Genomic DNA, 1,153,433 nt, shown 5'->3' with positions numbered 1-1,153,433 from the left:
GGACCTACCTGGACTGAGTCTACCAGGTTGATCTCAGTCTGTGGGGTAGGCTTTGCCCTGGAGGAGATGGGAATGAGGGGGGGGGGGGCTGGGGGAAAGGTGAGGGGGACGGGAGGGGGGAGAACAAGGGAATCCGTGGCTGATATGTAGAACTGAATTGTATTGCAAAAGAAAAAAAAAAAAAAAAGAAAAAAATTATTTTAAAGCATTCACTTATCCACTTGATGTTTTCTAGCCTGTTTTAAAATTTACTGTTTCAGGCACATTGGTCTTCTTAATATTTATCAAATTGCACCAGGAATAATTCATTATATGTTGTGTATTCAATGTAACGCTGCAGTGGTGTGGATAATAGTCCAGGCAGTGAGTGATCAGAGTGTGCCCTGCCCGCTCCGTGGAAGCGGACATCAGCTTCATTACAAATAAGAAGGGCCCGGTTAGATTTTCTCAAATGCAAGTCTTTCCTGGCTACACAGGAACAAGTCCCTTCTAAGTCCCTCTTGTCCGTTTATATGTGGGATGAAATTGCAAGTCACCAGACAGTGGGAAGCTCTTTCGCTAAAGCATGCATTAGGCAATTTACAAATTTGTTGAATGGCGCACAATCATGTAATCTCCATTTAAGGCGGATTCCACCACTCAGGCTTTTCATTTCAGTGTTTTAGATATCGTTGAACAAGGGGTTCCGACACAAGAAAGAAATCCTTAGAAACTGTACAAATGGTGTCACTGTTTATAAAAGTTTCATTTTTCTTTCCTACCCCAAAGACTCTGGGATCTGTGAAAATCCTGTTATTCCTAGAAGTTTCTTCTTCTGAGTGATTATAATTTGCCATGCACATCTTCAGAGAAAATTAGATTAAAGTCATATAATTCTTATTTTGAACACCATTTAAACAAATCTAAAATGCTAAGCTGTAGTTTTTAATCCCTTAAACATTGTTGGGCACATTTCTCTCTGGCTTCATGAGTGTTAAAGGTAGTAATAATGTTTGCAGCCATCTTACTGTGTTAACATCGTTACTGTAACATTCATTTTAAACTCAAAGAATCTTTGCTTCATACACGTAGAGAGCTATAATAAGACAATTAAGGACTATATAGCATTTTTAAAATCAAAAAACCACAAGAGATGTGAATTCACTTGAAGTAGAAACTAATTGAGTCAAAGAAACACGCAGGACTTCTCTTTGCCATCAGGAAATCACAGCAGCTGGGGGTGCCTGCAGGGGGTCTGCACTGTGGCCTGGTCACAGTCGGGCATGGAGTGCTCAGGGGCCTTCCCCTCCTGGTTGAGCTATTTACTCCTGACTGACTCAGGGAGAAGGGGAAGCATTGTCTTCAGTTGTGTGGCCACTGGCGACCACACACACACATGGTCCTGGGTGAACTCAATGGGTCACAAAACCAAACCAAAGGTCATGAATCTGAGAAAGGGACTGGTGGTGGGCATGGCAGAGATAAAGGAGGGCAGGGAATGTGGGCAATGAGAATGTATAATCTGTATGTATGAAACTGTCAAATAATAAACCTAAAAAAAAGTCTTTAGAGAACATAGCTTCAAAATGAACAGAAACTTCTTTCTTTTTTTCCTTCCTTCCTTCTTTCCTTCCTTCCTTCCTTTCTTTTTTTAAATTCTGGTTTGTTTGCTTTTTTTTCTTTGCCTGTTATTTATTTTCTAAAGAGAGAGAGAAAAGGAGGCATGGAGTTGGTTGGAGGGAGAGGTGGGAGGATCTAGGAAAGTTTGGGGGGACCGTGATCAGAATAATTGTATGAAAAAAATAATTTTCAGTGAAAAAGAAAAAAATTAAAGGAAACTATGATCACTTTGTCTTGTCATAGATTCATTTGCCGGAACATGTTCTTCTTACAGGTTATGACTTTTGTTCGGAGAAGCATACCTGCATGGAGAACTCTGTCTGCAGGAACCTGAATGACAGGGCCGTGTGTAGCTGCCGAGATGGTTTTAGGGCTCTTCGGGAGGACAATGCCTACTGTGAAGGTAATTCTTATAATGATGTGTAGCTTGGCTGTATAAATTTACTGGGATTACCAAATGGGAAATTTATTAATTTCCCAGGTTGTCAAGTTGACGGGCCCATTAAAAGCAGTGAGTTTAATTTGGAGCATATTAATCAGCTAAAAATAATTATCTTTCAAATTAAAGTTTTTCAGCTATCTGCTAATAAGCTAATATGGCTGTTTCTCAAATTAGAACAATGTCTCCACTGTGAAATTGCCTTCTCTTTTTCATAATTAGATATTCAGGTAGCTTACATATTGACATGATTACCGTGGCTTGCAGTTAGAATTACAGTCAGACTTTTGCAGACACTGTTGTGTAACAAAGGCAATCAATTAAGAGGAAGACAAAGTGTCGACTGCTATTCTTGTCTGCTGCTGTATGTAACCTCGGTGGTTATCCGCGTGCACTAATGCACTTAGTAAATAGATCCAATAGAGAAAATCATTTCTTGAAAAAAATTTGACTAACATCCAAGGTCGTTTGTTATCTCATAGAGACAATGCAAACACAGTGAGCGGGCCACATAGTTCATTTGGTTCCAGCTGTGCTCCTATAGACCTCCAAAGTCCCAAGACACTGGAATTTACACTACCCTGGGGCGCACATTTAAATCACTCCCATTAACTAGAAGAGGAAAGGAGAACACTGCTCAGGTGGCACTGGGTAGTTGGGGGACCTGGAGGGTTCCAGTCTTACCCCTGCAGCTGTCAGGCTCACACCGCACATCACTGAAGGCAGAAAGAGTGTGTGATGTCAGCTACCTCTGTTTACTCCTGGTTAGCCCTGGGGAAAGCACCTTGTTCCCTTAGCACTGGGCAGAGTTTTCTCTGTAGGAGAATTAGTATTCATTTTAAAGCTGCCTTTGGATGAAGGCTTTTCTCTCAGTGCTCTTATTCAGCCCTGAAGGGACCCTTCCATTTCTGCAGAGTGAAGAGTTAATTCATGGCTCTCCTCCCCCATTTATAATGCAGATTTACTTAAAGTTCCTCATTTTAACAAATCTTAGATAAGAAATGGATTTTTACTTAGTGATTTTTATTCTTACTCAACATAGAGTTGGATTTTCTTAGCAAAATATGTATTTTCATCATAATAGCTGAGTGAGTACCCTCATATGTAATGAACTCTCCTTGTATTATTATTGTGCATATGAACCCGTGATACAAATGCATATGTCTTTTTGAACCTTGATCATCTGGTCTTTTTTTTTTTTTTTTTAGCTGATTGCTTTTGTTGACTGTATTCACTTATATAACATATATTCAGTGAGCATTCAGTATATAGCAAGCACTTCTCTCTGCACTGGGGATAGAAATGGTGAGCAAAATGAGTCAGTTCTCATGTTCAGGGACTCTGCATGCTCGTAGGAGAACGGAGTATGTTGGTAACCATGGAGAAGATAATTGCCAGTGGTGGAAAATCATGAAAAGGAGATGAAGCAGATGAGGTGCTGAAATGACAGGGGATTCATGTAAGTGGAATGTTGAGCCTTCAGGCTGTCCTTCAGGCATGCCCTTCAGGCTGTCCTTCAGGCTGTCCTTCAGGCCTGTTCTTCAGGCCTGTCCTTCAAGCTGTCCTTCAGGTCTGTCCTTCAGGTCTCTTGATGACTTGGAAAGACCTGGGACAGTACTTTCCAACTAGAAGGAAGAGCATGTGGAAATGTCTTAAGTAGAAACACACTTGGAATGCTCTAGAAACAAAGACAGTGGTATAATGGTGAAAGCAACATAGGAGATTCAGCTGGAGAGGTAGCTGGGGCCAGCCTATGTGGGTGTTTTTCAAGGACTTTGGGCTGTGCTTTCAAGTAGATACGCTTGTCCTATGTAGGATAGGTGACAAACTGGTGGCAGTGTGGGAGAAGAACTGTGTATTAATAGAGGAAACACGAAAGGGTATTGGAGCAGTCTGGGTAAAGATGGGAGTGGCCTAAGTTAGAAAAGGGTCAGAGATGGTGATGGGGAGAACACATGGTGTGTTTCTTCACTGCAAGTTTGTAGTCACATGTACAGCTGTTTCCATCTTAAATGTATCATGCCAAAAAGGTTTTCTAGCCTTACGTTCTTGGTCATTTGAAGGTGATATCCTCAAAACTTAAGAAAATGATGGAAAGGTGTGGTAGAGATCTTGAAATTTTTATACATGAGGGCTCCTAATCCTTTTCTACTTCTGGCTATTCACACAGTGTTGGTCTAGTTAGGGAAATGTTCTTTCATTGTTATTTTGAGGCATGGTCTCATGTATCTCCCATTTGGCCTTGAACTCCCTATATAGCCGAGGAGGACCTTGAACTTCTGGTACTATATGCTACATCCAACCAAAAACTCTGAGTTTACAGGTACAGTCTTGTGGTAATGCATCTGGTTTATGCAGTACTGGGAATCAAACCCAGGACCACTGTAAACAAGCATGGTACCAACAGAGCTAGTGTGTGTGTGTATGTCAAATGCATGTATGCACATATATGTCAGTGCACATGTGGCGGTCAGAGAACAACTTGCAGGAGTTGGTTCTCTCCTTCCACCTCCTGGATCCTGACAACAAGAGCCTTTACTGCCTGAGCCATCTTGCCAGCCTTCATTGACAATATTCTTACCAAATTTGGTTTTCTGTTTTTATTCTAGCAGTGTTGCTAAATTGTTCATTGTTTTGACTTTTTAGAGGCTATACATACTTTAAATTTTGATGCAGTGTTACGTAATACTTATCGGGCCCCTATTATTCTAGAGTTTTGTCCCTAAAAAAAAATAGATTTTGCATTAAAAGTAAGTAAATGATAGTTTGTAAGTGACATACATTTTATTTCCTAAATCTGTGAGGTTGTTTCAATGCTACAGCTATAATTGAGGTTATTGATTTTGACTACAGTGTGCCTTTTCAGCACTACTACAGCATCAGTAAGTGTTGGAACTAATTTATTCAGCTCACACACATTTATTGAATGCCTCTGTCATACAAGGTTAGTGCTGAATGTGAAGTCATATGTAGAGATACACATGGCTGATACACTCTCAGGCAAGGAAGACAATAAATCTATTATTAAATAACATTTTACTGAAATGTGGCAAGCACCTTGAAAGAGAAACAGATTACTAGGAGTCTGGTCTAGATACGTGTTGGGATTAGGAAAATTTTGTTTTCAGAGTTCAATTCTGAAATCTGAAGGCTGAGTGAGGCCAGCTAGCCTTAAAGGGAAGGATGGGAAAGAAGGGGGTCTCCTATTTGGAAGAGCCAGACTTCTTGGCAGAAAGAGACACTTTAGGAGATAAAGGACAGCCCCAGTGACAGGCAGAGTCTTGGAAGTCAAAGGTTGCCATATTCATCTACTTTTCTCATCAACGTGACAGTGACGCCTGGCACTAGCTATTTAAAGCCGGGGTAGGGGGGTTTCACAGCCCTCCCTGCAGAGGAGAACTGAGTGACAGGAGAAGTTCAGTGTTGGCCAGCAGGAGTGTGGGGCAGCTGCTACATGGTATAGGCAGTCAGGAAGCAGAGACAGGACAAGAAGCAGGCTGGTTAGGAACCTTCAGCTCCCCTCCTATAGATGACCTGCTTCCTGTATCTAGGCTCCCCATCCCAAAGGTTCTGCACCCTCTCCAAACAGTGACAGTTATCGAAGACCAAGTGTTTCGACATCTGTGTTTGTGAGAGACAGTTCATATTCTAACCATAACAGGTTTCACTGAGGCACAGAGGTCATGACCACCTGGTTGTTTTAAGTAACTCACTTCAGCTGTGAGGCATATTTGGGGGAGATAGCATGCTGGGAAAGTAGCAATGATAAAATCGTAATGGAGGAGTAGATACACGTAAGAACATCTATGAAGTAGAACTACCTGGTTCTGATGGTTGACTGGTGATAGCAGATGGTGAAGAGTGGCATGGAAGTTGTCTGCTTTCCAGCCAAGAAATAGATGAATGTCTGTCTGTGCAGCTCAGTTAAGGGAGAGGTTGGGAAAATTGTCTTGGATTGGTTCTGTTTATGGCATATTTGTTTAAATGTGTGTGGATGTGGCCATTCAGTTAAGGCTAGATATACAATTTCAGATTCTGAAGTATGTAAATGACTCTTGATCCAATAGAAGGAATTACTTAGAGAACTTTGAGGAATATTTGAGCATTTTCTTGAAAAAAAAAAATAAATGAAAGGAACGTCATGGATAAAATGTAGGAGGAAAGAGGAGAGCAGGCAGTATTACAGAACCCAAAGGAAATGTATTCCAAACATATGTTGGATGCTTCTTGGTAAACTTTCTATGGCTACAGCAAAATACCCAATACCAGTTACTTTACAAGCAATAGAGGTGTATTTTCCTTGCACTCCTGGGATCTGTGAAGTGCCTGGAGCATGGCACTGATACCTGCTCACACCCAGTGAAGGGCCAAGGGTGTCACATGGTGAGACAGAGCACACATGCTCACTCCATTCCTCTCTTGATAAAGCCACTACTGGAACTCCTCATTACTTCTTAAGGCCCCATCACCTAGCATCATCAACATGTGAGTTTAGAGCATGAATTTTCAACATGTCAACTTCCTGGCAGATTGCTATGAGCTGCAGAAATATGAAGTAGGAATTCAGCCGACTATGGCAAAGGCTATTACCCGAAGAAGTTAAGAAGTCTTCCAGAGGATAAAGCCAAGACTCAAGGAGTCTTGGTGATAATCGGCTTTTGAATGTATTAGCCCTTTCCTGCAGTGAATTTTTTGTGTGCTATTGTAGCTTTTCCATTTGATCCTTTTCCCAAGAACTTCTAACAGTGTGGTTGAATCATTCATTGAGCACAATTTTCCCCTCTATAATTTGGGGTATTTGGGTAACATCCCCCAACTGTATGCCTTTCTGTAATCAATGTCATTAGCAAACATCCAGCCAGGACCATCTACGGATGAAAGTATTTGTCTGAGATACCTTCCAGACCTCCTAGAACAGACTGCAGATAGGTAAGCATTTAGACTATCTGTTAGTTCCTGAAAGAAGGTAAAAATTTACACTGAGACAACCGCCCAGGCCAGGTGGATGTGCTCATTAAGCTTACCCCTCCTTTCTCCTAGTCTATCCCCAGTTCTAGATCTCCCTTTAACAATTAACTCAGATGCAGGCTACCTAGCTACAGTTGCCCTGCCCTGCCAGTAAATGGCACAGCTTGGGCAGATTTGGGCACCAAAGGAAAAAAAAGGCAGTTTTATTTTCACTTGTGACTCAGTGACTTATAGAATCCCAACTTTTTACCTAACCACTTCTAAGAATATAGTTTGAGCGCATAAATTAACCTTTTTCAATCTAGTAACTGAATTTAACCCTCAGTTGATTCATTCCCCATTAGTCACTTCCGTTTTGGGTTGGTAAGGATAGCTGACAATTACTGCTCTTTGTGTGGATCTTAATTTGCCACTGGTAGTGTCTCTCTTGGAAATCTGGGAAAAGACTCTAATAGGCTGGACCCCAATAGTCTTTGTTAACAGATACAGTCAAGGTGCATCAGCTCCAGAGATATCAAGACAAGTTCAGAAAGCCTGAAAGGCTTCCTTGGCGTTGAAACTGACAGATGAGACTGGAGATGTGAACATCCCTGATTTTGTGGCAGAGTTGATGGTAGAGCCAGTTTTTAGCTCTGAAGAGTGTGTCATAGCAGACATGGGTCTCAAGAAGAGAGAAGGAAAAGGAGGAGATGTAAGGGAATTTGCTTCCAACCTTTGCTCTTGTCCTTTTAAATTACTTCCCTCCTTTTATTTCAGTAAGTTTTACAGTATTTATTTGGGGCTTTTACTGCTGTAATAAAACACCATGACCAAAAGCAACTTGGAAAGACAAGGATTTATTTGGCTTGCATATCTCAGGTCACAGTCCATTGACAGAGGCCAAGGCAGTAACCTGGAGTCAGGAACTGAAACAGAGAAGAGAGACTGTGGAGGAACTCTGCTTATGTCTTGCCCTCCATGGCTTACTCTGCGTGTTTCCTTATACAACTCAGGGCTGTCAGCCCAGAAACCACCCCCAGTGGGCAGGTCCTGCCCATATCAATCACGAATCAAGAGAATGCCATACAGACTTGGCTATAGATGAATATGATAGAGGCATTTTCTCAACTGAGGTTCCTTTACCCTGAAAACTGTAGCGGATGTCAAGTTGACAAACAACAACGAAACCCATGGGACATTCCAGTAATAGGATGAAATTAGCATTTTTATGACCTCACAGCTTGTCCAGCTTTTAGATATAAAAGGACTAAAATACTTGAAAATATGCTGGTATTTTAGTCTCTTTTGAACTCTACAGTCACCACATTTCCCCCTTTTGAAATTATATATTTATCTCTACCCAGTCCCTGTTGCTTATCTCCTGTGAGTTCTTCATACGGTTTTAAGTACTTAACCTCCCATGTCATCTCTTAGCAGTTCACATATGATCTCTGAAAGTCATCCAAAATTCAGCTGGAGGTTGTAGTTTTAGAATGGTTCTCAGCTGCCCGTCAGTTTTCCTTCTCAGTTGGAGGTTGTTGAGCCTCACGATGCTCTGATGCGGTCTTCTTTCACCTGTGATGGCCATGTTGGAGTTCTGGGTCCGCGTCTCCAGAACTCATCCAGGAAGCTTCTCTTCAGTGCCGTACGTAGGTCCTGGAAATTATAGCCACATCTGTCCATGTGGATTATAATGAAGAAGCCATTCCTTGACTCCTACACTTAGAGTCACTTGCACTTTGTATTCCAATCCTTTGATAATGATATTCTAATGTAACTATGTTAATTTTTTTTTAATTTCAAAGAAGGAATAAACATGCAATTCTACAGTAAAACAGCTCCTTGGAATTAGAGAGATGATGCATTAGGTCCATGTGACCTCTCTTTCTTGTCTTCTATCTTTTCTTTCTCTCAATTCATTCCTTCCCTCCTTTCTTTGTTCCCCCTTCCTCCCTTCTCTCCTCCTTCCATCTCTCCCTTCTTCCCCCTCCCTTCCTTCCTCCTTCCTCTCTTCCTTCCCCATCCCCTCCTTTCTCCTCCCTCTATCCCCTGTTTCTCTGCTGCTTGCCATCTCACAGCGAACTCTCTTAGTCATGAGTTCCTGACTTAGGCAATATCAGCATATAATTAACTGTGGATGTAGGGGCAACTGAGTTGATTCCTCTAAGAATAAACAGAGTGAGGGCCCCAAAGAGTTGCTCTATAGGAAAGAAAATACAGAATGAGCAGAATTCTTTGATTGCAAAGGAAGCCTGAGAGTCCTTACTGGAACTAATGAGAGGCCTGCTAATACAGCAGGGATGAATGGCCCAGAGAACTTAAGCCCTATGGGATTAATTAGGGACTCCTAACAGATATGGCAGCTTTCAAAGCTGTAGCTAATGATGCACTCTCTGGGCTATGTTAGTATAATGTTTCCTTAAAAAAAAGTTCAAGGATGCTGTGCAGTCTAGATTTTACATCTAAACAGAAGCAGTGTGATTTCTTCTGACGGATTTACTAGTGAGGCTATGGAAGTGGACATGGCCCAGGGTCTGCAGCTGGTAAGCTACGGGCTCAGGGAAGCTACCAATACTGCACTTGTAATCCGAGTTCAAAGCCAGATATTGCAAAGGGCTTGTTTTAGAACCATCTCTCCAAGGACAGGAGACAGACGGGAGAGCATCCCTTTGCTTAGCCTTCATCGGACTGGAGGAGGACTGCCAATATGAGTGAGGGAAGGCAAGGGCTACTAAGTCAATGCGTTCCAAGAATCTTTATCTGAGGGTCAAAAGGATATTAGGTCAAACACAGAAGTGGGCAATGAGTGACTAATGAGGGGAATACGCTAGCCCATGTGGCCCCGGATCTACAGTATTCCAACAGTCTACACAGTCCACAGGCAGCCTTGTAGAACTTTTAACATAGGCTTGTCTTCTTCCTAGGAAATTGAGTTCAGTGTGGAAGTTCTGAAAATAACTAAACCTGAACTTCTCAGCAGCTTTTCTTTCTTTTCTTTTTTTCTTTTAAAGATTTATTTATTATGTATAACAGATGTATGACTGCAGGCTAGAAGAGGGCACCAGATCTCATTACAGATGGTTGTGAGCCACCATGTGGTTGCTGGGAATTGAACTCAGGACCTCTGGAAGAGCAGTCAGTGCTCTTAACCTCTGAGCCATCTCTCCAGCCCCCAGCAGCTTTTCTTGACTTGTTCTTTATTTACTTTCTATCACAGGCAGTTTTCTCTGCCTCAAAAGCAGTTTCCATTCATTTATAAACTTGACCACTATTAACAAATTAATATCTGAAGAAAGAAAGGATTCTTTTGTTTGTAATTTTAAATTTAAAGCACACTTCTCTCCTCTAAAAGAAATGAAAACATTTGTATTTTAAACTCAATCCTTCTAAGGAAAAGATTTTCTGAATTTCTCTTATGCATAGTTTCTCTAAGCCAATAGAAGAGGCATGAATCAAGTATCGTTTCAACCAGTGTGCCATAGTATGACTCTCCAGGTAGGCAATATCTAACCCCATGCATGCACTGCTCACTAAATATGCAAATTTCATCTTATCGGAGTTCATGTTTGCTCCAGATGCTACACATAGAGAAGAAATGAGGACTTCAGTTATCAATAGTGATTAACTTACATAGAGCACCTTGTTCTTTCTGTGGTGGGTCTACAAGCTCTTGGGAATTTGCTTTATGGTTGGCTTATCTCATTGACCTTAATATAGAGAAGCTTTGTAACTTTTAAGAGTATAGTATGTGCTAGGTGTTAGATTATTCAATTGCAGCTCTAGAGCCATGGGAGGCACAAAGAAAGAAAAGGCTTGGTGTGACCTTACGCTGGACCACGTTTATTCACAGCAAGGGAGCATCTTTGTCACCCATGTGTGAAAATTGCCAAAATGCCTAAAGAGGAAAAGGAGGTACAGCCCCTTAGAAGGGCAGAAATGACTTCTGTAGTCCACAAGGGAAGCTGGGAAATGTAGTCTTTCATTATGGAACTATCAGTATGCCTGTTAGTAATACAGTCATGAAAGCACTACTAAGGTTCTGTTTCATGGAGGCAATTTTCCAGCAAAGCTAACATTTAAATCATATATTTACATCTGCTGTTGAAATGAGAATTGTAAAAGTTGGTTTTGTGCCACGTTACAAAGTACTCCTGTTTTTATATTCCCGGCAGTCTTGTTGAAAAAACAAACTTTGGTACTAGGTAGTCAATACAGGGTCCAAGGACCAGCAATGTAAGGCATCGCCTGGGGCTCATTAGAAATGTAGGGTGCTATACTTTCTCTCTAACTCCTAAATCAAAATCTGCATAGTAACAAGATCTCTAGGAAATTTCCCCACACACAAAAATTGAAAAACATTGCTTTAAAGCATGGGATACATTGATTTATCACCTTAACAAGTAAATAGCTCTCCAGCACTTTCCAGCCATGTGCTAAATTGAAGAGGACTTCAGCGTTCACACTTGTCATTCTCATCAGCACCACTAACTATACAGTTTGGTTTCTAACCTTGATTCCTAAGAGTGGGGTTCAAACTGTCTGGGAATCTCTGCTTACCTTGTTAACAGAGGCATGTTCCTGGACACAGCCTTGATTCACCATAAAAGGGTTAGCCGTGAGGCTCAGCATTTTTACAGGTCTCCCAAATGATCCTTATGCAAATTAAAATTTGAAAATGGCTATTCTGGGTGAGTTCTGTATCTATATCCTTCTAAGGACAGGTATTGAAAAAAAAATCATCATTTTGAGTCTTCAATTAATTTGCTCTGCCTAGGAAGATGTATTACTTAACTTACATATCAGAGTGATTTCATTTTAAACCAGGCCTTTTACTTGAACTATTAACATTTTGGTCTGGAAAATTCTTTGAGGTAGGTTTGCTCTGTGATGGTGGGGTGTTTAGCAGCAGATCTGGGCTCTAGCCTCTGGAAATCAGTAGCTCCTCTGGTGGTCTGCATTCCCTTTTGTGATATCCAGAAGTGTCTCCAGACTTCACCCATTTCCCTGAAGGGCTAAAGTTCCATCACTTGAGAGTCATTAAATTGTGTACAGAAAAAGAATGTGGCTTTATTTTATTCTGATTCCCACCCCCAGTGTCTGTTTTCATTACTTGATTTCCCTGAGGGATTTTGGTTCTATGCAAAGGTGAAGGAAGGCTTCTGTATGAGCACATAAGGGCTGCGGGGGCTCTTGGGGCTACACTGAATGCTCCATGATGGGGAATCACAATATAATGATGGGGAAAATGGAAAACACACAAAAGAGAAGGTCTGAACTAGAACACAAATATGAAAGAGAGCATGTGGTAGTTGTCTTTCTGGGTCTGAGTTACCTCCCTCTGTGTGATTTTTTTTCAACTCCACACATTTATCTGCAAATTTCATAATTTCTTTATAGCTGAGGAATGTATCAGAAGAAATTGGAGTTTTTAGTAGATAAATGAACATAACATGTTTCTGCAGATAAAATTATCATCTCACAGACTTATTCTTACTCCTACTAGTAACGAGCTTGTGCAGGGCACTTGGGCTATCTCATCCTGTTTGTCTATTAGTAAGGAGGATTTGTTTCATGAAGTTATTAGAGAAGAAATTTCACTATAACTAATTTTTAAAACAATACCTTCCAGCAAAATAAGTTCATTAAAGCATGTCATCGGACTTACATTTTCATATGTACTTATTAAGTCTAATGTCAGTGAAATTATGCAACAGTTTATTTGGGGAATTAAAATGTTATATCACTAGTGGGAAGTTGAGAAAACATTCTTCTTAGAGTTTAGATGATAATATTGTCTTATAGTTGAAGCCAGTTTTACTAAGATCTTTAGGTATTTCAGTAACTTACTACAGATTGTTTCTATAGCCACATTACTATGCCAAACTTCCTTTTGGTCTAAATAATATTCTAACTAGTTATTAATTATGGAGTATATATAATTTGTTCACTTTGTGAATTCTATAACAAATCTTTAAATGTAACTTCAGGGATTCATTTTTGCAAATGTGTGTGCATATGTAAAGCAATAGCAAGTTAAAATACTTGATAATTACCTATGTATATTTTTGTTTATTGAAATCAGAGAGAAAAAGTCTGGCTAGAATTTAGCAATTCATTTTAAACAAATCAGTTGCAGGTGTATTATATAAAGAGTCATTCATTGTTTTTTTTTTATTTCATTATAGAAATGCAAATTACTAGAGGAAAAAAAGCTGCTTCCCAGAATAGAATCCATTTGAGGTGACATGTAAGGCACATATGACTAATAATTTGAAAAATTAACTTATAGAAAAAGACTTTTTGCGGTGCTATTAAGTTGAAGATCGAGTATGCAGAGAGATTAAATTATAAATGCCAGCTTTATCTTCCCTTCAAAGAAACCCAGGTCACATGTCCTTCGTCCATTTTTTTTTTAAAAATGTGCTTGAGGCTAATTAACAATTGGTGGCTGGAAATGTAATATTCCTTTTACAATTCTCTCCCTCTCTTTATTCATCAGTTTTCAAAAGGAATCAAATATAACATATAGTATGACTACTATGTTCTTCAGGACATCTGTTAATAAAAAAGGGTTGAGGATGAGGGTCGGTGCTGGGGCATGGCCAGTGACAGGAAAATGACGGGCCTCCAAATGGGTACAGGCTGCACAAATAAACGGATGCAGTAGTCCCGAGCCTGGAGTGGGAGTTCCTGTGAGGTGACATGGGACAAGATGGCTGATGTGTCATATTAGAGTCAGTGTCAGCTTCAGTGTTTATGTAACAAATAGAACTAGGAACAAGTTTTGAGCGACAGGAACTGGATCTGGGGAAGCAGATATAAATGAAATGGATGCTGCAGAGAAGAACAAGAGATCTGAGTTGTGTGACAGAGAGGGCACAGGCTTGATTAGGCCGATAACTATTCCCAGCGAAGGAGTTCTTTGTGTTTTGATGCAGGGACAGTTGGGAGACTGGTACAGCCTGTAATGAGCACGAAGTGCTGCTGAGCAGACAAGGGCATGATGAGTCTAAATTCTATCCCTTATTCATTGGTGTGATATAAAAATAGACCTCTGGTATTTTAATAATACATAAGAATATATTCATTTTTCCTTTAAATACAAAAACCATCTTAATTTTGTAATAACTGCACTCTAAATAATTGCTCTTTCCTATGGAGGATGGGCTCTGAATGAAAGTATGTGTTTAAATTAAAGAAAGTATGTGTTCATACCTCAGACAGAAATTCGGTAAAGTGGGAACACAGCTCAATTGCTACCTATGCATACTGATTTGTTGGGCAGCTGTAATTCCCAAATGACATTAAAATTTGATTAAATTGCCAAATTTAGCAATGCTGCTTAGCCAATGATTTATGTCTAAATAAGCTAGTGGGAATTAGAGTGTCTCCAAGAAAAGTACTAATCTAATGTTTTCATTAATTTAATTATTCCAAATATATAGTAATTTTGATGTTGTTAGGACTGAAATCCTTGTTTTATGGCAAACAAATATGTATTTGTTAAATCAGTTTTTAGTATTTAAAGATATGCCTTCTTGGAAAGAGTGCTCTTGAACTTGATGAATTTTTAAATTCAGCATAACAAGGCAATGATTCAGACGAGCCCTTCTGTCCCTTAATTTCAAGCAAGTTGGATTCAGTCAAGGCAGCAACTAATCAGTCACAAATTAGTACACATGGAAAATGCAGGAGTGGAAACAGATGGGATCCCCATGGCATAGAGGTCAGGGAAGTGACTATGGGAGGGGGGTGGACTTCTTGTGAGCCTGGCAGTGTGAATCCAGCTTAAACCTGCAGAGAACGGCTAAGAGAAAGGAACAAGTGGGGTGTGCTTTGGAGGTCTCTGCAACAGGAGGCTTTGTCCAGGAGTTCGTGGATTGAACTTGAAGAAAGGACCAGACTGTGGAGGAACCATGGGTGATTCCATTCCAGATTTACCTCACTAACTTAGAAATGACATTTGAGGAACTTCTTAACATGACCGGGATTCCTTAGCTGTGAAAGCAGAGCTGTCTGTTGCCTCTAGGTCACAAGGTTCCTGTGAGGGTTAGCATTTAATGAATACATCATTCAGCAGCAACAACAACAACAACAAAACAAATCTCAATTGTGGTCCACACACTTTGATACTCACCCTGGCTGGTTCTGCCCTAAGCTTGGTAATGGTATTGTACATCCCATCTCGGTTTACTTCCTGTCCCACAAAGGCTATTTCAAACCTTCACCATCCCCCAGGGACAGTCCATTCATTCTCTTACTCTCAGTGGATAGCTTCGCCATCAATGAAACAAACAGATAATGCCTCCCTCAGTCTCCTGCTTCTATTTCCAGCATCCACATACTTGACCCACACCCTTTCTTTCTTCTTCCTAGTTTTAGTTGAATGGAAACCCCTTTGGACCCGCCTGAGAACCACACCTCATCCCTTCCAGTATTGATACAACCACTGGCCCCTCAAACTCAGCTTCCTGCTTCTCCCTGTCCTTCCCACCTGCATTTCAATGTACTTGGTTTCTCTTTATTCCATGGTCCATCCGGCTTTTATACCTTCACTTTCCCATGCTCTTCTTTGTAGCATGAATCTTAAAGAGTCTTATTAATAAATCAAATCTGAGGCCAGTTATTAGGGTGAAATGCTGGAAGATCAGAGAGAGAGAACAAGCCACAGCTAACCTCACCTGGCCAACTTCTCAGCTAATCCTGTTTCCTCAGACTGGAAGCCTCTGAGTCCTCATCCAAATGGCTCTCAGCTGAACTGCTGCTCGAAAGCCTGAAAGCTTAACCAGCCAAATGCTTCTAGTTTCTGGTCCTCACGCCTTATATATCTTTTTGCTTTCTGCCTTACTCCCTGTGATTAAAGGCTCGCTTTCTGGGATTAAAGGCGTGAGTCACCATGCTTGCCTGTATCCTTGAACACATGGATTTCTGCCTCTGGAATGCTAGGATTAAAGGTGTGGGCTACCACTGCCTATCCTCTATGTTTAATATTGTGGCTATTCTGTCTCTGACCCCAGATAAGTTTATTAGGGTGCACAATATTTTGGGGAACACAATACCACATCACTTCTTGCCTACATTTTCTTCAATTTGTGAACTCTTCCACTATCTCTGTTTCTTTATGCTAGACATTCTCCTTTATCTACTTCAGTCTAGATTTTGTTATCCCATAAACCCCACAAACCAGTCTTGCCAGGGCCCCCAGTAGCTTCGGTATTGTTAGACCAGATACCTGTTATCCAACAACTTGCTTGGACTCTAGGTAGTATTTAATTTTATTGGCCACTCCTTCCTTCAAACACTTATTTGTTTTGTCTTTATGAAACCACTTTCTATGGATCTGAGTTCTGAGTTGCAAATAATATAATCCACAGTTTAAGTTGGAAAGGAATATGTTGAAGAATATTAGGTAGCTTCTAATATGTGAGAGAGTGATCTTAAATGATGATCAGGCAAGACAGCATATATCTTGATTGGGTACAAGTTCCTTTATGTATCACACAGAAATTGTTTTCTATTCCATGGTGACGTCCAGAATGGACCCAGAGGCTGACGCTACCTACTGATACGTTGACTGTCTTCTCCACCATTCTTACTAGACTAGTTTACAGGTCATTTTTGGTTGTGTAGTTGTCTTTTGAATTAAAATTTTATATATGTATCCCTGGCTAGTAGCTCAAGGTCATATGCCTTGTGCTGATTATGTTTGTCCAAACATGACACAAGCTAGTGAGCATGGTCTAGGAAGAGAGAACACTGGTTGAGAAAATACCTCCATCTGAGTGGTCTCTAGGCAAGTCTGTGAGGTATTTTCTTGATTGGTGATTGATATTGGAGGGCCCAGCCCATTGTGGGGAACCCCATCTCTGAGCAGGTGGTCCCAGCAGGTATAGGAATAGTAGTTGAATGTGATCCTGGAACAAGCCATAGGCAGCACTCCATGGCCTCTGTTTCAGTTCCTGCCCCCTGGTTCCTGCCTTGACTTCTTGCTTGCATTCCCTTCATAATGGCCTGTGAGGTATAAGCAGGAATAAGCCCATTCTACCTTGAGTAGCATTTGGTTATGTGTTTATAGCAATGAAAAGCCTGGCTGAGACAAGCCTATTCACCGTTTTCTGAGGACACTGAAATTTTGCATTGTGACTTTGGGAGAAAGGCATTTGCAGGTATAGAAAGTGTTCAGAAGGTGGTGGTGCTGGCCGCTTCTGGCCTCATCTTGGCTACAGCATTTTCCTGTTGACTCTGCCTGAACCCCACCAGTCTCTACTTTTTCTTTCCTAGGTTGGGTTTTTCAGAGTTCCCTCAGAGCTTTTCCTTCTCATTCATGCCTTCTTCCTTAGTGATGTTTCCCAAGACAGGCTTTTAATTACTGCTGTAAAGCCTGTGATGTCCAAAGGTTGAGCTCTAGCTCAGTTCTCCCTCTTGTGTGAGATGTGGATCCACATTCTCATTGGATATTCTGCCTGGATGTGTTATAAGCACCTCAAATCCAGCAATCTAAAGCCGTGCTCTCTGTGATGTATTTCTCCAGTTCTTTCCCAATCTAGATGCTCTCAGTTATGAGCTGAGGAAGGAAGTCTTCATCCCTGAGAGCTTCTCTGCCTCACTTACAGGCAGCCAGTCAGTTCCAGAGTACAAGAAATTTTACATCCAATGTTTTTTTTTTTTTTTTATCTGCCAAGTTCCCTCCACTTTATGGGCAGTGAAGACAGGAACTGAACCCACTAAGTAGACCTCCTCCTAACATCATGTTTGAAGTTTGATCTATCCTCTACCCTGTGACTAAAAAGATCACTGACAATACCTTGAAGACTGCACAAGAAATTGATAACAGTAGTTATGTTAAGGCTTAGAACTGGGAAACCAAGTGTCTGAGAGTCAAATTTACCCTCATGTGCCATGCATTAGACCTTTCATATTTCATAGCATGTGTATATAACATGTTCATGTCATTAATGAAATTTCTTAAATAATCCCCAATAAAGGATAGCATTGGACTTTCATAGGCTGTACAGGATCTTGGCACAACAGCACATGCTTACTCCATGGGCCACGGTGAATGCCCATCAGCTTCGTCCAGACCCCGGTGGTGCAGAAGCTCCCTGCTGCAGAAGCTCCCTGCTGCAGAAGCTCCCTGCTGCAGAAGCTCCCTGCTGCAGAAGCCCCCTGCTTTCCCCTTTCCCCTGGCTCATTGCACTTCTCCATCAGTTCTCTGCACAGCAGTCACTTCCCCTGTCTGCAAGGCTACCCTTACCAGAGGTGTTGTGATTTACTGTTACATGTGTCCTTTATCAGAAAGACCCAATCAGTTAGTACTTCAGAGGTAGAGGGATGTCCTGAAATCTCAGTGGATAAACTGCTAGTGACAGTGAGTCCCAGCTTGTGACTATCCTTTCTTTTAACTTCCTCCATAAGGATGACTTTATAATTCTTTCTTATTCTTCCCTCAATTTTCACTGTTCTCTCTCTTTCACATCTCAAGCCCAAGAATAATATGTTCAATTAAAAAGAGCAAGAAAGCTAATACAATGCCAGATTTTTTTTTTATTCTTGTGGAATGTACCATAAAATTTATAATGAGTAGATGGCTGTAAAAAATGAATAAAGCCAATCTGTTAACCCCTGTTTTGAGGTCATTCATGAAGTCTTGTATGTTGCAAGAATATGTTTTAATCTGCACTCAGGTGAATATGGTTGTTAAAGAATTTTCTTGGTAATAGCCTCATTGATGCCATTGACTTCACAACATGTGATGCTGGCCGCTCCCTTCCAGGCAGCTTGTTTGTAAGTGGCACTTTGTTCTGTGCTGATTTTCTACTGAATAGCTTACTTAGACTTGCAAATTTTAAATTTTTAAAAACACTCTTATCTTCCCAAATGTTGTGCTCAAATCTTATACCAGACTCGGGTTCCTTAGAACTTAGTCTGTTTCTGGTTTGTGAATTATGTTGAGGATCCCTTTCTGGATTTGTCTGGTTGGTATTTCATAGCTGCTGAGCCCCAGCGTAGCAATAACCTATGCTGGGCTGTGGAGTCTCAGAACTGAACTGCAGGACCTCGAGACTGTATTAGCTAAGCAAGAAGCCCTAGGTGCTCCCTAAAATGCTCACATGATGCTTTTGCAAGACGGAGTTGAGATTAAATGCTTTCATTCTAGAAATGCAGCATAATTCAGAGAAAGAGCAGAGTTCCCAGCATTCCAGGGAAAAGGCAGGGTGGTGGAGGACTGGAGTGGGGGATGAGAGGGGATGGGAGTGAGAGAAGGTGGAGGATGGGGGAAAGTGGAGGTGGGAGGATGTGGGGGATGGGAGGAGGTGGAGGTAGAAGTGATGCTTAAGTGTTCACTGCCTCCAGGTTTAGTCCAGAAACAAGTCCTCAGGCCAGAAAGAACACTCACTTTGGACCTTAATCCAGAAATGCTATTTCTGTGTCTCCCAGGCTTCAACTTCCTAAAACTTCTGCAGCTGGGATTTTCCCCAAACCACAGACATGATCCGATGGCCTGTCCTTTCAACCCTTTTTATTTCACAAAGAATAAAGGCGAATTCTTCCCTGTGGCTCACAGGCACTTGAGATCTGAGCCCTGCTCCTCTTTGTCTCGGGTATCCCTTGCTTGTCTCTTTGATCATTAATTGCTCCAGTTAAGTGATGTAATTTATGAAGTTCATCTCAGCCAGACAACTCCATATTTCTGAATAATTACAGATTTAATATCAGCTTTCAGATGGAAAGGAGGAATTTATAAATTCCTTGTTTTTAAAATAGGCTAGCTTAAGGTTCCCAGGCCCAAGAGAAAGTCTCTAAATATAAGAAACAGGGCTTCCTTCTGCATTTTAGTTTGATGGAATATGCTTCCTGTCTTACAAAACTGCAGAGAAGCAGAAGCCACTTTAACAATATGGGTCACTTTCTCTCAGATCTAAAACCCTGAAAAATGGGTACTGACCTGAAAGTCAACCTGTGATGGTGAAATTAAGGCCTTGAGAGATGAGCTGGCTGCTGTGCTGGCAATGGATGCCATTCCAGGCTCCCCCCTCAACTGAGAGTCAATCCTCGTGCAACACTGACATATGTGTGTGTATGTCCCTTCCACAGAAAGCCACATTCCCCAGGAATAGCTAGCTGGACCTGTCCTAGGAACAAAGTGGGGTCACTGGCAAATGGAGCCTAAGGTCAGACCACAACGTATGACAATCTTTCCCCTTGACCTCTCAGGGGAAAAGCCGTGAAGAGATTTATTGACTCATCCAACCCATGTACAGCTGGGGCCAGCCAATGTCCTGGCTAAGTTCTGTGTCCTCAAGTCTTATATCCCACTGCAAATGGACAGGAGATGTCTCATCGTACAGCATATACTTGCAGATGCTGTTCAAACTGGAGAGACTGAGCCGGGAGGGTCGCTTTAAAGTTTGCAGCCACTTAAATCTAAGATTTTCATTAGATCGTTAAGAAAAAAAATCATAAATTTCTCCTCACTCCCGTAGATATTTCGCACACCTTCATCGTATGCTCCATGCCATAGCAACATTTCCATTTATTTCCCACATTGCAGCCTCCTGCTGCCTCTCCTCTCTGCCCCCGATTTTCATTCTACAGTGCCTAGCTCGGCTTTAGACACTACAGCCAGCGCTTCCACAGAAGCCCTTCCAACGTCATAGAAATCTTTCACTTGAAGCCAGCCTCCCCTGAAAACCCACCTCAAGCCTGGCCCGACCCTTATCTTTTCTTTGACTTCCTTCCCTCACAGGATTGATTTAAAAGAATGGCATCAAGCAGAAAGAACCTTTTGCTGTTATTCACATAAATGAGATCTGCTTTTCTCAACTTAGGGTGGGAAAGCTCAGATATGAAATCATTGATATTGCCAAGTATACACTCCTAAGTATATTAACAAGTGCTGAGAACAGATACTGCATCGCCATTAGTGGAGCTCATTGCTCCCAATTCAGTGCACATTGCCCAGGTTTCTTCTCTTTTCTATGCAGCAATCATGACATTGGCGTTCACTTACACTGGCATTTCTTCAGCCAGAACGTAACCTTTGTCACCCAATGCAGTATCTGGAACATAGTGCATGACCGTTTTACACTCAGTGAATAAAAATGAATATTAAAGATAAACAGCTATCACAGAGCTTGGAATTTGCTGATGTGCTCTGTGAAAAGGAAGTAGAACCTTAATAAGATAGACCTGCAAACTATTTGAACATGGAATCCTCTGTTGCTAAGGAACCATGAGCTCTGTTCAGAGATAATACTCTCTAGAATTCTGCTTGTGAAGTGATACCTAATGGAATGAGATAATAATGGCATGACACCGTTTTCTTGGTTTGAAAGCCCATATATGGCAGATTGTGTGTGTATGTGTGCTTGTGGGGTGCATATTCATGGGTGTGCACATATGCGTGGAGGCCAGAGATTAACTGGGGATGTCACTCCTCAGTAGCTATCCTCCTTATTTGCTTGTTTGTTTGACACTGGGTCTCTCACTGGCCTAGGACTCAAGTGTTTATTCTAGGCTAGCTGGCCCGCGAGCCCCAGGGATCCACCCGTCTCTGCCTCACTTTTTCTGGGATTACATGCCTTTGTCCATTATACCTAGGATGTTTGTTTGTTCGTTTGAGTTTTGAGGGGCTCTTGGAACTGGTGCCTCATTCTTACAGGGTAAGCATGTTAGCTGTTGGACTGTCTTCCCAGCTCCCAGAGTCTGTGTTTTAGCTTTCTTGGTATTGAATTTTGGAAGAGGCATGAAGAACTACATCGTTGAGCAATGAATGTACTCTTTTTTTAGTCTCAGGCACGCCTAGCTACTGTTTGAGTATTTCTATTTGGCAGCTTATTCTGACTATGGTTCTTTCTGCTTAGCAGAAGTCATGGTAGAAGTTCTACATTTAAGATAATCAAAACATGACCAAAATCCAGTAAAGTTTTTTTTTCCAAGAAGGCATTTGATAAATTTTTAAACAATGAAAGTGCATCTGAGCATTTAAGTCTTAGGTTGGTTCTGAAAGCTAAAATACACTGTGGACCAAGTCGGCACTTGGTTTCTGCCAGATTGCTTTTTGAGTGCCATCATGTGTCTGCAGAAATCTGTGTGCGTCATTGGAAAGAACTGTCCAGCAACTTGCAATATTAGCACATAAACACAGCTTTGTGGGCCTTCCTCTGAAGGCAGGGTGTATGGAATGAAGCAAGGCATATTCTGTTCACATTGCTGATGCGAGATTGGTATTTTGCTCCCTTCTCCCTCAGGACTCTGCCCCAGGCTCTAAGCCTAACTCTTGATGGCTTTTGAACACAGATTCAATGTCTATGAGATCCAAATTGAAGTTCCTAAATAGTTCCGATTAAATAAGCTGCTTGGTTTTGCTTTATGATCCCACATCGACACACTGTGTTTTATTTAGCCCTATCATAGCTTAAAAGAGGAGAATCCACAAACGAAAATGGGTCAGGTCAGGATCTTACATTTCTGTGGGCTGTACATCCCAGGAGAAACAGCGGTGATGGTAGATAGGTCAGTTTACCCTTGCACAAATTACTCTTATTTATGCTTATAACTGACGTTCTCCACCATGGGTGGCTTTACTAGGATCGCATTAACAAAATTAACCTTAATTCACAGCCTGTTTTGCTCACTTTGTCCCGTAGGATTTTCGTATAATCAAAGTTCATAATGCTTTAAGTGTTCTCAGGATGCTTCACAGGTGCTTCCAAGTGTGATTTGTCAGGGTTTGTAGCAAGTTCTTTGGGAATGGGCTTTTTCTATAGGATGCTGTCCTTGGAAAGAGCTACAGAACCTCATTCGAGCCAGGATCTATACAGTCTTGCTCTGCCCACTGAAGTTGGTGCCCTGTCTCTTCCAAGAACTGCACTTGTTGTGGAGATGCCGTGGTATGTGCAGTGTGTTTTCACGGTGTTATAGTCTTCATCCTTAGCTCTTTCATTCTGCAAATTAAATTCTATCCTTGGGCACACAGACTTCTCCATATTCACCATGTAGTCCATTCACAAACTTCAGCTCGAGGACCCTAGCCATGTATGTATATTTTTATTTTATTTTGTTTTGTTTTTATTAGTAACTTTTACCTTTATAGCACCTCTCACAGAGGCTCAGTTAGTCATCCACTAATTAAGTTAAGTACTCTAATAATCCCATATCATTCCCTTTATGATCTCAAGACCTTAGCAAATGGGTTTTCATCACATTTTCTCAGACTATTTAGTAAGTAATTTTTAGACTATAATACTTGTTTTTCCAACCAGTCCAAAGATTCAGAAGTAGCATAGAATAAGGAATAATATTCTAGAAATTTAGAAAATCTGATGGCTATTCTTTTAACCAGCCTTGAAAAGCTTATGTATTCACTCTATAGTACTCACTAACTTCACAGTGTTCCAGACACCTTTCAAGATATTGTTAAGACAGAAACAAGTAATGCATGTAATGGTCTTAACTTTGGTTACATACTGTACCTAGAGTACATCAAATACTTGTTTTTGTAAATGAATGTTAATGGTACAATTCCAACTGCATTGGTTTGTGTATTGTCTACAACACACAAAACGATGTATTTCCTGTTTGTCTCTCAACAGAAAATTCTATTAGACTCATCATGGAGCTATTTTAAATTAGTTGTCTGTATTCCATCATAGAGAAATCAGGATTTAGAGTAGATTTACGTTTTGAAATTACAATTACATCATTTATTCCTTTCCCTCTCCAACCCTTCCCGTGTAATTCCCTTTCTCCCTCTCAAATTTATATTTGTGTGTATTTATATTATATATTCAGGACATATTCATATATATATGACTTTATGTATAACATATTATACTATATAGTATATATAGGATATATTCACATACATATGTATATGAATATTTTTTCTTTTTTTATTTTTTGTTTTTTTCGAGATAGGGTTTCTTTGTGTAGTTTTGGTGCCTGTCCTGGATCTCGCTCTGTAGCCCAGGCTGGCCTCCAACTCCCAGAGATCCGCCTGGCTCTGCCTCCCGAGTGTTGGGATTAAAGGCATACGCCACCACAACCAGGCTTGAATATTTTCTAAATACAACACGCTCAGGCTGTATAATGTTACTTGTGTGTATATAATCTCAGGGCTGACCTCTTGGTATTGGATAATTAACTGGGAGATCATAATACACTCCTGGGGCATCTTCCCAGGGAACATCATTTCCCCTGCTCTCAGCATCCCAGTAGTTCTTTGTGCAGGGCTGAGGGCTCATGAGCTTTCCCACTTCTGTGTTAGCATGTCTGTTGGTGTCGTTGAGATCCTGTCTAGGCAGCCATGTTGATGAGACCTAGTGAGTGTCACCGCTCTTACAGTCTTTCACCCCCTCTTCTGTTGTGCCAGTTGGGACTGGGCATCACAAGATCTCCTGTTCTCTGCATTTTGATTGGCTGTGGTTTTCTGTAATCTTCTACTTCTGTTGCAAAGGGAAGCTTGGTTGAGAACTACACTTATCTGTGGATGTAAGGATGCATGATTTAGAATGTTTTCCTTTTCATTTAGTTCCAGGATTTTTTTTTATTTCTTTCTTGATTTCTTCTTTGACCCAGTAACTATTCAGTAACAAGGTGTCTAATCTCCATGAGTTTGTGTATTTACTAGCCATCTGTTTGCTGTCAATTTTAAGTTGCGTTGTGGTCAGATAGGCTGTGTGGAGTTAGTTTAATCTTTGAAATTTGTTAAGATTTGTTTTGTGTCCCAGAATATGATCTCTTTTTAGAGACGTTTCCATATGCTGCTGAGTAGAATGTATATTCTTTGGTGTTCGGGTGGAATACTCTATTGGTATCTGTTAAGTCTATTTGATACGTGATATTATTTAATTTTTGATACCTCTCTGCTTAGGTTTTTTTTTTTTTTGTCCTGATGACTTGTCTATTGGAGAAAGCAGGGTATTGAATTCACCTGCTATTAATGGGTTATGTCAACCCGTGTCTTAAGTCCATTAGTACACTTTTTATGAAATTGGGCACACTAGAATTTGACAGATACACGTTTAGGATAGAAGTGTCTTTGTGATTAATGGCACCCTTTGATTACAATGTAGTGCCATTCTTTAAGTCTGCTAATAAGTTTTAGTTTGAGGTCTGTTTTGTCATTTCTTAGGGTAGTAACAGCTTCTTGCTTCCTGGTACTGTCTGGTTGGAATACTTTTGCCTGTCCTTTTCCTCTAATTGGTCACTATCTTTAAAGATAAGATGCATTTCTTATAGACAACAGATACTTGGATTTTGTTTCTTGACCCATTCAGCCAGCCTGTGTCTTTTGATTGGAGAATTAAGGCTGTTAATATTTAAAGTTATTATTTAAAGTTGTGTGTAGATTGAAGTCATGTGTTGTTGACTTTTGCTGTTGCTGTTTGTGTTCTCGGTGGTATTTGTGTTTTAGTGATTATAGCTTCAGTTTTATTCCTACAGTCTCTTTGCTACGGTCATTCTTTTCTTCAGCCTGAAATATTGCGTTCTAAATTTTCTTTAGATTTGGTCTGTTGGATATAAATTATTTTAGGCTGTTTACATTATGGAAATTTTTTTTTCTCCTTTAAGTATGGCAGATAGTTTTGCTGGGTATATTAGTCTAGTTTGACTGTCATGGTCTTTTAGGAGTGATAATGCATTTTTCAAGCCTCTTCGGGATTTCAAAGTTGCCATTGAGAAATCAGCTGTTATTCTGATTGGTTTTTCCCTTGCACATGGCTTGTGCTTTTTCTCCTTGCAATTTTCAATACTTTTTATTTGTTCTGTATAGTTAGTGTTTTAACAATGAATATGCCATATGCAGTTTCTATTCTGGTCTTGGCTAATTAGTGTTCTGTGTTTGGGAAGTCTTCCCTTAGTTTGAAGAAGTTTTCTTCTATGATCTTGTTTAAGATCTGATCTGTGACATTGACCTAGGATTATTCTCCTTTACCTAATCTTGTAATGCAAAAGTTTTATCTGTACATGGTGTCCCACATTTCTTGCATGTTTCTTTCCTGAGTTTTTAATAAAAATTCATATTCTTTGCTTATTTTGACTAGATCCTGTACTTTATTGTCAAGTCTTGACATTCTATTTTCTGTTCTTGCTTCATTCTACTTGCAAGATGTTCCCCTGAGTTTTCTAGTTGAGTTATTGGGTTTTTAAATTTCATCTTTGCTTCACCTTGAGTCCTCTTTAATGTTTCTATTTATTGAATTCCATTTTCAGTTCTTAGATTGTCTTCATCATGTAAATCAGCCTTATGTTTGTGTTGATTTGGGTGTCACTCATTCATTCATTTTTTTTTTAATTTAAAAGTCTTTTTTTTTAAATTTTGCATACTGACCACAGTTCCCCCTCCCTCCCCTCCTCCCATCCCCTCTCACCTCTCCTCTACACCACCCCTATCCATTCCTCAGAGAGGGTAAGGCCTTCCATGGGGAGTCAATAAAGTCTGGCATATCAAGTTGAGACAGGACCAAGCGCCCTCCTCCCCACTCCACTGTATCAAGGCTGAGCATGGTATCCCTCCTTTTTGGAATGGGTTCCAAAAAGCTAGTTCATACACTAGGGATAAATCCTGGTCCCATTGCCAGGGGCCCTACAAACTACCCAAGCCACACAACTGTCACCCACATTCAGAGGGCCTAGTTTGGTCCCATGCAGGTTCCCCAGCTATCAGTCCAGAGTCCATGCATTCCCACTAGCTTGCATCAGCTGTCTCTGTGGGTTTCCCCATCATGATCTTGACCCCTCCTCGCCTTGTTCATTCTATTTAAGTTCATTGAACTGTTTCTTTGTGCCTTCTTTAAAATTTTGGAATAATTTGATGAAGTTTTTTACTGCTCTTTTAAGTTCTATGTCCTGGGGTTCATCCGGGTAAATCTTATTGGTAAACATATTTCTGAAGGACTGATTGAGTTTGGGGTGAAGTTGCTGCCTTGATATCTTCCATTGTTTGTGTTTTTTTCAATGAAATCTGGATATGTGGACTTTTTTTGTTAGTTTTGTGTCTCATATGGACAGATCAAGTTGGGTTAGAACAAAGGATTTGTAGACCATGTTGGATCTAAATGTGTATGGCTTAGGTAGAATGAACTCAGGTAATCACAGGCTGGACTGACATTCAGGATATGAATCTTGGTCTAGTCCTGGAGTATGTAGGTAGATATGGTGCTTGGGTAGAGCTAATAGAGGAGAGGACTAGGCAGACCCATCCAGATAGATAGACCCTGGAGAAGAATATGCAGGATCTGGCTGGGTGGAGATGTTCAGTGTGCTATGGAAGGGGTCTGTTGGTTGTAGAAAAAATGGGGATACTAGAGCAGTCTAGGGTTTGGGATAGTGTAGGCAGGGGTGTCCAGACCAGGCCTAAGCACTGAGTCTAAGACTTAGACTAAATTTGGGGACTTGGAGAGTGTGAAGGAGGGGAGGATCAGACAACTAAACCCTGGTGAAGGATGTTCAAGATCTGGCTGGGCAGAGAGATGCACCTAGTGTTTATATTTTTTACTTTTAAATTTTATATGATGCATTAATGCAATGGAGTTATGCATATTAATAGTATATTAAGTAATATTTTATGCATGAATACATTATATAATAAATAAATCAGGTTGGATGTGTTTATATTTTCAAATCGTTATCATTTCTTTATGGTAAAAAATTTTCAAAATAATTTACATTTCTGAAATGTTTATTATTGTCATCTATAGAGATACAGTGAAGAAAACCAATAGAATTCCTTTCTCCTATCTAACTGTAACATTAACCCGTTGATCAGCACTCCATTCTTCCATTTTTGCCTGGTAACTCCATTATATTCTCAACCTTATCTTTTTGTCCTTGATTCATTCCATTTCCCCAGCTGTAGGTACTAGAGATGCATGCCAGCACTCGGGCTTGCACACAGTGCTGGGACTAGAACTTGGTTCCTCGTGTTTGTGCCTCAGGTACTTTCTTGACTGAGCTATCTCCTCAGTTCAAAAAATAGGGTCTCAATAACAAGTATTTAGCAAGTGCTTTAGGTTCCATGTAGAGAAGTACAATTAAGTAAGGAGGTTTTATTGTATAAATGTACATTCTTCACAATTACCATCCCTGCTTATTATGTCTTAACATCTGTAAGCTTTTATACTTGAGGTAAGAATTAACATGTATGATCTTCCACATTATATTCTACTACTTTGTAATTTCTCATCTGATTCTGGTCTCCTTATTGTAATTCTGTCTGTATTCAGACACTTAGTAGGGTAGTTATTGCTCTATTTGTGTCTTTAATGAACTGCTGTTCTTGGATTCTTACTTTCAAGTGAACTCTTTCAAGTTCTGTGTACAGTGAGTACTTTATTTACCACTTTCAAGACCTCCCCAAGGTGTACAGAATAGCCAGTGAATCAAAGATAACAGTTGGCCGGCTCAGTGACTAAGATTTCAAGATGCTCAGGCTGCCTGATTTGTTCTTTCCAACTATTTTATCAAACACAAGTAGATGAATGCACCGAGGATTTCAAAAGCTATTCATAACGATGCAAGTCAAAACTGGCAGACCTATTCGAAACTATAGCAAGAGCTGCTGATAAAAGCCACATGCTTTTTGTGAACATCAAATATTCTTATTATAGGAGATATTTTTGAATGCTCTTTCAAAATGCAGTTCAATTAGTAGCTATCCCTCTCTTCTTGACAAAGAAAATCATAGGGAAATTCAAGAGTATTGGCCACTGTTGACCTCTATTTTTTCTTTGTAGACGTTGACGAGTGTGCTGAAGGGCGCCATTACTGCCGTGAAAACACCATGTGTGTAAACACACCTGGTTCTTTCATGTGCATCTGCAAGACTGGGTACATCAGGATCGATGACTACTCATGTACAGGTAAGTGGTGTCTATTCTTGGGTTCACTATTCAGTTTTCTTTTCCTTAAACTTCTAAGAAGTATGTCATAAATGTTTCTTCACAACAAAATATAAAATGGAAATCATTGCATCTTGATTTAACATTTAATTGTGAATCTTCCCTGAGGAAGAGAATACTTGGTATTTCATGAACTTTACTTGGGGAGACATGAGGAAATGTTTACTCAGCCTCATAGGCCATTAACGACAGACCAAGGTTACAATTATACCCAAGTCTTGCTTAGGGAACCTGTGAGTTTATTTGGCCTACAGAAGCATGATTGAAAGATTATTTACCTGAGTGTGGGTGATCCTAAAACAGCTAGATCACTGAAAAGCCTCATGGCAGCATGGATGTTCCCCATGGCTGTATAGATAAAAACCCTCTCTCAGTTACAATTTCACACTCTACACTCTGACACCTTCTGAGAGCAGCTGTATGTAATTCTGCATCTGGAATAGAATTATATACAGCGAGAATGGAGGTGCAGGAAAGAGTGGCTGGATTCTCTAATGACCCTCCCCGGCAACTCCTATAAGGCAACCTCAAGAGACCTAATCTTGAGGGTCCCCAGCCTCTCACACAGCTACTCTGAGGCAGATAGCAATGGGCATTATTCTTGAAGGGAACCATTTCATGACACCTTTTCTTCAGCTCTTACATTCTTTCTGCCCCTTTTCCCATGATGCTCTCTGAGTCTTGAAGGAGATGATATAGATATTTTGATATTTTCTTCTACTTAAGGGAATTGGGACACTGTGCTTCAACAATCATCTCTTTTCTGGAATTTGATAGAATAAAAATATCTACACACTGCAAGAAGCTTCTCCGCTTCTCTGACCAGGGCTGACAGCAACAGTAATCCTATGGACACAAACACCAGTGTTTTAAAAGCAATTTGATAGTCATGTCATATTTATTAAACAAAAATAAAAAATAAAAAACAGAACAAAAAAGTAGTGTCTTCCTGATGCTGGCCTATGACCTCCCTAGACATGGCCTCGTCACTGGATTTACCCTGCCCGGTGTGAATTCTCTCCTGTGGGAATTTGATCAGACTTCAAATCTAAGTTTGTGGAAAATAGTTGCTTACACTCTTAACACTCGTGCCATTATAACACCACATGGTTCCCCTTCCCTGTTATGTTGCTAGCATAGCACAAAGATCTGTAGTGAATTAGGTTCACTGGTGACATCTCTCCCAGCAGCCCTCGTAGCAACTCCTGGCACTCTATGAGCTAGCCAGCAAGGCAGAAGCTCACAGCCCAGTCCATCTGGGATCCCCATGTCCCACATCCAAAGTGTACAGTACCATGCCAAGTCCTGCTCAGGGATATCAGATATCATAATATCTGATGTTAGTCCATGGATTCCTGTATATGCATATGAAAACAAACGGTGCAAAGATGATTAGCTTCCCCACCACAGGACCAGAGGAAATGTGAAAATGAGATGAGACATTCCTTTGGCGTCTACCTTTTAATTGGATGACTCATAAAAACAACAAAAATAGCTAAAATCATAAAGTTTGGACGGCATCTAAAAATGTGTGTGTGTGTGTGTGTGTGTGTGTGTGTGTGTGTGTGTGTGTGTGTGTGTAATTTCTGTTCTCTCTCCCAACTTTATATTCTTTGTCAGATAAAATGATGCTATACATAGATTTTCCAGGGAAGAGGGTCTACCATACTCTCTGGCAAAAATATGAATCTATAACAGGAAAGACATTCTTTAATACTTCTGGCTAATGTGTCATCCCATGTGTTTGTGTAATTGTCCACCCAGTATTATTACTACAGTGGCCCTACTGTACACAAAATGCTCTTCTACACACCAGAGCAGCGGGAGGCTCATCCTTTAAATCAGACTGTTTACATAAAACGTGGATGAGAAATGACTTCTCTTCCTGTGGGATGTAACTAATACATCTTGCAGGTACAGAAGTATTAAGAGAAATGAAGATGAGTTTGCAAATTCCTACTCTTTGGTCAGTACAACCTAAACATTTATAAATAATGGGAGCAATTCCCTTTTTCCTTAGTCAAACTTTAAAGCAGAGTGAGTGGCGGAGCGTCTTGAAAGAGGGCAACAGAGATGGTTTCTAACATAAAAATAATATAACAGAAGTCCCTGTTAATAATGGAGCATAGAATCCATAGCTTACTAGGTTAATGGTAATATCAATAAATATGAGTTTCATGTTAATGGCCAACCAGAAAACTAAGATCCAACCTGCTGCACCTGAGAAAGTGAGAGCTGAAGACGTACTTCTTAAAATGAAGAGTTCTAGTGGTTTCTGACACATCTAAGGAAGGTTTTGACACTTAGGAAGGTTTTGTGGCTGTTTATCCTCCCCATTGATTCTCTGCTTTTCTTATAACCATACAAGCCTGTTCCAGGGTTTGAGTAAGAGGCGCGCTCTGATGTTTCCCCAGGGCGGCTGTTTCCAGAGCTTCCTTTGTGTTCTGAGTCTGTGTGTTGGCTGCAAGTCCAGCTGCAGTGAATTCCTCGTCAGCTTTACTCATTGTGGCACACTTCCTGTGTTGCCTTTCCATCTCTCACTTCATGTCAGGAAACCTCACCAAACGCTGTTTGTGTCTGACCACCCAGGGAAAATTTCCCCTTACAGTTCCAGAGTATCTCAACCATACGGACCAAGTGTCTCTTAAGCAGAACGCAGAGGAGAACTGAGGTCATTTTCGGAAGAGCTGCTTTGGCTAAGGCTTTTGTGCTGATTAGAGAAGAGCCAAGACTTTCAAAGTCTGGCAGAGGACAGGAACACATTTCCTTAATGAGGCACTGGCTTTTCCAACTACCCCATTGCCTCTGCTTCCCTTATGGAGGAGAAACCTTTCTGGCCTTCAAAATTTCCATCTACTGTAACTGGGTCTACCAGTTTAAGAGCTTGTAGCTGTACCTAAAAGCTGGGTTTCTGGAGGTGTGGGTATAAGTGGCTTTTAGTTTTTAATCTATAGTCATGTGAAAACGTTGATAGGCCAGTCCCTTACAGCAGTCCTCTACTTGGGAGCCTTTATGCAAAAGGCTCAAAGGTGAACCTCCTCTCTGGGATTGCCTTGTGCCTAAATCCATCTAGCATTTCCTCTTTAAGAGACCCTGTAAGCTCTGAATAGGACTCTGATAATGTTGCAGTTTAAGGTCTGTGAGTGTAGTGATTAGCACCTCCTGCTGCACCTGAAGCCTCTGAGTCACTGAAGAGCCCTCTCCCCTCCCCCATTCATGGTTGAATACCAAAGTTTTCTTTCCTTCACTTTTGTGCCTGTCGCTGTAAATGTTTTATTCCTGTGTCCCTCTCTCTCTTACTGTTGAAGAGTCCTCGGCCAAACACAATTGGCACTTTTAACTATGCCCCAAAGACTCTTAGAGCTGCCTGTCTCAACTGAAAATCCATCACAGACATTTAAAGATGACTTCGAGAGCAGTACATGTGACTTTACCCATCTAGGTCTCATCGATACAGAAAGCTTTCTGAGCTTTTAAAACCTTATGCTGCTGGTGGGGCAGTTTTGTGTGCTAGCGTAACTACCTCCCATGTTGGTAGAGTGGTGCATTTTTAAAATTCAAGTACTTTGAGCTAGGTTTTCTCTATGCTGCTAAGGTTGGAGGAGCAGAAGTGTTCTGAAAGACAATCTGTCCCAAGCTCCCAGCTTTCTCACTGAGGAAGCTGGAGCTTGCCTACCTTTGCTGCCTACCTGCTGTTCCACAGTGAGAGGCACTGTGCAGCAGTAGGAAAGCCTAGGCATCCTTAGCTGTGATTAGCCATCCTTTGTCTAACTTTCAATTGTTTGAAAATAAATAAAGGGAAAAGATTCAGGCTTTATGTAGACGCACACTATTCAATTTGTACTGTTCAATAATTGAACTTTCTTGTAGACTCTTTTGGTTCATTATCTTCAACTGCAAGAGAAATCTCCCAGCCCCCACCACACACAATCAGAACTGTAAGTCATTAATAGAACTGTTCTCTTGGTCTCCGACATGACCACACAGCTACGATAGCTCAGTTTTACAAATACTACAGCAGCCAAAACTTCTATGAACACATCAACATAATTTATTTCCAAGAAGATCCTATCATATTCCTAATTAATGATTGGTAATTTCTTTCCTTTCCACATCCATTATGGAAGAAAAATTGGTTATACCTACAAGGAGAGGGGTGAGGAGGAGGGAGGGGAGACAAAAAGGAAATGCAGGAGGAAGAGATAAAAGGAAGGAGAAGAGAAGTAGAAAAAGAAAGGAGAGAACTGGGCAGGGGGAGGGGGAGGAAAATGGAAACAGGCATTGCATTATGTAACTCAAAACATTTAGAGCCCATTCTTCAGGGTCTTTTCAACAATAACAATTTTTGTGTATTGATTTTTTCTAATTTTCATTACTCTTCTGGACAAATGACTTTCTTTGTCACATGGCCATGAACCAAATTAGGTAAATCTGGAATTCTACTGGGAATATCTTCTTGGTACAAGTTGTATGTAATAGACTGAAAATAAAACATCTGAAGAATAAAGATACAATCAAGAACTTGTATTATCAAGATAGACAGACACCTGAGTGGGGAGGCCTGTACCTCAGGGGTGCTCCTCGTATCTGTGATTGATTGTTACAATGAGAAAGGGTTGATTTTGTGGTTGTTTGCCTGTAACCTTCCTAACACAATGCATTTCCCTAGAGAGGGAACAATGTGTGTGTGTGTGTGTGTGTGTGTGTGTGTGTGTGTGTGTGTGTGTGTGTGTGTGTGTACAAGCTGAGGAAAGGCATGGGAGAGTCTTACCCAGCTTAGGGAGTAAGTAGTTCCTATAGGACAGTGATGGTCATTCAGGGAAGGATGCCTCCCCACTTCCCAGAGCTACCTGACAACTCGGTTATCACAAAGGGACGGGAAGGGTGCTGTGGCTATCTTGAGACAGGGATCTTGGGATGCTACTGTCTTTACAGCCCAGCTGTCCTTACGAGGAAATGTTTTCTTCCCCAGGGACTCTGTTGACTGCATGCTTTTCTCGTTTGCTTTTCAAATGGACCCTTAATTCTCTTGTGCAGCCCTGGAACTCAGAATTACATGGCACCAAAGGTTAGGATAATGCCCAAGTTGAGAAATTCTGCGTTAGGATCCGTGATCAGAGTTGTGAGGTACACTCACTCTTTCCCTTTCCCCACTCGCCTGTGTTCTCTTTAGGCTTTGTGTAGTGAGTGATGCCTCCTCCCTGACTCCATTAGTTACCCAGTGCCCTTCCGTAACCCTGTGCTGATAGGAAGGGACCCTTCTTCTCTCCAAGTCTCACCTCACACTAGTTTCTTTGCTCTTCTTTCTGTGATGAAATGCCTTGTCTTTTTATTTTATTTCTGCTTGCGTGTATATCTGTGTACCGTGTGTGTGCCCCATGCCTGCAGAGTTCAAAAGAGGTATCGTATCCCCTGAAACTGTAGTTACAGACAGTTGTGAGCTACCATGTGGGTGCTGGGAAGTGAGTCCTCTAGAAAAGCAGCCAGTGCTTTTAACCACTGAGCCATCTCTCCAGGCCCCTAGAACATTTTCAAAGACACAAAAAATAACCATAAAGGAAAGGAAGTGGGCTTAAACCACATTAACTATTTAAAAATCTTGTTGTACGTGTGGATGTGTGCCTATAATCCAGCACAGGAATTGTATGTGCATTCTTAATATATGGCAGCACAGATAAGACAAGTCAGTGGAGAAAGAAGGTGTCTATAGGTGTGTGGGGACAGCCAGGCACATACATGGAAAAATAAAATTAGACTCATCCTTCATACCATAAAGTATTAAATGACTACAGCAACAAATGTTAAAACTATAGAAAGGCATCATAGATTATCTTTAAAACTTGGAAGAACATTTTTATTTATATTATTCATTTTATGTGTGTGAGTGTTTTATATGCATGTATATAAAAAAGAGGAGGAAGAGAGGACAGATAGAGATAGAGAGAGAGAGAGAGAGAGAGAGAGAGAGAGAGAGAGAGAGAGAAAGCCCGATCTTATCTTAACTTAGGTGGATGGTTGTGCTCTAATAGAATTCCAGGCCTCCTCGGCTGAGACAACATAGGGATCCTTGGGCCCCCCAAAGAACTCTGTTCAGATTCCTGATCAATGCGCTTCAGCTGGCGGTGACTACCACTGTTGTCCTGGGGCCTTCTGCTGCTGGCCTTGGTCCCTGCTACATATCTCAGCACAAAGAATTCTAGTATACATTTGAGTTTTGCTGTTGGTGTTAAAGAAAGTACCTTCTTCGCTGCTCTTTCCAGGGAAGTACTTAACTTTCTACAGTATTCGCTATGCCTGTGCTCACACCTCATAAAGCGTTGGGGCCCCTCAGTTTCTAACATCTGACATGGTTAGTGCAGGAGAGTCTCTAACGGGAGCGCTCAGGTCCTGTCTGTTAGGCTTATTTAAATCTGTTCCATTTATAGAGAGTGGGGCATTCCATCGTGATAGGAGTTCTCTTCCCTTTGCTTTGTCGCTGTTCAGGATGCTGTTGTCAGGACAGACAGTGATATACTGCTGGGAGACAGAAGCAAGGTTTCAAGCCAGTTCTGAGCCATGCCTGTCCTTTCAAGTAGCTGCCATGTCTGTCTGTTTCTTAAACCTCTCTATCAACTGTTAGAGAAAGTAATTTGCATAAGGCACTTAAAAATATTAATTTGGGCCGGGCGGTGGTGGCGCACGCCTTTAATCCCAGCACTCGGGAGGCAGAGGCAGGCGGATCTCTGTGATTTCGAGGCCAGCCTGGTCTCCAAAGCGAGTACCAGGAAAGGCGCAAAGCTACACAGAGAAACCCTGTCTCGAAAAACCAAAAAAAAAAAAAAAAAATATTAATTTGGAAATTGCCAGCAACATTGCTATTGTTCTGCCTTTTTCTAAAAACAATTGAAGCCAATGCTAGTAATTTTTGTATGAATGAACAATAATTTTATCATTAGCTATTTCAAATGGTCTTTGATGGATTTACCAAAGCTACAAGTACCGAACCGAATGAGACACATAATTCATTGTGTGCATCTGTATCAAGGCAACTACCAGTGTGTAAATGGTAAAGTGTTGAGAATCCTGGGGCAGTAGCATAGAGGACAGAGGCCACAAAAACTCCTTGGTAAGAAACATTACATGAAGTGGAAATAGTTTTCACAAAATATCCTCAATAAAGCTATTTTAGATATAAAATGCCCAGCTCAGGAGAAATGTTTAAAAGGCATTAGCTGCCTTATTATTGAAACTGTTGTTACTAGATAAGCTCTTTTCTTGAAGAAATGTTTTATTTCTCTGGGACTCTTCTGTCTCAGTGCTTTTCAGTGGTTACTTTTAAATTGAGTCATTAATTTCATAAAGTAGACAGCTTCCTTGGAAAGTTGGCCTCAACTGTTATTATTTATTTAGCTGTCCTTACTTGGTACCTGTGAATAGGGACCTAAAAAAGACAATGCAATTCTCGTGTAAATGGAAAGCAATTTCTCTGGGAGTGAAGAATCCATTGTACTTCCTAAGCTAGGGAGGTTCCTATTGTTGTGGAGACTGAGTGCTGGACCAAGGCTAGATGGAGGCACCTGAGACCTTTCTGAAATACATACCTGCCCAGAGTGGAGAAAGAGACCACCAGGGAGTCAGTGGGCTTGATTGGGTCTCAGGAAGACAGCTTTGATGAGTCTGGTTTATTTCTTATGGATTTATTTTCCAAGCAATCCCAACAAACCTATTGTCAGACAATCCTGTCATATGACTGAGTTGCCACAGCTGTTGGAAAACTTTTTTGTGACTTATTACTCCATCTCTTGTTTTCTTGGAATCAAAAATTATAATAAAATTATAGTATATATCAACCTTTACATAAGACATGAAATTTAAGTTTGAAATTTTAAATCAGACAAATTTAAGTTTAAAATTTCACAAATATATCCCCTGAAGCAAAAAGATGTCTTACTTGCTTCCTGCAGCTCCCCATATATTATTATACTTTGTGGCTGTGATTGAATAACTTAAAAATGCAAACACAAAGGTTATGAAAGCAAATTAAATAGCTCTGCCCTAGGATTACAAGAATTAATGATGACAAGCTATTTCTAAAACCACCACCTGAGGCTAGAGATGCGGCTCAGTGGGTAAAAGTGATTCCTGTGCAGACATGAGGACCTGAGTCTGAATCCTTAACATCCACATTCAAAGCTTGGCAGGGATGCAATGCCTGTAATCCATCTTGGGGTGCAGACACAAGTGGACTCTGGAGCCCATTGGCTCAAGAGTGTGGATGAAAAGCCAGGTTCCTGGTTCATTAAGAGGAGCTTTCTCAAGACAGTATGACAGCGAGTGACAGAAGAAGATACCATATGTCTTCCTCTGGCTTCTATATACCTGACCACTCATGTGACTGCACCACATACACGGAACACATCTCACACATACACACACACACGTACACAAAAGCCCATGCACACATGTGCATGCATGTATACATGCAACACATCACACACAAGCACATGCACACACACATACATAACACATCTTACATGCACACACATATACACAACACATCATACACATGCACACATACACAACAGATCATGTACATGTGCACTTACACATGCACAAACAAATATGTGCACACACATATATACAACATATCTCACACACATATACAACACATCATGCACACACACAGATACACAACTCATCTCACACACACATACACACATACACACACACACACACACACACACACACACACACACACATACACTCACACACACTATAAACTAAAAACGGTTACCCTGGAAGCATTTCCAGGAGAGCGTGTACCACAGTTAACAGCAAGGGTTGATGCTTAGGGAACTGCAGACAGTGATAAGAAAACTTGCAGAAATGAGGTGTGTCTGCACAGTTAGCAAGAGGCCAACTACAGACTCATCTCCTTTCTGAAACACAGATGTGCATGCATACAATTAGCGCTCAGCTCATAAGGGAACAGGCTCAAAGGCTCAGGCAGGACAACTGCCATTTGGAAGATGTAAAGCTTGGGAGGGATCTGTTCTGAATCCATCAGTGAATGGAGGAGGCTCCTCCGCTCAGGCAGCAGTTTGCAGGCCTGTCAGAGCCTCTCTGCTCATCACTGCACAGCAGCTGCCCTGCCCAGCTCTGACCTCCAGTCTAGCTGGCTACGGTTTGATCTTCATGTTCCAGAACTATGGAGCCACTCTAGCCTGCCTCTGTGAGAGCCCACCTGTGCACTGATCATGTAGATGACAGGAGAGGCCTCATTAGCAAGCCTCTCCTTCTTAGACTTGGTTAGTCAGGAAACCCTAATTCGCTCCTCTTCCAGATGGATGTATTGTTTGAATTATCTTTCAAGATTTTTTTTTTTAATGTGAAAAGCATGGAGTTGAGAATTCCCATAGGGGCATGCAAAGATTACCCATGCCAGCAGGGTAACAATAGCAGTGTCTTAGCAACAGATGCCTATGGGGGATGGGATTGCTGAAGCTCTGTGGATGCCATCCATCCCTTCTTGATTGCTGACAGACACTCAGTGTCTCCGTCATACTTTTGATCACTCGGTGGCGGAGTTCAACTTCTAGGTCAGCTGCTGGTCTAATCCAGTGCCCAGTCTTGCTTCCCTGCCCCCTCTCATTCCCCAGCCCAGGGCATCTGGGTAGTGTCATAGCTACAGCACACCGTGGATTGGGGATGTGGAGATGAGTTTTTCCTCATATCAAAATTCTTGTTTTTTCTGTGTTTCTGCTGGAGTGAGGCACATCCTCATGGTCTGGATGAAAAACAGGTTCTGCTGACTCTCTTTCATCACTTACTTTAGTGATTAACTCCTGCTTTATATAATTTCTGCTTCTCTTTAAGAGGTTCCCTTTTGCATAATTAATGCTAATACCATTGGGCTAGTTATCTACTGCTGTATAACAAAGAGCTTCAAACATAGAAACTTAAGCAACACACACAGTACCTTCCAGAGTTGGTGTAGTGAGGACCCGGGCACTGTATAACTGAGTGGACAGCTTCAGAGGCCCTCAGGCTGCAGTCAGGCTGTTGGCAAGAACCAGGGAAGAATTTGTTCCAAATTCACCTCTTTCATTGTTGGCTAATTCAGTGCCCCACTGGTGGCTGGTGGTAGATCACCCTTAGCCCCTCACCACATGGACCCTCTAGTATAATAAACATCTCCATCCATCAGAGCTATTGCAAGAATGAGCTTGCTAACAGGATGCAATCACTGTCTTCTTAATCTAAATGCAGAGCTGGCAGTCTGTTTCCTCTCCCATAGTCTATGGTTATTAGAAGCAAATCACTGGGTCTAGCCCACACTACGAGGGGAAGGGGTTTCACAAAGGCATAATACCAGTCCATTCACTGTACTGTACACATTGACTGCATGGGAGAGATAACTCCCCCAACTGTGTTAAGTATGAGTAAGCAGCATCAAGCTGAATAAGAGGAGAGAGCTGGAGCATTAAAAGTCTATTAAGAGATGTGTAATACATGAAAAGCTCTTATTGTATGTTTCTTTTATTTTCTCTCCACTGGAGCTGTGGTATGGGTAGTGGTGGGATTATCATCCTATCTAATAAATGTAGTCTAGTTCATCATTGGAGTGCAGTGGAGTATATATAGTCAGTAATAATGGAACATGGAAGGGTACTGTGGGAGCCCAGGCAAAGCCATGGATGATCTGGGAATCCTGGGGAGACATACTAAATGACATCAAAATGACGGTTTTTACGAGAGGTCGTTTGGGATCTGCTGGGACAGGCAGATCAGTTTTCTTCGGTGGAGGGACTCTGGGTTTGTCAACCACACTCAGGAGCAGGGCCCATGCCTAGGAATAGTTGGCCAAGGCAAAGCAGACTCCATGAGGCTTTGTTTCTGTTTGTTCGTGTTTTCTGCACTTTTTGCTTTGTTTGGGTAATTTTTGCCTAATTGGCTTTTTGTTTGTTTGTTTTGATTTTCATGCTCTTCATTTCATTTCATTTCAAATGACATGCTCTTTTTTGTTTTTTGTTTTTCCTTTTTTGAGAGAAAGAGATAAAGAGAAAGAAAGAGAAAGAGAGAGAAGTTGGGTGATTAGGAAGATGGGGCAGATCTGTGAGGAGCTGGGGAGGGGAAAGAATATGATAAAATATTATATGAAAAAAGATTTAATAAAAATACATTAAAAAGAAAAAAATTAAGATTTTTTTTAAGATGCATGGTCGTTTTACGAGAGGAAGAAGAGGAAACATTTTAAGAAATAGGAAGAGTAGGGAAGAAAGGTTGCTTGGTAGTAATAATCTTAGGGCGAATGGAATAGCAAGAGATGAAGCCAGTCTTGCAGAAGACGCAAAAGCGTGTTTTACGGTTTCTGAAGCACCCGGGCGATCTCCGCAGTCCCGATAAAGGCCTGTGTTGAACTGCAGATGTTTTCTTTTTGCCATGTGCTCGTTTGTCTTTCTGGATGAAAACCTGTTTATTGAATTGACTATTCTTCCCACAGCCAGTGCTGGCCTCCCTTAAAGGGGAGAGGGCTTTCACTTTCAAAAAGACAGAATACTTGCCATTCTCGGAGCTCTGTGAAAACTTATTTTTACTGTGGACTAATAAAAACTGATTTTTCAAATTTGTAGAACAAAGTTGTATTCATTAACTAACTGAGGCATGTCTTAAGAGCAGATTTGTGTGTATATCTCCATCCATCCATCCATCCATCCATCCGTCCATCCGTCCATCCATCCATCCATCCATCCACTAATGATGGAGAAGTCAAAACAACGGCAGCAGAACGCAGGCAGAACAGGACTACAAGGTCCGTGGCCTATTGCTAATTTAGCCGAATCAAATGACATGCTCTTCTGGCCCACTTTTCCCCATGAGCATTCTGTTGCATTTTGGCTCATGACTGACATCTTAGTTAAGCCTCTTAAATCTGAGTCCTTGTTCTATGCTCAATTGGCTATGCTCTAGGGCAATTTACCTCAATCTCTTCACCTTCAAAATGGTATTTCACACTTCTTGTATGCTGTTTTTAAGTACATGAGAGGAATCACACTCAGTGATTAGCATGAAAGATGAACACAAGGGCCTGAGCAGTAGCGAGTGGTAGCATCTGGCTCTGTCCACACCCTCATATGCAGTCCCTGTGACTCTGTGACCTTCTGTGGCAGAGGGGACCTTTCAGATATGAATAAGGATAAGGACTTGGAAACAGAGCATCTTCTTGGATTATCTAGGCGGGTCCACCATCATCATGAGTCATGAAGAAAGAGGAATTCTTCCCAGCTGGTGTCAGAGTGAGTTGCGAATTCAGAGACTACCAGGGAGATGTGGCACAACTAACCATGAGGGTGGGGAAGGGTGTGAGTAGGAGCAGATGTGGCCACAGATGCAGGAGAAAGCTAGACACTGCTTTTTCCCCAGTTCCCAGGAGCACCGCCCTGTGCACACTGACTGCAGCCAAGCCAACCTGGGAGGACTCCTGTAGATGCCCATGTTATCTTAAGCTGTTGGTTTTTAATTGCTGTAATGGGAATAAAATGAAAACAGGAATAAAAGCCGGCACACTGTCCTTATAGCTAATACTGGTGAATTGTCTGCAACTATGTCTTAAAGGGATACTCCATTCCCATTTCTTCCTGATTATTAAGGAGAACTGGTAATTCTGGAGCAAGTGTGGTGTCTGCAGGGAGAGTTGGAGGCATAATCCAACAAGGGGAGGGCTTTATATTTATGCCCAGACTCCTTACTTTCATGATTAGGTGGATTTTTGTCTTATTTGCTTTTGCTCTAAAAGTTAAGGGTCTTGTTATTCCAAAGATAATTTTGTCTAACTTCTAGTAATACACATACTCAACAATCACCTAGAAATAGACCATGAGTTTACCTCAATCACAGGAAATTAAAGGAGGATAAGAGAACAGCTCTTCTCTGCCCCCTTTTAAAAGGATTCCTAACTTAATAACAGGAAGGACCTAGACAGACAGCAGAGTAACACTGTTTCAGGATATGCAGTGTTATGGGGATTGCATGTGGTCTTCCGAATGCAGGGTTTGAGGGTAAACATTTAATTCAGGAAGGATTCTCGCCAGCAAGGCTCCATCTGAGCCACAAATCAGGGACCTGTGGACCGCAGTTGGCTTTCAGTGGAGTTGTATTTGGCTTTGGGGGCATTTTAATGATTCAACACTCAAATAGTCAGAAGATTTCATTATAAACCTGAATTTCCAGCCAGATTTTTCAGATTGTTCTCCTTTAGTTCTGGGTCTGCATTGCTGCTCTGCAGCAGAGAGGACACACAGTGACAACCCACCTGTGATTCCTTCCCCTCCTTTTTAGTTCCTGAAACTGTAGACTTCCACAAAGAAAGCTGGTGTGCATAGAATGCTGGCGGTCCCATAGCCAGGCGGCCTAGCCCGCTGACCTGACCTATCTAATCAGAGAGACTCTACTTCATGACTTGTGATTCATAGATGATTAGGAATAGGCTCACCTAAATGCATGGAGCTCTAAATACAGAAGCAGTGTCAAAGGTATGGCATTTAACTAAGTCCTGTCTCTGCCAAACCCTTAAGTAACACTGAAATAAACATTAGAAGAACTACTAGGCATTAATAACTTTTGAGTCCATCTGTTTTCGCTTTTTCCTAAAAATTACATTATGGGATTGGTGAGATAGTTCCGTCAGTAAAGCATTTGCTATGGAAGATTGAGGATGAGTTCAGTCCCCAGCACCCTATAAAAAGCAGGGCACAGTGGTAGTGCATGCCTGTCATTCCAGTACTGAGAAGGCAGAGACTGGAAGATGTGTGTGAGGAGGTCTTGCAGACCAACTAGAATAGCTGCCCGGGCAGTTCCAGGCTAACCCGAGAACCTAAAGTACTTGGCTCCTGAGAACCAACGTCCATAGTTGACTTCTGGCCTCATACACACCCTCACACATGTGTACATACACCTGTACAAACAAATGTGCCCCCTTTGGGACATGCACATAAAACCCAACATAAACATATGTACATACCCTGATGCTGGCATGAGACTGTAAGACTAGGAAGCCCAGTGTGGCTCCATTTCTGTGTGTTAAGAATCTTTAAGCTTTCTTAGGTCGATGTGGATCAATGCCCAATGGTTAGCTCCAAATGTAGCTGGAAATTTCTCCAGTCCCACACTGCCCCAGGGTCCCACAGCTACTTATAAAATAATCACTCAGAGGCTTGTATTAATTACAAACTGTATGGCCTATGGCTTCAGCTCTGGCTAGCTAACTCATTCATCTTAAATTAACCCATTCCTATTAAATCTATATTTTGCCATGTGGCTGTGCCATTACCAGTTGGCTGGCATCTTGTTGCTCCTTTGGCAGCAGCCTGGCATCTCTCCTGTCTCTGCCCTTCTTATCTCTGTATCTCTGCTTGGATTTCCTGCCTGGCTGTAAGCTTTCTTGCCATAGTCCAAAACAGCTTTATTATTATTCAGTGGGAGACACACATATTCACAGCATACAGAGAGACATCCCACAGCACATACACACATGCACAAATAAAAATTTAATTATAATAACGTTAAATGATAAATTTTCAGATAAAATCCATAAGCTATTACATATCAATGGACCAATTTTAAAAGCTCCTTGTAGATGTAACCAACCTTCTTATTAAATAAGAAACATAGAACCAATGCAAAGAAGAAAGCCAAGAGGTCAGAGCTAAGAGCTAAAACCTTACCCTTCCTCCTGCGGTGGTCCTACCTCTCCGAATCAGAGCTACCCCTGTGTTAAAGTCTTTATATAGAGTTCCTGTTCTGCTTCTCATTGGTTGTAAACCCAACCACATGACTGCTTCATCACCGCGTGTCTGTATAGACCTCCAGGTTTTTCTATGATTGGTATTGAGATTAAAGGCATGTGTATCCAATACTGGCTGTATTCCTGAACACACAGAGACTTACCTAGCTCTGCCTACCAAGTGCTGGGATTACAAGCGTATGCCACCACTGCCCTGCTTTCCTATGGCTTGCTAATAGCTCTGACCCCCAGGCAACTTTATTTATTAACATACAAATAACATTTTAATACAAATAAAATATCACCATAGCTCCTGGATAATTAATCCATTGCCAAGCTTGTAGCAAAATAAAATGTTTAGACCAAGAAACACAGCACTGTTGATAAAAGCAGAACCAACCATTGACTAGTGGATGTCTAGGTTTTGAATGAATCTGCCTGTCTGGGTTTCCATAACAAGATACCATTGGTAGACATTTATATTTTAATTTCCTGGAGGTTAGAAGCCCAGGATCAGTTTTTTACTTGATTTATTTCCAAGGAATGTAGCCAGAAATTTTCTGCAATTGACGGAATCTCTCCCACCCATGTCCCGCAGCCGCTTGGTTCCAAATGAACACACAAAGACTTACATTAATTATGAACTGTATGGCCTAATGGCTCAGGCTTCTCACTAACTAGCTCTTACATCTTAAATTAACCCATTTCTATAAATCTATACTTTGCCACGTGGCTTGTGGCTTACCAATACTTTACATCTTGCTTCTCCTGGAGGCGGCTAGCAGCGTCTCTCTTGTCTCTCTCCTCCCTCTCTCTCTACTTAGAATGTCCTTTCCCCAGATGTCCATTTTGCTAAAACCCCTTTTTAACATTTGCTTCCCCCCGCCCCCCCTTCCCCGCCCCGGGAAGAAGATTGTGTGACTTGATGTGTTAGCATTTTCAGGGGTGACCTCTGACCTCTGCCTAGCACTCTGATTATCAGGTGAAATCCACCTGCCTCTGTCTCTGGAATGCTGGGATTAAAGGCGTGAGGCACCAAGCTGATCCTCTCCCTCTTCTCAACAAACACTTAAAAACTCCCTTTGCTAAAAAAGCATGTGTTCCTCATTTGTGCCCCTAACATAGTGAAAGCCAGGGCAATAGCCTGGCATCTCCACTTCCATTTTTAATCTGTCTCCTCTTCATTGGGTCAGACTCCTGCTTACATATGGGTAGGTCATTGTAAGCATATCCACCTAAAAGTCAGTGAGTCCTAAACTATCTTCCTTTTTAGCGAAGGCAGTCTTTAAGTTTCTGTTACAAAGGTAGAGAGGTCCAGCTTGGTGCCCCATGTCTTTAATCCCAGCACTTGTGAGGCAGAGGCAGGCTGATCTTTGGAGGCCAGCATGGTCTACAGACTGAGTTCCAGACCAGCCAGGGATACACAATGAGACCCTGTCTAAAACATTCAAAAAACAGCAAAAGAAGGAGAAATAGGAGGAGGAGAGAGGAAGAGAAGAAGGCAGGGCAGATATGTTGTTGTGGTGTTCTCCAGAAGGTTGACTACTGTTCATTATACAAACGTAAGCATTGCTGTTCTGTTGGCCATGTCTTAGTCAAGCCTTTATTGTTCTTGTCCAATGTCTTAGTTGCTCTTCTATTACTGTGAAGAGACACCATGACCAAGGCCACTCTTTTTCTGTTTTTTTGTTTGTTTGTTTGTTTGTTTGTTTTCGAGACAGGATTTCTCTGTATAGCTTTGGTACCTTTCCTGGAACTCATTCTGTAGCCCAGGCTGGCCTCGAACTCACAAGAGATCCGCCTGCCTCTGCCTCTTGAGTGCTGGGATTAAAGGCGTGTGCCACCACCACCTAGCCTGAGGCCACTCTTATAAAAGAAAACATTTATGGGGCCTTGCTTACAGTTTCAGAGGTTAGTCCATTATCATTATGGCAGGGAGCGTGGGGCCATGCAGGCAGATTCTGGAGCTGTAGGTGAGAGCTACATCCTGATGTATAGGTGGAGAGAGAGAGACTCTAGGCTTGACATGGGTTTTTGAAACCTTAAAGCCCACCCCCAGTGACACACTTCCTCCAGCAAAGCCACACCTCCTTATCCTTTTAATCCTTTCAAATAGTGCCACTCCCTGGTGACTAAGCACTCTAATAAATGAGCCAATGGAGGCCACACTCATTCAAACCGCCATGCTCAAACAGGTCTGCTCTCTCACTGCCTGTAATTTTTGCCTCTTCTATTTAGTTTTCTCCAACTTTGTGTTCCCATGCTGTGGGTTCAGATCCTTCTTTAGGAACTTCAGTGACTTCCCAATGCCCATCCAGTGATACATGACTTCACATGGCAGCCCTGATTTCAGCTTTTCCTCTGCAGCTTCCGGGTCCTACAGACCACAGCCCTCTGACTTACCACTTGCAATCTGCTTTTTCCTTGTTCCATGGTGTTATTGGAGGACATGGGTTATACCTTTTTTTCTCCTTCATGTAGAAAATAACTCTGCCTAATAGATGAGAAATCTGCCCCAGGTAAGGAATAATTTGCTTAAATTCTTGGATTATATAAATAGAGGACCCCGTTATCAAATGAAGATCGTGTACATTGACTGGTCTCTTCTTTCTGCCTCTCCCGGAAAGGGAAACCGTGGCTAGAGTGGATGTGAACTCTGTGTGTCTCGGGTTCATTTCTGTTTGGTTACACATCAGGGTCCCTCACAGCTAGATTTTTGTCCCAGGCTCCTCTCACCAGTCCTTCACATTTCCCTTAGCTCTCTTTGTTTCTATTGGTTTCTGATTCCCTCTAACTGATTGGGAGGACCATGTGCTTTACATTTTCATGGTCCAGGCATGGTGCACTTTTACCTGAAGTACTGTGCTAACTAATGAGAAGGGTTAACAGTGTTAAACCCTTCATTTGTACGTTCACACTTAATCCTGTCACCATCTTGTCTATCAGCACTGCTGTTATTCCCAGTTTACATATGAAGGAAAGAAAGTCAAAGATGTTTATGTAACATCTCAAATTAGTAATTTATTGCCTGGCCTGGAATCCTGTTTATATGCTAGAATTACTAACGGTGTGACCCTCAGGTACTTGCTGAACTCTGTTTCCTCCTCTAGAGAACAGAAATTCAAATAGTCACCATTGTTTCATATTCTGTGCAAAGTCTAGATGAGTCTATGTATACATAAGAACTTTATGGTGGTGGGGACATATTCATTTTAAAGTATTTATTAAATGCTGTTCAAAGATGTGTTCAACACAAATATAACTAAAATCTAGATTCTTGGATTCTAATATCTACAAAGGGAGGTAGGAATGCATTCATTTATCATCTAACTAACATAGTGCCCTTCTGTATAGGGCCAATCTGTCCCTATCACAGCAGCCACAGCAGTAATTTCAAAAGTAAACCTGGCTCATGGTACACCCCTGTTTATTATCATAAAAGAGATAATGAAATAATTGTCATACAGAATTATAAGCAACATGCTCTGGTCATTTGTCTATGTAAAATTATAAAGAGGAGGCTGTAGATAGCCTGAGGGAGGAAGAATGTGATGTATTAACCCACCTGGGCTGGAGTTGGGAAGGACATAGATAGCGCTATCACTTGCCAGATAGGAAGCATAGCCATGGATAGCCCCATCACTTGCCAGCTAGGGAGGTTAGCCACGGATAGCCCCATTGTTTGCCAGCTAGGGAGCTTAGCCAGCTGCTCATCTCAAAATGTCTCTCATGGCAGCTATAAGATGCTGGTAGTTATCCAGGTAACCACACAGGTCTACTGAACTACAGAGTAGATTGCTGTATCCACGAAGCAGGCTGGAATTAAGAATAAGAAACATTTCTCTCCCGGTCTTACCCTCGCTTGTGTTGTCTCCCACACACATACTGTAGCCATGGACCGAGAGGCCACCTGTCATCCTCCAGTCACTCCTCACACACAGGTCATGTAGATGCCCTGAGGAGGCCATCTCTGTTTCCCTCTCATTGTACAAGGCTAAGTCACCATGCTGTTCTCCCTGCTCCACTGGCTTTTTGCATTTCCTCTTGCCGTGGCCAACCTGTTCTAGACAGAAGTTACAGCAAAAATTTCAAAAGTCATCCTGCCTCATGGTACGCTCTGTTTGTCGCTATTCGGTGACTCTCCACTAGAGTCCTGCACGTTCCCTCCCCGCCTCTCCTGTTCTCTCCTGCCACTTGATGTTTCATAGATTGTTTCACTATCTCCATCTTCTGTGGTCTCAGGAATTCTCTATAGTCTGTTGCTTTTTCCCAGAACACATTTCCCTCCTGCACATTTGACTTGTCTCCTTTGGGTTTGAACTTAAATGTCACCCTCTTTGTGTACTCTGTCCGTTCACTCTGGTGCTGAGTCACCGCTTCCTGTCTGTTTCCTCTGCAAGAAAATACACATCAAGCCTTCCTTGTGCGTCTTCTACTTCTGCTCCTTCTTTCTTTGGCTGCTCTATGCTCCTCAAGGGCAGGGACCATGGTTGTGCCCTGTTTCTGCTTTAATAATTACCAACTGCTAGAGTGCCAGGATAGTTCCTGAGAGCTATTAAAGGACTGTGTATTAGCAGGCATTCAGGTCCATTAATCAAGAAATATGACCCTACTGAAAGCATGAAAGCATGAAAGCATGTGAGTTTAGAATTTTAAAGAAAGAAAGAAATGTATGAAGGACGATGCATTTAGTCTCTGTCTCTGTCTGTCTCTATCTCTTTCTCTACTGCTTTCTCTCTATGCCTCTCGTCTCTGTCTCTGTCTCTCTCTACACACACACACACACACACACACACACACACACACACACACACACACACACAACTGGCACACTTGTTTTAGTATATGGCTAATGTATTAGTTTTAGTTAATATGTCTTCCTCAAAAAGCTAGGACTATATGAAATGAAAATATTTCCTCTGTTGTACTTGCCTTATTCTATGTGAGGAGATCAGGATTTCCCAACACTGGTATGTTGACTTTTTCACTTTAGTGATGTTGCCTACATTTTATCTCAGAGATTATACAGAATTAAACCCGGATGCATGCTCCTCTCTTTCAGTCTTTCCATTCCTCACTCAAGTTTTTTATACTTTGTGAAACCTAGCCAATCTGTTTTTTTTTTTTCCTTTTGCTGCAACATAGTGTTATGAATACATTCCAGGTCATCTCAGCACAAGACTGGGATGAGGTTGCCTCTCTCTCCCTGGTTTCTGTTTTCAGAGTCACTGAACTCCATGGGGCATTTTGTCCCTATGTTTAGGCTTCCTCTATCATCAAGTAAGATTGGCTTGTGTCAAATGCCAGGCAACACCATTGAAAAGATGATTCATCCAGTCATTTTGATAATTTTATTATGAGCCAAATATAATTGAGTTTCACAGTTAATTTTATTATTTACTCCTTGAAATATAGTTATTTCTAGCATAGAATTTTGGTATGCAGGACAGGCTAGCCTGGAACTTACAAAGCTCTACCTCCATTTTCCAAGTATGGAAATTTCATGTATGTGCCTACCTCTAGAAAACTATGACAGTTCAATAAATAAGCTGAGGAAAGAGATTTATGACTTAGTAAATGATTATGTGAGTTCTCCTTTGTATGTTATGATTTGTGCATTGAGCATCTCTTATAACAGGATGTCACTCATTTATTTTCATATCAAATGATAATAATAAGGCCCTTATTTTTTAGATATGTACTATTATTTAAATTTTTAAATTGCATTTACTGTGTGTGTGTGTGTGTGTGTGTGTGTGTGTGTGTGTGTTTTGGCCCAAACTTGCAGAAACTGGTATTCTCTGTCTATCATGTGGCCAACACAGATAAAAGTCAGGTCTTTAGGCTTGGTGGCAAGCTCCTTTACCCACTGAGCCATTTCACTGGCCCTTGTCTTATTTTTTAAATTAGTGGTGATGGCTCTTGATGCAGTCAGCATTGTGCTTTTCCTCTGCAACATCTGGTTCCAAGAGGGGCAGCTTGAAAATCTGGGTATGTTCTAGTATCTGTGGAAGATTTTTCCCCATCACAAAAATAAGCACAGCTCTGCTCTGTCCCACCACTCTTAACTAGGTTTTTACTTTAAAGTATCAATGTCCTGAGTTTCATGTTGTCATGCCCAACCGTGCTGGATTCCAAGAACTCCTGATACTTTAGAAATATTTGGAGTCATCCCTTGTCTAGGGGTGGAACCCAGTGAAAATGTCTCCCTCCCATGGTAGCATGTCCACTGATACTGCCATTGGTCTGGCCCTTTCTAGGAGAGACTGTTTAATGGCAGACTTCCTGGTATTCTGACTCTTAGACTCTTTCCACCCCTCTTCTGTGATGTTCCCTGAACCATAGATGCAGGAGCTGTGCTGGAGATGTGTTTGTTGTGGCTGGACACCCCACGACCCATTGTATACCCTTGTAGTTTCCTGAGATGCTCTCCATTTGCTGTAAAGAGGAACTCCTTTGATGAAGGGATGTACATAATTTGTACCTACAAATTATCCGTAGGTATAAGGATAAAATTTAGAAACTAGTGAGGGATTATGCTATCAAAATGGTGACAGTAGATTCTTTTCTAAGATCTGTGACCCAATTAGCCCTGAGAAGCTGGCTGGGTATTTAGTTCCAGGCACGCTTTCTTTCCTGTTGAGTGGGCCATACGTCCCATTCAATAGCTCTTGGTTGCCAACAATATGTGAGTGACATTTCTTATACCTTTACAGATAGTGTGCCGTGCTGGCCACTGTTGTGGTTCATAAGTGTTGCAGCTGGTAGGCCTATTAATTGCTTCCCTCCCTTGGCAGCCTACATAGTATTGTTTTTTTTTTTTTTTTTTCTGGTAACATGGAAGCTAGACCAAAGAAAGGAGGCTTTCAGATTTGACTGAACTCAAATACTCTGAGTCCTGTGTCCTAAGTGTGTGGCATCTTCAGCAATTGAGCCTACCTTCAACCTCTGAGAGACAACCAATGACGCTGTCAATCTGTTGTTTTGGGAGTCACTTGACTACTGGACACACTGTTTGAAAGGACATTTCTTGTACTTGGCAGTGGAGAGCTCAAGTAACACAACATCCTTTAATTTTTCCTGTATCTGAACTCACCCGTCTGTCTGTCTATCTATCTATCTATCTATCTATCTATCTATCTATCTATCTATCTATCTACCTATCTATCCATCTATCTATCTATTATCTATCTATCTATCTGATTTTTAGTAAACATAAAATAATATTCTTTCCTTAAGGCTTTGTCAAACAATGTTGGTTTTATTTGTCCCTTGTCTTTCCTTTTTTTTTTTTCCAATGACTGCTGAGTGATGGAGAATCAGCCTCTCCCAGGGAGGAGCCTCCTTATTGGTTGTCCAGTACAAAGTGGTCATCCCTGAGACCATATGCACACAATCAACAAAAACAGACTCAGTGGGAGTTCAGTACTTATGTCTATTGTAATTTAAAGTATATTTTTAAAAAGAACTATTTGGAAATGAGTGTCCCTGGGGAGAAAATGTCCATGTCATTGTTCCATGCTGGGGAAGAGTTGCCGTTTTATGACGTGTTATAACAAAATTTCCCACCTCAGCTATTTCTATATGAACAATATATGAAATGTATTCTTTAAAAGTACAATCTAGAAGATCCTTCCTTCTAATGATCCATGTTGCTATGCTACTGCATTCCCAAAATAGCAACTGAAGCAAGACAATGTCAGCATGGCTGAACAGTGTAGAACACAGAAGCTAATCACCCGTGTACTGATTTTTACCATTTTCAATTGTTTGGGAGCTTGATTATCAAAGCTAGGGAAAAATTAAGCACTTAAACCTTTGGGGGATTCAGAGAGACACAAGTTACTTGCAGGAACAGCTTAGGGTTCCAATCTCAGCTTTGTTATTTAATTGCTTAGCAACAAAAGGCCAGGTCTTTACTTACAAAAGGCCTTGGCTTTGCTTTCACCATCATTACCAGAAGTGGGAAAAGAGCATCTCCCTTGTGCAATTGTGGGGCAGTAATCAGAGACCCGGTGAAGGACTTCACACAGTACCAGATGCATAATGTCTCATACATTTAAATAGTGTTCAGGTCAAACCAGTGGCCATTTAAAAAGTCTTGAAATTTATTCAGGAACCCTTTAAGGCACTGAGTCATGACAGGATATATCATCAACAAATCAGTGACTGTAGTTGATGTCAGAAATGAATTTCATATGCAGGAGACCTCTAACCCTCAGTTCAGTGTGGGTGACATCCTATGGCACTGCCCACTTTTCCTCTACTTTGTATTTTTGATTTTCTCCCAAGATCCAGCCTTTTCTCCTTGAGTCTTTGTCTGATAAATATCTGGCTATGTATTTTCTGTCATTATCCTACATACAATGATATGTTTTTCAAATTTCTTTCATTAGCCAGGTAGTGTCAAAGGGCTAATGACCAAAGAAAATGTTTATACAGTAAATCTTTCTATGTAGACTTTTATTCATCTTTACATTCCTGAAGGGTCATTTAGCCTTGAGTGGCACCTATGATGTCAAAATGCTTGTGAGTGGACTTTCTGGTGGTACTACAGAAAGATTCAAGTGAATAACCACTGAGCACATAAGAAGCAAAGAATTTGTACCTCTGGAGAGAAGAAAATGAGCTTAACAATTATCCCAGCTTCATTGGTTTGGTTAAGGAAGAATTCCATGGGGGGTGTTGGAGGGGGTGATCTCAGGAGGTATTACATGGATGGAGTTTGTGAATTAAGTGTATGGGGGAAAGGGTGTCTCCTAAATTTAGAGAGGAAAAAATGTTTAGGGGAGGATGAAAGAGCCACTGTAGAGGAAAGGGGATGGATGGAGTGAGTACTGAGGAGTAAAGAACTTGTCGAAGGCCTTTTGAGAAAGCAAGGGTCTTTGAAAGCCCAATTTACACTGTAACCTGAAGGTCACAGTGAGAGCTGCTGGAGTGATGGGTAGAGAGGCACTGTGGAAGAATTTTGAAAATGAACTAGACATGACTAATATAGACAGGGGTGGGTCTCATGAGGGTATGTCTCATGTTTCTGTGTTTTTCTCTTGAAGTTATATTTCATTGTTATAACAGTTTTGTTCTGAACATTTAGATTAGTTTGAGGCCCAATCTTGTTGAAACTTAGTTTTTTGCATTTGGTTCCTCTTTGTGTCATTGAGACATTTTACTTTTCTTCATTTCTCAGACCCTTGTAGCTTTCTTGCAACCAGCTTGTATTAGCTACTTTTCTCATGGCCTTAAGCCAACCTCTGGTAGGAAAGAGCTTAGAGGAGGAGGGCTTCACTTTGGCCCCATGGTTCATAATGACAGTGTCCATCCCTGGGAAAGGCTTGGCAGGGCTGACTCTGTGATGCCTTCATCACACATTCCTGGAGCAAGAAGCAAAGAGACTGGGGAGGAAATGGGGCTGGTCTATAACCCTCGAAGCCTGCCCTCCAGCAAGCCACTTCCTCCAGCCAGGTCCTACCTCCAGAAGATTGACAGCTTCCCCACTCTGCATACACCCCCCAGCTGGGTAGGAAGCATTCAAACACAGGAGCTGCTGGGACACAGTTTCTATGCAAACCATCACAAGGCCTTTGGACATTCTTCCCTGTGACCTGCAGCAACTCTGTTCCATGTTTTCTTCTGGGCCAAGAACACACCCTCCTTTAGATCACAAAGCTCTCAGAGATCACTCAATCTTAGATTGCTGTCCCTATCATTTTCTAAAACATGCACATATTTTTTCTTTCACAATATTTACTTTGATTTGTATATCTTTTTGTTTAATTCCTGTTTTTCTCATTGTGTTTTTAGACCCTGAAAGTGAGGAAAACATATCTGTGCTTTAATTGATTTATAAGAAATACAATCTATCATGTCTAAATCAGAGCAGATGGACAACAGAGCAGGGTAAACTGAAACCCTGAAAATGGAATGACATGATAACTGTATTTCTTTCAACATCTAATAATGCCTTAGCTTTTTAAAGTGCTTGACAATTTCTAAAATATTCTGTGTGTATTTTATAACTTTAAAACAATTCCTGACGGGAGGCAGTGGCTTGCACTTTTAATACCAGCACTCCGGAGGCAGAGCCAGGTGGATCTCTGTGAGTTTGAGGCCAGCCTGGTCTACAGAGAAAGATCTAGGACAGGCACCAAAACTACATGGAGAAACCCTGTCTTGAAAAACAAAAACAAAAAAACAAACCAAAACAACAACAACAACAAAAATTCCTATTTTTTTGCATAATTTGTATTTTCAAGTTTTTATATGTACAAAAAATGTTCAATCTTAAAATCCGCCAAGATTAAAACTATTTCAATAGGTGGACTGCTTCTACAACTTCAAGTTTATAGACAAATGAGGATGTGAGTTACATATACAGCTAAAGAAAAAAATCTTAAAAATTGGTGTAAGTCTACTATTCTCCTTTTAGAAAAACCAAACCCCGGAATCACTTGTCAAACCTTGTCTTGTTTGAAGTAGTTCAGGCTGTTACATAACAGAAGTGACTGGATCTGTGTCAGTTATGTATGGGAGATGTGCTCAGTTAAAGGTCTATTTTAGGATCTTTTCAGCTGGCAACCTTTGCAGTTTTGGAATATCTTTTCCGCGGGGTAACAAATTGTATAGGAGTGGTTATGAGTGTAGGAAAAATGCAAATTTACCAGAGCAGTAAAAACTAAACCAATGCAACCATCTTAGCAGATATGCTGGTACTGTGTAAAATGTATTTACATAGAACATTGCACATATTGACTATAAAAACTTGATTAGGTCAAGTCACTCAAATGAGTTATTTAATTAGATGTAAGGAAACTGTAACATATGGAGAAAATCTACTGTTGTTCATCTGGATTTCTCTGCAAATCTTTGACTTCTTATTCTACTTTAAATAAATTAGAGTGGAAACCTCTGCAGATGGCACTGCTGGTGTGGTTGCTAAACAAGTGCGTTTTTTGTTTTTTGTTTTTTTTTTTTGTTTTTTTCGAGACAGGGTTTCTCTGTGTAGCTTTGCGCCTCTCCTGGAACTCACTTGGTAGCCCAGGCTGGCCTCGAACTCACAGAGATCTGCCTGGCTCTGCCTCCCGAGTGCTGGGATTAAAGGCGTGCGCCACCACCGCCTGGCTAAACAAGTGCTTTTTAACTCAGAGACATGGCCTGCCGTCTGGGCCCAGCGAACGGTGCCCATGTATGCATGTTAGATGAGTAACACCTTTATTGCATGAGCCTGCATCCCTCCAAAATTGGAGCCCATCCCAAGAGACCCCGTACTGTTATACATATAGCACCCTGTACATTTCCAAACAACTTCCCACTCACATTTCGGAGGTGCTCTTGCTGCTGATTTATTACTGTGGAGACAGCACAACTCTGTCTCTTGTTCCTAAAGATAGTCTTTATTTAATTTTAAACCTCTAAAATCAATCTGCTTTGTAATAATTCTGTCAAGCGGATAATCACATCAATAAAGAGCATGTTCACAATAAATTTAAGATTTTAAAATTCTCCCGAGATGATTTCCAAATGCCCTTTTAAATCGTTAAAACTCTGCTAACCTGATATTTTTTTTTTCCTTTGTAGTGGACTCTGTTAAAATGTTGAAGCCAAAATTACACCCTTTATGCTTCAGTTTGAAAGTGACTACTTAGGCCATTTATATTGAAATAGTCCTCACTCATGGTTAAAATTAATATAGTAGAATGAAATTATATTATTGGATTCCTTTGTATCCAAATTTAGGTACACTTTATATAATATCATGTCTCTTGAAATGTAATTACATTTAAATAAAGGCCTGATATTATAATTCCTCTACACTGAACAGAAAAGCTATTATTCTTTTCCCTCAAGTGCTCCTTCACTAGTCTCCAGACCTATAGAATTTCAAACTCGGAGTGATGGAGCGTGTAAAAAAGACATGCATGGGGAAAAGCCTTTTAGTTTGCAGGATATATTCATCTAATTCATATTTATTGGGGACTAGACACAGGGCTACTCAGACACTCATGCTCTGTTGACCTTGCCCCCAAGAGTAGAGTGAAGGCAGGAGCAGATTAGGAAACACACAGGTGGATGAACATTGCCCTGTGCTGAACGGGTGTCATGAACAAAAAGAGAGCCCAGCTCTGTGTTTAAAGAAGGGCATTTTGGAATCCTAATATGTGAACCATGGCAGCATGGAAACATGTGCACTACCACTGCAATGCTAACATCTAATAGACCACAGATCTCAAGGTCAGGATAGGTCTGCAGAAGCCAGCGGGGTCGGGATTCACGGAATAGATTTAATGACCTCAGTGAGAATTCGAGATGACACATTTTGACATGGTATGGTAGGTGGGTGGTTGTGGCTAAGTGCTCTACTCTCCTCTACTGCAGAGTGGGAATGCCATAGGTCTGTAGTAACCAGGGAATAGCAACCAGGTCTGAGTCTGCAGAGGGTGCATGGACTTACCTTTGCTTTAGCTTCAAAAAGTGGTACAAAACCTAGTTGTAAAATATTGTTCGCTAACACAGCATCCTGTGTCCTTTAATTTGGAAAATCATAAGATGTGCCTAAGGACTCTTTACTGTTCATGGTGAATTTCCATCTTAGTATTTAAGTTGCACTGGTTCCCTCTAATTTTATTAACACGAATATTACATTTGAAATTAAAAGTTGAGGTGAGTTCAGTTCGTCCACGTGAGAACTTCTGCATCCAGTCATGGCATGCTTAGTTAAGCATCAGCCATCTTTCCCCTTCTGCAGGGATTGTGACAACATGTCCTTTACTGTTGACCTCCTCACTCATTCATTCATTGGTTTTTGCTGCTGATGCCAAAATGTGTGAGAACATGTGAACTCAATAAAGACCGATTAGTTCCATTTAATAATAATCAGCCTTCTGGTGTGGTTTCCAGGAATTTATTGCACCATGAAAGCAGGAGTCTTAATCTGCAAAGGCTAAGTCAACCAGTTACTAATACACTCCTATTTCTATACTTCCTCACCAGTGGGCTGCTGCTTCATACTGGGTTTAAGCTCTTTAGTCTGCTAGCCCTGGTCTGGAATGGCAATGGCCAATTGTATTCTTTTTTGTGAAGACTAAGGAAAGAAATTATAGCTGCAAGCAAGGGTCTCTGCACCTTTTTAAAAAAAAAATTATTAAGACTGTCTACTTATGACTTGTGGCGATTTTGGCTGGCAGACAACCTCAGAGCAATCAGCTATTACCATCGTTTGTGTCTAGGTTCTCAAGTGCTGTAGTTGAAATCAAATAAGGAACAAGTCTGATGTGCAGTAGCCCCCCTGTAGACCTTAGACCTTAGGGAAGGTTTGTTTACTCAGGTCTCTTGGCTTTTGTGTGTGCACTTGCCTTGCTCTGAGGTTTCCTCTGACTCTTCAGTAGTGAGAATGACTATGGATTGAGAGCAAAGCTTTACTTGAAAACATTTCCACTCCCATGCAGGAAATCAGGGTCAAGCAGAGCATGTGTGCACAGCACACGAGTTTGACTAAGTCACAGATGCTCGTTTAGATTTAGGTTTTAAACATTTATTCAGCAAAGTACTGCCCAAAATATGTGCGCAGAGATTTTGGTTGGATTGACAAGAAAAGCAGTTTTGAATTTCATAAAGCGCTCTCGGGGGAGACTACATTGTCAACAGCAGTAATTACACCAGGTAATTGTGTCATCTACCCTGTTCCAGACCACTGAAAGTGATAAGCATGGGACAGACCAGCTGTCACATCCTGTTAGCTTTCACATTTGGGGATTTGCAAAATCACACTAGGGTTCACTCTCCATGAGTGGAAGGAAAACAAAAATATACCAAGATTAAAATCCATTATAGAATTGTAGAGAGATTTGTCTAGAAAAACAAGAAAAGGTCAATTTCTGAAAAGGTGATTCTGATGTGGCCATCCCTTAACTTCACTTGGATACATCACCAGATGCCCTTTGCTTTGCTTTCTTCGTGTGGTCAAAAAGAAAAATGGTGAAAGATGCAACCTTTAGGGTCCAGTTTGTTTTCTTGAATCTACCCCCCCCTCACACTTTTTTTTGTTTGTTTTGTTTTGTTTTTTGCTCTGGGTACCTTCTTGTAGGTGCTACAAAAATACCTAAAAACAAATTAGGCTTTCTACCTTAGTGGAATTTTTTTATTCTAATATGGAAGACAGATGCAAATATACAACTGAATATTTTTATTTGGTATGAATTGATATGAAAAGGGCTTTGCCAGGCGATGGTAGAGCACGCCTTTAATCCCAGCACTCGGGAGGCAGAGGCAGGCGGATCTCTGTGAGTTCAGGCCAGCCTGGGCTACAGAGTGAGTTCCAGGGCAGGCTCCAAAGCTACACAGAGAAACCCTGTCTTAAACCCCCCCAAAAAAAGGACTTTGACAACAGAATTCCATTGGGGAGGTGTGCTAAGAATACCTTCTCCACGGGCATACCTGTGAGCAGAGCCCTAACACCAGTACAAGTGAGCTGTGAAAACATGTGGATTAAATCATCCAAAAAGGACGGGATGGCAAAAATGCCTGTTTCAGAGAACACAGGAAATGAGTGTAAGTGGAGGAGGAAGGCGGGTGATGGCTGCACAGGGAGCTTCCTTAGTCAAGGAAAGACTTAGGATTTTATTCAAAGTGTGAGGAGAAGTCAGGGAAGACAGCAGGAAGGTGTCGCGAGGTGCCTTTTGTTTTGATCATTCTGCCAGCCGAATGAAATAAGGACGTGGGGTACATTTGCATATTCATAAAATATATTCAAATAGATGGGTATATATAATCACACTCCTAGGGATGTTAGAGAAGACTCAAGATTACAGCTGAGATTCTTCTAATGCCTTTTGGATTTTTTCTAGTTAAGTGTTGGATTTCATTTTATCTTAGGTAAAATAAAATTTGCAATGTAGCACGGACAAGAATCAACATGAAGGAAATGGGAGTGCAGAATTCCTTGGGTGGACAAGTGTGATGGTTCTGGTCCATTTTTTGGGGGGGGGTTGAGAACATCTTATATATTTCTTTTCTGTTTGGCTATCACAACTACACAATAACGAATACTTTAATATTTTTTTCCTATGGTAGATGTGAATGGAGAGAGAGATAAGAGTCTGGGGGTAAATAAAATTAGATACAAGGAAAAGCCTTCTTTATAGGTCTTCAGCATTCAGAGCTTCTTCACCCCAGGTGAGTTATTCTAACATCATGATATCACATCAAACTGATTCATCATTTTACATTGGTGAAGGTGTTCCCTTAATAAACATGGTTGGAGCACTGAACCTCAGGTAGACACCAGGCAGAACACTGAGGATTCCACAGGGCACCTCTGGAAGACTTGACTCTGGCAATATTCTTAATACATGGAACTAGAGGTCATCCTTGAAGCTGCATTTTCTTAGACGTATTGATGTCACTGGAGAATTAGCTGATACCGACTTGGCATATCTTGCCCATACCATTCTTTAACATCTGCCTTGTAATCAAAGAGCTCATAACTTCTAAACAAATACTGGTAAGTAAATAAAAACTGTAATTCAGGGTGTTCTATGCTGTGATAGAGAGAAATCATTCTGGCCACGGATATGGTTAGACAGAGAATCCCAGTTACGAATGGCAGGGTGTGATGGCAAAAGCATAGGGATTTAATCTAATCTGAACAGAAATCTTGGAGGTCAGCAGCTCATTTTTTAGCATCAGTTATTCTGAATGGTGTGTAGCTGAGTGATTTCATCTTTTTCAGGTAATTCTGCTTGCTACCTTGATTTCATTGGATTTGGAGCTTTTAGAATAGATAAGTTTTACTTTCAGAATAATCTTTTTAATTTAACTTAAAGGTTTTATCTTGGGGTTGATAATGGGGACTGAAAACCTAGAGACAGGTAAGTCAGGGATGCAGGACATGAACAAGTCATGGTGAAACTGGTCTAGAGTGGCCCAGAAATCTACTCAAGATGGTAGTTCTTTGGCAAGGAGATTTTTTTTTTCATTTAGCTTCTTGCCTCACCTTTCATCCCTCTTATTCATTTGGGGTAATAGGTGATAATATTCACTAATACTTCAGGAACAGATCACATTTACAACTTTTCATATGTCATTCATGTCATGGGTGAGTAATGAAAGAATGAACAGGAGAAGGTGTAAGGGAGCCTTGACGTTCTGAAGCCATCGGGAGAAGCAGAGGAATAAACAGAGGAAACAGAGTCCTCCTCCTTTGCAGTCACCTCAGGCTACACCTCTTCTGAGGTTTCTATTAATATCTAAGCAACTATCTGACTGTGTTTCCTGAGGCTAGGGGCTCAAGGAAGAATGGTGGGCATCAGGAGAAATGGAGACTCATCTCCTTGTGGTGTGGCACACACTACTCAGGGGGAATGAATGAGGCCTTGGCAGCTTAGAGCGCTCCTCAGGCTCCCTTGAAAACTTGCAGTGGTTCTTGAGGACAAGGATCCCCTCTGTGAGGAAAAGTGAGGAGAGAATTACTGCAACGGAAGGAATCTCATTAAGTAAATGTGAGTGGCTCCGAATGAGGTTTAGAGTAAAAGGCATTTCAAATTGCAAAAAAAGAAAGCGAGAGGCCCTTCAACCATATTATATTATCAAAGAAGAGAATACTTTCTGAGTCTTAAAGAGTGGCTTTCAAGACAACAGAGAGAGTGTCACGTTCCTAGGTTGATTCTTAAAACTCAAACACAGAACAAAGCGCTGGAGTAAAGCAGCCATCAACATCACTTTCTCTGTCTGTCTCTAGTGCTGTTAAATTGTAAATACTTACACATAATATATGTTTATGTGTATATGTGCATATATGTGTGTGCACAACATATATCTATATACCATATGTGTACATGGCATGTATAATATATGTGCATGTAATATATACCTATATATGCAAATACATCATGTGTGTATGTACACATATAAAAGGTTATATTTGTGTATACTCTATCTGAGGCAGTACAATCTACAAATATCATGAACACAGGGATTTTTGTCATTCTCCTTGTAACCACTTTACCTGTTACTAACACATGAGAAACCCTAACACGCAGCATTAACACCAATGATATCACAGCATCAACATGATTCCAATTAGACGTAGTGGTGGATATTAAAATACTAGTATACAAGTATCAGAAAAAGGTGAGCCCTGTAACTCACAGTGTGCACAGAAGATTGAAGTAAAAGTCCACAAACAGTGTTTTCCTCCTCGTGTTTGTACAAGGGTATCAAAGAACAATACGTGCAATCTTTCGGAATGGAAAGTGGTACTACGTTTTGAATCTCGCTGTGGTGGAGGCTCAGGAAAACTGCTGTAGGAAACAGGAGTCATGCAGTGGGGTTCACACTAAAGCTAAATCCCCAGTGAAGAAAACAGTGGGCGTTTGTTTGTTTGTTTGTTTGTCTCATAGAAATGTGCCTTTAAAAATATGAAGAACTATTCTATTTTAATTGGGACATAAATGTCAGAATATGGTTTTTGATGTAAATCTGGCAATCTTCTGAGAGTCCGGGTCAGGGGGTTGCACTTTTTATATCTCAGAAGTTCCCTCTTACACTGGATTTTGTTCTGATGTGCTTTGGGGCCTGGTTTGTTGATCATATCCTCTAATCCCACCTGTCGATGTTACAACAGAAAAAGGTATCATATTCCTAAAGCAGGGCAGCAGGCTGCTGCTGCGGTTTATGTGAGGTCAGATGCCAGTAATTTCCCCCTCTGTAGACAGACATCTCTCTAGCTTAGTAAAGGCTCTTCTCTTTCAAATGGCAACATGTAGGATCAATTGGACTTTGAGGTTTGGGCAAGGTTTCTGAAGAAGACATTGTTGATCTGAGTAGAGATCAGCCATGGAGCATGGATGAAGGTTTCTAACAGACCATTGCATGTGTATGGGCATCAAAGGACCTGTTCCACTTTCGTGCCTTTAGCAGAACCTCAGTCAGTGACTCACTAGTAGGATAATGCTCTGTGTATGTGTGTGTGTGTGTGTGTGTGTGTGTGTGTGTGTGGTCTGCTTAGAAGAAAGGCCACAGTGAAAGTCTTAGGAGGTTGGCAGTGCCCTGGTGATTGTAACAAAGCACAGTGTGTTGCTAAAGACTGAATTGAAAGAGAGTAGGAGAGTGAAACGAAAGGGCGTGAAGACGGGAGGGAGAGGGTGTTATGAAAAGCCATCTTGCAATGTGTGGAGGTGTACCCACCTGGAGACGGTGTAGACTGTTCACAAGACTGTTGCACTCACCCAGGCAAGAGCTGCTACATGCCAACTTTTGATAGTTGCCAAGGGGTGCACACGGAGATGAAGAGTGGAGACAAGAACTGCCAACGATGGTGCTCTGAAGTGCTGTGCTCACTTCCTGGATGGGGCCGTTGAGAAGGGAGAGGGCAGAAGCCTGGGGACATTTTCTCCTCATGGCTTGGATGTTTCCCTGTGAAGTTCTTGGTGATGAATGTGAAGGGAAGGAAGTGGAGCTAGAGTTTGGAGAGAAAGCGGGAGGGAGTTCAGGATTGCCACTATTGAACATCTAGGTGGTTTGCATCCACAGCTCCGAATGACTGACGCATCCTTGTCCAGTATTCCTTGGGGACCAATCATTGTGTTAATAACTTGTGCTGGTCATTGTGTTAATGTTCAGGTATTTGGTAAATTAAGCCCAAGGACTTACTACCATCTAGAGTAGTGGTTCTCAACCGTCCTAATGCTGAGACACTTTAACACAGTTCCTCATGTTGTGGTGACCCCAAACATAAATTTATTTCATTGCTACTTCATAACTGTAATTTTGCTACTGTTATGAATTGTAATGTAAATATCTGATATGTAGGAAATCTGATATGTGGCCCCTGTGAAAAGGATCTACTCCAAAGGGGTCTGATCCCCAGGTTGAGAACCACTGGTCTAGATTGTTTTCTGACAGTTTTTGTTTGTTTGTTTGCATGCTTTTGTTTTTGTTTTTGAGGGTGGAGTATTTATTCTGCTTACTAGCTCTGGTGCTAGGATAAATCACTCATCTGACTTGGCACTTGGTCTTCTATGTTTCTGGACTGGAACTTGTAATCTTCCCGTCTCACTCTGCTGAGTGATGGAATTGCAAGTATGAGCTACCACTCCAGCCTAAAATTTTGAGACTAATTAGTGAAATGTTTTTGTTTTGTTCTTAAAACAGGGTCTTGCTCAATAGCCCACCATGGCCTTAAGTTTACTATTCTCCTGGCTCAGTCTCTGGTGTGTTTGCCACCACACCTGTCAAAGCACTTACTTTTATACTTCTCTTTTTAAAGTTGCCTTATAAAGAACACACACACACACACACACACACACACACACACACACACACACACACACGTGTCTTTGTTAGGGTTTCTATTACTGTGAAGAGACACTATGACCATGGCAACTCTTATAAAGGAAGAACATTTAATTGGGGTGGCATTTAATTTATGATGTGACATGGTGGCGTGCAGGTAGATATGGTGCTGGAGAAGTAGCTGAGATTCCTACATCTTTACTATAAGGCAACAGGAAGTGGTCTGAGACACTGGACAGTATCATGAGCATTTATGTGACCTTAAAGCCCTCCTCCACAATAACACACTTCCTCCAACAAGGCCACACCCACTCCAACAAAGCCACACCACCTAATAGTGCCACTCCCTTTGGGGCCATTTTCTTTCAAACCACTACCCATGGCTTCTTGTTTTGTGTTTTTGTGAGATTCTTGTGTGTAGGAACATGTGTGTCTCTGGCTCTATATGTGTTCCTTGTGCTTTGCCTTTGGCTCTTTTTCTTCTGTTTGCTTATTTTGTCCTATTCTGGTTTGTGTTTTTTGATTTATCTTATTGTATTATTATTATTATTATTATTATTATTATTAGTAGTAGTAGTAGTAGTAGTAGTAGTAGTAGTAGTAGTAGTAGTATTTAGATGCCTGTTTTCTCATGAGAGATGGCAAGCTTGTGGATTCAGCTGGGGATCTCTGAGGTGCTGGGGAAGAGGAATCTATAACCAGGATATATTGTATGGGAAAAAAATGTATTTTCAGTAAATGAAAAATAGAATAAAAGAGAAATGAAGGAGTAAGAAGGGATTAAAAGGAATAAGAATAGAAAACATCCCTAAAGGTAAGAGGCTCCCTTGTCTCCGTTCACAATAGAAACTGCAAAATGTGTTCAGAAGACAGCTGCCAATTATCTGGCTGACACTTCCCAGAGATCTGTTGCCCTACAATGTGTCAGATGAGGCTGGTTTCATGGAACAGAAGGAAACAAAACATTGTCATTAAGCCAGTTTGAGTTTCCTTGGGGAGTCGCTCGAGGGTGAAAAGGACACCAGAGGTGCTTTCCTTGGGATTCTTGGTCAAATAAGGACTAGTTAAGGAGGTGGACATACCAGTAAAAAATACAGAAGGCGCCAAACTAAGCGCGGCAGAGGAGGTATTCTGAACGAACTCCTGGTTGCCAAGCACACTGAGGAATAGCCGGAAGTCACTGTTGGTCAGTGAGCGGGAAACTCAATCGTGCACAAAAAATGTGACTGGGACCCAAGCAAGCTGCAGAGGGAGATTTCTTGCAGTTACTTTAACTGCATTAAAAGTAGATTTCTGTTAAAATGATATGAGTCCTATTTTTTTCTGTAATACAGAGCAAATGAAATAAGCAACCCTAAGAAACAAAATGAGCAATTTTTCATCACTCCGACAGTATTTTTCCCTTGCCACCACTGAAAGTGGAAGCATTCTGGAAAATACACAAAATGTATTTCAGTTCTGAAAAGTCTATAAAGAGAGCAATTTCTAAAAAAATATTTAGGTTTTTTCCCAACAGAACTGAAATAGAAAAATCAGGACATGACTTAATGAAGGCAAATATATAAATAAATAAATAATAAATAAATACCAGATAACAAGTAAGTATCTGTCATGTGCTACAGTCTTTGCAGTTTTCCTGTTTGTTTGATAATAGGTCTCTTGTGGAAGCTGTAATTCTTCCATTTAAATCCAGAGAAGTTGTCTGCAACCAAGGCTGTTTGAGAATCAGAACATGCACTACTGCCCACGCTGCCTCCCTGCTACTGCTCATTAAAATAGCTTGTACTTTTCTCATGTTTCTTTTCTGCCCTTCATCTTGTGTTATGGTCACAATGCAGTGCAATTCACTGTAGATGTTTGAGATCATCTAATGTATCATAGCGATGTCCCACAAGTGTCAGTGATATTGGGACATGAATGTTTTAACCATGGGGAAATGTATGTTCTTCTGGTGGTAGAAAGCACAGTCCAGTCACTAAGTATCTGTGCAGAGGTTAAGGAGGGAAACAGAGGAGGGAATGAATGAATCCTAGTTTTTTTCTTTTTCCCTAGACACCCTGAGTCATCTAGAAATCATTATGTTGTAACACAGAATGTTGTTCAAACTCAGATTATATCCCTCTTGAAAAAGATCGATAGTAGGATGATTATCTCATGCTGATACTAAGAAGTGGTGTGCAAGTTCAAAGATCTGAGTTGATAGAATAGACTGGGTACGTTTCATCTGGCTACATCTTGATAGTTGTGAGTTGTTTTCAATAAAACATGGTCTCAGTACTGCAGATTCATGGTTCTGTTGTTTTGAGGCTCTCCACCAATTAGTGCAAAGAACTGCCTGCTTGCTTTGGCGTGTGTGTGTGTGTGTGTGTGTGTGTGTGTGTGTGTGTGTATGTGTGTGTGTGTGTGTGTGTGTGTGTGTGTGTGTGTGTGTGTGTGTGTGTGTGTGTGGTGTGGAACAACACTGGGGCAGCAGGAGGGGGTGGGAGGAGTGGAGCTTCTGTAGAACCTGTTGCTTTCTTAACCCTTCCAATATGGTCTGCAATATAAGAGGAAATCCCCTAGACAGCATTGATAGTTGAAGTAAACCAACTATCTAAGCTTGTATCTTGATGCTATTTTCACAAATTTCTCAGACTACTGTACACTTTTCCATGGGCTTCTATGAGCTAACTACTTTGCATTGAAGACAATTGAGCTTGACCATTTTGTGTACCTTACTTTTATTTTAAAAATGTCTTCCAGTCTTATAAAATGAGGATATCACTAGGCACGGAATGTTACTTCAGTCCTGGGAGGTTCTGTAATTCTCATAAGGCTTTTACTAGACAGGGTTAAAAGTATGGTGGAAATGCAATAATGAGATGATAGTTTCTCATTGTAAAGCAGTAGAAGACTGTGCACACACCCAGAAAGACATTAAACTTTATGTACACTGTAAACTTTATGTATAAGCATGTAAAATCCATGGAATGCAGATAATGGACAATTGAGTCATAAAAGAGAATATAAAGCAATTGTTTTCCTAGTTCTAAATCTGCCATGGACTTTTCTACTTTTGGTGGTGGATAAATGCATAAAACTTCATTTGATAGAGAAAGTGTAAAATCTAATGTAAACCTCCATAGCTTCAAAATGGCTAGACTAACCATATAGCAGTTTAATGAAATGTGTAGGCTTTGGGTCCGGTTAATTGCACTGTGTGATGTTTTTAATTTGTAATTTCTTTATAATAATGTTTTAATAAAATTACTTAAAATTTAAAAAACAAAGAAAACTGTAAAGAATACTATAAGAAAGATTTGAAAAAATATGCTCATGGAATACATGAGTTAATTCTATTACTTAGCAAGCAATTTTTTTTGGCTTTTGGAATCAGATATTTTGTTTCACAATTCTAACAGCTGCTAAACCTGTAATCTTGGGTATATTATTTAACCACTACAGGGAAATTTAACTTTTTATAAAATAATGATACATAATTTCCAACTAATGCGAGAATTAAGTTATTTACAAATGATGTGGCTTGTAGTAAGCACTCACTTATACTGTGGTTATCAAGAATCAGTCTCATTCAAATCTGTTAGAGTATCAATGTTCCAAAAACAAAAGAATCCAAGTGGGTAGATGCCATTGTAATTTAGAATCTATGATTCCACACCCCAATATATGTAAAGAAAAGTTCATGTCAAATATCCTGTTCTCCATGAACTTGGACCTCTACCTGGACAAGGAGTATGACTACCCCCCCCCTCCTCGATCTCATGACTATCTGTAAGTGTCTTTACTTCTTTGCTTTGGTACATCTCATGATGTCAACCATGTGTATGTTTTCTGCCTTCCGAACCAACTAAGCCATAAACTGTTTAAAGGTGGCTACAATTTATAATAATCCATTTACCCTGAGAAAAATCCTAATGGTAATATATCAGCCTGCCAAAGTTAAGTTAGTGATGAATACAAATGTATTATTGTTTAATGTGACATCTGCATTTGAAGTAATCCCATCCTCTCTGTCTGTCTGTCTGTCTGTCTGTCTGTCTCTCTCTCTCTCTCTACATATATATGTATATATATATATACATATATATGTGTGTGTGTACATATGCATGTTATCTCTTTGTATATCTCAGTATCTCAAGAAACATTCTGTCTATCCACCTGTGTATTCTCAAGAAACATTCTCTTAAATTATGAAATGAAATAATGAAATCCAAAGGAAAAGCACTGTTGTATAAATATTTACAATGTCAGAGTGGGGTTGAGATTAGAAGAGTGGGGAAAGGTAGCTGTGTATAATTAAAGAGAGCAGCAGAGCTTGGGATGTGGGTCTCAGACCAACAGGAACCCTAACTTTGCAGGTAGAAGACAGGAAGATGTTTTCACAAAGGGCCTGGCACTTGAGTGTGATCTCTAAGGATGGCTAGCATTTTCCAGGAGAACCTGAGGAGCAGGGTACCTTAGGCACTGCCAGATGTGATTGTAAAGGCATGTTTAGAACCCAGAAAGACGATCTCTGTCTTTGAATTGCCTGGGAGCACACACCCTCCTCTCAGGAACTATGAATAAGTGAGAAGAGAGTAACCCAGGTCGTTTCATTTGGTGGTTATTTAATATTTGTAGCACATTCCATTCTGGGTTCTAAATAGACCCTGTTAGGCCTGTCCTCTACACAGGGATCATGAGATAGCAAAGAGGACAAGATGGGCAGGGAAGGCAATAGTATTTAACCCCTCAGTAGCTTCTTTGAAGGGTATATGATTGTCCCCACACAGATGTGTAGATTAACTGTGGTGCTTCCAACAGTGCTGAGAAGAAACCTGACAGCAGGCACAAACTTTAGAGCATAGGTTTCTATCATTTCAGCTAGAAGAGCCCAGAGGAAGGTGGCTGCCCCTCCTAGCCCCGGGACGTTTGGTGAATGCCAAAGTGCAAGTCCTCTGTGGAGCCATGCACTTTTCCTATGCTACAGATGATGGGTACAGACTCAGACATTCTTAGAGAACAATGAGGAGCTAGAACTTAGTATTTGAATAATTTTGCTAGGAACTTAAAAATAACATATCCATTGCTGTAATTCTTAAGCATTAATATTGATAATCTTGTGTTCTCTAATGGATTTATTGGGAATAATTTCTAAAAGTTTTATTTCAGGGCTAGAGTTAAAATGATCATAATCGGGCTTCCTTATAATACCAGTCATGAGATCATAGTGGAATGTTAACGCATATTTAAAAAATAAAACATAGGAAGTCCATTAAGAGTTGTCTTAAATCACATAGTATACTCTCAACCGTATATGCCAAAGCAGAATTGTTGAAGTTACAGTTACGTTAGTGTTAAAATGCCCTGGATACAGAGTTCTAAAATGAAAAGCAAACATTGATGTGAAAGAAACCCAGATAATAAATAGTTTAGGGACCTAAACTAATCTGTGTGCATGTCCTTACATATTTTATTTCTTGCACAAGTTGTTTTTGATATTAGATCTCTTCCCCCTACACACCTTCTTTTATTTATTATTAACTTCTATATTTTTGCTGAATGCTGAAAGTCTGAAGTTACCTAATACTCCTAGGACTCGGGCAAGATGCATTATCATTTAAGTCTCAATTGCCTTATCCTTGGTATTGTGAGCTGGTCTGCCTCTCTCACAGGAGTGCTAAAAGGGATCAAATGATTGAGGACTTTGACAAGTAACCAGCTGCTCCCAGCTGAAGGGCACATCATGTAGACTCTGTGTCTTATGTATATTTGCACACATTAGATACATATTTTAGGAAAACAAACCTGTCTTATCAAATAGACACAGGGTGCTTCCTTTGCAGAGAGAGGACACTGAAGGTAAGATCTCCTCACAACAGTGCATCACAATCTTTATGTTGGCAAGTGCGGCTGCAGATGGGAACTGGTGGCATCCAACTCCCAGAGTGTCAGCTCTGTTATCCTGCAGGCCAAAACTTTTAGAGTGTCTCAGTTAGGATTTCTATTGCTGTGAAGAGACACGATGATCACAGCAAGTCTTATAAGGAAAACATTTAATTGATGTGGCTGGCTTATAGTTTCAGAGGTTCAGTCCATTATCATCATGACAGGGAGCATGATGGCCTGCAGGCAGAGGTGGTGCTGGCTACATCTTGGCTTGCAGGGAACAGGAAGCCGACTGAGACACTGGGTGGTATCCTGAGCACAGGAAACCTCAAAGCCCACCCCCACAGTGACACACTTCTTCCATCAAGGCCACACCCACTCCAATAAAGCCACACCTCCTAATAGTGCCACACCCTATGAGATTAGGAGGATCAATTACATTCAAACTACCACAAGAGTAAAACAATTTTCCATCCTTTCTTCATATTACAAGGAACAGTTAGGTGGCATGCAGCAGACTTACTTTACAAGGATAACTCCCTAAGTGTCCGTCACAGAGGTCACACAGCTGACTTTGTCATGTGCCTCTGAGCATGTCTATTCTATCCTGCCATTGGTCGGACTGTTTTTCAGCTATTTTTGAACTGACTAATTAAAAATAGAAACTACATGTGTACATCATACTTCAAAATTGGAAACAATCTGAGTTTGTCTTTAGTTTATAATTTGTCTCCATCTATGGTGGGGGCAATTGCTATATAATAACCAAGACGCCGATGTATTTAAAGTATGGTATCTTTGAAAACTATCATTGAGTAACAAAATTGTATTCTTCATTTCAGAACATGATGAGTGCGTCACAAATCAACACAACTGCGATGAAAATGCTTTATGCTTTAATACTGTCGGAGGGCACAACTGTGTCTGCAAGCCTGGCTACACTGGAAATGGAACCATATGCAAAGGTAGAAAGCTTCCGTGGCCATTCCCCTGCACCACACAAAGCCACCCATCTCCTTTCTTCTGTACCTGTGCAGCCCTCTTCTGGACCTCATAAACACTGAGTTGCTTAGGTTTTCCTGAGTGTTGTTCCATGGCCCATCACCTTCCTCTCAGCTCCGGGCACCCTCCTTGGTCACTCCAGCAGTTAGGTGGCCAAGCAGTTTTGCTCTCTTTGCCTTAATCTTCTGTGACCTCAGCAACAGCAGTTCACATAGCTGTCTTTCTCTACAGACTACACCCACAGCCACATCCTGGCCTTGATATCACAAAATGCTCTCCATCTTTGAAGCCCTAAGCATCATTATTTTATTCCCTCCCCTTCTCATGTGCACACTCTTATTCTGTAAACCTCCATCTTCAGCTTCTTTGAACCTTTCTTTTCATTCAGTTTGCCAGTATCCCAGCCTCAGGTGTTTTGTTTGGAGCCCAAACATGAATGTATCATGAAAGCGACTTTTCTGGAAGCATGACCTACTCAAGTATAACACTGTTAATTGCCCTTGAAAAAGCACCCCATTTCCTATGCTTTCTTTCTCAAGTTTCTGTCACTGTGGGGCTGATATGATTTATGCACACTGGCTCGGTGTGTGCTGTGGTTTCTTGTGTTAGCTACTTTTCCAGTGTCAGTTGACAGTTCCCCTAAATGTCCACCTTGGACTGCAATTTCCATTAGTGGACATTCTAGCTGTAGTTTTTTCGCCATTTACTACTTCATATTCCTCCAAGCCTTCTCCCCCAGGTGAACTTATACCCTTCTTCACATGGGAAATGAAGAGCTGTTTTTGAAAGTACCCAATCCCATAGGATAGAGAGTTCATATTCCTTAGTCCCAATTGATTTGTAAAATGTAGACATTTGAGCCTCACAAGCTGCCAACATGTCTATGGTACCCTTTACCTGGACATTCAGTAGAGTAGACTTACCATGGTAGTGGGTTTGTGAGAAGGAAAGACCACATTCAGGAACGGGTCATAAGGCCTGGTCTGCAGTGGACTGTGGGTTGCATTGGTATTCAAAACTTCATGCATCTTCATGTAGATCATCATAAAGAAGGTCTTCTCCTTTTGGAATCAAAATTGCAGAAGAATTTGCTTGGAAAACAGACAAATAATATAACTAAACACTTAGAATTTCCTTCAAAACATCTGGTATGGAGCTGTTGGGCCCCAATGCTCCCTCCTCTTATTTCTGCTTGATTCTGATTTTTCTGTGATATGAAAAGCAGATCATAAACTGTAAGTAACTCAGGAATTTATGAGCAGGTATAGACACCAACAGATAGCATTTCTCCTTAGCCGGTGAATGCCATTCTCCCAGAAGGCCACTGGGGCAAATGGTTCTCACAGCTGGGTGTTTCTAAGTCAGCAAGGCCGGCTTAGAACTTGTGGAAGGCCAACACTCTTCCCTGGTGTCTTAGTACTTTAGCCAGCATGCCGATGGCCCAAGCCTCAGGAGTACATCATTTCCCATCTTCTCCGCGCATTCTCTCATGCTTTGCCTCATCTAGAATGGCTACCACTTTTCAATGCTTGTTTTCAAGTGTGATTTTTACAACAGAATACAATACAAACTGTAGTGCTCTTCACACTATGGAAGCTTGCTGCGTTTTGTCATGTTTCAGGCAAACTATTTCCTTAGTGTGGGAAACTGTTTCCAAACTCATACCGAGTTTCTCTCATGTGTAGAAAAGACTGTATCATGATGAAATCATAGTATCTTTTATCACTTGATGTTACTTCTGCAAGGGAATATAGAACAGCTGGGCATAGAGATTATGGAGTGGCTTACTTACAACACAATGACAACCATGTATGTGATACTGCTTGTCTGATTTATTCGTGTATCTGGATTATTGTAGCTTTCTGCAAAGATGGCTGTAGAAACGGAGGGGCCTGCATTGCTGCCAACGTGTGTGCATGCCCACAAGGCTTTACTGGACCCAGCTGTGAGACAGGTAGGACGATCGTTTCGTCTACAAAGTAGATTTTTACCCTGCTACATAAAGTAACTCATGAGGAAAATAATGCTTTGGGTTTCAAATGGGTTCTCAAACCATGGTACTGTTAATAAGGAAGCTGAGGGAGTGGGTGGAGAAACATCAGTGATGCATAGTCACTGAGTGATTCCCTGAAGTCGCTCTAAGGAGGTTTTGCAGCTATTAAAATTAGGTATATATTGGGTTTTTGCCTAAAGAGGCATGGAATAGCCCAGGCTTTCATGACTTAGTAATTCTTACTGCTCATTCAGAGCACATTTTACTGGAAGCTCTGACTACATTAAAGCATAGAGTTCAAGGTTATGGACCCACTACTAGAATCCTAGGATCGACTACTGTCTGTGTTTACATTTGAGACATTAAAAAATGGCCCAGTTTTATTCATTAGTATTTATTGGAAAATGTTTGAGGCCATTTATTCCTAAATTATTCACTTAAGTGCACCTCAAATTTATTGCTTCTAATGGATACTAATGCTAGAATCCTCAAAATTTGTTTTAAAGACCATGTGGTATGCATGCTGCTTATGACAACAGAATAACAGGGTCTGTCAGATGAAAAGCACATATTAGCAGTAAAACAAATGTGTCCCTGGCTGAAATCATACAAGTGGTCATTCGGTTGCTGTAAGTTAAAGAGTCTCATAACAGGTGACCTCAGAAACTGCCTTTTTCCCAAGAGAAATCTGCCAGTGGTGACTGCAGTTGTATGTCACATGGCTTCTCATAGGTCTCCCTGTAGGAGTGGTCCTGTGTGCTGGGCCCCTCATGCACTTATAGGCTCATGCGGTTTAGCAAAAATACTGCCCAGTCAGCGTGTGGGACGGAAAATGACCTGCTCTACTTGGGAAGCGCACACCTTAGTATAAGATCTTGCTGGAGTACTCAGGCTGTACTCACCAAGGTCTCACCGGCCTAGGTCATCTGTTTCAGATGGGCCTATAAAGAATTGTTTTTAATATTCAATGGATAATTAATACAGATCCCTGATACAAAGTAGTGACATTTTTATATGTAGGATTCTTTTGAAGAGGTCATTTTTTACATCTGAATCCCCCAAATGTGTTTTGTATATGAATCAAACTGGTTAACATGCTAAATATACAGATTTTGAGCAGATGATTACCATGGAATGTACTGGGTCAAAATCAGATGCCGCTGATGCAGCAACTGTCCAAAATGTCTGTCCTCTGGCATTTCTCCACCACTATTTCCAGACCTACAAAGGTTCCCTGTGAAACTTTGTGTCTCAACATTTTGGTGATTAGGTTTCCAGGGAATAACACTTTGTGCTGTTCAGGTTAGAAGTCTAAATACTGGCTACTTACTTATACCCTTTCCCTAATGTGAAGACAGTGGTCTAGAACTTTGGTGAATAGTGGCCACGTCCAGTCCTATGTATCATCCATCTATTTAACAGTCACATGAGGAAACTGTAAAAATCTGTAATGGCATTATATTAATATAGCAATGACATATTCAATACTGAGGTAAAAATAGCTACCAGAATATCTGGCTCACTTCAATTATCCCTGAACTTTGAGTCTCTATGCAGACAGTCCCAGAGTGACTCTAAGTAGCTTTGTGTAGCAGCCAAGGACTTTGAGCACAGAGAGAGGCTGGAAGCCAATCCTGTGGTTTAACTGTGGCCTTAACTTCTTATTGTTTGTGCTCTTTATACCTAACCTCAATCTTCACAGTTTCTTCTAAACTAGCTATTACCTACATTAGAATTTTTAAAAGTGGATATCTTAGGGTTTCTATTGCTGTGAAGAGACACCATGACCACAGCAACTCTTGTAAAGGAAAGACATTTAATTGGGGTGGCTTACACTTTCAGAAGTTTAGTCTTTTATCATGGTGCAATAGGGTGGCCTGCAGGCAGACAGGGTGCTGGAGAAGTAGCTGAGGTTCCTACATCTTGACTCACAGGCAACTGGAAGTGGTCTGAGACACTGGGTGTGGCTTGAGCATACATGAGTCCTCCAAGCCTGCCTTCACAGTAACACACTTCCTCCAACAAGGCTACACCCCCTAATAGTACCACTCCCTTTGGGGGCATTTTTTTTTTCAAACTACCATAGTAGGGTTCAGAGTCATTTAATTTTTTTGTATCCTTAAAATCAGAGTTATTGGCTTCAACAAAGATGCTTCTAGTCCCAAATTTTTGCTTTCTATGATGTGCCTCCCAGTATCTTTGGAAACTTTAACTTCAAGGACCCCAAACTGGATATATTATTCCTAAGGAGACCATGGTCTGTTCCTTCCAATCTTGACTGATGCTGTAGTAGATGAAGGTTCTTTTGCAGTTGTCTCCACTGAACATCAGAACACAAATATGATCATATGACCCATATATTGTATTTTCTACTCCTGATGTGGTATTTTATTGCACCCTTATGACAGAGGGCATAGTTTTTTTTTTTTAATCTTATATTAAATAAAGGTCCTCCAAAGTATTGATTCACCCTCTTTTTCCTCACCTTATTTTAATTTGTAGATACATTACCCCTGTGACTGTGATACTAGTCACAGGGTATACCTTCTCCACTTTCATATCCTTGAGTATATGGTCCATATCTTGGTAGATATTCTGTAAATAAAGGTGTAAATGAATTATCAATTGAGTGATGAAGAAAACTAGTATACTAACTTCCTTGATGGACGATTTTCCATGTTAGTTTAAAGAGGCCTTCATGATCACCTGTCTGGTCCTGTACTGGTGCCTGGCAGGTGAGACATAGAACCCTGTGACAATCTAGAACTCATCCCCAGGCTGTTGTTTTCTGTATCCCTCCTTCTCGTCCTTACACCATGTTGCCTGTCTCAGAATTTAGTGTCCCACCATCTTTCATCAGATCTCTTTTGCTAGGCTTTCACCTCCAACTGCATGCTAATCCCATTAGCTTTAACAAGGAGGATGGTGGAGATTTTCCTCTCCCAGGGAGGAAAAGCGTCCAGATGGCGGTGCTTTCCAAACGCAGAAGCGACTGAGCTTTAGCCTGGTGGAACTGGATACGTCTAAACCTGGGACCTCCAGTGACTGTGTACTGAGCCTTACTGTGGGTGGAATAAAGAATTCCCACCTTTGCTCAAAAACCGTCTTAGTGAGCAGAACATTGACCAAGTCTTGTTATCTGAGTTGAGGTTTATGTAGAACTTTCCTCCCCCATTTATTTAGTTTGTTTATTCATTGTGTCTTAGTAGAAATGGCAGAAGCCATTTACTAACTTCAAAAAGGAGTCACGTGTGTGCTCTTTACTGAGCTAAATTAATTTTTCATGGACTTTTTAGCCACTGAACAAAATCACCCACATGAAGAGCATAACTTTGTTTTTAATTAAGCATCCAAATATTCTCCGAGATGTTTGACTTGGATTTAGTAGGGTGATTATTTCTTGCATAACTCAATACAATGTGTTAGAAATGTATGTGCCAAGATTTAACAGCTCTATCGCTGCCATTCCGTATTTATTGCCCAGGGCTAAACCTCAGCAAACATGTGTCTAGTGTGATGATTAATATGAAAAGCTGTCTTATATGAAAAGTAAATCTTTCATAATGATTTAGCACGTAACACTAAAAAAGTCTGACAGTCTCCTATAAGCAACTGCTTTCATAGATGAAATTAAAATGTTTACAGCTGGAAAGAGTTGATATCAAAAGGCAAATTTGAAAAAGCACATGCTGAAATATCAAAGAGGAGATCATATGTTTTAGTGATAAATGGCTTCTTTATTCCTATGTGTAAAATGATGAATTTCTTAGCCACAGATCAAAACATGAAATAAAATTTTAGTTCTTTTTAGTGAGTTGTTAAATAAACATAAATTTAAGTTGCATTAACTTTAATATACATAGTTTCAAACTGAGGAATTGAAGCAAGAGGCATATGAGTATCAATTTATTTAAAAAATAACTTCAAGTGGATTAGGGTTGATTGACTTTAAATTATATATTGCTATATTAATATGTGTTAGTAATTATAGATGTAGTACTAGGTAGATAGTAAAAAACTCTTTTAGTAAATAGTATATTCTGGTCGAAATATGTATAAGAAAAGTTGTTAATGTGAATCAATCAGTGATGAGGTTGAATTCCCACATTTTCATCACAAATAGCATACATTTAATTGTATAATCTCATACATTTATAAGGTATATTTTGCAGAAGCTTGTATTGATTTGTGTCACTGTACATGGGAAGACTAAACAATGTTTAAAAGCAAGAGAAAATCCTCAAAACATTTGAAATATAACATACTTTTCCTTACCAAAATGACAGATGGCAAAATTGTTTTACCCCCAAAATCCGTAAGAATATTAAAAAACAGGGGCAGTGTGAGGCAGAGGCCAGCTGACTGTCTTACCCATGTGAAGACCTGGGTTCTGTCTTGCTTGCCCCAGCCCAGGAGCAACAACAGAAACCAACTCACCGAAAGCCTCCAACTGTAACATTGGTAGAGTTTACTCTGGTGCTGAAGCGTATCTACTCTCTGTGTAGAGATCCTCCAAGTCCTTTGAGTTCGGTTCTAAGTGCTTGTTGTGTAGAACTGCGGTCTTCCTTGCGGCGTGTAGCCCACAGTCCAAGAACATGGAAGTGGAAGCCAGAGAGGCAGCAGCCACTGTCCCAGCTCTGTTGTTCACTAGCTATGTGACTTTTCTCGTGCTACTTCATTTTTCCATTTCTTTTTTTTTTTTGGTTTTTTCGAGACAGGGTTTCTCCGTGTAGCTTTGCGCCTCTCCTGGAACTCACTTGGTAGCCCAGGCTGGCCTCGAACTCACAGAGATCCACCTGGCTCTGCCTCCCGAGTGCTGGGATTAAAGGTGTGCGCCACCACCGCCCGGCTCATTTTTCCATTTCTTAGTTGGTGCACAACAATAATATCTTCCACCTTTTCTAGAGAACGAATGAAATGAGCAAGCAGCATAAGATTTAAGATTTGTCAAGTGCTAGTTGGATGATACTTTATATGGTTATAGCAGAAATTTTAGCTTAAAAGCCATATATATAAAACCTTTGAGGCTTTAGAGCACCCTTGAGATCTGGATGCCCTGGAATGTTGTCAAAGAAAGGTAACAATGATTCTTGATTCTTGTTTTCTATATTTCTTCAGAAGCGAGCTTTGGTATAGTTTTACTACTGTTTATTAGTTTAAAATAGTTAATTCAGGAATGTTCAGCCTTTAAACAACTTAATATTGATCGATTTTAGTTCAAATGGAAATCTTTAAAAGTTAATCTTTATGAAAATGCAAATACTGCTCTGTTTCTTTAAAGTAGTTAAATTAGTCATAGTGTTGCATCTCTGTAATTGCAGTACTTGAGAGACTGAGGCAGAGGATTGGCGTGAGTTTGAGACCACCCTGAGCTACTTCACAGTACCAGTCCACCCAAAACTGTTCCAAAATAACCCCAAAAAGTAGTTCTCGGTGTCCAGGGTCAAAGCCATTCTTCCAAGCCCTTCAGGTTAATTGGAAGAATCCTGCTCACTCTTTCCCGGGATCAGTCATGTATAATAGATAACAAGTATGATGGGGACATTTTTCATACTCTTACTGTAAGGCCTGCCTAATTAGCACTAGAAATGAGGCCACACCATGAAGCTAATGCAAGGGAGAAACCATTTTCTAGCTGTTTGAGAGCAGGTTTCCAAGAAAATAGGCCAAGTGAAGATATTTAAGAATTTCAGGAAGATTTTCAGTTTTACTTATAAAATGTTGACTTTTAAAAATGTTTTTATTTATTCTTTGAGAATTTCACACTCTATATATTTGATCATATTTTTCCTTCCCCCCAACTCTTCTCAGATCCTCCCCTAACTCCAGATCCACCCAATTTTATGTTCTTTCTTTCTCTTAACCACACCCCCCACCAAACAAGGAATGGTTTGCATTGGTCAACTACTCCTGGGAATGGGGCCTCTCCTAGAGTGTGGTTGATATACCCAGTGAGACTCAGTAAAAAAAAAAAAAAAAAAAAAAAAAAATCCCCCCACCCCAGCTCTGAATTACAGATAGGTTCTTAGCTAGGGGTGGGACTCTATGCCCACCTCCCCTTCTCAAGCTGGAATTTGGTTGGGCATGAGCTTGTACAGGCCCTGTGCATGCTCTCACGGTCCCTGTGAGTTCGTATGTGCATCTGCCCTGGTATGTCTAGAAAGTACTCTTTCCTTGGAGTTGGCCTCCAGCTGGGGCAAGTGTTTCTACATGCCTATGGGCAGCTGGGAGAGGGGGTGGGGAAACATTTTCATGGAGAAGAAAGTTCTAGAGGAAACAAAGGTACTGTTGCATAAAACCTAGATAACTGCTTATTGAGGGGAAAAAGTGAGAAAATGGAAATGTGATGTGTGGAAGGTATCCTCAAATATGTGAAGAACTAAAATAGTTTGTGACTCTAGGAGTCTACTATCCTATGTATCTCCAGCAATCAAAATGAATGAAACAGGAAAAAAAGATCCCGTTCCAAATACCAAATGTTCTGATTACAAAAACCTTATATGAAAATGGCTTGACCAGATATACTGGTCAAGCAGAGCCTAGATGACCAGGTGTTGTGGACACTTAGGATCTCTACATGGAGATTAAATGGAACTTTATTATTGGGAGTTCCTGGGATTCTTAATGTCACATTCTTTCACGGTAGTGGTAGTCACTACTTGAAAGTTCACTTCTGAGCACACCACCCAGAAGCCTCAGTGGGTGGGTGGCTGTCATGTCCACATACAAACCCTTCCACTACTAACTGTAGACTGGGACAAATCACATAACTCTTTGTGTGTCTTGATTTCCTTGTTTTAAAAAGAATAGTAATAATCATTTTCTTTTTTCAATTGAGAAGTTAAGGACTTAATGCATGTAACAGCTACAGCAATGGTTCAATGAATGTTTGCTGCTATTATGGCCTCACCTCTAACCCCTATAATGACTAACCCTCTAAAGCAGTTATTATTCACAGATGGGGAAGCTGAGTTTCAAGTAGTACTTTGCTTTGGTCTCTGTACCAAAGACTAGGAAAGTAGGAATTGTGTCCAAGGTGCTCCTGCTGCACCATAAGATGGCAAAATGCCTTCACAATAGCAGCTAACATTGTGGAATGCATGCTCCGATTTCTCTATATTTAACAGTCATTAAGCTCCTGCACATACACAGCATGACTGGAAGTTTGTAAAGACACGGGAAGTAAATACAGTTTCTTTCTTTGAAGCTTTGTACTCCGACGGTCTGACTGCACAGGGGAGCCTTTTACCCAAACGGCAGGGAGAGAATGGGTGGTCCCAAATAATACTAATACCTCTGAAGAGACCGTTAGCTGCAAATTTTGTCCGGCATGGTAACTCCGGAGGAAATGGTTCTTGAAGAGTTCGGGAGCTGTAATTGCAGCAATGATCATTCAAAGGGAACTTCAGGATGGACTCCTGCTGCTGGGGTCTAGGAGGCAAGCCCATAGCTGATTAAGTGTGCAGAGAGTAAGCTCCCAGGTGGTTTCCATGGCCAGTTTTCTCAGGATCTGTGTCTGAACATAAGGCTGAGTAGGAAGGAAGCTTGACTTGTAGTTCAATCAAAACCTGAACAAAGTTAAGTGAAGGAGCACTGGGGTCCTGGTCTTCTTGGACTCTTATATGTCCCTGAGTAAGAAAGTCCTCTTTGCTTGGTACCTTTATGCAAAATATTCTCACTCAAGGCAGTTTTTTCCTTTAGATTTTAAAAGGTTCAACTCCAGTCTTAAAAACAATGTAGACTTCCTCCTTTTCATGATTAGCCACTTACATTTTTATAGCCTGTTACTTTTAAAAATATTTAAGTCAATGAAAGTAAAATGATTGATTATAACTGGGATTTTGGCTTGAAGACCAATTAATGGACCTCGTAAAACAATAACTATGTTTAATATTTATTATTATTATTACTATTATTATTATTATTAATAGTTGTGACCATTAGTAGTAAAACTAGGTTAATTAAAATCCAGGCGCCTATGACCAATCCTTAGTGGGCAAAAACCAAGAGTACAGTGTGTACTGTAAGAAGCTAAAGCTTTCACTCCATGAATGAATAGAAGAGCTCTCTCCAGAAAGCCTAATTACAACTAGTGGGAAGCAGGTCTTCCTTACACACAAAACTGTTCACACTACACAGAGAGCGCTAACAATACTGCCTGCCTAGCAGAATAAGTCAGCTAATGTATCAACTAGTGTTAGCTTACATAAGATTATAATGGGGAAGATTGTTAGATTTTATATGTAATGAATATTCATAGAATATAATCAGATCTTTAAGAGATTTACATTCCTGCAAGGTGAATAGGAGGGAGAGATGGCCCTCAGTGTCCTGCACTTGCTCTGGTCATTTGTGTTAGACTACCCCGTTCCTTTGAATGACTCTCTGATGAATCAAATGTAACTTCTTCATAAATGTTACTGAAGGGTTCATATTTCTTGGCCTTTTTACAGAATTTTATGTTATTAACCAACTATCTTATGTGGTAAGTCTTTCTATTCATTCTCACTTTTAGAAACAAAAGCTAAAACGTCAGGGATTGCTCAAGGTCTCATAGCCATCTGACTGAAGAGCCAGGAATTCAGTGAGGTCTGCATAAACCCAAAGCTGGTTTCCTTGCCATGGAGGAGCAGGCTCAGAAGCATTCATTTTTTTGCATGTTCATGGTGTATGATGGGATAATTTGATACATGCACATAATATGTAATGCTCACATCAGGGTCTGTCAGTGCTTTAGAACACTAGGATGAAGTCCTCCCATCTAGCTGCATTTTGGCACATGTTATCTGAATCTCCTAACTTGTTTAGCCTCTGGCATCCACTCTACATCCATGAGATCAACCTGTTGAATGTTCACGTGTGATGGAAACATGTGACATTTGTCTCCGCTGCCTTATTTGCACAGGTGTCCTCTTTCCTGCTGTGGCCCATCTGATTGCCTTTTGTCTTCCTCACATATCACAAATGTGGAAATTGTTCAAGTTCACACACTTGATCATCCCATTTATTTCCGAACACTTTTGGCTTTATGGGACTAAACTACCGTCAAGTCTTTAAAAGGCATCGCCCTATATCATGGTTCCTCCAAAGCTTGTCTTCATGTCCCAGGGGGTTCACGCCATCTCCACCTTCTCAGCTTGCTCTGCACCATGCTCTCTGACTTGTCTCTTTCTGTTTTTATTGGTGGTGATGTAATTTTTGTTTCGTGGGGGGGGGGGGATCATTTTTGTTGTTGTTGTTTATACAGACATAACTGTGTAGCCCAGGATAGACAGGTGGATAATTCTTCTATCTCCATCTCCCAAGAACTTAGGCATGTGCTGCCAAACCGGGCTCAGAATACTTTCTTTACGTGACATTGTCTAAGCCCGGAAGACCCCCCATCTCCCTTCACTCCCCTTAAAGCAGTACCAATGCACATAGCTGCAGTAGAATCTTAACCATAACATTGAGGATAATGGGAAAAGATTAAAGAACAAAGTGGAGAAGGGGGAATAGAAAATGATACAGAAGCCAGACTTCCTAAACATGTTTTGGTGATTTCTTGTCACAGAGTGAGAAGCAGATTTTCCATTAAGTTCTAATACTGAGGCCAAACTTTCATTTGTTGTCTAACTGGCATCTAGCCCTGGCAGCATGCTCATCAGGTCATACGGTGCCCTAAAATTTACAACGCAATATGTTTTGTTATTAACTTTTTCCTGAGCTTCGAAATATATTTGCTTCTGCCCCCCAGACCTGTCCGTGAACAGGATCAATTCACTGTAGGTGGCACAACTGCCACCTTGAAATACTTCCTTCTTTCTAGATTATTCCTTTTATTTCTGAAATTTTATGCTTTTTTGTGTCTCTTTAAACCTTTAAATTCTCTATCTTTTTCTATCTGTCTTTGTGTCATCTGTCTGTCATTTATTGTCTGTCAATCAGTCAGCTACCTAATATCTACTCACCCAGTTGTCCCTACTCTCCACTGTCTTTAGAGATGAGAGCAGAAGCATGATCACCTTCCAAACTCCACTTTCCTAAACCAAGACCTTTCCTCTGTTATGACACCTGTCGGTTTCCCTTTTATGTGGTTTTCATTTTGAAGCTTGCTTAAAAGTTTCCTGATACATCAGTTGGTCATTAATGAAAACTTGGCATACTCCAAGGGTGATTTAATTAGTTTGCATTCATTAACTCATTTTAATCACATCAACCACCTTCTTAAATGTGTCTAATTATTTTCAGGATCATTAATAATAATAATAACAAACAGTGCTTAGTAGTGGGATTAAATGATGAGCCAAGGTCACACAGCAGGCATGTGATAGACTGTATATTTGTAACTGGCCTTGGGTATGACCTTTTATCTCTACTGATGTGTCCGGATCTCACATAGTCTTCTGTGAACCCCGTCTTGATCTGTGCATGAAGCAACCTTACTTCCTCTCAACATGTGCATCCTACAAATGCTGCCCCCCCTTGTGTTATATTGTATATTTCTTAATCATATAGTAGAATAATGTTATCTTAGACCTATGAAGTCTGATACAGTACTTCCAGAGAATCACTCTGTCATTTAGACAATCATTTTTATGGTTCAAAAATAAAAATAGGGATCTATTTTTATAGTAAGTATCATGAATGTCGCAGGTAGGTTGTTTTAAGACTTTCTTTGGAAAAGCTGATTACTTATACCTTCAGCAGGACACAGACTGTGTGCCTTCCATCTTGGGAGACAAACCTGGACCCCATTAGGAAATTTAAGTGTAGCCCTCAGAGGGACCTCAGAAGTGCAGCATGCCATCCCTTCCAGTGATGATGGCTCTAACAAGAAGAAACCACTGAGGGGAAGAAGCAGGTGTTCTTAGCTGGCAGGAGACAGGGAAGCAACTACAAATGTAGTTAATGACTAGCAAAAATAGCTATCGTTGGGGTCTGAGACATTCGGCTCCATACTTACGACTTGCATTGCAGAGTAGATGATAAACTCTCATCGAGGAGTCAGGCAGACATTGATTTGACTTCAGGAAGGGAGTATAAAGAAAGGTGGTTAGGGGTATTTTCTCAGACGGGAGGAATATACTAGTGCAGTAAAAGCAGACTCAATCATTTCAGTAACAGACATAAATGATATTCTGGTAGGAAGAGCTCCGCTGCTCCATAGCTGGGAACAACTAGGTGCCTTCCAGGACCAGAACAAAGCTTGCAGGTTTGCTGTTAGGGAAATCTAAATGAGGCATTCTAGAAAGGAAACTTTGTTTTCCTTTATCGGTCCAACTAAAATCAAGCAGACTATGTAAAACTAACTTTAAAGGATGTACTTTTAGCACACATCACTTCACATTAATGCCCTTTTCTGTTTAGAGAGATTAAAAGGGCAAACCTACCACCCTTCTGTCTGGATTTAGATGCCATAAGGGAATATTTTTGTGCTCAGAAGTTTTTTTTGGTTTTTTTTTTTTTTATCTGTTTTAAAACTTAGTTCACTAAGAAGCATGAACATAAACTTGAATTTAAGGTTGGTGCTCAGAGTTTCTGAAATGTAGGCAGCAATGCTCATCAAATAGGAGCCAGGATGGTCCTGTTGGCTCTCAGCTCCTCTAACCCTGGGCCATGTGATGCTGGGCTAGTGACTCCATCTCTTTATCTTCACCTCCTCCTCTGTGCAAAGGGGTTTATGTAGATGTATTAAATGAACTAATTCACTGAAAACATATATCATGATGACTGACACAAGCTAAGTATTAAATACATTTTTAAGCAGGGTCACTAAAGTCAGCTGACAGAGGTTATAGATGGAAAGTTAATTTTATATTCCTGGGGATCAGGAGTAAGTGGGGAGCCATTCCATCACAGGCACAGTATCTGTCTGGGGTGGACCAAGTAGTGATGGAGTTAGATAACATTGTGAATCTCCATAACACTGATGAATGGAGACTAGAAATATGGTTAAATGGCTACATTTATCACACACACACACACACACACACACACACACACACACACACGCATGAACGCATGCACACCCATGCAAGCGCACACACTCGTGTGCGCACACACACACACACATATAATAAAAAGAATATGTAACTGATGGCTTTACTCAGCTTCCTACCTGTGTCACATTCTTTCCCTTGGATTTACCTGATGTCAGATAACATACATACACATACTTTCAGAACTAGCATAGCAGCTGTGTTCTTTGCCATGTATGGTGTCCTGTGGCATAAAAGGAAAGATCCCCAGGGAAGCACACCCTCCAGACAGCATCCCAGGGGTAGATAACTAATTTTGGCAGTCTGGGGAGCCTCTTGGATGCAGTGACAGGGAAGAAACATTTCCTGCTGCAGACATTCACAGTCTTAGCAATAAAGTATGGTATGGCAGTTGTTCCTGCTTCCCAGTGGATGGCAGCTAAGAGAATGTTTCAGAGGCAGAGTTTATCTATTGCTACCAGATGTTACACATGTGTTGCATTCAACTCCATTGAGGTAAAGCACTCTGATACACAAATTCAAAGTTTAAGCCAACTCATAGCATCATAAAAACATATTTATATCTCTAATCCAAAGTTTCACTGAGTTAGAAGTGAATTTTGGAAAAATCTGGGTATTTACATTTTTAAAAAAGTATTTACTAAATCGGAATTATTGGGGAATAAAATCTGTTCTCTTTCTACCCTAATTGAAACAGAATTATTGTCCATGGCTCCCAGCACTCTTTGTGACTCTGTGATTCCATAAATCGTAACAACCCAAGTCATTAGACATAGGAACAAAAGACATACAGCATTTTAACCTTGTGTGTTGGTGCATGTCTGAAATCCTAGTCTTCAGCTGCCTTGGCAGGATGGGCATGATTGTTTAGGACACTTTAGATTACACAGAGAGTTTGAGGTCAGTCTGAGCTACATAGGGAACAGTTCACAAACAAAAAAGAAGGTACACCCTTTCAAACTATTTTACCATTACTTAAACGGTGAAAATACATATAAAGGCCCAAACATTGTACATATCAGCAATTATGTAATACAGCATACAGTCGATGAATTGTGATGATTACAAAAATGTGAATTCACTTAAGGTGCGATTGTTCATCATCAATAGTCTTAATAACTGATTTTAGTCTCATTGCATTCCCGTTACAGCTAATTAAGACTATAAGTTCATGTTTTCCATAGATATCTCTTGGTGTGTATATTGTATATTTACTTGGCATTTCATGCGACCTTGTTAGGCTTTTTTGTACGTCCGCTTTGCATGCATCCCTCTTCTGGGCACTGAAAACCCAGCACAAGAAGAAAACTGAACCATTCCTCCCTCATATCTTAATAATTTGCATGATAACATGTTTTAGAGCCAGATAAGGGAAAATGAGCCACAGCATTGTATGTACTGTTGTATGAAGCATGGGAACCAATTGTAAAGATTTTCTTTTTTCTTATTCTGGAAGGGAGGAAGTGCCCTTAAGATGCTTTCGAAAGGAGGTAATAATACAGATTATTATATTAATCATTTGGTAAATTCAAAATAATTATTTTAAGTGTCTTAACAGAAGTTGGAGAAATTTAAAAGTTAGACATGTAATTGGATATTGCTACTCTGAGCACAGTCCAGGAAAGCAGCAATTCATTTCAAACTAAGCACTTGAGAAATCCTTGCTTTAAAAATGCATATATATATACATATATATATATATATATATATACATACATACATATGACATGTGTGACAATCATACGTGCAATCACGCTCCAAGGGCCACTGCTTCTGCCTACACTTAGCAATGCCTGGAAAGGTTTCCATTGGTCACATGATTGACGGGTGACAGGACGGCTACATGTCAAGTATGTTGCTAAATATACTGCAGTACCTCAACCATAGCAGGGCATTCTTGGGCTCCATTTTCAGAAAACAACAGGTCTGTGCTAGAAATGAACACTGCTGAGCATTTGATATGTAAACATACAGGTTTTTCTCCATCATACTTACGCCCCATGCACCATGTACACCTATAGACTGTGCAGATGGCATGTTGCCCTCATCATCTTGGAATTTGCATACTTACTAAAAGAAAGGGGTCATATAGTCCATAGATTAAACATGAGTTTTGTTTTATCTCAGTCCTGGAAGCTGCATCATATTCTCTCTGTGTATATGCATGGATAATAATTTACTGTGTTCTTCTTGTATGAATAGACATTTACTCAAACTTCTACTATTTCAAACTGGTGTAATGAAAATCATCATACATATGACTTCGCAAGTGTGAAAACATCCCTGTAGGTCTCTTTCCTAAAAATGAACTATATAGTCAAAGTGTGTAAAACTGGGCACTGCCAAATTCTCAAGAGAGGATTCACCCAAATATATTTTAACCAACTGTATGTAAGAATGGCAGGAATGTTTTCAACTTGAAAATGTTTTTTAATAAGGAGAATTTAATGAAAATAACTAAAACTATTCTTGCTCTCAGGACCATTTGGGCAGATGAACCCGGAAAGCCCTCCAACTGGATCAGATACTGCAGTAGTGTCTATTAGAAGGCAGAGTGTGCTCAGAGCACTAAGAGTACTAATTCATGAATAGACGTAGAGACTGCTCGCACTGCATGGGACACTTCTCAGAGAACTGCTTTATTCTAGCTGCCTCGTTAATATGACCCACTGTGCCATCTCCCCTTGCCCAGAAGTCGGGTAACCAAAGCAACAGCAACTGTCCACAAGATTTATAGTCCTTTGCTCTGAGAAAAACAGAGTGAAAACAAACCTCTAAAAAGTCACCCCTGGAGAGTGTTAGAAGAGGAATCACGGATAAATTAATTGTAAGAAGGAAATCTAGTTGCTTTAAAGGGAACAAGAAAACATGAATCAAATGTATTATTCCTCCTGATTTTTCCCAGAGAAACAACTATATAAGTGAGGGCCGGCTTTGTCAGGCGGCTTCACCTATGAAACTGAATGTCCACACTAAATCACGCCAGGGTTGTTGGTGGCCAAAGTGTCCCACAATAAAAGGTGTCAGGTTCATGGTTGTTTTGTCACCCATTCTTAGGACATCATCATGGATTTTATGACATGTTCTTTTCACACTGCCCTGTCATGGAACATTTATCCTACGGAAGGTTCAATCTGACAACTATATGGGTAGGTACTTCATTTAAAGTGTTGGAAAGGGCAGAGTTTTTCCTGATCTCATGGAGTAGAAGATGTTGAAAGAGAGATGAGGGACACATTTTCAAGTCTAATTGTTTAGCTGCCTCTGCAGTCGGAGCTGAAGGTGCTACTGAAGTGTATCACAGGGAACATGACCTCTCTAGTCTGTTGGGAAAGGCATCCTGAAAGGGGTGACATTTAAGCCAAGGTGGCTGAAATGAGTCCCTTCCACTTTTGAACACATGAAGCATTTTGAATCATAATTTAGAGGTGACTGGCGCTATCTGTCTCTGCTCTTCTATCAAATGAAGGCTGTATAAAGTCAGGAAACAACATCCTAAATCTTGGATATTTTCATTACTGGTTGCATATGGTAAATGCCTAATAAGCAGTTCATTTTACTTACATATTGGCATACTAGTTCATTAATGGCTAACATGAGCCTGTCAGTTATCCTGTATCCCCAGACCTTATAGTGATGAGAAACTTTCCTATTCTCATGTCATGTACATCTTGGGGATTTGTCTAAGCACTGTGCACATAAGTAGTACATAATGTAAAGTATTATTATAAGTAGTAAAATAGCCTAATATGATACAGTGGAAACATTGGTAATTAGGAACATCTTTTCTGAATTAAAAAGGTTTATATTTTGTATTTTATCCCACCCTGCTATACCTCCCCCCCATATTTCTTGTTTGCTCCCTTCCTTCATTATGGGTTTCTACATCCGGCCAACTCTGTTCCTCCACCATTTTTTCCTTGACACTTGGAGTGTGCCTGTGGACAGCCCAACCCATATGCTGGTTGTTCAGTTCTTCGGCCTCACCTCCGTCACCCCGCCTCAGGTGCACACTCTTACGATTGTAACCTTACCTTGTCTTCAGTTCTAAATACGTCACCCTCGTGATCTCACTTTCACTTTCTACTCTTTCAGTACCGTTTCCATCTCATCTGCTTAGTGTCTTCATTCCACTAATTGTTTATCCTTACGGAAAGTATTAATCCTTTTACTTAAAGAATAGGGAATCCTTTAATCCTTTGGCGTTCCCTAACTTGACTCCATGGTCATAATAATCCCACCTTGGCTGGTTCATCAATATAAGCACCCCTTTGTGACCACATTGCACTTTCTCACTCTCTCTTCATCCATTGTATTCCCCAGGAAAGCCATAGCCCTTGTCGGATGCAGTTCTTGGTCTCCTCTGTTCTGCTCATATATAGCTGCCTGAGAAACACACATCTCTGCCTGGCTACATTTTAACTTTGTGAAAATGGGTCTCAAAAAGCAATGGAGAGCTGCCATTCCCAACGTTGCCTATAACCACTTCACACACATTTCCATCTCCTCAAACTTCAAACAGCTGCCCCTCTTTGGGACCTAGCTCAAGATAGGGTGTCCCTGGAAAACATTTGAGGGGGTGAAAAACAAAGGCTTTGACTGCTTCCTAATCTTTTCTGCAACCTACTGAAAACGGCCTCTGGGCTATTGTGTTTACTTAACACAAGTTCAAACTTTTGCTAAATTGAATTTTTAAAACTTCTGGCTGTCATGAGGTGTGCTTTCCAGGCCCTGGTCTGCCTCCTCCACCTCTGCTCTTGTCCCCACATAAGACTGTCCGGTGTATCTCCAGGATCTCCACATTCAGGTTAAGATCATGCTTTCCTTTTTTCTAATCAACTTATATTTATTTGTTAGTGCTTAGAGTATAATAAAACCACTCCAAATTAAAATGATAAGGTTGAGAATTAGGAAGAGGGAACATTTGGAAAGCGACTCCTGACCAAAGAGCAAAATGAATGTTCTTACTCAAAGTAAAACAGAGTTTGGATGACAGCTAAAACTAGCAAAGATGCCATTGTAGGAAACAGGACAGAAGCAAAGATGATGACATGAGAGATACTTTATAGAAGTTGGAGTAACAGACAAATGACCACTCCTATAATATATGAAAACGTATTACAAATGGAGATCAACACACAGAGCTTGAGGGGAACGTGTGTCTCTAATACCATAGTATCATTGGGTGATGTCTTAACATGTGGCTTAGATATGAGTCCAAGATCATGTTTTCGATCATGTTTTTCAATACACATTTTTTTCATCTTATTATCTATTAAGAAGAAAATGGCTTTAAAGCATATGAAAATCATAAGTCTTACTTGACAAAGAACATGAATCTTTATGATTGCATATTCCAAACAGTGTTTGCAAGATAAGTAGTTCAGATGAGCCATTTGGCGGCTCCTATGCAGGGAAGTTTCAGTGCTGTGAGCTACCCTGCAGTGAGTCACTTCCTCAGCTGGGGCGCTGATTTTCCATGTGCAAACAAACGTAGAGGCACAGGGTCCACATTTTCATTCATGTTTTCATTTATTTTGTTTTTTGAGAACAAGTTTTGTGACCCTGCTGCCGCAGCTCCTTAGTACTTGGACCACAGGCCTGCACGACTGCTCCCAGCTTAGTTATCTGTAAGAGTGTATTGCAATAAGATCCTTAGCGAGTGTGGTACCTCTTAATACAGCTCATTATAAACCTTCATCCATCTAATCTGCCTCCAGGTACAAAATAGGCAGTGCAGAATGGAAACCCAAATTGCCGCTTTGTTTTAAATTCAATTTCTGAAGAATAGACTACTTTTTTTTTTCTGTAATTATGTACATACAAGTAGCTGCCCACTAGTGACACAGTGGTAAGTACAAACTGATAGCTTAAATATAGGTTTCAGTTTACAACTATAAAAAATTATATTTGTTTACAGAGAAATCTGTAGTTAGATACAGGTAGAAATTACCTAAAATAGAAAATAGAGTTGCTTACATAATTGCCTGAAGCATTAGGAAGTTGAAACATAATTGCTCTCTGCAAATATTTATACTTTAAAAATGTTTGCTTCAGCCGGGCGGTGGTGGCGCACGCCTTTAATCCCAGCACTCGGGAGGCAGAGGCCGGCGGATCTCTGTGAGTTCGAGGCCAGCCTGGGCTACCAAGTGAGTTCCAGGAAAGGCGCAAAGCTACACAGAGAAACCCTGTCTCGAAAAAACCAAAAAAAAAAAAAAAAAAAAAAAAAAAAAAAAAAAAAAAAAAAAAAAAATGTTTGCTTCAAAATGATGTTACCATGTAATTGTTTTACTGCAGTAATCATATTATAGTCATATCCTGTTCTATACTGACCTTAAAAATTACCACAATAATTTAAAGTTCAAACTGAAGCTCTTTCTACTTTTCAGGGCATTTGAGAAATACAGATTTGTTACATGAAGGGAACCAAACCATGTAACTCATTAGCAGGAAGGCACCCAGAGGCTTCTTTATACTGATTTTTAGGATTTAAAGCCAGTATCCCAAATAGAGCAAGTCCAAGTCTTCTGGCTTTGTTTCCAGTGTATAAATAGATCCAGATAAGAACACATATTTTATAAATGCACAACTATTTTTGAACAATAAATCCAGCTTACAGAGGTAAATCACTGTTGTTTCAAAATGAATTGTTTTGAAAGAACATTAAGTTGAGTATGGGTAGGGAGGATCTGGGAGGAGTTGGGAGAGGGAAAGAATATGATCAAAATATATTGTATAAAAAATAATACAAGTATAAATTGTTTTCCATATGGTTTGTGGAAAAATAAATGTCAGAAGAATTTGTCCATGCATTGGGATTACTATGACATTTTGACACTAGATTTTAAAACTCATTCACACATTTTAATACATATAATAATAGTCATATCTTATTGCCACACATCTAAAAATTCAATGTGAGTGATTTTGTGAACATTGGCACTCTGTGAGGTGTTGACTGTACCTTGCACATGAAGGGAGCATTTTCTGTGGAACTTCAGAATTTAGAGGCCCAGGTCCAGGTTATATGGATAGAGAAAGATGGTACCTGAGCTTCATAAATGGCCTTTGTCCTAATTCTTTGTCCTTGGAACACTTTGACAGATCTCCATGGTGTTTGTTGTAGATCTTGCAGATCTACAAGACAAGATGATGAGGCTGTATGGCTTCCTCTCCAACAACATCATCTAAACAGGCACCTCTTTCTTATTGAATCACTGTGCAACTCAACACAGACTTATGTCCTGCCCTGATGAACCCGTAATATCAAGACGGTATTATGAGCAAGGCTATGTTGGAGCAGGGACTTGAATTAACACTGACTTCATATGAAGACAAGGCTGTCCATTCAATTAATTCTGGGGAAGTGTCCTCAACACAGACCATCATAACACATTTCTACTATCGGTTCTTCCATCGCAAGAACCTCCCGAGAACTTAGTTTTGGTTCTTAAAAGCCTTCTCACCAGCTTAAATATATCAATAACCTCATAAATTGACATTGCCACCAACATTGAAAGCAGGTTAACAGATTCATAGAGCAATTGGACACTTTGATAACATTTGACTCTCTTAGGAAGTCCTTAAGGTGTGTTTAACAGATATGCCCACTTTGGGTCAAGGCAAATAAAACTTAAAGATCTAAAGGTTTATTTACTTTTTGTTTTGTGGTCTTACACAACCACAAACTGACAGCATCAAGAATCATATTCCAGCCTTCTATACCAAATATGCCTTGAAAATAACTGAACCTGTTGATCTAATAGAGTGAGAAAGAGCAGTTTGTATTATGCTAGACGACATTGGAACTAAGCTTGAATTTGGCAGGCACTCTTCATCTTTAAGGGAACAGCAGTAAGTAATTCTCTACTGTACTGCAAAAAAAATGTTTTGCAAAAAAACAGCATTTGCAAAGTTTGGGTATAAATTATGGAGTTAACATGCTGTATACCCTATGAGAATATAGTTTAACTCAAAAACATTCTCTTACACCTGTCTGAAGATCTTGAAGGGCAGGAATTAGGCCAGAGTGCTGAGTGGTGAACTTGCTTCAGAACTAAATGCTTTGTCTTTGTGCCAATAAATTTCGGAAGTTGCCTTTAGGGCAGATGTTTGCACTTGAGCAAAGATCTGCACTTGAACAGACTTAACCTAAATTTAAAAGTAATATCTGAATTTCCCTCTAAAACTACCAAGGCTAAACCGTTGAGAACACGCAAGCTCTATGAGGGGTTTCAAACTTTGTGGGTTTCTTTGTTACTTTCTTTTTGTTTGTCTGTCTTGTTTTTGTCTGGCTGAAACTTGGTGACCAGGCTGCCCATAGACTTGAATCTAAGATGATATGTTCTTAATAAAAAAAAAAAATGGTACTAGACACAAAATTCAAAGTTGAAATGACTCTCTGATCCAGCGCTTTTCAAAAGATGGCTTGAATGTTCTGAGGTATTGGAGAGGAAAAATCAAAAGGACTTATCACAATCTGTCACTGTCACTGTAGACTCGCCTGGATTCCAAACCCATGTGAATGATAACAAGAAAAAAGAAATGCCTCTGAGAAAAGCCAAGTTATGGCTAGTGGAGGAGGCTTTTGAAGACCTCTGTGCCTCTGCCAAGCCAAGAAAAAAACATTGACCACTGCCAGGAGACTTTCCTCTTATAAAATGTTCAAGAATACAAATCAGGAGAAAGGTGTTCTCTTTAGGGAAATCTACACGCACCATTTTGTTGGATGCTAGACCTTTCCACATTGTCCTTTTGACTTTGCTGCTAGGAAGCAATGTATTTGCCCGACCCCTAGTACTCTTTCCTGAGGTTTATTTACCTTAAAATTTAGGAGGAGAAGTGGCTTCCTAGCATGGTGTTGGCTGACCATGAGTGAGGCTCTGAGTTTGACCCCCAGCACTGCTAAAATAATTATTTTCAAATGTATGTTGCTTTGCTGAAGATGTAGTTCAGTGATAAAACACATGCCTAGCATGCAGGAGACCCTGGCTTCTATCCCCCCCCCCCCGCCCTCTGTGTGTGTGTGTGTGTGTGTGTGTGTGTGTGTGTGTGTGTATGTGTGTGTGTGTGTGTGTGTGTGTGTGTGTGTCCACAGTTTGAATCAAATGAAATTAGGACAGAGGAAAGGAGAATGGCTGTGGCATGCTCCTGTAGTAGAGCATTTCATTTAGGGTATGTTTTTACTCCTTGTCTTTACAACCTTATGTCCTTGTCTGTCCCACTTGTTCGTTACTTTAAATTTACTTTCAGGATTGACATTGTGTATTGTTTTCTGTTACTGATACTGGAATATTCTCTGATGAGATGGTGGGTTTGTTAAATACTATATATATATATATATATATATATACTCTACATATTTCAAATTACAAATGGCATATCTTAAAGGTCTAATTATGTTCAGAGTATTTATAAAAGGAGAGATGTCCCTTTGAAGAAAACTTCTGAAATATTGATGATCTGAAGGCTTTGTAGGAAGGGCCTAAGACCAGCCTATAACTGGAAACTATGGGATCAAACAACTCAACTCAATAGGTATTTACCTACTGTCTGTACTTAAGGAATGATACTTTGTGCTGTGGGATACTGAAAGATCAGTGCAGCCCAACTTTTACTCCAAATATTTAAATTCCAAAGAGAGGACTGACAGACTCTCAGAGCACACATGGTTTCATCAGATTAAAAAACAAAAACAAAAAACAGAAGTTATCCCCAGTTGTCCAAAACTAAGCAGAATTCCATAATGTCTATCATATTTGGTTGAGTCAGAAGTTTAGGTCAGGAAATTAGGATTCCTGTGATATAAACACATAGACACCTGATACTTCCGTTGGAGCGGGTTTTAACCAGCAGGGTGTAGGAACAAGCTATTAGAAGGGCACCTGCCTGGAAGTAAGGTAGTGGTGATGGTGGTGTTAGGGATGGTGATGCGAGTGATGTTTGCAATTGTACTCCTAGGCTGAGGGAGGACAGAAACCTGACCAAACCATCTCACCGATGACTTGCAGGTGTGCTACATAGTGCTGCAGGTCAGTAGGGGCCAGTGCGTAGCTCAACAGAAACGGTCATCTTCACTTTGTCCGGGGCAGGGACAGGCCTGGCACATCTGCTTGAATGACTGTGGTAGACTAAAAGCCAAGGGACTGAGGGTCCAGCAGGAGACTTGAAAGGGCAGTATATTCTTTGGGGAGGAAACAGTGTATGCCAAGGACCTATGGAGGGGACAACAAGGCACATCTAATGGATGACAAGGAGGCCATTGAGCTTAGAGCAGAGAGCCAGGGGAGTCTAGGATATGCTAAGGCATTTGAGGTTAATGGAAACCAGACTATATATATCATTGACATTTTGGATAGGATCTACCAACCAAAGACAGAGATGCTGTGTTTTAACTTTGTCAGGTTTTACATGGTCCAGGGGTTGTTTGGAAATATATGAAGAGGCTTCAAGGGAGTACATGAGAGAGTGAGAAGAAGAGTCAGTCAGTCTACTGGAGGAGAGACCCCGGGACCGTAATGACAGTGGAGAAAGTTAACGTGTGCTGAGCTCCTGTTACCACAGACACTGTGCTCTGTGGCTCATGTGCTTTGTATAGGGTGCCAAGGGAGAACTGTGTGCTTCATCAAAATAAGTCACATTTTCACAGTCTCTCAACCCCGTTATATTCAACAAGAAAAACGCGGATGTCATAAGTTGTTATCTGGAGCCACTGGACAACCAAAGCTATGACTGTTGGACAAGATTTCATCTTGTCTCATTTCCTTGTACATTACTTCTGTGCTTAAGTCTCAGCCAGGTGTGGGCAGGTGTCAGCACACTGCGCCACAAAGAACAGCAAACTGAGACACTCACTACATATTTCCAGGCCTCTAAGAACCAAAAACCACAAGAAGTTTGTACTGTTATCTGTCTGCCGGTGCATGATTGAAATTAAGTTCCTCGCTTCAGTTATTGTGGCCTCTCTGTGTCTTTAAGACACTGTCATCTTAACTAATTGGAAAAGGAACTAACAGTAGTCAACACATGGCTCAGCTGCCCTTACTAATTTATTGTTTTGAATCATTTGTTCATTAAACAAGGATTTTCCTCTGACTATTATGTGCCCAGTACTATACTGTGCACCAAGAATGTGATAATGAGGAAAAAAAGATGATGACTCCATCCATGATCTTATATTTGCAAAAAAGAGGCAGACCATGAGCCAGACATATAAGTAACATATGTGTAATGTGTTGAGTAAAGATAAGGGAGCAAGCAAGATCTATCTTTTAATTTTTGCTGAATTTATTCTACATGATCTTCTGGGTAGCACAGTAAAGTTGTCAAGAAGCCAGCAAGCAAAGATCCACATGTGGTGTCAATGTGTTGAGCATTCTGTATCAAATTTCTTAGGAAATTATATATAGTATTTGTCTTAATGAGGAAAGCATACATGAAAAAAATGTATGGAAGATGAAAAAGTTGACACATTTGACAGCCACACTTTTAAATATCCAAGGATTCAGAGTCCAAAGTGCTCAATGGGTGGCCTGCCCTCTCCTGAAGAGAAAGGAGGAGGAGTGCATGGGGGTGGGGAAAAGGGGAGGTTGGGGGGAGACTGGGAGGAGAGGAGCAAGGGGAAACTATGATCAGACTGGGAAAAATAAATAATTGATTAATTAATAAAAGAATCCAAGGATTCAGTGACATCATCTGTCCATGTAAATGTGATGAAAGAGTGAGCTATATATATATTCAAAGCAAGAGTGTTCTCACCGGGGACTGGACCTACCTGGACTGAGTCTACCAGGTTGATCTCAGTCCGTGGGGGAGGCTTTGCCCTGAAGGAGGTGGGAATGGGGGGTGGGCTGGGAGGAAGGTGAGGGGGGCCGGAGAGGGGAGAACAAGGGAATCCGTGGCTGATATGTAGAACTGAATTGTATTGCAAAATAAAAATAAAAATTAAAAAAAAGAGTGTTCTCACCAAAAGGAACAGAAAGGAAACATTCCTAAAGCACTAACACCTCTTGATTCAAATGCATTTTCCTTCTGCTCACTTAGAAATGCAGACAATCAAATTTGTAATACATTTATATGAAATATCATCATACATTGTCTCAAAGTAAGATTAAGTGGCTTCTTTGCTTTATTTCCTCAAATACAGATGTTTAGTGGTTGGGGCTGGAGAGGTGGCTGAGTGACTAAGATCACTTCTTGCTTTTCAGAGCAGGATTCGATGACCAGCACCCACATGGCAGCTCACAACTATATGTAACTCTGGTTCCAGAGGATCTGAAGCTGTCTTTTCACCTCCATGGGCACGGCACACACATGGTGCACTATTCATACACAGAGAAAAACACCCGTGCACATAAAATAAATAATAATGATAATATATGTTAAGGATGTTTAGTGATGTTCTCATAAGATAATGTTTTAAAAGCTTCCTCTGTGCTGAAAAAAGAGTGATGAAAACATGTAATGACTGTCATTTCAAAATAAGGCAATACTGGCAAAGTCCCTGATGATGTAGATGAACATTCACCCACTTATAGATTTTGTTCTTTTTGTTTTACGCATTCATAAAGTTTATTAAATTTAAATTCTTTTTTATGCCCAGAATTTTTTATATTAAAATGAACAAAAGATTGTGATGTAAGAGCAAACATCTGGGAGGGCTTGTGGATCATGGAGTCCAGTAGAATACTCTAGTGGGACATAACTGGGCTCTGGAACCAACCGTGGGGAGGCCCGTTGTGGGTCTCTATGCAGAGTTCTGTTGAGGAATTCCTAGGGAGGGCTGTAGTCTTCTTGTGGATGATTGAAGTGTTTTGTCCTGGCAAGCTTCTCATATGAATACTTGTACGCACACTTCCTCTTGGGTTTATCAAGGTCTCTGTTTCAGAGACCCCAACTACCTGGAGTGCAATTGTGTTTCTCAGTCTTCCGTATTGGTTACCTTTACCTTAATTATGGAAATTTCTTTTCCTTCCAACTACATGTTCTGTGATTCCCACAAGTCTGATATTTTAAGTTAGGAACTTTATGTGAAGGCCATATTCTCTTTTCTGTCTCACCCTTGCCTTAGGGAAGTTGTTTGCTCTCAATTACACTTCCCTTGGACATGTAATTGCTCTTTGTGTTTCTCTTTAAATTACATTTTGATTTTGCATGTGTGAGTGTGGGTACGCATGTGTCCTGGTGCATGTGTGGAGGTGAGGGGACAACTTACAGGAGTTGGTTCTTTCCATCACTTAGATTCTGGGGTTCACATTCAGGCCATCAGTGTTGGTGGGCAAACTTCTCTACTAGCTAATCTGTTATCATCTTTCATCCACTCTCATTTTCTCAGCCTACTCTGGGTGCCTTGTGAGATGTCTCCTCTGGTGTGCAGTTGCCCTTTCTTGTGAGTGATGTGTTCCATCCTTCCATGCTATGGTTGGGGTTATTGTACATGAATTCACACCTGAATTCCATTCCTTACATTTATTTACACCTAGGAAGTTTGATTCAGATTTTCAATTTAAGTTCGCTTTTTCCATCTGAGAACCATTTCTCAGTTCTTCTGCAGTTTTGTTTTGAACACTGGACATGTTCCAGTTCATAATTTTCCCCGACTTGAGTACCTGCTGACTGAGGGGAGAGGCCAGCTAAGGGAGTGGCTTGTGATTGTGCTACTGTACTCTGTACTCTGGGATTTCATCAAATGCTCATTGTGAGAGAGCAAGCCAGGCATGAGGAGACCAGATTCCTGCTGCTCACCCTCTGGACCTTGGGTGCAGAGTACCCCAAGGTACCCCAACTCACTTTGAGTCCCAGCCTTGGTGAGCACGCATCACATGTGTCTTCCTTTGTCTGCTTTCACCTCTCCTAGTCAACAAGGACTATCTCTCCATTTTCTCTTGGAACGTTTTGGGATATGACAGAGAAATCATAAAAATCTGCTCTATTCCCTACGTGCTTTATTAGAAATGCAGTAGAGAGAGGAATTGGCAATGTCACATACACCGCCAATTGCAGAAGCCTAGACATCTTTAAGTCTTGCCTGGTAGTGGTTGGTGGTGATGTCCGTTGTTCTTGTTAGAATCTTTGTTGTTATCATTTCCAACATCTAAACTTTAAGGTTCTTATTGCACCTGTTTAATCTATCTTCTTCCTTTACGTATTTACAAATGGACTAAAAAGTAAACTTGAAGTATTCTTCTCCAGAATATGTCCTATATTTGCTGATATTAACTCCTAGTGCCTTTCTGCCAAGCTTTGTGTTCATTCTCTCTCTCCCTCTCTCTCTCTCTCTCTCTCTCTCTCTCTCTCTGTTTTGTGACAGTGTCTCACTATGTAGCCCTGGCTGGCTTGGGATTCATTATATAGACCAGCCTGGCATTGAACTCACAGAGATCCAACTGCCTCAGCCTCTAAATGCTGGGTTTAAAGGCATGCACCACCATGCCGAGCCCTGTCATATTTCTTAAATTGAAAATGTAGATAGTAAATATAGCTCAGTGATAGATATTGCCTACCTAGCATGTACAAGGCCCCAGTGGGTTCAATCCTCTCAATTGCAAAATGATTTTTAAGAACAAAAATATTTTGATCATAAATAAACATTTGAATCATTGGCTCATAATATATTGTACTGAAATGAAATAAAATGATGGTGTGTGGAATAATAGAATTTCTTTGAATAAAAGAAGAAAATAAGAAATGTCCTTCATAACTCATTGGAGAGTTATTTCTCTCTTGAGTTATGTGCTGTTTTACCAATAATGTAAATAGTAGTGCCACCTTATGTTCTCACTGTCAGATGCATTTGGTTTCTTTGTACACTGCATCCACTGGAGTCTATGTATCCCCAATATGACATTCTTGTGACTAATATTGAGCAAAATGTTCTAATTAATATACAGTTGAAATTCTAGAAGTTTCTTTGATCTGAGCTGAAAGAAGCATCTTTTTATGTAGTTTGCCATACAACTGTGGGACTCCAGTGATGACCTTCCTGAAGTTAACGGTGAGAACTTCTCATCCTGCATGTATGAAGCTGAAACACTTCAGACCTCACTGTGATGTTCCAATAAAACACGTGTAGATGTATTAACATTGTCCACAAAGTTAGTTGATTCCCTCATCTGGCGAATACTTACTGGTGTCTCCCAACGACGTCAGTGACAAAATGACTGATGTCTCCCAATGACAGAATCATTTCCATTACTGATTTTTTTCCTTTGGATTGAAGGAAATTGATAGTAAATATGTGACAAAATAAGTAATTACCTGGCTGGATTCGACAATATTCTCTAATTTAACCACATACCACCTCAATGTGTTCATTGCCAATGTGAGGTTGACAATGCCAACTAATTGCTAACTTGTGTCTGTGTTGCATGCCCTGAGTGGCAGACCCATTCACACTCTGCTAAGTTCCGAAGGCTATGCAGAAAAAATATATAAAAGGAAGAAATGAATAGATAAAACTCTAAAGGTGTCCCCATTTACTACTCCCATCTAAACAGGATGAGCCAGGGCTATTTAAAGGCAGACCTCGACTGTGGATTCTCCTCTTGCTTCTCAGATGGCTTTTGTTGCCACAGCTGCCTAAGAGCACTTCTTTAGAAGCTTCTACCTGGATCCTTTCCCTTCATATGTAAGTGCTGCTGTGCTTTGTGTCCCATAATAAAGCACAATGGGATTGCTCTGACCCTGATTCCTTAGAGAAGAGTCCCAATAGGATTGCCAGCATAGCTTCTACAGGTCACTTGGGGAATTAGTTATCTTTACAAGGCAAGAAAGCAGTACCACTCACTTTGCTAAATTTGGTTTGGACATAATACATTTCAGTCCATTTATTCAGACTACATGTCCTATCATTCCCTAATTGACACGGTATTCATAGTAATAATTTGCTCAAGTCTGAGATATGGCAAATGAAGCCATTTAAATTTCAAGGACTTAATGGCAGAGAGATGAATAGGCCATTTTATTTTTATTTTTTTTTTTTTTAATTTATTTTAATTTATTTTGCAATACAATTCAGTTCTACATATCGGTCACGGATTCCCTTGTTCTCCCCCCTCCCGTCCCCCTCACCTTCCCCCCAACGCCCCCCCCCCCCCCCCCATTCCCATCTCCTCCAGGGCAAAGCCTTCCCCACAGACTGAGGTCAACCTGGTAGACTCAGTCCAGGTAGGTCTAGTCCCCTCCTCCCAGGCCGAGCCAAACAATCCTGCATAGGCCCCAGGTTTCAAACAGCCAACTCCTTATAAAAAAGGAGGGAATCAGAACATAACTTCTTGAGCTAACATTCAAGATTATAATGGCATTTAACAATTAGTGCAAATTTTTTAGTTTAAATTTTAATGGGTATTGATGTATTTCAAGGCACTAACACCAATGGGAAAATATATTGCATACAAGCTAAAAAAAATTGAAGCATACATGCAATTCATCACACCTAATTAAACGTACTGAATTATCAGCTTCTATTGTGACAAGTGTCATCTCCCTTGTCGGTATTGACCACATAATAGAGCACTGTCATGACCTGAGACATCTGTGGGTCTGTGAGTGGTCAGTTGTTGGAAACAGAGAAATGTTCACAGGGCTTCATGGTGAAGCAGTCACGGAAACATCCCTGTCACAACATTTCACCTCATCGTGGCCCATCGCCATCACTACACATAACACAGCAGCAGGATTAAATTTCCTTTTGTTCATATTTAGCGGGACCTGTGGGGGTGTGCAGAAACCAGTGGGGGACCAGGAGCCTGGAAAATTACATACTTGAAGAATTAATGAACTATAATTCCGTAATACATTCTCACTCACATCACACATCCTTTTCAATAATGGAACTAAATTGGTTTTCCATAGACTGCGTACTTTTAAAAAAAAAATGCAATCATGCTTTTGCTCCATTTAAAAAGAAGTTACATGATTTTCAGACTATGCTTTTTCTGTCATGAAACATGTCAGTAGTAAATTTATAAAGAAGCTCTGGGCTCTGTTACCTCAACCTGCTGAAGAGCCTTTAGATCTGCAGTTATATCACAGGCTAGAGACTGTAATTCCCCAGTCCTTGTTCTTTAAGGAGAAAAATGTTCTTGAATCAGATAGTGCTCTATAATAGGGTGATAATCAAGACTTCATGGAATAGGATGAATATCTTCACCTACAAATTTTCACATATGATAATTTAGTTACAATTCAGAGTACTTTAAATATAGTATCTTCCTAAGATTTTCAGTTGCTTCACACTTATTTTTTTTTCTGGGACCCAAACCCTGAAACACCTTTGGAAGTAGTGTTCATGTTTTAATAACTTAAAAGTTGAACATTAAAATATTCCGAAAAATCTAAAACAATTATTTACAAACTCAAATTAAGATGATTTTTCATTGATTTGGCAGTGATTAGATTAACCAAAGAAACTAGTCCGGCATCCTAGGCATGCAGCAGTTACAATTGTCCAGTCATGGGGTTAGTTATTACAGGAAGCTGTGCCAGTGTGTAAGGAACATGCATGGGTATGGACGAGAGGCTATCATGTACTGTATTTCAGAAACATAAGCCCAGGCAGCTTTATGAAACTGAAAATCTGTCAGAATTTTTTCATTTACTTCTGACAGGATTATCATGCACACCTCCCACAAATTCTTGCCCTTAACAATCAGTTTATCTTACTTTTCATTCTAAGTTATTGTCCTTGAAACATTATCGTGATTAGATGATAAATTGTAGAAGTACAGAATGTAATACCTGACTGTAGATTAATCAGCTCCAAAGACATTTACACTTCTGTGCTTTATCTCTGCGATATTAAATCTCAAATCAAAATTCAGTCTGAATAGAACTAAAGTGTCTCAAATATGAAAATAACACTATTACATAAAAACCAACACACAGACTTTGTTAGTGGGTAAACCATAATTTGGAAATATTATATAAGGTTGGTCTCTCACCAGGTACCTTTTATTTTCTTTCATGAAATCTTAATCATCTGCCCACTTCACACATACTGAAACACAATGCCTGTCACAGGCCACCAGCATGAGATTTCTTGGCAATCTTATATCAGATAATTTCCTTTCCATCTGACTTTCATCACTAAAGCTTTCTGTGATTCCAGGTTTGCCTGTCTAAGTGACCACACCCAAGATATTTTCCTTTCTATTTCTGTAATTATTTATTCTTCAGATTTTGACTTAATCAACCTGATACACCTATGAATATATAACTAATGTGATTTTGGGGGTTGTATCTCTGCATGTTATTTGTGTACATGCATGTTGCCCTTTAAAACTTTAAAGTGCCTGAATGTTGATGTCTTGCTGATATTCCCAACCTTGTGCCACGGCAAAGCCCTCATCTGTACTCTACCTCAAGTGACGCGTCTCACAGATGCTGCAGGTTCACGGTGAATCCAAGAATGCATGACTTTGCCAGGCCAATTTGCCAGGACATAGGAACCTACAAATATCTGTAGCCAAAGATGACAAGGTACGGGACAGTGAGCTTTGCTGTTCCAGTTTAGAGCAGAAGTCAAGAAAAGGAGAACCGAACAATAAATGCAGTATGAGTGTTGTCATATAATAATGGAGATGCGTACAGCAGACTCTCCTGTGTTCAGGTTCACACCTGTCACCTTTGTGTCCTGCCTGCTTTGCTCTTTTTTTCCTCTCTGAGTCCTGTCTCAGTTTCTCATGACCCCGAGTCTCCTGAAAGAATTCTGAGTTGATGGTAGTTCCCATTCTTATTTTAAGCATCAAATTCTGGTCTAAAAGGCTGGAGAGTTCCTCAGTGGTTAAGAGCACTTGCTGCCTTGGTCCTTGTATTTCATCACAGCAATAGCAACCCTGCTTAGGACTGTCCTATTTTTCATCCAAAGTAGATTTTTTAAGACTATTGCCAATCTGCTTTAGAAAGTTTACTCTAGGAATAATCCAACAGCCTTGCAAGAAGGCACAGTGAGAAACTGTGGCAACCTGAATTCAGTCACCAAGGTCTACATGGTGGATGGAGAGAACCAAGTCATCACACATACATACATGCGTGCACACACACACATACACACACACACGCGCGGCACACACACACACACGTGCACGCTCACAAAGGAATGCTAAATAAATAATATGATAAAATAGCAATAACCCTAGCATTTTAGGGACTGGCAGCAAGTTGGCATTTCTCTTCGTTGTATAATATTTGTGGCACTAACTTTTTCTTAATTTTACCTTGTCAATGTATTTATCAAGTCACAAGTAGCAAAGGCCCTCTCTGCTAGAGGCTGTCACTGAGCTGACGGTTCTGCATTTTCAATGAGAATTAATATTTATAATGTTGGCCTCAGGGCACTGTAAGATTCTTCCAAAATAGTAAGGAAGATTGAGTTATGTTCAACACAGTTTTAATAGCTAATAGGTTTTCTTATCTTGTTACTTGGCCTCCTATCTTTGAATGGTATTTATAATGGTCTACTTAATTAGGCTCCCTCTTCAGCTTATGGGCCATCCTTTCTCATATGGTATAGATGAATGATAACTTATAGAGATTAATATTAGTAATTTATGTGTTTTTTAATAAATCACAGTTAAAGCAGTGAACTCTCTTTTGAATTTAGGACTTAGAATTCTGCTGACAGTGGAGGCAGGATAAGAAAAAATTTCCACCCATGAGTTTCCTCTCCTTTCTAAGGCCTCATATTTCACCTTCTCTATCAAACATGAAGGAACAAAGGAATTTGTTTTAGCCTATTTTTCATGCAGCCAGAAATAGTGAAATGGTATTAAAGTTTAATCAATTATCCATCTTGTGTTTCACACCATCAGTCTTTCTCTTATTACCAGTCCCATTTCTTCAGCCTATAAATAATCTGAAGTTTTCTTACTTAAAATTCCTGGAATTCTTGCTTTGCTTTTAAAAAAAAAAATACCAACATGCCCTTCTCCTTTCTTTCGGGTAAAACTTATTTTTATAGCATAGACTAATTATCAACAATAATGGGTTTCATTATGACACATTATACATGTAGATTGTATATTTTGCTCATGCTCACCCCATATTACCCTCTTATCCTACTACCAATCCTGCTGATCCCTTTCGTCTTCCCAGCACAATCTTCTATTTCCATGGGATTTTGTTTTGTTTGGACCAAAGTATCCCCATATTCCTTTGGAGAATGTGCTAAAAGTAATGCAGCTTTCTTCCCGTAGGACCTGCCTCCCATAGGCCCTATCCCTGCCACCAACAGCAAGGCTAGGATCCAGGTCTTCAACACGTGATCCTTTGGAGGACAGTCAATATCCAAACTATAGCAAGCTGCTACACCGAATCACTCCTCTTCTGTCATTGTCCTCGCCCATGTCTGTGCTAAGCATTCCCACTTAAATTGTTTCTATTGTTTCTTCAGTCAGACTAGATGTCACTGGGCCCATGTCACCATTCTGGTTCTGTCCACACTTTTGTAAGGACTATTATCACCTTTATAAATCTTATTTTTAGTGCTTTGTTAGTGTGCATGCCCTCTGATTTAGCTTCTGGTATGTTGGATCTCAGCTGAGTTAGTGCCTTTAACTGAGCCTGAGAGGAAGCCCCAGGTTGTGGTAAAAGTGCTGATATCTGTGTCTTTAGGAAGATTCCCCCAGGTCGGATCTAACTTCTTCAGTTTTGATACCTTACATCTAGTTTCATGTTCTGTCCCTACCCACTTTGGGCTGACAACTTTGTAAAAGTGCCTTCTGGGTGCTTCATTCAGTATTTGTCTCATCCATCTGTTGCTCTCAAATCTCTATCTCACACACTCTTCTACTCCTCAAGGGCAAGCTCTTCCTGCCCCACTTCAGTCTCAAGATTTCACATCAGCATCTCTGGGTAAGCCCCTACTTCCCTGGAATGGAAAAATCTTCTACACCCATGATGGTTCCAATTTGGTATTTGGAATTGATCAGACTCTACTAATATTTCAACTAAATGCACAAATCCTGGAGTGAGTGAGTCTTTCAACAGTGCAGACTGGTACTTTGTGACTGCTGTGTTCCAGGAGTGTACCTGTGGCAACAGGTACCCTGAGGATGTTCACCCGAAGCCTGAGAACTTCAACAACTTCACCCCCAAACCTTCAGTGTCTGGGGCTTAGACACACGTTCTTTAATCAGTTCCCCATTGGTAAACTGAAGGAATCAGGTGCTAAAAACAAATAAATATAAGGTTACCAGTCTTCAGGCAGATCTGCTGATGGATTTATCTACTGCTTAGATCCTGTGTCAGGAACCCAGTCCTACTGAACAGTGATTCTCAACCTTCCTAATGCTGTGACCTTTTAATACAGATCCTCATGTTATGATGATCCCCAACCATAAAATTATTTCATTGCTACTTCATAATTAATTTTGCTACTGTTATAAATCATAATGTAAATATCTCACATGCAGGGTATCTAATATGCAACCCCTGAGGGGTCGTGACCTGCAGGTTGAGAACCATGGAATCACACCACACAGCAGGCAAGGCCAATGACCTTTCAGAATGGGGATTGGGTTCCCATTCCTGTCACATTGAACCCATCAACATTTAATAAAGTGAGTCTGAGACTTAATGTAACTTCACAGTTACTGCCATTTAATCTTGGATTCCGATGTCCACTCTTCTCTGAGGTGATTCTGTCTGTAGTGCTGTCCTGCAATGTATGATCCTGACAGCTGGGGAACCCAGCTAACGAACAATAGGAAGGCCCATTCCTAACTCATTGTTGTACATTTGCTCAATTTTTTGTTGCCAACAATATAAAAAATCAAAGACTCACAAGTAATATCCTCCATTTGAGAAGCCTGAGCTAGAAGAGAGCATTGGTAGAAACATACCATAGCATTTTTAAAGCAATTAAGTTGTGCTAGGAGACACAGAGTAACCAGTGTAGGAGACCGTGAAAACAGACCCACCTTGTACTGGGTCTGACCTTCAGCCCTCATAAAACCCTGCCCTAATCAGTCCACAGCTAAGGTTCGTTGATTTCCAGAGTTTTGAGCAGCCTGCTACCCACCACCTCAGCTGCTTCTGACATGACAGCCACAGAGTCCATCAGCTTATCATTACTTTGAGCAGATTTTGGTGGGTTCTATCTTAAGATTGCCCTGAGAGTTCAGTCATCAGAAGGGGCTATCCCTCTCTCCCTCCCTCCAGCACATAGGTTCCTCATCTCTAACCTGTGTTCTTCCAAAATGTATCTTTCTTAATGCAATGCTACTATTCTTTGCCCCTGGAAAGTAGCTGCCCACTACAGTACTCACGTTCCCAAACTCACAGGGTCTGGCCTCATGCATTTCTTCCTTTGTTCCCCTCTGTTTTTATAACCAAGGGCCAATTTTGTCTCCTATTTGAAGAGTGATTTGTTAGCTATAGTACCTGGATATTGTTTGGTTTTTAATATCACGCCTCAGTAAAATAATCAGAAAACAACCACTGAATGAAATACATGCCTCAAACCAAGAATACATACTACTCTTTTATTGACTGTGTTTAAAAACTCTCCTGATCTAAGATTGACATTAAGTAAGCTAGTCATAAAGTATAAATTCAGAAAGGTTTCACATGTTGTGTGTATAAAACCATCCCCAAAGAAAAGTTTTCTACTCTTCCTCCAGCTTTCCTCTAGTGGACTGCTCATTTGTTTTCTAATGATGTATGTGTTAGTTCATTTTCTCAGGGCGGTGACAAAATGCCTAACAAGGAACAATGTGAGAGAGGAAGGTTTCGTCAAGGGGACATGATCCATCATGGCTTGCAAAACATGGCAGCAGGGGCCACAGGTGACTGGTCATGCTGCATCCACAGTCAGGAAGCAGGGAGTGATGAATGCTAGAACTCAGCATGCTCTCTCCTTTTTCAGTCCTGGACCCCAGCCACAAAATGGTGCCATGCACGTTTAGCGTGGTCTTCTCACTTCCTGTAGCCCAACCTAGACAATCCCTCACAGACATGCCCAGAGATTTGTCTTCCCAGGGCTCTTCTTGTTTCTGTCAAGTTGGCAGTCAATATTAATTACCACAGTCTGTTACATGCATTCCTTAGAGTTGTATCTAAAGACATATACATGTATACATACATACATACATACATACATACATGCACGTACACACAGTACGTACTTTACTGTTTTCTTATTTTATATTTCACTTACTCTGACTAGTGTCTTTATTATTAGGTCATTTAGAAAAGGTGTGCAGCAGGGTGTCTGAACAAAATGGCACTTTACTGTCTGAGGTCAGCCATCTCTTGTTAGTACTTCTTGTGTGTGAGTATACATATGTGTGAACGTCTGTGGTATACATATTTACCATGGCAGGTGCACATATGCATGTGTGCACGTGCCTGTGGAGATGAGAGTCTGACATCAGATGGTTTTCCTCAATTACTCCCCATCTTTCTGTGAGACAGTGTCTCTCACTGAACCTAATGCTTAATACTTTGGCTAGGTTGGCTAGCCTATGAGCTTCAGGGGGTCACCTTCCTCCACTGCCCCAGGCACAGCGTGAGGGCAACAGGAGCGCATCACCACGGCCAGCTTTTTCTGTGGGCGCTGGGGACCCAAACTCAGGTCTCAATGCTTGTGCTCGTGATTCGCCTACCGAGCGGTCTGCCCTCCTTTGCCCTCTTCATACTTCTTGCTGTGTGGCTAGTTAAGCCATTTTCGCTTCACATATAAGTTAACGAAGATGCTGGGTATTAGATTTCAGAAGAAAATGTGTGTGTGCGTGCACACACAAGCACATATGCATGCACTCATAGAACAGCGTACTTACAGAACTCAGCCCTGTCTCCCATCTGAAGCTCCTAAAGTCTCTAATCCCACAGTCTCCTTCGCTGCCCTCCATGGTCTTACTTTATAAGTTACTTTACAAGATATGCTTATTATGAGCGTTCATCGTCTATAGGGATTTTAGTCATTACATTTTACTTATTTGAAGAAATTGTTGTCAAAGCTGTTCTTTTTTGAGCTTTTTATTTTAGGAAGAAATGAATTTTCAATACTTAGTGAGGTAGAAGTTTGGGGGTTATATTTGACAGGGTTCCTGGCTGTGGTTATAAGTCAGACAGCACCATAAAACCAGCAGTTAGCCTCTAGGACACCTGCCTTCTTGGGGTCAAAGGTTATATTAGGTCATGAATCAACCTGGGAGATTGAGGTGAAGAAACTCATTTATAGGAAATGTTCACCTTTAAGCAATTCTCCCTGGCCCAATTGAAATGGGGAGATAAATAGAGTAGATAATAGAAGCTGATCAAATAAAATCTCAGCGATGAGGCTCCCAAATTATAGGTCACATTTTATGGCCCAGTAGGGATTTTTGACCTATGGCAAAATAAAACTTGAAAGTCACAGCAATAACTTTAAGTCATGAGAGAAAGAGAGATCAAGGGCACTGTTACCCATGTGTGGGCTGGGGATGGGTCTTTCAGGAAGTATGCACACGCTCCTGTTAATTTTCATATATTCAGATAGTCTTACAGTGCGTGAAAAGTCACCTGTCAGTCACTTTTTTTGTGGATAGCTATATATAATATAAGGAGATCTCGCATAATAGTAATGACTACTAGTATAATTTGTTCCCCCTAAAACCAGAAAACATAACACTCACTTATAACATTTCATAATAATAATCTTCTTTGCAAAGGGACTTATGATTGAAATTTTCTATGAAATTCTGAAAACGTTAATTTGAGGACAGAGAACGTTCAAGACAACTATTCAGAACAAAGTAACTAGCTGAAGGAAATACGTGCAATCCCATACCCACCATGTTTGCTGACCCCTCCCACCCAGGCTCCTTGTGACTGATGTATCCAGCCAGCAGAATGGGAAAAGAATAGGTACAGACAGCAAACCTGCTTCTGAAAACCCTGGGTCACTCATATCCGCTGACCAAGGGACTTTAGCCATATCCCAGTGAAGGAGAAAGAGATTTCTGTGAACTGTTAGCAAGCAATGGCTGCCACAGTTGGTTGTGGTACAGTTTCCTCACAAGAATATAGGACTGCTAATGGGTACCAGGACTCTGCTTTCTTCGTTGTTCGAGAGGTTAACTGTGAGAATGAAAACTTGGAGGACATCAGTGATTCCCCACCTGGAGCAGAGTTCACTCTTCCATTGGCAAGTTTCTTTCATCCCCGGGGACTAGGAAGGAAGGACTGACCGAAGCCCCCACCACAGAGTAAGGAGAGCACAGAACTGGGTGTGGGGATCTCACCAAATAGTTCTTGCTTTGTGTTCATCTTCCATGGGAAATTAGAAGCATAGAGGCTTAACTTACATCCCATCACTTCCTTTATGCTTGGTGTCTGAAACCGTCTCAGTCACACCAGAGGGCAAATGTAACAATTATTTATCTTTCAAGTCCTAGATTGAAATGGAAAATCAGTTAGTGTTAATATAGTTCCGAAACTTGAAAGAGTCAGTGTACATTGTATTCAGTAGCTTAATTTTTCAAGCCTGGCTCTCTGGAATTTTCTCTTGGATGCTTAAAGTCCAAAGGCCTTTCTTATTTTATGCTTGTCTACTGCCGGCCCACAGTTAAAAGTTCAACACTGCTATCATATTTTTAAATCCACGCAGAGTCGCTTACTAAGAAGAAAGACAGTTGCTTAAATGAATGTCTTTTGTTAAGGCCTTTCATTTGCAATGGAGTTTCCACACAGTAACCCACAGGTCTCTTGCGGGTTGAGGGAGAGTTCATCAGAGTGCAAATGACGTGGACGCTGCTTTGCACAAGCTTATGTCCCTGAAGCAGAAGAACTCAGAGCTGAGTGGCACAGGATCTAAACCTTCTAAAGCTTAATGTGCAGTCGCTATGGGAGCAGCAGGCACTCGGCACACTGGTAGCTCCATAGAGCACAGCAGAGCTGGAGTCCAGAGAACCTGAGATGACATACTGGATAGGAGGACCTGGGAAGAGCCCTGAGATGCATTGGGGAGAAGGGATTGCATGGTCCCTAAGGGGGAGCATCCCGTGCAGGGAACAGAGAGGAGCTTCAGCTCTCAGCTTAGGGTCTATGGTGCATGTGAAGAGGCAGCCATGGCTGTCTGCTAGAGAATCGTGCAAGGCGACGCAGAACCTGCTCTTCCAATCACCCCAACTTTATTCTTGAATTCTAACCTTTTTTGTAAATGTTTTCAATTATAAAAGCAATATGTCTTTAATTTTAGAAAATTTATAAGATGAAGAAAAATATACAAAATAAGATAATTAAACGTAATGGCGCTGATTGGACAGATTGCTTATTCATGAGTAAAATACTGATTTACACACTAGAATATTATTCTGTTCATCATTTTGATCCTGCTTTGCAAGATAATTATTTCAAGAATGTTTTCATGTCATTTGGAATTTTAAAAATTACCACTTTAAGGATATATATGGCGTTCTTCTTGATACATGTATCATATCATAGTTTTGCATTTTGGTCATTTCCTATGGGTTAGCAGCTTAATACAGAGCCAGGAAGATAGTCTGGATAACATCAGACTTTCAAATGCTTTGCCCTACATCCAGTGCGCAGAAGGAGAACAGTGTCTACCATGCCTGTCTGCATTGTCAGCACCTACCTCTGAGCATGACAGAGTCCACAGAGACAACTTCTGCCACATCACACTGTCACACTGTGATGATCTGTTTATATGGAGGCTGTTTTTATTTTGGGTCCTTCTATATATTATCTCCTATCAGAATATAAAACTGAAATTAAATAAGGATGTGTATAAAAATATAAATATATAATACACTAAATTGTAAATATATGTCTGTATGCATTATATATAAATATATATAAAACCTTTATAAATAAAAATGTGTATAAATGATATCTGTAAATTAGATGTAAAAGGCAGATAAAAGTCCCCAGCAGTTAACATCTAAGCAACTGTCAGCCACCTCCCTCTTCCTTTTATTGTATCAGATAACCCTGAAAATGTGAACCAAAGGGTTTCATTTTTTTAAGATACATTAGCCAAATACAGAATTAGCTGGGTCTATAAGATCAAACACTAAGAGCTGGAAGCCCTTCCATCTAGCATTTGGGTTGTCTTAGCAAAAAAACTGAGTTGTACAACTATCCAATTGATCTGAAGAAATAGGATGTTAAAGTGAACACAAAATTAGTCATTTGATTAAGCGACCCCATATTGACGCCATTGTCAGTCACCTACACTCTGTCTGGTTAAGAGCTTTGAGAGTAGCATTCAAGAGTAACACTACCTGTAAGACACCTATAGGCATGTGCACTTAATTGTGACTGTTGAGGAGCTAGTATTTTGAACAGTGACTTTCTCCTTGGCGTTTTCCCTTCATTTGTCGGTGTGGAGGGGATGAAATGTTTTGTTTGCTACCCAAAACCCTGTATCAAGTTAATGGTGTTTCAGCATAGCTGGAAGTGGTTATTATAATAAAGTGGTCTAGAAGTAGACAGTCTGTCAGGTATATGACACCTTCTCAAAGCCAACAGAAGCCATTTGTCAGTACGTTTCATGGCTAGGACCTCCTCTGAAACTCTCTTGGACATCTTATTCATACGTATGGAGACGGCAGCATTTCATTTCTCTGTTTGCTGTGAGCCCATTTCACTCAAGCAGCGTTTCTTAGGATATGGATTTGTCAGCCAGTTTGCAAATCAATACAGAAGAGTGATTTGGGCTGTCATTGTGCCGTTCTTAGCGTGACAGTCAACACTCATTTCCCTGTGTGAACACATGAAATGCATAATGCCTTTGCACCACTATATTAATAATTTGAAAGCTTGTGGCGTGTCATTGCACAAAATGCTCTGGCCCTCTTCTTCCTGTTGATGGTCAGAGAAAATGAGCTCATTTCCTCTCCTGGAAGGAATCTTGAAGTAGATCAACTGCTCCACTGAATCTGTGCTATTAGAATGTGGTTCTGGCAAGCATGGGAATTAAGGCTATCTGTTCATCCTCTGGTTAAGAGCAGCCTTCTCACCAATGTAGACTAGCAAATGTTTTGTATACATGTTCTTTGGGGGACCTTGATTGTCTCGTATACCCTGCACATATAGCCTATAAGTAATTTTATAAAATCGTGTAGTGTGCATGCACTTTGATTATGACTATCTGAGCTGTAGGGAAAAAATGACAGTGACAGCCATGTCCAAGACAAGGCTACTACAGTGTTCAGTTAGTAAAAACAAACAAAACAGGCACAGTAGAACAAGCAAGGAGTCAGTCCTTTGATAGTGAGATTGCTAGCAGGTCACAGTCGGTGATGCTTATAAAACAGTGCATGGGTATCGGTCAGTCAAGGGGTTATATCTGTTCTGCATTCACAGGTGTTTGATAGCTGTGCTTACCGTAGAATTCTACTGCAAGGCATAGAACCCTGTGTGTGACAAGCCTGATAAGAACAATTCTTATCTTTTGGTTTTACGTGAATTCTATTCTTTTTCTTCTTGCAGATAATAGATTTAGATTTTATTCTTATCGCTGTGAAATTTGCCATCTGTGAGTTTAGATCTGTGAGGAACCATCCTGCTGGAGCAGATGTGCCTCCAGGGTGAGCTGTTCAAATTTCAGCTTTGCCTCCCAATAGCCGTGGGAAGAGTGACTTCAACTCCCCTGTCTAAGTTCCTTCTTCAGAATAGGGGTGGGAGAGCACTCCCTCCCTCCTAGAACGCAGTCCACACTGAGTAAACATGGACAAATTGCACAAAATGCTGTCTGTCATACAGGCGACCATCCAATACAGATTACAGCTCTCAGTGTGAATCTCTGTGTAATCAGAAGCTCACCCTGTGTGTTCTTTGCTTTTTCTCTGCTGTATTTTTTTCATCTATTTTCTATATACTTTTGCTTTACCTCTCAGGCCTTATATTGCATTTAAACATTTTGTTACTGTTATTTAATTTTTAAGAAACAATCCCTATTCTCAGAAGCATCTCTATTTTTCTAGCACTTTGTCCTTATCTGGTAGATGATAATGTAGAGGTGTTGGCTGATGCTTTGTGAATCATCTCTTTCTTTCCATACCAGATTTCTGACAGTTTTGACTGCTCCCTTACATTCTGCAGGTTTTATCAGATGTTGGTTGCTCCTTGATCTCACACAGATGTGTGAGAGTAGATGGACAGAATTGCTAATTTGGGGTTTGAACAGGAGAGCTAGCTTTGGAATGCTAAAAGGGAACAACTCTCTACATTATTAGCCCCTTGAACACTGCGATGCCACCATGATCTTTGTTCCAAATGACAACAGTCTCTACACAAGCTGCAGTGGTGTCGCCTTCCAGAATGTATTTATTTTCTTTACAAGAAACTATCCATTCTGTCTTTGAGAGTGATTGCTTTCTTTTAGCACTTTGCCCAAGGCAGCAGGAGGTGAGTAGGTTGATTATTCAATAGTAGATGTTGTCCTTTTTTCTCTTTGAGAACCAGGGCTCCCTTTGTAGCCTAGGCTGACCCCAAACTTATGGTCCTCATGTCTTAGCCTCCCCAAGTCCTATAAGCATGTACCACCACCCTCAGGTAATCAGTTTTCTTTGATTTCACGCAACTACACTTAGCTGCATGTCCCATCTCTGTTCTTTGTGCTAACTCAGCCTCAGAGCAGGCTGCTAAACCATCATTTGGCACACCCTGCTATTACACACCATTCCAGCCTCTTGCCTCTTCTGTTCTGCCCTATCACTTCGTCTGTATTTTGTTTCCAACAACAACAAAGCATTTCTTTCTCCGTTGTGTTTCCTTTCATCTTCGTGTTTGCATTTGTTATATTTTCCTTTCTCCCTTTAACACAGCATTTATCAGGATAAGAAGAAAGAACAAGAGATTTAAAAAATGTTTTCAACTTTTCATTTTCATTATTTTAAGTTCTGATGTACTTTTAAAATGCATGTATATATAATACATACATAAAATTAACATAGTATGAACACAATTTGGATCTGGTAATATAACTAATTCTTGACAAATGTGAAAATTAGGACGCAACAGTACCATCACCATCTTGTCATTTCCCTTAAAGGGGCATTGCCATACCAACTGTTCTACCATGGCTTCCTTTTGAATTCCCATGGGTCAAGTATGGCACAGGTGGGCATCACATAGTTATGGATATTACAAGCAGACCATTCATGCTTTCTTTCACAAATGCTTGTCTGTCCCTAACCCTCTGTCCAGTTCTTTGCTTGGTGCTGGCGCTAGAGGAAAAAACAAACAAACAAACAAACAAAAAAAACAAGACATGGTTTCTGCCCATATGGAACTTATTCAGAGACAAATGCTAATATTTAAAGACCTTATTTTCAAGCTATTATGATAGGGAAGACAGTTAAGTAGGAGGACATCTATGAGCTTGAATATGCCAATGGTGCATTTCAACATTCATGAAGTTACTGCTGACTTCTATGCAAATTTTACTTCAATGAAGTCATTTTTTTTACTAATAAAGGCAAAAACTAAATTGTTGAAAAATAAATCCAAGCCAAATATGCATAAGACATATATACAGATACAATTAAAATATTAGAGAAAAAGGAAGTATAAAAAACACGTTTTAAAACTCCATCATGTAGATTGTCAATTTTTCAATAATCAGTATATTGAATCAATGCAAAGTTCCCCACTTCCTTGTTTATTTTGTATTGTTACTGAGAAGGTCTTAAACTGATTTTTAAAATTAATTGTAAATACAAAAGTTAAGATATTCTTAGAAACAGAAAAGCATAAGTATGTTCTCCAGAATTTAAGTTGTATAAATTAAGTCAGTGTAATATCTGTGCAAGACTAGGTCCTTCACCTCATAAAAACAAACAAGCACACAAACAAACGAATAAAAAAGCCAAAAATAAGCCTTGCAGAAGATGCTAGAAAGACTGAGTTCAGGAAAAGTAAGACAGAAGCTTATAAACAACAGCCTATGGTGTCCAGAAAGGCCCTCAAGGATGTTGATTTTGGTATAAGACACAAACACACCAGTTAACCACCCAGGTGAGGGGACAAGAAGAGGACAGAGCATATCATGCAACAGGGATAATATACTAAGTCCCTAGGAGAAAATCAACAAGAAGACAATGGGCTACAAGTGTAAAACAAGAAGAAAGGTCGTTGTCCAGGTTTTCTTCTGTGGTATTTCCCAAGTATCAGGAGTGAGAACTTGGTTACCCTGACACCAACACTGATAGTGTGAGCAGAGCTTATACCCTCACTGGAGAGAGTCATTAGAGAAGTTGTGCTTCTCTCATCCTGTTGTGTCTGTTTCCCCTAATTAAAACGTTCACGTTCTTAGAAAATGAAAACAACCCAAGGAGGTGATTCTGCATCCAGTCCTAGGGGAAGGGTACTCTATCAAATACTGTCATGAGCAGCTAGTCCTTGTGTGAGCTCTTACATGGTAACAGCTAGCTAACAGGGAAGAAAATATTACCCGAAACCCAGTGACTCAGAGGGGGCTTAACTGCATAAAACGAAGTTCCAGAGCTCACAAGCTAAAGAGCCAGAATTCAGTCCCAGTACATGCACTTGAGACTCAAGGCCCAGAGTGCTTTGAGCTTCAGCCTCTTCCCTGAGGACTAGTTTTCATGGTATCAGAAGGTCCTCTGAAAGCTTCCATAGGAGGGAAGTAATCAACAATCCCACCCAGACTTGACCCCTGTGAACCACAGCAATGGCCAGCATGACAAGATAAAGGGAGAGTGCAGTGGTGGCGTGCATACCTTGGTCGGATCCAGCAGCTCTCTAATTGGACTGAAGACCTGTTCAACAAGAGGGAGCTGTGCCTGCTACTGGAAACCTAGCCAACTGTTCAAGGCTAATGGAGTCATGGATCTTAGGAGACCTTCAACTACCATTGTACTAAACCAGCATCATCTCTAACATAGTCTCAGTGTTTGTCCTTATATCCACAGATAAGTGTAGTCCTCGGGCTTCAGTAAGGAAACTTCTCTTTGCAACAGGTTGAGACCACTACAGAAAAACAGTCAATAATCCAAATGCAGAGTTGTGGAGCTCAGTCCCACTGAATGTATCTATAAAAAGCTCCCTCACCTAAGGCTCAGAGAACATTACTGAAGATGGTAGGAAAGAGTATTAAGAGCCAGAAGATCAGTGAATTTTGCTTTGAGATTTGTGTCTCCCAGGAATGTCAGAAACTGCATCCATAGAGTCATTCCAACATGACTGCCTAAACATGATGTGAACAAGGACAACAATAGACAGGCCACAGTAGCAGGTGACAGGAGCAGGGTGGAGACCTCAACCCTACACAAAGACCTTCAAGTGACTACGGAATGCTGAATATCAGAAAAATAGTCTTCCCTGGAGTGGAGCACACCGACTGATTATCCATTACTAAATGGTCAGCCCTGAAGACATGAGTAACAGATTGAGCAGGGTTTTTAAAATGTATTTAGGAATATATATGTATATGCATATATGTACATACCAACAATTAATGAAGAAAGGCCATGAGTTTGAAAAAGTGAAAGGAGGGTTGTGAGAGAGAGTTTGGAAGGAAGAAAGGGAGAGGGGGAGTGGTGTGTGTGTGTGTGTGTGTGTGTGTGTGTGTGTATAATAATTTCAAAAAAATGAAAGCAATTAAAATAAGAGATATCCCAATTGATAGGTTTTTTTTCTTCTTGGCCAGTGTCTTAAGGATTAGTATTCTGTGACGGTCCAAGGGGCTGTGGTCTATGAAATGGCCTTGGATAGCATACTTGTTTTCATTACTCTCATGTCTACAACACAAGTATAAAGAAAACTTCACTTGATTGTGGTCATGAGGAATAAATCATGTGATGAAGAAATTGTATCTGGCATTTTTATACCACTCATTAATACTTATGAACCACAACATAATGAAATCAATTGTCTATAAATCTGCAATGTTCTCCAACTTACACAGAGGATTGTACGCCGTCTAAAATCTATTTATGTGTTTTCATAAAAAAATTTCAAAAAAATTATGTGAGAACCCGTCTTCAAATATGAAACTTTAGACATTATTCTATGCACTCTCACCTACATGTTGGAAACAGACTCCCAGAAACTCAGCAAAGGACAGTGAGAAATAACCTTGTGGTTTTAAAAACAGCAGATCATCAAGAAAGCAAATCGCCCCATGTGAGTAATCAGGACTTGATTAATTGTTTTGAGGATCCTTAATTGCCTGCTGTTTATCAATATAATTTAATTGCCCGGGCACAAGATTGTGATATAAATAGAACAAGTACTATTTTATGAGAAATGATGTCATATCTTTCTTCCAAATACATGGTATGAAAGACAATACTGTTGTTATTTGGCTTTGACACCGACACTAAAAATAGAACCAAGTACAGTTGAATTTCCTTTCTGGTTTTTGTGTGTAAAATACAAGAGTATCAGCTTATCATTCTCTTAGTTTGAAGGGAGGGGGGCTGGTGATTGTGTGGTCAGCCCATATACTAAAATAGGAAGATACAGATTTGTGTGGCCCTGTATATGGATGACATGCTGATTTGTGAAACATACATATTTTAGGAATTGGAGTTGGGAGAGAGTGGAGTAGAAATTATGTAAGTACAGTACTCACATCTGAAATTCTCAAAAAATGTTTTAAAGGGGCCGGGGGGGAGGAGTAAAATATAGACCAGGGTCTATTTAGGTACAGACACTCCTAAATATTAACACAATTTTACTCATAGTTTGGTGTTATAGCAGAATATCTGCTGTCATATACAGTGAAGAGAGTGTGTATCACCCAAATGCCTAGTTCTATAATAACCTTGAATTTTGTAATGAACACATTTGTCACTTTCCGAAAGAACCCCTTGAGTGGCAGAGACATAACCCATTTTCAGCTGGATGCCGCTGGAGCCAGTGGTCAGAGGCATTGTGGAAAGTTCAGTCTTCACCAGAAACCTGAAGAGGAAAGAACAAGTTGCTGCCATATGATGCTTGTTATTTTTCTTTTGTTGGTTTATTCTTAATAACTGTTTTAATATGTCTGTGCTTTTCTGGAAAATATATCTTCAGCCCCACCTCCCATTTTTATTATCTAAGCTGATTTCAACTCCTGGAGTGTAAATGTTACTTATGAGTTTATGCAACTCACTAACATTCTTAATAATTCAGGTTGCAGTTTGTTTAAAATTGACTTTTTTCTCTTTAAATGAGATAGGGACTCATACCCAGGCTGGCCTGAAACTCACTATGTAGATAAGGATGACCGTAAACTTTTGATGTCCCTGTATCTCAACCCTGTGTGCTCTGATCACAAATGTGTGCCACCATTCCTGGTTTATGCAGTTCTGGACTTCAGGGGCTTCATGCACACCATGAAGCTTCATGCCAACCCAGCTACTGCCCCAGCAAACCGGGTAGTTCTTCAAATAACACTTTTTGTCTTCTAAGATTTGCTGTATATTTCATTCAACTGGATAATATAATGTAAAATTAGGTTTTAATTTAATTGAAGACAGCAAAAGTGAATTATCTGAAATTTTCTTTCAATGTGCAATATATAAAACACAGTATATATTCTAAGTGAACAAGGAATACTTTATGCTATAACTTATGCACATATCTTCATTTGTTTGTAGACAAACATACTAAATTCATAAATCATGACTCACATTTCAGGTCCTTTACTAAAACATTATTGAGCACCTAAAGATATGCATGCTATCAATTAGCTTGTAGGTGAAGTTGTACTTATTTTAAATATTTGACCTTAATTTAATAATGAATATACATTCTGTGTAAAGTGCATGCTTTGGAAATGCAAGCACACTTTCATTTTTTATTGACTATAATCCACAAATAAAAACTAGTATGATGAGGAGAAGTCACATAAGATGGCGGAATGGGACTGTCCCATGATTGTCTTCTCCTGTGCAGAAACACATCAATCTAAACAGTTTTTGATGTGCAAAATACCTTCAGAAGATCTACAAAACCAATCACAACCACTGTACCTGGTACTGGTGTGAGAACACCACACTAAAAAGGGTAGAAAGGACTGTTGTACATTACCTGCAGTACAAATAGAGAGGCAGACTATTTGAGGAAAATGGGGAAATGGTCATAGAACTTGGCCTTGGTCACTCAAGGCCACGACAGCAGAAAACAACATTAGGGACATTCCCATCATCCCTAAATCCAGGTGGATACCGACAGGATGCTCAGTTACCAGGCTGGGTCTCTGGCCTTCATTCCCGCCAGCTGACTGCAGCAGCTCTGATTTCTGAAACAGTCACAGTAGCAGCCAGGCCTCACCAGCTTAAGGCTTCACATGTGATTAGCACCACACAGGCTTCAGTGACTCTGGGTTCCTCCTGGCACTGAGTCAACCGTGGTGGCCCTAGATGGAAAGTGGATATCAAGATGACACTGAGATATCTTCTCCTGCTGGGATGGCTGGAGTCAGAGACAAAAGATGGAGTGTGTTCAGGAAGGCATGGGAGAAAGAGAGCTCTTCCACACCACTGGTAGGATTGCATTACTGCCATTGTGCAAAAAAGGATGTAGCTTCCTCAGGAAGTTCAAAACGGATGCACACGACCCATCAACTGAACTTGCGGGTATATCTATAGGATATAAAACTCATATGCAGAAAAGGCACCTAGAAGCCCCTGTTTGTTGCATCTAGCATCAAAAATAATAACATGAAAATTCATCCAAGGATGAATAGATAAAAGGCATGCATGTACATTTGCACAATGAAAAAAAAAACCATTCATCCATAAAAAAGGGCGAATGCCTATTATTGTGCCTTGACGTTACAGTGTGGTACTCAAATTACTGACAATATTTTGTATTCTTGAAAATACTGAGAGAGTAACAACTTCTCACCACAAAATGACAACTATGGGAACATTTAGCCTCTATGGGCATTTGATAATTGGATACATTCTTCTATTCCCTAATGAATAACTATTTCAATATACTGTACATAACAAGTACCTATTATTTTATAAGCAGTGTAATAAAAATGTAAAATGAAGTTATATGTGTTTATAGCTAGTTTTCCTTCCATATTCTGAAGAGTGGCAAGCATGTAATAGTGAGCCATAGCATATAGAGTTTATAAATTGAGCCACATCATTTTAGATGAAGCAGGGTACTTCATTACATAAGAAATTATTATGCAAATCCCCCTTGAAATGTGAGTGAGTGCTTTCTGCTCAGTATTGATGCTTTCAACCTTCCTAATTGTTTTCATGTTCCTGTAACATGTATATCAATATTTACCTGAGGCTGCCTCCTTCATTCCTCTCATTTTTTAGACTTAAATTCCATTTCACCTCTGTTTTTATGATTATCCCTTGCTGTAAATGGAAATAATTGAGAAAATAAGTGTGTAGCCATTAAAATGAAGTATTTGTGTACGGCTACTCATAAACCACATTGATGGCGACAGAACATCACATTCTGGGAAACTGTGTTCTATGTGGCTGTAAATTCAAATTTTCATAAATTTGATTTTCTAAAATGTAATTTTCATGGATGATAGCTCAGTAAGGGCAGAAGTCACACAGGTCTTGTATATCCATTTTTTTTCTCCAGTACTTAGTTGTTGGCATATAACAGGTATTAAGTTAGTAATTGATATTAAATTAAATTAATGAATGGGCTTTAAGTTTATATATAATTCTCTACAGAGCTACGTAATAATGATTTAACAAGAAAATAATGCTCAAACTGTGTGTGACAATATACCATAGCAGCTTATGTTTGTTTCTTCGTTATTCAGAGTGGGGAGAAATGTAATCAATAGCCTTTCCATCAAATGTCAAAGACTCAGAGTGTGCTGCAGATGCAGGCAACATGCCGTAGGTGCTGTGATGTAAAGAAAGGGAAATGGGGAGGCTGTACACAGGAGTGGGCTTGGCGACTGGAAACAGGATGATGAGAGGAAGCCATCTAAAAATGAACACCCATCTCATGGGGCAAGCAGTTCTTACAGTCAGGTGAGTCAGGAAGGCAGGACAATGAAGACTGTGTAGGCAGTCGCCGGTGTGCCGCAGTCACAGAAGCTCCATTTTATCCACAGTTTTGGACAATGACCATTTCTAAGAGCTCAATTTTCCCCAAATGACTCTAAACATTCCCCCTGGCCTTCCTCAAATGAACATCACTTGTGAAGTTTAGTTATCAACCTGTTTTCTTCCCCTGTACACTTAAAAAACGGCATAATTTTCCATATCGGTTCTGTTCGAAGAAAAGGCCAGTTAATGCTGGAGTAAGTGCAGCACGCAGACTCCTTTGTAATCTGGAAGTTCCTCAGCTGGGGGAGCCCTGAATTACAAAGAGGTTTTTATCTATAACCTGCAGGCCTAGGTGGATGCATGGCAGGAAGGCAATACTTAGCTGATTTGGCCACCAACCTTTATTTTGCTGGTAGGAATTATTGGCGGCAGTAACTGATTCTTGAATAAAAGGATTGCCTAAATAAACATGCTCTATTTCTGAAACAATGCTAAAATATTACAATGGTATGAAATGTCTACTGTTGGCCTATTACCTCATTAATCTGAGAGGATATTTTACATTTAGTTTCACTGAAGGAACTCTTACCAAGTAGCAAATGAGTTAGGGCTTAATTCTCTGGTTGTTAAAAGTTATTTATGCATGTATTCCCAACTTTAGCCCTTCCAAACTTGAGCAGCAGAGCTAGGCATGGTGCTGTCCTGCTGATCCCCAGTGCTCAGCAGGCAAAGGCAGGAAGATCAGGAGTTCGAGGCCAGCCCAGACTACATCACATAATCCCAGACAGTCTGGGCTACAAGGCATGGGCCAAATAAATAAATAAATTTCAAATGAGCACCAGAAAAGAAGAATATGCAAACAGAAAGCAAAAGCTGAGGGTGCAGCCTGGTGGCAGAGCACTTGCCTGGGGTGCTAAAGGCCCTGGGTTTGAGTCTCACCGCCAAAAACCAAAGTATCAAAACTAACATATGCATCGGTGAATTTGGCTTTAATGAGTCTGAGATAGGGGTACATTCTGCCAACCAGAGCCTACTGAGAGGAAGGAAGATCACTCAACCTTCCTTCCTCAGAGAGCCTGATCACATGCTGCAACGACTCTGTGTCAAGAGCCTAGGAAGACTGCCTGCCTCGGCAGATAGAGTCTTCCATTATGACATGAGACTATCGAGATGCAAGAAGTAGGTATGTGTGGACATTTTCGGGAGCCACACTGAGGTGGAGCTATTAGATCAGGTCATTCTGCTGGATCTCAGTCAGGCCAGTGGACCCAGAAAGTCAGGAGGTAGTGAGGAAATAAAAGTATTTTGTAAGGCAACCACAGGGACCACTTTTCTCCCCCTACAAGCAAGGGAGGAGACCAGAGTATTGTGGGATTGTTCTATCATTCATCAGCCTTCATAGAAAAGGGTTCACAGTGTTGTGGAATGATAATAGACTTCTCATAGAAATCTGAGGCCCAAGCTACATTTTTGCCAATTTCTGCGTAGGTCTCCTTGTCTGAAGGAACACACATAGGAATACCAGGCAATTGTGAACTGTCCTGACCTTTGTTAAATCCCATAACTTACATTGACTTCAGTATTTTCATGTGTTCAAGATATTATTCGTACAGCATAGTATGCATCTATTTTGTGTGTGTGTGTGGGAGGAGGGATTGAGGTAATATAAGTGCACAAATGCCATAGATTTTTTAAAACACATGCATGAATACTGTTGTCACAGCTATTGAAGATGAATTGTGTATTTAGTCAGGATAGCTTATACTGATAGCAGTAACAATAATAATAAAACCCTAAAGTTCCAGTGGCTTCAAGAATCAAAAACTATTTTCTTGCTCATAGTATCTGCTCATACCAGGCAGTGTGGCATGCACTCCAGCCTCCTCTGTCACAGACTTAGATTGATCTTGGGAGCCTCTGGAAATGGCTAGTTGTTGTGATGTGACTGGAAAAGGGTACATGTGAGTCACACACAGCACCCTAAAGGCTCTGCCTGGAAGTGCTACATATCAACACCCCCCCACACACACACCCCAGTTGACTGAAGAAAGTCACATGCCCATGCCTAACCTAAAGGAACTGGAAGTCTGCCATCCTAGAGTGTGTCAATCTGAGCTGGGAGTATTTACTGAAAATCACAGACCACCATCACAACAGATGGTTTCCACTTCACAGTAGAATCATTTGTCATAGAGAAGTCTTCTCGATGTTCCTCTGGTTACTAATAAATACCACCACATTCTTTATGCACAGCTTTTGACTACCAAGTGACTATATTGATTTTATACTTTCTCAGTTTCAAGGTTTGCCGGCATTAAGAATAGTAGTAGCCTCACAGCAGAAGGTTCTAGTTTCTTTAAAAGGATGAAGCAACTGTGTGAAATCGTAATTTCATTCCCCTTTGTCAAACAGACATCGATGAGTGCTCCGATGGCTTTGTGCAGTGCGACAGCCGTGCCAGCTGCATTAACCTGCCCGGATGGTACCACTGCGAGTGCAGAGATGGCTACCACGACAACGGGATGTTTGCACCAGGGGGAGAGTCATGTGAAGGTCAGTAAAAGAAAACATAGAGGCTAAAACTCCTTTATCCTAGAGAACACAAATTAAGGTGTAAACAATAGACGTAGAGTTAATCCCCAAATCTCTGGTATTTTTTGCTGTTTGTCAACAGTGATTGCAAGTGTGTTAATAATTAATTTTGCCTCATAATTCCATTACTATATTCTATATCAAACATGTGATCCTAAACATCTGCTTTAAATACTAGCCAGGGTTGAAAGATGTTTTAAAATGAAAAGCCCATTTTATCACATAAACTTTTTAAAATGGAAGCATTCAAAATCCTGACCCCGAGGCAGGTAGAAAAATTAGATGAGGTGAACAGGAAAGTGGGGAACCAGGGCTGGATAAAAACATGAGAACAAGGCAGCCACGGGTGGTATGCCATGTGTGGTATGCCATGTGTGCTGGGCTGGGCCGTTCAGCAGCAGGATTGCCTGGCATATTAAGGATGAGTGTTGAATGGTGGACATCAGAGATATGGGCTCTGTTCTAAGACATGTGTGAGCTTCTAGGGCTGGAAAATTCAATCTGATTACATTCAGCAATTAGCATCAGTCTTGAGTCATTTTCAGTGGACTGGCAAACAAAACAGCTCTACTATAGTCCATCTCCTGAGAGGTGGTTTTAGGAACCAGCAGAGCAAGCTCAGTGTTGGGGAAATGACAACATGGAGTTTGCCATCAGAATTCATGGCACAGGAAGAAAAACCAAAGCAAAATTCAAGAACTCCTGTTTCTTCACTTGTATTAAAACCTTCGTAGGCCAATCACATGTGAGACAGTGGGTCTAGGATTCACATGTAATCTTTCAAGAACCTAGCAGAGGTACTTGACTCCTAGGTATTAAGGGGTATTAAAATGTCTGCCATCCTTGGTACAAAAAGTTGGGGAAAGCTTTGCCAGTTTTATGGGGTGCAGGTTGAGATGGGAGGGAGCATGTAAGTCAGAATAGTCAGGGGTTATGTTGTGGGAGCTGGGACAGCTTGGGAACTAGTCGTGGGGACTTTGATCTGTTGTGTGCTTGTTTGAGTTTATAAAGAACAGGATGCCCACTGCCAGAGGTAGTTGGCTCTAGGGGGTGGATAAAAGAAGTATTGGCTTTTCCTCACAAACAGAAAATCTACTTCTCAAGGTTTCTGAGGAATGCTGAGTTTAGGTAGTGATCTTTCTGTTTACCCAGTGAGGGTCCAGTCTGCGGTGAGCCCAGACTGTCATTTAGGGCATTGTCAGAAGCAGTGGCATTTTTTGTGGCCCCCTTTGGACTTAACAAGCAGGATGAAGATTAACACAAAAAATCTATCCTCCTTGTAGCTCCTCTCCCCATAATTTCCACTGATCCTGATGGATAACCTGTGTTTCATAGTAGCTATCATTGCATGCTTCTGTTCATTTGAACAGGAAGAAACAATGTTCCTCTACTGTCTCGCAAATATGTGACCACATGTTTCAAGTGGAACATTGACTTAGTTATTTTTCTATGGCTTTGAAGACACCATGACCAAGGCAACACCATGTGCATGTCCCTCACTGGGCCTCTTCCCTGGCCCAAGATGCACAGATCTCTTGACCTTTGAGGTCCATCAACTGGCATGTCTCCTGGCATCTCAGATCTAATGGACTACATCTGAGCTCTTGTTTTACTTCGAGCTTTACAGGTCCCTAAGCGAGGTGTCCAGGCCATTATCTTAATGCCATCTTTTCTTTCTTTCCTTCACATCTGACATCCAGCAGATAAACTCATTTCTAAGTTCACTGTGTCAGGTTTTTAAAGGTATTCATTCAAAATAGATCAAATCTGATACCCTATCAGCTCTGCAGTTACCACAGTGGTCTAAGCTCTTATCTGGGCTGTTATTGCAGTCTTCAGACTAGCCTCCCCTCTTCTACTCCTGTCTCCCTGAGATCTTTTCCCTTCTGTTTACATTTCTGGAGTTTACACACTTTGCATTTCTCTCAGAGTAAAACCCAGACCCTGCCCATGGTTGATAAGGGCCTATGTGGTTTGAGTGCTTGGCTTTCTTGCCATTTTTAAAAACACACTAGATGGATTCCTTTGCATGAGCTCTTCTCTCTGCATGAAATGCCCCTCCCAACTTCACCCCTAGGCTTAAAACATAAAATATCCTTGCAAATGTTTCTCCTGGACTTTCCAGTTGAAATAGCCTTCAACTTCAGACACTCTTTATTTGTTCCACTTTCCTTCAGAGAAATAATAAATTCTCCCAGAGTCTTATTATATGCTCCTTTGTTTGTTTACTGACTGTATACCTTAGCATGTGAGCTCATAAGTTTGATTTGCTTGTCAGCTGCTAGATCTCCAGGCCTGGAACAATGCTGGGCACATGAGAGATGATATATTGATTTGCCTCGCGAAAATGATTGAGATGGAATGTAGGTAGGTAGGTAGTAGCATGAGTGTAGTGTTGTCAACTTGATATAACCGAGAATTACCTGGACCAGGGGCCTCTGAACATGTCTGTGGAGGGCTATCTTGATTAAATTAACTGAGGTGGAAAGAACTATATGTTGTGGGTAGCACCAGTCCCATGGACTTGGATCCTGGACTTTATGAACAAAGAAAGAAAGTGTATACACTGCATTCATTGCTCTCTGCTTCTTGACTGTGGAGATGCAATGCACCCAACTCCCTCGAGCTCCTGGGACTGTGAGTTCCCTGCCACAGTGGACCATCATATGCCCAAATAAACCCTTTCACCTTGGAGCAGCTTTTTGCCATGGTATTTTATCCCAGTGGCAGAAAAAGAAACAGCTTCACAGATGAGAGATGGAAAACCTTTAAAAGTGAAATATGCTAGGTATATAATCCACATTAGAGTTAAACATGAGCATGAGATAATACAGAAAAATATTTCATATATTAAACAGACATGGTGTTCAAATAAAAATAACTGGTACCCTCTTGATTTCAGAGGGTCAAAAGACAATTACACATTAAACTAAAGAATGATAAATACAGGACAGCAAAATAGAAGATTCTCTCAGATCCACAGAAACACTTTCAAGGCAATCCCACAAACACAGAAAGTTTTATTTTGAAAATGTTATTCTGGAAGCTTATTCTACTATTATCTACCAATAAAATGTATAACATTTATTAGAAAAGTGTACTATTCTATCAGAAGGCAGCACTCACTAGAGGAGAGATTGAAAAGACCGATCAGTGTGGTGTAAGAAACAGACCAGAAGTCTGTCCAGCTGCCCATTTCCCGCAATTGGAGTGATTTGCTGAATTGTAATATTAGTATTTAGAAAGATTCTGTTTTAAGAGTATGGTTATATCAGGAAAGGAGCCATTTTTCTCTTGCTGAAAAATGAAGGCATTTCACTTTGGAGAAGCCACAGCGATGTATTTGTGACTACTCCGAAGTGTGGGATTCACGCTTGAAGACATGAATACATAGCTGTGCTGTTTCACTCCTTTTCAGGCTATAGTTATGTCCGTCGTGTGTGCATTTGCGAGCTCCATTCATACAAGTATTTTGCAATTCTTCCCACCCATCTTTCTCAGCAGTTTAGACTTCCTTCCCAGATGATGTGCTGGAGTGCCACTTTCCTGCTGTATGCCATCATTTCTCCTGTGCCCACATAGTTTGAAAAAGTGGGACACAATCCAGTAGTTATTTTCCACATGGGCCCACGTTTTTTTCTTTCTTTAATTTTTCAATGATCTTCTAATTTGGTGGAATTTGAAGTATTATATTCAAGCCAAATAATACACATTATTTATTTAAGTCAAGAAGAAGACACATTTCAATGCATCTAGTTCACCCTAAGAAGTAAATGTTGAACATATGGACAGCCCCACTGGGCACAGTAATGGGTGTCTCAGGAGAGAGAGTACTGTGAGTTCTTAGCAGATGAGGAGGCCATGAGACAAGGTGGAAATGTTGAGAAAACTCTTAAATCTAAACACAATATAAAAGGTGTGCTATGCGGGTGTGGGGCGGCGGGGGTGGGGAAGGGGTTCATTTTCCTTCTGAGCTAAGAAATCCTTCTTGGAGTGCTTTGAATTTGTTCCATGACTTTGTTAAGCACAAATCATTGATGTAAAGATGGTGTGATCCAATGTCTGATAGGAAATCTGAATGTGAGTCTGATGGAAAGAGTAAATAGTTAAAGCCTATCTGAACCAAGTCCACATCTTGGTCCAGTCCTGTTTCATGAGTACCAGAATTATGTCTCCAACACTAGACCACTTCATGCAAAAGCCCAGAGGAAATCTAACAGCACATCCTGAGCAGAGTTCATACCTGCTGCCCTTCCTCTATCCCCTAATGAGACTGTAATCTTCTTTCTGTATAGCAGCCATCAAAGTTTCTTAGATGGAAACAGTCTTGATTTGCCTTTTCCCAAAGTTTAAAGCCAGAAAACGAATCCTGTTGGTCCTTTGTTGCCTCCTACTGTGGATTCTCCAGTGGAGCCTTGTGCTGAACTCACACCTGGATCCTGAGTGCTCATTTCCATCTGGGCATCTGGGCCTTCTTGACCAGGACCTTGGGAAAGTTTTACCTTTCAGGCCTCAGTCTCCTGATTTGTAAACTTCGGGCTTCCTTGCAGCTTCAGCCAGTGGCATAAGGACCAAATGTGCTGCCCCATGGAAAGCAGGCAGGAGCTCACACAGAGGCCCACAAGTCACCTTAGACGGTGTTCATTCCTTCCCTGGATTCCTGAACCAGCCAATTCACTGACCTTTTAGCTTCAAACTCTTATCCACTCAAAGCCATTTTCCACAATAAAGCCAAAAAAAATCTTTCTAAAATGAAAATCTGTATTTACTCAAAGTAACATCTTATTGCCTTTGTAATGAAGTTTAAATTTCTAACCTTCTTTCTCAGGGCTGAGTATGGCTCTTCATCTGCATAGCTGCCTCTTTCTGCCCTCACACTGGACACTCCATTTGCATCAAGACACCTGTTCCTCCATAGCTCTAAACTGCACGCCTTCAAACGTGTTATTGCATTAAAACACCTTAGCTCCTTTTTGCATGGCTGAATATTATTTACAGTGTACTTGTTAAGCATAAAGAACATACGAGAGATGGGGTGAGCTCACACATACAAGAGTGAGCTGTGCCGAATGTTGCTGCTGCTAGAAGCAGGTGAGGACCAGATGTGACCAACGGACTCAGAACATTGTTTCTTTAATAGCCACTCACTAAAGAATCACTGGTATTTGTAATATTTGAATTTTTATGAGCATCAACTCTCTCACATGTAAAAAGAGTTCCAAGTCCAGTTCCTCAAATGAACTGGTAATTATGAAATCTAGATAACATGTAGAAAAGGAAACTGATTCGAACTGATTTGAGTCCACTTGCAGAGGGAGGTTATCAGTAATCTATCAGGTGCACTACCTCCCTTCTTCTACAGATGGAACACCTACATGCACACCGTGGTCGTGAGGAAGCTTGAACTCTGTGTCTTCATTAGAAATGTGTTTTCTACAGAATACATACTCTTCACACTCCTGGACATCTCATAATCTTTCCAGAAGTGGACAGACTCATTCCGTCCTGAGGGGGAGGTGGTACCCAGCAGTGGTGCTTTCACCTCAACCAGCAGGATGAGAGAGAAGACCACAAACGTTCAGCCTTTTATGGACAGCATGTTTTCAGTGCAAGTCAAAAGGGTTTGTGTAGTTAAAGTGTCTGTGGAGTTCATGGTCAAAGTGATGAAATTACTATGGTTAATGTTTTGCTGCGTACTATAATTCAATTCACAATTCCAAGAACATTAAATAGACACAAGGGGCAAAACACCAAATATACCCTATTATTATTATCATTATTATTATTATTATTATGAAAAAGAAGCATAGAACTAATTTATAAAATGTTCTTTTCTTTTCAAAGACAAAACTCTACCTAATCTAAAATGTGTGTAGGCACGTTGTACTTAACTACTACAAAGCATATATGAATGCTGACCTCTCTTCTAGTCATAGCCCAAACCACAAAGCACTACCTTTGACAAATTGAACTAGAGTAAAACTCACTAGGGTCATAACACCTGCAGCCATCATCCTAGTCTAGTACTTTTATGGAGATGGAATTAATACAAAATAAAGGTAACTAGAGAGAAAAGACACCATGTGGCCTATTTTCAGAATTTTATAATTTAAATGTAGCCAAGATAGAATCTTAACCAGCTAAGGTCTTCAATTAGAACTGAAATAAAGACACAGAAAAAAGACATTTACTCAATTTTGTCTTGAAATTTTTCAAGAAAAATCAGAACACAGTTCCCCTACTTAAAAGCTGCCAGTTTCTAACCTGCTCCTCTCTAACCTGCTCCTCTCTAACCTGCTCCTCCCTAACCCCCTCCTCCCTAACCCCCTCCTCCCTAACCCCCTCCTCCCTAACCCCCTCCTCCCTAACCCCCTCCTCCCTAACCCCCTCCTCCCTAACCCCCTCCTCCCTAACCCACTCCTCTTGCTGTGACTTCTTTCTTGACCTTTGCTTAGAGGAAGCAGATGAAAAGGGAAATAACCGCTTGCTGCCACTCATATACTCTCTCTGAAATGTATTTCGGCTCGTGACCTTTAAATTATGGGATAAATAGAATGAATCACATCTCTTGTTATAGACCTGATCTCTGGGTCAAGATATGTTTGCTTTTCATCTGTATGAAAATGCTTTAGGCTGCTACTGCCACGGAATAGGTGAGGTTGGGTGAAAAATGGTCAGTTGCCAATTGAGTGAGGCCAGGCCTGAAAGGATCATCTGAAAGGAAAGTTAAGAAGCAATGGTATCCTTGAGAGAGATGGTAATTGCAGGTTGTCTCTTTCCTTCATGCTGTGAAGAAGGGTTCAAGGGCAGCAAACCTGGACCCGGAGGGAAGAGCACCAGCAACAGGGCAAATGCCAGAATTGCATTGTGTGGAGGGAGCTGGGAGAAGAGGGTTTGAAATGGAATAAAATGCCTCAGGCCCCCCTGACATTTCTCCAACTAAGACGGGATGTTCTGTAAATGCCAGTGTGACACCGGGGATGATAACCCCAGGGAAAAAAATCAGAACACTTTTAGAATTTCCACTACCAAGCTGTTTTATTTAATAAATTAAGCTATGTTCTTACTTCCAGAGATATCAGTGTTTCTCAAGTTCTAATGGTATTTACGCAGATATTCAAGTTAATATTCCAGACAAGCTTGTCTTTTCTTAAATCAAAATTTTATAGTGTTTTCCCGTGAACTCCCCGGGTTACTCAGTGCCCTAGTCGGCATGTAAGGGAAGCGTACCTGGGTAAATGCAGGAGACAACCTGCCTGACCGCAACTATTTGAAACACGAATGTTCTGGGTCAGACTCTGCTGCTCTTTTGGCTGTAGATATTGATGAGTGTGGAACTGGGAGGCACAGCTGTGCCAATGACACCATTTGCTTCAACTTGGACGGTGGATATGATTGTCGGTGTCCCCACGGGAAGAACTGCACAGGCGACTGTGTGCATGATGGGAAAGTCAAACACAGCGGCCAGATCTGGGTGCTGGAAAACGACAGGTGCTCTGTGTGCTCCTGCCAGGTTGGTGTGAGCCCGTGTTGGGTTGTCATTTTCCTACGTTTTACGTGTGTGAATTGATGAGTATTGACAAATGCATACAGCCGTCGAAACAAACCAACAGTTACTATAACTGAGCATTTTCATTAACCCAAATGTTGTCCAAGTCCTTCCTAGATAACCTTCCCCCTCCCTCCCCCTAGAACCAGGACAACACTGCTTCCAGTTGAACAGTCGTTATAATTAAGTTCATATTTTTCTAGAGTCTCACATAAATGGAATTAGACAGAACATGTTCTTTGTGCCTGGCTTCTTTCTGTCCCAATATTACATTTTTTCCATTTATTACATATATATATATATATATATATATATATATGTTATATATATAATTTATATTATTACATGTATCTTTTTCTTTTTTGTTACTGGACAACATCCCATTTTACCCTTTATCATAATGTATTTATCAACATTAATAACATTTTATTACTATGTCAATTTTTCCTTAATCATAATATTATATTTGAATGAAAGAATAAATGAAGTTAGAGTGCATAAACCTTAACCCAAGAGTGGAAAATATCTGTCTGGATGAATGTTATATTTAGACATATGTTCTCTAGTGTTTACTCAGTTAATGAGAGGGACCAAAATTATAGCTAAATGAATAGTCTTCTGTACAAGATAGTCAACTATTATGAGAGAAATTGATATTTATATAAAAACGTAATGCCTAACTATTCCAGAAATTTGAAAAATTGTGAGGCTGACTAACTATATAGAAAGCACTATAATAGCACATCTTGCTTTTATTAAAAAAATTGTAACCAAATTGCTGTATATTATTCAAATATATGAATATTCATACATGCACTTTTAATATACATATGGACTACATGAGGGCCGTACTAGTCAGCTTCTGGAAATTTTCTTTCTGGTCAAGTCTTTTTAGGAGTAGTATGCAAAGGAAATTAAAAGTCTTCCAGCTTTGGGCTCATTTCTGTTAGTTTCAAAGTGGAATTTTAAAGACACCTTACTAGTTGAATAGACATTGGTCATCCCACACTCTGTAAGCTGTGACATTCTGAGAAATGTAGAGGTGTGGTAACACTCCATTCTTCTTTAACACAGACTGGATTTGTTATGTGCCGACGAATGGTCTGTGACTGTGAGAACCCCACGGTTGACCTTTCCTGCTGTCCTGAGTGTGACCCAAGGCTGAGCAGCCAGTGCCTGCATCAGAACGGGGAAACCGTGTACAACAGCGGGGACACCTGGGTCCAGGATTGCCGGCAGTGCCGCTGCTTGGTAAGTTACACAGAGCATCCCCTTCTTTCTGTCAGCAGCAATAGCTGGCTAGAATGTTGACAGTTACAAAGATAAAGCCTGGGTAAAATTATGAGAGCTGAAACCAAAAACATCGTCTAGAGTGATGGAGCGGCCCGCACTATGTATGCCTTCTCTGAGAGAGCTACCTGTTGATGTACTCCTAGCCTAAGCTAAGAAAAACCTCCTATGGCTCCATCCCATTCTCTAATTCTTGAAGATGATTATGAACAAAGCACTCATGAAAAAGAAATGAGTCTTTTCAAGTAAAATCATTAACCACTCTGTGTCAGTTCCTCACACGTAAAAAGCAAAACAAAGATAACTTTTTGAAGCTGGGTAAATGATTCAGTGGTTAAAGCATTTGCACCAAATGATGAGGAACAGAGTTCAAATCCCCAGAACCCAAGAAAATGTCATGTGGGCATGGTGGCCTCCAGTAATTCCAGCCACAGCAGGCAGGGGCAGAGGATCCCAAAGCAAGCTTGCCAGCAAGATTAGTCATATTGACGAGCTCTGGGTCTGACAGAGACTCTGACTCAATGGATACGGAGGGAGGTCAAGCAAGAATGATTCATGCCAGCAGTCTTAGGCATCTTTGTATGAATTGTCATCTCCATGCACATACATTCACACACATGCAAAATGCATGCAGACATACACACATGTGCACATGCGCTTGCTGGAAAAATGGAAAAGAAAGGAAAAGGAAATACTTTTTTTCTAAAGATTGTTCCTGTCAGCACTGCTCTGCGGTTGCCTTGTTCCACACACTGTGACTACATGATAAATACACATTGGAAGAGGACAGCTGTATGCATTTGTGACACTTTTCTTGAAAATAATGGGTAAAGAGAAAAAGAGATAGAGAGAAAACAGCAACGTTTTTTCAGTTGACTCCATATCTTGTTTGTTCCCGATCATGTAAATTAAAAAGGAAAGATGCAGCATGTGTCTCTGCAGTAGAAGTGTCACAGGAAAGACACCTTTGAAGTCACGGCCAGTTTCCTTCCTGCTTGTGCGGAGATATTTTTAGGGCCACGCTTCGGTGTTGTCTGTCTTTTTGTCCTTTCAACCCAAAAATCAATCGCAAGAACAAGGTCAGTTTCTGCACCTAGAGGCTGCATTCATCTCAAAACCTGGAGATTTAAAACCAAGAAGCAGACAACAAACAGGTGGTAATTGCTTAAGGACCAATTCACACAGTTTCCCATGTGAAGTAAGAGTTGGGGAATCAAATTCTGTGTGGTCTTATTCCGTGCTGTTCTCTTGGGGGGTGGTACGCTCAAATTCCTTACACTGAAAAATGTGTAACTTAGCCAAGAGATTGTCAAATTCTGTCCAGATTTCACTTTTTGGTAAAGGGATAAACCTTTTCAAAGATTAATAAATAAGTTAGAGGGGAAATTAAGACTAGCTGAGGGTGAGAGACTTCATAGAAACCTCTCCCACATCCCCTTTGTCCTTAAGAAAATGGAGCAGTTCACACTTTACTATTTTGGGAGAAATGGTTGTTGCTTTTGTTTTAATGTTGTTCTTCTGTAGTACTCCAAGACCGTTTAAACATCCATTGCAAAAGAGATGCCATCATCCAGTGGGGCTTCTAGAGCTGCCCTGAAGATGTGTGGTATAAAAGACCTAAGTATAAAAATCACTCTCCTGTCCTTCCTTTTTTGCCTCTCTTCTCTCTGATCCACTCCCTCTGCCCCTTCCCCTCACAGCAAGGAGAAGTCGACTGTTGGCCCCTGCCTTGCCCCGAGGTGGAGTGTGAATTTAGCGTCCTTCCAGAGAACGAGTGTTGCCCACGTTGTGTCACAGATCCCTGCCAGGCCGACACCGTCCGCAACGATATCACCAAAACTTGCCTGGACGAGATGAACGTGGTTCGCTTCACTGGATCTTCCTGGATCAAGCATGGCACAGAGTGTACTCTCTGCCAGTGCAAGGTAATGCCCTCGGGTGGAGGAGCGAGTCCTCTGCTAGCTGTGCCCAGGGCTTCAACTGGGTGATGGAGAGCTAGCCTTAGCTTGTTTGTTGTTCAGACCGAGGTGAACGCTCAGCTTTATCAGCACCGCACTGATGATGGCCTTGTGCGTCCAGGACAGGTCTTCAGGGTACAGGAGCTTGTATATGTTGCTGCCAGCATGATCAGTAGCAACAACTCAGTGTTCTAATGTAGCCAGCCATACAGATTTCATTGCTCCTTTTATGATGGAAGACAATATTACTTCATTGATTTTTATCTGCTTCTTTTATGAGTTCCATAAAATACATTGACAAAGTAGATACCTTACATTTCCAAAGTGAAAATCAATCTGGCAAAAGTGGGCGTATCTCTTGGTTGTTGTGGTCAGCTACACTAAATTGAAGAAGTCAGAGTCTGATGCTCATTATATTTTATTCCTACAGTTGGTGAAAATCATTATAAAGATTTTGTGCTTTATTCTCATAGGGAAACAGTGTTATGCCACTTACTTCAGTGATCTCATGTAATATACACTAAGTAAGCAGCACAGATCACTGACCAGGTTCAAGAAAGCAGCTTGATTCATGTCCATACAAAATCAAACTTAGGGAGGTCACTTCGTACCTCATAATCATAATTTGGAGACTAACACCAAAACAAAACCAATAATGCTATGGCCTTAACAACACTAAAAAACCAGATAAAGATGTCAGACTGCTCAACACTGCTTAACTGTGTCTGCTCTGGCTTTTAAGTGAGCCCTTCCTTTTTTTATCAATAGAGCACCTTCATTCATGTTCACTTAGTATAATTTCTCACTAGAAGGGCTTGATGTAACAGGACAAAGAAACCTAAAACACTTGAAACTTTGAGACGTCTGTTACATCTTCAAAGCCACATTTCTAGTTCTCTCAATGAATGCAGTTGTCAATCCAGATTTTGAGTGAACATTGGCTACTGTTTTCTGAAAGTGCACCAGCAAATTTGAAGGACGCTTCTAGTATGTTACTAGTAATGTATAGGTAGTGTGTGACTTTGTATTTGATATGATATATTCAGCCATGTACATATCTAAATTACAGCACTGGTGTCCAGCAGATGTTTTTTGGCATCTGACTACCAAATCAACCTGAGTCTTCCTCCTCCTTTGAATTGTTACATTGCTGTTCTGCACACTGACAACCAAAATACATAACAGGCGGTAGAATGCAGGATACATCAAATAGAGCTCAGACAGGATTCTGCAGGAAACAACCATGCTTTTAAGGGTTATTTCCTGTCCTCAGTGACTTCTAAATGATACTGCACTCCTCTTACTTGGTAAGAATGTCTTCCAGAAAGTCTGTTCTGTTGCTGAATTCCTATTTTCCTGGTAAGTACTGGTTATATGGATTATAAGATTATGTTCATCTTTACCAGATTTATCCAAAATATCCATTTGTATTGTTTAATTCTGTGTTATTTTAAAAATGAAGTTCAAGGGAATAAGCTTGGGACAGAGTGTGGGAAGCAAGCACTCTCCACAGTTGATGGATTTTGAGCACCAGTTCTGTCCATTCCCCACTTCTCCCCCTTGTGGGAAGTTGTTTATTCTAGTCAATAAATACCAACCAAGTTGAAAGAGCTCCATTTAGTTGTCATTTCTGTAACATCATCTGTACTTATTATACATACTTTTAGGATTAACATAGAAGTCAACTCAATAACCTAAGGGCTTAAAAATGATAAGGGCTTGCGCTTAGCCCAGAGGTGGTGACATACAGACAAAGTCATTCCCGGAAGTATGTGTGTAGTAGCTTATTGTCTGTCTAGAGCTTTAATATGAATTAGCTTATAATTCAGTTCCTTATCACACTAGCCAAATTTTCATTCTCCAATAGCCTCCCATGGCTGTTGACTGTCATATTAGATGGCATATGTGGACAACAGTATTTTTTCCTTGGAAATGGGATCTCTTACATCTCAAGCTGCTATCAAACTTGATTTGTAGCAGAGAGAATGACCTTGAACTTCTGGTTCTTTTGTCTCTCCCTCCTGCTGACTGGTTGACGACCATGGATCACCACACCTGGTCTATGTAGTGTTGGGCACAAATAACAGCTTCATACATGCTAGACAAGCACCCTTCTAACCCAGTTACATGCTCAGCACACGCAGAAAACATTTTTATCACTACACAAGGTTGTCTGGGGCAAAGCTGCCCTAGAGGTCAAAACTCAGCCTGAGAAGTCAGGCTTCTTGGTAGCAAAGAATCCATCAACTGTGTTGATTATGTGACAGCAGGGGACCTGCCTTAGTTTCTTTGTGGCTCGGCTCACCTAAAGATGAAAACAATAAACTGTGGTAGTAACTACTTGAACTGTATCATTGAGAGGGTTACTATAAGAATTAAGTGAGAAGATTCACACAGAAAATGGGCTACTCAGCACTTTCAGTGTAAGGAAATAAATGTTGGCTGTTGTGGTATAAAGTAGATAAGCCTTAATACAAGTGTGCCAGAATAAAGACATTGCTATAACTGTGATGGAGACAGGAAAACTGTGTGGAGGCAAGAAGCTGGACAACTTGTCAACCTGTTACATACTAAGGAATCAGTATTTCCTTAGTAAGACAGATCTGGGCAATACTTGAGGGAAGCGGTAATGTATTCCCTTTTGCCTTTTTAAATTATTGTGCATGTGTTATAGGCACATGTGTGTGCAGGTGTGCATGCCTGTGTATATGCAGAAGCTAAAGGAGGACGCTGGGTTTCTGCTCTACCACCCTCTAATTTAGACTATTGAGACAGGATCTTGCACTGAATCTTGAGCTAGGCTGGTGGACAGCAGGCCCCAGGATCCTCCTGTCTCTACCCTGCCACACACAGCAGTCCTGAGTTATAGGTGCATGTGGCCAAGCCCAGCTTCTTGTGCGGTGATGGGGACTTAAAATTCAGGTCCTCATGCTTGTAAAGCAATGACTCTTACTCACAAAGCTGTCTCCCCTTTCCTCTCCTTTTATCTTTCTGGAGTCATGATCAAATTTAATTTTCTAAAGAACCAAGATGTATCCTCTACTTAGAAGTTAAACTCTGAAATTAGAAGTGAATTATCTTTTCCTAAATCTTATAGACAAGGAGCTTTATGATTAGTCAGAGAAGCCCGAGTTTTAAGCAATGGGATGAGCTCTCACTAAAGACTCTTCGCTTGAACAAATCTTCACTTGGCAGAGACCTTTGGGATTGGGAAGTAGGGCTCTTTCACTTAAGGAGGCCGAGTAATTGAGGGCGGGTTGTAGAAGAATGAAGCCCCTGAATTTCTAAACATCACCTTCATCAAACAGAAACTTAAAACTTGAAGGAGTGACAGTAACCCCCTGTGCTACCATGTGATAGACAGAAAGGAAATCCCACGGACAATAGCATGGTCACAAACTCCATCAGGAGACCTCTGAAAATTGGTGTGGAGGAGAAATAGAATCGATAAACAGCTGTCCTCATTTGCTCTCTGTTGCTGGGATAAACACCATTGACCAAAGCAGCCTGGGGAGGAAAGGGTTTATTCAGCTCACACTTCCAGCTCACAGTCTGTCTTTGAGGAAAGTCAGGTAGGAACTCAGGCAGAGCCCTTGGAGGAATGCTGCTTTTTAGCTGGCTCTGGCTAATCCACAGTCAGCTCTCTTACACACCCAAGGACAACCTGCCCAGAGGTGGCACTGACCACAATGGCCCAGCTGCATTGTGTTGACAGCTGAAGCTAACCAGAAGAATGTTAGGATGACTAGATGACAATTTGAGGAAAATAATTTTAAATATCATAGTAAATTCCATGGAAAAAGAATTATTAAAAGTAACTCAAAAACAATGGTACTATAATTAAATATTTATCAATTTTCTAGACAAGAGATGCATCTTTAACTTAGAAATAATAAAAATATAACTCAAAAGAAAAATTTGAGCTTATATAGAAAAACAAAATAGCAAAATGAAAGATCACAACTGGGAAAATGTTTTCAACATATTTGAATTTTTGTTAGATTAGAAATATATAAAAACCAATGAGAAAACACTCATTTCCCCACTAATAAATCAGAATGAATAAACAGTTCTCTAAAACTTACAGCTATTAACATAAAAGAAGAAATCATTCAATGTTTAAATAATTTAAATGTAAACTCTCATTGTTTTTTTAATACTCTCCGAGGCCAACAGAAATGCCCAGTTGTTAATCTTGTGAGCTGCTGATGTCCATGAACAAAGCCTGTCAGCCTCATATCACCCCATCAGCTCCATCCCAGGTCTGGGGACCTAACCTAAAGACAGAGTCTAAAGTATGAACCAGCTCTGTGCACAGTAGAGTTGATCTCAACTTCGAGTTTAGTATGAAAAGGACAGCAGTGACCACTCAGCAGTAACCACGGCAGAGAAGCAGCAGGGTCTCAAGTAAATCCTCTGTGCTGCTACGTAACAGTCCCTTGCTGTAGCAATTCCTCAAATTATTTATGCTTACTTTTCCTGGGAGACTGTCCTCTGACTTCTCCAAATTTCTGCTTGAGGTACAGTCATGTGCAGCTGCCAGACTAGGGAGTACCTTGGAGTCAGTCTCAAGTAAAAGGTAGATTCCCATTCCTTTAAGGTTGACCCCCCCCCCACTAGTGCCTGCCTGCCACTCTTCATGGCTTCCGGTTATCTTTATATTTTGTCCAGACCAGTCATCACAGATGTTAATTGATAGAATAAATTCTGCCATTGCCGAATCTGGAACATCATGGGGTGCGTCACTGGGCTTTAGAGCATGAACTCTAATGCTTTCCCAGTTGAGAAGCTCTGACGATACAGTGTGTAGCACATTTTCCCTACAGCAGGGGAACATACAGACAGGGACTAAAAAAACATGCCAAAAGCATGTTGGGAAATATGTTCTTTCTGGAAGTGTGCATGGGAACAATGGTGATGAGTTTCCTCACGGCACTCTGATGCCAGGTGCATACAGTGAGAGGTGCTGCCACAAATTCTTCACCATTCTGTCTCAAAACCATTACAGTTTGAGAAACTGATGTGTAACCTAGCAACAAGGGTATGGATAGAAAACCCCCATCTCTGAGCATGATGTCTGAGTTGTAGGTGCTAAAAAGGGGTGGCTCTCTGTCTTGGGGCCGGAACAAGTATTCTGAAAAATTCCCGAGCAAGGATGCGTATTGGCTTTGACGGGTGGCACTCTGCTTCATTATGGACGAGCTTGCTTCCTCATTTGAATGTTTCTGCAAAGGCTAGAATAGTAAAATACCTTCTGAAAAATTATCTGTAACACTTTTGATTTTGTCGCATTAATGTATAATACCCTTTCCACTGCCTAAAGTCATTGTCTGAGAGAAAACCTAGAGAGATGCATATTAGACACAGCTTAGCCTGCTTTGATCCCAGCTCTGTTATCTATTAGCTGTGTGATTTTGGACAGGAGTCTAACCTTTCCAATCTCCAGTTTCTGAACTGAGACATGTGACTGTCAATGGTGATTCCGCTGTGATGGTGAGAAGGTGAAGTTAGGGAATGTGTTTAGGACACACGGCAAAATGTCTGACAGAGTGCACCATCCCGATGTGTAAGGATTTTTCCTTCCTGTGATCACCATGGCAATCACACCAGTTATCATTAGTTACCAACAGAAAGAGACAGTTGGAGGGACCAAAGGAGGGAGGAGTTTTACTTCTGCAGCTGTACTATTTGAATACCTCAGTGTAATAAGTCATTTTGCACACCTGTCCCTGTCCTGCTTTCCCCTACTATTTCAACTTCACACTGTTTCATAAGTGTCTCCAACTTAAATTCCCCACTTAGATCATTTTTCATTTCTTTCTTATTTAATGTAGATTTCCAAGATTTGGTGAGTGTATCTGTCACAGCAAAGCCCTCCTGCAGCCCCACATGTGGGAGGCCTGCTTTCCTGCTACTGTCTTCTGATCTTGGCTTAATTGTCACATCTCCAGGAGGTCTACTTGGGAACCAGCCTGAGGAGATGTCTTTCCTTACCTCATCATTGCCCAACATGTTTCCTTTTATCCCCTGAAGCTGAAACAGAACGCCTTCACCTGGACACCTTAGATGGCAGAAGTGTATTCCTCATAGCTCTGGGGACTAAAAAAGTCATTTTCAAAATCCCAGATCAAGGTGTTAGCAGAGCTAGAGTCTGGCAAGCCATTCTTCCTGTTCTTCTGGGCACTCTTCTTATTGTGTCCTAACACAATAGCAAGCAAGAAGAGAGGGAGGGAGAGAGAGAGAGACAGAGACAGAGAGACAGACAGAGAGAGACAGCGAGAGAAAGAGAGCATGGTTACTTCTTCCTCCAGTATCTCACATAGCCTAGGCTGGCCTTCATCTTGCTATGCACCATGAGCTGAGGCTGACCTTGAACTCCTAATCCTCCTGTATATAGCTCCTGAATACTCAGATTATGGCAGAGGGAGCACGACCCTCATACCCTAATTAACTTCCCCCAATGCTTCATCTCCTCATACTATTGTACCAAAGATAAGAATGAAAATTCTTTGGATTTTGTGGAGATGCAAACATTTTCTCCAAACACTTTTCTAGCACTTTCCATAAATTTTTTATTACATATTTCTGGTATTTACTGTTTCCTTCCAATAAACTCTAAGTCCTGTAGTCAGTGAGTAGGTCTGCATTACATATCTAAGTTTATGCAACACTTATTTGTGAATAAAGGAACAAATGTAAAACAAGAAAATGCCCATGTGTTATAAAAGAGATGGTCGATCATGTAAATGAGAATAATGATGGTGGTAGTTGTTTTTGTTTTTTTCACTCTTTGCTCTTTTGGCTCTTTGCGGGGGCACCACTCAGCTCCCAAATTATCACATACAGAGGCTTATTCTTTCTTACAAATGTCCAGCCTTAGCTTGGCTTATTTATAGCCAGCTTTTCTTAACTTAAATTATCTGTCTACCTTTTACCTCTGGGCTTTTATCTTTATTCTATTTACCTTTCTTTCCTTCTTACTCCATGTCTTACTGTGTAGCTGGGTGGCTGGCCCCTGGAGTCCTCCTCCTTCTCTTGCTCCTTGATCTCCCTTCTTACTCCTTGATCTCCCTTCTTGCTCCTCTTTCCTTTAATGTTCTTCTCCTCCTATTTATTCTTTCTGCCTGCCAGCCCCGCCTACCCTTTCTCCCGCCTTGCTGTTGACCATTCAGCTCTTTGCCTATCTAAAATACCTGATGGTCTAACAAAGTAGCACAGCTTCACAGAGTTAAACAAATGCAACAAAAAAGAAGGCAACACATCTTTGCATCATTAAACAAATGTTCCACAGCATAAAGAACTGTAACACATCTTAAAATAATATTCCACAACAGATGGGTTCTGTAGTAATACTCTTAAGAATAATTTAATTATTCAGTTTTCAGGACTTCAGAAACAACACCATACTGTACACACCTGCTAGCGTGTGCTAATCAATAAGTGTGAGACTTGATGAATGATTTGAAAACTCACCCTCTGCTTTCTGTTCTACTGTTTTCTCTAGAACGGCCATGTCTGCTGCTCAGTGGATCCACAGTGCCTTCAGGAGCTGTGAAGTTAACTGCCTCCAGGGAGAGATCTGTTTAAAGAATGTTCCTTCATTAAAAAGACCAAAAAAAAGTGATTTGTGGTCAGCCAAATGCAGCTTTGTTAATGGCTGGGTAGATGGATGTCAATTATGAGATTTGTGGAACTTGAGGAAAACCTCTGAGGAAAGTAAATGACAATTCTGTCTTTACTGTACCTGGCATCACCTTGTAGAAGAATGGGTGTGGAACACGGGCCATGACATCCTGACCCCTGGATAAGATGCCTGAGCCTGTCAAGTCTGTGAAAACCACTAGCTTTATGGGTGCAGGACATGGTCTTCTAGCTCAGAATCTTCCTGAATCGGCGTGGTTCCTAACTGCAAGAGTCAAAGGGGAGGCAGCAAGTGAGTTGTATTCCAGAAGCCAAGAAACTGATGCATCTGTACAGTGCACTCTGAAATCTGAAACAAGCTATTGTAATGATAAAAATAACGCGCAGGCATGGTTGCGTAACATTTTCTAACAGGAAGTCACCCCCCAGTTCCTTGTTTTACTGCACTCAATATTATTTGGTTGAATTTGTTCAGTATAAGCTTGTTCCTGTGCAAAATAAAATAACTATTTCTCTTACCTTATGCCACGTGAGTCAGCATCTCCTTGAATGTGTCCTGACTTCTATAGATGGTTTAAGTACGAATCACTTTCTATCTCTGCTGATGACAAACACTCACTGTGTTATTTCCATATTGAAAGGTGATTTTCATTCAACTCCATTCCTCAGTCGAGACGAGGTAGATGAATGCCCCTGTCCATCTCTGGACCTTCAGTTTCACTTTTGTGGTCCTGCTCTGTAGCCTGGGGACTGTCATACAGAAAGAGCTAATGGCTTCTCTTTCTTCTGAATGCTCATTTAGCTTCAATCCATGACAGTTGGAGACACTAAGAGCATTTAAGGGGAGGGCAAAGGTTGAGCATTGATTCTACAGGTCCCTTCCCACCAAATGGTCATTATGATGGACTCTGTCATTTAAATAAAGGCTGCATCTTATTTTATTTTATAATTTAATTTAATTTTAAATATTAGCCACAGATTCCCTTGTTTCCCCCCCCCCCCCCCCGCCTTCCTCCCAGCCCACCCCCCATTACCATCTCCTCCAGGGCAAAGACTCCCCTGGGGATTGAGTTCAACCTGGTAGATTCAGTCCAGGCAGGTCCAGTTCCCTCCTCCCAGGCTGAGCCAAATGTCCCTGTATAAGCCCCAGGTTCCAAACAGCCAGCTCATGCACTGAGGAGAGGTCCTGGTCCCACTACCTGGATGCCTCCCAAACAGATCAAGGTAATCAACTGTCTCACTTATCCAGAGGGCCTGATTCAGTTGGGGGCTCCTCAGCTATTGGTTCATAGTTCATGTGTTTCCATTCGTTTGGCTATTTGTCCCCGTGCTTTTTCCAATCTTGGTCTCAAGAGGGAGAACAAGGAATAAAAGACCATGATAAATGAAGACCACATGTGAATAGGAAGAAGCAAAGTGCTAGAGAGGTCTACAGAAATCCACAAAGATACCCACACAACAGACTGCTGGCAATGGTCGAGAGACAGCCCAAACTGACCTACTCTGGTGATGGGATGGCCAAACACCCTAATTGTCGTGTTAGAAACCTCATCCAATGACTGAGGGAACCGGATGCAGACATCCACGGCCAGGCCCCAGGTGGAGCTCCAGGAATCCAATTGGCGAGAAAGAGGAGGGTTTGTATGAGTGAGAATTGTTGAGACTAAGACTACATCTTTTAATATGTAGTCCTCTCTCTCCTCAGCCACTCTCTTTATCTTCTGGAAACCTGCTTGCCCCTCCTGTCTGAGAACTGGTAACTCTAGCTGCTCCATCCTTGAGAGATACCTGCTTCATTCCTTAATGTCTTCCCTGTTTCAACTCACATATTTATAAATGGTCCCTTTTAAACTCTTTAAGTAGCCACATTGCATGCCATCTGTTTCCTGCCAGTATTCTGACATCAAGAGAGGAGTGTGTGAAGGTTGGGAATGCCTTCAAGAAGTGGTCCTTCAAATTCCAATATATAACTCCCTCTCAAGATTAGAAGGGATCATTATATCCCACACTAACCTAATTCACCAGAATCTCAAGGAGACAGGAATCATAGGCAAGCTGATACTCATTGAGCAAGTCAATGTCATGTGGCTTCTTGTGAACTGCTGTGAAAAGGAAACACGGGTATTATCATATTCATTATGCATTTCACAGAGTTATTTTTCAGTAATGAAAGATACGGAGATAGACAGGCAGTGAGCACTTGCCACAGAGCGAGGATGGTGGAACCGCCTTCAGCTACCACCTCACCATTGCTGTGGAACAACCAGTGTGAGCTGAGCAGCGGAAATGTACAAATACCTAAGTGCCTGGTTGTGAGAAATATTTATTGCAGGTGTTCATTTAAACATGTAAGTATCTTGATGTTTTCTAGACTCGTCACAAGCACCTCTCTCCCACATCCAGCTTACATTTAGTTTCAAGCATCATCAGAGCACAAGGTTTTTCTCTTTGAGTCAGGTGTCCTCTTCCACTAGACAGCATTTAAAGTCCGAGGGAGTAGATATTAAGTAGAAGGTTTTATATAATTTTTATTACATATAATTGAGATTCTCTGTTAAAATCTCCTAAAACAATTTAATTCGCTTGCTTTTATGAGGAGAATAAGAAGTGCACACAACAATGGCTACATCCAATTAGTTATTTATACATGTTCTTCTAGGAGGAGCAAGGCTGGAATCCCATATCCTAAGTCATTTTTAAGTCTGCTTCGGGTTATAAGCACAGTGGTGGCTGGCAGACCCCAGCTTTCCATAGGTCACCCAATGAGAGAAAAGTCACACAATACTGAGAAGGACAAGAGACCTCGAGTGTCCTTCCAGCTCTGTTAATTCAGTGAGTCCATCCATAGTGATCACCCCCCCTTTGAGACTTGTAAATAGCAGGCCCCAGGGAGATTACTGTTTTATCTGCACAACCCTGAAAGCAATAATTAACTGTTCCCTGAGAATGTCCTCCCTTTAAAAAGAGATCGTTAATGCCTTGTTTCTTCTCACTCTGTGATAATTGGAGAAGATGCCATGATCGAGCTAAGCCAGCATTATGGGAATGTGAGAACTAAATGACATGCATTGAAACTGAAGGCACCTGGCTCTTTGAGCAGGAAGCCGTGGGAGCAGTGGTCCTTTCTATCAATACAGTCTGTTTATTTCCCTTTCCCTGAGATTAAAAACAGCACAGATCATTCAAATACAGTTATCCAGTGAGTAACATATATTGAACTGTATCATTTTTTTTCCTCCCATTTTTGATGACGGCCATATTGCCCTTTTGCTTTGCTTCTCACCCTGGCTAAGAGTCTTCGGTTTGTTTGGTTTTACCCCAGCAGCACCCCCTTTTGTCTTTTCAATAGCTTGGCTGTCTGTACCCAAGCTGAGAAACCGTAATTGCCTTTGCAGAATGAACAGGGCCTCAACACTAAAAAGCAGCAGTCAATACTCTGGATTGTTGGAGAACCGAAATTATTCAGTTGAACAAAGTTTAAGTTACACGTGCTGAATAAAAGATGAGCTTCAACTCACTAAGCATTATCTCCTCTACCCAAGCTCCCTGCTGCTGCTGAGTTAAGAGGTGCTCTGAAGGGCGACAAATCCCAGACATGTGTGTGGTCCCAGCTCCGTTGATCTAGTGCATAAGCGTTAGAAACAACCTCCTCTTCTTTTTTTTTTCAGAGCAAGACTTTTGTTTTGTTTTGTTTTTACAAATACAAAGCATCGTTGCACAACAGTAAATTCATATCCAATAGGTGAGCGCTGAGAGCATCGTCGAAGGCAGTAGGAGACTGCTTCTGGTCTGTGTATCTTCTACCTCCTAGGTAGCTGCTCATCTCTGCGGTGAAGCAGGTTCCTTGTTTCATACCGACCTTTCAGTATCAGTGAGCTGTTTTCCACCTTAGAATTCAGTGTCTTCCAAAAAGGAATTGACACCTCTTTTCAGAGTAGTCACCCATCAGTAACAGGCCGATGGCCAGAGTGCCAGAGCTGCGATGGCTCCGGAGTGTTTGGTACAGGAGGATCGGAATGGTCATTGCTTATGCTTCTTCTGTTTGCCAGGGGACCTTGACAGACTCTTCCAAACCTTGGTCTTTGTGCTGAGTTGAGTCATTTTTCATAGATCGTTTGCATGACAGATCCTGAAATTCGTCTTTGTTCTGAATGACAAATGGCAAAATATGTGACTCTCATCTGTAAAATTTTGCATTTAAAACATGCTGTCTCACCAAAATAGAGCACTTACAGTATTCAGTGCTTTCAAAAACAGTATGAAATAAGAGGATAACTGTGTACAGATTAGAAATGATAGTTCATTTTTAAATAATTTTCTATCTCTCTAACAAAACCACAAGAATAAACATGGATAAATACGAAAAATAACAAAATTAATTTATTTTAAAAATAAGGAATCATGTCATACATGTATCATATTATGATGTATGACCCTATGGAGAAAAATATAAACCCAGATTCAATAAGTCTCTTTTAGTGACTTTCTGCACGTGTGCCAGATACTGGTCTCGGCACTGTGTGAAGGACACCTAGTGTGCCATCTGCACCCAGGCGGTACGAAAAAGAGAGAGCATCCAGGCACACAGTGAACAAGTGACATTGGACCACGCCATTCACTTACTGGCTGCTCATCCAACACACGCCCTTATGAGAGGAAGAGAAAAACAGACACAGTGTCACACCGTTAACAAGTACTATGAAGAAAAAGGTGACTGAGTTGGGGTGGTGATTATAGACAGGGATGATAATCGAAATGATCAGACACTTCTCTGGAAATAAAGTGACAGCGGGGGAGATACTCAAATGAGGCAAGAGACTGAGCTACCTGCATACGTCGAGGTGGAAACGGACAAGCACAAGAGACGTGTGAACAGGACTGATGCTGGACCACAGCTTGTATGTGCCTGGCGGAGCAAGCAAGCTGAATGCGTGTAGAGAATGTGGTCAGAGTAACAAACGATGGTCACACTAGGCTCCCCCAGGCTACTTTAGGGGTGTATACGTTTTTCTTGTTGCCATGGGAGAAGTCAGAGAGCCTTTGACCATAGCAGCGCCACATTCTGACAGACCATCATGGCTGCTCTGTGGAGACTAGACAGGGGTAGAAGTGTGTGTGTGTGTGGGGGGGGGGGGGGGGGGCGGGATGCAGAAGCACATTCCTACGGCAACGGAATTTCTGACAAGATGTTAGTGCTTTGAACTAGGGTGATAAGAGAACATTCCAGAAGATCCAATTAAAGGAAGAAGCGGGAAAGAGAATCAAATATCACAAAATGCCACTTCCCATAGCAGTTACAAGAACTATAAAAAGACAGTTCTTTCAAAGGTTGCTATTACAGAAAAACAAATGACCAGGAGTAGCCAAGATTGATTTGAAAGAGAATGCTATTTAGGGACAGTGGAGACTTATTCTCTTGTACACCCACCTTATTGAAGAAATTAAACGTCACACATTTTACCTGCGTTACATGGACACTCACATGTGTATATAAAATAAACAAATGGTCTGTCAGACACATAACCAAAGAACGTACAAAATGACAGTCACACAGAGGATGCTCATGTGTGTGTATGTACATATGTACATAGTTATTCACAGCAGGGAGGCCATGGATATACCAATATCTCACACGTGTGGCACTGAAAGGCAGGCTGTGATGAATGGTCGCAGGAAAACGAAACTATAAAACTTATCCTAATTTCATGCAAACCAAGTCCACGGAGGTGAAAATCCTTGTTTGTCTGAAATATCCCCCTTGGCCTCATATTTTTGAATACCCAGTTCCAAATGGTGGTGGTAGTTTGGGAGTTATGGAACCTTTAGGAGGTGGGTCCTGGCCAGTAGAGATGGGCTACTAGAGGCAGGCCTTTCAAGGTTATGCCAGCCTTCTGCCCGGCCCTGGGCTCTGCATCTGGTACAGCAGCAGCATGAGGTGGATGCCTCACGTCACACTGCCACCATCTTGGTCAGAGGTTGCTCTAGCAGCCACGCCTCTCTGCCATGATGGACCGCACCCCTGTGCAAGGAGCAGGAAGTAACCTCTCCCTTTAAGTTGTATCTCTCAGGCATTTTGTCCCAGCCACAAAAAAAAGCAAGTAATACAGAACTTGATGTGCAACAAATCCTTGAACTTCGGGCAACAATATATTTTCAAACAGTCTGTCTATTAACGTCTTGGTTGAATTCTTTAGCATGAAATGAACAAAAAAAAAACTACACATAATGACGTATGTATAGTCAACATAAATTGGTGCCTAGGATTACTCTACATATTTATATAATTTTTAAATTCCTACTAAGGTAAGAGCTATAAATCATTCCATAGAGAGATGAGCAAGAGACATGTATAGACACTTAACAGGAAAAAAAAAAGATGTCCAAGTTACCTGTGGAACACAATAAAACTTGCTTGGTCTAGTCAGCAACAGGAAAGTGTGTGCAGCATTAATGCACTGAGATGCAGTTTGTCTCCTCCAAATGTCTTTCCCTGTTACAGATACAGTTGCAACTCCTATCTTCTGATTTCCTTAGACAATGTTATCAAGAGCAGACAACGGAGGACATTATGAACAGCCTGCTCCATATGGTATGACTTAGCTTGCTTTATTCCTCACTCAAAGATGTTGAGCATGAACAATGCCACCGGCTACAGATGGGGTCAGTGTGAAACAAGCCTTTCTGCCAAAGGATACTGTTAACTTCATTTTAGTCCTTTCTGATGTTTCTTTCACAAGCATAAAATGATGTATTTATGTTTTAATATGAGATTTTAAAGTTACTGTGGGGTGAAGATTCCAGGTGTTCATTCCATCATCTGTTAATTGTCCATTTCTGTGGACACTATCTCTGCCTATTTGTATCTTAGGTTCCTACTTATAAGGTGTGTTATTTTTGTAATTCAGATAAATACCGCTGCACAATCATTGGAAATTCTTTGGCACATCTTGACAAGGCTGTCCTCAAGGTATTGTTATAGATTATTTATTATGTTTTTTTTTAATTTTCAAAGTTTATTTGTTATTTGTGTGTAGTGTGATAAGCATGTGAGAAAGATCACATGTGGACAATGTGCAGGTGCAGGTGCAGGTGTCAGGGCAACTTTCATAAATCAGTTTTCCTCTTTGCCATGGGATCTAGGACTTGAACTTGGGTCACCAGGCTTGCAGACTGAGCACCTTTCACACTGAACCATCAAGCCAGACGTGCTATAAGCAATTTTCATTGTATCATTCATTCACATTGCCACCTAATGTTTCCTTAAAATTTATATTATTATCTCACCAACTCATTGCTTATGCAGAAACCCACAAATCCATCTTTGGGATCCTCTATTCCAGTTATTCTGGACACTCACCCAAATTCTGTCTTCCTTACGTTTTATCTTCATTTATGGAATTTCAGCACTAATTCCTCTACCTGGGCTATAGTGACAAACTCCTATTCAAATATCCTCCCAGAACTCTATGAGTGTTAACTTTCTCCAGTTAATTGGTCCTCACAGGAGAACTCAGCTGTGCTTTTCTAGATATCCCATAGCCAATCGCATGCTATATTATTACATCACATCCAGAATCAAACTCCACATTCTAGGAGGAGGTCCTTTAGTCAAACATGTGTCTGACTTAGAGCCCAGTACTGGAATTCAGGACTCACCCACTGGACATCTCCATCCACATCAAGAAGAAAAGTACACTTTTCCCAATCCACCAAGCAATCTCTTCTGATGTATTTGAAATTCATAAAGACTGTAAAATGCTAAATAAGAATACATTTATATTCAAATTATATCCTCCCAAGTGTGTTTATGAAATCATCCTTCTAGGGGCTTATTCAGTTCTGTGTAAAATCACATTCTATTCAGTGGCATGTTACTATTCCATAAAGAATCAAATAGCATGTATTTTCTACTTCAAATTGAATTTTTCTGGTAATTTGGGGTTTCATTTGTAGTAAATACATTTCTAAGCACAGGTCTTTGTACATCATTTCATCAATTCTCACAGAAATTCCAAAGGAAGATATCTTTGCTATGCTATGAATAAAACAGCTTGATTTTATTTTACTAATTTGAAACATTTTAACTGCAAAGCCTGGTTCATAGAAATGCAAGTGTAGCCTTTAAGTTCTCATGCACAGACAAGGACAAATGTAAGAGATCACCAAGGGCTGATTAACAAGGCAACAGAGCTGTTGCTGTTGGCTTAACATGTTGTTTTGTGCTTTTTAAAGCACTGACCCCCAGGGCCAGGGGTCATTCCATCACCCTTAATCTTGAAGAGCAACCATTCTGCTCTCTTACCAGGGAGAACAATGTTTGAGCAGTTCTGCGCTAAGCCTTAGAGAAACTCTTTGAGTATCGTTCTGATGCAAGGACAAAATTCACAGTGACATACTTGAATGAGGGAGTACTGAGGATGGTGGGAACCCCTTAGGCGGCTTCTCTCTCATCTCTTCCTCAAATGATGATGTGTTCCAGCTCACTTGGGTCTCATGAAGTTCCCCAGGGAAGCTACAATGGCAATACGCATGGTCTATTGGAGTTTCCATTTCTTTATTTGATTTACTTTTGCTTCTTCTATACAAAAGTAAAAATTCATAGTTGAATCCTATGAGCATTTGAGGCGGCCCCAAGTGAAGAAAAACACATTTTCAAACTTTGTATCCAAATGTTGCTCTGCTCTACACAAAACGAAAGAGGCTGAAAAGCTATTTTTGAGCTTTGCCTTGCTCCCAATCAATAGTAGGAAGAGAGTGTGAGGACCAGCTGTGGCGCTAGCACTGGAAAGCAGGAGTTCTGCCTAGGTTCTGCTCTCACACGCTATGACAAGGTATTCCAGAGGGGGAGGGTGCCAGCTGCCTGTTGACCTTCTTTTTCCATCTTCTGGGGCCTACGGCTAGTCCGTTATGTCCCTCGTGGCTCACTGTCCTATCTTGGGCAGCTCTGGTCTTGAGGGAGTCCCAAGAGCTACTGTGGGAGTTTCAGCTCGGTCCTCTGAGAGTTGGAGTCCAGTGATCCCTGCTCTATATTTGGAGCTAAATTTAGTGTGCTCCATCTTAAATTCTACTGTTTCTCTAACTTTCCAGTCCTGCTTTACTTTTCTTTACCTCTTCACATAGGTATGTGTGTAGCTATATTTAATATAATACAAATACAAATTTATAAATATGTATATATATACATATTTAAAGAGTTATATTTATGTGTCTGCATGTGTTTCCCTGTGGAGTTATATGCATGCACGTGCTGTTGCTGTTGGATCCCCTGGATCTGGAGTTATATGCAGTTATGAGCTCCTGATATGGGTGCAGAGAGCTGAACTCCAGTCCTCTGTAAGACCGATATGCACGATAAACCACTGAGCAATTTCTCCAACCCCCGTATTTTAAATATATTCTTAAGCCTTGGGTTTGGAACCTTAAATTGCCCTTTCAAACTACTTCCCAAAGAGCAGAGTCTGAGTCTTTGAAGAAAGCTGCCCACGAATATCAAATCGGATGCTAGCACAGACAAGAAATTTTTTGGACCTTATTTTCTGCTCCTTTCTGATTGCATGGTGATAGACTCCCTCACTCATCTCTGTCTTAGAATGCCCTGCCAAATGCTGACAGCCCTAATTAGCCTATACTACTCATTTTATTTTGCAGTCTCTTCTTGGAGAGCTAACATCCAATAAACATATAGCTTGCCTACCAAATTATTTCTGGCACAGTGTTAGCAGAAGTACCTTTCTCACTGCATGGAACTTTCTTTTTATTTTTCCATGAGTCAAGGTCTCATGTAAATCAGATTGGTTTCAAACATGCTACAGAACTGAGGTTGACCTTGAGCTCTCTGCCTCCCAAATGTGGCTGGCATTTTATAGGCATTAACATCACACCCAGTTTATGTGGTGCTGGATATAAAACCCAGGGCTTTGCTCATGCTGGACAAACACTCTACCAAATGAGCTACTTCTCCAGCCCCAGCATTATGCAGCCATTTCTGCAGGTCCCAAAGCATAGCCTGGGCAGCTGCTCTGCCCTGATGGGGGCTCCCTGAGAGATGGCATCACGTGCAGAAAAGATTACATGGCAACAAGGGAAGAGCCAGGATTGGTGCTGATTGTAGACTGGTGTGTGTGTGTGTGTGTGTGTGTGTGTGTGTGTTTGCACATGCATGTTGGTGTTTGGTGAGTGTGTGTGTGCACATGGAGGTCAGAGGACAACTTCAGATGTCCTTTCTTGGGTGTCAGTCACTTTTGTTTTCATTCTTCTTTTCAGACAGGGTCCATCGCCAGCCAGGAGCTCATTACATAATTTAGTCTGACTGGCCAGAGAGCCCCGGGAACCATGTCTCCATCTCTCCAGCTCTGGATTCCAAGTGCATGCCATTACAGGAGACTTTTGTTTTCGCTTTCTTCACTTGGATTCCTGGGTTAAACTCGCCAGGCAAGCACTTCGTGGACTGAACTATCTTCTCAGGCCCTGGAGCTTTGTGAAATGTAGAAATTGCTTGTAATACACCACCACAAGGGTGGCCTGCAGAAACTGTAACTACAGAGCATTGAAATAATCTTTAGGGAGACGGGGTGCCGCACAGTGTTGTAGCCTCAAGGAAGTCACAGAGCTCTCCAGATGCAGCAAGGAGGAGAACAGATAAGAAAGAATGAGCCTCCCAGGGATAAGTCATCGAAGGAGTGGGGGTCATATGAAAAAGTCTCCCTTAAGACAGCTCGTGATGCAGGGCGCCAAGGATGTCCCCCTGTCCGCAAGGCTTATCCTAGGGAGTAACCACCGTCTTTCTTTATTGCTTTTCTTAATGTGACCATTTTATGGTGGCTGTCAGGGGTAGATATGAAATTCATAAGTCACAGAGCCATGAGGAGCTACGACTGATTGTCCCAAGCCCCAACACTCTGGGCTGAACTTTAAAACTCAATGTAATCTGTGTGTGAGGATGAGAGAAGGAGAAATGAAAATCTGGTCTGGTCACCAGAAAGAGCATACTAGCATACTATTATTATTATTTTTTTAAATGGTGTTCGTGCTCCACTTTCCAGGACACCACAAACCTGCATCTCTGGGCCTTGCATCCCTTGCAATGCTGCAAGATCAGTTCATTACATTCTAGTCTAAGAACTGTGAGCAGTGGTGAAGCATAGGAATTCTAGGCACAGCCCACAGGCATCCTTCAGTGGAGATTTCAAAACCTCTAAAAGAATTAGCTCACTACAGCTCCCCATCTGACTCACTGCCTATCTCTGTAGAGCCCACAAACTAAAATGCTTTTTATATTTTTAATGCTCTAAAAATAGGAATACTATATGCAATTTGAATTTGAATATCATAGAGTTCTGCTGGAACCCATCCACCGTCAGGGTTATTTATGCATTAGCCACAGCTACTTCTGTGGCAGGGCTGAGTGGCTGACACCGGGATTGTTTGTGGTGGGTCCTGCTGATGGTGCTTCATACTTTACAGTGATGGAATAATAACTTGGCAAAATTTGGGTCATGCTCATCATTTATCATGACATCTCGTTTTATGCTTTTTTTTTGCTTCATAATAAGAAGGCAAAAGAAAGAATTAGAAAAGTAAGCTTCAACAGGGTAATGCGTTTTGCTGCGTTTTCAGATTAAATGGTGAAAGCCTGTGTTCCATGCAATGACATTATATGTATGATAAATGTCTTAGTTTGAGTTTCTATTGCTGTGAAGAGACACCATGACCCATGGCAATTCTTACAAAGGGAAACATTTCACTGGGTGCCTTAGCGTTTCAGAGGTCTGGTCCATTCTCATCAGGGTAGGACATGGAGGCATACAGGTAGACACGGTGCCTGAGAAGGAACTGAGAGTTCTACATCTTGATCCGCAGGCAGCAGAAGGAGACTGTCACACCGGGTGTGGCTTGAGCATGTTTGAGACCTCAAAGCCCACCTCCTCAGTGACACACTTCCTCCAACAAGGTCACACCCACTACAACAAGGCCACACCTCCTAATAGTGCCACTCCCTATGGCCAAGCACGCAATCAGGAGTCTGTGGACGCCATTTCTATTCAAACCACCACCATAGACAAAGGAGAGTTATGTTCACACCATGATCTCAGGAACCTGTGACTATGTCACCTTACATACAGAAAGGGACCTAGAGGGGCTCAGGTGGTAGAGTGGTAGCCTAGCATGCGTGAAACCCAGGGTTATTTAATATTTGCAGTGCCACATGAAACTGGACACAGTGGCTCGCACATGTCATTTCTACTCTGAGGAGGTGAAGGTAGGAGAATCAAGAGTTCAAAATTATCCTTGCCTACCTGGTAAGTTCAAGGCCAGCCTGGGCCTCGTGAGACCCTACCTAAAAAGGGGAGTGGGTGAGAGGATTTGCACATGTGACTAAAGAGAAGTGATTTGGACATGGAGAAACTGAGCAGGTGTCTCAGTGTCATTGCAACAGAGTAGAGAAGGAGGCTAAGGAGTTAGGGGCAGAGGAAGGAATGGCTGGCTCTCTGGGTTCAAAGGTCCCACTATGGTCCCTATTGGCTGGGAATCTTGGGTCAAGCAAGCCCTCAGGAATTCCTGGAGCCCGGCCAAGTCAGGGCAGTAGATCATCAAGTAGATCCTCAGGGGGAAGGTAGCCTGACCAGCTTCTCGGCTTTAAGGAGCATGGAACAAAGTTGTGTTGTTATATATTGGTGCTGATATGTAACACCAGCAGTAGAAAACTAGTACAACGTTATGGTGATATTTTATTTGTATTAAAATGTTATTTGTATGTAAATAAATAAAAAAGTTGCCTGGGGGTCAGAGCTATTAGCAAGCCATAGGAAAGCAGGGCAGTGGTGGCGTACTCTTGTAATCCCAGCACTTGGTAGGCAGAGCTGGGTAAGTCTCTGTGTGTTCAGGGATACAGCCATTATTGGATACACATGCCTTTAATCTCAATACCAATCATGGAAAACCTGGAGGCCTATACAGACAGGCCGTGAGGAGGCGGTCGTGTGGTTGGGTTTACAACCAATGAGAAGGCAGAACAGGAACTCTATATAAAGACTTTAACACAGGGGTAGCTCTGGTTCGGAGAGGTAGGACCACCGCAGGAAGAAGGGTAAGGTTTTAGCTCTTAGCTCTGACCTCTTGGCTTTCTTCTTTGCACTGGTTCTGTGTTTCTTATTTAATAAGAAGGTTGGTTACATCTACACAACGTACTATATTGATATTCCAAAACCAGCTGCTCATGACAGTATTCCCCCAAAACTAGAAAAGCCTGTCCAGACAGAAATGTAAAACCAACTCTCTCGTCATATCAGGATTCTTTTCAAAATTAAGGAAGGAAAATAGGAAGGAAGGAAGGAAGGATAGAGGAAAGAGGGAGGGAGAGAGGTAGGGAGGGAGGGAAATGAAAGTGAGAATGGAACCTGTAGAAGTTTCCAATTAGCTGATTTGTCAGCCAAGCAGAGAAACTACAAATTAAACAGTGCTTGATTACAGCAACCAAAGAAGTATATCAAATATGTATTTTTAATTTTTTTTTTTTTTTGGTTTTTTCGAGACAGGGTTTCTCTGTGTAGCTTTGCGCCTTTCCTGGGTCTCGCGCTGTAGACCAGGCTGGCCTCGAACTCACAGAGATCCGCCTGCCTCTGCCTCCCGAGTGCTGGGATTAAAGGCGTGCGCCACCACCGCCCGGCGTATTTTTAATTTTTAATACTTATATGTGTGAGTGCCTGAGCACCAAGGCACTCCAGTGGAGGCCAGAAGACACCTTGTGAAAATCAGTTCTCCATCATACGTGGGTCACCAGGCTTAGTGGCAAGTGTCTTTTACCTGTTGAGATGTCTTCTTGACCCCAAGAAAACAAAATTGAAACCACTAATTTTTTTTTTTTTATGAAGACAAGTTGCCCAGAGTTAAGGCTACTGGGATCAGCCACACTGGGTAAACAAATGTGACACATTTGAGTGGTTTGTCTGCTGTGGGATGTTCTGTATGGCAAATGTGTTGCTAATTAGTCAATAAATAAAACACTGATTGGCCGTTGGCTAGGCAGGAAGTGTAGGCGGGGCAAGGAGGAGAATAAAGCTGGGAAGTGGAAGGCTGAGTCAGAGAGACACTGCCAGCCGCCAAGATGAGAAACAGCATGTGAAGATGCCGGTAAGCCACGAGCCATGTGGCAAGGTATAGATTTATAAAAATGGATTAATTTAAGCGGAAAGAACAGTTAGCAAGAAGCCTGCCATGGCCATACAGTTTGAAACCAATACAAGTCTCTGTGTTTACTTGGTCGGGTCTGACGGCTGTGGGACTGGCAGGTGAGAGAGATTTGCCCTGACTGTGGGCCAGGCAGGAAAACTCTAGCTACAAATGGCGTCCAACGTGGTGGCAAGAGTTTCCACCTAAAAACTGAGAAAAAAAGATTCTAAAATGGAGCTAAAAACAGTTCCTAATTGTCTCTCTCAAATGAGCAGCAGCTGCTGGTTTGAGCTACTTGTGGGTTCCTGGTGTGCATGCTCGACATGCTGTATGGCAGGAATGAGGCCTCTGCAAGTGGCACATTAAGCTACATTGTGGATTTAGCCTTTGCAGGTACAAAACAAACAAAAAAAGAGGTTTCTGGGCTACACGCTGCTTGGCTAAAAGCATAGACCCCCGATAGCTCCCAGAGCTGGCGGTAAACCATGGCCATGTTGGGAAGCTGAGGTGGGTGGATCCAGCAGCCACAGCTGCTGCAGTTTAAGGCAATAGATTCACAATAAGACAGATTCAGATGTAATAGTTTAAAATGTGTGTAAAATATACGTAGGCTTGAAAGAGACAAAAAAGGTGATATATAGAGTTATAGAAACAAATACATAGTTTTAAAAAATAAAGTCTTTAAAGAGACAGTAAAGGTAGTATAAAAAATAAGCCACGTAAAAATGGATATTACACAGAGAATCTGCATTGTGTTGTCTTTGGGACTTTTAACTGCAGAAAAATATTTGATTGTAAAAGCTGTTGAGTTATGCCAAAATGTATATTTTAAAGGTGCCTTGACTTCAAAATTTGGATATAAGGATATGTTACTTTGGAAAGGAGACTCTGCTTTTGTTCCCACAGAAAGCCAGAGGCTATGGATTTGTTACAGATTAAGACACATCAGGTTTGACCAGCCAAGACCCCCTGAAAGGTCTCCGATGACACCATGGCCCAGATGATCCAACATCCAGAACGGTTTGAAGGCATCTGGCTCAGACGATACAGCCTCATGGACTATTCCACAATCCTAAAATTTTCTTTGTTTCCCCATAAGATACAGCGCCCCCCTCCATCAGGAAGTAGTAAGAGAAGCTACGCCCAAATTCCCAAATTATATGTAATTTTACTTTGTTAAGGTTAAAACCTTCCTTTTTGAAAAAAAAAAAGGGGGAAGTGCTGTGGGATGTTCTGTATGGCAAATGTGTTGCTAATTAGTCAATAAATAAAACACTGATTGGCCGTTGGCTAGGCAGGAAGTGTAGGCGGGGCAAGGAGGAGAATAAAGCTGGGAAGTGGAAGGCTGAGTCAGAGAGACACTGCCAGCCGCCAAGATGAGAAACAGCATGTGAAGATGCCGGTAAGCCACGAGCCATGTGGCAAGGTATAGATTTATAAAAATGGATTAATTTAAGCGGAAAGAACAGTTAGCAAGAAGCCTGCCATGGCCATACAGTTTGAAACCAATACAAGTCTCTGTGTTTACTTGGTCGGGTCTGACGGCTGTGGGACTGGCAGGTGAGAGAGATTTGCCCTGACTGTGGGCCAGGCAGGAAAACTCTAGCTACATTTGTCTCAGGTCTCCACCTGGGTAGGGGTTAATTCCTCTTGTTGCTATGCACCAGGTTTCTCCATAAGTACAAAATGCTGCCCCCCATCAAGGATATCTCTTTCATTACTCTCCTCCTCCGCCTGCCCCCAACCCACCCAACCCGATTCCTCATGTTCCCAACCCCCCTACTCTCTAACCCCCCCCCCCAGTTTACCCATATTTTCTTTATCCATTCTTTGGTTGAGGGGCATCTAGGTTTTTTCCAGGTTCTGGCTATTACAAATAATGCTGCTATGAACATAGTTGAGCAAGTGTCCTTGCGGTATGATTGAGCATCCTTTGGTTATATGCCCAAGATTGGTATAGCTGGGTCTTGAGGTAGATTGTTTCCCAATTTTCTGAGAAACCACCATACTGATTTCCAAAATGGCTGTACAAGTTTGCACTCCCACCAGCAGTGGAGAAGTGTTCCCCTTACTCCACATCCTCTTCAACATAGGCTGTTGTTAGTGTTTTTGATCTTAGCCATTCTGACAGGTGAAAGATGGTGTCTCAGAGCCATTTTTATTTGCATTTCTCTGATAGCTAAGAATGTGGAACAATTCTTTAAGTGTATCTCTGCCATTTGAGATTCTTCTTTGAGAATTCTCTGTTTAAATCTGTATCCTATTTTTTAATTGGATTATTTGGTATTTTGATGTCTACTTCTTTTGAGTTCTTTATATATTTTGGAAATTAGCCCTTTGTTGGATGTGGGGTTGTTGAAGATCTTTAGAACTTTTCCCACTCTGTAGGCTGCTGTTTTGTCTTATTTACAGTGTCCTTTGCCTTATAGAAGCTTTTCAGTTTCATGAGGTCCTATTTATTAACTGTTGATCTCAGTGTCTGTGCTACTGGTGTTATATTCAGGAAGTGGTCTCCTGTGCCAATGCATTCAAGGCTACTTCCCATTTCCTCTTCTATCAGGTTCAGTGTAACTGGAATAAAGTTGAGGTCTTTGATCCACTTGGACTTGAGTTCTACATGCCAACATCCAGTTATGTCAGCACCATTTGTTGTAGATGCTTTCTGTTTTCCATTGTATAATTTTGGCTTTTTTTGTCAAAAATCAGGTGTTGGTAGGTGTGAAGATTAATGGCAGGGTCTTTGATTACATTGGTCCACATGTCAGTTTTTATGCCAATACCAAGCTGTTTTTATTTTATTATTATTATTATTATTATTATTATTATTATTATTATTATAGCTCTATAGTAGAGCTTGACATCAGTGATGATGATACCTCTGGAAGTTCCTTTATTATGTAGGATAGTTTTTAACAATTCTGGGGTTTTTCTTTTTCCATATGAAGTTGAATATTGTTCTTTTGAGGTCTGTGAAAATTTGTGTTGGAATTTTGATGGGTATTGCATTGAATCTGTAAATTGCTTTTGATAAGACTGCTATTTTTACTATGTTAATCCTACCTATCCATGAGTATGGGAGATCTGTCCATTTTCTGATATCTTCTCCAATTTCTGTCTTCAAAGATTTAAACTTCTTGTCATTCACTTGTCTTTCACTTGTTTGGTTAGAGTTACCCCAAGAAATTTTCTATTATTTGTGACTATTGTAGAGTCTACTGTTTCTCTGATTTCTTTCTCAGTCCATTTATCATTTGTATATAGGAGGGCTACTGATTTTTTTTAGTTAATCTTTTTTTTTCTTTTTTTTTTTTTTTTTTGGTTTTTCGAGACAGGGTTTCTCTGTGTAGCTTTGCGCCTTTTCCTGGATCTTGCTCTGTAGACCAGGCTGGCTTCGAACTCACAGAGATCCACCTGCCTCTGCCTCCCGAGTGCTGGGATTAAAGGCGTGCGCCACCACTGCCCGGCTTAGTTAATCTTTTATTCAGCCTCATTATTGAGGGTGTTTATCAGAACTTTGCTGTAGGACTTTCCTGGTAGAATATTGGGGTCACTTATGTATACTATCATATCATCTGCAAATATCGAAAGTTTGACTTCTTCCTTTCCAATTTGTATCCCTTTGATCTCCTTTTGTTGTCTTGTTGCTCTAGCTAGAACTTTGAGTACTATAGATATGGAGAGAGTGGACAGCTCTGTCTTTTCTTGATTTTAGTGGAATCACTTTCAGTTTCTCTCCATTTAATTTCATGCTGGCTGTCAGCTTTCAGTTTATTGATTTTATTATATTTAATTATGTTTCTTATATCCCTGATCTGTCCAGAACCTTTATCATGAAGGGATGTTGGATTTTGTCAAGTCTTCAAGAACCCCAAGAGGGGATTCTGATTTCCCAGGCAACAAATGATGGTACTGTGGAGACTCCCCAAGATTTCTGATAACACCTATTTCCTGCCTTTTAATTCTTTGTCATAGAAGACAAACCTGTTCCTGAATCCCTAGATGGCATCACAATCACAGCAATGTGGCAGCAGTGAACTTGCCCATGATCAGGTCTACTATATTTTTGTCTGAAATGGTTCTTTTTAAACTTTTATTTTTATTTTATGCATATGGTTTGCTGTTGCTATTGTTTGGTTTTTGTTTGTTTCCTATGTGAATATCTGTGCACCCCATGCTTACAATGCCAGGTGAGGCCAGAGAGGGTGTTGGTTCACCTGACACATGTGAATGATCATGTGGAAGCTGGGAATCAATCCTGGGTCCTTTTGCAAGAGAAACCACTGCTCTTAACCACTGAGCTATCTCTCCAGCCCCATAAATTAGGTATTTTGATTTGCCCTACCATATCAATCTATGGCTTGGGGTTGTTAAGGATTTTTTTTGTTAATTTTTTCAGCTTGGAGTCAAATTCAATTTTTTTCTGAGCAAATAAAATTGTCCTCAGCCCCTATTAGTAAATAGTAACTATCTGTCTTTGGAAATTAACATTCCCTACAATTTATTTTTAATGAATTTAACCTAAAGTTTCAAGACAAAACAAAACTAAAATGCAAGATTTTTATTTTATTTTATTTTATTTTTTAAAATGCAAGATTTATTGGACAATTTCTGTGGGATCTAGGAACTTAAGTTTTCTGAGTGACAAGTAATATGAATTATGTGCGGTCTGTTCTGTAAACTTGAAACAAGATACAAGATCTCATTCTCATGCAAAATGGCTGCCATACTCTTTCTAGATTAAACACTGATTCCAGCAGTGTTTTGGAATCCCAAGTACAGAGTGTGAGAATTTTCTACATTTCAGAATTGTTAAATTGAGGAGCTTTCTCCTAATCTGCAATTGAGAAGACTTATGTGAATGTAAAGATTTATGGTGAAACAAGAGAATAATAGAACAGAATGTACAAATGCTCTAAAGAGCTGCATATGGTCGATTTAAAATGCTGACTGACATCAGCATTTACCAAAATTTATGTCTGAGAAAGACATTTTTTAAAAGATAGAAAATATCAGGCCAGAAAGATAATGTATTTTAAAAAGAACTGACATGATACAGATAACTAGATAGACGCAGAAGACTAGATGCTAAGGAAGTAGCTGGAAGTCACTTTTTTTATGGTCTTGGAGATTAAACCCAGAGCTTCAGGCATGCTAGGCAAGCTCTCCGCTACTGAAATACATTTCAGTTAGTCCTGGAAATTATTTTAAAATAACGTTCCTCCTGGACTACAGTTCTAGAGTAACAGGTCATCAGTAGGTAATTAAAGAGACCAGTCCTACCTCTCAAGCTGTTGGTTTTCAGCATAAGAAGTGGGATGAGAGACCATGTAATATAATATTGGTTGAAAAAGATATCAGTGTTCACAACCAAACTGAAGACCAAAAGTAGCCAAAACCAAATGAAAAGGTGGTTTCTACCTTGCTTTGACTTTCAAATTTTCAGCAAGTGCATCTAATTATCTCCAACTGCAAGAAAGTCTAAGAAGGTAGACTAGAGACCCAATGGGTCAGTCAGCTCATAGTATGCACCAGCCGTGGTGGTTTAAAAGAAAATGACCCTCCAAGGGAGCAGCACTATTAGGAGGTGTGGCCTTGTTGGAGTAGGTGTGGTCTTGTTGGAGGAAGTATGTCACTGTGGAGGTGGGCTTTGAGGTCTCATATATGCTCAAGCCATGCCCAGTGAGACAGACCACTTCCCGTTGCCTGTGAGTCAAGATGTAAGAACTCTTAGCTCCTTCTCTAGCACCATGTCTGCCTGCATGATGCCTTGCTTCCTGCGGTGACAATAACAGACTAAAGCTCTCAACTGTAATCAAGTCACACCAATTAAATGTTTTCCTTTATAAGAGTTGCCGTGGTCATGATGTCTTTTCACAGCAATAGAAAACCTAACTAAGATACCAGCCACTATCACCTCTGAAATGATTTGTGAAAGTGCAGAATCAGACTCTGGGTACAAGAGCTGTGGTAGCCCACAGTGACTCCAGTTGGTGGCTTGATTCCATCTTGACTCAGGGTCAGAGAGTTCAAGCTTGTCTTTGCCCCTTAAGGTTAGCTAACAGGATGTTTGACCAAAGGCGTGGTTACCAGATATCTTACTCTTCAAGGCCAAATAACAGGATGTTTGGCGAAAGGTGTGCTTACCAGATGTCTTGAAAGTTAAGGAGGTGTTTACACTTGTTTGTTCCTTGAACCATGGTGTCCTTGTGAGGGGGATGTCTTTTCCCCATGTTGGTTTCGGTATAAAAAGGCTATGAGAAATAAACTCAGGGCTGCTGTGGTACTGACTCAGAGCACTCTTGAACCTATCTTGTGTCTCTGTCTATTCTTCTGTCTCTATTTTTCCTAGCTGTCTTTTCTCAATCCTTACTCCCCTATTCAAGACTATTGGACAGGTTGGGCAGGACCCAACAAAGAGCTGGTATTCCTAGCAAACAGCCCTGTGCCCTAAAAAATTCTCATGCTTGGAAAGCTTGCAAAGTATTGCATCAGGATGAAATAAGTGCTAACTTGTCACATTACACATGCACAGGAAGTATTATGAGACTTGGTTTCAAACTTTAAAACTTAGCCCTACATATATAATTTAATTGTGTGGCCTGATCTACTCCAAATAGGAAAATGAAATGATTTTCATCTAAGGTGATCACTCACTCCACATATAAGATGGAGACAGATTTCCTGCCTTGTGTTTTGTTCTCTCAAATTCCTCAGACAACTGGGACATACATTGGCAACATGATGGCTGCATTGTATTACCACAGTATGCCTATGTCTGTCAGTAGGGATATTTGGAGGTAACCTCCCATTCAAACCTTGAAATTTATTCTTTATTAGTTTGCAAGTAGAGAAGTTTAACATCTATACAAAGAGAAGAGGAAGTCCTCATTTTGGAGAGGGAAAAATACCTTGTTCTTTGTCTAAGTGAATGCTTCATTGAACAAATGGTTGTGTAGGCATCTAATTATTTATTCATTTAGACATTACATTTCCCAACTTAACAATAAATGAAACAAATACATTCAATTTAAAGAAAAATACTGCATATTACCTTGCTTACAGGTGTTTTGCAGGAATGCTGACTGAATTCTAAACAGATAAGAATGAGATGTCATGGTAGCTGGCATCACATAAGTCTCAGACATTTGAATACTTTGTGCCCAGTTGGTGGCTATTTGGGGAGACTGAAGGGGTGAAGGCATTTGGAGGAAGTATGTCACTGGGGAAAGGGTTTGAAGTTCCAATAGCCATGTACAGTTTTCAGTGAGCTCCCTCTTCTTCCTGTTTGTCATTGAGATGTGAGCTCTCAGCTGCCGCTCTTGAGGCCTGCTGCCTGCAACCTTGACTCTGCCATCACTGACTCTAACCCTCTAGAACTGTAACCATATAATCATTTCTTCTATAAGTTGCTCTGGTCATGGTGTTTTCTCACAGCAATAGAAAAGTAACTAAGACATCTCTCTTTGCTATTGCACTTTACATTGGGTAAAGACTAGACATTATTTAACATTCATATGTTTACTATGTCTATTGTATATTATGGATAAAGCCTTTCTTGGAGTAACAGGATTTCCTGAAATGCTTGTGGTGTACAGAACCTCTTTCAATTGTGAAAGACAATTACACAATAAGGAAGTGTTAAGGCTGGGAGTGTAATACAGCAATAGAGCATGTATTTAGCAGATGTTACTCACTGGCTCCGATACCCAGAATGCTTGCAAAAGAAAAGGAAGGAAGAAATAAAAAAATACAAAGGAATAAAATGTTATTTTATTCATGATAACAATATAATAAACAACCTACAAATTTCACAACAATGGTTATTTTCTTACTCTGGTCTTGATCCAATGGGATGGTCAAGAATCAGCCTTCCTCAACGTGATTTGGAATGTAGTCTTTCTGATTGTAATGGTTCCATGATTGTCTACAGTAAAAATCAAAATACATTTTTTAATAACTGTTTTATAAATTAAATATTTCAGACTTGAAATCCAGGAGACAAAATCAAAGGTATCATCTCCTTTTACACACAACAAGAAGAAAACAAATTTTAGCCAACACTAGTGTCATCATCAGTTTGCATGCATAGCATGTGTGTCTGTGAGTATGTGCACCCATGTGGGTACACATATATGTGCATATGCTTGTGTAGGCTGGAAGTCAATGACAGGTGGCTTTCTCAACTGCTCTCCGCCTTACTTTTTCTAGGGCAAGAATCTCTAAATAATATTTCATCCAATTTTATGATTTCTATGTTTATACAATCCCTTCACTTCCATTATCACTTCTGATATTCACTATTTAAAATTCTGATCCAGTAATAACAACAACATTAACCTTATCAACATTCACTATGTATATTTAGAAATTACCAATGGCTTTAAAGTAGGTAATACTAAAAAGAACAGATATTATAAAAATACAGATATTATATCTGAACACCGACAGCCCTAATAATCTCTCACAGTCCTACATAGGTCTGATTGATTTTACCCGTCTCTAGCACACATTCCCTCTTTCTTCCATTGTTGCCTATTTCCAAAAGATAAGTGGCCTCTTGAATCCCAGACTCAGATTTACTGATAAGTTTTCCCATCTCCTTTCTTAGTCAAAGTGTCTTTTATTCCATTATCGATGGTAGTTACTCTCCTGCAACTCATGCAGGAGTCCTAAATAGCTAAATTTCAGCCACTCAGTTCACATCAAAAGAAATGTTCTGATGGTTCATTCTGTAAACTAGAATTTTAGGTGATATTTGTGCAAAAGCCATTGATTTAATGTAGGTTGCATATATTGGACCCTTTTGATAAACACTGTAAAAGATTCTAGACATTCAAAGAATGCTAACTGCTTTGCCTTCAAACATCTTCCCCTGGTAGGTCTCCATGGTCTCAAGTAGAAGACAGCAAGCTAAAATATGACTTGAGCCAACTGCCACACTGAATTAGAGACCAGATTAGCTGGGTATTGAGAAAATGGTTATGTTGGGATTCCTTGGCCATAGCAAGCAACCAGGAGAGGCAGTTTAGAGATTAATTCCAGTGTGTTTAGACTGTATCACCTACAATGGACAATAGCTCTTCTCTAAATCAGATTAGATTGATTCTGGGAATGCTCCCTGAGTTGCCAAAAAAAAGCCATAGTTTTATATCAGGTTTAGTCATATTTTTAAATCTTTTGATTTACTTGGGATTAGGACGACGTCTCAGTCAGTGAAGTACCCATTGCTCAAGGGTGAGAACTTGAGTTTAATCCACAAGATCCACAGAAAAACTCAGGTGTGGTGTGTGCTTGTAATTCCAGTGCTGGGGAGGTAAGGCAAGCAGATTCATGCTGGTTCACTGACTAACCAGCCTGATTGGTGAGCCCGGATCCCAGGAGAGACCTGTCTCCAAAAAACGAGATGGATTTTTGTAAATGTGACCCCTGACATTCCTCTTTGGCATCCACAGCCATGTGCACACACATATACATAAACATTCTCAAATTCTGTATACACACGTGCACACACACACACACACACACACACACACACACACACACACACAACCTTTAATTTACTGACTTTGAAATTATATGTATATTTTTTCCTTTTGACCAGGAATAACTCATTTGAGTTTGATGTTGAGTAATGGTTTTATATTTAAAATGATTCATTCAGAGTCAAAGTAATCTCAAATAGTGACATCTGCTTTCAATTTTTAAAAAACTCATGATTTCAAAAGTGTAACCTATAAAAAACAGCTATAATCATGTTACATATCTGAGAGTTCAGGTCTAAGTGAGAACAGATGCTACTGATTTTATCCTTCCTATATTTCAAAGCAATGAGAGTTTTTCAAAGTATTTCCAATTTCATTAGCTTTTATTAAGTATTTTTAGATAGAGTATAGTATTTTTCTTATTCTCTGCAAGAGTTGTGTGTGGCTTCATAAAAACGAGACCTTGTTTTCGAAGAATTCTCATCGACCTTCCTAATTTGTAGTCTGCATATTTCCTCTGAGTGTCTCGAGCTACAAAATCCTTGCAGCTGTATTTGACAAGGCAGCCAAGGTCTATTCCAGCAGCTGTGTGGATTCTCACAGCTGGTCCCCTGTTCTCGAAGCCTGCATATTCTGTCATCATTTGCACAGTGCCACTGTGAGAGGATTCCTGGGATCGCTGAACCCAGCCAGATCCCTCTTTGTTCTGACAGGACACAGAAAGAAACCCACTGTGCTCAGGACCATATGTTTTCTTATTTTATGGCAAAAAGTGATAATAAAAACCAGACTGCCAGGTCGCTGTTTTAGGGCCATTCTATTCTAACACAGCTGCCTCCTTAATTAGCTATAAAATGATAAAAGGTCACTTTCGCAATAAAAGTTGCAAGGAGAAAGATCCTTTACTATGCTTCAGATATTTAAATATGTCTGTAATAAGTCTGGGTGTGGAGTAGCAGTTTTATCATCGGAGATGTCTAAGACAATCACACTTCACAGTCAGTGTTCAGCTTGAGAAAGAAGCAAGGTGGCATGTCGTTCCAAGTCAAGGTAATGCTGTGGCATTGTGAAACCTTTCAATCAATGAGTACTCACACATTTTTTATCTTCAGAGCATGGACCTTGTTCCATTAGTTGGGGAGTAGTGGAAAGGATTTTTTTTTAAGTAAATCATATGATTTCATATTTAAGTAAACTCTCAATAGGAAAAAGAAAAATTTATGGACAAATACAAGTTTCATATTGATGTTTTCATGTCTTCTAAACTTTTATTTGCTAAGATATCCTAGGATGGAGGAACTCTTTTTAACTTCCTTCTCTCTCAACCCTGAATCCCACTCCAAGTGGAAACTGTACACATGTAAAAACAAAAAATTCTGGACTCTGGTTGCCTTCTCTTCCATCCCTCTGTCAGACAAGAGTTCCAGGGTTAATTTCTTGGATAACTTCCAGGTCTCGTTTTTATGAAGCCACACATGACTCTTGCAGAGAATAAGAAAAATACTATACTCTATCTAAAAATACTTAATAAAAGCTAATGAAATTGGAAATACTTTGAAAAACTCTCATTGCTTTGACATGTAGGAAGGATAAATTCAGTAGCATCTATTCTCACTTAGACCTGAACTCTCAGATATGAGAGTTCTTAGTTTTAAGCCTTCATCTTTCTTTTCTGTCTCATCTTAGGGAAAGCTTAAGAAAGCTCACATGTTTTCCTCTTTGGAACTAATGAGAGGTTCAAGTCCCCTGTGGGGACTCAGCTTGGCCCAATTCCCTGACCAGCAGAAAGCCCCAAGCCAAGTTACTTCCTTGTAGCTCACTGGACCTTCCCTGCCCTCGCCATGCCTCACTGCATGAGTAATAAGCCTTCTCATGCCCCATGGGTCACCAGAAATCTCCAGGTTTGGACCAAGCTTGTGAGGGAGAGACAGGGCATCCCCCTTGTGTGGAACGGCCACATGACAGACTATCTTCATGGCTAAACAGCCATCACACCCACATGGGTGATTCCAAGATCCTTCTGTGTCTTTGATCTCCTGGCATGAGCTCCTGTAACTTTTGTCTGTTATACACAAGGAAACAAAGGTGGAAATTTTTAAATGTAACTTGGATCTGTCACTCTTCTATTCAAAATCTTATGGTGCATTCATTCAGAATATGAGCCAAAGATGCCTATGCATTACAAGGTTTTCTGAAATCACCATTACTGCTTCACCCTGGGTAGTATGTGTCTGTGTGTGTGTGTGTGTGTGTGTGTGTGTGTGTGTATGTAGTGTGTCTGTCTGTGTGTCTATCTGTGTGTCTGTGTGGTGTGTGTATCTGTGTGCCTATCTGTGTGTATTGTGGTGTGTGTGTCTGTGTGTGTGTGTGTGTGTGTGTGTGTGTCTGTGTGTGTGTGTCTGTGTGTGATGTGTATGTGTGTGAATTCACAGGCATGTATGCATGCCTGTGGATGCACATATAAAGGTCAGAGGTCAACATCAGGTAGCCTCTCCTGTTGCTCTCCACCTTATTTTTGAGACAGTGTGTCTCACTGACCATGGATGTCACCAGAAGTCAGAACAGCTGTTCAGAAAGCCTCCTGGTTAAGCCTGCCTCTGTGTCCTCCCTGTGACACCAGGTTATGGATGTGTACTCAGGTTTATGTAGGGACTGAGGATCTGACTTCAGGTCCTTCCTCTTCCCAGCATGCAAAGCAGAGTCTCTCGTCTTCACTTGTGTCTTTTTTCTCATTCATGTCTCCAGATGTCTTCAGGTTACTTTTCTGATTTTTGTTCATGTTTCTGCTCAAATTTTACCTTATAGATTGTGCCTTCTCTGATGGCCTACGTGAAAATAGTAATTTCTTCATTCTCTAACATTCCCAATCTCGGTTCCCCTGCTTTATTCTTTCTTTAGAACGTTAACCATCCCTGGAAATAATTATCATTTTATTGTTGATTGCCTGATTTCGACTAGAAGTTAACTTCCCTGATTCCAGCAACATTATTTCCTTCACTGATGCATCCCAGCTCATGCCACCCAGGATTTCTCTTAATATCTGTCAAAGAATACACACACACATCCATGCATGGGCACATGCAAAAAAACACACAGAAAGACACATGCACCCCAAATACAAATACAAATATGCACAAACAAGCACATCTGAACACACATAAGAATGCATGCATATTCACACACATGGACACACATCAAAATGGACATGCACAAAGAAGGTCAGTGCATACATGCACACTCACATAAGGGCACACAGTCATATGCATCAGAGGTACATGTGAGCAAGGAAAAAACTACATAGTACATATACTGATGCAGGCACTGACACAGGAAAGTATGTATACACACATATATACACATATGTAGGCACACACTAACACATGCACACATGGTGACATGCACATAAACCATGCATGTGCAAAGAGTGCCCAAGCATACAAATGCACACAATGCCCATATATTCATGTGTGCACAAATATACACAAATAAACATGCTTATGCACACACGCAAGTATATGAGCACACACTTATGTGCAATGCCGCACACACCCACACACAGGCACACATGCACACAGATGCATAGATGCATACACCACATGCTCACATATGTGAGCACAGAGGCACATTTGGGTGCATACACATGCATGAATACACCCACCTGCATATGCACACACACAATGCATACATGCACATGAATGTGCGCACACACACACACACACACACACACACACACACACACACTCACCAGAATCCATACTTTAAAAACCAAGCTGCCTTGTTAACTAAACGGGGTTATTGTTCCCTTCCTCTCTGGGTGAACACAGGACAGGTCATGAGAATGATGCTGGATTCTTCTGGTTTTTTGTTCCCATCCCACAGGCAGGAACTCCAGCCGAACTGAAGAGCAGCACTGAGCAGAACTTCGCTTTGCCCCCTTGACCTTTGTCCTAGACGTAACTTTTGGAATCTAAGAATCCCAACTGGCTACTGTTTCTGCACAGAACACAGCCTTGCCTACAGCTGGACTGTATACGTGCTTTACCTATAGGCAGATGGAGAGGAGGGGATGCTGGAGTCAGCGAGCCTGACTACATTAGCCTGGGTCAGCATCTCACACTGTGATCATGGGGTGATTCTGTGTCACACCTTTCCAAACTCTCCTGCTTTGTCCTTGGGTTTCTGCCTGGTCATTTTCAGGAGAGGCTTTCGGGACGCTGTTTAGAACGCCGCAGCTTGTCTTAACTTTGTAGCCCACTGGGTTGAATCAGCATGGCAGGTTGGGGTCAACAGCCAGAGCTCTGTGTTTGCATTTGCTTCTAAAAGATGTCACTTTCTGAAGGTTCAGTAGAGAATGGGACTGTCAGATCCCACACCAAGCAAGCTAGCTCCTACAGACACTGCAGAAAGCAGCAGCCTCCCAGAAACCTCCACATTTCTCACATTTTAATCTCACATGCCTTTTTGTTGTTAAATCATAACTTCAAGTCAATCTAAACTATTCTTATACGCAGGGTGGAAATATGTGTGGTGCTTTGACTAGCTAAACCCATAGAGGTACGCTGTTATTGTTCTGTGGCAATTCTAGCTCTAAACATGAGGTAAAAATCTTGAGGGTTTTCTTGCCCTGCATTTAAATTAGTGACTTTGAATTCTTTATGAAAAACATGCTGTAGTTATTTTTAAGTCTCTTTGGTATGTTTTAAATTTTCTATCTTATAATTTTTTCCTTTTACCATTCTTTTTCCTTGTACTTAAGTTGATCTCCTACTCATTTATAAGTAGGTCTTCCCCAGTCTCTCTCTCTCTCTCTCTCTCTCTCTCTCTCTCTCTCTCTCTCTCTCTCTCTCTCTCTCTCTGTGTGTGTGTGCGTCTTTCTCTGTTTGTGTGTCTCTATATGTGCATGTCTGTTTGTGTGTGTCTTTCTATGTGTGTGTGTGTCTGTCTGTCTCTTTGTCTCCATCTTTTGCTATGTGTGTGAGTCTCTGTCTCTCTGTATTGTGTGTGCGTGTGTGTGCGTGTGTGTGTGTGTGTGTGCAAGCCTCATAACTTTCAGTTGTATCCTTCACAAGGAAGCAGATGGCCCATTTACAATGCACAGCCTAGTGCAAAGCAACACACGGGATTTTGAAGCCTAGATACCAACTTGCTATGCAGTGAGAAACAAAGGCTTTAAAAAAGTCTAAGCAGCAACTATATTTGCCCAGACGCCAAAGCCAGCTCATGCTGAAGTAGCAGTGAGGAGTAAGGGCCTGCAGCGGGAGCATGACCTTACCCCATGGGTGGCTCTGCTTCCAGCAGCTGTTTGTGGTCAGTGGGGATTGCCAGCTGTATCATCAGAGGCTGTAACTTCATCCTGGTGGAATGCCTCCTCTGAGCTCCATGCTCCCTTGCTTACAGCCTTGTCTGATGGCATCTGCATTTAGAGTATTTTCCTACCTTGGCTATCCAATCGAATCTCTAACACCTTTTCTATGTGCAGCATATGTTGACTGTTCTGGGTAAGTTGACTTTCTAAGCAATAATAAAAATGATTATTTAAAAGAAATGAACTTTTAAATTCCACTTTTGTGAAAGATAGCATCCTCTGGTCCTCTGGCTTCTGCCATTTCTCAGCTGTATTGACACAGTCATGTTTCTTTTAGCTGCCTCCGAGATTTCTCTTATCTTTATTTACAATTTTACTATGATTACCTGTTAAGGGTTGGGTTGAGGCTGCTCTGGTTGGGTTCATGGGAATTCCTGAATGAGGAACTTGGGGTCTTTTATCAACTCTGGAAAATTTTGCCATCCACTCAAATTTCGCATTGGCTCCCATTCTGTTCCTCCCTCTCTACTGAAGACCCAGATGATGAAATTACACTCTGTCTGGTTTTAGTTCTGCCATACCTGCTTTCTTTATGAGGCATCTGCCCAGCATTTCTTTGCCCACAGTTGTCTTTGTGTGAAAGGATTTTATTATTACTGTACTTGTTACTTGTAGCAATATAATCCATGCTCTGAAGATAGAAAAATGTGTGAGTACTCATTGACTGAAAATTTTCACAACGTTACAGCATTGCCTTGACTTGGAATGACATGCCACCTTGCTTCTTTCTCAAGCTGAACACTGACTGTGAAGTGTAATTGTCTTAGATATCCTAGATATTAAAGCTGGTACTCCACACCCAGACTTATTACTTGGTCACTTCTTACAGGCTGTATAACATGAAGCAGGTTACCTAATCTTATCACAATCTGCCTTTAAACCCTTTGCTTACATCAGGTATATTAACCACCTATACCTGACTATATATTTTTCTTTTTAGTTTGATTGGTAATTTTGCCTCACGTGGCTCAGGAGAGCTTGGTCCCTGCTCTCAGGAAGACCACTGTGTTAGTCACTTTTCCTTTTTTTAAATTGAGATGAGATTTTTCATATAATATATTCTGGTGATGTTTTCCCTTCATTCAGCTCCTCCAAGATCTCCCCACCTCCCCAGCCAAGCCCCCATCCCTAACCCAGAAGCTATCTCCAGTTGATAACCACTTACAAATGAAAAGTTAGTTTTTTCCCAATGGAGTCTCACTGGGTAGACAAACCACTCTTAAGGGCAGATCCCACACCCAGAGGTAATCTACTAACACAGAATGAACTCAGTAGTAGTTTTAGAGATTTTGCTTTTGTTTTGTTTGTTTATTTTGTTGTTTTTAATCTCACAATGATTTCTCTGAGCCTTTTTGTTTGTTTGTTTGATTGTGTTTTTCAGCTTACAGATCTTTTGTTTATACATTCTGGCTTCTGGTTTTGTTTTTATGGGTTTTCTGTGTGCAAATGTGTGTGTCTCAGTGTCTGCAATTGCTTTCCTTGTTGCTGTGATCAAGCAGCTGACAAAATTAGCTTAAGGAATGAAGCTTTACTCTGAGTCACAGTTTGAGGGTACAGTCCGTTGTGGAGGGGAGGCATGACGTCAAGAGCACGAGGCATCTGAGCACGTTGCATCCCCAGTCAGGAGGCAGCAAACGGAAGGATGAATGCTGGTGCTCAGCCCACTTTCTCCTTCTTGTGCAGCTGGACATCCCAGCGCCGGCAGTGGCTTTGCCCATATTTGGGGTGTGTCTTCTCACCTTAGTTAAGATGATCTGGAAAATCTTTTGCAGACATACCCAGAAGCTTGTCTCTTTCATGATTCTGGATCCGGTTGTGTTGACAATATTAGCCACCATGCCAGGTTTCTAGAATTCTTTCTCACATGCTTCTCATATGACATCCCATTTAATCCCCCTGTACAACATTTTCAAATAATCTACCCAGTTCTCAAAACCTTTGTAATGAAGGATAATCCATGTAATTCCAATACCAGTCACACTCAGCTGTCTTTGGAAGTAGGTTGAAGCCCTGTTTCCCCCCCAAGTACAGCAAAGCCTATTATCTCTTCTAGAAACGTCTCTACTCTACCAGATGCTAAACTAGCATGGCTGGGGCCTTCCATGGAATCTCTCTTAACCCAAGTCTCCACACACAAAACATCACCTCAAGACAGATATGACAACAACTACAATAATGTTTGTGGCCGATAATTTATGGCTTGCCTTGCACCACCAAACGCTGAAAAACAGTTGTCAATTTTCCCAGCTAGAAGCCATTCTAGCAATCTCATTAGCAGAACAGGAAATCCCAGCTTTAGAGAGTATAAGAAGGGAGCCCAAGCTCATTCAGCGCTTTAGTGAGAGGGCCTGAGTACAGGCCAGTTTGGCCGCCATCTTCTTCCATCCATCTGAAAAGCAGGTATTCAAGCTGAACTCAGAGGTGCCCTGGGACTGTCTTGGAGCCTCCATAGTGTGTGTGTGTGTGTGTGTGTGTGTGTGTGTGTGTGTGTGTGTGTGTGTGTGTGTTTTGTTGTTGTTGTTGTTGTATGTTAGTCAGCTTTCAGTGACAAAACAGCTGAGGTGAAAATTGAAAGGAGGAAGATTGATTTTGACTGATGGACGCAGAGGTGTTTGCTGTGGGATGGTCTGTATGTCAAATGTGTTGCTGATTGGTCAATAAATAAATCACTGATTGGCCCGTGGCCAGGCAGGAAGTATAGGCGGGACAAGGAGGAAAATAGAGCTGGGAAGTGGAAGGCTGAGTCAGGGAGACACTGCCAGCCGCCATGATGACAAGCCGCATGTGAAGATGCCGGTAAGCCACGAGCCATGTGGCAAGGTATAGATTAATGGAAATGGATTAATTTAAGCTGTAAGAACAGTTAGCAAGAAGCCTGCCACAGCCATACAGTTTGTAACCAATATAAGTCTCTGTGTTTACTTGGTTGGGTCTGAGTGGCTGTGGGACTGGCAGGTGAGAGAGATTTGTCCTGACTGTGGGCCAGGCAGGAAAACTCAAGCTACAGGTGTTTTCTACACAGTGACCCATTTTGAGACTATCGCAGTGGCAGGCACTTGATGGCGCAAAGCTGCTCACCTCATGACAACTTGGGTAAATAAAGAAAAGGGAAGAGCCAGGGATGCCAATATCCCCTAAGAGGTCATGCTCCAAAGACTTAACTTTCTTACTCTGAATCCCAATGTCTTGAAGGTTCAACCATTTCCAGATAGTATGGCAGGCTGACGCCCACCCAAGCTCTCCACATATGGAGTTTTGGAGAACATTCAATACCCAAAGCACAGCAGAAGAATCAAAGTGGAGGTGGTGTCAGAGTCAATCATGTCCCCAGGGGCCTGTGCCATGGAAGATGAAGCAGTTGTCATAGTGATGGACATTAGCTGGCTCACTGCCTCTGTCCTGGACAAGGTCTGCTCTTTGAGTACTCTGCATCCCTGTGCTGGGGCAGGGGGTGCGACACCAATGTCCCTACTTTCCCCATTTCCCAATTCCTATTCTGAGCCTTATTCTCAAGCTCAGTTGACTTCTGAAAACAATTACCTGGTCACTAATAGAAGCCGTAGGGCACTGTGGCATTAAGATGAACAAACCTTCAAATGCGACAGAAGGTGAGGTGGCAATTGACGCCTCAGGAGGTTTTGAGGCTCCTGACCCCTCGAACACGCTTACTCCTGGAGACTCATGTGCTGGCCAGTATAGTTTAACAAAGAACCTCTCTCAAGGATAGCCGAGGAAAGTCCTGAAATAGGTAAGGACTTACAACCCACTCACAACGTGGGCCCCTCACCTTCCTCGCCCTATGAACTTGGACTACTTTGAGTTTCAAGAAAATAAAGGTCATAATAATGTAACAGTCCTCCCCGGCAATCAGTAAAACAGACAAAGCTGAGGCTCTAAATGTCACACGTGGTGTTTTCCTGCTGGCTAAATGGATGTCCATTTATATAAATCATGATTTTAATCCTTATTCACTTTCATGTATAAATATACTAAAATTAAGCAGAATGTTTCCTGGAGTTACAGTGTGGGTGCGTGTGTGCGCGCGCACGCACATGAGTACAAGCTCATAAAGAAGCATGTTCATTCTCTGGACTTGTTGGAACTGACATGAAAGTAAGGCCACTGCTCTGGACTAAGGTCCTAACACTGCCAGAGTGGCTCTTGGTGTGCAGTTACTACCCACAGACTAGCTTTCCTTTCTCTGTCTTAATCTATACCTTGCCACATGGCTCGTGGCACTAATCAGCAATGTCTTCTCTAACCAGTAAATGTCTCCTGCATGCAGGCAAACATTTCTCATGAAAGTCCCAAGACAGGAGAAAAGGAAGTCTCCATAGTCTCAGATTAGAGGAGTACACTACAAACACCCCAGTTTGTGTGTTCCAGTCAAGAGAAAGCACAATAGTACTTCAGCTGCAATTTTTAGATGCAAGAAAAAAAGGACTCAAATTAAGCAAAATATGTGTTTGTATATACTTATACACATATACACATTATATATATATATAATGTATATATAAAGTTGAGGTATATGTATTGTGGGAAATCATAGACTTTTCAACAAGATAGAGAATCAGGCTTAGAAAACAAGCTAGGTGGAGAATCGCTGGTCACCAACCACACGCCCTTTCTCATCCTGCTACAGGTAGGCCAATTTAAAACCTCTATGTGGTCATTGCCACAACTGGACATCCCATACGGTTAGACTGATGACCTTGATCTAGAGCTGGGGTGCTTTAGTTTATTCAGGTTGCTGCAAGAAGGATACTATCCATAGACTAATCATATGTAAATATTAGAAAGTTATTTTGTCTTTTATATTTCTGAATGCTTGGAAGTCCATGTTCAAGGTTCCAGCAGGTTCTGAAGGCTTGCTGAAGGCTTGCTCTATGTCCACACAGGGTGGAATGGCAAGTGCTCTCCCTAAGCCTCCTCTATAAGGGCTAACCTCACTTATGAGGGCAGAGCCCTGAGAAGAATCCCTCAAAGAACACACTGCCTGATGCTACTTTGCAAGTTAGGTTCTTACACCTGAATTTTGGGAAATGTCAACATACATTAACAACTGTCTCTATCCTTTTGTCCAGTTTCTTCAAAATTAATGTTCATGTTGAGGACCTATGATTGTTCTGGCTCTACTTGTCTGCCCGCTGCTGGTGGGTGATGGAGTGGGGTCTCCATCTCCTTCCATTTCTGTGGGGAGGACCCACACATTCTTACTCAAGGGGGAGACGTTATGATCAGAATAGTGTTCAAATATTAGCCAGAGAATTTGCTACAAATGATCAGTAATTTCCCGGCTCATTAGAGAATTACTCTACTCAAATTCAGCATTTCTCACACGAATCTAGTCAGTTCGTCTATACTCCTAAGTTAACTTGGAAAAATGATCTTTCTCTGACTTGTCTGCATTCTACCCAGAGTTTCAAGGATGATTTCATAATGGAAACGGTCTCAATGAGGAGGGTACTGCATTTGCAAGTAATTATAGCCCCAAGTGGCTATCAGATATAGAGGGAAATATTGTTTATCCTTCCAGCGTTGACTATTATGCCTGTTACAACACCACCCATTAAATGGTTGTTGAGTGAATAGTAGGAAGAAATATTTTTCAATCTGGCATTTAGCTATATGCCAGGGATGATAAAGAGTACTTTGTATGAATTATCTAATATCATCGTCACCATTATTATCCTTATTTTATAAATGAAGCAACAAATGTGATAAGATCAGGTAACCTGCTTCATGCCATACAGCCCATAAGAAGTGCCCAGAACTCTAGGTTGTGTAGGCTGAGCCCGAAACTAGGATGTTTCCTCACACAGGGACTCTAATTGCTCTGGGGAAAGGGCTGGTGCCCTTATCTGTAATCATCAACAAGTGCACCATAGACTATAAATGAAGCTGTTGTCCTTTTGACTCTGCAACTATTCACCACAGAAGTTTGTCCTGACCTTTATCTCTTGGTGAGCTTAGGGGAGGATGTTGAGGGAAGCTAATGGTATCACCTGCAAGAAGAACAACAGCTTTGGAGTATGGTTCAAAGCTACAGTTTTAGAGAGCAGGAAAAATAGGAAGAATTTTCACTTGTACCTCCCATCTATGATGGGGATAAGCCATATACATAAGCCAATTCCTAGGCATACATTTCATATAGTTGAGAAGCCATCCTTGAGAGCTTAAAAAAAAAAGTGACAGTTGCTAATTGGTTAATTAGCACTTAACTGAAATGCCTCTAAATTTGAACACTCCCGGCTGAACAGTAGGCAGGAAACAAATTCAATGCCTTGAAGTGAGATGCAGGAGGCAGTTAGGGAGCATCTGGCGCCTGCCTTCCTCTCCATCCTTCCTGATGCGGTTTGGTGCTTTCCCAGGAAAACCTGCGAAAACGCACGCAGCAAAGGGGTATGCAACAGTTTTCTCTGCAACCCCACCTCATTCTTTATTAGCAAAGGGAGCATCTGAGGTTACTCCCATTATCATCAGATGCGATGTTCCGTGTATTCATCTCCAGGGTTTCCCAAGCGTCTTGTCTGTGTAGTAAGTTAACTGCCTAGAAAGAAACAAGCCAAATAGGCACAGCCCTTGTTCTTGTTGACCAAGCGGTTTCCATGTTAGTCTGACCTTTCGCAACCATGACAAAATGCTTGACAGGTACAACCTAAGGATTCATTGACTGACTCATGGTCTCAGGTGCAGCTTCTCGTGGGAGACGGCTTGACTAAGGTGGCTGGTCACATGACATCCATAATCACAAAGCACAGAGGAGAATGCATGGTTTCCACCAGCTTTTCCTTTTTCTTCCTTTATTCAGTCCAGGATCCTAGCCCACGGAATGGTGCCATCCACATTCAGAGTGTGTCCTCCCTCCTTGGTTAACCCTCCCCAGGAATGCCTTTTTAGATGGGTTCAGAGATGTGTTTCCTAGGTGATGCTAAAGCCAGTAAAGTTGATAGTCAGGATTGATTCTCACAACAGTCAACATTTACTGAACAGCTGCCTAGCAAACAGCATCATACGTGGTTTTTCAGAGGCATTATATTCCTACTTCATGGCATCCACGATGCTGTCGCAGCCAGGACTGGAGTGGGCGGGGCTTGACATTCACTTGATTCCCTATTTATTTCATTTTGAACAGAAGACTTCACATCAGGATTTCAAACTCAGTTTCCACAATTTCCAGACAGCAGTGTTGACTGTCACTTAGGACAAGTTATTGAGATGCTTAGACGTTGTTTCTGAGAGATAAGAGGTTTAGCCTGACCAAAGTGTGTGCCCCTTTGCAGATGTATGATTTTTCTAATTCAAACTTGTGAGTCTTGCCTTCTACAAGGGATAGAGGATGTAAAAGCATTTGCCTCTGTACTCCAGGGGATTCATCCAGAAAGAGAGAACTCCTCTGTTGTAGAATATTATTTTAAGATGTGTTACATGTGCTTATGCTGTGGAACATTTGTTTAATGATGCAAAGATGTGTTGCATTTGTTTAACTCTGTGAAGCTGTGTTACTTTGCCTGTCTAAAACACCTGATGGTCTAATAAAGAGCTGAATAGCCAATAGCAAGGCAGGAGAAAGGATAGGCAGGGCTGACAGGCAGAGAGAGTAAATAGAAGGAGAAATCTGGGAGAAAAAGAAGAAAGAGCAAGAGAACAAGGAGAGGAAGATGCTAGGGGCCAGCCATCCGGTCACACAGTCAGCCACCACAGAGTAAGAATGAAAGTAAGATATAAGTAAAAAAAGGAAAAAGCCCAGAGACAAAAGGTAGATGGGATAATTTAAGTTAAGGAAAGCTGGCTAGAAACCAGCCAAGCTAAGGCCAGGCATTTATAAGTAAGAATAAGCCTCCTGTATGTGATTTACTTGGGAGCTGGGTGGCAAGGCCCCCGAAAGAGCAGAAACAAACAACACTTCTCTGAATGACACTTCGGCAGAGATGGAAGTAAATAGCTCCACCCCCATTTTTTCTATTATTTGGCAGGTATCCCTCCTACATGGTAAGACAGATGCTTCCAAAGTGAAGCCCTAGTCTTTCCCAATGACCTGGAAGAAGCCCTAAGAAGTAAATATGCTATTTAGATGTGGGCAAAAGTAGGAGGAGCACTCTGACTTCCCTTGCCTCACCTTCAGCAGGCTTTTGAGGAAACATGACAATTTGAATGAGACCTGTCAGTTTCCCCACAATAGCTAGAACACCAACCTCCAGGTTCAATTGGGTATTTCTCCTCAACCGGAGCACAGAACCAAGTTCGGGTTCTTGCTTTATCCTTGATTGTGTGTGTGTGTGTGTGTGTGTGTGTGTGTGTGTGTGTGTTTAATCATTTAAAAAGAAAAGTCTTTAAAGTGACTCTTGAAAGTTTTTCTGCCTCCCAAAACAGGAAAATAAAATATTTCATGCCTCACCAGCAAACAGTGAGAACTCATTTTTTGTTTGTAAATGTTAATCAAATGATAGGCTTGGGTACCTGCAAAATGCTGTTTCTCTCCAATTTAAAACCCTTGGAGTGATTGACTGGGATCAGAGTGACTCTGAAAGCTCAAGTTTGCTGTGTAACCTGGTGCTGCGCTTTCCTTTGCATTAATTTGGAAGGAGGTAGGAGCTTAGAGCTGGCCCCTGAGACAGTATCTATAATGATTTATTTAAATTCTGACCATGCTTTCTAATTATGTAAATATTCAATCATCTGTCTTGCTGACTTGACTCCTAAAATGAGAAGAACATTTCTCCTCCGTAATATTTGGTCCAGGCTCCTGTGCATGAAATGCTATGAGGGAGTATATATGCAAAGAAAGAATAGTGAGTGCTCTTCAATAATTCATTTTCTTCCAGGGTGAAAAATCCAGCTCTTACTTTAAGATGCACCTTGCAACATTGGAGTTCTTCCTTCACTGAAAACTGGCTGCATTGATGGCTACCCACTTTCTCTGGGTGTGCTAATGATCTACTGCTAGCACTTCAGGGAGTGGCATAAATCCTGCAGCACTCCAGAACAGGAAATGGACACCTGGACTTTGGCTGAATTTATAACAATGAGCATCGGATGGACAAACCTTTCCCTATGCAAATCCAGTACCAATGTAAGCATTGGGAGCACTGATTATCTCTTACTGCTACACTTGTTATCTTCTACGTCTCCCGAACTGTCTGACGTCATCTGGGTAAGCACCCCTCTACACAGTGCATGGCAGCTCGGTATCATCCTTCTTGCTCCCTCCAAGACCATGAAGTAAACACACCCACCAGACTCACCTCTGGGGTCAGAACCACTAACCCTGCAAATATATCAGGGCTTTGTCCCCACTTCCGCTGATCTCAAATGGCATCGATTATAAATAATACTCTACTATAAAAAATAATTTTTTCCTGACTAGACCCCTCAAATCCCACATCCCCTCAGCTTCCTTCTGCCCCGGGCAACTCTTGATCATCCCACCCTGCCTAGTTTCTTTTCTTCACTGACATATATTTATCTATCTATCTTCCTCTACACATTACCCTTGAGGCAGGAGCGGAGGGTGGAGAGTGAGGTTCAGAGACCTTATACAGAGGCTGTAAAAAGGATATACACACATGGGAAAAAATGAACATACACGTATGAGAAAACCCTGCCATCAAAGGAGACTGGAAACCTCCAGGCTGAGGCCGACTGAAGACTAGAAATGGCTAGAGCCACCTGCTCAGATGCAGAGGCACCTTAGACTGTCTGAAGCGGGCCTGTCCACTCACTGACTACTAGATACATAACACACACACACACACACACACACACACACACACGACAGAGGCTGTCAAAACTGCCTCCCCTCCCACATGTGCAACCCATCCTGTGGGACCTAAAACCTCCCAACTTTTGCAGAGCATTGCCATTGAGCTTCTAAAAATGTCCCCTGTCCTGGCCCACTTCCCTCTCCTTGGAACTGTAGTATGTCTTCACAAACTGCCTCTGTTTGGGCTGTGACTGTGTATGTCCCTGCTCAATTATTACTCCTGGGATAGAAGAACCTGGAAATCCATACAGGTGTCCACTGAACCCCAAATCTATCAATATCACCCCGACTTGCTTCCTCGAAGATAATTATCTCAGTATAACATTTATTTGTCGGCTCTGTGTATTGATGACTTTCTCCTGTAATCGCTGACTCGTGCTTGGAACAATGAAGCTTTCAACTCATATAATAAGCACTTGTTAATTAAATGAATGATTGGATCACAATTGATAAGATTCTCCGCAGCTTAACTAGGTATGAAATGTCTCATTACACAAAACAAAAGCAAAACAACGCATTAACTTTTTCAGTATAACATTGAACGTCTCTTATATTCTGGCTTCAAACTTCTAAAGCAGTCTTCAGTTCTGCTTCATTCAGGCCCCCCTCAGGATGAGTGATGTGTCTTTAGTTTCAGAACCTCCTGTAGATATCAAACACTGCAGATTCTCAAGCCCCTTTTATGAAATGGCATAGTATTTGCATATAACCTGGGCATATCCTCCTGCATACATTAAGTCATTCTTAGATTACTTATAATACCCCCTATAATGTATATACTATACAAATGCTTGCTATATTCTGTTGAAGAATTTAATAGATCAAAATGGCTTGCCAGCATGTCTGGGGGTATTGCCCGGGTTAGTAATTAATGCATGAGGACCCAACCACTTCCTGAACAGGTGGTCCTGGGCTCTGTAGGAAAGCAAGCCCTCCTCCAGGGTTTGTGTGTAAGGATTATAAGCTCAATGCATGTGACCTTGGTTAAGTACTCATTTTATTTCTAGGACAGTCTCTGGGAATCTCAAATAAGACCTTTATAGTGAGGATACCCTGCCTTCTGTATCCCCAAGATCTAGACTTCATGTTAACCACTGTAATCCCATCAAGTGCCCCCCCCCAACATCCTTGCAATCTCATTTAGGCTACTAGATCATATCATTTGAATACCATAATTTCAAAACCATCAAAATTTTGTAAGTGACCATTTCAAAGACAATGGAGTTGGGTAGTCTCTTAGAGACCCCCACACCTATGCTCTCCCCCAGAGTCTCTCTGTCTTTCTTAATCCCAGTGCTTGCAATCTGCACTTAAGTATCTTTCATAACCCCCAACTCTGCTTCATACTGCCTCATCCTGGTCTTTCATGCATCGAATCTGAGAATCCATTTTCATCTGAGTGGAGGTCTCTAGCAGAGGAAGGGAACTCCTTCAGAAGCAGCAGGAGCTGAGTCTAGAGACCTCTACTCCAACAGGCAGGCTAACAAGAGAAAAGTAGCAGTTTACTGACACGTATTTCATACATACATGAGAGACAGCCAGAGAGTGAGTAGTTCGCCTAGATGTTGCTTTGAATTCCAGCTCACCCTGAAATGTCAACAAATAATAGCAAATGTTTAGAAAAGTTGTCAGCTCAGCTGTTAATTGCTAGTTATCAGACTCACAGGCCATTGGGAATGGAAACATCCTTCATGGTCAATTTTCTCACCTCCCATTTCTCCAGCAGCGTGCTAACTTAAAGAAAACAAACAAACAAACCAACAACAACAACAGGGAGAAATATTGCAATTGCCTTCCCCAGAATCTGAAATATAGTGTGAAAGGAGGATTTCCCAAGGATTTAAAATACCAAGGGAGGAAGGTTGAGGTATTAAGCCTTGTTGAGGCCCCTTAAGGGAAAGCTGTCTTCTCTTGGTAAACTGTGACATTTTACCATTTTTTCCCCTCTCCTTTAATTCTTCTAAATCCACTGTTAAGCACTTTTTTGTGTGTGGTCAAAGGAATAGAATCTAAGTTCTATCTTTGAAACTGGCAGAGACATGACATTTGATACTGCCTAGAAGGACATGACATCACAAAAGCATTTCATTGCCCCCTGAGAGTTCATCTAAATGGGCCTGTCAATAACCTGGCCAGAAGAACAAACCATCCCCAAACTGATACACCTGAAGACACACTAAGCGGGTGGAAGAAATAAGTATCCGCTCGATGAGGTGATGTATATATTCCCCCAAAGCCTCTCCCTCGATTCTGTTACTTCAGGATCTTCTGTGCTAGGCCTGCCCAAAAAGAACCCCCTTTCCCCTTCTAGCTCTTCTTCAGATACAAGGCAAAGTGCTAAGCCTGTTTGCACTTGACGCTCTGGGCATCCACACTCATCCTCTGTCATTCCCCTCCCAACATGGTTGCCTAAAGACTTCTCTCTAACTCAAATGCATGGTTTTCCTCCCATCCACCTCCCTCCTCCTGGCAGCTGCTGAGTTTCACAGCTTGCCTGCCCTGCTTTCTCTCAAATAAACTTGTCCCTGAGCTTCCTTCTAAGGCCATTTTTTAAATTCTTTTATCCATGAAACCCAGAACTCACAAAAGAGGACACAGTTCCGCAGTCATCAAATTGACAAGATGAAAAGCAAAGGACATTGAGTCTCTAGTGGCGGCAACGTATAGAAAAGTGAATAAATAGAAGCTGGAGGCTGGTTGGTGGCGATTGTTAATGTCCATTCCTGTGAAGTGGCCTCCAGTGGCTGGCCTTGCTCTTCCTGGAGGAAACAAGGACACGTCTTGTGCCCATACATCTGTCAGGCTTTAGCAAGTAGAGGCAGGACCTGCACTACAGCTTCATTGCTCCCCCCTCAGAATCCTTCACATATTGAGGTGCCACATTCTGGTTTCCCTCAGGAATTTATTTTGTACCAGAACATGAATAAATAAGATTCATCTTCTCTTCCCAGAAGCTCCTAGACTGTTAAGGAGACTATGAACTCCAAACAATAGGTTTTTCATCTATTGTTAACCACTCAATAAATGAATCCAATAATTAACATGAGTACAATAATGAGCTTTCAACAAAGTATTGTTTGTGGTGGACATGGGCGAAACAGTGGGAATAACCTGCTCCAGAACTTGTGAGCCTGAGACGAGACGAGAGGAGAGGGAGTTTGATACCAGCCTAAGCTGTGCACCAGAAGCTTGTCTCAAAACAAAAATAAACAAGGAGCAACAAGATAGAAAAAGATGACTGTCTTCACAGACCAGTTGCTTGCTTTTAGCCAGGAATAATGACCGAGCATTTGACACACCATGGGAATCATGGATTTTAAGCATGAGTGCCTGTAGTTTGTGGGCAGCTTGAGAGATTAAGTCAGGTGTGAGAAATTGCAAGTCACTGAGATCACCTGGAATGCATGCACATCAGGAAAAGCGTGAGAGGTGGCTGGTTGTCACAGCACAAATGTCTTGAGTCATAATGAACATGGGCCTGGGTATTGTATATGGTCTTGTTCTCTCTGATCTGTCGAAAACCTTAAGGTTGAAACCAGTTGCCGTTAAAGGGAACAACGGGACCCGTATCAACCTTTTACCTAGAACAATCGGAAGCACTCCTCCTTGCCACCTTTCCCTGGTCTGTAGAAGAATTCAGTGAGTTGAAGTAGGGATTGGAGCTCAATAAAAGCAGTGGATCTTAGGGTTAAGAGAGAGGAAGAAAAGAAGATAGAAAGACAGAGAGATGGAGAGGGGGAGGGAGAAAAACGGAGGGAGAGAGGGGAGAAGGGGAAGAGGAGGGAGGGAAGAGATGGAGAGGGGGAAGGGAAGAGAGGGAGAGGGAGGAAGAGAGAGAGAGACTGTGTCCCAAAAACAGAGGACGGTGTGTTGGGATTGTCGATGCTTGGATGCTTATTCAACTACAGAGATAGCCTGTCCTTTCTCTGTGAAGCTCTGAGGATAAAGAAGAGGCCTTCACTGAAGCTGGGGCATCTAGCAAGATGGAGGAGAGGAATGACAACATGTGTTTTACTCTCACTTGTGGCCAAGTGAGCTGCTTTGAAAGAAAATGGCCCCCCAAGGGAGTGGCACTATTTGGAGGTGTGGCTTTGTTGGAGTAGGTGTGACATTGTTGGAGGAAGTGTGTCACTGTGGAGGTGGGCTTTCAGGTCTCATATATGCTCAAGCCACACCCAATATCTCTGTTCACTTCCTGTTGCATATAAGATGTAGAACTCTCACCTCCTCGTCCAGCACCATGTCTGCCTGCATGCCACCATGTCCCACCGTGATGATAATGGACTAAACATTTGGAAATGTAAGCCAGCCCCAATTAAATGTTTTCCTTTATAAGAGTTGCTATGGCAATGTATCTCTTCACAGCAACAGAAACCCTAACTAAGACAGAAGTTGGTACCAGAAGTGGGGTATTGCTGTGATAAGCCCGATCGTGTTTTTGTTTGAAAAAATTTGGACTTCAGTTATTTAGGTTAGGAAGCAGTGGAATGCTTTAAGCACTGTTTAATGAGCCATAGTAGACGGAACATGGAAGACAATGGTGCTGAGAATGATTTGAACTGTAGAGGGCTAGCTCAAGAGGTTTCAGAGAAGTATTTTAGTATGTTGCCTAGAGACCATTCTTGTGATATTTTGGTGATGAAAATGGCTTCTTTTTGCCCTTGTTCAAAGAGTCTGCCTGAGACTAAAGTGAAGAGATTTGGGTTAATTCCATTGTCAGAAGAAATCTCAAAACAGCCTAGTTGGTGGCACACACCTTTAGTCATAGCACTCTGGATGCAGAGACAGGCAGATCTCACCCAGCTGTTTCCATCTTGTGAAAAGGAATTAAAGAAAAGCTTAGAGCAGGTTTGATAGTATACGCCGTTAATCCCAGCACACCAAAGGCAGAGGCTGGCAGATTTCTGAGTTTGAGGCCAGCCTGATATACAGAGCACGATCAAGGACAGCCAAACTTAGGCAGTGAAGGTAACCATTGAAAACAGAAATCTGGTGAAGATGTATTTAGATGAGGGGGCCATGCTCCAGCCCCAGCAAGCAGCAGAACGTGGCAGCTTTTGCTATGTGGTTCCTGCTCTAGAGTTAAGGATAGAAGAAAGGGGCCATGGAATTTGCTTCCACAACTAAGGAAAGCTGCTGGGGCGAAGCATGTGTCTGGGCTGTCTCTGAATGGAGCCTTAGAAAGGAGTCATTGTAAGAAGCTATGAAGTTGAAGCCTGGGTTGCCTTGGAGGCCATAAAATGTTAGAGATGTCAGAGCCATGGGATACCAGCCAAGGAAAGCTGCTAACAGGGAGTAGAACCAGCCCAAGAGAAAGATGCATGTTGTAATCAACAAAGTTGAAAGGGGTTGGAGACCTGGAGAGCGCTTTGACATCAGACATGGAGATACGGAGTTTGGTGTTTTCCCAAGGTAGTTTTCAGTCTTGCTTTGGTCTAGTATTTTCTCACTAGGTTCCCTTCCCTATGTTTTGGAATGGTAATTGTGGAGGAAACCACAAAGGTTTCCTAGTGAGATCTGAGCATGCTTTACCCAGCAGAGCTGCATTAGAGGATTGCTTGACCATGTGCTTGGTTTCTAGGTGATTGGAAGGGTCTGCACCCGGCTGAGCTAGGGGGAGGTCTTTTGCTCCACCCCTTGGCATTCCTATGAATAGCTTGTTAGAAGAGACAGTGGATAATGATCCAGGGGGCCAGTGAGTAAGGACCCAGGCCCTCCCGAGGCTGTCTTGTGTTTTTATGTTTCTCTCCCATGCATCCTTCTATCTAAATCTCTTATCCCTCTCTCCTCAAGAGTACCCTGGGGTAAAATGTGGGAGGTGGTCTCCCACAGGTAATGTGTACCATATGCTGTTATATGTTGGAAGTATATGATCTGTTTTTTTTTAATTTTGATTTTATAGGGGATAATAGTTAAGAGATTGCATGAATCTCAGAAGAGACTTTGAACTTTGGACTTTAAAACATTGTTGAGACTGTGATAGACTCTGGGGATTTCTGAAGTTAGACTGAATGCATTTTTGCATTATGCTATGGCTACAAGCCTTTGGGGGTCAGGGTGTGTAATGCGGTGGTTTGAAAGAAAATGGCCCCCAAGGGAGTGGCACTATTAGGAGGTGTGGCTTTGTTGTAGTGGGTGTGGTCTTGTTGGAGGAAGTGTGTCACTGTGGAGGCGGGCTTTGAGGTCTCAAATATTCTCCAGCCACACCCAGTGTCTCAGTTCACTTCCTGTTACCTGGAAGATGTAGAACTTTTGGCCCCTTCTTCAGCACTGTTTCAGCCTGCATGTCGCCATGTCTCACCATGATAATAACGGACTAAACCTCTGTTACTGTAAGCCACGCCAATTAAATGCTTTCCTTCTTGAGAGTTGTCATGGTAATGGTGTCTCTTCACAGCAATAGAAACCCTAAATAAGACACTGAGTAACAGAGCCACACAGAGGAGACAAGGTATGCTGAGTTGCTGGAACATAAGCCAGTGAGCGAGCTGGAAGGACTTGTGCTGTAGAAGCCACAGGTGGCCCAGCCGAGCCTATTCCAGGGCCTTCAATGACTCACCTCCTTCCATGCCATCTTGTGTCCTGCTGTTTTCTCAGGCCTTACCCTCAGCCCAGACCCTAGAGTTCAAAGCAGTGGAAGCATGCCTTCCTTGCTGTGGGGCCCTGAACCCTGAATAAGATCCTAAACTGAAGTTTCAGTTCACACTAGGATGGATTTGTTTCTGTTTCTCTCTTCAAATTGTCCATTTGACTCTGTTGTGAGCCAGACATCATCCTATGGTAGAGACAGGGCTGCTGAGCATTTTAGGCCAAGGAGCCCTGCCTTTTTGGAAGCTGAGTAAATGCTTACATCACCATTTGCTCTCCCTAGTCATTGCCTCTTAGATGGCCTTGTGTGTTCACCTCAGTTGGCTCTGCCTTCTTTGCTCAGTAGTGTTTGCCATGATGGCAGGAGCCAGAGGATAATTGTACATTTTTCACTGATCTTTCTTTTTCTTTCTCTCTGTTCTTTCTTTCTTTCTCTCTGTTCTTTCTTTCTCTCTCTCTTTTCTTTCTTTCTTTCTCTCTTTCTTTCTTTCTTTCTTCTTTCTTTCTTTCTCTTCCTTCCTTCCTTTCTTTCATTTTTTCTTTCTTTCCTCCTTCCTTCTCTCTCATCTATCTATCTATCTATCTATCTATCTATCTATCTATCTATCTATCTTTCTATCTATCTATCTCTATCTCTATCTCTTTCTTAGTGAAGCAGAAAAAAATTTTCCTTAATGTAGCCACATTGGAAAGAGGAACAAAAAGGTCCCATTACCCTCAAGTCTATCTTTGGATCTCAATATATGAGGTTCAGATTTAAATAAAGGGTCAGAGGTATTCATAACTAAGCAGATCCTGTCAAGGTCAAAGTCCCATCATTGCCTCAACCCAACTTGTCCCAGTTGTGTGAAATCCCTTCCAGGGAGACAAGCTCCTCCCTGGCTGGCACTGGGATCCAGTCATTTATTTCTTCCACCATGAGATTCTTGAGAAAAAGGCAATTTTTCTGGAGACCTTTGTTTAAATGAGTGCCTCTCATGCACATTTGGAGGTTTTTTTGTATGTGTGTGTGTTGTTGTTTTATTTGTCAAATGATGTTTATTCATATAAATTAACTACGATAAACAATGATTTTGCATTAGGTTGTTTCTGAATAATGTGAATATTCTTACACAGTGTGTTACATAATACAACCATTCTCTTTTGTTGATTTTATTTTTATTTTTAAATTTTTTTTTATTCATTTTACATACCAACCACAGATCCCACTCTCATCCCTCCTCCTGTTCTTTCCTCAACCCCAACCTATCCCTCATCCCCTCCTCCAACAGGGTAAGTTCTCCCATGGGGGGACAGCAAAGCCTGGTATATTCAGTTGAAGCAGGACCAAGCCCCTCTCCATTGCATCAAGGGTAAGAAAGGTGTCCAATCATAGGTAATGGGATCCAGAAAGTCAGCTCATGTACCAGGGATAGATTCTGATCACACTGCCAGGGGCCCCTCAAACAGACCCAGCTATACAACTGTCTCCCATATGCCGAGGGTCTAGTCCGGTCCCATGCAGGTTCCACAGCTGTCCATCTAAAGTTCCTGAGTTCTTCCTTTGAGCTTGGATCAGTTGTCTCTGTGGATTTCCCCAGTATGATCTTGAGCCCCCTTGTTCATATAATCCCTCTTCCCTCTCTTCGACTGGACTCAGTATATTCCCAGGAATCCACAAGGATGACCCCAGATTAGATTACTAGCAATAGTGGAGAGGGTGCCTGAACTGGCCTACCCTGGTAATCAGATTGATGAACACTTGAAGGCTTAATGGTTATAGGAACTACATTTACATAGTTTCTTTAGCTATTTCATCCTAACATGAAACAATAAATAAGAGAGAAAAGACGCATGCATATTTTCCATGACTGCACCATAAATTTCGTGAAGGAAGAGCCCGTGACCCATGAGCATTTATATTTCTGAGTGTATCTAGAAAAACACTAATAACTCTATTGTCATCAAATGAGTTCTCAAATCTGTGTTAGTGACTTTGAGATCTGTAAACCCCAAGTGACCTGGGGAGTCCTTGTGTGTTCCTAACTGCCTGGCTTTCCTGCTCTTCCCATCTTACCTTGGGTGGACTTTGTTTTATCATTGGTTGTGTGCAGTACTTGAGCAGAGCAAGGTATGAGAAATGATCTTTGGAATAGAATAATGCGGCATCTCTTTGGCAGCACTTTGTTCATGTCTTCAAGTACCCAGGGATATTAATAATTGGGGTTATTTTAATCCATTTTCAGGGTGGGAGATTTGGGGTTCAAAGGATAATTTGAAGCTTGTCAACTTTGTTTATTCCTGGAGTAGAGACTTTGGAGATCTAAATCCAAAAATGCCAGGGGTTTATAGAATTTGGTATTCAGCCCCTGCCCTTCTAATGTGATGAAAATTCTGAGACGTTCCCAGAAGCCTCAGGACCAGCACATGTTCTCATGGCAAAACCATCCTTGTTAGAGTAGGCAGCCTTTTCTCTTTCCAGTCTTGGCCAGATGTTTCCCATCATTCCCTCATCTCTCTGATGCCTTAAGGGGGTGAATTTTGTCTCATGCTTGCCTTTTCTAGCTGTCCTTAGTGACTGAGATAGTTCTGATGACCCAGGCCACCATTACTAGATGCTGAAGTCTTGGAAACCACAATGCTAGACTGGCTTAATACGTATTTTCTAACTTTTAAAAAATGACCATTGGCTTTGGCAGATTTTAAATTAGGTATTGGAGAAAACTTGGATAGTTGCCTGAACAATGGGTAACACTTTGAAAGCTTCTGGGAAATGTTAATGAACTATCCGATTCTATGCCTTCAGAGTTCAGCCAAGTACAATTTTAGACTGATACAGAATACATTTAGACTTTCATGCAAGTCAGTCTTGAATCCCTTGGAATACGCTTTTATCTTGGTTACAATTAACAGTAGAAATTAACAACGTGGTAACTTAAATTCTTTCCATAGAACTTACTTATCAAAACAGCAGGAATTATGAAAAAGACAAAAGAAACTGAACAAAGCAGCTGGTATACCAGACCCTAAGTACATGCTTTCTCTTAATCATTATTGCATTTTATGCATTTATGCACGTGTGTGCATGTATGTGTGCATGTATGTGAGCCTGCGTGTATGCATGTTTCTTTTCATCATGTGGGTTCTAAAGCTTGAACTTGGGTCCCCAGGCTTCACAGGAAGTGTCTTTATCCATAGATCTATCTGGCCCATTCACAGTTTCATTTTATAGTTATTTTAGCATTATTTGTTATTATGTATCTAAATATTTTCTTTTTTCCTCTTTCTTTCTTTTTTCCCTCCCACCCTCCTTCCCTCCCTCTTCCTTTCTTTCTTTCTTCCTTCCTTCCTTTCTTTCTCTTCCTTCCTTCCTTCCTTCCTTCCTTCCTTCCTTCCTTCCTTCCTTCCTTCCTTCCTTCCTTCCTTCCTTCCTTCCTTCCTTTCTTTCTTTCTTTCTTTCTTTCTTTCTTTCTTTCTTTCTTTCTTTCTTTTTCCCCTTCAAGACAGGGTTTCACTTTGTAGCCCTGGCTGCCCTAGAACTTGCTCTGTAGACCAGGCTGGCCTTGAAACTCACTCTGCTGCCGCAGTGCTGGGATTAAAGGCCTGTGCCATCACTGCTCCCTGCCCCCCTCATTATCTGTTATTATGTATCCAAACACTATCTGTTATTATGTATCCAAACACTATCTGTTATTATGTATCCAAACATTTCTCTGAAACCCAGCCTAAGGCAGGCATGGTGATGATCCTGGAGGTAGTAAGTAAAGTTGAAAAGGGAGCCTCAGTTTCTGTCCTCCATGGGGCTTCCATTCTCCACAACCACTTCTCTTAAAATGACCCAAGCCCATTTCAAATGAGTGTTTTGTTTGTTTTACTGCCCACATTCATTTGGAGTAAGCCAAAGAAGGAGAATCTCATGGCATGGCAAGAACTGGCAACTGTGTGCTGCGAGGCCAGGGACGTGTGGAAGAGAGCCGAAGAGTTGGTGGGTAAGCACGGGTCCAGGTTGTGCTGGCTGGATGGGAGTGGACTCCGAGACTGATGTGGATAGACAGTCACTTCAATTGCCAGCTTCCCCTGCGGTGCTCTCTCACTGTTGAGTGTGAGCGAACATCCCTGTCTCCTGCCTCATCTGCCCTCTACGACTTGGCAAATGTCCCAGTGGGAGTTTGCACAGAGAGAAGTCAATGGCTCTCTGGAGAGGACGCGGCTCTGCCCTCATCGCTATTATCAATGAGAAGCTTTATTTAAAAGCTGAGAAAGAAGGGAACATTTTCACACTGGGTAATCTTCCTTGCTCCCTTGGTCCTCACCAGGAATTCCTAACGCTCCTCGGGAAAGCACCCGCTAAGCCTGGCACATTGTCAAAGTATGAAAGAGAATTAGAAAGCTAAATAGGCTAACAAAATGCTGCGGAGATCTATCAAGTTTCCGTGCGTTTTTCTTGTGTCTTAAAGCCACAGTGACTAGAAATATCATTACTTCCCTTCTCTGCATTGTGAATCATTCAGGCAGAGCAGCTCGTCTCAGTGAAATTCAAATGCCTATGAGCAAGCTGGCTGAACAAGCCCCTCTTGGAGCTTGGATGTGGAAGCTGCAGACAAACAGGCCGATGTTAGGATTTGACAGCTAAGGCTAGTGAGGCCAAGGGCTCCAACTGTAAAATACTTGAAAATTAAAGGGTCAGCATTGGAAAAGGAATGCAACTGTACTGATATCACAGTAATTCATATTTCCTGGGAAACGAATCTGGCATTTCAGTCTTCATCATGAAATTGTCCTTTTTCATTACCGTGCTTCTATTATATCAGTTAATTAATTAAGTAATTGAAGCTGAACTTGTTTATTCAACAAAATTTTAATTAATACAATAATTGGAACTAGTCAAACAAAGCATTGCTTACTAGCAGCCCTTTGAGACTGCTTAATGAACAGATCAAAATGATTTCTAATTGGGTGTCAATTATTTATGTGTAAATGATACTGCTAAAGGGCCTGAGGGCAGTTCAGAAACTTTATACTCAAGTGAGTTAAATTTTCTTCATACACACAACCCTTACTTATTAATTATTGTTTTATTAATTGTTATTAATTTCCTTAGCATGCCACATTCACAAAGTAACAAGGCTATAAGACAGCCTTCTCCATGGTTGTTTTAATGAGTTACAAGTCTGTGGCTAGTAAATAAATGGTTTTTTTCCCATCTTTTATTTGGTTTAGTCCTAAATGAAACAGATCACAAGAATCAGGCTGCTGCCCATTGCACCCCTCATTCTTTGGGTTTTTGGTTTTTAAAACAAGCTATCACTCCACAGCCCAGGCAAGTCTGGAACTCACTGTGTAGACCAGGCTAGCTTAGAACTTTCGATCCTCCTGCTTCTGCCTCTGAGTTCTGAGAACAGGTATGTTCCGGTACCTAGCCTTATTGATTTCTTTTAGAGAAAAAAGGCCATGAACTAAGTAGCTAATTTCTTCTCTTATTCCTCTCCATCTTCCCTCTTCCCCTCATCTTTTCGTTCTTTACTTCTTTGTTCCTGGACCTGTATGTTTGTGTGTGGAGATGAGCAGACGTTCCACATGTATATGGAGCTCGTATGGGCGTGCTCTCCTTTCATCCTCATAGGTCATTCTTTTAAAATGTTTAGAAGCAGCTACTGTTTTTCATCTCACAGCTGGGAAACCTAGCTTCAAAAAAGGGAGATGTCAGACAAGATCAATAACTACTAAGTAATAGGATGACTTTGGTAGCACTCACTGCTATGAACCAATATTTTGGTTTGCTTGTCTGGTTGGCTGGTTTTGTTTTGTTTTTGAGACAGGGTCTTTATGTAGCTCTGGCTTTCCTGGAACTGCTGTATAGACCAGGATGGCCCCAAATTCACAGTGATTCTCCTTCCCTGTGCTGGGTTTAAAAGTACACCACCACACTTGGCTCATTAGCTAACATATTATGACATAAAATTACAAGGTAAAATATCTACGAAACAATTCATGATTTTGCCACGTGGGACTGTGGTGTGAACTGACCTGCTGCAGACACTCCATTTCCCTGTCCACTAGTCACATTTTCTTTATTTCCTTCTGAGTCTCAGAGAACACTGACCTCTCTCCATGCTAGATACACTCAGACCTCACCAATTCTGCTTTGCAAATACAGCGCCCTGAAACAATATAAAAAACTTAGAATATTTTAAATGAGCCCTCCAGTCTAACTTTGGATGTGTATAATCATTTTTGGCCCTAGGTTAAGGCTACTTTTTAATGTCACCTATCAGATGAGACCCAGGGGTCTTTAACTAATGTATTTTCTCATGGAGCTAGTAGAAAGGGTCACACATTCAGGATGGCCCTATGACTTGTGATTTTGGCTAATGTAACTATGTTCAACCAATGTCACATTGCCTGTTATAATTTTCCATTTTTTCTTGTGTAAATGCTGGGAACCAAGCTTTTCTGTTGTTCTTTAAATGTCTAAGTCAATTTTCTTTTACAACCATCTGACCTCCATCTCTCCCACAACCTTCCCGAGAATTCTAAAAGCTCAACTAGACAGATTTGTAGATTTAAAAAAAATGATGCACAGGACATGTTCCCATTGACCCGAGACAAAAATGGACCATCTATCAAAAACAAAACAAAAGCCCCCCAACCCAGTGGCACTCTCCAGTACAAATACTTTGCAAAGTCAGATGTGGCTACCATGAAGAAGCTGATATTGAAAACGAAGCCCGTGAACCCAAAACACTCATTACAATACACATGCATGTACAGAGCAAAAGTATGCTTGGGCAAGCACATGTAAGCTAAAATACATGATTTTGTACATATGTCCCTGTGCCTATATTTTATACACATATAGATCTTGTACATACCAAAAACACTAAAGTTACCTTGCTTCTCCTTTGATGAGTGTATTTGCTAGGGTTCTCTAAATAATAGAATTGATAGAATTAACACACATACACTCCACACATGCACACACATATATTGGATTGATTAGGCTGTGGTCTGAGTAGTCCAACAATGACTGTCTCCTGATAGAAAGGCCAAACATCCAGTAGTTGTTCAATCCAGAAGACTGGATGTCTCAGTAGCCCAAACCTGGTGCTGGAGTCCCAGGGAACTCTAGAGAGCTGCTGGTCTTCAAACTACATTGGAATCCAGAGGAAATAGGTGCTAATATCTGCAAAGAATGCCTCAGCAACAGGGTAGATGAGCTTGCACATGAGAGTGAGGGCAAGTAGGCTAAAAGCAAACGCTCCCTTATTCCATGTCCTTTAATGTAGGCTGCCACCAGAAGGTGTGGCCCAGATTTAGGGTAAGTCTTCCCACCTCAAATGAGCCAATCAAGAAAATCCCTCACATGCGTGCCCAGTGGCTTCAGTTTTAGTTGTTTCCAGAGGTAGTCAAGTTGACAATCAAGATTAGCCATCACAATAAGCAATTTAAAAAAATGAATGTGTTGACTGGCTTACTTCATCATAGATGATCAAAGATGGATGCTTTGAGTGAGACACCTATTGATTGCTTTACCATTGTGTACATTCTGTCTTCACTTCTGCAACTAAATAGGCTTTGGTTAGTGGTCGTGTTGAGGGAATATCTCTCTTCCAGTCTCAGAGGTGTCAGAGTGTTTGTTCCAGAGAAATCCCTGCAGCTGTAAAAGTAGGAACAGAAACTAGACAGTTTCACAGACATTGAAATTACACTGACAATGGCTAAAGGCAGCTATTTATTATTAAACTTACATTGACTACATTATAATTAAATGACTCAGGTGTACCAGTGCGTGGGGACATTTGGCTTACTTACTCTCTTATTCCCATTCCACCATTCAGTGATTCCCCCGGCACTCAACTGACAACAGGCACTAACACAGCATTAAATTTAGTCTGAGTTCCCAAAGCATATCTAAGCTGTGAGCCGTGAGGGGACTATTTACTCATTAGTCACAATTTCATCATTTATATGTTATAATAATTGATGTTATAATAAATTTCACTCTGTCTGGAATCCACGTGCACACTGCTTCTACAATGTTCACCAACCGTTTGTAGGAGTATACCCCTACTAGTAGGATAACAAGGGGTATCTGTTGTCGTGGACAACTGTACCTATTATGTTCTACTGCTCTATTAGTGTTCAAAGGGAGAGTTGGGTGCCATAATCTTCCAGTAAGCTCTGCTATTGCTCCCCCACATATCACTGCCAAATTCTGAGTCTCAGAGTAGGTCAATGGCAAGAGGATCTGAGGGTAGAATGCCTCTCTTCTTGTTTTGTAAGCCCTCAGAAGGGTCTTCAAGCAACACTTGCTTGCACACCAACATTTTCAGTGTTTTTTTTTTTTAATGAAACTGCTTTCATTTTTCATTATGTTTTTCTCTCTTTCTAGACAGGCATCTGGGCTGGAGATGTCCTTGAGTGACAGCCACTAGGTAGCATTCAAATTTCTTATTCTCTTTCAGTGTCAAAGGCTTTGTTATAAATGTGTCACACCTGGTTGCTTCTTCTCTGTAGGTGAATTTTTTTTTTCCTACAAGTAGTTTTTCAGACCTATGAAAATAGACTAGAGTCAGGGACAGAGCAAAGTGTCCTAGGCACATCAGAATATCAGACATACATTGGGTAAAAGATGTGATTCTTACTACAGAAATGAGATCACATTTATGGACTGGTAGATCTGAAAATTGGTTGATACTTTGATGTTTTATTCAAAGCATAAAAATATATATTAACAATCTGAGAGGACAATAAGTTATTGATTAATAATTACTTTGATTTATAAAGGAAAACCTAGTGCACACAGTAATTCTGAGTCATTTGGGTGTACTAAAACTGACCCTACAAAATTAAGGAAGTAATTCTGTAACTGAAGTATTGGTCTCAATATGTATTTCTCATTAAGTCTCTTAGATATTTAATTTTATATTGAGAAAATGAAGAATTTAGGTGCTGTGATATTCCTCTATGGATATGAAACCAAGTACCTTTTTTTATTTGTTTGTTTTCAGATTTTATTTATTTTTCATTTAAAAAATTAATCCTTTAAGAATTTCATACAATGGATTTCCACCACAGTCACCTACCACACCTCCCCCATCCATCCTAGATCCACCTTACCTCCCCAACCCACCCCAAATTTTATGTCCTTTTTTATTTTAATCCACAGTATTCAATTTTGTGCCACCCCATAAACTCTTGGGTGTGGAACCATCTATTACAGTGTGAATGACCTACCAGAGTTCACACACTTAAGGAAAACTTATTCTCCCTCCCATTGAATTTTTATCAACTGCCAGCTGCTCCTCAGTTGGAGATGAGGCTCCATGGTGATATCCGTTCCCATGCTTGAATTTCATCTGGCTTGAGCTCACAGCATTGTTATTCACACTGTCACAAATGCTGCAATTTATATGTGAAATTGTTCTTCTGTGTTCAGAAAATGGTACTTCGTCCCAGTCATCCACCACCTCTGGCTCTTACAGTCTTTCTGTCCCCTCTTCTATGATGGTCTCTGAACCTTGAGAAAGTCATATAGAGTCAACTACCACAGAAATGTCTTTAACATATGCATATACACAAAAAAAACCCAGACTTTAAATAGAGTTACCTGATAATAAGGGAACATCACCCATTCTAGATACCATGAACTATCAAATAAGAAGCCCAGTACCAGGCATGAGTTAACTCCTTTGGAGTTGTTGGTCAGTGGAGCCCTGTAGACCCCCAAACATTACAGGCTATTGCCTTTGCTCTTGGCTACTCTCCAGAAATGTATGGTAAGACCCTGCTGCTGAACATACTTACTGTGTACTGAGTCATAGAACATGGGAAAGTCAAGCTGGTACTCACCTGGAAGCTTCATCCCTACTGGCTAGCTTTCACGGTGCTGTATGGTGCTGTGCACACCACTGAAGGAGAAAATAATAGTCTATCCAGCTGTGAACTACAATAGTGATTAAGCTGGCGAGACATGCTCACTCGTGCAATGGTGACATGAACATTATGGGAGTAACCGACCCCTTTCTGATTGAATTTAAGGCTTGCTGCTAAATAATTGGAACCAAGAACCTGTGACCATACAAGCCCTAGGGGAAACTTAAACTACTACTATTCGGTTCAATGGACATAGCTTTAAACCTACACCTAATGACTTATCACTGTATCCATGTTAGTGCATCACATGACCCCTATAAGGGAAACTTCTTTTTGTGCTATACAGCAGTTAACACAGAGACTCACAACTGGCCAGTGTGCAGAGAATAGGAGACTGTGGAACAATCATTTCTAAATTGGGATATCTATTTAATTTGTATTTATTAAAAACAGACTTTATTCATAAAATACATTCTGATTTTGGCTCCCCCTAACCTCTCTTAGATCCTCCACACCTACCCAAATTCATACTTATTTTTCTGTCACTCATAAGAAAACAGTCATTTAATAATAATAATAATAATAATAAAATAAGATAAAAATAAAAACAAACAAACCAGAATAAGACAAAATAAACGTGAAAAACAAAGAAAAAGCACACATATAGTAATAATAATAATAATAATGGTAATAATGTTGATGATGATGATAAAACACATAAAGCAGAGACACACATATTCACATATGCAGAAATCCCCTAAAAACCTCAAATCAGAAACCATAATATGTAAGAAAATGACCTACAAGGTTAAAACAAAAGGCCAGCATTATGAGACAAAAAACAACAACGAAAAGAACCTTAAAAAATAACATTAAGTTTGTTTTGTGCTAACCATCTACTGTTGGGCATAGGGACTGCCTTTAAATATGATTTGTATCCTCATTGAGACTCTGTTGATGAAAACTAAATTTTCCTTTGTGAGATGTTATCTACTGGAGAGCGCTTCTGGGTTAGAGATGGGGGGGCTCATGTTCACTTCCTCTGTCATCACTGGGACCCCATCTGGCTGAGACCTATGTAGGCCCTATGTCTCCTAACACAGGCGCCGTGAACTTGTATGTGTATCAGTCCTGTTGTGTCTGGAAGGTACTGTAGCTTGACACTGCTCAGTTTTGGCCAAGAAACTGAGACTAGATAAGCCATGAAAATAGAGGGAAACCAAATACTATGTTAAGCTAAAGAAACTATCAATAAAATGACTCCTAACAACATCCTGCTATACTCACTAATCAGTGTTTTGCTCCGCCATCAACAGAGAAGCTTCCTTCTGAAGTAGATAGGAACAAATGAAGAGACCCATAACTCAACAATGTGCAGAGAATGAGAGACCTTGGCAAACTCAGTCCTAAATGGGATGTCTCCATCAAATTCCCCCCTCCCCTTAGGGCTCAGGGAACTATGTGGAAGAGGAGGAAGAAAGATTGTAATAGCCATTGAGGATAGAAGACCCTAAGAAAACAGTACCTCCCTCATATCCTCCAATTCCCTCCCCGCTCTGTTCTGCCCCATCCACTCCTCCTCTGTTTCTATTCAGAAAGGGGCAGGCCTCCCATAGGTATCAACAAAGCATGGCGCATCAAGTTGAGGTAGGACTAAGCTCCTCCCCTTGTATTGAGCCTGGGTAAGGCAACCCAGTATGAGGAGTAGGTTCCCAAAAGTCAGCCAAAGCATTATAGACAGGCCCTGCTCCCACTGTTGGGAACCCCACAGGTAGACCAAGCTACACAACTATCACACGTATGCAGAGGACCTAGGTCGATCCCATGCAGGCTCCCTGGCTGTTGGGCCAGAGTCTGTGAACTACTATAGCTACTATGAGCCCAGGTTAGTTGTTTCTGTGGGTTCCATTGTGATGTCCTTGAACCCCCTGGCTCGTACAATCCTTCTTCCCTCTCTTCAGTAGGATTCCCCAAGCTCAGTCTAATGTTTGGCTGTGGGTCTCTGCATCTGTTTCTATCAGTTACTGGTGAAGGCCCTCTGATGATAGTTGAGGTAGTCACCAATCTAGCAGAATATAGTTAGGCATCATTACATTGACATTTTCTTTTCCAGTTGTGTTTGGTTCTATCCTAGGTCTCTGGTCCATCCAGCCTCTGGGTCCTGGCACTCCAGGCAGTGTCGGGGTGGGTTCACTCATGTGGGATGGGTCTGAGGCCAGACCAGTCATTGGTTGCATGAGACTTAGTTTTTTGATTTGAATAGAGAGGGAGATATTGACTAGATTTTTATTGTGACATTTTTTAGACACCAAGTTTTTCTTGCATTGTTTCTTCCTGAAAAGTACTCCATTCTTGTCTCTGAAATGACCCAGTCATCTTTAGTGATTTTTTTTTTCCTGGAAGAATGTGCTTTAAAAGATATCATCCATGGATAGAATGACCTGAGTTTGGGGACAGAAAGCCTTCAATGTTTCACATAATGGTAACTTGCTTTGTGTTCCTTGGTACTTTCTAATTAGTTCAACATGTTGTCAAAACTTTCCCAACATTTCATCTTTATAGCCTAATAACCTTGGCCTACTTCATGCCGTGAATGCATCTCTGCTAGTTCTCCTCAGCAGATAGTACAGGGTGAGGAAAATCAATAGCTCATTTTTAATATCAGTGAGAGGGATAAGTCCAGAAGGCTTCAGCCAAGTTTCGCGTCTTTGTGACAGGGAAATGTACGACTTTTGTGTGTGTGTGTGTGTGTGTTTCTTTTTTCTATTTCAAGCCGCAGCATTTACAAGCAGCCATTGACAGCTTTGCAGACTTCCTGAGGTTAGATCTGTCACAGTGGTCCTTAGATTCTCACTGAGTGTGTTATGAGTGTATCTGGAGCCACCCTTCCCTCTACCCCTGATTGTAGCCAGTAGATGCTAAGGCTGGCTTAGTGACTGGAAGAAAGCCGTTCATCACCGCCTGGGCCAGATGGTGATTGACCTGTGAGACACAGGAAGGCTTCCTGGAAGGGAAAGGTGTAAGGTTAGTGTGGCGCTGTTTTTCACTTTAAATGCCTGTCAAGGGGACAGTGAACTGTAGCCTCCTTCATTTTGCTGATGGTGAGAGAAGGAAACAGTGGTAAGTTTGTTTAATCTGAGGTAGAAGACAGTTTTGTTCACCCAAGCGTAATTAATTCTGGAGACTATACAGCTATTGCTGTTTTTTAGAACACACCTACGGAATGCATAACTTGGATGGTGTATTTTTATTTCAAATTATGACTCCTACAGATAACTAATCAAAGTGGTCATGATCTTGAATGCCATTGAAGTAAATAGTTCTGGGGGGAAAAAAAACAACCACCTACTCATTCTTTATTTCACTTCCTACTTTTGCCTTCCTAAGAAAATGTCATACAGATTTCCTGATTGCCCCTTTCTTAGTTACTATTTCCATAGCTGACTCACTTGCAGGGAGCCCTGTGTTCTCAGGAAACCTCATGCATCTGTATGTGGCGCTCACCCTTCGATTAACACTCATTTAAACATTGGTTTGTATCTTACAAGGGACATCATTCATGCTTCTTAACACAGCTCTAAAAAGGAATCTGCTTTTACTCAAGATGCACAAGTTGTAGACCAGAAGCTCATGGCCCCCAGGTGCCCCAACCTACAGTCCTATGATAGTGAGCAGCAACAGGAGGAGGGAAGGGAACGCATCGCGTGATCATGTGTTCTCAGTCCCTGCTCAGGTGGTTCCTGCACTTCGATTGACTGGGTATGTATTTGTTACAGACTTCTCACCTGTGGGCTCCATCTCAGGAAGATTAAAGCAAAATATTCTATAAGCATGCCCAGAAACCTCAGTTTAAACAACACATGGAATCCAAATGGGTTCTCATTCTGAGAACACTGGTATCATCCTAAGCTATCCTTGAGAAAGATGGAGGATTCAGTTTGCTCTCCACTAGAATTCGGAGTGGCTTTTATGTGGCTGAATGCATTTCATCCTGAGAACAATGTCTTCTTTTGCACAGAACAGGTATCTGTTCCCCAGCCACTTCTTCCCCAGCACCTCTGCAGATAGAGACACAAACACAATGAGAGGGAAGGGAGATTGCCCAAAGTCAAACTAATAGTCAACCCTGATCTGAAACCACTTTGCAATTTAATTGTAAAGCATCCATGCCTGAAATCGTATCAGTAAATCCGTCTTTTAAAACGCATTTGTATTAGAAGTGTTCTGGCAACAAATACTTAGGTTTCAGCGAATTTCTGTGGCATTTGTGCCAATGCAGACATTGCAAAGAGGATGTAGATCTTTTTCACAGAGAGTAATGAGCGAATCTTGACAGGAAATGCAATGGTGCCCTTTAAGAGCCAGTTTGTTCTCTGACGTACAGTTGACTGTGTGATTTGTCTAGGACTCCAAAGGTCTAATTAGAGGAAACAGAGGTCATAAATTCAAAGCCCCTGTGATGGGTTGAGGGGGTGCACTTGGTGGTGGCAAATGCTAGGTCGTGTGATGTTCCCAGGGATATGGGAGGCTGTCTTTGACTGAAGGTCTCCTCTGTTTGTGGTGTCACTTTTCAGAACTTTTGGATTTCAGTCACTGTGGTGTAAGTCATCTAGGTTTGCATTTCTTATTCCCTGCAGTAAAAAATTGGATAGAATGACACAGCAAATTGCCATTGAGAAAGGCGAGTTAGGAATAAAAGAATAAAAATAGCAGTAGCATGGAAATTTTTGTATTGGATTCTTTGATGAACTGATTATCTAGTCAGTCAGTCCTTCATCACCCTGCCCCCATTCCCTGAGGTTAGAGTGAACTCTTGCAGGGTTCTGCTTCTTGTCTTAGTCTGGGAAGTTCCGAGGGGTCTTCTCAGTTCCAGGGCTGCCCGATGTACCAAATCCACATGTAGCTGCATCTAAACCATTGAAACCATTGAGGTTTTACATCTTCTCTCATTCCTCATAGGCATAACTCTAAATTCTGCTCTCCAGCATATTTAGTGTAGGCAGATCTCAGAGTCTGATTCCAGGGAGGCAGCCCTACAGCTGGACCTTTGAGATCTGGGCAATAATTGCCTCAGAGCAATTACCCATAATAAGAGAAGCTGAGATCCACCCAGTGACTATATTTCAAGGGAAAAGAAGTAGACTGTGGGCAAAGCTTCAACAAGCATGCTACCTTGTGTAAGATAAGCACTGAAGAGTGACTTATAGACCTTTAGGGTTGAATCTTCTTCTTCCTTCCTGGGAACTTCCCTTGCCTGCAGCTCCAAGGAAGGGGGCCATCAAAGAGCTTTCTTTGAGCTTAGAAAGGTTGTCCACACAGACATTTTATTTCTCAGTCAGAAATGATAGTAGAATCATGAGTCCTGAGGCCTCCTTGGAGCCCAATAGAACACTGTACGAGTATTCTTGGGGGAACTGGACAAAAACATACATAAAGTTGGAGTTAGATGTCAATGTGCTGCTCACTTTCCCTTTGGAGAAGCCTAAAGGTAGGCACAGATCTCAGACAACCTTATCAGCAGAAAGGAAGGAGAGAGCAGCATGAGGAACAAGGTAAGATGCATAGAATCATACACGCCCAGAGGATGTTGTAGAAGAGCCTAGAGGCATCTTGATGGGCCCCTTCTTGAAACAGGCTGCGTACACCCAAGGAGGGAGAGTGCATAGCCGTTGCTGATTCTCTGCCCTGCCTCCAGATCTTCTGAGGGCTTTCCCCATGGGCAGTAAGTCTGTCTGGGCTGTGCCTTTCCTGTTTGTATGTCACTTCCTTTCCCTTTCAATCGCTTTTTATCTCCCCCCCAAACAACTCCCTTCAAGCCCTTTCAATTTCTCCATAATTGCTTAAAGAAAGCAGTTCAGCTGTCTGGGTTCTCACTGATGCCCAGTAAGTTACTTGGCAACCCTAGTGGTTCTCCAACTTTCTGGATTCAGGTGTCCTTAATACCCATTGCAAAAGATAACCAGCTCAATTTGTTTTTACTTATTATCATTTTACCTACTAAAATTATTGGTTGATATTCTCAAGAAGAAAATGTTATGAACAAAGACCAGCACCGTAACAACACCAGTTGATATACCAAAGTGGATGGGGGAAATCGTACAAGATCCCACCCCTTGAGGAAGAACTACAGGCAATTAATGGCTGCTGAGAAGGGGCAACACAGTATTCTCCGGGGATAAGCCCTTGGTAGGTTATGCCATCCCAATCAGTCAGCCTTAAGCACATAAACATATGAGCAACACTGAATGGGCTCAGCAGGCTATAGATGTATGTTAGACTAGATGTATTTGTGCATGTGTAAACATTAACAAGTAAAGAAGAGATCATGAATTTGAAAGGGAGTGAGAGACATGGGAATAGTTGGAGGAGGAAAGATGGTCATCAAAATGTTGTAAATAGTACTAGTGTGTGAAATTCTCAAAATATACAATTAATTGTTTAAAAAAGGAAGAAAAGGAGTCCAGAGTTATCAGTTACCCAAGATCATTTGATTACCAAAATTGGTTCCTAGAATTTGTTTGAGCTGAATCTCCTGGCAGCAGAGAGAAGAAAGAGGACATGAATTATGACATGTTGGCTGTCTGGCATGAGGAAGCATTAACACTTGCCAGCAGAGAGACTTTCTCATAAATTAAATTGGAGTATCACTTTTCAACATGAGTTGTTAAGTAAGAGACCCTCAAAAGACACTGGTAAGACATCAGAATAGGTAGCCGTTGAGTGGACACTTTATAAAGCGGCGAACATAATGTCTCATTTCTGGGGCAGGTCTGTGCAACATTGGAAAACACTCAAACAGGAATCAAATGACCTGGGTTTGATCCCTGGTTCTTCAACTTTGGGAGGACTTTGCAGATGCTTATATAGAGTTCCTGGGGACAGGGGACATTTCTTTAGATATTTTCTCATAGGTTCCCTTTGGTGTGGGAACAGAACAGTAAACATGAAAGTGCCTGTGTCTGCTTGGCTTAAGCTAGATGACCATTAAATCTGAGAAACAAAGACAGGAAAATATATTTACCTGCCAGATTCAAATATTTTCATATAGCCTTTAGATTCGTTTTCACACAATATACATAAAGTTCTTAACTGAATCTTATTCCCACTTTACAGAGAAAGTGATGATCTCAGATTTTGTTTCAGATGAAGTCCTGAGTATTGTTGCCATGAGCACTATCATGTCAAAGACCCCAATGTCTTCGACCTATGGGAATAGCAAGGTCTTCTACTCAGGCTCAGGAATGGTGAAGCCTCCTCTTGTCTGTGTCAACTGCAGCATCCTCCTTCCAGATGACATCAATCTACAGTGATCTACTGAGATTAGCTAACCCTCCCCATACTTTTACTTACTTGTTCCTTGATGCTGTAGATAATAAACAGACTGCAGAGTGACCAGCCCACCAAACCCCAGCTTTTCTGTATGTGTGTCTGTTGTGTCTCAGTTCCCAGTCACACCAGTCAGGTCAATCTCAAATCCATGCAGGTTGTGGCACTATAGACTCCCCCAAAGCAAATGATGGAACAAGGCAGCAACTGCCATTCTGCCTGGCTACTCTTTAGAGTACTCTCTAATATCCTTGCTTCCGGAGGCTTTAGGAGGGAGATCTGTAGTGGCCTCCACATTGTATAAACTGAAGTGGGGAGACCATAAAATTGTACAACTTGGTAGACAAATAAGAGTGTATCCAGACTTTCCAACTTAGCCCACAAGAACAACAGAAACTCATCCTCGCCAGCATACCAGGGATGGGAGTACTATAACACAAATTGCTAAACAGTCTTATAATAAAAAACAGTAACCCAGAGCCAGGTATTGGGGTGAAGCTGAAAGATCAGGGAAACACAACAAGCTACAGCCAACCTTACCTCGCCAACTCCTCAGCTGATTTTGTTTCCTCAGATTGAAAGCCTCTGAATCCTTATCCGGATGGATCTCAGATGAACTGAAGCTAAAAGCCTCTAGTTCCTGGTCCTCATGCCTTACATACCTTTCTGCTTCCTGCCATCACTTCCTGGGATTAAAGGTGTGTGTCCTTCCCAAGCAAGGACTTGAGATCTCAAGTGCTGGGATTAAAGGTGTGTGTTACCATGTCTGACTCTGTTCCCAGTGTGGCCTTGAACTCACAGAGATCTAGACAGATCTCTGCCTCCCTCCCGAGTGATAGGATTAAAGGCATATGTGCCACCACTGTCTGGCCTCTTTGTCTAATCTAATGGCTGTTCTGTTCTCTGATTCCCAGGTAAGTTTTATTTGTTAGAACACAAATGAAATATCGCCACAGAGTACTTACTATTTGTGTGTACTAGCAACTCATTTTTAGCTTGCTATGGCTTGAATGAGACTGGCACCCATAGGCTCATATGTTTGAATGCTTGGTTCCCAGATGGTGAGCTATTTGGGAAGGATTAGGATGTGTGGCTTTAAAGTAGGTGTGGCTTTGCTGGAGAAGGTGTCTCTACTGGAAGTGGGCTTTGAAGTTTCGAAAAACCATGCCAGGTCCAGTCTCTCTCTTCTTGCTGCCTACAGATCAGGATATAAAGCTGTCAGTAACTACTCCAGCACCATGCCTGCCTGCCTGCTATCATGCTCCCTGCCATGATGATCATGGACTAACTCTCTAAAACTGTTAGCAAGTTAACAATTAAATACTTTATAAGAGTTGCCTTAGCCATGTGGTGTCCATTCACAGCAATATAACAGGAACTAAGACAGAAGTCAGTACCAGGGACTGGAGTATTGCTGTGATAGGCCTGACCATACCATTGTTGGGGAAATATGAACAATTTGGGACTTTGGACTGGAAAAGCAGTTGAACACTTTGAGTAGGACTTGATAGGCCATTCTAGAGAAGTGTGGAAGATATTAATGCTGAGAGCAATGTAAATTATGGCAGCTTATCTCAAGAGATTTCAGAGGAGGAGAATCAGCTAATGTAGAGATCTTTCTTGTGATATTTTGGCACAAAAGATGTGGCTGCTTTTTGACCCTGTCCTAAGAATCAGCCTGAGGCTAATTGAAGAGTTTTGGATTAGTTTATTTGACAGAGGAGATTTCAAGACAGCAGAGTATTCACTGTGTGACGTGGTTGTTAGTGATCATAATTGCTCTTATTCCAAGCTACAGTGAAAAGGAAGCAAATAGGATGAAGAGAAATTCAAAAGTACAGTTTGGAAAAAAAAAAAGAAACACCAGGAAGTATAATGGAGCTAAGTCCAGTGCTCAAGGAGATAAAAAGTTTAAAGAAAAACTTAATGCTAAATGAAATAGAGAGATCTTGCCAACTCAGGGCAAGATCCTACCCAGCTTATCCTGTAATTGGTGAAAGAAAAAGCTTGAGAGATTTTCTAGGCTTAAAAAGCAGTGGAAAGGTTATACAAATACAAGTCAAAGAGGAGGACAGGTTGCAGCCTCAGGGAGCAGAAGAACTTGGCAGCTTCAGCCATGTGGTTCTGGCTTTGTCAAGAACATACAGTAAAGAGGTTGCGGAACCTTCCTCTGTAGTTAAGGAAATCCCCTAAGGTCAGGCATGTGGCTTGGAGGCCCAAAGAGGTCATTGTGTGAAGCTGTGAAGGTGAAGCCTGGATTGCCTCAGAAACCCCAAAATATTGGAGATGCCAGAGTCATGGGATATCTGCCAAGGAGAGCTGCTAACAGGGAGTGGAACCAGCCCAAGAGGAAGAAGTGTGCTGCAGTCAACAAAGCTGAAAAGGGTTGGAGATCTGAAGAGCATTTCAACATCAGACATGGAATTGCAGAGCTTGGAGTTTGTCCAGCTGGTTTTCATTCTTGCTTTGATCCAGTATTTCCTCACTATACTGCCTTCCCTACATTTTGGGATGGTAATGTATATCCTGTACCATTGTATGTTGGAAGTATGTGGTCTCCTTTCTGATTTTGATTTTACATGGGACTTATAGTTAAGTGATTGCCATGAGTCTCCAAAGAGACTTTGGACTTTTAAACATTGTTGAGATTTTAAACAGTGATAGACTATAGGGACTTTTGAATTTGGACTGAATTCATTTTGCCTTATGATATAGCTATAACCTGTGGGGGTCAGGGAGTAGAATGTGGTGGTTTGAATGAAAATGACACCCATAGGCTCATATGTTTGAATGTTTGGTTAGAAAATTGTTTTGATAAAATATAGATTACTAGAATTAACTCCTCAAAAGAGTATTAGAAATATAAACAACCCCAATCAATTTCTATGGAGGAGAAGGGAAAATACAAAGACCATGTCTCTAGATTAACTTGGTACGAGTAAGCATGGCTTATTCATGAATGCAAAGATGCTCACATTAGGAAGTCTCTTAATATTGTAAGAAAAAATTTTGAAGTTCTTTCTAGAAACCATTCTTTTAAAAACATGGTTATTTTGTGTGTATGAATGTTTTGCCTGAATATATGTTTATTCATTACATTCATGAAGTGTCAGAAAAAAGCATTGGTTTACCTGGAACTGGAGTTACAGACCACTGTGAGCCACCATGTGGGTGCTGGGAATCAAATATTGGTCTTCTTCAAGAGCAGCCACTATTCAAACCACTGAGCAAGTTTGCAGTTGTGAGCCCTAATCATTCTTTCTACTTCTTTAAGAGGGTTAACTTTTGCATAAGGTTCCATTTATTAACTGTTGGTCTTAATGTCTACACTACTAGCCTCCTGTTTAGAAGGCCTGTTCCCACCCCAATAAACTCAAGTATTTTCCCTACTTTCGTATTCTTTTGAGGTCCTTAACACTCAAAGATCTCAGTGCAGCACGCTCTCCTAATTCTTGCCTTCAGTGGGATACTATGTAAATACCATAATTTTCTTCTAGGATTCTATCTAAGACAATATGACAACATTTTTAATATCTAAAGACTACTTATGTTTCCAGATTGTCTTGCTGACAGCAACATTGCAGAGTCTATACTCTGCTTTCACCTTTAAGCGTGTTCCAAGGATCAAACTCAGATGTCAAACTTGCATCACTGGCTGGCAAATGCTTTGCCCATTGAGTCATCTTGCTTGGAATTTTCATTTTTATTGGCAAATTTTAAATGTTCTTCAGCTTCTTGGAGTTCAAAATTCTTACCCCAGATACCTGTATACAGATGCAGTAGTTTCTTCTTTTCAATCATTTCTTTGGATGGCAGCAAGCAAGGCCTTCTAATTGAACATCTAGTCATTCTTTACCTTAGTTTCAATCCTCCTCCTGTCTTTGTAAATATGGATTCTCTTTATTCTATGTATTCTTTGGAATGCCAATTATTTTTAAGTTAATTGCACTAGCTGTGGTTTTCAAGTCTTTTTATGTTCTCTGATGGATTTCTTTGTGCTGTATTTTGAAATTTTCTTTCATTTAGTCTTTCAGACTTAGATCTTATATCTCACTAGTGACTACTTAATACTTTAAATTGGAAAGTCAGGCCTTTGAGGATCTATAAGTGTAATGTCCCAAAAGACATTTGGGTTCCTTTAGAACAGTGGTTCTCAAACTTCTTAATACTGCAACCCTTTAATACAGTTCCTCATGTTGTGGTGACCCCCAACCACAAAATTATTTTGTTGCTACTTCATAACTGCAATTTTGCTACTGTTATGAATTGTAAATGTAAATATATGATATGCAGTATATCTGGTAATGTGACCACAAAGGGGTCTTGACCCACATGTTAAATACCACTACCTTAGAAAGTGATTCCTTTTGTGGCCTACATAAAGACATCATTTCCATTGGGGCTGTGTCTTAGTGGTTTAGTTAGACTGGGTCTGCTCCGGGATTTTCAAACCTTAAAGTCCACTCCCAGTGACAAACATCCTACAAAAAAAAAAATGCCACACCTCCTATTGTCTTTCAATGTTATGTAGAGTCCTCTTATTTATTTGGAAACTCCATGTCTATCACTATTATTGCTCTCCATGGTTAGACTTTATTTTCAGCTCCAACTTCCATTATTCTTCCGGGTCTGTTCTTGGTCAAGCATCAGTGTGTAAACCCTCTCCATTTAACCCTCTTTGGATGCTCTCTTGTTCTTTACACTCTGAGCCCAGGCTTCCTCCCACAACAGTTCAGACAAGAGGATGACATCCCTATGGTTCTTTGCTGCTTTTTCCAAATCATCCCCCTCATCTTCTGTACTTTGCTAGACTTACTTTTTTTGGAGTTCTCTGTACCCAATTCTCCCTTTAAAATTTTTATGTATTTAATTGTTCTGAAGATTTCAATGTCTAGCTCACTGTCACCAACGGTCCCTTTACCATGAGTCTGATGACTAAATGTCCTATTTTATTTACCCAGGCCTATTGGGCAATTTCAGGCAAGCATTCCTATTTGTCTGGGGCAGTAGTATTTTCTCAACCTCAAGACTTTCATTACTAAAGTCAGAGAATTCTCAACCAAACGGGGAAGAGTTTTTTCTACCTCACCCTGAACCGAGAGATTTAGTGTCCTTTTAGAATTTCCCTCTGAGATCTTAGCCTTTAACTCTCTGCGACCTCTCCTACAATGACCTGGTGTGCATCATCAGGACACAGGGGCTCACCCTCTCATGGCTGCTTCTGGGAATGTTAAGACCAGCAACTTCAAAAGCCCTGATGTGACTTATAATCCTACATCTCTGATGAAGATCCTTGGTTAATAATGAAACTCCTCTAACCCTGTATGCAGAGACACCTAATCAAGCGGCCACCTTTGTGCCATTTGTTTGTGCCTCCCCACTTCCTCCCTCTATACCTACCTTCCACTCCCCATCATGTTCACTGCTTTTTCTCCTGTACTCTCTTCTCCTGTGCCCTGGTCTCTTTCTATCCCACTTCATTGAGGAAAATCTTAATGATCTCCAACTCTCTGCCTATATTCACAGTTTACTTTAGATTTAAAAAGATTAAAACTAAAACCTGCTGAGTTTCCTCCAGATAAATCTAAAACAAATCTTTATGATGCTCATGAATATGGTAACATTTCTCTGGCAAAACCTCCCACTCTCTTCCCCACCCCCATCTTCTGGATGTTTTGATGTATCTTCTCTTTCCCCAGCTCTAGCATATTTTTTGACCATCATAGCCCATGAGCTTTCTTTCTCCTTCACTTGAAAAACTGAACCATGGAGAACCTCCATAAATTCACACCAAATCACTCTACCTCATCAGATCTAAACGCATCCCCACCTCCCTGGTTTCTGCAGCTCTGAGGCCACTTTTCTGACCTGTGACCAATATCCTCTTCTCTCCCCTCTGTAAGGACCCCATCCATCAATCATCCATCAGTGTCTACCTCTGTTATCCCGAACAATAGACCATACTGTTCCAAGGTAACGCATTCAGAGAACACACAGACTCTTAAAGCCAATAGAAAGTGTTTACTCACTAACTGGGGGTTACACGGGGAACTTGCCCAAATTGTATAGCTCTGAGCCTCACTGTTCTTTGCCTTTTATGCACAAAAGCACATCCTGGTTAACACATTTTGGCTAGCAAGAAGCAGAATTACAGAATCCAAAAGTCAGGGTTATTACATTTAGGGACCTTCCCAGATCATGGAACTATGGATTAGGTCTTTGATGGACTAGGTCTTTGATGGACTAGGTCTTTGATGGTCTAGGTCTTTGATGGACTAGGTCTTTGATGGACTAGGTCTTTGATGGTCTAGGTCTTTGACAGACTAGGTCTTGGACAGACTAATTCTTGGATGGACTAGGTCTTTGATGGACTAGGTCTTTGTTTCCATTTCAGCAGTTGTTGGGGCGTATGTGCTAGGTTCTAAAGTCAGAAAGGTGCCTCAATATGGCATCAATTGTGCTAAGGTCTCTGGGTCTACTATGGTCTGGGGGCCTGTTATGATATAGGAACAGTTCCTACCCTAAAAGTTCTTCCCATATCCCTATTGCCCTTGATCTAGATTGCATTTTCCTTCTTTATCAAATGAAAGCTCCACTCAAGAACTGGCACACACATTGCTTCCACTTCCTCTGCTCCTGGCCACTGTGTTCTAGGGAGGATTCTACACTCACATCACAGCAAAGCATTACTCCTCAAGTTCCAGCTGTGCTTTCTACCTGCCAAATCCAATGAACTTCCTAATAATCAATTTATTGATAGTTTTGACACATTGAACAAGCCTACCTTGGAAAGGTGTCATGATTTGCCTGTTGAAACATACACTTATGATTTTCATACTGACTGGTCCTGTCCTCTTTACTAATTCCACCCCATCCCTTCATATATATATATATATATATATATATATATATATATATATATATATATATATATATATATATATATACAAGTTTTTTTTCTTTTTTATTATTATTTTTAAAATTTATTCTGTATATTGCATTCTGACCATGGTTTCCCCTCCTTCTTCTCCTCTCAGCCCCACCTCCACCCCACACACTCACATTCCCTCTTTCCCAAATCCACTCCTCCTCCTTTCCCCTTAGAAAAGGGCAGGCCTCCCAGGAATATCAACCAAACATGGCATGTCAACTTATAATAGAGCTAGGCACATCCCATCATATAAAGGCTGGATAAGGCAACCAAGGAGGACAAAAGGGGTCCCAAAAGCAGGCAAAAGAGTCAGAGACTGACATCACTCCTACTGTTAAGAGTCCCAAAGAAACACCAATCTACACAACCATAACATATATGCAGAGGACCTAGATCAGACCCATGCAGGCTCCCCAATTGTTGGTTGAGCACTGGTTAGTTGATTCTGTGGGCTATTTCTTGTGATGACTTGATCCCTCTGGCTCTTACAATCCTTCCTTGCCTTCTTCTGAAGGATTCACCATCTCTTAAGTCTCAGATATCCTTGTAGCTCAATGCAGATTCTCCTATCTACTCTTATATGGGATGCCATCCTGTATCCTCTTATCTCTTAGATTAGGACATCATTTATATCACTATTGTCTGTGAATTTACAACCAAACCTCACCTCCAACCCCCAAAGAATGGCTTCATATAGCTTTCGTTTATTTGCTAGTTCTAAGTCCTTGGATCATCCCTGATCTCTCTTTCAGTCTTACCTGGTGTCTTAGTGAAGGTTTCTATTGCTGTGAAGAGACACCATGACCATGGCAACTCTTACAAAGGAAAACCTTTAATTAGGTGGCTTAAAGTTCAGAGGTTTAGTCCATTATCATTATGGCGGGACATGGCAGCATACAGGAAAACATGGTGCTGGAGAAGGAGCTGAGAGTGCAGAAGGAGCTACACCTTGGTCCTGCAGGCAACAGGAAGTGGTCTGAGATACTGGGCATGGCTTGAGCATATATGAGACCTCAAAGCCCTTGAGCATATATGAGACCTCAACACACTTCCTCCAACAAGGCCATACCTACTCCAACAAACCCATACTTCCTAATAGTGCCACTCCCTGTGAGCTTATTGGGGCCAGTTACATTCAAACTACCACATTTTGCTGTACGATGGTCTTTCTGTATGCTGTGAATATGTGTTGCTACCATTGATTAATAAATAAAGCTGCTTTGGCCTATGGTAAGGATGAGAGCCAGGTGGGAAATCCAAGCAGAGAGACAAGAAAAAGAAAGGTAGAATCAGGAGACGCCATCCAGCCACTTAAGGAACAAGATGCCAGCAGACCAGTAATGCCACTCTCATGTGGCAAAATATAGATGAATAGAAATTGGTTAATTTAAGATGTAAGAGATAGCTTGCAACAAGCCTGGGCCATAGACTGAACAGTTTGTAGCTAATAATAACTCTGTGTGTTTATTTGGGACCGAGCAGCTGTGGGACACAGGAAAATTTCCATCTACATTTGACACCAATGCAGTACATGTACATTCACATAAAGCCTAAAAAAGCTTAAAAAAAAGAGGGCTTCTAGACCCACAAAAACATGAGTTAAGTGTAGCTTCTTAGTAGCCACAATTTTTCAGATGGGCTGTTTGCTGGCGGCTAACAGATGCATGGCTCCTTTAAGAGTCTGCTTCCTGGTTCATGCTGATGGCACAGATGGCTCTTTTGAGAAGTCCTGCTACTGAGCACATGAATGGGATTATGGGCAGTGTGCTGCAAGGTGCTTGGTGGTGGTATGAACCTGCTGTTTCCCAGAGTTGGAGTGATGAGCATGGTTCCTAGGACTGGCAGTGAATGTACCTCTACCATGTTGGAAGGCAGAGCAGGGTAGAGCCACTGTTTTGATTCTAGTCACACTGCACTTTGAAGCAATGGTCAGAAAATGATTACAGATACACAATAAAACAGATTCAGATGGGAATAAAACCTCTAAATGGGTTTCAGTGTGTTTAAAAAAAATATAGGCTTGGGAGAGAAAAGAAAAAGGATAGAGAAAGTCCTTAAAAAAGAAATAGAGTCATAAAAAAGCCACATAAAGATGGAAAATACACAGAGAGTCTAGATACTGTATATTATTGTGTTGTCTTTGGGATTTTTAACTACAGAGAGACATTTGATTATGGGGACTACTAAGCTGAACCAACAGAGATATTTTAAAGGTACCTTGACTTTGAAATTTGGGTCTAAGGATATGTTGCTTTGGAAAAGAGATTCTGTTTTTGTTTCCACAGAAGATGAGAAGCTGTGGATTCCTTCCAGGTTAATATGGTTCCATCAAGGAAGACCCCCTGAGAAGTCTCCAATGGATCTATGGCCCAGATGATCCAACATCCACAACAGCTTCAATGCTACTGAGATGGACCAACCACATAAAATACCCTCACAAGAACTTGACCATATTTCTAAATTTTCTCAGGATCCCCATAAGATTACCAGCACCCTCAACCAACAGGAAATAGTATAGCAAACCATGCCTACATTTCCAAAATGTTGTTTATGTTTGTTTTCATTTAAAGGGGATTGATCAGTTATAAATGGCTAACAGTTATAGTCAATCTCTAAAAAAAAAGTGGGGGATATGATATAGAAATAATGAGAAAAAAGGTAGATTATTGAATCTACTTTAATCCAAAAAACAAATGTTAATCTCAAAATACTTTACACTGGTATGGATTTTGGTTTATTAATACAAATTTAAGGTCAATTTTATTATACTGTGTGTATATTTCTATTCTTGTTTAAGGTATTATGTTTATGCAACTCATTTAAAATTATAATATATAATTAAGAAATACAGATTAATAATTAGTCATCTATGATAATCAAACTTATAGTCATGTTAATTAAGTTTTCTAGGTACAAAGATATATTTTACTTAGGTAAGCAATCTTCAAACACTTAAAAGACCTACAGAATATGACATTTAAAATGTTTTAAGAGCTTAGACATTTCTTGACAGTGAGACACATCTGCTCCTGGCAGCACTAATTACTTCAAAGAGGATGATGGGCATCAATGAAACTCATTATGGAGTTTGCTTACAATATGGAAAAGGCTAGCCATTTGGGAAAGAAACTGCTCTTGCCTGGACTGCTTGACAATATGTTATATAAACTAGACATGCAGTATCCATAAGAAAATGACCACCAAACTTTGCCAAAACAAAGCAAGATGGTCCTTCAGGTTCCTGCTTCATAGAAGAAACTATAAGATTCTGCATGACACAGAGAAAAGGAACTGATGAATTTTGCCAAGATAGGTGGAACAGTCCTTCAAATTTCCTGTTTTACTGAAAAGTCTGCCAAAGACTCTAGGCCTATAGGCTGAAGATGGATGCCCCAATATTACAAAAAAACTTTGGATGACTGTCCAGACAGCCAGATGTCTGTCATTTCTAAAATTAAGGAAGTTGCTTGCAATGCACTTCTTGTTTACTTAGATAATATTATAACCTTCTGGGGTTTTTGATGGAATTGAAGACTAGATAGTTATAATTATAGTTTTCCTTAGTCATGATAAAAGATAAATTAGACATAAAACTTTAGACTCACAAAAATAGGATAGATGATAGAATATTTTCTTTAATTTTGTCAAATACAAATAAACTAGATATTGTAATTCTTGCCTGATAACTGTTTTGTTCTTTGTAATATTACTATGTTAAAATAAAAACCTTCCTTTTTGATTAGACAGAAAAGGGGAAGTCCTGTGAGATGGTCTTTCTGTACACTATGAATATATGTTGCTACCACTGCTTAATAAAGAAGCTGCTTTGACCAATGGTAAGACAGGAGACAGCCAGGCAGGAAATCCAAGAGAGATACAGGGGAAGAAAGGCGGGGTCAGAGGAGATGCTGCAAGCTGCCACCCGGGAACAAAATGTAATGGAACACAAGTAAAGCTATGAGACACATGGTGATATATAGATTAATAGAAATGGAGTAATTTTTTTTGTTGTTGTTTTTCGAGACAGGGTTTCTCTGTGTAGCTTTGGAGCCTGTCCTGGAATTCACTCTGTAGCCCAGGCTGGCCTCGAACTCACAGAGATTCACCTGCCTCTGCCTCCCGAGTGCTGGGATTAAAGGCATGTGCCACCACTGCCCAGCAGAAATGGAGTAATTTAAGATGAATGAGCTAGTTAGTAGTAAGCCATAGACCAAAGAGCTTGTAATTAATATAAGCCTCATGTGTTTATTTGAGACTGAATGGCTATGGGACACAGGAAAACTTCCTTCTACAACATTCCACTCCCTGACCCCCATAAGCTTGTAACAGTATCATAATAAAAAATGTATTTAGTCAAACTTCAAAGTCTCCATAGTCTATCAGAATCTAAACAATGTTTTAAAATCCAAAATTCAAAGTCTCTTCTGAGATTTGCAATCTTTTAACTGTAATCCCCTATAAACTCAAAATTAAAAAAAACAACAGATCTTATACTTCCAACATATAATGCCATAGGGTATATATTACCATTCCAAAATGTAGGGAAGAGAACAGAATGAGGAAATACTGGATCAAAGCAAGAATGAATATCAGCTTGGAAAACTCCAAACTCTGCATCTCCATGTCTGTCTGATGTGAAAACATTCTTCAGATCTCCAACTCCTCTCAGCTTTGTTGATGGTGACACACTTCTTTCACTAGGCTGGTTCCACTCCATGTTAGCAGCTCTCCTCAGCAGGTATCTCATGACTCTGGCATCTCTAATATCTAGGGGTCTCCAGGACAATCCAGGTTTCAGCTTCACAGCTTCACACAATGGCCTCTCTAGGCCTCCATTCAGAGACATCCCTGACACATGCCTAGCCTCAGCTGCTTTCCTTAGTCACAGGGGAATATTCCATAATCTCTTTCTTCTTTTCCTGACTCTAAAGCCAGAACCACGTGGCCAAAGCTGCCAAGTTCTGCTGTTTGCTGTGGCTGAAACTTAGCCCCCTCCTTCAATTAAATCTTCACTAACTTTCTTCTTTCCATGGTTTCCTTCACTTCCTATGCTTGTCTGTCCTCAAACTTGAGCTATAGACTAGGTTGATCTGGAACTCAGAGATCTGCCTGATTCTGCCTCTGGAGTGCCGGGATTAAAGGTATGCACCACCACACCTGACCCTAAGCTTTTCTTTAATCTTTTTTCATAAATTGGAAACTTATCTGAGTGGGATCTTGTTCTGAGGTTACCACTTCCTTTATTACATTTCTTAATCTTTTTATCTTTTTGAACACAGGACTCTGTAGTTGGAATGTTTCTCTGGTCCCACCAGGCCCCTGCAGTTCTGTGGCCTGCTTATAAAATAATCACTCAGAAGCTTATATTAATTATAACTGCTTGGCTATTAGCTCAGGCTTATTACTAACTAGCTCTTACACTTAAATTAACCCATAATTCTTAATTATGTTTAGTCATGTGGCTTGGTACCTTTTTTCAGTTCTGCCTTGTCATCTTGCTTCCCCTGTGTCTGGCTGGGGACTATTGACTCAACCCTTCCTCTTCCCAGAATTTTCCTAGTCTTCTCACCCTGTGTATACTTCCTGCCTGGCTACTGGCCAATCAGCATTTTATTAAACCAGTGTACAAAAGCATTATCCCACAGCAGGACTTAGCTCCACTCTACTTTTCTGGTTCTCTTTTTCTCCTCAAATTGTACATTTTGTATTTTTCCTTGCTCAGCTTGCTTCTTTTCATTATAACTCTTCATTAGAATTAACACTAATAACCACAGAACAGAGTTTATACTAGGTTGTTTTGAGATTTCCCCTGCCAATGGAATTAATTCAAAACTCTTCACTTTTTCCTCAGGCACGCTCTTCAGACAAGGGCTAAAAGCAGCCACATTCTTCACCAAAATATCACAACAATGATCTCTAGGTCACATATTAATATTCTTCTCCTCTTAAATCTCTTGAGCTAGGCCCCACAGTTCATCAAATCACAGTCAACACCACTGTCTTCCATGTTCCTATGAGTATGGCCCATTAAGCAGCACTTAAAGTGTTCAACTGCTTTTCTAGTTCACAGTTCCAAGGTCCATATTCCTTCAAACAAAAGCATGGTCAGGCCTATCACAGAAATACCCAAGTCCCTGGTACCAACTTCTGTCTTAGTTAGGGTTTTCGTTGCTGTGAAGAGACACCATGACCGTGACAACTCTTTCAAAGGAAAACACTTAACTGGGTGGCTTAAAGTTCAGAGGTTCGGCCCATTATCATCATGGCAGGACATGGTGGTCTGTAGGCAGACATGGTGCTAGAGAAGGAGCTGAGATCCTACATCTTGATCTGTAGGCAACAGGAAGCAGTCTGGGGCATGGCTTGAGCATATATGAGACCTCAAAGCCCACCTCCACAGAGACACACTTCCTCCAAGAAGGTGAAACCTACTCTCACAAAGCCACATGTCCTAATAGTGCCACTCCCTATGAGCTTATGGGGGCCAATTACATTCAAACCACCACACACTGTAAATTTAATTTCATTGTCATATCTACATGTATTCTTACATAATCTGGATACAATTCCTCTGTGGAAATTTAGAAACATTTTCTTTACTGTTGATCTTCTCATTTCTGAAAATTGTATTTTAAAGAATGGAGGTTTAAATAAATTTCTCCTCAGTAGTGCTTTTCACAGCTTAAGAAATCTTTGAATTCTCCAATGTCAAGCCTTATCTCTGGTTTAAGGACTTCCTCAGGGATATCGGGAATGATAGCTAGGTGACTGTCGAACTTGTGGCTGCGAGAGCTGGAGAAGCACAGACTGAATGCAGCTAATGGTCACCACAGTTGCCCAATTCAACATCAGGTACACAGGTTGTTAGTTCAAGCCATGTGACCCCATCAAAATAGGATTTTGTCTTCCATGATATTCCTAATAACTGGTTTTAGTGATCACTCTTTTCTACAAGCACCAGAAAGGCAAAAGTTCATTATCATCCACAGATTATAAGCCATGGAAACCAGACCAGTTTGAAGCAGTAAATGGATGTATGGACATATACTAGGTAGCACACAAGATTGAAGAGAATCTGAGAAAGCAGTCTAGGAAAACAGATAGGAATTAAGCATTATCGGAAGCTGGAAGGCAGGAGGATGCTGGCACACCTCTTCCTCAGGCAGTGCTCAGTGGTCCCTCTGAGCATCTTCATCTTGAGGATATTTTAGAAGTATCACTTTTATTCAACTTATCATTACTGTTTATTGACAAAGTTCTGGATGGTGAAGATATATTAACATATTAGTGGACATAGAAAAAGTACCTGTGTTTCAAAGCATATAGTAGTGTTGGAAAGGAAAACAATAATTATAGATACCAGAAGTAAGTGAAGTACATAGAGTGTACCTCGTCTTTAAGTAGAATGTGTGTCTCCCATTTTATCTTTTATAATAATCAAATGGAAACTTTATCACAAGGAAATATAAACATCAGCATTGTCTAGCTTAAAACATAGATGAATGTTTCCTGTTGTTTCATAATCACCAAGTAATATATTATTGTTCACTTTGTTCCAGGTACTACAAAGGTCAGTTTATAGTATCTCATGTATTTTGTTTTTATGACACTCCTGCAATCCTAAATTACTATTACCCCATGTTATTATTATTATTATTATTATTATTATTATAGGTAACTAATATACACAAATCTATACACAAATGTTTTCATTCTGTGTCCTGTATTTCTTTTCTAAAACCGTCACTCAGCTCACTGACAGGTTTAGCTTCTGGAATCACGAATGGTGGAAGTTTACTGTGTCTCCTGTTCTCATCACATGACTCCAACCCCACCCTGTACTATAGTAAGTTCCACAAAAGTCCCAAATCCCAGAATTGGCCTCTGTGCATTTTCCTTTGGCTTTCGCCAGTATTCAAAGAAAACAGAACCAAACAAAGCAGAAAACTCCCCACCTGTTCCCCGCCACAGCCTGCCAATGGCGCTGCACACTTCTGGATATTAAAGAAGCAATTACTGTATCTTGCTCTGACTGATGAAGTGTGGCTGACCCATATCAAGTTAGATCATAAAATACATAAAACTGCATAAAAATCCTCTGCGTGTAGAAGAGCGTCTCCAATGACCTCAAAAGCGTCCAAAGCCGCTGATCTGGGCTTCCAAGAGGGACCACTACTGTTGCTTGCTTGCATCCACTCAGTGTTTACACTTGGCTTCTAGTTGGCAGCGAGCTCAAGGTTACACCGCCAGCACAGTATCATTAGCTTTACGATTTTTCAGAGAGCGTTTGCCTTAGCAAACGTTCCTCCTGCCCAGCGAACGTGTTTATGTCTGGGTGTAAATCCTGCAGCCGGAAGAGCAGCCTGCTGATTACACCGGCTCCACTTCATTCCTCCGTGTGGGGCTTGGACCGCAGAAATTCATCAGGAACCACCTCCTCCTGAACAACGTTAGGGGGAGATTTTAGCGTTAATTCGGGCAGTTGTGCCTGAGTAAGCAGTTTCCCCTTCATTAATCCACAGCAAAGTCTAAAGAACGGTGCCCCCTTTCACCCCTGGATCGTCAGGGAACCAGAAAAAGTGACAAATGTCTACTTCTTTTTGATTAAAGTGGTGTCACTTAAGCATCAGAAAATGTTCTGCCTAATGTGTATGTCCAGGTCTTCTGTGTCTCTGAAATTTCATGAAGGGGAATAGTGTATGTTTGGGGTGGGGGGTGGAGAGCTTGAGAGAGCAAATAAATACAGAAGACATTCTTGCACTACAAGGACACATACTTAAAAAACAAACAAACAAAAAAAAGCAAAACCTCCAGTGTAGGGGAAAGAAAGGCACTTAAAGAAATAGTGCAAGACTATATATGTTAATTAGAGCAGCAAATTGACATTTTCCCCATACAGGAAAAGACACAGAGGCAGAAGAAATGGCTTCTAGATTGATAAGACTTAAAATGGGAGGTGTAGCTGTGGTTGATGGCTACATTAGTTGTTTTTCTTGTTACTGTGATAAGTTGAGGAAAAGAAGCAACTCCAGGAAAGAAGAATATTTTGGTTCACAGGTCAGGGTGTAGAGTCTACCCTGACGGGGAAAGCATGGTATAGAGCTATGGCTGGTTACATTGTATCCATAGCCACAATGTAGAGACACATGAATGCTTCCCCCTTTCTCCAAGCCCATGGAGGGGTACCACCCACATCAGAGTGGTTCTTTCATGCTTAGTTAACCCCCCTGGAGAGACCATCACAGAAAACCCAAAGGTGTACCTCATTAATGCCCTGTGTTGATAATCAGAATTATCAGATGTTGTAGATGAAACGTCAACAAATTGCATTTAATAATCTCATTTTTAATACCAATTAATGTAGGAAGATTGGCTCAGGTGATAAGCTAATGGCAGCTGGCAAGCTCATGATTTCCACTAAGCAGTCCAGAGACTGGAGGAGCTGGTAGTGCGGGTCCAGTCTGAGGTACAGCTCAAAGACAGTCAGTCAGGAGGAGTGAATGGGCTTCCTTCTATTTTTCCCATAGTTACCAGCCTTTTAATTCCATTTGGGCCTTCAACAGATTACATGAGGTGCCCACTCACATTGGAATGGCAATTTGCTTTACTTAGACCATCCATCTAAATATTAATCTCACCGAAGACACCTTCAGAGAAACACTTAAAATAATTGTTGACTAAATGTTTAGCTTAATAAACTGGCATAAAATTAGCCATCGCAGCATCAAACCTGCTAAGAAAATTAAAGTGGAAATTGACTATGAGACACTCACCAGGAGCATTCCCATAGCCCTTCATCATCTGATGCAGGCTGAGAGTAAGTGGGAATTCATTTCTATATTCAGTAGCTCCCTGTTTCTTTATATTTAAGGCCTGTCACATAACACTGTGCTTGGCCTGGGGATACAATGGAGAGCTGAACAGCTCCTGTCTCCTGGCCATTATCCCTGCTGTAGACACACTGTAATCAGTGGCATGCAGACATGGACTCTGACAAACTGTACTCAGTGATGGTGACAGAAAAGTACAAAAGGACAGCAGCCCTAGCCTGAGAATGGAGCAGGAGTTACAGAAGCTCTCCTTGACTGAGGCTTCAGGGACAAGGGGACAGGGAAAGAAGGAAGAGAACTAGTATTTGCTCAACAGACACTGAGCACTCATGAGTAAGACGTGATTTGGGGCAGTTGTACTAATTCTCTGAGGTGACCAGACAAAAACCCAACCTCATGGAGCTTACAGCCCATCGAGGGGCAGCTGTAAGGTGGAGACAATATACAGTAAGATGGATTATGCTGGAAGATGACTGGGTGCTGGGAATGATGAACAGAGTGAGCTGGGTACTGGGAATGATGAACAGAGTGAGCCAGGTACTGGGAATGATGAACAGAGTGAGCCGGGTACTGGGAATGAAGAACAGAGTGAGCCGGGTACTGGGAATGAAGAACAGAGTGAGCCGGGTACTGGGAATGATGAACAGAGTGAGCCGGGTACTGGGAATGAAGAACAGAGTGAGCCGCCTCAGGAACATGGAGAGAGGCGATCATGTTGCTATTTGGAATGGAATATAAAAATTTGGCCTCACCAAGAAGGTATCATTTAAATAAGGACTTAGAGAAAATAAGAGAGCTGACCATGTGGGCATTTGGAGGAGGTCACTCAGGAAACAGCCATGCACATGAATGGCCTATGGCATGTGAGTACATGGAGCTGGAGGACGGGTGCGGGGTTTGGGACCAGTGTGAACTAAAGCATGTAGAGGCAGCATGACAGTGCAGCCCAGGGCTCAAGACACTGCAGACAAGCTTGTGTAGTCACCACAGCCACTCTGTGAGGTGACATGCATGACTCCTGTCATTCGGACTATATCAAAGGCTGGAAAAGCCTGCTCAGAGTGGTTATCAGGATGATCACCACTGGAGCCTGAACCAAAGCTCTGTTAACGCCAAGCTGTGCCGTACTGAGCAGTTACTTAACCTTTCTGCGCTTCAGTTGCCGTGAGTGTGAAAAACAATGTTTATAGTACTAGATTACATTGTTGATGTGACAACTGACTTAACTAATTCTTGTGGAGTGCTGAAGAATAGATGTAGTAGATGGTGTCATAGCACTTCTATGGGAGACACAGACAGGAGAATCTCTCAAAGCTCACGGGCCAGTTAGCCTGCACTATGCTTCAGGGAGTAGCAAATATAGCAAATATCCTACCTCAGAACTAGGTGGAAGGGGAGGGCTTCTACATGTGAGGGGTGGCATGGGGAGTCCTGCATTCTCACACACACACACACACACACACACACACACACACACACACAGTTGTATAACTGTTTTCTCCAAAATTGAAGCATTCCATCCTGCAGGGAAGCACCTTAAGTAGGAAGATAAACAACTTAAAATAGCTTCAGGAAGTTCCTGAAATTGACCAGATTCACTAGGCTCCTCCCTGCCAGAGTAAACAACAACAACAACAACAAAAAGCTAAGAGCCACTCTCAGAAGAGTGAATCTGAAGGAGAGTCTGAGACCAGACCAGTTGCTTAGAAGAAGCAAAAACCAGCCAAGCTGCCTGGAAGAGGTTTAGACCAACTGTGGCACCTGGAAAGGACACTCTCCAATATGCTGGGCTGCCTTGAGGCTGTGCAATGTCCTCTCGGTTCCCAGTTTTGTGAGCTGTCATTCACACAGTTGTCTTTGAATCATTTCTGCTCCTGGAAGTACCCTGTCACCCATATTTCTCATAAGTAACCCCAATAATACTCATTGGCTCCCCCAATTGGACTTTGGTGGTATCTGTACTTTGGTCTGTCATGGGTTCCCTATGTGTGGTGAGTGGACATGTGTTGAGTCTCCCCAGTGTAAATTTTGTCACACAATATGATAGGCTCCTCTGGACAGGAGCTCTGCAGAACCAAAGATGAGTTGGGAAGGAGTGAGTGCATGGTCCTGGCTATGGGTAGCAAGGTATGCAGCTGAGATTGAAAAGCCAGAAGGGGAGCATCCATGGTGGAAATTCCAATACAGCTGTTCTTTCCTGTATGGTGTGTGTTAGTGTGCCTTTGCACTAATACATCGGTTGGTTGCACGGTTCTTGCTATGGATAGTGAGACATATAGACATACAACTAAGACTGAGACATCAGGACTAGGAGTGTCTATGGGAGGAAGGCCAAGATGGCAGTCTTCATCCATGTGACATGAACTGGCATGCCTGCTTGATGAGTGGGGTCCACCATGTGACTCTGGAGGTGCCCTGCAAGCAGTTCAAGGTTTAGAGGAAATTTTGCAGCCTTTGAGATTAGCACTAAAGTGTTGAGCCTGTCACCAAGCAGTGGCAGAAGTTGCCTGGCCTCTGTTGTATGTAGTTAGAAATGCATCTGGTGCTGAGTTGACTGAAGGGGACCCCCACACAGCAGGGGCTGGACCCCGGATTAGGCCCAAACCACACCCAAACACCTGTTTTCACAGACAGATCCTTTGGTAAGAGGAAAAAAAAAAGCTAAAGTGACTGCTTTCTGACTCAGGCAGAAAAACAGCAGCAAATGACTTTGCAGGTGGGATTTCTAAGAGGAGACGAAGGGAGCTCTATATTAGAATGTGCTGGGATGCAGTGGTAAAGGAGATAGGGGATGAGGGAGAAGGGGAAAGGAAGGAGGGAAAGGGAGCAGGGGCATTTGTCCCAGGGGAACAAAGAAGTGCTTGTGGATAGAGAGGAGACAGATGTGGCACACAGGCAAATGGCAGTTTATAAAGGCACAAGGGGAAAACCCATGTTAGGATGAGGTGTTTAATTTTAATTGAGCATGTTAATTAGGTGAGCCAAAGGGGGCTTTTGATTGCTGGCCTTCAATACTTTGATAGCTGGACCTTGGTAGTCAGCCTCAGGAGGAGAAAGTGGCCAAATAAGGGAATGGACCTTGGTGGCTATCTTTAGGAGTGGAATTTAACGGTATTTAGCAAGGCAGAGGGAATTGGGGAGGAGGCAAGGTCTACCAGAGTCACGTGCTCAAGTGGGTTTGTGACCCTTCAGATGCTGTTGAGGGAACTAGGAATAAGAGAAGCTGTGTTTGAACCCCAGTTCCCTGGGCCAGATAGATGTGTGTTCACAGAGGAGTTAAGAAAAGGCTGATTCAGCAGAGACCTCGAGGCTGGGGTGGAACTTGAGTTTGAGCCCTTTGGTGGGTCAAGATATTTATAAAGTAGGAAAGGCTTTGGTGGATTTCAGTGACTTAGTCCAGCTTGTAAAGAGAGTTCATAAAATGAGAGAGCAACCTAAAGGAGATAATAAAAGGCAAGCAGAGGAAGGGGTCTGTCTGGGTAACTTGAAGATGAATGTGACAAGATTTGGGTCAAGTTGGGGTTCCTAAGGAGACAAGTTGATGGAGAGCCAAACTGTGTGCTAAGGATGGCTTTAAAGCCTGAGGAAGAGTTCACAGGAGGCACCTGTGATAGAACAATACAGGTGAAGACAACTAAGCCTGTCTATAAGGCAAAAAGGTCTGAGCCCACTTCCAGGTTTGAAAACCTACCCAAAACCACCAATCCCTGAACATGAAAACCTGGCCAATCCTTGAGCACAAAAGCTGACCAATCCCAAGCATGAAAACCAACCAATCCCTGAGCTTGAAACCCCACCAATCCCTGTGCAGGGTAAAATGGCCAAGGAAAGAACACACTGACCCTGATTTGATCCTCAGACCAGGGCCAAGAAAAAAACAAATCACCAGTTCCTGAACTTGCCCCAGGATCAGGCCACAGAATTCCACCAATCCCAGGCTACCCTGGAAAACCCCTACACTAGAAACCATATATAAATCCTGCTTTCTGCTCAGTTCCCAACTGACTGCTTCTCACTCAAGCAGGGGCAGCCACCCTCCCTCCTGTGTCTTTCCCAATAAATCTCTTGTGTGAGGTTTCTTGTGCAGTGTGCCCTTTTTGTATTCCTTGGCCCCGGGCTGCCAAGATACCTGTCCCCTTAGAGCTGTAACCCTTACACTGTCCCAGGATTGGGTAATTCTCACTCCAGACTGAGGAAGATATGTTTCCCTCCAGCAAACAGTTATGCTAGGGGTGGAAATGGTTTGCCCAGTCTGTAACTCCCCCTACAGCCAGGTATGGTGAATGGGGAGGCAACTGCTATAGCCACAGCCACGATGCTAACTCAGGGCCTCTTTGGTCCAGGAGCCCTCAGGGGAGAGCAAGATCACATTCCCCCTTCCCCAAGTAGTAGCCATTAAGTCAGACTCACTGAGCTCACCAGGGATGGAGAAATGTAGGGCAGCTGGTGGAAGAGCTTCAGGATATGGAAACATAATAGCACAAAGGGAATGATGGAGGACTACAGAGAGCTAATTAAGATAGCACCTCCTATTTGTGCTTCTTAGCCAACCTTGATCTGTGCAGGGAGCAACTGATACAAATGGCTGGAACCTTCCCATGCGATGCTAACCCGCTGCTTAGGTTCAGCTTTAGTATCTTCTGAGTTGCGAACCTCTGAAATCACCTGATGCATGTTTAGAGCAGATAGCAATAGACATCCAGAGTGCTTCTTTGTGACACCACTATTTCTTATGAGACGGCGGTCCAGAATGTGGCCTTGTCCTACCCTTCCTCGGAAAAGGCTTTGTTGTATAAATGACGTCATGGTAGCCTCTGAGTGTTTTGCATACTTACAAAGCTGTTAGAGAGGCATCTGAAGGAACGAGGGCGGGAAATCAGTCTGCACACAGTGCAAAGGCCAGGTGCAGCTGTACAGTTCTTGTGGCATTCTGTGACTGACAAAATCCTGCAACAGCCTGTGCTTGTCATTGTAAAGGAAGGAGCCACAGGCATTCTGGGGACTCTTGGGATGTTGGCAGATTTTCATACCCCATCTTGCCTAAGTTATCTGTCCTCGCCGGGTGGTGGTGGCGCACGCCTTTAATCCCAGCACTCGGGAGGCAGAGCCAGGCGGATCTCTGTGAGTTCGAGGCCAGCCTGGTCTACAGAGTGAGATCCAGGAAAGGCGCAAAACTACACAGAGAAACCCTGTCTCGAAAAACCAAAAAAAAAAAAAAAAAAAAAGTTATCTGTCCTCGGCATTACTTGATAAAGAGTGTTAGATGGGATTAGGACAGAAAGGCACAAGGGGCTTTTGAGCTGGCCAAGATCCTTGTAGGACAAGCCAGACAGCTGTGTCCTGTTAGAAATCACCAGGAGTTCAGAGGCTGTATAGCTAGGGCCTATGGCCAAAGCAGCCTGAGCAAATGGCTGCATTAGGGTTCTGGGCTCAGTCATGGAAAGGAGCAGATCAGTGCACCCACTAGAACAGCAACTATGAGACGCATATACAGCATTACAACAAGAGTATCCATAGCTGGGTACACCTCAGCAGCTGTGGAAACAGCTTACCCAATACAGGGCTGGATTGAAGTCCTCCTAAACAAACTGCTTTCTGCCAGGGCATAGAATCAAACCACAAAGGCATGTTTACTTAAAGCAGCGATACCTGTTGTAATGTAAGCCATAGGACCAATGTCACTCAGGCTGTCCTAGGACCAGTGTCCTTCATAGCCACTGAGCATCTCCCGGTAACTGAACCAACAACTAAAGAGTTTAAATCTGAAAGGCACCCTACCTGGGTGGAAAAGAACACTTTGAGAGGCCATGCGATTGTTGAATGGAAATCCCAGTGCCAGGGGTTGCCCACCTCTCTGTGAATTGTTGGCCACAGAAGCCCTTAGGGCCTTTAAATCATAAAGGCTATTACATGCTTTAACTATAGTACATGGAGAAATTAAGCAGGGGCTGAACTGGGCACTCCCATCCTGCTGGCTGGCTTTAAAATGCCAGAATGTATTTGGGTTTTTTGTTGTTTGTTTTTGTTTTGTTTTGTTTTTACTCTTTTCTCTTTGGCTTTTTGAGGGACCCACCACCCAACTCTCAAATAAATCACATGGAGGCTTATTCTTTCTTATGAATGCCCAACCTTAACTTGGCTTATTTCTTGCCAGCTTTTCTTGACTTAAATTATCCCATTTCTCTTTAACTACATTTTTCCTCTGGGCTTTTACCTTTCTATATACCCATATGCTTCTTTACTTCTTACTCCATGGCTTGCTGGCCCCTGGGAGTCCTCTCCTCTTTTTCTTGCCCCTAGATCCCTCTTAGATTTCTCTTCCTATTTATTCTCTCTGTCTGCCAGTCCCACATATCCTTTCTCCTGCCTTGCTATTAGCCATTCAGCTCTTTATTAGACTAATCAGGTGTTTTAGACAGGCAGAGTAACATAGCTTCACAGAGTTAAACAAATGCAACATAAAAGAATGCAATACATCTTTGCAACATTAAACAAATGTTCCACAGCATAAACACATGTGACACATCTTCAGCTAATACTCTTCAACACCAGAAGGGGTCACATAGGCTGTCAATGGAGAACTGTCACAAACATTTCTGCTTGGCTATGAACCCTGCTTGCTGAAATATTAACATGCTAGGCAGGATGTGCCTGCTTGTGAAATAGTGGCTTGCTATCATGGGTAAGACCAACAGCCTTCCAATTGGATTTAAGGTCTGCTCCACAAAAGGGAGTTCACATCTGGTACTGTAAGCCCTGGCAACTGACTATGAAGATCACAGGTCCCAAGGGGGAAGTGACTTGTATGGTTTTTCCAGATGGACATGACTGCAAACTGCCTTCTAAACATGTATGTTTATGTCCATAGGCCATGGTTATTATGAGTTTCAACTCATAGTCACAGGTAACGCTCCAGAGAACAAGTAACTGTTACCATGACATGGTGACCTGTTTCTCAGCCATAGGTGGACATCTATAGTCATACCCTTTAAGGCTCAGGGATCATTACCTGGGAAGGGATGGGAAAAATTTAAGAGCTGGAGGAAGCAATGGCGTGTTGTACAACAGTTCCTCCAGACTGAAACACTCCATCCTGAAGGGAAGCTCCTAAAAAATAGGAAAGTAAACAACTCAAAAGTGCTTCAGGAAGTCCCTGAAACTGATTAGATTCACTAGGCCCTTCCCTGCCAGAGTAAGCAATGGAAGCTGAGAGTCTCTCAGAGGAGTGAAGCTGAGCTACAAAGAAGACTTCCAGACTAGCCCAGCTGTGAAGAAGACTCTGAGACTAGACCTGGAAGTGCCTGGAAGAAGCAGAAACCAGCTGAGTTTCCTGGAAGAGGTTTGGACCAACTGAGGCAGCTGGAAAGGACAGTCTCCAGCCTGCTGAGCTGCCTGTAGGCTGTGCTGTGTGCTCCAGGTTCCCAGGTTTTGTGAGCATTGATAATATATTTGTCTTTGAGTCATTTCAGCTCCTATAAGTAACCCCTCATCCATATTCCTGTAAGTAACATCAGTAATACTCATCAGCTCATTAAATTGGACTTTGGTAGTATCTGTACTTTGGTCTGTAGTGAGTTCCCTATCAGGGATAAGCAGACATGTGTGTTGCATCTCCCCAGGAAATTTTGTCACATCACACACACACACACACACACACACACACACACACACACACACACACACACACACACACACAGGGAGAGAAAGACAGAGAGACAGAGAGAGGGGGGAATGTGCATACATGCACAATGCACATTCACTCACTCATACACACTATACACACACTCACAATGTATCTACACATTCATGTACAATGCACACTCACTATACACACACAGTGCATGTACACTCACACACAAAAATGAATGAGAGCACATTTCCAGGAGGTTGGTCTAACCAAGGACTGAAACTGCCTGCAGTTGAAGGTCTAAAACAGATGGAAACAGTGTTTCAACCTGAGCTCATTAATAATGCAAGCGTTTGAAAACTTTGAGGCTTGTATCAGGTTAGACTTGAGGCTATTACTATTGTGTGGGGTGGAGGGTGTTAGAAGTCACAGAAAAATGAGGTAGGGGGTAGGGGGTGGGGACAATTAGGAAGCATTTTAAGTATTCAAGGAAGAACTCTGAGGTAGGCCACAGGTAAGAAGGACACAGCAGGTGAGTTGCTGTAAGATTGCGTTTGCAGATTGTCTAGGCTGATTCCTATGCCTAACTTCTGACCAAAAACCAGAGGACCAATGAGCAGGCAGGAAGTTGATGTAGCCTGTTCTAGGGATAACTTGGCAGATCAAAAGTCTCCTGATGAAGGGTGGAAGGTCCAGTCTACGCTTTATCCCTGCAACCTTGCTTCTGAGAGGCTGTCGCTCGAACACAAGCCATAGGTCAAACTCTACCCAATGCCCAGACCTGATGGGCAGGAAGCTATGAGAACAAGGTAACATTCTGCAGCAGGCATCTGACTACTATCTGAAAGGGTCAAAGGAAGGACTTCGCTTTGGAGTCTGTGTGAGGAGCAGCCATCCTTGCTGGGTGGAGTGAACCGTGCTGTGGGAATTGGTGGGATGCTGAACCATGGGAACCTCTGGCTCTGCTTGGATGCCTGACAGGCTTGCTAAACTCTCCTTCCATATTTGTGCAAGGATGGTTAAGCCCATATAACATTCCTGGACAGCAACCTTCCTGAACACATTCATTCCTTTAGCAATTACAAAAAGGGTCTTTATATTCTTTAAGACAATCATCCATGTGGGAGTCTTAGATTTTTTTGATAAAAATCTTTTATATATTTACAGCCATTTTTGAAGTATTGATTGCTGGCAGGACATTTCAAATAATTCCTATCTCCCCCTGCTTCCTCCTAGGACACAAATTAGAATAAGGCTGTGCAACTGCTTAAACACACTTGAATCAGTTACTCTTGGATCGAAGTGACCAAGCACATGAATAAACAGCTTCCAGGAAGAATTTATTTTGGCTCATGGCTTCATGGCTGTCTTCCCACAGTCTTCTTGATGCTGGGCACATGGTGAGGCCATCAGGGTAGCATGAGCATGGGCTGCTTATCTCACAGTGACCGAGAAGGACGCAGCAACAGAAAGAGAAAAGACCCTCTGGACAAGCTATAGCCCCCAAAGGACCACCCCCTGCTCACTCCAGATAGGCTCCGCTTATTAACATTGCTGGGATCTCCCAAAATAAGGCCAGCAAGTATCTAGCATGTGAGCCTGTGGGTGATATTTCATAGTCAAGCTATAGTACTCTGTCCCCCTGCCCCATATTGTCAAAAAATATTTTTAAGTTACAGCAACAATATAATAGATGTCTGAAGGAGCTAGACAAATAGAAAATAGAGGTGTCCAAGTACATATGCTGACTACATGTTTAATTCTAAATCTCAAGAGGCAGGGTTTGGAGCTATACACTCTCCTTCAGTACAAAAAGCATTAAAGAGCCAACGAAGTGCTTGCACATAGTCAGCAGTCCACAGGCTGCCGCTGCATTTCTCCTTGAGAGTAATAATGCTGACCGTGCTAATTGTTTATACTATTGAGTCCTTTCTGCAGCCCGGTGTAGATAAAAACAAACAAGGCCTACCATTCTCTCTAAGGTTGCAAAGGCAAACCGAGGCATGATTCTGCCCAAGTTCACTCTGGGGAACCAATGGGTTTTTTAGCTTCCTAGAGCATAGGGTAGGGGGGAGATGAAGAGTGTGGGTCCAAGCTCCCCAAGAGGTCACACCTGGAAAGCCTTTATCCAGCAGGGGTGACGGCCTTTCCTAAGCAGAGTAGATGAAGCCGCACCCCTACCTCCACACAAGCTTCCTCTAGTCTCCCTTGACCTATACACTCCAGCTTCTCCCTTGGGTGGTATGCATGCAAGGGAAGATTGTATACAAGACGTGGCAGGGAAAGGCTGGATACTCAAATGAGGTTCTCTTGACCCTCCCCTCACCTTCAGGAGGGTATGTAAGCCCTAACAAACCCAGATGGGACAATTCTTTTTGCTCCAGGGGCCAGGATAGCAGAACTCCACAAGGTGGTGGTTGCTTGGCTAGAAGGAGGGTCAGGCAGGATCCCTGGCGAACTGGATATTATTATTATTCTGCTTGCATAGAAGGAAGCAGCCAAGGCATGGGGAGGTTAATTGACTGATCCAGGATCACAGGAGAGCAACACAGTGCTTCTATCTTGAGCAAAATATGAGGAAAGATCCTGGTGGGCACTGCTTTCAGCAGGTGAGTGAAATGTAGGCTTTTTCTCTTACTGCTTTACCTTTGAAATAGAAGAGTGACTTTTCTCTCCAAATAAAAGCTGCTGGAATATTATTATTAAAATGCCTGACTCCATCTTAAAAGTTTAATGTAGCATCTTAATTAAACAATGCATTTGGAAAATAGTGTTTTGGGAAAAATTTAATACAGATAATTTTGCAGAAGGCAAAGAAAAGAAGTGCCCTTTTAAATACTCAGGTTTAAGGGTGATACACTTTATTTTTCTTTCAAATTCCTCTTTATTCTTTTAAACTGACTCAAAATGTTATGTATTCACCATAAACATATTTCAGAGGAGGCGAGATTCTGGATGCAGGTCGAGGGGAGGGCACCCTATGACCACAGTGTGGGACCTGCAGGTTCCTTCTTTGTCCCAAGGCCTTGGGAGGAATGGTGCTTGCTTGGCTCTCCCCAAGAAGCAGAGCCAAATCCTCTTGAATTGCGACTCTCTAGAGAGGTATGTGTCTTTTCTCTGCCACTCGAGGTCTTGAACTGGATTTGGGGATCTCCTGAGGCTACCAGGTGGAGAGGAATTGCTCACACTGGAGGCAGACCACTGAGTTATTCCCCCTGCCTGCTGAGAACAGCACACAAAGGTGCTTTCTCTGGAAACCAGAATGGACTGTTGCCTGGTGTGTGTCTCCTTAAAGAGGTTCCAGAAAACAGGGGGCCTTTCAGGAGCCTTGAAGGCTGGCGTTTGGGTGTGTGTCGGCACAGAGAGCTTCAGTGAAGGATTTTAAAAATCTGGCTTTTAGCTGGCTTTAGGGAACCTGTTCCCCATGCTGGAGTACCTCGCCCAGCCTTGATACAGGAGGAGGAGCTTGGTCCTGCCTCAAACTGATGTGCCATGCTTTATTCAAGACCATGGTAGGCCTTTCTGCATGGAGACAGAGCAGAGTTGATGAGGAGAGGGGTAGATGGAAGGCTGGGGGGTGGGAGAGGGGCGAGAAGAGGAGGGAGGGGAAACTGGTCAGTATGTAAAATAAGTGAAAAAATGTTAATTAAAAAAACTAAACAGTGCTTGAAAAAAATCTTGTACATGTTAGGGGGAGTTGTACATGTCCAGGAGGAGTTAGAGAGGGCTGTGGTGTGTGAATAGGATCTAAGTACATTGAAATTACTAAAGAATAAAAAGCAAACAACCAAACAACAGCCACAAAGCCTCTTGTCCATATTTTTATGCATTTGGATAGAGGCATAATGGAATTTCTGGTCATACCAGACTGTCTAGTCTGTGTACTAAGTTCACTTTTGCCAGGAGACACTGTGGCACATCATGTCACCTCATTTGGTTTTAATTTCCTCACCTATAAAATGAGGATTGTGGTAATGTCTACCTCATGGCTCTTGAGAAGATGTTAATTGTCCTGATGTAGCTCAGTGTTAGCAGCTAGAAATAGTAATAGTGATAATAATAATAAATATTAACTGTAGGCAGAGAGCAAGATTGAAAGCATCTGACATTAAGATATCATTAGTTAATGTATAGTTGTAACTCAGTGGGCTGTAATAGGCTGTGAATTAGTACATGTTATGAATCCTTAATCCTATTATATGGACTAAGCGAGCTGTGTTACATGATGCTGCCTATGTCCATTTTTTCTATTTGAGGCATTTAAGAAACATAAGGAAAACATTGGATCTAACCATTTTCTATCATGATCCATCTATAGTCTTAGTATCTAGGAGCCTCAGGAAATAGTCACGGTTGGGATCACTGACCATTTACAAACGGTTTTGAGTGTTTTGCTGTTGTCACAAGGCTAGTCTGAGTTATTTGCTGTGTGCAGAGTGAGCCAAGAATATTTACTTCTTACTTTGGGTAACAGTCTTGGTGTTATTAAACAGTTTTTCTTTCATAAAAATGGAGCAGAAAACCTGTTGCTCCTGTAGACACTTCCATGGTTCCCCAGCCATTACCATCTTAAGGTACAGAATACCTGTTAAAATTGATGAACCATTATTAATATGTTATTATCAAGTAAATTTGCAACCTATTCATATCTCTGTAGTTTATAGCTAATGTCCTGTTGCTGTTCCAGGATTCAGAGCACCATGCTGTATTTAGAAATCTTGCCTCCTTAAGCTCCTGTGAGCTAGCATGTTCTCAGAACTTTCCCTGTATTCTCTCTTAATTCCTCCACCCTGCCACAAATCCCTTCTTTTCAAGTCTTCCTACTACTACTTTTCCCCACCTCATTTTATTTATGCATAGTCTCTTGCCTGAGTGGGAGCAATGTACCCATAGCTACACTGAGGAATAGGACTCAACCCTCCATCTGCAACCTTTAACTGTCAATCACTCCTCTCAGAGAGGTAGGGACTCATGAGCCCCTCCCCATCCCTGATGGAATATTGATGGGTTCAGTCTTGTGTAGGTCTGATGCAGGTACCCACTGCTGCTGTATCAGACCTGCATCAGACTTGAAGCAACCAAAGCTACCAGTCTGATAACAGACTGTCATATGCCTCTAGATTCTTAAAAATTGGGTTATGGGGTTAATGAGTAAAAATGATAACTCTGTTTATCAATGATGTCAAAACTTGAGGGAATATGATTGGAAAAGATAACTCTGTTCTGTCATAGTTTATTAATGATGACTAAAAGATGAGCAAAAGGAAGTGAAACACATGTCCAAAACCAAAAATAATATGATCTATGTTTTGGAACATCATGAATGTATCCCTGCTTACTAAATTCTGTATAAATAAAGAAGCATTCTGGCTGCTAGTCAATCAGGCTGCAAGATTCTCCCGACCACCATGACCTGGCTTACTTCCTTCCCCCGCCAACTCCTCACATCCTCTTCTGGGACCTGTGCCACTGGGGATGACTCCTGTATGCTTCCTCTCTGTCCATCTCTCCTAAAATGAAACTAAGAAGTGTCTCATGTCTGATTCCTCCGTTGACGCTCTTGCATCTACCCATCTTCAAACCCTGTCCTCATCCGGAGCTGGACTCCGGCAGGCCCTGGTGTTGTTCAAACACTAACAAGAACAGTTGCCGGGAGTAGAGCACTTTGGCAGCTGAGGCCCATGAGACCCTGTGTCTGGGGCTCCTGGAGAAGAGTCTCTCTCCTCTCTGTCGCTGGATAGGAAGGTGGACTATACCTCCCTGCACTTGACCAGCCTGTTGTGAGCACTGGAGGCCCAGGGGGATGTGACTGTGGCAAGATCTCCCCTGGATGGTCATCTCAGCTCCACGTGGAGGTTTGCGCTCTCCTGCCCTGTCTGTGGTTAGTTCCAATTCCAGGGTTTTGAACACAATATCCTTTCTATTTTGTTTCGTTTTTCTGTGTTTTGTAGTTCTGTTTCCAAACTGTGAGCTTGTTGACAGTAGAGACAGCTCTTGTTTGGCTTTTCAGTTTTCTACAGGGCTTAGGTCCCAGAGGTTCTCAATACATTTATTGATAAAAGAGAGAGGTAGGGGGAGATAGAATGCAGGTGATATGAAGGGGGATGGGGAAGAGTGGAGCAAGAGAGATTAAGGATGGGAGGGCATGGTAGAGGAAGGAGTAGAGAGGGAAAATGAACACTAAAAACCCTTGAAAAAGCTACATAGAAACCTAGTAGTGAAAAGCTTCTTAAAATACACCTATACATAGCCGGGCGGTGGTGGCGCACGCCTTTAATCCCAGCACTCGGGAGGCAGAGCCAGGCGGATCTCTGTGAGTTCGAGGCCAGCCTGGTCTCCAAAGCGAGTTCCAGGAAAGGCGCAAAGCTACACAGAGAAACCCTGTCTCGAAAAAAAAAAAAATACACCTATACATATACGTCACATACAAATCTAAAGAGGTTGCTTCATCTTTACCACAGTTATATTCTCTTCTCATAGGCTTCCCTTTCTCCTAAGATTCTTCAACTTTCTAATGTATTTTCACTTTCTTTTCATGGATTTGTCACTGTGCAGCGCAAGCTGGCCCTGAAACTGTGACTCTTCTAACTCAGTCCCCTGAGCACTGGGGTTACCTTCACCATCAAACCATGACACACAATCAGCTCCTCCCTTAAAGTGATTTGTGTTGGGTATTTAACCATAGTAATGAGAAGAGAGGAACTGAAAATTCAGCATCTTGCAGTTGGTTCCATGTTAACATTTTTTTTTCATGAGTGTGTGTGTGTGTGTGTGTGTGTGTGTATGTGTGTGTGTGTGTGTGTGTCTGTCTGTCTGTCTGTCTGTCTGTCTGTCTACTAAATCATCACCACATCAGTCTCCCCTCCCCACCTTCTCATTCCTCCACACTGCCTGGATCCACCACTACTCAACATAGACTACAGAAGCACTGTCTGAAGACACAGCACACAGAAGCCTGTGTAGAAGCCAGGATGAGCCCCACTGGAAACTGAGTCTGTTAGAGCCTTGATCTTGGACTTAAAGTCTGCAGAATTGTAAGACGGCTAACTGCATATATTTAAGCCGGTTACTCATGGTTACTTTGTGGGGTGCTGTAATTCACTTAATACCTACCATCTTGTCGCCATTTTCTACTTGTTCCTTTAGCAAGTCTTGCCCTCTCTTTATGTTTTCATTCCCTGGTTTAATAGAACATTTGATAGGATCCCATTTTCCTCCTTCTCTTGGTTTGTTAACTATACTTATTTTTGAGCTTTTGAAGAGATTTTCCTTATTCTATTCTTTCACAGACACTAGCCCTTCTTTTGAGAAATCAGAATCCTGACCTATACAATTTTTCTTCTCTCTGAAGAACTTCTAACATTTCTCGCAGGGATGCTGTACTGCCAATGAATGCCTTCATATTCTGTTCAACAGAGTTTTTTTTTCATTTAGAAAGAAAAATTGCTGGATATAAAACCCCAGGTTATTGAGTTATACTGAAGTGCTTTGAAAGTCTTGTTCTAGTTTCTTCCTGCCTACCTGGTTTCTGCAAAGCAGTCTATACAATTCTCATTCTCATTTCTACATAGGTCTAGCTCCTAGGACTTTCCCCTTGGCTTCTTCATTTTGTTTTCATTTTATTTTAGCTTATTTAGTTGGAGTATAATATGGCTACATTGATTAATGCCTACGAGTTTATACGTTGTTATTTATCCTGTTTAATCAGCTCCTAAGTGTTTCTTTATTCCTGACTTTTAAGGTCAGAGACTAGGTCCCGGCAGCTGGAAGATGATAATAAGCTTGGCCACCCCCTCTCAAGGAGCCGCTTACAGAAACAAGCCAAAGTGAAAAGCAGAGAAAAAGGAAATGTACTCGGTGTGGCTATAGTCCAGGGGTGCACCCACTCTTCCAACGTAGAAGTCCATTTTGGAGGTCCTAACATGAGGATTAGGTTTTAAAAAGAGGGTAAGAAGTATGTCGAGCTTAGCAGTCTTGGTCATTGTCTAGGCGCCTGGCTCCAGATCTGTCCTCCAAGTTGTCTTCACTGTGAAATCTCTTTCCAGAAGGTATGTTTCCCCTCTTGCTGGCAATAGACTCTCAGCCCTTCCCTTCAACCTACAGGAAATTCCTGGGGGAATTCCACTCTCTTTGGGCCTATTGTCTCTGCAGTCTGGTAGCCAAAGTGAGGGGTGAGGTTTACCTTTTTAGAATATCGTTGCTCCTGGCAGGATGGGTATGTGTAATCAATTTTGAAAATCTCAGAAGTTACTAATTTCAAAGTTCCTTATTTCCTGTTCTTTTCTCCTTTTTATACTACAAATATATAAATGCTTCAACTTTTGAAATTGCCCACTGTTCTTTTTGAATGACATTTATTTTACTTTATACTCACTCTTTTTCCTCTTCATATTTCAGTTTTCACCCCATGTTCCAGTCCATTAATTCGTTTCTTTGTCTAAGTCCAACGAAAACATTTTCATTTATTTGTTTTTAACATTCGTCTATTTGTTGTTGGTGGTGGTGGTGGTGGTGAGTGAGTGTGTGTACACATGCCCCAGGTGCACAAGGAGAGGTCAAAGGTCAACTTGAAGGCGTCAGTTCTATACTTGCATCACATGGGTCCCAGGGCTTTGTGCTCTGGTCATCAGGCTTGGTAGAAAGTACCTCACCCATCTTGTTGGCCTGGTGTCCGTCCTTCTTTGCTGCTGTGGTGTCTTCAATTCCATTTCCTGTGTATTTTTTATTAACGTGTCTCTCTTTCCTGCTTACGGAACCCATCCACTCTTCTATGATGCCTACTTTTTCATCAGAGACCTTCATGCCCTAATCATGTTGCTTAAATTCCTTATCTCCGAATTCCAAAATTGATATCTCTGATTATTTTACTTGCTTTGTGTCCTTATACTGGCTTGTTGTTGCCTTTTAACAGGCCTTATGGTGTTTTGTCAATTATGGACATAGGTGGCATAATAGAGAGGGAAGAAAATGGGCTTTTACTGTAAAGTTTTATGCTATTCTTGCTGAGCGTTGGGCTCTGTTTAATGTTGATCACAGCTGTGGGTGCCGCTGGAGGCCTTGGTTTTATGTATCCCCTGTTGTCTGGGTGTTTCCCAGAGAACTGCTCCTCATATGGAACCTTCATTTTGCAGCTGTTTCAAATATAATCCTCTGTATTATGCCGGGGTCTATTGATGTGGTGGGAAAGTGCAGGTCAGAGAAGTAGCCTGTGATTTTAGGAAGAGAACTTTTTAAAGCAGTTGGTTTTAGATACTTACTTTATTTTATTGGAGGATGTGTGTTTTGCCTTCAAGTTTGTGTGTGCATCAGATGGTGTTGGATCTGCTGGAACAGACCGTTATGACCTACCGTGTGGGTGCTGGGAACTGAATTCAGGTGCTCTTAACTGCTGAGCCATCTCTCCAGTCCCAAATCCCCACAGTTTGAGTAGGCCTGTGGGACTGTAAGTCTCCCAAGTGCTTCTTCGTTTGTGTTTTCTCTGTACACATGGGTTAGGAAGAGTGCGTAGGAAATGAATTGGATGACTGCCTGCCTCTGGGGAGGGACAAGGATCTGGCAAAGATGTCTGAGAGAAGAGGCTTCTGTTGTGAAGAATGGGCTTTTTTTCAACGCTAAAATAATTCATATTTTTTCCTCCTGCTGCTGGAAATAGGAATGGATTGTTGAGTTCCCTTCACTGTTCACCATGAGAACTGAGGTATTATTGGAAATAAAACTTAAGAAAATCTGGAGCCACCTTAAGATGGGGTACTTAGCATTCAGAGTTCTACTACCAAGTTAATTCAAGGTCAGCATCCAGGAGTTCATAAAAATTATCCTTTAGGTACCACCGCCACTTTGGGGCTCTTGTATATCCTGTTCCAGTTACATTTCCCTCCACTGAGATCCTCTGTACGTACTCCTAATCTGTGTCCATCTGTCTGTCCAAATTTCAGGGTGAGAGTTTGCCCCTTGATCTCAATTTTCTGATGAGTCCAAGAACAGATGTGGTTTTTCATCTGTTTTTTCCATGTTTTAAAGATAAGAGTGATTACTTCCAAGCTCTTTATTTGTACATGCAACCAGATTTAGGTGATCAACAGCCATTTGTTCATTATTACACAGTTGAATTTAATCTCTTGCATTACTGACAATAGATGGTTTACCTCTAGCTGGTTGCCTTAATGCAGCCTGCAGAAGGTCTATTAAGCTTTCTTTCTTTCTATCCTCAATATTACCCAACCTCCAGACTCCAAGCCACATATTAAATTCTGTTATACTGATTCCAGCTTTTTGTTTGTAAAACAGGAACAATCAACACTCTGAGGAATTCCTGCAGATACTCTCTAAGAATAATTCAAACAAATAAATGTACACAAGGTTGATGAAACTGAAAACTGCTAATTTTGGTGAATTATGATCTATGGACACAGAATCCAGAGAAAAGGCCACCATGGTCTGCCTGCCAGCTCTGCAGGCTTCCCTTCCCAGGGTCTGAAGGTCATTCTCCCTTGTAAATATTAGTGTTTCCTTATTCCTGCTCTGCTACTGATTTGTAGATTATGTGTGGTGTTGGTGTCTTCTGTTTCATGATTCATGGAGCTGTATGTTCTAAAGTTCACACCCTAGAGTATTGGTTTATGATTTTCAGGCTTGGGTATATAACCTGTGAATATAACTCCTTCTTGCTATTCTTCTGCCACTGTGCAATAATTTCCTTTCAATTCATAAACTCCATCTTGAAGGGAGATGTCTCAGGAAGTAAACAACTTGTAAATCTCAGGAAGTTCCTAAAGCTGAGAAGATTCACCAGATCCCCCCAACCTAAGTTGCATAAACAGTAAGAACTGGTTATCTTTTCTTTGTACCTTGCGAACTGTATGAAACAATTAGCCAGATGCTTCATCTCAACTCTTTTGTCTTAGTTAGGGTTTCTATTGCTGTGAAGAAGACACTATAGCCATAGCAACTTTTATAAAGAAAACATTTAATTGGGACTGGTGTATAGTTTTGGAGGTTAATCCATTATCATCATGGTATGAAACATGGCAGTCTGCAGGCAGACATGGTACTGGAGAAGGAGGTGAGTGTCCTACATCTTTCATCTGCAGGCATCAGAAAGTGGTCTGAAACACTAGGCAAGGCTTGAGCATATATGAGACCTCAAAGCCCACCCCCACAGTGACACACTTTCTCCAACAAGGCCATATGTACTCCAATCAAGCCAAATCTAATAGTGCCATTCCCTATGAGTTTATGAGGGCAATTACATTCAAAATACTACACCTTTTCTTTCTAAATCAGAGGTTATTGCAGAGGCCACATGTCTTTTTCCCATTTTTATTACTCCCTTACTGAAGCAAGTTCTTTGGGGGAAGACATTTAAGCCTCAGTTGCATACCTTGTTGTCTACAAAAAAAAAGGCATGTGAGAGACACAATATGCTTCTGACCCATACATGTTACTTTTAGAGATTGCAGTGTATTCTGTAATCCAGTAGCTCCATGGGGTTATCCTCATACTCATGAGGCATGTTCCCAATGACAGCTAGTGGACAATAGCCACTCTGGGTTTCCCTCCAAGGACTCTCTACTCAGATAGCTTGGACTTAGTTGCATATCCTGCCACATTTCAGGGACCAAGCAACCACCACTACAACAAGAAGACACTGTCACATACCACATGCAGAAAGGTAGTATAACAAGCTCTCTTCCGCACTTGTCCCACCCTCACATGAATCTGCCTCAGTTGCTTGGCTCAGTACTCATTCCAGGAGCCATACAACCACATCTACCCAACTCATCTTCAGCTCTGTTGATCTCTGATCAGGCGACAGTTGCATTGTGTGACTTTCCCTGGGGGGATGTGAACAAGCATCTACTCACCCAAACAGGATAATGGCAGACCAATATTTGATAATAATGCTGCCAAAGTGCAACTTGGTGAACCAGCACATGTACTGGGAATATTTACAAGAATATGGGTTAAGAGTTGCTTATAGGCACATTTAAGACTCAAAGTCAGCTTCATGGCTGAAAAGTCTACCTTAGCCTAGGTGACAACCATGAAATTGCTTCCCTGGAGCTCTCTGCCTGACTTGTCCCTTAGGTCTGACCTCTAGTACAAAGAAAGGGAAAATCCATGATTCAGCTTACAAAAAGAAACCCTAACAATGGCCTAGTATTTTTAAAAAAATTATAGTCATCAGGGACAGCAACTGAACTTCATGAAATGGGGGAAAGCAACTTTCAAACATGCAATGAGAAAAACCTGTCACAGATCAGCTTACGAGACTATGGGACCAGAGGGTGGATTGGACAGTGTGAGTTCTGTGAAGGCAGAGAAGCTGAGTCATGTAACTGTCCATCTCTCCTTGAGACAAAGATTGCATGACTCTAAGCAATACAAGGGAAATCAGTCTTGGATGGACTAGCTCATGTGGGGCTTGTGTATTGCCCTGTGAGGTCCCCATGAGAATAAAAAACTGGAAGATAACAGGAGGACAAGTGTTTCACAGGGAATTAAGGATGAGAGAGGCTGTGTTTTCCACCCAATGCACTGGGCCACATAGAAACATGTTCACGGGACAGTAAGGAAGGAAGCTGATTCCGAAGGTATCTGGGATGGGTGTGAGGCTTTCGTGGCTTTGCTGAGCTCTGTGGTGAGCCATGGTCTTTCTGAAGTAAATAAGCTTTGGAGGATCTGAATGACCTTGGCAGGTCTGAATGACCTTGACTGTATCTAAGTGGGGCTCTTAAAATGCAAAAGCAATCAGAACAAAACATACAGAGCAGCTTCTCCAAAGCAAGCAAATGGGCAAAGTTTGTATCAAGCTTGGAGTTCCTAGAGAAAAAAATTCAACAGAAAATGGCATGCTGTATATCTAGTTAGCATTTGGAAGGCTTTAAAGCCTGAGAGGAACAGTTTACAGAAGGTAAGTCTTAACTCAGGTGTTGGCAGGCATCACCCCCTGAGTATTCAGGGTATACTTTCCCCCTACCAAAAAAAAGTATTCTGAAGGTGGAGATTGTTCATCCATCCCAGGATCTTGTTAACAACCAGGTGGAGCCAATAGAAAGGGAAATTGGAGTAGGCCTGGCGGTTAGAACGTCGCTCTTAGTTGTGAGCCAGGCTGAGCAGCACTAGTCCTACTGAGACCATCATCAAGGGTGGGAAGAGACACAGTGGCCCTGCAGCATTCCCAGTCCCTTCAGGATGAAGGAGGCTGGGTGGCTCATGGAAAATATTTGCAGTTCATGGAAGACTCAATGGTGTCTTCCACCCGTGCTTCTGTACCCAACTCTTTTTGACTAAACAATTGACAGAAATAGTGAAATCTCTTCATGCTATATTGGATCTTGTTGATATTTGTTTAGTATCCCCTTATCCATTCAAAACCCACTGCCACTTATTTGGAATGGAAGGAGGTGGGCCTTCAGAAATCCTGACCACCCTCCACAGAAACATTTCATTAATAGTTCTAACCATTGAGTGTCTTTCATATTTGTAAAAAAAAAAAAATCAGGAAGATCAGTAAAGGTGGCACTTCAGGAGGCTCGACATAGGCACCCTGTGTGAGCAGGAAAAGACTAAAGGCACTCCCAGAAACCATGAGATTGTTAAGTGAAAATTCTGGTGCTGTGTGTGGGATGCTTCTCTGTGAGTTTTTAATCTGAAAGGTCCCTGGGACCCCACAAACCACGAAGGTTATCACTGTTGTTAGTTGCATGCGAGAACTAGACAATAAGTCCTGATGCACCATGTACTTTGGCTGCAGGATATGGAGAAATCAAGCTGGGATCGAATTGGAAGCTTCCTTCTTGCTAGCTGGCTCCCATTGTGCCAGAAGGTGTCACATAGGCTGCTGGAGGAGATTTGCCATGGTTTTGCTATAGGAACCATTTGCCAGGAAAGATGGGCTCATTGATGGAATAGTGCCACAACTATTATGCATATAGCCAACTGATTTCCAATTAGATTTAAGGTCCATACTGTATGATAGAATTCATATCTGCTACTGTAAACTGTGACAAAACCCAGTGGCTTGGGAAGCTGAACGTGATGTGAATAAAATATTTGTGTTTATGTACATAGATCACTGTTGCTGTCAGCCCTAAGTGGTCATGGAGGGAAACTTACCTTCTGACTAGCTGTTGTACTTCAAAGACTCATAATCCATCAACTTTTTAAAAACTAGCAACTACTGATGTAATGAAAAATAAAACAACCAGATATCTCCATTACCCCCTCTAAGGTTCAGGGACCATTGTGGAGGAGGTAATAGAAAGTGTGTAAGACCCAGGGGAAGAGGTGAAGTGTTGTGTAGCAATTTTCTCCAAACAAACATTTAATCCTGAAGAAGCCTTCTTAAGACTTAGGAAGTAAGCATTTTCTAAGTATCAGGATGTTCCTAAAACTAACAAGATTCACAAGATCCCTCCAGTGTTATACAAGCAATAACAATTGCTGAGGAAAGGAGCCTTTCTGATCCAGGAAGCCAACTACAAATACTTCAGGAACCTCCAAGGATATAGCTTTCATGAGTTGTCACCCAGGCTGGGGGAAGACTTTAGTCAGGGAGCTGCCTTGAGTCATCCATGCTCCTGTAAGTAATCCCTCACCCATATTCCTATAAATTATTTCCTCAAACTCACTGGTTTTCCAAGGTAGACTTTTAGTGAAGACATCACTTTGGCCTGTCTTTAATGCACTGGATGGGAAAAGTAGATGTATATGTGGAAAAGTTACACAAGATGCTACCATGATACTCATGATTTGTACCACCATCATGTCACTTATATTCATTTACATTTGAAAGCTACTTCTTTTCTTTCATTCTACCCCCTGCTCTTTTCACAGCGTCTTGGATATCCTAGGCTAGCTTCCAATTCTCTATGTAGTAGAGTCACCTTGAACTTCTGAACCACCCCCCTCCCCAACACACAGGGGTTATAGGCACGTGCCCCCAGATCCAGTATATACCATTCTGACACTCAAAATCAGAGTGGTATACATTTCAGGCAAGCACTTTATCAATGGAGCTATATCCCCAGCCCCAGAATGCCACTTATTTTAAACAGATTGGTCAAGAAGCCACTCATTAAAATTAAGCACACATATATAGTATGTAGTTCAGAGGTACCAATCGAGCATATACAACTTTTTCGTGCTATATGGAACATAAATTGAGGATGATTCATTCCTTCTAAGCTTAACTTCCCAGGATAGGTAGGATAAATACCCAATTTACGATAGTCATCGAACTTAGCCACATGGAGTAATAAAAGCAGGAAGGATTATTTATGTTTTAGGGGAACAGGAAAGATTCCTGGAGAAGGTGACATCACACAAACCTTTGACGAATAGATAAGGAAAGGTGTGTGTTCCTTAGGGATGGAGCCCCTGGAGCAAAGGCAGAGAGCTTGTAAGTGACCAGCGTGTGTGTGTGGTAACTCAGGGATAACTTGCGGAAGAAGGGAAGCGAGGGAGGAAACAGGTGTTGGGTTTCAACTATCTTTGGATTTAAGGACTTCTACTTTATTCTGTCATTGAATGGTGGGAGTGGGATATTGCCAGGCTTTTGAGCAGGAAGTCACATATTATTCCTGTGACACATACTATGGCAGAAATATAAAGAAAGACAAAAAAACAGTTGGGACTGGGGAGATGGCTCGGCAGTTGAAGCGCTTCCTATACAAGCAGCCAGCATGAAGACCTGTGGCCAGATGCCCATCACCTGTGGAAATGACAGGGGGATTTGGTGGCCCCCTTCATTTCTAGCACCTGGAATGTGGAGACTGGATCCCTAGAGTTAGCTGGCCAGCTAGGCTTGCCCTATCTGTGAGCTCCAGGATCAACTTAGGGATCCTGACTCAATACATACGGTGGAGAAAGAGCTAGAATAACTCTTAACATCAACCTCAGGCCCTAACACGCATACCCCCTCTCACACGTATAAGATTGTGCATATACACATTCACAGACACCACATACACATACCTATAACAACGAAAAAGACAGTTACAGGGTTTGGCAAGCGATATCCTGTGCTAGATAATAAAAGGTTGCTCTGGGGGAGTAGCAGCGTAAGTAGAGACAAGAGGGGCAGCAGCACCTTAACATTTTAAAATGTTTCCAGTTTACTTTAGAGCAGCAGTTCTCAACCTGTGGGCCACGAACCCTTTGGGGTTGCATATCAGATATCCTGCATATTATACATTTACATTATGATTCATAACAGGAGCAAAATTACAGTTATGAAGTAGCGACAAAGTAATTCTATGGTTGGGTGGGACATGGGTCAAAGCATTAGGAAGGTTGAGAACCACTGCTTTAGAGGGAAATGGGTGCTGTTAAAGCTGATTCCACTTTTGAGCCTCTCTATAAGTAGATGCTTACTGAAAATCATCAAGTATAAAGAGTTTCAACACACACGGACAGTCTTCCTGTCTCAGGCGCTCTTTGAGACTTTTTATTTATTGAAATTTTTTTGTTTTTGTTTTTGTTTTTTCAAGACAGGGTTTCTCTGTGTAGCTTTGCGCCTTTCCTGGAACTCACTTGGTAGTCCAGGTTGGCCTCGAACTCACAGAGATCCGCCTGGCTCTGCCTCCCGAGTGCTGGGATTAAAGGCGTGCGCCACCACCGCCCGGCTATTTATTGAAATTTTTGTTCGGGGGCTGGAGAGGTGGCTCAGTTGTTAAGAGCACAGACTGCTCTTCCAGAGGTCCTGAGTTCAATCCCAGCAACCACATGGTGGCTCACAACCATCTGTAATGAGATCTGGCACCCTCTTCTGGCCTGCAGATACACATGCAGACAGAATACTGTATACATAATAATAAATAAATCTTTTAAAAAAAAAAGAAATTTTTGTTTAATAATTTTACTCCCCTAGATAATGCACACTGACTGCTTTCATCCCCTAGCTCCCTATCACCCCTGTCCATCCACCTCCTCCCTACAAATCTCTCTCACACATTCATGTCTGCTCAACTTGTTCTGTCACTCAGTGAGTTTATCCAGGGTCATCTGTGTGACCTCGGGTTTGGGCTCAGCAATGGCGTCTTAGTTATGGTTTCTACTGCTGTGATGAAACACCATAACCAAAAGCAAGTTGGGGAGGAAAAGGTTTATTTAGCTTATATATTCTGAATCACAGTCCATTGAGGGAAGCCAAGGCAGGCACTCAAACTGGGCTGGAATCTGGAGGCAGGAGCTGGTGCAGAAGTCAAAGAGGAGTGTCGCTTACTGGCTTGGTCGGCCTGCTTTCTTACAGCATCCCCAGCCCTGGGGTGGCCCCACCCACATGGGATAAGCCCTCCCACATCAGTTACTAGTTAAGAGAATGCCCCACAGCCTTGACCACAACCCAGTCTTATAGAGGCATTTTCTCAATTGTGGCTCCCTCCTCTCAGATGACTCTAGCTTGTGTCAAGTTGATATAAAACTAGCCAGCACACGTGGGTATACAACTAAAGACAGCAATTCCCCTTCTCCTAGAATCTATAAATAGCCAATAGTTCAGCCATAAAGGCGAAGGCCCAGGGAGCTGCTTCCCCGTCCACGACTGAATGCTGGCAAAGTCTGTCCTGTGGGCTCAGTGCAGGTTAATGCAGCTGCAGCGAGTGACTGGTTGCAGTGGTTGTGTGGAGTCTCCAGACTGGCTTTTCATGGCCCTTCTCTCTGTCCTGAGGCTCTTAGATACTTCTTGCTTTCTCCTGCAGTGTCCTCTGAGACTCAGAGCAGGTGGTATTTATAGCTTGTTTAGGGCTGAGGCCATGATCATTGCTTAGTCTGTGCCTTCTGGGTGGCTCTGAGCCTCTGTGTTCACAGCCATTTATTGTGAGGAAAGGCCTCTTTGATTAAGGCTGAGAGTAGCTTTTACCAGTGGATATAAGTGTAGATTTGTAGAAAGCAGTTTGCTGCTAGTTCAGGTTAGTTAACAATCACTAATCTGTGCATTAGGATTATGACCTCCCAAGACTTGGGTTGTTAGCCAGACCTCCATTGCCTTGAGCTTACAAATCCCACCAGAGGTTATTTCAATTTTTTTTTTAGCTGATACATAGCGATATAATTGTTTCAGTGATTTACTGATACATTGCCTGGCGCTTAACTCCACATAAACATGTCTGTCCTTCAAACATGTGCCATTTATTTATCACGAAAACAGTCAAAACTCTTACTTGTAGCTTTCTAGTCAACCTACCTACTGTCCAGTAGAGCAGCAGAACTCTGAAGTCTCCCCTAACTATACATACTTTCCGTAAGTTTGTGGTGGCAGGGGCTACCTGTGCTGGTGTAGTGTAGAAGTGACAGAGGTCTTCCGAGATTATGTTCTACAATGTTTAGACCTTTGGTAAATATGCTCTAACTGGGCATAAAACTGCCCATGGCTTGCCTTGTAGGCTTTCTGATGCAGTGATAGCACTCTAACTGACCATCCAAGATATGAGCGTTTCTATAAGGACAATCAGCTGTTGTAGATTGTGCCGCACACCCCTCTGTCATTTTTGGTGGATGGATGGAGCTTATTTGAATGGTTCCCTTGAGGCTATCTGTATATTATTTTAGAGAGGATCTAGTTGCCTGTTTGTAAGCACCGGAAAACTAGGATCCTCTGATCCAGGGCCAGCACCTGCATGGCCCTTGGGGGATCATTTCGAAATGGCTTCTCTGGGAGATAGACACCACGGAATTTACTGGGATTGGTGTTCTTACTGTAGGCAAAGCATCATTAAACTAGCTTCAAATATTGAACTTGTTTCTGACACTCATTTTGCCGTGTAGAAGCATGAGATCAGATACTAACATAGCTCGAATACTGTAGGAGGGTCTTTAGAGTGTCCCCTTTCCAATGTAATGAAAGCTACACCCTGCTAGCTGGCCATGCAAGAAATGAGAGTTCCTGCTAGGACAATCGGCTGCCCTAAAATGTGCTTTAAACACAACACACACACACACTTGCATCACCCTGTTGATGGTCAAGTACGTTCAAGTAAATTTCACTGTGACAACACTGAGAAACGGCACATGGATGGTTTTGAGGAAAGAACACTTTGCTTATGTAAATCCTGACATTCTACAGAAACATGGGAGGATGTTTGACGATTAAGAACATCATCTTTTCAGACCCACTTGGTCTTTGCTTATCTTTGGCACCCTGTGAAATCCCCCACTAACAGAATCATGTAACAAAACTAACAGCAGCTTCCGAACAGCATTTCCCACCTCGGGGCTACATTTGAGTAAAATAGTTTTCTAAAAGGTTGAAAGGAGAAGGCCTAACAGAGCAGAGACTGGCCAAAGGAATAAACATTTATACATTCTCGGAGTGTTAATTCTCACAAAAAGCTGCTGAGAGTGGGAGCATGCAATATGTCTGTAGTCAAACATGATTTTGTGAGATTGGGCCTTCCCGCTTTAAATTCTGTAAGTTGCTGCCAAGGGAGCATGAAAAATAAATTTTGTTTGCAGAGCCACAGCGAAAGACCACGGTGGCACAGAGACAGAGTGAACTGACCTCTGCCTTCCATGCCTTTGGCTGTCTGCCCAGGCTGCTGCATGCATACAGTGTAAGTGCCTAGCACGGCGCAGGGCCGTGTCACACAGGAACTCCTCCTCATTTTAATTGGACATTGCTTCTTCGTTGTGTCTTAAACACGGCCCATGTTTCAAAGCTGGTGTCATTTTCCTAATCTCAAAAGAGGAGACAAGAATTCTGTTTGTCCCAGAAACTATGTGGGAATTACATGAGCCATCGTATGTGAAGTACTTTTACAAGGAGTGGGTGTCGAGAGCGACATCCCGTGTTGGGCTAGCAAATGCTTCTCCTTTTCTTCCACAAGCCCCTCCTTTCTATAACCAACAAGTATTACCCACTGTCTTACCTGGTGCAATAAACTAATTAGTCTACCCAATAAAGACAATCCAGACATTTCGAGTTCTGCCTTACCCTGTCTTGCGCTACAGTGGTACCGTTAACACACAGTGAGGACTTTGCTGTATGAATTGGTATACGGGATTAAGAATCCTCCTGGGAAAAAAAGACCTCTGTCATGTCTCTAGAATGTCCATACCATCAGAAGCTCTATGATTGGCTCCAACATGTTGAAACGAGTCTCTAGAAGAACACATGAGTTCCAAGGGCCTGAATCTAGGCTCCAGGGATAGAAATGTTTTCAGTTCATCATTAGGACAAGGCCGAGGGCCCCCAGGACACAGAACCCTGGCCTTTATGATGTGTGATGTTTCCTATGAAGTGCTCCTGTTGTATGAGAACAAGGCACAGAACTGCAGATTAGAAACTCAGGCAGAGGACACTTCCCAATTCTTTATTAAATTTGCGAAGAGGTGTCAGTTCAGTGACATGAAGCAACCCACATGATTAACAGACTACATTAAGGGATTTATTCATATCCTCTTTCAGGTCCTTGAACATATTCATATTGCTATTTTTCACATCCTTGTCTTGTGCTCCATCTCACACTCAGAGTGTACTAGAATAGAGTTACTGACTTCTAGGAGAGACATATTATCTTGGGTGTTTGTGTTTATGTTTTTGTGCTGGGATATAACTAACTGGAGTTAAGAGGTATTTCTTGGTGTCAACATCTAGTCTTGTCTTTGTTGGTTGGGTGTAACTTTGTTGCTGTTGTTCTAGGCAGTGTGGTGGCTGTGGAGTCCCTGGTAGAGAGTGTTTCTGGGGATCAGTGGCTGTCATGAATGGAAATGGACTAGAAGGGAGGGCTGGGAGGTTTGGTGGAAAAGGGCTAAGCTGGGTCTCCACCAAGAGGCAGAGCTCCCAGGGAATCTGCCCACATGATTAAAAAGGACCATCGTGGCAATGGAATGATTATAAGTATACTTACCATTTACTGTATAATGAATTGTTAGAAGGTCTTATTAATAAAAACAAACCCAGAGCCAGGTATTGGGGAGAATGCTGAAAAATCAGAGGAACAGAACCAGCCACACCTAACCTCACCTCGCCAATTCCTCAGCTGATCTCGTTTCCTCAAACTGGAAGCCTCCGTGTCCTCATCCAAATGGATCTCAGCTGAACTGCTGCTCAAAACCCTAAAAGCTTAATTGGTCCTCTCGCCTTATATACCTTTCTGCTTCCTGCCATCACTTCCTGGGATTAAAGGCTTGTGTCACCATGCCTGGCTGTTTCCAGTGTGGCTTTGAACTCACAGAGATCCAGATGGATCTCTGCCTTTGGAATGCTAAGATTAAAGGTGTGTATGCCACCATTTTCTGGCTTCTATATCTAGTGGCTGTTCTGTTCTCTGACCCCAGATAAGTTTATTAGGGTGCACAATATATTGGGGAACACAATTTCAGCACAATTTACCTTAAAGCAGGTGAGACTGGGGTGGAGAGAACAAGATTAAATGTTGAAGATGTTTCAAGGACATGGTACTGGATTCTGGATAATCTGAACAAGACAATTTCAAGACAGCAGTTAGAAGACAAATGTAGTATTTCTTCTGAGTCTCTGTAACAAAATACCCAACAGAAACAACTTCAAAGAAGAATGCTTTATCTGAGCTGATGATATCAGTCCATCGTAGTGGTGGAACTTACTGATGGCACCAGGAATGTGTGGTGGAGGCTGTTCACATCATGACAGGTTAGGAAGCCATCAGTGAGCTGGGTAGGGTACAGAAGTACATCCCTAGTGACCTACTCTGCCTGTTAGGTCCCACTTTCTTTCTACAGGTTTCCTTAGAAAGTCTCTCAAGTCAGACCACCAGCTGAGGACCAAGCGTTCAAATCAGGAGCCTGTGAGGGACACTTGAAACTAAAACCATAACAAGAAGTAATGCTTGCAGTATGCTATGCAAAGCAGTCATATTGCTTACATTGTAGTTGTAATCCATGTATTCATCTACCCATTCATTCATTCATCATTAATTTATTATTCTATCCCTACATTCATTAAGTAGAAATTTACTAAAGGTGCTACTTAGAGATCTTTACAAAGCATGGTTTGCTGACATGGGCACTAAAATGTCACTCTGTGTGTGTGCAGGTGTTTGTATTTACAGATCTGGAATGAAATAGTACATGTACCTGTCACCACTTAGCTTTAATGCAGTAACTGCTATTTATCATAGACATTTGTTTGGCAACACAAGGTACTTTGGCTCTAGAGTACACCATTTGGAGAAGAAAACCAAAGAAAACATGTCCTGGTTGGTCCTTCATCAGCTAATAAAGGTGATTCAATATCTGATCAGCGTCCACGAAAACACCGATTATCTTTTCTTCTTATGACAGCAAAGAAAACTGCACCAGAGGAGGTGCTCACAACAGCAGCTGTCCTTATCACCAAGTGCTGAACACTGTTGCCACTTGGTCCTGGTGACTCTAGAATAAATGAACCCTCACCTGCCAAGGATTATCGGCTATGCCTGCATCTGCTCAACAAGAATGCTATCACCAACCCAGAGGCAGAGGCTGACTGTGTCTGTGTAGCCAATGTCTTTCCCCCTTTCTAATCTGATCCTTTGCTGTTGGCTCCCAAGATGCAAGAATAATCATGTTCTTTGGATGCAAGAAGACATCCGGTCCACATCTCTCAACTAAGATGAGCATTTAAAAGCATCTCAGCATCCTTAGGGAAAAAAAAATCCTTGAACACCTCCAAGGAATGAGGAGAGAGCTGGCTGCACTTATTTAAACATTCCTATCCACAGGGGCATCTTGCTGGGATAGTCTAACCAGCAGCCAGGCAGCCAAGTCTCCCAGAGCTTATGGTCAGCCAGCCCCCAGGCTCCTAGGAGGCTGGCAGAGAGGGTCAGGTTGACAGATTGGTTTTGCTGTCTTAATGAGCACAAATTAACTGATTTTTTTTTTCTGGAAAACCCTTCTGGGTTCTGATAAGGAAAACATCATTCACAACATGACATCCTTTCTCGGGCTGCACTTGGTTCTTTGTCTGGATGCTGACGATCCAGCCTGCCCATTTCAGTCTATTCCTAGTTATTATTTTTGTTTGTTTTTCTTTTGCCGCAATGACACAGTCTCATAATTTAAAAGAAAAATACAAACACAGGAGCTCAGAAAACGAAGGCAATCTGAGCAGAGGCTGGGATCTGCTGCTTGGCCGTTCCGTGTGCTGATTAATACTTGCTCCATTGTAAATGCTCTGTGTGTGTGTGTGTGTGTGTGTGTGTGTGTGTGTGTGTGTGTGTGATAAAAAGATCTTCACATTTGGTGATGACTTACTTATTGTTACTTCAGATTCTTTTATGACCGATATTAGCCAGCTAGGGCATTTGTTTGTACCTGGAAAATTCTATATATTCTGATCTTTTGTTAGATAAATCAAGCAAACCATTGAACAACAGGAGATCTCCCTCCCTCTCTCCCCCTCCCCCTTCTCTATCTTTCTGCCTCTCTGCAGTGCTAGAGATTGAAGCTGGGGTCTTAAGCATGCTAGGCTGATGGCAGAAGGGCCCTGAGCTACCAACTCGTGTAGTTCCTGTGTGCTCAGTGGTCCTGCTTCCCTGCGTACCAGATGCCCCACGTTCAGCTTACAGTGAATTGTTGTTGGTCCTGTTCAACCTGTGATGGGATTGGATAGAACGCAGGCTATGGTGAGAAAAACTGAATTGTGTGATCACATCATGTGATCATGTGGTAATATTTTATTTGTGCTCTAACAAATGAAACTTACCTGAGGATCAGAGGACAGAGCCAGCCACTAGATTAGACATAGAGGCCAGACAGTGGTGGCATGCACGCTTTTTATTCCTATCACTCAGGAGGCAGAGATCCCTCTAGATCTCTGTGAGTTCAAGGCCACACTGGGAACAGAGCCAGGCATGGTGGCACACACCTTTAATCCCAGCACTTGAGATCTCATGTCTTTGCTTGGGAAGGACACATGCCTTTAATCCCAGGAAGTGCTGGCAGGAAGCAGAAAGGTATATAAGGTGTGAGGACCAGGAACTAGAGGCTTTTTAGCAGCAGTTCAACTGAGACCCTCAGGGGTGAGGACTCAGAGGTTTTCAGTCTGAGGAAACAAGATCAGCTGAGGGTTAGGTTGGCTGTGGCTTTCTCTGCTTCTCTGATCTTTCAGCTTTCACCCCAATATCTGGCTCTGGGTTTTTTATTAATAAGACTGTTTAGCAATTTGTTACAGTAAGGTGCCCATCCCAACTGGAAACTAGTATGATGGCAACTTTGAAAGCAACTGTGGTTTAAAACACAAAAGATTCTGCATTGCAGACAGTATGGCTTTGCACACACAACCTGAGTCTATGTTGTAACCAGCCACCAGGGAATGATACCTATTCTAATTAACTTCTTTCCTCACCATTAAGATGCCCAGCATCTTTAGGTCCTGCTGGTTTTATGCCTTAATCATTAAAGGGAAAAGTTTCTTTCCCTGCAATATAGACCTGTTTTAAATCTGCTTCTGTTTTAAGATTAAGTTTATTTAAACATGGTAACCTTTCTCACTGATTGGGATATTGTTTAGAACAGTATTTCTCTTTGTGAAATGGTGCCTGTTAGTCATCTTGCTGTGTGTGTGTGTGTGTGTGTGTGTGTGTGTGTGTGTGTGTGTGTGTATCCACAGGTGTGATAGGAAGCACAAGGATACCCTAACTTTAAGGAGATTCCAACATGCTTCTGATCATTGAACACTTTAGAGTGTTACTGTTTGCGTCCCCCATCCTACCCTTTGGGATTCATCGCCACACTAATACTTTTGGTATGGTTACCACCTCTAGATAATCTCCCCCATTATCAGTAGAGACATTAAGGACATCCAGAGGATTGTGCTTTCTTTAGACAATCCTATGACTAAGGGAAGAGAGTTATTCTTGCACAACACTGTAAATATTTATTTTTCAGCTCCATGAAAATGCTTGTGGTTTCTGGTACCTCCTCGTGATTAAGGAAAGAAGGTGTTTGGCAAAGTAAGAGTTGTGCACATGAAGACGATGTACTGTTGAAATGTGCCATGGTTTCCACCGCCCGCTGTGGTGGCTACAACTGTATTGGTGGAGACGGTTGCAGCCTGCTCTCTGGAGCATCTACTCAGTGTCTCCACACTGGTGAATTAAACAGATACAAGAAGGATGATAACTCTTGCATGTAGACATTTTTAAGAATGGCATTTATTCTACATTTCTTTTCTTTATTCTTTTGCTTGGGTATGCATGGTCAGTTTCCCAGGCTTCCACTTGGTTCTTACTCCAATAGTGGAAGGCACAATGTGACAGCTACTTTACCTGTCAAATATGTCAATTTCAACTGTATATTCAGAGGTGAAAGAAAGGACCACAGGGCTTGTCCTTGGGGCCAGTGGATTTACTAAGTTAGACTTCAACCAGGACTCCATTTATAACTTAGCCCTTGAATATTCTCCAATCTATCATGAAGCCATTAAGAAACCTGGAGTCACTATGCAGTGGTGGCACGTGCCTTTAATCCCAGCACTCAGAAGGCAGAGGCAGGCAGATCTCATTGAATTCGAAGCCAGACTGATCTACAGAGCTAGTTCTGTACAGCCAGAGCTACACAGAAAAACCCTATCTCAAAACACAAAACAAAAACAAACAAACAAAAACAAGAAAGATACCAAGAGTCCCTATCTGAATCACCATTGATTCAGACTGTATTTAATAGTTTTCAAAATGTCTCAGAATTCTCTCTCTCTCTCTCTCTCTCTCTCTCTCTCTCTCTCTCTCTCTCTCTCTCTCTCTCTCTCTCTCACTGCCTCAACAAATGGCCACTGGCCTGTTTAGGAATAAGACTAGGACAACTATTACTATGATATGCACTTTCCAGATAGTTCCTTCTGGGAGCCCAGTTTTCTCTCTTGTTAATAGGCTGTATTTTTAGGACAGCCCAAGGTCTAGAAACTGCACAAGGGAGACCTAAGATCTGTAAGAATGATAGTCTTGAACCGAGTCCTCTGAATCTACTCTCTAGTTGAGCTGTAACTACTAGCTTCTTATTTATTTTGCTTCTAAATATGTATCTATTTATTTTCCAGGCTCAAGCCCACTTGGAGTCATGCTGTCTTTGCCAGGAGTGAAGTAACAGTAATGACATTCTGGACTTGGTTGTTTAGACAGTATAAAGCAGCACCAGTTGTTTGGGAGTTGTATCTTCCTATAGCTCTGGGTCAGCCTTGTACATCCTTTCCCACCGTGGACTTTAGCCTTCAGAGAACTATCATTGCAGTCATTGTAGTTGTGATTAGAATTAGTGTTAGGTTGGCTGTGTGCCTGTCTACTTTGAAGTGATGCTGTGACCCCTCTTGCCTCTGTCCTTGGCTAAGGGATATTCCCTGGGTATTGCTGTGGAGTTCAGTCATCCTATGGCTCTTCTGACCTTGTGCCATAGCTCAGGTACAGGGCATGTGCTGCTTCAGGAAGCCTGTGCTCCTGATCAAGGAGAGTGTCTGCAGCAGAGACCGACCCGGAAGGAGCTGACAGTGGAGCACTGTCCGACGACTATATCCCCTGCAGATGGGCACCTGCTGTGTATGAGGGATCTGGGCAGTGGGTTTCCACATCCACCACCAGTCTTGAAGAGGCTTTGTGTTGATGCTGTTGTTATTTTACAAGATTTTTTTGTAGAAACTCGAATTACATAAACACTGTGGGTAGAATGGCTACTTTTGCACATTGTGTACAGAAGCCCACAGAGATCTGCCTTCTTATTTTGCCTCCAGGCTTAGGATAACTTTCTGAGTAATACTGCATTTTGTTACATGAGTTGAACTCTTTGAAATTAATCAGTAGTCCTTATAAAGAAATGAGTTACAAGAGACTCTTTGGGGGATCTTTAGCTGGATGGTCCAGCCGCCTGCCTGCTTCCCAGATACCTTCAGGAAGCACAGTAAACCAGAATGCCAGTTAAAATGAAGCCAGTATGGTGTGCCATCCTCAGGCATGCATGTGGTAATTGTGTTCAGCTTTGTGCAGGGAACCTAAAACGTTAAAGTCAAGACTAAATTATATTAATGATTTTATTGTACTGATTGAGTTTTGATGCTAATACATTGTTAGACAGATTTTTAAAATATGATATATAGGGAACCTACCCATTTGTTTGTGGGAGGCCCCCTTCCCTTTCCCCCCAGGGTACTCTTGAGGAGGAAGAAGTGAGAAATACTTAGATAGAAGGATAGAGGGGAGAGAAACAGATAGAAACACAGGACAGCCTCGGAAGGGCCTGGATCATTATCCACCAGCCCCCTTCTGTCTCTTCAAAAGGGCTATTTATAGGAATGCCAAGGGGTAGAGCAAAAGACCTCCCCACAGCTCAGCCAAGTGTAGACCCTTCCAATCACCTAGTAACCATGCACATGGTTAAACAATCCTCTAATGCAGCCTTGCTGGGTGAAGCAAGCTCAGATCTCACTAGGAAACCTCTGTGAGCCTCCATGAGAATGAACTCGTTTCCTACTTAAAAGTTGTTAGTGTTTTTCCACTATCCTAAGTAGCGCAAAATCTGCAACACGTTCAGTGAAGACTAAGCACAATCTGATGCTAGCCCCAGCCCCACCCCCACACACCCCAGGTCAGCACCTTAAGAGAGGCGCAGACAAAGAGCAGGGAGTTTCACAGAACTATAAAGAATTACATCCACCATCACTGAACTGTATGTTTAAGAAAGTCGAACCCACAATGGTCTGGCTATGGAATTATCCTCAAAGGTCCTGATGTTAAATGCCTACTCCCCACTGTGGCACTAATGGGAGGTGAAGCCTTCCTTAGGAGATGGGATCTAGAGCTGGGCAGTGGTGTCAGAGGCAGGTGGATCTCTCTGAGTTCGAGGCCAGCCTGGTCTACAGAGTGAGTCCCAGGATAGATAGGACTAACTACTTCACAGAGAAACACTTTCTTGAAAAACAAAACAAAAAGAGATGGGGTCTAGAGGGAAGGTCTGTAGATCATTGAGGGCATGCCGTTGAAGGAGCTTGTGGGACCCGAGCCTCTCCTCCTCACCTTTGCCTTCTTGCCCTGAGATGAGAGAGCATTTTAGCTCTACCAAATGCTTTATGTTTCTCATTATCATCTAGTAATGCTTCCAGAAGCCCAGAGGTCTGGTCAGCCAAGGGTTATTGGAATCTCCCGAACCTTATTGTTAGGTATTTGATAGTTGCAGAAAGTTACCTAAGGCACTACTTATTCTATTCTCCTTTCAGAGATAACCTGCTACAAAAGCAAATGCAGATTTTGCTGCCTTAGGGATCTTCTGGCATACTTTCAGTCTCACCTGTGGGTTCTGGTATGGTAACTGAGGAGCCCCATCATCAGCACTGAGGTCCGTCTGCACTAACTGGCTTCTCTGGCTTGAGGGTGAGATAGACACTGTGTTCCCTTTCCCCATATGCTATGCTTAGTGGGAAGGACTTGAATCAAGCCTAGGTTCTCTTGCTACTCTATTTCTACTGCTTCCCTGACCCCAAGACCATCTGATGGTACTCAGTCAAAGAACTGATCTGTCACAAAATGCAAGCCACTTGGTACCCAGACACCAAGGTCTTGGTTGTCCTTGGATCATCCTTTGCTCTCTCCCAGGGGACACTTCATGCTTAAAGCTGGACATCTCTCTCTAGCTAGGACAATGCTTCCGCAGTGTCAGCTACCACACCTTCTGCTTCACTGGGTCTCTTGGGTAAAGAGCATTTCCTTCTCACACAGACACTGCACGACTCTCTCAAATTGATGTACACTGCAGGAAAATCAGTACCTTGGCCCTGGCTCCTGTGGTCGCCAATGTTCAGATTTATATTCTGGTTTTGAGGTTTGCACTATGATGTATCTAAGCCCTTAGATTCAAAACAGTAAAAATCCATTTCAGCTCTGCCCACTATCGTGGGAGGGGACAGCAGGAAGCAGGGCCAGGGATGAAGTGGAACAGGAAAACTTCTAATAGTCACAGCTTGAGATAAGTAAGGCAACTGAGGATAAAATATCAAGAGACAGAATAACAGGACACAAGTCATGTCCCCTCCACACTTGGCTTTCCTCAGCAGTCACTGCTCTGCCAGACCACAGAGGCTGGCTCGACTACACATGCTCAGACCCTGTATTATTGATTCACTTAAGGCTATGTGCCAGGTTTCACTTCTAGCCCATATAAAACTAATCACATTAATGGTTGCTGCTGCTGGTACTCATCAAATGCCATTAAAATATAACTCTTTCATGAATAATTCTAAACATTGACTCAGAGCAATTGATTACAAGAACCATGGATTTGAAATGGGAGGAATAATTGATGTCTCTAACATGTAAATAGGCTTGTAAAAGAATCCTGAGTTACCAGTTATCAGAGTACAGCTATAATCAGGTTATTTGTGTTTGAGAGCTTCTGAGTGGTGTTTGGTTTTCAGTTTGGGCTTCCAGAGAACATGTAAAGCCTGCAAACCTGTTCATCACCTCAACTCCATTGGCCAGTCTTGCTGGTGGAGTTGCTGTGTGTTTCATATCTGCACCCATACAATTAAAAACTGCTGGAAAAGTTATGTACTGTATTTCTTCCCTTCAAAAACAGCAGTTCTCAACCTGTGAGTCAGGACCCCTTTGGGGGTCAAATGACCCTGTCACAGGGGTCATTTAAGACCATTGGAAAACACCAATATTTACATTATGATTCATAACAGTAGCAAAATTGCAGTTATGGAGTAGCAACAAAAATAATTTTATGTTTGGGAGTCACCACAACATGAGGAACTGTATGAAAAGGTCACTGCATTAGGAAAGATGAGAACCATAGTTCTAAAAGATGCACAGTCATCATGTAAATGCCTATACAATCAACCACAGTTAACTCACACTTACAAGTCTGTAGTAGATGTGAACACTAGGTTAGGGCACAGAAGTTCAGCATCAGAAACAAGATCCATCAACTCTTGGCTGCCCACTGTGGCTAGCTGCTGATTTTAAAAGCAGTCTTTGTATTTTGTCTGATTAGGTTTCTCAGTCTCCCCTTCATAGTACACACCTTTCTGTTTCAACTGTGATACTCTCTTTTAATTAGATTTTCTTGAGTTTACTGTCTTTATCTTACCTCTGCCATATTGTCTTAGTTACTTTTCTCTTGCTGTGATAAAGTTCCATGACCAAGGCCACTTATAAAGAAAACACTTGATTTGACTTACAGTTTCATCTGAGAACTCACAACAATTGATCCACAACCATAAGGCAGAGAGAACACTAACTGGAAATGGGATGATTCCTTTGAAACCTCAAATCCCACCCCTAGTGACATACTCCCTTCAACAAGGCCACACCGCCTAATTCTTCCCAAACAGTTCCATCAACTGAGAACCAAGAAAATATATGAGCCTATGGGAGCCATTCTCATTTGATCCACCATACATATCAAATGTAAGAAATGATTCAACTCCTCAATTTAAGCTCTAAAATTTGACTAGGAGAAGATTATAGCACCTGTTGGAGAGAGAATCAGAGAATTTGGAAATGTTGCAATATTCAAATGAGTCTAGTAAACAAGTAGCTTCAATGTATAGTATCTGTTCACATTTTATTGAGTTCAGAAAATGGATGCATAAACCCTCTCCATATCCTAAGTCATCATGATACTCAGGTTTAAATAGTATTTATACAGAGAGAGAGAGAGAGAGAGAGAGAGAGAGAGAGAGAGAGAGAGAGAGAGAGAGAGAGAGACAGAGAGAGAGAGAGACAGAGAGACAGAGAGACAGAGAGACAGAGAGACAGAGAGACAGGAAGAGAGAGAGAGACAGAGACACAGAGAGAGAGAGAGAGATGATAATGCTAAAGATTCCATAATAGATAAAAAGTAGGTCACATAGAGACTCAATGAAGAGGTACTCAATCATACACTGGAAGGTGGTGAAACATACAATACAAAAGATAATGGGTGAGTTGATCCAAAGTTTCATGGAAGAAACATAAAACACTGAGCCAAAGCAGAGCCAAGTGGTACCTTGGCTTTTTTGAACTATTAAGAGTTAAATGTGGCTGGGTGAACAGAATCCACAGGACAGGGAAAGAAAACAAGACAAAGAGCACATGGAATTCTGCATTCCAGACAAGAATGAACATTAGCAGTTCTCAAGTTCATGTTCATAGAGAAGCAATCACTGATGAAACTGGAAACCCAGCTTAGCTTCAGCTCTGCCTGAAACCCACTGAATCACAACTTCAAGTATCGAACATACCTGGGTACGTTGCACAAGTGGTCTTCTTACTAGGAACTCCTTGGGCTTATAAGTGTCCACTGTGGGCACAAAGCCAAATGTCATTTCCCAGCATCCCTTGCAGGTAGGCAGGCACTACAATTGAGTCATGCCCAGTGGGGTGTATGACATGATATTAAGCTCAAGTCTGTTCCTGAACCTCCCTAGAAGCCATCTCTCCTTCGGCCATCTGTGTACATGGAAGACTAAGACTCTGGCTTCCAGAGCACCAGACATACACCCCAGTCCCTGAGTCATGGTATAGGAGAATGGGAGGTTACCCTGAGAACACTCGATTCAGTGCAATGTGGCAAGAAATGGTTTCTTACCATGTCAAACTGTTGTCATTGTTGGAGCTGTATACGGTGCTTAAAATGATGGATAACTAAATGAGTAGTGTGCTATGGTGAAGTCTGTGCTTTAGAAAGATTGTTCTGTGTAGCATGGCTCACACTGGAGAAGGTGAGAGATGGGAAAGCCCCCTAAGGCCAGCTCAGTTATTCTGGGAAAAGCTCATGAGCTCTGGGCAAGGCAGTGACAACAGCCAATATGATACGAATAGGTCAGTCAATGAAGGTACCAGATAATAACATCTTTTCATCTAGGGACTTTTTGGAGAAGAAGTGACAGATCATCTCAATTTTCTGACGTATTTTAAGCACTAAATGTTTATTCTCAAACTGAAGCATACAATTTGTTCCATGGTAATTTATGGTTATAAAAATCTAAGTAATTGTGTGGAGATTTTTTTCCCCCTGATTTGGCCATTGTTCTCACTCCCAAATTATACAAAATCTTTCTAGAGTAACTTTTTTTGGTGTAGATCGTTTCTATTGTGCTTAGCTTAAGGTCGTTTGGACCATAAGTAAAAGATTTAAAGCAAATATGTCTGTAAGCTGCATGGAAAACCATGATGCTGACTCATAACATCATTTATTCTACAAAGCATCACACAGCGTACTGGAAATGTTGCCCTGATTCCATAGTTACTAGGGTGGGCTCGTTCTAGACCAGTGGTTCTCAGCCTTCCTAATGCTGTCCCTCTTTAATATAATTCCTCATGTTGTGGTGGAACCATAAAATTATTTCGTTGCTGCTTCATAACTGTAATTTTGCTACTGTGAGGAAATGTGATGTGGCTATCTGATGTGCAGTCCCCTAAAGGGTCACGATCCACAGGTTAAGAACCCCTGTTCTAGCCTGTCAAGCCTGGATGCCATTCTGGTCCAGAAATGGTTGTCTGGACTGCGTGATAGCACAGCAGGAATGGCTGAAGGGCTGAGCTCAGGTGTTTGTGTCATGTCTCTGAATGCTAGAGACGTAGCACATGCCCTTGAGGATTTGTCAAAGGTGGTGGATGACTGACAAGATGAGACAGTCCTGATAAGGGAGGAGGGAAAGCAGTTGTAGAAGGAAGGCAATGATTTAGAACTCCAGAGCTGGAGAGGAAATGCTGGTGAGTTAAGTCTGGTCCAGCAGCTCTGGAGGATTACAGCCATTGATTTCAGAGAACATAGCCACTTGCATTAAGCTAAGGGATCTGAACTCCAGTAAAAAGTGAAAAGGGTTTAGGTTTCAGCTTGTAGAGTTCAAAGCAAGGCTGAGAGATGGGAAATTGGGAGCAAGCAGCCAAATGTTGTTCAATGATTGTGTCAACTCTGAGCTGCTGGTGAGGTGAAGGAGGGTTGAATGGTTCTTCTGCAGGGGGCTGGGGCCCTCACCTGGGGTGTTTACCTCACCCCCAAACAACGTGCTTTGGGAAAGTTGCCATAGTCACAATTTTATTTATTAGTAGAAGTATTAAGGCAACTCCATGTAGTTAAAAGGGAGGTTTATTTAGGGGTAACTTTACCATGAGTAAAGGGATAGGTTACAGGATCCGGGAGAGATGCAGTGCAGTCCAGCGGTGTTCTCTGGAGAACTCTGCTAGGTCTACATCCAACATCCAGGATCACCAGGAACCAAGAGACTCAGCACATCTGGATCTCGGATTTTAAGGGCTCCCATCTCGGCCCCACTTCAGGGCAAGCCATAGGTAGGCATGACAGTTACTGGAAGCCTCAGTGGGGGTAGTACTTCCAGGTCAAAGCTGGAACAGCTACCCACTACACTTATTGGTCCTCTTCAAAAACCTGTGAGGTGTCCCCATCCTGGAACACACTTTAAGTGATCACTTTGAAATATTGTTCTTTTTGTTGTTGTTGTTTGTTTGTTTGTTTTGTTTATCGACACAGGATTTCTCTGTGTAGCTTTGTGCCTTTCCTAGATCTCGCTCTGTAGACCAGGCTGGCCTTGAACTCACAAGATCCTCCTGCCTCTGCCTCCCAAGTGCTGGGATTAAAGGCATGTGCAACCACTGCCTGGCTTGTTGTTGTTAAAGTCAGAGCTCACATTCAAACTACATTCTAGAACTAGTGATTAAATCAGTTTTTATTTTTGTTGTTGTTTTTTTCCCTTTTTTTCTTTTACTTTTCTTTTTTTCTTCTTTTGCCTGGTTCAAACATCCAAAATGATCTATTCCTCCTCTGTCATTCACTTGGGGCATTCAAAACATTATGTCTACCCTCTTCCAGAAAAGTGAAATCTTCAAAGAAACCAATTCCAAAGCTAGGCATTGTGCTGGTACCCGTTTGTGTTGTGGTTTTATGACTGTACTTAAAACATCTGACAATGAACTCACTCTGCCTTCCATTTAATCCAAGCTCCTCTGTTTCAATCATGTGATTGGGCTTGTAAACTGCATCCCAGCAGGCTACAGAGATCCCTGTTAAATACTTAGTCTAGGGTCTCGAGATGGAAGGATAGTCAGAAATCAAGCATCTTATGTTTCTGTAACTGTCCCTAAGTCATACATCAGAGATGGTATTTGAAACAGATAGTGTCTGTGGGTGTGTAGGAATGATTATAATGGGAAAATTAGAGAGTTTGGGATTCAGAGACCTCTTTCAAATCCTGACTCAGCATTTGGCTAGCTTTGTGATCTTGGGCACTTCAATGAACATCTCTGACCCTTGGATTCATTGTAGAGTGTAATTAACCCCGTTTACCTCCTATGGTGATGGTTATTTTGAGAATTAAATAAGATAATTAATTTGCATATAGAAATTACTCAGAATGATAGTGTCCTTAGCCTGACAATTGAGAGAAGATTTGGGTGAGAGTCATAAGGTCATTTGGTTAAGACTGGGGCTGTCTACAAAATTATTACTGTCATTGTTTTATGTTACACTGGGGCTTCTGAGATATGTAAAATCTCAATTGCTGCTAGTAGAGACACCCTCACTGGCTGACTTGGCCTGTGTTCTTCCTTTAGCTGCTGGTAGACACACACTCACTGGCTGACTTTCCTGTGTTCTTCCTTTACCTGCTGGTAGGGTAACACTCACCGGCTGACTTGGCCTGCGTGTTCTCCCTTTAGCCTTTTGGAAGTGTTAAGTTTTACATTTGTCTTCTCATCTCATGTTGCTCCCTCACCTTGCTATCTTGACCTTTGACATTGTTTTACAGCTTCCCTTGCTCTCCTCCCAGATGGCACCAGGCTCTCTGGGGGCAGACACAGAATAACATCAACACTACACTAGCTCATTCAAGAAACCAACTGGGGCTGGAGAGATGGCTCAGTGGTTAAGAGAAATGACTTCTCTTCCAAAGGTCATGAGTTCAATTCCCAGCAACCACATGGTGGCTCACAACCACCTGTAATGAGATCTGGTGCCCTCTGCTGGCCTGCAGGGACACATGCAGGCAGAACACTGTATATATACATAATAAATAAACTTTAAAAAAAAAAAAAAAAAAAAAAAAAGAAACCAACCAACCAACTTTTTACGTTACTCTTTTGACTGAACATATTTTCTGAGTGTCTTACCTAGCCCTTGAGAATGTTGGTCTCACAAGATGTGAACGGTGGAGTTCCTTTTACAAGTCCTTTATCCCTCTCTATAGTTTGTTTGTTTATTTATTATTTTACATCCTGACTATGGCTTCCCCTCCTTCCTCTCCTCCCATCCCCTTCTCTTCCCCTCCCTCCCTATAGTTTTAAAGCTTGTGCACAGTAAAATTGCCATTTCATTTCTAAGACTTGGTTATAGCAACTGTTACTCCCCATCTGCCTCACCTGCTCTTTCTATTGTGAATGTCTACCTCTCTCCGGCCACCTTCAACAAGCTCTCTGGTGGTTCAGAAGATGATGCAGTGCTAGGTATATCCATTGCATCAAGCCAAATACTTGGAAGTTTGGTTTGTGTATGGACCGATTCTTCCCAGGCATTTGTATAGCATATTTACAAGTCAAAGTGGACATTAACTAGAAGAATGACAGATCATCATCTGCAAGTCTGAGATGGTCTTACTTGCATGTGGGTGGGACTGACCTAACACAGTGCAGGCAGGTTCTTTGAGACAAAGCTCGAGGAAATCAGGCCAGACAGAGCAGTGAGTCAGGCTATTGTCTCAGCAGGAAAGGTCAGTATAATCACAAAACCTTGTGTGAAGTTGCAGGACCAATAGCAGTCTTAAAAATAGGGATCAATTCTGAGTGAGGACAGGAAAATGACAAACAATGGTGGTGTTCTCGGGTCTTGACTTGAATAACCAGGTTGGCATCATGGGCTATCAGCTAATAGTGATTCATCACTGTTGTCTTTTTCATATTTCATATTGAGTTGTGTTGGTGACCCCAAGGGCAGTCAGATACTGTAATGGAAGGCTTACGAGGCCCTAGGGTGACGTGAAGCAGGTTGACCCCACCCCCACCTTCACATCTGAGTGCTTGGAGAGGTTCTGCACATTAGATGTGAAGTCTGACACTGAGAATTGATTGACCCACAGGGAGAATAGAGAAGAAATCATTCTTAACAGCTCTAGTCAGTTGGTGCTGATCTTAGACGCTAAATGGCAAAAAGACACAGTAAATGGCCACCATGTAGGGAAGATGGGTGACCAGCTACAGCTTCATGATACAAATGGCCATGTGGTGGTGAGGGCTACTTCTAAGTGTATATCATCAGGCCTGAATTCATAGTGTCTCTTTAATTTTCCAATTAAATTACCAGTGAAGTGCTGCTTAAATATAAAATAATAAATTGTGTCAAATTAGTCCAAATTCTGCACTGCATGGAAAATACCATAATTACAGAACAGTAGGAATACAATTGTTTGTAGTCCTTAAGCATCACTACAATCAAGGCATTGCTACTTTTAGAATTATTAGTTTATGACTTCAAATGTTTATTTTAACTCTTCAATTTCTGTGTTTGCTACATCTCTTTTTAATGTCCTCATTAAAAGCAAAATATTTGATATTCAAAAAGTTCCATAGAGCCATAGGCTGCTGCTGTCTGGCTCGGGATCCAGGACTAAATGTGAATGGATGGGATTTTAATTTTGATTTCCTTTTACTTTATAGTCTTCACTTGGTAGACATAATAGAAGGAGGGGCCTCCATGTAGATGAAAGAAAAGCCCCAGGACATGCAACTGGGTAGTTAAGGCCTCAGCAGCTTCAGATCTTGCTTGATTATTAAGATATTATCTCTGGAGATTATTCCACTTGGTACTGAATGTCTGTAAACATTTATATATATATATATATATATATATATATATATATATATATATATATATATATATACCAACAGTTTTTCTAGATACTTCCTAAAAACACAAAAGCACCATGCTTCAGGTTGATTATTATTTCTTTGTCTATCTTATTTCTGCTAATTTGATCACCCCATTAAACTTGTTTCCTTTAATATCCATATTAAAAGTCTCTAGTGATAATTTCAAAAATCATCCATATGAATAATAAACACCCACCTTAAATGTCAATTTTCTTATGAGAAAATGATTTTTAGAATTAATAAAATTATGACCCCCGGTAGCATTATTCACTTGTCCCAGAGCACAGAATTCAATACTGTGGGCTGTGCAAATGTGACTAGGGATAATTCATGTCAGGATAACGTTTCTTTGGTCAGAGTCGTCAAGGGTTACTACAGCTAGCTTGTCCTCTCTATTTTCAGTGCCAGAGATATTTATGATTCTAAGTGCACCATGCATGGCTATTAAAGGCAAAAGAAACAGCAGGGGCATGGTTCCAACTGCTTGGTAAACAGTTATAGCAAGATGTTTATTAAAGCTGGCTCTCCAGTGACAGATAAATGCATAGTTCTGTTCTGCATTCTAAATTCGGCATGGTGCACGCTCAAAAGCAGATCAAAACAAGAGAGATTTTTAAAAAATCATTAAGAGAAAATGCAACAATGTCAGTATGTGACAGGAAAATAAATAATTTACCTTAAAAATGATCTCCCTTCAGCCCCTCAAGAAACATGTAACTATAATTTATGAAATAAAATTAAAAGCAATTTAGGAATATACCATTTATTACCTTGCCTAGAATCAAGCTTTTAAAAATCCACTTTAATAGGTTTATGTTCAGCTAAGGCATGATTGAATCCTTTAAACAAACAGACAGAGAAGCAAAACAGAACCTACATCACATAATTACTGGCATGTAATTCTTATTTATTAATGTGCAATGTTTACATCTTTAAAAAATGAAACCCAAACAAAAAATGCACATACACAAAAGACATTAAACAGACCCCTCTACAGCATTTTCTACCACATGAGGTTTTGGTGAATGATTTCAGAATTCCCTTGCTCGACATTGCCATAAGCTTTTCCATTTTCACTGTCCAGAACCATATTTACAGCAAAATGTACAATATTGTAGACAGTGGGCTATGCAACCTTCACATGATTATAACTTTAATTCCTTGGTTGTCTAGGATGTTGTAGAAATTCCAATAAATTTGAGAGCTCACCCAACTGTTCCTCTTAACCTTTGTTCCCAAAGGAAAAGGGCAGGACTATTAATCAGGCAGCAATTTATCTTTAATTAGGAAAACATAATTAGGTATTATCACCTAATTGCAATTAGTGGTTGGAGAAAGTCACTTTTCATGAGCAGTGACCCGTGTTGGATTACAGTTCTCCTCTCACTGGATTTTATGTTTGTGTTTATATTCAGCAGCCAGCCAATAAAATTGCAAAGGCAATCACTAGGCTTCTCTGCAGTCTAGCATCAAAGTCACCAACTTTGCTATTAAACAGTGAACCAAGAGGTCTTTCTACAACCACACATCAGCCATGTCTGTTTCCTGCTCAGACATCAAGTGTAAATCAAAATAATTGTATAAAAAAAAAATCCCACGTGAAATAGACTGGAGAACCATTCTACACTTCGTGTCTGGTACAGTTAAAAACAGTTTAATGTCTCAAGGCACCACTATGGTTGAACATCAGATACATGGGTAATCGGCTAATCTACTATGCTGTGAAGTCAGCAAATAGCTTGTGCGGTTGTGAAGAGCAATCTCTAGAGGACCATTAAACATACAGTAGGCACGTGGATCATAATACAAATAGAAAACAAGGAGTCTAGAAAAAGCATGTTGAGCACCGTTGTGGCATTGTTTATATTTTTTACCTAATGCTATGTAAACCTGACATTTACAAAACGAAAGACTACACAATTTTAAAGTTACACTCAAGGTTGTTCTTTGTGCTCGCTCCACCTAAGGGGCTCTAGTTCATCCGCATACTTTGAGAGGTGGTTGGGTCTTGGTCGGCTTCCGTTGCACCGGTAGATTCCTTCAAGTGCAAGCTCAAGTTTTCTGACGTCAGATGGGAGGACTTGTAGACAATCTCGTTAAAGTCGGACCTGATACAAACCAAAGGGGGATCATTCAGAGGGTCTTCCACGGAGACCTGTGTGTTTTCTCGGGTCATTCCCATGTCTTTGCTGTGTTCTGAGGGTGATTTCCTTTTCATGCGAGTGTAGGTTTTATCTTGATTCTCCATGCCTTGCTCATTCTTCAAAAATCGACCAAAGAACCAAATGAAGAATCCAAACCACACAAAAGCTATCAAACTTGGAACAAAAGCCAGACACTTGACATCTAGGCTGGCCCCTATGAACCTGCTATGTAAGAACATGTCTCCCTCAACATAGGTTTTGTTAGTCTGAGGATTAGTGTGATTGGACCTCCATTCCCAGGATAACTTGGTTCTGTTCAAATCCCTTAAACTCTCAGAGTCTTTCACTGTATATATCTTCTGCCCTGGGCCAATATACTGTCCATATTCATGAGGTTTATAAAATATTTGATTCTTCCACATATTCAGGTCCAAAATCAAGACGAGGAAGATAATTCCATAGTTAAACCATTTACCTGCATTTAAAAGGAAATACTAGATTAATCAAAAGCTGATAAAATTGCAATAAAGTTTTCTCCATTAAAATAAAGAAAATGATATAATAGTATAAATTATTGAAAAATCAGACCTGCTGACAATTTTTTTGACAGTGAAATACTATCATAAAGTGAATTGACAAAGCAGAATGAATCAAACTGTTAACAGTGGGTCCTAGAGTAACATGAGATTTACTGTAATGTGATTAAATCTCTTTGTTTTAAATGTGCCACAGCTAGATTCAAAGTTAGTGTTAGGTTTTTCTCGAGAATAGTTTCATTAGTGGTGAAAAACAGTTCTAATGCATTTTTTAAGAAAGTCCAATATATGATTGAATATTTCTTACTGTTTCATAATTAGGTCTGGGGAAGAAATAAATCATCTTGCAATGCAAAGCACAGTAGTATATCAATTGACTTTGCATTGCTGTTTGCAGAAGACCTGTTGATTACACCATTAGTTGATGTGATCCAGGTCAATAGTCCCTGAGCATTCATTTCAAGACTTAAAAACACACATCAAATATCCATTGAACACAATGTATTTATGAGATATACAACCAAAGCTAATAAACTATTAGAATATCACAGATAATTTAACCACTATGATTTCTGCTTAGTATTTAAAATATTGTATATGAACCAGAGAGACAGCTCAGTTGTTATGAGTGCATACTGCTCTTGCAGAGGAATCAAGTTTGGTTCCTAATATGTATGTCATGCAGCTCACAAGAGCCTGTAAACAAGTTCCTAGTGCAATCTGATGCCTCTGACTTCCATAGGCATCTTCATTCACAAACATGCACACACACACACACACACACACACACACACACACACACACACACAATTAAATATATTCAATTAAATTATATACATATATGTATTATGTTATTTAGTGATATGCTATTGAAATACATCTCAAAGGGAAAGAATGAGGAAAATGTCTAAGGGATAACTAGGTTCTATTACAATTGTTATAAGTTCTTACAAGTTTTATAACACCAGATATACTATAATAAAGTTAATATCTCCCTTGAGTTTGTTGTAGCAAATGGTATGATACATATAACAGGCTATAGAAGCTTTAATTGTAGTTTTAAGTATCATGCCTTCATTGTTTAATAATTCATGTGGTAATAGTATTGAACATCATAAAGTTACTGCTTCACATGTTTATGCATTGTGTGCATTGTGCAGTTTTCAGGAAAGAGATCTAGTTGTGAAAAGGTTGGGGATACTTTGTCTGCACAGCATTGGATCCTGTGCTATGTAAACTTGAGGGTCAGTGAAGGATGCCTTCTTGATGGCGAGAAGGATGCTTTGTGTATGTTAATAAGCAAAAAAAAAAAAAAGGCCAATTAGTTCAGAGTAAATCTGGAAGTGAAGGGACACTGACCAAACTAAGCGAGAACATTGAAGCCCAGAGAACCTTTTCTCTTACATTCCTGAGGTGTTTTTTTGTTTTTTGTTTTGTTTGGTTTTACCAGTTCAACAGTGCTGGGTCACACTGGCACTTGACCCTTACACCAGTGGCTTCTTAATGTTCCTTCTCATGTGGCATAGTAGGGAGAAGATGAAATATGTTGCCTACCTTGAATCTCATCATCTTCAACAACCTATAAGAGGGTGTGCAATGGAGACAGAACAGATGCCAGCCTCCCTCTGACTCACCTTCACCCTTAGAAGATACCCTCTGGGCATGCCTGTGTAGCTTCTCTTGTCCACCATCATTTTCTTTTCAATGTGAGAAAAGTGACCCAGTTTTCTGATTCTGCCTTCTTCCCACAAAATCCTTCTACTTATTAGCTGGGGGTGGAATCCTATTTTTTATTTTAATTTTTTTGTATTCTGCAAAATGAAGAATAATCTAAGTGTAACTCTCTGAAAGGATTTTTGTGAGGGTAAAATGAGAGTTTATATTTGAAGCATATTATATCTGAAATATATTACATTTGCCAAAAATATAACATAATATTATGTCATCAAATTATTTTCTCTACTTTGTCAATTCAGAGGGACAGAAAGACATGGAAGGGTTGTAACATAGGTATTTCTGTGCTAAAGGTGATCACATTCTTTTAGTTTTGATAAACTCTCATGCATTGCTGAAAACTGGTATCTACAGATTACATAATACCAGTTCAACAATGAGACCTACTATGGGTAGCTCTATGGAAATATAATTTGTGAATCACCAGTGGGTAGTTTGTCTACTTGCAGTGGTAACAGCTCTCAGAAAAGTTATTTCATGTAGGTAGAATTGGAGACCAACAACAAGTATGTTGTCTCTGCCTCTCCATCAACATTGAGAGCCCATATGGTGATAGCAGATGCATAGGGGAGACACTGGAGCCCCCTGAGACATCACAGTGACTTTAATTTCCTATGTATGGAACAGTACTGCTCCACCACGGTCATGGCCACTCAACTGAACCTTGAGGATGCTGAAAGAGTAGAAAATATGATCCTTCCTATTCTTTTGGTTTTCAACCATCTAACACGATCTCTGTCCTATTTGTACACAGGAAGGAAATCCATCGCTAATCATCCATCCTTTGATTTGTGACATAGTGTTTTGTTAACTTGGTAACGTTTTCTCCCCTTAAGAACCTTCTCGGCCCTGTGAGATGTGGCATCCCGTAACCCAAAGCCAGGCAGTGTAAGCTCAGCTCTTGTGTTGGTGTGAAGCGGCAGAGCTGAGCCGTCCTTAAGTGTTCTTCCCAGCCCTAAAAGATCTCCCTGGCTAGTCATTGTGAAATAAAGATCTCCAAAGCCTTGATCCTGTAGGATGAGGCAGAAAATCTCCACAAATAGTGGGGCGGGGGAGAACATGCAAAAACAGTTTTCAGACGAAGAAAGCTGTACTTGAAAAACTACACAGTTTGAGAAACACTGTTTGCCCTCAAAAGTAAACCTTAGTCTCTGAAATGACCCAAACAGGAGAGAACAGGAAGGCTTTCTACCTCTTTTCCCCAAGTGTGGTCTTGTGCATATGTGATCAACAGTAGCTGGAGGTTCGGAATTTCCACATTAATCATGTGAGCACGTTTGCATTTCCCCCTGTTGTTTCAACTACATAGCATAATGCAAATCAGCAAGGAGGCAGGGCAGAATCCATACATTATTTCTATTAATCTCCCGTTGAAATTGCTCGCTGTCTGCTTTAATGAGAAATCACCGCGTGATGTTGGCGGGGTCACCTCTTCCTTGTATTTTGTCATTTTAATGAATCTTATTGATTGTCAAAAGTGATACTATAATGGAAATTTTATCTTTTTACTTTGTGGGAGTTTATGGAATCCTTGGATGTGTAATTTTAAAGGAGTCATCATTAAATATCACCCTCATTTAAGACACAAATTGTCAATAATTCAGTGGGTGGGGTGGGGGAATACTGCTTTTTTTTCAGCAGAAGAAAAAAAGCCACAATGCACTTATAATTGTAACATATAATGAATATTTCATGATTTCAATGTACATCTAAAATATTTTTAATCATGCGCTCAGGGGACTTGCCAGTTGACATTGTAATACAGCTGTTCTGTAGACATCTCCCTACCAGGTAGGGAGTACTACTTGGCCAGATATATAGGGCAGGTGTTTGTAACATTCATGTTACCTATTATGGATACTGTCTAACATCCATTATGGGGCAGTAGGAAGCCATGGCCTTGAAGATGAGTGCTGGATAAAATAATAATAATAATAACAATAATAATAATAATAAATTTCAGTGTGCTGTATCAGTAGTCTTGTTATTTTATTTTATTCCAGACAGAACAATAAAACCAGGCTTATTAAGTTAGCACATCCCCAAGTCTCTCCCATGTAACTTAGAGATGTGTAGAAAGCATGTAAGTGCTTGGGTCACAAGGTCACAATTTAGTAAACAGAGTATGCATTTGTTGATTTATGAATTGATAGTAATTTTGAGCTGGTAAAATATCCACTTAAGACCTAAGTGCTTCTATTTTCATTGCTCCCTTTAGTAAGCAATCCAATATGACAAGCACAAGCAGTGCTGCGTAGATCACTTTGTAATGACAAAAATAAAAAGAAGACGCTGTGAAATTATGACAAATTTGATGTCCATTCATCTATGGCTTTGCCGAACTTAAGAACAAAGTCATGTACATTTCTGTGTCTCCTAGATCCTAAGCTTAGTTTTTTTATGTTAACTTTAAATGTCTGTGAATCAACTTATAAACTGTGAAGTGATGTGCCCCAAAATATAAAAAGTGACTTTTGAGTATTTTAAGTCAAATGCATACTTTAGTGATGCAATCAGTTCTAGGCCATTGTTAGAATTGATGCAATGTGGAAAGTTCAGAGAAGCAACATATTCATGTCTCAAATATTATAATTAATTATGTATTTAAGTTGTTCCTCTGGTTATGAAGATAATTGCTGAAGGATGTGTGAGGTGCATTACAAAATGGTTATATACATAAATGAAGCAAAATGCCTGGCTGGGTAGGGAAGGCTAGCTTGGGTCCTGACATACTCTAGGGAAAACAAACATGGCCTCGGATGATGATACATTTTAGACAAATAGAAAGAATTGCTGCTTTATATGGAAGGAAACATAGTTAACCCTTAGACCTATACAAGTGCACTGAAACAGAAATTGCTTCTGGAGAGGTTGGGGGAAATTCTCATCTGAGAATGTAGAGAGAGAGGTCTTTGTGTACTGTCTTCAGAGGACAGCCTATTTCCCTATAACAAGCTTCTGGTTCCGTCAGACACACTATCCTGAATGGGTTGCCTTGCTCCTCCCAGCTCTTCCCACCGTCTAACTGGCACAGGAGAACTCCTTAAGAAAATAATTTCTAGGCACTCATTTGCTAAAATTGCCCAACTATGGAAGGAAAACAAATGGCTTTTGCCCATCATTTTTCTTATCCTCACCATTGTGAAGCACCTGTGCCCTCACGCCACCTGGGAAAATGAAATAGCACATAGAGGCTTCGGAGTCTTGTTTACTTCCACATTTTCATTTTTGCCGAAAGGGCTCCTGTGGGCATCATTGTGCCAGCAGTGTGAATTCTCTCCTCACTGCTACATAAGCCTTCCTTCTGTTTTTTCCCCCAACCCCCTCCTAATTTACTCAGATGATGGCCACCAATGGGACACTTCCTTTGTGTGGCTGGGATGACAGATGGTAGAGCTTCCGCTGAGACTGGCGTTAATAGGACTCAGAGGAGACTGGAGGCTGAGTTGAGAGGCCACCCCTTCTTGCCTCCAGAGATTTTTGACCATCACATTTTTTAAACCATTTATGTGCATGTTATAGGTAAAGGGAAACAATGCAGAAGATAGAACTGTATAATGCTTTTAGCTTTCTCTTTAAGAACAATGGACTTGGGCTGAAAATACCCATGTGACTTAATCCCTAACCACTGTCCTTTTGGTTGCTGACTTAAAATTCCAAGAAAAAGTATATTTTAACACATGGTTGGATGGAGATGATTATTTTTGTAAGCAGTACCCCAGCTTATAAAATAAAAGCTCATACATACTGTAGCAAACCATCTGTCAAGGGCGATCCAGATGAGCTAAACAGATGCAATAATTCAAGTTATTTTTGACATGCATAAATAAAGCTGGCTTAGAATCAGCATTAAAAATTACTCCCATCCTAAATGCTTTTAAAATGTCAATGGGAATTCATCAGTGTCAGAAAACCCTTTACATAAGAGTATTTCCTTAGGAGGTAGCATTTTCCATTCTTAGCATTCTTCTTCCTGGGAATTCAGGGATTAGAGGCACCAGCAGGAAACTTAGAGTAGTGGATAAATGGTGAGGAAACCCTCTCAGGCTACCTGATGTTGGGATTAAATGGGAAACAGAAACTCTGGGTGAATGAAAGGGCAAATGTCAAGTACAAAACAGTAAAGGGTGTGCTCTGTACATTACAGGGTAGACAGTGCCTTGAGTGCTTTGCACTTACTCATGAGTTTGAGTCTTACAGCAATGTATGTGATAGATTCCATTGCTATCCTCCCTGAACAGACAAGAGACCATCCCTGAAAAGACTGAGGAACTAGATGAGAGCCACACTGACAGAGTTAGAGTCCATGAATCAGACCTCTGTCCCCCATTGCTTCAGGACACAACGTCTTACCTAGCTCATAGATGTACAACAGCTTGAGATCAGGATAGAGTCACGGGTGCTTTGGGGGGACCCCTAACTATCCTCACACAGGTTCTTCTAGCATAGAACAAACACAGGCAAATGACACAGCAGAGGAAACTACTGGGGAGACTTCAAAGTCCCCTCTTATCCTTGACTCCAGCTTCTTCCATGGTCACCCAGACAGGCGAGCATTGCCAGTCACAATCCACACTGAGCGATGTTATATTTTGTACCTTCAAATTCTTGGAGGAATCTACTATGTGCTTTTCTATTGGCCACCCCATTTCTCTGGAATCTGCATTATGCTCATTAGCTTTTGTTAACAGTTGCATAAATGTTCTAATTTCATTTCTACCACTATGATAAAATAACCTGACAAAATGCAGCTTATGGCTTATTCAGCTCAATATTCCAGGTTATAATCCATGTCACAGCAGCAAGAGCAGAAGGCAGTTGGTCTATCACAGTCACAGTCAAGAGGAGAGAGAAACAAACACATCCACGCTTCCTCTTGCTTATGCTATGTTCCTACTTTTCTTCACTCTTTCTTTTATAGTTCAGGTCTATGGAATGGTGCTGCCCATGGTGAGCTGGATCTTCCAATATGAACCAACAATCAAGAACATCACTTACAAATATGCCTATGGGCCAACATGGTCTAAATAATTTTTTCTTTAAGTCTCTCTTTCCAGGTGATTTTCCTAGGTTGTGTCAAGTTGACAGTCAAAGCTAACTATCATACTGCATCATCGCTAACTTAAGATACAAACACATCACTTTTCAAACAAGAATCTTCTACCCCTTAAGATCTCATGTTTCTCTCATAATATAAAATATAGTGCATCTGAGTTACTTTTCTGCTACTGTGATAAAACACCATGACCAAATGTGACTTATGGAAGAAAGAGTTTATTTTTGCTTATGGTTTCAGGGGGAGAAGAATACAGTCAGGTGGGGAATCATGGCAGCAGGCTCCAGGAGTGGAAAGCTGAAAGGCCACATCTTTAACAGCCAGCATGAAGCAAAGAGAATGAATACTATATCATAATCACAACGCATTTAGTTCAACGTCAAAAGTCCCCTTAGTCTTTCCTTGTCTCAACACTGCTTAAAAGTCAAAAGTCTATTGAGACTCAAGGTAATTTCTTAGCTGTAACTCTATGGAAATCAAAAAGCAAATTGCAAACTTCCAACACATAATAGAACAAAACAGACAATACCATCCCAAAAGGGAAGCATGGGGGTAAAGTTGAGAAATACTGCCAAAGCAAGACTAAATCCCAGCAGGACAAACATCAGCTCCTGCAGCTCCCCATTTAGTATCAAGGGCTTCAGTGGCTCTGCCCCTGCAGTTGGCTACCTAAAACATATGGTTCTCTTTTGCTCTGGATCCACCATTTTTACTCAGCTTTCCTTGGCAGATGCTTCATGACCACCGACCCTTGTAACATCTTGGGATCTCCACCAAAACCCAAGAGGCTTCACTTTTACACATTCATGCAATGATCTCTCAGATCCTTCATACAGGAACTCCCCCACCACAAGATGCCTGGCCTCCGTGACTCTCTGAAACCACAGAAGAAGAATCCATGACCTCGACTTCTGGTTCCTTCGTGCCTCTAAATCCACTGTCATGGGCATGCCACCAATGAGTCTGGCTGCCAGCTTAGCATGGACCCTGCTACCTTGAATCACATTAGCAGCAACTTGCATTTGCAGTTGCTTTTTAGGAATAGAGAACTCCTTAGGCCTTTCACAATCTGGAAGTTTAGCTGGGTAGGGTTCTACTCAAAAGGCACATTTTCCTTTATTCCTGAGAAAAACAGGAGACCTCCCTTAACTGTATTAATCTCCATAAAAATTACAGTCTCTCTCCCAAAACATTCCTTGGCTGTAACATTAAGTTTCCTAGTGCTTTTTTCCTCTACAAATTGTGCATTTGTATTTCTTTCTGCCTCACTTGCTCTTTTTCACTGCAGACTTGCAGACATATTATCAGTAACAACCATGCCACAGACTCAACATTATGTTGTTTTGAAATTTCCCCAGCCAAAGAACTCATGCCATTACTTTTTAATTCAGCCTTCGGGAAGTTCTCAGGACATGGGCAGAAAGCAGACAGATTCTCCATCAAAATATCACAAGGAAGGCCTCTAACCCAGTTACTAATATTGTTCCCCTCTGAAATGTTTCTAGCTAGACCTCTATAGTCTGCATAGCTGTTAAAACTACTGTCTTCTGGGCTTCTATTAGGATGAATCATTGATCCTGCTTATAGACTTCCAGAATTCAACTGCCTTTCTAGTCCAAAGTCTTCCATATTCCTAAAAAAAGAGTGGGGTGGGAGGACAGGTTCTTCACAGCAACAGCCCATTCTCTATTTTCTGGCATCAACTTCTGTATTAGTTACTGTCTTAGTCAGGATTTCTATTACTGAATTGATGAAACACAATGACCAAAGCAACTTGGAGAGGAAAGGGTTTATTGGGCTTACTCTTCCATATCACAGTTCATCATCAATGGTAGTCAAGGCAGGAATCTAGAGGGAGAAGCTGATGCAGAGGCCATGAAATAGTGCTGCTCAATGGCTTGCCCAGCCTGCTTTCTTAGAGAACTCAGAACCACCAGCCCAGGAGTGGCTAACCCTCAGTGGGCTGGCTGGGCCCTCCCACATCAATCACTGATTAAGAAAATGCTCTCCAGGCTTACCTACATCCCAATCTTATAGACACATTCTTTTTACATGAGGTTTCTTCCTCTCAAATGATTCTAGCTTATGCCAACCTCTCAAAAAAAAAAAAAAAAACTATCCAGGGCAATTACTTTGCATTGCTGTGATAAAACATTATGACTAAAAGCATCTTATGGAAGAGTTTAGTTTGCCTTACAGAAGGGTAAGAGTCCATCACGGTGGGGAAAATGGCATTAAGCAGCAGCCCTGGCAACAGGAACAGGAAACAGATCACATCTTTATGAGCAAGCATGAAGTAGGGACAGTGAACTGGAGGTACAGTGGAGATACTCTTAAGCCCTCCTCCAGTGACATACTTTCTCCAGGATGGCCACATCTCCTAAATCTTTCCAAAGAGTGTCCCACAACCGGGGACCAAGTATTCAAATATCTGACTGTAAGGGGTCATTTCTAATTCAAGCCACCATAGTCCAACTTTTTAAAACTCCCCAAAGTTACCATGTTTTTTAAAAGTCCAGATGAAAGCAAATGTTATTATTTCAAAAAGAAGGACCAGAACATAAAAATAATCACACCAAAGCAAACCCAAAATTCAGCAGTATAAGTCCAAATCCTGTAAGTCAACTTCTGGAACTGGCTCCTAATGTAATCCTCTGGGCTCCAAAGGGCTTGGGAAGCCCCATCCCTCCAACTCTGCCATCCAAGCACACAGCTTCCTTCTTAGCTAAGATACAAGAAATTTAACCTACAAACCAGCTTCTTCAGCAGCGGCATTTCATTGAGCAGGGTCTTCAGCCTGCCAGCCCAGGTTTTACTTATGTTTGTGAGAATATTGGTCCCATGTTCTGCTTCAACCTTCAAGCACACACATTTGGATGTGTGGCTGATGGATTTATCTTGAAACAATGTTTCCAGAAGATTCTAACACATATTTTGTGTAAGATCCACTGGTGGCTATAGTGCATCACTCTTGATTACTCCAGTGGTAATACAATACTAACCTACAAAGAAAAACATTCAAGTCTCCCTTAACCTGTACACAGCAGGAGGGCTGCTCAGCAAGTTAACATCTAACAGCTTAGGATGGACTTCTCAGACTATGGAGACAGTGTTAAAACACGTCATGGAGCCCAGTATTTCGGAAATTTGATCCAGGATTTCCCTAGAAACAGTCATCTTGCAAACTGTGATATGTAAAAACCACTTCCCCAAAGACTAGCTGCTTCTCCATATCAGCAACCTTTTCAGCTGATTTCAAGGAAAAGAGGGAAATGGAAACAGCAAAATTGAAGACAGCAAGCTTTTTTGGCTTTTCTCAAAACCTGTGGCCATTTTCCCAAAGAATTCTAGTTACAGATATGGACACACACACAAATGGGAAATACTACAAGTGTGCTAATTTGTTACAGTGCAGCCTTTTTCCTCAAGGCCATCATCACTCTCTTAATTCAGCCACCAGAATCTTCAAAGGGGTTTTCAATAGATTCAGACAGCCAGCGTTTGTATGGTCTGACCTTCTGACCTCAGCTGTGACATTTCAGCCAGAATGGAGCAGTACTTAATTATCCACATTACCCAAAGAAGCCTTTCCTAAGTCTCATTCCCAGCTCTTCTCCAGAACTACTGTGCCAGAGCTCTTTAGGAACTGAGGGGACTGGAGCCCACCATCCATTTATTTACAAAGTTTCTCCAATAACTTGCCTATCAACCAATGTGGGGTTAGGAGAAAACCCTGAGTGAATGACGTCCTGAGTGGATGTATGTTGTTGACAGGAACATGGCCATGTCAAGGACCTCAATGCCTTTGACCCATAGAGAAGTGGAAAATCTTCCTTGGGAAATGGAAAAGCCTTCCCACCTGGTCCAAGTGTGAATGATGTTGATAATATGTGCAGAAAATGCCCTGCGTAGCTTTCTCCCCCTGGATATTTAAGTAAGACTTGAAGTCAACTCCTCAATAGAGACTGCTCCTAGTGAGATTAGGTAAGCTGGTCTCCTCGATCCAGCTGTATACCATACATTCCATCTCCTTGATTTAGCTGTGTACAGTAGTAACCTTGTTTCCCTGTTGGACTCTATATAATAAACATGGAGGGGTGGGTTGTGGGGAGAGCTGGGGCATGGGAGGAGGGAGGACAGGGGAACCTGTGGTTGGTATGTAAAATGAATAGAAAATAAAATAAACACGCTGCTTCCAGGGAGCTGCAGCTTCCCCATCAGAGGTCTCTGTTTACCCGACTGAAGCTGTTCGATTGGTCCCTATGTTTCGTTTTGTTTCTTACTTCATTCCCTTACTACCTCAGGCAGGTCTGTCTTGGAGCTATATAACTCTTAGCAAACGTTGCCAAAAGCCTTCGTCATGCTACAGTCCCTTCCGGAAAACTCTGTCGGTGCGCCTTTATGCTTTTTCAGCTTCTAGTTCCTGACCCCAGGTTTGAGGCCCTGGATCTGTGTTTACCAGAATGCACAGCGTCTCTGGCCCATAGCTAATGACAGTATAGCTTCAGGCATCCTGCAATCACATAGCCTTTCCAAGACACGGTGAGCAACTTTTAAAAGTGAATTTTTGTTCATCTTTCTAAATAAAACATCCCCAAACTGCACAAACATTGGATACTGCAAACCCTGAATCTGCACCTTCCATAATTGACACTGTATATAACAAAGCCATGTAAAATAGTCCTGACATGTACTTTTAGCAGTACAATTTTTAAAAACTAATTTGCTCTCCAATTAGTTTCTATATTCATTTTCCCACAACCCAGTGTATGTTTTAGTAGTATACTTTTTAATGGGCATTCTGATAGTCAGAGACCATCTTTATGCAGGGGTGGCCTGAGACAAGAGCTGGTAGCAAGAACAGATGGTCCAGGCAAAGCCACCCAGAGGGATATGGTGATGCCATGTGTGTGACAGCTATTTTAGAAGTCCAAGAGGATAGCATGCTGCAGAGATTATGTGGGGACACTGAAACCACACTATGTGACCTGAACTCAAATTGATTGATTTACCCAGTGAATTTAATAGATGAGCCTCGGTCACTTTGAATAGGAGAAGAAACATGATGCATCTTCCCTATGCATGAGCTCATTCTCAAACTCAGGAAGGTCATCTCATACTCAGAGTGAAAGCACAGCTTCCCGCCTGGGAAGCACAGAGTTTTTCAGTCCTCAGATGTTAATGTTTTCTGTGCTTGGGCTATTTTTATCCAGCAGCACAGACGGTAGTGTAAGCACAGATTTCTTCTGCAGCTTTCGTTGTAACAGGTGTGGGATCTGAGGCCATTGTCCTTAAAGCACACACATTCATGCCCTGCATCCGAACAGCTTAGGGCTGAATGCTACCCTTTATCCGCGATCATTCAGCTGTCTGCTTTTTGTTAAAAAAAAAAAAAAAAAGTGAGAGAAGGTACAAAATGTATCTCCAGGATATCTTTTGGGGGATGAGAATGACTGAGATGTTATGCATTTCAGAAGCATGAAAAATCGGAAAGTAAAATAGTCTGGAGAGACACAAAAGAATCTCTTGAGACGAACTTGTGCCAGGACACAGAAGTAGATTCCATGAAATCAAATAGTTGGTAGCCTCATTTTTTAAAGGCATGTGGGCTGACTGAAGATCCAAAACCACATTGTCATCAGCTTAGCAGTAAATGCAGAATCACAGAATGCCCTGATGTTGAACATAGACACTGGCAACTGTGAAAAAGAATCCCAGTGTGTGCAAGGTCAGCGTGGAGTGGCCCAGGAAGCATAGTGGGAATAACTCTATCAAATAGTTTGTCCCTCTCCCTTTGGTTACCACACCAGAATGCCAGCCCAGACACTGCAGGGGCTATTCAACCAGGGGCTGCACTGCTCTGTGCTCCTTAACTCTAAGTCCAATCCTCTACCAGTTATGGCCACTGGAGTGTGATTGAGGTGAGCTGTTCAAAGCAGATAAGGAACAGGTGAACCCCTTTCTATCATTGTCCCCATTCCATTTGTTCCGATGCGTTTGTTGGATATTAACATGTCACTTGCCAAAGCCACCATGAATCTACAGCCCAGATGGATGGCACTGAATCACCAGCCCACCTGGAGCCATCTTGCATTGTGAAGTAAGAGATAATTAAACTCAGGGCTCCCATCAGTGGTTCGCTTTGTACAGAAAACATGAGACAGGAAACAGACCAACGGTGTTCTGAGTCACACAACACACCTGTTATGTGGATGCGGTACTCTTCCTTGAAGATCTTCTGGAAGAAGGGGATCTTGAACTGCATGTGAGGAGTGTGCAAGCCGGGAAGATTCACGTCAACATCTCCCATGAAGTGTGGGAATTCCCAGTCCTGTCAAAATGGCAACACGAAAGTGTATCTGTGAGCTGCTTTGCTTCGTCTTAAGCAGCAAGACACCTCAAACTGACTTCCTCTAAGCAATTTTTAAAAAAATCATTTATTTTTCAGTCAGCTACTGGGTATATCTATTTCACTTGAAAATTATTATTTTATATACATTGGGTATTATTATGAATGAAAAATAAAAATTATGTCATTATTCCAATTCTAATCAAGTAATTAGAAGCAAGTATGGAAATGACTTATGTTTAGGTCTCTACTGTTTGTCTCTACTGTGTATGGGTCTTTACATTTTTAGACAAAAGAGGTAAGTGATCTGGGCTTAATAAATTTGTGATATTTTATCAGGCTGCTTTCAAAATAATAAGCCCTATAATGTCATGTCTTATAGAAAAAGACAAAGTTCCAGTGTTCCCCTAAAGTATTTTTACTAAGTTCTTCTCTAGAAACTGAGCAGAATGCTCCAATGCCAAAGAACTCTAGTCTGCTCGCTTGCTGTGCAGATGAATTTGAGCCAAAAGATAGAGGACCTGATGTGCAAGAGCAGCAGGGAGAACCCCGAGATTGCCATCCGTCATTTCTAGTGGAGGCAAAACTGCACAGGGCATCCCTTTCTCAGAGGGAAGAGAAACTGACACCACAAGGATTCTATCAGGAGGTCTGACTTTAAAGCCCTACATTAAAAATCATAATTAGCCCATGAAATAAGAACACACTAAATATAAAAGAAATTTGAGATGGGCTCATAGACATTAAAAGACACACTTTCACTTTTAATAATTAGATGATCACTGAAGGTACATAACTATGTTTAGTTAGTGTTTTTAACCAACTCAAGTATGAAAACATGAACAAAATATTAATTTGAGACTTCAATCCACAAAGTCAACATGAAACTGTTAAGTTCACTCCAAACATCTGATATAGGTAGGTTAGGGACAGTGCCTGGTCCCTTAAGAGTTTCCATGCATGTTTCCTTTTCAGAGAGAATGAGCCATGAGGAAGAGGACATAGAAGAGTGGTGGTCTTCAGCATCTAGCAGTCTTTAGATCGGTGGACCATCTCAAGGTGCTGATAGGAAATACATATACAAGAAGAAAATTAAATGGTAAAGCATCATCTTGTCTGCTTGTGAGCAAATCTATCAGTCTCACCTCTCCATGTTTTTAAGTCATTAGTAGCAAATAGATTTAGGGGAATCAGGAAATAAATGGATAATGTTAAATGGACTTGGAATATATTGTATAAAATTATTAGTAGGAAAATGGATCGGAGATTCTATCTGTAAACTATTGCTGAGGTTGAGTACAGCATTTGCTCCCCACATAGAGCATCTTCGTTCTTTCCATGTTACATAAAAACTACTACAAAGGAAACTGACCTTGAATGCTAAAATGTGATTGATAAAAGCTTTGACTACAAATAAAATGAGTGACAGAGTATCTTTACTTGTCTTCCATGAATGACAATATCATTTAAAACTTGTCTTTTTATTTCCTGGTTGCAGATGGAGCACACTCCTTGGTAGTCATTGGGCCACTGTATTTGAACCAGCTTCTTTGTCAGAAGGCATTTTCTGACTTCTCCGATTTAGACTTTCTTACATGAAACTAAAGTTTTCTGCTAGTGTGAAATTGCTTTTAGTTTAAAAGCAATCTCTGGAGATTTCTTTTGGACTGTGGTCAAAACCTCATTCACTAAAAAATAGTTTCTCAATTACTTCCCAACTCTTCCCATAGCTAGAGAGATGAGTTAAGGAAGTAGGGAGTGGCAGGGGACAATAAGAGAGAGGAGGGCCACTGTAGTGTTTTCCTGGAAGATGGCTTCACTTAAAGAAAAAGAAGATATCAAGGAGAGGGGTTGGTGCTCACATGTGAGGGTGGTGTCTGTAGGAAAAGTAACTGTAAGGTAAGTCTTTAAAAGAGAATAAGCAGAGAGGATCATGACTCACCTATGGCATCTTCCAATTCACCATTTTGCTTCATTTGTCATAAAAACCATGTTTTATTGTTTCAAAACTCTTTTACTTAATTGAATTTCCTGGGCCCATTTTCTCTCTACTCTTTTAATTTTTGTATTTCAATTCTTACTTCCATACCTCTTCAGACTCATCGTTTTGAGTCAGCATACATCTGGTCTACCTTGGCTATCACTGGAATGGCAATCATAGTAATTGCTATACCATTTTGAGCTCAGTTTTTACTGGAAAATTGATATCTGAAGTTTTAATACCTGGAATCACAGGTATTTAAAACAGAGAGCAAAGGGGAGAGAGGAGGGTGCTTTTTGTCTCCACAGGTGTCAGTCACTTCATCTACAAATCAGTATTAAACCTGTCAACCTCACATTCTTCTCAAGAGCATGACATAATGAATGCCTAGGCAGAAACCTGCATTGTGACAGATACAGAAGATGAAACACAGAAATGGTCAATAAGCAGTTAGTTTTCTAGCATAATTCACAGTTAGTTTTATCTTGAGAGACAAGCAGCGGAAACCGATGATGTTTCATGCCAGCTATGATAAAGAAAGGAAAAATGCCATCTTTTCCTATCTGTCCCCATCCATTGCATAGTACCAGTCACCTTGATGCCTTTGACCAGGGCTTAGGTCAGAGCAAAGGTCTAGAGGCCACTCAGAAAGGACATAAGGGAGGGGCACCTCTCCCAGGGACATGTTAACAGTGTCCTCATCAGGAAGATGGGAAAACAAGTGCGTTCTGGTTTCTCTTTCAACAGGAGTCTCCCTGTGGTGACTCCAGAAATAATGGAGGTAGGGGTGTGTGTGTGTGTGTGTGTGTGTGTGTGTGTGTGTGTGTGTGTGTGTGTGTGTGTGTGTGTGAGTAGATGAGAAATTTGACTCAAAGATGTTGAATCACTAGTCCCAAGTGTCACAGGCATCATGCAGCAGAGCTTAGACATTCTAGCTCCAAAGAATGCATGCTTTCTGTTCATTCAGGCTTTCTCTACCATAGAAAAGTAGCATGGTCTTTTGGTTTTATTTCAGTGCTGACATTTTTTGTTGCTGGGTTTTGTTTGTTTGTTTGTTTGTTTGTTTGTTTTGTTTGTGTGTTTGTTTTTGAGACAGGGTTTCTCTGTGTTGTTTTGGTGCCTGTCCTGGATCTCACTCTGTAGACCAGGCTGGCTTCAAACTCACAGAGATCCACCTGGCTCTGCCTCCCGAGTGCTGGGATTAAAGGCATGTGCCACCACCGCCCGGCTCCAGTGCTGACATTTTTAACCAGCTTTGTGTGCCTTGCCTGAGAATTAGCCATGATCATCAGCTATCTTCCACCAGGAGCCAGTGCATGGGGCTTGGACCTACCTCCCTTCTTTGGGTGGGTATTACTAGAATCATCTCACCCTAAAGTGAACAAGACCAACTGTAACTCTTTCTCCACAAACAACTTCCCTGGGGATTGTTGCCTTCTAACAAGATGTCAGTGAGTGGGGCAAGGAACAGTTAATGGTTGATAGCAAACATGGGTACTGTCATGGCACTGACACCATGAATGCACAGTCAGGTTTATATACACATGGTATAGAGGTGTTAAGAGTCACAGCTTGCTCACTTTCTATATGACTGTCAAGGACATATTTTGAACTAAAAATATAAAGTATGAGGAGAGTGACCAGGTAAAATATATTCCACTAACAAGCCCAGGATAGACAAACTCATCCTCCTGGCATGGCATATTATAAAATGTTCATTTATTTTGTTCTTAGAGAATTGCTATCAATGTTTAGGAATTGAGGCCTTGGTATTGCTCTCTGCTATTAAAGATATCAGCAACAGCAGAGCTCTATCAGTGATGAGAGTGAGTTAGACACACAACATCAAGATGCTCCAGTTCTCAACAGCTCATGATGTTGTACACAGCATGGACACATCTCCGACTCCACATCTGTTCACAGATGAGGTATGGTTAATTTTCATTCAGATAAGCATATTTTCCATATAAAATAATAAGCAGTGGCATTACATTTATCTACTTCTATTGCTTACTATTTTCTACTTCTGTCTGTAGCAATGAAAATCAGTCCCTGACCCTTGGTATTCATACACTATATTTGGGCAGGATTTGGGGGCAGTATTATGCATATGGACAGTATGGTCTTGGGACATTCTGGAGTCATCATTTCTCAGTGCTTCCTTGTTGAGTGTCAATGTCAAGGAAGAGATCTGGGTGTCCTTCAGAAGAACTCAAGCTTGGTTTTGAGTTCCCTGGTGGTAAAATGATGATTCCTCATTTCTCTGTAGGTAAGAAATTGAGGCTAAAAATCTAACAGCAGTTATTACTTTACGCCAAAAAACTAAAGCCAGAATGAAAGAAAAGTCTTATTTTCTGGGTTAACAATTGATCAATTGGTTTTTTTGAAGTAATTAAGGGAAAGAATAGCTTTTACTGAAAAATTGATAACCTTTTAAATTAGAAACCATGAAAGTTTCTACTTACTACCTGACAGTTTTGTCCACATAGATGGTGACTTTTGATCATTACTCCCCTCCCCCTCTCCTCCCACACTGATAGCTGCTTTTAGAACCCAGTGAGTTTAATTATAGTTGCTTATATAAGCACAAAAGGGAAGGTCCTCATCAGAACATGGGCAACTTGTCAGTGACGACGTCACTATAGACAATGACACCTTTTCCCCAGCAACCATTATCTGCACATAGGGCCTTGAGAAGGAGTGAGGCTTCATATGTCCCTTGCCCATGTATGACAGAATGCTGACAGTCCTAATCCTGTGTGGGTCTTGGGCAATAATCATAGTGTAGTGAGTCCATGAGAACAACAGCTATGTCATGTTAGAATTGATAATAGATTCTAAAATGTTACTCTAAAATGTCAACTCATTCCCCCATTTAATAGTTTATTTATCTTCTTTTTATAGCATTAGATTATCAAGCTTCAGATGATTTCAAAGTCAGCTTTACAGACACATTTATTTTCTAGCTAATCTCTATTCATGCATATTTCAGAACTGAATTCAAAATGTGACTATCAGAACATCATTCCACTAAAAAAAAAATACCAACTTGCAAAGTGTCCTTAGCTTTCCTAAGCTTACCAGTGTCCTAGCAACAGGATTTCAGATGACAGTGAGGAGAGGTGGCCCGAAGAATTGTTCTTATGCTCTGGGTGACATTTCTGTTTCTTATTAAGAAACTAGAGAGCCTCATTTTCCCCCAGCAATCCTTTGCTTCTGATTGGCAAAGTTGCCATAGTAGCACTTGGCTGAATTAATTCTCGGAAGCCTTGTTATACAGTAGGCTCTGCGTATTTATTTGCCATTCCAGTCATCCCCACTGAAATGTAAGCTCCGGGGAGCTCAGATGACTTTTCCCTGTTTTGATAACTGCTGTATTCTCAACACATGAACTCAGCTCAGCATATACGAAGAACTCAAGTATTTGTTAAAATGATGAATGATGCTCTCTGAAAGCTAAAAAGACACGAAAATCTCTTTTGTGTTTCCTGGAAGAAGCATGGGATGGATTTAGGTAAGAGAAACAACACGGTGGGCATTATGTATCACTCTAACATTAGTTATGAGGAAAAAAACTGGATGTTTTGCTTTGTCTTCATTATCCAGGTATAGAGAGACCATGGAAATATTAACACAAAGCTTAAGCTTTTTGCAAAGGCCACAAAGAAAAGAAGAAAGTAGATAATTAGAGAGAGTGGATGTGATGGCTAATCTTAGTTGTCAACTTGATCATCTGGAATCAAATCAACTAAAACCCAAGCAGCTGGGCACACCTGTGAGGGAGTTTTCTTGAGTGAATCATTTGAGGTGGGAAGATTCACCCTAAGTCTGGGTCACACTATCTATTGGCAGCCCACATAAAGGGACATGAGAGAAGGAAGCTTTTGCTCTTTGCCTACTTGCCCTCAGCTTCACCAGCAAGTTCATCTATTCTTCTGCTAAGCCATTCTTTCTCTGGTATTAGAGCCTGCTTCTTCAGGATTCCACTGTAGACTGAAGACCAGCTGAGACATCCAGCCTGTGATGCTTTGAAAGAAAATGGCCCCCAAAGAAAGTGGCACTATTAGATATGGCCTTATGGGAGTAGGTGTGGTTTTGTAGGAGGAAGTATGTCACTGTGGGGGTGGGCTTTGAGGTCTCATATATACTTCAGCCATGTGCAGTGTCTGTTCCTGTTGCTTTTGAGTCAAGATGTAAGAGCTCTCAGCTCCTTCAGTAGCACCATGTCTACCTGAGTGCTGCCTTGCTTCTCACCATGATAATGAAATGTTTTCCTTTTTAAGAGTTGCCATGGTCATGGTGTCTCTTCACAGCATTAGAAACCCTAACTAAGACACAACTTCATGGACTAAACAGCTACTGGGTTCTTGGACTTTGTCAGGAGACAGCCATTGGTGGACTAGTCTGACCACCACCTGTAAGCCACTCTCATAACCCCACTTTTAATATGTATAGATTCATCCTACGGGCTATTTCCTCTAGAGAACCCCGACTTCTATAGAAGAGGTCAAGTTTAAACACTAAAGATGTTTGGAGAATTGGTCAAGGACATGTTTGGGGTGATCTTTCTTGTCACCCCCTAAAAGAAAGAAGTGATGAGATTTGTCCAACCAAGTCAGAGACCAAGAAATTGAAGCATAGTAGCATGAGTTAAAGCCATTATTTCCCACAATGGGGGACATGCAGGGGTGCTGAGGTAAGCTAGACCATGAGAGGTGCTTGGCAGAGAGGTGCAGGATGCTCAGAACAGAGGTGGCTGGAGGCTACCTCTCAGATGTCCCATGTTACCACCCTTTCCTCATGTCACATTGGCATTTTCTCTTCATAGTCACTGTGTTGTGTGATATTTTGATTGGATTCTGACACTTTCAAGACTGCCAAAAATTTTGCTTTGAATCAGAGCTAGCTACCAACTGACCAAAATTAACCATAGAGGTTTTGGAGGAGTGAGGATAGATAGAGAGACAGGAAGTAGTAGGACAGGGCTTAGAGAGGGTCTTGACCTTTGTTTGGATGGAAGAATGAGAGAGAGACAGAGAGAGACAGAGAGAAAGCTTCTCTGCCACTTCTGTGATCATTCAGATTCTTACCACATTTTGACTTCCAAGTTTTTGTTATTAAAGAATACTTAGATGAATACATCATTACTGTCGTATTTCCATAAAGGAAAATGTTCTATAACCTTATGAGCTATTTAAACTATTTATTTGGGGGGTAGGGGTCAATTTTTTGGCTTTTTGGTTGAAGGAGGCTTTTGTCAACTCATAGTAGAGATGGAAGACCTCACTCATCCATAAAACAAATCCAGATCAATGTCTACACCCTTTCCTGAAATGTTTTAAAGAATGTGACTTTCTCTCTTTTCTTTTTAAGATTGATTCAATTTTCTTTTATGTGTATGGGTGTTTGCCTGAACGGATGGATGTGTACCACATGTATGCCTAGTACCTGTGGAGGTAAAGAGACACAGGACCCCCTGGAACTGGAGTAACAGATAGTTGTGAGCTGCCGTGTGGGTTCTGGGAAACAAACCTTGGTCCTCTGCAAGTTCAGCCAGCATTCTTGACTGCTGAACTACCTCTTCATCCTGGAATGTGACTTTTTATGTGTTCTGTCTATTTCCAAATATCTAAGAACTAGAAAAATAGTTAATCATAAGGATGTGTTTTGTAGTGTGTTTAATTGTTTTCTTTCATCAAGTTTTTTTTTTTACTTACTCTCAGAAGCCCATATTTCCCCAGCTAATTCCAAAGACAGCATACATCAATGAGTTGTTAAGTGTTAGTTTACTACCTCTGAAAAAACAATTTGAGCCCAGAGCAGGTCTGAAAAGTTAACTACACTCTATTACTTTTAAGAGAACTTGCCTCAAGGCCCTAGTTGAGAGAGCAGTAGGTTTTTCAAAACAAGCTTCAGTACATCTAGACCCCGAAAGCATGATTCCTTTAAGCTCCAAAATGGAAACAAACAGATGCCCTGCCCTGGCAGACTGATGTGAGGAAGGACAAAATAAAAGCTGGTCTTAAAAGTGTTTACACTAATGGAAATGCATCATGTGGCCTCTGGAATGATGGGAAATCAATAACCCTGACTGGGGCAACACAGTTCACCAGCATGGAGAGAGTGCTTAACATCTTATAGACTCCTGGGAAAGAGCGGGGAGCGCACAGCTGGGTGAGGGCTTGCTGGTAAGGAAAGGCAGTGCAGAGTCTAAAGAAACAGCAATGGGTTGTTTCAGCTTTAGCTTCTGGGATCTGTCAATCTCGGTCTACTTAGTGCTTCTTTTTTTTTTAAGATTTACTTATTTTGATTTTCTGAGTTACTGTTTTGCCCCCTTGTATGTCTGTGTATCATGCACATACCCAGTGCCCATGGAGGCCAGAAGAGAGCGTCGGAACCCCTGGAAAGCGAATTAAAGATGGCTGTGAGCCATCGTGTGGGTGCTAGGAATTGAACCCGGGTCCTCTGGAAGAGCAGCTGGTGCTCTTAACTGCTGAGTCATCTCTCCAGCCCCTTCTCAGCATGTCTTAAGAAGATGAGTTCTAACTGTATGATATGTTTTGCATGTATTAAACTCCAAAGGAATTCCTCTTCCACAGAAAGAGTGAAATCCAGTGGAAGGAATTCGTTAGAACATTTGTATTGTTTTCCAGTCACTGGCTGCAGGACACAGCACCATCATCCCCTGATCATCCTATGCTGTGTGGTATTCAGTACAGCATTCAGTCACTGCTGCAGTCTGGCTGGCTGTACACGGGCTGCCAGCTGTGGTCACATTCAACTGTCGGAATGACTGAGTCCTTCCGTGAGCTATATGGGAGAATTAATTGCTTACTGTCACATAGTAGATATTATTGTCATTGGCAAATTTTAAATTTGATATTGCGGTCATTTTTCTCCATGAAAAAAAAATACTGATAGTAGAGATCAGTGGGAAATAAGAATCAACATAAAAACCTTCCCCTCACAATGGAAAGAGTGTGAAGGAGATCCAAGTGTAAAATGGCCATGTAGATGAGTGACCTTCAGACTCACGATTTTCTAGGACTGCCTGGATTCTAGTGGAGGTATCCAGAAGTCTATCAACAAGGGGAAATATGTTAGGTGGTGATGAGCATTCTGGATTAAGACAGGGAAAGGGGATCAAAAGCAGTGAGTTGGCCACAGGTTCTACTTGAGTTGAAAGTAATCTCCGAATGTGATCTTCATGTGGAAGATCTGCAAAACCCAGAAAGAGGATTAATTATATCATCTGGATGTGGTGGTGCATGCCTTAAACCCCAACACTCAGTAGGCAGAGGCAGGGGGATCTCTGTGAGTTCAGCTTGGTTTACAGAGTGAGTGAGTTCCAGAACAGCCAGATCTCCATGGTCAGACCCTATCTCAAAAAATTAAAAAAAAAAAAAAAAAGGATCATATCAGCCAGGAGGAAAAGGGAGCACAAAGGCAGCTGGGAGGAGTGTGAGGTGGCTATGTTTTAGAAACTGACGTGTTAGAGTAGTGATAGTATGTGGATGGTAAAAGAGCAGGGATGTCCGATGAGGAGAGTGCTGCAGGGGCTGAGGTACAAATGATGGTTTAAGCAAAGCAGGCAGGCAGGCAGATCAAGATGCCTATGAAGGTGCTGATCAACATACCTATGAAGGTATTGATCTAGACGTCTATGAAGGTGTTACCAACCAGACACCTGGAGAATGGCTACAGCATCTGCCCAGGAATTTAGGGAACTGGCCCCCCGCTGAGAAACAGGGAAGTGGGTTAGCTACTTCATACCTGCTAATGCGGAACAGCTTGACAGTCATCTGCTATGGTCTGAAAGGCTCCCCCAGCACCCATGATGACATGGAAATGCCACTGTTACTGTATGAAGACACAAGGCTTTTTAGGGTGGTTAGTGCATCATGCTGTTGTGTGAGCTTGCTGGCCCTCCTGTCATGTTAAAAAGTAACACGGAGGCCCTCATCAGATGCAGTTGTCATGTTCTTGAACTTCTCAGCCTTCAGAACGGTGAACCAAATAAACTTCTATTGTTTATAAAATGAAAGGAAGCTAAAACAACATCTAAACTGAAGTGTTACGTGGCCGGCTGAGACGTTCATAGAAGAAGCTGGGACTGGAGGTACCCAGGAGACGTTGCAAACAGGATGCTGGTTTAAGATCATGATGCATAAAGTGGGTGGAATACTGAGAAACCCAACATTTAGAATATAAAAGAGAAATAGGGGTGGGGTGGGGAACACAGAAAGAGAGGTGTCCTAGAAGCTGAGAGCGAGTGCTGAGCCTGCTAGCACATGTCTGTAATCCCAGGTACTTGAGAGGTTGAGGCAGGGGGATTGGAAGGACATCCTAGGCTACATACTGAGTTTAAAGCCAGCTGGGCAACTTGGTGATGTCCTCTCTAAAACTGTTCACTAAAGATGGGAGCTTATGATACAACCCAGTAAGAAAGTGCTTGCCTAGCATGTGGGAAGCCTGGGTTCCTTCCCTTTGCCCCACAAAAGGAGTGATGGATTGTGTCAAATGAAGCTGAAGATTTGAAAAAGATGGGAGACAATGTTTGCTAATTACACTTCTGGCAAGGTTTTATTATAGAATACATAAAATATTCTAAATATCAAGAGCAAAAAAAAACCAGACCAATTTTTAAAATATAGATAAATCTTCACAATCTATGTGGATTCAGTCCATTTGGGGAGAGGCGGAAACCAGACTTCCCACATGATAGGTAAATACTCTAATTGTACTGTAGCCCAAACTTCACCACTTTAAAGAAAAAAATTGAGACAGGGTATTATTGAATTGCCCAACTGTCCTTGAACTTGCAATACTCCTGTCTCAGCCTCCCAGGCACCAGGGATGACAGGCCAGTCCCAGTAACATCCAGCATTGCTTACTTCTGGAAACCCTTCTACAACATCTTTTATATCCCCCAGTTGGTTTTCTATTCTGGCTTCTTTCCTAAGTTTTCCATACTGGGGTTTATACTGCTACATCCCTTGCACTCCTCTCTAGCCTAATAGTTCACACAAATCAATATTAGCATCTGGGGGTAGGGGGAGGTACTCACAAGGCCCAGATCTCCCTAAGGATCTATAGGGAGTGTCCAGTTGTTGAGTGAAGTAGACGTATTTTCTTTACATGCGTAGCCACCAGTAAGTTGCCCATGCTCCCGTTAATTAATTCATCACCCATTCTCCTGTGACCCCAATGAAATTCACTTGTTTACAAAAATAAATAAATAAATAAAAATAAAGGCTCAGAATCACTGATCTTCAGACAGATGCAGATTAAAACCTCGATGTGGTATAACCCCATCAAAGATGCATGCCTATATCAAGAGAGAAAAGACAGGCAGTGTAGAGAAGAGGGAGCCTGTGACAGATTGTCTTTTGTCAATGTGACACACACAAGAGACACCTAGGAAGAGGGAATCTCAATTGAATTGCCTCCATTAAATTTGCCTGTGGGCATTTTCTGGATTGCTAATTGATAGAGGAGGGCCCAGCCACTGTTCATGTTGCCATCCATTGACCAGGTGGTCCTGGCTTGTAGAAGAAAGGGGCTGAGCAAGCCATGGAGAGCAGGTGGGTAAGCAGCATTGCTCTATGGTCTCTGCTCCAGTTCCTGCCTCAACCTCCCTCATCGATGGACTACAACTTGTTAGCTGAGGAAAAAAAATCCTCTCCTCTCCAAGTTGCTTCTGATCAGTGTTCGATCACAGTAACAGAGAAGCAAACCAGAATAGTGTCTATGCACACTGTTGGTGGGAATTAGCATGGAGAGACAGCTCTTGAAGCTAAAAGTAGATCCAGAAACATCACGCCTGGGTATATAACTAAAGGATACAAGGGTATGCAAGAACTGAAACATGACAGAGTACCCCTGTTCATGTGTACAAATTCATTCTTCTTATCAGTTAAAATAAATGTAATTGAAAATAAAACAAAGATGATGGAAGAAGTGAAAATACAAAGCAGAGCTAATAAATATACATCAAGTGTCATCTATAGTAAAATTAACCAGTCACAGAGGCATTGCTTGGAGAAGCACTCTGATGAGGTTAGTTTCAAATTATTTTATTGCATAAAGTAAAATGGATTTTGGTATGCTGGGGGCGGTTCTGCACCTGAAGTTCCTTTTTATATTTTCAGTAGCTTTTGCAATGACTATAATTAAAAAAGAGGGTGGCACAATATGACTCTTCTGATTTTCTTGAAGCTGGTGTCCATTTCAGTGGGCAGTGTCTACATTGACTGGTCAGTGTTGCTGGCATGTAAATAGTTAAATATTCTGACCATCCTTCCTTCTGAAAGCAAAACAGTTTTTTATTTTCTGAAATAGCAAGGACTCGCCTGTGTTTGCTGGGTCCTGAATGCAGTGAGAGCTTAAAAACAGTCGGCTGGATCTTCAGTGCTCTGCTCCCAATGTTTCCTTCCATTTTCCTCTTTCTTAGCAGCTGCTCCACTTCTAGAACAATACTGACGCCTCTGCAGCTGCCTTTGCCCCCAAGACCACCCCATGATAGCATGTAACAGAACATAAAACCTTCAGAGCAATGGACTTGAACTATCAGGCTGGCCATGTCTGTCTGCTATGAGTTTGGGGTCAGAAGTGTTCATCCTCTGAGCTCTAGAGAAAAATTATCCACCCCCAAGTAAGAACAAGAACAAGAAAAACAAACACATATTGGGGCAGGCTATGGAATGGAAAGAATAAAGTATGTTTCGTGGTTTCAGAATTAGACCTCAGTGAACTGAAAGGTTTTCTGAAACCATTGTTAGTCCAGAGGTCAATGCCAAAGACAAGTCTAATGTACACGGCTTTCCTGGCTGGATGCTCATTGGAGAGAGATTCCACCATCCTCAGAGTCCACCTGGAAAACAAATCTGCAGGCTGGGGCAAGGGACCTTATGTGCATGTTAGCAATTGTATTTTCTTTCTCTAGCTCCATCCATTCCGAGAAGCCTCACACTGCAGCCGTGGGTTTTTATTGGATTTCATGTCGCCCCCAAGAGCATGAGAGTGAAATCTGTACTTCTCAAAGTCGTCCTGTGTTGTATTCAAGCTCCCCACACAGAAACCTCACACTATTACAGAACCAATTTAACAGTTATTAAATGCTCACTAGATGTGAGGTACATAGTCTCAAAAGGAAAAAATAGAAACAAACCATGCTCCTCCTTGTAGAGTTACAGACAGCACAGAGATGACAGGACCCTTCCCACACAGCCCAGTACATTGTTAGTGGGGGGAGGAGACCAAATGATGCTCAGTCAGTAGCCCCCCAGTAGTGTTCTACACTCATTCATTCTACTGAGAATTCTTCACAAAATTCTGATTAAAGAGATTGACCATTATGCTACTCTCTTCAGACTAAGCAAAAACTTGCTATGAACTTGTTGTGTGCTAAGCATACGGACTACTTTTATTATTATTATTATTATTATTATTATTATTATTATTATTATTATTATACACTGTAAATAGATACCTAACAACAGTTAGGATTTTTGTTTTGTTTTTTTTTTTGAGACAGGGTTTCTCTGAGTAACCCTGCATGTCTTGGAACTCACTCTGTAGACCAGGCTGACCTCGAACTCACAGAGATCCACCTGCCTCTGCCTCCCAAGTGCTGTGATTAAAGGTGTGTGCCACCACTGCCAAGCCAGTTAGGATTTTTCTTATTTCATATGGAAGCAAGGGATTCTGAAAGCAATCATGTCACTTGCCTAAGGCTGTTTCGAGTGTCACCACAAGAATTCGCTCCCTGGTGGTCTAAAAATCTATGAAGCTTTCTTTCCTCACTATATCAGTTTTTCCCGACATGTCCCTATAAACACCGAATTGTCCATCTAGAAGCCAAATTCCGTGACAACATGTTTCTGATGGATGCTAATTTGTGTCTGTAATGACACTGGTAGGCTGCAGCTCATGTTGAGTTACATTCACTTGACATTGTTGTGTTCCCTGAAGCACACGAGGAGGAGACCGTGTGGAACACACATTGCAAGGGGAGGCCATGGCAGCAGGTCTGTGTCCTTGACAGACCTGCTTCAAGTCCTTCAAGTCCTGGACAAAACCTGTAGACCTTTCATGCATCGCTAAGCATTTGCACCACCCACAATAGCGCCTATTTATAACTACAAACAGGTTCCAAAGCCTGAGGAGTCACATGGTCAGGTTTAACAGTGTCTCCATAGATGGTACCAGTTTTCTGTATTAGTTCTTTCATTTTCACTATAACAGAATACCTGAAGGAACAAATTGAAGGGGAAGGATTTGGTTTGGCTCACAGTTTATGGGGATATAGTCTGTTATAACAGGGGTGGAATGGTGGTTGGGACTGACTTGGTCCCTGGTGGCAGAAACCTGTAGCAAGGCTACCTCAATCTTTACAGATCAGGAAGAGAAATGTTCCAGCAGAGCTAAAACCTATAAGGCCCACCTCCAAGGAGTTACTTCCTCTAGCTAAAACCCCCTAAATTTTACACAACCTCCCCCAAACTGTACTACCCATTAAATATGAAAAGTTAAAACACAGGACCCCGTTGAGGAGATTATATATCTGAAGCATTAAGTCTTGTTATAAAGAGACTCACACTTCAAAGCCTGGCTGTTCTTGGTTATAATTATGGTCTGGAGATACCACAATGCATATAAAATTACTAATTATTGTATTCTATTACTAATTATTATGTACCCTCTTTCACATTTGATTTGTAATCAAATATAACAAAGTGTATGTAATTGCCACTATTTAGGTAAAGGTTAAATGTGTAACATAATAGATTTATAATGAAGTGTATCACATTTATGAACATTGCAACCAATATCCTAAGGCATAAGTGGAACCTCAGTCACAGTGGACTTTGGGACAGTGGGAAGAATTATCAGAAAATAATTTGATGCTGCCTCTGGCTACTATCTCTTAACACTTTTACTCATAAAAATGGTATGCCTGCAGTTCTGAAAAAAGGCTTTTAATGCGCAAAAATCTATATGGAAACAATGATAAAAAGTGAACACAAAACATAAGATTTTGCCTCCAAGTACTGGCGTGCACTCGGTGAGCCACAGGTAAGTGTGCAGTGTTCACACCTGCCAGCTGCCATAGACTTTATTTGATAGTTATCTGCCATGTTGCTTACACAAATCAATTAGTATATTTTTGTCCTACATAAACCCAGGTGCAGTTGATCGGCAGCCCTGTTGCTATAAGAGAAGCTGTCAAACTGACATTATTATAAAACCATTCAAATGACAGATTATCCAGAAATTACTTCTCTGAAAATGGTTCCAAACAGTTTTGCAAAGAGATGATTTGCTGACCTTAGTTCTCAACTCAAGGAGACCTTGAGTGTGTTAATATTGCATTTATTTTAAATGGTAAATCCACTGTAGTTACCGACACAAATCTGATCCCTCAGCTAACCAAGCATCACCTGTCTTTCAATTAGCCTTAGCTAAAATTGAGGGTCTTTCAAATTTCCTCGTTGGGCAACTGTGATGGTTTGAATAAGAATGACCCCCATAGGTTCATACAATTTAATGCTTAGTCACCTGGGAGCAGAACTCTTTGATGGGATTGAAATGAATAGGAGGTGGAAGAGTGTTTCTAGGGGTGAGCAATGAGATTTCAAAAACCCATGCTAGGCACAGTTTCTCTCTCTCTCTCTCTCTCTCTCTCTCTCTCTCTCTCTCTCTCTCTCTCTCTCTTTCTCTCTCTCCCTCTCTCCTTCCCTCCCTCCCTCCCTGTGCCTAAGGATCAGGACATAGCTCTCAACTACTGCTCTAGCAACTGCCTTCATGTCACCACACTCCCCACCATGATAATGGACTAAACCTCTGAAACTGTAAGCAAGCCCTCAATTAAATGCTTCCTTTTGTAAGAATTTCCTTGGTCATGGTGTCCCTTCACAGCAATAGAACAGTGACTAAGACAGGAGTAATGCATAGGCAGAATGATCAGTTCTTTTAATTTATGTACCTGCAAGATATGCTAATTAGCCAAGAACCAGCAAAAGACAACTTCAGTTGTATTCCCAAACCTCCAACTGCATACAATGTAAAAAAAAATGCTACTGTCATAATAATATTTCTGTTTTTTTTTCATTTTCCAATAAGATCTGATTTAGCATTCTCTCACTGACAATTAGATAATGTGATTAACAGGTTACTAATGCTATGCTCCAAACTACAGAGAAGCCGTCTAAGGCTATTGCAAGGAAAGTAAGTGCATTTCCATATTCTAATATTAGTAAGTGCTCTGCTCGACACACTTCCAGCTGGGGTGGATAATTGATCCACCGCCATAAAGCTGCCATCACCCAGTGAGCTCCTACAGGACAGTTCTTTATGTACATTTCCTTGGGCTAATTAAGCAGTGCAAGGGCAATTTTACTTTTCCTATTCTAAAATTGTGGACAGTGAGGTGCAAAAGAGGCTCCTGATTGGTCAACCATGTTATAACTACAAAGCAGATGAGCCAATCAAGTCCTGTCTGACGTATGTACATCTTTTTACACTACACTAATGAAAGTGAATTACTTAGCTTGCCTTGGCTCTATATGACTTTATGTTTTGACTTAATCTTTGGTTTTATCTTTTGGCTCTCTTTCCATAAGATACCAGAGGAGCTACTGAACTGTATGGAGATGGTTGCCTACAATTAGGGACAGAAAAAGCTTTCAGGCTGTCTTTCTTTTTTAATATTTGCTTCTTTTTTATACTCACAGTTATCTTTGATTTTCACAGCCATTTTTGTTTTACATGAGAAGTATACCTTACATGCGCCATTTCTAAAATAATATTTTGTTCTCTGGGAAAAAGATCTCTTTTTGCTTCTTGTGAGAAAAAAAAAACTTTTTCTTTTATTTGTTTGCTAAATATTTATATGCACAATAACTGATTCCTGACAATATAGCCATGAACTATGTACATTTGATTTCAGACTCTGCTCTTTGGGGCTTGTGGTTTGAAAGGAGTATACACAGAAATAGAATGATTTCAGAAGGTGACTTATGTCATAGTAAGAATGAGCCAGGATAACGGGCTGGGAAGGTGTCATGCCTAGAGGTGGAAAAGATCTCCCTGAGAATGTCTGTGCAGAGAAAGTTATTTGGTATGGAGGTGTCTGCTCTGGATGCAATGGGGACCCGGACACAGTGACAGAATGAGTTCAAATCTAGTGAGGGCAACAGAATTATATTTGATTCAAATAAATAAACTGAATGACTGCTATGTGTTTTAAAGGAAATAGGGAGTAATAAGATAGTGGAGGACACTCATGGAGGTATCTAGGTAGGGATCTAGGCCGATATCCATGGAAGACACATTGTGCCAATGGTCAGGTACACACACACATACACACACACACACACACACAAAAAAAAAAAAAACCAGAAAATATTAAGCAACATGTTTCATTGTCTTACCTGGAAGAAACCTCATAGGTCCTAGGAATATGAAAGTATTGAGATCATGCTATGCTCATTCTTAGTTACAACATATTATATAAAGCAGTGGGATTTTTAAGGCATGCCTTGCCCTAAGAGACTGCATTTTCCAAGTAGATTTGACATCACTTTGAGGATAGAAGATGATTAGGTTCCCGTGTAGATACATGAATACCACCACTATCACAGACTGACCAATGACTTATTGCTGGTGGTAGACGGGACACAAACTAATTGACGTTGTACAGTAACATATGGGTGCATCAAAATCTTATCAAGGAAACTAGACCACAGAACTTACTGGAAATGCCAGGGACTGGGGAAAGGGTGTAAGTCCCTTACCCAGACTCCACAGTGATGGACACCGGGCATTGCAATGGCAGTCCACCCCCTCCCCCAATATATCACCTGATACCTGGCATACGCATAAAGGACTGACAGGCAGAGAACTTCTGATTGCCCCTGGGACTTCAGCTTGGTTTGGTCACCTGTCATTGCTATGGCCTACTTCAACAATGAACACACATTTACTCCCACAAGATTATCAAGGTTGGTGGGATGATATGTCAAACCCTGACTGACACTACTCAATCTGGTGGGAAGACAAAAGCCTGTTTGTTTCTGTTGCTGCCATAGCATGCTCATGACAAATAGCAAACACACTGACGACTGTCCTGACTTCCTGAAGCAGGAGGTTGGTTGATTAAACCCTGAAGGCAATGGGCTTTGGCACTGCTTGGTTGACATGTAGAGACATGCCTACTCTCACTGCAGGTGTTGCTATTCCACAGGTCTTGCTATGTAGATCATCTTCATTGTTTTTCTTGGGGACAAGACCAACAATTGGTAAAATGTCATAATAGACTGCTATACAGTGCTAATGTTTCACAGTTTTGTAGGGCTGTGGCTATCTTTTGGTATCCATGGTTTTATGACCTCATGGATACTAAAATCCCTCAAAACTCTGGAATAACATGGTATAGGTATTTCCATATAACATGCACATCCTCTGGTATACTTGAACTAGCTCCAGATTAGTTACAATATTCAACCCAAGGTAAATGCTACACAAGCAGTTATTATACTGTATTATTCAGGAAATAATGACGGGAAAGAAGGCCTGTACACAGTCAGTGCAAGTAGAATCTTCCTCATTCATAGTGGGTTATGCCCATAGAGTTATAATTCAAAGATTCAGAGGACAGGCCATTCATATTCCTAAAAGTATGGACGCGTCTCTATACTTTTCTCAGTTCTTATCACCATACCAAATACACAAGAGAGAATAAACGAGAGACATACAAATTTGATTTTGTTTGATTATTCTTCAAAATTATGGTTTGTTACGTGTCAGAAACTATACTATACCCTATGATAAGTCCAATTTCCCCCCTTTACAATAGGCCATCCTTTATTAGAGGATGCAAACAGGCCAACTGGTGCTCAAAGGATAATAGGAAAGTGTTACAATGGAGGCTTGAAACACATCCCCTTTGGACCCAGTAGAGAAGGCATCTGAATTCAAGCTGTGTGAGACCGCATGCGAACCAATCCTCCTCTGTCTTTTATTTCCATGGTGACCATGGGCTGGTGACAGTGCGCAGACTGCCGCTTATGCTCACCTTTGCTCCTTGTTCATTGTCGCTATAATCTGCTGCTGATTCTAAGCATAGACCAAATGGACTTCATCCTGTGAGTATCTTTGGTTTATCTAATGTTAGCTTTATCTTTTTAGATAAAGTACATCTTTTAAAAGACTTTTTTTCCCTTATAACATTTGACTTACAGTGTTTGTCCTCCAAAGATAGACCTTGCTTATCTGATGTTGCATACGGTAAAATAGAAAACCCCATCTATATGACTGCCACAGTGCTGAATGCCCATCACTGGAGAGTTACTGTAGTCACAATAAAAATGAGAATGGTTTGCAAAACTCTGTGAGCAAGTGGAAATGGTTTTGGTGTCCCACATTAGCAAAGTCACTATTTAAACTGCATCCAACCAGATATACAAATGACTGAGGAACAGTGCGGATATTACCAAGAAATGTGATTAAAACTTCAAGATCTCCAAGGCTAGGAATAACTCTGTATTTCTTATTCACATTGAATCTAGTATTGGCTTCATATTCTGGTCATCATTCAGTTTGATTGTCATTTAGGATAACATTGGCTTGGCAATTTTCTTGGTCAGTATTACCTTGAACATCAATATTTTCCTAATGTTTATCTTAACCAAAGCCAATATTTTTTATCCTTGACTCCTGAGGAAATTACTTTGGTAAATGACTGTGACATAAATCAGATAAACATTTGACAACCTATCACTGATAGTTACCTGCATACCATTTTCCCCAATGATTTTATAACTAGTAAGGAAAATTTGCAGTATTATTTATCTTCTTGATATAGAACTTTAGACATATGGAGGGGTGGAGAGGAGAGAGAAACTTTACTAATAATTTTAATAAACATTTGGCCATATTGTTAGAATTGGAAATTACCTGTCATATCTTAAGTAAATCAATTTTTATCATATACAAATTTAATTTCTATGAGATATGCTTCTTTGTTATCTAGTTCTACACTGCCATAAGTAATTAAGAAGATATGGTAGAAAATAAATTCAAACCCATTTTTATATATAGACAAAAATGACATTTTAGTTGTAAAATGGTGCTTTGCCAACTTTCCATAGAATCATTTTCAATGACTTCCTTTGTTCCCTGTGTGTGTGTTTATACAGCTGCCCTTTAGTGTAACTAGACAGCCAGATTAATAGAATTCTACTTCTAGAAAGCTTCTTGATGATGAAAATAAAATAATTTAAAAATGATCTTATGTTTCAAATTTATAAAGTGTTTATGTAGTGTTTTAATTTTTGTGCACCTACATTTTAATTAATATGTACAGTCTAGACACCATTCTTAGAAGGATTTCTTTGTTTGTCTTTAAATCTTTTATTCTAACAGTCAATAAATTCTTTATATCCTCCTATATATCTTACTTGTATTCAATTTTGTGTTTATTTAGTTTTGGTTGAAGCAATTTCTTTCCAGCTGTGGGTTCAAAGGGGGTATAATATCACCTGTCTTCCTCCTGCATCCCCAGAGTGCCCTGAGATTTAATGAGATAACATCCACATAGCACTTCATGCTCCTTAGAGAAAGGTGCTATATAAAAGCAAGGCATTGTAATTATTTATGCTATTATAAAAACCAACAGAGATATTAGAGTACAATATAGCACAAATAGACGGTGTTAGACTAACTCTAAGCGTAAGCTGGGAAAACCAAACTGCTGGATTTGAAGGCAGTTACTGTTACTCTTTCTCTAAATTCATTGTCTTACTGGTTTCAAAATGCAAATTCCCAGTTTCTCAACAGTCAAAACACAATTTTTTGCTTTCATAGACAGCATTTCAAAGTCATGCTCTCTATCGCCCATGCCACCCCCACTTAGTTCCTACTGGGTATATTCCCCATCAACACCAGAGTTGAAAGGCTGGTGTCACTGATCACCAGGAACCAGGTAACCTAACAGGCTGTATTCAACTGCACAAGAACACCATTCTCAGCTGAGCTGGAGAGAATCTAGTGCAGTCAAACCACAAGTGGTCAGCCATTGTCTAAGTATTTTAAACAAGAGATACTTGCTACTTCTTACAATGTATGTACACTTAACCAGATCCTATTCACCTGTCATCCTGCTTTACAGATCAGCTGAGCATCTCCCTCTACCTACTTTAACACTCCTGGATTCCTTCCCTTATGCATTCTGTCACTACTTACTCTGTAGCCACGGCATAGGCATTATGCAAGTCTTTAGGGACACAAAACGTTATGAAATTTTTCTCTCCGAGAGGATCTCAGAGGGTAATGGGGACGTCCACATGAATAAAGACAATGGCTGTAAACAAAGGAACACATTGTAACCAAGAAGGAAAGGGTCAAGGCAGAAAAAAAAAAAACTGAGACTATTTGAGATCACTGAAGGAGGCATCCCAGAGGAGGTGATTCTGCTAACTGAAGAAGTAGTGAGGGAGTGTAGAAATAGATGTGAATGGGACAGACCCGTGCAAGAACTTTGGAATGTTAATGAGGTTCACTGTGTGACAGAAAGGTGGTTGAAGGAGTCAGTGTGTGGGATTAATTTTAATGCTTACAAGATTGGAAATTGTGCATATATTCCAGGGAGCCAACAGTGGTTCTGCAGCTGGTCAGGGGCCTAACTGATTCATCGGATGAAGATTATCATAACCATATAGGCAGAGTTGGGACTAGAGCAAGGACAGTCTTACACTAAAAAGTTTTGGCAAAAGCCCAGACAAAGCACGGTGGGGTGGGAGCAGTACTGTGGGACGGCACTGTTGTCAACATATTGGACAGGGATGCCAAAGGCCAGTACCCCAAGACCATTGCCTTACTTGAGAAACTGGCTGGCTGATGACAGCATGAGCAATGATGTCAACAAAGTATAGGAGGCTATGCTAAGGTAACGAAATGAGGTTTTGTGTGGGAGATTCCCAGTCACATGATGTCCAGAATGGGAGGGACTATCCTATGGAAGGGGTGGAGAATAACCAAAAGAGATCAAGATGAAGTAAGCAGAGGAAGACTGTTCACAAGAACTCACTGACTCCCCGGGGAGGCGGTGCTACAACAGCCTTTCCTCGGCTAATGGTGTCTGTCCTGCCAAAGACGCTGTGGACAGTGTGAGCTTATGCCCCAGAAAAAGGCAAATGGAGAAGGACGAACGGCGCTTACGTCAGTCACAGTTGGCTCCTCTATTACTAAGCATTTGTGTCAATATTGTTGTTCGGCGAAGCACAATTTTTAAAACTCATTTATTTTACAGGTAAGTTTTTAATGTATTGATCCTCCCTGATCACATGATCACCGTAATCTGTCCTCCCCGGCCCATCCTTCAGAGGAGTGGTTAACTTATGGTTTTTAAGAATATCTCCCTCTCTAATTGTTGTATTGTACACAGTATTATAATTTATATGGATGTTTTCATATAAGTATAGAATATGCTTGACATGTTGTCCCATACCTCCCCCTCTTTTTACTCTCCCTTCTCATTTCTATTAGTTCCCCTTTGCTCCTATATTGGCATTATCTCTATTATTATGTCATATGTACACATACAATTCTATGTAACTACATAAATTCTAGTATCCCTCTTTTTTTAATTATTATTATCTTTGAGACCGGGTCTTTCTATGTAGTTCTGGCTGTCCTGGAACTTGCTATGTCGACAAAGGTGGCCTCGAACTTGCAGATATCTGCCTGCCTTTACCTCCCGATGCTGGGATTAAAGGCATATGCCACCACATCTGGATAAAATCTAGGATCTCCAAGTGAGGGGAAAAAAGCAGGAATATTTCTCTTTCTAACTCTGACTGGATTCATATAACATGGTGTTTAAAAACTGTTCTCTGGTTTCTGGAAAGTTGTCAATGGTAAGTCACAACTGTATGTATTCCACTCTTTTACCAAACAGCACCTTCATTTTCTCAGTTTTTTTTTCCCCTTCTGACTCAGAACAGAAATCAACCACAGAAGACAATGTCCGTGAATTTTCATGGAAAATGGCAGGAAGCCAGCTAGTACCCATAGCCTTGCTGAGAGTGCCTAGCCCGGGCCAGCTCTGCAGGTTTTACATCCAGCTTGCTCAGCCAAAGATGCTTCCTGTCCTGCCAGCTCTCTAGCTTGGGTACCAGCCTGACTCAGCTGCCTGCTGCATTCGCCACTCCTGATTGGTACACCTCCTACCGGTTCTGCTTCTAAGCTGCAGAGCACTATGCTTCAGTTATTTGGGGAAGGATTCCTTCGGGTTTTATCATCAACATCACCTCCCTAGGAATCAAGCATATATTTCTGAGGGCGACAGAATGAACATGCAAACCTTGAGGGTATTTTAAACTTCCCTACATGAATTGTTTCCCCAAAGGTTTATCAGTTTAGAAAACAAATGGACTCCCAGAAGACCAATCCTCTAGCACTGTACAGGAGAATCTATCCACACCAACTCCAGGGAAATGCAGATCTAGGGATGCTGTGGAATGCCACATCTATCCAGAGACCCACCAGGACATTGGGTACCTGCCAAACTGCCGACAGAAAACAAGCATTGACTCAGAAGGAACTAAATCTGCACCCATTTCTATTTTGAGAAATACAAAGTAACAAAGCCACTATCCACAAGGCTTAATTCAAATAGAAGTTTGGTAAGTCTAAAACAATAATCACCAGAAGATGGAGAGATTTCTAAAAAAAAAAAAAAAAAAAAAAAAAAAAAAACAACTGAATCCAAATGGGATGTGAACTCATTTTTCAAATTCCTCCACATCATTTAATTTTCATATCATGCATGAAAGTTTAGTTACCACAGCCTTTGGCAATAATAATAAAAACACAGCACCACATATCTATTTACTTTGGGTCTGCTGACTTTATTAGTTTTAATACTAATAAAAGTTATATATTATGTGTATGCTTATCAGATTAATTCTAACTGGATGCCTTTACCAGAGACTGTGGTTCTGCATAGGATTTTTAAGAGAAATGAGAAGACATAAAACTCCATACTATGACTAATTATTTCTGTAGCTTACCACTACTGAAATTGTTTCCCCGATCAAGAGCACTTTACTTTCTTTCTGTAAAGTGCTTCTTTTATAACTTCTAGTTATGCATATATGTCTGACTTAATGAAGAAAAAAGTGAAAATGGCAAAAATTGAATGTAAATGAAAAGAAGATAAATGCGTTCACCGGCCTCCTATCTGACCCCAGTGCAGAAAAGACTGTGCTGAGGGCAGTTGCCGGGAAACACAGTTTCAGCTACTTTATGCCATGGCCATCTATCTCCCGGTGCCAAGCTGTGTGAAGAATGGGTACTTGTGCCTAAGAACAGACTCGCTTCCTAGAGATCACTCAGCATGAGTGATCAAAAAAATACTTCCAGCTGTAGTCTAATTGCTGGAACTCACTTGAATTTTGACAAATACAGTAGCGTAGGTTCCCACTTTTAAATTATTTTTATTAAAAAAATTCTCAAGTAAAATGTAATTAAAATTTCCCTGTGCAACTTAAATTAGATTTCTGTGCCAGAATCAGAATTTATTTGTAGACTGGAACAACTAAAAAAAGTTACATGAGGCAAGTCATTCCTGCCGAAGACAGACTGTGCCTAGTGATGAATCGTTTTAGAAGAGATCGATGATAACTTTGAGGATATTTAAGAAAGTATCAATGACATGAGCATATTCTTTATGTAAGAGCCAGGTCAGCTGCAAACACACCATGCTGGCAGGCCACTTCTCTCACTGCCCCACCTCTGCCCTCTTCTATTTTATCCAGGTGGTGCTTGAAGCTGACCACCCAGGCCCTTATGGCATTGTGGGATGACATCTTTGCCTTTCCTAGCATGTGGCAAGTTTCTCATCTGTGGTTGTGAGTATCTTGAAGACAGACACAGTGCCTTGTTTATCTCTTACGTTCTTAAGCACCCTGTACAGTCTCAGTGACACACATACAGATAGAAAAACAATTAGAAAAAAATGGATGAATGAGTGACAGAGTGAATGATCTCTATTCCACAAGGCAGCTGAACTGTATACCAAATTAAGAAAAATTATCAGCTTCAACCTCATGGTGAAAAGGAGGCTATTTCCAAAAGAGTGCTCAACACTTCTCTAGGAAAAGAAACGCCTGTTACCGAATGTATGTCACTCAGAGTGACAGATCGGTGATCAGCACTTTGACGTGGATCTCACAAGAATGTCAGCAGCCATGTTGAAAGCAGTAATGGGGCAAGCGAACTCAGAAATCGGCAACTTTGCCTGTCTTTGGTAACACATCCTAAGCCAGCCGGAGTTCTCCATCATGAATCTGCTATGGCACCTGGTCAGCTAGATTCAACTTCCATACCTGTTAAAATAATTACCTCATTCATATTTCACTAAATGGGTGGGTAGCTTTTTTTGAGTATGTGGGTGTAATGAAGATATCGAGTGACTATTTGTTTAAATAAGAAAAACAGTTGGAATAACAGATACCCAGGAGAATGAGCTTTAACTGGATTTACTAGCAATGAGACACATAAAAATTAAGCATACACTTCCAAACATTTGATGTACATACTTCATAATCTACACCTTTGAAAACAATAACAAAAGGCATCAATAATATCAACCTTTAATGATTCAGGAAAGGCAAAAATGCAATTTTATTGATTCAAGCACTGGATCTTGATAAAGTTTTACTCTCCACTGATACTAAGATAGTTTCAGTACACAGTAGGACTGAGAAAAAACTTCCAGTCAAAGAAGTTGAGTGATTTCAATGTCATAGGATGTTACACCAGGAGTTACAGGTCAAGGCATAAAGGAAGCATGCTTCTAACAAAGACAACACTCTTTAAGGATGGGGAAAGCCCCAATGGTCCCTGTAGAAAAGGAAAACCCTGTGGGGAATGAGCTTGGCTTACAAGCATCTACACATGACAGGCTTTCATCATCATATCCCCTCTGCAATCAGACAACTGGTGTACCAACCTCTTTTTTTCTGTACCCCAGAAACAGAAACCACAAGCAAAGCATAGCTTCCCCTCTTTTGAAAATAACTTGTCCCATCATTAACTTTTAAAGAAACCAAAGAAAAATTTTAAGGAATATAAATTCAGAAAATACCCCCAAGTGTATTTAAATGTATGTCTCTAAGATTACAGTGATTAAAACCATTGCTCACTACTGTTGAAAACTTACTACTTGGCATGTGCTATTCGTTGTTATCAACCACTGGTGTTAGTAGCTTTCTTAGAGTTGAAACTTTCTATTTCCATTCTCTCTCTTAGAGTTGAACATTCCCTCCAGAATGAGGGAAATGAGCCCTCATGAGCTCATACGATATGAGCCTGGGAAATAAACAACAGCTCTCACATCTGGCAGAACAGAAATTTGGAATTTTTTAAGGGCCTCTCCTCAGTAGCATAAAAAGGAGTAAACAAAACAAACCAACAAACAAAAAGAGTGTGGAGAAGGAGACCTCAGCAAGCCCAGCTGTAGAGAGGAGAGGTTCTCGGACTGCGGAGCTGTGTGCAGGCTGTGCAGAGAGCTTTAGGGATGCAGCTTTCATGGGTCATTCATCACCCATGCTAGAGTGGGCTTTTCAGAGGTGCAGATGCCAACCCCTCACCCAGACTCCTGTTAGAAAACCCAATACAATGTCATTGGGTCACAAAGTTGGACTTCAGTGCAGTCATTACTCTGGTCTGTTGTGGGTTCTCTTTCTGGGTTGAATGTGTGTGGTTTATGGTTGTGTGCGTGTGTGTGTGTGTGTGTGTGTGTGTGTGTGTGTCTGTCTGTCTGTCTGTGTTGGTGTCTATGTCGGTGTTTGTGTCTGTGTGTATCTGTTTATGTCTGTGCGTATCTGTTTGTGTCTGTGTTGTCTCCCCAAGGAATAGCCTATTATAGGACACTAGGTTCTACTTTTATAGATGCTTCAATTGCTCTACAAGGGGACTAGGGTGCAATTTTTTGTATCCCTAAATTATGATGTGCAGCTCAATTTAAAACAATTGTAAAAACTAAGTAAAGTAACTTCTGATGATAGAGTACAGTTACTTGCTTCTGACTTCTTCTCTAAGGTTTTTCTTTTTGTCCTTGGGGCAGGAGAGCATACCTGCTGCTCAATCATGAGAACCAGAGTTCGGATTCCAGCCTCCACATAAGTCAGGCTTTGCACAAACACCTATCACTCTAGGCCTGCGGGACTCAATACAATCTGGCAGCCTCGATGCCAGTACTTGCACACACAGGTGTCAGACACAGACACACGCACATGTATAAACAGACATGTACACAGAGAAGCAGTGTAAAGAAGTATTTTTTGAAACCCTTGGATGCTTCAACTTTGATCTTCTGATTGCTAACTTTTATAATCACCACTTTTACAAATCAAATTGGCTGAGATTGTGACTACTTTAATTCCTTTTGGAACAATGTCATCATAAGCAGATTGGTTACCATGATGAGCACCTCTCCTCAGATCTCCTTTGCGTGGAAGGGTTTGGTTTGATGATAGGAGAATGTTTCCCACATACAAATCACGTACATACTTTAAAAACTGTGGGGATAATTCTGGAAGAGGAGATTCACACACAGAACTCTGTGATGTTTCAACTTGAAGTACGCTTTAGCCCTAGAGGATTCATGGGAACATACCTCAGCTTTTTATTGTTCTATCAAAGGCTGTGAATTTTCTGGGGCTTGAATGAGTTTCTAAGCAGGGGTTTAAAATGCATAGCTTCTGTATTTTCTGTCTTTTCATTTTTTTTTCCTGTGGGGAAATTCCAAACTATAAGACTATTTGGTGGGGAATCAAAGGTTACAGAATAGGCAGGACAGACTTTATTGGAAGATTAGGCCATAGGAACAGGTCCCTTTTTAACTAATTTGCCCCCCCACCCCGCCCCATGAGTGTATGTATGTAGATGTGTATAATGACAGGTGGAACAAAAATTATTATGAAGATTACCAATAAATTCAATTCAATTAACTAAACAAATGACAAACTAATGTACCTATTAGAAAAAAAAGGCAAGCCAAACTAATTCACTGGTCCAGAAAATTATCTCTTTTAACATGGCATCCCTCAGAGGGACATTGTTTCCAATGATACTCATACTGCCATTTGCAAAGAGGCAACCATTATGCCACTTCAGTGAGCTGATGATTTTACTTATATTTTGGCCTATGGCATCTTTTTCCCTCTGCAAGGAAATTCATCAGTTAAAATCCCCATCGATTGTCAACTACAGAGTAGGCACTCGGCTCTGAAATCACTCTGCCGATTCAAATTGTGTTCTGAAGGGAATTGGTCAGGCTGCATTTGACACAACAAGGAACAGCCTGGCAACATATGGTGAACTGACAGAGTCTGGGAATCAAGGAGCAAAGCATGTGCTGCTTCCCGGGACTACTGTGAGTGCCACACACGAGAGTCTGGAAGACAAATAGACTCCCTGAGCAGATCTGCTACAGGAAGAAGGAAGAGAGACCACAAGGACGGGAGAGCCTCTTCATTGTGCACCTTGTATGTAGCATATTGTCTCAATATTCTGGAAGAGGAGGCTTCTGGCAATTTCAGGATGTGTTCTGAAGCAGGACGAAAAGGACCCACAGTTACCTGTTCTGTAAGAGCTAATGAATGAGGCATCATGTCGGAGGATTGGGAAACGGTGTGGGTAAACAAATTTAGATCCATTTTTGTGGAATATTGTAAGTGGTGCCCATCACAAAGTTGGTATATCATTTAAAACTACATATACTCCCAGGCATTTTACTCAAAATAATCATTCCAAGAAAATGAAAAGAGAGCAGAGAAATCAAACAGTAGAGACATTCTTCCCAGCAAAAACTTCAGTTGAAATTGTTTAAGCTAACTCATTTAAAGCTAACCAAATTAAACAAATTAGATGGTTTTATTTTTTTATTGAATCAATAGAACTTTAGGGGACTAATATAATATTTTAAAAGGCAGTTTCGCCGATCTCAACTGCTTCATTTATTAAAAGAGGAAACTCCACTAGATGATCCATAAAAGCTCTTGTGGAGCTAGAATATTCTGTTTCCATAGAGTGAAATAACATTAGTGGAAGTTAGGGGACCCCATTGTTCTGAATTATAACTTTATCAGAAGAACCATAAAAATTATAGCATAAAAAATAGCATCAAGGCTTAGACTCACACAAACATATATATATATATATGTATATGTATGTACACACATATATATACACACATACACACCATATACACACATACACACCATATACACACATACACACCATATACACACACACACACACACACACAAGTGTATAATTAGTCTTGACACATACAACAATAATAACAATCAGAAAATAAAATATCCATGATCTGTTTACTGTATAAATGAAGAACAATCAGCTCTCTATTCACATTAATCTCTAGGGATTTCTAAACTAGTTTATTATACTTTAGTCCCTCACTATTGTTGTAATAATTACACCAGTGATTATGTTAATAATAAATGTAAGTCATTTGGGATCTATTGTGTGTTCTAAATGTGACACAGTTTATCTTATTTAATCTTCACAGTAATATTGTGCATACATGTTTTATCTATTGTATAAAATGAGAACTCATCTCAGGTAAGTGCCCTGCTCAGGATTCCACATTTACTCAGTGACTGCTATAGGAACCATACTCGCATCAGACTGACACCATGTGCTCTTTTTCTGCTCATCCACATGAGAAACACACAAGGCTGTGCGGGGAGAGTGTTCACTGAAGAGATGGGAGCTTGAGAAAGAATCAGAAGGTTAAAGGCAATCCAGTTTCCTTGGGATCCCCTCCAGACACCCTAGCTTTCTGCCCAGACAGTTGTCCTTCAAACAGCAAGTCCCATCAACATGGACTCTGTTTATTTCCCACTACCATTCCACCAACCCAACCTTTTCCTTGGCCAGTCTCTGTGCCTTGACTGAGCCCCAAATTCACATCCTGTGTTTGAAAATTCCGTATTGTGCCCCGGTACCAAGTCAACTGAAATTCCTGTTCTAACATTTCATGAGGTAATGTAGCCTTCCCTGGCCAGACACACTCTGGATGGGAAAAGCAATATAAACAATGAGGGGTCCTAGGAGCAGATGTAGAGGACCTGCAGTCCTGAGAGAGTTCAGTGGAGGAAACAAGGGGCAGAGGGTTGGTGTTTTCACATCCACATAGTAATGGGAGTGAGAGCAGAACAAAGAAGAGATATGGAGGTGTCACTATGCGGCTGAATGGTGACACGGACTGGCCATTGGGCTTTCTCTCGAGCAGAGTACTGACAGATAGATTTAGACTCACACCGTTACACCATGTTATACATTTCTCTGTCTATTCCTTTGGCTCCATTCAGAGTCCTGTGCAGCATCCTTCTCTCTACCCTACGTCTTCTTATTTGTATTTTGCATCTGCTCAAATGAGTCCTGTGCATTCGCCTCCTTGAACTGCCGTCATATTGTACCATAGGCAAGAGTTAGAGCTGTTCTCATTGGGTGCATAGGATAAGGGTCACAGGGCCATTGAGTGTGTTCTTGTGCACACAGATCACAGAGCTGTGACGCTGCCTAGGTTGCCTACTCAGTCTCAACTTGGTTAAAAACCACCTTCCCATTTGGTTTTCCTTCCAGGCTATAATAAGGATGCTTCTCTTATCAAGGAACACATGCAAAACAGGAGGCATTTGCATTGCCCCGTATCTTACCTTTCTCAGGAGGTTTTAGCAAGTTATCTGTATTTCCCTGGTGCTGTGGTTGTGGTTTTCAATGCAAGTTTGTTTCTCTCTGCATTCTTCCCCGTGATTAGCAGAAGACCAACTTTTATACGAACTGTCTACCACCTTTGTGCCCATCATTGGATAGAATAGACGATGGCTAGTGTAAGCCTCTCAGGCCCACCTGAGACTACTGTTGTCTTACGCTCAGACATAGCCCCGGCTTCAGGGTCCACTTCAATGCTAACCAGACTCATGAACCATCAGTTGTGAAGTCCATTCACTATAAAATTCTCATTTTCTCCGGACATAATTTATTGACTTCAATTTTAGTATAAATGATAATAAATATGCATATATATAATTTTAAAGTGTAAGTTTCAATAGTGTTACATATCCCTACAGCTTGTTCTGTCTCATCATCACTCATCTCCAGAGCTTTTCTGGTGCTCCTACATTCACATGAACCAACATCTCCCCTACTCAACCCTTCCTCAGCCCTTGGCCACCCCCAGTCTTTGTTTTCTCTGGAGGAGTTTAACATCTAAGTGTATACAAATGGAATGCTGCAGTTTGGAGCTTGGATGTTCCCCCAAAGGCCTATATCCTGGTTAGTTTTATTTCAACTTGAAACAGACTAGAGTCATCTGAAAGGAGGGAACCTCAATTGAGAAAATGCCTCCATTAAATCTGGCTGTGGGGCATTTTCTTAATTAGTGATGGATGTGGGAGGGCCCAACTCATTGAGAGTGGGGCCATCCCTGGGCTGGTGGTCCTATGTTCTGTAAGGAAGCAGGCTGAGCAAGCGATGGAGAGCAAGCCAGTAAACAGAACCCCTCCATGGCCTCTGCTTCAGCTCCTGCCTCCAGATTCCTGTTTTGCTTGAGTTCCTGTCCTGACTTCCCCTAAAGATGAATGATGATATGGAAATATAAGCCAAATAAACCCTTTTCTCCCCAACTTGCTTTTGGTCATGGTGTTTCATCACAGTGATAGAAACCCTAAGACAGCCTGTCTGTTAAAAGCATGGTCTTTGGCTTGATGCTGGAAGATGTAACCCTTAGGAGGAGGGGCCTAGTGGAAGGAAGTTAGGTCCCTGAGGTCTGCCCTTGAAGAGGATGATGGGACCCTGGCACCTTCTTGCCACTGTTTTTACATCCAAGTAACCATGAACTGAACAGGCCTTGTCTATCACATGCTTTTGCCATGATGGACTGTGTTGTCACAAAAAAAGGTCAACCAACCAGAGAGAAACTTCAAACTGAGTTAAAGCCATTTTTTTCTTCCTGGAAAATTGATTCTCTCAGATTCTGTTTGAGTTTTGCCACAGTCATGGAAAACTAGATAACAACTGGGAGCCTTTAATACTCATCTTCTGGTGACTGGGTCGCTTAATTTTAAATTTTGATATAAAGGTTTTTTCAGGTTAAGTGTAATATACTGGACAGTGACCTTTAGTGACAATCAGTAAACAGTAAGTTTTAGGAAAATTTTATTTTTGTAGTGAATAAGTTTATATTCAAATAAGGAAAAAATGACCTTTCTATTTCTTCCTAATGGTTCAATAATCATTTAGATAACCTATTATTCTCTATTCTCTCATTATTAGGGATTTTCTAGAAAGAAAGGAAGGAAGGAAGGAAGGAAGGAAGGAAGGAAGGAAGGAAGGAAGGAAGGAAGGAAGGAAGGAAGGAAAAATTAACCGGCATTCATCTCTACTTTCTTATCCTAAGTTCTTTCTTTGTGCTATAAACAGTTCGCCTGGTTTTAGAATCCACATGCATTGATGCATGGTCTGAGTTTGGATAATTTAGACTAGATCACTAATTACTGAAGTCAGAGAACCTCCCAGAGGTGTGAAACCATTCACTCTTCCGACTCTCTGGTCCATGAAGAAAAGGTCAGCCTGAAGGTGTCCTGTTACCTTTGCCCCAAGGTAACACCTGCTCTTATTACTGTGTGCATATATCTGCCGGAAGTCCATCCACAGGAATCTGACTTCCAAGAAGAAAACCCTTAGATATTCTTGGAAGCTGGTTAACCTTTAAGAAAAAAGATTCATGAGGGGATGAAAGTGGTTAGAGGGCCTTTGGACATGACTAAAGCTCGCTGGCGTCTGCTTTAAGGAGATTCACTTGAGAGAAGCCGAGTGGCTAACTTGTAGTTTTACAACCCATTTTGGGTTTGCTTTATTATAGAGAACTATTCACTTTGTGACTCAAAATAGCTGGGAACTCCAGTTCACAGCGAGTATAGCAAGGGTTGTGGCAATCCATAAGGCTGTGAGTTTGATCTGCAGACTTTTCTGTCCCCTCTTCGTTCAAACACACTTGGTTCGGAACAGCTTTCAGGATGTGAGAGCTCATTGCCTGTCCCCACAGCCTGCTGTGGGCAGCCTCGGTGCCTAACTTTCTGTTCCTTCAGCAACTCCTTTAACAGCCAGAGCCCTTCAGCATAGTCAAACATGCCCTCCACAGACTCTCCACAAGGACAATTGTGAATCTCACTCCAGTAACTCCTTGTCCACCTTATACCCAGGCCAGGGCTGGCATCCTTGTTATCCAGCATGTCTACGAATGGTGTCATGCTCTGTTTTTTGTTTTTATGCTACCAACACATACTAGCTGACTTGCAACCTCAGCACAGTCCCAGGCCAGGCGAGCCACCTCAGGGCAGAGCAAAGCCAGCATCAATTCTGTTCCCGAAGCTATGCTTCTAAAATATGGCCATGTCCACATGGTCAGAAACTGAAATGTGCCCATAGGGACACAGATGCTTCTAGCACAAAATTGATTCTTCTCCTCTGCAAACTTGAGCCCTACAGCCCTTTGCAGAGGGAAGTACTAAGTATTGTTTCAGAGAATTTTTTTAAATATATATATAGCTAAACGGTTGCATAGTTTGGTCAAGGAACAGTGAGCTGTTTCTTCATCGAGCCTGCTATATTTTTAAGAAGAAAGGATGTCTGACTGCTGGTGGCTGTCTGGAAGGAGAGCAGATTGGCTCCCCAGGTGCTCCTAAGAGCCAGTCTGTGGTGACACTGGCCGAAGTTTCCAGAAGAACAGAAAGCACTGCCAGGCCACCAGCCTAGCAAACAGCTCGTTTGACCTGCCGGGTCCATAGGTTACAACGTCGTACATCTTCCACCGGCTTTCCTCAAAATGACACCGATGTGGAGTCCCCTTTGAGTTCATTAGCCACTCCACTGATCAACTCTCTGTTCGCATTTCTTACTTACTTTATACCTTTGTACATTTGCGTCATCTGTTTGCTCCCTTGGTGTAAAGAAGGAGGTTGTGGTCCAGCTTTATGTTCCCCTAAATGTAAGCTAACTCTCCAAGTATTTCTTGAGTAGTTTGTCTTTCTCCCAACTGTTAGGAAATACCGCCTCCACTGCACTTTAAACTATTCTGCATGCATTTCGTTGGACTCAAAATCTCTATCCCAATCCACTGAACTTTGATTTCTTTTTAATGCAAAGTCTTTTTCAGCCGTGATTTCCAGATACAGGTGTTAGCTGCAGCTTCAGCACTGAGCTGTGGCAGCTGTTGAGAGGCAGTGGCAGGGGAGTCACTCTGCCACCATCTGTCATGCCTCTGATGGTGCAGCTGGGGCCAATTCCCCTGATGAACAGTTGGAGAGTGAGCCACAGCCCTCTCAGCCAGCCATGACTACCTTAGTGTTCCCCGAGACACCGATGCTTTGCCAAAGCCAGCTCTACCAAGTTTTCCAACCATTTCATCATCAATTTGCCCATATGTTCCTGTTTACTTAAACTAGCTGTACTGGTTTCTGTTATGTGTGTCCAACGTTAACCGATAGGCATCTTTATCTTGTTCCTACTGCGAAGAAGTGTGTGGAGAATTCTAATGTTTCCCCACTCAGCACGGTGCTGACTTCTGAGAATTTTTATATTGGTGTTTACAAACATATTTACATAATTTTATTAAAATATTTAAATTGTCCCTTTAATTTCCCCCGTCGTTCTGAACATTTACCATTCTTGATGCTTATTTTATTTTCCTTCCTGGTTTTCTTAGCTTCTTGCTGAGAGAGCAAATTTATAAGGGATGGTGACTATTTTTTAAAAAAATATTTTAATATTCTACTTCTACCACCTGTGTGTGTGTGAGAGAGAGAGTGTCTTTGTGCTTGTGTGTGTAAAAAGGACAAAATTGATACTATATTTCTTTTAAAACATATATTGTAAGATTTGGTCTAGAATTACACAATCTAACATAATTACACATACCTTTAAGAATTTATTATTTTATTTATTTATTTTGTGTGCACATGTGCATGCTGTCACTTGCATGTCACAGCACGCAGGTGAAAAGAAGGTGGGCAAGGCTCAGTAGTTGAGTCAATACTCAGGTCTTCAGACTTGGAAGAAAGTACCCATATGGCCTGAACCATCTCACTGACCCCTTTGAACTCCACCATCTATAACTTTAACCTTAATGCAGTTATACGATTTCTTAAAAAATAAAATACCAGACAGGACAGGATTAAAATTAAAAATATGCTGTACATGTTGACAAATCATTTTATATATTAACGCAGATTTATGAATTTATATCTGGATAAATTTTCTATCACTTCCAAATCCAATACATTTCATTCAGTTATCCCACACTTCTTTAATTTAAAGTGTGCTATACTTCACACACAAAAAAATCAACTGGTAAAAGAATCAAAATTTATTTTAAAACAGAATTCTGTTTTAATGGACTTCAAAAACACCTTAATAAAATATTTTAAGAATGAGATTTGGCAAACTTCAGTTCTAACAGAAAGTCTGTAATATTCCTGGAAATCTGAAATCAGAAGAGCTTTTCCTTCTGCCTTACACAATAGAACCAGCATTCTCCACCCTGTCAGTGGCTGTCAATCATCCACTGATGCTCCTCCCATTCTATCCATGGCAAAGGGAAGAAACATGGCTGCAGCCATCTTCATCAGCATCTGATTCAAATCTGTTGGCCAAGAGTATTCTACACATCCTAAATTAAACTAATGTAAGACATTTTGAACATAGCATTGGGTACCTTTGATCTTAAGAAAAATTGCAACACCTAGACCCGGTAGGTGTGGAGAAATATCGGGAAAAATGTTCATTTTGTGGCCATAGATCAGTGGTTCTTAACCTTCCTAATGCTGTGACCCTTTAATACAGTTCCTGATGTAGTGATGAACCCCTCAACCATGAAATTATTTTTGTTACTACCTCTTAACGGTAATTTTGATACTGTTATGAATCATGATGTAAATATTTTTGGAGACAGAGGTTTACCAAAGGGCTAAAAACCCACAGGTTGAGAACTGCTGTAACAAATCTTTTTTTTTCTTTTTAGGTAATTTTCATTATTTTAAGATTTTAATATCACTACATCATTTCCTCCCTCCAACCTCCAAACCCTCTTATCTATCCTCCCTTTCTCCCTTTCAAAGTCATGGCTACTTTTTTCTTCTTTTGTTGCTGTTACATATGTGTTGTGCATATGTCTCTGTCTCTGTCTCTCTCTCTCTCTGTGTGTGTGTGTGTGTGTGTGTGTGTGTGTGTGTGTGTGTGTGTGTGTGTTACTAAATAAATAAAACCTTCTCAGTCTGTATAATGTTACTTGTATGAATGTTTTCAAGGCTGACCAACTGGAATTGGATAACCAATCGGTGTGGTCTTCCCTGGGGAACACTACCTCAACGCCTCCCAGCATTCCTTAGCGGCCTGTAGATCTTTGTGTAGGTCGAGGTCTTGTGAACTGCCCCCTGTCCATGTCAGAATGTCTGCTAGTGTCACGGCTGTTCAGCTCATCTTATGCAGCCATGTTGGTGAGACTGTGGATGTAGGTTCTAACACTTCTAGGAGATGGTCTCATGGAACACTCCCTGATCTCTGACTCTTAAGAGTCTTTTCATCCCGCTTCCTCAGTGATCCCTGAGCCTTAGGGACAGGACATGTGTTGTAGAGGTGTCAGGTGGGATTCCGCCCCATAACTCTCCATTTTCATTGGTTGTGGGTTTTCTGCAATGTTTTCCATCTGGTGAAAAAGGAGTCATTTCCTTGGTGAGGGAAGACTACACTTATCTGTAAAGAAGTGTATATATAAGGACATATATTTAGATGTATTTGCAAGGATAGAAGGGTAGGTATTCAGAATGCAGTTAGGGATTATGCTGCTTTAGTAGTGTGGTGGCTGTAAGTTCTTCTCCAAGGTCCATGACTTCACTAGCCCTGGGTAGCTGGCTACCAGGTTCTCAGTACTAGGAATGATTTCCCTCTTGTTGAGTGGGCCTTGAGTCCAATTAGAGTACTGGTGTTTACCATCCAGGTATGCACCACCACTTTACCCTTAGGGCTATTGTACCATGCTGATGATTGATGTGGTTCACAGGCATCATAGCTGAGTAGGGCTGTTGGTTGCTTCCCCAAATTTGGAGGCTTTCAGGGTGTTTTTTGGTACCATGATAATAACTCCTCAGGGATGAGTTTTTTAGGTCATGGTCATAAATCCTATCCGTGATGCTCCTGCCTGGGGCCCACTGAAGATCTATTTTGTCTTAGGGTCTCAGAGGTTTCAGTCCATGGTTATTCAATGGCTCTATTGCCATGGACTGGGGTAAGGTATAGAAGTGTGGCAGCAGCAGAGAAGGCTGATCGTCTCACAGCAGCCAGGAAACAAGAGAAAGGGGATCAGGGCAAAATAAGCACTTACAAAGATATGCCCCTCACTGACCTACTTCTCACAATGGATTAACCTATTATTGATGAGGTTAGCATACTCACAATCCAACCACATTATCTAGTAACACTTAAAGCTAGGAACCAACCTTCAACACATGAATCTTTGGGATTTGTTTATATATGAAGCACAGTTTACATACAAAGTGTGTGTGTGTGTGTGTGTGTGTGTGTGTGTGTGTATGAGCACACACATATACACACGAGAGAGAGACAGAGACAGAGACAGAAAGACAGGGAGATGGAGAGACAGAGAAAGAGAGATAAACACATACACAGAGAAACAAACACACATACAGAAAAGAACTTCCATGGAGTAGATCAAATCTCAAAGTATCTTGAGAATCAAACACACCACTAACAATTGTGTTAATCACCATTTTTTAAAGCAAAAAGGAACCAATCGTAATATGTTAATGTACTCACTAGGAGACACATTTGATATGAAAGTATGTGTGCTTTCATGGATTGTGTTTTGTAGTGGTAACTCTCAAATATCCCATATAAAGCTAGTCAAACTCAATTCAATAAGAAGGCAAAGTATTTATTCTTCTTTCTATGCAATATTATTTGGTTTCTTGGGAATTTGGAGTCAGAGTCTCACTCTATAGGAAAGGATACCCCTGGAGGATGAAGGACAAGATTCAGTAGAAACATCCTTACATCTTCATGGATGCCTATTCCCCTCACAGCAGCCCTGCTACTTTCCACTGTTCTATGCTTTCAGGTATTGTTGTGGTGTGAGTGTATTCCTACGATTCATGTTGATGCTTAGTCACGAGGGTGACAGTGTTAACAAGTGACTTTAGGGGACAAGTAATTGCTGTGGGATATCTTTCTGTATGCTGTGAATATGCAGAATAGCTTCAAGGCAACTGGCTGAAACAATGCATCTTCACAGACTATTTCAGTCAGGACTTGACCATAATTCTTAATTTTCTCAGGATCCCCATAAGATTACCAGCACCCCCTATAAGCAGGAAATAGTATGAGAAACTATGCCCCAATTCCCAACATATTGTTTATAAATGTTTATTTTTATTTAAAGGGGGTTGATTATAAATGCAATCTCTTTCTAAAGAAGAAAAGGGGATATTGTAAATATGATAGGATGAAAGGGTAGATTATTGAATCTACTTTTAAAGAGCAACAACTTATTTAAAATGTTTTACATTGCTATGGATTTTAGTTTATTGATACAAATTTAAAGTTAATTTTGTTATACTGTATGTATATTTCTACTCTCATTTAAGATATTATATTTATGTAACTCATTAAATTGTAATGTATAATTAAGAAATACAGATTACTAATTAGTCATCTATGATAATCACACTTATAGTCATGTTAGTTAAGTTTTCTAGGTATACATAGTCATATTTCAATTAGGTAGGTAATCTTCAAACACTTCAAAGACCTACAGAATATAGCATTTAAAATGTTTTAAAAACTTAGACTTTCCTAGACAATGAGACACATTTGCTTCTGGCAACACCAATTTACTTCAAAGAGGAAGATGGGCACTGAAGACACTCCATTTGGAGTTTATCTTCTTCTTGGCAAAAATAGCCATTTGGGCAAGAAACTATTCTTGCCTGGACTGCTTGATAAAATGTTGTATTGACTGGACATGTAGGACCAATAGGAAAGTGACCACTGAACTTTGCAAAGCAAGATGGTCCTTCAGGTTCCTGCTTTGCAGAGGAGACTGCAAGATATTCTATAGGACACAGAAAGAAGTGACTGAGAAACTCTCAGACCTATAGACTGAAGATGGATGCCCCAATGTTACAGAGGAACTTTGAGTGGCTAGCCAGGCAGGCAGCTGTCTCTGTCATTTCCAGAATTTTTGAAGTTGCTTACAAGGCATTTCCTGTCTACTTAGGTAATATTTTATCCTTCTAGAGTCTTTGATGTAGTTGAAGACTAGATAGTTATAATTTTCCTTGGTTATGATAAAGATAAATTAGATATGAAACTTTAGACTCACAAATATAGGATAGATAGAATATTTTCTTTAATTTTGCCAAATACAAATAGACTAGATATTGTAACTGTAATTCTTGCTTGATAACCATTTTGTTATGTGTAATTTTACCATGTTAAAGTTAAAACATTACTTTTTGATTAGACAGAAAAGGGCAAGTGCTATGGGATGTCTTTCTGTATGCTGTGAATATGTATTGCTCTGATTGGTTGATAAATGAAGTTGTATTGGCCTATGGCAAGGCAGCTTAGAGGCAGGCCGGAAATACAAGCCGATAGAGAGGAAGAAGAAAGGCGGAAGGGAAGAGATGTGAGCCAGCCGCCCAAGGAGCAACATGCAATGGGACGCAGGTAAAGCTGCAGAACATGTGGTGATACATAGATTAATAGTTATGAGTTAATTTAAGATATAAGAGCTAGCTAGCAAGAGGCCTGCCATAGACTGTACAGTTTGTAAATAATATAAGCCTCTGTGTGTTTACTTGGGTCTCAGCAGCTGCAGGACAAGGCAGGACACAGGAACCCTTCCAAACTACAAGTAATCATGAAGCAAAACCTTGATCCTGGAAGATGAAGCCACGAAGTATAGGACAGATTGACCCTTACCAGATAGTGGCCCTGCTAGAACCTCACTGGAGTCCCAGCATTTAGGCTGCTGAGAAATACCATTTCTATCCTTATAAATCATCCAGGCATCTTGGCATAGATGGACTAAAACAGAATGGAAAGGAGCATAAGGTATTGGAGGCATTGAGCTTTAAATAACAGTTTTAAATACCCAATAGTTATATGTGTGAGCTCATAATATCCCTGTCAGTGGATTCAGATATGTAATTGTACAATTGTAAGAACTACTCTAGCTGACAATTGCTGTGGATATCGTTCTGTATAAATAAAACACTGATTGGCCAGTGGCCAGGCAGGAAGTATAAGCAGGAAAAGGAGAGAGGAGAATTCTGGGAAGTGGAAGGCTGAGTCAGAGAGACACTGCCAGCCGCTGCCATGACAAGCAGCATGTGAAGATGCCGGTAAGCCATGAGCCACGTGGCAAGGTATAGATTTATAGAAATGGATTGATTTAAGCTATAAGAACAGTTAGCAAGCAAGAAGCCTGCCATGGCCATACAGTTTGTAAGCAATATAAGTCTCTGTGTTTACTTGGTTGGGTCTGAGTGGCTGTGGGACTGGTAGGTGAGAGAGATTTGTCCTGACTATGGGCCAGGCAGGAAAACTCTAGCTACAGACAATGAGTCCAGTCATGTTTACTCAAGTCACTTTCAACAAATAATTTTGTAACAAATTAGAATTCAGCATGAGAAGAGAACCACAAAGAAGAAAAAAAATCTACATTTAATCACTTATAAGTGCTTATGCTATGACTGATGCCATATTTTACATATATTACTTATTTTAGAGAGCAGTGACGGCTTAAAAGAGGCTTTCAATGGCAACCTCCAGGCATTTTTCCAAAGTCTAATGGATTTCTCTAAAACATAAAAACCAGGAATCCAGAAAGTATTTGTTTCTGGTTTCCCATAAAGCTTCATTAATCACTACAGATCACTAAAAATCAGTGAAATGCCATAAAAGCTTGCTTTCCATTTCCCCGCAAATCTAACACTGATGCTTCCGTACCAAAAGGTCACAGAATTGAATAGATTTAACATGTGCTGGGAGACAGATCACCAGTGCATGGCAAGCAAGGAACACATGTGTCCTCCACGTATCCGCATGTGAGTGTGCATAGAACATCACGTTACTGGCATGAGAACCTTTCATCCATTACCATCAAGTCAGTCTTGGTTTCTTTCCTATTTTTAAAAATATGAAATATCAATTGTGTTAGATTATTGCTCTCTTCTTACACGTAATGAGGAGATTCACGAGGCTACGGAATCAGCGAAATGTCACATAGCAAACGTAGGGAACAAATCAGACTCAGGCCCCTGTCGTCCCCCAACACAGCCTTTCCCCCAAAGCATTTGGAGCAAATGCCCAGATGAGTCTGATCTTCCGAGAACACCCAAGGAACCCAAAATCAAACGTGGGGACTGCCTTGTTCTAAACTTGCTGTACAGGATATTACCATGTCTTTCTACATGTTTACTGCCCTTGCAATAAATCCCAATCCCATCCTTCCTTCTCCTTTCCTCCCTTTCCTTTCCTCTTTCCCCTCCTCCTTTTCCTCCTCCTCCTTCTTCCCTTCTTCCTCCTCTTCTCCTCCCCCAACAAAGCCCATGCTGTTGCCCCCTGCTGAAATCAAACTCATAATTTTTCTGCCTCAGCTTCCAAACTGCTAAGATTAAAAGCATCCACCATTCCCAGCTTTGTTTTATTGCTTAGACTGAAAACATTTCTCCTTAAATACATTAGTTCTATGGCAAAATGATTTATTGCATATAAGCTAATGAACACATATTACTGTTGGAATCTTATGATCCTTGAACAATATTGTGTGAGCCCAATGTCATTTGCCTAATTATTTTCAATTCTGTTGTGTAGGCTTGCAAACACACGTTTTTAACTCAAAAACAAACAACAACAACAAAAAACAACAACAAAAATCTTTAACACAAATCTCTGTTCACCTTTTCCAAAGCTATATAATAAAGTTTTCAGTCCATATACATGGAAATCTGAAACACTGTCAATAACATTTGATCCATTTTAATTTTAATGACGAGAGTTTAAAATTTAGAATCTTTCTTAATCCAGCACCTGCTGTTATGTTAATTAGCTGGATGACCCTAACTGTGCCACTTAACCTTCCAAACATGTACTTTTTCCTCTATGAAACACAAAAAAATTCTACCTTATCTGGTTGAGCTGCTGGGATAGTCAATAAAATAAAGAAAATGGGGATAACTTAGAAGAATGTTAAAATATAAAGTATCATTTTACAATGATTCTGCTCAGACCTTTAGTTCATTTCAAATTGATTGATTAACTTAAATGTATTCTAAACATTCAGCACTTCTGTAATGAGCATGCTAGGGAATCTTCAAAGTGGGGCTGTATTTCTGAGTGCACTGGGACTGAACTTATTTTCTTTCACATCCCTCAGGCTCCACCCCCCACTGCCTGTTCTAGGTGTCAGCCACTGTGGACTCCATGCTCTTTCCAAGCTCATCACCATGCCACTCCAAATGTCCCTCATGATGCTCCTATGTCTACTCCCTTCCCTGTTTAGTGAATTCTCTTCCTGCCTTTAAAGTGAAAAATTATCCACGGCAGCACCCGGAGCCCCTGAGAACTTATATATCTCATTTTATAATGCCTGCCATGATGTGTTTTGGTCAGACTGAATTATGATCTCCTTATGGTGAAAGCTAATTCTGTACATTTTTAGATTTTATAAGGTTGTCTGTGTAACTGATGACATTGTTCTCCTACCTCAGATAATGCATTGTGTAGGATTACTAAGTGACAAGCACTGAATCAAGAGCTTTGTGAGGCAATGAGTGTGGCTGATACATTGTACACCCTGATAAACTTATCTGGGGGGTCAAAGACAGAACAGCCACTATATTAAGCATAGGTTTAGGCAGTGGTAGTACACACCTTTAATCCTAGCATTCAGGAGGCAGAGATCTGTCTGGATTTCTGTGAGTTCAAAGCCACACTGAAAACAGCCAGACATGGTGACTCACGCCTTTAATCCCAGGAAGTGATGGCAGGAAGCAGAAAGGTATATAAGACGTGAGGACCAGGAACTAGAGCCTTTTTTAAGCTTTTAGCTTTTAGCAGCAGTTCAGCGGAGATCCATTTGGATGAGGATTCAGGGGCTTTCAGTCTGAGGAAACAAGATCAGCTGAGGAGCTGGCAAGGTGAGGTTGGATGTGGCTTTTTTTGTCTCTTAGATCACTCAGCGTTCACCCCAATACCTGACTCTAGGTTTATTAATAAGACCTTTTAGAAATTCATGCTACAAATGAGGAAATGTTTGCCATCAAAAGAGCAATGGAGAAAAAGGGCACTTTTGTAGCCAGCACCAACAAATATATTTTGCAGTCTCTCTGGAACTCCAAGTCCTTTAGTAAGCAAGAAGACAGGTTTTCTCGAATGGTTGTGTAACTTATCCAAGTATGGAGCAGATAGATCTGAAACTCAAGCCCATAGTGCTTCTATCATTGCCATCTTCACTTGGTGAGTTAGTTAAAGTTGATCACCCACCAGGATAGACTAGGCCTTTTCAATGGCTCCATAGTTCTCTATGCTTTTCCACAGTAGAGATCACCACATCACACACTAGGATTCCTAGTTCCCCATGCCCTTCCACAATAGAGATCATCATTTACCAGGTTAGACTAGGCTTTTCAGTGGTCCCATACTTCCCTATGTCTGTCCACAGTAGAGATCACTACATCACACGCCAGGATTTGTTGGTTTGTGTCTGCTTATACCAGATTCCTGATTCTAAGGGATAAGGTCATTACATGTACCACATTTCATGCTAGGACTATTGTTGGCATTTAATTTTCCTCATCAAATAAATGAACTTTATTCCATTCATTTTAAAGCTGACGAAGACGTTTCCTGTCCAAACTACACACACAGTCTTGGATCAGTCACAGTTGTGCAAATTACCTGGGCAGTTTTGACAACACAATTGTGTATCATTTTTGAAATATTAACAAGTTTTATTCCAATAATCTTTTACTTCTCATCAAATATGGATAAAATATTCAAAGTGGAAGTAAGGCCCCATCTCTGGACTAGCAGACCAGGTCCCTATCTCCTAAGCCCTGAGGGCACACCCTGTGCCACTCCTCCAAGCCATTGGAGCCCCAGGGACCAGCGAGCTGCCTCTTCCCCTACCCCATTGCCAAGAAAACAGCCCATTGTGACACCAGTGAAAACCAGAGACATAAGCCCACCCTGCACTGATTGGGAACAGAAAACAGGTCCTACCCTGCACCGATTGGGAATAGCTGCTCCCTGAGACAGAGCCCACTGGTGCCCACTGGACTAAGATCTGCTCCCTGAGACATAGAACCCATCAGCACCGATTGGACCAAGAGCCGGGATTAGACCAAGAGCTCCCATTAGACTAAGATATCAATCAGACAAAAAGAGGCTCCCTCAGACACAGACAGCTCTTGCATGGAGTGGAGGAAGAGATGGGCAGATGCCAGTGCAAAAATACAGTCAATAACATGAAGACCAATATGACACCATCAGAACCTAGTGGTGCTATACCAGCAAGGCCTGAACATCCCAAAGCAGAAGAAGCAGAAGAAATAGACCTTAAAAATGACTTTAAGAAGATGACAGAAGCCTTTAAAGAGGAAATAAAAACTACCCTTAAAGAATTCAAAGAAAAGACAAACAAAAAATTGGAAGAAATCAATAATCTCTTAAAGAAAGCCAAGAAAAAGCAATTAAACAGGTGAATGAAAAAGTCCAAGATTTGAAAACTGAAATAGAGGCAATAAAGAAGACACAAACTGAGGGAAGGCTGGAAATGGAAAATCTGAGTAAATGAACAAGAACTACAGATGCAAGCATAACCAACAGAATGCAAAAGATGGAAGAGAGAATCTCTAGCATTGAAGATACAATAGAGGAAATAGATTCATCAGTCACAGAAAAAAAAAGCTAAAGCCAAAAAAGTCATAACACAAAATGTCCAGGAAATTTAGGACATCATGAAAAGACCAAACCTACAAATAATAGGGATAGAAGGAGAAGAATACCAACTCAAAGGCACAGAAAATATGTTCAACAAAATCATAGAAGAAAACTTACCCAACTTACAGAAGGAAATGCCTATGAAGGTACAAGAAGCTTACAGAACACCAAATAGACTGGATCCAAAAAAAAGACCCCTCGCCACATAATAATCAAATCACTAAACATACAGAATAAAGAAAAAATATTAGGAGCTGCCAAGGAAAAAGGCCAAGTAACATATAAAGGCAGACCCATCAGAGTAACACCAGACTTCTCAGTGGAGACTCTGAAAGCCAGAAGGTCCTGGACAGATGTTATGCAGACATTAAGAGACCATGGATGCCAACCTAGACTATTATATCCAGCAAAACTCTCAATCATCATTGATGAAGTAAACAAAATATTTCATGATAAAACCAGATTTAAACAATACCTATCTACAAATCCAACCCTACATAAAGCACTAGAAGGAAAAAATCCCACCTAAGGAAGTTAGATATACCCATGAAAATACAGGCAATAGATAATCCCACACCAACAAATACCAAAGAAGGGAAACATACAACACCACCAAAAAAATAACAGAAATTAACAATCACTGGTCATTAATATCCATTAATATCAATGGTCTCAATTCACCTATAAAAAGACACAGGCTGACAGAATGGATACGAAAACAGGATCCATCTTTCTGCTGCATACGAGAAACATACCTCAACTTTAAAGACAGACACTACCTCCGAGTAAAAGGCTGGGAAAAGACTTCCCACTCAAATGGACTTAAGAAGCAAGCTGGTGTAGCTATCCTAATATCTAATAAAATAGACATCAAACTAAAATCAATCAAAAGAGATCGGGAAGGACATTACATACTTATCATAGGGAAAATCCACCAAGATGAAGTCCAATTCTGAATATTTATGCCCCAAATACAAGGGCACCCACGTTTGTAAAAGAAACATTACTAAAGCTTAAATTGCACATCAAACCCCACACACTAATAGTGGGAGATTTCAACACCCCACTCTCACTCCTGGATAGATCTGCCAGACTGAAACTTAACAGAGAAATAAGGGAGGGACCTAACAGAAGTTATGACACAAATGGACTTAATAGATACCTACAGAATATTCCACCCTAACACAAAACAATATACCTTCTTCTCAGCACCCCATGGAAACTGCTCTAAAATTGACCACATGCTTGGTCACAAAGCAAATTTCAACAGATACAAAAAAAAATTGGAATAACCTCCTGTATTTTATTGGACCACCATGGCTTAAAGTTAGATTTCAACAACAACAAAATTTACAGAAAGCCTACAATCTCATGGAAACTGAACAATGCCCAAATGAATCACCAATGGGTCAAGGAAGAAATAAAGAAAGAAATTAAAGACTTCCTAGAATTCAATGAAAATGAAAGTACAACATACCCAAACTTATGGGACACTATGAAAGCAGTGCCAAGAGAAAAATTCATAGCACTAAATACCCACATAAAGAAGATAGAGAAATTTCACACTAGTAACTTAACAGTACACCTGAAAGCTCTAGAACAAAAAAGAAGCAAACTCACCCAGGAGGAATCGACGGCAGGAAATAATCAAACTGAGAGCTGAAATCAATGAAATAGAAACCAAGAGAACAACACAAGGAATCCATGAAACAAAGAGTTGGTTCTTTGAAAAAAATCAACAAGCTAGAAAAGCCCTTGTCCAAATAAACCCAAAGGCAAAGAGAGAGCACCCAAATTAACAAAATCAGAAATGAAAAGGGAGACATAACAGATAATGAGAAAATCCAGAGAATCATCAGGTCATACTTCAAAAACCTGTACTCCACAGAATCAGAAAATCTGAAAGAAATGGACAATTTTCTAGATAGGTACCACATATCAAAGTTAAATCAAGACCAGATAAACTATTTGAATAGGCCAATAACCCCTAAAGAAATAGAAATAGTCATCAAAAGTCTCCCAACAAAAAAAGTCCAGGATCAGATGGTTTCAGCACAGAATTCTACCAGAATTTCAAGGAAGAGCTAAGTCCAATACTCTTCAAATTGTTCCACACAATAGAAACAGAAGGAATGTTACCAAACTCCTTTTATGAGGCTACAGTTACTCTGATTCCCAAGCCAAATAAAGATGCAACAAAGAAAGAGAATTACAGACCAATCTCCCTCATGAACATTGATACAAAAATACTCAATAAAATATTGGCAAACCGAATCCAAGAACACATCAAAAAATTACCCACCATGATCAAGTAGGCTTCATCCCAGGGATGCAAAGATGATTCAACATACAAAAATCTGTCAATGTAATACACTATATAAACAAACTGAAAGAAAAAACCCACATGATCATCTCATTAGATGCTGAAAAAGCCTTTGACAAAACCCAGCACCCCTACATGACAAAGGTCCAGAGAGATCAAGAATACAAGGAACATAATGAACATAAACATAATAAAGGCAATTACAGCAAGCCGACAGCCAACATCAAATTAAATGGAGAGAAACTCAAAGCGATTCCACTAAAATCAGGAACAAGACAAGGCTGTCTCCTCTCCCCATATTTATTCAATATAGTACTTGAAGTTCTGCTAGAGCAATAAGACAACAAATGGAGATCAAAGGGATAGAAATTGGAAAGGAAGAAGTCAAACTTTCACTATTTGCAGACGATATGATAGTATACATACGTGACCCCAAAAATTCTACCAGGGAACTCCTACAGCTGATAAGCTCCTTCAGTAATGTGGCAGGATACAAGATTAACTAAAAAAAAAAATCAGTAGCCCTCCTATATAAAATTAACAAACAGGCTGAGAAAGAAATCAGAGATACATCACCCTTTACAATAGCCACAAATAACATAAAATACCTTGGGGTAACTCTAACTAAGCAAGTGAAGGACCTGTATGACAAGAACTTTAACTCTCTGAAGAAAGAAATCGAAGAAGATATCAGAAAATGGAAAGATCTCCCATGCTTATGGATAGGTAGGATTAACATAGTAAAAATGGCAATCTTACCAAAAGCAATCTATAGATTCAATGCAATCCCCATCAAAATCCCAACACAATTCTTCACAGATCTGGAATGAACAATATTCAACTTCATATAGAAAAACAAAAAACCCAGGATAGCTAAAACAATCTTGTACAATAAAGCAACCTCTGGAGGCATCACAATCCCTGACTTCAAGCTCCACTATAGAGCTACAGTAATAAAAACAGCTTGGTACTGGAATAAAAACCAACATGTGGACCAATGGAATCAAATTGAAGACCATGACATTAATCCACACACATATGAACACCTAATTTTTGACAAAGAAGCCAAAACTGTACCATGGAAAAAAAGAAAGCATCTTCAACAAATGGTGCTGGCATAACTGGATGTCAATACATAGAAGATTGAAAATAGATCCATATCTGTCACCATGCAAAAAAATGTAAGTCCAAGTGGATCAAAGACCTCAGCATAAATCCAGTTACTCTGAACCTGATAGAAGAGAAGTAGAAAGTAGTCTTGAATGCATTGGCACCAGAGATCACTTCCTAAATAAAACACCAGTAGCACAGACACTGAGAGAAACAATTAATAAATGGGACCTCTTGAAACTGAGAAGCTTTTGTAGGGTAAAGGACATAGTCAATAAGACAAAACAATAGCCTACAGAATGGGGAAAGATCTTCACCAACCCCACATCTAATAGAGGGCTAATCTCTAGAATATATAAAGAACTCAAGAAACTAGACATCAAAATACCTAACAGTCCAATTAAAAAAAAATGGACTATAGAGGTAAACAGAGAATTCTCAACATAAGAATCTCAAATGGCTGAAAAACATTTAAGGAATTGCTCAACATCCTTAGTCACCAGGAAAATGCAAATCAAAAAGACTGTGAGATACCATCTTACACTTGTCAGAATGGCTAAGATCAAAAACACTGAAGACAGCTTATGTCGGAGAGGATGTGGAGCAAGGGGAATACTCCTACACTGTTGTGGGAATACAAACTTGTACAGTCACTTTGGAAATTAGTATGGCAGTTTCTCAGAAAATTGGGAATCAATCTTCCTCAACACCTAGCTATACCACTCTTGAGCATATACCCAAGAAATGCTCAATCATACCACAAGGACACATGCTCAAATATGTTCATAGCAGCATTATGTGTAATAGCCAGAGCCTGGAAACAACCTAGATGCCTATCAACTGAAGAATGGATAAAGAAAAATGTCATACATATATACAATGGAGTACTACTCAGCAGAGAAAAACAATGACATCATGAGGTTTGCAGGCAAATGGATGGAACTAGAAAATATCCTGAGTGAGGCAACCCAGACTTAGTAGGACAAACATGGTATGTACTCACTTATAAGTAGATACTAGATATAAAGCAAAAGATAACCAGACTGCAACCCACAGCTCCAGGGAGGCTAGCTAGTAAGGAAGACCCTAGGAAGGATGCATGGATTGCCCAGTGATGGAGAAATGGATGAGATCTACATGAGTAAACTGGGGATAAGGAAGGGTAATGGAGGGCAAGGGACAGGGGATGAGAGCTTAGGGGAGCGGGAAGTTCAAGCTGGAACTAGAACAGAGTGGGAGAGCAAGGAAAGAGACATCATGATAAATGAAGACACCATGGGAATAGGGAGAAACAGAGTGCTGGGGTGGGGGTGGTTCCCAGGAATCCACAGGGATGACTCCACAATAGACTACTGGCAATGGTCGAGGGGGTGCCTGAGTTGGCCTACTCTGGTGATCAGATGACTGAATACCCTGATTGTCATCATGGAGCCCTCATCCAGTGACTGATGGAAGCAGATGCAGAGATCCACAGTCGGGTCCCAGGCGGAGCTCCAGGAATCCAGTCAATGGGGAGAGGAGGGACTCTGTGAGCAAGGGATATTGAGATCATGACTGGAAAAAGTACAGAGACAATTAGCCAAACTAGTGGAAATGCATGAACTGTGGACCAATAGCTGAGGAGCCCCCATGGTACTGGACTGGGCCCTCTGGATAAGCAACACAGTTGTTTAGGTTGAACTGTTTAGGGGGTCCCCAGGCAGTGGGATCAGGACCTGTCCCTAGTGCATGAGCCGGCTTTTTGGAACCTAGTGCTTATGGTGGGACACTTTGTGCAGCCTTGATGCAGGAAGGACCTGCCTCAACTGAATGTACCAGGCTCTGCTGACTCCCCATGGGAGGCTTTGCCTTGGAGGAGGTGGGAATGGGGGGTGGGTTGGGGGGGAGGCTGGGGGCAGGAGGAGGGAGGAGAGGGGAATCTGTGGTTGGTATGTAAAATAAATAGAAAATCTCTTAATAAACAATTATTTAAAAAAATATTTGTACTTCGTACATAACTTTTTTTTTTTTTTTTTTTGGTTTTTCGAGACAGGGTTTCTCTGTGTAGCTTTGCGCCTTTCCTGGAACTCACTTGGTAGCCCAGGCTGGCCTCGAACTCACAGAGATCCGCCGGCCTCTGCCTCCCGAGTGCTGGGATTAAAGGCGTGCGCCACCACCGCCCGGCAACTTTTATTTTTTTAAGATGAAGTAGGAAATGTGAGACTAACACATAATAAAAGATGACCTATAAAAATAAAAAAATTCAGAGTGATGATAAACTGAAGATGTACAAAAATATTTTAATATAGACTTTAAATGAATTTGTTTAAAATTTAAAAATACTTTAAAGTCACAGATACTCCCAAAACGCTAGTATTAGTTCAACCCTTTTACATACTCATGCACAAAAACAGAATTACAGCTTCTATGGAAATGCTGCTATTCTGTGTATAATATTTTATTTTCACCTAAGCATAGTGTGTGTGTGTGGGGGGGTGTTGTTTAGTTTTATTTTTATAAGCCCTATCTGGAAGGCGATCCTACATGCAAAATTAATAGGACCATTCTCACCACTGCTTGAGAATTTAGATGTTAAGTGTACTGGGATTATGACATTTTACAGAGATTTTGAGAGGGATCTAGACAAGTCTACCAGTGATAGTACTGCTGTAAAAGAGTCAGAGTTCCTCAAATACGGCGCTTGCTACCAAACCTAATAACCTGAGTTCAATACCTGGGACCCACATGATAGGATGAAATGATTCATTCCGTCAAGTTGTCCTCTGACCTCCACATGCATGCTGTGGCACCTGTGAGTGAGTGTGCACACATGCATGACCACATTTGTACACACACACACACATACACACACATACACACACACACACACACACACACACACACACACACACACACACACACACACACACGTTTTCATTCATATTTTATGATATGTTTATTTTACCACATCCTTTTTGAATTTATAGCTCCTAGCTATCATGAAACCTTACGAAGTGTTCATGCCCAGTCCTACTAAGCATACAATCCAGGTAGTGTTGGGTTCTTCAGAATGCTTATGCTTCTTTGCATGGTTTTTTTAGGACAAGGCTATGGAACTGTGGTGTTCAAAGTTATTTCCACATGGGGTCCTGAGAGATACTAAATTTTCTGTTATCTGCAACACAACAGAAGATTTTTCTGGCTGACATATTCTTGTGCCTTTTAAGGTCTCTTTCTGCCCTTCTGTTGTCTCTGTGACATCTCTGGAAACAAGTACTCTGAGAACTGTAAACTGTATTTAACTACCAAGATGTATTCATGCTCCAGGCATCACAGGTCTCTAAACTCCTTCTGCATCTCATGCCAGTCTCAAGAGTCATTGAGGGAAACTTTTACTTACATTATCAGTCTTTGGTAACTGTTGCTGACCTTATCTTATTACATAAGCTTATGAATGGTCTACTGCTTTTCTTGTAATGATACCTTCTACTATAGGAGGCCTCCAGAAGTTTCTAGAGTTGAAATAGTACACATCTTCTTTCTCACCGATTGGAATAGCTGAGGAGCCCCCAACTGGATCAGGCCCTCTGGATAAGTGAGACAGTTGATTAGCTTGAACTGTTTGGGAGGCCCCCAGGCAGTGGGACCAGGACCTGTCCTTAGTGCATGAGCTGGCTGTTTGGAACCTGGGGTCTATGCAGGGACACTTTGCTCAGCCTGGGTGAAGGGAGGAAGGGACTGGACATGCCTGGACTGAATCTACCAGGCTGAGCTGAATCCCCAGGGGAGTCCTTGCCCTGGAGGAGATGGGAATGGGGAGTGGGCTGGGGGGAGGGCTGAGTGGGGGAAGGAGGGAGGACAGGGGAATCCGTGGCTGATATGTAAAATTAAATTAAATTATAAAATTTTTAAAAAATTAAAAAAGAAATAGTACACATCACACACACACACACACACACACACACAGAGAGAGAGAGAGAGAGAGAGAGAGAGAGAGAGAGAGAGAGAGCTCTAAATTTTTAACCACAGATGGCTTTTAATGGAAATTATACCATGAACTTTAACGTTTCTTTTGTCTAACTAGAATGCAGGGCTGTAGCTGGTCTGTTCACTGTAATGGCTGCTAGCTCTCTCCTGAAGTCACACACTTGCTGGCAGAATGCCAAGCCTTCTTCTTCCCATAAAACTTCAAAATCTAAATAGAGTTAAGGCTGTTTGCAATGTTGAAATTCTTGATAGTTTCTTTTTATCACCCATGATAAATGAAGTTAATTCAACTACAGCACAGTGGCTAAATGATTGGGAAACTACAGAAAATACAATGGCTGGTCCTTCAAAGAGCTCACACTCTGGTGGGTTATGCACTGCCTTGGACCCTCCAAAGGAATTCGGCTGTAACTAATACAATTAATATCAACTCTCACAATGTTCTGTAGGGAAAGAATAAGAGGGTTATTAATCACCTTGAGAAATAGCTAAGGGTTTTGATCAACTAGAGATACTGGTGGGACTACATTTAAATGACAAGTCTTCTGTTTAGAAATCACTTAACTGTCTCACTGCTCCACAGAGGAAAACCCATTTGTAATCTGTCACAGAAGTCTAGGCCTGGGCTGGCTGTTTAGCTTGCTGTGCGTAATGTGGCAGGATGCATTTTCCTTAATGGGCATTCCATGACATCTTACTAACCAGCTCTGGAAGTGTGAAGAAATGGAATTAAAATACCAGGGGTTTCTGACCTCAGTGGTTGTGGAGTTCTTACTGACTGGGAATGGCAGCTGCAGAGCACATGGTTATCTCAAAAGCTGGACTCCCAGGGCAATATTCCTAAGTAATTTGCTGCAAGAAAAACCACAAGTCCTACTTCAGATTGCTTCGCAACAATAAGAGAAAAAAAAAAGTCTCCTTCTACATAGCAGAATGGGAAATTACCCATTAATGGCCACAATGAAATATAAATAAAACAGATGCTAAAATACGTAACGTGTTCATTATCCCAATGCATAGTGATTAACTATGCATATTCCTTTTTGTCATGCAAAAACATGTAAGTGTTTCACTGAGCATTGTAAGCATTCCTAAGCAAGTAAAAATGAATGTGTCTTTCAGTTAACATACTGTTTAACACCAATCAAATTTTCATTGGAAGCATGAACATCTTCTACTTAATCATCGTGGTGGAAATTAAGCTGTTGGATTCAGAGCACAATCTAGCTGCTCCTTTATACAACCCAAACAGCTTTAATTCTTTCCTCTTATTTATCTCCCTGAACACTGTGTTACTGAAGATAGCTTTATGTCTGAATGTACAATAAATTCACTCAAATTTCAATAACTGCTAGAATGTAGATTGTATGGCTGCAATCTCCTCTCCGATTTTTAAGTGTTCATTAAATTTTCCTATTAAGTTTCCATTAATTTTCCCTTTTGAGATGTTGAGTACCTTAGAAGAGGTTATGTATATTGTTTTGTTGCCCCAGCAGACAACAGCTGATAAATATTAAACACATGGAAACATATGTTAGTACGTATAAATGCATCTCTGGGGATTTTAGTGATTTATCTTGAACAGGTTATGGTGGCGGCATGTGAGAGAGGATCATGGGAGGGAGAGTCTGGCTGCCATGGAGTCTGTCCTGACTGGAAAACTTTCGACTTGGACTAGAGGTAAAAGTCAGTAGTACTGGGAAATGGAGATCGGTTTTCTTTAAGGGTGAGGGTCCTGGTGGGTGGCCCAAAAGGCCACATATTGAAGAGTATATGAGAAATACCAACTGTTCTTGATGGGTTAAAACAAAAACAGACACAAAGTTGGATGGGTAAGGAAAGGGGAGAAGATCTGGGAGGAGGGAGCGGTGAAGATGACCATAATACATTTTAAGAAATTCTCAAGGAATTAATAAAGAAGGAGGGGGGCAAAGAGAGGTGAAAGTAGAAAGAAACTATTTGGGAAGATGACGGGGCGTGGGGGAGCAAGAAAGGTTAACTGGGGAATATAATCCAAATGCATTATACATATGTGTGAAAATGTCAAAGCAAAAATATACAAACCAAATTCATTGGTTTGTATAACTAAAATATACCAGCAAACTAACTAGATATATGTTTATATATCTTGGCAAATCTTAGCATTCTGGCATTAAAGGTTCAGAATGGATCTTAGTGAATTGGATTCAGCATGTTCTTTAGACACAGTCATTGGGGCTTAGCCCCCTCTATCTCTAAGACCAAGGCCTCTCACACAGCATCTGTTTGGTTCCTCTCTGCCTCCTGCTTATTCTTTTACAGACTCTATGATAACATTGAGCCTTCTGGATTATCCAAAGCAGTCTGCCAGTCTTAAATTCAGCTGAATACCAACTAATTCCATGGCAACTTGATTTCTTTCTCTGGGAATAATTAACATATCTGTGGGTACCTGCAATGAGGATATGGATATCTGGGAAATGGAGGCAAGAGTACCTACCACACCAGGTATATCCAGTCACTGTAGGTGGGGGCATATTCTTTTACAACCCTGAAGGAGCTGATGTTAAACTATCCACGTGTATTACTATGTCAAATAGGGGCCTATGATATGTCTTAATTACATTTGCAAGTTCTTTTCCAGGAGTTAAAAGATGTGTCTCAAAGAAGTGTTAAATATATTAACACGTCTTTCTTCTTTTGGATTCAGTGCTGACAATTTACTTTTTAGGAAAGGCTTAAGCAAGTTCCAATGTATTTATCACAGGAAAATTTTTATTAAAACAAAATGTTTAAACTGGACTTACTCTTGCTGACAGATGAGGGGATGCAGAAACCTTTGAGACTTTGAGCAGAAACAGTGAGGGGGTACCAAACACACTAAAGGTTTCTTTTTAAAATAACAAATTTTCAAATATATTCCATTCTTTATATCTGAGCCAATCTTAGAAAATAAATGGAGTCTTGTGTCACAAATTCTAAAGGTCAAACAGAAAGCATGTCATCACTACTGACCACAGAGCAACAGAGGTACCAGGAGACCAGGCCACTGCATGTCAGCTTCCGCATAACGGCTCCTCAGACATGAATCCCTGAACCATTTTATTCCATCCAATTATGACCTTATTATATCTCGTTCGCTCCCTCCTTCTACCCAGAACATTATGGACAGAGACTTTTCTGGTTTAAAAATGGAATTTTATGAGATTCCCTGTTTCATGGTCTCCTATTTTTATTAATAAAGCCTATAAACTTTATTCCTGTCCTCATCAAATAAAACACAGTTTTTTAATTTTTATTACAGAGGATGTTGTGAATATATTTAAAGATGCTTTTACCATTAATCTTGAAACTTTAAGTGAGACACAACAAGACACACAACACAGACTAATGTGATTGTTAATGGTCAGCGATTTGTCATTGAGAGCAGACGGGGGTTACTCTGCAATTTAATGGAGCATTATAGATTGTGACTGAACCATAGTCTTGAGACTTTTGGAACTTGAATTCGCTCAGTGTAGGTTTCCACTCAACATCATAGAAGTTTTCATTATATTTAAAGACTATTGAGAATCAGATTTTTATATTAATACAGTTACTTTGGAAGAAATAGGGAAAGATAGGCAGACAGATACACACACACACACACACACACACACACACACACACACACACACACACACACACACATTAATATTGTACCAGAGGTTGAAGAGATGGTTCAACCAGTAAAGCGCTTGCCTCATAAGCCTGAATACCCAAGCTTGAGCCCTACTATCCACAATAGACAAAGCTGGGCATTGCAGCATGCACCTGTAATCCAAGCAATGGGGAAGTGGAGAAAGAAGGATTCCTGGGGCTTGCTGGCCAGCTTGTCTAATCTAATTAGCAACTTATGGTTTTAATGAAAGACCCTGTCTCAAAACCTAAGGTGGAGAATGGTTGAGGAAGACAGCAGATATCACCTCTGGCATTCACATGCACACACACACGTGTGTGTGTGTGTGTGTGTGTGTGTGTGTGTGTGTGTGTGTGTGTGTTAATTTGCTAAACTTTTGTTGGGAAGCACTGCACATGATAAAGTGAAACTTTTCTGAGAATCCATTGCTCCAGATCTGTTAGTTAGGGTAGCTATCAACCTCTCATCTCCTTTCTCCTTCCCACAGCATCCAGTCTCCTGGTCTACTGTTCTTCTCTACACACAGGAACACCTGTAGGTCCTGGAGGTGCCTTTGCTACCACATCTATAAGTCTTTGTATTAAAACAAAGATTCTCCTTAGCATCCATGTAGAAGGATCATGAGAAGACCTTAATCTCCTATTGTTCCATAAACACATGTATTTGTGTATTGAGGTATTGTGCTGCAAAACTTTGTTTTAAGCTGTTCCCAAACTTTATATCTTATTCAAATTGTTCAACTTGAAAAATAAATGTCCAAAGCTATTGAAATCAAACCAAGACATTTCAAAGGGATATTGATCAAATGCATTTTCATCAAAATTAGAGAAAAACGCAAAAATACATCCCTGATACCCAGCAAGAGTGCAACATTCACTTATTAGTGATACCCAAGAATAGTGATTCAGAGAAGCCATGATGAGGCTCAGTGAAAATGTATACTTCCTGAACAATCTCGAACCACTCCGCAGTGATGCTGATGCCACTAGAGAAGTTGGAGAGCTGGCAGCTTCAAGCAGCAACCAGAAAGTTCACATGGCTATGATGGGAATTCCTATGTAGCTGGAAATTATTAGATTCTAGGCACGACTGTGCAATATTGAACAAGAAGCTTCTGAGATATGCCAATTAGAAAGTACATCTTTGTACAGGGTCTGGTGATTCTAGGACCAAAGGAAAGTGAAAACCCCACCCTAGGCTAAACATCAACTTGCAGGTTATGGCTGTGCTACTTATTCTCAGATTCCAGCCTCATCATTCATAATGACATTACAATCTTCCTTAGAGAAATGGGAATGGACATTTTAATTCAAAGACTAACGATGAAGAATGAATTAATTTTCTGCCATTGATGTTATATAATTTCTTTTTTAGGCTCCTGAGACAGGGTCTCACTATGTAGCCATGTCTGGACTGGAGCTTGCTACATAGACCAATCTGATCTCCATGTTGTATAATTTTGATGTGTACAAATATAATACTTCAAGTGCTTTTTATAAGTTAACTTATAATAACAAAAAATAACAAAATAGGTATCAGGAAAAAATTGGAATCCTATACATGAGAAAATAAATCCTTAAAAATGAAGCGACTTAATAAAACTCCATGGACACTAAGAAATACAGTCCTACTCCACTCTGATGTCAGAGTGTCCCCATAACTCCAGCCATACATGCATCAGGTGCTTTTCTGTGTACATGGTTTAATCTGATATTCCTAAAGGTGCAAGGATGCAAACATGTATGGATTTTGGAGTCCAATAAACCTGTTTTTGCACTCATCTTCATTTTGCTGATTCCAGACTCTATCTGTATGAGATGATATATTCTTGCTAGCAAAATTATAAATAATAATAGCCATTCATAAATAGGCTATAGTTCATCTAAGCATCCAAGATGGTACCAGCACATAGTAAGCATGTATTGAATGCCAGCCTTTCATTTTCCTTTCTACTCTGCTGTCTTCCTTCATCCCATCTCATCTTCAATGTGTTCCCTTGCACTGCTCTGCCTCTTGTGAATTTTGATTGTCACTTGTACTATGAAGGGTCCTCACTATGGTAGCCTGGTGTTGGACCCATATTTAAACATATTAGACTCTGAGCCTGTAGCTGGGCACATTGCTCTGGGATTCTCCTCATGTCTGGCTCCAGAGGAAATGCGACCAGATTCAGAAACTACATGTGAGATTCAGGTCATCGCCAGGCTCCACTGACAGTTCATGATCTCAGTTGAGTTATAGACTCTCCCTAGACTGCTACAGGTGTAAAAATCAGGATGTGAGAAAAGAATCTTAAATGTTCCCTTCACTCTAAACTTCTGTCTAAACACTGATCTCTCTAAAAGTATACGGCATGTGTTTAAAATGAATATCCCAAATTTCAGAGTATTGTTGGATTGCTTTCCTGGTGTCTCAAGGTTTGCAAAAATTAGTATAGGAACCCACAGAAAGATCCCACATCCCTGGCACTGTCCAATAAAAGTACTAGCAAAGAACTGGACCATCCAATCTGGCAGATGACATTGGAGATGAGTGTTGGCTCTTAGGGCTCACCTCTAGCCTCACATGTTCAATTCTGACCTGAAGTGCAGCCACATGAACGTGCATGATGGAACATGTGAGTCTGTAGGGTACATTTAAAATCATGTACTAGTGGTACATGGTAAGTGGGAGCTGCTACACAGACCACGCCATGCTACATAGTAGAGAGGATTGAAGGCTAGAACTAAACTATACTCTCAGGGTGAGGACAAGACAGACATGAACCACAGAAAATGACCCATCTGTCAGGGAAACACTACGCTGAAGGCGTCAGGAGCTTGCTGCCTCCATGCGTCAGGAGCTTGCTGCCTCCATGCGGCTGTGACAAAACCACTGTTGATTTGCAACTGCATGGAATCCATACATCTCCAGCTTCTAAGTCATGATCTAGTTCTCTTTAGAAAAACACCTTGGGGCTGAAACATTTTAAGTTGAGATAAGACTTGAATGCCTTTCTTTTCCACTTTCTTAACCAAATCTTATATTCTTCCAAGTTACTTGCCTCCCACATTATCCATAAGGACTTGAATGATCTTCCCTGCTTATAATAATCCCTTACATAACTTAGTACCCCTTTAAAAGCTGCCCGATACTATATACCAAATGACTACTTGTTTCATTTTCAACGGAATGCATTTACTACTACAGTATCATGATACCGTACTAAATGTTCCCCCATCTCGTGTCCTAGTTTGCCTTCTATTGATGCAATAAAGCATTGTCCAAAACCAACATGGGGAAGAAAGGGTTTATTACACACCCCAGGTCACAGTCCATCACCAGGTGAAGCCATGCAGGAACTTGAGGCCATGCTTTACTGGTTTGCTCAGCCCTCCTTCTTACATCAAGATCACCTGTCCAGGATTAGCACTGAACCCAGTGAGGTCCCTCTATCAACTATCAATCAAGAAAATGCCACACAGACTCACCAACAGGCAATGTGACAGAGGCATTTTCTCAGTTGAGGTTCCTCTTCCCATTGGACTCTAGCCAGGGCACCTCATAATAGTCTTCTAGTTCTCCTATTAACTTCCGCAAGATGTCACCTACACTATGGTGTGGTGATATATTGTGTACCCTAATAAACTTCCCTGGGGATTGGAGGACAGAGCCAGTCACTAGATTAGACATAGAGGCCAGACAGTGGTGGCACACACCCTTAATCCTATCACTCGGGAGACAGAGATCTGTCTGGATCTCTGTGAATTCAAGGCCACACTAGAAACAGAGCCTGGCAGTAATGTCACACACCTTTAATCCTAGGAAGTGATGGCTGGGCATAGAAAGGTATATAAGGTGTGAGGAAACAGAAACTCACTCTCTTGAGACTGAGGATTTTCTAGAGGTAAGTATGAGCGAGAATTGTTGAGACCATGATTGGAAAAAGCACAGGGACAAATAGCCAAACTAGTGGAAACACATGAACTATGAACCAATAGCTGATGAGCCCCCAACTGGATCAGGCCCTCGGGATAAGTGAGACAGTTGATTAGCTTGAACTGTTTGGGAGGCCCCCGGGCAGTGGGACCGTGACCTGTCCTTAGTGCATGAGTTGGCTGTTTGAAACCTGGGGCTTATACAGGGACACTCGGCTCAGCCTGGGAGGAGGAGACTGGATCTGCCTGGACTGGATCTACCAGACTGAGCTGAATCCCCAGGGGAGTCCTTGCCCTGGAGGAGATGGAATGGGGGGTGGGCTGGGGGGAGGGGGCAGAAGGAGGGAGGACAGGGGAATCCGTGGCTAATACATAAAATTAAATTATAAAATAAAAAAAACTTAAAAAAAAAAGAATGTGGCTGGCTTGCTTTGCCTCTCTAATCTTTCAGCTTTCAACCCAATATCTGGCTCTGGGTTTTTTTTATTATAACACCTTTTAACACTATGGCCTCTGTTAAAACATCTCCATGGCAACCTCTTGCACACCGCCCACTGGGCCAGACCCCTTCATACTGTACAGACCTAACTTCCTGTGGTTAGTTCTGTGGCTTGGAGACCAATTGCTGGAACTACTCAGGATAGGATTCCCTGCTATCACTCTCATTAAACTGTCTCTCCCCACTGGACCAGCAGCTTTGTGGTAAGAGCAAGACAGTGACAAGAAACAAAGTTATCATTCAACCCCATAGCTGTGTACCATGAGCAGAGAAGGCATTGACTGTGAATCTAGATATTAATAAAGGCGTAAAGCCTTTACTCCAGGCCATCCTCAGGACCAAGGCTAGAAATCACCAGTGTACTGCTCTCAGATAGCAGAGCAAGGCTTCAAGAAGAGAGGTGCTGATAGAAAGCATGTGTGAAAAATAGTTCAAAACCCCTGGAAGGAGTTATATAAAACCTCCCAAAAGCCAAAGAGCACGTTAAGTCAGGTAGACAGACGCTAACACCATTCTTCACAAATTTTCCATAAGCAAAACCAGTTGGAAACATTTATTCTGGAAATACACTTCAATGTATCAAAGCACCATGGCTATTTAACTAAAATAGACTTAGGCTTGTTGCTCTGGCCTCCGTTATGAAATGAGTGAGTCCACTTTGCACACAGGGAGCTAAGGAGGAGTGTTCTGCTAAAGTTGGCTCAGGATGATTTAAAATAAAGTCTATTAAATGTCACAGCGTGTATTTTTAACTGTCAACCTGCTTCTCACAACCACACATAAGAGAATACATATTTCAAATCAGTTACATAAGAAAATATTTGGAGAGTGTAATTTTCATAATTAGTCTTCAGTGCACTAAGAATTGCTTCTGAGGCAATGCCACTTAGCCTCAAGAGCTTTCTGACCAAAGCGTTTTTTTTTTAAAGGCTGAATGGTATAAATTATTCATATTTTATTTAGATATCTAATCACTGTAAGGTGATATTTCAATGCAAATGACCTGATATGATACTACTGTTGGTGCATCCTTGCATGATTTACAAACAGTTTACCTCTTGAAATATCACACACCATTTGGCTTTTGTGAAATAACGATATTTTCACTCTGTTATTGATTCTTCCATTCAGCAAAATAGCTATGACAAAAAGCAATGAATTAAAGATGAACTGTGCAAGGATAAAACAACTGGTTAAACCATTTCCTTTTCTCAAAGAGCTTGGGTGTTTTAGGAAATACCTGTTACAGAGGTAGACAGGCATATAAATAAATTACAAAAGGGAGCATTAAAAAGATGTGTCAACCACATGAGGTTTTGCCAACTCTTATTCTCTGAACCTTATTCTTTTGAACAGCCTCTCCTCTGCATGGCTTCTCAACACCTTGGTGCACATAAACCTAAGTGATATACATATGTAATGTAATGTAATATATATATATATATATATATATATATATATATATATTCTGAATGGCACTATAGGTAGGTTTCTATCATAAACTTCCATAAACTTTCTTTCCTTGTCTCTTCATTAAAATATCATTTTATTGTATTTGTCACATAACAATTATATATACTTACAGGGTATATTATGACATTATGATATATGAATAAATTATGCATTGATTTTAAGTCAAGCTCATTAATGCATTCATCACCTCACATATGTGTCATTCTTTGATGGTAAGAACCATCCAAATCTACTCTACTCTTGTTGCAATTTTGGAACATATAATACATTGGTTTTGTTGTTGCTGTTTGGGTTTTTTTTTTTTTTTTTTTTTTGGTTTTTGAAGACAGGCTTTCTCTGTGTAGTTTTGGTGCCTGTCCTGGATCTCGCTCTGTAGACCAGGCTGACCTTGAACTCACAGAGATCTGCCTGCCTCTGCCTCCCGAGTGCTGGGATTAAAGGCGTGCACCACCACCACCTGGCTATATTCTTAACTGCATCCAGCATGTTGTGTAATAGACCCCCAAGGCTTGTGGTTCTTATCTAACTGAAGTGCTCTATTCTTTAACCAAGATCTCCCTTCCCCTCTCTACCTACCAGCACTGCAGTTCCACGAGCTTAAATCCAAACTCTGACCTTTGTCCTGGTACCATGCATTTCACCCCATCTTTTGGCTTTAGTCAAATACTCTACCATTGTTCTGATCTATTGTTTGAAATCTTAAAGTAGACTACTAAGTTTAATGAACATTTTTAATGTATCTATGATGTTATTGGGCTCTTGTACAAGGAGGAATACATAGAAATAAATCAGATGTGACCCCCACATTAAAGAGTTCACCAAATGATAATGCTGTCATAACCATTCTGGGTAACTCTCCTTCCAACATCTCTAAATGAGTCCTGTTACTTCTATTTCTAATGAATAGATGTTTTCTGTGTATTTCTACTGATGCTATACTAGTGAAACCCTTAACATGTCATATATAGAAGACCACATGTCACCATGTAAACCTCCCCCTCTTTCCTAAAGGGTTGAGGTCTTATTGTTTGTGTATGGTACAGGGCATGAACCCCAGGGACCTATACATGCTAGACAAGAACTCTACCACTGAGCTACAAGCCCAGCCTCTTGACCTTCTTTTAGTATTGCTCATTCTAAAGCATTCTCAACTTTTAAGGAAAACTTTCTTAAAATAATCATTAGTTTCTAAGCACGTATTGATTAGAACTCAGACTGGCTTATCCTTATCCTTAGGATGAAGTCCAAATGCCTTACAGATTCTGTCGGTCCTGTCAGTGATGTGACGTCATTCTGCAGCAGACTTGCATCATTTCGGGACCTATGAGCATTCCCTCACTGTACAGATAACTCTCCTGATCATTGACTAAGACTGAAGTAGAAGTTCATAGAATATTGAGCCATAACCAACTGTATAAGTAGACACCAGGATCAGTCTGACATAAGTAAGTACCCAATGTCAAAAATCACACAGCTATGAAAGGGCATGGCCAGGATTGCAATCATGGAAGCCAGATTTCAGTGCCCATACTCTTAATTATTGTTTTCTACTATCCAGATGATAGCTGGTTAGCTAAACAACATTAGCTTAGGGGTCCACTAGCATCCAAGCTGTATAAGCACAAAGCACTCCTACACTCACCCATACATTCACAGTTACCCTCCCATGGTTTTCTCTGCTTCCTGTGTACTTCTTAAGCTGTTGCTACTAGGCTATATCAGTCTAGTTAGGCAATTTAATAGTCTCTATAATATTCCCCATTACCAATTCCTTATAGTCCAGTTAAGAAAAGTGTCTATGAGTGATGAATAATAGATAGAAACTGAAGAATGGACTACTCCATCAGTCCTCATGGTCCCCACCACTTCCCAACTCTGCCCCTGTCACTGCTTCCCATAGACATTGGAGAATTATACACATCTCCTTCGTTTTGGTTCCTCACACTTGTTTGTCTTCTTCCTGCTTCCTTTCTTCCCCTATGCCCTCCCTTCCCTTCCCTGTTTAGTTAAAAAAAAAAATACAGAATCTTCCTTATTTTATGAAGACAAGTTCCTCTCTTCTCAGCCTTCACGTCAGATGCAGGAATGCCTGGATGAGGGGCAGGGAAGGATGTGGAAAGTGAAAAGAGTGATGGTGAGCTCCTTTCTGCTTCAAGAATTCTAAATAATGGTGATCTTCCTTAAAATTAACCATTCCTCCACTCACACTTCTATAAAACCATGCTATGCACCTATGGGCTCTGTAGACTACATCCTCAGCATCTTTGAACTCCATTTCCTCTGTATTCTTTCCTCAGATACACACTAGGAATGAATTGATCGTGTTTCCTGTCTTATCTGAACAGAGCAGATCGTATCTGGAGGGCAATGCTGCTGCCTTGGAGAAAGTGGTCCTGTGGGTGGGTCCCTGCTTCAGCATTGTCACCCTCTGCTCTCATCAGTTCCTTGAAACACCCCCTCTGTCTACTCCTGTCTACATTCGTCTTCTTTTTGTGAATTCCTTTGACACTTTCTGCTTGTTTATTCCACAATCTATTTTAACTCTTTATGTCTTATATTTACCTTTTCAGCAACTGATCAGAAAAAGAGTAGGTGATGCAGACTGAAGACCGAACACTTAAGCAATGAAGTAAGGGAAGGCATAAAAACTGAATGATATTACCAGAAACACTATAGAATGTGTGATAAAATTTTCCTATGACAGATAATTGCTTTCTTGTGTTTTACAGCACATTCATCTTAAGAGTCATATGTCATTTTCCTGGAATCTGTTTTGTCTTATTTCTAATGACCTTATCAAAACCACAAGAAAATATAAAATGACAAATATTTATTAATAAATGCAGAAATCCTATTTCATAGACACACACAAAATATATTTTCTCTAAAAGACACATACTTGTTCTACTAATTTTGTTAAAAATAAGATGTTTATAGAAATAGCATTAAATTCCTAGGGCTGAAGAGAGCTCAGGATAGAATCCATGCTTATCATGTACTAGCCTTGGCTTCAACCCAAGGTACCAGGAAGAAAAGTCTAATTCTATATTTAATTTTTGATTCAAATGCAACACTACTTTTCTGTAGTGCAAGTGGCAATCTCCTGCCATTAGGAAAGCCCGGTGTAAATTGCTTTTCAATCATTTAAATGTTCTAAAAGCCTGGAGCTCTTAATGAAAGCGCCCCCTCAACTTCCCCTGATTTTACTACTTTTTCATTTTTCTTTCATCTGAAACATGACCACAGCATGAATTGGCTCATAGTATGGTTGGCTGTGAACTTGTTAGGATATTTGTATGCTGTGTTTTCAAATGCCTTAAGCTTAACATATGCATTTTAAGACCATTTCCTGAGTTAACTCCCTTCCCACATATGCTGGGTCCAAAACGTCTGTGTCATGCCCACGGGGGATCAAGCTGGCACAAGACTGGGGCCTGAACTTCCACTTGTCCATTCTCGTCAAGTAAGTACTATGGGCTACCCCTGCGCACTGCCGTAGGGAGAGTAAAGAACACCAAGTGGGAGGTAAGAGGAGCATGCTGGTGTGCAGGGTGGCGAAAGGTGCCGCAGAAGGGCCAGTGGGGAACTGATAATGTGCCTTCCAGAAGGGAGAACTGTAATCACCTTCAATGCTCAGTAGAGCAGGGAAAACACAGTCTGTCCAGGAGAAAGAGGCTCCTGGACATGCTGGGAATAAGCACACTGGGATGAAAAGGAAAGCAGCTGATCTTCAGTCTGAGGTGGGATAGAGCTCAGGAAACAACCGGCCACACACATCATGCTGAGAGATGAGTGCCTGGTCAAGAACTTCATCTGGGGACCATGAAGAGCTGCTGATAATGTTTGTGGTTGAGAGGCAATGTGACAGGTCATTTCTTATTGGAAGATTGTGAAATCCAGCTGTACAGGGCATATGGTAGAAGGGAAGAGGAGGACGAAGGTCCCATTGATTCTTTTTAATGGTATAGGGGAGAGTCCATACTAGGATAATAGCAAAGAAATGGGAAGGAAGGGTTGGGACACAAGAGACAGAGAAGGATGTATCTGTCAACCTCGCTAACACATGAAGTTGGAGGACAAAGCAAAGAATCTAAGACTTCTGCCTCTAGATACTCATTTCAATGACGCTTCCTTCCACTAAATACCCATCAATTTGAGTTTTCAGGGCCTAATTTCCTATTTTCTTTCAGATTGCATCTCTGTCCTCAGAGTCAGTTTCCCACACCGAGCCAGTCATTCAGGGATTGGTGCTGGACAGGTCCTAGAGAATCAGCACAGAGCACAAGAACTGGAGTGGTCACCCTCACAGGTGCCAGCAATGACCTTACGCTTCCTCATAAACTGAAAACTGAATGACGCTGCTTTGCTGTAGAAGGAAAATAGAAAGGAAAAGTGAACAAAGACGAGAGATGGAGAATAAAGGCTAGATCTGAGTTTCCTGTTAACTTCAGCCTCCACTTTCAAAAGACAACGACCTCCCTCCTCTGGAGAAGTCCTGGATGTCCCTATGATGCAGAAATACCTTCCCCCTCTGAGGAAGCTACACTGGCAGGCATCATGTTACTCGCAGCCAACATGGTTGAGATTGAGTTATTCCTCAGCTTAGACTTTTCACCTTGTCAACTGGTCTCTGGCTATTCTGAATTATGTCAGCATTATATTGACTCTACATTTTTATGCACTGAAAAAAATCTAGAATACCTTTCACCTTCCAATCCTGCTGTTTCTGTGAGTATAATCCCAGCTAATTTTCCTTTCTTCTGGTCATCTTTATTGAGCACTTTTTGAATGAATCTGTAATTTGTATAAATTCTAATATTGTATTTTTCCACTTGAAGTCTTTGGCTTTAGTGAACTTATTTGGAAGAATACTTAAAATTTGCATAAGCAGGGAATAAGGGAGGGGTTGCAGTGTCAGTCGATGAAGGAGTATTCTCCAGCACATAAATTTGAACAAACCAAAGGAGGATAATCATCTATTTGGCTGCTAGTACCTTTGATTCTAAAATGGAGTCAGGGAGGAACCAGTGGGCCATTTAACCAGAGTGAGCATTTAACATTAGAAAGAATATTAGTTGGGAAACAGGATACAATGAACTGGATACAGGTAATGCACAATGTATTGTTGCATAATTACAAAAGATTCTATTTGGAGCTCTGTTGAAGAGGTCCTACAGCTAATGAGAGGCAGTCCTGGAGCCTACCAATGAATCATGCCTGACCTCACACCCAAGGCTTTCTCCACTATGCTAAATATCTTGCAGAAAATGAAAAAAAGAAACAGCTGTTTCTAGAATAGACAAAAGTTTTCAAGCTTATGTCTTCAGATAGTTTTAAACTATAATGCATTTTAAAATACAACCCATTAGAAACAGTGATATACTGTAAGTACCACATTGAAGCCAATGCCCAAGATATGTAACAAAACAAAACACTATTGTTCTGCTTTTCAACAACACAGAATCGCTCTCATAAAGGCCCCTCTTTGCCTCTAGAAACAAAAATCCAATCTGCTATCCTGCAAAATCTCACATAAATTCTGAACACAATGGAGTCTCCTTTCCCTTTGGCAAAGGTGGCCATTGTTCTCATGACTTATAGTGCCTCAGGAGGGGAAACGAAATTGCCTTATGAAAGCAATAAGAAAATGTCTGGCAAATGGATAGACATTTAATGAGCAAGATAAAGCACCAAGAAATAGCAAATGTCTCTTTCTGTCTCTTTCAAAAGAACACTCCTACACCCCAGACGCTCACACCAGCAGCTATCACCAGTAACAGTCGCTGGCGTGATGATGTTTTACAAAAATATCTATTGCTAAGCAGGGTGGAAACACTGTTTACATGAAATGGAGGAGTCTCTGGCGAATACTGAAAAAGGATCATTTTCATAACCAGAAAAGCACTTTCACATCACGCCATTTCAACGGCTCCAACCCCTGCACTGCTTTGACAACTGCTTGTCCCTGCTTTGCTGGCTTTCTATCATTTTCATCTTTGAGTACTCTGCTCACAAAATGGCAGTTTGGGGGTTCTGTTTTTGTCTTATTTTGCTTCCCACATCATCCCTGCCTGATAATAATAATAATAATGCTGCATTATTACCAGGCCCCGCCTAGTAATGTTCATAAAATGAATCCTCGCCCCCCCCCCACATACACCCAGTTATTTTTTTCTGCCCTGTAAAATTGCTGATGAAATGACTAGAGAAAGCCCCATTAATCACAAGTGTAAACTAAGTTCTTCTCTAGACGTGTAGAGAGAGCTCGTGCTTACAGTGAGGACAAAGCTTAGACCAACTTCAGAGAGAAGAGGGAAATACAGACAGTTACCTGCATCACGATAAGGAGGTCAAAGACCAAGATGAAAGAAGCAAGGAATGCTCTGGAAACTTCGTCACTGGGCAAAAATCCACGATTCAGTTTGTCCCAGCTGATCCAGTCGGTTGTGATGACAAGTACCACCACGGAAGTCAGGGTAAAGAGAACAGTCCTGCAATGAACAAGGCATCCATCACACAAAGACACTGGTGCTCGTGAGTGCTGGCTGTCTCTGCTGTAGTAACGTCCATAAACACCCATCCCAACATGTCGTCTCCAAACGATGGGGGAAAGACATCAATGGGGTGTTTTCTTTCAGAAAGGATTAGTACGTTGTGATAGCATCTCTTCCAAGATATCCCCTGAAGAGCATCATGATGACAATTGTGAAACACATGTTAAGAGCAAAATTATTACACATAATCTTGGTTAGTACAGCAGTGAGTGTTCCAAAGAGAACACTATATGGTTTCCAGTACATTCATGCTTTTAACTGAGGTCCAGGGACAAGTATATGCAAACGGAGTAGGTAATTGGTAAAAAGGTGAGCAGTCACTGGATTCCATCTTTTACTGGACTGCAGCTAGCCTCTTTCCCTGTCGAATACAGTGTGTGGAAGGCCTGCTGCCTCAGGTCCATTTCCTATACCGTGCTACACACTTCCTTGATGTGCTTGATTTAGCAGGAGTGGGATTTGCTCTTTTCTCACAAGTCTTGATAGCACCCTTAAAACTCTTACTAGTTATACTTACAATTTAGTGAGTATTTGTTGAAAGTAAGCTTTCTATACAATAATCACATTAGTTTATAATATTAACATTAAAAGTAGTCTTGGGCTGTGCATGGCGAGATTTGATCTAAAAGGAAACTGTCCAGACTAAAGCTGAGTTTCTGCTATGTTGCCATCAGGATATCAGCTGAAACTTTGTAAAGGAAGGCACAGCTGTTTTAAAATGAATTTATTCAGAAATAAATGAATAAGTATAAGAAAGAAGAAAGAGTGAGGAAGGATGAAAGGAAGGAAGGGAGGAAGGTAAGAAGGAAGGAAGAAGGAGGGATGAAGTGGGGAGGCAGGGGGAGGGGAAACAAGAAATACTTGGATATGGAATAAAGCCAGAGAACATTTACTCATTTTTGGCATTCTGCTAACAATTTTTAAATTAATAATTTATTAATTCTTTGACAATTTCATACAATATATTTTAATCATAGTCACTTCTCCAAATCCACTCTCTCTTCCCTTCCTACTACTCTTCAAGTTTTCTTTTTTTCATTTATTTTGTTTTAAAAACCACCAACATATTTTGTGCAGCTTAACTACTCTTGGGAGTAGGGCCTGCCCTTGGGGTCATATCAGCGGCTACTACATGTCCTAACTCCTCAGTGAGGGGTGGGATTCCATCCCCAACCACCCCACTCCTCCACGCTGGGACTTTGTCTGGCTTGAGCTTGTGCAGGTCTTGTGCACACAGGTCTTGTGCACCGCCACAGCTGGTGTGAGTGAACATCTGTAACTGCCCTACTGTGTCCAGAAAACAGTGTTTCCTTGAAGTTAGCCACCACATTGGCTCTTACAATCTTTCTGCTCCTCTTCTGTAAAGATTCCTCAGCCTTGACGGAAGGTTTGTGATATACATATAACAGTTTTTGGTAACTGACCTCTCAAATAAGTAATATGAATCTTCCTGGAAGACTCTCTCAATTGCAAAATATGTAAAATCTGCACATTAGATTTCTCAGAAAATGCGTGTTCCCTTTTTGAGAGCTCTATCTGAAGCAAGGCATACTTTGATATAATGAATATAAAATATTCTCTGGAGATTTTTCTACCCACAAATAGAAAAGACACATTATACCTTTAAAAATTTGACTAATGACCCATTAAATGTAAATTGCATATTTTCTCCTGCTATAGTAAGTAGAAATAAAAATCCATCTCGAGGGACTTTTGATATCATATGTAGAACCCATGGAGGAATTCAACACTTCACCTGGTTATTTATTATAAGGTTCCTAAAGGGCTGACTCTGGGGTGGTATCACAGTAAGTACCATTTCTGAGCTCAAAAAAAAATTAAAAATAAATAATAGAAGGAAGTCTGGGAAATTCACAAACATGGAAATGAAGCAACATACTTCAGAATGCCAACAGTCAAAGAAGAAATGAAAAACAGAGTAAAAGAGGATCTAAGGACAGATGAGAATAGAAACAAACATTCCAAAGCATACGGGATGAGGTGGGAGCTCCAAGATTAAGTCCATAGCATAACCCATGTAAAACAGGAGAGAGATTTCCACCAAGAAGCTTAACTTTGTACCTCAAGGGACTCTAAAAACAATGAAGCCTAAACTTGACATAGAAAGGAGATCAGAAATAAAAGAAGTAATGTATAAACAATAGAAATAATGTGAGGCACCAGCAAAATAAAGAGAAGATAAGACTGGCAAACCTTTGATGAGAAAAATGATAGAAATCAATAAAACTATATATAAAAAATTAAATATTGCAATGTATACAATAGAAATGCAAATGATTATAAGAGAGTACTATGAGCAAGAACAAAGGAATGAATTGGACAACTCAGGAGGAAGAGAAAAGTTTTCAGAAACGCACAGTCCACCAAGAGTGAATCAAAAAGCCATCTGAATAAGATTAAGTACATGACTGAATCACTAGTCAGAAACCTCTTACTACAGTCAACTCTGGAACAGATGATTTCGCAAGGGAATAACACCGAGTCATTAAGAGGGATTGCAGTCATCCCTTCCCAGACATCGCCAGAAATGCAGGTGAAAGAAAAACTTCCTAGTTCATTTATACTTAGCATTCCTGGATATCAAGGTTAGACAAAAGACAAATTCTACAACAATATTCCCAATAAACATAGGTGTGCCTATTCTTAGCAAACTGGCAGCATGGAGAAGTCTTGCACATTAAAACAAGTGGAAGTTATCCATGGGAGGCAAGGAGAGTCAAACATGGACAAATAAATCAACATAATACAATAATTTAAAAGAATGAAGGATTAAAAAAAAAGAATGAAGGATTATAATCACAATCACCGCAGTAGGTGTGGAAAAAATATTTTGACATAATTCAGCATCCTTTCATATATATCCTCACAGATTAGGTATAGAGCCATGTAATACTTAACTATGAGGCCACATTCTGTGAAATCTTTGTGTGAGCTTTCTATATACCTAGGATGTGTGGCACATACAATTGTATAGGCGACCCATCATTGACAGAAAAGTCATGATGTATATGATTGTAGGAAGAATGCATATCAACAGAATTAACTGATGCATGGCATGCTCATAGACTACGTTATACTTGGTGGAGAACACTTAGTTTTTCCTTCACAAGAATAAGACAAGGAAGCCTATTCTCATCACTTCTAGCCAATAATACTAGAAATATGGCCAAAGGAATCAGACAAGAAAAGTAAATAAAAGGCAGAAGAATATATCTGCTTTCATCATGAAACTTGTTGAACCAAAAATGTGAATGAAGTTGGAGGATAGAAAAATCAACATATAAAATCAACCACGTGTATGTACACTAACAGCAAAAGATCAGTAATCAGGATTACTGATTCCATCTATAAAAGATTCAAACAGAACAGAAATATCTAGAAATAGATTTAACCAAAGAAATAAAATATCTGTACACTAAAAAAAATTGAAGACACAAATGAATGGAAAGATATCTCGTATCTATGGATCATGCAGATGAATAGTTAAAATGTCTGTTTGCCACCCAAACAGACATTTTATTCAATGTAATCTCTATAAAGAGTCTGATGGAATTTTTTTCAGTAAAATAGAACAATTCTAAATTCATATGACACTATTAGAGATACCAAGGAGTCAGAGGACTTTTAAAAAATAAGTCTAGAGACACCATATTTTCTGATATAAACATATACACAGACACTCTTAAAAAATTGGAAAGGCTAGAAATAAGTGCATAAATATATAGTCAGCTAAGTTTTGAGAGGATTACTAGGAAAACCCAATAGGGGCATGGTAGTCTCCTCAGTAAACACACAAAGAAGTGGGTAGTCATGTGCAAAGAATGAAACTGAATCCACTTTCACATTAGACACAAAAACTAACTCAGTAACAATAGAAGCTTAGATATATGGCCAGAACCCATACAAATTCTAGAGGGGAACAGCAAAAACTCTTCAATGTTAGTTTGGGAAGCTGTTTTATAGACCCGACACCAAGAGCATGGGGAGGAAAATAGAAGAAATACGATGACATCAGACTGGAAAATCAAATGCACCACAAAGGCAACCAACGGGAATGGAATGGCAGCCAACGAAATGGCAGATTATGTCTGAAAACCATATATCTGCAAAGGATCAATTCACAGAATGCAAGTAACTCAGTAGCACAAAAATCAAATGATACAATAGGGAAAGGACCCAAATAGACAGCTCTCAGAAGAAGGCACACAAATGCTCAGCCGGTGTAGTCCAGCCTTGATAGGAGGGTTTGTGCCTAGTCTTACTGCATCTCGTTATGCCGTGTTCAGTTGACATCCCTGGGAGACCTGCTCTTTTCTGAAGGGAAATAAATGGAGGAGCAGTGGATCTAGGGGAGAGGAGAGGTGGCAGAGGGTGGGGTGACTGGGAAGAATTGAGGGAGGAGAAACTGCAGTTGGAATGTACTGTATGAGATAAGAATAAACAGAAAGAAAAAAATCTCTACACCACTAGTTATGAGGGAAACGCAAGTGAGAACCGTGGTGAGAAACTGCTTCCCACCTGAAAGCATGCCGGGCATCGGAAAGATGGGAGATAAAGGCTGGTGGAAATGTGCAAAAGTGACCTGCGTGCACTGCTGACGGCACCATTCATTGGCCCAATGTGCTAACACACACTAGCATTAAATAGTTTGTGAGTTTCGCGGGCTTCGTTGTGTACTTCCATTTTGACAAAAGGCCTTGCTACAGATCTCAAGAAATAGTTACTGGTAACATTTTATTGCTCCAAGGGGAAATTAAAGGAGGTGTTCTGCCTGATATTTAATTTTTAATAATACAAAAGGAATAAAAATGGCAATCATTAAATATGCATGCCTACAGCTCAAAGAAGGGGACCTAAAAATAAGTCTCCAGAGGACAGCAAAAAGCAAAGGCAATGGAAAACAAACACATTAATTAGTTATGCCATCTCCAAAGCCACGCTGAGTGTGATACACAGATACACCTGCCAATCATGGAGTCAAACCCTGAGAGTTAATACATGTCTGCAGACGCAAATGCGCTCCAAGTGGCCGCTTTTGTTACCCCTTCTTGTACAACAGGCTTTACCACACCGATAATCCGTTCTAAACCATCATTTTTTTTTTTTAGTACTTGACTCAATACGGTTAATTTTTTAAAGAAAATATATATCACTCTTATGTGAACCTGCCATGAAGGAAATTTGAATAGCACCATGTGCCTACTGCCACTATACATGGCTTACAGAACACAGGGTGTGGGTTCCAGTGCTTTACATACACTATCTTGTACCTCCCATATTACATACACCCTGTTATCATCAACCCCAATTCACAGATACAAAACCGAATCCTGAATCACAGAACAAAAGCTAGCCCACACTAACCACACTAAGGCTTTATAGGTCACACAGAATAAGACAGAAGTGAGCCAAGAAGGCTCCAACCCAGGCTGAGCCTGGACACCTGTGTTATAACTTGTGCAAGGCACTGTTTCTGAGGGAAGCATTTGACTATGACTTTCCTGTACTATGTTTATAATTAGAAGTCACTTGCTTTTCTTTTTCATTATGAGTATCATACTATGAAATTACTCCAGAGCTTAACTTTGAAGAGTAAAACACAAGTGCCTGACAGGTACTGATAGGAAACAGTTAAAAGCTAAGTCTTGTGGCAATAAACGTCCAGCTTCATGGACGCGAGCCATCAGAGCGACATTCTTGGGTTCTTGTTTAATCAATGATTGAAATGAAAGATATTTACTCTCAAGCATGGGCTACGGGGAGCTCCGGCTTCTCTCTTTAAGGAGTATGCAATTAAGCAATTATCTGGATTGTTTTCCTTCCAGACTGCACCCAGTGCCAGCATGACATACTGGCTCATCAATTCTACCCTCTCTGGTTTCTGGCATTCATTCAAATGGAAAGACCTCATACATAATTATCAGCTTCAGTGGCTACTCTCCTCACTTTCATAACTTCAAATTTAGTTTCTGTCATTTTCATCAAATGTTGCTAGTAACACTTGTTTATTTTTATATTGTTTTACTTTTTTTAAAATCAAAGTATAATTACATCAGTTCCCCCATCCTGTTCCTCCCTCAAACCTCTCCCCATGAACCCACCCCTTGCTCTCTCAAATTCATAGCTTCTTTTTCTTTTAATACAACCTGGCTCAGTTCTTATGCTACTTATACATATATTATTCCAGGACTGACCACTTGGTATTGGATAACCAGTTAGGGAGCTTTTCCCTGGGGAAGACAATTTATTCTTCTCTCACTCAGCATTCCCTGGTTGCCTGGAGTTCTTTGTCTCGCTTCGGGGACCCATGAGAGCTCCTTTTTTCATGTTAGCACGTCTGTTGGTGTTGTCTTGGTTCAGGTCTTGTTGAGATTTTGTTGGGTGAAGCTTCCCTGTAATTTCAAGGGAACACAGCAGTTGTCCTGGTCCTCTGGCTTTTAAAATCTTTTCACCTCTTCTCTAGATGTTTGCTGAGCCTCAGGTGCGGGGGGTTGTGTTGTAGCTGCATCAGTTGGGACTGGGGACCACACACTCACTCACTCTCTTTGGTGAAGGCTGAGAGCTACACTCACTGATGGATACAAGAACACATATTTAGAAAGCAGCTAGAATTTATGCTGTTTTAGTAAAGTGGTAGTTATAGGTTTTTCTCCAAGATCCATAGCCTCATTAGCCTCAGGTAGTTTCCAGTACCAGGCATGATTTCCCTCTTGTTGACCAGGCCTTAAGTCCAATTAGACAGCTATTGGTTGCCTCCAAGGTATGCTTGCCACTACTGCATCCTTTAGGTTATCATGATCTGCTGGCCATGTTGTGGGTCATAGGCATCGAGCTAGTTAGGATTATATGTTGCTTGCCCCCATTGGAAGCTTGTATGGTACCTTCTGTTACCATGAAAGCTAGTCCCCAAGGAGGAGGATTTTAGGTCAGACCCAACTCTGGTCCTCCAGATCTTGTGTCTGAACAGTGGCTTCAGCAATAGGGACTTAGCTTCAAACTCTGGGAGGTAACCAAGGGCAACTGCAATAGACAATAACATGGGAGTTTCCTTCACTTCCCTGACCAACATCTCAAAAGGAGACTCCTCATGTCTGCTATTGAGGTTTTTGCTAGTCAATGGGTCTTTGGCAGAGCATTGTCAGCCCCGGTGGGAAATTTCATTTAAACTCTGTGTGTATGTATACATATAGAATTGTATGCATTATATGTCATTTTAGGTAGGCAGTTAATAATGTGATTCCTTATAGAGTTTTCAGACATGCTTTCTGTTATTTTATGAATTGGAATGAGAGACAAAGGATTAAGGGAACTTTTCTGGTCCAGTGGTCTCCACATCTAGGGTAGCAGGACCACAGCGCTGATGCTAAAGAAAGGTGAATACACACATGCTTGTTGGAGACATTAAAGAAGAAGAAGATCCAAGAGGCTGGATCATTTGCCTGCGTCCTACAATCTGCCAGAGGCAAGTAATAGGAGTTCAGATCTAAGTGCTGGAGAGATACCTCGGCAGTTAAGAGCATCTACTTCCTTTCCAGGGGACCTAGGCTTAGTTTCCAGCACCCATGTGGCTACCTACAACCATTTTAATTCCAATCCCAGGGACTCTGATACCCCTTCTGACTTTCTTGGGCTCCTGCACATAAGTAGTGCACACACATACACTCGGGTGCATACACACACACACACACACACACACACACACACACACACACACACACCAAAAAAAAAAAACTAAAATAAAATTAAATAAATATTTAAAAATAACAGCAACAGAATTCAGATCTACTGACATGAGAACTCGGTCACCAACTGCTCCTCCTCATCCAGACATCTACAGAAACTCACACTCATTTAATATATAACTGAATCTCATTTACAAGAAACACATTCATCTTGTAGCCTAATCAAATGGCTATTACATATAGTGATTAGATACAGATAACACACATAAATAAATCCGGATTATCACTAAAACGTGGTGTTTTAAAATGTAACAAAATTTGAAGTGTCAAAGTGTGCTGATAGCATTTGCTTTCCCTCATAACCACCTTAAAGGAGATTTACCAAGTAGTCACACAGCTGGAAATCATGCATGATGCCAAGCGACAGAAGAGTTAGCAGTCAGTTTGAACAATTCACAAAGGGATCTGCCGTTCAGGGATAATTCTCATGTGGTTTCATTTTGATTACACAGATAACAGGCATGTACAAGGTCACCTCACTAATATAAGTTGCATCAAATAAAATTGCCAATATTTGACCACTAGCAATGTCATGGGATCCAACATAATAACTACACCTTAATTTATCTTATGTATTAACCATTATTCATATTCTAAACATGTATTCTTTTAGTCCAGGCAGGAATATCATGTTGCTTTCTGATTGTGCTGCACAATTCACATATTCCTAAAAAAAATTAAAACCCTCTTATTTCTTTCTGCAATATTCTAGTTAAATATTGGGATTCCACCCAAACAACTCAGATTATACTTCATCTCACTAAGAAATAAACTATATATTCTACTTAAACTGAAAAGCTTAACTACCATTCAATAAAGAATATATAAATAGAAATATAGTTTCACATTTCCAAGTGCTAAATACATAAAATAGGATATAGTAAAGGAATTGAAAATTACTTAGTCTCATAAATTCTGTTTTTATAAAAAAATAAAAAAAGTCAATCTACATGAAACAATATTCCTTCATTTTTTTTACTGTGCAGCCAAGAGACAGATCAAACATCCAGTTCCCCTCTGAGCATGAAGTGCCAGCACACCAGTCACAGATGGCCAGGGGAGAATGCCAACACTTTTCATTTGTTTTAATTATTAGTGTCACCACTGCCATTCCACAAGAAAACTAGTCACTATTTGCTAGATCAAACCAGTTCCCCTGAAACAGGTGAGCCGGCTCGCTGCTACGGTCCAGCTGAGAAAGTCAGACCTTCTCCTCAGAAAGAGCAACTTCTGGGATCCCCGTTTTGAGACCAGGAACACCAGGGGAGAACAGAGGTAAATGCTTGCCAAGTGACCTCATGAAAGAGTGCAGCGGCTCCATATGGCTTCCATTAAATAAATGTTGCTGCCAGTTATTGGCCATTCTGAACACATTCATTAAGATAGGATCCCTGAGAAAGGAGATGCAGTCAACTCATCTTCTTTGTGGCTCTGTTGGGACCCAGAACCTGTACAGGAAATTATTAGATTCTAATGTTGTCTATTAAACTATACATTTATGTATTATTTATCTTTATGCCTCTCTACCACTTCATCATGAAGTTTCCCCAAACACAGCAGGAGCTCAAACAGCACTGAACAAATTGAAATGAAGAAATAAGTCAGAAACACTTGTTCCCGAAAGGTTATAAAAGACATCATCTTACAGTGCAGCGTTTGGCCACACAGGGTGTTATTGATGTGAACAGTGCCCTGGCATCCTGATCTACATAATCAGTGCTGGCTGATATTCTGCAGAACTCACCATCAAAACTAGACAGACACTGGCAATTCAACAAAAGAGGCAACAGACAAAACAACCTAGCCATATTCCTTTGGATGGCTCCATGTCCTCTGACCATGCCTGATCAGTGTTGTCTGTTTAAGCAGAAACAACTGAACGTTACTCATGCCATGGTTTAACTGATTCCACTGAGTTGTCTTGGTCACAGAGAACCGTTACGTGCTTTATATTCCATAGTTTTAAATATAAAATATAACATATGTTAAAAAAAATAATATTTACCAGACTGTAAAATCCTAAGAATAAGGCTTGTCATTTGTGGTGGTTTGAACAAAAATGGTTCCCATGGGCTCATAGGGAGTGGCACTATTAGGAGGTGTGGCTTTGTTGGAGAAAATCTATCACCGAGGGTGGGCTTTGAGGTTTCAGAAGTTCAACCTAGGCCTGGTGGTTCACTCTTCCTTCCTGTTGCCTGTGGATCCAGATGTAGAATTCTCAGCTCTTTTTCCAGCATCATGTCTGCCTGCACTCTGCCAAGCTTCCCACCATGATGATAATGGACTAAACTTCTGAACTGTAAGCCAGCCCCAATTAAATGCAACCCTTTATAAGAGTTGCTATGGTCATAGTGTCTTCACAACAATAAAACCCTAACTAAGACATTATTCACTACTGATTAGCAATGATCCTCACATTGCTAGTGCTAAAGGAGCATATTCAGGGATTTAAGTTGGGGTAAAAACATGTTTATTCCTTATTCTTCAGCAGACTCCAATTCAACCTTAACTCACGATGCTATCCCCAGTACTTACAGAGAAAAGAATGAAGCCTATGATATACACAATTAACTCAAATAGATCTGGAGAATCTGATACAATGGGTACAGTATTCGCCAAGCACGCTCAAAGCCCTGAGTTTGATACACACTCCTGCATAAACCAGGCATGTTTGTGTATGCCTGCTGTAGATATTGTTCTGTATAAATAAAACACTGATTGGCCAGTGACCAGGCAGGAAGTATAGGCGAGACAAGGATAGAGGAGAATTCTGGGAAGTGGAAGGCTGAGTGGGAGAGAGACTGCCAGCTGCAGCCATGACAAGCAGCATGTGAAGATGCCGGTAAGCCACGAGCCACATGGCGAGGTATAGATTTATAGAAATGGATTAATTTAAGATATAAGAACAATTAGCAAGAAGTCTGCCACAGCCATACAGTTTGTAAGCAATATAAGTCTCTGTGTTTACTTGGTTGGGTCTGAGTGGCTGTGGGACTGGCGGGTGAGAGAGATTTGTCCTGACTGTGGGCCAGGCAGGAAAACTTCAGCTACATATGCCTGCCATATCAGAATCAGGAGGTGGAAGCAAGAGGATCAGGAGTTCATAGTCTTCCTCAATTATGTAGTAAGTTTAAAGCCAACCTGCCTATAAGAAATACTCTGCCTCAAAAAAGCAAATATGTTAGATCTACCAAATGAGCATGTTAATCCTGTGTAGTCAGCAGTAAACTCACCAGGCCAATATTTCCTATTAGTGAGTTACCTACCCTGTGCCCAGTAAATGATCCATCAAGTCAACGAAGAGAACAGAGGAACATTTTTACCCCAGGTATAAAATGTCACAAGTTCAGAAATAGAAGCCATAATAAACATAGAGTTATAGTTATTAATGACAGATAGTGCCAATAAAGACTCCAGTAATTGTTTAATTCAAATAAAATGACAACTATGATACTCCAAACATAGTCTTCACTTTGAAAAATGGGGAGTGGAAAGTTTACACTAAGTATATCAAATAAAATCTTGTGTCTGGTAACTTGACTTTAAAAAGAAAAACTGAGCTGGGCGGTGGTGACGTACACCTTTAATCCCAGCACTCAGGAGGCAGAGGCAGGTGAATCTTTGTGAATTCAAGGCCAGCCTGGTCTACAGAGGAGCAAGTTACAGGACAGGCTCCAAAGGTACACAGAGAAACCCTGTCTCAAAAAAAAAAAAAACAAAAAAAGAAAGAAAAAAAGAAAAACAGAAAGACAAAGTTAGGGTGCTGTTGAAATGGGGACAGCAGGACAAAGGGCAGACCTCGTTTGCTTAAAGATCAGATGAATTTACACACTGAGTTAGAGAATTTCTCCTAACAGTTTGTGATTTTGATAAAACCGTGGTGTTTGCCTGAATCAAAACCAAGGACTACCATAGGTTTTAAGTTTCATCTCAAACATCTCTTGAAGAAGACATACCTGTGAGGGGCCTGGTATGGGCTTTTGAAATGTCAAAGCCCACCACCACATACCTTCCTCAACAACGGCACACCTACTCCAACAAGCCACACCTATAAATCCTTCCCAAACAAAGCTTGGGACTAAGCCTGCAAACATATGAGTGTATGGGGCCATTCTCATTCAAACCACCACATTTGGATATATAGTTTCAGATATTCTCTATGTAAAATAATGTATTTTACATACATATATGTGTATATACATATATATGTATATACATATGCTGTGGGATGTTCTGTATGTTAAATGTGTTGCTCTGATTGGTTAATAAATAAAACACTGATTGGTCAGGAGCCAGGCAGGAAGTATAGGTGGGACAAGGAGAGAAGAGAATTCTGGGAAATGGAAGACTGAGGCAGAGTGAGTGCCAGCCGCCTCCATGACAAGCAAGATGTAAGGTACTGGAAGGCCACAAGCCATGTGGCAACTTATAGACTAATAGACATGGGTTAATTTAAGATAGAAGAATTAGATAGCAAGAAGCCGGCCACGGCCATACAGTTTGTAAGCAATATAAGTCTCTGTGTGTTTACTCAGTTGAGTCTGAGCGGCTGTGGGACTGGCGGGTGAGAGAGATTTGTCCTGACCACGGGCCAGGCAGGACTGGAGAAAACTCCAGCTACATACGTACATACATACACACACACACACACACACACACACACACACACACACACACACATATATATATATATATATATATATATATATATATATATATATACCATCAGAAAACATAGACATTTATATTACAATTCATAACAGTAGCAAAATCACAGTTATGAAGTAGCAACAAAAACAATTTTATGTTGGGGGTCACCACAACACAAGAAGCTGTATTAAAGGGCTGCAGCATTAGCAAGGTTGAAAAACAGTGCTTTATATATATAAACATTTCTGATAAGTATATATACAGAGATATAGATATAGATATATGGGCTTAATTTGGGCTCCTGCTCTAGGGATCTGTACTGTAAGAGGCAGGAAAATATCTGGATAATATAGTATAAAATAATTAGGCTCTAACTGGCTAAAGCACTGTTTTTCAACCTTGCTAACACTGCAGCCCTTTAATATAGTTCCTCATGTTGTGGTGACCCCCAACATAAAATTGTTTTGTTGCTACTTCATGACTGTGATTTTGCTACTGTTATGAATCATAATGTAAATATCTGTGTTTTCTGATGGTCTTAGGTGACCCCTGTGAAAGGGTCATTCAACTCCAAAGCTGAAGAGTTGAATTTTATTAGTGTTAACCCAAATATTGCAGGCAAAAAAATCATACTTCAAATTTTCATTATATTCATGAATATAAAAACAGATCCTTCAAGCCATTCCACTTTGTAGGAACATATTTCTCAGAAACAGATCTTGATTCTAATGTGCTCATTACCTTATTAAGGGAAAATGATTGGCAAACTACAGATCAGCACAAAAACCTACCTATACTTTCTAACATAATTCTAAAGGGGCCCAACATAATTAGTAAGATCTAGCCCATAGTGTGCCTGCTGAATGTAATAAGGAATAATGGAAGAGCTCGAGGAGGCACTAGAATTATGCTGCTCCTGGGAGAGGAAACTTCACAAAATAAAAGATGATGTCAGATAGAGCAAATCAATAGTGTTACACTGTAAGTAGATAAGTCTGCCTGGATACAAAGGCCAGGGGCATAGACTGCATAGAAAAGCAGAATCATGCTGGATATTTATGAATGAGACTGTATATAACATGGCCTTGAAAGTTTCCAAACAAGGTTGATTTGGTGCTGTAGAAAATAATTCCTGATAATTGCTGTATAAGTAGGAAAATACCACTCAAAAATAATTGCTTTTCAGGAAGAATTCACTCCAGGAGGCAAAAAAGAACTCAGACTGAGGAAAAGTAGAAAACAAACTGTTGTAGCAAATTACAAATGAGATGCTTACCTGTGAATTCTAATGACACAAAGAACAAATTCATCTTGAAAAGAGAATAAATGGAATGTAACGCTAAACTTAGATATCACAGCACAGAGTATTTGAGAAGGCTAATATTGCAAATGGAACACAGTAAAAGAGTCACTTCAGAAATTGACATTGCTTGCAATGGATTTCCCAGTCCTTCATGCAGGGACAAAGCTCAGTTAAATACCATGTTTTCTTGCCCTATACATTTCCTTCTTGAATCTGAGTAAAACCTATGGACATGATGAAATAGCTCTCCTTTGATTATGTCATACACTCATACATGGCAAAAAGATTTCTGCATATTAAATTAAGATCATTAATACCTTGATCTTGTATTAGCCAAAAGGGAGTTGATGTGAGTGGGCCTTACCCAATCACAAAAACCAGGCTGGGCATATGGGAAAGAGAAGCAAGCAAATTTCAGCATTGACCCAATGGCTCAGGAAAGCAGCCTTTATCCCAGCAATGAAAGTGTGAAAGGAAAGTGTGGTGTGAACAAGGTTGCTGACTCTCTGTTTGTTCTTTTTGTCACTCTCCATGAATCTTGGAGACAGATGAGCAGAACTCATGTCCACGTGTCCATCTGACCTTGGCCCTGGTTACGTTGTTTTTCAACAAGAAGAGATTGAATGCTATCACCTTAATTGGATTGGCAGGCATATTTGATTCTTCAGTGACTTGAATTAAAAAGTACAACATAAAATTTAAAAATCATTAAAAGATTTACAGATGTCCCACAGAATCGATAGACGAAATGAAAAGCCATTACAAGTCCAAGGCCAGAATGGACAATTAACTTGAACAGTGTAAAAATAATAGTGCTGATTGATGGTTGGAGGATGGAGAAAGACAAAGAAGTGGAGAGACATGAGGTCATTGTTAAAAGAGATTAAAAAAAAAAACATACCAAGAAAATAAATAGGAATCATGGTGAATAGTCTCAAGGAACATTAAGACTAGTTATAAAAAGTAAATTCAAATCTTTGAGAATTTGTTAACAATTCCATACTAATGTTGAGAATAGCTACCAATCGAATTATCAAGGATTATGAAAATGAGAAGAGCCAAGTACTAGAAGGGTTCTGAGTGGTCACTCCACACTACAGCATTAGAAAGGATGGATTTACATTTAAATTTATGCCTTTTGGTGAAAATTGAGTTTTTGTTTACCCCATATACATGCATTTGATGTAAAGGAATAAAGCTACCATACCTCATTTATATGTCAGACAACATACAAAGGAGGAACCCACTATGTGCCTATATTCCTCATCACTGATGTTTGCTAGTATGCAAACAGGAATAAGCTCTGATATTTTATTTGACAAACATGACATCGTGAAGAAAGGAAAATGATGCTTCAATTTCAATATGAAATCTTCACCATACTTAACTGTGTTTCAAGGAATTCTGTTGTTGAATTCAATCAATTGTCAAAATATCGAAGAGGATAAAAATAGGCCCATCCATATCACTTCCACCATGCTTTCCTTTTTATTTCTCACATACAATATTCTTGCTTTGATCCTTTCTGAAATAACTCTACATACCTACAGTTTGACATAATGAGAAATCCTGACAGTTTTAAATACTGAGGAGGCATGGCAGAGTCTGAACTGAGTGGTGGACTTTTAGATTGTGAGGACAGCTTTGGAAAACTGCCCAGTGTATATGCAGAAAAATGGAAGAGGCACACTGCTAGAAGCCACTTCCAGACAGAGTCTACATAGGAATTCCTATGTGTGTACACAAGAATATCCCCAGCCTCTACCACCATAACAGTATAAACTTCTAAAATCAATAATATAATATGAAAACATAAAAATAGGTTAATTTAAAGAAACACAGAAATAAAAACAAATAACCCACAGGTACATCAACAACATACATGTGCTGTGGGATGTTCTGTATGGCAAATGTGTTGCTAATTAGTCAGTGAGTGAAACACTGATTGGTCATTGGCTGGGCGGGAAGTGTAGGTGGGACAAGGAGGAGAATAAAGCTGGGAAGTGGAAGGCTGAGTCAGAGAGACACTGCCAGCCGCCACGATGACAAACAGCATGTGAAGATGCTGGTAAGCCACGAGCCATGTGGCAAGGTATAGAAATGAATTAATTTAAGCTGTAAGAACAGTTAGCAAGAAGCCTGCCATGGCCATACAGTTTGTAACCAATATAAGTCTCTGTGTTTACTTGGTTGGATCTGAGTGGCTGTGGGACTGGCAGGTGAGAGAGATTTGTCCTGACTGTGGGCCAGGCAGGAAAACTCTAGCTACACACATGCAGCTGACAAATATAATTTTGAATGAATAAATCAAGAAATAAAATAATACATAGATTTGCATAAAATCAAAGAATGGGTAATCCAGACTACTGTACTGGCTAGTTTTATGTGGATTTGACACAAGCTACAGAGATTTGGGAAGGGGAAATATCAGTTGAGAAAATACCCCTACCAGACTGACCTGTAGGGAAGCCTGTGGTGCATTTCCTTAATTAGTGATTGATGAAGGAAGACCCAGCTCATTGTGGGTGGAGCCACCACAGGCTGGCGGTCCCTGGATGCTATAAAAAAGCAGGCTGAAATCTACAAATTCAATGTAATTCCCATCAAAATCCCAACACAATTCTTCATAGACTTGGAAAGAACAATACATAACCTCATATGGAAAAAAAACAGGACAGCTAAAACAATCCTGTACAATAATGCAATTTCTGGAGTCATCACCATCCTTGACCTCAAGCTCTACTATAGAGCTATAGTAATAAAAACAGCTTGGTACTGGCATAAAAACCAACATGGGGAGCAATGGAATCGAATTGAAGACCCTGACATTAATCTGCACACCTATGAACACCTGATTTTTGACAAAGAAATCAAAACTATACAATGAAAAAAAGAAAGCATCTTCAACAAATGGTGCTGGCATAACTGGATGTCAACACATAGAAGATTGCAAATAGATACATATCTATTGCCATGCACAAAACTCAAGTCCAAGTGGATCAAAGACCTGAACATAAATCCAGTTACACTGAACCTGGTAGAAGAGGAAGTAGAAAGTAGCCTTGAACACATTGGCACAAAAGATTACTTCCTAAATATAACACCAGTAGCACAGACACTGAGAGCAACAATTAATAAATGGAACCTCCTGAAACTGAGAAGCTTCTGTAAGTCAAAGGACATGGTAAATAAGACAAAACAACAGCCTACAGAATGGGAAAAGATCTTCACCAACCCCACATCTGACAAAGGGCTGATCTCCAAAATATATGAAGAATTCAAGAAACTAGACATCAAAATACTGAACAATCCAATTTAAAAAAGTGCCTACAGAGTTAAACAGAGAATTCTCAACAGAAGAATCTCAAATGGCTGAAAGACATTTAAGGAATTACTCAACATCCTTAGTCATCAGGGAAATGCAAATCAAAATGACTCCAAGATACAATCTTATTCCTGTCAGAATGGCTAAGATAAAAAAACACTGATAACAGCTTATGTTGGTGAGGATGTGGAACAAGGGGAACACTCCTACACTGTTGGTGGGAGTGCAAACTTATACAGCCACTTTGGAAATCAGTATGGCAGTTTTTCAGAAAATTGGGAATCAATCTTCCTCAAGACCCAGCTATATCACTCTTGAGCATATACCCAAGGAATGCTCAATCATACCACAAGGGCACTTGCTCAACTATGTTCATAGCAGCATTATTCATAATAGCCAAAGCCTGGAAACAACCTAGATGTCCCTCAACTGAAGAATGGATAAAGAAAAATGTCATACGTATATACAATGGAGTACTACTCAGCAGTGAAAAACAATGAAATTTGAAGGCAAATGGATGGAACTAGAAAATATCATCCTGAGTGAGGTAACCCTGACTCAGAAATACAAACATGGTATGTACTCACTCATAAGTGGATACTAAATGTAAAGCAAAGGATAACCAGACTACATCCCACAGCTCCAGAGAAGCTAGCTAACAAGGAGGACCCAAAGAGGGACACATGGATCACCCTGGGAAGGGGAAATATATGAGATCTCCTGAGTAAATTGGGGGTGGGGGGGCAATAGATGGTAGGGGATGGAGGATGAAAACATAAAGGAATGGGATGGTTGAGCTGGAGCAAAGATGGAGTGGGAGACCAACGAATGAGATTCCTTGATAGAGGGAGGAGACATCATGCGGATAGGGAGAAACCTGGTGCTAGGGAAGTTCCCAAGAATCCACAAGGATGACCCCAGATTAGACTACTAGCAATAGTGGAGAGGGTGCCTGAACTGGCTTACCCCAGTAATCAGATTGGTGAATACCCTAACTGTCATCATAGAGCCTCATCCAGTAACTAATGGAAGCAGATGCAGAGATCCACAGCCAAGCACCAGGCTGAGCTTCAGGAGTCATGTTGAAGAGAGGAAAGAGAGATTCTATAAGCAAGGAGCATCAAGATCATGATGGGGAAACCTACAGAGACAACTGAACCAAGCTAGTAGGAACTCATGAACTTTAGACCAAAAGCTGTAGAGTCGTGATGGGACTGGTCTAGGCCCTCTGCATAAGGGAGACAGTTGTGTAGTTTGGTCTACTCAAGGGGCCCCTTGGCAGTAGGATCAGGTTCTATCCCTGGTACATGAGCTGGCTTTTTGGAGCCCATTACCTATAGTTGGACACCTTGTACAGCCTTGATGTAGGGGGAGAGGCTTGGACCTGTCTCAACTAATGTACCCAGCTTTGCTGACTCCCCATGGGAGGACTTACCTTTTCAGAGAAAGGAATGGGGGGGGTGGGTTGGGGGGAAAGCTGAATGTTGGGGGGAGCAGGAGGAGGGAAGAGATGGGGATCTGTGGTTGGTATGTAAAATGAATAAAAATTTTCTTAATAAAGAAAAATAAAGAAAGCAGGTTGAGCAAGCCAGTTTCATGGCTCTTCTTCAGTTCCTGCCTCCACATACCTGCCCTACTTGAGTTCCTGCCCTGACTACCATCAGCCATGGAATGTGAGCTGAGGGTTGTAAGGTGAAATAAACTCTCTCCTCCCCAGGTTGCTTTAGGTCATAGTGTTTTATCATAGCAATAGGAATCCCAAGTAAGATGACTATATTGTGTATGTATACTGGTCCAACTGTAAAGAATACCAAATAAATCATTATTACTTGGTATTAATAATAAGGACAAATAAATATAGAAAAGGAGAAAAAATTAATTGAAATTAAGTTAAATATATTTGGAGAAAAGTAGCATATATGTGGATCTCTATACTTGTCTATTTCTTGAAATGAGTTTGGAGTAGTTGATAGCTATTATTTAAATATTTTCTGTCTCTGGTTCTGTCTGTTTTTGCCCATATGTTTGCCTGACTGTCTCTCTCTCTCTCCCCATACATATATATATGTACATATATGCATATGTGTATAAAATATATAACTTTAATTGTATGTTTCTATATATTGTATATAATTAACTTTTCCATGTATATGATATTTCTCAGAATTATGAAAATATTCAGCTTCTTTTAAAGAAGTTACTAGGACAGAGAACAATCCATCTCCCTTAGGATTTAATTTATAAATCAAAAGATAAAGATAATGTTTATGAACACTAAGAAAGCATTAGATGAAATTTAATATGCTCTAATAAAGCTCTCTGTAGGTGTCAAATGGAAGGCTAGTTTGTATCACTCTTACTAAATTTGTTCATTGACAATTTTATGCATGTTTACATGCATTCTGCTTACTGTTACTCCAACCCTCTCTTAAGCCCTTCTACCTTCACAAACCCTAATCAATCCCTTTCCACTCTCATGGCTTTTGGTTTGGTTTTGTGACTGAGTTTAAATTTTAAAATGATCAAACAGAATGTTCCAATTGATAATAGAAAGGATGAATACTCTTACTTAGGCATGAATATATCAAAATATAGAAAAGACCTTCATGAAGAAAATGAGAAATCTATGATAGTAAAAATAAGACACTTAAATGAATTGAAAATAGCCCATGCTTGGGCATGAAAATTCAATATTGCTAAGATGTGAGTTCTGACACAATTAATCTATGGCTTCAATTCATGCTCAGTCAAAATCCCAACAAACTGCCTTGTAAATATGAACTGATTCTAAATCTTACAGATGGTAAAGATGGAGAATTGCCACCATGATCTGATAGAAGTCTGATAACTGACACCATTAAACTGTGCTTCATGAGAGCAGGCCACAGTAAACACAGCAGTATATACACTGGAGAGCGAGAGCACAGAGTACAGGAACTCTGAATAGAGGCCCAACAAATATGCCCACACAGAAACAGTTGACTGACCTTTGCTTAAAGGACACCAGGAATACCATGGGAGAAATTAAATAGTGCGATTGCCAGATGCCCCAGGAAAATGAACCCAGGTACTGCATTTCACATTTCAAAGATTAGCTCAGAATAAATCAGATTTCACTAATACAGAGTTGAAGATAATGTAGAAGAAAATCTAGGTGACCATGGTCTGGAAAAGTGTGTAGGTACAAGAAGGAAGGTATAATCCATAAATAATGAATAACTAGAATTCATTAACACTTCTCTTAAAAAAAAACAATTAAATTGGGATTAATCCAAGCATGAGTATTTTAAGTTACAGTTTTAATTGTAACTGCTATAGCAATCACTTTTAATATAACTTGAAACATACTGAAAAAACAAAAAGAGAATTTAGATGATACATTATTAAAAGAAAACCTATTTGCCCCAAAGAGGAAAGTAATGGGAAAAATACAGCTGTAAAGAGCATGCAGAAAGTAAGCAGACAGCATGCGTACACCCTCACCCAGCACTGTTGCATTACACATAGATCCATTCAGTATCACGCTGAAAACCAAATGTGGTGATATTCTATTTGTATGTTAATAAATAAAGTTTGCCTGGAGACCAGAGGAAATAGCAAGCCATTTTAAGTAAACACAAAAGTCAGGCAGTGGCAGCACATGCCCTTAATTAATCCTGTCACTTAGCAGGCAGGGGCTCTGTGTGTTCAAGGCCATACTAGGGAACAGAGCCAAGCATGGTGACACACGCCTCTAATCCCAGTACCAACCATAGAGACCTGGAGGTCTGTACAGACAGACAGTGACAAGGAAGTGAGGTGGCTGGGCTAAGATAGCCAATGAGGGGGCAGAACAGCAAGGCAATAAAAGCCTGGGTAGACAGGAAGTCGTGGCATTTGGAAGCTGCAGAGCTGGTGAGGTAAGGTTGGTTGGTGGCTATTCCTATTTCCCTGATCTCTATGGCTTTCACCCCTATATTCAGCACCATGTTTTTTATTTAAGAAGACCGTTTAGAAATTCGTCTACATCCAGAGTTGAGAGAACAGAATTCTTTAACATACAAGGCCTACAAGAGACACACTTCAGATTGCAGGATGCAAGAAGCTTGAAAGTAACAGGATGAATATCAAAGAATATTATACCAATTGCAACCAAAAGAGAGGTGGAATATCTGTATTACAGAGAAAAGAGGCTGGGGGACCCAACATGTGACAAGAGGCAAAGAAACAGACTGTCATCCAATGCAAAGAAGTGTTACTTCACCAAACAGTTATAACTAAAAGACGTGCATGCCTTCGTCAGAGCCCTACACATGATAGAAGAGAATGAAAGAAAAACACATCAACAGAGATACTTTGAAACTTCAAAACCTGACTGAAAACAATCCAGAAGATTAACAATGAACTGGAGGTTTCTAAATGTGTATTAAGCCAAGAAGGCATATGGGATATACCATCTTTTAAAAGAAGAATACACGCTATTTTCTAGAGCACATGATTATTCCTCAGCATATGAAGGATCATGAAACAAACCTAAAACATTTTAAAGGTGGGCCAGTATGATGGCTCAGTGGTGGGGGTGAGGAGTTATAGATATTTGCTACCAAGCCTGGAAACCTGAGTTTCATCCCCAGAACCTACATGGTAGAAGGAGAGAACTGACTCCTACAAGTTGTCTTCTGACCTCCACCATGGCATCCGAGCACACACACGCGCACACACACACACACACACACACACACACACACACACACACACGAATAAATAAACATAATTTAATACAGTTAAAACTTAGTTAACAATGGAATTATAGTAGATACCACTAACAAATAACAAAAAAAATGTCTGAAAAATAATTCAGAAAGCAGTCTCACAAAGGTACCAAATAATGTTCAACAGTGAAGTATAAATTCAAAGACCTGTACACTGGAAGCTGTGGAGCATGGATGAAAGATGAAGACACAGTTAAGGTGAAATCCGCATTCATGGGTCAGAAAAATCAGTACATCAGATGGCTATGTGATCTGAGTCAACTGTACACCCATTGCCTTCCCTATCAAATATCCAACAAATGGCAATATTGACTTTAATGGAAAGATTCCCACAATTAATATGGAATCCCAAAAGACTGCAGATAGTTGTCATAATTTTTAATAACAACAACAAAGTTGTAAGCATGGGTTAATCCAGATGACTTGGGCACATTTCTAAGCACAGAATCTACCAAAAATAAATCACAAAGAAATATAAAATCTGAAAGTATCTATTTACTAGAAAGGATACTGAGTCTACAACAACAACAATAATAATAACCGTAAAATTAATTTCCTGATCAAGAAAATCCCTGGACACACTTGTGATTTTACCAAATTTAAAGAAGGAAATGAAATCAGATCATCTCAAATATTTTAAAAATCTGAAAGATAGGTAAAAATGTTCTATGATGCTAGCCTTACCAAAACCAAAGACAAACACAGTACCTGAAATGAAAACTTCAAAGAGCATGCCTCATAAAAAGCAGGAATGAACACTCATGCAATCAAGTAGTATGGGATACATGCCCAAAAGAAAGTTATCACCATGTAATAGAAAAGTGCACTCCCACACCCGCTACAGTCAGTGCCCATTGATGGATGGATGGATGGATGGATGGATGGATATACATAATGAAAGAGTATACTATAGAACACTAACCAATTTACAAAGAATATATAATACAATCTGTACTTCCTGTACAAAAATAATGACAGGAGCAAATCTTTTCAGGAGGTGGAAGGCTTGTGGCAGAGACTGTAGTGGTTGACTTCACAGGTGAGCACTAGTCTCCCAACAACTAGCTGTGTTCATTAAATATGTTCAGTGTTGTGTGTACTAAACATGCCCTAGCAAATGTCTTTTGAGAGTCAAGTAGAGCCTACTGTAGTGGCACTCAATTAAAATCCCAGCATTAGGGAGATTGAGGCAGGAGGATCACAGATGTGAGGGGACTGAGCCTACACAGAGAGTGTGAGGCAATCATAGGCTATATATTGAGAACCTGCCTCAAAAATAAAGGGCAGTTAACTGAATTAATGCACATTAGCAATGAACACTCTAAGAATGCAATTGACAAAGATACTATGGTCACTTCAAAGAGAATAAAACATTTAAAAAGAAATTTAACAAAAATTACAAGACTTAAACTCTTAAAACTTAATTAAATTTTAAAAGTTAAGGAAGACCTTAGATAAATAAAAAATACTCAGTTTATAGATGAACGAATTAATAAAGTAGAAATATTCCCAAAATTCATATACTTATTTGGTATAATCCTTATTTAAATCATAGCTGCTTTATTAGAAGAAACAAGTGCATCCTAAAATTAACATAGAAATCGAAGGGATTTCTACATGTATGCATAATATATAATGCATATATAAGAAATTCAGTAAATGGAATAGAGGAACTGGAAACCAACCCATCTGCCTTTGACCCACTGACTTCTAGAAGAAGCCAACAATGCTTAGTGAGGAAAAGAAAGCACTTCCCATGTATGGTGTTAGGACAACTTCAAAACACAAGCAAAACAATGAGATTGGAAATGACCTCATACTCTGTGTGTGTGTGTGTGTGTGTGTGTGTGTGTGTGTGTGTGTGTAGTGATTAATTAAAATCAATCAAAGATCTAAACATAAAGACTGAAATTATAAAACTCTTAGAAGCTTGGGAAGAAAATCTGTCATCTTGAATTCGGCAGCTGCTTCTTAGATGCGATATACAAAGAATAAAAATATGGATACATTGGATTTCATCTAAATTAAAATTTTGTGCTTCAAAAGATATCCTTATGTGTCTTGTACTTCAAAGGATAGCAAAGGAAAATGAGATTACAACTTGCAAGATAGGAGAAAACATTTGCCAATCTTTGTCAAATGAGAGTCTCATATGCGGAATTCAGAAAGCATGCTTATAAGTCAAAAAAGAGCAATCCAATTTTAAAATGGGTATAGAATTTAAATATCACATCAAGTGGGGTTTGCAAATGGCCAGCAGGCAAGCAGAAAGGTGTGTGGTGGCATTAGTCATAAATGAAATGTAAATCAAAACCACAAGGGGAGAGAACATCACACTCACCAGAACTCACACTCTCACATAAAAGCCTCAGACAACAGGTGCTACTGTACGATGGAGAGGAAGTAAAACTCTCAAATGGCTTGCAGGAATATCAAATGTTCTGCCACAAGTGGTGTGGGAGGTACTATGCTTCAAAATATCATAGGTTTACCATATGACTGTGAATGGAAATTTCCAGTGGAATTTCTTGACTGTACCTTACTGGCCAACTGGTGAGAACCTGAATGATGAGAGGAGATGGACCATCGTCTCATTGCCCCCCTCTGTCTGAGACCTTATATCCTTGTGACTGTTAGGTCAATGTACGAGCAGACCCTAGCTAGCTCCCATCCAAGCAAAGGCTAAGAATGTGGTCCCACAGCCCCTGAGGCCTTCTGTAGAAATCCCCCTACTTTGATCAGCTTATATTAAAAATACTTTAAAACTCCAACTCTAACTTTGCTTCATTATTCTGGCTAGTCCTAAGATTCCTTTCAATATCAAAGTCATAGATTCTGGTTTGGCCTGAGTTGAAAAGCCTAAAAATCTATGAAAATTTCTTGGGTTCAAATGGTGGCAACATAGAGCTGTGCGCCCCCCCACCCCGCTCTCTCTCTCTCTCTCCATGATCTTCGGGGGCTTGCACTGAGTTCCAGCCTAAATCATTGTTGGTGGATTCCTATGGCTTTCCTTTGGTCCACCTATCCTGTTAAACACTGCTTATGTGATATTCCATGTTATCTTGGTTTCTCTGCTTTTGCTTTCTTAGCCAAAGACCTGCATTTAATGAATGCCATTAGCAACATATAAAAAAATAAAAATAAAAACTTTAAGTTCATCCATATCCTATTCCTAGAGTAGATGTGGTCTCAGTTTAGATGGAACTTTAGTGTGTAGGCCATGGAAAAACACATGAGGGTCAAACACCCAGTATCTTGGGTCTCTCACATCTCCCATAAAATGTGCAACACAAACTGATACACTTGGGAGAACCACCCTCCCAAAGCAGCAAACTCTGGATTCCAAACACATTAAGAATGGCCAATTTTACCCTAAAATCTTAAGGACTATGGAAAAAAGCTTTCTGCAGCTCCTAGCTCACTTGACCCCTCTAAAGATGACAGTCTTACTCAAAGGGACTTCTCTGCTGTTCAGTGATGCTCTGCTGGTCCGTGTTCTGCAGCTTTGGTAAGGAAGACCTTTGCCACCACCCTTCAGGACTCTCTGTACACAGTGTTTGGAGGAAAGGGATTCTATAAAGTTCATGGCCAAAATGCATGGGTTCTCATTTTATGAGAAGCTGAAACTGAGCTGCTCTGTATATCTTTTTCTTTTCATTTCAGTTACACAAGTAAGCACAAAAGGTATCATTTACACTCATGATAAGTTACAGAGTAAAAAGCTTTGCCCCAAAGTGACACTGAGGAAGGTAGACAGTATAGCATTTTCCTCTCTACTGATTAAGTGGTTAATTATAATTTAGAGGTTTTCTTACACTAGTGTGTGTGTGTGTGTGTGTGTGTGTGTGTGTGTGTGTGTGTGTGTGTGAAGATGATCATTGGACAGTTTGTGAGAGTCCATTCTTTCCTTCCACTGTGTAGATCCTGGGGATTGAACTCAGGTCTTCAGGCTTGGCAGCAACCCCCTTTATGTGATAACCATTTCACCCGCCCTCCACCGATTAAACAGAAAAGGATAACAATCTTTCCCATATAATAAGCTTCGCCTTTGCTATCAAAGCCTTTCACTAGGTCTTTCTTACCTTTTAAAACAATGGAGCTGTAAATTTTCTCCTTAATTTTTCTAAGAGCCACACTGTTACATGTGCTCACGGTTGGTTGTTTTTTTCATGTACTTGTGGGTTGTTTTTGTTCATGTCAGCTTATGTCCTAGAAAAGAACTACGTAACCAAACCTACGCACACTTTAAATATCTTTTTAAAAGTTCTTGAGCACCTTGCCTAATTTTAAGATGTGTATACGATGATGTAAATTTATGTATTGTTTACACGTGCTTGTATTTTTATAGCATTGGCTTGATAGTGACTTGGTTTATAGGTGTTTGTGTAAATTATAATTGCTAAATCAAGTCCAAATTCTTTTCACTTCATTCTGTAAACAGAGATGTAAGGGGGAGAAGTAAAAGTCCCAACTCCGACAGCCTTACCGGTTAAGCTTGGCTGCTGTCTCAATATGCCAATTAAAGACACGGAGTGCGGAACAACCCAAGAGAAGATAGTTAGTCACGTGGTCACTCTGAGGAAACCAATGGAGCTGCTCCGTGATCTAGACCTTTCCTTGGGGGTATTAACAGGAGAGTGGAACAATTAAGACAGGCCATGTAACCAGACTATTGGGTCACAATACTAAATCCTAATGTCTCAGTCTGGCTCACGAGCCCATCCAAAGGGCCCCCTTTGCAGTTCCCTTGTGGATAACTGCCCTACCTGGGGTGTGAGGCTCACTGGTCCAAGAGTTGGAAAGATGATTTCTCTCCCTGTATTCTCACCTCTTTCTGGTTATTAGATGCAGTGAGATCAATAGAAAGAAAAATGCCAAAATTTACCAGGCTTTGGTTGCCTAATGAGCCCAAGTGAAAGTCAGTGCTTCTTAAAATTTTTTTTCCTAATGATTAATTTTTACAATAATAAAGTTTCACTGAGTATTGATCTTAGGAATATTAGCAAAAATACTGCATTATGAAAACTAGATTAGGTTTTAAAAATCCTTTCACTAAATAAGAAATTAAATCCTAGACTTAGACTGAAGCCAAAGGAGATGTAGTCACTCAGAATCTGAGGCCTTGGCAGAGATTAATCCACTTTTCTGTAACCTGCTCACCCCATGCTTACCTTAATGTATTTGAAACAAAATCTTGATTTATTATTCTCTTTGTTCTGTTGTTATAAAGATTTCATAAAATTGTTACCCTGTTGGAATGGGGGGTTGGGGGGTAATATAATTCTGTGTTCCTGGTCCATGGTAATATTTGGCTCCAGAATAAACTGTGACTTACTCTTTGAGGTGAAAGCTGTTTCATGTGTTGACAAGACTCATGAGTTTTATTTCCAGCTATTTCATTTCCAAAGGGAAAAAAACCCATATAGCCACAAAATGACCTTTTTGCATGAATGTTCATAGTGTCCACATTTATTACAGTTAAAAACAGAAATGACTCAGAAAAGAGGCCTAGCCTGTGAAGCAAGATGGCGGCAACTGTCCCACTGTGTTCCTTCCCTTGGCTGCTGGGTCCCACCTAGGCTTTGAGCAGTTCTTTAGCAAGTTCAGGAGCCACCCCATGACAACTTGACTGGCTGAAAGTTGACCTGACCTTGGGCACCATGGTTTTCTTGTGAATTTATCTCCTCAACTAATCAAAACATCCAAACATGTTTTAGAGTATGAAAGAAGAAATAGATTGGAATAATCTTTAAATATATTAATATAGTCTGTTCCATATATCGATCATGGTCATCTATCTAGATTCACCCATCTGTTGAGTTGTGGATATGGGAGAAAAGTTATATGTGAATATGTATCAGTCAAGTTGATGTGTGTAATTTTGTATCATTAAAGACATAAAAATAACTATGTTCTTCAAAAAAATAGGAACAACTCAAACATCAATCAAATGATGAGGAGTGAATATAATACAATGTTAATTGTGAATTAAGAACAGGTTGTTGAAAACTGTTACCCAAGGGCAAATTTTGAAGGTATCTGCTAAGTAAAAGAATCCAGTCACAAAAGACTATGTAGTGTAGATAATACTATCATTAATATGGCATATACACAGTTGGGAAAGACAGACATGCAGAGCACAGACTGATGGCTGTCAGAGCCTGGGGTGAAGGGGGAATGGGGGAAAATCCAAGAGCATTGTTAGGTTGATGATCATATCTTAGAATGAGGTAAAGACTGAGTTTCCTGGTATTATGACTGTACTAAATGCTGTTCAAATACCATATGCTTAAAAATAGTGAACTTTATGCTATATCAATCTCTCCTCAGTGGAAGAATAAAGTTTGGAGCCGGGGGGCGGGGGATGCCCTCACATGCTGAACTGGCTCACTTGTCTCTTTCTTTCTCCACTACGCCCGGTAAAGGTAAATCAAGCCACTGTCTTCTGTCCTCTCTTACCAGGGTCACCAACAATCACAATGGAATGACTGCCTAGATTCCTCCTCCTGTAATACACACTCCACAAAGCAGCCAAAAGGACCTTTCAACTCAAAGCAGGCCATCCCCCTTACGCCCTTACTTGAAATGGAACCTGTTGCACCCCCACCCTGCAGGACAAGATGATATACCTTCTCCTGAGTATAAAGCTTGTTCCCAGCCCTCCCCTGTCCTAGACCACATGGAGCTGCACCCTGTTGTGTGGATTTTGGATTCACTGTCCCCATCTTTCCTGAGCGGCTTTCTTGTGATACAACACTCAGTTTACACCTCAGGCATGAGGTCTCTAAACTTCCTGTAAAGAGCAAACCCCTAAGCCCCTTTCTCAGACCATCCATCTCATCTCCTGACAAGCTGTCTTTCCAAGTTGGTCCCCCCCACCCCCTTCTACCCCTAGAAAGCAGATTCTGTATTTTCTAACCCCAGTTCTGTCTCTTTTGAAACAATATATTTTATCTATACATAGCTTGTGGCAATGTGTGACTTGAAGTAGCATTTATTGAAGGCTTGAAATCTTCAGTACATGCTAGGCTGTCTGTCACGTATGCTAGTTAATATTTACTGATTGTTTCAGATTCCTTGGGTACAATTTCGGCATTTTTTTTCATAGCTAGCATAGCAATCTGTTTCTGCCAGTTTGGTGGTATCCAGAGGGTGTCGACACTGTATATTCTGTGGTTGGAGGCAGTTCTGTGCTTCTGATTTGTACACCATTTAAATAGCAAAGGTTTACCTTATTGCCTAATTCCCCTCTCAGCGACAAAGAGGCTCCAGTCTGCTGTGGGATGGTCTGTATGTCAAATGTGTTGCTGATTGGTCAATAAATAAATCACTGATTGGCCCGTGGCCAGGCAGGAAGTATAGGCGGGACAAGGAGGAGAATAGAGCTGGAAAGTAAAAGGCTAAAACAGAGAGACACTGCCAGCTGCCATCAGGATAAGGAAGATGTAAAGTACCGGTAAGCCACAAGCCACGTGGCAAGGTATAGATTAATAGAAATGGATTAATTTAAGCTGTAAAAACAGTTAACAAGAAGCCTGCCACGGCCATACAGTTTGTAACCAATATAAGTCTCTGTGTTTACTTGATCGGGTTTGAGCGGCTTGGGACTGGTGGGTGAGAGAGATTTGCCCTGACTGTGGGCCAGACAGGAAAATTCTAGCTACAAGTGGCGCCCAACGTGGGGCAAGAGTTTCCACCTAAAAACTGAAAAAAAAGATTCTAAAACGGAGCTAAAAACAGTTCCTAATTGTCTCTCTCAAATGAGCGGCAGCTGCCGGTTTGAGCTACTGGCGTGTGCGCTTGATCTACAATATGGCAGGAATGAGACCTTTACAAGTGACACTTTGAACTACATGGTGGATTTAGCCTTTGCTGGTGCAGAGCAAAAGGGGAGGTTTCTGGGCTGCACGCTGCTTGGATAAAGGCATGGACCCACGATGGCTCCCAGAGCTGGTGGTAATACCGCCGCCATGTTGGGAAGCTGAGGTGGGCGGAGCCAGCAGCCACAGCTGCTGCAGCTTAAAGCAATAGACTCACAATAAGACAGATTCAGATGTAATAGTTTAGAATATGTGTAAAATATACATAGGCTTAAAAAAAGACAAAAAAGGTGATATATAGAGTTATAAAAACAAATACATAGTTTTAAAAAATAAAGTCTTTAAAGAGACAGTAAAATTAATATAAAAAATAAGCCACGTAAAGATAAATATTACACAGAGAATCTGGATTGTGTTGTTTTTGGGATTTTTAACTACAAAAAAACATTTGATTGTAAAAGCTGTTGAGTTATGCCAAAATGTATATTTTAAAGGTACCTTGACTTCAAAATTTGGATATAAGGATATGTTGCTTTGGAAAGGAGATTCTGCTTTTGTTCCCACAGAAAGCCAGAGGCTATGGATTTGTTCCAGATTAAGATACATCAGGTTTGACCAGCCAAGACCCCCTAAAAGGTGACACCAAGGCCCAGATGATCCAACATCCAGAATGGTTTCAAGGCAACTGGCTCAGATGATACAGCCTCACGGACTACTCCATGATCCTAAAATTTTCTGTTTCCCCATAAGATACAGCGCCCCCCTCCAACAGGAAGTAGTAAGAGAAGCTACGCCCCAATTCCCAAATATACCAAGCTGACTTTGGAGATGTGTAAAGGTTAAAACCTTCCTTTTTAAGAAAAGAAAAGGGGAAGTGCTGTGGGATGGTCTGTATGTCAAATGTGTTGCTGATTGGTCAATAAATAAATCACTGATTGGCCCATGGCCAGGCAGGAAGTATAGGCGGGACAAGGAGGAGAATAGAGCTGGAAAGTAAAAGGCTAAAACAGAGAGACACTGCCAGCCGCCATCAGGATAAGGAAGATGTAAAGTACCGGTAAGCCACAAGCCACGTGGCAAGGTATAGATTAATAGAAATGGATTAATTTAAGCTGTAAGAACAGTTAACAAGAAGCCTGCCACGGCCATACAGTTTGTAACCAATATAAGTCTCTGTGTTTATTTGATCGGGTTTGAGCGGCTTGGGACTGGCGGGTGAGAGAGATTTGCCCTGACTGTGGGCCAGACAGGAAAATTCTAGCTACACCAGTCACTTTCCTCGTGGTCTGCTCTACAGTCCCTCCGCAAGCACATCCTCATGTGAGGGATCCACAAGCAGCCCTTTCTACTTCATCACCCTTGAGCACCATCCTTCTTTCAGAAGCATTGGCTCTGGCATCCTCAGAAACAGGGATTTAGGTTAATAGGCATGTGGCTCCTGTGGTAAGGTGCCTACCTAGCATGCCCAAGACCCTAAGTGCTGTCCCCAGCCCCACAAAGGAAGAAAAAAAATCACAGCAGCTATTAGGAGGGAAAGACTAGCAACAGGCCATTCTGAAGGCAGTGAAACATTCACATTGCACATGGAGGGAAGCATGGCTAATTATTACAAAACAGATAAGGGGTTGAAGACACGGCTCCGCAGCAAGAGCCCTGGCTGCAGAGGACCTAAGCTTGGTTCTCAGCACCCTCATGATGGCTCACATCCATCTGGAACAGTGGTAGGGGATCCACTGTCCTCTTCTGACCTCCTCCAGCATGCACAGACACACCTATAGACAAGATGCCCATTCATTTAATAAATAATCTTAAAACAAAGGCAAGCGGTTTTGTTATGGCAGAGCATACTTCGACTGGTGTCTGAATTACTAGTCAGGGTGAGACAAACAAAAAGTCAGTGATTAAATAATCAAACTGGGCAAAAATCAAAAAACATTAGGCGACCTAAGCTCCACTAAACATCAATAAATGAATCCCTGGACCTCACTGACCAGGCAGTTGGCTGAACTGACAAAGTCCAGATTCAATGAGAGACACTATCTCAAAAACTGTGGTAAATACTACCAAGGAAGACATACAGCATTGACCTTTGGCACACACACACATGTGCACATACTCATACATATGTTCATAACACATACACACACACAGAGGCCAAAGCAGGGTCATAAATCTTCTCTTATGTTAACTGTTCTATTCACTATAGATGAATGTTAAAAAGCAGTCTTACACAATGAAAACAGTGGTACATTACATTAATCTCATTGCTATAAATGTATACAGCCCATAAAGCCCGATCATACAGTCGTCACTGTAGAGGCTGACACAGTCCATGGGGACAACTTCTGTGCATTGGACAGACCACCTACCTCACCACCACCACCAACATGTGAGTTTGTGAAAGGAACAAGAAAGAATGATTCAGCAAGCAAAGTGCCCTGGGTTTTGTAAAAACTCTGTTTCCATTTCCAGCTTCCAGATGAAAGATGTCTCCTTTCTGTTGCTATCTTATGAAGTTTCCAGAAACAAAGACATGCATGTGTATGTCCACTCATTGTGAATGTTAATTTCTAGAAGCTGGGGGACACATGTATGCATCTCATTCTACTATGGGTCTGTCACTAAAAGCTTTGTGATACCATTAAAAGTTTAACACATTGACTGGACTTACTGCCTTTTGAAATACCCCTTTCTTTAATTTTGAGTCAGGACTTAATTCTTACATAAAAGTGTTGAGGAAAAGCTGGCTCACTCCCATGTAATTGTCACGGGGTTTTGTTGTTGTTTTGGTTTTTTGGAAAAGCCCACAAGAATTTTCTTTAATAGCAGGAACAGTGGTTGTTTACATCCCATTTCATTAACAAGGTAATTTTCTGACCTTGAACATAGGTCACTATCTTGTAGTTCATGCCCAAGTCAATAGGGAGCTACAACAAGAAGAATGTACAGGATGTGAGGTAGAAAAAAATGCAGTGGTAACTCCAATCAGAGGAATTCCTGATTGCCTCTGATTGAGTTTCACTCCAGTGCTCTGCTCCAAACTCAGCTGAAATGCCTCCCATGTAAGCTGTTCAGACTCCTCCTCACCATTTTCCACTAAGCCAGGAGAATTACAACAGCTATTTGCAAATATAATGTTGTAATAGCACCAGCAATTGAACATCACAGAATGCTCTGTGTAGTTTCCTAATACTTAAGTAGGGCTGTTTCCATAAGGCTTTATTTTTAAATGTGAATACAATCCTTTAAGCAAACGCTGTACCAAATAGATCCAATTATTTAATAATGTCAGAGAGCTCTTTATCTATTATATATTAAAATCTAGACTTTGGGTCTCAAAGAGGTCCAAACTTTATATTTGGAATATAGTATTTACATATTATAATTTCATATTCTGCATCCAATGGGCTATGGAAAGATTAGTGTTTGAGACAGACCCAGGTCTGAATTGTCTGTTTTTTCCCTATGGAATTTGGTTAAGATGTTTAACAGCTGGCTGCCTCTCAGGCTGCTGGTTCCAATGATCCGCAATGGTGTCTCTCATCTGAACAGGAAGTGTGGGAGGCCTGGAGGATCACTTAAAACAAAAGCAAATAATCCCTATCCATGAGGAGATGCCTGTTTCTTTCCCTTTCCACCTTCATGTTATCTGAGATGCATGCCGTCAAGGAAAGCAATCATTGCTGAAGTAGCTAAAAGTTTCAACTCTCAGTAGAAATTTTTGCTCATTATACTAAGTAGTAAATTCCAAACACATTGTCTACACATTATTTTGCTTCAATTCTTGCTTTAAAAAATTAATGAGGCCTTAAATTTGAGGAGAGGGGACACAGGAGTTGGAGGGAGGAGATGAGGGAGGGAATTATTATAAAATACAGTACTCATATATGAAATCCTCTATGTGCCCCACTTTCTCACCAGTCAACACACACACACACACACACACACACACACACACACACACACACACACACACACACACATACACACACACATACCAACTGAGCCCATTTAGTGTTGCTTTTATGTATATGTATTTAGAGTTGATCCATTTAGGAGAGGGTAATCTATCTAACCGATAAGGGAGCTCATCCGGGTAGAAGACAGGTTGTTCCTCCCTCAGAAGCCAATGATTACCATTAGCTCTTCATCTAGAGGTGGGGACTTGTACAATGCTTGCTTTCCTCAGTGACATGTCAACTGGTGCTGTCATTATGTAGATAGTATTTAGGCAACAATATTGTTGAGACTTTGTGGATGCAGCATCCCTGTCCAAAAGACATCATGTGGTAGCCAAGTACCCGGGTCCTCTGGCTCTTACAATCTTTATACCCATCTCTTCCATAATGTTCGCTGGTTCTTAGGTTAGGAGTTGTGGTATAGATGTACCAGTTGGGACTGGATATCCTGGAGTTCCTCTCTGAATTTTGATCACTTGTGGATCTTTGTAGGAGCTTCAGTTTGGGAGGAGGAAGTGGAGGCAAAGAAGGAAGAAGAAGAAGGAGGAGGAGGAGGAGGAGGAGGAGGAGAAAAGGAGGAGGAAGAGGAGGAGGGAGAAAGACGAGGAAGAATCTTTGACTAGGAGTGAGAGTCTGAGAGTTTGAACTGTACTTAAGGCCTGCTCAGTAGGAGGAAATTCCTGCCTGATGCTATGAAGCTGTCCAACTAGCCATGGATGGATAAGTCATAGACTCTAGAAGAAAACTAATAGTGTCATTTTCCTAAACCAGTATATTTCTAGCTTTACTCTAAATACCTAGCCTTATACCCAAAGAAATAATTTTCAGTACAGAAATTGGTAGGGCTGGGGAGACAGCTCAGTCAGTGAAGTGTCTGCTGCACAAGCATGAGGACTTGAGTGTGGATCCATCCCCGGCCCCCACATAAAATAAGTAAGTAAAAATGATAAGCCAGGCCCAGTGGTGTACATCTGTGACCTGAGCACGGGAGAGAGGGGGCAGAAACAAGCTGATCCCTGGAGCCCACTGCCCAACCAGCTTAGCTGACTCAAGAATGCATGGGCTCCAGGTTCAGTGAGAGACCTGATCTCAAAATACAAATTGGAGGGCACACTTAACATCAACCTCTGGTTTCCATTCAAACACCTACACACCCCTACACACACTATACAGTTGGTAATATTAGTTTTTAATGTAGACACTGTTAAATTTAGTCACTATGTTGGCAAGTGTGTATTGGTGAAATTATTAAGGCCACTCCACGTAGTTAAAAGGGAGGTTTATTTTGTGGGAGAACTCACAAATGAAGGGATAGGTAATAGGGTCTGGGAAAGGTGTAGCGCAGTCCAGTGATGTTCTCTGGAGAACTCTGCTCAGTCTACCTCCAGCGTCCAGGGTCCAGGAACCAAGAGAGCCGGCACATCCAGGTCTCAGGTCTTCAGGGTCCTCCCTCAACCCGCCTTGTAGGCGTGACAGTTACTGAAGCCTCAATGGGGGTTTGAACTTCCAGGTCAAAGCTGGAATGGCTACCCACTACAAGTGTGTGTAGAGAAATATTTGGATAACAGACTATCTCAGTAAAGATTCATGTTTCCTTAAAGAACACCGAATGATTACACACTAATTTTACTCTCTTAAGGTTGGAAAAGTCTGTGTTGCTTTTACTCACAATCATTTTTATAACAATCATCACCATAAAAGATCAGTAGGCTTCAGGCAGTCCTTGAAATAGTCAATACCTTAAGAAATTGCCCAGAGGGAAGCTCTCAGGAAACCATAAGGATGACACCACTTTGGACTACTGGCAGTGGTCCAGAGGGTGCCTGGACTGGTCTACTCTGGTGACTGGTCTAGTGAATAACCTAACTATCATCATAGAGCCTTTATCCAGTGACTGAAGGTGGCAGATGCAGAGATCCACGGCCAGGCACCAGGCTGAGCTCCAGGAATCCAATCGATGAGAGAGAGGAGGGATTCTGCAGGTGGGGAACGTCGAGATCATGACGGGAAGAAGTGCAGAGATGACCGGCCACACTATTGGAAGCCCATGAACTGTAGACTAGTGGCTGTGAAGCCCCCACTAGACTGGACTAGGTTCTCTGGATACAGAAGACGGTTGTTTGACTCGAACTGTTTGGGGAGCACCCAGGCAGGGGGATCAGGATCCATCCCTGGTGCATGGGCAGGCTTCTGGGAATCTGGTGCCTGTGGTGTGACACCTTGCACAGCCTTGGTACAATGGGAAGGGGCTTGGACCTGCCTAGGCTCAGTGTGCTGGGCTCTGCTGACTCCCCATGGGAGACCTCGATTTGGGGGATGGAGGGTGGCTTGGGAGGGAGGGCTGGGAGATGGGAGGAAGTGGGAATCTGTGGGTGGTATGAAGAGCAGAAAATGTCTTAATAAAGAAAAATAGGGAAAAAAGAGAATGTAAAGAACAATTTATTAAAAAAAAAGAAAGAAATTCCCCAGAGTGCCTGAATGATAGAGGTGCAGTGAGAGCAGAATGGGCTGTGCAGATTTAGAGAGGTTTGATCCTGACTCAGCTACACAGGTTTGGTTTTGTTTTTTTGGTTTGGTTTTTCGAGACAGGGTTGGTCTGTGTAGTTTTGGTGCCTCTCCTGGATCTTGCTCTGTAGACCAAGCTGGCATCGAACTCACAGAGATCTGCCTGCCTCTGCCTCCCAAGTGCTAGGATTAAAGGCATGCACCATCGCTGCCTGACTTCAGCTACACAGTTTCTATAGTGAAATTTTTGAACCATCTGAGACTTAGTTTCTTTAGCTTACAACAGAGGTTATGTTAACTACATGAAGTGTGATGCATTGTACAGAGTAAGTAAAATCATGTATATAATATACTCAGCACATAGTAGGGACTTGTGCTGAAGGCTGTAATAATATATAACTTAAAAATTTAGAATAAGAATTGGCATTTCACATTAAGGCAAAACTCAAGGGTCTAGGTAGGTGGCTCAGAGGTTCAAAGCACATGTCGCTTTGACAGAGGACCTGGTTTGGTTCCCAGAATCCACATGGTGGTTCACAACAGCCTGTAATTCTATCACTAAGAGCTCTTACCCACCTCTTCTGGCTTCCATGGGCTCCTGTACACATATGGTACATATAAACTCATGTAGGCAGGCACACATGCACAGAGAGAGAGAGACAGACAGACAGACAGACAGACAGACAGACAGACTAAAATAAATAAATAAATAAATAGATAAATAGATAAATAAATAAATGTTTTTAAAAAGAGGAAGTCAGCCCACTTGGGGAGCTCATGTCTCACAAACATCTTAGCAAGAATAAAAGGTCCAAGCAATTCTTGCTCATATAAACCGTCCTCATTACCAGGTTGATCTCAGTCCGCGGGGGAGGCTTTGCCCTGGAGGAGGTGGGAATGAGGGGTGGGCTGGGGGAAGGTGAGGGGGGCAGGAGGGGGGAGAAAATGGGAATCCGTGGCTGATATGTAGAACTGAATTGTATTGCAAAATAAAAATAAAAAATAAATAAATAAATAAAATGAAAAAAAAAGGTCCAAGCAGGGTATACACCTGTAATCCCAACATCTTGGAGCTAAAACCTGGAAGAGCCCAAGTTTAAGGCCAGCCTGGGCTACATAGTGAGATTCCCATCTCAAAACACAAGAAAACTAACAATCCCAAAACTGCATGGAAAAGAACAAATGAGAAGAAAAGAAAATAATAGGAAAAGAGAGGAGAGGGGTGAGAAGGGAGAGGGCATGAAAAGGGGAGGGGGTGAGAAAGGCGAGGGCATGAAAGGGGGAGGGGTGAGAAGGGGGAGGGAGGAAGAAGGGCTACAATGACTTAGAAAAGCTGCATGATAACAGATCATTGATATGAAAAACAAAGAACACGTGTATCTAAATATTTGTCATACAAAGTCAGAAATAAAACACAAGGAACAAGTATGAACCTTATATATAAATTTCAATAACCCCAAAGCCCTATATTTTAAAGTGAAAAGGAAAAAATGGCATTAATTCTAACAACATTTATTCCAATATATTGAAATTCTTATCATTATAACACATAGCCAGTATAAAATTGTGAACTTGATTTTCACTGCCTGTTTTCTCATTGAATTCTGAACTGTGGGAAGTGTGCCTTACACACTGCGTGTCTCAGCTCAGACATATGTGAGGGGCTCAGTGCCCATGTGCAGAAAGAGGCTCCTGTGTAAAGAAATGTAGGCCAGTGCAGGCTCTGATGGAGTCGGCTGGCTATCTCAGTATTCACCTTACTACCCAGCAGCTTGTGGGACAGTGTCGGTACAGGACCCTCAAGATGTGTCTTCTCCACTGAGCCGCCTTTAAAGGAACAATGTCTCTTGAACTGTGAAGAGCTTTCCAAGGTAAAATGTAATTACAAATGTTTTGAACTCATCTTTAATGTTTCTTCAAAAGACTTTGAATAAATATAGAATCTTTCATATAACAAGGTTGATTTTTCTCCTGTAAGAGTTTAAATAAAAGAAATGTCAAAACACTCTAATCTTTTTTCCGTGGTGATGCCTTAACATTAAAAATATTTCCCTAGAATATACACCAGATGACATGAGAGAAGAAGAAAATAATTGTATAAGTAAATGAAACTTCAGATTCTGCTATAGGCACTACAATTTTTTTTTTTTTAGCTCTTGAAGGAAACAGAGCAGGCATTACAAAGTGTGTACCTGTTTGTGTATTATTGGCAGGGCGGCAGACGATAACAAGAACTAATGCCAAAGGAAGATATGAACACAACATTCTGAAACCACGATGGAAGGAATGGGGGATTCCTTTAAGCTCTGGGAGGGTTTGTATGGACAAGTATAAAATGGATGTGACAGGATTTGGGACATGGCACAGTGGTAAAATATTGGCTATACAAGCATAAGGACCTGAATTAGCATGCCCAGGATCTTTGTAAGGCCCATTGCAGAGCCGTTTGTCTAACCCTAGAACTCCTAACGGAAGATGAGAGACAGAGACAGGAGAATTCCCAGGTACTCAAGGATCAGCCAGTCTGGCAGATCCAGCACTGAACAAGAGACCCTGTCTCAACCAAGGCACGGGACAATAACAGGGGTCTCTACACACATGCACACCCACATGCACACATACATACACAATCACTCACACACAAACACACACGTACACATACATGACACACACACACACACACACACACACATGTACATACACACTTTACACACCTACGCCCATACACTCACACACATGCACGCATGCATACACACCCATGCATACCATGACAAATGTAAAAAAATTATGCTATAGATGTGTTTTGCTCAAAAATGCCAATTTTGGCCTATTCGCAATATACAATACCTGCCGAAATGAATTCAAAGCTAATCTAAAATGAAGAAATTACTAGAAAAACAATAATTAACTTTCTAACATACAATAATATTATACTGTGTTCAATCTTCTTGAAAATGTAGTAGTTATTAATAATCCCCACTTTCCCTAATCTGTTGTTTTAAATATATAAGATCATAATTATTCTAAAAGAGAATGAAAGTTAATAAAGTTATAATCTTATAACAGTGAGATCATAAAGATAATGGCAGAAATAATTTCAGCTCAACCACCAAACAGATGTGTGTACTATATATACTTCATTTAAAAATATAAGTATGGTATTTCCTCATGAATATTGCATATCTTATTATTCTGTAAAGAAAATGTGCAATAAAAACCTTCTTCATGATGTTATGCACTGGCATGTAGAAGTAGAAAGGAGAGTATTCAGCAGGACCTAGTTGAGAGTGGATGATTTAATTTTAGGATGCCCAGAACAGTAGTTTACAATGAAATCTGTAATATAATTTGCTCCAGTATCTGGAAATTCTGGCCATGATAGAATCTTTACAGATGAAAAATTCTAAATTTGATGTTAGCGGCCAGTATAATTCTATGTTATTGCTCCTTTGAGGACACAGTCCTAGCAGGGAGTCGAGGACAGGACAGGCACTGTCGTGCCACTGGTAGAAACAGCTGCAAAGAGAAGGTGTTGTGTTGAGACGTAGATCCAGGAGAGAGCATCAAGCCTAGAATAGTATGGGAAAGATAAAGAAGAGCTGGGATAGGGCAAGAGAAAAGGAAGAGACCTGTGGTGGGTACCCATGCCGATGAATGTGCTCAGCTCAAATGTGACCCATTGATCCTAGAACATCAGGACTTGAGGCCACCGTAAGAGGAAACCTTCCCACATAGGTGCAACACTACCCAGTCTCTCTCTCTTTTTGTCTCTGTGATATGGTTTCTTTGAGGACCTAGTATCCAGGATACTCGAGACATTTATGAACTCATGTGTATATAAATGGTGTTGTCTTAGTCAGGGTTCTTCAGAGGAACAGAACTTACAGAATGAATGAATATATATTAGAATGGCCTACAGGCTGTGGCCCAGCTAGTCCAACAATGGCCGTCTACCAATGAAAAGTCCAGGAATCCAGCAGCTGTTTAGTTAGATGTCTCAGCTGGTCTTCAATAAATGCCAGAATCCCAAAGTAGGCTCTAAGGCCCATGAAGGAATGGACTTGCCACAGAGAGAGAGGAGAGAGAGCAAGAGCAAGCAGGCAGACAGTGAGCTTCCCTTCTTCAGTGTCCTTTCTATGGGCTGTCAGCAGAAGATGTGGCCCAGATCAAAGGTGTATTTTTCCACCTCAAGTTATGTAATTAAGAAAAATATCTCTCACAGGTGTGTCCAGCCACTTGGTTTTTAGTTAATTCCTGATATAATCAAGTTGACAACCAAGAACAGCCCATGTAGTTGTTATATAGTAAATGTTACACAAATCCTTTCTTCCATTTTGAGGGAAATATTACTAAGGTTACCTGACTTGGGCAGCAGGAAAGAAGGTGCCATGTATGTACGAGACTGACTTTGGAGGTAGTATGTAAATTGTAAATCCTTTTTTTTTTCTTCAGTTTTTCGAGACAGGGTTTCTCTGTGTAGTTTTGGTGCCTGTCCTGGATCTTGCTGTGTAGACCAGGCTGGCCTCAAACTCATAGAGATCCTCCTGGCTCTGCCTCCCGAGTTCTGGGATTAAAGGCATGCGCTGCCATTGCCCAGCTTGTAAATCCTTTTTAAAGAAAACTAAGCCAAACATATGGTCAGCACCACAGGGACAGTTAAATCTGTAAAGCATTGACCTTTTAAAATAAAAATATTATTTCAAATAATGCTATTTTCATAAACAAATCAAGTCAAACAAATGCTCACATTATGTAATAGTAACTGTACTTTTAAATTATTTGGGGGGATTGTGACAGCATACTAAATTTGAATACATTACATTCTTACCACATGTAGTATCTGATATAAACTCCAAGATGCATAGTAACCTAAGGCTGTAAAATTCTACATTGTACACATTCAAATCAAAACTCTCAGGAAACATCCAAGTATTATTATTTGCAATTTCATCTTGTGATACTGGCCTAGGATAAACAAGGATCTGAAATAAAAAAATGGGATTTAGCTTTGGTGAAACATGTAAGTGCATAGTTTTCCTTTCCTCTCATTTAAAAGGTTAAAATGTGACATTTGTATCTACATTAAATATGCTGACTAGTTCAAGTATAATAATGAGATTCTGTATAATTAACAAAAGAGTGTCAGTTAAATACATTAGACTAGAATTTTAAAGTGAATAAAATATAACCAACATGCAGAAAAAGTCTTTATATAAATTTATATATATGCGTATGCATGTATAGGTACACGTTTCTACATAACATGGATTATATACATATATGTGTGTTTATATATATGTGTGCATGTGTATATTTAAGATGAAAAGTTTTTTATAAAACTGCAGGCAATAATGATGCCCAAACTAGTTTTTTTTTTCTGCAGAATAACTGAAGATAAAAAAATTACTCATAGACTTACTGTGAAAATGCCCCCAGGACCTGAGGCATTGCCTGGGTTCACTCAATGACTCAGATTCTAACTGTATGTCTTCTTGGGTAGTAATCTGTACCAGGCTTTTCCTTCTGGGCCACCAACCAGGCCCCAAATCATGACACAGAGATGACATAGTTTTGAATGCTCAGCCTAGCTTAGGCATGTTTCTGGCTAGCTCATTTAACAAACTTACATTAACCCATCTCTCTTTATCTACCTTTTGCCTCAGGACTTTTTACCTTTCTTACTTCTGTATATCTTACTTTCACTGCTTCTCTGTCTGTCTGTCCGGCGTCTGCCTGGCTTCTTACCCCAGGCATGTCCCTCCTTCTCTCCTCCTCCTTCTCTCTTTCTTCCTTCTCCCTCTGAGCCTAGATTTCTCCTCCTATGTATTTTTCTATGCATGCCAGCCCCGACTATCCCTCTACTGTGCCAAGATATTGGCTGTTCAGCTTTTTATCAGACCAATCAGGTGCCTTAGGCAGGCAAGGTAAAACAGCAGCACATCTTTACGTAATTAAATAGATGCAGCATAAACAAATGTAACACACCTTTACACAGTTAAAGTACTATCCCCCAGCATAAACAAATGTAATACATCTTTGCCTAGTTAAAATAATATTCCACAATAGCGATCCTATAGCTATTATCAGTGTCCAGCATGACACCCTCATCCTGCCCTCATCCTGAAATAAGGAAGGACTTTTTTCAATATGTGCTTTCTACTTTAAAATGTATTTAAGTTATCATGGAAAAGCCAGAAGAATGTGAAGTAGGAAGTAATATGCTTCCTACAGTAATTCAATGGTTGATTTCTTGCCAGGCTTTTGTGATTCTGCAGCTGTTTTTCATTCAGGAACATTTTTTTACATTAAGTATGAGTAGGTGTGTGTGTGTGTGTGTGTGTGTGTGTGTGTGTGTGTGTGTGTGTATGTGTGTGTGTGTGTGAGAGAGAGACAGAGAGACAGAGAGAGACAGAGACAGAGAAACAGATTTTTCTCTATAGGTATGAGTAAGTGTGGTTGTATATATTGTGTGATTTTTCTCTATAGGTATAAATAAGAATGTGTGTGTATGAAAGAGAGACGGAGACAGAGAGAGGCAGAGAGAGAGACAGAAAGTTTCTCTATAAGTAAAGATGTATGTGATTTTCTCTATAGGTTTGAATAAAGAGGTGTGTGTGTGTGTGCGTGTGTGTGTGCGACTTTCTGTAAAGTTTTGAGTAAAAATGTGTGTGTTGTATGTGTGTGCACTTGTGTGCATGCAAATGTGCTCACCAAGGGGACTATAAACACAGCACATCAGCTTTTAGACAAGGTCTGGAGTCATGTTGGATTTTTTACCATGGTTATTCCACGTACTTGTGTATGACCTTGGATAAAGCATCAAATGCTTCCATGCCCAGATTTTCTCTTTGTGATGAGGGAAGAGCAGTTATAGTCCCACAGAAGCATGAGACTGGCATGAACTAAGCAAGAAACACCATGGATAGCCAGTTGCTGACTCGGCCACCACGCTTTCAATGTTGGGTTCTGATTTTCAGGGGTCTCTCAGTGCATTTGCATCTGAAATCTGGCATCTCTGCCCTGGGACATTCCAGACTGGGGAAACCCACAAAAGACTGAAATGTTGATAGGAACGGGAACAGGATGCCATAAAGACACTGACAGCTCTGCTGAATGTTTGTTAACAGCTAAGAAATGGAGGAAAAAGTCGTGTCAGCAAAGATACACATGATCTAAGTCACCAGAGAGTGAGCACGGTGTGCCTGTGAAACAGAGTAGATTGGGGGTAAAATACAGCCCAGTGTGCAAAGATTCCAACGGCAGAAGAAACACATCCAGTGAGGGCCTTAGAGACCCGGCATGCAGTGGCCTGAAAGAATCTTTGAAAGCACAGAACTTTCGCAGCTCATAAATTGGCCATGACATGGCTGTCAATTACCCCCTTTTACATGCCTCCCTGGGGTTTCAAGTTTCCATTTTAGAGGACCTGTTTTCATCTCCTATCCAGGTAAATTATGGTGATGTCTCAGCTTTTCCTTTAATAATGCTGTAAATCTATCTCAGAGATGAGTATCTGGGCTTTGTAGCACATCCACCAGACATGTCATTTCTCGTAAGAATGGGCCGTCTCCTCCAATACCACTGTGTTCTAGGATGAGATGACAGTGTCAGGCCATGGGCCACAGTAAAAGTGTGTCTCTCAGACTCCCAGATCCTGAACCCATATGGACTTCTTGCCCATTGTATGGATTCCAGTTGTTTGCTAATTCTATTTCTTGGACACAGTGCCTAAATTAATAAATGAGCAAGTGGTATACCCCATATGTCTGAATGTAACCACTAGAAAAATAAGTAACACCCCTTCAATATGAAGTACCATTACTTCTTGGTAATTTATAAAAAATATAAATATAATATTTATGAATATATAGATATATATTACACACACACACACACACACACACACACACACACACACACACACACACACATACACACCCCTAGTTTTTCACCCTGGTGTTGTTTGCCACAATTTTTTATCATTGACTTAATCAGAAATAGACCACTCTACCACACACTAATGATATAAAAGACAGGTTTCTTTTTGTGAAAGAGGATAGTAATGATCTGAATGTACAGACTGGAGTAGTAATACAAGCGAAGGGTAGTTGCTCTAGATCCTACTGCTGTGAGCAGAGACGAAGGTGGGAAAATCCTTTCCATCAATGGGCTGAAATTTCCTGATATGGGCCTAACACTGCTGGATCTATTAATGTAGTGGTGTGCATACCTGAACTCTAACCCCAGCTCCCAGTCTCCCTCCTCCACCTTAGTTCTTGAGATGATTAAGAATAACCACTGTTTCTGATGACTGCCAGAGCTCTGCATGGAATGCAGTAGATCCAGGACCCTGGAATGTTTTCAGGCCATCAAGCATCAGCTCACTGGAAGGTGCTGAATAAATTAAGCCAAAAATATAAACCTTGTTGATGTGTTTGAACTTCTCAGCAAACACTGTTCATTCATATTTAACTGCTCCACAGAGATTGTTACTCTTTGGAGTGGTTCCAGGCATTATTTCCATTCCATTAGTAAGCTTGCAGGGTGTCTACTCCTTAACCCAAAATGATTGATCCTATAAATGCTTCTCCACTTTCTGACCTGAACACTAATTGGGTTTGTGTATAGATTAAAAGGAAAACATGTTTTCAGAAAAGTTTCCACATATATTGCTGTCACTTAAATTCCTTGTTAACAGAAAAAAAAAATGGCACATCAAAATGATGGTGCTTGGTGTCTTCTCCAAATTGGCTTTTTAAAACGTGATGTGAAGTGAACTAAGGTACAATGCTGGGGGAAAGCATCTAAAATAGATTTTTCAATGCAAAACCAGACCATTTCATTTAAAGAAAGAAGAAATGCTGGTGGGTATGCTAATGTCTGTTCTTGCAGATTCCAGTCCTTGCTGCAGATGCATTTATTTGTAGAGGCATATAAAACTCTTATAGTCTATTGCAGAAAGCAAAATCCAAGAAGACCCTATTTTGAAATTCTATTTGGGAGTTAGGGTGGCCTAATGTGAAGTGGCCCCAAAGTCTCGTGTGTTGCATTCAAATACTCAGTCTCCAACTGGTGCCCATGTTTTGGAAGCTATGGTACCTCTAGGAGCTGGAGATTTTGAAGGAAGTGGGATGCTAGGGACAGGCCTTTAGGTTTTACCATCTGGTCCCACTTCTTGTCCATCTTCTGCTTCCAGACTATAGAACAATGTAATCAGCAACCCTCTGCTCCTACAGCCAGGCTTTTTCTGCCATGACACCCCCTTGAACTGTCACTCAAAATAAAACCTCTGCCTGGAAGCTGCTGCTTGTCGGGTCCTTGGTCACAGGAACAGAAAACAAATGTCTAAGACAGGAGCAATGACTAAATGTTTCTTCAGATCTTTTACAAACAGACCTAAAAACGACGATGTACACATTAGATAATAGCAAAGACTCAATGCTTACATCCATAATTCATTATGAATGACATCCATAATTCATCAAGATGTAATATATTTAAATAATGTTTATGAATTTTGACTTAGCTTGAGATTCTGAGTTTATAATCCAGACACTTATTCCACTCCTTGTTTCTCTACAGACTGTGATCAAATAAAAATTCTTAGACTTCTAGCCTAATTAAGATGAGTAAAAGCAGTTTCTGCAAGTTTTGCATATAATAATAGTTTTAATGATGTACATATGTAATTATATGAATATAATGTACATTTGTACCCAGCATATTCTTTCTAGACAGCTGTCTTAGAGTTTCTATTGCTGTGACAAGACACCATGAACAAGGCAACTCTTGTCAAGGAAAGCATTTCATTGGGGCTGGCTTATAGGTTCAGAGGTTTAGTCCATTATCATCACAGCGGGGAGCATGGCATAGTGGCATGCAGGCAGACATGGTGCTGGAGAAGAAGCTGAGAGTTCTACATCTGGATCATAGGGCAGAAGAGAGAGAGAGAGAGAGAGAGAGAGAGAGAGAGAGAGAGAGAGAGAGAGAGAGAGAGACGATTGGGTCTGGCTTGAGCATTTGAAACCTCAAAGCCTGCCTACAGTGACACACTTCCTCCAACAAGACCACACCTCCTTATAGCACCACTCTCTATGAACCTGTGGGGCCATTTTCACTCAAGCCACCACAACAGTCATCCCTCTCTAAAGCCAAGCAGATCTTGGATTAAGTGTTCTATATGCTGATCTGATCAGCTCCTGGCTAGACCTCTTTCTGAGAGAGATTCCACATACCACCTGTTCTTCTCTCACTACACTAACCAGTGTCCTTGGCAATGCGTTCAGTTGCCACACAAATTATTTTCCTTAAGTATGTACAGTGGAGAAATATACAATAGATAAAGAAACAGGGCTGTGAGGATGGTTCCATGGTTAGTGCACTGCTGTGCAAGCGTGAATACCTTATTGCCCGATTTTGGATCTCCTTGTAAAAAGCTGAGTGTGGCAACAGGCTCCTGGAACACTAGCGCTCAGAAGATGGGTGTCGGAGAAAACAGGGGAATAGCTGGGGATTGCTGGCTGACGGTCTAGCCAGAACACAGCAAGCCCCAAGTTTAGTAAAGGACTCTATCCAAGGGATAAAAGCAGATGGTGAGAGAAAGGAAGACATCCAACATCTTCCTGTGACCTCTGAACATGCACGCATGTACATGAGCGTATACACACACACACACACACACACACACACACACACACACACACACACACACACCATACAGGTGTGCACAAAGAAAGAAATTGTATCCAAATGGGAAAAGAAGTCACAGCTTTCTGTTTGATGGTTGCAGGATCTGCTGTATGTATAGGAAAATCTAAAAATTTCACTAACAAAAAGACTGTAGGAATATATGAATTCAGCATAGATGCAAGAGATTCAACCAACATACAGCACTATACACCTGTACTAAAAAAGAATTAAGAAAACAGCCCCACTTATGATAGTATTCAAAAATGAGTATGTGAGCCTGCAGTCATGCCTGAATGGTAGAGCAGGCACACCCCTTTTCCAGTCAGGTTCCCACCTGTGAGCCGCTGTGGGTAGACAGAGGAGGGGATTGGAAAGATGAAGGCCTCACCAGCTTGTGTGCACACCGCCCCTGACAGAACCTTTCTAGTACCTTTCAGGTGACCCAATTCCGATCCCACCCATGTGGGAAAAGGCCATCCAGTGAGGATGGCTGTGTACCAGAGTGGAAACAGAATATGAGGTGACCAGTATGCCTCCAAGTGTACTCCCGCCAAGCTGGTGAGTAGGGGGAGGGACTGCATCCAGGACCTCCATGGACTTTTCTAGAGCCAGAAGCTTCCAGTTTGGCTGCCCACAATGAGGCTGTGACATGAGACACTGATACCGCAAGCAGTAGTTGGTATGGTAAGCTATACATACATATATATTATATACATATATATCATATATATAATTAGTATGTGAATTTAACAAAGGTGGTAAAAGATCTACAGTCTAAAAACTCTAAGGCATTGATCAAAAATAAAGACAAAATGAATGAAAAGATGCTACAGGTTCATGGAGCAGCTTGAGGGATCATGTCAACTGACTTCAAGATGTTCTAAAAAGCTGAATTTTTCAGCAGGCCCCAGAGATGAGTGAGAAAAAAGTTTCAAATAACCAGGAACCACTAGTGAATATACATTTAAATTTTCACAGCCATCTCTGTATAAAACATCTGTTATCTGGCAAAAGTGAGCTCCTTTCAGAAGAGCTACACAAGATCAAGCCAGCCAAAGCCTCAGCATAGAACAGGTATATGATCTCTAGGCCCTATCCCGTAATGAAGAACTATTGGCAGGAGATAGTGGCTGACTGAGTGAGAACCATTCTGTCTGAGGATACGGCCTGGGTGGTTTTCCCGTGATCGAGATGCACAAATGACCCATGCACAAATGACCAGCACTAACTGGACTTAGTGAGTTATCAAAAAAGATATGAAGTTGGTAGGGAATGTTGAGAGGAACATGGGAAATGGAAGGGAGATCATGGGTGTGGGTAGGATCACATTTCATCATACACATGTGTGAAATTCTCAAAAAGAAATAAAAAATTCAAGATTTTAAAAAAGAAAGGAGAGAATGTCACTTCTCAGTGACATCAGATATCAGATGGCTTGCTTGTATTTAATGTCTTCACAGAATGTGACAATTGCCTTCTTTATTCTCCATTCTCCCTTCTTTCCTTCTCTCCAGTCTTCATATCATTTTTGTTCTTTAATATTTTTCACTATTCAAGACAATTTTCAGACCCAAATACATTTTGATCACAGCCCGCCTTCCACCAAGTCCTCCCAGATCCCTCCATCTCCCTACTCACCCAACCCCAAGTTCCCTCTCAAGAGCCAAACAAAAATCCAACAAAACAATAAACCCCCAAACAAAGGAAAGAAAGACACATCCAAGACAGAAAAAACAAACAAAACACCAAACATGCCCAGTGTCACTATCCTGGAGAAAATTGATTTTCCCTCTCCCAGAAGGTTTAAGTGACAGTTCAGTTGTCAATCTTCAACCCTAGAAGCAAGGATTCCATCTATTCATCCATCATCCAACCATTCATTCACTTTTTTAAATACAATAAGATTAAAAAAAAACCTAATACATCAAAGTTGGACAAGACAAACCAACAAAGGGAAAAGAGCCCAAAGAGAAGGCACAAGAATCAGAGCGCCACTTGTAAATGCACTCAGGAATCCCATAAAAACACAAAACTGGAAGCCATAATATACATGCAGAGGACCTGCTGCAGTCTGGTGCAGGCCCTGTACATGCTGCTTCAGTCTCTGTGAGTTCATATGAGCATTACTCATGTTGATTTAGAGGGCTTTGTTTTCTTGGTGTCCTCCATTCCTTCTAGTTCCCACACTGTTTCTGACTCCTCTTCTGTGGGATTCCCTGAGTTCTGAGGGGAGGGATTTGATGAGGATACCCCATCAAATGTTCACGGCTAAGTGTTTCAAGGTCTGTCACTCTCTGTGCATTTTTATTGAGTGTTTGCTATTATGTACAATTGTATTGACACTTGAGACAAAAAGAAAGTCAATTTAAAAGCTATTCCTCCTATGTGCTTACAAGCTCAGAGATTCTGCACATGGCTCACATGCTTCATCTTCTTGCCTATGTATATCCTCCTTCAAGTCTTCTTATGCCTGCTTAGTTACAAAACTTACTGCAAATTATTTTTTTATTTATGATATATTCATAATTGTTTCAGTAATAGTAGAACTCAAGTGGGTTTCATCAATAAAGTCAAAGCCATGAACAAATATGGAAGAATCACTTTCATGGCAAGTTTTGCTCAAGATTATATAAATGAAGCTTAGCATTCTAAAACTCATCACAAAGCAATGTTCAATATGGGTCTAAAGGCGTTATTTTGTTCTATTTACTATGTTTTTATTCCATAGAGAAATAATATGTATACACATGAAAACACATTAACATATTTTCCAATTTGTACTATTTCATCTGTAGCTTTGTATCATAGGACATTCATTCATTGGTTTGATTCATATTAATTTAATGCCTGTTATGGGCTATGTCTTGTACTGGATAATGATAATTGAATGATCAAAAGTAGCTATAGTCCATTTATCTAAGAACTTTGCAGACTAATAAGAGGTATATAAACAAATATAAATTTGCAGTGTAAAAATGTGCTATGATAGTAGTAGCTGATATTCTATGGCAGCAGGAGCTATTTGAATGATATTGGGGACTTTAGGAAGACTCTGCTAAGAAACTCATGCCATAAAGAACAAGGAAACTTAATCTGATGTATGAGAGCATGCCAGGCAGACACAATGTGGCCAGCAGCTTCATATATGGTGAAACACAAAATTTAAAACTGTTATGTATACTCCAAAATGAAAGTGGTTACTTTTAAAGGGACAAGTCCCACAGCCTGAAGAGATTGGGTCATGTCTCCCTGAAGCTCTCTTTTGGATAGAGTTACAAAACTGTCTATGCTATCACCTAACAGCACCCCTTGTTTTGTGTTCCTAACTAGCACCAGGTTCTCCATGTTCACCTTCAGTAATGTGGCAGGATATAAGGTTAACTAAAAAAAAAATCAGTAGCCCTTCTTTATACAAATGATAAATGGGCTGTGAAAGAAATCAGAGAAATATCACCCTTTATAATAACATAAAATATCTTGAGATAACTCTAACCAAATAAGTGAAAGACTTGTGTGACAAGAACTTTAAGTCTTTGAAGAAAGAAATTAAAGAAGATAGCAGAAAATGGAGATCTCCCATGTTCTTGCATAGGGAGGATCAACATAGTAAACATGACAATCTTACCAAAAACAATCTACAGATTCAATGCAATCCTCATCAAAATTCCAGCACAGTTCTTCACAATACTCAACTTCATATGGAAAAACAAAAAACCCAAGATAGCCAAAACTATGTCAAACTAAATCACATGCTATAAAACTTTCTGCCACCCCTAAAAGATTACAAAATTAGATTTCCCCTTTATTCTGTGGATTGCTCTGGTGACTCTTCAGGTAGATTTGCACATAGATGTTCTGAGAAGGCTGATAAGAGGTCCTTCTGCCTCCTCCACCATCCTTCTCATGGTGGTGCTCTCTCTGTCTCTGTCTCTCACCCTCTCTCTCCCTCCCTCCCTCTCTCTCTCTCACTCTTAATGAATGTCCTCTCTAGGTTTTAAAGGTAACCTCCCTGTCCTCTAAGACCCTATCATGTTTAAATGTATATATCTTCTTATGTTTCTGTCTAATTCTCTTCCTCCCACCATAAGGCTCAATCATGGCCTCAAGGCTCTCTATCCTAATAACCTACATCTTCGAAAGGGAATGATGCATCATATTCCATTCTGGACTTGCTGCTGTTGTTTATCATTATAACAAGAATGAATGTCTGTTGAAAAACTAAAAACTCTAAATTATAAAAATTAACATTAGTGAAGGGCCTCAAATAACTACCAAGGCAGTGAGAATTACTGAGATAAAACATGCAAAAATGGGACATTCCAGAAGGACAAGGCTTGTCACCAAACCTGGCTTTGATTAGATGAAGTCTTCTAATTCTCACTTGGGTAACCTTGAACAACAGCTCTAGATTCAAAACAAAAGCCAATGATTCCAAGAGAGGGCGCTGATCAATCCTTCTAGCAGGAAGTCAGCACATTTAAGGTCACACCTTTAAGATAAAGGCAAACTGTACACAAAGCAGACTAGGTGAATTCTAATTTAGAAGGTCTTCTTTGACTCAGGCCTTGACTTTGCATTGAGGAAGTTCACTGGAATGAAAGACAGGAGCTGTCATAATAAGCCTGAAATTATCCTATAGAGTGCTTTCCAACGTGTGGAAGCGATAGTCGTCAGGTGTCTCAGGAAACAAGGCATTGACCCTGACAACCAATGAAAATTACAGAAACATTCTCTCAAAATACCCAGTTATTATAATTACCAAACGTTGACCACTGAAAAAAATATACTTAATATGTCACATGAAATGAACTTGAACTATATCTTTTAAAATGGTATGGTAAGCTCATGAAACAAAACAAACTGTTTAACAGTGGCAAGACTTAAGGAGAACCTGTTAAGAACACAATGTAGATAGATAGGAGGCGGCAGGGGCAGAGAAGAGTGGGAGAGAACAGAGACCACAAAAGAGGGTTTTGAATCCAATTGGCCCCCTAATAGAAAAGTAGGTGAGAACAATACAGAAGCAGTATTGAGGGAGAGATGGAAACCAAGAAAAAAAATTAAACCAAGAAATGTCTACAATGAATAGAGAAACCACCCACATTTTAATAGTTCCAAGAAATCCCAAGTATGCTAGGCATTTTTAAATTACTTTTGTCTTTTTTAAAAATTATTTTACATGTATAAGTGGTTTTGCCTGAATGTATGTCTGTGCACCATGTGATGCCTGGTGCCTATGGAAGTCAGAAGAGGGCACAAGACCCGCTGGAAGGGGAGTTACAGATGATTGTGAGCCACCATGTGAGTGTTGGATCCAAATCTGGATCTTCTTCAAGAGCAGCAAGTGCTCTTAACCACTGAGTCATCTCTCCAGCCCAACTTTTTTTTTTAATCCACATCTAAGGATATCATTGCAAAAGAGAAAAATGAAACAGAGAGTCATCAGGAGAAGCTACATGAGGAAGGACATAGTACCTACACCGTCAGTGATCTTAGCATAAAGAAAGGATACCAAAAGGTAGAGAAATGATACATTTAAGATAATGGTTTCCAGTCAAGAGTATTTGTATGTGGAGTATTCCTGTCCCACAGCCACTCTCAAACAAACACACTGAGGCTTAAATTAATTATAAATGCTCAGCCAATAGTTCAGGAATTTTACTGACTCTTACATTTTAAGTTAACCCATATTCTTTATGCATGCTCTGCCACATGGCAGTACCTTTATTAACACGACACATTCATCTACTGCTCCCTCTGGATCTGGCTGTCAACTCAAGACTGCCCTTCTTCCTCCCAGCATTCTCTTAGTCTGGCTCTCCTGCCTAACCCTATTCTGTTCAGTTATTGGCCAGTCAGCTTCTTTAGTAAACCAATCACAATGACATATATTCACACAGTGTAAAGGAATATTCCATAGAAAGTATTTATCAAGATTAATGGGACATGAAGTCACTTTCAAAGAAACAAGTGGGGAGGTGTGTAATAAACAAGCTTACACTTGAGGGAATGATGAATTTACTTCAGGGAGAAGTAATGATAGAAAATGGTCCAGGGTGGAAGTAATGGGTGTGTGTGTGTGTGTACACAAAGAATTCAAACAAAAGAAAGCAAAAAGAAGCTGGGCAGTGGTGGCACATACCTTTAATCCCAGCACTTGGGAGGCAGAGTTGGGCAGATCTCTGTGAGTTCGAGGCCAGCCTGGTCTACAGAGTGAGATCCAGGACAGGCACCAAAACTACACAGAGAAACCCTGTCTCAAAACAAAAAATAAAAAACACAAAAACAAAAAAGAAAAAGAAAGCAAAAAGAGAAATTATATTACTAGTAAGCCTGATTAAGTATGTATTTTAAAAATTCTCATAATAACATTAAAAGGAAAAGTTAAAGAGAGTAAGACACACCTAAGTGTGGATACAGGAACCTCAAAAGAGAGTCACAGTTAAATTTCTTGGCATTACTTATATGTACCATTTCTCGGTGCTCCAATTTTATCTCAAAAGGTTGCTAGGGAACCATTCTTTGTTTCTCCTTTTCTCTCACATTTGATGTGAGAGTATAGGGTAACTCTGGAGATGCCTTGGAGGAATTATAATCTGATAAAATACAACCAGAAACCACTGTGATTGCATGGGGCAGGGCGGCGGGAGGGGGGGGGGGTAGTACACAGCCTTTCCCTACAAACAATGTCTTTGGTGAGATTCCTAGAAATCTAAGTTTGCGGCCGAGGAGGGAAGAAAGCCTCCAACATCTGTGAATGATCAGACTTGACCCACTGTACATACAGAGAGCTGTGAATCTCCAAAATGCAGAATATGAACTTCAAAACATTAGGTTTTCATCAAGCTGCCACACATAAATAAGAGTAAAAGCTAACAGACATAAAAATATTCAATGAACAAAGACAAAGATTAGTCTTTTGGGGGCAGGCAAGGTGGCTCAGTGGATAAGGGCACCTGCTACAAATCCTGATGACCTGAGTTTGATGCCCAGAGCCCCCATGGTGGAAGTAGAGAACCAAATTCGACAAGCACCCACACCACATCAAATCCGACAAGCACCCACATCAAGCCAAATAACTGCTCATCTCCAGCTCCAGTGGGGTCCAATGCCTCTGGCCTCTGAGAGCACCTGCACTTACATGTGCACACGCACACTATTAAACATAATAAAAATAAATCTTACCAAGATAAATGGATTTGTAAAACAAAATTAAGAACACTATGAAAAACTATAGAAAATGTATTTTAAGAGAGAGACATACATAAAACCAACAGGAATTTTAAAAGAAAAAAAAAGAGCCACCACCAGAAATCCTGCAGTGTTAAGAACAAGATGCAAATGAATGAGAAAAAGCAGACCAAACCTGACAAAAGAAAAGTATAATTCAAGAGCAAAACATAAGGCAAAAATAGAAATGAGACTAAAAAATCATCCTGCAGCAATTAAAGAATTGTGTCATTAATGTCCTCACAGAGAAAGCTCTTGGCCAGGGGTTTTCATTGAATGACTTCTGTCCAATATTCAAAGAGAACAACTCCATATGTTGTGGTGATACTTTATTTGTGTTGAAATGTGATATTTTATTTGTATGTTAATAAATAAAGTTTGCCTGGAGATCAGAGGTCATAGCGAGCCATAAAACAGAAGTCAGGCAGTGGTAGCACACATCCTTAATCTGATCACATGGCAGGCAGAGTCTCTGTGTGTGTGGTCAAGGACACAGTCAAGCGTGGTGACACACGTCTTTAATCCCAGTAACAACCATAGAGACCTGGAGGTCAGTATAGACAGGCAGTGACAAGGAAGTCATATGGCTGGGCTTAAAGCCAATGAGAAGGCAGAACAGGAAGGCAATAAAAGCACAATTTAGACAGGAAGAAGCTCTCTCTAGGCAAGTTACTGTGTGGTGGTAAGCTAAGGCTAGTTGTGGCTATTCATTATTTCTCTGATCTCTTTGGCTATTACCCCTGTATTTGGCTCTGTATTTCTTATGTAATAAGACTGTTCAGAAATTTGTCTACAATATGTATTTAAAACAGTTACTTTCTCAGACAGAGCCAGTATTCGAATTAGACAGTTTGGCAACAAAGTTTATGCTTTATCCACAAGAAGGGTAAAAAGTCAGGCACCTAACTGAGGATGAGTTAGCATGGAGTACACTTTGATTATGAGGAGTACATGAGGAGCACTTTGATCATGACAAGACAGCTTACCCAACAGGGAGATGGGACAGAGCCTTGGGAAATGACACCACAAACTACAATTCCTAACACTCAGTAGGGACGTCCACTTTAAAGTCATCACAAGATGCCACTAAACACGCAGCAGACTGGCTGAGGTTCAGTCTATAAGCACTCACTGGTGAACTCACAGGGTGAAGCCAACAGAACTTGAAACACTGCTGTGGTGGTAGAGAGAGACAGAGACCTTTCCAGAGAGTTATCTGAGTGGGAATGTGTACACACTGGTTACCTCCCGAGTGGGAATGAGTACACACTGGTTATCTCCCCTTCACCCAGATGTACATATTCTAGAGTTATGTGTACCCAGAGAGACAGACATGGCAGAGTAATCCTGGAAGTATTGTTTCTAATATCTAAAAATTGGAAAAAGCTTAAATGCCCACTGAGAGCACAAGTGGTTGCTGTGGGATGTTCTGTATGGCAAATGTGTTGCTCTGATTGGTCAATAAATAAAACACTGATTGGCCATTGGCTAGGCAGGAAGTGTAGGCGGGACAAGGAGGAGAATAAAGCTGGGAAGTGGAAGGCTGAGTCAGAGAGACACTGCCAGCCGCCACGATGACAAACAGCATGTGAAGATGCCAGTAAGCCACGAGCCATGTGGCAAGGTATAGATTAATGGAGATGGATTAATTTGAGCTGTAAGAACAGTTAGCAAGAAGCCTGCCACGGCCATACAGTTTGTAACCAATATAAGTCTCTGTGTTTACTTGGTTGGGTCTGAGGGGCTGTGGGACTGGCAGGTGATAGAGATTTGTCCTGACTGTGGGCCAGGCAGGAAAACTCTAGCTACAAGTGGCTGTTCGGGTTGGTCTCGTGTGATGTAATGCAATCTAACTCAGCAATCTAACATGTACAATACAATCCTTACCAACAGCTATGAAAGAGAAAGAAAGCATAGGCTATGGTTGTACATAGATGGGAAAATTAAGTGTACCGTTTAGCAACACATCTGCAGTTGGCAAAACTATGAAGAAAAGCAAGAATGTGACTACTCCCAAGTCCAGACAGCGGTAACTTGGGATAGGGAAAGGAGATAATAAGAATGCTGTGGAAAATACACTGGGGGATTCTCGGATGTGGGCGATGCTTATCTCCTGACTTCTGAGTGTGCCCCAGAGCTTATCCACTATGTAACAATGTGTTTAGGTCTTTTTCACATGTGTTTTCACACACGGTCATACTTACAAACTCTCTCTCTCTCTCTCTCTCTCTCTCTCTCTCTCTCTCTCTCTCTCTCTCTCTCTCTCTCTCTTTCTCTCTCTCTCGGCTATCTTGGGAAAGGCTAAGATACCCAAAGACCCAAAGGCAGCTGATGGTGTCACTTCTGCTAGGATTGAAGACCTTCACTGCATCTAGAAAGGCATGAAGGTGTGAAGAGAAAAGGGTGAAGTTAAAAACTCAAGGAGTCTTGTCACACCGGCTTAGAAATCGTATTACTTTTCATTCTTTGGGATTTATAAAAGCAAGAGGAAGCCATTGCTCACAGACAGAGCAGGGCTAGAGTAAGACGGGCGCTGAGATACTCACTCTGGCTGCTGGTTAAGTGGGTAAAGGGGAAACAAGGAACTGGACAAGATCACCTGACTGGCTGTTGTAGTTCAGGAGAAAAGGAAATGATAACCTGAAGTAGCAAAAAGACACGGATTGTAGCAGAAAAGGATCCACAGTCACGAAAAGAACTTTCAGACGTGGGTGAGTTATCAGAAGAGGGGACCATGAAAAGAAAAGGAAGCCAGGCAGCCTACAGTACAGAGCTGGGCAGAGGGGAAGAAGCTGAAGGAGAAGGGGGAAGGAGGGGAAGAGGGAAGGAGGGAGGGAGGGGGAGAGAGAGAGAGAGAGAGAGAGAGAGAGAGAGAGAGAGAGAGAGAGAGAAATAATGAGTCCATTTTGGGGCTTTTTAAGTTTTGGATTCTTGGGGCCTTTCAAGATGAGATATCTAGAAAATAATAGAGGCTCCTTACTCACTCACCTTTGTGAGTGTCTGCTGGTCTAGGTGTGGACAATACAGTGTAAACTAGAGAGCACACTCCTGTGAGTCTTTCACGTGTCTGAAGCCCGTGTGAAAGTCAGACTGAAGACTGAGAATTCCCATTTCATGGTTTTGGAATACAGAAACTATGAGTGAACAAAAGTGACTAGTTCCATAGAACCAGAGCATGTGATACAAGTGAACTGGACAAATACTGAACTAAAGGGAGAGCTGCGGGGACACAATTTTTAGGCCAATGTACCAGTCACTGATCGAAAGCAGGGAATGGGAGCCAACTTTGTGAGAAAATGACAGTTTCTGAGCTGATGACCTGGTGTACTGTACAAACACCTTGCTTAGGTCGTAACAGACTGGACACAGATAACATGCTCGGAAATGAGATAGTGATGTTCCTTTAGGCAGCCCTTGGGGCCCTACACCGTGGGCCCATGTATGGTGGATGTAACTGCAGAGTTGAGTTAGCTTAGCTTATGGGAGTGATCAAAGAGGGGTTCATAGAGGGGATGCTTATTTTGTTTACATTATTTTTATAAGTAAATTCTATTGGTTGGGTTTGTGTTGATTGTGGCTCTCTACTAAATGCATTTGAATTAAAACTACCATTCCTCCCCAAAGCCTACACATTAATCTACAATAATTTTCCTCCCAATACAGTTAAAACTAACACTTGTTAAACAGTATGGTTTAAGTGTGGCTCCCAGGGGATGCCTTAAGGCCCGGAACTGGTGGAAACACGGGTATATCCATCACTGACAGCTTTACAAGGAGGCAAATGTGAGAGAGAGGCTTTGAGGCTTAGAGGGAATCCAGAAATAGACTTTAGAAAAGTGAACAAAATGGAATCAAAGAAAATCTAAAAGTGAATCACTCCCAAATCCCTGTGTGATATGAACTGGTCTACTCGCCTGGGCTCTGTGAGCACATGCCCCTCTCCCTGAACCTAAGTAGTAGGGACACTGTATATCAGCTGCTAGGATACAAAGGCAGTGCAGTGCTACTCACCCTTACTCACCCAGAGGTTTGGGGTTGTTTTCTTTGGTGATTTGTCTGTCTCAACTAACAATGCATTTTATTCTTAGTTCCAAAATATTAGTGAGGGTCTTTAAGATTTCCTATTCTGTTACTTTTGGCTTTTCCTTTCTCTGTGTGACAATTCCCATCTGAGGTGGTTGCTTGGGTACTTGGGTGCCTGTCCAGATCCTCCTCTCGAAATATACTTTGTCACAGTCTTTCCATCATTAAAGAGTGGCATCAGAAAGCGTTCGATGCCTAATACTCAAGTCACATTTGAGCAGTCTCTCTGCTGTTTTTCATGTCTGTCTCAGTTGCTGTGTTCTTGCTATGGTGAGACACCATGACCAAGACATCTCATAAAAGAAAACATGTCATTTAAGACGTGATTACAATTTCAGAGGGTAAGTCCATGACCATCATGAGTCTGCTGTGGTCTTTTGAAACCCCAAAGCCCACCCCTAGTGGCACACCTCCTCCAACAAGGTCATACCTCCTAGTCCTTCCTAAACAGTTCCACCAACTAGAAACCAAACATTCAAGTCTATGAGCCTATGAGAGGTTGTTCTCAATCATGTCATCACAATGTCTATGTCTTCTCTGAGACAGACTCTGGTCTATGTACTCCTCCTTGCCTCTGCCGCTACAATTTTGTCCTGCAAATACCTGCCAAGATCTTGTTGTGCACACTCCCTGCCTGTAATCAGTCTTCCATGCAGCAACTACAGCAACCATTTTTACAAGTTGGCCAACATTTCAAGAGGGCCTCCTGCTGCATTATATGGGGGGGTCCCCAGGTTCCACACCACACCTTGTCCTCCCCTATTTCTTAGAACAATATTATCCAAGTTATTTAATTTTTTTTTTACTACTTACAACCCATGTTATATAGGCTAGTTTTATGTCAACTTGACACCAGCTGAGTCATCAGAGCACAAGGAGCCTCAGTTGAGAAAATGCTTCCATAAGATTTGGCCGTATGCAAGCCTACAGGGCATTTACTGAATCAGTGACTAATGTGGGAAAGCCCAGCTCATTGTGGGTGGTTTTACTCCTGGGCTGGTAGTCCTGGGTGCTATAAGGAAGCAGGCTGAGCAAGCCATGAGGAGCACACCAGTAACTCTTCCATGTCTTCTATGTCAGCTCCTGCCTCCAGGTTCCTGCTGTTTGAGTTCCTATCCTAAGTTCCTTTGAATGATGTGGAAGCAGAAGCCAAGCAAACCCTTTGCTCCCCAAGTTGCTTTTGTTCATGTGTTCTATCACAGCCAACCCTGACTAAGACACACACTGGCCCTGTTGCTATTCACAGAACATGCCAAGCTGCTCTCACACCAGACCATGTTCACTCATGGTCTCTCTGCAGAACCTACTTTACTCTAGGCTTTCATCTGCCTGGTCCTCTGCTCATACTGCTCTCTGCTTAACTCTCTATGGAAATTTACCTGAGCATCCACTTTGAAGTAGCCCTGATTTGACGCCATCCCCTCCTTTAAGGCATTAACCACCACAAGACTGAAGTCCAGCTACTATCCATCTATTTATGTCTGCATAAACCCACATAATGTAAAGTCAGGTCCTGACAGCACACCCATTTAGGTCTAAAATACTGACTGACATATAATGGGAAATAATTGTGTGTCAAATAAATAAGTAAGCTCCTTATCTGAGAAATGTGAGCAAATCCTGTCAGCTTTCTTTCCAGTGTTTTTATCTCAGCTCTTCCTCTGGAATCTAAGTCACCATGACCTCTCCGGGAGGCTGGCTGCAGTATCTTCTTAATTGGTGTCCTTGCTTTTCTCAGCATCCTGGGAAATCTTTAAATATGTAAATGAAATCACATCAGGCTTCTATTTAAAATTACCCATTGCTTTCCATAGCTCTTAGAAGGAAGCCTGGTCATGAAAGATGATGCAGCCTCTACCTGCTTCCGAGTCTATCACATGGCTACTATCACCTGTACCTCTCCCCAATCCTGTTTGTCAATTAAAGGTTTTGATTCTTGAGGGTTTAACTTTAAAATACTCCAGGCACACAAACTACTCCATGAACATGTATCGGTCAGTTGATGTGCAGCAGGAACGCTGCGGGGCTTGGGAACAGACATCTGCCACCTCTGAGGAGATCAGCATGTAAATCATCAAAGTGTAACATAGGACACTGAGATGGGAAAGTGGGTGTTGGAAGGCCAAAGTGCTGAGCCCCCTGGTAGAGCCAGGGAATGATGCTCAAAGAAGCATTTCTGCATTGGAAAGTGCTATGCAAAGGCAGATTATGCAATGACATTATTGTTTGAGGTTAGAAAAACAAGACTTGTTCTCATTAATGTCTTCTGCCTTAACACATGATTAGACACAAGGAGCTGTTTGACTACACTGAGTTTCCAGCCACCAAGCTCATCTTATTCAAACTTGCAAATATTTCTGAAATCTAATATCCATTTTCCTGCTTTCATAAGTGTAATATCCTAAACAAGATTGAATCTTTCCTTTCATGACTTCAAATAATAAAGTGCCTCAGGGTCATGTTTCTGCAAGTTACTGCTGTGACTTGTAATGCAAATATCGAGTAGGTGGAAGATTGAACATAACATGTAATGAGCCAAAGGCACCCTGGTCCTAGGAATTGACTGGGTAAAAATCAATGCTATAAGGTTAGTTCTGTATTATTTGACTTTTTATTAAGAAGGAAAAAAAGAATGCTAATTGCTTGGGGACTGGGGCTAGTTGGTTGGGTTTTTGCTGCGTTTCTATGACACACAGCTGCTATGCTGCTGCTGCTGCTGCTGCTGTAACAAAGTGCCAGACCCTGAGCAGCCCACACGACAGAAACTGATTTTCTCTCAGCTCTGGAGGTCTGAAGTCCAGATGAAGGTGCTGTCAGACTTAGTTGCTTCTGGGGCCTCCCCCAGGCTTCAGGTAGCTGTATCACCTCTCACCCTCTCCATGAGGTTCGCTTTGTAATTTCCTCTTCTTGTGAGGATACCAGCCACACTGCATGATGGACCCCTACAGTGACATCATTTTAACTTGTCTCCTTAACATCCCCATTCCAAATCAGTCACACTCTGAAGCACTTCATGGTAGGTCAACACACGGATTGGGAGGAGCAGCACATACAGGCAAATCAATGTGAAAGCCAATGTGACTTATATATTATGCCAGAGGCCATAAGAATATGCAGCAGATGCCAACTGATATTGGTAAGGTCAACCCACCAGATGAATAACTCTGATGGAGGAACCTCGTCAAGTAAGGCATATGGGGCATCAGACCATGAATGCTGTCTGCTTCTGTCTGTAATTTTCTTGTGTGCTGCCACAATACTCCCTTAAAACAGCTATGGAACTCTTCTCACAGCTTATTGGTAGTGTGTTGGCCACAATTATGTCTGTGGATTGACAGAAAGATTATTACTTCTTACATTGTGTAATTTTGGTGAAAATAATATATTTTCATAGCCAGTCCTTTGTTTCACAGCTTCAAGACAATTATATACAATTAGCTGATTTAAAACTTCATAATGAATTCAAAGTAGACCAGTTGCCCCTGCAAATGAATCACACAAGGACAGATTCCCAGATGTCTAGTTGATGAACTAAGATAGAAAGGTTTAGTTCCTGCTGACATCATGGATTATTTTGCAAACCCTGGGTGTAGTCTTGGAGCAGGCTCTCCAAAGACTGTAATAATATTATAAATATGTTATATAAAAACATCTGTATATGTGTGTATACAGATAGATTAGACAGATGATAGATAGATAGATAGATAAGAATCAATGATATTGAGTCCAGAGGCTCTTTTCAACAATATGATGCTTTTAGAAAGAAATATACCCATATATCTCCTAGTAATGTCTAAATCAATGATAAACTACAGATAAGATGAAGTTTTCACAGCATATCACCTAGTGACATCATAGCCCTCTCTTAATTTGTACAAGATCATTGTAATATCCACATGTTGATGAAAAGATGCTGTATTTGTGTTGATGAAGCCAACTAAATGTGTATTTCTCAAAAAGTGTCTTTGTCATTCCATGGCACATAACCATAATTTATCCATCCCCATGCTCTTTAGAGGGCATTTTCTATGCATTGATTCCCATGCTCCCATCCTATGGATACCCAGAGTGACCATTCTAAGGCTGAAGCCACACCCAGAGAGAAGACATCCTTGATGACTGAGTGGAAACAGACACAATAAAAACATTTCTGAACAAATCTTGGTAGCCATTTGCCTGTCCTGAGTTAACTATGGTGGGTCCTCGAATGAAAAAAAATATACTTTCCTCAGGAAGACACCTTTTCTCCTGTTTCATTTATTACATATTTGAAATACTTCATTGTGGTGATGTTTTATTCGTGCACCCCAATAAAGCTTATCTGAGGATCAGAAGAAAAAGTCAGCCACTATATTGAACATAGAGGTCAGGCAGTGGTGGCACAGGTCTTTAATCCCAGCAGTAGTTAACCATAGAGGTCTGGAGGTCTGTACAGACAGACAGGAAGTGATAGAGCTGGGCAGAAAAAGGAGAGATGCAGCTGGGCAGAGAGAGGACAGGGACAGAAAGAATATAGGCGTGAGTATATAGGAAGTAGCCTCTCTGGAGGCTGAGGAGTTGGTGAGGTAAGGTTGACTATGGCTTGTTCTATTCCTCTAATCTCTCAGTTTTCACCCCAATATCTGACTCTGGGTTTTTTTTTTTATTAATAAGACCTTTTAAGAGTTGTCTTACACTTCATAATAGTAGAATGTATTAGGTAAACTGAACAGATAACAAGAATCTTTACCTTGTAAGGCTTTATAAAAAGTGTGATTATATTCTTAAAGTGCCAGCAGACAATCTCAGTTAATTTAGTGCCTTCCCTCCCCACTGCAGGTCAGTCTCAGTTAAAGACTGCCTTCTCTGACATCTTCTGCATGGGGATCGAAGATGCTATTTCCAGTTCACTCACTTGTAACACCAACACTTTGCATCACCTCGTATTGCACAGAAGCACCTCGTGGCATGGTCAGTGATAAAGATATTTTGATATTGAAATTCCTTTCATAGAAATGAGTAATGAATATCTCCATACAATCTAGGTATAAAATTACAATTTGGTAGAAGGTTATATAATTGTATGTATACAGATTTTATGCTACGATGAAAAAATCAGCTCATTTGTTAATAGGGAAAAACAAATTAAATTGTTCTTGATGATTTCAACCTTGGCAATGTTCTGTTTTTGTAATTCCAGAAATGCTATGTTTTTGCCATACAACTGTAGCAGTTCAAGTGAGTGCCAAGTACATCTTAATGTAGTTTCATGGCCGTTGTTTTCGCCTGTCATTTTCTCTCTGTGACATTAAACTTCATTTCATTAAGTGATATGTTCTTAGGGGGTATACTGAAGGTAAATCCCAGTCAGCTGCCCTTTAGATGTATGAGGGAAGACCTATATATGGTATGTTCCCTCTAGATATGCTAAAATATGGGAAGTGTTTCCCTGCAACAAGTCTACTGTTCCTCTCCATAGCCCAAATCACCACACTACAGAGAAGTGTGGGGACATCAAGAAAATGCAGCCATTGGTGTGTCTTTTGTATTAGGGCTGCTCACGTGGGTAGAGCATCCCTATGGAGGAGCAACAGGTCTATCATCCTAGACAAAGAAAGTGGGAGGGAAGGGTGCTGCACAGAAGTCCTGTTGTAGGGGTTTGCTTTACCCTAAGCTTTCAAAATACAACTTTGTGGACATTGAGGGGAGTACTAAGGAAGACCAAAGCAAATCCATGGTGATTTTTAAAAATTCTCCACTTACCACACAATATCTCCCACACGTGCTGATGTATCGTAACAGCTCTCCTTGCTTTTCATAACCTCAACCAGTCAACAGTGAGAAATTTGGCTTCAATTATCATTTATTTACTAGTTGATGTACATGTAACGTGGGCTCAGCACTGTCAATTGTCACATACATGAAAAACAACATTACCAATTATAATAGAATTATTTCTATTTAGATCCTCTCATCTTTATCTTTAAAGTTGAGAGACTTCATACCAGTTGGCTAGATATTCTTGTACTGAAAGAGCGTGCTAAAGCTAATTTTACATTCCTTATTATGTCAACCTTAGATAAGGAAATAAGACTACCCAGAATCATAGAATTTTATAAGGCAAAGAATTTTGGATGTCATTGAATCTCTTCTTGAAAAAGACCATGCTGGATCACTCTCTCTAGCCAAGATTTTCTTCATGAAATGTGAACTCACTCTTTTCCATTAAGCATAGCATGTCATTAATTAACTATAGAGTCTGATGCCTCCTCAATTCCAGGGTTTATTAGGAAAATGCAGTGGTTTTGAGGTGATTGCTACTATCAATATATGACATCACCTGTAACCTTTATGTTCAACCTTACAACTGCATTTTACAGAAATCGAGTCCTTGGAATCCATGTAGATAAACCAAACAAGAAAACTATCAGTTGGATTTTTATGTATGAACTTAAGGCAAGCTTCTATTAACACATCGTACCTATTGGTGTATTAAACTATATATTGCACATCTTATTTTCTTATAATCCCTGTAATTGAGAGAAAATGACATACAATTACATAAAGTTAAACTACACAGCATGCTTTTGGTTATTACCATCAGCTCAGAAGAGCTGCTACATCAGTATATCCAGCCACCAGCACATTCTCTTACTTTGAATTTTATGATTATTTTAAACAAGCTCAACCAAAAGAACACAGGGGGGAAATGACTGTTAGACAGGATTCGGCAGCTCAGAGGACTCCTTGGCACAAGGACATTAATTTTGTGACCCTGGGTAAATTGTTCCTCTTTATTACCATTTCTTTGTCAATAATGAGGGTATTAGAACATAACTGGAGAAACGCCATGACTGTGTGTGTGTGTGTGTGTGTGTGTGTGTGTGTGTGTGTGTGTGTGTGCTGTTGTTGCTGTTGTTGTTGTTGTCTTCTGTATATGAATGCTTATGAGCACATGCCACTCTGGGCATACACGTGGAGGTGAGAGGACAACTTATGGGCATAGCTCTTCATCATCTACTTCATTAGAGGCGAAGCCTCTACCTCATTCACTAGATGCGCTGGTCAGGGAGCTTCTGGGCTTCTCTATCTCCACCTTTCCCCTCCCAGCAGGAGTTCTGGGATCACACATTCCTGTGCTGTTGCATCCAGTGTGTCTGCGGATCTGAACTCAGATCCTCACTCGTGTACGTTGACCTGTCTCCCCCGCCAAAATTCTTAGATATAATGCCTTTTGTTAAGCCAACTAAAAACCATTTCTAAAGAGAAATAAAAGATGACACTAAACACACGTGTTAAAAACATGAATATTAATGACTAAATATGTTAAACAACTGAAGCAGTTTTGTGCCATATTTTCAAGCTTTGAAATCAGACACACGGAACTGAAATCTCAGCTTTGTCATTCACTGCAACCCAAACCACAGGATTTTGCCATTAAAACGCTGCAAAGAAGGGTACAGACTTTGTAAAGCAACTGTGCAGATTAAAGGAAGCAGTGAGCACAGAGGGTCCAGTACTTGAGATAGAGAAGCAACAACTGTCGGGTCCTGGCTGGTGTGTGTCTGATGTGATATCTTTCTTTCTTTCTGCAGCTAGATGCATCTTTATTGTTTGTCTTTCTTGTTCTTTCCAAGTCACCCTATGTTGAATGAGAGTGAGGAGAGAAGGCATGCTTTTCTTGTTTAAAAGAAAAGCACTACATTTATCACCTTTAAATTCAGCGTTAGCTCTGGGGGTTTCATATAAGGTCTGCATCATGTTGAGATACAGTCCTTCCACAGCTACCTTGTCAACAGTGGGTTTTTTTAATTTATTAATTTTGTAAGGTTTGTGTGTGCATAGTGATTGTTATTTCTCCCCTGTAACTATGTTATGATACACTGATAGATCTATCTATGTTGAACCACCATTATTCCCAAGAAATAAAAGTCACTTAGTTTACTTAGTTATAACACACAAATCTTTTTTTAAACATTTGTTTTATTTTTAATCATACACACACACACACACACACACACGCACACACATGCACACACACACATACACACACACACACACACACACACGTCTCTGTGTGGGTATGTGCACTAGAATACAGATGCCATAATATGTAGAAGAGGGCATGAGATCCTCCAGAGCCTAAGTTACAGGTAGTTGTGAGCTACCTAACATGGATACTAGGAACTGAACTCAGGTACATTCTCTTAACTGCCAAGCCAGATCTTCAGTCCTAACACATCCTTTAAATGTGCTGTGTGTATTGTTTTAAAAAGCTAGGGAGCCTTTTAAAAGTAATTTTATATCTTTGTTCATCAAGGTCTGCTTTTGTTCACTGTCCCATGTCTAGTAGAAGGCCTCTCCCAGTGAACAAATTACACACACACACACACACACACACACACACACACACACACACATACACACAAAATGTGAATGAGGTGAGCCTGCCTTTTTATCTGGCTCATAGCAAATTTCTGCTTAGATTATGCATTGGTTTAAAATGTGAAACACTCAATTTGTCCAAATATTATCAGCAAGTTCTATTTAACCAATGTGAAAACAAACGTGGGGTACCTCCCTCATCAGATCTGAGGCACCTCTACCTAGGTTCTACCTTTAACCTGAGAAGGCTTCCCAGGAGCAAGACAACTCTTCCCAGCACACAGTTGACTTGGCACGGGACTCTAATCCTAACTACTTGAGAGGCTGTGGCTGGAAGATTACAAGTGTAAGGCCTGAACTACTGAGTAAAGTTTAATGTCAGCGTAGGCAACTTGGTGAGACCTTACCTCAAAATAAAATAAAATGGGGCTAAGGATATACCTCACTTGCTTAGTGTGTACACAATCAACCTTAATGTGTGGGTCTAAATAACAGTTGTTTTCTGATTCCAGAAAGAGAGCAGTCACTGGCAAGGACCCTCATCTTGTCTTGTGTGCAACTTGGCCTCACTTTCTGTGGCTCCTGGTTTCGCTCCCTGGTCCACAAAACAAGATAATGATTTCTTTTCACTTGCTAACAGTAATGAGTTGCCCTGTAGACGACAGCAGAGTACTAATTCTTAACAATTCTGGTTCTGAAGCCAATCAGCTGTGGATTTCCAATAGAGGCCAATGGAGCACAGAATTGAGTTTATGGATCAGCAGACTCGGAACCAAACCTGGACCACACTGACGCAGAGCAGCAGGCAACCAGCTGCTCCTCACGGACACCAGAGCTTTATTGTTTATTCAGTCTACAAAATGCTAGCCATTTATGATTCAGACAGTTCAAACAAAGATTGACAACTATTTTTAGATAGTTTTTCTCTGAGTAGAAATCTTAATTCAAACAGAAAGTTGTTGGTCATAGTCCACAAAACTAAAGAATTTTTTTCCCAAGGAGAAATTTTTAAAACTTATTTATCTGGGGGCTGGAGAGATGGCTCAGAGGTTAAGAGCACTGGCTGCTCTTCCAGAAGTCCTGAGTTCAATTCCCAGCAACCACATGGTGGTTCACAACCACCTGTGATGAGATCTGGTGTCCTCTTCTGGCCTGCAGTCATACATGCTATATACGTAATAAATAAATAAATCTTTTTTAAAAAACTTATTTGTTTGTTTGTTTATCATGTGTGCACACACATGTATATGTGTATGATGTTTATATATGGGACTGCATGTGTATGGAGGTCACAGGACGATTTATGGGAGCCTGTGCTCTCATACCATTGTTTGGGTCCCAGGGATGGAAGTCAGGCCATCTGGTTAGGAACCAGGTACCTTTACACAGTGAACCAGTTTTCAAGTCCTCGATCTCAAGGGGGACTTTTCATGACATTACTGAGTATATATACCTGTAATGTTATAACATTCCTCTCCTCACCACTGACCCTGAACATTTGGGGCCTTACGGATCTTCAGTAAGCAGCATTTTCTTTCAAACATTTGCACCTCCAAGGACTGTTCAGGCTCAGTGTTGTTCGTCTGGCTTTTAGTGAATGGAATGATGGGCTATGCTAGAGGGTAATATTTAAGCGATGCAAGATGAGTTGTTTATTTATTTGTTTGTTCTGTTAAACTCCACTTACCTTTAAGAAATAAAGAAAAGATCTATATGGCCCAAGTGTTTGGGATCAGTGGTTATGATGATATTGTGACATCAAAGAAATATACCCTTCAGAATTTTAATGAACTTTTCAGTTGGGTTTAGAACACACTATTTAGAGCCAAGGTGATTTTTAAACCCTGAAAAGAAATATTTCTATTTGTTTTGGAAGACAATATATTCATAAGTTTTATGATTCTTATAAAGCACCCATTAATTACAAATTAAATTATTTAAAATTTTCTTTTTATGATTTCCAATGAAGTCCTCCATCTGAATTGACTTTACAAATATCACAGAGCAAGGCAGGATGGGAATCCCTGACCACAGAACACACCTCTCCAGAACACATGGAATGTTTGCTGTCTGTTGGACACCATGCTAAGTCCAGAGACACAGCACAGAAAACAGCCCTGCTTCCAAATAGTGGGATAAAGGTAGAAATGTGTACAAGCTTCACCACCATGTTTTGTTTTTGTGCATTTTTAAAATGTCTAGTGGTATTTTAACTCATAATATTGGGAACTATTTATTCTTTATCTCCCTACCAAGAGATGTTTTAATATGATGCCTATGTAGCAAAATGAGCTCCTTCTCTTACACAAAAATGTGTGTGCTGTAGATAAAGCCAACTACTTCTATAGAGTAATAAGCAAGAATATGTATGTCTTTTCAACCTTTTTTCTCATCTTTCAACTGTCCTCATATTTCCCAATTCCTCCTCTGCTAATCATGGCTTGACTTTGAATAAGCCTGGTTTCTAACAGCCTCATTCCAGGGAACCACTTTGGCCAAGGTCAGTTTCCTCAGCATTTAAGACCATGGGAGCGCAGTGCTGGGACTTATTTCACCCATTGTTGGCATTTGGCTGTGGATGCTATCGCATGCCGTAATAAGTACTCTTGACATCTGACACAATTTCCCTAGGGTTTTGTTCATTCAGTGCACTATCCCCTCCATGTGCACTCCCTCTCATTTGGAGACTCCTTTGCTCTACAGGTTTTTAATCTAATGTATTTGTTTTTTTCTTCCGTCCTATTACATTTCTCCACACACCAGGTACATGTAGCTGCCACCTGTACAAACTACAATTATAAAATACAATATATTTTCATACACTACTGCCTCAGAACTTGCTCCCAAGATCCATATCCACGTGACTGACAACTGAGTGTTTCTGTTCTCCATGTCTGGGCTCATTGTGCCCTACTGGAGACTTTGCTTCTACTGTGGTAGCTCCTACAGCAGCAGACAGCTGTCAATAATCATCCACTGAGCTGCTGCTCATCTCAATATACTCAGAGCAGTCATGGACTTCTCCACTTCCTCATCCCCGGTACCTAACCAACCACCAATTCCTCCCCCATGGCTCCTCATTAGTTTGAGGTGATACTTTAGCTCTGCTTCTTTACAAAACCAATTCCAGCTCATCTGGCACCACATCACAATGCCCACCTCCTGGTCCACACTTCCTCCTTTCTTCTCCCTGCATTCTTCACTGGACTGAAAAAGATACTAACCTGTTTTTTTGTCTTTCAAAGTTATATTCTAAGAACCACAGCCAGCATCTGCTGCTAGAAACAACAGGCCTTAGAACAAAATTATAATGAACACATAGTAATAAACAGTGAAGTCAGAACTGAAAACCAGGCTGGAGGCTTACAAGGCTGTGTTTCTAATAACTATGTTACATTGTACTCAGTATTTAATAAGTACTTGTTAAGTAGATTACTTAAAACTTGGCTAATTTTAATTCAGCAATATTAAATTTACAAAGTCATGAGGTTGGGTTAATATGCAGGCTTAAATGTATCCCCAAGAGTTAAATTTCTCTGGCATGAATATGGGTCACTTATCAAAGTGAATGATTCATATCACATGCTAACAAGGTAATGAGATAGCAATAGCTTTTCATGTGTGTCTGTACAAATGTGTGCATGTCTGCATGTGCAAATGTGTGCATCTATGTGCATACACGTGTGCGTAAAAATATGTGTATGTATATTTGTGTGTTTCTATCTGTGAAAATGTGTACCTGTATATACACATGCGTACATGTATGTTAGCCAAAGTATATATCTATGTGTATACCTGTGTGCATGTATATACAAATTAATGTGTACCTATGTATACACATGTGTCTATCTATGCATGTATATGTGCATAAATGTAATGTATGTGTATAGATGTCTATGTGTCTCTGTGTGCAAATGTGTGCACACATGTGTGGAGGCCAGAAGTCAACCTCAGGTGTCATTCTTCATGTGCTGTGTACATTTTATTTTCATTATTTTATTTTATTTCTCATGTTAGCCAGGAACATTCCAAGTAGGCAAGACCTGCTGGCCAGCAATCCCCAGAACTCTGCCTCCTCAGCACTAAGATCACACATGTGTATCACTTTTTGACATGGGCTCTGGGGGCCCTCTTGTTCTCGCAGAGAGCACTTGACCAATGATCTACCTCCCCAGCCCCTCAGTCACCTTTTGGCCTAGAAATAAGTGTCTCGTGTCCAACAAGAAAGTCAGCTGGAGCATTATCTTTGCGTCTTTCTATTTTGAGTATCTACAAGTAGCCACGTTCACAATGGAGCCACTAATTTACTGTTAAGGGGACCGATTTACTCAGTACAGGTACTTTAGTTTAAATGGTTTGTTCCTCCTCAATCACAAAGGCAGTTTTCAACCAAAGATAGACATTTTATTAAAGAAATAAGAAAGAAATACACAGTGTATTAAATAATAATGAATACTCATTCTACCAAAACATGGAAAATACAAAATATTTTTTCCAGTTAAATATGTTGTCATAGAAACTGGCTAGTTGTTTCTGTGGGTAAAAGTGCTGGCCACCAAGCCTACTCACATGAGTTTGATCCCAGACATCCACACACATAAAGATGGAAGGAGAGAATCAAATATAAATTGTCATATGACTTCTACACATACTATGGGTTCTACACACACACACACATACACACAGACACACACGCGCACACACACACACACACACACACGTACACTCATGAATAGATGAGTATTTTTAAATAGATATCATAGGATCATCAGGTTTGGTGGAAGTTTGAAAGTGCTGTTTTTCCCATATTCAATGCTGAATTATTTCCATATTATTACTAATAGATTGGTACCCAGTCTTTGAAAAACCATTTCCATTGATGAATTACTCAGGACTTCATCATACAGGCTCACTGGGCATGAAGAGGCTCACATTCTTTTAGGGAATTATTAAATATGAAGATGAAGTCTGCTTCTATGTGGCTATTGGTTAATGGTCAATATTTTGACCTCAGTAAAAAGGGCAATAAAACTATTCCCTTATCTCCATCTTAGCCTTACAATAGAAAATAATATTATGGCATTTAAAGAGGTATAGCAGAATGACAAAATATACTTTTGTAAAAAAGAAAATGGAAACCAATTGTAATCATATAGGTCATGGTATGAAGTCTGCAAGGGTGTTAATGACACTTCTTTCTCTCTGATCTTTTCATGATTCTTGGGTATTTTTCTTTACTATTTGTCATTTATTTACCACTTTTTTTTCTTTTGAGACAGGGTCTCTTGTAGAACAGGCTGGTCTCCTACCTGCCATGGAGACAACATGGATCCTCCAGCTTCCATATCCCAAGTGCTGGGGTGACAGGTGCCACCACACCACAGCCAACTATTTTATTTTTGTTAGCACATTAAATAAATTAAAATAATAACAGTTTCCTTGCTACCTCCTGTTGAGTCAAATTAAAACAATTGTACCCCTAGACATTCACAGCCATTCTTCTCAAACCAGAAGACGTATTAGTTGCATTTGTTTCCCAGGTAAGAATTATAATATTGAAGGTGAGAAGATGTTCCACCAAACCATTAGGCTGCTAGAGAAAGTGCTTGCTAAATATAAGACACCTAGTTAAAGGTAAATGAAGAGTATAGAGTATTATCCTCTTTGTGTGCCAGTGTGGAGCCAAATAGGTGTGTACAGACACACACATACTCTCTCTCCTCACAATTCTTTTCTAACTCAACTTCTTGCAGAGCATATCATATTTGTAATATCATGTCTATAATCCATGTCAGTGATTTCTTTGTCACCCTCTGTCCAGGCCATAAAACACGAATACCAGCTTTTGGGTACAGTGGCTCGGGGACTAGGTCTAAGGACATGTTTCAGTATACAACAGGATGGACAAGTTCATGCTGCAGTATTCAACAGTGCCCCAATCTCGGTGACCTGACACTTGTTTATACTACATGTCCAGTGTGGTGTTCAGGAGACTTGGTTCATCCCACGTCCTCTCGGGAAGACGCAATCATCCAAGGTGGCGTGCTTCTCCTTGAAAACTAAATGCATCTACATAGATGTGACATGTGCCACTCTGAGTCACAATTTCGTTGTTCAAAGCAACTCATGTGACTTAGAAGGGACGGGGCGGACAACCCACCTCCCAATTCCTTCCTACCAATCTCTCCTTTCATCACAGACAATGTCTTCTCCTTGGTAAAAACAAATAAGCCACGTGTATGGAAAATAGAATCCAAAGATGCTTCCCATCCAGGCCAAGCCAACTGTGTCTCTGGAGAATAAACAAAGAGACAGATGACACCATGAATATCATACTGCCTTCATTGTCTGTCCTTTTACTTCAGACAAGACAGTGAAAATGGCAGCTGATAGACCCTTGGGGGGGTGGAAATGGAAGTAAATAAAGATTTTCATTCTTAGATCTTTATTCTTGTAAGTTATGAAATGGTCTGGGGAGTGACTCTGGAAGCCATCAGTGAATATTCCCCCTTGCATCTAATATTTCCAAACACAGTCATAATTCAGTCTTTTCCCTGGTGGGAGAGCCCGAGTGCTACAGCCGCCTTGTCTTTGCAGGTACAAATGAAACCATTTCCTTCACAGGGAAGTCCACCTGTCACCGAGGCAGGGAAGCAACCAGCCAGACAACTGCAGGCGACAACACTCCAGTGGGCATTTGTGAGTCAGGAAAGCAGAGCAAACCGCGCATTGTATGAGCCCCAGTGTCATTCAGTCTGCTGCACAGAGCCACACTCAACTCACAACAGTTTTCCTTACCATACCTCTTGCTCCTGCATAGAGTTAGAACCAATTTTTTTTAAATAACTACAGCAAAATCAAAAGGAAACATCCCTTTTTGAGTGGGTGACATGAAGTATGCAAATGTTCTCTTTTATTGTTGAGATGATAAGTTTCTCAAATATCAATTTCTTTTTCTGTTTTATCTCCTATGGCTAAAAAGAAATCCAAATGCCCTTTTTTCTTGCTAAGTTCCTTTTATATGACATGTATGAATATAAAGAAAGATTTCTTTGCTTCCCATATGATTTCCATGTCTAATTCTTTGCATCAGATTTTGCTTTTTAAAAATTAGGATACTATTGTCAAGACAACCTAACAACACCAAAATGTATAAAATAGAAAAATATCTTAAAATGGAATTTAAATGCTTCTTCCATTGTTTCATCCTCTGTGGTTGGAATTACTACCTTTGAATTGCAGGGAAAGACCACATGCAAATATATTACATATTAATAATTCATATGAACAATAAATTAGTTTAAATTTTAATTTGTTCTACATGTAAGATTATATTTTGGCCAATAACTATAATTAAATTATAACTTTAGATCAATTAACTATGCATTTGATTTATTCATTGGGAGTATGTTATCGCATACATTAAAATAAAATCTTTATATAAAAGAGAGAGAAAGAGTTTGTAGATCTGAGTAGAAATTTTCAAGGAAAATGTTATTAAGATGATCTATGGAGAATCAGGCATGGATTCCTCTGACAGTACTGTGATTAAGAATACCTGTGGAGGGTCTGAGGAGGTGGCTTAGATGGGAAAGTGTTGGCTGCACAAACAAAATGGCCTGGCTTCAATGCTCAGGACCTACATAAAAGCAGAGCATGGAGATGCATGTCTGTAATTCTAGTTCTGGGGAGGCAAGAACAGAAGGAGCCCTAGTACTTGCTGGCCAGCCTAGCTGAATGGTTGAGCTGTGGGTTCAGTGAGCATTGCTGTCTGGAAGAATACAGTTGGAAGGGGAACATGACAGGGAGAGGGCTTTGAGGGCAGACTGGAGGTTGGATTGGATCAAAACATTATATGCAATAACAAAACTTTCTAATAATAGAAACTAGGGTGTTACACCTTGCACCGCCTTGGTGCAGAGGGGAGGGGCTTGGACCTGCCTCAGCTGAGTGTGCCAGGTTCTGCTGACTCCACATGGGAGACCTTGATTGTGAAAATTTAGGGATAGGGGGTGGATTGGGGAGGAAGGATGGGGGGTGGGAAGAGGGAGGAGGGGGGATCTGTGGTTGGTATATAAAGTGAATAGAAAATTTCTTAATAAAAAAGAGAAAAAAAGGAGTGAAGAAATATTGAAGAAGATATCCAATATTAACTCTAGCCTTCACAAGCACACACACACACACACACACACACACAAACCTCTCACAAGAGCATGCTCCCCCGACTCATGCACACACATACAAAACCAAACCCAAATAAAACAAAGAAAGGGTAACTAATGACAACAGAGACATTAGATCTCTGTATACAGGGGAACCCTGAAACCCTTGGCACCTGGCAGTGTGTAATCCACAGTGGATTTACTTGGATCAATACAATCTGTGTGTGTGTGTGTGTGTGTGTGTGTGTGTGTGTGTGTGTGTGTGTGTATAATTGTTTTAAGAGAGGCAGTAACCAACACCTTTGATATTAGAGTCTGTCTCCTTTCAAATGATCACACTTCAAACCACTGTAGAGAATTCGATAAGGCAGAAAGATTCCTGTAATCTCAAACTCTTAGGCAGCACAATTAGCTGAAGAAAAATGAAAGATGATTACTTGAAAAGAGGCACATCAATTCTCTTAGACATGGTCATTTGTAACAACTAATGGCCTTAGACAACTGCACCCACTCTCCAGGGTTGTTGGGATTAAATCAGCAAATGCAGAGAGTACCAAGTCCTTGATTCAGCACGTGAGCAGAGCATCCTCGGTAAGTATTTGCTACATTGTTATATAATATTCAGACAAGCTACAGAAGGAGCTTACATAAAAAAGAACCATAAAAACAGGCCACACTTGACCTGTGGAGTCAGAGTGTGAACAAGCAGCTACAGACTCATATTCTCACATATTAAAAAAAACTGCTTGTTTACTTGCTGAGAATTGAGTTCAAATGCCACATATCACTAGCAATATGTAGCAACAGTGCTACCTTGCAAAGGATTATGTGGAGTATTTATTTTCTCCCAGTATATCATTACCATTTTTTTTAGCATTCATATTTTTAAAAAGTAATATCTAAGAATAAACAGATATTCCTTATTTCATTTCTAATGGCAGATGTACAGGCTAGCATTTTCTAGCACAGGATGCCATCAATTACAATGAGTCTGAGCATTAGTGTTGTGGGCTAATCATTTTGTACACTGTGAAGATGGTCTTGCTGTTCGCTGTGAACATGTGTTGCTACCTTTGGTTAATAAAGAAGCTGCTCTGGCCTATGGCAAGACAGGTTATAGCCGGATGGGAAATCCAAGCAAAGAGACAGGGAGAAGAAAGGTGGAGTCGAGGGAGACCAAGATGTCATGGAACACAGGTAAAGCTATGAGACACATGGTGATACACAGATTAATAGAAATGGGTTAATTTAAGATAAAAGAGCTAGTTATCAATAAGCCTGAGCCATAGACCAAACAGTTTGTAATTAATATAAGACTCTGTGTGTTTATTTGGGACTGAGCAGCTGCAGGACACAGGAAAACTTCCAGCTACACATAATTACTGTTATCTTTGTAGCACTCGTATTTTTAAAAAGCAGAATGGAGCTAACATCGAAGTATAAACAGATATTCCTTATTTCATTTCTAACGACAAATACACAGGCTAGAATTTTCCACACAGGATGCCATCAGTTGCAATGCGTCTGAGTGTCAGTGTTGTGGGATAATCATTTCGTACACTGTGAAGATGTGCTTCTGCCAAGGCACCTTCTGATTGGTTCAATAAAGAGCTGAACGGCCAATAGCGAGGCAGGAGAGGATAGGTGCGACTTCCAGGGAGAGAGGAACTCAGGGAAGAAGAGAAGCGATTTTGCCAGCAAGACGAGGAGGGAGTCAGATGTACAGTATGGAGGAGAGGTCACGAGCCATGTGGCAGAATGCAGATTAATATAAACAGATTCATTTAAGTTATAAGAGCTAGTTGAGAACAAGCCTAAGCTAGAGTCAAGCTTTCATATTTAATAAGTTTCTGTGCTCCATTATTTGGGAGCTGGTGGTCCAAAGAAAGTCTGACTACACATTAATGTATGTAACTTTACACATAGGAGAGAAAACCAGTATGCTGAGGGAATAACCCATAGCCAAAATAAAAAGTGAAATGGCTTGCTCTTTAATTGATTGGATGGTGCTGAGGCAGGAGAGGAAATCATGGAGAAAAGAATCCTAGAAGCCAGTTTGTGCAGAGGCTCCTTCCAGGTGGACTTCACATCCTTGAACAGAAGTCATAGCTTGTGAAAGGCCTACGTGATTTGTGTATACTAGAGACCATTTTATACATCCCATTTCCCTGACGAAAATGACGGCTTAGTTTTGCTGAGTCAAAAAAAAGAACTGTGTACTTCAGGTCAAGCTGTCCATCACTTTCCTTTCTTATAAATGAGCTCATGAACAATAAACAAATGAAATAAATCTGTAAGATATGATAATGATTTTAGTGCGGCACCAGAATCTTCCTAAATAGAATTCTGTACAGTTAATGAAAATTATACCCAACCCAAGTGCTTTAGTGAATGGGGTAGCATAGAAATAAATTAACGAATGAGGCAATTTCCTACCAGAATAAAATGATCCTCACGTTGCCTTTCTTCCAGAAGGCTCTTGCTGATTTCCCCCAGTCAGGGTAGGGCTTGTCTTGAAGCATCATGTCCGTGACCTGAAGAGGAGAAGAACTGGCTTAGCACTTGAGAAAATCTCAAATTCAGATTTCAATACAAGCCTAAAATTTACATCTACTGAGGATGTATTATGCACATATTTTGCATCAGAATACAGGAGAAGATACAAATGAGAGGCATGGCCTTCATTCAATTCAAAAACCTAAGAGTGCATTTAACGTTATATACTGGGTGAGCACATTTAGAGTTATTTAGCATGTGAAGGGCTGAGTCTGGTTTATAAATGTTAATTAAGATTATATAGGATTTTTTTCCATTGAACTATGTTTCACTAAGACTATTAGCATATACTATCTGTTGAAACAATGAGTCTCATCACTGTGCTTTACACAGGTACACAGTGTTCTTCAGTCGTATGAACTTGCTCCCCTCTTACCTGAATACCACCTTTTATAGGATGCCTTTGATTAGTAATGGCTCTTTAGTGTTTCCAAATCATAAGCTTAAAGACAGAAACTCCAAATCCCAAATCCAAATGATTTTACCTAAATCCTAATTCAAAGTGGTTGTTGTTTATTATTATTATTATTATTATTATTATTATTATTATTATTATTATTATTATTTTCATTTTTATTTTGTCTGCTTTTTTTCCATTCCACTGTCTTGCCACTTTTCTGACTCACATCACCCTGAACCCTGAAGTGGTAAGTAAATAACACATGAGAAAACTTTCCGCCCTCCCTGCCAAGAATCTGGTACAGCATTTCCCCCAATTTACAATGCATGCATTCTGATCAGCCAGCACTCTCCCATCTACCACTCTACATCCTCCAAAAGTGCCCTCTCTATCTGACACACGCACAGACTCTGTCCATCTGCTGAGGTCCAGGGACAGCTGTGCTCTCCCATGCAGCCTCCAGTGTGGGCTCCAATGCAGACAACTCACACTTCCTGACTCACCTTCTCATGTCACGCCACATTCCATTTCCCATTTTCACACTTCTCTTTTCTTTCTATTGGCCTTTCCTATCCCTGGCAGTGAATGCTTATCTTTGCATCCTTTCTAATGTCTAAGGATGACCAGATAGCAGTCCAAAACATTTGTACAAAAAATAAATGGCAAAATGAATTAGTAAATATGTGTTTATTTTTAAAGGCTCATTAACTAAGTAAATTGCTCATTAGCCATATTACATAGCAAAGCTTTCTGCATATGTTCAGTGCGTCGTTAATAACCTGCTATAGGAACATTTAAAAAGCTTATAGGGGTGGGAAATGATTTTCCTAAAAAAAAGGAAAATATGGTTTTGTAGGCACACATACATAGGCATACATAACTTCTTTTTCCAGAAAATTTATACTCCATCAAACAGACATCGTTCTATTAGTTTTGATTTTAATTGATAATGCTCAAATTCAAACACACAATGTCTTAGTCAGGATTACTCCTGTTGTGATGCAACATCAGGACCAAAGCAGCTTGGGGAGAGAGGGGTTTATTCGGCTGACTCTTCCATATCACTGCTCATCATCAAAGGGAGTCAGGACAGGAACTCACACAGGGCAGGAACCTGGAGGCAGGAGCTGATGCAGAAGCCATGGAGGGGTGCTGCTTACTGGCTTGCTCATCATGACTCGCTCAGCCTACTTTATTATAGGACCACCAGCCCAGGCATGGCTCCACCCACAATAAGCTGGGCCCTCCCCCATCAATCACTAATTAAGAAAATATCCTACAGGGGGGCCACAGCCCCACCTTACGAAGGTATTTTTTTAATTAAGGTTCCCTCCTCTCAGACAACTTTAGCTTAGGTCAAGTGGACATAAAACTAGCCAGCGCACACAATGTCGATTTAAAATTAAGAAACCTGGTATAGAAGAAAGTATAATGCATTGTGTAAATAATTTTGATTATCCATTCAGAAATACTCCTGGGCTATCAGCTTTGGTCAGACGAGTTTCTTCGTGCAGTGGTCAGTGGTAACTTCACAGACTCATAACCAAAAGGAGGTTAATAAGTGGCGGCTAAATGTACAGCTGCAAATGGGACACCTAGATCACCCCCTCCAAGAGTCGAGGAACATGACGAAGGGGAGTGGAAAGAACTGAAGAACTGTAGGAGAGTCTCAGTTCCTCCAAACCCCTGCTGTGGACACACATGGGAGCAACTAATAGTGATAATTCAAAAAAGGCAGATATGTATTTTATTTACTTTTATTTGTGTGTGTGTATATGTGTGCATGTGTGCAAGTGTGTGTGTGTGTGTAGCTGTGTGTGTGCATGCACACAATGTGTGTGTGCAGGTGTGTGTGTATGTGTGTGTGTGTGTGCAGGTGTGTGCAGGTATGCAGGTGTGTGTGTGTGTGTGTGCATGTGTGTGTGCATGCATGCAGTGTGTGTGTGTAGGTATGTGTGTGTGCAGGTGTGTATATATGCAGGTGTGTGCAGGGATGCAGGGATGCATGTGTGCGTGTGTGTGTGTGTGTGTGTGTGTGTGTGCAGGTGTGCAGGTGTCTGTCACAGAGAACAGAAAGACATCAGCTTAACTAAAGCCAGAGTTACAGGCAGTTGTGAACCACAGGTGCTAAGAACTTCTGGAAGTGCAGCCAGGGCTCTTAACCACCAAGCCATCTGTCCAGCCCTTGTTGCTTTTAAAAGGGAGCTAGTACCTTCATTATTTTATCATCTGTTTGGTTTTGTTCTGACCCTTCCCAATTAAAAATTTTTTATTTTCTCACTAACAGTGATGACCAAAGATTACATTTCCTTCAGAAAAAGATGCAAGATATTTATTGATATGATCACAGGGAAAAGATAGATAAAAGGCATAAATCAGGTGAAATGTATTGTCACAAAATGTGGACAAAACAAAGGAATTTAAATCCCATCTATTCAGCCACACAGTCTCAGATGAGAACTTCCTTAAGAAAGAGCTGTGGTGACAATTTCAGCCACTTCCCTTCCTAATCCTTCTAGAGATTAGGAACAAGTCTCGTGTTGAGCATTTTAACAGAACATCAAGTTTTGATTTCATGTTTGACCAGATTAAAAAAAAACAACATTTCATTCTTCTTTTCAGCAATGTGTCGGCTCTTCTTGGAGGAGTGAACATGATAATAAATATTTTCATGTAACAAAACGATTACTGGGTGTGTTTTATTCAATTTTCATTTTTTGCTCCAGGGTAATTTCTGAGACATACTTATCATATTTCCTAGAGAGCAGTCATCTGCAGCTAGATGACCAATTATTATGCAGCTTGTTTTATAGAAACCACATCCAGAGATAAAGCATTTTTGCAGTAAAATGATAAGATGGGGGCTAGAAAACAATCTCTTAGATGCCAGACAGCTGGTCTTTTTCACCCCAGTTCCTACTCTTTATTTTAAGACATATCATCTGATCGATGAGAGGTCACTTACAGCTAAATTGGCAGTTGCTGGGACAATCATTAAAGGGATGCATTCAATAAGGAAAAATCCAATTACCTTCTACATTAGAGAAATCAAATTTATTTCTGGTGTTGGTCAAGGGCAGTCTTTATTGGAAAAAATGCAGGAAATGGAGAGTGGAGGGGAATGTGGCGGGGAGCTGGAAGAGTGGAGGGGATGGGGAGGGGCACTGGGAGAGTGGAGAGGGGCTCTATGGTGTAAACACAGCACATTACTGTGTGTGGTGTAAACATGACGCATGACTGTGTGTGGTATAAATGCAGTACGTGACTGCTGATGCTTCTTTTACTGTTAGGCAGTAGAATGTGAGATTGCAGGTCTGGTTTTCTAAGCTCATCTAGGTCTCATAACCCATCCTCCTCTTCACTTACCTATCAACAATGTCTCAGCAGAGAACATAGAGCCTCATCATTTGGTACTTAACAGAATTTTGTCAGGTGGTCTCCCTCAGGAGAACACAGGCTACTTTAGGACATACATATTGTATAGTCTGGGTGGAAAAGAAAAAAACATTTCGAGACTTAAAAGTCAGCAAACAATTGTAGAGACAATCTGTCTTATGTGGATGGAAGTGACATCTTTGATAAGGAGCCATAGCAACCACAGCACGGAAACAGCGATGATACCATGCGTGTATCACACTTGCTGCCGAACTCAGTGGGGTATAAGCCATCCGGTGTACTTTCCTAACTAATTGTCATGGCAACTTCATACTTTCCACTTTAATCCCACAGAGAGAAAAGTCAGTGAGATAAAACAATACAGCTGGGTCACGCCCAATGTGTTGTTTACACACACCAGTTGCCAGCCTGGGTTCTAATCTGACCTAGTCCATGCTGTACTAGCTAGGGGTCAAGGCAAAGCCCTTTCTCCCGTTGAGATCCGTTCCTCATTGACTGTCTATGAGCATACAAGATATCAGTGGAAATCACACCTGCCCTCCCTCTGCATCTCCGTGACCATCACATATATTATATTATTTGTCTTACATACTCACTCTTTGAACACTTAACATCTCTATTCTATTTATCATCATTAAATTACATCATCTTCCCTTAGCTATAAAAGGTGTAAAATAAAAACTATTATCCTGTCTCACACATCATTTCTATATTGTTATGGTTTGGGAATTTTCTATATTCTGCAATCTGTTCACATTGGCCCACAAGTGAACTAACCCAAGGAGACTTTCCAGTCCTTCATCCCGAGTCTGTCTACTGCTTGCAGAGGCTGAACTACTTAGAGAACTAAGTACTTCCACAAGAGAAACTTGACAAAGACTCAGTCAAAACACTTTCCCACGATTAGCCTGTTTATCCTCCTTCTCTCCACTTTTTGCTATTATTGTTTTCATTTATATATTTTTGAGACAGGGTCTCACTACGCAGCTCCTAGTCATGCCTCAAATATGCCTTGTAGCCCAGATTGACCCCAAATGCATGATCCCTCCTGCCTCATCCTTCTAGGTATGTTTATTTTCATTGGTCCGAAAGGAAAACTGGGCCACAGAATTGTCTTTAGGAATGGGAGGCATCAATTGCTTCACTGTTGTGGCATTGTTGAGGGACACCAGAAAAGAAAAAGAAAAAAAGGAGGAAACTGGTATTACTGTTCTCATCTTTCCTGGCAAATCATTTGTGTTGCTTGTTTGCTCGAATGTTTTCTTTTGTGTTTGGAGTGTAAAGATGTTTCTCAAGGTGTATTAACAGCTGCTGTGCTGCTGCGTCTTTGGGGATGGTCTCTGTAACGTCTACTTTCCTTCTGTGTTATTTGCTCCTATCCCTTAGGGAACCAGCTACGTGCAGGCTAGCTTTCTCGTCTTTGGTGTCTTTTCTCTTCAGTTTTCAGTATTGCTCATTCAGCCATGATCCATATTGTGCATTTGGCAGGGTGTGATTAAGAATTATAGAAATCAATTTTTGTCCTTTGATACCTTATTTTGCTCTATTCCCAGCTTTCTCTATTTTAACCCCCACCCATGTGTGTTGTGGTGGTGGGTGGGTATAGTGTGAGGGGTGTGGGGGTGTAATGAGGGGAAGTCCCATTAGAGGACAACTCTGTTACAATGATTCTGTTTTGCACATTTCTGTATGTTCTGGGCACTGAGTTCAGGTCATCAGGTTTGGGTGGAAAGCTCTACCCACTAAGCTATCTTGCCAGCCCCAGTGTTTTCTCTTTAACATTTCTTTTCTGAGTTTACCATCTATTGTTTGATCTTCCATCTTGCCTATCTCTGAACTCTTGGACAACTATTTTTACACACACACACACACACACACACACACACACACACACACACACATATATATATATATATTGCATTTTTTGGATACTATAAGTAACTGTGCAATTTAGGATTAATATCCCTTTCATTGTAAATCATCTTTGTTTTGGTTTCTTAGTTGACTAGGACTCTACTTCTTTGTAACCTTGACTATACATTACCCTGTCTTCCATTAGTCATGTGTTTGATAACTGTAATACACTTCTGCATGCCTTATTTAGGTATTGTTAGGTGCCAGCTCTGGGAAGGAGAGCATGGGTTATAGCCAACTGTGGTCTCTGACACTGTAAACACTCAGTCTGTGTATCCCTGTGTTGGTGACATCCCTTTGTTGGCATCTCCACATCCATTATAGCACAGTGTCGCTTTTTTATGGGCCTGACTTAGGTCATGTTATATGAAAAAGTCCAACTTGAATTTCTTAGACTCTAGGGAAATTCTGCACCCTGCAGAACAACACAAGTTTTTTGTTTGTTTGTTTGGTTGGTTGGTTGGTTGGTTGGTTTGGCTTTTGCTACCCTCCCTAACTTCATCTCACTCACAAAGCCACACATAATGTGATCAGCCTTACTCAGCAGCATCTCCAGCTTACACAAAGAAAAACCCAAGGTCTAAGCAGAAAGGATTGTGGGTAGTCACTGAGAAACATCAGCTGAGTACACAATTAAGTAAATGGAAACCATGGATGGAAGTCTCCCACATGTACACTGATGCCATGGATAAATTACTACAAGAAATATATCTGAAAAAATCCCTGGCAAACATCTACTGGTGAACATTAAACCTGGAATGAATTCTCCAGCTTTTCAGAAACACAGCCAGGATTTCACAAGGCATGAATATTAATGTGCTTGCTTATTATCTCCAATGATAGCCTATGCTGCCTTTGTTATATATTGCACCTTATTGCTGAATCCCCACTGATTTACAATGAGTCCCGGACTGTTTTATTATTAAGTAAAGAAATTGGGCACATCTCAGAATATTGAATCATTTGGAGAAAGACACCTGAATTACTGGGAACCAGAAATAAACGCAGTCAAAAAAAAAAAATCCCTTGCTATGCAAGTTCTGCAGAGTTTCACAAATAAATATGATATGGCCAAGTATAATTTGCTTCCTACCACAATGAGTTATAATTTGTAATAAATAGGGCAAAGGAGAATGATTACTAGTTACTGAGCAAGAAGCTGCACACAAAAATACTGACTCCATCCTTGGGCGTATTGTTCCTCATGGCTGGCTATACCGTAAAACAACAATAGCCCAACATTACATGGTTGGGTATTTATTCTTTTCACTGTTGGCCGAAAGAATGGGTTAGGTTTCTGTATGCATACCTTCTCTGTTTTGTTAACACAGATAACAGATTATTAGAATATTGGTAGAAAGTATGTATTCCATAACATGATGGTTTTGTTACTGTATATATATAGTGGAGAAATTACAGAAAGAAAAATGACTATTTCAGATATGCCACTGTAGCAACCAATATCCACAAAGCCCTTGGCCACAGAAGAGCAAAACATCTCAAAGTGATAATTAATCTCATGTTAAAGACCTAAGCACTCTATTGTTTTTTAAATGTGATGCCCAAAGCATGCTAGTCGAAGGGCAGAGCCTAAGGAGTTGCCATAGTCTGGGGCTCAGAATCCTGCCACTCTCTTATTAATCATCCCATATCAGGACAGTAGAGTCAGACATTAGGAATTAGATATGAAGGAAGGTGACAGTGTAGTGATGACATTATGAACAGTGTTTGAGCAACCTCACCAAAAGCCTAGAAAGCAGAAAAGTGCCTATAAGTAATAAATACCAGAAAGTGGCTATAAATAGAAATCCAGTTCATAAGCGTTTGGTATCTAAAAATGAAGCCAATTCCTTTGCTCTCAAATAAGAAGGAAATACTAGTTTGGGGGGAAATCTATACAGAAACTAGTGAGAGCGATTTACGAAGTTATGTCATTTTTCTGTGATTTTGCTAATACAGCAGGTATAAATGCAAGGCATTCACGAAGATTATTTAAAATTATATGTAAGTATACATTATAGCCAAGAATTAAAATGGAGAGAAAGCATATTTCTACCACTTACCACAAGAACATCATGAAACAAAAGCAAGGTCCTTTATGTCTCTCCTCCGTGCCCAAACCTAAGACGTCACCATTCTGAATAGTGAGTTTATCACTCTCACTTCCCTTTTGCTCACTGTGGTTTCGCTCTAAGCAGCCGTCCTTGTGAGCGAAGTGTAATAAAGTGCATTGCTCACTTACAGATATCACATTCACATTCTGGTAAAAATAACACCCAACTGCCCTGCACCTGCTGCGCTTCTTCATTTCACTGTTTCTCCAGATTTGGTTCCACCGAATCCAATAGTTACAACCTTGATCTCGGCTTCATACCCATCTATTGGTAAATTAAAGCTTCATTTTTATGTGGTTTGTAGCTTCTTTTCTTAGAATCTGAATCTTACAAATATTTTTTGAGTTTTATTTGATTCTTTCAAAAAAATAAGTTTGGGATAGTTTTAATAGAGAAGACTCTGTAGTGCCCTTGTTTTTATTATATTAATTTCTGATCACATATTCTTGCTTTCCACTATTTTTTCGACTGATTTCCCCCTTGCTTCCTAATGTCTTCTTTGTCCTGATTTATCTTCCTCTTCATTTCCTTTCATCTTTCTTTTGCCACTGGCACATTCTAGGGGAACCTCCTACTGAGCTATAATCCCAGCCCTTAAGTTTTAAATGTTGAAGGCTTATTTCATTAATTTTCGGTGTTTGTTCTCTTTTATACCACAATCACTATTGAATTTATTCTTTAGAAGTTTTGAAATTGTGATACATACAAATTTAAAAAGTTTATGCCTTCAGTGTGTGTTTAACCATCTATAATCCAATGCTAATTTATTCCCAAAGTCTTTATTTTGCTAGGTATAAATCTATCTATATAAGTCATATTTTAATAGGATTATTATGGTATGTTTTTCAGTCTTTTACTTGCATAATTTCTGTTCTTAAACTAGGCATGATGGTACACACATGTAACCTCAGGCCTCCGGAGGCAGGGACAGGAGAATCGTAAGGTCAGTGCCAGACTGGGACACATGCTGAGACCCTGTTTTGGGGCTAGATTTAACAGCTTCTAAAGGTGATAAACTTTCACAGTTTCACAGACTTCTGGGGAAGAAAATTAATCAATAATCTAATGTAACCATGATTCCTGTAAGCTGCATTAACACAGAGCATGGAAACCCATGCCAATGAATACAATAGTGGCCCACATGGTATGGAACCAATCAGTCATCCTGGAGTTGGATTTAAGGCCTGCTCCACGGGAGGAAACCTGTGCCTGCAACTGTAAATGTGGACACGAACTCATAGCTGGGGATCTCAAAGACTCCGAGGTGAACCTACTACTATTATTTTGCCAAGTGGACATAACATCAAACTGACTTCTAAATACTCTCCCAGTAGGAAATGCGTGCCTAATTTTGTAAGTGAGGCTAAGAACCCATTTGGGAGTTCACAGGCCCCAGGGGGGAACTTATTAATATCACACAATGACAGAAAACTGATAGTGTGCAGATGCAAATGTGTTCACTAATCTGATAATCCATTTCCTTTAGGAGAAAAGTTAGATTGATTTTGTCTACTAAAATACTTCTATGTATTTCCTTCTATAGCTCATGTCACTGACTTTTCTTTTTGTCTTCTATTTTGCCTTCAATTTTGCCCCCTTTCAGACAGTTTTCCTTTGCATTTCTTCTCTATTACTTTAGAGACATTGTTCCTTCTAGTCACTAGAAGTTGACAGAAAATTTACACTGGCTACATAAATGAGCTAATCTAATAAAATAGCACCATCACTCTATTCCATAAAATCCTTAAGATATAATTATAAGCTTTAATCACTCAGCTTGTTCTCTTAACTCTTCCAGAATTTTGTCCCAATAGACGTTATTAAAAACCCGTTGTGAGCTGCTATGGGTGCTGGTACAAAATCTGGACCTCTGGAAGAGGAGCCAATGCACTCACCACTGAGCCCTCATGCCACTTCCTGTTTGTATGTTCTTCGTTTAACATTCAAGGATCATATATGTCTATAAACCTATCCTTTTATTTTAGATTTTCCATTTTCTTGGAATGTAGATCTTCTAAGTGTGTCCTATTAGTCTTCCGAGTCTCATTTGGAACTAACATAATGCCTTCCTTTTGGCTTCTGATTTTGTTAATTTGGATCTTCTCTCTTTTTTCATTTAGCCCTGCTGCTTGTCATTCTATTTGTTTTCAAAGAACCGGGTCCCTGTGGCAGCAATTCTCAGCATTATTCTTTTCATTCCCAGGTCATTGATTGCTGCCCTGATCTTTATTATTCTAGTCCATCTACTGATTTGGGATACTGGTTTATTCTTGTTGTCCTAGGACCCTGAGAAATACCACAATTTATTTAAATCTCTTGAATATTTTAATGTGGGTACTTAATAGCTATGAACACCCACCTTGGAACTGGCTTCTTTGATTTCCATAGGTTCTGCTATGAACTTGTTGAAGTTCCCTCCTAATGTCTTTGATGACCTGTCCATCATCCCACAGAGTGTCTGTTTTTCTGTCTCCATGAGTTTGCATATCTTTTATATTTTAAAATATTGGTTTCTAATCTGGGGCCATAGTGATCACGAAGAATAAAAACCATAATATTCTTATATTGCTAAGACTCACTTTGTGTATTGAAACATGTGTATTTTGGAGAATGTTCCATTGGGCTGCCAAGAAAAATGTATATTATATATTTTGGGATGTAATAATCTATAAATGCCTGGTGAACACAATTCATAATATATAATTTACTTTGGTGTGTGGGGTGGGGGTTTGCATGACCCTTCTATTGGTAGGGATGAGACATTGAAAGTCACCAACTACTACTGTGCTATGCTGAAGTAAATCTGTCCCTTTGTGTCCAGAAATGTTTTTCCCTCAGGAAAGAACAAAGCCCAGAACCTTGCCCCTGATAGGCAAGTATTCTACTACTCAGTTGGATCCCTTTCTCCAGTTCATAGGAACACTGGTGCTTCACAAAATGGGAAGAAAGGGAATTCTAAGGAGCTAATATGACTCCGATACCCAAACCTGAAAAACTACAACAGCAACAAAAGAAAGCCATAGCCCAACATCTCTGATAAACTTGGGTGCAAAAATTCTCAATAAAATGCTGGCATGCCCAATTCACAATAACCAAGTTGGCTTCATTCCAGAGATGCAGAGATGGGTCAACAATGCAAATCAGTAGATGTCATATATCACATATATAGACTCTACCACAAAAAAAAAAAAAAAAAAAAAAACCAAAACAGGGGTTGGATCAGTAAAGTCAGAAAAGGCCTTTGACAAAGTCTAACATTCCTTTTGATAAAAATTCTGAACAAACTAAGAAGGAGCAAACCTCAGCAAAATAAAGGCTATATACAACAACCCTATAGCCAACATTATACCAAACAGGAAGAAAAAAATAGAACAGTTCCACAAAGTCAAGAATGACACAACAGTTCTGCCACTCTTACTCCAAAAAAGTTACTTCTGAGCTAGAACAATAAGTCAAGAAAAGAAACAAAAAGGATACAAAGTCTTAGAATATGCTTCAGCAGGTGGAGTGCCTACCAAACATGCACCAAGTTCTGGGTTCAATTCCCAGGATACCATAAAATAGACACAATATCCCATGCATGACTGTAATTCCCACACATGGGAGGTAGAAGTGGAAGAGTCAGAAGTTTCAGTTCATCCTTGACTACATGGTGAATTTTATACAAGCCTGGGCTACATGATACGCTGTGTCAACAAACAAACAAAGGAAAAACAAAGACAAAGAATGGAAGGAGACAAGTACCAGTAGGGAAGGAAAGACACAAGACATCCAAATAAATCCTTAGAAAAGGAAAAGTGATGGAAGCATCACAATGTCGAACTTCTCATACTACAGAGCCACAGCAACTAAGATAGCATAGTCCTGGCATCAAAACAGACACATAGATGGATATAATAGAATAAAGCAACCAAAATAAGCCATGCCGCTACAGCCATCTAATTTTTGACAAAGATGCCAGAGCTGTGCATACCAGCACCTTCAACAAATACTTTGTGGAAACTGATATAAATACAAAAGCAAAAACATTAAAAAAAAAAAACCTGGTATAAAACATAAAAAAACTGAATATAAAATACATAAAAGAATGAAATCAGATTCTTATCTCTCACCCTAAACACAATTCAAAATGGACTTTAATGTAAGATGTGAAACGCTAAAACCATTTTAGGAAAATGAGAAGAAAAGACTTCAAGATATGAGCACAGACAAGGACTCTCTGAAAGGGAATCCAGCCCCTCAGGAAATTAAACCAAGTATTGACAAATTGAACTCTATGAAATTAAGAACTACTGCATAGAAAAGAAAATGATTCACTGAGTTAGCCGACAACCAACAGAATGGAAAAGTATCTTTATAGCTGTATCTGACGAAAGATTAATAACCAGAATGTATAGTTTTTAAAAAGCCTCAAGAGACTAAACACAAACAAACAAAACAACCCAGTACATGGATTATGAAATGAACACACATTTCTCACCAGATGCAGAACAAATGGACAACAGTCTTTTGGAAATGTTCAACATCCTTATTTATCAGGGAGGTCCAAATTAAAAGAACTTTTCAATTCCAACTCCCCAGTCTAAATAATTGTTATTAAGATATCAAATAACAAATATTGGACAGGTTGTGGGAGAAAGAAAGCTCTTACACAAAGCTAATAGATATGGAAATTAGTTGTTACTACATTAATCAGTATGGCGGCTCCTCAAAAAACTAAAACTAGGAATACCATGTGGCCCACTCATATCACTCTTGGGTGTATATGCAAAGGATTTTAGCTCAATATGCTGCAGAGATACAAGCACCTCTATCTTTACTGCAACATTAGATGTTCATCAACAGATGACTGGATGAGGAAAATGTGGTATAATCACATAATCGAGTTTATTCAGCCATAAGACCACCAATAATCTTAAGTGGACTTAAGGCCCACTCCAAAGAGATACAACTCATATCTGGCACTGCTTGAGTGACCAAGAACCAGAGACTAGATAGCCCAGGTACCTACAGAAAAACCATATGTTACTGGTTTTTAAAAATAGTGATTAAAATGACTCCTAAAGATATTCTGCTGTACAAGATCAATGCCTTGTTCAGCCATCATCAGAAAAGCTTTCTCCTGCAACATATGGGAACAGATACAGAGACCCACAGCCAAATATTACAGAGAGAGAGAGAGACAGAGACAGAGACAGAGACAGAGAGACAGAGACAGAGACAGACAGAGTTTGAAACACTCAGCCCTAAATGGGATGTCTCCATCAAATTCCTCCCCTCAGAGTTTAGGGAACCCCATGGAAGAGGAGGTGGAGAGAGTGTAAGAGTCAAAGGGAATGGAGGATCCCAAGGAAACAAGGCCCTCTAAATCAACATGGGCAAAGCTCATATGAACTCACAGAAACTAAGGCAGCATGCACAGGACCTACACGGGTCTGTACCAGGTCCTCTTCATAGATATGAAGTATGACTTCCAGTTTAGTGATTTTATGAGGTTCCTTCAGTGTGAACAAGTGGGTCTCTGACTCTTGTGACTTCTCTTGGGCTCTTTTCCTTCTACTGGTTTATCTTGCCCAACTTTGATGGGATAGTTTTTTTTTTATCTTACCTTTTATTTTGTTATATTTTAATATTGTCTCTTAAAAGGCTGCCCTTTTCTCTTGAGAGACAGAAAAGAGTAGATCTGAATGGGAGGGGAAGTGAGGAGGAACTTAGAGGAATGGGGGGAACCATAATCAGGATACATTATGTAAGAAAAGAATCTATTTTCAATAAAAAGAAAAAATAGAATGAAACTAAGTTCTTCATAGGATATACAACTGGCAATCATTGTAAGTAAAATATGTCAGGCTCCAGCAAATACCTCATTTCTCTTATCTTGTAAATCCTAGATTTTATGTGGACACATGAACTCATTTATGTGTATTATATATATATGTCATGACATATATATATGTCATGAAAGTAGAAATGATACCGTCTATGGGAAAAAAATGGGAATAACAGGTTGGAGCCAAGAGCAGAAAAGAGGTTTTTGGTGTGAACACGGTCAAAATACATGATATACTCATATAAAAATGTCTCTATGAAACACCATGAATGTCCATGAGTAAGAAAATATACAGAAATGCTATTGCAGATATATTTTGTTTTAAGAGGCAACTGCCACTGCTTTTTTTTCCTGGGTTATCTAAACTTACCACATCCCCAGGATCAGCTCAGATTTCCCACACTCATTTTCTCACCCTTGTTTTATAACTATAGGGAATGGGGTGTTTTAACAAAGAATTCCAGTTCTCATCACTAATCAGAAAGACACGATTAATGTCTGGAAGGAACCAGCAAGAATAAAGATATTCAATATCTTTATTTTCAAAGGTTCACAGCCAAATGGCCCCATGGAGTTTCTTCCGCTTTAAATCTGAGATGTGCCTCCCACCCCCACACACATCGGATCCCTAGTTTATTTCTCTAATGTAGGGAAAGGGCTAGTCAGACTTTGACTTCCAACCTGTTACTGACCTCCAATTCACATGTGTTTTTATCTTGTCTAGGCATTACCACGTTCCCATTTCATGGAAGACAATCACGAGGCACAGAGGGACCTGAGAGCTGGTGAAGGCCACAGTGGGGCACAACTGGGGCAGAGGTTAAATGGAGACACGCTGGACGCCAAAGCACAGCACTCGCCTGACACAGCGTGCATCTAGCCCTTAACATTACCAGTTTGTGATGTAATAGTTTACTTTCAAATTAAAGATCTGCTTCCTAATGTCAGACATTCGCTAAAAATATTTTATTACATCTATTCCCTCACTAATATTTTATTCATATTAAATACACAACCATTTTCAAGTCACTCTTTCATGTACATTCATAGCCATTCAGGGTCACACAAGCTTTACATTTTTTACACCATAAATGCAAATGCAAGCACAGAGACGTACTGAGATTTGTCAGAGCATAGTCCAGAGTCTTTGCCGTCAAACTAGGGCATTTTATTATTTTTTCTTCCCTTTCCTATACTTGCATTTTCAAAATGCCAATTCCCTCAGATAGGTAGATAGATAGATAGATAGATAGATAGATAGATAGATAGACAGATGGATGATAGATAGATAGATAGACAGATAGATAGATAGACAAAAGCTATGAGCAGGTAAGAAACACTGAAAGATTAATACAATGTAGGAAGTCCATTGAAGTTTCCAGTGCAGGCTCCCACATGATAGATGGAGCCTAATGGCTCTGTCCTGAGGAGTCCATTGACTGACCCTTTCCAGTGCTGCATTTACATGAAATATACAGGTGACTGGCACTTTTCTTTTGTTCTCAGGGAACTGGAAAGCAAAACTTTTATTTTAGTTTTTATTTCAGGTATAGCATACTGTCATCGGTTATTAATTAAATTTATTCACTGACAATTTCATACATGCATATAACATATTCTGGCTTCTTTCACCCTATGCCTTCTCTGATCTCCTTCAAACCTAGGGGCCCCTCCCTAAATGCTTCTTTCCCATGTCCTCCTGTTTTTGTACAATACAGTATGTTTATAAACTCCATGCTGATAATAACCTGAGCTTAAGGTAAATACCTCTATTTCTTGGAGTATTCTTCTACTGTATAGGAACAAATGTAACATTTGTTTTATGTCTCTTGTTTATCAAACCCATTCTCATGTACATATTTTCTTTCTGGCAGTAAGAATGGATTTATTCTAAAATGCTTGATGAGGTCTGCATGGGTGGACTTGGGGGTGGAGGTGGGGGTAAATGGAGGTCAAGGGTCGGGGAAGGGTGAGCTTGGGGGAGCAGGAGGTCCCAGTTGGATCAGGAACAGAGTGGGAGAGCAAGGAGGGGGACACTATGAAAAATGAGGACCCCATGGGAATGGGAAGAGGCAGAGTGCTGGAGAGGTTCCCAGAAATCCACAAAGATACCTCCACTATGGACTGCTGGCAATGGCCGAGAGAGTGCCTGAGATGACCTACTCTGGTGATCGGATGGCCGAACACCCTAACTGTCATGATACAGCTCTCATCCAGTGACTGGTGGAGGCAGATGCAGAGATCCACAGCCAAACCCTGGGTGGAGCTCCAGGAGTCCAACCGGCGAGAGAGAGGAGGGACGATATGAGTGAGAGATACTGAGACCATGATTGGAAAAAGCACAGGGACAAAAAGTCAAACTAGCGGAAACACATGAACTGTGAACTAATGGCTGGGGAGCCCCCATGGGGCTGGACCGGGCCCTCTGGATAAGTGAGACAGTTGATGAGCCTGAACTGTTTGGGAAGCCCACAGGCAGTGGGACCGGGACCTATCCTTGGTGCATGAGCTGGCTTTTTGGAGCCTGGAGCCTATGCTGAGACACTTTGCTCGGCCTTGGTGCAGGGAGGAGGGGACTGAACCTGCCTCAACTGAGTCTACCAGGCTGAGCTGAATCCCCAGGGGAGACCTTGCCTTGGTGGAGGTGGGAGTAGGGGGTGGATTGGAAGGGAGGGCTAGGGGTGGGAGGAGGGAGAATGGGGGAGTCCGTGGCTGATATGTAAAATTAAATTAATTATAAAATAAAAATATTTATTAAAAAAACAAATTAACTATATGGTACAGTACTCTTCTTGATGTTTGGGCTATATCACTGATAATAGAAAAAACTTACAGTGCTTACTTCTATATAGAAATAATCTTTAATGATAAATACGGTAAAGTAAATGGTAAGTAATACAGCGGTAAGTGCTATGGGAGAACAAGAACATGGCAATCAAACAGGCATACAAGGAAGCAGTCATACAGAAGGGGATTTCTGGGGCATGTTTGGGGTGGTGAGCCCAAGACTCACTCAGAAGATGATGTTTTGACAAATCAGAGAAAAGACAGGGGATGCAGTGTAGGAAATACAGAGGGGCAGAAGCAAAGACACTTACACTAGAGTCCAATGGTCCTCTCTCTGCATCACTTCTGCAGACAAAATCAAGAACTGACTGGTTTGCCGCCTTCCCCCTGACAGTCCAGACAGACATCATTACTGCTAATTTGCTCTAGAACCCACAAGAATCTGATGATACTGTCAGATTCTATTTCTATCAGTTTCAGGGACTTAAAGCAGTCAAGCAATTAAATGCACACACACAAAAAAAGCTAAGACCCAAACAAACAAACAAGCAAACAAACACCAATACCAGAAAATAATGAGGGGAAAAAAAAGAGGAATGTTTATTGGGAGCAAGGGAATGTTTATTGGGAGCAAGGAAAGCAGAAATTCAAAATCAAAATCACTTACTGGATATTCAAGTGTAAGATGACCAAAGTCAATGACAGAAAAACAGAGCTGCGGGCCTAAAAGAGAAGCCCAGCTCAGGAATAAATCATTTCATATGTTTTGAGGTAAGCATCTCACAGATCTGTGTGTGGTCTGTCTGCATGTTTACCTTCCTCTCTCACTGAGGGGTCTACAGGCATTGACAATATTTCCTAACCTACCCTTACATATGTTCTAGAAGAAACTCTATGCACATCTTGTCCCATTTAACAGGTTAGGTTCCCTTAACCCATTCTTAAATTTACCTGAAGAGGATTTAATTTCATCCACTGCATCATGAAATAGAAAGCCAGCCATATCGATTCTTCCTTGGAGGTAGTGGCTAGACAGATCAATGGTAAGTGAATCATTGAAGGATCCCTGAGTCAGTTAGGATGCTACGGAGGGTCTCACAGCTCGATATTTGTGTACTGCCCCTGCCCCGACATAAAGCTGCCACCTAAGAAAACAAATGCTGCTGGGCAATTGATCTCCAATGTGCGAACACCGTGTGCTGCCTGCAAAGTACCTGCTTCTGTTTGACTTGGTTGTACTAAAGAACTCAAGATGCAGAACAAATGTGCACACTCGTTGTCTCTATTAGACTATGAGTTCCTCAGGCTTAAAGATCCCATCCTAGCTCATTTGAATTCCTCCACACTTTCTTTAGTGTACCGTATTATTAATTAAAAAGCCATTACTAAGTGTCAAGCTTTAAAAATATATGGCCCTGGCCTCCAAAGACTTTTGAATATTTGATGAATGATTAAATAAACAAAGAATATCAGACTGACAGCATTATAAGGGGTCTAACATGAGAAACTCCATAGCCATACACTTATTTCTTTTGATATGTTGATAGACAATATCAAATACTGTTTTTAAAATAGAAAAATAAGAAATTTGCTTTGATAAATGTGTAGATCTAGAGCAATAGATGAAAATATTAAGGTCTTGATAACCTTAATTTTCACTAATTACATTTGTCCATCTAGATTAGATACAATTAAATACATACACACATATACATTTAATAATATTAAGAAGTGTCCTTAGGTAATGTCCATCTATGCAAACAACTATGTATTAGGAATCTTATTTGCTTTGAGAACTAAATAAAGATGCATACATACATGGACTCTACTAGCTTTGCTATAAGACTGCTATGTACATACTCCTGGGTCCTCCCATTGTTCACATCACTCCGAAGAAGTAAGGCCTGCTTGAGGCTAGGCAAACCACTGTCCATCAGGGAACCACTATCGAGTAGGTCTGTCATGCACAGAAAGCTTAACACAGGCACAAACTAAAGATACTTGGGAGCCTCAGTACCCTTCTAGTGTCAACATTATTCCCTACCTTAAATACAAATCCATCACTTTTGTCCCCTTCTTATTTTCTTGCATGGTAAAGTTATCAAGTTAAGACCACTGAGCCAGCATTTCTATCAGGCACACTAGAATGAGTCTTAAAGGTTATACACTCAACAATAATTTTGCTACTCAAAATTATTTGAAACTGAGCAGAGTGCTCAATGTTACTAGATTGTTAGACATATGCTTCTTATAAAAACAGGCTATAGTGATAATAAATCATTTTCATTTTCACATACCACATCCCATAGGAAAGCTGGCTGGACATGACACAGCACATAGAGATGTTTGGAAGGAAGCTATCACACACGCATGCCTCCCTGTATACATCTTCTCATGTGCACTTGACAGTTCAGAAAGAATTTACAAAGTTGTAGAATAATAGTTACCTCTTTCACTAGAAGCATCTTCCTTGGTTTGCCATCCTAGGTCTCAGGAAGAACAGGGACAATTCTGATTGCATTTATGGAGGTGTGATCTTCACTGAGAAGACAAGTCAATAGGAGCCCAACCACTCCACTGCTGCCGTTGGTAGCAGAAGGGCTCCCCAGGGTCATGGCAAATGAAGATGCCAAAGTCCTAACTACACTGCAATGTCTGGACTCCCAAAGACCCATTCCATGGCAGTAGAATCTAGCCAAACTGCCTGTCAATCACGCTGCTGCATGCGATGTGCTAGCATTCTTAGGCATTCATAATGGGTGTGTATTACATTCTGTGTCAGATTTCTGCAGAACATTCTGGTGACCTGTTTAGAAAGTATTATCTTACATTCCATTAGGTGGTAGATGGCATGTGAGAACGACATTAACATAACACTGTGAAAATGTAGGATGTATGTGTGCATATATGTATATGTAAATGCTCCAACTTCGTGTGGGGGGGGGTGTGGGTGTGCGCGCGCATGCGCGCGCGCACGCGTGTGTGTGTGTGTGTGTGTGTGTGTGTGGGTGTGTGTGATATTAGACGAGTATGAGTTTGAACAGGAAATTACAAACAGACCTTTTATAACTTCAGACATAACTATGCTTATTTTTTCTGTGTGTCATGTCAAAAATAAGTAGATAAAACACTAAACAACCCAAATCTGTGATTTCATCCAGAAAGAAGCCTCCTGCCTCTTCTGCCAAACCCTGCTTCTAAATGTCCCCCTGCAAAACTTGTATTCTTCCACTTATTATTAGTTTGTCTGTCTGTCTGTCTGTCTGTCTATTTCTTTGTTTTAAGCTAGGCCTGGAACTCAATCCATAGACCATGCAGACAGACCTCTACCCCCGAGTGCTGGGGTTCAAGGCACAGTCTGTTTTTATTTTTCCCAAATGACCTACTGAATCCAGTTAGTGATTCACAAATGGAAAACCACCACATCGGGGCACCAAGACACATGATGACATTAACGCTGAGTATTTATACCATATAAACTAAGAAAAATTTCTGAACTAGTAAAACACAACTTTAGTTATGTTTATCCAACATAAATGCATGGCAGATGCTTTCTCTGAGACACGGTGCCTTTTCACCAAGGGTTTTGCTCTGTTTCTCTGTTGTTGGTAATTTGCTTTTCTCTTCTGCCTTTATGAACTAGCTTTCCTTAGAAGCTATGAATAACAAGTGGCAAAGCGTGACATATATTTTATTTTAAAAAGCTGAAAATTGAGCATGTTTCATCACTGCATTCTTCTATAAGTAGACAGACATAATTATCCAATCACTGTGATCAGATATTTTGGTCCAGCACAGTGAACTCAGCACAGGAGTAATTGTCGTCCGGTTAGCATTTCAGCAATTAGACTCCGAGAGCCTCCTAGTGCCGGGTAATTCATAATAGTCACTAAAATGCAAAGTCAGACAAGATACAAGCCTTCATCAAAAGGCATTTAAAGCTGAAGAGGAATACAGAAAAACAAGTCAGTGAATCCTAGCAGACGAGCTCGCAGGAGGAGGTAGGCAGAGGTCACTATGGGTAAGAGCATCACAGACACACTGACCGAGGAGACAGCGTGCATAGGTTTCAAAGGATGTATAAAGTTACCCCCAAAAAAGAAAGAAAAATAGAAGGAAGGAAGGAGGCACATTTTTACATACTAACCACTGTTCCCCCTCCTTCCCCTTCTCCTGTTCTCTCCCTACCTCCCTCCCATCACACACCCCATGCACTCCTCATAGCGGGTAATGCCTCCCTTGGGTAGTCAATATCACGTAGCATACCAAGTTGGGGCAAAGGGGGTCAAGATTATGATGGGAAAAACCACAGAAACCGCTGACCCAAGCCAGTGGGAACTCATGGACTCTGGACTGACAGCTGGGGAAACTGCATGGGACTGAACTAGGCCCTCTGAATGTGGGTGACAGTTGTGTGGCTTGATGTGTTTGTGGGAGCCCTGGCAATGGGACCAGGACCTATCCCAGATACATGAACTGGCTTTTTATAGCCCATTCCCTATGATGGGATGCCTAACTTAGGAGGCACATTTTTAAGATAGCAGCAAATGGATGCAAGCTGTGCTTAGAAAGATTGACATTATATTGGCTCTCTGTTGTTTCTATAACAACACAGATTTAGTATCTTAAAACCGCACCTTGCCACTTCACAGCTGCACTGTCCAATGAGGCACAGGGTTTTCCATGATTTTCTGATAGATGGTTCACATAGCTAGAAAGAAGGTATAAAAGCTAGGCTCCTTTCTGATGACCTTGGGGATGGAGCTGCTCTTCAGCCTATTCTGATAGTACACAGAACTGAGTTCCCTGCAATTATAAGCCCAGAGTACCCATCCTGTGGGACATGAGCTAAGGTGGTTCCTAGCTTCTAGAGATTCCCACTGGGACTCCTTCCTCCATCTTTAAGTAGGCAATGGGAAGTCGAATCCATCTTCCACTTTGCCTCAGCAAGCTTTCCTGCTTCTGTTTCCTCCAGCATCTCCCCGACTCACTTTTCTGTCCCTGTATGCTGCTTTTAAGGGCTCATATGGTGTCTTTTGTTAAAAGCCAAGCCAATTTTACTATCTTAAGGTCAGTTGTAATATCACTTTCATCTACATACAGCCTTTTACAAATTTCTAAACTGATACTTGACTAGTCAAGGAACAAAACTCTTCAGGACAGTTTTAGAACTCAGTCTATGTTAGGGATATATGTTTTAGTCTTGGGCTCAGAAAGCTCATGCTAAGTTTGAAGAAAATAGTCAGGCAATAAGTACATGGAAAAGAGGACACTGTGCTCGAGGGACTACTAATTTTCAGCTCCTTCACTTGCTATGTGCCCACACCCAACCCAAAGAGGTGGGCCCTGAGCCCTTTTCCTGCTCTCCTTTCAGCACATGACCTGGTTGCACATTCAAGTTTTGTGACCTTTTTTTTCCATCCAGCTTGACTTTGACCCTACGACCTCCCTACATCCTGTGTCACATATAACAATGATTGCGTTGACACCTATCTCCTAAGAGGGAATGCCTACATGAATAAGGACAAGTTTGTTTGTTTGCTAGTTAATATAGACACAGAAAGAATTCTTCCATATAAGTGGAAAATATTAGAAAAACATCAGTAAATTGTTCCAACCTGGGGATTATTAGAAATTCTTGTATTTTTATTAATACATTTCTGGATGCTCTAAATCCAACATGATTTTGCTTATTGATAGATAGATAGATAGATAGATAGATAGATACATATATACATATATAAGATAGATATAAAGTCTATAAATATGAGGAAGTCAAGAGAAAACTGGTGGTTATAGATGCCTGTTCACAAGAGTATTTTATTAACCTACAACATAAGAACAAAGAGTCCAGTGAAGGCATCTATTAACATAGAGAAGGCAATTACTGAATCTAAGAAGTTATTTTAAATTAATAATTTCAGTGAAATGAGCTTTTATTTAACTAGACATCCAACGAGCTAACTCAGCACAATTCGCCAATTAGTACAAGTAGGCTGTGAGGTTCTTGCCACAGTCCTGAACTTCAGCAGGTAGATGCTGCAATAAAGACCACTGGGATGAACAATTTACTCCGTGCCAGGCATGATGCTGAGATGTGTGTTTTATAAAGTGTTTTCCAGAATCTTCAAAGGAGATTATTTCCTTTGAAAAGGAAGACCATCAGAACACAGACAGCTTGCATACTTTATCAAGGGTAATTAAAATATTATTGATTTACATAGCGGCTTTGGAAACCATATCTAGGAGCTGTGCCTAACTTTTAAACCCGTGCTTTGCATCATGATGTGATAGGTACAGGTTTGAATTGACTGGGTGTCCCTCATCCAAGAGTCTGACTAATAAAATAATGGAATGCTGAGCTTTAATATATTGGCTCAATTCTGTATGTCAAATCTGTAGCTGAGAGGGTTAGAACTGGCAGAGGTAAGCAACTAGACACAGAAGTATTATGGATCCTAAGAGATCAAACTACATATTGTTAACTGTAAGTTTCTATTGTCATAATCAATGACACCTTCAGACAGGGACAGCATTGGCATGGCATAGCTTACCTGTGACAGTTTCTGACAATGTTTAGCTTCCACTAAGCAACATTGCTTCATACAGTTTATATAAAATAGGAAGGAAATATAGGGATAAATAAACAGAACCCTTGAAGCATGAGACATTCTAGCTTAGTCCTTTCTCTGTTAGTTGGGCCATAACTGAAGGAATGATTTCTGATGTGGAATCCATGTTTCCTTTCACTACTTCAGTTGAATCTATATTATAAGAAATACTAATAAGTAGAAAAGACATTGAGGAAACTTGAAGACATTTGAGAAGCAAAAAATTGTAGGTACTTCCCTAGAAAAGACAAAACCTAGGGGACTGATGTATCTTTAAATAGAAAGAAAAAAGGAAGAAAGGGAGGGAGGGAGGGAGACAGGGAAGAAGGAAGGGGTGTTGGTTTGGCCACAACAATAGCCAAAGAATCTAAAATCAAGAAAGGTGATTGTAAGCCACCAAGGAAAACTTCCAAGTAGTTAGACTCTCAAAGCCAATGGTTCTCAACTTGTGGGTCACAACCCCTTTGAGGGTCAAGTGATCCTTTCACAGGGATTCCAAAGACCATCAGAAAACACAGATATTTACATTATGATTCATAACAGTAGCAAAATTACAGTTATAAAGTAACAATGAAAAGAATTTTGTGGTTGGAGAATCCTCATAACATGAGGAGTTGTTTTTTTTTTCTTTTTCTGTATTTTTCTCTCATACAATACATCCTGACCACAGCCTCCCCTCCCTCCTGTATTCCCAGCCCCTCTCCTCTCTCCCCCAGATCCAGGCTCCTCCATTTCCCTTCAGAAAATAGCAGACCTCCCAGTGATATCAATCAAACAGGGCATAACAAGATACAATAAAACTAGGCATAAACTCTCATAACAAGGCTGGGTGAGGCAACCCAGTATGAGGAAAAGGTTTCTACAAACAGGAAAGAGAGACTCCCCCATGCTCACTGTCAGAAGGACCTGTGTCAAAGGGTCACAGCGTTAGGAAGTTTGAGAACCATTGCTCTGAGGAGGCCTAAGCTTTCCCAGGAAGCAGTGAGATTGCTGGTACAGGGCTACCCAAACCTACTCTCCACACTTAATTGGCAAGGTTCTCACAGAGAACACAATGACCATGAAATTGACAAACCAATCCTTACATACTCTGAAACTGAGAAACTATAATTAAATGAATGATTTGTAACTGTACATTTTAATCAGTTTATACTCCAAACAGCCCCCATTTCATAAGCTGTGAAGATTAAATTATTAATAGCTTTCCTGAGGGCATGGTGAATCGGGTGAGGCAAAGATCTGAGAAAAAAGTAGAAATGTTGGAGGGGTTCAGGGTAAGCACACGCAGCACACGGCCATTAATTAAAGTTGTAACAATCTGCTTCACTCTGCCTGCAGAGACATAGCCATGGGCAAATGGAGAACATAAATCAGCTGTGAATAAATAAATATTCCCATTACCACCCAGGCTTGGGATTGTGTTTATGGAAAGAGTGGATTGTTTATAAGCGTTAGGTGGAGACTGCAAGGAACTGAACGATATGCTCATTATGCACTGAACAATAATGAGCTGTAATGATAAATCTGCTGTGTGAAGAAGAGAAGGAAGATGGATGGTCTATAATATTTTGCCCAGCAAATCTTCTTCCCTAACAGAGCTTATAGATTTAGGGACTCCTCCGTTTACCAAAACATTATGTATCATTCTGCTTTAAAACAATTTTCTGTCTTGAAAGGACAGACAGTGTGTTGTCAGGTAAATGGCCCTACAAGAAGCCAGCAAGAACTTGCACAGGACTTTTGTTGGATATGCCTCATTTATTATTTTTTTTAACCTGAGAAATGTTGCTGAAGAGAGGTTTTACAGTGTGAGTGACCTGATGGGCTGGACCACTGCACACAAGGAACCCAGTCCTTTTCTTCCTGAGATAGCTGTCCAGTGTACTCGACCTGGTCTCTCTAGCTGTTTCTTATACACTTAACTTTTTTATTCTCCCCCTGTCTTGTTTCATTAAATTTTTGAAGGGCACATTTTAGTTATCTTGAGACCATTCTAAAGCATGGTCTCAATCTGCAGGAGGAGTTCCACAGGATAGGAGATGCCCTACAATGCCAAGGACATGGTCGTAGCCATGTGAACATCAAAAGTTTAAATTTCCATACACAATCCTGTTAAAAAGAAAAGTGCTCCCTTTCGGCTCTGATGCATCAGTACCTGTGTATTGTGTACCCTAATAAACTTTACCTGAAGATCAGAGGACAGAACAAGCCACTAGATTAAACATAGAGGCTAGGCAGTGGTGGCACACACCTTTAATCTTAGCACTTGGGAGGCAGAGAGCCATCTGGATCTCTGTGAGTTCAAAGCCACCCTGGACTACATGAGATTTACCCAGTCTAGGAGAAAAACAGAGCCAGGCAGCGATGGCACACACCTTTAATCCCAGCACTTGAGATCCCATGCCTTTGCTTGGGAAGCACAGGTGCCTTTAATCCCAGGAAGTGATGGCTGGGCGGAGAAAGATATATAAGGCATGAGGAGACCGGAACTAGAGGCTTTTTCAGGCTGAGGAGTTGGTGAGGTAAGAGGTAGTGGCTGTGGCTTGTTCCTTTGTCTCTCTGAACTTTCAGCATTTACCCCAGTATCTGGCCCCAGGTTTTTTATTAATGACCATTTAACATTTGAGTTACAAGTAGCTACTTGAATATTGAAAGCAAGCTATCTGACAAATTTTCCTTAGACTCTGTGGAGTTCCTTGAACTTTCTTCCTTCACCCTGTGTGTAAAATGAAAAATCAAATTATCCATCACAAATACATTTGAAATATTTTTTAGTGCTGAACTCTACTGAAGTTGACAGGGATTCCCGGATTAAAAAGTCATAGTACAGTACATGTCACTAAGAAGATAAGGTAAGTGCTACTAAAACCCCTCAAATGAACAGAAACGTATTGCTGATTGATTCATTCAGATAGTCATTGGAGATGAGCAAGAAGCCACAATCCTGTGAGCTGCTGTGGAGACACAAATGGAGCATCAACTTCCAGGAAAAAAAAATAATAGTGATTCTTTAAAAATCGAAACACAGAATTACTGTAGAAGCCAGCAAGTCCATTTCCTGACAGTAGGAGCTTGAACACAAAAGTGTATACCCACGTTTGTAAAAGATTTCTTCACAATAGCCAAAGGTTGGAAGCCATCCAAATAGCCCTCAATGGCCAAATACATAAAACACTGTAATAATATTTAATCTTTAGCAAGAAGGAAATTCTGAGTGATGCAACAATATGAATGAACCTGGAAAGCATTCTGTGAGATGAGTCCATCCCAAATAGTCCGATTCACAGTAGTTTGATCATGTAAAAGAGTCACATCTATGAGGTCAGGGAATATAACGGTAGATGCCCAGTGGCTGATGAATGGGGAGAGTGGGTGGTTAGTTTTTCAACGGATTCAATTTAGAAAGAAGGGGACATGCTTGACATCAGTATGACAAGACTTCCACAAAGTAAGTGACAGATGCCTCTGAACTGTACACCGGAAAACACATCATGTGGTGCTTTTCTGCTATGAATATCTGACTTTGATGAAATGTTAGCTACATGTATTTTGACTCTAAAGCCCTAATAAAGAGAAGTTTTACAAAGAAAACTAGCATGCTCCCTGGGGAGATGGAACAGCTGGCAAAGTGCTGGGTGCCAGCCTGAGCACCTGATCTTTGCACAGGAAACGAGTGGGTAGCAGTACAGTCAGCACTGGAGTGCTCGCCCAGCATGCCCAAGCTCCTGGACCCAATCCCAGTACCACAAAAATTAATTCTGAAAATATCCTAATAACAATAAATATTCATATCATGAGTAAGAAATAATCAGTTGAATAGAACAAAAGTTTGAAAAGAGAATACATCAGATGGAATCTGTGTCTTTCACATGGTAAAAGGAATATGAGTAAAATTTTTTTCATTTATTTTCCACCATTCCTTCTGCTCTATTGCCCATATGACCATATGTGTCTGTGACAAACAAAACATTTTGGAGGAAAACGATCAGAGTAGCAGATTCTCCAAGCCAGCCAACAATCTTGGATTTTTCTACCTAGTCTAACTCAAGATGGGCACTTAAGAAACCAAAGGACACTTCAAGATAGAGGAAGGTAGGTAATTTGTCATTCTGCCTGTGCTGAGTGCTCCATGGAGACCAGACCCATTCTTGCAGGGCACAGGCACAGGTTCCTGTACACAAAACTGTCCCCAGTCCATGGAGAACCAAAGACTCAGTGAAGCTGAGCAACCTTCTTACTACAAATTAAATGGCAGAGATGAACCAAGAACTCAGATTCTGTAAGTTATGTTCTTTCTACTCCATAAATTCCCAGTTCCGTTATTCTACTTGGGACAAGAGGACCACACACAGGCCTTGAAGAGGTTCCAGAGGCCTCAGAGGGGCATGATTAATGAGACCAACTCTCCATGCCCAAAAGACCTACAAACAAATCAGCATCATGCTCAAGGACTTGGCTGTAGATCTATCTATGAGAATACTCCATGTGCTTTTTGAGATATTAAGCGTATAAAATGAAATCTATTTCATTGTGTGTTCCAAGGGAAAGGATACATCCCAGGAGCCATCCTTGTGTGTAGAATATCAACTCCAGGGGAAGAAAGCAAAGAGATCCCAAGATGGTGAAAACTCTTACAAGATGGACATTTTGATGAGTTGATACAAAATTAGTTCATCCATTCAAAAAACTACTAAGCATCCGCAGTGGCATAGAAACAATGCAGATAAGGAATGGAAGATTGTGGGCTTCAAATCTGGGTCAACTTTAGCATACTATTTTCATATTTGATAAGGTGACTGGTATAGTGCAGTGGGAAAGCTTATTTCTAAGACAGAAGTACTTGAACGTTAGATTCTGGGCTGCAATTGTCTCTCTTGATTGAAAATGGAAGAAGATTTTTGAATATGTATAAACATTATGAGTATTTACCTGCATGCATGTGTTTGCCACTCATGTGCCCAATCCCTGTGGGGGTCCTAGGAAGGCATCAGATCCCTGGGAACTGAAGTTATAGGTGGCTATGAACCACCACATGGGTACTGGGAATTGAACCCATGTCCTCTGTAAGAGCAGCCAGTGCTCTTAAGCACTGAGCTGTCACTCCAGCTTGCAAATAAAATTTTAACAGGGACTCAAGAGCCTGCCTGGAGGACTAATACAAGTTTTTTGCCATGTGTCTTCTAGCAGCACAGCATGGCCGCTTTAGCAATAAACCATGCTGACGGGGTCACTTAGAACACACTAGTCTTGTGGCATTCATTCCACAAAGGCTGAACGTGCTGCCAAGCACAAGTCTTTGGCTGCTGCTCCCGCTTGGATGTCTGTGTGGAGGAAAGTCTGGTTTCTTTGGCCACATTTGCCCTACGTGAAACCCGAAGCTTCATTTTTCACACAACAATCACTGGTGATAAGCTCCACACCCAAAGTCATTTCTGTAGAGAACATTTCTACTTTTGAAATCAACTGAAGATTTTAACCTTCCTAACCATGAATGTGGTCCAATTGTCCCATTCAGATGGTGGGTGAAGGGTTCCTGGGTGCTCACAGGATGGCTGTGTTCACACCTTCTGCCTCAACTTACCACTCTACCAGCTAAGTCTGAGTCCCCTCATTCAGGAATTCTTTCATTTATGCCTTGGCTTAAGGGATTGTTCTTTGTTGTTGATGTTTTTAGATCATTGCTTTTCTTCTCAATTCTTGCTATATTTCCAGATTGTTACCTTTTATCAAGAATTTTCCAGACTCTTAGAGTAGTCTGATTCTGACCTTTTCTCCAACTCCTCCTGATTCCCTACCCCTTTCAGGGCCACCGATAGCTAGCCTAATTCTTTTGGAATTCCTCTCATTCAAATATAGGGTTCAATGCAAGATAAAAACAAGAAAACGTTTGAGGAAAATTCAGTTGGGCTGGTGTATTAGGAGGAGTGGTTACAATAACCCCAAATGCAGGACAAGATGAGATGTGATTATCTCATAGAATCTGCCAGAGCACTACCCAGAACACTCATTTTGCAGCTTTCTTTTCTCCTGATGTTTTGTGAGTTCTTTGGCACTTTTGTATAACATGCTTTGGTCATATTCACCCCTTCACCAGCTCCTTTTGGACCCGCCCCTTTCCTTACACACCCACCTTTCTGCCCTTTTGTTTTAAAACATAGTGCATCCCGTTTGTGCTCCTTTTGATTGTGCAGACTTCCACTGGAGTGTGGTCAGTCTACCAGAGGCTACACTGCTAAAGAAAACGGACACTGCCTTGCCCAGTAGCGTGTCTTGTGCTCAGCCATCTCTAACATTTCCTAGCCCAGTTTTGTCCAATGACCATCTCTTCTTCCAGCAAGGCAGAAGGGGGGCTGAGGTGAGCAGGGGATGCCTCTGGCCCACTGATCAGTGCTCAGGACTCAGGTGTGACTGACAGTCACTACATACTGAAAGCACCAGTGGGGACCCTATTTAGGGTATAAAAATCATCTGGAAAAAGGCTACTTTGAATTCTTTGACTCCATAACTAATTTGAGAAAAACCATTTTGCAATACCTAAGGAAAGGTCATGCAACTAAATATATATCAGTTTGTTTTTATAAATTCAAAGCAAGACAATATCAGAGACGAATATGTACAAGAACCATAGTGTGATCAGTCTTCACACATCTTAGAGCTATCATAACCTCACTCATGTATTGACTCGTTGAATCTTAATGCTACAATAAACTGATAACTGGAAGAGACAAAGAAAGGTCAAGATACAATAGCTTGTGAAAGCAGTTAAGATTTGGGTATTATGAGCTGCTCAACAAGTATCCAGCAATGGGTGTGATAGGCATTTTATGCAGAGCTGCGATGGGCTGGATGACAGAGAAAAACATCTTAGTACAAAATACAAGATTGGCTGTGTTTCCCAATACCATTCAGGTCTAGGAAGCAAAACAAAAGATGCCCCAAGGACAGGGAAGTGCCTGCCACTCCTGGAGCAAATTCAGTGCATTGGGGAATTATAAGGAATTGAGCAAGGGGCCAAGAAGCACAATCCACAAAGTTCATGTGAAGGACTCATGAAGGGACACTGTGTGATTGTTGTAGAACTGAATGGCATTAAATTGCCAGGGTGACCCACAAACTCCGCTCTCAGCTTCATTTTGTTGCAGTTCTCATGAAAGTCTATGTCCTTTCAAGCTCCAGTACAGCGTCCCCCTTTCCACTTCAATGGTTTCAAATAACCAACCCATCCCAATGATTCCTACATGACTGCACAGAGACCAATGTAACTTCACACCTAAGTGCTGATACCCAGGAATTTCTTAGATGCTACAAACCAGCATGTACACAACCCTACCACGTAATTCTTACCATCCTGGTGACCTGGGTTAACATATCACTGTGCATGCCTAGTCAAGTAATAAAAATTAAAAAATTAATTCACCATAAACATACATCAACAAGAATAGCGGGAGAATAGACTGAACATGACCACAGCAAAACCTCAAAGATGGTAAGGAGAGATGCTACAATATAAGAGCTTCCTGCGTGCTGGGCACTATTCTAAAGGGCTCCGCTCTGCTACATAAACTCACGGCACTGATTGCTACGAACTGCAAACCTATAGCACATACACACACATTCACAGATGAGGACACACAGGATTCTACTAACTTAATTCACAAAACCTCTCTCAACACTATTCTCACTTTCTCTGTACAGACATAGGGGGGAAATGGTAACAATAGCTATCATTTGTTTTATATGATGTGTGGAGTCAGTATGGTGTATGATGTGAGTATGTGGGTGAGTGCACTTGTGTACGCATGTGTGGAGGCTAGAGAAGGCCCCTGCATGTCCTTCTCTATTGCACTCTGTCTTATTGCCCTGTAGAAGGGTTTCTCACTGAACTGGGAGTGAACTGTTTAAGCATGACTGCCTGCCCAGTGAACTCTCAGATGCTGTCTGTCTCTATACCCCAATGCTGGGTGGTAGGCATATGCAGACATACCCAGCTTTTTATGTGGGTGCTTGTAACTCGAACTCAGCTCACAGAGGAAGTGCTTTCATTGAAACATCTCACAAGCTCATACTATAGTAGCCATCACTTATGAGAGCATTTATGATACTTTTCCAAAGATGTATCAGTTGACCAATAAGTGAACAAAGCCTTAGGTCTTATGAGTAAGCAACAGAATTGAAACTTGAACCCAGCTCCAGGTCAATTCTACTAATAATAGAAAACAATTATTTCTATTATTTTCTGTTTACAATGAGAGGGTCATAAGCAACAGTCTTCAGAGATGTCTCATCAAACCTAACTGTCACCACAAATTTCCAGTGATTAAATTGCATGGATGCTAAATTTTGAGTGAAAGAACTCTATTGTAGAGTACTACCCAATATCCAAAGAACCTCACTGCTCAAAAACACATCAAATTTATTCATTAGATACAACCTTTGTTGTACTGTGCCTCTGTTCCTTAAAGTGTAAAATAGGAATAATAATAATAAAAAAAGTATCTGATAGAATTGGGTCACACTGCTGAACAGGTGTAAAACATTTAGAAAGGGTTCTGGGATGTCAGGCCAAATTCCTTTCACATTGTCACCATTAGACTGGCAGCTGTAACAACACATTCTAAGCTGCCAGTGCTAAGCAAGGCCCTGGCTGGGTGATGGCTTAAACAGTGTAATGAAGCCCAACATTGATAGATGGTTGTAGACCTGAAACTTTAAGTACAAAGAAAACGTTTAGTGTTCTAAAAAGCAGCCTTTCTTAGAGTAAACTCTATTCATGGATTTAGTCTTTGCCTTCAGCATTTATTTTTAAATAAGTTTTTATAAGGAAAGGGAAAGGTGAAGAAACTAGATATTTACTATTTACTTTTGTGGATTATACAAATGTGCATACATGTGAAATTTAAATACAATCAGGACAAAGTCATTGAGCTGCTCAATAAAATATGACTGCATTGTCTTGGTGCTGCAGAATCCAGGCTGCTGACACAGACTGGAGCCATCCTCTAGGGTTTGGGAGGGCAGACAACTTGACATCCTCAGGGTGTATCTTTCCCCCGGAACACCTTCAGGAAACGCCATGTTGCCTTGCAGGTTAGTAACAGGGTCCTGCTGGGTCACCATCTGCTGTTCCTCTCTCAGTCTTCCTTGGCCACAGATCTCATGCTTTCCTCCATGCTCTGACTTGAACTGGAAACCCTGGTGGAGATGAACACTACACCAAATCGCCCACATTTGTTTCTACACCTTCTGTCTCCACACTGGCACCTTGTCCTCACAAGACATCCGGTAGGTCGTGTGGAGTCTGATCAAATGACTTTTTAGTATATCCAAGAACCATCTCACATTAGATCATTCTGACAATATAACTTTCACAAAATTCCAAAGAGATTAATAATAACCTTGTCATTGTTTTTGCTTTCCATGGCACGCCTTGGAAAAACAGCAGCTCTACGTGGGCTTTAGGGTATTCGTGCTAATTCATTGGCATGAAGAAATTACATGCCTCCGAGTTGGACACCAAATCTTATAATTATCTGGTGGTGCATTATACTCAGGAATTTCAAGCCTGAATGGGCAAAGACCTCTTTAGAAATTATAGAGCCGTAGTCTTGGGAGTAAAATATGAACATCAGAGGAAGGCTGCCGTTTGGTAAGCTCACAGAAGAACAGAACCATGGATGTTTCAGCCTGGTTAAGCAGTCACCCTTCTGCACTGGTTTATAAAAACTAAACAATCTGAAGTTTATGGGGTTTTGTTGGGGGATATCATCATCATTATTATTATTAGTTTTAAAGAGTAAATAATATGATCGAACATTGCAATCTGTTTTTCCTGAAGCTAAACAGAGCAAGAGAGAGAGAGTCCAACCAACTGACAAAGGATGTTTTTCAAAGGAAAGGGAAGTCAAAGAAGGCACGGGTTTTAGGACAGTGATTGGCACCGTATCTGACAAGGGAGACTTAAGATTGCACTGCTCCGCAGGTACCAGCCCGCCGCTGACTATGGCTACAATATTTGGTGATTACTGATTGCCAATCACGGCATCCACTGCTGGTCCCTCCCAGCCCCTCCCCATCAAACACTGTTCATTTGCCTGAGTCCTGTGATCTTCCTTGTGATCTTTCTCAGCAGATGCCCCACCTGTCACGATCAGCATCAGCCTTCATGCCTGCATCAACCCAAACTCAGGAGCTGTCGGCATTTTGGACTCTGTACCCCTTGCTCCTCCACGCAACCTTTCTTGTACATTACTCTCTAGTACATTAGCTACAATCTGTCAGCCAGCTGCATCACTCCAAGACACCAGGGGCTATTAACAACATGGTTCGCAATCATCTACCTGTTGTGTTGAAGTCTTATTGTGCAGAATCTGTGCAATTGGCTTTTGGGGGGCTTCTTACATTTTATTACGTTCATAAATGCAATTTTCTTTTTGAAATAATATTATTTCTATACTTGAAAATCTTCCACTCACACTAAAATACCATACACTTAACATTTGAAGCCAAACGGTATATGATTTTTAGATGCCATGGCAACCAAAAATTAAGTGTGGATTTGAATGAAAGAACTCAGTCTTCCTTAAAAATTCTTCTCTTAACTGGAAAGAATACTAATACAATTTTATGTGGAGTCTTGTCAAGTGCATTCAAGAAATGTCAAACTATATTTTTAGCCCTGCAGTTTGCTTAATCCCATAAGAGTTTATCTAGCCTCTGTGTTGACAAAGTGAACAGCCTGAGCTATCAGGGATCTGAGCTCCTGTCAAGACCCACTTCGCATCAAAAGTTGCCGTTCCTGCACAGCTGTTTTCTCAAAACTTCTGAATTACAATCCACACTTCCCTACCTCCTACAGTTCCCCTGGGTTTGCTTTGCACGCCTCTGTTGTCATCCCTTCATTGACTCTGAACCTCCCTTTTATAGACAAGTCGATGAAGTGTTGTGGACACGGTAAGCAATAGGAACATCAGACGAGAGGTGCCCGATTAATGTTCGCTGACTAGGAAAATGCTACCCTCACACATGGGCCCCAGGAGTTTGCTCTCCGATATCACATCTGGCCCCAATTCTCCTGCTTTCATGTCTTTGCATGTATAATCCTTCTTAGAGAATATAAAATTAGTATATTAATAAATCGTCTATTTGTTTTAGACTACTAAAGCAATCTGGGTCACGAGTATATACGAGAAACGATTTGAATGAGGGCCCTGCTTTGGACTCAGAGGTGGACTTTATTTAAAACTCAGAACCCAGCAGGAGGGAAATAACAAAATGAAGCTCTGTGGCAGCCTAAGCTCAAGCTCTCCACTCTGTGGTAAGGTTATATTTTAAAACTCAGCACTTTCCAGTAGGGCCGTCCAGTCACTTCAAGCTGAAGCAGAGAATGACTCGCCCACTCAAGGCTTTACTCATCTTTTAAAACACACCTGCCTGAGCTGCACCTTTGAGGGTGCGCGTGTTTCATCATGTGTCTTCATCACTATACATAATTCATAGGACCTACATCTTAATGTCTGTGAGCAGAGAAGTTTTTCTGGCAAACGACATAACACTACCATCCAGTATATTTATAATTTAGATCGACCTACTTAGAGCTGACCTCATTTGACGAAAAAGAGCTTGCTATGTGAAACAGTGACTATACTGTCTTGATATCAATTCATGTCTGGCTGAGCTATGGGAATAATAATGCAGTGGGACAAAAAAAAAATAAGATGTTAAAATTAGCAAATTATCTCCATTCAGAAAATGCAAATTGTGAACCATATTTTAAGATGTTCTCATTTATGAAACACAGTAATTTTTTAAAAATTAAATAACACCAACAATATTAGCAGTCATAACTTCACAAGCTTTATCATTTATCTCACAGCAGTTAACAGCCGTGTTACCTAAGTAATAATTACTGGAAGTAAACCTCCCCCTGGGCGAGTGGCAACAATGCTTCCTAACGCTGAACAGGAGGTGCAGAATGAAATTACAGCCCATGCAGAACTGAAAGAGCAGGTCATCCAGTGGGAGTAGAGATGGGAAGGAAGTGTATGTAGGTGATACCATATTACAAATAGGTCCAATTACAAAATGACTGCTCTCCAATGACATTGCCTTATACTAGCAAAATTACAAAGTGACTCTTCGCCGTACTGTGAGCGGGGAAGGTGGAGGTTGCAGTGTTTGTCCTCACAACGAGAGAAAGGAAAACTCCTGAATAATTTGATCAAAAGCCGGGGTACAGTGAAACTGCAGGCTTTTCATCAAGGCTGGTATAATTTGGGTGCAATTCATTCTACCCAAAAGGATCCTCAAACATGAACTGAACAAAGATAACATTAACAAACATGCCAACCTGGATGGGAGGAAAACCCAGGAGGCCTCAATTCTACACAAAGACAAGTCAGGAAAGCTGGGGGCAGGAGAGGTGGCCTTCCCCAGGGAAGAGCAAGCCAACTTGCTTTCCAGTACCGGGTGGTCAGCCCTGAAAACTACATACAAGTGATATTACATGGACTGCACACATTTTATTTAGGAATATATACTTACATACAAATACATATATTCATGCAGCCACAATTAGTGAAAAAGTGAGGCTATGAATTTGAAGGAGAAATGGGCTCCAGCTTTGCCTGTTAGGAGATCTGACACTCAGACTACATCCAGGCAAATTAAATCATTCTCCCTGGGAGTAGAACATCATCCATCAGTAGCCTTTGAAGCTACCAGGTGAATCCAAAGTGCAGACAAGCTTGGGAACCACAGATTTAATAAAAAGCCAGGTAAAAAATAGATTGAGGCAACCAACAAAACAATAAGTTTGGTTATCTAAATCTATACACAAGGTGTGTAACACCATTATTAATAAAGACGTCTTAATATCTGTATTCATTTAATAACGGCACAAGACAAGTTCATTAAGAATCCATCTTCACACTGTTCCTGATAATACGCCAAGGCTAACAAGCCAGTCAATAAATACAGCAGGAGCTTGAGGACTCTCTGCACTCATGCTGGCAACAGGCAACCTGACCACAAAAAACACACATTTCATTAACACTTCAGTAAGTGTGATTGTGAACATGATTTTTGCCCACTTGAGCCTTAAATGTTTGGGTGGAATAAGCGCTAAGTGGTACAAGGATTCTGCTACTTCTCAGTTGTTGTCTCTCCTGAATTTTAGTGGCCATGACAAATCAGGCAGGACTAACCCTTTAGAGGAGAGATATGTTTATGCAGTATGACGGAGATGTTCCCGAGTGATGCCTACTCCAGTTTATTCCCCGCACAGTTCTTCGACTGTTCCTTTCATGTATCAGTTTCTAAGGTAATGAGCCCTGTTTTAGCACAAAACAAGGTCTTCTCCTACCCTTCTGGCTCACACACAGACCAGGCAGGCAGCCCAATGCTGATGACTAAGGAAAGGCCGTCTGTCATTTTGGTATTGAATGAGAATGTCCCTCATACGCTCCTATGTGGTGCTGTTTGGGAAGGTTTAGGAGGTGTGGCCTCGTTAGAGGCAGTGTGTCTCTGGGAGTGGACTTTGAGAGTTTTAAGACTTGTATCCTTTCCAGTATGCACTGTGCTTGCTGTAAAGGATGTGAGCTCTCAGTGTTCTGCTCCCAGTGCCTGGCCTGCCTGGCTTGCTCCCATGCCTACCTGCCGTGATGGACTCCGATCCCTCTGGAACTAAAACCCCAATTAAACCTTTCCTTCTATCAGTTGCCTTGATCATGGTGTTTTATCACAGGAACAGAAAATAACTAATATAGCTATTTATGAACACCTTTCAAAGGAGGATTTGATGGAGCTAAACCTGGAATACCAACCTATAAGGAAGAGGCAAGTGCATGCCCAGCATCCATGCCATGAAGACTCTGAAGTCTTAGAATTCTGGATCTTTATAAAGTAACCATCATCCTGGAGACCCTCTATTAGTACTTTACAAATGAGGATATTCAGTAACTCTGCAACCTCTCCTACACACTTTCTGCTTCCTGGAATCTTGCCTATCCCCCACATGGCAGCCATCTCAACCTGGCAGATTGTGTTCAAAGGTCCAAGGCACAAGCAACCTACAAGCCTCATAGTGGAAGACCAGGCAGACACACCTACAAGAAAGTACTGTGAAATGTATCCAACAAGAAACAGTCTGGAAGATGGAGAGATGGCAGACACAAGTCCAGTTCCCAGCACAAATGTGGTGGCTCACAACCATCTGTACCTCCAGTTCTAAGGGATGCAACAGCCTCTTCTGACCTCCAAGAGCACCAGCCATGCATGTGGTGTGTATACATACATGCAGGCAAAACACTAACACATAATAAAACATACAAACCTAAATAACCATTTTTTAAAAGTTGGGTGGGTTGGGTCAACAGGAGAATTCCACTTAAAAAGTAGTACCTGTTGATGCAGATGGTAAGTCAGGTCATCAAAGTTGAGGATTACTTGGGACTGGAAAAATGTAAAGGCAGAAAATTCATTTGGAATGGCATAGAACAGAGGTCTCTCTGCTGTGCTGGGGGCCAGAAATATGCTAACATTAGATCCTACTTGGCATTAACAGTATTTGGGTGCTACACTAATTTTAAAGTGTCTTTGCAGGGAATATGATCCAACATCATCCCTCACCTCTCATCTCATAGCAAAAGCTTCACAGTTTTATTCCATCAGCCTAATCTAGATGGTAACTGAATCTGCAACTCAGGAAATTATTGTTTATGCAAAATTATCCCGGAAAGACATTGTTAGGTGTTCAATTTTTACAACAGATTGAGGACTTAGATACCGAAGGGTGGTTTGAACAGAACCCAGCACTCCAGGACAGTAAATCCTGTGGACCAGAAGCATCTCCCAACTGGAACATGCTGTGAGGGGCTGGATTGGACATATGTTACTTATTCAGTGCAATGCCATACGCACACTGTCAGTCACCCGATGGAATTCCATAGACACACAATCTACATCTGTTAAGGGACTAACTGTGATAAATGAGAGACCTTCAATTAAGTTTTAGAATACTAACAGTCTATAATTCCACAGCATGAAAATTTGATGTATTTAAAAATTATGCAGAGAGACAATGTATTTGATGAGTTTTATCACATAAAAATCTTTTGAATAGAGTCAAAATATGATATCGGGAGATACTGAGAGAATAACACCAAAGTGTCTACTAAATGTGGATTCCTTAGCATTTTACAGTCCTGAGTCTCATGGGTGTCTTCAGGTCAGAGTCAACAAGAGGAATCACTAGTTTCAAAAATGCAGGACTGGCAATAAAGACCCTGACACTCAGTTAGTACAGGTCCCAAAAGCATTTATTCTTCTTTTTTAAAGGTTTCTACATAATCAGAATTGAACTATTTATAGATATATAGCATTTTATTGGGCTAAGAGTGGTTTGTTGCTAACTTTTATTTTTTTAATTTTCATGTTTTAAAAAAGTCTATACATACAGCTGCCAAAGAGAGTATTCCATTAATTCTATCATCATCAATTCCAAATAGAAATTGAGATAATTATAACATAAATCAGGCAAAAAAGTGCTCAGATCTCTAGAATTGTAAGCTTTCATTTTTCTTCCATAGCTACAGGTTCACTTTATCCTTTATGGTGTATTTTAAAACCTGAAGAGACGTACTGTTCTTTTCAATGAAAACAATGGCTTCTCTCCAGGTTTCGTCTCAAGCACATAGCCCATCTGGGCATCACTTTTCATATATCCTCTGGTCAGGTGTCAAAGCAAGAATGATTTGGAACTTTTTATTTGGCGCACATGGTGTCCTAACCTTCCTTTCGGCTCGAGTCTATAGCATCAAAGAAGTGACTGAAGTGGACTTTATCTTCTGTTTTAATTGATGCCTTCAGAAGTGGGAGCAGCATTTATTTGATGTTGCACTAGACTATAAGTAATCACAATGCAAGCTTAATTGACTCCTCATCTGTAGCATATTGGGCTCAAAGTGACTTAAGATGTTTTGTAGAGCCACTTGGTAGACTACTAAAGAACAGGGCATTAGGCCGACATCTAGAATACCCTTCACATGTTTCAGCAGCCAAGGAACAAAAGGAAGTTCATTATTTTCTATCAACCTTCAGAAAAATACTAGCAGGAAAGGTTACTTATTATCTACGTAGTTTTAGTGGACTCTTCCTTATGGCTGTGGGCATAGTCAAATGGTGGCATGCTTGCCTGACTTGCTTGAGTCTCTAGGTTTGACTCTTCGTACCATAAACAGAATGAGGGTGGAGGACAAAGAGGAGGAGAGAGAGGAAGGGATTAAAGGCAGAGAGGGAGGGAGACAGAGAGAGAGCTCCCTTAACCAGTTCTTATCATAATTCACTCAAATACACTTGCAACCTGATGTAATAGCTTTTATAAGGCAATAACAGCAAAACCTAAGCACAAAGCACTTCATTGCTATAAATTTCCTTTTGATGTTTATAGAACATTTAACTACAAGTGCAGCATACTCTATGAGCATAAAAATCTTAAGTACTCCCCAAATCCTTGGGGCAAGCAATTGCCAAAGGATAGCAATTTCACATAAACAGAGCACTTAGCACTTAAATACCTAGGAACTGTAACATCTATCTTAAGTAAAGTCAGTCAGTATAAAACCTTAACTCCCCTCCAGTCCTGGAGAAAATATACTTTGTACCACATTTGTCAAAGGGAACCAGAAGGAATAGCTGAACTGCACAATGTGCAAGAGTAATGGTTTGAATACATGTTATGGTAGCATCACTTTGTGCCTGGGGAAGATGCCCAATCTGCTGTCTCTCTGGTTGATGATGAAATTCAACCTATTTAATGGACAGGCTAGCAGAAAACAATAACTCAAATGCTGCTTTATACCATGTTGTATTAAAATCTACTGCAAAATAATCCCCCCAAACTAGGTTGTGAGGGTAGTGCAGTAGTTGAAATCATTCAAAATCTGGAAGCATACTGCCTGGGTTCAAAGTAAATTTCCGCACTGAATATCCATGTGGCATGGAGAAGGGGTAAGACAACCTCCCCAAGCTCGGTGTCTCTTCAGGGTTACTTAGTGGAGAAGCACATATATGTAAAGTCAATGAGGTCATGAAGTGAGCACCAGCTGAGTATTAGTTAAGATTAGAACTAAGAGGAGAAGGAGGAGGAAGAGGAGGAGGAGGAGAAACACATGACTCTTTTGTAGTCCTTTGAGTGATGGATCATTACTCTCATCATCCCTTTTACCTTTTCTTTAACACATTCTCTCATCCAAAGTACTTCCCAATGTGTATTTATGTGTACACGTGTAGAATAGCATATGCGATATGGTATTTAATGTACCTGTATTTCTATTATAAATATATTACAGCACATGTAATATAGAATCATATTAGTATTTGTATAGTATGGTTACACGTAAACCTTATTTTATGTGTGCATATGTGTATGGATATATTCACCTGTAAATGTTATTTTGAACAGATGCAACATACACTTATAATAATATAAATCGCAATGTAATGCACTAGTCCAAATAATAAATGACATGCTTGAAGTGCTGTTTAGCCAGATTAAGGGTTAAAGAAATGAATGGAAAGGACCGCTAACTATTTCTTAAATAACAAAAGAATTTTTAAATGTAAAAAATTGTTAATTTTAAATATTAAATTTTTTTAACTAAAAATTTTTAAAAATTCTAATCTGCACTAATACTAATAACTTGACCTCATTTCATTACACTACCGATCTCAGAAGGACAAATCAGATAGCATTGCCCCTTGGCATTTAATCAAACTCCTTCAGGTAAATGATGGACAAATGGTATTTTAATAGGCACAGAACATTATGGCAGGAAAGTCATGGAGACTGTGTGGACAAAGGGGGCATATGTCCTGAGGAAGAATAAACCAAGCAATAGAAATAAAGTAGAACAGAACTAAAGAATCTAACAATGAGTGGCCACAGGAATAGGAAATAAAGAATAAGCCCTGCCTGTGGTGGGGATGTCTGTCTATAAGAAATGTCCTCAGTGTCTCTCAAGTTCACTATGCTTCAGTCCAGGGTCACTTCCTAAGTAGTTTCCATGCTTTAATATAGGATATTCATATATTTTTAGAAAATGAATATAATTAAATATAATACATTTATTACATATTATGAATTTTTTACATTTTGGTGGAGATGCTAATATTAGAAGACTAATAGCAAAAGCCATACTCCCTGCTTCTATTATTAAACATCTAGACATTATATTACATTTCTTAAACTAAGGAATCCTTTCTCAAATGCCATACTCTATTTATACTTTTCCAAATCCAACAGTTCTGAAAATTAAAAGACTCTTGGATCCATTTGTGACGCTATCTAAGGTTAGAACCTCCTGACTTACTAATTTTTTTAGTGAGAACTTATTATTATTTTGAGGAACCCTGAAATACAATGCTAAAATATTTACAGTGACATTAAAATATTTATGCATGCTAAAGCAAAATGACCACACCTGGTTCCCACTATATTTCCTAAAGAACAGAAAAGAAATTTACAAAATAATTGCTTCCTCACACTCCTTATTTCCAGCAAATGATCAAACTGCCAGTGTTGGAAGGGTTTTGTTGTTGCTGTGTTATTTTGATTGAAAACATAGGCAGCAGGGAACTTGGGGTGTGTCTGTATGGTGGTCTAGGATGGTGCTCCGTCTGGATCATCCACCCTTTCCAGAGCATGGCAGATTCCTGGTGGGCCTCTACAAGATCACATGACCACATCTCTGCTCCCTTCTTCCCTTCCTCCCTCCTGTTTCTCTTTTTGATTTCCCATGAAGAACACTTCCTCAATTGTTGGAATACAGTCAAGAATGGAGACCTGTGAGACTTGTAAATGCTTGTAAGAAAACAAGACAAGAGTCTTGTAACCTCAGTTTCTTAAAAACCATGGAATTGTTTTTGGAATGTGACTTCATGCCCCTCCCAGGCATAGTGGAGAAGAGTGTATTTACTTCAGCTGATGTTATCCATATGCCTACATGACATGTTCTTGCCAGGTGTGACTTATCCTTGTGACTACATACTTTCTCAGGTGACCTTTCTTAACCCCCAGAGTGTAAATTGTCTGAGGCTCTGAATGAAGTTGGGTATTGCATGAGACTTTAATCTGTCTCATTTTCCTGAACCTCATCACCCAGGTTCACACCACCAACTAGAGCATTAAACATTCAATAAACCCTGCACCCCCAATTTTCCTAACTTGTGACTCCCCCTATGGACTCTCACATAAATACAGAAACTTTATGGAAATGTGGTAAATTACATAATTAAATGTTTGAGCCAGTTTCCATCTTCAATGTATAAAATAATGAAACGCAGCATACAAATTGTCCAAGCATGGCATTAGCTTGTTAGGAAGGACACTAAGGCTATGAAGTAGTTCCAATGCCTAGGTGGAGAAGGCAGAGGGGAAATGCAGGTTAACGTTCCTGGGGACCAGCTGCTCCTGGGCACAGCTCCAGTGGTTAAACATCTGGCTTACACCCTTTCATTTGTCAGATCTGCTTGTTCACTGAATTCGTTCATTTTGTCCTTCGACGCCGTGTTTCACAGTTTAAATTTTCTTCTATTATAAAATTCAATGAATTTGTAATTGCTGCTTTATTTCAAGCAGTAAGGAAAATTAAATTATGCTTTTTACTTTGTCATTTTGAAAAATCAGTGAAAGAGAAACAGAAACCTGGCATCCATCACAATATGAATTGTCAAGATCAGTTCCAGACAGAATAACAAGCTAGACTTGATGTTGGTTATTTTCCAGTTACTGCTCATTGATAAATTTGGCCCTTTCAGAACAGTCCATAATGCAGTAATAGACAAAAAAAACCCCTTATTTTTCTTTTGTGTGTATGGGTTTTTTAGTGTATGCATGTATGTCTGTGTACCACATGAATGCAGTCCCCTTGGAGGCCAGAAGAGGTCATCAGATCCACAGGGACTGGAGCTATAGATGGTTGTGAGGCACCATGTGGTTGCTGAGAATTGAACCTGGGTCCTCTGGAAGAGCAGCCAGTGCTCTTAAGCATGAACTTATCTCTCTAGCCCCTATACTAGAAAAAAAATAATAACTAAAGATATTTCTTATTTTGGTGAAATGAAAATCACACATTCCTTCATTCTTTCCTTCCTTAGTAAGCAACAAGCATAGACAATTAAAATCTTACCATATTTTAGATGTTTATATACATGTAATTATAAATTTTATTTTATGTTTTCTATATTTAAATTGAAATAGACCTGTATTTATTTGTTTATATTTATTTTACATACCAACCATGGTTTCTCCTCCCTCCTCTCCTCCCGTTCCCTCCTCTCACCTCCTTTCTACTCCCCCATCCATTCCTCAGAAAGAAGCAGGCCTCCCATGGGAGTCAACAAAGCGTGGTATATCGAGTTGAGGCAGGACTCAGTTCCTCTCTACTGCATCAAGACTAAGCAAGGCATCCCACCACAGGGAATAGGTTCCCAAAAGCCAGCTCATGTGCCAGGGACAGGTCCTGGTCCCACTGCTGGGGCCCCACAAACAGACCAACCTACACAACTGTCTGCCACACGCCGAGGGCCTAAGTTCCATGCAGGCTCCCTAGCTGTTGAAGACCTGTATTTTAAAACACTTAAGAAATATTTCCTCCTCCAGTTTCGTTCTCTAAACATTAACTTAGAATAAGAAATCAAGCAGGGAGCAGCTTTTAAGTCTATGTCTCCAGTGAAGCTTAACCAATTCCCTCTCTTAAGTAGAATTCTCTCCTTGCTCAAGTGACTTAAGAGACAGATCTCAATCCAACTGCCTTCTTCCCACAGCTGGGAGCAGGACACGGACCGACAAGAATGATCATTCAAGGAACCCATAGGCAGAGTCTGCACGACTCTGTTTTGGCTTTATACACTTGCCCTTTACATCACCATTCAGGAAGAATTCCACTGATAATCCATTATTTCCACTCAGGGCTCATCACAAGCATGTCCACTCATTATAACAGAAATACATTCAGCAAATACACAGCCTGATGAAAGGGCTGTGGGAAAGGAAGGAAGTGGGGCTGGGACCGAAGGTCCTGGAGCAGCTCAGCTGTCTTCCTCCACACCCTCCCAACATTCCAGGGCGGCCACTGTGGGGTGGCCACAAAACTGAACTAGGAAAAAAAAATGAAACAGTACTTACACTCTCCTATGACTGTATATTCCTTCAAAAATAAGTTTTCATGTAACCCAGGCTTGCCTGGGACTTGTCCTACAGAAGAAGATGACCGTGAGCTGCTAAACTTCCTGCTTCCACCTCCAGAGTACCATAATGCAGGTGTGTGTCACCATGCCTGGCTTCAATAAACACTTCTGATTTTTTTTAAATATTTTTCTTTGAAAATTTCCAACATGTATGTAATAAATCTTTTTTTTTCATTTTTAAAGTGTTTTCTTTATTCGTGGAGAATTTCATACAATATACTTTGATTCTATTCATTCTTCTCCCCCCAACTTCTCCCAGATCCTCCCCCATCTCTTTACCCACCCAATTTCATGTTTCTTCTTACTTTAAAAAAAATAAAAAAAGCAACACAAAATATGGAGTCAGTTTGCATTCGCTGACTACTTCTGAGCATGGGGCCTGCCTTGTAGAGTGGTTGATATACACAGTGCCACGACACTGACGAAAACTCACCTTCCTTCTCCCACTAGCTATCAAACACCCATAGCTCCTTGGACAGGGTGGGAGTTCACGCCCACTTTGTATCATGATCATGTCCACATCTCAATCCCTCTCTCCAGCTTCCCCGGGTTCCCCCAAACACATCTCCCTCCCAAACTCTTGTTCTCTTTCAAAAAAAAAAATTATACCCCATTGAGTCTAATCAGTGATGCCTGAAAATGCACAGGTGTGAAGTCACACACTGAGGACAACCTATCAGTGGTGATGTCCTCGGAGAAAAGTGACTCTCCTCCTCACCCCCAAGCTCCTCAGCCAGAAGTGGGTCACAAAAGCTCCTTCCCACCCCATGCTACAGCCTTGAGCTTGGACAGGTGACCACAACTGCTCAACTAGTTCATGAGTACAAGAACCATGAACAACAACCATGACATGTCCAGAGGACAATGCTTCACAGCACTCGTCCACATTCTTTGGCTCTCACATCCTTTCCACTGCTTCTTCTGCAATGTTCCCTGAGCCTCAGTGAATATTCTCAAGCACCTATTTGATGTCTGGTTCCATGCTGAGAGCTAGGAACACAAATGTGGACCTATTGACGTTACCTGCTCCCTTCAAGAAGCTTCTAGTTGAGAAAGGCAGTGTTCATACCTTCTGTTTAAAAAGATAGTTTTTATAATAATAATAATAATATAATAATATAAATATTAACTACAAAATTCAGAGTTTCTGAGAATGTAGAAAACATGTAACAGGAAAGAAGGTAACAATGACAACTATCATTCACATATTTAGATAGCTGATATAATATTTATATATAAAGCAAGCATAGTTAAAATAGAGAAGTAAACTGTTCCTAAAAAAAATACACTTCATCCTTACTAATATGCTTTCACAGTGCTTGAAGGTTCTTCACATGCTACTAGAGGAGAAAGGTAATCAACGGTCTTACCCAGCCATGATGCTGCACACTACAACAATGACTGGCCTAGCAAGACGTGCCCACTGGTACATACTGGCATGAATTTTATGGGAATAACCAACTATCGTCTTATTTTTCAAGGTCTGGTCATATGTTTGTTACTCTTAAAGTCTTATTTTTGACTGAACTCAGACTTAGAAGTAGGAGTTCTCAGAGGGACAGCCTACATCTCTTGGCAATCTGTTGCTGGCATTTTTCTTTGGCTTCCTTCATTCTCCTGGCCAACAGTTTAACATACTCTGCATCTTGTTTCTCTTAGTGTGTGTTTTTCTACAGAGTAATACATCAGCATGTATGTTGCAGGACATATGGAGTAACAGGATGCTGAATCTTGGGCACTCTGGTCCTGGGGTTGGGCCCTTTCTACCTTCTGTGTTTAATGGCCCTCTGAAAACTTATTGGTGGACATCATCTTCCTCAGGGACACTGAAAATCTTTCGGACTCTGAGAGCTCTTTTAGGACTCAGCAGCTGAGGCACAGTAGCATCTGTCAGTCCAGGAATATTCTTCTTTCCTTTATTTGTAATAACCAACTTGAGAAAACTCAATGTATCCTGAAACAGACTTTCTCTCTCTCTCTCTCTCTCTCTCTCTCTCTCTCTCTCTCTCTCTCTCTCTCTCTCTCTCTCTCTCCAGTTCTACTTGGTCTTTAACAAAACTGGCCCTTACTTAACAGCAGGTACCATGAGTCTAGATACCTTGCTTCATGAGAAAACCTTGCTTTTTGTTCTCACCACTATTTTGTACCTCATCCCTTCTGCTCTTCACCCAGAACATCTGCAGCTACCTCTGTGCACATGCACTTCTTGTGGAAAGTATGGAATTTGCACTCATCGTTCACTTCCGTGAGTTCCTGGCAGCCAGGGGCTGGGAAGGAGTGTTCAACTTCATCATGATATTGCCAACCACCTAGGAGGTGCCATGAAAAGAACTCAACTACTTTCTGATTTGATTAAAGACCCAATCCACAATACTGAACTCATGCCTGATACCATTAACAAGGCCAAAAAACTGTGGTTGACTAGGTCACAGGCCTTAGGGGAGACTGTAATGGAATTATTCTGCTAGAGAGATATAGGATTAAATGTCTCCCTAAGTTCTTATCTTTATACCCAAAGATCAGTGCATCTCTCAACCTCAGCAGAGGAGGTTCTTTCTGCAGCAGATGGTGATTAACACAGAGACCCACACAGGTGGTATGCAGAGAATAAGGGACTGTGGAGCACTCAGTTCTAAATAGGACATCTATGTCATACCATGCTACCCTGAAAGGCTCAGGGATCACAGTGGAAAAGGGTAGAGGAAGATTAAAAGACCCAAAGATGTCTGAAGCAAAACAGAATTTGCCACACATGACAGCACAATAGCACATATGAACCCGAAAGGCTGGGACTCAATGCAAAGGCCTGTATAGGAACAAGCCAACTGAAATCCAGCATGGATCAGGGAGGGAGTCCTGAAACCCCTCTTGGGTCAAGGAGCTATTGGCAATGGGTGACTGCTAGGGGAGAGAGAGTCAGTTTTTCTTGGGGATGCTAAGTAGATTCCATGGGTTTTATGTTTTGTCTTGTTAAAAAAAAAAAGTAGTACATGAAGTTGGGAGAAGTGTTGGGGGCATAGAGGAGAAATTCAGGGGAAGGAGGAGGCTGACTGTTCAAAACTTATTGCATGCGTGTATGAAATTGTCAAATGACAATAAAGAAATAAAACCTTTTTTTTCTAAAATCTTATTCTTGCTCAAGCTGCAACAGACGTCATTAAGGAAATCTAACACTTTGATTTCTTGTAACATTCCAAGTGCAGTGGCTGCATTTTACTAACCCAGGGGCATTTCTACAAGTAGATATTGAATAAAAATCTCTAGGTCTAAAGACCGTTCAAGAAAGCATAGCGTTAAAGCCAGACACGGTGTTACACAAGATGGCACAGTAACTATTGGAAACATCGGTAAAGTTAGCGGAGAGATGACCAAGTTGTTTTAATGGACCTGTGACATCACTTCAGGGAAGAATCTTCCCTCCTCCCCTCGTTGCCACACGTAAATTGTAAGGAGTTATACTACTCTGCATTGCTATCCCCGGGAGGCCTGCTCTTTTCTGAAGGGAAGTGGAGAAGAAGCAATCTGGGGAAGCGGGAGGAGATGGGGAGGGACCTGAAGGGAAGGGAAAGTGGCCAGGATGTAATATACGAGAGAATAAATTTTTAAAAAATGAATGCCCACAAGCAAGCCCAGGAGCAGCACGTCAAGGCCACACATTCAGAGGGATATGAAGAGCAGCTGGCTTTTAGAATGAAGGGCTGCTTTTGTGACAGTGCTAACACAACTGTCCCCACCAAGCATGGCTCACCGTCACCTCTTTTGTGCCTTCCTCCTTACTTCACAAGAATCTCCAGCCCTCTCAGTGCCATGAATCATGCTATTCACTGCCAGAAGAGAAAAAGCAAAGAGGAGAGGATGTAGCAGGGTTTGGGGAAAGGAAATGGTTTGCTGAAGATAAACAGCAGGCGCCTCTTCCCTCTGGTGGGAAATGAAAAGCTGAGGCCACATGATGATCTCCACAGAAACCCAGCTACCTTCGGCCTCAGGGGAGGCTGAACAAGGCATGGAAAAAGCTGGAGTCATGAGCTAGATGACTCAATGGCACAGAGCAGTGGACACAAGGAAACTGTAGCTCAAGATAGCCAGTGTTTCTGCTTTACACAGATGTCTTTGGGACACAGTTCTTCTTTGCTCCTATAAACAGCAACAGTGCAGCGCAGTGCTGGATTATAATGTTCATCACTTGATGCATTTCTTCTATTTAAAATAAAAAAGCTATTTAACAGACAACAAGAAAATGATACAGTTAACTATGCTTTGCATACATTTGTCCTACACAGAGGATCTACCACAAAGCCAGGATATAGCTGGACACTCAGTCATGTGAGGACCAGGGGTATTTCACAGAATGTTTGAGATAACTCTTGTCTTTGAATCAAATCAGTCCTGATAGCCTTTATAAACCATGGGAAAGTTTAGAATTATTTCCAGAAAAAGAAACACCTTTGCTGCAGAAATGCATGAAGGGTTAATTTATGACTGTTAATGTAAAAAGTCACTAGCTTCTCCCTGAAGGTCACCTTCATCATTCATATTCATTCCATACTGAGAATTCTATGCACACGAAGGTCAAAGCTACCTGAGCCTCCTCTCATGAGGAAAAATATTATTTTTAAAGCGTTATCAATGCACACATATGTAGGCATATAAATATTTATTGGAAAGTTACAGCCCAGTCAATGAATAGGAGGGGGAATAGAAACTGCGTTCTGGGAATCCTCCCTGTGTGGCTGTGTTTGCAAAGCAGGAGCTTACATTTACTTTGCCATTTCTACCTGAGTCTAGTGGGGAAAGGTCAATGTTTCACAGAGCATAAGCAGAAAGAGACCTTGAGCTCTGCCCCAGTTTACTGAAAGGAAGAGAGGAGTGGCCCTTGGGATTCAAGTCTACATTGGGTGGTTAAGCCTAAAACATACTTTTCCTCATTCTTAATCCTTTCCTAGCTTTCCAATAAAGCAGCAATCTATGGAAGTGGAAATAAAACAGGTTAGCAGGTAGACACAAGAGACGTGAAGGGAGCAGACATTAACCTATGAAGCTGAGTTAGAGCTCGAGAAAAAGACAGGATCACAGTCTACACAAGAGTCTTTGTGTTCCCCTTACCCATGTAAAAAGGCAAACATGTACAGGATGGCAAATACACCCAGAAAGAATGAAAGGTCAAAGTGACACCCTACATGCTCCTGTGAAGGGGCCTAAACCAGGGGGCTTTACTTTTCAGATGGAAAACACACAGAGGCAGAGCTCTAGATGGTATGGGATAGAAGTGCCACAGTGAGGACATGTTTGGAGTTGTGTAGAAACAGGTCGTAGACAAACAACGATGTTACAGTGAAGACAGGAAATGGCTTACATATCAAATGCTGGCAGGAGCTTCCAATCTGCAGAATGATTTTTCTAAGTCTGTTATCCTGTTTGCTTCGGCCTTGACTTTTGTCAAGAACAAAACCGAGAAGTGGTGGGCCACACCACCCGCCTACCTCAGCACTGATAATGTGAGGGTAAGTCCAAACAATCTGCACCCAGGCCTGGGATACGGTGGAATGTGCTAAGGGCCAGAAAGTCCAGGCAGCATGGGGCTCAGTTCAGTGACCTGCCCTTCCAGCCACTCAATGGACCAGACCTGGGCAAGCAACACCACAGCACCAGTGAGGCCCTTACATTTACCACGTACTTCAGCTCGTTAAGTCCTATCCAGGGCCACACACTTCATATTTACAGAAAACACATCACAAAAACAGAAAGAATTAAATCCATTTGAGCAATGTGCAGATTGGGCCTCTGTGCAGTGTATCTTATTTCTCAAAGGTCAAAGCATGAGTGTCAAGGTCAGAGAGTCCTCGTTTCTGAAACCATGATGCAGTTCTCACTTCCATTTTATTTAGGAGATTCAAGGTAAAATCACAATCACAATTAATGTAGAATCTTCTCAAAAGCTATCATCCCAAATTTCAAGTGTATTATTTTCTAATATATGTATTTCCTTATGAGTCAATTTTCCTAATGGCAAGGAAAAACCTTGATATGATGTAGCCTGGGCTCTATGAGTAGCTTATTCTGACTATTTTCAGTCATTAAAAGTAAATCATTTTTAAATGAATTTGAGTTTTCATCTAAGTGTGTTGGGCATGTGTGTACACATGCAAGTGAACATAAAAAGATAGACTTACATGAGATCTTCAGGAACACCGTCTACCTCCTTTGAAGTAGAGTCTCTCATAGGTTGCCCAAGCCAAAGTGGTTAGCCCTATATCCATGGACATGTAGGCAACAGTAGGTCGTGTATACATGTATACATAACAATAATAAATCTAGAAGTCATTAATTCAAAAGGAGAATATAGGCACAGGTATGGGAGGAACCGGAGTGAGGAGAAGACAACGGAACTAATGCAAGTATGGAGCACCTATATAAAATTATCAAAAGATAAATATAAAAAATAGACTTATCAGAACTCTTAGTTACCAATAAGTTACTGGTTCAATTGGGAAAACAAATTTAGAGACCACCCAAAGAAGGTTTCAGATGGTCTTCTGAGGCATTCGTTATCTGACAACTGTATGTGTCAAAACAATGGTCTTCAAAAGGTCATTTAGAATTTCACAGGGAGGACTTTTTCATTATGAAGCATGTACATGTTTGTATTCTCAGATATACATCTGTGTATATTCATGCACACACATACATATGTGAATATATATATGTATGTATATATATGCACATATATATCTCCTAGAGATCCATCATCAATATTATGAATGCATTGGCTCTTTTCTAAGCACTACAGATATTGAATATAATCTCTAGACTAATCTATGCTTACAAAATCCAATCTGTACAATAAATAAGCAATTAGTTTTCAACACTGATATATATTTATGAATGTGTGCTTTTAAAACATTAAGTAATTGTCTCCCTACAACATCTTTCCAGGCCTTCCATCCGACATTTGTTCAAACTGAGAGAAGTTGAAGTTTTCTTACCATCCAGGCTGTGACAAAGTCCCCCATCCAGGTCCCTACGGCAGCTAGTTTCATGAAACTTTCATTGCGGATGCCCATATAGTCCGTAATGATATATGCTCTGTGGAGACAAACACAAGGCATTGCCCAGACTCAGAGAACTGTCCGTCAACGCTTCCCAACGCAGCTGCACACTTTCCCCTCTCAATAAGCTCTCTCACTGTCACCTCGCCACATTTGTTTATACATTTGCAAAGACAAGAGAGAGAGAGAGTTCAGAGGGTGTTTGGGCTATTTTTGACTAGATTTGAATACTGATTGGAAGTTAAGCTGTCGCCATGTGCTGTTCATCTTTGAGCTGCAAGACTGACATCAGCTCTTGAACATTTGAACAGAAATACTCAGCAAAGGCCTCATTTCACACTCACTCAAGTGTGAGCAGACCTGAAACAATTCTTGACAGAGAGCTTGAGAGGAAAGATGTATTCTGTCAAGTTAGAATGAGTGGAAAGGTGCTGGGCAGGGCCTCAGCTGTATCACAGCGGGATAATGTTCAGAACACTGTTAAGTTTTAAGAAAGACATCTGCGGGCTGGAGAGATGGCTCAGAGGTTAAGAGCACCAGCTGCTCTTCCAGAGGTCCTGAGTTCAATTCCCAGCAACCACATGGTGGCTCACAACCATCTGTAATGAGACCTGGCGCCCTCTTCTGGCCTGTAGTCATACACACAGACAGAACATTGTATAAATAATAAATAAATCTTTAAAAAAAAAAAAAAAAAAAAAAAAAAAAAAAAAAAAAGACATCTGCACAGTGAACTAATGCAAAATTTGATTCAAATATGTATGATTTCAATTACTACTGAAACAATAACCAGACTGTTTAATGCATTGCTTTATATTATATAGCTAATTCTTATTTGCTTGTAATAACATAAATTCATAATCTTTCCAACTGAGGGAGAGACAGTTGCTAGGACAGTGACATCAGGGGTAAGACCATGCTGTTTTGAAAGAAGCACTCCCTTTTCTATTTTCTCATGTTAAAATTTTTACTAATTATTACTTTCTCATGTCTCTAGGGAAACTGAGCCAATCAATATCATGTGAGTAAATAAATAATTGCTGGGAATCAAATCTCTCTCTCCCATTTTTCTTAACTCCAAGATTTTTCAAGCTGTTTATTTTAATTTCAATTTTATTCCTTTTCCCAAAAATGATGAAATAATCTACAGTATTGGTAAAACCTGCTTCTTCTTAGATTAGTCTCAGGTAGATAATAGCGTATTTGTTGTTTATCTACTGAAAATTTTAAAGTAGCTTTTTGAAATTGCTGAATTGAAAACCCTCTTTAATTTGGTTCTTTTAACTTCCTGGAGTTCTTTTCAATAGTTCTAGTGCCATTGCTTTAAAAAAGATATCTAAATAGATTTTTAAAAGAACAATATCTTATACTCAAAATAATTCTTTTTCTACAAAATTCATTCAACTTTGTTGGAAAGTCTAGAAATATGTTGAGTTCTCATGCAAAACTTGTAGCTTTTGATTGAATTTTTATATTAGGTGAGGAAGTACAACTATAAGAATTTACATGTTCACAGTGTTGCAGTTTAAGCAGAGTGTATCCATCAACTTTCATCTAGTTACAGTGACATGTTTCACTATTTGCATTTTACAGATATTGAATCAACAGCAAGAGTTCTGCAACTTGTTCTAAGTAAGCACTTCACAAATGAGTAGGGGTAGAATTTAAATACCCCTGCCTCTCATATAAAAGCTCTTAACCATTATTCTATACCTTTCTCCTGCAAGTATTAATGGAGATATAAAACATGAAGAAAATCTACTTTGTACTTTAGTAAACAATGAAGATGTAAAGCCCTTGAAGATGAATCAGAGTAAGAAGTCAGCAGTAGCATTAGCCACTACTCAGAGCTACCATCATGCACTAGACACCCACTGTTTCAGGCTCACCAACCTGATTACATCCAGCTGGAAGCTCCCAAGTGAATTTGCACAGTTTGCTGTTACCCAGTTCAGCACCACCATCCCTGGATAGCTTTGGGGCAGTGAAATCCATGCACTATGGAGTGTCAGCTTTGGCAACTGTCCAGCATTGTCAATGACACCATTTTGATGAATATACTCAAAAACATCTTACTCCCTGCCCATTTTACCAATGAGTTAAAATCATTATGGCGCAATGAAAACTTCAGGATACATTGTGTGTGTGTGTGTGTGTGTGTGTGTGTGTGTGTGTGTGTGTGTGTATGACAGAGAGAGACAGAGAGACAGAGACAGAGAGACACAGAGAGAGAGAGAGAGTGTGTGTGTGTGTGTGTGTATGACAGAGAGAGAGAGACAGAGACAGAGAGAGACAGAGACAGAGAGAGACAGAGTGTGTGTGTGTGTGTGTGTGTGTGTGTGTGTGTGTGTAAGAGAGAAAAGGGAATGCATTTATTTTGTTTCAGTGTATGGCCTGGATATACTTGCAACAGATTAATAATGATTTAGCCAAGAAAAAACTAAAATAAATGTAAGGTTTAAAACGTTTTTAAGCCAGACAGTGGTGGTGCATACCTTTAATCCCAGCACTCAGGAGGCAGAGGCAGGTGAATGATGTGGAATAATCTTTTTGTAGACTGTGAAGATGTGTCTTTGCCAAGGCACCTTCTATTGGTTTAATAAAAAGCTAAATGGCCATTAGCTAGGCAGAAGGCATAGGTGGGAGAACCAGACACAGGGAATGCTGGGAAGAAGAAAGGTGGGTTCTCAAGGAGATGCCAGGACTCAGAGGAGGTGACATGGGCAGTAAAGAGTAAAGGTAGTAAAGCCATAAGGCAGAAAGCAAATTAATAGAAATGGGTTAATTTAAGTTATAAGAGCTAGTTAGCCTAGGCTATTAGCCGAGCTTTTATAATTAATAAGAAGTCTCCCTATGGTTATTTGGGAGCTGGCTGGTTGGAAATAAAAATCTGCCTACAGGCAAATCTCTTGAGTTTAAGGCCAGCCTGGTCTATAGAGTGAGTTCTAGGATACCCAGGGATACACAGAGAAACCCCACCTCACAAAAACAAACAAAAATTCAATTCAGTTAAAAATATTAAGCCCTCTATACTTTGCTGAAATGTATCAGAGTTGATTAAACAATGCACACTGAAGAAATACGTGGAATGGTTAGGTGTATCTTCCCTGTAGACACTTGCTCACTCTGTACATAGGCAATGAAAAGCTGGGTTGGCCTGATCACAGAACATTCCCAGTGCCCTGCAGTGAGAATATTGGAAACTTGAAGAGCCACAATTCTGGTGAGGAAGGAAGAACTCAGAATAGGACACAACATATAGTGGCTTTGCCTTTCATGTCATCTGTCACATTCTGAATTTCTTTGGGGGAAGTGACCACAAGGCTAAATAGAGCCAAACATATTGTCATAGTCTATGCTAAGAAGACTAGTATAGATCACAACTTGTTACAGAGTGCCATCTAAGAAACTACAAAGCCATGAGGAACAAAAGAGAGAGGGGTATCCTTGATGAACATGCAAATCAGCCCTCCCCGTGTCCTTTACGACAGGTTCACACTGTTCCAATTCTACTCTTCCAACAGAGAAAGGATTGAGCCCCTTCTGGAAAAGTAAATATAAGCTAGATCCTGTATACATTCTATACATGATATCTGCTGGTTATTCCGAAATGAAAAGATAACAAGAAATATGACTGTATCACTGAAAATCCAGATTGAAATCATATTTAAACATAATAAGCTCCAGGAAGAGAGGGCAAGGTTTTTGGTTCACTGCTAGTCACCAAGCATCTACAGTGCTACCTGTATACAGCAAATGATCACTTAACATTTGCTTAACTTATAATGAGTGGAATATCCATGTTTATATGCTACGGGTAGGTCCATGTGTATTAGACCTTAGGAACATCAAGAAAATGGTACTGAATTATGGAAAATTTATACACAGAGGGAGATGTTAGAAACCTTGACTTACTGGGTGTGTTTGTTTTTCCCAAACTGTATTTGTAGCTTTTCCATTGCAGGATAACTGTCCCAACTCACCTAGAGCCATGTATGATCAGAGATATAGAAACTGTACTACCCTGTGGCTGTGGCATATACCTGGGCCACCTTCTGGAATAATACAAAGCAGCACAGTTTATGAAATAACCAAGAGATTTAAAGGGGAACATATGAGAAGACATATGAAGACCTGTGATTATTATTACTTTCATTACTTTTGACAAATAATTTATACATGTGCAGACATGACATAAAAACATTCAACTACTTCATTAACTTGCATATCAATTAAGATTAAACCATGTTTCCTTGTTTGGTTCTAAAGGAGAGATAATTCTTTGATTTTTTTTCCTTTCAATAATTGTAACTAGATGGGTGATCACTGTAAAAAACAAAACTGAAATTGTGGGATTTCACATACTCAGTGGCTAGGAGTAGATTCAGAATTAGTTTTTATTGCTAGAAGGCAATTATAATTTTAGTTTTGTTTGGTGCTACAGTTGATTATTTCAATCATACATCATATGGACTTTGGCTGATATTTCCTCTATTAATAGATCTACAAAATCTTACAGACGCATCAGCCTTCTAGGTAAAATTCCTAAATTAATTTCTTAGAGCCTAACTTCAATTTTTTTTCAAATTTTAAGCCAGTCAAACTTATTACAAATATGTGGAGACCACAATATACAGCATCTTGGAAAGGTGAGTAATTATCCTAACAGCTCAGCAATAAGAACAGCCAAGGCTACAACATATCTGAAAACCTAGGTGTTCAATGACTGCACATTTAGGCTCTCAGATTAACCAAATAAAAGTATACTAAACTGAATTGGCCTTGCAGGTGAGAGTCCTGATCACCAACATTGAAAGTTCCAGTTCCTATCCACCACTTATTTATACTAAATGGGTATAGTCAATGCCAGGTGATTTAGGGGTTGGGTCTCTGAAAGTTTAACAGGAGGCTATAAACATACATCATCAACCCAATATGGATTCATGCTCCACTGCAGATCCATCTGTGGCCAGCTGGATTCATAATGTCACAGCTGTCTCTCCCAGTCATTTTGGGGCAACATAAACAAGATTGGGGGCTTGATACACAAGTAAATCATGGGTAAGGAGTTAACTTACACTAGCAAAACTCTATGCCAGACAAAGAAACACTTGAAAAAAAGCTTTAAGCATTCTTAACTCATTGAAGTAAAAATTTATCAATACACTATGCCAGGAAGTGAGCATGCCTCATTGTATAAGCCTCTTCTAAATCTCTTTATGTCTACAATAAAATGACTAACAGTTTTCAGTCATTTAGTTGATCATCATCCAAATAAACACACTTTAGTACTGTTGCTCAAAAAAATCTCATTTAACTATTAAAAGACTTTGGTGAAGCTCAACACACATATAAGAACTTCCTGGCCAGACCACAGCTATGAAGTGATGGACAAATGCTTATGGTCCTGCTATAGATGGTGCAGACAGTTGTTTGGAGAACCCATGAGTGATTGAAAGTGTACCTAGCCCTAACAAGGCTCACTGACAGCCTGCCAGCTCAAATTCCCCAACATAAGCTTTCTATTTCCTCTTAGTTCTATATATAAAACATACATATATCTATACACCTATACAGTGGGTTTTAATTGACCAAACCCACACATTACATCAATTCTTCCCTCTGTTCCTTACCAAACCTCAGCCTATTCAGCAAACTCCATCTGTGTGAAATACAGCCACCCTGTCACAATATCAATCCCTCCTTTGCCTTGACCCTCAGCTTACAATCAATCACTAAAGTTATTTCTGAAGGACTCTCAATTCTCTTCAACTATCTGTCATCACCACTGTTGATCTGTTCATAATTATTTCTAATATGACATTAAGTAGCCTCCTATTTTCCTAGGATATTTCTCACTTGTAGATTCTTCCTGCCATTATGATGATTCTTGGGGAAGAAATATGTCTCAGTGGAGGAGCTAGAGTCACGAGACCAGAAACCAGTTTTGAAATTGCTATGGATTAGACCTGTGTTGTCTGCAAAGACCCATGTGTTGAAGATTTAGTCTCTAGCCCATACCCCTGGGAGGTGGTGGAACCTTACAAAACAGTACTTACTGGGATGTCTTGACATCACTAGAGTTATGCCTTTGAGGGAGATGATGGGCTATGAGACGAGCAACTTGGCTCCGTTAAATATGTCTGCCAAGACGGTTCACCTTGACATAAGCCTCTACTTGTTATATACTAAAACATGCACAACTGTGAGTTTAAAAATACATCTTTTCTCATTATAGGCTGCTTATCCCAAGTACTTAGCAATAGGAATGGAAAGATACTGACTCAGCAACCCACCTCATGTCCTCAATACCTGGGGAAAAAGTTTTCAACATTGATAAAAACATGCATTTTTATTACTATAGCATGATATATATATATACACATAGGTGTGTTAATATCGCACTGAATTTTATTAATAAGTATAATTAATACATAATGAAAACGTTTTAAAAAGTGAATTCTGCTGGGCGGTGGTGGCGCATGCCTTTAATCCCAGTACCCGGGAGGCAGAGGCAGGCAGATCTCTGTGAGTTCGAGGCTAGCCTGGTCTACAAAGTGAGTTCCAGGAAAGGCGCAACACTACACAGAGAAACCCTGTCTCGAAACCCCACCACCACCAACAATAAAAAGGTGAATTCCACACATGCATGCCCATTTTGATTTACTAACACCCATCCACTACCAGTTCTCATGATGGGGCAGTTTAAACATCTTAGTAGAATGTTACAAGATTTAATGAAAAATTGTATATGAAAATATTGAGTAAGTTTAAAGCATTGAAGTGTGGAACAAAATTTTCCTTCTCGAGATTTTACTTCATATTACAGGTAAAAAAGAATATGTTGCTGGGACAACAAGTTCATTATAAGTAAAAACGTAATAGGTAGCCAACAGCTGTCTAATTGGACTTTAGGTTCACTCAACAGGAAGAATCACGCCAAGTCCTGTAAACTTAGCCAACTACCCATGACTCGTGAGGTCATGAATCACAGAGGAGAACCTACTACTGCCATTTTCCTAAGCCAGCATAATTCATAACTGTGTCCTAAATACTTATCCTTATACCCACAGACGAACGTAGCTCTCACCCTTCATCAAAGAAATTTCTTTTTACAGCAGATGGAAACCATTACAGGAAGTCACATCAGGTCAAAACACAGAACAACTACTCATGGGGTGCCCCAGGCCCAGTTAACACAGCATAGTATCTACACTTCAGGCTCAGGAAACGTAGAGGAAGAGGGGGCAGAAAGATTGTAAGAGCCAGATCGCCAGGACGTCTGCTGCAAGTTTGTGTCTTCTATATATGGTACAGAAGCTCACCCGAGAAATCTCAACAACACGGTGCCTAAACAAGACCTGAATGATGACTCCAGTTGACAGGGCATTGAGGATGGGGGCGGGGTCCCATGAGATATCCCCCATCTGGGTGATTAGTCCTTTCTAGTGAGGCACCCACTAACTGGTAGAGTTATGTCCTGTAGGGAGTTGTCAGCCCTAAAAACACATACACAAGCAACACTAAATGGTCTCAGAAAGTTGTGCTTATATATTTATTCACACGCAAACACATTCATATTATTTAAATAATTTGACACCAGAGGAAACTGAAACTTATATGTGTCTCGTGTGTGTGTGTGTGTGTGTGTGTGTGTGTGTGTGTGTGTGAATTTTTAGAGATAAGTTTAATTTTAAAAAGACAAACCTCTAAAACTGTCTTCATTTTCTCAAATAATGTAGCAGTTTCATACTATCACAAGGTAAACCATGGATAAAAATACTCTCTAGAGACCACCTTCTCATTTACAGTCGTCTTTCATTTTACAGTCCCACCAGCAAATCAACCCATCAACTTCCCCCCTTCCTGTGACATCTCTTATTGTCACTGGCCCCATGCTTTCTGCATCTGGAGTGCCATTGTCTACTTTCCTGCTGAGGTTAATAACTCAGCGTGCACACTAAGGCATCCCTGCCCTTGCCTCCAAAAGCCACCCCTCTTCCTGGCTCTGTCATAATGGTTAGAATACATCATTATGTTACACAACTTTCCATAAACATTGGAATTGTTTTCTCATATTTGTTCCACTCTCCATGAAACCAGTTCTGCAAAGGTGAAGGACGTACCTAGGCAGGGAAACTTCTTCGTCCAGTATACAGTATGCTTTAGGAAGGCAACAAATATTTACATGAATTAAATAGCTAACTGACTAAAGCAAGAAAATTAATTATTTAAAGAACCCGACAACAGAGAAAACTGAACATTATATAAAAGCATTGAAGGTGAAACCAAAGACTCACAATAATATAAGGTAAATTTAAAAGACAACATCAATGATAAATTATGAGCCATGTAATTACGGTATCCTAGCAAAGGGAGAGTGAAATATTGCCTCATGTCTACTTCTCTTTTTAAAAAAAACCATTAGAGGCCAGAGCATAGTCAACACAAAATGAAGAAAATAACCTTAACTTTCTGCATTTGCATTTTAATTGGCTGAGAATAAAAAGGTAAAAATATCATAAGCCTACTAAATTACACTGTTTTTAAAAAACATCCTTTAAATGAGATGGTATCAATCATAATTTATTTTTTAAAGATTTTTATTTTTATTTGCATGTGTGAATGCCTGCGTGTATATTTGTGTATGGTATACATGTCTAATGTCCATGGAGGCCAGAAGAGAGAGTGGGATACCATGGAACTGGAGTTACAGGTGGCTGTGAGTTGCCACATGGGTGCTGGGTCTTCTGCGAGAGCAACAAGTACTTTGAATCACTGAGCCATCTCTCCAGCCCCTTGATGCATAATTTAATATATCAATTTGCTGGTATAAGCAGTATAAAAGCCATGTGGTAAAATACATTTATTTAATCCTTGTGAGTAAAAGAAAGGAAATCTGCTTTGCTGTCCTTCAGATGGATTGTGTCAAAACCTCCTTTGCGGTTTGCACAGATCTGAGATGCTATCCAGGTGAAAGGTAACGCAACCTTAGATTAATTTGAAGTTTCAGAATTGATGTTTGGAGCCTCTTTCTAGTTATTTTTTTCTTCAAGCTTCAAAATCTGTGATGTATTTTGATTCTAAAATGAGCCTGTCTGAACTATCAATGAACTAAGCACATTCTGTGTTAAATAAGATTCAATGTGTTTAGATATTCAAATGAATATATATATATATATATATATATATATATATATATATGCCATTTCTATTGCTGTAGCCGTAACTTGCAAGCTAAGCCAGAATGCTATTAATTAACTTACTCTGCCTAATGATGCTTCTTTCCATGCATATTAGAAGCTCATGATTATCATAAAGGAGATTTTCCTACAATTTTGATGCTGTTCAAAGCAGAGCATTAAGTAAATTCTGTTTCAATGGATGTGCCAGTAAAGGTAAGTAGTTTTAAAAGGCCAAACTAGGTAAGAAGTAGATAAATATAATCAACTTTAGCAGAAACTGCAATTTGTCCACAGATACAATAAAATGAAAAAAACCCTGACAAATGAATCTGTCACTAACTCCTACAAAATTTTCAAATCCAAGGTATTTACAATGGCGATTCTTTTCCTTCTGTATGCCTCTCCTTCTCTGCCTTCTCACTGTGAACTTAACAACATTGCTATTCTCATCCTCACTAGTTCCTTGTCACTTCTAGCCCCTATTCTTTTTAGAGTTAAACGCGTTTACTAACATAGACAAGCAGTGATTAACATTCACATTTATTATGTCACATAATACAAATGTAAAGACAAACTTACTACAACACAATGCATATTCTCTGCATGATCCAAAGTATTTAGTGGCCCCAAAACCTCTCTTTAAAATTCAAGCAGCTCATCAAAATTAAAAGCATGTTCTATTGAAAATGAAGATATGGTATGTTAGCACAGAGTTAGACTTCAAGCAATACCAGTGCAGGACAGTTTGAAAAATTGCAGGAGGATGTTTGAAGGACACATTTAAAAATAGTGTGGCAGGTACAGGAAACATCAGATTTAAAGTTTTAGGCATAACTCACAAAACCTAAATTGTCAGCAGAAAGGTCCAGTTATTTATGACTAAAGCTAGAACTAAGCCATTGCACCCAATGTTAACATGAATATTAAGCATAAAACTTTCACATTATGAAATAAATGATTACCATATTTAAGCTTCTCATTTTAAGATGATCAGCTATTGAGTAAAATTAATCACATAGCATTGTCTAATTATTATGTCCATAAAAATCAATGAAGCTCAGTTTGGTTACATATCCACAGGAAAACAAGGGCAAAAGGAGATGAGGAAAGTGTAAGGGATGCTCTCTGTGAGACCGGTGTTAGGTGAGGGCCACAGCCAGCAGGCATTCCACAAGACAATTAGACCTGTGAGAATGCACAGTTCTGCATAATACCAAACCACAGTATCAGAGTGATTTATGGCAAACAAAAATTCTTTCTAGAAGGAAAACTACCGGCTTTACAATCAGAAATCTACTTGGCAAAAAAGATTTGGTTTGGTGTTTTAAATGTATAGGAGGTGGTGGTAGAGATCCAGCCTTAGCTTCCCTCAGAGCCATGCATACATCCACGTGGTACATCTTGTTCTTTCCTTCAGCTGGTCAACAAGTGCATCTTTTTACATCTTCCCTTCGCCTACTCAGCCATCCCAGAACTGGATATGGAAGCATGCCACTTTCTTTTTTTATTTTCTGAGAGTTCACAGTTGAAGAGTTTGCCTGAAGTCTCCGTAGAAACTTTGAACTTTTAAACAGTGTTAGAACTGTTTGCGAGACTCGAGACTCCTGAAGTTACATGAATGAATTTTGCATTTGGAGATTACCATAAACCCATGGAGGTCAGGGGCGGAACACTAGGGGATGAATCTGGAATGATCCTCCAACAAATTCACATTCTGACCACTTACTGGCCAGCTGGAGGTAATCTCTAGGGAGGAGAATCTGTGGAGCTTTTAGGAGGGTGGGGTCTAATGTACGAAAGTGGGCCAGAAGGCCTTTGACCTTATGTTCCAGCCTCACTATCATTGTGACTAGCCACTGCCACCTATTCTGCAGCCATGGACAAAGTGGCTGCATCATGCCTTCCTCACTGTGATGGACTGAAACCCCCTGAGACTGTGAGCCCAGATAAATGCCATCTTCCTGAAGATATATTATCAGGCATCTTGTCAGAGTGACATAAATGTGTGTTCTACACATAATCCTATGAAACACATACAGCTGATCAGTCTTGGACAAAATGGATCGAAACACAAAAACAGGCGCAAAAACTAATTACTGGAATGAAAGGGGGACATCACCACATATCCTACAGAGATTAAACCAATGAATTATGTATTTTGAGAAATCTTGTACCAATAAAGTTGAAGTTTTGACAAAAAAAAAAAATACATTTCTAGAAAATCATTTAAAATATACCAAACTGTATATTGGTACAAAAAAGGAATGAAAAAATAGACATACAACCACACACAAAATTTATTTTATAGCTCTAAACTTCCCCACAATGAAAATCTAGGCCCAGATGTGCACATGGGCACCCAGGGACTTGTGAAGGAATGTTGACAGCATGGCTGTTCATAAGCACCTGCGACTGAAAACATCCAGAATGCCCATCAACAGAAGAGATCCACGAATTACAGCATGATGCAGACCACTCAAGAGTGAAAATGAACAAATTACTACACCACGAAGCCTGGTAGATCTCAGAAACAGTTGTACAACAGCCGACCATGTAAAAGGAACAAACATACCATGGGATTGCAAATGCACCCAAGTTTGGGAATAGGCAAAACTCAACGACTTGAGCGAGGTCTTACAAGAGGTAAAACTGAAGCAAAGCCAGAAGAAAGGCTTTGCTTTGTGGGAAGGAGAGGTTTTCTGTCACAGAATTCAGCCAGAGGCCTCTGGAATGCTCCAAATGCTCTTTCATTTAATGTGATTGGTGATAACAGGGGTAAGCATTTAACATAATAGTTCCCTTCCACAAAATTATATTGTCCATGTGTGTTGTATAAGCTTTTCTGTAGGTACATTGTTCTACTTTTTAGAAAGTTGAAAGACACAATAATAAAACCTGTTAGCACAGCAGAAGTCCCAGAAGTGGTGGCTATATAATCATTTTATTTTATTTTATTTTATTTTATTTTATTATTTTTATTAAATAAGAAAAATTATTCATTCATTTTACACACCAATCAAAGATCCCCCTCTTCGCTCCTCCTGCCCCCCCAGCCTCCCCCTCCCAACCAACCACCTGTGGTGATATTGTGTTCCTCAAAATATTGTGCACCCTAATAAACTTCTCTGGGGTCAGAGAACAGAACAGCCATTAGATACAGAGGCTAGAAAATGGTGGCACTCACGCCCTTAATCCTAGCATTCTAGAGGCAGAAATCCATCTGGATCTCTTTGAGTTCAAGGCCACACTGGAAACAGCCAGGCATGGTGACTCATGCCTTTAATCCCAGAAAGTGAACCTTTAATCCCAGGAACTGATGCCAGAAAGGTATATAAGATGTGAAGACCAGAAACTAGAAGCTTTTGACCTGGTTAAGCTTTTAGGCTTTCAAGCAGAAGTTCAGCTGAGATTCATCCTGCCTGAGGACTCAGAGGCTTCCAGTCTGAGGAAGCAGGTCAGCTGAGGAATTGGCAAGGTGAGGTGGCTGTGGCTTGTTCTGCCTCTCTGATCTTAAAGCGTTCACCCCAATACCGGCCCTGTGTTTGCTTTTATTAATAAGACCTTTAAGATTCGCGCTTCAACCACCCACTCCTACCTACAAGAAGGCAAGGTCTCCCATGAGGAGGCACATTCAGTAGGGGCAAGTCCAAGTCCTTCCCCCTGCCTCAAGGCTGCAAGAGATGTCCCATCATAGATAGTGGGTTCCACAAAGCCCTCTCATGCACCAGTTGGATTCTGATCCTACCACCAGGGATCAAGCTACACAACTGTCTTGCCATGCAAAGGGCCTAATCCAGTCCCATGTAGGCTCCACAGCCGTTGATGCAACTTTCATGAGTTCCCTCTATATATAATCATTTTATAAGAAAAACACTAGGGTGATTTTCAAAAGAAATTATTTCTAACTTGAATTGAAGTTAGCATTCGTTCATAGAAATGTGACATTTCGCTGCTCATGAGGCTTCCATTTTTACAAGGATTAGTGTGCACAGCACAGATGAGGTCAGGCGCCATAGCAGGAGCCATACAAACTTTGACTTGCTTCCTGTATCCCAAGCGGTGACACAAAAGGTCACGTTGGAGCAGGTACTCACTCAGGCCCAGGAAGAATCACTTGATTTAGTGGTTTCCTGGGTTGTGAGAGTTACTGGAGAAGGAGACTGGTAACACCTCTGAGGCTCCCGGAAAGCTCTCAAGACTCCTGACACACAAGGCCATCAGACAGGCAGGACGAGGCCTGCTGAGAAGAACCTAAGAAAGGTCCAGAAAGATGAGATTTCTCCAGTCTCTGGCCATGCAGACGGCCAGGCTACTCAGGGGGTTTGGGGAGGAGCTGGGATCAGCACTCAGTGTGATTAATGGAAGTTCTTCAACTGTTCTGGGGTTAGGGAAACCTCATAGACAATGCAGAGACTAAGTCACAAAGGACTCTGAGGCACAAGTCCATGCTACCTTGAAGGTCTAAGTTTCAACAGTGAGTAGCAATAGAAAGACACACAGGGAAGAGAATAATAATTGCATGGTACAGCACTCTCTTTGGCTGTTATTTGAAAAACACAAACTCCATAACCTTGACCTGGAATGAGAAAGTATTAAGTTTAAAGTTAATTCAGTGGTTAAATATCAAAAAGGATATTGAACTCTTCACTGGGGAATGCCGGCAGAGCTTCAAGCCATTAATTTGATAGGTTAAAATATGTCAGTGCAAATCTGTAATCTGATTTTGTGAAGCATCTATGCCACCCACATGCGATGCCAGAGATTTCCGCACCATCAGCTTAAGTCTGCTTGGCAGACATGATATCTCACAAAAACTGACAGCATCAGATTTTTGCTAGCAATTAAAAGGTCTATCTGGGGATTTTTCTTCAGGCAGTGCAGGTACAAGAAGCTTAGAAACATCCCCAGCCCTGAAAGACTAGGCACTGAGGATGCCTCCCAGCCATCTGCAACTTAACATAAAAGCAGCTGCTTATCCTTGGAAGGAGAGGACCACCTACTCATTCATTCTTTCAACTATATTGATTGAATACCTTCTATGTGCTATGGACTGTGCAAGGTGATGGGAATACCGAGATGAATGAGCCACAGTCATTACCATACAGCAAATGAAAAAGGACTTGCAAACAAACCCACGAGCCCTAAGGGGAAATGCCACCTGTGAGGAGAGAGGCTGGAATGAAAGGCACCTAAATCTTCTGAGATGAAGGGAGAAGAGAGCAGGGAGGACCTCATAAAGGACAGCAGAAGTACTTGAGGTAGAAGGAAGCAGATGTCTAACATCAAGAAGTACCTATGGGTGCTGTAGAGGGAGATGGGAAGGTGACTCAGAGGCATCACCCTAACACTGCATCAATGTCATCTGCTTCAGATATTTAAAATACTTTCCACTTAGGGAATAATCTCAATTGAGGCATCTCAGATAAGAAGTAGCAAGTAATTGTGGATAGACCGAGGATAAATAGATGAAGAGATGAGGATGGTGATGGGTGATAAAAATTAGATAATAAATAGCTACATGGAAGACTGATGAAGGGTGAATATAAGTGATAAAATATAAATCATAGAGATATTTAGGTAGATAGTAGATGACAGATATGATGATAGCTAGGTAGACAGACAGATAGATAGATAGGTGATAGACAGACAGACAAACAGATCTGAGTACACATGTACATTATACAGATAGACTTATTTCAAATAGTTGGTATATAGACTTGTGAGGCTGGTAAGTCCACACACTCTGCAGATCATGTTAACATGTTTGAAGAACCAGGCAGGGGTTGGTGTTGGAACATTCTCTCAACAGAAAGAGCCTCTTTCTCTAGGAAACTTTAGCTTTCATTTCCAAGATCCTCTGACTGACTGCATGAGGCCCACCTCGTATTATGGAGTACAAGCTCCTTTACTATTACCTAACATCACCTGACTGAAGACAATAACCACATCTACCAGACACTGTCACACCAACTCCTAGACTCAGCATTGACTAAGGCTGTGTTGAGCTTAGCCAAGTTGACTTATAAAAACAAACTATTGTTGAATCCATATTACCAACCTCCATTTAAAGACATATTTGTATTTCTATCACAAAAAATATAATCACCATAAATAGCTAATAAAATATTTTTGAATTACCACAATCCTAATTTGAGATTTTGAACTTTTTTGCAGTTTTTATTTAATTGTGTGTGTATGTATGTATGTGTGTGTGTGTCTCTCTCTCTAGACATATATATGTGTGTGTGTATGTGTGTGTATGTGTGTGTGTGTATGTGTGTGTATGCGTGTGCGCGCACACGCACACGCATATATTAAACACATATGTGGAGGTCAGGAACAATTTACAGGAGTCAGTAATCTCTCTCCACCATTGGGCTCTAGGGATTGGACTCAGGCCAGTAGCTTAATGGCAAGTACCCTGACTCTCACCTGAGCATCTCACTGGCCCCTAATTAAAAATTAAAGACAAAAAATTCCATAATATCATCTCAAATTTTGCCAATATGCACATATGTGCACATGTGAGTCCTCACAGATATACACACATGCACAAAGGAAAACTGTGCACACAATTGCACAAACACATTTGCACACACACACACACACACACACACACACACACACACACACACACATCTCATCAAGCACAAAGTTACTTCTTTTTTTTTTTTGGTTTTTTGAGACAGGGCTTCTCCGTGTAGTTTTGGGGCCTGTCCTGGATCTCACTCTGTAGACCAGGCTGGCCTTGAACTCAGAGATCTGCCTGGCTCTGCCTCCCATGTGCTGGGATTAAAGGCATGTGCCACCACCACCCAGCCCAAAAGTTACTTCTTATCGATGCTATCAGTCAATGTTCATTCACCATCTTTCAATATTTTATGAGTCACACTACAGATTTCCAAAGTACTTCTGATTTTTAGGTCAGTTTCCATGAGAACACATCCATGCCTTAATAACAAGTGTTGTTTTATATGCTTCGTTTCTATACAATTTCCAGCCCCTTTCAGACACTGGAGCCGTTTATATTGTCAGGCACCATCCTTTAGTTCACACCTGAACAGTTGTATGTTAACACAAAATTGCTCACATTCATGTCCAACCTAAAAGCATTTCTCTGAAACCCAAAGGTATCCACTTTCAATGCCTCATGAACACAGGAGTCATGTTTGGGTTACGTATTTTTATCAAATGACCCATTTTTTTTCCATCAAAAATAGACCATCTCTTGAACAGAAAGAACAATGTGGGGCAACCAGCTCTCTGCCCAGTGGTCAACAGCCTAAGCACAGAGCTACGGTTTTAACAGTGTAGATCACCGGCAGCTATCCCTTGAAGATCAGAAGCCTGTTAGAGCCCTGAGCATGTCAGGACACTACGTGAGCAGAGTGGCGTTATTTAACACAGTGCCCGAGGCCGCAAACTCTCAGTGGATAGTGGTTAAATCAAAAGAGAAAGGAAGATATATTTTTCTTCTGTGGTTGGATGGGAGAGGAAGTTGGTATCAGATTAGCATATTGTATATACACGGCTCAGTTTACTTTAAAGACCATATCATTATTACAGACATTATGTTCATGCAAAATTGTGCTTTTAGATATCTTTACAATGTCCCCAGTTAAAGTGACCCATTAGTTGTGAATAAGGAGAAAGTGATGGAGATGCATTACTGGGTCTATTCATCATGGCTCGCATCTATGAATCCCTGCACCCACAAAGCACAAAGATCCAGAGAAATCGCTCTGAATGGGGACCCAGAATCCAAGGGTTGGCAGATAACTGACACCAAATTAGAGTTGGGCAACCAATGGAAAAGTCAAGTCACCAAACCCCTGGGGGTGACCAAATTGGGAAGAAAGTCAGGAAATCCTCACAGATGGTACAAGAGACGATGGTGCAAGTTCTGAGAAGAAATGAGGGCGGTCGGGTTGCGCAGGGTTAGGTTTTTATTCAGCTCCTAGAGCTGTGAGGAAGGGCCTGCCAGCAGTACCTCAGGAGGCTAGAACGGGCCTGAGGACTGACTGCATCAAAAACTTGTGTCTGAGCTTGGTGACCCTTATATGAGTCAAACATTGCAAGGGAAAGCTGGTGTGTGGGCAGAATCTTCTGCTGAATGTGGCTCTGATTACATTCTCTATGGCTTTCCTTTGCCTCGTGACCCACACGCATATCAAAACTGAGAACAGCAGACTGTGGACATAAAACTATAATTTCTACTAATTTTAAGTATTTGATGTCAACTTATCTGATTTGTCTCTCTTTCACAGACTTCTCTTCAGAACATAAACTTGCCTGCTCTGAGTACCCACCTCAAGGACACTGGGGGCAGCTTAGCATCCACCCCTGTAGCATGAATCTTAAAAGTTCTTATTAATAAAGAACAAACTTGAGTTATTGGGGTTAATGCTAGAAAGTCAGAGAACCAGAACAAGTCACAGCTACCTCACCTCGCCGGATCCTCAGCTGGTCTTGTTTCCTCAGACTGGAGGCCTCTGAGTCCTCATCCAGAATGGGTCTCAGCTGAACTCTGCTGCTCAGAAACCTAACAGCTTGAATGCTTAACCAGCCAAATGCTTCTAGTTTCTGGTTCTCACACCTTGTACACCTTTCTGCTTTCTACCACCACTCCCTGGGATTAAAGGCGTGTGTCACCATGCCTGGCCGTTTCCAATGTGGCCTTGAACTCACAGAGATCCAGAAGGATTTCTACCTCTGGAGTGCTAGGATTAAAAGTGTGAGTGCCTTTGTGGATTTCTGTGGGCCTCTCTAGCACTTTGCTTCTTCCTATTCTCATGTGGTCTTTATTTACCATGGTCTCCTATTCCTTGTTCTCCCTCTCTGTTGTTGATCCAGCTGGGATCTCCCGCTCCCCCAAGCTCTCTTTCCCTCAACCCTCGCCTTTCATTACCCCCACTCATGACCAGGCTGTTCATGTAGATCTCATTCCATTTCTCTGTCATTGGGCGATCCCTGTGTCTTTCTTGGGGTCCTGTTTTCCAGGTAGCCTCCCTGGTGATGTGAGTAGCAGACAATTCATCCTTGTTTCATGTCTAGTATCCTGCTATGAGTGAGTACATACCATGTTTGTCTTTCTGAGTCTGGGTTACCTCACTCAGGATGATTTTTTCTAGATCCATCCATTTGTCTGCAAACCTCATGATGCCATTGTTTTTCTCTGCTGAGTAGTATTCCATTGTGTATATGTACCACATTTTGTTTATCCATTCTTCAGTTGAAGGGCATCTGGGTTGTTTCCATGTTCTGGCTATTACAAAAGATACCCACACAATAGACTGCCGGCAATGGTCGAGAGACAGCCCGAACTGACCTACTCTGGTGATGGGATGGCCAAACACCCTAATTGTTGTGCTAGAAACCTCATCCAACTACTGAGGGATCTGGATGTAGAGATCCATGACTAGGCCCCGGGTGGATCTCTGGGAGTCCAATTAGCGAGAATGAGGAGGGTTTATATGAGCGAGAATTGTTGAGACCAAGGTTGGATAAAGCACAGGGACAAATAGCCAAATGAATGGAAACACATGAACTATGAACCAATGGCTGAGGGGTCCCCACTGGATCAGGCCCTCAGAATGGGTGAGACAGTTGATTGGCTTGATCTCTTTGGGAGGCATCCAGGCAGTGGGACCAGATCTTGTGCTCATTGCATGAGTTGGCTGTTTGAAACCTGGGGCCTATGCAGGATTGTTTGGCTCGGCCTGGGAGGAGGGGACTAGACCTACCTGGACTGAGTCTACCAGGTTGACCTCAGTCTGTGGGGAAGGCTTTGCCCTGGAGGAGATGGGAATGGGGGGGGGGGGTTGGGGGGGAGGTGAGGGGGATGGGAGGGGGGAGAACAAGGGAATCCGTGGCTGATATGTAGAACTGAATTGTATTGCAAAATAAATTTAAAAAAAAATTAAAAAAAAATTAAATCAAAACAACAAAAAAAAAAGTGTGAGTGCCACCATTTTCTAGCCTTTGTATCTAGTGGCTGTTCTGTCTCTGACCCCAGATAAGTTTATTAGGGTGTGCAATATTTTGGGGAACACAATACCACCACACACCCCAGACTTAATCTCCTGCCCTCTGCCTTCCTACTCTCTTTCCGATCTCATCCTACTGATTTTAAGTGGCCTGTTGAAAGCCTGAATTTTCTTCTGCTACTTCCTTAAGACACCACTCCCAGATGCCCAAGTGTCCTTCACTCCAGGACCTAGTCATACACAGTCCTTCTCAGTCTTGTCCTTCCTAAGATGCACCTGGGAACTCTGGAGAGACACCAGTGACCAAGTTCTATCCCAAAGATCTTGGCTTACTTTAGCTAGTCTTGGGCACAGGCACAAACTACACTGGCAGTCAGGGTGTCAGAGTCACTACAAAGGATCACTGAAAATCAGAGTATACAAAGTGGTGCACACCTTCAAGAGAATCTCTGAGTTTAAAGCCAGTCAGGTCTACACAGCAGCTTCCAGGACAGTAAGGGCTATATAGTTAAACCCCCCCTCTCTCTTCCTCTTCCTCTCTCTCTGTCTCCCTCCCTCCCTCCTTCCCTCTTACCCTCTCTCTCATATACACACACCAAAAGCACTGAGCCTTCATTGGAATCATAGACACTCAAAGGACACAATTAAGTACATTTGGATAGAGTGGAGTGTTCAAGGCTGGCATGGTTGAAAAACAGTGTCCAATTTCCTGACTTTGATCATGAATCTTAGCTCATTCACCAGCTGGGTATTCCCAGGCTAGCAGTTAGGCTCCTCTGAGTAGTGGCGCGAGTCTCCTTGGGGGCTGAACTCTGAACTGTTCATCCCCCTGCGTGCTCATGGAAAAGTGATGCAGTTATCGAAGAACAGTCTGTTTCCAATCGTGGCCTTAAAGCACACAGCAGATGATGGTTCAGGACATCTTTGGGGACCCACAAAACCAGGATGGCTTACATTTAACATTTCTGGTTGAAACAAGCTGTGTAATGCGATGCTGTGCTGGAACCCAACACATTCAAAGTGCAGCAGGAGGAAACCCCACATACAAACTATGCATGCTCATTTGAGAGTCCATCATCCTCACCCCATAACTATGAAACCTCTGTTGGCAGTAGAAATGACCTGAAATAGAGCTTACTGTTCCTTTAGGTCCTTTACAAAACAGGAGAAACTCTCTTTGCTAACAGCTGTATTATATTCCTGAAGATAACTACTACTGGAATTGTAAGAATGTAAAAATTATATTTTAAAGCCATTCATGGACCTAAGTCCATTCACAACAAAAGTATGACAATATTTTTCTAGGGATGTGTTACACAGATCCATTTAAACAAACAGAACTCATCTGCCTGGAGACAGAAGGTTGCCTTGATGCCATCATTAACATCACATCCTGAACTGGGCAAGGAGGCACATCTGTAATCCCAGCGTTCAAGAGGCTAAAACAGAAGGATCATGAATTTAAAGCCAGCTAGACCACATAACAAGGTCAAGATTAGTCTGGGTTATAGCATAGAATATTCAAAGTAAGAAGAAGTGGGGGAAAAGTCAGATAATGTATAATACTTAAAGTATTAAAGGGGAAGAGACAAACTTCCCTTTGACTAGTGTATAGCAAAAATTTATAGACCATCAAAATAACATAGCATTTAATTTTACTACTTTTCCTCATCCCCTTGCTATCCTGAAACCCCAGCTTTACTCCAGGTCTGTGGTTTGCGAGATGATCCCTACTCCTGAGATACTTGCTTTTATGTTTTCAACAATCAACCTTTGCCTGCCTTTTAATGGAAATAATGTTCCCATACCACTTCTCTTTACTTAGCTACTTCTCCTCCAAGAAGCAGAGTTGAACTTTTCCTTCTTCTAAACCATGATAGTTTCTTACAGTTAATATGATTATTTAATAAATGGAAATTGTTTTTGAAAAATGAGAAGTGAGTTAGCGTCAACAAAATATATTCTTTTCATGAACATATTTTCACTGTATTTCTTTCTTCTCTCTTTCTTTGAAGGGTTTTAAACCATAAGCATGCAAACGCTCATTACAAACATATGAAAAGCATTAAAAATTAGGAGGAAAATATACCCAAGAATCTATCACTCAATACAACTATTCCAATTTCTTTCCAATACATTTCTTGTACATATTTTTAAATAATCAAATACATGTTATGGTTAAAATGTGCCTAAAGTTAAGAGACAAGAAACAATAAAACCAATGATAATGTATAAACACTGAATGTCTATGAGCAAAACTGATAATCCATATATTTAGATAAATTTGTAAGGCAAAAATACTCTGAGGATTTTTTGTGTAACAATTCCCTCTGAGATTGAAACATCCTATCCTGCAGGGAAGCTCCTTAACAGGAAGGGGGGGAAAAACACCTCAAAATAGCTTCAGGAAGTCCCTGAAACTGACCAAATTCACTAGGCCCCTCCCTCTCAGAGTAAGCAATAAAGCTGCTGGGAGTCAACTCTCAGACAGGCCATGAGGCAAAGTAGCCTCTGAGAACAGACCTAGCTGCGTGGAAGAGATTTAGACCAACTGAATCACTTGGAAAGGACGCTTTCCAACCTGTTGAGCTGCCCAGAGGCGGGCTATGCAGTATGCTACAGATTCCCAGCTTTTGAGAGCTGTCACCCAAGCTGGGGTGGGCTTCAGCGATGTACCTGTCTGAGTCATTTCTGCTCCTATGAGTAACCCCTCATGCAGATTCTTGTAAGTAACCCAAATAAAACTCACTGCCTCATCAAGTTGGACTTTGGTGGTATCTGTACTCTGGTCTGTTGTGGGCCCCCTATCTGAAGTGAGTAGATGCATGTGTTGCATCTCCTCAGGAAAAGTTTTGTCACACAACAGGATTTCTAGATTTGAAGACCTAAAGGATCTAGGATGGGGGCCGCATCTCAAACAACTCATAGTAACTGGGAATAGCGTTAATTAAAAATGTGTTTACTCCTTCAAGTCTGTTGACCCTCCCAGCTCAGACCCACAGCATGCTTCAGAGACTGAGCTGTTACTTCTGTTATCATGCAGCTGACTGGGGGCTGCAGCTTGCTGCAGAGAGGGCCTCACGCTGCAAAGTGATCAAAAAAAGATCAAACAAAATCCTAAGTAAAGCTTCCACTAAATGTGTGTTGCTTTGGCATGGCCATAAGGTTAAAAAAAGAAAAGTGAGTTGAAATTATTTGAAGTCAGGACCATCTAGATGGGACCTATATTATAGATACAGTTTCCATGTTCAGCACAGATAATATTACCAGAATGGGTGGGCAGTCTGTCCACAATTCCGTCATTTCCCTCCCTTACCAGTAGACTTTAGCATTACATTATTACTAATCATGTGCCACTACCCAGCACGCTGACTAACCCTAGCAGGGGAACTGTGCTGGAGGCATGTCAGGAGCCCAGAACAGACCCAGGAGACTAGGGTCAAAGCCAGTCCTGATACAGTGGATTCGATCAATATTTGCTATGAACACTAAGAGCATTGAGAATAAGAGCTTTTTTTTTTTTTTTTTTTTTTTTTTTTTTGGTTTTTCGAGACAGGGTTTCTCTGTGTAGCTTTTGGAGCCTGTCCTGGAACTAAAGAAGACATGATTTTCACTGCTGTGTGTTTGGATGGGAGCTCCACCACAACCCCTGTCACCCTAGCACACTGGCATCCCTATAAAGAGTCTGGAATGTTTAGGTGGGAGCTCCACCTCACACAGCTCCTCCCCAAACCCGCCCCTTCAAAGCGCCAAACACAGCTCCTCTCCACAGGGGATAGATAAACTGCATCCCAGAAACCAGTCACCGGTTCTCCTGGGTCTCATCCTCTTCTCCTCTCTGCAGGGCAGGGGAATTGCCCGGGAGCGGGGAGGGCTTTACCCATTAAACCTGGGCTTTTCCTGATTTGGTCTGATTCAGTTGCTAAGGCGGAGAGGCCTTCAGGAGGCCTAAAGCTTATACTGTGTAGAAATATGCTATAATTAACAACGAAACATGGATAACATATTACAAATCAAGAAAAGTTATAGGAAAATGACGTAACAATTGAAGTTCAAAATGCAAGGCCCTTTAGTTGAGACAAAAGGGACGATGGAAGACTTAGATGACACAAGGTGGGAAAGACATCGAGATGAGAGAAATAATGATGTACTCAAGGTCATCAAAGTCCCCAAACCCAAGAGACGGAGAGGAAACAGAATGCAGCGAGCAAGACTTGAAACGCAGACAAGAATCCATCCTCCTCTACATAGCGGCGGAGGCAGCTTGAACTTAATCTCAGATGTGAAAGGAAGCTCTCCGTTATTCTCAGCTTGGCTGTCAGATCCTACAGATTCTCATTTATTAGACGAAGCTGACATCAGCATGGAGGCTTGATCGATAAGACAAAGCTGGAATGAAATTAGAGCCATTAGGGGCCATCGCAGGGAGGAGTCACGTGAAACCCAAAGGCCAGGCGGAAGAATCAGCGAGAGAAATGAGGAAGTAGAGGTGGTTAAAAGTGAACCAATCGTGTCCCATCCGTCAGAGGACAAGCATGGGAAGAAAAAGGATGGATTTAAGAAAACACCTCAAATCTGCTCGAGCAACCGGCAACAGGCTTGAAGTAGCATCACTCCGCAAAATTCAGAAATGAGGAAGGAGGGGCAAATTAGAAGAGACGCTTCAGCTCTGAAAGGCTGAGCTTTATAGACACCCGTGGAACTCCAGTGAGGACTTTATAGACTGGTTTGCATGGAGCTGGGCCAGCCAGCACCCAGGCCAAAGATGGGAGGTACGATTTGTCACTCTCCCAGAGGGGAGATGCCACAGGAAGAAGAAAGGGAGGCCATCAACTGTCAGACAAGGCCTGTGGATGATACTGTGTGAGGAGAATTCTGATTGCTATGAAAAATTCCAAGAAAACAAGACAAGAGTCCTGTGATCTCAGCCCTCCAAAGCACAAGATTGTTCTTGGAATGTGCTTTTGTGCCCCTCTCAGGTATGGTAGATAGGAGAGGGTTTACTTCCGATTACCCACCAAATGATGTTTGCAAACACAGGTTGTCCTCATGACTGTACAGAGCCTAAACTCACATGAGCACACCTTGCCCTTGTGACTACATACAGCTTGAACTCAAGTGAACTTTGCTCATATGACCTTGTTTAACCCTCAGAGTATAAACTGCCTGGTGCCCTGAATAAAGCTGGCTATTGTGTGAGACTTTGGTCCACCTCACTTTGAGGCTCCATTCTCCCGCATTCACACCACCAACTAGAGGGGTAACAATCAACCTCAAAGGGATGAGAAAAAGAAAAGGAATCCATAGCTTAAAGAGAGGGCTGCAGCAGAGACAGAGAATACAGGAGGAAATTTAACACGAACGTTAAAGATCAGGAAATGGAATACAATATAAAGTTCAAAAGAGAATCGAGAATATGAAATGCTTAACTGAAGTTAAGAAATGAGAATAGAAATGTACCCGGCAAATTTCACACTAGATTTGCTGGCCACATTGAGGAGAGTTTCAGTGGTTAAAGAAGGTGCGAACACTGAAGAGCAGTAAGTCAGGGCATATGTAAGAATAAAGCAAATGAGACCTTGAGTGTAGGCAGTAATTTTAACATGAAGCATGGGTGGAAAGAGATGGGGATAAAACACCAATAATTAGACAACATGGGCTTGAGCGATGAGAGACACATAACTTTATGCTTAATAAACCTGATGGAATATTACCAGTTTGGTGGCTAATTCTGTACATGACTTGGTTTCTCTGTTGAAGTGGCCTGAGTGCAGCAACACTATTGCAGGCATAGTGTATATCATGACTGCTCTGCAGTGACATATTGAAATGAATGATAAATGGCGCTGGTGGCAGCGATGGTTACCACATGGGAAGGTCATGGTCACAACAGAAGCCTGCTATGGGATGTTCTCTATGCTGTAAATGTGTTGCTCTGATTGGTTAATAAATAAAGTGCTGACTGGCCAGCAGCCAGGAAGAAAGCATAGGTGGGATAAACAGAGAGGAGAATTCGGGGAACAGGAACGCTGAGTGAGAAGACGCTGCTAGCCACCACCATGAGAAGCAGATGTTAAGATACCAGTAAGCCATGAGCCACGTAGCAACTTACAGATTAATAGAAATGGATTAATTTAAGATATAAGAACCAGATAGCAAGAAGCCTGCCATGGCCATACAGTTTATAAGTAATATAAGCTTCTGAGTGATTATTTTATAAGTGGGCTGCAGGACTGCAGGGGCTTGGTGGGACCTGGAGAGAAACTCTCTAGCTACAGAACCCAGTATAAGTTTTAGAGCTTTATTAAGAGGAGGGCGGGAAAACAAGAGAACCAGGCGTGGGGAGGAAAGCACATGCAGAGAGAGGGAAGATGGTGAGGAGAGAGAGCAGAGCCAAGAGAGGGTGGGGTCTGCATCCGGCTATTTAAAGGTTCACAATGAACATGCACAGGTGGGCATAAGGAACTAAACCATGCACTGTTGCGTGACTCCGCCGTGCGCACATAGTCACCAGCACACATTGATGACATAAGATGCAAGACCCTTTGCTTAACTCCTGATCTGCACATGTGCAGTCATGCAGCTGGAGTGAGGGCAGAATTCTAACGCATGTAACTAAAGAGCAACGAATGTGGCAATTAACTCACAATCAGCGAAGTATAAATAATAGAGTGAATGGAACCAGAGCTGGAAATTATAGAAACAGCCAGTGTCATAGTTCAGAACTAAAGAAGCATACATCTGGGTTTCACTTTGTATGATACAAAAGTAGGAAGTTGCATTACTTCGGCAAAATACTGTCCAACTTATGAGCTTTGGCTTCCCCACAAAGAATGACAAAATAACCTTGAACTCATCCAGAACCCCGATGCAGAGAGCTCAGGAACACTGTCTTCATTCAGTGGAGCAGAAGATTTTAATGGAGCAGAGTGTCTCTTACACATGCTGAAGTAAGGACAAGGGCACACAGACTCTGAAATAGTTTGTATATCTAGTGCTTCAAGATCATATGTGTGAGAATGTATCATTGTAAATTTGATGTATGATCTATTTCTGAATTGTAAAAAAAAATTCTATGAAAAGTCAAAGTGTCTCGTTGGTTAACCAGAGGGAAAGTGGTTTGTATACATGTCCCACAATAGCCCATGTGCTATAGGTTCGGTTATAAGACTGTCATTAGATGATGAACACTGGGATTGGGGAGAAATCAGATCACTGGAGGTTTTCCATTGAAAGAGATATTAGCACTCTCACGATCTTGCTCTCGTTCTCTCACTCTCAATTGCTCTCTCCCTTTCTGATTGCACCTTCCTCTACTATACACCCTCATCACAATTTACTGCCTCGCCATATGCCCAAAGGCAACAGGGCCAATGGCTGTCCACTGAAACTTCTGAGCCAGTGAGTAAAATCTCCTTGTCTATGAAGCTGGCTTCCTCGGGTTTTTGTAGCAGTAACAGAAAATTCATGATAAAGTTTCCTTTCTATGACAAAGCAACTTGGGAAAGGAAATGGTTTACTTGGCTTACAGACTATGCGGTCCATTATTCAGGAAAGCCAAGGCTGGAACTAAAGACAGGAAACAAGAGGCAAGAGCTGAAGCAGAAACAGTGAAAGGCTGCTTATGGGCTTGTGACCTCTAGCTTCTCAGCTTCTTTCCTTACAGCCTAGGCCTACCAACCTAGGAGTGGTACCCACAGTAGGCTGGACCCATCCATATCTATCATTCACTCCTAGCACTAGTGGAGAGGGTACCTGAACTGGCCTTCTCCTGTAATCAGATTGGTGACTACCCTAATTGTCATCAGAGAGCCTTCATCCAGTAACTGATGGAAGCAAATGCAGAGATCCACAGCCAAGCACTGGGCCAAGCTTCAGGAGTCCAGTTGAAGAGAGGGAGGAGGGATTGTACAAGCAAGGTGGGTCAAGATCATGATGGGGGGAACCCACAGCTGATCTGAGCTAGTGGGAGCTCACGGTCTGGACCGACAGCTAGGGGACCTGCATGGGACCGACCTAGACCCTCTACATAAGGGTGATAGTTGCATAGCTTGCTCTGTTTGTGGGGCCCCTAGCAGTAGGATCAGGACCTGTCCCAGGCGTATGAGCTGGCTTTTTGGAACCTATTCCCCACGCTGGGATGCCTCGCCCAGCTTTGATGCAGCAGCAGGAAATTGGTCCTGCCTCAACTTGATATGCCATGCTTTGTTGACTCCCATGGGAGGCCTGCCCCTTTCTGAATGGAGGAGTAGATGGAGGGGTAGATGAGAGGTGGAAGGATGGAACAGGAAGAGAGGAGGGAGGGGAAACTATGTTTGGTATGTAACATAAATTAAAAAATTTAATTAAAAAAAAAAAGAGAAAATGCCCCACAGACATGTACTCAGGCCAATTTGATGGTGGCAGTTCCTCCACTGAGATTCCTTGTTCCCAGGAGACTCTAGTTTATGTCCGATAAAATCTACATCCGCTGACTAACACAGAAGGTCTGATTTGGTCACTTGCACAGCTGTTTCAAAGCTATCAGAAATAAAAGTACGCTTCGGCACTGTTCTATCATTCATTCAATACTAACCTAATATTTTAATTCCAAGGCCAGTTCCTGCATTTCCTCACCACTCTAGCTACAAAGGCCTTCTGCTGCCCAGCCACTCATTCCAAACCGCCATTAGGACACTCTCTTTTCTTTAAAACAGAAACTTAAACTTCTTTACATTTGGCTCATTGAAACTACCAAATTGTGGAATGTTTCTCTGGTCCTGCAGCTGCATATGAAATAATCACTCAGAGGCTTATATTAATTACAAACTGTATGACCTATGACAGCCATCTTGCTAGCTAGCTCTTATAGTTTAATTCAACTCATAACTATTAATCTATGTATCACCACATGTTCCTTGGCTTTACCTGCACCCCATTACATGTTGTTCCTAGGATGGCAGTCTGGTGTCTCCCCAACTCTGCCTTTCTCTTTCCTGTCTCTCTTCTTGGGTTTTCTGACTGCCTCTAAGCTGCAGTTTAGATTGGTTTATCAACCAATCAGGGCGACACATATTCACAGCATACAGGAAGACATCCCACAGCAGTGGAACAAGCAGACGAATAAATAAACTCTCAGCTTTAAATTCAAGTTGATGGTGGCACTGAGCACCACCCTGCAGATCTGTGACAAAAGGCTAATTCTGCTTTAAACAACTGAGAAGATCTTACTCATTTAATATGATGTGTAGAAATAGAGACAGTGCTACTGTCAGTAAGAAACAGGAAGAGTTTATCCGGCTAGACACTGGTGGCTTTTTGCCACATTGTTAAAGTCAGTGCAGGAGAGGAGAATTATGGAAGCCTGTTGCACAATGGGTGTGTACTACTTTTTCAAAATATGAAAAAGAAATGTCTTGTCAACAGAATTCTTGTTGCCTGTCTACAAGAGAAATAAGGTTGTATTTGGAATAGTATATTAGGCAATTTTAAATCTTACAATCATCTAAAAAGAGGTCAAACCAATGTTTATTATGGAAGAAATGGTATGTAAACTCACAAGTGGAGTATAACCAAATGTCACTGTCACACAGAAGTATTATTAAGAAAGCCTGAAACATAAGATCTGTGCTTGCTTCCCCTGCACTACTATATGCTAATTTTAATAATCAAAGCATGTCTGTTTCAATATCCATGTTCACTCACATTCAAGACAATGATGCAGTGTGTGTGTGTGATTCTTAACTGAACTTGGAAATGCCCTTCAGGCATTCAACAGTGAAAGAGAAGTCTATACTCTAAAAATTTTTACTCCTTTTTGTGAAACACACTTTTATAAATCTTAAGTTAATTCTTCCCCTCCCTTTAATGCTGTCCAAAGGCAAGGTTTCTTAATGGAGACTGTGTGAACTGGACACATGTCCAGCTAGCTCTTTAGAGTTTCATACAGTGTGCTCTAATCATATTTATTCTCTGACTCTCCCCAAATCCATCCCCATTCCCTACCTACCTAACTTTATGTCCTTTTCTATAACCATGCAAGACCAATTTATGCTGTCTAAATATCTTAAATATGTGTGGTCTTTTTCCCAGGCACTGGGAAACTGGGGAACTTTTTCTGGATTTCCTGAATTTAATTTTCTTGCTTGCACTAGAAATGCGTGAGTTTACTCAAAGTTCATTTGAAATCTAAACAAGTGTAGTGTCAGGAGTGATGCAACTTGAGAAGGGGAAGGTGTGAAAGTCAATGTTTCCAGGAGAGGAACTGAGCTGATGAATGAAAGAACAGATTTTAGTACGCCAGTCCCTATAATTAATCCTCATCTTCTCCTCCACATGTGAAACACTCTCTATTACTTTGTGACTGATTATTAACTTGGATTACATAAACTACTGATAGAATACTGCAAATTTAAATCAATTTTTCCAGACACCTATGTTTGTTTGATTGTCATTTGTATTACAAGTTAGCAAATCACAATCAAATCTGTTTATGGGAGTCATACCAATGTTATGACAGACAGAGACAGTCTATTATTGTTGACCTTACTCTCCATGCTATGTAATAAAACTCAAAAAATTCTGACTGAAACTTTGTACTTTTTGACCAATAGGTAAGCAGTATATAATGACTATTCAAAGTATAGCAATATATAAATGCCATTCACAACAAAAAGACTAGCTGGAGTAGTTACGATATCATTGAAAGAAAACTGGACTTCAGTATTTAAAAGTATGTGTGACCATCACTTATAGTTATGTTTGCACTCCAGCAAGCTAATTAGCTTCCGAAAACAAAGTCTACTTTCATATTTTTAAAACAGATATAACAGACTGGAACTCTCCAATTCAGTATAATGGGAGCCTGGAAGCCATCACCTCATACTAAGTACTAAGTACATGTGGCGCTTTCCGCGAGAGCTCCTAAGCTCAGACATTTGAGCGCTTGATCCCCAGCTTCTAGGGAGTGCTTCTAGGGGAGGTTATGGAGGTAGAGCCTTGCTGGAGGAGGAAGTCAGTCACTAGGGGTGGGCTTTGAGGGGCCAAAGCCATATGCCATTCCCCGTTTCCTCTTCCTGCTTGGTGTTGGCAGCTCAAGCTGTGAGCCCTTGGCATTCTGTTCCTGCCACCATGCCTTCACGTGACCTTCTTCTCCTCTAACCCTCTGGCACCATGGGCTCAAGTGGTGTCTTTCTTCTATTGGTTTGCTCAGTCACAGTGTTTTATCATAGCAATAGAAAAGTAACTAATACAGTAAAAAGGAAGGAAGGAAGGAAGGAAGGAAGGAAGGAAGGAAGGAAGGAAGGAAGGAAGGAAAGAAGGAAGGAAGGAAGGAGAAAGAAAGAAAGAAAGAAAGAAAGAAAGAAAGAAAGAAAGAAAGAAAGAAAGAAAGAAAGAAATTAAACTAATTATTTAAACGAATTATAACTCAACAAGTCTTAGAGCCTTCAAAGAAGTGAAACTACCAGGTGGGCTCCTGTCACCAAAATTGGAGAGATGGGCAGGAGGATAAAATAATGGGCATGTGGATAGAATGATAGGCAGGTTAATAGAATGATGGGTGGGAGGATAGAATGATGGGCAGGTGGACAGAATGATAGGCAGGTTAATAGAATGATGGGCGGGAGGATAGAATGATGGACAGGTGGATAGAATGATGGACAGGTTAATAGAATGATGGGGCAGGTGGATATAATGATGGGCACATGGATAGAATGATAGGCAGGTTAATAGAATGATGGGTGGGAGGATAAAATGATGGGCAGGTGGAGAGAATGATGGAGAAACTCCTAAAAGGCAGCCATCCAGGAGATCAGCACAGTGGTACTATACTTGAAGAATTGTGCGGTGTGCACAGTGCACAATTCTGGGAGCAGAGTACTCCAAGGGAACTGAGTTGCAGAAAGACCTCTAGCATTCTGCCAGATTATCAAAGTGAAAATGATTATTTAGATACTTTTCCTTTGTGCTTTCAGAAGGTAGGGGAATGATTGTGCTATTTGGGGGTACAGCAGAGCACTCTGATCTTCACAGGCCATCTCTTGGAACATCTATTCTACAGAGCCTAACCTTACTCTGTAAGTCCATGGAGTTACAGGGAGGAAATGCTTGAGTGCAGTTCCTTCCAGCCTTCCTGTCATGGGCACAGGCACGAGGGAGTCTAAGAAGCGGCTGAGAAGTCGGCATTCCAGGACACAATCTCACTGATAGATGAGACTTCATCGCTATATACATTTCTCTCCGGCTGTCACCAAGCTACTTAAGGACACTACATTAAAGCTCCTTTCATCCAGTACAAAATTACTCTCAGGGCCAAAGTGGTTCCCTAAATGGCAGTGTTGGTGACTATGTTCTAAACAGAAGGAGCCTGATTGAGTAAACAGAAATCTAAACTCAGCGTTCCTTGGGAATCTTATAAGGCAGGTTTCTGTTTACCAAGAAAGCCTCAACTGCCCTTATCTGCCCCCAACAATGGCCAACTATCTGGGCAAGGGCATCTAGTTCTAGTTTCGGATTGACAGGTCTTTGAACAGCCTACATCTGCTCTAAGACACACACACACACACACACACACACACACACACACACACACACACACACACACCCCCTGCTGAGGATCATATAAAATCCGCCTACTTTCCTGCTGAGTGGCTGTCCTCTACTCCCTGAGGCAGACCTGCAGTTTATTCCTCCAATAACCTTTTTTTTCTACCCACAGAGTAGTCTAATCCGGTGGTTTATTTACAGGTGCCACTGGGCACCTATAATCACCACCTTCCACCCCAAAATACTGTTTAAATAGCTGCACAAGTGTCAAGAGTGAGGCAGACATGGCAGAAATGTTGGAATAAAAATACTGTGGCTAATATGCTAAGGATTTAATGCAAGTGGCAGACAAAAAAAAAAGTATATGGGTGATTTAAAAAAAGAAAGAAAGAAAGAAAGAAAGAAAGAAAGAAAGAAAGAAAGGAAAGAAAGAAAGAAAGAAAGAAAGAAAGAAAGAAAGAAAGAAAGAAAGAAAGAAAGAGAAAGAGAAAGAAAGAAAGAAAGAGGGACATGCTGAACTAAACACTGTGACAGACAAAAGAAGAAAAGCTTTGATGGCCCCTAGTGACAGACATACCTGAGAGAATCTCAGTTAAGAATATGTCCATAGAAACTCTCAATGTTGAAAAGCAAAGAGAAAAAGGTGGTGGAAAGAAAAGCGACACAAACTATCTAAGGCTGTGAAACCAGTAGAAAAAGTGAAGCCATCCCAGCTGGGGGAGAGGGGAGAGTAAAAGAAATGCATGAGTCAGCAATGCCAAACACCAAACATCAGACACAGAATCACAGCCAATACCCAGGGGACAGTGCCGAAGCCACACCCAGGGATGTCACATTTACACCAAAGAAAATAAAGAAGTCTTGAGAGAAGCTTGAAGAGAGAAATACGCCTTACTCCAGGTGAATAAGGAAGAAACCACAGAAGCAAAGCAAGAGAAGAAGGAATGAAATAGGGGTTGGAGACACAGCTCAGTTTAAAGCTGAAAAAGAAAAAGGTAAAGTATTAACTGTGCAAGCATGGGGATCTGAGTCGTTCTCCAGAACCAACCATGAGGACCTGAGTCATGCTCCAGAACCAACCATGAGGATCTGAGTCATTCTCCAGAACCAACCATGAGGACCTGCATCATTCTCAGGAACCAACCATGAGAACCTGAGTCATTCTCCAGAACCAACCATGAGGATCTGAGTCATTCTCCAGAACCAACCATGAGGACCTGCATCATTCTCAGGAACCAACCATGAGGATCTGAGTCATTCTCCAGAACCAACCATGGGGACCTGAGTCATTCTCCAGAACCAACCAGGGGGCCTGAGTCATTCTCCAGAACCAACATTTAAAAAAAAAAAAAAAAAGCTGGGCTTGGTGACACATGCTTATTATCAATCCAGAACTGGGGAGGCAGGGGCAGGTGGATCCCCTGGATTCACTGACCAGCCAGCCTAGTCAAGAGTTCTACTTCAAGAGTTCCAAGCCAGTGTAAAACATCTCAATAATAATAATAATAATAATAATAATAATAATAATAATAAAAATAATGTAGATGGCATCTGTGAAATGATGCTGGGGCTGTCTTCTGGCCTCCACATGCATGCATACCATATATATGCACGCTCACACATACATATGAACACACAGACATACATACACATAAAAAGTGAATGGAATGATGCATTTAAATCATTGAGAAACAAAAACCAACACCAGTTCAGAATTTCGTAGCTTGAAAGTAGACATGCTTAAAAAAAAAAAAAAAAGTTACTTCAGAGAAAAGAAAAATAAGTCAAACTAAGTTTTACAAAAAGAAAAGAATCAGGAAAGGCAGATACAGTGGAAATAAGAGTGCCCACCTTGGGGCTGCACAGGGCTTAAACCAGCTAATAAACAAGACACATTAGTAACTCACAAACAAGCAAACTCTAGGTGCTCAACAAATGTTTCAGAAAGCAGAAAAATGTGCCGTGCTCAAAATATCTGCTGAAAACATAAAGGGGTGGGGAACAGGGAGATGCAGAGGAAGATGGGGGGTTGAGGGCGGGTGTCCAAAGCTCTGGTTTTGATTGCTATTACAGGAATGAGTAATGCCTGCTTGGCAGCACAATATTTATACCCAGCTCCCAGGCAGCTCCTGTTGAGCAGCCTGTTGAGACAGGTATGGAGAGCTACCATGTGGGCACTGGTAGCTCCATATTTTGAATGGCCACTGCTCCTCTGTCTTGCTTTGAGTTCTTCAAGGTACCAATTTCATCCTTGTTAATTTATACTATGAAAGCTCTAGTTCTGGGTTCACTGGGTCATGGTGAGCATGTGCTAAGAGAACTAGATCATTGAGAGGAGGACCAAGCAGACACCACGGTAGGCAGGCTGCTCAGTCTTCTTTCAGAGATCAGGCCTCAATTTCAGTTTCCTGAGACTGAGTAAGCAGTTTCTGGGAGGGTCATGAACAAAAGACAATTAATCACTGTCAGCAGGGACAGGGAGATAAGACACACCAAGCCTGGGCCAATGAGCCAGTCCCCACAGTCAGTACGTGCTAGGCCAGTCTCCACAGCAGCTCAAGGACAAAGCCTGGGACTTGTCTAGGCTTGCCAAAAAATGGATAACTGTAACTCCTTACTAGCCCTAGCCAATTAAAAGTTACTAACATGATTGCCACTTGCATAAACCAATCCTGAGTCTGTTCCTATGTAGTCTGTAGACCCCAAGACCCACCTTACTTCACCCCCTATAAAAACCCTGCCCCATTGCTACTTGGGATCTCTCCTGCTCTGCTGCCACTCAGACAGATGGAGAGGCCCAAGTTAACTCCCAATAAAAGGACTCTGCTTTTGCATCCGATTTGGTCTCTTGATGGTTTTTGGGAGTCCAGACTCCGGGCACAACAATCATGGCTTTGACTAAGATGAGAATTGGTGAAAAGGCAAAGGCAGAATTCAATCCATGGTATCTTGTACAGCACTTGAGAGAAAAAAATCAAATAAAGACCAAATGAGAAGTCAAAGAAGAGATACTGTACATGTTCGGTAGGGGAAAGAATACTGTTGATTCAGCCACATGACTTTCTCACGGATGATACAAGCTCTGACATTTGTCATCCAATCGCTGTGTGGATTCTGCAGCAGGTATGCCAAGTTACGTTACAGGATGCTAATCACAGAAAAAGGTCATAATGTTGGAAAAGTAAAATGAATGGCAAGAAAAGGAAACAGTAAAAAAGGCATAGAGGAGAGCTATGGAGCAAAGTCAATGAACTAAAGACAAATAAGATTTCTATCAACATCTCTGAGAGGGAAAGCATACAAACTGATGCATTATGATAACAATCTCAGAAATGATTCTAGTCTCTACATTCCGTGGTCAAAAGCAGGACCTACCTGCTTTGTAGTAGTTGGAAAGAAACCAGGGGGCACCATTGCTCCTCAGCCTTCAGAGCAACACTGATTAATATCCTTTGCCCTTGGATTTCTGCTATCATGGACTATGAGAATGTCACACTGCCTGCAAGTCACAGGAAACTTCATGGGATTGTGCTAAGAAAAAGAGCTTATAAAACAATCGTGACATCGTCTCTCTCCCCATTAGAGAAATAAAAATGTTCTCTAATTAAAAGCATTTTAGGGTATGTATAAAATATACACAACAGCCCAGGCATGCAAGAGACCAGAAAATAAGTAACAGTCCATAAGCAAAGTGTGGACCATTTCATATGGGAGATGGGAAGACAGGGGCTGAGATAAAGAAATACAGAAGGAGAAGGACACACAAGAGAAAAAACACAGAAGGACACTAAAAGGCAGAGAGAAAGAGAGAGAGAGAGAGAGAGAGAGAGAGAGAGAGAGAGAGAGAGAGAGAGAGAGAGAGAGATATTCCAGATTGACAAGAGACAAGGAGAAAGAGTAAGGGGGAAACCACTCTTTTCACTTTTTTAAATTTGAAAACAGATTTTTTTTTTTTCTTACAGTGTATTCTGATTACAGCTTCCCCTCCCCCCACTCCTCAGAAAGGAGGGGGCTGCAAGAAACAACCCCGGTCACAGTCCAGCTTCTTTATATCTGAATTTATTAGATAGAGGGTGGGAAGCCTGAGTGTGTGTGTGTGTGTGTGTGTGTGTGTGTGTGTGTGTGTGTGTCTGTACATGGTGGTGGAGATAAACAAATGCGGAGAGTTGCAGAAATAAACCTCAGCTAGCCCTTATGTGGGGAACGTCCTCACAGAACATATAAATTCTGTACGCACCGCTGTGCTTTCTTCTAAGTACTAATGGAGGATGGCCTGAGTCTATTCTCGAGGAAATAATTTTTCTCCCTTGTATCTCCCCTCGGGCTTTTTCTTTTCTTGGCTGAGTAATTGTTCCCTTTTGGCTTCTTTGTTATTCTAATTTTCTAAACTTTTAATTATCTTTATTGGTTTCCTGTGCGTCCCCCTGTAAATCTCCCTCAGCCCACTGGAGAGTAATCTCATAACAAGAGCTGCATTCATATGCATAGATCAGTTTCGTGAGCCGCATTGCCTTGGACCGCCCCCATCTCCCTTTCATAGAGACGTCACAGCCATCAGATCAATGAGGGAGAAGCATGGAGACTGGATATGCAGAGAAAGCTAGATGCCTCTGTAGGAAGATGAGTTCAGAGCCGTTTACATAGTGTAGGTGGGGAGAGGAGAAGAACGGGAGGAACAGAAAGTGGGAGCCAAGCGTGGGGCTGCTTGTGCGCCACAGAAATCCGCCCCCCCCCCCTTTTTTTTAATCTATTGGTCACTGAAAGGTTAAGGCAATCGCTTACAGAACCAGGTTAAATGGAGGCCATTTTATTCACAAAATGGAGTGTGATCTGTAGCCGGTGGAAAGGTCTACACCCATATAAAGAGACTTGGCGTATCCTCACATGAATGAGCCAGAGGAGAGCTAATGACTGACAAACTAAGACAAAAGTCACAGAAATTGAAGGTTCAACACACGTGCAGGGGACGTTAATGGACAAGGGAAGAAAAGCTCCTGTTAGAGACCGAAAGGGAAGAAACAAAGCATCCAGGAGCATGGCTGAGGAGAGGGGCCCCCCCGGGGAGCATGGCTGAGGAGAGGGGCCCCCCGGGGAAATAACTCTGTTATGGGTTGGATGTGTGTGTCCTCTCCAGTTTCATATGCTGATTTCTTAACCTTCAAGGTTGATGGTGCTTGGAGACATGACTTTGGGATGATTGGGTTAAGGTGTAGCATATCATGATAAGACAGGTGCCTTTGGAAGGAACCTCAAGATGCAGTGGTTCTCGACCTTCCTAACGCTGTGACCCTTTAGTACAGTTACTTATGTTATGGTAACCCCAACCATAAAATTATTTCCTTGCTACTTCAAAACTGTAATTTTGCTATTGTTATGAATTGTAGTGTAAATAACTGATATTCAGGATACCTAGAATGGTAGTGATCAGAACTCACAGGTGAGAACCACTGCTCTAGAAGAATGCCTTTCAGGTTTCACCATCTGAGGACATGGCATATTGTGTTGTATGAAACGGAACACGGCCCTTGGCAAACACTGACTATGCCAGCATCTTAATCGTAGGCTTTCCAGACTTCCTGTCATCTGCACGTCACAGTTTATGGGACTTTGTTACAGAGTACAGATGGGCTAACACAAGCACCAAAGCCCAAGATTGACCCAACAATACAGGTGCTGCAAAGAAGTCCCCAGGTCTCTGTATAGTCACCACAATGGCCCTAGGGGGAATGCATTTCACCAGAGAGGAAAGAGAAGAAAAATTGCATTGAATTGAGAGGTAAGTACTGAGAAATAAAACCCCTTCTGCCTAGGAGTTTTATGGTGATGATGAGAAATGGGTAAATACGCAGTAAATTAAAGGAGATTAAAAAGGTAGAGAAGGAGTTTTGCTGTGGGGATGCTATATACAGAAGAGAGTGAGCGGAATATGGGCAATGTCTCCTGAAACATGATGTTTTTATGTGTGAAACACATCATCACCTGGCAAAGGTAAAGCTTGGCTAAAACTGCAATGAACCTGATATTAAATATTCTAATGATGTGTAGTATAATACATTGACCTGTGCTGTAAATCTAAGAGACAATTAGGATGTTTAAACAGGTTATTAGTCAAGGCATGCATATATATTCACATGTAATTTGTATTTTCTCCCTGCTCTGCCCTTAGGAGGAAAAATGACCAGCACTACAAAGAATAATAAATCTCAGTTCTTTATATATAAAACCAGTCACTATACACCACTGTCCAACACATCAGCAGGAAACACAATGTTGTGCTTCCAATCTGGAGTCGTGGTGAGACACAAAATTCATCCATGTTTCTGTTTTAAGCTCCAGCATCCTTTTTAAGTACCTAACACTGTGTCTGGTCGAAGGAGGACGAATGAATAAAATTAAACTTTGCCATAGTCTTAGGCGTCCTTCTATGCCTGATCCCTTGTTCATAAGGAATCATTCAAACCTTAATACAGTTTGAAGCACCTTGGAAACACCTTTACATCCCCTTTGCTGTCACTCCACAATCCGTAACAGCTCCTCGCCAGCACAGTTTCGGGCCATTGTTCATAGTGTCCCAGCTACCCCCAGGCATGCTCGGCTTTCATTTGCTGTGCCTTCTAGGTGCTTTTAAGCCTTCGCACTAACATCTCATTTGTCTTGGCAAATGCACTGTGTTCTTTCATAATACAGATGGGAAATGAAATTCCTTTTCTTTTTCATTCTCCTTTTTAGCACTGGACATTGAAGTTCTTACAGCTAGATTTTGAAATTGAGTTTTAGCAAGCTGGATGCCAAGACTCTCCTCAACTCATCTACCCTTAAAGCCTCCGTGTTTCAAGGGTTGATTATACGAGGATCTCCATATTCTTCTCCAAAATGGAGCTATACTGCTAAACCAAGAGTTTGATCAACAAAAACAATTTTATCATTCTAGATAGCCTACTGTATCACTGTGATTTTAAAATTCCCTGAACAACTATGTTGTCAAATATTTTTACCATCTTAAGAAAATGTGCTTATAAAATGATCTTTGCTGTGATGCCTGGCGTACCATTATGTGCATAATGTGCTAGTTTGGATATGGTTTTCTTCTCCTAGGAATCATGTCTTGGGTGGGAGTGGTCTGGGCCTCTGTGTGGGGATATGAAGAACTAGAGGAACATTCAGGAAGTGAAGCCTAGAGCCCAGTAGCTCATTACAGAAGATGAGATGGTGGCCCTGGAGTGGATTAAGGTAAGTCACATGGGACTTGCCTACGTTCTGAAAGAAGACTGTTACAAAGAACGACCCTGGTTCTTCCCCGTTCTCTGGCTTCCTGTCTTCCCATATAACATCTCCCTCTCATCCGCGCTCCCCCATGCTGCCCTCTGACACAAATAACACAGCCTGAGCTGAGCACATGTTAGCACTGTGCTCGTGAGTCTCCAGGTCTGCAAGCAAAATAAATTCCTTTTTTATTACAAATTACTCAGCATGGGGTTTTGCAGTGTGGATGGTCTACGGTAGATTTTTCTAGCATACTCAGTATTGGTCTCTTCATCCACGTTCCCTACAGGGTAGCACTTGGGGACAGAGAAAGTAAAGTATAACTGAGATCGGCAAAACACAGTGGTAAAAATAGACTGTCCTCGCCAGCCAGAAGTCTATTTAAGTATTGTGTGCTGAGGGGTTTTTAAAGAATAAAGAGAAAAATGCTGATACCAAGAAAATATTGTGTTTTTTGAAAGGGTAATTAGTTGCTGATCTACTTAAGATCTTTCAAAGAAAGTAGTAATACCTTCAGGTTATCTTTTAGATAGATAGATAGATAGATAGATAGATAGATAGATAGATAGATAGATAGATAGATAGATAGATAGATGATAGATAGATGATAGATGGATGGATGGATAGATAGATAGATAGATAGATAGATAGATAGATAGATAGATAGATAGATAAAAGCAAGCTTGAGGTTGGCTTTGCCAGTTACCAAATAATATCAGATTTCTCAACAAATGGACCAGACCCAGATATCAAAAGCAAATTAACACATCATGAGACTGAACATCCCCTGAACAGTTGAAGAACATACAGTAGGAAGTGTGCTGGCCTTTCGCCAGCCACACCTGAGGGAGGAGGTACTGCAATAAGATGAGATCAAATGTTAACACAAGGGACCACCCTGAGGAAGCAAGAAGAGCTTCCTCCTCCTCTACTGTAAGTGCAGCATCTCTCAGATACAGTTGATATTATTAGGAGGAGAGAGTAAGGCCTGTTCTTCCCATACATCGTAAGAACAAGAAGAGCTAAGAGAAATAGTGGAGGACACAAGCCCAGCTGGCCATTTCTTAAGAGACTCAGAAAAGACAACGCAGTACAGAATCTGGCTCTTAGCCTTCAAGACTCAAAACCCTGACTTTGACAGTAGTCTGAGAACAGACCACCGTTGAGGGATGGATTCATGGGAGAAGACAGATGGCAAAGCGTCATATTCAACAGAGAAATATAAATATCACGAGCACTGAATCCCTCTCATTGGGACGACTGGAGTATTCTGTCCCAGTAAGCAAACACATCAGGGGATCCAAATTATCAAATTATAATCAGAAGCTAGACTGGCTAACACAGACTCAGGAAAAGAAAAGACATTGTGTAGATGATTCAATTCTTAAATATACCAGCTGCTTCTATCTTTAAGACACAGATGTTCTGGGCCATGGAGAATGGTACCCCTGCCACCTCTCGCCATACAATGTGCCCAGTCATATCTGTGAGCATAATGCCTCTGAGGAGTAAAGGATACTGTCTGTCTTACCACCTCTTTATTCAATGTGTGGCATCTAAAAGACATCCTAAAGCTATTCCTGAGCTGGGAGACTTCAACTCATCTTTTTCTATGATGGCCAAGCTAGCCAATGCATATTCTATCTTTAAATATGTTCATATTCAGCCTGATCACTTTAGAAACTGCTGACCCCAGGGCCACTTTATACAAACCCTGACTGTGCCCTCTGCTCTAGCTTATTAGAGAAACTGGTCTCTCAGAACACTCGTCCTATATATTCTATTTCAAAATTCACTATGGATACACATTTGAACTGACCCAACCACCAGCAATGCGCATGCTGTCTTAGTCCCAATTATTTTATTTCCAATCTAGGCACTGGTGTAAATCTGGAAGCTATCATGTGGTTCTGAAAATTAATTCCTAAACTGGAATGAGTGGCGACTTTGAATAAGTGCCCTTCTCCTCCTCTCCTCTCCAGTGCTTTTCTCATCAACTCTCCTTTAATTCTTGAGTCCAGACATCATTTTCCTTTCCATTCTGTTCTGACACACACTCACAGTCCAGCCACCGTTCCATTCAACTTCAGACAAACAGGTCTCCCAATTTCCAATTTCTGCTCTAGAAGGTGTATCAAAATTACGTTTTTAAATTTTTGTTTTATTTCAGTTATGGCAATTGTATATTACTTATGGGGTAGTATCATAATCCAAGACATGTATTTAATTGTGTAGTGATAAAATTAGGGTTGTCATCATTTCCATTTCCTTACACTTTCATTTTAACCTTCAGCCCATGTGCAATAATCATACATATTTATATGGTATACTATAGTACATTAATACAAATACATGATCAGACATATTTATATGGTAGAGTGTAGTATGAATATAAGTATGTAATGTTTACTGATTAAATCAAAGCAATTGACATATACGGTTTCTTATTACTTCAAGTTTTTACCATTCTAGCTCCTTTCTTTCGCTTATTCTCAAACTATCTAAGTAACTGTGACACCCACTGTGCCCTAGGAATCCCTGCTTTTTTTGAATTGAGCACCTGTCCCTGTGTGCAAATCCTTCTCAACATGAACTTTGTGTGAGCTGAATTCTCAATCCTATTTACTAAGAGTTTACTTGTTTCTCAATTTTTTCCAAATTTTCTTTATTTGTTAATAATGGATGAGTTTTGAGAAATATTGACATGGATAACCATAGGATGGATTTTTTATAATATTGATGGAGTTCCTGTTACAGCTTCCTAACAGGAATGGGAAGAATGTTATATATCGGGCATGAAAGAGAAGATTAAAGTGGATTTTCCTATTGACTGATTATGCTCTTTTTTCAGCCATCTTGGCTTGATCCTCACGTTAGAGATGTCAAAGATTACTTTTGTCATTCTCTTTCTTAATGCATCCATTTCAATAATTCCTTTTGAGGCATTCTATATAATTATAAAATCAGCCAAAATAAAAATTTAGCTAGCATCACTCCTAATAAATGCAGGATCCTGGGTACCATGTCAAAACATTTCCAAAGGACCAAATTTTCACCTCCAATTCATTCCACTCACTTCTGTCCAATTACCAAATGCACACCATCCTCCCCAAGGAGCACATTTTTAAAGTTTGACATTGACATGTTTCACGCAGAGATCAGAACTGGGCAGATGCCCATGACTCACTATGATTTATATTCTGTCACTGGAGCTAATGCACAGTGAACAGTTCAAAGTCCTCTTCCCTTTTTTCAGCCTCTTAAATGGAATCAGACATAGGCACAATATTAATTTTAAAGTTAACTTACTCTAATTGAATGGCAATGTTTTATTGTAGTCGTGTATCAAACAAAAGCCATCATCTATCATGAGTGACATGGGTAATGTAGATCCCTCCATGCTTTGCTTTTCATTTTGCTTCCATTTTTGCTCAGGAGCATCTTAAGTGCTGCTGTTAGTAGATTAATACATGGTTAGCAAATTGCTATTCACTGAATCACCTGTATACTGCCCACAATGTCCCTTACGTCATGTACAATGATAAGCAAACCCATCGGTGCCTCTTTTGAGGAGTCTCATACTATAGAAACCCATAGTCAAAGAAATTTCAGGTAGTCCTCTAACCTGTATGGTTTTGCTATAGGTGTTCTGCCTCATTGTTCCTTGCAAGGCTGTCTCTTAGCAGTAGTACCCAAGAAGAAAAGACATCACTTAAAAATTATGGGATGCTATTCAGTAAAAAAGATGATGCTGGGTGGTTCGGTTGATTTATGATTTCATGGAAAAAAAACTTTCTATGGCTGTATTGAGAAATTAAATGTTGATTTCTGTGTCTGGATTTTTTTTTTTAGCATGTAAGCATAGTTAGTCTAAAACACAGCTGAGTATTTTAGTAATATCTTTCTCATGCTTGAGAGGGGTCCTGGATAGCATGTTCTTGTCTGTATTTGTTGTGAGAACTTAGCTTTTTTAACTAAGCCTACAGAATGGGAAAAGATTTTTCACCAGCCCCACATCTGACAGAGGGCTGATCTCCAAAATATGTAAAGCACTCAAGAAACTAGACATCGAAATAAAAACAATCCAATTAAAAGATGGGCTATAGAGCTAAGCAGAGAATTCTCAAAGGAAGAATTTCAAATGGCCAAAAGACATTTAAGGAATTGCTCAACATCCTTAGTCATCAGGGAGATACAAATCAAAACGACTCTGAGATACCATCTTACACATGTCAGAATGGCTAAGATCAAAAACACTGAAGAGAGTTTATGTTGGCGAGGATATGGAGCAAGGTGAACACTCCTCCACTGTTGGTGGAAGGGAAAACTTGTACAGCCACTTTGGAAATTAGTGTGGTGGTTTCTCAGATAATTGGGAATCAATCTTCCTCAAGACCCAGCTATACCACTCTTTGGCATATACCCAAGGAATGCTCAATCATACCACAGGGACACATGCTCAACTATGTTCATAGCAGCATTATTTATAATAGCCAGAACCTGGAAACAACCTAGATGTCCCTCAACTGAAGAATGGATTAAGAAAATATGGTACATATACCCAATGGAGTACTACTCAGTATTGAAAAACAATGACACCATGAAATTTGCAGGCAAATGGATGAAACTAGAAAATATCATCCTGAGTGAGGTAACCCAGACTCAGATATGCACTTAAGTGGATACAAGAAGTAAAGCAAAGGATAACCAGACAACAACCCACAACTCCAGAGAAGCTAGCTAAAAAGGAAGATCCAAAGAGGGATGCATGGATCGCCCTGGGAAGGGGAAATAGATGAGGTCTCCTTGAGAAAAATGGGGTTAAAGGGTGGGCAATGGATGGTAGGTGATTGGGGATGAGAACATAAGGGAATGGGATGCTTGAGCTGGAACAGAGAGGGAAGGAGAAGGCAATGAAAGAGATACCATGATGGAGGGAGATATCATGGGGATAGAGAGAAACCTGGTGCTAGGCAAGTTCCCAGGAATCCACAAGGATGACGCCAGCTTAGACTATTAGAAATAGAGGAGAGGGTGCCTGAACTGAACTGGCTTGCCCCAGTGATCGGTGAATACCCTGCCATCACAGAGCTTTTCTCCAATGACTGATGGAGGCAGATGCAGAGCTCCACAGCTAAACACCAGCCAGAGCTCCAGGAGTCCAGTTGGGGAGAGAGAAGAGGGATTCTATGAGCAAGTACATCAGGATCATGATGGGGAAACCTGCAGAGACAACCAAATCAAACTAGTGGGAACTCATGAAAGTTGTATCATTGGCTGTGGAGCCTCCATGGGACTGGACTAAGCCCTCTGCATGGCAAGACAATTGTGTAGCTTGATTTACTTGGGGCGGGGGGAGGGCTGGTGGTAGAATCAGAATCCATCCCTGATGTATGAGGGGGCTTTTTGAAGCCCATTACCTATGATGGGACACCTCACCTCGTGCAGCCTTGAGGCAGGGGGAAGGGCTTGGACTTGCCTCTACTGGATGTGCCTCCCCCTGGGAGGCCTTGCCTTCTCCTGGGTGGGAGTGGGGGGTCAGTTTTGGGGGAAGGCTGAGGGGGAGGGAGGATGGAAGAGGGGGATCTCTGATTGGTATGTAAAATGAAAAAAAATTCTTAATAAAAAATGAAAAAAATGCACAAAATACCTGAAAGTATTTCATTAAACTAAAAATAATATACAATGATAATGATGGTGATGAATTGGGAATGAAAAAAGCAGCAGTAACTGAGAATTACAAAGTCTTTGACTTTACAGTGTGAGAAATGGAATATATAATTTTATTTGAATAATAGGAGAAATCCTGGTGTCACGTGGAGGACCAAAGCAGTACAGTGTAGGTGGGTCCAAATTTCCAAGCTGGACCAGTGTCCTTATCAATCCAGAAGCTCACCTGTCTGTTTCCTTCTTTCTAAAACACTTGATTGCCCTCTCTCTCTAGCTCCATCTCAGCTTGATTTCTAATAATTCTTCTGACTGCAACTTAAAAGTTCAAGGAAGATTTCTATCCTAAAACCTCTCCCAAATTAAGTCAGGTCAATTCCTCTCAGTGGAGACTTTCAAGACAGCTTCCCCTTCTCCTTGAAAGGCTAAGAGGTAATTTGGTTGTACTCCATGACCTACATGCAGAGGGTTGCCTCTGTCTTGATGGTCCACTCTGGCACAAAATTGGAGCTCAATAGCTACTGAAGGAAGAATGAAAATGTGGTACTCAATCTTCAGCCTGTATATGGGGACTACAGAAGCTTTTTCATCAGCTTGAGCTATCTCTGTAAATAGGTGTCTAGTTGTTGATCGTGTAGCTGCTTTTGATTGATTTCAGTATTTTTGGTTTTGTGAGTTGGCTTCAACAACAGCTAGTTCATTGGTGGTGTCACTCTTATGTGTGAAGCAGGAAATAACTCTGCTTTGATGCCTTTGAAAGTTGCTTTATGGTCTAGATGGTCATGAAGGTAATGCCACCCACAAGAGCCAGCATGGATGCCCTCCTAGGCAATCTGTGCTCTTGCTCACATCACTCAGCAAAGTCCTGTTGGCATTGGGGTTGCTGTTTAGAGCTTATCTTCTCTTGGCTTTGCATTTCATAGTAACACTCTGTCAGGGTATGGGAGTGAAAAATAAACTTTCAGAAATTCTATGACTTTCCTCGGTGTGAAGAATAAAGCAAGCAAGAAATTGCTCTTTAAAATTAAGCATTTCATCCCACATAATGGCGAGAGAATGACTTACTATATATATACATATATATGCATGTGCATATGTATGTATCACTGTGTTATTTTACTATAAATAGAAATACTTACATGTATCAGATTCTTCACTATGATCAGTGTAACTATTCATTGATATGGTCATTCAAACCTTAGAAGGAGGCATAGGAACTGAGCATCTTCCAGTGTTGCTTGGGAGAGCTATAACCTTCCATTAGTCCTACAGATCTCCCAGAATGTAATTAATCTTCTCCAGCACCATCTATGTCACTGGAAGATGTGGGTGTAGTATATGCAATGGACAGCTAACATACCCAAATCGATAAAAACGGATGACTAGATAGACTTATCAGATTTTTTTTCCCCAGGATGACAGAAAATAAACTAGAAACATGCAGTTTTCAATTGTTTTTATTTTTATACTGCAGTCTCTCCTGAATAAACATGACATATAGCAGTGCTGTCCTTTCCAAAGCCTTGAACCTTATAGAGAATGCAGAGCTGATTGCATTCTGGCCTCTATTGTTCCAGGTGACTTTGCAATGTTGAGGGAAGAAATAGTTCCATCTCTGACCTTACTATCAATCAGTAGACAGTGTCAAACGTGACATTTTATTGTCCCTTCTTAGTGGTATGCTGTAAATAGAAACATCATTGTTATAAATTGTTCTTTGAGTTTTGACACTGAACAAATTACACTGTGTACTCTTATTTTATTAAATGGCAAAACTCAGCAGGCTTTTCCATCAGGAGGCCAATGAGTGGTACTTTGTTCTAAGAAATTGAGGTCTGTGTGAGCAGGCTAAGCAAGAGGCCTCTTCTTAACCGTTCTGCCAGCAAATAAGTCATAAGATCTTTTTCCTCGAATACACTTTAAGGCATATATCCTGTTCTGTTTTAATATATAGCTTACGATAGGGCAGTAAGCACCGTATCTCAGCTAGACCCAACGCATGCACTTAACTAAAATAAGTAAACTTAAGTAATGTAAACACCAAAACAAGAATTAATACACAAACAAATAGGCAATAGATAGGAAGTCACATCAAGTATTTTGGGTTTGTTTTCTGGGTTTTTTGGGTTTTTTTTTGGTGGGGGGAGGTTGCCTTTCAAAGGTATTTAAGTCAATCACAGATAACCATGTATCCAAACACAGGCTGTCTGATATACTGAAATTGAGATGTGCAATATAAACATAATAGAAATTGTTACAGGGCTGGAGAGATGGCTCAGAGACTAAGGATATTTACTGCTCTTGCAGAGAACTCAGGTTTGCTTCCCAGCACTTTTAGTGGTCAGCACACAACCACCTGTAAATCTAGCTCTAGGGGACCAGACACTCTAACCTTGGCAGGCCCCTACAATTACAGGTGTGTAACCCCACAGAGACCCAGAGACATAACTGAAAAATAACAATTATAATTATTTCAAGAAGTATTACACCCTATTTAAATGCACATAATTTTATTGGGACGTGGCTGCTTTATTTCTAAGTCCAACAGGGACCAGCATCCATCCAAACCAGCGATGTTTACTGTCTCCACAGACAACAGGGTTTGTCAGCCACACAGTCCAAAGCTACAGCAGTAAAAGATTATTAGGCAATGACTTGGTTTAAAGAAAAAAAAAATAGTCCATGAATTTGAATGGGCACAAGGAAGGTTAAGTAGTAGAGTTTGGAGGGGAAAAGGGAAAGAAGGTCATTACACTGTAATCTCAAAAAACAATAGGCAACTTTTTTTAAAAGAGAGAGGTTGAGAAAATGGGTGGAAATCAGCGAGGAAGGGGGATGAGGGATGATAATCTAAGCAGAAAAAGGTGCATGAGCCTAAGATCAGAAAAGGGAAGCATGGGGTAGGGTGATACTTAAGCCAATCTGGCTGAAGCTGCTGGGTCAAGGGTGGAAATCAGGCAGAAAAAGGTGGTACTGAATAGGTCACCGACAAGCAGGCTGGTACACGATGTTCACCTGGAGCCTCCAGCTTGCCCCTGCAAGGCCCGGGGAAGCCCCATTCCTCTCTCTCTCTCTCTCTCTCTCTCTCTAAGCACCGCCCATTTAGAGAGTCTCTGAACAGAGAAAAGGCATGACAAAGCCCAATTCTACATTCTGGCGACTACTGCAGCTTCCCCCACTGAAGCTGCCAACCGCCCAAGTCCCCACCTAAGCGCTCAGCTTTTGACCATACTTGAGCACAAACCCAGCCTGTGGTGGACCTGTCATCACCTCTCATCTACAGGTTATAAAACTTTCAGGCCCTGGCTCTGATGCTTGACCTCTCTGACCTCAATCTCTGGGACCAGAGAACCCACCAGGAAGTTGCTTTGCTCAATACACCTGTTACACTTTTTCAACGCAGCTTGGTCTGGCAGAGAAACTTATGATGGGGAGTGGGGAGGGGCGGGCGGCAGAATACCTATTTCACACCTTCAATCCCAGCACTCTCCAAGCAGAGGCAGAGGGATCCTTGTGAGTTTGAGGCCAGCCTGGACTATATAAAATGAGTTTTCTCTTCTTAGTCTGCACTGGAAAGCTTTGTGACCGTGGCTTGTTTTGCCTTTAGTAGATAGGTCAAACAACAAAGACATACTTTAGAAAAAAACATTGCCATTTTATTTCAATAAAAGTCATTTGATTTCATCAAACGAGATCAACTCGCTGCAGAGGGAGATCATCCCAGAGCTTTCTGTATCTATAAATCTACCCCCATCTTTTTCATTCATGTCAAAGCACATTTAGCTCTGTTATTTATAGTTTCCTACCCACCACATTCCTGAGTCCCTCACACCTGTGATCTGTTTAATACTTGAAGAATCAAAGCCCCGAGCAGCCGCCCAAAAAAGCTGACTTGAGCCTGGCCATTTTGATTTACGGCTCACAGGTGCTGGCATTTCCATTTGCCCAAAGGCTAGAGTTTGAAGACAGTACAGAAAGGGCAGCCCTCCACCTAGATACCCACGAGGGCCAGCTCCCAGGCAAACGGTTTTGATATCTTTCCTCCTGGCAGCGATTTCAGTCTAGCTAGGGGGGCTACAGCTCAGCAAGCCTGTGCAGGTGGGGGTGATGTGGGAGGTGCAACCCAGCAGTGGGCAGTCCCCGTCCACTAAGCCTCCCCGGAGTCCAGAGCAAATCTAGAATTGCGGGTTCAGGATAAGCACACTCCTAAGACTTGGGTTACCTGCAGCAGGATTCACCTATCCCAGGGGACTCCTAGAAATTCAGAGACTTCCTTGCGATTTAAATCAGCCTCAAAGTCCAAAGGCTGAATAGAACAAGATCTAGCTGGGCCCAGCTAGCTCTATGGAGAAATTCTTCAGGTTGACCAGAAGGAGGGAAATACGTTATAATGGAGAAATCACCGACTGTGAAATGAGAAGATGTGTGTGTTCCTTCACTAGTTAGTGGAGCTCCCCCCTTCCCCCCCCCCCCCCCCGCCCCCAAGAGCCAATCACTGCATCTCCTTCAGTATACGAAATGCTGCTGTCATAACCCGGGAGTGGTCCTGAAGCTGTGCCCCCTTTAAGTCACTCTGCAGCTCCTCCCTCCAACAGCAGCATCCATTCATGCATCAGCAAAACAAGTTTCCTAACAAAACAAAGACAGGATTTGACTTTCCATCCTATCAGCCAAGTCACCCGGTGATGTCAGAGGCTGACGACCCTGCCCGCCCAGAACCCTGGCTGAGAACTGGGTCCTGGGCCTACATCTGGGGCTCACAGAATTTTCTAAAGCAAATCTCAGTCCTCACTGGTTTTGAAGAATGCAAGAGTCCCAACACCAAAAATTAGGAGAGAGAATTAATGTTGTTTAATAGTAGAGATCTTTAAATGTGTCTTAAGCAAATAAAACCCTCCATGTTCGTTCCTCTGATAAACATATACCTACACTACAGAGACAGAAATATGTTTGAATATTCTGCTTATTTTACAAATGACAAGAGAGGACAGCATGGCGGTCTTGGTTATGTTAATTATGGTGCATTTACCATGTTGGCTCCAAGGTATAAGCTCAACTCATTTCTTGTGCCAAAAACACCAATTAGTGAACTAAAGGATGTTTTATAAAATGATATGATCTGTTGATTTAAATTCTTATTAAGCTATTTTATTTTGTAAATTTAGTGAGATAACTAGTCTTAATTTGGAACTAACTGTTCTAGTCATGTGTCACAGATAAAAATAATTAAGCCTGGGATCTATGGCAGTGTGTACAGATCCCTCCACTGTCCCTGGCTTCATCTGAAACATCCCTTACAGCAAGTCAACTTCAGCTCAAAACAAGTCATGGGGAATTCTAGCACTAAAGAATTAGTTTAAGTTTTAACTGCCATTCTGAATGGAGTAGCATAATTCCACCAGTCACTATCCTGCTCTGCCCCACCTCAGATGTGAATCACCTCCTTGCCCCGTGTGTCCACTCTGCATATGTTATTCAACCTTGGTCATTTAGAAAGAGAAAGAGACCATATATCACAAGCTTTATTAAGGTACATCATTATTAGAATTTTCCCATTATTTAGCTGCTGTTAATTTCTTACTCTTCCCAGCTTACAAATTCAGCTTCATCATAGGAATAGAACTAAGCATTATGTTTGGGGTTTTCAGGCATCTCCTGGTAGATTTTATACCCAAACAAGGAGATTCCCACATAATATAAAATGCCACCAGAGTTTTGTGGCTAATTCTGCAATCAATACTATTTATAAATTATAAATGTCAGTTTACCAATGTTAATAAATAATTGTGTTGATTTCATTATAATGAGATTAAAAAGAACTATTTTCAAGAAGCAAGACTCAGAATTAACTCTGGTTGTTGTAATATAACTTTGGTCTGGTCTCATCCACTGTCCTCAAGACATTGCTAAAAGTGGAAATTATTTTTAAAAAAACTGAGCAACTGTATTTTGTTTTGATATCGAAAGAAAATATAAAATCTCAAACACACAGCACAATGGTCTATAAATGACCCTCAACCAATGGAATATCTGATCTCTTCAGACAGACTTTGCTTAGGATTGGAACCAGAAGCAGAGAAAGTCAAGCTTATCTGGGTGTGACTAGAAACAGAGTTTAAAGACAGCATGCCCGAACAACCTAGCTCTGGGTGGTAAACAGGCCTAAAGCTGATGAAGGTGGGATGGAAGAGTTGAAAACAACACCTGGCATCTCTGAGCCAAAGAACTGCAGAGTTCTGCAGAGACAGCAAGTACAAACACCAAACACCCTTGGCCTCAAGGTTCTCTCCACTCTGCTCAAACCCATCCTTGGGAGAAAGGCATTGCCTCTCAACTCCGCTCTGATCTCTGCTCTCCTCTGTCCCTTTAACTGCCTCTCCTCTCTGTCCTCCTAACAAAAGTTACAGTGTAAGCCAAGTTCTGCTTTCTTTCTGTTCCTTCTCTTTCCTGGAAGAGCTGCCTGCAAAAAAATAATTAAGTAAATAAAAAGGAAACCAAAATAACATATTTTGCATGTTTTAGACATTTAATTATAATATAGAAGAATGATGGAGCATCATGATAAAGATTATTTTTCTCTTCCAAAGAGAAGTGGAGTCGTAGAATTTCAAAGTCGGATGGACTTAACAGTTTAAGATACCTTCAGCAACTCCCTTTCAGAGGCCCAAAGGCAACCATGACACTTTCCCCTGAACATGTGTCTCCCCTGATTTCTTTGTTGCTGTTAGTGGCCTCTGCAAGCTCTGCTGGAAGGAGCTAAGCCAATGTTTTAAGTATATCTCAGATGAAACTCCCACCTTAAAATGATAATGGCTTAGTCATTAAGATTCTCATTTGGAAGTTACATTTTGTAAATCTGTGTTTAGCCTATGGCGATGTCAACTGTTAGAGAACATGTAGGGTAGACTGCATGCAGCTGAACAGTGTGCTCTCATTGGCACCTTAAAATTTGTCTTTTGTGCAGAGATGACCGGCCATGCTGGTGGAAGCCCATGAACTGTAGACTAGTGGCTGTGGAGCCCCCATGGGACTGGACTAGGCCCTCTGGATACGGAAGATGGTTGTTTGGCTCTAACTGTTTGGGGGGCACCCAGGCAGGGGGATTGGGATCCATCCCTGGCGCATGGGCAGACTTTTAGGAGCCCAGTGCCGGTGGTGTGACGCCTTGTGCAGCCTTGGTGTAGTGGGGAGGAGCTTGGGCATGCCTAGGCTCAGTGTGCTGGGCTCTGTTGACTCCCCATGGAAGACCTTGATTTGGGGGATGTGGGAATGTGGGGTGGCTTGGGAGGGAGGGCTAGGGGGTGGGAGGAGGGAGAAGATGGGATCTGTGGGTGGGATGTAGAGTGAGTAGAAAATTTCTTAATAAAATGAAAAGAAATCTTTGTCTTTATGTGGTCAAGTTGTATATCTGGATAAACTATGACCTTGCAACTCTGCTCTTCAATATATGCACTAAAACTGTGTACATGTGTATCAGAAGATGTGTGCACTAATATAGCATCATATAAAACAGAGGGACATCCAACAGAAAACCCAAATATCCAACAATAAAATGGGTAACTTGTAGCACACTCACACAATGGAATATAATTACTACATAAAAAAAGGAATAAAGAACAATCAAACTATCAAGGATAAAAATAAATTACAAAAAGAAGCTCAAATACAAGGCAAATCAAGTACCATAGTTTGTATTATAAGCACACATGCAGTACGTATGTGCATGTATGCAATATGTGTGTGCATGTATACAGAGTGTGTGTGGTGGGGGGGGCAACATAAGCCATTTTAACACAAAGACATGAGGATATTTATTATCTCTGTAAGGATGCGGAATGATACTAATTCTTGATTTGTCTGGCCATGGCATTGTATCACTGTGTTGTGTAACATGCCTCCATATTGAATGGATTGTTTTATTCTGCCACTCTGCTAAAGAACTCTGTTCTAAGAATGCATTGTTAAACATTCCATGGTTGTGCACTACATAAATCTAGATGCTATGGTCCACTACAACATTTGGGACCAAGGTCATATGCAAAGCTCATCACCAACCAAAGTGATAAATGACAAAGGACTATATTTCCTGGCATATTTCAATGTCTCAAATTATTTAATCTGTGAAGTCTGTTAACTAGTTGTTCTTTTATTGTTTAAATTCATCTTCTCCTTTACCTCCTAGAAAGTGCTGTGGTATCATATTTCCTCAGGTTGATTTAATTGACCTTTAATAAGTATTTTTAAAGACCATAAGGAAGGTAAAATAATAATTACCAGTTTGTTTTTAAGAAAAATATTTGACTATCTATATCATGTCTGTATCTCTATAGATGGCAGACTTGGAACAGAAAACAACCACTGTAGGCCTTAGAGGTGACAATTCCTTCACACCCGAGGGATCATATGAAATGGTCAGTATTATCAATACAGTTTCAATATCTTCCTAATGAAAAACTGTTGAATTTGAGTTAAGTTAAGCATCCTTAAAATATTGACTTTCAATCTTTTTCTAACTGTTTTTCAGTACCACAAGAGACCCCTTGCTTATCAACAATATCACTAATTTTGTTTTCTATCAAGTAATATAAAGATTAGCATGGGGATCATGCATCCTGGCAGAACTGTTCTATTTCTTTCACACTGTGAATAGCAGAGTTGTTTTGTTGAAATGAAATTTATCTCAGTTGTGAATCTGAAAGTCTCATTAAAATTAATCTGTGTTTTATTTTCTGGGAAGATTTTTCTGATAGGCCTGTTAGTTCTACACGGTTTTAAAAAGTTCCTTGAATTGGGATTGAAGAGATGACTCAGTGGTTTAGAGCACTGACTGCTCTTCTAGAGGATCTAGGTTCAGTTCCCAGCATCTATATGGTGGCTCACAACCATCTGCAACTCAATTCCAGAGACACCTTCTGACCTCCACAGGCACCAGGCATTCACGTGGTTCCCAGACAACACAGGCACACAAATACACATAAAACAAATACATGAAACATTCCTCACATTATGATTTATAAAAATCCTTCTTACTCAGCCATCATCAGAGAAGCTTCCACTTACAGCAGATGGGAACTAACACAGAGACCCACAGATGGACAATGTGCAGAGAGTCAGAGACCTTGGAACACTTGGCCCTTAATGGGATGTCTTCCACAAACCCCTCCCTTCAGGGCTCTTCTAATGCTGAAGAAGAGGAGAAAATATTGTAAGAACCTGAGGATGTGGGAGACAGTAAGGAAACTGTGTCTTTCAGACACAACAGGACTAATGCACATCTGAACTAAGGAGATCTTGGCAGCATGCACAGGACCTGCACAGGTTCAAGTCCCATGAGGTCCTAGAACTGAGAGAAGAAAGTGGACATGAGCTCTCCCTAACCAAGAAACTATCTCCAATTGATAACCAGTTGCAAAGGAAAATCCAGTTTTCCCCAAGGAGGTCTCAATGAGTATATTAATCACACATAAGGCTAGGCTCCATGCCCAGTAGTAATGACCAACACAAAATGAACTCAATGGTGTTTTTATAGATTTTTTTTGTCTCATATTGCTTTATTTGGGCACTTTTTATCTTTCTGGTTTTTTGATTGTATATTATGGTGTCTGATTTTGTGTTTTAATAGGTTTGGTTTTATCTGATCTGTATCTTTCTTTCTTGTACTTTGTTGCTGGTTTTTTTTAAATCTAGTTTGTTTATCTGTTTCATTTGCCTGTGTGTGTGTTCTCTACAAAGAGAGAGAAGGAAAGGGCACAGAATTGGATGGGTGAGGATGTGGGCACAGGATTGGATGGGTGAGGATCTGGGCAGGATTGCAGGAAAGGGAAAACATGATCAAAATATATTGTATGAAAAAAATATTTTCTTTTTCTTTTTTCTTTTTGGTTTTTCGAGACAGGGTTTCTCTAGCTCTCCTGGAACTCACACTGTAGACCACACTGGCCTTGAACTCACAGAGATCCATCTGCCTCTGCCTCCTGAGTTCTGGGATTAAAGATGTACACCACCACATCAGACAAAAAAGAATTTCATATAGACAATACACACACACACACACACACACACACACACACACACACACACACACACACACACACACACATATCCTTCTCACATTGGTCCTGGCTCTGACTCCAAACCCTGAGATTGCAAGTATGGCACTAAATTATGCAGATATGACATCATTTATAGAATTCTGGGCTACTCTCTTTCCATTTACAATTCTCCCAGTAAAACAAGAACACTGCTTGACAAGATTAGAGATTTATTTGTTGACTCTCTTAGAAGTTCTGCACATTGAACTTAATCCAGTCTCAGAAAAGCCCCAAGGGAGTCATTAACTTCAAAATTAATTGTAATCCATAAGCATGGGAACCTCACAATCTAAGAGTCTACTGGAAGGAAGCCACCCTATAGCAGAAACCTGAGATTTATATTCTAAGGCAAACTAATTATCGATTCCCTACAAATCAATTTCTTTATGTATAAATGGATGATCACAGATCACAGAAGCTTCTGACTGTCAGTGTGAATAATCTTAGGGATTTGAGTGTATTTTTAATACCGAATAACATAGAGCAAGCACGGGAAGAGAATTGGGGCATAAGATGCTAGACAACTGCACACCTAATTAGGATTCCATCTAGCTGAGTTAAATCAGGCACCAATGTGGTTTGTGATTCCACAAACATATTGTTTTAAAAAGTATGCCAGTGGATTACCTCAGGGATAGGACAAAAATTCTAAACTTAAACTAGTCATCAAACGTACACATTAAACTCGAAGAAGAAAATACATGGCTAAGATGGGTTTTCCTCCTCCTCCTCCTCCTCCTCCTCTTCCTCCTCCTCCTTCTTTTCCTTCTTCTCCTTTAACCCAGGGTGGCCTGCAATTTACTATATAGTGGAAATAGCCTTGAATTTATAATCCTCCTGCCTCGACCTTTTAGATGGAGGAATTACAGGTATGGGCCATTGTGCCTGTTTTCCACAGTGCTAAGGATCAAACACTTAGCAGGACTTCATTCATGCTAAGCAAGAACTCTACCAGCTAAACGACATTCCCAAGGCCTGGATTAGTCCAGTATTAGAACCAATATTTTCAGCTTTGTATGTCAACTTACTTATCTACTAATTCAAAACCATCGGACCTAGTACATGCCACACAGATACCAAAGGAAAAGGATTCTATGATCCAGTCAAGCCTGTTAAAGTTCTGTGTCTCTGTCAGTGAGGAGTAATTACACTAAGTCTAATCTAGTTATCCAAATCACTTATGTTTTCATCTTACAAGTATACATCAAAATCGGCAATTGAAAATTTAAGTTCAGCAAGGTGGTGCACACCAGTCATCCCAGCAAAGAATTTTTCTAAGACACATCTGTACCCATGAGGTGAAAATAGAATTACATACTTCTGATATGATTTCATGAGTTCTCAAATGGCACTTATACAGAACTACCAAACCTCAAAACACTTATCCAAATTCATTTTAAAGAGTATCTTTTGGAGTATGCAGAATTTTGTAGCTTACCTCTTCACTCTCTTTCTTACAGGTTGTATTTCCAAGATCTGTCTTACTCAAGTGACCTTGGCATGTTTTTAAGCATGCAAAAGCAAAATATATAGTAATTCCTCCTTAGCCGTGGGGGATACTTTCCAAATCCCCAACCAGATCGAAGACTGAGGACAGTCCTGAGCTTTACAGACACTGCTCTGTCATCTACATCCTGCGGTACTGCCACAGGGTGCCAGAGGTAACCTGTTCTTCCACACTTTATTCCCTGTGTATTCATAAACTTGCCATCAGTGAGAAACTCAAGTGTTACTGGAACACAGTCACTGTCAGATTGTGACAGGTTATCAAAAACAGGGACAGCTCTGAAGTGATAAATGGGCAGGCAGTATATACTGCACAGACACACTGGACAAGGGAACAACTGGGGTTCCCGGCAAGCTGGGAAAAGGTGGGACACTATTTGCACAGAATCCTCAGAAGAGTGCACAATTTAAAACTTGGAAATCGGAAATTGTTTCTTTCTGGGATTTTCCACTTATTTTCAGGGTATGAATGACCGCAGTTGATTAGAATTGTGGAAAGGAAAAGAAGGACCGAGGGAAGACTACAGCATCGTTGTAAGGCAAGCACCCAACAGCCCTTCCCGATGGCATCTCCAAACATGTGTCCACTCTTAAGTTGTCCTCAGAACCCGTTCTCAGCTGCGTGTGACCAGCCATGGTGAACCAGCCATACACACAGTCACTGTCCGAGCACACACCTAGATGTAGAGTATCGCTTTCCCAAACATGAAAAGGCCATGTCATTTGTGTGGCGTGACATCTATCCTCAGCTGACTCCTTCAGTTTAAATTATTCGATAAGATTTTGTCAGCTCTGATAAGAATCAGACAATTCTGTGAGCTCTTTAATGTTTCTGAGTGGTTGGCATATCTCTCCACTCTGAGGCCACAATCCTGAATGTGTTAGTTGAAAAACTGTTAAAAGTTTGAAAATGTATTCCAGACCAATAATGTTAGACTTCTCAAAAACCATTTAAGATGATTATATCAATCATTTATCTCTTAGTTTTTATCACCAGCACAGAAACTATGATTATTTAATTCCTGTAATTTTCCTTTGTGAATTCTATCTCTTGCTTCTCATATTCTTTTGAGTTACCTGCTGTAGTGAATGTCAAGGAAATACTGGGGATTTATTATCTGTGGAAGATAATTACAATAACATATCCCAGTAACAGAGAATTCTTAGAGCTGTGTCTCTGAACAACAGGATTTTCTATTAAAAAGAAAAATAGAAGATATGAACCAATAACCCAGAACTGTCGGTCCAAAGAGTAACTAATTCATGATACAGGAAAAATGTCTTCTGCTTGAGGACTGTGGCAGAATCATGAATACTGCCCTTTGCATTGCCTTCAAGATTATAACTCCAAATGAAATTATCTCATCTTAAGTCTTCAAGGCTGTTCTTAGAAAGTACCCCCTTCATTAAAAAAAAAAAAAAAAAAAACAACCAAAAGGAAAAACCTTAAGAGATAATTTAGCAATTTAGCAGATGCTATTTCAAAACAAAAGCAAAATCATCCTCTTCAAATCAGCCCCTGGCAAGAGGAATCCACCAATCTAGGGGCTGAGGTGCTACATTATGCTGCTTCATTAGTGAACAAGCAGGAAAGTGTATTCTTTCAAGCCATTATTTATGTTTCTTAAAAACAGCTCCAACCATTCACAAATAAAGATAAAATATTATTTCTGCACTCTCAAGAGAGAGAGAGAGACAGAGACAGAGACAGAGACAGAGAGTAAGCTAAGATGGTTTGAACACTCCATGGAAATAATGTCTGCAGCACTTTGGAGCGGAGCCCCTGACCTGCTCACAGCAAGCTGCACCTGCAGAAACAGCAAGAAGGCAGCCACAGGGGTGCCACTCCCTTGGGGGACCATTCTCTGGATCACTTTTCACTGCCTGGAGCATTTACGGGCATTAAAGCCGGATTCCTGCCGAGTGCTTCTCCATAGTTTCTATTAACTCCCTAGGACTTCCTGGGATGGCTCCTGGAGAGTGTGAGTTGGTTCCACCTTCTGGAGTTGCCAGCTGTTAGGAACAGAGACACCTGGGCAAGGAGCTTGTTAAATGGCATTATTTCTTCTCCATGACAGTTTTGACAGACTGAAAAATCTGCTTCTGAGTCTGCCTGTGGTTTCTTGAATTGCACACTGTCAAGTCTGTAGTTGGAGGTTTTACCTCTACTCTTCTGGAGGCGGTTGGTATTTGCCTATCCGGTTCTGTTTGCTCTGTGTTCCTTTTGGAATAGTCACTTTCTAGTCAGCTACAATGAACCCGCCCTGGGCTATGGTTATGGTGCTGAAGTTCAACTACTAAAGAGCCAACTAGTTTATCCAGGAATACCTAGAAATTAATGTCCTGTTGTGGACATTGATAATTCAAATATAAAACAGCATTGGCTAACTGGGAAAATACAATGTAGAAAACATAGGAGTACTAGAAGATCACCCCATTTACATATTAAATAGCTTCCAGAGTGAGCTGAGAGGTGCCAGCAAGGGATGAAAACCTTCCTAATCCCACACTCATCAGCCATTGTTATTTTTAAAAGGAAGAGATGGCTGAGTAAGGTCCAAAGGAGGACATTGCTTTCCCTGTCTCTGCTGTTCAATTATGATGTGCTGGAATTGATGCTCCCTGATATAAGTTGATCCAATTCTTCCCATCATTAATTAAAAGAAGAAAAAGGTAACTCTTGATGTCAGAAGTCATGGAAATGCTGTAAAAACCCCACATTTCTATGAGTTACTCTCCTCAGTAGTTTTAAAGGGACTCGGTACTAACAAAACCCACCACGATTATTCCTCAGACAATTGAGGAAATGTCCTGAATGCATTTTCAACAGTGCCTGAGGTGTCAGTTTGTCCTGGTGGTGGCAGTGCTTGTGTCTGCTGCTTGGCCCCCTGAGAGGCTTCAAGAACCAAAAGGTGGGGCTGGGGATGTGGTCTAGTGGTAGAGTACTTGCCTAGCGTACACAAGGCCACGGGTCCAATTCCCAGCACTTCAGGGAAAGACAATAATGACAAAATAAAACAAAATCCAAAGGAGAACTTTACCACCACTGTCCCCATAGCATGTAGCCAAGGCAACCCACCAAGCTGGAGTCCTGTTCTCCCATCGACACTATGGTACCAAAGCAGGCCTTGCTGAAGTCAATCAAGAGAAATCCTCTCTCCAAACTTCACATCATACTGCCTGGCTTCATTCCCACAACAAAGCGGCCTTGGACCTGTCATACACACACCAAAAGTATCTATAAGGTACACAGACCTCAACATGGTCTTCAGCTGAAGCACGGATTATGGACATCAAACATGGTTTCCGGCAGCAGCAGCACAGACCCTGGATGTCTTTCAAGAAGACTTAGAAAATAAACCATTTTTCAATTCATTGTTGCTCAGAGTCTGGATGATCATGTGATTGTGGAAGCTGAGGTATGGGAGCGCTCAGGACCTGCTTGAGGTCCTGGCTACTGTGCACCACCTCACCCTCAATGCTGGCCACCCTGCCAGTACCCCGAGCATGGTCATCATGCTTATAACCCAAGGAAGCTTTGGGCTTCCTTTTCCCAAACAGGTGGCTTCAGCAGCAGGCCAGGCCTGCCAATGGGTTGAGGTGGGCCCAGTACTATACTGAGCCTCCCAGCAGCCCAAAGACCTGCTCTTCTAAGCAGCAACACATTCCTTTGTCATCCATGGCCTTGCTTTCATACATGTCACCACCATGGTGTCTCTAGCTCTGTTTCTCTCAGCTGCACATGCTGCTCCGTTCCGCCATCTTCTTTCCTATGTGCTAGGTGTACACATTTGAAAGATCATTTTGTCCTTCTCGTTTCCCAACATGGGGTACATATCCACAACAAACTAAGCCAACAAGCAGCACAAGAGATGGATACCATCTGAGAACCAACTTCAGCTTTCCCTTTCACTAAATTGATTGATTAGGATTCAATTCATTACCTGGCTCATCCTCTCACTGACTGGCATATACTTTACTAGGGACAGTCTGTGTCTTATCTGTCCTAGTCAGCTTTAATTGTCAACTTGGCATAGCCTAGATTCACCTGAGGAAGGAGTCTCAGTTGAGAGATTGCCTGAATCAGGCTGACCCGTGGCCAGCCTTGAGGGCTAATTTATGTAGGAGGTCCCAGCCCAGGGTGGACAGCACCAACCCTGGGCAGATGGTCCTGAGCTGCACAAGAAAGGTAGGTAAGCATGAGCCTTGAGTGAGCCAGTAAGCACCATCCTCCATGGTTTCTGTGTCAAGTCCCTGCTTACGTTCCTGCCCTTACTTCCCTTAATGATGAACTATAACCTAGGTGTGTAAGCCATTCCTCCCTGCTACATTGTTTGAGTCAGAGTGTTTTATCACAGCAACTGAAATCAAAGTAGAATAGTATTTCTGTTCTATGCATGAAAAAACTTGGGCTTAGAACTGAGACTAACTACATACCCAGGCCCTCCCCCACCATATATATATATATATATATAGTCTGTGTTCAAAAGACACTACATATTTCAAAACATGAATAAGAGATCAATAAAACAAGCCCCAGACTCTTCTGAGAAGGAAACCATGCACCTATGAAGGTCACATGTCCACAAAGCCAGCTCTGCACTGAGTGTAAGTTATCTGCCCAAATCATGGAGCATGAACACTGGGGAGGGGGGAGCTGGCTTTCTCTTTGGGCCACTAACCAGCTCCCAAATCAAGACACGGAGACTTCTTATTAGTTATGAATGCTTGGCCTTATCTTAACTCCTATTGTAATCTGTTTCTCTTCATCTACGTTTTGCCTCAGAGTTTTTACCTTCTTTCCTTCTGTATATCTTACTTTTACTTCTCCTGGCCGGCTGGCTGGCGGCTGCCTGGCTTCTCGCCCTGGGCGTGCCCCTCTCTTTCTCCCTCCTTCTCTTCTCCTTCTCACTTTTGAGCCTAGATTTCCCCTCCTACTTACTCACTCTGCCAGCCAACCCTGCCAATCCCTCTTCTGCCTAGTTATTGGCTGTTCAGCTTTTTATTAGACCAATCAGGTGTCTTAGGCAGGCAAAGTGAAACAGCAACACATCTTTACATGATTAAGCAGCTAAAGCACAAACAAATGTAACACAATTTTACATCATTAACAAAGGCAGCAGAAACAAACGTAACACGCCTTCACATAGTTAAAGTAATAGTCTGCAACATAAACAGATGTTTATTTACATTTACACATTTACATAGTTAGATGTTCCACAACAGCTGGTTACAGGTCCTCAGGAGGAAATCTACAGCCCTGATCACTCCACTATCTTCCCACATGTAGCAAAGTTCAAACTGGCTATCCCCAAACAGTCCTGGTCTAGTCTCACAGATAGACACTGTTACAAGACACCAAAGTTTGTCACTGCGGCAAGAATACAGTTGTTTTCAGTTAAAAAACATCAGTTTATGAGAAGATTGAATGGGCCCTGGAGGAGAAAAAGAGAAGTGCTAGAAAAATGATGAATTTACATAGGAATTAAGTTTATAGCCCTTTTCTAAATATTGTCTAAAGTGTGTCAAAGCAAGAGGAAGTGTCCCTGTGCCCTCAAAGACTCTACAAAAATGGTTCCCAGTCCTCTCCCTCTGAAATGCCTCTGATGCTTCTGAGACATTGTGTTTTTCTAAGAACTGAAAATTTTACTTAAAACAAAAAGATGACATTAAGTATCTTTCTGCTTTAGCCCAGAACTGTAGATAAATATTCAACTGAGACGCAAGTCCTGGATCAGATTTGGAATTAAACTTCATGTCTGTTATCGACCAACAAGGAGACTTGGAGAATTGCCACATCTCTGAGCTTTATGTCTGTGATGGAGAGAGAGCATGCCTGGTAAATACTCACTCAACAAACAAAAAGAATTTCTTCTTTTATTTTAATCTGTTAATTGTTCTTATAGCACGTATATGGTTGATTTTTATAAGAACTATGGATTTATTTCTAGTATTGACTAGTAATAGATATGAATGATAAAATATTTACTAGATAAAAACTATGATCAAGGGGCTGCAGGGATGGCTCATTGGTTAAGAATATTTGCTGTTCTTCTAGAAGACCTGAGTTTTATTCCCAGTACCCAGGTGGCTTAATACCACCTATAACTTCAACTCCCAACAGATTCAATGCTCTCTTCCAACTTCTACAGGCACGCATATCTATGTACATACACACACACACACACACACACACACACACACACACACACACACACACACAAATCTTGAGATAACTACAACCAAGATGCCAATGTCTATTTTCCCAGAACAATCCAGATGTACTTTCTCCTCTTCTTTATTAGTAAGGGGTCCTCTCAGTTCTCCACAGTGCCCCATAACACATTTGATATAACTTCAAAAGTTCCACTCTTTCCATTCAAGTTGACTTTTTTTACTAAAAATTCTTTTTATGGGTGCCTGTGGTAGTATTTATTGCCAGCATGATGGGATAGAGTCACCGAAGAGACAAGCCTCTGGGGATGTCTGTGAGGAGTTGTCTAGATTAAGTTAAATCTGGTGCTAAATTTGAGCAGTTCCATTCCATAGGCTGAGGGTCCCAGACTGAACAAAAGGGAGAAAATGAACTAAGTACGAGCATCCATCACTTTCTGCTTCCTGAGTAAAGAGCCAGTGTGACCAGCTGCTTCTGGTTCTGCTGCCAAGACTTTCCCATCATGGTGGACTGCACCCTCTAACTAGAATCAAAATTAACTTCCCTTCTTTCTGCTGCTTTCCACAGGCATTTTTACCCCAGGAGTCTGTAAAGTAACTGATGCAGTGGCTTTGCCAAATCAAACAGGAAACACGGTAATTACAATGATTGATACACAAATACTTAATTAGCATCCTTCCTTCTGGTAACTTCTGTGAGGTTTGCGAGGTCAACAGCCTGAACCCCATACAGGGTCAGATGACCTCCAGGAGACCAAAAGGCTTGACCTAGATGTAGATCCACGGGATTTGGCCGGAGAGACAAGAACTCAGACCCCAAAACGTCAGTGATTTTGAGAAAGGCCAAAGACAGCAGTCATCATCTCTCCTGAGGATCAAGAGGAAAGAGCAATGGGAAGGAATGTCAAATCGTACTCACAGGCGCAGTATTTTTAGCATCCTCTGAGAACCACTTCTAATGTGTCTGGCTGAATGACCGGAATAAAATGTTACAGAACCCAAGTAAAGGGAAGACGTGAATAAAGCATGCCGTGCATTTCCATGGTGAATGTTCTTTCTCTGTACTGTTGACTGGCTGGGACTGGCTACTTTGCAGGAGCCACCTCTAATCTCTCAATACCACATTAGAATAAATGGATAAAGTATCCATCAGGAACACTCTGTTCTACTGTGGCTGTGAGGAGGGCATTGACATCTCTCCCAGGACTCAGCCAAAAACCCAAAAGCCTCCTGAATTCTCGCTCTCATTCTGGCTATCGCATGTCAATTCTGAGCCATATTACTCAAAGTATCATTTGCAGAAAGCAAGTCTAGGCACTTACCGCAATACAGGGTTCCAAGCTCTTCTCCACCCTGCTTAACATCTCACTGAAGTCCAGGAAAATCACCCCCTCCCATTGTGCGCGCACTCGTGTGTGTGTGTGTGTGTGTGTGTGTGTGTGTGTGTGTGTGTGTGTGTGTGTGTGAGAGAGAGAGAGAGAGAGAAAGAGAGAGAGAGAGAGAGAGAGAGAGAGAGAGAGAGAGAGAGAGATGTCCACCTGTGGAGGCATATCTGGCGACTGTGCATGTACGTAGAGGCCAGAGGCTGACATTGCATGTTTTCCTGTATTGCACTCCATTTTATTTTAATGACTCACATATCAGCTAGCATAGGTAGCCAGGTTGCTCTGGGGATTCCTGTCTCTGCATCCTGTGCTGGGATTCCAGGAAAGTTCCTCTACCCACCCAAAGTATATAGATGCTAGGGATCTACACTTTAGTGCTCATATTTGGGTGGTAAACATTTTATTCTCTGATCCATGTCACTGGCCTTAGAAGCATGCCCTTACTTGAGACAGGCTATAATAAAACCCATTTATGAGACAAATCTGGCATCGCTTGTCTATGAATTCAATCTCCAAACCTCTAAGAATCTCATCCCCATGGCTAATTTTTCCATAGAGTTCTGCCAGCACTTCCAGAGTGCTACAGATCGCTGTCACTAGCTGGAGAAGTAAAGGACACCTGCTTCTAGATCGCAGGATTTGATCGATGGATGATTGTAACTGCTAAGTAATTTAATAATCTCCCAAATTTCAATTTATCTGTAAAACACAATGTGAGAAACAGTATGCCTCACACACACTCTTGTAAAGACTGAATGTATTTGCATTTTCCTACCATAAATAAGTGAAAATTCCATTCCTTCTCATGTTGATACACCTGCATTCTTCACACCCAAATCTAAGGCATTGCTGTACTCTTTCATCACCAAGTGGGAGCCTCGGGTCATTAATTATTACAGTCAGAAGGTCTCTTGGATAAAGCAGCATCTGTCACCTGCAAGAGAAGGGTGAGCGCACACCTGGACAGAAGATGGATCTGAGAGCAACCCAGCAGCTCCCAGCTGTGCACACAGACAAGCACACAAATACCCACCCGTCTGGCACAGAGCAATGGCTGCTTGGCTTCTCAGAGCCACTTGGAAACTGTAGCTGTAAGAAAATCTTCTGTTGAAAACCACAGCTTTGGCAAAAGGCAACTGTTATCCTGATTAAAAAAAAGAAAGAAAGAAAGAAAAGAACTGCAGTTGACAAAGCTAATGAAAATGTAGTTTCTTTACAGATAGACATCAGTGATGCATGTACGTGTTTCAGTAAGGAAAATGAGATGATTCCAAGTCCGCCCATGGATTCCCAGCATCTCTTTCTTTGTATCCCACACAGGCCAGAGGACGAACCCACTGCCTTGACAGGGTAATATGTATTCTGTTCCTCAGTTTCCCACATTCCCCTGAGGAGCTCAGCTCTGGGGCATCCATAGAGAAGCCATGAAGAAATCATGGTCTACAAGCCTCAGAGAGAATCCATCTTCTGTGCTGAAGCTGGAAGCAGCTCCCTTCTGCAGGATTCCAGAGTCAGGTCCCAGGTGTGGTGAGAGGCCACAGCATCTGCTGTGTCCTGGCCCTGTTGCTAACATCTGTGAGGCACTCAGTTTGGGGCCTTGGCTTCTTTCTGTTCTGGAAAATGGAGCTGTACATCCCTTCTTGGTCTTCCCAGAGGATCAATTACTGGATGCAAATGAGAAAATGTTCATCAGCAAGCCTGGAAAAGTGAAGATCAGGAATGTGTGTGTGTGTATGTGTGTATAGGGATGTATTCGTGTGGTATGTATGTATGTATGTATGTATGTATGTATGTATGTATGTGTGCGTGCATAGTGTATATACATGCATGTAGTGTGTGTGCATGCATGTGCATGTGGGGTTTGTGTGTTGTGTATATGAGTGGTACTCCACATATGTCAGAATATATGTTAATGTGGTAACCAAGAGGATGCAGGAATCAAGGATGTTAGAAAATAGAGCCTGACTGGCCAGCACAGGTCCCCAATTTGCTTTGATGCTTTCCTTAGGCTTCTGTAATAACTAAGAATGAAGATCCTTTGACTTACAACTAAGGATATCCTGGAGCATATAGGTGAAAGTTTCTAAGGAAAGGTGGTTAGAGTTGCTTTTCCTTCCTCCTTTCTGTTTGGAACATGCATGTGCTGTCTGGAGCTACAGCAGCCATCCTGCCATGATGAGGCAAAGTAACAAGGACAAAAGCCAGTGTGTGAAGGAAGATGTAAGAAAAGTAAAACATAAAGGTATCGAGTTTCTGGTACATCACAGAAAAGTTAAACCAATTCCAAAACTCGCCTACATCAATGGAAACCATGAGAAAGACTAGTCCTGATTTGTTTAAGTTCCCATTAGATATCCTGTGGACTTTAGCCAAATGTATTCCTGAGGAAAAGAGGGAAGCCAGAATGACCCTTTTAAAGCATCAGTCAGATCATTTCTCTGCTGGCAAACACCCAATGACTTCCCTCCTCACTCAAAGTGGGCCCAGAGCCAGAATCAATCTGCAGCTTGGGAGTCTTCTGGCCCATCTTAGTCTTCTCCTATTTAATCTGCCAGTCACAGTAAGCTCATCAGTCTAGACTCAGCCCCACCTCAGCCTTTGTGCTGCTGCAGCTGTGCTACCCCAAAGCAGCACCCCCCTCCAACTCCATGCAGGATTTCCCACAACCCTCTTCTCAGTGAGGCTTTGTGTATGTATATCCTGCCAGTATGTCTGTCTATTATAGCTACCCATTTCGAGCTCTCTTTCTTGTCTGTAATTTTTAATATGAATATAGATCTGTGTGCTAGTTGGTTTTTTGTTTGTTTATTTTGTTTTTCAACTTGACACAAGCTGGAAGTCATCAAAGAAGGGCCCTGAGCTGAGGAACTGTTTCTATCAGATTCCCCTATAGACAAGTCTGTAGGGTATTTTCTTGATAAATGATTGATACAGAGGGCCCAGCCCACTGTGGACAGTGCCACCTCTGAGCAGGTGGGCCTGGGGTATATAAGAAAGTGAACTAAGCTAGCCATGGAGAGCAAACCAGTGAGCAATACTCCTCCATGGCTTTGGCTTCAGTTCCTGCCCTAGGTTCCTGCCTTGGGTCCCTTTCTTGACTTCCCTTCACAAAGGACTGTAGGCAGTAAGGTAAAATAAATCCTTTCTTCACCAATTTTTTTTTTTTTGATCATGGTGTTAATCACAGCAATAGAAAGCAAAGGAGAACAGTCCAGCTACATCTTTGACCATGCTTGGTTTCACACAAAGACTAATGAATTCTTTTGTTTTGTTTTTCTTTCTTCTCAACCACAAGAAGCATCAATCACATTTGAACCAATATTCTAATATTTATACCATAATTTTGAAAGGGGTTTGAGGTATTTTCAAAACAAGTCACACAGTCTATACCTAGAGAAGAATTCCATAAATAAATAGAACTTAAGGCATAAAGAATCCAGTGGTTTGGGGTTTTGTGTCTGTGGTATTAGGGATTGAGCCTGAGGCCTTGTGCGCTGTATTAGTGACTTGTCTCCATACTGCGAGAAAACACCTGTTAGAAGCATCTCAAGCAAGAAAGGTTTGATTTCAGCTCACAGTTCCAGGGGAGGTGTGACAGCAGGAGCAGAAGCTGCCTGGTCACTTCCGGCCCATGTTCAGAAAACAGAGAACAATAAATGCTTATGCTCAGCTTGCTTTCTCCTTTTTTTTTTTCACTCCAGAGCCCCAGCCCAAGGAATGGAACTACTCACTATTAGGGTGGGGCTTCCCACTTCACAGACATGCCCAGATATTTGTCTCCATGGTGATCCTTAATTTCATCAAGATGACAATGAAAATTTAATTGCCACTTGGTGCTGTGCAAATGCTCTACCACCGAACTCAAACCCCACCAAAGACAATGACTCTCCAGGTTGATTCACCATTCTACTGCCTCTATGCAAGCAGGCTTGACCTCCTTGGTAAGAGTGAGGAAAATCAATTAACTGTAACAACAGGCTGCAGCCACTGCTACAATCCCACATCAATTTGCAGATGAATAAAGTCTGTTATTTAAGATCAAAGAATCCCTCTATACAAATAGCCTCAAATAACAAAAGGGGACACAGGCAATTCCAAGCCCCTAATGGGTGACTCTGTCTCACCGAGTCAGCAGAGCATCCAGCACAGCTTCAGAGAAGGCTCAGCCCTAAGGCCCAGGCCAGTCCCCATGGAATCCTTCAGTCATGCCTCAAGCCCTGACAGACTCCTCCCCTTGATCCTTCTCAAGGATGCCAAGGGCTCAAAGCTTACTCATAGTTTACTTCACGTTCAGGAATCCCTTCTACGGCATAATCGGTATGGAGAGAAGCTCCACCCTGTTCTCAGGGAGTCTATCTACTACATTTTTGTTTGACTCCGGAAATCTGTCATCATCTCTTCTAAGGGTGCATCTCTTCAGATCTAGGCAGATGGAGGACCCTGCAGCATTGCGTCTCCCCTAATCCCTTAGAGGAGACAAGAGCCGTGAATTTATCTTGTCATCTACAGGTCTTTGGACACTTGATAACAGTGGAAGACCCCCCCACCTCCTCCAATCTATTTGATGCCATCACTGAAAGGAGCCAGACCATTCATTTACCGCCTCTGATGATCCTAGCAACCACCATCAGCCACGTCCCCCACCCCCCAGAGCTGCAGCTGAGGGGGGAAATATGATAAGAACAATAGAGTGGGTACTGGAAACTAATCTGACATTGATTGACAAAGCCGGATCTTATTTAATCATACAGAAACTTTCTTTATTCAACTGCCAAGTGTTTTAGAGAGGTTACACTGGGCAGATAGATTGCGTTTTGAAAAGTACATTAGCAAATTAGCCTGGCAAATAAAACATTCAAGGTTATAGAAAGAACACAAACTGTCAAGGACAGATTTAATGGCTCCACAGCAATATTACATTACTTAAAATATTCTTTTCACTTTAAAGTGGAAATAATTATACATTGAACAAATACCAATATAAATTCTTCAGATTATAGACGGTAAAGATGATGGTGGCCCAGTGATCAGATTGCCCTTGGGAGGCTGGGGTAGAAGGATTTTGAGTTGAGACCACAAGCAAGATCTTTCTCTAAAAAACAAAAACAAAGCCAGACTAGGAGGGGCAGAGTCTTGGGAGAAAGGCCTATCAGCCTGGTGTCACTTAGGAGTGTGCACTCCTGCAGGAGAGGGACCAGCTGTGTCTGGTACAGGGCAATCACCGACTTTCAACAGAGAAGTTCGTACATGCTCCACCAGCAGACACACTTAACCACTAGCTGGAGTTAGTGCTCTCAGAGAGCAAACTTCCAACACTACAGTTTCAGGCTCACATCTCAAAGTCACTTAAGAACCTGCCATCTGGTGACGTGACCAAGACCCTGCTCCGGTCACAGTTAGGTTTCAGGAAATCTATGCAGTTTCCTGTCTTAGTGGTTATCAAAGAAGATTCCCTAGGAAGAGAAGGTCCATTAAGTATATGTCACTAGCTGGCCAGCTGCCCCACATCAGGGGACCTCCCCCACATCAGGGGACCTCCCCCACATCAAGGGACCTCCCCCACATCAGGGGACCTCTCATATTCCAATCAATACCAGTTGAAGACCATGGCTCCGGCCCTAGCCCTCCATGAACATTATCTTCCTGGACTCTGCATCACAGCATTTCCTGGAAGCTACATGAAGTCAGTCTAAGCAACCTAGAAGCCCTTTCTCTGATATTTATTCATTTGTTCAGCCACAGACTTCTCAGTCTTTCCATCTCTCTTTTCAATCTTCTTTCAATCATTTGCTAACATTCTCTCCTGGCTCTTTTCCCCAGAAAATGTCATTGCGCCGTACTTAACAGAGAAGGTGTAGTGTGTGTGTGTGTGTGGGGGGGGGGTCCCTGTGGTACAGCCTTATGAATCTCTCCCAAAGTCCTGGAGGCGCACACCCCCAATTCAGTCTGGCACAGCCTTCTCTTCCTGAGACTCCCTTTTTCCTCTGACCATCTTCTACTTAGGATTTACAAATCTATTTTTAGTCTTTAACATATCTTATCTCACTTTTGTTCCATCAAAATCTATCCCCTCTCTCCCTATAAACATAATAGCTGTAATCTTGAAATAATATGAAATAATGACAACCAACTAAATGCTCACAAATATGTCTTCCTCCTACCCCAGTGATTGTTTCAAAATTCAGCAACATCGATATAAAACTCATCTTTCTCACAAGATTGTTGTTTAGGTTTTTGTTTTGTTTTGTCATGAAAAAGGGAAACCTAATCATACCCAGAAGCAAGGACATCTGGTTTTGTGGCCCTGCTGAAGTGTGAGGTGTCACATCATACAAAGCATGGCTCTTCAGAAAATCTCCAGTAGACACAGCTCCCTCTACGTCCCTCTGCTTCACCCCTAGATCCTCCACCTTACCTGGGCATCCTGCCACTAAGCATACCGAGACCTCCTTCTCTCATTGTCATGTACAGAGTTTTCTTCAACATACAACCAAGCAAGGCCAGCTTTCCTCTGCTCCCATTTATCCTCTGGGAAACAGTCTTCCCATTCCACAAAGAGATCGTCATGAGCATGAGTGGCTAAGGAGACAGTTAATCTCTGGGCACTATCGGCTCCACAGGCCTGCTCTCACACTGCACGTTTCTCCAGAGAATCCATGCCCTCTGCCTGGTGTCTGTAAGCAGACAACCTTTCTCAGACACTGCAGCAGTCCTCAGCACTCAGCTGGGACTCCTTCTTGAACATCAGCAAGGATCTCTTCATTATCAAGGCCAATGAGCTTGTGCAATTCTTGGTGTGGTGTGGTGTGGTGTGGTGTGTGTGTGTGTGTGTGTGTGTGTGTGTGTGTGTCTTAGTAGATCACTTTAAAGCTTCATCTTTGAATTCTTGCCCTAGAAATATACTGAAAAACAAAAGCAAAAACAAACAAAAAGCCAAACCCATAGCTTGAAGGCAAAGAGTTCTTGGTTCAAAACCAGCTTCACCAGCTAAAAATTGCCAATCCCTATTTAATAACCAAACTTCCTTTTAGGTTCTATAATTTATTGATGATACTGCCTTGTAGTGGGTAGCCATTCCAGTTTTGATCTGGAAGTTCCAACCCCCATTGAGACTTTGGCAACTGTCACGCCTACAAGGCAGGGCTAAGGGAGGCGCCTGGAGACCTGGGATCTGGATGGGCGGCGCACGCACTCGGTTCTGGGACCTTGGACGGTGAAGGTGGGCCAAGCAGAGCTCCAGAGAACACCGCTGGACTGCGATACACCTTCCCCAGACCCCGCGACCTACCTATCCCTTAACTTGTAAGTTACGCCATTAAATAAATCTCCTTTTAACTACGTGGAGTGGCCTTAATAATTTCACCAATACTGCCTATGTCACTGGGTCGCTATAAAAAAAAAAAGTTAAAGCACAGAGAGGTATCATATAGCAACTAAACTCTGGAGGACATGAATGAATGATTTTCCTCACCAAATATGGTGGCCTTCTGTTCATACCCCTTTGCTTTAAGGCCTCCTGTTTGCTCTGTCCTTTATTGTTTTGCTACCTCCTATCTTCTGGAAGCATCTGCCCAGCAACCATGGTCCTCTTTTCTTCTAGTCCCATGACTGACTCTCCCTCCCTCCTCCCCTCTCTCTGTCTCTCTCTCTCCCTGGGTCTGTCCGTCTCTGTCACAGAAGTCACCAATTCACTGATACATCCCTCTCTTCCTCCTGTGCTCTCCCACCATCTCCATCTCTTAGAATCTCTGGATGTCTGAAATAAGTGTCGTTAGCTCGGAAATCTGCCGCTCCCCAGACACACCCCTCCCTATGGGTGTGCCGTCACTATAGCAAGTAAAATCATTCAAGGACTCCCCCGATAGCCAAACAAGGTCCGCAGGCATGTGGACATGTCAAGTCAAAAGCCACCGTCTCCCACCGTGGCCACCCACCATCCCACCTCAGAAGCTTCAGGTGAGCAGCCCATGTGTCTCTGCCCTCAAAAGTCTTCCATTCTATGCAACTTTAAGAAGAGAATAAAGAATTCATTCTATAGCATTCTGTGCTTCCCTGTGCTAGGGCCCCAGAATAACCTTCACCAGGCCCTACCACATCCCCTAGTGATAGAAACAATCTTTGCATGTTTAATCATTCCAGGATAGAGTCTTCATATTTATGTCTCATATTTGGAAATTATTGGATCATCCTCATTATCTCATCCTTTTTTTTTTTCCAAGTTCCCTGGGTATTTAGGATAGCTTCTACCTAAAACTTGTCCAAGCAGAAATCTATAGCTACTCCTAAGCTGATCTCACGATATTCTCACTTAGGCTGTCATCGCTGAGCCAGCTGAGAGGCCAGGGCTCTAACTTCAGTCCATAAAGCTGTCACTGCGATCCTCATGGACAATTTACAGTGACATGCCCATAGGCATGTCGAGAAGAAATGCATATAAGTGTCAGAGTCAAATACTCGGTGGCAATTTATTCTGCCGTTTCTGTTGCTGTAATTTTAATGAGCACACTGTACACTCTCGTGTGGGCCTCACAACCCATTAGAGAGCGGAGCTGTGTCCACGACATAGACTCCGCTGACAGAACGAAAACCAGGCTGAATTTCTTCAAGATGATAAGACGTGAGCTGCTGGAAACCTCCGTAAGTGACTTAACAAAATGAATGCCAGCACTTCTTCATGCTTTCATTAAAATCAAAGGTATTTCCAAAAATGACAGTGAATATCACATACTCTTGAACTATGAAAATGCACGTGCCTGAACAAATACTGTGAGAACAGTCCCCTACTCTCAGACATTCATGCTCTCTCCACACAGGCCTAGAGACTCTGAAAGACAGTAGGATGTGGGCCTTTCACAGTGACCTGTTCACTTCGCCTTAAAGTAATCTGGATAAAAAAGCAAACAGTGTTTATAAGGTACTTTTATATGTCAGTATGTTACTTCAACTTATTTTTGAGCAGTAGATCCTTTGGACAAACTAAAACATGCTTTTCCAATCTTTTATTGGTTCCTCTGACCAGCAAAGTTTACAGAGAAAAATGTACAAAATGTCTCAACAACTCCATGAATACAAAGGCTGAAGAAGGGCCTGAGTGATACCTCAGAAGTTTAAGAACCCTCGCTGCTGTTGTAGAAGACCTGAGTTCAGATCCCAGCATCCACATCTGGCAGCTCTTACACCCACAGCAACTGCGGCTCCAGGATCTCCAAGGCCCTCTTCAGGCCTCCACAGGCACTTACTCACGTGTGGCAGCCTCTCAGACATATATACAGACACATAAATAAAAATTAAAATAAACCTTAAGGGAAAAAAGCTGAAGAAGGAGTAGCAAGAGAGCTCAGCAAGTAAGGGGATTTTCTGGCAAGCTCAATACTCTGAATGTAGCTAAAGTTTTCCTGTGTCCACCCGGCTACTGCAGCCACTCAGACCCAAGTAAACACACAGAGACTTAATATTACTTATAAACTGTATGGCCATGGCAGGCTTCTTACTATCTAGTTCTTATATCTTAAATTAACCCATTTCTATTAATCTATAAATTGTCATGTGGCATGTGGATTACCGGTATTTTTACATCTTGTTTCCTCTGTGTCTGGCTGGTGACTTCTGACTTAGCCTTCCTCTTCCCAGAATTCTCTTCTTTGCTTGTCCTGCCTATACTTCCTGCCTGGCTACTGGCCAATCAGCACTTTATTTATTAACCAATCAGAGCAACACATTCACAGCATACAGAGCGATATCCACAGCACTCTGAATTCTATCCCCATGATTCACATGGCAGAGGAAGAGAGGAAGCTGCCCTTTGACCTCCACATGCCTACACATATGCACACACACTAAGTAAAAATTTTAGTTTAAATTATCTTTTAATGCCAAAGAAAAAGCAATAGCCAACCTATAAGACACATGGGTTCCCAGATCTCAGATTGTTTGCTGCAGACTCGCAGCACAATTCACTGCAGGAATTTTCTATAACAGTGCAGACAGCAATCCTTCCAAAAGAAGAAACCCACTCAACAACGAAGTTGTCTGTGCAATCTTTCAAATAGGCACGACAGGTTTGCTCCTTTGAGTTATGAATTTAGTTAACTGCTTGGGACAAGGGAGGTAAGAAGTACCATAAAACAAGAAATAGTGTTCAGTTCAGCTTAAATTGACATTGCAGGAAAAAAAAATACAAAATCTTGGGGAAATATCAGCATTAATATACAAGGCATAGAAATGGCTGACCCGGGTAACATACCTTGGCTACACTGCATAGAACACCTGCTGAAAGAGTGTCCTGTTGTGAGTATCCATCACACGCCACAAGAAAACATAGGCTCAGAGCTTGTCCCATGGATCTCTCTCCGGTCTGCTTTCCTTTTGACTGGAGCTTGCTGAGATTCTCAGTGGATATACTACTTGAGCAGGCCACACTGCCTGTACCTGATTTCAGTGACATGGGGAACTATGCTGGCAACAAGAGTGTCTCTGTTTCTGCATCTCTACAGTGTTGGTTTTTTTCCAAATTAAATATTTAATAAAATTTAAAAGCAGTGTTCTCAAATAGCTTACCATTAGCTAGGATAAAAAAAAAAATTTCAGCAAAAATGTGCTTTTATATGGAATAATCTCAAATTAAGTAAAAATGGAAAATCTTGTAAGATGCTGACTGGAGAGAAGGTGGGCAGCCTATAGGTGTTGGGTGGGTCAGACCCAATCCCCGGGCTTAACAAGAGAGCACAGCAAATCTGCATCCTCTACGTTTTTCCTACACTGACATCCTGATATAGATTTTTTTTTCTCCATCCAGATAAGTAAATCATGAAACAGAAAAGTGCATGCCCCGCACCACACCGTCACACAGCTAATTGGGTGTGGGATTAGGCCAGAATCCAGATCTCCAAACACTCTGCACATGAGGCACTCGGGTGGGCTGCTCCTCAGTCATTCATGATTGATGGGTAAGTTACTACTAACAAACCCTCCGTTCTCTAATCTATCCTCTGGCCACACAGTTTCTGTTATTTTAGCAGAAAGATTTAATGACGTCGTGGCTTTCTGTAACATATTGCTCTCAGGACACTGATGTCTTTATTGGCATCTATTTGTAACTGAAGAGAGGGAGATCTCAAAGACAGAAGTGTGCTGTGAGCTGGAAGGCTGGGGCTGCTCTGTCACATCACACACTATTCCTTCATAACCCGATTCCTCGCCTGTTGTTACACATGCGCATGTGTGTGCACACATGCGTATAAACACAAGGAGAACAATGACTGGAACATAGTAGCTGAGGAATGAATGTCTCTGCTCCACATGAGACCTGTGAGGGCCTGAAGAGGAAGCAGAGTCCCATTAGAGCTTGACTCCGTCAGCCTTCAGGTGACCTCAGAGAGATGTCCTGACTCGACCTTCACAGTGCTTTTAGAAGTTAGATCAGTATTTCCCCATCAAGAAGGAGTTCTTCCCAAGTCCAAGACACAGATTTGGAAGAGCAGATCAAATTGAGGCTCCCCTCCTACAGCTATAGAAATTGAAGAGGTTATAAACATTCCCTGTGCCTCAGTTTCTCCATCTATAAAATTAAGACATAACCTGCCCAATAAAGCTATGTAGACTAGAAATAATATATATATATATATATATATATATATATATATATATATATATATATATATATATATATGCATGCATGTGCATATATGTATCTATGAATACAGGTCTATACACGTAATTACATGCAAGCACATTTACACAGACACATACAGATATTACAGGGCCAGTAGCATGGCTTTATCGCTATTGCTTCCCTTACAGCCTGGAAGGGAAGTGTGCCATTCATTTTCCCTGCTACATCCACCACTTGTCTTTAAATACAAGAAAGAGCCGATGTCCTGGCCTTGCTATCCACCACAGTTGTCACACATTGTTCTAAAACCCTATTTTAACACTCGCGACTGTTTCACCAAACTCTTGCTGACACGATGGTTAAGTTAGCGTAGTAAAGATTGTGAACCACTTGATATCTAGAAAAGAGATTAAAAATGAAAGCTACAATGGTACCTGGACAAATGAGGGTGTTGTCATTGGTAACAGCATGACGGAAACACGGGATAGGGCAGGAGTTCGGAAAGGGGGTGTGGACGGTGCTTGTTCAGCAATGTTGAGAAGGTAGTATGATATTTTTTAAAAAGCAGTATATAACAATAAAAGTATACTCAAATGCATGTACTGGTATATAGAGTTGGTAAGCCAACTCCTCACTAGTTATCCTAAAATTAGGACCACTGCAAATTTAGTCACAAAAATTATGCAGTGATTTTTACCTAAAAGAATCAAAAACAAGAAGCAAGCTGAGTATAAAACAATATACGTGTGTGTGTATATGTGTATATATGTATATATATACATATATATATGTATGTATGTATGTATGTATGTATGGTATAAATATACAATAAAATGACCCAACCTTTAAAGAGTAAAATACTAGAAATGCAAAAAAATTATTATATATAAAACGGAAAATAACTACCAGATATAAAACAGGATGAATTCTTTTTTTTTTTTAGGATGTGTGGGGCTTGGGAAATGGCTCACCAGGTGAAGAGCTCCCACTGCAAGTGTGAAAGCCAAAGTTTGGATCCCTGAACACCCACAAAAGGTAGGTGGATGTGGCAGCAACAGAGAACCCCCAGAGCAAGCTGGTCCAGGCTAACCCAAATGACAAGCTCTAGGATTAGTAAGACACCCTGTCTTGATAAACTACTTGGACAGCAATGAGGGAAGACATCTGACACCAACCCCAGGCTCCTCCAAACACAAGTACACATGTGCACATATGCACATGCACCCTCACAGTAATATGGCCACGCACACATCTTGTGAACACACACACACACACACACATTCATAGACACCAAGAGATATGAGTGTATATATAGTATTCAGCATTTCTAGGTACAGTCTAAGGACTTTGCAAATATTATCTCATATAATTTTTATATTAACCCTTGAGGAGAGGAACAATATTTCTACCACTCTAAAATGAAGACAACCACATGCAGGTGGGGAAGCAGGCCTGTTCATGCTGTAGAGATATAAGAACACATACCAGAGTTTGAACTAAGTATTCTGGTGCCAGTCTATCCTGTAATTCACTAACTTTTCTCCTTGGGTTAATTTTTGACTACCATGTATGTTAATAAAATATTATAATTACATTGTTAAATTTTTATCATCAAAGTCAGCTTATTAGTATAATAGAAAACATAAAGGGTATTGTCATTTCCTTGGCTGATTCTAACAACTAAATATTCTTTGACAATTCATGTATCTACTTCATAAAAAGTATTTTAAATGTAATGTTTATTTAATGCTAGGTTTATCTTATTTTGCCTGTGACTCTATCATTTTAACTGAATAAAATGTTTCCTGATAACAATATCATTTCTGTGGGTTAGTTAAAAAATACAATGGGGTGTTCATCACAGATTTGTGCTTCTCAGCTCTGAGATGCTTTCTAAGCAGTTCTGGTGTGAATTGTCCAGTTTTCTATCTATTTGGTCAACATGTACCTCTCCATTGGAGGTCACAGTGGTGTCAGCATGGTGGTTAGAGTCTTGTTATGGCTAGTCCCCCTGACACACCCCTGTGCTTGGACTGAGGGCAGGGGCAGTTTTTAAAATAGGACTAGTTTATGTCAACAATCCTACTGTTAAAATCACTCTGGTGTAAACTAAGTCAGTTCAAAGGAAGCTAAAGGAAAATCATACTCCAATGATGGGAATGTCATTTCTGATATTAAAACCTATTTTGCAAAAAAATCCCAAAGTGAATTTTGCTTACAGACATTGTTCTTGAAACATCCTATATAAGCTGTAAGATACCCTCTCCATGGAACCTTCACAATTATCATAACCAACACAATGACCCTCTTTAGCTGAATTTCAAAACTGATTGTCCATATATTCAGGGAAATTTGCAATAAAATGGTTTCTAGATTGCAAAAACCCAAAGCTATCTTCCAAAAACTTTCAATATAAGTTCAAGGTGTTCTTTATATTGAAAGCATCTTCAAACGTCTCTGAAATTTTACAAATTACCTAATGTTATTCCTTTCCAGTTCTCAGTTAAGATTTATAGGCACATGTGTTCTTTCTAAGTAGAAACCTTTCAAAATAGGAAAATATCTTTTTCAATACATGTCATGCCTCTCAAGGCTTTGATACCCAGGGGCGCTCTATCTAAATCAGTTCACCAAAGGCAAAGCCTTCAGGGTGTTTACAACAAGCATTAAAAATGTGTCACTAGCTATCAAGTATGCCATTTCTCAACAAGTTCTTCCTTTCTGCATCATTTCCTTTTACTTATAATCACCTGACTTCTAAGACTTCACAGCCATCTGAAGCCATCCCAATCAAACTTAAAGGCCATATACGTCCCCTGTGGACTATTACATTGAAATAATTCAGTTTCAATTTCATTCTGTAACAATACATCAACATGGGATTGTAATTACAATAAGATGTTAAAATGGGATTTTTTTTTCCCCATTTCACTTGGTAGAGGCACTTAAGAAAGAGGTACCACTAATGTTCCTAAGCCCAAGATTGCAGTGTAATAACAAAGTATGCTTGTCGTGTGCCTCATCAAACTGTCCTTATATTACTGCAGCTGTTAACTTTGATCAGAGGAACTTGCTTTTGCAGTGGGTGTTGGTTACTCATATCTGGCTAAGGTGCTGTAAATAAATAATTGTTGAGTACTCAGATCTACATGAGACATTTATATCACCCCTTCTATGGCTCTGGGGACATCATGAAAGATGGGGCAGAAAGTTGCAAGAGCTAGAGGAAGGGGTAGAGTGATGTGGGGGCTTTACACGGTCATTGCATTCATGAACTCACAATTCCCTAAAAAAGATCTACACAAGAGTGTGTGCTTGGGCGTTCCATCCTGGAAGTGGGAGGAAATCTTAAAGCCTCCCTTTACTCTGAGAGTTTGACAGCTGACAAAAGCCTCCAACCATCCCTAAGGAGCAATGCTGCAGGCCCCAGAAATATGAAGCAGGAGCTCAGCTGACTGTAGCGAAAGCTAATACCTGGAAGAAGCAGGGCTCTTCCAGAGGATAAAGCCAAGCCTGAAGGAGTCTTGGTGGTGATATTAGCTTTTGAATATATATTTGCTGGTTCCTGCAATGGTTTCCTTGTGTGCTATGGTAGTTTTCCCAATTAATTCTTCTTCTAAGAACTTCTAACAGTGTATTTTATCTGAGAGATCTCTCAACATCCAAGGACAAAATGCAGATAGACAAGCATTCCTCTGCTAGTCTCCTGAATTAAGGTAAATATCCATATGGAGACAACAGCCAAGGTCAGGTGGATGTTAGGTACAAACCTTTGCTTCTTGTGTAAATTAAGCTTAACCCTCCTTTAATTCACTCAAAACAAAAAGGCTCTCAGATACCAGGTGAATCAAGCTATGACACAGGCTTCCTAGCTACCAAGTGTGGTGATATTGTATTCCCCAGTATATTGTGCACCTTAATAAACTTATCTGGGGTCAGAGAACAGAATAGCCACTAGATAGACAAAGAGGCCACACACGCACTTTTTTTTTTTTTTTTTTTTTTTTTTTGGTTTTTCGAGACAGGGTTTCTCTGTGTAGCTTTGTGCCTTTCCTGGAACTCACTTGGTAGCCCAGGCTGGCCTCAAACTCACAGAGATCCGCCTGGCTCTGCCTCCCAAGTGCTGGGATTAAAGGTGTGCACCACCACCACCCGCCGACACACGCACTTTTAACCCTAACATTCTGGAGGCAGAGATCCATCCGGATCTCTGTGAGTTCAAAGCCACACTGGAAACATCAGGCATGGTGACACACACCTTTAATCCCAGGAAGTGATGGCAGGAAGCAGAAAGATATACAAGGTGGGAGGACCAGGAACTAGGGTCTGTTAAGCTTTTAGATTTTTGAGCAGCACAGTTCAGCTGAGGTCCATTCAGATGAGGACACAGAAGCTTCCAGTTTGAGGAAACGAGATCAGCTGAGGAATTGGCAAGGTGAGGTTAGCTGTGGCTGGTTCTGTTTCTCTGATCTTTCAGCATTCACCCCAGTACCTGGCCCTGGGTTTGTTTTTAATTAATAAGACCTTTTAAGATTCATGTTACAACCGAGCAGACTTGTCCCACCTGAGCAGAAAGCAGAGGGACCAGAGAATTGCGCATTACATGTGGATTTAAGCTAGACTGGAGAGAGAGGAGAAGGACAATGATGGAGAATGAAGATGGAAGAAACTTAGAACTATGAGAGGACAGGAGAAGAAGGGACAGAGAGGAGCTAAGTATGAGAACAGAATTGAAGCTGTGTAGATATAATTTTGTCTTGGAAGAATAAAGTGAATGGACTAAAGAGCTCGGTGTACTTAGATTCATTCCCTCAGATTAGTTCCTGCCGCTCATAGCATCTCTTCTGGGACCCTGGGAAAAGACTATTAGAGGCTGGACCCCAATAGTCTTTGTTAGAGCAATTGAAAGCTAATGGTTGTTGGTGGAGGGGGCCAATTTCTTCAGTGGTGTAGCCACTAATAAGTTGCCAGCACTCCTTTAAGTAACCCCATACTCATGCTCATGCGGGCATGGTAAACTCATTGGGTTGCTTGTCCCCTCAAAAGACATGAATGTTAAAGGGAGACTAATTAGGGAAAGCAAGTGGCTCTACAGAGGAAAGGAAGGCAAGATAGGGTAATGATAGGGTGAATGGGGACTAAATATATCACATTCATGTAGAAAATGCCATAATGAAACCAATATGGATAATTAACAAAATGTAGAGAAGAAGTAGGAAGACAAAATTATAGCAGCATTAAAAAAGGAAAGATAGCATGCTTGCTCTTTGCTCTTCGTTCCTACAAGACCTTGAAAGAAGTCAAGTGGAAGGTTCTAAGTGGTAGAGGTGTCTTTTGCTATTTATACAAATTCCTTTGGCTTATCAACAATTTATGTCACCAAGGTGACACACAAATGCAGCACAGAAAAATTCAGGTTGTGCAAAAGAAAGTGCAACCAGATGGATTCATAATGTGTTGACTACCAGGAAAGCCAACCATGGGGCTAGAGAGACAGTTCGGTGATTAAAGGCACTTGCTGCTCTGGTGGAGCACCTGTGATGCATGACTCTAGATCTAGGGAACCTGTGCCCTTCTCTGGCCTCTGTGGATATTGCATGCACACAGTGTACAACATACATGCAGGGAAATCACTTATACATAAAATAAAAATAAATTTAAAATTTAAAAAAGAAAGGAAGGAAGGAAGAAAGGAAAAAAAGGAAGGAACGAAGGAAGGAAGGAAGGAAGGAAGGAAGGAAGGAAGGAAGAAAAAGAAAGAAAGAAAGAAAGAAAGAAAGAAAGAAAGAAAGAAAGAAAGAAAGAAAGAAAGAAAGAAAGAAAGAGAAAAGAGAGAAAGAAAGAAAGAGAGAAAGAAAGGAAGGAAGAAAGAAAGAAAACCAACTTTGTAACTAATGAGCAGAACTTTTGTCTCCCATCCTCCCATCTCTGGGGAGTGCAAAGGAACTATACAATGAGTTCAGTTGTGTGACTAGTGGTTTACATATCAATCAAATAAAACCTGGATTAAATTCAATGATACTCAGATGGATATACTTGGAAGATGACACACCCAATGCATGGCATCCTGGCTCCCACAACTCTCCCAGCCTTGATTCCTAAGTCTCTCTTCATTGTAGCTGTTCACTTTGTATCCGTTATAAGAAAACAGAAATTGTAAGAGCTTCAATAGCCACAGGGCATTGATTCCAGAGGCTTCCTGGGTACTGAAATGTCGATATACAATATCCCTAGGAGAAAAGTCATAGTATTTGCATATAACATATATATCCTGTGGATTTTGCTAGTGTGTATGTGTGTGTGTGTGTGTGTGTGTGTGTGTGTGTGTGTGTGTGTGTGTGTGCATATGTGCATAAAGCCAGAAGTTGACAGCACATATCCTCCTCAACACTCTATAAATCACTTTTTGAGACAGGGTCTCCGATGGAAGCAGGAAGTCACAGGTTCAGCTGGACTGGCTGGCCAAGGTGCTCTAGGACCTGCCTGTCCCCTGTCAGCCAGCACTAGGATTACAGGCATGTGCCACTACTGGGGATTTTTATGTGGGGACCTGAACACAGGTGCCCCTACACTTCACCAACAGTGCCATTCCTAGTCCCTGGATTAGAAAATCTCACAAGGTCATTGCTAGGCAATAACTGTTGTACTGGACTATTTCAGGAATGATGACTATGGAGAAATGTACATGTCTGGTGTAGACACATTTTTCAAAATATTACTGTCGGTTAGGTAGTTGGTCGAACACATTCATGAAGAACCCATGAAAAAGGAGGGCTGGTTTTGCAGTACTCTTGAGTTCTGGTCAGTCGAGTAATTTGTTGCATCTGACAGGCGGTTATATAAACCCCGAGTCTATATTCCAGTTGAAAGTGGAGAGCAGGACCAGGGAAACCCAGGACCTACAGCGGATGTCTAATGTGACAGAAGCCACATGAGGTGAGCCCGGAACGTGTGAGGCTGCAAGGGCTCAGGTAGCGTCGGAACTGTCGTGAATTACTGGCCATGCAGTGTCGTCGAAAGCCGCTAAACTGACTTTACAAAGAGCTGGTCAAGAACTTTTGAGACTCTGGTCAAGACAACCACCTCAGAGATTAGAGAGACTAGGAATGAGTGTGAAGTTACAAAGGCTCTGGAAACCTCCTGAAGAGCAAGATGGACCAGGGTCAGGATATCAGAGGGGTGTGTGTGTGTGTGTGTGTGTGTGTGTGTGTGTGTGTGTGTGTGTGTGTTTGTCCGTCCACACAGAAATGTGGCCTCCACTGAGAAAGCTAAAGAAACAAAGACCAGTCACTGGCCTGTTCTGACAACATCGACAAGACTGATCCCTTCCACAAGAACAAGTCACGCTCCCAAAATCTGTGCCTAAGGGCACATGAATGGGCCAGCAGGAGTCATCCTAGATTGGACCCAGTCAGGCCACTGAGACAGGCTATATGACTGTGCCTTGTGAATGAGAACAGAGTCCAGACTGGCCAACCAGAAGACACTGGGTTGGTCAGAGAGTAAATCTCAACTCTACTGTCCTCGGGGGCTGCCACTACAGCCAGCCAGCTGTGACCACCCCTGCTCCTTGCTCTTTCCTTTTCTAGAGCAGCTATGGACAACCTGCAACATTGTAGGGAAATTCAAAGCTCTAGGTGAAGAATCAGCCAACGACAACTTCTGACTCCAGTGTCCCTCACAGCCAGATTTAGGAGGGAGAAGCTTACACGCAGACTTGGGAGTCTGGCTTATTACCCTGAGCTCAAGTGAGACATCTTCTTCAGGAAGACTAGAGATAGCCAAGTGAATTTATTTTATACCTAATAATGCCAGGAAAGCCCTGAAGTATACCTTCTGGCTCATCAAAGGGGTCAGCGGAGGACTAGAACTACTGCAAAGAGAGTTTTTGAAGAAACATTATCAGTCAGCAAGATCACTGTCTCCCTAGAGCAACAGCATTGCTAATGTTTTTAAATTTCATTATGTGCTATACACATAGAATCCATCTAATCTATTGAACAGTGGGCACTGTTATTATCACTTTCGTGTTTGATATGAATCTGAAGCTTCAGGAAACAGAATAATATATCAATACTGCAGGTGACTGAGGGGCAACTCAGAGGTGGTGCTTGAACCCAGATCTCTCATTGATCCAGCCCTGCCCTGCTGACATGCAGATTGAGTACAACTTTGAAAAGTAATAGTGACAAATGGTTTGATAAAAACTGAACTCACAAGATTCCTCTCCAAGATGTTACTGTGTCCTCTCAGGAGAATTAGTATCTCTGAATAATTGGGTAGGTGTGGTCCACAGCTCTCATTGTCCTACCTCTGTCTCATTGTGGCCACCAATGGCACCAATGACACTGTCTTTAGGCTACCTGTTTATGCATCCCAACCTCCATACAAAGATGACTGTCACACAGCTTGATCATGGCAAGCCTAAATGATAACCTGATTTAACACTTGACAGGAGCAAAATGTTTAGTGAATGAATACATAATGAACAATTTTCCTTTTACAGCATTACTGCTGCCAGAACCTAGTTTTACAATAACTTTTAATTATATACCTCCAGGCTTGTAGTATATTTTATTATTCATTTATTCTTTTAAAAAAAATTACAGGAAGTCTGACACTTCTTGCATACATACATATCACAGTTTTTGCTAGGGTTGTTCATTAGAATAGATAAGTAAATTATCTATTATCATTATTGTCATTATTATTATCCTTCCCTCTTGCTTCAAATTGCCATGGCGACCGCGAGTGGGGGAGGATGTACATGACAGTGCACAGAATTTACTGCATTTTAACTCTGCAAAGCCCCCTCAGGGGTGGAGGGCAACATGTATGTATCAACTCACATTCCCTCCGCCACTGCTGAGCTGTGCCCTGAACTTCATAAGCAGTCGGGGACACATTTGGGAATCCTTCAAAATGAACCACTCCATAATATGTAGCACATGAAGGGATTATTATTGTTGTCTTCAATTACCTCAAGGCCCGGGGATCATAATAAATGAAGTCTCTGGAATAATGAAATAATAAATTTTCATTTAGAAGAAGTCGCAATCTGAATATCCTTAATACATGCCATCACTCTCCTAAACTTCCCAGTACTGGGGGATGTTGCCCTTGAATGCCCTCAGGGCTGTCGGTAAGATGAAATCTTCAGTCTTTACTGATGTAAATTCTTAACTCAGGGAATAGAAGACATTCTTGGGAAACAAAAGGTGACAGATAAAATGGTTTAAGAAATCACCCTTTAGAATTCTATTAGCAATTTATGGACTAACTATTCCTTCAGCAGATTGAGAGCTCCCTGAGATTAGATACTGACAAGTATAATGTCACAAATACGTGCATTTCATCAGCATCAGTTTTTTTGTTTTTTGGGTTTTTTTTTTTTTTAACAAAAGAAAAGAATAGAGAGGTGAGAGGAGAATTGGGGATGTCAGTGTGTCTTATAGCCCAGATGTCACTCATTATCTTTAAAGTCCTGACTAGGGTAAGAATTTCTGCTATTCCAGGGTCTCAACGCAGCAAAGATGATGGCCTGGATTCTCCAAGAACCAGTCTGTTTCTCCACCAGCCCAGTCCCTCTCCTTCCCTTGTGGCTTAAATGTTGTATAACACTTCCCTCCAAATTGAAGCCTTCCTTCCTGTGAGGAGGTTGGGGAGGAGGGGCTCTTTAAGATGCAGGAAATCAACAAAATATACTAGTCTTAGGAAGATCCTAAAACTTACAAGACTCACAATTCCACCCCACCCCACCCCTCCCTGTTGCCTAAGCCACATAAGCATCAATGATTGCAGGAAGGGGAACCTATCATCAACTGAGCTGCACATCACTGCAGGAAAGAGGAGACATTATGATCAGCTGAGCTACATGTCACACACAGAACTCCATCCAGGGCCAGCCTTGGTGAAGTGTCATCATGCTGCAGTGGGCTTTCTGGTGATGCCATTGTGTTGAAGTCACACAAGCTCCTGTAAGGGATGCCTATAAACTCACCGCTTCACTAAGCTAGACGCAGGTGAAATTTCTTTGGTCTGTTGTTGGTGCCCTATCTGGGGTAAATAAGTGTTTGTTCCTATCTCCCCTGGAGAGGTCACACAACAATGTGAACTGCCCCCTATAGGATTATGTGTGTGAAAACTTGGTCCCAGCTTAGTGCTGTTTTAAAACATTGTGGAACCTTTAGGAGACTGAGCTTCACTGAAAGAAGTGGGTCACGGTTGGGGAGGGTGTTGAGGTGCTATATAGCTCAACCCTACTTCCTGTTCCTGCTCTGCTTCCTGACTGCTGGCGTAATATGACCAGGCAGCTCATGCCTCTGCTGCTATGCCTCACCATGATGAAGCACTATCCACCTTCTTAATATATAAGCTAAAGGAAGCCCTTCCTCACAGAAGTGTCTTCTCTTCAGGTGTTGAGTTAGAGCAATAAAAAAAGCAACAGATATGCCTCCCTCCAGCTGCCTACCTCACTAGTCTCCATTCTGAAATAAAACTGTGAGTTATGGATTGCTTCATCTTATGTGTCCCCAAAGCTCTATGGCTGTTCAAACATTGATGTGCTTAAATTTCATGTAAAATTGTCAATTAGAATAAAACTTTATGACTCAGGGAATATTGACCATCATTTACCCAAGGAAAGTTATTCTTAGTAATGTGGTAAAAATCCAACATTAAAACTTCGGGCCTTCCTTTCCAACTAAACAGCCATTGACCCATTGTCCCAGCTAGTTTTTATGTCAAGTTTACATAAGCTAGAGTCATCTAGGAGGTGGGAAACTGAATTGAGAAAATGCCTCCGTAAGATCTGACTATAAGACATTTTTGTAATTAGTGATTGACATGGGAGGGCCCAGCCTGTTGTGTATGATGCCATCCCTAGGATGGTGGTCCTAGAGTCTATAAAAAAGTAGTAAGTGGAGAAAGCCACAAGGAGCAAGCCAGCGACCTACACACATACACACACATGGTGGCCTCTGCATCAGTTCCCGCCTCCAGGTTCCCACAGTGTTGAGTGAGCTCCTGCCCTGTTTCCCTCAATGGACTGTGACTTGGGATATGCAGGGCAAATAAATCCTTTCCTCCCCAAGTTGCTTTTTATCACAGTGTTTCATCCCAGCACTAGTAACCCTAAGACACTCAGCCTTTTATTTTAATAGCAGGAATGATTATGTTTGAAATCACTTTCTAAAATGCTTTGACTCTATTTAAGGTAAATTCTGCTTCAGTTTTCACTATCTTTTTCCATTGCATTAACAACATCTTATTATATATTATATAACTTTAGACAAAGTGTTCTGATGAATATTTTAAATGTAAAAAATATTAAGTATTTACATGTTTTTACTACTCCAACTGTCCAGAAACAAATTGCAAAACTACATTCATTTTAATTTTTCAAATTGATCTCTGAAAGTCTTATGACTTAAGTAGTTTTTACAGAAAATTTGTGATTTTAAGTGAGAGATTTTGTGAGGTAATGAAAAAAAATAATCTCCCACACATCAGTGTGCAATAACTTGTTTACAAGGGATCTCGCAACATCTTTGATGTGCGTAGAAATAAAGACAGTGACGAACACCACAAAAGGGTTTTCTCAAGTATCATTGAAGGGAGGGTGGATCATCTACTGTTTAGTGTAAACTTTCTAACATGACCCATGTAAATGTATAAAAAACAAGTACACTAAGAACTACAGGGCATATAATGACAAGGTGAGACCAGCATTAAAAGCCAATATCATTTAATATCAACTTGGTCCAATATCACACATAAGACAAATTATAAACCTGATCAGTTTGGGGGGTTTCTCAAAGGCTTTTGAGTTTCAAAGTCTGTACTCTTAGAAGAGGTAAGATACGAAGCCTATACACTACTCAACTTTGTGAAGTTATAGATAGCTTATAAAGCAAGATTTCATTTTAGAATCTGGCCAGTCGCAGTAGTACATTCTGATAAGCAAATGCTGAAGAAAACAAGGCAGGAGGATCATAGGTTCGAGGCCAACCTGAACTACTTTTTGAGATGGGATCCACCTAAATTTCCACCAATATATAGATAATAAAATGTGGTTCATATGCATAGGAAATTTTAGTCAGATATAAAGAAAAAATGAGGTTAAGAAATTTTCAGGAAATGGGTGGAACTAGAAAATATTTTATTAAGTGAGGTAATTTGGGGTCATATACAGATCCTAGCTCCTAATCTTTAGATGAGTGTATTCAGGTGGGACTGAGTGTGTATACAGGCAATGACACCAGAAAAGAGCTTTGACAGGGGGAGGTGTCTTGTGGAATATTAGTTTAAGATATGTTACACTTGTTTATGCTATGGAATATTTGTTTAATGATACAAAGATATGTTGCATTTTTTTTATGTTGCTTTTGTTTAACTCTGTGAAGCTATGTTACTTTGCTTGTCTAAAACACCTGATGGTCTAATAAAGAGCTGAACAGCCAATATCAAGGCAAGAGAAAGAAATAGGTAGGGCAAGCAGGCAGGGAGAATAAATAGGAGCAATCTGGGAAGAAAGATTGAGGATCAAGAAAAGAAGGAGAGGAGGACTCCAAAGTCCAGCCACCCAGCTACACAGCAAGCCATGGAGTAAGAAGTAAAGAAGGATACATAAAAAGGTAAAATCCCAGAAGCAAAAGATAGCTGGGATAACTTAAGAAAAGCTGGCAAGAAACAAGCCAAGCTAAGGCCGGGCATTCATAAGAAAGAATAAGTCTCCTTGTATTTATCTGGGCGCTGGGTGGCAGACCTCCCAAAGGGCAAAGAGTAAAACAACCAACAGCAGAGGTAGTTTAAGGAAGAAAAGTGGAGTGGGTCACAGAACACGTGACATGAAAATACAAAGGTAATACTTGGGGACAGAACGGTACAAGCAGAGAACAGGACAGAGATAAGGGGGAGGAGGAAGGGGGAAGATCACCCAAAGAATACATGCAGGTATAATTAAAAGGCACATCACTTTGAATTTCAATTAAAACATAAAACTTGTAGGAATAGCTTTTCTGAAAATTCCTCTGGCTCTTAAAACACTGAACTTTAGCCTGACCTTACAACTGAGTTAATAATGTGCCTATTTAAAACTATATCCTCATTGCTTCCCCATTGTATAGTCAACCTAACCTGCCTTTCAGGAAACAATGGGACCAGTCTTACTATGCCTTGGGCTTTCCATGTGATCAGCTTCCACAAACTTAGCTCAATGCACAGCTTCAATTTTAAATTATAGACTCTTCTATCCCCCGGCTCAGAATGAAGTGTGTGCTGGAGTAATTATTTGCTGAAAGCAGTCAATAGGTTGGAAGAAACTTCAAAAAAAAGAAAAAAGCCAAGTATCCACCGGGAATGTTGGGAGCAACATGTACATCTAGGCTGAGGCATGTGTTTGTGGCTTTGAGTGCTACTCTGGACCAACAAGGTCATAAAGTAAGTTCTTCACTGTGAACTTTGGATGATGATGATGATGATGATGATGATGATGATGATAATGATGATGTAAGAGATCATACCATGTTTTCTGTGCTGTCCATTTATATAGAATAAACCCTTTGCTGGGAACAGATGAAAGATGTGGGGAGAATTCAAATTTGGGATCATTCTTGGTTTAAACTTCCAAAGGAAGAATCTTTTTTTCTTTAATGTGGCACCACAACAAAAAGCTTTAAAAAAAATCAGTACCTTCATGAGATGATGAGCTGTCAAATAAAATGCACCCCATAAAAGAAAAACGGATGGCAGTGGAAATGATTACTACGTGAAGGAAGCGCCTAGACTCAGCAAGACAAAGCCATATGCACGCTTTCAGATGCTGTCCCCAGATATGTGTGTGTGTGTGTGTGTGTGTGTGTGTGTGTGTGTATGTGTGTGTGTGTGTGTGCAGAATGTATAACTAGAGAAAGGCCTGTGAAAAAGGGAAGAAAGGGTCTTAAGGTCTTAAGGGAAGGCAGGGAGTGAGGAGGCGGATGGCAGTAGAGTCTGTGTGACAGGAAGTAGAAGGGAGGCTGCTGGAGACAGGATAGAAACCAGCGGGGCAAGGACAGAAGGAAGGACCAATAAAACAGAAGAATCATGAAGATGTCAGGATGCGCGTGCATATACTAATTAAGCAATAATTTCTAGTTCCATATAGACAGGCAAAACATACACTGCAGAGTAAAATGAGAGATACACCTATTTTTTTTTTTAATATAAATGTATCTTTGGGGACAAAGTTCTCAATATTGTGTGATTGAAAAGTCCCCAGTCAAGATATTAACGTCAAGCCATCCAAGGCTGGTGCAGCCTACAGTCTTTAATGAAGCCAAATCAAATTCTCTCTGAAGTCAGGCCCTTCAGTAAGGAGCTCAGCGCATTCTACAGACAGAGGTCTGCAGGTTGAGAGCTGCAATAACCAGCCAGGTGTGAATACAAGAGAAAGGAGAAAGTTGGACAAAGATGGATGGCAATGTGTTTGGCAGCTCTCTTTCATAAAATAGCTATGTTTATTGATGTTTGACCAAAAAGAGAAAAAGCTTTTAAGAGATTATTTTAAAGGTAAACCCCAGCAGACTCGGAGAAAAAGCTAACAGAATTGCAGGAAATGAATGCTGTAACTATTTAATGCAAATCAAAATGAACAAGCTAAATGGGTGAGTGTCCAAAGCTGGTAGGAGAATGCATTGAACAGAAAATAAAAACGAAGAAGGTGCTTAGGAATCGCACAAAGAGCCGAACAGGATGATATCTCTTAAAGAAGCCCACACGGACACCATCAGTGCTTCTGGGCAACTGAGCAGCCTCCTGCTCAGACCTCCGTTCAAAACATCTTCAAGAAAACGCCAACTCAATTTTAAAAAGAAGCCTAACTGTAGTCAAAACACATTGTATACTTGAGATATTTGCCTTATTGACTCTCTACTAATTATCTACCTATCTATCTACAATGACCAAAATTGTAAATATACCATGTAGCTGAATTTTGTGTAGTGTAACAAAGATATATGTGGATTCAGAGGACTGTGTGATTTCAGTTACATAAATAAAACTAAAGTGAACAAAATAGATAAAGTGAATATTCAGTAGTCTGATATTGACCAGGTTTTTTTATTTTTCTAGGAAATCAAGTTGCTAATTATGCTGTATATTATTTTCCTATGTATTTATTTTTGCATTTCTCCTTTTACTTCTGTCAATCATTGCTGTCTTCATTTTGACACTGTATTATTGGGAATGTCATAAAAATTTCCTGGCAAATTGAAGACTTTTTTGTCACACAGGATTAGAATCGTGTCATAAAACAACTACTCATGACAAATAGAAACAAATTCTTATCTAACCATGAATAGAAGAAAAGTCCCTTTGCCAAAAAAAAGATATCAAAAGAAATGTAGAATATTTATTTAAATTCAGAAGAAAAACAAAATATTTTTCTTTGCTGCTAAAACATTTGAATAGAGATTTGTGTCTATAAAATAGCAAGCCAATAAGAAACAAAATAGTGAAAACAGAAATGGAGAAACACAACATCAATTTTTCTAGAAGACAGATAAGATTACCTACAAAGAAACCTTGGAAGAATGTCCGTGTATGTTATGTAAATGATGATGAAGACATTTTACTCAGCTTACAAGAGAAAAGAACATTAGGCAAAAGTCAACTGTATTCCATCAAACCAGCAAGAAATTGTTAGAAAGCCTAGTTTTAAAAGAAAAACAAAATATTTTCAGCATTCACACAAAGTATAAGGAACACAGATGGTGGCTTCTTGGAATCAACTTGTACACCTATTAAGTCATCAATAAACATTCAAGGACATTGCAAGCCAGTTAAATATAACCATATTTTTAAAAATAAGTTCTACAAAGTCTTCAATTATATAGTTAGGTTATTGCATCTTGTAATCACCCACACATACATCTTACAATGACTTGTTATTGAGGTTGGCATCCACCATTTCTGTTTGGTGGAAATACTACATATGGATGAACTATTGAACACCTCTTCCCAGTTCCATATTAAGTGATGTCACATTAATCCCTTGGAATTGACTATGGTAGGAGAATTTATAGCATGGAAATTAACAAATTCTTCCCTTTCTCCTATTCTCCAGAGAATCAGTTATTCAACATTTACTAGTACAACAATGAACCCAGGGGGTGAAATCCATGAAAGATGTCAAAGAAAACACAATGCCTGGATGTCAATGTACAGAGGATTTCTTAAGCAAAAAGCAGGCATACGCCCACAAGGAAGAGCTCTTACAGAGCAGACTGACTGGGAAGGGCTTCCTTGAGAAGGTGAGGTTTGATGATGCTGTTAACAATGAGTAAAATGAACAAAAAGATGCAACATATGTGCACTACAACCTCCACATCTGAAAGACAGAAAACTTCAATACACAGATTCATCTTTTTTATGAACTTCCTATTGAAATCCCAAAAGGTTTCGGTAGAATTTTATTACAAAATTCTAAAATTTACCTAAAAGAGAGAAGGTCCAAGGATAGAATTTCTAAGAGCTGAACTAAAAACTTCTGCTCTGTCATCTCAATTTATTGCAGTTATAATGCTTTTACTAAAATGGCATTAGCATAAGAATAAAACATTTAGAGGCAGCCCCCTCATGAAAGTGGGAAGTTAAATGTCAAAGAGGACATTTAATTTAAATTAAATGGAGCTGAGGGAGGAGCTCTTACAAATAATGCCTCGCTAAAGAGATAAAATAATCAGAAGAAAATGCAGGACAATATCCTCCTGCCTCAGCTTACACAGGAGGTTTCTGCAAATAAGATGCAAACATTCAATCCATAGAGGAAAGGAAGCCATGAATTGAAATACATGAAAATTCCAAATTTTGTTTATCAAAAGAAAACAGCCAAAATTGAGTTGTATGAAACTGGACATTTGCGTAGTGAGGAGGGCACTGAATGTCATGATTGTGACTTCAAGGGACGGACCCTGGAGTCTGAGGCATCGGCACTGGGAGCTCAATGCTCTGCTTTCTCTGTATTTATATGAATGCAAAAGTGACTGAAAATTTGGAAAACTCTTCACCACACAAATGGTTTGAAAGGAAATTAAAATCTAAAGCATGTACATAATTCTAACATTCTGATAAGAAAAAAGATGTTTTGTGCTAAAAGTAACATGAAAGATCAATAGACCTATGAAAGGATACTCAACTTCACGTAACCGGGAAATTAAAATGGAAAGCACAAAGAAATTCCACATTATAAGGACTGAGAAAACTAAGTAGTAAGTGAATAAATAAGAAGTGCTTGGCAGCTGACAGGAGCATAAATTAATGCAACCCATCTACAGAAGCCGAGGCATGTGGCACCACCCTAGGATTTTACGCTATTAATTACATCCATTATCTGTACATATGTATGTGGAGGGACAAGTGCCAAAACACTGTTAGCCGAAGTCGGAAATGGCAAGAAAACACAAACATCAAGACTTCACCTAAGAACGGAATGACACTTTTTTCTGGAAATTTCCTTCAATATAATACAGCAGTGAAAAAAAAATGAATGGATCTTTGTCATAAACAGAAACACTAATACGTCCCAGAAAAATAAACTGAATGAGAAAAGCAAGTCTTGGAATTATCCATCATAAATTATACTCATACTGTTTATATTATGTTCCAGAAACATATACCTAAAAGATAAAAATACAAAGAAAAGTAAAAGATTATTAAAAAAATGTATGTACTGCATTCTTGTATCCTTCATAACACACATTACTTAAAAAGGATGATATATACAACTTTGGCCAGATATCTTTGTGTGTGTGCGTGTGTGTGTGTGTGTGTGTGTGTGTGTGTGTGTGTGTGTGTGTGTGTGGTGTGTTGTCTGTGCACATATGTGTGCAAGTATGTTCTGGTGTGTGCATCCATGCAAAGACCAGAGATTGACATCTGTATATTCCTCACTTGTTCTCCACCATAGTTTTTGAGACTGGATCCCTCACTGAACCTAGAGCTCATCAATAAGGACTGTGAACTTTCAAGTCCTCCTGTGGCTCCACTTCCCAGTACTGGGATCACAGGTGTACCACACTGGTTTCTGGTTTTGTTCTATTGTTTGTTTTAAACCTGGGTGCTTGAGACACAAACTCGGGTCTTCACGCTTGCCTGACTTTACTCAATGAGCCATGTCCCTGGCCCTTAACAAGATTCTTAATCCCTGTAAGATAGATGATAGCATCTTTTATTGTAACATCATCTGCGATCAGACACTTTCTGCTGTGCGATCAGAATCTAAAACCCTGTAGATAACAGGCCAGAGCTACACCCCAGAAAGCTAGAAAACACCCGTGAGAATGAAATAGGACATGTCTCCCACCATGTCATAAAACACCTGCCACAGCTTCTGTTGGTAAGAAAACCCCAGGGCTCTCGTGGTCTTCTGCTTGCTTTCCCTTCTCTTTCACATGTGTGGCTGGAGGTTGTTTTATATGAATTAGATGACAGACATGGAGGATGTGTTGCCCGCCCTCTCCCTGGCTTACATTCATGGTGATTGTTATCCAGTATAGACTGTCTAGTTTAATGCAAGAGCTCCACATTTCGACACTGTTAGCAAGGAAAAGTCATCTCAGATCCAAGGCAGATTGAGCATCATGATAGAGTTTGTAGATTTTAGGGAAAGAATGCATTCATGTGAAGCACAGACCAGGGTAAATGTGGCGGGGGAATTAAAGTGAATTAGATTAAGGCAAACACTAGGTTAAGGTAAGAATCCATGAATCAACACTCACTGTTAACCCTTGGCCAGTGTAGTAGGCTCCCAGCTGCCTCTGCATATGTAGCTAAGAAATATCACACACGCCTGATTTGTTCTTCCCAGTTCTCTCACTAGACCATAAGGTTCCTGGGCACAGGACTGTATTTCACCCATCTTCAAATTCCCAGCATTGGTCACATAGTAAGTCCTGAATTAATAGTAAATGAATAGTAAATGGAGATATCCTCAGTGAGTGTGTGCACACACTTTAATCTATTTAACTCCTTTGTTTTTATAGAAAAAATAAATAAATAAATAAATAAATAAATAAATAAATAAATAAATAAATAAATAAGACACAAGCTTCTCAAAGTGCCTAAAGGAATGTTCATTTGTTGGCAGCTTTTCTATATCCATCAGGGAATTCAACAGAAATAGAACCAATCAGAGGAGACAGAGAGATAGAGACAGAGTGACAGAGAGAGGCAGGAATTTAGTACGAAGAACTAGTTCACATGATTCTAGAGACTGAGAAATCCCCAATCTGCCATCTGTGAAGCAGAGACCCAGGACAGCCAGTGATGTGGTGCAAAGGCCTAGAGTCAAGTCGGCTGGTGACACTGCTCCCAGCCTGAGCACCAGAAAAGAAGGGACATCCCAGCTCAGCAGGAAACAGGAAGAGCGAACTCCTCCACTTTTACCTTCTGTTTAACAGACTGAAGGGTGTCTGCTCACAGCAGGGAGGGCCAGTGTGCTTTCTCCAATCCACTGGTTCTAACGCCAAGTAGATCTAGAAACACTTCCATGGACACCCATAATCCACAGACCCAGAGTCCCCTCAAGCTGACACAAAAAAGGATCCCTTATACTTACCTTTAAAAACTACACTGAACAGTATTACCTTGCAAAGGACTATTAACTTTTCAAAACATAATAATTTACTTCGAATTTTAATTTCAGTTTGGTGTATTTAGTGGGTTTCTTGCAAACCCACTTTTACAGCAATAGCAAGTTCAAGAACAGCATAACATAACTCTGAAAAATGGCAAATCCTGCTGCAGGAGAATTCTAACGACCTTAAATTGATTCAGTTGCACTGTAAATCACGCACGTAGTTATGCATCTATTTGGAATAATTTATATAACACTGATGTTGTCTAAAGTTGTAACTTCACTGAGAAGACATTTAAACCTTCAAGAAAGCTACTTGTGACTCTGTTTCCATATTTCTTTTCACAGGTTGGCATTACATTTATTTTATTTTGTTATTTTTTTTTTCTGCTCTTGTTAGCTGCTAAGTAAGGTGAACCTCTTCCATGGCAAACTCGTATCAATTCACCCTCAGAGAATCCTTGCCTTTATTTTCAACTAAAAGTTTGCAGTGCAAGCTGAGCATGCCCAGAGGCAGTCCTGTCCACCATCTTAATGTTCAAACATGTGTCCCGGGACCTTGACCTAGGCAAGCTCCTAAACATGTCTGTGATTTGTCCTCCTTAAATTATTACCTTACACTGAGCATGCTCCAGGATGTGCCCACCCCTAAGTGATTTATCATATGAATATGCATAAGCTCCCCAATAAATTCTTTCTACTTCTCTTTATTCCCAGAGATCACTGCATTGAAAGTATCTCTCATGCTGTCCGCAGCTTCAGCAGACAGTAACTCTCTCTCCACACTCTGTCTCTGGACCATACTTTTTTGTGTTGAGTTATAGTTGGGGGACAAGGATATTTGTTACAGCTTATCCAACATTTCTAGATATCTATAGCAGGAGAAATTTTTTTCCCAGATATAAATCCTGTCACAGGGAAATTAGTGGAAGTTCAACCCCTGTCGCATAACAATAAGAAGCATCCCAATTCTACCTTTTCTTGTCCTTTTTGTTCAGGGATTTAGAAACATGTATGATTCTCTAAGCATTACAGCAGCAGCAGAGAATGAACAAACACTATAATTAAATGCATGACCTTTGCTGTTGGCCAAGAAGATAAGAATCAAGATCAGTATGTTATCTCCTCTGAACAGAAAAAAAAATCAAACTCTTCTTTGATTCTGCCGTGAAAAGAATTGCTAGCCTCCCCGAGCTGAAGACAGTCAAATGCAGGAGGCATTACCAGTCAAGGGGCATTGCATAAGAAGAACTGTTTCAATTCAGTCATCCTTGAAGTTAAGAAAGAAGAAATTTAGAAACAGATGTTCATACTGTGTTTCTACTGAAAAGATTAAGAGAATTATGCAGAAATCTGGAGACTATCATTAAAAATAATATTTGGATTCAAATCACATGTCTGCGACCTTTTCAAATCACTCCTTGGTCCTCCGCATCAGTTATTCATCTATTGGCCAAGGGAGCTTTAGTTTTTGTTTGCTTGTTTGTTTGTTTAAAGCTATGATACATTACAAATGAGCCAAGAACAAACAGCACAGATCATCAAAGGATCAGCTTTCAGAGCAGACACATTCCATGGCACACTACTAAACCACACTCAGGCGTCCGTCATTTCCACTCACTCTACTCCCAAACCCTTGAGTATTGGAAGCATTACAACAATAAATCTCTGAAGTTTTTAACCATGCTTAACACTACCTTCACTTATTCTTTATTACTGCGAGGGATCAAACTCACGTCCTCACACGTATCAGGCCAGCACACCACTGCTGAGCTACACCACTCCCCCTACAGACATACGTGAAACTTATGTTTCATGCTTATGTTATGTGCTGCCGGGGACCATTTAACTCCTTCTGGACTCGCTTCTATAAATCTTTATGTCATTTCTAGTTAGCATACAAAGTACTGGCATGACAGTGGCATTTTCACACTACTTTATTTTGATTGACCCTCCTCCCTACCCCCCTAGGAGTCCCTATTCTGTTTTCACGTCATGTGTATTTTATCGCCTCTTACTTTTGCCTCTGTACTTCCTTAAGGACTCTCTGTCCACCTCATGGCTCCTTTTCCACCTCCTTGGCCTAAGCCTACACTAATACAGTTACAGATACAAAGTTTTAAGACTGAAAGAAGATACCCAGGCAATGACTATTTGGCAAAGTGCTTGCTCTGTGGTAAGGAACTGTGTTTGGACCTCAGCACCCGTATAGAAACTGGGCACAAGAGCATGTGTCTGTAACTGCAGAGCTGGGGATGGAGAATGGCAGGTTCTTGGGGCTCATTGACCCATAATTCTCCAGGTTCAGTGAGAAACCCTGTCTCAAAACATAAGGTGGAAAGCAATCTAAAAAAAAAAAAACCTGATGTTGATCTCTAGCTGCCACACACATGTACACAAACATGCACATGTAGCCACATATACATGGGCACAGACTCTTACAAACACACACACATACATATATATATATATATATATATATATATATATATATATATATATCACATACAACATCATACATATACACACAATGCCACACATAGATACATGGCATCACACACTACTACATAAATAATAAAAATAAAAACAACTTATACACAATTGAACTGCTTATTACTGACAAATGATACAAGTATTCACTTTAAATATAAGAGCCCTAGGAGGCTGGAGCATTTGTTTGGGTCCTAATGATGGAGGGAAGGACTCTCTCTCTCTCTCTCTCTCTCTCTCTCTCTCTCTCTCTCTCTCTCTCTCTCTCTCACACACACACACACACACACACACACACACACACTCACACACACACACACACACACACACATCTTTGCACTTGAACGTGTTCATTTGTGTCACTTACTTGTCACAGGCAGAATGTCTGCAGCCCTAAAGTATCACCCTTTACCATCACTTAGCTGCCAATAAATCACAGTGAACCATGTCTCCCAACATGAAGCAAGGAGAAGGCAGCGTCTCTCCTGCAATGGTCCCAACACAATGCAGCATCAGAAGCCAGTCATGAGAAATTAGCAGATAAACCCAGAGGAATTTGATAATATCACTGATCTGACCTCTTTTGTCAATGTTATCATAGTCTAAAGAGTCACTTGGAGAGGCCGGGCGGTGGTGGTGCACGCCTTTAATCCCAGCACTCAGGAGGCAGAGCCAGGCGGATCTCTGTGAGTTCGAGGCCAGCCTGATCTATAGAGTGAGATCCAGGACAGGCACTAAAACTACACCGAGAAACCCTATCTCAAAAAAACAAAAACACAATTGCATCTAAATTAACCATTAGGATTATATCTGTTAAGTGTCTTGATGCTTATTTATGAACAATACTACTTTTGTTTTTTTAAAAAAGAACATACATGAAGGACTTAAGGGTATATACATAATGATGATGCATATATATATATATAAAGAGAATGATCATACAAATATGTTTAAAAAATTGATTACTAACTATGGATGCTGGTTGTTTTATGCTGCTTTTAAAATCTTTGCTGTATGTTTTAAATTAGATCAAACAAAATGTTAAGAAAATGCTGGATTATGTAACTGCTAGTCAGAAATGTGGGATATAGGAGTGTCCCAGACAGTTCCAGGCAGACCCAGGGCATATTTTCCTGGCTATAATGTAGGAAGTATTAAAGAAGCAAGTAAAATAAGAAACAAGCACATGTGATTTGTGATGCTATGAAAATTTTAGCACAGCAGTTAAATAAAAAAATCCTGGAAGTTAGTGGGAAACTTTCAGTGGGAATGGCTGGTGTACAGGACCACCTTCTGAGGCTGTGATGGAGCAGAAAACCCTGAGAGAGGCAGTATCGTGCTGCTCACGCCATTCAAACTCACATGCCGCACACTCCGAGTTTACAGGGAAAGGCATGGGACACCAGGACATAGGAACAACAAGAATAGCCTAGAGACAGTCTGTGGAATTACTTTGTTTCCATACACATCTTCAGACAAGATAATGGATGTCTCGCCAAAGTACAGCCCCAGCCAGGAACAAGCCAATACCATGAAATAAAGCATCTCACAGGCCGGAAGTGATAACCCATATAATATCAGGGTCGTCTGCAACAGCCACAAGGCTGTCTGCATGATTTGTCATGCATGGGATGAAAAAGATCACTGACCCGTGTTAATTTGTATCGACTACCAAAGAGTAGCCACACAGAGCCATCTTTGATGGGGAAGGATGGTGACCTGGGTCATGTGAAATTTCCTGCCCATGCTTCCATGAGGGAATGGGCCAGGCTTTCATTACAGCAGAAGGCCATACCCTGTCACAAATTGTAGCTGTGTAATGAATCTAAATTTGGAGTTCTCACAATTGACAGAAGATCTGAAATACCATCTGTTATATTTAAACCTCAGAAATTTTCTCTGGAAAAGTTCCTTTTCTCAAGGAAAGAGAATCTCTAATGCAAGTTCAGTAGAATAAAAAACAAGATGTTTCAACAGGTTGCCAGCAATGGGTTTGTTTTTTTTTTTTTTTTTTTTTTTTTTGCCTCAAACCTATCTGAATTCAAGCACTGTTTCAGTATTTCATTACTGTGGGTTCCTAAACTTTGGCAAAGTTTTTCCAGCACCCACACAGCAACAGAGAGAGGAAGAGAGACCTCTGCGCCATTGCTATCTACTGTTAAACAAGGAGAATTCAATCTGAACAGATCCCCAGTTCTCTCTATCTTTTCTTTAGCTTATTGTCCCATTTTCTACATGAGTTGGAGGTTAAGCTGCACATTTCCACGTTAACAGGAGAAACCTGGCTCCTGTGAGTATCTGTTAGAGGTAAGGGGATCTAGAATTCAATTCCTTCTTAAATGAAGATCAATATTGCACCCATCCAGTGGGCAGTACGTGCCTTGGGCATGGTGCTGAGGTAGCCCTCTGAATTTCTGTCTGTCTGTCTGTCTATCTGTCTGTGTCACAATACACAAGTCTGCATCCTCAGTTTATATCAGCGCTGTATGGAAATTGTTTCATTAATATCTCACTAGCACCATGATAGTCCCACTGTCTCTGCAGGAGAGGCTAAGGCCAGCACCCTGCACCAAAGCTCAGTTATTGGTGTGTGATCTGGCAACCGGTGACTGCATCTAAGTCTAAATCCTAATACGAGCAAGAAAACCTGTCTTTCAAGATTTCATTTTATACATGGGGGTGGAGGGCTGGAAAAATGGCTCAGCGGTTAAGAGCACTTGCTGGTCTTGCCGAGAACCCAGGTTCAATTCACAGCCCCTACATGGTGAACCACAACAATACATAACTCCAGTTCCAGGGAATCTGACGGCCCTCCCCTGACCTCCATGGACACCAAATATGCAGAGGGTACACATACACACAAGAAAGCAAAACATTCACACACATAAAAAATTAATCTCAAAATTTCTTTTCAAGTCACTCAGGTTGGGAGAGGGTTCAGACAGTAAAGTGCGTGTGCTGTAAACATGAGGACCTGGGTTCACATCTCCAGCACCCAGGAAAAGCTGAACTCAGTGACTCGCCTGAAATCCCAACATTGCAGCTCTATCCAGAAACTGTCTCAAAATTACGGTGGGAGCACTGGAGGACACTGTCAGACATAAATCTCTGTCCCCGTCCAACACACGTACAGACACATATGCATAAGCATGTCTAGATGATTGTGTTCATGTGCAGCACATAGTACTGTAATACTCGTTTGGAGGTTTCAGAAATGGTCAAAGAGGCTCTCTGCAGCCAACAAAGTGGCGAGGCCAGAATTTGAAGGGAGAGTCAACCCTGCACTTTGCTTCACAGCTCACCACAGGAGTGGAGTAGTGTTTTCTTTCAGTACTGAAACTGGACCTCAGAGTGGCTGATTTGTCCAAGGTCACACTGCTAATAACAGTCAGGACTCAGTCTCAATGCATCAGATTTCACTCCTTCACCATTTCATTGTGTCATTCTGCCAGGGTATTGCTTCATGGGATGAAGAAACAGTTCCACCCCTATTTATGTAAATTTGTTTTCTTCATTTTTAGTAAGCAGCAAAGAAATTGTTTATTATGTTTATATAGAATGCTCATAGACTTGTGTCATAATTCAAGGATTTGGGGTTGATCAACATGAAGGAAGACTGCAAAGCACAGAATCCACGTTTACGGCAGTACTTATGGTTACAGAACCCATGTAATGGCGGCACTTATGGTTACAGGACCCATGTTATGGTGGTACTTATGGTTACAGAACCCATGTTGTGGCGGCCCTTATGGTTATAGGAGAAGGAAGTTGTTCTGAGTAAGATTTCCAGAGGCTAACCTGAGGTCGGAGGCCATCCCTTAGAAGAGGAGTAAGACCAAAAACCCACAGTGGGGAAAGGAGAGGTCACATCGGGGTCACCTGACTAGGTAAGGGCATTTGAGAGCAAAGTGCAGGGCTTCAGAGCCACAGAGCTCAAAGGGCAGAAAGGCTCCTTGTCTTTTATAGCTAGTGTTTGTCTTTTCCCTGACAAACAGGGTTGGCTTGCAATTCACAAGCCATAGAAGCAGTCTTGAAACACTAAGCCACAGGCTTACTTGGTATATACTTAAAGCAATTTTGTATATGTAGGAGTTTGAGTTGGGCCCTAGCCAACCATCCACAGCTGCTTTGAAGGAGTAAACACATGCAGCCAGGTTAGGCTCTCTCCAGGGCCACTGCAGCCTGGTTATAGCACAACACACGAACACTTGTCATAACAGTACGTGTCAGGATAAAGGCAAAGAGCACTGCCTGCTCTCTTCCAGAAGAATTGTTCCCAGCACCCACACAGTAGCTCACAACCATCTGCAACTCCAGTTCTATGCCTCCTTCTGACCTCTGAGCATATCAGTCATGCATGTAGTACACAGATGTAACACTCAGGCAAAACACCCATCCACATAAAATGAAAGAAAAGCAATGTTTTAAAGTACGTGTTAGCCAGGCAGTGGTGGTGATCCCAGCACTTGGGAGGCAGAGGCCAGTGGATCTCTGAGTTCAAAGCCAGCCTGGTCTACAGAGAGAGTTCTAGGACAGCCAGGGTTACACACAAAAACTGTCTTGGAAAAAAAAAGAATGTTTCAGGAATGGAGAGATGGCTCAGAGGTTAAGAGCACTGGCTGCTTTTCCAGAAGTCTTGAGTTCAATTCCCAGCAACCACATGGTAGCTCACAACTATCTATAATGAGATCTGGTGGCTTCTTCTGGCATGCAGGCATACATGCAGGCAGAACACTGATACATAATAAACCACATGTCACTTACCCTGTAAATTAGAAAAAGAAACAATTCAATCCCAGGTTCTTTCACTTGTTTGTAATCTCAACAAACAAACTCACAGTCTGCACTCTGATTTCAGACCACAAACAGATCGGACTCAGTGTCTGGCCTCTACACCATAAGATTACATTTCTCAAACTCAGCTAGTGTCAAACATCCTGACTACTCCTTAAATACACCAACATGCTCCAAAGAACAACCTTGGACTTTGGGATTTCTGTGTGTTGTAGCTCCCACTCTGTCTGTACCATTTTCCCACAGGGGAAAGAGACTGTGGCTGAACTCCCACTGGTAGTTAATTGCAGCAGACTGTTGATTCTCAAAATCACCCACGAATACCCTGACTATGAAGAACCCAAGACTCACCATAGAATAGCTGGTTTTCATCAATGCTCTCTAGGCCCAGTTTTAAATGATCATCCCCCAGCCTTAGCACGTTAACCTCAGGTTTTATACATTTGCTTATTCACATAAAATGTTAGGCTCTGTCAGTTTACAGATGGGAGTAAATAATCCCGCAGCTGGCAGTTGCCAGATTCAGCCAATGGCAACCCAGAAGCAGGAGTCCTGACCTCGAAATGCCTTCCTCGTTCTACTGTGCCAAGCTTCCACTTTGCGCATCCTCACAGCTGGTCTTTGACCAAGAGAAGAAAACGTAAGGTGGGATGTGATGCAAGGCTTAACACCTCTGAGTGCAGTGACGATCTTGACTGAGATCAGAGTGGGCTTCCAATAGCATAGAAGACACAAAATAGCTACGAACAGTAAGTGTCACTAGTAAGGACACCCATCCAAACCCTGCTGACACAGGGCCCGGATAGTTTCAACGCACGAAGCTCTTTCTTTTGTCATAGACAACATGGATCTGCATTGCACTTGGCACCCCATCATAGGTTTCTTTAATATGTCCTGGATTTTTAAAATTCATTTTTAATAGGTACTACGAATTACTGGAAATTTCTAAGGATTTGGCACTACTAGGTAAAACACTGCCTTGGAAAGGGTGGTCCTAGGAGGACGGATGTGATTGATGTTTTCACCAACCGTTAACTATCCTGATGTATCAGTGGAGCTGCATTCAGCTCGGGGAAGCTTTCTGACAAGTTGGGGATCATCACACACTGAGTGAGGGAAAAAAATCAGAGACATTTTAGGGGATAAAATAGCCATGTTCATAGAGGCTTGGTTAAAGCATTTCCAGAGCTTTCCACAGCAGAATTCCCTTTGTTGATAATTAAGCTTTCTGTGTAGTGTGGATGACATCCCTTGCACAACTTACAATGTATGACTATTCAGTGATTAGTGAAACTGTAAACTCAAAGAAATAAGAACAAAACAGAAAGTATATTTATATATTTATATAAAACACTAAATGCAGCTTCAGATAATGACTTCACTGATCCTAAGCTACTCTGAATGGTTTTTCTTTTATTGAAAACTTTTCTCAAACAACATATTCTGATTATAGTTTCCCCTCCCTTACTCCTCCCAGCTCCTCCTCACTTTACCTCCCCTTCTGATCCACTCTGCTTCCGTCTCTCGCTAGAAAAGAATGGGCTTCTAAGAGTTAACAACCAAACATGACAAAATAAAATAGAATGAGATGAAGCAAAAACCATCATATCAAAATTGGGCATGAGAACTCAACCGGAGGAAAAGAGTCCCAAGAGCAGCACAGGAGTCAGACACCCACTTGTTCTCACACTCAGGAGAGTCATGAAAACACGAAGCTAATAGCTGTAATATAGACACAGAGGACCTGGTGCAGACCCACGCAGGCCCTGTGAGCTCATGTGCGCCTTGCTTAGTTGATTCAGAGGGCCTTATTCTCCTGGTGTCCTCCATCCCCTCTGGATCTTACAATCTTTCTGCCTCCTCTTCCAAGGGATTCGCTGAGCTCTGAAAGGAGGGAACTAAATGTTTTGAACCTTGAAGAAAAGGGAGGAGGAAGAAAAGGAGAAATGTGTGATAAAGGGAAGGCCCAGTTCAGGTAATAAAGATCCAAGCCCCAGCTCTAACCTCTGTCTCTGTACTTGTTGATTGCCAAGCTTAATGAGCCAACACCCTCTCGGAGCCTCTGTTACATCCTCTGCCTCCTTTAGCCACTGGAACACCCAGTAGGTGAGTGTGCTGGGGATGGAAGTAAGTCTCCAGATAGCAAGATTTACCTCCATCCAGTAGATGAGGATGCACATCTGTCATGTAGCGATTTCCTGGGATGACATACACCTCAGGATTTTACATGTGCCATATTCTGGGAAAGGATGATTCTGATCTTGCACCAAATGTATTCAAAACAACAGCTGCTATCCAGAAAAAAAAAACAACCGACTACACACAATTGTCCTTCAAGCAAAAGTATAATTAGCCTGTGGAAACACTCCATAAACCCCTTCTGACCTCCGTGCAGATGGAGAATTACTGACGTTGATGAACTCTACTGATGGATAAGTGCAGGTATAAAAGCAAAGTTCACTACTGAGAGTCCTTTCTGGATAAAATAAGTGATAAGGTCTTAGGAGATGCTGCTCAAAATTCATTACACAGTGTGAGGATTTATAATGGTGGGTCCTACTTCAGTGACAAGGAATGGAATAAATGGTACAATAGGTAAGTTTCATAGTCTACAAGTGCAACGTTTTTATTAAAATAACCATTGACTGAATTACCACAACTATTTCTAATTAAAATTCTTTCAAATATGTTTCACTTAGTACATTGGGTTCACAAAATCTTCAGAAAAGAGTTGAGAGTTCAAGAGGGTTCATTGGTACTAAGAAATGTTGGAAATTCAATATACGTGATACAACGGTGACCTTTCCTTAGACAATACATGTCATTTTCAAAAGAACTGCTAGAAAATCCAAAGCACAGACAAAAAAATCCAGCAAGTCTCCTAAAGGGAAGATTCCTTTATTCACCCTGCACTGATCCCTTTCGGCTTCTGCAAACATTCAGGAAGACAGCCAACTGGCTCTTGCCGCTGCCCTCCCCTCCATGGTGATGTTTCCTGTCCATATTCAAGACAGCAGAGGAGGACTGCTGTAACACAAATCTTAAAAGGTTTTGTAATAAAAAAAAACCCAGAGCCAGATACTGGGGTGAAAGTTGAAAGATCAGAGAAACAGAAGTCAGCTACCAGCTTACCTCTACAAAATTCTCAGCCTCAGGAGAGTGAGTTCCTGTTTCCTCGTGCCTTATATACCTTTCTCTGCCCAGACATCACTTCCTGGGATTAAAGGCCTGTGTGCTTCCCAGTACTGGGATTACAGGTGTGTGCCACCACTGCCTGGCTCTGTTTCCTGTGTGGCCTTGAACTCACAGAGATCCAGATGGATCTCTGCCTCCTGAGTGATAGGAGTAAGGGTGTGTGCCACCACTGCCTGACCTCTATGTCTAATCTAGTGGCTGGCTCTGTCCTCTGATCCTCAGGCAAGTTTATGAGGGTGCACAATGTATCACCACAGACCATACCTGAGGGCAGGCACAGTACACAGCACGACATGGACCAGCAGAGTGGCCCCACCGCCAAGAGCAGCCAGCACCCACCAATCTGAGAGTAATTAATGCGTGATGCACCAACTAGATAGTCTAATTAAATAACAGTGGTTAATTGCTAATTAGTACGTGACTTGAGCAGACAGAAACATTTAGACTTGTCAGATGTTAAAATGAACACTGAGAAACCCAGAGCCCTGTCAATTTTTTTTTTTTTTTAATGATGCAAGTAGGGAAGCGATTGTCATCATTTGTCTGGCCGAGATGCACCATGAAGAGCTCGCCTGCCTTCCTAAAGAGGACACTTTCATTCTGTCTCCGTCATGATTCCTGTGACAACACGGCAGGCCACAGAGCCAAAGGCCAACATGGTAGTTTTACAGTGTGGGGTAGCCTATAGTCCTCGTAACCAGCCCATTAGAACATCCATGCTGATCAGCTGGACAGATTGGGTTCTTACTTTGTATATATATGGTTATGAACTATATGCCTAGAAAGATCTGCCTCCAACTAAAACCTCTAGTGACAAACATTCAGAATATGCAAACCACTCCCCGTGTCATTCTGGGTCTTGAAGTGGGGGCTGAAGAGGGATGCCAATAGACTCTGAAGACTGATTTTGCAAATCATAGAAGATTTTATTCTACAACTGTAAGACTTGGAACGGGTTTTTTTTTTTTTTTTTTTTTTTTTTTTGGCATCTACAGAAAAAAATACCATCTGTCTCCTCATTACCCTAAAAAAAGAAAGCAAGAGAAAAGCTTGGCGAGGCAGCACATTGCCAACCTTTACTTTCAATTATTTATCATCTGAGATGCGCGCACACACAAAAGGCTCCGTGAATAATGTCTTCTCCGTTTGTGGAAAGTGTAGGTGGGAGCGCGTCGTGGAGCCTGTTAAACGGGCAGATGAGATGGATGCCCATCTTTATGGAGCATTACTTTTCATCATCCCACCAAAACAAAAGCAACCAACAGTATCTTTGCCATCTCCTCGGTGACAGTGACATACCTGCTACCTTAAAACACAATCGTGTAACAAAACAAAGTACTAAAATCAGGAAATTTGCCAGGAAGGCTCGAAGAACATTAGCCTCTGCAGAATCATATAGGCTGTTCCCCGCCCCGCCCCCAATTTTTATGACATCTTATGTATTTATTTTGTGTGTGTGTGTGTGTGTGTGAGCATGTGACACCACACATCTGAAGAGGTCAGAGGACAACTAGTATAAGTCTGTTCTCTCCTTTCACTGTGAGGGTCCTAGAGGTGAAACTCAAGCCCTGAGACTTGGCAGTAGGTACATTTACCAGCTGAGCCATCCTCCAGGCTTTGGGCTGCTTATTTGAAATGGACTTGCCCGTCACATCTCCAGAAGTCTTTGTTTGGAACACACTCCAGGAAATCCTCACCCTTCTCGAGGTGAAGAAGGTGGCCAGTGCTGTGTGGGCCGCCCCTCTAAGGCTTTCATCATGCCGTCTTCTTCAGACGCTTGGCTCACCGTTCACCTCCACCCTCATCCCCGCTCGCTCTAAGAAAAAAGGAAATGATGACTTTCTATTTCTAGCAGAGAGGGAAGGGAATGACGGCCATCAGGGTGAGGGATGAACTGTCACATCACGTTTTCAATCCTACAGAGTTTCAAATCCTCCTCCTTGGTGGAAACCTAGGCTCAGGCAGTGAAGGTTCTAAAGCAATGATTATGTTAGCCAGGTGGAGACCTGGGGACACATTCCAAGGTGGCCAAAGAGTAAAGGGGAGACTCTCCAGCGCCCTGGGGACCGTCCTGCTCCCACAGGGGGTGGGCAGAGTGAAGGCTCCACTGGACAATCGACAGTAAGAAACCATGCTTGCCAGCCTGGGAGGCCAGGAGGGTCAGAAAGCCCCACTGGGCTGGGCTAAAGTCTAGAAGAATCAAGAAATGCCAGAAGCCAGCTTAAGCAAAGTGGCCATCAGAAAATCAATCAGTCAGCAGGGCCCAGGGACAGAACCCATCAACTCCACCCTGTCAAAACCGGAAGTGAACCAGGAGGAGGCGTGGCACTGTCTTCTGGGTATTTTGTTGTTGTTCATGCTTTTGAGGACGGAGATTGTACATTTATTCCAATGTTAGCCACAACAAATGAGCCCGCCCTCTCCAACAAGACAGATGCAACTGTAATGGCTACAAAAAAGGCCCCTATGTACAGAGTTCAGAACCTCCATATCATATCTACATCGTTGTGTAGATACAGGGTTTTGTATTCATTATCATTAATGTTAATTTCACATTGCAAAAAAAGTAGAATTATAACATTATACTGGAGACTGTATAATGGCATATTGGGGACTTATGAACACACTACCTGTTTGCTGCTTCTAAAAGAAAATGCATTCTGAGTCCTGAAGTACTTCGTAAACAATTATTTGGATCGGTACACATATAGGTAATTGACTAAATTCTGGCAGGATTTAGCGCCAATGCTACTCCAGGGACAAAAGTTTGTCTACAGCGCCCTCTAGTGGTTCACATTTTTTCATTTCAACACAAATAGACAACATCTGAACAATCACTCCATATTATGAGATGGGTGTGTGTACATTTTTAAGGGTCTCAAAACCACACAATTTGGGAACTTTAAACCTGGAAACTATTAAGAAATATTATTTTAGTCTTTTAAGCTGTCACAATTTTATCACTTTGTTTGATCATGTCACGAAAGTATTATGTTCTTGGAGGAATCAATAATGAAGATCTTCCATTGAATTAAGAGCATCAGCATAGCTGCATCAGTGGCTGTTTTAAGAGTCTTTTCCTAATTCCAGTTTTCTTTTTTAATCCATCTCCTCTTCTTTAGGATGATGAGCTGTCCACCGACAGATCTTAAAGCTGTCGGCAGAGAAACACAACAACCAAATAGGAAACAAACATTTCCACGATAACTTCATTATCTATGTCTGAAATTTCAAGTCCCTTATTTATGAATTATTACTATAGTCATCATGTTTTTCTGAAATGAGATCCAAATGTTCTCTGATGCCCATAAACCAAGAAACCCTCCAGACAGAGGCCAATGATGGGGATGGCAGAGGCTTGTTTGCTGTTCTTGGATTCGAGGCAAGGCATCTTACTGGAAATTTAATTAAGTCATGTTACGTTCACATAGTTATTATAGTAATTCACAAACTCTAGGAAAAATAAAATAACAACAAATAGAAGAGGTTGTGAGGAAAGTTCAGAGTGGGGAGAACAGAGAAAGTAAGGAAAGAGAAAAGTGCCAATATAAAGCACACATTCAGGGATAATAATGAAAACTGGCAGTGACCAAAAGACGGGAATGGGAGCTCCTGTCTGTGCAGCACCTGGAAGTCAGCCGCAGGGCAGGGAAGGGGCATGGCGTGGGCTCTGTGGGCGTTTTGTCTTTCAACCACACAGAGACCTAACCATGCTATCCCAAGCAGCAAGGGTAGAAAGGAAGCCTGTGGTGGGGTAATCTTTTTGTACACTGTACAATGTGTCTCTGCCGAAGGCAGCTCCTGATTGGTTTAATAAAGAGCTGAATGGCCAGGAGAAAATGGGTGGGACTTCTGGGGAGAGAGAGAGAGAGAGAGAGAGAGAGAGAGAGAGAGAAGAACTCGGGGTTAGAGTCTAGGCATGTGGGAGGTGCCAGTGAGATGTGGTACAAGTTGGACGCACGGTACTGAGAAGAGGTAAAGAGCCACGTGACAAAACTCGGATTACTAGAAATAGGTTAATTTAAGTTGTAAGAGCTAGTTGTGGACAAGCCTAAGCTAAGGCCAAGCTTTCATAATCAATATTAAGTCTCAGTGTCATTATTTGGGGGCTGGTAGTCCAAAGAAAGCCCAACAAGAAAGACTCACTACAGAAGCGAAGCGGGAGCTTCATGGTTTCTAAATTGCTGTTCCCAAAGCAGGCGCATCCACAGCACCAGAGGATGAATTAGAACTCCCCTGGCTCAACACAGAAAGTTTTCAACACAGCTCCAGCACAACCAGCCTGGGGTCTCGCTATACCACCCCTGGGTAGATGCCAAGAGGAATCAGTCAGCACACACCAGCGGCACCTACACATCCATGTTTATTGTAGCACTGCCCGTAAGAGCCAAGATATGGAAACAATCCTAGATGCCCATCCCCAGATAAAGGGATGAAGAGAATAAGAACAGAAATACATCATTTGCATGAAAACAGATTGAACAGAAGAAAACTATGTTAAGTGAAGTAAGCCACATTCAGAAAGACAAATACCTTCTCATATGAAAAACATAGATTTTACACACAGGCATACACACACACATGCACACAAATGCATGCACAGACTATGAAGGCATAAGGGGAGCCTTTGAGGGAAGGAACAAAAGAGAGCCAAGGGGTACAGATATGAGCAAAGGCTGTGTTTGGTGTGTCTGAGGATGTTGATGAGCCTCATTATTTTGTATATTTGGTTAAGTTTTCCTTTTCATAAACAAGCTCAGAAAATGACTTAGTAAAACTGTTTGCATTGCAAGCATGAGACCTGAGTTCCAATGCCCGGACCCTATGGAAAAGGCCGGGAGTGGTGGTGGGCACCTCTAATCCCAATAAAGAGGACAGGAGAGGCAGAGACAGGAGGAGCAAGGTCATGGACCAGCTAGCCAGGCTTGTGTGGCCGAGTCCCAGGCCAGAGAGAGATCCTACGCAAGCAGAAAGGTGGAAGGTACCTGAGGACCAACAGCCAAGGTTCTCCACTGACTTCCCCATACAACAGGTGGAAACACATGAAAACACCATATACACAGGTGGAGAGAGAGAGAGAGAGAGAGAGAGAGAGAGAGAGAGAGAGAGAGAGAGAGAGAGAGAGAGCTGACCTGGACCTTTAATGTGTACTAAAGGCCATGTGTTATAGGCATGATCTCAGGGCATACCTATGGAAAATTTGGGGGATCTTTAAGAAGTAGGGCTTAGGGGCTGCAGACATGGTTCAGTGGTTCCGAGCACTGACTGCTCTTCCAGAGGACCTGGGTTCAATTCCCAGCAGCCACATGGCAGCTCGCAACTGTTCATAACTCCATGATCTGACACCCTCACACAGACACACATACGTTCAGGCAAACCACCAATGCAAATAAAAATAAAATAAATAAATTTTTAAAAAAGATTTGATTTAAAAATGAAGTAGGGCTTAGAGGGACATCTTCAGGTCATTCAGGGGTGCCCTCCAAGGAGCCTGTGGGACCCAAGCTCTCTTCTCTTCCCATCTTTTGCTTCCTAGCTGAAATTGACTGGCTTTTGCCCTGCCACACACTTGGCCATGGTACAATGCCCAAAGCAACAGAACCAATCAATTGTTGATTGGCGCCTCCAATAGATAGAAATTACGATAGAAAACTAAAGAAGCATGCCAATAAACTGATTCTGAGCAAAACATACACCTCTGAGCCAACTACAATCAGAGAAATATTGCCATATGAGAATATGGGCTACAGCCATGCTGGAAGGTAGAGAGAGCATAATGCATGATAGCACATCTCAGTCACTCAGTCTTTTATTGGGAAGGGGGGGTCAAGACAGTGTTTCTCTGTGTAAGAGTCCTAGCTGTCCTGGAACTCACTCTGTAGCCCAGGCTGGCTTCAAACTCACAGAGCTCTGCCTGCCTCTGCCTCCCTGTTGAGATTAAAGGCGTGTGCCACCACCGCCCAGCATCATTCAATCTTTTTAAAACACAATCATGTTCATTTTTAAATTAAATGGAACATTTCTGTGAAAATGGATACATTAAGTGAAAAATAACGTTGAACTATATATAGAATCAAGCTGAAGTTTAAAATAATGTTGTACTGTATATAATATATATGTGTGCATATATATGTGTATATGTATATATAATCAAGCTGGAGTTCACTAAATATTGATAATGCTTATCTTCGATGAGAAAGGCAATGATGGTTTTCTTTCTTCCTAAATATTTTAGTTATATTCTGTTTCTTTTTCCTAAAACAGGATTACATTAATTTAATTATCAGGAGAAAACAGTGAATAACCTCTATGGCTTTACATTCATCTGTGTTTATTTCACATTAAATTCTATAATATTCAAGACTTAGATGCATATTTCACCTGGTTTATAATTGCCAAAGGAACTAAAGGAAAGTCCTTGAAGCTTCCCTGCTACTTCCACAAGACTCCTGAGTGATGTCTGGAGACAGGCATGCTTAATTGGAGACAGAAATACAAGACAGGAACCACGTATTCAAGTGTTTTTTTTTCTTTGCCCTGTTCTATTCTGTTCTGTTCTGTTCTGTTCTGTTCTGTTCTGTTCTGTTCTGTTCTGTTTGCAGTAGGATCTGGCTGGCTAGATAGTTTTCATTCAGACTGTGTCTTCTGGTCCTTCACACAGACTCTCTACAGAAGGCCCAGATCACCCACTGATACCTGAAGCCCTTGTCTTTGCTCACACTCTGAAGCCTTGGTTTCCTCACATTTCCTTCATATACAACAGGAACGTTTGTTATGGAGTCAGCATGATGCTCCTCAAAAGTTCCTTTTCTGCTTCCGCTCCCACCACAAGTCCCCTCCTCCCTCTTCTTGTACCCCACAAAGAGCATTTCTCTTGTGTAATGCATTGGGTAAACCAATGCAACATGGGAGTTTCCTTGAGCCTATAGATTAACCAAGATGATTAACCAAGGTGATCACGTGCCTGCACTGCACTGACAAGGAAACCCACTGTGAAATGCACCACTCCCTTGAAAAGACCAAGCCGTCCAGGGTGGAGGCCACAGCTAGTGCTTGTGTTCATACTCCTGGCCTGAAGTGCTGCCTTGGTATTTGCTTGTTTTCTAACCCAATGATTTTGTTTTCCCCAAAATAACAAACGTCAAATACTTAATGAACACTGTTGTTCAAGGAAAAGTGCTACACATAATTAAATGTTCAGTTAAATTGACCTAGGAAAAGTTTCCCTAGTGAGAAATAAGAATATAAGAAGAAAACTGCTGTTTTGTTGAGTCACAATATTTCAGATACTAAGTGTGGGCTGTTCCTCAGAGTGCATGACATTCCTTCAGTTCTGATGGAGAAAGCACAAAAATACCAGAGCTTCTTGCCTTTTGCTGGACCATGAACACTTTTGGGAAGAGAATTATCCTTCCCCTCAGAAGAAGATACGTGCATTCATGTAATTTTGCAAATTTTCAGTTGAAGGAGTATCCCCCACATCTAGAAGATGTACACAGGCCTGCCATAGACTCGGGTTGGTTCCTGGGTCAGCAGGATTAAAATATCCATGTTGACACCTCCAACCTTATCATAACACTCTTGTGATAAAGCCAGAGTCTTAAAAGGAAAAAAAACTGAACTATAAGTATTTTCAAGATGAACATTTTAATATGAACAATTATATTTGGCATGAGCAGTTATAACCTGCTGCATGAGACAGAGCCATAGAGCCTTTTATCCATTTCCCTCCTATTATTTCCTCCCATCACTCCCTTTCCAGCCTCTCCAAGGTTTTCTTCTCAATTCTATACACTAGCATTCAAGTCTAGTGTACATGCCCAGGACATGGGCTGTCAATCACCAGGCACAGGAAGAGTTTAATCTGGACTTACGCTGTCCCTGAAGGAGCTAAGAATTTGCTGGGATGAGCTAAGGTACACGGACCGAGTGTTAATTACGTGTGACACACACCAGTGTTGCCCTCATGTGCCAGGCACTGTGCCAGACATTTCACATTTGTCACATAAAACCTTCTCCACCAGCCTGCAAAGTGGTTGTTTCCAGACTGTCCAATTTACAGATGTATAATATTTCACAAGAAGGACGCAGCTAAGTTGCGTTCTGGTATGAAGGCTACACTTGGACTAACGGATGCCCTAAGGGAAGGTATCCGAATTTCTTCATTCCAGAAAACCCAGGGAAGACTTCTGTTTCCATGGTCCTTTCTCTTGCCCTCATCATCAGGATGGGTCCTGCTTTTTGTGACTTTCCTCGCATTTTTTTTCTGAGTTAGTTATTTAGCATTTTTCCACACTATTATGTAGTGTTAGGGAGTGGAGACCTACCGACTTAGAAGGGGTATGGCAAGCTGGTCGGAGTATGAAGTCTGAGGACCTGTATACTGTGAATAAGCCCAAAGAGGCAGCCAGGGGCTACATGCTGACACATAGGTAGTACTACTCATATTGGATAACTCCTACTGAATACATGAAGAATGATGGATTTTGAGATGGTGATTAACATGCTCAGACCTGCATTTTATAAATTCTCTCAGACTTCAGTGTAGGGAAATGGATTGCAAACGCTGAGGCTGCAAGGAGAGAGAGCAGTGTGGAAGCCACAGCAATAACTCAAAGGAGCCTGATAAAAGCCTGCTGAAGGTAGCCAGGAGGCAGACAGCCTACGACTCTCTAAAATACGTGCTCTCACTCTCCTGCATTCTCTCTCTCTCTCTCTCTCTCTCTCTCTCTCTCTCTCTCTCTCTCTCTCTCTCCCTCCCTCCCTCCCTCCCCCTCTCATTCTTTCTTTCATCCTCTTCATAAACAATGATGAAAACTAACATTTACTGACCATTTTTATGTAGCAGGCTTTTTCATATTTGACTAAGTTTTCCTGAGAACAAGACAATCCCCCACTATACAGAAAAACGAAGGGTTTTCCTAATCAAGTAATATCACCAAGGTTCTTGAAATCAAACACATTATTTTATATTACTTTTAGGATATATAGACAGACAGACATTGATAGATAGATAGAAGATAGATGATTGATAATAGATGATAGATAGATAGATAGATAGATAGATAGATAGATAGATAGATAGATAGATGCATACATACATGGACACATAGCTAGATAAATTAAATGGTCATTCATTGCTATGAATATTTACCAGCAGAAGAGAAATGTCTTAGGGACAACTGTCCATCTCACAAAGAGCTCAAGCAGAGCCTGTGTGGTGACTTGTCAAACATGCTTTAGAATCAAACCCTACTTTTCTGAGGTTATACCTACCCTAGCAACACTACCATCTGTGACCTTATGACTTCCAGTGAGCCTAAGGAAGGCTCTCACAGATAGCAGAAAAATCTCTGAGCTCTTTAAGAGTTCATCTTAAATCTAAGAATCTCCATTAGCAAGAAAACCATGACCAATCTCAGCGTCCCCACAGTTACCATCATATCTCTGGCCACGAAATCCCAGGCTCTGGCGATGATCCTCAGATGGATGAAAAAAGGAGGTCCCTACTTACGTGCAAGAAGGACACTTCAACCACACACATTTCCCCCAAAACTAATCAAAGGGTTATTGAGAGAAATAGCTACTTTATTAAATCCCTCACAGGCCCACTTTCCTCCCTGAAGCACGGGCCTGTAATGACAGACCAATAGTCACAGACGCTGTCGCGTTCTGAGCAGAATTAGGGATATACCCTGAAATGAGGTTGAACATCTCTCTAATCAGAGGGCTGCGCCTTTATTGTTTTTCTGCTGTTAACCTGCTCTGGGATCTGAAAAAAAAAAAATCTCTTAAGCCTCTCTCAGCTTCCTCTGTACCTCATTTGTAAAATGAGGCATAATACTTAGCAACTACCTCAGAAAGACACACTGAAAAAAAAAAAAAAAAGAATGGCCTAAGTAGTCCATCAAGATGCACTGAGATCCTTGGATGAAAGATTTACCACATTCAATCCTAATTTTAATGAATTACAGAGAGTCACAAATCCTATTAAATGTATATATTTAAGCGGGATAGACTGGGCTAGCAGAGCTGCTTAAAAACTTCCACGGGGTGAGGTATAAAAACATTACAAGACCATCTTCAAATGAACAGCCCATAGAGCTCAATTTCTTCTGGAACTCTAGAGGACAGCAAAATGCCTCATGAGGATGTTTTAAAAATTAATGTGGACTTATCTTGAAGTTATTATGGATCATAAAATGGTATAAAGTCTAACCTCTGAAACGCCAGAAGAGCCTCAGATTCACTTGACCCTCAAATTCTCTATTCACTGTCATTTCTCACATGGATTTAAAGCAAGCCAGATGTTAACAGCTGGCGGGAGTGACAGAGTCCGGAACCAAGAGGTGACAACCGTTCTCTAGCTTCTTCCATCCAATAACTGCCTGTAAGAGGTTTTTAAGTCAATTTTATAATATTTTCTCAGGCAGACTAGCTTCCAACACTGAAAAATTCTTCCCATGGTTCATATACCGTCTAAGTCCCACCAAAGTGTTTGTTTCTGATTTTGGAAACATGAACTAAAATATAGTGTGAGAACTAGCATATAATGCAGTTACTATCTTATTCAAACACAGGCAGAGACAGCACAGAATTAAATTCTATGTCTTTGGGTTATGGGGAATGTCACTGATGAAGTGAAGACTGATTTCAAGACCTTTGCTCCAGGGTGAAGGTCAATTAGTCTAGACTTCTGTGTGGAGCTTTATGTAGAAACCAAATAAAATAATAATAATAATAATAATCCATAATAATTTGGGGGGAGTGGAAGGAGCCACCCTTTGTAGCCAGAAGACCTAATAAGAACTTTGATACTCTAGCTGACTTAAACAACTAAGAATCCTGTACCAAGGGGAATGTCACCCATAAAAATAAGTACAATCAAATGCAGAGTGGTCGTCTGTCTGATTGGACCCTTGTATGTTATCGCTCAGATCCCAAAGCTAAGCTTCTCTCCTAGGTGCCGGCCAGCCTTTGAAAAGGGAAAGGAAGCGTGGCCAAACAGCGACTAGCGCTCCTACATGTGTGAAACCAAAATGAAATTTCAAATACAGACGAGTCATCACAAGCAAGCTAGCAGCATCGCCCATCAGCCTGCTTCCCCTGCGAGATGCTGAATGTGCACAATGCTGGGGAAGTAATGCGCACAATCAGCACTGGCCCACGGGGACTGAATCCCACTGGGACCCGGTAACAGGAGAGGTACCTCGCACTGTCTGTCGGGTATTCAAGAGGTGTCAGCAAATGCCTCACGTGGAGTCATCCTCCCTCTCTCCTGCCCACGGTAAACTTTCGCTTACTGGGAATTGGTAGTTTCGCATTAAACGTGGAGAGGGTCTCAGAGTCCCTGGTCATTGTCCCACATAGCCACCACCAATTAGTGGAATTGTGGTGGCAGTCTATCTCTGACTGAGAAACCCATAAGGAAAAGTTGCTTATAATTAAAAAGCACTGATTTCTCTCCCCCCTCCCTGTATATTAGACAAACATTTAAATACACACCTATAAAAGCTTTGAAACACGACAACTCTAAATCAGGCAAACCTCTTTTGACCCTCCATATCCTATCCCCACAACATCCCAACTGGTAACCACTATTCAATATTTAGATGAATTTTTTTCTGGAATTTTCCAGTGTGCTACGATCGACATTTCTTCAAGTCTAAATGTTTTCACTCTAATCTCCAGCAATTTAACAACAATGTCGAGGGAAGAAAACCACACCGAAACGCTACCACACGAACGTCACCATAAGTGAGGACTGCCAAATTTTAGTCATTAAAATGTTTGAAGTGTGTGTCACATATTTACATGAGCTAAACCTTGTAACTTGTATTCTTCTTTGTGAGCCACAGTTTTAAACATAGCATTAAGCCACACAGCACACAAACCCAGGCCGCATGCTTTAGAGATGTTTCCAGGCATGCCCCTTCTCAGAGGCCTCTCTGGCCACCAAGCATGTCATTTTGTGGGGATATTTTTCTAGCATTTTGCTTGGTTTTCTGTGGTGCTGGGGGCTGAATCCAGGGCTTTGTGACCATGAGGCAATCACTCTCCTCGCAAACAAAAAAATTAACTGAGGCCTTTCTATTAGAATATTTCCTGTTTTTATGTTTTCCATGATCACTAACATCTTTCAAAAGACTTACTTGACGAGGCTCCAGACTTTTCAACCCAAAAGAAGTATATAATTTTAGTTGGTATAAAATTAGAACATGGTGACAATACTCTGACAAATTGAAATTGGCAGTTTTCTATGACGAACTGCAGGCATTAAACCAAGGTAAAAAAAACAGTATCTCTACCACCAGTCTTATGTTTCTTTGACAAATTTAGAATGAATATTAATTTTCAACGCCCCAGCAGAGCAGCAAAGAATCAACCTGCAGATCTCATGGAGCTCAGCACAAACAACATTGGATCATCACAGTAAGTTGGCTGACACACTCATTCCTACTTTGAAGAACTGAATGTCGAAAGGGACCTATCTTCACAAAAGAAGGAAAGAAAGCTTTTTGACCGTGAATGCACAAAGCCTCCCTAGCACCTGAAATAACATGAGCCACTGTAATATTCATGTTCTATGTACATTGGATTATAATTCGCAAATTCATCCAGGGCATGGAGGACTCCCAAGAAACATACTGGCTAAAAGCCTCATGGGAGATTAATGCACAATAAAATATTCAAGCTACACAGGCAAAGCAAATGTCCCAGGGGCAAGATAGCAAGAAAGAAAAAATAAATAAATAAACCAAAATATTTTGAACGCAGAGAGATTAAAAATGAATAGAAAAGCACCCTGAAGAAAAACTATCCTAATAGTAACCATACATGGAGGGCCCTAACCAACAGAAGTCTGTTTCCTCACACTTCTGCAACTGGAAGTCCCAAGTTTACTTGGGAGGTATGATTTCCTCAGAGGCCTTACTCCTCCTCAGCTGTCAGATGTCCGCCTCTTTGCTGTGTGTCCACCCAGCCAAGTCTTTTTGTGTGGTCATGTCTACTTCATTAATGTTCCCATAAAAGGGCCTGGGATGCCTAGTTAGGACCCACCCATCTGACCCTTTCCTAATGCTTCAAATGACTTATCTACAAATATAGTCATACTCTGAAATACTGGGATCCGGTTTTCAATGCTGAAATTCAGAGAGTAGGGATCTTCAGACATTATAGTATGGAAGGGGAAATAGTCATCTGAAAAAGAAAGAAAACTCTGAATGTAGAATATAGTCCAACATATGAGATTTAATGGATAATTTCAATAGTAGAATCTCAGCTGGGAATTCTAAAAACAAAACTAAGGAGCCAGAAGATCTCTGTGGACTACACGTAACACAGAACAGAGTGCTAGAAAAAGTGAAAAAAATGGTGAATGGGGGTAAAGAACAGAATAAGGTGATCTGGCTTCTGCCTCACAGAAATCCCAGAAAGATGTTAGAAAAGTGAAGAGAGGCATCATCTAATGGTTGAGAAATCCCAAAAGTCATAACAGTAATTCTGCAGGATTTTAAAAAAAAAAATTCTAAACACAGTCAATTGACAGGAACCTACTTATAGTCACATCAAAGTAGGAGGTACAATTTCAAACTCAGAGATATTAGAAGCAATAATGCAGAGAAAACCCTTATCTACAATGGAGCAATGATTACAAAGAGCAGTGGCAACAGACACCACCAACCAGTTCAGCATCATCCCCAGAATGCCAAAAGAAAGGAACTGTCTGCCTCTGATGGTAGACAGATCGCATCCCTCAAAATGGGAGAGTGGAGGAGGATGGGGGAGAAAAATACCTTAGATGCATGTATGCCCCAAAGAAATACATTAATTATAAGTAACACTTTCTTTTATACTTTAATGTATATTCAAAGTTTTCTAGGATGAGTCAATGTTGCTTTTTTTTTGAAGATTTAGTCAGTTATTTGCATGTGGTTATGTGTGTGTGTAGCTATGTACACTTGAGTGCAGATGTTCATGGAGGCCAGAGCTGGAGGCAAAGGAGATCATGAGTTCTGTGACATGGGTGCTGGGGAAAAATTCAGGTCTTCCACAAGAACAGAGATCAGCAGCACAGAGCTCAGTCTTAACCACTGAGCCACCTCTCCAGCCCCAAACGTTGCTTTTTATTTGTTTATTATTACTGTTGTTGTTCATTCATGACTTTGTTTTGAGACAGGATCTCACGCTGTAATCCAGGCTAGACTAGGACTTGCGCTGTAGCTCAAAATGACTTAGAACTCACAGCTATCTTCCTGTTTTGGTCTACTGCATACTTAGATTACAGGCACGAGCTTTTCAGTGTTTTTAATCTTTAACATTTTAACATACCAACATTAAACAAAACATCTGAAAAATTATAATATATAAATATTTACTAAGATAGTGTAAGAGAAATAATTTTATGGTAACTGTCTCCTGGTTAGCCAAATCTACATTTCTTGTTGTATTCCATCTCAGAGCCCACTAAAAAGATACAATTCATTTAGACTTCCCTTCCTTTCTAATAAAATCTGTGACTCGAAAGTAATTCAAGATAAGAAGGAGGGCAATGACCTGAAATTCAGGTGTTACAGAATTGTGAACTTGTATTAATTATATTGATGTAATAGTATTGAACCAACAAACTCTATCACTTTCTTCCTGAAAAGTCCAGTGTGACAGAAGCTTTGTCCTCCCGGCAGGAGTCAGTTAGATCCGCATTCAGAAGCATAGCTAAGAGCCACAGCGTGAATCCTGGTGGGTTCCACACTCAGTCCACCTTGGCATATTTGGGAAATCACCTTATTTTAGATATTTCACTTTCAGCTGTTAGCACTTGCCTATCAACATCTTAATTATTTTTTATCAACATCAACTCCTGCCAATTCTTTTCATGCAATAATACCATGCACATAAAAGACCTGAAAATAAAACCCATCAAAAATAGGGTCGTAATTATATTTCATACTACCTTAAAAATGAAACACTACCTGGCTCCAAATATTCAGAGGTGAATATAGACCCTGAAGTAACCATGGAAACCAGGAAAGTAACACCATATGGGTGAGGAGCACTAGAAAGGAGAAAAGGATGTAAGTGGTTTGAAAGGGAATGCAGGAAAAACGGGGAGGGGCTTTGACTGGGAGGGGGAAGGAGATTAACAGAGAAGGAGAGAGGGAGAAGGGATACATAACACTATGGATGTCTGGAAAAGCCATACGTGTTGCGGAATATTTGTTTACACTTTAAAGATGTGTCTCTGCCTAAGGCACCTTCTGATTGGTCTCATAAAGAGCTAAATGGCCAATAGCTAGGCAGGAAAGAAAAGGTAGGACTACCAGGCAGAGAGAGAGACTCTGGGAGGAGGAATCTAGGCCTGGGATTTCACCAGCGGACTCAGAGCAAGTCAGATGTGCTGTACTAAGAAGAGGTAACCAAGTCACATGGCAGAACATAGATTTTTTAAAAAAAATATGGGTTAATTAAGCTATAAGAGCTATTTGGGAAAAAGCCTAAGCTAAGGCCAAGCTTTCATAATTAATAATAAGTCACCAGGTCATTATTTTCTGGCTGGCAGTCCAAAGATAGTGTGACAAAAAAGCTTGCTACACATAAGGAATCATACTGTTCTTTACTTACCTAAAGTTACATATTATATAGACATATATATATGCATATATATGTCTAAGTATATACATTTATAGTTCAAATGAAGTTATATCACTTGGACAATGCTCCCACAAGAGCCATAGACAATCTCACAGAAACCTTAATACCGAGCATGAGAAACCCCCTTTCAAGTTTTTGGTCATGGGAGGCCAAGGGACTATAAGACATTATAGGCTATTGTTGTTGCCCTTGACTGTCTCCCAGAGGATGAAGTTATGGCTCTATTGCTGAAGACACTGGACACTTCAAACACAGGACTCAGAGGATCTGAAAGTCTCCTCCCTAAGACCTAGCTTTCACATTACCGGGAGGTGCTGTGCAAGCTTCCAAGGGAGGGGAACAGCCAGGAGTCCTACATGACTGTGACACATATGAATCACAACAATGACCAAAATGGCAAGAGAACCCTAAAGGTGTAATAGTAACAGCTATATATTGAAGATAAAACCAGCAGCTGTCTAATTGGACTTAATGTCCACTCAGCAGGAGGGAAACCAGGCCTGGTACTGGAAACATAGTAAACTACCCCTGGTTGGTGAGGCCCTGGCTCTTAGAAAATAACTACTGACACGTTACTGAGGCAGCACAGTTCCTAATTGCATTCTTATGTGCACAGATAAGTATAGCCCTCACCTCTCATCAAAGCAATGTCTCTTTATAACAGATGGAAACTACAGAAAATCATAACTGTACAAAACACAGAGAACCCTGTGGAGTACCCGGCTGAAAATGATACATCTACCACACCACTCCTTCACCTAAGGCTCAAGAAACATCTTGGAAGAGGGGGCTGAAAGATTGTAATAGTCAGGGAACCTGCTGTGAGATTGCATTACCTAGAAATGACAGAGAAGCTTCACTGATGATACCTCAACAACATGGCTGACTAAACAAGACCTGAACAAGGACAACACTAGTAGATGTGTTAACATGGAAGGGGGAAATCTCACTGTGCCCCAGCCCTACACCAAGAACCACAGGCAACTAAAGAATGTGTCTTGAAAAACAGAAAAACAAAACAAAACAAAAAAAATGCTAAGAGCAGGTGAAATAAACTTCCCTGGGGAAGAACACCTAAATTGGTTACTCACATAGTCAACCTTGAAACTATATACATCTGAGCAACACTGAACACACTCAACAGGTCGTATAGATATATGGATGTAGATATAGATATAGATAGATGTAACAATAACAATTCAAGAAAAAAAAGGGCACAAATGTGGAGAGAACAAGAGCTGGGGACATTGTCGGAGTTGTGAGGAGGAAAGTAAAGGGAAGGAACAGTATAATTCTGTTTTAATTAAAAAATGAAAAATAATACTACAGTTAACATTCACAAAGTATGCCCTTCATAATTCCTAAAACTGGGCATAATTATAGGAATATACAATGGTAGCAACCCAAAGACTTGTCCTTCATTTCTTTGAATTGGTCCATGTTTCAAAAAAACTGTGATACTTAATAATACTTTAGAGCATTAGCAGAATTCTGTTGTCTACCTTGCTCTAAAATGGCTTTAAGATAACTTTGCAGCCCAGGCTTTCCTTGGTGAGCACAAACAAGGATGGCTTTAAAAAGAATTTCAGTGAACTAACAAAGCACCCTGAGAAATTCAAGCAACTGTGTGAATTCTTCACAAGCAGAGATTCGGGTCCATGTATGGACATTTTCCTCCCATTGTTTTCTATCAAATGATTCCCAGTTTATTCATTTGTGGTTTTTATTAATGTTAGGTAGGCATTTAAAAAAAAAACTCAAAAAGCTAAGGTCCAAATAAAGCTACCAGCCTGCCACCTCAGTTCAGTTCAAAGACACCATCACTGAAAATGTGTCTATTTCCCTGATACCTTTTAGAAGGCTCTTTCTCCTCCAAGTAATGAAATAGTTTCATTCTGCAAATAAAAGAAGACATTTCAAGATGTGCGCTGATTTCATAAGGAAAATTCCACTCTGCATGATGGAAGAAAAAAAGATCAACAAAGAAATAGTAACAGACTCTGACAGAGGGTTTTGTTCTTACCTCAGACACAACATCTGAGTAGCAAATGCTATGACTGAAACCCAGGGCATTACACCCAAACTATTTCTTCACCTCTGGTACTCTATTTGTTTCTAAAATCAGACAAGCTGATGTTCTAATTTCCATCCAAGAATTCAGATCTTCGCTCAGATCGTGACTGTCTTTACGTTTCAGAGAAATGTAGCACAAGGCTAATAAAAAAAAAAAGGAGGTTTAGTATGTAGAAAGGTCGTGCACTCATGGCCTGATTAAAAGTCCTGTCAGTGGAATACAGCACTCTGCATCCTTCAGATAAATCCAAAGTGGGGACATCCTGGAGTATTTTTGTGGTCCTTGGTTCTGAACGCTCTTCTTTTACACAGTCATGGGAGGCCATGCAGGGTAATTAAATAGCTTTGATTTTTAAAAAAAATTACAATAATTGTATTATGTATTGTGATCCAACATACAGAAACAAATTCAGATTGTGGAGCAATATGTCTCCCTAAAATGAATCATTTCTGAGACTTGCTATTCTCTTGATGGTTTGCTTATGCTTTCTGAGGTCCACCTGCTGAGTGTGAATTGCTTGCTATGACCTTAGACAAGTTATCACGCCCTGAATCTCAGTGCTTCCATGCCAAGCTTACAAGTTGTGAGCTAAGTCATAAAAATCTTTGGCACTCTCGACACATGCTAATTCCTTCCTACCCACACCACTGTACTCCATAGTCTATTGACCAAAATCAAGAGTCACATGTTCCCAAAAAATAAAAACTACACAAAACTATGACAGATGGGTAATGACTCATACTTCTCTGTATCTGATACCTCACCTCATCCCCTTCCTTATAGTTTGTGGCTGATTCAGAGACACATAGGCAAATAAAACACCTTTGCTTTACAGCCCTATGTACTGAGATGGCTTATTATATGGCTATTTTCAGTGACTGGAACTCTGTGAATGATTACTGACATCAGGGCCCAAAGAGTCCCCCTCTGCAGAGAGGGAGTATCTGCTGGTCCAGCCAAAGCTACACACTAGCTTCTAGTCAAGTATAAGAAGAGATGACTCCTGCCAGGAAACCCACATACTCTTCTTCTAGCCACTGTTCTCCTAATTAAACACATTGCAACATACCTTGGATACAGCTCCAGTCACGCCTGCAGGCTTGTAACTGCCTTATTTGTTTCAGATTACATTTAGTTTGACTTACATTGTATATGTGTATCCAAGTTTCAGAAAGTGTCTTACTTAGTAAGACCCATATTTTAAAAGTAACTCATTTTGATCAGGTTTCTATAAAGTATACAGAAAGACTAGTGATAAAGACTTTTTAAAACTGATAGTAAATTTGTTCTTTAAATATGATTTGTTCATTTAATCTATTTCTTGACAAGTCGTTAAAAGGGAATCTTAACATCTGCACTTTAGCTCATACTAGGAAGAGACTTTTGTTTTCTTTTTAAAGTTTTTTTTTTTTATTCCAGAAGATGCACGCCTCAGACTGCTCAATTGCAGTGTTTCCTGAGAGATAAACTAGAGATGGAATGATTCTTCTCTTACTTATCCTGTGATATGTATTAGCTATTTTTGTCACTGTGACAAAATATCCAACAGATATCATCACATAATGGGGGAATGGTTATTTTGTTCACAGTTTCACAGAGATTTCAGCCCATTATGGGGGGAGCGGAGACAGGGATGTGGTAGCAGCAGCACCTCCTTCAGATGGTAATGGATGTCTGCAGAGACTCCTTGGTAGTGGGCAGGAAGCATTGAGCACATGGTCAGAACTAAGTGGACAGAGTCTTCAGAGGGAGACCTGCTTCTGCCATCTAGACCCCATTTCTGAAAGACTCTACCACCTTCAAGACGGCATGAGAAACAAACATTAAGTGGGGATAAAGCATTCTCTAGGGAACATTTCAGATACAAGCAAGAGCAACTCTCAACCAAAATACCAAGAGTTGCCATGTTTCATGTTATGGCTTTTTTTTTTCCTGGGGCTCAGCTGTTATGGACTTGGAGTGTATAGATATTTAGGGAGAAATATTTTACCCCTTCAATACTACTCTATGGTCGGTAGTCAATGACATCCTTACCCCTATGGCTTATCAACCATATTTCCTCAGGGAAATTAAGCTTACCCAGACATCTGGGCTCCTGAACAATTGTCTAATTCCAAAATAGCAAACTCCTATTCCTATTCCTAAATAAAAATAAACTAATACTTACTGATAAAAAATTTAAATCTCTTGTAAAGGTGATCTCAATAGTAGAAATACTTCCCTCTCAGCTTTAAGAGGAAATGGTTTGCTCAGTTGCAAACACGGTGTCTCTTTTTTCCATATTAAGCAATTTTAGGCTTAGAAGGGATAGTCAAGGTCCTCAGACCTAGTCAAAGCAGAAATTTTGCCTGTGTTCTCCCTGATGGGGTCTACCCAACAGTTCCTTGAAGACTTCTACTGGCAAGGAACTTATCACCACACCAACGAAACAGGCAGCTTAGCTTAAGAAGACTCTAGCAGGCAAGATGGCCTTGCTTATAAGAAATCCAGAATTTTTATTAGTGACTGACCCATTCATCAGTTCTCTCCTACCCTCTGGCACCACACAGATCAAATCCACTCACAATTATACATGACAGCTCACTAAGTATTTGAAGACAGTGATAATTCCCCAGACTAAAACTCCAAGAGTTAGCAGTTCCTACAATAAAATGGTCAGGAAGGCCTTTATCAGTGCAAACGAATGCCCAGCTGCAAGCAGGTGACTGTGGCCAGTGGAGAACGCAAACTGAGTTCTAATCAAAGAGCCGTAGATACGTGGGCCTGGGAAGATCACCATGGGTAAATAGTTTGGCGTGTGAACATGAGGCCTGAGTTCAGGTCTCCAGCACCTAATGTAAAAGTAGGTGTGGTTGTGTGCTCTATAGTCCTAGTGGGGAAGAGGGGAGGTAACAGGAGACTGCCACATGCTAACTGGCCAATCAACCTCTGTCTTCCACACTCATATACCCACCGCACTCCTCATCCCACCCCACCACACACACACACACACACACACACACACACACACACACACACACACACACGATATAGTCTGATTGCAAAGTAATAAGGATTTCATTCTTTTAGAAAACCATTCTACTTAGGACTATATTACTTCTCATATTACACTGGTGATTCCCAGTGTAAACCAGCCTTTAGTTTGTTTGAACTACAAAACTTTATCCAAACAAACTGCTGTTGGGAATAAACCTTATACTGGTTGAAGATTCCTAATCTGAAAAATCCAAAGTATCAAATGTTCCAAACTCTAAAACTGTGGTTCTCACCCTTCCTAACGCAGTGACCCTTTAATGCAGTCTCTCATGTTGTGATGATGCCCAACCATAAAATTACTTTTGTTTCTACATCATAACTAATTTTGCTACTGTTATGAATCGTAATGTAAATACCTGTGTTTTCTGATGGTCTTAGGTGACCCCTGTGAAAGGGTCATTTGACTTCCAAAGGGTTGCAACCCACTGGTTGAGAACTGTTGGTCTAAAACATGTTTAAACATAGATAGCATCTGCAGAAAGTTCTGCGGTTGCAGTACTTCAAGATTCTTATTTTCAGGTTAGGGACACCCAGTCAATAAATTCTATCAAAATCAGAAAAGCTCTGAGATCTGAAACACTTCTGGTTCCAAGGATTTGGGATACAGGATATATAACCGCACATTTGCAGCATACTTTAAAACTAGGTGAGGGCTATGACGTTGTCTCTGTGTTTAATCTCTTTGCTTCCATCCCATCATCTATCCCCTGGCCTCTTCGTTTAGTTTAGTGCCAGTGCTTTAGCCAAGATCCCTCAATCTCTTTACAAGCATCCAAACTTCCAGTAGACTGTGCACGTCTGAGACCAGCGATTTGCAGTATATACTGCTAAAGGTCCTTATGTCTCAGTCATCTAAAATCATACAGATTCTGGGATTCTGCGGTTTTTCAACATGAGATAATAAATTCCTTTCCAGTGACATTGAGCTACCAGGAGACTAAGGTTACCTTAAGGTTTGGTATAGAAAGACTGACATCTAGTTAGACGGATAGCTAGCTAGCTAGTCAGTTAGTTGTGTTTTATTTTGAGATGTGGTCTCAAGCCCAGACTAATCTCAATTCGTTTGATAGCCAAGGATGTCTTTGAATTTCTCTTCCTCCATGCTCCACCTCCTGAATGTTGGGGTTACAGGCATGTGCCATCATATTAGTTTATGTGATGTTAAGGCCTGAACCTCAGGTTTCATGCATGTTTGACAAGTCAAGTGAGCACTTTCCAGCCCTAAAGACAGAGTTTCAATTAAAAGAAAAGTATTTTCAACATTTCCTAAATACTAATCCTATAAGGTAGCTATTTTTATTTTTACTTGATAGCTAGGAAAGTTCAACTGAGAGGATTGAGCAGACACCATGACAAGTTGCTCAGTCTTCTGTCAGAGATCAGGCCTCAATTTCAGTTTCCTGAGACTGAGCAAACAGTTTCTGAGAAAGTCAGGAACAAAGGGCAAGCAATCTTCAATGTCCTTAACAACAGAGAAGAGGGAGACAGCACATACCAGGCCTGAGTCAGCCCCCACAGTCAATAGCTCAAGGTAATAACCAAATAAGGGCAAAGCTTGGGACTTGTCCATACCTGCCCCCAAATGGAAAAGCTGTAGCCTTAACCAGCCCCTGACTAGCCCTAGCCATTTAGAATGGACTATGATTGCCACACACGTGAGCCAATCATATCTGAGATGACCAAATTGCCTTAGGAACTCCTTGGCTATGCTTAAAAGGAGCATGTGAGCTCCTCTCAGGGTTGTTGCCATGTTGCCTTGGTGTAGGATGGTTGGCCCCAGCATGCTGGAATAATAAATGTTCTTGCTGGTGGCATACATTGTGGAGACCCACACAGGTTTCCTAGTGAAAACCTACTCAGGGTTCAAGAATCTGAGTTTGCTTTAACTAGCAGGGCTATATAATGATTTGACCACAGGCATGGTTACCAGGTGTTTTGAAAGGTCTACACTTGGCTATATGGTGTGTTTTAATCTCACAAGGGAGAGATTTTTTGCCCTGTCCCTTGGCATTGTTATAAAAAGCCCTTTTGAATAAATGGAAAGGGCCATTGGGTAGTGATCCAAGCCCTCCTGAAGCTATCCTGTGTTTCTGTCTTTCCTTTCATTGTCTATGTCTCTCTCTACCAATATTTCTCTATCCTCTCTCATAAGAACCCTTCAAAAGGTGGGAGCTGGCCTCCCACAATATGTGGATGGTGGTTTTTTGTGGGACTTCTCCAGGACCCTAACACAGCATAGCTAAGCCTGCTGGTTTTTCTGGAGCCAGAAAGCCTGCCTTTGATGCTGAAGCTGTCCAACAGGATATAGGCATGTGGCTGGCAACAAGCTGTTTGACTTCTGTTAGTAACTGGTGTCTCTTTCTGAGACTCAGGAGCATTCAATAACATGATACATATAAATCATATTACTCAATACCTGGAAAATCATAAGGTCTTACTACGCAACTCCAGCTCAAGACAGGACGGCTGGAGAAGTAGCAGAGGCCAGATTTAAAGCAAAGTGTGGTTGACCTCAAAGCCAGTGCAAATACACATAGTCAAGGACAGAGAGAATTCATTTTATTGTTTTCCTCCAGCAAGTACAATTTGTCTTCCTGACAATACCCTTTCATACAATAAAAGATAAAAACGGGGTTTTGAGAATAATAAAAGGAACAATGCCACCAACAATATATCCCAATTACAGATTCCACCACAGCCACTTAAGGACAAAGCCAGGACAACAGGGAAGAAGGGCACCAGAAGCTATGCTACAGGCAGACAAGAGGGGGCCCAAGGCAGACATCTGTGAGTACTGTGTAACAGTTTCCTCCAGGGACTGAAACGTTCCATCCTGCAGGAAGCTTTTTAAGCAGGAAGGTAACAACCCAAAACAGCTTCAGGAAGTCCTTGAAACTGACCAGATTCACTAGCCCCCTTCACTGTGAGAGTAAATAATAAAAGCTGAGAGTCCCTCCCAGAGCAAGTAAAGCTGAGCTGCAAAGAAGAGTCTCAGAGGAGCTGAGCTGCCAAGACTCAGATAAGCTAAGCTACAAAGAAAAACTCTTGAGACTACACTAAGTTGCCTGCAAGAGGTTTAGACCAGAGTCACTTGGAAAGGACACTCTCCAGCCTATTGAGTTGACTACAGGCTGTTGTGCTCTAGGCTCCCAGCTTTGTGAACTGTCACTCATGCTGGGGTGGGCTTGGGTGACGCAGCTGTCTTTGAGTCATTTCTACTCCTGCAAGTAACCCCTCACCCATATTCTTGTAGTAAAACTCATTGGTTCACCACGTTGGATTTTGCTGGTACTTTGTGATTTTTTTTCCCAGATAATAAGTTGCCCCACTGACACAGTAAGCTGAATCAAGACACATGACAAGTATAACAACAGGTTTTTGAGAACAAAGCAATTCCTGGGCAGGTTCACTAGTCTCAGAGAATAAGGCCAGAGAAGCTACACCCCCAAGCTAAGGTAGGGAGGATTTACAGATCTTAGGCAAGGGTTGATGATGTGCCAGCCAGGAGCTGGGACTGTTCCCAAGTATGGCCAAAGGCTAAGCCCCTGGGCAGGCTCTAGGCCAGACTAGTCATGTGAGGAAGACAGGTTGGACTCGCTGCCAGAAATACAGAACTAGGTTTTGGGTGCCATTTCTTTGTTCAGAGATTTTTAGTGTGGGCGGGGCTGAGGGAAGTAGGGCAGATGGGGTTTTCCAGCTTCTCCAGGAAAGAGCTAGAAGCTCCAACTGAACACTCTGGTCTGTGGTGGGATCTGTATTAAGAGTGAGTAGATGTGTGTGTTGGGTCTTCCCGGGACAAGTTTTTGTCACACAACAGTGTGACAAATCCATTTGCTCGTAACCAATGGCAGCCAGATGCTGAATAGCAGAATGATAGTGATGGGTGAGGTTGTTATCCATTTCCACAGCGTTAGACTGTGCCTTCCATCGTCATAAGGAAATGCAGGAAGCTGTCGGGCAGCATTATGTGCTGTTTGCAGACAGCAATAGTTTTACTGTATAAACTAGGAAAATGATTGTCTAGCTTATGATTTTTTTTCAGTAAATCTTACATTGTAAGAAACTCAAGAAGGTCCCTACTAAATGCATGATAACTTGAGTAGAAAAATATTGCCATATGGAGCATGGTAAGATAGAGGGTCAGAGTATGGATTTCTGCCTATCTTAATTGTTATATATGAGGTTAAAGGGATATAAGAAAACATATATCTCTCAGCTACCAGCACTCTTTAAAATATGCTTAAGAAATAAGAACTCAGAAATAGAGCAAGTACTGCACAAAACATACCTTTCGAAAGATAATTCCCAGCTAGACCCTCCTTTATTTTAAACAACCAGTACCAATATCCTCTTATAAAGTGAAAGTTTTCTGAGAAAAAAAGAACAGATTTTAAAATGTTGACATTTCCTAAAGGCCTATGATATGGAGTGGCATTTGAGGTGTACACTGAGCTTCTCCAGACACTACAGAGCTCCAGAGGACAACGAGGCCAGCCAGGGCTACACTCTGTGCTGGGTGGGAAAACAAGCAAAATGACCTAGAGATCTTCTGAGAGCCTGACAACGGCAGGAACCCATCTCCTTCCTAATGTCACTTAAAGTCAAGTCACTGAAGGGCTAGAAAGCTACGTCTTTCAATTTAATCAAGTCCTTCTCTCTCCAAGGTAGGACAGCAAAGAGCTAAACTCACGACAATTCATGATCCATAAGACTTCTTGTTTTCAATATAATTAAGCTGAGGGAAATGTACAAAATCATAAGTTTAGCTTTTATGCAAAAGTTATAAAATGACCAACATTACACTGATGAACATGGGATTGGCTGTAATCTGATTTAGAAGTAGCCAGAGATCTTCCCTGCTCCTCCCTTTAAACTACAGGGATCTAAAGAAGTCCAAGATTTCCCAGTGAGAATTCCCCCATCTTGGAAATCCAAAGCCAAGGAACTCAAATGACCTGAGCCGCAATAGCCCCTCTACAGCAGCCCCACATGCTATCAAAAAGCACAGCCATTGCATGGGGTTCAGGTCCTCACAGGCATGGTGGCACAAGCCCGTGGTCCCGGCACCACGGAGGATGAGGCAAGAGAATTCACAGATTTGAAGCCATCGGGTCCTACAATCAATGTTCCAGGCCATCCTGACCGAAACAGCAAGACCCTACCTCAAAAAAAGAAAAAAAGAAAGGAGAAAAAAGAACCACAGCTGGTCTTACCTCGACCCTTTCAGCTATGTATGCACCAAGATGTGACCACTTTTTAGTATATTAAACAGCAAATTAAGACCAAGAACACCATCAGCACTAAGTTTGAAAGATCATAAGGCATTTGTACAGCCATCCTCTCCAGTTCTTCCAAACAAACCCAAGAGGTACTTCTTTTCTTGATTTATAAACAGAAAATAGTAGACACCTAAACCACTTGCTCTAGTACAAGACACCTAACAGGCAGAGGCAGGACTCAAAACACCTTACTGAAAAACTCACCCTCAACCAATTCAATCACTGCCTGTCTGATTCCCCAGCACTTCAAAGGCTGTCCACTCTTTCAGTGGCATAATGCTACTCTGTTCCTTTTTGTGTAATTTCCCTTTGTAAGAAAAGAACTATATAAAGAAAAATGTATCACACCATGACACTTTCTTTTAAAAATCATATTTTCCCAAGGATAGGATAAGAGGATATAGGAGAACAAGAAGAAAAACAAAGAAAACAGCAGAACAATTACAAGCAAACATTTCAGAGAACATGCCCCATCCAAACTCACTCTACTCAAAATAGGCACAGACAAGCTGCTTATCATTATTATTTGCACCACTACAAGGAGTCCAAGCTGAGCTACTCAATGTACCATAGAGCACAAACTCTGCTAGGACCATGTTAGTACCACCCCGGACCACGCCAGCTAATGCCACAGAGAACTGAAATAGAAAACCACTCCATCTGGCAGGTCTTCAATTGGCACCTCAGACGGCTGATAACAAGGTGTTTGTGTGAAATAAAAATACTTTAAGGAAGCAGGCATTGCTCCTCAACTCACAGTACCCACTTCTAATTAAGAAGTGGCATTATATTTCCTTCCTATCTCAAACTCCTTCTCACGTAGAAATGACGAGAAGCAACTAGAAAAGTTTTGGAAGGCTGACTGAAGCTAGATAACAAAAAATGGCGTGTCATTAGCAAAGCCAGCTGTTCCACAGACGCTCCAAGAAAAGCCATTCAGACGCCAAGCCTATCTAACGTGGTGGGGCTGCCTTTTGGTGGCTCAGAGGTACTCCCTTTTGGTGGCTCAGAGGTGCTGTGATACCAGTAGCTGCAACCTAAGACTTTCTTGTATGTTGCTATTGCCTTCTCTCATAGCCATCTAGAATATGATAAATATTTGAGCTAAGCTCAGTGATTTTCAAGATGACCGCTTTAGAGGGCTCTAAGTAATACATCTTTTGGAAATAAAATCCAGTAACCCCATTCAATTAACAAATTTTCAGCTGGGTGGTGGTGGCTCACACCTTTAATCCCAGCACTCAGGAGGAAGAGGAAGGTGGATCTCTTTGAGTTCAAGGCCAGCCTGATCTACAGAACTAGTTCCAGGATAGCCAAGGATACATACAAACTCACAAAAACAAGCAAACAAATAAAAACAAAAAAAAACTGTCTTGAAAAAAACAAATAAATAAAATACCCATTGAGCACTTACTATGTATTATGTACACTGTACTAAGTGATGTTTTCTTCAAAACTGAAGAGAAGAAAATAGACACAGCCCTCCCTGCACCCATCAGCCAAACAAGGCTGTGATAGCAACACACTAGGAATCACTGTGTTTAATGACCACACATCTGTTTCCTACACCTGTCACTCACTTCACACCAGTCTGCAGAGATTTACTCAAGAGCCCAAGCTGGGGATGCTGTTCACACTAAAGCACACTGTGAAGCCCTGTGTTCTCAGTTGCTGTAGCTGGAAAGTGGTTTTGAGGAACAAATGATGAGCATCACTTCTGGTTACAGTGATACATTCTATATAACCATTAGGGAGCTAAATTACATATGCATGTATATGGTTTATATATAAATAAATATAAATATATGTTTATATATTGCATGCTGTATATATATATATTTTGTATACATATGTAATTTATGTGTGTTGTATGTACATGTGCACATATACACACATGCACACATGTGCGCACACACACACACACACACACACACACACACACACACACACACACGAAGTTCCTGCACTCAAGATGAACGCTGGAGCAATCATACCACACAGGAATATCAAAGAAGCCCTCCTGTCAGTCTCCATTCTCAGAGCACAGTCCTGTGTGACTTCAACAAAACAGAAGGATGGGTCATGATCTGAAACGTCACCTCTACTGAGAGTGCACAAGCTGCTGCCTGCTGTCTTAGCTGCTTGGAGCAGCTATGGAACTTGTTATCAACTGGACACCTCAGAGCTACTGAAAAGAACGACAGTAGTGTGAACTAGCTAACACATTAACAATTGCCACATTTGTCTAACAGGAAAGTCAATATTGTTTCAATGTCCCTACAGCACAAAGGATCTAGAGAATCAATGACCTTCCTGCCAGAATCCCAGTGCTACAAAAAAAGGAAAAAAATCCTAAATTCACACAAGACTACAAAGCACTCTGAATTAGATGAGAGGAGGGCAGAGCTATACATAGAGGGAGACAGAGTCACACAGAGACAGACAGACAGACAGACAGACAGAGACAGAAAGAAAGCATAGATCTAGACTCACAACATCTCCAGATTTCAAAGCATCTTACAAAGTCACAGTCATTAAGACAACACGGCCCTAACGTAACAATCGACACACAAACTGATGCAAGAAACTCAAGAGGGCAGAAAACCGCACATATTTGTTCAACAGACCTTCAGTGGGGATGCTGAGAGACAACATGAAGAAAGGAGTCTCGTCAACAAATGCTGTAAACTAAAATCTTATCTTACATAATGCACAAAAATAAAACAGACAGAAGGGCAGAAACTTGAGACCTGAAACTCCTAGAAGAAAGCATAGAGGGAACACTACCGTAGTCCTTGGGCATGACAACAGATGCACACAGCAAATATAGTAGTAGATAAGTAGGGCTGCACCAAGCCAAGATCCCCTCTGCACCATAAAGGACTAAAGGACAGCGTCGCCAGAAAGCAGCCCGCCCAACAGAGGGGCAATCTGCAGACCATCTATCTGGTAGAGGGTTACAATCCAAAATACATTTTTAAAAAATCCTTCAACTCCATGGCAAAAATCAAAGAACTCAAAAATGAGAAAAGAACCGCAATGGACTTTTAAATAGATGTTTTAGATAGATGTTTCTAAGAAGTCAAGAAAATGTCCAACAGATATGGAAAAGGTGCCTTCAGTTATCAGGAAAAAGCAGGGCCAAGCTGCAGTGGAAATACACCTGTACCCCCTGGGATGGCTCTTACCAACACCAGAAGGACAAAGAGTGTTGGAAGGACCTGGAGAAGCCCCGTGTTTTGTTTGCTAACTGGGAACACTCTCCTACTCTCCTTATTCTCTCCTCTCAGGGTACTGTGTTTTCATTGTCTTCAGACCCTCAGGAGCAGGTCTTCAATCTTCCTGTCTGCTCCATCTATTCTCCATCTTACCATTGATTATCTTCATGCCCCTGGTTCTAACAAGAGGCTTCTGGCCCTGATTTTGCTTCCAGGTGAAAATGTAGTAACCACTGGGAATACGTACTTGAGTATCTCAACAACATTCAATGTCCATAATCCAAAAATATACTCATTCCTCTCCTCCCACCCTGAGCCTGCCAGCCATCACTGTTTCATGTCTCTGAACAGCATGAAGGCTAGACACTTGAAGGCAATTCATTCTTTCTGCCTACCTGTATTGCATGCATGCAGTTCATGAAGGATCACTGATCATTCTGTTCAGTATCTCTTAAAGGTGTCTACTGCTCCTACCATCCCTTCCTTCCACACACTGGTCCTTGTGTGACATGAGCAAAATCATACAGACTAGGGCTGGAGAAGCAGCCAGTGGCACTTCCTATCTCATGTGTAGTCTTTATATAGTGGTGATACTTTTAAAAACACATAGATCCCTGCTTCCAACTCTGCAATGAACTTTGCTTTCCATTATAATAAAGTCCATGTCCTTCCCATCACTTATGGGTTCTAAATCATGTGACCTCATTTTATCTCATTATTCTACCTTTATGTTACTTTTGCCCAAAGACAATATTACCCAATGAACTTTGTGGCAGATGTGGCTGGTCAGTGAACTCTTGGGACCCACTGTCTCTACCTCCTCACCATGTCCATCTTTTCTTTGTGGATATTGGGGATTCGAGCCCAGGTCCTTACTCTTGCAAAGCAAGTGCTCTTGCCCACTGAGCCATCTCCACAGCCCTCAATGAACTTCTCTTAGTTCTGTGAGTAGGGTATCCTCATTCTCATTTCTGAGTCTCCGAGTCCCCACCCTCTCCCTCTTTACTGATTTTTGACTGCCAATGCCCTGGAAGTTGGCATTCAATAGTTAGATACCTGCTTAGACATAATTTCCTTCAGGAGGAACAGTTCAAGTTCAAGTAAGATGTCCATTCTGTGTTACCACTGCCCATACTGCCACCTCTGCCTACGATACTCTTTGAGCGTATGCATGTCTACAGTGTTGGGGACCAAATTCAGTGCTTCATACATGCTGAGTAAGTGCTCTGTCCTTGAACCATACTGCCAACCTCTTCCTATGTTGATAAAATTTATTTTTATTGCAAGTATATTTAACAAAAGTCCCCTTCACTTAATTAAAATTTAACTACACATAGCTGTTGATTATAGTGATATTATACAAGCGGACCTCTAGAACTGAATCATCTTTCACAAGTAAAGCTTTATGCTCACCAAACAGTAAACTCCAACTTGTCCCCATCTCCAGATAACGCCATACTTCCTGCGTGTTAATGGCTCTGTCTTGTAAGTGGAACACAGCACTGATCCTTGTGTGACATGGGCAAAGTCATACAGACTAGTGGCCGAGTAAAGAAAGAGGCTATGGGGAGAGCACCTGGATTCTGTCTATGTCCAGGATGATGGCAGGACTCAGGGTAAGTGAGAAGGAGCAGGGAACACCTGCTACATTTCAGAATGGAAGAAGTATAAGGTAAGCCCCCGAGGGCTTCCATGTATGGGTTGGGTCATAATTTTAAATTAATCTCCAAAGAGATGATAAATACACAGTGCACGGTGACAGACATCTCTCACAAAGAGTACTTTGCTCCTGTATTTACTTGACAGCAACTAAAGGTCATTGTCTACTTCATTCTGCAAAGGAAAAAAAACGATAATTCTATGGCTCTGCTGTGCTTTCTTTGATTAGCAATGCTGTGACATTACCAGCGAGAAGGTTTTATTATATCTTTTTATATTTCCGCTTGCAATATAATTCTTACATCCCTAAGTAAAATTCAAACTCATTTCCCACTAAAAGGATATACATATAAATCTATATGTCGCACAAAGCTCACGAGGAAGTATTAAGTGATTTTAGAAAGAATTATTTGTTCATGGACAGGCTGCAGTAAAAACTGCCAAGTGTGGAAATGGCTTTCAATGTAGACGCTTTCTCATGCCTAACTGAAACGGCATTACAACATCATTTCTAAATTAAACTGGTATATGGCCCCCATAACCTAATGACTCTAAGATATTATATTGAGCTAAAGAGCGGATTGAAACAGAGCAATCTGCAAAGGTAAATTACTTACCCCCGTGTCGGCATAGCAGGGGCATCAGTTCGACTTACCCTTTCTTCGGCCATTTTTCAAACTGAATATTCAGGTTTCATAACCAACCCAAGACAAACAGATTTAAAACAGCCAATCTAAATTGCATAGCTATAAAAAATTAATAGGTTGTGTAGCAGGAATCTTAAAAGTTCTTATTAATAAAATCAAACCTGAGCCAGGTATTGGGGTGAACACTGGAAGATCAGAGAGACAGAACAAGGCACAGCTAACCTCACCTGGCCAACTTCTCAGCTGGTCCTGTTTCCTCAGACTGGAAGCTTCTGTGTCTTCATCCCAATGGCTCTCAGCTGAACTGCTGATCAAAAGCCTGAAGCTTAACCAGCTAAAAGCTTCTAGTTTCTGGTCCTCATGCCTTATATACCTTTCTGCTTTCTACCACCACTCCCTGGGATTAAAGGCTCGCTTTCTGGGATTAAAGGTGTGAGTCACCATGCTTGGCTGTATCCTTGAACATGTGGATTTCTGCCTCTGGAATGCTAGGATTAAAGGCGTGTGCTACCACTGCCTATCCTAAGTATCTAGTGGCTTTTCTGTTCTCTGACCCCAGATAAGTTTATTAGGGTACATAATATTTAGGGGAACACAATACCACCACAAGGTTGTGTGGTAGCCCAGCTGGGTGACCAGCTCCTACATTTTATGACAGGGTACTCTTGAGGAGAAAGGGATAAGAGATATTAGATAGAAGTATAGAGGGGAAAGAAAACAGATAGAAACACAGGATAGCCTTGAGAGGACCTGGGTCATTATCCACCAGCCCCATCTGGCTCTTCTAAGAGGCTATTTATAGGCATGCCGAAGAGTGCCAAGGGGTGGACAAAAGACCTCCCCCTAGCATAGCCAAGCCAGACCCTTCCAATCACCTGGTAACCACACACACGGTCAAGCCATCCTCTACTGCAGCTCTGCTGGGTGAAGCAAGCTCAGATCTCACTGGGAAACCTTTGTGGGCCTCCATAAGGTTGCCTGTCGATCAATTTTTCCTTTGTCACACGTAGAACCTGAAAACCACAGCCATCTGCCAGCCTCCTTTTTCTGGTGTTTGCTCCTGCTGCCAACCATGTGAGATGTTCTCCCCGGAGACCAAGCTCCACTTGGGAAGTATACCCATCATCAGGCCAGTCTCTCACACTAGAATAAAGGTCATACTGGCATAGCTGAAGTGCTATTCCTGTTAACTTTGGAAGTGATAGGAAGTCACTAACAAGTTCTCTGCATGTGACTTCTTTAGGAAACTGTCGTGGCTAGTTTTATGTCAACTTGACACAAGCTAAAGTCATCTGAGATGAGGGAACCTCAATTAAGAAAATGCCTCTATAAGATCTGGCTGTAGGCAAGACCATAGGGCATTTTCTTAATCAGTGATTGATAGGGGAGGGCACAGCCCATTGTGGGTGGTGCCATCCGTACGCTGGTGGTTCTGAGTTCTATCAGAAAGCAAGCTGAGCAAGCCTTGGGGAGAAATCCAATAAGAAACCTCCCCTCCATGGCCTCTGAATCAGGTTCCTGCCTCCAGGTTCCTGCCCTGTTTGAGTTGCTGTCCTGACTCCTTTGATGATGAACAGTGATGTAGAAGCATGAACTGAATAAACCCTTTCCTCCCCAACTTCCTTTTTGGCCATGGAATTTCATCACAGCAATGGAAACCCCAACTAAGACAGAAACTTCCTGGAAAATTCTCAGTGGAAAGGTCAATCGTGCTTCTCCCCAGTACACACTGTGAAACTCTGGGCCTCTGAGCCTGGGACTGAGTTCTCTTCTCGTTATCCATGAATAGCTGTAGAAAAGTTCTGAAGCCTCCTGCCATCATCATAGAAGATAATATACAGAGGACATCAGGCAGAAAACCGTATCAGTGCTGGAGTTAAGGAGAACACTAATCTGCCCAATGTGTGCAGAAATTCTCCAGCCATTTTGGATGTGTGTGTCTCTCTTCAAATCTTCCCAACACAGAACTCCCTATTTTAAGACAGTGTATTAGGGGCTGGGTCTCACAGTGAAGGCCTTTAAGCCCAACACTGGGGGGTAGAGATATGCATATGTCTGGGAGTTCACAGCCAGCCTGTCTACATAGTGAGTTCTAAGCCAGCCAGAGCTACAAAATAAAACTGGTTCTCAAAAAAAAAATAAATAAATGAATAAAAAGTTTTTAAAAGACAGTGTATTAGGTATTTCCTTCCAACTAGAAAATCATCATAAAACAAACCAGTGTAAAACCACAAACATTTACCTCCCTGGCTTCTGTGTACCAGGAAACAGTGTGCTCCATCTGGGTCCTCAGGATCCAGGATCTGTCTCAGGCCACTTTCGATGACCCTGTCAGCCAAGGCTGCAGTTACATTGGGGCTTCACTGGGGGAAAGTTCACGTATGTACTGTTGGGGGAACTCATGTCTTTGCTAGTGTTGCTTGCCCCAGGGCCTTTCCACAGGAACACCCACTGTTCATCCAGTGTAGCTCTGAGAGAGAACAGGAAACAAAAGACTGTGGCCAGTCTAGCCTCAGCATGCTGTCCTACAGCTTCTATCCATCTGTGTTAGAGCAGTAAGCCGCACTCAAAGGAAAGGAGGTAGAGGGCTAGACTCAAGTGTCAGCTTTGAGGCTATCTCAGACGCTGCCAACTGCACCATCAAATCACTTGAGGGTCTACTTTAATGGAGAGCTGAGGTGAAGAGCAGGTCCAGACATGTTTGTCTTAAGCAAAATGGAATTGATTTTATCTTCTTAAACTTTAGTGAGAGGCCCAGAAAGGGCCATGAGATGGGTCAGCTAATTCTTAACCTATGATCCCCCTGCCAATCATTGAGGACATTTCTGAGGTTTCATGTGGTATTTATGCCACACGGAGTGGCATTTTTGTGTGTGTGTCTGTTAACACACTCTTACTATTACAATGTTATTAATTATTCCTTAAAATAGTTTTTTTCATCTGAGAGTAATCTTGCTCTAATCGTCTCTATTGCAACTTTTTTGCTGAAAATTATATAGTTGCCTCCCAAAGTTATCTCCTTCCCTCCTCATCTCTCTCCTACTGACCATATAACTTAAAAGAGCTTCGGACACGCCAGCTCCTGTCCCTCCTTCTGTCTGGACAGCTGGATAGGACTATCGATTTCCGCCAGCTCCTGTCCCTCCTTCTGTCTGGACAGCTGGGTAGGACTATCGATTTCCGCCAGCTCCTGTCCCTCCTTCTGTCTGGACAGCTGGATAGGACTATCGATCTCTTTCCTCCCTTAGCACCTTTCCGATCACCTTAGGGGACTATAAAAACTAGGCCTCGCCGGGCAGTGGTGATGCACGCCTTTAATCCCAGCACTCGAGAGGCAGAGGCAGGCGGATCTCTGTGAGTTCGAGGCCAGCCTGGGCTACCAAGTGAGTTCCAGGAAAGGCGCAAAGCTACACAGAGAAACCCTGTCTCAAAAAACCAAAAACCAAAAACAAAAACAAAAACAAAAAAAAAAAAAAAAACTAGGCCTCAGGGAGGGTATTGTTTAAATGACATCACGCCTTTTTTTTCTCTTGTTAAGTTCACATTTTTCCCTTTATGATGTCACCCTTTGCCTTCAGCAGATGCCTCCCTAACTTTCCCAGCAGTAGGAGTTGACTGGCACACTTGTTTCTCTATCTCCAATTATTTCCTGACTCACACGGAACCATCAGTAGGCACAGGAAGGGAGCTGAGTTGCCAAGGTAACCAGACAGCAGGCCTATGTGCAGCCTCAGTTGGATTTTTATTCTAATTGATCCAATTCCCCTGTTCATGACTCACTTCATTTTAAGGAAGTAAGGCATGCTGTAATTTTTCTGATATATGACATGGATTCCATCATTTGTTTACAAGGACCACTGTATAAGGGGTTTCTTGAATTACTAACTCGGCTCATCTATATCTACTAACCAAGCATGATATTCAAGGTCTGTAGAACAAACATAGCAAGAAATCATCAATCAGAATGAAAGCATTCACCAAATCAGAAGGTATAGTAGCTGCAGAGCCCTGAGCCAGCCACACTAGCCACATTACCTTACTTCTATGGAACAGACTTCTCTGCTGATCAGCTGTGGCACATTTAATTGTCTTATATGGACATCTGATGTTATCACCATATACGGATGAATAAAATTTATTTTTGATGTGAAATGCATTCATGAATTTATGTCAAACCATGGGTGTGAGGATTTCAGCCTAATCTGCCTATACATTTCCTCCATGAAGGCAGACACTCTGTGTTGGAAGGTGGATGTTAAAGGCACTTTTTATATTGAGAGAGGTAGGGGATTAGAAAGTGTACAATTGCTGGCTGTGGACCTGCCCCTGAAATGATTCTGGATCTTCCCACCTCAGGCCCCTGCTATGATTGCCCCTCAGCCCCTAAGTACTCTGATGGACCAAATCATTCCAATTTGAGTCATGAGTTAAGTGCTGAATTTCACTTCAAGGATGAATATTTAATTACTTCTCTGAGCTCCCCAAGAGCAACTGGCGATGTTTCATATGACAGCTACGGTTTCAGTCTAGATCCTACAGGAGAATGAGGTGGGGTGGGGGGCAGTGGCTTTAACTGACTTACAATGAAAATGCATGGTTGCTGTGAGCCATGAAATTTTTGGAGCTGTTTGTTATTGGGGTACAATCTAACATATCCTGACTGATGCACCTTATTTTTAAGTATATTCTTGGGGTTTCCTATTTATTATTTTACTTCTGAGACATTTCAATGGCTTTTAATTTGCGGTTCATAAATTACTTCACATTATGTGTAAAATTTAGGATGCTTGAGAGAGAAGGATGAGAATGCTCATTCATCTCTTGAAAATTCATAACTTGCCAGCATCTTCTTCATTACTAAGTGACCCAGACATTTAGACTGTAACTACAGCCTTGACCCAGAACATTTAACGCACAGTCTTGTCCTATCTTTTTGACCCATCATCACTCATGGTCTGGTATGACAAAACAGTTCTGTGCCCTACTTCCTGACAGGCCTGGACATACAGTGGATTGATGGGGGGGCAGGGGTGCCCTCCATCTTTACACTGTAACCGGTGATTCATGTGCAAAGTGGGTATACTCAAAATCTGTGTTTTTTAGACTAGTGAGGTCAGGCCCTGAGGGATCAGCGGTGCCAACAGCTCTCACTCCATCTGGGGAAAATAAGGAGAAAGACTCCAGCAGACAGATTTCAAGATCTAAGAACTCAAAGGGTCTGTGGAATGAGGGAAATCTTGGGAACCAGTCACCAAACAGGTCTACAAATCCAGCCTCCTCACTAGTTCAGGTTTTTTGAATTTTCAAAAACTTAACATAAAATGATTCTTTCAGATGATACAGTGAAATAGAAAAGCTACCTTTCCTATTTATTTAAACACTACCTTGTTTAAGAAGGTGGTGTCTCCGAGCCATCTCTTTCCTGCTGAGCCACACTCATTCAATGAGTCCAACAGATCTACAAGTCCTTAAGACCCGCCTCCCACCCCATGAAACTCCAGTCACCTTACAGTAGCATCTGTGTGTTCGGTTGTGATGTCTCTGTAAGTGTAGAGAGCATCTTCCTCCACTCCCTCTTCTTTAGCATCGGTGATTCATTTTGAGTGAAGTTTGCACATCAATGCTGTGGGATGTTCTGTATGTCAAATGTGTTGTTGATTGGTCAATAAATAGATCACTGATTGGCCAGTGGCCAGGCAGGAAGTATAGGCGGGACTAACAGAGAGGAGAATTGAGAGAACAGGAAGCTGGGTGAGAGAGACACTGCCAGCCGCCATGATGAGAAACAGCATGTGAAGATGCCGGTAAGCCACAAGCCATGTGGCAAGGTATAGATTTATAGAAATGGATTAATTTAAGCTATAAGAACAGTTAGCAAGAAGCCTGCCAAGGCCATACAGTTTGTAAGCAATATAAGTCTCTGTGTTTACTTGGTCGGGTCTGAGTGGCTGTGGGACTGGCGGGTGTCAGAGATTTGTCCTGACTGTGGGCCAGGCAGGAAAACTCAAGCTAAAAATGGCGCCCAACGTGGGGCAAGAGTTTCCACCTAAAACCTGAGAAAAGATTCTAAAACGGAGCTAAAAACAGTTCCTAATTGTCTCTCTCAAATGAGCGGCAGCTGCTGGTTTGAGCTACTGGCGGGTTCCTAGCGTGCGCGCTCGACCTGCAGTATGGCGGGAATGAGGCCTCTGCAAGTGGCACATTAAGCTGCATGGTGGATTTAGCCTTTACTAGTACAAAACAAAAATAAGAGGTTTCTGGGCTACATGCTACTTGGATAAAAGCATAGACCCACGATAGCTCCCAGAGCTGGTGGTAAACATACCGCGCCATGTTGGGAAGCTGAGGTGGGCGGAGCCAGCAGCCACAGCTGCTGCAGTTTAAAGCAATAGATTCACAATAAGACAGATTCAGATGTAATAGTTTACAATGTGTGTAAAAATGTACGTAGGCTTTGAAGAGAGAAAAAAAGGAATATATACAGTTATATAAAAAATACATAGTTTTAAAAAATAAAGTCTTTAAAGAGACAGTAAAATTAATATAAAAAATAAGCCACGTAAAGATGAATATTACACAAAGAATCTGGATTGTGTTGTCTTTGGGATTCTTAACTGCAGAGAGATATTTGATTATAAAGGAAGCTGAGTTAAACCAATATGTATATTTTAAAGATACCTTGACTTCAAAATTTGGATATAAGGATATGTTGCTTTGGAAAAGAGTCTCTGTCTTTTGTTCCCACAGAAAGCCAAAGGCTATGGATTTGTTCCAGATTAAGATACATCAGGTTTGACCAGCCAAGACCCCCTGAAAGGTCTCCGATGACACCATGGCCCAGATGATACAACATCCAAAATGGTTTGAAGGCAACTGGCTCAGACGATACACCCTCATGGACTATTCCATAATCCTAAAATTTTCTTTGTGCCCCCATAAGATACAGCGCCCCCCTCCAGCAGGAAGTAGCAAGAAAAGCTACGCCCAAATTCCCAAATTATATGTAATTTTACTTTGTTAAGGTTAAAACCTTCCTTTTTGGAAAAAAAGAAAAGGGGAAGTGCTGTGGGATGTTCTGTATGTCAAATGTGTTGTTGATTGATCAATAAATAGATCACTGATTGGCCAGTGGCCAGGCAGGAAGTATAGGTGGGACTAACAGAGAGGAGAATTGAGAGAACAGGAAGCTGGGTGAGAGAGACACTGCCAGCCGCCATGATGAGAAACAGTATGTGAAGACGCCAGTAAGCCACAAGCCATGTGGCAAGGTATAGATTTATAGAAATGGATTAATTTAAGCTATAAGAACAGTTAGCAAGAAGCCTGCCAAGGCCATACAGTTTGTAAGCAATATAAGTCTCTGTGTTTACTTGGTCAGGTTTGAGTGGCTGTGGGACTAGCGGGTGACAGAGATTTGCCCTGACTATGGGCCAGGCAGGAAAACTCAAGCTACACATCAACTTCTCTAATACAAATCAGATGGTTTTATCAGTAAACAGTTTTGATCACTGCATTAACTATATGTTTGTTGTTGGAACAAAAGCAACGTAAGAAGGGATGAGTTTCTTTTGGTGCACAATTCCAGAAGATACAGTCCACCATCCTAGGGGAAGGATGGTGGTGGGACTATGAGGCAGGCACTCATATTGAGGCCACTGTTAGGAAGCACAGAGCAATGAACGCTGGTGCTCAGCTCATTTTTTCCTTTGTATTTCTTCTAGAAGCTCAGTCCGTGGAGTAGCACTGTCTGTATTTAGCTTGGATCTTATCAACATGACAATGAAAATTAACCATTAAAATCACCTGACCACACATGTTACAAATATATGGATACACATTATTAAATGTGGGTTATTAACTGTAATAATTAAATTATTAGATGTAGGTTATCAGATTATTAGATGTGGGATATTATTAAATAATATATATTATCATAATATGTTTTGTGATATTTTAAGAGTGAGATATACATCTATATAAACTAGCATATGGAGATTTGGGGAAATGGTTCAGAAAGTATCTACCAGAAAGACACCAGGACCTGAGTTTGGATCCCTGACTGGACATGGTGGAATGCACTGTAATCCCAGTCTGGGAAGGAGAACTCAGGAGGATACTAAGACTCACTGGCCAACTAATCTTTCCAGACCAGTGAGTTCCAGGTTCAGTGAGAGATCCTGTCTTAAAAAAATGGTGAAGAACCACTGAAGGTACCCAGGGTAAACCTCTCGCTTACACACACACACACACACACACACACACACACACACACACACACACACCATACACACATACCATACAAACAGACACGCCACAAATACACACACACATTCAGACATGTATGAATACAGACAAATACATACTGCACACAGAGAGAGAGAGAGAATAACGTGTGGGTAATCAAGAAGCAATCAAGCTAGGCATGATGACTCTCTCTCACTAGCACCCAGGAGTGGGGGCAAGACGATTAACATGAATTTGATGTCAACTTGTGCTAAAGTGTCTAAAAAAGAAAAAACAATAAAAAAGAAGCGTTCAAATCTATTAACACTTTGCTCACAGAACATAAGCATTTTACATCGTAAACACATCTTTGCTCTTACTGCAGAGGATACTGAATGGTCTGTGCTTTGCAACAGAGCTGGGAACCACTGGCCTAATCTAAAATGTGTCTATTCGGGAGACAGAATGAAAAATAGGAACACTACAAAACATACACCAGTCTTATCATCTAACTTTTATTTTATTGAGTTTTATTGTTAATGACCTAAACAAGTGAGCTTTTAAAAACTGAGAGAATGTTGTTTAACATGTTGTTTAAATCAGCTTTTTTAGTATCCCATTTCTAAAGAATTTCAATGCTGCAAAAACCAGACAAGTCCTTTTGCTTTGTGTCTTTTAACACTAACATTCAATTATGTTAGGCACACTTGCTTCTCCAGAAAAAAATTCAAAAGGGAGCATCAGGGTGCCCTCACGATAGCTGGAAGGAGGCTGAATAGGGAGAAGCTAGTGTGATTCTGTCCGTGAGGCAAACAGAATGCACACCACAGTTCACCAAGGTAGAGGTGCCACAGTGGAGGAGGGTGGCGGCCATCCCAGCTCAGCAGCAAGAATGATGCATATGATTTTGCTACAATTGCTGTAACCTTAGCAAGAAAAGATATAAATAATGAAATAGTGTGTTAATAAAACTATTTCTTATTTCTCATCAATCCCCTGAGAGTTACTGTGGGGTTAATAGAGTGCAAATGTGTTAACTCGTCACAGAAATGTCATGTTCTCAGATGGTATGGGGCTGTCTCATTAATTTGTTAAATTAGACTGTATAATTTTGGTAAGTCTTGAGCCTTTGGCTATAAAATATACATCAACTTTCCATGAGTGAAAGTAATCATTTCCTCTCTGTTCATCACCAGGAAGCAGGAATTGAGATGGAATGTAAAGACACTCATTATCATATGGACTGTAGATAACACACACACACACATACACAGCCTGTTACACAGTTCATTTACATGATCCCATCCATAAGGCCATCAGATTTTCCTTCTCTTTTCAAAATATCAAAATTACCAAGGAATCACTCGGCAGCTTACTTTATTCATAATTTTCTTTTTAAACCCCTAGTGAAATGCTGCATTTGTTTGTTTTCATGGACAGAAAAGGGCAGCTTGTGCCTATTCATAGATACCAGCTCCAGCCACAGTCCAGGCAGAACTGTGTGACCGACCGTAAGTCAGCTGTGCTTATGACTACGTATATATCAGTGTAGGTCACACAAGACACGTAAGTTCCTGCTCGATGAGACCTATAGAAGACAGGTGCTCATTTGGGCAGTTTTACCTTCCTGATAATAAGAGTAATTTGCAATAAATGTAATCTTTTCAGTCCTGGGAAGTGCAATCCACTTAGCTACACTCTAATCTGCTTATGGGCCTGGGTTTGAGTCCCTGCACCGAGGGAGATGAATGTGTGAGTGAGGCCATGTTATCATATTGACCAATGTTCTTTTTGCCATGATTGGTTTACAGAAACTAACACTTCCTGAGAGCCAGCAGGCTGAGAAAGCAACTTACATCTTTTCTGCTATCACGATAAAAAATAACCCTTATCAATCCTTATCAGTTGCCTTATGAGGGGACACTAGAGCAGCTGGTCTGCACACGTGGCTTATTTGCCACAACACTCTAGGGTGGGTACAAATATTCCACTGTAAATCTCCCACATTATTACACCAGGAACTAGCTAAGATGTGGCCATCACCCCGATAATTCCAATTCCTGGGTCAGAGCTTTTCTCCTGAAATAAACTGACAGAATATTTAATGATGCCCAGGCATGGTGGCTCACATACATAATCTTAGCACTTGGGAACTGAGACAGGAGGATTCCTATGAGTTCAAAACCAGTCTTGGCTACATATTGAGTGGCAGGCCCTCTTGAACTGAAACCCTATCTTTAAGGAGGTTGGAGTCAGCTGCTGTGAACAGTGATCACGGAACGCTTGTCACTCTGGTCAAGCCAGTGTGGACTCTAGAGAGTCACAAGGACACAGCTTTGACTGTGTTTCTCAATAAATTTCTAAGAACCCATCGATTAAGACAACACTGGCTGGGCATAGGAATACCTCATTATCCTGCACTGTTTACGTTTGTACCATCAAAATCAAGAGATGGAAAAGCCAAAGCTACCAACAGCAGCAAACCACACTAGTGTGGATTTCTCCTATCACATATGCTTCATACTCAGTCAGTCCCCTCTGCCTCTCCTCTTCTCCTCTATCCCCCCTCTGTACCCCTCCCCTGCCCTCCCTCCTCCTCTCTTTCTCTCTCCTCCCTCTCCCCTCTCTCTTTGTCTGTGCCCCACAATATCAACCCTATTGACCAGACTGAGCCCTTATGATTCATTTCTCTTCTCACCCGCCCATTCTCAACAACCAGCTTTAGCCCTTACTCCCAGCCTTGGTAATTAATGGTGCTATTATTGTGAATTAATCGTATGAGCCAGTCAGTATTTAGCCTAATTAAGAATGGAGCCAACAGATTATTTAAAGCACCACTCCAGCAGAATTTGTAGTCAGCCATGCATCAGCTGCCCAGTGAAGCTTCCCAGGCAGGCTCAGCCTCCACCTCTACTTATCCTAAACACAGTGCTCTATTAAGTACTTTGGGAAATTGTCAGGGCTTTTTCCTTCATTTATCACAACTCAAATCAATAGTTTGGTGCTTAAGTCTATCACTACTAATCATACAAAAAGCTAAATGTTCATAAAGGTCATTTAATTTTTCCTTACCATTTTCCAAAATAGATTTAGCACTATTAAAGACAAACAAACATATTTCTTCCTCAGAAGGAAGCGTCCAGTATATGCTGGTAGCTGGCCAACCAATTTTCCACTCAAGAGCAACAAATAAAAATCACTGTGCTTGAAAGTGAAAGTGTACACCTGGCTCCTGGCCTGCTTCTAGATTAGTGGTGACCGGATGTATCAGATATCACTCTGTACGCCATAAACTTACAGGATGACTATCTGTTGCTTAAAATTATTTTTTTAAAACAGCAAAGAGGAGGCTGAGTGGATAATTCCACCAGTAAAGTGCTTAACGCACAAGTCTGAGAACCCAAGTTCAGATTCCCAGCACTCTCACAAAAAGCTATGGCACAGGGGCACATGTCTGCAACCCCAGAACCCAGGAGATGGAGACAGAGCCTCGCCTGCCAGCTACCGTAGAGGAATTGGTGGGTTTAGGGCTCTGTGAGAAACCTTGTCCCAAAAAATAAAGTGGAGCGTGAATGAGGAAGACAGCCAGCATTGACTTCCAGCCTCCACACATATGTGCACACATGTGGGCCTGCACACATGCTCATACAGAACCATGTACACATAGACACATAGACACAAAAATATGAAATAGAAGAAAAAAGAGAAAAGAATTCAAGTAAGGAATTTCAAAATACTTTTGAGATTTTTAGTGTAGTGTGTGTGTGTGTGTGTGTGTGTGTGTGTGTGTGTGTATGTGTGTGTGTGTGTGTGCTCTGCCTGCATGTATGTATGTGTACCACATGTGTCCCTGGTGCCCACAGAGGCCATAATAGGGAATTGCATCCCCTGGAACTTGAGTTACAGATGGCCAAGTCAACATGGAGATGCTGGGACTCGCACCCAGGTCCTCAGCAAGAGAAACAATTATGTCTAACAACTGAGCCACCTCTACACACACACACACACACACACACACACACACACATCCCCTTTTGAGATTTTCCAAGGAATAAACTTAGAAAAGCAAGTTCTGCCTAAAGTGGAAGGTTCTCCCTGAATTTTTTTTTTTCTACTAAAGGGTGACTCGGCCTTGGGGAAAGCAATGGCTGACACCTCCACCTCTGCAGGGAGAAGCTGAAGCCGTGGATCAGCCTTTCCTGGTGGGATGTGTGACATGCTCATGGACAGAGCACCGGGCATTCTCCGAAAACAAAGAGACAGGAGAGTCTCAGGGCTGAGGCGGGTCCAGTGTGCTTGGGACCTAAGAAGAATGAGACCTTGGGCCGTCTCACCCGGCATCCGGGCCCCTGTTCCTCTCACTCATTCATCTTGCGTGTTTGGGCTGCCTCTCTCCACACAGCGACACGAGTCTGAGGCCTCAGAGGTGTCCATTTCAAATGCTTCCGTTGGTGGTGCACACCTTTAATCCCAGCACTCGAGAGGCAGAGGCAGACGGATCTCTGTGAGTTCGAGGCCAGCCTGGTCTACAGAGTGAGTTCCAGGAAAGGAGCAAAGCTACGCAGAGAAACCCTGTCTCAAAAAACCAAAAAAAAAATGCTTCCTTTTCCCACCCACCCTAGTCCAGCTGCTCTGGTCATATCTCACTTCCTTGGGTCTTCACCACACTCAGACTAGGTCTCCAGGTAGTTCCTCACGAGAGCGTCTCAGGAAGGCGGCAAGGGAGGGGTGAGGAATATCCCACTTTCATTACACCCACCCCTTGTTTCCTTTTGCTAGATCTCACATGCGAATACTTTCAAAACTGCCTGCACCACTGTCCTCTTGCCCTTCAGCTCTTCTCTGTGCTATATTTAATCCCATATATATATATATATATATATATATATATATATATATATATATATATATATATACCTGGAAAAGCAAAAAAAAAAAAAAATCTGAAGATTTTCTTTGGGATCAACTCCGGAAACATCAACTTTGCAGCCTTGGCTAAACAGTGTGCTGTTCAGAAAAGCATTCCCATTCACAGAGGGTATTTAATGAACGTGAATGCCTAGTTTTCTTACTGGTAAGCACAGTATTTGCTTTTTAATGCTGCAATATCTATAAACATGTGAACATGTTTGCATGTACAGGTCTATAGATACTGTCATATGAACCTGTACTGGATCACAAGGAGGCCAAGCACATCACACAAAGTACATGCTATAGAGTTCGCTATTTAAATTTCATCAAAAAGTTCCCTAGGGGCTGGGCAGATGGCTCAGAGAAGGTCCTACAAGGCTTTTACAGAGGACCTGAGTTCAGTATCTGACACTCATAGTCAGGCAGTTTCAGTGTGACTCCAGCTCCTGGGAGCTCACACCCCAGCCTCTTTGAGTTCCAGAAGTGTACTCCCCTGCAGACATGCACACAAACGTAATTAAATACAACATTTTGGATGAAGGGTGGAAAGATTGTAAAACCAGACCAGGAAATCTGCTGTGAGACTGTCACCTCTAGAAGTGACAGGGGAGCTGCACCTGTCTGTTGTAGAATATTATTTTAAGGTGTGTTACTTTTGTTTATGTTGCATTTGTTTAACTCTGTGAAGCCATGTTACTGTGCCTGTCTAAAACACCTGATGGTCTAATGAAGAACTGGCCAATAGCAAGGCAGGGGAGAGGAGAGGTGGGGCTGGCAGGCAGAGAGAATATATAGAAGGAGAAATCTGGGAGGAGAGAAGAAGAAAGAGGAAGCCAGAGAAAGATGAGGACTCCAGGGGCCAGCCACCCAGCTACACAGCAAGCCACAGAATAAAAAATAATGAAAGGTATACAGGAATAAAAAAGGAAAAGCCCAGAGGCAAAAGATAGATGGGTTAATTTAAAGTTAAGAAAAGTTGGCAAGAAATAAACCAAGCTAAGACTAGACGTTTATTATTAAGAATAAGCCTCCGTGTGTGATTTATTTGGGAGCTGAGTGGCTGGCCCCCAAAGAGACAAAGAGTAAGAAAAAATCAACAACACCCATAGATACTCAACAATGTGACTGCCTAAACAAGACCTGAACAATGACAATATCACTAGACATTCTAACCCAGGAGGGAAAACCTCACTGGATCCCATGCCCTAGACTGTGAGCTAAAGGAAATTAAGGAATGTTGAGAGAGAGAGAGAGAGAGAGAGAGAGAGAGAGAGAGAGAGAGAGAGAGAGAATTAGCCTCTCCCAGGGATGAGCACCCCAACTGGTTATCCAATACCAAGTCCTCGGCCCTGAAATCATATACACACAAGCAACACTAAACAGACCCAGCAGGTTGCGTGTATAAATGATTGTATGCATATACAATCATTTGACAATCAATTTGAGGAGTGGGGAGCAGGCAACATGGAAGGAGTCGGAAGGAGGGGAGGGAGGGGAAAGTGGTGTAATCATATTTTAATTTAAATAATTTTAATTAAGAAATCTTCCCTAACAATAAGACAGACAAAAAAAATGTCAACATCACGATTCAGATATTCGGAAAGGGGCAGATTTCTTGGTCTGATCTGTTTGGTTGCTTTTTAACTGTTGGATTGCGGGAAATACTGAGTCTCGTGCTAACATTGCCACTTGGGTGGATCGTGCTCTTTGGTCATAGTCTCCTTGCTTCCCTCCCAGGTTCACGCTCTCTCTTCCTGGGAGAAAAACCCTTCCGCCTTGCAACACTCAGCACTGAAAACGTGTCTTTTGCTGCCCTCCAGTGGCTGTTTTTGGTATAAAATCCTGCTACTAAAACGTGTTCAGAAAGATACTTTTAAAAGGTGCTTGAAGCAGCCAAACACCAAGCATGCTTCCAGCCTTTTGTGACATATGCTGTGGAATGTTCTGTATGGCAAATGTGTTGCTAATTAGTTAATAAATAAAACACTGATTGGCCATTGGCTAGGCAGGAAGTGTAGGCGGGACAAGGAGGAGAATAAAGCTGGGAAGTGGAAGGCTGAGTGAGAGAGACACTGCCAGCCGCCACGATGAGAAACAGCATGTGAAGATGCCAGTAAGCCACGAGCCATGTGGCAAGGTATAGATTTATGGAAATGGATTAATTTAAGCTGTAAGAACAGTTAGCAAGAAGCCTGCCACGGCCATACAGTTTGAAACCAACATAAGTCTCTGTGTTTACTTGGTTGGGTCTGAGTGGCTGTGGGACTGGCAGGTGAGAGAGATTTGTTCTGACTGTGGGCCAGGCAGGAAAACTTAAGCTACAAATGGCGTCCAACGTGGTGGCAAGAGTTTCCACCTAAAACCTGAGAAAAGATTTTAAAACGGAGCTAAAAATAGTTCCTAATTGTCTCTCTCAAATGAGCGGCAGCTGCTGGTTTGAGCTACTGGTGGGTTCCTAGCGTGCGTGCTCGACCTGCCTATGGCGGGAATGAGGCCTTTGCAAGTGGCACTTTGAGCTGCATGGTGGATTTAGCCTTTGCTGGTCCAGAGCAAAAGGGGAGGTTTCTGGGCTACACGCTGCTTGGCTAAAAGCATAGACCCCCGATAGCTCCCAGAGCTGGCGGTAAACCATGGCCATGTTGGAAAGCTGAGGTGGGTGGATCCAGCAGCCACAGCTGCTGCAGTTTAAGGCAATAGATTCACAATAAGACAGATTCAGATGTAATAGTTTACAATGTGTGTAAAAGATACGTAGGCTTGAAAGAGACAAAAAAGATGATATATAGAGTTATAGAAATAAATACATAGTTTTAAAAAATAAAGTCTTTAAAGAGACAGTAAAGGTAGTATAAAAATAAGCCACGTAAAAATGGATATTACACAGAGAATCTGCATTGTGTTGTCTTTGGGACTTTTAACTGCAGAAAAATATTTGATTGTAAAAGCTGTTGAGTTATGCCAAAATGTATATTTTAAAGGTACCTTGACTTCAAAATTTGGATATAAGGATATGTTACTTTGGAAAGGAGACTCTGCTTTTGTTTCCACAGAAAGCCAGAGGCTATGGATTTGTTCCAGATTAAGACACATCAGGTTTGACCAGCCAAGACCCCCTGAAAGGTCTCCGATGACACCATGGCCCAGATGATCCAACATCCAGAATGGTTTGAAGGCAACTGGCTCAGACGATACACCCTCATGGACTATTCCATAATCCTAAAATTTTCTTTGTTTCCCCATAAGATACAGCGCCCCCCTCCAGCAGGAAGTAGTAAGAGAAGCTACGCCCAAATTCCCAAATTGTATGTAATTTTACTTTGTTAAGGTTAAAACCTTCCTTTTGGAAAAAAAAAGGGGGGGGGAAGTGCTGTGGAATGTTCTGTATGGCAAATGTGTTGCTAATTAGTTAATAAATAAAACACTGATTGGCCATTGGCTAGGCAGGAAGTGTAGGCGGGACAAGGAGGAGAATAAAGCTGGGAAGTGGAAGGCTGAGTCAGAGAGACACTGCCAGCCGCCACGATGAGAAACAGCATGTGAAGATGCCAGTAAGCCACGAGCCATGTGGCAAGGTATAGATTTATGGAAATGGATTAATTTAAGCTGTAAGAACAGTTAGCAAGAAGCCTGCCACGGCCATACAGTTTGAAACCAACATAAGTCTCTGTGTTTACTTGGTCGGGTTTGAGAGGCTGTGGGACTGGCAGGTGAGAGAGATTTGTTCTGACTGTGGGCCAGGCAGGAAAACTTAAGCTACAGACATACTTAGTTTTCTAATCAGTAAGATGTCAGCCTGGACTTCGGAGCACATCTCTCCTCATTCCTCCCAAATAAAAGAGTTCTGAACTCTAACCCCAACCCTAAACAGATAGGTTTTAAGACCCCTTGTGGAGCACAGCTGAATTGGAGGGTTCAATTAGAATTATTTTTGACGAAGTCAGCCCCAGCACTGTGGAAGAAAATGGCTTCCAGTTCTCGTCCTAGGTTTTTCTTTCTGGGGGTTTCATCCTATGTATAAACAATGCATTATTCTTCAGCTGTTATGCTGTGGCTACAAACTCTCAACTGTGGCTACCATACTCTTTCTGGTGCCTATGAGTGCTTGGCTCCTTTTTCGTGGACTGTTCAGGTAAGTTGACAGAAGTTGAGGCAGGAGGAAATCAAACTGCTTTGCACATAAACTGGGAAGTACACAAGTTCCCGGGGGGGGAGCGGGGGGGGGGGGGGGGGGGGGGGACTCCAGGGAAGTAAGAGTCTGAAATTGGTCGAAGAAAATATTCAGGGTTGTGACATGAACTCAGACTCCTCAAGAAGCTGCATTCAAACCCCGAGACCGCATCGGTGCCTGTGAGTTCTCTGGGAGAACTCTGTCCCACAAAGCACAGTTTAGGCTGGACGTACTTCACAGCTGCCTGGCTGTGCCCGCTCTCGTGTGTCGTCGGTTCACTCTTTCTCTGTCGCACAGGGCAGAATCTTCTACCTAGAGGACTTCTGATTTCTCATTTCCAGCTGCCTCAGTTCAGATTTCTATTGCTGTGATGAAACGTCATGACCAAAAGCAACTTGAGAAAGGGTTTGTTTCCCTTACTCTTCCACATCACAGTTCATTATTAAAGCTAGTCAAGGCAGGAATTCCAGCAGGACAGCCACCTGGAGGCAGGAGCTGACGCAGAGGCCATAGAGGAGTGCTGCTTACCGGCTTGCTCCCCATAGCTTGCTCAGCCTGCTTCCTTGTAGAACCCAGGACCACCAGCTCAGGGATGGCACTACCCACAGTGGGCTGGGCCCTTCCCCATCAATCGCTAATTAAGAAAACACCCCACATGCTTGCCTACAGCCCTATCTTATGGAAGCATTTTCTCAACTGAGGCTCCTTTGAAAGCCAAGTTACATTTTACGTTTTAATCACTATGCCTAAGAGATCCATAAAACAAAGATATCCCTGATCTACAAGCCTCTTGCTCAAGGACAAATAGTTTCCACAATTCTGGAAGCTATTGTTTATGTAAGACAGCAAGCCACATGTTTTCACTCCTCTAAACAAGTTTGGTTGACCCATCTGCACTGATGTGCTTGATCACAAGTGGGCCGGAGGAGAACAAGCAGGAAATGCATCAGGATGTACATTTGCCCCTGACTGGACATAGGCTGGAGGTACATCAGGATGTACATTTGCCCCTGACTGGACATAGGCTGGAGGTACATCAGGATGTATGCTTGCCCCTGACTGGACATAGGCTGGAGGTACATCAGGATGTATGCTTGCCCCTGACTGGACTTGATGGAAGATGCAATGAATTATGGGTTTTCCCTCTTAAGCTGCTACAAACCGTGACTCAGCCTCATTTACCGGGACCCTGGGTATGGACCTGGCCAGAGCCCATCTACCTGACCAGTATTTAATTAAAACTTGCTTCAAATTTTGCTTTAAACCATGGTAGTGGTCTTATTCTTGATCAGCGGCATTAACACTCCTTCCTCTCTGATGCCTCTAGCACGTGTCAAGTTGACATAAAACTAGTCAGCACAAAGCCCCAATCCTCAGTCCTGGTCTCTGCCAGAGGCTGAAACCCCACAAGTCCCTAAGTTGCTGCCTGGTATTCAGGTCCTTCTGCATTTCCCCTCGTGTTTTGTCCTATTTCAGGATAAGCTCAGTGACGCATTTTAACAATCCATCCAGCCGCGCTGTATTTCCAACAGTCCTATGATTTGTACAGCAGAAGAGGTTACTGGGTCCACCCCTATTGCGGAGAAAGAAACTGCTTATAAAATGCTTAAGGCAAAATGCTGCCTAGGAACGTTACCTACAACCTCCAGCACATGAAGGGAACTCAAATTATCTTTAACTCATTTTGGTGAAAAAAAAAAAAAAAGCCTTGAAGGACAGGAGAAGCCACGACAGGCAGGATTTGGGCACGGTGGGGTGTAGAGAGCAGAATGAGAATTGTGCATAGAGAGGTCTCCACACCATGCTAGGAAATGTGACAGTCAAAATCTCTGCTCTTTTGGTCCATGAAGCTCCTTTGCCTTTTGTCTTTCTCCCTGCACCTCAGTTCATTCCCCAAAGACGCCTAAAACCTTAGGAATCAATGTCTGCTTCAGGAATTCAACTGGGCGAAAACGGGAGCCGGGCAATTTACCTCTGATCCAGCAAGTTCTGGCCAGAGCTTGTTCTCTGAACTCGGGGTTCATGGGCCTCAGCTTATACTCAATTTATACTCAGTTCTTTTTCTTTTTTTAAGATTTATTTATTTATGATGTACGCAACATTCTGCCTCCATGTATGCTTGCACACCAGAAGAGGGCACCTGATCTCATTATAGATGGTTGTGAGCCACCATGTGGTTGCTGGGAATTGAGCTCAGGACTTCTGGAAGAGCAGTCAGTGCTATTAACCTCTGAGTCATTTCTCCAGCCCTATACTCAGTTCTAAATTGGAGATTTTTAAAAGCAGACCAAGCTAGAACTACCCCCTCCTTTTTTTTTTTCAATCTCTGAAACCCTACCGATGCTCAACACATATTCTAGTCTCGAAGCATTCAGTCTAGAAAGTCCCAAAATATATGAACACAGGTCTAGTGGCCACACTAGGTTTCCTGGGTTCAGAAAACACTCTGGGAATGGGTCTAGGCCAACATTACTAGAAGCATCCCTAAGCCAGATTGGAACCGTCCATGCAAACTGTCCATGCTGTGTATTTTTTTCATGTGACATTTTCAGGAGAAGGTTCTTTCCTAGCAAATGTGAGACAGATAACCGGAGAGTTCAAGGATTTGGTGTGAAGAAGCCTGAGTTCTCTACTAGTAGCAATCCTCTGGCATAAGTCAGTCTCCTGTGACGTCCACATGCCCCCAGTCCTTTCCATCATTTCCTGCCCGACACAGGATGAATCAATACCTCACATACCCATGCCTCCCGGAGAACCCCAGAAGCATACAAAGCCCTTTTCTCTAGGAACTGATTTGTCCAGCAAATTTACAAACAGGCTTTGAAGTACTCGCTCAGCCACATGGCACACATGATAAACGCTGGCAGTGCAGCCTTCAGAAATGGCCATTTGATGTTTTAAGCAATTTGTCTCTTGCTGCGTATTTTTTTTCAATTGACATTTTTCAAGAGAAGGTTCTTTCCTAGCAAATGTGAGATGGATCACTGGAGAGTTCAATTATCACACCAGAGTTCAAATATTCCATAATCTCTAATAATGCATTCAATCTGAGAATAAAAGGGAACCACAAGTTTAGTAAGATACTACTTATAAACTGTAAACCATTCACTTAGTGACTACACATACCTCCTATTTCTTTTAGTTATCAAAGTCAGCTTTAAAGTACGGAGAAGACTAACAGGGATGTAGTGAACTCAATCACTGGGTCAGTCTAGAGGGACTTCCATGCTAGCCTTTCAGGCAATGGGCCCTTAGAAGTCACTACTTAATAGGTCAACCTCTCTATTATTGTTTTGAATAAGGAGTTAACTAGAATGCAACTTTGGGCAATCCTCAGTTTCTTGATCCATAAAATGGAGAAAATTTTGAGAGCCAAAGTTACATTTTAAGGTTTAATTACTATGCCTAAGAGATCCGTGAAACAAAAATGTCTCTGATCAGCAAGCATCTTGCTCAAAGAGAGTTCCTGAAACGGAGGAGGCTATTGTTTATGGAGACAACAAGCCACATGTTTTCACTGCCCTTGACAAGTTTGTTTGACCCATCTGCACCAGATGTGCTTGATCACATGTGAGCAGGAGGTTCTCAGGCAGGAAATACGTCAGGATGTATGTTTACCCGGATTGGATGTAGGCTGGAGGTATGTCAGGATGCATGCATGCCTCTGATTGGACCTGATGGGAAATACTTAAGCTGCTATAAACCCTGATTCAGGGCCATCTTCTGGAAACCTAGAAATGAACCTGGCCAGAGCCCACCCACCTTGCCAGTATTTAATTAAAGCTTGCTTCAAATTTGGCTTTGAATTGTGGTAGAGGTCTTATTCTTGATAGGTGGGATTAATAACAACAAAAGTCCCTGTTGCATAGGGTCAGTGTGAGGTTTAGAACTGAGAGACCTCACGCCTGATCCTAAGTTCTCAGCAGCTGTGCACCCTCTTTAGGATTATTTTGATTTAGCTGCTGAGTGTTTTACTCTGTGCAGGGGATTACATGTTACTGCATTCAGTTTACTATTTTTAAATCTCTCTATCCTCACTTAAAACCTTAACACAGGCCTTATCAGCTCCATATAAAAATATAAACAGTCCTCCTGCCTCAGGCTCCCAGATGCTTGGAATTATAGGCCTGTGTTATCATATCAGGCTCCATCCAGTGCTTTGAAAGTGTAGAGTCTTACGGGAAGCCCTCTCTCTGGTTGCCTTAGGTAATTCCAGGCTGTCACTATGCACTGTTATCCCGGGATCAGAGTCGAGGAGTATTCTGAGGAAACCAGGTGGGAACCTATAACCCCACCATCAAAAATAAACCCACTGTCAATGTCATTATTTGGGTACAAAAATAATCATGACAACACATTTAATGGTGTTCTAAGGCCTGAACATTTGATCTAAAACCATTCAGGGATTTTGCTCCTGTAAAGTATAATCCTTGTGAAACATGTGCTTTTCCATCACTAGTCAGCCCCTTCACAGTGAGAAGCAGTAAGATGTTAAATGGGCTTCACTCTCAGCACTCAAAAGTGGTGGCCAAAGTCTGTATATAGCATCTAAATCACCTCACCCAACAGAAATGGGTGGAGGTCTTAGCTAGCCTGTACCCTAGAGGGAGAGGCCCTAGTCTAGTGAGGAGGACAGACAACTTCCCTAGCACTTATCTCAGTGCCCAACACATAAATGGCTTGTTGTTGGTACTCAGCTACTTCTTAAGACTGTAAGATGAAGCAGTCTCCAATGTTCTGCCTCTAAAACTCAACTGGAAGCAAGGCTAGAGGACACTGTGTTCAAAGACTGGCCTCTGGGCTTTGCTCTGCAACTGAAGAGCCGAAGGAAGTTGGAAGAAACTCTACAATGAGGTTATCAGCAAATCTGCCTGCTGCTGTGATCCGCTAAGGGTGGTGCTCCAAATCTGCCTGCTGCTGTAATCCGCTAAGGGTGGTGCTCCATCTGCATTTGATCCAGGGAGTCCAAACAGGACCCAGTTTCTCTCTGTTGAAACTGTTAGAAAGAGGTGTTGTTTGTTTAGTTGGTTGTTTGGTTGTTTCTATGCTATCACACCAGACATGGATCATGACTTTAAAAGCAGCCTGGACTACACATCTGGACCCTGTCAGAAAAAAAAAAGTTACCAATATCAAAGATCTTTCCTGAGCTAGGCATTGTGGAGCACTGAACTGCAAACCTGGAGCCCGTCACAGCCCGGCCACACCCATGACACTTCCTGACTTTCATGTTCTTTCCCACTATAATAAAATTGATGTCTGCCTTAAAACTATACCACAAGTATAGTTTTTAAAAATAAGGAACAAGCCTCAGTGTTGTAAAACGCCTCATCTTCTGAAAAAGAAGAAAGGTTCTAAATGTCCTAAGTAAGACAAACACAGACTATCCATATTGAGGGCACAGTGTCTGCAAAGTGACACGTTTGAACACCTGAAAGCGCTGGGTGAGTTCTGAGAATTTCGCGCCCTCCCCGGAGCGCAGCACAAGGGGAGCAGGCAATGACTCACCCCATGTTCCCATCCATCAGCAGAACCGTGTTGTATATGTGAGAGAAGAGGAAAAGAAACAGGATGGTGCTGAAGAACATCGTCATCCACGATCCGTGGTCTTCACGAAACATTTTTAACCGGAGCAACTGGCCTGAAATATAAACATTATGAGTCAGTGTACACTGGCAATTGAAATTCATGTGTCTCTGCTTCATTTTCACCACGAGAATACCTTTGGGATAAATGGTTACAGAATGCCTTTTTGTTTTTATATGAGGAATGGATAATGACTAAGATCCAAGACAACTAGTATTGCTGTAGGAAGTGGTCTATGTGAGAACTACTACCCAGGGCTTATCCATTACACTGGCATGGGAGTAAATCAGAACACCACCCTTGCTGTATTTTATTTCCTAAATGTGGTTTTGGTTCACACTGAAACTATGTAAGGCAGACAGCAAAAGAACAATAAGTAAGTTCTACGTGGTTTCCTTTTGATTCTAGATGCCCGTTCTTCATATCACGGCCAGCTCCACTTGGAAGACGACTCGGTTTCTTAAGAGACATGACAAGGAAACCAAAGATCCTGCCATCAGACACAGAGGACTTAGCCTCACTCCTCTCTTAAAAGTTTGTACAGCCACATGTGTGAGAGGGGGGGTCACATGTGTGTGTCACAGACAGCAGGGTGTCTTGTGGGAAAATACCATTTCCATTCTGATCCACGGAATCCAATTTACAATGACAAATGAAAAAAAAGAGAGAGACGAGGTTAAAGCGGTAAAATTTTAAGAAAAGAAATATATATTGGGATAAACACTGAACAAAAATTATTAATATCAGAGGTATCCCACAAAATGGTTAAATCTATGGATTCAAGTATTCTGAGAGATGAGTATGCTTTTTTTTCTGTAAATAAAACCCAAGAGAAGGAAAATGGTGAGAATAAGCCTCTCTAAAGATAAACTTTGCCTGGTGTGGTTATTTCCCTTCTTCAGAAAGCTTATCTATTCAAGGAGCAGGGAGATGGCATAGATAGAAGAAGCACACAATGGGGCAGAGGGGCTAGAGATGGTTCACAGTTAGGATCACGTACCATCTTACAGAAGACCCTAGCTCAGTCCCAGTACTCATGGCAGGGTTCTCACGACCACCTGTAACTCCAGCTGAAGGGGGACCCAATACCTTTTTCTGGCCTCTGTGGTCCACTATGTTCATGAGCACACACACACACGCACACGCACACGCACACGCACACGCACATGATTAAAATATCTTTAAAATGAAGTTGACTTGAGATTTTATAATTAAATGTCTCAATACAACAAAAAAAGCTCCCTTTTTAACTACATGAAAGTCATGAAATAGACAAAATTTCCACCTGAAATGATCTTGCTAGAGACAGCTTATGAACAGAGAGAGGTCTGTTAAGACTTAGCTACATGGCTCAGCACTTAGGAGCCCTTACTGCTCTCCCAGAGAACCCAAGTTGGGTTTCCAGCACCCATGTCATGTGGTTCATAACCACCAGCTTCAGCTCTGGGAGTCTGATGCCCCATCCTGGCTTCCAAAGGTCCCCACATACACATAATGCATAAATAAAAATAAGTTTTAGAATGTCAAGGGTTAACTGTTAAACTTGCCCTTCTATTTACTTTGGTTAAAATAGCATATTAGATGTCACTTGGAAACTGGGAAACATTTTCCTATCCATAACTTTAGCTAGAGGGGGAAAAAAAGGCAGATGGCTTACACATGTCTTCTTGACTCACAGAGAAGCAAAGAGCAAATATGAAGGTCAGGAGGGGCTGAGATAGAGCAGCTGGTAAATTTTGTCTTGCAAATGCAGGACTTGAATTCCATCCCAAACCCTACACACACACACACACACACACACACACACACACACACACACACACACACGCACAAAGATTTCAAAAGGAAAATGTAACTGTATAGCTAATAAAATAATGCACAAGGCTCTACCAAAACAAATGATACTAGCACCACCACTGACAAGATTTTAGAACTTGAGGATTAACGAAGCAATTATGGAAAGCCGGGAATGTTGAAGCCTCTCTCTGAGACACTGACAGGACTATCACAGTAAAAAGATATTAGGCAGAAAGTGTTTGGGGCTAAAAATATGGACATAGCCAGGTGGTGGCGGTGCACACCTTTAATCCCAGAACTTGGCAGTCAGAGACAGATGGAGCCCTGTGAGTTTGAGACCAGCCTGGTCTACAGAATGAGTTCTAGGACATCCAGGCAGTTACACAAAGAAACCCTATCTCAAAAAAACAAACAAAAAAACAACCACAACAAGAACAAAAATGACATGAACATCTTAAAACAAATGATAAAAATATCTGTTCATTCATTGAAGAAATATATCTAATACGTTCCTTTTATATGCCAGACACGGTCCTGGTTGCCAGAGACACAAGCAAGAGAATGCTGAGGGTCAAGCAGCAGTTGGCAATGAGTGAAGACACGGCCTTAACTGTGTTCACAGACTGTCTTGCAGGGTCCTCTGTGCCTCCTGTCTTTTCCGCTGCAAAGGCCTGTGCATTTAATGCAATCGTCATAAGGAACCATGAGGACTTGCAATCAGAATTCCGTTAAGACTCTAAACGTGGATTTCTTTTTCAATGTCTATTTATGTCAAAAATTCACTAACAGACTGATTTTATACCCGTGATTTTGGGAGTGCTCTGCAAATAAAGCACTGTGAATTAACCATGTGCTGCCTGAAATAACACAAAGTTAGTAAAAGTAGAAATGTGATGGACCCATTACACGGTCATCACCAAGCTCACAGGCAGTAATTCCAGGCATTAGACGCATCAGTGTAAAATGACAGGTTAGCAGGGTTAGAACTCACTGGAAGAGCACAGCACACGGTCAGCCTTGGTGTGACACAATGATGGAGTCAAATCACATCAAACCTCCCCTGAAGCAACTTCAAGATTAACTCGATAAATAACTACCTATGCCAGAAACAGGTATCCACGGATGCCATCAACTGAATGGCCCCACAAATGACTTTCCCATATAATCTAATCAAACCCAGAACCTCGAAAGTACATAAAGATGTCTGATGAACACACACAGTCTCTGCCCTGCAAGGTGGTCATGCACATTGTTTAACTGGATCGCCAGTGGCATAATTACTCTCCTGGCATAAAGACTAATGGTGGTCCCATCATTTCTTCCTAGTAGTGTTGGTTTGGGCAATAAATTCCAGTCAACTACTATCCACAATGGATTGACTCTAGAGCCTTCCATGAGTACCAAAACCCATGTATGCTCAAGTCCATTACATAAAATAGCATGGCATTGGCATGTACCCCACACAGATCCTCTCATGCACTTTTAATCTTCTCTAGATTTCTTATAATCCCTTAACTGTGAGAATAGTTGCTGTATTGCTTAGGGGGAAATGACCAGAGGGAAAAAATCCTGTACATGTTCAGTACAGGTGCAATGTTTTTCACATATTTTATATTCATTGTTGGCTGAACCTGCAAATATGGAATCCACAGACACATAGAGCTAGTGTATGCCACTAATGCTACAGACCACAGAATCCACAACCTTCTAATGCTTTCTGCTAGGAGAGTCTCAGGTGATACCTCTGTGACAAGAGGCTTCGTGGAACAATAGAGGAAAATACATCAGTAAGAGATCTAGTCAAAATTATTTTTAGTTTGATCCTATGTATCTTTATAAAACTAAAGGCACCCTTATTTTTATAATAAAATAATCTTGTTCTATATGGACTACCACCTTCATTATGACAAAGTGACTGAAAAGTATAGCTTAGTTATTCAAGTGGCATCCAAACCATTATGTGTTGAGGTGAGGGTGGAAAGGCACAGATATTGAGGGCCTACAAAAGTTAGACAAAGCCACCTGGAGTTATCTATCAGGCGTGCCTAATCTGCAACCCACAGGCCACATGCAGCCAAGGGTAGCTCTCAGTGGGGCCCAATACAAAGTCGTCAGTGTCCTTAAAACATTATGAAATGTTTTACAATTGTTTTCAGAACTTGCATGGCTCTCAAGCCCAGGTTTTTTTAGATGACAAGGTAGTGTGACAATGTCAAAAGGGTTAGACACATTGGTGAGAATACAAAAACTTGTCCTAAAAAGATAATGGGTGTCGAACACAGTCCCAACAAGACTAATAATCTCACCACAGGTAAAACGAGACCTCAAATGCAGAAGATACAGGTAGGCAAGTGCAAGAGAGAATTCGGAGGAATTACTCGGCTTCTTGGCTTTGCGGCTGATGCGTTTGCATCACTGGAAGAGAAATGAGTACGTCCTGTCTACTCACTACTTGCTGTGGTTTGAATATGAACTGTCCCCCACACACCCATGTGATGGGTCACTGTTTTTGGAGCTGGTACCAACATTGGGAGGTGGGGGCTGGTTGAAAGCAGTGGGTGATGCAAGGAGTATGAACTTGAAGGGTGCACCTGGTCCCGTGTCCCTCCCTCACTCCTGCTTCCTGTGGCGGGCTGCTCTGCTCTCCTCCCTTCCTCCTCACCGTGATGCTCAGACCCAGCACAGCCCCACTGCCCTGGGTTCAGCCAGCTGTGGACCAGACCTCCGAAACCCTGAGCAATAAGCCCCTTCCCGCTTTTAAGCTCTTTCTCCCAGGTGTTGTCGCTGGGTGAAATACGAACACGCTGCCCGACTTTTAAAAATCATGACTCTGGACCCCTTTCCTTCCAAAGTATTTCTCCCACGAGGCATGTGTGATGAAAGGCCCTCCGAGGAGATGGAACGGGAGTGCTTGTGGTTCCAGATGTGATAGGGGTAGACCCACTAAATGGAAGTTGTTAGCACAGGAGACAGAATGGGTTCAAGGAGGCTTCTAGGTCTGTAGGAGATACAAAGGCTGAGGTCTTCTGGGGGCTACATTCATTGGAGATGACATAGAAATGCAGGAAAGGTCAAGGGCTCAAGGGTCACAGCCTTGGAAATTCAGAGTGTCAGACTGAGCAAGTCTCCAGGAAAGGGGACCACAAGCCTTCAGTAAGAGTGCAATGATCAGGATGACCCACAGCACCTTGAGCAGGGTGATAGTGCCAAGGAGGTGGTTGGGGACATCACCGCCCACTGAGAACAGCAGGCGTGGTAGAATGGCAAATGCAAATGGAAGGGGCTCATCTCAGGATGTTCTGTGCACCTGAAAGGGTCTAAATAGCTTTTCAGCAACAGAAAAACAATCTGAAAATTACCAGTATTGTGTCAATATTTCCCTACGGTCTTGAGTCACTGCTTCGAACGGAAGTGTTTGCCCTGTTCAGGGCTTCAAGTAAGTGAGAAATTAACTTCTCTATAGTCATTGCCTATTTCTGAAGCTATTATTAACACGTTAGTGTCATCTGACCAGATAGAAGACAGCTGAGAAGTCAGATGAGAAGGAAGTTTAAATAGCCCAAATGGAAACTTTATTTCCTCCACTTTTCTCTGTACTCATGGCTGAAGGAATACACAGTAAAACATTTCTGCTGAGCAGAAGACTGAAGGGCAATCACAGCCTACATTGTTCTCACTGAGACTACACACCTGTAGGAGACCTAAGACCCACACTTGACACAGCCATTGCCTGACCTGTACACACTGTACCATCTATGCACTGCAGTGAAATGGGGACCATGGTTCTCTTTTCTGCCTGTTTCTGTGCATGCTGCCATGATTTGAACACGGTTAGATACCCCCGAAAACTCATAGAAATTTAATTCCTACTTTAATAGCATTGAGAGATGCTGCGGTCTTTAAGAGATGATTAAGTTGTTAGGGAAGATTAGTGCCTGGGGCCTGGGTTAATTCTCTCAAGACTGGATTAGTAACCATGAGATAGGTTGTTATAAAATGAAGACACTCTGCATGGTTTGTTTGCTTTGTACATGTCCAACTGCTCTCGGCATTTCAAAGCAGCATGAGCTATTCCAAAGCTGAGGAACACAATGTTCCTGGATTTCTCAGCTTCTGAAATCATGAAGCAAAAATAATCTCGACTCTTTATAAATCATCTTGTCCTCAGTGTTCTTTTAACAGCTGTGGAAAATGCACTAAGACACCACAGTGCCTGGAACATAACTACCTCTAAAATAAATGTTGGTCCAGTTGCTAGGAGGTAGAACACAAACAATACCGTATTGTATGGGACTCTATATTTCTACATCTGCCCTCCTCCTGCCCTGCTCCCCTGAGCCCTACAGAGATTTCCTCAGCTGTTCACACCTCCCTCCACCTCAGATCTCCTCATACACCAGCTCCTTCTGCAGCACCATTGATTCCTATTTAACACGAAACTCCAATTTCCTTATCAGACTTTCCAACATCCTGATTTCCTGTACACTCTATATGTGTTTTATAAGTCCTTTGAAAAACCCCAACTGTAGTTCAGAACTACAGACTGCTTTCACTGATTCTGTTAAAGTGCTGTGGGGAGGGGGGGGCACTACATGACTAGGTTGACCACCACTCACAGCATTGGCCCATGATCTCGAATCCCAGGTGCCATAGCCTGGAACAGTCATTCAGTAACGGCTGTCACTGTGCTTGCCAACTTTTCCCATTTTTCTCCTCAGCATCTGTGTCAACGTTCACCTCTTCACTCTCAGGATATGATATCTATCCCAGATTCAATAACTATGGCCATTCAACATGATTACTCTCAACTCCGCACCCACTCATACTCATCCACTCTCTACTTTCAAGAGCATTCCTTCTTCCTTCTCTTGTTTCTCAGAGGATTCAAAACTGTTCTCCAAAAAGACCTCACCTAACGCCTTTTCAGAAGTGCTATCCACTCTCCCAGGAACTGGCCACAGCTAACTATTCTTTCTTCTGTACACTCAATCGCTCCCTTTTTCCTCATCTTTTTCCCTCTGCCCCCAAAATCTCGTTCACCCTAAAAACAATGCTTGCTTGTTTTCATGTCCTTAAACTACGTTCATTCTCCTTGTCTTTTTATCCAGATTTCATGAAAAGAAATGATCACCGCACCCACTCCCTGAGATCTAATTGGCCATGCAAACACAGCACTGGCATTGTTCTGGCAAATGCTCATGGCACTCACCACTGCCCACTGCAGAAACTCTGGGCATTAATTTACTGGGCATCTTGGCTGTGTATGGCGATGTCCTTTTAATGTTGCATTTTCTTGACTTCCCTATCAGCAAGCACAGTTTGTCCTCGTCCTGTCTTTGTGACTATCCTGGGTGACTATTTTATTTAGGAATCTCCTCTTCTACTTGTCCCATAAGTGATGGTATGCTCCCACGATCTGTCATCAGGCTTGTCTTCATAACAGTCCATGATTGTATCTAGTCTCCTGAGTCCAGCATCCATGTCAAGCAGAGACCTTTCCACCTCAGCTTCTGCCCAGACTCATCCTGAATGGACTACTGGAAAATCAAACTCAGCACATGAAAGAAAACAAATTCCAAATCCCCAATCCTTGTCCCAACAACAAATTGTCCAGATCTCCAGCCTGGTTTTTGTCATCCTTAAATCGCTTTTGACCTCACTCTTTAATAATTTTCAAAACAATCCACAATAGAATTCATCTTTTCCTTGCTCAACAGTCCTATTATTTTACTCTTCTTTTCCATATATAGTTTTGCATTGATTTTTGATGAAACTATTCCAACACCTTCCCAGCTGGCCTTTCTACCTTTGGCCTTCCCCATCTCAAGCACACCTTCCACACAGTCAGTAGACCTAATTGAAACATAAATATAGCCACATCCTCCTTCATTTGAACCTTTCAGTGATCACTTCTTCACCTGCAGTGTGAAAATCTAAGCTTTTGCACATGGTCTACAGGGCATCAGTTGGTTGACCAGCAAGCTTCCTGGTCACCGCTCCCCATCTTCCACTCTGCTTCCCCCAGCACCAATCAGGTTTTGTTTTTTTATGTCTGTGTTGAACCCTCTGCCTGGGTATTCTTCCTTTTCCACAGGCCACCAACTCCTATCCTTCCTACAAGCCTTAAAGTTTAGGTCAGTGATGCTGTCTGGGTCATCTTCCTTGGTTAGTATTTTATATAGTGGAGTAGTACACCAAAGGCACTTCTAGAATAGGCTTGCTAAGGAGACAGCAAGCTCCTGTCAGTGCTGACAAGACTGAATGGTCATTTTCCAGATATATCATAAGGGATTGGACTGCATGATGATTCAAGTCTAGTTTCATTTTGGAGACCAGATGATTTGTTTGATCAATGAGAGATTACCTCCACACCTGTCAACTTTGGAGACTGCTAGCCTTTGAAAATAATTGCTCTTGTCCCTTAAGGATGTATTCCTCCTCATGCTTCCTCTGTCACTACATAACTCTCCAGTACATTAAGTGAACCTGAAGTAACACAGTGATAATATTCTCTAAAGATGTAGTTAATATTTCACATTTTAATATTAAAAACTTGACTAAATACGAGCCTTATTTCTTATCACTAGAAAAAGGATATGAAAGGTAGAATTAAATTGGATCACCACAGTTGAGCATTATTTGAAATCTGCTTTTAATCAGACTGAAATGAGTACATAAAATATTTATTACAAATTTGTGTGAATTTACAGTTTCTAACAAGGTAATTTTTCCTTAAAAGTTAACTAATTGAAATGACATAACAAAAATAACTAAAAGAAAAGAACTGAGGCCCAACAGGAGAGCATCTTCTTGTGCGTAAGACCCTGGCTCAACCATCCCTTCCAAAACATAAAACTTATGGCAACAAAGATTATCTAACACACACACACACACACACACACACACACACACCAGCATACCATTAGAGAAAAGGGGTTTTCTAGTTAGACGCATACAACTTTAAAAAATAAGTATAACATCATAAGCCTGTGTTCCCAAAGAGTGCTATTCCATTAGTCTTCAGATCAAATCTTGATGTTTCTTATACATAAAGAGAATTCAAAAACATCAAACAGATGGTTAGCACCTCTCATTAGAAGTAGGAGCTTATTCACAAAATACTCTTATTCACTTCATTTGACAGAAAATCAAACATAGAGAATTGAAATATAATTCCACACAGACTAAAAATATTTTAACAGTGTATAATTCAAATGAGATTCTAAAATGACAGAACGGTTAGAAACCCATAAAAAATGATGACTAGTGCCTCAGATGTGGTGCCTGGTGCAGATTTCAGGTCTAAGCATTAAGAGAAAAGTGCAGTAAAATATGAATATCCTAAATAAACACATATTGACACAAATTATTCTCAATAAAAGACAGTAGTAAGTCTTACATTTTATTAAAAGTCCAAATATTGACCACTTCCATTAAACCTTTGCACTAATCATTCAGCTTAAATAAATTATTTATTGTTGTTCAACAGGAAATATCATGCTGATATTACTTCTCCTTCATTAAAGAAACAGCTGTGGCTATCCAATGTGAGAATGGGAAATCCACAGTGCCTCCCAACAGGCAGTCCACTTAATTGTTCATATATAATATCATACTCTAGAATTATGATCAAATCAATTTTGTCTCTGTTTTATAGACATGGTCCATGTATAATCATAGGAAATGGTACTTTCAGGTTAAAAACCTCCATATAATGTCAATTTCATGTTGTCCAAACTGGCAAAACAAAACAAAGCACCTCAGATTCAAAACAATTATTTTAAAAGCACGATTATCTCAATGGTTAATAACAAAAAATATTTTTATCTATTCTGTTACTTCAAGTGAAAGTAGGTAAAAGGCTTTCTGAAATGTCAGATGTGCTAAAATTGGCAATGGGAGTAGAAATTATAGGCTAAAATTCTCAAAAATCAGTATCATTACTATCATTGAATTCTTATGCCTTCATTTTACTAATAGCAATTTTGGAAAACAATGATCTATTTTTAAAAAAATAGCTTTTTGTTTACTATCAGATACTAATCTAACTAAAAGGTAGGCTTCAGGCATATCCAATTGATTCACAGTGCAACTGACTAAAAGGAACGTTTCAGGCATGTCCAGTCTATTCATACTGCAACCTAATGTTGTCCACTACAAAGTCCACACTTGAGAACTGCACAGTCAAGTTACCAAATATGAATCACAATTCTGTACTAGGATGCTATCCTGGGGTGCATCAGACCTGTGAGCAACATGATTTCCACAGTTTCTAGCAATCCTGACTATCCACCAGGTCCCTGGTCATCACAAGGAGGAAAGAAAGGGAGGCCTGTCATCCCTGAACATAATTCATTGACAGGAGAAGTCAGGTCAGAGGCCAGGATTCGGCCACACCCCCAACACCTCCAATATTCCTGTTGCCAGTACCTCTGTGCTCAGGGCTGTCAGACTCAACTTTCATCTTGAACCTAGTTCCATTCACCACTGTCCTCTGTGTAGACAGATGTTTTACTACCTGCAGACTCACTCTTCTCTCTGCACAGTCTTCTTACAGAGTTGAAAAGCAGATACATTAGAAACTCTGTAACAGAAATGTAACTGTAGAAGCACCAACTGTATAGAACGGGCACTTACAGCAGCTGCAATCTGCTCTTTAATCTGCAATAACGTTGCAGCACAACGGATTGCAACTCCCTTGTCTGATAAATGAGAAAGTGGAGATGCAAATGTGCTCCCACATTGGCCACACAAAAATTTTAAGGCAATGCCAAGGACTTTTAATGTCTTTTAAGGTGGTTTAGAAAAAATAAATCAATTGTTTGCTTCTTAAACTAAGAGTAAAGACATTTTGATTTGGGCAATTTTCTAAGCCCAGGTTAAAGTACAATGAAAAAATGGGATGCGGCATCATGTAGCAATCAAAGCCAAAAAAGATATCTTCCCTTTGAGTGAAATTAAAAGTATCCAGTCCCCAAAAAGCAAGTCCGTCATCCCCACTACTTATAAGTCATCCCCACTACTTATAAGTCAGTACAAAGTGAGTAAGACTCTATAGGAGTCTATGATTTCATTAAAAAAACTATTTTTTTCTGCTTAATCTGAACTCCAAAGTTGAAAAAATAATTTAAACACCATACGTGTTGTGTCAGCATGGTACCATATGGCAGATTCCTTAACTCTTGCATAATTATTACTGATTTCTACCTACTCCTGGGTTTTGCTCTAGAATACATTAAATCGTTTGGAAATAGTCTTTCTTGTTTTCTGTAGGTTTTCCTGAACATATGCACTGTACATGGTGCTGCAACACATCACATCACTTTTGTATACTGTCATTCTTTAAGATCTGTAAACCCACCAGATCAGAGAAGCTGGGATCAAAGATGGTAGACAGCGCAGGAGGACCATCTGCCCAAGTCTCCAGGGAATACACTCGGGGAAGCTGCATAACACTCTCAGAAAAGGTGGATGCTCGCTGGAAAATCTCCAGTTTAATAGGAAAATAAAAGAAGAACAAAACTGAAAAGGAACAGAACAAAGTCCATAGCAGCCAGACTGGCATAGCCTAGGGAGCTCCCCACTGCGCGTGAGTGGAGTGACAAGAGCACAGTATTCTCAGTAACAGATGTGTTAATGAGAGAAGAAAGAGAGAGAAGAAAGGAGACAAATATTAGAAATGGCAGCAGCAGGAGGAGGAAAGAAATGCTAGGGAAACCCTCTCCATGGGCACTGGCCTGGAGCCACAGTGAGATGCTATTAGTAAAAAGATGCTTAAGATGGTGCTTGGCGACCCCAGACTCTCCAGGAACTGAACTGTCAGAAGTTCTGATAGACTACACGCTGCATGCTGAAACCTAGTCAACCAAATAACCCTGGTGTGGGGTAAAACTTCGAGCAAGGTCTTTAATGTAGGAGGTGAAACTCTCAAACCAGAAGAAGGAAAAGTACAGGAAACATTTCAAGACCAAAGCAAGGACTTTGTGAATAGGTCACAAGTCACTCAGGAAATAATGCTGACAACTGATAAATGGGACCTCATAAAATTGAAAAGCTCTTATAGAGCAAAGGAGTAATTAATCAAGTAAAAAAGGCAGCCTGTAGAAATGGAAGAAAATCTTTATGGTGAGACTAGCTTATTTTGCTTAATATGGCTCTCTGCAGTTGCTGATACTTGACTTTAAGCAGTATAATTTCACTGTAGCCTTCATGGTAGAAATGTCCACGGCACAGATACCACAACTTCTTTATCCACACCTCTGTTGTCCAACAAGAGAAAATCTGTACATCTGGCAGAAGACTACTATCCAGAATATAGAAAGAATCAAAAAACCAACAAGAAATCAGACCACCCAATCAATTAATGTACAAATGAAATGAGTAGACAGTTCTCAAAAAATGAAATTTAAATGGCCAATAAATACAAAAAAAAATTATTAAATCTAGCCACCAGAGAAACACAAAGCAAAAGTACAATAAGTTTCCCTCTTGCTTCAGTCAATATGGTAATCTTTATGGAAACAATAACAACAGATATTGATAAAGATGTGAAAAGAGGGACCCCCGAGACACTGCTGGGTCCCTTACAAAACTGAAAATAGATATATCACAGGACCTAGACATATCACTTCTGAGCACTTACCTGAAAGACTCCAAATCAATATTTCACAGAGATACTTGCTCATCTGTTGTGGGAACTCACAGAGGCTTTCTAAGGAGAAATTACTCAGGGTCAGAGAATCTGAGCTTGCTTTACCCAGCAGAGCTGCATAAAATGGGATGACTTGAAAATGGGCATGTTTACCAGGTGTTTGGAAGGGTCTACACTTTGTTACACGATGTGCTTTGATCTTGCAAGAGGGAGGTCTTTTGCCTTTCCCCTTGGCATATTATAAAAATGATGGGTTATATCTTTCTGTATGCTGTGAATATGTGTTGTTCTGATTGGTTGATAAATAAAGCTGTTTGGCCTATGACAAGGCAGCTTAGAAACAGGTGGAAAATCCAAGTGGAGAGACAGAAAGAAGGCAAGGAGAGACACCAGTGAGCTGCCCAATGAGCAGCATGTAATGGGACTCAGGTAAAGCCTGTAATCACACATTTGCCAAAAGTTGGATAATAGAAAAAAACTATAGAATTAAATCAGCCTATATACTTTAAAGATGTGCTGACCTCAGAATGGAAACCAGGATATATGTTACATTGGGGACAAGGTTTTGCTTTTGTTTCTACAGGGGAAGATAAGCTGTGGATACCATCAAAATTGATAAAGGTTTGATTTGAACAAGAGAGACCTCTTAATTAGAAGAGGTGATAGTTCATCAACCCGCATGACCATCCAATTAACTTGGATTTAAATTAACTTACACCACAAACAAATGCTTTTCATTTAATCAGATATAACTTGCCAAAAGGGAACCTCCCCAAACTTAGGCTTGGGGGAGGGTTTTTGTTTTTGTCTTTCAGGAAATGAAGGCTAAGAAATGTGAAGAACACTGGACAAATGAGACATCTGAAGAAAAAGGACAAAATCATCCAGAATAAATGTCCCAAGAAAAAAAGTAAATTGGCCTATTGGTATATCATCTATAAAATTTTCTAAATCTTTCTAAATGTTTGTTTCTGCTGTTCTCTACAGACACTTAACACAAATGGTCTTTTTGTAGTTCCAGTTCAATTAAAAATTAAAGCTGGCTTTGGAGTTGGAGAATGACTCTCTCCTCTAAACCCAAGCATGTTGTTAAAAAAGAAAATGTAAAATCTCTGTATTGTGTCAGAAGAAAGAGCCATCTGATATGTGACGGTAGGAAACCAAAATTAAGGGACTATTCTATTGTCATTAATCTCAATTCTTAGGTTCTATTTTGATTCTTTAAACTTTTCTTAAGGTATGAATTTTATATCAAAATGTATAAGATTAATGTATATATTTTAAACTTTTATTATGATATTAATGGTCATATAAAGTACTAACTAATTCCAGAAAAAAAGCTGCCTATACATGTTTTTGTGTTGGAGTCTCTATCAGTTTTTCTCCAGGGAATTATGACCAGGCCTAACAGTGAATTTGAAGTCTCCAGAAAGATGATGGGGCCCCACAATGATGATTCCACTTGGACAACAATACTACTACTAAGCTGACAAATATCTCCAAAAGATCAGCTTTGGACTACAAACTGCTCAGAACAATTTTGAGATGGCTAGCTGAGATGATCCAGTCTCAAAAACTATTTGAGTGAGGACTTGAGACAAGCCCTGTACTTTTGCATTATGCAGAGACTGGACAACAAATGATATAGCTACCTCTCCTAGAACTTGATAATTAACCCAAATTTTTTCTTTTCAGCATCCCCTAAAGATTCCTTCACCCACAAATAGCAGGAAGTAGTTTTAAGAACATGAGGTCCATATTCCCAAGAGGTGGGGCGGGTGGATTTTGGTCTTTAAATGGTTTTGGGGTTTAGGATAATTGTCATTGTTTAGGAGGGTTGGTTACAAGTTGTTATTGTTAGTGGTCAGGAAAGAGGCTAAACAAAAGAGATTAGATATAAAGTTCTTGTTTGAAAAAGAAAAAGAAAAGAAAAAATAAGATATAGATAAGAGGTAGATTATTGAATCTACTCTGAAAAAAAGAGATATAGAAATGATACAATAATGGGTAGATTATTGAATCTACTTTTAAAAGACAACTGCTAGTTTTAAATACTTTACATTGGATTGGATTGTTATATATTGTATACAAATTATGTATATTAAGATTGATATTGTTAGAAAATGCTGTATGTATATTTCTAATCTTGTTCAGGATATTGTACCCATACAGTTCATTTAACAATGTAATGCAATTTGCTAATCCTTGAATGTTATTATTACCAACTATTAGGATATAAAAATGAAAGTTAGTAGTTAGACATCCCAATTGAACTTGTAGTCATATTAGGTATGTTTTCAAGGTCAAGCAGATATATTTTAGATAGACAGGTCATCTTCAAACCCTTCAGAGATCTACAGAATATGGCATTTAAAATGTTTTAGTAACATAGATTTTTTTTATGACTATGAGACATATCTGTTACTGGCTGTACCAATCTACTTCAGAGAAGATATGGGCATTGAAGAAACTGCATATGGAGTTAACTTTCACTGTGGCAAATGTTAGCCACTGGGCAACAAAGTGCTCTCGCATCGACTGCTGACAGTATGCTATCCAAAATGGACAGACAGGACACAAAACAAAGGACTACCAATCCTTGCCAAGACAATTGTGGTTGCAGCTTTGACAACAAGTGTCCTCTGAGGCCAGGACAATATGGCACCATCATTGAAGTGGCTTTGTGATCCAGAAAAGGTACAGTGCTCCTTTCTTCGAAGGCAGCTGAACAGGCAGTGAACCAATGGCTTCTGGTGTGCAGTGGAACAGTAGCTGAAACAGTTATTCTTGAAGGAGTAACTAGGCTGACAGAGTGTAACCTCTCAATGGTAGACTGGCATTTAATAAAGGAGATGAAGCCACCCACAAGCCGAGAAGAATGGGCAGCCGAATTCCAAAAACACCAGCCATTTCCAGAATTTAAAATCCTGAATCATGACAGGACACTGGCAGAATTCAAATTTATCTAGTACATGGAATACTCACACCAAATGTGAGGTCAAGCTGTAGGTCTTGTGTACATCTTACTTCACATCACAAATGAGTCTGTCAGATATACTAAGCCTGTAGGCTGAAGATGATGTCCCAACATGCAGAGAAACCTCGGGTGACTGTCCAGGTAGCTAGCTGTTTCTGTCATAATTCATTTTTTGGAAGTCACTTGTTTGTACTTCCTGTTTTACTGGGTAATATTATTTCCTTCTCAGGTCTCTGAGGGAGTTGAAGATTAGGTAGCTGTAGTTACAGTTTTCCTTGTTAAGAAATTCAGAAAAGAAACACACTAATAGGTATTGTGTATAATTTTGAAAGACATCATAAGATAGTTTTCTGTTGGTAATACAAGATAGAAAGTGAATTAGGTACATTTTGGACTCACCAAAGTAGGATAGATAATGGAATATTTTCTCTGAATTTGTCAATGCAAATGGACTAGACATTGTTGATATATTTATTGCTTGAATATATTGTATATAGTTATTGTACTTATTGTATATAGTTTTTCTTATATTAGTTATAACTTTATTAGACAAAAAAAGGGGAAATGTGGTGATATTTTATTTGTGCTAAAATATGGTGACATTTTATTTGTATGTTAATAAATAAAGCTTTCCTGGAGATCAGGGGGAAAAGGCCAGCCATTTTAAGTAAAAAAGAAGTCAGGCAGCACATGCCCTTCATCCCTTATCAGGCAGGATCTCTGTGAGTTCAAGGCCACACTAGGGAACAGAGCCAAGCATGGTGACACACGCCTTTAATCCCAGTACCAACCATAGAGGCCTGGAGGTCTATATAGACAGACAGAAAGTGACAGAGCTGTATAGGAAGAGGAAGTGAGGTAGCTGGGCTAAGATAGCCAATGAGAGGGCAGAACAGCAAGGCAATAAAGGCGTGGGTAGACAGGAAGTAACACACATTTACAAGCTGCAGAGTTGGTAAGGTAAGGTTGGCTGGTGGCTTTCCCTTTTTCCCTGATCTAAGGCTTTCACCCCTATATTTGGCTCCATGTTTTTTATTTAATAAGACCATTTAGAAATTTGTCTGTAGTAAATAAGTATCAAATGATGGGTGTCTGTGTGGACCAATAAAATCAATGTCTATTTTTGTCACATTAAGAAAATGAATGCTAGACAAAATCCCTTGTGAGTAAAAACACCTTGATAATGGACCATGAGATGACATGGTCAAACATCTCAGTGAAGCTCAGAGTTTAGACTCATACAGGTTACAATTCCAAACATTTCTCAAACTGTTGCAAAGCATTAAAAAACAGGTGAACTCATTTCCTTGTGTCAAAGGCTTGCTCTCTACTTGTCAGAGCTTCTTCAAGTGACCAGAGAAAACAACTGAGCAGTCAAGTCTTCGGATGGCTGACAGACTGACAGCTTCAAGGGATTCCAAACCAACACCAGTGGGCTGTTCTCACGGTGGCCACGGAAAAGCCTGGTTACGGAGGTTTGTTCCCAAGTGGGCCACTGAGCTCTGGGTTGATGACTCACAGTGATATGTAAATGTATGCTCTACTATTACTCTGCAAACTAGCAGGGGTACTTTAGAATCTGAAGCATGGGAATGAGTGACGAAAACTATCTACGATAGGTAGAGTTACGAGGAGAGATCTGAGACCACCAAGAGTATGCTGGTCTAACGTTCACAGTGGTAGTGTTTGCTTTGCCTTAAGAGAAGTTGCTGTTATGATGACAGACAAAAAGGAGCTTCGTGACAATAGCTTCCATAGCCCCGAAGACCTAAAAGTAGTTTCGAAGGTCAGCGTTTGTGTAGTAAATGTCACTAACGACATTTTAACCTCTTCTCTAATTTACACCAAGTGTCACAGTTGAGCATCCACGGTGCCCTTTAGTCAGAAGGCTGATACCTACATTACCAGTAACGGGCATGGGTGTTACTCCACGCAATCAGTGCCTATGGTAGATGAATACATATTTAAGCATTATAGCTGAAATGTTGATAACTCTTTCCTCTTTAAGTATTTAGAAAATATTGCTTCCAATATTCAGTTTTAATAGGAAACTTGTAACATGTCTCACTTACAGGAAGAAAAAAAAAACAAAACAAACTAGAAAGCTATAGGCTAGAACGCTATGCTTCACCAGTACACTTAGCAAGTAGCATTTCCCAAGAAGATACAACATTTTTAAAATTAAGATCCACAGTACAATTTTTGCTTGAACTCTCACTTCTAAATCCATTATTTCATTTAGTTAGCACTTAACAGGGATACATAGTGATAAAAGTGACATACTAATCTATTTAGACATTACTCTAATACTTGATGGCTGTTACTTAATAGTTACATATTATAAATTGCATTCCTATCTGGAGCCTCACAAATATAACTTTCCATAAACTAAATACTACTTCATAGAAATATTTTTTTCTGTCTGAGGGTATAGAAACATGTGGTTAGGATATTTTTGTGGTTTGGTATATTTTTCAATACTTATAATTCCAAGAACTGTCTGCCCTCAGTGCAGTTACATGACTACAAAAAATGAAGTTGATTGCTTTTATGGCGCATTAACTTCAAGTTATGAAAGAAAAACATCATCTTATAAGTTTTTGCTTAATCAAGTATGCAAACCTGTAACTTCAGAGAGATTGGTAGGAAAATTTCTCCAAATATAAGCTAATCTTAATTAATGCCTTGTACAATCTAAAAGCAGCTATTTGCCAGAGCCTGAGTGAAGTAATAACTCATGAGGAGTTTATAAGAAGAAATATTAATATTATAGCAGATTAGATGCTTCTGTGGCTGATTAAGAATAGGTAAAGTCAAACTGGCACCCACTGCAGGTTACATTAAGGTCAGTGTCACGTGGGACATTGACATGTTACCAAGAACCACTACTCCGATTGCTTTCCTTTTTACATGAAACAATAAATCTTTATGAGATTATATTCAAAGACAACTGAGTGCTAGAAAATGGGCAAAGCACATTCCTTCAGGTGTCTATCTGCCACAGGGTCACTGAAATGCTCTATTTGGGCATCCACGAAGGAAATGTCCTCAAGAGGAAAGCACTTTACATTTTGAAGTACCTAGGATAGATCTAACTACAGGAGAAGACACAGACAACTCTAAATACCAATAACATAGAGCTCAGGAAGAAAAATCCCACAAGAGAAAAGAGCAGGAAATGCTGTGGAGTATGACTAAGGAAAGAGAATATTATTTTAAGAGAATCAATAGAGCCAGGATATTTTTTAAATGGGTGGGCAGCTGTTCCAGTTTGTTTCTCTGTTGCTGTGATAAAACACGGACCAAAAGTGGAGAAAAGGACTCATTTCAGCCTACATGGAGGGAAACCAAGGCAGGAACATGGAGGCAGGAACTAAAGCAGAGGCCATGGAGGAATGATACATAATGGCTTGCCCTCCATGGCTTGCTCAGCTATTTGTTTATACTATTCAGAACCGCCTGCCCAGGGATGGCACCTCCCACAGTGGGCTGGGCCCTCCCACATCGATCATCAATCAAGACAATGTCCCACAGACATGCTCACAAGCCAATCTGATGGAGACAAGTCTTCAGTTGAGGTTTCTTCTTACCAGGTGTGTCAAATTGAAAACCAAGATTAGCCATCTTGGCAGTTTTATAATAATGGCTGCCAGAGACTCCAATTATAGAGGCCAATGGGAGTCAAATGTAGCGGTGGAGAGAGTCCAGATCAGGGACTACTGGAAAAAAACAGTGGCCCTGAAGAGTGGAGACAGGAAGGGATGACAATCATAGTAAGGTAGATAGCATTAAACTTGAACAGGACAGCAAATATCCAGACAAGGCATTCTTGATTGTAAACACAATGAATAACGAGGCTTCCAAGCAAAGACGAGGCTGTCTTGGATTTGTGCTCTATAAGACAAATTTATAGAATTTCATTCATATTTAAAGGATGGATTTTAAAACAATCCTGAAATCGTACAATGGGAAGTGTTTGGTGGCAATGCCTAGTGTCTTAGAGCCGCTGCTTGACAAAGACGACAGTGCTCTGACAACATGGACTGACCCTTCACTGCCCTCGGTGGAGTTTGCTGCACAGCTCTTGCCTATGTCTTTGACATGTTTAATGTTTGAACTCCTTGCTGTCAAGGGCCCCTCACCAAAGGCTAGATCCAGGACAATGTAACAATTCCTAAGAAAGCTGATGTTAAGACTAAAACTTATGGTGATTCCCTGGGAGAATTAGCTATGTAAGAAATTGAGTCTTCTATAGAACTTATTACTTAAGCGATATTCATAAACATGAGACAAAGGATCTGGAACAAATCATTTAAGAAGACAAACTCAGGGAAATTTTAGAAGCGGGCAAACGATAACTGAATTATTAGGTTTTCATCCCTTGCCCAGAAACACAGAACTAGTATGGACAAGAAAAAGATTTTTATTACAAAATTATCAACAGGCCTTGGTGCCCTCCTGAAGGCAAAGTAAACAGTTTTAGGAATCTTGATGTTCTTTGACGCTTTGCAGGATTGTAATAAAGATAGAGACCACATTAAAACAAGAGTTTATGTCAGAGACACAAAGAGAAACATCTTGGCTCTGTGAACTGCCTGACTTCCTGAGCAGACCTGTCAGGTCAGGACTTCTCTGAGTGTAGAAAGAATAAAGAGCAGAAGACGGTATTTCAGAAGTCAAGGAGAAGGATGGTGGGCTTATGTCAGATATAAAAGAAAGAATCTAAACAAGGGACCAAGGAATTAGATTCCTGTAGAAAGATCAAATATTCATTATAGTAGATTAATAGACTAACAGGTAGTAGGAAATAACTTCTTATCTATTAACTTAGTCAAACTTAAATAGAGACATCCTGTCTAGTTTTTCTGTAACCGCAAGGCTTTATGACACCAATTTTAAGGAAAAAGCTATTGAGCTAAAAGAATTGATTTTATCATAATGTTAAATTTTAGTTCTCGTGAAATTTGCTGTTTGCTCTTTTTATTTCTTTTACTTTGATATACTTATGTAATCACGGAAGACTTTAGAAAATGTATGTACCATGAAAAGACTATGTAATCAATGATTAAAGGCCATGAGGAAATGATTTTGTGTATAAATAAAGCCTGTAAGAGATATAGGTTGTCAAAGTAGGACAAGCCACGCCGAGATGTGCTTCTGTCCATCTCTCCTAAATGAAACTGAGATGTGCCCCATGTCTGATTCCCCCCTCACCGCTCTTGCATCCACCCACCTTCAGACCCCGCCCTCATCTGGAGCTGGACTCCGGCAGCTAGGTTTCAGGAAGTATAATGCCAAAGACAGCTTTTAAAGAGAGAAAAACACACAAGAGTCATTACAGATAAGCTATACTCGTGAGTGCTAACAGGAGAGAAGACAAACAGAGACTTGGTCCAGTGACTCTCAACCTTCCTAGTGCCGCGACCCTTTAACACAGTTCCTCACGTTGTGGTGACCCCCAACCACACAATTATTTTCATTGCTACTTCATAACTGTAATTTTTCTACTGTTATGTATAATAATGTAAATATCTGTGTTTTCTGGCAATTTTAGGTGACCCCTGTGAAAGAGTTGATCGATCCTCCCAAAGGGTTCGTGACCCACAGGTTGAGAACTGCTGATTTAGTCATAGGGGAAGCAGTAATGAGGAACAAAAGGGGAAAGCTGCAAAGACTGTTGGTGTGGGGAGCATCGTGGAAACAAGGAAAAGCATACTGAGTCCAGCAAACATCAGTATAGAAGAGATCGTCCTCAAGGGGGACAGAGATGGGAGTGTGACTGGATGGAAGGATAGAAACTTGAAAAGCATCAGTTTTGATCTGCACAGTCAGCTCTTGAGCATTAACACAGTTGCCACCAAAAAAGACATACAAATCAAAACCATAAAAACACCATCATCTCACACCTGGCAAGGTGGCTGTTATTAACCATAATAACAAAAGGTTAAGTATTGACTAGGGTGTGGGAAAGCTATAACTCCTAGATAATGTTGGTGGGAATTAAAAATGGTGTATCCAATATGGAAAACACTATGGAAGTTCCTCAAAAATTAAAACTAGAGCTGGGCACAATCCTGAGAATAATCTCTTACCCACACTCATGTAAGCAGTTCTAATTAAACTCAGATACACACACACACACACACACACACACACACACACACACACACACACACTCACACACACATGCACTACGTGAATGTTGAAAGGAGACATTTCAATGTTGAGAAAAGGATGAATCAGTGGAAATGCCAGGGGACAAGAGATGTTAACAAGAGGAGTAAATATAACCAATCATGTGGTGGTGAGTGAATATAATCAATCATGTGGTGGTGGTGGTGGTGGTGGTGGTAGTGGTGGTGGTGGTGGTGGTCATGGTCATGGTGGTATGTGACCAATTCTTACTGGCTTGCTCCTCAAAGAACTTGCTCAGCTTTCTTCCTTATACACCTACCACCAGCACAAGGGTGGCCCCACCCACGGTAGTCTGGCCCTCCCATATCAATCATCTACTTTAAAAAACAATGCCCCCCCAGGCTTTTCTACTGGTCAGCCTGGTGGAGATATCTTCTTAACTGTGAGTCCCTCTTCCTAGATGACCAAAGCTTGTGTCAAGATGACAAACCCAAACAGCCTAAGCTCCAAGGATATGAGCCTTAAAAATTTCATGAAAACCTCTCCTTCTTACAATAACAATTAATATAACAATTTAAGGATGTCTTAAAGGAGACATAAATAATACACCAGCTCTGAAATTCAGGTGACATGATGGACATTGCTGGTTTCATTTTGCCCAAAACCCTTAAAAACTGAGTTCTTTGAAGCAGACATTTGCCATAGCAGAAAGAGTAAGAGTGGAGACAGGCAGGAAACTGAGGCTGATAACCAGCTTAGCCACTACCCATGGGAGCGACAAGGAACCAGTGTCTTAACTTTTCGGTGCCTCTGGTTTCTCATAGGTAAAATGGAAGTGATAAAATTGACCACTCCGTAGGATTGTTAATAGCCTTACCTTGTGACTCTCAGAAATCGCTGACCAAAGTGCCTGTGATAGGGGACACGTGCTGAAGGTGTGTTAGGGTCACTGCTTCATCTCTATGTCAATAAACAGGACTGGAGGCCTACATGCAACTCATCACACCAAGAAGTGGGCAAAGGAAGGTTTGGACTACTGGCCATGTTAACTAACGGCTTTGGGTCCTCTGAATGTGTGCTGGAAAGATGCAATGTTGATAAGGATCTCCTAGTGGCAAGGAAGAAGGATGGACCCATGGGGTGGCATCAGAGGAGAGTGTATGCTCTAAGATCTGGACTGTCGGATGAGAAACCTAGATCTACTATAAGCCAGGGAGAAAATAGAAGAGCTGGTGGCTCTGCCTGACCCGTGGTTTAACCCCTTCAACACCGAGGCTGAAACAGGGAAGCCAACGGAGATGGCTTATGAAGATTTAGTTTCAGAGATGAAGAGAGAGCATTGCGGGACTTTCCTGAATGTTCACACTGCAGGAATGTAGCCATGCACCAAGCACCATGCTTGTGCTTCTGATGATGGGAAAGATTTCAGAAGAAAATCATTCATACAGGCACTCGGGCAGCGAGGGAAAGGTGGGAAGCTGGACATCTCATTTATCTGTCTTCAACCGGACAGCAGTGCACTTCAGCTAACAGTGGAATGTGTCTCAACAAAACATAGAGCCAGGTGGTAGTGGCGCACACCTTTAATCCCAGCACTCGGGAGGCAGAGGCAGGCAGATCTCTGTGAGTTCGAGGCCAGCCTGGGCTACCAAGTGAGTTCCGGGAAAGGCGCAAAGCTACACAGAGACACCCTGTCTCGAAAAACAAAAAAAAAAACATAGAAAGGTAAAAGAGGACTCCATAACGTGAGGCTACGGAACACCACAGTGCAACGCTGTGGCATTCTATCTGCTTGCTTTCCTCGTGATCACCCTGGGGGGTGGGAGTGGGGGGGCGCTCTGCCTACTGCTGTGGCCCACCACTGTGAGAGAATATCACACAGAATATCGCTAGCCCAGAAAAAGATCAAATTTCAAGATATGAAGTGCAGTTGCTACTGAACGCATTTTTTTTTATTGTTGTAAAGTCAAAATGTAAAAGTCAAGCTGCCATAAGTATCATGGTACTGTGTGGCAACATCCTGTAGCGACGTGTGATAGATTTATAATATTTTAATGGCTTACAGATGGCAAACTCATGAAAATACTTAATACACACACAAAGTGTCTTATAAATACATGTGCATAAGAAAATATACCAAAATATTAGCACTGGTGGTCTCTAGTTGGCAGGATTACCAATTTTTCTTCATTAAACTTTGTCTATAAATTCCATGCAAGTTCTTTTTTTTTTTTTTTTCAGTTAATAATTCAAGCAAGATTTTCTTAAGAAAAACCAAAGGGTTGGCAAGGTTGGAAGTGTAGAGCTCCGTTCTACTGCGCCCCTCCCCCCACCCTCCTCCCGTGCCTTCACTCTGAGGTCTCTGAGGTTGGAGTTCAGCTCAAAGTACAACCTGGTAGAAAGAATATGCTGCCAGGCACTATGAATTTATCCTCCTGGTTTTTCTTACTCGACCTTCGTTCTCTCCTTGACACTATTGACCATGGTGGCCCAAACCATCCTTTATAGTATCAGACCAAAAAAAAAAAAAAAAAAAAAATGTGTATAAATAGCAGGGCTGGCGGTACAGGAAGTAACAGAGTCCTCAACAGCCACAGTAAGATGTGCTTGCATTCTCTCATCCCAATATCAGAGGAAAGTTTCGCTCTTCCTCTCCATCCCCTCGAGCTGAAAGCCAGACACAGCAGATGCTCAGTAAACACAGTTCTCTCTTCTCCGTTACACCCCTGAGGACCACAGAGTCATTCATGGTGAACAAAGTCAAGCAGTCAAGTTTCAACCTTTTGAAGCTTCCAGCTTCCTCTCCCTTTGATCCCAGTGTTTCAAAAGTATCTGCCTGGTGTTGGGACCGCTCCCCCATCCAAAATGAACTGATTTCATGAATAAGAGCAAAGAGGTCCACTGTCGCTACCTGATGTCATCAGCCCAGCCATCCTCAGTGGTAAAAGTAAGCCATTGTCGTGTGTCCCCCCGACCCCCGACCCCGGTTTTCCCTTTCCAAGGCTCTCTCTCATGCACTCAGCCCGAGGCTGCAAGCTCCGATGGCAGGGGCTTTGGCCAGTGTTCTCCACTGAATGCTTAGCGCAAGCCTGGCACGCAGAAGGAACACCACAAGTGATTGGGCAGTGAATAGTCACTTCATTCAGTCAGCAAGTCGGATTCAGGGCAAGGATGAGTGAATGTGATCCCAGGACAGCAGAAGGATACAGAGTGTGCTGACAGACCCGGATGCTCGGAAGGAAGACAGGAAGAGCAAGGTCCAAACAGGGTCGCAGCATGTTCTCTGACACAATTTTCTCTCTGTAGAGGACCCTCACTGGTATTTGTAGGATGCAGGTTCACAGCTTGCATTGATTGAAGGGACATAGCCAGAGCCTACTCCCCTGACCTATTGGGTCCACCCCAAAATGTACCAGAATCATGGAAAGGATAAAGTATCTCTGCTTTTCACATTGGGTATTTACACCTAATATCCAAACAGTACACAGAAGAATTAAGCTTATTGAAATGAATCACAGGCAGCCTGTGAGACCTGTTTTATTAATAATTCAATTTAAAATTTGGTTCCTTGTAATATTGCTGCTTTCAACTGAATTTCTGTAAACATAAATGAAAACTGTTTTTCTTTTTCCATGAAAATAGTAAACAAAGTACATGAAAGATTTCTAATTGTTTCCTTATTGCTGCATTAAAGTAGATGGTGTGGATCTGTACCTTCCTGAAATGTAATTCATATCGACCTTCTAGAGATGGTGGGAACGCAGGTTATGGAACCAATGTGTCACGTGTTGGCAAAGGATATTAATTCTAAACAGAGTGAGAGCTAGACATGACAAACTCACCTCGGCCGTCTACTCCTTCCTAGTCACCTTACAGATCCATTTCAGTCGATCCAGGCCTCTACCAGGGAAAAACCCCTCACCATGAATCCATTAAATGTAATAGAACTTGACCACAGCATTGTAGAGCAGATGAGTAAACACACGGTTTATACTATCTGAACACAAACAGTAAGAAATTTAAAATATGAACATAAAACAATATGGCACCTTTGTAAGTCACTAATGTTTCACTAAACATTTTTGTTTGTTTTATTTCTGTTGAGACAGGCCTGAAACTTACTCGGTAGATCAAGCTGGCCTTGAACTTACCGTGATCCACCTGCCTCTGCCCCCCAAGTGCTGGGATTAAAGGTGTGCGCTCCCATGCCCAGCCTCACCTTCTTTTTAAAATGTGGGGCTCTTTCTTATGGTGGGAGCTGAATCTAGTGGTTAAGTTCAAACACTTAGAGTTTGGTAAGAACGCCTTGGAAGTTGTATTTCCTTGGTGGCATCTAAGAACCCACAGACAAGTCCATGGGTGAACTTCCAGAGACGGACAAGTCCCTGAGGGTAAGTGCAGTGTGTTTATGTGTTCATATGTGCGCATGGCTTGACACATGACAAGTCCTCAGAATGCTTGCTGACTCCAGCAAATGTATAGACCACTGCTTTACAGCTCAGAAAGTGTTTATTTCCCAAAACATTTCCAGTTGTTCAAAGTACTTCTGAATCTTTCCCTTTGGACTGTATTTAGCAAGTAACTGCAATAGTGATAAATTTTCCATGGAGATGGCTCTGATTTTAAAAAGGAAAGAGAAAAAAAAGCATGGCAGGGAAATATAGTAAGTAAATGAATGCATTATCCAGCCCATTTTTGCTATAAGTAATCTAACTATAAAATAAGGAGACCTTTTGTTAGGGGGTTTAAGGTAGATTAAATGCTATAAATCAATTGAAAGTCACATGGAAAAGTATCAATAAAACATCAATACTTTACCAGATAATAATAACCAAATGGGTAAAATCATAATTTATTATTTATTTGTTATACAAATATACAAATATTTACTATCTAGCAGTCTCTCTCTCTCTCTCTCTTTGATTTTCAATTTTTTTTTTTTTTTTTTTTTTTTTTTGGTTTTTCGAGACAGGGTTTCTCTGTGTAGCTTTGCGCCTTTCCTGGAACTCACTTGGTAGTCCAGGCTGGCCTCGAACTCACAGAGATCCACCTGGCTCTGCCTCCCGAGTGCTGGGATTAAAGGTGATTTTCAATTTTGAGAGAGGGGTTTCTCTATGTATTCCTGCTGACCTGGAACTTGCTCTGTAGACCAGTCTGGCCTCAAACTCAGAGATCCACCTGCCTCTGCCTCCCTGGAATCAAAGGTGTACATCACCACCACCACCACTGCCAGACACTCAATTAAGTGCTGAGAATCATAGTTTCTACCCTCATACAGAGCTTCTATTCTGCTGCTCTTTTATTATATTTCTTCATTTTTTATCTGTAGGGTGTTTTGCCTGCATACATGTCTACACACTATGTGTGTGCACTGCCTGTAGAGGCCAGAGGGCATTGGATCCCCTGGAACTGGAGACAGTTGTGAGCAGACATGTGGGTGCAAGGGCCTGAACCCAGGTCAGTGCTCTCTACTGCTAAGCCATCTCTACAGTCCCTCTGCCACCTACTTAACAGTTCGATTAACCTAGCATGCATTGCTCAACAATTAAAATGTAAATGTTAACAGATACAGAGCAAATTAAATGTAAAAGGAACTATGTTACAGAAAACCATAATGTTTGGGAAACAAACTACTAATGGCAAAACACCACAGTACATAGAGTGTGAGTTAAAACAACTGATAGAAATGAACTGGGTCACTATAACCAAACAGACATAAAAGGGTAAACAATAGCGATACTTGTTTGATAATTATGAGAAGAAATATGCGTGTGAATATATATGTATGTGTGTGTGTGTGTGTATGTCTGTGTGCATGTATGCATATGTATTCTTTATATTTGCTCACCTGAATGCAGCAGAAGCTAGTCACATCTGATTTTTTGAGGATTTGGAACACAGGACTGTGACACAGTGGAAAAGAAAAGCAAGCCTGTGGTCAGTCTGGGATGTTAAGTGTGCCTCCTCCCCTTACCGGCTGTAAGGACGAGCCTTGTCCACACACTCATGGGAAATGATGTTATTGCTCCAGGCTTAAGTCTGTTTCCTAAATCCAGTAAGTAAATAACCTCCATCCTCCTCTAATCTGAATGCTTCCCATTGTTTCTAATGCAGTACACTGTAGATCGCAGAGCTCAGAAACGTAGGCTCACACCTTTTAAATATACAGAACATACACACAAAAAAAAGCTGAACCATTTCAAATGATCCTAAAAGTAAATATTGATAATAATTGATGCAATGAAAGGAATATAATAGTGAAATGTACTAATTTGCCCAAAAGAAAAGATTCCAGCCTGTTTCTATTTCCTCACGGGTACCCACCACTCCTCCCATCCTGTGGCTAGAAAATCCAAAGGGTGAAGAGCAGATTTAAGAGCACGTGCAAAGAATCCTCCGAATTCCAGCTTGAGTGCCGAGAGAGGCAGCGATGCTGGAACTGTAGGTGCTATGCCTAAGCTTCCTTTGCAAATTAAATAAATCAGTGAATGGTGGGGACACTCAAGAGCGGACATCTGGGTATGCAAATATCAAAACAAATGCTATTTCGAAATGAAAAGATCCATACAAGCAAGGACTAAATGGCCTGGTATAGCAAACAAGGAGTTTCCTTGGACATGGAGAGCACCAGTTTGAAAATGACTTGGTTCCCTGCTGATGGATATAGAATCAGGGAGACAGAGACACGGCACCATAGCCTCTGAAAATCCATCAACGGATACAGAAGCTGGCTGAGATCCAGGAGGAAGCCCTCCTTTGTGACAGGGCTTGGGATGGAGTCTAAGTGTGGAAGAGTTAAGATCCACTTCAGCACTTTGGCTGTTAATCCCCTGTTGTCCTAAACACCCTCTGCAGACCTGAAGTTCAGGGGAGTCCCATATGTGCAAACCGAGAAGAGAAGTCAATACTGTGGGGCGATGGGACAGGAAAGGTGACATCTGTGTCCACAGATGCCTCCAAAGTGAGTGGCCTGCTCTGCCATTTGATTTAGAAACAGAATGTTTTAACCGTCCAGTCATGGATTTCCTCATGGATTTCACTTAGATACCAAAGGAAGTTTCTCAACTTTTTTAGAGATGGGATATCTACATTATGAGATGTGGCATATAATCTAGGATACATTTAGGCATTCTCATGCAAAGGCCGAGACACAATTCAGAATGCCCATATCATAAAGCACTGCAGGATAAAAAGGTGCTGTGGAACTCCTCTGTCAGCATGCTCTTCAGTGGATCACTCTTATTGCGTGATTGCCTGTATGTGCCATTACTGTACAAGAAAGTGAAGTCATCCTTTTTCGTCTGAGAAGATGCCAAGTTGCTCGTGCCAGCTGGGCTTGGAAAAAGCAAAATGCTAGTTTTTGAAAAATGATAATATCTGGTAAACGACCACACATTTACTTACAACCCAATATTCAGAGAACGCTTGATGGGTAAACACGATAGCCATGAACTTAGAGAATGGGGCTTTGTTTCACGTTGTGGAAGAGAAGCGGAGCCGTCAGAAGGGTGGTATTTGAGTACATAAAGGACTCATTGAGGCAGAGTCAACACTTGCTCACCACTCTTGCTGGGGGAAAGATGAGAAAGGATAGACTCCTGTGCCAGGAGGTCAGCTCCCCAGATCACCAGGTAGGAGTAGAAAAGGTCCAGACTGAGCCGAGCTGCAGTATGAAGACTATTTTCTGTGTTGCATAATACTTAAGAAAAACAGCCCCCCCAGGGCAGATTCTTTTTAAGAGTAGATATAGCAAATGTTTTAACATTTTCTCTAATGCCCGCACTTCCCTAGAGCCCTCCCTCATCTCAGACCACAGATGTTCTCTGTCGTCTACCACTGCATCTTGTTTTTATCTAAGAAGGAGCTGGTTTACTTCAGATTATCCTTTTCAAATATTATAGCCAATTTTAGATGAAATCGAATGCAGATTACTAATTAACACATGAGAACCCATCTCACTAAATTTTCTACCATGCTGGTATTTTCATAGAAGAAATGGCTTGTCCTGTCTCCAGCTCTTTGCTTTCCTCTGTATTCATTAATTTCATCTGGTACTCAATTGACCTCCTGTCCTCAAAACTCAATGTTGTGCTATCAAAATGACAGCAAAAGCAAAATCACTTGAGCCTTAGGACCCACAGAAATAGGATTTTTCTTTACAGTATTTCAAGGTACCCTCTTCACTTGATTTTTAGTCAAATATGTACGTGTATGTATGTGTGTGTATATGTGTATATGTGCATATGAGTATGCAGGTGTGCATGTATATGTGTGTATGTGTGTATATGCATGTATATCAGTGTATGCATGTGTATGTATGTCATGTATATGTATATGTACTCACATATGTGTATGTAGTGTATATGTGTATGTGTATATGTGTGGCATATGAGTGTTGAAGCCAGAGTATGTGATACTATAAAGTACCTGTCATGTAGCACCAAGATAAGGCTGATTTTTTATTATTTTCCTAAATGTTATTGGACTCCATAAAATCTAGCACATTCAGGAGACCTTCAAACTGCCAGGAATACAGTTATTAATGTCAGCATTTAAAAATTCCATCAATACCTCCTGAGTTTCCCAGAAAAGGACACAAAGAAAACAAAAGGTCTCCAGTCCTCCCTCCGGTCTATACTTAGAAAGTGACAGGTTATGTGCTTTCTTTCTTTTTCTACTTAAATTCTCCTCTGTGCTTTTGTCCTTGCTGAGCTACTTGGGGTTTTAATCACATATCCCATATTTTTAATTAATGTGAAAATGTCATTTGAGTAATTAATAATTCGTTCTCTAATCTATCAATTTAATGCAAGTGTTAAACAGCACTGAGTCCAGGGCTGTCCCTTCTAGGTCGCCATATATCTTTCTTGCTTCTAAAACATTCATAGATACCTTTGGGTGACAGTGCCATGCTGTCTTATCCCAGTGCCTCCTCTCCCCACAGTGAAAGCTAATTCATCTCTCCTGGGTATTCTCTCTTATCTTGGGCATTGGCCCAATAGCTTCCTCATGAGGGAAGAACTTTAGCTCAGTAGAGAACTAGATATTGGGTCAACCCTGCTATTGGTCCAGCTCCGATAACTGACTCTTTGGCAGAGTTCTAACAATAGGCTCTGCCTTGTTCCAATGGATCCTCTAGATGTGTTTGTTAGGTCCATGTCTTATCTCCCTATAGTCTGGGTATCCTGTCCTAATAAAATCATTGTCTTCTCTCTGAATAGCATAAAGACCTGCCTGAATGGATCTCTACAACCCATGTCTAAAATTATGTCCTAGCTCCACACCCTTTCCCATCCCAAACCTCCCTCACTCAAGAGCATGACTCTTTTAAATTTCTGGATCCCCCAAATCTCCTCTACTGTGGTGGAGGTTGGTCAGGGCTAATCTCTCTCAAGGTATAAAACAGGTGATTGTCACTCACCAACAGAAGGCATAAGTAGTCAAAAAAAAAAAAAACTTCTAACAGACGGATAAACTTACATAGATTGAGTAACCAAAATTCTTACCAAAGCCGTTAAGTATTAATATTACCATTCTCTTTATAAACACCATCATTATCATCATGTAATAGGCCCAAACTAGTACAAATTTTATATGATACAGAAGACATTGCCAGTATTTTCTGACTATTTAATCCCATCCCCTTTTAGGCTCTTGAAACAATGATTAAGCAAAGATTCTTAATTTCTTAGTTAGAATAAGTATACTGTGGTAGCTTGAATAAGAATGGCCCCCATAGGCTCATAGATTTGAATGCTTAGTCATCAGGGAGTGGTACTATTTTAAAAGATTAAGAGCAGGCTGGGCGGTGGTGTTGCACACCTTTAATCCCAGCACTTGGGAGGCAGAGGCAGGCTGATCTCTGTGAGTTTGCGGCTAGTCTGGGCTACAGAGTGAGTTCCAGGAAAGGCTCAAAGCTACACAGAGAAACCCTGTCTAGAAAAAAAAAAGGAAAAAAAAAGACTAAGAGCTGTGGCCTTGTTGGAAGCAGTGTGTCACTGAGGGGTGGGCTTTGAGATTTCAAGAGTCCAAGCCAAGCCCAGTGGATCTCTCTCTTTCTGTATGCTACCTGTGTATCCGGATGAAGAACTCTCAGCTACTTCTCCAGTACCATGTCTGTCTGCATGCCCCCATGTCCCATCATGATGATAATGGACTGAACCTCTGAAACTGTAAGCGAGCCCCCAGTTAAGTGTTTTCCTTTATAAGAGTTGCCGTGATTGTGGTATCTCTCCACAGAAACAGCACACTGAAGAAGATAGGTACTTTGCCTTTTGAAACATGCATTTTAAAAGTGCCTTCCATGCTTCATCTATTTTGCAGACCCCTAAGGGGTCACAGTTCTGGGACACTTGGCTCTCTCACTTCATGATGAAAAGTTTCATTTTAGCTCACAGTGCTCTCGGTAATGAAAATGAGAAGTACACATCGCTTAAAGATGGCTGAGTGAGTAACATACTGCTAGGGCTCCTGCAGAGAGAAATGGCTCTCATATACTACCGGTGGGAACATAATGTACTTTATTCCTTTGAAAATGCCATGGCACAGTTGTTTCCACAGCTGTGCAAAAACTCAGCTCATTTCCTAAATGTCAGTTCCTTTTCTAGAGCCTCTTCCTAAGTCAGACATCGAGAAAAAGATTTAGATATGAAGACATTCTGAAGATATCAACCGATAAGAAAAATAGGAAGAAAGATCACCAGAATGCATGGAATTTGACTTGATACATTACAGTATATCTCTGTGATGTGAAATCTGGCCAACATTCAAAATTATGTTAGCTCATAAAATGCAAAGTTGGGGGTGGTCTAGGAACAAAATCACTTTCATGTTAGTCCAGAATGGTGGGACAGGGGGTGACTTGACTTTTTTTTTTTTACTGGAGTCAGAGCTAGGGTCTCATGCAGCCCAGGCTAACATTAAAATTACTAAGTAGTCGCAGACGACCTAAACTTAGGAAACCTCCTGGTACTGGGATTATAGACATGTGTCGCCAGGCCTGGTTTATACGGTGCCGGGGATAGAACCTACAGCTTTGTGAGGAAAGCACAAAGCACTCCTCTAGCTGAGCCACATCCCTGGTCCTTAGCTTCTCTCATTGCTTTCCTTCCTTCCTTTCCTTCCTTCATTTTTTCTCTTCTTCCCCCTCTTCATTTGCTCTCTGTTTTCTGTGGTTCCCAATACAAAACATGGATGACGTTTGTTTGGTTGGTTGTTTGGCTTTTCAAGACAGGGTTTCTCTATATAACAGGCCTAGCTGTCCTGGAACTCACTCTGTAGACCAGCCAGTCCTCGAATTCACAGAGATCCGCCTGACTCTGCCTCCCAAGTGCTGGGATTAAAGGCGTGCGCCACCATGCTTGGCCATGTGTCATTTTTTGAAAGGACTTTATTTTTTATTATTTTTGTTTATGTGTATGTTCGTGAAAGCGTGGGTTTATGTAGTGCCTGCAGAAGCCAGAAGAAGGCATTGCATCCCCAGAACTAGAGTGACAGGATGAAGTCACTGACTGTGGGTGCTGCAAAATGAACTCAGGTCCTCTGCCAGAGTAGTACACACTCTTAACTGTTAGTCATCTCTCTAGCCCCCACAGTCATAGCTTTTAAAGTTAACTCCAAAAAGCTAAGAACAGCAAAGGGGCATAAGTTTGATGACATGAAAGTATCTGCGAGTATCATAAAGCAAGAGCCTGATCAGTTCCTCCACAGATGATGAGTGAAAGGGAGGATTTCCCCAAAGAGCTGAGCTTGCTGCCCCATATGGCAGCTGGAAATGATGACACAGAGAAACACTGAACCAGACTGCTCTGTGGACAGAAAGAAAGATTTACTGGGGATCAAACTGCCAAGGCCATCTCAGGGCACTCATGGGGATGGCACAGGGTGGGTGGACAAGCAAATTTTATGTGACAGTCAGTAGGGTGGAGATCTGAGTTGATATGGGATGTCTGGATTGATCCGGAACCAAATGCCCTTGGCAGAGGAAGAGTTGATCTTTGTGGGAAAGCGAAGGGAGGTTCCTGGAGGGTTGAGGGGGGATTGAGGGAGGTTCCTGCAGAACAGAACTGTCTTAAGAGATCTGCTTTTTTAGAAAATAGATACCTTTAGGCTTGTTTACCCATAACAATCCTGTTTACCTGGCCAAAGTCTGTCTGTTTAGAGCAATGGCACCAGCGGGGCCATTTTTGGGGGGTGGGAGATGGGGGAGCTCTGGATCTATCAGTAGTCACCCCCATCCTCACAACATTGTCCCAGCAGATCAAAGCTGTCCCAAGCCCATCATTGAGATGGACTTGAAGGAAAAAACAAGCAAGCAAACCAACCTACCACCAAACTGCATCAAAGCACCATTTCAAATGCATATGCCAAAGCAAACCCCATGGATTAAAACATAACAAGTCTGCACTATAGCTAAGAGACGTGGATGCTTAAGAAATATTAAGAAAATAGTCATGAGTGGGCTCCAAATTTAAAAATATAAACTATTTCATTAAATATAAAACCAACCAGTTTAACCAGAAAAGGCACATGGATGGTGTAAAGACTGCCTTCCACTTTGAACCACCTCTATATCCTTATATATATCAGGATGTATACACATGAATCCTCATTATAAGCTTGTTCAGGGAAGCCATTTGTACAAGGTCACATATGAAGCAATAGCAGATCCAACCCCACCCACCCACCCCCACCCACCACCACCACCACCACCCACCACCTCCAACCCCCATCCCCCGCTGCCGTCAAAAACCATGTCCCCTGCCGCACCACTTTGGACTGATGACTCAGAACAGCAGTCACTCTGGTGACAGTGACTTTGTAAGGAATCCAAATGTGAGGAAAACACACCTCCAGTGAATTCCAGAGGGTTTTGTTAATCAAATTTGACCTATTAAGAAAACACAGCACAATCTCCTACATTATTCCAATGAATAGACTTCAAAAATATGGCCAATTCCTGTCGTGAATAATAACAAATGTCATATTGTAGTCATATTTATTATTACTTTGAGGCTCATGTGGACCACTGGTGTTTCACATTCCACATAAAAATCCCTGAGCACACACTGAAAATGAGTTTATCTCTTTGATGATGCAGAAGATCATTCAGAGTCTTTTACAGTTATGAATATGAATTACCAAGGCAGCCTTGAGAGGGTCTCATCAGCACAGGCATTCAGATAATTGAGGCTAGATAATCTGACTTTTCTTACCTTACAAACTAACTGGATGCCTTCCACTAGTGCTAAGGAAAATATTTGAGGTTTCCTAACTGAATGGACTTGGGATCAGACTTTCAGCAATGGGGGTATATAAAACAGCTTGGCTGTGAGACACTCTCCTGTGCTGGGCCTAGGATCTGAATTCTCAGCAGCATTAAAGGTTCTTCATGAGGCCAGGGACCACATGCTGAAGATCTTTTTGATCCTGGCAAAAGACCTGGTTATCTGCATATCACATAGACTCGATGAATCTGCTCCCTCCAAGCCAATAATGGTGGTCACTATCTTTATCAGATGAAATGGTCTCAACTCCGTCCAACAGGCCACTCCTCCAGCTGCTGGCATTCCACTACCCTCTTAGAGCCAACCCTACTTTCTGGAGATCTCTTGAGATTCTTCTGGTCTACTGTGAATGCTAACAAAGCAGTTCAGGAGTTGAATTTCAAGGCAAGTATAATGTGAAAGAAGCAGCTTGTTAGAGTACAGCCAGGCTCTGTGAGGGACTCTGCGAGGTAAGTTATTTAACACCAGCATCACATGGTGCTCTCACCCATAGAAACCTGTCTGGGGACACGAGAGTAGGTCAGTGAGATCAGCTCACTCCGGGGACCCTGGCACACACACTTCTCTTGTATCTTAGATATCTAAAGTGGATTACAGATAAGAAGAAAACAGCCTCCATCTTCCACTCAAATCTAGGTCCGGTTGATCCACCAGTGTGGGATTTAAGGAGGATCTGTGTTTGTCATGACTCGCATAGACTCAATAATCATTACTAATCATAATATATCCTGAAACTCTAGCCTGATGCTGAAAGTACTTAACAGTGTTATAAACTTCATTGAGAGATTACTAAGGGGAAAACCATACCATTCTCAGGAAATTTAAAAAAAAAGTCACAAGAACTCAGATTCACTGGATTGAAAGGAAGTTCTTTAAAAGGCATACAACATCTCTACGTAGCCTCTTAGAGGAAAAGATCATGAATCTTTCCTGATCTGTTAAGTTTCAGATGACAATAAGTAAGCCACAGAAGGCAGAAATCAAGGTTCTAAAGGGGGGTGGGGATGGAGGAAGGGGAGCAGGCAGGGAGGATGAAGGAAGGACATGTGATGTGTGTGTATTCTGTTAAGTGTCATCTTCACAGAGATGGCCGTTGACGTCAGAGGAAACTGATTGGAGGAGTGATAGTGTGGAGAAAGGCAAAAGCCCAGAACAAAACCTATGTTCAATGGGGTAGAGTTCAATAGGCAAGAGCAGCCGGGCCACCAGGTGAGGAAGGAACAAGATGATTCAGTACCACACATGCAAAGGACAACGACTGTTCCAAGAAGGTGGCTCCGAACAGGAGCTTAGGAACACAGCAAGAGACTGGTGAGCATGTGTCCTGAGAAGATCAGACCTGCCTGGTGCTGTGCTGGGGAAAGCATTTTAGGTAGAAAGAGGGGACTCCATAGAGCAGTAGCGAAGGATTTATTGAACATCCTGAGAATGTCATAGGGGCAGAAACTGAAGTGCAGGCTTACAGGGACTAGAAGCGATCAGGATCGGCTGACCCAGGGTCTTCACACTCAATCTCGTCAGTATCTTTTTCTCTTTGGGCAACTTCCTCTCCTTGAGCACAGACCAGTATGATCAACATGGCTGCCAATAGAACATTCAATAACAGGGCAAGGGCATCCCCACAACTGAAAAGGTCCTTGTCTTAACACAAACTTGTGACAAAAGATGAGCTGACACAAAGGGGCTCCGCCAGTGAGTCTACCAGCCTTGGGGGATGTTCCCATCCAGTCACCTGAGGTGAGAGAGGAGGAAGTCCCGTCTACCGGGGCCTGCTGGGAGGGTGATGGACTGCTGTGGGACGGTCTGTATGTCAAATGTGTTGCTGATTGGTCAATAAATAAATCACTGATTGGTCAGTGGCCAGGCAGGAAGTATAGGCGGGACAAGGAGGAGAAAAAACTGGAAGTGGAAGGCTGAGTCAGAGAGACACTGCCAGCCGCCACCATGACAAGCCACATGTGAAGATGCCGGTAAGCCACGAGCCATGTGGCAAGGTATAGATTAATAGAAATGGATTAGTTTAAGCTGTAAGAACAGTTAGCAAAAAGCCTGCCACAGCCATACAGTTTGTAACCAATATAAGTCTCTGTGTTTACTTGGTCGGGTCTGAGTGGCTGTGGGACTGGCGAGTGAGAGAGATTTGCCCTGACTGTGGGCCAGGCAGGAAAACTCTAGCTACAAATGTCGTCCAACGTGGTGGCAAGAGTTTCCACCTAAAAACTGAGAAAAAAGATTCAAAAATGGAGCTAAAAACAGTTCCTAATTGTCTCTCTCAAATGAGCAGCAGCTGCTGGTTTGAGCTACTGGCGGGTTCCTAGCGTGCACGCTGGACCTGAAGTATGGCGGGAATGAAGCCTCTGCAAGTGGCACATTAAGCTGCGTGGTGGATTTAGCCTTTGCTAGTACAAAACAAAAAAAGTATTTTGGGCTACACGCTGCTTGGATAAAAGCATAGACCCACGATAGCTCCCAGAGCTGGCGGTAAGGTACCACCGCCATGATGGGAAGCTGAGGTGGGCGAAACCAGCAGCCACAGCTGCTGCAGTTTAAAGCAATAGATTCACAATAAGACAGATTCAGATGTAATAGTTTACAATGTGTGTAAAATATATGTAGGCTTGAAAGAGACAAAAAAGGTGATACATACAGTTATAGAAACAAATACATAATTTTAAAAAATAAAGTCTTTAAAGAGACAGTAAAATTAATATAGAAAATAAGCCACGTAAAGATGAATATTACACAGAGAATCTGGATTGTGTTGTCTTTGGGATTCTTAACTGCAGAGAGATATTTGATTGTAAAGGAAGCTGAGTTAAACCAATATGTATACTTTAAAGATACCTTGACTCCAAAATTTGAATGTAAGGATGTGTTGCTTTGGAAAGGAGACTCTGCTTTTGTTCCCACAGAAAGTCAGAGGCTATGGATTTGTTTCAGATTAAGATACATCAGGTTTGACCAGCCAAGACCCCCTGAAAGGTGACACCAAGGCCCAGATGATCCAACATCCAGAATGGTTTCAAGGCAACTGACTCAGATGATAAAGCCTCATGGACTATTCCATAATCCTAAAATTTTCTTTGTTTCCCCAGAAGATACAGCGCCCCCCTCCAGCAGGAAGTAGTAAGAGAAGCTACGCCCAAATTCCCAAATATACCAAGCTGACTTTGGAGATGTGTAAAGGTTAAAACCTTCCTTTTTAAGAAAAGAAAAGGGGAAGTGCTGTGGGATGGTCTGTATGTCAAATGTGTTGCTGATTGGTCAATAAATAAATCACTGATTGGTCAGTGGCCAGGCAGGAAGTATAGGCAGGACAAGGAGGAGAAAAAACTGGAAGTGGAAGGCTGAGTCAGAGAGACACTGCCAGCCGCCACCATGACAAGCCACATGTGAAGATGCCGGTAAGCCACGAGCCATGTGGCAAGGTATAGATTAATAGAAATGGATTAGTTTAAGCTGTAAGAACAATTAGCAAGAAGCCTGCCATGGCCATACAGTTTGTAACCAATATAAGTCTCTGTGTTTACTTGGTTGGGTCTGAGAGGCTGTGGGACTGGCGGGTGAGAGAGATTTGCCCTGACTGTGGGCCAGGCAGGAAAACTCTAGCTACAATGGACTGAGGCAGAACTGGAACAGGTGGGCACGGTGGATCATGAAAACTATGTTCAGCCAACCCTGAAGAAGCTGTTAGAATCAACTCGGTGCTGCAAACACATGAAAGTGTCTACCCCATATGAAGTGCTACACACTCAACTCAGATGAAGCTTCTTCCTGGATGTCATCACAGGGGGCTTGAAGGAGGGGGAAATAGCCATGAAATTATGAACTATAAACAATGTATAACTGCCACATCAAAATGCCAGGATGACCAGAGCAAGTAGACATGACTTCAGAGAGGTGACATTTTTGCTGAGAAGGAAACGGAATTTTGAAGAGACAAGAAAGGGGAAAGAGGGGAGGAGGTCAAGTCTCAGAGATATTGTCCCTACTATTAGGCTAAATGCCCCTTGAAGGAAGGAAATGCTCTCCCATTTTCCTTTGCATCTCTTGTTGCCTACAAAGCGATTAATCAACATGTCATTGTTAAATACCAGTAAGTACGAACAAATAAAGAAACAGAGAGGGAAGTACCAACAAAATTATTAGAGAGTTTGGTCTACCAAATATGGGGGCCCATACCTGTAATCCTAACAACTGGCAAATGAGGGGCAGGAAGATTGAGAGTTCAAGGCCAGCGTGGTCTAGAGAACTCCATATTAGCCTGGGCTGTACAATGAGACCCTGCCTCAAAAAACAAAATAACAAAAGTTTGGTCCCCTCAAAGACAGGAAGAAGATTCGTTCAGACGAAGACTAATGACAGATAAGTGGAAGGCAGACGTTAAGACCAGGTTACAGTGAGCTCTGAATGGAAACTGAGCGTTCCACTTTTACTGGGGACAGAAAATACGACTGATAGAGGCACAAACCCTCTCACGAGGCCCGTGACCATTCCTCACCAGTAATACGAGACTGATAAATTTCCCCCACCACTTCAGACAGGTGTTGTGAGATTCAAATTCAATAACATACATTAAAGATATTTTTGCTCATCTTTGTATCCCCTCCAGTACCTGTCATAGAACTCTACCCAGTCCATGTTGAATGACTTTCTCTGTAAACTGTAAATCTTGTCAAATTTAAGAGATTTTTCAACACTTAGAATTTATCAACCATTCGGACTTAGTAGATACTCAAAAGTTATTTGTGTAACTGTGCTACTTTTCATATATATGATTTTTTCATATATATATAAAGATTTTTTAGCTTTGGAACCTGTCCTGGAACTTGCTCTGTAGACCAGGATGGCCTCAAACTCACTGAGATCCACCTGCCTCCTGAGTGCTGGGATTAAAGGCGTGCGGCGCTGCTGCCGCCGCCGCCGCCGCCGCCGCCGCTGCCGCCGCCACCACCACCCAGCCTCAATATTTTTTTAATTGTCATATGAATTCTATTGAAAAATCTGTGATATGAGGTAGATGGCACTGGAGAAATGGTACCTAAGGGTGTCCACTGGCCTTGGCATGCACAAACACACACACACAGACCTCTGGGATAGAGCATGTCCCTTTAAGTCTCTGACAAAATCATATTTCTTCAGATGAGCCTTCCGTGGTAAACTCAGTAGTGCCATCCCCAGCCCACTGTTCGATTATCTCAGTCCTTTTGTTAAAAAAAAAAATTGTTTATTTTCATTTCTGTTTAGGTGGACACCTTGCAGTACCATATACCCAAGGAGTTTAGGATAATTAGGTGGAAGCCACCCCCACCCTCCCCAGACCCCACCTCTAAGAAAGCCCGCCAAGAGTCAGCCCCTCCCCAGGGCTGCTCAAGACCACGCCTACAGGTTACTCAAGACCACGCCTACAGACCTGGTCGCCATAACTGCTGTGTGTTCTCCTGCTCTCTCCCCTGCCTTCTCCAGAATCACTGGGGAGTTGCTTCTCTCTGTTTATTAAACCTGGACTTAATAATTCAGCTTGATTAACTTATTACATCAGCAGCGGAGGATAGTCAATAATCAGGGGTACAAAACTTATCAGTTCATGTGCATTCATGTTTTACCTGCATGTATGCCTGTGTGAGGGTGTCAGATCCCCTAGAACTGGAGTTACAGACAGTTGTGAGCTGCCATGTGGGTGCTGGGAAGTGAACCCGGCTCCTCTGGAAGAGCAGCCAGTGCTCCTAACTGCTGAGCCATCTCTCCAGCCCCTATTATCTCAGCCTTGATCATCACCTGATTTTACATATATGTTACATGACTTTGTATATATGTTATATATCTGTTCTTCTCTTCACCATCTGTCTTCTCCTATAGATCATATAAATAAAAAGAGAAAATTTTTTCCTTCTTGCATATTACCATAACCTAGTTCTAAAACTGTGCCCAAGCACTGTGGATGCCCAGTTGGTACTACGTGAATAAATGAATACCAGAGCTGTGTTTTAGGAAGAGTGTGGAGGAAAGAGTTCATGTAACAGGAATCACTCTCCTTAGAAAGGCCTGTTAGCAAAGGTGGCCTCTGGCTGGCAGTCAAGGGCTTGGATGTATGCACGACCCCTAACTCTTTCATAACCAGAAGATAGGTCTCACTGTGCCTGAGCTGTTCATATAAACACTCTAATGCAATCCACAGTGGCTAATTAAAGATGTTCACAAAAAAACACCATGGCTTGCTCTGGACACTTGCTTTCCTTCTGGAACCTGGAATTTGGTAATGTGTCAAATTGGGATTGACCAGTCCCTAGGAGATACCCTGGGTCTATGTGTGACATGGACTTCCCTGATAGGCAACGCTCTGCACATGTCGTCCTAACTCCTTGGACTAAGTGTGACCTGTGTATCTCCACTGCAAAAACAACTCTAGAAGTTTCTGTCCGGCTGCCTCATGCAGCTTTTCTGTTTGCTGACTTGGTTTTGATCTGTTTACCGCAATAAATCAGAGCCTTGAGTCCTAGCATATGCTGAGGCCAGGGAGCCTTCTTCATGATTCATCAGAATGGGGCTGGTCTTAGTCTCCTGATACAAAGCAGATTTTTGCCAGCAGCCTAAAAATGCAGATTTGAAAGACCAACACAATTGCTGTCGAGTGGGCAGGCTAGGAAAAGGCTGTTGCTGAAGTCTGAAAAGGGAAGACCGGAGGACTGGAGGCAAGGGAGGATGCCGTGATCATTGCAGATCATCGCTGACAGAAAACGCTTGATTATGTGGGCAGCGACTGAGTAAGAGAGCGGAGGAAACTGAACCAGGGAGTGCGGGTTACCAAAAGAGGAAGAAAGATCGTGACCATGTGGTGGTGTTAAACTAGCCTGGGTCCAGAAAGCAGAGGGAGCGGATTTGAATATATTTGAAACAGTGTTCAGTAAGCTTGAGGAATGAGAGGCATTTCCAGAAGGAAGCACTGGGAGACCAGCCTGAGCACAGCAACTGAACCACAGGAGAGGGGAGGGGGCTTCTGTGTGCTTTGCTGGCTGGGGTATTCCAAGCATGGACAGGTGTCCCTAGCGTGTGATATGCACTCAAATGCTTCTCACTTAGTAAGGAATGAAACGGTATCACAGAAAATAGACAAATCTGCCGGGCGGTGGTGGTGCACGCCTTTAATCCCAGCACTCATGAGGCAGAGGCAGGTGGATCTCTGTGAGATCCAGGACAGGCACCAAAACTACACAGAGAAACCCTGTCTCGAAAAACAAAAAACAAAAAAAAAGAAAGAAAGAAAAGAAAAAGAAAATAGACAAACCTGTAAGTGTGGAAGGCTAAAATAGAGACATGCCAAGCTTGATTATCTTCTAATTGTCAATAAAGCAGCAGGTGGAGAGGAGGGTGGTCCTTCAAGAGAACAGACAGAGTCTGTGACCACCTCGTCACTGAGAAACCAATAAGAAATAACAGGAACAAAGCTCTGTCTTTTTCTGCCCAGATTTTCTACACGGAGGACAAAACCAGATTAATATTTTAAATGCCTTTAGGGTATACATAACAAGACACCTAAGAGAACGTAGCTGAAGCAATGTCTCCATTTGTGGTGTGCATAAGAAGATTACTCTTGAGTGAACGCTTTATCTCTAGGTCTAAAACCTGGCGAGCAAGAAAGAAAAAGATTTCTCTTGCACGTATCTAGAGTGACAGCTCGTATAAACGACTTCGTTGGAATGGGGAGAGAAGAGGCTTTCTCTACACAGCACGGGATAACAATGACAGACTGTCAGGAGCGGCTGAGCCTAGAACCAAATTCACAAACAGCCAGCCTGGCACGTGGTCGAAATGGAAACTGATAGCATCCAAGAGGAAAACAGCAGATAAACTTCCAGGGCTTTCCTTTATAACTGCTTTGAAGTCAGAACACAGAAAGCCAATCTGGATTCTTACATTCGGAGTTATTTACCTCCATTTTGTAAATGAACACATAATAGCCTACCTTGTGTATGCTGAGCTGCACTTCCCAGGGAACCTTTCAGTACCACGCACGGGCTGCTGGGAAGGCAGCCAGCTATGCGCCTCACCTCTCAGTCCTCAGTCTCCTGAGAGACTGCTGCCAGAGGCCATGACCCTCCCCACTTCCCACTGGCACCCACCAACGGTTGCTTCCTGGGGAGTTAAGAGTTCAGACCCCGCTCAAATTCTGGGTTTCTAGGAAGGACAAATCCAGTCCCAGAGTTCCAGGGTAGGATGTGACTGGACTGCAACCCAACATCTCCCCCACCTCCACCCTTCTTCTCTTTCTTCCTCTCCCAAGACCACGCTCCTAAACTTCTTATTCTTCTCAGAGTAGGTTGAGAAATGACCCCTCTAAAACAGTGGCTCTCAACCTGTGGGTCTCAACCCCCATGGGGGTCAAATGACCCTCTCACAGGGGTTGCCTAAGACCATCTGCATATCAGATATTTACACTATGATTTATAACAGAAGCAAAATTTCAGTTATGAAGTAGCAACAAAAATAATTTTGTGGTTGGGGGTCACCACAACATGAGGAACTGTACTAAAGGGTCACAGCATTAGGAAGGCTGAGAACCATGATCTAGACAATGTGTTTGAATACTTGGTCCTCTGCTTCCGGCACTGTTTGGGGAGGTTGTGAGGCCTCACTGGAAGAAGTGTGTCACCTGGGGTAAACCTTCAGGTTGTGTGGCCTAACCCCACTTCCTACTTGATTACACGTCAAATATGGCCAGCTGCCTCCCACTCCTGTAGCCTGCCGTATCTTCCAGCCATGATGGACTGGGTCCCTCCTAAAACTGTGAGCCAATCTTTCCTTCCTTAAACTGCCTTGGTCAGGTGTCTAGTCACAGCCAGGAGAAAATGAACTAGAACCCAACCTACAAGAAAGAGGAAAGAACCATCCATTGCGGTAAAAAGACACAATGGGTTGTAAAGTGACTACTCTAGTCTTCCCTAAACACTTCTCTCCTTGAGGGCTGGAGAGGTGGCTCAGCACGTAAAGGACTCACCATGCAAGCATGAGTGAGCTTGGATCCCCAAGTCCCACATAAAAGCAAGTTTAGAAAGTGCCCTTAATCACCCCCTCAGAAGGCAGAGACAGAGGATCATATGGATCCCCAGAACAAGCAGGCTAGCTGGACTAGCTATGGGCAAGCTCTGGGTTCACTTGAGAAACCACTCAATTAAGTGACCAAGCCTCAGTGAATTAGATAAAGACCAAAGGATCAAGACCACCCCTGTCTTGGGGTTTCCATTGCTGTGGAGAAACAGTATGACCATGACAACTCTTATAAAGAGAACATTTAAATGGGGTGGCAGCTTTACAGTTCAGAGGTTCAGTCCATTATAATCATAATGGGACATGGTGGCATGCAGGCAGACATGGTGCTGGAGAAGTAGCTGAGAGTCCTACATCTTGCAGGCAACCGGAAGTGGTCTGTAACACTGGGAGCAGCTTGAGCAGAGGAGACTCAAAGCCCGCCTCCACAGTGACACACTTCCTTCAACAAGGCCACACTTCCTCATATTGCCACTCCCTTTGGGGGCCATTTTCTTTCAAACCACCACAACACCCCAGCATCAATCTCGGCCCTACACACTTATGATGACACAAACAGAAACCACATGCACACCACACACGTACACATGCAAAAATAAATCTATTTTTTAAAAAACAGATGCAGTGTGAGGAGATAGAAAAGCCTGAACTCTAATTTCAAACAAAGCTACTTCAGTCCCACCATACAGCATCTACATGACCATGTGCTCCTTCATCTCTTTGACCCTCAGTTTTTTCATTACTAAATAGCACACACTCCATTATAATTTCGTAATGATTAACTAAGGTAATGCGCACACCATCAGGACTTTAGTGGTATCAATGGAGTTTGTCTCAATGGGTCATGAACTCAATGCTACCTTCCTTTATCACAACCATGCACGGGTTCCAGTGGTGCGGAGCCCTGATAATGAACCCTGGACAGTTATATAGCAGAGGGTGTGGCTCGGGGACACCGCTTGGCATCTATGAGGCCCTAGTTTTGAACCTCAGCACTCTATCAATCAAAACACTGTGAAATATCTCCTAGAGATGTAGTTCAGTTGGGAGAGTGCTTTCCTAAAACACACAAAGTCCTGAGTTTAAGCCTCAGCACTGCGTAAGCCGGGTAAGGTGGCACACACCATAATCTCATCACTCTAGGATGTCGGCAAGAGAATTGGAAGGCAGAAATCATCCTTGGGTATACTACCAGTTCCAGCCCAGATTGGACCACATGAGACCATGTCTCAGAACATATTATAAAGCAATTATGTGGTAGAAGGTACTAGTCCTCGTATGGTACCAAATACTGAATAGGGACTTACTATTTCCTGGGCAGTTACAGTATGGCAAGTGTAATGTGGAACCTATTACATTGAATGTTTTATTTAGTCTTCCACACAGCACTATAAAGCAGATTTGATGGCTTTTTTGTACGTGTGAAATGGACAGCACTCAGAGAAAGAAAATATTCCAAGGCTCCACACCTAGTAAGTGGCAGAACCAATATTTGTACTTCTCTTTTCCACCTTTAGGCCCTTACGTTGTATTTTTTCATAGACTCATAGGCCTCCCAAATAGAAAATCCCCTTTATTTACCAGTGATTCAAACAGCATGAGCCAGGTTAGACCTTGGTCTTCAAGGGACAACTGAAAGGAATGTCTGCCCAGCAGAAGAGCTCAGCTCCAGCAGTCCCAGAGCCGCATGCCTTGACTTCATACCCTGTCTCCACCATGGCCTTGAGGGGCCCCAGCTTTTCCTGGGTTTTGGAGCTACTCAGCCCTGAGTCTGATCCTAAGTGGGTGAGTAGAATGTTCTGCCTTAGAGCCTCAGCAGTATCTGTCGCCATAGAAGGGGTCCCTGCTCTGGGATCCCACATTCACAAGGCATGTCACAAAGCATGCCAAACCTGTAGCTGAACCTTTTCAAAGAACCTCCTAAGCTCCGTTTTGCAAATCCCTGTAACTTCTCTTCCAACCATTTAATTTTTCATGATGTTGTTTCAACAACCTGCGACGATTTGTTTTAATCGGTTCTGGGTACACTGCAGGAAACAGCGGAGGCCAAGAGCCTCCTTCATCGCTAATTTGCATTAACCATTACTCTCCGGGGACTAGCTGTGTGCCGGATGCCAAATAACATTCCCTCCCAACAAACCTCTGAACTACTAGAGTCTAGTTTTGTCCAAGCAGCAATGTGACTTCCCGGTTTGGAAAAGAATGACGGGGGGGTGGGGGGGGTGGGGGGGTGACGGGACTTAATCCCTCACTGAGGCAGATGAGAGCTTTCGATCTCCATGGGCTCAAGAGAACAGTGAGGGGGAGATCCAAAGCCTGCTGTCCTTGAAGCCCTCCTGTGGACAAGTGTACACAGGAACAAGGTACCTTGATCTCTATTGTCATAGGACCGGCCTCTAAGAAGACCCACACACGAAGCTGATTGTCAAAGGAGGCCAGGTGCCCCCCCACCCCCACCCCCACCACCCCAAGGGACTGTGCTCGCTGCTAATCCACTGGGTGTTTTCCAGCTCACCGCTTTGCTTCCAAAATGGGAAAACAAGAACAGAGGCATGGAAGGACACTGAGGGAGATGGTGCAGACAGTCTGGAAAACCCCCTTGCATGGAGACTTCCCTACCCATGCCAAAGAGAGCTGTCACCTTTGACCAGGATACTGGATTCAAGACCCTCGTCGTGAAAGCCCTTAGAGCCCTTACCGGCAGCTTCGGAAAAACAGATTTCTGCAAATGCTAACAAGAACTGAGCAATAATTAATGAAAACAAATACTGTAAATCTAAAAGATGAACTGGAGAAAGAATGATTTTTTTTTCATTTTGTCAAGGTAAGAACAATAAGAACAGTGATATGTAATAGAAACACAATGCTCTCGCAGCTTGTCACACCAGAGAAGCTTATGAATATACTTGAATTACTAAGCAGTAGACAATGTTTTCATAAGAATGGAAGGGTTATTTCAGCTCTTACATACTCTCGAAAATGGCCCCTTTTGCTAATGGCCTGACTTAGGCACTGCTTCCTCCCTGAGCAGGGCTGGCTGGTTAGTGCCTTTATTTTTCTAGTCATTCAACAAACACAGTTATTTGTGTTGTATTTTCACAATCAGAATGCCTTCTCACATCTTGAGGAGGCGTTAATTTTAGAAATGGGAGGCCAGGTTGTTCACACTAAGAGCTATGCAACTGATCATCCGTTCTGTGTGAGCACCCACAACTGTTCTTGCCCACACTTGGGAAGGCGCTAAAGGCCTTGGGAACTGGTTAGCAGGTTGGTTCAATATCATAACTTAACGGTTTTACTGATTTGGGCTGAAGTAATCCAAATCATGGGACATTTATTGTTGTCATCATTAAGATCTCAGTGATCCAGTAGGTATTTTGACAGGCTTTGAATATGAAATGGGGTGGCAAAGAGATATGAACCGAATAATTAATCTTTATGTGTTCCTATGATGTGTATGGAAGAAGATGGTAAGAAACAAGAAACCCATGACCCAGAGTCTTCCAAGCGTGCGTGTCTTCTTTTAGAAACTATGTCTCCAAAACGACTCTGTCCCTTCTGTTTCGTGTTGTTTTGCACTGAAACAGGGTTCCACTAAGCAGTCCAGGTTGAACCTGCACTTGCAGAAATCCTCCCACCTCAGCATCTCCAGTGCTGGAATCACATTTGTGTACCACAATAACCAGCTCTAAAACCAATCCTTGGCAAAATATAACGTGACCTCTTTATATAACGTCTGTTCTCATTTATCTCAGGAAACTTACTTGTCCGTATTAATGATTTTTAAACCCCTGAGTTTCTCATAGGAAAAGTACTGTTTTTACAATGTATTTTTTAACCTTAGTTAGAAATTTTTGGAAGAAAAACAAAACAAACAAACAAAAAATCAAAGAAAGCTGGCATTCTAACTTCTCCACAAGAGGAGAGATGTCCCAGAGACGAGATGAGACAGTTACAGGGCAAGATACCTCAGAGCAGCGACCATTTCTGTCTTTCTCTTGGGGTTTTCTTTTCTTTTTTCTTTTTTTTTTTCCTCCATCCCACCCCCAAACATCTGCTACACAGTGGAGGTCTTAACCGCAAAGAAAATAAGCTGCTAGACAGGCACAATCCACAAGGCGGCGCTCATCCCTAAGGAGAATGCCTCCTTTCCATACACCCTGAACTTAAAACTGACTTTTTATAATGAAACCTCTTAGAGATGAACAAACCTTTGAAGTAGCTCTAAAGGAAATTTTAATGTCATACATTAACAATTAATGTTTCCAGAAAGCACAAGCCGCCTCAGTAAAAATCAGGCATTCAATTAGTTGAAGGAGCTAGGCAAATATGTCATGTAAATGTCATAATAACCAAATTAAATGAAAAAAAATGAAAATTTTTTCATAATAACCATAGATGAAAGCTTTAACTGCAACTGATATTTTATTTAATCCAGCCAGTCCAAAATACTAACATTTCTACGTGCAATTGGTGTAAAATGAACAGCACAAGGTTTTCCGGTTCCTTGGTGGGATCTGCTGCACGCTTTGCACCTGCACACAGCCCAGCTGCTCCGCGGGCATCATGCCTGACAGCCACTTCACCCAACAGTGCGCACTCCGAGAGTCTAGCCCACGTCACTCAGCACCAAACCTAACATCTGACCGCTAAAGCAAACAGTTAGCCTGTGTTTCTTAGATCACATAAAATATGCCTCCAAAAAATATAAATAGACTTTCCCTGCTTGCAAGGCAGGGCACATGCACAATGTTTTCTGTAGGCAAAGCATATGAAAACAACCACCCTCCACCTCTATAATCTTTTAATATATAACAGCCTATAAGATAAATCCTGGCCTTGTTTAATTACAGCTGTCTTATTGACATTGTCAAGCATAAGATACATACTAGGAAAGTATAATAGACCAAACCCTGCAAGCTCTCCTATAGAAGGTGGGTGATATATGTCATGTGTATATTAAAGCATTGAAGAGTGGGTTTAACAAGCATTTCCTCACATGATGGATCTTACACGTCTCCACTGAACCAGCTTCCATAGTTAGACTTCTCTGAATCATAGACACAAGAGGTGAGAAAGGCCATTCTCATTTCATAACAGTCAGCTGGTCCATAAATATACAACAAAAGAGGTAGCCCACTGATACAAAAGATTTATTAAAACAGAAAAGGGTAGCGATATTTTTGAACTTTTTTTTGGGGGTAGGCGGTTTGAGACAGGGTTTCTCTGTGTAACCCTGGCTGTCCTAGAACTCACTCTGTAGACCAGGCTGGCCTTGAACTCACAGAGATCCACTTGCCTCTGCCTCCCGAGTGCTAGGATTAAAGGCATGCAAGGGTTAGCTGTCTTATTCAGATACATGGTCCTGAAAGTAGACAGGACTTTATTTGTCTGGTGCAAGAGCGCAAGTGTAAAAGGAAGCTTTGCTTCTTTTACAGGATGCCTGGGTGAGTGCAGTGGTCTGCTATTGCTTTGACCAAGTACAGCACCGCCATGCAGAGCTTCCGCCGGAAGACAGCTCAGGGGTCCTCTGTCTGAGTCTATGGACAAATCTTCAGGGATCCGGTACCCAGACGCAGGACACCATGCTACCTGATGCTGGGCAAGATCTTTGGGGGGGGGGGGCTTGCAGATTGCACCCCCAGAGGAGTGACACTTGCCATTCCTTGCAACCCCTAAACATCTGCAAACCCCACATCCCCATAAAACTGCTTTGACACTGGATTCCAGAGTTAAGAGGCAAGCTGGTTTTCTTTCTGCACATGCAAAACAAAGCATAAAAATTCAAGTTACTTATAAACAAAAAGTTACTAGAGTTCTCTAATCCTATGACAGACGTGGTTTCATACTGTCGCACTCAAGTAACAGAGTGTTATTCAAGAGGATATGAAAATTTATTTTTAAAAAGACATACTGATTGGGACCAACAGGATGGACCAGTAGGGAAAGGTGTTTGCTACTGAATTAGATGACTTGAGTTCAATCCCTGGGACTTACATGGTAGGAGAGAACAGATTCCCACAAATTATCCTCTGACCGCTACATATAGCCTGTATGCACGCGTACACACAAATACTTCTTAAAAATAAGATGAAGTTTGCAAACATAATTTATGGCAGCCTGAACTCATGCCTAAGCATTTGATCTTCAGTTTGGAGACTTGAGGACAGGGACTGCTACTTCATCTCAGAAATGAGAAAAACAGTTTTCCTACTAAGAGTGGATGAAATGAGAAAGTGTAAGAAATGCTACAGACACACTCCAGGGATTTGAATGGAGTTTTGATTTTACTCTTACACACAGCACATCCTGTGCCCTGATGCAAGATTAGGTTTCTTTCCTAATGTCCATGCAATAACCTTCATGGAATAGTGTTCTAGCCAGATGGGATCTGTCGCTGTGGCTGCAGTGGCGTGGGCTTCCTGGAGGCGCAGCAGCAGCAGCAGCAGCAGCAGCAGCAGCAGCAGCTCCTGTAGCAAGGTGGCTCTGGGTGCCAGCAGCTCTCAGTTGTTCACAGTAACACTGAAAGGCTGGGGGATGGGCTACTTCCAATGCAGTAAAAAACTAGTTACCACTTCCCTGGGTTACATAATTCGGGGTTAGATTAAACTGAGCCGGTGTATAAATTATACAATGACAAAATCTACAGGAAGGAGTCCAGGCTCCTTAAAATACAGCAAGGGAGTGCAACAGAATGATCCGGAATCCAAACTCTCAACGTCATAGCCAAAGTGAGGAAGCCGCATGAGGGGCACCACTCCCAGTTTAACCCGCGCACACTGAGGACTCCTCTCACCAACAGGAAGCTTTGTGTTTGCCACCGTAGGAACTGGGCCTGCTGCTAAGGGACTTGGAGAACACTCTAGCCCAGCAAGCATGGGGGCCTGCACCCCTACTCCGACAGGGTGACCAAGGGGGTGACACCATAGTAACTGCAGCAAAGGCCACTGTGGAAACTGTCGGCCATAAGCAACACTGCTGAACACAGTTGTGTTCTAGGCCCTGCCCCAAATCGGAGTCTGCAACCTTTTAGCTGGCAGATCAGTCTAACCGATGTCACAGTCGAGGCAGGAAATAAGAAAAAGAGTGACAAGGAAATTGAGAAGGCAATTCTATTGCAAATGGCCCTGAATGGCAAATGGAAATGAAAAATATCCAAGGCAAGCAGAACCAGCTGGGCTAAGCTCAGGTTCCAACTTCCAGCATCTTAAAAGGAAGCAGGCAACTGTGGCCAGGGTCCTAAGCAGCGAAGGCTGGGGCAAGCAGCACGGGCATCTCTGAAGACTCCAGCTTGCCTGTACATGCTGGCTTCCACCCTCTGCCTCACCAGACTCTTAACTCCATCACACACACACACACACACACACACACACACACACACACACACACACACACACACAGTTTAAGCAAATCTCAAGGCTACAAGCTATCATATGTATTTCATTTCTTAAAAGTAGATTACTTATAAAAATAATTCGGGGCCACTTGTGTTCATTTCTTGCAGCACAAAATGATTGAAGCTGCCTTGTTTTTTTACAAAGAAGATTCAACACAGTTCGCTTTAACTAGGTGGCTCCTCTGGGGCTCTCCTATTGCTTCAGCAACTCCATATCAAATACCAAAGGCTATTTTTATTAGTGGGAAAGTGTAATTTCTACCTCCATCCCTAGAGGGGCTTTGGTCACCTGGCCTCACTCCTTCCCACTGGATCCAATTTGATATCAGCATTACCCTCCCAGAAGTAGGAGATTTGGGTGCAGATTTTCCTGGTGAAGGAGCCAGTACATTGGATAGCAGTTTCAGTTAACACAGCTGATGTGAACTACTGGGTCCTGAACTCACAAGGGACTTAAGCTGAAGAACAAGTCACATAAAAAGACAACCGAAAACACAATTTCAATTCCCCAAGAACCTGTGTAGACAAAACACAGAAAGTCGAAGTAGTATAGATTGGGCAAGTAAACTACATTGGGCTGTCCACCGGGACTTAATACAGTTTTATTAGACTTTCTGACATCCTACCCCTGGAAAAAAAAAGACAAACTAAAATCCAGAATTCCTTCATATTTAATGTGATGGAAAAGCAGAATGTTCTTTCGTTTCATTCCCTCTTACAGTGTTATTGAAGTAGGAAAGTTCATCATCAGGGCCAGAGAAATGGTGAATGAATACAGGCATTTACTGCCAAGCCCGGTGACCAGAGTTCAACCCCCAGAACTGGTATGGTTGCAAGACAGAATTGAATCCTGCGAGTTGTCCTCTGACCTCCACACTGGTGTCAGGGCATGTGAGTAAGGGTGCATGAGCACACGAGCACACACACACACACACACACACACACACAGAAAGTTCATCATCTCTGATCCAAACAGGGAGAGGAGAGTAAAACACCTTTTACCAAGTAAGAGAAACTGTGGAAGGAGAAGAACAGCAGAGAAGTAAGAAAAGGAAAGTCAAAACGAGACTGAGCAAAGCCAGTGAGAGGGAACGGGATTGAGTATTTCTGACAAAAACTAAGACAGACCAACAACTGCAGCTCACTTGCTATTGTGATAAATGATCAAAGCATTGTCAAAAGATGAAAGAAAGCAAATATATGCTTTATAGCTTTAATGTGGGTGAAGGGGATAAAAAAAGAACCCAAAACTTAAATAACTAAAATTTAAATACTAATAGGCAATCTCTAACTCTCAGAATGAAAACAGGAGACAGGAGAAAAAAGAATCTAACTGTAAAGAATAAGACAATAAAAACTGGTGGGAACTGTACAGAAAGAAAAGTATTTAAAATACTTAAACAGAAGTGAATGAACATGACTGCATTATTTTCATTTTGAGAGAAGATTTCTTGTAGCCCAAGCTGGCCTACATAGACAAGGATGACCCTGAATTTCTGATTCTCCTGCTTCTACCTCCCCAGTGCTAGGTTAGACCTGCGTGTACCACTATGTCTGGTTTTATACAGTGGTGGGGATCAAACCCAGGGCCTCCTGTATCCTAGGCAAGCGATCCACCAACTGAGCTCCAACATGGCTTTTCTTTAAGCCTATTTTTATTATCTATTTATTTCTGTGTGTATATATATATATATATTATATATCATATTATATTATATATTGATCTCTGTATCTGTACTAATGCCACCTGTGTGCAGATGTTCACCGAGGTCAGGAGAGGGCAACAGATCCTCTGGGATTGGAGTTACTGATGACTGTGAGTCACCTGACCCAAGTGCTGGAACCTGAACCCAGGTCCTCTGGAACAGCAGCAAGTGCTCTTAACCACATGTTTTTTTTTTTAATGGTACAAAATTAACCAAGTCTGTTTCCTGCCTCGGTGTAAACTGCAGCTTTTGGCTAATTTCCACGGCCAGAAGAGGAACAGCTGAATGGCTTTTAATTAATTTCAGTATCAAAATTAATTATTAAATGGGAGCCTTATTAGAGCCGTGAATCTGAGTGTTAGGAGTACTTGATTCTTCAATATCATACATCAGAGTTCACAGAATTTCAGATATATTTGTGGAATGTAAATAAACCCATATGCTAAAACATTCTGATTAAAGTAGATTCTCAAACAAATAATTAACTTTCTAAATAATCCCTCTGCTTGCATAGCACTGGATAAATATGACAGCACATCCCTCTCTAAGCTACTAAGCCTATTTAAAAGAAGAAAAGTGAGATTCTCTTGATATTTAAGCTATGGGACAGCGCTTTGAGAACTCAGAGGGATGCAGTTCTCGGTGGAAACTGTTGCCTCTAATTATCTTTCAACAGCACACATTCTGCAGCCTCCTTCCACCTTCCCCCAGCACGCATCTACCGAGCCTCCCTTTCCAAAGTGCTGTCTGTCTCCTGTGGCAATTTGGATGGAGGTCCCTGCTAATCTCTTCTTTGACTATTTCCTACTCTTTAAACTCTACCTTGTAATCTTTACTTCAAGACATTTCCCATGGCCATTAAACACTCATTCCCATCATCTTTTCATATCTTTCACTCTTTGCCAAGAAAAAAAAAAGTAGGGGGTTAATAATCCATGGCTTTACCAAAATTTCATAATGCTATTTAAGGCATTGAGAATTCAAATACTAGCTACATAGTATTTAAAAAACAACATGCTATTTTCTCAGTTTTTCTAGCTTAACTTTTAAAGTGGGATCGTGTCAACAAGCCACTTCACTCAACTTCTGCCCGTGCAGGGGCAAGACACTGGATGTCTAAAAGAAAACCTCAGACAGGAAAGTTTTTTCTCCCACTTCCTAATACCTGCTCTCTCACTGAGCGCCACACCTGCAGATGCTTACAATGCCTTCGTCATAGTTTTTCTATGGTTAGAAGCATGGACCCTTATTTCACTTATTTTTAGAATGGTATCAGCGCTCATAATGATGCTCTGTGGCAGTTCTGTTTTCAAGCCAGCCCTTGATCACTACAGGATACGAGCCAAAAATGGAAAGTGATGAAGTCGCCAAGGTTGAGACAGGAGGCAGGTGGTTCTGGAAACAGAGCGCTTGGAGATTAGTCACAGCTCCGTAAAACATCGAGTTTACCATCACTACCATTTAAGAAGCACAATTATAAAATTCATCATTACCTCATATACTGACCAAGCAACGAAAAGTTAAGATAGGACCTATAGGAGTCTTACATAATGTACATATCTGCCCCTCTCCATCTGAACAAAATACCCGAAATAATTGCTGAAGATTCATGAGGACCCAAAACTCCATTGTGAACAGAGAAAATACAAATGCCTCAGCAAATGCTGGAAATTCTTCAACCAATCCTGTACGAAACAGTCATCAAAAATTATCATATCAGATCAATGGCAAATCAATCCACGTCTCAAATGTCACAAAACTGCACTGTAATAACTTATATATCTGTACTAGTCACTTCCATGCAGATGGCCAGATAGCCAAAGCTTTTGTTGATTTCCAGTTGGAAACCCTGATACCAGTGGGAATGGAGCTGCAGACACAAGGCAGCTCCTTTCTCACCTTCCATGTTTACCTAATCATGGAATACACACAAAAATATTAGAGATAGGCAAGGGGATAAGGATGACCAGGATGTATTATGCACAAGCATGCATGAAATTGCCAAAGAATAAATCTAAGAAAGTTTAAAAAAAAAAAAAGATATTAAGGGCTGGAGAGATGGCTCAGAGGTTAAGAGCACTGGCTGCTCTTTCAGAGGTCCTGAGTTCAATTCCCAGCAACCATATAATGCCTCACAGCCATTTGTAATGAGATCTGGTACCCTCTTCTGGTATACGGACAAACTGTATACATAATAAATAAATCCAAGAAAAAAAAAGACATTAAGTCCCTGAAATATACACGATGATAAAGTTTATAAAAAGACAAAAATTAGACAAATTGGAAGGGCACATAAGATTTGAAATGTAGAGATAGAGGGGGAACAGACTGCATGAGTTTGACCGGCTGCAAACGAGCCAGTGTCACGGCAGAGAAACATCTGCAGCAGCGTTATCTGGAATGGCAGGTTAACAAGTGCTCCCTAATCTGCAGAGAGTGAGAGGGAGGCCCCAGCTGAGATCCTGCCCACAGTTTACACTGTAAAGAATATTCTATTTTCCCACTAACTTCTGTCACCAATGGGGAGAACAGTTCGGACATACTGTCCTGCATCTATTATAGAAACAAGTATTCTGGTTGCTCTCCTTCATCTCATTGTGCCCTTCCAGGACACACCTCTGACAAGCATGACTCATAAGGTACCCAGAACTATGTCTGACAGTAGTGTTAAATAGAATTAAATGAATTTAAATAAAGTCTTGATGGCTCCTTTCTTTAGAGGTAGTCTTTAAAACCCAAAATGGACCCATTTATCAAGGGAAATTTCTTGGGAGGGGGTTAAGTTTTTGGTTTTTGTTTGTTTTACAATTAATTCAATTTATTATGTAAATATACAGCTATACTGATCATTTCTTCTTTCATCAGTTTGGTTAAATTATGCCTATAAAGAAATCTGTGGGCTGGGAAAATGGCTCAGTTGGTCATGTGCCTGCAAGCAAGGACAAGGACCTGAGTTCAGATCCCCAGAACCCAAACAAAAAGACTATGGTAGTGATAAGCACTGGGGGTGGAGATAGCAGAAATCAGTAGATCCCTGAAGCTCACTGGCCAGCCACCTCAGCAAAATTGATGACTTTCAGGTTCAGTGAGAGACTCTGCCTCAAAAATCAAGGGTAGAAAGCGCTGAAAGAAAGACACTCAATGTGGACTTCAAGCCTCCAAATGCATGCAAGTACACAACTATACACAGATTCTCTGTCTGTCTCTCTGTCTCTGTCTCTGTCTCTGTCTCTCTCTCTCTCTCTCTCTCACACACACACACACACACACACACACACACACACACACACACACACAGAGGTCTCTTTGAAGATTTTAACACATTTATTGAGAGCTGCTGGTAGCAAAAGACCATGGGAATATACAGTGGGTGACAGCTAGTGTTCAGAAAGTCAACCTATCAGAACCAAGGGTTCTGTTGGAGGAAACCATCATGCAAGGCATGATGATATCTCCCCCATTTACCATGCATTTCCATGTAATGTGTACGTGTAATCTCACGATTGCATCTCAATCTTATGGGCACACATGGTTGTGGATAGTCAAGAAGACGGTTTCTTATTTAACTGCACAATTTTTATGATTAGAAACATACTAAAATATGCTTCATAACTAGGTCTATTGTTCCATGTGGACTGTAGACACTTAGAGGTCTTTTTCTTCATCCTTAGCCACTGACAAGGCAAAATTGGCCAGACAAAGTGTCCTCGTGGAACTTTCACAGAGCGGAATTGCAGATGCCTGGCCTTGTTAGGTCAAAACCCTTCCGAAGAATTACAGAAGTGATAGTGCAGGTGTCTGGCCTTGGTATATCTTAGTCCTTCAAGAGATCAATAGCACCTATGTTGCCTTAAGCTTCCTCCACCGGCACCTCCCCACTCTGATTCAAATAACAATTAAAACTTTTTATTTATTTCTACACCAGTTTTTAATGTAAGATTTTGGGCTCAGTAGACTAATTATGTATAGGTCCTGAGATTCAGGTCACTAACAGAAAAAGGCTGTTAACTGAGTAACCATGTCTGGATATTATTAATCACATAAAAAAGTACATGTCTTCTTTGCCTTTTCCTTAAATCTCTCATTGGTTTAATTTCTTCCATTGTAATCCTTGTAGCTATCCCTTTAAGAGATAGCCAGAACTTTTGACAATCTACAGCTGTTGTTAGTCACCAATTAAGCCAACCAAGTCTTTGCCAAGTGGGACTCTTACCAAAATAGTTGTCCCTGAGAGTTTACTTTGTAGTTTTTACTAACAAGTTGTTAATGAATGGATATATATATAATATATATATATAATATATATATGCTTGGGGGAATAAAGAGGAGAAGGAAGATGGAAAGAACTAGGTAGAACTATGAGAGTACATCAGAAGAGAGAGAGAGAGGAGCTAAGTGTGAGAATAGAAAAGAAGCTGTGTAGATAGAATTGACTGAGAAGAATAAAGTGAATGGACTAAAGAACTCAGTGTGCTCAGATTCTTTCAATACCCCTAAGTTTAGATCCTCAGCTGGTTGTTAGATTCCTCCACGGACCTGGGAGAAACCAAGCAGGGGCTGGACCTCTATTGTTTTCTATACACATTAGCATAAATGAGCATTTCCAATGTTTTCTGCCCATTTCGATTTCCACTGATACTTTCTCTTTAGTTCTTGATATGGATAATTTGTATTTTCTATTCTCTTCAGGATCGGACTTTATATCATTTCCTAATCATAGTGATCTTTTCAATAAATTAGCATTTGGATCTGTTCGTTTTTGGGTTTTTCTTTTGTTTTGTTTTTGCTGTTTGTCGGGTTGTTTTTATTTCGTTTCTGTGCTTGTTTGGGTTTGGGGTTTTGAGGTAAGGTCTCATACATCTTGGACCAGCCTTGACCCACCTGCACCACCACTGTGCCTGGATATCGGCAGTTCTGGGGATGGAGCCCAGGGGTTTGTGCGTGCTGGCCAAGCCCTGCACTAACAGCTTTCCAGGCTCCAGTTCTGTTCCTATGTGCTCCTTGATTTTCATACCTTCATTTGGCTCACTTTGTTTGCTTTTTCAACCCCTTCAGATGCAGGGATCCCTTAAGATGGAAATGGACAATGATTCAAAACTGTTCTTTGCGGCTGTATTTAAAAATCTCAAATTGCCTCTAAGTGCTGCTTTTGTTACAACACATCATTCTACAGATGCCTTAATATCAAACTGACTCAGAGGCTCAGTGCCTTTCTGGGCTGGACAAATGGCTCCGCAGCCTAAGAGCACATACTGTTCTTGGAGAGGACTTGAGTTCAGTTCCCAGGACCCACAACAGGTAGCTCACAACCCCCTATAACCCCAAATCCAAGAGATCTGATAGCCCTCTGACCTCTGAGGGCCTGAGCATACTCGCACACCACACACACACACACACACACACACACACACACACACACACACACCACACACACGCACGCACACACACACACACACACACACACACACACACACGTCAAGAATCTCAGCGGCTTTCAGGAATGCAGCTGCATTCTTTCTCCACATTGCACCTCCACAGAGGCCCCGTCAAAGGCTTTGTCCCACACCTCCATTCCTCCCTCATTCAGACACAGAGCAGAGCACCAGTCTTGAAATCCTGCTGGTTACAAGGAAGACAGAGGCAAGATGGATGCCCCAGAAAAGCTGCCCTAGCTTGGAAATGCCACACTGTACTGATGCTCTCACCTGGCCAGCCAGAACGTACCAGAAGACCAGGAAGGACCGCCCTGCCATGTGTCAGAAATGGTGAGACAAACACAGCTCATGAATCGCACGAGTGACTAAATTATACCCTACCAGGAGATATCGCCTAGGAGAGCAAGAGCCTGGGGCGCTATAACTCACTGCTGTACCCCCAGTGCCTAGAACTGCTCATCTCACATGCACAGCCCTCGAAAAGCACTCCTTTAGGAATGCAAAAACATCTTCTCTTAAGCCTCCTGCAAATGTAAGGCGAGCATACGTCTAGACCTGCTAAGTTATTGAGTCTAGAGATCTTCCCCACCCACCCCTGACAGCCTTCTGTTTGGGCTGTCAGCTAGAGTTCAGACGCTACGCGGGTGTGGGTGTTCCATCCTCTCACGCTTGGGTTGCTAGACACTTGTCTTTACAGAATGCAGTGTCAGGGACAGGATTGTACAGCCAGAAAGCAGGAGAACCAGCTGAAAATAAAGGGAGAGGGTCACCTGGGGGGCTCCACTCACAGTCTGGTGGCTGTGGCTGTCACGGGAAGGGCATCTACAACCTCCTCCTCATGTGGACAGAACATCTGTTCATGCCAAGAAAGACTTTTCTTCCTCTGTGTGGGAATGTGAGAGTCACAGCTTTAAAGGACAATTGTGACTGTCCCCATCTGCTGCCTCCAGCATGTCCTCCGGTACCTCCCCTGCTCCCAATACCAACACAAAGCAGCCCTGTGTCCCTTGGGCCAGGCACAAAGAAGGGACATTCCTGAGCAGCATTTAACCCACTCAGCACCCCAGCTTTCTCCTAGACTTGGAGGTGGAGACAGAAAAGTGCAAGTTCAAGGCCAGCCTGGGCTACACAGTCAGTATGAGGCCAGCCTGGGCTTCATAATGTTAATGAGACTGAGTCCAAAAAAATGAAGCCAGAAGCTTTATCATTGGCACCGCCATAAAGGAGGCCAAGGTGCAGAGTTCCTAAGAATGAATAAAGTCCTAGATGGAAAGCACTGATTGTGCCCTTCTCAGAAACAGGACACTGTGATGTCTCTTAAACACCAACCTGAGCACACTACGTTTAAATTAGCAACTGAAAAAATTAGATAAGGTTATTTGTTTATTTGAGATCCCCTTTTACTTCCTGGGAAAAAAGGATTTTGCAAATGAACTCCTCCAGTCTTACAGTCCCACTTCACCCCTACTTCTGCCATCTCCAATCCTACAGTCCCGCTTCACCCCTACTTCTGCTATCTCCAGTCCTACAGTCCCACTTCACCCCTACTTCTGCTATCTCCAGTCCTACAGTCCCACTTCACCCCTACTTCTGCTGTCTTTGTGCTGACCCCGCACTGACCTGTGACCTCAGCTACTTACCGAGTGCTCAAGACTCATCCAGCCTGTGGCTTGTGTGCTTGCCCCCTGCTCTTAGAGGATGTTCTCCCAGAAAGACACCCAGGTGCCTGCTTCATCTTCTTCAGGTCCTGACTCAAATGCCATCTCACCAGAGAGAGAATTCGGGCAATCCCCTGCTCCATGTCTCCCTTCCTGCTTTTTCAGTCGCCATGGCATTTTCTGTCCTCTGACTCACAGACAGTGGCTTATCTGTTTGTCTGTCCTTCCCTTACTACATTACAAGCTCAACACAAACAAAACAGAGATTGTGTTTTTCAGTATTAGAACCCCCAAACCTAAAAGATGCTCAGCATTTGTTGAAGGAAGGAGGTCAAGCCTCTGTTTAAGGCTCCTGAACTTGACAAATCAGTTGAGGCAAACAATTCAGAGCAAACAAGTTCAGGCAAACACAAAGCTTCCAAAACCAACTCGGTGCATTGATGCCTTCACAGCTTAGCGTATGTGTCTGTGAAATAAATCCACCTTTTCACGGTCTCTCCTGGTATCACAATAACCCAAGGTAAACATTCGTCTTCCTAAGCAAACTTGGAGAATAAAGCAGGATGATGGAACGGGAGAGGTCAAGTTTCAACTTTAGAAACCGATTGATGCAGCTGGTGTTTAATATATGGCAGGGATGGGCCCCGAGAACAAGTGACCTTCAGTGAAGTTGTTACTGCTTTTTAAGCAGGAGGAGGGCAAGGTGGTCATATTATCTGAGTTTCCCTCACTCTCTGCCTCCTCCTCCATCTTCCTCACTGACTTTGTTTCTTTTTTTTTTTTTTTTTTTTGGTTTTTCGAGACAGGGTTTCTCTGTGTAGTTTTGGTGCCTGTCCTGGATCTTGCTCTGTAGACCAGGCTGGCCTTGAACTCACAGAGATCCACCTGCCTCTGCCTCCCACGTGCTGGAATTAAAGGCGTGCCACCACCGCCCGGCTAGTGGCTTTGTTTCTAAAAGGAGCTCCATCATGGGGTCCAGGTGCGGGCCCCCCTGTGGCACGTTCCTGCTGCAGGGCCAGGTAGCTAATCTCGGGTTCACCTTCCCTCCAAACGGCTGTGATTTTTGTCACCTTTGAGATTAAAGACTCTCAATTTCTTCCTTGATTTCAAGTTTTAGTTTTTCCCCAGAATAAGCACATAACATTTTCAATTTAAATTTTAAGAAAAGAATGATATGTTCCGTGCCTCCTGCTGTTTTCGGGACACTTTAAGATCTTGAACAGGATCTTCAAGAGCCTCCATAATTTTTTTTTAATTTTATCTTATTTTATTTACTTACTTATTTACTATTTTAAGGCACCTGTTTGGTTTCTAATGAGAAAGAGAAAGAAAAGGTGTGGATTTGGGTGGGTAGGGAGGTGGAGAGGTTCTGGAAGAAGCTGGTGGAGAGGAACTATAATCAGAATATACTGCATGAAAAATATCTATTTTCAAAAAAAATTGTTTCCATAATTTTCCTTGAAGTTTCCATTCCTTGCCTCCCATCTAACTAAATCTGCTAATCCAGGAACACTCCCTCATTCACACGTTCCTGCAGACCCTTTGGCCTCTCACGTCTCCATAGCATATGACCACCCATCTGGCTTGCCCTCCTTTTCACTGTGACAGATTTTTCTCTTGGTGCTGTTGACGCCCAGAGACTTTGCATTCTCCATTACTGACAGGGCTCAGTGGAGAAAGCTGTAACAAGGATGCTCTGGCCAGACTCATGCATCCCGAGAGTCCATAGCTTCCACCAACATATGCCGCATTACAAAACCTCCTTTGACCATTCCTGCTGAGAACAACGCCTCACCTCTTCAAACGAGATGGCCCACTCACTTCTGGGCAGTTCCACCTTGCTGGCATCGCAGTGACGGCAGCCCTGTTGTCCTGTGTCTAATGGGCACCTGAGATCAAGGCTCTACTAAAATCCGCCCATGTCATGGATTTGTGCCCTGAAATCGCCTATAAGACACAGCATCTAACACTGTCTCCGACAAACAAGTCCTGAAACATGCATCAGGAATCATGGTGGCAGAATCTGCTGTTAAACAGGAAGAAACTGGGACAGCCATAAAGTGGAGAGGGTTAGATCCAGGACATAACCTTCCCTGAACTGCTGAGGCAGGTTCAAGCCTGCCCTCTCAGAACCATGTGTCCACTCTTAGCTGGCTTATCCTGGCCATGCCCTCAAGGACACGCAGAATACAAGATGTGTGCGCTAGGCAAGGGAAAAATCTTGGCCTGTCATCACATTCCTCCTAAGCTGAAGGAGCGTCTGCTGAGGACGGGCTCGCTGCAGGAAGCACCTTTGGAGTTTCTCAGGTAGCAATGATGGTCTTTGCCCTGAAACTGAGACCTTCCTGCCAGGTCAGTCAAATGACTTCCTTTCTAACCCAAAGCAAGGGCTGTCAGGTGGAGGCCGTGCCAGAAAGCTCTGGTCACAGACAATGTGGAGCAGAGCGGTAGGGAGTGGCCTGGCACGGCCCACTCCTAAGTCAGACAAGGCTGGCCGCGGCCAGCTCGCCATCTGGAGTCCCTGAAAGGCTTCTGTCTGGAAATCAGGCTTCAGTTTATCTTCTAACTTTGCTGCTGGCTATTGTAATGACCTTGGAACCAGGCAAATGAACCTTGTGCATTTCTGTGTATCCATCAACAATAACGCTGGGTCACGCTCATGAGAACCCAAACCCAAACCACAGAAGTGTCTCTCCCATCAACCACACACATAATCTGATATTAACAGTCAGGAGGAATTCAGTCTGCCTTCGTGGAGGACCTCTATGCTGATGCTGTGTACCCCTACATCTTGTGATGGCTTTCCTTTGTCCCCTTCTATCTAGAACCCCTCATAGCAACACAGCCCCTTATGAGAGCTTTGTCCCACACCCTCCCCCTCGCCACCCACCTCGCCAATTTCCCTAGGAAGGGAACAAGACCACCCACTGATGTCATTGCTAACATCCTTGCTAGTCCGCAGCACCCCCTAAGCAGCATACTATTTTAACTCCGTGAAAACATCTTTCGGAGTGAGTCTAATTACAGCAGTGAGAGAGGCGAAAGGGAGGAAAAGAAAAGCAAGCCAGGAATAAAAAAAAGAGGCCATAGCCTCTCCAATAACACCCTGCTTCAGTCAGAAATAATTACCCTATGTTGGAAAAACAAACAATGTATTAATTCTAAACAACCCAATAAGCAAGCTCTCTTCCCTGCCAGCTTCAACAACTTGCTGTCACATGAGCTGCCAATTCCTCCCCTGGCCGGGGCCATCTCACTAAGAGTGAGCTGGTTTTCCTCTTGCTGGACATGTGAGTTCAGTTGCCTGCTGTGATTCCATTTGACCGTGTCTCCAGAAGGATCCCGCGGCATAACCTCCCACACAGGGAATGAGAAGAGGAGGTGGAGGCAATAATCAACCTGGGAAGGCAAGAGTCCCTTGACCCTGAGTGACTCATCTCTACCAAGAACAGGAAAAAATAAAATAATAAAATAAAAAGTACTTAGAATGCTTCCCTGGTGGCTGAATTACAAATGCTCTACCTGAGTATCAAGTCCTTGAAATACCTTTCTACGGAGTCTGTAATCTCTGTCCTAGGCACTGGAGCGCAGCAGATTCTGCCCTGAAGGCTGCAGCTGATTGCCTTTTAGTGCTAATGGATGTGCCTCTGACTGCCAGCTAATGAATACGCCTCACATGCAGGTGGGAGGACACTGTTCGCTGGGATTTCCAGCCTCGCCATCTCTTCCTGCTATAGGAGAGAAGGAACATTACAGTCAGGGGCCAGATCTTCTGTAAAGGGCTCCACACTTCACTGACCCCTTTTGTAGCACCGAGCATCAAACTCAGAGCCACGCACACGCTGGGAAAGCGCTCTACCACAGAGGTCTGCACCCACCCTCCACGGCTCTCACACGTCAAATTCCCTTACAAAGAACAACATTCTGTTGATTGTTTTTTTTAAAGGGCCAACAATTTTTCAATCTGCTTCCCACAACCTGTTTCATACATCTACATATCAAAGCTGTGCTTTGCTCCTCCTACCAGAAGGACATGCCAGGCTTTGCAACGAAGTCTCCAGTCATCTCTGGCTCTGAAAGTACTTTCTCTATAGATCGTAACTGAGTATTTGACAATCCAAGCACTTTCAGAAATGAAGATATTAACACTAGGGATAGATTTGTTGAGAACAAAGATGGTGATATCTCTCTAGAACCATGGTCTCCAGTGTGAAACACTTAATACTTTGAAAGGACAAAGTTTAAAGCTATGGATAGTGTCAGTACCACTTACATATCTGTAGAAGAGATGGCTATGGACATATGGGTTACCTGACTCCTAGAGACGGAAATCCGCATCATCTTGGTCATACAATACTAAAAACCACCAACTGTTTATATTTCTGCTGAGCAGTTATGAATATATTTTTCTACATGTACTGCTAAGTACTGTGATACACCTAAGGACCATTCGTCATAAGTAATAGTGAATTCATTATTCATTTATTATTAATGAGCTGTTCAGAGCTCAAATTAATGCAAAGCAATTCAACCCATACCCATATCATTGTATTGAAATAATGTTTTTTCCAAAGTGCTTGATTTTTCATATCTTTTTGTTGTTGTTGTTGTTGTTGTTGTTTTACAAGACAGGGTTTCTCTGTGCAGTTTCGGTGCCTGTCCTGGAACTCACTCTGTAGACCAGGCTGGCCTCGAACTCACAGAGATCCTCCTGGCTCTGCCTCTCGAGTGGTAGGATTAAATTTAAGATGTGTTACTTCTGTTTATGTTGCATTTGTTTAACTCTGTGAAGCTGTGTTACTGTGCCTGCTAAAACACCTAATGGTCTAATAAAGAGCTGAATGGCCAATAGCAAGGCAGGAGAAAGGATAGGCGGGGCTGTCAGGCAGAGAGAATAGATAGAAGGAGAAACAAGATGGAGGAGTGAAAGAAAAAAGGAGCCAGAGAAGGAGGACTCCAGGGGCCAGCCACCCAGCTGCACAGCAAGCCATGGAGTAAGAAAGAAAGATACACAGGAATAGAGAAGGAAAAGCCCAGAGACAAAAGGTAGATGGGATAATTTAAAGTTAAGAAAAGCTGGCAAGAAGCTAAGCCAAGCTAAGGCCGGGCACTCTTAAGTAATAATAAGCCTCTGTGTGTGAATGTATTGGGAGGTGGGTGGCAAACCCCCCAAAAAGAGTAAAAAACAACAACATCTCATGATATATTGAAATTACTCCCCTCAAAAAAACCCTGACTGTTTAAAAATAAAACAATCAAAAGCACAAAGAAAACACTAGAAGGCCGTTGATAGTTTGCACAATAGGAACACAAGACTGTTAGAGCCATCCAGTTCTAGTTCTCTGTAGTGTAGAAACCAGCCCTTTGTTATCACAACCCTTTAAAAAGAATCAAGATGTTTTTAATAAGGCTCAGATATCTTGGAGGAAAGAAAGGATAAGAATGAAGGTTCTTAACTACAGCCAAACAGAGACCCACAGTCCAGTATCTCCAACTCTGAAACACCAGGCCCGTCTTTGTACAAATATGTCAGCAAGATCTTTTAGTGGCACAAACTAACCCCAGCTCACACAAGGGCTGTTTTTAGTCCTATTTCCTCTACCCACATGATATCTATAGTAACAGACATCCAGCTGCTATTCATACTAACAAGTTTGACAGTGGGTTATTTAGCAGGGTAACCAGCTGAACACGGAAACATGCACTACATTTTAAGAAAGGAATCTGCCCTCGTGCTTTGGGAAAAGAGCAATGGTCCAGGTGGGACATGTGCGTAGTCTTTCATGACAAGTGGCCACTGCCTGTTTGCTCCCCATGAAGCAGAACCTTCTCTCTCCTCCTTCAGCCCCAAGATGCTCAGACTGCCGAGCATCCCACCCAGTCTGTCCTAGCTGTCTTCAGTCTCACTCTGATGCTCACACCTCAGGTCCCATCAGCCCTGGAAGCTTCACATTCTCTCCTCTTCACATCCCGCTTGACTTCCCATCACTCTATCCCTACTGCACGTGGGCCTGAACACTCTCAACCCCTAATTAAGGAAATCTCTTTTACTCCCCAGTCTCTCCCTTGACAGCTCCCCTCAGATTCTGCCTCATTAACTCCCTCAGTGACTATGCCATCATTTCAGACTTTCTGCAGATTTTCCCCAAAACTCAAAGAACGTAAGTCTACAGTCCCAACACTAGCATTTGAAGACCAAAGAACTTAAGACCCAACCAACCTGTTTCTCCTGCTCTTTCTTAACACAAGCCTTTCACAACCTCATTCCAGACAAGCCCTATTTCTCCTCTTACCACCACCATTCCCACATTTGAAAACCTGAATCATCATTATCTCCTGTGCTCACATCACCATTTACCCCGTGTCCTGACCTCTGTATTTCTGCGGTTCTCCTTCTTTCTTGGGATCATTAGTGCATTGGTCCACAAGGGTTAAGTGGGCGGGGGTGGGGAGCTAGGAACAGGGCCCTAATGGCTGTAGATAGGATGGAGGCAGCCCTCTGGGAGATGACTGGCGAATCAGCTCAACTTTATTCCAGAGTGTAGAAAATATATAGGATTGGGAAGCCTAGCCACAGACCTTATTTGTATTAAGTGGCACGCTCCTATCGTAAGACTTCCTATGTGGCAGCAAGATCCTATAGCAAAGCTCCTAGTACAAGTCTTAGTTACCATCTGTGCAGCAGTGGGGAAGGCTTCTAGCAGGAAGGTGCCAAGGGTCATGCTAGAGATAAATCAGGCATCCAGGCTTCGAGACAGCTTTCAGATAAGGTCAGTCCTCAGGGCCCAGAGATGTTCTCCAGATAAAGGCAGGTAGATAGCAGAAGGGCAGGTAGAGAGCAGAAGGGCAGGTAGAGAGCAGGAAGTCTTGATGGGGAGAGAGTCCCTCATGTTGTTGAGTTTTGGAGAGAGCTATCAGGCCATAATAGACAGAAACCTCTGACCATCAAAGCTTCCTAGCACATTTCTACCTAGTCCCACTCTTGATTTATACTCAGTTGAGATCCCATGTGGGCAGGAAAGCTTCTTTTTACCTTCCTAGCCCACTGTGACCTCCCTCTCGAATTCCCACAGCACTCAGTGTAGACTATTCATTTGACACTTGATATGCATTTCCTTTTATTATCAGAGTATTTAATTTTTCATGCCTATGTATCTTGTCTCTTTAACCAGATTTTAAATTCTCTATCTCATATTTTATGAATGAACAAATGAATACCTTTCTATAGTTTCCAATGAAAAGGCAACATCAGCAAAATCAACATAGGAAAGATGAAGACATCATTATCCAGTCCTTTAAATGTATTGAATACTGTGTGTCAGGCGCTGTTTAGTCCCTGAGGATCAGATGGAAAATAGCAGCATAAGACCTGCTCTCAGAGGGCTTGTGGTATGGCTTAGAGACCAAATATATACATAAATACATACATACATATATATACATATATGTATACACACACAATTGTTTCATTAATACTCTGTTGGGGGCTGGGCAATAAAAACAGGCTGTGCTGGATAGTTTTATGTCAACTTGACACAAGCTAGCGTCATCTGAAAGGAGGGAACCTCAACTGAGAAAGTGCCTCCATAAGATCTGACTATGGGGCATTTTCTTAATTAGTGATGCGGGAGGGCCCAGTCCACTATGGCTGGTGCCAACCCTGAGCTGGTAGTCCTGGGTTCTGGAAAGCAGGCTGTGCAAACCAGTAAGCAGCACCCCTCCATGGCCTCTGCATCAGCTCCTGCCTCCAGGTTCCTGCTCTGTTTGAGTTCCTGTCCTGACTTCCTTCAATGCTGAACAGTGATACAGAAGAGTAAGCTGAATAAACCCTTTCCTCTCCAAGTTTCTTTGGTCACAGTGTTTCATCAACGCAATAGTAACCTTAACAAAGACATAGGTTTAGAATCATTTTCAGATGCTACCCCTGGCAACCCATTCTGAATCTGCCTGCCTTCCATCTCTTCAGCTCCAGCTGGGTCCTGACTTCAGTAAATATACAGAACATCTTCTTGTTAAAAGGTCACAGGCAGAGGTCACCTGACAACCAGTTAATGGGGCAGTGTTAAAAAGGAAAGTTGACAGAGGCTCTTGGAACATGTCAGAAAACAAAAATATAGCAGAAGACATAGCAGGAGAGGACTCATTTGTGAAGTGGCTTGGCTAGTCTAGATGAGTCAGTTGGTAAAGTTGCGTAAACCTCTAGGCCTCAGAGAAGCACTCTCTTGTGGGTCGGACTTAGCAGGTTCTTAGAAAACAAGGAAACGAAGGTAGCAAAGGATGGGGATTGGGTGTGGATCTTAGAGGAGATAGGGTCAGGAGTAGGGAGTGAAGATAATCAAAATACATTGTATGGAACTCTCAAAGCACGAATAAAGATATTATATTTTTAAAGGAGGGGACAGGCAGAATATAGTATTATAAGCTTGCTCTTATGTTTAAATATTATGCTCCATTCTTTTATGGAAGCTTAAGACTAAAAAAAATGGAAATCCACATATGCACTGGTCGTCCCACCATTCAACACTGCCTGCGCAAAGCAGAAGGAAGAACAAATCACTTACTAAAATTTATGACAAGGAAATCCTAACATTTTGCAGAGGCAATTCCCCTACGGGCCTTGAAATCGCCATTGCTGCAGAAAGCCAAAGGAAGTAATGCTTCCCATTGCCCCGTCTGCCTGGGTTCCTGTTGTGGGATATTTGTACACTGTGTGGAGAGGTATTTGCTGTGATTGGTGTAATAAAAAGCTGAATGGCCAATAGCTAGGCAGGAGGTATAGGCGGGACTTCCGGAGAGAGAAAGGAAGAGGAGGGGAATGGAGTCACACAGGAGATGATGCCATGGAGATGCGGGGAGTGGGCCAAACACAACGAAAGAAAGGTAAAAAGTCACGTGGCAAAATGTAGATTAATAGAAACGGGTTCATTTAAGTTCTAAGAGCTAGTGGGACAAGCCTAAGCTACAGGCCAAGCTTTCATAATTAATGAGAAGTCTCCAAGTCATTATTTGGGAGCTGGCTGGCTGCCCAAAGAAAAATCCAACTACAGGTTCCATGGAAGTTCAGAACTCACAGGATAACACAGCTCACAGAGTCAAAGTACATTTTCCTGCCTTTCTATGACCCTGACTTCCTGATTCATGTACTAGTGCACATATTGTTGGGAATAACTTCAATTTATATTTAGAATAAAAATTAATTATTTAATAAACTTAAGAAATTAAATTCCCTTCTCATATAAATATTACAAGCAGAATTTCTCTATCCATGGATATAAAATCATGCCAGAACATATTATTTGAATACATATAAAATAAAAAGGTAGACTCATCCAAGCAAACAGAAAAGAGACACCAGAGTGTTCAAACCGATGATTCAACAGAGCTCCCTCCTGATAAATCTTTATACGACATTCAACAAGAGTTAGTCTTGAAACTAAAAAAAATTCTTTTGAATGTGCTCCTCAGTCACTTGCCCCTGCTAGTACAGCGAAGAAGGCCTATAATCCCAGCGCTTGAGGAGCTGAGACAGGAAGATTGAGAGTTCGAGGCCACCCTGGGCCACAAAGCAAGACCTTGTCTTAACACAAAAAGCATGCTGCTTCTACATGACTGTAAACCTGCAATTATAACATTGTAATCTACATAGCTGTAAACCTGCAATTGTAACATTGTATCTCACACATAAATCGGTAACCATTCCATGGGTAAATGAGGTGCTCACCGGTTCACTCCAGTCGTTCACTTTGTATATAAATTAATAGTAGCCTATTGTTCTTTTGAAGTTTCCTAAGAGGAGTTAGTAAAGCATATGAGAGACATAGAGTGAACTGAAGGAGATAGGGAATTTTATTTAATATCTACATCTGACATTTTATTAGAGAATCACAGAAGGTGAAACTTCTGCACAGACGGCACAAAAGCACTCTGATCATTTCACAGACCATCCTGGTATTTCTGTAGCACAAAGTTCTGTGCTTGTGACTTAGCTTCAGTCCCCTCAGCATGCACACACCATCAACAACATCACTGTCATGGACTTGTATCCTCACATCATTAAAGGCTTAAATATAGCTTTTTTAAAATGAATTATGTATAAAGGCTAGTTATCTGGGAACCAAGACAGAAACATTTATCTCTTATTAAGCCAATAAGAACATTGGTGCTTGCATTAAAGTTTGGATCCTTTCCCACAATGCTGCAGGCTGTCAGCTGAGGCCATCCTGCCCCACTGCTTTGCAGCAAGTAGACTCCTGTGGAGAGGAGGCAACCGGAATAATGCCGGAGGGCTTCAGAAAGCAACTTGAGGGGGTGATGCTTGAACTGGGATTTGAAAGGGGAAAGAAGTTGGCTGAACTGTCAGAGGAGGCCAAAGTGACATTGGAGGGCCATGGAAAAGGGACAGGAAGAAGGCAGAGGGTTTGAGGGTAACACACTGTGCACTGTGGGAAGGCTAGAGTCAGGGTGGAGTAGCCATCAAGAGCTCAGCCACCCATCCAAACAATTTAGATTCCATCTTGTAGATGACAGGAGTCACTTAGCAATATAGTAAAATCACTTTATAATCCATAGTGAACCAGAGGCAAAGAGACTAGCCAGGAGGAATGATTTAGGGTTCCTGGGCCAAGGAGGAAGAGAGATGAAAAGAGACAGAGAACACAGGTTTTGAGTTGGTCGGGAAGCTCAGCCAGGAGTCCACTTACCTCCCTCACAAAACTTGCAGACTAGTTACTCCTTCTGTAAGACACACCACTTTGAGTAAGTGGAAGAAAAAGAAATTGTCAGACTGAAGTAATAAAACTGACGTTGAAATCTTTTCCATCGTAAGCAGGAAAGTTAAGATGCACTTTTGCACTATTTTAAAATAGTTCATGCTCAGTAAACCACTTGAAATCTAGAGTGCTTCTTCAGAGCTCAACCACTTATACTAACAGGAGAATTGACATGCAAGCCGTGGTTGACATCTGGTTCTAGTATAAGAGACAGAATTTATAGGAGAATAACTTGGCAACATGTAGCAATTTCCAAGTCAAATCACCTACCCTCATCATTAAGCCATTATTTTAACTAGACAGTTCTCAGTCATCCTTTCTTTCATAAATTCAGATGCTTTGCTCCAGCCTTAATAGTCTGGCCCATTTGCCATAACGACTGCATTTTTCAAAGTTCCCCAAATGACTTACAAACACCTGTAGCCATTACTCGTAAGGAAACCTACTGATTTCTCTCTCCAGCATCTCCAGCACCCCTTACCCATTTTGGAAACTGAGTCTTTCACATTCACCACCCACCCTTTACTGCTTCTACACATATGATTACTACATATAGTACCATGCCTGTTCCACACTTGATGGGAGAGTGCCAACTAACACTATGTTGCTGTGCATCTCCTGTGTCAATGACCTGTCCCTCCTGACCACCGAATGGAACCCTAAAGACCACACCCTGGAAATCACCACTAAAGAACGACTGTCACTCAACCACACCCACACATCTTCGCCCTTTCATGATTTCCACTTCACTTGAACTCTGGAATGCTTGGTGATCATCTAAATCTTCAAGCTCTTTCAGGCTGCTTCCAGACTGTTAGCTCCCTTCCTGTCCAGCCAGATTCCCTTTTGCCATCTTTTATTTACAACATGCAAGTTGGAGCAATCCCCACCAGACTTTCAAATCTAGATCCTGGGGACTGTGCTGGACAATTCAGATTGGTGCCATTCACATTTGTAAGTGGTTATCCCTGGTGGCTCTCTGTGATAATCAGCAACCTGTCCACCTAGCCCTGGCCCACTGACCTCCTACTACCCAGTGTTCCAAACCACGTGGCTTAAAGTCCCTTATTATCCAACCATCTTTCTTTTTTGTTCTTCATAGTAAAGTGAGGGTTGTCAAGTGGGGAAATGCTCTCCTCCTTCCCTCCCCACCTCAGATACATTTACTTCAGCATCTTCACTCAGGCCTGCATCTAAGGAATAGGGTCTCTGCTCTTGTCCCCTGTACAGCTATGATTTCTTCCCATATCCTTAGCCCAAGATAAAGAGATGCAATCATATTTATTTGTTCTGTAAAGACGGTCTGTCTAAATCACCCCAGAATTCCCTACCTCAATTGTTATCACCGCCGAGTACAATACTCTTTTATTTCCCGACTTGCTATCCTGCTGAGTACAGTGCGTTTTTTATTAAAGTCTCTTAGTGACGAACCAAGCTGCAGCTCTCTCTCACATCTGATTTCACCCTGCCGGTGTTCCAGCTCATCAAGTATTGCACAGTTATCGGTCTACCTCCCTCCAACCGAAGGTAAGTGTTCGTGAGAGCAGAGGCTTTGCCTCTTACATGTTCTAGCCTAGTGTCTGGTGTGTAATAAGTGAATATCTGTTAGATCAATATCTCTATTTCTTGACCAACATCAATTAGGCCAGCAGTGGGAACCACATCCCACTGGGTCAAAGTCAGTCTCTTCCCTGGGAGTTTCAACTTGGGTAAAGCTAGTCTGACTGAGTGAATGCACACTGAGTCTCATCCTGACCGAGCTCTGGGCCTTGATCACCCCAAAGTCCAAAGTGAATTTCCTCCTCGGCGTCTGTGCAATGCTCCAGTATCCTTATAACTAGTTACTTATACATTTATTTATGTATATGGGAGTTCTGTCTGCATGTATGTCTACATGCATGGGATCCAATGAGACTACAGTTGTAGAGGGTTGTGAACCACCATGTAGGTGCTAGGAATTAAACTGAGGACTCCTGGAAGAGCAGCCAATACTCTTAACCAACACATCCATCCCTTTAGCACAGTGGTTATCAACCTGGGGGTCATGACCCCTTTAGGGGGGTCACATATCAGCTATCCTGCAAATCAGATATTTACATTATAGTTCACAATATAATACAGTTATGAAGTAGCAACAAAATAATTTTATGGCTGGGGGTCACCACAACATGAGGAACTGTTTTAAAAGGTCATAGCATTAGGAAGGCTGAGAACCACTGCTCTAGCAGGTAACCAGTTACTTTTTTTTTTTTTTTTTTTTTTACTAGTTACTTTTTAACTTAAACTAGTGTTTCTGATATTTGTTGCCAAGAGGTTCCTTAATACTATACTGTTCTTTTGTATACAATACTATTCAGGTTCCAAAACATCATAAAGCCAAAGTTTTGTTTTAGTTTTTTTAACCAGGGGATGGGACTTAAAAATGGGGGTTAAGAAATGGCTCAGAGGGAAGAGTCTATTGCCACAAACCCTGGTGACTTGAGTTTAATCTTGGAACCCACATGGTCCAAGGAGAGAACCAACTCCTCTTAGCTGTTCTCTGAACACATACATACACACCCCACACTAAATAAATAAATGCAAAAAGCATTTTTATGATGCAAAAAAACGCTCTGTCTATAATTTCATATACATATATGTGTGTTTGCGTGTATATATATATATATATATATATATATATATATATATATGGTTAGCAGTGGCTCACTTTACTGAAGTGTGTGCTATAAGAAGACACTGTCTTTACAATTTGTACTCTTCACTATACCGCACTTGGGGCTATTTTCATATTTTTTTGGTTTAAGTCATTTTTAAGTGAAATCTGATACCAATTTTACTTCATGATCATTTCCCTTAAACATCAAGCACGGGGTAGTTCACGAATCTGCCTAACGACAACAGCCCAGAACAGGCTGAGGCTAGAGGACAAGCTGCAAGCATCTGGCACTGTGTTTTGGAAACAGACAGCTCTGGCTCAGAGAATAGAAAGTCAAGAGCCAGCAGCATGGCAGCACATGGTACTTACCAAATAAACGCTGATGGAACAGAAACTTGCCAGCAATTAGTCCTATGAGAATGGCCAGTAGCCATAGAAGCACCTTCAAAATCCTCCAGCCGACTCCTCTAGGGTATTTATTGGTTACAAACGAAAAACAGTTCCCAACAACAATAACATTGGCTTCTGTCTGGCTGTGAGAAACTGGGTCCTCGGCGAATATCAAGAAGTTGAAGAAGATGACCAGGTAAGCCACGATCATGCGAGACCAAGGATGCTGGAAGTAGTAGCGGAAGTCTTTACCCATCCTTCAAGCCTTCGACGCTGCTTAACCTGTAAGGAAAAAGATACAGAGATAAAGCAGGAAGATGGGCCATCTCTCCATCGTTATAAGTTCAAACCTATAACAGCTGCACACGAAGATACGTGGGAAACACCACCCTGTCCCTGCCGACGGCACCAAGTCTCAGGTTGAAGAAAGTTAACTCTGCCTTCACCCTCCCATCTATTTTTATCTCCTATCATTGGAGGGCTAGTGAGCAGATGATAAAAGAGAGAAGAAGAAGGAGCAAGGGATGGAAGAACCCTGTCCAAAATTGAGGGGATGGCCCAGCATGTTGGCACACACCTGTAATCCCACCACTTGGGAGGCAGAGGCAGAAGTTTTAAGAGTTCAAGGCCAGCCTGAGCTACTTAGCAAGTTTGAGGCCAGCCTGGTCTACATGAGACTATTTTTGAAAAGTGAAATAATGACCAAGATGATATGGGGGGGGGGGGGGGTTACAGAGCACAAAATCTACACAGTGCCTTTACACATTTTACCTTTGATAAGCCTACAAAGCTGTTTAAAACTTCGAGGGAATCAGAAGCGAACTGAACACATACACATTACAAACACTTTGTCCAAGTCCCTCTCGGCCCAGCTGGAATTAAGTAATTTGGTGGATACAGGATATACTCCCAAATCTTTTTCTAGACATTAAAAAGAACAAAAACAAAAAAACCTTTTATGGTCTGGTTAAATTATTTCAAGAAAGATTTTAATATAGCTAAGTCTATACTAAGCATTTCCTGGGGGGTAGGCAGAGCTGGACCACTCTGCTTGTGAGGGGCAACCGAAGGAGGAAGAGTTCAGAGAAAGACCTGGCCGGGTTCACGTTGCAGGCTGCTAAGCAGGATGGTTTCCTGGGTGGAGACCCAGGCTGCTCCTTCCAGGTGGTGGCAGTAATTTGCAAGGGCACAGGGCATTGCCAAATCCCATTATCTCCATAGCAATGGTTAGGACCTGCACACACCCTTCTTAACATGCACATGTCCAGGTCCACAGCCCTGCTCACGTCCCACCTTCTTAAGGGCTACCCACAAATCCCCTACACTGTAACCCCTACATTGGGCCTGCCTAAGTCTACCTGGTCTTGTGAGAGGAGCCTATAGCTAATGCTAATGTTCATCTGACTTGGCTCTCAGACTCAGCTATATCAGTTTCTTCCACAATAATAACTGTCCATATATTGAATAACAAAGCTAATAAAGGATAGACTTTGACTTCCATCGACCAGTTCATTTTTCTTCTTTCACAATTTTTAAAAATAAGTCCAAGGAGATTAAAAGCAGGGCGGGGGCGGGGGTGGGGGTGGGGGGGTAGGGGAGAGACACGGCGGGATGCAGACGACGACCCTGGCAAAGTCCACACAGTTGTGTGCTGGATGTCTGCATGTATCATTAGTATGTCAGTTTTGGGTCATAACAACCCACTGAACGCTGTTATTACCCTTCCCACGCCTTTATTTTACGGGGAGAGAATAGAGACTCTCAAAGTTTTGGAGCCATTAAGCCAGAGAGCTGTGCTCTGAGTCTCTGGGGTCTGACCCCAGGACACGACAGCCCCCTCCCACACACAGTAGACAGGGCAGCTTTAGGCACTCTCCTCATCTAGCAGGGAGGAGCCAGGGCCCAGCCTCTAGGATGGTAAGCCTAGGATACTTCCTAGAGGTACTTTTGCCTCTAGAGGCAATAGCAGAAAAATCTGTAATATAGCCTACTATTCCCCCAGGGAAAAGTGTGTAAATGAAAGAATGCGTCACAGATCCTGAACACTTGGAGAAGGCAGGGGGTGGGGCGTTGATAAAGGTTTTCATTTATTCCTGACTGAAAGTATAACAATGACACTAGCCTGAAGTGATTCAAAGTCAATGGAAGATCTAAGAACAGGCTCTAAGGCCCCAAAACCCCATCCTATACTCCTGGCTCATGAATGCCAATTAAAGCCATTATCAAAGTTAATGAAAATTTGTTACAACTGTTTTAGAAAAGCAACACTAATGTGCACATGGATTGGCCATAGAATTCACCCAGACTGATAGTCCTGCACTTTCAATGCACAAGCCTGCCAAGCAATGTCTAGCCCCAGAAGGTCTTCATAAACATTCAGAAATGCCTGTTCCCAGGGTGGTAAGACTGGGGCCTTGCACATGAGCTATGCACCAAAATCGGTGTGGTGCTCACACCTAAGAGCAAAGCAAACAGTGAAGAATGAAAATGAATGGCATGCGTGTCCGTGACAGCTGACACAGGAATGAGCCCACCGTTAGCAACATTTCATGCAGAGACCCTGGAAGTGTCCAAAAACCACCACCCTAGAGCAATTCCCCAAGACTCACCCCCAACGACCCCAGGTCTTCACAGACTCTCCTCCAGGCCTAGCAACAGAGACACACAGACACGGGTGTCATTTAAGCCTCTCTCCCAGGTGACCATGTTCCTCTCTTACCAGTGACGATCCTGGTGAGGCTGCCACTGCTGCCTCCTCTCCCACGGCAGGGGCACAGGTGTCGGGGTAGGGGGTGAGAACCCCGAGAATAAACATCAACCCTTGACTCTTTTTTTTAAAAAAATGAAATACTCTGACATGCACTGCTGTTTTATTTTGTTTTGGTTTGTTTTTTGTTTTTAACTTCAGAATCTTGCTTTGTGAGCCACAGAATGTCCACACGCCTGAGTGAAATGAGCGCATTCAAAAATTTTTGGAGACAGCTGCTGCTACCCAGCACTTACACTATTTTGGGAGGCAGAACTATAGCACTGAGCAGGAACCCTACACCAGTGCATGAGCTCAGTTAATCCCAAGGGATGCTATGAATGTTCCTGTCGCTATCATGTTACAGATAAGGAAATGAAAACTCCAAGCACTTGCCACCCATTAACTCACAGACCCAACAAATAAAAAAAAAAGTCAGAATTTTTAATGTCCAGGCCTTGTTACCCTTTCTCATTTGCCAGTGCTGGAGGTCGGTCTTACAAAAAGCTGTTTCTGCCATGCTTCAGAATTGGCTCATTACCTCCTTCAACAGTTGGGTGACTTCGATCCTAGCAGAATGAAGCAGGACCCTGATATTGATCATTTGGTCTTTCTGTGAGAAACGTTAGGATAGATTTATTGTCTCCTTACATCCTGAAGTTAAAGTGGTATTCTTCAGGGGAGCCCATAACTCAAACACTCACACGGTAACTTGGGTATCTTTGCCCATCACAATTGCGCGACTCTAGACACAAGGATGCCAAGTTTGTCTAGTCATTGCGGCCCTGCTTTCCGGTTCTTTAGACATCCCGGTAAGGTTCAGAATGCCAAACCCATTTCTACCTCTGCAGTTCATAAGCATCTTCAGGGACCACAGGTTCATCTGTCAACCCTGTCATTAAGAATCCAGGATTGAGGTTTTCCGACAGACTATTATGCTACTAGGCACAGAATTTGCAAACATTTCTCTTTTTGTTTTTAAAAATTCCAACCCCACAACTGTATGTGGGAATGCCTTTATCTTTACTCCTAGCAATTCCTAGTGAAATCACCCACTTATATGTTTATCTTCTTCACTCGATACTCCTTAGAGAGATCATAAGGGGCTGTTTCCTTCCAGGGCAGAGCACAGTGCTGAGCACAGCGTAGGCAAATCGATAGATGCCTATTGAGTAAACTCAGTGGAACTCTCGGAAACAGAAGAGCTCTCCTAGTCTAAGAATGCTCTGAAAGACAGAGCCAGGTGACAGTCAACATTTACTAAAGAAGAGGTAAAAGGCTGGCATCCAACCCTAAGCCTGCAAAGATGGTACTGACGCCAGTCATGGCCCAGGCCACCAGTGCCTGGCTCTGCATTATCATCACTGTCACGAAGGGTTAACATTTACTGAGGATTCACTGGACATCAGACTCTATATTAGTGAGCTTTACGACCATCTCTAATAGATCAAGTAGCATCCTAGTCAAGAAAACACTCTTATTTTCCTATTTCATAAACACTGATGCTGGAACCAGGAGAGTTTCGTCTCTTCTGCAGAACAGTAAAGCTGGTCAGAGGTGTGATTCAAATGTGGACCACCCAGCACCAATGCTTTAACTATGATTTCCCTGCACAAAACTTTGCCCTTTGCATGCATGTTAGGAAGTTTTCTAAAGGATTCGAAATACTTCTAAGATGATGAGTCTATTGTTACTAAGCAACTTGACTCTCGACAGCATAATCAGAAAGAACCAAGGACCATGAGATTGTTAATTCTTGTCCCTTGTTTTGGAACACCAGCATAAGTAGCTGAGTTGATCTGCTGGTGCTTTGGGGAGACACTGCCGATGTTCAGTCTGACTCTCAGAAGGAGGACACTCCTTGCCCCTTAATTCTCTCATCAGCAATGACAGTGAGGTAATGCCACCATTAATGCCATGGACACCTTGGGTTTTATCCACAGCAGCTATGCTGACCATGCTGGTAACTACAGGCTGAAACTGATCATTCATCAGCTGCTATAACAGCTCCACATGCTATCCAATTCCAATGTGGATTTATATCAGATAACTAAAATGTCATATTTTACCAAAAGCTGACATTCCAAAGAAACATGAAGGAGAAATGAAAGAAAGGACCTCTAGATACAAGGAGTTTGTAAAGAAAATATTGTTCTATAGTCACCAAGCAGAATACATGAGATCAAAGGCTTCTAAGAGAAGACTGACATAAAAATGGTGAAATCTGGCTTTAATTCCAGAATAGACGGATGGAAGGATGGATGGATGGATGGCTAACAGAGTAACTTTGGGTGACAGAAATATACCAAGTGCCCATTTCAGAGAGAGTGGACCATGGATTAGAAGGTTACTGATAAGGGACCTGTTTTCAGGGCATCAGACAGTTCCTTTGTAAGGGACAAATATTAAACACTTGAGATAGTATTCAAAAAAACTAATAGAGAAAAGTAAAGCAGAGATAATTCAGAGGGGGCATTGAAGGCCTCAGAGAAGGAGGTCCAGACCTAGTGTGCTTCAGGAAGTGCGGGGCATCTGAGAAGACTGCATGTGGGAACAAGACCAGGCCTGGAAGCAAGCTCAGGCAGAGGGAAGCAGGGGAGCTAATGGTGTTAGCAGGGTCACGTGTCTGCTGTTCCAGAACATTCTGCAGGAGGGCAAGGGGAAGAAGCAGGGGAGCTCATGAGGAAGACCGCTGCCAGGAAAGAGACAGGTAGAAATGTAGGCAGTTTATAAAGCTCAGCTTCCAGACCATAGAAAAGAAGCATTGAGATGTACTGGTGGAGTAGATGTGGGAGGGAGAGTCTGGGCAAAAATCTAGAACGAAACTGCCATTGCCTGGGCTGGAAAACATGTTTCCTGAGGTAAACAGAACTTCAGGGGATATTTGAAAAAATACAACATTTTTTGAGTGATTTATATGTATTGGGCTCTTGCAAAGCACTTCTCACATATTATCTCCATTAGTCCTTACACCAACCATCTAGTAAGGACACAGAGCTCCAATGGGGCACAGTCTGCCCAAGGTCATGTAGATGCCAACCGGCACAAACAAGAATACCTGAGTCTGTGTAGCCCAGAAGCACATATCCTAAATAGCATTGTGTTCCCAACGATGAAGAAAAGAGGTACCCGGTGAAGACTTCAACCTGCTAATCCCACACCACTCTCTGATGGCGAGCAGATGAATAAACAAACAGGAGAGGGATAACACCAGTGTCGTGGGGAGAAAAAGAGGACTCCTTTCCAGGGAGAGTCGGCTGTAGTGGAACATCCAAGTCCATAAAAGGAGAAATGGAAGGAAAGTGGAAAAACCAAATCTATTTCTATTTCCTGGACCAGACCTAGGTAAGGATAGGCCTCAAGGTAAACATAGGCCTTTATCTCAAGTTGAAAGATAAGCAGATACGTATTAGAAGGCCTGGGAGGTGGAGTGGGGTGGGGTGAGGGCAATCCTTGAGTATCCTGGGTTCCATCCCTACCACCTCAAAAACAAACAAACAAACAAAGGACAGTTTAGAAGAAGACACGGTACTGACTACAGGTTTTATGACTCAAACACCAATCACAGACGTACAGTTGGGGTTTTTGCTTTCCCGTCCAGTCCAAAGACCACACAGCCTTTTAAATAAAGTGCAACCTTCTAGAGCAATCGATGCAGCCACCTAAGTGGCTCTGCATAGGGACAGAGATGGTATCTGTGGGTACCCAGCTAATTTACAGGACCACATCCATAAATCACTTCCTTTCTCTTCACATCGTATCCAACTTTTGTAATTTTCCTCCCGTGTTTTCATCCTGCAGTCCTCCGGACATCCATCAAAGCAAGTTTCTTAACCCAGAAGCCAAAAGCGAAGTTGGTTTGAAGGTCTTCCAGAAAGACAACTTCCCCATGAAATGGGAAAATGGGGACGAGTGGGGATGGGTCCTATCTCCTTATCAAGTGCAGATGATAGTCGTTGTTAGACCCTTTAAAAATGCCTTTAATCCCAGCACTCGGGAGGCAGAGCCAGGTGGATCTCTGTGAGTTCGAGGCCAGCCTGGTCTACAGAGCGAGATCCAGGACAGGCTCCAAAACTACACAGAGAAACCCTGTCTCAAAAAACAAAAAAAACAAACAAACAAACAAAATGCTTAGACGGCCCTTTCGATGGCATCTGCTTGTCACCCTTATTCTCCAAGACAACAATATTTGATGGGTTAAAATTCATTCGTGCCAGGAGCTATCTTTTAAATGACTGGCAGTTTAAAGCAAATTAAATAAGACTGATGGGTACCAGTTTTTTTGATCACAAGAATTAAATGTAGAATGAGTGGGAGAGGAGTGATGAACGTCTGAGTCAAGATATCCAATTGCTCTCAAACTACAAGGGCTGAGGGCATAGGAAGATACTATATCCATCATTTAAAAAAAAAATCAACACAGCAGAAATAGTTTTTACCGAGATTTTACCACTATAATCAATAAATTAGAATATTTCAGAAGACAAATCAAACCATAAAAGCTTCCTAGACTGGGGTGGGGGCACCTCGTATTTTACATACTTCAACTCACTTTTTTCTTTATGTCCATGCACTAATATCAAGGTAAGCATTACACACACACACACACACACACACACACACACACACACACCGATGTTCTACGGAGGGTAGAATGAATCATAGCATCCAAGATGTTCTCTCCCGGGTCAAACACACTTGCGGGCCTGTGGTCTTTTTTCAAAACAGAAATACAGAAAACTACTTTTGATTCAGTCACGGCGGAGTTGGCAAACACACAGGCCTTGCTATTGCCTTCCTGAAAGGACACCTAGGAAGTGCAACCTGTTCCTTTAGGCAGCAGCCAGGGGCTTGGGTCCCTGCGCCCCGGAATCGGTGGAGCGGGAAAGTTCCGGCTGCCCGCGGCCCCTCCCTCCCCTGCAGCCCCGGCTGCCTCTGTCCCCGCCCGGCTGCCTCTGTCCCCGCCCCGCGGGGTCCCCGCGCCCCGGCCCGCTGAGCTGCGGGGCTCCGGCCTGCGAGCCCGGGGCTGCGGCCCGAGGGCTGCGGGCCGCCTACTCACCGGAGGGCGCGCGGCTCGGCCACCGCGGCGGACGCAGGACGAGCGGCGACACGGGCCGCCGCGGCGCGCTGCTGTCACCCGGCTATAAATACCGCGGCCCACGCCGCCGCCTACGCCGGGCGCCCTCGCCGCTCCCGCCGCGCCGCAGAGTCGGCCCCGGACCGCGCCGGGCACATGCCGCCCCGCCCGCCTCTGCGGAGCCGGAGCCGGCAGGGCAGGGCAGGGCAGGGCAGGGAGGGCAGGGAGGGCAGGGCAGGGGAGGGCAGGGGCAGGACAGGGGTGCTGCTGCTGCTGCTGCTGCTGCTGCGGCCTAGGGAGAGCGCCCGGCCTCCTCGGCCTGCGGGAACCGCATCGGCTGCACCCTGCGGGGAACCTGCGCGGCCACGGGGAGGACCCGCTAACTTTCTAACGCGACCTCAGGTCACGCAGCATCCCTGCCGCTGTGCCCTGATGCGAAGGGGTGGGGGTAGGGAGAGGAGTCCACAGCGGTGGGCAGTGCGAGTCTCACACCTGCCTTGGATTGCTTCTCTGTCTCTCTCTGTCTCTCTCTGTCTCTGTCTCTGTCTCTCTCTCTCTCTGTCATATATATAATACATATATATATAATATATATGTAGTGTGTGTGGTGTGTATGCACACATAAATATGTGAATATATGTGTGCACATATATACATAGGTACCTGTATGTATGTGCATATATAGATATATACATAGATAGTTATGTATGTGTATATATATATACAAATATGATAGTCATTTGTACATGCGTAGTGTGTGTACATAAACACATACACACACAGAGATATACTAACGCGTACATGTGCACAAATATGTAAGTACACATTCACTCAAGCACACATGCACATAGATACACATAAGCACATCTCGGACACTTGTCGTCTGGTACGGACGGTCACATAGTTCTCTGCAGGGGCTGTCAGGAGGAACCTCTGACCTGGTCTGAGGAACCCCTTTCTTTCCATCTTGTCCGTCTGCTGTTTACTTCACCACTCACAGCAACCTCTCCCTCGGCTTGCTGGCTGCTTTAATGTGTTAAACGAGGCTGTATCCAGCATGCTGGTAGCTCCTGCATACTGACAGCCGGTGCTAATGGGCGTGGTCACATTTGGTACAGAGAAATGAAGAGGGAGATAACTCTTGTGGGCCAACAGCAGCAAGTTTAGGAAGGCAAGGGCAGCCCTTTTCCTGGCTGGACTGAGGATTCAGAGGGAGTTGAGTGAGGCGAGGGAGGCGGTTGGGATATCTGCAGATTTTGAAGCGGGGTGGAGAGCAAGTCTTGTGTGAACTGCCAGCCCCCCACAGGCTCCACATCTTTGCAACTGACGCTGTTGTCATAGTTTATTTTCAGAAAATTGTGGCTTAGCAAGCCTCTTTCATGGTGCTTCTGTCAATTTCCTTGAGTGTGTCCTATGCCAGCACTGTGTGCATTTCACTATAATACTTGTTTTTTACTTTTACTTTTGTTTTTTCAATTTATTTTATGCACCCCACACACACATGCTTTGAACTGTTTGAGAGCAAAGACAAAATCTTACCATTGCCCCCTCAATACCTAATGCAGTGAATTCCAGGAATCGTTCAGTGAGTTGCAGATTAATTTCACAGATGAATCATTCGATTCTACTGTGCTTTTATTATTATAATTAGGGTTCTTTCCCAAAACAATTATTAAACAGTGTAACTGTTTCACACACCTCCTGTATGCTGCATTTCCCTGGACCTCCCCTTAAAGAGTGTTCAGTCAGCTGAAACTTGAAAATATGACTTTGGCCTCAGAAGCATGGAACTTGTTACCCTACTTAAATTGTTCCTTATTTAATAATAACACAAGGAATAAGTTTGGAAAATGTTTCCTGTGTGCTCTTGAGAAGTCAAGGAGGAGGCTTGGAGTGTCTTTAGTATGAATGCCCCACTTTACCTTCTCCCGGGCTCTACTTGGACAGCCATTTAGATGCTCCAGGTCAGCCTCATTTTGGGGACCTGAAAGGACAGCATTTCTGCTTGGGTCTTTGTGGGTGACTATAGAGATATAAGCTCTACTTATTGTATACTAAACTCATTGCACACGTGCCTCCATGTCTTCCATTAGTGGACAGAGCCAAGCAGCTCACTCCAGGTCTCACACTAGCAACACAAGAAGAGCAAGGGGTAGACAACGGGCAGGGTGGCTTTTTGAGCACACATTTCAGTCTCTCACGTATCCTCTCCATCTATCAGGGAGCATGTGGGTGCAGTAGAATATTATTTAAAGGTGTGTTACTTTTGTTTGTGTTGCATTTGTTTAACTCTGTGAAGCTGTGCTACTTTGCCTGTCTAAAACACCTGACGGACTAATAAAGAACTGAATGGCCAATAGTAAGGCAGGAGAAAGCGGAGCTGGAAGTTTTCCTGTGTTCCACCCAGCCAGCAGCAGCTTATAAAATAATCACTCAGAGGCTTGATATTAATTACAAACTCTTTGGCCTATGGCTCAGGCTCACATTAACTAGCTCTTACAACTTAATTCGATCCATTTCTATTCATCTATGTTTTGCCATGTGGCTTCGTGGCGTTACCTGTGCTCCACTACATCTTGCTCCCCTGGCAGCACACAGCGTCTCCTCTGACTCGGCCGTAGCAGCTTCTGTATTAACCAATGGTAGCAACACATAGTCACAGCATACAGAAAGACCACCCCACAGCAAGAAAGGATAGGTGGGGCTGACAGGCAGAGAGAATATATAGAAGGGGAAATCTGAGAGGAAAAAATAGAAGTAACCAGAGAAGGAGGAGGACTCCAGGGGCCAACTACCCAGCTACATAGCAAGCCATGAAGGAAGAGAACACAGAAGAGGATGGGAAAAGCCCAGAGGAAAAAGCTAGATGGGACAATTTAAAGTTAAGAAAAGCTGCCTAGCAGCAAGCCAAGCTAAGTCTGGGCATTCATAGTTAAGAATAAGCCTCCATGTGTGATTTATTTGGGAGCTGAGTGACGGGACCCCCAAAGAGAAAAGAGTAAAAACACCGACAACATGTGGGTTTCACAGTCAAGATGACCTGGAATGGGGAATTTTGGTGTGCATTCAGACGCTGCCACTTGCTAGCAATAGCCTGAGGCACATGACTTCAGCAGGAATCTCATGTTTTTTCTTTCTTCACCAGTGAAAGGCTGAAATGTTCAAACTTGGCATGGATTTAAAGGCCTGTTTAAGAACAAATCCTACTGAGATCTTAGACCATTGTCCTCCCTGTCTATGCTCATTCCATTCCAGTCCCATAGAGTTCCGACATGACCTGCTGTGCATAAAATACCTTTAGCACTGGCTCTGCAGCAGGTGCGATGAATGCCAGTCTTCCTTCCTGTCAGACTTCCTGTTTTATGAAGACTACACTCAGAGCCAAACCCAGCGGTTCCGTCGAAGTGGTGACGGTTAAAGAGAGAAGGGCTGAAGAGGCAGCTCAACCCGTAAAGGCTAACTAACTAAGGCTCACGCCAAAGACACCACGGAGCAGCCCATTAAGGCTAACTAACTAAGGCTCACGCCAAAGACACCACGGAGCAGCCCATAAAGGCTAACTAACTAAGGCTCACGCCAAAGACACCACGGAGTAGCCCATAAAGGCTAACTAACTAAGGCTCACGCCAAAGACACCACGGAGCAGCCCCTCCCGGCCGCGTCGGCCAGCAATGGGTTTCAAAGGCAATAGCTCGGAGTTTACAAGAGAATCCAAGTTGGCAGGGCTTCAGAATACCTCTCCCACCAATCAAATCCTCGTCTAACCAGCGCCATGTATTTTAAATATGAGTTCAGTAAGCTGGCCACAGTGGAGGACAGAGTCAGGGTAAGGGCAGACATAATTTAATTGGCGTAATGGTAAAGTTCAATTGACTACTGGCAGGATTAAGAGATGCCCAGGAAAGAACACCTCTGGGTAAGTTTGTGACGATTCCAGACACATTGGCATATGGGACGGTAACAAAGAGGGAAAGACTATCCCTGAATGTGGGTGACATTATCCACTAGGCTGGGCAGGGCCTGATGGCTCAGAGGTTAAGAGCACTGACTGCTCTTCCAGAGGTCCTGAGTTTAATTCCCTGAAACCACATGGTGGCACACAACCATCTGTAACCAGATCTGATGCCCTCTTCTGGCCTGCAGTCATACATATTTAAATAAATACATACATATTTAAATAAATAAGTCTTTTTTTAAAAAAAGATAAAATAAAAAAGGAGGAAGCCAGCCAGTGCATACAAGCTCCACCCTTCCCGAGTGAGCTCATCTGTTGTTGCTGCCATTACCTACGGACATGGACTCCAGCTGATTCCACCAGCTTTGCCTCCACATCACACTTTTCTGGGAGTTCCCAGGTTTTCAGCCCTGTACTAGGGCTACATTTGTCCTGAGAATTCAAACTACAAGGTTCTCTGCCTGTCCAATATGCAGATACCCACTGTTGGACTGCCTAGCCATCAAGCATGTCAGCCAAATCTAATAACAACCCTTTTAAAAGTGTGTGTGTGTGTATGCCAGGTGGTGGTGGCACACACCTTTAATCCCAGCACTTGGGAGGCAGAGCCAGGTGGATCTCTGTGAGTTCAAGGCCAGCCTGGTCTACAGAGCAAGATCCAGGACAGGCACCAGAACTATACACACACACACACACACACACACACACACACACACACACACAGAGAGAGAGAGAGAGAGAGAGAGAAAGAGGGGGAAGAGGGAGAGAGAGAGAGAGAGGGAGGGAGGGAGAGAGGGAGGGAGAGAGAGAGAGAGAGAGAGAGAGAGAGAGAGAGAGAGAGAGAGAGAGAGAGAGAGAGAGAGAAAGAGGGAGGCCAGTCATCTCTTGGGTAAGACAGAACTACTCTAATTATGAACTTCCAGCAGCTGTGGATGCCTGCATCAGGTCTGCAAAAAATGAGCCTGTCAATAGTCAGACAGAGATGGAGGTGGGGAATCAGGGACCCTAACCCTCACTGTGACCTATTTGCTGATAGATTTAAGAAGCAGGGAAGTCATTCCTTCAATTGTATACCAATGATGACCCCACCAGGCTCCAGTAGATGGTTCCAATCCAGGAGTCACACAGATGGCCCTGGGCAAACAAAATGGATCATAAAACTACAAAACTCCTGGGCCTGGAGAAGGGACTGGTGGCCAACAAAAGAGGTTGATAGGAACAAGAGAAGCCGAGAGAGAGGGAGGAAGAGTAACCAGAGCACACATACACATTATGGAATTGCCAAATAATAAAATTAACAAAAATGATGTGTCTTAAGGTAAATCATATTTGTGAGTTTAAAAATCAGACATGAGTGCATGAACCATATTTTCCAGTTCACCTTTCACATCGTGGTAGCTGAAGAAGACAATTTACTGGTGGTTTGCTTACTCTAAGAAAAGGCAGGGTCAATATGTTTTTCAATCATTGGTAGAAATTATGATTGTAACCAGATTGTGTGCTATGTGGACCCTTTAAATCAAGAGGAAACCATGTCTGTAAGCATCTGTACCCTCTGTCCATGAAGCCAATTGAGGACACTTGTATCTGTGATTATGGATTCCACTTAAAACTATCTTTAACTTAGAATAGGTCAGCTGGGCGGTGGTAAACTATACACTCTGAATATAAAACTCTTAAGTTCCTTATTGCTAAATAGGCAAGAATAGAAATTTGAGCATGATTTATAGTCTGGTAGTTTTTTTTTTTATCAACTTGACACAAGCTAGAGTCATCTGGGAAGAGGAGCCTCAACTGAGAAAATGCCCCATCAGATTGGCCTGTAAGAAAGTCTGTGTGGCATTTTCATGATTGACGGATGTAGGACTCAGCGGTGTCTTCCCTGGGCAGGTGGTCCTGGAGTATGAGAAAGCAAGCTGAGCAAGCCATAAGAGCAAGCCAAGAAGCAACATTCCTCTATGGCCTCTGCCTCAGCTTCTGCCTCCAGGTTTCTGCCTTGACGTCCTGCCCTGACTTCTCTTCGTGATGGACTGTGAAACACAAGCTGAAATAAACCCTTTCCCCCATAAGTTGCATTTAATCATGATGTTTATCACAGTGATTGATATGGATTCACAACACGCCCCCCCCCCCCCTTGGGCATGGTTGAACATGTCCGGCAGGACCTAGTCACTTCCGCCTAGTCATTTCCGGGTCAAAAAACGTCTCGCGTGACCAGGACCCCGTGGCTCTGTGTGGTTGCATAAAGCATGCAGCGCAACCATGTGATCTATGCGCGTGGATGGAATAGCCACATGGGCCTGTGTGCACAGGCGTGGCCCAGCCTTTATAAGCCGGCACCATGATTCGCGGCCCCATCTTTACTCACGTGTCTTTCCACAGGCCTGTGCACCTCTGTCTCTTTACCTTATTTTTTAAAAAAAAAAAAAAAAAAGATTTATTTATTTAGTATACAGAACAGGGCACCAGATCTCATTATAGATGGTTGTGAGCCACGTTGTGGGTGCTGGGAACTGAACTCAGGACCTCTGGAAGAGCAGTCGGTGCTCTTAACCTCTAAGCCATCTCTCCAGCCCTCTTTACCTTATCTTAATAAAACTCTTGTTAGTGGATTCTGTTGTGTTTCGTGACGTTTCCTCGCAGGGTAAGAGCGCCGCAAATAAACCGCAAGTGATGGGAAACAAACTAGAACAATTTATAACTGTCCTCTGGTTTAAGCAGTGTCTGGATTCCCAGGATTCCTCTCACTCATCCTAATTTCATTCTTATTGAACACAGATGTCCTGAATTTCACTTGGAAGATGGCCATCACGTGTCTATGACTGAATTTCACTTGGAAGGTGACCATCACGTGTCTATGGCTGATTTTCACTTAGAAGATGGCCATCACGTGTCTGTGACTGATTTTCACTTGGAAGGTGACCATCACGTGTCTATGGCTGATTTTCACTTGGAAGATGACCATCACATGTCTATGGCTGATTTTCACTTGGAAGATGGTCATCACGTGTCTATGGCTGAATTTCACTTGGAAGATGACTATCACGTGTCCATGGCTGATTTTCACTTGGAAGATGGCCATCACGTGTCCATGGCTGATTTTCACTTGGAAGATGGCCATCACGTGTCCATGGCTGATTTTCACTTGGAAGATGGTCATCATGTGTCTACAGCTGAATTTCACTTGGAAGATGGCCATCACGTGTCTATGGCTGAATTTTACTTGGAAGATGGCCATCACGCGTCTATGGCTGAATTTCACTTGGAAGATGGCTGTCACGTGTCTATGGCTGAATTTCACTTGGAAGATGGCAATCACGTGTCTATGGCTGAATTTCACTTGGAAGATGGCCACCACGTGTCAGCAGTCTTGACTTTGTCAAGTAGTCTATATGTGGTACTAAGGAAGTGAACCTCTGTGTACGCTCGAAGCACCTACTTCATGAAGTGTTTGAGGAATTAAGGTGTCCTCTAACTTCAGATGCAGGTCATTTGGTGAATTAAGGTGTCCTCTAACTTCAGATGCAGGTCATTTGGTGGAGTCCTTTCCTAGCAGATGTGAAGCCCTGACTTCTGTCCCCAGCACCACACAAACTGAGTGCTGTGGTACATACTTGTGATCCCAGAGCTCAGGACATGGACACGGGAGGATCAGAAAGTTCAAGTCATCCTTGGCTACATAGTGAATTTGAGGCCAGCCTGGGATGCATGAGACCTTGTCTTTAAAAAATATTTTTAAAAAAACCAATATTTGCCGGGTGGTGGTGGCGCACGCCTTTAATCCCAGCACTCGGGAGGCAGAGCCAGGCGGATCTCTGTGAGTTCGAGGCCAGCCTGGGCTACCAAGTGAGTTCCAGGAAAGGCGCAAAGCTACACAGAGAAACCCTGTCTCGAAAAACCAAAAAAAAAAAAAAAAAACAATATTTTATGCTTAGCATTTGATCTGATACTTATTAAATTGTCCATAATGTTGTCATTTTTATGATTTCCCCCTTGTCCTGCTTATAGCCTGAAGGTCCCACATGGACTTCCTTCAACTAAAGAGCTAAATCAAGCCTTCCTGAGCACATAAGGGGCAGGGCCAAGAGACCTCTAAACAGTCTTTAAAACAAAGGAGTGGGGCGAGCAGTGACATGCCATCCCTGCCGGGAGCAGAGCTGTCACCCGCTCTGTGACTGGTATCGCCTGCACTGGCACTCCCTGAGCCTCCTACAGGACCAGAAGAAATGTCATAGTTCCTTCTGTGGGCCATTCACTTCTCCTTCAGGGACGGAGAGGGACAGTCCTGTTTTCTACCTCCTCCTTTCTCCTATGCCCCTGTCTCAGTCCTGTCCAACCCTGAGGACTGGCTCTTGTCTTGTTTCCAGGTCACGGTGCTTGTGTGAGGTGGCTTTATTGCACAGGGATGTGACTGCTGGCTTTTAAAAAACCAACGTGTCTATAAACAGCTTCAGGGGAGCCTTCCCTTCCTAGTTGTTTCTCATTACAGATGTTCTTCTTCTCCTCCCCTGTAAAACCATTTCTAATAGGCCCTTCTTAGAGAAGTTTGGTGAATCCAACAAAAGGGTGGAGGGAGATTTGATTCGGGATGACACAGAACTACAAAAATATACTGGCTGTCAAGAGCTCTGCTTCAGAGAAACTACCAAACATGTCGTCCAATCAATAAACATATCCAAAGCAACCAGTCTACCAGAGAACAAGGCCCTGAGGTCTCCAAGGCAAACACGCGCACTTCCTCAGGGAGCTCACGTTCAATAGCAGACCAGAGATGGCTCCTGATGGCTGTAAGTACTAGTCAGAGATGACTCGATCAATGCCAAAGGCATTTCCACTACCAGGAAATGTAGAGATTTGGAACGGAGAACTCAAGCTCTCTTTAGGAATTGCTGCAGAAGGCTAAATGGCCCTGATAGACCCTTAAGTCAAGCTCTGAAAACTAAAGAGAATTTGCTTGCAGAGAAAAGGGGAAGGAATAAATTCTAGGCAACAAGGAATAGCAGAAGCCGTGCCCGTTACCCAGAAGACTTGAGAGTATGCTGAAGAAGCCAGCAAGATAAGGAAGAGGAGAGGCAAGAAGGGCTGGGTAGGGAGAGGGCTGGGTGGGGAAGACAAGGAGCCAGGAGCAGCGGGAGTGTTGTAGGCTGTTCTAAGGCTCAGAGGTTTGTGGTAGGCAATAAAATACATTATTTGGAGGAGTAGGGAAAGCCAGAATGAGAATGGATTTCTTCTGTCTAGGCATTTTAGCAGTAAGAGGTAAGAGACAGGAAGGAGGCAGGGTGGGGGGTCCAAATGAAAGACAAGAGAAATAATTGGCACCACTAATTTAAAGAGAAAGAAGTGAAAACTATTTGCTTGTATATTTGACATTGGTCATCTTTACTGTAGCCACGAAGTGAAAAACACTGATCCTCGCCCTCTTCCCATTGGCTAGCAGAGTCCATCCTCTCTCCTAACATTCCAAAGAAGAAACAAAAAAGGCTCTTCAGATGCCCTATTCCAGCTCTAAGGACTCACTGGGACCCCTTCTCCACTGTAATTACTGAGTCCAAAGACCTGGCTGGTCCATTCTTCAGTGTTGTAGGATCTCACTAAAGAGATGAGTCTCAACCAATCATGGTGTCCTTCTCATAATCTCAGCATTTGGGAGGCAGAGGCAGGATTAATGCTGTGAGTTTCAGGCCAGCCTGGATTACATAGTAAGATACCTTCTCTCAAACAGATGAGTTTTAGGGGGTGGAGAGAAGGCTCAGCAGTTAAGAGCACTGACTGCTCTTCCAGAGAACCCAGGTTCAATTCCCAGCACCCACATGGCGGCTCACACCTGTCTGTAACTCCAATTCCAGGGGATCTGGCATCCTCACACAGACATACATACAGGCAAAGCACCAGGGCACATAAAATAAAAATAAGTAAATTATTTTTGTAAAGATGAGTTTCAAATGGTATTCATCACAAGTCATGGTGAGCATGCATGTATATTTATTATGATATTTAATTACCAAGTGTTGTAGACAAGTTTATATTATAACCCACATATCTCTTTAACACGCTAGCTAACATCTCCTTTTCTTACTTAGTTACTCATCTAGGATACCATGACAAATAACCACAAACTACTGATTTAAAACCACCAAGATTTCTTTTCTAACAGAAAGGAAATACAAATTCAAATTACAAGGTGCCACCTAGGAGATAATCCTTTCTTGCTTTTTTCCAGTTTAGTTTCTCATGGTGGATGGCACTCCATGGCTTTGTGGGGGACACTTTTTAATACACTATATTTATATTCATAAATAGGCATAACATCCCTCATCTAAATGTCATGTTCTCATGCACAATGCCAGATTATTTATGAGTATGGGGGGGGAATCCATGTGAGAAGCTATCTGATGAATGATAAATATGATTTATGTTTTATAACTTACCTAATATTGCCCAAATTTCATTTACTTCACCACTCCACTGTGATAGATTTTTTTTTTTTTGCTGTATTGTAGAGGTGTGTTGGGGTTCTGAATGACAAGGAGTTGGATGTTCTTCAAGCTTCCACTTCAAAACTCAGGGGATAGTGAGCTGCCACAACCTAGACAGAGAGTTCAGTGGCTTCAAGAAAAGATTGAATTAATATAAACACAACAGCGTGTCTGGCCTGGTGTAACCTTTAATAAATAAAGCAGTTGTTGCTATTGCTTGTCCCAGAAGAGCGGGGTTCACGTAGATTGCCAAGGTGCCTAGCTGAGCAGTCATGCAAGACTTGGAGAGTTAAAGAGCAACTCGGTGGCTGTGCTGGTGCCTGCCCACACACTCCACGCATCCTGACTCCTAGGCCTTGCCCACCGAAAGTTCAAGGGTAGATTTATGCTTGGGAAACTAAGCTGATGGCACATCTCAATGGCATGAAGAATATAGGGGCTGGAGATTCAATTCTCTTGGTAAAATGCTTGCCTAGAATGCCCGTGTCCTTGGGTTCAGTCTCCGGAAATGAATAGATGCAGCGTGGAGGTGCATGTCTATAATCCCAGTCCTTGAGAGGCAGAGGCAGGGGAATCAGGAGTTCAAGGATCAGACACAGAGTTTGAGGCCAGCACTACATGGTATGCTCTGCTAAATGTATATTTGCTTTCTGTTGCTGAGATAAAGACAGTGGCTAATCTGGCTAAAAGCAACTTGGGGAAGAAAGGGTTTGTTTGGTTTACACATCCATGTCACACTCCATCCCTACAGTCCATCACCGGGATCATGGGCCATCACTGGGATCACAGGCCATCACTGGGATCACAGGCCATCACTGGGATTACAGGCCATCATTGGGATCACAATCCATCACCGGGATCACGGGCCATCACTGGGATCACAGGCCATCACTGGGATCACAGGCCATCACCAGGATCATGGGCCATCACTGGGATCACAGGTCATCACTGAGGGAAGTCAAGGCAGGAACTCAAGTAGGAACCAGGAGGCAGAGGAACCTGGTGCAGAGGCCGTGAAGAACACAGATTGATTGCTGGTAGGTTTTCTTTGCCTTGTTCAGTTTGTTTTCTTATACACCCCAGAACCACCTGGCCAGGAATGGGGACCCCCTACATCAATCAAGAAATGGTCCTACCGAGTTGGTCCCAGGCTCATCATATGGAGGCAGTTTTTCAGCTGAAGCTCTCTCTTTACAGATGACTCCAGCTTGTGTCAACTTGACAAAAAAAAAAAACAACAACAACAACAAAAAAAACTAACTAGTGCACATAGCTTTGAAAGAAAATAATAAGTTTGGATGAAGGCAACAGCAAGTTAGAGACGCAGTGGAGATGGTGATTTGCAAGAAGCAATTGTGCATCCAGCTCTCTAACTCAGGAGAGAAACTGGGGCTGAAAGACAGACAAACCAGCATCAGCCACGTGGTGACTCACTGTTTCTCCCAGTGCGTGTCCACACCATCTGTGTTACAGTAAACGAAGGTGGGTGTTGCCACACCCCAGGATTCCACTGGGGAAGCAGACGCTCCTCAGGCGAGTTTAGGAACCTTCATTTTAACACACCCCTAGTGATTCATACGCACATTAAAATCGGGAAATCACAGGTAGAAGGATTTACGATTTTTTATTCATGGGCTTGGTTATCACATAAAATAACAGGTTTCGTTATAACCTCTTCATACATGCGTATCTTGTATCCTGCTCTTATCTGCCAGCTCCACTGTCTTCTTCCATCCCTCCTTCGCCTGCTGGTCTCTTTCCTCCCTCTGAAGAGTAGCTTTTCTGTGCTCTTACCACACATGTATGTGTATATATGGAACATAATATACACTAAATGTAATATATATATGTATATATATATAATGTATATCTTTAAGTCCATGTTCTGCCCAAGCGAAAACACATGATAGCCTTTCTCCCCGCCATTCCTTCTCCCGTTCCCTCTCCCATCTCCCTCACATCTCTTCTTCACCCCTTGTGGAAGGAATTGTTGGTGTTGCTTACTGTAGATAACATTGCCTAAGAGGACTATAGAAAAGGGGCAGAGAGGGAAGCACTGCCTACATAATTCCGAGGCCCGAATTCAGGTTCTTGACCACTTACCAAGAAGGTCTGCCTGACTAGACTACCAAACAGTTTGCCTACAGCAAGGCTTTCAAGCTTGTGTCAATATGGCCTGTGGGTTCTTTTCTTCCATATTCACATTACTGTAAAACTTTATCTCAGTAGCAAATGTTTAAATACAGCAGAGTTCACATAGCAACACAGAAGGAGAATTGAATTCCTAGCTTACGTCACAAAAGAACTGGCTTTCTGGGACCTCCAGGCATGAATGGCCAGCAGCTGCCCAGCAAGGTCTTGTTTAGTCTTTAGTTGCCTGCCTGGATGCCTGGCCTCTGAAGGCATTTGAGGCTTCCAAGACATATGCTCAAGGGGCTTTCTTACTTGGTTTCCTTCTACCCCACACACCAGCCTCCAAGCCACCCTCATCATCCGAGATCCACCCTGAGCCTGGTACTTGGCTTTACCTCTGCCTCCGGAGCCCATTTCTTAGTGTAGTTTTTTTTAAAGTCTTGGATCCTGGAAACACACAGACACAGTGTCCTGAAAGCAGTTGTCCCCTCAGACCAAGCGGAAGCCTGGCATTACTGTATTTCTGTTCCACCCAGGACAGGATTCTCTGTTTATCACACAGAAGGAGAGACAGCTGGTTTTCCAAAAAGAGCCCTGGCAAGCTCTGGAAACCTCGATAAAATCGGTCCTTTTCGAAAGGCAGCAGAGCCTCCCTGTCTGGATGGGTGCCGTGAGGTCTTGGGGGTGGGGGGACACTTCATTTTGTGTGTGAAAGATGGTGAAGTATTTGTGTTGATGATGTAGAGAAGCATGCTGCTCCATGTAATATATTTCCTGTGCCTGTCCCATCTCTCTCACACCATCACATTATTTTTGAAAATGTCAAGATTAGATGTTGTAGAATTTTCCTTTACACTGTGTCAATATATGTCACTGTGATTGGTTTAATAAAAAGCTAAATGGCCAGTCGCTAGGCAGGAGGTATAGTAGGGACTTCTGGGCAGAGAAAGCTCTGGGAAAAAGAAAGAGAGAAGTTGCCAGCCACATGGAAAGGAAGCAGGATAGACAGTACAGAATAAAGGTAACTGAGCCACATAAAAGAACGTACATTAAAAGATATGGGTTAATTTAAGTTATAAGAGCTAGTGGGACAAGCCTAAGCTACATGTGGAGCTTTCATAACTGATAATAAGTCTCTATGTTTTGTTTTGTTTTTTTGTGAGCTGGCAGCCAAAAGAAAAATCCGTCTACAATTAGATAGATATGTTCAGATTTTTGTTATTTTAGTACTGTGAGAGTTTATACATGCATACATAGATGTGTGTGTGTGTGTGTGTGTGTGTGTGTGTGTGTGTGTGTGTGTGTGTGTATTAATCTAAGTGATTTGTCACTTAATGACGAACAGTGCTTCTACTCTGCAGTAACAGGGACAGTGGAGTATTGGTATTTGAACCAGTGTGGAAAATAGTTCCTATAATTAATTATCAGCATATAATCTTTTTTGTAAAATCTCACTGATACTTTTTGAAACTATTTTCATTGTCTTTGTTTTTGCATGTATGTGTGGTATGCATGCATGTTCAAATGTATGTGCATGCTGATATACATGCATGCGTGTATGTATGAATGTGGGGGCCCAAGGTTGATGGGGGCTCTCTTCCCCAACTGTTCTCTACATGATAGACTGAGGCAGGGCCTCTCACTGGAATGAAGAGCTGGTTGATTCAGCTAGTCCCAAGAGCCAGCTTGTTTAAGGGATTCTCTCTCTCTCTCTCTCTCTCTCTCTCTCTCTCTCTCTCTCTCTCTCTCTCTCTCTCTCTTTCTCTCTCTCTCTCTCTCTGCCTTCCAAGTACAGACTTTACAGACAGCTGTCACTCCCACCCAACAAGTAGATAGGTGTCTGCAGATGTGAACTGGGGTCCTCATATTTACACAGCGGTTTTTGCCAGCTGAACCATCTCCTGGCCCCTTCACCCCATATCATTTGTTCTCTGTACTTCAAGATTTTAGACTTACCATGTACGCCCTTTTCTTAATGAATTCATCTTTCAGCTCACATAAATACATAGAAGATGTAAATAGAGTCAAGCAGGTAGATTTTTTTAGCCAAGCCTGGGTTCAAATTCTCCACTGCACACACTCTGTGAACCTGTCCAACAAAGATCCTTTCTAACTTTTTGCACTTAGACAATTCATGGACATACTGAAGAGCGAATGAGATGTTACAAGCAAGCATCTACCATGTGCTGGTATACCTTCTAGGACATTCTTGATATATAAAACATTTTTGAGACAGGGTCTCACTTGTAGCTCTAGCTGTCCTGGAACTCTCTGTGTAGACCAGGCTGGCCTCGAACTCACAGAGATCTGCCTGTTTCTGTCTCCCGTGCTGGGATTAAAGGCATGCGCCACCACCGCCTGGTTCCTTCGTTTCTTTGTGGTTACTTTGGTAGTCATTCCCATGAAAATCATGTTTGTACCAGGCTTTTTCTTTTGAGCCACCAACCTGCTCCCAAATTATGACATAGAGACTTATTATTGACTATGAATGCTTGGTCTTATCTTAGCTCTTATTTTAATCTGTTTCTCATTATCTCCATTTGGCCCCGGGGCTTTTTTACCTTTCTTTCTGTATCTCTTACTTTCCTGCTGCCTCTATCTCTGGCTGGTTGGAGGCTGCCTGGCTTCTGGCCCTGGGCATGTCCCTCTCTTTCTCCTCACTCTCTTCTTTCTTCTTCTCTCTCGAGCCTAGATTTCTCCTCTTCATTCTGTCTGCCTGCCAGCCTCACCTATCCCTCCTCTGTCTAGCTATTGACCAGTCAGCTCTTCATGAGACCAATTAGGTGCCTTAGACAGGAAAGGCGAAACAGCAGCACATCTTTATATAATTAAACAAATGGAGCCGAAACAAGTGTGACACTGCTTTACACAGTTAGAGTAAGGTTTAGCTGCATAAACAAATGTAACACATCACTGCCTAGTTAATATCCCACAAGAGTGTTAGACAGCCCCATTCACGTGATCATACAGCTAGATCTCCCAATGTGTGTTCTATGCCCTTGCTGGCTAACATCTTAAAAATGTATAACATAAGATAAATGACTACAAAAAAATGTACCTCTCTTGATGGAGTCCAAATAGCTACCTTTCCTCACTAAAGAAAACTCATGGCCCCATGTATTAGCTTTGCAAATAATCACATTTGGAGTATAACAAAAAAAGAAGGTTAAAACAGGAATTATGTATGGTCCGTTTTGGTCAGGCCTCTCGATTACCCATTTAAACATATGGAATTAATGTTCCATGGGTACCTAAGTTTACTCTATGCACATATGTATGTATTAAGTAAGGCATAAGACTTATCCTATGAACAATAAGGGTATTAGACACAAGAAAATTTAAGCCAGCTTAGCCTCCAAAATTCTGTAGATCTATATAATTTAAGTCAAGGTGTAATAAATGGACATTTTATTCATTTCATGCATTTATACTGATTGTACAAAGATAGGTCTGGTTAAACATTTCTCCATCTATTTTTTTTAAAAAGATTTTTATTTATTTATGCATATGAGGATTTGCATGTATGCCTGCATAACAGAGGGCATCCGATCCATTCATAGATGATTGTGAGCTGCCGTGTGGCTACTGGGAATTGAACTCAGGGCCTCTAGAAGAGCAGCCAGTGCTGTTAACTGCTGAGCCGTCTCCCCAGCCCCTTATCTTTCTTTGTATGTGTGTTTGAGACATTTTTGTCTTATGAGCGAGCCATCTCCTTTCTGCTGTCCCTCATGAGAACAATATGCATGAAATTACATAGCTGTAGAATACAAGAGTCCTTGCTGCATATCTGTCCACAATGACATGTTCATTCTGCCCGAAACACATGCCTGTAAATATATTCTGTAGGACGTAGAAAACCAGGTTCTCTGAAAATATGGGCAATGAATGAGTAATGGGTTTTCCTCAGTTTTCATAATTTTGAGATGATAATTCAACTGCCCTTATTTGGGAAACGTGACAAAGCAAAATACGATAACAACACTAAATACAGCTCTTTTCTGGAATTCAAAATCAGCCCCCAGAGTCACGTGCTATTTAACCTCCTGTAGTCCAGGCTATGATAAGTAGGGAAATCAATGCTGTCGGGTCGGACATCCCTTCTGTAATATTATAAGGGGAAATGCAATACTGTTCTGAGAAACAAGAGAGGGAAGTTCATCTTACAGCAGAATCTGTCACCAGTCAAGCTTTAGAACTGAAAATCAGAAAAGCCTACAGGAAACCACTGGGAGACAGGTGGAGACAAAGACGCTGGAAATAACCACTGGGAGACAGGTGGAGACAGATGAGGTCCCCTTTGTTTTCTCCTTTGGACAAAGCCAGGGAGCAAAAGGAGCAAGTTCAAGTTTGTTGCAGATGTCTGGGACACTCCCTAGGAAGTGGATTATTAGATCACAAACCGGTTCGATAATTCCCTTCCCCCCAGCCACCTAGTGACCTCATTGGCTACTGTAGCATACTGCTGCTGCTTCTCCACTTTTCTGTACCTTAAACTCCTGATTCACCACATTCCAGGCTTATGGAGCGCAACGCAGAGATGTGTGGAAACTGCATTACTTTCGATGGAGTGATGCCCTACTCAGAAATATTTCCAAATTGAAAGGACAGAGGGCAGGAAAGAAGGAAAGTTACAGAGAGAAATGAGAAATGGACAGAGACCTCACAAAGGCTTGTGATCCTTTAAAATGACGTGGGGACAACTGTGTTCCTGATTCTAGTAAAAGTATATCAAAGCGTGAACCAAGACCCTGAAAGCATCTTTAAACATTAAGAGAACATACAGAATTTAAAACAAAGGTAAGCTAAGGGGGCTGGTAGTGGAGATAGAGATCACATGAAAGTGTTTAACATTTTGTTTCATTTTCAGGAAGTGGAATGAAAAATGTCCTCAGCACTTATTTGTAAGGACTTTCTATTCCCACGGGCAATGTGATATTCACAGAGACGCTTAGGACTAGCCCCACACAAATGGATAGAAGTACAGGCTGTTTGTGTAGCTTCACCTGCTGGTTTTCAAGTACAGACGTGGGGGAAAGTAGGGTTTTTTTTTCCAACAGCACAATGAAAGGTACAGTAAAGAGTCCACTAAGTACCACAGTGAAACCTTCTACCCTGTACTTGTGAACTGCCACACACACATACACACACACACACACACACACACACACACACACACACACACACACTATTTTTCAAGTAAGATAAGGAAAATAAAAATGAAAGTGAACACCAAGTTTCTCTCCGCCCATGTTCCCTTTTAGAAATTAGCCACCTCATGCAAACTGAGAAGTGACTCTAAATTTACTTCATAAAATTAATGTCTCTGAAGAAAAGGCTCTTACCCAGGTGGCGGTGGCGCACACCTTTAATCCCAGCCCTCGAGAGGCAGAGACAGGAGGATCTCTGTGAGTTCGAGGCCAGCCTGGTCTACAGAGTGAGATCCAGGACAGGCACCAAAACTACACAGAGAAACCCTGTCTAGAAAAAAAAAAAAGAAAAGAAAAGAAAGAGCTCTCACATTTGTATCCATAGAGCTGATAGAAGCACAGTTGTGACAATAAGGAACAAGAAAATACCTCAGTCTAATTCAGAACACAGAAGAGGCCGCATCTTTTCTGTCGGCATTGATGAATGGATCCACGATGCCACATGTCTCTCCCAATATACTCTGGGACAATTGTGTCTGTCCATTAACTTAACTTATGGTTTGAAACATAAAACATGATTTTTTTTTAACTCAAAGAAATGGTATCATTACTTGTGAGTTGACTCCAAAGCATTTAAATCATACCCACTGCTTTCAATAGTGGGAGACTCTCTTGGTACCTGACAATTTTATAAAAATCCTAAGGCCATTCTAATCATTTAAGACTAAAGATTCAAATTTTGCTCTTGTGGAGTCAGGAGGATTCCAAGTGGAAATAAATGGATATGTGTATTCTTAATGTTACCCCCATTTTTATTTCCCATCTAAAGACATTCTGGCATTGTGTTTTAAAAGCATGACTCAGCCAGGCGGTGGTGGCGCACGCCTTTAATCCCAGCACTCGGGAGGCAGAGCCAGGCGGATCTCTGTGAGTTCGAGGCCAGCCTGGACTACAGAGTGAGTTCCAGGAAAGGCGCAACACTACACAGAGAAACCCTGTCTCGAAAAACCAAAAAAAAAAAAAAAAGCATGACTCTTCCTAGGCAAAATCTGTTTCCCTGAATGACATCTTGTCCCTTCTGGTACAGGCAAGGCCTTCAACAGAGACCCGGAAAGATTTCTTTCCCAGGGTAGATCACTAGGCACAGTTTGGAGTCAGATTGCTTCCCCAGCTGTTCAAGACCATCTGCCTTCTGTTCACTTCCACCTCTTCCTGATATTTTAAGAACAGTATATTAGAAGCAATATTTATATTCCTCTGGATGTGGGCCTTATTGCTGCTTCTTAACCTGTTCAGAGTGCTGAGGACTCCAGAGCGGTCCTGGGAAGCTAAAAGGCCTGACTCTTCTGCACAGAGTCTGGTTTCCAAATTACTTCAATTTATTTTGAACACTTAGTGGACTTGGGGTTAAATAAATTTTTAATCAAACCATTCTGCATAGATTCAACATATCAGATACCAGAGAAATCAATGCAGATATTACATCATAGTTGGGGTGCGAGATGGTTTTTCTTTCTTTTTTTGGGGGGGGGGGTTGACACTAAGTTTCTCTGTGTAACAGCCCTGGCTGTCCTGGAACTTGCTCTGTAGACCAGGCTGGCCTCCAACTCACAGAGATCTGCCTGCCTCTGCTCCTGGGGGCTGGGATGAAAGATGTGTACCACCACTGCCCGGCTCAGGGTGGTTTTTCAATAACTTAAAAAATGTTGCTGGGCAGTGGTGGCGCACGCCTTTAAAAACCCCAGTACTCAGGAGGCAGAGCCAGGTGCATCTCTGTGAGTTCGAGGCCAGCCTGGTTTATAGAGCGAGATCCAGGACAGGCACCAAAACTACACGGAGAAACCCTGCCTCGAAAAACCAAAAAAAAAAAAAAAAAAGTTACTGTTTACAGAGACTTGTCGCCCCACGAAGATTTGTATGTGTGGCTTGGTCACCAGCTGATGGCGCTATTGAGAGGTGACTGCGTCATGAGGACATTAACTTCATTGATGTGTTAATCGGTTGATATAGAGCAAGTCCTTAGGAGATAGGAACTGGTTGAAGAAGTCTCTGGAGGCTGATTTCAAAGCACGTATCATCTTCCAGGCCCCTTCCTGTCTCACAATGTTTCCAAGCTGATGCAAAGTTACACCCGGCTGCCCGAGGCCCGACAGCCATGGGTCAAATCGTCAAAGGGAAATCGGGACTAGGATGGCTGAGTCTGTTTGTTTAATGACATTCCAAACGCGGAGCTGATCAAAACCCTTGTTCCTTCGGCTACACTTTCATCCCGTCCACCTTTCCAGACTTGTAGAGTTTGCGGCTCGAAGGTAAGTAAAGTAAGCCGAAGTAGTCGTGGACTAAAAGAGAATGAAGTGGTTGACGTTGAGTCCGGCAGAGAGAACACCTCTGCCGGCCCTTACCCCTCACAATCCAGGCAGTACTGTGCGGACTTCCTCCACTGAGCCAAAGCTGGGAAGGCCCAGATGGTTGCTAAAACGCCACTTGAAGTGACAGGCACAGGCTTCAATCTCAACCCTCCTAACTAATTCACAAAATTTGTCATTTTAAACTCTCTTCCAAGTGAAACAACCTATCATGGTCGAAGTCCCATTCAACAGACCGAACATTGAAAACACATCAGGACAACCTTGGTCGGGGCTTCATGATCAGCACAGGATATGCAAACAAACAGACGTTCCACTTAAGCATTCCGAAATATGGCACGTTAAAATGTGAAGCCTTAACCGTTTGAAACATACAACGTAAATTCAGGAGGCAGAGAAAGTATTCAGGAACTTCACCCCCACTCTCTCTTGCTCTGCCTTTCCCTTCTGGCTCACAGCCGGCTCTCTGGCCTCTCTGCCACGGTCTGCTGTGTTCAGAATGACACTGCTGAGGCTGACAGTATCGTTTTGCACGTGTGTAAGTGTGACGCGGTGTTGAGTGCATAGCCAGCAGCTTTTTTCCCACACAGCACATGTGGAAAGGCACTCCTTTGGTTTACGACTGTTGTAGCATTTTCACGGCCCGTTTATGGCTTTGGGCTCTCCGTCCCCTCTGCTACCTGACACCTTGATGCCTACCAAGTGACCTACTTTTCACTTCAGGATCCTCAGTGGCTGTTCCCTGGCATTTTATAGCCAGGCGGCCTCATCTGAAGATGTCCCTCCTCTGCCTGTGGCGACTTGCTCTGCTTCGGTTCCTCAGACACTGACACCAGGATATTCTGTCATCAGAACCCAAGTGATGCCTGTGGATTCAGACTTCTCCGAAACGCTAAATATCTTTCAACAACCTGTCACAAGACTTAAAATCCTTAATTGCTAAACCACTAACAATTCACATCCAAACTTAAGAGATTAAGAGTCCGCATAAATTATACATGGAAAGAGTAAACATAACATAGTAATAGGCACAATGTACCTGTAATATGATTATCTATAAAATCCCCCCCCCAAACTTCTGTAATAATTCATTTTTGTCCCCATTTTGCAAAGGAAGAAACTGAGGCTTCTAAAAGGGGTAGGTAATTTTTCCTAAAGTGTACCTCTTGCAAGTGACAGGGTGAGATTTGAACCCAGGAGTATATGAACCCAGAGCCAAGGTCACTACCCCGAACATTAATAATATATCCAAACAACCTTGATCAGGCCTTCACTTCCAGCACGGGGCTGGGTGCGCAATCAAAGTTTGATGAACTGGCGGACAAGCGCCTGGCAGTGAATCCGTTTGCTGGATTGGCTTCCAGTGACCTGGTGTCCTACTTTGGTGTTTGTTGCTGTGATAAAACACCAACCACGCGCATTTGGCTGGGGTGGGCTTCATCTTACACTTCCAGGGAACAGGTCACCACTAGGGGAAGTCAGGCAGGAATTTCAGGCAGGAACCCGGGAAGGATGAGACCCGAAGCAGAAACTTCGGAAGGATGCCGTTTATCTGGCTTGTTATCTAAAACATCCTCAGCTTGTTTCCTTGTACACCCCAGGACCACCTGCCCAAGAATGACACTGCCCACAGTTGGCCGGGCACTCCCATGTCAATCATTAACCAAACAACAACAACAAAAAATTCCCCATAGCAAGCCTACAGCCAGTCTAATTCCCCAGTTGAAGTTCCCTTTTCCCGGGTGACTCCGGTTTGTGGGAAGTTGGTGTAAGCTGGACACATGAGGCCCTAAATCCATTATTTCTACTAATGGGAGGGTGGGTATGGTCCCCAAGCAGAGGATGCAGCACCAGCAGGCCTTGCTGACACATAACCCAGAGAAGCCAAGAGAGCACCAAAATGCCAGCATAGTCAAGGCATGGGGGTGATGTGAACAGAAAAAAATAAAATAACCCAGCCATGTCACCGTACCAAAAGTAAGGGGTTTAGTAATGCTGCCTGTTGCCATGGTCCCTTCGTCTCCTGTTTACCACCCATCATTCAGCACTACACAGCCAGGCAGCCTCAGAAACTGCACAGCTACTGCCTTCTGAAGGCACACAAGCCGAAATCTTCAAAGTGCCATTTAACCTGCTTAGAGCTATGTGTTTCTCATGAACATCACTGTTACTCTGAGTGTTTTTGTGTCCCCGACCTGAGCTGTAGAACAGAATACGCTGCCCTGTGGAGAACACAGAGTTCTTTACTCCCGTTCCTTTATCAGCATCCAAAATGCATGTAACAGTGTGAATACACTGCCGGGAATCCTAGGTGGGGGTCGGGGGGTGGGGGTGGGGGCTCTCCACCTTGTATTCTACTTCACAATGGCACAGTGGAGAATACCAGGGCACTGAAGATGGTCGCCTAAGAAAGAAAGGGTTAGGGGAGGGGGAGGGAGAGAGAGAGAGAGAGAGAAAGGAAAAACAAGACCAAGGTGGGTATCAGCTCCTCAGTGGAAAAGCAGTGTGGGGAGAGACATTAGCCAATGAGCTAAAACCTTGAAGTGAGCTGCTTTGAGGATAGTAATGAACCCTGACAAGCAAAATGTCCCTACATAGCCAAAGTAAGGTTGTCTGAGAGAAGGGAGAAGGTTCTGATGGGAGAGCAGGGTGAGCATGAAACCAGTTTAAAAGGCCTGAAGGAAACTACCCCGGATCAGGGGGTGCCCCCCCCCATCAGAGCTGGGGGAGACACCATGCTGACCTCTGCTTTGAGTCCTGGTATCTAACTCAATTGGCTTACTAGAACTGGTCACTGTTCTCTAGATGAGGACTCGTCACATACCAGGAGGAAGATGACGAACCCGGACAGACCTGTGAACCAATCTGTGATCTGTGTGACACCTTTGCCAGCAGAGTAATGGGCAACACCAAAGAGCTTCACAGTTTTGTTTGTTCTTTGTTTTGCTCTAGTAAATGTTTTTCACGTACCTCTTTTCCAGGGAGTATTTTTGTTATTGTTCCTGTTCTCAGTTTTGCTTTGTTTTCAGAAAGCATTTCATGTTAGCCTAGGCTGGCCTGGAACTCACTGTGTAGACCAGGCTGGCCTTAAACTTGGGGCCTTCCCCTTGCTTCTAACTCCAGAGCCCTGGGCCTACAGCCTTACGCCTTTATACTCAGCTGATTCGAGACACACATCGCTTGTAGTAAACTGTGCCGTACCACAGAGGACACAGGGGAACAAAAGGCGGGACAAATGTGCCTCTGTGGGGTTTTGGTCTTGTCCCAGCCTAGCCTCCAATGACCCTGATTCTCCATGGACACCAGGTCATTCACAATGGACATGAAACAGCAGACAGACGCTGTCCCCAAGTTTCTCTTTTAGGACCTGCCTCTGGGGACTCGGAACAGACACACCACTGTCATATCTGAGGCTGTGCCGAACAAAGACCAAAGGACAAGACCAGCGCTGTAAATTCTGAGAAAAGTGTTCATTTCTGGCCGAATATTAGTAGTGAGTTTTTCTATGAAGTAGTCATTCGAAGGTCGAATTCAAAACCTCTTTAAGACAGTGAAGACTTTGATTTCTTAATAACCTTGTGATGCATCAATATTTAAGAAAATGTTGAAATTCAGAAAAATATATAGAGAGATCATAATATTTTCAGTTATCTTAGAGGTGAATCCCATTCAAGCTTAGAAATTCATTTTTAAAAGACATGTTAGTAAATGTGGGGGGACCTGGTAAGAAGAGCAAGGAACCAAAGGGAGGGGATTGGGAGTGGACTTGATGAAAATGCATTATGTGCATGTATGAAAATATCACAATGAAGCCCATTATTATGTATAATTAATGCATGCTATTGAAACATTTAAACTAATAATAAATAAACTTAAAATAAGCCTCTAAAGAATAGAGGGGTGGACGCCGGGCGGTGGTGGCGCACGCCTTTAATCCCAGCACTCGGGAGGCAGAGCCAGGCGGATCTCTGTGAGTTCGAGGCCAGCCTGGGCTACCAAGTGAGTTCCAGGAAAGGCGCAAAGCTACACAGAGAAACCCTGTCTCGAAAAACCAAAAAAAAAAAAAAAAAAAAAAAAAAAATAGAGGGGTGGTTATATTTTGTAGGACCTACAGTCTTTTCAAAACCAGTGAATGGTCTCACTTACCTGTATCTAAGCAAAGGAACATTCCCTGGTTCTGGCTGATTTGCTTCTCTGGCACAGTTATAGAAAATGTTTACCCTATCTTGTTCCCTGCAGAGAACATAGAATATCAACAAGTTTAATTTTTCCCTTTAAAACTAGCTATGCCTCTTTGCAGCCCAAAATTTCACAAACTGTAATCTAAAATTCAGAAGCCAACTGGATTATGTAATGCAGCTTCCCCCGGGGAGTAGTCTACGTTGCACATTCTCTCTTGATTAACTAAAGAGCTGTGAAATGAGGAATACTCGTATATAACCGTTTGGAATAAAGCAAAATGCCTTACTGTATATTTGTCTCTGAGAACAGAGGCCAGGAACAATAATGGTATGAATGGAAGTTGTTTTCTGGAGGCTAAAATCAGTGTAGAGGTAGACACGCCACAGGCCAGGTCTGTTACAGAAGCCACAGTTGACAGTGACTCTGGTTTCTTTCCAGTGGGCATTTCTACTACCACACTGATTATTCTTGCTGTTCTTCTCCTCCTCTTTTCTCTTTTGAGACAGGCTCTCCTGTAGCCCGGAATGTCCTTAAACTTGCTGTGTAGTTAAGATGACCTGGGACCTCAGATCCTCTCTTCACCTCCCAAAGGTGGGATTACAGGCATGAGTCACCTTCCCTGGTCTATAGATTTCCAGGGATTCCAAACCCAGGACTTCCTGCATGGCAGGCAAGCACTCCCTCAAAGGAGCTACATCCTCAGACCCTGGTTTTGTTGTTGTTGTTGTTGTTGTTGTTATTTGGTTTTGTGAGGGAAAGATTCATGTGACCCAGACTGGCCTTCAACTCACTGTGTAATCAAGGATGACCTTGAACTCCTGATTCTATGTGTATTACCGAGGCACCAATATGTTGGACCACTGTTCTTATTAATAACATAAAATATTAACTGTTAAATCTTTCACTAGCGTATCTCCAAACAAAAGCCACCACACTGATCTAGCCCACTTCAAGAACAAATAGACACATCATAATGCTCTTGGAAAGCCCTGTTTATAAAAACTTAGGGGGCGAGGAAAACCCATTTTACATCTTGATAGGAACGCCTTGGTCCTCGGGCAGCTTAGAATGGATGTGAAACAATTTTAACCTCTCAATCTTGCTGAATATTGCTCCCACCCCTCCCACTGTATCTGTCTTCTTTTTCTAAATTATTCTTTGAAGACACAACTCAGTAAAAATGAACAAAGAAAACCCTGTTTTACAAGCTCGGTTTTGTAGTTCTCCCAATACCATCTTCCAGACAGATTGCAAATTCTAGGCTCCAAATTCTTCACACATGGAAGTTCAGGAATCCATTACGGTCACAAAAATACTTAAAGGCCAAATTAAAAAAGAAAAGAAAAGAAAAAGAAAAAGAAAAGAAAGGAAGGAAGGAAGGAAGGAAGGAAGGAAGGAAGGAAGAAGGAAAAGAAAAAAGCTGTTTCCCAGTGGACCAATTATTAGGGACCGTCTCTTCCACACACTAGACATCAGAGGGGCATTGTTAATTAGTAACATTGTTAATTAAGAAAAGACAGGAGAACATTGTATGTTCAGAGTGGCTCCCAGATAGTCCACTAGCCATTTAACCCAACCCTGCCCAGCCCCCACAGGAATGTTGGAGACAATGAGAAGAGATTCAAGATGCTGTGGCTGAGGTTAGCCTCCCACCCACTGTATATAATACATCCAAATCCTTGTCACTCTGTGCTTTCTCCTGCTTGGATTCTCATAAGCACATTTATCATCATCAACAGCTCTTTTGAAGCAAATGCCTCCTGTTTCTTTCGTTAGAAGGGTGCCTACTGTTTATTAGGGTTTCACTGGAGAGAGTAACAAAGAGGTGTCATTTGCTTGAAGTGGTAATCTTCAACCGAGTCTTTGTTCTGTTTTCTCGGTGACTGTTTCAGAGACTGCAGAGCCTTTGGCAAGAATGTATCCTGTTTCTCTCTGAAAGTTTACTGTTGCTTGATGTCTTTTGTAGACTGTGGGGAGTTGTAATTACACGCAAATGATAGAGGCTATTTAATGCTTGATCTTCATTTTTTTATGGCCCAATGAGTTAATTTTTATTATTTAATACTTTATGAGACTGAGTATGTGATATAAGCCACAGTGATAATGTGGTTTTATTAAAGAATCGACCTTGATAATAGCTCTTGATGTTTAGAAATTCATTCTCTTTTGTTTGTTTCATTTATTTATTTTCTTGTTCGCTCAACAAGGTCTCATGTCGCCCCAGCTGGCCTGGAGCTCACTGTGGGGCTGAGTGGAGCTTGAACTTTGGAATTCTGTCTCCACCTTCTAAGAGCTGGGATTACAGATACAAGCAAGCAAGACAGCCCAGTGCTGAGGGTTTAACCCAAGGCCTCTGCATGCTAGGCAAACACTCTGCAAGCTGAACTACATCCGTATCCACTTTTCTTGTTTTTTTTTTTTTTTTTTTTTGAACATACTATGTGATAATATATTGTACTGGCCCCAAGGCTAACTAGCATCTACGAAACCCCACACCCTGGAGCACCTAACACACCCCAACACCTCCTGTCTCACTTGGTTTCCATGAGACCCCAAGACATCAATATTGGCGTGTGGCAGGAACAAAAAGGAAGCTCAGAGAGATTAAATAATTTTGTTCAAGGCCGTACCATGCCTATGTGGCTTTTAACCCACATTTTAACCCCATTAGTGGGTTGTTGCTCACAAAGCCTAAAGCCGTTAATGCAATCTTTTTTTTTCCCCCCGCATAATTTTTTTCACATGTTAAAGAAGGAAGGATTCTCTTTTATCAAGTTGCTCATCAGAGAAACAATGAGTGTGTGTTGCTCACACTGATGCCGTGCACATAATGTTCTTTTCTATTGTGTAAGAAAATTACAGTGGTCTGCTTTTGTTAAGTGTCCAGAAAGGAGATCAAGGTCAACAGTCCTACTACACCAACTAATCAACAGCCAAATGTGGGTCTTATGCTTTTTCACACTTTTGAAGTTGAAATGGAGTTTTGTTGCTGTTGTTTTAGAAGAAAGTCTAATTTCTGACATTCGGAAATCAGACCTGCTGTCCTGGGCCCAGAGTCCCATTGGGGCATCAGAGAGTTAGAACTAAACAATGGATACTTCTTTTAAATCGACCATTCCTCTGCTTGCATTAGGGTTTGTGACTTTAAATATTTAGTTCTAAGTACAGCTATACCTGATCCTAAGTTTGTTTTTCACGTTTGAGGTTCCTTTCCTCTCTGTTTTCATTGGAGACACTGGGGCCCGGGGAAAACTTGACCAAGGCAGATTTGACATCTTAAACAAGTAAAGTCAATTGTACGCTTTCTCCTTGGTATTTGAAACTTGGGCTTAAAGAAGTAGTTTAATCCTGTTTGCAACAAAACAATTGTTACTGGAGATTCAGGGGCCCCTTTTTGCAGGCTCTTAGTCTAAAAGATAAAAGTCTTTCAAAATAGACTTAGAAGGAAGCTCCAGGACGGTCTTATTAGAGTTTGAGAGAAAAACAGCAGGGCAGGCAGGTAGCAAATTTCAACCACTGCCAAGACAGGCAAGAAAGGAGAAAGCCATAGTCTTGAGTCCCAGTTATGTCCACAAGGAGCTTCAGGAGAGTGGAGATGTGTGTGGGAACCTACAGATGGGTAATTGTCCATCATTCATCTGTCCCACAGATATTGAAAGAGAAAAAAAAAAAAAAAGCCTGAAATTTTTCTGCCTTTGAGCCTGGCCTAAATGTAAAGTGGGGGATGGGAAAGTGGCCAGTTGCGGGTAACAACAACCAGAGTGTTATCTTTTTTGTAGGAGAGAAGGCACTCATTACGTTTTTATGGTTTCCTGCTTCAACTTGCACACAATGATTGTAATATAGGCTTTCAAGCAGTGGGCCCTCCTTCCCAAGCCTAGCCAGACCTCAAGTTAGACAAAGGTAAAGCCAGATGCTTCTGCTACCTTGATCCCTTTGATGGTGAGTGCTGCCTGCCATGTGCATGTGCCTAGGATCTTATAAAATTTAAAGACCTCAGAGGGTAACCCTTCAAAATTGGCTGTTTCCTCTAAGACAGCACTCTGAGGAAGGGGAGGGAGTCCTTTAATTGCCATTTATCAGTCCTCATTCCCACCACAATCCTGCTGGAGATAAGTCTCATCTGGACATGTTTCTACAGGTTATAAGAAGGACCAATGTTCTCTATCTAGCCTGATGTCACTGGACTCAACATTGGACTCAACTCCAAATAATTTGGTAAATATACTTATTAATGTTACCATGTCTTATGATGTTAAAAACACATATAAAGTAATAGGCCGCCACCTAGTCAGAGAAACAAGTGTTCAAAAGATGTAAAAACAAAGACACTTTTAGTAAAGTGGAAGTTTTATGTTAAAATTTTGTTTTAATTAAAATGAATGGATTTTTTTTCTAGAATGGGAAAGATAAATAGAAAGCTAAAAAGCCTAAGAGGCTCAAGAAAGAGAAATATAACAATTGCCCCTCCTCAGGATTAAAAATATCTTGAGACCTCTCGTGGTAGAGGATGCCTTTAATCCCAGTACAGAGACAGAGGCAGGTGGATCTCTGTGAGTCTGAGGAGAGCCTGGTCTACAGAGTGAGTTACAGGATATCTAGAACTACATTGAGAAACCCTGTCTCAATAAAATAATAATGATGATAACAGCAATAACATATGAGGAGGCAGAGGTATCAGAGCTCTGTTGAGACCTAAGGCCCTTGCAGATTTTACATAATAACATGTTTGCAGAGAGTAAAAACAAGGGCTTCCTGGGGGAATGACAGGAAGGGTCCAAACTTAATTTGACTTTCTTCTCAAGTTAAACACACAATGGTCCTTTCTAAGCATGGATATGGGAAAGATAATTTTTTTTAATCTCATCAGTATTTTTTAACAGTGTCAGCTTTTGTAATCAACAGGACATGAATCAGCTAAAAACCTGCAAGTAAAGTCTACAATTTTCCCTTTGTGCAACAGTATACTTAAAACTGGTAAATCAGGATGAACCATTATGCCAGGAAGTACTTGTTGGAATGAAACACCTCCCAAAGAAGTCCCCAAAACTCAGGTTGTATGTGACTAATCCGTGAGTATGAGGATCTGGTAAAGAAAGAGTTTAAGTCCCAGAATATAACAGTCTTGTTTTCTGTGGTCTTGCTGGCCTATTCAGTGGCTTATTGAAAATGCATTATACTCAAAGAGGGATTCTGTTGATGTTATTATATTGTTCGCCTGAAGAGCATTTAATCATATTGTAATTTTGTATATTTATTAGTTCAAAGCTCTAAAATCAAGACCTAGCTTTCTACTTAAGAACAGAAAAAAAAAACCATAAAATAAACAATATAATTAGTTTTCGTGTGGGAAGTGATGCTAATAAAAGTCTGAAGTGAGAAAGAATTTTAACTACTCTATTCCAGGTAACCTTGAATACACATTTGATTTGAGACAATAAAGGGCCAACCTAAAGCAAAGCTCTATTAATGATTTTCAGTGGTAGAGCTGACCGCAGAGGTCAGCTCAGTGGTTCAGTGGCTGTATCCTCAGTTCTTTGGGGACTCAGAGAAAGGACAAAGAGATCTCTTAAAGTGCTGTGAATTGAAATTCCTGGGAAGAAAGTCACCCCATACCTGCTAAAAACTCAAAAAGTTTGCCTGCCTGACTAGAACTACCTGATTGTGTAGGACTGTATTGTAGGTCCCTCCCAAACCAAATTATCTTGGACCATCCCATTTACTGCCCACTCCTGTGTCTTACTTAACATCCATCTTTGGAACCACGAGGTAAAATTTTTTGGGATGTACAGACCACTTAGTTTCTACCACTTAAAGGTTACAAATGTCATCAGGTAATATCTGAACCGGTAGCAGAGATTTCTCCACTTTGGTATAGCCCCATGTCCCCACCAAACATACATTTTAAAGATGCCATGATTTGTAATTTTCTTTTGTTCTGCTACTACAGAAAAAATTCATAAAAGTGTTATCAGGTTGGAACATGATACTGAGGGGTGGAGGGTGGGGTTAAATGAATTTGTGCCCCTCCACCCATTGCCACATATTTGGTTTCAGAATAAACTATTTTTTCTTCTCCTTGAGGTGAGAACCACGGTTTTGTGTGAGTGATCAATTGAAAAGTGAACAGCTTAAAAGTCAAATAACAGGGTAAATGATGGAAGACTCTACAGTCTCATATTTTAAAATTGTCCCAGGAGCGGTCTTGAATCCCATCTTGCTTATGGTATGCAAATGCTTAGCAGTTTTATCTGTCGCCTTCAAGTGGCCTTTCCTTTACAACAAAAAGCATGTCTTTTACGCAGAAAACGTATGTTTGGGGAAATGGTCATTTTCCCCTCTAAGAATTTTTGGCAGGGTCGCTGTGCAGACACGTGCAGGCACGCAACACGTCGCCATAGGGTGCAGCCTTGTGAGTGAGGTACAGGAGCAGAGGGCGGGGAGCGAGGGGCGGGGCCAGTGACGGGAGGCGTGGCCAAAGCCTGGCGGGGCGGAGTTTGCGAGAGTAGCCAGTGAAAGGACGGGGGCGGGGATATGGGCGGGGCCTACGTCCTGCAGGCGAAGGCGGCTGGTGCTGGGGGCGGGGCGGAGAGTCGCGGGCAGATGACGCGCAGGCGGAGCCGCTACTTCCTGGATCCGCCGGCCGGTGCCGCTGCCGCACCCTGCGCCGGAGCCGGGAACCTGCGGCCGCCGCCATGTCCCACCAGACCGGCATCCAAGGTAACGGCGCCACGGGGCAGGGGCTCCCGGGAGGCGGCGGGCCCGAGCGCTGGAGGCGCCGACAGCGTTGGAGCCGCTCTGGGTGCGACGGCCCGGATCGTGTCCCTTGGCGGCCCTACCCGGCCGCCGCCACGTTAACAGGCAGTGCCTGCAGGAGAGCCCAGACGTGTGGAGCGGTACGGGGCCGACCCGCCGCCTCCTGACCCTGGCTCCCGGAGCAGGAGGACCCCAGGCCGGCCAAGCCGAGCGCCTTTCCTCGGTACCCCTCCCCGCAAGGAGATTGTGCCAGCACTCAGATCATTTGAGAAACAAACAAATCCCGCAGCTGTAGGCTGCCTCCCAAACTCCCCGGATTTTATCTCAGAACGGGAGCGTGCTTTCCTCTCGGAGAAATCCTGAGGAGGAAGTGTTTTTCCATCTTTGGATGCTCCCCCGGGCAGCATGAAAAACCTGGTCTCTGTGGCTGCACCTGATCACCCCGTGGAGATACTTGTGTATCTTAACCCTCCATTATTTCCTGGTTTGAAAATAGGCAACTTGAAAGTACTCACCTCCTTAGAATCAAATAATATATCCTGGAGTTATTTAACCAGTTCTGACATAAACTAGAACACTTCCTGTAATAGTCAACTGAGTGTTTCCCCCAGGTGACCAGTTAATAACTTGTTTTGTGTTTAAGGGTTTTTGACACCTCCTCTTTCTTTCATACACACCCGGGCAAAAAATAGTCCCATTTCTAAAAACATTTGTCTTTCCGTGTTAATTTTGGCATTTTAAATGCGTCAAAATTAATGATTAAGTTTGATGTTTGAGCCTTTTATAGCAAGACTTACAGTCTTGCTGGAAACCAACCCAAGAATGAAAATGGAAGCTGTAATGAGTACACAAGGCATAGGTTATTAAATGTTTATTTGCTCAGTGACAACGATAGCTTTTTGAGAGATACAAGAAAGATATCAACAGTGTAAGATCTAGTGCCTTTTACAAGCTTTTTCTTTAATCAGAAATCGAGACTTGATCCTGTTGTTTTTGATGGACAGATACAGGAAATGAAGACGCTATCACAAACTTAAAATTGGACTATAGAAGCAACTTGCAACGTTTTCAGACATGAAGTAATTCGTCCGTTACTGAGTTTGATTAAAAGTATTCACCTCAGTGTTACTTCTGCTATGGAATTCTGTAGCTAAAATGTTGAGTTCGTGTACTTTTAAAATTTAGTATTTTTTTTAATAATAGTCAATGCCCATATTTTGTGCTTCTGTTTTATAATAACAATAAGAAAGTGCTATATAATCTACATTTTTCTTTATGCTTTCTTTGTGTAAAGAGCAAAATAAAGTACTTCTAGGCTAAAAATGGATTTATTTTTCTTTATCATTTTCCCCAGCAAGTGAAGATGTTAAAGAGATCTTTGCCAGAGCCAGAGATGGGAAGTACAGACTTCTGAAAATATCTATTGAAAATGGTTAGTTAACATTTTAAGATACTATGTGTCCTTTGAGTATTCGATGTTACAGTTTCAGGTTTCCAAGTGTTATTAGTAATTTGAACTATTAATCAGCATGAAACAAGTTCAACTTTTGCCTTTCAGCCTTATTTTCCTTTTAAATTGTGTAGCTATGGGGGAAACCCGAGATAGTTTCTGGTATGATAGCTTCATCTTTTGTGTATCTTTCTGCACTAGAATCCATGTCTAATGTTAGTGCTTCCTCTTCTAGAATGGAAATCAGTAACCAGGCCACTATTTAAAACAAACAAAACTAAGTATTTGTGAGTTAATTCAGTAGAGTGTGTTTTGAAGTAGAAACATTTCAATGCTTTTGGTTTTTGTCTGATTGGACCCTAGAGTAGAGAGAGGAATATTACCATTTCTTGTTTGGAAACATTCTAAGAATATGACAAATTATAAATGGTCTCCTTAACAGTAACTGTGTGATTGGGAAAACTGGCTGAGTGACCACGTCAGAGCTAGATGAATTTGAAGTCACCCGTAAAAACTTCATGTCCAAACAAATGTGCGGAAAGCATCCCCTTGGCCTCCTCAGATACCCTAGAACCTTTTGTTTTCAAAAAATAACTTGTTTTTTCATGAACTGGAAATAAATCAACTTTGTTTTTTCATTTTTCTGCTTATTAAAATGTGAAAATAGCTTAGAAAAATCTTACAATATTTAATAGGAACAAATGTCTACTTCAAAATAGCTAAAATTGTGAATGCTCTTATCTCCTAAGTGACTAGTTAGTAAACAAAATGGGAAGATAAAATGTATCTAATAAGCATTTCTTCAGAAGGAAAATTTCTATTCCTAAATATTTTCCAGGTTTTTTTTTTTAATCTTGAGAAAAATGTTAAATTAGGAAATTTCAGAGAATAAAAAAATAAATACCTACCCCTTCAATCAAGGACTTAGTACTTTATAGTTTGCTCCGAACCAAATTTAACTTTTTAAATGTTACTGTTTCTCTGATGTAAAAATGTCTTTTGACTGCTGGACTTATCTTTTTTCCCCGGGGCAGCTACAGTTCGAAAGTTTTTTACATATGATCAGTTCCCTTTCCCTAAATGCCTACATAGACATAATTCTGTTTTAAGTTTTTAAGTTCACATAAACTGCATATTGTTTTATTCTTGTTCTTCATTTATGGGATTTTTTTTTTTTTGTATGTGTGATTTGTTTTGATCGTCTATGAATTCTTTTAAAACACGAATCGAGTTTTTTCACTTGCCTGTACCACCTGTTTGCACATTCTCTGAGGGAAGATGGCGGCTGTCACTGGCTCGCCCTGCTGCTGTGTGGTGGTATAGTAGATCCTGTCCATGTGCCCTGCTGCTGTGTGGTGGTATAGTAGAACCTATCCGTGTGCCCAAGTGATTCTCTGGAAGACTCCCTTCAGAATCTTACTGAATTCTGCAAGATAGCACTTGAAAATGACAACTCCCAGTTCTAGTTTATGCTCTTGGGCAACAAGTTAAGTCAGCAGTGTTGCTGTCAAGTAGGAGCTAACGCATGTTTCATAATTCTTTACAATTATCAATTTCAAGAATTACAGTTTTGAGTAAATGAAGTTTTATATAAAATTTACATAAAATTTTCAGCATAAACATTTTAACAAATATCTAATTGTCCTTTATTTGAACATTTAACTCAGCTATTACCATTTTTGTTTGTTCCTTATTTATATAAAATATTTTAACCATGCTTTTTCTAAGATCTTTATATTATTCATTCTCAGTAATGCCTCAGATTATAATTATTTTGTATAGCTCCACCTTTTCAATTTTTATGGAAAAGCGGTAGTAGAGAAATAACTCGTTTTTTCTTGTCTTCATCCTGTCATCACTTGATAGTGCAAACCATCTATCTGTTTGAAATTTTCATTTCCTAGAGCAGCTTGTGATCGGATCATGTAGTCAGCCTTCTGCTTCCTGGGAACGGGATTACGATTCCTTTGTGTTGCCCCTGCTGGAGGACAAGCAACCGTGCTATGTATTATTCAGGTTAGACTCTCAGAATGCCCAGGGATATGAATGGATATTCATTGCATGGTCTCCAGATCATTCTCATGTGAGTAATTTTTTGTAGTTGTTTTTTTTAAACATTAAATGCTGGGAAGAATTTCTTTTTCAGGCTAAAAGAAGGGTAAGAAGGAGCAATCATTTCCCATAGAGGGATAATCCTGTCACAAAACAACAAAAGAGAGTTGATAGTAGACTAAATAAAGTAAAAGATGGAATTAGGTTTTAGATACTGCTCAAGATTTTAAAGACTCTCAGATTTCTTATAAAAAGCTATTTTTTTAATGCTATCTAGATATTCTCAAACGATTACCCATTTTTAATTCTGGAAGAAATAGCAGATTTCACCATTTAGAATTATGAAATTGTTTCTGTTAATTGATATCTATGAAAGCTACTAAAGCTGTTTAATAATGAAACATGTGTCTTTTCATCCCACTGTTCCTCATCTGCTGGTATTTGCCATCAGGAATGCATGAATATTTGATTCTTATTTAGTAATGTCTGCTCTAGCTTTGAGTAAAATATCACTATAAAAGTTATTTTATATTAATTTCTCCCCTAATATTTTGAAATAGTATTTTAGTAATTTTTTTTAGGATAGAGTTAGGAGTTTATTTTCTACTTTAAAAAAGTATAATTTTAAATCTACCTGAATGGTCACTAATGGCTATCGTCATTAGTGTCAGTGAGTATCAGCCATACTGATTTAAGTACTTGAAGGTTTTACTATATCCTTGCTTTCTTTTATAATGGTAATACTGTTAACATGTAAAACTTTTACAATTGTATAGGTTCGTCAAAAAATGTTGTATGCAGCAACAAGAGCAACCCTGAAAAAAGAATTTGGAGGTGGCCACATTAAAGATGAAGTATTTGGAACAGTAAAGGTGCAGAACTTATGTTTGTGTGCTTTTTATGTGTTTCAATAAAACCCCCAAACCAGAACAGGAAACAAAACTGGTGAAGCCAGGCATTTTGGCACACACCATTAATCCTGGCATTTGGGAGGTAGAACTCTTTGAGTTTGATACCGGCCTGGTCTACGTACTGAGTCCAGGACAGCCAGGGCTACATTTTGAGACCCTGTCTCAAGCCTAAGAAGAGTATTGTTATATCTCATGATATGCAAGTTCATGCTAATTAATTTACTTGTATCTATTGATATTGAGAATAAACACTATTGAAGTATAATTATCCTCTAAGATGTATGGTAAATTGATGCATTTATGACTATATTCACAAATTAAGGTGATTGAAATAGACTTTGAACAGCTGGTTTATGCTTCTGTTTCAGAAAATGATAGATATGCTTTCACCAATAGAGGAGGCATGTGTCTCCCCCGCCCCCGCCTCCCCCCCCCCACTTTAACAGTGAGCTGGGCTGGCTTCTCAGCTTGCTTGCCCTCAGCCATCAAACCATCCTAGCTCCCTCACTTCAGCCTTCCAAGAGCAAAATGCTCATAAGCACATCTCTTTGAAGTACTTTTTTCTTATATGAGTGCTTCTGCAAATACTATATAAGTGATTTTAATAAATTGGTAGCTGTAGGCCAGTTTTCTGCAGATGGTAAATTAACAGATGTCTCATAGGTTTCAGGCTTGATCAGTTCATTATTTGGCTGATCAAACTCAGACAAAAGATGTAATGATTATAAACTTGAGGAAAAGGAGACAGTTGTTAAAAGTTTTGAAACTTTCAAAATAGAGGATTAAAGTAAGAAGAGTAAAATTCTTACAGCTGCTTTTTATCACTTAATTTTTTCTATTAATTTTGTTTTTCCTAATGTAGCCTCACTTTGGTTGTGTTTCTGGAAAATACTTATCCATTGCTTTGCTTACAGGAAGATGTATCGTTACATGGATATAAAAAGTATTTGCTGTCCCAGTCCTCCCCCGCCCCACTGACTGCGGCAGAGGAAGAGTTACGACAGATTAAAATTAATGAGGTAAGTTACAATTTTAATGCTTCCAAGGTTTCAAGTGTGTTGAATGAATAGACACGGAGGTTAACTGGAAATCAGATGTTGGGTTGGTTAGGTTTATTCTGTTTGGTTTAGAAAAAGATCTGTGTGCTTAATGTGTTTTCAGAAAAAAAAATTAGTAAAACATTCATATTAAACTAATTGCAGTTCATAAAGGGCTGTCCTCAAAATGTACATGTTAAAACAAACTTCCTGCTAGAAGCTCTGTGCTCTAAGTAGTTTGTTTTGTTTTGTTTTTTCGAGACAGGGTTTCTCTGTGTTATTTTGGTGCCTGTCCTGGATCTCGCTCTGTAGACCAGGGTGGCCTTGAACTCACAGAGATCCTCCTGGCTCTGCCTCACGAGTGCTGGGATTAAAGTTGTGCGCCACCACCGCCCTCCTGCTATGAGTACTTTTAAAGAGAAAAATGTGTTACCCATTGTTTTCAAAGAGTTTTGTATCTAATACAACTGTATAAAGAAAATTCTTTAAAAATATATTACTTCAGAGAATAGTGTTTGCTAAAGAGAATCCAATGAAAATGCTAGAGAATGCTTCAGGTCTCTGAATGGGCTTTAACTTCTGTGAACTTGGACACATATATGGAAGATGGAGTATTTGTTAAGCATATTGAAGCCAGTAAATTTGGAGCCATAATTTTAATCTTTGTCTGCAGCCATCTTAGTTACTGAAACTTTACAGAGAAGAACAGGTGTTCCAAACCACTGTTCACTGTTCTCCATACCAGGCTGGACTAGTCTGGAAATGCATAGTACCTTTGATGGGAAGTTGATGGCACGGAGCTAGCATCTATTTTAAAGTTATTTGAGTAGGGCTTTGTATGTGACTGTTTTTTGTTTTGTACAAGTTTGATAGTTTGTTTTATTCCTTGCGATCAGAACCCAGAGGATCATATTGGGGTATGCACTTGCATATGTTCTGTGATGTTTTCATCATCCAGTATCATGCTGTAGACTGTCCATTCATCTTTTTCTTCAGTAAAGTTTGTATTTGACTTTCTGTTGCGATCTTGCACATGAGACCCTACACTAGCTGTCGTCTGTGAAGTAGAACGGTTGTAAACATGCGCATTGAAGAGCTTTCTTCAAGTATCCTCCTGTCAGCCACACACACTACACGCTGTTAGTAAAGAAAGCCTCACATCTGGAAGGTGTGCCGTTGTAGCTTAGTGAGTGTGTCTGTCTGGATCCTGTGTCATCCTTTCAGTTCAGTGCATGGTGTTTGTGTCATATTTTATGTCCAGTAGAGCACAGTAAAGTTCTGTGTGTACTGTGCACACTTTACTATTCACAACTTCTAGCAAGAACAGTCTGCACTTCAGGAGGTAACCTGATGACCCTTTGGAAGAGTTACTGTACCTACTTGAACGTGTGCCAACCTGAGCTAGGGAAACCTCCAAAGCCATACCGCTGCTCAGTCAAGGCTCCCTCCAGTAGTTCATACCCGTGTGTCATGCGCTCTGCGTGCCCACAGCAGGACTGTAAATCAGTGTGAGGATGATTTGCCTTCTAAGTTTAAAGTGTTTTAAGAATTTGAATTGTAGATTGGGGAAGGGTAAGTGAGACTTTTTTTTTAAGTGGAGTTTTCTGCTTTTTGCCCTCAGACACTGCTAAGCACTAAAGCTTTACCTGCCAATTATATCTGTGTCTCAGGTACAGACTGACGTGGGCGTGGACACAAAGCATCAGACACTACAAGGAGTGGCGTTCCCTATTTCTCGAGACGCTTTCCAGGCTTTGGAGAAATTGAGCAACAAGCAGCTCAACTACGTGCAGTTGGTAAGAGGCATGCGCTAGCCGCAAAGTGGCCGCCCTCCTTGGTAGCTGTGGCCTGTGTGGTTCCTTTTTTTAATTAGCTTATTTATTTTATGTGCATTGGTGTTTCTGCCTACATGTCTGTGTGAGGGTGTCAGATCTTGGAGTTACAGACAGTTGTGAGCTGCCATGTGGGTGCTGGGAATTGAACCTGGGTCCTCTGGATGAGCAGCCAGTGCTCTTAACCGCTGAGCCATCTCTCCAGCCCCAACTTTATGTTTTTTCCTTCTTGGCTTTCTATTAATTTTTTTCTTTTGAGGCAGGCTCTCACTGTTTTGTTTTTTTAAATCACCAAGTACTATAAATGTATGAAAAAGCCAGATAATCCACAACTGTGCATCATCCTTGTCTTTTAAGTTAACTTGTTTTACCTGTTTAATAAATGTTGTTTCTTTTTGGTAGGAAATAGATATAAAAAATGAAACAATAATTTTGGCCAACACAACAAATACAGAACTAAAAGATTTGCCAAAGAGGATTCCCAAGGATTCAGCACGTTACCATTTCTTTCTGTATAAGCATTCTCATGAAGGGGACTACTTAGAGTCCATAGGTACGTGACACATTGCACATTGTCCTCACCATGGAACCTTCAGTTTGCTTAGCGTGTTTCAGCACTGCATTCTTAGGTATTTCTTGCTGGGAGCTTAGTTGAAGTTTTAGGAGGCTTATAGATTTGCTTTAGTTGATATTTCTAATTGTTGTTATTTTACCTTACAGTTTTTATTTATTCAATGCCTGGATACACGTGCAGCATAAGAGAGCGGATGCTGTATTCTAGCTGCAAGAGCCCTCTGCTAGAAATTGTAGAAAGGCAATTACAGATGAATGTGATCAGAAAGGTAGATTTTACTATTTAAGAATGTTAAAGTTTTGCTAGATTCTGTCATTTCCATGTAGTACAATGGGGTGCATTTCCGGGTGCTGTAGTTTAGAAATGAAATACTTCATTTTATTGTTTTCACCCTAAATCCTTAGACCCTGCTGAGTGCCTGGGGATGATCTGCCATGATCCCCGTCTTTGTAGATCTGTACTATCAGGTGTGGTAGCTACAGGTCATTTTTGGCTATTTCAGTGTACACTTGAGTAAAATGTAAAATTCAGTTTCTTAATCTAACACTGATAATTGCAAATGCTCATTGGCCATTTGTAGCATTAGGAGTATAACATACACAGAGCATTTCTGTCAGTTTACAAAGTGGGGTGCCGCTACCAGATCTCCATATATGTTCTTAAATGCAGGTGGGGCATAAGGAAAGACTTACAAACTGCTGGTGTTGGGGTGCTGAGCCTCGAGCAACTCTAGATTCTGTGGGTCACTCGCTGTGTGGGAGGACCTTTCAGAAAGGGTCAGCTTACACTGCAGAAGGTCAGACAGTAATACCTTAGGCCTTGCCGGTCCCATGGGTCTCCTGCACGGTTTTGTTGTTTTTCTTAAAGTGTGAAGTGTTCTTAATTGGTTTGGAGATTTGGTCTGTAGGCCATCATTGGCCCACACCTGTTCAGTAGAGCGATTCCAAGTGTCCCAAGAATGAAGGAGCCAGTGCAGTGTTTGAGTATAGAAAGCAGAGCAGCTGGAGGACATGGCACTCACTTTGGCTTGTAAATGTGACTTGAAGTGGGGCAGTGAGAGGCAGCAGACTAGAGGGGGACTGACTGCCCGTGTTTAAATGACTGCTGTAGCGTCTCCCTCAGAAGGACGGGAGGGGAACTTTACAGACAGTCTTTGTGTTCTCTCGTGTGGAAGGTGTGCGGTACACTCGTGTTGGCGTCCAGACCTGGGAGCTGGCTTACTGCTTGTGGTCGGTTTTGAATGTTCCCTGTCTTACATGGTTTCTCACTATTAATTTCCTCCTTTGCAGATTGAGATAGACAATGGGGATGAGCTGACTGCAGATTTCCTTTATGACGAAGTACATCCCAAGCAACATGCGCATAAGCAGAGTTTTGCTAAACCAAAAGGTCCTGCAGGAAAGAGAGGGATTCGAAGACTGATTAGAGGTCCAGCGGAAGCAGAAGCCACTACTGATTAAAATGATTTGATTAAATGTTGCAATATAGTTTTGTAAAATTCCAGCTTTTAGTACGAGGAGAACTGAAATCATTCCATGTTGATATAGTTGGGAGGAAAATTGTACTTTTTGAAAAATAGCACTTTTCACTTCTATGTATTTTTTAAATTAATGCTATAGAAGACTCATGATTTCTATTTTTTAGTTAAAGCTAGACAAGATTTCAACATAGTAATGTTTGGTTTTGTCACACTGTTTTCATAGCGTGTTGATTCCACACTTCCACATAACCTTCAATATTTTACATAGGTGAGCCAGTTCCAGAGGCCCGAGGACTTGCTTTTTCGTACTCCGTAGTGAGGTCTGAGTTCCCCTGATGCTCACCTCTTGATGAGTGTGATTGGGAGCCTGGGACAGGTGGAAGCTGCTTGCTCTTGAGAGCTGGGCTCAGACTGGGACTGTCTGCAGGGACCGTCTGCAGCAGTGTGTCACTTTGACCTTTTCTTTTTATAGCATTACAATTTCAGAAAACCAGCTCATTCTGAAGCTTTAAAGGTACCAGATTTAAAGGTTTCTGATGGTCCTGGAAGACTACACAGTCTTGTAAGGTCTTCGCAGAGCTTTCCAAATGTCTGTTTCCAAAATGACTCCTTCATCATAAGTACTGTGAAGCCAGATCAGAGTTCAAGTATCATTCAAAAGGAAACAAAACTAAAGTGAAAACTGTTAGAAGTTTTAAATCTTAAAGCAAATCGTCTTATCACTTGGGAGCAAGTATTCAGATCTAAAATGATCAATTCCTAGTGCTTAGCAGGTTAACACAGATAATACTTAGCTTAAGAATCTTGTTTCAGTTAATAACTTTTCTCAAAACATGTGTTTCCTGAAGCTTTGTATTTTCAGTTACAACCTAGAAATTTTGAGCCTCGGAGTTCTTTGATACTTGAAATAGAGGGAGTTAGAACACTTCATATTTAATCTGCTAAACCTGCTGCAGAGCCATAACTTAGAGGAGTTTTGAAATGGACTATGGTATTCAGGATTTGGAAGTCATTGACCTGAACTTCATGCTGCATAAGATAAATGTCAGTAATGCACATTTCATGGTATGAACTATGAAGCACCCATTGCAAAGCCTTATTACCGAAGGCAATACACGCGCCTTTCAAAAATTCAGTTGTATTCACATAAACCATGTGAGAGGAGTTATGGGCTGATGGAATTTTTTAAGAATAGATTTGGGTATTTGTGTGTTCTGTTTGTTTACAAATACTTAGACTTTACTATTTAAATATGCAGAACAGTTGACAGTAATGTTGCACTGGTTTACTAGAGGTAAACGTGTAGTTTTACGTGTCCACACGTAGTCACACCCGCGCACAGATTGCTGTGGTAAGAGTCCTAGAGACACGTTGCAGACCATCGCCAAAAGCTTCCAGTTTCCAGCAGAGGGAATACTCTTTGTCGTGGAGATCCGGAACCAGTGGTGACTGTTTGAAAGTATCCCTGTGCAGTTATGCTCTGAATTCTATTACACTACATCAAAGTAAATGCACATTCCAGAACATAGACGTGATCGTGTAACCTTACTAATGATTAAACCAACAATTGCGAGAATCAGTTACGCATTTGTTTTAGGTATAACTCATTGTTTACAGTATGTTTTAGGTGACAATAGATGTGAATAACATTCCCAATAAATTTATATAGCAGTGAAAAATCACATGTCTTCTGTGGACATTTTATAAGTGCATTTTATATCAATAAAATTTTTTCTCTTTGAGTTGTCTATGTTGGTTTTATAATATATTTTAAATGTTCGGATAATTTTGCACAATCCGATACCTGGTGATTTTGTGTGATGTTTTCATTAGCCTACTTAAATTGAAGGAGATTTTAAGTAGTTGGAAACCTAGGCAAGAACAGCGCTTAATGTAGATTAAAATTGCCCTACAGGAATGTAGCAGTAGTTCCCTCCATGATAAAAGCACCACATTGAGCACTGAGTGGGTAGCGCGTACCTAAACTTCCAATATGTTCCAGAGCTACGTGAGCTGCATAGACCCGGTCTCAACCCCCGGGGAAATAAGTGTCCAATGTGCGTGGTGTAATTTATAAAGAACTGCTTATTTCCCAATTCTAGAGGCTGGGAAGTTCAAGACCAAGGGCAGTGCTCTTCATGTGAAAATGACTGGTATATTCTTAGTCTGCATTTCAGTATGGAATCCTTTTTCACTGGGGAGGGGTGATGTTTTTGGTAGGAATTTTGAAAAAGAAAAACATTTTAAAGAGCTGATTTAGAAACAGGCCAGTGAGATGGTTCAGCAAGTAAAGTCACTTTCCACAAATCCCAACAAAATTGACTCCCCAGGACCCACAATGTGGAAAGAGAATTCACTCCAAGTGGTCCTCCGACCTGTGTGTCTGCACTGCCGTGTGCATTCCCACACACTAAATGAAACAAAGGCCTGCAGAGAATTTGTTATAAGGTACTGCGCCCACAGTATGCATCGTGAGGATATATATTCACTTCCTTTGCATATACAGTGTAAGGGGGGTGGGTTCATTTTCTGTCCTAGACTCCTAGTCAAAGGTCCTCCTGTAGCAAATGGACTAACAATTAATTAGCACCACATGTGATTGACAGTTGGGAACACTTCACCTTAAGTGACATTGTGGCTTCTCTCAGTTCATCAAAAAGCTATGTGGTGGTATATAGTGGTTTTGATGATGGCTTGGTCTCAACAAGTAAGTCTCAGCTGTTGGCCACCAGCATCTGCGTGATACGGCTGAAGACTTCCTATTTCTCTTCATAGGTACCTTCTGCCTCAACGGCCATTCCCAGTGGTCCACAAATGGTGAACTCAGGAACCCTCACCCTGGATCACTCTAACCTGTTAGATGCATGCCCCTTTGCTTGCCCAATGCAATTCTCCTCATGTTCAGTCTCCCCTGGCCTCCAGTTTGTGCATTTTGACTACTTGTCTTTATTTTTTCTCATAGCGCCTAGGCAGAGTGTGTCAGGGTTGCGTTACTGTCACGAAATAGCTGAGGGAAATTAAATGGGGAAAGATAGAAGGGTTTTTCTGGCACAAGGGCATCCTGGCAGTTGGGAGCCAAGGAATACCACAGAGTCCACCATGCAACAAACCTCACACAAGAGATTTATTGGGGAGAAGAACCAAATGGCCACTACCTCTGAATAGAAAGAGAGACCGCAGAGGGCTTGGGGCGGGGCAGCTTTTATAGGGTCTTTGGAGCATTCACCACACAGGGAGCTAATGGAAAAGTACAGGCAGCCAGAAGTATTGCTTCGAGGTTAACTCTGAAACATTATTTGGTCCTTAAGGCTGAGTCACAGGGTGGGGATTTCCAAGTCTCAGAGCTGGGGGCAGGCCAGGGACAGGGTAATTTTCCACTGGCCTGTTACCCTACAAAAGATGTATTTTGTCTCAGGGTTTCAGAGTGTTGGGTCCGGTCCGTGGTCACTACTAGGCTTTGTCGTTGTTGCTAAGCTTGATGGAGCCTTTATCCCATAGTCAAGTTGTTCACCTCACTGTGGCCAGGAAGCAAAGGGAAGGGTGTTTTGTTTTGTAACAAAGCCACATAAGACCCAAGCTAATATTAACCCACTCTTGAATGGCAGTAGCTAAGTAGTTTCTTCCCCTCCTAGAAATCATTAACTTTCTTGTAGATAGGAAGGGTGGGGCCTTGACCCCCTTCCCCTCTAGTTACTATTACCTGATTATAAGTTCTCTGGAGAGGTAGGACCATGTGAGTCCATGTGTCTTCCATGACGATGTGGACAGGCCTGATCTTGTGGCAGGTCTTCTGTAGGTTAAGTACAGCTGCTGTGAGTTCAAGAGACTTCATGGGCCGGGGAGATGGCTCAGCAGGCAAGGGCGCTCTAGCCACACAAGCCTGACACCTGAGTTCGATTGCTGGAACCCACTCAAAAAGGCAGGTGGGGTAGCACCCATGATTCTGGCTCTCCTGTGGCAAGGTGGGAGACAGGAGAATCACCCAGAAGCTCAAGGGCCAGTGCAGCGAGAGAGGGAGGAGGAGGAGGGGGAGGAGGAAGAGGGGGAGGAACAACTAAAGAGACCTTGCCTCAGTAAGGCTGAAGGCAAGAACAATTCCTGACATACCCTGACTTCCACACACCATGGCATACTCACACTTGCACACACACACACACACACACACACACACACACACACAATGATTATTTTAAGTACATACAAAGTAAGTGCAACAGCTGTGTCCCTCTTGCATTCCTCCCACTCCTTGTGTGATGTGTTCCCTGATCCTTGGAGGGGTGACGGAGGTGTGCCGTTTATGGCTGGCTGTGCATTCGACAGGCACTCTCGTCAGTTTGACGGGTTGTGGATCTCTGTAGTTACAGCTGACCGTTGAAAGGGAATCATCTCTGGCCAAGGCTGACAGCAGCAATAAATCATGGGCATCAACATGATGCTTGGAAAGCAATTTAATGGGCACGCTGTGCCTATCAAACAAGCAGCATCGGTAGCTTCCACAGGGGGGCCTTCCCAGCCACAGGCTTTTGTCTACGTTTATAGTGCCATCTATAAATCCCCTTCTGTTCAGCTGGCCTCAACTCCAATCAAAGAGGTTGATGGCTTGTATAGCAGTCTCCTCCATGACTGAAACATTTCATCTCACAGCAGAGTTCCTTAAGACAGAAGGCAACAACTCAAAATAACTTCAGGAAGTCCCTGAAACTGACCAGATTCACTAGGCCCCTCCCCCCCAAGATCTTTTAGTAAACACTAAAGACTGGTGAGAGTCCCTTTCAGACTAGCCAAACTGCAAAGACGACTTAGACAAGTCCAGCTCCCTGGAGACAAATCCAGCTGCCTGGAAGGAGCAGAAACCAGCCTAGCTTCCTGGTGGAGGCTCAGACCAACTTAGTCACTTGAGGCAGTGCCTGTCAAGGCCAGAAGAGTGTCAGAGCCCTTGGAGCTAGAGCTACAGGCAGTTGTGAGCTGCCCAACATAGGTGCTGGGAATCGAACTCAGGTCTTCTGCAAGAGCATACTGCCCTCCCCTCCCCAACCTGAAATCCACGTTCCTTGTTCTCTTGTGGACCCCTGTCTAGCTTCCTGGGCTCTCTCCACATTCCCAAATAAATGCAAACATAGGAAAATTAGAAACTAGGACCCACCTGGGAGAGAAAATGTTTAATCTTTCTGAGCCAAAACTGTCTCAATATACTTTCCACTCAGGCATTTTCCTACAGATTTCGTTTTTCTTTATGTCTGAACAAAATGCCATGTTTTCATTATCCATTTATCTATGGATGACATCTAGTCTCATTACATTTCTTTGCTATTGTGAAGGAAGCTATGATAAACACGAATATACAAGTATTTTTAAACCGTTTAGGTGTACACTCAGGATTGGCAAACCCGGATCACATGGTAATTCTATTTTTATTTTTTGTGACATCATCATATTGATCTCCATGGTGACTGCACCAGTTTACACCCCTACCAACAACGAATAAGGGCTCCCTTTTCTCTGCGTCATTGCCAGCATTCTAACTGGCATGAGATAGAATCTCAAGGAGTTTTAGTTTGCATTTCACCAATGACTAAGAATATTGAATATGTTTTAAAAAAAATTGTTAGCCATCTGTTTTCCTTTTGGGAAGTACCTATTTAGTTATTTATCTTTTTTTTAAATTTTATTTTGCAATACAATTCAGTTCTACATATCAGCCACGGATTCCCTTGTTCTCCCCCCTCCCGCCCCCCTCACCTTCCCCCCAGATACCATGGCCATGGTATCTCTTCATATCAATGGAAACCTTAACTAATACAGCCACTATAGCAGACTTCTCTCTGAAGATCAAACAGGCTGGGTTTACCTGAAGTTTCATTCTGGGTGCCAGACATCCCCAGGTGTAGCATGAATCTTAACAGTTCTTATTAATAAGATCAAACCTGAGGCCAGTTATTGGGGTAAATGCTGATAGATCAGAGAGACAGAATAAGCCACAGCTATCTCACCTTGCCAATTCCTCAGCTGGTGCTGTTTCCTCAGACTGGAAGCTTCTGTGTCCTCATCCCAATGGCTCTCAGCTGAACTGCTGCTAGAAGCCTGAATGCTTAACCAGCCAAATGCTTAACCAGGCAAATGCTTCTAGTTTCTGGTCCTCACGCCTTATAAACCTCTCTGCTTTCTACCACCACTCCCTGGGATTAAAGGCTGCTTTCTGGGATTAAAGGCATGAGTCACCATGCCTGACTGTTTCCAATGCGGCCTTGAACTCACAGAGATCCAGAGGGATTTCTGTCTCTGGAATGCTAGGATTAAAGGTGTGAGTGCCACCATTTTCTAGCCTCTGTATCTAGTGTCTGTCTGTTCTCTGACCCCAGATAAGTTTATTAAGGTACACAATATTTTGGGGAACACAATACCACCACACCCAGGGGATGATTTCTTTCTCCCTGTTGCCAGCCTGTGTTTTGCCATGCCCAGGAATAGAAGATAATTGTTGTAGAACATTTGTTTAACTATGCAAAGTTGTGTTATATTTGTTTAACTATGCAAAGATGTGTTGCATTTTACCTTGCCTGTCTAAGGCACCTGATTGGTCTTATAAAAAGCTGAATGGCCAATAACTAGGCAGTAGAGGAATAGGCAGGGCTGGTGGGCAGAGAGAATATGTAGGAGGAGGAATTTAGGCTCAGAGGAAGAAAGAAAAGAGATGTCAGGGGTCAACCAGCCAGACACAGAGGAAGCAGGAGAGTAGGACATACAGAATGAAAGGTAAAAAGCCCCAAGGCAAAATGTAGATGAATAGAAACAGGTTAAATTGGGGCTGGAGAGATGGCTCAGAGGTTAAGAGCACTAGCTGCTCTTCTAGAGGTCCTGAGTTCAATTCCCAGCAACCACCTGGTGACTCACAACTATCTATAACAAGATCGGGTGCCCTCTTTGAAAGAATGATAAGTGGTGCTGGTTACCAGTGCTGGTTACTGCAGGGAAAGGTCATGGTCATGACATAACCCAGTATCAGTATCAGAGCTTTATTAGAAGGAAGAGAACCAGGCCTGGGGAAGGAGCACTTGCAGAGAGAGAAAGATGGTGGGGGAGAGAGAGAACAGAACACAGAGAGAGGGTGGTGTCTGTGTCCGGCTTTTTAAGGGTTCCCGGTGAACATGCGCAGGTGGGCTTGCGGAGCTACACGCTGATTGCATGACCACATGTAGTCACCAGTGCACACTGATTATATAAGACACAAGACCCTTTGCTTAACTCCTGAACTGCACATGTGCGGTCATGCAGCTGGAGTGAGGGCAGAATTCTAACACTCTTATGGTAAGCAGGCATACATGCAGGCAGAACACTGTATATATAATACATAAATTAAAAAAAGGTTAAATTAAGTTAAAAGAACTAGTGCGACAAGCCTAAGCTAAGGCAGAGCATTCATAATAGTAAGTCTCCGTGTCTTTATTTGGGAGCTGGTTGGCAGACCAAAGAAAATTCTAACTATGGGTAATATGCTATGTTCTGAATTTGTTTAAAGGAACCAGGCGATTATGAAAGAATTAACTGTTGCAAGAGAGAGAAACGCTGCCGGAGACCACAATATGTAACTCCCGAATGTACCACCGTAGACAATGTCAAGGTGTTATTCTGATCCGAAGGCAATTGAGAAGAAAGAAGAAATGTTCTGCACTCCCTACAAGGACTGAAAAGTCAGGACATCAGTCTCCAGAAGCCTGTGCTTCTGTCTGCCAGAACAAATGGCGGGGTGCTGTGAGCCGCGGGAAAATGTGTGGAATCCAGCTACTATCTACTACGTTGGAAAGGACTTTTCCAAAGGTCAAGCCATGGCTTAGGAAGTCTTAGTGATATTTTAGCTTTTGTATATATATTAGCCAGTTCCCGCAATGATTTTCTTGTATGCTTCCAAGAACTCCTAACAGTACATTTACCTAAATTTGTCTCTAGCATCCTAGGCATACATAGCTTTGTTTCTTGTGCAAATGAAGCTCAGACCCTCCTTTCTCTCACAGCCCTAATGGCATTCCAGAGCAATTGACTCAGAACAAAAGGGTTTTTTTCATACCAGGTGCACCTTAGCTATGAGGCAGACTTCCTATCTTGGAGCAGGGTTACTCCTCCTTGCCAGTGTATGGCGGCATAGGAAAACAGAGGCCGTTTTATTTTAGTGACCTATAGACTCGTTTACCTAACCACCTGTAAGACTGTAGTGTGAGCACGTTTATGATAGACTCATAACGTTTCACCTAACCACTTATAAGAATATATTTTGAGCACATAAATTCCCTTTCTGACTTATTCCAGGCCTTATCTGACCCCACCTCCTCTATTCACTCCCCCTTTTGGGTTGCAAATGAAGCTGGCTATCTTGGCTCTGGTAGGGACCTTGGAAGCTTTGCTTTGTATTGTAAGAGAATAAAGATGAGGATGGAGAGGGAAGAGGGTTAGCTTTATGAGAAGACAAGAGGAGAGGGGACAAAGAGGAGCTAAATATAAGAACAGAATTGAAACTGTGTAGATAGAATTTAATAGAATTTAATCTCAGAGGAATAAAGTAGACGGACACAAGAACCCGGTGTACTCAGATTATTTTCCTGCAGAATACCCCCACCATTAGTAGTGTCTCTTCTGGGCTCCTGGGAAGGAAGCTAAGAGGTAGGCCCTCAATGTTTCTGAAAGTGGGACATCCACAGACAGATTAGCATGCCTCTGGTAACAGTGTGCAGACTCCTAATCATCTTTAGTGCCTCTCTATGTCTTGTTAACTGCTTAGCTATCTAGGAAATGATCTGTGATCATTGGTTTGTTACATTTTTTTCCCATAGGTTTTGTTTGTTGTTTTGTTTTGTTTTTTTTTGAGGAGTTTCAGAATAGAGAAGAAGAAAGTAGAGTTTCCCCATACTCCCCTTAAGTTTCTTCTTTGAAAATCTTATTGTAGTTACAATAACAACAAAAAGATTAAAGCTGTGCCTTTAGCTCAGGTTCCCAGGTAAAGCTGATTACACGGGAAATCCAAGGCTGAATAAGGTTGGTTACATACATTGTTCTCTTAAAGGAAGACCAAACTTAAACCGAGCACACAGTCGGACAACAGGCTAAGCGCGTAGTCTTAAATGATCTCAAGGCACGTTACAAACTTGATTGCAAGGTCTGGATTTTCAGAAAGAAAAAACTACACACACACACACACACACACACACACACACACACACGCACGCACGCACGCACACACACACACACACACACACACACACACACACACACACATGGTCCATGCTCAGCTGGGTAGTTTTTTTTTCTTTCTTAGTTTTTACTCCAAGGTTGAACAGAGCTTCGAAGTCAGCCAGAAGTTAGAGCTTATGAGCTGTTCATGTTTCTTCTGAGCACGCACATATCTTTGTAAATTCATGTGTGGATTTCCAAGTTTCTGGGAATCTTGAGCTTTTCGAAAATCTAATAGCTATATAGATGTTAGAATTCTGCCCTCACTCCAGCTGCATGACCGCACATGCGCAGTTCAGGAGTTAAGCAAAGGGTCTTGCATCTTACATCAACAGTGTGTGCTGGTGACTACATGCGCACGCGTGGTGTAGCTCTGTAAGCCTGCCTGCACATGTTCACTGGGAACCCTTAAAAAGCCGGACACAGGAGCCTGGAGAGATGGCTCAGAGGTTAAGAGCACTGGCTGCTCTTCCTGAGGACCTGAGTTCAATTCCCGGCAACCACATTGTGGCGGCTCATAGCCATCTATAATGAGATCTGGTGCCCTCTTCTGGCAAGTGTATACATAATAAATAAGATAGATAGATGATAGATAGATAGATGATAGATACATAGATATTTAAAAAAAAAAGCTGGACGCAGACCCCGCCCCCCTCTCTCTCTGTTCTGTTCCCTCTCCCCCCACCCCACCATAATTCTGTTCTGTCTCCCCAGGCCTGGTTCTTTTCCCCCCACCACCCTTCTTCCTCCTAATAAAGCTCTCTGTAACTAGGTAGTCGTGGCCGTGGTTCATGCCCTTTTCTTGCAGTAATCAGAGCCGCAACCAGCGCTGTTGCGGCCTTCAGGTAACCACCACACAAGTCAATGTGGTCCTTTCACGAGACTTTGAAAGGGCTCCGGCTGTTTTTCTTCCTTTGGTACCAGGAGTGGAGGTTGTAATTTTCAAACTTCTTGCTGAGCTGGGGACCCAGAGAAGGGACTAGGGACTGTTAAAAAACACCACAAAGCTTGTACTTAGTGAAATCCTGCCACTTTTTAAAAGTAAAGTTCTCTTGGATTTGCTGCCTTTAATTGACTTTTGGGTTTAGATTATTTTGATTTTTAAATGTATTTATTTGTAAGTGCATACACACACACACACACACACACACACACACACACACACACACCTGTGTGTACACACGTACATGTGAATTCCAGTGCCTGCTGAGCCAAGGGGTGGAGGGTACTCCATGGGCTGGAGTGACAGGCAGTTGTGAATCTCCTGACATGGAAGCTGGGAACCAAAGAGAGCAGTGAAATCTCTTAACCTCTTGAGCCAGCTCTCCACCCCTAAGTCTTCAATTTTAAAAGAGGGGGACATGCCATCTTGAGACATAGTCTTGGATGGGAATGATGGTAACAGGAGAAATGGTCATTCACAGTCTAGGGCAAATATTCCATATGGTATTTTCCCCAATTTTATCCAAGGAATGAAAGCTTTCTTTTGGAAATCCATTGCTGTTGTCTCCACATTGACCGTTTTTGAGAACAGAATTTGAATGAGTAAAAACCATTCTCATAGTTGAAGTGTTCAAACTTACCATGGATTATCGGGGCAGGCCACAGAAGTTTTGGATCAGATGGATTTATTAAAGGATGAAATTGATACGACACATTCATGAATACACCACTGCTTCTTCGTCCACCAGGGAGAGATGGGGAAACTCTGGGCAAGGTCACCTAGCGGTGGCGCCAGGAAGCCTTCCATTGTCCAAAAAGGGGCACATGACCCTCCTCCTTGGATTCTTAAGGGGTCACTGTATCTTCAGAGAAGACATGCCCATTGGGCTAACCTGCTCCATTCCATTGGTCATTAGATCAAATGGCAGAATTCCCACAACAATGGACAGCTGAGATTGACTCCACTGCTGCAGGGCAGCCTAAGATGAGTCGCTGAAGAACTCCTACACCAGGGCAGAGGTGTAAATCCAAATACGGTTTACTAGTCGTAAAGGGACTCTATAATAGAAAAGTATTAATAATCCATTAGTCTCATCCTCTGTGTAGTGTTTTCCAAAAGGCAAAACCAGGCAAAACAAAACAAAAACAGTAAGAAAAATAAAAGGCTGCTGGATAAGGAGAGCTAGGACAAGGTGAGCAGGTGTTGTGTGATGCTGTTCTTGGGGGAGACGTGAACAGTCCCTTGTCCCAGTTAGGGATTTGACAACAGACCCAAGCACAAATATCATCCAAGTCCAACTTGGTGAGCCAGTGAGTCTTATTGGGGCTACAAACAGGAATATGGGTGAGGGTTTACTTACAGGAACAGAAATCACTCCACCCCAGGATGGGGAGAGTTGAGGAAAGCTGGAAACCTGGAACATACTGCACAGCCTTCGTGCAGCTCAGGAGGCTGGAGTAGCTCCTTTGATCTGAGACTCCTCCAGCAGCTCCACTGGTTTCTATTTCCTCTTGCTGCCTGGCTAGCCTGAGCCTCTCCTGGGTAGCTCGGCTTGCTCTCAGTTGGAGAGGCCCTAACGGGAGCCAGGCCCCAGAATCATATGAAGGCTGAAACTCTCTCCCAGCTTCTTTCGGCTGGCAGACTTCAGTTCTCCATGGCTGTACAGCCGCATTCTCATCTACTTCCAGCTAAGTAACAGCTGGAGGGTAGCGTTCATCTTCTTGAGGCCACCCTTGGGTTTTTGACAATGTTGTCCCCTTACAACAGTATACCCCTACACAGCCCACAGGAAAGCATCTCTGGCTTATTGTCCTGGGTCTCCTGATTTGGCTAGGCTCCTTCCATAGTTTCCTGATTGATACTCAGAATCAGACGAGTAGGTCCCTTAACTGCGTCTGTAAAATCCCTTAAACTTTGCATGAAATGTAATCTAGTAGACTTACTGTGGGAGTATAATCCAGGGACATTTTGTTTGTGGTGAATGATTGCTGAAATGAACACACTGTGAACAGACCTTACACATGTTTCGCTGTAGATAGGGTTTTATAATTATATTCATAAACTTTAAATGATCTACCATTTTACTATGACAAAGTCTTAGCATGTATTTTTAACTATTTGCTTTTTATAACCTCCCCAACCCCCCACCCCCCACCCGCCACACACACACTGTGCCAAGAAGGCACAGCAGATAGTCCAATGTTGGGGGAAGATGTGTGTGAAGTCTTCGTGGGGGGATGACCAGACATCTCTTTAGTGAGATATGTTACAAATGACAGAACAAATAAGCAATTTCACTCATGTCTTACTTGGTGAACCAGCTAATTTAATTAGGGATATTTTCAGGAGCAGAGTAAGGGGTTACAGAGTAAGGGTTTATAGCACCACCAAAGAAAATGTCTCTCCCAGCCACCCTTAACTCCCTATATCTCCTTCGGGAAGTGAGGGACCTTGTGAACTCCCTCCTCCCTCCACAAATGGGCTCCATCTTGTGCATGCTTTGTGTAGATAATCACAGCTGCTGAGGGTCCAGGGGAGCAATGGCCGAGTCATGCCCAGAGGAAAGTGTTCCTCAAACTTGTATCCCTTCTTCTGGTTCTTATAATCTTTCCATCCTCTCTTCCGTGATGTTCCCTGTGGTGGTCTGAATGAGAATGTACCCCATAGGCTCTGAACACTTGCTTCCCAGTTGGCGGTGCCATTGGGGGTGTTTCGTGTGGTTGCAGCCTTGTGAGAGAAAGCACAATGCGGGTGGACTCTGAGGTCAGAGAGCCTCACTCTACCTCCAGTTCTCTTTCTCTGCTTTGTGTTTGAGCTTGAAGGTGTGAGCTCAACTTGCTGCTCCTGTTACCATGTCTACCCCTGACTGCCATGCTCCCCTACCATCATGGACCGTCAGTCTCCTGGAACCATAAGTCCCAAACTCTTCATTCTATAAGTTGCTTTTGGTCATGGTGTTTTTTATCACAGCAACAAAAAGGGAACTAAACCGTTCCCTGAGATTCAGAAGGAATAATAACGATGTCCCATTTGGAGTTAAGCACTCGACAGTCATTATTCTCAGCACTTGGGTCAGTTCTGAGTCTCTGTAGCAACTAACACTGATTGGCCAAGGCTGACAGCAGCAATAAATTAGACGTAAATATAAACGCTCAAAAGTCTATTGAATCTGGCAGGTACGTCATATCTATTCAGCCAAACAGTAACAGGAGATTCCCTAATAGGGCCTATGGCCTCATTATCCATGGGCTTTTGAACAGGCTTACAGTAGTTGATATGAATTTCTTCCCATGGAGTAGAGCTTAAACCCACTCAGAAAGCAGTTGGTAGTGCCCATAACGGTGGTGCCACTATTCCGTTAGTGGTCACCTCTTGTCTGACAAGTCTGCAGTGTAACCTGCAGAGATCACAGCTGGGGAGGATACTTCTGGCAACCTTTCCCCAGCAGCCTGCACGGTACCTTCCAGCACTATGAAAGTTAGCTAGCAGGAAGCTTCTAGCCCAGTTCCAGCTTCATCTCTCCATGTTCCCCAACCAAAGGGTGTGGTGTCTTCAATATTAGGGTCTTATCATCCAGTTTTGGTGAAAAACCAACAGCAGTGCAAATTGCCTTATATTGTTTGGAGAGCATCCCTGGCCAACAACTCAGGAGGTGCTCTACCCCCAGCATTGGAATTTCCACTAACCTTACGGCTTCTAGGAGTATTTATTTCCAGCCAAACAAGGTTCTTTTGTTCAAACTTTGAGCTTTGACACTGACAGGCACAGGCTGTTGGAGGATTTTTTTCCCCCTTACCCTGTTGTCTGACCTCCTTTATCCAACCATAAAGCTCCCAAGGATTTCAGAGTTGTGCGCGGCCCCTGAGCCTTGTGTGAACTGATTTCCCATGTGCTTGCCTGTGTTTCAGGAGCGAGCCTTTCTTTTCTTTCTTTCGATCTGTTTTATTTTTAACTGTGTGTGGGTATGAGGGGTGGGTATGTGCATGTGATTGCAGGTGCCCTCAGAGGCCAGAGGCATTGGAGTCCACCGGAGCTGGAGTTACAGGTGGTTGTTTGTAGACTCCGTGACATGGGTGCTGGGGACTGAATTTGAGTCCTCTGCGGGGGCCGTAACCACTGAGCCATCTCTTCAGCTCTCAGATGCCTTTCTAAATCTCTTCAGACATCCAGAAGTTAGCATTACATCACTTGTGAAATGGAGGGTTTTTGCCATGGGTGGCAGGGCCTCTGAAGGACCACCACCCACCATGCCAACCAATTGCCAGTTGATTTCAGAAGTCAGTAGCTTCAGGGATACTAAGGAAAAATGATAGTGTGGTCCAATATAGCATGAAAATTTTTCATTTCTTCTATCAGTTGTTTTCTCAAAAGTCCAGTGTTGAGTACAGCTGTGTGAATGGGAGCTACTTCCTTAGTTTCCTGCCACTATTCACAACCATTTGCCATGAGTTGCTCCATTTCCTCATGCTGAAGTGTCACCACAGGGATGACAAGCCTTTTCCCACCTGCAGCAGGCTCAGTGGGGATTGGGCTGACTCTTGTTGCTTGGGCTGGCCCAGGGCCTAGAGGAAGCCGCCATATCACACCAGCTATGATGAACACTCTCCACAGATCTGACTGTCTCTGGGCTACGCTGTGCCTGGCTGCCGCCTCTCCATTGCCTACATCTGGCTACTGAGAGGTCTCTAGGTTGGGCAAACACTTTCCAGTCCCAGTATACTTCCTCTCAGGAGAGGAGTATGCATAGCTTAGTCTGGTTGGGGGTGGGTGTTTAATTACCATCCTGGCGACAAACAGTCTTTTTCCCTTGTAGTGCTGACATTTATATATTAATTAAACTTTTGCTTCAGGCCTACAAACCTTCCAGAGGCTCAGTACCAGTGAATTTTGCTAACATTTTTTCCTTAGGAACTGCAGCTTGACACTAATATTGCCTCAAATTTGCTTTCCAGTTCCCACACAGGTCCCTTTGTCTGATTTTTTTTTTTTAAATCATCCCTCTTGATTGCTTTATTACTTTATGAACTTGTTTACATATTAGTCCACACTGTTCAGACCTGCCAGGGTGCTTCCTCCTAATAAGGCCATGCGCCACAATGGGCTCAATAGAGCCATTAGAGCCTGTACTAATCCCAAGGTAACTGCTGATCAACCTCTCTTCAATCTCCCGGTCCTATCTGGTATAATGAACGGGGCATGAGACACTGCCTTTCTCATGCTTGATTACTTCCATGTTTATCCTTCCTCTATTGTACTCTAGTTCATAGTAGTCTGGGGACCCCCGACTGGAGGACACTGAGCATCTGTGACAGTTCCTATGAGCCACCCATCAGAAACTGATTTCCCGCATATTGTCTCAGATCATGTCTTAGGGTTTCTACTGCTGTGGAGAGACACCATGACCACGTCAACTCTTATAAAGGAAAACATTTAATTGGGGCTGGCTTACAGTTCAGAGGTTTAGTACATTATCATCATGGTGAGAAGCATGGCGGCATGCAGGCAGACCTGATGCTGTAGAAGGAGCTCAGAGTTCTACATCTTGATCCTCAGGCAGCAGAAGGAGACTATGTGCCACACTGGGCATAGCTTGAGCATATGAAACTTCAAAGCCTGCCCCACAGTGACACATTTCCTCCAACAAGGCCACACCTACTTGAACAAGGCCACACCTACTTAAACAAGGCCACACCCACTTGAAGAAGCCATACCTCCTAATAGTGCCACTCCTTATGAGCCTTAAAATACACGTGTCTATGGGGGCCATACCTATTCAAATCACCACAGATCATATAGCTTTTGTCTTAAGCAGGGATGTGTGGTTCTATTAGTTTTTCTGCTTCCACACCACTAGGTTGATCCCATTTACTCCCTTGTCCTACAGCTTTAAGAGCAAGGCTGTGACTAATTTCTCATGTAAAAGCCTCTCCCAATTCAAACAGTTCAATGGCACAGTATTCCATGATTATCACAGCAGGCCATTGTAGCTAAAGTTTTCCTGCCTGACCCACAGTCAGGACAAATCTCTCTCACCCACCAGTCCCACAGCCTCTCAGACCCGACCAAGTAAACACAGAGACTTATATTGCTTACAAACTGTATGGCCGTGGCAGGCTTCTTGCTAGCTGTTCTTACAGCTTAAATTAATCCATTTCCATTAATCTATACCTTGCCACATGGCTTGTGGCTTACCGGCATCTTCACATGCTGTTTGTCATCTTGGCGGCTGGCAGTGTCTCTCTGACTCAGCCTTCCACTTCCCAGCTCTATTCTCCTCCTTGTCCCGCCTATACTTCCTGCCTGGCCATGGGCCAATCAGTGATTTATTTATTGACCAATCAGCAACACATTTGACATACAGACCATACAGACCATCCCACAGCAGGCCATTATTAAGGCCCCTGTGCACCACGGGTGTTTTTCTTTCCTCTGTATTAAAGATCATGCATGAGGGATATCTTCCATTCCTTCCTCCTTCTCATTGTCAAATTCTCCCTATGGATCCCAAGATTGGGGATTACAGGGAGGACTATTTAGCATTCATATCATTTGTACTTTCTTCCTTTTAAACCCTCCACCATGACATATGAAATGGCAAGCTAGCGGTCCATCGTGCATCAGTTTGAATGCACAAATAATAAACTCAGTTACCAATAACATGTCGGCGTTGCGTTAAGGACAGAAATCAATACAGCACTTCCCTTTGGTGTCATTTAACCAACAGTGAGCCCGGATAGGAATTCCCCACTTTGCTCTCCGGTGTGTCCCGTCATCCCTGTCTGTCTGCTGTGTGAGTCTGAATCTGTGTCTGCCTAGATGCCATCCTTGTGAATCTGTCCCTAGTCTATGACTGTATATCCATGTGTGTTTATGTGGCTATCCCTAACAAAGGGCTGAAGAGCACAGAGTATCACACAGGGAAGGAATGAGGGACACTTAGCAGAAATCTTCAACATTTTATGCTTCAAATGACCCCAACTGACACAGATAACAAACAATATTATATTTATCATTGTTTATCAAACAATACCCCTACATGTTGTCTTCAATGATTATGGATATTCATTGTTATAAGATTGCTTTCAGGGGCTGGAGAGATGGCTCAGAGGTTAAGAGCACTGGCTACTCTTCCAGAGGTCCTGCGTTCAATTCCCAGATGGCTCACAACCATCTATAATGAGATCTGGTGCCCTCTTCTGGCTTGCAGGCATACGTGCAAGCAGAATACTGTGTAAATAAAAAATAAATAAAAATTAAAAAAAAAAGATTGCTTTCAATATATGATTCCCACAACACAAACAAAGCATGCATGCATTACTCCTGGGTCAGGGACATGGAAGAGTAGGTAACTCAAGATTACGGCTACTCATTAGCTTTGGTTGTAAAAGTTGACTATGTGGGAATCAAAGGCAAATAAGGTTGATTGTTAAGCACGGGTTAAAGAAACAGGCTGACTAGGCAGTAGGCTATCAGTCTTAAGTGACTGCAAGGTGTACTATTAACTGACTGTGAGGTCCAGCAAAAGTTCCAGTCTCTTGGAGTGTAAGAGATTTTTATCATACTGCATTGCCACACCACCTTTTTTTTTTTTTGAGAGAGTGAGTGAGACAGAGAGAGAGAGAGAGAGAGAGAGAGAGAGAGAGAGAGAGAGAGAGAGAGAGAGAGAGAGGAGAGACACACAGATACACAGAGACAGAGAGTGTCACACTATAGCCCTAGCTGGCCTCTAGAGAACAGCAACTTCCTGGCTCTACCTTCCGAGTTCTGGGATTAAACGGCATGTGCCCTGTTTTTTGTTTTTTTTTCTTTCATTTCTGTCAATCCAGAGTATAATGCAGAGGATAGCATCTGCATCTTTTTCTCATAATTCCCTTCTTAAACAGGCAAATTCTTTCTGGACATCTCAGCTTCAGTGGCATGTCTTACTGATGCCACACCGTGCTTATGACCGCATCCCATATGTATGTGCCACTTTCAAGGACTGAGGTATCACATGGCCAATTCCACTCATCAAGGAGGCATGCCATTGCATACCGACAGAGGAAGACGGCCTTTCTGGAACTTTCCCCACAGACACTCCTCCTGCAGGTGGAACACTGCTGTCTTGTTTACATGTCTTTTCACTCAAGGCAGGAGCAATGCACCCACTACTACAGCAGGTGTCTCAGTCAGGGTTTCTACTGCTGTGACGAAACACCATGACCAAAAATCAAGATGGGGAGGAGAGGGTTTATCTGGCTTACACTTCAGCATTGCTGTTCATCACGGAAGGGAGTCAGGACAGGAGCTCAAACAGGGCAGGATCCCAGAGGCAGGAGCTGATGCAGAGGCCATGGAGGGGTGCTGCTTACTGGCTTGCTTCCCCTGGATTGCTCAACTCACCTTTTTATAGAACTCAGGACCAGTAGGCCAGGGTTGGCACCACCCACCCTGGGCTGGGCCCTCCCTCATTGATCCACTAAATGAGAAAATGCCCTACAGCTGGATCTCATGGGCGGCATTTCCTCAGCTGAGGCTCTTCCTCTCCGACGACACTAGTCTGTGTCAAGTTGACACACAAAATCACCCAGCAGAGTAGGAGAGCCTGCCATTCCTGTCACGTGGGAAAGGATGACATCAAGATTGCTCCCTTTGCGTGCTCCACCTTCAGAGAGCTTAGCCCCAGTTGCTCTCTTATTGCCCATAGCAGAGATAATGCAGGTACCACCCCTAAGCCCATCATTGGGACCTCACACACAAAGTACCAAGTGTGTGAATTTTTCTTGCGGGAGACAAGCAAACATCTATTCAGTCAGATTAGGATACCAATAACATGTCCACCCATGTCTACCTTGGGGACCCAATGAGTTTAATTAGGGTTACAGGAGCAGTGGTGGGTGGTTACTTACAGGAGCATAGGAGGAGTATTTACAGGAGCATGGAGCTCATTAACAAAAAAGAAAAGCCAAAACTGAGGTTTAAGGTGGCTAAGAGCTGGACCAGAGCTTTACCGGGGATTAGCAGAGTCTGCTGAGCTTCAAACCAGGGTCTCGGAGCGGACGGTGGTGACACATGCTTTTAATCCCAGATCTCTGAGTTCGAGGCCAGCCTGGTCTACAGAGAGAGTGAGTTCCAGGACATCTAGGGCTACACTGTCTCAAAAAAACAACCTCCTCAAAAATATCCCAAACCCCAAACCCTAGGGTCTCTGCACCCTACAGTGCAGGGTTGTTTTCCTGAATTGTGTGGCTGCTGTAGTTTGATGATGTTGTCATGGAAAATGCTCTCCACACAAAGTAGGCGGGGCCGAGTGCTGTCATGCTACTGTCACTTTTGTGGTGTGTCAACACATCCACCAGGACATTGCACCATGCCACCTTGTTGAAGATAAAGAACATTTAGGGGAAGGAAAAAAAACCTGCAAAAAAGAAAGCAGGCTGGTGATGTCGCTCAGTGCCAAAGTGCTTGTTCAGTCTCCAGGACCACAAGAAGTTAGAAAAAAAAAGGTGTGTGTGTGTGTGTGTGTGTGTGTGTGTGTGTGTGTGTGAAGGGGTGAGGGCTTATAGAACTCGATACACATATAAAAAATGAAGTCTTTCATTCGTTTTCAGCGGACATCTCTTGTAGCAGCTGTTGAACCTTTCAAGAAGAAAGACAGAACAAAAGAACATTACATCGAGGCCTTGGAATGGGCACTCAGTAAAGGATCCCGGCCCTCAGAGCCCTCACCGTGTGTGTGTGGCTATAAAATGGATACCTTCGTAATGTCTGGCCTCTTGTTTTTCTTCTCGTGCAGACACTGGCTGGCAGCAGAGTACATGGCTTCCACGGAGGCGGGGTCAGCATCGTCCATCTTCTCATCCGTGTAATCTTCAATCGTCTTCTCTTCATCCTCAATCTCGTCTTTAATATCCAGCTAGAAAGTGGGCATTAAAACGTGGTTAAAAGCGTCACAATGAAAGAAATCAGAATGTGAATTTAGATTACTGAGATTCGTCTATTTTTGTAATAACCTGAACTCTTACCTTACTATTTTTTATAACCTCCTTAGGGATTGAAGCCACACAGGACAAACGGTAGATAAGGAAACGTATACACATGCACACATTACTGACTTGCTAGTTTTTTCCCCATTTACTCCTACCCATCGGCTTTACAACTCTCATCCTTCTGTGATGAGCTCACTGCCTGCATTCCTGTTGGCAGCATTTGCCAGTTCAGGGTCATCAGCTTCCTGATCATTTCTGAAAATGCAATTCTACCTTCTGGATCCAGACTCCCCGTTTTTATCCACAGGGACTCAGACTGATGAATGAAAGCAAAAGGAGGACGGGGAGGCTGGGAGACGAATGAGGAGGAGATGGTGCTGTGGGCTGAACGGTCAGTTGAGTGATGGCCCCAGAAGCATGTATCTATGTCTGTCTACGTTCTGGTTCCTGGAGTCTGAAAATATGCCCTCATGTGGAAAAATGATCTTTCTAGATAGCTGAAGTGAGTGGTCATCTTGGGTGCAGTGGTTTCGATGGAACGTTTGCCATAGGCTCATTTGGTCTTCTATTGGTGGTGCTGTTGGGGAAGGCTTGGGAGGTGTGGCCTTGCTGGAGGAGCTGGGGGTTGGACTTTGAGAGCTTAAAGCCTCACTCTACTCCCAGTTCACTCTGTTTTGAGCTTGTGGTTTAAGATGTGAGCTGCCAGCTTCCTGTTCCTGAGGCCATGCCAGTCACTTGTTACCATATCTCCCTGTCAAAGACTTTGGAACCATAAGCCCCAATACACCCTTTCTCTTATATGTGTATGTGGGTCATGGCATTTTATCACAGCAATAAAACAGTAAGTTAGACACTGAGTTATCCAGGCAAACTCTAACTTCAATGACAAGTGTATGTATATATATGAGACAAAAAGAAAAAGATACAGAAGAAAATGTGACCACTAGCAGCAGAGACTGTAGCGACAAGGCTATAAGCCAAAGCTACCAGAAGCCACCAGAACCTGTAAGAGGCTGGGAATAGTTTCTCCTGGTCGCTCAAGAGGGATTCATGGTCTTAACAAACCTCGGCTTCAGACTTCTGCCCTGTATTCTGTCACTTTAAGACATCTGGTTTATAGTATATTTTGTAGTAGCTCAAATAAATTTGTATTGAAAGGAAGGATTATGGGTGAGGAGTGGAATGTAGCATTCCAGAGCTCTTCCAAAAGATGGATTGTGAAACTACACAGGCAGTGGGAGGAAGGCTCACTGACAGGCCACACATTACAGTCTTAGGACTTCCCAGCCAGACTACACTCAAGAGTGTACTGTTTCCTGACTTTTTTTTTTTTTTTTTTTTTTTGGTTTTTCGAGACAGAGTTTCTCTGTGTAGCTTTGCGCCTCTCCTGGAACTCACTTGGTAGCCCAGGCTGGCCTCGAACTCACAGAGATCCGCCTGCCTCTGCCTCCCGAGTGCTGGGATTAAAGGCGTGCGCCACCGCCGCCCGGCCTGTTTCCTGACTTTTACACTTTCCCTGTTAGATGAGGCAGTGCAAACCTGTGACTCACAGAGATCCGATATTTCATTCCTATTGGAACCACGGTGGTGACTTTTACACCTCCTGAAGGGGAGAAAGGTCTCACTAGGAGACCTAGGTAGCCTTTGTGTAGGCAAGGCTGCCTGAAAAAGAAGCCAAAGCTGGTGAAGCTCGGGTCATCACCCCTAACCTCATACCGCTTTCCCGGCCCTGTGGGGCTTCGTTTGTTTTGCTTTTCTATTGTTTTGTTTTAGGGATCCAATTTAGGGCCTTGTGCAAGCTAGGCAAGAGTTCTCCCAACCAACCTGCACCTCTAAATCCCTCCTATAAGAAATCATTTTTATACTGATTTATATACTATGGGGGGTGGAGGTCATAGGACAACTTGAAGAAGCCAGTTCTCAGGTCAAGAAACTGAACTCAGGTCGGGCTAGGTGACAGCACCTTTACATGCTGAGCATCTCACTGGCCTCTGTATTTCTAATGTTTATGTTTTTAATCCAACCTCCACCCTGAACTTTATCTATGTCCATATACTAACAGCTTAAATGAAATGTGGCATCCCCAATTCAGGTTTCTCCCTTGACCTCACATAACTGATGAGACAGAGAACTTTATATTTCTGGTTAACATAAAATTTTACCTTTTGATCTGTCATTATAAAAATGTGAATACCATTAGAATATTCTCATAGATATCTTCCAGTGCAAATATATTATATATACTATTTTAATATTATATTTTCAACAGACCATGGACATTTTTGATTTATAGTAGTGGACATTTGTAACAATCTCACATACTACAGTTTACTCAAATTAGTATTGGCACTAAGACTTTTGTTGTCCTTATGAAGCTGTATTTTAATATCTGAATGTATGTGTGCTTCTATATGTGGGTATGTATACAAGTTTTCAGGTGCCTGTGGAGGTCAGAGGCCTCAGACCTGGAGCTGGGGTTACAGGCAGTTGTAAGACACCTATCCTGGGTGTTGGGAACTAAACCTAGGCCTCGGGAAAAGCAGTATGAGCTCTGGACTACTGTGCCATCTCTCCAGCCCTGTCATCAAGACTGAACAAGCAAGTTACACCTTCTGATCATCTGATCCTAATTCTTGGACATGATCTAGTATATATCTATTGTCTGAATTGTTCGTACCAGTTTGTGCAATTAGGGCATAGAAATAAATGAGGATAAAAGGAATATAGTTAATTTTGAGAAACATTTATATGATATATATATATATATATCTTTAGAGATAGATACAAAGAACACATATATATGTCTTTATATATATGAATATCACATATATTTCTTTATATATATAAAGATATATATGTAAAGACACATGTATATATATCTTTAAAGATACATATATCTTTTTAAAGGATGTAGCATAATTTATCTAAAGTTTAGTTATCATTTAACTCATCTACTTATAAACTATCAATCAAATGTTCAATGTAAAAATTAAAAGAGTAGGAATGGTAGTACAGGAGGGAAGTGTTAATAAAATACTCCATGATTAAATAGAGAGCTTTTACTGGCATTTATATTCTTATGCAGATATAAATGAAAACTATGATTTTTTTTTCCTATGACCTGAAAATGGCCTCACCATCCAGAGTCTGTGCACTTCAGAAAGCAACAAACCATGGGTAAACTAGTTTTCTTCTCATTTTGCTACAAAGACACTGGAACAAAGAATATATAAATAATCTTTTCAGGCTTCACAAATACATCCCAGCAAATCCAAGACTGTAATACATCATGTACTTTCACTATGCCATTACACATAGCCAGTCATATGTCAGAAATGCCATTTCTATATGACATATTTACACACATGAATTTAAAACCATAAAGGCAAAAGAGGAAAAGACTGAAAAAAATGAATTAGTTACTAGTAACTGAGGTTCACGGTTTTCATCCACAGCCGCGAGTCCGGTTATTAGCTCCAATAAAACCTAGGAAGACAAAGAGACCCATTAGCAAAACACTGAAGACATCAAGTAGACATTGAAAGGAATATGGACTGGGCCCAGGGACTTGAACAGGCTAAGCAAGGCTTGCTTGTTGTGCTAACCACTGGCCTGGAACGTGGATGTTGACAGAAATCTCCCTAGTCACTTCTGTATAAAGCCCATGGATACAGGTATCCAAAAGTTCTACTGAGCATGTGTTCTGGAAACTTCGGGTCCTTTCAATTCTTACAGGGCGCTCAGGAGAATCTTCTTTTCTAGCCAGTAGCCACATTTTACAACCCCGTGCCTTAACGTTATGGTGGAGTGAAGTTCAGTTTCCATAAATGAAACATATTTGGAAAAGTAAGATGGAGATGGAGCTCCATTCATCTCCCCTCATTCTCCAGTTCTGAGTGTTAGATGATAAAATGACAAGTGACAAGAAAGGAAATGTACATATTATGTGAGGTGATTAACTTTGCGCTCTGACTCAATTGAAACTTCCTTTGAATGCACGGTAAGAGAATCTTTCCTTGCAGTAATTAAAAAGAAATCAACTCAAAACTTTTACATACTGCGAATTATTCATAAACTTTCTGGTGGAACTACAGGCTAATACAAATAGTTCATACATTTATATAGGAGAGCTAAACCAGACACATAGGCTACAACATCCTAATTTAATTCACAGTTTAAAAGGAATGATCATGGGCTGGAGTGAGGTTTAGCAGGTGAAGGCACCTGCCACCAAGCCTGGCAACCTGAGTCTGATCGCTGGAACCAGCATGGTGGAAGGAGAGAACTGGCCCCCGCAAGCTACCCTCCGGCTCTTGGCCTACGGACGCCGTGGCACGCGCATGCACACACACTGTAAGGAAATACACGGAAAACAATAAAGGGAACGATCACGTACCACACCGAAGCTGTAGATGTCAGACTTGGGTGTTATTTCTCCTCGCAAAGCTTCTGGTGCCATATAAGCCGTTGTACCCACAATGCGGCTGGTCATGACTGTCTGGGTAAACTTTGCAGAAGCCCGGGCGAGCCCAAAGTCAGATATTTTGGCAGTAAAGTCTTTGTCTAGTAAGATATTTGCACTGGGGAAAAATAAAATTTAAATTTGAAGGAAGAAAACATTTTTCTTGCCTCTGAGGTCAAATAGGTTCTTAGAAAGAGGTATATGTGTATATATGCATATATATACATGTGTAATATAGATGAATTAGTTACATTGTGTGTCATTTTATAGATGCAGCATAGAAGACTGAAATGTGTTTAGGTCAGTCAGTTATTCAGATGACAGCAAGAGAGAAATGACTATTTTCCTTTCTTTTCTGTATCTTGAAGAGAGATGTTTAAGGGAATGAAAGCATAATAAAATTTCCTCTTAAGGGAGGGCACAGTTTTAGTACAGCCTTCCAAAGGAGCTTTCCTTAAAAAAAATTTTTTTTTAATGGTGCTGGTGACTAACTCCAGAGCTTCACTGGGGGGTCGGGGGGGAAGGGAGGTAACAGCTTTCCTACTGAGCTATATCCTCAGGCCAAAAGCACTGTTCTTTGGAAGAAATTCGGATTTTCTAATAATGGGGTATATTTGCATACCTTCCGTATTACATGGCAGTTCAGTCTTGTCCGCGGTGTGTAGAGTCATACCAGGCTAGGGAGCCCGACAGCCCCTATAGTCATTAGCCATTTCCAGGTGCTGTGCTGACATTCTGTGTTCTTTCAGCCACGCTGAGAGACCTCATGGGCTGTCTTAGCCTAAGTTCTACTGAGCTGAGGGGGACTCAGAAGCCATGGCTCAACTTTGTTTGGTACTGCCTCTGCCTCCGCTCCTGCTCTCTCTGTCCCTAGTGACTACCCCTGCACCCCAAAGTTCTCTGGGATTAGTTTCTAGAAATGAGTGAGAACATGTGGTATTTGTCTTTCTGTGTTGGGGTTCGAAATGAGTCAAAGGCACCTTAACCCCTTTCCTAACATTTCTCAATACATTTAGAAACAAATTTCCAACCAAACCTCAGCAATTTTTATTTCATTCACCTGTCCTTCCTGTATCTATCTATCTATCTATCTATCTATCTATCTATCTATCTATCTATCTATCTATCTCTATCTCTATCTATCTATCTATATATATAATTTGAGACAGGGTCTGAGTATGTAGCTCTGGCTGTTCTGGAACTATGTAGACCAGGCTGACCTTGAACTCAAAGAGAGTTTTGGATTAAAGGTGTGTGCTACCCTGCAGGGCTGTACTCCTAGGAATCTTAAAGAAATATCATGCACAGCTAAAAGATCTTCATCCATTTATCATATGCATTCATTTGTATGTATTTTCTTACTTAGAGCTCCTACAGTTTATAGTATTTAAGCTGAATGCTTAACCCGAGGGTCAAAAAAAAAATCACAGGTCTTATTTGTGACAAAGGCATACGAATAATTTTTAAAAACCAATGAAGATGACATGATGGTAATATTCGGCACGAAATGCTGAGAGAATAATTGTGTGTAGGTGAAAGGAGGGTTCTCAAGAGCAGTTGAGAAGCATGCTTGGTCTTAAAGAGTTATTAGAAGTGGATAGTACTAGGAGGGAAGAAAGACATATGGCAGGCACGTGGATGAACAAGGTGGTGAGAACGTAAGGAGTATACAGTACACACGACCACTCGTGTCCATGGAACACAGAGAGAATTTGGACTTTATCCTTGGGCACCAGGACACCATTCAGCTTTCAGAATGGGCGACTGATGCTATCAAACATGTTTTAGGACCTTAAGCTGGCACTGTGGTAGTGAACAGCTGAGACCTAGTGCAAACTGGTTTTATGGAGTAGGAGGGCTTAAAGTAAAGCTGATAGAAGTTAACAAATGTTAGGTAGAAAGAATACCGGGGGTAATAGGAAGTGCAAATTTTCAGGCACATCCAATAAACCTGTGCAACAGCATGGCATAGAATCCACAGGAAGAACAGAAGACAGCGAGCAAAATCCCAGCACATAAGACACAGAGACTGACTTGTCTCTGAACCAGTCCCTCCTCTGTGTGGCTCTTTGCATTCTCCATGACCGTAGTTTAAGGACTGTCTTGTTTTCTCTACTGCATCCTTTTCCTTTTAGGCCCTTCTCATAGCCATGTAAGCATGCACTAGTCTTGGCAATCTCAAGGGTTTCCTAAATGACATACCTGTTTTCAGATGTCACACTTCAGTATCAAAATATCATCAACAGACTGTTTCTATTCTAGTCCCAGTTTTCTGGCTCCCACTCTCTCCTCTATACGACCTGACTTCTAACTCAATTCCTAGATGGAAACAGCTCCCCCTAAAGTCATGACTGACCTGGATGGTAGTAATCCAGTGGGTTAAGTTGACTTCTGACCATCCCTCTTGGTAAACTTTCTTTACTTGATTTTAAAGACGGTACAATCCATGTATAGGCTTTCATCTACGTATGTGTTTCTACAGTTTATTAGATATCTTTTGGGGACTGTCCCCTTTTGTTTGGCTATGTCTTAGGGATCCTTGGGATTTAATCCTGGGCCCTTATGCTATATATTTCTGTAATTAAATGATAACTCCTTAAGTATCATGTACATGCAAGTGCTATCCACATCCCTGTCCTCAGCTGAACTTCTACCTATAAATCTATGTCATACTGTCTGCTTAGCCTCTCCACTTCCATGTCTTAAAAGAATTTCAAACACATAATGTACACCTCTCCTAAGCCTTCCCCAACCTGAACCTTTTCCAGTCCTTTTTATATAAGTGAGTCATGTCACGGTCACTCCCAGAGTGCAACTGTGCGTGTTGTAAGTTCAAAGGCTATTATTACTGATACTCCTTCTTCCTGAACCCTCTACAAGCTAAGATATAAACACGTCTTGACATCTTAATCACTCGTATCTGCTCGCTTCTGCTCATATGAACTATGTCTACCAAGATGTCTGCAGCAATCTATTAATTACCCCTGATTTTAAACTGCTCTCTATGCTAGACTCAAAGTGATTCACAAAACTTGAATATGATACTGTAGTCCAGTAGTTCTTAACCTGTATGTTGCGACCCCTATGGGGTCGAACGACCCTTTTACAGGGGCCAAATATCAGATATTCTACATATCAGATATTATAACTAATTATGAAGTAGCAATGAAAATAACTTTATAGTTGGGGTCACCACAACATGAGGTACTGTATTTATTAAAGGGTTGCAGCATTAGGAAGGTTGAGAGCCACTGCCATAGTTTTATAACTTTCAACAGCATCTCATTACATTTATGATCAAACCCTTGCCTTTGTCTACTGGGCCCCATAGGACTTGATTGCCGGCTCATCTATTTAATTTCCCTCATGTCTCCTACCCCTCACTTTCTACACATCAGTCACACTGTAATCATTTCACTTCCTGTAATTCATCATGAAGTCATATTCCCTCTTTAAAAAAAAAAGATTTATTTATTTTTTGCATGAGTGTTATCTGCATGTACACCTTTATGCCAGAAGAGGGCGTGAGATCCCACTAGAGATGATTGTGAGCTACAGTGTGGCTGCTGGAAATTGAACTCAGGCCCTCTGGAAGAACAGCCCATGCTTTTAACCACTGAGCCATCTCTCCAGCCCCCTCATATTCCCTCTTAACATTCACCTTATAGGCTTATGCTTTCTAGAATATTTTCCTCATCTTCTATACAGCTACCCTCAAACTGCTTCCCTTATTTCCAGCTCATTGTTCAAGTCTCAGCTTAAACATTGTCTTTCAAAATCCTTTATAGTAATACTGAACACTATAATAAACACTAAATCTCTATTGTTTTGTGATTCTCTGACTGATGTTGAGCTCTGCTTTGAGCTACATCTGCCAACCATATCATGTACAATGTCTAGCATACAGCTGGTAAATATTTAATGAGGTAAATAACATACGAGCGGAGAGGACCGAAAACTATCCATGCAGGACGAAGGTGATTCAGGAGAGATCAGTGATCCAAAAACCAAGAAAGAACCCAATCTCCCCAAGGAGAGGTAGGTCACAAGGCTCGGCACAGTCGAGATTATAGGTGTGCGCAGTGCAAAGAGCATTCCAGTGTCGGGGACAGTCCAGCCATGTCCGTTCAGACACAAGTGCAGAGTGACTGAAAAGAGTGACAGAAAATTGTTCTTTAAAGATGGCTTTCAAAAGCTTCTTCAGAGGAGATTTACCTTTTAATGTCTCTATGAATATGATGGTTTTCGTGTAGAAAACTGATGCCATCAGCTGCACCCTGAGCAATCTTGCATCGCATGTGCCAAGAAAGCGGTGGAGTGCCATCCTTATGAAGAGACAAACCGGTTTTAAAACAATGGTTTAGGTGAAAAAAAAATCCATAGAAAACCCATAACAGTATTCTTTGTAGTCACATTTGTATCACTAAGAATTTAGGGTTACAATTTTTAAAGCTCACAAAATATAATCTCAAGTAGATTAAGTGGACTCTGTACTCCTTACTTGAAAATAAAAACATGTGAGAACATCTTCAACATTCAGCCTTTACTGATGCTTTGCATTTTAAATTTGTAATACTTGTCAACACATAAACTGCATCATTTTTCAGAACAAGAAAACAGTAAGTTTAATGTGGTTTAAGTGATCCTGACCAAATGTGAACATTAGCAATCCAACGTAGAAACGGTAAGTGAGACAATCTGGTGATGGGTGTCTTACCAGGCAGGACAGTCTGTCTAGCAAGGAACCATTGGGCATGTAAGCATACACTAAGCACAGGTCATCGCTGTCACTTGAGAAGCCAAGTAGCTCTACCAGGTTTTCATGCTGACACCTGTACAAGTGAGGGAGCATGCAAAATTGTTATAATAAATCTTTCCAGGAGTTACTCCATGTAGGAGTTTTAGCAGAAAGATCATAGGGATAAACTGCATATGTAAATGTGTGTGTACGTAATATGTAATATACAGAGCATATGTAGTATGACAGATGCTCCTAACATGCTAACATGCTCATTGAAATTGTTAATTCTTTTCTGTGAAAGGGTCTTCCGGTTTCAGTAATACTGAGCCACAGCAGGAGCGAACCTCTCCCGATTCTGTAGCCACATTTGATCAGATGAAGGGAACCCGAGACAGGTTAGTTCAGGACGAGGCTAGTGCTTGTCTTTGTTCCATGCATTTTCAAGATCTGGAAACTTAGAGCAGGGACAAATCCTCTAACATGACAAAACTCTAACCCACCCCAGGCTTTACAGGAACGACCTTCAGTCACATCTGACTTTCATATTTACGGTCTTTAACCGCATGCCTGTCTACCGTCTGAGCCTTGTGTTCACTTGACAGAAACGAGTACACCAGCCACAGACTAACAAAGCTGCAGGCCTCCGCTGCAAGCGCAGTCCTGCCCCCTCCTGGACCGGTGATGCACGGCACACTGACAACCTCAGCCTCAGGGCTTCCCTGCAGACAGAACATGGTACTGACATCACAGTACCACATAACGTGGATGCTGTGATAATTTATGAATCGCTGTGAGAGCCGGGAAGCACACACGGCACCTGAGAGATGCTCCATTCGCAGTTTATTAATTTGTTCATTCCATGCCATCTAGAACTCTGCATTACCCTTGTATAAAAATCAGACTTCTACTGTCAGACATACTCTGAGAAGTGTTAGTTGAATCGATAAATCCTCCATTTTCACCAAATTTGCATATTTTAAACAGAAGTAGGTAATGTTGATCGAATTTTTACTATTTATAAAGTAGGTGGAGACTCACCTGTTTTGTTTCATTAACCTTCACAACATGTCATCATTTTTACTCCCTCATGGGTAGAGATAAGATAAAATTTGGACTAGGTCATTCTGGTAGTAAGGTCTAGAAAGTGACACTTAAAAAATTGTAACACTAGAGGCTGGGGATGTAGTGCAATCCACAAGTGTGTGAGCACCACGTGTAGCTTTAGGTGGTGCCGGGGATAAAACCCGGAGCCTTGTTCGTGACGGACATTCCACCACCTGGGCCACAAGTCACTCTTAGAACTGGACAATGGAGGAGGCAGAGGTGAGGAGGTCAAAGCTGAGGAGCGCTTGGACTGTTGTTTCCATGTGTGCCGTTTTTACTGTTCCCGAGTTACTCTGGGTCTATTAGCTATTTTATGAGGGTAAATAAGTGGAGTGGGTGATGGATAGCGATGGTCTCACGGCGATGGTTTAATAACTTCCTTAGGATTCAGATCAAAAGCTCCGGAATTAGCTACATCTGGACCAGAACCCAACCCTAATACTTGCTGGTGATGTGAACTTGGGCAAATTATTTCACACTTCTAAATCTTGTTTTTTTTTTTATAAAGGAGGTGGTACTCATTGTTCTCAGAATTAAATGAGTCCATGAACTTCAAGCAGATAATGCGGTGTATGGCATACTATATATACTCAAATACCAATCACTGGAATGATCACATTTGCTGATTTGGTTCTCCTCCCCTTCCTTACGGAGCCCATCAATATAGTCTCAGCCCCTTTGCACATAGTATTTCTTTACATTCCTCTGAATTTTAACTTCTCTGAGGGTCTGTTATTTTATAAATAGTTTTTGTTTTTATTACTTATTCAATTTTTTTTGAGACAGAGTCTTCCTTTATAGCTCAGGCTGTCTTGGACCTTGCGATGTAGCACAGGCTGCACTTGAATTTACAACCTCCTACCTCCACCTCCCAAGTACTGGGATTACAGGAGTGTACCAACATCATGCTTGGATTTAGAAATTGTTTGTTTTGTTTTGTTTTTTTTAAATAGCTACTACTGAACTGTCAGGAATTCTGGCAATAGAAAATCTGATCACGGAAAACACTTCAAATTCTCTGTAACGTTGTGATGTAGAATACTGACTACTTTTAATCTGCAGGCATGAGTATATGTGATCATCTAGTTGGAGAACCGATAGTGCTAGTCTCAACCCTGTATCTTTACACCCCCGAATCTGCACACTTGGGTGTGAAACCGGGTCCCCTTGCTCTGTGCCATGTTCTCACCCCATGCCACACTGGCAGATCAACACTTACTTCGCCATTACTTTAATTTCTTGGTCAAACTGCTGCTTCAGTTCTTCGGTACTGATTTCAACCATCTATGAAAATAAAAATATATATATTGTGACATGATACAATTACCCTGTGGCTCCTAAAGCTGGCAGGGGACTCAAGAAAGAGTGTCCTGCTGATTTGCTTACTTTACAATCACATGGTAAGCCAGATCTGGTGATGCGGGGTTGTAGTCCCAGATAAGTGGGAGACTGAGGGTGAAGAACATCAAGTTCAAGGCCTGCCTGGCTTCCAGAGTGAGTTCAAGGGCAGTCAATGCAGCTTGACCTTTGCTCCAAGTGAGACATTAAGGGGGCAGGGATGTAGCTCAGTGGTAAAGTGCTGGCCTAACATAATCAAGGCCCTGGGTTCACTAACAGTACAGTAAAATGAATTAAAAATAATGTCTTGCTACCGTCTGCATGGCTGGGTCCTGGCAATCTGACAGGGAGCGACAGGAGATTAAGACAGACAGACAGAAAGAGAGAAGTAACACAAAGCTGGAATCAAGTGAGATGGAGTCATACCAGGCACCCAGAGACTCGGTGTGTTTATTGTGTACAGCATGTCCTAGCATGCCAGTGAGCTAATCTTGGTAGGGGGCTTCTCTGTAGGGGAGCAGCCTCAGGCTGCAGTCACCTGGGATGAGAAAACAGAGGTCGAGACCCTTTATATGTACCTGCTTTGGCTAAAGGCCAACCATTTGTCAGCAGCCACACTCAGACCACAGGAGAGCCCGAGGCACTGAGGTCTTTGACATGGCCATTCTCAGGTCATGAATGCTCATTCACACAGAGGTACACATGCTCTCCACTAAGACCTTACTCTCTTTGTTTTATAGAATTAGTGACATCTAGAAATACACGTGATTGCCCTAGGTCCATGTTGTTTTGGAGAAGGGAAAATATATATATATATATATATATATATAAACCTTTCTGGGTTATGGTAGGAACAAAATGAAATGTGGAACTTCACCACAGGGAAAATTTTAAAGAAGAATTCTGTGTAACAAAATGAAAGCAAATATGAATAGAAAAAGAATTGAATCCTAGGAAAGCACCTGCAGCCTCCTTGACAAGGGATGCCCGTGGTACATACATGCACAGGACATTGTCATTTTAAAGATATAACAATTGATATTATAATTAATCAATAGTTAAAGGTTAAAAAAAACTTATAGAAATAGGGGAAAAGGACAGGCAAAGAAACTTCTTTTTCATAATGTGCATTTAAAAAAAATATTGTTTTTGCTGGGGGTTGTGGCACATACCTTTAACCTCAGCACTTGGGAGGCAGAGGCAGGTGAGTTTGAGGCTAGCCTGGTCTACAAAGTGAGATCCAGGATAGCCAGGACTACATAGAGAGATCCTGTTTCAAATATATACATATATATTATTTTTAAAATTACATTTATTTAGTGTGTGTGTGTGTGTGTGTGTGTGTGTGTGTGTGTGTGTGTGCCACAGTGAACATGTGGAGGTCAGAGGACAACGTGTAGGAATCAGTTCTCTTCTTTACCGAGTGGGTACCTGGAATCAAACTCAGATTATTAGGCTTGGTGGCAAGCACCTTTACCTACTGAACTATCTCACTGGCACCTAAATGATATTTTTAAATGAGACAGGTCATACAAAAGCATCCAGATGACATTTTCTTAGTATTTTATCTGTTGAGGAATATTATTATTATTATTATTATTTTTCTGAGATCAAACATTTATTCCACCCTGAAGGAAGCACCTTAAGCAGGAAGGTAAACAACTCCAAATAGCTTCAGGAAGTTCCTGAAACTGACCAGATTCACTAGGCTCCTCCCTGACAGAACAAGCAATAAAAGCTGAGAGTCGTGTCTGTCGTCGTCGTCAGTAGTGCTCTTGTGTCCCAGGCAGATAGAAGGAAGCTGGGCTGCAAAGAAGACTCAGACGAGGCCAGCTGCCAACTTAATAGGCATCTGTGGAACATCCCGTCTGAGAGCTGTAGGGCATACTCTCTTCTCAGCAGCGTCTTCCTCTGTGTTCTTCTCTTCTCCCTGGTCATGCCATTCTCGAGGAATATTATTTTTAAGGTGTGTTATGTTTGTTTATGCTTTGGAACATTTGCTTAATGATGCAATGTGGTGATCTATTGTTTGTAAAGAAATAAAGCTTGCCTGAAGATCAGAGGACAGAGCCAGCCACAGAGTTCGCCATAGAGGTCAGGCAGTGGTGGCACACACCTTTAATCCCAGCACTTGGGAGTCACAGGCCTTTAATCCCAGCACTAGGAAGGCTGAGACAGGAAGTGATATGGCTGGGCAGAGAAAGGAGTATAAGGCAGGAGGAGACAGGAGTTTGGAGCCCTTTTGGCTGAGGACACAGAGGCTTTTGGCCTGAGGATTCAGTAGTGGTGAGAAGTTTCTCTAGTGGCTTGTTCCTTTGTCTCTCTGATCTTTCAGCTTTTACCCTGATATCTGGCTCTGGGTTTTTATTAGAAGACCATTTAGGATTCGTGCAACAATGCAAAGATGTGTTGCATTCATTTATGTTGCATTTGTTTAACCCTGTGAAGCTGTGTTACTGTGCCTGTCTAAAACACCTGATGGTTTAATAAAGAGCTGAATGGCCAATAGCAAGGCAAGAGAAAGGATAGATGGGGTTGGCAGGCAGAGAGAATAAATAGAAGGAAAAATCTGGGAGAGGAGGGATCTAGGAGAGAAAGAAGGAGGAGGACACCAGGGGCCAGCCACCCAGCCACCCAGCCACCCAGCAATACAGCAAGCAATGGAGTAAGAAACAAAGGTATACAGACATAAAGAAAGGTAAAAGCCCAGAGGCAAAAGCTAGAGGGGATAACTGAAGAAAAGCTGGCTGGAAACAAGCTAAGGCCAGGCATTTATAAGTAAGAATAAGCCTCTGTGTATTTATTTGGGAGCTGGGTGGCAGGCCCCCAAAAAGCAAAGAGCCAAAAAAAAAAAACCAAACCAAAACAAAAACAAAACAACTAACCACACTTATCTTTAATCTAAATTATGTAAGAGGTGTTGTGGTGCAAGGCTTCTCAACTTTATCTTGTGAATCTACCACAATTACAAACATGATTCTATTATGTCTGTGTCCGTAAATGCTTTTCTAGAGATAGTTCTTCACAGCCCTCAGTAGGTTCTTACATGATAAGAGAGACGAAGTTAGGATGGGGTCCACTTAAAGGGAGCAGGTGCTGAGATGATAAATCCGTGAATGTTAACTGACAGCCTGTTCCGACAGGAGGAAGGGGGACAGCTTACCGCTCCGAGCTTCTTCACCGCCACGGTCCTGTTGTTCACGCAGCCTTTGTACACCACTCCGAAGCCTCCCTCTCCCATTCTGCTGCCGCCGACAGAAACAGGCCGTTCATCAAAGTTGTTCGTGATACTCTTCAGTTCATAAAATGAAAAACTGTGAAAACCTACCACGTCGACAAAACAAGGAAGAGGTGCTTACACAAAGGAATGTGGCTTTAGTAACTGATACTTTCTCAATTTGAAGATCACACACACACACACACACACACACACACACACACACACACTCACATGTAACCTTTTTTATGACAATTACACTTGGTGATTCTGTACCAAACACTCTATCTCCACCCAAAATACTTATTTGGCTAAGTTCGGTCTACTCCTCCAAAACTATAGTCACATTTAAAAATTATTATTTTTTTATACGTTTAGTTTTGAGACAGGATATCATGCACATCAGGCTACCCTTGTATTTGTTATTCAGCTGAAGCTGGTCTCAAACTCCTGACCATCCTGCCTCTGCCTTCCAAGTATCGGGAGCATAGGTATACAGCACCACCCTGACTTGCTTTCTTTCTTAGTTTTTGTGACTGTTTGCATGTCCCAATTACTTCAATATGGTGATATTTCATTTGTGCTGAAATGTGATTTTATTTGTATATTAATAAAGTTGCCTGGGGGTCAGAGCTAACAGCAAGCCATAGCAGAAGCTGGGCGGTGGTGGCACACACCCTTAATCCAATCACATGGCAGGCAGAGTCTGTGTGTTCAAAGACATAGCCAGCTTGGAGACACACGCCTTTAATCTCAATAATAACCATAGAGACCTGGAGGTATAGACAGGCAGTGACGAGGAGGTCATGTGGTTGGGTTTACAACCAATGAGAAGGCAGAACAGAAAGTCAATAAAAAGACAGACACACAGGAAGTAGGTCTTTTTCTCAGGGGAAGGACGGTAGCGGCAGCCTGTGATAAGAAGGCAGTTTTAGTCTCAGCTCTTAGTTACTGCTCTGACCTCTTGAGCTTTTAACTCTGCATTTGGCTCTGTGTTTCTTATTTAATAAGACCATTACATCTACACTTCAAGTCACCAAAAGAACTAGTAATTGATGCCATGACGATGGTACCTTTTATTTATGTATTTTTTTAAATGTGCATTGGTGTTTTGCCTGCATGCATGTCTGTGTGAGGGTATGGGATCCCCAGGAACTGGAGTTACAGACAGTTGTGTGCTGTCACATGGGTGCTGGGAAATTGAACCCGGGTCCTCTGGAAGAGCAGCCAGTGCTCTTAACTGCTGAGCCATCTCTCCAGCCCCATGACGATGGTACTTAATAAATTTAAAGGAAAACAAATGTCCAAGTGCTCTGCCCACAGCACAAACAGGAGAGGTTTACTTTCAATCACTATACCGGCAATCCCACCAGAGGGAAAGAGTAGGCAGCGTTACTTACGAGTATCGGTATCGCTGAATTCCAGACTTTTCTCGGCGGCGGGGCTGGAGGAGTCAGGCTGCCCACAGCTCTGTTCTGGCCTCGGCACAGGCATTGCGGGTGTGCTGTCCTTTTCACAGCAAGGCCCCTGTGTCTGTGCCACTGTTGCTGCTTCTCTAGGAGGTACACAGCTGACAGTTTGGGGAACAGCGTCTGCCGAACAAGAAGACAAAATTAGTCTCCGTGTAAGAGAAAGGTCTTTGTGAAAAATCAGTGGGGTGCTTACAATGAAAATGACCCCCCTAGGATCATAAGGAGTGGAACGATTAGGAGGTGTAGCATTGTTGGAGAAAGCGTGTCACTGGGAGGGGGTCTCCGATGCTCAAACCAGGCCCAGTGTCTGTCTGTCTGTCTCTCTCTTCCTGTTGCCTGACGATTGGGATGTAGGACTCTCAGCTACCTCTCCAGCACCATGTCTGCCTGTACATTGCCATGCTTCCCACCATGATGATAACGGACTAAACCTCTGAACTGTAAGCCCCAGTAAAATGTTAAATGTTTTTCTCTATAAGAGTTGCCGTACTCATGGTGTCTCTTCACAGCAACAGAAACCAAGACAACCAGGAGCTCACATGCAGCTTCTAGATGTTGGCCCTACATCCTCACTGAACACAGGAAGACACCTGGTAAGATGTTGTCCGTTGTGATAAAAATGAATAGACCGAGTGATAGTGTTTACGAAAGTGGTTCAGAACCATTAGGAAATTAGGAAACACTGTAGTTATTTAAGAATAGAGAACCAGCTGGCACGGTGGTACCCACCTGCAATCCCAGCACTTTGAAGGTGGAGGCAGGAGGATCAAGTTCAACCCTGGTCTTGACTACATAGTAAATTCAAGGTCAGTCTGGGCTATATGAGATTCTATCTCAAAAACAAACAACTGAACACACACACACACACACACACACACACACACACACACACACACACACACACACACGGAGTCTGTGTGGGGGAACAGGACCAAAAACATTTTAGACACTGAACTCAGTGTTATGAGTCCTATTAAGAAGGTGTGGTGCTGGGCGGTGGTGGCACACACTTTAATCCCAGCACCCAGGAGGAAGAGGCAGGCAGATCTTTATTGAGTTCGAGGCAAGTCTGCTCTACAGAGTGAGTTCCAGGACAGCCAGGACTACATAGAAAAACCCTTGACACACCAAAACCAAAACCAAACAAACACCCCAAAAGAAGGCGTGGCATGGAGTCCAGGAATCTACGTGTTCAACAAGGTCTTTCTGAGATTCTTTACACAGTAAAGGTTGAGACCCCTAGTGTATCAAAGGGAGAAGGGGAGTGGGGTAATGAGGAGACAGAATAGTAACACAGGGGATAAGGAAGCCATGATGGGAATCCTGTCAAGGTGAAGCCAAATGGGGGTCTAGAGAGAGACATGGCTCAAGAGAATAAATTCGTACAGGATACATTCTTCATCCCTCTAAATAAACCCTCCTGGCACAAAACTACCTGACTCTGACGGGGCTAAACTCCATCCCCAAGCTTCTAGCAATTTAGCAGCACAGTCCAGAGCACCGGGCATCTAGAGTGGTTGAAAGCTGGGGAGAGCTGAAAGAATGCAGGGGACTCAAATGTCAGGTTCGTTCATTCCACAGGAGAGTAAAAAGAAAAATAAACACTTGTATTCCTGCCACGCGTCCACTTCAGCCAGCTGCTGACGCTTTGGCCACACCCACTTTACCCGGCAGCAGCAGAGTAGCGGGGGCAAAGAGTTCAATCTGGACCAGAAGATCCACAAGGTCCCCGACTGTGCAGTTGGTGGTACCCCAATCAAACAGCAGCTCACAAGTGGGGCTTTTTCCAGTTTGGAGTAAGGCCTCGAATCTCCTGAAAAGCAAGAAACAAACCAGTACACAAGGAGAGTCCGTATGAAAATAGGCACTGATCTCCACACCGCTCCCGATCCCCTTCTGTCCAGATCTCTGGACCTGAGGACAGAAAAGCAATGGGGGTGTGAGGGAACCTGTAAGGACCCTAACTAGGAGAAAGACACTCAGCAGAAAAGGGGCCACTGGCGCTGGAGAGATGCTCCGTGGTTGAGAACACTGGCTGCCCTTCCAGAGGACCAGGGTTTGGTTCCCAGCATCCTCAGGGCAGCTCACAACCACCTGGATTTCCAGTTCTAGCGGTTCCAAAACCATCTTCTGCCCTCTACTGGCATGGGCATGCATGTGGTGAAAATACGTACATGCAGGCAAAGCATGCACACACATAGAATAAAATAAACAACTCTTTAAAAAAAATGTAAGCTGACTTTTGGGGCAGAGGAGACAGCTCAGTTGGGAAGTGCTCGCTGTTGCTAGTATAAAGTCTGATGACCCCGAGATCAGATTCCCCAGCATCCAGGCAAAAAGCCAGTGCAGGGCACCTACTCTAATACTGGGCTGGACAGGCAGGGATGGGTGGATCCCTGATGCCCACTGTTTACTTAGTCTAGATGAATCTATAAACTCCAGGTTCTGTGAGATACCCTGGCTCAAAAAACAAGATGGAGCGAGAGTGAGCAAGGCACCTCATGTTGACCTCTGGCCTCCACAAGACGCTCACTTAACACACACACACACACACACACACACACACACACACACACTGCTCAAACCTACCCAGTTAATATTATTTATCAAATATTCCCTGAACGTTTATCAGAGAGCTACAGGACATCTCTAGAGAGACAGTTGAGAATGTTAGCATGAGACTGCTAGACCGGGTTGGGCGGAGTAGCCAGCTGTGACCACACAGCACACTCAAAATGTACCCAAGTTTAGATCCAAATTCTGAGCTCTTCTGACCAAAGCACATACTTTTAAACCACTTGGCTATATTGCAAGGTCTACCTTACATGACAAATTCAGTCTTCTAGCTGTATACTTTTAAATGAATAAGACTGCTTCATGAAGCAGAATGCACCTAGGCTGTGATCTTAGTTATATTTAATTAAATAGAAAGGAAAACATCTTTTTCTTCATTTCATTTCTTTAAAATTAAAAATTAGCTTTAGAAAGTAATACTGAAAACTTAACCAAAACAGTCCATTCTGTTTTTCTTCCAAAGGTTTCATTCAGAAACATTTCAAACTTAACAAAAACTTTGAAAGAATAACATAGTGAACAACAACTTAACTTCCATCTAGATTTATCAGTTGGCCAACTGGCAGCATCTGCCCACATCTGTGCTCTTCTGAATGCTCTTTCCTGCTGTGGGATAATGCTTTTGTACACTGGTTTAATAAAATGCTGATTGGCCAGTAGTCAGGTAGGAAGTATAGGTGGGGTGAGCAGACTAAAGGAATGCTGGGAAGAGGAAGAACAGAGTCAGGATTCACCAGCCAGACACAGAGGAAGCAAGATGACAAGGCAGAACTGAGAAAAGGTACCAAGGCACGTGGCTAAACATAGATAAGAATTATGGGTTAATTTAAGTGTAAGAGCTAGTCAGTAATAAGCCTGAGCTAATGGCCGAGCAGTTATAAATAATAATAAGCCTCTGTGTGATTATTTTATAAAAGGCTGTATGCTGTGGGATGGTCTGTATGTAAAATGTGTTGCTGATTGGTCAATAAATAAATCACTGATTGGCCCGTGACCAGGCAGGAAGTATAGGCGGGACAAGGAGGAGAATAGAGCTGGGAAGTGGAAGGCTGAGTGGGGGAGACGCTGCCAGCTGCCATGATGAGAAACAGCATGTAAAGATGCCGGTAAGCCACGAGCCATGTGGCAAGGTATAGATTTATAAAAATGGATTAATTTAAGCTGTAAGAACAGTTAGCAAGAAGCCTGCCACGGCCATACAGTTTGTAAGCAATATAAGTCTCTGTGTTTACTTGGTCGGGTCTCAGAGGCTGTGGGACTATGGGTGACAAAGATTTGTCCTGACTGTGGGCCAGGCAGGAAAACTCAAGCTACAAATGGTGCCCAATGTGTTGGCAAGAGTTTCCACCTAAAAACTGAGTAAAAAGATTCTAAAACGGAGCTAAAAACAGTTCCTAGTTGTCTCTTTCAAGTTAGCGGCAGCCTGCCGGTTTGAGCTACTGGCGGGTTCCTAGCGTGCATGCATGCTCGACCTGCAGTATGGTGGGAATGAGGCCTCTGCAAGTGGCACATTAAGCTGTGTGGTGGATTTAGCCTTTGCCAGTACAAAACAAAAAAAAAAAAAAAAAAAAAGAGGTTTCTGGGCTACACGCTACTTTGATAGAAGCATAGACCCACTATTTCTGAGAGTTGATGGCTCCCAGAGCTGGCGGAAAACATATCACCGCCATGTTGGGAAGCTGAAGTGGGCGGAGCCAGCAGCGCCAGCGCCGTTTCAGACTTAGAAGGCTGCAGTTTAAAGCAATGGGCTCAAGCTAATATAAAAAAATAAGCCACGTAAAGATGGCTACCACACAGAGAATCTGGATTATGTTCTCTTTGATATTCGTAACTGAAGAAAAACATTTGATTGTAAAAGCTGTTGAGTTATGCCAAAATGTATATTTTAAAGGTACCTTGACTTCAAAATTTGGATGTAAGGATATGTTGCTTTGGAAAGGAGGCTCTGCTTTTGTTTCCACAGAAAGCCAGAGGCTATGGATTTGTTCCAGATTAAGATACATCAGGTTTGACCAGCCAAGACCACCTGAAAGGTTTCCGATGACACCAAGGCCCAAATGATCCAACATCCAGAATGGTTTCAAGGCAACTGGCTCAGACGATACAGCCTCATGGACTACTCCATGATCCTAAAATTTTCTTTGTTTCCCCAGAAGATACAGCAGCCCCCTCCAGCAGGAAGTAGTAAGAGAAGCTACACCCAAATTCCCAAATATACCAAGCTGACTTTGGAGATGTGTAAAGGTTAAAACCTTCCTTTTTAAGAAAAGAAAAGGGGAAGTGCTGTGGGATGGTCTGTATGTAAAATGTGTTGCTGATTGGTCAATAAATAAATCACTGATTGGCCCGTGACCAGGCAGGAAGTATAGGCGGGACAAGGAGGAGAATAGAGCTGGGAAGTGGAAGGCTGAGTCAGAGAGACACTGCCAGCCGCCACGATGACAAACAGCATGTGAAGATGCCAGTAAGCCACGAGCCATGTGGCAAGGTATAGATTTATAAAAATGGATTAATTTAAGCTGTAAGAACAGTTAGCAAGAAGCCTGCCACGGCCATACAGTTTGTAAGCAATATAAGTCTCTGTGTTTACTTGGTCGGGTCTCAGAGGCTGTGGGACTATGGGTGACAAAGATTTGTCCTGACTGTGGGCCAGGCAGGAAAACTCAAGCTACAGCTGTGGGGCTGTGGGTGAGAGATTTGTCCCGACTGTGGGCCAGGCGGGATACAGGAAATCTTCTGGCTACATTTTCCACCTCTCTCTCTATGTGTGGCATGCCTACAGTGTAGGGCAGGTATCTTGTCTGTGGCTCACTGTCTCCATTTACAGGACTACTTTTTAATGAGTAATGTCATTCATGATTAACAGTTTTGGTAAGAACCACACAGGAGGTGATGTGTTCTTCCTGCTACATCATTCCCAGAGGCACAAAATGCAGTTTTGTGCCATGACTGAGGGCACTGTCTGATCATTTGGATAGGGGGATGTGGCTTCAGATTTCCTCACGACACTTGTACCTCTCTCTTGCTGGTGCATACCTGTCATCCTGGCACTTAGCAGGTAGAGACAACAGGATCAGGAGTCCAAGGCTAGCCTTACAAGTTTGAGGCCAGCCTTGGCTACACAAGACCCGGTCACTAGCAAACGTTGGTTTTCTCTCTCTTTTTTTTTTTTTTTTTGGTTTTTCGAGACAGGGTTTCTCTGTGTAGCTTTGCGCCTTTCCTGGAACTCACTTGGTAGCCCAGGCTGGCCTCGAACTCACAGAGATCCGCCTGCCTCTGCCTCCCAAGTGCTGGGATTAAAGGCATGCGCCACCACCGCCCGGCCAGTTTTCTCTTTCTTAATGCATAGAAAATTTGTGGACAAAACTTGTATGCTTTTGGGTCCCGATGAGTCTCGTGGGAACCAGTCTTCACTGGCGGCTGCACATTGCTAACATCATAAATTTTTTTATTCTGACAGCTGGTGGCACTGTTCGGTAGGGAAGAGCCCCTTCTCTCTGGAATGACTGCTGCAGTAACCCCCCCTCCCATTTTTAATGGAAATATCAACAAACTATCCTTAGGAATTTGGTTTCCAAGTTTGAAAGCTGAGCTTCTCCCTCATACTTTATGATGCTGGCCTTCACGTGAGCAGACATTTGCAGGAAGAATAATTTGGGAGCCTAGCTTTAGAATCTTTACCAGATTGATTAAAAACAAACAAAACAACAACAACAAAAAAAAACCCAGTAATATATTTTCTTCCTTCTATGTAAGACCAATTTTGACATTAAGTTTTTTTTTTTTTTTTTTTTTTGGTTTTTCGAGACAGGGTTTCTCTGTGTAGCTTTGCGCCTTTCCTGGAACTCGCTTTGGAGACCAGGCTGGCCTCGAACTCACAGAGATCCGCCTGGCTCTGCCTCCCGAGTGCTGGGATTAAAGGCGTGCGCCACCACCGCCCGGCGACACTAAGTTTTTAACTTCAAAATACAGCACAAAATTGAAACCTGAACTTGTATTTTCTACTAAATCAAGCAGAGATGAGAAGAGAGAGGCAATTATATTAGACAGTGTGTATGCCTGTATCCTTCCTGTGATGGGAAGGATTTAAAAAGAAAAATAAACGTCATACTACCTTATATGAAATTGATTGTATCTATCATCGCCAGATGGCTTTTTAATAGCCACTGCTAATTTCTTCCATCCTTCCTGAGGATCGATAAAATCCGACAGCTTCCGAATGATTCCGACATTGAGGCTGTGAACGTACGTGGATGGTGTCAGAGGCTTGTTCATCTTCTACCTGAAATATGAAAAATTCTCATTAGAACTTTACAGCAGGTCAGCTGGACGGTGGTGTCTCACACCTTTAATCCCAGCATTTGGGAGGCAGAGGCAGGCAGATCTCTGAGTTCAAGGCCAGCCTGGTCTATAGAGCGAGTTCCAGGACAGCCAGGGATATACAGAGAAACCCTGTCATGAAAAACAAACAAACAAAAACCAAACAAACAAATTGGACAAACCCCACAACTTTACAACAGTTTCAGAGACAGCTTCTAGAAGCTGTATGCCATGCATTGCTATCCTGCATGAGATGCTGGCAAGTGACCGTCTGAACACAGAGCAACTCTTACTGCAACCCACTTCCTACTGAAAAGTGTTTGTCTAATCACCCTCTAGGATTATTCTCCCCCCTCCCCAAACCAACATTGGAAAACTTCATTCTGACACTGGAATTTTCCAGGTGAAATTTATAAAAAGCAAGATGTTTACTAGAAAGAGACCTGGGAGCATGTTCAGGATTCAAATCTATAAAATGAATAGAAGAGACTTAGCTCTGAATTTAAAGTATTTTTTTCAGTTAGTACCTACTTACTATTGAATTTTTAAAAAAGATTTATTTATTGTTGTCTGTGTATGGGTATTTTGCCTGCATGTATGCATGTGCCCCATGTCCTGTCTGGTGCCTGCGGAGGTCAGAAGAGGGCACCAGAAGAGGGCACTGGATCTGGGGTTATTGATGACTGTGAGCCACCATGTGGGTGCTGAGAACCGAACCTGGGTCCTCTGCAAAAGCAGCAAGGGCTCTTAACAACTGAGCCATCACTATTAAAATACTGAGCATCTACTGTTATAAGTTTTTATGCAACTATCTTTGGTAAATGTTAAAAAAAAGCAAACTAATTTATATAGCATTAAAGGCATATCCCATCCACCTATTTTTCACGAAGTATACAAGAACCTCGAACAGTTTGGAGCCTGTGAGATCTGCATGACTTCTATTTTCTGTATGGTGGAATCCATGGCCCCTCTCTGTGGCTACTCTCTTGATAGGGCCTTTATTTGATCGATCCTTGTTTCCCAGTGGTCCACCTCAGAGGCTGCAGCTAAGAGATACCTCACAGTGTTACTTGTCCATGGAGCTGCTGAGCACAGCCCTAGATTACTGAACTGACTGATCATGTACCTTTCCATTGGGCCCCTCCAGCACTTACTTAACCTTTTACTTTTCTCTCCTTGTCTTTCATGGCCATTTCCTACTTTTACCTCTCTCTGTGGTTTCTCTGTCCCTCATTCTCAACAAACAAAAATCCTTCCTTCCAATTAATCAAGAGAAATATTATTCTTTCAAGGATTTGCTTCCGTATGTTTTCATTTTTAAATACAATTAACCTTGGGAGTAAATAATATATTCAAATGGTGTAAAATATAAAAGCTATAAAACAGTAAAAGGTACATTTGTCTGATTGTAAGCTTCTATGCTAGTATTCATATCTCTCTGTATGGTAGGGTTTGGGTTTGAAATATCTCCCCAAAGCTCTTGTTTTGAAGGCTTTGTCCCTAATATAGTAGTGTTCTGTGTTGGGAAGGGCGTGCATTTGGTAGGTGTTTGGATTATGAAGGCTCTATTATCAATCAATGTATTCATCCACTGGTGGATTCATAGCTTTAATGGGATATTGGGAACTGGTGGTAACTTTACGAGGTGGGACCTACCTAAATGAAAAGGTGGAATGTGTCCCCTGATGAGCATGGACCCTATTCCCCTTCCTATCTCTTTTCTTCCCTCCCTCCTTCTCTCTGCCCCTCCCCACACCGTGCTCTCTGCCATGATGTTCGCCCTCACCACAGACCTAGAAACAACTGATCACTTAACCTTACTAAACAATTGCTTACCTTAACCTTGATCTGAAACATTTTCCTCTTTAACTGTGCCTCTTAATGTTCCCACAAGGTTGCACAGTTATTACTTCCCAACTTATGTTTCTGATCTTTCCGATCTGTTGTGTTATTGCAGCTCCTTGGATGGATCCTCCTCTGAGGCACCCTAACTGTGGTCCCTTCTACATCACCCATTTTTGTCAGCTCGAAGCAGTTGGAATCAGTGCTCAAAAACCCCCAAAACCAGTTTGGGTTACCTCCAAAAGGGGAACTAATGGGCCATCCAACTTATCCCTCTTTCTGCCACAATAGATACTGTTTCCAGGACTTGGAACTAAAACAGGTGGACTGCTGTGGAATAATCCTTTTGAACACTCTGAAAATGTGTTGCTCTCATTGTAAATAAAAAGCTGAAAGGCTGATGGCTAGGCAGGATTTTGGGGGCAGAGAGAATGCTGGGGAGAAGAAGGGTAGATTTGGAGGAGACGCCATGAGATGCAGAGCAAGCAGGATGGGAAGTACGCAGATGAGGTAAATGAGCCTCGGGGCAGCACATAGATTAATACAAATGGGTTACTTTAAGTTGCAAGAACTAGCTAAAAACAAGCCTGAGCTATTGGCCAAACATTTATAATTACCATTAAGCCTCTGTGTGGTTATTTGGGAGCAGCTGGCAGGACTGGATTATAGCCCTCTTTGCATCAATTAACCTCTCTGTCCCACCAGATGTCAGAAAAACTTCAAGAAATTTCAGATCAGCTTAACATCCTTCAGGACCAGATCTATTCCTTGGCTACTGCAGTACTCCCAAATTTAAAAAGACCAGATCTGACTGCTAAGGATGGGATGTGTTTGTGACTTCCCCTACGAGCAACGCTGTTAGGCACAAACAAATCCTAACTGGTTTGAGATGGGGCCCAAAGACACTGGATCCAGACAAAAAACCAACTACAAGTCTCCTCCTATGTAGAGGCTTTTGGTTCCCTTCCACTCTGGCTCCTCTTCTCCATCACTCCTTTCCTCCGTATTATCCTCATACTCACATTTTTGTCCTGTTTTTTTTTTTTTAAATGTTTTACTTACTGAACATCACCATGTACCCAAACGAAAATGTTCCACATAAGCTCTCCCAATGACTCTCACCCTACAATAGCTCCATTTGTCCCAGATACATCTGCAAAAAGACCTTTTAGATGCCATGGGCAACATCCATGTTTCTTATACACTGATTTACTTCAGTGGCAACTTAAAATGCTTTGGATATACTGAAATATATACTGTCACCCATTCACCAAAAAGGTGTCCTATTTGTGACTGATATTAATCCAGATGCCTGGAAATAAACCATTAAGAAAATTAGAGAGAAAAGGAGACAAGAACACACAGGAGTTTTATTCTAATGGAGGAAGAAGGCAGCAAGCGAAGAATGCATTTCACAGTATGTTAAATGGTGTCTATGGTGGGTTGAATGAGAAGGCCCCCATGAGTTTCCCTCATTTGAATACTTGGTTCCCAAGTGATGGCTGTTTGGGAGGATGAGGAAGTGTGACTGGAGGCAGGCTTTGAGTTTTCAAGTCTCGGGCCATTTCCAGTGTGCTCTCTCTGCTTCCTGCTTGTGGTTCAAGATGTGAGCTCTGAGCTTCTGCTCCATCTCATCCTGTCTGTCTGCCTGCAGGCTGCCTTTCCCACTCTCCCACTGTGCTTGGGGTCAGCTCCATCCCTCTAAGCTGAGCTCAGCCTTGCCTTGGTCATGGTGTTTTGTCAAGTAAATAAGGCAGTGCCTGATGGAGAGACAAGGGGCTGTGACTTTAAAAGGGTTAGTCACCAAGGGCCTCGTGAGATCGGGATGGAAGACAGGGATGGGAACACTAATTAGCTGGGTGCCTGTTGGGAATGTTTCTGGGGAATATGAGCAGAAGGCACAGACATTGGAGGCGCTTCTGAATGAAGAAATAACAGGGAGGACATGACTGCTCCCAAGGGGTTGAGGAGAAAGGTTTATTACAGATATAAGGGAGAGCATAGCCAGAGGCAGAGACAGAGACATCTGGGAGAGTCCAGAGTGAACACGGCCAAACTCAGCCTGGCCATGTGAGGAGGGGGAGGGAGAGCAAGAGAGGAGCTGCCTATCAAAAGTGGCAGTCTGGGCTAGGAGACTGGCATAGCCCAAATGGCTGAGTTACATAGGGGCCAGAGAAGCTGGGGGGCAGGAAGCGACATGGCTGGGTTGGTATCCAGTACCCACAGTTCAGGGTAAGTGGACAGGGTATGCCAGGTATGGGAGGACCCTGTAAGAGCTAGGGACTGAAGGATGCTGGGAGAACCTGGTGGACAGCATCCGCTTTGATATGTTCTAGACATCTCAGTTAGCTTTTTTTGTTCTGGGTGTGAGACTTAACAGCTTCCACAGACATACAGCAAGAAGCAGGTGGGTTTATAGATGAGGGATTAGACTCCAGGGCTTTGAATTGACTTGATTATCTTCTGAATTGAGAGAAGAGACAGTCAGTGGAAGTTCCCAGAGGAGTGCAGATATTTCTATATTCATGCCAAAAGCGTAGGTTCCCTGGACAATTTGGTGTGCAGAGCAAGGGCAAAGAAACAGGAAGAGGCGACTGGAGGAGAACACCAAAAATTTACGTGGAAGGTTCGAAAGGGCGCTAGTGTCCCGGTGCTAGATGTATTCTGCAGGGCAATCCACAGAAGTCTGCCGATGTAGAAAGGGAGAAGACAGCACCAGGGTTTTCTGCTTGGGCCAGAAACAAGACTGAGACAAGACTGTAAGGTGCAAGTTTAGCCTGGGAAATCAGATCAGTCCGGAACATGTAGGTAGCAAAAATGTTTAGCATGAAAATAGAATAAAAGAAACCTGAGGTCTTTGACGCATATCTTGAAGGATTACTTTCAGGCACGGAAAAGTCGGATTTTTAAAAATCTTCTGTTGGGGGGGCACTGTGTCCATTCCGAAAGTGACTGGAGCTTTCTCGCTCTCTTGGGCTTTGCTTTTTCTGCTCATCTCCGGCTTCCGAGCTGTGCTGCGCTTACTTACCCCTCCCTCCACCTGTGGACGGACTGCCTGACAGCTTCCTACACTCCCCACCTCCAGCAAGCGAGACGTCGGGGGACCATCAGCGCAGAGGCTACCTGCGGGGCTCCCCACGCCTCTGCGGGGGGGGGGGTGCACCCACTTCCCGGTTCTGGGGTGAAGCGAGCCGGTCGCAAACCGGGCCCAGGAGAGAGGACTGCAGCGAGGTCCTGGCCTGAGATCAGCCTTATTCGCGCGCGCGCCCGCTCGCACAACCTACTTCCTCTCTGACGTTCCTCGCTTCCTGAACCAGGCGGCCGGCGCCCCGCCGCGGTCCCGCGAGGACTCGGCAGGGGAGGACGCGCGGGGCCACGAGGCGACTTCAGACCGTCTTGCGACCAGGTGATGCGGCTTCCCAGAGCACCAGGTCGGTGCGGGACAGCAGCTCCGGCGGTCCTGGGAGGCTGGGAGCGGAGGGGCGGGGCCAACCCGGAAGGCCACGCCCTCCTTGCCCCCCGCCCCGCCCCCTATTCCTCTAGCTGGCTCAGGAACTCCGCAAGTGGGAGCCTGTCCCTTTAAATGTCCCTGTAGGAGACTGGGCAGGCGGAGACTTCCGGGAATGCGCAGTGTGTCACCCGGGAGGACTGCTTTCTTTCTCTCGGAAGCGAGGTAGAACCGGCCGAGTCTAGTGGGAGGCTGGGTTGCGCGTGGGTTTGAGAGTGGCGGACGTGGGCGATCCGAAGCCCGTGACCCCGACAAGGGCGACACGGACGGGGGTGGCGCGGGGCCCGGAGGGAGGAGGAAGGCGTGGCGGGCGCCGCGGGAGCTGGGTGCAGGGTGAGGATCTCAAGGGAGCCTCCCGCCCTTCTGCCGGGCTGGGTCCCTCCGCAGCCTGGGCTCGCCCCGGGGAACAGCCTCGGCTCGCCCCGGGGAACAGCCTCGGCTCGCCCCGGGGAACAGCCTCGGCTCGCCCCGAGGAACAGCCTGGGTTCGCCCTGCCAGCCTAGCCCACGCGCCGCGGTCCTCCCGCCTTTGCATCCCACCGCTTTACTAGCGGCTTGGCTGGAGTGTCTTCGTCGCCGCGCCGTCCCCACGTCTAGCCCAGAAAGCCTTCCTTTGGTCTTTCCTTTCCTAGAATCCCTAGGGTTCCCGAGGGCTGTGGACTTGGTCACCGCTGACTGCTGAGTTCCATCAGTCATTTTAGAAACACCTCCACAAGGCAGATTCCAGCCTTTGACAGGACGTTCTGTATCATTACTTCAGTTGCATTCTCCAAAATGACCACCCTACTTCCTCTCCACACTGCCCTTTTGTCCGGGCTTTCGCCCTCCTACATATTGCCCGTTTCGTTGGTACTTGCTTGTGGTATTTCTGCCCCATTTCTGTCTCTTGAACTATTTTCAAAGACTTAAATAGCAATTTATTATACCATTCCCGATGATCACAAACAAAAGTTAAAACCCTTCCTTCCTCCTCATCACGAGCTTTGACTGTGTTCTAGTTGTTTTTGTCCAACAACCAATATTGATTGAAGACCTGCTACGGTCACCTACAATGTGCTTGGTGGTGTTCTAAATGTGGGCTAATCAGTTTTGAATAAGGTAGAATTCCTGCTCATGTGGAATTGACACTAAGTTGAAGAAGATGGACAGAAAATAATAAAAACATTTGCTATACAGAAAATTAATTTTTTTTGAAAGAAAATGGCTTGCAGGTTCCCATAGATGAGATTATTGGTCCGTGAAAACCTCTAAGAATGTGAATCCTAAAAGACTGACCAGGAAGTTACCTCAAAGGTAGTGAGGAGAGCCAGAGTAACCATGGTTTAGAGGGTAATGGGATAAAGGCACATCACACTGCAGAATAGACAGGTTGCAGAATCTCAGGGTAGATAGTTTAGACTTCATTGTAAATGTAACAATGGGGTTTTAAACACTTGTACAGTTTACCTTTAATACAGTATTTTGGGTGTTTACCTTTTATTTATTTATTTTGGTTTTTCGACCTTTTAATACAGTATCTTGGGTGTTTACCTTTTAATACAGTATTTTGGGTGTTACACATAGTAGGTAATAGTTGGCTAGACAGAAATAGTCACAAGGCTGCCACCATGCCTGAGAATTTGGGAATTAGCACTGTGGAAGAACGGTAAAATAGGAAATCAGATTTCTAAAGGTGGTAACGTTTTTGGTGATGAGAAAGTAAGAATGACCATAGGAGTAGGTGGCTGAGATGGAGTGGGACCAGAGGAGGAGATTGAGGGACTGTGGGATCGAGCTGGAAACATGGTCCACATGGGTGACCGACAAGAGGTTCTGCCCAAGAGGATGGAAGCCAGAAGTCTCAGTGTAGGAAGAGTTATCAGAGAGGGTGTGGAAAGATAGTAGAGCCCGGGACAAGGTCTGCAGAGGAACTGAGGTACAAGGGAAAAGAACCGCTTTGGAAAGATCAGTGGCAGCCAACAGGTAGTGTTTCTAATCTCCAGATTCTAAGACACACGGATTGAAAGAAAAGAATGTCCCCCTCTCCCCCAAGAAGATGACGGAGAAAGGGAAATCCGTAGGATTCAATTAGCAGGGGGAATGCAGGGGATTGCAGGGACTTTAAAAGTGAAGGAAAATAAATGTGAAAATTTGATACAGAGAATTGGATGTGATTTGGACATGGCCCAGTGGAAAGGACCGAGAAGGGCAGAGGTTTAGATCACGATGACAAAGAACTTGTAAAGTATGGCAAGTACAAGAGCCGAGTGGTGAAGCCGCTTTCCCACAGCTCCATGTGAGATGGTGGTAGCAGTATGGTGACTGTGGGGTTCTTTGTAGAATTGCTCTGGTGTCACCTCTCCGAGAACACTCCATCTGGGTTTCTTTTCTCTGACGCCAGTGATTGGGTAGAAACTTCCTCTCATCAGCTTGAGAATTTTGTATCTTTCCTACAGGGAATTTAGAGAAAGCTGAAGGACAAGGACCGACTTAAATACACCTACCTCTAAGTTTATGGAGAACTTCTCTCGTCTATTTACAGTAGACCTTTCTGTCTTATTCTTCCCCATGATCTAACTTCCAGTGTATAAAAATACCACCACAGTGGCTCTGGAATTAGCTCCAGGGGATCTTGAGGCTCTTGGGGTGACAATTATTGTAAAAACTCCTTCTCTCTTTGGTGTGGGCTTAAAGCCACCACTTTTCAAATGAACTTGAAATTGACCCATTTGTCGTTTTTTTTTTTTTTTTAAAAAAACATTTTTAATAGGTTTATTTTGTTATATGTGTTTTGTATATAGGTATGCATGTTCACCATTGGTGTGCCTGGTGTGGCGTAGAGGTCAGAAAAGGGCAACAGTTCCCCTAGAACTGGAGTTACAGATGGTTGTGAGCTGCCATGTGGGTGCTGGGAACTGAACTGGAGTCCTCTGCAAGAGCAAGTATGATTGACTGCTGAGCCATTTCTCCAGCTCAGCATCGACCCATTTTAATTCTGGATAATAGAAGCATAGATTGACAGGGAAATCAAGATACAAGTCACTACTTAGGCCGCAGATAGTTGGACTGGTAACCCTTCTTGCTCTATGAAAGTAGGATCCACACATAGATCCATAAAATAAGTTATTAATGTTTTTTTAGGGGACATAGAATTAGGAGGAAGACAACTAAGTGGGGTCTTGCAAATCTGTTTCATTCTCCTCTGTAAATGCTTCTGGTAGCTGACTGTTTTGTCTCTTTTGTAGGCACTGTTGAGAATGGAAGAGGAGGACGCGGATGGTGGAATCGGGTTTAGTTCCTTATGTTTCGTTAATGATCATGTTGGATTTCAGGGCACTATAAAAACCTCCCCAAGTGACTTCATCGTTACTGAGATCGACGAACAGGGGCAGTTAGTCAGCAAGGCCATTGATGAATCCGTTTATGAAATTAGTGAAGCACAATCTGAGCCAAGTCATTCTGTCAAAAAGCCAAAGCTAAATATTCAAGATGTATCCTCAGACCATGAAGGTAATGAAGACGCTGCTAACCTGCCTGGGCATTCCGACGGTGACCAGAGTCATCCATCTGGCTCGGATAAAGACGGTGTCAATGGTGTGACTTCTAAATGTGAGAAAGAGAATGTTGACTTACTAAGTTCACTTTTAAGTGAAAAAACTCATACATTGCTGGAGCAGTTTGCCCGTGACATCAAAGGGATGTGGGATTCAAAAACCGAGTTAACTGAACCCTCTCGGGAATTCTCACTAGGTAGGATCCCTGACAAAAGCCAAAGGACTGTTTTACACAGTGCTGTCAGGCAGACGTTTCCTTTTTTAATAACCGTAGGGAAAAACAGTGAAGTCTTTGTAAAACCAAACCCCGAGTATAAAGAGCTCTGCCATTTGGTGTCCGAAGAAGAAGCGCTTGGTTTTTTCAAATATTTGGATGCAAAGAAAGAAGATTCCAAGTTTACCTTTAAACCAGATACAAACAAAGGTCACAGGAAGGCCGTGCACCATTTCCTCAACAAGAAGTTTGGAACCCTTGTGGAAACCAAATCTTTCCCCGAGCAGAACCCCCGTGCTGGGAATCCAAGCACAGCCATAACCGTGAGGTTCCGGGAAAAGGCTTGGACACACGGAAAGAGAGCTCGTCTTGAGTGTGAGGGAAGAAAAGCTGTATATACAGGTAATTTTGTAAATCCTCGTTTACTTGTGTAAAATTTGTGAAAGATAAGTAATTTGAATAAATAGGCCTGGTCACAGAGCTGTTGTAAAGAATAGATGGACTGTTTATTTGGAGAAAGACGAAAGCTTGCAAATTATGCTAAATGTGAAAATTAACTAAGTATGGATAATAAAGACATTTACAGCTAACAGTCACAAATGTATAAAGTTGAAGCAATTGTTTTGTATTTGATTGGTTTTGAGAGTATTAGTTTTTCTGTTTTCAGAATAGTCTCACCTACGGTTAAATGTTTGGAGATAAGGTGGATATATTGTCATCCTTGGGAAGGGAAAGGAATGCTCTGTCATGTAAGGTGGGGGCCTGCACACGTGGTTCATCAGGCTTCCCGTGGATGCTCAGGCTTTAATCAGCATTGTAATCACTCAGCAGTGCTGTAAAAATGGTTTTTGTTTACTTTTACATACCAACCACAATTCCCCCTCCCTCTCTGCTCCCATTCCTCCTCTCCCTCTCCCCTTCCAGCCCCCCCTCCCCACTACTCCCCGTCCACTCCTCATAGAGGGTAAGGCCTCCCTTGGGGAATCAACACAGGCTGGCATACCAAGTTGGGGCAGGACCAGTCCCCTCCTCCCTGCATCAAGGCTGAGCAACGTATCCATCCTGCTGTAGGGAATGTGCTCCAAAAAGCCAGTTCATGTACCCGGGATAAGTCCTGTTCCCACTGCCAGGGGCTCCACAAACAGATCAAGCCACACACAACCGTCACCCACATTCAGAGGGCCTAGTTCAGTCCCATGCAGGTTCCCCAGCTGTCAATCCAGAGTCCATGAGCTCCCACTACCTTGGGTCAGTAATGCGCACCTCTGACAAGCCAACGAATGCTTTTAAACGGCAGCTGAGATCTGTGATGCAAGTTTTAGGGTTTCATTAAAGCACACTTTACTTTAGATTTCTTATCCTAACCTGTTAGTTTGTGAAGAATGTAATTATGGATGACGCCTTCTTTTTTTTTTTTTAATCTAGGATTATTTTGTTTCAGCTTTTACCCTACAAAAGGAAAACCTGGAGATGTTTGAAGCAATTGGTTTTTTAGCCATCAAACTTGGTGTTATTCCTTCAGATTTTAGTTACGCGGGCCTCAAAGACAAGAAAGCAATCACCTATCAATCGATGGTTGTTAAAAAAGTGACTCCAGAGAGGTAACACGCTATTGCTTTCTAGTACATATAGGGTTAAAACTCAAAATAATATCGGAACCAGTTTATCCTTACTATCAGTATTAACTGATTACATACCACACACACATTGTACATTAGTAAAATAATTGTCTTCCATGTATGTGTAAATGTGCCTTGAATATATATGAAGTTTGGGGCTGGTGAGATGGTTCGTGTTAAAAGCACTTCTTGTTCTTCCAGATGACCCAGGTTCGGTTCCCAGCGCCCATGATGGGAAGCTCACTACTGCCTGCCATCTGCCCTAAGGGATCCCTGTCCTCTTCGGGCCTCTCCTGGCCCCCTTGCACAAGGCATACCTTCACACAAACACACATAAATCAAAGAAAAAAAAAAAACCTTACAGAAAATAGGAAATTTTGGGATGGAAACTGACAAGTATTTTTCAAATTGTTTACAATTCGGACAACAATTCGGACAAATATGCACTTGCATTCAGAAAAGTGTAACTGGAGACATACAACATTTATAAATCTTTCTTCTTAATTGTTATAGTGCTTTTATCATAAGCCCTTACGTTTAAAATACATTCTTATTAAATAGAATGCATAGCACTCAAATTTTACCTCTCAGTGCAGTGAAGTTTTAGCAGTGATTTTGCCATTTTAAAAGAAATAATGTATTCATGTTTAGAAAATAGAAAAAAAGGAACAGCTCACGAATGCCTGCACTGCTCAAAAATAACTACAATAAATATTGTTTTCAAGATGTTTTCAGGGTGCACACATCACAGAAATGAAAATCATACTACCTGTGTAACTTAGATATTTATAGTAAAATAATAGAGTTTTTGCTGAGTTTCAAAATTATTTTTATAAACGATCTAGTAGGTCCCTGTTTTTAAAAATGGATTTTGTCCAGTTTCTTTTACTGTAGATGATACTGTGGTTAATGTTCCTGTACTTCAGTCTGCAAGTTCTGGATGCTTCCCTTAACCTTACGCAAGCTGAGTCATGCATCAAAAGTCCTCCTAATTGGATATGCTATTCACATTTTTGTACTTAGTTACAAACTATTTAAGCATGCATTGTTTGCAAGGGGATTCTTTTAAGGCCTGTTTTTGTGGTCTGAATTATAGGAATTCAGATATCACACCATTAAAACAAAGGCTAATTTTTAACAACCAAAGGCAATACATGTTATTTGTTCCTAGGAAGAGAAGAGAGAGAACCTTGATTTTGTCCATGGGTGTGAGATTTCAAGTACCCTTAAGTAACAGGACCTAGTGGAACTAGAAATCAGAGGGACAGCAAGCAGTCTACCAAATAAAATAGGCAATTCTCATAAGGGCTAAAAAAATAGATATAAACATATATATGTGTATATATATATATATATATTTACATGATCCTGGAATATGATTTTTAAAAGTTGGCAGAGAACTGATCGATTGAGTAAGGAAGTGTTCAGGGCAGCCTCTCTGATGCTGGTGGGTTCTGTTTTTCAGTAATATTGGGACAGACCCTGAGGAGGAAAGGGACAAGTTAGGACTGGAGGACCAGGGCCATTAGGAGGCACTGCCACTCAAGCTGAAGAGACACACCTGCTCATGTCGCCAGAGTAACCCTCTTAGTGTAGTCCTATGAGTAACCCTCTTAGTCTAGTCCTATAAGTAACCCTCTTAGTGTAGTCCTATGAGTAACCTTCTTAGTCTAGTCCTATAATGGTGAATATTTAGTGTATATTTACTAACATTAATTTACAGTTTCACTGAAACATTTTACATATTAATGCATATGGGTGTTTTGCCTGCATACATGTCTGTATGTCACTTGGTGCCTGTGGAGGCCAGAAGAGGGTGTTGGAACCCTTTTAACTGGAGTTACAGGTGGTTGTGAACTGCCATGTGGGTGCTGGGAATCAAACTATGACCTCTGACAGAGCAGCCAGTATTCTTAACAGCTGAGCCATCTCTCCAGCCTCCCAGGGTACTTACATTTTGATAGGCATTGCCTGGCAACTATCGTTTTAAAGCTTGTATTAAATATATACTTTTATTTTTAGATTTAGATTTAACTGATTATATGACTTGTCACTTATAGGTTGAAAAATATTGAAAAAGAAATTAAAAAGAAGAGAATGAATGTATTTAATATTCGGTCTGTAGGTGATCCTCTCAGACTTGGTCAGCTCAAAGGAAATCACTTTGAAATTGTCATCAGAAATCTAAACAATCAAGTAAATGATTCTGCAAGCCTGACTGAGAGGATTGTGGAGGCAATAGAAAATGTCAAGGTAAGAAAACACAATTTTGAAGTTGTATTACAGGAAAATTTCTATAATCCTCTCAGGTAAAAAAAGATTATTTTTTGTAACATGTGTGCATAATTATTTAGAAATATATTAATTTCTAAAATGATAACTAAGTGTTGGCTTATTTTGTTTTTTGATATCTTTTATATTAAAACAAAAGAGTGTGTCATGGACTATTGCTTTAACTATGTCAAGATGTGTTAACATTTGTTTGTTACAGAATATTCCTTTAACTATGTAAATGTGTGTCACATTTGTTTATCCTGCATTTGTTTAACTATGTAAAGATGTGTTATATTTGTTTCACCTTGCCTGCCTAAGGCACCTGAGTAGTTTAATAAAAAACTGAATGGCCAACAGCTAGGCAGAAGAGGGACAGGCGGGGCTGGTGGGCAGAGAGAGTAAGTTGGAGGAGGAATCTAGGCTTGGGAGAAGAGAAGAGAAGAGAGAGAGAACAAGGAAGAAAGAGAGGGAGATGTCTGGGGTCAGCCGGCCAGGCAGCCTCCAGCTAGTCAGACACAGAGGAAGCAGGAAAAGTAGGACATACAGGATGGAAGAAAGGTAAAAACCCTGAGGCAAGACGTAGATGAAGAGAAGCAGGTTAGATTAAGTTATATGAGCTAGTGGGACAAGCCTAAGCTAAGGTCGAGCATTCCTAACAATAAGTCTCCATGTCTTGATTGGGGTCTGGGTGGTGGTCCAAGAGAAAGCCTGCTCCAACCGTGTGTGCTGATCCCCAGAAGAGGTTCTCTGAAACAGGCTTTCTCCAGCGTCTTCCTCAGGAGCGCGTGGTAGTTTAGACGGGTTCACGCTGTGGCGTGGCCACTTTGTTCAGTAATTTTCTCCAGAAATCTTGGGTAAATAGTTACCTCACTTTTTAGACTTGTACAGATCCTTTTCCATTCTAACCTAATGTTGGGTTTTCTTTAATACATATGAATTATAAATCATAAACTTTTTATTTTTTTTTACTTAATTTTTTTTTATTCTTTGAAATGAAAACATAATCACATTGTTTTCCCCCTTTCCTTTCCTCCCTCCAACCCTTCTGGTTTTTACCAGGCCCTACTTGCTCTCTCTCAAATTCATGGCCTCTGTTTCCTTAATTGTTGTTAGGTATGTTTGTACAGACTGAGTAGGACATATATCCGTTACCTGCACAGCCAGCAGACAGCATTTGCTATGTTTTAAGTCACACCTGTTAGGCATTTGAAGGTGCACACATAACCCTAACTTTCAGTCTTATTTCTCCATAGGGCTCCATAGTAACCGTCCTTGGCTTTCTGGGCCTATGGTTCCTGTTGTGGTCAGTTAGCTGCCCTTGTGTCGAAGTAGTCATAGGTGACAATACATAGACAAGAGAGCACGAAAGATCTTTAAATTCAGCACTTTGACCTGTGTGTAATACTTCTCAGAGTGTATACTCTGTGTTGCGATCTGTTTTTTATGACTGACCTACCTAAAAATTCTACTTTTTTTTTTCCTTCTGAAAACTTACTAAAATAATATCTTAAAAAATGGAAGGGATTTCTGTGAGTGAATTTATGACCAGGTCTGCTTTGGTATTTATGAAAATACACTGCCTGTTGAGAAGTTCCCATTAGAAATGATCTTAGCTTTAGACAGCATTCTCTTTTAATTTTTTTTTATTTATTTAGTAGTGTGTGTGTGTGTGTGTGTGTGTGTGTGTGTGTGTGTGTGTGTGTGTGTGTCTGTCTGTCTGTCTGTCTGTGCACGTGCACAAAGGGCAGCTTTTAGGAGCAGTTTCCCCTTCTTCTATGGCTTTCAGGGACCCAAATCAGGTCGTCAGGCCTGCATGGGGAGTTCCTTGCCTGCCATACCATTTTGCCAGCCAATAGACTTTAAAAGTCTGTTTTTGAGAAATGAAGTTGAGTAGCTTGACAATAAGGATTCCTTGAAGTTTTCTTTAGAGAGTTATAGCTCTGGTTATAAACTTTTGGTTATATTTAATAATTCAGAGGGATAATTATTCCAGTTACCCTAAACTTTCCAACACTTTTATTACCAATTTGAAATAACTTTTAAAAAGCTGAGATTCGATATAGGGAGTACTCACCTTATCTGCAGTTGATTTTGTGCTGTACTGATAAAAAATTGCCTTCACGTCCTTTATTGACAAGCCTTGAGTTGGTGCTCAGTTGTGATTATTGGTTGAAACTGTGGAGTCCTGTGGAGGACTCTTAATTTTCAAGAACTTCCCCTGGACCTCTTGGCCACGCATGTACGTTCTCTGTCTGTTTCACACAGACCAATTATAATCACATATTTCTTCTGAGTAATATGACAGTTTTGAAGCATGGCGTCTAGAGGCGACTCCATCCCTCCTTGGGAAATGACAGAGAGAAATCGGGGTGAACGGAAAGATAAATGAATAACATCAAGGAGCGGAGCTTGTGGGATGGGAAAAGAAGTCTGCACCTTGTTCCGCTCTCCTCCAGCATCAGAAGAATCCCAAACCAAAGAACTTGAGAGGGGCTGAGCCACAGGTTTAATAGGCGGCTTATAAGGCCTCCTATTAAAGGCCTTATAAGGCCTCATCTCTCTTGGCTTAGCACTTCGGGTCATGTGCACCAGGGACCCCTCACTGTTTTGAACAGAAAACTGTTTCAAAGCTTTGGTCTTCATTGGTCTTTTGTGGTAAAGTTTTTGTTAGTTTGGTTTTCCGAGACAGGGTCTCACAGCCCAGGCGGTCTTGGCTCTCAGCACCACCCCCCCTTCCTCTCCCCTTCACACACTGCCCCCCCCCCCCCCCAGGGTTTACAGGCTGATTTACAGCTATCTGCCCCATTCTCCTCCTGGTATGTAACTGTTTAGCATTTCTCAGACCATTTGGCCCCTCTGTATTATTGGTGATTACTGGATTTCTCAATTAAATATGAAGCGAAATGTTTGATTGTACTTTGATGTACTGTATTTATGAAGTTCTAATCTATTGTATTCTGTTATATTCATAGAATAAAGGTTTTGTGAATTACTATGGACCACAGAGATTTGGGAAAGGAAGGAAGATTCAAACAGACCAAATTGGATTGGCTTTACTGAAGAATGAAATGGTATGAATTTTCAAAAATACAATCTTTTTTTGTTTTGTTTTGTTTTTGTTTTTGTTTTTTTGAGACAGGGTTTTGCTGTGTAGTTTTGGTGCCTATCCTAGATCTCGCTCTGTAGACCAGGCTGGCCTCGAACTCATAGAGATCCGCCTGGCTCTGCCTCACAAGTGCTGGGATTATCAAAAATATAATCTTAACTCTAGCCACTTGTACTTATTACACAAGCTCATCACATACCTAACTGTGGCATATAACTGCATGTGTGTGCATGCGTGTACACTCTGACACACACGTCATGCTTGATATCATTGGAGATCTACGGGGCAGTCTGATGGGGACATTTTCTTAGCCAAGACTCCCTCTTCCCAGATGACCTTGGCATGCGTCATGTTGACAGAAAATCAACCACTACAGATGTATTAGCTTTTTATGAATATTTGTTTGGATAAATACTGTAGAAGATAGAATGGAAATTGGGATGAATGAATTATTTTAAGTTGCTTTCATACTATAAGCTACATACTCCAGTAAATCCCAGTGATAAAATAACAGGAATTAAGTAGGCACCTTTTTTTAAATAAAAAAAGGAAACATCATATATGTGTATGGTTTAAAATAAACTATTAAGATGTTAAGTAAAATATTGAAGTTGACACTTTATTATATTTTGCCAGTGTGGCGGTCAGAGGACAACTTGCCAAAGTCAGTTCTCTCCTTCCACCATGTGGGTCCTGGGGACTGAACTCAGGTCATCAGGCTTGGTGCCAAGTACCTTTATATAACTGAGTCATTGTGCCAGCCCTAACTTATTTTTTTAATTTCAAAGAATTTGCAAATATAAGTGAAACTAATGGCTTGGTATTCCTGATTCCTACACTTTTTTTTTTTTAAATCATGTGTTGACCAAGTCTAAGCATTTAAGTTGTCTCTTTGCCCCTCTGTTTATATCTCGGCTGAATAAAGACTGATAGAAATGAAATGCCTGAGGAGGGGCCTTTTCCAGTATATGGTTTTGTAGTTACTTGTTTGTATGGAAGGATTATCTCTACGAGTGAAACTGAGTAAGCGTTGAAAGCTTAAGGAAGAAATCACAGCAACACTTTCCGCCCTTCCGGGATGCCCAAGAATTTGCATCTTTTTTCAAAAGTGATTTGCCATTTTTTAAAACCTGTTCACTTGGTTAATTTTTCAAGGTGAAGGCCATAAAGTTATTTCTTACACCAGAAGACGGGGATGATCCTGTAAATAAAGCGAAGAGCTACTTTCTTCAGACTGGTATGTAAGTTTCTTTACTGATCCGTAGTAATACAGACACAGATAAAGATACCCTGCGTGGGCCTGTCCTTAAAACGCACACACTGAGAAACAGCAGAAGTAGCTGAGCTGGGGAACTGTTAGATTGGAGAAACAAATGGGTAATAGTTTGCACTTTGAATCATGTGACTGACTGACACAGGCACTCATTCTGTCCGGCTTGCTTGCACTTTTGTCCATCCTAACTGTGCTTTGGGGGTAAGGAGAGGCGGGAAGTACTTCCTTGGTTTTCCTTCACTGAAGTCCCATAGGACGAGGAGTTCCACTCCACACTACAGCTGATGGTAGCAGGGCCACGGGCAACCAGCGGAGCCTCTCGCTGGGTGAAGTTCATCTGTGATAGCGAGTCCTTTAGGAATTGTTTCCTGGGGGCTGTCGTGTCTTCCCACCTCCTCTTTGAAACCTGAGTTTGATCTGCATGCATAGCATTGTTCGCAGGCACGCCATTCTGAGTGTGGCGGCAGGTCAGCTATGGCTTCGCTGTCCGTGTGTGATTTGTTTCTCTTGTAGAGTCTGAGGAGATGATCCCCATGTCAGTGATTCCGAAGCTTTAGTGTACCTAAGAAGCATCCAGTACCTTTATTAAATACCAGTTACAAGGCCCTCCATGAATAAACATCTTTGGAGCCCAGTAATATACATTTTAAAACCCACTAGCTAGGATACAGATTGCCACGATTTACCCATACATTCTATTGTATGTCCATAACAGTTCTTCAGAAACCCCTAGGCCCCTCCAGTTTACCAGCTTATTTAATCCCTGGTGATGGGTTCTTTTTGTTGGGCAGTCTTCTGAATTAGATTATTTCTGTTCTAAGGGAAGGGTTCTGGCCAGCCGTTCCTATTGTTAGGCTCACTTGCTCTTTCTTATTTTTCAAAGAAAATAAAAGTTTAGAAAAGTAGCACAAGCTTTTATATAATTTAAGGATAATTGGGTTTAACCAGCAGTGTTCAGCATCTCTACAAAATGATTGCCTCTCATTTAGACTGCTTGCAAAAGGCATCCCTCAGGTGACTTTGCAGTGGAGATGCCTACCAGCTGATCTGTTCTCCATTTCAGAGGACGCCAAAGGCACGCTTTCACTGATGCCTGAGTTCCGAGTTCGAGAGCGGGCTCTGCTGGAGTCCTTGCATCGCTTTGGCATGACGGAGGAAGGCTGTATCCAGGCCTGGCTCTCTTTCCCTCACTCCATGCGCATATTCTACGCCCACGCATACAGCAGCAGGATTTGGAACGATGCGGCATCATACAGACTGGCAGCCTATGGAACCAAAGTGGTGGCGGGGGACCTGATCTGCTTGGATGAAGATGCTGACGAGCATTTCCCAAGCAGTAAAGTGAGTACCCATCCACCAAGGGGGTGACTTGCCCGCCCCCCAGACAGTAATTGCAAGAAGCCTGGGTTTTGAAACACTTCTTTTACTCATCTCCAGCTTTACTTTTCTGACAGCTGAGAATCAACACAGGTTGCTAAGTGGAGAAATAGTGGTGTAGAATGCAAGGTGGTAAAGCGTCCTTTGAAGAGCGCAGTCTCAAAAACAAACAAACCTGTATGTGTGATGCACCCGGACATATTTCAAGTTTGACTCTTGAAAACAAGAGTCAAACTGTCCAGAGCTGGCATGTCTGCACACCCCAACTAGGTGCTTTCCCTTGCTTCCTTGTTGTCCAGCATCCTTCAGCTTCCTCTCTGCTGTCCCCTAAGTGTCCACAGAAAATGGCTTTTATTTGTATAAAACACTGAGAAAAGACAGGTGTAAGAGATGTACAGCTTATAAGAAAAAAAAAACAAGGAAAGTTGCATAGTGTTATGAGGATATGGGATGCTATGTTGCTTTCCTATACCTGTGGTTTTATGTAAATGTGATTTCATGACATTAATATTAATGAAGTTATGTCATGACTATTTTATAAAACTTGCTCTTTCTATTTCTTCCCTGTCCACCTGGCATTTTTCATCTCTATAGGTTTGAACTAATTAATGAAGCTGAATTCCACGAGTCTTGTGAGAGTTCACATAATAGTGTAAAACAAAAGGAACAAAGAATTTTCCTCTCACGTTATCTTAAGTCAATTTTAACCTGGTTAAAACCAAGGACAAGACCCTGAGTGGTGCTTCATGTTATACATTGTAAAACTGTTGGATCTGGGGGAGTAAAGGATTTCAGAGGTCCCGTCCTTGAGCTCCTCCCATTTTATAGGAATGAGAACCGAGGCCCAGATGGGAAAGGAAAAATTCAGAATCATCTATGGAGTGCATCTGAAAAGACCCAGGAGTCTAAGTGGGTCTCTTCAGGAGGAACCTGGAGGTAGACCTAGGAATCAGTTAGTAGAGGTACATCATGGCCCAGCCCCTCAAAAGTAGAGGAAAGGTAGACTCTAAGCTCTGCATTAACAAGTCTTCACCCAGATCAATGATGGACTGCACATGTATGAATTAAGGGCATTTGGTTTTAGGTAATAGGAATCTCCCTCAAACTAATTAAAAAAAAAATCCAGCAGGAGTTTATTGGCCCAGTGCCTGAAAACTCATGATTTATTCGGGCACAGCTGTATCTCCAATCCTGTCTTCTACAAGAGCTGTGCTCCTAACAGCTAAGCATCTCTCCAGCCAAGAATTGTGTATTCTGTGATGTTGTGGAGCAAAGTTTCTCAAACTTAACTTATCACACACCTCCTGATTTCCCTTTTGGCTTCAGATGCCTGCTACTGTCCTCTGAAACAGAGACCACAAACACCATGGCGGAATAAAATATTTCTGTGTTTCCTGGGGACAGGGGCGGTAGAAGGGAGGGGCCTGCTTTTCAGAAGCAGACATTCAATTCTGCCTCATTCGCTCGGGCCTGAGGAGAGCGTCACCTCTGGGCAGCCATGGTTGGTGCTGTTCAGCTTTAGTGGTGTAAGGCGGAAAGAACTGGTCTGTTTTTTATGTAGTGGGCTCCTCTGGAGACAAGTTATTATAAAAGATTGTGCTTGAACATATGAATATTCAGTGTATGAATCAGAGTTAGGGCACACTGAGGTAATGTGAGCATTTGGAAACCACTCTTTTCCATCATATTTTATGAAACTAGGTTCATCTGGTGACTGAAGAAGAGGAGTCGGCTGACACATACGCAATACACCAGGTAAGTCTGGTTCAAAGTTACCATCACTCAGATTTCAGTAAGCATTGTCCCCTAAGACAAATCTCACTCTCCCTTCTTAGGAACTTTTAAATTGTTATAATTTATATCCTAGTAATTTATGCTTCTTTAATACATTTATGCTTGTAGTAAACTTACTATGCTGTAATCTATACCCTAATAATTTAATTTATGCTTGCTTTTGATAAATATATGTAATCACGTGGACACTGAAAACTTCAACATTAAGTAAGAATAATTTCATGTCTCTCTCAGATTTCCCTATGTTCATGTCTCCCTCTAATGTTTCCCAGTGTTTGACACCCATATTAATCCTATTTCCAGGATTGCATTAATCCTATTTCATGGGAGCCACTGATTTAATTTTTATCACTGTGGTTCTACATTTGAAAAAAATGTTATGTAAATAGAATATATATATATTTTGTGTGTGTGTGTGTGTGTGTATCTTTCTATATTCCAGCTTACTAGACTGTGGGTTGTGATCCCATGACTGAATGTGGGGTTTGTGTAAAATTTTGTAGCAACACAAGGTTTCTGAGTGCATAGTGAGAGAAAATTAATTGAAAATCAAATACATAGTGAATCCAAGGTATTTCTAGAAGCATTCACAAGTGTTGCGTCATGTGGCTTCACTGCAGACTGCAGACTTGGTTCTGTGTAGCAACCTGCACACTTTGCCCTGTGTGTACCATCCTGCGTATTACAGATGATGATGATGAATGATGGTGATTGATGATGGTGATGATTGATGATGGTGATGATGGTGATTGATGATGGTGATGATGATTGATGATGAATGATGGTGATTGATGATGATTGATGATGGTGATGATGACTGATAATGGTGATGATGATGATGGGGATGGTGATTGATGATGAATGATGGTGATGATGATGATTGATGGTGATGATGATGATGATGATTGATGATGGTGATGATGATAATTGATGATGGTGATGCCTGAAACACCTCAGCTCAGATTCCAGACTATTACATATTAGCAATTGTAGGTTTTATTGTACATACAAAGTTTTCTATTCTTAAAAAACATAATGGCTTACTTTGGAAAACAAAGACAATATTTTCCTACCATTTATCAGCATGTGTATATTAACTTAATATATGCTTGGGCTGTATTTTGTTAGAATACTTGCTTTTTAAAATTGCTGTTTTGATTGCTGACCTGGGTGTCATAAAAAAGAATGTTAAATGAATTTTGACTTGAGATTAGGACAGAATCTCCAACATTTTATAAAATGGCTCTGAATATACTTCCACCATTTTGTGCTGTGTGTTTATGTGAAATGGTACTCAGCACCAAGGATTACAAAATCCAAACATCTGTCAATGCTGGAAAACATTGGAAATGCTTTACATCCTACGGTTTCAAACATTTAGGCAATATTTAATGCTTTATATGAAAATAAACAGCATATCATCTCCTTGGTATGCAAGTTTGCTTTAATAATTTAATAATAATTAAATGGTCTTTAATAAATGAATTATATGTATAACAAAGAATCATCTTGTCATAAATCTTTTATGATTTGTAAGTGTTTGGCTTTTATACCAATTTTATAGAGTTATATACTTAGGATCATATACAATTTTCTTGGATAAAATACGGGTCACAAGTGAATCAAATTTCTGAAGCCTAGCTGTAGCCCAGGCTGGATTCCAACACCTACCCCTGCCTCAGGCTAGATTCTAACTCCTACCCCTGCCTCAGACTTCTGTATCCTGGCTTAAACCCTAAAGTGTCTGGTTTCTTTGAGATTCATTTATATATTTGAGGATCTGCCTGTTTTTCTAAATGCCTTTTTGTATTCAGGCATACTGTCTAGCAGTCAGCAAAGGAAAAAAACCTCTACAGATCACAGGTGTACTCATATGCATACAGCTGACAAAATAAAAATATTTGCTGTTGGTTGATTACTTGGTTGTTTTTTAATAAAAGGAATTACAGATTGTCACCCAAAATAGCAGGGGCCAGCAGTAGAGACAGTTCTGTGTGTCACAGAAGACTCTGCTTTAGGATTGTAGGAGATAGAGTCCTTACTGAATAATTAAATGAAACTTTATTTTTGAATTTTGAATTTTGCCCAGTGTTACCTGATAAAAGCTGACGACCTTCTCTCTCCCGAGTCTTTGGTTCTAGTTAGCTCTTTTCTTTACCAGATAATGTTAAAAGTATCCTAAGTACTAAAAGTCTTCGGCCAACTGCCATCATATTTATAGCCTGACACTGTTTTTACAAATCTGGGCCATCGTCATAAAGGTAAAATATGATGGCATGTCTTTCTGAGGGCTAACCCATGTGTTGTGGTTTCTCCCTGCCCTCCCCAGGTGGTTCTGCCAGTACTTGGATACAACGCTCAGTACCCAGAGAACAAAGTGGGCCAGTGGTACCGTGGGGTCCTCAGCAGGGACGGACTGCAGGCCTGTAGGTTTAGAGTGCCTGCCCTGAAGCTGAATGTACCAGGATGCTACAGGCACATCTTGAAACATCCCCACAATGTGTCATACCAACTGGTCCATCCTGACTCCGACGTTAACGTGGAAGGTTCTCACGCCGATGATGTGACCTCATCACTGTCCATCTCTTTTGACCTTGATGCTTCGTGTTACGCTACCGTTTGTCTGAGGGAAATGATGAAGGGCGATATTTAAACCAGCGCCCGTGACGTAGGAGTGTTCGCCATTCTGAAGAAAGGGTAGCTGCCGTTTCTAGGGCCCCTGCCTTGAGCTTCGTGATAGCTGTCTTCTTCAATTTTTACAGTATCCTAAGAGGTTGGAATTTGGTGAATTAAGGTGCCGGTGTCTCAGTTTAAACTTTTCTACTAAAGTCCTGTGATCACTTACAGCAGTTGAGGAATCGAAGGTCTAAGGCAGTGTTTCTCAACCTGTGGGTTGCGACCCCTCTGGTAACCATCTATCTCAACAAATATTTACATTACAATTCATAACAGTAGCAGAATTACAGTTATGAAGTAATATAATAGCAACAAAAATAATTTTATGGTTGGGGGGGTCACCACATGAGGAACTGTATTAAAAGGTCACAGCATCAGGAAGGTTGAGAACCCCTGGTTTAAAGCTACATGACTACAGTCTTTCCACATGCTTCAGCGATAGAACACTTCTCCGGGCCCTGGCTGCTGTGGATCACACTTAAGAGTGACTAGAGAGAGAAGCCTTCTACTCTGCTTAGAGAGGGAAAGCGAGGGGACAGGGAAACAATGGTGACAGGACAAGTGAAGCGCTGACCTTTCCGCTTTGAAGTGGCTGGTCAAAAAAACGTGCCAGGGATTATCATTTGTTCTTATCACAACTGATGTATGACATCATCTTTGAGGAAGACATGTTTTCATTAAACTTTTTCATACAAGTTTTTTTTACCTGACCCCCTAACTTTTCATTATGTTTTCTAGTACCTAAAACTCAGATTTTAGACTCAGGTCTACTCAAATTCCACCTCTCACACATTGGATATGCTATTGATTCTTTTTGGAAATAAAGTTTCCTAAGTCGCCACAGAATGGTCTCTGTGTTTTATGCTACAAAGAGAAAATATTTTGTCCGTTTGGAAATCTTAATGTTCGCTGGTTTAATTGTCCCACACCATAAATCAACCTTAACAGCACTATATCATTTAAATTCAGGTAAAGTAGGGTGATGTATTTATTAGGAAGACCTCCTTCCAATATAATTTCATTTCTGATAACATTGTGATGAAATTTCAAAGGTCTTATGGGATATCAGAGACCAACAATGAGGTGTTTTTGTATGTCTATGTTAGTCTATCCATTTACAGGATATTAGCACCGGGAAATAAAATCCAAAAGAAGGAAACATGCTGCATGGAATGTAAATTTTTTTTTTAAATAACATGTTCATCCGTATATTATGGAGCAAATCAGAAGTCAGTTCAGAGTTCATCCGTGGATGAATCAAATGGATAGCAAATGTGTAGTTACTAAAAAAGTTGATGGAAATTTAGTAGTGTTAGAAAATGTTTTACCGGAGCAAAACATGCATTTTACAAATGCCGGGTTTGCCAATGAGACGCATATTTGCATGCTGGTTAAAAACTGCAGCTACTGGGGACTAACTCCGCCAGTTTGAGCCCTGGCTCTGCTGCCGATTCCAGTTCCCATGATTCCCTCTCAGCATCCATGGAAGGGGACATTCATACATGTACCACTCAAGGGTTAATGTGAGGGTGTCATCAGTTAGCATAAGTACGTTATGTTGAAGAAGGGCCTGGCACTCCACAGCTGTTACATGTTTGCAGGTACAAATTTGGAGGGGAAGATAATGACATTCAATTAAAATGAGTAATCAATTAAAAATAATATCTATATGTGCATCTATATATATTTGGTCATTACATATCACCTTAGTTACCTTTTTGTTCCTGTGATTTAAAAAAAAAAAAACTTAGCAAAAGCAACTTAAAGGTGAGAAGGTTTATTTTGGCTCCCAGGTCCAAGGCATGGCAAGGACATCATGGTGACAGGAACCTTGAGGGAACTGGTCCCCTCGTGTCCATAGTCAGGAAGCAGAGAACAGTGGATATTTGTCAACTCACCTTTTTATATAGTTCAGGATCCAAGCCCTGGGGATGGAACTACTTGTAGTGGATGAGGCTTCCCAATCACTCTAAACAAGACAATAATTCCTACATATGTATCTAGGGTGATTGTCATCCAGGTGATTCTAATCTCATCGAGTTGACCATTGAGACTGCCCATCACACATACTTTCTGCAATCTCAAAATACACAAGAAGTTGGATATTGATTTTTTTTTAAACTACTTCCACAGTCTTAGTGTTTATTGGAAATAAAGTGATATTCTATTAGGCAGTAAAAATTGAGAAGGGGAGGAATATTTTAACTTCATGACAGAAATTGTATTTCGTGAATTAAATATGAAAATAAATTATAAAAATTAATTTTTCTTTTAAATAAATGTCTATTAGAAAACATTAAAGCTTTTTATAGAATGTGCTGTCATTAATATTCTTGGCCTGTAGATGGCACTGTAAGTTTATATTTCTCTTATAGTAAACACTTGGAGTCTGTGTAAAGCATTACTAAGTTACTCTCATCACTATATATTATTGGGATGTTATTTACTAATGTTGAAAGTCATTCCATATGACATTTGATATGATATTTTATATATATTTGAGGGATTTTATTATGTCCTGAGAATTAACTGGTGACCAGTCTCTAAGATTTATAGGTTTTATGGAGCAGTTCATCATAAGCGTAAGTTTTGCTTTAGTTTTAATTACCAAGGTGGCATTTGAGACTAATAGTGCCTAAGGACAGGAAAGTGAATGACTTTTTGTTTTGGTTTTTCGAGACAGGGTTTCTCTGTGTAGCTTTGCGCCTTTCCTGGAGCTCACTCTGGAGACCAGGCTGGCCTTGAACTCACAGAGATCCGCCTGCCTCTGCCTCCCGAGTGCTGGGATTAAAGGCGTGCGCCACCACTGCCCGGCGTGAACAGTTTTAATTTTGAGGTGTTTTGCTTTATTGCCATGCTGGGGATTGAACCCAGGGCCTTGCTCAAGCTAAGCAAGCACTCTGCCAACTCAGCTGAGGGCCTCACTGCTTATGTTCTTCTTTATCAAGATAAAAATGCCTGCTTGTTCTTTAAGTTGTAAAAATGGAAAATCTCTGTAATTTTAGACCCAGCTAACATTTTTTTTAGTGTTATATCACTATCTCTCATATTAATCCATATTTCACCCTATTGGGATATGTGTAATATTTCCTGCTTCGGGCAGATTGTAAGCATATCTGATCTACTGATCTCTTTAAGGTCAGACAAGATACAGTATGAACTTGAACTTGCTTATGCTTCCTAGGTGTCGTAGTTAGGGTAACTGCTGTGGGATGGTCTGTATGTCAAGTGTGTTGCTGATTGCTTGGTAAATAAATCACTGATTGGCCAGTGGCCAGGCAGGGAGGATAGGCGGGACAAGGAGGAGAGTAAAGCTGGGAAGTGGAAGGCTGAGTCAGAGAGACACTGCCAGCTGCCACGATGACAAATAGCATGTGAAGATGCCGGTAAGCCACGAGCCGCGTGGCAAGGTATAGATTAATAGAAATGGATTAATTTAAGCAAGTTAGCAAGAAGCCTGCCACAGCCATACAGTTTGTAACCAATATAAGTCTCTGTGTTTACTTGGTCGGGTCTGAGCGGCCGTGGGACTGGCAGGTGAGAGAGATTTGTCCTGACTGTGGGCCAGGCAGGAAAACTCTAGCTACAGGTAACTATGGCTGCTGTTGTTGTTGATGAAGCATCACAACCAAAAGCAAGCTGGGGAGGAAAGGGTTTGTTTCACTCAGTTCCATATAACAGTTCATCATCAAAAGCAGTGAGGGCAGGAACTCAGGGCAGGAACTGGAGGCAGGAGCTGATGCAGAGGCTGTGGAGGGGTGCTGCTTACTGACTTGCTTCCCATGGCTTGCTTAGCCTGTTTCCTTAGAGAACCCAGGACCACCAGCCCAGGGATGGCACCACCCACAATGGGCTACCCCCACCCCCATCAATCACTAATTAAGAAAATGCCCCACAGGCTTGCCTACAGCCAGAACTTACAGAAACATTTCCTCAGTTGGGGTTCCCTCCTCTCAGATGACTAGCTTGTGTCAAGTTGACATAAAACTAGGCGGCACACTAGATCAGTATTGCTTTGACTAGTATCTGCCTTCTGAGAGCAAGCTTTGGGGTGATAATTCCCGTGTCCGCCAACTTAGTATTGTCTGCTGCTGCCGAACAGGCACACTGAGAGCTGTCTTGAGAGAGAAATAATATTCTTTCTTGAGATTCCAAACTAAGGAGAAGGTCCAAATCATTCTGGAATCCTCCACAGCATATACCGGGATATGTACCACGGAAATGTGTTGAAATCATTACAGCTCCTAGGAAACAGAGCTGATACCTGGGACAATTCTAAATGTCACTGGAAAAGCTTGGTGAGAGTTTCGTTCTAATTCAGGCTGAGCTGCTCCAGTCCTTCCACCGGCCGTTCTGTTTAAAGAAGAAGCAAGCTGACACTTGCAGGTTCACCTTCTTAACGGAAGCTGTAGCCCCCCCCCCTCCTGCTTAGACGCGTCAAGAATTCCAGCACCCAGAATTTAATGAGGCTGCTTCTCTGTTGGACTCGCTTTCCCACGTACCACGTGTCCACTCAGATAATTGTGTTGCTACATTTGTGAGATGGAACTGTTTCCTTTAAAACCGAATTGAGCTGTAAAAAGGGAGGGCCACCTCACAGGTCCCAAGAGTGCAAGTGCAGTAGTGATTGGACAGCCGTACCCAGATGGCAAAAGTCTGAGAAATACTACTGAGCTGTGAATCCCTCACTTTGCAGAGTGGCTGGACCACGAGTTGGTTTGTGACTTTAACAATCCACCCCATTTCTCTGTTGTGATATCCTCAGGTCCCAAGTAACCTTAGTCAACTTCTCATTTTCCCCAGTCCTGGATATGTAGCAAATAAATCTATGGAAAGCACACAAATTCAAGATGTTATTGTGTTATAAGTAGAGGCATTCATGACACATGCCATATCTTGACATTTTTTTACCAGTAAGAACTTCATAGAAAACCTTAAAAGACACTCAGGACAGTGTCTGGTACCTCGGAAATTCTCAGAAAATTCCAGCTTGTGTTCTTAGAGTTGATACCACCTCACCGAGCTCTCTGAAGGTTGGGTAGTTTTCAGTGAGATCTGATCTGATTCTGGCTTAATACAAACTATAATTTATATTTTTATGGCCTGGGGAGATAGCTTAGTAAATAAAGCACTTGCCACATCAGCCCAAGGACTGAACATCCACATAAAAGCCAGACAGGCATGGTGCCTTAGCTGTAATCCCATCCCTTAGAAAGTGGAGATGGGTTTCCCTGGGGCGAGCAGCTTACACTAGCTGAGTCAACACTTTCTGGGTCCAGTCAGACTCTGCCTCAGGAAATTAAATGGAAAGTCATCAAAGAAGACATCCAACACCAACCCCTGGCCTCCAAGCAGACATGCACACATACAAACATGAGTATACATGGCTGTACACCACACATACATGCCCTCCAAGGAGAAAATTTTAAGTGGAAAGAAGTTTCTAAATACCAGGATTCAGAAGTTCGTTCAGGTTAGGATCGGTAAGAACCACATAGGTTAATAGTCCTTAATGTTAAGAGGCCAAAAGGAGAAAAGAAACTCTAACACAGCCTTCTGACATCGATTTAAGAGTGGGAACAAAGTTGGAGGATAGTATGCCAAGGTGGGAAACCAGAATGTTCCCCTCCATTCATTTCTGGAATGTTGGAATTCTTATGTATATTCATGTACTTGCTTTCCAGTGAAAAGCCTCGGAGACTGCTTAAGTTTGAGAGAAGAAGGCAAGGGAAGCGACAGGTTACAGTTGTCTTCAGAGTAGTCCTGGAGACCCGTGAGAGCATTGCCTGAGAGAGAAACATGTGTGCTGCACATCCAGCAGCACCAGCCGCAGCGGAAGCAAGCATTGCAGTTTCCGGGTTGCCCGCGTCATGCATTTTGCTGTCAGGTTTCTAGTAGGTTCCTGAGAGATAGTGGGATGCCTTATGACACTGTTTTAACCTTGATTTTCAAGACCTCTGCTCCGACTTTTATTTATATTTTGGATAGGCCACGAGAAGTACTGAGTACATGATGTCACGATCAACAGGCGTTTGAGTGGCTCCAGGGCGAGAGTGCTCTGTATGGAGACTGGCCGCATGGCATCCTTTCCAGTTTTGTTGGATTTGAATGGGCATATAGAGAAAGAGCGTGTGGACCAGGTACCAGGGAGGAAGCAAAGCAGCAGGTTCCCACTGGATTTCACCTCTCTATGTGACCAGGGATGTGTTGCTTGGCCTCCAGCAACACCTTCTGAAGCCTTAAATGATACTCGCATTAACATTTCTAAGCATTTTGGAAGCTCCTTCAAATGTGCTTGAACTACTTACTCAGCGTAAGGCTGCTTTCTAAGAGTGCCAGTGTAAAGGACAGAAATTGGTATTAATGGATTTGGTCCTGAGTCATTCCAGTGTGAGCTGTCAGGAATACCTCTGAGTTAAGAAGACTAATCTTCTTAAGCAATTCATTTCCTCACTTTGAGGCAGGAGTTAATTTACCCTGCATGTGAAGATAGGCCCTCTCTGAACGACAGATATTTTAGTTACGGGAAAGGTTAAAGATAGCTATGGAATTTAAAATTTAGACATTCGAAAGCATAAAATACAAAATAAATGATAAGTTTTCTTAATAAATACACAAGTCAACTACCAATATTGAAATAAAATCCCAGGTTAGGGTGAGAATTTGACCACGAACTCAAAACAAGAGCTCTGTAGTTACTTTAAAAGGGAAGGGATCAAAGAGCTGGTCTCCTTAGCTGATTGGGCAACAGGGTGGGGTAGTGAGTGGATGGGGCTAGAGCCCAATTCTTTATGCTTTTACACCAAGTCACCCGATTCTAATAAGCCTTTGTGGTATTTTCTTAGACTGGGCGAGCCAGGGTTCTGGAGTTCTTAGTACAATAGGATTTTAATTTTAGCTGCTTGTTTTCACCCCCACCCAGATCGGAAAGGAGGAACAAGTGTTGTCTTTTGATTCTTTTTTTTTTTTCCTGAAATGCAAAGAGGAAGCTCTTTTTTCTACAAAAGTCTTCATGATTCTCTGCAGTTGTAATAGATTGGGTTTTTGCATATGATTTTCACCAAGAAGCAAATTCTATTTGCATTTTCCAGGTGTCTCCGAAGGGAGCAACATTTTTATGCTGCAAAGAACGGTGCACTTTTTACCGTGAGAAACCGGCGGCGGCAGATCTGCCAATAGCGTGGAGCTAATGAGCGATCACCAACACATTGAGCTGAGTACATTAAGGAGAAATGATTTGTAGGGGCAGGGCATGGCCTGGGGTGGAGGTCAGAAGACAATCTGAGGTGGTGGTTGGCTCTCCAGAAAATACCAAATGTCACTTGTACTTGAAGCTTAAAAAGTTGATCACGGAAGCAGAGAGTGAGGGGTGGTTACCGGAGGCCGGCAGACCGCAGGGAGACGTAGGTAAGAGAATACAAAATTCAGTTAGACTCAGAAAATAAGTTCAAAAGATCTGCTTTACAGCTAGGTGACTGTAGTTTACAACAGTGGATACCTGGAAATCGTGAGAGTAGATTTTTTTTTTCTCACTACAAACCAAAAATTTGGGAATGAGTGGTAATTGCCTTGGTGTAGCTATCCCACAATGAGTACTTGTTTTAAAACATGCCATAAGCCACAAATACAAACATTTTAAAATGAACAGAAATATTAAAATGAAGAGAACCTATGAAAATACATTTATGAATAAACATAATTTTAAATATTTTATTAACATATGCTGAATATGTATAATAATGTGCTTCACTATGACATTTTCTTTTTTTTTTTTTTTTTTGGTTTTTTCGAGACAGGGTTTCTCTGTGTAGCTTTGCGCCTTTCCTGGATCTCGCTCTGTAGACCAGGCTGGCCTTGAACTCACAAAGATCCGCCTGCCTCTGCCTCCCGAGTGCTGGGATTAAAGGCGGGCGCCGCCGCCGCCCAGCTTCACTATGACATTTTCATTCATGTATAAAGTATTTACAATCATATTCACCGCTCATGACTTTGTCTTGGCCCCCTCCCATACTCACTGGTACAATCTCTTCTTCCCAATTAGCCCTTTTCTAAGTGTGTGTGTGTGTGTGTGTGTGTGTGTGTGTGTGTGTGTATGACTTAATCAGTATAATTATAGTTGTTTACAGTAGCATGGGGGAGGGGTTGATTTAGTACTATGTAGGCCATAGTAGTAGCTACATGATTGAAGAGAATGTCTCTTTCCCCCCATTAACCATTAACTGCCTATATACATCCTCAGGAAGGGATGGGCCCCATGAGCTCCTCCCTTTTCCGTGACAGGATATTGATGGGCCTCAGTCCTGTGCGCCCTCTTCTGGCCCCCACCAGCACCTGCACCCACAGAGCAGACACTCCCTTACACATACACATATATACACACAAATAAAAAGAATGAATCTTTTTTTAAAGATGCTGGTGTGCTACTAAGTGGTATGTAGATTCAATTAAATATCACCCAAAGCATAGCAAGATGTTTGTATGAGAAATGTTGCAAATGAGTGAGAAAACTGTCGTTTCTCATAAGTTTAATGTGCAATTGCCACGCGAATTGGCGATTCCATTCCTAGATACTGACCAGACATTAATGAAAACACATGTCCGTAAAATTTGTTTAAAATGTTGACAATGAAGTTAGGCAACAACTGGAGGAAACCAACCAAAAGTTCAAAAGAAGAAAAATATGTAAACAAATGGTTGTGTATTTGTACCATGGAACAAAGAATTGAAAAGTACTGACACATGCAATAACATGGATGAATATGGAAGATACGGTCCTTCATGAGAGGGGCTGGAAGCGGAACTTAACTCATGGTCTGACTCCATTTGTATGGACGTCAAAGCAGGCAAAATAAAACACAGCAAAAGCAGAGGAGTGGCTGCCTAAGTGCATCTGTGGGGGATGGAGAGCCGAAGGAAGTGCAGCTGACTGGATCTAAGGACAAAGGCCACCGTTTTTTGTGTGAATCGTTTTCTATCTTGTTTTAGATGGTGTCAGTGGATTTACAAACTTGCCCACACTCGTTCACTGTGTACATCTAAGATCTGTGCATTTCTCAAGGTAAATTATATTTGAATGAAAATACTGTGGGGCGTGTGTGTGATGGCCGATACTCCTTCAACAGCGAGTCTTTCATGAGGTGTAACCTTCGGGACATACTGTGCATTGGAACAAATTGCAGTCACACTTGGCTGGGCATGGCAGACCCATTAGAACCTGGCTGTTTTTGCATAGTATGAGCCTTCTATACCACAGTCTTTGTTCTGGAGAGTCTTGAAGGCTGGACCATGGCTTCTTTAGAGCTCCAGAAGTTGCTTTGTACCCAAACGGCCTCTCCTTTCCTTTGTCACCCTGCAAAGCCATCTCATGCTCTGAAGGCTTTCCTGTCCACTCTTGTTTCATCTTTCCTCTGTCCATCAGTGACACTACACCCAGCAAATCTTTTGAATGTCTAATTTCATTTGGTCTGCCAATTTCAAATTAAGCCGTGACAGAAACAATACCAAATTTATGTGCGTTTCCTAGAAAAATTCTTGTCACTAATGACTCCAAGGTAAATAAGTAATTGATTCAGAATTTAGAAAAAAAAAGAATGTCAAATATTTGCATAAGTTCTAGGATCAGATGGCTACTCAGAGAATTCTAACAAAATGTAAAAAATACAGAAAATTCTAATACTATTAATTTCAGAGTGCAAAAAAAGAGAATATTTCCAGATTCTTTTGATGAAGCAGAGATAACAGGGCCTATAATAAAGTCTGTCATTTATCTAAGACAGTCTCCTCTTCTTTTGTGATAACACATTTGTTTCTGCAACCATGAGTACCTAGAGATTCCCTTGTAATTAGATATAACACATGATTAAGTTCATGATATTTTTAAAATGTTAATTAATGAATTCATTTTATTTATTTACTTGTGTATGCACAGAGGTGTGTAGACACTAGGGTGTCCTGGTTTATGTGTGAAGGACACTGGACCACTCTATAGAGTTCTTTCCCTCCTGTTACCTTGTGGGATCCTGGAATCCAGCTCAGGTTACCAGGTCTGTGTGAAGTCCTCTGTAGTCGGAAGATTTCTCCATTCCTGCCAAGCCCCCGCAGTCCCACAGCCCACTTATAAAATAATCATTCGGAGGCTTATATTAATTATAGCTGCTTGGCTATTAGCCCAGGCTTATTACTGACTAGCTCTTACACTTAAATTAACCCATAATTCTTATCTATGTTTAGCCACATGGCTTGGTAACTTTTCTCGGTTCTGCCTTGTCATCTTGCTTCCTCTGTGTCTGGCTGGTGACTACTGACTCTGCCTTCCTCTTCCCAGAATTCTCCTCTTCTGCTTACCCTGCCTATACTTCCTGTCTGGCTACTGTCCAATCAGCGTTTTATTTATCAACCAATCAGAGTGACACATATTCACATCATACAGAACGACATCCCACAGCACTCCTCTACCTACTGAGCCATCTCACAGCCTCATTCTAATTTAAGTAGGAGAATGCATGGTGCTTACAGGGTTGGGTATCCAAACGGTGACGACATACCTCCCTCCATTGCTCTTTCCACATGTGGGAACACATACCACTTAATCCACTTAATCCACATTCACACTCTGCCTCCCTGCTGAGACATGAGGACAGGGCATCAGCTGTCTGCTGCTTCTGATTCTTGGATCTTTAGATTGTGTCTGGAATTTATGCCATCAGCTTTCAGAATTTGACCTGCATTGGCCACTCTCCTGGGCCTCTGGGTTACGTAGGTAGATGGTGAGGTTTTTCAGCCTCCCTAACTGTGTGAGCCCCATAACAGTTTCTTTTACATATATGGCCTGTTTGTTTTGCTCTAATTCTGTGTAGAATTCTGACGGATACAATATCAATAGTCTGCGGGGCCCAGTCAGGAATATCAGTGTACAGAAGACCCAGAAACATCCAAATGTGCTCAGAAATTGAATAGACTATAAAGATACCATCTCAAATTATAAGGGGAAAGTATATCATTCAATAAAAAGTACTGGGATAACTTGTTACCATTTGGAAAAATAAAGTTGTATCAATGCCATATGTGTTATAGGATAAGTATCAGACAAAGTTTTAAATGTAAAAAATGTAGATTTATTCAAATGAAGATGACACGGATGAGTGAATTCCTGTGTGATACTGGTGTGGAAAGGCCTTGCGTTGAATCCTCAAAAGTAAATATATAAAAACTGGTATATTAGAAATAAAAACTGGATGATAAAACTCCTGGGTAATTCTGTCAAAATGTAAGCCATAAATGATGTCAAAGATAAACAGCATATTGAGGAACAATATGTGAAAATTATGTTACAGACAAAACCAGTTTAATTTCTTCAAATATATGGGGAGCCTATAAGTTGGTGAGGCAGAAATCCACAGGACACCAGGAAAAGAGGCATAAAGTATGAAGCGTGTTTAAGTATATGAACAAATAATTTTTAGAAAACATGTAAATGGGTTGGAAGCTTCAGAAAATGCGCTAAATGCAACTTGTTCCGAAGCAATGGATATTAAAATATTTTTCTCAATTACTCCGCACAAATTTCAAGAGCATCATTATACTCTGTTGGTGGATCAATGTGCCCTCATACATTGTCTGCAAAATGATACACAGTTGCAATTATCAAAGTCATTTAGCAAAGTTCTATAAAGTACAGATGCATTTACTTCTCAGTAGAAAATCTGCTTCTGGGAATTTATCCTACAGAATAAAGTTGCAGGTAAAAGAAATGAGAAATGATATGTACTTATTCTCAAGTGCAAAAACATTAGGAGCAGCAAAAGTAAGGAAAAAAAACTTCATCTATATAAAGTCGCTTAAACTAAGACGTACATGAGACAGAAGGATGCATGGTCAGAAATATGAAGAAATTGTGTGCTACTAAAGAAAATCTCCACAGCACAGGAAGCAGAAAAAGGAGATGCAGTATAGGGCCCTGGTAGCTGTTGTCTTGCTTGCTGACCTTGACCTTGATGTCCTCTATGCTAATCCCCTGCTGGTTTCCACCCTCCTGAATGCTTATGGGAAGTTCCTTGTTAGTGTGTCCTGTATATTGGGCGTTAACAGCTTAGATGCAAGAATGTAGAATATCAGTAGTGAACTTCTGCCCTCTGGGTTTCTCCCATTGTGCTGTAAGCCTGTATTTAAGGCCTCCTCCCTCCTTCAATAAACAGCATTGGGCATTCTGCTGGGGCGAATGACCCCGCTGTCTCTTGTCTTTGTTTTTTGATCCACAGCCCTTCACTCAGACATGGTGAACAGGTGGTGGTAGTGCAGACGTTACCGCTACAATGCAGAAAAGTACACACAATTTTTGTTTACTTATTTACTTTTAAGGTAGCATACAGGATATTAAATATGATCATGGCATTTTCAAGCAAAGTGTGTTTTAGTAGATTCCCCTCCCTCATCTCTCCGACCTTTTATCTTCTTTGTAAAATTCCCAATCTCTTTGCCTCTTCCATGCTCTACGTGTCCTTTTGCCTTCCCTCTGCCCATCCTCAGCACTGATCTCTTCCTCTCTTGGTTAGATTTTTTTTTGGGGGGGGGCACTACTCACATTTATGCTTATGCATGTGTACGCCTGTGTGTGCATGTGCTCTCACACACAGAGAAATGAAAATTTCATTTCAGGAGAAAACAGTAACAATATGCATTCTGTTTGTATTCACATTACACATCACAAACAATGTGATTGAAAAGACACATAAATTAATGAATAATTGGCCTCTGTGGACTGGAATTGGAAATTGAGGATTAGTGGGCAAGAGCAGGTGGGGATTCTTCTGCACATTATCCAAAAATGTTGATGTTTTTGAGAAGGGATAAGTGAAAATAGGGGGAAAAGGGAGGGATAGTAGATAGGAGATTGAGATCAAAAAAGGAGAGTTTGCTATAATGTCCATAGGTCCATACATTTATAAAGAACTGACTCGAAAACACTATGTGATTGAGCTATAGATGTTATATTATCAACACACCAACATACAGACTATGTTCTCAGATGGAACAATGTATTTATAGCCCTTGTGGTGGTTTGAATGAGAATGGCCCCATAGGCTCATGTTTGAATATTTGGTTCTAATATAGTAGAACTGTTTGGGAAGGAGCAGGAGGTGTGGCCTTGTTGGAAGTGTGTCACTGGGAGTGGGATTTGAGGTCTCAAAAGCCCAAGGACATTCCTAGTTAGCTCTCTCTGCCTCCTTCTTGTGGATCTGGATGTGACCTTTCATCTACTGCTCCAGCACCATGTTTCCATGTTCCCCACCATGATGGCCATGAACTTAAACCCTCTGCAACCATGGGCCCCAAACTAAATGCTTTCCTTTATAAGACTCCTTGGTCATGGTGTTTCATCAAAGCAACTGAAAAGTAACTAAAACACTCCTTGTCTAGGAATGTGAGACACTCTGAACAAAGGATACCCTGATAGTGGTGATAAGCTATAAGTTGTATTAAATCTAACAGTTTTCCTTAGCGATCCAGATAAAGTCAAGTTTTCCACAGGTCTCATTCTCAGATGTTTCTCAAAGTCCCTGTGTAGATGTAACCAACCGTCTTATTAAATAAGAAACACAGAACCAATGCAAAGAAGAAAGCCAAGAGATCAGAGCTAAGAGCCTTACCCACCTGCTGCAGCTATCCTCTTCAGCCAAGAGACCTCTCCGAAAGAGACCTACTTCCTGTCTGTTTGTCTTTATATAGACTTTCTGTTCTGCCTTCTCATTGGTTGTAAAACCCAACCACATGACTGCCTCGTCACTGCCTGTCTGTACAGACCTCCAGACACACATTGGAGAGTGTGTCTCCAATGCTGGCTGTATTCTTGAACACACAGAGATCTACCTAGTTCTGCCTACCAAGTGCTGAGATTAAAGGCATACGCTACGAACGCCCAGCTCTGCTATGGCTTGCTATTAGCTCTGACCCCCAGGCAACTTTATTTATTAACATACAAATAAAATCACATTTCAATACAAATAAAATATCACCATACTAGGAGGCTTGGGAGAAGCTTCGGCCCGGACTGAGCCACAAACAGTGGTGGGACCATAGGAGCAGTGGCTACTGCTCCACATTGCCAGCTCCTTCTCATTGTGTTGGTGACTGCGGTGATGCTACTACCTGGGACAAAGGGTTTACTGCTGCTGGCTCAGAGAATTGCCAGGACCATCGTGTTACAAAAAAGCATCAACAAAGGTCAGTTTGGAAAAGTTTGGCAAGACAAATGGTGGGGAGAAATTGCTATGAAGATATTCTCTTCTAGGGAAGAATATTCATGGTTCTGAGAGGCAGACATTTATCAGAGTGTGATTGCTCCAAACCACAGAGAAGGCACACATACAAAAAAATTCTACAGAGAACTATGACCACGCCTAACAGTGACTTTAAAATCTTCAAAAAGATGACAGGACTCCACAAAGATGATTCCACATGGACTATGACATTAAGCCGATTAACACCATGGAAAAATTGACTTTGGACTACAAACTGGCCAGGACAATTTCGAGATGACTAGCTGAGATGATCCAGCCTGACAGACTACTCGAACAAGGACTTGTGACAAGCCCTGAACTTTCCTTTTATGCAGAGACTGGACAAATGACACAGGACTTGACAATTAACCCCCAAATTTTTTCTTTTCAAGATTCCCTAAAGATATCTTCACCCCTAGAAAGCAAAAAGGAAAAGAGAATATAGATATGAGATAGATCATCGAATCTACTCTGAGAAAAATGATAAAGAATTAATAGGATAAATAGGTAGATCACTGAATCTACACTGAAAAGAAAAGGGAGAAGATATAAAAATGACAAAAGGTAGACTACTGAATCCATTATGAAAAGAAAAAAGAGAATATGGTTATGATAAGATAAAAAGGGAGATTATGGAATCTACTTTTAAAATGGAACTACTTGTTTTAAATAAGATAAGTAATGAAAAATTTTTTGGTCTGAGTTTATCAGATGTTACTGGACTGGACATTGTTAATATATATAATGGAATTTTTTATCTGAATCTGTCAAATGTTAATGGACTAGACATCGTTAATGTAATCTTGACTGTGTATATTGTATATACTTACTGGATATAATTTTTCTTGTATTAGTTATAAGCTTTTTTAAATTTTAGACAAAAAGAGAGGAAATGTAGTATTGTATTCCCCCAAATATTGTGCATGCTAATAAACTTATCTGAGTTCAGAGACAGAGCAGCCACAATATTAAACATAAAGGATAGGCAATTGTAGCACATGCCTTTAATCCTAGCATTCCAGAGGCAGAAATCCATGTGTTCAAGAATACAGACAGGCATGGTGACTCATCACGCCTTTAATCCCTGAAAGCAAGTTTTTAATCCCAGGGAGTGGTGGTAGAAAGCAGAAAGGTATATAAGGTGTGAGGACAAGAAACTAGAAGCATTTGGCTGGTTAAGCATTTGGCTGGTTAAGCATTCAGGCTTTTGAGCAGCAATTCAGCTGAGACCCATTCTGGATGAGGACTCAGAAGCCTCCAGTCTGAGGAGACAAGACCAGCTGAGGATCTGGCGAGGTGAGATAGCTGTGGCTTACTCTGGTTCTCTGACCTTCCAGCATTCACCCCAATTACTGGCTCAGGTTTGATTTTATTAATAAGACTCTCAAGATTCCTGTTACATCCCTGTATTTTCCAGAGTTCACAGCTGCTTGCCTGCTTGTGAGAGACTTTAAATTCTAATAAAACATTTCCAAATAGGAAAAAGACATAATCTGAGGCTTTCCTGTCGACCAGAAAGGCCACCATAAAAATGCTTATTATGAGAGGAAATTGATAGTAGATTTCTTCCTCTCCAGTTCAGGCCTTTCAGGAACATCATTCGAATGCTAGAGTTACCAAGGTCAGCACAGTAGAGTCATGCATATATCCCAAGTGCTAAGAAAGGAAATATTTTCACCCCAGATACCAGTGCCTTTCTTTCTTGTTGGATGGTGGCTTCAGTTCATGAATAAAGTTTTTCTTTAGTTCCTTTAACATCAAAGAGTGTATAGAGAGAAACAATTGGAAAGAGGAAATATTCATTTTGACAGCGGAATGAAACATTCCACATACAGGTGACTTTAAAAACAACCAGCGAACCTAAGGATTTAGAGTCAGAAAGAATTGTCCCCCCAAAACAAATATTTGAACACGTGACTTGTTCTGTAGCTCATCTACTTTAGTAAGTCTATGTATATGAGCCCAAACCATTATTTTCTTTCATTGCTTACCCAAGTGTTATTTTGGAAACTATTTTCTTTAATAACCAAACTGTATGTTTTATCTGAGAATTATTGCAGCATCTAGTTTAAGTCGTTGTATGCATAATAATTTCCAAAATAATTATTATCTCTTCCTGAGTACCCATCTCAACTGTAACTTAATCTTTCTTTCAGTGGTTATTAATGTGTTTCTCATCATACTGAGATCATATACAAACAAGGACATGGTTGGGAAACTATTTTTAGCACAGCATCTATCTAAACAGGTACTTAGTATTTTTTAAGGGTGAAAAAAAAAGAGGATAAAATACAATTATACTGATGTGATCCCCTCTGAACTACCATAACTGAATTTATTCCATCGAGATAAAAGAATAACTGGAGGCAGAGAGACGTTGAATTCATTAACTGATTGATTAATTCATTCAACAACTATTTATTTACGCTGCAGATATTGTTTTAACTAACACATAGTAAACAGCGCTAAGGGGTATAGACAGATGGAGAGGCTGTTCCTGTGCCTGAGAAGGAGCTAACCATCTGGTGGTAACCTCTCAGGAACTTAGCAACTGTCAATTTCTGGTACTTTATGCACAACTGTAATTGTATTATATGCAATATATGTTCATAATAGTCACTGTACCGGAGGTTCTCACAGACTGTTTTCTTATTTGATTCTCCATTTATCACACTGAGAAACAGTTGTAAAACTGTCATGCTTTGTACTTTGTTTTACAAATACTTATTGAATGCCCACTATGGGGTGACTACTTTTCTAGGAACTCAAGACACAGAAATGGACATGACAAAGGAAGAGTGTTTATGGGGTTGGTAAACAAGAAATGAGTGAAAATAAAACCCCCAATAAAAATTGGGGGCTGGCCTTTTTGGAAGATGGAAGAGGAAGGGATGGGGAGGGGGCTAGATGGGAGTTGAGGGGGGGGATGGGAGAAGAGGAGGGAAGGGAAACTGTGGTCAGTATGTAAAGTAAATGAAAAAAATTAATAAAATAAATTAAATTAAAAAAAGAAAGAGAAAAATTGGGAACTGGGGACACAGTTCAGCTGGTAAAGTGCTCACCTTGCAAGCATAACAACCTGAGTTCAATCCTCAGAACCAACAACACAAAAAGACAGCGTGACATGTGTGTTTGGAATTCCAGTGCTGCAGAAGTAGAGACAGGTGAATCCATGGGGCTCACCGGCTAGCCAGCCTAGCCTGTTCAGTGTCTCCTGGGCCAGTGAGAGATCCTGTCTTTAAAAGCAAGGCAGATAGCATCTGAGGAAAAACATCCAAGATTGCCTTCTGGAAAAACTAGACTATATGGAAATTAGTGACTGCAGAGAAAATTCAGGGAAGGACTCCCTTGAGATGGTGACATTAAACTCAGAAGTGGTGAATTAGAAGCAGCCGTTGGGAAAATCAGGGCGGTCTTCTGAAGGAGCCTTGGCTCCAAGGCAGCAGACAAGACATGACCTTAGTTTAGCACCGTCAAGGGTGAAAAAGAATGCTGATGGTGCCCAGGAAGTGGGTTACATTGAATAAGATTCATAAAGACCCATCTTCCATTCACAGTCAATGGAGAATTCACACAACTTATTTTCCAACGGAACTTACAGATGAGGCCTGCTCCATCCTAAGTATAGGATATGCAAATTGTGCTTGTGCTTGCTTCAAAGACAGGATCAACTAACTCCACGGAGAAAGTGAAAGGAATCATTTCACAATCAGCTGGGCAATTCCTACAGACCAACACATCACCTTGGAGACATTGAGGGTGGAAGGAGGGGACATCGTCTCGGGATCTGGAAAAAGACAAAACCAGAACTTTGGGTTTTAGGGAACGGTTATCGGTTGTTAAGATCCCACAGATCTTAAAGGAAGAAGCAGATTTGACTGTTACGCTGGGTGTTTAGTTTTTAATGTGGTAAAAAGAGGAGAAAGTCCTAATCAAGTGCGAAGCAGCTGGAGTAGAGTTTATTTCCGGGCGGGGGCGCTCACAGTCTCTCTATGACCGGCAGCAGCTGACACAATTGTGCCATGAAGGGACAGGCACAATCCCTCAGACCACAGAACCAGCTTCCAACATCAGCATTCCCTGGGAGGAACAAGTCATGGAAGAATCATCTTGCTCTTTTCTTGAGTGAGCAGGACAGAACAAACTTCTGGGTTAAGCCAAGGATTTTGGAGAATTCAAAGGAACAGCAAGGCCCAAAGGATGTGCAGAACTTAATACTGAAATGATAGACAAGAATGTTAGCAATGAAGAGAGAGAGAGAGAGAGAGAGAGAGAGAGAGAGAGAGAGAGAGAGAGAGTGCTGACCCCATGCCTTCCTCAAATTTGTATAGCATTCTGTAAGTATTCTAAAGGCAGCCAGCCTGGGAGATGTTTATTTTTTGGAAAGAGTATTAGGAGGCATTTGCCCCCATAGTTTTCATAGTTCTACTTCAACTTGCAGCGTTTCCTCGGGCTAACACCCCTTCTAAGTTGCCTCCAAGTTTGAAGCACTCAGCGAACAGTGAACAGTGGCAAAGCTATTGTCAGAAAGGGTCACCTGATTTTCAGGCCAAATATGGGAATTCTTTATTGGCTAGTGGACAAACATTCTCTATTTCTGGATCCCGTACACAGCAATAGAATGAACCCCTGTTGGCAGAGGCACCTTAATGGAACGAAGAGGTCGGTAATGATGCCAGGAGAGAAAAGAATAAAGAATTGTGTGAAATAAGGAAACCAATGTAGGACATGATATTGAAAGAAGTTATAAAAAGGAAAACAAATTTTGCATGATATCACCTATTTTTGCAGGAACTTTGGAAATGCTAAGTTGAAATTCAACCTGGCACTGTGAACTCAAAGTAGAAGAGACTTTTTTTTTATTGGTTAGAATTATTTTTGGTGACATTTTAATCTGCTTTAAGGGAGCATAGATTAGAAGCTCACCTTCACTCTCTGCATCTCCAGACACCCTGCTTTGTTCTCTTGGCTCAAAAATGTCCTCTGTGAACACTGCCTGTGCTCTGCCAAGAGTGACAGATGCTGTCCAGGATGGCCTCTGGACAGCTTTTGAGTAAGGATTTGCTATGTTATCGCCCAAATGGTCCTCCGCTAAAGCATTTCTTGTAAAGATGCAGACAGTCCCTGGCAGGAGTCATGCATTCCATTATCAGACTGTGATTAACACTCATTATCAGCGTAGCTATCTATTTTTCTGGCAGCATGTATTCCCCACGGTACATATTTATGGGAAGTTAGGTAACTCACTGGCCTCGCTCATGCATTGTTTAGGATTCTTTACTAAGAAGCATGAAGAACCAAAGGCGGGCAACTATAGCCAAGGCAAACATTGTATCAGCAGCTGATATTTGTTCTGTGGGGGAACTGTGACACCAGAGACTCCCACCATGGCGGGAGAGGAACAAGTAATTTCCCCATCTATCTCCACACTACTACACTCAAGAGCCAGTGCCTCAGAAGATCAAATAATCTGCCATATTTAATCTCCTTCCTTTTCTCCTGATAAAACTGGGGCTGGTCCTGGGAAGCATTTGGCAGGAAGAGTCAAGAAACCTTTGATTTCCGCAGTGGCCAGGAATCATTTCCGTCATTCAAGATGACAGATAATGAGGGAGTTAATAGGAAAAGAACAGGTTCACGTTGATATGAATTAGGCGGAAAAGAGTCTGAGCAGAGAGAGGGGAAACAACAGAAGTGGTGACAGCAGATGGCAGATACAGAGAGTCGCTATGGAGGGTTTGCAAAGGAAGCAAACTGAACTCCCCAAAGCAATGGCTTAGAAAGAAATTATACCTGGAAATGTGTTCATTCAACACACAGAACATAAGCAATTAAGCAACTCAGCCAATGTTCGTACACTCATACAAATGGACTTAAAATATACAGCCACTAGAAACAAAATTTCAGTTATGAATGGCAAAATAAAAATTAGTGCTTTATCTGGGGCTAGTGAAGTCTATAACTTCTGCTTTACTAACTACCTACAGCTGTCGCTTTACTAAACCAGCACAACCTCCAGCTACCTTCTGAATATTTACCCTTATACCCACAGATAAGTGCAGTTTCATCCTTCACGAGGAAACTTCTCTTGGCAACGGAGACCATTACAGAAAACCACAGCTGATCAAAATGCAGCGTTGTGGAGCCCTGTCGATTTATCGACAACACAACTCCTGCACCTAACGCTCAGGTATCATTGGAGAAGATGAGGTGGAAAAGTTGGAGGAGGCAGAGGAACAGGAAGTTTGCTGTGAGATTGTCTCTGGAAATCACAGGGAAGCTACACTCGTGAAGCCCCCCCACCCCACAAGATCTGAACAACGATGATGTCACTAGGCATGCTAACATGGAAGGAGAAAAGCTCTAGAACCACAGGCAACCACGGGATGCTGAGAGCAGGAGAAAGAGTCTTCCCCAGGAAAAACACACCAGCTGGTTATCCAATACCAAATGGTGAGCCCTGAAAGCCTATACATACAAGTAACACGATATGGACTGAACAGATTGTACTTACATAGTTAGGATTTTACACACACACACACACACACACACACACACACACACACACACACACACACACACACACACGTACTTAAAGGATAAAAGGACATAAATTGGAGAGAAAGCAAGAGGTAGGTACATGGAAAGAAAGGGAAGAGGGGAATGATGTAACTATATCACAATCTCAAACATTTTGTAAAAAACCTAATGTGCAAATTTATTAAATAAGCTCTTAAAAAACAGTGTTTAAAAAACAACTAGAGCCTGAACCAAACCAAAGAAGAATGAGCTACTAAGAGCATAGGTTCTGCCGTCCTGGTTTTGTAACTGAATGAGGTATTGAGCTCAAGTAATTCATGTAACTCTGTGAGCCATGAATGTTGTTGAATCTCATAGATAGGTTCAAAGCATTAGTCCGTGTTGCAGGAAAGTATAACAATTCTATTTAAATAGTAGTACAACTTTCTTATCATAATTTTAAAAAGTTTTGTTTACATTTCTGCAGCTATTGTGAATGGAATTGCACCACCAATTTCTTTCCAGTATGTTTGTCATTGATATACAGGAAGGCAAGTTATTTTTGTGTGTTAATTTTGTATCCTACACCTTTGTCGAATGGGTTTATTAGTTCTGAGAGTTTTCTGGTGGAACTTTTATGATCACTTAGATGTAGAATTACAGAATTTTAAAACAAGGACACTTCAACTCCTTTCTTTTCTACTCTATCCCTCTTATTTTCTTCTCTTAGCTTATTACTATAGCTAAGATGTCAAGTACTACACTGAACAGGGAAGAATGGACAGGCACACTGGTGTTCCTGAGCATGGAGGAAATGTTTTTGGGCTTTTAAAATTTAGTATGATGTTGGCTATAGGCTTGTTGTATTGTATGAGATATGATCTTTCCATCCACAGCCTTCTCATGACTTTTATCATGACTGGACGTTGAATTTTGCTGATGGCCTTTTCTGTAGCTATTGAGATAAACATGTGATTTCTATGTTTGAGTCTGCTCATACGCTGTTTTATGTTTATTGATTTGCATATGTAGAACCATCCCTGCATCCCTGGAATGAACCCAACTTGATCATGATGAATGATATTTTGGATGTGTGATTTAATTTAGTTTGCAAGTGTTATTGAGAATTTTTGTGGCTATGTTAATAAGGTTCTGCAATTTTCTTTTTCTTTCTTTCTTCTTGTTTTGGTGTTTCTGGTGTGAGTTTCACAATAACACAGGCTTCATGAAGTGCATCTGGAAGAATTCATCCCTCTTCTGTTGTATGGAATAATTTGAAAGGCATTGGTATTAGTTCTTTAAAGGTTTGGGAGGATTCTGTAGTGAATCCATCTGAGCCTGGACTTTTGTAAGTTGTCATGGTTAGTTATAGATCCATTTAAATTATTGTCTCATCTTCATTTAACATTTAACATATACATCCACAAATTCATTCATTTATTTTATATCTTCCAATTTATTTACTGGGATATAAGTAAGTTTTTAAGACACATCATTATGGAATTTTGAATTTCATTGGTACTATGGCAATGTCTCCCCCTTTTAATCTTTGATCTTATTATTAATTGGACTCTTCTCTTTGTCTTCCTTGGTTAGTCTGGCTAAGGGTTTTCCAATCTTGTTTATCTTTTCAAAGAATACACTCTTTATTTCATTGATTTTTTTTAGTTTTGTTTCTAGTTCATTAATTTCTACTCTGATATAATTATTTCTTTACATCTACTGCTTTCTAGGTTTGGCTTGTTTTTGTTTCTACAAGGTCCTAAGACTTATTTTAAGTTACTTATTTGAGATATTTCTATTCCCGTTTTTAATGTAGACATTGATATATATGACCTTCCTACATAGGACTATTTTCATTGTATACCCATAGGTTTTGGTATGCTTTTGTCTTCATTTTCATTAAATTCAATGAATTTTTATTTTCTTTTTGTTTTCTTAGTTGCTTGTTCATCAGTTTTTTCCCCCTGAGACAGGGTTTCTCTGTTTAGCTTTGGAGACTGTCCTGGAACTTGCTCTGTAAAGCAGGCTGGCCTCGAACTCACAGAGATCTGCCTGCCTCTGCCTCCCAAGTGCTGGGATTAAAAGAGTGCGCCACCACTGCCTGGCTTCATTCATCAAATTTTAATTTTCATGAGTTTATGGATCTCTTATAGTTTATTTTACTGTTTATTTGCAGCTTTATTCTGTTGCGGTTGGAGAGAATGAAAGCATCATTTCATTTTTCATGTATTTACTGAGACTTGTTTCTGGCTTACTGTGGTCCACGTTAGAGAAAGTTATACAAGCTTCTGAGAAGGCTGCATATTTTCCAGTGTTTGGGAGGAAAGTTCCATAGATATCTGCTGAGTCTAATTTGACCTATGATATCATTTAACTCTGACGTTTCTCTTTTTATTTTTGTCAGGATGACCTGTAGGTTGGTGAGAGTGCAAGTATTGAATTAACCCACCATTACTATATTGGGGTCGGTCTGTGACTACTGGATATAAACCCAACAGTGTTCAGTTTATGCTATTGGGTGCACCTGTGTTGTGTGTCACTGCTGAGAACTGAAGCATCCTTTGATGGGCTGTTGCCTTAATCAGTGTGCAGTGACCCTCTTTCTCTCTTTTGACTGGTTTTGGTCCGAAGACTATTTTGTCTGATATTGTAATGGTGATACCTTCTTTGTTCCTGCTTTCATTTGCTTGGGATACCCCATTCCATCCTCATGACCTTGTCTATCTTTGATGGCAGAACGTGTTTCTCAGAGGCAGCAAATGGGTGGATCTCGCTTTGCAATGCAATCTGCTGGTTTGTGTCTTTTGAATGGATATTGAGGCTGCTAATGTTCAGTGTTGTTATTGAACAGTGTGTATGGATTCCTGTCACTTTGTTGATCGATTGTAGTGTTTGATGTTTTTCTAAAGCCTCACTTGTTTGTATACAGTTACAGCTTCTTCCCCAGAGTCCCATGATGTGATTTTCATTTTCTGAAGTTCAAAAACTTCCATCTAGTAGCCTCTGTGTTGCTGACTTAGTGGCTGTGGTGGTTTGAAAGAAAATGGCCCTCAAAGGCAGTGGCACTATTAGGAGGTGTGGCCTTGTTGGAAGAAGTGTGCCACTGTGGGGGCAGGCTTTGAGGTCTCAGTGTGACAGTAAGTTAATCTTTGGCTGCCTTCTGGTCAAGATGTAGGACTCTCAGCTCCAGCACCATGTCTGCCTGCATGCTGCCATGTTTCCCATCATGGTGATAATGGACTGAACCTCTGAAACTGTAAGCTACCATCTCAATTAAATGTTTCCTTTGTAAGAGTTTCTGTGGTCATGGTGTCTCTTCACAGCAATAAAAAATCCTAAGACAGTGGCCATAAATATTTTTTATTTACTCTCTTCATCAACTACAGTAGATAGCTTTTCTGGGTATAGTAGTCTGGGTTGGGAGTTGAGCACTTTCACTACTTGAAATGCATTGTTCTATACTCTTTAGGCTTTTAAACTTTCTGTGGAAAAAACAGCTATTATTCTCATGGGCCGGCCTTTATGTGTGACTTGGCGTCTTACCTCTTGCATTTTAACACACTCTTGGTTCTGTATAGTCAGTGTTTCGACATAATATGCCAGAATGGTTTCTTTTCTAATTTTGTCTATTTGGTATTCTATATGGCTCTAGTACTTAGATGGGCTTTTCAAAATAAAGAGACTATGATCAAACCATTAAGGAACCCTCTATTTGGTAATCTAATTAAAAACCATAAAAGACAGTTTGAAACCTAGACAAGGCAGGTCAAACCCCAGTGTGGGGTACCCCCATAGAAGATATTGGTCAAGGAGGCTGAATGGGCCTCCAAAACAAAAGGTGTTCTTCTCATTGCCCTTTGTGATCCACCAGAACCCATTGATCTACCAGAACCCATTGATCCACCAGAAACCAATGATCCACCAGAACCCATTGATCCACCAGAACTCATTGATCCACCAGAATCCAATAATCCACCAGAACTCATTGATCCACCAGAACCCATTGATCCACCACAACTCACTGATCCACCAGAACTCATTGATAAAAAGCTATTGCTGGAGACACCACACCTTGGATTAAGATACAGAGAAATCAAGTTAGAACTGAGCTGGAAGCCTTCCTCCACCACAACCCCATTGTTGGCTAGCTAACTTTCATAGTGCCAGGGGGTGCTAAGTAAGCTGCTGCAGTGGTTAACGAATCAAAGATCTCACCCAGATGTGAACTCCACAAACCCCAATACCGACCTTGTCTAACAAAATGTGCTCATTAGTGCAAGAATGACATGATGGTTATGGGTGTAACCAACTACTTTAGGTTTGATGGCTGCCCCCCAAGAGGCAATCCATCCCTAGTTCTGTACATCCCTAGTACTGTTTAGGCTAGGTAGCCTAAAAGCCACGAATGAAGTGATCTTAGGCCCTAGAGGGGACGACCTAATACTATTGCACAGCTGGATTTCTATAACATCAAGCCACGATCTAGACATTTGCATTTGTAACTGCAGACAAATGCTGCTCTCAGCCTGACGGGAATCGGGGTGACTGCAAAGACCCGTGGCTTAATACAACCGTGAAAATAAAAGAGGGTTGTCCACTTTGTTATGGATCAGAACCCATAGAGGAAGATGGAACGGAAGAACCAGAACATAGGAAGAGGGGCCACAGAAATGCCATCTTTGAAGTGTGACATGACCGTGGTAACCTTGAACTTACAGCGCTGTGCTGACTGGTACTGTGTGCTGGTTCCTTTTGTTAACCTGACACATGCTACAGCAGCCTGGGGAGAAGAAACCTCCACTGAGGAACGGCCTCCGTCAGACTGGCCTGTGGGCATGTCTGTGGAGGCATTTTCCTAATTGCTAATTGATGGAGGAGGGCCTGGCCCACCGTGTATGGTGCTATTCCTAGGCATGTGGCTCTGGTCTGTATAAGAAAAAGGAGTTGAGTAAGCCAGAGGAAGCGGCTTTGGTCTACAGTGTCTACCCCTGTTCCTGTTTGAGTTCCTGCCCTGTCTCCCTTCAAGGATGGACGGTGTGTGAGCCAGACACACCTTTCCTACCTGGGTTGGCATTGACCAGCAATAGAACGCAAACTAGAACATACTGCACCCACACAAGCCAGGCCCTCTTTTTTTTTTTTTTTTTTTTTTTTGGTTTTTCGAGATAGGGTTTCTCTGTGTAGCTTTGCGCCTTTCCTGGGACTCACTTGGTAGCCCAGGCTGGCCTCGAACTCACAGAGATCCGCCTGGCTCTGCCTCCCGAGTGCTGGGATTAAAGGCGTGCGCCACCACCGCCCGGCAAGCCAGGCCCTCTTAAGGATCAGCTGTGGGTGGAGAAGGGACTCCCAGGTCCCTGACACTTACTGCTTGTTTTAATTTTGAACTAACAGAATTTGGAGGAGGGGGAAGCACAGCATTCAACTGTGAGCACAGTGGGCTCTAATGGGTAATTCCAAACCCATGGTCACACAGACAGCCTTGGTTAAACTCTGTGAGACACAGATATAATTGAAAAGACGTGAGTATGGGAAAGAGGTTTGCAAGAGAGAAGGGGTATGTCAGGGATGGGTGGGTAGGAGGGAAGTGAGAGAGGACAGGGCAGGACAGCATCCACAGCGTACATGTATGAAATTGTCAAAGAACAAAACTTTTCATAGAAATTTTGAACAGAAAAAAAAAAACACCCTGAAACAACTACAACAAAGCCTCTAAAATAAATATTAGGTCTTACTTCACAATAATAAGAAGCAGTATAGATGTGGTACATTACCACACTCATTGGATTTAATCTGTTATGTTTATGTTATCATCCCCACTTTATGCATGAAAATCTTTTTGCTCAAAAAGCCAAGATCTTGCAGAAAATGTGACTACTGGCCATGGAGAAAAAGCTTGAACCTGGGGCCTTCTTTGCCTCCATTCACAGGCCAGGTCCTAAATTAAACGGCCAATGTTTGTTGAAATCTTTTTGACTTGGGCATCCTGATTTAGTAGCTACTAACTTCTCTGAGTTTCTCTTTTTCTGCAGATTCCCCTCTTCTTATCAGGAATTTTGAGAATGGAGGAGGGTCGGCCGTGTATCATCTGTCATTTGCTCTGTCTCGTTAAACCCTGAAATCAATCTGAAACGCTCCACTTGCCTTATAGCCTCTGCTCACTGATTCTGTGCTCTCTAGCCCAGCCTTTCTGACCATTGCTCTGTGAATGTGCGGCCAAGTCACTCTGTCCTGTTGTGGCTTTGCTGCTGACTTCCGTTGGTCCCCTCAAGCCATTGCATCTGTCCTTCTTTACAAAATATGTTTCTCGTTGCTCATATCTGCTTTTAATTCAAATCTTCAATCATCCTGCCTCGCCTAGAGTATGTGCAGCATGTCCAAGAGCTCTTTTGTGATTTTACCCCCACCCCCTCCGTCTCTCCTTGCCTCCCTCCCTTTTTCCTTATTTCTCTTTTATAAATCTAGGTCTCCATTCACTCTACAGCTTAACAATATATGGGGAAGGGGACCTAATTTTTGCCTGTTTTTGCCGATTAAATTTAAAATCTAGAATTTTGTATTTTTAATAATAGAATTCCAGAAAGTAGGTACATATTGGTTAAAGTAGATATTTCTGTGCAAATTCTGGTAGGCTCAAGCCTCTTGCAGTAAACAAACAGATTTTGGTGTGAGTGAGTGGCTTAGTGTGGGCAAGGGCCTAGTGTCTCCTTGTGTTGCTGCAGGGGGGGCTCGGGCTCTTCTGGATCCTGATGGTAGTAGTTTTCATCTCAGGGCAGCACAGTGCCTGTTATGACTCAAGAATACTCTGCTTCCAGGATGAGGGAACGTTCCTTCAGACAGGAAAGGAAAGAGCCAAACTCCATTCTTATAGTTGAAGCGAAATGTCTTATTTCAAAATTCTAGCAAGAATTTCGATTTACAGCACACTAGTCTACCCAAATTAGAATGTCAATCTATCTTCACTAAATGATTGGTCTACTGCTTATTTTAATAATAGTTTAAGAGGCTGGAGAGATAGCTCAGTGGTTAAAAACACTTACTGTGTTCCCAGAGGACCCAAGTTCGAGTCTCAGCACCCATATGGTGGCACTAACTTCCTGTAACTCCAGTTCCAGAGGGTATGACACCCTCTACTGACCCCCACAGGCTCCTGCATGCATGTGGTGAACATATATACACTTAGGCACACTTGCACACACATTAAAAAAGAAGCATGAACATATTGATGTGCCTCGGATACACTGATGCCATTTCCTTTGGATGTATATCCAGAAAGTGAGAGGTGAGCACACCTGATAGATAGATATTTGCTATCTTGAGGAAGTTCCAGACTGTTCAACATGGTGGCTGTACCAATTTATATCCTCAACAACAGTGTATGGGAACAATAAAGTTCTCTTTTTTATATATTCCTTTTATTTTTTTTTTTTGTTGTTTTTGTTGGTTTTTTTTGGTTTTTCGAGACAGGGTTTCTCTGTGTAGCTTTGCGCCTTTACTGGAACTCACTTGGTAGTCCAGGCTGGCCTTGAACTCACAGAGATCCGCCTGGCTCTGCCTCCCGAGTGCTGGGATTAAAGGCTTATTTTTGTTTTTTGAGACAGGGTTTCTCCATATAGTTTCGGTGCCTGTTCTGGATCTCACTCTGTAGACCAGGCTGTCCTTGAACTCACAGAGATCTTCTGGCTCCGCCTCCCGAGTGCTGGAATTAAAGGCGTGTGCCACCACTGCCCGGCTCTTTTTATATATTCTTGACAGCATTTGTTAGTTTGGTCGTTTTGGTACTAGCCATTTCAAATGGAGCAAGATGGTATCTCTGTGGTTTTTGATTCACCTTTCTCTAATACCTACTGAAGTTGAACATTCTTCTATTTGCCATTTGAATTCCTTCTTTTTTTAATTACAAATTTAAAAACCTTTTATATGTATTTTTTTCTGCATGTATGTCTGCATACTAAATGCATGCAGTACCCACAGGGATGCACTGGGTCTGGAGTTCAGAAGGTTATTACCTGCCATGCAGGTGCTGGGAACTGAACATAGGTTCCCTGGAAGAGCAGGCAGAGCTCTTAACTGCCAAATCATCTCTCTAGCCTGTAGTTGATTATTTTTGCTCTTTGAAGGCCCACCACTCAGTTCCCAAATAAATACACATGGAATCTTATTCTTACTTATGAATGCCCAGACTTAGCTTGGCTTATTTCTAGCCAACTTTTCTTAACTTAAATTATCCCATCTACCTTTTGCCTCTGAGCTTTTCTCTTTCTCTATTCTATATATCTTTCTTTACTTCTTACTCTGTGGCTGGTTATATGGCTGGGTGGCTGGCTCCTGACATCCCCCTCTCCTCCTTTTCTTGATCCCCCTCTTCCTCCCAAGCATAAATTTCTCCTCCTGTTTATTCTCTCTGCCTGGCAGCCTCACCTATTTATCTCTCCTGCCTATCTGTTGGCCGTTCAGCTCTTTATTAGACCAATCAAGTGTTTTAGGCAGGCACAGTAACACAGCTTTACGGAGATAAACAAATGCAACATAAAAGAACGCAACACATCTTTACATCATTGAACAGATATTCCACAGCATAAAAGAATGTAACATATCTTAAACTAACATTCCACAACACCAGCCCCTGAATTTCTTCTTTTGAGAAATGTCTGCTGATATCCTTTTCTTATTTTCAGACTGGGCTGCTCTCTTTTTGTTATGGAAACAGTTGAAGTTCCTTATATACCCTGGATATCAACCTTATATTAGCTGAGTAGTTTGTTCCAGTCCTGTGGACTGTCTCTTGATTCCATTGATTGAGTTTGCTTGCAAAAGCCGCTTGATCTCATGTTGATTTTTATGTGTCTTTGTTTGTTTGTTTCCAGTTTTGTTGAGACCTCATCTAATATATAACTACTGGTGTCTCAAAGCTTTCTCCTTGTTTTCTAGTAGATTCATGGTCTCAAGACTTACATTTGCATCAAAATCACTCTGTATTTCATTCTGTCACTTTCTTAGACAAGGGAATCTGAAATTTGACATAATTTCTTGCTATGATACCAATTCTCTCTCTGATCTTAATATTTAACAAACTCTAGACTCACTGAATCTCTGGATGATAGAAAGTGCCACTTTTGCTGGTGATTATCCACTGCTGTCCACAAAGTCTTCCAGCTGGGACCTGGACTTTTATCGCTGGGCACTTGGACTTGAGTATGTTGCTCAGAACCTCTGGTCTTTGCTCTCCATCTCCTAGCATGGCTTCAATTCTTTCTGGATGGATTATCTAGCTGCTTTCTAATCAGGAGTCAAGGTGTTTACCACCCCGAGCCTAGCTCACTGACATCGAGCTCTTTACCCACGGCGTCAACGCTTAGTCTTCTTCATCCAAACTCCTGGAGAGGCCCTGTAGCTTCAGACCTTCTGTATTTGACTGTAAACTCTAGACAGTTTGGACAACTCCGGTATGCTGCTCCATCACACTCCCAGCAGATCTTGACGATGCTGATCTAGGTTTAGCAGTGTTTTAAAGGTGGATATGACAGTGACCAATGGGCTATCTTTAAATGTAAAGGTACGACATCCTAGCAGGGAAGTGCCTAATTTACGTGTCCATGAATAACTAAGTAAGCATGACAAAACCACACAGAAAGGTTTAATGAATATTCATGACATAAATAAATGGCCAGCTCATTTAGCCACACTACTGCGTTATATGCTTTTGAAACTAATTTTTATTTATTTTTTTCATTTCTGTCTGGCTTCTTCCCTCAGTGGTTAGTTACCATGGAACTAAATTATCTGACAACTTGCGACAAGGTGGCTTCAGAACTCACACTTTATTGGGATGTCAGGTGCAGAGGTTAACTTCCCCGAGAGCCAAGGAGTATTTCTCACTGAATACATTTACTGCTTTTCCTGTAGCGGACAGGGGTAAACTCAGTGATGCTTCTTGAAGGCCAGATGCAAATGTCAATTCACTGACATTATAAGTCCTGCAAATAGCATGCAAAAATGATTGTATTGAAACTCTGAAGAGGACACACATGCTAGTGAAGGGCCGCAGTATGTGGCCCTCTTGTTCAGGAACTGATCTGCCCCAGTCACATCTCGGATCCAGTAGAGCTTGACTGCCAGCAACAGACACTCCAAAGAATAGCAGTTAAAAAGATAGATAGAGTGATTTTTTTCGTCTCAAGCAAGTCCAGAGAGTGGGAAGTGCCTTGCTAGTTTCTGCTGATCTGGTTCAATAATACAGATCTCATTCCCGAGGTACCCATGGCCTGAGTTCATACCATCTATTTTCAACCAATTATAAAGGCAGGTGGACCAAGAAAGGGACAAATGATGTGTGGTGTTGTCCTGTCTGGTTTTGTATCAACTTGACACAAGCTAGACTCATCAGAGAGGAAGGAGCCTCGATTGAGAAAGATGCCTCCACAAGATCTAGCTGTATGGCATTTTCTTAATTAATGATCAATAGGGAGGGAGAGCCCAGCCCATGGTGGGTGGTGCCATCCATGTGTGGTTGTCCTGGGTTCTACAAGAAAGCAGGCTGGGCAAGCCATGTAGAGCAAGCCAGTAAGTACCCCCCTCCATGGCCTCTGCATCAGCTCCTGTCTTCAGGTTCCTGCCCTGCTTGAATTCCTGTCTTGACTTCCTTTGGTGATGAACAGTGATGTGGCAGTGTAAGCCAAATAGACCCTTTCTCCCTAACTTGCTTTTTGGTCATCTCAGCAATAGAAACCCTGCCTAAGACAGGTGTCAAGAAAGGCTTTGGGGTGGTGAGATGGTGCAGTGGGTAAGGGCGCTTGCTGATAAGCATGATTACCTAAGTTCCAAGCCAGAATCCATGTAATGGAAGGAGAGACCCAACTTCTGCAAGTTGTGTTTTGACCTCTAGACAGGCAGTTTGACCCCCCCACCCTCACCGACACACAGACAAACACACAGATACACACACACCACCTCTACCCCCCACTTCACACTCTCTCATATACACATACACTCACATACACAGTCACACAAACACCCACATACTCACACACACTCTTCCTCCCTCTTTTTCACACACACACACACACACACACACACACACACACACACACACACACACACTCATTCCCTTCCCACACAGACTCAAGTAAATTTTGTATGAAAATTCACTTCTATCCCACATACAGTTACAAAGGAGGCTAGGAAATATTCTTAGTCAACATCCATATTAAGCAGCTTTATGACAATGATAAAATACTTGAGAAAACTACCTTAGAGAAAGGATTTGTCTTGGCTCATCACTTCACAGGTCCCCGTCATGACTGGGTGGGTCCTTTGCTTTTAGGCTTATGGTAAAGGGACTCTATGGTTGGAAACATGTTGCAGGGCATATTGTTACCTTGTGGTGAGGAAGCAGAAGAGGAAGAAGAATTGGGGTCCCCTACAGCCCTGTCTGAGGACCATTCCTTGGGGCCCACCTCTAAAGATTCCCCTCAGTTCCCAGTGGCATCAACCTAAGGACTCAATACTTAACCACTAGAGACTCCACATGCAAACCAGAGGAACATCTGAGTCTAACCAGCAGGCAACAAGTTCTTTAATTTGGGATGAAGGGAAGAAATGCTACTGGGGTGGCATCTCAGATATCCTGCAAATCAGATATTTACATTACAATTCATAAGAGTAGCAACATTGCAGTCATGAAGTACCAATGGAATGATTTTACGGTTGGGATCACAACATGAGGAATGTGTATTAAAGGGTCTCAGCATTAGGAAGGTTGAGAAGCACTTATCTAAGGCATTTCCATCATGATATGTCAGTTGTGTTAGGCAAAGTTCTTTGAAATAACAGTTTCTTTGGAAACAGAGTCCTACTAGGATCCCATGCTAGACTCAAACTCACTGATCCTTCTGCTTCATCAGATCAAGAGTTAAGATTGCAAATATTTGCCACCATACCCAACTGAAAGTGGACATTGATTTATATTTCTTTGTTAAAATATTATTATTTCAAAATTTCAGGGGCTGGAGTGACGGCTCAGGAGTTAAAAACATGTCGCTCTTGGAGAGGACCCAGGTTCAGTTTCCAGTGCCCACAAAGTAGCTCACAGCCATCTGAAACTCCAGTTCCAAGGGATCTGATGCCCTTTTCTGACCTCTGTGGGCATCAGGCACATACATAGTGCATCTACATACATGCAGTCCAAATACTCATACACATAAAATAAATAAATCTAAAAAGAAATTTTAAAAATTTCATTGTGTGTATTCACTGTATAGAGTACTGTGTTTGTTATATTAGAGCATATTCACTCACATATGTAATGCATGTTGAGACTACTCATTCTATACCTATTTCCTTCCCATTTCTCATCTTCACTCCCCCACCCCAACAGTCCCCTTTATTACTCTAGACAGTTTTGCTTCTACTTTCATGCCATGTATCCAGACATGACTTTATGCTGTAGAATAATCCTCTTGTACACTGTAAAGATTTGTCATTCGAATTGGTTTAATAAAACACTGATTGGCCAGTAGCCAGGCAGAAAGTATAAGTGGGGTAACCAAACTAAGAATTCTGGGAAGAGGAAGGGTGGAGTCAGGAGTCTCTAGCCAGACACAGAAAAAGCAAGAAGAGAATGCCATACTGAGAAAAGGTACCAAGCCATGTGGCTAAACATAGGTAAGAATTGTGAGTTAATTTAAGTATAAGAGCTAGTTAGTAATAAGCATGAGCTACTGACAGAGAATTTATAATACTAAGCCTCTGAGTGGTGATTCAGGAATTGGTGGGCAGGAGAGAACCATCCACTTACAACTTTATATATCTATATGATATCTAAGAACACACAAAAGAAAACATTATATCTGTCTTCTAAGAGCAGCTTACATTTCTTAATATGTTAATAAAGAGATTATTTTTAGTTGTATCCATTTCTTACAGTGATCTAACTTCATTATTTGTTATGCATAAAACAAATCCCATTGTGTCATATACATACCACATTCTCCTAATCTATCACCCTGTTGATGGACACCTAGCTTGGTTCCCTAATTTTGCTGTTGTGAGCCATGCTGCAGATATGAAACATCTCTGTGATGTGGTGAGTTGGAGTTCTAATACCCAGGAGTGGTACAGCTGGGTCCTATGATAGATCAATGAAAATTAAAAAAAAAAATGATTAGTCCCTTTATAAATCTCAACATGGTCATTATAATATTATGATGTAATTATCATCCCATGTTTGTTTCTATCTTATACCCTACCATGTGTCTCTTTACCTAGAATAATCATTATTTGAATAAAGCATAGAAAAATAAGTAAACAACAACAGTACAAGATTAGCTGTGCGCTCTGCTTGCCCACTTACCAAGCCAGGTACAATGACTATGAATACCTCAAAACTTTTGAGATCTAAATAACTCTCCTTAATAAAATAGCATTTTACTGATTTTGCATTTCTGTATCATTGTTCACAGTGTGATGGAAAGAACATGTACTTCTCAGTGTTAATGCTGTGAGTACAGAAGGTCTGTACTGTGTTGAAGAGCTAGAATGGGGATGGCTAGTTAATTACAATCAGGTAGATGACCAAAAGGAAGAAGTCTCAAGAAAGGAGAAGGATAAGAGTAAATGTACAAGATTAAAGTGCAGAGTAGACTCAAGTTGTGGGAGGTCAGAAATTTGTATAGTTTGAGCAGGAAGAGAGTCCCCCTTTAAGTCTAAGGATATGCCACATTTTGACAAGGTTACAAAAATGGCCTTGTAACCACATGGGGAAGGCCCCTGGGATTTGGATCAGGCTTCTGTAAGTGCAAGGTTCTGGGGCTTTGAGCATCATAGGGAGCGTCTACCTCTGGCCCACAGGGTCATGTAGGTTTTGGAGATCTGTAATTGACTTGTTAAGTATCACCTAGTCCCCTCTTTAGACTTAGCATACTGTCCTAGTTTGCTTCTACTGCTGTGGTAAACATCATGAACAAAGGGAATTGGTAGAAGAAAGGCTTTCTATGGCTCACAGGTACCCATTACAGTTGATCACTGAAGAAAGTCAGGACAGACACTCAAGCAGAACCAGAGGCAGGAACCACTGAAGAGAGCTGCCTGCTTAGTATTTTTGTTATTTTTTTTTAATTGCTGTCACAAAACACCATGACCAAGGCAACTTATTGAAGGAAGAGTTTTATTGGGGGATTACAGTTTCAGTCCATGGCCATCACAGTGGAAGCATGGCAGCAGGTAGATGGGTATGGAGCTGAAGCGGTAGCTAAGAACTAACATCCTTATCCCCAAGTAGGAGGCAGAGAGAGAACTGCCTGGGAATGGTGTGGGCTTTTGAAACCTCAAAGTCCATCTCCAGAGACATATCTCTTCTAACAAGGCCATACCTCCTAATCCTTCCCAAATAGTTCCACCAACGGGAACCAATCATTCAAACATATTAGCCCATGGGGCCATTCCCATTCAAACTGCCATACTCAGCTACTTTTCTTATACAATCAGGCCCACCTGCTCATGGATGCCATCATTCATAATAGGGTGGGCCCTTTTACATCAACTAGTAATTAAGAAAATGCCCTACAGACATGTCCACAGGCCATTCTGATGGAGGAAGTTCCTTCATTGAAGGTCCTTTTTCCCAGGTATGTCAAGTTGGATGACTAAAGCTGACCATAACATGGACTTTTTAGAACTAAGACCGTCATTGCTAAATGAAAGAACAGAAGTTGGGTAACAGGACCCAGGCTTCTGATTATTCCAGTGGGGCCTTTTCAGGAGCAGGAGGATGGAGGCTGCCATTTGTTTCTTTGGTAACAAGAGATCATATGGTCTTTTCTAGAAGGGGAATGATCAATGAAGAAAGTTCCTCTTACAAAAACAGGAAGATGTGGGCTGGGCTCCCAGTGTTGCCTCCAATGGCAACCCCCAATGGCTTCCTTCTACAGAGTCCCATGCCCTGAAGGTTCCACTCCTGCCACGTCTCTGCACCCTCCAACCATGAACCCAAATAAAACCATTCTTTCTAAAGTTGCTCTTGTCAGCTCTTTGGTTGTAGTAAATAAATGAGTAACATGTATAGTCGATGAAACGGTATTCATCTTGCTTATAGATTTAGAAAGATACAAGAAATTGCCAAAGGTGTGAAGTAGAAGAGGTAGGTTTTGAACCTAGGCAGGTAGACACCCAACCCCAGTGCTTCACTGCCGTGTCTTACTTTTCATGGCACGTTTTGACAGTTTTGAAGAGCAATTATTTTTGTAACATCAGAATAATGTGATTCAAAGTTTTCATTATTAAAATCATATTATTATTGACATTGTACTATCAAAATATTGCACATTCATGTTGCGAGTGTAGTGAATTTCATCCATTGATATGTTCAAACTTTGTCTATTTCTTTGTAAGACTTCTTATCCACATATCAAGGAAATGATGCTTCATTTATACACTGTGTGGCCTCCATAGATTTTCACTTTCATTCATTGCATGTTTCATCTCAATCTTGGCTCATCTGTAATACTCTTTTCTTCCTGAGGCATGTTTCTTTGCAGGATCTCATTTTCAACATCTAACAATTTACTGGACTCTTAGGATGAAATTGTCTTCCTCAAGACAACCAAAGCATCCCTTCCTTCCGTGCTCACAGGTCCTCACTTAGTGGCCCCAAATCTATTCATCCTAACAGAAGGTTGATTATGTACTGTAATAGAAAGTGAGTGTGGGAGGCCAGCTCCCATCTTTTCAAGGGTTCTTATGAGGAGGAGAGAGGCATAAGAAAATATTAGATAGACAGGGAAGAGGAGAAAGACAGAAACACAGGATAGCTTCGGGAGGAACTGGGTCAATACTCAATGGCCTTTTCCATTTATTCAAAATGGCTTTTTGTAACAATGCCAAGGGGCAGAGTAAAAGACCTCCCCTTGCTAGATCAAAGCACACTTCATAGCCAAGGGTAGACCCTTTCAAACACCTGTGGTCAAATCATCTCCTTATGCAGCCTTGCTGGGTAAAGCAAGCTCAGATTCTGGTACCCTGATTAAATTCTCACTAGGAAACCTCTGCGGGTCTCCATAAGTGAGTTCACATTGCTCATCAATCTTGCTTACTTTTAACACTGGTACAGCAAATATTTGGGGAATAATATGGATGCCCACCTGATAGCATGTATCAAAAGTTCAATGTGTGTGTGTGTGTGTGTGTGTGTGTGTGTGTGTGTGTGTGTGTGTGTACCTGTGTACTTATGTGCGTGCAGGTAAACAAGCTTGTACAATGTGTGTGTGGGTCAGAGATTGACATTCAGATGCCTTCCTCGATTGTTTATGTATCTGTCTTCTTGAGACAGAGTCTCTAATTGAACCTCACCTTACAGGTAGCCCGGTTAGCCAGTGGGTCCCAGTGTGCTCCGCCCTGCCCCAGCACTGGGATTGCAGGTGTGTGGCAGTCACATGCAGCTTTTATGTGGCTCCTGCGGCTGTGAAGTCAGGTCCTCATGCTTGTACTGCAAGCTCTTCATTCTTTTCTCCCAACTCAGACTCAGTGTCTAATCTCAGCCATTTCAGTTGCACCTATATTTTTTTTTTTTTTTTTTTTTTTGGTTTTTTGAGACAGGGTTTCTCTGTGTAGCTTTGCGCCTTTCCTGGAACTCACTTGGTAATCCAGGCTGGCCTCGAATTCACAGAGATCCGCCTGGCTCTGCCTCCCGAGTGCTGGGATTAAAGGCGTGCGCCACCACCGCCTGGCGCACCTATATTTTAAAAACAAAAACAAAAAATGGACAAGTGAACCAAATTGTGACTATCAAGTGGGTTGTTACACCCTAACAATAACTAACAAAAGGAAATCACAACCATGTACATTTCTAATAAGAAATAAAATAGTTGTGGTAAAACTGTGAAACTCTATACACCAACTAAAATTATTTTTTTGTGTGTGTACATATGCCCAAAAATACTTTAAAGTGAGAAATTATTTTACTGCTTATCGCTGCTGTGGGGACCAGTCTCCAGCCACACAGGGCTTGAGGGGGAGCCTATGGAGTTGGCAGACCTTTGACTTTTCTATCTGAGGAAGTAGAAACTGAAAAGAAGATGCAGAGCAGGTGAACTACTGGACAGACAGACAGACAGACACACAAGGACTTTTCTGAGGGTCAAAGCTTAGTTCTTCATTTTATTCTTCTTTCTGTTGCTTGTTCTGCTCTGTTCTTCTGACGTTTCTCTTCTGTCTCTCTTCAAACTTTCCTTCTACATCTTTCCTGGGGTTTTCCTTCTCTCCTTCTTGTTATTTTCCTTCTAACTTTATTTTTTCCCCTAACAGCTTATATACCCCAGCAACATCCTTCAAGCAATATAAAAATTATAAAGTGGCTTATTCTATTCTTCAAGCGAATGATTACAATGAATACAAGTAAAAAAACAGCATGTTTTCCACATTCCTTACATGATTAAACATTTTATGTATTACAGGTGAAAAACAAAGTTTCCCAAGAACCCATATGCACCCATGTCCAAGCAACTTGCTATAGATGAACAGAGTGTAAGCAAGCAAGGTACTTTTCTCAGCCAGTTTTTTTACTGGCAGGCTGCATTTTGTGGTTACAAAGAAAGGACCAATCACTTATTATTTCTCAAAAGGTAATCGTATAAGAAATCTTAGAAGAATCACAAACCCAAACTTTTATATATGAAAAATAACCAGTCAGTTCTACTTTAAATCTTTAGGGTGCATACCCACTCATCAACGGTATATATATAAAATCAAGAAGCTGAGGGCAGAAATGGATGAAAGAAATTAACTATCATCTTGATCACCAATTAATCCTAGCAAGAAAGGCACGTCAGCTAATAATAATTGGGCTGCTTTGCCCTTGTTCCCTGACCTTTGCAAGTCCCTCATTCAACCGCGTGCCTTTCTAAAACTTTAGATGATCTTCTTGAGTTTTTCACCTCAAAGCTATTTACCAAAAACATCTTAGTCTAACCTCAAGCTATTTTCAAAGCTTTGTCTCAGCTGTGATGCATTTCAAAACCTGTAAACACATCTCCCAACATAAAGATTAAAAGAATTTAAGCTTGCTTGGCTTCTGGGACCCAACTGTTCTTCTTAATCATTAACCTAAGCCACAGTCTATACGGCTCCTCAATAGAAACTCATGTGTTCTAGCCATGTGACATGTCCTTATTTTATTTTTTTTTTTCCTCCGCAGCCTCTGCTTTATCAGAGGCAGGAGCAACATTTTATACTGCCTTTACCTATGTTAATTTTCCCACTAAACTAACCTCTATCATAATCCCTGACTATATTTATTAAAGACCCTCAATCATCAAAATCCTACTTAAACTAACACTATTATTGTATAAAATCATTGTATCAGTTAAACAGTACAGCTTAGGAAGAAATCATCTTCATAATCCACAGGTTAAAATACCCAGTTAGAACGAGATATTTCCAAGAGATAAACACACCACATTAAGGTCAGTGGGGATCTCTCCACGCCCATTCACACCATGCCAGATACCAGAGACAAATGGCAGCAGCAAACCCGCAAAAACACAGCAGGAGCAAGAGACATTCTGGGGCTAGACTCTCGAGGCCTCGCCTATCTGAGATTCACCCAGCAGAGCTTTGCTTCCTGGTGGGCTGATCCCCTGAAGTCAATTACCATCTGCTGCTCCTCTGACATGGCCACCGGAAACTACTAGTAGCAATAATAATTACACTCATATGTTTACTTTTTGTTACAAGAGTATGTGTGGGTTGTAGAATGCTGTCTTCTGAGAATCAAAGCTGTCATCTTCATGAGAGCAGCTGTAACTACTTGCCTGAGAACTCTGAGATGAGATTGATTGCGTGCTAGTGTTGTATCACAGAAGCAAGGGGTGGGATTGGCCAATGGACTCTCGCCTGTAGTTCTGGACACTCCCTTCTCACTTCCTAGCCACTTGTACATAATTGTGCCCTAATTGCCCATGACCTCATGGTCCCAGCAGGTGCTAGAGGATGAAGTCTATGTAAGGTCGACTGAAGGTAGCACTCTCTACACAGCTGTGGAGAAGTCACCATCCTCGCTGGGGTCGTCAGACTTCCCTGAGGTGAGGCTGATTCCAGGTTACCCACTCTCCAGCGAATCTCTTCACCCATGCCTTGTGGGTAAGTACAATAAACTCATTGGTTCCCAGGTTTGACCTCACTTTGATTTGCTGTTTGTGGCCTGTAAGGAGTAGACATTTGTTTACACCTGTCCAGGAAGAGAGAGAATCCTTGCAATTAATATGGCTTAAAAATAGTTTAAGACATATCTACATGGAAAATTGTCTGAGAAGATACAGAACACATTGTTTCAAACAAGAGTTGTCTTATTAGGATAATGCATGATGTTCTTTGTGCTTATGTATTTCCTAAAGTAAACATGCAACAGGAATTGTTTTTTTTTGTTGTTTTGTTTTGTTTTTCGAGACAGGGTTTCTCTGTGTAGCTTTGCGCCTTTCCTGGGACTCACTTGGTAGTCCAGGCTGGCCTCGAACTCACAGAGATCCGCCTGGCTCTGCCTCCCGAGTGCTGGGATTAAAGGCGTGCGCCACCACCGCCCGGCTAGGAATTGTACTCTGTGAGATGGATTTGGTTTTTCAAAAACTGGAAGTCATATGGGGATGTCTAGTTGAGGAGGTGGGTAATGTCACATTGTGTGTAATTACACAACAAGAAAGTTGATTTTCTTGGTGATTTATGAAGATATTTTGAAGACATTTCCTTAAACAGAGTCCCCAAAACACTCTGAGTAAGAGCTATGTGGTTGTAATGAGTATAATCACCATGGGGTGACTATTTAAAAAAATTAAATGCAGCTATTAATTTTGTGTGGGCACATGTATGCCAAGGAGCACATGGGGGCCAGAGGCTATCTTGCAGGGGTCAGTTCTCTTCTCCCATCTTGGGTTCTAGGGATCAAACTTAGGTCATGAGTCTTAGCAACAAGCACCTCCATCCACTGAGCCTTCTCACTGACCCAGGACTGATTTTAAACCACTGTAGTGACTCTGATAAATAAATTTGCTATGTTTGTTAAAAACATTTATATTCATTTTTCTCTGATCTTTATTATTTCTTGCTCTCTACTGATCTGAGAGGAGTCTGATCTTTTTTTTTGATCCCTGACATTTTTGTGGTAATGCATGTGTTGATGGTTCTCTCCGCTTCTCTGGTGCCCTTTGTACTCCATGGCTTTGCATAGCTAAGTCCTTCCCTCTTCACTTGTTCAAAAATTTTACTACTTCCTCCTTCCTTTTTTTCCTTGATCTGTGGGTTTCTCAAAGGTACTCTGTTCAGTTTCGACGAATTTGTGTAGTTCCCAGAGTTTGTGTTGATACTGATTTCTGGATTTTTGGCATTATCATAAGAAGATATTTGATATAATTTCAATTGGGATGGAGGGCACTCTGCCCTTTTTCTTTTGTTGACTGTATTTCCGTGTGGGATCAGAAAACCAATGCTTTTATTAGAGGTAGAACTTGGTGCTGTGGGATGCTCTGTATGGCAAATGTGTTGCTGATTGGTCAATAAATAAAACACTGATTGGCCAGTGGCTAGGCAGGAAGTATAGGCAGGACAAGGAGGAGAATAAAGCTGGGAAGTGGAAGGCTGAGTCAGAGAGACACTGCCAGCCGCCAAGATGACAAACAGCATGTGAAGATGCCGGTAAGCCATGAGCCACGTGGCAAGGTATAGATTTATAGAAATGGATTAATTTAAGCTGTAAGAACAGTTAGCAAGAAGCCTGCCACGGCCATACAGTTTGTAAGCAATATAAGTCTCTGTGTTTACTTGGTTGGGTCTGAGCAGCTGTGGGACTGGCGGGTGAGAGAGATTTGTCCTGACTGTGGGCCAGGCAGCAAAACTATAGCTACAACTTGGCAGTTAGGCTTCCTCTAGGAGTCTTATGGGTACAGTGTTTACATTTACTTCTCTGAGGCACTTGGAGCTAAGCAGTACGGAGCTGATGAACTCTTTTGCCTGTTGATATCTGTCTGTGCCATCGTGGCCTTTTTTTTTTTTGTTTTAAATTTAAAAAATTTATTCTCTCTCATATGACATCCCGACTGCAGTTTCCCTTCCGTCCTACTCTCCCAGTCCCCCACTCAGCACCACCCGGGCATCCACTCGTCCTTGGTTTCCTTCCAAAGGCAGGCCCCTCAGGGATGTCAATCAAACATATCAATTGCAATAAGCCTAGGCAGCCCCCCCCCCCTCATATTAAGGCTGGATGAGGCAACCCCAGTGGGAGGAAAAGTGTCCCAAAAGCAGGCAAAAGAGTCAGGGACACCCCCACTCCTACTGTCAGGAGTCCCACAAGAACACCAAACTACACAATCATATGTAGAGGCCAGACCCATGCAGGCTCCCTGGTTGTTGGTTCAGTCTCTGTGAGCCCCTATGAGCCCAGGTTAGTTGATTCTGTGAGTTTTCTTGTGGTGCCCTTGACCCCTCTGGCTCCTACAATCCTTTCTCGCCTTCTTCTGCAGGATTCATCAGCTCTGCCTAAGGTTTGTCTGTGGGTCTCAGCACCTGTGGGTCTTTGCATCCGCTCCCATCAGTTGCCAGATGAAGCCTCTCTGATGACGATTATCCTAGGTTCCTGTCTACAAGAATAGCAGAATATCATTAGGAATAATTTCATTGACTTTATTTATTTATTTAGCCAGGCATGTTTGGTTCTATCCTAGGTCGCCAGGCTATCCAGATTCTGGTTCCTGGACCTCCAGGCAGTGTCAGGGGTGGGGTGCCAGCATACCTTTTTGGGGAAGGTGATTATTTCCCTTTTGTTGTCTTCAAGTCTTTGCCACAATGCAGTGTGAGTATGCTTTTATTGCAGGACTGTTTCTAGTTCCTTGAGCTATACATCTATACATATTTAGGCCAGTGCCACACTGTCTTAATTACAGTAACTTTGTAGTAAGTTTTAAAATAAAGAAGTGAGGGGTGTGGGGAAATGACTCAGCTAAGCAGGCTTGCTTCTCTTTCAGAGGACTAGAGTTTGGTTCCCAGCACCTACCCACAGCCCCATAACTCCTGCTCCAGGGGGCCCAACATTCTCTTCTGGTCTTCAGGGGTACCTGCACAAACCTGCACACACATACATATAAAGGCAGACAAGTAAATAAATAAACTAGGAGCTCACCACCTTTGTTCTTTATAAGGATTATTTGGGCTGTTCCAGGCTCTTCCACATGCATATTAGAATCAGCTCGTCCATTTCTTCAAAAGAACTGAATGCAATTACTGAGAATTCCCCTGAATTCGTAGATCAGTTGTATCTTTGCACCTATTGTATCATCCAATGTATGAGAAAGGAAAATTTGTCAGTTGAATCTTCAATTTGTCTCAATGATATGTTCTTAAAAATTTAGAATTTATCATATCCTTCCCTATTTTGTTCTTTTTTTGTATTGCTATATATTTATATTGTTATGATTGGAATAGGGTTCTTTTGTCTTTCTTTAGGTCAAATTTTGAGTTTTCTTTAGTTGAAGAGGCCTTGTTGTCTTGTTCAGTCTCTTACCTGATACGTCAGCAGCTCTGTGAAGAAAGGCCATCACAACTTCAAAAGAGACAATCCTCCTCGAAAAGCCAACCCGTCTAGTTTGACCCTCCTCTCCTGCTTCCACTTCCAGGTTAAGTTCATCCTTTAGCCAAACATCTGTGAAGCTCTTTTTATTCCTCTCTAGCTCCACAGTTACCTGACATTTCATAGGCTTAAAAATCCAATCTCCTTTTCAACTCTAAACTCATCTAAAACATTCACATACATCTCAGGTTACTTTTTGGTAATCTTAGGCTTACTACACACTGGGAAATTCTGCTACGACCATCTTCATGAATCAAAAATAATACAAGATTTCTCCAAACTGACTGTATGGTAGCCAGTTTATTCCTTACAGACCTGCATGAGAGAATAGCGTCACTATCAGAACCTCTATACAAAAGAGTGTGGTTCCTCAACTCCCAAATGTGCTTTTCTAGACCACATGACAGGGATACTCTTAATACAGCCTACTGTCACCCAGCACTGTGTGGATGACATCATGCTGCGATCTGAAAAAATACAAGAGGATTGAGACTGTGTCTTTATAACTTGCCTCGTACAACATGCAACATAATACTACGTTCATTTGGGCACTTAATAAATGCAAGTGGATGATTATAATGCATTTGTTAATCACCAATCATCCTGAAAAATAATGATGTACCCAGAGCTGATGGGTCTACCCAAGAGTGTTCTTATTGAGAGTTGAACACTATCAAGAGGCCTCCACTTAAACACACATACACACACACAGGCACGCACGCACACACACACACACACACACACACACACACACACACACACAGACACATACAGTGAAAATTGTTCAGCTTTGGAACCAAAAAAAGGGGCTTTTATCTTTGATAATTAAATTTCTTTCAAATCTCAGAATTACCTTATATTTATTTTATTTAGAGGAAAACAGCACTTATTTAAGCAATGACTTAAAATGTTTCATCTAAAAAGAAAACACCTAGTTTTACACATTTCAATAAAATTAGACCACATAATCATTGGCAAGAAGAAACAGCTAAGGGTAAGATGGTCACAATGATTCCCTTTACATGACAGCTTCAAAACATGTAGAAGAATACTCAAGGTCACCTCATTACAATCCTCCTGCTATTTCTACCTTAAACTCCTGATCCAGAGTCTGTGGGGCTAGCTATGTTCTCTGAGAATGGAAGAGGCCTTTAGTATAGCTTTAGCCGTGGCTGAGGAATGCAAGGGATGAAGACATCTAAGTGTGGTACTCATGATAGAGTTGGGATAGGTGAAGAGGGGGTCATTCTTTACATTCAATATCATAAAAGAGGAAATGGGAAAGGACAATGTACCTCTGTAGCAAAGGCACTTTTTCAGTCTTGGGAAACCTCAGAGCTCTCAATCTACAGTCAATCATCACTTGCTTGAGAAAATAATCTTTAAATCGATTTCTAGATTGAGTATCCTAACTGGGAAATTTAGCACTAAAGGAAAATTACACATGCAGATTCTCTGTCTTTCTCAGTTTGTCAGAGAGATTCTCCTTTGTACTCTCCTTATCTGAATAGCTACTATTCTCCTTTCCATATATATGTATATACATACATATGTATATATATACACATTATATGGAATAATCTATATATCTATATATATAAAATCAGAAAAGGAAGAAGTTAATAATGGTCCTCATTCCATGATTCAGAATACTGTCAGCGTTTACCCCTTCTTGCTTTTGTCTTTCTTTGTGTATTTGTTTGAGTGATATCATGACTAATATATTTTATTAGTTTTCTGTGGCCCTCTCTAACAAATTACTAGCAAACAAGATGACCTAAATAAAGAAAAGCCCAGCAGTTTCTTCTTTCCCGGGTTTGGAGGCCTCAAGTCTGCGTTCAGTTTCAATGGGCTAGAATCCAGATGTCAGCATAGCTGTACTGCCTCCAGTCTCTCGGCACGTTGTGCTCGCTGCCTCTTCCAGCTGCTGGAGACTGCTGCTATTCCTTGACTTATGGCTGCATGGCTCCAGTCTGCAAGTACAGCATCTTCAAGCTGCTCTGAGTCTGTTGTCACGTTGGCTTCTCTTCGAGTGTCTGTGCTAAGTGTCCCTCTTCCCTTGAGATACAAATACAACTGTACATCGCAGGATCATTTCAATAGAGGCAGAAAGGGCCTTTGACAAACTTCAACATTTCTCCATGATAAAATCCTGGAAGAAACTAGGAAGAGAAGAGACACAACAGACTGTATATAACAGACCAATAGCCAGCATTATACTATACGACACTCATGTAGACTCTTGTGTTTCTATTGCTGTGTACCATGACTGAGTCTGTATTGGGCAAGCATCTGAGGTCCAACAAAGCTGTCTTCACAGGGACTGTCTTCCTTGTTTGTGTATCAGGTTCCTCTGTGTCCACACTTAGCTTCTAAAAGTACACCTCATGGGATGGCTGTGTTTAGTTGAGAGCTGTTTCCTAGGAGCACTAGGCATGTGGGAGTAGCCATGACACTGTTATTTATACAGGTTGACAACCCACTTTTCTACTTCCAAGGCATCCCGAGTGTTAATAGCCCTACCGAGGGGCTGCTGTGTGGGTATCACGTACACTCCTGGAACTTCAGAGTCCTCAGGCTCCATAGCAAGGAAACACAGATGAGTGATGCTAAAGTTTGCTCTACATGTTGGCTTTGGGTTCAGAGATTCCAAACTGCTGGATAATTCCCAGCTGATGAAATCCATTTCTGTGCATCAAGGGCTGTAGCAGACCAAACTGAAGCACCCTAATCTATGGTTATTTCCTTATCTCAGGCCCCAGGTAGTTAGTTTACCCCAACAACCTCTCTCTCTCAAGATGGCACCTGACTGTTGCCCTCTGCATCGTGAAGAGCGACAACACGGGAGTCTCTCTGCTGCTGTCTGTCTGCTGGAGGAATCACTGTCTACCACAGCCTGCAATGGGTTCCCAGGGCTTTGGTTTCTCTTGAGTGTCAGAGTTTCATTGGATTGACCATTTAGAAAGAGCTTGGAAGGCCCTTCCTCCTGCAGGGAGCTGCATGGCATAGGCCATGTTTTCTTGCTTCTGTGTGTCTTAGTTTCTGATGTTCCATGTCCTTTCACATCATTTATTGATTCCCAAAGCTTTTCCTCTATTTCTGTCCCCAGGATAAAGTCTATTTTTAATTATTTTGAATCTCTCCTCTACCAGCTTTCATAGAAGCAGACTCTCATCTGCCAGCTTACCCAGACATCTCAAATCTTACTCTAAATAATGTAAATCTGAAAGCATTTCTGCTAGGCCCTGGAACAAGACAAGGATCCATTTGTTCCATTCCTACCCAGCATAGTGGTTAAAGTCTTAGCCAGAGCAAGGGAGAACCATAAAGGGGTACAACAGGAAAGAGAGAAGTCAAATTATCCTTACTAGCAAGTGGTATGTCCTGTGCTCAAAAGAACCCAACTCTCTACCAGAAAATCCTTAGGCCTGGTTAACACTTTCAGAAAGAATGCAAAATCAATCAATCAATCAATTAATCTATCTATCTATGTATCTATCTATGTATCTATGTATGTATGTATGTATGTATCTATCTATCTATCTATCTATCTATCTATCTATCTATCTATCTACCTACCTATCACCTTCCTATCTATCCTGGTGATAAACTTTCTAAAAAACTAAGAAAAGTTCAATTCATAACAGATTCAACAATAATCTAGAAACACACCTAAGGATTTCAAAGACTCTGAAATGAAAACTTTGAAAATACTGAAGAAATCAAAGAAGACACTAGAAGATGGAAAGACCCCCTGTACAAAATTAATACTGTGAAAATGGCTATGTTGACAAAAGCGATCTACAGATTCCATATAATCACCATCGGAATTTCCATGTTACTCTTCAACAGAACTCAAAAAAGCAAAAAACAAAAAACAAAACCCAAACAACCCTAGAATTCATGTGGATAGCCAAAGACATCTTGAGCAAAAAGCCAGGAGGGAAGTGGTCAAAATGTCTGGTATCAAGTTACCCTTAAAAGCGAGAGCAAGAAAATGTCAGCGCGTCACTGGTACAACTATAACACAAACACCAAAGGAGCAGGGTAGAAGACCCGGAAATAAACCCTCACAGCTGGAGGCACCCAATCTTTGACAATGGGGTCACCAGCCATTTTGCTGTGTGATTGCCAAAGAAACTAACATTCAGATGAATCATGAGTGTGGGGATGATTTTCAGAAGTTTTTTTTTTTTTTTTTTTTTTTTTTTTTTTTTTAAGATTTATTTATTTAGTATACAGTGTTCTGTCTGCATGTATGCCTGCAGGCCAGAAGAGGGCACCAGATCTCATTACAGATGGTTGTGAGCCATCATGTGGTTGCTGGGAATTGAACTCAGGACCTCTGGAAGTGCAGTCGGTGCTCTTAACCTCTGAGCCATCTCTCCAGCCCCAGAAGTTTTAAAATAAAATATTAATGTACACTGTCAGTAACTGTTGCTGTAGAAGCTGCTGGCAACCCTTGTTCTTCATGGCAGCTAAACGCCAGCGGTGGTAACCGTGGGTTACTGTCGAGTTTTGGTTGATATTCCTGATCCCGCTCTATACTGTCGGGCATTGCCTGCTTCCCTTTCACGTTCCTGGCATCTTCTGTACAGCGTCTCTGGGAAGTGGAAGATGCTCTGTTTCTTACTTCTTTCCCACAGCTTACAGTTTTATTATGGCACTTTCATTTTTTTTTTTTCGCTGCCTGCTTGGCATATAGACAATATATATATATTTTTTTTTCTCATGGATTATCTGGAAATTCAACTAACTGTCTTCTTTTCACAAAAGCCAATGATGACAGCCTGGCCACATGCCAAGGTCTTGCTTTCATTTCTTCTTGCCTGGTTACTAACCATAAAGAGTCTTTATCGCTTGTAGTTCATTAGGAAAATGTTATCAACTGTAAAGAGTTAAGCTTTGAACTTTTTTTTTTTTTCCGGTGTAGCAGAAAAGAACCTGCTCACTGGCTAGAACAAAACAACAGCAAAAAGTATCCAGACTGGTAGATTGAGATGAGAAAATGGGTAGGGCTTTTGACAGAACCAAGCTAATAGCAAAGGGGGGGGGGTGTCTTTCATTTTATCGTGCTTTTCATGTTTATAACAAGGTCAGTGATGAATTAGATATTTTCACACAACTCACCATGAATGAGCCCAAGACTTGAAGTGACTTGTCCCTGGGACCACGCAGAACGAGTCTCCCTCTGGCCCTTGACTCTGCACACTGTCCCGAGAGGTAAACAAAGAAGACACAGTTCCAGCAGGAACGCAGTCAGAAGGGAAGCAGGAGCTTCCAGGCTTCATCTAGTCTCAAAATGCCACCACCACCCCCTTTTTTTTTTGTGAACAGAAACATTACCTTTCTCGAGTCGAAATCATTGCTAAAATGCAGATACTTTCCTGTGGGATGTGGGTGGCTTCAGGCTTTTATATCTGTCCTTATTTGAAGGGATTTATTACAATTACTTCAACTTAGCCACTTTGAAAGGGCCAGAGGATGCTGAGAACTTAGCCAAATTTAATAAGAAACAGGGATTTGCCTCCAAGGGTGCTGTGCTCCATTACTGGGAAGACAACGGAGGAGGATATGTGGGTTGAAAGAGAACCCAAGATAAATTCAGACCACTCTATATTCTAGTAAAAGCCAGACAAGAAATCTGGGATAGAAATAAGTCCAGACCAGGGTGAATGAATGATACCATGATTCGATTTCTTTCCTGCCTTATCCACTTCCACTTCTTCCTGATTCTGCTAGGTTTTCAGAAAGGTTTTTTTTTTTTTTTTTTTTTTTTTTTTTTTTTTTTTTTTTTTTTTTTGCCTCTAGCTAAGGTTATATGCATGGCAGAGCATTTCTGTTCATGCTGGTTAATAGGAAGATCTGTTGCGGTTAAGATTGACAGGGGTGAGCCGAGGTGCGTGGGAGGCAAGGGCAAGAGCTGTTCCTTGGCTTTGTTCTATCGTTAATGGGAAACAGACATCAAAACACCTCCTGAAAATGCTCATTTACCTCAATCAGATTATGTGCGGCATTACAGCATCCTTTACTCTGTCTTTATCCCAGGAGCATGAATGAAGACCCTTTGAAGAACCACAAGCATTTCACAACACTCTTCACTCTGTGAAGACTCATCTGAACTGAAGTGGGTGACGTGTGGGTGCACATGCCTCTCTGAGTTTCTGACCGTTCGTTCTCTCAGTTTATCGTGAGCTGAATGTCAGCTGGGCACTTTACGCAGGAAAAGAGAATTCTTTATGACAAGGACTTTTACTTGACGTTGAAATGTAATAGAGGAGCTGCGAATTCTGTTTTAATTTAATAAGCCGTATCCTTGGAAACATGAAAATTGACTTAAAAACCCAAGCTATGCCTTTCAATAAAGTTTTCTCATTAATGCAATTTTCGTACATAGAACCCAGCAATATGACTTGGTGAAACTTGAGATAACTTGACCAGTAATATGACTTGATGAAAGGATTATTTTAAGGATTAGAGATAAAGCGAACTGCATGAAGAATGTAATTCGGAGAGCCAAGTACACAGTTCAGTGGGGAGAAAAGTTTGCCGTGCTGAATATATTGAGGACTTGCGTTCCAATCTCTCAAACCTACATAAAAGCCATATGTTGTAGACTCTGTCATCCCGGAGCTGCTGGGGGAGATGAAAAAAACCCCAGAGAATCCACAGTTGCTCTGTGCCAGCTAGCCCAGCATTTGCAATAGAAATCAACAAAGAGACCTTGACTCAAACAAAGGGTGGGGGTGGTAACAACACTGGAGGGTATCCTTGGACCTGCATATGTACCTGGATTCACACATACAACACCGGAAGTTGTCCCTGGACCTGCACAAGTACCCAGATTCACACACATAAATGCTCACAAACACACATGCTGTATACACATGCAAAGACAAATTAAACATTTATAATTTTATTAGATAATGTTTTGAAGCTGTAGGGAGATTTTTAAATGTTAAATTGTGGGGTAAGATGTTCTCTAATTATGTGGTGGGCCGGACTATGAATCAGTAGGCTCTAATTTGTGACATGAGCCAATAACGGTCCATCAGAGAGACTATAATCTATAGACAAATAGCTGAAATGATTTGTTTGGGTGAACCCAGCACACATTTTTCCATTTTGTAAGTTTGCTTAACTTGATTGTAAATACTGCTTTCAGGGCACTTACTAGAATCATATATATTAAGTTTATAGGTGGCTATTTGCATAGGACATCTGCTCCTTAGTTTGAGGTATTTAGACTTTCAGATGTACAATTTACATTGCCTTTCTAATCCAAAACAAATGATTGACAAATACAAGGCCCGCCAGGCAACTGTTTAAATACCATCTGATACTTAGAGAAGTCCTAATCTTCGCTCCTCTGAGTTAGTCCCCTGGGCCCATGGTCTGCACTCCCTCTTTAATTGTTGACTTGAGCATTTATATTCAGTTTAAGTCAGTTCAAAGTGACTATCCGGGAAAGGCTTCGGGCTGTTAGGTGGGGATTACAATTAAGTTCTTGTTTTCCTTTACAGAAAGGGCCAATTGTGAAGCACATTTAGGAAGAGTCTGGGTTATGTGTGAGGTTGATGCCATCGGATTAGCAGGGTTGCCTTTGAAGGGCCAGAGAGAGTGTAGTATACATCTTATTAACCTTTTCACTGTTTCTTTGAAAGCAAAAAGGTATTTCATAAGTTCTCAAAAGATGAGTACGGGAGAGGGTGAAGTTGTCACCTCTCTTCTTCAGACAGGCTTCTTTTAAGGCTGACAATATAACCCATGATGCATTTAAACTGGCAGAAAGCTCTTTGGACTATGGAGATGGAGTTGGCAGCAATTGCATTTAATTCAGATTCAGGCTGATTTGTGGAATCAGAGTTTCCAATTTTATTTTTAGGCTTTTTAAAGTCTTGGCAGTCACCACACTAACAGTAAAATGGGAGCCACCATCTGAACAGTAAAAAGTAATACTCCAGCACGTGGGTACACAAAATACTTTTCTAAATAAAAATATTATACACATTAAAATTGAACAGGGGATTGCTTTTAAAATATAATCAAACAATCTAAAAGTATATTTCTTTAGTTTTTTTTTCCCTGCAAGGCTGTTAGCTTTTTTTTTTTTTTTTTTTTTTTTTTTTTTTTTTTTTTTTTTGGTTTTTCGAGACAGGGTTTCTCTTGTGTAGCTTTGCGCCTTTTCCTGGAACTCACTTGGTAGCCCAGGCTGGCCTCGAACTCACAGAGATCCGCCTGGCTCTGCCTCCCGAGTGCTGGGATTAAAGGCGTGCGCCACCACCGCCCGGCGGCTGTTAGCTTTTTGAGACTGCATTCATCTGTGGTCTGGACCCTGCTGGGACTCATTCAGGAAATAGATGAAATACAGCAAGAAGGAATCAGAGGGCAGAGGCATGATGGCTGAAAGCCAGAACAGATCATAGTCAAGGCTACAAGCTTTCAAGACACCGAGTGTGTCAGTGGCGCTAAAGGACACAGGAAAAGCCCAGGACCACAAAGCCCCAAAAGTGCACTGTTGCATCTGGTAGTTTGAAATTCGCTGGTGACCTTCCGGAAAGCACTTTGAGTGGAATGGTGTGGTTGGAAACAGATTGCTGAGGCTGGAAGAGAAAAAGAAAATTGGAAAATTAGAGACAAAAGAGCAGGTTCATTTCTTAAGTCCTGATGGCTTAGGAAGGGGAGTAGGATGGCAGAGGAAATTACAGGGTGAGGGGAGAGTACTGAGGAAGAAAGGCAATTGAGAATGCTCACCCAGAGCGGCTAAGCCCTGGTGTGTGCGTGCATGTGTGTGTGTGTGCGTGCACGCATGCGTGTGTGTGGTGGGGAGGCTAATACGAAGGTGAGGGAGCAGTGATCAATAAACAATGAGGACACACGTGGAGTCTTTGTGACTCAGAATCCAGTCACGCTCAGAAGCGCCTCTTTGAATTCTGTTTCAGAAGAATTTCCAAACGCTACGGAATCACGTTTCTCAAACTGACTCATGGGCCCACAAGATGGCTCGGCATGTAAAAAGAAGACTTTAGATCTAAGCTCCATGCTCAGAATCCACAGTAGGAGCAGATGCCTCCAAGTTGTCCGCTGATGTCCATATGAGCACAGAGGCCCAGGGGACACTTATGCATCATATGCACAGGACAACTAAATGTCACCGCACATTGGGCTGTGATTCATCCTGTCATCCACCTGGGATGCAGAATACTTAACCTGTGAAAAGCCAAGTGAAAGTTTTAATTTGTTTTGTTTGTGAGCGGCTGACATTTCCAGTTTCTTTTGAAGTTGTCTGATTCGGCCGAGGCAAACTGAACTTGGATGTTGGTTGAAGCCTTTTCCTACACTGACTGCAAGCTCAACTGCCTTCTCTCCACTTGCTAGTTAAGTGCTCATAAAACGTGTGCAGTTGGCTACTTCCGCAGAGTTAACTTGTGTGTGCTACACTTTCCCAGGAACAGCAATGATGTACACGAGGAAGGTTTTGTTTTACTGAAGGTAAGAAAGGCAGGGTGGACGACACAGATCGTTCCTCCCATCCTCTTTGTTTCTTATTAGCCTCAGATGAAACCAAACAATTATGTTATCGGATGGATGAGACATGATCAGAATCATGAGGAAGACAGAAGTCAAGGAAAAAGGGTATTTGAAGTCACCCCGACTTCTGAATAGATGTGATCTGGAACTCACGGTGTGCCAGGCCTTATACCGAGCATTTCCAGAGGGTGACCCCCTTGGAGCCCCTTCACACCTGTCCAAGTTGGTACGGTCATTACTGCTCACACGTTGTACACCCAAGAATTTAGGCACTAAAAGCTGGCGGTCAAATGCTCCAACCTATGTTCTCGTGTTCCTGCATTTTCTGCCTCTTTGTAAACAATGATGAATTTGCTGCATTGTTCTGAGTAAAAGTCGCCTATCTGTTGCATTTCAGACTTTAGAGTGAGATTTGTTTGTCTGTTTTTTGTTTGTTTGTTTGTTTGTTTTGTATTATTATCAGTGGTAGCATGCTGACCTGTCTCTCTTAGTACATAGCATGACATATGAGAGCAGAAACTGAATATATATATTTTTTCAAGACAGGGTTTCTTTGTGTAGCTTTGATGCCTTTCCTGGAACTCACTCTGTAGCCCAGGCTGGCCTTGAACTCACAGAGATCCACCTGACTCTGCCTCCCGAGTGCTGGGATTAAAGGCATGCGCCACCACCACCCGACTTAGAAACTGAATATTTTTGAAATTTGTTTATTATTTTTATTTTATGTGTCTGAAAGTTTTACTCATATATATATATATGGGTACCACATGGGTGCAGTAACCATGGAGGCCAGAAAATGGCATCAGACCCCACAGAACTGGAGTTAGAGATGCTGGTGAGTGGCCATGTGGGTGCTAGGAACTAAACCTGGGTCCTCTACAAGAGCCGAAAGTATCCTTCCCCATTGAGCATCTCCCCAGCTCCATCAGAAACAAATATCTCATCTGTCTTTGTGTCTTTGGGTTTCTTAGCAAGCTGAATATAACCACTCAGTCATTGGCGCTTCAAATGGGATCCTACTTTCAGAGAGATGAATGATTCCAGTTACAAACGACACATTACAAGGGCCCGAGTTAGGCCCTTGGTTTCTCAGATGACCAAATCTTCAGTACCATTTGGACTTAGAGTAGGTCCCACTGTGCTATACATTCCTCCAGAAGTGCCACTACCACACCCCACATAGCCAGTCGGGCAGCCTGCATGGCCAAGTGCTTTGTCCTGATATATAAGCCGATATTTTCTAGTTCCAGTGATGCCTGTGGTCTCAGTTCGTTCTTTGGTATAAGTTAAAAAGACTAAAGGATGAAAGTGCACAGGACAGAACCTAGGAGAGACTAGGAATAACCTTCTGATTCCCCTCACCCATGGAGACACACAGAAAATAGTGCTTAATTCTCACAACAATGTCTGACCTGTGGTCATTCAGAAAAGGCTCATTTGGGCTTTGGTGTCCATCTGTAAGCATGGGACATCTCTTGTCATCTCTATTCAGCCTCCAGTTTTCTCCAGTCAAATGGAAAAAAATATGGCTTAGGTTCTGGGTGAACTAAACCAGGAATTTAGCATAAACCGTGGTGTTGCTGCAGAAAAACCTGGTGGAACTTGAGCATGGAGTAGAAGCACACTTCAGTCACGCAGGGCATTCCCTGGATTTACAGCTCACTTCTGAGGGGTCCATCCCCCAAACCTCTGGATTTCTCCGCATTTGGATAGCTCAAGCCCTAGTGAACCCTTTATCACATATATATTTATTCATTTATTGCTACGGTTTAACTGCGTCCCTGCAGAACTCACGCTGAAACTTAATCCTCCTTGTAATCACATGAAGAGGTGCAGCCTCTGGGGGAAGTGATTAAATTGTGGGGGGTCAACTTCCATTGAAGGGATTTTTGTCTTATAAACAATGGATGGTGAAGGACACTCCTCATCCACTTGGGAGATAGCCTTACCCCTTCTTTCAGATGAGGACACATCTAGAGATGTCTTCCTAGAAGCAGAGAGCAGGCTCACCAGACACTGATGCTCTGGTTTCTCTGACCCCAGGACTCTCAGTCTCTAGAGCTACATGCAAATACATTTTGATAGTTTTATAAAACGATCTATGGTAATTTTGTTACAGCAGCCCGACAGAGTAGCTCATGTGCCCTATGGTGTGTGTATACATATATCTAAGGTTTTGTGAGGACAAATGTAGGAAAATTATTGAATTACCAATTTTAATTTTGTATATAAAGTATTTCATTAATAACTGTATTTCAAGTACTGCCATTATTTCATAAAGAAAGGTTGTTTTATTCACAAAATATGTAGAAAGACTCAGTGGCAGCCTAAGGATGTTCTCAAGAAGAGACATTCACATATGCAAATTTATACTCTGAGCAAAAATATTATTGAATTCATACATTTAAAATATACAAGCTTATTTTATGACCCTTTTACAAAAATATCAGTTTTGCTTTAACAATTACCAGTTTGAAAATTTGTGTTTGGTGTAGAAGTAACCGTCTTATTAAATAAGAAACACAGAGCCAATGCAAAGATGAAAGCCCAAGAGGTCAGAGCTAAGAGCCTTACCCTTCACTGCTGCAGCTATCCTCTTCAGCCAAGAGACCTACTTCCTGTGTGTTTGTCTTTATATAGACTTTCTGTTCTACCTTCTCATTGGTTGTAAACCCAACCACATGACCGCCTCGTCACTCCCTATCTGTAGAGACTTCCAGGTCTTCTATGGTTGGTATTGAGATTAAAGGCATGTGTCTCCATGCTGGCTGTATCCCTGAACACACAGAGACTTACCTAGCTCTGCCTACCAAGTGCTGGGATTAAAGGTGTGTGCCACCAACGCCCGGCTCTGCTATGGCTTGCTATTAGCTCTGACCCCCAGGCAACTTTATTTATTAACATACAAATAAAATCACATTTCAGTACAAATAAAATATCACCAAATTTCCCCTTTTCTATTTTAATAAAAAGAAAAAAGGAAAAAGGTTATAACTAACATAAGAAAAACTATATACAAAAGTACAATAGGGGCCTGGAGAGATGGCTCAGAGGTTAAGAGCACTGGCTGTTCTTCCAGAGGTCATGAGTTCAATTCCCAGCAACCACATGGTGGCTCACAACCATCCATAATGAGATCTGGTGCCCTCTTCTGACCTGCAGGTGTATATGCAGACAGAACTCTGTATACATAATAAATAAATAAATCTTAAAAAAAAAGTACAATAACTATATACCATATATACAAGTAATAAATACCTAAACAATGTCTAGTCCATTTGTATTTGACAAATTCAGAGAAAATAATTCCATTATCTATCTTATTTTGGTAAGTCCAAAATGTACCTAATTCACTTTCTATCCTAACTAATCTTCAACTATAACTAACTAATCTTCAACTATAACTAACTAACCTTCAACTATAACTAACTAATCTTCAACTCTAACTAACTAATCTTTAACTCCCTCAGAGACCCAAGGAAGTAGGTCTCTTGGCTGAAGAGGCTAGCTGCAGCAGTGAAGGGTAAGGCTCTTAGCTCTGACCTCTTGGGCTTTCATCTTTGCATTGGCTCTGTGTTTCTTATTTAATAAGACGGTTACTTCTACAGTTTGGTATATATTACATAATAGAACTCAGCTATCTAAATTTTTCCTATATTACTTTTTTATGGTTTAATTTGAGAAAATATGATTTCACTTAAAAGTTTTGTATTCTGGGGACTAAGAGACTGAGAAACTCCACCACGGTGGCTTTGGATACATGGACTGATTGCTCATGAAGGATCTAGGAGTGGAACTCAGGGGTCCTTCAGCTGATCATCGTATGATGCACATGGGTTTGGGGTAGGACTGAGTACTGACCTCATTGAAAGAGACATCATGAGAAGAAAGTTTTTGCCAGACTCTGGGGGAGTGTTTGGGAACCCTTGGGCTGGAAGAACTTCATGGTCCTAATATATATTGCTTGGTGTCCAAAATAGAAATAAGAAAACTATGTAGACATCATCATCAGGTACTCTGTGATAAGGCACAGGAGTGAAATTAACAGACATGGAAGACTATAAAACAACTAAATCCTAAATGAATGAGCCAGTCACACTGGGCTTAGACGGTCTTAGAACAATGGACAGTTCAGGGAAGGTGCCAAATTTGATGTGGGTCGTGAGAAGCAGTAGAATTTGGAAAGTCTGTAAGAGAGGCTTTACGGGGGAGGAAGTGTGAGCTAAGTCATAGAGCAGGAAGTGAGCATAGGTTCTGGCAGCCCCAGCGGTGGTAGTACCAGCTTTAGTGGAACTTGTTCTTACAAATGAGGAAAGTGGTCTTGACCTTGTAGGGAAGGGCTGAATAAGACAGGTCCAGGAAGTCAGGCCGCAGAGCAAGTGTATGAACTGTGCAGAATGAGATGAGCAGATCTCCAAGGAGAAAAGAGACAAACTTTTAATTTTTGAGAAAATGCATATTGAGTGCTCTCTTTGTCAGACACCATGCAGCGTACCACGAGGAGTCACCCCATCAGATCACATCCGTGCTGTGACATGTGTAATAGCTTAGTGCTCTTGGGAAAAGAACCTGTCTGCTGACTTCAGTGGCATAAACACACCCAGAATGGAGAGTTTAAAGCTACCCACATAATATTCCTGAACATGGAACGTGAGAAGAGAAGCACATAGCTCACTTCTCCAGCTGGAGTGAGCCGGCTCCAGAGCACCCCTGGATAATCTTGGCCCTCATGAATCTCAGAAGTGATGTCATTGGAAGAGCCCCGGAGCAGTGCCCCTGAGGGCGAGTTGGCAGAGGAAGGAGGTACCAGGCTCAGGTTGTTTGCTCTCTGCCATGCTGGAGTGGCAGCAATGCAAATGGGGGAGAAGTGGGCGTCCTTTTAAAGGAAAAATTAGCGGAGTCTGGGCAAACATCTATAGATGGCGAAAGGAAAGACAGCAGGCTTCCAAATGTCGAATTTGGTTGTAGGTGGGTGTGTTACTAGAAACAGGCTGGCCTGTAGCTGTCCCAGGTCTCCGCTCTTATAAACTGTCACCTCAGCAGCTGAGGTTTCTTTGCTTCTTGTTGGGGCTTAATCTGACCCCAGTCTCTGAGGCTAATCCAGGCCTATGCAAAGGAAGCCCTTAAGAGCTTTATGAGATGCTGCTGTGTGATAAAATGAACTGGGTCCTGTGTTCAGGAGCTGGAGTTTTGGGTTCAAGTCTCAGCTCTATCATTGATAGCAGCAAGACACACAGAAGTTTCCTTTCAGCTCACAGCTGTCAGTTTCTTCATTTAAAAAATTAGGGTCATGTCATAGCCCATGAATGATGATCATATTTTATATTCATGTATAGTATCTCATTAATTCCTCAACACTGCATTCTGCAGATGACCAGTTGGGTATTGCCCATACTCTCTATCACTCCTAGGGAAATTTGAGTCAGGAGATCTTGATGGCTTGCCCAGAACTCATAGCTAAAAACAGAAATAGAAACCTAGACACTTCGGCCATGAACATCAACTGTAATTTTTATATTTTTGAACTCCTGCCCCCACACACCAGGGATTTTATATGTGTAAAGTAATTTGCTTGTATAACCCAGCTTTTCTCCCAGTTGTATTGGAATTACTATCCTTGTTTAACCAGACCAAGGCTTAGAATTTAGTCAAGTTGTCTGTATTTAGAGGCCTACTAAAAGCCAAAAGTCACATTTTCTGTAGCACGCAGTGTGTCTCTTTTTTTTTTTTTTTTTTTTTTTTTGTTTTTCGAGACAGGGTTTCTCTGTGTAGTTTTGCGCCTTTCCTGGAACTCACTTGGTAGCCCAGGCTGGCCTCGAACTCACAGAGATCCGCCTGGCTCTGCCTCCCGAGTGCTGGGATTAAAGGCGTGCGCCACCACCGCCCGGCGTGTGTCTCTTTTAAGGGGTGGTGTTTCGAATGTTGTGGAATGGAAACAAAAGAACTGTGAATTCTACATCCTTATGTCTTAACATTGTTTATCTTTAATAAATAATCAAGCCTCGCCGGGCGGTGGTGGCGCACGCCTTTAATCCCAGCACTCGGGAGGCAGAGCCAGGCGGATCTCTGTGAGTTCGAGGCCAGCCTGGTCTCCAAAGCGAGTTCCAGGAAAGGCGCAAAGCTACACAGAGAAACCCTGTCTCGAAAAACCAAAAAAAAAAAAAAAAAAAAAAAAAAAAAAAAAATAATCAAGCCTCATTTCTCATTTAGAATTAATCACTTACAAATTTACAAGACTACAGTTCGATAGGCAGATTTCAGTCTACTGTATTTAACAAATCCATGGTTTTACTGCTCTGACACCAACATATAAGATTGTATTTACACTGGGAAGCTCTCACAGTGGATGATGGTGTCTGCCTGCTGCATGAGTCTGGTGACTCAGGTGTGATCATCAGAACCTATAAAGAGGTAGGTAGAAGGAGAGAAAAGACTACCCAAGGTTGTTCTTTAATATCTACATACACAGCATGTCATGTGCCTCCCTCTCTCCCTCCCTCTCTCCCTTCATCCCTTCTCCATCTCTCTAGCTCTGTCTCTCTCATTCACACACACATAAAATGTTTTTAAAAAGATCACAACATATTTTAATTAATTTATTTTAACTAAAAGAATGAATGCACAATGAGAAGTGGAATTAAAGTTAATATCACATCAATAATGTCATGCAATTTATGGTTATATTTTTTGCATTTTAAAATATATGTAAAAACAGAATTTTTAATTATATAAAAGTCTGTGTTGTTTTTTTTTCTGTGATTCTGGGAGTCATGGACTTGACCACTATCTAAAGAAATTTGAAACATTGACTCTCAAATGAAGGAATAAGTCTAAATGATGCAATTAGTAGATTGTTAATTTCTATTGCTTTCAAGTAAATGATTCCAGGTATTGCCAGAGGAAAATGCCATCTGAACAAAGCCCATTCAGACCCCCAGGTAATGAGAAGAAGCTCCAGCTCATTTAGAACATTAGGTTTGGTTGCCTAATTTTCAGTTTTTCCTATAATTCCAGCAAAGTATGAATCTAAGAAGTATACACAATTTTAAGATTTTAGAATTATAGGGCTGTGTGCAAAATTATAAGAGATTCAAAATAAGTGGGTAAGATAAACACATTTCTTTTAAGATATTGGGGGCAAAATTGTTTTATGGTTTAGGCCCAAATTTGTAATGGATCCTCTGACTGTTTAACTATATGTTGTTATACAAATGCCTTTATTCAAAAATTCATTTTTACACTGGGATAACTTTATTTGATCCACTTGGCCAGATTTAGCGAAACTTCTGGTAGTCAAGTAGACATGTGTTAATATAACATGTTTCACTCCTTAGATACCCCAAGTACTATGCTACAGGCTAAGGGGTGATTCCAACATTTTTTTCTTTACAGTTTTCTGTGCACTTGATCAGAAATCAATATATTAAAAAGAACTAGAAAGACCTCTGCCCAATCAGTCTCCTTCTGCGTGCTCATTAAGGCAGGGTACACTGAGTGCCTCAGATGACAGCAAGATGGAGGTTGACTTTCATGCTCTACACATGGAGCAGAAGCAAGATCTGTCATAAGAGGAGAAAAGTTTACAAGGGAGAAAATTTGAGAAAACCCTGAATGTGTGTCTTGAAGGCCACCTTTGTGAAGGCTTCTGCTGCCACCAGGCTGGCTACTGAGGAAACTCACACAGACTGAGTAGCAGATGGCCCTGTGTGTGGACCCTGGCCTCCACCTCTCAGCGCCATGTCTGTCTTTTCTCCTGACCTACTGTTATTTGCTCTTCTGATTTTCCTTACATACATACATACACACACATACATGTTTGCTGGGATATCTTTCTATATACTGTGAATATGTGTTGCTCCCATTGGCTAATAAATAATGTTGTTTTGGCCTATGGCAAGGCAGCTTAGAGGCAGGCAGGAAATCCAAGAACAGATAGAGGGAGAAGGAAGAAGAGGAGAGAGAGATGCCCAGCCACCTCCCAAGGAGAAGCAAGATGCCAGCACACCAGTAATGCCATGGCAACATGGTAAAACATAGCTTAATAGAAATGGGTTAATTTAAGATGAAAGAGCTATCTATCAATTCTGCCATAGGCCATACAGTTTGTAAATAATATTAAGCCTCTGGGTGATTATTTTATAAGCGGCTGTGGGACTGTGGGGTGGGGCGGAACCAGAGAAACTTACTGGCTACACATGTTCTTCACATATTTCTTCTGATTTTTTTTTAAGTAAACAGTGCTCTGACTTATATGGCAGAATATGAGTGTGAGTGTATTACATATTACTCTCACAATCTCTTCTCTTAAAAAAGTTGCCCAAATATTCTAAAAACAGCAGATTACAGAGATCAGACAGAATCCTATCCATTAAACATCATCTATTGGCTCCATTATCCACAATTTCTGGATAAACAAAGATTTTTAAATCTAAGCTGGATAGTCTTCAGATCTTAAAGCCAAGTTCTAAATTGTTATTTTAACTTATATTCTGTCATAGTTTGAATGTAATTGGCCCTCATAGGAAGTGGTACTATTAGGAGGTGTGGCTTTGTTGGAGGAAGTGTGTCACTGTGGGGGGGTGGGCTTTGAGGTTCCTTATGTTCAGGATACCACCCAGTGAGTCAGTATACTTCCTGCTGCCTGCAAGATGTTGCTGTGGTCATGGCATCTCTTCACAGCAATAAAAATCCTAAGACATATTCCATAAGATTTCCCTAAGCAATATTTTTCTTCAGAATTTAAACAAAACAGCCCATGAAGTCTATGAAAGTTTCTTTTTTAAAAAATTCATTAGTTCTGTGAGAGTTGGTACAACACGTTCTGATCATGTTCACTCCTCTTCCAACTCTCCCCAGACCCCTCCCCCCACAACTTTGTGTCTTTTTTCTTTTTGAATCCTCAAGCTCAATTTGTGCTGCCAAATATTCTTGTATGTATGGTCTTCCACTGGGGAACCATCAATTTACCAGGAGCTACACCCTTAGAGAGAGCTTTTTCTTTCTCCCTAAGCAGTTAACAATTGCCACTGGTGCCATGGCTAGTGGTGGGATTTCATTCCCAACTCCCCTCTCCATGTTGGAATTTGGTCTGCTTTGGGCTTGCCCAGGTTCTGTGTCCCTCTTTGAAGATAGCTCTCTCTGAACATCCACAACCACCCTCCTTAATCTCATTTACTATGACTTGATTCCATGTGAGGTCCCCACTCACTGTAATCAATGTGATGGAAACCAATCAAGCCAGTGTCTTTCTGGTTAAAGTTACAGCACATTTGAAGTGACTGTTCCTTGCAAGAATACATTTGGTGGAAACTTTTTCTCATAGCACACATGTCTGCCATCGTAGTTGAGTTGCTACTTAGTAAATGAAAAAAATAAAAAAGAGAATAAGATTTTACAGTTCATCACAAGACTCAACTGGTTGATAAAGAATGGAATGAGAGATACTTTTCACAGGATAAAATGTTACAGTAACATCAATTTTGTAGTTTCCCTTTCTGTCTTAAGTTCTGCTATGGCTAAAATCCGACAAGAGTATTCTCTAAGTTCCCTATTTTCCGCAGTGAAGGAGCTTTTGGAGTTCAGGATAACCCTGGTTATGTGTCCCAGTCACATAGCAAGCTCACACCCAGTACCATTACCATCATTAGTTTTTATTTCCCAAGTAGGCATAAAAACAGGCATAGAAGAGACTTAGGGGATGGGTACTGTCCATAAAGTGAACCTGAAGGAGGGAGGCTGTTTTCATTCATTTGTTCAAAAAGGTGTGCTCTAGGGCTGGAGAGATGGCTCATCATTTCCCAGCACTGGCTCCTCTTGCAGAGGTTCTGGGCTCAATTTCCAGCACCCACATGTCAGCTCAAAACCATCTGTAACTTCAGTTCCCGGAGGTGTGACACATCCTCTTCTGGCCTCTGGGGGGGACCAGGTATGTGTGTGGTGTACATATATACATGTAGGCAAATACTCAAACACATAAAATAATATTTTTATAAAAGTGTGTTCTAAGGCTGTCACTTAAAGACATTGAGTGTTAATGAGAAAGGGAAATTAGAGTTTTGTTTCCTCGTTGGAAGTCAGCTAATTAGTAGTTTCCCTGAGCTTACTTTGAACTACCTAAGAAAAGAAAGGTAGAATGTGATGGAGATGGAGGTGTGAGGCTTGCAGACTCTCATTGTGTCCTCGTAAGCATGATATTGTTGTCATCTGTGGTAGGTGCTGAAGAGTGAAGGCAGAGAACCTATTCAGGACTTAGGAGGAGCCAGGATTTCATTAACTACCGTCCTGGGGTCATGGACACTAAGCAGTGAACGTGCTGTGTCTTCAAAGAGGGGTGGTTGTACGGAATCAGTAAGGGTCTAAACAAGCCAAGCACTTTTCACCTCCTTTAGTTCTGAAAGTTGCTAGATGGTTCTACTTCTAGCAAAGGATGTATTACCATGAGGTTTACTGACTGATGTTGTCCAATTTTCTTGATTCCTAATTTGTCAAGCTCAGCCATGTCTAAGCATAGAATTTCTCACAATAGCAATGGGAGGCAGATTGTCTGGTTTTGTACAGATCTTCTACTTGCTAATTATGCATCCTGGGCTTTGGTTTAACGTGCCCCAGTTTCTCCATCTGTCCCTTAAGGATAATAAAATGTTATATCATTTTGTGGAGTGGAAATGAACATGATTACAAATCAGTCTGGAACCTCGGGTATTGTTTTCTTCCAATAGAGGACATTGTTGTGCCCTATTCATGCATCCAGTCACAGCCTACCACTTAATCATTTCATATTATACTATGCCTTGAATGTGTAGCCCACACAGTAGAGACTCTGTTGACACCCCTTCCCAGTCTTTTTGAAGTAACTGAACCTCCTGTCTAGACTCCCAACTATTGGCTCAGGTCCTTATTCTAACCAAATACTTGGCATTGTCATTTTCTTGCTTTAGATCAATGATTCTCAAAGATCAGAATACTTAAGCACCATTTGGAGGAGCTTCTAAAATTACATATCTTCACATCTTACCCACAGAAATTCAGTTTCAATATGTCTGGGGTAGAGCTTCAGGATGTGGCCTCTAGATAATTCTTCTATGGATGCCACTGTAGAGAAATGTTGTGTGATATTTTGTTTGTGTTATGACAAATAAAGCTTGCCTGGATATCAGATGGCAGAGTTAGCCACTTGTTAACCATAGAGGCCAGGCAGTGGTGGCACACACCTTTAATCCTAGGACTTGGGAGGAGGATGCAGGAAGATCAGAAGTTCAAGGCCACCCTGGGATACACAAGATTGAACCAGTCTAAAAGAAAAAGAGCTGGGCAGTGGTGGTGCATGCCTTTAATCCCAGCACTAGGGAGGTGGAGACAGGATCTTGCCTCCTTCCTCCCCCATTTGGGCTAAGGACTGGTAGAAGTAAGAAGTTTCTAATGGCTGGCTGCTCTGCTTTCCTGATCTTCTAGCTTTCACCCTCGATATCTGACTCTGGGTTTTTACTGTTAAGACTAATTAGGATTATACTTCAGAAAAGGGTTGTAGCATTCTGATGGTAGAACTCATTCATTCTGCAGCATCCACTTGAATATTGATAATGATCTAAAATTACCAAATATTTATTGAGCATCTACTGTACAAACAGCTACTTTTATAAGCATTGCAAACATATAATTGTAAATAAGATAGTATTTCCAATGTAACAGAGAGAACAATAAGCAAACAACGCATGGAAGAGTTCTGCTTTCTGAAATCTTTCTTTCCACCCCTGTTGCCTAGCTTATCCATAGGCACCATGTTTCCTGTCTCAACCTTCTCAACAAGTTCACTCACCTAGTTGTTCTCTCAGCATGGTGCTTTCTTCTTGGATCAGTTGTGATTGCTATTTGACAGGATTTGCACCCATTTGTCTGTCTTTTCTCCACATTGGATGGCTGCTTCTAACTCTGTGCTTCTTGCTTATTTACCTTTGTGTTAGAAGCATCAAGCATTTAAGAGTTACAGGTTGATAGGATACACACAGGAAAGGTTAGGTTTTATGATAGCAATGAAGCTAGACACACTCAAGGAACAGTCAGGTGACATCCGATCCTAGAAAGCCAGGAGATCTGAAGAGTGAACAAAAGTAAGCTATGGGAACGGGTGGGTGGTGGGTGAGCCAAGAGCGATTCGGTAAGTGGCTTGGTGGCTGGGATGTGTGGTTGCTATGGTCATGGAGCTAATAATTGAATGCACGGTAGTAAAAATTATTACTTAGGGAGAGGAGAGAGTACATGATTTGACAGATGAAAAAAGGGCCAAGGTCAGATTTTAATATGCCATATTCTACTAGGAAACTCTGAATGCAGCCAAAACTTTAAATGAATAGTAAACTCTCAATGCAACCAAAGCTTTTGAATGGATAGTGATCTTTACAAACAGCCTTATTTTCTTATTCAAAATGAAAATATGTTCAAGAATTTGATCACCAGTCTTACACGTTAAAAGGTAGCCCCCATTTCAAGAGTGTCAGAATGTAAGATTAATTTTAGCTCTTTGAAGTTTGATTCCTTTATGAATTCTGAAAGACTACTTGCAAAACATTGAACAGGCCTTTCTCTCCTATTGCTGTGGGATGGTCTGTATGTCAAATGTGTTGCTGATTGGTCAATGAATAAATCACTGATTGGTCAGTGGCCAGGCAGGAAGTATAGGCGGGACTAAGAGAGAGGAGAATTGAGAGAACAGGAAGCTGGGGGAGAGAGACACTGCCAGCCGCCATCAGGACAAGGAAGATGTAAAGTACCGGTAAGCCACAAGCCACGTGGCAAGGTATAGATTAATAGAAATGGATTAATTTAAGCTGTAAGAACAGTTAGCAAGAAGCCTGCCACGGCCATACAGTTTGAAACCAATATAAGTCTTTGTGTTTACTTGGTCGGGTCTGAGTGGCTGTGGGACTGGCAGGTGAGAGAGTTTGTCCTGACTGTGGGGCCAGGCAGGAAAACTCAAGCAACATCCTATCTTTTTCTAGTCAATCCTGGTAAAATAGCACTTCATATCCATAATTATGAGTATAGAATATGTAGATAGTGAGAAAAGCATTGAGGAATGATCTCTGCCTCTTAAGTTTACAATCCAATGGAAGCGAAGGAAGAGATTCGATCTATGTTTATGACTTCCTCTTCCCCACCTTCTGAATTTGTTATCTATCAACCTTACCATTCATCACCTCCCATCCCAGTAGGGGAGTAGGAAGGAGAACAGTCAGGACAGCGATATGGTGGGAAGGAACTGTGTGTGGATTTCACTGATGAACAGTCCTCTGCAATTCCTTCCCAGTGAGCAGTTTGGAGTGGCCACTATGTGAGAGAACTCCGTGTGAACTAACACTTTACACCAAGTACCTACTACACTTTCTGGGGCATTGAAGACCCAGATTTTCCTTCTTGGAGCTCACTGGCTAATGGTAGAAAGAGCCACATATACCTGATGTCCTTTACACTAGACCTGACCATGTGACTTACTCTGAGCTAAATTACAGCATCTCAATGATGTATTTTATATGATCCTTCACAGTGTTTTACTAAGACCTTAAACTCATTCGATTAATTTAAAGTTTTTTTCCCATAAAAATTTGGAGTCTTGGGTTCTCTTAAAGTATCATAAAGTCTGTTCTGAGCAAAACACCTTATCACAGCAAAAAATGGGCTTCATAAGAGGGACGCATGAAACAGCCCCTTTTAGACGAGGCGAATTCCATTGTGCTGCCACTCAGGGAGTACACCCGCTCAACTCCTGCAGACTCATGCCTTTATTACTGCTGTCAATACCATTCTACCACAGGTCCCCAGGTGGCAGTGTTATCAGGCCTCTCACTAAGGAAGTAGAAAGGCTGGCCTGTCCCTCTCCAAGGTACTAAGAGTTCTTCCCTGGGACCATCCAGGACTTCTCCGGTTCTGCAGTGCCTGCGACCTTCCTTGTTGGTAGGAGTTCCTGGGGCAGCTAGCTTGGTCTTCATCAGAGTAAGACAACCTTTCAAAAAGTTCCTGAAGACAGAAAAAGGCTTTTATTATATCCCACTAAAAGGAAATGACATTTCTAGATGATACTCCAGGTAGGTCATGCTGGATATTGTCCTCAGAATAAGCAAGGTCTACTACCTCTTTAAGGATATTTGTCCTTCACCCGGAATAATGAGGCCTTGGGTCCTATCATTTCATCATTATGAGAGACATTCAAATGAGTCTCCACAAAACAAAATTACAAACTTGTTTTTTCCTGGGCAACACTACACTACTACATCTTTATTATCCATGTAAGAAAGGTCTTACAATAGTATGAGGTAATATGAAGATATTCTCTTAACTAACATTTAAAATTGAGTCTGGAAACATCAACAGATTAATCAATTAATAGTCAACTACTGAATATTTTCCACAAGAATCATCACTCATAAACAATGACATTTCTGGAATCAAGATGATAGCAGCATACAAATTCTCCCAAATCTTAGCATATCTGCACCTCAGGCACCTTTCCTGGACTGGTGTTTTCCTGACCTTGTAAAGTAAGGTGCCCTCTCCCCACAGTTATGTTAGAAATACCAAGAAGGTACATGGTTTCCTTTAGTTCTTATTCCATAACAAAGCATTATATAACAGAACTGAAGATGGTCTGACACAAACAGCATGTTGCATTTTTGCACATTAAACTCTTGACAGGAGTTTTTGAACTGCACTGTGTTCAACCAGCTCCCATTAGGCCACCAGGCTTTGATCTATGGAATTTCTTATCTGTGACCTATGTTAAATCAATGAAAACCCTCCCTTTCATCTCTGTGAGCCTTGCCCTGTGGATCTCTTGCTTGGCCTTACTCCTTTTTAGACTATGATTGTCTCTCCCATTGGTTCCTGGCAAGGATTCTTTTCTCCTTGGGGAACTGGTTCCTTTATCCATTTCTACAAAAGAACCTGGCAGATGTCACTCCACATTTATCAAGCCTAAACCACATCATCTTTTTAGCATGGGACATTTTACAATGTCATCTTGGGGCTTTCTTTTTACCATCTTTAATTAATCTCTTAAATAGCTTAGTATATGAACTATAGGATCAAGAAACATTGGGGAAACCTTGAGGAGGGGCATAAATTCCTTCTCCATCTCAGTCCCATAATGGGGAACATTTAATGAATAAACTGTGGCAGTTAACTCCATTGTTTGAATGGACTCTATAATTTTAGAACTTAGGGCACCTATATTTTAAATTTAGTCATTTAGCTTAAAAGATTTAAATTATTTAGTTTTGTGTTTCAGGATGCCATAGGAAAGTGTAAACACCACTGTAAGATGGTATTTCTTGAGGCAGAACTCACTACTACTGTAAGATATTATCTTGGTGCAGGAAAGGAAAGAAGAAAGATAATTATCCTTGCTTTTGGACTATAATTTAATTTTTCTGATAGTCAATATTTAATCTAAATACTTATTAAAACATAGTATTAAACATAATACCTCCCACTGTTTCCTGAGAGAATATGTAATTTATTCTAAATTCACAAGTAATTTAAAAAATACAAAAATGAATCCTGTAATTGAAAGTTTAAAGCTGGTTCTACTTTAAAAATCACAGTAATGTGTTCTGAGTATTACGTTCACTTCTTAAAACATTAGTGCTATTTTTTTTAAAACACAAAATCTTCAGAGCCAATTTCTTCATCAGATAAATGGTTTATCCATTCTGACCTGGACATAACAAACAGATGGTATTTCCTCTAATCACTGTGCATGTAATGTGTTTCTCTTTGAGTTCCCTCAGTGCCAACTGCTACAGGAAACTTACAAAAAGCATTTTTGTGAAATGACTTTGAACATTTATAAGACTGACACATGAGCACACTGATACTGAGTACTAACAACTTAGAGTCAACCAGCTCACATCAGAAGTGCATACCACTGAAAAAAGTACAAACGCTGAATTTCTAGAAAATTCTACTTGGTTGTTTGTGTCTTTGTTGAGGTCATCGTTATGATTCCTTTAATTAATTAACGGGCATTTCATATGAAGCTTTAACAGAAGATAAAACTTTCTGATCAAGTTATTGACTTCTAAACATAAAAAATGAAAAGCAAATGTTGGCAACTCACAAAGTAATTATACAGAACTAATAGATCTAGAATAAGGAAGGGCCAGTTTGATATACCAACTCTCTAAAGGTTATTTAGTTTAAGTTAAGGGGTAAATTCATGCCATGGTTTGTTTGGTTATAAAGGGTCTCTCTGCTTTGCTCCATTGCAATTTAATACTACAAGACTGTATATTATTAGCTAAGTTCTAGGTGTCAGAGCATATCGTGAAGTCAAAAAAGCCCGAAGTAAAGGGGCAGTATGTTGAAGTATTGCCAAGTATTTTGATTACTGAGATTTATTGAGTGAGGAATTCTGTCTAAGTTCTTTTCTGAAGTGCTACAGAGGCAGAGAAAAGGTTTTTCCAAGATTTATGGACTTTTTATGCACAGATTATTCATCTTTTCCTAAGGATTTCTTGTATGATGGTCTGGTCAGTTGCTTTTAACTTATTTATTTATTGTTCTTAATACATTATCCTAATATTTTCTTTTGGGGGATATTTTTAAAGATTTATTTATTTTTTTATTTTATGTGTCTGTGGACCACCTTTGTTCCTGGTGCCTATAGAGGTCAAAAAAGAATCTCCTGGGACTGGAGTCTCAGACAGTGGTGAGCTACCATGTGGGTTCTGGGAATCCAACCCTGGTCCTCTGCAAGAGCCACAAGTGTTCTTAACTGCTGAGTAGTATCTCCAGCTCCACTGTCCAAATATTTTTGATGAGTGACTAACACGGAACACCGAGAGAAGATAAATATCTATTTTGTTTGTGAAATATAAAATTAGTTGAGTTTCAGTTTATATGGGTTGTTTAGTTGATTATTTCCTGTGTTTTGTTAATCTTCTGGATTTTTTCAGGTCTGATTGATGGGCTGGATCAGCATTTCCATATAGTTCAATTGTCATGTTCCTTTAGAACATTACACATTAGGAAACAACGTGTGGTAGAACTTCGTGTGAGTGCAAGGACTGCAGCCTGCCAGAAGATTAAGTGTCAGGAGAAATGGAGTTCAAGGTGGAAGTTGTTTGCTAAAGTCTGCCTGAATGCTAGGTCACAGGAGCTCTGAAAAGTCCTAAACCAGTCCGCAAAGTCCCATGGGACACACATGGACCCTGGGCTCAGGACTCGCTTAGAGGAGTATAAGAATGTATCTTACTAGCAAAGTGTTATTGGGTGGTCAGTGCCCATTGCATGCGTTCCCGGACTCAACTTCCCTACTGCCTGACACCCAGATCCTCAGTCTGATGAGCCCGAAGAAGGGCATAATAAAACAGTAACCCATCAATAGACTCTCAACCATTGGTTCTGCTTTTAGAAAGAACAGTGATATTGATTCATATTTGATAGTAACCATTTTATATTATCAATACTTCATGACCACATTATATGTATACAGTGACGTGTGTGTGTGTGTGTGTGTGTGTGTGTGTGTGTGTGTGTGTGTGTGTGTGGTTTATTTATTAGTGTATTGAGTAGGTAAGTACATATACAGATATTCATTTAGGGACAATATTATTATTGGCAAAAGTATCAAGTTAGTCTGCAGGGCAACTAAGTTATGGAATTGCTTCCAGAGCATGAGGGGTTCAAAGGCATGGAGGTGCAGGTGTGGGGTCAGACACTTCCTCTTCAGTATGTATTAGGAAGAGTCCATAGAATTCCTTTGATGAAGGCGTTAACTGCTGAAACCCAAAGCTTAAAGATGACTAAAAAATTTCTAATTGCTTGAAGGATATTTTAATTAGCATCCTTGCTGTGACAAACTTGACATTTCCATGAGATCATGACACACATGTACCAAGATAACTCAGAAGAGCTATGCTGCATGCCTGCCTCAAACACAGTGTATCAGCCTATAGTACTGTCCCAACACCAGTAATTCTCAAGGGCTAAACTAGGAGAGAGACAGAACCTCAAATGTCAGCTGCATTGATGGCATAAGAAGGAAAAGAAAAGAATCAGGCCCCCTGGGATTGATTTATGGAGGAGGGCAGTGAGACTTTATGGAGTGGAAACTTAACAGATGGTCCACACTTTTCTCATCCCCACAGTCGCCCCTCCCCGGGCCACTCTGGAGCACACACTCTGCACTAACACAAAGGCAAAGGGCTCTTCAGAAGATCTGCTGGCATCAATACACTTGTGATCTTAGCACAATGACTGCTCTCAGCATCCCTAGTCTCTAGATTCATAGTTGTGGATATTGCGAGTGACGGGCTTTTATTCTTCAAGCAAGAGCGTCTCATAGACATGATTTATCAGAGGCTTGGGGAGTCACAGGTGTGCCTCCCGAGCTTCCTGTCTAGACAGGACTTATGAAATCATTACTCAACTGCCTTCCAAATTCACTTAAATGAATCATGAGCTGGTTTAATAAACCACTGTCATTAATTGTTTTTTTTTATTCTTAAAGTCAGGAAGAGTTTTAAAAAGTATTCTTTAAGAAACCAGTTATCTTCACAATTTTCCTTATGTTTCAACTTGCTTAGACATATGACTGAAATAAAATGGAGTTTAGAAAACATACACTTTATTCCTTAATGGCCTTAACCTCATTTGCTAATTTTGTCTAAAATATAAAACAGATTTCTTGAAGTTCAATATTATTAAGTCCAGAACTGGAGACTGAAAAGTCTCGGCAGAGCCCCAAACTAAGCATCTTGCAATTGGAGAACCATGCATGGTTATTTGCTTTGAATTCCTGTTTAGTAAGCCGTCTGCCCTACAAAGACAGTCAATTCCCCATCTCATGTCACTTGTCAAAATCCTGTCTTTGAATCAACGTCTGTCTATAGGAACAAATGATTGCCTGACAGATGGATCCTTCTGAGAAGTGGCAGAAGTCTAATTTTTCACCCAGAAAATTCCATTCAATGTGTAATAGTGCATTTATGAACTCAAAGGGACTGTGGCAGCATGCACAGGACTTGCTCAGATCTAAGCCTGATGGGGTCCTGGTGCTGAGAGGGGAAGTGGACACCAGCCCCCATTCCTAACCCAGAGGTTGTCTCCAACTGACAACTGCTCACAAAGGAAAAATTAATTTTCTTCAAGAGAGTCTTCCTGGGGATACAGACCACATTTAAGGATAGACTCCATATCCAGCAGTAGATGGCCAACACAAGATGAACTCAATGGTATTTTTGGAGGGTTTATGTCTCATATTGTTTTGTTTGGTATTTTTTAAATCCTACAGGTCTTTTGCACACACACACACACACACACACACACACACACACACACAGTTTCTGATTTTGTGTTTTTATGGGATTTCTGTGTGCATGAAGTATGAATATCTCTGTATCTGACGACTGTGTTTCTTGTGCTTTTTTATTCTGGCTCTTTTTTTCCTGTTTGAATTTGTCCTATTCTGTCTTGTTTGTTTGCTCAGTTGTCTGTTTTCTAATGAGAGAGAGAAGTAAGGATGTGGATTTGGGTGGGTAGAGAGATAGGATCTGGGAGGAGTTGGTGGAGGGGGAATTGTGATCAGAATATATTGTGTAAGAAAATCTATTTTCCATTAAAAAATGTGTGATGATGTTTATAATCCTCCTTCATGAGGCTTTTCTGCATGAGGCACCCATCCCCCACCACTAGTTCTCTGGTAACACGGATTCCTGTCCCCCACTATTCTAGCCCTGTTTACTGATTTATTCCACATTCCTTTTGGAGTAGTTTCTCATAACTTTTGTTTTACATGAACTCAGGTATTTCAAGAGGTCCAAGGACTCAAGTTTTAAAACACCCTAGATATTAGAATAAAAATTATTAGCCAGCAAAGACTTTTTCTGTTCCTTGGCTGATATAACGGATTTCTTTTGTCTGATAAAGAATAATGACATATTCTCAACCAGCTGCCACATGTACAGTCCTGCTAATATCTTGACCACATCTCGGCTCCAATCCCGCTGCAGCCAAAGTCCTCACTTTCTTAGCCAGATTTCAGTTGCTAAGCCTCTTTCCCTTGCTGAGAAAGTACCCAAGTGGAACCATTTTCCCTGTCCAGCTCATTTCTCAGGCAGAAAAAGACAGGCTCTTTCTCTTACCGATAATGTTTCCTTTTTTAAACATTTCACACAACCCTATGAAAGTGTACCCTGTTGTCAGCGGTGGTACTATCTATTGATTCCTAAGCCTACAGGTGCCCCTCTATGCCTCTTCTCCATTCTCATTCAATGCTCACTGACATCAACTCAGTGCTGTTCTCACCCTCTCTGCCATTTTTTTTTCTTTTTCCCATCCTGCTACAGAGAGCCTGGATCATTCCAGTTTGGTCTGAGCTGGAATCTGATCTCCAGATCTTTGCTCAGGTCTGTTGCATTTCTTTCATTACTTATAAATCTTAAATTCCAAAAATACTGTTTCTGATCCCAAGTATTTTATCTTTCTAATTTTGGAGCATATGGAAACGATTTTGAATACACGCTTATCCACTAAACTTCTCTTAATTTTCTTACTTCATCCTCTCCTTAATTGCCCTCTCTTGGCCTGTTTTCCAGGGCCAGTGAGATGCTCACAGCTTCTCAGAAACCTTAGCCCACATGATCATCAGTCTTCTTCTCTTAGGTCCCACTCTCAGGTGTCAATTCTAGGCAGTCAAAATCAGACACTAAGTCTATGTATATGTGCTATTTGGCTTTGGTCATGTTATAAAGACTGTATGCTCGCCAGCAGCTCTGTTGAATTGTTGTATGATACTTTGTTTGTGTTCTGAAAAATAAAGCTTGCCTGGAGATCAGAGGGCTGAGCTAGCCACTAGTTAAGCATAGAGGCTGGGTGGTGGTGGTGCACATCGTTAATCCCAGCACTTGGGAGGCTCACATCTTTGATCCCAGCACTTGGGAGGCTCACACCTTTAATCCCAGCACAATTGGGAGGTGGAGACAGAATCTCAGCCCCTTTTGGTCTGAGGATCCAGAGAGGTAAGAAGTCACTAGTGGCTACTTTGCTTCCCTGATCTTCAGGCAAGCTTTATTTGCCAGAACACAAACAAAATATCGTGCAACAGAGTTCTTGCTACTTAAACGGAGAACAGGAGCCAGCCCTTCCCTCTGCAGAGGTCACCTCTAGTGAGGAAAGGAGTCACCGACAAATGGTTCTCTCTCTGTGAAATGTGGACAGAACCGAGTCGTGCTCCTGAGGCTCTTGGCTCAGGGCTTCAGCTAATTTTGCAGATTCTCAGACTGAGGTCTGTGAGCTAGATGGTGTCCTATCAGTTGCTTTCTGTGAAAAACGTCTTTATATAAATTAGAAAATTGCTGTGAAATCACAGTTTGTATTAGCATATTAAAAATTCCTGAATTCTGATGTAAACACCTAACCCCATCAGATGGGATTTCCCCTTCCCCTTAGTTTATCCTGAGGATTCCTAGGGAGATTAGGAAGTCCAGAGATGCATGTTTGGTTTTCTCCATGTTATATTGAATTGTGAGTTCCTCAAGGCTGGGTTCTTTTCCTTCTGTAATCAGGGGCTGTATTTGATGACCCATCCTTTTACTGCCTCCAGTAGATGGGATGATGTGCTGCACTCTGGAACTTCTCCATCCGTGTCTGAGAAGCCACTGATTGACAAGTTTTAAATATTCAGAGAAAAGTGTATAAGACACACTGAAGTGCAGGGGAAATTCTAAGAGGAAAGTAGTGCATGATTTGTAAAAACTGGTACAGTCAGTAGAACCACATTAAGCTTCAAGTAACATAATTGAAACTTAAATGTAATGAGTTATTTCCAAGACTCAGAATATTGAAGGAGAAATGTAACGTTGGTCATTCATCTGTATCTTGATTCACTGAAATGACATCAAGAGAATTAAATTTAATGAAAACCGATGACTAATGTCAGATCCAATGCAAGTTTACCAGAATCTGGGTAAGAGAGTCCGGTAAATATTTGATGGAATGGAAAATCAGGGGGAAAAAAATCCAGAAAGTGGTTGTTGAGTCACAACACCTATTAGTTTGTGAGGGCCGCCGTGACAAGCTACCATACCAGAGAGTATGGGTCCAAAATTAATATGTTGTCAAAGTTGGTTCCTTTTGAGGCCTGTGAGGGGGAAGGGTTGTTTCAAGCCTGTCTTCTGGGCTTGAAGATTGCTTCCATAGATTTCTGTTCGTTCATATTAATTTTCCTCCACACATGTCATGTATCCAAATCTCCCCACATGTGAGGATGCCACTCAGTTTTTAAGACCGACTTTAATGGTCCCATTTTAGCTTGGCCATTTCTGTGAACGCTTAAACACTCAATTGCCAAATAAGATACTACTTTAGAATATTAAGAAATACAACTTTAGCCAGGCGGTGGTGGCGCACGCCTTTAATCCCAGCACTCGGGAGGCAGAGCCAGGCGGATCTCTGTGAGTTCAAGGCCAGCCTGGGCTACCAAGTGAGTCCCAGGAAAGGCGCAAAGCTACACAGAGAAACCCTGCCTCGAAAAACCAAAAAAAAAAAAAAAAAAAAAAAAGAAATACAACTTTAATGCATGAATTTTACTCACAACAAGCTCAGTGATAATGGAGTAAGAACAGCAGGGATTGATGGTCCTGCAGGATGGCTCAGAAGGGAAAGCCACCTGCCTCTCAGCTGGATGACCTGAGCACAGTCCTTGAAAACTACATGGGAGGGAGAACTAACTGCATAAACACACACACATGCACACACACACACACACACATACACATACACACACACACAGGCACACACAGTCACATAGGCACACACAGTCACACACAGTCACACACACACAGACACGAACACACACAGACACACACACACACACAGACACACACACACAGTCACACACACAGACACACACACACAGGCACACACAGTCACACACACACACAGACATAGATACAGGCACACACAGACACAGACATATACAAATAAAAATAAGAATTTAAAGAGGTTAGGTGGATAGGCTTCAGGTCTTCTAAGTAGAAGACTCAAGGTTGACTCTTGATTTGTGGATAAAGGCGACTTTACACATCCCACTTTACACACGCTGAGTTTGAGATGTATTCTAGTGCAGCTGTTTCGGTGCAGAGTAAGGAACACACACACAGGGAGAACCAGGGCTGATATGGAGAGAGACAGAATTTGGTAGTCATGACTATGCACACTCATAATATTAGGTACAGAATCATATAAACATGTACTGAGTAGCTACTCTACATCCAATTGTGTACTTGGTACTTTGGTGGCGTTAAAGCTAAGTTATGGGATCAAGATTCCTAAAGAAACATGAAGAAAACAATATGGCAAACAATCAAACCCCAAAGCCACTGAAAAAGAAACTGTCAAAGATGAAAACTACCAGCCAAGAGCTGGGTTAGAACCCAGCTGGGCATGGTGGTGCATGACTTCAATCCCAGCACTCAAGAGGTGGAGGCAGGTGAATCTCTGTAAGTTGAGGCCAGCCTGGTCTACAGAGCGAGTTCCAGGACAGCCAGGGCTACACAGAGAAACCCTGTCATGAACAAGATAAAAAAAGGTGCAATCCAAGAAATGAAATGAGAGGATGCCGTGAGGGAGCAGACACTTCACACTATCAAACTCTATTGGAAGATAAATGATGTCAAGGATTGGCACCAGTCAGACGGCTCCAGGGAAACCCCTGGCCCCTTGAGCAGTGTAACTCATGACAGGATGGGACGAGAAGCAGGGATGGTTGTAGAAGGGGGATTTCCTGACATCCTCTATGGGTTTGTGGTTGTGAGATGACGAATAGCTGTGGTCAAACCCCAGCATGGCAGGCAGGCAGGAAGGAAGGAGGCTGGAGAAACAGCCTGGTGCTTCCCATTGACACGATGGACTGGAGGTCGGACCGACAGGGGTGTTTGATGCAGCTCACACAGGGTAGCGCCTCTGAGCTGAGGGCAGGGTGGAGCGTAGATGGAGCAATGGGAAATATTCCATTCAGGTTTTAACATACTTAGTGATTTGGTGACTGAGGGTATAGGATAAGGAGCATTGTGGGAAGTCTAGAACGCAGCTTGCAGCAGGCTGAGGGGCCGTGAAAGGTATGGGAATATTGATACGTCGGGTCCATCCAAAATTCTTAAACTGGGAAGAGAAGGAAGAAAAATAAGGTCGCGGCTACTGGAAAATAGTGCCAGGAGTTTAGATGAGACAAAGAAGGTGCAACAGTTAGGCTGAGTAAGAAGAGTGACCAGGGTGACATGATCTGCTGGGCAATGCCTAAGAGAAATCAATTGCATGGAGAAAAGAGTCCCTGCTGACCTGCAGCTGTCCTCCTGACCAGGTTCTAGATGTAGGAAATTATGAGACCATGGCAGATAAAAGGATGCTATTGTAGGCTGCACCAGGGTCATGTCCAGCTGAAAATTGTGACACAGCAATGTGACGATTCCCACAGAGGTAAATGCTTGTCAGCTGGCTTACTGGTCAACGGATTGGTTTTTCAGCACAAGCATGCTCTCTAAATCCTCATCCCCAAGGAACAGTTGAGAGTCACAGACTGCTTGACAGGCAGGGAGTTTCAGCTTCTGTTTCTATTTTAGATTTTAGTTCAAAATTCTCTTTCGTTTTGTTAATTTTTCTCTAGCCATCCATAGGCTGGAGAGATGGACATGTTGGTTGGTTGTTCGTTAACCAAAAGCTGTGAGCCACCGGAGAGCCACTGAGAATGCAACCCCAGAAGAGTGGGTACTGCAAAACACCGCTGTTTTCTTAAGCAATATTTTTACTGCTTCTTCAAGCTAGATTTTACTCCAAGAATGAGATGGAGAGTGTTTTTTTTTTGTTTTGTTTTGTGGTTTTTTTTTTTTGTGGCAGGGTTTCTCTGTGTAGCCTTGGCTGTCCTGGAACTCACTCTGTAGACTAGGCTGGCCTCAACCTCACAGAAATCCACCTGCCTTTGCCTTCTGCGTGTTGGGGATGAAAAGTGTACGCCACCACCGCCCAGCTGGATAGAGCATTTTATGTTTGGCATTTGTAGTATATGAGTTTTATTCAGCTCAATTTTATGTGCCTGGAGAATGAATTCAAATGATTATGTTCAGAAGAACTTTGAGTAATCAAAGTCATAAATGCGTAAGATTTTGTTACTGTAAAATAGCAATGCAACATTTTTGGACAGTAACAGCAATTTGAACAGCCTAGCATGGATTTAGAGCTGGCACTACAGTTGGTCTGTTTCTGCCTCACCGAACTTGGCATTTATGATTTGAACACAACCTCCCTGTCCTTGACTTTATCTACCTCTTTAAAAAAGATTTCTGTCCAAAGTTAATTATAATTTACATGCAATAGATTTGCTAAATTGCTTCCAGATCTGCACTTTTAGGAGAAGCAGGCAAGAAAAGAAACACTTTTCCTCGAAAAGGAATCTTTGTTTTTCTCCATATGTACATTTTGTTTAGCGATATGCTCAGTTAATTTTCTCTAAGTTGGGAGACAGTGTCTAGTAAACTTGGAAAGATCTAGAATGGGCATTGCTGGGCACAGTGCCTCAGTATTTCATTATTTTCTCCAGCTATTATAGGAATGTGAATTTATTTTTAGAAATTGGGCAAATACAATTTGCTGGGAAATATTTACCATGAACCTAAAGCAAAGAAGGCTAGTACAATCCCCCTCCTGTTTCAGGGCTGATTGATTGCCAGTGGCTGCCTTGGGGCATGCTGGGAACTCTTTTTGAGGGTGGGGAATGTGGTTTCAGAGAGCTACTGAGTAAAGATCTCTGCTGTTCACATAGAATGTCAGGGTATGATGTAGTGTCCACCTCCCAATTAATGCCTGATCACAAATGAATGAGTGGCACTTCTCATTTGAAAAGCATGACTGTATGTGTGGGAGACAGACGACCTCTCCCCCTTGCCTATCAACGCCTCATCAGCTGAAGAGAACTGTCCCTGTCCCTCATCAGCTGAAGCAGTCTGGAGAGTGAGGCCCCTACACCATGCCTCACCTAGGCAACTCAGTAGCTGGCCATGAAGGTGGGAGGTGTGGGAGATCCTACCCTGAGGACTTGGAAGCTGAAGAACTGGCTCCGCCCCCTGCAAGAAGTGAACTAGCCAGGGAATTGCAGGAGAGCACACCCTGGTGGTGAGGACAAGGGAGAGCTGGTGGGCTGACCAGCCCTGCAACTACCCAGGCCCAGAACCAGGGTTGTGAGTTGGCCCACCCCAACATCCACCCTATCTGTGATCTGCTGGAGCATGCGTGAAGGGACTGGTCCTGCATACCCAAAGCTGTAGGATACCCAGGACACAGAGCAACAGCAGGATAACCAAGAGTTATCCTGTGAGGGCCCTGCATCTATAGTGCAGCCGAAACTAGAAGCCTCGAACTTGAACATTTGCAAGTAAGGATAAATGGACAAAAGGGTTTACTGCGTGAGTCACTGTGCCATACTACAGCTTCCACAAGACTGATTTTTCCTTCTTGAGTTTTTTCTTTTCTTCTTCTTTTTTCCTCTTAAATTTTATTTTATTTTTTTTGGGGGGGGTGTTGTAAGGGCAGAGGGCAGATACAAAGGGGCAGGGAAAGGAATGGGATCAAGGTGCATGATGTGAAAGACACAAAGAATAAATAAGAAAGTTAAAGAAAAAAAGCGTGCCTGTGATAAATAAAATTTTGAGTAGAAAAGTGTACATAGGGCTACGTGTACTTTCATGGACATCTGTATATAACCAGCAGCAGGTTAAATTCTCAGTGGCATATCATGACTTACATGTAAAAGCTTTAAAATTAGCTAGCGTAATTTGTCAAGGAGACAGAGGAATGAAGATTTGTATTCATTCAAATCGGTTGTAAAATGGCAGATAACTACTCATATTCCCATCAAAAGTAGAAGGGACCAACAGATTGCCACATAGTCACACAAAGGGGATTGCTGGGCAGTGAAGAGGTGATATTAATGCAAAAGTTACATTGGAGGGTGCATGGCAGAGTTATTATGCGCAGGGAAAAAAAAATCTGGAAATAGGAGAATGCTTGCTTCATATTCCACTTGCAACAATTCTAGAAAATGCGGAGGGTACTGGACAGAAAACAGACAACAATTGCCTATAGGTAAAATGGAGGGCAGGATGGATGACAGAAGGACACACAGACACTCTTGTAGGTGATATTGTCATTATTATTATTTTTTGATGTATTGAGGCCTTCACAGATATCCAATTATGCTAGATTGGGCAAATTGTAACTTTTGCAAGTTTTATTTGCATTATTTAAACCTTGATGTGGTTACACAAAAAAGGACACAGACATGTCCACTATGGTTCTGTACCAAGCAGGAATACAACAGTGATTTTCCTAAAACGTTAGCATTGTTGTCAGCTGTAAAGTGGAGCATTTGAACAATCTGTAGTGAGTACAGAGTTTTAGTGATTAAAACCCTCTCATCAGTGAACAGTCTAGTCTTTCCTCACTTTTCTCTGTCCTCAGAGCTCCTTAATTTTGTTTATTTTTTCTAAGAACCAATTCTTTGTTTCATTGATTCTTTTATTGTTCTTCTGTCTGTTTCACTAGTTTATGCCTAGATTTTTTTGTTGAATTCCACTGAACATATAGTAGTCCTTCTTAAATTTTTACCCCCCCAAAACAAAATAAAACAAAACAAATTCTTACCCAAACCCCGAAAGCTTAAGGAAAACTCCCAAACATGTTTAATGAGGCCATAATTATCTTAGCAAGAAAATAAGACAAGAACAGTACAATAAAAGGAAATTGTCAGCCAATGTCCCTGATGAACTCAGATGAAAAAAAAATCTCATAGATATATTAGGAAACTGAATTCAGGGGCATACTGAAGGACCATTTGTCAGGATTAAATAGGATCTGTCCCAACAAAGCATGCATTCAACATATACAAATCTAAATGAGGTGCTTATCATTAACAAAAATGGACAAAAGCCATGTGGATACTTTATAAGATGCAGAAAGTAATCTAACAAAATCCAACAATATTTAAAAATAGCCCCACATACTATATACAAGAAATATGTACCTCAATAAAAATGAAATATGACCATATATTGAAGCCTGCCTCTCATACTGTGATCAGTGGGAAAAGCTGAAAGACGTTCCTCCAGTACCTGGGAAAAGATAAGGATGAATATACTCACCCCTTCTATACAACATGGGACTTTACTAACAGCTAGAGCAAGGAGGTAAAGGGAAAGACGTTGGAAAGGAAGGGGTTAACTCCTCCTTGTCTGCAAATAAGTAGGGAAACATGAAGATTCTAACCAAAAAACAAAGCAAAACACCCATCAACTAATGACAAAACTGGTAAAGCTTCATGCTCTAAAAGTAACATGCAAAATAAGGAGCATCTCCACACATTAACAGTACACAACCTATAATGTAATGAAGAAAACAATCTCATTTTTTAAATGTAGCAAATAAGGTAATGATATATATATACATACATACATACATACATACATACATATATATATATATATATATATATTGAAATCTATACAATTTAGATGAACAACTAATGCTGTGGGATGTCCTGTATGCTGTAAATATATGTTGCTATGATTGATTGATAAATAAAATGCTGATTGGCTAGTAGCCAGGCAGGAAGGATAGTGTAGGCGGGACAAGGAGGAGAATTCTGGGAGGTAGAAGGCTGAGGTGAGGAGAAGCCACTGTGAGGAGAAGCATGATGTAAGATACTGGTAAGCCACAAACCATGTGGCAAGGTATAGATTTATAGAAATGGGTTAATTTAATATATAAGAACAGATAGCAAGTGGCCTGCCATGGCCAAACAGTTTATAAGTAATATAAGTTTCTGTGTGTTTACTTGGGGGACATGAGTGTGAGAAATTTGTCCTGACCGTGGGCCAGGCAGGACCAGGAAAACTTCAGCTACAGACTAAAGAAGATATGACCAATCAAAAATGTACAGTGTTCATGAATTAGAAGAATTGATATTGCTAAAATGTTGTCACTAGTTATCTAAATATTTGATACATTCTCTATTAAACTTCAAAGAGTGTTTTTCTTTCTTTTTTTATTAAGAAAATTTTTTCATTCATTTTACATACCAATCAAAGATCCCCCTCTTCCTCCTTCCACCCTCCCAGCCTCCCCTCCCAACCCATCCCCCACTCCCTCCCACAAGAAGGCAAGAACTTTTCTTCAATGACTGATGGAAGCAGATGCAGAGATCCACAGCCAATCACTAGACAGAGCTCCAGTAGTCCAGTCAAAGAGAGAGAAGAGGGATTCTATGAGCAATTGCATCAGGATCATGATGGGAAAACATGTAGGGATGACCAAACCAAACTAGAGGGAACTCATGAAAGTTGGATCAATGGCTGTGGAGCCTACATGGGACTGAACTAGGCCCTTTGCATGGTGAGACATTGGTGTAGCTTGATTTGCTTGGGAGGCCTCCTGGCAGTAGGATCAGAATCCATCTCTGGTATGTGAGTGGACTTTGTTGAGGCAGGGGGAAGGGCTTGGACCTGCCTCTTTTTTTCTTAGAGTGGATACAACAACCCTGAAAGTTCTACAAAAGTTTAAAACTTCCAAAGAAATCATTAGCAAGAGGAATAAAATGGGACATCATACTACCTGATCATATATATATTGCAAAGCTATAGTAATCAAAATGACATTATATTGACATTTAAAAAAGACACATAGACCACTGGAAAAGATTAGAGAACCTAGAAATAAATCTGTGCAATTAACAGTCAGTTGATTATTTACACACTTGTCAAGAACACACAACATGGGAAGTGTGTTCAATATATGGTGTTGTGAAAACTAAATATTCAGATGTAGAAAGACGAATGCCTACCCTTATGCCATATCATATTAAGAAATCAACTCAAATAGACTAAAGACTTAAAACAATGGCCTTACACTGTGAAACTTACTAGAAGTAAACAGAGAAAAACCCCCAACTTTGACAATTGAGATTATATCACATGGAAAAGTTTTTTGTATACCTAAAGAAACAACTGAATGAAGAGAAAAACTATGGAGTGTGAGAAATACAGTTAGCAAGGGGATGGTTTTCCACGCACATAAAAAATTCAACTCAATAGTATAGAAACTAATAACCCAATTAAAAATGGGCATAAGATGTGGATACACACACACATGGACAATGGGTACATCAAAAGCACTCAATATCCCCAATCATCAAGGAATTGAAAACTAAAGCCATAGTGTAATATTATCTTACACCTGTTAGAAAAGATATTATCAAAAAGATGATGAAACTTGCAAGTTTTGGTCAGGGATTAGAGCGAAGGGCATGGACAGCTGTCCACCCATGGTGGGAGTATAAGATAGTATAACCATTATGAGTGCTAGTATGAAAACTCCTCAAAAAATAAAAATAAGGGGCTGGAGAGAACACTAGCTGCTCTTGCAAAGGACCTGGTTTCAATTCCCAGCACCTACAAGGCCACTTACCACAGTTCTAGGGAATCTGGTGCCCTCTTCCAGCTTCCATGGACACCAATCAGGTGGTACACATACATCCACACAGGCAAAGACTCACAGGCACACAATAAAAATAAACCTTTAAAAACAAACACAAATAAATGTGGAACTGCCATATAATACAGAAATCCTTCTCCTGGATGTATATCCACTTCTAAAATTTATCTTACAAAGTAGCATGTTTCCTTAATGCATTTTCACTCAGGTATGTTCAAATTCTGAGTCTCCCCACTTCTTACCTCTCTTCTCCTCATTCCAGGTTAGGTATTTCTATCCCCAATATCTTCCCTTACACCTTAGAGTCACACTTATCTACTACATTGCCCATGCATCTGTCTTACGCCTCCTTCCCTTCTTCTCGTGGTTCTTTTCTGTTTCCTGCCTCTATGCACACTCACTTGCACAGAAATACAAATGTATGTGAATTAAAAGCTAGCATCCACATATGATAGATACACGAAATGTTTGTCTTTCAGAGGCTGGGTTGCCACACTTAATATGATATTGTCTAGATCTACCTGAAAATTTCATATTTTATGGCTGAGTAAAATTCCATTGTGTAGATGCACTACACGTTTGCTATCCATTTATCTGTTGAACACTGATAAGCACTCATACAGATATACCCACACATTCACTAACATGTACATACACTCAGGCAACTACACACATTCATCTGCACATTCACTCACCCTACACTCATACACACACGTGTACATACATATACTGTCATTCACACATTCACATACCGTCACACACATACACACTCTCACACACTACTCACCTTACACTCATGCACATACATAGACATGTATGTATATGCACACAGAGTCATACACACATTCACATAAATCACAGATACACACAATCACACCACAGCCACATTTAGCCACCTTACATTCATACACACACATGCACACTTACATAAACACATTCACTCCATACTCAGACACATGGATGCACACACACAGTCATACACACATTCACATATGCAATATTTCACAAACACACACTCACACAATTCACCTACCCCATCTTATACACATGGGTGCACACACACACACATTCACCTATCCCACACTGGTACACACTCATACACACTCACATACATTCACCCATCCCAAGCTCATACAAATGTGTGCACACATACACTCACATATACATTCATCTATCCCAAACTTAGACACACACACACACACACACACACACACACACACACACACACACACACACTACTGCTACTTTTATCCTTTCAGGAAAAAAAAAGAAGGCTCATAAACTGGAGATCTCTCACTCTGTATTTAAAAACAACCTACAATTAGCTTTAGAGCACGTTACTTTATCCAGACTAACTGAAGGGTAAAAGCTCTGAAAAAGCCCAGCTGTTCCCGTCAGTACTTTCATGCATTGAGTAATGAGACATGCTTAGAGATGCCATTTCCTGCCTGCACCCAGAGAACACGCACTGCTGCTGCTGCCGACATTCCACCCCAGCAGCTTCCTGACAACAACTTCTGGCTGAAGATCCCTTAGCCTCTTCAACCTTTCCCTATGTGTTTTCTTTGCTGTCCTTTGCCCAATGCTTCAGAAACACAAACTCCCGCCGAAGCCCTGTGGCTGACTGACAGGAGCCCGCTGGAATGTCTTGTCCATTTGTGTTGAGTTTCAACTCCTCTGCGTGCAGTTGGGAGACCGGAGCCACTGAGTTCCCTAGAACAGAAGCTGTTTGTACATAGCTTTATTGTCCACAGTAATCAGACATTTCAAATTCCAAAGTGTTGTTATAATTTTTAAATAATACATCACTGAAATTTCATCTTAGTGTAGAACATTCCAGTCCTCCACAAACATTTATGAGCTCCATTTTTTTCTGCTTATTAAATAGCAATCTTCCTGGCACATGCACAGTACTGTACGTTCTGGCCAAATAAACCACTGTCGAATGAAATTAGTGAATGTGATGCATATTTCACACAGCGCTACAAACATTCAATTTGTACTTTCTAGAAATAAGATCATTTTGATGTGAGCATATGAAATTTGGTCGTCTTGAATTTCTGAGTCTTAATGTAACTGGACCTAGATTTGTTTGGAACTGTGGCCTTTTGACTGCCACTAGACCTGGTGACGTGACACACACAGGCTCTTCTGCAGCTGTGGAAAGAATTACAGTTGTTTTGCCCTGCCAACAGTGAGCACTCTAAAGAGCATGAAATGCTACAGGGCACTGCTCTGTGTGAACACAGGCCTTTCCACTGAGCAGCCTTGTGAAGAAGTGTGACCTTTGAACTGTACGGTTTGCTCGAGCTCCGCCGAAGTGAAAGAGTAGCCAGTGGCAAAGGCTTTTAGACTTGATGTTGCAGATAATATCCCTGAAATAATTGTATTGAAAGACAACACAGGAAGGTGGGCGTCCTTCCTCTCCAGTTCTCAGTCTTCCAAGATTCAAACAAGGGGACTATTTCCTCCAAGCTGCAAGGCTTTGCAGAGTGATCGGAACCCTTGCTGAGGCCATCCACATTGTCCCCTCTTCCACTGGCACAGGAAGTATGAGGAAAGCAAGCAGTGAGGTCATGCTGGACGACAGCTGTCACGCAGTCTTTAGGGAGCTGCAGAGAACACTGGTCTCAACAGTCCCTGGCTCCTGCAATGGACATTCCCTCCCCCAGACACACCCATTCCAATCCCAGGCACCAGAGCCCACAGCTGAAATTCAGCAGAGTTACCAGGTGAGGTTCTAACCTGTTGGGGAGGAAAGAGGGAAGGACAGCCTCCTCCTCATACAGAACCAGAGACCACAAGCACGGCAGGAATTCCTCAGTTCAACTGATCTCATTTGTTCTTAGGCAAGAACTGGATATGCATTCAACCAAGGCATTTGCAGCTATTTTATCCCAGGCTCCTTCCCCTGTTCATTTGTGAATTTCCTTTAAAACTCACTTTAGGTCTTCCCTTTGAAATCATCTCCATATAACAAAGGAGGCTGGAGTTGAAAGGACTTGTAAGACAGAATCTGTCATTGTACAGCTAAAGAAATGAGGGATCTGGGACATGAAGGAAACCACCTGGTTTTATTTCCGGTACTGGGCTTGCTAGAGAAGTGCTGCCCAACTCAGTCACATCCCCAGTCTTCACTTGGCATTATAGTAAGCAGAACGCAGGCCTAGCTCTGGAAGTCTCTAATTTGCAATTTAATGCACTTGCTATGGCCACCCCCACCCCCCCACCCCCTGTTCTCAAGATGCATGCCCTCTACTTTAAAAAAACGTCGAGCTAAGTTTTGTTTTTCCTTCCGTACATAGGCAGCCTTACACAGTATGATTTAAAGGCATCAGTAATCCTGCTTTAAGCAACATTCCTCACTGCTGGCTAGGATGCAGGGAATTTCCACCAGTAGATTATCAAAAGAGAAGGACCACTGTTGCTTATGAATGGACACAGAGTCAGACACAAAGATGGACTCTATTTAAAACTCCTACAGTGATTCTGGAAAGCGGATATTCTACCCCTTGATCCTAGCCCTTTGGCATTCCTTAATCCCTCATCTCATTATATTTGAGGAAAATCGTGGTCGTGTTCTCTGAGGATACTTGTCAATCCGGACGAACATACACGGGAGTTTCATACATTATACTTCCTAAGTATGCGTATTGCGCAATGGTTACAACAAAGAGATGTTTGTGAGGCATGCTAATGATGGTCCAGAGGTAATTAGAAGGAGAGAGGGAATAAAGAAGGAAGAGACGGAGGGAGGGAAGGAGAGAAGGGATGGAGAGCAGTGAAGGAGGGGGAAGAAGGAAGGGAAGAAGGAAGGGGAAAGGCAAGCTCAGAAGGAGGCAAAGGGTAAAAGGAAGGAAGGCTGTGTGTTCACAGAGGAAGGAAGAGTATGGGGAGCCGAGCTGCTGGAAGTCTAATGATGATAAGTTTTATACCCCGACTTCTCTTCATTTAATCTGAATATAACCATGATAACAAGACGCAGCCACAACAAGACTTGCTCAAACTAGTAAAGCGCTTGGGAATTGGAACAGAGTTTCATTAGTTACCAAGTAATGTTTATCTCTGAGTCTGTAAGAAGCATGATGGAACTAGAATATGGATCTTGAGAAAACGAATAACCACCGAGTGTATGGGGAGCTCTTAAGCTTTGGCCATGGGTAGAAGGGGCGGCATTTGGTCCCTGAGTATTTTGATTCTGGATGGGTTATGCGTGCTTGTGGCTCCACCCTTTTAGACAGGTATGGTGGTAAATACGGATTCTTTTTAGAGAAATGATTGAGTAGATTGAGCTCTTGGTTTTAGTTTTCCCTCTCCATGTTGGTTAAGACCTTGTTTAGTTTTCATCTAGGACTATCATAAAAAAATACTTTCCTTGGGGCTGGAGCAATGGCATTTCTACCTTTGAGAGAACCTGAGTTTGGTTACCAGCACCCACATTGGATAGCCCTAGGAGATCCAATGTCCTCTTCTGGACTCTCTGGGTATTGGAATGTACTTGGGATACACTCACATAGATATACACAAATAATAACAAAATCTTGAAAAAATACTTTCCATGCTTGATCGGTATTCTTTCAGTCATATGCTTTTATTGCTTGACTTCATTTCAACCTTTAATACTCGTTTAACTGACCTAGGGAATCTCACAATGAAAACCCAGGAAGATGGTGATGTGTGTGTCTGGGACAGGGCCCGATTCTGCACTCTCAGCAATCTGCCAGGCCTGTCAGTACAGCTGGCCCACAGACCAGCACGGAGTACCTACAAGTTCATACATTGAACCAGGTTATTCTCCCATCTCACAGGCCTGGGAGCCAGACTGTGTCCTTCAGATATGTAAATCTCTCTGTCAGAATTAAACACAAAGAACATGAACCCAATTGACTCCCCTCTCCCCATAATTCTCCCTGGACGCTTGTCATCACCAGTAAAGATAAGGGTTAACAACAGTGCATGGCAAAAGCCTTTTCTCTTAAGATGGAGTAGATTTAGACAGTGAAGGTTTGGTGAAGCGGGGAATCAATGTTAGAATTTCGCAAATGCTAACATGTTTCCTATATTCAGAAAGAAACAGATGACATGCAAATGTCATTTCAAAAAGGTACAGAGCAGCAGGGAAAGAATTCAGTATTTTCATTTCTTCTGTTTTGTCAAGATTTATGCCAACTGGTGGTTTTAGAACCATATAGAATGTAGATAAATCTGACTTTCAAAGCCAAGGAAAACAGGGTAGTGAGACCCAAACCCTTACCCAATCTCTCATCTCTTATTCCTGCAGTTTCTAAGTGATATTCACTGTTAAATAACAAAACAAATACAAAACAAAACTTCACATTTCTGGTTTACAGTGTATAGATCAAAAGGGACTGTGATGGTTCAATAAATGAGATTTTATGGCAGAACAAGTGTCTTATCAAAACTCTCATCACTTAGGGCACGAGAGGAAATTTGCCAAGCGAAAGCGTAAGAAGCAAAAACAATTTTGCATATATTAAGTATTATATTTGACAAATTAAGTGATCAACGGTTATCAAATATTTGTTGTAACTATGTGTTTACTCTTCTTCTGGGGTCTATGGCTAAAATAGTGCATGAAGTCAATGATTTCTCTGAAGAGGCAGTTCTTAGATCTAGATGGAAAAAGAGTGACGAAGAGCACATCGATAGTTCTAAGACCTTTGCTGTTTGTCTCCTTGCCCCGTTTTGGTCTCGATGAGCAGATACATTGTGGTGGTAATTCACTGGCCAGAATATACTTAAGGCAGAACGTACTGAGACAGGAAGTGATTCATCCAGATTTGACATGTGAAGTATGACAGATGTGGGAGGTTTGGTGGGTGGTATAGAGCTTGTAAGAGGACCGGGTTGAGTGATGTTGTAGATTTGGGGCTCGTAAGTCAACTGATGTAGATGGCATCATTAAGAACTGCTCCTAGAGAGCTAGCCCTGCCCCTCATTTGCTGCAGCACTCGGGAGAGTTGCCCCTACACCATGCCTGGGCAACCCAGTAGAACTGGCTCTGAAGGTGTAACTGTGAGAGACTCTACCCTGAGGACATGAAAGCAGGATCACTGGCCCCACCCCTTGCTCATCACTGCAAAGGGTGAACTTACCTAGGTAGTGCAGGAGAGCTCACCCTGGTGGTAAGGACAAGAGAGAGCTGGTGGGCTGACCAACTCTACAACTACCCAGGCCTAGAACCAGGGTTTTGTGTTGCCCATCCCAATATCTACCCCACCCATGATCTGCTGGAGCATGCGTGAACAGACTAGCCCTGCAAACCTACTGTGGGATGTCTTTCTGTATGCTGTGAATATGTGTTGCTCTGATTGGTTGATAAATAAAGCTGCATTGACCTATGGCAAGGCAGCTTAGAGGCAGGAAATCCAAGCAGATATACGGAGAGAAGAAAGGAGAGGAGAAAGAGATGCCAGTCTGCTGCCCAAGGAGCCACATGCCAGCAGACCAGTAATGCCATTGCCACATGGCAACCTACAGATTAATTGGAAATGGGTTAAGTTATAAGAGCTAGCTAGCAAGAAGCCTGCTATAGGCCATACAATTGGTAATTAATGATTATTTTATGAGCGGCTGAGGGACTGCGGGACCAGAGGAATGTGGGATCGCTGGGCCGGGTGGGACCTGAGAAAACTTACAGTTACACAGACCCAAAGCTGCAGGATCTCCACAACACAGGGCAACAGTGGGAAAACCAAGAGGAGGCCCAGTGAGGGCCCAGTATCAATAGTGTAGCAGATACCAGAGGCCTCGACCCAGATTAATGACTCTGCAGTGAACACTTGCAAGAAAAGATACATGGACAAAGGGTTTACTGTGCGACTCACTGTGTCACACTGCAGCTTCCATGATGAGATCCCCCTGTTTTTCTTTTCTTTCTTCTCTTAAATTTTTTCTGGGAGGGGGTGCTGCAAGGGCAGAGGGCGAATATGCAGGGATGGGTAATGAATAGGATGGAGATGCATGATGTGAAAGACACAAAGAATAAATAAAAACAAAGTTAAAAAAAAAACAAAACAACTGCTCCCAGTGAATGCGAGGGTAAGGATCAATGAGGACCAAAGACAAATCTGAGTAATTCCTACATAAACACAAACACACATTTGAATCCTATGGTGAACATTTTACACGTCAAATCACAAAATCATACCTGGGTTGAATGCCCATATGGCTTACTTCCCCATACCTTGATTCTTTTAAAATTCATGTACTACCTTAGCAGCACACAGACCCTTAGAATATAAGCAGTAACATCTTAAGAAATACTAAACCTAAGTCATGGAGGTGGGCAGGATGGGTCTGGCTGGTTTCTCACTCCAGGCTGGTCATGTATGTATTGTTTTGTTCTATTGCATTAGCCTTTACAACTGCTTTGCAACAGGTATCTGAGCAGAAATCATATAAACTGCCTGCGGATTCCCACTGCCTACCAGTCTTTACTTAAGCATATGAATTCATTCTCTCTCCTTGCATTCTCTGCCAGTATTTCTGTCTCAAAAATATCACACAAATATATCAAGTATATATAGGGTTTAAGGGGTATTTACCACCCATATGTCTGACTAATGGTAATAACTAAAGTTAAGAATAATTAGAGGATACCTACTGTGGGGTGTCTTTCTGTATGCTGTGAATATGTGTTGCTCTGATTGGTTGATAAATAAAGCCATTTGGCCTATGGGAAGGCAGCTTAGAGACAGGTAGGAAATCCAGGCAGAGAGACAGGAGGAAGTTGGGGAAAGACACCAGCCGCTGCTGGAGGAACAACATAACAGCAGACTGGTAAGTCACAGAACATGTGGCAAAACATAGATGAATAGAAATGGGGTGATTTAAGATATAAGAGCTGACTAGTGAGAAGTCTGAACCATTAGGCCATACAGTTTGTAAATAAAATAAGCCTCTGTGTGTTTACTTGGGTCTGAGTGGCTGCGAGACCACAGGTGAGAGAGATTTGTCTGGACTGTGGAGGACCGGGCAGGACACAGGAAAAACTCCAGCTGCAGATATCTTTAAGTTAGAAGCTATTATGCCAGCTTTAAGGAACTATGGACGATCAATATAAACTGGGGTGGTGGATGCCTATGAGCATCTTGCCTAAAAATAGTTCAAAAGAAAGAGTGGCGAACGGGGAAGATAGTGGCATCTCGCTAAAAGAGAAAGGGGTGTATAGAGAACTATGCTAGTCATCCAGAAATATTTGGCTATCCCCAAGGCTTCGAGTTGTTTGGGAGGTGTGTGGAGAGCTGACTCATCAATTAAGAGTACACCCTGCAATAACAATTAGTGAAAAAAAAGGAGAACTTAAAGGAGAGTGGGAAGAGGTATTTGGGGAGAGGGGGTGTTGGAGGGAGGAAGAGGGAGGGAGACATTTTGTGATTATAATCTTTAAAAAAAAGTAAAAAAAAATTTAAAAGATTGCATCTTGCTCTCACTCCCTAGCTCCCTTCACTCGATTGCTTCCAGCCCCTCATATCCCCCGACCTGCTCCCCTCACTCCCCTTGCTCTCCCTTTCTCTCCCTGCACAGAGGGTCTTGCTTAAGCAGCAGCTGTCCTGCTGGAAGCTGATATGCTTAGTAGTCTGGGGACCAAGCCATCCCTGTTCTTGGGGAAGCACAATTTGTTCTATTGATTTTTCTAAATTGAAGTAAAACCAACATAAGGAGAAGAAGCCCTCTCCTGACGAAGTCTGGTGGGATACCCCATTATCTCCACAGCCCCTAGGTGAGAACATGTATGAAGGAGGTGCACACCTGTCATCATCCACAGCTTGAACTGTTTCCCCCTTGCTTTGTATCTCTGCTTCCTATCTTTCAGAACTACTTAAAGTGCACTATATATGACCGGAAGCGGCAACTTGCCTGTCAAATTTGATAAGAGAATCAATGACCTTGGGGATGTATTTTTACCTGGTGGCCTAAGCCACATACCTGTGATTTTACAGAAGTGTGGTCGCTGCGGAGTGGCACGCCATAGCACTGTTTTTCTTTTTTAGATTATACGTGAATAAGCTCAGCACTCATAGGCAGTGTGACATCTCATATTTAGGGAGATTGTAAGTTAGCTTTTACATTTTCTATATGAACTAGGAACAGACAGATACATTTGCTAGTTAATGGAGGAGGATCGTGGACACTGAGGTGTTCATAGATAGTCTAAATGCAAGCCTATAAGGCATCTTGGGATTTCTTGTCTTCCTGAGCCTACCCTGCTCTTCTGTTTTCTTCTTCTTCATGGCACCCTAAGAAAAACCAAGTAAACAACATCTTCTCATGTTAATATTCTTTCTACAATATCCAGATTACAACCACATTTAGGAAGAAATTCTGCCTAATTTCTATGGGTCATCTACAAAGAACAGAATATCAAGCATCTACAAACAATGAATACCCACTAGCCAACCAGGGACAATTGGCAAGGCACATTCTACATTGATCATTGGTCTATGCACCAAACTCCAAATACAAAGCCAGGCTCCTCATCCTCTCCATGCATTAGCAGCATTTGATAATGTGTGGACGCCACAGTTGTGTTATCAGCAAAATACGTTTTCACTTACTTCTCAGTGTCTTGTTTTTCCTCATGAATGTGGGACCTCCAGAGAAGCAAGGACTCTGATGATCTCTTCAGCTGCTGTAGACTCAAAAGCATCCCCAACATCTGGCAGATATGAGAAATTAAGTAAATATCATTGGAGTGGGTCAATTAACGAGCGAATTCTACTTCCTAGGACTTCAGTCTCTGGAGTCTGGAAGACCTCTAGATCTTCCTTCCCATCACTTCATTTTGAAGTTGGGGAAGGAGGAAGCTACCTGGATATTAAGGACATAGCCAGGACTAAAACTTGGTCTCCTAATTCCCGAACTGCCCGAACAGTGGAGGCTTTCTGTTTGGAGAGCACAGACATTTCTTTTCACCAACACCTTGCTGGGCCAGCTAGAGATCAGGTAATAATTAGACTATATTGTAATAGACTGCAGCCGGGGGATGTGAATGGTTCTAACCTGAAATGTATTTGAGTTTTTTTCTATTCATGGATGATTCATAATTTATTTCTTAGAAATTCTATCACTAAATTTCAAAATATTCATCATCTTGTTTGCTCTCATTATCTCTTTGGTTTACTGGTATGCTAAAAAAAAAAAAACAACAAAACCAAACCAGTCCACTTCAGTTCTGCATTCTTCCTATCAATATTATAGTTCCTAGGAGATAGGGGAGGGATTGTGCTAGCTTCTGAGATTATTCTACATACTAGTTGAAATTTTTTTTTGCATTTTTTCAAATATTCCCCTTATATGATATAAATCTCTACATACAAGTTTGCTCCCATCTTCTGTCAATTCTATCTTTGATTCTTTGAAATCCCACATCTCTTATTTATACCCTACCTGTGCAGATGCCCCTCCTTGTAAAATACACATTCTTGTATGGTAGATGGGGCAGTGAAAGTGTCTTACAAATAAATAGTTTACAGCTATTTCTGGTGTAAAAGCTACAAGGAAAATATTTCATGTTTCAGAATCCCCACGGTCTCCTTACTGTGAAAACTCAGTTTATTCCTAGACTTGCATGAGTTCCATTTCTTTATTTTGAATCATTGTTAATAGCCGGTCATTAGACCTTATCAATATATTAGAGACTGGCTGGAAACAGCAAAATCATCCTTCCATGTGCATTCCAGGCCATTTGCCCACATTCTTACTCTGCTTCTCTCTCTCTGTGCCTGGACACTTCCATCTCTAAGCAACTCTTTCCATAGTCAGGATGCCCAGAGTCTCAGCTCTCTCTGCCACTGCTCAGCGTGTTTTAGTCTCTCCGCATAAAATTCTTTCCCTCTATTTATTAATTACCTGTATCTATTTATCTTTTAATATTCAGTAGAAATATCACTTCCATAGTGTTACATTTCCTAACTCCCCTTTTGTCTTACATAAAATATTTTTTCTTTCTTGTCTTACCACATAGTACTTTGTGTTTATTTCTGGTCATGGTGTAGTCATTGACAAAATATACATATTCCCTGGTAGTCAACTTAACAAGTCTAGTAGACAAGAAGCTAAGCCTCACTTCTGTTTCTACAGAGTCTAGAACAATATTTGGTACACAGTAGGAGTTCAGTAATTATTCAGTGAGTATGAGGCAGATGAGAGACTGCACCAGCAAAATGAATCAAATGATTTATTATTTGTATTATTCTGCTAAATGAGAAAAGCATGGGAAGTATAGAGGTTCCTCCCCTAGGATTTAAATAGCTTTATTTAAGAAAACAATTAAAAGTACCTCTAGGGAATATGAAATGGCAGGAAAAAATTAACATTGTTCCAACTTTATATATTTCAGTGTAACACACACATGCTATGATTTAGCAACTTCAAGTAAGGTGAAAATAGACAATACACTCCATCTGTTCGCATGAGAAATTGGAAATATGTCATAAATTGCTGTCCTTACACATCTTAGCATTGTGTTTGCAATAAGAATAAAGGCCAGGAGCAGTGGATTACAGAACTTGACATCAAGCCTATCTGTTAGTAGTACCAAAGTGGAATATAGGAGAGGTTTGGCTCCAGTTAATTTATGAGAATTTGTTATTTCATTATGCTTTTCCTCACTCTATCATAGTCCTTCATTTCACATCCTACCTAGTTGGAGTGAGGACAAAACATGAAAGCCAAAATGACTTGGGAGGGAGGTAGATGTGACAGATGATAGTTAAGAATATGTGTCAGGTCAGGCGGTGATGCACACGCCTTTAATCTCAGCACTTGGGAGCCAGGGGCAGGCAGATCTCTGTGAGTTCAAGGCCAGCCTGTCTACAGAGAGAGTTCCAGGACAGGCTCCAAAGCTACACAGAGAAACCCTGTCTCAAAAAACAAACAAACAAACAAACAAACAAACAAACAAACAAAAGAATATGTGTTCTGACACACATACATGGGTATGTTTGTTTATATACATGACCAAGATGAATCTTGTGTGACAAATGATAACAATTTCTATCTGATAAGTGTTGCTGTGGTCTGTTTATTCCCCCTTCAAATTCGTATTTGGAATTCTGACACCAAAGAGAAGGCATTAGTGGGTGGAGATGGGAAATGGTAAATCCCTGAGGATGGGGTCTTTGTGAATGAGGTTAGCCCTGTTCTGAAAGAGGTCCCCGAGAACTAGCTTCCCTTTCCCACCATGTCAAGACACAGCTAAAGGTAACGCCTATGAAAAAGAAAAACAGGCGCTCACCAGATACTGAGTGTGATCAGGACTGTCATTGGAATTTCTCAGCCTCTAGAACCGTGAGAGGAAAAAGGTTTTGCTGTTTAGAAGTTACCCAACCCTTGTCATTTTTGATAGCCTCCCAAGCGATGACGAAAGCTCACTGAGTGCCTAGAAAAATCACACCAAATCTTGCTTTGTATACTAGCCCCGCAAGGATGGCACTGTGGCCATTTCACATGCTGTAGTTCAGCAAGGCGGAGTGTCCCTGCGAAGAGCTACATTAGCTAGTCATCTGAATGCCTGGTTGAACCTTCCGCTCTGTAAACTCGGGATTATTTACAAGTTGTTCACAGTTTCCTGTCTCCAGAGGTGAAGCTTTCATTTCCCAGATGGGACAGATGTGAGTTATTGGTACAGGCTACTGGACCCACCAGCAACAGTGCTTCTTTTAAACAAGTTTAAGATAAGTACTGGCTTATTGTGCTTGGAGAAAACCAATGAACTTGAAAGCCAACGCTTCAAGGTATGATGTTTAAGAATTTATTTACCTGGGTTTCGTGGCACACACTTATAAGCACATAATTTGGGAGGTAAGAGGCAGGGGGATCAGGAATTCAAGGTCATCCTTGGCTATATATGGACTAGATCAGACCTAGTCTCAGAACATACAAACACAAAAGTTTCTATTTAGTAATAAACAATCCTTTAGATGATCCCTTACCTTCTGGAGATGGAGAATTCTCTCCTCTTTCCTACTGAGTTTGTATGGAGCAGACAAGTGACGTAAAAGCATTGATTGTTTAGGTGTGAGAGAATTTTCTTCACTCAACTATTGCTTCTAGGTGCTCTTGGTCTAGACCACAACAGAAAAGAAGGGAAGACATGGTTTCATATCATATCTCCCATGAGGAAAAGGTAGCAAAGGAACCAGATTATGTTTCAAATGTTTCAAAGCAGGAATTGAGCTTCATTTTGGCATCCCAAGAAGGTGTTATTTAAGATTCATTTAGCCAGTCTTCAGAAATGTGTTGAACAGTGCTTTTCCCTGTCTGGGCTGTATAGCCCAAACCACAGTTGGCAGGTGTAGGAGGGGGTTTTCTTCTTGAAAGAGTGTATGCTCTTCTGGCATGGCCCTACTGGGAACAGGCGTTGAATGAGAAAAGACAGAGGCAGATAATGGAGGCCAGGATAGAGAGAGGACTTTGCAGTCTGCCCCATTTCTTTAGTACTATCGATGGTTGATAAAAGATCTGTGACACAGCTCCAAGAGTTCTTTGCATTGGTTGGAAGTAAGAAGAGGTCTGTTGGCTTTGGCTGCTTATAGCACAGTGTCCTACTGCCATACTGCAGGGCATTAGGCACCCGAACAGAGGTGTATCAGAGCCTACTCTCTGGTGCAAAGGATGATATGTTTGCCAACAACCCAGAAAATTGTGTGGGAGGCAAAGCATGAGGAGCCAGGGTGAGTACAAATGAGTGATGAACACATTTATACAGGGAGCAGTGTTACTTAGCTCGGTGACTTTATAGTGTAATCCAGCCAGCTAATCTGAAATGAGTATTTTCTTTATGATTCCGCATAATAACTTGTCAAGGAAAATCTAGTCTGAGGGTTTTTTTTTTAAAGATTATTTTTATTTTGTGTGTGTTTCACCTGCATGTATGTATGTACTCCACATAAGATCCTGATGCTAGCTGAGGTCAGTAGAAAGCATTCAATCCCCTGGAATTGGAGTTACTGGTTGGTTGTGAGCCACAACGCGGAAACTGAACCACAGCTCTCTGTAAGTAAGAACAGTTAGTGGTCTTAAGTGCTGAGCCATCTCTTCAGTCCCTGGTGTGCAGTTTGAAGGTACAACCTAAGGCAGAAGCTAAGCACTGACCAGCGCTGCTGAACTGTAGGTACTTGTTCCTGATCTACTGGTCCATGTTTTCAATGTGGGTGAAAAGCTGGCTTGCAGCTCTCCCAGTGTTTTCCTGCAGGGTACTGGAGTCCTGCACACACAGATATTCAGCTCCACAGAGGATCAAGTCCTTTCTGCGGGTACCCTGCCCCTCAAGATTATACACCATGAGAGATGGATGTGGTGTTTGGTTTCACTTGGGACTTCCATGTTATCTGTTTGGGTTATGGTGTCTCCTTGCCCACCCCTAATTTATACATGAGACTGTCAGCCCTGCTCATCTGCAGGACCGTCAGTCCCGTCCCAGAGAGAGAGCCAACGACCTTCCAGAAGCCACTTTGCGATTCCCACAATCTCATGAAGTCCAGTCCTCTTGATTACTTCTTTTTCCTGTAGCATGTTATGCTGTTTCTCTCATCAAATCAGGATACCTGGGGAAATGTAAAGAGCAAAGAGGTCTACCTGAGTTGCCTATGCATCCAGTAAAGGAATTTTCTAGTAGTATGACTGTCTGTAATTAGTAAGAATGATTAACCAATGTATGAGTCATAGCCCTCCCTTGGGAGTCTAATCATTAATCATCCTACTTGGGATTGCATATGTGTTAAAAAGAACATTCAATAGTATGCCAGGTGTAGTCTGTAAGATGCGACTCCTAGTGTCTTGTAGCTTAAGTTTGAATGATTAAATTTAAATGATCAAGCTCATGCCCAAATGTATCATAATGTAATAGTTATTAATACCCCCAAAAGATTTTAGATTAAATTTGTAAATTATGATTGTTCCATTATAGTCAATCTTTTAAAATCACATTCTCTGTGCCAGATGCTGTGGGTATAATTGTTGGAAAAAATCCCATAGCTTTTGCCCACAGAATATTTACTACCTGGAGATATCTGACCTCTCACAACCCTTTAAACTGGCCAGCCTGGTCATTCATCACCATGACTGACAAGCTAAAAATGAAACTCTGAGAGGGAACATCTGCTCAGATCATTTTTCAGGGCCTCTGCTCGGACTCTTGGTTCCTAGGATTTCAAATCCCTGGCTCCACACTCCTGGATTCCAAGCCTGCTTCTGTGAGAACCTATTTGTGGCTCTTTGAGTTGCAGCCTTTTGGATCTCAGCTTTTCACTGAGCTTTGCTTTCTCCTTGCCTTGGGAAACTCCCAAAGTATTTTCCAGTTCTAGCTCTGGGCATCCAGGGGATTCCTCGATGAGGGGTCTGGGATTCAGATACGCGAGAAGACAGAGGTGAAATGCAGAGCTGTACTAGAATAAAACAAGTGCTCCACTGTTCCTGGAGAACACTGGGCATATTCATTGCTGGTGATGTAACCAACACTGTGGAGCGTGACCTGCAGCAACTTCCTGCCCTATGGCTACATATCTGTATCTCTGCTCTGCGAGTTTTCTTTCATCCTACAAATATTTGTTATGCAACCCCTCATGTGCCACCCACACTCCCTCATCTCTTTCTGCTACTCCAGTGTGCCACCCAGGCTCTAACAAGGAAAAGAAGGTGGCAAGCATGCCCGTGTAGCTCAGAGCCCTGGGTTCAAATCTTGACTTCTTATGCTCCGGTGGTTTAGATTTTGATCCAGAAAATGAGGAAAACCTCACCACCTACCTTTCAGGAGTACTAAATTCAAGGAAAGCCATGCATTGTAGCCCTCTCCCTGTATGAAGAGTAAGTAATGGGCATAACTATTACTGCGAATTTCCCCATCTTTTCAGTTGCCACGAGGCAGATTTCTTTCTTCCATCACTGGTTCCTCTTAACTTGTACTGCCAATACACATAGCCATGTTTCATGTTACGCATTCACTACAGATCTGCAGTTCTATATACATTGTTCTCTGGTCGTTTCCTTCCTCTTAAGGCAAACACTCAGGTTTCTAGACTCCCACTATTTACACGTCCTCACAGTTCACTTCCCAGCTCTCTAGGTCATAACCCTACCCCCCTCTAGCTGTCCTACCAGTTGGTGAGTCTCAAGCTCATTCCCATCCCCCCATCTGATGGCTGCAGCACATTTCAATAGCTGCTGTCCTTGGCTTTGGCACATTGCCCACTCCAGGTCTTCTTTTATAACTTCAATCGTTTCTTCTTAGTCATGTGTACAGATTTCTCAAAGTAGGTACAACTGGTTACAGAGTTAGGCCATCTCTAAGTTGTCAACACATCCTTTTGTGTTTCCTCTCCATTTGTCTTCACGTCACAGTGGCCTCAGCTGACACCTCCATCTTGTGTTGTCTGAGTCCTCAGGTTAACCAGATGGTATAGCTTCTTGAGCCCCGTTTCCTCCATAGTAGTGACTCCATCCAAAGTGGAAATATAACAAACTTCGTGTTGCCCAGGCCAGAGCAATGTGAAGGTAAAAACAGGACATAGTATTGACATCAGAATAGTATTTATTCTTCTCAAAACTCATAACTCCATCTCATCATGAGGATAAGATCAGACTATTTCAAATAAAATAGAGTCCTGCATTATACTTGTTCAGAATGCTTCAAAACCGTCAAAGTCATCAAAAACAAAATCTGAGAAAATGTCACATCCCAGGCTCACCTATGGAGGCATGAGAATGGCAGTGCCATGTTTGATACAGGTATTACGCAAGTATTAGGGAAATGTAAACAATCCGTGAGCTTCGTGTCGTAAGTACGTATCAGTATTAGTTAGTTGGATGAACTAAAACATAGTCTAATAGAAACTGATAAAGTAAGGCAAATTGTCAGTTTATATTAATAGGAGTAAGCTTGCAGAAACCTCACCATCTACTCAATATTTTGGTAAATCTAAACTGTTCTGAAACAATGTATATTAATTACAATACTTTCTTCCTGCCCCTTATCTCCCTCTTCCTCCTTCTTCCTCTTCTTCTCCTCTTCCTCTTCTCCCACCACCTCCGTTTCTCTTTTTCCTTCTTTTATTCTTCTCATTCTGGTTGGAGGAACTCCTAGACTTCTTAAATTATTCTCCCCATACAGGAGCCTGGATGGATGGTGATTGGCTGGTGATGGGTCATGTGTGACCTGAAGTCGTCTTTTTCTCCCTTGTCCACTGTATTTCTTCTCTCTTGTTCTTTTCAAAGAGAAAAATAGTCCCTTTTACTGGAAGGCCTGGAGTCCTTACCAGGGTACTGACACCAAAGCCGGTGGCCAAGGCTTGAGGCGCCAATGTTTCTGCAAAGCGGCCAGTACCTTGAGTCCTGCCAGCTTGGAAACTGCTGCTGGCTGGATGATATTGTCTCCGCACCCGAGACTCCCATGGGAATACTGTGAACCTGTCCCTTGGCTTCTTGGTTTGCTGTTATGAGGGTTTGTTTGTGTCTTTGTGAAGCCCAGGCATCCATCTGTAGTGACTGGCAAACAGAAGGGCAGGGGGGCAGACTCTGCATTGCTAAGCTTAGAACCGTTCTCTCTGTCACTGACTCCAAGAGTCAGCTATTTAGAGATTCACCATTTATTACATTTCTTCACATCTAGATCCTGTAGACACGTCGGAATCCAAAGATTTAGACTAGTTCAAGTTTCACAAGGAAGACAGTGCTGTCAGTCTGCTTGCAGTTCTTCCTCGACTTCCTCCGTAGCTTGTCCTCAGAAGGTGCTCTCGTATCGCCGAACATTGGATCTCTTCAAGCTCTCCATCCACAAACCATCTCTTGGCTCCCCAGTCCAGCCACACTTAATGGTCTTAAGCATCTACTCTTCTATTAATCTGCCAGGTTTCTCACAGCTCCATGCCTCACTCATCACATCACATCACAGTTGGGTAATTTTCCCTCATCACCCCAAAGGACCATGCCATCTTTCTGAATCTCACTGCTACTACACTGCATCGTATCGGTGACCTACTGATGTTTCGTAGGTTATCCCTACCACTTAGAGATCAAAATAAGACATTCTGTCTGTCTGAACTGATCTAGATGCCACACACAAGTTACTTGGGCCCTCTAAGTCACAGTTCCTTTGTATAAGGCCATGATATTAGTTAGAACAATGGTCAACAAAGGCTTTGCTGGGAGAGTTACTGGAAATCTTATAGATATTGGCAGTATTCAGCTCCACAAAGGTAGGTGGGTACAGTCATCTGTTTCTATGGCTGTTAACCACAGGCCTTTCTCAGTTCCTCCTTATGTGGGTTTCTTTACCGGGTCCCTCCAACACGATGACTGATTTCCATCAGCACAAGAAAGAGAATAATAGTGGTATGCAAGAGAGAAGCCAGCATCTTTATGACAATCTAATTTCGTCGATACACCATCATCTTTCCTGCATTCTCTTTGGCCAAAGCGAGTTCCCAGCTCAGCCCACATTCAAGGAGAAGAGGCCATACGAGGGCATGAGTCCCAGGCAACTGGGCTCACTGGGTGTGTGCTGTGGATACCTGTGGAAGTCAGGAGCACCTGCCTGTCACCAGTCAGCTGTCAGACCAGATGATGCCACACACATGCAGCGAAATGGCATAAGGAGATTTATTGCTCTCACATAATGGCACTTTCTGAGAAAAGCAGAGCAGACACAAAAGCCAGCCTGGGATGTCCTGAGAGAAGAAAAACCAGTGCCCTGGGGTTTTATTGTGGTGAGGATTCCCTCGGGCATTGGGTTTGAATGGTTTGAACTTCCCCACCAGAACCAAGGGATGGAGCCCCAAGGCTTTGTTATCCTCTTACCCTGAAATGCATCAGAAGTGTGTGTGTGGAGGGGTGATGGCATGCATGGAGGTGATGCAGGGACAATATCAAGACCTGCTAATTGTATCCATTAGAATTTGTTTGTTTAATTAATTGTCTTTCGACAAGACAGGGAATGGGGTGCATCCCTCTCCATGTTCTCAGGACTTAGTGTGGTGTCTATCATATGATGGTGAGTCAGTAAGTGTTGGCTGTCTGTTCTCTGTTAAAGATCACTCATTTACTTGCTATATCTGCCTGTAGTTCCTATTGATCGCTACTTAAGCCTGTCAGGTAGTTGCAATTATCTTCTTAACTGATCAGCTGGTGTCCTCAGTAAGGAATTTAACCTACTTTTAATTTTAAGTTCATGTTTTAAGCCTAAGACTCTTGAAAGAATAAAAGAAAACCCCAAATACCAAATGGAAGCCTTTTCCATGTCTCTCTGTTACAAATTCTATAGGAGTGTAATATTTTTCTAATACTAAGCTTTTTATCTAAAATAACCGTGGCAAAGGTCTTATATTAAGCCCAAAACTATTTCCTTGCATTTAATACCATGACTTAGATTTTATGTTAAGTGAAAACCACAGCAGTTTGACTCTGCCTTCCTTCCTTCCTTCCTTCCTTCCTTCCTTCCTTCCTTCCTTCCTTCCTTCCTTCCTTCTTTCCTTCCTTCCTCCCCTCCCTTTCTCTTTTTCTTTACTTACAGAGGTATTTATTTCATTTTGAGTGTATGAGTGCTTTGTCTGCCCATTTGTCTGTGCCTTGGGCCTTTGGAGGTCAGGAGAGGGCATCAGAACCCTTGGCACTGGAGTTTCGGATGGTTCTAAGTCAACAACACATGGGTGCTGGAAACCAAACCAGGGTCCTCGGCAAGAGCAACCCATGCTCTTAACCACGGAGCCATCTCTCCAGCCCCAGGCTTGGCTATTTTCATCATGCCGCTGTGAGGAACATGAGACATGCCTCCCGATCTTTGGTGTCCCTAGTTGAATTCAGAGCCTGAGGTATTCTGCTAGCATCCATACTCTTCACCCTATATCAATGTACACGAGGCTCCATCCTCAATGTAACCATGTTGGCACCTTTGGAGCAGCATTGTTCCAATCTAAAGATCAACGCGGTTCCTGTGACAGTGGCACAGCTTCTTATAAACCAGTGCTTCTCAGCCCCTGGGTGGCTACCCCTTTGATGTTGCATAGCAGATATTTACATTACGGTTCATAACAGTAGCAAAATTACAGTTATGAAGTAGCAACAAAACTTATGGTTGGGGCCACCACAATACGAGGAGCTGTATTAAAGGGTCTCGGTGTTAAGAAGGTTGAGAACCCCTGTTTCAAAACTTTCAGGCCTCCTTTGTCCTCTTTCCCTCGCCCACAGGCATCTGTCTTTCTTCATTTTCCAACAGAAGACCCTCACTAGAAGTTAAACAGACACTGGCAACAGGCTCTTGGATTTCCATCACCATATGCTGAGGTAACCCTTTTTCTGTATCAACTATCCAGAGGCAGGCATTTGGGTATAGCAACACATAGCAGACTGAGACAGTTCCATGCACAGTAAAGATCAGCAGTGACCCAGTGCTGGGGTTGCAAGTGGAATGGGTCTTTTATGTGGATGACTCAAATTACAAAATGTTTTAAGAGCACAGTGGAGCCTAGACATTATGACCTTTAGATCAAGTAATGGTATCCCAAATCCTCTGAAATAACTCCTCCTAATGAACACAGCAGCAAAAACAAATGAAAATAATGTGCTAAATAGTGGGGTATGCCGGTGCTACCAGTCGGACATGTCCAGCATATCTGAAATATATTGGTTTCTACGCTGTCACTAACCTTTGAAAATTTCTCATTTTTGTTATTTGAAGCAAACATGCACAGCATTTAGGATCTGTGTGCTATGGGTCCTGTCACCTACACGCCCCATACTTGGTGCATTGATTTCGTTTCTTTTGCAGAAGTTTTTGTTCTTTGTGAGGAAGGGTGGAATAGGCCAAATAAAAGCCAGAATGACATGGCCTTCGTGATGAGGGACCAAGAATGCAGGGAGGGGAGATGTGCGAGATGCTGAACCTATGTGCAGATGGCTCTTCCCCTCCCACTCAGCTGAAGGAGGGCGTTTGAAGTGGCACAATAATTAGGCTCAAAAAACATACCCTCAGTGTGCCCTTCAAAGGGAAGTCTCGAGTCAAACCTTGGGGCAGTTAATTTCAACGATGTTTAGACTCCAGAATGCAGCTGCAGAGGTAAAAAACCTCGAGAGAACTGTCTCCCTTCTGAGAGCAAATGCTCCATACATCCTGAGTAATCCAGTGTTGCACAAATAGCTCCCTATAAATTCCATATTTGTTTCTTATTCTTTATGATTAAACCAGTACTCTCAAGATTATGGAATATAATTATTAGATTATATGAGACCTCACTCTTCTGAACTTCATGATTGTTACAATAATCTATCATAGGCTTTCTGAACTCAGTATATTGTATCAGTAGACAGGGTTTTTTTTTTTTTTGTTACCAAACACAGACTCTAAACTCTGTGTATCATTTGTCTTGACTAAAGGAAACCAAACAAAGAGAACAATGAAGATTTAAAACATGTGGCCTTGCCTCTTCTTTTATGAAACAAATCAGATATTTCTCTTTCTTAAATTTTTTAGGATAAGTTTTATAATTAATATGTTTGGTTCACAGGAAATAAAGATTTAGAGGCTTTTGCTTTTCCAACAAAGTTAACACAAATCTTATTTATACCAGGCACTCTCTCTTGTCAATTTGAAAAGTTTTTCACATTTTTAAAAGAGATGATGGAGTTAAACACACAGTCTGTTGGTTGTCTTAAGCCCCTGGACGCACAAGAGGAGGTAGCACTGTGCTCTGGCATGCAGCCAGGATGTTTTATTTTCTTAACAACATTTTATTTCCCTGAACTCCAAAAGAAGTGACAGGTTATTTTGTCTGTAATGGTGGTTATTTTCAACTTCAAAAACTTTTCTGTGATCTTAAAACCTTATAATTTGTTCGCAGTTACAAGTTAATACAGGCGCTGAGCAGCATCTGTATGTAATTTTAGCTGAGAGATACGGCAGAGATTTTAGTCTTCCAAACTTATTTTATTAGACATACATTGTCTAGAAAGTCGCGGTCAGCATTGCAGTTCCCTGACATCCAAATCTGCATCTGCAGTTGGGATATGGACATCGGTATCGGTGGTAGGGAGACAGACATTCATGTGTCTGTTGGGGCCCTGGGTTCCTCATCAGCCCCATTATATGAAGAACCCAGGAGGAGGGAGGGGAAGGTGTAAGCCTCTGTACTCGAGTTATTATGGCAGGGGCTAGAGAAGTCCTTTACTACGCCTGCCTCCCTCGAGGCTAAAGAAACCTCCTCTCACATTTCAGTGCTCTCTTCGCTAGGCCTCTGATAGGCCTGCCCTTCCAAAGTTACCCGCCTCTCTTCTCTTCCCCATCTCCTAAGCTTGGCTGCAGCTCTCTAGAAAATCAAAGCTTAATAATACAAAGGATCCAGCAAAGAGAAAACTAGCTGTGTGCAGGATTCCTCCTCAGGCCGCCTCCAACCACACAGGCACAAGGGAAGAAAAGGCCTGGCTGGATCATCCTGCTCAATTGCTAAAACACACACACACACACACTATCTATCTATCTATCTATCTATCTATCTATCTATCTATCTATCTATCTATCTATCTATCTTTCTTTCTTTCTTTCTATCTATCTATCTATCTATCTATCTATCTATCTATCTATCTATCTATCTATCTATCTATCTATCTGCTATTATCTATCTATATCATCTTTCTCCCTCTCAGCTCCCCCACACACACATACACATACATGGACATGTGCACACACAATTATTTGAAGGGAAAGAGTAAAGGGTTTTAATTCATCATTGTTGAAAAACCAGCTGCTTTTAAAAGTGTGGGGTTAGAAGGCATCAACTCAGTAGGAAACACAACAGAGTTGGAGAGAGCCTACCATTACATGAGCTTCTGTAAATATGTGCAAATCCCGGTGTAAAGATGGCAAGTTGGAGGAGAAGGATAGGAATTTCACAAGTTTCCTTAAAATTACCTACTTCGTTATATTCAGTTTCTCACATTTCCAATTGCAGCCTCTGTGGAAAAAAAAAAAGAAAAATGATATAAGCAATTTTATCTAGTAACATTCTCACACAGATTAGGCAAAGCTTCAGTTAGGAAGAGTTGTAGAAATCTGAACCTGTGTCCCAAAGGCTTCTATACAAGACTAGAGACCCCTCAGCTACTTTCCATGCAAAGTCCCTGCTGGTGGCAGTAGAGATGGGTGCTCTGTGGTGGCTATGGAGGCCGGCCGTGGAAACTGTAAAACAATGCCTCTGTTATCTGTTTCCAATTCCTACAGCACAAAGCTGGAATCCAGAAAATTTGCTGGCTTGAATAATTCAATTTTCGAATCTGTTTGTGGTTGAAGACAATTTTGATTTACTTTTCTTCAACCTTTTATTCTTGGTCTTGTTTCTACACTGAGTCCCTCCTACCCTTTCCTTCTGCCTAAAGTTCTTTGATTTTAAGAGTCAGCTTGGTAATCTGTTTCAGAAATATTAAGCAGGATTCTCTAGTCAGAAACAAGGCAAAGCTATCTGGAGGAAAAATGATTTCAGGATAAAGAGAAACCAGGGTGAAGATAACCAAACTTTCTGACTTTATACCTTCCTCCCCAACTCTGATGCTCTAAGAGAGCTGTGTTGCTCACTTCTCAGTGCTGAAATCTACCCCCTTCTCCCCCCCCCCCATAGATAACAAACTTGACATGCTTTAAATATTTATAAAGGGACTCAGGAGTGTGAGCGAAGTCAATGCAGCTTCTAGCATATGTCGAGCTTGAAACTTCATTAGTGTCACACAGCGTGGCAGAGTGGAAACAGTTGAAACTGGACAACCCAGCCAGCCGAGGCTGGCTTGACACACTTACAGGTGGGATCCTTCAAACATACGGTTTATGATCTCTGTTTATGATTTCTTATGATTTAAGAAAATAACTTTTGTCTCGATAGCATGGAAATGTTAATTAAAAATACAAACAGAAAAAATTACCACCAACTTGTCTTTTCTATCCTTCACTATCTTCAAACCACCTTGCTACCCCAAATAGACAACGTAGTTGGGAGCAGCATGTCCAAGGGGGATCAACATGGAGCTTGAAGCTTCTCGACTCTGAGGGAAAATGGAGGTTCTCTTTCCTGCCCAGTAAACAGCTCCTTTGCACAGATCTGATTAACCATGCTTGAGTCTCGTGCTGATTCTGCATATCACACTCAGGTGTGGAAACAGTAGCAGGTTGCTTAGCTGCTTCTTTATGCACCTGGCCCTGCAGCCTTCCTCTTATCAAATGGCTGGGACAGGAGGATTGCTCACTGGGAAGAGTGAGGCACTGGTGGGGGGAAGGGGAGAAGGCCATGCTCAGGAAATGATGACATATATTTATTTCTATTACCCAGGAAACTGAGGCTACAGTGGAAGAATGAGAATTGGTAGATATGCTGTTTTATAAAAACTGAAATTCCCTAAAGAAAAATACCATGTTATATTATTTGTTCAATAGACATTATGTTGGCTTTCCATTGTTGTGACAAAATACCTCAGATACTCAAATTATACAGAGAAAATGTTGCTATTGACTCCTGATTTCAGAGTGTCAGTGCATGGCCACTGAGCCCGTTGCTCTTGGACCTGTGCAAGGTGGGACATTATGGTGGAAGCTCTAGCCAGGAACATCTACTTACCTCATGGTAGTTGGAAAACAAAGAGAAAGAGACAGGAGGGGCCAGGGTCCCAACATCCCCTTCAATGCTATACACCCTAACAACCCAACTTCCTACCACTAGGCTGTGCCTCCAAATTGTTCTGCTGTCTCCCAATAGTGCCATCAGCCAAGGACCAAGGCTTCAATACGAAAGCATGGGGAACCACTGAAGAACCAAATTGTGACATACCTTTACAAAGTGTCTGGAGTTGTAACATTGATATGCTATTTCTCCAAGTTAACAACTTAGAATTCTCAAACAGCGTCCCTTATGGTGACCTACCTATACTACTTTTATTAAGCTCAATTTCTGGAAATTCTTCCCCAGAGCCATTTGAACCCTTGTGGGACACCATGATCACAACTTTTGGCTTCTCTGGTTCCATCCCTGCCATGCTTCTGCTACTGTTCCAGGGCAGAATCCTAGTTCCTCCAGACTTACCACTTAGATCATTCCCAAGACTCATTTTTAGTCACATCTGAAAGAGGCTCCTTGAGTTTGCATGTGATGACAGCCTTCCAAGTCCTTTTCATTTTCCTCAATAGCTAGAAACGTCTAGAGGACTCACCTTTTAGGCTTTGTCTTTCATCCTGGCTATATGGCTCTAATGAGAATAAAAGAGGGTCAAAACCCAAAGAACACAAGAAAGAAATAAAAAGGGTTAACTGACTCCAATTGAGGAACCGGGTCATCTTAAGAATAGGGGTGATATTTGAGCTTAGCTTTGAAGGTTCTTTGGGTTTAGGTTGATAGTAAGGAAATGTTAAAGATGGGGGGACTGGCGCAAGGTAGAGAGTTGTGACCTCCGTGGCATGTGTAGGGAAATAAAGCATGTGGTCATAGAATTTGGAACATAAAAAATGTTATCTTACAGGTCCTTTAAATTATTCCTCTTTATTCAGGGTCTGTTATTAAAAGTGTGCTAGAAAGTGAATACAGAAAGAGATCACTGGATTCCATTCAAGGGACATTGAGTTTAGTCTTAGTTGGGAGGGCCCCAGCAAGGGAGAGAGAGAGAGAGATGTTTTATATGATACTAACAGCAGGAAGAATGTCAGATGAACTTCTCAACCGGGGCTGAGGACACCAGCTAAGAAACTGCTGGGGAGTATGAGAAGAGCTGCTTCGTGCAGATGGATTTCAGAGGGAGTTGGTCAGAAAATAATTCTGGACGTTGGCAGAGGCAAAGGGCTGGTGCTGGCTTGATGCTGCTCCTAGACTCCGGCTGCTGGGCATCCAGTCGGGCACGTGCTAAGATACCGCCCCTCCGCTGAAGCAGGCGTTTTCATGGTGACCCTGCACATTATTCCATTCCTTGTCTTGAGTGATGCTCTCCACCTTGCCTTTCAGGGCAACCTTCAGATTTCCAGCCCTTGCCTGTATATGAACCCCAAAGATTATTTGTCTAGATCCCCTTCCCCTACCAGGCAACCTTCAGGCTTAAATCTGGCTGGTTACAATAATGTTCATCTGTTCCAGCTGAACTCAGGTATTTAGTCCTGTTAAACTCTGGAGATGGATAATGACCACACCCACTACCAACCTTTCTCCTCACCTCACTTAGCAACTTAACATACTCACCTACAGACCCTCTAGGTGGCTGCAGGTGAGAGCCACTGGCCTGTTTCCAACTCTAGGCTCTCTAAAGGAGTCTCAGACTTTATTTTCGAATTAACTCCTAATAAGCCACATAGCTTCTTCAGCCCAGGGAATGTTTAGCTGGAGAATGAGATGCCATCTGACTTTCAGTGTGCCACACCTCCTCCAATCCAAAATGTACCAAGATGGAAAATGGATGTAGTCATTTGATTTGGGGTGAATTCTGTTCATTGAGTTGATGGATTTTAGTGTAAAGTTGAAAATTTCAAGAATCAGTCAGGATCACTGGCTTTTCAAGAACAGATAAGAAACTGCTGTCCTAGGGTGAAGGGACCCAAGTGCAGTTCTTCTTCTATAGCTAACAAGGCTCGTGAATATAGACAACTCACTTTAGTCTCTGGGGTTCCACTTCTGCAGTTGACAAAGGAAAGAGCTATCCTGGGTAAGAACGGTGTGTATAAGAGCGGACTGTGGTGCAGAGAAGTAGATCCACATTATTTACATGACTTGTTTTTCTTGAAATCATGAGCAGTATCAGACTCACAGGGTCTTGGTGAAGATAACTGTATTTCATCTAAGTGCTCAACCCGGTTACATAATAAGCAACTCTGAATGTCAGTTATTATTAGAACTCACGCTTCTGGTTTGTAGGATGCATTACACGTCCCATTAATGACAGCTTTGGACTTGGTGCTTCTGTTCATTTCTGAGATCACCCCTTCTAATTAAATGAAAAGGATCTCTGTTTTGTAAGCGTAGCTGGGGCTCTTGTAAAAGTCTTTTGAAAAAGGATGATGCATTTAAACAACAGTTGCTCCCTTTTACATGCAGTTTGTCGGCGCTAGTCCACTTTCCCTTGACTTTCCACTGATGGGGTAAAAAGACGAGTATCTAGTATTTCACTGTCACAGTGGATTACAGCAGCTAACAACTTCGCATTGACTTCAGTCCACATTTATGGAATCTCCATTGTACTTGATGTGCTTGGCTTTGTTAGAGCTCCGAGACACAGCAGTAGCTTCTGTTCTCCGTCTTCAAGAAGTTCATCGTGATATTATCCTGAACCCCGAGGAGTCCTTGGAAACCAGAATTTGTGTATTCAGGCTGGTCTTAGAGTCCCATGAAAGACATGCGGTTTCCACCAAGTGGCTTCATCTCAGGAGGCCTTAGGAGATAATTTTATTGTATTACTTTTCTTTTTCCTATACTGGAGACTGAACCCAGGGCTCTGTGCCTCCTAGGCAAACACTACCACTGAGCTACACCTTCATCCTTTTATCTTTAAACTTCAAATACTCCATTGAAAGATAAGAGACATCTGCTGGACATATTTCAGATATGTTTATAATTTCCTAAACTTGAAAATGTATCCGTCAGTGAAACTATCATCACAATCACGATAATGAATATGAGTCACCCCCAAAGTCGCCTCATTCTCATTTACAATTGGTGATCCCTGTTGACCCCTTCCTCACATCTCCAGGAACTTACAGACTACTTCCTCTCACCTTGATTGATAGTTGTCTCTTGAATCACGGGCTGTTACCATCTGGGTAGGGGTTTCTTTCTTTATTCCTTACTGTGGTAAAGACACTAAGGATGAACTCTCATCTAGTAACAGCATTTCACATCCCGTTGAATCTACACTCCCAAGTGGGATTGTTGGATCATCTGGTCGCCTGTACCATTTTTCATGGCTGCCACGTATTTTATCTTCCCATCAACGGTCTACAAAGGGTATGACTAACCCCACCAGATATTTCTCTTTCTTCCCAGGACCAACCAGTTCACGCTTCCCTGGATGCAATCTTTGTTCCTTTTATTTCGTGATGCTTATCTGCAGGCAGTTGAGTGGCTCTGTTCTGCCGGCTTTTAAACAGGCTTAAGACACTTGCATTTATAAAGTTTATGAGACAGAACCATATGTCACTCCAAGACCAACTTTGTCTCCGTAACTGAGCCACTTGAAAGGATTGTCTGTGCAGTCACCACATCCAATTTACTTCAGCTCCACCCCAGAGCTCTGCGGCCATCACCACTGACCCCCTTTATGTGAAATCCAAGAGGTACTTATTACGCCTCACTTTTTTTTTGAACTTTCTCTCATCTTAGCTGCTCACTCCTTTCCTTCTAAATTGCTTTGGATCTTTATCTAATTTTGAGTTACATTTAGAAGCCCTCTTCCCAAGGGATGGCATCCTGGAATGAGCCCTTTGCTCTGACGGGTCAGAGTGTATCCCATCTAGGCCGTGTAAGCACACTCACTGAGATTTGTGCAAGGATGGAGTCATTTGGTACACGGCTCATATGAAATCACTGGCGCCTTCCAGAATACACTTGTCACTATCATGAAGTACCACAGGACTATATTTTATAAAATGCTTCTCAAACATTTTCTTTTGTAAAAAGCTCACGCCTATACATCCATGGCCTCATTTTATGAGAGAAGATGTAAGCATGGAGAATCTGTTTTTATGACTCCATTTCAGTTTTTAAAATCACTAATAGTTAAGTAATTCTTTCTACACATGTGTGGTATAAGGGACAAAAGAAGTCAGTGTGCATAAATTCCATTCTAACAAAATACTTCAAAATCAATTATGTAGTACACACTTTTCCTTATTGCATGTCGTGAGTTTGAGCTCCACAGAGGTCCTTTGGATGCCAAGCATGCTTCCAGCTTTTCTGTTGCCATGGAAGGAAGAAACTCTTCCTTGTTTTCTTTCATCAAGAACAGAGTATTTCTCCAAGCCAAGGACCACATCCATTTTTTTTTTTTTTTGCTGTCCTTTCTCAATAACAAAGGAAGCCTTCTGAGATTCTAGTTATAGGTTCTGATTATTGGGTTATGTTATATCTACACATAATTACTTTTCTTTCAAAGGCTACTTCACATTTAACTTCTTGGAATTCCAATAGTATTTTAAATATTCATTGGCCTTTCTTCAGCCAATGGTATCTTTACTTATCTGTCAATCTTGGGTGCTTTATATTTTCTTTTAAATAATAAAATTACAGAGAGCAAGGAAATGTTAAGATGCGGTGGTGGTTTGAATGAAAAATATCCCCATAGGCTTGGGTATTTGAACACTTGGTCCCCAGTTGGCTGCGCTGTTTGGGGAGGTGATGGGCCCTTTACAAGGTACAGCCTTGCTGGAGAAAGCACATCACTGGAGGTGGGCTTTGAACATTGATAGCCTCACTCCACTTCCTAGTCAGCCCCTCTGTCTGCTCCCTGTGTGTGGATGGACATGTGAGCAGCTCGCTCCCTGGTCCTGCTGCCACACCATGTCTTCTCCAGCTTTTCTGCACTGCGTTCATTGGGAACAATGAGGTAAAATAGCCTTTTCTTCTATAATTTGCTTTTGGTCATAGTATTGTATCAGAGCGTCGGTAAAGTGACTGGTATAGACGAGTAAATATAGAAGGTATGCAGTTCCATCCTCTCATTTCATAGGTAAGAAAGCAAATGGAGACTTAAAAAAAGATATTTGCCATATTTTACTTTGATGTGTTACCAGCTTGAACATGACTCTAATTAATTCATATTTCTATAAAAGAAGTGGCAGTAGCTTTTGGAAAACGGGATTGCTATTGGAGTGGCTTACATGCGTTTTTTTTTGCCTGGTGTCATGTTCTCCTGAGCACAGATATTTTCTTAGCTCCTTGCAAATAGTCTTATATTTAAACCATTCAATCATCATCATGTTAGTCTGATGGATTTCCAGGCTCTGTCCCAGATAGAACGGGTTGTAATTTTAGCTCCTCCCATTGCATCCAGAGCTTCAGAATGAAAGCTGGGCAAGGGAGGGCAGCTCTTCTGTCTTTGGAACGATGGATGAGTGATTAATAAGTAGCCATGAAAAATATTTTTTGTCATAATTTCCCTGATATTTTTGCCTTGAGAAATTCTAATTTTAGGATCTGATGATTGAACTGAATTTTTTTTATTTATTTACCCAAAAAGATGAGTATTGAATTTAATAACCTTATTTCTTAAAACTTTTCCACATAGTAAAAAGCATTTTAGTAATATCACCACATATTGGTTAAAATTTACTATGGAATTAAGCACATATGTGCAGAAAAATGAGCATAAGTGTACATCTATAAAACCTTCCAGAAACAGCCCATCTGTACAGTAGAATCCAGATTGATAATAAAATGTAACTAGTGTCTGAAGAGCCCATTCAGCCACTCCAGTTCTATTTCCTCCACCTTGGGGATTAGCCACTACTCCGGTTTCTAGTTACGTAAGGCAATTCTGTCTGCTGATCGTGCATCCTGCGTACTCGTGAAATCACACACTGTGATCCGTCCCTGTCAGTTGTAGGTTGTACTGTAAGCTGTATTATATTCGGTCGTGTCCTTGTATTAACTATGGATTTTTATACTGGCATTCTGTTGTGTATTGCATCATGCACTGATGCAACACTTTCCATTTTACTGTTGATTGCTTTCGGGTAGCTTGAGGTCTGGGGTATCACACACAGGGCTGCTGTGAACATTCTTTTAGATGTCTCTTCTTGAACTTCTGGACGCGTTCCTGTTGCACACAATGTATGCTCAGCTTTCAGACATGGCTAGCTTTGGTGGGGTTGTAGCAGTTCATGGTCCCATCGGTGTCTGAAAGTGCCAGCATCACCAAATCCTTGACACTGTTTGTGACTCTTCCTCTCTTCTAAATTTGCCCGTTCTGAGGCCATGGTGGTAGCTGACCATACTTTCATTTGCGTTGCTTGATGGTCAATGGTACTGAGAAAAGCTTCCTACAGTTTTTTAAAAGTTATTTTTATATCTCTCCTGTTTCACAAAATAACTTTTAAAGACTTTTTTTAAAAATTTTTTTCTGTTTGATTGTCTGTCTCTAACTTTCAGCATTCTCTAAAGGAACAGAAGTGGATCTCTCTCTCTCTCTCTCTCTCTCTCTCTCTCTCTCTCTCTCTCTCTGTCTATATATATATATATATACATATATGTATGTATGTATGTATTCATAAATGTGGAGGAGCTATTAGAGCTTATTGGATGTTCATTCTCATTCTGAGCATCAGTGCTACATGCTGACTTATAATGTTAACTTTACTTTTCTTTCCCTGGTAGCAAACTTTCTCACAGTCATTTAAACACATCAACTTTAGCATATAATTGTGCATATTAAGCATATTATTCCTGCATTCTAGTATCTTGTCTTTGAAACAATAGCTGAGTTATTGACAGAATTAATTTTTCATTGCTTCTTCAAAAGACTGAATATTTTCATATGTCCTTTTCTTGTGAGTGCTGCTGGGTCTGCACCTCATACACATTGGTGTGTGGTTTGCTCTGGTTGCTAATTTTTTTCTTTTTCTTTTTGCATTATCTATTCTATGCAAGGGTTACTTAAAACTATCTCTGGAAGAACCTTTAATTTTTTGTATTTTAAAGTTCCAGTGTATTACTCTCAGAGAAGCTTATCTGAACTAGTTCTGCATCTGGGGATTGATGAGCACTCTTGATTGAAATGATGCATTACCAAGACACCATTACTTTCAGGAGTTTTGTTGTCGAGGGGACAGACATTGTCACTTACCTTCTCATCCCATTTCTCTGTTATCATTGGACAAATATGAACTAAAAATGCCTACGATCAATCCATCCTTCTGAGATCTCCTTCTTCTTCCAGTGCCTGCCATAGGGAGGTGGAAACCACACTGTGTAGCCATTTGTAACTGCACACTGTATTTGTCTTGATTTTTCATTGACTTGAACATTTGTACTCAGCTCTGTCATTAAAGACTGACTTTAGCCTTAGCTCTAAGATGAAAAAAAAATTCAAAGACCGTCCCTCATTTTGCTATTTCTTATCTATTTATGGCTGGCTGCAGTTTAGCCTCTAGAGAAATGTTTTCTGAGTTTTAGCATAATCAAAACTGTTTTTTAATGGGCTGTGGTTAATGGGTAGCCTGTCTGGATAAAATCTTTAAGTCACATGTCTCTCTGAATAATCATATTACAATGTCCTAATTTCAATGTCTTCTGGTTTTGAATGCTGCATATATATATATATATATATATATATATATATATATATATATATATGACTTATTTCTCTTTTCCTCACAAATAACATTTATTTTAACTGGCTACATGAAAGTATACTTTAAAGTTCATGAGCGTGATTGAAAATGTCTTCATGTTGACCATTTTTGTCAGTTCCTTTGTATTCAGAGTGCTTGTCCAGCATGACATTTCTAGGCTTTTAGTTCAACAAAAACATTCTCGGATTTTACTTTAAAATTCATTACTTACATCCATTTGCTTCACTGTTTTTCTTCAGAGTCTACTCCCAAACTGCATCTATCTCCAGTGTCTACCGTTTCTTCACATTTTCTGTGTTGGTCACTTTTGTTGTTGCTGTGACAAACTACCAGAGAAAGCAACTTCGGAAAGATGCTTTACTTTGATTCATGCTTTGAGGGTGTGGCAGGTGAGACAAATAAGCCCCTTGCTCTCCATCTTGCTTTGGGTCATGGTGTTTTCATCATACCAGTAGGCACCCTAACTAATTGGTATCAGGAGTGGGGTAGTGCTGTGGCAGACCTGACCGTGTAGTTTTGGAAAGGACTGTGGAAGGACCTTGGAACTTTGGACTAGAAAAGCCATTGAGTGTTCAAAGCTTGGTGATCTGTTCTATGGGAGCTTGGAAGATAAGTGTGTGGAGAGAAATGCAGACAATAGAGGCCTGGCTAGTGGAGTTTCAGAGAGAAGTTTAAAGACTACTGGGGCCATTTGTTAGTTTGAATTAAGATTCTGTAGTTTTGGTTAGCTGGGACTGAAGAATCAGCTGGGATTGATAAGATACCAGAACTACTAAAACAATTTGGTGGTTCTGGTTAGCTAGAGCTGACGAATCAGCTGTGATTAACACGTTACCAGAACTACTAAAGTGAAACCTTTGCTTTGCTGGGATAGCAATGCTGGTTAGCTGGAACTGAGAAATTAGCAAAGATTAAGAAGAGACCAGCATTGGTGAAGTGAAGTCTTCTGGGAAGTGTTTCCTGAGAGTTGGCACACAGAAGCTGTGTTCCAGATATAGCCAAGGTTGTACCCTGTGCTGGCACCTGAACATGGTAGTTTAAGAGTCACCCAGGTGGTGGTGGTTTTGAAGGTTCTATAAGAACTCAGATTGAGCAAGCCGTGAGGAGCAGAGCAGTAAGCAGCACTCCTCCATGGCCTCTGTTTCAGTTCCTGCCTCCAGGTTCCTGCTCTGCTTAAGTTCCTGCCATGGCTTTCCTCAGTGAACTATGATATTCGAGTCCAATAAACCCTTTCCTCTCCAAGTTTCTTTGGTCATGGGGTTTCATCACAGCAATAAACACCCTAACTAAGACAGAGGGGTACAGTCATAATGTGCCAAGAAGGTATGGTAGTTCACGTATGAGGCAGTTGAGCACATTGGGTCTGCTCTCAGAAGTAGAGAGAAACGAGTGCTAATGTCAGAGTGCCTTTGCCTTTCTCTTTCTATTCATCCAAGGCTCCTGTTCATTAAAAGGAGCCACCCACATCAAGATGAATCTTCTCACCTCAGTTAAAACTTCCTGGAAACTCCCTCATAGGTACCATAGAAGTCTCCTTCCTAGGTGATTCTGCACACAGTCTAGTTGACAATTAAGGTTACTCATCACATATTTGTCTTTCTAATTTTCCTTTCTTGCCTCTTTTTTTTAAAATTGGCTTTTCAATGTGGTTGTTCCTCACTTTATCTACATTTATTATTGGTGTTTTCATAATTTTAAAAACATATTTCATGTTTTAAATTTTATTTTGTTACGGTACTTCCTTACCTTCTAATTCTCTTATAAATTCCTTAACACTGTATTTCAGTTCTCTTATTTTCTTTCTACATCTTCTTTGAACTGTTATATTTCCACATTGAACACTTCAAAAGCTATGAGTTGATATTTTAAAGTTCTTGGCATAATGTTTGTATATATACAGCTGATCCACAGCAACATTTTTTTTACTTGCATTCTTCATCCATAGGTTCTATCCCCAATGTTAAAGAAATCCAAGATGGAAATAACTGTTTAAATCCAGTATTTAAATCCAAACAATGCAGTGGGAGATATATAACATACAAGGTTAAGTGTTTGGAAAGGAGTAAATCACATTAGTATACAGTTGAAAGTAGAGAGGTGCATGCCAGAGATATAACCACAAATTCTAAAGCAACCACTTAAACCATGAAACAAAGAGTTCAGCTAAGGTAAAATCAGTGGGTAAAGTGCTTGCTCCCAAGCCTGGTGTCCTGAGTTTGATCCCTGGGACGTACCAGATGAGAGGAGAGAACTAACTCAGAGGCACACACATACTCACACACAAAATAAATAAATGTAGTTAGAACATTTTAAAAGAGTTTGTCTCGTAGGAGAGATAAAATGGATATTCATTTAGTTCAAAAGAAGACAAAAAAGAGGGAAAAGAAAGAATAATGGTATAAATAGAAAGCAAACAGTGAGATTATTGACTTGAATGTAACCTTTCAACAATTACACTAAATGTAAATGGTATAAATGTTCCAACTAAAAGTAAAATGTTGTTAGATTGACTGTTCTGTGTTTGCTTATCCCTAGGCTATATAAATGTCAATATTAGTATTTAAGTAGTTATTGAACAGTTTATTTATTGCCTCCCATGGAGGAACACATCTTTACTGCTAAGGAGACTGCCTCAAATACCTTTTAATGATCACTTCTCACATGAATGTAATTAACTGTGCTGAAGCACAGAAAAATAAAAGAACAGTTAGAAGAGTATAATGTCATATATACTAGGACACAGAAATTGTTTTTTCTTTGTATACTTGGAAACAATGACAATGTCTTAAAACTATTAACAAAATGAAGAGCTGAAAAGCAGTTCAATGAAACAGGTCTTGCTTAGCATGTAAGAAACCCTGTGTTGCAATAGAAACAGAATGAACATTACCAAACTCCTTCCATGAGGCTACAATTACCTTGATTCCTAAACCAAACAAGGACACAACAAAGAAAGAGAACTACAGACCGATCTCCCTCATGAGCATTGATGCAAAAATACTCAATAAAATACTGGCAAACAGACTCCAAGAACACATCAAAACAATTATCCACCATGATCAAATAGGCTTCATCCCAGGGATGCAAGGGTGGTTCAACATACGAAAGTCCGTCAATGTAATACACCATATAAACAAACTCAAAGAAAAAAACCACATGATCATCTCACTAGATGCAGAAAAGGCATTTGACAAAATCCAACACCTGTTCATGATAAAGGTCTTGGAGCGATCAGGAATACAGGGAACATACCTAAACATAATAAAGGCAATTTACAGCAAGCCAACAACCAACATCAAATTAAATGGAGAGAAACTCAAAGCAATTCCACTAAAATCAGGAACGAGGCAAGGCTGTCCACTCTCCCCATACTTATTCAATATAGTACTTGAAGTTCTAGCCAGAGCAATAAGACAACATAAGGAGATTAAGGGGATACAAATTGGAAAGGAAGAAGTCAAGCTTTCCCTATTTGCAGATGATATGATAGTATACTTGAGTGACCCCAAAGATTCAACCAAGGAACTGATACAGCTTATAAACACCTTCAGCAACATAGCAGGATACAAAATCAACTCAAAAAAAATCAGTAGCCCTCCTATATACAATTGACAAAGAAGCTGAGAAGGCAATCAGAGATACATCACCCTTTACAACAGCCACAAATGATATAAAATACCTTGGGGTAACACTAACCAAGCAAGTGAAGGACCTATATGTAGCTAGAGTTTTCCTGCCTGGCCCACAGTCAGGACAAATCTCTCTCACCTGCCAGTCCCACAGCCGCTCAAACCGGAACAAGTAAACACAGAGACTTATATTGGTTACAAACTGTATGGCCATGGCAGGCTTCTTGCTAACTGTTCTTACAGCTTAAATTAATCCATTTCTATTAATCTATACCTTGCCACGTGGCTTGTGGCTTACTGGTACTTTACGTCTTCCTTGTCCTGTTGGCGGCTGGCAGTGTCTCCCTCCCCCAGCTTCCTGTTCTCTCAATTCTCCTCTCTCTTAGTCCTGCCTATACTTCCTGCCTGGCCACTGACCAATCAGTGATTTATTCATTGACCAATCAGCAACACATTTGACATACAGACCATCCCACAGCACCTATATGACAAGAACTTTAAGTCCCTGAAAAAAGAAATTAAAGATGTCAGAAAATGGAAAGATCTCCCATGCTCATGGATAGGCAGGACTAACATAGTAAAAATGGCAATTTTACCAAAAGCAATCTACAGATTCAATGTAATCCCCATCAAAATACCAACACAATTCTTCACAGACCTGGAAAGAATAATACTCAACTTCATATGGAAAAATAAAAAACCCAGGATAGCCAAAAGAATCCTGTACAATAAAACAACCTCTGGAGGCATCATGATCCCTGACTTCAAACTCTACTATAGAGCTACAGTAATAAAAAACAGCTTGGTATTGGCATAAAAACCGACATGTGGACCAATGGAATCGAATTGAAGACCCTGACATTAATCCGCACGCCTATGCACATATAATTTTTGACAAAGAAGCCAAAAGTGTACAATGGAAAAAAGAAAGCATCTTCAACAAATGGTGCTGGCATAACTGGATATCAACATGTAGAAGGCTGCAAATAGATCCATATCTATTACCGTGCACAAAACTTAAGTCCAAGTGGATCAAGGACCTCAACATAAATCCAGCTATTCTGAACCTGCTGGAAGAGAAAGTAGGAAGTAGTCTTGAACGCATTGGCATAGGAGATCACTTCCTAAATAGAACACCAGTAGCACAGACACTGAGAGAAACAATCAATCAATGGGACCTCTTGAAACTGAGAAGCTTTTGTAGAGCAAAAGATATGGTCAACAAGGCAAATCAACAGCCTACAGAATGGGAAAAGGTCTTCACCAACCCCACATCTGACAGAGGACTGATATCCAGAATATATAAGGAACTCAAGAAATTAGACATCAAAATGCCCAACAGTCCAATTGAGAAATGGGCTATAGAACTAAACAGAGAATTCTCAACAGAGGAAACTCAAATGGCTGAAAGACATTTAAGGAATTGCTCAACATCCCTAATTATCAGGGAAATGCAAATCAAAACTACTCTGAGATACCACCTTACACCTGTCAGAATGGCTAAGATCAAAAACACTGAAGACACCTTATGCTGGAGAGGATGTGGAGCTAGAGGAACTCTCCTCCATTGCTGGTGGGAATGCAAGCTTGTACAACCACTTTGAAAATCAATATGGCGCTTTCTTAGAAAATTGGGAATCAATCTCCCCCAAGATCCAGCTATACCACTCTTGGGCATATACCCAAGGAATGCTCAATCATACCACAAGAGCACTTGCTCAGCTATGTTCATATCAGCATTGTTTGTAATAGCCAGAAACTGGAAACAACCTAGATGCCCTTCAACTAAAGAATGGATAAATAAAATGTGGTACATATACACAATGGAATACTACTCAGCAGAGAAAAACAATGACATCACGAGGTTTGCAGGCAAATGGATGGATCTAGAAAAAAATCATCCTGAGTGAGGTAACCCAGACTCAGAAAGACAAACATGGTATGTACTCACTCATAGGAGGATACTAGATGTGGAACAAGGATGACTGGACTGCTACTCACATCACCAGGGAGGCTATCTGGAAAACAGGACCCCAAGAAAGACATGGGGATCACCCAATGATGGAGAAATGGATGAGATCTACATGAACAATCTGGACATGAGTGGGGGTAATGAAGGGCGAGGGTCGAGGGAAAGAGAGCTTGGGGGAGCGGGAGATCCCAGCTGGATCAAGAACAGAGAGGGAGAACAAGGAATAGGAGACCATGGTAAATGAAGACCACATGAGAATAGGAAGAAGCAAAGTGCTAGAGAGGCCCACAGAAATCCACAAAGATACTCCCACAAGAGACTGCTGGCAATGGTCGAAAGACAGCCCGAACTGACCTACTCTGGTGATGGGATGGCCAAACACCCTAATTGTCGTGCTAGAAACCCCATCCAATGACTGAGGGATCTGGATGCAGAAATCCCCGGGAGTCCAGTTAGCGAGAAAGAGGAGGGTTTATATGAGCGAGAATTGTTGAGACCAAGGTTGGATAAAGCACAGGGACAAATAGCCAAACGAATGGAAACACATGAACTATGAACCAGTGGCTGAGGGGTCACCAACTGGATCAGGCCCTCTGAATGGGTGAGACAGTTGATTGGCTTGATCTGTTTGGGAGGCATCCAGGCAGTGGGACCGGGTCCTGTGCTCAGTGCAGAGTTGGCTGTTTGAAATCTGGGGCCTATGCAAGATCGCTTGGCTCGGCCTGGGAGGAGGGTACTGGACCTGCCTGGACTGAGTCTACCAGTTTGATCTCAGTCCTCGGGGGGAGGCTTTGCCCTGGAGGAGGTGGGAATGGGGGGGGGTGGGGGGAAGGGGAGGGGGGCGGGAGGGGGGAGAGCAAGGGAATCCATGGCTGATATTTAGAACTGAATTGTATTGTAAAATAAAACAAAAACAAAAACAAAAAAAACCACCCAAAACCCTGTGTTGGATTCCCCACCACTGTAAAGAAAGAAAGAAAGAAAAGAAAAAAGAAAGAAAGAAAGAAAGAAGGAAAGAAGGAAAGAAAGAAAGGAAGGAAGGAAGGAAGGGAGAAAAAATGAAAGAAAGAAAATAATGATCACAACTTCAACAATTATACTAATTATGGTGTGGTAAAATATTTCAAACATTTGTAATAACATTATTTCTTTTGGTACATTATTCAATTTTACAGCAGTAAAACTTTCAAAATAAGTCCTATTGAACAGAGTTCCTAACTCCTGCCTATGTGAGCATTTCTCACCGTGCAAGCCGACTGCAAAGCTTGTATTTACTGTGGCCGTTGTCCGGATTACGAATAAAATGCATTTGATGTAAATACGACTTTCATTTTCTGACTTGTTGCTGGTTTCAATTGTATATCAGATTTGAGCTGGTATAAAGAGTTCAACTCTCTTTTAAATTATTATATTTGAAACCAAAGGAACCTGAAGCTAATTTGGTGGGTAATCTGAGTGAATCCCCTGATGTTTCTTGTGTCTTTTATGATATGACAATGAGTAAATTAAATCAGGTAACTTTTCTAAAGTTTTTTGGGCCTGGGATGTCAGAGGAATTACGTAAGTGGTACCTCTAACAATCAATGTGATGAAAAAGCTAGATTAAACTGCAATTGAGAATAGCTCATTCGTGAGGTTTTTGCCAGTTGGGAAAGTTGACAGACAACAGGACTGTTACATAAAGAGACTAATATAACAAAAGATAATTTGAATTCAGAAAGACTATCATAGTAACTATATACTATATGAAAACAAATGTTTATTTTCCATAAAATGAGGGAAGTAATGCTGTTTATTGTCAACAGTTTTGCCCAGCTTTGAACCTATGGACTACAATAATTGGAATGGCAAGCTATGTCCATGGGTTCCTATGTTATGAGGGTAACTAACCACTTTCTGATTGAGTTTAAGAGGAAATATATGCTTAGTACTGTAAATCTGGCCCAAAACGCAGGCTCACAGGTGCTAGAGTGTGAATCTATTACTACGATTCTGATTCTGGTCAATGGACACAGTGTCAAACTGCCGTCTAAACTTGCAGCTGTATATTGATAGGTTGGTGCAGACCTCAGTTCCTATTAAGAGAAGTTTCTTTCTATAGTGGATAGTGGTTAAAGCAGAAACTGGTCCAAGTGCAATGAATGAGAGTTAGTGGCTTTCTCAGTTAAAATGGGAAATCTATATTACCTCATTCCTACGGCTCAGGGCCATTGTGGAAAAGGGGGTGTGTGGTTGTTTGAATAGGTATGGCCCCCACAGACTCGTGTTTGAATGCTTGGCCCATAGGCAATGACACTATTAGGGGGTGTGGCCTTGTTGGAGGAGGTGTGGCCTTGTTGGAGGAAGCGTGTCACTGTAGGGGTGGGCTCTGAGGTATCACATGCTCAAGCCATGCCCAGGGTGGTACATAGTTCACTTCCTGTTGCCTGTGGGATCAAGATGTAGATCTCTCAGATCTTTCTCCAGCACCGTGTCTGCCTGCATGTCATCATGTCACGTGATGATGATGGACTAAACCTCTGAAACTGTAAGCCAGCCCCAATGAAATGTTTTCCTTTGTAAGAGTTGTGGTTGCTGTGGTATCTCTCCACAGCAATGGAAACCCTCACTAAAACAGGGTGGAAAGAAAGATGAGAAGAGCCAGGCAAGGAGAACTGAAGCACATTGTGTTCTGGACATGACAGGACTGATGCTCAAACTCACAGCAGCAATGGTTGCCTTGACCAGCAGCTATGGTTGCCTGCATAAAACCTGCATTAAGATCAAGCCATTTGACATTCTAGCCTGGAGTAGGAAGGGCTTCATGTGCACACACCAGCTGTAGACAGAGGATGTTTTCTAGGGAAGAGGAGTCAGTTTTCTATAAGGATGAGTTTCATGGTAGGTTAACCACACTCCAGTGAATGACACTATACCCATGAGTATACGTACAGTGGAAACTGGACTCCTCAGGAGGTTATTAAAGTAGTAGGAAACTAAGTTTTGAGAGCATGGGTAAGTTGGGGGTGGATCTGAAGTTAGGGGGAGGAGTGGAGGTGAGTACATTGTGTTCCAATCTCAAAGAACTAATTAAAATATATTTAAAAGATTCTAGTGACACAGAACACATACCCACATACCTTCCCACTAGCACATGATTTGCAAAATGTTAAATATGTTGGAAATGAAATACTCCATTACAAGTACTGCTTTGGGCATTCAGTGATGGAAATGAGGTATCTCTCAGCAGTCAGGTAGCAATTGAAGCTACCCAACTCTCTGGTTCTGGTTCTTTGTAGGCAGAAAGGCCTGGCTCCGAATACCAAGATGCATTCGGAGCTGCATGCCATTAAAGTGCCCACACTGTACGATGGTAAAGGTAAGGGTTAAATTCACAGGTGTGGGTAAAGTCCATTATTATTTTCTTTAGGAACATCTCATTCTAACTTTGGGGAAAACCTAACCAGGACTCTATAATTCTCTGACAGATGAAATGGCACTTGTGAGAAAGGGAGAAGTGACTGAAGATGACTTACACCATCACTCAGCTTGTGATGTCGCCGCCGTCAAATAGACATTCAAACTCTCCCTTCCTGAAACTGTTCTTCCACATTCGCTGCCGACAACAGACGGACCGATGATATAAAAGGAAGGGGTATACCGTCGTCGGAAGGCAATTTCCATGGCCAAGAGCCCAGAGCGCAGCAGTGGCTACACACCAGACTGAAGTGCATTCATCCCATTGTGTCCCGGAAGATTTACCTCCTCTGTTTAATGGCCTTGGTTGGATTTCAAGCCAGGCTGCCCACTCCTTTTGTCTTCATTCCGGTAAAGAGAAGTAATTGCAGACCCTGCGAATCAAACAGGTGAACTCAGGACACAGGAAGTAGTGTTGAAAAGAGGCTATTTTCTCTCCCTGCTAAAGTTTGTCAAGTTCAACAGGACCGACTGGGCCACGGACATGGATTCGGAGCTACAGCTATTGTTGAAGAGGGTTAACAGTGAAGGAGGGCTTTAATTCATACTGTGGAGAGACCGACCCCAGGAATAGGCAGATGTTTTGTGGATCTTGACATTTACATAAGTTTTTTGGGAGAGTTCTTTGTGCACATTTAAGCACAAACCAAACATTTCGACGGGCAACCCAGATCACATGTCGCTGGAACTCTGAAGACTCCAGTGGCCTCCTTAAACTTTGTCAAAGGGGTGGTGCAGCCACGCACAAGTCTTCTAGCTCAGTGACCCCCCCCCCCCCGCGCCCGCGCCCAAGTCCCAGAGTGTCCCCCCCGCACACAGGGACCCTGAAAACTGAGCCTCCCCACAAGCTGGTAGCATCCATCCACGGTTGGCTATTTTGCGTGAGAAGCCTCAAAGAACTTCTCAGCGTGAGCAGCAGAGTCCCCTCTCTGACACTTGTCATTTCACTGGGGGAACTAAACTCCATGCACCTATCACCTGTCAACGTGCGTGGGGTCTGGCCAGCCCTGGGGAGCCCCCCGGAGCTGCAGCCGGGGAGGTCGCGGTGCGCGCGCCGGCGGGCGGGGTTGCGCCGGGCTGGGGCTGCGCGGGAGGCCGAGCCGCCGCGCCTCCCGCTGATTGGCCGGCTCGGCAGGGGGGGGCGGGCTCTCCGCCGCCCCGCGCGCCCCGCTACTTTGGCTCGGTTCCTGCTGGGCCGGGCGGTGAGCGCTTCCCAGGGTGGCGCGGGCCTGCGAGAGCCAGGCGGGCTGCGAGCGATGAGGCAGCAGCAGCGGCACCGGGAGCGGGGTCCGGTGGCGGGGAGAGGCGGGTCGGTCTGCCGCCCGGGTGGCTCTGGAGGCTGTTGAGGCGCCGCGGGCGAATAGCTAGAGCGCGGAGGAGGGCAGCAGAGCGCGGGGAGCCGGCGGCCCGGGCGGCCTCCCTGTCCGGATCCCCCACCCCACCCCCCCTACCCCCCCAAGCGTGCAGCCATGCGGGTGGCCAAGTGGCTGACCGGGTTGCTCTGCCCGATCTCTCTCCTTCTCACTGGGTCTTGGGAAGTTCGTTTCCACCCGCGACAGGGTAAGGTCGCCCGTGGGCTCTGCCCGCAGCGCGCAGGGCGGGGTGCGAGTGGGTGGTGAGGACTCGCTTAGACAGACCCCAGGCCCGCCAGCTCCGAGCATCTCCGAGGGCTTCGCTGGATGTCGTGGAATCGCGTGCGCTGGGGACACGCTCTCCTGGCCATGCGGCGGCCACGCGTGGGGACACGGGTTGTTGGCGGCAGGGAAGAGAAGAGGGGCTGGCAAGGAGGTGACTGCTCAGGGTGGTGGTGGGTAGCAGGGTCTGTGTGGAACACATAGGAGCTGTGGGAAAGCACAGCGTGGTCACAGTGCCCACGTGTTGCGTGTGCATCTGTCTTGACCCTGGAACGGACCAAGGCTGGGGACCTTTAGTGGGGATGCTTGGTTCAAGAGTTTGTGGTTTGGACAGCGTCGGGGCTTCATAGACATTGCTCTGTGTTGCAGAAGCCCTGGTGAAGACTCTGGCCTCCTACGAAGTGGTGACCCCCGTGCGGGTCAATGAGTTCGGAGACGTGTTCCCCCAGAACCGGCACTTCAGCAGGAAGAAACGCAGCTCCGGGGCGCCCGAGCCCACTCCGCTCAGGACCCACTACCGCATCAGCGCCTACGGGCAGCTCTTCCAGCTGAACCTGAGCGCTGACTCGGCCTTCCTGGCGGCTGGCTACACCGAGGTGCACTTGGGGACCCCGGCGCCTGGGCCAGGCGGGAGCAGCGCGGAGCCCCCAGACCTGCGCCACTGCTTCTACCGTGGCCAGGTCAACGCGCGAGAGGACCACACTGCAGTCTTCAGTCTCTGTGGGGGACTGGTAAGCCTGATTGTACCTCCCATTGCGTTTTCTTGTGATTCAGTCCAGGGCTGCTTTGGGGGTGGGGCACGGTGGTTCCTAGTATGGTCTTCTGAAATTTTCAGAGGGACCACCAGAGAGGAACCCAGGCCAGAGTCTGAGAGGGCATTTTTCATCCGCTTGTCACATCTCCAGTGGCAATCAGGAGTGGCCTCTGGATTCTGCTTCTACAATCTCAGGGCAGGCTCTTTCACTCTGGTGCATCAGTGCTGGGCAGCTGTTGACGCCGAATCCTCCGATTTTTCTGAAATGTAGTCAATGAATTGGAATACTAGTGGAAGGAAAGAGTATTGGATATACACACACTAAAAAGGTTCCCCGAGGCTGATAAGATTTGGAAAGAAGTTTCTTCTGTTTCTGGTATGGGGTGTCCACTAATAATCTGTGGAGCACAGAAGAGGGAAAAGGTAGGTGACGACTGGCCCTGGAAAGGTAGCAAATATCCACAGCATGATTGCTAGTGTGGGAGAACTGGAAATCACAGGAGTAAAAGAGAGGGAGTTTTAAAACCCCGCTGAAAAGAGAGAAAATGAAATAAAACCCCACACCCATGCTTCATTTGATTTTCTTCCTTGAAAACGAAGACTCTTACTACCTCTTCCCATGACCGACCTAAGAAGTCTACATAAACCCAGCATCTCTTGTCAGTATAGTCATTGTAAATATGCAACGTCACATATATTGTTAAAATGAAAGCCAATTAACTAAAACATCAAAATGTCACCAAGCTTATTTGTGATGCATTCATGCATACTTGCATATGAATGTCTGAAGTCATGGAATCAAGCAGAGCCTGTATAGTGTTATACTTCGTGTAATGAGTTAAACCATCACTGATTGAGTGCTAGTGTGATAAGAGAGCACCATTTTATTATGGACAAAGTTACACTGTCCCTGGTGTTACAGCCTCAGCTGAATGTGGCTACAAGTTTCTTGGGAGCCGAAGTTTTGTTTAACGAAAATAGACCAAAGCCAGGCAGTGGTGGCACAAGCCTTTCATCCCAGCACTCAGAAGGCAGAGGCAGGGGAATCTCTGCGTTGGAGGCTACACAGAGAAACCAGGTGTGAAAAAACAAACAAAAGAAAAACAAACAGACCATACTTTCCTGAAGGTGTTCAGATAGTTCCACAGAATCATTGGTTTATTATTTGAGTCAAACATTGGTAGTAGTTCTCTCCAGGCAAAATGTGTTAATAGTTACTTTCAAGTTGATTTGTGATGTCCTGGATGTGAGCATTGTTAATGACTATGCTGGCTAGTATTTATGTCAAGTAAACTTGACACAGGTTTCCATCATTTTGGAAGAGGGAAACTCAGTTGAGAAGATACTCCCACTTGACTGCCCCCAGGAAGCCTTGTGGTGTATTTTCATAATTAGGGATTGATGTGGGAGGGCCCAGCCCATTGCTAGTGGTGCCATCCCTGGGCTGGTGGTCCTGGATGGTATAAGAAGGCAGGCTGAGAAAGCCATGAGCAAGCAAGCGAGTAGTGTTCCTCTGTGGTTTCCCCATCAGTTCCTGCTTCTAGGTTCCTGCCTTGAATTCCTGCCCTAACTTCCATGGATGATGTGCTTCCATGCTTTAAGTCATATTTTGGGTTAGTTGAACACTAATGAACTAAATGAAATCAATAATACTTCTGGGGTATCAATTTGAACAAATAGTCATAGAGAAAGGATTTTGAAAGTATTAATTTGATTTTCCAGATAAACTAAGCATTATTTTTAAGTCTTTAAAAAATGCTTTGGTCATGGTGTTTATCACAGCATTAAAACCCTAAGACAATTACTAAGTCACTTTGGAAAGTCTTTCTGTCTTTTCAAGCTAGTGTCTCTGGTCATATTTTCCTAAAATGCTTTCAGTAATTTCCTTCCTTTCTGCTGTAGATAAATGTAAAATATTTACATCATCAATATAACGGAAGTACCAATAATACACAGGCATTAATACTTCAAGGAAGATTACTTCATTTTTTAAAGACTTAAAAATAATGCTTAGTTTATCTGGAAAATCAAATTAATACTTTCAAAATCCTTTCTCTATGACTATTTGTTCAAATTGATACCCCAGAAGTATTATTGATTTCATTTAGTTCATTAGTGTTCAACTAACCCAAAATATGACTTAAAGCATTTTTTCAATTTCTGTATCATTAATTTTTAAAACTTTTGCAAGTCTTTGTGTTTACATGTTTTTTTTTTCTTTTACAATATCACTGAACCTGGCTGATGTTTTTAAAATTTTATTCCTAAGAGTTTTGAGCCCAAGAACCAGGAGGGACTGAAAATCTTGCCAGGAGTTTTTTTGAACATAAACATATCTTTTATCTATCTATCTATCTATTATCTATCTATATTTATCTATTATCTATCTATATTTATCTATCTATCTATCTATCTATCTTCATCAATCGCTATCTATCTATCTATTATCTAGCTATCTCTTATCTATCATCTATATCTATCTATCTTTATTATCTCTATCTATTATCTATCATCTATCTATCTAACTATCTATCTATCTATCTATCTATCTATCTATCTATCTATCTATCATCTATCTATCTACCTATACCTTGCTCTTCCAATGTTCCTTCTTTTTGGTTTTTATTCCCATAAATATTTATCTAAAGATTCAAAGATTTTAGAACAAAGATTTATGTTTCCAAACTATATAGTTGATAGGAAAGTAGAGCATATTATAAAGTATTTATGAGTAGTGTGATAATGGCTTATGAAACATTAATCCATTTGATGATAGACTGCTATAGAATTATAGTTATCAGGTATTAGCTCCCATACTCAATCCTAAACTTATTTTACAGAGTTATATTATTTATGGTCTCATAATGCTGATAAGTGGCCTGGGGTCTGTATTTAGTAAGTTGGAATATTATTATTAGCATGTATATGACAGGATGCAGCACATAGTGTATTCAAAGACAACATCCCTTGTGGCGCTGATTAACGCTTTTCTCACATTGCCTAGTGGATTTCATTCTTCCAAAGACTCTCAGGGACAAATCTGACCACCTGGAAGTTAACTGCATCATTTCTTGATGGCACTGGAAGCAGTGAAGTCTTGTTGGTTGAAGAAAACAGTTTCCAGGTGGTATAAAACCAGATGATGTACTTGACTTGTACCACATTCTTACAGAGTAGCTGATGTGGCCATGTGGATTATGTTGGGGTTTCTCTTAGGAACAAAGATCCAGCCTGACAATTCCCCAGTGAAGACTAATTATTGAGTTCATTCTGTTAACTTCTAACAGTAGCCCAGATATGGAAACTGTCAGTAAGTAGCTGTACTGGTTTGAATTTATCATAAAAATAAATTAGTTTTATCATTTTCTAAACTTCCTATTTACAGCACTAATATAATTCCATGTGCCATTCTACAGTTATATCTTTTATTAATTCATTTATGAGGACAACTTGCAGGTGTCTCTTTCCATCATGTGGATTCTGGGGGAATCAAAGTCACATCTTCAAGCTTGGTAGCAGGTACCTTTAGTGGCTGTGCCATCCAGTCAGTCCCTCAAAAAAAAAACCATATATATATATATATATATATATATATATATATATATATACACACACACACACACACACACACACACACACACACACACATATACATACATACATACATATATACATATATATACATACATATATATATATGTATATATATATGAAAACTTACTAGCCTTGTAGTTACCCAAATACTCAGACAACAATAAGGGAGAATTTCCTGTGACTTTACTTTAAATATGCTAGTGTGTATTTGTCCACATTCTTCAAGAAGCAAATGTCAAAATGTGGTTCGTTTATGGGAAGTGCCTGTATTAGAGAAAACGAGAAGGGAATTGGGAGATCAAGATCGGTATGAACTTGAAACAAATAAAAAGAGAATACAAGGATCTTGGGTGGCTTCATTTGGCCTGTTGGATGGTTCAAGAAGCTTCAGCTGAGGCTCACGTGGCTGGGAGATGAATCCTATGCTTTGTCTAAACATATCTTCCTTTATAATTCTGTCACAGCCAAGCAGTGACTCAGGGCAGCACCTAGAAAGTATGAATGGGGGCTTGAGAGGAAGCACAGTTGGTAACATGCTTGCTTTACAAGTGTGAGGGTGTAAGTTTGACCCCCAGAACCAGTATTGTTTGTTTGTTTTTTAAAATCAACCCAGGTGTGGTGGCACATGCTTAGCTTGTGCTTAGAAGCCCTGTGTTGGGGAAGCAGAGACAGGTGAATCACTGGCGCTTGCTGATAAGCCAACCTAGACTACTTGGTGAGCTCCAGGCCAGAGAGAGAGCCTGTCTCAAAAGCAAGGTGACTGAATGGTGCTTGAGGTATTATGACATCTGTGGTTGTGCTTTGACTGCCACACACATGAACACACACACACACACACACACACACACACACACACACACACACACACACACACACCCCAGGATGCAACACTATATGGTCTCAATGTACTATTGGTTAGTTATGTTCAACCATTGTCAAGGCCAGCAGCACATAGAACCACTATGCACACAAATGTTTAATGAATATATGGTGTCAAGTGTCCTTAAGCAAGGGATACAAACACATTTGTGAACTTTCAGGAATGGATGAGTAAAGAAGAAGTAATATAAAGGTATTCTGATTAAGTCTTCTCCTTTGATAGGGACTTAAGTATTGATGGTATTGTATGTATTTATTAAACTATATTCATGAACTAGATAAATCATTTAGTTCAATAGTAAGAGCATGGAGGAGGCCAACTGGTTCTTGGCTGTCTCAGCCCAAAATGGACACCACCACATTCCCATGTATTGATGAGAAGGTGTTTCTTGGCTTTTCCAAGATGCAAAATGGCTAGAATGTTTGGCAGAGAAATTTCCAGAAGGAATCAAGGAATGTAGATATTAGTGATCAGCAGTTTATCACAGGCTTCCTTCTGTTCATCAAATACCAGGTTGCTCTCCTCTTTCGTTCTATCAGTCACACTCATCTTGTCAACAAATGTTCACAGGGGCACTGTCTTTCCACTCAAAGTGCAAATCACAGTGTAGTGTACTTTCTTTTCCATAAGGTCCAGGTTTAACTCTTTTGGGCTTGGCAACATGAATTAGCTCCATGTTCTCAAGCCCAGCACACACGGTGAGTCGTGTGGTTGCTACTCCATCCTTAACCCCCTCCTCCCCCCAGAAGAGAGGGTGTCTGGTAGTTGCTGATCTGCAGGATTTTCTGTTCCTTCTGTGGAAGAACTGTAGGGATGCTATGCTGGCAGCAAGGAGGTTTCCTGATTGCTTTTCATGATGCCTTTTTCTAGGAATTCCATCACTTATGAAGGTAGCAGTTTGCCCTTTGAAAGGGATGTGGTTTCTGCTCCATGGTCACGTCTTAGGGAAGGAGGATGCTGGTTTGGGTACTTTGTGTGTGTGTGTGTGTGTGTGTGTGTGTGTGTGTGTGTGTGTGTGTGTGTGTGTGTGTGTTTGTGTGTGTATGATTGCTTTAGGGTTGCTGACTTAAATTTAAGGGCCTTGTAGGTTATTTTACAAGGAGAACAACCAGGAACATTTTTAGTTCAGGCTCATGGTTCTTTTGATTATAACCACCCTCCCCCAAATTTGGTTGGCTTCTGACAATTTAAATTTTGATAATTGCTTTACTTGTTTCCTATTTTCATTTCCAAAGCTTAAGAACCACTTACGTTAAACTCGTGAACACCAGGAATCTATAACATGTGGGGTTCTTACCTTAGTGATAAAACTTCAGCTCTTAAATAACTGGGAGAACATGGGAGACCCTGATTTGGAGGATGTGGGGAATCAGGGGTGGCTTGGGAGGGAGGGCTGGGGGTGGGAGGAGGAAGGAGGTGGGATCTGTGGATGGTATGTAGGGCGAGTAGAAAATTTCTTAATAAAAAAATAATTGGGAGAGGATAGCCATGTGTAACCTGTGTAAAGAAAAATGGGGAGATACAGCAGATGAGAAAACCAGGTTAGCATCTCCTAGATAGTTGAAGAGGATCAGATGTCAAAATAACTAAATAAAATACAACCTAAGAAACATGCTGTAGATACTAGGGCATCTGACCTATCTGTGTGTTTTTATTTTTAAATAATACTGCTTTATAATATTTTGGCAACAGATCATGAATATATTTTGTCATATCATTGTAAAGCAGCTCTTAATACTTTCCCTTGTCACATTTAACTTTTCACTATTGTGATGATTTTAGGTTTTACAGTTTCACCCGTGTTTTAGGGAGTTACTGAGAGAGACTGGTGTTACAAGTGTTATACAGACCCACCAGAATGTGGCTGTTTCACCAAGGCTTCTTTAGACCCCTTGTTGCCTTAAAGAGAGAGAGAGAGAGAGAGAGAGAGAGAGAGAGAGAGAGAGAGAGAGAGAGAGAGAGAGAGAGAGAGAGAGAGAAGCTATAGGATATCTCTTTTTATAGGATAAACTTTTTCTAAGTTTTCTAGGACACACAGGTTGAGTTCTTTGGCCATTTACCTCTTGGGTAGATTGGCTTGGCTCAAGAATTTTGTTTGTGTTTTGTCTTGATGTGCTAGGACTTGATACGAAGCCATTCTGTTTGATGAGTTATCAGTCATGCATTTCCTTTCCATTGCCTCCCCCCCTACTTTTACACTGGAAATCTGAAGCTGGCACACAGAACGGAGAAGGTAAAGAATGCTGTCGGAGGAGAGAGGGCTTACCTTCAAGGAACTGAACTTCTGTGTTTTGTTTCTCAAGTCAGTTCTTTTCCTCATCAGTGATTCATCCACTTATGCAATGTCTGTGTGTATATACGACATTCTTATATACAGATGCTCAGCATTCAGTCCAGCAGGTTAGATGGGTCTCTGAGGTTAGCTTGTGGTCCTTTAGTGTATAGCATTTACACTTTGCTCACGGTGAGAAGAGTCACTATATCATCAATGTTTTTAGAAGAATATTTTTCGTCCTGTCTTAAACATGTTCAATTTCATGGTAGCCACTAAGCTTCTATTTATGAATATCATTTGAACACACACTAATTTTCTTATGAAATTGGGTAAGTAAAACTATTTATAACTTCATTACACATAATGGAACTGAGTGAGAGGTTTGCAATAACTGGCCTAAGTTTCCATAAGTGCCAAACCTAGACTCATGTCTATGATTTCTCATACAAATATCACTATAGGCTTTGTGATTAGAGGTTGAAAACTTTTTCATTCTATTGGTTAAAATATTAAGGCAACTCCATATAGTTAAAAAGGAGGTTTATTTTGTGGGGTAACTTACAAGTGAAGGGATAGGTTACGGGGTCTGGGAAAGGTGTAGCACAGTCTAGCGGTGTTCTCTAGACAACTCTGCTCGGTCTACCTCCAGTGTCCAGGATTCAGGAACCAAGAGAGCTCGCCCATCCAGATCTTAGGTCTTCAGGGGTCCTCTCTTGGCTCTGCCTTGTAGGCGTGACAGTTACCGAATCCTCAAAGCTGGAATGGTTACCCACTACATCATTCAGCAACTCCTTATTTTCCAGTGTTGCTCTCCAGTGGCCAGGCTTAGTGTGGTGAACTGTGCATGTTTTGGGAAAAGAGTCCAGGGGGTTTATCTTCTGTACTTAGTTTTGCTTTTTATGAAATCTGAACACTCACTATTGGTTATAGTAACAGTATGTGTGTTGGCTGTGTATTTTGAAAATGTGTAAATGAATGCCACAGAACTGCAACAGAATTCTGAGAATACACTTGTATAAAATTCTCTAAACAGTTCGGGCTGTCTCTCGACCATTGCCGGCAGTCTGTTGTGTGGGTATCTTTGTGGATTTCTGTGGGCCTCTCTAGCACTTTGCTTCTTCCTGTTCTCATGTGGTCTTCATTTACCATGGTCTCCTATTCCTTGTTCTCCCTCTCTGTTGTTGATCCAGCTGGGATCTCCCGCTCCCCCAAGCTCTCTTTCCCTTGACCCTCGCCTTTCATTACCCCCACTCATGTCCAGGCTGTTCATGTAGATCTCATTCCATTTCTCTGTCATTGGGCGATCCCTGTGTCTTTCTTGGGGTCCTGTTTTCCGGGTAGCCTCCCTGGTGATGTGAGTAGCAGACAATTCATCCTTGTTTCATGTCTAGTATCCTGCTATGAGTGAGTACATACCATGTTTGTCTTTCTGAGTCTGGGTTACCTCACTCAGGATGATTTTTTCTAGATCCATCCATTTGTCTGCAAACCTCATGATGCCATTGTTTTTTTCTGCTGAGTAGTATTCCATTGTGTATATGTACCACATTTTGTTTATCCATTCTTCAGTTGAAGGGCATCTGGGTTGTTTCCATGTTCTGGCTATTCCACACAACAGACTGCCGGCAATGGTCGAGAGACAGCCCGAACTGACCTACTCTGGTGATGGGATGGCCAAACACCCTAATTGTTGTGCTAGAAACCTCATCCAACTACTGAGGGATCTGGATGCAGAGATCCATGACTAGGCCCTGGGTGGATCTCTGGGAGTCCAATCAACGAGAATGAGGAGGGTTTAGATGAGCGAGAATTGTTGAGACCAATGTTGGATAAAGCACAGGGACAAATAGCCAAATGAATGGAAACACATGAACTATGAACCAATGGCTGAGGGGTCCACACTGGATTAGGCCCTCCGAATGGGTGAGACAGTTGATTGGCTTGATCTGTTTGGGAGGCATCCAGGCAGTGGGACCAGATCTTGTGCTCATTGCATGAGTTGGCTGTTTGAAACCTGGGGCCTATGCAGGATTGTTTGGCTTGGCCGGGGAGGAGGGTACTAGACCTACCTGGACTGAGTCTACCAGGTTGACCTCAGTCTGTGGGGAAGGCTTTGCCCTGGAGGAGATGGGAATGGGGGGGGGGGCGTTGGGGGGAAGGTGAGGGGGACGGGAGGGGGGAGAACAAGGGAATCCGTGACTGATATGTAGAACTGAATTGTATTGCAAAATAAATTAAAATAAATTAAAAAAAAATTCTCTAAACATGTAAACATTCTGTTCAGTGGAATGAAAGCAGTTTCCCAATCACTACACAACTTGGCTGATAGCTGGTCCCTCTTCTAAACAACCAGGGAACGCCTGCCCAAGTGAGAGCTAGTTTTGAAGTGTTTGCTAGACAGTGCAATAAGGTGCAACCCCATTTGCTTCCTTCTGAATCAGTCTGCAGCATTCATATTCAGATAGACAAGCTGCTAAAAATATGGATGAGCTAAATGGGATTCCAGGAACCACCTGTTTTGTCAAGTCCTCAAATTCCTCAACAGATGCCTTTCCAAGTTTTTTTTTTTTTAATTTGAATTAATAGCTTCCTTGGGAGCCTTTTGGCATAACCCTAATCTTTTTTTTTTTTTTTTTTTTTTGAGCAGGAGGTCCATTCCATAGGGATGGACTATAGAAAAACTGATGGAAGTTAACCATCCTTCATTGATAAATTAAAAAAGGGAATTGGTTTTGGAAATAAATTATCCACATAGCTTTCAGAACTTGGTATTTTAAACCCCACAGATTCTGAGGAGACCCTGTCTACGGCAGAGGCACTGTGCCTGGCAAGCTAGGCCAGTCCTGCTTCAGCTGAGCAGCTGATGGACTCCGACAGAACTGTTTCTTCTCTTGGGGGAACAAGCCAGACCCTGCGAGCTTTTCTGAAACATTGAAGTGGAAGTTCCTTGTGTCAGTTTTGATCAAGAGAAAAGCAAAAAGCCATGTAATGATGACTTTTGATGTTCCTCGGGAACAGTGTGGCATCCAAAGTGGTGTCATAGGTGTATTTTAGTGAAGCAGAGGACAGCTCGTGTCTATTTGCATCTTTCCCCAAGATACTATATCATATTACTCCTCCTCAGCAGGATTTTTTTAAAAAGGCAGAAAAGGATTTTCCATGGACCCGTATGCTCAGATTTCAAAAACAATTTCTTTGTTACCTCTTATAGTATGGACAGAATTAGTTTTCCGGGAAGGTTGGAAATGCTGGAGTCTGGGTATATAATGAAAACTGAGTGATTTATGGTTAGACTCAAAATTCACGTGGGTAGAGTTAATGAAATTGCAAGAGGCTAGGCCACTAGAAAAGTGTCCAATAAATGAAAATATTATATAGAGCATTGTCTTTTCTTAAAAATACTATAACCGTAGTGTTTTATAGTCAGCGAACTTAATTGTTTCCATTATTTTACTTTGCCTGTGTTGGGTATTGAACTCGTGTCCTTATATACGCTAAGCATGCCTTGTATTATTGGGCCAGATCTCTAGCCCCTAATTTTTAAATCATTAAAAGTTTAGTTTGTTATATTTGTTATGTTGACATACTACCCAAGAGAATCTAAACATTTGGCTTGTCCCATGAAAGAAAACTATCTATAGATATGTCACAGCAGTCTCCACACTACCGTCGTCATTCATGCATGTTCCGTAGAGACATGAGCAAAGCATTAAAGGGTGGCATGGTAACTCAGGTGCGTCACCACGATGGTCACAAGTTGTTCGTTTCTATGGCTACACAGTGTCTGCTGTTCATAGCCATGTTTTTAAATGATAGAAAGATAAAGAAAGGGAAAATGTGGATGGAGTGATGGCGACCCAGTCATAATTACAGGAGAGAGGGCTTTATACTTACAGTCGCTGTGACACTTCAGTGGCGTCAATGATGATTGCATTAAAATGATGGCCCCAAACACATGATTATCATTTACAACAGAATTTAGAGCCATTTTTCAAGTGGCTCCCAAATAATTTTTAGGATAGCTAGAGTTAAGAATAGAAATGAAGTTGTCACCCAAACCATGCTTGTCACAGTATCTATAGCTCAGTAATTCACTGATGGGTTGCTCATCACAGTAACACACTTTGTTCAGTAGGGCATGTAACCTTTTGAATGTAAGTCGGGGTATATTTGTGTATTCTGAGCAGTGATGAGTAGTGGGCTAGCTTCTCCAAGGCATCGCCATTTCCTACCTCCTGTCGGCATGGTGCCAGCCTCCCTTCTCTATCACTTGCACTTTCCCAGCTCTTCCCCAGCCCCCCAAACCTTTCAGATCCTGTTTGAGATTCTGCTGCCCAATTTACTACGGGGACCACCTCATCATTCTTCCAGCTTCAGTCTGGCTCTCCCTACCTGGAATTTCTCTTTCCTCCTCACTTGCTGTCCCTGTCTTTGTATAGTATTAACTTCTTCTCCAGTCAGGGGTCGAGGGGGAGGGATTTACTGTATTCTTTCAAATTGTATTTACTACTTAAAATTTTTATTTCTTGAGAATTTCCTACAGGAACACTGTATTGACATCACCCTCACTGTCCCCTCTAACTCACTCTGTGACTCCCCAACTCTGTCTCAAATTTATGACCTCTTCCTCTTTAACTATTACTATTATATATAGATGTAACAATAATCATTGTTATGTTTTGTGTGTGTGTGTGTGTGTGTGTGTGTGTGTGTGTGTGTGTGTGTGTGTGTGTGTATCTCCTATTGAGTCCCTTTAGTGTTGCTTATATGTACATGTGGTTCGGGCGCCTCCCCGAAGAAAATTGTTTCCCCCTCTCTCAGCAGTTATTGATTGCCTATCACTTTTTATCTAGTGATAGGGCCTTGTAAGATTTCCCCCATTCATGTTGACAAGTCACATTGTGTCCTCACTATGCAGGTCTTGTTTAGGCGACCATATGTTGAGATTACATGGGTGTGGCTTCCCTGTCATGTCTAGAAAACTATCTCTCAGCAGACATCCTGGTCCTCTGACTCTTAGAATCTTTCTGCCCTCTTGTCTACCAAGTTCTGTGAGCCCTAGTTGTAGGCGTTTACTCCACTAATGACTGTCTGGCATATTATATTTTTATTGACTGTATTATTTTTGAATCTTTAGCCCCTAAAACTACCTGACGTATAATAGTTGTACATGAAATATTTTTTGACTATTTTATAGAATTTTTCAAATTTGACAGATTAAGGCATGAATTGTGGAGCCAGACTACTTGGAGTCACCTTCTTGGTCTTGTCACATGGTATGAGACTTGTATAAATTACTGTGTTGTTTACGTTTTTCATTGCTGTAACAAAAATACCTGATACAAAATCTACTTACGGAAGGAAGGAAGGCTTCATTCTGTCTTTCAGTTCAAGGGGACACGGTCCCCATAGCAGGGAAGGCGGCGAGGCATGAGGCAACTGGTCACATTGTTTTCCAACCTGGAAGAAGAGAGTGGACAGGAAGTGAGACTGGGCTATAGCACCTCAAAGCCTGTCCCGAGTGACGCACCTCCTTCAGGAGGTCTCTGTTTCCTAAAGGTTCTACAAGCTTCCAATTTACGACCAAGCGTTCAAACACACAAGTTATGGAGGGGACATTTTGCAATCAAACCATAACACTGCTTCTTGCCCAGTAGAGTCATGGTCATCTCAAGATCCAAAATGTGCCCATCTGAAAACTACACACAATCTTTAACACTCCCAATGCTATTCAAAAATCCAACAACTCTTCTGAGACTCAGAGCCACCTCTCAGCTGTATCCTTTCAAAATGAAAACTTAGATGTTATATACTTCCAGTATACAGTATCATAACACAAATATTCCTATTCACAAATGGACCAAAGGAGACCCAGCAGGGCAAACACCAAACACTGCAGCTCCGCGTTCAGCATCTGTGGCTTGTGATGGAGTCATCTGTGCTCCAAAGAGCTGAGGTATCCCCATCACTTCAGCCTGCTGCATGCATCACACATAGCCTCTCTTTTTGGGTTGGCTCTCCCCAAAACTTTAGCCTTCATTGGCAGATATTCTATGATCTTGGTATCTTTTATGTCCTTGGGCTCAAATGCAAGTTAGATTTTTAACCTTCACAACTTCATATCATGGGCTTAAGGCTTCTGTACAGGGACTCAAACGCTGACATATCTCAGTGGTCTCAGTGTCCTTCAGGACCTTGGCACGTGCCTGTTTGACCCCTTTACTCTTACATCTTTCATACCTGTAAAACCAGTACCATATGGACCATTCTACCAAGTTCTTGTAGCCAGGTTGAAACGTAGCCTGACCCTCAGTTCACAGCTGCATTAGTTTCCATGCGCTGATCCCAGGGAAACTCTTCCCTAGCTGGTTTTGTAGCAGGGAAGCCCTTCTGTGGCACCTTCCTTTTAGGCTGTCTCCCGTGAAGGCTTTGATGGGTGGGGTTGTGCATGTGTGGAGGCAGAGTATAAGGTATCCGCCTAACTGTCCTAAAGGCTTTAACAATCACAGCTGCTTGCTCAGCACCATCCTTATCTACAACTTTATCTTAGCTCCCTTCCCCACAAAACTGCCCATGTTTCACCTCTTTCTACTCCGCTTATTCTCACTCTGTAGACCCAGATGTGTGCAGTACACCCAGATATGTGCAGTAGACCCAGATGTGTGCAGTAGACCCAGATACGTGCAGTAGACCCAGATATGTGCAGTACACCCAGATATCTGCAGTAGACCCAGATACCTGCAGTAGACCCAGATACGTGCAGTACACCCAGATATGTGCAGTACACCCAGATATGTGCAGTACACCAAGATACGTGCAGCAGACCCAGATACGTGCAGTAGACCCAGATATGTGCAGTAGATCCAGATGTGTGCAGTAGACCCAGATACATGCAGTAGACCCAGATACATGCAGTAGACCCAGATGTGTGCAGTAGACCCAGATACGTGCAGTACACCCAGATATCTGCAGTAGACCCAGATATGTGACATAACCTGGATGATATCCAGGTTTGAGATTTCCTTCATCACATACATCGGTCCTTTAGTATTGAATTCAACCTAACTCAAGATCTCAGGACTTTGGCTGAATTCATCCAGATTCTTTGTGAGACTGCATTATGAATGGCTCTTATCCCCATGCTCAGCAGTGTCCTCAATCCTCCTTTAAGTACTATGAACCAGGCCTCTACTTTTCCCATTTCCATCAGCATTCTGAAATTCTGACCTCTCACAGGTTGGTCATTAAGCTCTGCTTATGAAATTCTAGGGATTTTCTGTACTAAAGTTCTAGTTTTTCCATATTCCCCCACAAGCCACATGGTGAGGCCTAAAGCCACATGATCAGCATGTGACTTCTCATAGCAATTGCCCCACTCCTCTATGGTTGGACTTTTATTTGGGCCACCAGCTCCCAAGTAATGACAGGGAAACTTATTATTAATTATGAAAGGTCAGCCTTAGCTTAGGTTTGTCCCACTAGCTCTGATAACTTAAATTAACCCATTTATTTTAATCTACATTCTGTCGTATGGCATGTTACCTCATCTCTCTACACTGCTCATGCTGCTTCCTCCAGGTCTGGCTGGTGACTCTGTCTTCTTCTTCCCAGAGTTCTCTCTGATTCTTGAAGTCCCACCTATACGTCCTACCTAGCTACTGGTCTTTCAGCTTTTTATTATACCAGTCACAGCACAGTGTACAAACATCCCACAACACTCCCCAGCACTGGCTTTCTTATTAATTTTCTCATTGCTGTGGTTGGAAATACCTGACAAAAACAGAGAAGGAAGGGGTTTGTGTTGGCTGTCAGTTTGAGGGGACACAGTCATGGTGGGAGGAGTCATAGGTGACTGATCATATTGCATGGCAACCAAGAAGGAGAAAACAGGAGTGAGACCAGGCTGTTAAACCTCAAAGCCTGTCCCCCAGTGATCCACCTCCTCCATCAAAGCTGCACCTCCTGAGACAGTGCTAACAGCTAGAAGCCAAGTGTTCAATGTTCAAACACATGACTCTGTCAGGGACATTTTAAAAACTATTTAAAGTTGTGTTTACACTTATTTATTTCCGTGTGTGTCTGTGGGAGGTGCTGTGCACACCACGGTGTGCATGTAGAAGTCAGAGATCATCTTTCAGGAGTCAGTTCTTTTTCTCCACCACATGGATTCCAGGGATGGAACTCAGGTCTCCAGCTTTGCTGTCAAATGCCTTCACCTACCGAGTCAAACCACCATGGCTGTGCAACTTCCTGCTTCTCATCCATCTTACCCGGAAAGCAGAAAACAGACTCTTACTTCAAAGAGCTGTTATGAGACTGAAATGCATTTCATGTGAATAATGAACATATACGAATGGCTTCTGACCTCTATGTTGGAGTTGGCTATGAAGTTTGTGACAAATGCCTGTATGTGTGCTTTTGCTTTATCTGACCTTAGAGAGGAATCTCTGTTCATATGGTGACCATTGTTTCAGGGATGATTTCTGCTTTTGACTGACCAGCAGAGTAAAGGCTCTATCTCATATCCCAATGGCCAGAATATTGCCCTTCATCATGGTATCCCCTTAGCTGTACAATGATTTGTTTAGTCTTTTAAAGTTCTTGCTGTGATTCTTCAGTGAAACTCTTTTAGAGTTACCTTATTCTTTTTGAGACATGCTCTTTTATTGGAACTGTAGGGTATAAATTTGGCTAGATAGGTTGGTCAGCAAACCCCAGAGATCCTCCTGTCTCTGCCTCCCTAGAACTGGGATCATAGGCATGCTCACTGTGCCTGACTTCTTTCCTAGTTGCTGGGGGCGCAAAGTCAGCTCCTCATGTTTGCATAGCCAGCATTTGACCAACTCTACCATCTCCCCAGCCCCAATCTTGGGTGTTTTTTTTTAATGCATCATAAAGTTTCCCTATTTTAAAGTCATAAAGAAGTTCTCTCAATTTCTATTCCAGTGTTTTTGTGGTTTTATTTTAGGAGTTTACACCATCAATTCTTTGGTATTTATTCTATGTGATGGATTCTTTCTAGTGGTCTGTGTACTTGATGCAGTCCCACTAATTAAGTAGTTTGTCTTTCCCATTGGTTTAACATGCTGCATACATGTGAGGAAAGGTCCCATATGACTTAGAATGTGGGGACTGGAACACAGTGAGCTAGTTCTATGCTTAGGAAGGTCAAAGTATTCGATTCAATCATGGATGTAGTGGTTAAATTTGGGGTAATTCATTCAATTTTGGTCATACTGCAGGGGTTGTGGCAGTGGGATTGATGTAAGATAGGAGAGAAAGTTCCATCCTTGAGTTCTCCCAAGTTTTTTTTTTCCTTCAGCAATCTGGAAATATGTTAGCCATTTACTGAAGAATGGATCATTGAAGAAACAGCAGTTTTGGACAAAAACCGAGAGTAGACATGTTAAGGTTGGGAATGTGAGCCAAGTATAAATACCAATAGCAAGTTTGTTGCTGGATTCTAGAGTTCAGAAAGTAAATCCTTCTTTGTAAAGACTCTCACCTTTTATGTCTCATAAGCGAGTTCTGAGTTCCCGTCACCAGACCCATCTTATCCAGTCTGACTGTCATCTTCTTCTAAAAGTCTTCTCTTCCTGCATTGCCTTCCATAGACCAAACAAGCAGTTGTAACATTTATAGAACGTTCTAGATCTTGTTCATTTTGAGAGCTTTGCCAGTGCTTGTCTTTAATACCTGGAGTATTTGCTGTCTAAGATGAATTGGGATGGTATGTAGTCTTTCAACTTCATTCAGAAGAGGGGATAGAAGCACGAGCCACAGAGAGGAAACCTGTATTCAGTTAATAGCATTTAATAAATGGGCTCTGCTGTTTCATCCCTGTGAGCTCATTTCATGTCAGTGTCATGCTGGAACTTAGGGATACACATACTAGGCAAGCACTGTATCTCTAGCTACAGCCCCGGCCTTGTGTGATTCACTACATAGTGACTCTTGGTAAAAGTTAATGTTACTTTCTCTATTCCAGATGGGAACATTCAAAGCACACGATGGCGAATATTTCCTAGAACCAGTCATGAAGGCAGATGGGAGTGAACATGAAGATGACTACAACAAGCCACACCTGATATACAGACAGGAATTAAAGAGGAGCTCCCTCGCAAAGTCTCGTGGGCCTTGTGAAGTTTCAGGTAAACTTGGAAGGAAAACCATTCAGCTAAACTGTAATGCTACTTAAAGTTTTTTTTTTATTAGCTATCATCTATATTTTTAGTTGGCAAAATTGTACACACCATCTATTACATATGAAGAATATGTACATTGTGCATTCAGTTTCTGTGGTAAAAACATCTACTCTTAGCAATTTTAAGGATACGACCCATTTTCTTTAACATTGTCTCTCTGTTGCACGGTAGCGCTTTTGAGTTTATTCTTGATACAGATGAAGTACCCTTTGACCAACCCCTCACCACTCCTACTTTTCAGAGCTACTACACTACTTTTTAGTTGTGTAAGTTCATCTGTTAAATTACACATACATGTGAGATATGGCATTTTTTAAATGATATTTTCAAAAACATTTTTCCTGTAAGGATCCATGTAAGGTGGTTTTTTTTTTTTTGTAGCAAATTAAAGTCCAAAGTATGCATTCAGTATAGAGAATTTATAGTGGACAACCATAGACAATTTTTATTTCAGTATACTATTCAAAATGGTGATTAAGTTTTTTTTCTCAATGGAATCTTAACCCCAGTCCAAACATTGTTCCACCTCATGTGCTTCTTCCTCTTCTTAGTGGAAGCATGTCATTTGCAGGTTTCCATGACCACCGTTTTGCTCAGCCTGCTTCTCAGGTACATCTATTTTGGTGTATGTCACAGCAGTCTGTCCATTTTCATGCTATGAAGTGTTGACTTGTTTGAGTATGTCATGGCACCAATATCCGTTTTCCCAGCGACATTTTGGGTCATTTTCAGATTTTTGATATGAGAAACAATGCTTCCCCATCCTCTTTGTCTCCAGGAGGTACACACAGATGCTAGGGAATCCCATATTCCTTTGCAAAGCTGTGTTTAGATCCAGCAATGTGTTAGAGTTGATTTTCATCCTCTTTTTCCTGTAAAACTCAGACTACTGAATATTTATAATGTATTGGAATCTAGGAGTCATGGATTTCTATACAGGATAAATCTATTACTGGTAAAATATTTTGCTTGTACTTTGTACGAAAGTTAGGTCTTGGTCTACGTATGTTAATGGATCTTCATTATTCACATAATGACATAAAAAAAATAGAGAAAAGGCAGCTGCAGTCATCAAATGCAAAGCCAAGACAAAGAGTGGGATCAGGAAGGATTTCTTTGACGTTGTAGGTATCCATAAACTATAGCTCCAAATGCTGTGATGCTGTTCATTGTGGGATGTGATGATAGGCAGGCCTTTGAAGGTTTTCTCTGGGAATCCACTCTTAATTAACCTTTGCTGTTAGAAGACTGCCATTTGGAGTGGCCCTCACTGTGACCAAGGCTGTACTTTACATCTACTGACTTAACAGAAGCTTTTCCATTGCTTCTAATATGAGCATAACGGTTGCATTTTTATGACTTCAAAGAGAGCACAAATGTGTGTGCAGCTTCACAATGGGACGCTACGGAGGGCAGCTCTTGCCAGATCCAATGGACTATTCAGGAGAAGCTTGTTTAATGAATTGTGTGGCTTTGTAAGAAGAAAACCCCTAAGGGGCATTCTGAATGCGTAATGTGTGACACACTGATATGCAAGCCTTCATATTCATGCTCAGCATTCGTTATTAGCAAGAGAAGGCTCCAAAAAAGCTGGGTTCTTTGGTTTAAAAGATTTTTCATGCTAAAGGCACATGATAAAAATTATAAATGAAAAGCAACTGGGAAACTAAAATTTAGGGTTTTTTTATTAATTACAATGTATGTTTCTATACAATATTTATCAAAACATAAATGTAGTATCTATTCTCATGAATAGATCCCTCCAATTTTAGTTTCAATTAACATGTACTTTTTTAGCCATTAACAAAGGCAATCAGTTAGTGACCTAAACTATTAGCTACTGATTATCACCTTATTAGTAAAAGTGAAGAGTTGTGAATATAATTAGTGAAATCTTATACAAGATTTTTTTTCCTTTCTCATCTTTGTTCAGAAACTTTCAGTAACCTTCCCTATTCCAACAGCTGAATCTTCAAGAAAATTCCTTAAGGAGGTGAGAGCTACAGGTTTAGTACATGGTCCATCACAAAAATTGACTTTTTTAATGGTTTTAATTCATTTCAGCTCTACTCTTGATGAATTAGATTAAATTGTTTCCAAGGTCAGAGGTCACTGTGCACACTAAGGCAGTATAAATGAAAGTTGTTGGTTAACCCCAGCCATTGTGGATACCAGAATCTCACGTCTAGATAAGGCATAGGTACAATCCTGTGCATGCAGAGGGTCTATCCAAAAAGAAATGAAAATGTGATCAGACATCAAATGAAAACCCCACAAATGCCACCAGCAACACGAAATAAATACAATGCAAAAAGGAAAGAAACCTGGGAGTGTTTGCCAAAATGAAACAAAGGTTTGGAGCTCCATTGTACATCTGTCACTGTTCCTTCTCAGTGGGCAGATGGGAGCCTGTGAGCCTTACCCAAGGTCTCGGTCACCCACTTTTCTCTGTGTCATGGAGTAGACCCACAGAGCATTTGTTGAGCGCCAAGAGGATGAGGACACCCGAGAGTGACATGGCTTTTAATGGAGTTTTTCTAATTTCATGTACTTCTGTTGTCTTTGAGTCCTTAATATTACAACAAAGATAAGAATTGGTTAGAACTGCACTGTCGGAAGAAAAATTTGTTCCTTGGAAATCCTGATGTGTGTGAAGAGTAACCCACTCACTGAACTTGGGGCTTGCCGATTCTGGCTCGTCTATCCAGCCACCTTGGCCCAGTGATCCAGTCTCTACCTCTTGAGCGTGAGGCTTTGGTTGCTACAAAGTTGGCTCCTCTTGTCTGTGGCTGGGAAATCTGGTATCTTCCGGCCCATGTGGACTTGCCATGGCTCATGATCAGATCTCCTGAGCAAGAGGAATTGTGGCTAAGGAGCCTTTGAAATCCTTGACACATCTGCTTTCTCTTCTGTTTCATTTGGAACATGTTTCAGTCTTTGCTTTAGATCCGACTGCTTCCTGTTCTGACATTTGCATTCGGTTATTTACTTAGTAACTAGGTAGATCTGAATATTACCCTTTCTTAGATCCATTTACCTTCCTTAGAGAGATCTCCCCTCTACTGCCATGTGTTCCCTTTGTCCTGTTTTAGACTTAAAAGATTTCAACTTCAAAATATTTTTCTTCCCCAGCCACATATTATGGTTTCTCAAATTAAAAAAATAACAACACTTTCTTCTAAATATGAGCCAGTTAAATAAATATCTGTGTGCTCTGGATGTATGGAGATAAAATGATAGTGGGTCATTAATTTTTGGCTCTCACACTAATTATGACTTATAGAGGCTTAGTTTATTGCAAATTGATATTCAGTTTTTTTTTTTATAATTTACCTCTTGTGGTTACGGTACCAGCCATGATTTCTATAAGCTTAAGATGTAAAATTTAGAGACAGAGACAGAGAGAGATCCAAGGGCTGAACCATAGGCCATGATGGTATTTAGCAACCAGGCAGGCAAGGAGAACTTAGTCTGAGGATTAAATGGTAGAAGCCAGGAAGATGGCAGGAAAATTGTTAAATATGTGTTCAATAAACAAGTGAAGACAATTTTTCAAGAAGGCAGGGCTTATCAACTGGCTAAATGCTATCAGAAATTCAAAGAACATGAAGGTGGGAACTTATGCTGGCTTGTGAAGAGAAGGGGTAACTTGTGACCCCGTTACTATTCTCATAATCATGACATAATAGGGGACAGAAACAGCCTAAGAGAAGAAGGATTGGTTCAGTCCATCATGGTGGAGTTCTTGCAGCTGGGGGCTCTTCACACCTTTATGGACCAGGAAGCAGAGAGCTTGAGTGGAATTGGAGCTGGTCTATAACCCTTGGGCTCTGCACCCCATCTTCCCATGACTGTTTTCTTCCAGCTAGGCCCTAGTACCTAGTGGTTCTACAACTTCCCCCAGACATCACCATTAGCTGAAGAAAGTATTCAGATATTTGAGCCTGTGGTAGATATTTCACATTCAAACCATGATCATCCTTAATACTGTGCTAAGAGTAATGCTTTTGAGAATGTTTGTGTGAATAAAACTTATAAAGTATAGGGATTCAGGCTTAGATAAAGTATCTTTCGGACTTCATTTTGGCGACTCCAGGCAAGTAAGGAAGGCTGAGAGCAGGAGCAATAGTCTTGCCCAGGGAAGAGCACACCAATTGATTATCCAATACCAAATACTCATCTCTGAAAACATACTTGCAAGGAACACACAGATTGAGCAGGTTTTTGTTGATTTAGGAATATATATATATATATATATATATATATATATATATATATATGTTACATAGATGTATGTAACAACAATGAATGAAAAAAGAGGCCATAAATTTGAGAGTAAGGAGGGATATATTGGGAGGGCTTGCAAGGAGGAAGTGGTTTGAAAGGGTAATGATGTAGTTACATTATAATCGCAAAAATAAATGAAATTATGAAAACATTCTTTATTTTAAAACCAGTATGTTCAACTTTGGGACATAGCATTCAATTTAAAATAGTAGTTCAGTTTCTTAGTAATTTCAAACTTTGACTTATTCTTTCCATTGAAATCCTAGACTAGTCAGATTTAATAGTGTTATAGAAAGCAATATTAATAAAATTATTTTTGGTAAAAGTTAATTGAGATGCTCTCTTGGAAATTAAATTAGTAAACATGTGAAATTATTAATTTAAATTAAATAATCTCACATATGATTATTCATGAAAGTATCCATATGTATGTCTGTTTTGACTTGATGTTCCCTCCACTGGTTACTTGTGCATTCTTACATCAGTTTTCTCATACTGCCTCATAATACCATAGCTCTGTTCTAATCCATAGTGTGTGGGAAAAGGCTGCTTTTTTTTAAAGGGCATCCTTAATCCTTGAAATGTACATTAAAATTTTACAGTCAGCTTGCTGAGTTCAAAAATCAAAGAAAAGGAGAGATTTAGAGTGGATTTCATTTAATCAGTAAAATGATTTGGTCAAATGATACCTCTTTTAAAGATCTGTCTTTAAAACATGTGCATGCAGCCGGGCAGTGGTGGCACAGGGCTTTAATCCCAACACTCATGCATCTCAGTGAGTTCAAGGCCAGCCTGGTCTACAGAGTGAGATCCAGGACAGGCAGGACTGTTTCACAGAGAAACCCTGTCTCAAAACAAAACAAAAACAAACAAACAAACAAACAAACAAATAAATGTGTGTGTGTGTGTGTGTGTGTGTGTGTGTGTGTGTGTGTGTGTGTGTGTGTGTATGTACATGAGTACAGATGCCCATGGAGGCTGGAAGTCAGAGGAGTCAGACCCCTTGGAGCTGGAGTTACAGGTAGTTGTAAACCTCCAACATGAGTGCTAGAAACTGAACTTGAATCCTTTGCAAGAGCAGTACATGCTCTTAACTAATGAGCCATCTTTCTAGGCCCAGTGAAGTGATTTTCTTTTTCTTTTTTTCAAGACAGGGTTTCTCTGTTAGACTTGGTTGTCCTGGAACTTACTTTGTAGACCCAGGTAGCCTTGAACTCAGGGTTCAAAACAGGAACAATTTTAACCTTTTCTGATGCATATGATGCCTGATTTAGGTTTCTCTTAGGTACCCTTGACTGACTAAACAATTCCTCCTAAATTCATAGTTTGTTTAATTTACTATGCTACTTGCTTGGTTTCCTAACAATTGCCATTATGAATAGATGTTGAATTTCATCAAAAAAATATTTTTTTGTGTGGACTATGGTGAAGCGATGTTTTCCCCCATCATCGATTCTCACAAGTCTACTTTCCTTTATTTCCTCTTGACTTCTTTCCTTCCTGTCACCTTCTTTGCCCCCACTCTTTCTTTCTTTTTTAAAATTTCTTTTCTGGAGTAAGGAAATACAGACAGCAAGGCACACAGAAGGATCCTCTGCAAAGCAGAGGATGACTGGGGAAGCCAAAGGCCCCACTTTGTTTTCTCAACAGACTTGGTCATATTTCCTTCAGATCTCTTGTGTCTGCACTCATGAACATATTTGGCTTTCAGTTGGCTCCTGTTATACAGGAAAAGTGCAATCGTGATGAGGGCTTGTTAATGGGACTGAAGAAGCCAGTGGCTTGGGGGGCATGTGCTGTGAAATATAGTCATTATTCATTTAGAGTTACTTACCAGGTAAAAGAGAGAAGTTTAAATGACTTGAAAAATTTGTGAATATACATATATATATATATATATATATATATATATATACATATATATATATGTGTGTGTGTGTGTACTGAGATTATATACTATATATACACATATGTGATTTGTGAAAAAATATAATTGTGAACTGAGAATATATATATATATACATATATAATTATATATCTACAAATACACACAAACACACACATGTATATATTCACAAATACTTCAAGTTTTATCCAGAATTGGTGGCATAGGCCTGTAATCTCAACTACTCCACAGTCTGACACAGGAGAATTGCAAGTTCAAGACCAGACTGGGTCAGCTACGGAGTGTGTTCAAGGCCAGCCTGGGAACTCGTTAAGATTCTGCCTCAAGATGACACAGGAGGGTTGCGATGTGGCTCAGTGCTACAATTCATGTCTACTCTGTGCAGGGAACTGAATGGGGTTTGGTATTACACAAAATGTATACTTTTAAAGAATATATAAGTGTTAGTTCACTAGTCAGCCATGAAACTTATTTTATAGCTTTATTTCTGGTTCCCAAAACACATAACTTAGTTGCCAGTGCTTGGTGAAGTAAATCTGAATCTTTGGATCTCTGCTGCTTAAACCCATGAAAAGTAAGCAAAGATTCTAATTTTTATCAACTAGAGTCTAATAGTAGTTATTAATAAGATATTCTTAAAGATACTATGACCTGCAAATCAGAATACTTTGACTCCTTCCTACCCTACTTTTGTTCCGTTCATTTCCTTCTATTATTGTTATAGCTATGGCATATAGCACTATATTAAATAGGGATGGGAACAATTTGACTTGTTTTTGATTTTAGGAGGAATGTTTTCCACTATCTCATTTTAGCATGATGTTTACTCTAGATTTGTGATGTGTAGTCTTTATTTATTATGTTGGTATATGTTCTCTCCAGCCCTGATTTCCTGAGAATTCTTTTTTAGAAAGGCTTGTTGAGTTTGTCAAAGGTGAGTTGTGCATCTATTGAGATGATCGTGTGATTTATGCTCCTGAAGCCACTTATGTGATATATTAAAATAATTTATTTTTCCTGTGTTGAACACCCTTGTATCTCTGGAATGAAATAATATTTAAAATAATTTATTCATTTTATGTATGTAGAAGAGTTTTTAACCTAAATCTATGGATGTGTACCATATATGTTTTTGATGCCAGAGGAGTCCAGAAGTGGGCATCAGATGCCCTGGAACTGATGTTGCAAATGGTTATAAGCTGTGTGATATGGGTGCTGGGAACAGAACTCGGATCCTCTACAAAAGCAGCAAGTGCTCCTAACTGCCAAGTCTGTCCTCTAGCCCCAAGTGAATAGTTCTTGATGAAATTCAGTATCTATTCGTAATGAAAATTCTTAGTAAGTTAAGAAAACTATAGATTTAAGAGGACTTCTTTAATCAGAGAAAGAGCACTTAAGGATGCTCATTTAGGACCACTGGATGAAATAATAGTAGTTGTTTGGTCTCAAATCTTTGTCCTCAGTAGACCTACCACCTTTGATATCTATGTCTTAGCTCAACTCTATGTTATTTTCATGGGGATGACCAGATAGTTCTTTCTTTTAGTCTCTAAGAAGCAACATTTTCCACAGTGACGTTGTTGCTAAATTCTCCTCATTCGATGTGTTGTCACATAAGGCTTTTAGCAGAGCCATGTGATGTGGCATTCAGTTTAAAAGCCTATTTTGAGGAAATCTGAGTTCATTCCTTTGTTATGCTATTCAGTTGCTGGCTATGAAAATGTCACTCAACCCGTGTCACATGCCTGTGTGTTTTAAAAATTGTCCAGGAATGGTAACTGATTCAAGTCTGCAAGGAAGACTGATGTTGTAATCATTCTTTTATCTCACAAAGACAAATCCACAATCTTCTGTATATTTATTACCAGTAGATGGTGTAACATGAATCTTAAAAAGGTCTTATTAATAAAAAAAAATCTGGAGCCAGATATTTTAGTGAAAGCTGAAAGATCAGAGAAACAGAAAAAGCCACAGCCAACCTCACCTCGCCAACTCCTCAGCCTAACCTGTTTCCTCAGTGTGGAAGCCTCTGAGTCCTCACCCAAAAATGTTTCCACTGAACTGCTGCTAAAAGCCTCTAGTTCCTAGTCTTCACTCCTTTATATACCTTTCTAATTCTTGCCATCACTTCCTGGGATTAAAGGTGTGTGTCTTTCCCAAGCAAAGACATGAGATCTTAAGTGCTGGCATTAAAGGCATGTGCCACCACACCTGGCTCTGTTTCCAATGTGGCCTTGAACTCACAGAGATCCAAATGGATCTCTGCCTCTCAAGTGATAGAATTCAAGGCATGTGTGCCACCACTGTTTGGCCTCTGTGTCTAATCTAGTGACTGTTCTGTTCTCTGACCCCCAGATAAGTTTATTGGGTTGTATAGTATATCAACCACAAGATAGGACTCCATGTGTTGATTTGTGAAATTCTTCAAAACTAAGCATTAAACAAACACAAACTATAACCCATAGTTCTTCATGTTCTTGAGATTTTCAATAACAAGAAATCTTAGAGACCTATAGATTTTCATGTTTCTATGATATAGAATACCTTTACTTTAAAAATAATGCCCCTATGGAAGCTTGGCACAGGGGAATCTCCCAGGAGACTATGGGGAGGACCCCAGCTTAGACTCCTAGCAATAGTGGCCTGAACTGGCTGTCTCCTGTAACCAGATTGGTGCCTGGCCCAATTGTCATCAGAGAGGCATCAACTAGCAACTGATAGAGGCAGATGCAGAGACCCACAGCCAAACATTAGGCGGAGTTTGGGAATCCTGTGGAGGAGGAGGAGTCAGAGGGGTCAAGGACACCATGGGAAGGCTCACACAGTCAAATAACCTGGGCTCATAGGGCCTCACAGAGACTGGACAGACAACCAGGGAGCCTACATGAGATTGACCTAGACACTCTGCATATATGTTACAGTTGTGTAGCTTGGTCCTCTTGTAGAACTCCTAACAGTGGGATAGGGTTTGTCTCCAACTCCTTTTCTGGGTTTTGTCACCCCACTTCTCATACTGGGTCACCTTGCCCAGCCTTAATACATGGGAGGTGCTTAGTCTTACTGCAACTTGATATGCCATGTTTTATTGATAGTCATAGAAGACCTGCCCTTTCCTGGATGGAGACAGAAGAGGAGGGGATTAGGAGGTCGAGGAGAGGGACTGGGAGGGGACGATGGGGAGAGGCTGTGATTGGGATATGAAATAAATAGATGAATAAAAATGTGAAAAAATAATTCCCCTTGTTTTTATTTTATTATCTATGTTACCATGGATAACACACGTAACTTTTTCTTCCTAATTGCCCTCCTTAATAAGTTGATACTAATAGTAGTGTCTATTTCATAGAGAGTTCTTGTTAATACTAAGGAGGTAAACATGTGCGGCTCGAATTAGCACTTAATAAATAACACAGTAAACATGGGTATTGTTGCTATTGACAGTATTAGTTCAATAGCATGGAAACATAGGGCATACAATAGACCCAGAATACAGCTTCCACCATGAGGAAATATGGTAACATAATATCTGATATGGTCATACCTCATTTCAAAGAGTTTACAATTCTCTAAGCTTTGGTGTATTCAACAGTGATTCCAAACGTTGATACGCTAGATTAAACCTAATTTGATTTTTATGCCCTCACTTAATGGTTCTGTGCTTTGGAGAATTGTGAAATAGTTTTCTTCTGGTCAAATACACATCAGCCTGTGCACAGATATGTCTGAGGCAGCGGCTCTGTCTTTGAGCTGACACCGTTGTGTATCTCATTAGTGTTATCTTTATGTTGAAGTCATAGCCACTAAGCACTCCTGTCTTATTTTTCAGATTATTCCTTTCTTCCATACCCCATTGTCTTTCTCCTCTATTATCTTTATCTTAATCTTTTTCCTACTCACTGTGAGCATTTACTGACCTTAGAAGAGCACATCGCCCAACAGTGTTCTCACTCTCTGGAAAATTCGAAGCTGGATGAGGAATTGCTATTTAGTGGTGTGCTGTTGAGAAGGGCTTTAGAATTTATCCTGCGGGGAGTCTTCTAGGTTGGATATACGTGGTCTCATCTTGAGTGAAGATGAAATGAGAGAGCATGTCTTTATTTTTAGAAGTGGACTTAAAGATGAACGGAGGCACAGATAATAGAAGATGCCTAGAGCATTTGGGAGGCTTTTGTAAATCTGATTTTGTATTCTTCATTCTAAGAATTCTAAGATGAGAAATACCTAGATGAGTTTAAGAGCATGATGCTTTTCAAAAAGTGATTGTCATTTAGCTTCAAAAGATAAATAAAATAGTGCACAGTTAAAAATAAGAGCCATGCAGGGAGCATTTGAAGGAGAAAGGACAAGAAAAGGAGGCTAGATCCCGGAATGAGGGCAGCACAGACAACCATTGGTGGTGTACACTGGTGACGAGTTGTGTGCACTAGGAAGCGGTTGCCGTCATTTGTAGACCCCAGAAGCTGAAAACTGGGCAAGAAAATGGTGAGAACGAGGGAGCAGTCAGACATTCAAGTAGAAATGTGGGCTTCTAATCACATTAATGGTATAGTCATAATTTTAAGCAATGTACATTCCTCTAACTATTAATTTAAATGTTCTCTTTGAGTTATAACACTCTGCTACGGGGCACTGTTGCTGGCATAAATTTTAAAGATTTTGTGTTCTAGTATGATACCGGTGCTGCTGTGGTTAGGGTGGGACTAAATTGGTTTCGTGTTGTAATGCGCTTCCTATTAATAAAGGACAAGAACCGGTTTTAGTCTTTGACTCGATGGAGCAGAAATAGAAAGGAAAGCATTGCATAGGAGTGATGTAGTTGAATTGGCAAGTGTACTTTGGTATTTGGAGACTGAGTCTCATGTAGCCCAGGCTGGTCTCAGATTTGCTGCATAACTAAGGATGGCCTTAAACTCCTGATCCTTCTGCCCTGTCACCCAAGTGCTGGCATTACAGATATGTGTCACTATGCTGGGTGGCAAGCATGCTTTGAGTAATGGTCATTTACGTAAGGTATTTACAGAGGTCACTTTATCATCATTAGTCATAATGCTTGGGCATGAATACTTAGGAAAGGCAATGGAATGTAGTTTTTTTAGCTTGTGGAATGCTAATAAATATTATATTAGTATTTACCATTTTATTTCTTAAAATTATAATAACAATGTAAACTTGCAATCATTTAAAGTACACTGAGACATTAAGGTAATTATTTAATAATTTTTCTATCAGCCTCTTATGCCATATGGTTAAAGTTGTTGGGCTGTGTATTCCTATATATTTTTGGCCCATTATATGCATTTTATCAAAAGTGTATTTGAATATTTTTGTAAAAAAAATTCCAAATAATGGGATCAAGATTTAAATACCACCAGAGTTCCTACTTTTGAGTGTTGGAGGGGCATCTTTCTGCTCAAAAGCTCAGTTCATCCTTTCTGACTACTTCACTTCTACTATTTACTCATTTTTTTTTTGTGTTCAGGATGGTAATTTATAGAGTTTTAAATCGAGTCTTTTGGGATTTTTAGCTACAAAAGTTTTTTTATGTGTTAGATCAAATTTTTAAAAGTTGGAAAACTATTTCCTTAATATTCATACTGTGTGTTTAATTTTTTTTATCTTACTGCTTTATCTAGCATTACCAGAACAACAGAATATGAGAGTCGTGGCGGCTGACATAGTGATGTAGTGGTAATCAGCTTGATGTATTTACTGAGGACTGTTCATTGTGTTCTATGTGTGTGTGTGTGTATGAGCCAGCACAGCATAAAGGGCTTGAAGATAACTGCCCCTCCCTCCCCATCATCCTGTTCACTTCCTTGCAGCAGCTGAAGCAAACGTTACTCCAATTCCCAATTTCTAATCTCTTTGACTTTTTTTTAAAGGTAGCATTATTGTAAACATATATCTTTTAAAATTATATGCTTAATTTTAATTTTTGCCCACATAAATGTATGCTATGTTTAACTTTTCTCACTTCCTTCACTTAGAGTGGCAAGACATGCCAATCAAATATGATTTTGTAGATTTGGGTAAACTGTACAGTTATTTTTCCATAGCTTTATATTTTCTTAGGACTATTTCAAATGGTATATAAGTAAATAGATATGTGTGGATAGTATAGTGTTGGTTGCTAAGTTATGGTGTTCTTCCATTTTTCCTTTACACCTCATTGGCATACAGCTCCTGCAGTCATTGAAAACACTCACTCTGGAGCCAGGTTTCTAGACTTGAAACCCATTGCTATGTATCAGTATTTTATTGATGATTAACAAAAAGGTTCAGTACCTTTGAGTTTACATGTGGCTGTTGGCCTTTCTTATAAGATAAGGGGTATGCTTCGTTGCTTCCTTTTCAGGATTTCTGTGTGGCATGGTCCCAATTCTCCAGCTTTATCATTCTTCCTTTTGCTTCTGGTATCACATTCAAGGACTCATTGCAAATCAGAAGTCATGCAAAATATCTCTACATTTCCTTCTAAGAGTTTTACAGTTTTTGCATTTCTTTTAGGTGTTTAATTGATTTTTGGTTCATTTTGAACATTGAGTGGTCTTGGCTACCTTGCTGAGGATCGCTTGTTAGTATCAGAGAGGGTGCATTTCTGGGGTCCTTAGTCTATCCCGTCATCTCTGCACATGCTGTGAAGACCTCATGTGGCTCAGTGGATATTGTTGAGTTATGGGATTACAGACTATGTGGTGGATGCATATCTAACTTGCCTGATGGCTTTTCAAAGAAGTTAGGTCAGGGGTTGGCATTACCAACTTGAATGTTAGCTAGCCTGGTAGGTGGAATAAACTAATTTGTCACTTGGTTGAATTATTATTGAGGCACTTAAAGAGCCTATAATTTTATCCTTCATTTTGTATTTCTGTTCCCTTCTCTGGCTTGTAAGCTTTATGAGGTGCTGTGTGTGCCTCACTTCCTAAACATTCTTGATGTGTATAAAATGCTCAGTAAAAGTTTGTTTCCACTAACCTGGAAACAAATGAACAAATGTATTGAAACATAAACCTTCAGCCTTTCCTGGTAGCCAGAGACTTATGTCTATCAGTTTATATGTGAACTCCTTTAGGTCAGCAATTGTTCACTAATAATGAGTGAATGAGGAACCCCAGGGGAAAAATAACAGGGTTTTCATATCTAAGGATACAGTAATACAAAAGACAGATGTTGAAGATAATGGAAACAGTGCTTAATGGCATTGTCTGCTATCCCACAGGACTTCATTCATACTTAAATGAAGTGAATCATTTCACTGATACAGTGTGTGTGTGTGTGTGTGTGTGTGTGTGTGTGTGTGTGTGTGTGTGTGTGTGGTTATAGTGCAACAAAATCTTGTTGATTGTTGATTATTTGGTAAATGACTCAGAAGTTTTCATTTCTTTTTACCTAACTCCTTTGGTCCATTTTTCTGTTGAAAATACAACCATCCATCAATTTCAGGAAAGTTAACTGAAGATGAAAGTAGAAAAGAGAAGAGGAGACTCTGAAGGAAAAAAGAAATAGCACACACAGCCATGTTGTTCAGGAACCTTTTGCATTAGCACAGATAATCAAATATTTAAATGCTGATTTTTTTACGTAGCACTTAAAAGTAGTTCCTTTCCTTACAGTGCTTACTACTTTTCTACATAAGCAAACAATGAAAATCACCAGACATGTTGTCACTGTCATAAATTTTTTATCAACAGTTGATTTTCTGGTTTGAGGTGCTGCCTGTTGGAACGTTTTTTTAGGAGGGTCTAGTGCTGCTTTCACATATTTCATGACGAAAGTTTGTTTTCTTCTTTATTCTGTGAAAAGTCACCAGAGAAATTGTGACTTCTATGTAATAAGACTAAATCCTAGCAGTGACTTAACTCATTTGCCTATTGAAAAAAAACAGGAATTTCTTCATCCTTATTTCCCACTCATGGTAAATAAATATATATATTTTTAATATTCAGACCCATTAAAAGAAAGCTTAGAGTCAGTGTTGCTCATATAGCTCTGAAAATATAAGCATTGTAAGCCACTTATCATTATGTAAAGCGATGCTCGTGGTGATGCCACTCAGTGCAAGTATTGTGTTGTGGCTGCTCTATTTTGTGCAATATATTAATCCCATCCAGTTTAATGACTTTACTTTTTTCTTCTTTCCAGAAAATCAAATGAAGAAAACTGCTTTGCCTTCTCTTAACGTCAGCAATGTGACTGGAGACATTAATATAAAGAAGGAAGGGGTGTTTGGATTGGAAGGTGAAAGGACTCAGTTACATTCCAGGAATAAACGCTTTTTATCATACCCAAGATATGTGGAAGTTATGGTTACAGCCGATGCTAAGATGGTTCATCATCATGGGCAGAATTTGCAGCACTATGTGCTGACCCTAATGTCAATTGTAAGTACCGTAATAGGGTTCTTTTCAAAGGTTTATTTTATGTTTATTATTTTGTGTGTATGCTGTACATGTGTTGGTGCCCTTAGAGGTCAGAAGAGGGAGATCCCCTGGGGTGGTCCTGAGTTACCTGACCTGGGTATTGAACTTGTGTCCTCTATAAGAGCAGCAAGTATTCTTAAATGCTGAGCCATCCTTCAGTCCCAACTTAATAGGATTCTTACATCATCTAAAATGTCCCATTTGATACTTTTCATATATAATTTAAAAATGTTTTTTCAAACTCTAAACATGAACATGTTGTGTTTTCATTAAAGCCAGAATTTCATCTGTTACTCTGGCAGCTTTTATATTTGAAAAATCTTGCCTTGCTGCCTCTCAGAGGATCCTTGAAGCATTCTTTATGTGAATAGCTTCTGCCCTCTAGTGACAGAGAGTATCCTTGTGCAATTGATCTTTGAATCTGAACAGTAAATCCTCCATATGTTGTCATGGATGGCAGAGGGTATGTCTTTGACTACTATTATATCCCCTTCATCAGAGCTTTGGCACACCATATTTTGAGTTATAGACATGCTGTGAGTGGAGCTGTCTTAGGATATGTGGCCTACAAGAGTCTTTGCTTTGGTGTTAAGACTCTCTGCTGAACAGTGGTGGTTTTGGTATCCAAAGGTCCAGTATCATGAAGAGACACGTCAACTCTCTGCATGCACATGTACACATGCATGCACATACATCAGCTCACCCTTGTCACCTGAGTGTCCCTGAGTTTAGTCATGTTCTGGAGCATTCACAAAAATCACCCCATCTCATGCTCCAGTTGTCCAGGTTTCATTGACAAAATACAGTCAGTCACTTGTTTGTGCAGGTTCAGCATTATTAGGGACATACTTTATGGCTAGTAGTGTCTCTGCTTGGATGGAATTGAGACCTGTGCTGTTGCAAAGACTTGTCCAAGACACCTCTGTGTGACCTTGTGTAGCTGGAAGATTTCCTGTGTCCCACCACCACTCAGACCCAAATAAACACACAGAGGCTTATATTAATTACGAACTGTATGGCCAATGGCCTATGGCTCAAGCTTCTTGCTAGCTAGCTCTTATAACTAATCTCAGCCCATTTCTATTAATCTATATGTTGCCACGTGTTCCATGGCTTTACCTGTGTTCCATTACATGCTGCTCCCTGGATGATGGGATGGCATCTCCCTTGCCTCTCCTTTCCTTTTTTACTATCTCCCTTGAATTTTCCCACCTGGCCCCATCCTGCCCTGCCATAGGCCAGTGTAGCTTTATTTATCAACCAGCCAGAGCAACACATATTCACAGCATACAGAAAGATATCCCAGAGCAACCTTGCCAGCTTCCTTAGGTAGAATTCCCCAGTTAAAGTTACTGTGAAGATCCTAAGTTCTTCTCATTTTCCTTACCTGTGACACTTTGTCTAAAATCCTTGAAATTATATCAGGTTAGATGTTGCCTAAATATAGTACTCCGTACAAAGTGGGTGCTCAGTCAACTTACTGAAACGATGAACAAGTAGTTAAAATAGAATAATAATTTTTGTGAATACAGTACATTAGGATAAAAACAGATGATCCAAAGCTAATTTCTGAAATTGTACTACACACTCATTCATGAATTTGAACTGATTTTTAAAAAAGACAGAGATTACTAATATAAGCATATATTGATGGTACTTTTTTTTTTTTTTACTTCTGAATCTAAAATAATTATGTAGCCCTGTATTTATCTCTGTGTGGGTGTGACTCATGGGTATTCTAATGAAAATTATGATATATAATAATTATAATGGATGTCATTTACCATGTAAAACATTGAATCATGTGTAGGGAACACTGGGTAAACTTAGTCATAAGAAAGTGAGATTTGTTTAGAAGATTGTCTACAGGGAGGTACTGAATGCAAACAATGGATTTTATAATGATGGTGGTTTTTGAAGTGTGGTTGATAAAAGACCACTGATGGCAGAGCTTTAGAAATACTGACTAGAGAAAGCAAAGGAATGCACCAGAAACTGTGGAAGAGCCATTTTTGTGATATTTCTATACTTAATAAAAGTCCTGACATCTTTATTTTATATAAAAATCGGTTAATGTTATAGTTTTTGAAGGAGCTTGGACATTTTGAAGCTTCCTGAGAGCAAGGCAGACCTTTTTTTACTCCATGAAAAGACTCTTGTGTCTGATATTCCTTGAAACAACAAGCCAGGGTGTGGACATGGCACTTCCAAGGTTTTCAGTAGGAGGAGTACAGATTTCGGCAGGATCTGGGACCTGCATGGTACTGTTGGCCAATCCGTGTTAAAGGTTTCATTTTAGGGTGATAGATGTGACAGGGCTGAGAAGAGGCACCACTCAAGTTATGACTGGAGTGGAAGAAACATGTAGGGGAGGGTTAGGCATGTGTGTGTGCCTCCCCCGCCTCAGAGGCCAAATTTCAGAAGACTCTGCACACCTGAGTTTGACGTTAAGTGAAATGTGGGAAAGTCAGTATGTGTTAGGGTTCCATACATATATTTGTTGGTTTAAAAAGTTGTAAACAGCATTACAAATAGAAGGAAACCTAGGAAAAGGGTGATGGACTCTCTGGATTTAACCTAAAGCTTTCTTAGGCTTAGCATTTAATGTCTCACACTTCTTGAAAACTTGAATCTTCAGCACAGTAGGACAGATGGTCAGACCAGAAGTTATCAGATCTGGTCAATGTGTTTTATCTCTTTGAAGTCCATTTTCAAAGTAGTTCTAGAGATGTAGAGAATTACTGTCTCCATTGTCATCCACAGATATCTCCAGTTGAAGAGGGATCTAGTGAGTTGTACCATCCAACCCCTCCAAGCTAGCTCTAATCCTTCCTATGCTCCCCACTTAAGTGTATAACCTCTTTTTCTTGATCATATATATGTGTATGTGTGTGTATGTGTGTCTGTAAGTGTGTATGTCTGTGTCTGTGTGTGTGTGTCCATGTGTTTGTGTGTGTCTGTGTGAGTATATCTGTGTCTGCACCTGCAAGTCCATTTTTTGTTGTTTGTGTGTGTATATAGTTTCAAGACTGACTGATCTACATGGGACAGCCAATAAGGGACCACGCCTTGAGAAGCTAATTTTCTTCCTCCTAGTAATCAATAGTTGCTTGTAGTTCTTAGGCTAGGGGTTGGACCCTACAAATTTTTCCCGCTTCTCCATTAACATGTCTATTGATATTTCTGGTATTCTGGTCTTATTTATATGGCCATTTCTAGGAGAAACTGTTTCACAGCAGAATTTTTAATATTCTGGCTCTTACAGATTTTCTGTCCTTCTTCTGCTGTGTTCTCTGAGTTGTAAGTACAGGAGCTGTGATGTAGATGTGTCCAGTGGGCTGGGCTACATCTCAGCATTGTGTCCAGTTGTGGTTTTCTGTGATGGTCTCCATTTGCTGTAAAGAGAGGATTCCTTGATGAGATTTCAAAGTTGTCATGATTTCAATTTCTCCCATTCATAAGGATCCCATTGAGATATTTGGTAGTGACTTTTCTTTCTATTGAGAACTCTCTGTTTGGATCCCTAGACCCCCTTTTAATTGGATCATTTGTTTCCTTGACTCTTTGTTTTGGGGTTCTTTGTATATTCTGGATATTAATATTCTGTCACATGTGTAGCTAGAAAAAATTCCTTCCTATTCTGTGGGCTTCTTCATCGTGTTTGATTGTTTCCTTAGCTATACAAAAGACGTTTAGTTGACTAGATCCCAGTTGTAGATTGTTGACCCAAATTCCTCTGTAAATGGAATCTTGTTCAGAAAGTCCCTTGCTATATCTCACACAACAGTACTTCCTATGTTTTCTTCTAGCAGTTTTAGTGTTTCAGGTTTAAAACTGAGATCTCTATCCACTTGGATATAATATTTGTGCAGAATGATAGACAGGAGTCTAATTTCATCCTTCTGTATGTGGATCCAATTTTCCCTGTATCATTTGTTGAAGATGCAAGCTTTTCTTCAGTGTGTGTTTTCTTTCTCTCCCCCGCCACTCTTTGTCAAGTAACCAGATGGCTGTAGTCATGGGTGCTCATTTTGGGCCTAATGTTTTATTCCATTGTTCTGCATGTTTAGCTTCGGTACCATATTGTTTGTATTGCTGTTGCTCTATAGTATATCTTGAAGTCTGGAAGAGCAATCCCTCTAGTATTTTTTTCCTCAATATTGCTTTGCTTATCTGAGGTCTTTTCTGGTTCCATATAAATTGTAGGATTTTTCACCTATTTCTGTCAAGAATGTTATGGATATTTTGATTAGGATTGCATTAAATCTGTACATTGGTTTTGGTAGGATGGTCATTTTCACAATATTAACTCTACCAATTCATGAAGTTGGGTTGTCTTTCTACTTTCTAAAGTGGTTTTCAATCTCTTTCTTCAGAAATTTGAAGTTTTCATTGTAGAGGTTTTCTTTCACCTTCTTCGTTAGGTTTATTACAAAATATTTTATGTCTTTGAAGCTATTGTAAATGGGAATGTGTCTATGATATAAAATCTTGTACTCTATTAAGTTGGAAAATATAGAAGGAATAGATTAATTTATTGATTTTTATAATTTATTGATAACTACCAAAGTTAAAGCAATCTAAACAGACCCACAACCAAGGAGGAGACAAATAAAAACCCTTCTAACTGAAAGAGTCTAAGCCCAGATGGGTTCACAGCAGAATTCTGCCAGACTTTCAAAGAAGATCTACAGCCAATCCTTCTTTTTTTTTTTTTTTTTTTTTTTTTTTGGTTTTTCGAGACAGGGTTTCCCTGTGTAGCTTTGCGCCTTTCCTGGAACTCACTTGGTAGTCCAGGCTGGCCTCGAACTCACAGAGATCCGCCTGGCTCTGCCTCCCGAGTGCTGGGATTAAAGGCGTGCGCCACCACCGCCCGGCCAATCCTTCTTAAGTCTTAAAAATAATAGGAACACTCCAAACTTGGTCTACTAACATCCAAACTTGGTAAAGACACACACACACACACACACACACACACACACACACACACACACACACACACACGCACACACACTCACACACCTCTCTAACCTATAGACTGATATTCTTGATGAACATAGATGCAAAGAATCATCAACAAACCAATAGGAAACTGAATACAAACACAAATCAAGAAGATCATCCACCATGATCAAGTTGCCTTTACTCTGAAAATGAAGGATTTGTTTAACATACATAAATCAGTGAAAATAATAAATCATCTAAGTGGACCTAAAGATGAAAATCACATGACCATCTCAAGAGATTCAGAAAAAGCCTTTGACCAAATCCAACTTGCTCTCATGATAAAAATCACAGAGAGAATAGGGCTCGAGGGAACTTACCTCAGTATAATAACGGCTGTATGACACACACACAGCATCATTATCCTAAATGGAGAGAAACTCAAAGCAGTCCCTTTAAAATGAGGAACCAGACAGGATTGCCCACCATCCCTATTTTTTTCTAATATAGTGTGGGAAGCACAAGTTGGAACAATAAGGCAAGAGAGGAAAATGAAAGAGATAAAAATAAAAATGAAATCAAATTATCCCTATTTGCAGGTGATATGATATTATATATGAGACCCCCAAAATTCTACCAGAAAGCTTCTAGACACAGTTGACAAATTCAGCAAAGTGGCAGGGTACCAAATGAACTTACAAAAATCAGTGATCTTTCTATGCATCTTAGAAGACAGCAACTACATTTTCAAACACTGCTTATTAATAATGTTTTGATTATAGTAATTTAGGAAGAGCCAAAAATAGTATTTGATTTGAAATATGTAATTTATTTAAAGAAAAAATCAAAGTGATGATAAGGTTTTTGTGTATATGTGTTAAGTTCTACCTATAATTGAGAAAATAACTACATTAAGTAAATAGGTTTTTATATATATACAAAATTTGACAGAAAATTATTGAATATTACCTATCCAGAAGAAGCAATTTTTTTCAATAGTTCAGTGAGAAATAATGAGTGTCATCTAATTTATTTGTTAGAGTGCAGTATTACGTTAGGAAAACAACTTAGTGATTTCTAAGTGATCACAAACATGCTTGGGGTTAATATTACTGATGAAGAACACAATTATGGTATAGTACAATTAATGAAATAAGTCTGTTAAACAGGTAGAAATAGTACATTATTTGCTGTCCTGTATCTTTTATCCTTGAGGTGACAGCATCAGGCTAAGATGGCATTTGCATATGTATTATAAAATAACCCACAGCGACGGCAGCTAGAGCATTTTCTTTGGTATGTTTACTTTACTATTAAATGATGTAGTCTGTAAGGAGACTTAATGTCCAGTAGATGCTAGAGAACTGCACCCTCCCATGTATTTCAGCCATTCCCTCACACCAGATATGTGGGAGTGTGCACATCACTCCCACATATCTAGTAATACCAATGAAGGGACATTGTTAAATGGTCAGGACGTTAGCCTTAGTTATGGAAGCATAGTTAACATTATTAGAGGTACTTATAGAGTAAAAACGTTCTCATACATTAACTTTATACCTTTTATTTTAATTCCTCGTGTAATTTTTTTTATTGTTATTCAAGATGGAGAAAATGTCAACCACACAGCAATGAACACAAATGATACACTTGCATACTTCATGCATGGCACTTTTCCCTTGCTGTGACCAGTGTTTTATGTAGCCTTGATTCTTTGCATGTGTTCTCTTTATGGATGGGGAATGGCATCATCTTAGATTTAAAAACAAAAAGATCTTTCTGAACAAGTAAAGAACAGTGTCCTTTTAAAATAAATTGTTTGTAGGGATCAGAATTTTATAAATAACTTGGTAATTAAAGTGGCCTCTATGTAAGCCATATGTGAATTTTTGCTATAGTGTGCTATAGGGGTTATTTTCCAAATGTTTGTAAATGACTAAGAGATAGAAATATGTTTCACATTTTGTATCAAGTATGTTTTGTCTAGAATTTTTCCTAAGGATATGAACAATATAGCTTATAACATTTTTTTCTTGACTCATTTATTACAGCTATATGAAATAATATTTATTACTTTTTGAAACCTGTGAAGTAAGAAGTGTTGATGACCGGGAGCAAACATTGTTTAAAAAGAAATAAAATACATCTTAGTTAGTTCAAGAAAAACACTAATATATGTCATGTTAAAATATAGTTTTAGAGAAATGTGCCATGCTTTCACATGGCTGTGTAGAACAGGTTGATATGCCAGACTCACCTGGCATTTGGTGTAGCATTTCTTGCTGTGTGCCATGGAGTATCTGTCCTGTAACATGGTCCCCTGGGGAGAAGACAGGACTGTGCCCAAATAGTGACATGAGATGCTGCAGATAATGCTTTTGTCTCGTAAGTTGTGTGTATATTAGCTTTTCAATACTCAATGAAAATACCTTTTAAATTCAACATCTCTCCAGCTGTGTTTACCCTTTAGAACACATGTCCTTTACAGCTCTCTCCTAACATTGCTTCATTAATGCTAATCCAATACACAAGGGCACTGGGGCAGATGGGTTCAACCTGGTTGAAGCTCAGGTGTGTCTGTAAATATCGAAACAAGTATGTGTAAATCCAGTGCTGAACAACAAAGTAGTCACAGAGCCAGATCCAAAACCCAGGTTCCTGACCACATAGAACTTCTCCAAGGCCAGGTCACATGACCCCCTAGGGCATCACTGAGGAAGGGGAGGAGGTACAAAAGAGCTGTGAGACCATTTTGGCAGCAAGACTGACCTGGGGAGAAGCTGAGGCAAAGTGCTGCTTTTGCACACGCTAACATGGAGGGCTGAAGCTCTGCAACTAGACTCCCATATGGAGGAGGGTTCGGGAGCTTCTTAGCTCCTCACCTTCTGTAGGCCACTAGTTCTCCATTTTAGTGTCCTATTCTATACAATGAAAACTATAATAGTTCCTATCTCACAAGACATGTGAGAATGGAATGGCCTACTGCATTTAAACTTGAATTTGTACATAGTCTTTCAATATGTATATTCTGTTGCTAATTTATGGCTTATTATTTAAGTAGGAAATCACTGTAAGGGACTTTATTGTAACATGCTATGTTCTAGGCATGAGAGCCCACCCTGGACAGACTCATTTTAAAATTCTCTTGAATATCAATGGTCATTCTGGCTACTCATTGCTTTGAGTCCCAATTCAACATTGTTGCCTAGAGTTATTCGGTGACAGGTGCTTACACATCTGAGTGCAGTGAAAGGCACATGTGTCATGTGTGAGCACAATGCTTATAAAGAGCAAGAGTTAAACCAAGGATTCATGTATAATTAGAAAATTGAAAAGCAAACATGTAGCATTTCTTCCTCCTCCTCTTCTTCCTTCTCTTCCTTCTCCTCTTCCATTTGTGATCAAACTCAGGGCCTTGTACATGTTAGCAAGTTCCTTCTACTGATTCGCATAACATTCTTTTTTCCCCATTTTTGTATTGGTGTGGTGTAGGCTAGTGTAGCATGTGTAGGTATGTGTGCACATGTGTGTTTGCACATGTGCATGTGTGTGTGTATACATATGAGGGCCAACGTGAGTGTAAGGTATTTTCCTCTGTGCTCTCTACATTGTTTTTCAATACAAAACCATGTTTGTCTTGAAGGTTTAAAATCTGTTCTTAAACATGGAAAATGTAAGGTGAAGTTTAATTCATTGAAAATTAACATTTAAAGGGAGCACTGTTTCATTAATTAAAAATTACTATTTCTTTTTTTTGTTGTTATTGTTTTCGAGACAGGGTTTCTTCATGTAGTTTTGGCGCCTGTCCCGGATCTCGCTCTGTAGACCAGGCTGGCCTTGAACTCACGGAGATCTGCCTGGCTCTGCCTCCTGAGTGCTGGGATTAAAGGCCTGAGCCACCACTGCTCTTGTCACTCTTAGCACTGGAGCCAGAGACATCACTGCAGGCAGAGCCAACAAGTCTACAGATAGTTGTGCTACCCACCTAAAACCCCAGGAAAAGCACTAGGATGTGTATGTTGCTGTTGGCTTAACTCTGCAGCCACAGAGATGCTTTTGACTTCAGTTTTGTGGAGGCCCTTTGACCTGGGAGGCATTTATCAGACACCTCATATACACTGTGTTGTAGGAGCTTTGACTACTGATGAATCTACCAAACTCTGTTCTAAAAAGTTAGGGGCCATATCCTTTTCATCTCTATCTAAATATAACAAAGAATAGATATGGGACATTTTTAATTAAATGAGCAAGTGCTGTAGCACTCCCTGAGACAGTGAACTGCCATGGCTTGGACAATCACGCATTGTGCAGGTGATCTAGACATCAGAAATGGTTTCTGTTGTACAGGTGACCTGGGTTAATTAAAGGCGAAGAGGCAGAGGCGTTGGCTGCATAAAGTGTTTCCGCAGAGCAGTCTGTTTGGGTTTAGAAGAGGCTGTGAAGCAGGGGATAGAGAACACCTTAGCCATCATAGACTGAGCTCAGGCAAAGCCTCACAAAATTGAGTTCTCCAGCCTTGGAAAACCAAGGATCAGCATGTGCTGGGACCTCTTCTGTGGCTGATCATGTGACTGGATGAATCTCCCCCACCCTGAATTGCAGCAGTACTAAGTGAACCATCACCATGTTCACAATTGGAAATAGCAGACACTTGGGGAGAAAAATATTAAGACGTAAAACTACAAAAACAGAATAGGTCATCTATGTTAGTAGAATATTATGGTCACATAAGTAAATGTATTCTGATCTTGAAAGAAGTGAAGTTTTTGCTCAATCATCCATAGCAATAATTTCCATACTCTTATGCATTTAAACAACCGGTGATTTTGATGGAAATGTGAATTCTCTAGATACTGAGTTCTGCTGAGCCATGGACTGGTATAGGTAGCAAGGCTTAGGGTGCTGGTTCTCAAGTTTAGCTTCACATGAGGATGATTTAATCCCCGTGCATTTTCAAAGATGTTGGTGCATGTTTCAACCCTAGAGATTCTGATATAAACCAATCACATCAGATGGGATGGAAGGGCTAGGACAAAGTCCAGGCGTTGATAAAGGTTCTCTGAGACTCTCATGTGTAGCTGCGCTGGAGAACGGGTACTCCAGGCTAGTTCTGCTTTGCCGTGGAAGAAAGTGTCATCCCAGGCATCTCATCTTTTGGTGTCTACTTGCAGGTTGCAGCCATCTACAAGGACTCAAGCATTGGGAACCTTATAAATATAGTGATTGTGAAGTTAGTTGTCATTCACAGTGAGCAGGTAAGAAGCGGGATGCAGGGAGGGCTGTGGGTTGTAGCTGGCTTTTGGTGGGACTAACTGCAGATCACAGAAGTCTAACTAGGAATGAGATCTTTTAAAACTTACTTTAAAAATGTAATTTGAACTGGGTTTGGTGATTCCCACGGTTAATCCCAGCACTTGGAATGCAGAGGCAGGCAGGTCTCTGTGAGTTCAAGGCCAGCCTGGTCTACATAGCGAATTTGATGACCCCCAGCACTGCACAGTTAGAACCTGTCTCAAAAAGACTCTGTGTGGTAGAAATAAAATGGAATGACATCAGTGCTGAATAGAATGAGAGAACAACACATATGAATCAACAATTTAAAAAAATTCAAACTGAAAACATCCACTCATTTACTTTTATAATCATAATGCTGAAGAATTTAAAATACATTAATTTTTTTACAGTTAGATTTCTAATCCTTAATATTTGATCATTGTGCTAGATCAGTTTTTAATCACAAAGCTAAAATACAAATATGGTTTTAAAGCTAAGAGTGGGGCTGATGTTACTCTTTAGGGACCTGTAAAAATGCAGTTTGATAAACTGTGAATCCTGGTAAACTTGGGAGGCAAACAGGGCTGAAATGTTTGCCATGACACTGAGTTGTTCATTACTTATGCAGGAAGGACCAGTCATCAGCTTTAATGCAGCTACCACATTGCGCAACTTTTGCTTATGGCAACAGACTCAGAATGTTCTGGATGATGCTCACCCTTCCCACCATGACACCGCTGTTCTCATCACTAGGTATGGCTTTTGAAACCATCTTGTGCAGAGGGTTTCTCTACTCTTTCTGGCATGAGAACTGGTATCTTTTGGTTACACTGGTTCTTTTTCCCTAACACATGAAAGTATTCATGAGAACGCTATTGGAATGAAAGCATTTGATGCTGCTTTGACTGGAATTGTGGGAAATCAATGGTATGAGTCTGCTATGATCTAAATGAAATACATTTCTTATATTAGAGACAGAATGAGAGCATTAGAAATAATACATGGCAATTGACATACATGTAGAACCGAGGGCCAGTTTTACTCATTTTCTCTATCTGTGTTTCTGTCTGTTCTCTCTTATCATCTGTGTGTCTTTCCCTGCTTTTGATTCTTAGAGATTGCCATAATCACTAGGCTTCCTGTAGATGTATCCAACCTTCTTATTAAATAATAAACACAGAACCAATGCAAAGAAGAAAGCCAAGAGGTCAGAGCTAAGAGCTAAAACCTTACCCTTCCTCCTGCGGTGGTCCTACCTCTCCGAACCAGAGCTACCCCTGTGTTAAAGTCTTTATATAGAGTTCCTGTCCTGCCTTCTCATTGGTTGTAAACCCAACCACATGACCGCCTCCTCACAGCCTGTCTGTATAGGCCTCCAGGTTTTCCATGATTGGTATTAAGATTAAAAGCATGTGTATCCAATAATGGCTGTATCCCTGAACACACAGAGACTTACCCAGCTCTGCCTACCAAGTGCTGGAATTACAAGCGTACGCTACCACTGCCCTGCTTTCCTATGGCTTGCTAATAGCTCTGACCCCCGGGCAACTTTATTTATTAACATACAAATAATATTTTAATACAAATAAAATATCACCATAGCTTCCCTTGCTAGGAACAACTTCCACTGTTACAAAACCATTTTCTCCTTCTAAGTGCCATCACTGAGTGCTGAATCACACCCTGTCTCCGCACCACAATGTAGGGAGACGCAGTATTTGATGTTTGATTGGATGGTTTACTAATGAAATCCTTCACTTTGGGGCCAATCTCAAGGGAAGGTGAGCCTTCCAGAACCTTGAAATCCAAGTCTATTTTATCCCTTTTTAAATGAAAGCTCGATTATCTTAATTTCTCCACACCGTCTTAGTCTATGGTTCTGGCCTGCATTGTTGCTGAAATCAAGTGCAGGAGTTCATAGGAAAGGATTTAAGATAGGAGGGAAAAAGATCGGTGGGTGAGGGTGCTGTCCGGCTACACACCCAGAAACTCAGGAATGCAGAGGCAAAACGTAAAACCTGATTTCTGAGAGCGTACACATCTTACATAACCACTGGTGTTCTCAGAAGGGGGTAAACTGTGGCTGCAAAAGCAACTTCATCCTCACGGTATGGACTTACAGAGCATCTGTTCCCCACTGCGGCGCACAAGTGAGGCATCACACTGACTTTAAAGTCTTTGAGCATGTACTGACTGGGGTTGGGAGCTGATTGGTGATAGTCTTGGTAGAATTAAAACTATATTTTTATGTTGACTCATTGCAACCATATTTTCTGAAAATCTTTTAAAATACCATCTTTTGTTTTAAGGGAAGACATTTGTGGAGCTAAAGAGAAATGCGACACATTAGGTAAGTTCTTTCAGCAATTAAACTTAGCTTATTGGTTGTTTAGTGAATTATTTAAAATTACATTTAAAGTTTCCCTCTTTTTCGTTTTAATAATTTTGATGTGTTGTCTTGGTAAGTACATGTCTCTTGCTTCTTTGTTTCTGCCTCTGAATTTTGTAGAGGAACAAGAACTAACCTTTAGTTGTTACTAAATACCAAGTGCTGTGCATGGCATGGTATTTAATGTGTTTCTGTGTCTATGAGTGATAATGCACAGCAACCCACAAGCCATTTTGAAGACTGTAGTGTAGAGCCATGAACCCGCCACCAGATCCGAATCTGACAGCTGGAACTTGGTTTCTCCTTTAGCGGACCTGTGTTCAGTCCTCATTGTGTGTCTCTGCTTTTCCCGATGAGGTGACCAATGCCAAGAATTTTAGCCTTGTCAATTTCTTCTCCTAACTTTTGAAATGTAGTAACATTACCTACACATGCTTTTCTAAACATGCCAGCTTTTGCTTTTTTTTTTTTTTAAATACTTTGTAGCTGTGGTTATGGCTTTCCACTTCTGCGTAGCAGTTCATGCACATTTATATACCAATGTCCTGTTAGTAAAGTCAGACGAACGACTTTTCTGTTGCGTTACTGGGTTGTTAACTGTGCTGATGAGGGTTGAGCATCCCTAATTTAAAATGCTAACTTTTAAGGGTCCACGTGACATTCAAAAAGTTTCAGATCCTCAAGACTTTTGAAGATTAGACTTTCGGTGAGTGCTATGCAAATATGCCCAAATTTGAAAAACTCTGAAACTGAAGTACTGTGCTCCAGCTAGTTTAGATAACATACAAATCATTTTTAAAGTGATCTCATCAACATATGTCTCATACTGTTTGCCAGTAAGATATAAGCATGCAGCAATGATGAGCACATTCAGATGTTTGGCCGTAGGAGATGTGAGCATCCCTTCGGGCTCTTTCCTTGGTGATAGAGGTTACCTTCAGATTTCTCAGCCTTTGCCAATCTAAAAGGAATGTATTTTTCATTTTGCTGATTGCTGAGAAGTTTGAACTTGTTTTTCCGTATCTACCAGCCATTGATATTTCCTTTCTGCAGGAATGAAGTAACTGGAAGTAACACCGTAACTTTCTGCTCTAGCGTTTATTTCCTGTAACTGCTTTCAGACAGTCATTGTTACTTCTGCACATCAAACCCCTTGCAGCTTTTAAGTCTTGCAAATATCTGACAGCTCTGTGCTTTGTTTTAGGGCATGTGTGTGAGAACATAATTTATTGAATTTATGACCTCCCTATATTTAGCATTTCCATATCTTAAATCCTTTTATAACTCAATCTTTAAATACATTATCATGTCTTAAAATACATATTTAAAACTTAGTTCTCTCATTTTTAAGTCTTTTTTTTTTTTAAAGACTTATTTATTTATTATGTATACAGAAGAGGGCACCAGATCTCATTACAGATGGCTGTGAGCCGCCATGTGGGTGCTGGGAATTGAACTCAGGACCTCTGGAAGAGCAGTCGGTGCTCTTAACCTCTGAGCCATCTCTCCAGCCCTCATTTTTAAGTCTTTAATCCATGGGGGTATGTATAGTTTTCTTGCATTTTTTTTCTATTTGCAAACCACACAGTGAGTAATTCTCCCCCCTTTTTTAGGACCTGTTGTTCCCTGTATTAAATCTCCATGCATCTTTAACTGCGTATTGTGCCTTCATTTCATCTCTACCAGTCTGACTTACACAGTTCAGTGATATTATCACCGTTATTCTGTATAAACTTTCGTAATTGTTAGAACACACACCTCTACCTTATTTTATTATTACTGATTTTAAATTCATAATATTTTTATTTTTTGTAATTATAGTTCTATTAGTCCCTCCTTCCCTTTCCCCACTTCAACACCTCCCATGCAAGTCTTCTTTGTCTCTCAAATTCATGCCTCCTGTTTCTTTAATTGTGGTTACACACACACACACACACACACACACACACACACACACACACACATTGTTCATTCTGTATAATGTTACAGCTGTGTATGTGATCTCAGGGCTGACTACTTGATAGATAATCTGAGTGCTCTTTCCTGGGGAAGATCATTTCTCCCATTCTCAGAATCCCCCAATTACCTGTAGTTCTTTGTATAGATCTGAGCCCTGTGAGTTTCCCCCTTTCCATATTAGCATGTTCATTGGTCATTATATAGGCCTTGTTTAGGTCGCCAGGTTGATGAGACTTCATGGCTATAACCTCTCTGACCTTTCTGGGAGGCACAATCTCACAGTAAACTTCTATTTCTCTGGCTCTTACAATCTTTCTAACTCCTCTTTCACAATGATCCTGGAGCCTTAGGTGCCGAAATTGTTTCTTGTATAAGTATTGGTGGAACCATTTGTTCTCTGTATTTTGATCAGTTTTGGTTTTCTCTAATGGTCCCTATCTGTTACAAAGAGAAGTTTCTTTGATGAGGGGGTGAGTGAGACTTACACTCTCTGGGTAAAAGAACAAATATTTAGAGTATAGTTGGGAATTTTATTGATTTAGTAAAGTTGTGGCTAGGTTTCCAGCACTAGACATGTATAGTTTCCCCTTGTTGAGTAGACCTAAATTCCGATTATAGAGCTGTTGGTTACCGCCAAGGCACAAATGCCACTACTGCAACACTTAGGGTCTCGTGCCATTCTGGTTGTTGTTATGGTTCTTATGCTTCATAGCTGGGTAGGACTACTGGTTGCTTCTCTGACTTGTAAGCTTATATGGTGCCTACTTGTACCCAGAAAACTACTCCTCAGGTAGGAGTCTTTCAGGTCAGATACAACTGTGGTCCTCCTAGGTCCTTTGTCTGAAGAGCATATCCTCAGCTAGGTTTATCTTCCACTTCTAGGACTCGAAGTAGCCTGTTATATTTTTGGGGTCTCTTGCACAACCCTGAACAACAACTCAAAAGGAGGCTTCTCATGCTTAGTGTTGGGTTTTTTTGTTAGATTGTCTATTGCTCTTGGGGAGGGCATTGTCAGTTCAGATGAGAAATTTTCACTTAAGTTTATATATGTGTGTGTGTAGATATATATGTGTATATATAAATGTATCACATATAGTTTTAGCTAGAGCAATGTGATTCTTGATGACTTTTTTAGACATCCTTACTGTTATTTCTCCCTCTAACCTCCCCAAGCAAAGCCCACCCTCCTGTTTCTGCTTTTCCACTCACTTTGGCTACCCTTGGCTCTTTGTTCATTTGAAAAAATTTAAACCATGTTATGTCCTCATATTAAAATCTTCATTTAAGTAGTAGAGCTATTAAGTATAAGAATGCTCTGCAATAGTATATATGCAATAGTATATATATTATTTTCTTCCAATATATATATTTATGTCATGTCTGAATAAACAGTAGATATCCTAGCTGTTCCTGGTTGGGTAGATATATCTTTCCTTCCAATTCTGCAATACCCAACCAGGAGGACAAGTTAACTTTCTCTAACACTCTCTCCTCAGCAAATTGAGCAGAGACCAAATTACCTTTGGTTGGCTGGTCCTATATAGTGTCCATTGCTTTATTTCTATTGTGTAAACCTCACACATTATTATTATTATTATTATTATTATTATTATTATTATTATTATTATTACTTTGTTTTTTCGAGACAGGGTTTCTCTGTGTAGCTTTGTGCCTTTCCTGGAACTCACTCTGTAGTTCAGGGTGGCCTCAAACTCACAGAGATACACCTGGCTCTGCCTCCCGAGTGCTGGGATTAAAGGTGTGCGCTACCACTACCCGGCCTAGACATTTTTTTATGTTAAATAATTTTAAAGCTTTGTATCCATATTTATCGAGTTTTCATCACTTCTTTCACCTCAGACCTTGAGTGTGTGTGTGTGTATGTGTGTGATATATGTATGATATATGTATATGTGTGTATGGGGTGTTCTGCCCCAACATTATCCCCTTGAGATAGTATCTACCATTGAACCTGGAGCAGCCAGCAAGTCCCAGTAATCCTCCTGTCTCTGATCCCGACAGTACTAGGGTTACAAGTGCATGTGACTTCAAAGGTGTTTTTGTGTTTGTTTAGGATGGGTGCTGGGAATTTGAACTCAGGTCTTCCTGCTTGGACAGCAAGCACTTCTTCCCAAGGCTGGATCTCCCCACCTCCCAAACTTCTCCTTGATATCATTCTCCTTTTTATATCCCCTCTAAGCTATACAGCCTGTAAAGTATTTTTAGTGTAGGCTATTGATGGCAAATAATATTTTCTGATGTTTTTACATTTCCATTTTGAATCTATCTTTTTGAGTCGCTGTTTTAAGATGACATTTATTTTCTGTGTGTTTATATTATTACTTTATCTTCTGACTTTTCTTGGTTAGAATTATACTCTGTTTAGTTGTAGGTCTTTTTAGACTTATTTTTATGTTATGTGTGTGAATGTTTTCTCTGCATATATGTATGTACACCGAGTGTATTCTTGGTGCCCACAGAGGTCAGAAGAGGGCTTCAGATCCCCTAGAACTGATGTTACAGGTGTGTGTGTGAGCTGCCATGTGGGGGCTGGAATTGAACCCAAGTCTTCTGTAAGAGCAGCAGGTACTTTAAACCATTGAGCCATCACTCCAGCCCCCAGCGGTAAAATTCTTAATGATGTGTGTGTATGTGTGTATACATTTTATGTGTATCAGTGTTTTCCCCTACATGTATGTCTGTGCACCACACACATGCCTGGTGCCAATAGAGATCAGAAGATAGTGTTGCATTCCCTGGAACTGGAGTTACAGATGGTTGTAACCCACTGTATGGTGCTGGGAATTGAACCAAAGTCCTTTGGAAGAGCAGCCAGTGCTCTTAACTGCTAAGTCAATGCTCCAGTTTGTGTCTTTTATTCTCACACAGGGGACCTTGACAAAATAGGTGTTCATGCTCCCTTCTATCTTGGGTAGCTTTGAGAGATCTCAGAATCAGCTGCTTGGTACCACAGTGCTAACCATTTGTTTCAGATTTTGTTGGTATGCATAAGTGGCCTTGTTTTGTGGCCAATTTTCTGATCATATAAGAAATAGATGCTTACAAGTCTGTGCTACGAGTAAAGCATTCATTTTAGAACGTGCGCTTTTAAAGATGAAACGTAAAGTCAGGTGGTAAAAGAATCGGTATCGCATTCCAAATGTCAGCTAAGCTCTGCAGATGAGTCCTCGAGAACTCGGCTGCTGGCATCCTGTTACTACTGATGAAGGGGACAGAAGAGCATCCATGAGAAGTATCTTCACTGTTCACCTGTTTTGACAAAGGAGAAATGCATATAAAGTGGATTATATCTATATTTTTATATTTATATATCATATATAAATGTATTTTATAATACATTATAAATTGATTAGAAGCATACATGTGGGAGCATAGATTTTAAACTTAGGGTTTCTTTACTCATAATGATTCCAAGGAAAGGTCTTCCGGAGAAGATGTTGCCCAAGCCAGGCTTCTTGGCAAGAGATTCACAAAGAGGGGAACTCTTTCGTTGGCTAATGAAAATCTGAGCCTTAGATTTCAGAGTTTAACTTTCATTTCTTTAAATTTACAACAAAACTTTATGATGGCTTGGAAATCTGCCTCCATGCTAGGGTGATGTCCAGGTTTTTAACTTTTGTGAATAAAAGGATGCTGAGGAGGAGGAGGAGGAGGAGGAGGAGGAGGAGGAGGAGGAGGAGGAGGAGTGAACACGGTATCTGACAAAATCCCATTTGTTCAGTACTAATTCCTAAATATGTAGTGAGAAGTTGATGTTGCAAGATGTTTCACGAGACAAGAGCTGTTTTGTGAAAAAGAATCCTCGCAGGCAAGTAGATAAATTTACAAGTAAATGTTAAGGGGTAGAATTACCAGAAACTGTAGTATTGACTTGTATTTAAAACCCAAACATCTAACCTCGGTGATGGTGATGGAATTGGGATTGTAATAATGGATGATTATCGTTGAATTTTTCACCCTTTCAGCTCGGAGGACTCTGTGAGCTGGAATTGTCAGTATTGCTGGTGTCCACCTAGGTCCCACCCTTTCCGTCTTTCCACAACATGCTTGTTCACACGTCACTCTTTGTATGGGAGGGAGGATTCTGTTATGTAATAGTCCTTCCTGTTGCCCAAATAGTCAGGGACTACTGAGTGCTTGCGGTGACCCCTCCATCACCGCTATGCCTTGCTTTCGCTGGCGTACATTAAATGCCAAACACCATGTCAAACACTTACACTTTGCCCGTGTAATTACGTGGTGTTTCCGTAGATGTATACTCTAAATGTTACTGTAGCTCTCGATCTTTTCTTGATTTGTCTACTGGTTGGCACTCTTTGCTTTTTGTATTACCCACACTAGACAGTTCTCTTTTTCTTTCCCCTATGTTTGCAGAAGAATATTTGCTCATCCTACTTTGTTATTATTATTTTGCATTGGAGAATCGAAAAGTTTATAAAAAAAAACCCTCAAAAACAAAAATACCAAAACAAAACAAAAAAAACATTTCCATGCAAACTATTCAGTCTGTTCTTTAATCTTTTGGCTCTAAATATTTGTTCACGATTAATAGACAATTCTGCATTTATTTCCATTTATTTATATTGCCACCACCAGTGCTTTAGGTTTAGTTTTGCCTTGTGATTTTGGTGGCACTTCCCACTTTGATGAAGTACGTGTGCGTTACTTTTTAGGCTTAGCGGAATTGGGCACCCTGTGCGATCCCTTGAGGAGCTGCTCCATCAGTGAAGAGAACGGGCTGAGTGCTGCCTTCACCATCGCCCACGAGCTTGGACACGTGTGAGTACCTTCCCTTACCTGAAGGATGTGCCTTCCAGTTGCGGTCATTCGGCCATGAGTACCGTATTCCTTTGTCAAAGAGTTTAGTGTGATTTTCATCCTTGACTCTTGAAAGGCTAACTTGGTGGGGTTTTGTGATCTGTGTTGGGTCAGATAGACTACACAGATCAACAGACTAGTCAAAGAACTAGAACCTGGGGGATTCTTTTATTGCACTTACTGTACTGTCTTACGTGACAGGCACCTCTGGCCTTTATTCCTTGTTATCCCATATATAACCAGGTACCCTCTGCCATCGTCTGGGAGGGCCTACAAAGGCTCCTGGTTCAGAAGAACTCCCCAATAACACTTGAAAGACCAACTTGAATCCTGCTCTTATTGCTCAGAGCCCTAGCACAGGACATGGTCCATGGGGTTTCCTATTCATGAAATGATTCTTTTTAGAGCATTTCCCACAACCGTTTTGAGTTCTCTTATTCCCATTTTATGAAAACCGTGCTGGGGTTCTGTGCTCTAAGAATGGATGCCATGATTTCCCATGACATTCTCAGAGCTCCCATGGAAAGCTTGAAAGTCCTATAAATCATCTTCTGAGAACTAATTCCCAAAGTAGCCGCAGGATAGGTCAGTATGTTCCTTGTTTACCACCAGTAAGGGATCGAGACTAGAGTTGTCTCTTAGTTTTACTGTGCTCCTTTCCTGGTCACTGCGTTAGAATATCTGTGGACAGTAATTTGAAGTGGGATAGCAATTAGCAGGCTCTGCTCCAGTTCTTTCTTATTGTCTAGCTCACGGTCACTAACATTTGTATAGAAAGGCGAACAGGGGGCTGAGGCAGAATGGGGGAGACCTACAGATTGTTGAGATATTGCAGTGGTACCTCAAAATGCTTTTGCTGGTTCCCAAAGCTGTTAAGTAGTACACAGTGCAGGGCATATTGGAAACTGCTAACCAGCACACAGTGCAGGGAGTATGGGAACTGCTAACCAGCACACAGTGCAGGGAGTATTGGAAACTGCTAACCAGTATATAGTGCTGGGAATGTTAGAAACTGCTAACCAGTATATAGTGCTGGGAATGTTAGAAACTGCTAACCAGTACACAGTGCAGGGCATGTTGTGTTTGCTAGACAGTGGCCTTCTCCCTGAGGAACCTCAGTGTTTCTCAAATGTGGATAGACAGTAAGGGTGATTTTCACCCAGATTTTGAGTCTCTGAAGCCTAGCATACAGTCTCTTGCTGACCTGCTGGTTCTTTACTTGCTGCTTCCATTGTCAATATTTGGGTGCCCTTGGGGCATGTTTTTATTCTGGTCCGTTGATTGTCACTTGATAGACCAGAAGCCCCAAAGCCCCAGGCTTCTGCTGGTATGTGGGTGATATGTAGAATGATACTGAGCTGTGGATTACCATCTTTGCATACTGCAGCACTAGTCGAGGGTCTAGAATTGAGTATGGTGGCACCTTACCTAACATATGTACATCCATCTCCCAGATGTCCAGGTTGGAACATGCAGGCCTTTGGATGTGCATCTTATGCTCATATCCTGAGTAGGTGAAACAAGTTCCAAACATTTTTGTCCTTTGGACTTCGATGACAAATAAGGAAGATGTGAGACTAATCAAAGATACAATCTAATATTTATCAGAAACTATGGCTTCGAACATTATGTAAAGACTCAGAGTACAAAACCTGATACAACTAGAATTATTTGTATTTCACACTGTGCAGTTGTAGAAATACAAGGGAATTGTTATTAATGTTGCATACATTAACATGTCTTAAGTGTTTGTCTTCATTTTCAGGTTTAATGTTCCACATGATGACAGTTATAAATGTAAAGAAGCTGGGATTAAACATCAGTATCACGTGATGGCCCCAACGCTTAATTACCACACAAGTCCTTGGACCTGGTCAGCTTGTAGTCAGAAGCACATAACGGAGTTTCTCGAGTAAGTCTGAATTTCTGGGACTTCAGTTGACAAGTGACCACTTTCTAAATCATCAGATTTTAAACTGCATGTTCATTTGGAGCGGTTCAAGAGAGGGTTAATTTTTCATTATTAGTGTACCAATAAACGTCTAAAAAGAAGAAGTTATGGGACAACGAGATGGCTCGGTGGGTAAAGTCACTTGCCTGATGACCATAGTTCAATTCCTGGAACCCCATGGTGGAGAGAGAGAACAGAATCAAGCAAATTGTCCTCTTGACCCCAACATGTGTGCTGTGGCATGTGCAACCCCACACAATAAATGAATGCCTGAAGAATTTAAAAAACAAGGATATATATTTATAAAATTTCATTTGAAAAGTTTTTAGTATAGTTCAGGCATATAGGCATGTATCTTGCTTTTTTATTTGGACATTTTCTCATCTTGAAAACTGTTTATGGGGTGACTTAATGGTAATCAGAATATCCTCGTGCATCCTTTATTCTTTCAGATGTTACTAAGTAATCTTTTGAGAGGTTTTTGAGTGACAGACGTTTAAGGTGCCCCTTCAAGACGAGAACAGCTGAAGTCAATAGACATCTGCCCCTTCAGCCACAGAGATGGAGTCTGTAACCCAACATGTTCTTTCTTTCTTTATTTTTTTATTTTTTTATTTTGTCTTGTTTTTCCGAGACAGGGTTTCTCTGTGTAGCTTCGCGCCTTTCCTGGAACTCACTCTGTAGCCCAGGCTGGCCTCGAACTCACAGAGATCCACTTGGCTCTGTCTCCCGAGTGCTGGGATTAAAGGTGTGCGCCACCACTGCCCAGCTCCAACATATTCTTTTGAGGCTCTCTGTGGCTTTGAGAAGAGGCAGGTCTGGCTTCCCCAGCCTTACATCTTTACCTTCTGCCATTTTTTTTCACTTTCTAGTTTCTTTCATCCAAATTGTGTCTCCTCTATGGTTGTTAAGATTTATCAAGCTCTTTCCACAAAATATTTGTACACAAATCCTTCTCAATTTCCTCAATAGTTTATTCCCTCATGTTAAAATCATTAGTATTTTGCAGCTACCTCTCTTGATGGAAATGACGGAAAGAAATAGAACCATGTTTTAGAATAGGTACTCATACATGAACCACTATTGGTGAAATTATTAAGGCCACTCCACGTAGTTAAAAGGGAGGTTTATTTAGTGGCGTAACTTACAGATGAAGGGATAGGTAGGTTGCAGGGTCTGGGGAAGACATAGTGCAGTCCAGTGGTGTTCTCTGGAGAACTTTGCTCGGTCTACCTCCAGTGTCCAGGGTCCAGGAACCAAGAGAGGCGGCACATCCGGATCTCGGGTTTTCAGGGTCCTCTTCTGGCCCCGCCTTGTAGGCGTGACAGTTACCGAAGCCTCAATGGGGGTTGGAACTTCCGGATCAAAGCTGGAATGGCTACCCACTACAAACCACTGTCTTACATTTGACCCGTCATTGGCCAAAGCATCATTGAGCAGCATATGACTATATTCTAATAGCAAGCTATGAGATAGGTATCACCCTTGTCCATGTATGAAGGATGAGACCTGGCTTAGATAGGTTGAAGAATTTGTTCACAACCACATTTCCTGGGTCATGAGGGAAACTTAAAGGTAAGCAAGCACCTGGAGCCAGGGAGCTAACTCCTTCGCTTACTCCCTGAAAAGCCCTTAAAGTGGAGGAGGGATGAAAGTTTTTGAAATGTCTTTTTGTTGTTATTGTTGCTGTTTAGAACAAGGAACATAATACACCTTTATTTTTACATTTCGACAGTTTGGCTAATGGGCACTGAAAGTGTGGTGTTAATTATATTACGATAACTTGTCATCAAACAGTTCTTATTTGCAGTGCCAGGTTCTTACACATGTTGGGGAGATGGTCTACCACTGAACTCTGGTCCCACCCACCCCCATGCCACTGTAGCTTCTGGGTGTGAGTGAGGATCCAGTACAAACAGGCACAGTTAAAATTCCATGCAAACTGATATTGTCACTGTGTATAAGAATTTTGCTTTGCTGGTGTGACTGTAGTTTAAAACAAGGGGTATAGTTGTTTTTTTTAAACAATGAGAAGGTGTGAGCATTGTCCTTGAAAGTAAGTAACTATAGAAACCTGGTAGAGACACTAATGTGTGTGCAAGGGTATTCACACTCTCATATTCTGTGTCTGATTCAGCACTGGCCATGGAGAATGCCTTCTTGACAAACCAAATGGGAGAATATATGACCTGTCTCCACAGCTTCCTGGCTCAGTGTATGATGTGAACAAACAGTGTGAGCTTATGTTTGGTCCTGGATCACAAGTGTGTCCCTATTTGGTAAGAAAAATTCTACCTTTTGTCTGAAAACTACCTGTAAGTTATAGCAAGAATGTACATTTATTCTTGAGCAAAAGGGGGAAATAAATGGTATTTCATAGAAAGGGCCTAAAATAATGAGAAACCAAAGCTAATAGAGGACTTGCTAAGTGTCTGGTGCTCTGCTAGGTACTTCCAAATTGTCCTTGTTAACTCTCACAGATTCCTGTGATATATTCCTATTTGGAGGGTATAGCCACAGTAAAACTATGTAATATAAAATTTAAAAATATCGAAACACTTACTTTGGGGGAAGAGGTTAAAATGTTGGCGCTTTAGTATTGAATTGTTTTAAGGACATCACAAATATAACAGAATACATGTCTTTTTAAATATTTATTTTATTTTTAAGTATGTGTTTTTGTGGGTGTCTGTGAGTGCAGCGCCCACAGAGACCAGAAGAGGATGTTGGATGCCCTGGAGCTGGGGTTACAGGAGGCTATGAGCTGCCAGTTGTGGGTGCTGGGAACTGAACTGAAGTCCACTGAAAGAGCAGTAATTGCTCTTAGCCACTGAGCCGTCTCTCCAGCCTTACATGTCTGTTGTACAGATGTAAATACAAAAGAATTATATTTGTGGTATATGTTCAATTTTAATCAAAATATTCTTCACAATTTAATTTGGGAATTTTTCATAGGTCACACGCTTTAACTTTCCATGGAAATAAATCATTATAACACTGATATCGGCTCTATTATCATGATTTTGGGTTTTTTTTTTGGTTTTTTTTGTTTGTTTGTTTGTTTGTTTTTGAGACAGGGTTTCTCTGTGTAACAGCCTTGGCTGTCCTGGAACTCATCTTGTAGACTAGGCTGGCCTCCAGAGATCCACCTGCCTCTGCCTCCTGAGTGCTGGGATTAAAGGTGTGTGCCACCTCTGCCTGGCATAATTTTTTATTTTAATGTGGGTATAAAGTTAGGATTTGGTTTACAAAAAACAGTGCTGTGCTGAATGCATGCCTCACTTTTCTGAGCAGAATGAGCATCACATTTTCTTCACTTCTTTTCATGAATTTGCCAAGCTGCTTCTACCTTAATGGAGTATGAAGACCTCTGGAACCAGGAATACAGACTTAATTTACTTAAATAGATGTGTACACGTTGAGAGCCCCAGGTCTGAAAACCCAAAGTCTGAAATGCTCCAAATCTGAAACTTTTTGAATACCAGTGTGATAACATAGATGAAAACTCTCCATGTTGACAGGTCACTATGAAAAGTATTGGGAAACTTGCTTCCAGTTCTGTGGTGTATATGGTGTATATAAAATACAAGACAGTTTTGTTCTTAGGCCTGGGTCTCAATGCCAGGATAGCTTACTAGTCATATGAAAAAAAACCAACCCCAAAGTATAAACAAATTAAAATCTGAAAACTTCTGATTTCAGTCATTTCAGACACGGGCTAATCCAGCCGCCTCCCCCAGTCAGCAGTCCAGGATCGTCACGTAGAGGCTGCCACACAATGAATGCTTATTGAACCAATCAGTGGAGGCCACTTGATAGCAAGAGTGCAGAACTGCTGAGCTTATCCCACATAGTGACCAATCCACCTCAGACCTTGAATTCATAGCTGCAAATCTTTTTTCTTCTTCATCTTTTTTTTTTTTTTTTTTTTTGGTTTTTCGAGACAGGGTTTCTCTGTGTAGCTTTGGTGCCTTTCCTGGAACTCACTCTCTAGCCCAGGCTGGCCTTGAACTCACAGAGATCTGCTTGCCTCTGCCTCCTGAGTGCTGGGATTAAAGGCACGCGCCACCACTGCCCGGCTATATAGTCGCAAATCTTAACAAGCTTTAAACACCCATGATGAAATGGGGACCGTTTACCTTCGTATGTCACTGTAATGGCTCTTCTGGGCTGATTTGGACACTACACCAATTTTTCATTTAACTTCAGAAAAAAAAGAGGGATTATTATCTTGGGCACAACTCCTTTGACTCTGGAGTTTTTCTTTCCTGTGAAAACTTTAGAACCATTTGTTCAGAAGCTGTAAGTATGCACCATACTTCACAGACTAGTAAGTGTTGGTACGCTTCACAGGATTCCCATGCGCTTCCCTCATACATTCTGCAATCGCACTAGGTGGGGAACCTGTGAGTAATGTTCAACAACAAAAAGCCCTCAGAAAAATGCCCCGCGAAGAAAGGAAGCTCGTCCACACAACTGAGTATTTCCGCTTCGAGCTCATGGCTCTAACTATTGAATCCATTAGTAAAATTTCAGATCGTTTTCAAAGACAAGGCCGCCCTCTTTCTACCTGAGACATCTGACTCGGCCTTGACATTGGCCCATTGTGTCTTAGCTTCAGCCAGGAGCCAGGAGGCAGCTCAGGTGGGTTTGTGACAGGCAGAGCTGCTCTGGAGGCTGATACCTGCTCCGGCTCGCCCTCCCGCCCCCTCTCGTTCCTCTGCAGAAACAGTGCCGTCGCCTGTGGTGCACCAGTGCCGAAGGCGTCCACAAGGGCTGTCGCACGCAGCACATGCCACTGGCAGACGGGACGAGCTGTGGGCCTGGGATGGTAGGTTTTCTCAAAGGGTGAGTCTTGTATCCAGAGTGTCTGGAATGAACCTCTGCTCTGCGTCGTCACAGCATTTTTCATGATTTGCTGTCATCCGTTGCTCAGCTAGTCATTTTATTGCTGTGTTTGTTGGGTATCATATACTAGCAATGGAATTAAATGTCTAATTTTAACTTTGTTTCAATAACTAGTAGATGGGTCTTACGTTACATATAGTTATATAAGTAGCGACATGGGCATACATGTTGTGCTTATATTATTGAAATAAATACAGACCTCAGAATGCTGATATGTCAGCAGGTTCCCCTAGTTTCATAGATGTTTTCATTGCATTTGTTTTCTTCCTTAAACTTTAATTGAATGTACGTGAATGTGTTAAATGGTTTCTTCAAATCCCTATTGGTTCTAAATATATTAAAATGCCGTTTACCCGTACATGAAACATGTTTGTAGTATAGTTTGGAGGGTGGCAGTGTGAAAGCTCCAGCTTGGTTCTTTCTCAGGATTGCTTTTGTGGTTTATGGCCTTTAGTAGTTCCATAGGAATTCTTGGGTTGTTTTTCTCTAGTTCTGTAAAGAACGCCATGTGAATTTTGATGGAAGTTGCACTAAATATGTAGATTATTTTTGGTAACCTCGCCATTTTTGTGACATTAATTCTGCCAATCCAGTGGCATGGAAGGTCTTTCCATTGTCTAATGCTTTCCCTGACTTCCTTTTTCAAAATCCTCATGTTTTCATTGTAGAGATTTTCATCTCCTCAGTTAGAGTCATTCATATGTTTGGGGCTTTTTGTTTGTTTGTTTTTGTATGTGTGTGTATATGATTATATGCAACAATTGTGATGACCACTGCGTTATGAAAGACACTGCTTTGGGAGCTAGCACGAACCGGGGCCGTTGCCATTCTAATCTTAAACATCCCTTTCTTCTCCAGTGAGAGTCTAAATTTCAAAAGCAAGACTTTCAAATTGCATCCTTTTTGCAGCCCACCAGCCTTAGGTGCCCAGCAGATAGGGACGGCTTATTCCAAGCTGATAGTAAATGTCGCCTCACGTCTGAGCTGATGTGTGCTTTACATGGTTCGCAGACCTTCTCCTATCCGTCTTTATGCTGCTGTGATGATTGCCGGGACGTCGTTTTAACTAGATGTGCACAGGCCACCTCTCTTTGTGTGCTTACTGTGTCCCCAGCATTGCCACCGTGGGCTGTGCGTGACCAGAGACATGGAGACCCGCCCCGTGGATGGTGAATGGGGGCCCTGGGGACCCTACAGCTCCTGCTCAAGAACGTGTGGAGGTGGAATTAAAAGCACAACCAGGCTCTGTGATCGCCCCGAGTATGTCTTTTTATTCACTGTAAATTGAGATTGTCTCAAGGACCCGAAAGTAAGAGTCAGTTTCGTTCACTTCTCACGCTGGAGGTCAGTCCTGCCGGTTTCAGAGGTTCAGACTCATTCGGCAACACTTTAAACCATACCGCTTTGTACCTTTGTAGATTCAGACTTTTAAAGAAAACAACAGACAGCTATTTTTCTTCACCCTCTTTGTTTTCGGCTTCAGGGTGACTTTAAGTAAGCGTGAATGATGATTCTGTAACGGCATCTGCATGTTACTGTGTTTCAAATGAAAGGCCCTAGATCCTTCCCCTGGTGCCTGGGCTCTGATGCACACCTGTGTCATGCAGTTACTAGCTTTTTATCGTTCCGTAATCTGATGTTGCCTCCTTTCCCTCCTCTGCTCCCCTTGTGGATGCCTCACTGCCTTAGCCCAGTAAGTGCCCAATCCTCTCTCTTTGTCCAACTCCAAAGCATGCCGAGATCCCAGAAAGATTTTCACTATCCCTGTTTTACATATAATAATTCACGAGCTGGGTGATTATCAGTCCGATCAGTCACAGCAGGGAGCATTTTTAATGCACAGGAATACAACACACTCCGAATAAATCTTACCAGGTCATTGAAATTTGGGGCTAGGTAAATTAGACATCATTTTCACCCTGCAAACTTCTGGGGTTTATTTCCAAGAATAAACTGAAACAGTGACAGGCATGTATGTGCCCCACTCAAGCATGGTAGCAATGGGTATGTTTCCCTCATCACCCACGTCGTTCTTTATTGTCTGTGCCTCATTAGACATCGTGTGTTAACTTTAGAACAATGTTCCACCATTAGCTCCTGTTAATCTTGTCAGAGCTGCGACTCATTTCTGGTGTCTGGGTCTCAGGTCTACTTGAGAGGGGTTGCTATTTTCTATGATTGATTTGCCAGAAAACTGTTTAAAACCCTATGGTACATATAATGTGAAAAGAGTGTCAGTGGCCCTTCTGGTCCTGGAAGAGAATGGGACAGTTGTAGGAACAGATGAGAACAGTAATGTTTTTACTGATGCACTTTAAAATGTAATGAATTTGACTAGGCCAAGAAACGGAGGAAGGTACTGTGTGGGCCGCAGGATGAAATTTCGATCATGTAACACTGATTCATGTCCAAAAGGCAAGCGAGACTTCCGGGAGGAGCAGTGCTCTGACTTTGATGGTAAACATTTCAACATCAACGGCCTCCCCCCTAACGTGAGGTGGCTTCCGAAGTACAGCGGGAGTAAGTACCGCTTCGGCTCCAATAGGAGAACATGTTGCCGCACAGCACCGCGGGGGCTTCAACGTTCTGCGTCCGAAACGTGATTCCTCTCCTTGCAGTTGCCGTAAAAGATCGCTGTAAACTCTATTGCCGGGTCGCTGGGACCACCAGCTTCTACCAGCTGAAGGACAGAGTGGCTGATGGCACACCCTGTGGGACTGAGACCAATGACCTCTGCGTCCAGGGCCTTTGTCGGGTGAGTAGACTGGGGTTTCTTTTCCTTCTGTAACCGATGGTGTCTGTTTCTTTACCGTCTGTTCTTATGAATGTCATTGGAGTAGTCTTTGATCGCATGCTAGCCCTAGGACTAGGGTTAACTTTGTTTTGAAGCAATTCTTTGTGGTGTCGTGGGATACAGCCTGTGTCCGGTACTCGGGAGGTGAAGGCGGGCCATCCTGGTCTAGGGAGCTGGACCCTGCCTCAAAAATAGAGCAAAAGTGGCTTAAATGTGTAAGATGGCTGATTTTGTTTTGCCAGTTGTATTTAGAATGGGCATGAAGATGGGGCCACCTACTTTAAAAGGTAGGAAAAATGGATTCCAGGGTAGAAAAGTGCTTTTACTACTTCAGATGTGACCCCCTGCCCCCATGGTGACATGTAACCCACATCTCCTCCCTCTCTCTAGTCCTGTGACTGTTATTTCTCCTGTTCAAACAGCAGTGATTGAGTACTTGCTCAATGTCAGATACTGTTCAGATCCAAGATGATTTTAGAAACATGAGATAGAAAGTGCTCAGGGTTGTAGCTGGGGACAGGAAGATATTTGATGAGTACTTTTCATCTGAACTCCTTAGAGATTCAGATGTTATTTTGAAGTGGAAAAGCGGTGATATTTGCCTTGCACTTTATGATTTTTTTAGAATGACCTTGATTAGAAGAAGGTGGGAGGCAGGTGGACCGCTTAGCAGGCTTCTCAGTAAATGTAAGAGGCTTTCACAGAAACACAAGTAATGGTTGGTTATCTGGAAAATGCAGGTGGAGTCTGAGCATTAAAATATCGAATGTTGTCTAAATAGTCAATGCACTGTGGTGAGGCCATTTCTTTGGTTGAAGGGGAACTTAATATGGCCAATTTGTCTCACTGTAGCCAAGTATTAGTAGCCTAGGTGATACTGGCCTGCACCCAAAGGCATTAATTAGGAGAGGCTCAAAGACACCTAACTTGCATTTTGGAAATAGCTTAAATAGTACGAAAAGATTACTTTGTGGCCCCCAAACTGTATGCTGTGTTTAAACAAGCAACATAGCCAAATGAAACGAGTCAAAGACAATCTGAACATCTAGATGCATTTGGTGTTCATAAAATACGTGAGAAAACCTTCATCATGGAAATATTTGCCTTGTGTATCAAAAAAAGCATATGGCAGGGGGATGGGATGGTTCCACAGGTAAGGCGTTTGCTGCCAAGCCTAATGACTTGAGTTCTGTCCCTGGAGCCCACATGATGGAAGGAAAGAACCAACTCCCAAGGTTGTCCCACTGTCTCACCAATGTCAAAAACAATCCCGGTGGTGTATGACCTTTTCTCTTGGGGTCATTCAGTTTAGAGGTCTAGTCCATAAAACTAAAGGCCATGTTATGTGCAGAGTGCCTGTGGGAAAAGCAACTGTACTTTCCTCTGAAACGTCTAGGAAAACCCTTTTGTAGACACTTATGCTGATGATTAATCTGGGGGAAATTCGTTCAAGTGTTTATTTGAGACAAGCTTTATTTCCAGTGTTCTAAGGCCACGATGTCTTTTAGAAGAAGTACAACACCTTATTTGAATATTCTAATGTGTTGCTTATCCTACCTAATGCATCTGTTTGAATTATCTTTCTTTAAAGGTTTTCTTTTTTTTAATGTTATTTTATGTGTATCAGTGTTTTACCCACTTATATGTATGTATGTATACCACATGTATACATTGAGTGTGGATGCCAGAGAAGGGTGTCAGATCCCCTGGAACTAGAGTTATAAATGGTTGTGGATGCTGGGTTTCGAACCCAGGTCCTCTGGAAGAGCAGCCAGTGCTCTTGCCTACTGAGTCATCTCTCTAGCCCGAAATTATGATTTTCAAATGATTGTGGATCATAGGAATCGTTGTCTGTCCCAATGTAGAACTCAAGTTGTTACCCGAAGATATTCATTTAGAAAATTCTGTAAACCTGCTGAAACACACTACTTTTCAGACCCAGTGAACACAGTTCACAGATCGCTGCCCACTTGGTTTGGTAGACACTCAGAGAGGCTCCTGTCACACCTGGAGTCCTCCTAATTGAAATAATCTTTTGAAGAGAACCTTGTACACTCTAAAGTGCTGTGCCCATAATTAGTCACTTTGATGATATGAATCATGATGATTGTGTTTTGAAGCAAGCTGGCTGTGATCACGTGTTGAACTCCAAGGCTAAGAGAGATAAATGCGGAGTGTGTGGTGGAGATGACTCTTCATGCCAGACCCTGGCAGGCGTCTTCAACAGTGCACATTATGGTAAGCTGAGTGTGCTTGCCTCCAGTTTCCCCTTTGATCTGAGCGAGTGCTCTGGTGTGTAATAGAGGCGCGTCAGTAATGCTTTGTTATAGCCCATGTACTCTGTGGCCTCAGTCCAGAATGACTGTCCATGAAAAATATCCAAATGTAAAGAATAAGCCTTGAGCTGGGTATGCTATTTGAATTAATGAATTCACTTGCCCAAGACAGACCTGAGTCTGTGTTTTTGAAATGAGGTCCGGTGTATCCCAGACTGGCCTGGCACTTCTGCTCTCCAAACCTTGACTGTTCAAGTGCTGAGATGATTGGCATGTACCATGCCCGGCTCATGCTGTGCTGGGGCCAAGCTCAGGGCTTCTTGATTATTTGGCAAGATCTGTACCACCTGAGACCATTCTCAACCCTAAATCTGATTTTTAATGAAAAAGATCGAATGCATTAATGAAAATTGAACAGTAACTCCAGTAATATTTGACCATATTGGGTGAATAACCTCCAAATTTTGGAGACCTTTTAATGATGTTCCTGTAAGTTAGAATGCATATATTTATGGCTCTTTCTGGGAAACTTGCTTTTAATTATTTTTAACATTTGAAAGTCTTTCTTCCTCTCTCTCTCTCTCTCTCTCTCCTTCCTCCTCCTCCTCCTCTCTCTCTCCCTCCCTCCCTCCCTCCCTCTCTCCCTCCCTCCCTTTCTTTTTGCAAGAAGATGCCTGGTCTGTGTTGTGTTTGTTTTTAATTGTATTGAAAAGGTTGACTGAGAGTAAAGGGTGAAATTTTTAACCTAAATGTTGGTTCTTAATTTTGATTTCCCAAGTAGCATGTGCAATACAGTACCAATGGATACTTGGCCATGATTTCAGTTTCATTTGAAATTGTTTTAAGATCACCTCAGACATTTTCAATTCTAAATTTCCTCAGAAAATATTCTCCTTTTTAATGATGATACAGGCAGACCTTTAAAACTTTCCTTGTACAGTAAAAACTCATTTCTGACAGTGTTATTTTTCAACATTAAATTATGTCCATATGGTTGAGCTCATGATGCTACTGGTAGTTATTACAATGAAAGGGTATAACTCAAGACTCAATTTTTATACTTTTATCTGTATGAGAAGCATAGAACATTTCATATTCTAATGTACTGGAGATAGTCATGTGTGTTAACCAACATGCTCATTTTCTCTTGGTTACTGATGATTTCATGTGAGCTACATACTTGGATCCCCTTCCATAACCACTGTCACATGCTTGTGATAGATGGCAGTGACTAAACAATATCTCACAGCACTAAGCCACATGTACCAAGTTAGAACTGAATATTTAACCTGGTGAAGATTGTGTCACTAGTTCCCGTACAGATGGGGGACCTTGTGCAGGTCATTTGCAGGGTGGACGTCTGCCCCCTGGTGGTTACCTTCACTCTGGCATCTTTTTGGTGCATTAGACTTGCTTTCATGCTGGGTACTGGAGACAGGTGGAAGAAGTTGGTGAGAGTTCTGTGGGTTAAAATAAATATTGGAGATTATAAGCTGTAGGATACATAGAGTAGTCGTCAAACTGCCACTTTATGTGTAAGTTGTGACACCTTAAAGAGGTAAGTCAGGCTGCTCCAAAAGCCTACAGGCGATCTGGCACCATTGTCTGTATGTAATTATGGGGCGGTATTTTCAAATTTAATGCACAAGAAAAATTACAACTCTTATTCATGCACTAAACTGAGGGAATTAATTTTTTAAAAGGCCAAGGAAAATCCTGGAGTAACATCTCTGGAGCATATTTAATTCTGTGCTTTCCCCGAGGGATTTAGCTAGCTATGTGAGTGTTTTTAGGAATATTGTCAGGAAAAGTTCTTTTTTCCCCCTCATTTAATGTGAATTTTATACTGCATTTCCTCTCCAAACAATGCCAGTATTGCAGGATTTGGTCCAATAAATTAGAGATATTACTTTTATTCCACTCCAATAAACTTTTTATTTTTCTGGTAACAGATGTAGGGAGACTTTAAAAAATTAATGTAAAATTTGGGTGTAAATATGGAGATTCTAGTTTGAGATATAAACTAAAAGCTTAAGAAAAAATTAATTTTCTATTATTGTTTCTTAGTAGTAAAATTTGTTTCCTCTCAGTCTTCTTAAACATAACATATCATGTCAGTGACCAATTATATTGATGGCCCTAGGTTTGTGAATAGCATTTGAAATCCTGGATTATAAGTGTGTGGACCCAGGGTAAACATTCTGTTCTACATTCAGAATTTCAGACGCAGTAAAAAATTAGGACATGTTGGACTTTAAGAATCTCAAATTGGGAGCTGAAGAGATGGCTCAGAGGCCCCTGCTGTTCTTGCAGAAGACCCGAGTTCAGTTCTCAACACCACATCAGGAGGCTCACATTGCCTCAGCTCCAGCTGCAGATATCTGAAACCCTTTTCTGGTGTCTGCAGGCACCCCCACTCCAGAACACAGACACAAATATATACAATAATAACCCCTCCACTCAAACAGCACAAACATATAAAGTAATAAAAAATAAATCATAAGAAGAAACTGAATCTCAAGGTCTTCATCTCAGTCTTGCATAGTGTGTTAAGGTGTAGATCAGATGGGAAAAAAACCCAAACCATTTAATCACGTTTTAAAGGCTAGAAAAAAATGTTAAGTGTGGCTATACTATTCCAGTCTTGCAGCCACTTGGTGGTAAGAGCTGATGGAACGTCTGCGATTTATGAAATTTTACATGTGTGAAACTATATTGCAGGTTACAATGTCGTTGTTAAGATTCCTGCAGGGGCAACAAACATTGAAATTCTTCAGCACAGCTATTCTGGAAGACCGGAAGATGACAACTACCTTGGTAAACACTTGTAGTAAGCAGCAGTGGATGTGTGGTTTGTGGGTAATTCCTCGGAGGTCTGTGGTTGATGTAGCTCTTTCTACACCTTTAGGCACATGTTCTTCTTCAGCTACACAAAATAAATCCTTTTAGAAGGAAAAGGGAAATAATGGGACAATTTTGGTTTTTATTTTCCATTATGGCATTGTAGGTAACCAAAGTTTGTATTCAATTAAAGTCGTATGTATATTCAGAACAAAATTCTCTTCTCTCTCATGCTCACTGTAGCACTCTTTGGCTTCCCTTAAATTTTTTTTTAATCATGTAGCAAAAGTACTTAAGTACGATTTTATTTAAAGTTCTACAAATAACTAGTTTTGTAGTTTGAGATATTACCGAATATGGTCATTATGTATTTCTTGAGTATAGACACATTTTTGTTGTCTTTAAAAAAAAAAAAACCTTTCAGATTTGGAGAATTTTGCTTATATAGAAATATGGAAAGGGTATTTACAAAGATTTTTCTCCCCACAATGAGCCAATTCCTGAGTTATCTAATTCCTCAAACTGGTGCTGTGCACCTGATAAGGTCATTTATCTGCTTCAAATTAATTCAATTTACGTATTGTCCTATGTAACTAAAACAACTAGCAGTATGACTTTATTATGAACAGTTTATTTCAGAAAGTATAGGTGGTGTTATAGAGTCACGGGGGTAGCCCTTCAATAGGATCAGGATTTCTTCAGGGTGACAATTCAGACTTACACAATAACAAACCAGCTGGACTTGTCTGCACATGTGTATATGCTAAATTCTATGGAACTGTTCACCTAAGAAAGCTTAATTTCGTGCCATATCACTTCCAATGCAACGAATGCCAAACATTTCCCAAAGAGAATTGAATGCAAATGTCTTGTTTTTTTTATCTTATTGTATTTAGTTGATTTTATTTTTCTCCTAATTAAACATATTGCCTTGGTATGCAGCCAGAGACATGTGCAGCTAAAATGTAGGTAAATAATTAACGTGGCCACATCTTCCTGGGAATGGTCCAGGGGTTCTTCCCAAGTTTAAAAGTTGTAGATGCTCTAACAAAGAAACGACTGTGTACACAGTAGCATGGAAACTTGAGTGTAACTTATAATGAGAAAAATAAGCCCATGAGCCCCTGGAAGGATTTTTGCTGTTGTTGTTGTTTTTATTTTAAGTATTTGTTGTTTGAGAATTCATGTCACTAGAAGTCCCTTAAATAGGCCTGTGGACATCGTGGACATAGAGAAAGTTCATCTCCTTACACAGAGGAGTTTCTGTTCCACAGGATGAATGTCAAGCTTGATTTGTTCTTTAGTATAACCTCTAAAGGTGATTCAGCTGTTGGCATCAGTGACCTGTGTGTTTTGGGTGAGCTTCCCAGGATGCCAACTGCATATTTTCTTCAAGTCTCACTTTTCAGGTCTCACTGACATTTTAACACAAGTAAAAATCAAGAGCGATGCACTTCATTAGTATAGGGCTTTATTATTGTAAAATACAGAGTGTTCCAGGATACCGAAAATTAAATGTAAGTAGGCTAATCTTGTATGATTTACGTGCCTCTACAAATACTTTCCAGATCTGATTGTGGCTAATTGCCTGTTAGCGTAGAAAGTTTTAACTCTACTGTGTAGCTGAAGAGACTGATGCAGAGGTTCGTGGGAGATCACATAGCAATCAGTGATCAATGGGAATGCCTTAACCACTGCACTGCTGTAATACAGGCAACTCCGTATTTAAACATACTAATATATACTCTAGTCCTGTTCCATACTCGTATATGTGTATAGTATATGAATAAATATACACAAATATACATGTGTGACAGGTATCTTAGTTACTTTTCCTGTTGCTGTGATAAAAATACCCAGACAAAGGAAATTAAAGAGAAATGAGTTTGTTTTCGCTCATATTTCAACAGTATATTTCATCATGGAGAGAAGGTCCTGGCCCCAGGAGCTCAAGGCAGCTGGTGACCTTCCACCCACAGTCAGAAGGCAGAGAATGACGATTGCTTGTGCTTAGCTAGCATTCTCCTCTTTATGCAGACTGGATCTGAGCCAGGGAATGGTACCGTGTGTTAGGGGATTCTAGCCTCAGTAAGCCTAATCAAGATGACCTTTTTCAGGCATGGTTAGTGGCTTACCTAATCCAGATGGTCCCTCTCAGGAAGCTGGCCTTCTATGTGATTCTAGATTGTAGATATAATATGATCAAGTTGATAATATTAATGTTCACTGGGCTTACATCAATTCCTTCCAATAGGAAAAAGAATAAACAAAAAGGAAGATAGCGATGTTATTTTGAACAGTCACATTTATCAAGGGTGACCAAGAGCCTCTTTATGAACAGCTATGGACATTTGGGTGAGGAATGGGATATACCGCTAGCGTTTTAAGATACTGTTCGGATCTCAACTCAGTGGTCACACAGATGGCCCTGGTTAAACAGGCCACAAAACCCACCCAAAAGTCATGAATCAGAGGAAAGGACTCGTAGGGAGGAGAGGAGAGGAGAGGATAGGATTGGGAGGGAAGACGCGGGGAGAGTAACCAGCATGCATTATATCCATGTATGAAATTGTCAAAGGGCTAACCTAATTTAAAAATTTGGCCTTAAAAATGTAAGGCTTTGCACATTTGTTCCAAATTAAGCATAAATGGAGTGCAGATGAGCCATTCTTCGCTCTCCCTTGTTGATGACTGATTGGTGGGTGCTCTATGTGCTGGTGCCCTGGTTCCTCCTGCTTCTCCTCTTCCTGTGTGCCCTTCCTGTTTCGTGCCTCCGAGGCAGTTCTGGAATACAACAGGGTCGGGTGAATCTGTCTTAATATATTTGGCTGCTGTGTTGAAGTTTTCTTACTTGCAGATTAGAGACCACGGTACAGTCAAGTAGTTTATATCCTGAGCATCGGCTTATATTTACTTTCTTTAGATTCGGAAAAGAGTTTGCATTTAAAAGCGAGGAAAGTTAACTCCATCCTGTTTGCTGGTTTTATCATTTCATGAGCTGCATTATGTTGTTTTACAGCGTTATCTGACACTCAAGGGAACTTTCTTCTGAATGGAAATTTTGTTGTAAGTATGGCAAAGAAGGAAATCAACATCCAGGGAGCTGTTTTTGAATACAGTGGATCAAACAACTCGATTGAAAGAATTAATAGCACTGACCGACTGGAGGCGGAGCTTGTTCTGCAGGTAATGGCCTGTAGGCAGCGGTGAAATCCAGCCACAGTCTTAGTAGAGGACTAGTTAAATGCTTAACATCATTAGTTATTAAAAACAATGTCTTAAGAGTGTATCTTTTATAAATTAATTGTATGTTCCTCTGTATTTTATTGAGGTGTTATGTGTGGGTAATTTATACAACCCTGACGTGCACTATTCCTTCAACATCCCCATTGAGGAGAGGAGTAATCTGTTCTCCTGGGATCCATATGGGCCGTGGCAAGACTGTACCAAAATGTGCCAAGGTACCCTGGCCTTAAATAAGAGACCCAAGTTTATGCATGCTGGTATTGTGTGGTTCCTCTTAAGTCTGACTGGCTAATGAGTCCTTCTGAACATGGAGCATACAGGCATGCCAAGTGCCCTGTCTGTACCCTTCATCCTGGCCTTTGTCTTCTTAACTATCCCATCAACTCTACTGTTCCCACCCTTCTTCACTCTTTCTCTCTCTCCTTCCCCTCTAGCTTTCTAGGGTAGTACCACCCCCCACCCCCAGTCATTCCCCTCTACACATTTTTTTTTAAAATCCATCTGTCTTCTATTGTTGCAATGTCAGACATTCATTTTATTTCCCTTTCTTGGACATGAGAAGATACATTTGTACCGTGGTGTGCAAAACCGAAAGGGCCAGAGAGGAAGAGAGCAAAGCAGGAGGAGATCTAGCAGAGGGGGGGCACGGCAACAGCGGAGCCATGGTGTAGTCTGTGATCGTGGGTGGTCTGTGATAGAAGGCTCCGTTCAGCTCTCTGCTCTCACTGCTGCATCGGACAGACGAGAGAGACCAAGCTCGGAGCTTGAAAATAAAGGCTCTTTGCTTTTACATAAAAAAAAAAAAAAAGAATGCTCTGTTCCATGCAGGCAGCCTTTACTAAGGGACTGTTTGGGCTCAGATTATTATTATTATTAAGAGCCAAATTTTGTATTGAGATATAGCCCACGCATATGTAGAGATCTTCATGTAAATGTGGTGCCATGGCTATTTAAGGAGATACCCCAGATGGGGTGGTGGAGGTCGTAGTGTGGAAACCGAGGTATAAAGTTTATGGAGAATGGAGCATGAAGAGGAGCAGTAATTAGAGGGAGGAAGCTCAGAACTATGCAGATGAGAAAAGGTGGGTGGCCAGAGGTGGTGGTGGCCCTGGATGAGGAGGATCATTCTTCATCTCACCTGACAGGTGAAAAGTAGCAGTGGTGTTCTCCAGGAAGAGGCACAGCCTCTGTCCCTTGACAGTGATGCAGAGCTGCTCAGGATGACAGCAGGACATGATGTCCTGTCATTGTGTGGGGCAGGCTCTCAGAACGGACACAGTAATAGGTGGCCCCAGTTCAACTGGGGTAAATGGTAGAGTAGACACAGTGCACTGGCAATACTGGGTGTCTCAGGGTTTCTATTCTGTGATAAAAGAATAGAAATTCCTGACCAAAAGCAACCTGGGGAGGAAAGGCACCGCCCTCAATGAGCTGGGGCCTCCCAGTTCACTCATTGATCAAGTGCATGTCCCACAGTCTTGTCCACAAGCCAGTCTTATGAGGCATTTTCTCAGTTGAGGTTCCCTCTCTCAGATGACTCCAACTTGTGATCGAGTTGACCAAAAATCTAGTCAGTGCACTGGGGGAGTCCAAGAAGTCCTTTTGACAAAGAGGCCTTGGGTGAACTTTGCAGAAGACAAGTAGAGTTTGAAGATGTGGGACCAGCTGTCCTGCATTGAATGTGTAAGCAGGTGTGTGGCGGTGGACATGGGATAACAAACCAAGCAACAGGTGAACGAAGAAAGATTCTAGAATGCAGTAGATTCCCCCATGAAAAGAATGGCTTCTGAGAGGTTATGAGCAGAAAAAATGGTTTTGTGGTTTTTGGTTTTTTGTTTGTTTGTTTTTGGCCATCAAATACTGTGATTAGAATCTCTGCTCTGTGTAACTCTGGAGCTTGTTACTCGTTTTTCTAAGTTAATTATTACTCAAGATTTTAAAACAGCTATGCATTTCGTTTTAGAATTTTCTTAGTTATTTTTCAGTATTATTTTTTTCTTTATTTTTGCAGTGTTCCTCCTTGCTCTCGGGCTCATGAATTTGTGTCCTTTTTGGCTCATTTTGTAACTGTCCCCTTTAGGTACCACTTCAATATTATCTTGGGAATTCTCTTGAATTTTTCTTTAATCTCATGAGTCCTCTTTTATACTTACCTCCATCATTGTGGGAAATAGACCTCAGGATGCTATGGAGAAGGAAAGGTAACTTGGGGGGACTTGCCATCTCTAAAATATCACTATTCCATTCTCATGTTTGCCCAATTCTTTAACTGGTGAGAATTCTAGACAGACAACGTCTCCTTAGACTCACAAAGGCCTGGCCCTGTGGCTTTTCTTCAGCTGGCCCTTCGCTTCCCTGTGTTTGTACGGGGCATTCTCCACTCTTGAAGCTTTATGGACCCTTTCCTCGGATCTGATGATGTCAGAGAACAGGATGCATTTCTTTGTCCTGTTGCATGGCTTGCTTATAGAAACCCAGCTGGGGAAACAGGGAAATGAAGGAAGGACACACACAGACGTATGTACTAAAACGCTGGGGTTGGGTGGTGTCACGCTGTCTCTGATGGAGCAGCACCAACTCTGCAGCTACTGGGAACCTGAGCCTGTTTACTCTGTACAGCATGAACAGGAGGCATCACTAGTCTCCAAGGCTTGTCTCTGCAGTGGACCGTCTCAGGCTGTAAATATCTGGGTGGAAGAAAGCTTCAGTTTGTGCTTGTGTGCACTCTGTCAACATCTGCACATGGACCAGGGGAAGGCTTTGTCAATTTCCAGGGCTCCCAGGCATTGGTCCTTGACAACAATATACATCCACTGGGGTCCCATGATGTGCTGTTCTTTCTTGTTATTTTCCTGTGAATTATGTCAATCTTTTTGGAAATATATTCTCAAATTTTTTTTGAAGATTTCTCATCAGTTTTTTGCCTTTCTAACATTTGTATTGTTTGAAGGCAAAACCTCTTAAGTTAGAACCTTATAACCTTATAGTGTCTTATCTTTGGCTTCCTTGTTTGGTAGCTCTAGGCATGCTTGTTTCCTGTTCATTTGTTTCCTTGGATCTCTTATGTTTGAGGCTTCCTAAAATCTCTGTTAATGCTTTTTCATATTTAAGAACTAAAATCTCCTTCTGTATCACATGAGTCACCGGGAAAAGACTCTAAAGTTGGCTGATCATTCTTTCTTGGGGTACAGTCCTCCAAGAGAGAAAATCTTGTCTTCTAATGGTCATGGTTGGGTGAGGGGAACATGGAATTGTCCTGGATCCAGTGAGCATGGAGAGTGCAGTGGGCTGGGTCACCCTGTGTGAGATCGTCTTCCTTAATCAACCCGTTTCCATCCTGTGGGTCCTCTCTTTTCTGTGCTGTGTCTTCAGGCTCTTCTTCTCTCAAGCTGTGCTGTCCAGTGTGGCAGCCACAAGCTGTATGTGACCAGTCTGTGTCAGTGTGCACTACCCACTGGATTTTGAATATTAAAATGAGAGGAAGAAAGTAAAATATGTTTTAATAATTTTTATATTAGTATGTTCAAATAATCAAATTTTGTACACTTTGGGTTAAATATAAGTATCATTAATTTTGCTAGAATTATTTTATGTTTCCCTGTAATTAGAGGAAGTAGAAAATGACATTTGTGGCTCACAGTCTGCACTGGTGACTGGAGGAAGAGTACTTTAACTGTCATCCAAATATGATTTTTAATCCATTCTTTGTTTTTCATGCCCACCCCTCATCCATTCACAAGGTTGACTTTGTCCTCCTTGGCTCGGAGAATAGCTCTTATCATTCACTTTTTGCCTCCCCAATTTCCCCTTCTCTTCTGTTTCATTTCCTTTATTTTTTTTTGCTCCTTTACATATATACTTCTAAAAAACAATTTATATTTATTTTAAAAGGGGCCTAGAAAAGATCTGAGATAAACACACGTTCATGTTTAGTTAACTGGGAGTTCAAACAGAAATTTGATCATGTCACGGACTGCTTCGACTCCCGAAGAGGATGTGGATTCAGGGTGCCCTGAACCTGAGCGCTGGTTTGCATTGACTGGTTGTGTTGTAGACAAACAGCCGCCCTGTCTCCATGGGGTGAGCTGAGGCCGTTGTTGATCAGACTGTACTTTGGGTTTCATTGACACGTCCCGCTCTGTATAACTAAGATCTCCATCCATGCCATGAAAACAAAACCAATCTTGCTTTTAGAGTAGCTTCAGTCCTAGCAAACAGTGGAAGTACAGAAGAGCTGAATATTCCTGTCTCCCCACCCCCTCCCCCCTCTTCCTCCCTACTGCTCTGCTGTGTGTTTGTGTCTACTGACATGTGTGTACAGATGACACGCTGGTTCTGATTCCCAATGACGAGCTGATGCCTGTAGTTTGCACTAGAGTTCATTCTTCATGCTGTGAATTCTGTGGATTTCGGCAAATAAATGGCGATGTGTTTCCACATTTCACTATCACACAGAGGAATTTCATAGCCCTTACTGTAGTCAGAGAAACTTCAACTACACCTTACTCATCCCCATGTCTCACCTGTCCTGTCCCCCAAATCCGTGAAACTAATGATCTTTGTGTTGCTTGTAATTAACATTTTCGTTCACAATGTCAGTCTGAAAGGTCGGCCCTGTGTGGACAGTGCTATTCTGAAGGCAGAGGGACAGAACAAGAGCTTGTTGGAACTGTCATAGGCCATATCCCCTCTAGTCAGTTCACATATGTGTCATGACACCTGACATGGGAGTTGTCATAATGCGCTGTAGCCGTCCATATGAGGAAGTGATCCATGGGGGCAATGACCTAGTGATAACCCGACATCCATGCTGGCCCCAGCCCTACCTTCCAATCTCCGCTGTTGCAGAGCTACCCCTTACCTAGTTCTTCTTCCTTCTGGCCTCCTCTCTCAACAAAGTCCTCCTCAGTCATTGAGGATTCAGCTAATAAAAAGAAACTCCTGACAAGACTGATGTCCTAGTGACCTGTGAATAATAGCAAAAATTTCTACTCTCCTACCTGAATCATTTAGGATAATTATTATAATTATGGAACACCTAACTTGTATAAACTTTTACTTAATTTTTAATTTTCATTTCATTCTGGCTAAGGTCTTCATAGAAGAAAAATCGTCTGCATACGTAAGAGTGACCATGCCGTTGTATCCGATCAGAGCTGTGGTCACTTACCGCTGCCATTGTTTGTGACGGAAAAGTGCAACACAGACTGTGAACTCAGGTAAGAGAGACGTCACATGTGATGTAACCGATGTGCAGTGACGATGAACTGATCATGAGATAAGACATTCAGCGCAGTGCCTCACATGGGGCCAGCAGGTTGTTAATATCTGACCTCTGCCTTGTCGTTTAGAACACTTCAGGCTCACCAATTCATGCTCATGCTCAGATTCATTTGACTTTTGAATCAGTAGTGTTAGCTAAATACCCATGTGTAGGCCTCACATCGTGTGTACAATATGGAAGCAATTTAGTCTGTGACGTAAATCCAGATAAACTCTAATCTGGAAATCCATGGTTTAAAGATTTGAAATATTAGGTCCATGTAGCATGAGTCTGTAATTTCCACTGAAATTTGAGAATGAAAAAATATAGATTGAGTTCCCTAATACATTGGAATTGTAGTACTATATTAATACTCCTAAGGGAAGTGCAAGCAAGTTGGTACTTCTACCCCAAATTCTCAATTTCTTAGGTGTTTGTGGGTGAGTGTGTATGCATATGTGGGTGATTGGTTAATAGACTGATATAAGCTAAAAACAACAACTCAAAAACCTCATCTTCCAATTAAATCCATATTGTGGCAATAATATTTAATATTCAGAGATAGCCAAACCTCTTCTTCACTCATGAAGGACGAGGATTTGAAAATACTGTTGTGTTGTATGAAGGCACATGGGAAAAGCCCAGTGGAAATGGCTACTGAAGCTGCATGAAGCACAGTGGGGTCTTTTAGAGAAATGAGGTCTCAACCTCATGCTTCATTATCATGGTGCACACATATTGCTTGAGAGATTGCTAGGCTACAACTGGGATAATTTGGCTAAAGTTACCATTTTTACTTAATGAAAAATGTTTGTTAAGAAATATTTCTAAATAGAGAATACAGGGATTAACTAGAGGTTGTGATATGCACCACAAGAAAACTATTTTGCCAGCTTTCACAGGGTTTATCTTAACTGCTGTGGTAAGATTCCCAGACCTCCCTTGTCCATATACTGAGGTTTGACCTAGGGTTTGCTCTGAGAGTCGTTGTATCCCATGGAGTCTTACGTCTACAATGAGTGCAAGCCTTGGTCAAAGCCAGACGCTCACAAGGAAACTTGAAGTTCTAGGACACACCTCCAAAGGTGTCACCAACTGTTAGAGTGAGACCCATAGTATTGTATATATATAGTTTAGAGCAAATAAGATTTCATTTGGATGATGGTAAGATCTCTCTCTCTCTCTCTCTCTCACATACACACACACACACACACACACACACACACACACACACACACACACACACACGTTTAAACCATTGGAACCCAGTCTCTGAGCCTCATTTTGCAAAAGAAGAACTTTTATTTTTCTTTCATAAAACAAATTTTAATTCATTGGACCTGATATACTTGTTTTCCTAAACTCTTATATTTTTCAAAAAGCTGCTTATAAACCCTAAACTGATTTTATCATCTTTCTATGCGATCTCTTTATCAGTATAGAGAGAAAAGCAATTCATAAACTGATTACATCTGAAAACACACCCTGAGGTCAACATTTCTGCGCTGAGTCAGTACTGACTACTCATCTCAATTTGTTTTCTGAGCCCTGGAAAGACAGCCAGCTACACTGAACCCCACTGTGGAAGTCACACCACTTAGGCCTGAGCTGCCCTGCTAGAGTAACACTTACCACTACAGATCAGCAGACACACATTTTGACACACTTTTCCCATTATACTGATTCAGACTAGACAGCATCTTCATTGATCCAGGGACTCCCAATCCTATGGAGCTCTGCTGAACCACACTTTGTAACAACAGACTTGGGTCAAAGCAAAACTAACAAGTGAAAAAAAAAAAAAAGCTTTTGAGACACTGTCTCACTATGTAGCCCAGGCTGTCCCTGAACTTACAGACTTCCTGTCTTGGCCTCCCAGATGCAAAGCAAGTCACCCTGTTACAAAAATGATTATAAACCAAGGTACCTATCTGTAGTATCGACCATGATAACTCAGCATGGACATTGAGTTCAGTATGATTTTATTTAAAAATTTGCAAAGCTGAAGGAGAGATCTGAGTTTTTGTTCAAAGAAAGCAATTTTCATAGCTTGTATCCCGGCGTTAGCTTTGTGTTGAGTAATAACAGGAAGGGAAGTTTCTGTTCAAGGTCTTCACTTCAGCACGCTAAGCCAGACTCTTGGCATCCTATGGCAAGGCCACTTGGCCCCTGGTCTGAGGTTCATGCCGGCCCTCTGGCAGTGGGAGGCCAGCTCTCCTTCGGACAGTACAACAAAAGGTGCAATACAAGAACTTTTCATCCCTAATTCAATGGTTTACCAAATAATTTCTAGTGGATTATCCATCAACTCTTGAAAGTTTAAAAAAAAACTGAATTATGCCCAAACCCCCAAATCTCTTTTTAAATCAATATTCATAAGCGCTGCTCCTAAATATGGTCCCACCTTCTCTCTAGGTGGCACATCACTGGCAAAAGTGAGTGCTCATCCCAGTGTGGCCAGGGACACAGGACCCTCGACGTTCACTGCATCAAGTATTCCACTCACAAAGGACAGACTGTTCCGGTAGAAGACCGCTACTGTGGTGACCAACTCAAACCTCCTACCCGAGAGCCATGCCATGGCAGCTGTGTTTTAACAAGGTGGCATTATTCAGAATGGTCCCAGGTAAAATAAAAATTGTCACTTGAGAAAAAAAAAAAATGCCTCTCTTTTCACCAGTTAAATGTTTCTATTTCTCTAAAAAATATGTTTTTGTTGAAATTTTGACTTTTTCCCCTATTTCTAAAAGTCCCTGATTGTGTTGTGCCTCTAATTAGTGTTCTAGGAGTTGTGGAGGAGGGGAGAAGACGCGAGGGTCGTACTGTGTAAATGGCTTCGGCCACCGCCTTGATGGACGAGAGTGCCAGGAGCTTCCTCGGGTGATGCTTGGGAATTGCAATGAGTTTCCTTGTCCCAGTTGGGCTACTAGTGAGTGGAGTGAGGTAACACTAAACACATGGCTTAGAAAAACTGCTGTAATGTCATGCTTGGGAAACTTACAGTCCAAGGCTGTAAAATCCAAATGTGTTTATCATAAAAGCAGTAAAAAAAAAAAAAAAAAAAAAAAAAAAAGTAAACCTGTCTAGTTCTTATACTCTTTATAACTACCAGGCCAGCAGTAACATTTACTGATATTCAGTCTATAACCACCTTCATAAACAGCAGTAGTGCCAAAGCACTATGGGGCACACACTTCTTCAAAGGTTAGCTTTGGATCTTTGTTTCTAGAACAAATGGCTATTTTAATGGGACCTTGATGTATTTATCTAATTATTCTTTATCAATAAAAAAAAAATCAAGAGTCAAATATTTGGGTAAGAACCTGAATAATCAGAGAAGTGGCAGAGAAGAAACCAGTGACTTCCTATCTCTTCCGTTCCTACAACCAAAAGGGCTGAGATCCTCTCTAAGCCCCACCTTACTACTTCCTGTCTCTATCTGTCCTCAGTCCTCCAAAACCTCTATGGTTAATTTTGGTCAGTTAGTGACTAGCTTTGCTCTCTGACTCAAAGCGAGCTTTATTGTTCGAACGCAATCAAAATATCACACAACGGGAGCTGAGTGGCAGATGTTAGGGGCAGCTGGTTTTAACCAGTGAATGACTCCAGAGGAGTACGTGGGGAACATTCCAGATCTCTGTGTCACTTTGTGATGCATTCTGTGTTAACTTCCCAGTGTCCGGCCACATGCGGAAAAGGAATGAAGCAGCGGCAGGTTTGGTGTCAGCTGAGTGATGACCCCATGAGCGATGACTTCTGTAACGCCGGTACCAAGCCCCCGTCCCTGAGACCCTGCGAGCTCCCTGCGTGCGCCTCTTGGCATGTAGGCCCGTGGGGTTCTGTGAGTATATGATGGGGCTTCTCTGCTTTGACCCATCTGCCTAGAGAAGGGCGGGAAAGCTGTGTAATAACACTCTCTCCTCGGGAGAGTCACTGAAATAGGGGTTGGTATCACTAGAAATACATCTTAGGAGCGGGCACTGTGGCTCAATGGGTAAAGGCACTTTGCCAAAGCCTGGCAGTCTGAGTGTGATCCCTGGAACTCTCATAAAGGTGGGAGGGGAAAACAGACTCCACAAAGTTGTCTGACGTCCACATGTGTGATGGCATATGTATGCATATATACACACACACACACATAATTGAAAAATGCTTTCTGAAATACAGTCCTTTATCAGTAGGATTTTGTCATTGCTGCTAGTTTTGCCGTGCTTCATATTTCAGCCTTGTTTTTGGATTGAATTTAGCCCAAATGCTGAAAACGTTTGCTTTTTATCAACTTCAAGAGTGCATGAATATGTCCAGTATTAGCGCTTACGCTGCTCTTCCTGTGTTTAGTCTTGCGGGGAGGCCCTGGGGTGAATGATGGTCAGGCCAGGTGAAGGTAGGAAGCTCAGTGTCTCGTGGAGGCTGTCATGACTGCTGAGGGGCTCCCCTCATTTCTTCACTAAATGCACACTTCCCTATAGACGGGGACCTTCACTTAAGGCATTAAATGACATCAGGCAGGTGGCTGTTCCCGAAATTGTGTCTCTCCACAACTAGCATAGCAGGTCTCTATCAACGTCTGAGCGCGATGGCTTTAAAACTACATGAATCATAGTGCGTTTTGTTAACTGCGGTGTTCAGGTGACGTCTGTACAATGAATCCGAATAAATAGGCGTGTCAATTCAGTTTACTGATTACAGGTCTCAAATCTGAAACAGGGACTAGTCAAGTGGCTACTGGAAGTCCTGGGGAACTATAGATAACCTGGACACTGGCTAAGAAGGAGAGGGTTTCTGTGACTCTTGGAAACTGCTTTTGGTACCTGTGACTTCCTTTCAGTGCACAGCCACCTGTGGACGCGGGTACCAGATGCGTGCTGTGAAGTGTGTCAGTGAGCAGTTCGGCACTGTGCTAGATGACAGTGAATGCCAGGAAGCCAGCCGGCCAAGTGACAGCCAGGTAAAAGGAGGTCTCTTCGTGGATCAGAAGCAGAAATACTTATGAAATGGAAGGGTTATTGATAAGCAATATACATAATATATGTATACATATATATATTATATATATATATTCTCCTCCTTTTCTGCACCTTAAAATGCCTTGCTTCAATACAGAACGTGTCATTCTTGGTTTTGGCACCCTGTGTTTCTCATCAGCACTGCTCTATCTGCTTTAACTTGTCTGTCCCCACTCTTCCATGGTGTCTGTGACTGTGACTCCCAGGACCTTGGGAAAGTGTTCTTTTCATTGTACAGCCCTGTGTTCCTTCAGAATAGTCCATATTAGGACTGTTTTGAAGGGCTTTGTTCTTTCAATGGTCAGATAGGATGGAGACAGAAACATTGGGATGCAGCCTTCCTACTCAGTACTAGCACTTTCTTCCTACCCAGTACTAGCACTCACTTCCTTCCTACCCAGTACTAGCACTCACTTTCTTCCTACCCAGTACTAGCACTCACTTCCTTCTTACCAAGTACTAGTACTCACTTCCTTCCTACCCAGTACTAGCACTCACTTCCTTCCTACCCAGTACTAGCACTCACTTTCTTCCTACCCAGTACTAGCACTCACTTCCTTCTTACCCAGTACTAGTACTCACTTCCTTCCTACCAAGTACTAGTACTCACTTCCTTCCTACCCAGTACTAGCACTTCCTTCTTACCCAGTACTAGTACTTCCTACCCAGTACTAGCTCTTGCCAGCAGTCTGAGTCTCTGGAAGTGATAGCCTAGGTCATCCATTTACATGTTAGCACACAGTATTGTTGGAGTCTGTATGTGAAAAAGGAAACCCGGTACAAGATTTCACACAAGTCCGTGTGAATAGTCAAATGTCATTCAACAAGGTTTATTTCTCCGAAACAGGAATGCGTCGTTGCACCCTGCCTGGTTGTTCCAAAAGTTGGGGCATCCTCCTTACCAGCCATCCCCCTGGGAAGGGCTGCACAGTGGCGCCATGGATCTTGGACCCCAGTAAGTGACGCAGTGTTTCTGCTGTGGAGGCTTCACACATGTACAAGAGTTGCTCAGTTTTGCCAGCTTTAATGGGTGCGTTCATTCTCGGGCATTGGATGGTAGGGAAGATTAACAGGATTTAGAATTAGGTGGTGGAATGACAAAATCATGGCTGTCCTTTAATGAGCCTATGTCTCTGTGCAAGGAAGTAACCCTTCAGCATGGGTTTTCTAGTCTGTAAAGGTAAGACCTATGGCCCAGACAGCTATGAGAAGTGGATATGGTATTAGGTATTTATCAGCTTCTATCTCAACTGCAGACATTTTCATGCTGTTTTGTTTTTTTTAACTGAAAGCTACAATGTGTTAGCCATTTCAGTTTGCTTTAACCCCAGATTTTAAATGATAGGATCAGATGCCTTCTATTGTAAAGTCTTTCAAGGTTATTTTTAATGAGATCTAATGATGCTTTTACACAAAATGTTTCAGTACCATTAATTTTGGCATGTGGTTATTAAATATTATTTTAAATATTATGGTCATTCATATTATTAGGTCTGACTTAGGAAGCTCATTATCTAAAGTGGAAAGTTTTACTGCCTTATGTTTATCGCACGCAGAAATTATGCCGTGAGGTATTACTTCCTTTTAATGCTCTCTCTGAAAACTTGGTATTTTGAGACAGAGCAGCCACAGGTAACAAGGGTGGAGGGGTACTGAGCCCATCTCTCTGTCATTTGGCTTTCTAAGTGCTCTGTGTCCTGTGGAAGAGGCAGTCAGGCCCGTTATGTGAGCTGCCGAGATGCACACGATGGAGTGGCCGATGAGTCGCATTGTGCCCACTTGCCCAGGCCTGCAGAAGTCTCTGTCTGCTTCAGCCCTTGTGGAGAATGGCAGGCAGGGAACTGGTCACCGGTAAGTATGCTTATGAGAAGGCAGGCACTGAAAATTTAAGTAGAATGTTTGCTATTAATGCAGTCTATTACCTTGTAATGCCGGCTGACTTTCTAATCAGTGTTCAGCTTCCTGTGGACACGGGAAAACCACTCGACGCATTTTATGCATGAACTACCACCAGCCGGTTGACGAGAGTTACTGTGACCCTGGAGTTCGTCCTGAGATTGAACAAGAATGTAGCCTGGCAGCCTGCCCACCCTCATACAGCCACTTTCCCAGCTCCTCTGAGCAGCCAAGCCATTATCCAGGCAGAAATGTTCCCTTAACTCACAAACCAGAAGAGAATCAAAATCAGGGGGTCCACCCGTCAATCAGAGGAAACCAGTGGAGAACAGGCCCTTGGGGAGCAGTAAGCTGTCTTTATTGAGTTATACTAATTTTGTAACTGAATCGTATTACAGTCCTTTCCCAGATATGTGTGTAATGACATCAAATGTTTTTTAATGTGAACGTTATCTGAAAGATCAGTAGCTCAGCTCTTCAAAGGCTGAAAGCATTTCGATGCAGATTACAAGCCCCCGGGGTAATCACTAACCACAGTGATTACTGGGGAACATATTTGAAAGCCCCTTGATCAGAGTCCATATCATACAAAAGAGGGCACAGCCTGGAATAGGTAAGACGGGACGTTTGGGAGAAAGCAGCAAAGGCTTGCTGAAGCGGCAAAGCAGAAGGCTGGTGGGAGTCCTGAGAACGTGGGGGTCGTGAGACTAAGGGGTGGACAGTGGGGTCACTGGCGAGTGACAACATGGGGTGGCTGTTTTAAAATGCCCTCCCAGTGAGACCGTGGAACTTTAATTTCTTTTTACTCAGCATCTATTTTGAGAGTGAAGGGCCACTTTCTAAGGCAAGTTGGAAAGACTTCCTTTTCATCAACCATTTATCTTATTTTTCTTTTAAGACAGGGTCTCACTATGTAGACCAGGATGGCCTGGAACTCACAGAGATCAGCCTGCCTCCTCTGCCTCTGCCTCCTGAGTGCTGGGGATTAAGCTCATGTACTACCAATGCCAAGCTTTCATCAAAAAAAAAAATTTCTAATGACGTCCTTGGTTAAAAAAGTCAAGTGTTTCGACAGATTTCCGTGCTTAAAATTGTAGCTCTATTGTGGGAGATTTGACTTTTGACCTTGCTTTGGTGTTGAGCATGCAGTGTGTACTTCTGTTCTGTCTCTGTCAGTGCTCCCGAAGTTGTGCAGGAGGTGTTCAGCGCCGGGCTGTAGTCTGCCAAGATGAAAATGGGCACAGTGCTTCTTACTGTGATGCAGCCTCCAAGCCCCCAGAGTCAAACCACTGTGGCTCGGGACCCTGTCCACACTGGAATTTTGGGGACTGGGGAGAAGTAAGTCATGCTGTCCTCCAGTGTCATCTCGGAATGTCTTGAAAGCAACCTGCTTCCTGCCGCTGGGCACTGTGGGATCATCTGATCTCACTATTTTTGTGTGGAAACAGATTTCTAAAAGTTCTTTTGCAAGAAGTACTCTGGTTCCGAGAGAACCTTCCTGAGAGAGCGTGCACCGTGTTGTTATTTGACAAAACCTGATGTGCAGGCCAATAGATGTATGTGCTAGTACTGTCTTTCAAAAAGTGGATATAAAGCCACTTAAACCTCTTAGAAAATTAGATTGACATAGGTACAGGAAATCAGGTTGACATTTGCGCATGCTTTATTATATTGTATGCCATTCATTTGGCAAATCTCCTTTAAACCAAATAATTGTAAATTATTAAGCACTTCTTTATGCCCAAGCACTCTTAGGCACCACAAATGTGAAGGTTACTTCAGAAATGGTAGCTTTGGTTACTAATAGTACCCTCCCCCCATGTTTTAGATGGAAAGAGAAAGAAAAGAGTTATTTAGTGCTTTTGTGTAGGCAGATTTTTCTGTCCTACCAGCCAGCTCCCAAATAACCACACAGAGACTTCTTATTAATTATAAAAGTCCAGCCGATAGCTTAGGCTTGTTTCTAACAAGCTCTTATAACTTAAATGAAACCGTTTCTATTTATTTACTTTCTGCCTCGTGGCTTTATTACCTTTAGTCTGCATTGCTCATGCTGCTTTCCTGCTTCCTCCATGCCTGGCTGGTGACTCTGCCTTCTTCCCAGTATTCTCTCTATTCTGAAAACCCTGCCTAGCTATTGGCCATTTAGCTATCTATTAAACCAATCATAGTGACATATCTTCACACAGTGTAAAGGAATATTCCACACACTTTTGGATGGATAAATTACTCAATTAGTTTTTTTTTCTTTTTCAGAATGAAGAGAATAATTTTTCTTCATAGGGAATTTGAAAAATTATCTTTTAAAGGGATACTTTAGCTGGCAACTAAATGTATCACGTTCCTTTTAAAAATATACTTTAAACTCTAGCGTGGCAGTTGCCAGAGTACTTACCTAGTGTGCATGAAACTGTGACTATGACCCCCAGGACCACATAAACTGAGTGTGCTGTGCACCTGTATATAGCAATAAATCCAAGGGAGTCTACAGGTACCCACTACACCCTATAGGTGGGGGCAGGAGGGTCAGAACTTCAAGGTCAACATAGGGAATTCCAGTCAGCCTGGATTACACGAGACCTTACCTCAATAGAAGAAGATGGAAGACGTATGATATTCTCTTTGAAGTGAAATGGGTATAAACTTTCCTGTTCTTCTTTTCAGTGCACACAAACATGTGGTGGAGGAGTAAAGTTGAGATTTGTGATATGCCAGTTTCCCAATGGCCAAGTGGCCCAAGAATACAACTGTGAACAGCCCAAGCCACCTAGCATGATGCAGTGTCATGTGCACGCCTGCCCTGATGATGTCTCCTGGTATCGGGGATCATGGAAATCGGTACGATAGTAACCGTAGTCTTATTACCATGTTCCTTTTACGTGAATTTCCTCTTTGTGAGTGGGAAAATTCACATACTATCTCATGTCTGATTACTGCTTCTAACAGTGGACCATCGGCTGTGCTGGCATATGTATTAAAAGTCAATAATTTGAGTAGGAATTCTTTCAAGTACTGTAACCACATACATGTATGTAATGGTTTTATATGTATTTACTTTGTATGTGAACTTTGAACTAATTGAAATGCTTTCCTTCGTTGCATCTCTGACCTCCCCTCTGATTAATTGGATTTGTGCATAATGTTAGCATTTTACTTGTAATAATGGCAAATTAAGGCTGTGTCTTGTTTGAGTTTATGACTGTATGTGGCTTCTGTCTGTCACTGTCCAATAACAGATCCCAAACCAAATAACATTCTTTTAAAATTTGTTTCCTCGCGATTAAAATTGACTGGTTTAGAAATGTGAAAATAGTAAAGACAAAGCCATTTGCTTACATGAAGTAAATTGCTCACAGTTTGTCAAATACATCATAGAGAAGTGTGACTTATGTAGTAATTTATTATGAATATCCATTTTTCCACTGTGTGGACTTACCGTGGTTTAGGAATATTTTGATTTTCTATTTTTTTTTGAGTCATAGACAAAACTTATAGATAGTGCTAATGGATAGTTTATTTTCTCTAATATTTATCAAATATCTGAAGTATAATTAATGCACAAATATATTAAAATTAGCATTTTATCATCTTTAAGTTTTTTAGACCATGAGCAAATGAGTATTACCTTTCAGATAAAAAGCTGATTTAAGACAGTGACGTATTTATAACTAAACTCACAAACCGAGCCATTTTTGTTTCATTTAAGGAGAAATCTAGTCACTAACTGGAGGCCTTGTGGTGGCTTTGGTTTTGAACTCAGTGGTGCTGTTTTCCCATGGTGCATGACTTTAGTGCTCAAGTCTTAAACATCTACCTCGGATAGGCACTAAAATATCTAACTGTAATGATCCTGAGGTAGATTTTCCATCAAGGGGTCAGTGCACTGCCTATTTTGGTATGTTTTATTGGTGCTCAGCCACGTCATTTGTTCCTTACTATCTGTGACAGATGTTACACCACAGTGTCGGAGCAGATTGGAGGGACCACAGTGTCTGAAATGTTTACCATCAGGCCATTTCTTAGAAAATTTTGCTGGTACCTGCTCTGTTTAATGAACAGAACAGTGTGTCTAAAGTTTAGGACAGAAATTTACTTCAAGATATAGCATATTAGAATTACAGTGTTCAGGTGGAGTCTGTGTTAGTGAGATTCACATAACCTCCTAAAAGTGTCCACCATGGTAGTCACATATATCTGTGTAGTTATTGTGTTGGAATGTATCTGACCCTGTATTCCAGTGATATGTCTGTACATAAATCATGTCCTAAGTGAGAAATCTGGATGTCCATTAAGTCCTCTGTACAAGCAACTTTTCAACCTCATAGAAATAATCAGTCAAGGCAACAATACCTGAGATTACAAAACAGTAAGAGAGAATTACAGAAATCCTCAATGTTTACTACACAACTATTCCAAAAGCAGTTAACTGAGTAATTGTAGTCTTTGCACTAGTGGAGAACTATAGTATCTATATATTTTGATAATTTGAAAATGAAGTTTTAAAAAAGTCTCAATAAATGTTTATTATGCCAGAATTTTTACAAACCTATTTATTTGCATGTGTAAAGATATATATCATTAGAGTGCCTGGATTTCTGTTATTATATGAAGAATATTTATTTTTTCAATTAGTCTTTTATATTAAAAGGACTCAGGATCTGAAGTTTTGATATCAAAACCATATATATGTATGTATATATTTTTGCCTCTTTCAGTATTGCTACATATTAGCCAAATTTCAGAATACCTCTTATAACAGATTAGATTAGCATTCTTTCATGAGTAACATTAATTTCTATAGACCCTGCTCATTCAGTTAGAGAATTAAGGGAATGTATATGTATATGCATGAATGAATGGCATTAAATCTTTTAATTTCAATGGAAAAAAGAGTATAAATCATTATTAAAATATTTTAGAAAAAAAGTATGAAAATATTCCTCACTTTTCTTCATGTTCTTGGAAATCTTGTGTTGTATAACAAAAGGAGTAAATGAATCATAACCCGTGCTTGTTAATTGAATTACTACATTTTTGTAATTAGCCAATGTGAATGGATCGTATCTTAACCGGTTTTTGTTAATGTGCTGTCTTTGTGCTTTGCATAATTTGTATGTGTGTTGTATTGCCATCCCTTGCATTGGTACCTGAATGTTTTAAGTAACTGGCAAATTTTACATTGTAATGAATGGCCCCCTTCTTTTGTGCTGTTTTTCCTAAGTAACAGGCTGTTAATGTCTCCTATTAAAAAGCTAACTGTTGAAAGTGAATGTTTTCATAATTTTTTCTGAGTATTTGCATAAGTTGAACTACAATTTTCTAGATAACTGTTTTACAAACTAACACAGCAATGTAGAAGTGTAAGATTTACTCTCTGTCAATTTCAAACTACTAGAAATGTTTTTATTTTTCTTTTTATGTATTATAAGCAATGAATAAAACTTAGGGTGGTTATTATTAAAGTTAAAGTAAGATTGTTAGTTTGTGACCAGCATAGTCTTTCACAGGATCATCACACTTAACATAATTGAACTAGTGGAGAAAATGCTTTAAAAATATTTATTTCCTTTCATTTCCCCACGGTCTCAAATAATTTTCCTAGAATGCATTTTCCTAGAATGATTTTGTTCACCAGGTGGAATGAACTCATGCTTGATAAGTAAATACTGTGGTCTGGAGTTGAGAACAGCACAATGGGAGGAAGGGAAATGCCCTTCCTTAAAGAACCTTGCTCTTAGAAAACTTGAGAAAGTTCTTAAGTTGAAAGTTTGCTCTTTAAAACCTGTTCACTCTGTTGCCTTCCTTCAAAGTGTTTCTGGGGGAAAATCATATAAGAATATAGAGAAAAAACTAAACCTCTAAGTAGGAGCATGTTACACAAACCCTTTCAGAAATGAGCCAGTGGTCCGAGCACGCACACACCTCACTGCACGGTTTGTCTGAGCACAAACACCTCACTGCACGGTTTGTCTGAGCACACACACCTCACTGCACGGTTTGTCCGAGCATGCACACACCTCACTGCAGTTTGTCCGAGCGCACACACCTCACTGCACGGTTTGTCCGAGCGCACACATCTCACTGCAGTTTGTCCGAGCACACATACACCTCACTGCAGTTTGTCCGAGCGCACACACCTCACTGCACGGTTTGTCTGAGCGCACACACCTCACTGCACGGTTTGTCTGAGCACACACACCTCACTGCACGGTTTGTCTGAGCACACACACCTCACTGCACGGTTTGTCCGAGCGTACACACCTCACTGCAGTTTGTCTGAGCGCACACACCTCACTGCACGGTTTGTCCGAGCGCACACACCTCACTGCACGGTTTGTCCGAGCGCACACACACCTCACTGCACGGTTGTCCGAGCGCACACACCTCACTGCAGTTTGTCTGAGCGCACACACCTCACTGCAGTTTGTCCAAGCGCACACACCTCACTGCACGGTTTGTCCGAGCACACACACCTCACTGCACGGTTTGTCTGAGCGCACACACCTCACTGCATGGTTTGTCTGAGCGCACACACCTCACTGCACGGTTTGTCTGAGCGCACACACCTCACTGCACGGTTTGTCCGAGCGCACACACCTCACTGCAGTTTGTCCAAGCGCACACACCTCACTGCACGGTTTGTCTGAGCGCACACACCTCACTGCACGGTTTGTCCGAGCGCACACACACCTCACTGCATGGTTGTCCGAGCGCACACACCTCACTGCAGTTTGTCTGAGCGCACACACCTCACTGCAGTTTGTCCGAGCGCACACACCTCACTGCACGGTTTGTCCGAGCGCACACACACCTCACTGCACGGTTTGTTTGAGCGCACACACCTCACTGCACGGTTTGTCTGAGCGCACACACCTCACTGCACGGTTTGTCTGAGCACACACACCTCACTGCACGGTTTGTCCGAGCGCACACACACCTCACTGCAGTTTGTCTGAGCACACACACCTCACTGCACGGTTGTCCGAGCGCACACACCTCACTGCAGTTTGTCTGAGCGCACACACCTCACTGCAGTTTGTCCGAGCGCACACACCTCACTGCACGGTTTGTCCGAGCACACACACCTCACTGCACGGTTTGTTTGAGCGCACACACCTCACTGCACGGTTTGTCTGAGCACACACACCTCACTGCACGGTTTGTCTGAGCACACACACCTCACTGCACGGTTTGTCCGAGCGCACACACACCTCACTGCAGCTTGTCTGAGCACACACACCTCACTGCACGGTTTGTCTGAGCACACACATCTCACTGCAGTTTGTTCGAGCGCACACACCTCATTCCACAGTTTGTCGTGTTAATGGTTTTGTGTAACAAGGCTCGTGAAAGCTGAGGAGTGGCTGCCGCCTCTGCAGCTCTGACTCTGGGTGAGGCTAGGAGCAGCTCAGGGCGGCCTGGCCCCTCTGAAGCCAGCATCTACACAGGAGCAAGGTAAGGTGTGGGGAAACATCTCAGAAAACCGCCATTTATTTCAACTTTTTAAAGACCAGTAAAGGTACCTACAGTCATTATTTTCTTAAATTTGGAAAAAGAACGTACGAACAGAATAAGTAGCTTGGAAATGAAATTTTTAAATTTTTGTTATTTACTTATTGTGTGTGTGTGTTTATGTTTATGTGCACACATGGGACATTGTATACTTGTGAATGCCAGAGGACAACTTGCTAGAGTCAGTTCTCATTTATACCGTGTGGATGCCAGGGATTAAATTCAGGTCATCGGGCTTGGAGGGAAGTACTTTTATCCACTGAGCCATCTCGCCACCCCTGGAGAGCAATTTTCAAGATTAAGTTTAAAATGTATTAAATTGTATTTAACTAGTTATACATTTAAAATGCATTCCAAGTTTGCTTATCATATTTATTAGCACATCTTTCTACAATACATTTATTTGTTCTCAAAAGCAATAGATGTAATGTACTACATAGCAGGCACTCGGGTGGTCACTATCACTCAACCAGATGCAGTTCTATGTGCAAAGAGTTGGCAATTTAATAGTAAGAGAAGTGCAAAATAAGTGCATTCGCATGCATGGGGTATTACAGCTGCAATAGCAGCCCAATGATGTATAATATCGAAGACGCGTAAATATTTGGAGCTTGATATGTTAGAATAAACCAAGGATTACTGATGAGGATTACACTTGGAAGCAGAGGAATTCTGCTAGTAAATCCTTCTAGAAAACCTAAACCAATAAAATGTATTTCTTCATAACTTGGGTTATGTCGAGGAGGGTCTTGTTCTACTGTCAAACAGTGGGTGTTTCCGTTCAATGCCACAGCTGCCTCATCTGTACATGTGGATTTCATGCCACACACACACACACACACACACACACACAGAGAGAGAGAGAGAGAGAGAGAGAGAGAGAGAGAGAGAGAGAGAGAGAGAGAGAGATGTAGGTGGGCTTGCAGACATTAATATTTTTTACATTTATTGCTTGAAAGTTTCTAGGCAATTGATTAGTAATGGTTTGATCATATTTATTGCTCTTAACATACTTTCATTGTGTGTTCTCATATTTTTGTATATTGTCTCTAGAAATTAAAATATGATCATTTGATTAGAAAAGAAACACAAACATGAATTTTAAGGGATCATGTGAATAATACTAAATATAACTTATTTTATGAAGTTAAGGAAATTTTCTATCATTGCATTTTTTTGTTAACTACTTAATTGTTAAGAAGTGTTAGAAAATTTTGATGAGTTTTAAAAATGTAGCTCAACCCACTAATGTGGGTCAGAGCATGTGATGTGATTTTAATCATTTCTAATGTTGAAAGATATACATGCAGAAATCCCTTAAAGGAGCAAAGCTCATCTATGAGTACTCTTGTAATATACTAGAATCTGGTCTAAAATCAAGTGTAGCAATCATTTTACAAATTTGTTTTAAATGACGCCATTGAGTTCTTTAAAGTTTTAGGAGTTAAATCTTGGAACTGCAACAAATTCCTACCTTTGAAACTGCAAGGTCTTTAACTTTGAAAGATATGGAAACCATCTAAACAGATTATAAAATTTGACTTCAAAGTTTTAAGGACATATGCTTGGCAAAATAACAAATATTTTCAAAATGTTTTGAGGAGGTTTCCAAAGCAACTGCTTTCTGCCAACCAACCGCTGCTCAGTCTCTTCCTTATCTCAAATGACAGATATTAGGTAGCTCATTGGCATTCCTTAAAACATTAGCAAACATAGAACAAGCTTGCTTCTGTAATTCAAGTTAGTAGTTCATCTTTGTAAGCCCATTTCTCTCCATGAGTGTGGACAAAACTACCCAAACCCTTCTTGAGCTAAAAACTCAAGCAAAAGCAAGTGCTCATGAGAGGGCTTCAGGCATCTTCTCAGCACAGAGAAAGAACCAGGAGTTTACATGTGTGTTAACCCAGAGGTCATCAGTATATATCAGCCTGAGAGCCTCAGTGGATACACTGGGCATGGGGCACAGTAATGGCCTCTTCTGCTGGGAAGCCACGCGTATGATAGGTGCCATGTGTCAGACGTGTACATGGCCCAAACTTCCATTTTTTTGGGGGGGGAGGGTTAAAAAAATGAATAGAACTTCTTATAATAGTATTTTGGGGTGGGAAAGCTGGGGAAATGGTTTAGTGAGTAGAACATGGGACTTGAGTTTGGTTCCTCAGAACCCCTGCAAATAAAGCTAGACACAGCAGTGAGAGCCCGCAATCCCAGCACTCTGATGAGATGGGTGGAGGAGACAGAAAAATCCCTGGAAACTTGCAAGCCCGCTAGCCAGACATACCCTGTGAACAAGAGACACATGGTGGGAGATGAGGACATCATCCATCAGAGGCTGTCTTCCGTCCTCTACCCATGAACCATGACATGTGTGGGACCACAGTCACATAAAGACACATACACATTGTGTGTACAAAAAGAGTATTCAGTACTCACAAACGCTTTGAATTTCTGAGTTATGCTTTTCAAAGGCTGTGACTTAGACATTCAAACACTGTGTGACCAAAATGCTTAGTAACATCTCTAAATCCTCATCACCTAGAGTCAAGGTAGAAACTATTATTATCATTATTGTAGGTGTTTTTGAGACAGGCTGGCTCCAAACTCTCTGAGTAGCCAAGGGTAGTTTCAATGTCTTGAGAATTCTGCCTCTACTTCTCAAGTTCTGGGCTTACAGGCAGTTGCCTCCATGGCTGGTCAAAACAAGAAGTGGTATGGCAGGAGTCATTGTGCATGCCTGTAGATTCCAGCACTCAGGAGGCTGACAAGGGAGTTGAAGGCCTATATATAGCAAGATACCATCTCCACAAAGCAGCCACAACCATTTGAGGGGCAAGAGAAGATAACTCAGCACTTGGTTGCTCTTTCAGAGGACCCGTGTTCAATTCCAACCATCCACAGGGTGGCTCATCACCGGTTGTAAATCCAGTTCCAGAGGATTCAGTGCCCTCTTCTGGCCTCCATGGGTACTGCATGGATGGGGTGCACACACATAAATGCAGGCAAACACACAAACATAAACTAAGAACAAATAAAATCTCCAATGTAAACAGTGGAAATGTAGCATTTGTTTGTCAGGGCTCTGCAGGTACAAGGCGTCCTGTTTCTCACTGGTGCCCACTCTGTTTATACTCCTGGCACCTTTCTGTATTAATCACTTGGACTGCAGGGGTTGCAAAAGATTAAAAGGAAGGAGGAAATGAGCATATATAGTGAGGCTGGTTGTGATGACTCACACCTGTAATGCTAGCACAGGAGAGGCTAAACAGGGACCATCATGAGTTCGTTGCCAGTCTGGGCTACCTAGCAAGACCCTGAATAAAAAATCAACACTATCAGAAGTCATACATTTTTAACTAATTTTTTTTTGTTTAAATTAGGCTTTTACTTACTAAAATATCGTTTGCAAACATCTATTCCTCTTTAGCTACCTCATTCTACTTTGAAAATAATTCGGTGTAAAGCTGATGCACTTTGTCCGGTGTTTGACTAAATGGTTCTCCTCAGGAGAACAAAGATGGGTGTCTCAAATCCCCTGGGGTTCTTGCCTCCTATTCTGACTATTGAGCTCTGCTCTGTGAACCCAGAAATGCTGTGTTCCAGTCATGCGGGCTCATAAATCAATGGGAGAGTCTTCATTGCCCTCAGGATTTGGAAAAGAAAGGACTGAAAAAAAGATGGGAGCTGTTGATTTGATGTACTTTTACACTAGTGTGCCGAGCACTGTAAAAGATTCCTTCACATATAATGTTGCTACGGCAAGCATTAGCTGTTATTGTCATCATTTTATTACAAGAAAAGAGAGAACCAGTCACGCTGAATCACTGATAGTTACCTCATACGTTACTGGACCGAGACACCTGACCGAACTATTTAGGAAAGGGTGTGGTTTGGCTCCTACTTCTAGAAGGGTACGCCGATCCATTGTGGCAGAAAGGCAGAGTGGTAGAGCAAGAGCAGGTTGGTCACTTGCATTGGCAACCAGGGAGCACAGTGTGGACAGGAAGTGAGGCTGGGCTACAAAACCTCCACGCCCACCCCAGTTACCTTCTCTATCCAGAAAGCCTCTGTCTCCCAAAGTTTCCATGACTTCCCCAAACAGTGCCACCAGCGGGGGACCAAGTACTCAAACACATGAGTTTCTAGGGAAACCTTGCACATTCAGGCCACAATAAGCATCTAGCCCTGGGTTGCCCAGTTACTGACCACTATTTCAAAATGTGTCTTTTTTTCCCCCTACCTCACACATTTTTATTATCCAACCCATCACTCCCTGCTATTAAAACTCGTAAAAAAAAAAAAAAACATCTTACATTTTAACAAAAATAATTCATTTTATGTGCTTGAGGTAATTATTTAAAATGGACTTAAATTCACCAACTTATAAATTTAATTCCTAAAAGCCCTTCTACTGCCACATCTGGTGCACGTGATAAGCAGACATTAATTTGTGCACTGTGTGGCTTTCCTTTAATTCCACCTCTGACTTTCCCCTGCCCAGGACACTTAGATAGCTCATTTATGTCTCATCTGCAAGCTCTCAATGCATATTCCTTTTGGGACCTTTATAACCCTGTTTAAAAGCAAACTTCCTGGCCTTATTTCTGTCAATTCCCAAAGCAGCTCACAAAGCATCTGTGGAAATGGGGAGGGTCCATCCTGTTATTTTACTGGTCCTTGGGTTTAAGAATGTTGTCAGTGTTATCATAGTAATGCCTTAAAAGCTGGTATTTAAACATAAAAGTACACTGTGGGGTTTTATGGTCTGCCCATACTGGATAATTTCAGTTTTTCCACACAGGAATGCAGGTGCTCATGGTTCTTTCCACACAGGAAGATGGGCTCCCAGGCAGGGTACATATGGGATATTTATTATAGAGAGCATCATACATTCTTGCAAAAGCAATGTCCTAGCTTGTTGTGGTCTGCAAAAGCATCAGGAAAAAAGCAGGTTCACAATAACACCAATGAAACAGTTATTAAAAATTGGGGGCAAGGGGGCTGGAGAGATGGCTCAGTGGTTACGAGCACTGATGGCTCTTCCAGAGGACCCAGGTTCAATTCCCAGCACCCACATGGCAGCTCACAACTGTGCCAGGCTTTTTCTTTTAGGCTACCAACCAGCTCCCAAATCATGACACAGAGACTTACTGTTAGTTTCGAATGCTTGGCCTAGCTTAGGTACGTTTCTGGCTAGTTCTTTTAACTTTAATTAACCTTTTTCTCTCTTTTTTTTTTTTTTTTTTTTGGTTTTTTGAGACAGGGTTTCCCTGTGTAGCTTTGCGCCTTTCCTGGAACTCACTTGGTAGTCCAGGCTGGCCTCGAACTCACAGAGATCCGCCTGGCTCTGCCTCCCGAGTGCTGGGATTAAAGGCGTGCGCCACCACCGCCCGGCCACCTTTTTCTCTTTACCTTTTGCCTCGGGGCTTATTACCTTTCTTATTTCTGTATATATATATATATATTTTTTTTTTTGGTTTTTCGAGACAGGGTTTCTCTGTGTAGCTTTGCGCCTTTCCTGGAGCTCACTCTGTAGCCCAGGCTGGCCTCGAACTCACGGAGATCCGCCTGCCTCTGCCTCCCGAGTGCTGAGATTAAAGGTGTGCGCCACCACCACCCGGCTTATTTCTGTGTATTTTATTCACTGCTTCTTGTGTCTGTTTGGCTGGCATCTCCTGGATTCTGGCTCCAGGCATCTCCCTCATTCTTTCTTCTCTTCTCCTCTCCTTCTCCCTTCTCTCTCTTCTCCCATTTACTCTTTCTGACCATCAGCCCCGCCTATCCTTTCTCCTGCCTAGCTTTTGGCCATGCAGTTCTTTATTAGACCAATTAGGTGTCTTAGGCAGGCCAGGTGAAACAAATGCAACACGTCCTTGCATAATTCAGCACACATCCTTACATTGTTAAACAAACATTGCATAAATAAATGTAACATACCTTTACACAGTTGAAGTAATATCTGCAGCATAAACAAATGTAACACATCTTTGCTTGGTTAAAATAATATTCTACAACACACAACTGTCTGTAATTCCAGTTCTAGGGGACCTGACACCCATGCTAAAACACCAATAAGATAAAAATAAATAAATTTTAAAAATTGAGCAGTATTTTTACTATTCGCATGTTAACCACAGTTTTTGTTGTCTCAAAATAAGTAAAGATTTCTGTCCCTGGATGAGTGTAAACTCCAGATAGGAAATCTAGACCAGTTTTGCTTGCAAACAGACAGTATGGAAAAGTCTGAAATGCTCCTTATCCCTCAAGTTAAAAATAAATTACAAGCTTTAGAGTAATGGCAGGTTTCCCTGAGTACTTCTTGCTGCAAATGATGCTTTCAGCCAAGTGAGATGGCTCAACCTTTAATCCCAGGAGCACTCAGGAGGCAGAAGCAGGTAGACAATGTGAGTCTGAGACCATCCCGATCTACACAGCAAGTTCCTGACCAGCCAGGGCTACAGAGTAAGACTCTGTCTTAAATAATGATAGTGATGCTGCTGATGCCTGGATTTTGAATTAGAATTAAATGTAGTACTGCTACCAGCAAAATAAAGCTGAGTTTAATAGGATCTTTACTGGTGGACTTAAACAACAACAACAACAACAACAACAACAACAACAACTTGACGTAAACCAGGGTCAGCGGGGAGGAGAAAAACTCAGCTGGGGATTGGTCTGTGAGGGCATTCTCCTCCACTGACTGAGCCCACGGTGGGTGGTGCCTGGCCCTGCAGCTGATCCTTATATAAGAAGGCAAGCCAAGCAGCCATCCCCACCATGGTCTCTGCGTTCAGTTTCTTCCTCCACTCCTGATCTGACTTCTCTCAAAGATGGTCGGATTTCCTCCTCCGGGTTTGGATCTGTGTTTATCACAGCAACGGAGAAGTGAACCAGGACAGCATCTTTGCAAGTCTGAAATCACTTCCTGAGCTCCCACTGAAGAGACCAAATTCAGTCCCTGAGACCTTTAGTTATCAGTCACGAGAGATTTTTTTTCTTTTTTTTTTTTTTTGGTTTTTCGAGACAGGGTTTCTCTGTGTAGCTTTGCGCCTTTCCTGGAACTCGCTTTGGAGACCAGGCTGGCCTCGAACTCACAGAGATCCGCCTGGCTCTGCCTCCCGAGTGCTGGGATTAAAGGCGTGCGCCACCACCGCCCGGCGAGAGATTTTTTTTTACTCTGATTTTTCTGATACATATGTGCATGCAGTGAGTATTTCTACATAAGATACTTGTATGAATTAACGTGACTTTGCTTCGAGTTTGGTTTTTGAAACTGACTAGAGTAGCAGCAACCTTTGCAGTTACTAAGACAATATTACCAAGTAGATGACAGGAAGTTCTCATTTAGTATTCCAAGTGAGGCAGACATTTGAATTATATATGTGATCACTCATATTGCATTGCCCAAATTAGAACCGTAAATATACTATGTGTATGTGAAGAGGTATGTACACACAGTCAAAAATAAAATTTAGAGCATGAAATTTGAAAGCTATGATTAGTACAGAGATCTCAACAGAAGGGAATGTGCTGAGTGTATCTGTTAGGTGGGATTTATTTATTTTTTTGTTCTTCAGTTTGGGAGCCAAACATTTTGCAAATTCATCTGACTTTAAAAACCTCAACTGTCGAAAGCTGTGAGATATAAGTCTGATTAGGTACAAGGCAAGGGAATGATATATTTCAGCAGTAAATAATTTTCAAAACCAAATGCTGTCTCATTCAAGCTGCATCATTGAAGGCTATCTGCCGCCGGTGAAAACAGGAACATCTCCAACTCCATTAAACTTTCAAACTGTCGGGCTCTCCTCGCAGGAAATGCTGTGCACGCGGCATCACTGTGAATTAGGGGACAGGACAGTAGTAGGCATGCTTCCCACAAAACGTTCTTCGTGTGCTTATTCCTGTCTTAATCATTTTATTCTTTGACTTCTAACACGGAAACTCGACAGCAGAAGTTCTTATCCATTGTAGCGGATGCTCTTCAGGGTAAAAGCAGCAACCGGGGGTGGGGTGGGGGTGGGGGTGGTGTTCCGAGACACAAACTGTAGCAGACTTTCTCTGAGATACATAGTTATCTCTGGATTCAGTATCTCTGTATTCCTGGAGACTTCAAAAACTATACTGCTCCTGGGACTTGGGTACAGTGTTTATTTTATTTAGAGACTATTATATTAGGATTCTTTAAGGGAGAGAGAGAAGGAAAAGGCTTCCTGTTGTACTCTTCGGAATATTCTGTTCCAGGATGTTTTGACCCGACATTCTATCATTCCTCTGCTGAGATCTTACTTCATGTTTTGGTCTTTCATTTCATAACAGTATTCTGAAGGGAGTAAACACAACCACTAAAGTGTTATCTTAAAATTCTCCAGCAAAACGGCTCTGGCTAAGATTTTCCAGTTATCAAAATTTAGATCTACGTCACCATTGGCACATACCAAGCTTTGGTTTTGAATGATGATTCAAACGGTGCTGATACGTGTGCGAAATAATGATTTCGTAAATATTGAAAACTTAATGGAAAATTTGCAATTGTCACTTAACAGTCTGGTCCACCCGAGTGTCTGGAATTTAATCCAAGTCACTCTGCCTGTTGTGCTTTGGTGCACTGTGTACAGTCATGTTTCTCTTAGTGAGCATGATCTCTAGTGTGTGGTAAGGGGGGATTCCGGGACTTAAGGGTAAGACACACTTTCTGTGGCCTTAGCTCTCGGAAACAGAAGGGCTGTGTGAATCCTCCTACCACTGGGTGAGGAGCTCTTCATTAGCATTACGGACAATTTAGCTAATACCTTATATAGAGTAAGTAAGCCACGTGTCCTTGAGCGTTTACATCTTCAACAGATGGACCTTCCTCTTATAAAAACGGGAGTTGATGTGGTCTTGAGATATGAAATGTCATTTCATCTTATCATTTGATGCCCTCTAAAAATTATCTTCAAAGGAGAGACTCGGGACCGGGGATGGAGCTCAGTTGGTAGAGTGCTTGCCTGGCACACACAAAGCCCTGGGATCCATTCTCAGTACTACAAAAGCCAAGAGTGGTGGCACACTCCTGTAATCCTAGCACTTGGGAGTTGGTGTGTGTGTGTGTAGGGTGGGTGGGGGTCAAAAGTTCAAGGTCATCCTTTGCTACATAGAAAGTTCAAGGCCAGCCTGGCTGGATATAGGAGAATTTCTTAAGAATTAGGAAATAAGTAAAGTGTAAAGTTGTAGGCCAAGCTAAACTGAACAGTAGTACATTGCTTAATTTTGTTCAAGGTTGTTTGGGGATGGGAGCCTGGGGTCCGTACCTGCGAAGCAAGGACTCTTCCAACTACTATCTCCCCAGTACCTCAAAGTTATTTAATACATTAGGAAACTAAAATAGCCAAATGTCTGAGGAAAAAAAAAAAACTATTCAGGTTATGTCAATTTGGGTTTTACTTTCAAGTAGCTAAAAAAACTAAATGACCCAATATTTAGCCATTTACAAAGTGGTTTTGAAAAAGCATCTTCTTACATAAAAGTTTTGCAATTAAATCACAAAATCATGAGATTTTCTTACTCTTGGCATGTTTTTCCTTATCTTTCAGTGAGGAGGACAGTAGAAGAAGCAATGGTCCAGTTGTTAAAAGGTGGTTCTCATTCTTATTGACAGACCTAGAGTAAATAAATGGCCTTGTTGGAAGCCAATTTTCAGGATGGGTTATTGTCAAATTTACTTACCAAAAGTCATTTTAGAGAACTGGTGATGATATAGTAGATACGTAGAATTCATCCAGAAAGTTTTTAATTAAGAAAAAGAGTTTACATGAAGGATTTTTTTAAATTTAAAATCCTTAATATTGTATGTCAGTAGCCACTAAAAAGATTTATTTACTGTTGATGTCCAAGCCCATCTCTCATGTTGCTTCTAATATCACTTTTCTAATATCATGTGTTGACTATTCATTTCAGTTTTCATTTCTTTTTATTTTTCAGTAACAAATATTTAATCATTTCAGTTCTTGTACATACTGATAGGCTTCACTGTGACGTATTCTTAATGCCTATCCCCTGCTCTGACCTTTTCCCTTCCCCACCAACCTCACCTACCCGCCTCCTTCAGATCCCCTTTTCTTCTCTATCAGTCCATCCTCTATTTTCAGGAAACCTTGTCGGAGTTTTGATACTGTTTCCAGAGGGAGGGAGCATGGGATACTTGTCTTTCTGTGTCTGTCTAATTTCACCCATGAGATCAACTCCAGTTCCATCCATATTTCTGAAAACATCAGGTCTTGTTCCTCGTAACAGTTGAATGCAGAGGCGCTCTGTACGGTAGTAGGTTTTCTTTGTCCACTCAGTGGATAAGTGGTAGCCGCCTAGCTCATTCTATGACTTGGCTATGCAGGTCTCTCTTTTGTGTGTTGACATCATTTCCTTCAGGTGTACAGCCAGGGGTAGTGGAACAGCTGAACTCTAAAGCAGACGTGGTTTTAGTTTTCTGAGGGACTTCATACTGTTTTTCATAATGATTATGTTAACTTACATTCCAACAGTTGACCATTACTTTTAATATCTATTCTTAGAGAAGTGTAAATACAATTTACATGACAAACATAAAAAATACCCCAATTAAAGAATAAACTACATATACATTTGCATGGGAATATATGTATAGTCATAGAGAATATTATACTAAAGCAAATGAAATACGCATCTGCAATTTTTATAGTTTTAAATTTGATTTCTCTTCTACAGACCAGACTTCAGATATTTTTTCTAGGTAACTAGTTACAGAATCTTCAAGGGATTAAATGAAAATGAGGGTTAGTATGTTGTTGCCTGTTTCTTTCCTGGGGAGTCATGAATAATCGTCTCATCACCCCAGATACAGCAGTAGCTGCAGACCAAAGAAGATTCCCCCAAAGCCTAGCTTGATCAGCCAATGAGGATTTTCTGGTCACTTACAGGAACATAAGTGACTCAAAGGGCGGGCGGCTAAGTCACTGAAAGAGTGGTGACTCACTAAAGCCGAATCCTGAAGCTCCTTGCACAAGCTTTAGGCGGCTCTGCCAGTCTCCTGTCCCTAGGAATTGTTCATTGTTTATGTAACCTCGGAGACAGGCTTCCTGAGTCTTGTAACTTTTTGATCTTCCTCGTGAGACTTCTCTTTTGTGAGCTTCCTGGTGTAGCTTGAGTTTTCCTGCCTGGTCCACAGTCAGGACAAATCTCTGTCACCTGTCAGTCCCACAGCCTCTCAGACCCGACCAAGTAAACACAGAGACTTATATTGGTTTCAAACTGTATGGCCGTGGCAGGCTTCTTGCTAATTGTTCTTACAGCTTAAATTAATCCATTTCCATAAATCTATACCTTGCCACATGGCTCATGGCTTACCGGCATCTTCACATGCTGTTTCTCATCGTGGCGGCTGGCAGTGTCTCTCTGACTCAGCCTTCCACTTCCCAGCTTTATTCTCCTCCTTGTTCCGCCTACACTTCCTGCCTAGCCAATGGCCAATCAGTGTTTTATTTATTGACTAATTAGCAACACATTTGCCATACAGAACATCCCACAGCATCCTGGTCTCAGTGTCTCAGTCTTCTCTCAAGGAGGAGTTTCATTTCAGAGGAACTAACCACACAACATATGTTAAGCAAACAAACAAACAAACAAAACCCCACAAACTAGTGAATTTGGAATGTTCCATCTTAAACCAGTTAGGTGTCCCCAGTGGACGTCGTGCCATGTTGGAGAAGCACCTGGGGGTGAATGAACACACCCTCCTCTGGTCTGTGGTGTACTGCAATTACCTCTTCCTCATAAAAGGGAAAAACCGACAATTTGTGACACATGAAATTGGGGACAAGTGGTTCTGAAGGCTTCCCGTTTTCCATGCTTCTCTTTAGTGTGTCTGTTCTCATTTTGTTTATTATCCATAAGAGAAAAAGATGCAAATCTCTCTTATTATAAAACAAGACACTTGGAAGGAAGTGAAGCAGTTGTTAGAAAGGAAATGTAGCTAAAGCTCAGTATTGAACAGGCATGAAAGTGCCATGACATTAGTGAGAAAGGAAATGGCCTGTGTGGGCATCCTGAGGCAGAGTACTTTCCAGGGAATGACATTACACACTGCCTCATTCGCTGACCTCCGTCTTTGCCTTTTACTCCACTCCATTTGCATCATGGGAAACATCTTTAAGCCTGCCCCACACAAAATCCGTGTGCTGTTCTGCAGTCATCTTCTGGTTCTTTATCGATTCATATGGTTTTACAATTTTCATAGTGTTATAAATGTTCTTAGATTTTTTTGTTTAATCATTTCTTCACATAAAGAAAAAAAAGCCTCCCTTTTGCCTTCATAGATGTTATATTACTAATGTCACATAAAAATGGAGGTCTGTACAGGGCAGGTTATGCATCACTGAGGTAGAAAGCAGTAGATGTGTTCCAGGGCTGTTAACGGTAGGACTAGCTAGCATGCATGCTAATTCTCCCAGTGTCAGTGTGCTTCCCACAACTGTCAGAAAGGACCAAGCTCTGGATTAGACAAGTTTTCCAACATCTGGAGAAGCAAAAGCACCCATGTGTTAGATCAAGACAACCTCTGTCTCCTCATTTGATTCTGTTTATGTTTTTAGAACTAGTCAAAATGTCTCCACCGTCAGGTCATTGATTTTTCTATCCTCTGCACTGAAACAACAATTTTATTCTATAATTCCATGCAACATTTCTATAAAAGGAAGAACATTCCTGTCCTGGAGTTAATTCTTATCAGTGTAGACTGAATTCTCTTGGAATAGGAAGTTTCAGGTCACCTGAAAGTCTGCAGAGCCTTCGATTTATCACTTGCAAGTTGTACATTTACTTCAAACACTCTGTTTTGTTTTTAATAGAAATTTTTGTTCATTTCATTTGTAAACAGCATTGGTTGAGAATACCTGAAGGCGTATTCGCTATCGCTGCCTAGGAAGCAGCTTGTGTTTTTGTGGCTATGAACCATCTTCAGCCTTGAGAGAAGAGGAAGGGGACTGAGATGGGAAAGGAGATGGCAGTCAAGGCGGGTGGGAGTGTGATCAAAGTATGTTGTAGACATGGATGGCACATTATCGTGGGGACCATTGTCCTGAATGAGTAATACGCAAACTTTGGGAGAGTGTAGGAGATCCAGGTGACTTTAAAGAAAATATCTTTGACAAGAATGCAAGAAAGGAGCTGTATGGCATTAATAAAATTCCAAGAGAATATTGATATCAATGGTTTAAAAGTTGAGAGAAAAGAACAGATATTTCTGTGGCACCAGAGGAAGCAATTGCTGTTTTGTGGGCAGACTACTTGGTGCAGTTTTCATAGTTCAGAATGCAGCGTGCTTTGGGCGAAGAAGGGGGGTAACGGTTCACTGTTGTTTATGGTGCCGCTGCCTCTTTCCAATGAAAACATAATTTTTTTTGCATAGCATCTTCTCTTTTACTTTAGAAAAATTCCCACATGGCATTCATCAGATGTGATAAAATATTGCAGTTACTCTTCCTTAGAACTTGGGGGAAACAGATCTATACTTGTTCAGAACTCAAGAGAAAGAGTTTTATTTCAAGTCCATCCAATGCATAAATTACTTTCAAATCTTTGGTGTTATAGTTTTTGTAGTTTAGGAGTCTCTCCCCCCCCCCCCCCCGTGTGTGTGTGTGTGTGTGTGTGTGTGTGTGTGTGTGTGTGTGTGTAGACAAATTTAGGGCCTTAAGAGAAGTAAAAGAACTTAGGATGGTTAATCTAAGAAAGAAAATAATGAGCATTGTTTAACATTAAAGAGTGAGAAATATTACTGTGCCTCAAAATTTTCATGATAATGAAGATGGAGAGATGGCCCAGGAGTTAAGCGCTCTGACTGCTCTTTCAATTCCTATGGCAGCTTACAACCATCCGTAACTCTAGTCTCAGGGCAGCCAGCGTCCATTTCTGGCCTCTGCAGGCACTACACACATGTGGTGCACAGACATACATGGAGGCAAAACACCCTTACACATGAAATGAAATGAAAAAAGTATGATGACAAGTTGTATAATACAAGGTTTGAAAAGAATCTTAATTAAAACTGGGTGTATCATAAAGTAAGAAGATAATGAATTAAAGACGAAAGAGTGGCATTGCCATTTCTTGAGCAAATGAGAAATACACTTGAAATTATGTTTACTAATTTTACTTTTATAAAAGTAAAAAATTCTTATGAAATATATTTATATAATTGGTTTACATTTAGAATGCGTTTAGTAATGGTTTGGATTAAACTAATCATAGTCCAGATAACTCCAGTAAATTAAAATAAGGCAGAAGATAAAGTGTTGAAAATGAATGGAAAACTGTTCTGTTTGCTGAAGAGGGACTTTCTGGTTCATGCCGTGGGAGTCTGCATTCCATGCAGAGATACTGCTGAATTCTAAAGTCTCAAGTTCAGTCTCTTTCCCCCTGTTGCAACTGTTTTGTAAATGAGTTAGTCATTCTTAGAAATACCTGCAATATTCTGCAAGTTTACTTGTCATTTCTTGGAGTCTTGTTAAAAGAACTTTAGGCATTGCCAATAGTAGCCATACATGGACAACGTCTCGTTGAGGCATAACAAACAAATATGTAAGACCTTCCATGTTGTCTGTGAACAAACATGATTCTCTTAAGGACTTAAGAAATGGTTTCCTTTCACAAATTACTTAATTCTGTGATATTTTTACTGTATGATTTTAGTGATGTTTAATATCTTATAGTGTTTTGTTTTTATGACTTTTATCGTGTTTAATATTACTGAGGACCAAACATGCATAGCTCATTTCATGCAGAGTAAGCATCATTAGTTTATAACTATTTTGGCAAAGAAAGAGATAATATATGATGAACCTGCATGTGAATATTTACAATAAATGTTACATTTGAAAAGGAACTAATAGAGAATCATGAAGGTTGTCTTTCAAATATCGCAATTCAAGATTATAAAAATAGTACAAGTCTAAGAAGGACATTCTGTATGTGAATTTATATTATGTGAGATAATTATCATGCTTCCCAATAATATGTGCTTGACAGTGCATAATAATTGATGTTTATTAATGTACAATGTTAATATTTAGAAAAATAAATAGTGAAGGAGAGAAAAGGTAAGGTCATGTGCATATCAGTGGCCAAGATGAGTTTAGCATAGAGGTAGGTCTAATTCAGAAGTGCTTTGGGACAACGTGTGGAATTCCCAAGAGACCTTCACAGAGCTGAGTGGGTCCTCAACATGGTGGAAGGAGAAGAGACCACCCAGGGCATGATAACAGTTATCAAGGCACTGAGATAATTGCCTGTACAATGGAATGTGGTATTTCAAAACTATGGAAGGCTAAATTATTCCCAAATTATATTGATATATATTTTAAGATTTATTTTTAATTTTTAATTATGAATACATGTGTGGGTTATATTTGTGTATGTGTGTAAGTGTGCCCACGGAGGCAAGAAGGGGGCATTGTGTCCACGGGAGCCGGAGTTACAGGTGATTGTGAGCCACTGGATATGTGTGCTGGGAACCAAACTTGAGTCTTCTACAAAAGCAGCATGAAGTTTAAGACTTATTTTGGCTGAGTGTGGTGGTGCACATCTTTAATCCCATCATTCAGGAGGCAGAAGCACAGATTTCTGTGCATTCAAGGCCATCATGGTCTACATAGTGAGCACCATGTCATCCAGGGCTACACAGTGACTTGCTATCTCAAAAACAAAAAACTCTACCAACCTCATGCATGGAATTATATTTTCAAAGCTTTTGCTGTCTGTATCGGATGACTGCTAGTATAGAGATGTGCCAAATATAGACATAATGTATTAAAAAAAACCTTCATTCTGAGTTGGGTCACTATACTGAGTGACTATGAGGACTTTTTGTTTTTATGGAGAGAGATCAGATTGTAGTATAAAAATATGATAATGCATATATCAAGATGGCGACTCTATGTACAAACCAGATCCCAGGTTTGGGCATGACATACAGTTAGTTAAAGACAGTCTTAAACTTTAGAAAATCTATCTTTATGTGCCAGAGTCTATGCCTTGCACATTTTAGATAGTCAGTACTTCTATGGAAGGAATGACTGGTTTAAAATGTTAGTATCAATTAGTAGTTCAGAGAAGATTGGTAAATTTCAAATTCTCACTGACTGGAAATGCCAGACCATGTGTAACACGAACGTTGAAGCAATGGTGTTTTGCTTACTTCATTTTATATTTCTTGAAGATAAGTTAATAAAAACACATTAAATGTATTCATATATCTTCTGTAGTGCTCAGCTTCTTGTGGTAAAGGTATAAAGTACCGGGAGGTCCATTGCATTGATCAATTCAGAAGAAAATTAGAAGAAAAATATTGCAGTCATCTGCAGAAACCTCGAACTCACAAAGCTTGTAGATCGGGACGATGCCCTTCATGGAAAGCCAATAAATGGAAGGAGGTATGTGGCATTTTACAACTATCACATGTTGTCTCTATCATCTCTGTCTGTCTATCTATCTATCTATCTATCTATCTATCTATCTATCTATCTATCTCCATTTTCTTCTCTTCCTTGCCATCTATACATCATCTCTAGATATCTGTATCTACATTTTAAAATCTGAATTCAGTATTTGTAATAAACTTGAGAGTTTTGCTTCTTTACAGTGTCTTTTATTATAGATTTTCTGCACTGTACTCAATACTATATAGTGTTGTTGAATTTGCTTAAGTCTATTGGTAAAATAATTTAGTTACTTGAGTTTATTTTGAGGTTATATATTTACAGGAAATTCTGTCAGTGAACATGGGGCCCATGGCCACTGATATCATCTTGGTTATCTAACAACAAAATATATCTAGTGATGTATTAAAATAATGGCCTTGTTTGCATCTCAGAATCTTGGAGTTGAGTTAAGATGGCATCCTGGAGCGGCAGATAGTAAACTGCATGCAGAATTGCAACTAGAGGTGGAACAACTGAGGTGTGAGATCTAGGTAACTTTGGATGGGCTAAGAAAACTCAGAGAAATAGATAAACAAATGAGGTCCAGTGTGAGACGAATTGCTAAATGGTCTTATTAATAAAAAACCTGGAGCCAGATATTGGGGTTAAAACTGAGAGAACAGAGGAATGGGACAAGTCATAGCTAACCTTACCTCACCAACTCTTCAGCTTCCAAAGAGATATACTGTATATGTATACATCCTGTACACCCACACCTATATGCCTTTCTGTCCCTGCCATCTCACTTCCTCTCTCCACTCAGCTACATTACTTCCTCTTTCTGCCCAGCTCTGTCACTTCCTGTCTTTCTGTACAGACCTCTAGACCTTTATGTTTAACTGGTGTTGGAATTTAAGGCATGTGCCACCACGCCTGACTGTTCCCAGTGTGTTCTTGAACTCACAGAGATCTGGATGGATCTCTAGCTTCCTGAATGCTAGGATTAAAGGCGTGTGCTACCTACCATTTCCTGACTTCTATGTTTACTATAGTGGCTGGCTTTTTCCTCTGGTCCTCAGATAAGCTTTATTGGGGTACACAGTTAAAATATCACCACAGTCCAGACTGACAATTCAATTTTGAAAGAAAAGTGGATGATGTATGCCTCAGTATATTCAGGGACAAGAACCTCAAACCTACATAGTCTTGGACAGGTGACTTTTGAGTGGTACTATGTCATCTTGTTGATACTGAGTCAAAAACCTCTAGCTTCACCATAGAACAGGCAGCCTCCGCAAAGGGTTATCATGCTGGGAGCTTGGTGATATTTGACTGATCTCTGAAGTGAAAAGAGTGAAATGAGATTCTTTTATCCACCACCTGGCTGAGAATCTTCTATTGTCTTTCTAAATTGTCTACTAGGTTGGCCCTGATCAAGGGAGATAAGAATTCAGGAAATTTGTCCCCTAGACACAAACACTGTCTGTATGGATGACACTCGGTATGGTAGTGGGGACTTGACACATTGAGGACTCTGCTCAATGTGGGGTTAACAAGCAAAGCTGGGACTCCCTAAATACAAATGAGGAAAGATCCTCTTGTCTCTAGGACATTGTGTGTGTGTGTGCAGGGGTGGTGAGTTCATTTGTTCGTTTTAATGATTCAAGTATTTAATTTGCCTCTAAAGCCACACATCTGGAAAGAAGACACCAATGGTCTCGTATTTCAATGTTGATCGTTGTTTAGCAGCAGTAATTAACATGCTTCACTAAATACTTAAATTGGGAACATTACCAGACACCAAATGAAGTGCATGCCTTTAAAAGTCCTTTCAACAATCTGGCCAGCAGTTTTCCAAATGAGTCTCTGTAGCTGAGGCATCATGCAAGGTGGCAACAAAAATGAACTTGTTTCATAATAACTATATTAAAGCAGTCCTACAATTTATGCAATTGGAACAGAGAAGCCACCAGCGATTATCTTGTGAGTCCCTCTGAAATTATACATGTGTAGACCACATTACCAGCTGTAGTGCGAGGGAAGCCTGAAACTTTTAGCTTCATGAGAGTACTTTTTGTAGAATAAATCAAACAGCAAGAGCCACACAAGTGGCTATTTGTTTCTGTCAGAAACTTGGGGACTGTGTGGGTGAATGGAGCTAACATCTATGACCAGGAGAAACAGTGTCAAAAGAAGGCAGGACTCTGTACAGAGCATCCATGTCTTCCTTGCTCTGAACATTCATCTCTGCTTCTGAAGCGCCTGAAACTCAGTGCTTGCATCATTTCATGGTTAGCAGTAAGCCAAGCCAACTTGTGGGAAAGGATGCTGGGCTTGCTTTTGTGGGGCAGATGGTCAAAGGACAGAAAAAAAATCCCCCAAGACACAGTCATGAACAGATTTAGCAGAGAAAGATGTTTGGGACCCACAGGAACGTTGGTGACCAAGAAGAGCAAATCATTCTCCTACTTCACAACCATGTCCCCTTGGTCCTACCTGAGCTCAACTCAAGAGTTGCCCACGGTGTATTGGAAATATCTGTGGATTTTGTTGTCCAGTGCCTTTTCAGTGTTTTGGCCTCTTTGGGAGAGCTGATCTGCTGTTGTTTTGCACATTTGGGTCCAAAGGTGCACAACAGTCCTCTATGTTTAACAGAACCACAGTGTGACAAGTATAATCAATGAAAAGATGGCAAGTCCTTTTGTAACTAAGGCACCATGTTCAAAATAATAGGAATTTGGCCATGTGTGGAGTGAGGTACTTGGTAAACAGGATAGCCATTGTCTTTGAGACAGCTGAGATAGTTACCTGGGACGGTGCTGTAGAAGTAAACATGGGGTGGGTTTCAGGCTTACATATTAAAGACAATGGTAAGTCATACAAGATATTAAGTGACACTATCGTATTTTAACTCACACTATAAGAATGTAGGTAATGGTCACCACATACCTAGGGAAGCCACTGTAGCTCTGAGAACAGATGGAGATGTAACCCTGAACTCACTCATTCATCTCCTCTTGATCACGGCCAACATGCTGGGCAATTCAGACAGCTGTTAAAAGGATTTCATTCTCTTCTATTCAATCACCCGAACAAGGTAGTTGTGAGAAAGATCCAGCAGCTAATTGATAAATAGAAGACTTGAGAGGACCTACTGAGTGACCAACACACTGAGAGAAGGGAGTAAAAGAGACAAGACGAACTCCATATTCCTATTCTCAGCAGCTCGGTAAATAATAATAACCTTCACCAAATATGTAAGGTTAAGACAGGATCTTCTAAAAGTATAATTTATTTAATTAGCCGAAATTTGATGTGGAAAACAGTACTGGGGAATACATCCTTTTTAATGGCATCTCTGGGTGTGTTCATTTTAGGGAAGAGGTCCATGTTAAGAACATAGCATTCTATATACTAATATAGCTATTTAAGACCTCCATAGATTTTTTTTCTAAATGTGCGCTATGACTAAAAGTCAAAACCAAACAAACTCTGTGTTTTGTTGATTAAAGGAAGCATTATTTGTTTGGTAGAACCTCTTAAATGTGCTTTGTAAACTAATTTTTTTCAAGGCTTCCTTTTCAAGGTTACAGTGAGGATCTTATCCAAATACAGTTTATGTTTCTAAGAATGTCTGGAAGGTTTTCAGATCTATGAAACAGGATTACTTTATAGGATAGTCATTTTTCTAAGAGATTCAGATGAGCTAAACTGCATCTAGGTATGTGGGCCTACCTCGTATTACGTGTGCTGCAAAGCATGCATTATTACCCCTATACCGAGAGCCAGATGGCTTTTTGGTGAACACATTTAATGAGTTGGCAGAACGCAGTAGCTTATGTATAGCATGCAGGTCAATGTAAGCTGGAGAAATATGCATACTATTCAGAAGTGAGAAAACAGAATGTATCCTTGAAGTCTGTGGTAACCACTTACACATGCATTATTGCTTAATGGAAAGTAACGAGCATAGTACTAGAATTTAAGTCCGACTCGGCAGCCACTCAAGTGAAAAGCAGCTGTGGTCTGTGAGTAATCTGAGTCAGTGGGTAAGTTCAGATCTTAGCGTTTGTGGGATTTAAATATTTTTTCTTATAATAAAACATATCTTCCAGTAGAGAAGAGGGGGCTAGATACTCTGCAGTACCTCCAAAAAAAAAAAAAAAACAAAACAAACAAACAAAAAAAAAACAGAGAGCTTGAAAAACAACTAGATTTTTTTTTCTTATAAAATCTCTGTTGAGAATATCAATGAGTCTTCAAACATTATTACCCTATGTGACCTCTAATCTTTTCTGGAATAACAGGGGACACAGACAACCAAATTCACAATTAATAAATAGCCTCCAACCTTCTCCATGTGTTGTTAATATTGGCTTCACAGCTCTGTTATTTTCAGTATCTGCTGTTTATATATGACTGGGTTTGGAAACACCTGACATCCCAGAGTTGAAAACTTGCAGAGTCCCCATTCCTAGAAGGCAACCCAGTGAGGGCTCAACAGAGAGAGCGAAGCTTCAACTATCCTTTATCATGCTAAGAGTTTGTGTTCCCCCCAAATCCGTATGTTAAACTGTTGCCCCTCCCCCCAGGAATGCTGTTAGAGGTAGGGACTTTTAGAGTCTTGAGGGTGGAACCCCCCGTAATTGAGACTATCTTCCATGTAAAAGGCGCTTTTAGAGAGCTCCTAGTCCGTGTTATGTGTGAGGGTGGAAAGGTGACCATCTGTCAGGCAGGAAGCATCTCTTCGCCAGACATCAAATATTCAGGTGCTTTCTTTGAACTTTCCACCCGCGAGGCATAAATGTCTGTTATGTATGAGCCATCCATATGAATAGAAACACAGAGGAAGATGGAAAGTCACAAGCGATGGTGGTACTGCCGTAACAAGTATCAAAGTGAGGGTGTGGATGTGGAACTGGGTACCAACACAGAGCAGGAGGAGCCCGGAGGCATGTGTAATAAAGGCTTGCATTGCTGTGCATGGGGGAAGGGTAAGCCTGGTGAGCACTGGGAGGAAGAGCAGAGAGGTGACGTCATAGCTCCAGGTTTTGAGAATCTCTGAACCACTGAAAGAAGTGTTTGTGGAAATATGGACAGTAATAAATTTTCGTTAATAATGCTAAGAAAAATGAGGACTGAAAGACCATGACAAGGTTGTCTCCATTTATCATTTATGCATGCTTCTCCAGAATGCTGCCCATAGAAATATAATCAAGACTCAACAGCTTAACAAATATTTGGACCCCCGCCCCAACAGGTTCAAATTATAGTGGGTGTTGCACATAAAAATGTGAATATAACGAAAGTCTTAGAAATTATTGCTTAATGGAAAGTAACGAGCATAGTACTAGAATTTAAGTCTTATTTAGAACAATGTAGTGGCATAATTTTTATGGACATTAAGTATATTTAACGCAGGAAAGGCTTACCACACCTGGATGCCGTCGAGCATAGCCTGATTCCGTTGACAATTTCCAGAAAACTTGAAGTACTTTGTGAAAAACAGCTTTTTAAAAATCTTTATATTTATATAGAATCTCTAGATAAGACAATGGTAAACACATTCATTTTATGATTTTCTATCTAATGTGCCATATAATATCGGGGACATGTTTATGACAAATAAGAAAACGTGCAATGCTCTATTTTGCTACCAATCTGTGATTTGGTATTTGCTAGCTACATTGTTGAGATCCTTTGGGCTCCTTTGCAGTGCTCAGTGACCTGTGGGTCAGGGCTGCAGCAGAGGGAGGTGTACTGCAGACTGAGAGGCACTGGTCCGGTGACTGAAGACATGTGTGATCCAGCCACCCGGCCTCAGGAGCACCGGCAGTGCTGGCATCAGGACTGCAGGAAGTACCGGTGGACCACAGGAGCCTGGCTGGATGTGAGTGTTAACAAGGGCGTGGCCTTTTTCTTTGCCTTACCATTTTTAAAAAACTTTATTATCTTGTATATGCATATATGCACGTGTGTGTGAATGTGGTGTGTGTGTGTGTGTGTGTGTGTGTGTGTGTGTGTGTGTGTGTGTGTGTGTTTGTGTGTCTGTGTGTGTGTGATATGAGAGTTGTGAAAGCTGCTGTGTGTTTGTTTTGGCCCATATGTGGGGGTCAGAGGACCTTGTGTGGATTCTTAGAGTTGAACTCAAGTTGCCTCAGTTTTTTCTCTGTTGCCTTCCATTCTGTTCTGTTCCCTCCCCTCCCCTCCTCTCCCCTTTCCTTCCCTCCCCTCTTCTCCTCTTCCCTTCCCCTCTTTTTCTCTTCCCTTCCCTTTTCTGTCCTGTCTTCCCCTACCCCGTTAATTTGAGACAGAGGCTCCTGTAGCCCTGGTTACCCGGGAACTCCTGATCCTCCTGCCTCCCCTCTGGAGTCCTGACTTTGTGATTATGTACCACTCCACCCATAACTTGACAAGCAAACTTTCGAGGACATGGCACACAGGAAACCGCCACTGGGTTTCTCATTGCGCTTCCAGTGTTCAACATCGTGTAAGAAAAAAGAGACCTACCGTCTAGTGCAATGCACGACTGACCAAAATTTACAAGTGAATGAAAGTTTCTGCGACCCTTTAACGAGACCTCTGTCAATCAAAAAGTGTAGGAATCCTCTCTGCAAGTATGTGGTGGTGACGGGAGACTCATCGCAGGTAAGGTTATGTTAGTTTCCTCCCTTTTGCAGTCATAAAACACCCTGGCAAAAAAAAAGTAGTGTCAGCCGGGCGGTGGTGGCGCACGCCTTTAATCCCAGCACTCGGGAGGCAGAGCCAGGCGGATCTCTGTGAGTTCGAGGCCAGCCTGGGCTACCAAGTGAGTTCCAGGAGAGGCGCAAAGCTACACAGAGAAACCCTGTCTCGAAAAACAAAAACAAAAAAAAAAACAAAAAAAAAAAAAAAAAAAAAAAAAAAAAAGTAGTGTCTTTGATGAGGGATTAGAGTTACACTCATCTGTGGGTGTAAAATAGGGGTTTAGAACGCTGTTGGGAACAAAGCTGGTCCAGGAAAGTAGGTATCCTCTGGGTTTATGACCTCACCAGCTGCAGGTAGCTGACTAGTTTATTAGTAGTTACTAGCTGACTAGTATCAGGATATGAACTCTTACTTAGTAAGTGGGTCTTAAGTCCAGCTAGACAACTGCTGATCACTTCTCAGATGCGTGGCACTATCTCACTCCTGAGCATATCTTGCCACGCTGGTCATTGTTACAGCTCACAGACTTTGCTGCAGGGTAGGACTTAATTGCTCCTCTCCCTCAGTGCCTTCCAATCCTATGAGATCTTGTCCTCGGAGAGGACACTTCCAGGTCAGTTCTAGCTCAATCCCTGCAAGCCGTATGGCATCTTCAACAATAGGGTCTCACCTTCAAGTTCCGGGGGTCAACCAAGGCAATGGCGATAACCTATATTGTTTGGGGAGAGGTCTCTTGGGCTCCCCTGACTGACAACTAGAAGGTAGGTTTCCCATGCTTGGTGATTTCTTGATGCACATTTTAAATTCTGATGTCAACCTGATTAGTCCTTTTGCTATTGTGGTTCTTTGGATTTTAGGTTCCACATCTATAAAATCACTGCCCAGTTTTGGCCAGAAGGATGTACACCTATATTTCCTTCTAAGTCTTATAATTTTAGTTCGTTTATTTAGGTCTGATATATTTTGACTGTTTTCATTTGTAATATGAAGTCATCATCCATGTCTACAAAATTGCACATGGCTGTCCTATGAACCCAACACAACTTGAGGAAGAGGTTATTATTCCACCACTGAGTTCACTTGGCATCTCTGTTGAAACTCAATGAGCCACATGTTGTGATTGACCTTTTCACAAAATTCCGACCAGCTTTCACACAAATTTGGCAAGCTGCTCCTAAGACTCATGTCAAATTGTAAGGGGCTTGGCATATTCAAACAATTCTGTGGAAGAAAGAACACACAGATTTCTGAGTTCTTTCCGTGTTGTTGGTTGTTTTTGCTCTTTTGGGGGGCCTGCCACCCAGCTCCCAAATAAATCACACATGGAGGCTTATTCTTAATTATAAATGCCTGGCCTTAGCTTGACTTGTTTCTTGCCAGCTTTTCTTAACTTTAAATTATCCCATCTACCTTTTGCCTCTGGGTTTTTCCTTTTCTTACTTCTGGGTATCTTACTTTTACTCTTACTCCATGGCTGACTGTGTAGCTGAGTGGCTGGCCCCTCACATCCTCCTTGTTCTCTCTCTTTCCTTCTTTCCTTCCAAATTTTTCCTTCTTCTTATTCTCTCTGCCTGCCAGCTCTGCCTATCCTATCACCTGCCTTGCTCATGGCCATTCAGCTCTTTATTAGGCCATCAGGTGTTTAGGCAGGCACGGTAACACAGCTTCACAGAAGTAAACAAATGCAACATAAAAGAATGCTACACGTTGTTGCATCATTAAACGAATGTTCCAAAGCATAAACAAATTAACACATCTTACAATATTATTCTACAACATTTCTGTCTTAGGATTTTATTGTGTGAAGAACCAAACCTGTCAGAATGACATCAGAATGGGAAACTAGGTCCAGTAGACAGAAGAGAGGGTTCAAGAAGGGAAAAAAAAAAAAAACAAAAAAACCTCACAGGCTCCTCAGATGTCAAATCTAGGCTGGGCCTTGATGTTTTGTATTTTCTGGTGTGACTCTGTGTAAGCTGCCCAAGGGTCTCTGTACCTTTGCTTCCCCACCATGAATGAAGCTGGTTAAACTAGTTGAGGTAAAACTGATATGAGTGATACGTATTAAGCAGCTGACAGACATTAGGCCTTGGGTGAGTTTCAGAATTTTCTATTTTCCTTACCAGTGTGAAATTTTCAGTGTGCAGGTAACTGTGGGTTCACTAGCCCACAGAAGATCACATACTGCACCAGGATCCAGTCCTCTAAAAAGCATGCATTCCATCAGCTTCGGCCTGTAGAGTATGGAGAATGCCCCGTGACACCTTCTCCTCATGTGTACAAATGTGACATTGGAAGCTGTTTGCATGTAGCCACTTGGAAAGTGGGAAAATGGAGCAAGGTCAGTCCAGAATTCTGAATTTTAGGCCCTTTGCTTAAGGCTTTTCAAAGGTGGATGCCTGGTAATCTGCATTTTAACTATTAAGATCTTCCAAGTTATCTTCTACACCATTGTCTAAAAACCATTTTATTAGTTACTAGTATAAATATCTTATCCTTTCTGTGCTTATCCTAACTTGCTTATAAGAAGATAACAATAGAGGCAGGTGGATCTTTGTGAGTTCGAGGCCAGCCTGGTCTACAGAGCGAGATCCAGGAAAAGGCGCAAAGCTACACAGAGAAACCCTGTCTCGAAAAACCAAAAAAAAAAAAAAAAAGATAACAATAATCCTTGTTTGTAATCCTTGGAGAACATGTACAGTGGCTGGACTTCATGTAGGTATTTCAGAAACATCAGCTACATGAAGCAGCTTTCTCCAATATATCCATAATAAGTGTTATTTATGCTACATTCTACTTATCAAGTTAATTCATGGAAATAAAATAACATTACTCCATAATTTCATCACAAGGAAAACCTCTAAGTAGCCATAATAACAGTAATAAATGAGATTAATGTTTATTAAGTATTTGCAGTACGCTACATATATATATATATATATATATATATATATATATATATATATAAGCAGTTTTAATAAGCCTCGTCAATTAGTGTTTCCTGAATGCTTGTAGTGTGCTAATGATACAACCATATAAAATAAATGACAAGAAACCAGTGCCTGAGAAACAACAGCTGCAGGCTCATATTGAAGGATATTTTTTTTTTCTCCAGTGGCTATCCTGCCCAGAATATTTTCGCATCTTCCATTGTTCTAACCATTACTGATCCTCACTTTGTTCTAAAAGAGCCTAGTCTTGGAGAAGGCAGTATGGGTTTCCTGGCCTTATTATTTGTTATACATTTTACCTCAAACTTTACTGTGTTGACAGTGCTCAGTAACTTGTGGAAATGGGATAATGGAGAGAAGAGTAGAATGCAGGACTGAAAACGCTTGGCCCAGTGACTTATGTTTAAAGCGTTTAAAGCCAGATGCTCAAAAGAAATGTTATGCCAATGACTGTAAGTAATAGACTCCAAAATCTACCCAGCATCGAGTGTTCCCAAGCTTTAGTTAAAATGTGAAACTAGATATGTACAGTTGTCACACTCTGCGAGACAGTGTCTGACCTTCAGAGTACAGCGCTGATTCTGATCGGCAAGTCCATGCTGTTTAGGATTTGTTCAGTGTTGATGTGTTGCATTAATTTGTCCTTGAAGGTAAATTATTTACCACCTGCAAAGAAATCCAAGTTACAAACAACATTACCAAAGATGGTGACTACAACCTTAACATCAGGGGAAGAATAGTCAAGGTATTGCGAAAACCATTTCTAATCTATTTTAACTTTGATCCTGTCTCTGGAAAGTGTTTTCTAGATATTTGTGTCTACCCCTTAGATCCACTGCTCTGGCATGCAACTGGAGAACCCAAAAGAATATTTACCATTGGTCAAAGGTGAAGACAACTTTTCTGAAGTATATGGCCTTAGGTATGAGATACTTTGTTGTATCTGTGCATTTTTAGGGCCCACGGGTATTGAGCCTTTGGCACGACGTTGGGATTGCTCACATGTGGGACAGGCAATTGAGAAGGAGGTGGACACACTAGGACCTTAGCCATGTTCTAGCCTGTAATCACAAAGAGTATGAGTGTGGGATAATACAGAAGGGATAAGTTTAAGACTTTGTCTATTTTCATAAAAGTCCAATTAATTACAGCAACAAAAGCTGGGAGAATTACATCTCTATTTTTTTTTTTAGAAATATTCCTTGAATTTCTCACTACGAATTCTGCATGTTAGTTGTTTTAGGGTTTCTATTGCGGTGTAGGGACACCACAACCATGGCAACTCTTGTAAGGAAAAGGGGCTTGCTTACACTTTCAGAGGTTCAGTCCATTATCATCATGGCGGGATGCAGGCAGACATGGTGCTGGAGAGGTAGCTGAGAGTCCTACATCTTTCAGGCAACAGGAAGTTGACTGAGACATGGATGGTATCCTGAGCATAGGAAACCTCAAAGCCCACCCCCACAGTGACACACTTCCTCCAACAAGGCCATACCCACTCCAACAAAGACACACCTCCTAGTAGTGCCATTCCCTGTGAGATTATGGGGGCCAATTATATTCAAACGACCACATTAGTCATGGTGAATTCTGCTGTTTTCTCAGTTAGCATGTTGTCACTATGGTGTGGAAGAACAAAAGTACTTCTTCTATTTCACCTCTTTGTGTGTGTGTGTGTGTGTGTGTGTGTGTGTGTGTGTGTGTGTGTGTGTATCTGTATCTGTATGTAGCCCTGGCTGTCCTAGAACTTGCTCTGTAGACCAGGCTGGCCTCCAACTCAGAGATCCACCTCCACTGCCTCTGAGTGCCAGGATTCAAAGTATGCGCCACCACTGCCCGGCTCTGTTTCACCTCCTCGAAGTTCATCATTTACTGCACTGGGGTCTAACAAATGCATCAATGAATAAAATGTTCCAATGTTGTTACAGACTTCAAAATCCCTATGAATGTCCCTTCAATGGAAGCCGGAGGCAAGACTGTGCGTGTAAAAATGACTACCTGTCTGCTGGATACACTGTTTTCAGCAAAGTGAGAGTTGATCTCACTTCCATGCAAATCAAAAGTAAGTGCTGGGTCTCTTTGGAAAACAAAAGGCCTCCATTTGCTAAGGAAAAGTCCAGCCATGTACTGATATATGTCAGGGTATAATGAAGAACCCAGCATTGTACAGAATGGTTTTCTTTACAATTATTAGAAACATACATTCTCTATAATGACATGAAAATGTCATATAGTGATGGTAATAAGATAGTTCCCTCAAATAATGCTATCTTACTTAAAAGATACCTTAATAATTCCCCAACCGTATTAAGTTGAAAGAAATTAATATCCTCAGCATCAGTGTAATGTTTTTTGGTAAGATTTAAAGCAATAACATGAGTTCCAGATTATAAACTATTGAGTATTATGTTTTCCCGTATGTCATATCATTTTATCTTTTAAACAACCTTGTATCAGATAAGGCAGATATTACAGCAAAATGTCACAGATGATAAAATTAAGTTTCTCTTATGAGAGTGACTTGCACCAGTTTATAGTCAGTTAAGCACCACTGAGGCGGAATGAAGACCCGCTCAGAGAACTCAGGTTGGAGAACCTGCCGTATTTCCAGAAATTAACTGGTAGTTCACTCAGGTCACAGGTACCTCTGGACCCTGCAGTATGCCGGCCACAGTGCATCTTCATGCTGAGAGTTACATCTCTGCATGAAGAAGCAAGAGTGCCCATCACCAGAGGCTCTGTCTCCATCCTCACTGAACCCAGCACCTTACACCGTGCATAGAGACAGAATTTGCATGACTGTGAAGTATTTAAATTGTAACCATGTGGGGGTTTGATGTTGTTCTCATAATGACAGTTACCATTTACTGAAAACCGACCTTTGCTGTAGTATTTTAGTCCAGTTTTATAACTCCTGATAGACCTGAGGCAGGTTGCTTTATAAAGTAAAGATCAATTAGCACAGCACAAGCCTTGGTGTGGGTCTCCTCTGTCTGCACGTCATGGGATTGTATGTGTGTATATAATAATATGGTTTCTCTCTTCGGGTACCCACCAGGTTCCATCATTTGGGATCCACCCTGGTGACCAAATCCAATACAATCCTTTCCCAAAGGTCCCATCTTAAAACATAGACTCTTCTATATGGGGGAGACATTATGTATGCATGAGTGTGGGTATCTGAGGAGGCCAGAAGAGGGTCCTCTGTAGCTGGAAGTTACAGGTAGTTGTGAGCCACCCACACAGTGCTGGGACCCAAACTCCATTCTTCTGCAAGGACAGCAGGTGTCTTAACTGCTGATCCATCTCTCCAGCCCCCTTATATTTTGCTCTATTTTGTTTTTTGAAACGCTGTAGTTGAACTGTGTTTCTACCCACTGAATTAACATAAGATGCTGTGTGTTAAACTTCTGCATGAGTTGGGAGGATGGAGCATGTTTGTGGCAAAGAAGCAGTTTTGTGTTGATGCAATTAAGAGCAAAGACTCTGGAGTCCAGTTGTGTGTAAATTCCGTTTCCATCACCACATGGCCCTGGGTATCTATTTAAACCCCGTTTCCTTCATTTTTAAGATTAGAAGCTTCCTCTAAGAGCTTTTGATTTTTTTCTTCCTTTCTTTCCCTCTTGTTTTTTTCTATGAAAGTTAAAAAAGGATCCTTGTAATATACCAACTTAATGTTTTGGTATAATAAATTTTCCTCTCTAAATATTGGCTATTATTTTAAAATGTGATCGTGTTAGTTAATTAGAACCACTACGTATATTACCTACACTCAGCAATTGGGTGCTGTTTTTCACTAATTTATCAACCCAAGCTCTCATATTGCCAGTCATTGGCCTGAGCCCTAAGCCTACAAAGTCAAATGGATACATATTTTACTCTTTTCTTTTCCATCTTCAAACTCCTGTCACACACACACACACACACACACACACACACACACACACACACGCACTATACCTATTCTGTGAAACAGAATGTGACAAGTGCTTCTCAGTCCCGACTGGTCTCATTTTAAATGCGTGTCTGCTAAGCTTTTCCTGTATGCCTGTCCCTACCAAGCAAACGTGTTGTGTGTGTCTAGTGCACTCCCCTTCTATGGTCCTTGTGCTCAAACCACTCCTTCTTATCCAGTTTTAAATTTCTAACATATCAGCATCTTCCATCTTCTACTTCTCTAATGGTGACCTTGCTTCTTCCTCATTTACCCGGAAAAAGAAAGAGCACAACCCAAAGGGAATTTTCTGAGTTCCCGCCACCACACTACCAGTTCACAGAAACTTTACCCATGCATCGCCTCTTCGCTTAGTGATTGTCATTCCTGCTCTTAGTGAAGTCAAATCTCCTTGGCTGTCTTATAGATATGACTCAAGGACGTTATTTCAGCAACTCTCAGTCTCTCTTCTCTATCAGCAATTCTTCTTTGTTGGGCCATTTACATGATCCATGCAATACACCCTTAGTGCCTCCATTATCATTAAGAGCAAATCACACCCTCTGGTCACTTTCTTTCTAATCTCTCTCTCTCTCTCTCTCTCTCTCTCTCTCTCTCTCTCTCTCTCTCTCTCTCTCTCCTTTTTTAAGACAGGGTCTCTCTATGTAGCTCTGGCTGTCCTGGATCTTGCTTTGTGGACCAGGTTGGCCTTGAACTCAGAGATCTTCCTGCCTCAGCCTGAATGCTGGGATTAAAGCCACGTGCCACCACACGTCATTTCTCTGTGTTTCTTGATAGTAACATTTCTTAAATGAGACACTATCCCTTCCCCCCTCTCTCTGTCACTTTTCCTTTCCTATCCTATCCTGAACTTACTTCAAGTAGCTTCCATTGCCTTCTCATCTGACATAGTCCTTATCAAAGCCATCAGTGGCCTCCCTCCTCTAAACCTGGTAATGAATTCGTTGTGTTCAGCTGACATGATTCAGCTTCCAGCTTTTCAATAAGGGTCAGTATTATCTACAGAAGGGAAGCTGAGGGAGGCCTGAAGCCATGTCCTTTAGATAAGAGGAGAGGACTGCTATGCACTGTTGAATTTGTATTATAATCCATAGGAACCACAGGAGTGAAGTCGTAAGAAAGAAGAAAATACCTGGGTGCTGGAGAACAAATTGTAGCCATAGAAATGACTAGGAATTGAATGTAATAATTCAGGTAAAATGATAAGAGTCAAAACTAGCATAACAAGTGAAGAGAAACAGATAAATGCATTTTAGTTTGGGCACATAAAGTTAGACATGCCTTCAAAGAACCCAAGGAATGGTGCCCAGTAATAGTTGATGTGCTGGAACTCATCTGAGGCAAGTGGACTATGTACACACTACTGATTATCACTATGAAATGGGTGTTATTGACTGCTCATGCTGTTGGAGGAGATGGCAAACCACGCTTTGAAATTTTGTCTGTGTTCTTCACCAGTCTAGTCTATAGCGCCACAAAGAAGCATAGAATAGGGATGCATATCTAATAGCTACCTATCCCTGAATGGCTCTGATTGGTACTGTTTGTCAGTTCCCTGTGGTATATACTCCACCCACGCCACATGTAAGCTCACCACCGTGGCCACATTGTCTGAGACTTGAGAGGGGCACCCAATTCCTCTGATGGATTGTGAAAGGTCTGATCATTTTCATAATTGTCCTTAGAGATGAGATAATTTGCATACATTCTACTTTGGGCGACTGCCTCCGAAGGACCCATGTCACCACAGGGTGCACAGTGCTCTGTGGGTGACTTGAAGTAACTCGGTAGAGCTGACAGCCATTGTTGTGTAAGTGACGAATGCACGCGTGAGCAGTGGCAACAGCTGAGTTGGAGCATTTCGCCCAACCTGTCTCTGACCCAGTGAGTCTAGTTTTGGTATTTTGCGTAGACTCTCCAGTGATACTGCCAATCAGGACATTTTGCTAACAATGTCAGCAAATGGAAGAGGAAAAGAATGGCACCAGTGAACTGGTACAGATACAGTGCGTGTGCACTCACACTGCTTTGCTGTGGTGGGTCTACCTTTGCAGAGCTTTTCTGTTTTTCTGTGAGTTTTCTTCTTGAGCCCACTCCATCTAGTTCAGAGATCTGCTGTGGTGTAAAATGTGAACGACCATTTGTTTCATTTTTTTCATATTTTTCTTTAATTCCAGATATACCTGTGATTTTTTTTTTTTAGGACAATTTAGGCTATGTATATTTTTGTGTTAAATAAAATGTATCCATTTGAGGCAGCCCTATATTACATGCTCTTAGTAGTGATATTTTGTTAGAAAATTCAACTAATCATATAATTATATTTAAGATACTATGAAAACTGCGTATTTGAAAATAATAAACATTGCTGTTTCCATGGTAATGAGTTGTATTTATTTTTTACAGCTACAGATCTTCTTTTTTCCCAGACACTGTTTGGAAAGGCAGTTCCATTTGCCACAGCTGGAGACTGCTACAGTGCTGCCAGATGCCCACAGGTATCTCATACGTATTTCATTATTTTTGTTCTCCATAAGGAAAAAGTTAATATTTCTCTTCATTAATTTTCTTGACCAGAATATTGCATGAAACACAAAACTGGATGTCCAAAGCATTCTGTATGCATTTATTTTTAAAAGTATAAACCAGCCGAGGGAAAAACACTTTTGCCATTATTAAGTTCATTTTAAAGATTCAAGAGGAAGACCTATAACTTGTTCAGGTCTTGTTTCTCCTTCTATGACACCTCATCATTTTAATCTTTCAGCCTGGTCTTTCGGAAAGAACAGATATGCAGCCATTAGTTCTTTTGGTGTGTGTTTCTCAAAGGTCCATGTATGAAGGATTGATTCCCAGGATGGTGGTACTGGGAGGTGCTGAAGACTCTTGGAAGTTGGAAGGGCACCCTAGAGGGCACCGTGGAACCCTGCTGGTCCATTCTCTATGTGCTTCCTGGATTGATTGTGATATGAGGCTTGCTCTATACACAGGTCTATGGCCATCTGCCATGCTTGTCAGAAGTCTGAGGAAATGGGACCATCCAGTCTTATACTTGAACCTCCATGTATATCCTTTAGGGCTAGCTACTTGAGGTTGGGTAACCTGTTTGAGGACTTGTCCTTGGATGGGACAGTGGTTAATAGTCTGTAGCTCTTCATCTAGGTGGAGGCCTTGTAAGATCTACCTCATCCACGATCCTGTTGTCAATGCACGGGTCTTGTTTAGGAGACTTCATGGGTGCATATACAGAAGACACTATCTCATAGAGGAAGTCCTCTGGCTTTTACAACTTTTCCGGCCCCTCTTCCAAGATGTTCCCTGAATGTGTAGGGGTTGTGTTGTAAATATCTCACCTGAGGATGGACATCCCATAGTCAACTGTTCTCTACATTTTGTCCAGTTATGGATTTCTGTAATGGCCTCTGTCTGCTGTAGAAAGAAGCTTCCTGGATGATGGGGAGGGCCACACTTAGCTGTGGGTACTGTGTTGCTTTTTCTGGCATCTATTGATGTGGAATTTTCTTCTTTTTATGCTTTTATAGCTATAAACTGTATTTTAAGTATTTGTTTTTTCTGTATCTAAGGATTTTTGCATATTGCATATTTATATTTATTTTTATTTATATTACAATATTTTCTATTATCATTGCATCATTAACTATTTCAGAATAAGTTTAATTTCCACAAATTTGTGAATTTCCTAAAGTTTCCTTTTTTTTGTTCTATTTTCATTCCACTGTGGTTAGAAAACACACACCATATTATTCTGTCCTTTTAAATTTATTGAGGGTGGTTTTATGGTGTAACATGTGGTTCTTTCTGAAGAGTGTTTGGGACATGCTTGCAAAGGATGACATTCTGTTGGGTGATTTGTTCATAGGATTCAGGCTGCTCAGGCAGTGTGATCCACTCTTCTGTTTCCCTGTTGATCTGCTTCATGCTGGCTGCTGGAACTCTACCACTGCTCAAGTTGAACTGTGTTCCTAGTGCAGTCTTGTTTCATGTGTTTTGTTTCCTCTGTACACGATTGTGCATCTATAACTCCCACCAATAGGCTTTCTTTTCATGATCATAAAATGTGCCCCTTCCTCTGTAGTAACTCCCTTTGGCCTTAATGTTTACTTATCTGATGCTGGTGTGGACATTCCAGAGCACTAGAGCTGTTACTTACCTGGTTCATACATTTCCATGGACTTACCTTCAGTGTATACTCTTAGAGTTTAAGAGTGTTTCTTACAGATTTTTCTTGGGGGGGGGTGTCTTTGTCTTTTAAGTGGACTTTTCATGTTATCAGTCTACTTGGTTTTCATCTCGTACGTTTTGCTCCCTGTACATCGTGCCCTATTTAATTCTTTAGGCCTTATTGCTTTTCTTCTCACCCAAGGAATGTTCTCTATTGTAACATTTAATTTCTCCACTGTTGTAAAAATGGCTACCTGCCTGCCTACCCATCTAGGTACTGAATCTGAATCCACCTGAGTTTTTCTTGCTCCGTTAGCATCCCCTTTGTCTTTGTTGGAGTGGGTCTCTTCCCATCTTCCCAGCTCAGATGTGTCAAATCTGGAAAGTTTTTATGGGGAGCAGCCTTGTCCTGCACAGTCTTCACAGCCTCCTCTTTCTCAGCTCTCCATCTGACTCTCCATCAACTCTGGCCAGTCAGCCTGAGCTGACACTGTCCTCAGCTCTCACTCTTTTCCAGCTGCTGGATGCTAGCTCTGGCCTTTGGGCACCATCATGGGGACGGGGATGTCAATCACTCCACAATCAGGTACAGATACATTATGTTCCTCAGACCAGATATTCTTATGGGTCAGGAGAGACTCCCGGAGGGGTATTTCTCAGCCATCCCTTTCCCCGGGGTTAAACCTCAACCTTCTCTTCCATCTACTCACTTTTCTCACTCTGGTTGTTTATCTTCTTCCTGCATATCGCTAAAAATCCCACTTTCAATGTCATCTTGAAGTGTGAACCTCACCATATTATATTCCGGATAATCTCCATCCCCTTAGCAAATGCCATGTAATTTTCTATTTTTATAACCTGATTATGCTCTGAGGACAGCTTTTGTGCCTGTACAGTGCATCTGGAAACATACAGTGGCCTGTTCCTCAGATAAGCTCTTGTGGGTCTGGGGTCTTTCAGAGAACCATCAGTCTGACTCAAATTTTGGTTTTAGTAAATGAGAGGCTCATTATTAAAAAGAGACCATCCAGGACCAAACCAGAGAGAGTTCTCTAGGTAAGGCCCCTGCTATTGTTAGCCAAAGGATTATAGAGGCAAAAACCATCAGGTTATAATTTGGGGGAGTCAAATTAACTCATATCCTGTCTGGGTGTGGGCAAGTGTTGATTTTGTAACAGAGATCCAGCAGGTGTCTCAGCCATCCAAACAAGCAAGTGTCTCATACAAAGGCAGAACTTAGTGGTTACTCTGCTTAATCTTGTGACCCCATTACCTTGTAGGGATAGCTGAGTTAGTGAAATATTTTGCAACCATCAGCAATTTTTAAGAATACTCCAACTGTGCAAGGAAGTGGCCCACCTTGGGCCAGATGACAGGGTACACTCAAAGTAGAAGCAACTTCCTCATGGCTTTTTCCAGCTGAATACAACTTCATTTTTACAAGCCTAACAGAGTACATCTATCCTCTAAACATGGTGTTCGCCATCACATTAACATTCTTGTCTGTACACAGGGCCGTGCATGTAAATAATCATGGGCCTCCTAGCTTGTCCTTCTCAGAATGAAACCTCTTGCTTATCAGTGATTTTGGGTAATGATGATTTGGGCCCAGCTTTCTTGCGCAGCCACATCTTGGGTATGCTTTCCGCTCTGTGAGTAGGGGCTGACTGGAAGAAGGAAGCTCAGAAATCTGAGGACCCTCATCTATATTAGAACTTTGAAGTACCCGGGTGGGTGGGATGAGAAATGTGGCGGGGGGGGGGGGGGGGGGAGGCTACCTATCTCAAGGAGAGCTGTAGGAGGGAGCTAGGGGTATGTGGGGCCCTGTGTTTTTAACTCCACTGACCATTACTAGAAATCTTATCTCGTCAAGGTGGAAGAGGGAACAGAAGGTTGTGATTCACATACCATAGCTTTTATCATTCTTACCTGGATGTAATAGATTTTCCCTAAATAAAAATTTCTCTGTGAGCTGTGTAACTTCAGAATGACTTTTAGAGATATATGTTTAAATGGTGTCCATACTTCATAATTTTCAGCAGTTATTGATAAAGTGCCCACAAGTTCTTCAACCTGCAATTCTATAAATATTTTTTGTCTTGATATCTCACACACACACACACACACACACACACACACACACACGAGAGAGAGAGAGAGAGAGAGAGAGAGAGAGAGAGAGAGAGAGAGAGAGAGAGAGATTTGTGGTATATATTCACACATGTGTATACGTGCACATGTATAGGCCAGAGAGGAGTATCAGATGTCCTGCTCTGTCACTCTCTTCTGAAGCCTGGAGTTAGGTTGGCAGCCAGCAAGTCTCAGAGACCCTATTGTCTCTGCCCTCTGCTGTGCTGTGGTTACAGGCTAGCATGACGCACACTGGGCTTTTGACATGGGTGCTGGGATCCAGACTCGGTTCCCCATGTTTGTGCAGCAGACAGACACATCTGCCCACTGAGCCATGTCTCGTTCTGTTGTCTCTGTTGTTGAAAGCAGACAATTTCGCAGAGGACTCCTGCGTTCTCCTTCAGTCATCGAGGCTGGTTAGATCTACTAATCCCCATAGTTCTTCTTTCCTGTTTCCTCCTCTATTCATGGGGCGATCAGTGGCTCCCTCCCAGAGTGGACTCCTTTCAAATCTCTCCCCAGAACTTCTCTTCAGTTTTGAGATCCCCTCCCTTTCAAACACCTTGTCTGTGTATTCCGACACATCCCCTAAAGTCAAGGATGTGTAACCAAAAACGTTTTACACGCTAAAGGATGTTCACCATGATGCATGGCTTCCTTTGATTGATGACATTTTCCTGTTGACCCTCTCACGTGGAGATTAATCCTCTAGTGGCCAATCCATGTCAAGACGGATGAACTTTCTCCAACAACACTCTCCTTTTAACTCCACCATCTGGTCGTATATTTGATACTATGAGATATGTGAACAGTTTGGTGATAGGAGGCCTTCCAAATACTGCTGTTCAGAAAGACTGTCAAATTCTGGAAATCTGAGCCTCATCATTCCATGTTGATTTAAGTCTGCTCAGTGAGAGATATCAGCAAAATTCAAAGGAGATTGGTATTCAAGTAAATCACATAATTACCAAGTAGAATCAAAATCCGTCTTGTCTCATGGGTGAGCTCTCCCTGTAGGAAGTGTCTCAACAGAGATAATCATCATAAACAAGACACATAAGTGAGAGGTTTCTACATTTAAAATGATAAGATAGTTATTTCTTTCATTCTAATACCTTTCCCTCACAAATATTTTAAGGAAATTATGTAGGTGTAAAGCATATAACTCAGTTTATAGTTGGACAGACAGATCCTCCATGTCAACCCACCTCTCACAGCCTTAGAATAGTCAATGGAAGAGCAGCAGTAAGTAAGTAAGCAGTAAGATGTTTTTCTACCATCAGGGTGCAATGGCCCCTCATTTGGTTCTGAACATTTGCGGACGCAGGGTTTCGTGCCAAAATTAGATGGTGCTGGGCACAGAGAGATGCTTTGAAAGGAGTTGTGTCATCCATATTCAGTCTGTGTTTGTCTGCCCCAGGTTACTGTTACCAAAAATATAAACTGCCCAGTATTTTGGGAGATGTTCTGTGAAATGTATAAACCAGATTCTGTGTTAAGTTACGTGACATTTGCATGAATACCTTCCAGATGCTCGATGTCACAGAGAGAACTTGTTCTGATGTTGGGGATTCATCAAAACCACATCCTCTTTGTTTGCATGTGACTGGGTACCCCAGGATATGAATGCTAAAAAGAGCACAAACACATATGGCATTCTTTAGAGAAAATAAACTTTACCACATTGAATGTGAGATGGAGTCGGAGAGTGTTATGGGACTTGGGAATACATATGTCAGATGGAATGTAGATGTTCCCAAAGAGTCCTGGTATAGACCTTGTTTTCTGTCTTGTAATTAATATTTGATTCCCAGAGAGTTGGGGAAAATAATCACATTCCGGTAATGCCAGTGGATCATGCCGGTACCATCCATGCTCGTTATTTCCTGGTGCTGGAAATTATGATTTACACACACATACAGGTGTCTAAATATGTTTTCAGTTTCCTAGGTAAAGTCCCTAGGATTTTGTTGTAGATTCTGTGGTGTACATTGTGAAGAGAAGCTTTGTTTTTCCACCAGCAAAGATGAACATCCACGTTGCCTTGCACCCTCGCCAGCACTTGGTATGGCCGAGTGGGTCTGCTTGTTTGCTTTCTCATGAGCAGCATCTGGCGCATGACGATGTTAAGTACCTTCCCTGGGCTTGTTTCTCATTTGAGTGTTTTGTTTAATGAGGTGGATACCCACGTCTCTGGCTGTGTTTGACACTGAGGTTGTTTTCCGATTGGTGGACACTGAGAGTCCTTTGCGTATTCTGGATAGACACAAAGAAAGGTCTTTCACCAGAAGTGATATTTGCAGATATCGCATTTTCTTTGAACCACCATTTCTTTCACATAAGCATCTTTCAGAGTAAAAGTTTTTCTTTTATTTTAATGAAAACATGTATTATTTCTTATGGATTGTTGAGCTAAGAAATCAAATGCTGAATTGCACAGATTTTCTCCATTTTAAAATGTTTTTATTCTACATGCTAGTCCTGCTCTATATCTACCCTATGGCTCATTATGGATTAATTTTGACACAGAGCCTGGGGTGGGAGGGCTCTGTATACAGATATCTAATTGTTCTCACACTCAGTGATGGATTCCCAGTGTTTTCTCCACCTAGCACGGTGGTTCTCACCCTTTCTAATGCTGAGACCCTTTAATACAGTTCTTCGTGTTCTGGTGACCCCCAACCGCAAAATTATTTTCGTGGCTACTTCATAACTGCAATTTTGCTACGGTTATAAATTGTAATGGAAACATCTGTTTCCTGAGAGGGGCATCTGACCTCCCCCGAGGGGTCGTGATCCACAAGATGAGAAACACCACTCTAGCATCACAGTTGTGGCAACACTCTGGACCCCAAGCCCTTCAGGCTTCCTGTGCACTGAAGCAGTAGGGCACCCCTAGGGGTACAGCTGACGTGAAGCCAGACATGGTCCAAAGATCTAGAGACCCGGCTAAGCCCATAACAGTGCATCCAGATGCTGAATAGATGTAGCGCCTCACGTTCTAGAGCTTGAGAACTTGACTGAACTTCATCCTTCAGACCAAACATCCTCAGTGCCAACCCATCTGGAAGTGGACCAGCCTAGCAGCCAGGAACCTGTGTCTCTGTAAAGTCCTTGCTGAACTGCTGGCCTCCCTCAGAGCCATGTCATATGTATCCTGACCCCAACAAACCTACCTGCTTTACCTGCCTGGGTTACCACCACATCTCACTTTCCTAGGGTCTGCAGTCCAGAGTCATAAGTTTATGGTGCCTCGTTCCTTGGAACTTGAGCTGTCCCTGTACTTTACTGGAACTGAGTCTTCCTTCCCTGGGCCCAAACCTTAGGAAAATGTATTCTTCCTCAGAGCCTTGTTAGGGCTGGAGGCATAGCTTCACCTGGAGCCCAGGCATGGGATGCTTGGAAGTTTCCCAAAGAAATCAGTCTCAGTTTAGTGAGAGCACTATAGCCACGCACACACTGACATGATGGAAAGTGAGCTCACACCTGCACCCCGGTGCCCAGATGCATGCACCGCCCTGCGCAAATGTCCAGTTCCACAGTTGCAGTGAGTGAGAGCCTTGGGCCTGAGTCTCACTGATGTTACAGCTGCTGCTGGGCAGAGTGAGACACAATGCTGACAGAGGAGTCCCCTCCTGTAGTAAAAAGACAGGAAGAGGCGTTTCCCCAAAGCCCTTACCTGAAAATCTCTGCAGCATTGAAATTGCCGAAGACCTTAACCCCTGACACCTGCTGTCATTGCTGCTGTTCATCATCGTTGGAAAGCCTTGGAGTCCACTCAGTGTTTCTTTGTTTTTTTGTTTGTTTGGTTTTTTTGTTTTGTTTTTTGTTTTGTTTTGTTTTGTTTTGAGACAGGGTTTCTCTGTGTCATTTTGGTGCCTGTCCTGGAGCTCGCTCTGTAGAGCAGGCTGGCCTCGAACTCACAGAGATCCACCCGAGTGCTGGGATTAAAGGCGTGCGCCACCACCGCCTGGCTGACTCACTCAGTGCTTCTTAAGCTTCCCCACTGCTGGCCAGCCCTTTCTTACATAACCCTTTGGTGTGGAGGTGCACAGATAGGCATACACACCAAACATTTAGTGATCATAAACCACAAGGAAATTCACTTTAAGACAATGATTTGATGGGTGTATAATTTCGCTATTAAAGATGAAAGCAAACATGTGCACTAACGAGATGGCTGTGCTCAGCTCATTTCATAGAGAATTGAATCTGGACTGGCCATACGGTGCTGCCGAGATCACAGCAGCAACATCACGTCTCAAAATTGATCCATATTTTGATTTTATAATAGCAAATTTTTACATTTTTATTTATTTATATTTGTGTACACACACACACACACACACACACACACACACACACACACACACACACACCACAGCATGAGTGTGGGAGTCAGATCTCCAGGGCGTTGAGCTTAGGTCACTCAGCTTGACAGAATCACCTCTTCCCACTGAGTCATCCCACTGGACCAATGACAGGAAATGTTGAGAGTGCTGTTTTGTATACAGAGTACAAAATGACAGAACTATGTTTGGAGCCATTTCAAAGCAAAATTGTGGCATCACACACACACACACACACACACACACACACACACACACACACACACGTGCATGTACACACCACTATAGCACTTAAATACATAAAGCAAGTATCAATGGACAAGAAAAGAGAAATAAAGACCAAAAGGCATAATAGTCTTCTGTATGAAGGGGACTTCCATACTCTTCCAAAGATGGACAGATCAACTGGAAGAAAATAAGAAAATACTGGATTTGAATACTACCTTGACCGAATAACCTAACCAAGATACATAGAACTTTTCCATTCAAACGCAATACACCACATGTATTTTTCTGATGTCCACAGACTACTCTTTAGCATACACTATGTGATGGATTACAAGATGTCTTGATGAATTGATATGACAAAAGTTTGCACTGAGCAGCTCCACGCTATCCTCCCTCACCACGTCCTGTTCTAACATCTTCCTCTAAGTTGAAACATACCATCCTGGAGGACCATTAGATTTAGGAAGAAACAAAGTTCTAACGTCTGAGAAAGTTGAAAGTTACAAGATGTGCAAGGTCCTTTCATCATATCGATGGAGTATCAGTGTGATATACCCAGGAATTAACTCTTTGGCTCAGATGTGGATCAGTATTAAAGTACTAATGTGCCTAGTGTTGCTGTCATGGACTCTGAAGGGTGTTATATGTGTGTTCATGTGTTTACTTTTGTGTTCTCATTATTTAATATTTATAATGTGATTCATTATTCATCTGTTCAAAAGCACTTTCTAATGCGGAGGCCCTGTTCTGGAAATACAGCAGTGTCATAGACAGCCCATAGTCTGTGTTTTATAATCAAGTGACTTATATAATAAATATCTGGAATTTACCTAAGCTTTCTGTAGTGAGAATTCTCTGTTTACCGTAACTACATTATATATGTATTTGAATGAATATTTATTTTAAAATAATAACTTTACAATGGCCAAAAATTAAAGTAGGTAAACAAAATTGATATCTTATTTATTTATTTGTTTGTTTGTTTATTTGTCTTTCAAGATGGTTTCTCTGTGTATTCCTGGCTGTCCTGGAACTCTTTATATAGACCAGCCTGGCTGCACACCGCACACTCACAGAGATCCACCTGCCTCTACCACCCAAGTGCTAGGATTAAAAGGGTGTGCCACCATGCCTGGCTGATATTCTAATTCTTAACAAGAGTGGTAGCTCATGAATACAGTTAAGTGAGTTTGTTTTATATTTATATTTTGTTTTCATGATAAGATAGAGTTTTAATCCAAACAATGCATTCTCCCAGGTTTCATATCATTCATGCCTAAGATGTGAGCATCTTAGGTCACAGAACTATTAAGGTATGGTCCGAGAGTGCCTCATCTAGCTTGGAATTTCAGTGCATGCTGAATACTGTCAGAAGACCAAATCAGTGTTTATTCTAATTTCCAGTGTATAAATCTTTACCATATGATCATATAAATATGACACGGGATCACCCTTGGTCACTTAATTTCTAAATCAGCATATATTTGAAGTTTGTTACTAACAAAGGTAACCTAAAATATTTTGACATAAAAATACTTCTTGCATGACATGAGCCTCTAGGGACCACACACCGTAACGTATAAGTGGTGTGTTGTTGTAGTCCACACATCCTTCTGGGGCCTTAAAATGGTTGATCTTGTAGGGGAAAATGCCACATTCGGCAGTTTTGTGTCGTCAGCAAAGGAGTGTTGCTTTTAATACAGAAGGGAGGAGTCACGGTAAGGAAAGATTCTAGAAAATACAGTGAACAGATGTAGTGCCACAAAGACTTTCAATAAGTAGTCAAAACTTGAATCAAAAGGAACCTTAAAGTTGAACACATCTTAACTGCTATACATACTCCTCCATCAAGGACTCACCAACTCTCACAGGCACCTTGGCTCTAGATGTCACAGAGTCTAAGGCCTGTCAGAATTCCTTTAACATTACATAGTGTTATTGCACTTTTAATTGAGAAGACTTATTTGTCATCATATTTTAAACTCCTTAATTGGCTCATTTTCTTTCAATAAAGTTGGATCAGCTTTCTTTGCTTGTTTTAAGACCCTTGGAAAATAATTTGAGTCATTTGATGCTCCCGGGCAAGAATATTCTTAAATATTTTATGTATTCATTTTTTTTTCTCACAATGTAGGGGCAGTTCAGCATTAACTTAGCAGGAACTGGGATGAAGATATCTAACACAGCAAAGTGGCTTGCTCAGGGGAGGTATGCCTCTGTCATCATCCACAGATCCCAAGTAAGTCCTGCAGGACCAAAGAGTCTGGGAATCACTCTGTGCTGTGAGCTAGCACTAAAGGCCCCCAAACTCAGGTGTAAGCCCATATAAGACCAAAGACCAGACACTTACAGTGTGTCATGAATATGCCACATATAATGCCACATATAATGGGGAACAAGTTGATTTTATTGATGTGAATAGAGACACAAATTTAAATATGGGCTCCACACACATGAACATGGATCTCAGATTTCAGACTTATGATGGAACATGTGTGTGTTTTTTTTAAGGTAGTGATTTAACTGTACTAGGCCTAGTAGCATAGACTTATAATCCTAGCTACTCTGTAGGCTGAGGCCGAAGACCTGTAAGTTTAAGGCCAGGTTATGAAGTGAATTCAAGGGTTAGCCTGGGTAATTTAGTGAGAGTTTCTCTCAAAAGAAAGTGAAAAGATGGCTGAAGCTGTAGATGGGTGAGAGAGCATCCACCTAGCAAGGACCACCAGTCCCAAGGTTCAACCACCAGTGTGGAAAAATCAAAACAAAACTCCCAATAGAGATTTAGGGTCTAATATTTCAAAGTGATGGTTCAATTTGGGTTTGATGGCTCAATAAAATTTACTTATCTCCTTACTTTAGTGTAGTGAAGGGATTATTGAACTGAGAGCCAGTTAACAAATATCCTCAAAGTGTTTTCAGGAATTAAGAGTATCCACTTATGTGGTACCCATATTTTCCTGCCTATCTCTATCTAGGTAGCACTACTGTTTTATCTATGTAAATAGCTATATGGGAAAAGGAAATGGCTCAGTCGGTAAAGCCCCTTCCACACAAACATGAGGACCTGGCCCTGCATCTGTAACCCTGGTGCGACAGTAAGAGTGGGGAAAGACTTCCTAGAAGTCATTAGCCAAATCAATGAGCTCCACTTTCAGTGAGAGACCCTGCCTCATTAAATAAAGTGGGAAGCTGAGGAAGAAGACACCGGATGCCAACTTCTGGCCTCCACATGTACTCACATGCATGTGCACACTCACCTACATACACAGACCCACATACTCACCAGTACAAGTCAACATACTGATGAAAAATATGTGTGCTGAGATGAAGTATGTAAATCGTACTGTGGTTTATTTGACATGAGCAACAGTGGGTATGAATCTTAGACTGTCCATTTTCTTTGGACCCACACATGACCTGCATGCATTGGACATCAACTAATACAGGGATCCTTGGCTAAGACTCCAGCCATATGATGCAAAGCGGGTGATTTTTCTGTGTTGTGCCCTATTATCAGCTTGTATAAAAGTCTCTTGTGTTTTCTACCTCTTTATACTTTCAGGACGGAACCAAGGTCTATGGCAGATGTGGAGGGTTCTGTGGAAAATGCATTCCCCACATGGCAACAGGGCTCCCAATTCAAGTACTCTGAACATTCAGAACTCGGAAGTACTGTAAAGGTGGTGGTGCTCTGTGAAACACAGGTGTCTGGTGCTCCTTCCTCACTCTTGGCTTCCTGAGACTTCCATATTCAAACCTTTTTTGTCTGGGTGCTCATCAGAGTTTCAGTTCACTTAGTGTTTATAGGTTTTCCAAGAGAAACTTAACAGACATATCACTCTAATCGGGATCTTTTTTAATGTCATAATTTATTGTGGGGAATACAAGCATGTTTAAATGAATTCTATCAAGAAAATGTTGCTGTTAACAGCTTGGACTGGACCATAATTATGTTCTACTATTAAACACACATGTAAATAAACCCCTGATCGGCTTACTATAGTACAATGAAGTGTCATTGTGATGTTAAAATGGAGCAAACAAGAATTAGGAGAAACTATTTTAAATTGCTATAAGCATTATTGAATCTCTCAGTGAATATCAAATTAATAACTATGTCAAATAAGCATGTTGACACCATACTTCCTCCTGATATGATTTTGATTTACTATTTTATTTTTTTCTTTAATTTTATGTATGGATTTTGGTGCTTCAATAAAAATGGTTCTAAAAATGTAATACAATTTTTTTTATTAGAAATGTGCTTGTGTTAAGTATTAAATAGAAAGTGTTGTGACAAAATAGAGAAGGTATGATATATTGGGATTTGATTTTTAAAGCCTACCTCTAATTATGAGTGATATGCTGTTTTATAATGTTTATGTACCATTGTACCTTTATAACTCATATATGTAACTACCCTTAAAAATCTATTTTCTCAAGGTTATATACTTTATTTTGTTAACCAAATAGAAAGATGGAGATCTTAAAATTCCAATGATCCAAAGTTTTGGTTAAATATACAATTCTGTTTTCCTGACCAAAAAAAAAAATTTATTAGAGATTGTGTGGTCAGAATTCTCTAGAAAAACGGGATAGATAGAATGAATTTTTAAGGGCATTATTAGGTTGGTTTACACTATACAGTCTGTATATTCCAACAATAGTTGTCTTCACACTGGAAAGCTGGATGCCCCCAGCTGCCTCAATCTAGTGCTAACGGCCTGGATGCTTGTTGGAGTGATACAGGAGGCAATGCCGCAATGACGCTGGAGCAGGGATGCTGGTCTTCAGTACATGTGGGAAAGCTGAAAAGCTGACATCAGAGGAAAACAACAACCCGGTCATGAGTGCACCAGCAAGACACAAAGAGAAGCTGGGAAAAGCAAAAGCTTTCCCCTCCAGAGATAAGATGGCTCTTCTCCACAGTAAACCTAATGGGACGGTCTCTCACTGGTGTGCACAGTCGGCCTGCCTTCTGGGCAAGTTCAGATCCTGTCACACTGAAGGTCAATAGTACCTATCACAGGGAACCTCAGCTACCTTCTACTGGGGTGTTCATGAATGAATATAAAAATCCACCGCTATAGGTGGATTCTCAGGTATTAAGAGATTACTTTTCATATGGATAATTTGATGGTGTGTTATATGATGGTGGGATTTTAAAAAGCAAATTAGCAAATATCTTCTCATGTTGGCCTATCCTATAAACAAAAAAAAGGGTTTATACTAATGCATCTGCCAATAAATATCAGTGTGCTAGTTTTACCCTCAAAATGTTTTTCTCCCAAATATTTGCTAGAGATGTATAAGGTGCTGTATAAGACACTGGAGTAAGTCAGTTGCCAATGTAGTCAAACACTTGCAGAACTCTGAAATGAACAGACATTAAGATAAAATAGACATTTTCCAACAAATGTTTCATTTGTTATTAAAGCATTGTAATTTATAAACATCTAAATAAAAAATGTATTTGTGTGGCATTAGTAACCTTGTTTTCATGTCCCTCACATATTGAAAAGGACCCACACTGGAATCTCTTCAGGACTCCATGACATTGTTCTGTTCACACTGCTGCACTGGTAAGAAAACAGAATAGCTCCTGTGTGGCCACACATGCTTCTCATGACAAAGGCAATGTGGGAGGAATGTTCAGGAGAGTTTGCTGTGTCTCTGCAGGTTATGTACACAGGATACTGTTGGTACTAGGGTTCAACTGACCCAACCAAATCACATGACAAAGTCCCCAGCCATGGGCAGGGAAATAATGTGTTCTTCCTAAGGGCAGAGGGTCAGACACAGGGAAGTAGGTGGGGTTTACAATAATCTCCCAAGGCAGAGAGAGAGAGAGAGAGAGAGAGAGAGAGAGAGAGCAGATATTTAAGACAGAGTCATCCATCCTCAACTTCCCTAGGAGTTACCAAAGTACTCTCTAGAGTAGTTAAATCAGTTATAACTGTCAAGGGCAGGGGTATGACTCAGTGGTAGAACCCTTTCCTACCATGTGTGAGGTTAAGGAAGAAAAATATTACAACTGACAGGGCATTAAAATGTTACCCTTTTCACGTGTGCAGTCAGATACAATTCTCCCTGTAAGTTTATATTTATCTCATTACTAGAATGTATGGGGACTCTGTGTGTATGTGTATGAGTGTATGTGTCCTTGTGTGTGCATGTGTATGTAGATATGAGGTCTGTAGCTAGAGTTTTCCTGCCTGGCCCACAGTCAGGATAAATCTCTGCCACCCGCCAGTCCCACAACCGCTCAGACCCGACCAAGTAAACACAGAGACTTATATTGGTTTCAAACTGTATGGCCGTGGCAGGCTTCTTGCTAACTGTTCTTACAGCTTAAATTAATCCATTTCTATTAATCTATACCTTGCCACGTGGCTTGTGGCTTACCAGTACGTTACATCTTCCTTGTCCTGATGGCGGCTGGCAGTGTCTCTCTGACTCAGCTTTCCACTTCCCCGTTTTTTCTCCTCCTTGTCCCGCCTATACTTCCTGCCTGGCCACTGACCAATCAGTGATTTATTTATTGACCAATCAGCAACACACTTGACATACAGACCATCCCACAGCAGAGGTCTCTTTTTTTTTTTTCCTGAAAATTGCTCCAAAGATAAGTATATATGTATATGTATAAGTATATCAGGGTCTCACTATGTAGCCCAGGCTGGCCTGCAATTCATAATTGTTACTGTTCTAGTTAGTAGCATGAAACTGGGATAATGGAGCCTGAGATGCGGAGAACTAAAGTCTCATGTAGTCGCCAACTTTATTTAGAGCATCAGACAGTTTATATTCTGAGGGTTAAGCGAGGTCACATGAGTAAAGGTCACATGAATTTAGACTGTATACAGTCACAAGGGCAGCCTGTACTTGGAAACATCATCTGAGTAATTAATGGTAGATGATGGGTAATCGGAAGTAAACCTACTTCTATTTACTATACCTGGGAGGGGGACAAAAGCACTTTCTAAGAACAACCCATATTATGGAGGAACAGAGGCTACAAGACTCTTGTCTTGTTTCCTTGGAGTTTTCTCACGAGCTCTCAGAATTCTCCTCACATAGCTTCATCCTTGGGCCATGTTCCAACAATGACCATCCTGCCTCAGCTCTGCTAGCGGCGGTGCTCCTGATGTGTACCACCACGCCAAGTCTGAACATACACACATGTGTTTTGCTGTGTTGTTTTGGTGTTTGAAACAGGGTCTGGATATGTAGCCTAGGCAGTCCTCACAGTGGAGTGCCTCAGTATCCCCAGTGCTGGGGTTACGTGTGTGGACCATACCCTGTGGCATATTAGAAACTTTTCATTGGCGGGCTTGGTGGCGCTGACCAGAACCCGAACAAGGAAACAGAAGCTCGCAGTTGGAGGCTGGCACTGTCAGTTTCCTGGCTTGGTTGTGTTTTGGTTTGGTTTTGCTCTTGACTGCGTATTTCCAAGTGTTGCTGGTTTGCTCGGATGCTTTGTTTTCCTTCTGTCCCAGATTCTCAACAGACAGCATTATTTTCTGTTTTTACAAGGAAAGACATTCGAAACCAATCCCTTCAACTTCCTGCATCTTTTTTTTTTTTGCCTTTCCTCTCCCCCACCCTCTGACCAAAAACAGAAAAAGAAGAGATTTTTTGTTTTATTTTGTTTTTTTTTTTAAAGCAAATTTTATACTCTTATCCTATGTAATCCTCACAGCAACCTTGTAGGGCATCATTTGCCCAGATAAAAAGTCTTTTTGTCTTTTTTGTTTGTTTGTTTTGTTTCTGTCATTCTGCTCTATCCTTGGCTTAAGGACAACTTTATGTTGTCCTTAAGCACCATCAGAGACTTTATTATACAGTATAGATCCAGCTGTGCCTTCCTATTGCCATTTAATATTTTAAAGATGATACGAATATTTTTGCTACATTCATTTCACTTATTTCTGCAATAACTTACTTTTTTTAAAAAAAAAATAGTTTAAATGTGAGAAATACAACTGACAACAGCGGCCTCTACTGGCCACTCGTGACAATGCAGCTGGAGGACTTGGAACACTGCCCAGCTGACTTCCGCCCTTGCTGGAGGGCTTGGGTCACAACTTCATAGAGTATTCCACACAGTTCTTTTTCAGGCATCATTGACCCAGTTTCCGGCCAATCTCTATGTCCAAACAAAATTCTTATCTGTGTCACATGCATGTGCATATTATATAAAGCTTGGATGTGAGAATCGTTGTGGAATAATCTTTTTGAACACTGTGAAAATGTGTCACTTGGATTGGTTTAATAAACAACCGAATGGCCAATAGCTAGGCAGGATTTGGGGGGCAGAGAGGACACTGGGAAGAAGAAGAGCGGGGTCATGGAGAGATGCCAGGGATGCAGAGCAAGCAGCATGGGCTCTACAAAGTAAAGGTAACCGAGCCATGAAAAAGAACATTGAAAGTACATTAAAAGATATGGATTAATTTAAGGTATAAGAACTAGTTAGAAACAAGCCTAAGCTGTTGGCTGAGCTTCCATAATGAATAAGAAGTCTCCATTTCATGATTTGTGACCTGGCAGGCAGAACAGAAAAAGCCCAACACAGTGTACAAAAATGGTCTTAAATAATATCAAATATTGCCTGACCAGAAGCAAATACAGAATTTGTTTTTGGTGTGATATTTATTTTTCTGATGCCTTTGTTCCATAAATAAAGCCAGGTTGGAACAAGGAGAGAGGTGTTTTAGAGCAGAATGCAGTCGTAATGAAGAAGCTTACATTAAACAAGTTGGCAACTTGGGTGTTTTTTTCCTCGACTGTTGAAACAGAGATTTGAAGTAGTGAGCTCTAAGGTGCCTTTCGGCTGTGAAAGTGGGTCCTTCCTGTCTGCTGTGTGAGTTGGCTGAACTGGTGGTGGAGTTAGCATTGTTTTGCATAGAAGAAGAAAATGACTCCTGGAGTGAGTGACCCAGCCAATCAGCTCACAACTTTTACCTTGTTATACAGAAAAGTTGTTCAATTTACAGATGTTAAGGCAAAAGCAGCCTCCGTTCCCAGTCTTCTACCCATTGTTTCTCAAGCAAGGAAACTTCATTTCTCATATGACTTTATACCCATTGTTTCTCAAGCAAGGAAACCTCATTTCTCATATGACTTGTTTCCTACCAGCTGTCTCTCCTCGAGGCAAATATTTTTGTCTGAACCTCCATGTTCTGAACTGCAAAGTGAATAGAAGAAAAGTAACCCTGCTTACTTTCCTAACATAAAGGGGACAGAATTAAGCAAGCTATTTTTATGTGCATGGTTTTTGTCATTTGAAGTTGCCAAATGAGCTATGTCTCCTTTTTTACAATGTAGAAAACAGTTTGGGAAAGCATTGAGTGAGGAGGGGCTCCAGGATCCAGCTCTCCTACTTACAGATGATGTCACCTTGCAGATATCGCTTTATCTTTTTGAGATGTTAACAGCACCTATTTCATTTTGTGGCCTCAAATATTAATATGTAAAATCTTGGCGCTGTGACAGAACCTAACAAGTTTTCATAAATGTTACCAACCTATCATCGCCATAGGCATCATAACCTATAGCGTCAAGTGATGTGTTATGAACTGATCTTAAAGCTTAAAATCATTGACTTTGTGAGGCAGATGGAACCCAGGCCCCAGCAATGGTGGAGAGGCTTTCTGCTCCGATGGGTATGACAGGTCACCTTGAGCTGCCTGGTGGCTCTTATCTCTGCACACACCATTGCTGTGCCCCTGACCTGTTCTGAATTAGGAATCAGCCCTCACCTCAGAAAGTACTAGCCAGCTTTTTAAGCAGATCCTAGTATTTAGTCTTGTTTACCACGTGCCATTTCTGCCTCTTCCGGCTTTACCTTCTAGTTTCCCTCTCGAATGCTTGCTCCGTTTCTTTGCTCAATTCTTCTTGTTTTCACCCGCCACACAATAAGTGTCATGGGGATGATCTGTCATCACCACTTCGGGCAGCATGTTAGGCACTTTCTCAGAAACTCCATCAAATGTATAACCCAGATGGCGGAAAAGATGGTCTCAGTGTGACGTGTCAATTAAGATTTCAGCCAAACCAAGAATGCAGCCAACTTTCAAAGTTCCCGCACCACAAAGACAGCCTCGGAAGCAGACATTTTTCAAAATTTCATTGTTGAGAGTTGCCTCGTAATCTTTGCTCTTCTTGCCATCATTTCATAAAATGGAACCTTGAAAGAGACCCCATTTTGCTTTGACCAAATTAAATAAATGTAATAATGGGTTTTCTATACCTATGCCAAAGATGAAGGAAACATGCCAAGGTGCTTTGACTTGACACTGAGGGTGGGCATTAATCATCCCTGACATTTCCTACTTACCTGCAGGTAAGCTTCCTCAAAACTCTTAGCATGGGTCCCCTGATAGCCACTTCTAATCTGTCAAGTGTGGCAGACAACGGGGTGTTTGTATGCGTCTTCCAAACAAGGGCTAGGTAGCTAGAGAAAATTGAATCTCCACGTGCCTAGACTTGTAACCCAACTGATTATAGGAAGAGGAATTCTCAAATCATACAGTATTGAATTATTAAAAACCAACTGTAGCCTAAGAATGGTGGAATAAGTGGACATTATCCTATCATACAGACTCTACTGCTCACTGTGCAGATTTTCAAAACCCTCTGCACACTGGGATTGGAGGAGGAGCATGACAAAAAAAATCCCAACAGAAAGAGATTTGCACAAAATATGCAGCAAGGATAAATTTAATGCCTTACTAGATTCATTCCTGAAGGGATGGCCTGATTTATCTTGGTGCTCAGCTTGGGACTCTTCTTACATTTTGCAACTGCCTTATTTTATCTGGTGGATGGTGTTGCCCAGTAGAAAACCTGAAAATATCTGATTCTTCCTGTATGTCTCTTGTACATGGATACAGGCAGTCACCTCAGTTCCATCAGTTGGAAGCAGTGGCTGACTTTAGCCGGAAGTTAGCAAATGATGACAGGGAGGCAGTGGAGTCCACACCAGTGACAGATGGTCCATGGGTGAGGGCTCCATCCTGGGCCCCGAGGAAGCAGCAGGAGTTTCAGTGGCAGCATAACACACATCCGTCGAACAAGCAGGTTCCCAAACCATAGCTGATGTGGCAGCAAATCCGCTGTATGAAGTACTAGAGCGATTTGGGTCTCCTTTTCTTGAATCTAAGCAGATCAACTTTCTTTTTGCTGTTTTGAAAGAATATTGCAAGTGTATTTAATTTCATGACTTAAGTGAGTAAATACATATTTAGGATTATACAGCTCATGGGTGGCATCAGACATTCCAAACAGTATGCTTCATATGTGTAAATGAATGGCACTTTTTACATTGTTGTTGAAAATTTCATAGCAGCAGATTATATATTTTGGTCAAAATTACCTCTATTCCCTCTCCTTCAGTTTCTCTTACATCCCCCCACCATTACTTTACCCACCCAACTTCATGTGCTGTCTCTTCAAAAAACAAACAAAAACAGCTATTGAGTCTCCTTTATGCTGTGTGTGTGTGCACAGGTGTAGGACTATCTACTGGAGCATGGGTAGTGTTTCAGGGGCATTCCTCCTGCAGTAGCCAATTGCTAATTGATTCTCATCCAAAGCTGGGGCTTCAGGAGTGCTTCCTCTGCCCATGGAAGGATTTTGGCTACCTTGAGTTTATGCAGGTCTTGTGCATGCAGTTACAGCCACTGAGTTCACATGCATTCAATGATCCCGTAATGTTCATAAAGTGAAATTTCACAGTGCACATTCACTACTCCTGACTTACAATCTTTCTGCCCCATCTTCCACGATGATCCCTGAGCCTTGGGTGTGGGGTGGGATACAGACCTCCCATTTAGAGCTGAGCACTCCACAGTCTTTTACTGTCTGTAGTTGACCTGCATGCCAGTATCTACATTAATCAACATCTACTGCTAAAAGAAGCTTATCTGATGAGGGCTATGATATGTACTAATCTTTGGATACAAGGATCGTAACTTAAGAAGCCATTAGCTGAATATGGTGCCCATTAAGCAGAATAATAGTAAAAGGTTCTCCCTTGGGCCTATCACCTAGCCATTCACAGGTTTTTGGTGCAGTTAACAGTACCAGGCAGGAGTTCCAGCTTGAGGGTGGGTTTTAAGTCCAATCAGATAGTGATTGGATACTTCTATAACATTCATGCCACTATGGGCAGTTCAACTGTAATTGTAGTCGTTCAGGACTGTGTGAGATTGCTGAACGCTTTTATCCCTAGTAGAATAAATAGAATCTTCTGCCACTTTGAAAGCTACCCAATAAGGATGAAGCTTCCAGGTCAGTACCAGCTTTACTTCTCCATGTACTGTGATTCAACTATGTGTTGTCTTCAGCAACAGGGTTCTGAAGGGTTCGCAAGACCCAGAATGGAGACCATATTTGACTCAATTAAGGCCCACAAACACATAGTACCAGCAGCCATGTGTGTAGGGGGGTCAACAGGTGACGACTGAAGTTCAGGGTGTTGGTCCTCCAGGAGGCAACCCCCTGGTGGATAATTCTTGGGTAGGCAAGGCCCCTGAGACCACAGACCCTGGAATGCCTTTTGTTTCTGCTACGTCTTTGCATGCTTGCGGTTGCTATCTCTCTCTGATATCTGGCATGGTTGAATTGGGTGTGGGGAAATTCCTCACCACCTGTAAGATAAGGTGCTTGTCTCATGGAAACATCCCATTCTACTGGGCATTTTTACCTGTGAATTATTATGAAGATGACTTTCTCCATAAGCTGTACTGTCTAATTGATAATAACAATGCTAGCCTATATAGAGCTTTGATGAATAAAAGTATATACAAGGATATGTTTCACAGCTGAGGACTATGATTTCCACCTGAGGAGCTGCTTTAGATCAAAGCTCAGTTTAATGACTAAGGAGAACAATTGAAATTCCTCAGGAGCCAAACTGGCTCTAATTCTCCTAATGCTGAAAAAATGCAGTCACGAGTTTTTGGTGTGCATCATTGGCTGATACAAAGCCTTGTAATAACTTCAGGTTAGATCAGATGTTTTGACAACAGCTTTAAGATAAAAAAAAAAAACACAGAAGACAATCTAATGTACATAAGGACACACAGCTGAGGTTAAAAATACAAAGCAGCCCAACTGTTAAGGTTGGTTGTTGATCAAACGTGATGATTAACTGTTGTATGATATCTTGTTTGTGTTCCGACAAATAAAGCTTGCCTGGAGATCAGAGAAGAGAGTTAGCTACTAGTTAATCAGAGAGGCAAGACAGTGGTGGCATACACTTTTAATCCCAGCATTTGGGAGGAGGAACAGAAAGATCAGGAGTTCAAGGCCATTCCGGGCAACAGGAGATTGAACCAGTCTTGTGTAAAAACAGAGCCAGGTGTTGGCTCACACCTTTGATTCTAGCACTTGGGCTCTCATGCCTTTGATCCCAGCACTTGGGAGGCTCAGACCTTTAATCCCAGCACTAGGGAGGTGGAGAAAAGAATATAAGGTGGGTGGAGACAGGATCTTGCCCCCCATTTGGTCTGAGATTTCATAGAGGTAAGAAGTCTCTGGTGGCTGCTGCTCTGTTTCCCTGATCTTTCAGCTTTCACCCTTGATATCTGACTCTGGGTTTTTATTGTTAAGACTAATAAGGATCATGCTTCAATTAACTCCTTGTATCCATTCTTGCCCTCAGTCTCCTGATATAAGAACTAGTGATAGATGGGTATATACCCTAAAGATCTAAAGTGCAGCTGACTGATGGTCTTTTATGTACAAAAGTTTAGGTTTGTGATTCCTTTAGGATTCTTTGTGAGACTAACTTTCAAGATAGACAGTAGAACGATTGATCCTTTCTTGGTAGCCTGGTATGAAGCCTGACAGCAAGGGAGTGGGCTGTAAAAAGATACTTTCTGTCTGCTTAAGTTCTGTTAATCTACAATAAGTTATTTAGATGTAAATGTGTATGGGATACTGGGATAATTTTGCTTTTAACCATGTAAGGGAGATGAAAAACATGTTACCTGTACTCTGTAGGAATTTAACAAAATCACTATATGGGATAGAGATTAGAATGAACAGATGTTTTTTAGAAGTATCTTGACCTTGAAGAATGTGGTAAATAATGATTACTTTGCTGAGGGGGCCCTGCAGCCATCCCATGACTTGGGTCACAAGACACCTCAGGCATACCTGGGGCTCTTGTATTATCATACATTGCACACAATGTTTAATGAAGGACTAGAGTCATGGAGGGGTATGATGCTCCCCTTCAGTAAGACATGTAAACTAAGGTTAGGGACCCTGGTATGAGGAAATATTTTATGTAACAATCTATAAATATATTTTTGTACAACTGTTCCTGCAAAAGCCAGCCAAACCCAAGCCAGCTGAATCCAGCCCAGTCAGTCCATCAGAAGAAGCTGATGATAAAGAAGGAAATGATCAAGAGAATGTGAGAGTGTCTTTTTTCCTAACCCCCTCAGATAGAAAAGTCTTAGTGTCACTGGTGAAGTGGATTCCCTTTGATCCCTAAGCCTCCTAGAGGCTGATCCATGGGGCGGCAATAACATAGGAAGTTCTCCATCTCACAGCAGCTTCAGCCAAAACTATGGACCCAAAGTGGGGACTAGTCTCGAATCAGGAATAAGGTTTATTAGTGCTTGGGGAGTTACAAATCTTGCAGTAGCTTCAATTATGAAAGACATTTTTGCTGAATTTTGTTGTGAGACATTTGTACACTATGTGAAGGTGTATTACTGTGATTCATGTAATAAAAAGCTGAATGGCCAATGGCTAGGCAGGAGGTATTGGTGGGATTTGGGGGGAGAGAAAAGGAGAGGAGGAGATGAATCTAGGCCTGTGGGAGATACCAATGAGACACAGAGAGAGTCAGACATACAGAATGAAAGAAAGGTAAAAAGCCACATGATAAAAAGTAAATTAATAAAAGCAGGTTAAATTAAGTTACAAGAGCTAGTGGGACAAGCCTATGCTATAGGCCAAGCTTTCATAACAGATAGGAAGTCTCCATGTCATTATTTGGAAGCTGGCTGGTGGGACGGAAAAAGGCTCATTACGTTTAGGATATAATAATCTCCGTTGGAAATTACTATCTTTTAGAGAAATGCATTGACCCATGCCCTCCTGGTTTTTAGAGTTTTTGTTGAGAAATTTGCCACTATTTTGATTGGTTGCTTTTGTATACAACTTTGTACTTCTCTCTTATAGTTTTCAATATTCTATATTTGTTCTGTACCCTTAGTATTTTAACTATAATGTGACATGTGGAGGTTCTTTTCTAGGCTGTATTTGGCATTCTAAGACATCCCATGTCTGATGGCTATCTGATTCCCCTGATTTGGGAAATCTTTTGCTACAGATTTTTTTATTTTCTTATTTTATTTTTATTTTTATTTTTTTGTGGTTTTTCGAGACAGGGTTTCTCTGTGTAGTTTTGGTTCCTGTTCTGGATCTTACTCTGTAAACCAGGTTGGCCTCGAACTCACAGAGATCCGCCTGGCTCTGCCTCCTGAGTGCAAGAATTAAAGACATGTGCCACCAACCGCCCGGCTTTTGCTACAGATTTATTGAAAATGTTTTCTAGGCTTTCAGCTTGTAGCTTCTCTTTCTATGCCCATGATTCATTATCTTTTAATGGTGTCCCAGAGAGCTCATGCATTCTGTTTTCCATGTTTTTATTTTATGTTTGTTGTTTCTTGAATGTTGCGATTCAATTGCTTTATCTTGATCTATTGCACTGGTAAGGCCTTCCACTGATTTTTTTTTTAAACTTTATTTAGTGCAATTTCATTTCCAAAATCTCTATTTTGCTAGTAGTTCTGCATCTTAAAGGAAGCCATCTCTCACATCCTACACTTTCCTCCTTACTGTATTTGGCTGTTTAGTTGTACTGTCTTTGAGTTAATTCAGAAGTTTATTAGTGTCTTCTTTGATTTCATCTCACATTATGAGAGTTGTTCTTTTAAACTATTTGTCTGCTATTTCACATTCTTCACCTTCACTGGAATTTGTTACTGTGTAATTGTTACCATGTTAACATCATGTTGTCTCACTTTCCTTCATTTTTCTTGTGTTTGTCCAGTAAGAGTTGTCTGTTGGGAAGGGCTTTTGGTTGGAGTTTTAATCCTCTATGTTATTTCACTTGAAGTATTTGTAAAGCTCAATAGGACTAGGTCGTGGTAGGGTTAGAATGTAGTTTTCCCCACTGGACTGGGGGTGTATCTCAAGAGCTAAACACTCAACCCACATGCTCAGGGCACTGGATATAATCCACAGCCACACTCTGAGTGTACAATATTAAATGCAGATGCAGCCACAACTAATGAATAAGTCTTCTATGAAAGTACAGTAATAGCCGATCTAATTCAACTGCTCCTTCAACTTTAATGCCAATAAGTTTGAAGGAATAAATAAACAGTGATTGTATGACATGTACTAATAAATTAGTCGCTTAGGGTAGGAATGGAAAGAAAATAATGATGACTATCAATTAGTTTTAGGGAAATGGAGAAAAATGATAAAAGAAAAAGTAAATAGAAATGGGAAACAATAAAATGGGAGATGAGGCAGCCTCAGATAAAGGGAGAGTGGAAACAGAAAGAGAAGAAGAAATGAAACCAAACAACTGAAAATAACCTTAAGACCCAGGAGGCTCAGAGATTCTCAGCCCTAGGCTAACTTGCACTCTATGGGAGACCTTGCCTCAAGGAGGAGGAGGAAGAAGAAGAAAGAGAGAGAGAGAGGAAAAAACACAAGACAAGACTATATACTATTGCACAAAATCATACATAATCGTAGATGTTTTTCCTGTTTCTGCAATAAAATACTCAGACAAAAGCAAGTTAAGAGAGCTTTTTCTTTTGGTTCACAGTGTAGGCACACAGTTTATAATGCCAGGTAAACCATGCCAGCAGGTGCTCACAGTGACTGGTCATAGTCCATCCACACTCCTCTCTGTGAAGGCTAAGACACAAACCTAGGGAGCAGAGCTGCCTCCCTGTAGGATGCATCTTCCATATTCTGGTAACTCAATCAGGTGGACCACTCATGGGCTAAGTAATCTCTCACAGAGTTTTGTCACATGGATGATTCCAGATCTTGTCAACTTGATAGTCAACACCAGCCATCATAGATGTTAACTATGAGAAATTTAAGAGTGACTAAAATATAACAGGACAAAAAGAGTAAAAATTTATATTTTAACTTCTCAGTTTAGTTTATAACTTTGATGTAAGCATATTTTATAAAAAGGTCTATAACTTAAGAAAAGAGAAAACAAGATGGAAGAAAAATGAGGGGAAATGAAATAAACAATTATTAAAAAACTGAAATACAAATGGATGAGAACTATTTTAAAGGTTCAACATCCTTAGACACTAGGGAAATGTAAATTAAAATTACTTTGTGATTTTATTTTAACCTAGTCAGAATGCCTAAGATAAAAAAAATACATGATGACAAATGCTAGTGTGGATGAGGGGAATGATGAACACTTATTTGCCACTGCTGGTGGTGGGACACACTGTTGTAGCCACAGTGGAAATTAGTGTGGAGCTTCCTCAAGAGCTAGAAATAGATGGACTACATGATCCAGGTAGAGCATTCTTGGATTCCATATCCTACTATAGAGCAACTTACTGATCATATTCATTGCTGTTTTACTCACAATATCCAGGAAATAAGAGAAACAAATTCCTAGATGTCTATTTAATAGATAATAATCAATAGATAAGGAAATGTGGTGCATTTGCATGGTGGAATATTATTCAGATGCTAAGAAAAATGAAATTTGCAGATAAATAAGTAGAGCAGGAAAGGATCCTTCAGAATGAGGTAACCCAGACCCAGAGAGACACACGGTGCATGTTTTCTCTCATTTGTGAATGTTCACTTTGAATTTTCTGAGATGTGTCTTTCATTTGGAATGCCCATGAAGCCAAGTAATTAGTAAAGGACTGTGAAAGCAAGGCTGTCAAGGAATGGGAGATAGAATGCAGTGATAGAAGGATTAAAGGGAGATAATGGAACAGCAGCTTAGATTGAGATGGGTTACGGGATCGCATGGGAGAGGAAGGAATATGGGGAGGGATAGCTAACAATAAAGACCTTTCAAAACAGTCATATAGTTTCCTAAATATAGATGCACGAAATAGTTTAAATGTAGCTATTTCTGTCCTCGTCACTGTTCTACCTCGTGAAAAGACACCAAGGCAACTCTTATCAAAGAAAGCATTTAATAGCAGTTTGGGAAGTTTAGTCCATTATTATGGCAGGGAGTAGGCTAGCCTGCATCGTGCTGAAGCAGGAGCTTTTCACTCTGAGACACAGGCAGCAGGCAGAGCAAGAGACTGGGCCTGGTGTGGGCTTTTGAAACACCAAAGCTTGCTCCCAAGTAACACAAAAGGTCACAACTACTCCAACAAGGCCATATTTCCTAATCCTTTCTAACAGTTCATCAACTAGGAACCATGCCCACAAATATGTGAGCCTGTAGGAACCAATCTCCTTTAAACCACCACACACACTGTAACACGGTCACAATGATTCTATTGGACACCATAGGCTACCAAATGAAAAGTCCAGTGTCATGAATAGGTGACTACTTTTGGAGTTGTTGGCCACTGAGACCCCATAAAATCCCCACCCTAAGCCTGGCTGTGGTGGTGCATGCCTTTAATTCTAGCCCTTGGGAGGCAGAGGCAGATGGATCTCTGAGTTTGAGCTAGCCTGGTCTACAGAGCAAGTTCTGGGATAGTTAAGGCTATACAGAGAAACCCTGTCTCAGAAACAAAATACTTCAAACATTAGAGGCTGTTTGCCAATGATCTTGGTTATTGTACAGAACTTGACAGTAAGTCCCTATTGATGAAGACATCACATACTTGAATTATAGAACACGGGGAAATCAAGCTTGTACTCATCTAGAAGCTTTGACCCTGGTGGCTAGCTCTTATAGTGCTTGAGGGCTGGAGGTACCATGAATGCTGCCAGAGGAGAAATATAATCATCAATCTTAACTATCATGAACCTGCAAACTACATGATGACTTTCTTGGCTGGATCTATCCACTATGCAATAGTGGCACACACTTCATGGGAGTAACCAACCACTCTCTAAATGGAATTAAGGCTTGTTCCACGAGATGAAACCTATATCTGGCACCATTATTGGGCCAAGAATCTGTGATCAGACAGGTCATAGGCACTAGGGAAGACCCTACATTCTGCTGAAGGACATTGCGTTAAACCCATTCCTAATGACTTACCATCATGCCCATGCATTAGTGCAACTCTCAGCCCTCATCTAAGAAACTTTCTGCAGTAGACCCTAATGAAACAATTGTGCTACTATTATCCTTCTCAGGGACAGCTGCTTCTCAGGAATTTCTGGCTCTTCCCCTGAATCCCCTATATGTAGGTGCATGGGCATTCTGAGAGATAAAATTTAAATGTTAGTCCAATGAACATGCATAACAAGACAAAGGTGACTCCTGAAATTCTGACATTTCAATAAGGCTAATAAAAGAGAGCAAAATGCATCCAGAGAAAAGGCAAGGAAGAAATAAAGGAAGCAAAGAAAATCACCACAATTAAAAACACAACAAAATAAAACACAGAATAGATAAAAGAAGAGAATCCTAATATATCCAAATTTTGAATTTGTTTAAAGCCACCTTCTGTCCTCATAGAAATTCCCATAAAATGTATGATATGAGAACTACGAAAAGCAGGCCAATCACTGTTCAAGTTAGAAAACTGGAAAAGAGAGTCCTTGCAAATGACTGAATGAAGTGTTTATGGGGAAAACACTAAACTCTTGAATCCTCATGTTTAAAAACAAAAAGAGCAAGATTCACAGACCTGCAAGAAGGAATGTAGAAGCAGAGTGACAGGGACTTTTAGCATACTTTCTTCAGAAGCTAAAGTTGTATCAGAGATCTTGACCCACGCATTAGCATGTGTAATCTAAGGTGTCCCGCCACCAATTCCTTTGAAACATAGAAACACTGTTGAATAGTGTCCTGTAGCACAAAAAGTTAAATTTCTATATTTGAAAATCATGTTCTCTGAAGATAATAAATTAAAGTTAATTATTTTAAAAAATGAACAAAAGCTCCATGATTTGAGTCTTAGGAGCAAAACTTCCGATGTGCTGGGGTTTGGGCTCATTGGAGAAGCATGTGTTTCTCATGTACAAGGCCTTAGGCTCTGTCTGCAGCAGGGGTAGAATAAAAAGAACAGAAGAAAAATAATTTTTAAACAATTTCTGCATGACTTGGAGGTTTTGTAGCTGAAGCTCACAGATTACCACAGGCCATATTCTAGTTAATTGTCCAGCCTGCTACCCTCTTGCAGTGTACTCAAGACATGATTTTTTAAAAGTTTATAAATAAAATCATAGAATACTTAGAATTGAATCAAAATAAAATACCACCAAAACTCATCAGGCTGATGTCTGCATTATGAGGTAGTGATGCAGTAAGGCAAAGAGCCTGCCTGGAAAACCTAGGACCATGACACATGATGGAACAGCTGGTCCTGATGCTGCGGCACAGTGTGGTTCTAAAGACTCCTGCTCCTTCCTGGTTGACAGAATGGCCCCTCCTTCTCTAGTGAGAACTGATATCCTAGCATTTCAGATGGTGAAGCAGAGACTCCTCCTCCAGAAGGCTTTAGGTACCATCTCTGAATCTACCTTTCTTTCTCTAAGACACTAGGCTGGTGAATATATAACTAGGAGTAAGTGCTTGGATAAGGGACTTTCTAAGCCTGGTAGCAAAGAAAAAGAAGGTACACAGCCAAGGAGCAGAAATAGGCCATCGTAGCAAAAGGTGGGAAGTGGCCTCCAAGAGGGGCAGAGATGGAGATTGCGAGAGATGGAGATTGCTAACATGTTTATCTCAGGTGCAAAATTTACGAGGAGTCGACAAGGGAACATCCAGTTTGAAGCAGCTGAAGACTTCAAGCCAGGTGTGAGCCAGGGTTGATTTTAATGTCAGCTTGCTACAACTTACCTGAGGAAGAGACCTCACCTAGGAAATTTTCCTGATTGCCTTAATTGATGCAGGAAGACCCACCCCCAGGGTGGGCAGCATCTTCTGGGAGCAACCCCGATAAGAAAGGAGGCATGGAGGAAGGAAGATCACTCCCCTTGGGTGGCTTGATCTTTCCTCTTACTGCTGAGTTGATTTTCCCTGTTCCTGCAGCCACTGACTCATTCCTTCGCCATTAATAGAACCAAGTATTTCCAGGCTTCCACTTCGGACTGAGGACCGGCAATACTCCAGGAACCCTCTGGGTCTTCGGAGCCAGGTTGTGGACTGTTGAGGCATCATGAACTAACAACCAGGCTCTCTGGAACTCCAGTGTGACACACCACTGTGGGATTATTGCAGACTGCTGAGGCACCCAGTTTCAAAGACTGAGCAACTACTGGGTACTGAGTTCTCCATCTCTGAGGTATGTGACAACTATTGTTACTGTTAGGTCCCAAGAAATTCCCTTTCCCAAAGTCTGGCATTTAGACAAAAGCCAGCATTCCCTCCGGGACTTAAGATAGTTCCTACTTGCTAAAAGGAGTCATTATCCTATCTCTGGTGAAAGGTAACTATAGTTCCTCCATTAACCTATGCCTGTGGTGTCTATCAGCATATCAACATCTGTGCTAACCTCTAGGCTCCCTCAGTCCTTACTTGCAAGTGCCCATTAGAGTCCTCCTGGCTGGCATATGCTACCTCCTACCCTGAACCTCTCCAGGCCCCAATCTTCACTTCTTTTCCCCAGCTTCTCTGATTCCTATATAACTCAGCCATTTTGGCTTTGTACTCTCTTGGTTCTGTTCTTGGCTCCACCCCTGAACCTCTACATCCCTTGCTCCCTCTCCTCTTCCCTCTATCTTCTTCTCTTCCTCTTCCTCTCCTTCTCTCTCTCCTCTCATGGCCAAGGTCTATTCTGCTGGCCATGTTAAGTCTGGACTCTTCCAGATGTCTCTGGCTGTGTTCTCCCTCATATCTACAATAAAAACTTTCTCCTAGAAGTGATTCTACCCTCATTTTCATTCAGTTACTATTTAAAAAAAAAAACTGGCTTAATAGTATTTCTATTGGTTTTGTTCCAATAGAATAGAATAGAATAGAACATTATGCTTAATATACAAGGCCAAGAAGTTAGCTATTGTCAAGATTTTAGACTTGAGCCAGTTTTTAAACCCAGGGCTCTTTGAAAGAGCGGCAGGGTTCGCCAGTGAGTTACTAGGTAAGAACTCCCTAGTCACACCCTTAACAACATGAGATCCATTTATTTAAATGCTCACTGGGGCTGAAAAGGTGACTCTGAAGTTCCAAGTGCTTGATGATCTTGCAAAGGATTGAGGTTTAGTCCTATCAGTTATGTTGGGCAGCTCACAAATGCCTATAGCTCCAGCTCCAGGAATCTTAAGCTCTCTCCTGGCCTCCTCATTTTAATGAGAATAAAATGAATCTTAAAATAAAAACGAAGTGCCCAAGTGCTGTGGATATCACTCTGTATAAATAAAATACTGATTGGCCAGTAGCCAGGCAGGAAGTTTAGGTGGGACAAGCAGAGAAGAGAATTCTGGGAAGTGGAAGGCAGAGGCAGAGAGATGCTGCCAGCCACTGTGAGGAGAAGCAACATGTTATGATACCGGTAAGCCATGAGCCATGTGGCAACTTATAGATTAATAGAAATGGGTTAATTTAAGACATAAGAACAGTTAGCAAGAAGCCTGAGCCATCAGGCCCAACAGTTTAAATAATATAAGCGTCTGTGTGTTTATTTTATAAGTGGGCTGTTGGACTGCCAGGGCTTGACCGGACCCAGAAAGAAAGCTCCAGCTACACCCAAGCAATACAATGATTTCTGGACATAGGATCCAACCAATAGGAATATCCAGAGCCCTGACCTGTCACCATTGCTGTTAGGATGAGATGGATATAATCATTGAAATTTATTTTAACTACATTCTGACTTACGTTGGATCTGCTATGTCCACAGACCCACAGGTCTACTTAGAGATGCTTTCCCAGGTCTGAACTGGGATTGAAGCACTTGGAAGCTGGTAGGACTCAGCAGTATCTGTCATTGTAGGAAAGAGAAGGTGGTGACCTTCCAAACCTCCACCTTTCTCAGATGCATCATCACATTAAGGTAGTGATGTGGCTGCCTTAAGGCTATCATGGATGCAGGGGTGGTATCCCCCATCTTATCTACATGTAGTTTACTAGACTGTTCCCTGAAGAAGCTGGATGGATACTAGTAGATGACTATGGACTGTCAACATCTCAACTGGGCCACAGCTCCCAACGTAGCACTGGGACATCCAACGTACTGTACTGTCTTTGCTAGAGCTGATAAATATGACCTTAAATAGTTTGAGGCCACACAGCTTGGACAACAATACACTTATAGTTTTGCCCAAACATTGTATTGACCTTCTTACCTTCTGTGACATAATCTGAAGAAATACTTGTTACTTCACACATCACAATAATCTATATAGATGTATATGATAGATGTAGAGAGAAGCAGATAAGCAAAGGTGGGGGACTCAGGTAAGCTTGTTAAGGTGAATCCATTGGAGGGGAGGTAAACCTTCAGGAGGATGACCTAACCATGTGCACCAACAACCCATTCTGACAGAATTCGGAACACTGCATCTTGTGCTTCCTACCACAAGAAGGGGGCTAAACTCCTGTCTGCCTTCTTTTGGGTTCTGGAAGCAGCACATTCCACAACTTAACAGCGCTCTGCCTTTTTATGAGGGCAGGTGACAGTCTGAGGGCTTTGTGCATTATTAGGTCAAGGGCAGGTTCAGGTGTCTCTGATAGACACAGTAGTGTTGGGAGTACCAATGTTGGGGAGATACGTTATGTGAGATATACTCTTGAAATAAATATTAGGCTGAAACCCAGTTTGCTTTACTATTTAAAATGACTTTAAACTGCACCATTTCATCTGAATACTAAGATCAGCACAAAATAAATAAGGAAATCGACTGAAGATGCTCTATTAAGTTGGAGTGACCCCAACAGAAGTGAGCTGGGGCCCCTTGGTAGTATGAGGCCTGGTCAGCAGAGGATGCTGTTGCATCTCATATTCTTCTGTGTTCTTCCTCAGAAAGCTTGCCAGGGCTGTGACCTCCAGGAAGGACAAGGAAAGAAAATGAAAGTGAGTAGCAAGGGCGTGGACTTCCTGCTGGGCAAACTCAGAACTGAAAGGCCCAGAAGCAGCGAGGATTTCAAACAGATGCAAGCTTTACTGCCCAAGTGTCCTCAGAGCAAAGGTGATGCTGAGGACTGGGACCAACAGAACTGAGGCACATGCGCACACCTATCGACTGTGTGATTACATCATCGTAAGAGTCCACCATGGCTGGATTTCTGGAAGATCAGCGTGAAGCAGATCCATGCTTTGACACAGGAATATGCACCAAGAAAGCTTTGATCTCTGACATCCTAGCAAGGCCAAGCACGTGTATTAAGGTCTATGGCGTTTTTCCCCGTTGGCAGAGGTCACAAATTCTTTCCATTTTGTGCATAGAGATGTGTCCTGGAACTTGTTAACAAGAAAACAAAACCAAGACAGAAATCATCAGCACGGACATTCAAATAGGACTGGAAGGCGCTTAGGAGGGTGCTGCCGTATGGTCATAGAGCTGGAAATGGTGGCGGCGGCTGATTACCAGACCTGTCCTTCTCTAGTTAGCTGGGGGAAGCCAAACAAGTGTCAGCATGTGGACCCCCATCCCTGTTAAAGCAGCAGGGACTCACAGATGGCAAGCCCTCAACTCTTGCTGGCTAGTACTCACAAACCATTCCCATTGTCTCGTTTAATTTCCACAACATTATGATGTGGGTGGGACCGTATCTTTGTCCTCACTTTAGAGATAAAGAAGATGTATACAGGAGTTTAATTGCATCTCCATTTTAAAGCCTGCCTCAGAAACAACACGAGGATTCCTCCAGCTTTGTCTGAACCCAGCAGCCATGATCATGATCATCTGCAGTTTGCATTGGACTTCTAGAAGATTCACTATGGGCATGGGATTATTGGACAATCTGGTGATGCACAGCTGCCAATTTGGCACACCACCTAGGGCCAGAGGTTTGCCTTTCAAGCCTATGTGCAGGTGGCCCTTGGGCCAACATCCTCTCCTGAGAGCTAATTAAAAACAAGCATCCTAGCCCCAGATCCCCTGAAGTGGAATTTACATGTAAACAGGATCTCTCTAAGACTGATTTGTTTGTTACAGTTTACAGAGTGCTTGCAGAATAAGGGCTACAACAATCCTCTATAAGTGGCTGGAGAGCAAATACTTTAGGCTTTGAATTCTGCAGCGATTTCTTTGCATTTTAAAACCTTAGAAGCATGGCTTCAACTCACACTTCTGTTCTTTGCTATGAAGAGGCGGCATCTGTGATGAGCTAAAGTCTCACTCAGGATGAGTGGTTACCCACTTTTTTCCTTAAACAAATGCCAGACACTTCAAGGAATGTTCTCAATTCCCACTTAACAATAAGATACTCTAGTAGACCGGCTCCATGGGAGCTGAAATTGAGCCAAATGAAGAAGCAAGAATCACTATTTCACAATTCTGAAAGGCACCACAAATCCCTCCCTCGAGTATTCACGAGAACAGTGTGAGTCTCCATAGACAGTGTCAGGCTGTACCCAGGAGACTTTGCTTGGACATTCCGAGTAAGATCCCGGAATTGTCCCTGCACAGGTGCCTCCTGGGGACTCTGCTGCTGGTGCTCCAGCCTGTCTCGGAAAGGCCAGTTTCTAACCAGTGCAGGGGGAATCAGACTTGGCACTGGGGTAGGTGATAAAAGAGGTGGAAGGAAGGGTCCTCCTATGTTGGCAACTGAGTCAGTTCCATCGGCATGCAAATTGGCTGGATGTCTCCACTAGAGGTCATGATTGACTCTATATCAAGAGCAAACTGCTATCAGAGGGCGGGTCCTCACACATTTGGGTGTCAAAACCTCTTTCAATTCTTAAAAACTTGTGAAGACTAAGTAGGCCTTTTGCTTAACAGAATTGTATCTATTGATACATAGTGATCAGAAATAAAAACTGAGCATTTCAAAAGATGCTTATCAATTTTAATGTAAGGCGTTTTATACACACACACACACACACACACACACACACACACACACACACGTGTGTGTGTGTGTGTGTGTGTGTGTGTGTGTGTGTGTATAAAACAGGAAAAGCATAGCTACTGAGAGGGACGACAAATGTTTGTGGCTTTACAAATCTTTTTAACATCTGGCTTAAGAAAAGACACTTGGAGCCGGGCAGTGGTGGTGCACGCCTTTAATCCCAGCACTTGGGAGGCAGAGCCAGGTGGATCTCTGTGAGTTCAAGGCCAGCCTGGACTACAGAGCGAGATCCAGGACAGGCACCAAAACGACACAGAGAAACCCTGTCTCAAAAAAGAAAGAAAGAAAGAAAGAAAGAAAGAAAGAAAGAAAGAAAGAAAGAAAGAAAGAAAGAAAGAAAGAAAGAAAGAAAGAAAGAAAGAAAGAAAAGACACTTGGAACCTCACATCTGCTCTGTGTTCAGTTGGTCAGAACAATGCATATCAGAAAACCCCTCCCCAAAGTTTCAAGACAATAAACACGTTGCTGCTTCTTAGTGTTATTATGAGGTGACCGCAACTTTATGGGCCCCTTGAAGGATCACATGGTGCCTCACAGTGGTCCTTGGGCCACACCATGGAATTTACCACTTAAGGTAAAGATAAAGCCGGATTTATCTTTATTCATCACAGTCTGGGGAATACAATTCACAACTCAATATTTTGGCTTTTTCAGACTTCCGATTCTGTCTCTAGTCATCTTCTGACATTTACTGCCCCTTTCTCTGCTCTCTGAGGTGTGTGATTGTGTCAGCTTTCTGTTATGCTTCACCTCAAGGCCAGGATATAGAAACTGGGGGAGGGGGAAGGGGAAAAGGAGGAGTAGGGACAGGCGGGGAGGGGAGACCAAGGTTCCAGAGTACCTTGGGGAACACACCTTCAGTCACCGAAGATCCAGATCCGCAGTTTTCCACCTCTCAATGGCACCAAGATGGGAATGGATATTTGAGGACCCAGACTACAGCAACAGCCTTGCCATGTATTACTAATCCGCTTATTTCCCCGTCCTTACAGTCTGTATTTTTGATCTCTTTAAATTTTAGGTCTTCTTATCAGCTCACCATCTGTTAAATGTTCTATCTCCATACTGAATCAAATATAGAATTTTTAATTAGAAACTTTCAAATTTGAGCATTCTGTTACCAGAATACGTTGTTTCTGCAGAAATTTGTTTCATACTTTGTTCCCATTTCTCTTGGATAATGACATCCTTAAGCATTGATTTCTATGATGTCATTTCCTTTACTAAGTAGAAATGTGTATCTCAATCTCATTACATGAAGGTTTATTTCTTTCTGAATACAATCACTAGGAGATGTACTGATTTTTAATCTTGGTGCTGTTATCATATTATCTATTTATTTATTGGCTTTGACACAGGGCTGGGTTGGCCTCAAACTCGATACATACGGTAGGGTTGCCTTGAGCTCTTGTTCCTCTCCCTGAAGGGATTATTGGTCTGAGCTGTCTCTCCTACTTACAACTGTATTGTTAATGGGGCTTCCAAGATGATAGTGATTTCTTGTGAAGTGTCAGAATTTCAAAAATAGACAGTGAATTCAATATAGATAAATTCACTCTACTGGTATGAAATCAAATGTGGTGGTGTTTTACCTGTACTGAAATGTGATTTTAATTGTATGTTAATAAATAAAGTTGCCTGGGGGTCAGAGCTATTAGAGCCATAGCAAGTGTGTGGCGGCGGTGGCGCACGCCTTTAAGGACCTGGAGGGCGGTACATACAGGCAGTGACGAGGCAGTCACGTGTTTGGGTTTACAACCAATGAGAAGGCAGAACAGCTAGACTATATAAAGACATACACACAGGAAGTAGGTCCCCTTTCGGAGAGCTCTCTTGACTGAAGAGGATCGTGAAGCAGGAAGGGTGAGGCTCTTAACTTTGACCTCTTGGCTTTCTTCTCTGAATCGGCTCTGTGTTTCTTACTTAATAAGACGGTTGGTTACATCTACAATCAAAGGTGATGAATTTTTAAGTGTTTCTTAATTCTCAAGGTCCTCATTCAAATTGGTGAGTTCCAAAATGTATACTGCCTTGCCATATACATTTTGTTTTAGATCCCAGCCTGTTGAATGTCAAAGATGTCTACACTTTTGTGTAGAAAATGAGTGTGGCCTCGTTAGAGGGATTAGCGAACTGAAAAAACTGTTGGACATAGATCCCCACAGTGAGGTTATCATGAAAAAAAAAAAAGAGCTGAAATGCTCCAAATGTTTTTAGTAAATACATTATGAACACAGAAAATTTGAATTTGAAAGGTTGCAATTGAGAATTTTGTGATTGGAATAAAATCATTATGGAAGATGGAAGATGAGAAGTTTGTTTATGGTAGCCATCAGTCTGTTGCTATCTGCTTTACATACATGTGATATTTACCTGCTAATTATCTTATTTAATCCATATAATACACACAAGTGATGCTAGGTCCTTTCCCTTCAGAAGAGAATGATGACTTTGAAGAAATTCTTTTCTGTTATCGACACATAAAACTTAGAATGCACAGACTGTAAGTGTTCTGTTCGATGGGTATTGACAATATGTATACTTAGCATGACCCAAAGTGAACAATATACAGTGACCTTGACATTAATTACAGGTGACATTTCACTGACAGCTTTCTACACTGATGACAGTAACATGCATTCAGTGGTACCCTCCTTTGGACGTAGAATTTTAATCCTTTCCCAGGTTGGAGATAGCAGTGTGATACTCTCCCAAGCAGCTCATCTGTAGAACAAGCTGCAGCTCCCAGGCACCCCTTGAGATAATCATATGTATAATAAAAGGGCCTTGAGATAGTTTTGCACAAGTCTAGGCTAGTGCTATTCTGTGCACCTGTCTGAGGTAGGCTGGGCTAAAGATGTGATGAGTGGTAGGCATGGGATACTAAGTGAGTTTTTGACTTGCCCTCTGCTCAGTTTCTGGTGGGTTTAATTAGGACTTGACCTTGTAAGTTAAGAAGCATCTGTTACTAGGTCAAGGTGCAGCTAGGCCATCTGGTCTCAGGGTCAGCATCCTTGGCCTTGCTCTTCTGCAGCTCGTCAACCTCCTGCCATCTAGAGCTAGGGAATGCTTGCCTTAAAATTATGCAAGTCACACTGTGCACCTTGCCTTCTTCTTCATGACTTCTATTTAGGAACTTGCCGGTTGGGAAATGATGCTATTTCCTGAATTAGAGTTTTAGTTTTTATGTAGCTTAGACTAGATTACGCAGGGAAAGCCAGGAATCCTACAACACATACAAAACACCTATATACATAAAATAATAATAATAATAATAATATTTTAAAATTTTTTCCAACTATGGTACTCATTTCAAGCTTTACAGCATGGACTTGTTTTCTCACTCTGTGGTGTATATAGACAGATGCCAAGCAGTCATGAACACGCATGGACTCACAGGACTCAGAGTGTTCTAGAACATGATGGTTGACATTTTGCAGGCAAGACAGAAAGGAATTTAGCTGATATGTAAATAAATGTTTTGAGGCTTCTCTTATAAAGTTTTTCCTTGATGGTATTTTGTTTCAAGTGCTGTATAACAGATCACTTTACTCAGCATCGCCATTTATTTACTTTTACTTTAAAGCTAAGGATCTTCACTTTGGACAGTTTTATTTGGGGTGGGACCCTTTCTGGGAAGGATTTGTAGAAATGTAAAATATCCAGCTGCACAAGATTACTATGCCTTCATGAACCGAGAAGCTGAGGATAACAGCATAGCATTGCTGTTTGTTTTCAGTATGCTAAGCTTCTGTGGCGCTAAAAGCACTTTGTGGACACAGTGCAGACCAATCATAAATGGATAAATTAAGATAAATATGTTATGTTGCACTTTTTCCAACTCATGTCTCTTTACAAAATGTCTTTGAAGGAGATAAAGCACAAAACCAGAAGGCCATGTAAGGGTTTGCTTTCATCTGGACATTCACTAGAGGGTTGTGAGTGCCTCCCAGACACGCATAATGCAGATAGCCGGAGACAGATCACACTGAGAAAGTGGGAAGGAGAAGAGGTCATGGAAATCTCTCACAGCATTGAGACATCTGTTTACTGTCCAATCACTTATGTCCTTCCTTTGCTCATTTTCAAATACTCTGCTCTTTGCCAAAAGGTTAATAAATAAGAGTTTAATTTTCTTTTTATTAATTTTGTCTACTTCAATATCACTCTTTCTCTCTTTCCTTGTTTCTTCCTTCCTTCCTTTCTTCCTTCCTTCCTTCCTTCCTTCCTTCCTTCCTTCCTTCCTTCCTTCCTTCCTTTCTTTCTTTCTTCCTTCCTTCCTTTCTTTCTTACAAGGTCATATAATGTAGCCCAACTGGCCTTAAACTCACTGTATACCACAGGTTTGCCCTGAATAAATTATCCCCTGCATCTAGCTTCCTGGTGCTATAATTACAAGTATACTTCATAGTACCCAGATATAAATGTGCAGTTTACTTTAATACAAACAGACCCCTGACTTCAAAGTCTTACATCCTAATAGTTGGGGTACCCAAATTAGTACAAAGTAGGATAGCATTTAGTAGGTGCTAAACGATAAATAAAAACTCTATGCTAGGAAGATTTAGAAATAGGCAAAGCTCTGAGACCGTGCATGAGATGGTGATGTGAGTTACAAGGAGGATTTGTGTAAGCAGATACACAGATGGGAGGCAGTAGGAAGGGTGACAGTGTGGACAAAGGGCAGACAGGAGCACTGTGGGGTGTGCCAGGGCAGGGCAGACAGACAGGAGCACTGTGGGGTGTGTGTGCCAGGGCAGGGCAGACAGACAGGAGCACTGTGGGATGTGTGTGCCAGGGCAGGGCAGACAGGAGCACTGTGGGGTGTGCCAGGGCAGGGCAGACAGGAGCACTGTGGGGTGTATGTGCCAGGGCAGACAGACAGGAGCACTGTGGGGTATGCCAGGGCAGGGCAGACAGGAGCACTGTGGGGTGAGCCAGGACAACACAAAGTAGTTCGGTCTGCTAAAGCATCAGCAGCACAAATCCTAAAACAAGAGCTAACTTAGGGCAAGATGTTGCCATTAACTGAGCTATAAAGTCAAGACTATAGTTGAGGTGAAGACACCATCTTTAGAGCTGTATGCAAAGGAAGTGCAAATCCAGTTCTGAAGATTTCAGCTTTAGTTCTTTTCTAGGTTATCACTCGTGAGAGCATTAGCTTCACCATTAACTTCTTCTCAGGGAGTCTCTGTTTCATAGTCCTGTAGCACGAATTGTTAGAAGGTCTTATTAATAAAATCAAACCTGAGGCCAGGTATTGGGGTGAATGCTGGAAGATCAGAGAGAGAACAAGCCACAGCTACCTCACCTCACCAATTCCTCAACTGATTTTGTTTCCTCAGACTGGAAGCTTCTGTGTCCTCATCCCAATGGCTCTCAGCTGAACTGCTTCTCGAAAGCCTGAAAGCTTAACCAGCCAAATGCTTCTAGTTTCTGGTCTTCACGCCTTATATACCTTTCTGCTTTCTACCACCACTCCCTGGGATTAAAGGCTCACTTCTTGGGATTAAAGGCGTGTGTCACCATGCCTGGCTGTTTCCAATGTGGCCTTGAACTCACAGAGATCCAGAGAGATTTCTACCTCTGGAATGCTAGGATTAAAGGTGTGAGTGCCACCATTTTCTAGCCTTTGTATCTAGTTGCTGTTCTGTCTCTGACCCCAGATAAGTTTATTAGGGTGCACAATATTTTGGGGAACATAATACCACCACAGTAGTCTACTCTGAAGGAATTTTTGGCAATTGTAGATGTAATTATTAACAACACTGTATTGAGAAAAATGTGTCAGTCCAGTCTAAACCAATAAGGCAAGAGTGACATCAAGAAATGCCAGCGATGTTTACAACTTTTCCTGAAGAGTTCAAAGCAGGGTGACTGTTTCAGGTCAGCGTGTTTTTGCCTTCTGGTGTTCTACCAGAGGCGGCTCATAAAGGATACCAGCAGGTTCAGATTCTGCACAGCTGTGGATGGTCCCACCCACAGAGATGGAGCCTTTGACCAGGTGGGAAAAATTCTCCTAGCCATTCCCAAGAGATTCACACACCCTACGAGTCCACCGCCCTTTCTGGCCTTCCTATCCTGCAGATTTTGACCATCTGTCCACAGTGAAGGTCAGTTTCCCAGGAACAACCCTCTTTTCTCCTGATGCTTGTAATCAAACATGTGTTTCTCCACGGCTCTACAAAAACAAGATGCCGACCCGCTGTGTAGCACACCACACCACATGGCTTCCAGCTGTCTCTTCTCTCTTAGATAAACCCTCCAGAACGTTCTTAGTTCATGCGCCCTTGCTGGCGAAGGAGAGCTTTAAGAATATTTTACTCCCAAAATCTCACCCAGCCACCTCTCATAGATGACTAAACTTTGATAAATCAGCTAATATCTCAGATTCCAACCTGTGATCAAGTTTTCTCTTTGAGAATCTATTTCAGGTATCTTGACTTACTAGTATATTCAACCATTGGAAGATGTAAATATTTACTAATTTCTGATAACAAAATGATAATTTTATATGGTTCAATCTAACATGTGTTTTGATCCCATTTATTTTATTAGCATTTTATTTAACTTCATAGACTGGGGAGGTTTTGTACAGTTAAAAAAAATTTCAGTGTCTCTGTTCTACATCATTTATTGTTGAATTTGAGTTTTTTTTTTTTTTTTTTTTCTTGGAGTGCTCACCTCTGTTAGGACATGAATGATGTGTGGTAAAGGCAAAGGGGTTGTGTGGTGCCTCAAAGAACAGTCGCTAGAATCAGATCTCAGGCTTTAAGTCCTAGCTAAACAAAATCTGAGTGGATGTCACTTTCCTTACCCTTACAAGAATGGGAAAATGAACAGAACATGAGTGGGCTAATATTCGTCAAAGGTGCCTTTCACATCCTGAGAACCCATGTACAGCAGGGCTCAGGAGCTGTAGTCAATGGATAGATGGGAGACCTAAATGGAAGAATCCCTGGAAACGTGGAAGCCAGCTACCTTGTCATATGGAATGGCTGACAACAAGACCTATCTCAAACAAGGTGGAAGGTGAGGACAAACTCCTGAAGATACCCTCTAATCTCCACAGTGTACGCCCACTCACACACACAAGCACAACACACATACTTACATGTGCACATATAGTATACATACACACATATCACACACACTATGATAAAAGCAGCCAATAATGATAATTAACTTTCTTCTTCTCTGAAGTTGATGAGTAGGAGTCTAGACCACATAAGGATTTAGAGACTGTTTTATGGTGGCAGAGCAGGCATGTTGATTCCCTTGATTGTAGGAAATCTAGAGTATGCCTAAGAAGTAAATTCCATTTGTGACTAATACAAAAAAAAATGACTTTTCTGCCGGAATGTAGCCAAGAATTCAAGATATAATTAACTTAAAGGAAATGGAAAATTCAAATAAGAGCCCAGAGAAATTCATGTTGTTTAAGAATGGAAATGAGACAGCTATAAAATTTTAATTAAATAAAGGTCTTGCTTAGTCATTAAGCTGTAGAATGTGGAAAAATCTCTGTGACATTTCCCTGCTGTTTCATGGCCACTGAAGTTTTGCTGAGTGGATGCTGGGACAAAATCCTAAGCAAACATTTACACTATTTTAAGCAGAACTCTAAGTCAGCTGTTAGAAGAAAACCGATAATGTCCATGAAGGACAGAAAGTTAAGCTTTTATAATTTGTCTTTCCCATGAATCTGTAGAAATTTGATGATACACATGGAATTTAAAGACTTCTTAGTTAAGAAGTTGTGATAAGAAGAGTGAGTAGCCTAGACTCGTGATGGGTGGTCCACTAAAAGAAAGTAGCGGAAATAGAAGTTCCAGTGGGGGAAATTCAACTGGGTAGAAGTAAAGTTTAGAAAACAAACATGCAATGAGTAAGTTGGTGAATCACACAACAAAAGGAGAAAGATTAAAACGTTTCGAGAGGAAACTCGGAAGAGCCTTGTTATCAGTTCTACTAGTGGCATGGAAGACAGATTCTGAAGAACATCCTACCTTAAGTTTTAGTAGAACTCCTTGGTTTTATATATTTTAAAAAAGTCTTTTTGAAACCAATGAAATGGATATGGAACCTGCCATTTTTTAACTTCATCATTTGGTGTTATACTTTAATACCGCTGATAAGGAAGAGACCATGGTGTCATAGATTTAAAAAAAAAGATTCTAGAAACTAAGCTTTCAAGAGTGGATACTGCTGAATAGCTGAGAAGGTAGAAAGAGGGGAATTGTCTAAAAATGGAGAAGTGAAAAATTAGGACAACCGATTGACTAAATGACAACTTATAGTCTAGAAGATGGTGTGTCCGGTAGAGATTGTATTTCTAGGCATGATAGGCTAAGGCCTTATCAGGCAATGGTGCTGTGCAGAAAACCACTATGAAATCTGGAGGTGACAGTGCATGCAATCGCTTCCAGAACAGCACTGGAGGGCACTCCAGGCTCAGTCGGGGGAGGGGACTTGGAGGGTTCCTACAGCATACATAGTTCTATTCCTATGTATCTGAGTGAAATAAGTAAATGTTTAAAAACAAAGTGAAAAAGCATCAACAAAACAGTCTTTCTACAAAAGGAAATCAGATGCATGTAACTGGGAACCCTAGCCACTGAAGAAAGCCTAGAAAGGTAAGAGGCAGAAAAATGATTTTCAAATTCTATCTGTCCATATTTTTCACCCAGTCAAAGATCGTAAGATTGAAACCTTCTGAAAAACTAGAGACAAATTTGAACCTCAAATCCAGCTTTAAAAAAGAGAAAGAAAGAAAGAAAGAAAGAAAGAAAGAAAGAAAGAAAGAAAGAAAGACACAGTATCCAGAGCAGAAAATGAAGATTTCAGAATTTCTATAGCTTAAAACTTCTAATATCTTCCATATCCAGAGGGCCTAGTGCAGTCCCATGGGGGCTCCACAGCCACCAGTCCATAGTTCATGGGCTTCCACTAGTGTGGTCCGTCATCTCTGCACATCCTCCCATCATGATCTCGACGTCCCTTGCCTGCAGAATCCCTCCTCTCTCTCATCAATTGGATTCCCAGAGCTCAGCCTGGTGCCTGGCTGTGGATCTCTGCATCTGCCTCCATCAGTCACTGGACAAAAGCTCTATGATGACAGCTAGGTTATTTGCTAGGCTGGTCACCAGAGTAGACCAGTCCAGGCACCCTCTGGACCACTGCCAGCAGACCAAGGTGGGGTCATCCTTGTGGATTCCTGAGAGCCCCAGCACCCTGCCTTTTCCTATTCCCATGATGATCTATCATGGTATCTTCCTCCCTGGCCTCCCACTCTGTCCCTGTTTGGGGTGCACCCAGGCAGGGGGATTGGGATCTGTCCCTGATGCATGGGTAGGCTTCTGGGAATCCGGTGCCTGTGGTGTGACGCGTTGCACAACCTTGGTGCAGTGGGAAGGGGCTTGGACCTGCCTAGGCTCAGTGTGCTGGGCTCTGCTGACTCCCCATGGGAGACCTTGATTTGGGGGATGTGGGCATGCAGGGTGGCTTGGGAGAGAGGGCTGGGGGGTGAAAGGAGGGAGGAGGGGGGAATCTGTGGGTGGTATGTGGAGTGAGTAGAAAATTTCTTAATAAAGAAAAATGAAAAAAACTTCTAGTATCTATTACCTCAAATATGAAAAGAAAAAACATATTCTTAAGCAAAATGAAATTCTCCTGAGGACAAGTTTAAAACAAACCACATACCACATGTTAGAAAGGAAAAAAAAAAGATATTCTTGTCCTCAGGCCGTCCAGTCTGTAACTGGTAGCATGGGCAGCACAGAAGCAGCCTATTTACACAGGAACTCAGCTGTCTAGACATGGAAGAAGTTATCTCTGCAGTTGAAGGAGATGGGAGCGCAATGTTCCCCTGAAATGTGTAATGGCAAGATCAGGAGCCACCTCCCACCATCAGGTCAAAGAATGGGAGTTCCTCTTCCCTACCCTCCACGTGTACAGGAGTGTGGATTTGATTGAACAGCAGGGCCATCTCTAAGAGGCGTCTCAAAGAGGAGGTCTCAGAGTGCATCCAGGATGGGAAATAACTCATCCTAGTCATCTCTCAGGGGATTGACTATGCCTGTTCACACGAGGCAAGGCTTTGAGATTTATTGCAGTTCCAAACCTGCTTAACACCATCTTTCAGCTTATAAAAAAAAATTAGGGAAATTATTTGAGTGATACACAAAATTAAGACAGTTTAACATGCAGTCAGTTATTATCTAGTTCTAGTCTCCTGTTCTTTCTATGAGGCAAAAAAGACAACGGAACCAATCAAACAGCCCATTTAGGACAGTGGGACTGTAGCTAGGAGTAGATACTTTAAATTAGCCATCTTGTTACCAAAATAAGATTTTAAAATGGTGTACACCTTTAAAGAAAGGAGGTCGTGTAACAGTGACGACTGGATTCTAAAGTGGTTTGAATAATGTTCAAAAGACTGGAGGACACAAATCACAAAATGACCTACTTACAGGATTCTAAGATTTCTTGGGATTTAGGCACTTCCAAAACATTTAGTAGAAAAAAAGTTACTATCCTGATTTACTAAATTTAATTCTCATTCTAATTTCTCAGACTATAGGATGGCCACACAGTGTTTGGGAAATCAGAATGATTGAGTGTTTGCACCTTGAATACAACCTGAATAGTTACACATTAGCTTTGCATTAGAAATGATTGACTTTGCGAGGGAAGGAAATCAGTGCTAAGATTTGATGACAATGGCCGTTCACTCCTCTGACCATTGCCCAGAAGCGTGGTAGCTGACTGCCATGTGTATAATGACTTTAACTATTTACCATACCTTAGGGAAAAAAATATTACTGAACTCTTGGTCACGACAACATAAAGTTTCCTTGAATCCCCCCAGCTTCTTAATCCAGTTACATTTGTCATCATTTTTAGACAAACTATATAGTCCCTAAAATGACCCACTCTCAGTAACTCCACTGACATTTCATTTGCCTTGAAAAGTCAGCTATTTCATCCTTCCTCAGGGCTTAAGCCCCAGACCACCAATATCACAAACATTTGGAGTGCTTGTGACAGATGCATGGTTCTAAGTCTCACCAAGACTCTCACAGGTAACCTGCATTCTCAGTAATCACCCCCAGTAGACTCTGTACTCACTCATGCTTACAAACCTCTGAACTATTATACAGCTCCGAGGGCAACACCACAATTATCCCACTCTTCATTTGCTGAGGAAGGCGAAGCAGAACTGTACTGGTTTCGATCCAGGTAGACCTTCCTGGTTTTGAGAATCAAAGTTGCAGAGAATTAAGACTCCAGACAGCTTTTGAGTAGGGTTAGCAAGGAAAAGACAAACTGTCCAGATGGTTATGCATAAACAAACATGTGCTTAGTATGTGTGTACTCCTGGAATTCCATAGGACATACACTCAACATTATTTGGTGTTTAATCTGAAATTAAAAATAGCTGGTGTGGTTTGGATGATAAATGTCTCCCCTAGACTCCAGGGTGTCAGTAATTGATCTCCAGTTGGTAACACTGTTTGGGTGGGATTTGAGGGGTATGGCCTTGCTCGAGTATATCACTGGGAGTGGGCTTTGAGAGTTGAAAGGACCCATATCATTTCTCCTTTTCTCTATCTGCTTTGTGCTTGTGGTTCAAGACGTGAGCCTTTAGCTTCTTTTTACGATACTATGCCTGCTGGTTGTGCGATGCTTCCAGCCACAGTAGACTCTTATCCCTCTGGAATCATCGACCAAATAGCCAACTTCTTTCCATAAGTTGCTTTGGTCATGGCATTTTATCATAGCAACAGGAATGTGACTGGTGTAACTGGGCGTGCTATTTCTTTATTGCTATACTGGGAGACGTACAGTAGAATACCAGTCTTGGCTTCAGCCTATCACGTATCAGTTGGGTGACTTTCGAAAATTTTCATTCCTTCTCTGAAATTTCATTTTCCCATGCCCCAAAACAGCAGTGGTGGCAGCAGCAGCAGCAGCAGCAGCAACAACAGCAACAACACGTAACCACACACCAACAGATCCCCACAAACCTACCTTTATGTAGCAATCGGGAAAATTACACTGTGTTTATTCTATGGTGTGATCTTTCTACACACAGAACATGACACAGCTTTTGTTGTCACCGGAATTGTTAGTGATAAGGTGGGGACACTGGAGGTGCATCCAGGGCATGAATCTTGTCCTGGGCTCCTCTGCATCTGGCTTTCTTCTTCCTGGCTACCACATGGTGAATGGCTTTGCTCCAGCACATCCTTCCCTCCATGCTGGTCTGCCTCAGCACTGTGCCACAGCAATGGGGTCAGTGACCATATCCCCAAACCCCCAAAGCTATGAAGCAATATGAAGCTTTTCTTCCTCAGGTAGCTTTGCTTGCACACTGTGTCACTGAGATGGAAATGAAGAATATGCACATCTGTCCACTTGTCCGTCTGTCCATCCATCTGTCTCCTTTTTGCGTTTGATTCTTTTTTAGCACAATGTCACTAATTTAGGGACAAAGCATGTGAGTCTGTGGATAGATTTTACTTAGTGCTTCCTTTTGCATTTGTATTTGTAAAATTTACAATTTTACTTGTTAGTTGAAAATAAAAAATAATACTAGATATAATTTTTTTTCACATAGCATTCTGTAAGTTCATTACATCTTTCTTTGAACACTTGGGTAACATTTCAACTACTAAAATTAATATTATTGACAATCGTAATTCCAAATATTAGCAGTGTCCTTGTCTACATTACTAAACTTTTCCTTTTTTAGCATGATATGCTTTTATATATTTTGCAGTTCTGTGAAATACTTGGGGGAAAATGTTTGATCATTTACATTGTATTCATACTTCCTAAAGAGCATAAGTCTCATAAAGAATGCACATTAGCCTCCAAATTAGTTATTTCTGGGTAAAATCAGCAAAAACTGAAAATCAATATCTCAAAATCAACAATGTGAAATTGAGATAAATTATAGATTTAAATACATATGTGAAACAAGTGTGCACTGGCAAATGTCTATTTACACAGAGAAAGATTCAAAAACACGCCAGTGGATGGACTAGGATGTGTTGTTCTGGTTGTCCACGGGACCAGAGATTGACCATGCCTGCAAACAGTAAACATTGCCCATGTGGGTGGCACACAGGGGCCTTGTGGCTTTAGCACAGCGGTTCTCAACCTTCCTAACGCTGTGACCCTTTAATACAGTTCCTCCTATTGTGGTGACCCCCAACCATAAAAAAAAAAATAATTTTCGTTGCTACTTCATAACTATAATTTTGTTGCTGTTGTGAATCATAATGTAAATATTTTAGGAGATAGAAGTTTGCCAGAGGGATCCTGACCCATGGTTTGTGAACTGCTGCTTTAGAGGTTTCATGACTTTCCATGTGGGGTTCATGTTGCTGTCTGACAACATGGTGCGAAACAGGAGTCAGAAAAGGAAAGACCCTAAAACCGACATCATCAGACACTGTCTGGGGATCCCTGAGAGCTGCTGTAGCATTCGGGTTCGTGAATTTGCTAATTTTCTCCATCTTTATTCTCGACATATTTCAGAGGGAAATAAATAAGGAGAGCAGGGAATAAGCAGCTCTAAGAAAGCATACAGAAAGCCTTGTCATAATGCTAGATCCTTCTCCTCTAGATCACAATGCTGCCAGGTATCAGGGACAACAGCAACATTTCATTAGACCGCACAAACTTCCTTATAAAGTGGTTTCGTGTGCTAATTTCAAATTTACCTAGTGTTGTTAATTTTTTTGGTTTTCACATTAATTTATCTGTATGCACATAGCACAAATATTCTGAAATTACTAAAAAAAAAATGTTGCCTGCGTGTATCAAAGGTCTTCCCTAACTGTTGAAAGCCTATAAAACTTAGTTGGGCTCTCTACTTCTACAGTAGACTGGAATTCTGGATTTGCAGGTCGTTCTGTTTTGCAAGCTTTCGTTTCTGTCACATGATTTTAATAATGGCCACATTACCAGAGACGAGGCTGAAAGAGAAGGCTTTGACTTTGGGTCTTCAACATCGTTAGTCACCAACAATTCTCAATGTGATTTATTGGGTTGACAAGAAAACAAAACCAAACACTTCTTTAAAGTCCACAGTTATGTAAATAAAGTGTAGCATTTCACTCTTATGGGTACCTCCATGTCTTGGATTTGTTTAAACAAACTCTATAAAGAACGTGGTCTAGGGTTCTCATCAAAACAACAGTACCCTCTACACAAAGTGTGCAGTTGCTTTGAAGAGCTGCTCTGAACTTTTCAAGGAATATTCTCAAAGGAAAAGCCCAGGGGAGAGGAAAGGAGGGGTAGAGATGATGAAAATCTTAGCAGATAAGGTGTGAAAATGAGCGCTTGTTTTATCTTCTACAAACATATACATATATATGTTTATTTGTAGAATACTGTAGAATGAATTTGTAGAATAAATTCTGATTCACAAATAAATTATTTTACCTAGGAATTATAGAATAGATTTTTCTTATTAGCCTGAGCTTCATAGATTAAAAATAGAGAATTTAACCAAGTCCCCTCTCAGCCCTTTTCCTGAGTGCTCGTCAGAGTTCTGGATCTTCATATCCATAAAACAAATTCTAAGGTTTCCTCTAGACATCTTGGCACCTCAAGTCTCAGATGTGTCATGTTTTACTCTTATGATTTTATGTCTTGCAGAGAAAAACATCTTGCTGGAAATTGTTTTCCACTGGAATATACTAGAAAACTATAAAAGAAATATACTAGGGAATTAGTAGAGCCATTCAGATATAATCTTTTACATAAGGAGGTTGCCGATCTGTCTTAGCGGGGAAGGGGGCCACATTGTGAAGACAGTGAGAGCATCTCCACAGAATGTCCTTTTCTAGGATTTTCCCTTAAACACAATAGCAATTCTGACAGTGACAAATAAGAAAAACCCGTCTCCGCTCTCTAACTTAATGGAAGACAGTATTGTCCAACTTGGGGGAATATTATCCAGTGTCTTAATGAATAAATAAGATGGTTTCCTTTTAAACAGAGAAGTTTATTTTACAAGGCTGTAGTTGATAGGCCCATATTGGTTTTGTTTATCCTGGCTCAAGGGAAGGGACTGTGCTCTGTTTCTGATAAATTTCTCCTTGTTTTCAGTTATGACAGATATTCCTTTGAATATAGTCCATGAAAATACTGCAACACCAACCCAAGTCTATCTCCCCTTGGTTACATCTGTATTCCGTCCTTAAACACGAGCAGCTGTGCACACACATCTGTCTCACGTCTGACCATGTACGGCTGTCCAGAACCTCATATAACTATTCCTGCTTTTATGGGAAATCATGACTGACACAGCAGGAGTTGTGAAACCCACATGCATTTTTCAAATCCTATTTGTGCAAACAAAAAGAGAAAAAACACAGATGAACCAGGCTTGGGAATGACTTTAATAGTCAGTACAGAGTGACTGATAACCTCATTTTCAACCAAGAGGGGCATATAGATTATGTGTGGAAAAACTGCAATCTGACAAATTTTTAGAGTCCAAGTCATGCCCGGGACAAAAAAAAAATTACTACTAATGTGTTTAAAGAAGTGTTCTTTATGACTTTGGGGGAGCAATTTAGTGACTGATCACTGGTGAGATTAGATGAGCAAAATATTTGATATTTGATAGTTCTTTAATTCCATAATTAGCACTGTAGTGGTGGGTGTGGGTGTGTGTTGGACAAGCATGCACATTAACACAAGCCACAGTGTGCTTGTGGAGGACAACCTTGTGTGCTAGTCCTCAATTTCCACCATGTTTGAGGTAGGAGCTCTGTAATTTTCTGCTCTCATGCATATGCAGGGTTAGCTGATCTATGAGAGTCTGGGCCTGGCCTATCTCTGCTTTCACAGTAGGAGATGTTTAACCATGATTCCCTTACTGGGTTCTGTGCAGCAGATCTCAGCTCCCTGCACTGGAGAGGTAAGTGTTTAACCCATTCAACAATCTCCCTAGCCCCCAAATTAACACTTCAAAAAGTCCTAAGTCCTGCAGAAAGTCAAGTTCCTTTTTGTAAGGACAGAATGAGGAAATAAGTTTTACTTTTCTTTGATTTAATGGACTTGAATGTGTTCATAATTTTTTTTATAATGAGTACAAACTACTTTTTGTATTTTTTTGAAGAACAGTTTCCAATTGGTTTGTATTAGTTGAAAAAGTTTTCCATACTGAAAATATAAAAAAATATGAGAACATGTCAAAAGAAGATGTGCAATAGAAAATCAAGTAATAAGTATGAAAAAAATAATTCAGGAAAACATGGAAATGATAGAAAACACAGGCTTCCTCTGAAATTGATTTATACCCCTGATGGTTATTCTGACCAGCGTGTATGGGAAGAGATGTTACCCTGCCTTAGTGTCGGGGCTCCGCATCCGAGGCCACTAGGAACACAGCTAGGGCTAATGTTCATTTGTTGTGCTGAGGGAGGATGCTTCTTACGCTGTGTTGTAGGGCAGCTCAAGATAGAGGCCAGAGAAAACCGTTGTCAGGGATCAACTAGAACCCACGCTAAGTGACTTGGGAAAGGCTTTAAGAAGCTTAGTGCTGAGCTGAATATTGCCTATAAGTAAAGTAGTTGTGTAAGTCAGGATTTTATTTAATATTATCTAGAAGGAGAGTCTGGAGATGTCTGAAGCTGTGACTGGAGATGAACCAGCACTTGTTTTTGTCAGGATAGACATGATTTAGTCATTTAAACAGTGCTCATGGTTTTTCTCTATACTACACATGATCACACAGTACTGCTTTTTATCCTATACTGTCACAGTCACAGATGGCTTTGTGTGATGGTGATGTTGTGTGGAAATGTTGACATTCAATTCAAGAAGACCAAAGGCCTAATACGACAAAGTCGGGAAGAATGAAAATGCCCATCAGCAAGAACATGGATATAAAATAAGACAGAACTTGAAATAAAACACCAGCCAGACACACACACACACACACACACACACACACACACACACACACACACACAGGAGAGAGGGAGAGAGAGAGGGAGAGAGAGAGAGAGAGAGAGAGAGAGAGAGAGGGAGAGAGAGAGAGAGAACATATATCTTTAAAATATGTAAAAATTATATACAGTTTAAAAATAGGAGCTAGAGAGATGGCTCAATGGTTAAGAGCACTTGCTGCTTTTGCAGAGGACCCAGGTTCAGTTCCCAGCACCTACATGTCAGCCCATAATGGTCTGTAACTCCAGTTCTGTGGGGCCGAACACCCACTTCTGGCCTCATCAAGTAAGAGCACACAAGTGGTACACATATTTCTGTGTTGCCTAACACATACACATATACAATATAAATAAATAATAAATAAATACATATAAATTGCAACATATTGTTCATGCATGATGAAAAATTCACGTAGGTATTAAATCATCATACTTTTCAATTGCAGCATATTGCTGGTTTAAGATGAAAGCATACAGACATTTACAGATTTTAGTAAGTAAAAATTTGGGCTAATTAGATGGTTCGGTGGGTAAAGATGCTCAGCAGCGAGAGCTGAGAACTTTAGACACAGTTTAGGACACTCACTTGGGTGACCTGAACGTCAGCATCCCACTGGTTGGATCAGTTTGGCTTTAGTTCACTCATTAGAACCTACAAATGCACGTATTTCAGAAGTTAGAAAAACCACAAAAAGCCATTCTAATGATAGAAAAAAATGACACTTTTGCATAATTATAATCCTATAATTTCTGGAGTGAAATATAGCTTTTAAAAATATCTTTTATATGTCTTTTTAAAAATGCTAGAGAACAAAGCCCGATTTCCTTCAACATGCCCTCTGTTTTGGGAAATGGAACAAACTTACAGGTTGACCTAATCATGCTGTCTACTCATCTGTCATTTCTTTTGTAGTTAAAGCTGCTCAATTCCTTCACTCCACTTCGAATTTAGCATCCCACTGTCTACACTATATGTGTTCTTCACAACACATAGAAACAAAGTTTTATTCCTTCACTTCTAAAGAAAACCAAAAGTCACTATGAGTTTACCTGCCAGCTTTGCTCCAAGATCTCTCAGGCCCTCAAAAACTATGTACAACATTTCTAAGCAGCTTTTTAGGCTAACATCAGTGTTTTCAAAGCACTGATCATTTTTGCTGTCACAAAGACCAGAAAATGTCATGATTTCAAGTTTACGTGTTTGCAGTCACATCTGTGATGATTGCACATCTGGATTCTGGAAGAGCAGCTGATTCAGAAAGACACTGGTGGTGAAACAAAAGAACACTAAAAAGTGCTAAAGAAAGAGCCCGAGGAACTCGTTGAAGATGACAAGGAAGAGTTCATTTAAAAACGACCATCAAAACATAGAATTTTGCATGAGGGTAGAGACCTCGAGTTCCATCCTAAATATTACAAGCACAGGCGGGGAAATGTGCAAGGAGCAGAGTTGAGGTTTGCAGGTGGAAAACTGCTGAACAGTAAGCATCCATGTTAGAGGAATCACTGCTAACCTGAGGTGGTCGGATTCCTCTTGAACACTGATAGGAGGAGAGCGATGCTTCCTGCCTCTGCAGGAGTGAGGAAGGAACTGGTTTTCTTTTTACTGAGTGGTTGTAGTCACCAGAAGTTTTAAGGGACAGTTCCAGGTACCAGCCTTGGTCACAGACAAGCTGTTTCTGTCAGTTCTGGGTGTTTGTAAAAATCTCTATAAATATGCCTCCACACTGCTCAGTAAACAGAGTCACAGCATGGCCCAATCTGGAGTCCCAACCACTGACGGAACCCAAGGGCATCCGCCAACGATGGCTCTCTGGAACTCTGGAGGAAGAATAAGTACAAACAGCACTGTAGTCTTTTATTTGCACAGCACAGTGGTGGAGAGCAAGAACTCCAGGCTCCAGCTGAAGTCAGAATTAGAATTCAGCTCCTCTAGATGATCTGTGTGACTTTGGACATGGGACTTTACCATGCCTCCATCTCCTTATTTATATAATGGGAATAAAAATAGGGCTAATCTCAATGCTGTAACAATTAAAGGAGCTAAATTTGAATAGCATGAGAAGCTGCTATTATTATTTCTTAATCCTTACATCCCAATACACAATACACAATTTATACTCAACAAGTTCTGATGAATTCATTCCAAAGGTAAATTCTTTTTAATTTTTTTATTTATTTTCTCTTATATATTACATCTCAACCACAGTTTCTCTTCACTCAACTCCTCCTATTTCTCCCTCCCATCCCCCCACCCCCATCCACTCCTCCTCCATTTCTCTTCAGAAAAAGGCAGATCTCCCAGGGATATCAACCAAACATGGCATATAAGTTGTAATAAGGGTAGAAACCTCCCCTCATATTAAGGCTGGACCCAGTATGAGGAAAAGGGTCCCCAAAGCAGTCAAAAGAGTTAGAGACAGCCCCTGCTCCCACTGTTAGGAGTCCCACAAGAAGACCAAGCTACAGAAACATAATGTATATGCAGAGGGCCTAGGTCAGCCCCATGCAAGTTCCCTGGTTGTTGATTCAGTCTCGGTGAGCCCCTATGAACCCAGATTAGTTGATTCTGTGGTTTTCTTGTGATGTCCTTGACCCCTCTGACTACTACAATCCTTCCTCCTATTCTGCAGGATTCCCAAAGCTATGACTAATGTTTGGCTGTGGGTCTCTGCATCTAGTTCCATCAGTTGCTGGATAAAGCTTCTCTGATGATGTTTATGCAAAAGCAAATTCTTAATTCGTATTTTAATTTTTTTTGGCTTTGTCAGGAGAGAGACCATCCCCTTTAATAACCCATGGTGCCGCTGTGCAGGAGATCAGGAGTGACTGGACAGCTGTCAGCAGTGCCTATGGTAATGCACAGAGCGATTTAGAAGGCAGCAACATCTGGAAATGTAGCCACTCTACAGTCCAACAAAGTGAAAAAAAAAACTGAAGATGAGCATTTGGTGTGCTGGTGTGGGGCTGTTAACATTTTCAGAAGATTCTAAGTGTGCACTCCGTCATCCTGAGATGCCCAAGGGTCCTGGGATGTTTCCAAGGATAAGAAATGTTGGCCATAGACCCCGGAGGAACAATGTGACTTCAGACATTATACATTTGAGCATGTGCTGTACTTGTTAAATGGAATTATTAGCATTCAATTGGGTTATAGGCTTGAGACTGTTTTATTCCAGCCATAGAGCAGATGGATGAAATAAAAACCAGGGTTAGTCTTGGGTTTTTAATCAGAAAAGCAAGCCCTAAACCAGTCTTGAAACCTAAGTTATGTTAAAAAGTCTTCAACAATGCCACTTTTCTGATGTGACAGGAGGCTCCCAGAGTCAAGTAGAATAACTAATACTTATGGTCAGAAATAACAGTAAAAATCAATGTCAAGAACCACCTGCTGGAAAAACATCAATAGAGAACAAAGATTTGGGGTAGTAATTGAGTTTTGAGTCCAATGCACTCCCTGTTTGCAGAAACTTGCATTGGTATTGAGCTTAGAAAGGATGGGGGATATACTGAAATGTTTATGCAGTATCCTCATTTCCAACTTTAGAGTTGTGAGTCTGCAGCCTCGAATAAGTCACTAATTGTTAAGAATGGCTATGGGGGCTAGAGAGAAGGCTCAGTTGTCATGAACACTTGATGCTCTTCCGGAGAACCCAGGTCTGGTTCCCAACTCCTACATGACAGCTAACAGCTGTCTGTAACTCCAGTTCCAGAGGAGCCAGTGCCCTCTCCTGGCCTTCCTGGGCACTGCACACGTGTGGTGCACATACATATACGTAGGCAAAACATCTAAGCACATAAGTGAAATGGCTAATGTCTGAGGATCCAGGCAGTGTGGGTTTCAGTCCTGACTCTGCAGACTGCCAGCTAGTGCCTAAAGGCAGTCCATTCAACTTCCGAGTCTCCATTTCTCTTAGCTGATAACAACTGGGAATAATAATGATGTCTAAATTACAGAGGTGTTGTAAGGATTAGATGAATTATGTGCAAAAGCACACTGTGCTTGTTTGATGTGTAGGAGATATCAATACGAGTTGCAACACTATGGTTTGAATGAGAAATGTCCCCAGTAGTCTCAGGCATTTGGACACTTTGTTCCCAGTTAGTTTCACTGGTTGTTTAGTTTTGGGTGGTGCAGCCTTGCTGGAAGTGTATGAGTGGGAGAAGACTTTGAGAGGAAAAAGCCTCACCAAATGAACTCTTTTGTCTGTAAGTTGCCTTGGTGATGGTGTTTTATCACAGTCACAGAAAAGTAACTAATTCAGTCGCCTTATGACTTAGGAAGGGCCACCATGCTTAATGTATGACAGCACTGAAAATTTCAAAGTCAGTATTAACTCAGATCATCTAAAATAGGAAGTTAGAGGCTAACCCATTTTCAATGAGATTCCACTTGTATCTAGTCTTTGTCCCAACTGATGATGCTGATTATAAATTTAGATTTCCTATAAAAGTTAAGACAAATATCCAAGTAATTAGATAAAGTCAAATCTCCCATTTATCATCTTAGTAGACTAAACCAATTGCACCAGGTTATCTGGATCTGTTTTAGAAATGAGCAAGTTCATAGCTGTTAGGGCTGTAATAGTATTCTGGGCTGTCCACTGGGTTTGGAAGTGTGTCCAGGACAGGAAAACCTTAATCGAATTTCTAGCCTTTCCTGTGTCTTCAGCGAGAGCTCCGTTGATAAAATGATGTAAAAAATGATGACATTTATGAGGAATCAATGTTTTAATAGCAGGTTTTGGTTCTTGCCTTATTTCCTTTCTCTCCTTCCAGCTCTTTACTCTGTAATCTGCTAATGGTTTCTTCAGCAGGCTTTGGCCCGTTTAGGTATTGAGCCAAGTGTGACTAGGGCAGGAAGTCACTCTAGCCAAGTCTTGTGAGGGGGCTTCAAATTGAGTCATGTTGGCAGGCCCACCTGGTGTGCCAGAGCCAGAATGAAGCCCAGAAGCCCGTGCAGCTACATCACTCTGGGCCAGTCCCTCCCCACTCCCACTCAACCTTGGGTTAGCTCAAGCATCTGCCTCACATTCGTACCACAGAAAACTCTGTGAAAACAACAGAGATTTAGAAATCTTCTAATTCTCTCTAGTATTTTCGTGCTGGTGTGAATCTTTTGCTGTGATGTGATATGCTCAATGATAAACTGTTCTACATATAACTTCTCATGTGTAGGATAATATAATAGCTAAAAAATTGTCATATCAAAATTGAAATTCATGTGAACCTATTTCTCTTTCTGAGATAATTGGCGATTCAATGTAATGGAAGAGTTCCTTGCTTTTTCTTAGCATATGCTTTTCATGAATACTCACAAGACAGCCGCTACTCACTTTTGTTTACTTATTACTGAACATGTGTTGAGCTTTGGGGAAATGATAAGATGATGTCACTAACACCCATGTTAGATCTAGTAATGACAGATAGATAGAAGTGGAATGCCATTCATTGTTATAGTCAATACTTATCATTATCTTTATACACTCCATATTTATGGTCCTGGGGATAGACTCATGAAGGAAAAAAATTCTAAAACCTCAGACCTCCTAAAAAGTTGTATTTTGATGACAAGAATACAACATACAATAATAATTAATAAGTAGCCTTAGGTTTTTGTATGATGACAAATGCAATGGGAAAAAGATCAACAGAGAAAGGGGGACAGAATCTGAGGCTCCTTAAGGAGGATATAACTAAGGTGGGTTTGGCCAGGGAAGGGTTAAAGAGAAAGACGTGAACTCGTGTCTTTCTGATGGAAGAGGTCTCCAGGAGGAGGGAACACATTAAAGATCCCAGTGTTTAAAGTAAGAGTAAGGAGGTTGGTGAGGCTGGAGCAGCAACTGAGATGAAGAAGTATCGGGAGATGAGGACAGAGAGGGATGAGGAGGCCAGTTGTGACAGACCCTTTGGTCATAAGAGATAGGATTTTTACTTGGCATGAACTAGGAAGGCACTGGGATTGATCTATCCTTACAAGGTCACCCTGCCTGAAAGTCTTGAAAAACAATTGAGGGAGGGAAATCCTGACAACATGATGCTTGAGTGCCTTCCATACACCAGGAACTACATTGGTAATAGCCTACAAAGGACCGAACAGCTGATCATGCAGAGAAACAGAATTGACTCTGTAGAGTAGTATGCCATTCAACAGCAGACAGTCCCTTAGTTATCCTTGGGTTTTAGCTCTTCATCTCAAACCCTCTCTGCTTTGAGCTAAGGGATCTAACTCTTCCATACTTTCCAATCAGGTGCTTTGATGATCCTCACTGTGCAGCTAAGAAAGGAAGTCATAACCTATGCCCAAATCAATGAAATGAGTACAGTATACCCCTATGGAGAAGATTCAAGGACAAGCCTGTTGCTCAAACCGGACAATGACATCCCAACATGACTAGATCTTTTGCCTTGGAAATACTCTCTTGTGGTGGATTGGGAATCTCTGGTTGCCACCATAGGTTCACAGAGACTGAAAAGGAAACACAACAGCTTGCTGTTTGCATATAAACCTTTCTTTTTATAAATCAATTTAAAAATATTTTTCCTTTAGTTTTCAACATAAGAGCAAGCTTTGAAAAATCCTTTCTTACGCTCAGATGGTGCTCATTGCCAGATGGTATCGTGTTGAACAGAAGTAAAAACAACAAAAGACACGAAGTACTTCAAGAAATATCTCATTACAGGGATGGAAATGGGTATTGTAATAGTGACCAGTGCTCAAAGGGACAAGAACAAGCAGAAGAATTCAAAAGGGTCAAATGAAACATCTAGAATTCAAGAAAATGGAAACTGCTATCCAAATCATGAAGGGTTCTGAATGACAGTCATAGAGGCCCCAAAGCAGACTTTATGTCTCTTCTAACTTTTAAAAATACACTTACATCAGTGAGATTGTAGACTTAAAAAACAACTGTTATATTGAGCGTCTTGCTTGATTGCATCTTATAGGTTAAGCTATAATAATGTGCTACTTAACTCTTCATTCAACATCCCAACATCTCAACAGCATAAGTGAGCATATCCCCGATATATTTTAGCCTTATCAACAACCATTCTAAAATTGCAAAATAAAATTTAAATGCAAGATGCTATATTCACCTCCCATGTGTTGTTAATGAAAGAAATTGCAACAAATTATCTAAGAATAATTTGCATATGAGGGGGCTCTTCCTGGTGAGCAGTTGACATTTATGCACAGGAAACGGAAGTGGGGGTCAGATGCAGCTTAATTGGTTACACTTTTGTATTTGCATAATTTGGGCGTGGGTTGACTAGTTGGCAGCTTGTGGTTGGCTAAAGCTCTGTTGCTGTGACTGACTGTTAAAACATGAACTCCTAAATGAGGACTCCATTTGTTTAGTCTGTAGTTCATTTTATAGGGACTCAAGGTTCTGAGACAGTTTCAGGATGTTTAGTTTAACACGTGTTGCAGGATTCAGAGGTAATATTCATCACAAGCCATTTATTATGAATCTTCTAAACGGTAGACGTTTCACACGGGCTTCCTAATGATCACAACAGTCCTTTGAAATTTACATCACCAGTTTTTACTCAAGAATTAGCATTAGGAACCAGCGAGGCAAGTGAATGGCTGAATGTCAAAAAGCTGGAACTACATGATTTGAAGATATTTCCCTCTGTTAAACTGTTAAGCACTACATGTTACTTCATTGACTCTTTATAGAAACCCTTTAGTGATGGGAATAGTCGATTTTTTTTTTCTAAATGATCTCTGACTTTCCACTTGGGAACACTTCTAACGTCGCAATGGGCGCATTCTGACTTCCCATTTGTTCTGAGAATGCCACATGAATTAATATAATGTAGGGACCAGTGAGTATGTGATGAGTACAGAGTACTAGGCATTGGCTAATAAGATCATCATTGTAATAATGAGGATCAACCTGAGATGGCCCCTGTCCCTATAGGGCCAAGTTTCCAGGGCAGAATTGATATTTGAGTGATTGTTGTGTTTCAGGTACCATAGTAACCATTTGTGTTTATTACAGCAATTAATTCTCGTAACTAAATCAGGGAAAAATTGACTCTCTGTCATTGGAAGATGAGGAAATCAAAGATTCTATTGCTAACATAGTTTTGCTGAAGTTTCAAGGAGTTAGCTGTAATGAAATTGGGATCTAAACCAGAGCTCTGTTTACTTCAGTCCACCAGTCTCTAAATCATCCACTTTTCCCAGCCCAGTCTGGACTCATGAGCAGATGGTATTCACCAGGGCCAAGTGCAGTCTTCAAGGGGGCTCTCTGGAGGCGAGGTTTCCAAGCAAGAGCATACTAGGGAAGCAGTAGCAAGCAAGGTGGGGAAGGGAGGCCATCTCTCAATAGATCCCTCTATTGTGAGGAGGGATCAAGCCTGAGAAGACACTTAGCCAGGTAGCTCTAGATAGCACTTTCCTTAGCAAGCAAATGTTAGGGCCACAGAAAGGCATTCAGTCAGAAAAACAAGAAGTGTATGAGAACACAGTCTGTCAAATGACAGGAAACTCTAGCCTTCTCTGGGTAAACGCACCTTAGAATTTTTTTCTTCATTTTTCTTTATTAAGAAATTTTCTACTCACTCCACATACCATGTACAGATTTCCCCTCCTCCCTCCTCCCACCCCCCAGCCCTCTTTCCCAAGCCACCCTGCATGCCCACATCCCCCAAATTGGGGTCTCCCATGGGGAGTCAGCAGAGCCTAGCACACTGAGCCTAGGCAGGTCCAAGCCCCTTTCCACTGCACCAAGGCTGTGCAAGGTGTCGCACCACAGGCACCGGATTCCAGAAGCCTACCCATAGACCAGGGACAGATCCCAATCCCCCTGCCTGGGTGCCCCTCAAACAGTTTGAGCTAAACAACCGTCTTCTGTATCCAGAGGGCCTAGTCCAGTCCCATGGGGGCTCCACAGCCACCAGTCCACAGTTCATGGGCTTCCACTAGTGTGGCCGGTCATCTCTGCACGTCCTCCCATCATGATCTCGACGTCCCTCGCCTGCAGAATCTCTCCTGTCTCTCATCAATTGGATTTCTGGAGCTCAGCCTGGTACCTGGCCATGGATCTCTGCATCTACCTCCATCAGTCACTGGACAAAGGCTCTATGATGACAGCTAGGTTACTTGCTAAGCCAGTCACCGGAGTAGACCAGTCCAGGTACCCTTTGGACCACTGCCAGCAGACCAAGGTGGGGTCATCCTTGTGGATTCCTGAGAGTCTTCCCAGCACCCTGCCTCTTCCCACAAAGACACATGCTCAACTATGTTCATATCAGCATTATTCATAATAGCCAGAACCTGGAAACAACCTATATGCCCCTCAACTGAAGAATGGATAAAGAAAATGTGGCACATATACACAATGGAGTACTACTCAGCAGTAAAAAAAACAATGATATCATGAAATTTACAGGCAAATGGATGGAACTAGAAAATACCATCTTGAGTGAGGTAACCCAGACTCAGAAGGACAAACATAGTATGTACTCACTCATAAGTGGATACAAAATGTGAGGGAAGGGATGGCCAGACTGCAACCCACAACTCCAGAGAGGCTAGCTAACAGGGAAAGACCCTAGGAGGGACACATGGATGACCCTACAAAGGAGAAGTGGATGAGATCTACATGAGTGGGCTGGGTGTGGGGGGTGGCAGAGGGTAGGGTAGGGGATGAGAACATAGGGAAATGGGAGGATGGGAGGGTCAAGCTGGAACAGGGACAGAGTGGGAGGGCAGGGAGGAGGTACCATGATAGATGAGGACATCATGGGAATAGGTAGAATTTTTATTTGTAAGCTTTGACGAGGAGCTTAACCCGGTAGGCAATGCAGCCTAGGATGAAGGAAGAACTTCTCTATGAGAGGCAGGAAAGTTACTTTGTCCTGTCATTTGTTGATAAAAATGCCAATTGTGCTCATTGGTAGAACCAGCCTTCCTCAAGTGCCCTGGGTTAGCACTGAAGCCACCTCAGTAGGCTTCTCCTGGGGATAGACATCCTCAAAGGAAGGTATTCCTTGAGTGAGATGAAAGGAGACACGTGTATTAGAAGCCTCTGAAAGATGCAGGCAGCCTTCATTTCCTCTCACAATGGGAGGCTTGGGGCCTCCAAGGACTAGGCTGTAGCCACAACAAAACAACGTCCCTCTGTGTGTTTTTTTTTTTTTTTTTTTTTTTTTTTTAAATAAAACGATTTGTACATACAAATAGCATCCCAGGGAAGAGAGTGCAGAACAGCCAAGTTGAAAAAGGAAACAAACAGTACTTGAATTCCTTCCCTGTTTTCCAACCCGCGTTCTTTCTCAGAGCTGTTTTCTGGAGAACCCATTCATTCATTCCTATTCAGCACACTGAACAGACCAAGCCACCCCTGCTCAGGGTTTTGTGGGAATCCTAATGCCGTTGCATAGACGATACAGATAGACTATGGATGGGCTGTGTTCTGGACTGCTGCAAGCAAGCATGGCTGAGAACCTACAGACTTTCTAAAGCTAAATGCAGAGTGTGGGCATTCGCCATCTTGCCTGTGTGATTGACAACAGAACTGATACTTCAGAGGCTGGACATGTGAGGTCAGCCATGCTGCCTGCCTGTTCAGAGAGCTGTCAACTCTTTGGGGCGGGGCGGGGCGCAGAGAATCTATCCCTTGTTTGGGGTGCCATTTGTGTAGTTTATCTTACTAATGGGAGGTCTTTCTTGCTGTCTGCCTACTTGACTGATTTCACAATGAACATAAAAAGGAGATAATCAAACGCTGTAAGCCAAGGAGGAACATTAGAATTTATCTGAATATCATTAACAATAGCAAAAGTACTAAAATCAGTAGTCAGCAGAAAATTTGCAAGTTAATCAGACTTGGTCTTGCAAATATTCAGATTCTATAAATATCTTTAAATAAAAAAATCAGTAGCCCCAGGAACTTGTAGGGAATACATCAAGGAGTACCTTAAAATATACTTATGTTCCAATTAAAGAACATGAAAGGATACAACGAACTTGCTGAAATGATACATTTGAATGGACTAGGGCTTCAAACACAGAGTATCTAATTGAAGGATTATAACCTCGGTCTATTGCCCAATGTGTTTGTCACTATTCTCCACACTGTGACTCAATGCCAGACTGAAACGAACCGAGAGGGGAAGGGTTTGCTTGGCTCCTGGTTTCATGGTTGCAGCCTCATGGGAAGGAAGGCTTGCTGGCCAGCATGCAACTCAAGACACTAGGTTCTGATGTTTTGGCTGATCACAGAGGGTGGAACTGAACTGGGGTGTAGCCTGAAAGGCAAGCTTCTAGAACTTTACTTCTACCATCTAGGGCTTGTCTCTTAAAGGTTCTGGAACCTCCTGGAGCAGTACTATCAGCCCGGCTCAGATGTTCAAATACATGGGACTGTGGGATACATTCACTTTCGAACCGTGTCATGTCTCACCTGTCTGGAGCATCTCAGCAGTATTTTGCATTGGTTTGGCTGCCCCCTAACTCTTCTAACATAGGATCGCTAACAGAGAAGTGGCTTTTCAGGCATTTGGAAGCAACACCTTTCTATCTTGGATGAGTTGAAACTAACCAACTCTTTACTGGTCTGCACAGGTATCCAGCAGGAGACCTCTGGACTTCAGAAAGCTGAAAACACTCTCAGGCCTCTCTACCACCACTTCCGAAACATGCTCCTGCAGTGATTTAACGGTGTTTCCCCGCCTCCCCTCCACTTTTCTTTTGCTCACCTCCAATCACCTTTCCCCATAGCTCAGAATTGCCCTGTTTTCTTCACCCCATGAATAACCCTAAACCCTACCCTTCTAGGAATGGGGTTGAGGTTCTGAGGCTCCACTTATTACTGGTGCTTCATATGTAAGTCACCAGGTATATATGCATCCTAAAGCAAAATAAACTTCATCCTTGGGCCTTAGGATCCTGTCTATTTTGTATCTCCCCTCATGCTGTGGGATGGTCTGTATGTCAAATGTGTTGCTGATTGGTCAATGAATAAATCACTGATTGGTCAGTGGCCAGGCAGGAAGCATAGGCGGGACTAACAGAGAGGAGAATTGAGAGAACAGGAAGCTGGGTGGGAGAGACACTGCCAGCTGCCACCATGACAAGCCGCATGTGAAGATGCTGGTAAGCCACGAGCCATGTGGCAAGGTATAGATTAATGGAAATGGATTAATTTAAGCTGTAAGAACAGTTAGCAAGAAGCCTGCCACGGCCATACAGTTTGTAACCAATATAAGTCTCTGTGTTTACTTGGTTGGGTCTGACGGATGTGGGACTGGCAGGTGAGAGAGATTTGCCCTGACTGTGGGCCAGGCAGGAAAACTCAACCTACACCCTCATGCCTTTTCTTCCCAGCTCTGTAGCTTTGACACATCTTTCTAACTCTGTTTGCTTTTCCTACCTCACAGAACACTAGTCTGTAAGAAAGGTGACATTTTCTAGACAGGTAGCAGGTTGCATTTCTAAACAATTTATGTGTTTGTAGCTTTGGTAACCAGAATGTCCTTCCTACAGAGGAGCTTTTTCTTCCAAATCTAGGTGAAGATATTTGAATCTCTTCCACCTCTTGCACTTTTAGCATCCTTGTTGTTGGTAATAAGACACTGTTCTCCCAGAACGAACTGGGTAAAGTCATCGCATTAGTCTTCATTTGTGTGTGTGCTATTGTTGTTGTAACTATTGTGTGTGTCTGCGTGTGCATGATGGGTGTAGGTGCACCGTGCCGTGGTGCGCCTGTGGCTGTGAGATGATGACTTTGTGGAGTTCCTTCTCTTCCTTCCACATTTCTGTGGGCTCCAGGGATCAACTTCAGGTCACCAAGTTTGCACATCGAGCACCTTTCCCACCTAAGTCATACTTACTTAACTTCTAATTTTTTAAATGTCCTTATACAAGTATATGTTGTATACTAAATGTATTCAGTCCCAAACCCTCAACACCCCCCCCTTTTCTTGCCCCCTCTTGCCTGTTAATCTTTTTTCCCTAGACAATTTGTCTTTGACTTTCTTGTCCCATTTGTGCCTAGAATGGTGATTGGTAAAGTAGGGATGAATTTAGAAAAAGACATTTTATGGATTTCTCCTAACTCAATGAAGTTGGAAGCCTTGGTATTCTTGGGCTTCTCCTGTCTTCATTTTTAATTCTCTCCTTCCAGGGACCTTACTCACAGGAAGACTGCCCGGCCAACAGGTTCGGAACTGACAATGTGAACTTAGGCAAGTTGTTATACCCTTCAGATGTTGCTTTTTCACCTGAACACAGGAAATGTTTTTAAAGATTTTTATTGGTTATTGTGAAAACTGACTATGTCAAAGACTGTGTCCAGTGAATAATCTGCTCACCAGATTATTGGCTTCCAATAATGGAAGCTTTATTACAGCTCTCTTATGAGATGATCTGATGTTGTCATATCAGAAGCCAATTTTTTTTGAATAGTGTTTTCATAAGATCTATTTTCAATAAAGAACTTCATTGGCACCTAGTGAGCATTCCAAAATATGACCTGTGTTGTATCATTAGAGGTCTACTTCCTTTCCTTAGGGGTAAACCAAAATATTCATGATGCCATTTCCTGTGGCTTCCTGATGAGGCAGTCAGGTCTGTCCATGGGCCTGGAGGCAGAAGTCTGTCAATAATGCCTGAGTAATAAGTGCAGTTCCACGTCAGCAGTGCTGTGCGTCAGCTCACAGGCGTGGGGGAGGTCCAGGAGCTGGCCAGGAAGGCAGCCACCAGCAGACCTGAAGAGGAGCAATGCAGAACGCCCTTCCCCTGGTCCTAGTCTTAGCATTCTCAGGGGAGCCTTTTCCACTAGTCTTAGCTGAGAATTCTCTCCACCTCTTACACTTTTGTAGTTATCGCTCCCCATATTAATGTAACTGCAGTATTGTTGTCCCTAGAACTGACTTTATAAAACCCTTACATTTTCATTTGCTTTTGTGTTCTTCCAGGAGGAAATTTGAACTACACCCATTTTACTTGAAAAATAACCTTCTAGAGCCGGAAAGGGAATCTCTAAGGCCAACGGATTCACCAAAAACATGAACTCAAGGCAGTGACAATTTAGTACATTATCATGGAATAATTTAGTATCTGGTGAGAGTAGTTTAATTTATCGCTTGACAGCATTTACTTATTTCAAACAAGCTCAGATAATGAATTTGATACTGTGAAAAGGGACCCAAAGCAGTGTCCATTTGTCAGCTTCATTTCCTGTAGGTTTAAACTAGTCAATTTACTTAATTCTTTGGTTAACGTTCCTAACAAAGCAGCTATCAGCCATGTGCGGTCACTGGGTCTGAGACACAAAACACCTAAACACACAGGTGTGCATGTGCCTCTCTCTCTCTGTGTGTGTGTGTGTGTGTGTGTGTGTGTGTGTGTGTGTGTGTGTATGAGTGTGATGTTTCTGTAATTACTACCCTCCATCTTTCAAACAGAAAACTGCAGTAATTATTCATCAGCCCTTTCATTTCTTGCAGGGTGGGAGCCACTGTCTTTGAGGAGTTGGAGTGGAGTCTATGGTTCTACTTTGTCTGAAAAGGCTTGATGCTGATTCTCTCCAGATTCATTAACACGTGTACCAATTGGAGAATTTGCTTTAAAAATGCACCCAGGTCTTTGTGGTTGAATATAATTAGAGTCTAGAGTGGACCCTGGAGCCAGCCCCCATCTGCAAGACTCCTGCCTACGAGCAGAGCCTCAATCTGTGGCTCTGTCAGAAACATTCTGACAGGCTTCCTAGCCTGTGGGTTCGGGGTCCGTGAAGGTGCAGTGGAGGAAGCCAACTTCACAGTACCCCATTGTCCATGGAAATTGTCTTTTAAAATGCTGTCAGCTATCATGGCTACTAACCACATATGGCTGTTAAATTCTGAGTTCATTAAAATTGAATTAAATTAAAATTTGTGTTTGCCAACCACATGGAGAGACTTTTCATGTGCTCCTGACCCCATGTCCGTGAATAGCATAGACATAGAACATTCCCACTAGCATGGGAAGTTCTACTAGATAGTTCTAGTCTGTAATCAAAGATACCCATTTTTCCACTGATTTCTAGCTTAATTCTACCAATGTGCACACACTTGTTTGTGGCATTACTAACAATATCATCTTCTACTCATGCTTCTCATGAGTAAGCAATGTGATAGGCAAGCATGGATCCAAGGGATAAGACTGAGGAACTGTTGAGTCAATGACTAGTCTCTCTACTCCTCACCTGCTTAGCAACTCACACTCCCTCTCCTGTGAGGTGCACATGCTTATGAATCAACAAGGCCTATGATTAAGTTGTGAGACCTATGATGGCAATCGGGGCACCTCTCCCTTTATCAGCTGCAGCCTCAGCGTACGTCACCATGCCTGGTTATTGGATAATAAACTGTTAAGTGAATTCATAAATTTTAACATTGTATGCATCATTCCCAGATGAAAATGCAAACTCCCTGCAGCTCACGTCAAGACACAATTTGATAATGCAAATGAGGAACCTGAAAGGGGCCTGCAAGATGTTCCAACACTCCTGAGAGGTGCTCCAACACTCCTTCCTGCCCATCCTATGCTCACTAGAAGCCTGGGGTGCTTGGATCCACAGGTCACAGAGACTCCTGTCACGCTGACAATTTCCCAAGGTCTTAGCAGTTATGCCTTCCCTCCCTTTGATCAAAGCTTGGCGTAAGTTGTTAACTACAAGGCAAAAACAGTTAAGAGTTGAGCTCTGTGATTTGGCACTCAGGCAACCGTTCTCCGGGGAAACAAAGTATTAGCTCAGAGTCAGCCTCATAATTCATGCTAGAAATCTCTTCAAGACTAAAAGTCTGGCCTTTTACCAACCATCTGGCTCATTCAGCCGCCTCTTCTGCTATCAGAATTCTGAATGCACAACTCTGCCAACAATTAAGTGTTGAGACCATTTCTAGAGGTTCTTAGACATGAGTTAGGACTGTGGGACCAGTTCCAGGGAGGCATTTGAAATGAATGAGACTTTGGGATGGACGTTTGCAGCCAGCCTTTGCAAGCTTTAGAGATGAGGAGGATGAGAAATTTTCGTTTAGCTTAGAGCCAACTAATTAAAAGGCCTATTCTAAGATGTCCAAAACAAACATAGGAAAAGAAGAGATATTGGGTGTTTTTGAGCATGATTCCAAACAACACAGATCATGTTGGGGAAGCATCCTTAGGCATCTGGGGATGGATATTAGTAAAAATGGCAACTGTGTCAAAAACGTGAGTGTCAGGTCGACCTTTGCTGGAAATGAATAAACAGGAGGAAGTGAAAGGTTGCTCATTATTTTTAATGGCCTCCCTTCCCAGAAGAGTGCCTGCATCTCCCTGCCTTTGCACTCTGCCTTCTTCCAGGTCATGACAGCACACTAAACCCCTGAGAATGATGGCTTTGTCTGAAAGGGTTCACGCCAGGGCTTGAAGTCTCGGGCTAACGGGTTGTTAATCACTGTCCCGGTGCCAAGGCAGCGAGGCAAAGATGCGGACCCCGTCCACAGAGCATTCACTAGACCCGGCTGCCCTGGACTTCCTTCTCAGCATGACCACAGTGACCACAGCATCATGGCTGTCCACCCTCCAAATGCCTCATTGTTCCTGGTGGGCGATGTAAGTTTCATCCATTCATAATAGTTCCTCTTACTTTGGTAAACCAGAGACATCGTAGTGTGTGGTTACAAGTAGTCTGCAGCCTTGAAAATTTTCTTCTGTGTGTGTGTGTAATATATATTTATATAAATGTTAATATATATGTATAAATAAGTTTATTTCTATATAATTAAATATATAAATTTATATGTATAAATATATGCTATATATTGCATATATGAAAAATATATATAGTTTTCTATATTTATTATATTTTCTGTTTCTATTACATTATGAATATAAAAGAAATATACATAGTTTCTAGGCTTTCTAGTTTTATTAGTTCAGTATACACTATTGGTATTACAAGTTGTGTTCCTCATTTAGTGCAGGCAGCTTTCTGTGCTATAAGGCCTGAAATCTCGGGGTTAAATTTAGCAGGGTATGGAATAAACTCATTAGTAGTCAAACAAAAAAGTCATAACCTATCCTTCATTTTACCATGTTGTTAACAGAAAATAAGTCCTCAGTTTAGGCATGGAAATGTTTTATAATTCAGTACAGTAAGCTTACAAATATGAAAAAAAAAAGCGCGCACGTGCGCAAACACACACACACACACACACACACACACACACACACACTGGGCATTTCAGCTACAAATTCCATATTGGGTATACCTACTGTCATGTTCTCTTCCCAAATAAGGGCTAAACTGCCTGTGCTTAAGGAAGCCCTTTGAACTTTTCTGTTCACAAGTCCATGTGTTTTGAAAAGGCGATAAGAACTCCGGAGAAGGGCCTGGAATGGGTAACTGACACCCACACTTAAGTGTGGGTGGAGTTGAAGGAGAAAATGGCATTTCTTTTTCATTTCCTTTTCTTTCTCCCTGAAGTGAATGGAACTGAGTCTTTTGACATGCTTCAGGCAAAACCATCAGAGGCATACCTATTTATAAACTCAATAAACACTCTGTCCGGTGTATGTGTGTTTCCATATGAGCATATGTGTTTTTTAAACAAAACAAATGGTTCTTTTTGCTAGAAGTACTCGAGCAGCATACCCTTGGGGGGAAAAAAGCACTGGGGGAAATACAGTATATGTTTATTCATTAGCTGTCAGGCACTTCTGGGCTCAGTACCCACACACACAGGCTGTTTAGCGTGGAGTTTAATAACATTTATGGAGAACCGTGCTGGGGACTATCTTGGTAGAGAAATATCTGTCTTGACAAAACATACTGTTTTGCTTGTCTTTATTCAAGAGAAGAAAATAGGATTGCCCTTGCCTTATCTAAACACTGCCACATGGTTGATGAAAAAAAATGCAGTTTACTGTCATGCTAGAAGGGGAAGAATGGAGCTGGAAGCCAGTTTGAAAGAAAAATGAGCATATTTCAGTTTTCCCCAAAGCCCAATTGATTCGGTTAGAGCTATTTTATTTTTATTCCTTTCGCAATAATTTAGCTTTGCCTCTTGACAGCCATCTAGAGTTGTTTGATCTCTTTAGTTGGAAGAGGCAAACTTAATAAGTTGCTGAGCAGAAAACTAATTAGGAAAGAAAGGGATCGGTGGATTGCAGAAGAATTACAAGAGGAACCATGAGCAAATGTTCTGTTCTATCACCAGCTGAAAGCCACCTCCCGGGCCACTCAGCCGCTCTAATCGATGTGTTATTAAGGCTCCTTGGGCAGGTCATCAAATACAACACATATGGTTCCCAGTGTCAAGAGGAGGATGTATGTATGCAGGGTGTCCTTTATTATCTATATAGAAACGAATGCATATTGATCGCGTTTCACTATCCCGACAAGTACCTGACTAGCAGTTCCCTTCTGCAATCTATTCCCACACAAATCAAAGTGTGCTGACCTACCCACAAGAGGGTGAAGCTCTTACTGGATTAGCCGAAGAAGGTTGAGTAGGGTCAAATCACAGAGAAATGTATATTTGTAAAATGATCTATGTCTGATTGTGTTATCTGACTACTTCACTCTGATTATGTTGGATGTTCTGGTGTGCATGACTTGTAATAAACCCTAATTTAGACTAAAAATAGGTTTTAAGCATCTCTGCTTCTTTCATCATTTTGCTTGTCAAGACCGTTGAGTTATAAAGTGCAAGAGCACATGGGAGAATTCCTAAAAATAGGCAATATTATTAAGAGCCTCGGGGAGTATTATGCTATAATTTGCTTTCTAGATACAATTTTAAAATCACTTTACAAGAATCATTGCTCAATTATCATAAAATTCCTATGGAATTGCATACTCTGTGTTCATCAGTGTGAGCTCACTTTGGCCCCCACGCTATTACAATGGGTACCACAGTCTGTGGGGAAGGTCAGACAAGGCAGACAAACAAAAGATGTGGGTAACCAGGAAACCCAGGGTGACACAGTGAAAGACGACGAAGCATCTCCTCTGAGGGAAGGGAGCTTGGAGCATTGTTCTTCACCTGAAGCCTCACTTCATGATACTGTGGCGATGTTACTACGTCCCTTGCCAAAACACGAAGTCCCAGGTTTGGTCAGGAAGGAGGATTTCAGATTGGTCATTTTCTTCCAGGAACAATATATAAAAAAATTTTGGCTGCTTGCTCTGGCCAAGAAATGTTGAATTATAGTTCTTTATTGCATGATATATGTCTTTCCCGTAAAATAAGACTTTAGGGAAATATACCAATGTTCTTTCCCACCCTGACATGCTGTCAGATTTTTTTTTTTTTTTTTTTTTTTTGGTTTTTCGAGACAGGGTTTCTCTGTGTAGCTTTGCGCCTTTCCTGGAACTCGCTTTGGAGACCAGGCTGGCCTCGAACTCACAGAGATCCGCCTGGCTCTGCCTCCCGAGTGCTGGGATTAAAGGCCTTGTGCCACCACCGCCCGGCGCTGTCAGATTATTTTATTATTTAATTTTATGTTTTGCAATTTGAATTTGCTTGAAATTATCCACGGAGATGGGCTAGCTCATAAAAGCAAAGCCCGTGTCTTAGTAAACAGCCGCTCATTGGTCCACCCCAACGGCCATTCTCACTAAGCAAAACAACAGAAGTTGCTTTAATGTCATCCGATTAAGTGTCAGGTCTGGACAGTACCTTGATGAGAGTTCTCGAGGAAAACAAAAACAAAACAAATAGAAAAATACCTTAATCCAGAAAGCAATGATGCTAAATCAGACCTTTCCAGTAAACAGCAGCCTCTGGAAGGTATTTCACCTACTATATGAATGAAACAGAGCTGGACTCTGGTTCATTTTTAGTCGTTAATAAGTCTGCATCTGCCAAAGACTTTGAATTTGTGACTCATTCCATTGGTTACCCAAATTCAATAATCAGAGAATTCTCTGTTTTTCGCCTGCTGGCCCTTTGCAGTTTGTTTCCCGCTTCTGTGATGATTCTGTTTGTACCTTGATGCTCTACAGAAGCCTCTTAGTAGGCTGTAATTATGCTCTGAATTATCCCACCAATAATGATGAGAAATAGATTGGCAAGCTACCTTTCTACTAAAAGCTGATAATTAACAACAAAGTTGAGCATTAATTAAAATTATGTCTAGAAATCTCATCATAGTCAACCCATTAGTTCTAAAAACGATGCATGTAGTTGCCCTTATTTGTCTACCACTGTAATCCTAGCACCTAGGATCAGTCAATAGTACTAGCAGAACGAATGGATACATTGTTGATAGCTCATGAGCCAATCCACTTAAAATGCTGTTTTATGCCTCGGCACTACATTGGTCAGTGCCTTTTCCTGCAAAAAACACATGGGTACTAGCTGATGAGCTGCTTTTGGAGAGAAAAAGATACAATAGATAAGTAATAAAACATTCACTAGAAAATTAATATAACAAAAAAGCTAAGGATGGTGTTATGTTTGGAATGTACATAAACACACACACATACACACAAACACGCAAACACACACATGGGGGATAATTTATGAAATGATATTATTAAGGAACAGAGCTTTGAAGAGTAGATATGAGTTTATGCAGTGAGGAGGGTTAGGACAGGATAAGCCTGACATTCAATTGCTCAGTCTGTACTCAAACTCTACTTCCATCTAGTAAATCTGGATATGCAATACAGGTGAAGCTAACCAATCTGGGTAAAGAGGAAGTGATAATAGCTTCTACCACAGAGGAGGGTGGTGAGAATCACTCTTATACACAATAGCAAGGGGGAGGTCCTTCTGGTAGTGAGTGATCCAGTTCTTATGCAACTAGGCAGAGCTTCGTGGACTCTTACCCAGATAGCAACAGCAGCAGCAGCAGCAGCAGCAGCAGCAGCAGCAGCAGCAGCAGCCCATCTCAGAAGGAAATGAACATCAAATGGTCTGTGTGCACATGACCTTAGCCTCTGCAAACAACTCCAGCCACCTATGGAGGAGCTTACTGTGTCCTGCGTAGGTGACTCTGATCTTCAGAAGTTACTTCTGTCCCATGATGGAACTCAAACCATGGGTCATGGCTATAGTGCTAGGATTCGTCTGTGAACAGCACTTGACAAGAGAATCGGGCATTGGTGGGGTGTTGGGAGGGGGGGCGGAGCGAAAAGTATTCTTAGATTTAGAAAGCTGTGATGTCCTTCCCCCAAATCCCTCTAATAAATACCCTCCCCTTCATGCCTTAAGGAGACATTTTTGATAGAACGTGAAGGATTTATGGTACAACAGCCTCATCTGAGATTCCAGAAACATCAACACAGAGTGCGATTGCCTTTTCCCTTTAAACTTTTGGGGAAGGCAACCAAAGCCACAGCACAGTATTCCCCATGCTTCTCTTGGAACATGGCAAGGATGCTGGTCTCTGAGTGCATTCTTTCTGACCCGATCCAGAAAGATCTGCACCAAGTTGGTCTTTCATACCAAGCACAAAGACCTGCCTACATTTTGTTTCTTTCAATGGCTTCCCGAGGGAGATAGTTAGGGCCACAGAAATGAGGAATAAATTCTCTTTAGACCGTGTGGCACAGTTTGTGCAATCCTGTATTGACAATAACACAATGCATCAACAGATAGTAACACCAGACATGTTTGTGTTGCTTTTATTTCAGTTATTTTAAAAGTGAAAGTCAGCATGTTACTATTTATAGACTTATATCAGAGAAATTGGTATCTCCATACAGGGCAAATATTTCAGGTATTTTGAAAAGGAAAAGGAAACTCATTCTAACCCCTAGGTCTGTTTGAATTCAGTGAATACCTACCCACTGAGAGTCCATCTACTTAATAAAAGAAGTTCTTTTGGCATTGAGATTTTCTTGCAGTAAAGCCCCTTTCTCTTAATAAAATATACGATGTATTTTCAAAAACGGAAGACAATTATTTTACCTTCTATCTTTAGACATGGCCCTGTTTGTTTCTTGTCTCTAAACGGAACATTTGACAACTAGGTTGTTGTACTCCGATTCAGTCGAGAGAGGGCACTCATGTTCTTCATGTGGAATTGAGAACGTGCTTTTTTTCCAGCTGTTAAAGGATTGACTAGAGAAAAATGATTTTTTTTAATGGGCTGAAAAATGTAAAATTAATATAAAATGTCGATACAAACATATCGCTTTTAAAAATAAGTCAAACATAAAAGAATTTTTGGAAGATTACCATATCAATGGCTTTAAAGGGATTTTGACAAGCGAATGTAAATGAGAGCAGACGTAAAAATCCTTCTCTACTGAGCCTGACTTAATTCAACCTGAAATAAGTAACCATTAAAAATAATACAGCTTAAGAATGAGGAGAAAAGCTTTCCTAAATTCAAAATTTCACAGAAGCTGGGCTTTTGACTTGAAAAGAAAGCTCTTCTCTGATCTATAACATGGGATCAAAATTACTTAATTTAAAGTAGAAAACAATGGGATGGGCTCTAGTTTTTATCATTCTAAAACACAGCCCAGTGGCCCCTGATGGTCCACTTGTGAGTAACTGATGCTGGAGTCCCTAAGAATCACGGGCTTTCTTCTGCTGTGTCCTTCGCTCCCAGGGCCGCTGGATTGCACGAGTCTGTCACTCTCTTGCAGAGGATCCTAGAGCTTTGCAGTCAAATGGACACACTTACTTCTGCAGTTTTTTTCAGCAGCCATTTGTTAAAAACAAAATTCCACTGAAAGATCCAGAATGGTCTCCTTGTGGACCTCAGAGGGGGTGGAGTCTGGAGATGGCACTTATCAAAGACCAAGATGTCAACCACACAGCCAGAAATAACCAGAGATTTCACAACAAAGGGAGAAACCAGACCTTTCCCCATTTCTAAAGAGAGGGAATTGTTCATCCTAATTTCCCACAAGTATTTGGTTCAGAGATATGGGATGCAACATAATTTTGTACACTTTAAATTCCTCAAAACTTCACTTCTCACAATGTGGAGCACGCAAATCCCAGGGTATCATGTGCTGAGTAGAAGCCAGCCCAACTGATCTGTTCTTATTGAGGACTTGGCTAACAGATAGATTTGTGAGTTGAAGCCTGTTACTTATTGATTCTTACATGGTTCTCATGAGTTGTGATTACAGCTGTTACTCCAGACACCTTATCAATGGGAACTGAGGATTCAGTATAGAAAGAAACTAGCCTTATGATTGATAAGTAACACAAAGGGACAGGTAACGCGTCATTCAGGCTCATTACAAGCGGCAGTTAGAGCAAGTGGAGGAAATGGAAGTGGGGAGACAGCTCCACATTAATGTGAGCACCGAGTCCACCAATCACACGGTCAAGGAAAAGGAAGCCTTCAGAGATTAGAAAGCAGGAGCCCGGTGGCACACTGCAGCATGCACCCTGACGCTTTTTGTCTTAGAGCCCACTACACTGTTGAAAATTAAAAACTCCAGAGAACTCGGATGGGTTGTATCAATCTAAGTTCATTATACTAAAAGTTAAAATTGAACAGTAAAATATTACCTACCTTATTTTAAAATGACAATCAACATTCTCTTTTAAAAATATTTGTCTCCCAATTTCTTATAAGAATGGAATTGCTTCCAACTTTTGAAAAAAAATCTGTTTTAAGGTACAGCATATCTGATTCTTGACTCAATCTTTGGTGATTTCTTCTTTTGAAACATGAACAAACTACAGACTCTCTTTCATGTTTATACATACATCCATACATACAATTAGAAAAGGGGGTGGATATTATAATAACTATTGAGTTTAAAGTGAATAAAAAATAAGCAATAGACCTTTCTGCTTCTGCTTTCAGCATCGTGCCCATGAAAAAGCTTGTGGTGGTGAAGGATGAAAAAAATAAGAACAGGTTTTGAATTTTGCCCTTGACTCTGTTCTCACCCTAGAGAAAATGAAATCATGGACACTGCCAATTTCCAGCAATTCCTCCAGGAGAGAATCAACAGGAATGGAAGAGCTGGGACCTTGGTGGGGGTGGGGAAGACTGTAGCCATTAAGAGGTGGAAGAGAGGACTGAAGAGATCGCTCAGCCATGTAAGGTTAGGTTCACAACCAAAACTTAAAGGAGGAGGAGTGAGATCAGTTTAGCTTCCAGGGTCTTCTTTTCTAGAAAGCATTTGAAATATCTCCAAATAATATGTGAAGAATAATCCACATAACTGGTTATGTGCAATTGCTAGCAGCCAAGAGAGTTATGAATCACATGACTCTGATTAACCAGAGTCTGAGAGAGGAGGAAGGTAAGGATTCCAATGCATCGATCTGAAACGTTTTGTATGACTTTATAAATGAAATTCAGGGAAAAAATATTAATAGTTTCTTAAAGATTACTTGTAATACAAAATCTAAAGCTATATTCGTGAATATTTTAATTTAATTAATTAACTAACTTAATTAATTAATGTTTTGTTTTTCGAGACAAGGTTTCTCTGTGTAACAGTCCTGGCAGCTCCAGAACTCACTTTGTAAACCAGGCTGGCCTTGAACTCACTGTTGTGAATATTTTATAGTCAGTTACACTGACCATTATCATTGTTTAGATGTGGATCCCCCCCCCCCCACCAGACTCACGTGTTTCAGTACTCAATCCTTAGTTGGTAATACCTTTTCTGGAGGCTGTGGGATATTTAGAGATTAGGGTCTCAGTGAAGGAAGTGGGTCGCTGGAGGCGGGCTGCTGTGGGATGTTCTTTCTGTATGCTGTGAATCTGTATGGTTACCTCCTAGTTCTGGTTCTGACCCAGTGTCTATTTCCTTGTCTCCTGAGGTATGAGACATCTCAGACACGTGCTCCTGGTGTCTTGAACTCTGCACTGTCTTCCCCACGGGGATGGACTGCACTCTTTCATGTAGTGATATATTGTGTACCCTAATAAACTTGCCTGATGATCAGAGGACAGAGCCAGCCACTAGGTTAGACACAGAGGCCAGAAATTTCAAAGCAGGCTTGCATTAAAGCTGTGGCATGATTATCGACCATCACCCTAATCCAGGTCTACACTGGAAACCAGCAGCGGGGCGAAAAAGGATACGGAAAGTGTGTAATTCATTGAAGAAAAGAGCTTGAGAAATTTAAAATTGCTTCTCATGCTATAATTCTTAAAAAGAAACATCATGTTCTGCACTGGAACAACAGGATGAAGGTTTTTTTTTTTTAAAGGAAAGAACCAACTCCCCAAAGGGACCACCTTGTAATTCACCTGAAAGGAGGGACCCTAGGTTGAGAATGCCATCAAAGGGGTTCCCTGGTCAAGGAGACCAACCATTTAGGGAAATTCTTTCTCAATAACAACTGTGGCTCAAGGGGACCAGGCTCCATCTAAGCTAGAAGCAGAAATGAGAAGTATTGTCAGGTGGTACCACTTCTCCAGGCATTAAAGAAGCAACAACGAAGCATTCACGAGTGTCTTGCACCATGGAGAGCTTGATGAAGATGTGGGTGAGAGTCCCTGTAAAGAGGCACTGAGAGAGGCCATTGCATGAGGCCATGGGGAAACCCAAGTTGAATGGCGACTACAGGATGTTGAGATGCCAGAACCATGGGATTTTCAACTAAGAAAGCTGCAGGCATGGGTTGGAGTCAACTCAAGAGAGAGGCTGTGTGTGTTGAAAGCGGCAGAGCTAGAGGGCTCTGTTACTCAAGCCCTTTGGAATCCAGATGGTTTCATTATGAGCCCCAGATACCAGACACTGAGCTATAGGATTTGGTGTCTTCCTTGCTGGGCTTTGGTCTTCCTTTGGTATGATCTTTCCTTGCTGTGTCGCCATTCTTTCCTCTTGGAATGGGAGTGTTTACTCCAGGCCATTGTGCACTGGAACTGTGTGACTTGTTTGCTTTATAGTTAACTCAAGGGTGGCCTTGAGTCCCAGGTAAGAACTGGATTCTAAGTTTTTGGAATTGTGTAAAAACCAGCAGCAATGACAACAGCTTTGTGGACTTGTGAATTTGGACCACATGGATGTTACATTTAGTTGAGTTGGCCAGGTGTAAATGGGGACAAGGAGTGGAAGGTGGCAAGGGGTTCAGGGCTTGACAGTTGATCTGAGCCGTCAGGTGGACAAGTTTTAGAATCACCATGGAAATAAATCTCTAGACATGTTTGCCAGGGCTTATCTAAATGAGGATAATTGAGGATGGAAGACCTACCCTAAATATGAATGTTACCATTTCATGGGCTGGACGGTTGGACAGAACAAATAAGTAAAAGGAGAATGGAAGCTGAGCCTAGGCATTTATCATACCCTGCTTCTAGGCTGCAGATGCAACATGATCACATGCTGCCAAACTCTCATTGTCACGGAGGACTGTAGTCCCTAGAACTGTAAGCTAAAATCAACAGTAAAAGTTACCAAAAGGCCGGGCGGTGGTGGTGCACACCTTTAATCCCAGCACTTGGGAGGCAGAGGCAGGCAGATATCTGTGAGTTTGAGGCCACCCTGGTCTACAGAGTGAGATCCAGGACAGGCACCGAAACTACACAGAGAAACCCTATCTTGAAAAAACAAAACAAA

General features: G+C 41.4%; 6 protein-coding genes and 1 long non-coding RNA gene across 27 annotated transcripts in view; 4 read left to right on the top strand and 3 right to left on the bottom strand.

Annotated features, from left to right (window-relative positions):
* The window catches only part of Nell2 (neural EGFL like 2), a 297,833-nt gene extending 155,554 nt beyond the window's left edge, over positions 1-142,279 (top strand). For both annotated transcript variants that reach the window (XM_052748759.1, XM_052748760.1), the window contains exons 13-21: positions 1,874-2,002; positions 28,726-28,851; positions 69,649-69,771; positions 71,667-71,762; positions 123,139-123,279; positions 130,638-130,831; positions 131,942-132,118; positions 133,858-134,082; positions 141,620-142,279. In XM_052748759.1, the coding sequence (XP_052604719.1) occupies positions 1,874-2,002; positions 28,726-28,851; positions 69,649-69,771; positions 71,667-71,762; positions 123,139-123,279; positions 130,638-130,831; positions 131,942-132,118; positions 133,858-134,082; positions 141,620-141,670 (1,262 nt within the window). In that variant the 3' untranslated portion in view covers positions 141,671-142,279. The remainder of the gene's footprint in view (positions 1-1,873; positions 2,003-28,725; positions 28,852-69,648; positions 69,772-71,666; positions 71,763-123,138; positions 123,280-130,637; positions 130,832-131,941; positions 132,119-133,857; positions 134,083-141,619) is intronic.
* LOC128116999 (uncharacterized) lies at positions 137,621-141,697 on the bottom strand. The gene is made up of 2 exons (XR_008220657.1): positions 141,589-141,697; positions 137,621-140,314 (listed from the first exon to the last, which is right to left on the bottom strand). It is a non-coding gene; the product is annotated as an uncharacterized LOC128116999 (long non-coding RNA).
* A 54,290-nt stretch (positions 142,280-196,569) lies between the features above and the next one.
* On the bottom strand, positions 196,570-720,232 carry Tmem117 (transmembrane protein 117). Of its 3 annotated transcripts, none has more exons than XM_052748757.1 (8): positions 720,061-720,229; positions 712,235-712,537; positions 638,277-638,409; positions 478,356-478,455; positions 426,958-427,055; positions 349,695-349,854; positions 281,170-281,299; positions 196,570-196,625 (listed from the first exon to the last, which is right to left on the bottom strand). In XM_052748757.1, exons 2-8 carry the CDS (start codon positions 712,509-712,511, stop codon positions 196,585-196,587), a joined length of 939 nt encoding a protein of 312 aa, XP_052604717.1. In that variant the 5' UTR covers positions 712,512-712,537; positions 720,061-720,229; the 3' UTR covers positions 196,570-196,584. The 3 variants fall into 3 exon arrangements, with proteins under 3 accessions (XP_052604717.1, XP_052604716.1, XP_052604718.1); XM_052748756.1 differs by lacking the exon at positions 196,570-196,625 and adding an exon at positions 266,385-268,117 and having other exon boundaries at positions 720,061-720,224; XM_052748758.1 differs by lacking the exons at positions 196,570-196,625; positions 281,170-281,299 and adding an exon at positions 267,954-268,117 and having other exon boundaries at positions 720,061-720,232.
* A 30,691-nt stretch (positions 720,233-750,923) lies between these two features.
* On the top strand, positions 750,924-762,171 carry Twf1 (twinfilin actin binding protein 1). The gene is made up of 9 exons (XM_052748754.1): positions 750,924-751,057; positions 752,448-752,525; positions 754,448-754,626; positions 755,372-755,467; positions 756,421-756,525; positions 758,214-758,339; positions 758,778-758,928; positions 759,096-759,217; positions 760,239-762,171. The coding sequence occupies exons 1-9, from the start codon at positions 751,033-751,035 to the stop codon at positions 760,407-760,409; spliced, it is 1,053 nt and encodes a 350-aa protein (XP_052604714.1). The 5' UTR covers positions 750,924-751,032; the 3' UTR covers positions 760,410-762,171.
* Positions 762,172-776,003: 13,832 nt separating this feature from the next.
* On the bottom strand, positions 776,004-809,022 carry Irak4 (interleukin 1 receptor associated kinase 4). 3 transcript variants are annotated; one of them, XM_052748751.1, is made up of 12 exons: positions 808,914-809,022; positions 803,582-803,749; positions 798,561-798,706; positions 796,822-797,013; positions 795,368-795,528; positions 792,086-792,150; positions 789,739-789,853; positions 789,237-789,346; positions 784,956-785,139; positions 783,983-784,045; positions 780,328-780,486; positions 776,004-780,209 (listed from the first exon to the last, which is right to left on the bottom strand). In XM_052748751.1, exons 2-12 carry the CDS (start codon positions 803,740-803,742, stop codon positions 780,168-780,170), a joined length of 1,398 nt encoding a protein of 465 aa, XP_052604711.1. In that variant the 5' UTR covers positions 803,743-803,749; positions 808,914-809,022; the 3' UTR covers positions 776,004-780,167. The 3 variants fall into 3 exon arrangements, with proteins under 3 accessions (XP_052604711.1, XP_052604712.1, XP_052604713.1); XM_052748752.1 differs by lacking the exon at positions 808,914-809,022 and adding an exon at positions 808,025-808,133; XM_052748753.1 differs by lacking the exons at positions 798,561-798,706; positions 808,914-809,022 and having other exon boundaries at positions 803,582-803,697.
* On the top strand, positions 808,950-828,758 carry Pus7l (pseudouridine synthase 7 like). Of its 3 annotated transcripts, none has more exons than XM_052748749.1 (9): positions 808,950-809,060; positions 812,361-813,285; positions 814,325-814,484; positions 816,563-816,755; positions 819,749-819,847; positions 821,038-821,119; positions 822,219-822,496; positions 824,234-824,287; positions 826,656-828,758. In XM_052748749.1, exons 2-9 carry the CDS (start codon positions 812,373-812,375, stop codon positions 826,977-826,979), a joined length of 2,103 nt encoding a protein of 700 aa, XP_052604709.1. In that variant the 5' UTR covers positions 808,950-809,060; positions 812,361-812,372; the 3' UTR covers positions 826,980-828,758. The 3 variants fall into 3 exon arrangements, with proteins under 3 accessions (XP_052604709.1, XP_052604708.1, XP_052604710.1); XM_052748748.1 differs by lacking the exon at positions 808,950-809,060 and adding an exon at positions 809,191-809,302; XM_052748750.1 differs by lacking the exon at positions 808,950-809,060 and having other exon boundaries at positions 813,174-813,285; positions 814,309-814,484.
* Positions 828,759-952,996: 124,238 nt separating this feature from the next.
* Positions 952,997-1,089,276, top strand: Adamts20 (ADAM metallopeptidase with thrombospondin type 1 motif 20). Of its 14 annotated transcripts, none has more exons than XM_052748742.1 (39): positions 953,001-953,387; positions 953,831-954,192; positions 970,953-971,115; positions 985,505-985,743; positions 995,898-995,981; positions 996,629-996,753; positions 998,310-998,350; positions 1,005,043-1,005,148; positions 1,006,953-1,007,099; positions 1,009,276-1,009,417; positions 1,011,865-1,011,969; positions 1,013,161-1,013,306; positions 1,014,385-1,014,566; positions 1,014,665-1,014,801; positions 1,016,961-1,017,078; positions 1,019,838-1,019,933; positions 1,022,977-1,023,143; positions 1,023,289-1,023,418; positions 1,028,296-1,028,422; positions 1,030,882-1,031,092; positions 1,031,245-1,031,409; positions 1,032,143-1,032,307; positions 1,033,295-1,033,414; positions 1,034,320-1,034,427; positions 1,035,159-1,035,323; positions 1,035,424-1,035,714; positions 1,036,545-1,036,706; positions 1,038,033-1,038,206; positions 1,059,149-1,059,316; positions 1,065,021-1,065,194; positions 1,065,782-1,065,952; positions 1,068,132-1,068,332; positions 1,069,265-1,069,394; positions 1,069,593-1,069,687; positions 1,069,773-1,069,864; positions 1,070,871-1,071,004; positions 1,075,327-1,075,395; positions 1,084,786-1,084,965; positions 1,085,921-1,086,018. In XM_052748742.1, exons 1-38 carry the CDS (start codon positions 953,297-953,299, stop codon positions 1,084,932-1,084,934), a joined length of 5,652 nt encoding a protein of 1,883 aa, XP_052604702.1. In that variant the 5' UTR covers positions 953,001-953,296; the 3' UTR covers positions 1,084,935-1,084,965; positions 1,085,921-1,086,018. The 14 variants fall into 14 exon arrangements, 9 of the variants coding, with proteins under 9 accessions (XP_052604706.1, XP_052604707.1, XP_052604702.1 ...); XM_052748743.1 differs by having other exon boundaries at positions 1,084,786-1,084,970; positions 1,085,921-1,086,011; XR_008220652.1 differs by lacking the exon at positions 1,084,786-1,084,965 and adding an exon at positions 1,087,349-1,087,463 and having other exon boundaries at positions 953,002-953,387; positions 1,085,921-1,086,025.
* Positions 1,089,277-1,153,433: the final 64,157 nt, after the last annotated feature.

The sequence above is a fragment of the Peromyscus californicus genome, unplaced genomic scaffold, assembly GCF_007827085.1.
Source record: "Peromyscus californicus insignis strain IS unplaced genomic scaffold, ASM782708v3 Scaffold_20__1_contigs__length_68692818, whole genome shotgun sequence".
Taxonomy (NCBI): domain Eukaryota; kingdom Metazoa; phylum Chordata; class Mammalia; order Rodentia; family Cricetidae; genus Peromyscus; species Peromyscus californicus.
The sequence above is the reverse complement of the archived record's forward strand: the minus strand, read 5'-3'. Positions and strand labels throughout refer to the sequence as shown.

Coding starts and splice junctions, on each gene's coding strand:
- Pus7l (XM_052748749.1), top strand. CDS start 812,373: ATGGAAGAGGAGGACGCGGATGGTGGAATCGGGTTTAGTTCCTTATGT. Junction 821,120..822,218: donor GAGCTACTTTCTTCAGACTG/GTATGTAAGTTT, acceptor TCTCCATTTCAG/AGGACGCCAAAGGCACGCTT. Junction 824,288..826,655: donor ACACATACGCAATACACCAG/GTAAGTCTGGTT, acceptor TGCCCTCCCCAG/GTGGTTCTGCCAGTACTTGG.
- Irak4 (XM_052748751.1), bottom strand. CDS start 803,742: ATGAACAAGCCTCTGACACCATCCACGTACGTTCACAGCCTCAATGTC. Junction 789,347..789,738: donor TAGACAGACTGTCCTGCCTG/GTAAGACACCCA, acceptor TCTCTTCATAAG/GATGGCACTCCACCGCTTTC. Junction 780,210..780,327: donor AGAGGCCAGACATTACGAAG/GTATCCATTTTA, acceptor TCTTCTTGAAAG/GTTCAACAGCTGCTACAAGA.
- Tmem117 (XM_052748756.1), bottom strand. CDS start 712,511: ATGGGTAAAGACTTCCGCTACTACTTCCAGCATCCTTGGTCTCGCATG. Junction 478,456..638,276: donor CTGATGGATGGGAACATGGG/GTGAGTCATTGC, acceptor TTGTCTCCACAG/AGCATATATCATTACGGACT. Junction 349,855..426,957: donor GTGAGGATCATTTTATTCTG/GTAGGAAATTGC, acceptor TGTTCATTGCAG/GACTGTTCTCTTTACCCTGA.
- Adamts20 (XM_052748738.1), top strand. CDS start 953,297: ATGCGGGTGGCCAAGTGGCTGACCGGGTTGCTCTGCCCGATCTCTCTC. Junction 1,036,707..1,038,032: donor ATTTTGGGGACTGGGGAGAA/GTAAGTCATGCT, acceptor TCTTCTTTTCAG/TGCACACAAACATGTGGTGG. Junction 1,038,207..1,059,148: donor ATCGGGGATCATGGAAATCG/GTACGATAGTAA, acceptor TATCTTCTGTAG/TGCTCAGCTTCTTGTGGTAA.
- Twf1 (XM_052748754.1), top strand. CDS start 751,033: ATGTCCCACCAGACCGGCATCCAAG. Junction 751,058..752,447: donor CCACCAGACCGGCATCCAAG/GTAACGGCGCCA, acceptor CATTTTCCCCAG/CAAGTGAAGATGTTAAAGAG. Junction 758,929..759,095: donor GGACTACTTAGAGTCCATAG/GTACGTGACACA, acceptor TTTACCTTACAG/TTTTTATTTATTCAATGCCT.